The 1153433-nt window shown below is 39.0% G+C and overlaps 7 protein-coding genes, 1 non-coding gene and 6 pseudogenes across 18 annotated transcripts; 9 read left to right on the forward strand and 5 right to left on the reverse strand.

Moving 5' to 3' along the window:
- Positions 1-63118: 63118 nt before the first annotated feature.
- Positions 63119-65140, reverse strand: LOC137242456 (calpain-B-like; annotated as a pseudogene).
- A 74020-nt stretch (positions 65141-139160) lies between these two features.
- On the forward strand, positions 139161-728600 carry haf (leucine-rich repeat and fibronectin type-III domain-containing protein hattifattener). 5 transcript variants are annotated; one of them, XR_010949699.1, is made up of 11 exons: positions 139161-139304; positions 153142-153365; positions 153444-153567; positions 316232-316459; positions 362012-363295; positions 363354-364030; positions 445055-445193; positions 469203-469327; positions 604849-605130; positions 612853-612922; positions 727512-727649. XR_010949699.1 is itself a non-coding variant. In XM_067766431.1 (10 exons), exons 3-10 carry the CDS (start codon positions 153529-153531, stop codon positions 727639-727641), a joined length of 2904 nt encoding a protein of 967 aa, XP_067622532.1. In that variant the 5' UTR covers positions 139161-139304; positions 153142-153365; positions 153444-153528; the 3' UTR covers positions 727642-728600. The 5 variants fall into 5 exon arrangements, 4 of the variants coding, with proteins under 4 accessions (XP_067622532.1, XP_067622534.1, XP_067622536.1 ...); XM_067766431.1 differs by lacking the exon at positions 612853-612922 and having other exon boundaries at positions 727512-728600; XM_067766433.1 differs by lacking the exon at positions 612853-612922 and having other exon boundaries at positions 363360-364030; positions 727512-728600.
- On the forward strand, positions 657838-661497 carry LOC137240043 (protein hu-li tai shao-like). Its single transcript, XM_067765947.1, has 2 exons — positions 657838-657886; positions 660890-661497. Exons 1-2 carry the CDS (start codon positions 657838-657840, stop codon positions 661495-661497), a joined length of 657 nt encoding a protein of 218 aa, XP_067622048.1.
- Positions 661570-664657, forward strand: LOC137240046 (WD repeat-containing and planar cell polarity effector protein fritz-like; annotated as a pseudogene).
- Positions 728601-817836: 89236 nt separating the features above from the next.
- On the forward strand, positions 817837-832764 carry ND-B8 (NADH dehydrogenase (ubiquinone) B8 subunit). Of its 3 annotated transcripts, XM_067766438.1 has the most exons (4): positions 817837-818008; positions 830378-830484; positions 830544-830631; positions 832567-832764. In XM_067766438.1, exons 1-3 carry the CDS (start codon positions 817911-817913, stop codon positions 830627-830629), a joined length of 291 nt encoding a protein of 96 aa, XP_067622539.1. In that variant the 5' UTR covers positions 817837-817910; the 3' UTR covers positions 830630-830631; positions 832567-832764. The 3 variants fall into 3 exon arrangements, with proteins under 3 accessions (XP_067622539.1, XP_067622538.1, XP_067622537.1); XM_067766437.1 differs by lacking the exon at positions 832567-832764 and having other exon boundaries at positions 830544-830691; XM_067766436.1 differs by lacking the exons at positions 830378-830484; positions 830544-830631; positions 832567-832764 and adding an exon at positions 823558-825095 and having other exon boundaries at positions 817837-818001.
- Positions 832765-947388: 114624 nt separating this feature from the next.
- On the forward strand, positions 947389-949982 carry LOC137241757 (signal recognition particle subunit SRP54 pseudogene; annotated as a pseudogene).
- LOC137240048 (protein fuzzy-like) lies at positions 948352-949362 on the forward strand (annotated as a pseudogene).
- A 3824-nt stretch (positions 949983-953806) lies between the features above and the next one.
- On the reverse strand, positions 953807-953908 carry LOC137242950 (U6 spliceosomal RNA). Its single transcript, XR_010950420.1, has one exon. It is a non-coding gene; the product is annotated as a U6 spliceosomal RNA (small nuclear RNA).
- A 47252-nt stretch (positions 953909-1001160) lies between these two features.
- On the reverse strand, positions 1001161-1006417 carry LOC137241758 (T-complex protein 1 subunit eta-like; annotated as a pseudogene).
- Positions 1006418-1009361: 2944 nt separating this feature from the next.
- On the forward strand, positions 1009362-1011004 carry LOC137241760 (NADH dehydrogenase [ubiquinone] 1 alpha subcomplex subunit 9, mitochondrial-like; annotated as a pseudogene).
- A 14718-nt stretch (positions 1011005-1025722) lies between these two features.
- On the reverse strand, positions 1025723-1031597 carry LOC137242457 (cell division cycle 5-related protein-like). 2 transcript variants are annotated; one of them, XM_067769740.1, is made up of 5 exons: positions 1031461-1031597; positions 1031192-1031399; positions 1031016-1031133; positions 1026872-1027256; positions 1025723-1026812 (listed from the first exon to the last, which is right to left on the reverse strand). In XM_067769740.1, exons 1-3 carry the CDS (start codon positions 1031503-1031505, stop codon positions 1031120-1031122), a joined length of 267 nt encoding a protein of 88 aa, XP_067625841.1. In that variant the 5' UTR covers positions 1031506-1031597; the 3' UTR covers positions 1025723-1026812; positions 1026872-1027256; positions 1031016-1031119. The 2 variants fall into 2 exon arrangements, with proteins under 2 accessions (XP_067625841.1, XP_067625840.1); XM_067769739.1 differs by having other exon boundaries at positions 1031016-1031149.
- A 9050-nt stretch (positions 1031598-1040647) lies between these two features.
- On the forward strand, positions 1040648-1041557 carry LOC137242459 (galectin-3-like). 2 transcript variants are annotated; one of them, XM_067769742.1, is made up of 4 exons: positions 1040648-1040795; positions 1040978-1041056; positions 1041129-1041361; positions 1041427-1041557. In XM_067769742.1, exons 3-4 carry the CDS (start codon positions 1041152-1041154, stop codon positions 1041472-1041474), a joined length of 258 nt encoding a protein of 85 aa, XP_067625843.1. In that variant the 5' UTR covers positions 1040648-1040795; positions 1040978-1041056; positions 1041129-1041151; the 3' UTR covers positions 1041475-1041557. The 2 variants fall into 2 exon arrangements, with proteins under 2 accessions (XP_067625843.1, XP_067625842.1); XM_067769741.1 differs by having other exon boundaries at positions 1041132-1041361.
- Positions 1041558-1048237: 6680 nt separating this feature from the next.
- Positions 1048238-1053875, forward strand: LOC137242460 (T-complex protein 1 subunit eta-like). 3 transcript variants are annotated; one of them, XM_067769745.1, is made up of 8 exons: positions 1048238-1048385; positions 1048568-1048951; positions 1049017-1049236; positions 1049296-1049524; positions 1049581-1049921; positions 1049975-1050634; positions 1050690-1050822; positions 1052047-1053875. In XM_067769745.1, the coding sequence occupies exons 6-7, from the start codon at positions 1050412-1050414 to the stop codon at positions 1050782-1050784; spliced, it is 318 nt and encodes a 105-aa protein (XP_067625846.1). In that variant the 5' UTR covers positions 1048238-1048385; positions 1048568-1048951; positions 1049017-1049236; positions 1049296-1049524; positions 1049581-1049921; positions 1049975-1050411; the 3' UTR covers positions 1050785-1050822; positions 1052047-1053875. The 3 variants fall into 3 exon arrangements, with proteins under 3 accessions (XP_067625846.1, XP_067625845.1, XP_067625844.1); XM_067769744.1 differs by lacking the exons at positions 1050690-1050822; positions 1052047-1053875 and having other exon boundaries at positions 1048568-1048646; positions 1048719-1048951; positions 1049975-1050101; XM_067769743.1 differs by lacking the exons at positions 1050690-1050822; positions 1052047-1053875 and having other exon boundaries at positions 1048568-1048646; positions 1048722-1048951; positions 1049975-1050101.
- Positions 1053876-1066487: 12612 nt separating this feature from the next.
- LOC137242461 (uncharacterized) lies at positions 1066488-1071972 on the reverse strand. Its single transcript, XM_067769746.1, has 2 exons — positions 1071791-1071972; positions 1066488-1067631 (listed from the first exon to the last, which is right to left on the reverse strand). Exons 1-2 carry the CDS (start codon positions 1071927-1071929, stop codon positions 1066904-1066906), a joined length of 867 nt encoding a protein of 288 aa, XP_067625847.1. The 5' UTR covers positions 1071930-1071972; the 3' UTR covers positions 1066488-1066903.
- Between the last annotated feature and the right edge of the window lie 81461 nt (positions 1071973-1153433).

A 1153433-nucleotide genomic window follows, 5' to 3' on the forward strand; every position in this document is an offset into this window, starting at 1 on the left:
CATGAATATCATCTCCTTTTGGCAGATAGATGGTACAAAATGATGTCAAAAACTGTAATTAACTTCATAAATCTAATAATAATAAAAATTATTCGAATAATAAACACTTATACAATACTATTCGAATACCTCACGTTACAATTCGAATACTTAACGTAAAAATTATTCGGATGATAAACACTTTTATACGATACTATTCGAATACGTCACATTACTATTCGAATACTTCACGCTGATATTCGAATACTTCACGCTGCTATTCGAATAATGATCTGCAAAAAAACCAAATAATACCACGATCATCGTTTGTACGTATGGTCATGAATTTTTTTTTAATTTAGGACTGCTTTGCTAATATTAATTCTTTTAAATGTATTTAATAATTTCGGAAATATTTAAACAACGTGACACCAGGACGGACAAGGCGACAGCTGTTTACATTATACCTTCTAAATCTCTTCAAAGCCTTTTCTCTCGGGAGTGGGATTTGAACCAGTACTCCTACGATGGTTGAACTGTTACAACCCATTCAGCCACGTTATGCCTTAGTTGTTGTAACATTTTCTCAATTGCCTTCTTTGCATATTTTATTCTTTCCACAGTACATACTTCGTATATTATCATGTGTCAAAGTTATGATTTTTTTGCAAGGTATAATCGAAACAGCTCTCTCCTTGTCCGCCCTGATATCACGTTGTTTAAGGTATTTTCAAATTATTAAATAAATTAAAAACTGCTTCAAATAATTGTTTTCATACATACATATATTTAAAAGTAATGAGAACAATCCCCGCTTAATTCATACAATTAGACAACACTGGTTAATTATTTGTATTTCTATGAATAGAACAAAGCGAATACCAGGTTCTTTAAAACCTGTCAACAACTAAAAAGCATAAATTTGACACATGATAATATACGAAGTATGTACTGCGTAAAGAATAAAATATGCAAAGAAGGCAAGAATCAAGAGGCCACGTTCGGTGGAAGACGACAAGCCTTCTTTCAAGACAAGTAGGCCGAAAGCTGCAGGACAAATGGGCCTCAATAACGAGGGAGCAACTACCTCTAAAACTGCATGTCAGGGAAGCCGTAAAAAGTTGCAATGTGCCAACCACGGAACTAGAAGATAAACAAAGGACGCTAAGACTCCGGCTTTCTCAAAGGTGCTAAAGGGAGGTTATGACTCAAGTTTTCAGGGAAAGGGAGATAACACTAAGACTCCGTCTGTTCCCGAGAAGATGAGTGACGTGGCAAAACAGTCATTGACTGTGGCGCTGTTTGATGGTGGCAATCCTTTCAGACAGATAACTATTTAAAGGTGGGGATTTGAAGAAAAGGGAGCAACGAAGTAAGTTCTTTCCTACCTTTCGATTCGAGGGGGGGGGGGGGGGGGGGGTGTTATAATAGTGTGAAGAGGATAGCGCGCGACCACAGCATGACCTTGCAATGGGTGGAGAAAGGAAAGGCACGAACGCGAGGTTTGAGGTGGTGGATAAAGTTCAGATCACCACGGTAATAAAAGTTGAAGTATGGATACCACGCGTAATGAAGTCAGGATACGCTGCGACTTCTGCAGAGTTAGAATTCGAATATACCGACACAGGATTGGAAGGTACTTACTGTATGCAGAGGAGGCTCAGTTCTACATCTTCCAAATAAACCAACAGGCGGAGGATATATTGTACACGCAGCTTGGCAGAATGTCTAACACGCCAGAAGTGGGCGAAGTCTAAAAGGACCTCAAAAGCCTTAGAGCAAAGGGGCAGGTGTTATAAGAGAACCAACAGCCAAACGGCACATCATTTACGCCTCGGGAAAAAAGTCCCGATTATAACAAACTTAATTTGCAAAAAGTGGGAGAGGCTGAAGAATGCCTCGAAAGCCTTAAACCAAAAGACCAAGAGGAGGACGAAGACGTCACGAAGAAGGTGTTGGAGGGGGACAAACAGACCAATGGTGCTGCGAGGCTTACAAATAAACCTCCAACACAGTAAAGTGGCGTCGAGCGAACTCCTAACCCTTGAGGGGGGTTTGTTTGGCGCGGCGCTGATGCAGGAGTCGTGGCTCTCATCGGGATGAAAGGTTTCTGGGCTCAGCGCGCGCGGATATGGCATTTGCTACGTGCAAACGGAAGAAAGGATGCAAGTTGAAGTCATGGTAAGGAAACAGGTGAATTCATATATGCTGCCAATTATACTACTGAGGACCTCGCAGTGGTGGCTGTCGAGCAGAAGCAGCCATTTATCTTGGCATCCATCTACATACTGCGGAGGCTCCACCGGTGGAGTTCAAGATACTAGTACGGGACGAAGGGCGGTTGGTCATAGGCGCGGATGCAAATGCGTACCAAAATGCGTGGGGAGGAGGAGATACAAATAGCAGAGGCGAATCTCTATTTTACATCCCGCAAATGAATTTGCAGATAGCCAACAGGTAAAGTGTTCGTCCAACATCCAGCAATATTCTTGATATTATATTAAGCTCTGAACGTGATATATCAAGGTGTACAATATGCATTACACTAAAGTTCCAACTCAGTGGGACGCGGCATAGTTTGTACAATAAAGTTCCAACTCAGTGGAACGCGGCATAGTTTGTAAAGTAAAGTTCGGGCTATGCAGCCAACTTTATGCATTAGCACTTTTTACCTACTTTTTCAATTGGATACATACCACAAATTTTCACCAAATACATCCTAAAACTGCTGACGATCAAATTGCATCCTAAAATCAAAGTTATTTGTACAATTCATTTATTCAATAATAATGAAATTATCGCAAGACCAAAGCTGAGTCTCCTTTGAGTTTTCTTTAGAGGAAGAAAAGTTCACGACATTCTGTCGACTTCAATAATGCAAAATGGCCTTTATTAAATACTTCACTTATACTTCGCAACTGATAGCTTGCTTAAATCAAACTGATTGTCGTGCCTCAACTGTTGCTGCTTTTTATACTGTTTGGTTTCCTCGTTGACATATTTCTAGGCGCTTCTATTTCTAGAATTTACTAGTTAGTTATCAGCTATAAATTTCTCAGCTATAACTACAGATTCACTATTTTATAGCTTCTCTCATAGCTCATGCGCGTGTATATGTGGGTGATACTTGCACAAATGATTGCATACTTTTGGGAGTATCTCAGATATATGCATGTGTTTGTGCGTTACTCTCCGCTACTCGTATAGATATATGGGTAGACATAATGATTTATTTGTTGATGTGCATACGAGTCACTGCTTAGTGTCGGCTTAGAGATGATAGTATCCCTTAGTGTTGCTAATATTCGTCACAATATCATACATATTTAAATTTCGGCACTCTGCAGTCAACAGTTGCTATAAGCGCAGACTTTTTTCTTTTGATCGGATCGCTAACGTTTTCCTCTGCCAACATCTAACATACATACATACGTATATTCAACGCTCATATTGTATATTTCGAGTTTCTTCACATTAATTTATTTAATTGGATTAGCCATATATTTATAAATAAATAAATAAATGTAAGGCGCGATAACCTCCGAAGAGATCTAAGGCCGAGCTTCTCTTCCAATTTGCGCAGTGCTCCTCTTGATTTTCCCTACAAATTGGCCGGACCGGACCTACATGATTTTATGCCGACTCCGAACGGCATCTGCAAGGCAGATGAGTTTTCACTGAGAGCTTTTCATGGCAGAAATACACCCGGAGCGCTTGCCAAACACTGCCGAGGGGCGACCCCAAATAGAAAAATTTTCTTCTAATTGAAAAACCTTATTTCTAAAATTTTTGATGTTGCTTTGCCCGGGGTTTGAACCCAGGGCATCCGGTGTGGTAGGCGGAGCACGCTACCATCACACCACGGTGGCCGCCATATATTTATAAACAAATAAAATATGGGGGATATAACATTAATCAAGTTACAAGCAAATCGACTTACGACCCTTGAAAAAATTCTGGTCAACTTTAAGAAAGATTCTGCTTCGCGAAAAACTAAAAGCCTAAGTGAGGAGTTTTGTTCCACGCACAAATCAATCATATGTTCAGACATTAAAGATGACCATGAATATTTTACTACTGATGTTGCCTCCCAATTTGAAGAAATTCACTTGGAACTCTTCTGTTTGGTAAAACAGCAGCAAACAGATATGTTCCCCCATGCACCGGATTGCGAGGAGACAAAGACTAAGAACCAGTCATCTGATTCTCAAGTACGATTTGTCGCTCCTGCTCAATTCCCCCGTTTACCAGTACCCTCGTTTTCTGGCAAGTTCACCGATTGGCCAAACTTCCATGATTCATTCAATCGACTAATTCATAGCAACCTTGAATTAAATTCTATCCAAAAATTTCATTATTTGAAGCAGGCATTGGTAATTGGAGTTGTTAGTAGAACGTTATAATAATCCGCGTATAATATTTTTTCATCATGTGTATACGTTATACAATTTACCAGTTCTCGTTAAAGAAAAGGCAGACGACATAAAGACTGCTTAATGTGGCGAATGTGTGTCAATGAATTTAAACGGCTTAAGGTTTCAATAGGGGAATGCGATCATTTGATTGCACATTACTTAACAACCAAACTACCAGTTGAAACACACTCCGCATGGGAGCGCCATCTAGGAAGTGAAATCGAGATTCCGACTTTTTCTTATCTACAAGACTTTTTAACCAATCGTCTCTTTACGATTGATGCAATCGAAAACCGCACGTTAACTTTTAATGCCACACCCATACGTCCACTGTCAAATAATAATAAGAATAATCATCTTCAGAAATCAAAATTATCTGCGCGTACGGTACCTAAGGTAAAATCACACCACGCTGCCACTGGAGTCCATCAATCTTTACAAGATCTTTGTAGTCTTTGTGAACAAGCACATATAATTCGCCGTTGCCCAACCTTTCTATCCAAAGACTGCTTTGAAAGAAAGAACATCGTCGATAAAACTAAGCTGTGTCTCAACTGTTTCAGTAAGTCTCATGCATTATCATAATGCACAAGCAGCAAAAACTGCATACAATGTGGTCAGCGTCACCACACATTACTACATTTTCCACGGGCTTCTCAAACCAATACAGCGACAACAACCACAGCTCAATACGCCCAGCCTTTCACACCAGCATCGGCTTCAACCCAAGGGCAGGTAGGGCTTAGATCCACACCATCATTAGATACAAAACGTGGCGCTCATGTCCCAGCAACTTTAGCAGCCAACTCTGTACATGTGGACTCCAATCCATCTGCTAGTCATTTGTCCAAACAGGTTCTTTTGGCCACGGCTTTAGTTTCACTACGGAACGAAGCCACAAATCAGTCCTCCACATTTTATGCTCCTATAGAGGTTCGGAAGGAACACTTATTTCTGAGAATGCGGTTTAACGCTTAGGCCTTCAACGTCATCCTACTTCCGCAGATATCTGTGGAGTTGATCCTAGTGCCCTGAGCCAGTCGAAATTTGTAGGTAGCTTCACTATACATTCTTGCCTCGACGAAAATTTTGCTGTTCTCATCGAAAGCGCTTACGTCCTGACTCATCTCACTACGGAACTGCCAAGTCGGCGCTGTGTTCCACAAGAAATGGAACATATTCAAGGTCTCACTTTGGCAGACCCTTTATACTATCACCCTAAGAAAATTGATGTTATTCTTGGCGCTGACATAATTGAACAAATCTCACTACTGGAAATGAGGATCGGTGCGTTCAATCAGCCGATGGCTCAACGCCCCATCTCGGCTGGATTTTGCTGGGTCGAATCAATTCTTCCCCACCTCCTGCTATCAAGGTGCACTTCCATCATACTAACATTGAACTAGAAGCGCTTGTGCAAAAATTTTACGACAGCGAAAAAGTGCCTGCTGAAAACACAATATCAGAGCAACACAAATGGTGCGAAGAATTTTTTTGCAAAACCCATGTGAGACAAGCTAATGGAAAGTACCTAGTTCGACTTCCATTAAAATCTATTTACGACCCTAACCAAACTTTAGGCCGATCCAGACAAATCACACTCAATCGTTTTTTACAACTGGATCATAAATTCAGCGCGACAATACATTTCGTTCTCAATACACCGAGGGCTAGGGTGACGACTACTTTCACTGTAACCAAATCATTCCAGTGACGTCCAGCGAAGAACAACATTATTCGCTGACTGAAACAAATAAGCCTACGTTTAGCTCCTGCGCCTTACAACATCACGCAATTCTCAAGATAGATAACTCAGCCACTAAAATTCGAATCGTTTATTATGCTTCGTCAAAAACGTCAAATGGCCGTTCGTTAAATGATTTGTTGGGCACTGGTCCACCATTGCAAAATGACCTATCTGCACTTATTCTTAACTGCCGATTACACAAATTTGTTTTTATAGCTGACATCCGAAATATGTACCGTTAAAACTCTTGGATTGCACTGGTAGCCCAAAAATTACTTGCTTACGTTTTCCTTAAATTTTCCAATTTTACAATTAGCTACTAAACGATCGGTGTTAGGTACTATAACCCGAATATTCGACCCACTCGGACTCTTAAGTCCAATAACTATTGCTGCAAAGATAATTTTAAAGGAAATCTGGACATTAAAATTAACGCGCCACGACGGAAAACAGTCGGGTCTAGACTGGGACGAAGAGCTACCGCCCTCAGTTGCAATCGCTTGACGCAATTTCGTTGCGGAGCTTCCGCATATAGAGGATATTGCCATACCTCGATGGTTTAACTACACTTCAAACATTCATTCCTTGGAATTACATGCCTTCTGCGATGGTTCTTCCGTTACTTATGCAGTGGCCGTATATTTACGAGTACAATATCTGCACGGTGGGATTCATACCCATCTGATTACGTCCAAATCCAAAGTCACACCCAGCAATCCAATTACAATTCCAAGAGTCGAACTATGTGGAGCGGTATTGGCCACAACCATTGCCAACATTTACAACATCGTTGTGGTGAAATCCAAACATATTATTGGACTGATGCAACTATCATTGTATACTGGATGACGGGTGATGTGAATAGATGGAAAATATACGTGGCGAATCGCGTTTCTAAAATTTTATCAAGTAGCTTGCCAAGTCAATGGCGTGATGTAAAAACACCAGACAACCCGGCCGACTGCTCAAAAAGTGGTTTAAAAGCAATCCAATTGCAACAATACGACGTTTGGTGGGAAGGACCTGCTTGGTTGCGGAAAGATAAATCGACTTGGCCTGTTTCCTTCATGAACCGCGAAGAAATCGACAGCACAATGGCAGAAGAAAAACCGATATTCTTCTTACAATCACCTTATACGTGTAACAGCTTGGCTTCTTATATTTTTTCACAATCTCCGCAAACCTAATGTCGGCGACAAAAATTACGGGCCGCTCACAGCTAACGAACTGCAACAAAGTCTTTATCGAATTGTTTATTTAGTACCGGGGGAAGCCTTTGGAGCCGAAATGCGATGCATCAAATCGAATACCAACTTGTCTACTAATAGTCTATTAATAAGTTTAGCACCATTCATAGACGCCAATAAAGTTCTTCGCGTTCGCGGTCGCTTAAAACATGCCAATCTGCCATACGATCAAAGGCATCCTATGATTTTACCAAATAATCATTTCAATTATCGCTAGCATACATTCGACGGCAGTTTTTAATACATGGCCAAAAAACAGTGCGTAATCAACTTCGACATTGCCTCACGTGCTTTCGTAATAAACCCCAGTCATTGACGTAACTAATGGGAGACTTGCCCGCTCAACGAGTTAATCCCCCTCAACGCGCGTTTATAGCAACTCGAATCGACTACACAGGTGCCGGTGCCCCTCATATATTCAGAAAACAAAAATTCAGAAACAACTTTTTTCAGAAAACATAAGCCAAAACCCTTTTTTCAGAAAGTCAAAATTCAGAGGTCAAAACTTAGAAGTCAAATCTCGTAAGACGAATTTAAGAAGACAAATTGCAGAAGTCAAATTTCAGAAGTCAAATTGCAGAAGTCAAATTTCAGAAGTGCAAAATTCAGAAGGCAAAATTCAGAAGTGAAAATTCATTCAGTAATCAGATGATAGAAAAAACATAAAATTTTTCTCAAAATTTAGAAACGTTTATTTATTTGGAAGGACATTCATTTTTCTTATTTTCTATTTTTGTTTTTATCATTTTTTATTATTGCTGTATAAGCGCTATTTGTATTGTCAATGTCTTCTTTAAAATTCATGACACTCGTCATATGTTGTTGGATGCGGAGACTTTCCAGTGTCATCCTCCTTTTGCATCTTCTCTCAACATCTAAAATTCTTGCGTTCCCAAATCAGCTGTATGATCCTTGTCAGTTAGGTGTTGAGAAAGCGCGGTATTTGTTTTTCTGTTTTCTGCGTCCATTTCATGTTCGTGTATTCTCGTTCTCAATGCTCTTTTCGTTGTGCCAATGTAACATTGATTGCAAGCATTGTTGTTGTTACCGTTGCATTGAATTTTATACACTACATTGCATTCTTGTTCCTTGTATAATTTGTCTTTTGTTTTTGTAAAGAAACGATTATGTGTATTGTGTGGTTTGTGAGCAAATGTTATGTTGTTTTTTTTCATAATTCTCCTGAGCGATTGATTTCTTGTTAGTCCGGGTATGTTGGTAACTCCAATATAAGTTTTGTTTGTGTTTGCTTCTGTTTGTCCATTTGATGAATTAGGGTGGTCTATTTCTTGTGTCGTATTAATTATAAGCTTTTCTATTAGTGTATTCGGATAGCTATTTTTGAAGAGAATATTTTTTATTTTCTTCTTGTTTTCTTCTATGAAATCGCCGTCACTTAGAAGGTGTATTTTCCTTATTAGACTTGTTGCTGTGTTAATTTTCTGTTTTCATGGATGATTGGAGTGATAATTAATAATTCTCCTGATGCCATCGACATTGCATACCAGTTGCACGTTAAGTTTAGGTTTTTCGGTGTATTTCTACGTCTAGGAAGGCAATTTTGTTGTTCTGTTCTAATTCTTTAGTAAATTGTATCTTGGTATGTTGTGCATTAAATACTGTAAGTATGTCTTCCACGTCCTTAGCTTTAACAATTGCGAATATGTCATCTACATATGTGTGTCAATTGTGTTGATCATTCCTACATACCCGGACTAACATGTAATCAATCGCTCAGGAGAATTATGAAAAAAAAAAACAACATAACATTTGCTCACAAACCACACAATACACTTAATCGTTTCTTTACAAAAACAAAAGACAAATTAGACAAGGAACAACAATGCAATGTAGTGTATAAAATTCAATGCAACGGTAACAACAACAATGCCTGCAATAAATGTTACATTGGCACAACGAAAAGAGCATTGAGAACGAGAATACACGAACATGAAATGGACGCAGAAAACAGAAAAACAAATACCGCGCTTTCTCAACACCTGACTGACAAGGATCATACAGCTGATTTGGGAACGCAAGAATTTTAGATATTGAGAGAAGATGCAAAAGGAAGATGACACTGGAAAGTCTCCGCATCCAACAACATATGACGAATGTCATGAATTTTAAAGAAGACATTGACAATACAAATAGCGCTTATACAGCAATAATAAAAAATGATAAAAACAAAAATAGTAAATAAGAAAAATGAATGTGTCGATTGTCCTGAACCTGTGATATTATTGTGTTAGTACAACTAATTAAATTATTGTGAGTTATTGTTTTAATGTTGAATTTGTAATTTTTATTGAAAATAATGATTCGTTTTGTATTTTTCATGTTGTTTGTTTGAAAATAAAATAGACTTCCTGATGATGACGCGGATGCGTCGAAATTCATAGAAGAAAAAAGTAAAAACTCTTGGTTTTTTCTTTATACATATCGACCAAAACAGCTCCAACCCAGCAAACAATTTCTTAAATAATTTGGTCCAATCAACATATTAATGTTTTATGCTGCCTCTCACTTTCTGAATTTTGACTTCTGAATTTTGATTTCTGAATTTTTGTTTCTGAATTTTGGCTTTCTCAAAAAAGGGTTCTCACTAATGTTTTCTGAAAAAATGTTTTTCTGAATTTTTGTTTTCTGAATTTATGGGGGAACCAAGGTGCCATTGAGTTGGAATCGTCGAAGTATCGAGGGAATACTGTATATAAGGGTTACTTTGGTGGTTAACCAAATATTTAAATATTTATTTTTTTTAAAAATGTTATTTTATTTTTGATATTTTGAAATATTATAATCAAAAATTTTCTTTTCGAAGTATTCAAAAATTTGCATTTACTAAAAACTAATTCGATATCAAAATATTTAAAATTCATTTATTTGATATTTTGAAATATTATAATCAAAAATTTTCTTTTTGAAGTATTCAAAACTTTTCATTTACTAAAAACTAATTCGATAACAAAATATTTAAAATTCAAGTTATAAAATACAAAGTTAATAATTTAACAACAAAAAATAAAAACTATAGTTACATTGCCATATTCATCTGACTGGCTACGAAGGCAGTGCATCTTGAAGCAGGCACCAGCCTGTCTACCGGACATTTTTTATGGGTTTTACAGCGATTTATTGGACGACGTGGACTTTGTCGCGATATTTACAGTGACTGTGGCACTAACTTCATTGGCGCAGAAGCCATTCTCAAAACCAATTACCAAAAACTTCGAAATGAATTTGAACGCGAAGTAATTCTCAAACTAACTGAGCAACATATTTAATGGCATTTCAATCCACCTCATTCGCCCAACTTTGGCGGGCTTTGGGAGGCCAATGTAAAATCCATCAAATACCATTTAAAAAGAGCCTTCGGTGGAACGCAACTGACATATGAACAGCTGTCAACCGTTTTAATTCGTATTGAGGCGTGCCTCAATTCGAGGCCATTATGCGCAATAACCTCAGATCCAGATGACTTGTTGGTGTTCACTCCGGAACATTTTTAATAGGGGATGCCTTGCTGTCTCCACCGGAAAAGTCGGCAGCAAACAAATCTTTGTCTACACAATATTTTCAACTGCAACGTTTGGTCCAACAGTTTTGCACAAGATGGTCCACGGATTGGCTCTCCGATCTTCAAGCTTGCCCTAAGTGGAGACAACAAGAACCAAATTTATCGGTGGGCGAACTTGTTTTAATAAAGGATGACCGGCTACCCCCCAATCAATGGCTGTTAGACTGTGTCACGGATTTACACCCAGGATCCGACAATTTCGTTCGGTTCGTCACTGTCCGCACACAACAAGGTGTTTACAAGCAATCGGTTTCTAAAATCTGCAGATTACCGATCCCAACATCCGACGACCATCTTCCTAATTGATGCCGTTTCATCTTCTAATAGGTGTTGCAAACCTTCATGCAACTTATTATCGTCAGCTACAATACACGTTTCGCAACATTTATGCTGGAGTCAGCGTCGGGCCGGCATGTACAATATGCAACGAGCAACATTAATCTTTTCATTACAATAAAGTTCTACCTCAGTGGGACGCGGCATAGTTTGTACAATAAAGTAAAGTGAAACGCAGCACAGTTTGTAAAATAAAGTTCGGGCTATGCAGCCAACTTTATGCGTCAGCACTTTTTACCTTCTTTTTCAATTGGATACATACCAGCAAATTTTCACCAAATACATCCTAAAACTGCTGACGATCAAATTGCATCCTATTCAACGTAAACTTAAAGTTATTTGTACAACTCATTTATTCAATAATAATAAACGTATCACAAGACCAAAGCTGAGTCTCCTTTGAGTTTTCTTTAGAGGAAGAAAGTTCATGACATTCTGTCGATTTTGAACTACGCCATATTTCTTCGGTGAGTCAATTTATTTCAAATTTAAATACAACCAGAAAGGTAGGATGCTCCTACCTCTTCTACTTGCTGCAGAAAACCATATCGCACACCAAAATTAACCCCAATAACAATAGTGTTTCCACAATACTACACACAATGTATGATTGGATAGTTCTTGCAAGACCATCCTTTTCCGACCATGAGTATATCAGCTTTAGCATCCCCCTAAAGAGGGTATAGAAAGGAGGGGCCTTTAGAATCCCAACGAACTGGACGAAATTTGCAAAAACATGTAGAAACGAAACTGGGACAACCCACAGAGGTTGCCAATGTAGAGGAACTGGAGGAGACCAATTATTTCTTAACATAGGTACTTATGACTGCGTTTCACAGAGCTTGTCTCTAAGAAGATTCAGGGGAAAAGCAAAGCGGCCATGGGGGAGAAATGAGCTGAGTCTACTTAGAAGACAGGTAAAAGAAATGTTGAAGCTAGAAAAGACCACGGAAAGCTAAGCGTGCCGGGACGAGTAAAGGTATCGACTGAGGACCTACGCGGATGTCGTTGCAACTGTCATAAGTGGAAACTGCCTTTCGACCATTAGCTCTTTAATGGATCGGGCCGTACGTGATATTCATACCTGGGTATCTAATGTCGGATTGACAGCCAACGCAAAAAATACGGATATGATCTTGTTTACTAAGAGGTATGAAAAAATAACACCGTACATTCGATTTCAAATGTATGAAAATTCACGATGTAATTTATGTAGTTTTTTTTCCTTGTATAAAAATGTATATTATTGTTTACAAAAATTTATCTTATCAGATCCTACACCTGTAGGATGGGAAAATGAATAGATTTGGTTTTTTGGTGAGTGCCAATTAATCGGCACTGCTATTGTATTTAATCGATGCCGACATTCAGCATCAAGAAAATGAATTGCCTTTATTTCAAATATTTTCGGTCTATATATACAAAAATATTACAAACAAATTCTTATGTATAATTTATTTACTATGCTACATATTTACTTCTGATTCTAAGCCTAACAACAGAATGCAGCCAAACGTACTCATGCACATTCACATACACATGTAGATAGTTGCAAAGCGTGAGAACTTGTTGGTGCATATGAATACGCAAAGTCAGCATAATTTTAGTTGGTTGCGTTTTGTTTACGCTATCAGTGAGCAACTCAAAAGCCACGCGTGCTAAGTGTTTTGTAAGTATACATGTATGTATGAATGTGTTTATTTTGGCTACACTACATCACCGTTTTCAACAAGAATCACGTTAGGGATTCTATTACATTTAATTGCTTTTGAATTTATGACTTACATTATTTTTTTTCTTTTGTTTGGGTAATTACTTATGTTACAAACATTTTTTGTTTTGTTTACTATATTTTCAATTGGGCTATTATATGATTTGCATATGTCATTCAGAATTTTTGTTTGTTTTTGTTTTACTTTTCTTTTGTATGCAATAAGAGTTTTCTTTGTGTTTACAAAATTAAAGTGTTCTTATTCTACGAGTTAAGCCTATTTTTATGTATTATGATTTTCTTATTTTTATTGCTTAATGGATAATTACTATTTTGATTTATGTTTTCTACGTTGCTATTTTCTACATTATACGAACTTAATGTAAAATTATTGTTTTTATCGATATTTACTACTCTAAAGAGCCCCTTATATTTACTATCTAACTTATGACCTGTTTCATCTCTGACTAATACTAAATCTCCCAAGTTTATTTCTTTGTATTGCATTTTCCTATCATAACCAATTTTTTGTTTTTGCGTAGCCTCTTTTACTAATTTATAAGCTCTATTTTGCGCTATTTGTAACCTATATTTAATTTCTTTGTCGTAAGCCTCATAATTGTATAATGAATGGGCTTACCGTGTTTTCTTGTAAAAATTCGTAAATCTGTGGTTTCTTACCAAATACTAATTCGTATGGACAATAATTATGTACTGTAGATGGGGTAGTATTGTAACAATACGAAAAATATTTAAGGTATTCATCCCAATCGTTTTTGTCAATGGATATGTAGGAACGTACATATTCATTGAATGTTCTATGACTACGTTCAACTGTGCCTAAAGTTTGATGGTGGTAAGGTGTTGACGTTTTATGGTGTATTTTTAGAAGTTTGCATAATTCCTCAAATAAGCTATTTTTATATTCGCTTCCCATATCTGTTATAATTGTCTTTATGCTACCATAAACTAGGATAATATTTTCAAATATCGCTTTGGCTATTGTTTTTGCGTGTTTGCTGGGTATTGGTATTGCAACTAAATATTTAGTCAGGTCATATACTATAGTAACTGCATATTCATTCATTTTCCGATCTGGGAAGAGGGCCAATCGTATCTATTTGTACTATGTCGAACGCTTTTGTAGGCGTTTCGGTTATAATCATAAGCTCTTTCAAATTTTTAATTATTTTATTTCTATTACAATGAGCGAATTTTTTTATGTATTTTCTGATATCATTTTTCATTCCTTTCCAATAGTATTTTTGTTTTATTTTATTTGTCATGCGATTTATTCCTGGGTGGCCACCAAAAACAGGATCGTCATGAAATTTGTGAAGAATTTCTTTAATTTCTTTGTTATTTGTCACATGCATAACTTCTGGAGTTAATCCTATAATTAAATTTTTGAGAACTTTGGTACCAATTTCTTTAAATGTGTATACCCGGGTATAATTATTCTTAAACAGTTTGTCTCCTAAGGACAACTGTATTTTTCCAACTCCTAAATTGTCGGCTTCTTTCATAAGCCTGGTAAAGAATTGACCTAAGTCAATCTTCGCCTCAGCAATTACATTTTTTATATTAATTTCGCTACAAATTTTCTTTCCTTTTTTCAAAAGTAATTTCGGAGGATTGAAAACGAGCTGGACTAGTCTCTTTATTTCACATTTATTTAGCGCTTCAAATATTATTGGGTTCTCTTTGTGACTTTTTATTTCTTCACTTTTACTACTGGAATCTTTATTGTTATTATTTTTATTAGTTTCCGATTTAGTCGTAACTTTTAGTATTTTACACGCTTCTAGCGATATTTGTTTTAGGTCATTAATATCTATGCGTGATAATGCGTCGGCTACATAGTTTTCTTTACCTGCGATATACTCCACCTCGAAATCATATTCTTCCAGATCTAATCTGATTCGAGTTAACTTTGATGATGGATTTTTCATCGAAAATAGGAATGTTAAGGGTTTGTGGTCTGTTTTGACCAAACATTTTCTACCGTAAACGTATGGTCTAAAATATGTTATGGCCCAATGAATGGACGCTAATTCCTTCTCAATTGTTGCTTTATTAATTTCTCCTTTAGTAAATGATCATGATGAATAGGCAATTGGCAATTGTTTTCCTTCATACTCTTGGCTTAATACTGCTCCGCAAGCATATCCACTTGCATCAGATGTTATACAAAATTGTTTATTGAAATCGGGATATTTTAGGATGTTAGGGCTTATTAACGCAGCTTTCAAATAGTCAAAGGATTTTTTACAATCCTCTGTCCAGTCGAAAACTACATTTTTCTTGCAAACTCTTGTTATTATTCTAGAATATTCTGCAAAATTTAGAATAAATCTTCTGTAATAATTGCAAAATGCGACGAATCTTTTCGCCTCATCCGCGTTTTTAGGTGTTGGGTAATTTTTAACTGTTTCGAATTTACTGGGATCTGGCAAAATTCCTTTGCTTGTACATTTATGACCAAGGTAAGTTACTTATTGGTTGAAAAATAAACATTTATCCGGATGTAATTTTAAATAATATCTTCTACAAGTTGCGAAACATCTAGTAAATTTTTAATCATATGATTTTCTAGGATGCTCCGAACGACTAAATCGTCCATGTAGAAATGCTTGTGACGGTTTTAAGCCTGCAAATGCTAATGTCATCATTCTTTGGAATGAGTTCGGTGCTACTTTCAGGCCATACGGTAGTATTTTAAAATGATAAGTACCGTTGTCTGCTGTAAATGATGTGATATATCTGGACTCCTCGCTGAGTTCAATCTGGTGAAATCCAGACATTAAATCTAAGCATGAAAAGTATTTAGCTCTTCCTAACTGATCTAATATGTCATCAATTCTTGGTAAAGGGAATTTATCTGCAGTTAGTTTTTTATTTACCTGTCTGTAATCTACAACCATTCTCCATATTTTTTCTTGGTTATTCGGGAGTGATTTTTTCGGTACTAATAAAACTGGACTATTGAATTCTGAAATTGAAGGTTCTATTATGTCATCTTTAACTAATTTGTTTACTTGTTTATTAATTTCACTCTTATGAGCTTCTGGTATTCTATAATTTTTTACGTAGACTGGATTATTGTCTTTCATATGAAGTTTTTTTTTGTAAAAATTATTAGTGGTAATTGGTTCTGTTTCCAATGAAAAAATGTCAATCAATTCTGTACATAATGCATTAAGTGATTTATATGCAAAGTTTGGAAAATTTTTATTTAATCTTTCTAATTTTTCTTTATTGTTGGCCTCATTTTCGAGTTTATTATTTTTAACTATTGTATAATCATTCAAATTTTCTGTACGAATATTAAAATCTTGAAGTGTTGCATTTTTATCTGTTGTATTTATAATTCTAACAAATGTTTGTTGGGAATTTGCTAGTGTGTTTGCAATAAAAATGCCTTCAGACAATTCTTGTTGTGGAATTAGAAAATTTGAATTGTTATTTTTAATTTGAATTTGTCTAACTACTTCTGATCTTGCGGGAATTGAAATACTATTGATTGTTGGTTTTTAGTCATCTGAATTATTATGTTTTCTTGATAATCATATGTACTTAGTATTAGAGTGTCACCTTCTGTTTGATAATACAAAATGCAATTATATTTTTTAATGAAATCTAATCCTAATATTCCATCGCATGGAATTGGGGAATTGTCTTCTACTACATGAAATTTGTGTCTAATTAATAGGTAATCATCCCTTAAATCAGCTTTTACAGTGCCAATAGTGCTTGTTATACCTTGACCAATTCCTCTTACATCTGTTTTTTGAGAATTATTTATCGTGACATTACTGTCAATTTGACCCTTTTTTATTATTGAAATATCCGCTCCCGCATCGATTAGGAGGGTTGATATGGAATCATTCAGAGTTGCTCTGGAAGATATGTAGCTGTTAAGGTGTAGATTGAAAATATATAAGTTGTTATTTATTGAGGTGGAGTTTGCTGGTTTTCCTGCTGTGTAACATTTCGGACATTTCTGGTGTTATTGCGGGTATTTCCTCGCGATCCGAAATTTCGACCAGACCTTTGGTTATTTTGTCTGTTAATATTATTATTGTTATTATATTTTCTGATCCCTACACGTTTAAGCTACTTTACACGTCTTTTGCTAGATCTAATCTGGAATACGGCGTATTTATTTGGAGACCAAGTAGTCAAACTGCTATTACCAGAATTGAAAGAATACAAAAAATTTTTCTCAAATATACACTTCGTCCTTTAAACTTCTCTGATCTTATACCCGCCTACTCTGCACAACTTATGCTTTAAGCCTTAAGTCTTTAGAAAATCGTAGATCAATACTCTGCTTGTTATTTACGTATGATATCATTAATGGGTCCGTTGACTGTCCATATTTATTGGATAAGATTCGATTTAATATTCCTCGGAGGTGTCTTCGCAGTTTTTATCCATTTTATTGTGACAATTTTAAAACCAACTATTCCAGTAATGCTCCCATTGCTCGTGCTCTCCGCGAGTTTAACTCTATCAGTACTGTTGTAACTCTAGACTTTTCGGCTCCAAAAGCGAAACTGTTAAATATTTTAAAATCTGCTTTCTAAGTACCATGTATTATTTTTCAAATACCTATCTCTTAATTTTAGTTTGTATCATAGATTTAAATCCATTGACTAATTGACTAATTGAAATAAACAAACTATTGTTATAGGTATTGAACGAACGTCTATAATTTCCTTTATAATTATTGTTTTGGTAACTCCTGCGGAAGTTTCCTCGGAAATTGGAATTTTGTTTGCGAATATGTAGCAGTGAATTTGTATTTCCAGTTACTTCTGTGCAACTGTTAGTAAATTTTGATATGGCTTCGTTCATTGTTGTGAACGTTCCAGCTTGCATAATTGTTTTTACTTTATCGTTGGAGCAGTTTTTACACATAGCTTTCACAGCTGATTGTGTAGCATACTTGGTTGCTAACTCTGGTGTTAGTCCGTCAGATATGTATGCTCCTTCCAACGATTTTGTGAACTTTTCAATTTCAGCAGTGTATTTATTTGCAGTTTTATTGCGCTGTTTATATTCAGGAGTTTTGCTGCCAAAACTTCAGCTGATTCACCTTTAAATGCTCTTTTTAATTTTTGTTTTATTGCCTCAATTGAGCTTTCAGGGCTTATTAGGTTTCTGGCTGTTCCTTTCAGCTTGGTTTTTATCATCAAAACCGCTGCAGCTTCATGGGTATCCTTAATTTGTTCAAAGATATCCAAAGCATCCAAAAAGCTATTCAAGTTTTCAGCTTTACCATCGAATTCTGGCAAAACTGATGAAGCAGTCTTTAAAAATTCCACTATTGTTTGTGCCATTTTGTTGCTTTCAGTTTGTGAGTTTTTATAAAAAATTGAAATTTTTGGGTTTCCCCTAAATTTGGTTGAGTTTCAAGTAATAAGCTAGCAAAATTTATATCTATCTCCCCTTTATATCTACCTAATGAGGATACTATTTTTTCTCTAACACCGGAAAAAATTTGTTGTGCTTCCAGTTGATGGCTGGCAGTTAATTTGCTATGTACTTCTTGTATAGCTTTGCCTATATTATTCAATGACTGTAATATTGTCGTGAGGTGTTTTAAAATAGTTATTCTTTATATGCTTATATTTTTGTTAATACATTTATAAGCTTTTTCTGCTAAAATTTTTTCTTCTACAAGCTTTTTCAGAATAGTTTCACATATCTCCATTGGGGTATATATTTGTCCTTTAGATTAAGACTTTGTCTAGACCATCTGCTCGGTTCATGTATCTTTTCTTTAAGAATTTATTGTGAGTTGAGTATAATTTTAGAAATAAGTTGACGCAAGTCCAGACTGTCAAAATTATCAATAAGATCTTGATAATGTCTAGTGCCTCACTATGGTCAATTACTTGAATGGAATTGATTACATTCGCATTAGGCTCTTCTAGTTTCTTTGCTTCCCATTGTTAAAAAAATGATATATTCAAAAATTTTGTTATATATTTTTTTCTTTTATTTATTTTTATTTATAATTTGTAGATTGACATCATGCGTTTGGTCTCTTCGACTCTCGTGGTAGGATTAGTAACATCCTCCATATTTGGTTCCCTAGTCATACCAATATGTTTCCAAAATGTTTTCAACCATTTTAATTCCTTTTCTAAATGTATTGTTTCTATTTTATTCACAAGCCTAGTGATTGGGTTTTTGATGGTCATTATAAATTGAAACCTTTTTAAAAAAATCTTTTATACTTCTTTTAATTCCCTAATTTTATTTTTTAGACGAATCCTTTCCTCTGTGTTTGTTGTGTAATTAATTTCTTTATACAGGCTACAGCCTTTCTTATGTTAAATATTTTTCATTCCTTACACCTTGTCATTCATTGGAAAAAGGTTCGAGGGAGGAAAAAAATGTCTTAATTTTATTAGCAAAAATCTACTTTTTGCCCGTAAACTGGCAGCCGTTAGGTTGCCAAATGCTTTTAAAATAAACTACTTAAATAATTAGATACATAATCTGCTATCTCCTTTTGTCTTCTTGATGTGTGTCTGCAGCCCAAGGTCTATTCCACTTCTCTATGCCTTACGCTTCAATTCCATGTGTTCATATATTTGCTTATCACGAATAATAGTCTGTTGCACGTGTGAAAGTTTATTTTAAATTATGTTCGTTGGGATCATCACCTCGCAGCTTAACATGCATCCGATACAGATAATTAATTGCATAGGCAAGATAGTTATCCAGTTTAACTGTTTCCTTGTCGATAGTTCTTCGAAATCCTTTAGTTATACCGCCGTACTAATTTTTATATTTTGTTCTGCTTCAGGTCTTGCAGGATCCTTTTCAAAAAATTTTAAGGATTTTTAGAGGACGTCTGCCTATATTTTAAGCAGCAGACGAGAGAAGTTGCCTATTTAATTCAGCAGTTCTAAGGATGATAAGGAGACTGCCTGTTTATTTTCAGCAGTATGACAGGATCGCCATGTAGGATGGGAAAATGAATAGATTTGGTTTTTTGGGCAGTGCCAATTAATCGGCACTGCTATTGTATTTAATCGATGCCGACATTCAGCATCAAGAAAATGAATTGCCTTTATTTCAAATATTTTCGGTCTATTTATACAAAAATATTGCAAACAAATTCTTATGTATAATTTATTTACTATGTTACATATTTCCTTCTGATTCTAAGCCTAACAACAGAATGCAGCCAAACGTACTCATGCACATTCACATACACATGCATATAGTTGCAAATCGTGAGAACTTGCTGGTGCATATGAATACGCAAACTCAGCATAATTTTAGTTGGTTGCGTTTTGTTTACGCTATCAGTGAGCAACTCAAAAGCCACGCGTGCTAAGTGTTTTGTAAGTATACATGTATGTATGAATGTGTTCATTTTGGCTATACTACACACCTCCTAAGAATTAACAAAATTTTCACTTTGACTTCAATGAGACTTTCGAAACTTTGACGTTACTCGGATCGGGATGCGTAATTAGCGAGAATTAGTTCGGAACTGAAAATAGCAGTATGAGGATCATATGACGAAATGACCTCCCAAGAGAGGTCGTGAGCCACATATTTGTCGGTCATGTCGGAGGCAATTTCATTTAAAAAGAGAGAGAATCCCTTTGGAACGGTCGTTGAGCGCCGATGAACGTTTTCCCATTATGGGACATGGTTTTACTAAGCAGGCCACGGCGGCCAGCAAAACGGACAAAGGCGGCTTTAAAGGCATCTGTGGTTAAATCAGAGCCAGACTTCGAAATGAATAGCCTTTAAGGAGAAGCAGACAAACACACAAACGCAGACATTTGTGTACGAAGCTCTACGTAGCGAGGAGGTTTTTTACAACAAATGGGGCAGTAAAGTCCACACCTGTGGTGTGGATGGGTACGGTATAGGTCACGCTTTCGGCTGGTAGAGCGCCCATTATCTGCGAGTTCATCGTTTGCTTGTAGACTGTATAGGTTTTGCAGTTAAAAATTTACGATTTTATTTTAACTTCAGTTTCCGGATGTAATATTCTGATCATTAGTTGTTTTCTGCATGAAGGAGGTTTGAGTGGATGAAGTAGAGAAAAAGGCTGCAGAGTTTTGAAGTTTGTGGAATTATTAGGGGGTAACGTTCGTTGTAGGGAATGGGCGCATTACTGAGACGCCCATTTAGGCGTAGTACCCTCCAGTCGTCCAACATCGGGTTTAGAGGTAGTAAAGCGCTTTTTTTGCTTACATTTTTGGATGTCTTTAATGATAAAATCGTGTTCCCATAGTACATTTGCTGCGTTTAGAGGATGAGGTTTTCTTTTTCAATGTTGAGGGAATTTGGAGTCCCTTTGTCCTATGGATGAAACGGTAGACGGGTGACTTTACTCGTAATGCACGGGCGTAAGAGGACAAAGGCTCCAGCAAATCGATGCCCCCGATGGTGTGAAGAGTAAGAATTAGTTTTTGTGCAAGCGGGAGAGTCGGTTGAAGGGTGCTTATTGGCCAGAACTGAGACGATTTGGATAACCATTCCGGCGGTTCCGCCATAGTGGGTAATCTGTTAAGTCTTGAGGCCGACATCCACGAGTTCTTAGATCCGCTTGGTTTTCTTTGCTAACTACATGTCTCCAAATCGCGTTTTTCACATCTTGGATGATTTCGGAAGTGCGGTTAGCAACATAGGTTTTCCACATGTGGGTTGACTTTTCTAGCCATGATTAATCAATTGAGGAATCGGTCTATAGAAACAATTCGAGAGGGGACAACTTTAGATGAGAGCTCCAATCGGGGAAGGCTAACCATTTTTTGTAGGGGACCGACTTTACTTTTCGCCACAAGCATATGACGTTGGATCTTACTGTGTTCTTATGTATACACAAGCGGCGAATGCTTTTTCGGATACGTCTGAGAGGCCGTGTAATTGAGTTGGTATATCGAGAGATAGTTGAACCCATCGGGGGAATTTTATCACGCTAATTGCGGAGACTTTCGTAAAGAGACGACCACTTGAGTGCTGCCCAGGCCAGTTGGAAATTCAGGTCGTTTAGGCCATATTTTTTAATTATTAGAGCTGCTTTTCCTCGGGGTTTTGCTCTAAGGTAGTACAGTTTTTGGGCTTGGGGCAGTGTGGGATGGTTTACGTATACTGCCCTGAACATATCTCTGAACAACGGCCAGGTATCGTATCCTCCATAGAATGTCTCTGTGTCGCATGTTGGAACTTTTAGATAGCTTCTTGTTGAACTTGTTGCTGCCTGTGGAAGCTGTTGGGCTATGGGTTGGAGTTGTGATATTTGGACTTTGTAGAATTCCGATAATGTCATTTATTTGTGTCTTTGTGTGCATCATTTATTTATTTATTAGTCTACAAATTTAACAATTAATCAGACTAAATATGTTTACGGTGTACAGAATAAATTACAGAAGCATACATAGTGAGGGGTTCACACCCGGGCAAAGCAACATCAAAACTTTAGATATAAGGTTTTTCAATTAGAAGAACATTTTTCTAAGCGGGGTCGCCCCTCGGCAGTGTATTATGGTAATCTACGATTAAAATAACCAGTATTAATGACTGACACAGTAAACATGTAAGTTTTCTAAAAATAATGTAACATATATAAAGAAAAGAATACTTAAAAATCATTTTCTTCCATTTTTTTGTTATATAAATAAAATTGATAAAAAAAATTTTTATTTTTGAAATTTTTTTTTTCAATTAAATACAAAAAAATATACAAAAAAATCGGCCCACTCCGTGATTAGTGGGGATAATTGCAGAATTGATTGAAGTTTTTTATGAGAAAAAAAATGGCAAAGTTCGAAAAATCTCGAAAAACTGAAAAATTAAAAAAAAAACTTTAAAATTTTTTTTGTATTTTTTCCGCAAAGTACATTTTTAAACAAAAACGGTGTTTTTTTAAAAATTCATAACTTTTTTTGAGTTGGATGAAAAAATTTGAAAAATTCTGAAAAACGTCTTTCGTAAGCTAGAAAAAGAAAAAAAACTTTCAGCCAATTCTAAAGGGGTCGGGTTCATAATTGGTCGAAATAGGATGGAATACCCCATATATTTTTTATACTGTAAAGTGTGTCACAAGTATCAATATTATTGCAGTAATTATTGAAATCTTGACACAGACAACGAAGAGGTTCATGCATTTGAAAATTCGATCTACATGTAATTAAATATTACTTACTTACTAAATTGCGCTTAACCGTTTAAACGGTTATGGCCGTCCAACAAGGCGCGACAGTCGCTCCTTCTCTCTGCCAACCGGCGCAAATTGGTTACACCAAGGGAGTTTAAATCGTTTTCCACCTGGTACTTCCAATGGAGTGGGGGTCGCCCTCTACCTCTGTTTCCAGAGGCAGGTTCCGATAGAAACACTTTCTTGGACGGAGGGTCATCTTTCATTCGCATAAAATGGCCTAGCCCGCACAGCCGCTGCGCTGGACTATGTTCATGTCTGCGTATAGCTCTTACAGCTCATCGTTAAATATTCTTCGGTACTCGCCAACGCGTAGAGGTCCATAAATCTTTCGAAGAACTTTTCTCTCGAACACTCCCAGAGCCGATTCATCTGTTCGTATCATAGTCCATGCCTCTGCACCATATAGCAGGACGGGTACGATAAGTCATTTGTAGAGTATGATTTTCGTTTGCCGAGAGAGGACTTTACTTTTCAATTTCCTACCCTGTCCAAAGTAGCATTTATTGTCAAGAGTGATTCTTCGCTAGATTTCAGAGCTGATGTTGTTGCTAGTGTTGATTATGGTTCCCGAATAAACGATGTCTTTTACTCTTTCGAAATTATGGCTGCCAACTGCAGCGTGGTTGCCAAGGCACGTATGCGCTGACTTTTTGCTCGATGACAGCAGGTACTCTGTTTTGTCCTCATTCACCATCAAACCCATCTTTACCGCTTCTTTTTCCAGTTTGAAGTAAGCAGAACTAACGGCGCGGGTGTTTAGGCCGATGATGTCAATGACATCAGCATACGCCAGTAATTGCACACTTTTATAGAATATTATTCCAGAGCGGTAAAGTTCTGCAGCTAGTATAATTTTCTCCAGCATCAAATTAAAGAAGTCACACGATGGGGGATAACGCTGTCTGAAACCCCGTTTAGTTTCGAACGGCTCGGAGAGGTCCCTCCCAATTCTGACTGGGCTGATGGTGTTGCTCAACGTCATTTTGTACAGCCGTATAAGTTTTGCGGGGAAACCAAATTCAGACAGCGGCATATAGGTAGCTCCTTTTCGTGCTGTCGAAGGCGGCTTTAAAATCGACGAAGGGGTGATGTGTGTCGATTCTTTTTTCGCGGTTTTTTTCCAAGATTTGGCGCATTGTGAAAATCTGGTCGAAGGTAGATTTACCAGGTCTGAAGCCAAACTGATAAGGTGCAAACAGTTGATTTACGGTGGGCTTCAATCTTTCGCACAATACGCTTGACAGGACCTTATATTCGATATTAAGAATGCTGATTCCGCGATAGTTGCCACAGTTTGCGGTATCCCCCTTCTTGTGGACTGAGCAAAAAACACTTAGATTCCAATCGTGGGGCGTGCACTCGTCCGCCCATATTTTGCGAAGAAGCTGATGCATGCGCCTTATCATCTTTTCGCCGCCGTATTCGAATAGCTCCGCAGGCAATCCATCAGTGCGCGTTTCAATATGATTATTGCTATTCTGACTTCGTCTTAATCGGGCGGGGGGGGGGGGGGGGGGGGGGAGGGCATATATACCATCATCATCGATTGCGAGATCGGGTTCGTCAGCTCTGCGCGGTGAATCGCTCTCTCCATTTAGGAGAGCAGAGAAGTGTTCCCTCCATAATCTAAGCACTCTCTGGACATCAGTTACAAGGTCGCCGTTTTCATTCCTACAGGAGTTTGCCCCGGTCTTAAAACCTTCCGTCTGTCGCCGTATTTTTTGGTAAAATTTTCGGGCGTTATTCCTGGTGGCTAGCAGTTCAAGCTACTCGCACTCACGCCTTTCTGCTTCTGATTTTTTCTTCCTGAAAAGGCGTCTCGCTTCCCTTTTTAACCCACGACAGCGTTCACACACTCCTCTTGTTGCACTCGCTTTTAACGTAGTCTTGTAGGCAGCGTCTTTTCTTTCGGTTGCAACGCGGCATTCTTCATCGTACCAGTTTTTTTCGTGGCCGCCGGTAACCAATTTTTTCCTCGGCGGCAGTATGAAGTGCTTTGGAGATATGCTCCCACTGCTCCTGTATTCCTTCAGGCTGAGTTGACATCATAGATACGCTAGGGGGCATGGGACCTACAGTATCCTGAGGAGGAAGCCACATCGTTTTGACTGAACTGTTTAGGCAAAACGCAGCCACACCATGTGTTATCGCACCACAAGTGGCGAACGGTAGAAGAGAAACTCTTACTACGAACAGTGCCCCACCCAAAAAGACAAAGGAAGACGCTCAAGGCGAATCAAAAGAAGAGGTGAGAAGACCGACAGGACAAATCATGACAGTTCCATCACAAAAGCCTCCGGGAACGTGATTTACTCGGACTGTCATCACAGCAACAAGGGTCGATTAATAAAATCAACACATTCAGTCACTTCAGAGTGTTCCGAAACATGGTAAAGGTTGCCCGGGGGCTCGAAACAAGCAGCACAATCCAGTCAACTGAGTACCGGTAAACCAATCCCAAATGTACACCAAATCCACCACGTGCCGGCCTTTATCACACGCCTCGAACAAAATAAAGTACCAGCGACACATACAATAACAATCACCAGAACGTGGCGGATTCACTGTCCCGACAGCCATTGCAGACCCTACTACAGGCCACGACAACGAATCCAAAACTGGCGCCCAAATACGACGGTCCGTACCAAATCCGGAGATACATGTCACCAGTTATCGTCCAGCTACGAAAAGTCAACGGAGGAAAGGAGAAAACAGCGAACATCAGCGAATTAAAATTATATCACGCGGCCGAAACCACGGGATCAGAAATAAACCTACGAAAAAAAAAAATAATTATCCAACACAAATAGAATTTGTTTTAACATACACGAAGGGACAAGACCCAACACCATTTTTCATTCTATCACCGATCATCGAAGGGACAACACCCAATACCGTTTTTCATTATATCACTTATCATCGAAGTGACAACGCCGGTTATCAATAAACCAAAGCCCACGCGAAGCAGTACGTCTCCAAAACCAGTACCAACCTGCATGGTAGGAAGGATAATGGTGGAGGGAGCTAGCGCCCACGAGAGCATGGAACAACGATAAACGCAAACGCAAACCTAGGAATTATTTCCAAACAAAGAACCAACAAAGATGAGAATCTTTAAAAATCTATACCAATTAATATACCGAAATATAGCGCACATCCAAGAGAAATGAGGGAGTATCCGACATGGAAGTGGGGGGGGGGGGGGGGGGGGGGGGGGTGAGGACCCAATATTGCCAACAAATTTGGCCCACACAACATTGTCATAGCAACACACAACATACGGCTGAGCGAGGCCAGCAACATACAACACAATCACACAATAAACATATCATGCCTACAGGAAGTCAAACACACGAATACAACACGCAATAGACTAGGCCATACCAACTTCAACAGCAACATAAAACAACAATGTCCCCAAACCATGCGACAACAATAACTACAGCTTCTACCGGCACACGACCGATCGTAACAACACGGTCGCAACACGTCGGCGAGCAAATCAAAATCATCAACACATTTATTACGAGTATGCAATTCTATAATACCAACCAGCGTTGCCATATATATTTTTTCCAAGTCGTCAGACGCCCCCCAAAAAAATCGTCAAAAATCGTCATATCTATGGCAACAACCAAAGTTGAGTTAGGACGAAGTTGTCTTATTACCAGCGGACGTACGATTGTATTCGCCGGAAATCAAAATGAGATCGCCGGATTTCATTCAACAATATTAGCTTTAAAAGTGCTTTTCTGAAAATTGTCTTTGATTGTTATTTTTTGTTGCCACATACAACATATAAAATCGTTTTCAATTCATTTCGTTTTATTTTATAAATAACAAAAACGTCTTAAAAGATAAATTTTGTATTGAATACAAAAGGTACTTGTTTTCAGTAATTTTAAGAATTAAGTTTTTTTTGTTTTCTGTGAGCTCGAATCGAACCTCCTATATGATTTACTTCCTTAGTTATATATTTTCGCCTTCATTTTTTTAGCATATTTATTTGCGGTTCAATATTATGACAGGAAAAGTTATTCAATTTTAAATAATCTTTGGCTAGCAATATTCCTTTTAATGCATCAGTTTCCAGACGGTTTCGGATTTTTGTTTTGTTTAAATTTATTTTAGAAAAAATACGTTCTACATTCGCTGAAGAGTGTGGCAAGCACATTAGATTGGCAAAGAATGCACATAAATTAGAAAAAGCGTATGTAGAGTCAGCTCTTTTGATAGTAGAAGTAGTTTTCCAAAAAACTTCTGGAGGAACCTTAGAAATGTCTTCAAAATAGACGAACTGCAGCATTTGTGATATAGCGCTTAGTTTTTGGGTAATTTTGGCCTAACCAAAAGCCCATTCACTTCTTTTTCGTCACATTTTGTTTTGTGAAATATCATCTATAGCGTACTTTATCAAAAGTTGTATACCACCAACAGTTTACAATTTATAAGACGAGCAAATAAAAATTTTTTTTGGGAATACAGATGTTATGAGCCCAAACCGTATTGAACTGTAAACAAGCATTCCATTCTGATATATTTCTTTCGTCCTTCTATAACTTTTCGAAAAAGGAGCAAATTGCTCCGTCTGGAGGCATTTCAACAAAATCCCCTTAGTTCGATTATGCGTAGACGACGCTTACTTCGGAGTCACTGGTTAATTCTTCACATTCAGATTTTCTAGCTTTCGCTGCTAGTTTTTTGAAGGTTCATTTTCTTTTTTAATTTTTGGCTTCAGTTTTCCCGGATCTTCCGAATGCTTTCTGATTCTTATATGGTGATTTTGTTATTACTGTCGCTTTTGACTTTCTTCCTCTACCGGCAGCAACTGGCTTTCTAATCTTTGGCAATGGTAAAATCTGCCATGGTGAAACGATTCCTTTACTGGTTGATGCCACAGGTTCTGGAGAAGTCACTCGATTTGTATTAGATGTCGGTGAAGTAATAGTACGTCTCCAGTCTCCGAAGTTGCATTATTTTGCTCGGAAACTTCAGAGTCTGCATCAGTAAAAATATTTCGATCATTTTCTGTCATAAAACGCTTTAATTCGTTGCTGTAATAAGTCTTGAGTGGGCTCATGAATGCTCCGTCTAGCGGTTGCATTTTATGAGTGGAATGCGGAGGCAATGATATCATCACCACTCCGTTTTCACGAGATAAGTTGATCACTTCAATATTTATTACTGTAGTGTTCATCTAAAGTCAACATTATTGGATCTATTTATTGGTGTTTGAATATTTAAAATAAATCTTACATAGAAGGCAAGCTTATATCGTAATTTTCCATTACAAAATCGTCCAAACGTCATTCTAGTTGAAAGTCGTCAAAATGACGACGGCGTCGTAAATCTGTCAACGCTGATAGCAACGGCCACAGCAAGAAAAGAGGCAGTCAGCACGGAGCCATGGTGGTGAACAGTTCTAAGCTGGGCAGTGATAGCTCGAAGTTAGCGTATTACCAGTGCGAGACATCATTGCTCAGGTTAGACGCGAACTGAGCGAAGTCAAGCTTTAAGCTTGAAACACAATGCCCTGCCGCCGCGAAATAAACGCGACGAACATCGCCTAGTCAAAAATAGAATCCCTATAATTACATGAAGGTGAACACAGTGAACGCCAAGAGCGAAATTTACGCGACGTCATTTTGCGACGATAGAATTATTTTCTATCGTCGCCGCCGGGCGATGACGACAAACATCCCAAGGGTTGCTGCTGTTCAATTTTTTAAGTATAAAAAAAGAAAAAATAATGTCCAAAAACAATTTTTTTTTCTTTACATATAATTTTTAATTTAATTTCTTAACATTTTTGTTTTGTTTTGTTAATTTCTTAATATTTTGGGTGTGTTTTAGCAGTCAAGTGCTAAAGCAGAGAATTAAATAAGTTTTAATTGTTTTCATCTTTATTTCTAAATAATGGCCACTCTGAATAAACAGCGTCAATTTCGCCCGGCATTGTGTTTTACGTAGACGAAATGTCTAGGCGTAATTTGAAAAATGTCATCGCGCGACGCGGCGTATATCGTCGTCGCTCGGCATTGTGTTTCAAGCATTAGGTTGCGCACCGCCGCCACCACCAACCATGAGTCGCTATATTAAACGCGAGTGAGCGCAGTTGAAGTAAAAGCAATGCCGACGTCGACACAGTCAGTCAACCGCGCCAGCAGCAGGGCCATCGACGACGACAAAAGCAGTTGGGCCAATTAGAGAATCTTCAACGCCAACGCAGCCCACCGCACCAACAAACGGTATAGCCCGGCGCTGTGATTACTGTTCGGATCTACGGACGGACGGTGATAGCTCGTAAATAGGCTTTACCAGTGCGAGACATCACCACCCGACGTAGACGCAGACTAAGCCGTACGTGAGTATGCGGGTTTTCTCCTCTCACTTAACGCTTAAGGCAGAGCTCCGCCGATTCATCACAGTCGACCGCGAGCCGTAAGGCGCCACAGCGCCAACCCCTCCAACAAACGGTATAGCCCGGCACGTTGATTACTGTTCGGATCTACGGAAGGAAGGTAATAGCTCGTAGTTAGGGTTTTACCAGTGCGAGCCATCACCACCCGACGTAGACGCAGACTGAGCTGTGCGCGAGTGTGTGATTTTCTTCTCCGCTCATTGAACGCTTAAGGCTGCGCTCCGCCTCTTCATCACCGCTGACCGCGAGGCGACCCGTAATCGCGACGACAGCCTCAACGCGTCGTCAAAAAGCGTCCCCAGTGGCCGCATATCCATTATCGTCGAACGTACCCAGCGGTGAAATACTAATCGCGACGCCAACATCAACGAGCGTCCCCAGTGGCTACATACACATTATCATCAAGTGTCCGCAGCGACGAACTACTGATCGCGACAGCCAGCGCAACGTCAGCATCGGAGGCAGCCGAGCGCCATCAGCGAGCGCCCTCAGTGATTAAAAATAAAAAATAAATGTAAGGCGCGATAACCTCCGAAGAGATCTAAGGCCGAGCTTCTCTTCCAATTTGCATCTTGCTCCTATTTATTTTCCCTACAAATCGGCCGGACGGGACCTCCATGTTTTATGCCCACTCCGAACGACATCTGCAAGGCAGATGAGTTTTCACTGAGAGCTTTTCATTGCAGAAATACACCCGGAGCGCTTGCCAAACACTGCCGAGGGGCGACCCCGCTTAGAAAAATTTTCTTCTAATTGAAAAACCCGGGGTGTGAACCCAGGGCATACGGTGTGGTAGGCGGAGCACGCTAACATCACACCACGGTGGCCGCCCTCAGTGATTACATACCCTTTTATTCCCAGCGTCCCCAGTGGCCGCGTGCACATTATCATCGAACGTCCCCAGCGACGAACTACTAATCGCGACAGCCAGCGCAACGTCAGCGCCAACGGTGACAGAGTGCCACCAATGAAGCGTCCTCAGTGACTGCATATCTTTCTATCTCAAGCGTCCTCTGCGAATAATTACTAACCGCGACGCCAACGTCCACGCGTCGTCATCAAGCGTCCCCAGTGGCCGCATTTACATTATCATCGAGTGCCCTCAGTGGCCGCACACCTATTACCATCGAGCGCCCTCTGTGATAAATTACCATTCGCACCAGCCAGCGCAACGCCAGCGCCATCGGCCACAGAGCGTCATCATCGAGCGTCCTCAATGACCGCATACTTAGCACGACCGCCAACGCAGCGACGAACGCCAGCGTAGGCACGCCACTAAGGCGTCCCACAACCACGCTCTAACGGGACCGGGTGGGCCGTTAGCCAACACAAAAGCATAATACCAATAACAAATACATCAAGAAGGGTGATATCAACGTAAGCAAGCACGCCAGCAGGCACGCTAACGGGACCCGGACGGACCGTTACCCACGCCGATACCAAACTAAGTAAAGAATTGAACTTAAATGAAATTTTAGGTATGAGTTTGTTGTAAATAATTAAGTTAAATAAAGTGAATTGGTACGACTTGGAAAAGGGCCCCACAATATAAATTTATTGTACGGAACCCTGGACACGGCGAGTATACCCCAGCAATTTATTAAGAAGCATCGGGGCACAGGGAAAGCTTCGTTACAATATACGTATTTGATAATTATAGTGTTATATGTACTTTTGTTTGTATATTTACTTATTATTAACCCGCAATTGTAATGTAAGGCCTTACATACTAAGTTTTTATGTTTTTGTCATTAGGCCCTGGAGAAGACCAAAATAAGAGGTCGAAACGTCGGCGAAGAAGTAAAAAAGGCGTTTTTCTGATTTATTGGACTGTAAACCCAAAAAGAATTTGAAATTCATAAAAAACAGTCGGTAGTACAAAAACATGAACGCTCATTTACGTGCATTGCATACAATTGGAACAAAGGAGCAAATCGCGGATGGTATGTTGATTCAACTGATTTTCAAAAAAATGGACGTCGCTTTAGAAAGAAATAGGAGGAAGAAACTCCCGTACATGAACTACCATCATGGGATTCGATCGTTGCCAGCGCTTGGAAAACGCAGAAATTCCATTACAGCAGGACAAACAGGTAGAAAAGCGATAACATTTTTGTAGCAGTCGCAAGGTATCGCTGGCATCGATTTCGGGGCCCAGTTTGTCGTGCCATTCTAGCCAACACACAATTTCTCAGTGTGAACTTTTTCTTCGACTTCCACCCTCGTTGCGATACAAGGAAGTGAAAAATTACAACTTTGTTTAAATTGTCTTAGGGCTGGTCATTCGGTAAAAATTGTAGATCCGGCTGCTGCAAATATTGTTCATCGAAACATAACAGGTTGCTTCATCAAGGAAGTGCCTCGGCTAACAATGCATTATCACCCACATCACATTCGGCATCAACTTCTCATACATTGCCCTCAGGTTCTGCATTGGTGAGTGCTGTGTCTAATACTACTAATATCACTTGTTTACAGCCAAAATGCATCAGAGATGCCATTATGAAATTCCTATGTAAAATCACCCCCTGATTCCTAAAATCAAGTTTATTTTTAATTCCATGGTAACGTTTTTGAGATATTTACGAATAACCGTTAAAAAAAAGCAATTCCAAAACGGTTTGAAGCTTTTAAAAGGTAATAAAATTTGCCATAAGCTGTGCATACAACACTTTTTGTTGGGTCCTGCAGATTCAAAGATAACGAACAATCATCACGGATTTTTTCAATATTTTTTTGGAAAAATATAAAAAAAATTGTAATTTGCGAGGAAGGGTCTCGAAAACTTTTTATCTTTTTGCAGATTTTTTTTTCTTTCTAAGCTCTGTTTTATTACAAAAAACATAAGCTTTCATGCAACAAAATCGATGGACTGATACAAAAGTTATAAGCATTCAAATAAATATAATAATATAGTAAAACTTAAGTACCCTACAAATAATAGCATATGTTCATATGATTCTGTCTTAACTCTATGATCTCATTTTATAATTGAAAATGTTATGTGTCTTGTTTTGACGCTTATTTAGATTAGGATCGGTTTTTCTTATGAAAAAGATTCGTAGCGTTCTGCAATTATTACAGAAGATTTGTACCGAATTTCGCAGAATACTCAAGAAAATTAACTAGGTTTTGCAAAAAGAATGTTTCTTTCGACTGGACAGAAGAATGTCAAAAAGCTTTTGTCTATTTAAAGGGAGCATTAATCAGCCCAAAACTTTTGCAATACCCCAACTTCAATAAAGAATTCTGCATAACAACAGACGCTAGTGGGTATGCTTGCGGAGCAGTCCTTAGCCAAGAACATGATGGCAAACAGTTACGAATTGCTTACGCTTCTAGATCCTTTACAAAAGGCGAAACAAACAAAGCTACAATAGAAAAAGAACTAGCAGCAATACATTGGGCCATAACCTTCTTTAGACCATATGTTTATGGCAGAAAATTCATAATTAAAACCGACCATCGCCCTTTAACATACCTTTTCTCGCTGAAGAGTCCTTCATCTAAGTTAACACGAGTAAGACTCGATTTAGAAGAATATGATTTCGAAGTAGAGTACATTGCTGGAAAAGAAAATCATGTCGCGGACGCATTGTCTCGCATTAACATAACAAATTTAAAAAAAATGTCAGTAAAAGCATGCAAAATAATGAAAGTTTCAACTAGATCAGCAGCTAAAAATATAAAAAATAACATTAAAATTAAAGAAAGTCATACAGAGAATCCCAAAATATATGAAGCGCTAAATAAATTTGAAGTAAAAAGACTAGTCGAGCTCGTTTTCAATCCCTCGAAATTCTATTTCAAAAAAGGAAAGAAAATTTGTAGCGATTTTGATACAAGCAACTTAATTGTTGAGGATAAGATTGAGTTAGGACAATTCTTTACCAGGCTCGAAAGAGAAGCCGGCAATTTAGGCCTTGTACAAATACAGTTGTCTTTAGGGGACAAATGGTTTAAAAGAAATTATACTGCAGTAGGAAAATGTATTGAAATAGGAAACAAGGTTCTCAAAAACTAACAATTTCACTAACCCCAGAGGTTATATATGTGACTAAACCCGGGAAAATTAAAGAAATTCTGCAAAAATATCATGACGATCCTATTAGTGGTGGCCACCCAGGAATAAATCGCATGACAAATAAAATCAAGCAGAAATATAGCATGAAAAATGACGTAAGAAAATACGTAAAGAGCTGCATCCACTGTCAGAAAAACCAAATAAATAAGCATATAAAAGAGCCAATGACAATAACGGAGACACCTCCGAAGGCTTTTGATATAGTACAGATCGATACGGTCGGACCATTACCGAGATCAATAAACGGAAACGAATACGCAGTTACCATCATATGCGATCTCACCAAATATTTGGAAGACATTCCAGTTCCGAGCAAACACGCAATAACAGTTGCTAAAGCTGTATTTGAGCACTTCATTCTGATTTATGGTTGCATGAAAACAATCCTAACAGACATGGGAACCGAATACAAAAATTGCTTATTCGAAGAACTATGCAAACTGTTAAAAATTGAGCATAAAACCTCAACACCATACCATCATCAAACTTTGGGCACTGTAGAACTTAGTTATAGGACGTTTAACGAATATGTACGTTCATACATATCCAGTGATAAAGATGATTGGGACGAATACCTCAGGTATTTCGCGTACTGCTACAACACGACCCCATCGACAGTACACGGGTATTGCCCTTACGGGCTTATATTTGCGAAAAACCCCCCAACGTACGAATTCTTAAACGAAAATAAAATAAGCCCAGTGTACAACTACGAGGCATATGATAAGGAAATTAAATGTAGACTTCAAATAGCACAACAAAGAGCTAGAAAATTATTGAAAGAAGCCAAGGAAAAACAAAAAGTTAATTATGATAAAAGTAGCACAATTGAGGAAATAAAATTAGGCGATCTAGTATTAGTTAGAGAAGAAGCTAGCCATAAGCTGGACAATAGATATAAAGACCGGTATAAGGTAAAGAAAATTTACAAAAATAACAATTTTACTTTAATACCACATAGAGAAGAAACTAGTAATAGGAACAATAAAGATAAGGAATTAATAATCCATAAGAATAGGCTTAAACACTTCTGAAACACCTTTTGATAATAATCTTAAATTAAGCATTCCACTTTACTCATCGCACATAAGATATCTAAGAAAATAAAAACGATTTTTTTTTCTCTCAGTTCCATATTTACATAAATTATTATAAATACATAAATAATAGAGAATATATTCAGACAAGCGGATTTTAAGTGGGTGCACATATTTAAAATCCGGCTGTAAAATAAATAGAAGAAGTAAAATAGGTAAAATAAGCGAAATAATTGTCAAATTAAAAAAAAAAAAACAATTTTTTTTATATGTAAAATCGTTAAATTTAAAATTTTGGAAAAAAAAAAGATTTGTAAACAAAATATTGAAAAAAAATATATATATATAAAGTAAAAGTATCAAGGTCAGCAAATTAGAAACAAAGTACATAAACTCTTTCACTACAATATCAAGTTACAGTAAAATACCAAAATCATTTAAAATGCAAACAAAGAGTCTTATACAATTGTTCACAAAACAATTATATAATCCTCTTTTTCTAAGGCGGATGGTGTAGCATTATGCGTCATGCCCACCTATGCAATACATTTGCGGCATTACGCACCATGAACTTCTATGCCAATACATTTTAGTAATAGCATAATCATATTACAATATTATGCGACATAAATTACATTGACCTAACACAGCGGTTCGCTAACATCAATGGAATGCCGAATATGAAACCTTTGTCAGTTCAGTAACACACTCCGGTCAATACACTGCCGATCGTCAATGTTAGTTTGTCACCAACATATTTACATACAACCAATAATGTAAATTAACCAAATATTCACATACAAGCATTTTACATGAATATCAATCTGCTGACTTTGTATACAAATCTACATGTATTCATAGTATTAATACAAATCTACATATATGCATAGTATTACAAATGTACGTATTTTTAGTTTGTTAGTATTAGGATAATTATGAATGTCTAGGTTAAGAAATTATCTATAAAAGAGAAAGAATTTTTTCAATAAAATCAATTATTGGCTGACATTCAAACCCAAAACATTCCGCTTATTAATTCAAATATTTATGCTGATGCTGGTCCATATATATATGCATGTGAGAATTTCATAATTACCTAAAGGGCATCTTAATATTGAACTTATGATTTTCCATTTGGGATCCTTAAAAATGAGAGCATATACATAAATTATATTTTTTTAAATATGAATATTGAATATTTCTGTGTACATGCCGTCACATATGTTTGTTTGATTGTAATTTTGTGTGCACATGCTGATGCTGGTCCATATATATATGCATGTGAGAATTTCATAAACCCGCAAATAAATATGAAGACTAAACATTTTGTTTATCTTCTTATTAGTTTATAAGTTTGTATGCCTGCAGTTACGTGCATACGTTCTAGCTGATCTATAAGAAAAAGCTTCGAATTGTTTGTTTTGTGTTCTGACTGCAAGAAAAAAAGAGCTTAGCAGTTCATCAGTGCAGGAAAGTATCGAGCTCAGATTTTAAATGGGGGACTCCAAATTTTTAAAGGGTCCATATTTCTAAAGTATGTAAGTGATGTAAGTGTGGGGGAATGATAAAAATTCTTTTTTATACCCAACTATGCTTCACTTGTCTGTGCTTAACGTATAAAATGCCTACCATTACAAAGATATTTCTTTATTAATTTTCATAATGTTTGCGACAGTAGATGTTGAAGGCTATAAAGCATACGATAATAGACTTATTGTAAAGGAAATGAAAAATTCCATTGTTTTCACATAAAAGATCAATCAATATTTCATTATTATTACTAAAGCGAAGTGAGCATCTTTTAACGAATGACGAAGAAGAAATTGAAGTGTTGTCAATGACGCCATTATTTTCACCATCCACAAGAATTGCACCATCGTCTAAAGATGATTTTTCAAAGGAAGGGAAGCCTATGAGAACTTTTATTATAGATGAAGCTATAGAGGCATTTCGTAGAGAGCTCATTGAAAAGGAATCTGATATTGGAGGAATCATTGAGGCAAAATAAGCATTTAATCGACATTTTAAATTGGAATATGATAATTTTGATCTACCAATTCGTTGTACTTATGATAGTAGATACGTGGAAAAAATGTTGAGCATCAAGTGCTTTGGATATCGTGAAATTGAATCTGAACGAATTCTTAGTAATGGTGATATTGAAAAGATTATAGTCCAGGATACTTCATTTAAAAGACCACATATAGAAATAATTGATGTGAAAAACTATAGACAAACATATAATATGATCATTGTGTAATGTGACTTACACGTGTATAGATAAAAATAAAAAAACCGATATGAAATTAGCTAATTTAATAAAATTTTATTATTTACCTGTTTCACTTAAGTTATGGAACAAGTTATCCCTATAATAAATTTATGAATCAAGAACAAAATATAAACAGCTTTAGAAATTTTGAAAATAGCAAGCAGACTAGTTTTGAATAAAATATTCCAAACACTTCATTACGTTTAAAAATAAATGTAACAATTCAATTGTTAGATCAGAGTTTTCCTGAGCTCAACCGCTCATTATTAAAAACAACATAAACAACAACAACAACGCAGAGCCAGGGGGGAGCTTTTAGACCAACTATCCGCGATCAAAGGAGTGAGTCACATGGTGTGAAAAAGTGAATACACCATTCTAGAGGCTATTGACAATTTTAAAGAATTACTAGTTGAAAAGGAAAAGAGAATAGGAGGCATTCTTGAAAGCCCAGAGGTTTTTTATAGACATTTCAATTTAGTTTACGCTAATTGTGAAATACGAATTAAATGCTCTTATTACAGCAATTATATACAACGTACTTTAAATATCTATTGCTTTGAATTTCCGGAAGACAATACGGAGACATTACATAAACGAGAAGCATTATATGAGCACACTTCGTACGATATAAATCCAACAATAATTCATGTTGATCGTTATTATCAAACATTGCATATGAAGGTTCAGTAATCACAAACATATCATCGTCGTCGTCGTCGTCAGCAGCAGTAGACATATTATATTTCTGAAATAATTTAAACATATTTTACTGAAGAGCAGAGGGAAAGACTTTTCGAAATTCATTCAAAATTTGAGTATAGAGATAAATTAAGTAAAATAAAAAATCATTTCGATGAACTCTATGAAAACTGTGTTTGATCGAGTTCTAATAGCACAGATGGCCCAGACACTTGCTATTGCTCACACCTGGAGCGTTTGGATGAGGAAGCCTACAAAATTATGAACACTTGCACAAAATTTTTATAAAGTAGTTCTAAGCAATATGGATGATAAGCGAATTCTGCGAGAAAATCATTTTGATACTTATGCTTATGGTCATTTCGAAACATTATAGTAGTACTTTACTGTAATACATTTAAGAAAAAAATAATAAACAATTTATATTTTATATAATTTATATGTATTAAATAAAAATTTTAAACATAATTGATCACATATTACTGTGTTGTATTTTACTTTCTGCTCATAATTGTAATGTATTGGTGATTTCAGATAATTAATCAGTTCAATCGGTGGCTGTAAATTTCCAAAATTATCAAAATATTCTTTTTAGTTTTTCTTAATACTTTCATGGTCTTAGCAAGATTTGCTAATACATTCATGTGATTATTTGACATGATTTTAAACGAGCGATCGAAAAAATCTGTTATCTATCAGCTGTGTATCTGATAAGAATCTGCTAAATCTGTTACCTATCAATTGTGTATCTGATAAGAATCTGGTCTGATATCAAGTTTACTTATTTTGAACTGTAATATATTAAACTTGACTTGGGGTTTGCTAACAAGGTCCTGTAACATTTAATAATGTTACCGGTAATTTCCTTGTACATATTTGTTGTGAAGATCTCTTCTAATTATGAATCGATTTTGTTTTTGCAGATGGTAGGTTTTTATGTGTATATTAATCCACAAGTTGATTAAGTATATACACACCGACACACATATATACAGCAAAACAATTTCGTTGCCTACATTTAGGCGCATCCGTTCTTTCGGTTTGTGTTCTGGCCGATCCATATCATTTAGGTGCGTACATATGACACCACAAAACAACAACAAAATTTCGTTGCCTACATTTAGGCGCATCTGTTCAAAACCGCAAATGTGTGCACTTATGTACTGTAGAAATATGGATCTTTTAAAAATTTGGAATCCCCCATTTAAAATCTGAGCTCGACACTCCCCTGCGCTGATGAACTTCTAAGCTATTTTTTCTTGCAGTCAGAACACAAAACAAACAATTCGAAGCTTTTTCTTATAGTGCAGCTAGAACGTATGCACCTAACTGCAGGCATACAAACTTACAAACTAATAAGAAGATAAACCAAATGTTTAGTCTTCATATTTATTTGCGGTTTTATGAAATTCTCACATGCATATATATATGAACGAGCATCAGCATTTGCTCACAAAATTACAATCAAACAAAGATATGTGACGGCATGTACCTACAAATGTTCAATATTCATATTTAAAAAAATATAATTTATGTATATGCTCTCATTTTTAAGGAGCCCAAATGGAAAATCATAAGTTCAATTTTAAGATGCCCTTTAGTTAATTATGAAATTCTCACATGCATATATATATGGACCAGCACCAGCATGTGCACACAAACTTACAATCAAACAAACATATGTGACGGCATGTACACACAAATGTTCAATATTCATATTATAAAAAAAAATATAATTTATGTATATGCTCTCATTTTTAAGGAGCCCAAATGGAAAATCATAAGTTCAATATTAAGATGCCCTTTAGTTAATTATGAAATTCTCACATGCATATATATATGGACCAGCATCAGCATGTGCACACAAACTTACAATCAAACAAACATATGTGACGTTATGTACACACAAATGTTCAATATTCATATTTAAAAAAATATAATTTATGTATATGCTCTCATTTTTAAGGAGCCCAAAATCATGAGTTCAATATTAAGATAACCTTTAGTTAACAATCTGCCCCTGATCGGGTGCCCGACAGGCCCGTTTTGCAGACGATAAAAAAAGGGGCGGTACTACAAGTGCCCATCGACTCCTGTTTGTAGACGAGAAAAAAAAGGGGTTGGTGGTTGGGGGTTGGGGGGTGGGGGGTGGGTGGATTGGGACTATGGGACTCTTTTAAACGGCTCGGGTGAAGTCTTAACTCATTAGAAATATGAGGGGACATTTAAAAATTTGCGGCCCTTTAAAAATGTAGGGCCCTTCCATTTAACGATCCTCTCCTGACCGGCAAAGCTCTGCTAAAATCAAAAAGCTCTAAGCTTTTTCTTATACATCAGCCAGAACACGCCACCTAGCGGAAGATCAGCCAGAACACAAACCGAAAAAACGTATGCACCACCTAGCGGAATTGTTTTGCTGTATATATATGTGTGTCGGTGTGTATATACTTTTCCTTGCACATTTTTCCTTGCACCATTTGAGGTAGAACCGGCATTTACATACTACTAACGGCGCCGTTTTCGTTCCTACAGGAGTTTGCCCCGGTCTTAAAACCTTCCGTTTGTCGCCGAAGTTTTTGGTAAAATTTTCGGGCTTTATTTCTGGTGGCTAGCAGCTAAAGCTCCTCGCACTCACGCCTTTCTACTTCTGCTTTTTTCTTCCTGAAAAAGCGTCTTGCTTTCCTTTTCAACTCACGATAGCTTTCACGCACTCCTCTTGTTGCGCTCGCTTTTAACGTAGCCCTGTAGGCAGCGTCTTTTCTTTCGGTTGCAAAGCGGCATTCTTCATCGTACCAGTTGTTTTTTCGTGGCCGCCGGTAACCAATTTTTTCCTCTGCGGCAGTGCGAAGTGCTTTGGGGATATGCTCCCACTGCTCATTCAGGCTGAGTTGTGCTCTCAGAAAACAGGTGTGAGAGTCGAGTTGCGAAATCAGTAGCAGTCTGTTGCGATTGCAGCCTTTCTACGTCTAACTTTCCTTGTGTTTTTTGTTCCTTGGTTTTAGCCGCGCTGAGGCGGATGCATATTTTGGCTGCGATGAGATAATGGTCCGAGTCGATGTTAGGTCCTCGGATCGTGCGCACATCTAAAACATTAGAGGCATTCCGTCCGTCTATCACAACGTGATCAATCTGATTGCGATTATTCGATCATGGGAAAGCCATGTAGCTTGATGTATCTTTTTATGCATGAACCTCGTGCTTGATATGACCATGTTTCGAGCACCGGCAAAGTCAATCAGCCATTAGGAGAAGTTTCATTGTGTAGGCTGAACTTTCCGACTGTAGGGCCAAAAACAGCTTTGCCCACCCTGTCGTTAAAGTCAACAAACAGATTTTTATATCATGGCGCGGGCAGCGCTCGCATGTGCGTTCTAATTGTACATAAAAAAGTCTTTCACCTCATCGTCTTTCTCCTCTGTCGGCGTATGGGCGCAGATGAATGATATATTAGAAAATGTTGCTTTTATTCAGATAGCGGCGAGACCTTCGTCCACAGGCGTGAACGCCAATACTTGGAGACAAAGTCTCTCTCACACTACGAATCCGACGCCGAAACTGCGCTTATTTGTATGGCCACTCCAATCGATGTCACAATTTTTAATCTTCTTTCTACCTTGCTTCGTCCAACGCATTTATTGGATGGCGGTGATGTTAGATTTTGCTTTGACGAGGATATCAACCAGCCGGGCATCTACACCAATCCCATTCAGAGAATGGACGTTCCAGGTGCATGCTCTCAATTGATTGTCGTTCAAACGTTTGCCATGGTCGTCATCAATAGAGAGTGTTCTTTTTATCCGAGGCTTGTTGTGTATTTTCATTGGGGTATGGTTTGGCGTGGCGGGTCCCAAGTCTATCGTACAAACCGCTCAGCGGGGTGAAAATATTACTTGCACGTTTATATAGCCCGCTTGCAGCCGATTATGTCAGAGTAGCCTAGCCAGGTTGTCGCCTTTCCACATTAGCTCACCACTAAACGGATGTTTAGTGGCTACCCAGAGGATACTTGGCCGCAAGCTTTCGGAAGTAGTGAGCTGCTTGAATCTCATGCAAAATAATCCCTCTGGCCATTCCCAGGTGAATGGCAGTCAGAAGTTTTCCACACTTTCGTGGACTTCTACACACGGCTCCACCCACCAGTTTGCAATACTGAATATTGGAGTGATTTATTCAACAGTTTAGCGATTCGAACGTTAGCAGAAGGTGTATAAATATCAGAAATCCCCAGAATTCGCCACAATTGGTGTCACAGGAGGAATTGTTGAATAAATTCCAGAGTTGCAGAGTGCAACAAGGACATGGCAAATTCGAGTGAATTGAAGATCCAGCAAATAAAGACGGAGTTGGAGAGCCGTGGATTGAATACAACCGATAATAAAATCGAACTTCAAGCACCACTAAGAGAGGTTATGGAGACGGAAGGACTTAATGTGGGCGAGTATGTCCTTCATCCTGATGGCAACGAGACAGTAACAACAATGGAAGAGAAAAACGAAACATCGCAGGCAGTTACCAGCACAAACTTGAACATGATATTGGCTGCAATATCTGCACAAACATCGTCAGTAACATCCAAGATGGAAACACAAATGAAAGAACAGGAGACACGCATAACGTCCAAGATTGAAGCCCAGGAAAGACAAATGGTATCCCAACTGGAATCGCAGGATGCACGCATAATATCGAAGATTGAAGAACAAGAAACGCGTATTTCAGAAATGTCGACACAGATTGCATTTAAGATTGAAGCACAAGAGGCATGAATTTCCGAGATGTCGGCTCAAATTTCAGCACAGATATCATCGAAGATCTCTGCGCAACTGGAAGAGCAAGAAGGACGTATTTCCTCGAAGTTGGAGGCGCAAGATACAAAAATTTTACAACTCGAGGATATAAACGATGCAGAGATTGAAACACTGAGAGGTCGTATATAGGAGTTGCACTAAATCGCCCAGCAGTTTCAGCGAGTAATCCAAAAGTAAAAACACCATCCTTTGACGTTTCTGTTCCTTTCCAGGTGTTTAAGCTTCAGTTTGAGAAGACCTCAACAGTGAACAACTGGAATGCTCTAGATAAAGTTGCAACTCTTTTCGTAGCTTTGAAGGGGTAGCAACAGAAATCCTACAGGCGATTCCCGAAGGAGAGCGGAACAACAATGAAGCATTGATGGCTGCTGTAGAACGACGTTACGGAAGCGAACACAGGAAACATATCTACAAAATAGAATTGCAAAACCGCTACCAAAAATCTAACAAGACTTTGCAGGAGTTTGCTTCAGACATTGAAAGATTGGCTCATCTTGCAAATGCGGACGCACCCGTGGAATACACTAAAAGGGTAAAGATTCAGAGTTTTATCAATGGAATACGGTATCTCGAAACGAAGCGAGCGACATACGCAAACCCAAAACCTACATTCGCAGAAACCGTATCACATGCTCTGATTCAGGAAACAGCATCGCTTCTGTGTAAGCCAGCTTTCAAAGCACGCCGTGTGGAAGTAGAAAGGCCAGACTGGGTGAACACAATATTGGAGGCACTGAAAGCATCGCAAAAGCACGCTTCAAATGCGGGAAGCCAGGTCATATTGCACATTATTGGGGTCTCGACCCTAGTGGTATTCGTTCCATCAATCTTTTCCCGGTTTACTGCTTTTGACTTTCGTGGTCTTTGTCGAATCTCCTCCACCAGCACTCGCTTACTGCTGAACCCTTTCTCAAAACCGAAATTAAGCGGTACATGCTTGTTCTTATATCGCATAATCCTTTTTTGCATATCGATTGTGATACCATGGTCAACTAAACATTCCACTACCAATATGACTTCATCAATAACTTCTGCCACAACGAATTTTTGCAGAACCGAGATTTTTCCAACTACGACTTCACATGTCACTTCTCCCTGTACTGGATTGTACTCGCCAGTGACCGTATGCAACCTTGCTCCAGGTAATGACTTTACTTTCTTGTTGACCAAATTAGATCGAATTAAGGAATGAGATCCCTCACTAGGGTAGGCACCTTGTCGTTGGTGTGAGGCTTAGCAGATCTCCATAGCGTCCGACTATGAGGCGAAGCTGTTTAGGACTGGCATCTACGCAATTTCGCCTCATAGGAGGGCGGCGGGATGTCGGTGACCAAGAACTGTCAACCCCCTAATCCAGGGTGTTATGCGGACCGTGCCTATTGGACGATTTGCAGCCAGGGTATAAATTCGGCTGTATTCGAACGGAGTCTTCCCGATACCGGGCCACCTCGGGAAGTATTGATGGCCTTACCACAGTAAGGGGCACTGCTGTGGCTGACGGTTCTTTCCCCGTATATAATACTGCACCGCTGAGCCCGCCTTGTCGGGCAGGTGGTCGTACGACCAAGATGAACGACTCATTACCAAATTGTTTTAAGGAGGATGATAAGAGGAGGACAGAGTCGCAAGCCAAGGACGACGAATACGCATTAAGCTATGCATCGGACTCGGGGAGCGAGAGTAGTGCTGATTCAATGAACTCCGTGTTGGAAAAGCACACAAATGAAAACGGAGTAGAAGAGTGGAGAAGGGTACGGAGCAGAGGAAGTAAAAGAGCTCTCTCGCAGTACCGTGCAGCACTAAGAATTGTCCAACGCCTGGGTGCAGTGGTCGACCCAACAGAAGTGGATATCGAGCGCTTGGAATGGGCCCATGAGGCGGTAGAAGTAGGTCGAAGGCAGTTCTAAAAGTTTGCTGCTAGAAACCCTCGGTTCTGCAACCGGTACGAGGAGGAAGAAGCGTCGAATGGCAGAATGAAGAGGCAACGTTCGGTGGAAGGCGACAACCCTGCTTTCAAGAGGCAGAAAGGACCCAGTCCCAGAGCCGCGAGGCAGGGCAGTCGCATAGACAAGACAAGTAGGCCCAAAGCTGTAACACAGGTGGGCCCCAATAGCGAGGTAGCAACTAACTCAAGAGCTGCGGGTCGGAGGGAAGATTCCAACTACGGATGTAGGAGATAAGCCAAAGGGAGATAACGCTAAGACTCCGGCTTTCTCGGAAGTGATAAAGGGAGTAAAAGCTAAAACTCCGGCCTTCTCGGAGGTGCCAAAGGGAGTTAACACTAAAACTCCGGCTTCTCCCGAGAAGATGAGTGATGTGGCAAACCAGCACTGACTGTGGCGCTGGTTGATCGTAGCAGTCCTTTCGGACAGATGACTACTCAAAGGTGGAGATCTGTAGAAAGGGAACTTATTAGCTTAATGCTTAAGATGAAGCGAGAACAACCAAGTAAGCCCCTTCCAACTTTTGATTCGGCGGATGGTATAATGGTGTGAAGATGATAGCGTGCGACAACATCCAACATCGCGAGCTTGCGGTGGCTGTAGGAAGTGGTTCCAAACCTCCAAAGGCAAGGCACGAACGCGCGGTTTGAGGTGGTGTATAACACGCAAATCCTCAAGGTACCAAAAGTTAAGGTATGGATACCTTGCATGATGAAGTCGGAGGATACACTGAGACTTCTGCAGAATCAGAATCCAAACATACCGACACAGGGTTGGAAGGTACTTACTGTATCTCGGCCTACGGCGGAAGGTCAGCTCTATATCTTCCAAATAAACAAGCAGGCGGAGGATATATTGTACACGCAGCTTGGAAAAATGTCCTTTGGTACAGGCAAAATGTATATGCGACTCTACTAAAACGCTGGAAATGGGCGAAGTCGAAAAGGACCTCAAAAGCCTAAGGGAAAAAAGACAGGTGGAGGTAGCCGACGTCACCACGAAGGTGTTAGAAGAGGACCAACAGCCAGATGGTGCTGTGAGTCGCACAGAGGAACACCCGGCACAACAGTTACAATAGGCTGAAGGGGGCTTCGAACACTCTAAACCAAAAGGGCAAGGGGAGGACGATGACGTCACGACGAAGGTGCTGGAGGGGGACAAACAGCCCAATGGTGCTGCGAGTCGTACAGATAAACCTCCGACACAGTAAAGTGGCGTCCAGCAAACTCTTCCTAACCTTTGGGGAAGGTTCGTTTGACGTGGCGCTGATCCAGGAGCCATGGCTCTCATCGGGAGGAAAGGTTTCTGGACTTAGCGCGCGCGGATTTGGCGTTTACTACGCGCAAACGGAAGGACGGGTGCGAGCTATAGTAATGGTAAGGAAACAGCTGCATTCATATATGCTGCCTAATTACACTACCGAGGACCTCGTAGTGGTGGCCGTTGAACAAAGGAATAAGCAGGCACTTATTGGCATCCTGCTACATGGCCCATGCTGCGGAGGTTCCACCGATGGAGTGCAAGAGGCTAGTACAGGACGAAGGGCGCAAATGGCGGTTGGTCATAGGCGCGGATGCAAATGCGCACCACAACGCGTGGGGAGGAGCAGATACGAACGAGAGAGGCGAATCTCTATTTTGTTACATCCTGCAAACCAATTTGCAGATAGCCAACAGGGGAAATATTCCTACATACATTGGTCCAACATCCAGCAATGTCTTGGATATTACACTGAGCTCCGAATGATTGGATGGTTCTTCATAGACCATACTTCTCCGACCATGCATATATCAGCTTCAGCATCCCCCCAAAGAGGGTAGAGAAGGGATGAACCTTTAGAAACCCTAGGTCAACAAACTGGACTAAATTTCAGAAACAGGTAGAAATGAAACTGTGAAAACCCAAAGAGGTTGCCAATGTGGAAGAATTGGAGGAGTCTAATGAATTCCTATCTAGTACGCCTATGGTTGCGTATAACAAAGCTTGCCCTCTAAGAAGATTCAGAGGAAAAGCAAAGCCGCCATGGTGGAGCAATGAGCTGAGTCTTCTAAGAAGACAAGTAAAAGAAATGCTTAAGCTAGCAAAGACCGCGGAAAGCGAAGCGTGTCGGGCCGAGTACAGGGATCTACTAAGGATCTACAAGCGTGAAATTTCCAGGGTGAAGAGAATCGCATGGGAAAATTTCTGTCCGTACATAGAGTGCTCCAGCGAAACAGCACGGTTGAAAAAAGTCCTAGCAAAGGGAAATATAGTCCAGGGACTAACAAAGACAGAGAACGGGGAACGTTCACGTAATAGTAAGGAATCCCATGAGGTGCTTCTCGATACACATTTCCCATCGGGAGATGGTTTAGAAGAGCCAGCAGACAGCACTCACACTTCAATCACGGAGCGGGTAGTGCCGGGCTTGGTGACTGATACCAAGATCGAGTGGGCAGTGAAGACGTTTTCTAAGTTTAAATCGCCGGGCCCAGATGGTATATTCCCGGCCATGCTACAAGTCTCAAGTAGGGCGGTCGTGGAATGGCTTAAAATAATATTCGATGGGTGCATAAGACTGAATCATGTACCGCACTCTTGGAGAACTGCTCGTGTAGCTTTCCTACCAAAGGCGGGAAAGACCGGTCACGTGTATGCCAAAGATTATAGACCCATTAGCTTAACATCATTTCTGCTCAAAACCTTTGAGAGGCTGATAGATGTGTACATAAAGTCCAACGTGGATGAAAAGCTGCTCTCCACAACACAACATGCGTACACCAAAGGCAAGGCAAGGTAGACACCGCATTGCATAGGGTGGTAATAAGCGTAGAGAAAGCCCTTGAATATAAGGAATATGCTCTAGGAGTCTTCTTAGAGATTGCCGGGGCTTTCAATAATGTCTCCAAATGGGCGATTATGGATGGGCTTAATTACATTAAAGTACATCAAGCCTTAACCAGATGGATCGGCTGCATGTTAAATTGCCGGAAGATCACATAACAATGGGGATTGTACGAGGCCACGAAATCAGTGGACAGGGGAACGCCGCAGGGAGGGGTGCTACCACCTCTGCTGTAGACGCTGGTCATCAACCAACTGCTCAGGCGATTTGGTGAGGGACCCGTAAAACTTACGGCTTACGCGGACGACGTTGCAATTGTCATAAGTGGAAAGTGCCTTTCAACGATTAGCTCTTTGATGGATCGGGCGCCTTGGGATATTCATACCTGGGCATCAAATGTCGGGATGAAAGTCAACGCGGATAAGACGGATATGGTCTTGTTTACAAAGAGGTACAAGGTCCCAAATTGGATCAGGCCTAAGTTAGGAGGGGTGACCCTACAGGAGAAACCTTGCACAAAGAATCTAGGAATCATCCTAGACAGTAAGCTGTCATGGAATCTCAACGTGGAGGAAAGGGTGAAGAAGGCTTCAACGGCACTTTATGCATGTAAAAGAACGCTGGGGTGTACGTGGGGCTTATCGCCCTCTCTTTCTCATTGGGGTTTTACAGTGATTGTAAGCGCTATCCTATACTATGGAGTTCTTGTTTGGTGGAAATCCACACAAAAAGCAACCTACCTCAAAAAATTTGAGGGGATATGCAGACTATCAATGCTTAGCATTACGGGAGCCCTGAAAATAACCCCGACAGCTGCACTGTATGCCATTCTGCACATTCCACCTGTAGACCTGGTTCCAAAGAACGTAGCGTTAACAACTGCAACCAGGCTCGGTGCCTCGGGGCAGCTTGAGCGCCGACAATACGGCCATAGTAGTATGGGGTCATCAATCACAAGACGAACAGACTACCTGATTCCCTATCTGCGCTTCGAGGGCGATCTTAAGGCCACCATAGAGAATCGGGACAGGGAGAAGCATACATCTATATTGGGTCTCAAGGCATATGGGAATAGATGGGAATGAAAAAGCGGATGAATTAGCTAAAAAGGGCGCATCCCTTGAAGCTTGCTCTGTAGACGTCCCAATTAGACTGGGCGAAATTAAGCGAAGGCGAGAGGTGCACATGATCGACCAAGCAGCAAAGGCGTGGGTTCAAGCGCGGTGCGGTAAAGTGTCGAAGATTAGGTGCAGCTCTTACAACCTTAGACTACCAAAGTTGCTTCTATCATTTAAAAGAGGACTGTAGACTCATGACGGGTAATCTGACTGGACACTGCCTTTTGGCGTCACATGCCTTTCAATTAGGCTTGGTCAGTGATAGCAGATGTAGGAAGTGCGGGCTGGAGGACGAAACGATCGAGCACGTTCTGTGCTCTTGCTCTGCGCTTCCCAGGCTAAGAGTCCAGCTATTAGGAGTGATACAGCTGTCAGAAGAAGCAGCAAGTGGCTTAAGTCCTGGGAAGCTTCTAGTATTTGCCAAGAGGACGGAGTTATTTTATAACATAAGTCCTGGTTTTTGATAGGGTTTTTCAGTTTGATCATTAAAACAAACTTCTGGTAACACTACGGACTTATTCAGTCCATATGAGGTCCTCGTGGACCGGCCAGTTCAACCTAACCTAAGGAATGATATGCGCCCGTATCTACAGTCAGTACACGCTCCTTGCCATCCACATATCCTCCAACTGTAAGACTTCTCGATTTTCTTCCGATTTGTGATACACAGATAACGGGACATTCCACAGCTGAAGCTAGCTTTCGATCTTTACATTTGACTCGCTCTTGCTCATCTCCTCCGGCTTTGTTCTTAAGACCACCCATGCTGTTGGAACCACTAGGATGAAGATCGCAATGACGTGCAATTTGACATGGCTTCCCGCATTTGGTAACTCTTTCACTCCGCTTTTGCAATACTTTCAGTGCCTTCAATATTATGTTCACCCAGTCTGGCCTTTCTACTTCCACACGGCGTGCTTTGAAAGCTGGCTTACACAGAAGCGATGCTTTTTCCTGAATCAGAGCATGTGATACCGTTTTTGCGAATGTTGGCTTTGGATTTGCGTTTCCACGTCCCGTTTGCCATTTATAAAGCTCTGGATTTTTACTCTCTCGGTGTATTCCACGGGTGCGTCCGCATTTACTAGATGAGTCAGCTTTTCGACATCCGAAGCAAACTCCTGCAACGTCTCATCCGCTTTTTGGTAGCGATTTTGCATCTCAATTTAGTATATCTGCTTTCTAGGCTCGCTTCCGTAACGTCTCTCGACAGCGGCCATCAATGCTTTATAACTGTTCCGTTCGTACTCTGGAATTGTCTGTAAGATTTCAGCTGCCGGCCCTTTCAATGCCACGAACAGTGCAGCAACTTATTCTTCAGCATTCCAGTTGTTCACTGTTGCAGACTGTAGCTTAAAGACCTGGAAAGGAACAGGACCGTGGAAGGATGGTGTTTTTACGTTTGTATTACTCGCTGGAACAGCTGGCCGATTTAGTTGTAACTGCTCTATACGACCTTTCAAATCATCGAATTCTGCCCAAAATGTATCTTTTTAGTTTATGTTTTCTACTGCCATATGCGTGTGTATTGTGAGTAACTACTTCGTCTGACTAAAACATGTGTGTATGTGAGATATCTTTTCGCCGCCAATGTATGTGTATAAGTGATGATTAAATTGAAGTGTTCGTGTACACAAGGGTGGCAGCTTGCTTTATTGTTGTTGTGTCTTTATTTACTAACAGCTTAGTGATGCTAATATTCGCCACAATGTCATACATTTTACCTGTTAACTTTATATACTTTGTGAATTCATTATTTTATGTTCAATAACTTCGTTTTCATTATTTTGATTTTTCAATTATCAACATTTTTTTTTCTGTTGAAAATATTTATAAAATAAAAAACGTACATTTAGGCGTTTATTATAGTAAAGCATTTGTATATTAAAATATAAAATAAATGTATTGGTGCGGCGTTTTACCTGTATTTGTATTTGTATTTATTAGGCAATTCATCCCAGCACAACAATTTGACAAAAATTATTTTACAGTGCTAGTCGGTAAAAGGCATAAAATAGGAACAATCTAATCTTGAAACTTAAAGCTAATGACTATGGCTAAGCAAAGGTTACAACAAATAATATATTTAATAAATAGTAAATAGATAAATAAAGGAATGATAGAGTACATTTGCTTAGAAGGAATCAGTATTTTAATTGTCTAGGTTATTATAGAAACTTGTTAATTCTTTATTGAAGAGCAGAGCATTGCTTATAAGCCTAAGTCTAGAAGGGAGCGAGTTCCAAAGACGTATGGAATTAATGAAGAACTGGCGATCAGATATTAGCATACGATGTCTGAAGTGGGTAAGGAGAACAGATCTAGACGGCTGGAGAAAATTTAGCCTCCGATACAGATAGTCAGGTTCCTTCATATATATTAATTTATGTAGCGTAGTGAGCGTTTTAAGTTTAATAAGGTTATCGAAAGAAATGTTTAGCAACCTGTAAGCATGTTGAGAGACGTGGTCAAGTCTTTTCAACCCATAGACGTATCTAGCAATGTTGTTATACACAACATTAAGTTTCCTATTACATACATAGTCACAATTGGAGTAAACCTCACAACCATAAAGGAGCGTAGGTATTAAGTACGCTTTTGCTATTAGTAGACGAATATGTAACGGAGTAAAATATTGTGTAAGCTAGAGTGTACGAAGCATCCCATACACTTTTCCCACTGTGCGGAAGATGTGATCTTTCCATGTCAGGGTTTTATTAAAAATTATACCTAGATTTTTTGCCGTGTCAACGTATTCTATAATAGTGTTGTCTAAAATTAAATTTTCCATTCCACTTTTATCTAGTGACCTTCTATGAATGACTATACATTTCGACTTCTTAGGGTTAAGACATAAGCCGTTCATAGAAGCCCACGTACCAATTTGACACAAATCGTAATTTAAGTTATTAATACATGAACTGGTACGATCACTAGGACAGCACATATACAATTGTACGTCGTCAGCATAAATGTGAATATTACAATACTTGAGAACACCAGGCAAATCTTTTATATACAAAACAAATAACAGGGGACCAAGGATGTTGCGGGTGATACAATCTACAATTGGTGTTGCGGTTGTTACAATTGCCTTTGCGATTATGCGGTGTAATCCAATGAATTAATAAACCAACGCAATGAAATGCTTTACATTTATACTATTTAATTCTAATTTTATTTAATGTACAAAAGATATGAATTTAGTTAGTTTAATTGTGGCGGCACTAGTGCACTGTATAGCAGAAGGTAAAAAAGCAATAATAAAAAAGAAATAGGGATAACACAAACGTCAAACACACAAGCTTGATGTGATTGAACGTTAACCCTTGCACGACTAACATATTATAATTTATGATTTTAAGATATGCAAATTCGAACACATTATACCTCCGCTCTTGAACTATCTATGATAGGTTCAACAATATTAAAAATTTACATGGTATCAATAATAAATTACAGCATAAAAGTAAGTATACAATGCAAGAATCTCAAAAAAGAATGAATTTGATTTCCATGAAAAGATGTATGAATCTATGAGTCTGCCGTACACGACAGATACTCCTTGGTTGCTAATAGGCAAAGTTTACCATCGGTCTAACGAGCTCTCCAATTGACGTCTTCAAAGTAACAACACGTACACGTCCGTCTGAACCGGGATGGCATTTTATGACTCTAGCCAGCGCCTACTTCGTCGGTGGGGTTGATTCTTTAGCTATAGCAACTACATCGCCTTCTACGAAATTATGTGAAGGGCGAAACCATTTTGATCGACGCTGTAAACTGACGAGATACTCCTCTCTCCAACGGCGCCAGAAATACTGTGTCGCAGCGGAAATTACCTGCCATCTCTGATAAATATTTCCACGGAACCCTTGACCCTCAGGCTCCGGGAGCGACTTGAGCGGTTCACCAACGAGAAAATGACCAGGAGTTAAGACTTGTAAGTCGCTTGCTGTTTTGTAGAATTGTTCCAAAGCGGCCTAGAATTTACGCAAGCTTCAACGTCGGTCAATAGCGGGTTAAATTCCTCATAGGAAAGCAGAGTTTCACCTAATGCGCGCTTTAAATGATATTTTATTCTCTTTATGCCGGTTTCCCAATAACCTCCCATGTGCAGTGCAGATGGTGGATTGAAACGCAACTCGATGCTTGAGTCGGCGAAAAACGATTGCAACCTTTCGTCAGCCATGCGAAATTCGTACCATTATCTGATGACATGTGCTTACAATAGCCTCTGCGGTATATGAACCTCTTGAAAGCGTTGAGAAACGCTGGTGTCCTCAGGTCGCCAACAAATTCCAGATGCATAGGGCATGTATACATGCATATAAAAGAACATATGTATCCCTTAGTGGCCTTTGCTCCTCTACCATCGGTGAATTTATACATGCACGGGGTCCTGCAAAATCCACAGATGTTCGAGTAAAATAGCGAGAAAAAGTAGTACGTGGTTCAGGTAGATCTCCCATTGATTGCTTGCCGAGATTACGATTCAAAATGTGCACTGTAACGCATTTGTGATAAATGTTTCGTATCAAGCTTCGAGCTCCTTTAACCCAATATCGTCGTTATAAAACTGTCTGCATGATGCGAGGCCCAGCGCGTAATGTATATTTGTGGATATCATTACTACATTCTTTAACCTTCCTCCAGCGCGTAATTTTCTCATTTAAGTATGGCTGCAAACATACGAAACAGCTACGCAGTGGAATGGGCTTTTTCGCACTGCAATGAGAGATCTCGTTAGAAAAACAGAACGTTTGTGTATACCTGATGCAGCTCGGCTTCAGAGATCTCTTGGCAGGGGAGCCCCGACTCGTTTCGCAGCGTGGATTCGAGTGGCAAATCGGGCATTATAAGCAAATCTTAAAACATTTGCAACTATACGACGTAATTTTGAATACGACGAATACCTCGTCATAATTGACCAATGCTCGCTTGAACTCGTGACATGCGTGGTGACATTGTTTCTAACGCCCATCTCGGTTGTATGCTGCTCTGTTGGCGTTTGCTGCCAGAAAGGCTTATCGCCTTTTAAGAACTCTGGACCGTTCCACCAAAGAAGATGATGGAGTTATTCCTCTGGAGGCACAATCTGCGGGATTCGACTCCGATCGAACATGGTTCCAACATTCAGCAGGCAGCACTTCTTGGATGTCAGCAACTCGGTTTGCAATAAACGTCATCCATCTGCTGGGATGTGCTTGCAGCCACGCCAACGTAATTGTCGAGTACGTCCATGCAAATATGGTATAATTTAAAACATGCCAACTCTGATGAATGTTCCGCACCAATTTAGCGGCAAGATGCACCGCATAGCTCGAACCGCGGCAGTGTGGTTGATTTGAGGGGTGCTACCTTACTCTTTGATGAGATCAATGCGGCGGTAACTGTTCCGTCTTTTCTTACCGTCCGGGTGTATGCAACCGCAGCGTAAGCACTGTGTAACTCCGTGCTCGACTCAGTCGTCCCCAGGCCCAGCCAATGGTTAACCCTTAAATTTGAAAAAATTTCCAACTCAGAGCGATGTTCCAACCACTTTATTGCAATAGCTTCGGGATTAATGTCATTCCAACCGACTTTGTTGTGCCAAACCTCCTGGAACCATATTTTCGATTTAACCACTGCGGGAGAGAGAAGTCCCAGGGGATAGAATAAGGTGCTTGCGTCCGACAAAAATGCTGTTTTTGTCATAATTTTAGGGGGGTTTTTCAAATCAACGGTGAATGTGAGATAATCTTCCTCTGTATTCCACATTACACCCAAAGCGTGGATCACTTTGCTGTCGACTAAATAGTGTGAAATATTTTCTGGCGTATTCGAAATTTTACTGTTGAATTCTGCACAATTCGAAGCCCATTTCCGTGGCTCGAACCCGCGTTCCTTTAATATGTCTGTTAAGTTTTTTTTACAAAATTACAAGGTCGTTTTTTGATAATGTACCAGTAAGGAAATCATCCATATAAAAATCCTTTAAGATGACGCTGACAGCTTTCGGACAGTCGATCGTCGACTGATTTGCGGTTACTTGCAGGGCCTTCACGGCTAAGTGGGACACATCGGTTACACCATAAATTACACATAACATGCGAAAATCTTGTGCAGGTAAACAAGGATATTGGCGCCATACAATACGTTGTAAGTCGATATGATCCTCAGAAACGCGTACCTGTCTTTACATTTTTCCTACATCCGCTGTTACAGCATATCGATGTGTTCTGAAACGCGTCAGAATAGAAAATAAATCCTGCTGCAATTGTGGACCGACGACTAAAGCGTCGCTCAGAGAATTTCCGTTGGTGGTTTTAGCAGATTCGTTGAATACAACCCCCAACTTAGTTGTGACGTTCGACTCCTTAACGACGGGATGATGAGGCATATAAAAGCATTGGTGAGTTGATTCCTTTGCAGCTTCCATGTGGTTCATGTCGATGAGTTCCTGCATGAACTCATTGTAGCGCATACGAAGATCATCATCACGAGCCAACTATCTTTCGATACGCAGTAGTAGGGAATCACCTAAAGAAATGTCAGACTTCAGTGGTAGCTCTACAATGAATCGCCCGTCGGATGCTCTTCTATGCGTTCTTTCAAAAATCTCTTCACATTGACGTTCTTCAGCAGTGAGATGGTGCTTTTGAGGTCCTTCCTCTAATTCCCATAACCTGGTAAGGGCCTTATCTAACTGTACGTCGCAATGCAACGACTGTAGACAAGTCGTAGCGGTTTCGAATTCATCGACACAACCAAATAACGTCCAGCCGAAAACGATTCGTTGAGCCATGGGTGTACCAGGTGGCCCCTTCAGGAATTCGGGGTAAAGGAGCATTTCCATAACGTCCATGCCGATATGTGGATCGGCTAGAAATAGGCCTTGTACATGTGACCACGATGCAACTGCTACTGCTTGGTTTGGCAAGTCACTTGTAATTTTGGGTAGAATTGGCCCATTTACAGAGAAGCATAGATTAGAACAATAAGAATATAGGGAAAGTTATACTTCGCCTCTTGAGCGACCACCTTGCGATGAACCTATTCCCGTAACGACTACTGCGGATGCCTTTCATGGTAGACCTAAACGCAAGCCTCGGTTACGAAGGAGGCATGTGAGCCAGAGTCGAACAGCAAGCGAGCTCATTGCCAACTACCAAAGCAATCACGAACTTCGACAAGTGCGGTTGCCAACAGCACAGTTTTCTCCTTTCGGATCTGCGGATTGTCCACGGAATTTGAAGACGAAGAGGTCAATGCGGAAGCGCGGCTTGTAGACGAATCAGTAGTAGCGGTATAGAGTTGCGATGCGGTGAAATGAGCGGTAGTTACAGCGGCTGCGGCGTTGGGCGTAGAAGTAGTATGATGCAAAAGCGTCCAGATAAACTATTATATTTCGCTTTGTAATGACCTGGGCTCAGGCAATTCGTACACAAACCGGATTCCATAACAAATTTTGATTTCGCGCTTGAATCGAGATTTCGGAGCTTTTCGTGTTGCTGAAAAATATCCATTACCCCTTTAATCGACTCACCGGAGTCACTCGCTACCTTCTTCACGCTCGACATGGCTCTGAGATGCCCCTCCACTATTACACGCATTACCTTATAGCGCGTTTTTAAGAGCTCCCAAGCTTCTTCATAATTTGCGTCACATATTTGAAACCCGATTATAATTTTCAAGGCGTCATCTTTCAAACAGCTTCTGAAATAGTGGAGTTTTTGTCCGGCCGTCAATGCGGTGTTGCGATCAACCAGCGAAGAAAATGCGTCGAAAAATGCCAATAATTCCGTCAGTTTCCGGAGAACGTAGGCAACTCCATTTTCGGTAAGCGTATTGCAGCAGACACTGTCGTCGTTACCGCCGGCGTTGATCGTACCTCCTCGCGACACTTCTTCATTATGTTAGGACTCGATAAGGCCGTTGTATACCATGCCTCCGCTTGTATTCTGTTGTTTTGTTTTACCTCAATACTTTCAGTTCCGCACGAGATTTCAACCGCATCCTGTGCAGTATTAAAACGGACCCACTGCTCATTAAGTAGTTGTAGGTAGCTTTTCACATTTTCGGCATCCATTGTAAGCGATTCATCAGCAGCCTTCGTCATATACCGCTTGATACCATGGAGTGCGGAATCGCGAGTTTTGACGGCGTTTGACATTTTTGAAATTGATTAGTTTTATGAAAAGGTTATTATTTTGTAAATTTTTCCTTAAAAATTAATGTACGAATGTTCATATAGTATGTAAGGATATCTATGCTGACATTTTGTTTGTTACTGTTGCAGATGGCAAATCAAAGTTAGTATGGATTATGAAAAAAAAAACATACGAACGACGTGTGTAGAGAAAATTCGTAGAGGGCAAATGAAAGTTAAGTTACGGCGGTTTTCAAAATATATGATAACTTTTCGTATTGCAATATATGTATATATATTTCGATTTTATGCAATTATGAATTTTTAAAAATATATATATATATTGGTGATTTTATACTGCATACTGGTGAATTATGCGATTCGGTTCGATGGACCATAAATGGTGCGGCGTTTTACCTGTTGCGGGTGATACAATCTACAATTGGTGTTGCGGTTGTTACAATTGCCTTGCGATTATGCGGTGTGATCCAATGAATAAATAAACTAACGCGATGAAATGCTTCACATTAATACTATTTAATTCTACTTTTATTTAATGTACAAAAGATATGAATTTAGTTAGTTTAATTGTGGCGGCACTAGTGGACTGTATAGCAGAAGGTATAAAAAGCAATAATAAAAAAGAAATAGGGATAACACAAACGTCAAACACACAAGCTGCGGTGTTGCGATCAACCAGCGACGAAAATGCGTCGAAAAATGCCAATAATTCCGTACAGTTTCCGGAGAACGTAGGCAACTCCATTTTCGGTAAGCGTATTGCAGCAGACACTGTCGTCGTTACCGCCGGCGTTGATCGTACCTCCTCGCGACACTTCTTCATTATGTTAGGACTCGATAAGGCCGTTGTATACCATGCCTCCGCTTGTATTCTGTTGTTTTGTTTTACCTCAATACTTTCAGTTCCGCACGAGATTTCAACTGCATCCTGTGCAGTATTAAAACGGACCCACTGCTCATTAAGTAGTTGTAGGTAGCTTTTCACATTTTCGGCATCCATTGTAAGCGATTCATCAGCAGCCTTCGTCATATACCGCTTGATACCATGGAGTGCGGAATCGCGAGTTTTGACGGCGTTTGACATTTTTGAAATTGATTAGTTTTATGAAAAGGTTATTATTTTGTAAATTTTTCCTTAAAAATGAATGTACGAATGTTCATATAGTATGTAAGGATATCTATGCTGACATTTTGTTTGTTACTGTTGCAGATGGCAAATCAAAGTTAGTATGGATTATGAAAAAAAAAACATACGAACGAAGTGTGTAGAGAAAATTCGTAGAGGGCAAATGAAAGTTAAGTTACGGCGGTTTTCAAAATATATGATAACTTTTCGTATTGCAATATATGTATGTATATTTCGATTTTATGCAATTATGAATTTTTAAAAATATATATATATATTGGCGATTTTATACTGCATACTGGTGAATTATGCGATTCGGTTCGATGGACCATAAATGGTGCGGCGTTTTACCTTTTGCGGGTGATACAATCTACAATTGGTGTTGCGGTTGTTACAGTTGCCTTGCGATTATGCGGTGTGATCCAATGAATAAATAAACTAACGCGATGAAATGCTTCACATTAATACTATTTAATTCTACTTTTATTTAATGTACAAAAGATATGAATTTAGTTAGTTTAATTGTGGCGGCACTAGTGGACTGTATAGCAGAAGGTATAAAAAGCAATAATAAAAAAGAAATAGGGATAACACAAACGTCAAACACACAAGCTTGATGTGATTGAACGTTAACCCTTGCACGACTAACATATTATAGTTTATGATTTTAAGATTTGCAAAATCGAATACAACATGTGAATTGTTATTAATTAACCGTGATAACAACCAATACATTTAGGCGTATTTAAATAAAAGTTTTTATATAGTATAAAAGTGCTTTCAACCACTACATTGGCGATCCTGCCAGTCACAACAGTTGTGAATCGTGGAAATATTATTTATTATTATTTATTCGGAGAAAATGCGTGAAATTAATTATGAACGACTGTCTACTAATTATAAAAATAATTAGATAACATAAAGGGGAATAGTTAAACTAAACAAGAAACCTTTTTGTGTGTGTGCTGAAAATGTTGCAACGCTGACTGAAGCGAAAAGAACAGTCAAAGGAAAACGAAGAACTGAAAGTTGCAACAGATGCAACCACAGCATTGTTAGTGATTGTCAACATTATAAACGCAAGTATATTATCATCAGCTATATTAAAATTACATGCAAAAACAAAGGAAACGAATTTGTCAAAAACAATAGCTTTTCTAAATTTACTCATGGATTATTCATGAATAAAAGTAAACAGAACAAAGAGAAAGGCATGACCAAAAAAAATTGATTGAAAAGGAGGGGACATCAGAATTCGTTTTAGAGGTATGGTTCCTTCGGCAAAGTTTCTTATTTTGATCCCTAGAATACGATTTTCACAGAGCAATGAGCGATTTTTAAATCGAACCGCCCTAATGTAGATATATTATTATTATTATTATTAGTGTATACTCTTTCTTCTGGAGGTTCAGAAGAATATTTTCGTATACTTTTTGAACGAGTGTCTGTCTAAAAGTATAAACGAAATAAATGCATTTTTGGTGTTACTAGAATTAATTTTCTAGCGCATAGTATTTCTGAATTACGAGTTGGAGTTAAATATGATTTAATTAATAAATCAAATAAAAACTGAGCCTAAACTCTAGTTTGGGATGATAAATCTATTAAAGCGTTTGAATGCATTAAAGACAAATTTGCATCTAAGGTCGTGTTAAATCATTTTACCAAAGATGCATGTGAGATAGTACATGTGGATATCTTCGAAATCCAAGGTGAAAAGTTTTTATCCTGTATAGATAAATTTTCAAAGTTTGCAAAACTATTCCACATAAAAAATCGCTCAGCAGTTACTCTTCGGTCTAAATTGGCTAAGGCAATACACTATTTCACAACCCCCAAAATGATAGTGACGGACAATGAAAGGGGATTCATGACCCCCTTAGTTTGCAACTATATTATGGGGCTTGGGAATAAAATTGTACCAAACACGAATCCAAAGAAGTGAGGTAAACGGCCAGATTGAGAAATTTCATTCAACCCTGATAGACATTTTCCGATGCCTGAAAGGAGAAATTCGCAATACTAGACCAAAGGAGTTTGTTTACATATCAGTAGACCGCTAGAACACAACAGTACATTCGGTCACGAAGAGAAAGCCAAGCGATATTTTTTTTAACAGGACGGAAAGGATAAACTATCAAATGTTATCCGATTTCAAGACAAGGTTTCATAAAGAAATTAGGGAACAGATAAGGAAAAATCAGGAATTGAGAAATTCACGGGCAAACAGGAAAAGGAAGGGACCTAGGAAATTCCAGCCAGGAGATGAAATCTATGCAAGCGACAAACAGATAAAGGGGAAACAAAAGGCGATCTATAAAAAGGAAGTCGTAGGGAGGATAACCGGGTAACGCTAGTGACAAACACCGGGGAAAAAATTCACAAAGCACAAGTAAGAAATCCTTGAATCCCCTCATATAAAATCAATAATAGAAAGTAATCAATGGCTTTGGCAACAACATAATATCATTTGGCAATAAATAAAATACAGAGAACTGCAAACAAAAGAGGCAAGAAGCCTACGAGAATCCTCGAAGCAAAAACAATGGCAATCAAGCAAAGTCGCTTGGCAATATTCAATTAATTGATTGAACTGCGAAAGAAAAAAAAAAAATATGTCTATCCACGCAGAAAAACTAACTAATAAAGAGGCCAACAGAAAAAATTTATTTAAATAAATGGCCCAATAATTGCTTGTCACAAGTAAAAAAGGCCCAAAATAAAAAAAAAAGAAAACAAAAAAAACAATGATTTCTAAAGAAATGGCCCAAGAATTTTTTCCACAACTAAAGAGGCCCAACAAAAAAATGAAAGAAATTGCCCAAAACTGTTTTTTTGATATACCCTTATGGGGCATCTGGAGAAGGCTACATGACTAACCGCAAAATACAATGACCTGTGGTCTTTGCCAAAACACACAAAAATCAGGGACGGTAAAATTGTATAAAATGAAACGATTGAATTAATTTATATGGTTAAGAAACAAAAAAATAAGAAATGAAGAAACAAAGGAAAAGTTTTTATACTTTTTGTACTTGTAATGGGTAGAACATCATAAGGTGGAACCACGTGTAACTCTAATTAGAACAGTTCTAACTGTATCCTTGCAATGAAAAATTCAAAATTTTGTTTTCCTCTCCTTTCCTCTTCGGTGAAAAGTTCTAGACGCATCATAGCCGGTTCTGCCTTTAAATGCTTTTGCCATAAGAAAAAAAAAAACACAAAAAAAATATTTTTAAAAAAAAAAATTTTTGTTGCTTAAATCGTAAAAAAAATTTGTTAAAAACCAGAAATAAGGACGAATAATTGTAGTCATGAAAAATTTAAGAATCCAAATTACCGTCCCCCGAAACTAGAAAGTCTTAGCACTTTAAAACAAGTAATCTAAACCATTATATTTTTTTATGGCAGTTTGGTATTAATATCTGGCGTTTCTGGCCTGAACATTTACTGCTGTAACTCCCCGTTGGTGACTATAGAGCATGGGTATGGTTGGATCCTGAACGGACATTTCAGTTTAGTCCATGTGGTCGACCTAAACTACTTCAACACGGCTTTGGTCAAATTGATGGAGTCAACAGAGCACGACATTACAAGCAGGGCTGTGGGGACTGTGTTACAATTCCACCTAAATCAAACTAAGCCGCGTTTCCACGAACTACAAATAAGCAAATCACGAAGGGTACGTTCCATTGACTGGATTGGTTCTGCATGGAAGTGGATAGCTGGGTCTCCAGATGCAGCGGATTGGGACTATATTCTTCGAGGCATGAATGACGTGGTAATAAACAACAATCACCAGTAGGTACCGGATCAACGAAAAACTATTCAACGGTACCCGCGAGGCAATCGAGAAAGCAAACGAAGCGATGCTCCATATTAACGCTATAAGCAAAAATATTAGCGAGGAGAATATGGAGCTTCTTGACCTGAGAAAAGTCCTTATCTTAAAGGAACAGGTGTCAGAAGTCGTCCAAGCGTGCCAAATGGCGAAATCTGGCGTAATTAACACAAATCTTCTTGATCGAGACGAGATTGGAAGGCTCATAATGGAGGAATATTCTCTACCATATCAGAACACCATTGAAGCCATAGAGTACGGCTCGGCCTCCGTGTATTCAAACGGTAGCACACTTTTGTACGTACTATCAATGCCAAAGGTAAAACCAGATGGCTACCGACTCCTAATAACACGGACCTCTGTTATAAAAGGACAACACGTTGACCTCAACTACAAAAAATGCTAATAAACGAAGTTGAAACGTTCGGATTAAACGAGAATTTCCCTTCGATAAGCAATACAGCAATTTGTTCTCCCAAATCCCTGACCAAACTTCGGGAAGACGGGTGCCTAGCTAGGCTAGTTAAAGGTGGCGATGCCAAATGCCACTTTGCACCAGACAACACCAAAACCGTCGAGATGATCACAGACTCAACAATATTTGTTACAAACTTTGAAGGTCTCTTACAAAGGAGGAACTACTCCACATCCCTAAATGGAAAGTACGTCATTCTTTTGAACAACGAAACAGTAACGGTGGGAAATCAAACATTTACCAGCAGATCAGTACGCACAGCGCAGGCCCTGCCACCGCCCTTGGTAAACATCACGAGCGAAGGACTAAAATTGAACCTTAACTACATTCACGGCCTCAGCATGGAAAATATTAATCAGCTTAAACAACTTGGCAATAATTTTCACCTTTCGATAATTTTTGACGCTCTTGCCTTGGTCATTCTGGCAGCCGTATGCTACATTATCTGGAGAAAACTCACTACTACAATCAGCTTTCCAAAGCTAAATCAGACCATAGATCAGGACCAGCCAGGCCATGCAAATAATCCTTCTGAAAAAGGAGCTCACCTGCGGGACGCAGATGTTTAAAGGGGGGGGGGGGGGGGGTACTTAACAAGGGGGCAGACACACTTACTTGTAAGAATGTGCTGGCACCACACTTCAACAAATACGAGCAAAGCCAACGCAGGTAATTGATCCGATATCATATTGCGAAAGCAGACAAAATGTAATTCATGGGAACTGCAGCGTAAGCGATATGATATGCAGACAAAATGCAAGTCGTGTGATTTGCCACGCAAGCGATAAAACTCTCTCTCCCTTTTTAGCTTACGTGTAGGCGGTTCTTTCCAACCATTCATCCATACTAAATGTCGCACGATTCATGTCATCGGTATCGCGTTCGCGGAATATGTCAATATATGATTTAGTCTTAACCGCACACATCAGAAAATCATCAAAGGTAATTTTACCTTCGCGTGATGTATAACGACGTCCCAACGCGTTCAACACACGATTATTTAAACGATAGCCAGCTGAATTGAGCGCATCACGCAGTTGGAAACTTTCTATTTCACCATTATGATCACGATCATAAAATTTGAAAACGGCCTTCCATATTAGAAAAAATTCAAACCTTGTGGGCGTGTCTCCACATCACGATCAGCCAAATGATAGATAGCAAATCCGATCGTTAAACATTCCATGCCACGATTACGTTTCGAACGCCGATTCTTTTGAATCAACGCAACTATAACGGTGCATTTGCCATCATCATCATCTTCATCAGGATCGGTTAGCGTTATAACATACTGCGGATTACTCCAGAATGTGTCGAGGAAATTACGGCAACCGCCTGCGGTCACATTAGCAGTCCATTCACCTTCGAACATTTGCATTTCCTATTTACGTTTGCCATCATGTTGTTGATCTTCAGTTAGTGAGTCTGGTGAGAGATTACAAATTTCAACACGATCGAAATTGTTGAGAAACTCTTTAAAGGGCATCCAAAATTAGCCATCGGCATCGAATGTGAGATCCAACTCTTGCTTTTGTGCTTCGGGTATATAACGCCATTCAGGTGAATTATCACTAAATGGACCATTCCACTCAGCATTATTACCCCATGGATTGCGTAATCGTATCATTGGTAACTTCCCATGCCTATTTGGTGTGTGTATACCAATCATACATACCCGCGATATCGAATAGGCGTGTCCACGTATGAGGCCTTGTGGTATTTCAGCCTCAAATACATTCGGATCGGGTTCTAATGAGCAACCCATTAAAGAATTACGATTCATGGCTTTATCGAGTATGTTGAAAAGATTTGGCGGCGCCTCTTTCAAGCCATACCATTCAGTAATACCGCCTGTAAAGTTTTCCATCGCTTCGCAAGTTGTACCGCCTTTGAGCGCCTCATACGAACCATGCAAGTTAGCATAGGCTTTCTTCAGTAATGCGCTCCAAAACTCATTACGTTCGGTTGAATGCATATAAATTAATTCACCACGATATGTGGATAAACGATCATCCACCACAACCTCTACCCATTTGCCATATTGCCGGAATGAGAAATGAAAGATACCAGCATAATTTTCTTGAAAATTTTGATCATGTGGCACAACCCGAAAGAATAAATTCGGATCGGAAGTTAAATTTGCTGCTGCTGCCAGAAGCCAACAATCGCCCAATTCACCTTGCTGCACATCAAAACGTAAATAGCCATCCACGAAGAATTGCAGATCATCGGTTATTTCATGCGGACGCAACCATTCAATATAACGATCGGGGCGTCGTGAAAACATTAGTGAGTCATTGTTTGCTGGAAAATCGGGATCTTCAAAAAGTGTATCATTATCTAGACAGCTGTTTCGTAGCGTATCGTATGGCACATGTGCGTCATCTTGTATACCACGCGTTTCACGTATCTTCTCATTCATCCAAAACATATTCTCATTTGCGGGTACTTTGACCGCCGAAAATGGTATCTCTGGCACCCCCACTGATGGTTCTTCATTGTGCGTTGGTAGCGTTGGTAGCGTTTCATTTGCTGATTCACTCACTACACAGCCACCACCACCACCATATGTTGGCATTGCACCATCTGGTAGCGTTTGTATTGTTGGATAAAGGCTGGATGGTGATGTTGGCGGTGGCACACTATATGGTACGGGCATACCGCCTGGCATTGATGTTGGATAGGGAAGCGCTGGTGCTGTCGCCGCACCAAATGTGGGATATGCTGGCGCTGCATTAGAAGAACCAAAGGCGGACGGATATGGCGCCGCCGCTGCTGCTGCATATGGTTGCGGCATCATGCCACCAGTGGAGTAGGGTACATTTTGTGCTAACTGTCCCAAGGTAGGATATAATGACTGTTGTTGTGGATATGGTGCTGTTGATGCTGGTGGATATGGTGTTGAATTTGCTGCACCTGGTGGCATTGGCATGTCATAAGTTAGACGTGCTGCATCCGCATCTGGTGGGGCTGTTGGATAGGGCAGCGCTGGATATAGACCCGGGTTTGGTGTATCACTATCACTACGTTCATTTTTGTTATAGCCCAATGCTGCTAAGTTCACTAAACCAATTCCTGTGGAATGTAAATTTTTTGGAAAATAGTTTCTTGGATTGTACATTTTTTTGTCTAGTAAAATAGCGCAAAGCTCTAAATTTAAATTTTGTATTTCTCTTTATTTTCTTGCTTTAAAAATTTGACACTATTATAAATCGATACAAGCGCATTGTACTGGGACAAACGTTTCACTTCATCACACAGTTTCCACATACTAGTTTCAACGCATACAATGACACGAGATTGAGAACTGTTTGCCGTCAATGGCTGGTTGGCAAACTAGCTAGTCGTGTGAGTCAACACAGCGTCGCATGTGCGAGTATTTTTCAATTAGTTGTAGCTAAAGCGGGAGTCATTGGTGCCGTATGTCGCATCGCTGTAGTCGTATCCCTAACGTAATCAGCTGTTTATTGTTTCGACGGTAAACCAAAAACCAATTGGTTGGCTACGATACGGTTACGACATTAGCGGCACCAATAATCAATTGCATTGATTCCCATAAGGTTGGTCGAATCAGCTGTTATAAGGTTACCGATACGGTTACCGATAAAGCACCAACCAAAGGGTAGGTACTGCTGTGATTCACCACTACGAAGGCGAAATATGCAAGTAAGCGAAGAGAACTCCATATTTTTACTTCTCTCAAATTGTTTATTTCCATTTTTATACTCAGCTGAGCAGAGCTCACAGAGTATATTAATTTTGTTCGCATAACGATACCCCGTAACGGCATAAACTAATCGAGATATAGACATCTATATATCAAAATGATCTGGGCGAAAAAAGAAATTCATTTAGCCATATCCGTCCGTCTGTCCGTAAACAGGATAACTTGAGTAAATTTTGAGGTATGTTAATGAAATTTGGTATGCAAGTTCCTGGGGACTCATCTCAGATCGCTATTTAAAATTAGCGAAATCTGACTCTATCCACGCCCACTTTTTCGATATTGAAAATTTCGAAAAAACCGAAAAAGTGCGATAATTCATTACCAAAGAGGAATAAAGCGATGAAACTTGGTCGGTGGGTTGCCTTATGACGAAAAATAGAAAATTAGTAAACTCTTGGACAATGGGCGTGGCATCGCCCACTTTTAAAAGAAGGTAATTCAAAAGTATTGCAAGCTGTAGTTTGGCAGCTGAGTATGTAATGTTCGGTTACACCCGAACTTAGCCTTCCTTACTTGTTCATTTGCTTCTTTGTTCACATTTTTTTACTTTGTGTGAGCACTCAAAGGTAAATGGTGAGTAGCTGCGCAGTGTTGAATTAAATGACTAAGTAAAGCTGCAGTTACCCACCGACGTGTGTAGCGTAAGTATACGTATGTCGTACGTACACACATTTGAGCGAAATTTATGCCCGTAGTGGCAACGAAAAAACGTTGCCATAGACCTGTTTGAATGCATGCTTATGGAAACATCAACTTTTTCTATTTTAATTTTTGATGTAAAAGGCTGGAATTAATATTAAATAAGTATAAATAGATTACATATTTATAATCTGCACTTTTACATAATTATTTTGAATTATTTTCACACTTTTTCAAACTTTAATTAGGTGTTTTTGCATTAAACTGCAAACGGTCAAAAATTAGCGCACAAAAGTTTACTAGGCAACTCTGTCTAGTGAGAGAGCGATCAGCTGACACGTTCTTACGGAAAAAATCAAAATTGTTTTGATTTCTACGTTCCGTGCTACGTACGTACGTGCGTTGCACGTAGGTGAGTTTTCGTTTACATTGCACATTCATAAGACAGGTCGTGTCAGCTGACACGTTTTTTGTACGTACGTTCGTGGGTAACTGCAGCTTAAGGTGGCGTTCAGTGGTATCAATTCTTTACTGGGCAATTCCTCGAAATTGTAAATTGCTGATTGATTTATAAAAGTTGGTTCACCCAATTACATTGGCTTAAGGGAATAAGGTGCGCGCTCATTTCACCTAAATCAATCCACCCAAGCATCCTAACCCTTGCAACTTTTATTGATTTTTCTTCTTCTTGCAATGATAATGATCCGCATATTGATCCGGTAACTTTCGGAAATAGCACCAAAAGGTAGCAGCCTAACCACATCATCCAACCCCCGCTTCCATGAGCAACTTAGGGTCGCCAGATTCTCGTCTGCTAAATAAACAGGATTCGACACGGGCAGGTGAGGTTGATAATTGGGTTTGAGAGGCTTAATTGCGATAGCAATCCCTTGATATGATTGCGCTACACAACCACTTGAGTCCCTTAGTATATTGCCATTTTTGTTTAGCACCTCTCACCAAATAGAGCGCCATACGGTAGCACAGATCGTATAGCTAAGTTGAGCATATATGATATAGTCTCCAGTTCCTACCGAAAGTCCTCTTGTAGGTACAATAAGTTGGCAGAGCTTTCTCTGATCACTTCTCAACATTGCGTTTCCAGCTAAAGCGCGGTATCCACATTGTAAAAAACGAAAACTTCCATACAAAAATCGTTCATAAAAAAATATTTCGTTTATCAAGTGGTATTCAGCTGACTCAGAAGGGGGCCCTGGTTTTTTAAGAAATATATATGCGGTTCATTATTTCTCAAGCAACGACCCTGTAAAAACATAGTTGGTTAAATACCAAGGATAACAGTGACTGTATTTATGAGTTTTTCGTATGGAATTTCCAATTCTATTTGGGCGTAAGTGTTCTTTTTCTATTGTTTAGTGTATTATCTTTTAACTTAACTTGCAGTACTAATTCAAATATGTTAATTTTTACAAATTTTCTTATAATGCATTGCTGAATCTGACTTTCGTGTCTTGCAGGGAAGTGACGCCACTTTATCCTGAACAGAGAGATAAAGAAAATGTCAAAATTACTTAGCTGCTACTACTTTTGACACAAGATATACACAATTTTCCTTGAGCGTTTTTTTATGATGTGGATACCGCGCTTTAACTTGGAGACGATAATTATGCCAAGATATTTCGCTACAGAAATTAGTGACTGAAGAGGGCACAGCGTCGAAACTGATTTGTATCAAAACCAAATTTGGTAAGTGAAGGCGAGAAATCGTTCCAATAAATGAATAAATAAATGTAAGGCGCGATAACTTCCGAAGAGATTTTAGGCGAGCTTCTCTTCCCATTTGCGCCGTGCTGCTTTTAAGTTTACCTACAAAATAGTGGGAGTGTTTTATGCCGACTCCGGGCGGCATCTGCAAGGTAGATGAGTTTTCGCTGAGAGCTTTTCATGGCAGAAATAACCTCTGTGTGCTTGCCAAACACTGTCGAGGGGCGATCCCGTTTAGAAAAATGTTCTTCAATTGAAAAAACTTGTTTCTAAAATTTTAATGTTGTTTTTCCCGGGCAGAGAACCCAGGATCTTCAGTGTGGTAGGCGGAGCACGCTACAATCATACCACGGCAGCCACGGTGAGATCATCAAATAAAAAGCCTTTTTCAAAACTTTATTTTGGCTACTACCTACCAAATGTAACCCTGCGGCTGTTGTTAGATAAATTTTAGTTCTAGTAAATGTTGTTTATATTAAAGAGAAAAAATAATAAAAAAAAATTTTTTAAGTTAAACGGTTTTATTGAAAACAATACTTACATTAAGTAGTAATAATACTTAAAGATAGAAAATAATTAGGTAGGTCCTAGGTAGTAGTCTTCACACTCCTCATCAGTCTAGGGCGTTGATCAGACAATTAAATAAAAGCGTTGGATGCGTCAAATTTCTATTGATATTCATATACAAGACCAACTGAACCTTAATCAGGTTATGCTACGCCTCACGCAAATGCATGAGGGGGGTACCCGTGTGTCCACTTACAAGTTTTTACCGTTACAAATGCACAGTAACAAAATTCATAAGTAAAAATTATTACAGATTGTGTGCTGATCAGTGAGTTACTTACTTATTGCGACAAGCTCGAGAAAACCGGTAAGTGGATCCTGCTACCTATGTTATACTGCAACCCCCAAACGAAGAAGAAAAACGCAAAAAGTATGCAGCATCTGCAAAACCAATGTGCCTGGTACATTCGGTGACAAATTGTATCTGTACCGTTTGCGAGTAAGAAAATTAGTATATGTCTACAAAATACAATATTTTTTGTTTAAAGATTCATGTTTTCTAATATATTTTTACAATCCGCAAAAAAATTCCCTATTAAAGCAAATAAATTGTTAAATATTTGAAGGGTACACGGGTACCCGGTTATGCGTTCGCGTAGGTGTCGACCTTGGAACTTATATCTGGGAACCCCTCAACTGAAACCTGCAAGCATTGACTTAAACGATACAAAAATACTGTAGTTTCCTAGATTATAAGGTTCAACACTCTAGTGACAGTGGTTCTGGGTACCCGGTTATGCGTTCTAGGATTAATCATCATTTACCCACATACATACAAGGCAACGAAGAGATAACTCACACACAGATCACACACGGTCATCAGTTGAAGTAGTACTCACATATATGTACACGCGTATTTGGCTATGCGAGAGGCTATAAACTACAGAAACCCACGCGACGAGTATAGTTGGTAACCAAGTAGAAAATTCTAGCAGAAGAAACGTCTAGACATTTGGGCACAGAGTATAAAAGCAGTGAAAGCTGAGTAGTCAGTAATCAGTTTGATTTAAGCACGCTATTGATTGCGAAGTATAAGTGTTATTGTGAGGTACTTTCAAGTAGTCTAATAAAGACCATTTTGCATTATTGAATATTGGAGTTATTTATTCAACAATTTAGCGATACGAACGTTAGTAGAAGTTTCCCTAAATTCGTTGCACTATAATGTTATTTGGGCCTAACCGTTAAAACCGTTTAATTTAATAGACCCAAACCCCCTATTCGGCTAATCTCTGTACTGTATAAGTATGCAGAATGTTCAATGATAATCAAGTTAAATCAAGTTTGGGTTTGTCTTCGCAAAATTAGCATAAATAAAGGGAGTTTAGTATAGTTTTCCATAGGAAAGAAGTGGCCTAGAATGTTGAGCCATTGTACATGGACCTGCAAAGTGTTAGTCCCGTTTACATTGGAAAACCACTGAACTCCAGTCAGTCATGACATAGACTAAGAGGGAAGTAGTACAACAGAGCCCGCACCAAGCAGTTCTTAAAGTTTTTGTTGCTAGTACGCTTTATTTTAAGAGGAATTGAAAAATGTAAAAGGGAATAGATGGCACAAAAGGAAATGCCAGGAGAACTGAATTCAAGATTTCTGCAACGTAATTCAATAATCAGAAGTCCGAAATAAGAAATTGTTCATTTATTAACAGATATTCACAAAAAATCAAAAAATTACTCTCAAACGGCTGTGAAACTGGTGAAAATTGTATCCGCGCAAAACGCCCATTTAGTTAATTCTTTTCTTTGTACAACAAAATCACCAAAATTACAACAACCACATGAAAGTCTTAAACCTTTTTTTATGCAAAAATCTCTTGACAGAATAAAGGTATTACCTTGCCGCCTTCGGATTATTGCTTACGACATGTATTAAAAATCGACCATTGAATACTTATTTCTATATTTAATGCCAAAATCAATATGGGATGCTACTTTTTCCTCAAAAGATACTAAAATATCAAAACTCACATATGTATATCTATAAATGCGGAATAATCTTAATTGAAGATTTCGCATATGTGGAGCTAAGTAACCATCGCACATTTTAAAATTGTGTAATTTTCGTCACAAACATATTTCAGTATACGCTTTCTAGCGATATTAAATAAGTTCCTGATTTATATTTGCTTGTCGGGGAAGCCCTTTTTTGTTTAATTTCTCGCAACTTTTGTCAGCAGACCACCAATTTAAAACCTATTTTAATAAGTTAAAATTGCGCTCATGTCATTTTACATTTAAAATACTTTTTTAGAGATAAAATAGTGTTTAAGTCGATTATAACAGACTTGAAATGATACTTAATTTAGAACCATGTCTAAACCAATAAAACTCTCTTTTATTTCGACTATGACTACGGGCCACTGTGTTTACTGATCAAAGCCCTTAGTTTTCGCTCTCAATTTAAAAACTGAACGAAGTCCACGACAAACCAGACATCTTGAATTTATTGCACAATTTACAAGTGATATTCAGCATATTACTGGGCAAGCAAATATGGTAGCTGATACTTTATCTAGGGCATTTGAAATAGAGGCAATTCAAAATTCAGAACTTAATTTTAAATTTTAGAAAAGGAACAGCAACAAGATGATGAACTAAACAATCTTTTATCTCAACAATCATTTGAAATTCCGCTTTTTTGAAACCTTCTGCTAAGGTTCGAATCGCTAAACTGTTGAATAAATCACTCCAATATTCAATATTGCAAACTGTTTTATTTAGATTACTTTGGGAGTAGTACTTCACAATTATACTACGCAACCAATAGCATGTTTAAATTAAAACTGATTTCTGACTACTCAGCTTGCATTGCTTTTATACTCTCTGTTGCTTCATTAGCATATTTCTCCTTCACCTTCTAAAACTTTTGTATCTCCTGCTTTGTTAACATCTATATACATCTATATTTGTAGTTTATGTTTTTCTTATAGCCATATGCGGGTGTATGTGTGAGTAACTACTTCGGCTGATGATTACATGTGTTTGTGTGAAGTATCTCTTCGTTGCCTTCATGTGTGTAAATGATGATTGTTTTGTTCATGTACAGAAGTGTGGCTTGGTTTAATGTTCTTGTTGTTGTGCCTTTATTTATTAACAGTTTAGTGATGCTAAAATTCTCCGCACTGCACCCGACCTAAGTCGGACCATTTTCGATCAGACGATTTTCTGATCTAAATGCTGCCAGCCTTTCCAAATAAACCACTTTCATTTTGTTTCGTGGTTTGCCAATTGTTTGTATGCGGTAAACTACATCGTTGATCCGTTTTACAACTTTGTATGGGACTCGTATGGCGGTCGAAGGTCATTGCTAAAAATTACATTTGCGGTAGTTTGGCCCGTTGCCTCATGCACTGCCGATCAGTAAGCCATCAAGAATAATGATATGTGTGTATCCCACTCTTTATGAAACTAATCGACTACTTTCCTTAAGTGCCACTCCAAGGTTCTATTCCACCATACCATCGCACTGTGGATGCATTGCTGTTTTCCGTGTTTTTCGAATGCCCAACTTCTTACACATTTCTTGGAACACAGCTGATTCAAAACTTCTCCCCTGGTAAGAATGTAGCACCATTGGTTCACCACACCTTGCAACCCAATTGTTTGTAAACACTTCTTTTACTGTTTCCGCTTCTTAATTTGGGATTGGGTATACCTCTGGCCACTTGCTGAAATAATCCATAACCACCAGTACATATTTGTTTCCGCGGTTTTTAGTAGGAAATGGACCTGCGAAATCCATAGCGATCCTGTAAAATGCTGCACCTGTGTTATATCGCTTCATCCGGCCATATAATATCTTGATGCGCTCCATTATACACACGAGGTTACTGACGTTAGTTCTTTTTCAATATAATTCCAATTTAATAAATTATAGATATCTAGCTGGGTTTTTATTACTTTCACAGTTTATTAATCACACAGTACTTTATATAAAGAATTTAAACTTATAAATGTATTAAACTTATAAAAAAGAACTATGAACTTTGAACAACTGTTACGTACGGGTTTTCATCCAGCGGTGGAGTGAGTCTAAACTCTCGGGCCAGCCTACTCCCTCACTCTCACCCACTTGGCATGTCGGGGTCTGCGCCGGTACGCTTGCATTTTTGTACGAACTAGCTCGCCGGACTGTGGGGTGGTTCTTGCGTCGCCCCGCACTATGCACGCACCATACAAAAAAAATCGTACCGATCCTTCCACTTGTTTCACACTCCGGGGATGTCACTTCATCCCGATCCCCCTTATTTCCCATCACTGCCCCATTTCCCCCATGGGTTGGCCCCCTGAAACCCCCCCCCCCCCCCCACTTAGCCATAGATGGTGCTTGGCCGGCCACTCTGTACCCATCCTTCCTTTGGTCGGCAGTGGCGATGTTGTTGTTGTTTTTGACCCCAAAACTCATCCCCCCTTACCCTTTCAATCCTAACTCGCCCATGTCGCCCCAATGTCCGTCCGTCCCTAACGCACCTGAAATAAGAAATGGACCATTTTCAATATTAAATTCAACAATGCCTCACTCTTAAATACATACTAATACAGCTAATATGTACGAAATTCGATGTTTGAAATGCGCTTGCCTTAGCTTCGATGCAGCACAGCGTCAACATCAAAGTGATTCAAAAGAAATTAGATTTGTGCGATTTTACACCTATTGACCACCTGGGTCAGTTACCAATATTCCAATTTTAAAATCTATCAATTGAGTCATCTAATAAAATAAACTCTGGACTCCAACAGCCCGCCTCTTCATGAGTTTGCTTAACTTAGACTATGGATGTTTGCATATACGATTATATGGATATGGACCTAGTGCATGTATGGGTGTGTACGCTTCCACAACCCCTTTCACTAAATTACACATGCTGTATTTATGCTCCCTCCGAAGTTAAATGGGCTTACTTCCCCCCGTACACGCACATGCATCCACTCGGCTCCATACGAGAATGGCTTTATTTCAAAAAAAAAAAAATAACAATAATATATATGTATGGTCAAAAATGGTGTTAAGGTAAATCTGACATGACCTCTAGGTGAAGGCCCCGTCTAATCCCTACTCCTTGTTGGGTGGCAACATCCCAAGACAGTCTTAAATTACAGTTTTTATTCCCCCCTTCCCTGGCCTACAAGACGTCTTGAATTACAGGTGAATGGGATTTGGCTTCATTACGCCAATGGTGAAACCATAGTTCTTTCTTTGCCTCCTACTCCCCTTGGGAGTCAAGTGACGACAGCGCTGACCTGAGGCTCACAATAATCTCAAATTTAATGTAGAATCAAAATTCTTTGTGTGCCACCGGACTTATGTATGTGTAGGCATGCACGTCCTCTCACAACAAGTTTACACTTTCTGTTTAATCACTATTGCGATTGAATTTACATGTGCACAGGCACGCACGCCCTCGCACTTCCCCGCCCGTTTAACACTACCCTGCCTACTCGGGTGCAGAACTCACGCACGTGCGTATCCCGCTCTAAGTTTTCTCCCCTTACAACATACACTATTTATTCACTACCCCTCTACACTTAACCTAACGAAACCTGATTCCTTGAGTTTGACGAGTCCGCTGCGCTGGCACCTAGAGATGCGGGTGGTACATCCACTGTCGCCCTGGTGTGTTTGGTGTTCTTGGTCGTGTCGATGATGGGGTTTTAGTCATACAGGTGGTGGTGATGGTCGGGGCGATAATGGGGTATGTATTGTCGCCTTCGCCTTGATGGTTACAGTCGCAGCAACATGGTGTACAATGGCGATGGCTCTGTCGCCATGTAGTGGGCTGTCGAGCCACGCCACAGGTGGCGTTATATTTGTATGGTGGCCTCACTTGTGAAGGCGGTGTTGCTACCTGTGCTTTTGGAAAGCGTGGGTGCGCCAGCTCGATCGTTTGCCCCAAGTTGCCAACCGCTAAAATCGTCGGTGTGGCGTCTGCTTTCCGCTGAAGACGTCGCCCGACACTTCCCAATAATGATATTTTTATCATCTTAATTTTTCTTGCTTGCAAGGTATCTACTTACCATGCTGTAAATTCTTTTCCGTTTGCTTGCTACCCGAAATAATCGCACGGATTCCTGGCTCTCCGCTTACTGTTCCCGATGAGCCGTTGGTGTACCTGAGGTTTGCCGCGTCCTTTATTGGATGCGCTGGATTCCCGATCGCACTTTTGGCTTTCACTTGTGCTTATAATGACCGCGCTGCCTGCTCCCACGATAAAAAAGGCGGAAACAGCAATGAACGAGAGTTGGCTGTGGTTGACGCCTGACAGCTGTCATTATTGACACGGCCCGCAAGTGGAGAAATTGCCAGATCGTTTCTTGGCTTAACCCCACTCCGCTCGACGATGCCCTCGTAAGGCCGGTAGATCAGTCAGTCCATCCCTATCGCCGTATGTACTTTGCATGGTAGACTTCCACGGGTCGTCCCGACGTCCCAAGGCAGTCGGTTCTATGTACCGGAGCGACTCGGGATTTTTCCCGACCAAGGACTGTCATTTCAGTGTGACCCCATCTAATTTCTTTCGTCCCTCCCACAAATTGTCATCCTCCCAGCAGCTCCTTGCAGCAGGACTGCTCCATATTCTCTTACTCCGGGAAGGCGTCGAATCCAATCCGGGTCCGTCTCCTGACCCCGGTCCTGAGAAATGGTTTTGCAGCATCTGCCGGAAAAGAATCTTTTTAGGACGGTCATACTCTGTTCAGTGTGTCTCGTGCAAGGAATGGTTGCATCGGACAGGTTGTTCTGGGCTTGATCCCAAAACCCGACGTCCACGTAACTTTTATAAATCTTTTGTGGCTCCTTGCTGTTCACGCCCAAGGGCGTCCCTTAGTCTACGTCTAAGCGCCCCGCCACTACCTTCCAGCAGCCCCGCTGCTCAGCAAGCCACAACAAGTACCCGCTGCTGCTCGCGCCTCACGGCGCCAACAACTCAAACAGCTGCTACCACTCATAACTACAATCTTCGTAGTAGAGTCGGAAGCAATGCTGAGCAACAGCCCCTGCCCTCGTCTTCTCCCCCCCTCTTTTCCGGCAGCAATCGTGTAGGTCAGGGAAACAGACTCTTAGTCCCTACCTCCGTTTGCACCGTTTGCCAGCACAGAATATATATGTTTGCGACATCCGCCCAATGCAGCTCCTGCCTTGGGTGGTGCCACTTCCCTATATGTTCTGGTCTCTGCGACGGCAACCCCCCGACGGGTTTCATCGCGCCATGTTGCCAGGTCGCAAACCCAAATCATCCGGGTACCCCAATGCTTGCCCAAGGACGCCCAGTCCTAGGGCCACAACAGCAATTGCGTCCTGGCCTTCCCCAACCCAGGCGTAGTCACGCGTCACTTACCCCCAGAGTGGCGACGTCTCCCCTTATGCACTTCAGAATTCTGCAGTTAAACTGTAATGGACTAACTGGGAAGATTACGGAGATAGTCGATTTCATGAAGCGGCACAACATCCGCATTGCTGCGATTCAAGAGACTAAACTCACAGCAAGATCTGCATTGCAGACCTGCTCTGGGTATAACGTCCACAGGAAAGACCGCGAGAGCGGAAATGGAGGCGGTCTCGCCTTTATCATACACCACTCTGTGCAATATTGTATATTTGATCCTGGCATCGACCGCAGGGACAATGTCTTAGAACGTCAAGGCCTATCTGTCCGGTCAGGCGATGCAAACCTAGAAATCATCAACATCTACATCCCTCCTGCCACCTGTTGCCCCAGTGGATACCGCCCTAATATCAGGGCCTTACTCACTGGCAACAATCGCATTATCTTAGGCGATTTCAATGCCCATCATGATCTATGGCATTCAAACCTGCGGGCGGACAGTAGGGGTGAGATGTTGGCGGATCAAATAGAAGAAACGACGTTCTGCACAATAAACGGAGGCGCCCCCACACGTATGGTAGGAAGCTGTCACAGCTCGCCAGATATCTCAATCGTGAGCGCAGAACTCGTAAACTGCGTCAACTGGCAGCCGATGGTAACATTGGCATCCAACCACCTTCCCATACTTATTTCGCTTGAGCGTAACGCCGACTTCATCGTCACTGAAAAACGCACTTTCATAAACTTCAAAAAAGGAAAGTGGGAAGAATATAAATCCTTTACAGACAGCCGCCTAGCTGCCCTCCCTATCCCGACTGATGCCCGTCAAGGGGAGCGTGCCTTCCGTAAGGTCATTAAATCCGCCTCGGCACATTTCATTCCCGCCGGGAGAATTCCCGAAATCCGGCCCCACTTCCCGGCGGAGGCCGTAAACTTATCGAGAGAACGTGACCTTATAAGACAGCTTGACCCAGGCGACCCCCAAATAAGGGATATAAACCAACGCATCAGATCGCTTGTAGATGAACACAAGCGGGCGAAATGGGAGGAGCACCTAAGAGGTTGTAACCTCTCTACCGGTGTGGGTAAACTTTGGTCCACCGTAAAGTCCCTATCGAATCCGACTAAGCACAAAGACAAAGTTTCCATCGCCTTTGGCGATAAAGTGCTGTCGGACGCGAAAAAATGCGCGAGCGCTTTCTGCCGACAATTTATAATGCATCCTACGGTCGACAAAGATAGACGGAGAGCCAATAGACGCGCACATAAACACAAATTCAGCGCGTCACCAATCACCATCACCGCTAAAGAGGTTGAGGACGCCATTGGTCGTGCTAAACCATCCAAAGCAGTGGGCCCAGACGACATAGCCATGCCGATGCTTAAAAACCTAGGGAAAGAGGGGTTCAAATATTTAGCGCATGTCTTCAATCTGTCTCTTTCCACCTTTGTCATACCTGAGAAATGGAAAATGGCCAAGCTGGTCCCGCTACTAAAGCCTGGGAAACCAGCTAACATAGGTGAGTCGTATCGTCCGATATCTCTCCTATCAAAGACGCTTGAAGCCATTTTGCTCCTTATTTCCGAGCAAATTTGCAGCTAGCCCCTCATCAGCATGGCTTTAGAAAACTCCATGGCACTACCACCGCGCTAAATGCCATTAGCACCCAGATAAATTGCGGTTTAAATCAATACCCCCACCATAGAACAGTACTCGTAGCGCTAGACCTATCAAAAGCTTTTGATACGGTCAACCATGGCTCGTTACTGCAGGACCTGGCAGGGTCTATCCTTCCCCCATGTCTTAAAAGGTGGACCGCAAATTATCTGGGTGGTCGGCAGGCATCGGTGCAATTTAGAAACGAAACATCAAAACAAAGGAGAATTAAACAGGGGGTGCCACAGGGTGGTGTCATATCCCCACTTTTGTTTAATTTCTACGTATCTAAGCTACCTTCACCACCGGAAGGAGTCACAATCGTTTCCTACGCCGATGACTGCACAATAATGGCCACAGGCCCAGGCCCAAAGATCGATGCGTTATGCAATAAAATAAACGGCTACCTCCCTGATCTCTCCAGTTTTTTCGCCTGGCGAAACCTGGCATTATCACCGACTAAATCTTCCGCGACCTTATTTACAACATGGACGCCCCAAATGTCGACCATTTTGAACATCCACGTCGATGGCACTACGCTACCGACTGTCCGACACCCCAAAATCTTGGGTGTGACGTTTGATCAGGATCTACATTTTTGTGAGCACGCAGCCGCAATTGTTCCGAGAATTCAGAGCCGTAACAAAATCCTCAAATCCCTCGCTGGCAGTACTTGGGGAAAAGATAAGGAAACGCTCATGACTACATACAAAGCAATTAGCCAGCCGATTACGTGCTACGCGTCACCCATATGGTCGCCAAGCCTAAAAATCACCCACTGGAAGAAACTACAGGCCTGCCAAAATACTGCTCTCAGAATCGCCACGGGCTGTCTTCTTATGTCCCCAGAACACCATCTGCATAATGAGGCGAGAATACTCCCCATCAGGGAGAGAAATGAGATGCTGACCAAACAGTTCCCGTTGAATACCCAGAAACCTGGGCATCCCAACAGACATCTGATTGATGAACCAGCACCGCCTAGGGGCTTAAGGAGTCATCTCCGTAAGCATTCTGAGGAAATACGGCACCTGAGAACCCAGTCGTATGAAGTGAAAAAACACAATGCAGGTCCTTGGTGAACTCCATAAACAGGCGTCGGACCTTTATGCCGGGAATTGCCCGGTGAATCCAGTACTTAACGAAAATTATCCAAAACTTGCGGAAGAGGAACGCATACTCCCCAGGGAAACGCGTGTCACTCTTGCTCAACTTCGTTCTGGATACTCTAACAGGTTAAACTCTTACCTATCCAGAATCAACCTCGACATACAAAATGTATGCCCCGCTTGCAATGTGTCCCCACATGACACCAACCATCTCTTCAATTGTAATGTGGAACCAACGCCTCTAACACCCCTTTCCTTATGGTCCACCCCTGTTGAAACGGCAAGTTTCCTTGGACTCCCGTTAGAGGATATTGATGACAATTTGTGATCGGTCGCGGCTATTAGGTGGGGCGAGCATTGCTACAACAACAACAACGAGTGTCCTAGCTCATAAAGGGCGTTACCTTTCGCTGCCAGCACCATAGATCGGAGGTACAACCTATCGAGCTTCGTGTTATAGCCTTCCATCGCATTGCTTAGTTTAAAGTTGGGCCGATACACTATCTCTCCTTCTCGGTACCTAGCCGGCCGAGCCCTCGTGTTGTACATTTGCTGTCCCTTCTTATATGCCTCTTCCAGACTGCGGATTAATCCCTCGCGCATCAGGCTCATGCGATATCCCCTATGCAAGACCTCTATGTCGCTTTCTCGCAACGCCTCCAGTCGCCGTAGGGTCTCTTAGGCTTTCCCATGTTGAACTATTGTCTGCCCGAACACCGCTCTGTAAGGATCAATGCCTATGGCCTCGTGTACTACGCTTCGCAACGCGAATGCCGCATGTGATACGTGTTGATCCCAGGCGAGTTGATCCTTCCCGTCGATATATATTCTGAGCATCGCTAGCAACGAGCGATTAACCCTTCCCGATGCGTTCGCCTGTGGCGCATAGGGTGCGGTTTTTACGTGCTTCACCCTGTATATGGCGAGAAATCCCGCAAAGGAATCCGCCAAGAACTGCCTCCCATTGTCCGAATGCAGGGTCTCTGGCATGCCACAGGTATCGAATATATCCCTTTCGAGGTAGCTTATGACGTCCGACGCCGTCGCCTGTCACATTGGTTTGAAAAAAATGAATTTAGTTAAATAGTCCAGCACCACAAATATGACCGTGTGTCCAGCCCTTGTGCGCGGGTATGGTCCACAGAAGTCTACGTATATCCTCTCGAATGGTCTCTCAGTCACGAAACGGTCGGTCATTGGCGAACGAGACGATTGATTCGGTGCTTTGGAGTATTTGCTTAATTCGCAACTCGCAACAAAGTCTCGAACCGCTCTCACCATTCGAGGCCAGAAGAATCTACCCTTCAAGCGATACAGTGTCTTCGCCATGCCACCATGTCCAGCAGATCTATCGGGGTGTGCCTTTTCTAAAAGGTGTTGTCTCAATCCCTCGGGCACCCATACTCTCCACGCCGACTCCTCTGCCTCCTCTATGCATCTCGGCCGCACTCTTTTGTAGACCACACCATCCTTCACGCACATATCCGGTAACCGTTCGGAGTTCTGTTCTATGTGGCACTTCAGTGATCTATAGGCTTCATTGGCGAACTCGGGCGACGCGAAATCTATGTCGGCCTCCACTTCCAGCTCGGTGACCTCCTCCATATGCATTCTGCTCAGCGTGTCTGGCACGACATTTTCCGATCCCTTCCTGTGTTCGATTTTAAAGTCGAAACCTTGCAATTTCAGGTTCCACCTCGCTAAACGTCCGGACAGGTCCATTTGTCCCATCAGCCACTTCAAACTCATGTGGTCCGTGATAATGGTAAACGGCAAACCCTCTATGTATGCTCGAAATTTATTCACGCTTACAATCACTACCAGACACCCAAGCTCGGTGATTGTATAGTTACGTTGGGCCGAATTTAGCTTTTGCGACATGAAGGAGATAGGTCTTTCGTTGCCTTCTTCATTCTTCTGAAATAAAACGCTGCCAATACCTTGAGTCGACGCATCGCACTGGACATAAAAGTGTTTGGTGAAGTCGAGATTGATCAGCACGTCTGTGGAGGTTAGCGACGCTTTTAATCCGTTGAACGACTATACCGCTTGTTCCGTCATTGCGAACAATTTTGCCTTGCGCAAACACTCAATCATTGGGGCGGCGATGGTGGCAAAATTTGGTATGAACCGCCTATACCATCCACACATGCCCAGAAATCGACGCAACTGCTTTATGGTCGCGGGTACCGGAAATTCGATGATCGACCGCACCTTATCCGCCAAGTCTTCAGTTCTCCTTGCCCTACTACAAAAACGAGGTATTTTAGCTCTTTTTGGCAGAATTTCGACTTTTGCAAATTTATTGTTAGACCGGCATTGGCGAGACATTTGGCCACTTCCGTCAAGTGTACCATGTGGGTCTGGAAGTCCGATGAGCATACCAAGAGATCATCTATATATACAAACACGTTCTCTCACAGACGCGATGGGATTACTTTATCCATCAACCTACATAGCTGCTGACTCGCATTACACAGCCCGAATGGAATCACATTGAACTGGCTGCCCAGGGACCGCGAATTCCGTTTTCTCCCTTGATGATTCCTCCAGTGGAATTTGCCAGAACGCATCCTTAAGATCGATGCCCGAGATGTAGTGCGTTTCCTGTAACCGTGCCAAAATCCCTTCCACGTGCTGCGTTGTATAAGCGACCTTTTTAGTGCGCTCATTGAGCTTCCTCATGTCCACACACAATCGCTTCTTTCCCGGCTTCTCCATGAGCACTATAGGTGAACTCCACGCACTGTTGCTTTCCTCGATGACATCCAACTTTAGCATGCGATCGATTTCCTGATACGCGTACTTCTTTTTGACGGGCGACATCGGGTAGTGACGCTGCTTTATCGGTACGGTGTCATCCGGCACCTCGAATGAGGTGAGTTCTACCGAGGCCAAGTTCTTGGAATGACGGAAAAAGTCTCTCCACCCTCTTTAGTTCTAATTCTGAGACCACCATGGGCGCCACCCCAAAAGTGTCCCAGAAGTCGATCCCCAGGTACAGCTCTTACTTCAATCTGGGCACCAAGTACATCGTCATCTGTCTTTCCCCGCCACTTTATCTCAACTCGAATTTTGCCAACCACTGTCTGAGCTTTCCCATCCGCCGTTTTCAGGTTCTCTCTCAGCTTCAGCAACTTGTTTCCCATCTTCTCCTCCCAACCGCGCGCCACTGACCCGAAGTAGCTAATTGACGCGCAACTGTCCAGCAATCCGTGCACCTTTGTTCCTTCGATCTCCACCTGTAGGTATGGTCGCTTATCGGTCGCATCGCGGATTACGGCCTCCTCTATCGCTTTCGCCTCGTGTCGCTTCTCGCACGAGCGCCCACGCACATCGAGAACCTTCCGCCACCTACGGCTCGTTCCAGCTTTTAACGCCCTAGGCTCGCTGTCCTTTTCGCGCGGTGACTCCAATTTCGGCGAAACTCCGAATATTCGATCCCGCGCAGCATCGTACCTAGCTTGTCTCTCGTCCAGTGGAAGACGGGGCGACGTTCTGCTCGTAGACTTCACCTCGTTGTTGTTCTTCAAAACTCTATATTGGTTTGTTAGAAATGTATGGTCTTGTTTGGTTAAAATTGTGATAGAGTTTCCTTCACGAATATCACTATCGAAATTCGATGCGCCTATTTTTCCGGGGTCAGACGACGCTGGCAAGGCTCCCCGGGTTTCCCGCCGTTCTCCTGGTTTTTTGGCTGACAACTCTGGCACAACTGCCTGCTGGGCTGATTGCTTTTATAGCAAATCATGCTATGCAGCCTACCGTCGCAACCATGGCCGTCGACTCTTCCCGGTGGTTGGATATCCCTCTCCGCCGCACTGGCGTCACCTAGTGGATTGGTGAAATGCCTCAAGTGACTCCGAATCATTATCACTGCGTCCGTTTTCCAGTTCGTTCAGAGCCTTCCTGCGATATGGCTTCGCCTCATGGTCGACCAAGTGCTTCTCCGCGCGCCGGCATTCCCTCCTAAGGTCCTCCAGTGGCTCGATATGGCAGCCGAAAATCAGATTTTTGATCTTGGGCTTGAGGTTTCTCCGCATCAGATTGACCAAACTTAGCTCCGGTAACCTTGTCCTCATCGTTAGCTCCATTCACCGCACTACAGCATAGTACTCCTCGAACTTTTCTTTGTATTCTTGCTTGCGCTCGTTCATCGCCTGACGACTTTCTTCTTCGCAGTTCGCTTTGCGAAAATGTTCCACTATCGCCGCTCGGAATGCCTGGACATTCACAGCGCTGTCATCCGGATGTTCTTCAGTGTACGGCCAGTACCATTCCTGCGCATGGCCATCGAGCAACAGATGAAAATTCGCGTATGAGTCACGCGATGAGATGTGCTTTTTACGAAGCGTGTCAACTCGGAACAGGAATCGTTCAATTGGTATTGCCTTCGGTCCGCCATTGAAGTTCAGGTGCCAATCGCATATGGTCTTCGTCACGCTTCTTTCGTGTCACGCGCCCGCCTCTACCCGACGTTCAGGGGTTGGACGCGCTGATCCCCGGTTCGTGCCGGTTCCGGTGTGCACCTCCGCATTGCCCTGCTCATCGGCGCTGGCGCTTGCCGCTCCAGCTTCCGCGCGCAATATCCAATCGTCGCGCTCCAATCCTTCCCTCTCGCGCGCCTGTGTCCTCTACCATCGACAGTCTGCCCGCCAGACCATTCATGTCCCTCCTAAGTGTATGCATAGCCTCCTTGACCGCTTCCGTGGTGGTGCGACTCATTTCCAACTTATATTGTACAAACATCATCTCGAATTTTTGCATTAGCGCGTTGCTCATCGCATCGGCGGTTGCGTTGTTGGGGCTGGAATCGACTTTCAGCACTTGTGGCACCATGTGCGATTGGTCCTGCTCGTCTCGCGTTCCGGCTTCGTTGTTATTTTCTTGGCTAGCGCCCGCTCCAGTGCCCTGTTCCTCCACTTGCTCCAATGGCCTGGTCCCGTCGTCGGTTTTTTCATCGACCTCGCCACCCGTAGCGCTTCGAAGCGTTCTCTTCTTTGTCATCTCCGTATCCTGCTATATGCGGCGCGCTGTATTTCCCAGAATTGACTTCTGACTTATTCGAGAAAGCGACAACGCACACTCGAGGTCACTAATGTGTCGTTGCCAACGAACTAGCTGCCGACTGTATGACTGACTTTCTGGCCGCTGGCACGATGTTTTAGCTAATGATTTACCCTGCCCCTCGGATCGCCGAACGGCCACCAGAAGTAACGATTTTCGCAAATTTATTACAAGACAAAAATCCTAAGGTTTATGCAAAAGCATGATTGCATGTGTGTAAAAAAAAATCTCAATGTAGGTTCGTCCCTCCGGGAAGTTAGACTTCACTCGGAGAGGATAATGCGCGTACGTAAATGGTTAGAAAAAAAAATACCAAAAGTTCACAACGTGGTAAGCAAACTAGGCTAACGATTTCCTACGCTCAATTAGGTGTTACCGTGGTGTTAACCGTGCTCCGGTAGCTTCGTCAACGCCCCATTAAAAAAATTTCATAAATTTAGAGGAAAAGAAAAACTAAGTATATATACGTGGTTGTATAAACGTTGTCATGAATAGAGTGTAAAATAAAATGATATGAAGCAAATCAAAACAAAGCGAAAATAGTGATTCATTCCATTTCAGATACGATGAGTCTGTCCTGCCTGACGCCGTCCGTCTAATCCTGCCCCCCCCTCTAACTGTAATCCCCTCATCCACCAAACAAGCAGACAGGCGAGCGACTCCATTCACTGTGCCCCCAAACATCGACACTAGTAACCAGCTCTACGGGAGCTAAGTCAAGTTACCGACGGCTCAAAAACAAAAAAAAAAATTGAATTTGGAGCTCCCCCCTAAAGAAGATGCGAATATCCCTGAAGTGTGTCCGACTATTTTATTTAAGGTCCACCAAGCTGTGGGCCTCACACGTTGGGCGCCATTTCTGTTACCTACGGGTTTTCATCCAGCGGTGGAGTGAGTCAAAACTCTCGGGCCAGCCTACTCCCTCACTCCCACCCACTTGGCATGCCGGGGTCAGCGCCGATACGCTTGCATTTTTGGACGAACTAGCTCGCCGGACTGTGGGGTGGTTCTTGCGCCGCCCCGCACTATGCACCGCACCAAACAAAAAAAATCGTACCGATCCTTCCACTTGTTTCACACTCCGGGGGCTTCACGTCATCCCGATCCCCCTTATTTCCCATCACTGCCCCGTTTCCCCCATCGGTCCGCCCCCTGAAACCCCCCACTTGGCCATAGATGGTGCTTCGCCGGCCACTCTGTACCCACCCTTCCTTGGTCGGCAATGGCGATGTTGTTGTTGTTGTTGTTGCCGACCCCAAAACTCATACCCTCTTACCCTTTCAGTCCTCACTCGCCCTTGTCGCCCCAATTACCGTCCGTCCCCATCGCACTTGAAATAAGAAATCGACCATTTTCAATATTAAATTCAACAATGCACTATAATTTTTATTGCCTCACTCTTAAAATACATACTAATACAGCTAATGTGTGCGAAATGCGATGTTTGAAATGGGCTTGCCCTTAGCTTCGATGCAGCACAGCGTCAACATCAAAGTGATTCAAAAGAAATTACATTTGTGCGAGTTTACACCTATTGACCACCTGGGTCAGTTACCAGCATTCCAATTTCAAAATTTATTAATTGAGTCATATGCCACTGACCTTACATCTAATGAAAATAAACTCTGGACTCCAAAAGCCCGCCTCTTCATGAGCTTGCTTAACTTAGACTATGGATGTTTGCCTATACGTTTATATTTATGTGTGACTTGTGCGCTAATATGGACCTAGAGCATGCATGGATGTGTACGCTTCCACAACCCCTCTCACTAAATTACAGATGCTGTATTTATGCTCCCTCCGAAGTTAAATGGGCTTACTTCCCCCCGTACACGCACATGCATCCACTCGGCTCCAGACGAGAATGGCTTTAGTTAAAAAAAAAAAAAAAAAAAAAAAATAATATAGAAGTTATCTCACCTGTAATCCCAATACTAACTAATGGCGCACCCTTTACTCACGTTGCCAGGCATGTGAACGTATTGTTCCACTGACTAACTTCGCGGACGTAGCACACGCGCAACCAACGATTAGGTCAGGTATCGAAATTATTGAAATCATGGGAATTGCAATGTAAGCAATTCCCGTCTACACGCGCAAGCTTTAGACTTGCGAAATGTGGGAACTGCAAACTCAGCATAAGTAGTTAGTAGAAATAGGTTAGCTAATAGGTTAATTCAGATGTTTAGTTCAGTTAATTTTGGGGCGTGCAAGTGGCACGTAATAAATTGTTATTAGTGAAATTGAAGTTGTTCGTGTTTTTACTTATAAATAAATCAGTATCGGCGAACCGCACCTTTAATTTTTTATATCTCTCAGGACACGAGAGATGAACTAGCGCTGGAGCAGTGCGGTGCAGGGTTCGCGTTCCAAGTAAAATTTTATCTAGTTATGTGTACAAAGGACAAAAAAACCTTGCAGTGAAGATAAGAAAAAAGAAATTTTTTTTATTCAAGAAAACAAAAAAGATATAAGAATCAACCCTTGCGGTGAAGATAAGAAACAAAGGAACATTTTTTTTATTCAGAAAACAAAAAAAAAGATACAAGAATCAAATAAAAAACCCTTGCAGTGATGATAAGAAACAAAGAAATTTTTTTTTCAAGAAAACAAAAAAGATACAAGTGTCACAACACTAGTTGTTAAAGTTTTAATTATTACTTTAATAATTCATTTTGTCAGGATTTACAGAGTTTAATATATATATTTGATTAATTTCAATTATTTAAAAAGGATACGAGACGCACGCGCGTCGAGCGCTCACGAGTAACTTCAACTAACTCACTTCTTCTTCTCTTCTTCATTCGGTCAGTGATGGTTCAAATGTTCAGGGTTACCAGATTGGTTGACAGCTCGGCCCTTTCTGATAATGACATCGCCCCCGATGTCTGTAGATTGATCATATTCGTTATCATATAAATTATCGTCGCTATCAGATAAATTATCATCGCTGAAGCCATCGAGTTCAGGTGGCATTGAACACCAAGGCTTAATTTTGTCGGCGGTATAGACTGATGTAAACTTCTTTTGGCTTTGTTGCATACCATCGATGTCGGTAAGAAGGTAACAATCCTTCCCAAGAACTTTCGCTATTACATAGGCACCACGGAATTTGGGTTCGAGTTTACGTGACTCCCCTGTAGCAGATGGTTCGTTGTGTATCACCACCATATCGTTAACGTTGTAGATGGAGGGCGTTTTGTGCTTATTATCGAAGCGCTCCTTCCATTTTTGTCGTTGAGTATTGATTGAGGACATAGCATTGTCCCGTTTTTCTAATGTCGTTTCTTTATTATCATCGTCGATTACGGCGGCCAAAAGTTTATTATGTATTATGTCGTTTAGTTTAAAATCGAATATTAGTTCGTTGGGAGAATACCCAGTTGTCGAATTTTGTTGCGAGTTGATTGACCATTGTAGATTGCGCAATTGGTCGTCCCATTCTTTCGGATTCGAAGACGTCGTACGAAGGTAATTTAATATAACCTGATTTGCACGCTCCACTTGACCGTTAGCGCGTGGAGTTCGTACCGCAGTTTTTATGTGTATTACGTTGTTTTCATTGCAATATTTTACAAACTGTTTGGATGTGAACGCAGTACCACGATCCGTTACTATTCGAGCAGGGAGACCAAAATAACTCGAAATCTCGTTTAATGCTTTAATGACCGGTAACGTTTTTGTACTACGGACCGGTTTTACGACGATATATTTGGAAAATGCATCACTTATTGCAAGGACGTACGTATTACCGCGTTTACTCCTAACAAACGGCCCCAAGTTGTCGATATGTAAGAGTCTAAATGGTATAGGTTCGGTTGGTTCGGTGTATAACACACCTTCGGGTTTTCCTCCTTTCGTTTTGTTATAACAGCATTCTATACACGATGCTACATAATCTTTGACGTATTTTTGCATTTTCGGAAACCAGAAATGTTTGAGAATGCGTTGAATCGTTTTATCAACACCAAAATGTCCAAAGTCATCATGGCAGTATCGAACTATACGCCAACGTACAGCTTTTGGTACCACATAAAGTATCTTGTTATCTCCTCGTCGATATAATCTGTTTCGTTCATAAGAATATTCTTTTCGGAATTGTTTCGCTTGGGTGGACACAGTTTCGTCCCTTAGAACTGAAATTATTTCTCGTATGTATGGATCTTTTAGTTGCATTGTCAACAACCAATCGTCGTCAACTACGTCAACGCGTTGTATTTTGTCAGCCGGGATAGGAGCACGGCTCATTGCATCGACGTGAGTCAATCGACTACCTGGTCGATGTATGATCTCGTAGTCATATTCCATCAAACGGACTAACCATCTTGAAATACGTGGTATTGGTGGCGTTTTAGCTTTCAGGCTCGAAATAGCAGAACAGTCAGTAAATATTTTAAATGACTTACCCAGTAGATAAATGCGAAAGCGTTGCAATGCATCCACAACAGCCAATACCTCAAGCTCGTAACTATGATAGGTCGATTCAGCCGGTGTGCAGTGGCGGCTAAAATACATTACAGCTTGCCAACCGTCGTGATCACGTTTCGATTGCAATAGTACTGCTGCGATTCCTATACTGCTTGCGTCGGTATGTACCTGATGTTGCTCATTGAAATCGTATAGAGCTAACACTGGTGTACTACATAATTTATTAATTAACGTGGAGAACACGTTTTGTTGAGCTTCGCCCCATTCAAATTTTTCAGCACATGCTTTCGTTATTAGTCTTGTTAACGGACGCGAGATTAATGAATAATTTTCGACGAATTTTATAAAAAATCCGGTTAACCCGAGGAAGCGGCGAACTTCCGTTTGCATATTTGGTATTTTAAAGTTCTTTATTGCTTGTATTTTCCGATCACCTGGTTTGATACCATCGCGTGATATTTTATGTCCGAGAAACTCGATCTCGTCTTTTAAAAAACCACATTTGTCCAATCTTAACGTTAGACCGTTCTCTTTTACGACACACAGAAAATCATCTAATTTGCGTATACCTTCTTCAACTGATTTGCTAGGTATAATCACATCGTCCAAATAAGCAATTATATTTTTCGATTTACACTGTTCGATTAATTTATTCATAGCTTCTTGAAAAACTGCCGGAGCATTAACGAGACCAAATGGCATCCGGTTATATTCGTAATGACCTTCCGTCGTCACAAACGCGGTTAGCTTTTTCGAATTTTCATTTACCTCGATTTGGTGATACCCCATTTTAAAGTCTAAGGTCGTGAAAAACTGATTACCAGATAACATCGCGAAAAGTTCATCAATTATTGGCATTGGATATGGTTGTTTTTCGGTAATTTTATTTAGTTGTCGGTAGTTCACGCACATTCGGAACACTTTGTTTTTCTTTTCCACGAGCACAATAGGCGATGCGTACGGAGAATTTGATGGTCGGATTATTTCACTTTTCAACAGATTTTCGATAATCTCTTTTACGATAGGGCGATGCGCGAATGGCAGTCTATATGGTTTCATATTAATTGGCGTATCAGATAGCAATGAAATATTCATTTTAACTATACTCGTTTTACCCACTGAACTCGATTCAGCAGAGAAACATCGATCATGTTTTCGTAACATCTTATTTAATTCACCGAATTCACCATCTGTGATGCTTATAATTTCGTTATTTGATTTTTCGACTACCCACATTTCTTTTCCTTTGAATACGAATTGTTTGTTAGCGTCATATATTACGTTAATACCGATTAGCACTGGATAATCAATCATTTCATCATCTACGATTAGCATTTCCATCTCGGATTCGTTTCCGTCTATATTAAGCATTACATTCAGTTTGGACGTACATTTATATGATGCTCCACCGAAACCTTTTAATGTAACACAACATTCACCATTTTTCCGATTTTATGCGCGAGGGATTTTCTTATTAACGTTCTACTGCTACCCGTATCTATAAAAGCATTTGTCTTTACACCATTTATTTCAATATTTTTAATTATAAAATCACTTTTGATTTCATTCACGGTGTTACAATTATCTTTCGGCGTTTTCATTTTACAATTGTTTGTGGAGTGCCCCACTTTCGAACACTTTGAACATCGTTCGCGTTTTTGTGGCTCAGGACAGTTTCGCGACAAATGTCCAGCCTTATTACAATTGTAGAATATCGTTGTTTTTCTCTGATTCTTTATTTTCGTATTTGCCTTTGTCGGCTCTTCTTTTTGTTTTGCATTTGCAAAATTCGTGCTTTTCAAATTATTGTGCTTACAATAATTCACAATCGCTCGTAGCAATTCACTATATGTTTGATAATTATGCACAGATACACACTGCTTTAAACCGTTTTCGTTTATACCATTAATTATGTATTTTATTATTGACGCATCGTCAACTTTACCTCGGCGACCAGTCGCCAATACACGATAGTAAAATGCTTCTACACTTTCACTATTATTTCTTTTCATGCTCATAAGTTCCATATGAATGTCCGCAGCATTCAAAAACATGGAAATTCGTTTAGAAATTCGTACACAAAATGTTGCCAATCTGTAAAGATTTCCGCACTGGCATCTATCCACATTTTTGCAACACCTTCTAGTTTCGTTTGTATTGCATACAATAGAATTTTATCTTCCCAACAATAAACACTACGCAGTTGGTTAACACGATTTGTAAATTGTTCTGAATTTATTATCTTTTTACACGGATCTTACGATGGTAGAATTGCAATTATATCACGAACGTCACCAAAAACTGAAATTCTCTTTCTGTTATCTTCTTTGTTTACATTTGCAAATTCTTGCGACGTTATTTGTTCTTGTCTCGTTGGCATTGCACTTATTCTTATTTCGTTACTGTTCACACTCGTTTGCTGTATTGGATATGAATTTGTCGCTTCATTTCTACAACAAAAATTTTGTTCGTTACCGATTGAAATTTCGTTTGACCATCTCGTTGGTATTTCCACATGTTGTTGCGCGTTCATGTCGGTTAGCATTGTATCACTGCGCGATAGGTTAGCGTTGACTGCGTTTGCGGCAGAGAATGTTGGCTGCGGCGTTATCGTTTGCTTACCCCAATGAACGTGTTTGCTGCCACTTGCGCTAGCCGTTGGATTATGAATTTTCTGCTGCTCTTGAACGTTTGGCAGAGAAAATGTGTTGTATGGAGTTGTATATGTATGAACTCCGTATGACGTTGTTGGTACAATATATGCATTCGAATTTCCATATAAACGTTGACCATATACGTCGGTCGATGGAATTAGCATATTCGATTGCCCTTGTACGTTGGGCAGAAAAGACGTGGAGTACATAGGCGTGCTACCATAAAACGTCGGTAGAAAAACGTTTGCTTCTGTACTTCTACACGCAAATCGTGTTTCGTTTTGCAAAGGTGCCATTATCGCTGCACTATTTGCCGTAGTTTCGATGCATGAATTTGAAGATGCAGGCACCGTCATTGTAACTGGCGATGAGCTACTCAGTGGCCTGTCTTCATGCTGTGTATGTACGAAGGAAGATTCGACTTCCTGACTATTTTTGCTTACGTTTGCACTATCATTTAAAGCACTTGTAAAACGTTCCTCACTGAAATGTTCGCATAGTCTTTCTACGAGTTGCGATTTATTACCAGCGGTGGATAAACCGATGTCTCGCAATTTTCGACGTAATTGCTCAACTTTTAAATCACTGAATTTCGTCATCGTGATTTATTTTATCAACCCTACCGATCGACACAACGCATGAAAATTCACGTTCGTATGCGTGTTTCAGAATTTCACAACTTTTCTTAGCTTTTTAACGAAGCGCGCAAGCACAAACGAATGGTGCTTAATTTTATATTACATTTGAGCGTGTATTTCACTTTTATAGTGCGCGAATTCAGCTCACTTCTGAAAATTGTCACAACACTAGTTGTTAAAGTTTTAATTATTACTTTAATAATTCATTTTGTCAGGATTTACAGAGTTTAATATATATATTTGATTAATTTCAATTATTTAAAAAGGATACGAGACGCACCCGCGTCGAGCGCTCACGAGTAACTTCAACTAACTCACTTCTTCTTCTCTTCTTCATTCGGTCAGTAATGGTTCAAATGTTCAGGGTTACCAGATTAGTTGACACAAGAATCAACTAAAAACCCTAGAAGTAAAGATAAGAAACAAAGAAATTTTTTTTTATTCAAGAACTCAAAACAGATACAAAAATCAACTAAAAAACCCTTACAGTGAAAGTAAGAATCAAGAAAACAAAAAGGAGACAAGCATCAGCAAAACCTGCCGAGCTCAAATGAAGTGGTGTTTGTAAGTAACAAATCATAAGCCTCATTGTATATCTTTTCATTCCAGCATGAATCCAGAAAAGATGAAAAAGTCCTTAACGGAAATGAATGGCGCCATTAACGCCATTATCGCCCAACTTAGAAGGTTCGAAGAGCATTAGACATGCCTCACCTTCATCAACGTCGACCGCAGGAACGCCATATATCTCCAGCCCCGTCCAAATAGGTATTTTAACTACAACTCCCAATCGATAGCCCCTCGGTATTATGCAGAGGGAAACCCAAATTATAGTGACGCCGGTCAGGTTAGGGCAGGTCTAAATTAACAAGGGGCATTTAAAAATTTCTCAGGTATACACCAAGGCCGGGCAGGACCAACTGCAACTACCCGAACTCCGGTCAAACGCGAAAGAGCAATCAGACTACGCAAAATTGGCGTAGCAACTCTATCCCTTAAGGAGTTATAAGAACAAACCCTAGTCCTTCCGGTCAAACCAGGATATCTAAAATACCGGCCAAATACAGAACTTTAACAATTTAAAAGGGCACAAGTTCAGGAAGGTTTTTAGGCCAATCAGGCAGGGGGCCAAGCAAACAACAGAAGTTGTTTCACTTAATACCAGTGAATGAGGAGGCAGGAGAAGACACCACGATCGAACAAGGTCAGGAGCAAGGCGGTGGCGACGAACTAAATTTTACAGTAGGGGCCTCGTGTCCGGCGTACCATACTTAGAAAATGCCACTCCACATCAGGGAACTCTAGAATTCTTGGTAGACACGGGGGATAACAAAAATTACATTAGCGAACGAGTGGCACAAAATTCCACACCGGTGGAAAAACCACTCACAACATTTCGGCGCGGGGAATATTAAAATACATAGAAAAGTTTGTGGACATTTTTTTACGTTTGTGGGAAAGGACATCCCCACTACATTCTTTGTCCTTCCGGGGCTAAAGTCCGTTGATGGAACCCTTGGAGACGATACGCTGACTGAAGTCAGAGCAGTTCTTGATAGGAAATGGAACATATTGATATTAAAACCAGACATAGTAATACCTCTTAAGCGCAAAACGGCACAACAAGTTAATAGTATCTACACGGACCTCCCTATCGATCCTAACATTTCAGAGCCTACAAAAGAGGAACTCCGTAGAATCCTTAGCGAGCAAGAAGAGATGTTTGGGCCAGTTGATAGGAAAATAAGAGGGCTCACCGCAATGCCACTGAAAATAGCAGATTTTAGAGAGGTATTATTTCCCGAAAATGAGTGTCCAAATTAGGAAATATTGTGAAACATGCAAGTTTAGTAAGTAGATAGACACCCTAATAGACCAGAGTTACAGGCTACACCAATCACATCACGACCTTGCGAGATCCTTCACATAGATATTTTTGAAACGAAAAATTTTTAAGTTTTATTGACAAATTTTTAAAATTCGCAAAGCTTTTTCACGTTAGGAACGAAGGAACTCTGCACCTTAAACACAAAATTGTGAAGCTTCTCCACTATTTTACAACTCCAAAAATTTTAGTCAGTGATAATGAACGGGGATTGATTAGCCCAGTAATACAGAACTTATTGGAATCATTGGAAATTCAGCTTTACCGCACTTCATCTCAGAGAAATGAGGTAAATGGCCAAATTGAGAGATTCCACTCCACGTTACTAGAAATTTATAGATACCTGAAGGCGGAAAACTCTGATCTCAGGACTAAAGAACTCGTTAATATAGCAGTATATCGCTATAATAATTCAGTTCACTCTGTAACGAACAGGAAACCTTCGGAAATATTTTTTAATCGCTCAGAAGCTTCTAACTATCAGGAACTCCTTGACAAAAGCAGGAAAATTAATAGATACATAAAAACACTATTAAAAAAGAAACAGATGGCTCAGGTTGAGAGACATAATAAGAGAAGGACCTTACCGAAGCGTTATAACAAAAATGATGTTATATACGTTAAGGATAAGCACATAAAGGGGAAACAAAAACAAATCGATAAAAAGGAAATAGTTGCCAAGGACATCGAAGTTTCTGTAACCACACTTAGTGGGAAAAAAATTCACAAAGCACATATCAAAAATGTAAAAAGAAAAAAAAACAGCCTACTCCCACGTAGAGCAAAAAATATACACAAAAAAGGAATATACACAAATATAATTTGGTACAGAGGGAGTTTATCTTACAAGAGCGGGCTTATAAGTGGGACAAATCGCGCCTTAGTAGCGGGCGCGCCATCGAATTTGAAAAATGGCTACGCTGCCTACAAAACGGATCCCACGATCCCCCATAGCTGGTTCGAGACATGTTAATACCTCTCGTCACCAACAGAAGACAGAAATAAATATTAAGCTTATGCGCTTAATCCGCTAAGCAAATATATGAAATTTGAATACTCTGCGCCTAATCCGTAGAATGAAAAAAAAAATAAATTTTAAGCTTATGCGCCTAATCCGCTAAGCAAATATAAGAAATTTGAATACTCTGCGCCTAATCCGTACAATGAAAAAAAAAGAAAAAAATTTTAAGTTTATGCGTTTAATCCGCTAAGCAAATATATGAGAGTATTCGCGCCTAATCCTTAGAATGAAAAAAAAAAAAGAAAAAAATGTTAAGCTTATGCGCTTAATCCGCTAAGCAAATATATGAAATTTGAATACTCTGCGCCTAATCCGTAGAATGAAAAAAAAGAAAACAATTTTAAGCTTATGCGCTTAATCCGCTAAGCAAATATATTTGAATACTCTGCGCCTAATCCGTAGAATGAAAAAAGAAAAAAAGAAATTTAAGCTTATGCGCCTTATGCGCCTAATCCGCTAAGCAAATATATGAAATTTGAATACTCTGCGCCTAATCCGTAGAATGAAAAAAAGAGAAAAAACAAAGGGAACAAATTTTAAGCTTATATCAGCTAAGCAAGTATACGATATTTTTAAATTAATATATTTTGCGGCTAATCCGTAAAATGACTAAAAGAAAAAATTATAACACTTGCGCCTAATCCGCAAATTAAAAAAACGAACAAAGAAAAAAGAAAAAAAGGAATAATCTTTTTTTCTTGTCTTGTTGCGCTGATCCGCAAATTAAACAGAAAACAATAGCATTTGCCTAACCCGCATGAAAGGACATACCTGTTTTTAAATTCTAAATTCCAGATATCTTTTTTTCTTTTTTCCTCTACTAACCATAATAACAACAAGATCAACCTTCAAAATTCTTTTAAATAATACTGTAAATTTATTCGAGGCAAACTAAAAAATTCAAAATAAAAAGATCTGTCTTTCTTACTCAAAGTTCTAAGAAACAAAGAAAAAGAAAAGAAAATGAACGACAATACCTTTTTTCTACATTTAATTTTTTCCTAACTAAACAAACTAACGATTGTAACTATTCTTGTAACAATGCCTCAATACTAACACACTAACAAAAATAAGAAAGCGACAAAATGAAAAGCTCTAAGAATTTCGCATGTTAACAAAAAATAAGGGCGAAACTAACTTTTGTTAACCTAGCCCTAACATACTTAAATATTTAAAAATAATCTATAAGTAGTAGAAACAATTTTTGCTAACTAAATAACAAAAACTTATATTCATAGAATCTAACGATTACTAACCCACTAATAACATTAAATTAGGAATAACGTTTTAAAGAAACAGAAATATATTTTGTAAACCCTCTACTAACACATTTAACCATCTAAGATTACGAGTAAAAAACCTAGGCTTAACATACTTAAATAGTCAACATGTAACAGGAAAAATTTTTTGCTAACCCAATAAAAAAACCTACATTCATAGAATCTAATGATTACTAACCCACTAACATCATTAAATTATATAGAAAATTAGATATATTTGAATACTCTGCGCCTAATCCGTATAATGAAAAAAGAAAAAAAAAATTTAAGCTTATGCAGCTAATCCGCGAAGCAAATATATGAAATTTGAATACTCTGTGCCTAATCCGTAGAATGAAAAAAAAGGAAAAAATTTTAAGCGTATATCAGCTAAGCAAGTATACGATATTTTTAAATTAATATATTTTGCGGCTAATCCGTAAAATGACTAAAAGAAAAAATTATAACACTTGCGCCTAATCCGCAAATTAAAAAAACGAACAAAGAAAAAAAGGAATAATTTTTTTTCTTGTCTTGTTGCGCTTGATCCGAAAATTAAACAGAAAACAATAGCATTTGCCTAATCCGCATGAAAGGACATACCTGTTTTTAAATTCTAAATTCCAGATATCTTTTTTTCTTTTTTCCTCTACCAACCATAATAACAACTATCAAACTTATATTCATAGAATCGAATGATTACTAACCCACTAACAACATTAAATTAGGAATAACGTTTTAAAGAAACAGAAATATATATTGTAAACCCTCTACTAACACATTTAACCATATAAAATTACGAGTAAAAAACCTAGTCTTAACATACTTAAATAGTCAACATGTGACAGGAAACATTTTTTGCTAACCCAATAAAAAAACCCACATTCATAGAATCTAATGATTACTAACCCTCTAACATCATTAAATTAGATATAAAATTTGGCGTTGCAGATTCCCACTGCTGGCATCGGCCATCAGCGGACTCCATATTTTCAATTACAAGGCACCAATCGTAACAATCCAGGACGGAATTGGGTGGATCATCGGTGGGTTATTTAAGCTGGTACACGTCTTCAACCTCCAACAATATGTCACAGTTCTGATGCAAATGCAGTACTTACAAATGGGACACTACACATCTATGTCCTCTCAATGCCCAAAGTTACGCCTAACAAATATAACCTCCTAATTACTCGCGCCGGAATCTACGAAGGAAAACTTGACCTGCTTGACCTAGAATTCAGCAGGATGCTCGTCAATCAAAAAGAAACATACTGATTGACGAAGGATTGTTTAATGATCAGCTCAACCACAGTATGTAAATCAGAATCCTTGATCAAATTGGAGGAAAGCGACTGCTTGCCACGATTGCTAAAACAAGGAGAAGCTATATGCCTATTTAAGAGGCGGAATGACACACATATAGAATTGATAAACGAAAACGCCATTTTTATCTCCAACTACCAATGCATAATCAGGAGTAATAATGGTTCAGAAGTAATAAATGGTACATATGTCATCCCATTAAATAATAAAACAGTTAAGATCGGTGACCCAGGGTTTTCCAGCAGCGAGGCGGTTACAACGCATGCCCTGCCATCTGTACTATGTAACGTAAAGAATCATACAACGAAGATAAACTTGGAATATATTCACGACATCACGACGAAGAGCGTAAAGTATCTAGGGTATGTTAACAAAAAGACCAATCATTACCTCATTAGCCATTTCAATCCTCGCAATACTATTCATTGCCGGCCTGCTATGGAGATGCTACACTAAAAGACTAGATCTCCCACCGGTTGAAATTCCTACACATTGGACAGGAAACTTCAGCGTTAACAAAATCGTTAAAGGAAAATCCGCGCTCGAACTATATTGCCTAGATAAAGCTTACCAGTTACAGCAATCAGGACCAACATAACATCAGAAAGCCGAAATCACTCACTGCAAAATTTTACCCCTTCACAATTTTCAGGAGTTATCTCACCTGTAATCCCAATACTAACTAATGGCGCACCCTTTACTCACGTTGTCAGGCATGTGACCGTATTGTTCCACTTACTAACTTCGCTGACGCAGCACACGCGCAACCAACGATCAGGTCAGGTATCGGAATTATTGAAATCATGGGAATTGCAATGTAAGCAATTCCCGTCTACACGCGCAAGCCTTAGACTTGCGAAATTTGGGAACTGCAACCTCAGCATAAGTAGTTAGTAGAAATAGGTTAGCTTATAAGTTAATTCAGATGTTTAGTTCAGTTAATTTTGGGACGTGCAAGTGGCACGTAATAAATTGTTATTAGTGAAATTGAAGTTGTTCGTGTTTTACTTATAAATAAATCAGTATCGGCGAACAGTGGGTTCGCCGCACCTTTAATTTTTTATATCTCTCAGGACACGAGAGATTAACTTATATGTATGGTCAAAAATGGTATTAAGGTAAATCTGACATGACCTCTAGGTGAAGGCCCCGTCTAATCCCTACTGCTTGTTGGGTGGCAACAGCCCAAGACAGGCTTAAATTACAGTTTTTATTCCCCCCTTCCCTGGCGGGGGGACGTCTTGAGTTACAGGTGAATGGGATTTGGCTTCATTACTCCAATGGTGAAACCTTAGTTCTTTCTTTGCCTCCTACCCGCCTTGGGAGTCAGGTGACGACACCGCTGACCTGAGGCTCACGCCTCACAGTAATCTCAAATTTAATGTAGAATCAAAGTTCTTTGTGTGCAACCGGACTTATGTATGTGTATGCATGCACGTCCTGTAACAACAAGTTTACACTTTCTGTTTAATCACTATTACGATTGAATTTACATGTGAACACGCACGCACGCCATCGCACTTCCCCGCCCCGTTTAACACTACCCTGTCTACTCGGGTGCAGAACCCACGCACGTGCGTAACCCGCTCTAAGTTTGCTCTCCTTACAACATACACTATTTATTCACTACCCCTCTACACTTAACCTAACCAAACCTGATTCCTTGAGTTTGCCGAGTCCGCTGCGCTGGCGCCGAGAGATGCGGGTGGTACATCCACTGTTGCCGTGGTGTGTTTGGTGTTCTTGGTCGTGGTGATGATGGGGTTTTAGTCATACAGGTGGTGGTGATGGTCGTGGCGATAATGGGGTATGTATTGTGCGCCTTCGTCTTGGTGGCGATGGCTCTGTCGCCATGTAGTGGGCTGTCGAACCACGCTACAGGTGGCGTTATACTTGTATGGTGGCCTCACTTGTGAAGGCGGTGTTGCTGCCTGTGATTTTGGAAGGCGTGGGTGCGCCACCTCGATAGTTTACCCCACGTTGCCAGCCACTAAAATCGTCGGTGTGGCGTCTGCTTTCCGCTGAGGTCGTCGTCCGACACTTCCAAATAATGATATTTTTGTTATCTTAATTTTCCTTGCTTGCAAGGTATCTACTTACCACGCTATAAATTGTTTTCCGTTTGCTTGCGACCCGAAATAATCGCACGGATTCCTGGCTCTCCGCTTACTGTTCCCGGTGAGCCGTTGGTGTAACTGAGGTTTGCCGCGTCCTTTATGGGATGCCGCTGGATTCCCGATCGCACTTTTGGCTTTAAGTTGGGTTTATAATGACCGCGCTGCCTGAATCCCACGATGAAAAAGGCGGAAACAGCAATGACTGTGGTTGCCGCCTGGCAGCTGTCATTCTTTCCACGAGCCGCAAGAGGAGAAGTTGTCAAATCCTTTCTTCTCTTAACCCCACGGGGTGACTACAGCACAACTTTAAATGCGTGTCTGTCCGCTAGCTAATTCCATTTTTTCACCATGTCGTTATGACCATTGTGAATCAAACTAAGTGTGATAGCTTATCTGTCAACTGCCTGACAGGATGTTCAATATGGATACTTTTTAGCGTTTTGACAGGATGTTCAATATGGCGGCACATAGGGCCGGCTATCTTCAGCGGGTGATAGAAAGAGATACAGAATGAGACAGCAATAGTCAATTACAAATCAGGTGATCCAAACGCTTTGGAATTTTGACGTCTATGCAGAAGATATCATACTTAGTTTGATTCACAATGGTTATGACATTCCAATGGAAATGTCGGCATTGCCAGCCCTCTACCGATATGTCACTCTTTTTACATTGCGTTGCCATATCGGTAGTGGTGCCTGTTTGAGCGACTGTCGTAGTCGCTAACAGCCAACCCTTCTATTTAATAGAAATTAGGCTTAAGAAAACCTAAACATGAATTTAAATGAATTTACCTGAATTTTATATTGAATTTATTTACATATGTGCCTTTTACGTATAAGTACGCATCTTGAATTATCTGCATGTACAAATACGTATATCCTATTACGTACATATTCCTTATTAAATTTAAGTATTTGAGATGTTTGTATTGTACGCTAACACGCCAGCGTATTTCACCTCTCTGGCAACCCCAACAATGGGTTGACAGATGTGACTATGTACATACATACATACATTTATTATTGTTTTGACATTTCATTTTACTTATTCTAATTTTGACCATCTCGGTGTGACACAAAAAGAATTGTACAAACCCCCTTTTATTAAAACGAAATAATTTTAAATTTTATAAAGTGCCCTTTTTATTCATGTTGAGACGCGTTCGGTTACCAGCTTCCCTTTTTACATAATCTCAGTGCACAAAGAGAACCTCCAATAAACCAGAGTGAAACTTATATTCCTGGCGTTAGCAGCAGGGACATATTGCCATCCATTCGCCATCGTTATCGTACTCAACCATACCAACACACCCCCATCGTTGGCATTCCTGTGTCCAGCCATCGCCGTATCCACAGCAGCAAGCACGTACAGATACAAGAAGGTAAATTTGTATTGCCAGCCCCCTAAACAGTGGTCCTTCGACGCCACTAGGGAAACCAGCGCAGGAAAAACATAAGTACACATTTGGTAAATCGTGAGTATTAAATGCGATTTTAATACACCCCCATACGAAGAAATATATATAGAGCGGACAAATTTGACTCTAGAGGATTGGTGATTCCCGCCAATAATCCTCATTTCCCACCAAATTTTCTCAATTTCCCGCCAAAATTTGCATATACCATTTCGTACATATACATATATATATATATATATATATATATATACAGCAATAACCCCATATTGCAAAACTCAATACGGTATATGTGCAAAGCATAAGAAGAAAAACACGATTAGAGCTACAGTGGGCACGATTGATAAAACTACCCCTCTATTTTTATTGCGACAAATCCCAACATATTTTAAAATTTTCTCAAGTTGAACTGAAATATCTCTTGTCCTCAATTAAATATATAATAAGAAAAACTAAGCTAGATACAGTGGGCACGCATATCGATTTTACCTCTCAAATATTTTTTTCGGCATTACATGTGTATATCGCTCTAAAAATATTTAATCTCTTTTAAATCGATACAGTGTCTTCCCTTGCTGATTATCATAGCACAGTTTTCTTATTTATCCTCAATTGAATTAATAAAAAACGCAAGCAATTTTCTCGGTTTCCTCATTTGCGTATACACATATATACGGATATATAAAAGAAAGAATACGACATAAGCGGTGTAATAAAATCTCGTGCACAGTGGTACAAGAGTGGTGCAGTGCGTGTAATAGCACTTCTCACATTAAATTTGCACGCTATAGATTCTCAATCCCCATTAAGAATTTCGATAAGCTACTCAGCTTTCAGTAAAACCCCGTTACAGTCCAACAAATCGAAGTTAAATAAGACTCCTCTAAGTCACACCGAAAACACAAAAAAAAAAAACACATTTTTTAGATAATCTCATACGAATTAATTTCACGTATCAAAATTATAATAATTTACCCCCTTCGAGATACTTTTTAATACTTATATATACATATATCTCACACAATAGATAGGTATAAGAAAAATGCTCAATAAAAATGAAAAAAATAAATGAAATAATTTTTCCCACGTATATTTAAACCACCCTCATATATATATTAAATATATTAAATATAGTGCAAACGCAGCACAGTGGTCAAATTTGCTCAGTCTCACCCTCAAATAAATTTAACTTAAAAACTTTTTTTTGGTTTTGAAAATTATTCTCTCTTGCTATTTAACGTGAATATTTAAACGTAACTCACAGAGTTAAAAGCAAAAACTCTCTATTCAAAAAAAAAAATTTTTTTCTCTCTGGAGTTAAATTTTTGTTAATTCTCATTTATAAGCGTCATAAAACAAAGCTCAAAAATTAGTGACGATGAAACCAAAAAAGGTGGCTCCAAAACTCAAGGAGTTAAAAGATTTAAAATCTCGTCTGCCTCCAAAAAATTTACATCCAAAAGGGACAATTTTATGGAATATTGTTCTCGGTTTAGGTCGACGTCGCTCCAAGACAACACGGAGTCCTCACTCAAAATAAAAAACTCAAACATAGAAAAATTCTGGAATAGAGTCCAAACCGTCTTCGATAAGATTGTCGAAACCCTAGATCAGGAACTGCCCGAAGATTTTCCAACATCTGCTAATAGCATATACAGGTCCTGTCTCATAGCGTACGAAGACACAAAAGCCCAGATCGAAGACCAGTTTCAGTTGCTTAAACAAGCAAATTCCCCCGCTCCCCCTACCGTAACACCAGGTCCATCCAACAACTCCGGTATTTCGGTAAAAATCCCTCCCTGCGATACCGAAATATTTTATGGTGGTTATGAAAAATGGCCCTCATTTCGTGACATGTTCACAGCCGTTTATATTAACCACCCGAAACTCTCCCAAGCGCAAAAATTGTATCACTTCAGATACAAAACCCAAGGAAAGGCAGCTCAAATAGTCAACCAATTTCCCTTGACTGATGACAACTTTGCCTTAGCGTGGGAAGCCCTAAAGTCCCGATACGAGAACAGACGATTTCTCGTAGATAACCAAATACGGGCCCTGATGAACTTAAAAACTATCACTACAGAAAACAGTGAAGACATTCACAGGTTGCAATCGTCGGTAAATAATTGCCTTCAAATTCTCGCCACGCAACAAGTCTCCACAGATAACTGGGACCCCATACTTATTTATCTCGTGACCTCTAAACTCCCTGAAAATACAGTCACGTTATGGGAGCAGTCTCTGACTTCAAGAAGAGAACTTCCTAACTGGTCCCAAATGGGCCAGTTCCTCACAACTCGATATGAAGTCGTAGAGCGAGTCGATCAATGGCGACCAAATAAATTTAAAGCCACCCCACAAGCTAGGCCATCATTTAAATCCCAGCAGTCGCATCCCTTTCAAAATAGATCGACCTCCCACACCCAGTCTTATATGACAGAGCAGCGGACAATGTACAAGTGCGCCATGTGTAAAACCTCATCTCACCCCCTTATAAGTTGCTTCAAATTTAAGAAGCTGTCAACCTCTGATCGCAGAAGGTTTGTGAGCGAAAACAATATGTGTTTCAATTGTCTCTCTCAGTCTTACATATTGAAAGACTGTTCCAGTACTCAAACTTGCAATCAATGTCAAGATCGGCACAACTCAGTTCTTCACGAAGACACATCTCAAGTGCCGAAGAGACAACCCTCACGATTGCAAAAGACAGCCTCACAAGCCACGACCACGAATTCTACAGTCTCACCCGGTAATACTCCCGATCAAGCCAATGCCCTGGATGAAAGTCCTTCATGCTCGCAGAAAAGCCAAGTCCAATCGTTTTATTCCGAAAACGATTGTGAAATAATTTTACCCACGGCTATCGTACCCGTAGAGCATAGAGGAGAAATGTTCAAACTCAGAGCGCTTGTAGATCAGGGATCTGAACGAACCTTTATCTCTACCAGAGCCCAAGATAGACTCAAACTCCCATTCAAACCCTCTAGATTTGAAATATCAGGGATGGGCGGCAAGGTAGTTCAGACCTCAAACAAATTGTGCTCTCTGACTTTGGTATCCCCCGATTTTAAAACCAGAATAAGTGCAGAGGCAATAGTATTAGTAACAAAAATGCTCCCCTCGCTTAAGCTCACTAGCGAGCTTCAAGCAAAATGGGCACACCTCAACCTCGCAGACTCGAACTATCAGTCCCCCTCGCAAATAGATCTCGTCCTAGGCAGTGATGTAATACCGCAAATCATCCAAAATGGCGTTGAGAAACTTTCCCCCCATCTTCTAGCGCAGAAAACCATTTTTGGATGGATTCTGAGCAGTAGAGCCCCTGTGATGGTCAACTCTTTCTGCATGCAAGTGTCAGAAGTGACGAACGAAGATCTTAATTCTCTATTGCGAAAATTCTGGGAATTGGAGGAAGTTCCCTCCAAACCCCAAATACCCCCGGAATACGAGTTTTGCGAGAATTTCTACGCAGCCACAACCTCACGCGATGATAACGGTCGTTACATCGTAAGGCTGCCGTTTAAACCCAGCTTCCCAGAGTCAATCTCATTATCCCACTCTCGGTCTTCAGCTCTAAGCCAGTTTCTTGGAATGGAGAGAAGTTTCCACAAGAAAGGGGATTTAAAGACTCAATATGATAGTGTTCTAGAAGAATACCTCACCTTCGATCATATGGAGGAAACCGGCTCCTATGAGAAATTTGACGGAGGAAAATGCCTCTCATTTTATCTTCCTCATCACGCAGTTGTCAAACCCGAGAAAAAGACATCAAAGGTGCGGGTCGTGTTTAACGCCTCAAAGAAGTCGGCATCTGGACATGCGCTCAACGACGTTCTTTATACCGGCCCTACCCTCCAACCCGATCTGATGCTTCTGATCCTCAAGTGGCGGGCATACCAGTTTGTTTTCAACGGAGACGTAGAAAAAATGTATCGTCAAATCATAATACACGAAGACGACAGAGACTATCAGAGGATCGTCTTTCGCTCATCTCCGAGCGACCCCATAAAAGACTATCGTCTGAAAACAGTCACATTTGGTGTGAACTGTGCCCCCTACCTCGCCATTCGTACTCTTCACCAACTGGACAAAGATGTAGAAGAAACTTTCTCCAAAGCCGTCCCTGTTTTGACGAAAGAAACATATGTAGATGACATTCTCTCTGGCAGCCATGAAATTTTCTCTGCTGAAACATCTCTCTCCCAAGTCATCCAAGTGTGGAACGCCCTGACCGACACGTTTTCGTATACAGTGGACTCAATACCCCTCTCGTCCGCTAGTACGAAACGACAAATTCTCTCCTCGGTCGCAAAACTTTTTGACCCCGCAGGGTGGCTTACGCCGATTATGATTCAGGCCAAGATTTTACTCCAAGAGCTATGGATAGACGGAACTGGCTGGGACGAACCAGTGAAGCCCCTCCGCTTCATCAAATGGGCGCAGTTCGCAAAAAATTTACCCAACATCTCAGATATAAAGATACCTCGATGGGTTGACTATATCCCGAACCAGCAGGTTGAACTGCATGGTTTCTGCGATGCATCAGAAAAGGCATATTGCGCCACTATATATCTGCGAACAACCCACGGTGCCACCACGTCGTCTCACCTTCTGGTCGCTAAAGGCAAGGTTGCCCCTCTTCGCACTACCAGTCTTCCAAGACTAGAACTATGTGCAGCTCTACTCCTTGCCCGACTAATCGCCGTCGTACAATCCCATCTCAAGCTCTCTCTTAAACATCTTTACATGTGGTCTGACTCGGAAATTGTGTTAGCATGGCTCGAAAAGCCTGCCCACGCTTGGAAAACTTTCGTATCCAATCGAACAGCTGAAATTATGGATCTCGTCGGAAGCGCCTCCTGGAAGCATGTAGGCAGTCGCGACAATCCAGCAGACATGGATCAGATCAGGGTCATGGCATATGCTTTTAGGTTCATTAATAATCTCAAGGACCGAATTCGAGGCATTAAACCCGCTTACACTCCCTCTCTGTCTCATGAAGATCTCCGCAAAACGAAAAATAAAATTGTGACGTTAATGCAAACCCGGTATTTTCCTCGCGAAAGAGCATGCTTGGAAAATGCAAAACCAATTGATAAAAGAAGCTCTCTACTAACCCTCAACCAATACCTCGATGAAAACGGGCTCCTCAGGGTTCATGGTAGATTAGTTCATTCGACGTTGACTTACAATAAAAAACATCCCGTTATTATCCCAGAAAAATCAAGATTCGCTGTCCTCTATATACAATACCTTCATGAACTTCTTCTCCATGCCGAAATACGTCTCATTCAGCAATTCCTCAGACAGGATCTCTATATTCCACGACTCAAACCCCTCATAAAGAGATGCATACATCAGTGCAAAACTTGTACCATCCACAAGCAGCAAATACGATCGCAAATCATGGCGGCCTTGCCCCCGGAACGATGCACATACGCTCCGCCTTTTACCACTACCGGTGTCGGCTTTGCGGGGCCTTTTCAAATAAAAGCCTCCTTGCTAAGGTCTCACACTTTACTGAAAGGCTACGTGGCCGTTTTTGTCTGTTTCGTGACAAAAGCTATCCACCTTGAGCTGTGCTCGGACTTAACAACAAATGCCTTTCTCGCAGCATTTGCTCGCTTCGTCGGACGTCGTGGATATCCTGCCACAATGATGAGTGACAACGGCAAAACGTTTATTGGAGCTAAAAGAGCGACGGAAAAAGAGTTCGTTGACTTCATGAAAACTGCCTCTCAAGAAGTAATCGCAAAATACTCTCCCCTCCCCAGGGCATCAATTGGAAATTCATTCCGCCCGGAGCTCCCCATATGGGCGGCTTGTGGGAGTCTGCAGTGAAGAGTTTCAAACTGCACTTCAAGAAGACTGCAGGAGCCCACAAGTTCACCTTTGAAGAATTTACCACCCTCTTGGTAAGAATAGAAGCCGTGTTGAACTCTCGTCCTATCTCACCTTTATCCCAAGATCCCACCGAGTTTACCGCGCTGACCCCCGGCCACTTTCTCCGAGGTAGCCCCCTCCTCGCTATCCCTGAAGTGGACCACGCGGATTTATCTCTTATAAACCGATGGGACAGGGTAAAAACTTACATCATCAATTCAGCAAAAGGTGGAAGGAAGACTACCTAAAGGATCTCCAAAAAAGGCAGAAGTGGAAAAATCCACAACCCAAACCCAAGGTCGGTGAGTGTGTCTGCATTCATGACGACTCACTTCCCCCGACTGAATGGCGCCTTGGACGTATTGAAAAAATACATGCAGGACCTGACGGCCATATACGTGTTGTTGACGTTCGTACTCAAACCGGCACCCCTTACACGACCACTTGTCAAGCTCTGTTTCCTCCCTCAGATTGAAAGCCCACCCTCTCGGGCAACCCCGGAGAATTCGTAGCTACTCTCAAACCACCTCTGTCCACTCTTACCACATCACCGTCACTAATAGTCGTATTTCGCAACATAATGCCAACTGAAACTCCCTGCCTTAACATTTCTCTCACCTAAAAGGCATTTACAACTATACTTTCAGATTGTAATGAATCGCGATCAGCAACGTGCACCCCGAAACTCCTTGCGGTCAGCAGTTGTCGCGCGCAGCCCGCCGCTGCAAATCGACTACCGACGATTCCGCGTATGTATGCAAACCCACGCTCTTCGCAATTGCAGAGTCTTCAAGAAACTGAAGCCGCCACAACGAAGAATTCTCGCGAGGGCGCATAAATTCTGCTTAAATTGCTTACCGCTATCGCACGCCACAGATGAATGCAGCTCACATGATCGCTGCCGAACTTGCGGCTTACGACATCACTCTCTGCTGCATCGACGGGATGCAACCCCGAGCATCCCACGTCATACCCAGGCACCCCGGCCTGGTCGCCAATTAGTACCAGCTCAGGTACCCTCTGCCCCCACCGTGCGACCCCGTTCTCGCCCAGCTATCTCTCGGTCTCGTCCAGCTACCGAAGCACAACCGCCAGCATCTACTGCCGCCCGACGCACCGTTCGGTGCACCGCTCAAGGGCTGCAAACTGCCACTTTCAGGGGAAAGGTGTCTGACCTCCTCGTACGAGATGGGCTCCGGACCCTTCAAGAGCTGCAAGAGGCTCTAGCCGCTGAACGCGCCTAGGGCGGGGACGATGTTTGAGCGACTGTCGTAGTCGCCAACAGCCAACCCTTCTATTTAATAGAAATTAGGCTCAAGAAAACCTAAACATGAATTTAAATGAATTTACCTGAACTTTATATTGAATTTATTTACATATGTGCCTTTTACGTATAAGTACGCATCTTGAATTATCTGCATGTACAAATACGTATATCCTATTACGTACATATTCCTTATTAAATTTAAGTATTTGAGACGTTTGTATTGTACGCTAACACGCCAGCGTATTTCACCTCTTTGACAACCCTAACAATGGGTTGACAGATGTGACTATTTACATACATACATACATTTATTATTGTTTTGACATTTCATTTTACTTATTCGAATTTTGACCATCTCGGTGTGACACAAAAAGAATTGTACAAACCCCCTTTTATTAAAACGAAATAATTTTAAATTTTATAAAGTGCCCTTTTTATTCATGTCGAAGGCATAGTTTCGCCAGTTGAGACGCGTTCGGTTACCAGCTTCCCTTTTTACATAATCTCAGTGCACAAAGAGAACCTCCAATAAACCAGAGAGAAACTTATATTCCCGGCGTTAGCAGCAGGGACATATTGCCATCCATTCGCCACCGTTATCGCACTCAACCATACCAACACACCCCCATCGTTGGCATCGCTGTGTCCAGCCATCGCCGTATCCACAGCAGCCAGCACGTACAGATACAAGAAGGTAAATTTGTATTGCCAGCCCCCTAAACAGTGCCATTACATCACCCCCTAGGGAAAAAATTTTTGCAAGGTGATCAGTCTTGTGAAAATCTGTTTACCCTGTAGTGGAATTCACTAACTTTTTTAACGACATTTGCCTTCGCTTTATTTGCGAATCGATAACTATAACGATTTCGTTATTCAGTAACTATTTTGTATCGATATTCGTTTATCGACGACCAGCTGTGTTGTTAAATAAACGGCAAGTAAATGGGCTGCGTTAAAAATCACGAAATTAACATTTCTGGAAATTTAGTTAAAAAAGAAAATCGGAACTTTAATTAAATACTTTCAAACACGAAAATTTGCTTTATTTTTTTAAATCAAATGGGATTTGTGTACTTGGCGTACCTTTTATCATAATATGAAGAATCACTGAGTCCATCACCAGTGGACAGACACCTTCTTAGAGAAGTAGATAACCCATTCCACTTGAATCCAACGGAGTTTCGAAAGCTGTACCGACTAACCCCAGACTTGGCTCATGATATTATTTCTCAACTTGATGAAGGGGTACAAGAATAATTGCGATATCCACAGAGAAAAAAATAAATGATTCCGCATTTACTTATCTTTTGTTAAAATATGTAAAAACTTGCACAATAATGGCTTTTGAAAGCAGTTAGTATACGGAATTTATTTATTTTTGGCATCCCTTTTGTTCTTTTCGTATTTTTTTGGTTTCGTTAAGCTGTGCTGCCACCTTTCTATTAATAAAAGAAAATTTAAATGTCATTTATTTCGAGTCGTCAAAACTAAGTTAGTGAATAGCACAATCGATAAGGCAAGCGACAAAATCGTTAATTAAAATCTCGACAAATCGCATCGTTATAAGTTAGTGAATTCCACTACTAGTGTGATGTAAAAATTGATTTGGAGGAGCGAGATTTCTTCAAATTGTTTAATTCCTTCCCCCTTTAACTCGTTCATCCATATCAATTTTGTATTAAATTTTAATTTTCCGCTCTAGCTGTTTTACTACTTATCTTATTAGAAATTTATTGTAACTAACTGTTATCGCTCAAGTATTTCTAATTATTATTACATATTACTAATTACGTTCCAGATATATTAATAATTATGTTACTAGTTATATTACTAATTATATTAGCAGTAGGTATTAAATGTACATCATTACATATAGTTTAAATATACAAAACAGTTTTTCAATATTTATGTAATTTGAAAAAGAACAATTTAGTATTTACAAGATCTTAGATCTGATTAAATTTAATTCAGAACTTATTTATTAATTTATTTAAGTAATTTTTTGTATACGATTTTTATGAATGGTTTTTAATTTGTTTTTAGCTTTGTCAAAAATCTTTACATTAATACCGTCTACCTCAGTCACTTTTTATGGACCTTTACATATATACATTTTTGTGTTTTTCACGAGCTTCTTTTTGAAATAATATCATATCATTTTTATTTACATATACTGGGCGAGCATCTCTATCGTACATTTTTTTATTTCTTTGTTTTTGTTTATTAATAAGTTCTTTTGCTAAAATAAGAGATTTTTGCATTCTGTATTTTACTTCGTTAGCACAATTTTCAACGTTGTAAATTGGAACAATATATTCTTTTGTTAACTCATTTGGCAAAGTAGCTTTTCTACCGAATATTAGCTCAAATGGTGTAAAATTGTTTTCGAAAACCGTACATGGTGTTTTATTATGTAAAAATGTAAAGTATTTCAGATAGACATCCCACTCAGGAAAATTATCATTAAAATAAGCTCGTAAGTACTCGTTAAATACTCTATGGTTTCTTTCAATAGTACCAACAGTTTCGCGATGATAGGGTGTAGAAAAATTGTGATTGATTTTTAAAAGCTTCGTCAATCCCTAGAAAATTCCATTGTTTGATTCAGGCAAAGGTCCTATCGTGTCTATAACAACAATTTCGAAAGGCTTACAAGGAGTTGGTGTGAGCACCATATTCTTTTATTTTTGGTTTTACTTTGTTTAATAGGCATTTTTCGCAATTTTTAACAAATTTGGCGTATCATATTTTTCCAGTAGTATTTAGTCCGTATTTTCGCGTATAATTTTTGATTCCGAAATGACCGCCTGATATCGGATCATTGTGGTAAATTTGCATGAGTTTAAGTTTTTTGTCTTCGTCAGTTACTAATTTAATTGTTAATATAATGGTTAAAAGTTTTAAAATCTTGTTCCCGGTATCTTTAAATTTTGTAATACTGAAGTGATGAAAAATTGTATCATCCTTTTGCCATTCAATTTTCTTAATATTGTGATTGCCGGCGTTTCGTTCCAGCCTCAAAAGTAGCCCATATAAATTCGCTATTTTGTCAACAACCGCAAAATTAAGTAGCTCGAGCTTTTTATGTTTTAAATGTGCGAATATTTGTATATTTTTTTTTAGCATTTCCATCATAATTTATATTTGGCTATAATATCGTCTACATGCATGAATGCTTGTTTGGGTGAAATACCGGAAAATGCTACTGACATCATTCTTGAAAAGGAATCAGGAGCAACGTTTAGACCAAACGGTAAGACCAACGGAAAGCTCCGCGATCTGTACTAAATGATGTTATGTCTCTGGAATCCATATGCAAAGGAATTTGATGAAAACCAGAAACAAGATCCAAAGTCGAAAAATATTTCGCTCTACCAAGGTTGTCCAAAATATCGTCTACACGAGCCAGGGGAAGTTTGTCTGCAATTAGTTTTTTTGTTGACTGCTATAAAGTCTACACACATGCGATACGATGTTTGACCAGTTGGGTCTTTTTCGGTACTAAAATCAATGGGATATTGTAATTGGAGGAACTTCCTTCAATTAAGTTATTTTTAAGCAAATTATCGACCTGTTTATTTATTTCGGCATGCTGCGAATATGACAATTTGTAGTTTTTTATGTATACTGGTTCCTTGTCTGTTAGTCTTAGTTTTTGTTCGTAAAAATAATAAAGTGTCGTTAAGTCGGTTTTTAGTTCAAAAATATCGGAATATTTCAAACATAAATCGAGTAATTTCTCTTTAACATAAGAAGGCATTTGTTTTGTTAAAATTGATTAAAGCTCTTCTATGCCTTTTGAATCGATAGATGTATCATTTATGCGATACGACATTAAAATTTGTTATGTCTTCAGTTTAAATATTAAAATCTTTTACATACTTGACTTCGTGGGTGAGGTGTATAACTTTTATAATTGGATTTTTTGTATCAATGATACATTTGACTGTGAAGACACCGTTGCAAAGTTCATGCGAATCTTCAAAAATGGATTTGTAGAATTTTTCAAACTAAAAACACGAAAAACTTCGCATCTTGGTGGAATTACAAGAGTATTTGTTGAGGTGCTATGCAAAATTGAAATATTTACCTTTTCTGTCTCTTTTCCGAATGTAATTGTGTCGTTAGCATAATTGATTAAGGTAAATGCACCTATTTATGGGCTAGTCCATACTTCCGTTCTATTTTGTTCACGAATTTCTTTACTTAAAAAATAAGACTATGGCTTACCTTGTGAACACAATTTTTAGTTTAAAATATTGTGAATTTAAGAAGTTATGAGTTCTGAGAAAATCAGGGATAAGCCCATTTCAGCTTTGAAAATATTTAAACTTATCAGTGGGCATTTGGCATTCAGCGAAGATAAACGTAAAAATCAGTGGTTTTCTTAGTAAAAGTGCTAAGGATTCATCGCAACTTTAATAAGCTTTTTTAAACGAACTGGTAAGTTTTTATTAAATATTTTACACATGATATTAGAACTAAATGTATTAGATTTCCATTTTTGTATTGAAAAATTAGTTTTTGTTTTCTCAAGTGGGCCACTTTAAAATCGATTGTCTCAGTTTTCATTGATTAATACCATTTTTAATCAGATTGGAGGTAAAGACGATCTCCCCAAAATATTTTTGCAAAAAACATTTTTTTACATTAGTTATTAACCGTTAGAATTTTTGATCATGTCATTATCATGTTATTTTAAAAAATTAATAACTCGTGAACGGTTTATCAAAACTTAACGTTTTATACACCAAATTTTCTTCAATTTATATACTTTACCATAAAAAAATCGTTTTTAATAACAAATTATTATTTTACTAAAAAATCCTGTTTGTTCTAAAAAATTAAAAATGAATAAAACTATATGGCTATTGATGTTGCTCTAAACAAAGCTTCAACGAAACTGAGAAACACGGCAATATGCAAGCATGAGCACGGTTCTTGATTTGTTTTCCATCGTCTTGGAATTTTCCGGATCAGCATAAATCATGCACAAAATTTCGGTCGCACGATGACTCAGCGCGTGAGCTATATCCTTAGACCCACCTACTCTCTATTCTTCATCTATTATTTACTGTTTTTGCTACATACGTTAACTTGCCTACATAACTTCTCTTTTAGGCTACATAACCTTTGCATAACCCACGGGTCGAATTTTCTCAAGTGGGCCATCTCATGAGCTTTTGCCTGCATCATGCCCTCGATTATCAGAGAGCGCTCTAGCGAGTCTGAAAGTTCTTCTACTTGTTTTGAAAATTCTATAAAATTTTTGTTGTTTACTCTCAAAGCCGCAATTTTTCCCGCGACAGCTTTGAAGTTGTCTGGGCTAATCGTATTACGTAACGCATCTTTAATTTGGCTGACTGAATCTATCTGTGTTGGTAGGGCTTCGCACGCTTTACCTTCGAGTTTTGACTTTAGACATGCAATAAATGTAGGAGTTAGAGCTGTATCAGTTAGTGTTTCTAGCAATTCTATTTTATCGACAAAGGCAAGTGATAGTGGATCACCACTGTAATTTTCTCGCATTATTTAGGCACAAGTAGTATATAATGATTTTTTTGATCCGTTGTTGCCATTATGGAATGTGTAAGATTTAAATCGGAAGTAGAAGTTGATTTAGAAGGTGAAGTTTGTCTTCGAGTAAGGAGTCTCTTGCACTAACTGTGGTTTTTGAAGATGTTGACGAATTGTCGGACTCTGACATGTAAGGAAAATGCGAACAAAATTAAATTGGACAGCACAGGCTAATGCGTGAAGCAAAATATGGGTCGCTGAAAGGGAAAATATAAAATAGATCTAAACTTGAAGGAATTGTAATGCAGTTAGCTGGAAAATTTAAGTTATGCAATATGCTGGAAAAAGTAAAATTAAAAAAAAATCGAAGTTACTATGAGCTTGCCAAATTTATGTATATTTAAAAAAAAATTTAAAGGTCAAATTTACGATTTCAGATGTAATGCGGAAGCACCGCTATTCATCAAATTTCCAAAATTGTTGTTTTATCACGGACGCACCGCTTTTATTCAAAATTCTCAAGTTGTCGTATTACGGACGCACCGCTTTTAAGTCAAATTTATCAAATTGTTTTTGTATCACGGACGCACCGCTTTTAATCAAATTTATGATATTGTTTTTGTATTACGGACGCATCGCTTTTAAATCAAATTTCTAAAATTTTTGTATAAGGGACGCACCGTGTTAATTAAAAACAAGTAAGGAAGGCTAAGTTCAGGTGTAACCGAACATTACATACTCAGCTGAGAGCTTTGAAGACAAAATAAGGGGAAATCACCATGTAGGAAAATGAACTTAGGTAACCCTGGAATGTGTTTGTATGACATGGCTATCAACTGGAAGGTATTAAAGAGTATTTTAAAAGGGAGTGGGCCATAGTTCTATAGGTGGACGCCATTTCGGGTTATCGCCATAAAGGTGGACCAGGGGTGACTCTAGACACCTTTTCGAGATATCGCCATAAAGGTGGACCAGGAGTGACAATAGAATTTGTTTGTACGAAATGGGTATTAAATGAAAGGTGTTAATGAGTATTTTTAAAGGGAGTGGGCCTTAGTTCTATAGGTGGACGCCTTTTCGAGATATCCCCATAAAGGTGGACCAGGGGTGACTCTAGAATGTGTTTGTACGATATGGGTATCAAACGAAAGGTGTTAATGAGTATTTTAAATGGGAGAGGGCCTTAGTTCTATAGGTGGGCGCATTTTCGATATATCGCCATAAAGTTGGACCAGGGGTGACTCTGGATTGCGTTTGTACGATATGGGTATCAAATGAAAGGTGTTAATGATTATTTAAAAGGGAGTGGGCCTTAGTTCTATAGGTGGACGCCTTTTCGAGATATCCCCATAAAGGTGGACCAGGGGTGACTCTAGAATGTGTTTGTACGATATGGGTATCAAACGAAAGGTGTTAATGAGTATTTTAAATGGGAGTGGGCCTTAGTTCTATAGGTGGACGCCTTTTCGATATATCGCCATAACAGTGGACCAGGGGTGACTCTAGCAACTTCCCTGTCCCCATACAAACCGCTTTGAGAATGCCCCACGTCCACTAGTTTTTTGTATTGCTTAACTGAGTAATGTAATATAAATTATAAAATATTATTTTTATATATAATTTGACATATATTTACCTTATTTTGGCTATTTCGTAGCAGAAACAATTTTTTTTCTATGTTTAATGAGTCACATGCGAACATATAGGATCATAAGAAATAATTTGCATGACAGATAAGTTTTCGCGTCACAATAACGGTAAATTGATATAGAAATGTAAAAAGCGCGTGTTAGTTTGCTTGTTTGTTTAATTGAAGTTAGAAGTATACAAAATTGGAGAAAATGGCTAACAAAAGATTTACGACAGAAGAACTGATCCGATATTTAGAAAACTCTGATGATGAAGATTTTAGTGATGAAAGTGGTGAAGAATACCTCCCCAGTGATGAAGATGAAGAATACGATGATACAGAGGAAATTGCAAATATTATAACAACTAGGCAAAATAGAAGCGAGGTGCCTTTACGACCATTGGAAGCCTCTTCGACATCTAACGCAGCGAATATGCAATGGAATAGAGATGTTTTGCCTTTGGGGAGAGAAATATTTACAGGCAGTCACGGTGTACAAAATATTTCCGCTATTACTGAAGATGGTAGAATTAGTTTGGAGAAAATCTACTATTATTTTATACCTGATGATTTAATTGAAGAAATGGTTATTCACACTAATAATTACGCTCAGTTATTGAAGGAAGTACTCACTGCACAATTTAGTCGAATGACGAGGTGGAAAGATGTCAAAAGAGAGGAGTTGAAATTTTTTTTTGGAGTCATTATGTATATGGGTTTGAATCCTAAGCCACCAATCGAGCACTATTGGAAATTGGACGTGCTTTACTATAATCCTCTTATGCACTGAATACATATGTCATACAACAGGTTCTCCACAATTCTAAGGTGTTGGCATTTTACAGAGGTCCAAATAGGCGTTATTGGAGAACAAAGAATTCATAAGGTGATAAATAATTTTCACAGCCTATATGTACCTTCCGTTATTATAGTAGTTGATGAATCTATGGTGAAGTTTCATGGAAAGTTGCTTGTAAAAACCTAAAACCCGGCAAAAACCAATCGCTATGGCATGAAAATATATAAAGACTGTGCTATAAATAGTTACACATGGTCCTACCAGGTTTATGATGGAAGGTCGCAACAGTTAGAAGGTCTGGATATACCTGGATCAACAGTAGTGCATCTCATAGAATCGCTTTTAGATGAAGGTCGTGTTGTTGTTGCTGACAATTACTATACTCTACGAAATATCCACGAAATATTAACAACAAACTCGTTCGAAAAAGATGCAATGGGTGCTACATCAAATTGAAAAATCAGGGAGAATTGGCTAGGAAAGCAAAGCAAGTGCATACTGAGTGCATAACGTGTAAAAAGGTATTTAGCTTGGAATGTTATAATGAAAGACATGCTTGATTTTAATAATTTAAATGAATAAAAGCATTATCTTTCGTACTTAATTTTTATATATTTCATTTTTCTTCTACCAAATAAAAGGCTATTATCAGAAAAAAAATTTCCGAAATTTTCTTTCATATTCCTAAAGTTTAGGTCTTTTGATATACGCTCCCATAGAATTCACAAATAATAATGACACGATCATAGCAAGAAAGCTTCTCTAAGTTGCATATAGAAATTAGTCACATGTGACTCATTAACTTATTTCAATACGATCTCGTGAGTCACATATGACTCATTGGACAGGGAAGTTGCTAGAATGTGTTTGTACGTATGGGTATTAAATTAAAGGTATTAATGAGGGTTTTAAAAGGGAATGGCCCTTAGTTGTATATGTGAAGGCGTTTTCGAGATATCGACCAAAGTGTTGACCATGGTGACCCAGAACATCATCTGTCGGGTACCGCTAATTTATTTATATTTATTCCTGCCAAGATTCCGAGGGATTTTGATTTCGCCCCGCAGAACTTTTTCATTTTATTCTACTTAATATGGAAGTTTTTTCTAAAGTTATATTTTCCGTCAATAAACCAATCCAATTACAATGTTTCATTCCTTTTTTCATATTTGGTATAGAATTATGGCATTTTTTTTCATTTTTCGTAATTATCTATATCGAAAAAGTGGGCGTGGTCATAGTCGGACCCTAGTAACAAATAGGTATGAAACATACCCTGTACTAAAGCACTCATCAACAGCTTTCATTTGTTATCCATATTCTATAAACACATTCTAGGGGTACCCACGTCCACGTTTTCGCTTATATCTCAAAACCCTAGTTACCCGCGGGTACGAAAAATACCCCGTATCAAAGTACTCATAAACAGTTTCCATTTGATATCCATATTGTACAAACATATCCCGGGATTACCCAAGTCCACGTTTTGATCTCAAGACCCTAGCCAGAACGGGATAAAAATTATTCTATGTCTATCTCCTGGTTCTAAGCTACCCCTCCACCAATTTTCAGCCAAATACGTTCATCCGTTCCTTCCTCTTCAATCATTTTTTATCTATTAAAAAAGCGCATCAAAATCCGTTGCGTATTTTTAAAGGTTTAAGCATTCAAAGGGACAGAAAAAGCGACTTTGTTTTATACTATGTAGTGATGTACATCCATACATACCTATAAACCTACTCCCGAAGTAAAATAACGCAGCGAATGCTTTATATGTACGCATGCATGTGTCGCATCATCCTCACTCAAAAGTAATTAGCGCGCTCAGTTCACAGCGAACAACCACACAAACACATTTTTTGGTAAAAATGTTACTTTTGTTTAAAAAATTTGGCTGATATAAGAAAGGAATCAAGTATATTTTTTATGCAGATCGAAGGTAAATGTTTCAAAGTTTTACTGAAAAGTAGAATTATTTAAATCAATCCATCCGTTTATGAGTTATAGCTGTGTAAAAAAAATTTTATGATTTTTTACTACATTTTGGCAATTTTCCACGCCCCTATAATATATATCTTCAAATTATATTAACTGTACCATCTCACGTATCTAAGCTTTGAAATGCAAAATACCGTTTTAAAATCGGAGCGTTCTGTGTGCAGTTATGTGCATACATAGCATTTAGCGACTTTATTTTATAAGATTTATAGACAGATGCAATGATTCGTACAATTTTGTTAAAGGATGATATAGAGTCAATGATAGTTAAAATTATATTTTCCTTTACCCCTAGATTCAGTATGGTTTTAACATGTTTAATCTCTGACTGTGCATCGCTCTTTGCTGGTTAAATTTTTTTTGTTTTTTGGCCAGTTTGTCGAATTTGTTACTAGAAATGAATGAAAAATTTGGACCTTCAAGCCACAGAGGCTGTATTAATTGATCAGTATCACATCCGCATGAGGCTAGGTCAGCGGGGTTTTGTTTACTTTGCACATGTCTCCATTCAATATTGGTTGTTTTTTCTTGGATCTCAGATACTCAATTCGCGAATGTTGATAGAGTTGATGAATGCTTTTTCAACCAATATAGCACGATTTCTGAATCAGACCAAAAATATATATTTTCAATTAGTAGAGTTTTGAGAAGTGGCCCAATTGCTTTATAGAGTCTTGTGAGCAGTAATGCGGCGCAAAGTTCTAGCCGCGAGAGGCTTTTGGTTTTTACTTTAGATTTAGCCTTTAATAGTCGCGATGTTAAGACATTGTTATGTGAGCTTCGAATATATATACAACAACCATATGCGCGTTGCGAAGCATCACAAAAGCCATGGATTTTTATGCTTTCATTGGGCGATATATTAACAAACCGAGATACCTCCATCTTATTTACTTGAGCCAAATCTTCAGATAACTTTTGCATGAAGTCTCAATACTTTGGGGAATTGATTCATCCCAATCCAACTTTAATAGACATAATTCTTGCAATAATATATTTACTTTGACAATAATTGGACAAAGCAAGCCTAATGGGTCAAATATTCGTGACGACACTGATAGAATATTTCTTTTTGTGGCCTTTATTTTAAGTGAGTGTCGGTCGATTTTAAATTGTATTACGTCCTTTTTCAGAGACCAAGTAACTCCGAGGGCTTTGATTGTGCCGGTGTCACCCACTTCCAACGACTTTTCCTCATTGTCGTTTTTAAACAAATTTGGATGATTGGAGTGCCGCTTTGCAAGGCTGAATCCCCCGGCCCTTAAAATCGTAACGACCTCTTTTTGAATTTGTTGCAACTCATCTATGTTGTCCGCGCCCGATAGCATGTCGTGCACGTAAAACTCCTCACGGATTACCTTACAACCTAGTAGATATTGTTCGGAGTACATATCGCTTAACTCCTTCAAGCATCGAATGGCTAAATACGGTGCCGGCGCTGTACCATATGTGACAAAGTTTTGGCAAAATTTTTGGATTGTGTCTAGTGGGCTTTCTCTGTACAAAACGAGTTGGAACCTTTTATCGTCGTCATTGATGACTAATTGGCGGTACATTTTTGTAATATCAGCGGTAATTGCGTATTTGTGACAACGAAAGCTTATTAATGCGCTAAACAACTCTAGTTGAATGGTAGGACCAACCATTAATGTATCGTTTAATGAAACTTTTGTGGAGCTTTTGCATGACGCATCGAAAACAACTCGTAGCTTGGTGGTTGCGGCGTCTTAAGACGCGTTGATGCGGAATAAAATAGTGTGGTGAATTTATATCAGCATTTGTGATTTGAGACATATGACCTAATTTGATGTATTCATTCATAAACTCTTTATACATGCTATAAACTTCCGGGGTTTTTTGTAATCGTCTTTCTAACGAAAGGAATCTTTTTTGAGCAACTTCGTATGTAAATCCGAGACTTGATGGGTCTTTTTTGAAAGGCAGTTTGACCTCAAATTGTCCGCTCGGCAAAATTTGTAAATATTCTTTAAAACGGGCTTCACATTCTATGTGTTCTGGCGTTAAATTTAATTCGCAAATTGCAACCTCCTCTAATTCTCAAGTGTCTCATCTAGTTCGTTATTTCTTTCACCCAGGTCTTCAGCATTGGCAACTGTTAAGTCACAAATAGCTTTTTTTAATTTTTGGGTTAACTCTACATTTTCCTGAAACAATCCATCCAAATTGGGTCTTTTGTAAAGTTAGTAACTCAGCGTTAAGTTTTATTTGAACCACTGATAATAGGCTGAAGAAAATTTCAGCTCCAATTAAAATATTGTAACGAATTTACTGCAATTCCCTTATTTGCAATATTCTGCCAACGTTCGTATCGCTAAACTGTTGAATAAATAACCCCAATATTGAATAATGGAAAAATGGCCTTTATTACAGTACTTCACAATAACACTTATAATTTGCAACGAATAGCTTGCTTAATAACCAAACTGATTGATAGCTCAAATGAAACTGATTTTTCGCCTCTACTATTGTCGCCCTTTTATACTGTCCGACCTCCTTGTTGCATATTTTTAGGCTTTTCTAATTCCAGAACTTACTAGTTATAAATTTCTCAGCTACAACTACAGATGTATAATTTTTATAGCTTTTCTCATACCCCATGCGCTTGTATGTGTGAGCGACACTTCCCCAATCACAATTGCATACCTTTAGGAGCATTTCAAATAAGATATCTGCATGTGCTTGTGCGTTGCTCCTCCGCCGCGTGCACGCGTATGTGTAGACATAATGATTGAATTATTGATGTGAATTCACGTCACTGCTTAGCATCGGCCTAGAGATGGCAGTACCCCTTAGTGTTGCTAATATTCGTAACACTGCCGTCCACTCAAGTCTGATCGTCCCGATCAGGCAAATCTCTCGATCTAAACGCTGCTAGCCTCTCTAAATGAACCGCCCTTCTACTTCGTGGTTTCCCAATTGTTTGTATGCCGTAGATGGTGTCACTGATCCTCTTTACAACTTTGTACGGGCCTTCCCAACTGCACCAAATTTGGATGGAACACCTTTCCGCCGGTGAGGGTTGTATAACAGTACCAAATCTCCCGCCAAGAAACCTTTCGAATTATTGTTCTCATCGTACCTGTGTTTCATCGTACTACTCAATACCCTGGTTCGTTCCTTCACACTCTGTTGTTTGGCCAATGAACTACTTCGTAGAGCTTGCGCTGGACGGATTTGCTTTGCATAATCAGTATCGTTCAGTAGTGCGCTCCGGATTTAAACTACCCTCGCATTCTTTCTGGGAAATTCGTTGCTTCGTTTTTGTGCGTCCATTAGGTTTTGTCAATGCCAGTTTTCTCTCACAGGTACCTTCGGTTTTGATTTGTTTGGCCCATTCGTTCCATCAACCCTTGCCCGATCTGCTGCCTTTGACTTTTGCGGTTTTTGTCGGATCTCTTTCACCAGCACTCCATTACTGCTGAACCCTTCTTCCAAACTGAAGTTAGGTGGCACATCCTGGTTCTCATAGCTCATAATCTTTCTTGGCATATCGATCCTGATGTCATGGTCAACTAAGAAGTCCACTTCCAATATGACTTCATCAACGATCTCCGCCACAACGAATTTGTGTAGAACCATGACATTCCTAATTAGGACTTCTCCCTGGACTTGGTTATACTCGCCTGTGACCATACGCAACCTTGCTCCAGGTAACGGTTTTACTCTCCGCCCGTATCTATAGTCAGTATACGCTCCTTGCCATCCACATTCCCTCTGACGGTAAGACTGCTTGATTTCCTTCCAATTTGCGACACAGATATCACAGGACATTCAATAGCTGGAGCTAGCTCTCGATTTTTACATCTGGCACGCTCTTGCTCATCTCCTCCAGCTTTGCGTTTACGGCCACCCAAGTTGGAACTACCAGGACCAAGATCGCAATGACCCGCATTTGATAACTCTTTCACTTCGCTTTTGCGATCCTTTCAGCACTTCCAATATTGCGTCTACCCACTCTGGCCTTTCTACTTCCACACGGCGTGCTTTGAAAACTGGATTACACAGAAGCGACGCTATTTCCTGAGTCAGAGCTTGTGAAACCGTTTCTGCTAGTTTTGGATTCGCATATGTAGCCCGTTTCGTTATGCCATTTATGAAGCTCTGGATTTTTACCCTTTCAGTGTATTCCACGGGTGCGTCCGCATTTGCAAGATGAGCCAGTATTTCAATATCTGAAGCAAACTCCTGCAATGTCTCATTTGCTTTTTGGTAGCAGTTTTGCAACTCAATTTGGAATATCTGTTTTCTATGCTCGCTTCCATAACGTCGTTCTACAGCAGCCATCAATGCTTCATAATTGTCCCGCTCTCCTTCGGAAATCGTCTGTAGGATTTCGGCTGCTCCTTCAATGCCACGAACAGTGCAGCAACTTTATCTTCCGCATTCCAGTTGTTCACTCCTGCGGTTTTCTCAAACTGTAGCTTGAATACCTGGAAAGGAACAGAACCGTCAAAGGATGGTGTCTTAACCTTCGGATTGCTTCCTCAAACAGCTGGGCGATTTAGTTGTAACTGCTCCATACGACCTTTCAAATCATCGACATCTGCCTGAAATTTAGCGATTTTTACATCCTGCGCTTCCAGTTTTGATGATACTCTTGCTTCGTGTTCTGACAGGGCTAGAGATGGCAGTACCCCTTAGTGTTGCTAATGTTCGTAACAGTATCAACCTTCTGCCGTTTGAAAAAAAAATGGATCGGCTAGTTTTATATTTAAAGGAATGTTAAAATCTGTCGTAGTAATATTGCCTTGTGGTTGATACCCTGAAATTGACTTAATGACCCACAGATCCAGAGTTTCTTCTTATTCATTTATACGGGATTTAATGGAAGTTGACACTTTTCCCTTAATATTGGCTTCAATTTGCCCCATGCCAACTATTTGCAGATGTTTGCGCTCTTTTTTCAGTCTTAGTATTTTGGCTGTTTCTTCGCTGATTAAATTTATTTGCGACCCTGAATCTAATAAGGCTCGAGCTATTATGCATTCACCGGTTTGGCTTTTAATTTGGATCGCTGCAGTTGCTAATACGACTACGTCTTCTGAGACCGAGCCATGGCTGACTGCACTATGTGCCGGATGAGTTACGGACGCAGTGTTTGATGCAGCCTGACAAGTATTAGGAACATCATTACTTGCTGCAGAAACTGACGCAACTTGATATTTGTGTAGTAGTGAATTATGTGGGCGTTGGCAAACCCGACATCGTCCGGCCTGACAACTAGATATGCTGTGACCTACTTTTATAAAATTAATGCAAAGCGCATTTTTCTTTGCGAAATTAAATCGGTCGGTCACGGTTAAATTGGAAAATGCTCCACAATTTGTAATAAAATGATCCTTTGGTTTACAATAAGAGCATTTACTGACCGTTGCTACGGAAATGGTGAATGGGGACTTTTCAGATCTCTTTTCCGCTGACTTATTTTCTTTGAGCAACGATGGCCTATAATTTTTATGGTCATTTACTTCTAAAGACTGACAGCGCCTGATAAGAACTTTAGCGCAATCATTCCATGTTGGCAGTTTAGAGTAATCAAGTTGATCATTCCATTTTTCCCTTGTTGCACCATCAATTTTAGACATGGCTAAATGAATAAGTAGCGCATTTGTTATGTCCTTATCGTTGCTTAATGAATTTAATGAATCATATGTGGCTGAAATCGTATCGACGGCATTACGGAGGAGGGACGCATTTGGCTGAGAAGTTTTTGGTATACTAAACATTTGTTCTACACTGTCAAAGAATATTAGACACTTTTTGTCATATCTTTCAGCTAAAAGCGCTAATGCCTTCGGGTAATTTTCGGTAGTAACTTGAAACGCCTTTACTGTATGCAGAGCTTCACCAGATAAACAGCTTAATAAATGGTTGAACTTTTCAATGTTCGAAAGAACCGTCTCATCATGAAGCAATGTTGTAAAAGTCCCAATAAAATTTTTATAATCTGCATATTTGCCGTTAAAATTTGGCAGCTTTAAATTAGGTAAGCGATTTACGGTTGCAATTGTGGCACTAAACGTAGTTTCCAATGCTGTACTATCATGCCGTCTCTTTTTACCTAACAACGAAAGGAACTTGGATTTTGTTGAGACAATTTCAATTTCACCTCGCTTTACATCTTCAGAGTCGATTTTCTCTATTTCGGTTTGATATGTCATAACTTGTTTTATATATGAGTTTAGAATGTCTAACCTACATTCAAGGTCTATTGGGTTCCATGACGTTGAAGAATCATCAAGAATATTTTTAATGCGAGTTATATTTTTACGAGAAGAGGCACGCTGTTGTTTCAAAGTAGCAATAGAATTTGCTAATGAATCAGGGACGTTTTCATTCGGAGCCATTTTGAGCAGAATTAAGTAAAAATCAATGATTGAACTGAAGAAATAGGCGACAACAATTGAACTGTATTTATATACACTTGTACACAAGTGCTAAACTGTATTTTATGGTGTAAGTTTGCTTCGATTTGTTCTTCAAATTATTATGGAAAGATTTACAATAAACCTTTGGCTCAACTATCAACAAACTTTCGATTTACTTATGTCAAAATTCTGCTCAAAATTTCTGAAGTTTAAATTGGGTTTCAATAACCGAATTTTGAAACCGAAAATTGTTTTTTATCACAAGATTGTCACTCTAATGCAACATCAGTATACCTATTTAATTTGGATTTTAGCTGTTAGTAACAATTGCTTTTGCATCACCGTACTATGGTGCATATATTAAATTGTATGATTTCGCTAACGGGTCTCTATGAGGAAATATGTTAGCATCTATGTATACCTATATGTGTACATATATAGTACTAATACAGGTGTTTGAAATTACATGTATTTCGGTATGTGGATGTCCAATAGCAAAATCGCGCGTTAATTTTCGTAGGCGGATTTTTAACATCTACCGCTCTCTTATATACCTGCTCTCCTGTTGCAAATTTATATTTGCAAGTGGCGTTATATATAATTTTTACCGCTGCTTATTTAATAAAATGCCGCTATTTTTCTGATTTAGAACTTCTGGAAATTTTCCTTTATAATTTAGGCCCCTCCCTCCCTTATCAATTCCTATTTCGGTTTCTATTTTATTAATTTCAATTTAGGGAGCTTCAATTTATTAACTTTAATTCAAGTAAATTATTTTTTGCGTAAATGGTCACATGCATATATGCTTTCTAAATTACTTCAAGTTTGAAATTTACATACCTCTGGCGATTTTAAACACACCGCTTACGTGATTAGGCAGAAAGAAAAACAGCCCAAGTCTTCACAACGCACCACCGGCCTTTTTGTCAGCAACAGCACCAAATCTCAACGTACCACCAAATCTTTGCTTTATCAGCAACAGCACCAAATCGCCAAATACCCAGCAAATTTTGCACCAGCGTAAATCGCAATACGCCAACACCAAGTTTTTGCATTTACATTTTAGCAAATATCTCACCAACAGCACCGAATTTCCAATCGCCAAATCACCACCAAATTTTGCCAATATTTATGTTGGAAATCGCAACGACCAGCACCAAAGATTTGGTTTTGTTATAACACCAACCGCAATCAGCAACAAGCTTCTGTTTTAATTTTATATATCCACGCCGCTGTGGTTATTAATGTCTCTTTGTTTTTTTTTTTTTGTCTTTTTTTGAACCTTTTTCGTCTTTAAAAATTTTACTTTCGGCCATCAGAGTATAAATTTAATTAATAAGCGAATTTTTCTTTTCGCTGTTCTACAAAATTTAATTATAATAAATGAAATGTGTTATTTGCAATACAAATAGCAGGAACGCAATTGCTTATTGTTTTTTATCACTAATTAGCTGAACTAGAATTAATTAAACAATTTTTGAGTCCTGTCACGGTCGCCAAAATATTTCCGCACTAGTTTGTACGGACTTCATTAAAATATTGCCGAAAATTAAAGTGCTTGCTGGTTGCTGTTCAACGATAACCATAGATGAATGGATTTGCAACTCTTTGTTTCGAGAGAGCGCTGTCAAAATGCACATTTTTTATAACATTTATCAATGATGTCACTCCAAACAAAAATGAATAGATTTGACAATGGGGATTTTTGACATACATTTCGGCGATTATAGTTTCAATCATTTATTAAATGATAGTCGTAAAATATTTATTTCCTTAAAGTTATTTTACAATAATACGACTAGTTAGAGTTAAATATAAACAAATCTAAGTAAAACTAACATTTCGATTAAATTAATTAGTCAAATATTGTAACGCATTTAACTCGCAGTGAAAACCATATATTCTTTTGAAATTTCAGTAAATCGGACCTATGATATAATAGTTAACATTATTTAATGGATAGGGCTTATCCTACATGTCTGGCGTTCCAGGTTCTGTGATCAAAATGGACTGGTTGCATCGGGAGTTCATATTTACAAAACCTGTTTTTAGTGATAACTTTTGAATGCGAAATAACATTTACCCTCCGCCTTCGAACTAATAATACTTACACTAAAACAAGTATTTTTATCCTTTTTGCCATAATGTTTGAACGCTATTCTACAGTTGTAGGTCAACCTAAAATTTACCAAAATTTTTGGCACGTTTTTCGTTTTGGCTCGCACATTTTTTGTTCTGGCAACCGCTTCAGCTGGCGCGAGGGATTTATCTGTGATTGTTGCCAGCAACAACTAGAAGATAAATCCCTCGCGAGAGCGAAAATATGAGAGCGTAAACAAAAGATTCGTATCAATCTAATCTATGACGATAACTGTATTCATTTCTTTTATTTGAAAGACTTACAAGCTAACAAGTGAGAGCATGTACATATCTATATGTGCAATATGAGTAGGATAAATGTGCATGTACCTATATATTTATGTATTGCGAATTCATTGCATAAATGAAGTACATATAATTCAAATGAGAAAATGAGTATTTAAATTTTTAATTGAAATGAGAATACATGTATAAGTGTTTCTAACCAAATAAGGGTGCATTCATATATAATATAAAGTTTAATAATTAAGGCATTGCAGAGTGCAAACAATTATTGATATTAATAACTTTGAATTCAGTGATTACATGCGAGATTACATATTAGTTATAACTGGAAATATAATAGCGAAAATGATATACATACATATATACATATGAAATGTATGATGATTAGATGTATGAAATATAAAGCGAAAGTGATACTTATAAGTATTAAAGTTGTCCTCCAACAACTATATTTCGCTAAAATTTAACTTATTATTATACTCAGCTGAGCAGAGCTCACAGAGTATATTAACTTTGTTCGCATAACGGTAATCCGTAACGGCATAAACTAATCGAGATAGATATAGACTTATATATATGAAAATGATCTGGGTGAAAAAAGAAATTCATTTAGCCATGTCCGTCCGTCCGTCCGTCTATCCGTCCGTCTGTAAACACGATAACTTGAGTAAATTTTGAGGTATCTTGATGAAATTTGGTATGTAGGTTCCTGGGCGCTCATCTCAGATCGCTATTTAAAATGAACGAAATCGGACTACAACCACGCCCACTTTTCGATATCGAAAATTTCGAAAAACCGAAAAAGTGCGATAATTCATTACCAAAGACGGGTAAAGCGATGAAGCTTGGTAGGTGCGCTGACCTTACGACGCAAAACAGAAAATTAGTAAATTTTTGGACAATGGGCGTGGCATCGCCCACTTTTAAAAGAAGGTAATTTAAAAGTTTTGCAAGCTGTAATTTCGCAGTCGTTGAAGATATCATGATGAAATTTGGCAGGCACATTGCTGCTATTACTATATGTGCGCGAAATAAAAATAAACAAAATCGGATAAAGAACACGCCCACTTTTAAACATTTTTTTTTAAGTCAAATTTTTTAACAAAAAATTTAAAATCTTTTGCAGTATATAAGTAAATTATGCCAACATTGAACTCCAGTAATGATATTGTGCAACCAAATACAAAAATAAAACAAAATTTCAATATGGGCGTGGCTCCGCCCCTTTTCATTTAGTTCTTCTAGAATACTTTTAAGGCCATAAGTCGAACTAAAATTTACCAATCCTTGTGAAATTTGGTGTGTGCATAGATTCTATGACGATAACTGTTTTCTGTGAAAATAGGCGAAATCGGTTGAGGCCACGCCCAGTTTTTATACACAGTCGACCGTCTGCCCTTCCACTCGGCTGTTAACACGATAACTTAAGCAAATATATCTTAACTAAACTTAGTTCACGTACTTATCTGAACTCACTTTATCTTGATATAAAATATGGCCGAAATCCGTCTATGACCACGCCCACTTTTGCGATATCGAAAATTACGAAAAATGAAAAAAATGCCATAATTCTGTACCAAATATGAAAAAAAAGATGAAACATGGTAATGGGATTGGTTTATTGACGCAAAATGTAACTTTAGAAAAAACTTTGTAAAATGGGTGTGACACCTACCATATCAAGTAGAAGAAAATGAAAAAGTTCTGCAGGGCGAAATCAAAAGCCCTTGGAATCTTGGCAGAAATACTCTTCATGGTATTACATATATAAATAAATTAGCGATACCCGACAGATGATGTTCGGGGTCACCCTGATCCACATTTCGGTCGATATCTCGACAACGCCTTCACGTATACAACTAAGGGCCACTCCCTTTTAAAACCCTCATTAATACCTTTAATTTGGTACCCATATCGTACAAACACATTATAAATCTCCCCTGGTCCACCTCTATGACGTTATATCGAAAAGTCGTCCACCTATAGAACTAAGGCCCACTGCCTTTTAAATAATCATTAGGACCTTTCATTTGATACCCATATCGTACAACAACCATTCTAGAGTCACCCCTGGTCCACCTTTATGGCGATATCCTGAAATTGCGTCCACCTATAGAACTATGGCGCACTCCCTTTTAAAATATTCTTTAATACTTTCCATTTGAAACCAATGTCATACAAACACATTCCAGGGTTACCCTAGTTTCATTTTGCTAAATTATTATTTTCCCTTATTTTGTCCCCAAAGCTCTCAGCTGAGTATGTAATGTTCGGTTACACCCGAACTTAGTCTTCCTTACTTGTTTTTGCCTATGACCCTTTTTAAAGTCATTGATATAAAAGTGGGCGTGGTCCTTAACCAATCTGATCCATTTTTACTAGAAGTAATTCCTGCTATAAGGAAAATACGTACCCAATTTTTTTACGATATGTAAATTTTTCTTCGAGTTATGACTCCCGAAATATTGAAAATTGCTTAGACAAAAAAGGGGCGATGCAACACCCATTTTCAAAAATTTTAGTGTTTTCCAGTTTAATGTTATAATTCAAAAGCTATTCTTTACTTTTTGGTAATTTTAAATCTCTAATTCAGCGATGGGCAAAACGGCCCGTATGAGCCTTTTGCTCATATGGGCACGCTTTGCACATTTAAGTGCTAGGTGAGGGACGATCAAGTGCAGGTATGTGGGGCGAAGAACACAGGAAGAAAATAATATACAAACACACATAAGATTGATAAAGAGAGAGCATTTGGCCTTATACATATGTGGAAAATAGAGCTGCCACCGCTCTTATTATGTTCAAATTATTAAGCGTTTTAGGATAAACTAGCCTTTATTTACCGGCGGCTTCGCTCGCACTAAGGGCCACAAATATGTAATGTCGCTTTTGTGTTTCACAACTCGAACTGAATTTTCAGTTGTAATTTTAAAAGTTCCTTTATGATTCAAATCATAAACAAAGCAAGTTTTAAAATTAGAGAAATGGCCGCCGTAAATTAAACACACATGCAACAAATGCTCCAACAATTTTTGCAGTGTGGATTTAACGATATATGTGCTGATGAGCTGAAGAAATTTGAAAATTCCTCCTTAATTTGAAATTAATAAATGAAAGCAGTTATGTTTATAATAAAACTGGTAAAATTAGTCGTTGTTTATGCGATTGGTACCTTTTTTTAATTGTAAATTGATACATTGGTACCTTTTTTTAATTGTAAATTGATACATTTCTTTCTAGGCTCACGGCAACACTGCCAACAAGTCTGAAAAGGGTTTCGTTTTCCCACTATTGCATACGAAACGTGCATTAGTACGTTTTTCTACTACTACTTCCTCTAAGCCTACTACTTTAAAAATAATTGTTTAAATACTTTTATGTATATATTGCAAAATGAAACGGCTTGCATATAATTAAATGTATATGAAGGCGAAATGAATGTCAATAATGCGCTGCTTAACATAAAGTCGACTTCAGTCTATGGTTATTCCGTTTTTTGTATATCTTGCCAAAAAATGTATGTTTTTGTTTTCGTACTATTGCAACACAGTTTGGGAATTGGTTTTCGAGGTTGAGAGAGAATATTTTAATTTCAGTTTCTTAGTGTTTCCGCACCCTCACTAGGGTAGGCACCTTGTCGTTGGTGTGAGGGCTTAGCCGAACTCCATAGCGCCCGACTATGAGGCGGAGCTGTTTAGGACTGACATCTACGCCGTTTCGCCTCATAGGAGGGCGGCGGGATGTCGGTGACCAAGAACTGCCAACCCCCTAATCCAGGGTGTTATGCGGACCGTGCCTATTGGACGATTTGCAGCCAGGGGATAAATTCGGCTGTATTCGAACGGAGCCTTCCCGATACCGGGCCATCTCGGGAAGTATTTATGGCCTTACCGCAGTAAGGGGCGCTGCTGCGGCGGACGGTTCTTTCCCCGTATATAATACTGGACCGCTGAGCCCGCCTTGTCGGGCAGGTGGTCGTACGACCAAGATGAACAACTCATTACCTGAATGTAATAAGGAGGATGTAAAGAGGAGGACTGAGTCGCAATCCAAGAACGACAAATACGAATTAAGCGATGCGTCGGACTCGGGGAGCGAGAGTAGTGCTGATTCAATGAACTCCGTGTTGGAGAAGCACACAAATGAAAACGGAGTAGAAGAGTGGAGAAGGGTACGGAGCAGAGGAAGTAAAAGAGCTCTCTCGCAGTACCGTGCAGCACTAAGAATTGTACAACGCTTGGGAGCAGTGGTCGACCCAACAGAAGTGGAGATCGAGCGCTTGGAATGGGCCCATGAAACGGTAGAAGTAGGTCGAAGGCAGTTCAAAAGGTTTGCTGCGAGAAACCCTCGGTTCTGCAACCGGTACGAGGAGGAAGAAGCGTCGAATGGCAGAATGAAGAGGCAACGTTCGGCAGAAGGCGACAAGCCTGCTTTCAAGAGGCAGAAAGGACCCAGTCCTAGAGCCGCGAGGCAGGGCAGCCGCATAGACAAGACAAGTAGGCCCAAAGCTGTAAGACAGATGGGTTCCAATAGCGAGGTAGCAACTACCTCGAAAGCTGCCAGTCAGAGGGAAGTTCCAACTACGGAAGTAGGAGATAAGCCAAAGGGAGATAACGCTAAGACTCCGGCTTTCTCGGAGGCGCTAAAGGGAGTTAACGCGAAGACTCCGGTGTTCTCGGAGGTTCCAAAGGGAGATAACACTAAGACTCCTGCTTTTACCGAGAAGATGAGTGATGTGGCAAAGCAGTCACTGACTGTGGCGCTGGTTGATCGTAGCAGTCCGTTCGGACAAATGACTACTGAAAGGTGGAGATCTGTGGAAAGGGAGCTTATTAGCTTAATGCTTAAGATGATGCGGGAACAACCAAGTAAGCCCCTTCCAACCTTTGATTCGGGGGGATGGTATAATGGTGTGAAGATGATAGCGTGCGACAACATCGCGAGCTTGCGGTGGCTGGAGGAAGTCGTTCCAAACCTCCAAAGGCAAAGCACGAACGCGCGGTTTGAGGTGGTGGATAAAGCGCAAATCCCCACGGTACCAAAAGTTAAGGTATGGATACCATGCGTGATGAAGTCGGAGGATACACTGCGACTTCTGCAGAATCAGAATCCGAACATACCGACACAGGATTGGAAGGTACTTACTGTATCTCGGCCTACCGAGAATGGTCAGTTCTACATCTTCCAAATAAACAAGCAGGCGGAGGATATTTTGTACACGCAGCTTGGCAAAATGTCCTTTGGCACTGGCAAAATTTACATGCGACTCAGGAAAAGAAGTCCCGAGGATAAAAATCCTAACACGCTGGAAGTGGGCGAAGTCGAAAAGGACCTAAGAAGCCTATGGGAAAAAAGACAGGTGGAGGTCCCCGACGTCACCACGAACGTGCTAGAAGAGGACCAACCGCTAAATGGTGCTGTGACTCGCACAGAGGAACACACGGCACAACATTCACGAGGGGCTGAAGGGGGCCTCGAATACTCTAAACCAAATGGGCAAGAGGAGGACGACGACGTCAAGACGAAGGTGCTGGAGGGGGACAAACAGCCCAATGGTGCTGCGAGTCCTACAGATAAACCTCCAACACAGTAAAGTGGCGTCGAGCGAACTCCTCCTAACCCTTGAGGAGGGTTCGTTTGACGTGGCGCTGATCCAGGAGCCGTGGCTCTCATCGGGAGGAAAGGTTTCTGGACTTAGCCCGCGCGGGTGTGGCGTTTACTACGCACAAACGGAAGGACGGGTGCGAGCTGTAGTAATGGTAAGGAAACAGCTGCATTCATATATGCTGCCTAATTACACCACCGAGGATCTCGTAGCGGTGGCCGTTGAGCAAAAGAATAAGCAGGCATTTATCCTGGCGTCCTGCTACATGGCCCATGCTGCGGAGGTTCCACCGATGGAGTGCAAAAGGCTAGTACAGGAGGAAGGGCGCAAAGGGCTGTTGGTCATAGGCGCAGATGCAAATGCGCACCACAATGCGTGGGGAGGAGCAGATACGAACGAGAGAGGCGAATCTTTATTTTGTTACATCCTGCAAACCAATTTGCAGATAGCCAACAGGGGAAATGTTCCTACATACATTGGTCCAACAACCAGCAATGTTCTGGATATTACATTGAGCTCCGAGCGTGATATATCAAGGTATGATTGGATGGTTCTCGATAGACCATCCTTCTCCGACCATGCGTATATAAGCTTCAGCATCCCACTAAAGAGGGTAGAGAAGGGAGGAACCTTTAGAAACCCTAGGGCAACGAATTGGACTAAATTCCATAAACATGTAGAAACGAAACTGGGACAATCAAAGAGGTTGCTAATGTAGAGGAACTGGAGGAGTCGAATGAATACCTAACAAGGACGCTTATGACTGCGTATAACAAAGCTTGCCCTATAAGAAGATTCAGAGGAAAAGCAAAGCCGCCATGGTGGAGCAATGAGCTCAGTCTTCTAAGAAGACAGGTAAAAGAAATGTTTAAACTCGCAAAGACCGCGGAAAGCGAAGCGTGTCGGGACGAGTACAGGGATCTACTGAGGATCTACAAGCGTGAAATTACCAGGGCGAAGAGAAACTCATGAGAAAGTTTCTGTACGGACATAGAGTGCTCCAGTGAAACAGCACGGTTGAAAAAAGTCCTAGCAAAGGGAAACATAGTCCAGGGACTAATAAAGAAAGAGAACGGGGAATGGTCACGTGATAGTGAGGAATCCCTTGAGGTGCTTCTCGATACACATTTCCCATCGGGAGACGGTTTAGAAGAACCAGCAGACATCACTCACACTTCGATCACGGAGCTAGTGGTGCCGGGCTTGGTGACCGATACCAAGATCGAGTGGGCAGTGAAGACGTGTTCTAAGTTTAAATCGCCGGGCCCAGATGGTATATTCCCGGCCATGCTACAAGTCTCAAGTAGGGCGGTCGTGGAATGGCTTAAAATAATATTCGATGGGTGCATAAGACTGAATCATGTACCGCACTCTTGGAGAACTGCTCGTGTAGCTTTTCTACCAAAGGCGGGGAAGATCGGTCACGTGTATCCCAAAGACTATAGACCCATTAGCTTAACATCATTTCTGCTCAAAACCTTTGAGAGGCTGATAGATGTGTACATAAAGTCCAACGTGGATGAAAAGCTGCTCTCCACAACACAGCATGCGTACACCAAAGGCAAGTCGGTAGACACCGCATTGCATAGGGTGGTAATAAGCATAGAGAAATCCCTGGAATATAAGGAGTATGCTCTAGGAGTATTCTTGGACATTGCCGGGGCTTTCAATAATGTTGCAAAATGGGCGATTATGGATGGTCTTAATTACATTAAAGTACATCCTGCCTTAATCAGATGGATCGGCTGCATGCTAAATTGCAGAAAGATTACATCACAATGGGGATTGTACGAGGCCACGAAATCAGTGGACAGGGGCACGCCGCAGGGAGGGGTGCTATCACCTCTGCTGTGGACACCGGTCATCAACCAACTGCTCAGGCAATTCGATGAGGGACCCATAAAACTTACGGCTTACGCAGATGACGTTGCAATTGTCATAAGTGGAAAATGCCTTCCAACGATTAGTTCTTTGATGGATCGGGCGCTTCGGGATATTCATACCTGGGCATCTAATGTCGGGCTGAAAGTCAATGCGGAGAAGACGGATATGGTCTTGTTTACAAAGAGGTACAAGGTCCCAAATTGGACCACGCCTAAGTTAGGAGCGGTGACCTTACAGGAGAAACCTTGCACAAAATATCTAGGAATCATCCTAGACAGTAAGCTGTCATGGAAGCTCAACTTGGTGGAGAGGGTCAAGAAGGCCTCAACGGCACTCTATGCATGTAAAAGAATGCTGGGGTATACGTGGGGCCTATCGCCCTCTCTTTCTCATTGGGTTTTTACAGCGATTGTAAGCCCTATTCTATACTATGGAGTTCTTGTTTGGTGGAAAGCCACACAAAAAACAACATACCTCAAAAAATTAGAGGGGGTATGCAGACTATCGATGCTTTGCATTACGGGAGCCCTGAAAACAACCCCGACGGCTGCACTGTATGCCATTCTGCACATTCCACCTGTAGACCTGGTAGCAAAGAACAAAGCGTTAACGACCGCAACCAGGCTCGATGCTTCGGGGCAGCTTGAGCGCCGACCATATGGCCATAGTAGTATAGCGTCCTCAGTCACAAGACGAACAGACTACATGATTCCCTACCTGCACTTTGAGGGAGATCTTAAGGCCACAATAGAGGTGGACGGTTGGCGCAAGGGTGCGCAAATGGCGGACGAGGCGATACATGTGTACACCGATGGTTCCAAAATAGTGGAAGGAGTAGGGTCTGCGGTATACTGCGCTGATCCGGAATTAAGCAGATCCTACAGGCTGCCGGATTACTGTAGCGTTTTCCAAGCGGAAATATTAGCCGTAACCAAAGCAGTAGAAACCCTGGAAGAGAATAGCTTAAGCTGCAGCCGTGTTAACTTTTATATTGACAGTCAAACAGCAATTAAGGCAATAATCTCGCATAGCACAGCATCTAAATGCGTGTTAGAGTGTAAGCAGTCTCTGGAGAGAATAGGGACAGGGAGAAGCATACATCTATATTGGGTCCCAGGGCATATGGGAATAGATGGGAATGAAAAAGTGGACGAATTAGCTAAAAAGGGCGCATCCCTTGAAGCTTGCTCCGTAGACGTCCCAATTAGATTGGGCGAGATTAAGCGAATGCGAGAGGTGCACATGATCGACCAAGCAGAAAAGGCGTGGGTTCAAGCGCGGGGCTGTAAAGTGTCCAACATTATGTGTAGGTCTTACAACCTTAGACTAACACAGTTGCTTCTATCATTAAAAAGAGAGGACTGTAGACTCATGACGGGTATTCTGACTGGACACTGCCTTCTGGCGTCACATGCCTTTAAATTAGGCTTGGTCAGTGATAGCAGGTGTAGAAAGTGCGGGTTGGAGGAGGAAACGATCGAGCACGTTCTGTGCTCGTGCCCTGCACTTGCCAGGCTAAGACTCCAGCTATTAAGAGTGATACAGCTGTCAGATCTAGAAGCAGCAAGTGGCTTAAGTCCTAGGAAGCTTCTAGTATTTGCCAAGAGGACGGAGTTATTTTATAACATAGGTCCTGGTTTTTCAGTTTGGTCGTTAAAACAAACTTCTGGTAACACTACGGACTCAATCAGTCTATGTGAGGTCCTCATGGACCGGCCAGTTCAACCTACCTACCTACCTAGTGTTTCCGCAACCTTCTTGCGATGAATATCGTTTGAGACGAAGCGTACGATATTTCCAAAGTATTTTTTTTACTCCCCTAACACTCCAAAACACACAAGCGTCTCACCAAGCACTTGCTGGCACTGAAACTGACTTAGGAGCCGAAAATATGCCCATCCCTGCTCCAATCAAATCATTAAAATCTTCGGTAGTGATGAAATGATGGTTTGGTTGTTTTGGTGTCGGTAAAAACTCCTTATCGGCATTGCTTTTATAAGAACTAAGAGATGATCCACTTTTCCGTGGCTCTGGTACTGGTTGTCTCAGATCGTGTGCGTCTGGAGCAGAAGAAGATTCATGTCTTTTACTAGGATTCACAATGCAAAAGTAGCAGTCTTTTGGTTCACGCCATATTCTTGGTGTTGCAAATTTCATAGATTTTTCTTACCTCGATACCAACCTAAAATATAGAAAGAGAAATCAATAAGTCTACTTTATTTAATTTACTATTTAAATAAAATTTGCTTACCTTCCAAACATCTTTTACAATAACTACAAGCAACCTGTGGAGCCCATGTCTTGTATTGATTCCAAACAGGAGAGCCACAATATGCTTCGTAGGCTTCACAGAGGATGAGAGATGTATTTAATTCATATTGTTACGAATATTAGCTAAACTAACGGGTGCTGCTATCTCTAAGCCGATGTTAAACAGTGATACCATACACATCCATAGATCAATTATTATGTGTCTACATAAACGAAACAAAAATGCGTCTACACATATGTACCATGTACGTATACGAGCAGCGGAGAATCAATGCACAAACACATGCATATATCTGAGATACTCCTGAAAGTATGTAATGAGAGAAGCTATAAAATCGTGCAATTGTAGTTACAGCTGAAAAGTTTGAGAGCTGATGGCATCTAGTAGATTCTGGAAATGGAAGCGCCTAGAAGATGCGAACGTTGAAATCAGAGAGTATAAAAGGCAGCAAATGTAGAGGCGGTGGAATTCAGTTTGATTTGAGCTATCAAGCAAGTTCGATTAAGACGCTATCTAGCGAGCCATAGCAGTATTATTTTGAAAGTCAGTTTTCATCTGAGCTATCAATCAGTTTGGTTATTAAGCAAGCTATTCGTTGCAAAGTATAAGTGTTATTTTGAAGTACTTTAATAAAGGCCATTTTTTCCATTATTAAATATTGGAGTTATTTATTCAACAATTTAGTGATTCGAACTTAGCAGAAGATTGCAAGTAAGAGGATTTGCAAGTAAATTCGTTACAATATTTTATATCTCGAACTTTAAGAAATTGCTCACATATATAAAAGCATTAGCTTCATATTTACACTTTCGCAACGACATTTTAGGTTATTCTAGATTTGTACGAAACACCTGTTCCTTGTTTAGTTATCACTCTAGCGCTATGAGTATCGTTAGTATAGCTATTACGAAAGCAAACTTTATACCGAAAAAAGGTATTCGATTTTGTTTATAATAACACAGCAAATCATGAAATAAACTTAAGGACAAAGAACAAAATTTTTTTGTAGAATCGTTTTATAGCTGCAGTGCAATGTTAAGATGCAAAAATCGAAAAAAACTGAAATTATCTTTCAGAAACCAGAGTCCTTCGTAATGCCTGTAACACAAACCTCAAGACACAGAAGTCTAAACGACATCCCCTTTTTTTAGTACAATCGGGGACGATCGGAATTTCGGAAGGAGGAGTTAATACAATATTTTGTGACGTCTATTTCCACACACTCAGCTTAATATTTTGCGATTCCGTTCCCACACAATTGTACCGGAAAACCGTTCGCATTCTTGGGAGTCCTATTGCAAAAAAATATACAAATGTGCTGCACGCGCATCCGCTAAATTCTTAGTTAATGTAACTAAACACTTTTAGTGAGCGAAAAACACGAAACACCTTGTTCGCTCACCTGACAAAATACTCCAACTGAGCGCTACACGCGCAAACCCTTTTTAGCTGACCAAGCATCTTTGGTCACGTAGGCCGGCTCAGGCGTAGGTTAGCTTGTAAGCTTTAGATTTAAGAGCATTTAGTCTTTTATAGAGTTGTGCTTTTTCGTTCATTTCAGAGATTCGAATTTTTCGTTCTTTTTCTGATGAACGAACAAGTTGTTATTTTTGTTCATCCTTTCTTTTTTTTCAAACAAATTTGATCACTGCTGCTCGCACCCGCGAAAAAGCCAACAAGTATATATGGGGGTGTGTATGCAGCCATGGTTCAATTATGTACAGGTTGGCTCATCTCATCAGCTGATTTTATTTATGTCATTGCATGGTCGAAGGGATTGTCAAAAGGAGATGGCAAACTTAAAATGAAACCAACACATTGGCAACATTTTACTTACACATACAAAAACTGCTAAGTTTTATGTTTCCATTCCATACCATTCGCACCAACACCAATACACAGATTTCGACAATTTGAACAGACATATTTTGTTGCTTTACAGATGAGCCAACCTGTATATAGTTGAACCATGTATGCTGCAATGCTTTGTGTAGGTATATTTAAATGAGTAATGAATAATAAGTTAATATATATATATGTATAATTAACTTCAAAAACAGTTACAAATTTCGGAAAGATCCAGGAAATTGAAAGGGTACAGACACAAATTGTAAATATGAACTTTTCAAGTTTAATAAATGTAATAATAAGTTTCTTACAAAACATGTTTTTCATAAATAGTCCATACATATATTGTTGTAGCAGTGCCACACACAAAGATGATCACACATACTTTAGTGTAAGTGGCATCATCGACATTCGTGCTCACTGTGAATTTCTGCGTATGTATGTATGAATTTACAATGTTCGCGCACGAAAAGAGAGAAAGAATAACATTAGATAAAACGAACTAAAGGAACAAAAAGAACCGAAATCGAAGATCTAGTTCACTTGTTCAGTTGAGAGACCCGGTCAATTAAACAAGTTCAGAACGAAACGACCCAACTATAGTCTTTTATTTAGCCGTAACCAATAAGCGCATAATGCTGCCAAGAAATTTAGTTTAAGTTAGTTTTAGTGAAACGACTTAGTTTAGTGAAACTTAGGCACAATATGCCGATGAAAAATAAAAATAAAAAAAAATTTTATAAAATTAAAACTAAAAATAAAATTCGTTTTAATTAATTTGAATAAACATCCAAAAATTTTTAGTTATGATATTTCAACTTTTTTTCTGTTATTTTCAAACAAACCATCTAGACAGCGTAATCAACCCGCACGTTTCTAAATTGAAGCAGTGCTGGAAATTCTAGGTGAATATTAATTTTTGTACATAATTACTATACTCTAGGCAAACTCGCACCAAGCATTTAACTTAAAATTTAGGGGACGTCTGTTTAGCGCTGCCAACTCTCATAACACTGATACACATCTTTCCACCGAGATGTTGAACGAAATACTAAGCTGGCCAACCTATTCGATGATGATCGTCGTTTTCTGCTGGTAAAACAAGTTTGCTTAGGTTCTTTATAATAGTCGATTCCTGGAATTTAGGTCTGCAACAGCTTGTATGTGGCTATTTATCGGTTCGCGTTTACATAAACTTCGAATTCAGTGAAAAAGTTGTTGACAGTCTTTATAAAAATTTTATTGAAGGTGAAGATATATAAAATAATAGAATATATATATATATATATATCAATAATAACCATTTTTAAGGATGTAACTCAAAAATGAATATTTACGAATCATGTAGTTTGAATTGTGAAAGTTATGGAAAAGTGACTTTTGTCACCTCATTTATACCAATGTACATAACTACATATGCAGTTTGTGCAACAAATTCCATGTAGTTATACGAAGTTTAACAAGTTTAATATGCAATTATGCCTCATACCCAGATAAAAAAAAATAAATGTTAGTAAGCATTTGTACATATATGTTTGTGCTTCGGGATATGGTTTAAATAAAAGATAGTAGGAACACAATTTTCAAAGCGGCCAAATAAAATAATTATACTTGGGTAACTAAAATAGTTACCTTGTTTGGTAGAGGGTCGAATTTTAGCATTTTCCCTATACTTTGTTTTTAAAAGTTGCACACTTTGCAAAAAAATTGCGAATTTAGGGTGGTATTATATTTTTTTTTATTGGTCATAACTTCTGAACGGCTTAAGATATTTTTACCATTTTTGTTGTGAATAAATCGTAGAACTTTTACTTTAAGCAAAAGATTCGAAATTTTTTGTAGAACTATTGTTTGTTGTACTTAGCAGTTTTTTCTGCAAATTTGCGAAAAATTCTCATGGCCTTAACCTTTCCCAAAAACCAAACATTGCTCACTTATGCAAAAATCTTTTTTACAACGATTTAAAAAATAAAAATTTAGTAACCTCTTATGCTATAAAAACAACAAGAGATTTTCCAATGCCACCTAGAGCAGTTTCACATACATATACATAATTCCGTCAAAAATTTGCTGTCCCTCTAAATACTCCACCTAATTTTCTGGAGAAAACAAAGAGAATTTTTTTTTTTGGGAAAATGCTTATATATGGCCCTCTGTAAAACAAGTTAGTTATTTAATTATCCAAGTAAAAATTTTTTTCATTTAGTGTTGATTGGAGATTTCCAATCCTTTACATAAACCGATTACAATTTAACGTGAGGGGGAAAAATGTTGATAGGTGGTCCAGGGACTGTGAACATTCTAAGAAATGTTCGAACTTGGATATTTTGCTTTCGAGTTTTAAAGTACTTTCCGATAACTCAAAGATGTGAAACTTTAAACGATGATTTGGACTCTATTATAGAGCTATATTCTTGAAACTAAGAACATACTTCATAACCTCATGACTATGCAATATCACATAAAAATTTCGCTATGTAGGCCGCCATGGTGTGGTGGTAGCGTGCTCCGCTTGCCACACCGAAGATCCCGGTTCACGCCCCGGGCAAAGAAACATCAAAATTTTAGAAAACAAGTTTTTAAAATTAGAAGAAAATTTTTCTAAGCGAGGTCGCCCCTCTGCAGTGTTTGGCAAGCACTCCGAGTGTATTTCTGCCATGAAAAGCTCTCAGTGAAAACACATCTGCCTTGCAGATGCCGTTCGGAGTCGGCATAACACAAGTAGGTACCGTCCCGTAAATTTGTAGGAAAAATTTATCGCGCCTTACATTTATTTTTTTATGTGGGATCTTCGAAGTTTTCCTTTGGAGTTTTAAGGAACTTTCCAATAACCCAAAGACAGGGATAGAGATAGTTAGAGGTATTAAAAAGTCCATTTACAATTCTAGAATCTTGCGTTCGATTTATAGGTTACTACCAGTGTTGCCAGAACTTTTTCAGAAAAGAAGCTGAATGGACAAAAAAAAGCTAAAAACAAATTTTTTAAGTTAAAAAAACAAGTAAGGAAGACTAAGTTCGGGTGTAACCGAACATTACATACTCAACTGAGAGCTTTGGAGACAAAATAACGGAAAATAACCATATAGCAAAATGAACCTAGGGTAACCCTGGAATGTGTTTGTATGACATTGGTTTCAAATGGAAGGTATTAAAGAGTATTTTAAAAGGGAGTGCGCCATAGTTCTATAGGTGGACGGAATTTCAGGATATCGCCATAAAGGTGGACCAGGAGTGACTATAGAATGTGTGTTGTACGATATGGGTATCAAATAAAAGGTGGAAATGATTATTTAAAACGTGGTGAGCCTTAGTTCTATAGGTGGACGCCTTTGTGAGATATCGCAATAAGGGTGGACCAGGGGTGACTTTAGAATGTGTTTGGACGATATGGGTTACAAATGAAAGGTGCTAATGATTATTTAAAAGGCAGTGGGCCTTAGTTCTATAGGTGGACGACTTTTAGAGATAACGTCATATAGGTGAACCAGGGGTGACTTTATAATGTGTTTGTACGATATGGGCACCAAATTAAAGGTACTAATGAGGGTTTTAAAAGTTGTATACGTGAAGGCGTTTTCGAGATATCGACCGAAATGTGGATCAGGGTGACCCCGAACATCATCTGTCGGGTATCGCTAATTTATTTATATATGAAGACCACGAACAGTATTCCTGCCAAGATTCCAAGGGCTTTTGATTTCGCCCAGCAGAACTTTTTCATTTTCTTCTAATTGATATGATAGGTGTCACACCCATTTTACAAATTTTTTCTAAAGTTACATTTTGCGTCAATAAACCAATCCCATTACCATGTTTCATCTCTTTTTTCATATTTGGTACAGAATTATGGAATTGTTTTCATTTTTCGTAATTTTCGATATCGCAAAAGTGGGCGTTGTCATAGTCGGATTTCGGCCATATTTTATACAAAGATAAAGTGAGTTCAGATAAGTAGGGGAACTAAGTTTAGTTAAGATATATCGATTTTTGCTCAAGTTATCGTGTTAACGGCCGAGCGGAAGGACAGACGGTCGACTGTGTATGAAAACTGGGTGTGGCTTCAATCGATTTCGCCCATTTTCACAGAAAGCAGTTATCGTCATAGAATCTGTGCACACACCAAATTTCACAAGGATTGCGGGATTCAAGGGGTTGTGTAGCGCAATATATAGCTTCTCCAACCCAATTGTCAACCTCACCTTCGAGCGGCGAATCCCGTTTCACTAACAGACGAGGCTCTGGCGACCCCAAGCTCCTCATGGAACTTGGAGGTGGGGATGGAGGGATGGCCTAAAGGTTCAATGTGGCCATATAAATCGTTCCTGAGATGGTCGGGCCAGCACCTTAATGGTGCTGTGTTACCGGAGCGAATCGGATCTGTATCCGACAAAGGACCATCACATCGATAACACTCCCCAAAGCCTTCGGGGAGTAACCTAATCGCTACAACAACAACAACAACATTGGTAAATATTAGTTCGACGTATGGCCTTAAAAGTATTCTAGACGAATTAAATGAAAAAGGGCGGAGCCACGCCCATTTTGAAATTTTGTTTTATTTTTGTATTTGGTTGCACCATATCATTACTGAAGTTGAATGTTGGCATAATTTACTTATATACTGTAAAGAATTTAAATTTTTTGTTAAAAAATTTGACTTAAAAAATTTTTTTTTTTTAAAGTGGGCGTGTTCGTTATCCGATTTTGCTAATTTTTATTTAGCGCACATATAGTAATAGGAGCAACGTGCCTGCCAAATTTCATCATGATATCTTCAACGACTTACAGCTTGCAAAACTTTTAAATTACCTTCTTTTAAAAGTGGACGGTGCCACGCCCATTGTCCAAAAATTTACTAATTTTCTGTTTTGCGTCATAAGGTCAACGCACGTACCAAGTTTCATCGCCTTACCCGTCTTTGGTAATGAATTATCGCAATTTTTCGGTTTTTCGAAATTTTCGATAACGAAACAGTGGGCGTGGTTATAGTCCGAGTTCGTTCATTTTAAATAGCGATCTAAGAGCTCCCGGGAACCTACATACCAAATTTCATCAAGATACCTCAAAATTTACTCAAGTTATCGTGTTTACAGGCGGGCGGACAGACGGACGGACGGACGGACATGGATAAATGAATTTCTTTTTTCACCCAGATCATTTTGATATATAGAAGTCTATATCTATCTCGATTAGTTTATGCCGTTACGGATTACCGTTATGCGAACAAAGTTAATATACTCTGTGAGCTCTGCTCAGCTGAGTATAAAAAGCTAAAAAATGTTTGGCCACTTTTCATCATTATATTAAATTTTAATCAAAATCTTAGAATTTTAACATTTTATACATCTTGTAAAAATTGTAAATTAATTTTTACTCCAAATATAATTTACAGATGCAATCTGTGTTTTATACGAATTTTTTAAAGTAAATCATTTGACCACTCCTCTACTACTGCTACAACAATTTCACTGTTAGCAACAGGATATACATATAAAAGGTAGTTTGTGTGAGATAAATATATACTAAAGACTTAAAATATTTCGATATTATAGGATTTTTCATCACCTAATGAATTGGAATGAATATCTGATTTGTTCCTTAGTTCAATGAAATCGTTTGTTGTGATAAAATCATGGCAGCACTTAGTTTCTTTCCTTAGTCCGTACCTTACATATAAAATTTAATTTAACATTTTTAAATGTAACCTGTTACGCTGCTTTTTATACTATCGAACCTCTGCCCAACCTACGTTGTCCCATTCATGTAGATGCAATTTTTTACACTTCATTTCAATGTTATTTATTTCATTATTTGAATATCTGCATTTTTCTTGTGTGAAGCTATCGAAAACAAGTAAAGAAGGCTAAGTTCGGGTGTAACCGAACATTACATACTCAGCTGAGAGCTTTGTAAACAAAATAAAGGAAAATCACCATGTAGGAAAATTAACGTAGGGTAACCCTGGAATGTGTTTGTATGACATTGGTATCAAATGGAATGTATTAAAGAGTATTTTAAAATGGAGTGGGCCATAGTTCTCTAGGTGGACGCCATTTCGGAATATCGCCATAAAGGTGGAACAGGGGTGACTCTAGAATTTGTTTGTACGATTTGGGTATCAAATGAAAGGTGTTAATGAGTATTTTTAAAGGGTGGGCCTTAGTTCTATAGGTGGACGCCTTTTCGAGATAAACCCATAAAGGTGGACCAGGGGTGACTCTAGAATGTGTTTGTACGATATGGGTATCAAATGAAAATTGTTAATGCGTATTTTAAATGGAAGTGGGCCTTAGTTCTTTCCATAGGTGGACGCCTTTTCGAGATATCGCCATAAAGGTGGACCAGGGGTGACTCTAGTATGTGTTTGTACGATAGGGATATCAAATTAAAGGTATTAATGAGGGTTTTAAGAGGGAGTGACCCTTAGTTGTACATGTGAAGGCGTTTTCGAGATGTCGACCAAAATGTGGACCAGGGTGACCGACAATATCATCTGTCGGGTACCGCTAATTTATTTATATATGTATGTAATACCACGAATATCATTCCTGCCAAGATTCCAAGGGCTTTTGATTTCGCCCTGCAGACATTTTTCATTTTATTCTACTTAATATGGGAGGGGTCACACCCATTTTACAAAGTTTTTTCTAAAGTTCTAAAGTTTTATTTTGTTTTGTTTCATCCCTTTTTTTCATATTTGGTATAGAATTATGCCATTTTTTTTTTTTAAATTTTTCGTAATTTTCGATATCGAAAAAGTGGGCGTGGTCATAGTCGGATTTCGGCCATTTTTTATGCCAAGATAAAGTGAGTTCAGATAAGTACGTGAACTAAGTTTAGTAAAGTTATATCGATTTTTGCTAAAGTTATCGTGTTAACTGCCGAGCGGAAGGACAGGCGGTCGACTGTGTATGGGCGTGACTTCAACCGATTTCGCCCATTTTCACAGGAAACAATTATCGTCATATAATCTATGCTCCTACCCAATTTCACAAGCATTGGTTAATTTTTGTTCGACTTATGGCATTAAACGCATTCTAGACAAATTAAATGAAAAAGGGCGGAGCCATGCCCATTTTGAAATTTTCTTTTATTTTTGTATTTGGTCGCACCATATAATTACGGGAGTTGAATTTTGACATAATTTACTTATATACTGTAAAGATAATAAATTTTTTGTTAAAATTTGACTAAAAAAAATTTTTTTTTTTAAAGTGGGCGTGTTCTTCATCCGATTTTGCTAATTTTTATTAAGCACTTATATAGTAATAGTAGTAACGTTTTTGCCAAATTTCATCGTGTTATCTTCAACGACTGCCAAATTACGGCTTGCAAAACTTTCAAGTCACCTTCTTTCAAAAGTGGGCGTGCCACGCGCATTGTCCAAAACTTTACTAATTTTCTATTCTACGTCATAAGATCAAACCACTTACCATGATTCATCGCTTTATCCGTCTTTGGTAATAAATTATCACTTTTTATGAATTTTTCGAAATTTCGATATCGAAAAAGTGGGCGTGGTTATAATCCGATTTCGTTAATTTTAAATTGCGATCTGAGATGAGTGCCCAGGAATGTACGTACCAAATTTCATCAAGATACCTCAAAATTTACTCAAGTTATCGTGTTTACGGACGGACGGACATGGCTAAATAAATTTCTTTTTTCGCCCAGATCATTTTGATATATCTATCTCGATTAGTTTATGCCGTGACGGATTGCCGTTATGCGAACAAAGTTAATATACTCTGTGAGCTCTGCTCAGCTGAGTATAATAAGTGGTTTGACAGCACTCAGTGCCTTTTCAATAGAGAAAAATTGTATATCTTTTAAAGTTTCTATATATGTAACTAGGCAGACGTTGCCGTAGTTGCTCTATTGATTTTATAATGAAACTACGGCAGTTTTCTCCTTTAATTTTTTGCGAATTTGTATCATTAACTTTGGGTTTTAAAAAGTTCTCAAAGGAGTAATGAAAATTGGGCACAGGAACCAATAACGGCGTTAAAGGAGAAGACACTTGATCAAAAGTGTCTGAGTGAAATGTTACAAGTGAAAAGAGGGTTGAAAGCAGATACTTGAGATCACTAAACATATTAAGGGATCCGGCGAGTTGCTCTCAGAGGCGGTTTAGACCTCTTTTAATATGGGGCTTAGGAAAAATAAATAAGCCAAATTATCGTCCGTGAGAAGATTTGACAAAAGCTTTGCTTTATGGCATGAATCCGTGACAGATACCAAAGTGGGTTTTCAATTACAGCGATTGATTCGCCACTATTTTTACGGCTACTTCGATGGACAACCACCGAGTTGATCATGCCCTTACAATTTGCAAGGCTCGAGTCCTTCGTTTATGTCAGCATATAGTATTGCATAGCTATTTTGTATACCTGCGGACTTAGAAAATCAAATATATGTTTCTGCAACCAAAAATTCAACTTCATTCGGAAGTAGCTTCGAAGCAGATGAAACAGCCAATTGAATCGAATGGCAGACACACGGAACTAAAATGATTTTAGGTTGATGTTGCTTTAATAAAGTTACTACGCCTCGATTTTTGCCTACCATAACGCTAGCATTGTCTGTTCGTAAGCCCCTCAAATGTTTAACAGCCAACCCAAATTCATTCAATGTTCTTAAAATTGAAGCAGTCAATCCCTTTGCCGTGCAATCCTCGATAGCTGATTGACAATTGATTTACTATTGCAAATATAGTATCTTATTACTATTCCGAGGTACTTATTAACGCTTATGTATGTGGACTCAACTATAATTAAGCTAAATGGATTGTTATCTATGTCGGATATTAACCGCTTTTTAAAATATGGGTACAGCACATTTCTAATTAAATCACTGCACTTTGATCGAGCCAATTTTATTTCTGTTGCTATTGCACTATCGTACAATGAGTTCCTTTGAATTATTGATAAATGATCGGCAGAACGAACAGCTGTGTGTGAAGCTACGTAGAGCGCATTAGCGAGTTCTGCTCGCTTTGTGGCGACAGTAGTGCTAGCAACTTTGAAAGGTATTATCGGCTGACTTGCACTTGAAAATGGAGTAACAGCTGACAATGGCAACACTGGTTATTACTGACTGAGCTACAAACATGAAACCTTAGTTCAGTTCACCTTGACAATCCAGCAAGGAGAAAATAAAAAAAGATAAATAATTTTTAAGTACTTCCTTTAATAAATAGACTAAAAGAAACGAAAAACGTGTCTTTAAACAAAGACGCAATCTTGTTGAACTTTGATATTCAAATTTTAACATAAGCACTGTAAACACTCTTGGTGTGAAGGTAATAGAGTGCGACAACATCGCGAGCTTGCGGTGGCTGGAGAAAGTGGTTCTAAACCTCCAAGACACGAATTCGCGGTTTGAGGTGGTGAATAAAGCGCAAATCCCCACGGTACCAAAAGTTTAAGTATGGATGATGAAGTCGGAGGATACGCTGCGACTTCTGCAGAAGCAGAATAAACCGACACAGGATTGGAAGGTACTTACTGTTTCTAGGCCTACGGAGGAAGGTCAGTTCTACATCTTCCAAATAAACAAGCATATTGTAGATGCAGCTTGCCAAAATATTCATGCGGCTCAGGAAAAGAAGTCCCGAGGATAACAATCCTAACATCCTAGAAGTGGGCGAGACCGAAAATAATATCAAAAGACTTAAAGAAAAGGGACAGGATGAGGATGCGGGCGTCACCACGAAGGTGTAAGAAGAGGACCTACAGTCAAACAGTGTTTCGAGTGGCACAGAAACAGCCAGCACAGCTCTACCACCCGGGAAAAGAAGAAGAGGAAAAAATAGTAATTTGCAGGAAGTGGGAAATGCCTCGAAAGCCTGAAACCAATAGGGCGAGAGTAGGACGAAGACGTCACGACGAAGGCGTTGGCCCAATAGTGCACACGGAAGGAAGGGTGTGAGCTGCAGTCATGGCAAGGAAACAGCTGCATTCATATATACTGCCTAATTACACTACTGAGGGCCTCGCAGTGGTGTCCGTTGAGCAGAAGAATAAGCAGGCATTTATCTTGGCATACAGCTATATGGCCCATACTGCGGAGATTCCACGGCGTAGTGCAAGAGGCTAGTACAGGGCGTAGGGCGGGAATGAAATTGCGCACTACAATGCGTGCGGAGGAGAAGATACGAATGAGAGAGGCGAATCTCCATTTTGTTATATCCTGCAAACCAATTTACAACGTGCCAACAGGGGAAGTGTCCCTACATACGTTGGTCCAACATCCAGCAATGTTCTTGATATTACATTGAGTTATGAACGTGATATATCAAGGCATAGTTGGATGGTTCTTGCTAGGCCATCCTTCACCGACCATGTGTATATCAGCTTTAGCATCCCCCTAAAGAGGGTAGAGAATAGAGGAACCTTTAGAAACCATAGGTTAACGAACTGGACGAAATTTCAGCAACATGTATAAACAAAACTGGGACAACACAACGAGCTTGCCAATGGGGAGGAACTGGAGGTGCCCAATTATTTCCTTACAAGGACACTTATGGCTGCGTATAACAGAGCTTGCCCTCTAAGAAGATTCAGAATAAAAGCAAAGCCGCCATGGTGGATGAATGAGCTGAGTCTTCTTAGAGGAAAGGTGAAAGAAATGTTTAAGCTAGTAAAAACCGCGGAAGCGTGCCATGACGAGTATAGGGACATATTAATAATCTACAAGCGTGAAATTTCTAGTGCAAAGAGAGTCTCATGGAATTTCTGTGTGGACATAGAGTGCTCCAGCGAAACAGCACGGTTGAAAAAAGTCCTAGCAAGGAAAAACATAGTCCAGGGACTAATAAAGAAAGAGAACGGGGAATGGTCACGCAATAGTGAGGATTCCTTGAGGTGCTTTTCGAAATACATTTCACATCGGGAGATGATTCAGAAGAGCCAGCGGACAGCACCCGTACTTCGATCACGCAGTGGATAGTGCCGGGCTTGGTGACCGATACCAAGATCGAATGGGCGGTGAAGACGTTTCCTAAGTTTAAATGGCCGGGCCTAGATGGTATATTCCCAGCCATGCTACAAATTTCAATTAGAATGGTCGCGGAATGGCTTTAAATAATATTCGATGGTTGCAAAAGAATGAATCATGGACCGCACTCCTAGAGAACTACTCGTGTAGCTTTCCTACAAAAGGCCGGGAAGTTCAGTCTCTTGAATCCCAAAGACAACAGGCCCATTAGCTTAACATCATATCTGCTCAAAACCTTTGAGAGGTTGTTACATGTGTACATAAAGTCCAATGTGGATGAAAAACTACTCACCACAACACAACACCAAAGGTATGTCGGTAGACACTGCACTGCCTAGGGTGGTAATAAACATAGAGAAAGCTCTGTAATACAGGAGTCTCTTTGGATATTTTAGGGACTTTGAACAATGTTCTTAAAGGGGCAATCAAGGAAGGTCTTAGCTACGTTAAAGTACATCCAGCCATATCCAGATGGATGTTAAATTGCAGGAAGATTACCTCACAATAGAGATTGTATGAGGCCACGAAATCAGTGGACAGGGGCACGATGTTTCTGCTTTGGACGCTGGTTATCAATCAACTGCTCAGGTGGTTCGATGAGGGACCCTTAAAACTTACGGCTTACGCAGATGACGTTACAATATTCACAAGTGGAAAGTGCCTTCAAACGATTAGCTCTTTGATGATCGGGCGCTTCGGGATATTTATACCTGGGCATCGGGATGACAGCCAACTCATAGAAGACGGATATGGTCTTGTTTACTAAGAGGTACAAAGTCCCAAATTGGACCAGGCCTAAGTTAGGAGGGGTTACCCTACAGGAGAAACCTTGCATAAAATATCTAAGAATCATACTAGACAATATGCTCAACGTGGAGGAGAAGGTGAAGAAGGCCTCGGCGGCACTTTATGCATGTAAAAGCATGCGGGGGTGTACTCGGGGTTTACCGCCCTCTCTTTCTCATTGGGTATTTGCAGCGATTGGAGTTCTTGTTTGGTGGACAGCCACACAAAAAAGAACCTATCCCAAAAAATTATAGGGGGTATGCAGGCTATCAATGCTTAAACATTACGGCTGTACTGTGTGCCATTATGCACATTCTACCTATAGACCTGGTAGCAACGAGGCTCGGTGCCTCGGGCAGCTTGTACGCAGACCATACGACCATAGTATTATAGCACCACCAATATATCTGCGCTTCGAGGGGGCTCTTAAAGCCACAATAGGGGTGGATGGCTGGCGCAAGTAATGGAAGAAATGGTGCGGTATACTGTGCTGCTACGGAAATAAACAGATCCTACAAGCTGCGAGATCACTGTTAGCCTTGACTTAAGCAGTAGAAACACCGGAAGGGAATAATACAGCGTTTAAAAGTGTGTGAGAATGTAAGCAATCCGTGGAAAGAATCGGGACGGAAAAAGGAATCCATCTACATTGGGTCCCAGGGCATATGGGAATAGATGGTAACGAAAAAGCGGATGAACTAGGTATTGAAGTGCTTTTTCCGTAGACGTCCCAATTAGATTGTGCGAGATTAAGAGAATGCGATAGAGATTAAGATAGGCGTGGGTCCAAGCGCGGGGTTGAAAAGTCTCGAAGATTATGTGAAGGTCTCACAACCTTAGACTAACAAAGTTGCGTCTTACATTAAAAAGAGAGAACTGTATATTGATTACGGGTAATCTGACTGGACACTGCCTTTTGGCGTCACATGCCTTTAAATTAGGCTTGGTTAGTGACAGCAGGTGTAGGAAGTGCGGGTTGGAGGAGGAAACGATCGAGCACGTTTTGTGCTCGTGCCCCGCGCTTGCGAGGCTAGGACTTCAGCTATTTGGAGTGATGCAGCTATCAGATCTAGAAGCAGCAAGTGGCATATGTCCTAGAAAGCTCATAGTATTTGCCAAGGGGACGAAGTTATTTTATAATATAAGCCCTGGTTTTTGATAGGGTTTTTCAGCTTGTTCCTTAAATAAGCTTCTGGTAACACCACGGACTCGTTCAGTCTATGTTAGGTCGGAATGGACCGTCCAGTTCCACCTAACCTAACCTCAACGATATCTTGGATATCTTCATAAATGATGGATAGAAAACAAACAGTTACATTTAATAACTGTAGGTCAGAATCTATAAATTTTACTTCTGGTGTTCCTCAAAGCAGCCACCTTGGTCCAGTGCTGTTTCTCCTGTTCATTAACGACCTTCCAAATGTTTTGAAGTACTGCAAGCCGCTAATGTACGCTGATGATGTCAAACTTCTTATGCCTATCCGCTCACCTGTGGATAGATCAATTCTACAATCGGATCTGAATAGCCTAGTCGAATGGTGTAGTGTAAATATAATGTCACTAAACCTGCCGAAGTGCAAGTTCATGTGCTTTAAAAGGAAATGATACTAATCCTACGAGTACATGATTGATGATTACACAATTAACCAAGTCATTAGCTTTGTAGACCTTGGCGTTACAATGGACCTTAACCTTGACTTTAAATTGCACACAGAATGTTGCGTGAACAGAGCCAAATGATCTTTGGGGATCGTCAAACAATGGTCTAAAGAATTCGATGATCCATATATTACTAAGACTCTCTTTATATCTTAGGTGCGGCCAATATTAGAATACGCTTCGATAATCTGGAACCCTCGTTACCAGACTGAGAGGGCGAGTTAACATCCCGCCGAAACAAACATGCACAGATACAAGTTAAGAGCGCCATCACTGTTGTTAACATACGCCGTCTCATCCATAGCAACATTAAGACATGCTGCTAAACATATTGGCACTTGCAACAAGGAACAGTGAGAGACGAAATAAGACTGACAAGTATGCATGTGTTTGGTTAGGTGTGTATTCGAACTATAGGCTGATATCGCATGATTTTTCGGTACCGAAAGGAGCAATGGCCCACTAGGTTCGGCCCAAAAACAAGTGAATAGAGAATGAGTTAGTTCGAAAACAATAATCAGGTGATCACTAATGCAATTTATGTTAATATTAAGTAGTTCGAAAACAATGAAAATATCACCAATTCAATTCTAATGCAAAACAGCAGCTTCAACTAAAGGAGACAAATTAGAAGAAGTCAGTTCCGGACATAATCGCAATCGATACGGTCAGGCCTTATAGTCCTCCGCTAAAATAAAAATACTCTAACTATCGTTAGAAATAAAGTGAAAACTATAAAGAAATATAAACTGCTTTAAATGTTTTGTCGGAAATGTGAATAAATTCGGGATAGCCAGTAAAACTGTTTATTCTCGTCGGCGAAATTATAAACTTTAAATCAATATAATAATTTTTTTTATGAAGTGCAGTGTCGGAAATATGATGTTTATAGAGAAAAAGTTGTGTAGGACTCAGAGTCTGCCTCCAAAATGTGTGATGACTTTGAGTCCACAGCGAAATATCTAATTTCGTTATTGATTTTATAAATCTTGTTTCACCAAAGATATTTCAAATATCATCCGAATATACATATATATATATATATATTTATAATGTGACTGGTGAGAATTGTGGAAACGGTGCTTCTTTCCAGCGAAAGCAAAGAAACATTTTTTCGAGAAGCAGTGATAATTTGCCAACGGGTTGAAAGATGTAAAAAAATTACATTTAAACGAACTTGTGTGTGTGGCATACCAAAATTGGAAGTTTCGCTTTTAATTGCGACGGAAGTCTGTTAGGGCTAGTGAAAAGTTTAAAGATTGTCGATGTGACAGTTCAAAGAAAATATGTATCCTGCCAAAAGTACACTGAAATGATGAAATAGTTATGAAAATAAATAAATCAATTTTTTGGAGTGGTCTTAAACACAGAAAGCTTAATAAAACTAATAAAACTGTTTACCATGAAGTACAGTAAGAAGGAAAGTTACATTGAATTGGCCAAAAACTAGAAGGACAAAATGCACCGCCAATTAAAGATCAAAACTTGCCAACTTAAATAACCAGTAAAAACGTAAAACATCAAAATATCATAGCAGACGGAAAAAATGCGAAAGGATGACTCATTGTCAGACTAAGAGAATTCGTGAAACTAATAAAAAATAAATATATATCCGATAAGTTATAAGTTTACTTTCATGTAGGGTAGCTAGGTTGTGGAAAGTGAGTTTAAGAAAGTCAAATAACAAATAATTAACAAAAAAAACAACAAAAAAAAAATTGTTAAAATACAGATCTATAATATTAAAAGGTTTTAAAAAGGAAATTTAGGAATACCCATGTCCATATAAAAATTCGAAAACTTTAAAGGTCTACGAATCCCCGACAGCTGGCCAGTGGTCGGAGGAACCGGAAACCCGGGAGTAATGTGAGTAAAAATTGTTACTAAATTTTCTCATTTAAAGCCGCATTACGTGATCTGACTAATTTAAATTTTTTTGTATAGATGTGTTAACAAAACATTAGATCAGCTTTTTAAATTTTTGTTGTGCCAGAAAAATGAATATACTAAATCTCGGAGAATAGAAGGGATGCGAGCTGAACAATTATCTCAGTTGAAAGAGCATAGTGTGAGTATAATATATAAGTACATTTTTACACTAGAAACTAATTCCTATAATTTTGAGGGAGCAATAAACTTTGAAACTCGATTTCCCATCATTTTCATTTTTGCACATTCATGCTTCTGGCAAGCGCGCGACGAATATGTTCAAAACCTGTATACAATTTTCCCCAACATTTGTGTTGCTTTACTTTATCTTTTTCACTATACCTGTCACTGTAGCTTGAGCAGGACGCTTCTTTAGCGTCCTTTCAAGAATCAAAAACTTTCATAGATCGTGTTCATCTCAAGAGCGAGTTTCGGGACATGCCACGCTTTGTGTTGAGTCCGTTTTGGCAAGACAGTTAAATTTTGATATTATTATAAAAAATTTTTCAGTGAAAAAAGCAAGAAAATACACTCTTTGATATCCGAACTTTCTATATTGAAAAATTAAAATTTATAATCATCACTATATTTATCAGAAATGTATTAAAATATTTCCAAATGACTAGAAAAGATTATTTGAAATAATATTTCGCTGTTAAAAGAGAATTTTATTTCTACTTTACAATAAAATAGTATAAATAGTAAATATTCTGTGTTAATTTTATTTTCAGCTCTTAGTCGAAAAATCATTTAGTTGATGTGGCAAAAATTTGTTTGATGTAATCCATCAATAATGATTCATGAATGAGACGTCATTAATTTAAATTAATCAAATGTATTAGTGGATTTCTTCCCGTAAATTGTTTAGTCCCGGGCCCGGATTTTCTCTCTACGGCCCTGACTAGATCATAGGGTATCCTCAATCATTGACTTATCTCAACATGGTTTTCGCTCGGGTAAATCTACCGTGACTAACTTGCTTGAGTTCACAACTCCATGTGCTGAACGGATTTAAGGTTAATAGCGAAATTGATGTCATTTATACTGATTTTAGGGAAGCTTTTGATAAAGTTTCCCATTCACTTCTTCTGTTCAAACTCGATCGTTTTGGCTTCCCGCCTTTGTTTCTATCTTGGATATCTTCATACATGATGGATAGAAAACAAACAGTTATATTTAATAACTGTAGGCCAGAATCTATAAATGTTACTTCTGGTGTTCCTCAAGGCAGCCAAATGTTTTGAAGTACTGCAAGCCGCTAATGTACGCTGACGATGTCAAACTTCTTATGGCTATCCGCTCACCTGTGGATAGATCAAATCTACCATCGAATCTGAATAGCCTAGTCGAATGGTGTATTGTAAAGAATTTACTTCCAAATCCTCTTATTTGCCCTTCAAATTGTAACGAATTTACTTACAAATCCTCTTATTTGCCCTTCTGCTAAGTTCGAATCACTAAACTGTTGAATAAATGACTCCAATATTGAATAATGGAAAAATGGCCTTTATTAAAGTACTTCACAATAACACTTATACTTTGCAACTAGCTTGCTTAACAACCAAACAGATTGATAGCTCAAATGAAACTCTCCCTTCGCATCTACTGTCGCGCCTTTTATACTTTTTGATTTCTCATTGCATACTTCCAGGCTTTTCCATTCCAGAACTTACTAGTTAGTTTCAGCTACAAAATCGCCAGCCACATCTACGTTTATAACTTCTCATTTGAGTAATACTTGATCGTCCCGATCAGATAAATCTCTCGATCTAAACGTTGAAAGCCTTTCCAAATGTACCACTCTTCTACTCCGTGGTTTCCCAGTGGTTTGTATGCGGTAGATGGTATCACTGATCTTCACAACTTTGTACGGGCCTTTCCAACTGCACCGAATCTTGGATGGAACACCTTTTCGCCGGTGAGGGTTGTATAACAGTACCAAATCTCCCTCCAAGAAACCTTCAGAATTTTTGTTCTCATTGTACCTGCGTTTCATCTTACTACTCATTATTCTTGATCGTTCCCTCGCACTCTGTTGTTTGGCCAATGAAATTCTTCGCAGAGCTTGCACTTGACGGATTGACTTTGCATCATCATTATCGTCTGGACGTTTCACAACAGTAGTGCGCGCTGGCTTGAAACCACCCTTGCATTCTTTCTGAATAATTCTTTCAGTCGTTTTAGTGCGTCCATTAGGGTTTGTCGATGCCGGCCTTTTTCTCGCAGGTACTTTTAATTTCGTTTTATTTGGCCCATTCGATCCATCAACCTTTCCTTTTGACTTTCGTGGCCTTTGTCGAGTCTACTCCACCATTACTCGATTACTACTGAACCCTTTCTCCAACTTGAAGTTAAGTGGTATATCCTGGTTCTCATAACGCATCACCCTTCTCTGCATATCGATCTTGATGTCATGGTCAACAAAGAAGTCCACTCCCAATATGACTTCATCAACGATCTCCGCCACAACGAATTTGTGTAGAACCATGACCTTCCCAATTAGGACTTCACATATCACTTCTCCCTGGACTTGGTTATACTCGCCTGTGACCGTACGCAACCTTGCTCCAGGTAACGGTTTTACTCTCCTGTTGACTAAATCAGATCGAATCAAGGAATGAGATGCGCCCGTATCTACAGTCAGTACACGCTCCTTGCCAGCCACATTCCCTCTGACGGTAAGACTGCTTGATTTCCTTCCAATTTGCGACACAGATATCACAGGGCATTCAATAGCTGGATCTAGCTCTCGATCTCTAACTCTTACTCGCTCTTGCTCATCTCCTCCAGCTTTGCGTTTACGGCCACCCACATTGTTGGAACTATTAGGACCAAGATCGCAATGACGTGCAATGTGACCGGACTTCCCGCATTTGAAGCATTTGATAACTTTTTCACTCCGCTTTTGCGATCCCTTCAGTGCCTCCAATATTGCGTCTACCCACTCTGACCTTTCTACTTCCATACGGCGTGCTTTGAAAACTGGCTTACACAGAAGCGCCGCTGTTTCCTGAATCAGAGCTTGTGACACCGTTTCTGCGAATGTTGGCTTTGGGTTTGCGTATGTAGCTCGCTTTGTTTCGACGTCCCGTATGTCATTTATAAAGCTCTGGATTTTTACCCTTTCAGTGTATTCCACGGGTGCGTCCGCATTTGCCAAATGAGCCAACCTTTCAACATCCGAAGCAAACTCTTCCAAAGTCTCATTAGCTTTTTGGTAACGGTTTTGCAATTCTATTTGAAATATCTGTTTCCAGTGTTCGCTTCCGTATCGCTGTTCTACAGCAGCCATCAATGCGTCATAACTGTTCCGTTCGTACTCTGGAATAGTCTGTAAGATTTCGGCAGCTGGTCCTTTCAATGCCCCGAAGAGTGCGGTAACTTTATCTTCCACATTCCAGTTGTTCACTGCTGCGGTCTTCTCAAACTGTAGCTTAAAGACCTGGAAAGGAACAGAACTGTCAAAGGATGGTGTTTTTACCTTCGTATTGCTTGCTGAAATAACTGGGCGATTTAGTTGCAGCTCCTCTATAGGACCTTTTAAAGCATCTACCTCAGCCTCGATTTTGTTCTCAAACTGCATTATTTTTTCGTCCATACGGGCTTCCAGTGGTACAGAGATCTGCGATGATACCTGTGCTGAAATTTGCCCTGACATTTCGGATATATGTGCCTCCTGTGCTTCAATCCTGGATGCTATTTGTGCCGACATTTCAGATATACGTGCCTCCTGTGGTTCAATCCTGGATGTTATTTGTGACGACATTTCGGATATACGTGTCTCCTGTGATTCCATTTGGGATACCATATAAGTATCCTGTTCTGCCAGTTGAGTTTCCATCTTGGATATAATACGTGTCTCCTGTGATTCCAGTTGGGATGTTAAACGTGTCTCCTGTGATTCCAGTTTGGATGTTAAACGTGTCTCCTGTTCTGCCAGTTGAGATGACACTGTCGTTGTTTGAGCAGATATTGCAGCTAATATTGTGCTCACCATTGTCTGCGGTGTTTCGTTTTTCTCCTCAATTTTTGTTGTTGTCTCCTCGCCATCAAGATGAAAGGCATACTCTTCCACGTTAATTCCTTCTGCTTCCATTGCCTCTCATAGTCTTGCCTGAAGTTCGAGTTTATGGCCGGTTGTATTCAATCCACGGCTCTCCAACTCCTTCTTCAGTTGCTGGATCTTCAATTCATTGAACTTTGCCATATCTTTGTTGTCCTCTGGAACTTATTCAACAATTCCTCTTCTGACACCAATTGTAACGATTTTACTTGCAAATCCTCTTATTTGCCCTTCTGCTAAGTTCGAATCACTAAACTGTTGAATAAATGACTCCAATATTGAATAATGGAAAAATGGCCTTTATTAAAGTACTTCACAATAACACTTATACTTTGCAACTAGCTTGCTTAACAACCAAACAGATTGATAGCTCAAATGAAACTCTCCCTTCGCCTCTACTGTCGCGCCTTTTATACTTTTTGATTTCTCATTGCATACTTCCAGGCTTTTCCATTCCAGAACTTACTAGTTAGTTTCAGCTACAAAATCGCCAGCCACATCTACGTTTATAAATTCTCATTTGAGTAATACTTGCACAAATTATTGCCCTCTCTTGTGACAACTCAGATAAGATATATGCATGCGTTTGTGCATTGGTTCTCCGCTGCTCGTATACGTACATATGTGTAGACGCAATTATTTGTTCGTTTATGTAGATACATAATGATTGAATTATTGATGTGAATTCACGTCACTGCTTAACATCGCTTAGAGACGATAGCATCGCTTAGTGCTGCTAACATTCGTTACACTATTTCGAGATGCTTTATTTTCTGAACATACGCCGTCTCATCCATAGCAACATTAAGACATGCTGCTAAACATATTGGCACTTGCAACAAGGAACAGTGAGAGACGAAATAAGACTGACAAGTATGCATGTGTTTGGTTAGGTGTGTATTCGAACTATAGGCTGATATCATATGATTTTTCGGTACCGAAAGGAGCAATGACCCACTAGGTTCGGCCCAAAAACAAGTGAATAGAGAATGAGTTAGTTCGAAAACAATAATCAGGTGATCACTAATGCAATTTATGTTAATATTAAGTAGTTCGAAAACAATGAAAGTATCACCAATGCAATTCTAATGCAAAACAGCAGCTTCAACTAAAGGAGACAAATTAGAAGAAGTCAGTTCCGGACATAATCGCAATCGATGCGGTCAGGACTTATAGTCCTCCGCGAAAATAAAAACACTATAACTATCGTTAGAAATCAAATTACTCTATTGAGACCAACGTTCCACCTAATGAATACCCATACCATATTGATTCATGTTATTCAATCAGAGCTCCATTTATATCTTCAGAAGATGTATTATCTTATTTAAAAACTTTAAAAGTATCATATTAATACGGCCCCGACAGGATCCCGACACACTTTCTTAAAAAATGTGCCGCAAACATCTATCAGCCGCTAACAGATTTATTTAATTTATCTTTAATTTATGGCGTTTTCCCAACAATATGGAAGGAATCTTTTCTTATTCCGCTTCATAAAAATGGAAGCAGGTCTTCAATAGAAAACTACCGGGGCATAGCAAAGTTATCCGCTATCCCAAAGTTATTTGAGGCTATTGTTACCCACCACCTAACATTCCCTATTTCCCCCATAATTGCAAGCTCGCAGCATGGGTTCTGTAAGGGCAAATCACCTATCACCAATTTACTAGAATTTACCACCCACGTTTCTAATGGATTTAGAAAAGGCCTTCACACTGATGTAATTTACACCGATTTCAGTAAAGCTTTCGACAAAGTATCACACCCATTACTTATTCATAAGCTCAGTCAACTCGGTTTTCAACCCCGTCTTATATGTTGGATTTCTTCGTATCTTGGTTATCGTACGCAAAAAGTAATCTTTAAAAATACACTTTCTGGGGTCATCAATGTTTCTTCTGGTGTTCCTCAGGGCAGCCATCTTGGTCCGATTCTGTTCTTGTTGTTCATAAACGATATATCTGGTACAATTAAATACTCAAAAATCTTGATGTACGCAGACGATGTAAAACTTTTCAAATCATGTGCCTCGGTTGAGGAACATTCCTTGCTTCAAATGGATTTAAATCACTTGGTTACCTGGTGCAATGTAAATTATATGCCGCTCAATCTCAAAAAATGTAAATTCATGTATTTTTCTCGGAGAGTTTCGCCACCAGCTTCATATACAATTAACAACTATAGTCTAGAAACTGTAAATAATTTTATTGACTTGGGAGTCATGATGGATTCCAAACTTAGTTTCAATCTTCATATTAATGCTACAGTGAATAAAGGCAAAGGTGTTTTTGCATTTGTTAAACGGTGGTCAAAAGAATTTAACGACCCTTACATAACTAAAGCACTTTTTACAACATTAGTTAGGCCAATATTAGAATACGGCTCGATAATTTGGAATCCGCGTTATCAAGTCCATGCAGACAGTCTCGAATCAATACAAAAACAATTTTTACTATTTGCCTTAAGAAATTTCCAATGGGACTCTTTAACTAATCTTCCACCTTATACTAATCGATTAAAGCTTATCAATCTTCCAACTCTTGCTAGTCGAAGGGAAATGCTTGGTGTGATATTTATGACAAAACTTTTAAATGGATCAATTTCGAGCCCATTCCTTCTGAATGAAGTGAACCGTTTCGCCTCATAGGAGGGCGGCGGGATGTCGGTGACCAGGGACTGCCAACCCCCTAATCCAGGGTGTTATGCGGACCGTGCCTTTTGGATGATTTGCAGCCACGGGATAAATTCGGCTGTATTCGAATGGACCCTTCCCGATACCGGGCCACCTCGGGAAGTATTGATGGCCTTACTACAGTAAGGGGCGCTGCTGGACCGCTGAGCCCACCTTGCTGGGCAGGTGGTCGTACGACCAAGATGAATGACTCATTACCTACTTTTAATAAGAAGGATGATAAGAGGAGGACTGAGTCGCAAGCCAAAGACGACAAATACGCATTAAGCGGTGCGTCGGACTCGGGGAGCGAGAGTAGTGCTGATTCAATGAACTTCGTGTTGGAAAAGCACACAAATGAAAACGGAGGAGAAGAGTGGAGAAGGGTTCGGAGTTGAGGAAGTAAAAGACGTATCTCGCAGTACCGTGCAGTATTAAGAATTGTCCAATGCCTGGGAGCAGTGGTCGACCCAACAGAAGTGGAGATCGAGCGCTTGGAATGGGCCCTTGAGGCGGTAGAAATAGGTCGAAGGCAGTTCAAAAGGTTTGCCGCGAGAAACTCTCTGTTCTGCAACAGGTACGAGGAGGAAGAAGCGTCGAATGGCAGAATAAGAGGCAACGTTCGGCGGAAGGCGACAAGCCTGCTTTCAGGAGGCAGAAAGGACCCAGTCCCACAGCCGCGAGGCAGGGCAGTCGCATAGACAAGGCAAGTAGGCCCAAAGCTGTAAGGCAGATGGGCCCCAATAGCGAGGTAGCAACTACTATAATGGTGTGAAGATGATAGCGTGCGGCAACAACGCGAGCTTGCGGTGGCTGAAGGAAGTGGTTCCAAACCTCCAAAGGCAAGGCGCGAACGCGCGGTTTGAGGTGGTGGATAAAGCACAAATCCCCGCAAATGCGTGATGAAGTCGGAGGATACACTGCGACTTCTGCAGAATAAGAATCCGAACATAACGACACAGATTGGAAGGTACTTACTGTATCTCGGCCTACGGAGGAAGGTCAGTTCTATATCTTCCAAATAAACAAGCAGGCGGAGGATATATTGTACACGCAGCCTGGAAAAATGCCTTTTGGTACAGGAAAAATTTTTATGCGACTAAGGAAAAGAAGTCCCGAGGATAAAAATCCTAACACGCTAGAAGTGGGCGAAGTCGAAAAGGACCTCAAAAGCCTAAGGGAAAAAAGACAGGTGGAGGTAGCCGACGTCATAGGGAAGGTGTTAGAAGAGGACCAACAGCCAAATGGTGCTGTGAGTCGCACAGAGGAACACCCAGCACATCTACAAGAGGCTGAAGGGGCCTTCGAACACTCTAAACCAGAAGGGCAAGGGGAGGACGACGACGTCACGACGAAGGTGCTGAAGGGGGACAAACAGACCAATGGTGCTGCGAGTCCTACAGAAAAACCTCCAACATAGTGAAGTGGCGTTGAGCGAACTCCTCCTAAACCTTGAGGGGGGTTCGTTTGACGTGGCGCTGATCCAGGAGCCGTGGCTCTCATCGGGAGGAAAGGTTTCTGGACTTAGCGCGCGGATTTGGCGTTTACCATGTTCAAACCGAAAGACGGGTGCGAGCTGTAGTAATGGTAAGGAAACAGCTGCATTCATATATGCTTCCTAATTACACTACTGAGGACCTCGTAGTGGTGGCCGTTGAGCAATGGAATAAACAGGCAATGCAATCAGCCGGCTTTCCATTAAGAAAATGGACAGCCAATTCCGACCAAATACTAAAGGATATCCCTAAGCAACATCTCCTTAACAATAATTTCCTGGAATTCGAAGACGCAAGTTCAGTGAACGCACTAGAAATCAGGTGGAATGCACATAAGGATGAATTTTACTTCATCGCAAAGCCCATAGAAAGTTATGAGATTTTGACTAAAAGAACGATTTATCAGCAATTGCAAAACTTTTCGACCCGTTAGGATGGCTTGCTCCAATAGTTATCGTAGCCAAAATCATTATGCAAAACATTTGGCTCGAAGGCACAAAGTGGGATGAAGAAGTATCGCCAACTTTCACGGAACGTTGGAAAATTTTTATGGAAAATTATCCCGGCTGCACTGTATGACATTCTGCATATCCCACCTGTAGACCTGGTAGCAAAGAACAAAGCGTTAACGACCGCAACCAAGCTCGGTGCTTCGGGGCAGCTTGATCGCCGACCATATGGCCATAGTAGTATAGCGTCATCAATCACAAGACGAACAGACTACATGATTCCCTATCTGCGCTTCGAGGGAGATCTTAAGGCCACAATAGAGATGGACGGTTGGCGCAAGGGTGCGCAAATGGCGGACGAGGTGATACATGTGTACACCGATCGTTCCAAAATAGTGGAAGGAGTAGGGTCTGCGGTATACTGCGCTGATCCTGAAAGAAGCAGATCCTACAGGCTGCCGGATTACTGTAGCGTTTTCCAAGCGGAAATATTAGCCGTAACCAAAGCAGTAGAAACTCTGGAAGAGAATAGCTTAAGCTGCAACCGTGTTAACTTTTATATTGACAGTCAAGCAGCAATTAAGGCAATAATCTCGCATAGCACAGCATCTAAATGCGTGATAGAGTGTAAGCAGTCTCTGGAGAGAATCGGGACAGGGAGAGGCATACATCTATATTGGGTCCCAGGGCATATGGGAATAGATGGGAATGAAAAAGCGGACGAACTAGCTAAAAATGGCGCATCCCTTGAAGCATGCTCCATAGATGTCCCAATTAGATTGGGCGAGATTAAGCGAAGGCGAGAGGTGCACATTATCGACCAAGCGGGAAGGGCGTGGGTTCAAGCGCGGGGCTGTAAAGTGTCGAAGATTATGTGTAGGTCTTACAACCTTAGATTAACACAGTTGCTTCTATCATTAAAAAGAGAGGACTGTAGACTCATGACGGGTATTCTGACTGGACACTGTCTTCTAGCGTCACATGGCTTTAAATTAGGCTTGTTCATTGATAGCAGATGTAGGAAGTGCGGGTTGGAGGAGGAAACGATCGAGCACGTTCCGTGCTCGTGTCCTGCACTCGCCAGGCTAAGACTCCAGCTATTAGGAGTGATACAGCTGCCAGATCTAGAAGCAGCAAGTGGCTTAAGCCCTAGGAAGCTTCTAGTATTTGCCAAAAGGCAGAGTTATTTTGTAACATAGGTCCTGGTTTTTGATAGGGGTTTTCAGTTTGGTCGTCAAAATAAACTTCTGGTAATACTACGGACTCAATCAGTCTATGTGAGGTCCTCATGGACCGGCCAGTTCAACTTACCTACCTATCCCGAAATTGATAATATTCGGATGCCGCACTGGACACACTTTTCTCCAACCAACAATGTGGAAATACACGGTTTCTGCGACGCATCGGAGAAAGCGTCTGCTGCGGGAATATACCTCCGCGTTGAATCAAACGACCAAGTTCAAAACAATTTGCTATTGGCGAAAATTAAAGAAGCTCCTGTAAAAACTATCTTCCTTCCCCGATTGGAATCTCTATTAAGGAACCCAAAAACCTATTTATGGACAGATTCCACGATTTTATTGGCTTGTATACGAAAGCCCCCTTGTTCGTGGTTAACTTTCGTAGCACACCGTATCATGAAAATTCTCGAAAAAGCCGAAAAGGATAATTGGCGTCATGTGGATTCGGGATCAAACCCAGCCGACATGGCTAGCAGAGGACACGCAGCACATGAAAAGGTTAACAATTCCTTGTGGTGGCAGGGACCTTGTTGGTTACAAAAAGACATCTCAAAATGGCCTACGCATGATATAACTTACAACACAACCATCGGGGAGAAACGAGTGCAAGCACATGCAGTAACGGCCAAACCGGATTATATTTTAAGGGTGATATCTTATGTCTTCAGATTTCTCGGAAGAACTCATCCATAGACAAAATATTATTCTAATGAAACGTCGTATTTGGTTTCATCAGATGAAATCCAAATCGCTACGCAACGCTTAGTTAAGATGTCGCAACAACAGTTTTATCCCACAGAATACAAAAATCTGAAGTCAGGCAAGCTAGTAGATTGTAAAAGCGAAGTGCTTACTCTTGACTTTTTCTTAGACAAGTATAGCATTATAAGGACTGGTGGTCGCATCCGCGCGGCTCTAGACCTACCATACAATGAACGCCATCCAATAATCCTACCTTACACATGCAAATTTTCTTGCCTTTTAGTTCAGTTTATCCATGAAATTTCTTTACGTGGAGAAAATCAACTAATGCTTAGGCTTATTACGACCCAATACTGGATTTCCAGGCTTAAAAATATGATAAAATCCATCATTCACAATTGTAAGGTCTGCAAAATATATAAAAAACGTGTACAAACCCAACTTATGGGTAACCTTCCCAAGGAACGTATCACATTTTCCCGAACATTTACTAATTCCGGTGTAGATTTTGCAGGACTATTCGACATAAAAAGTTATAGAGGTAGAGGGTGTCGAATTTCGAAAGGTTATGTCTGTCTCTAGGTCTGCTTTACTACGAAAGCCATACATTTGGAAGCCAAAAGCCCCCAGTCCCTTCTCGCGGCATTTTCCAGATTTATCGCCAGGCGAGGATGTCCGAAAAATATCTATTCCGACAATGGGACTAACTTTGTCGGAGCATCACGATCACTTAGATCTGAGTTTAAGGCATTTATGGCTGATTCGCATGAAAACGCATTGTCTAAATGTGCTCATCAACTTTTGCAATGGGATTTCATCCCTACTGTCTCTCCTCATATGGGAGGTCTGTGGGAAGCAGGAGTAAAAATTTTCAAAAGCCACTTTCGAGAAGTTTCACAACCCTACTTTGTCGAATAGAGGCTTGCCTCAACTCGCCACCATTAAGTCCAGCGTCGAACGAATCGACCGACTTAGAACCCTTAACCACTGGTCATTTCCTGGTAGGCGGACATCTTCTCGCTCCTCCAGAAATAGATTCCAATGAGAATTCTGCCTCCATAGTCAATAGGTGGCATAAATTAAAAGCTTTGCATCAAACCTTTTGCAAAAGATGGAAAAGAAAATATCTCTTAGAAATGCAAAAGGGTGTTAAATGGAAACACCCGAAAGCAAACATCAAAATAGGGGATTTCGTCGTCGTGAAAGACGATAATGTAGCTCCAAACGAATGGAGATTTAGAAGAGTGGTCAAACTCCACCCGGGACCAGACGACCTTGTACGAGTTGTCGACATCACGATTGAAAAAGGTAAAATTACAAGGCCCTTGGCCAAACTGGTTATACTTCCACTAGCCAATGAAACAAGTGGAGAGGTATCCACCGATGACCAAACCGATCCTTAAATAAGGACATTCCACTTCTTTAAAAGATGTAATGCCACTTCGAATTATCGGCATAAAATAAAAATTTTATCGAAAATTAAAAACTTCAAAAGAAATTAATCGAAAATTAGAATTTAGAAAATGAAAATAAATTCCAATCGAAACCCTCGCAGATAGCCAAGCTTATCCGCCACAGAAATGAAAAAGAAATAAAATAATAACTAAAAACATTAACTAACTTCATAAGCTGCAGGAAAATAAATTCAATTCGCCATTTTCATTTCAAAAATCGACCACTTTATTTTCTTCATCAAAATGTACCTAAATACAAAACGGTTTAATAATGTTTCAATTACAAGGTACAACTACAACAACTTGACAAAATTTCACGTCAAGTTGGTGTAATTGGACAACTACAATACATAAGCATTTTTTTTCTTATTAAATTCCATTATTTTTCATTAAAAACCAAATTCGCAAGTAGGTATAAACCTCACATGCAATCGGGTATAAACCCACCACTCGTTCAGAGTATTAATAATGCGTAGCATTGAAATTGCAAACAAATTTAGGTAATTATTTACTTTAGCTCACAACTGCTAAAATTCTACCAATATCGGGAGAGGTGCCAAAAGACGCGCTTTGGACCCAGGATCACGAATCCGAAAGCGCAAATTAAAAAGTTTATTTCGTTTCGGAGATATTTGCAAACAAAATTGAAAATTTGCATGTGGTTGTTGTAATGTTGTGGTACTCACAAGAAAAACTGTGGGTAAAAGTGTTTTGTGCCGATATAGTTTTGGTCTCCAAACAGGTGTTGGACCACCCAGGCTAATATTTTATAAGCGCGGCCGAAGGCCGCCAATGCAGAAAGGTGTTCTGCGAAAAAGTACTATCGATTGCACCCCCGGTTTCGGAGCGCTCCGGGGTCATTTATCGGTTTTTTGGAAATATCTTTTGACAGAAATAAAATATTGAATATCCGCTTTCAGATTCGTGGTCCTGGGATCAAAATGGGTCTTTTGACACCTTTTAGTCGAGTTTTAGCAGTTGTGATCTAAAGTAAAGAAGTACCCAAATTAACGTATATCTTTTAAACCGGAATCGAAAATAATATTTTTAGAGTTTAATTGCTGTTTCTTATTTCTCATAATAACTTACAACATTTTTTGTAGGGTATTGTGAGACACAGAAAATGAACCAAAAACAATACAAATAACGTGCTTATTTTTCACTCAAAATAACACAATTGTGCACAAAGCATTTAATTCCGGATTTCCTAATCAATTAAAATATGCAAACCTGATGGACGCACTCCATTAATTAGTCCTTAAGGTTTTTCTTTCCTACTCTTTGTTGTTGCTGCCTGTGCAGCGACCGGTAATACTGCAACATAAATCCCTTCTTGCGTGTTACTTTCAGCATATTGTATATACACACAGGGACATCATTTAATTGGCATAACCTGAAAAGAAAAGTAAATACAAGTTAGTCAAATCATACAACTAATGTAAATTACAAAATTCCTCTATGTTTACTTACCGGCATGTCTATTATGTAATTACATTTCGCTTTTGTCATTTACATGACATTTCATCTACGCGGTATTGTATTGCCATAGCGAACATTTTTTTCACACAAATATGGGTGTTTTAGTGGAACATGATCCATTCCAATTTATTTTTCAATGTTTGTAATTACTGATTTCACCAATACTTTATTGAAAAATATTGCAAAATAAGTACGAATTGCAAGAAAATGGTTCAAAACTCGAAGGGTTTGAATTTTTTCGCAACAAAAATTTTTTCAACTACAATATTTTTACCGAAATCCACAAATTTAATTGGAAAACGCGAAACTTTCTGTGGTGGCAGGAAAATTTTTGACAAATTAAATCACAAAAATAATAACCATGTATCTGAAATGAATGTCCCCTTTTTATACATTTGTGTTTACTTACAGTCCTGAAGATGGCTTCAGACTGAAGCCGAAATTTTGACAAATTAAAAAAACCAATGAAATTTTAAACATTGTGTTTTATTTAATCACGGCCTTTAAGCTCATTATTATTAACATAACGTAAACGCATAAGGCTATAAAAATTACCAAAAATAAAAACCAAATTATAAATTTTCGATCAGATTCGAATATACAAATTTGTATTTATTGTATTCAGTAGTAATTGAGAATTGACCACTCGCAAGTGTAATTTATTAATTTGATTATCGATTCCAATGCAGAAACAAGAAATTTAATATAAAGAGGAGATATGATGTACTCAGGGAGCATTTAGAAAGTGATCAATAACCCGTTGATAAACACTCTACAAGACAGGTACTCTTTACCTAATCGATTACTTAATCGTCACCGATAACTTGGCCACCAATTATCGTCTTAATGACTTTTAAATTGCTGTCGTGAAAAAAGTAACGCACGCGCTCTCTCAAAATAGTGTACGTGTGACTCGCTTTCTCGCTCTTACCTATTGTGTTTTCGACATTCCTTCTCGTTCGATGTTATTTACATTTTGAAGTTACTTCATTATCGCTTCATTATCGCTAACCAAAACATATGCAACAACAACAACACGGGTACCTTCTGTCAATTCGCTTTTCCATGAATGAAACGCGTCCTTTTTGTTTAAATAATATTTAATTAACAAATAATTCATATTTATAATGGTTTCTACAATTTAAGTTATTTCCTTATGACCCTAATAAACTTAACATATAAATAAATAAATAAAATTTTGATATGTACAAGCTACATAAATACTTTAACGTCCATTCACAGTCGTGCCCATTCTGCAACCTTGTTTCGAAGCTCAGAGTGATGCTGCCCAATTTTTCCCGTGCTGGTGTTGTTCAACATCAGTTTGCAGAGCCATATTAGTTTTGTAGGTAAAATACCGGAGTATAGGCATCCCCAATTCGTGCTTTCAAAGTTGATTCACAGGTGATGTTGAGCATTTGGCCTTGACCCTTTCCCATAATATGCTTGGTAGGGCCATATATGTGGTAGTAAAAAGGCGGACGGATAGTTGTCGCAGTTTTCCTGTTATTTGAGCAAATGTCTGTTCTTCTTACAGCCACAGCTGAAATATTTGGAATATTGCTATGCGCACATCGTCAAAATTAAATTACCTAGAATGAAAAAGAAGCTAATATTAATAAGGATAGATTAAAAGTTAAAAGTTTTTTTTGGCGGCCACCGTGGTGTGATGGTAGCGTGCTCCGCCTACCACACCGGATGCCCTGGGTTCAAACCCCGGGCAAAGCAACATCAAAAATTTTAGAAATAAGGTTTTTCAATTAGAAGAAAATTTTTCTAAGCGGGGTCGCCCCTCGGCAGCGTTTGGCAAGCGCTCCGGGTGTATTTCTGCCATGAAAAGCTCTCAGTGAAAACTCATCTGCCTTGCAGATGCCGTTCGGAGTCGGCATAAAATCATGTAGGTCCCGTCCGGCCAATTTGTAGGGAAAATCAAGAGGAGCACGACGCAAATTGAAAGAGAAGCTCGGCCTTAGATCTCTTCGGAGGTTATCGCGCCTTACATTTATTTTTTTTAGATTAAAAGTTTTTAATATAACCGGAAAAGTGCTCTATAAATAGGAATCCACGAGTAGCTCTTTTCTGAGAGGCCAAAGGCTCAAGGGACTCAATGAGATTTCAGATAACTAGAATCAGGCCCTTTTAAAGTAACTTCAAGTGAACCTCAACCATACCAAGGTATCTTCCGATGGTACGGGTACCCGAAGATACTTCGCCGTTGCATTTATAGAAAGCATACAATTATAACAAGGGTTAATTGATGATACGAAGTAAATTAGGCTCGCTACAATAACCAAAACAAATAAATGCAGATGTTTAATCCATTATGCGAAGTTCTTGAATGGATGTGAAAATTGAAAAGGGCAAAGTACTACTAAAATTGCTTTCCCCGAGTAACTCGGGAACGAATTGATATGACTACTCCTATCCTTCTTTAGCAGCAGTGCCGTGCACCAGTTCTGTGTTGGACAGGAAAATAAACGTTTGGTTGTTTCCAAGTTGATCATATGATACAGAATATACTCGTTTGCTACTTCTAATTTTCCCCGATTTTCTGGGCTCAGCAAGGGCATCCTACTGAAAGGTGCATTAGTTGCACCCTGCTGTCTGGCCGCTCACTCAATAAAACCAGGCACGACGGAACTTGTCTTTTTTTTATTAGATGTTGTGGTAGCGCACTAGCCTCAAGTGGCCCAATGAAACCAGCCTAATCCTGTTCATGTGTCCGCACCCCGTGGGACCGCCGTTAGTCATAACGTCACTGGGGGAAAGGCGATTTAGTCGCCACTACTTCGTATGCGCATTTCTCTGCGCTTCTTTTCGGCATGCATCAATTTCGTCATTACTATAAACGCCATCTTGCTCACAGCTATCCAACAATATATTTGTCCGCACATTCGTGGAACTAAATTCCTAATGGAAGGCTCCTCTCCAAAAAATCTGTTTACATACAGTCTTTCGCCGCGAAAACGAGGGCAGTGAAACATTACATGTTCTGCGCTTTCCAATTCGGACGGACAGCTTGGTCAGAAAGGATCCTCCTCTATCCCACGCTTATGTTGATATTCCTTGAAGCCATCGTGCCGGCTCAATATCTGTGTGAGGTGGTAATTTAGTTCGCCGTATTTTGGCTCGTACCATTCCGCTATATTCCGGACTAGCATGAAGGTCCAGCGCCCTTTTCTCGAATCTTCCCACCGTTCTTGCCACCTAACTATTGTTCGTGACCTTGCGCTTTTCTTAGCATCTTCAGATGGTCGGCTGATTCCAATGCCATACAGATCGGCCATTTCACCTGAGAGTAGATCTACTGGGATTTTCCTGGATAAAACATGGATCGCGTCGTCGGACACCGTCCGATAAGCACATGCTATTCGTATAGCAGTCATGCGGTAGGCTGCTAGTGTATCTATTTTGGTGCACCATTTTAGATCCGTGCCATACTGGTGCTGCATATAATATTATAGAGCTGGGTACGTTGGATAATAGCTGAAGGGTAGCTTCGCTTGGGCCGCCGATGTTGGGCATTCGCGTTAGGGCTCCACTAACTCTAGAAACTTTCTCCCCCACCGCTATGAAGTGCTCCCTAAAAGTAGTTTTGAGTCAATGATTACTCCTAGATATTTCAAGGAGTGCTTTGAATTTATTTGATAATCTCCTATGGTTAGGACCAACTCAACCACAGTCCGCTTTGAGCTCATCAGAACCACTTCTGTCTTATTGCTAGCCATCTCCAGCCCCATATTCATCAACCATTCCTTTATTCTTCCCACGGCGTCATTACATAATGCTTGGAGCAGATCAAGTTTCTTGGCCACTGCTACTACTACAAAAGCATCTGCCTAGCCGACAATTTCCGTGCCTCCGGGAAGGTCGATTTGTAGCACCCCGTCAAACATCACCTTCCAAAGAGTTGGACCTAGAACAGATCCCTGAGGGACACCGCCCGTGGTGTTGTGCTTTCTTGGTCCCTCACCCGTATCAAAAAGGAGTACTCTGTCGCTTAGATAGCTACCAATTATTCGGAGCAGGTGCGGAACTTGTCTTGGGACACTCAAAGTGCACTCACGCTTCTCATGGCTACCCGCGGTAGGTAAGAGGCGACGAAAATACCAAATTGGTTCAAGGGGTTGTGTAGCGCAACCCTTTCAATGGGTTGCCAGCAATATATGTGACCCGGCCTATGAAAAGGTGGCTTATGACTCAAAAAAAATAATGCAAAAGAAAAACTACTAAGAAACTGAAGAAATGCATTGTTTATCTTTAGCAGCTGTTTCTTTTTTGAGTCATAAACCAACTTTTCATAGGCCGGGTCACATATAGCTTCTCAAACCCAATTGTCAACCTCACCTACACGTGGCGAATCCTGTTTGTTTAACAGCCGAGGCTCTGGCGACCCCATGTTCCTTATGGATCTACATTTGAAGGCGCTTAGTTAGCTGACATCGCTTACTTAAACGGTTGGTTCTAAAGAAAAACCAAAACAAAATATAGGTTGGGTTGAACTGGCGGGTTCATGAGGACCTCACATAGACTGAATGAGTCCGTAGTGTTACCAGAAGTTTGTTTTAACGACCAAGCTGAAAACCCTATCAACAACCAGGACCTATGTTATAAAATAACTCCGTACTCTTGACAAATACTAGAAGCTTCCTAGAACTTAAGCCTCTTGCTCCTTCTAGATCCGACTGCTGTCTGCTGGAGTCTTAGCTTGGCAAGCGCAGGGCACGAGCAAAGAACGTAATCGATCGTTTTCTCCTCCAACCCGCACTTCCTACATCTGCTATCACTGACCAAGCCTAATTTAAAGGCATGTGACGCCAGAAGGCAGTGTCCAGTAAGAATACCCGTCATAAGTCTACAGTCTACAGTTTAATGATAATGAAAATATAAGAATCAGTGTTTATGAATAACATATTTTAATTAATCTATTACAACAACCTGATCGGTGGCTACATCGCCATATAGGTAGTGTGGTGTTCCACATTGTATAAACGTAGGTACTGTATGTGCTCAACCGTGCAAATTGACATTAGCAGTAACATTATTTACATAAACATAGCTTGGTATTTGTGCAGGCATCAGTGCTCCGGTTATGCCAATATGTAATGGGCTGCTCCGTCTCTTGGTACGGCGGTAGGTATAGACGGGTGCAATGTATTACTAGTCTGCTCAAGATCGTATGGTACATAGATGGCTCGAAGACGTCAGAGGGGATTGGAACCCAAGTTTTCGGACCCAGAGCCAAAATATCAGTACCACTAAAAGCACATCCGAGCATTTTTCAAGCGGAAGTATTCGCCATAAGTTAGTGCGCTAAGCTGACCCTTCAGCGCTGATCCCCAATGAAACAATTGCCATACTCAGTCAGACAGTCAGGCCCCACTAAAGGCATTTGCGGCGTTCAAAAAAAAGTCAGCACTGGTCCTTCAGTGCGTAGAAAAGCCGAATAAATTAGGAGCACACAACGTAGTACTGTTGCCCTGGGTCCTAACCCACAGGGGAGTAGAGGGTAATGAGCAGGCGGACTCAGTGTTTAATTTGTTGCGTCCCTCCCACAAATTGTCATCCTCCCAGCAGATCTTTGCAGCGGGTCTACACCATACTCTCCTCTTCCGGGAAGGTATCGACCCCAATCCGGGTCCTTCTCCTGACCCCGGTCCTGAGAAATGGGTTTGCTGCGTTTGCCGGAAAAGAATCTTTTTAGGACGGTCATATATATAAGAGCCTGAAATATTTCAAAGAACATCCTAATCACATAAACAGTAGTAATAACTTCAATACTTTTAAAAAAAGTTTATTGGAGCAAAACCCTTCCAAGCAGCAAAATACAATGCATCCGGCCCTAAGGAAAAGAAAATCGGTCGCCACCTGTAACTCCAGACAGTTCCAACAACTAATTTCGCTGGAATTCGGTATTTTCAGCCGATATTTACTGTTGCTGATCGGAATCACTCGCATTCCAACAGCATTGATATAACAATAAAATTATATAATGTGTAACGAAAATAAGGCCAAACAAAAGTTGGAGCAGGGGGGATTGGAAACACGTCCTTTTCAACCTCCCATTATATGTTGAGATGTGCTGATCGGAATCTTCATGCATTCCGACAGCGCCTTTACTAAACAAAGTTGAGGGTGATTGGATACACGTTATTTTCAATTCCCAACATCCAAAGACATGCTTAGCTGTGTTGATCGGAGATTAATACATTCCGACAGCTTAAAATACAAATGTAATTGAAAAATATAAGTTCCAAATTTTGTTGCCTTAAGCTGGGAGCACTGGAGGATTGGAAACGCTTCCTCTCCAACCTTCCTAAAATGAGTGGCTCCCAGACTCGTCCGTTTGTCACGCTAGTAAATATGCTGATCGGAATCACATTGCATTCCAACAGCATATTCAATAGAAATAAGTGATTATAACAATGAATTGTTCTTAGTAGTTTAAGTTGTAGGCATAAAAAGCCGTAGTAATAAATAAATTAAATTAAAAAAAATAAATACTCTTGTCAGTGTTTCACGTGCAAGGTATGGTTGCATCGGACAGGTTGCTCTGGGCTAGATCCCAAAATCCAGCGTCCTCGTAACTTTTATAAATCTTTTGTGGCTCTTGTTGTTCACGCCCTCATTACATTATGAGGAAATACGGCACCTGAGAACACAGCCGTATGAAGCTAAAAAACACAAGCATGTCTTCAGTGAACTCCACAAACAGGCGTCGGACCTCTATGCCGGTTATTCCTGTACTCAAAGAACAAAACCAGCGGAGGAGGAACGCACTCTCCCTAGGGCAACGCGAGTAGTCACTCTAGCTCTACTTCGATCTGGATACCGTAACAGGTTAAACTCTTACCTATCCAGAATTAACCCCGACATACTAAACATTGTCTTGCTTGTACTGTGTCCCCACATGACACCAACCATCTCTCTAACTGTATTATGGACCAACGCCTCTAACACTCCTCTCATTATGGTCCACCCCTGTTGAAACAGAAAGTTTCCTTGGACTCCCGTTAGAGGACATTGATGACAATTTGTGATCGGTCGCACCTATTGGATGGGGCGAAGCAATGCTACAACAAAAAAAGCAGGCGGACAACCGGGAAAGAGAGGCAGCAACTGCATGACCCATCGATCCCGAGCCGTTCCTGCCAGTTGGCTCACAGGGGCATTTATTAGTAGAAGGGAGGGAAAAGAGAGAAAAACACTGGCGCAATATGCCAGGGCTGAGTCAATGTTGTTGTTGTTGTTGTAGCGATAAGGTTGCTCCGCGAAGGCTTTGGGGAGTGTTATCGATGTGATGGTCCTTTTCCGGATACAGATCCGGTACGCTCCGGTACCACAGCACCATTAAGGTGCTAGCCCGACCATCTCGGAAACGATTTATGTGGCCGCATTAAATCTTCAGGCCATTCTCTCCCTCCCCAACCCCAAGTTACATGAGGAGCTTAGGGTCGCCAGAGCCTCGTCTGTTAGTGAAACAGAATTCGCCGCGGATAGGTGAGGTTGACAATTGGGTTTGGAGAAGCTATATATTACGCTTCCAACCTGAAGGGTTGCGCTACACAGCCCCTTGAATCTGGTATTTTAGTCGCTTCTTACGACAGGCATACCTACCGCGGGTATATTCTGACCCCCTAACCCGCGGGGGGGGGGCTGAGTCAATCCAAGTTACTGTTCGGGGGTTTCACCACAACTCGATATAGGGCATCAATAGGCCTCTCGAAAGATAACCTAAGAATCCTAACGGCTATTCTTACAGGACACTGTAGCTGAACAGTCACATGCAAAAGCTGGGTATAATATGGAACAACACATGCCGATTTTGTGATGGATCAGCAGAAGGCGGACCATATCCTTCTAGAATGTGACGCAATTTCAAGACGTAGGGCTAAGTTTATGGGCTCACCATGGCCAGAGCGTTCCCACATTTAATCACTCAGACCAAGAACACTGCTAGGGTTCATCAAGGAAGTCGGCTAGGATGAGGTGCAGTGAAGGAGATGTGCAAGTTACTGTGCAATCCTCAATAAATTATCTATCTACGTTCCGGTAACAAGCACCATTGAGGTACTAACCCCACCATCTCGGGAACTATTGATATGACTACATTAAACCTCCTATGGATTGAATATTAATAATGACCGCAATGTGAAAGTCTGCTAAAATGCACCATTCTTCATGGAATGCTCGATATATAACTTTCCACATTTTGAAACAGTGATGAAAAGAGCAAAATTTACTAAAATTTTAACTGGCTGTGGGTAATAAGGTGTTGATGTCCTCTCTTAACGCAATGTAATGACAACTGCGACGCAGGGAAAATGACAAAAATCTTGTAAATCTACTGATAATAATTAATTAATTCCTCTCCATCTATGCAGTTCTATGCATATATACATATGTATTTTGCTCTCCAAATGCTAATTAAAAAAATCAATTGGTATTTACATGAACTTCGAACTCTGTCGTATTTGCATTCTTCAGTTGATTATCAACAAAAGCATGAAAAATTATCACTAACAAATTCATACATGTTGTTTATATTGTAACGAATTTGCTTGCAAATCCTCTTATTTGCAATCCTCTGCTAAGTTCGAATCACTAAACTGTTAAATAAATAACTCCAATTTGTAATAATGCAAAATGGCCTCTATTAAAGTACTTCACAATAACAAACTGTGCAACGAATAGCTTGCTTAATAACCACACTGATTGATAGCTCAATGAAACTCTACTATTCCAAATAACACTGCTATTGCTCGCTAGATATCGTCTTAATCAAACTGCTTGACAACTCAAATCAAACTGAATTACTTCTTACTCGCTTGCCACGCTTTTATAGTTTACGCTGCATACTTCTAGGCTCTTCGATTTCCAGAACTTACTAGTTGTTTCGGCTACAAAATCGCCAGCCACAACTACGTGCACAAATTATTGCTCTCTCATGTGACAACTCAGATAAGATATATGCATGTGTTTGTAGTTTACAGTCTCCCGCACACACATAAGCGTATAAGTAAATTCATCGGTGTGTGACATCTCATCTCTCGCTGCCTTGTATGTAAATGTTGCTCGTCGGAATGTGTACATATGTGTAGACGCAATTATTGATTCGTTTATGTAGATACATAATGATTGAATTATTGATGTGAATTCACGTCACTGTTTAGCATCGGCCTGGAGATGGCAGCACTCCTCAGTTTTGCTAATATTCGTAACAATATATTTAATATGGTAGACAATTTACTTACCCTTTCTGGTGCGATGATTCCTGAACAATCGGGCCTGACTAGACGCGATTGTTTGCCTTAAGAGAGCGTGCTTAACGCGAACCATATCATGTTATGGCACACCTTTGGTGATGCAAACATTCAAAGAAATTTCTGCTTCTAGATCTTCTAGGAGAGCAGCAACAGCTCCCGGTGGCGCCACAAAAATTACAGTTGCATGCGGATCAGTTGCCTTTTTTGCTCCGGCTACCTATTCAATTTTAATTCACATTACATTATCTGCTATTGCAATTTTTAATCAATACAAATAAATGTAAATTACCGAAGCAAATACTGGCAAACCAAGATGCGTAGCTCCACCTTTTTTCAGGGAAATACATCCAACCAGTTTGGTACCGTATTCCAAAGCATGTTGGTTGTGTAAAGTACCTTGTTTAGCGCAAATTCTTGGCAAATGACACGTGAATCTGCATTTAATTGTAGGTTTCCTCTGGTTTTGGCATATTCTGAGCTGAAACCCGGCGGAGATGCTATCTATTAGAATAATATAACATTTTTTTTTGTTATTTAAAAATGCACATACGTATGAATGAAAAGCAGAAAGTAAATAATGTTGTTGTTGTTGTAGCGATAAGGAAACTCCCCCTTATCGACTTTGTTGGTCCTTTGACGGATGCAGATCGGATACGTTCCGGGAACCATTAAGGTACTATCCCGACCATCTCGGGAGCGATTTAGTATGACATGAAACCTTCTAGGCCATCCCGTCGATTCTATACATCTTAATATGGTAACGATTTAAAAGACGGTGCACCACCTAATTTTTATCAAAAATTATCAAACGTGGAATCAAAAGACGTGCCTCGAGCTCCGTTTTTAGAATCCGAAATATCCGAAAATATAAATTTTTATTTCTGCCAAACTTAATTTTGATAATTTTTAAATTAGGTGGTGCACCGTCTTGTAAAGCGTTAGCCTAAATATTATTTTGGGCGAAGGCCGCCAACGCAAAAAGGTGTTCTCTGCAACAAAATTTTTAATTTCCTTCACATGTTACAACTATAAGCACAAGAATCTTTACTTTTTACACACCAGGTTAAGCGAGAGCTTGTAAGAGTTTTATTCATAATGTAATAATAATAATAATTCCATCATGGTTTTATTAACATCTCAACAATTATATTTTTTCTTCGTTTCAATGTTTTCCGGAATAATTAATGAACTGTTATTTCGATGACAGCATGAAACGTCGATGTGTTAGTGGAGAGCGAAAAAACTTTGAATGGGTTGGTGAACTAGTTACCTCCGTCTGTAGGGCAGTTGTGCGCTCACGCGGTCATTCTTTTTCGCTATTGCAAATGCATCACCGCACGAACTTTGGACAACCCATATGCAGGTCCCTACACATTAGGCCGGGTCGATTTGTGGGGAAATCATATTCTAGGGATCAAAACAAGAAACTTTGCCGAAGGAACCATACCTCTAAAACGAATTCTGATGTCCCCCAATTTGGGTCGAACCTTTGGGTACGGGCAAATTTTGAAATATCCCACTTTTACCCATTTAGAGTGCTCCAATCGAGTCCAAATGTATGACCGACCCCCACTAACTTTGGAGGCCCGACCCACCGATGCCAGTGGCGCAACCCCTGGAAACCCCCTGGGGGTTCACCATACAAACATTTCAAAAAATCGCCGGTTTTGCACTTTACATGAAAAAATCAGCGAAATGCCTATGTTTTTTCTTTTTGGAGTTTATTTTTCTCTTTAGAAATTTATTTCGTCAGAACATACGTAAATGAAAAAATGAATTTAACTTAGTAATAGAAAAGAAATTAAAAAAAATTATTAGAAATTAGCGTTTTTACAACCCTTTTAAAACCAAGGCATCACTGATGCATTTGCATGTCGTAAATATAGTTGTGTGGGTTTTTTATTCAACCGTTTTAAAAAATGAAGGTATTACTGTGACACAATTGCAGATCGTAAAATTGCTTGTGTTGTTTTTTTCAAGACACAGCAGGTAGAATCGAAATTACCATTTCATTCTTATTACCTCGTCTCGCAGACCATATATAACGCAACAGTTTTTGTGAATGCATTAAGTCGTTGTGAAGAACTCAAAGCGTGAAGTGCTTATTTCAGATAAAAAAATATTTCAAAAAAAATAATAAGTGAAGTGACCATTCCAAATCAAAAAGTTTACAATGAATCCACCATCCTCTACACCGCAAGATGAAGCAACTACATCAACAACTATCGAAAACCCAATGAGTCATATACCCAAGCATGATGTTACTGTTTTTGGTGTGTCTACTGATTTAACTGATCTTAATTTACCAACCCATCTGGATATCTTGAGATATTATTTTTACTTAAGCGAACGTGCTAAAACAGAACAAAAAAAGTTTTCCCATAAATCATTCACTATTCAAGTACAAGATAAGTTGATTGGAATTTGGGGAAAACTTGGTATGGAAATAATGCTGAAAAAAGTGTATTTAATAAATTGAATAAATTGCTTGACAAGTATCAAGAGCAAATCAAGAGAAGAAACAACACCCAACAATTTACAGAGTATGTAAAATCTCTGGAAACAATTTTTTAATAGTGAAACTCTTCCGGTAAGTTATCGCTATCACTCACTTATTATAATTGTCAACCATTTTTAATTATTTTATTATTATATATTTTCAGGTGGTGGACGGCTTCCAGAAAATTGAGTTGCAAAATATGCCCCCTGCTCCAGAAAAAATTGAATTTTCCACCGATTCGAAGTACTTATACGACATGGCCCATGCAATTTCTAGTGGCGTGGTTCCGGTGGATCTGGCTAACATCAAACCAGGGAAAATTGTACATTCTCGGTGGCTCACCAAGGCCGCTAGATTATTGCGATTATATATGACAACGGAAAATCCAGATGCAAATTTAAGGATTCTGGTTGAATTTATAATTAAATGTTATGTGCCAATGTACTTCAATATCAAGTATTACAGCTCTGCCGTGTACGGCAGTGCATTATTTTTAAAGTTCATTGGTTGGTCACGATTTCTAGAACCTCGTTTACGCAAAATTGTCAATCAAGTAACTAAAGATAATTCATATTATGCGCATTCGGAAAATATCTTGTTATCAATGTTGTTTGATGATAGCAAAGAAAAGCGCGACTGTGCCATCAAGAAAATTCTACGCTATCGAACCGATGTTGACAAGCCAATGGAACTTAGAGTTTAAAAAAACCAGATATAAACTTTAATTGCACAAGTTATACGGAAATGATCAATTTGAATGATATAAATATCGTATTTGAACCACCATTCACGCGAAGCATTCAGTACGATACATTGAAAGAATATTTAAATCAAGATGATCCACCGTTTAATGATCCAAAAATTCCATCACACATACAAGGAACGGAACGACATGTTCAATTGCTAGCTAGCGTTTCCAAACGGGTTATACCGGAAAATGTAGAGGCTGTTATGGCGACGACATTAGAGAGCCGTGCGAAATTGCCCAGACTTGAAAGTAAAAAAGACTTCAAATAATAATTTTTTTTAGTTTCTTTTCTATAACTCACTTAAATAAATTTTTTCATTTACATATGTTCTGACTGAATAAATTTCTTAAGAGAAAAAATAGATATTATTATAAATAAATAATAAATATTATTATAAATAAAAATAAAGAAAAAACATAGCCATTTAGCTGATTTTTTCATGTAAAGTGTAAAACCGGCGATTTGGCGCATTGTGAAAATCTGGTCGATGGTAGATTTACCAGGTCTGAAGCCGCACTGATAAGGTCCAATCAGCCGGTTCACGGTGGGCTTCAAATCTTTCGCACAATACACTTGAAAGGACCTTATATGCGATATTAAGAAGGCTGATTCCACGATAGTTGGTGCATTTTGCAGTATCCCCCTTCTTGTGGACTGTGCAAAGAAAACTTAGATTCCAACCGTCGGGCATGCACTCGTCCGCCCATATTTTGCTAAGAAGCTGCTGCATGCGCCTTACAAACTCCTCACCGCCGTACTTTAATAGCTCCGCAGGCAATCCATCAGCGCCCGCGGCCTTGTTGTTTTTCAATCTGGTTATTGCTATTCTAACTTCGTCATAATCGGGCGGGGGGACATATATTCCATCATCATCGATTGCGGGATCGGGTTCTTCATCTCTGCGTGGTGAGTTGCTGCCTCCATTTAGGAGAGCAGAGAAGTGTTCCCTCCATAATCTAAGCACTCTCTGGACATCAGTTACAAGGTCGCGGGTTTCGTTCCTACAGGAGTTTGCCCCGGTCTTAAAACCTTCCGTCTGTAGCGTTTTTTTTGGTAAAATTTTCGGGCGTTATTCCTGGTAGCTAGCAGCTCAAGCTCCTTGCACTCACGCCTTTCTGCTTCTGCTTTTTTCTTCATGAAAAGGCGTCTCGCTTCCCTTTTCAACTCACGATAGCGTTCACACACTCCTCTTGTCGTGCTCGCTTTTAACGTAGCCCTGTAGGCAGCGTCTTTTCTTTCGGTTGCAACGCGGCATTCTTCATCGTACCAGTTGTTTTTCGTGGCCGCCGGTAACCAATTTTATCCTCGGCGGCAGTACGAAGTGCTTTGGGGATGTGCTCCCACTGCTCCTGTATTTCTTCAGGATGAGTTGTGCTCTCAGAGAGCAGGTGTCAGAGTCGAGTTGCGAAATCATTTGGAGTCTGTTGTGATTGAAGCTTTTCGACGTCTAGCTTTCCTTGTGTTTTTTGTTCCTTGGTTTTAGCCGCGTTGAGGCGGGCGCGTATTTTGGCTGCAACGAGATAATGGTCCGAGTCGATGTTAGGTCCTCGGATCGTGCTCACATCTAAAACACTGGAGGCATGCCGTCCGTCTATCACAACGTAATCGATCTGATTGCGAGTATTTCGATCAAGAGACAGCCATGTAGCTTGACCATGTTTCGAGCACCGGTAAAGTCAATCAGCCTCAGTCCGTTAGGAGAAGTTTCATTGTGTAGGCTGAACTTTCCGACTGTAGTGCCAAACACACGTTCTTTGCCCACCCTGGCGTTAAATTCGCCAAGCACGACTTTTATATCATGACGGGGGCAGCGCTCGTATGTGCGTTCTAATTGTTCATAAAAAGTGTCTTTCACCTCATCGTCTTTCTCCTCTGTCGGCGCATGGGAGCAGATGAATGATATATTAAAAAATTTTCAGCCATTCCACGACCGCTTTACTTGAAACTTGTAGCATGGCCGGAAATATACCATCTGGGCCTGGCCATTTAAACTTAGGAAACGTCTTCACTGTCCGTTCGATCTTGGTATCGGTCACCAAGCCCGGCACTACCGCTCCGTGATCGAAGTGTGAGTGCTGTCTGCTGGCTCTTCTAAACCATCTCCCGATGGGAAATGTGTATCGAGGAGCACTTCAAGGGATTCCTCACTGTTGGCCTCGCAGAACACTCTGTGCGCGGAGGTCCAATATAATTGAAAGAAAAAAAAAACACAAATAAATTCAATATTAGTATTATATAATAATTGATTTATTATTTGTTAAGTTGGTGCAATTAATTTACCTTGGTATAAATTGTGATGTGGCGGGACCGCAGCAGTTGACCTTCTTCCTTCGTGGTTGAAATTGAACAGAAAACTGGAAAGAGATCTCCGTGTTGTCGAACCGGAGATCGTGCGGGGGTTTTCCAAGGGATATTTGTTATCCGATGGAAAACTCAGTTACCCGTGTTAGTGTTGCATATATGTGAACATAAATGAATTTGTATGCATGTGGGTGTGCAGTAGATGAAAATATGTATGAATGTATTTGCACTAAATAAATTATGTATTAGAGTGGCCGTGGAGGTTGGAGCCGTGTGTAGAAGTGCACGAAAGTGGGGAAAGCTTCTGACCGCCATTCACCTGGGAATGGCAAGAGCGATTCTTTTGCATGCGGTTCAAGCAGCTCACTACTGCCGGTCGCTTGCGGCCAAGTATCCTCTGCGTAGCCGCTAACCACCCGTTTAGCGGTGAGCTAATATGAGAAGGCGACAACCTGGCTAGGCCACACTGACATAATCGGTTTAAGGGCTAGCCGGGGGAGATCTCATCGGCAACGTCTGTACACCTCTAGGTGCGGCTGCAAGTGGGCGTCTGTCTTGGAGCAAGCGGCTCGCTATATACACGTGCAAGTAATATTTTCACCCCCGCTGAGCGGGTTGTGCACTGGGCTTGAGACCGGCCACGTAAAACCATACTCCAATGAAATATAACAACCAGCCTCGGATAAATACACTCACTATTGATGACGACCATGGCAAACGTTTGAAGGACAATGAATTGAGGGCATGCACCTGGAACGTCCGCTCCCTGAATGGGATTGGTGCAGATGCCCGGCTGGTTGACGTCCACGTCAAATCAAAATCTGACATCACCGCCATCCAAGAAATGCGTTGGTCGAAGCAAGGAAGAAAGAAGATCAAAAATTGTGACATCTATTGGAGTGGCCATACGAATAAGCGCAGTTTCGGCGTCGGATTTGTGGTGGGATAGAGACTTTGTCGCCAAGTGCTTGCGTTCACGCCTGTGGACGGGCGTCTCGCTGCTATCTGAATAAAAGCAAAATTTTTTAATATATCATTCATCTGCTCCCATGCGCCGACAGAGGAGAAAGACGATGAGGTGAAAGACACTTTTTATGAACAATTAGAACGCACATACGAGCGCTGCCCCCGTCATGATATAAAAGTCGTGCTTGGCGAATTTAACGCCAGGGTGGGCAAAGAAGGTGTGTTTGGCACTACAGTCAGAAAGTTCAGCCTACACAATGAAACTTCTCCTAACGGACTGAGGCTGATTGACTTTACCGGTGCTCGAAACATAGTCAAGCTACATGGCTGTCTCTTGATCGAAATACTCGCAATCAGATCGATCACGTTGTGATAGACGGACGGCATGCCTCCAGTGTTTTAGATGTGAGCACGATCCGAGGACCTAAAATCGACTCGGACCATTATCTCGTTGCAGCCAAAATACGCGCCCGCCTCAACGCGGCTAAAACCAAGGAACAAAAAACACAAGGATAGCTAGACGTCGAAAAGCTTCAATCACAACAGACTTCCAATGATTTCGCAACTCGACTCTGACACCTGCTCTCTGAGAGCACAACTCATCCTGAAGGAATACAGGAGCAGTGGGAGCACATCCCCAAAGCACTTCGTACTGCCGCCGAGGATAAAATTGGTTAACGGCGGCCACGAAAAACAACTGGTACGATGAAGAATGCCGCGTTGCAACCGAAAGAAAAGACGCTGCCTACAGGGCTACGTTAAAAGCGAGCGCGACAAGAGGAGTGTGTGAACGCTATCGTGAGTTGAAAAGGGAAGCGAGACGCCTTTTCATGAAGAAAAAAGCAGAAGCAGAAAGGCGTGAGTGCAAGGAGCTTGAGCTGCTAGCTACCAGGAATAACGCCCGAAAATTTTACCAAAAAAAACGCTACAGACGGAAGGTTTTAAGACCGGGGCAAACTCCTGTAGGAACGAAAACCGCGACCTTGTAACTGATGTCCAGAGAGTGCTTAGATTATGGAGGGAACACTTCTCTGCTCTCCTAAATGGAGGCAGCAACTCACCACGCAGAGATGAAGAACCCGATCCCGCAATCGATGATGATGGAATATATGTCCCCCCGCCCGATTATGACGAAGTTAGAATAGCAATAACCAGATTGAAAAACAACAAGGCCGCGGGCGCTGATGGATTGCCTGCGGAGCTATTAAAGTACGGCGGTGAGGAGTTTGTAAGGCGCATGCAGCAGCTTCTTAGCAAAATATGGGCGGACGAGTGCATGCCCGACGGTTGAAATCTAAGTTTTCTTTGCACAGTCCACAAGAAGGGGGATACTGCAAAATGCACCAACTATCGTGGAATCAGCCTTCTTAATATCGCATATAAGGTCCTTTCAAGTGTATTGTGTGAAAGATTTGAAGCCCACCGTGAACCGGCTGATTGGACCTTATCAGTGCGGCTTCAGACCTGGTAAATTTACCATCGACCAGATTTTCACAATGCGCCAAATCGCCGGTTTTACACTTTACATGAAAAACTCAGCTAAATGGCTATGTTTTTTCTTTATTTTTATTTATAATAATATTTATTATTTATTTATAATAATATCTATTTTTTCTCTTAAGAAATTTATTCAGTCAGAACATATGTAAATGAAAAAATTTATTTAAGTGAGTCATAGGAAAGAAACTAAAAAAAATTATTGTTTGAAGTCTTTTTTACTTTCAAGTCTGGGCAATTTCGCACGGCTCTCTAATGTCGTCGCCATAACAGCCTCTACATTTTCCGGTATAACCCGTTTGGAAACGCTAGCTAGCAATTGAACATGTCGTTCCGTTCCTTGTATGTGTGATGAAATTTTTGGATCATTAAACGGTGGATCATCTTGATTTAAATATTCTTTCAATGTATCGTACTGAATGCTTCGCGTGAATGGTGGTTCAAATACGATATTTATATCATTCAAATTGATCATTTCCGTATAACTTGTGCAATTAAAGTTTATATCTGGTTTTTTTAAACTCTAAGTTCCATTGGCTTGTCAACATCGGTTCTATAGCGTAGAATTTTCTTGATGGCACAGTCGCGCTTTTCTTTGCTATCATCAAACAACATTGATAACAAGATATTTTCCGAATGCGCATAATATGAATTATCTTTAGTTACTTGATTGACAAGTTTGCGTAAACGAGGTTCTAGAAATCGTGACCAACCAATGAACTTGAAAAATAATGCACTGCCTTACAGGGCAGAGCTGTAATACTTGATATTGAAGTACATTGGCACATAACATTTAATTATAAATTCAACCAGAATCCTTAAATTTGCATCTGGATTTTCCGTTGTCATATATAATCGCAATAATCTAGCGGCCTTGGTGAGCCACCGAGAATGTACAATTTTCCTTGGTTTGATGTTAGCCAGATCCACCGGAACCACGCCGCTAGAAATTGCATGGGCCGTGTCGTATAAGTACTTCGAATCGGTGGAAAATTCAATTTTTTCTGGAGCAGGGGGCATATTTTGCAACTCAATTTTCTGGAAGCCGTCCACCACCTGAAAATATATAATAATAAAATAATTAAAAATGGTTGACAATTATAATAAGTGAGTGATAGCAATAACTTACCGGAAGAGTTTCACTAGTAAAAAATTGTTTCCAGAGATTTTACATACTCTGTAAATTGTTGGGTGTTGTTTCTTCTCTTGATTTGCTCTTGATACTTGTCAAGCAATTTATTCAATTTATTAAATACACTTTTTTCAGCATTATTTCCATACCAAGTTTTCCCCAAATTCCAATCAACTTATCTTGTACTTGAATAGTGAATGATTTATGGGAAAACTTTTTTTGTTCTGTTTTAGCACGTTCGCTTAAGTAAAAATAATATCTCATGATATCCAGATGGGTTGGTAAATTAAGATCAGTTAAATCAGTAGACACACCAAAAACAGTAACATCATGCTTGGGTATATGACTCATTGGGTTTTCGATAGTTGTTGATGTAGTTGCTTCGTGGAATGGCTGAAAATAATATTTTTTTTGTATTGACTGTAATGAAGTATATAATACTAATCTACATAGTACTTTCTTATCACAAAACGGGTTTTTACTAATTTTTAATTTAAGAGAAATTAAAAATGAGTAAAAATCCGTTGTGTGATAAGAAAGTACTATGTAGATTAGTGTGATATACTTCATTACAGTCAATACAAAGGAGTCTTCTTAGACGTTGCCGCGGCTTTCAATAATGTTTCTAAATGGGCGATTATTGGTGGTTTTTAATTACATTAAACTACATCCAGCCTTAACGAGATGGATCGGCTGCATGTTAAATTGCAGGAAGATTACATTAAAATGGGGATTGTACGAGGCCACGAAACCAGTGGACAGGGGAACGCCGCAGGGAGGGGTGCTATTACCCCTGCTGTGGACGCTGGTCATCAAACAACTGCTCAGGCGTTTCGATGAGGGACCCGTAAAACTTACGGCTTACGCAGATGACGTTGCAATTGTCATAAGTGGAAAGTGCCTTCCAGCGATTAGCTCTTCGATGGATCGGGTGCTTCGGGATATTCATACCTGGGCATCAAATGTTGGGTTAAAAGTCAACGCGGATAAGACGGATATGGTCCTGTTTACAAAGAGGTACAAGGTCCCAAATTGGACCAGGCCTAAGTTAGGAGGGGTGACCTTACAGAAGAAACCTTGCACAAAATATCTAGGAAACATCCTAGACAGTAAGCTGTCATGGAAGCTCAACGTGGAGGAGAGGGTGAAGAAGGCTTCAACGGCACGTTATGCATGTACAAGAATGCTGGGGTGTACGTGGGGCTTATCGCCCTCTCTTCCTCATTGGGTTTTTAGAGCGATTGTAAACCCTATTCTGTACTATGGTGTTCTTGTTTGGTGGAAAGCAACACAAAAAACAGCCCTACCTCAGAAAATTAGAGGAGGTATGCAGACTATCAATGCTTAGCATTACGGGAGCCCTGAAAAAAACCCGGACAGCTGCACTGTATGCCTTTCTGCACATTTCACATGTAGACCTGGTAGCAAAGAACATACGTTAACAACAGCAACCAGGCTCGGTACTTCGGGGCAGATTGAGTGCCGACCATACGGCCATAGTAGTATATCGTCATCAATAACAAGACGAACAGACTACCTGATTCCCTATCTCCGCTTCGAGGGCGATCTTAAGGCTACAATAGAGGTGGATGGTTCCAAAGTAGTGGGGGGAGTAGGGTCTGCGGTATACTGTGCTGATCAGGAAACAAACAGATCCTACAGGCTGCCGGATTACTGTAGCGTTTTCCAAGCGGAAATAGTAGCCGTAACCAAAGCAGTAGAAACCCTGGAAGAGAATAGCTTAAGCTGCTACCGTGTTAACTTTTATCATTAAAAAGAGAGGACTATAGACTCATGACGGTTATTCTGACTGGACACTGCCTTCTGGCGTTACATGCCTTTAAATTAGGCTTGGTCAGTGATAGCAGATGTAGGAAGTGCGGGCTGGAGGAGGAAACGATCAAGCATGTTCTGTGCTCGTGCCCTGCGCTTGCCAGGCTAAGACTCCAGCTATTAGGAGTGATACAGATATCAGATCTAGAAGCAGCAAGTGGCTTAAGTCCTAGGAAGCTTCTAGTATTTGCCAAGAGGACGGAGTTATTTTATAACATAAGTCCTGCTTTTTGATAGGGTTTTTCAGTTTGGTTGTTAAAACAAACTTCTGGTAACACTACGGACTTATTCAGTATATGTGAAGTTCTCATGGACCGGCCAGTTCAACCTAATCTAACCTTCTTTCAATTTGCGAGATAGAGATTATGGGGTATTCAATTGCGGGAGCCAGCTATCGCCCCTTGCGGCTGACTCGATTTAGTTTAACGATTGAGTAGTTTTGGAGATTTCCTCATCTCCTTCAGCTCTGCGTTTACGGCCACCAACACAATGTTGGTACTATTAGGGTTGGTACTGCAATGACGTGCAATGTGCCCTGGCTTTTCACAATTAAAGCATTTGCTGCGTTCCTTTTAATGCTTCCAAAATTGTGTCTACCCAGTCTGGCTTTCCACTTCCGCGCGATAAGATTTGTATGCGGGCTTACTCAAAAGTGACACTGTGTCCTGAGTCAGTGCATGGAATACCGTTTCAGCAAATGTTAGCTTTGGGTTTGCGTATGTAGCTCGCTTCGTTTCCACGTCCCGTATGCCATTTATGAAACTTTTGATTTTTACCCTCTCGTTGTATTCCACGGGTGCGTTGGCATTTGCTAGATGGGCCAGCCTTTCAACATCCCATGGGAACTCCTGCAAAGTCTCATTCGTTTTTGGTAATGGTTTTGCAACTCAATTTGGTATATCTGTTTCCTGTGTTCGCTTCCGTATCGCCTCTCTAGAGCGCTTATCAATGTTTCATAGTTGTTCCGTTGGTAATCTGGAATCGTCTGCAAGGTTTCAGCTGCAGACCCTCTCAATGACACAAACAGTGCAGCAGCTTTATCTTCAGCAGTCCAGTTGTTCACTGTTGCGGTCTAATCAAACTGTAGCTTAAAGACCTGGAAGGGAACAGAACCGTAAAGGATACTGTTTTTTCTTTTGGATTACTCGCTGAAGCAGCCGGGCGATTAAGTTGCAATTCCTGTATACGACCTCTCAAAGCATCCACCTCTGCCTCGAATTTTTCTTCAAACTGCATTGTTTTTTGGTCCATGCGCGTTTCGAGTTTTGATGATATACGCGCCTCTTTTGCTTCTAGTTGTATTGTTATGCGTGTCTCTTGTTCTTTCAGTTGAGTTGCCATATATGTCTTTTGTTCTTCCAGCTGTGATGAAATTTGTGTTTCCTGTGCTTCAATCTTGGCTGTTATACGGTTCTCCTGCGATTCCAGGTGATGCTATACTTGTCCTCTGGTTTTCCAGTTGAGGTAACATTTGCGACGACATTTCTGAAATGCGTGCCTCCTGTGATTCCAGTTGGGATGCCATATATGTCTTCTGTTCTGCCAGTTGAGATGACACTGTCGATGTTTGAGCAGATATTGCAGCTAAAATCGTTTTCAAGTCTGCGGTGTTTCATTTTCCTCCTCCAATTTTGTTATCTCATCGCCATCAAGATGAAAGACATACTCTTCCACGTTAAATCCTTCTGATTCCATTGCCTCTCGTAGTCGTGCCTGAAGTTCGAGTTTATTGCCGGTTATATTCACTCCACGACTCTCCAACTCCTTCTTCAGTTGCTGGATCTTCAATTCACTCCACTTTGCCATGTCCTTTTTGTACTCTGCAAATCGATTTTTGGTAACGGTAATTCCTCTTCTGACACCAATTGTAAATAATTTAGTGAAATTCCGCTTATTCCAAATCTTCTGCTAATGTTCGAATCGCTTAACTGTTGAATAAATAACTCCAATATCCAATAATGCAAAAATGGTTTTTATTAGACTACTTTGAAAGTACTTCACAATAACACTTAACTTCACAAACAGTAGCGTGCTTAAATCAAACTGATTCTGGAATACTCAGTTTCCGCTGCTTTTATACTCTCTGCCCAAATATCTAGACGTTTCTTCGTCTAGAATCCTCTACCTGGTCACCAGCCATACGCACGTGTATTCGTAGTGTGTAACCATATGCGTGTGTATATGTGAGCGAAGTAGTAGCTGATGATGACATGCGTTTGTGAGTATATCTCTGCTGCTTGCATGTATGCATGTACATGATGATTAATGTGTTTATGTAACTTGCTTAAATGTTGTTATGCCTTTATTTAATAATCTTAGAAATGGTAATATTCGTCTCAATATAAATGACATTCAATGAAACTCTTTTCAACACTTATTAGGCATAGAAAACGAAGTTCTTAGTTTAAGATTTGGACTTAAAGCTAAATATTTGCTGATTGGTTATTGACATTACTTGAAGGGCAATCGCCAAAAAGTTGTAAGTTGCTAATTTCAGACGGGACCAATAACAACTCTGTTCATAATTTAATTTTGGTGTGTAGAGTAATCCTCCAAGCTATGGCCTGAGCTTTAGTTTTAACTTTAGGGAGCAGAGTTTGTTGGAGGCACGACTCCACTTTCCATGATCAAAATTTCAGAAAGCTTATAGTATTTTCAAAGAGGACGGGGTTTTTAAATGGTTTTATTTAGCTTAATTCTGTGTAGGGAGCGGACGGCATAAGTAAGTAACTTCCCGATAAGCCACAAGCTTGAAATTTGAGACATAGTTCAGAACCCGATGACAATGCAACCATCAGTGGTAATGAAAAAAGCCTAGCAACAAAGCTCACCACTGTGAAACGAGTGCAATGGGCTCTGTCTAATTTCGGCCCATTCAAGTCACCAGGACTGGATAGGGTCTACCCTTGTCTGTTACAGCAAGAGATAAATCATATAGCCCCGGTCCTATCCACTTTATGCAAGACATCTGGTCTTCAGGGGAACGGAATGTACAAATGCCATACAAAAGGCCATCCTGGGGTGGCGATGAGCCGAAAGGATGGTGCTTGCACATCTCGCCCAGGCTGGTTTCGATCACCTGCAGCGATGCAACCACCGCGGATTGGCTAAGGGCTATCACCCCCAAGCTCACTCCATGGCAGGGTGCCAAGCTGAAGGTGGTATCTGTTGCGGATATACCACGTCCACGTATTTTAAGGAAGAGGAATGCCCATCAAACGACGATATCTTGAGGTTAGCTCAGGCCCAAAATGTCGGTTTGAATAAATCTTCAACCTGATTCGAAAGTCCACAGTGGCGGAAGTTACAATAGCCGTCGATCCGCTGCCTGCCGAGCTATTAAAGCAACGCAACTACTTGATTTTCTGTGAGTCAAATTAAGGCCCAAAAACAAGCCATCCCTACCCCTGGTAAATATAAATACCACCGGCAGTGACAATAAGGGTGAGGAGGATGACACGGTTGACGATGACAAACCCTGCTGTACGAATATCCTGAAAGTATCTAGTAGTAAAAACTTGAGAAGCTGTTTTAATGTCTGCGTGGAGATTTTCAGCTTCTTCTCAAGTTCCTGCATGGTGGTTATGGGTCGCTGTAATCTGTTACTAGCTTCCTCAATAATAAAACAAACAAACTCCCAGCGGGTTTTCTTGGGATTTGTGAAAGCTGGCATGTGTTCCGTAAAGTGATCAATGTCGAATACAATGTATTTGTTTGTGGTCCAACATTGACTCCTCTCCTGAAACATGCCAGTTATTGACGGTGCTGGCCATATTATGGCTGCACAGAGTACGATCTAAAACTTCCCCTGTAATAGCATTTACAAAGGTGGGTTCATTGCCCCGGTTGATAATGTTTATATTATTACTACTGATAAACTCAAGGAGGTACTCACCCTGTTGTTGATGTTCGTGCTGCCCCATGTTGTGTGATGGGAATTTGCGTCGAGGCATAGGATCCATGGTGTGCCACTCTGCTGACAGTATTTGATGAGGGCTATTGTTTCGGTTATTGGGGCCCTTTCTTCCTCCCCCAGAAAGTAGGCAGAGGGCAAAATTGCCTCTTTTTCGCCTCTTGGGGTTGGAATTTTTTCCTATACTGCTACCAGATTAGCCGACATAAACTGTAAAAGTGGAAGAAACATTATTTTGTTGCTTAAAAGCATCGCCGCTCTTGGGCGAGATCTGGTGACATAAATTAACTTACCTTCAGTACTGTTCAGACCTTTTACGACACCATGTTGAATCCAGGGCTCCTGGATGAAGGCTATTCCCAGACCTTCTTCTGCAAATTTTTTAATTAGGACGCCTGAGGCTGCTTTGGCATGGTGAAGATTCACCTGAAGGCATTTCAGACGTCTTTGCGTTTGGGCTTTGATAGGGAGGGAAGGCACTATTTATGGTCTTTGCGTCCACGTGTAGCCACCTTCCTTGTCCTATTGCTATGCGACCTTACGGCTTCTTCAGCCGTTCGTCCTCGTCCTTTCTTGTTCCCTTTCCTGTCCTTGGGGCTTCCACGAGGTGGTTGCCTTGTTGTCAAGTTTTGGGGACAGGCTGGCGAACTGTCGCTGCCTCGTTTGGCCTTTGTGGGCCAACTCTAGACCCAGAAGCAATGGGCTCTTCTTGAGAAGGTTTTTTGGGGGTTTCCGACTGACTCGGCAAATCCCGCTGTTCAGTAGGTAAATGCCTACTAGATACTTTCAGGATATTCTTACAGCAGGGTTTGTCATCGTCAACCGTGTCATCCTCCTCACCCTTATTGCTACTGCCGCTGGTATTTATATTTACCAGGGGCAGAAATGGCTTGTTTTGGGCCTTAATTTGACTCACAGAAAATCAAGGAGATAGGACACAGTGGTTGTGAGTTTACCATTGCTGAATTTTATAAACCAGTGTACACTTCGTACAAATACTTTAAAAATTGGCTGGTTCGTTACGCAGCCATGATAAAACGATAGTCGAATCTGACCAGCAAAAAACCTTACTCTGAAAGACGCGTAAATTGATCACCTTGTCTATTAACTCTGTTAACACCAATGCGGCAGACAACTCAAGCTTTGGTACAGTGAGTGTTTTTATTGGAGCTACACGGGATTTTGAACAAAGTAAGTTTGTGTGAACGACAACCCCTTTTTCGGCGCGTATGTATATACAAGCACCATATACTGCCAAACTTGCGTCGCAAAATCCATGGATTTGGATTTCCACATCGGTCATAACCACGCATCCCTCAAAAGCAAATGAAGGAACTAGTTGATATTGGCTACATCCTAACCATGCTGCCTGAATAGACTGAGGCGGACTTTAATTCCAATGTAAATTTTTCTTCCAAATATTTTTGCTTTGACAATCACAGGTCCAACCAATCCGAGTGGATCGTACAATCTGGCAATAGCAGAGAATCGTGCGCTTTGTTACCTTTATTGGCGCTGTAAAAGGTAAGATATAAAAAAAACATATCTGATTTAGGCTCTCAAATTAAACCAAGCGTTTTTGCTATGCTAGTGCCATCGTGAAACGTTAAGAAGTTTTGCTTTTCTGAGTCAGCTATATCTGCCAATAATCGCTTATCATTTGAACACCATTTTCTCTATTGAAATTTTCCCTGACAGAGCAGCTCCTTTGTTTGGTGTAAAATATCACGAGCTTCATCCAAAGAATTTTCCGCTGAAATCATGTCATCAGCATAAAAACAGCTCCAGTTGGGTAGCTGGACCTTCATCAATGCAGAATTGTTGCATTGCCCGTATGGCTAAAAACGAAGCAGGCTTAGTGCCATAAGTGACAGTCTTCAGTTTGTATATACGAATACCTTTAGCAGGGCTATCCCTCAATACTATGCACAGAAGATAATTATTCGGCTCGGACATTCTAATATAGCGATACATTTTTCATATATATGCTGTCAGACCAATTTTAAAAGAACGAAATTGTAAAAGTATATTAAATAACGGAGGCTTTATTGCCAATAAAATTGAATTAAGCGAGCGCCCATTTGTTGGCGCAGAGCCATCGAACACAACTCGCAATTTTGTTGTTGTGCTATCGTCTTTGTGAACACAGTGATGTGGTAAAAATGCACAAGTACCTGGTCCGGTATAACATTGACTGCTGACATGTGCCCAAGATCAATATATTCATCTCTAAAAGAAGATTATTGCTGCTTTAGTTCAGTATTACTCTGCAATTTGCGCTCAAGTGATTTAAACCGATTTGCCGCCTGATGACGGCTATCGACGGCTATTGTAACTTCCGATACTGTGGACTTTCGAATCAGGTTGAAGATTCTCCAGTTCGTGGTATTCAAACCGACATTTTGGGCCTGAGCTAACCTCAAGATGTCGCCGTTTTAGGGGCATTCCTCTTCCTTAAAATACTCCACGAGAATGATTCGACGTGGTATATCCGCAACAGATACCACCTTCAGCTTGGCACCCCGCCATGGAGTGAGCTTGGGGGCGATAGTCCTTAGCCACTCCGCGGTGGTTGCATCGTTGCAGGTGATCGAAAGCCAGCCTGGGTGAGGTGTGCAACCGCTAAAAGTTGGCTTTATAGCACCATCCTTTCGGCTCATCACCCATACACCCCCCCCCCCCCCCCAGGATGGCCTTTTGTATGTAATTCCGTTCCCCTGAAGACCAGCCCGTGGCTGGATATTCGGGTGGTATAATTCCCAGCATTATCCCACTCAGGACATCCCTGAAAGTTGCCGACTGCTTGGCTGTGGCAACACGATGTGGAGGTATGGTTACCCCGACATTCGATGCACAGCTTTCCACAGCTTTTGACAATATTTTTATATTGCCAGGAATTGCGGGTTATATCGAGTTTTCCTCTCTAGATCCCCCATATTTGTTAACAAAGCTTGGGCATCTTGTTCAGGATGTGACTCTTCCCTACGTATGGTACGAGTCGACGTTTTGGTGTGATGCCGGTGTGTGCAAGGCGAGACATCCCCATCAGAGACACCAAAATCGTTAAATCTTCTTCGGTACTCGCCATCGCCAACGCGTCCTAGAGGTCCATAAATTTTTCGAAGAACTTTTCTCTCGAACACTTCTAGAGCCGTTCCATCTGATGTAGTCAGGGTCCATTCTGCACCATATAGCAGGACGGGAACGATAAGTTACTTGTAGAGTATGCTTTTCGTTTGCCGAGAGAGGACTTTACTTTTCAATTGCCTATCTAGTCCAAATTAGCATTTATTGGCAAGAGTGATTTTTCGATGGATTTTAGAGCTGATGTTGGTGCTAGTGTTGATAAAATAATAATAAAAGTCGTTTGGTATTTCACAACAGTAGCGTGGTTGCCAACAGTAGCGTGGTTGCCAACAGTAGCGTGTTTGCCAAGGCGAATATGCGCTGACTCTTTGCTCGATGACAGCAAGTAATTCGTTTTGTCCTCATTCACCATCAAACCCATCTTTACCGCTTCTGTTTCCAGTTTGGAGTAAGCAGAACTAACGGCGCGGATGGTTAGGCCGATGATTCTTTTTTCGCGGGTTTTTTCCAAGATTTGATCCAATCTGAAAATCTGATCGATGCTAGATTTACCAGATCTGAAGCCGCACTGATATGGTCCAATCAGCAGATTCACAGTGGGCTTCAATCTTTCACACAATACACTTGACAGGACCTTATATGCGATTTTAAAAAGCTGATTCCGTGATAGTTGATGCAGTTTGCAGTATCCCCATTCTTGTAGACTAGGCGAAGAACATTTAGATTCCAACCGTTGGGCATGCACTCGTCCGCCCATATATTGCTAGAAGCTGATGCATGCGCCTTACAAACTCCTCGCCGCCGTATTTGAATAGCTCCACAGGAAATTCATCAGCGCCCGCGGCCTTGTTGTTTTTCAATCTGGTTATTGCTATTCTGACTGCGTTGTAATCGGGTGGAGGGCCATTTATTCCATCATCATAGATTGCGGGATCGGGTTCGTCATCCCTGTGCGATAAATCGCTGTCTCGATTTAGGAGAGCAGAGAGGTGACCCTTCCATAATCTAAGTACTTTCTGGACATCAGTTAGAAGGTCGCCGTTTTCGTTCTTACAGGAGTTTGCCCGGTCTTAAAACCTACCGTCTGTCGCCGAATTTTTTGGTAACATTTTCGGGCGTTATTCCTGGTGGCTAGCAACTCACGCTCCTCGCACTCACGCCATTCTGCCTCTTCTGTTTTCTTCCTGAAGAGGCGTATCGCTTCCCTTTTAACTCGCGATAGCCTTCACACTCTCTCCTTGTTGCCATCGCTTTTAACGTAGCCCTGTAGGCAGCGTCTTTTCTTTCGGTTGCAGCGCGGCATTCTTCATCGTACCAGCTGTTTTTCCGTGAGACCGGTAACCAATTTTTTCCTCGGCGGCAGTAGAAAATGCTTTGGAGATATGCTTCCACTACTCCTGCATTCCTTCAGGCTGAGTTGAGCTCTCAGAGAGCAGGTGTGAGAGTCGAGTTCACAAATCATTGGCAGTCTGTTGTGATTGCAGCCTTTCGACGTTTTTCTTTCTTTGTGTTTTTTGTTCCTTCGTTTTAGCCGCGCAGAGGCGGGCGCGTATTTTGGATGCGACGAGAAAATGGTTCGAGTCTATGTTAGGTCCTCGGATCGTGCGCACATCTAAAACATTAGAGGCATGTTGCTTGATGTATCTTTTTATGCATGAATCTCATGCTGGAAATTACCTTGTTTCGAGCACCGGCAAACTCAGTCAGCCTCAGTCCATGAGGGGAAGTTTCATTGTGTGGGCTGAAATTGCCGACTGTGGGGCCAAAGCGTTAAAGTCGCCAAGCACGACTTTTATATCATATATGTCATCATGTTATATCATATACTCTGACAATAATGGCCTGTCAAGAATCCTCCATTCATACCACGATATATCGTGCTCAGAGCTCAATGTGATATCAAGCACATTGTTTGACGTTGGCTCAACATATGTAGCCTCGCTACCACTGGTATCCACCTGAAGAATATTCTGTTGTATCTAACTAAAAAGGGGCAGACCTCTATCGTTAACATGTTAACCTCCCCGTACCCTGTGATGCGCATTCGCATCCGCGCCTATGATAAGCCGTCCTCTGCACCCTTCTTGATCCTCCAGATTTTTGAACCCTTCTGGTGGGGCTTCCACGTTATGGGCGATGTATCAGGACGCCAGGATAAGGAACATTCTTTCTTCCCTCTGTTGCGACCACCTGTTACGCCAGCCTTAAGGGCAAAAACATCACCAGCAACCAAACCATATGCATTCACACATTCAGACACAAAAGTATCTTAATCCCGGTATCTAGGCGTGTTTCGCAGCATTAGTGGAAGGATGCTGCTACGCGCATGCGTGGGCGTGTTCAAGTGATGAAACGAAAGCCCATGCGTGGGTGTGTGCGTGTGGAAAAACGGAAGCAAAGTACGTACGTGTGTGTGGTGTTTGAGTGAAATGTAGGGAATTCCGTTTAGATACGGGTATGTGAAGATTTAACCGAAACTCAGAAATTCATTAGAAAAGTTGTCTCAATAGTACGTGGTCGTGCTGCGGAAGACTTTTCCGTGTGAATGTAGTCAAGTCAAAAAAAAAAAAAATTAAATATATATATTTTTTATGTGCAAAAAATACCGATACGGTCGTACCGTTGTAGCGGCTTTTTAAACACTTTATTAAAGAAACCGCAAACCCCCGGAAGAAGAAAAAGAAAAAAACCCTCCAACATCCTGCCACCGGTAAGTGTAACACAGTTATAAAAATTCTTTTTATTTAAAAATTGTTAAATTAAATCTTTTTGGTTATTCACCTTAAATTTAAATAAAACCTTTTTTTGCATGAATTTGGGACACTCAAATTTCAATCAAGTATAAAAATAAATCGTAAATTTCCCTTTTTTTGTCTTGGTTTTAAATAGTTTTATAAGAAATTAAATTTGCACTAAAATCAAACGCGCTTTAATATAAACTTTTTTTTTTTCATCTTTAAATTCCTTTTTTTATAAAGTATATTTTTGTGCATAAAAGAAAGCATGTGTGTAAACCAAAGGTGTTATAAACTAAAAGCAATTTTAAATGGTGAAGAAAAATTCATAAAAATTGTGATGAAATGAAAACGGTGTAACACGTGATTTTAAATAAAATAAATTTTTTGATTAAGAATTGCAACTTATTTAAAATATAATGTAAAAGCAAATACAACCTACGTAAGATAAAAATAAAATTAAATAATAAATAAAGTAGAAGTGTTTAAAATAAAGATAGAAAAAAAACTACAAATAGCATTAAAAATAAGAAAAGAAAACAACTCAAAATTAAACCAAAAATAAAATCTATTTGAAAAAAAAAATGTTAATTAAACTAAAAATAAAATTTATACAAAAAGAAAAATAAAATTTATATTAAATTAAATTTAGTTAAAGTAGAATCAAAATTAAATTAAATTAAATTAAAGTTATTTAAAATTAACGCAAAAAGAAATTGAACTAAATTTGCCTAAAATAAAATCTAAATTTAAATAAACCTAATGCGTTGAAAATTAAATCAAAAGTAGCTTAAATTAAATTAGTTCGAAATAAAAGAAGTGGTAACCTAAAGTTCGTTATGTGAAATAAAATTCCAAAATTAAATTAAAATAAATTTATTGAAAATAAAAGTAAAATTAAACCGAATAAAAAGTATCTAAATTAAAAACGAAAAGTAAATTGAAATAAAGTTTCTTAAAATAAAATCCAAAATTAATTAAATTAAATTTATTTAAAGTAAGATCAAAAATTAAATTGAATTAAAATAAAATCGATATTAATTTGAAGTAAACTTGCTAAAAGTGAAATCGAAAGTAAATTACACAACACCGGTTAGAAATAAATTGGCAATTGAAATAGATAAAAAGCTTGTTTTTGAAATGAAAATGGAGTTAAACTAAATTAAATTAATTTAGAAATAAAACTAACAAGTAAGGAAGGCTAAGTTCGGGTGTAACCGAACATTACATACTCAGTTGAGAGCTATGGAGACAAAAACCGGACAATCACCTCGTAGTAAAATGAACCTAGGGTAACCCTGGAATGTGGTTGTATGACATGTGTATCAAATGGAAGGTATTAAAGAGTATTTTATGAGAGAGTAGGCCATAGTTCTATGGATGGACGCCATTTAGGGATATCGCCATAAAGGTGGACCAGGGCTGACTCTAGAATTTGTTTGTACGATATGGGTATCAAATGAAAGGTGTTACTGAGCATTTTAAGAGGGAGTGGGCTTTAGTTCTATCGGTGGACGCCTTTTCGAGAAATCGCCATAAAGGTGGACCAGGGGTGACTCTAGAATATGTTTGTACGATATGGGTATCAAATGAAAGCTGTTAATGAGTATTTTGAAAAGGAGTGATCCTTTGTTCCATAGGTGGACGCCGTTTCGAGATATCGCCATAAAGGTGGACCAGGGGTGTCTCTAGAATGTGTTTGTACGATATGGGAATCAAATGAAAGGTGTTACTGAGCATTTTAAGAGGGAGTGGGCATTAGGTCTATAGGTGGACGCCTTGTTGAGATATCGCCATTAGGGTGGGCCAGGGATGACTCTAGAATATTTGTACGATATGGGTATCAAACGAAAAGTGTTACTGAGCATTTTAAGAGGTAGTGGGCATTAGGTCTATAGGTGGACGCCTTTTCGAAATGTCGCCATTAGGGTGGGCCAGGGGTTACTCTAGAATGTGTTTGTATGATAAGGGTATCAAATGAAAGATGGTAATGAGTATTTTAAAAGGGGGTAATCCTTAGTTCTATAGGTGGACGCCTTTTCGAGATATCGCCATAAAGGTGGACCAAGGGTGACTCTAGAATGTTTGTACGATATGGGTATCAAACGAAAGGTGTTACTGAGCATTTTAAGAGGGAGTGGGCATGAGGTCTATAGGTGAACGCCTTTTCGAGATATCGTCATTAGGGTGGGCCAGGGGTGACTCTAGAATGTGTTTGTACGATATGGGTATCAAACGAAAGCTGTTACTGAGCATTTTAAGAGGGAGTGGGCACTAGGTCTATAGGTGGACGCCTTTTCGAGATATCGCCATTAGGGTGGGCCAGGGTTGACTGTAGAATGTTTGTATGATATGGGTATCAAACGAAAGGTGTTACTGAGCATTTTAAGAGGGAGTGGGCATTAGGTCTATAGGTGGACGCCTTTTCGAGATATCGCCATTAGGGTGGGCCAGGGGTGACTCTAGAATGTGTTTGTACGATATGGGTATCAAATGAAAGGTGGTAATGTGTATTTTAAAAGGGAGTAATCCTTAGTTCTATAGGTGGACGCCTTTTCGAGATATCGCCATAAAGGTGGACCAAGGGTGACTCTAGAATGTTTGTACGATATGGGTATCAAACGAAAAGTGTTACTGAGCATTTTAAGAGGGAGTGGGCAATAGGTCTATAGGTGGACGCCTTTTCGAGATATCGCCATTAGGGTGGGCCAGGGTGACTCTAGAATGTGTTTGTACGATATGGGTATCAAATGAAAGGTGGTAATGAGTATTTTAAAAGGGAGTAATCCTTAGTTCTATAGGTGGACGCCTTTTCGAGATATCGCCATAAAGGTGGACCAAGGGTGACTCTAGAATGTTTGTACGATATGGGTATCAAACGAAAGGTGTTACTGAGCATTTTAAGAGGGAGTGGGCATTAGGTCTATAGGTGGACGCCTTTTCGAGATATCGCCATTAGGGTGGGCCAGGGGTGACTCTAGAATGTTTGTACGATATGGGTATCAAACGAAAGGTGTTACTGAGCATTTTAAGAGGGAGTGGGCATTAGGTCTATAGGTGGACGCCTTTTCGAGATATCGCCATTAGGGTGGGCCAGGGGTGACTCTAGAATGTTTGTACGATATGGGTATCAAACGAAAGGTGTTACTGAGCATTTTAAGAGGGAGTGGACATTAGGTCTATAGGTGGACGCCTTTTCGAGATATCGCCATTAGGGTGGGCCAGGGGTGACTCTAGAATGTTTGTACGATATGGGTATCAAACGAAAGGTGTTACTGAGCATTTTAAGAGGGAGTGGGCATTAGGTCTATAGGTGGACGCCTTTTCGAGATATCGCCATTAGGGTGGGCCAGGGGTGACTCTAGAATGTGTTTGTACGATATGGATATCAAATTAAAGGTATTAATGAGGGTTTTAAAAGCGAGTGGCCCTTAGATGTATATATGAAGGCGTTTTCGCGATATCGACCAAAATGTGGACCAGGTGATCCAGAAAATCATCTGTCGGGTACTGCTAATTTATTTATATATGTAATACCACTAACAGTATTCCTGCCAAGATTCCAAGGGCTGTTGATTTCGCCTTGTAGAACTTTTTCATTTTCTTCTACTTAATATGGTAGGTGTCACACCCATTTTACAAAGTTTTTTCCAAAGTTATATTTTGCGTCAATAAACCAATCCAGTTACCATGTTTCATCCCTTTTTTCGTATTTGGTATAGAATTATGGCATTTTTTCATTTTTCGTAATTTTCGATATCGAAAAAGTGATTTCGGCCATTTTTTACACCAATACAAAGTGAGCTCAGATAAGTACGTGAACTGAGTTTAGTAAAGAAATATCGGTGTTTGCTCAAGTTATTGTGTTAACGGCCGAGCGGAAGGACAGACGGTGGACTGTGTATAAAAACTGGGCGTGGCTTCCATCGATTTTGCCCATTTTTACAGAGAACAGTTACCGTCATAGAATCTATGCCCCTACCAAATTTGAGAATAATTGGTAAATTTTTGTTCGACTTATGGCATTAAAAGTATTCTAGACAAACTAAATGAAAATGGGCGGGGCCACGCCCATTTTAAAATTTTCTTTTATTTTTGTATTTTGTTGCATCATATCATTACTGGAGTTGAATTTTGACTTAATTTACTTATATACAGTAAAGATATTAAATTTTTTGTTAAAATTTGAATTAAAAAAAAAAAATTTTAAAAAGTGGGCGTGTTCTTCATCCAATTTTGCTAATTTTTATGTAGCACATATATAGTAATAGTAGTAACGTTCCTGCCAAATTTCATCATGATACCTTCAACGACTGCCAAATTACAGCTTGCAAAACTTTTAAATTACCTTCTTGTAAAAGTGGGCGGTGCCACGCCCATTGTCCAAAATCTTACTAGTTTTCTATTCTGCGTCATAACTTCAACCCATCTACCAAGTTTCATCGCTTCAACCGCCTTTGGCAATGAATTATCTCATTTTTTCGGTTTTTCGAAATTTTCGATATTGAAAAAGTTTGCGTGGTTATAGTCCGATATCGTTCATTTTAAATAGCGTTCTGAGATGAGTGCCCGGAAATCTACATACCAAATTTCATCAAGATACCTCAAAATTTATTCAAGTTATCGTGTTAACGGACAGACGGACGGACGGACGGACGGACGGACATGGCTCAATCAAATTTTTTTTCGATACTGATGATTTTGATATATGGAAGTCTATATCTATCTCGATTCATTTATACCTGTACAACCAACCGTTATCCAATCAAAGTTAATATACTCTGTGAGCTCTGCTCAACTGAGTATAAAAATTAAGCCTAAATAAACTCTTCCTAAAAATACACATTAAACAATATTCAGCTAAAATTAAAAGGAACAAGAGGTTTAGCCAATATGAAAGTTAAAATTTTTTTTGCATTTGATGTACATATGTACATACCGACATATCGACGTATAAGCCAAAGTTCGGTATCGAAGATATTCAACCGAACTTGGGGAAAATATGTTGCTATGTGAGGTATATACATATGTACAAAGACACCAGCTGTAAATCTTGATTTTTGTCATTTTGGTTTTTTTTCGTTTGCAGAATTCTCTGGCGGGACGAAGGAAACGGGCCAGAATACTTACCCCCATACATCACGGTGGAACGGCGGAATATTGAGACCGCCGATCAGTAGAGTTCGGAGAAGGGAGAGAGAGAGAGCGCAAGAGAGAGGATCGGCCAAAGTGACCGAAAGTGGCCGGTAGACAGCAGCAGCGACGACAGCGACGCCGCCAGCACCCACGCAACGTCAAGAAGCGACAACAGCAGCAGCAACACAGCGACGTCACCATCGCCGACGGCATCAACATCGAACGCCCAAGGCATTTGACACATGTTTCTTTTTATTGGAATTTCCTTTTTTAATGGATTTTCCTTTTTTTTAATGGATTTTTGCACTATTTTGCCACACCTTACATTTTTCGGATTATTATTAGTAATATTAACTTTTGAATTTTCTTGTAATTTTTTTTATTAATTATGTCAATAGTTTTTTTTCATATAACATAGTAATTTATTTTGTTCACTTCAGCATTTCTTTTTACATTTAGTTGGTAGTAATTTTCTTAAGTTTTCCTAATTATGGTTATATTCAAAAATACACTAGCACTAGCATTTAATTGCCGATTTGGAGCTTCTCTCCTCGATTTTTTTGTAATTCTCTCTTTCTCGTTTTTAAACTTTCTATTTTTCTTCGGTTTTTTTTTTCTATATTTCTTTGTCACTTATAGTTTTCGCGTTTTCTTCTTGGTTTTTATTTTATTTTTTTTTTTATTTTGTTAAAATTGCGTAATTCACCCACTCGCCGCCCGCTATCGCGAATGAGTGATCGGGGTGACATTCAAAAACTCCATTGAACCTTTGCTCAGGCAGTAAAAGGCATTTTTTTTATGAGTAGGCAAAGACATATGTATGTGAATTTCCCTTCCTAACAGGTCCCCGCAGCTTGAAGGCGCCTACAATGCTGATGTGCTGAGATCAGGTGAGTGAGAAAATTGACAATACTATTTGTGTTCCATTTCTTTGCATATGTCAATGACCGATATACCTAATGCCTTAGCCTAGGTCAGGGATTTACTTTTAATTTTTGCTTAGCGTTTGAGTTTCTGCCACATATATATGAATTTGGTTTTTTTTTTTGTAATTTTAAAGATGTTAAAAGACATAGATAGATACGGCAACCATTAGGGTGTGCCTGTTCACGTACACCAGATTAGTTTTCTCGTTAACTTCTTTTTGATCAAATATATTTTTCTTGCCTTTTTGGTATCAAATACTAATTGAAGATAACATACGGGTATTTGCTTGTATATCGGTTGTTAAAGCGATAGCTAACGTTGGATTTTTGATTAGCGTATTGTTGTTTCGACTAATTTTCAAATTTTTAATTTTTAATTTTTATTTTGTTTTCTTTTTTGAATAATTCATATTTTTGGAATTCTTATATTAAGGAATTGTTAGAGTTTAAGCTTTTATAGATGTCCTTTTTGTTTTTTGAAAATATCTGAAGAATCACTCTTAGTAGGAGATAGGTTTAACGTTAAAATTTATAAATAAAGATATGCTTATAACGATTTGGAATTTTGAGAGTTGAGCTTTTTATTGATCACTGCAATGGAGGGCTGATCGTAGGATCTTTGGTGCGGGTGTTGCTCTGGGCTTAAGAGGGGACGTAGGGGTGATGGCCTAATAGACTTGTAGACAGACAGACTTGAGTCAGGATTGGGGGCGCCGTAAAATTAGAGGAGTCAGCACGGCGCCCATGGCTTCGTGTAAGATACGCGAAGAGGGTGGGTAGACTCCACCTGACTAGACAGGCCTCCACCTTTTTTCCCCCTTTTTTTTTTGATATCCCCCTCCTTTATCTCTCTGCTCCCCTTACGTCTATTGTATCTCTTTCAGCTTTCCCCTTTTCTTTTTAGAACTTGGCATGAACTCTACTTTTTTGTTAGTGTAGTTGTTGGTAAGGCTGGTGCGCAAAACCCCACCCCGTCCGACGAGCTAGCAGGGTTTGCCACCATGCCACACGCCACCTCTGTCTTACCACTGAAAGCCAGATACATAACAATGGCGCCCAACGACATAGCCCGATAATCTTTTCAATTTACCACAATTTCTTCTAACTTACCACTTTTCTTTTTCCCACTTTTACTACTTTTTCGTCTTTAGCTTACCATGTTTCCTTTCTTGTTATTTCGGTATTTCCGACCCTAATTTCCTCCTACCGACTTCGACAGGGACCGTCATGATAGCATCGTCGATTAGGTTCGCCTGGTCGACAAGTGTTATCATGACATGAGGATAGGAGATTAGCTAGGTGACCATATCAGGGTTCCTTTCTCGGATTTGGTACGATTTCATTAGGAGGTACCTGATATGGCACTTAGCTAGAAGACGGACCTTAGTAGAGGGTCGTGGCGAAATTCCCAGGCTACGTCATCGGAGATCCAGCATTTCCGATGATTGAGATTCGAGACGTCACCACTATAGAGAGGAGTAGGGAAGTGTGGCCTCCACACTTTGGGATCAGTCCACGAGCGTGTCGGGCAACACTTCCACGGACTGCATGAAGACTGACTAGACGCTAGAGGCATACGGACGTACGAATCACCCCACAATGACCTCGCCAAGTGCAATATCCATTACACACCAAAGCAAATAAATACATTTTTTGTCAAGAAATTAGAAATTAAATTTTTTTTCTATTCCTTTTTTGGAGAGATAGAAAATAGCAGTTAAAAATTTGTTTTTGAAGCCATAAAAAAAAATATTTCCTTCATATTACTATTCATCATATAATTTTGTTGTACGTATCTGTAGTTAAACATATGCATATATCCATATCCATTTTTGACACACGTATATTTACATATAAACACATTTTTCTTATAAATACATGCATATATATAAAGTCTGAAATCTACAAATATTTTGAGTTAAGTGGAAAATTTTGTTTAGGCTGCGGTCAAGGGACTTTAGTAGTCAACGACTTTCAGCAGAGCCTTGGTTGGAATTTTCCCTTGGTTTTTGCGGAATTTTTTTAGGAATTTAAAATTAATTTCTCGCAGTAACTGACGTTTATAATTTTTTGTGAAAGTTAGATTTCAAATTCAGTTCAAGTTTTTTTACTTTTATTTCGGAATTTATCGTAATTTCGAAAATTGTTAGGTTCTCGTATTACTTTGATTTTCGAATTAATTTAGAGAACGTTACGTTTAATTTAAACTTAAGGCTATAAATTTGTTGTTGAAATCCAAAGTTCAATTTCGTGAATTGTTGTAGTTTTTTTTGAATTCAGACATAGTTTTAATTTTGCTGTCTTCAAGTATTTATTAAATTTTGAAGATTTGATTTTCATTTTTTGTTCTACATAGCTAATTTTTTTCTATTTGGAATTTAAATTTAATCCCAATCATTTTTGTTTCGTCGAAGCTGCGGCCTTCGAAACCTAATCCCTTGAATTCTAACCCTGAATTGTTGTTTAAGTTCTAATTTTAGCCTTTTTTTTTCGTCCTTTGAATTTTTTTTCTCCCAAAATTGCTAGGTTACCTTTACCCTTGAATTTTAATTTAAGTCTTAGTTTGTAATTCTAAGCATTTATCTAACTTTAAAAATTGTTTTGGTTACTTTTAATCCTCTTCCCAATTATTCGGTTGAAGGTTCCTACTTTGAATTTTAAATTAAGTTTTTACAATCTCGTTGTTTTTTTATATATTGGTAGAGGTATTTCTTTAACTTAGAGTTAAGGTTCCATTTTTATTCCTTTTTGGTTTTTTTGAAGTTTAAGTTAATTGCAAAAATTTATTATCCTTCTCTTTACATCTAGGTTATACATTTTATTTTTGAATTTTTATTTTATTTCGAAAGTTTTTTTCACATCCTTCCCAAGTTTTTTGGTTCCAATTGCCTGTGAATTTTAATTTAATTTTTAATATATATTCCTGAATCTTTAATTTAATCTTTATTATTATTTTTTTCTATTTGAATCAAAGTTTTATATTTCATTTAGAATTTTACATTATCTTTATTATTTTTTTTTATCCTTTTTTTATAATTGGGTGGAATCTGTTCACTTTGAATTAAAATTTTGTTTTAATTTTTAACCCTTTTTGTTTTTGCCTTTGTTGAATTTTAATTTGAATTCAAAAATCTTTTTCTAATCATCTTATCATTTCTAATTTTTTTTATTATTTGGTTGGATTTTTTTTCATTTAATCTAAATCCAAGTTTTAATTTTTATTTGAATTTTAATTTAATTTCGAAAGTTTCGCTTGCTTTTGTTTGCGGTTCCAATTATTGGGTTGAATTTTTTTTATTTTAAATTGAGTTTGGAATTCCCCGGTTTTGTTTGACTGACTGTGTGTGTGACATAGAGTGAGTTTGTTACGTGAGTCTGAGTTCATGACTGACGAGGAAAACAGGGAGGAAAGAGTACTAGGTGGTTTGGGACTGTTTGCTAGAGACAGGCCGTTTACACGTGCTTTTACGCGTGCCCTTGAAAATCAGGTGGTTGGCTCACTGTTCAACCAAATAGATACAGGGATTGAACACAGGGTAGATTTCCTTCCCACGGACTATTTCAACCTGTGTACAACCAGGATCTTTAGCTCGCTAGACGAGGAGGCCGTGCGCGAAGTTAGTGTGTCCAGGGTTAGCCGGGTAATAGCGGATCAAGCTGAAGCCAGTCTGAGTTTCTCTCACAAGCTCGACGAAATCCTCGCGGAGATGTCCGCCAACGAACAGCGTGGATCACAGGGGGGCGTTTATCCTTTGGAGCAGCAGGCGCCGGGAGAAACGGCAGCTGAGGTTGCGACGGAAGCAGGGGGCACAAAGACCACTGGGACGGACACCGAGCAACTGACACGTCTTATGGCAATGATAGCACAGCAAGGGGAGTTAATGGCCCAGTGGAATAATGAGCTAGGAACTATAAAAACTTGTGTAGTCAACCTCAGCGGCCGTGTTACCGACATGGAAACCTCTGCAGCTCAAGGATTGGATCATCGCTCCAATCAAGCGTCCACTCCGAACAATAGGGGACCAGGTAGAGAGGGAGCAGCGATGCAGGCCAACGGAGGAGAGCCACGAAACGACGGAGGACCCCAAAGCGCACAACAGCCACTACGTTGGAAGAAAATGGACTTAGAGAAATGGCATATAAAGTTTGACGGGACGGACAAGGGGATTTCGGTCGAGAGCTTCCTGTTTAGGATAGTGAAAATGAGGGAACAACATCAAATATCTCATCATCAACTGTTTACCGATTTCCATTGCCTCGTGTCAGGAGCGGCTTTGAAATGGTACTGGCAGGTGTTGGAGGATCATGCCGAGGATCCGACCTTCGGGTATCTTGATCTGAAGGCAGAACTGCCAGCCCATTTCAAAACCGCAGAGACCGACTACGAGGTGATTCGGCAAATCATGGAGCGTAAACAGTTGGCCAATGAGGGATTTGATGAATTTTATGGGGACGTGCACAATTTGACGTTTAGGCTGAGGAAACGAATACCCGAGAAGGAACTGGTCGGGATAATTAAGGGGAACCTCAAACCATACCTGGCTAACCTGAATTTCTCGTCAAAAATGGACACACTAGCGGAGCTGAAAGCTGAATGTAGGCGAGTTGAAAAGGTCATTAAAGAAAATAAGAGTAGGTCCAAAGGAAGTGTAAGTGAGCTGGTCTACCCCGACGTTACATTCCCCGAGGAAGGGGGTAGTTCCAAGCCACTGGAAGCAATAGGGGCACAGTTTAAAAATAGGTCGAACAGTGGCCAACTTCCTGACAACAGGACACAAAATGTGGCATCACGCAATGCACCTGTCACAGCGCCTGCAGCCGGCTCCAACCCAACCATCAACTCTTTCTGCCCCTCGCCCTTCCACTTGATGTTGTGCTTCTCGTGTGGAATGCCGGTTGACCATTTTGCAAAGAATCACGCGATGCAAGTCCAGCTTTCATAATATGGTCTGCTTTTCGTGTGGGGGGGGGGGGGGGGGGGGGACAGCTCTTTCTGCATTTATAAGCCGCCTAAGGGAAACGGCAATCTGGCGGAGATGACCGGGGCACTCAGTCAGGAGAAGGATCGCCCGGACAACAACCAGTAAAAATTTTAAAAAGGGAAGGAAGTATAAAAGCTGAGAGTAGTTTAGATCAGAGAAAGCAACGGGATTTGAAGAGCCTACACATCAGGAAAATGGAGTATGATGAAGCACATAGGAAGATATTTTGCGAAGAAATAATAAAGAAAAGGAAAACAAAAAACTTTAACAAAATACAGAAAATGAGGGAGAAGCGGAAAATGTTTAGGAGAATTCAGCATAAAATAATATCGACGATCGTTACAGTCAAAGGTGACAATAGATTTTTTGCGCAAGTTAAGATAGGGGGTAAAGAGGCACTAGCCTTACCTGATTCAGGGGCAGGAGCTTGTTGTCTGGGTAAAGATAGCACACACTTTTTAGAGGGTAAAGGATTCTTCCCATCACTAACCAATCGATTAAAACAGCTAACGGAGGAAAGACTCCAGTGGAAGGAGTTATCACGTTACCAGTGATGTGGAATGAGATGTGTAGGGACCTAGAGTTCTTGATAGTGCCAGGACTTCAACAAGAGGTTTACCTCGGAATCGATTTTTAGAGGGTGTTTGAGTTAAATTTAGTAGGCAGAGACCCTGTAGCTCGACCAACCCACACGACCGTAGCAGAACTCGTACCCACCGAGGGGGATTTGTCTTTTGATGCAGTACAACATCTGTTGACCCCCGACCAAACAGTAGCTCTAGAGAGAATAAAGGCACATTCCCCGCCGTTCGCTGTCTTAGGATTAGGTCGAACAGGATTAGAAGAGCATGTAATAGAAGTACGCGATGAGAACCTTCCTGTCAAACAACGCCATTACCCCATCTCACCAGCGATACAAAAACTAGTTTACGCAGAACTAGACCGAATGCTTAGCATGGGTGTAATAGAAGAATCAAATAGTAGCTGGAATTCTCCAGTATCCCTCGTGATAAAAGGGACCATCAAGGACGCCTATCCACTCCCTCATATCGACGGAATTCTTAAAATGCAAAATACGAGGTATATATCAGCCATAGACCTGTAGGACGCCTTCTGGCAGATTCCGTTGGAAAAAAGGTCCAGGGAGAAAACAGCGTTCACTGTGCCAGGGAGACCCCTCTATCAGTTTACAGTAATGCCCTTTGGACTATGCAACGCGGCACAAAGAATGTGTCGATTAATGGACAAGGCTATACCCGCTGTGTTACGTGAATGTGTGTTTGTGTATCTTGATGACTTGTTAGTTTGTTCTGAAGATTTTTCGTCCCATATATGTTTGTTAGAAAAGGTAGCTCGGTGTCTGCGCGAAGCAAACTTAACGATAAATGTCGAAAAAAGTAAATTCTGCTATAAAGAGGTCCGATACCTCGGATATGTTGTAGGGGATGACTGTATCCGTACGGATGCCAACAAGGTAGTAGCTGTGAGGGACTTTCCTGAACCAAAAACCCGGAAGCAGTTGCGACGGCTCTTGGGCATGTCAGGATGGTACCGACGCTTCATACAAGATTACGCGACTATTGCAGCTCCGCTGCACGACTGCCTCACTAAGGAAAAGATTAAGAAATTTACAATGACTGACGACGCCAAAATTTCATTTGACAAACTCAAACAAAGTTTGATATCGGCGCCAGTGCTTACTCATCCGGACTTTAACAGACGGTTTTATATTCAATGTGACGCATCGACAGACGGAGTGGGCGGGGTTCTTTTCCAACTAGACGAAGACAATAACGAGAGACCAATCGCCTACATGTCAGCAAAACTAAACAAGGCTCAGAGAAATTATAGCGTCACCGAGCTGGAGTGTTACGCAGCGGTTCTAAGCGTAAAAAGATTTCGACCTTATGTGGAGGGCTTGCCCTTCACCATAATAACAGACCATGCAAGTTTAAAATGGCTTATGAATCAAAAAGATCTTGCAGGACGACTCGCTAGATGGAGTTTAAAACTCCAAAGCTTCGACTTTGATATAGAGCATCGGAAAGGCTCGCAGAACGTTGTACCGGATACCCTTTCCGGAATGGATATGGAAGAAATAATACCCAGTGATAGAGTGATGGACGTATGTCTAGACTGGCCATATTTTGACTCCGACGAATACTGCGAATTGCGAAAAACAGTGGCAGATAACAAGGAGAAGTTGCCAGACTTATGCGTATCTGACGGATACGTATATAAACGGACTCAGTTTGAGCGGGGAGACGCTCTTCAAGCGGACCATGCCTGGAAGCTTTGGGTTCCGGCGGAACTACGGCAGGGGTTGGTAGAGTCAGCTCACAGCTCTCCTTCAGCAGGACATGGGGGCATACATAAAACTTTGTCGCGGTTACGGGAAAGATATTACTGGCCAGGAATGGTCACTGAAATATGTAGTTATGTAAAGGGATGTGAAGATTGCACGGAAAGTAAAACGCAAAATGCTTTTCACAGACCGCTAATGGGAAAGCAACATGTAACCGAACGGCCTTTTCAACGTTTGTTTGTAGATTTTATGGGTCCTTATCCTCCTACGTCTGATGGTAATGTCTTCGTGTTTGTATGTTTAGATCATTTTACAAAATTTGTGTTTTTGAAACCCATTCGGAAAGCTACGTCAGCCGAGGTGGTGAAATTTCTGGAATGAGAAGTCTTCCATATATTCGGGGTACCCGAATACATCCATTCGGACAATGGAAGACAATTCGTTTCAGGAACTTTCGCCACCCTCCTAGAAAAATATGGTACTACACATATCAAGACAGTGTTTTATTCACCGCAGGGAAACGCCGCAGAAAGAGTGAATCGGTCAGTACTACAGATCGTAAGATCATTTATCGATGAAAACCAAAAGAACTGGGACCGACACATTAGCGATGCGGCGTTTGCTCTGCGAAGTGCCGTCCACTCCGCAGTCAACATGTCACTCTATCAGGCCACTTTCGGTATGCCAATGATACTGCATGCAGCATCATATGAGCTATGCCGGAAGTTGGGCTCCCTGAATGATGTTGACTGCGAAGTGGAGACAAACGGCGATAGGTTGTAATTGATTAGGAAAAAAATTAAGAAAGAGCTGAAGTTAGCACACGAGCGTAGTAGAAAGGTATATGATACAAGAGGTAGAGATGTTAGGTTTCAAATTGGAAAAATGGTATACCGCCGAAATTTTAAGCAGAGTTCTCAGATTGATCATTATAATGCCAAGCTTGCCCCCAAGCAAGTCAAATGTATAGTACTAAGGGCAATTGGAAATTCGATGTATGAGCTTGGTGATTCAAGTGGGAAAAAGATAGGGGTATACCATGCTAAAGACATTTTTGCGAAGTAGAGTAGTAGATATATGTTAAATATTATATGTTAAGTGTCGTTGTGTCTGAATAACTTTTGACTAACATTTGTTTATTTATACCTATTTATTAGCACGCCTGACGATGTAACTATTTATTGACGTACCTGACAAAAATGTTCCTTATTAATTTAGTATTTATTTTTTTTTAAACCCAGTGATTTAATTTTATACACCTACCTGACCATTTAGTGATTATTATACCCGCTTTGAATTATTGTTCCAATTATTTACCCCCTATTATCTAGTTTTAGTTCTTGGATTATTTACGTATTTATACATAGCCCACTGTGATATTTTTATTTCTTTCTCTAACCTTAACCCTATCTGTGATATTTACCCTAACAAATCTTGACCCTTAGTTTTTTTTAACACTGTGATATTTTATTAATTAGATGCTTAGGACCAAAAGTGGATCTGTGATAGAGTAGTAGGTAGACACTTACATTACTTAAACGTTTTTACTTGCCCGGCATGGAGGCGTGGGTCGAGGCCACACATTGAGCTGTTAGAGAAGACAAAACGGAAAGGTGGCGTATGAAACTTTTTTACGCACACGCTCCATGGAGCAGGTCCCATCGGTGGATCCGAGCCTGTTACGCCAGCCTTAAGGGCAAAAACATCACCAGCAACCAAACCATATGCATTCACACATTCAGACACAAAAGTATCTTAATCCCGGTATCTAGGCGTGTTGCGCAGCATTAGTGGAAGGATGCTGCTACGCGCATGCGTGGGCGTGTTCAAGTGATGAAACGAAAGCATATGCGTGGGTGTGTGCGTGTGGAAAAACGAAAGCAAAGTACGTATGTGTGTGTGGTGTTTGAGTGAAATGTAGGGAATTCCGTTTAGATACGGGTATGTGAAGATTTAACCGAAACTCAGAAATTCATTAGAAAAGTTGTCTCAATAGTGCGTAGGCGTGCTGCGGAAAAGTCGTGTGTGAAAGTAGTCAAGTCAAGTCAAAAAAAAAAAAAGTTAAATATATATATTTTTTATGTGCAAAAAATACCGATACGGTCGTACCGTTGCAGCGGCTTTTTAAACACTTTATTAAAGAAACCGCAAACCCACGGAAGAAGAAAAAGAAAAAAAAACCCTCCAACATCCTGCCACCGGTAAGTGTAACACAGTTATAAAAATTCTTTTTTTTTTAAATTGTTAAATTAAATCTTTTTGATTATTCACTTTAAATTTAAATAAAACCTTTTTTTGCATGAATTTAGGACACTCAAATTTCAATCAAGTATAAAAATAAATCGTAAATTTCCCTTTTTTGTCTTGGTTTTAAATAGTTTTATAAGAAATTAAATTTGCACTAAAATCAAACGCGCTTTTATATAAACTTTTTTTTCATCTTTAAATTCCTTTTTTTATAAAGTAGATTTTTGTGCATAAAAGAAAGCATGTGTGTAAACCAAAGGTGTTATAAACTAAAAACAATTTTAAATGGTGAAGAAAAATTAATAAAAATTGTGATGAAATGAAAACGGTGTAACACGTGATTTTAAATAAAATAAATTTTTTGATTAAGAATTGCAACTTATTTAAAATAGAATGTAAAAGCAAATAAAACCTACGTAAGATAAAAATAAAATTAAATAATAAATAAAGTAGAAGTGTTTAAAATAAAGATAGAAAAAAAACTAAAAATTGCATTAAAAATAAGAAAAGAAAAAAAACTCAAAATTAAACCAAAAATAAAATCTATTTGAAAAAAAAATGTAAATTAAACTAAAAATAAAATTAATACAAAAAGAAAAATAAAATTTATATTAAATTAAATTTAGTTAAAGTAAAATCAAAATTAAATTAAATTAAATTAAAGTTATTTAAAATTAACGCAAAAAGAAATTGAACCCAATTTGCCTAAAATAAAATCTAAATTTAAATAAACCTAATGTGTTGAAAATTAAATCAAAAGTAGCTTCAATTAAATTAGTTCGAAATAAAAGAAGTGGTAACCTAAACTTCGTTATGTGAAATAAAATTCCAAAATTAAATTAAAATACATTTATTGAAAATAAAAGCAAAATTAAAACGAATAAAAAGTATCTAAATTAAAAACGAAAAGTAAATTGAAATAAAGTTTCTTAAAATAAAATCCAAAATTAATTAAATTAAATTTATTTAAAGTAAGATCAAAAATTAAATTGAATTAAAATAAAATCGATATTAATTTGAAGTAAACTTGCTAAAAGTGAAATCGAAAGTAAATTACACAACACCGGTTAGAAATAAATTTGCAATTGAAATAGATAAAAACCTTGTTTTTGAAATGAAAATGGAGTTAAACTAAATTAAATTAATTTAAAAATAAAACTAAAAATTAAGCCTAAATAAACTCTTCCTAAAAATACACATTAAACAATATTCAGCTAAAATTAAAAGGAACAAGAGGTTTAGCCAATATGAAAGTTACAATTTTTTTTGCATTTGATGTACATATGTACATACCGACATATCGACGTATAAGCCAAAGTTCGGTATCGAAGATATTCAACCGAACTTGGGAAAATATGTTGCTATGTGAGGTATATACATATGTACAAAGACACCAGCTGTAAATCTTGATTTTTGTCATTTTGGTTTTTTTTCGTTTGCAGAATTCTCTGGCGGGACGAAGGAAACGGGCCAGAATACTTACCCGCATACATCACGGTGGAACGGCGGAATATTGGGACCGCCGATCAGTAGAGTTCGGAGAAGGGAGAGAGAGAGAGCGCAAGAGAGAGGATCGGCCAAAGTGACCGAAAGTGGCCGGTAGACAGCAGCAGCGACGACAGCGACGCCGCCAGCACCCACGCAACGTCAAGAAGCGACAACAGCAGCAGCAACACAGCGACGTGACCATCGCCGACGGCATCAACATCGAACGCCCAAGGAGGGCATAAAAGGGCATTTGACACATGTTTCTTTTTATTGAAATTTCCTTTTTTTAATGGATTTTCCTTTTTTTAATGGATTTTTGCACTATTTTGCCACACCTTACCTTTTGTGGATTATTATTAGTAATATTAACTTTGGAATTTTCTTGTAATTTTTTTATTAATTTTGTCAATAGTTTTTTTTCATATCACATAGTCATTTATTTTGTTCACTTCAGCATTTCTTTTTACATTTAGTTGGTAGTAACTTTTCTTAAGTTTTCCTAATTAGGGTTATATTCAAAAATACACTAGCACTAGCATTTAATTGCCGATTTGGAGCTTCTCTCCTCGATTTTTTTGTAGTTCTCTCTTTCTCGTTTTTAAACTTTCTATTTTTTTCGGTTTTTTTTTTCTATATTTCTTTGTCACTTATAGTTTTCGCGTTTTCCTCTTGGTTTTTTTTAATTTTTTTTTATTTTGTTAAAATTGCGTAATTCACCCACTCGCCGCCCGCTATCGCCAGTGAGTGATCGCGGTGACATTCAAAAACTCCATTGAACCTTTGCTCAGGCAGTAAAAGGCATTTTTTTTTATGAGTAGGCAAAGACATATGTATGTGAATTTCCCTTCCTCACAGGTCCCCGCAGCTTGAAGGCGCATTCAATGCTGATGTGCTGAGATCAGGTGAGTGAGAAAATTGACAATACTATTTGTGTTCCATTTCTTTGCATATGTCAATGACCGATATACCTAATGCCTTAGCCTAGGTCAGGGATTTACTTTTAATGTTTGCTTAGCGTTTGAGTTTCTGCCACATATATATGAATTTGGTTTTTTTTTTGTAATTTTAAAGATGTTAAAAGACATAGATAGATACGGTAACCATTAGGGTGTGCCTGTTCACGTACACCAGATTATTTTTCTCGTTAACTTCTTTTTGATCAAATATATTTTTTTTGCCTTTTTGGTATCAAATACTAAGTTAAGATAACATACGGGTATTTGCTTGTATATCGGTTGTTAAATTGATAGCTAACGTTGAATTTTTGATTAGCGTATTGTTGTTTGGACTAATTTTCAAATTTTTATTTTGTTCTCTTTTTTGAATAATTCATATTTTTGGAATTCTTATATTAAGAAATTGTTAGAGTTTAAGCTTTTATAGATGTCCTTTTTGTTTTTTGAAAATATCTGAAGAATCACTCTTAGTAGGAGATAGGTTTAACGTTAAAATTTATAAATAAAGATATGCTTATAACGATTTGGAATTTTAAGAGTTGAGCTTTTTATTGATCACTGCAATGGAGGGCTGATCGTAGGATCTTTGGTGCGGGTGTTGCTCTGGGCTTAAGAGGGGACGTAGGGGTGATGGCCTAATAGACTTGTAGACAGACAGACTTGAGTCAGGATTGGGGGCGCCGTAAAATTAGAGGAGTCAGCACGGCGCCCATGGCTTCGCGTAAGATACGCCAAGAGGGTGGGTAGACTCCACCTGACTAGACAGGCCTCCACCTTTCCCCCCTTTTTTTTTTTGATTTCCCCCTCCTTTATCTCTCTGCTCCCCTTACGTCTATTGTATCTCTTTCAGCTTTCCCCTTTTCTTTTTAGAACTTGGCATGAACTCTACTTTTTTGTTAGTGTAGTTGTTGGTAAGGCTGGTGCGCAAAACCCCACCCCGTCCGACGAGCTAGCAGGGCTTGCCACCATGCTACACGCCACCTCTGTCTTACCACTGAAAGCCAGCTACTTAACACACCGCTAGGTCTTCTGCTGAAGTTTTCGTACCATGACGGAAGCTCTAAACCTGCTATACGTCTTTACGTAATAAACACTGAATCCGCTAGCACTGAGTCCAGAAACCTCTCCTCCAGATGATAGTCATGGCTCCTGTATTAGCGCCATATCAAACGAACCCTCCACTTCACTGTGTTAGGGATTTATCTGTGAGAATCGCAGCGCCATTGAGCTGCTTGTCTCTCTCCAAAATCTCCGAAACTTCGTCCTCGCAATGCATTTTTACGCTACTCCCAGGATCTGGAAGTCCATTTCTCCCTCCTCGCGGAGAGTCTTTGTTAGACTCGCAGCAACATAGAGCTATTTCCAACCTCCAACACGTCCGCCTCAACGCGTAAAAGTTTGTGTTTTCCAACAACTTCCAAGTCATTTTCTACCTCTCCTGCTTCTAGTATATTGAGGTTATTTTTAAAACTCTCTCTAATTTGGCGCTACTTTCAGGTTCTCGAGGTTCTTTCCCACCTTCCTTGCTTTGGGGTTATTTTCCAGAGGACTCCTCGTTTTAATGCGCATATAAACACTACCTGCGCTCCAGGGCTTTTTCGAAGGCTGTGATTGCCACAGATCCGCCGATTCCTTACTAATTCGGAGGATGGAGTACCGGCCCCCTTGCACGGGCCGAGATGCATGAATAACCTTTCAATTCCGTGTTGGTATATGTTACCCTGGTCATACGGCAAGAAGACATTGCCTTGTGGTCCGCTCGGGTACGCTTGCGTATGCGCGACTGAGCTCGCCGGACTGGGGTGGGTTTCTTTTGCAGACCACTGAATTTGCATTGCGACCGCGGCAACAAACCGAAAAAAACTCGTACCCGCTTTTTATTGCTTAACAAAACTCTAAAGCCATAACCCCTAAACTAGTGTACCACAGTCATGCATCCCCCCTGAATGTCGTAGTCAGTCTTCAATCAATCCCCCCCTTTCTAACGCGTGTTCAACCGAATCCTTTGTTCTCCGCCATCAAAATCCATCCACTGAAGATCGGCCCTCATCCCCATGACGTCGTCGCCACGTATCCATGGCCCGTGTTCATCCGCGTTGACACCAGCTATCGTCCAATCGTCCGTCAGTCTACTTACCGATTCGATCACCCACATCCCGCCCCATCATCACACACAATCGTTTCGTTTAGAGATCCATTTCTCACTTACAAATGTTTTATTCAAATATGTTTCGCTTCACTAAAATTACCATACCTACTTCCTCGCTCTACACGTAAATTCCCTTAGCTTACTATAATACTTCATCCGTATGGCTTATTCAACAAAGTCATTGATATTTCATATGGAAACTAATTAACTGGATAATGCTTATACAAAAAAGAGAATTCGAATTCTCGCATTCATTACCCTTTCAACATCACCGTTCATCCAATTTAGCGACATCTCATTCGGCCACAACTGACCTTGATAAGCCATATACATATATACATGTACTTACAAAATAATTTGCTTGCAGTGCCTGCGCACCACGACCAGCTGAGATTAACTCCCTCTATCTATGTACATACGTGTATAACAAACACGTCTGACAAATGAAATGTTTATGGAGGTTGGTTCCTACATGTGTATGTATATATACGTATATCTAATAAATGAACTAAATACGCAGGCTGGAATTCATGTTACCTTGCATTCAATATGAATTTTCAATGGGTGATCTACTTGCTTCTTAATGCTACTATTAATGCCAAAAGATTAAATTAATGAATTAGAATTAAAGAATAAAATTTAAATGTTATTGTGTCCTCACTATTGAGTTATTTACTCTCGCACTCGGTATGCAATAGAGTGGCGATTGTCGATTGCGGTTTGCTCCGCTTTAGCTTGTGCATATTCATGCCTACATGTACTGTGGGTTCGAAATCTGAAGTCCCTAAGGCGCCTTGAGGATGAGCTCCTGCAACTGTTATGCTAATGTCAGCATGAACACTATATTTGTTTAAACAAATTAAAACCACCACTTTAGTGATACTTTGCGCTCACAGGTTCGAGCATTTCCTCTTTCTTAAAACTTATAAATATTTGAGATTGAGTGTGTGCCAGAAAATCGCATGAATTTGCCTGAACTCTTTTGCCAGCTGAATGATAGCACGGCGCGTAGACACGCATGTTTTGTACCAACTAAGCTCAAGCTAAATCACTCATGCAATTGTCTGCTACACAGCCAATCGTCCTAGCTACTCTGCTTATTTGCTTCGACGCTCTCCGCCAACTCCGATTACCCGATCATGCAATTTTACGTTGAGCGTTAGCGCGCCACCAGCAATACTCGTTTTTTGAGCGAAACTGAGTAGTTCACCCTCAACCACTTAAGCGCATCCAAGCATCTAACGCGCTCGCTTTCACGTCGGTGTTTCGCGCTTATGGAACGAATTCAGCGAGCTTTCTATAATGCTCTTGGCGATTAATGAGAGACTTGCTCGGCTGACATAATCTACACCAGCGTTTCACTGGACACTGCTCTTCTTAGCGCACTTTTCGCGCTATGGCAAATATCATACAATAACTACTTACTATAACTAAAATGTTACTTATCGGTTGTAGCAACTAGCATAGGGTTGTGGACGTTTGTTTCCTGCAGCGATTTCACTCATTGCTATTTTGCGATGTTGCTCTGGTCTTTTGCCTCTTTTCCTCACTTGGCGCTGATGTGGATGCTAATGCAGTGGCTCGTTGGGCATGTGTATGCGCTGCTTAAAGGTGCTGCCACGTTGACGCGTTTACTGTCTCCTTTTTCCTTGTCGCCCAATTTCAGAGACATCCAACTGAAATATTGATGAGTTTGTTACACTACATCTTCACTATCATTTTAGGTTAAATAACTCACCTCAATAAGACGCTGTTTGGAAAAATACTTTTGGACTGAGATTTTTGTGCTGCTTCTGCCGGCGGTTGTGATTGAAAAGGCGGAAATGGGAGCAACGCAGTATTGGCTGCGATTTTAAAGACAGTGCCCAAGACAGTCAAACAGCGAACGCACTTAAATTGCGTTCACCTGCAACAATCGATTTGTAAACGCAGTCAGACTGCGTTCGCGAGTAAGGAAACAAATTTGATGGTGACGAGACGTATTAAGTTTTAAGGCGAGTATTAAGCTCTCACGTAACAGGGCGAGCTAATCGGCCTCGCTTGATCCGATGAGCTCGAGAAACGGTGAGCTTTTTCCTTGCGTGCTGGCTTACCCGAACTCGAACCCATGGCCCTGGCTCATACCTTAAGGTCCTTGGCGTGGAAGACTCCGAGGAGTTCGTACAAACAATGACCCACTCGTCGAAGAACAACCGCTCTAAGATATTTGGGGCCTAGCTTAGCACTGAATTCCCTTGCTGCGTCGCTCTGTCTAAAACTCCTCCGGTATACAAGTTGCCCTACTGCAAAAACTTTCGGCCTAGCGCGCGTGTTATATACCTTGCGACCCTTCTCATACGCGGACCTCAGGTTCTTTTGTATTTTGTCGCGTAACAGTCTAAGGCGAATATCCTTCGGGGCTATCTCCATATTCGAATCGTTCATTTCTCCCAGCGTGCGTAAAAGCGAATAAGTCTCTCCGTGCTGCACCATGGTCTGCCCGAAAATGACCCGATACGGTTCGGTTTGTATGGCTTCATGCACCGCACTACGTAGTGCGAATGCAGCTCTCGACAAGTGCGTGTCCCAAGATTTCTGGTCATTTTCCGCAATATAAGATCTGACGATGGCTAGTAATGATCTGTTGATCCTTTCCGAGGCATTAGCTTGCGGGGAATAGACGGCAGTTCTAACATGCTTAACCCCATAACCTTTCAGGAAATCGCTGGATGCCTCCGACACAAACTGTCGTCCCTTGTCCGAATGGACTATCTCGGGCACTCCGAAAATATGAAAAATATCTCTTTCCATGTATCGAATCACCTCCTTTGCCGTAGCATTCCTCATTGGCTTGACGAACAGAAATTTCGAATAATGATCTAACACGACAAATACATAGCTGTTTCCGTCCCGAGATCGGGGATATGGTCCGCAGAAGTCCACGTAGAGTCTTTGGAAAGGTCTTTCGGTCACCGTTTGTTTACCCATGAGAGGTCTGCTTATCGCATTGGTCGGCTTACTGTGCTTACACACGTCACAATCACCCACGAAAGTTCTGACCGAAGCAACCATGCCTGGCCAGAAGTATCTCGCTCTCAAGCGGTTTACTGTTTTGGCTATGCCCCCGTGTCCAGCCGACACACCGTTATGCGATCGCTCTAGCAATACCCTCCGTAGACCTTCCGGCACCCATACTTTCCACGCCGACTCCTCTGCCTCGGCATCTGTTCTGAAACCATCTCTTTTAAAAATAACATTCCCCACTATTTTCGCATCTGGCAGCCGATCCGCGTTGCGCTCTATAGCCCTTAGCAAATCTTGGTAACTCTCTGACCGAAACTCGGCATCATCCAACGAAATGTCCGTCTCAAGCCCACTGCCATCGATTTCATCCATATGAACACGGCTTAATACGTCTGGGACTACATTCTTTGCTCCCTTGCGATGCACAATGTCGAAATCGAACGCTTGTAACTTTAGGCTCCAACGCGCCAGTCTTCCCGACAGATCCTTCTGCTGCATGAGCCATTTGAGGCTCATGTGGTCCGTAATGATGGTAAAGGGCGTGCCGTCGATGTAAGGTCTGAATTTCCTGACACTAGTCACTGCTGCCAGACACTCCAACTCCGTGATTGTGTAGTTTCTCTGGGCTGCATTCAACTTCTGCGAGATGTATGCTATCGGCCGCTCATTCCCTTCCCCGTCCAGCTGAAAGAGCACAGCTCCAATGCCCATTGTAGAAGCGTCGCACTGCACGTAAAACCGTTTCGAGAAGTCAGGGTTGATGAGTATCTTTGGCGGTGTCAAATCACTCTTGAGCTGTTCGAAGGCCGCGATGGCCTCAGTTGTCATCACAAATTCATTCCTCTTCTTCAGACAATCCGTCAAAGGTGCGGTTGTGGTGGCAAAGTTGGGCAAAAATCGTCTGTACCATCCGGTTAGGCCCAAGAATCGTCTCAACTGTTTGGTCGTCTTTGGTATCGGGAAGTCCAACATGGCTTGTATTTTTGACGGGTCCGCTCTCAACTCACCTTGGCCGATTATGAACCCCAAGTATTTGATCTCCTTTTGGCAAAACTTTGATTTCAACAGGTTTATCGTTGGGCCGGCTTTCGATAAGCATTCCGCCACTTCCGAAAGATGCTGCAGGTGCGTTCCGAAATCTGGAGAGCATACAAGAAGATCGTCAATGTAGACGAACACGTTCTCTCTTAGCCTCGAGGGAATGACTCGGTCCATCAACCGGCACAGTCGCTGGCTGGCATTGCACAGCCCGAACGGCATCACCTTGAAGTGATAAAGCGGCCGCCCCGGGACTGTGAATGCCGTCTTCTCCCTCGCCTCCTTGGCCAAAGGGATTTGCCAAAACGCATCCTTCAAATCAATTCCGGTTATATAAAACGTGTCTTTCAACCGACTCAAGATACCCTCGACGTGCTGAGTGGGATACGCGTCCTTTTTAGTGCGCTCATTCAGCTTTCGCATGTCTACACATAGCCTGTTCTTCCCTGGCTTTTGGACCAAAACGATTGGCGAACTCCATGCGCTGTCGCTCTCTTCGATTACTCCGAGCCCGAGCATCCGATCTATCTCCTCATAAGCCAGCTTTTGTTTCACGGGTGACAGCGGGTAATAGCGCTGTTTAACCGGAATGGTCTCGTCATACACCTCTATGACATGCTCCATTAGGCTGGTTTTCCCTAGGCCCAGCTCGGCGGACGATGGAAACAATGACTTCACGCGCTCCAGCTCCTGAACCTGCTCATGAGTCAGCTCCACCATTCCCGCTTTATCCACGCTTAACTCCGACACTACGGCCGACAAAAGCCCAAACGCTTCCCAAAAATCGATACCCAAATACAACTCTTGTTTCAGGCTCGGTACCAGAAACAAGTCGAGGTATGCTGTCTTGTCACGCCACTTCAGCTTCGTCCTCACTTTCCCTACTATGGCTTGTCCTTTCCCATCGGCTGTCTTTATCTCTTCGTCAACCGATTTGAAACTCTCCCTCTTCAAACGTCCTATAGCAGGACCCCCTAAACAGCTTACTGAGGCTCCGCTGTCCAATAATCCCATCATGAGTATGTCCCCGACCAGAACTTCAGCGTATGGTCTCCGGTCTCCGTCACTTCTTACTGTCGTTGCTGTTATCGCCCGTTTCATGGTCTTCCTTTCTTCGTCCCTCTCTCGCAGTCTCTTGATCTTCCTTCTTTTCCTTCTGCTACTTTCCGTGCTAAATTCGTCTTCCGCTTTGTGTACGATTCCGAATATCCTTCTGCGAACCTCCCGGTATTGCCTTTCCCTTTCCTGTAGCGTCTTGATCGGCGTCCGTACCGATGTGGGCTCACGTCCGGAGTTCACTCTTTTCAGAATGCTTTGGATTATTGTTTGTTTTCCGGGGCTCTCCTGTCCTGGCAAGATGACCCGGTGCTTCCGCCAGGAGAACAGTTTTCCTGTCCGCACTTCTCGCATACCACAAACTTGGCTCCTGCCTTATTGCATTTGTAGCATACCAGTCCATGGAACTGAGAGTCGCAACCATGGTCGACAGCTCTAGGTTTAGTCGTCGTGTCCGATGACTTCCCGGGGCTTTTGTTTCGATTAATTGCATGCCCTTTCCTTTCAAATGCCTCAACCGCGGTTCCTTCGCTGGCGTTTCTGCACTCGTCTGTGCGTTTCAGGTCTAATTCATCGACATCCCTCCTTTTTGTGAACTTCTGATCGTACTCGGCGAAGTGTTTTTCGGCGCGCCTGCATTCTGACTTCAGTTCGCTGAGTGTAGTGATGTTGCATCCGAACACTAGATTCTTTATCCTCGGCTTCAGGTTCCTACGCATCAAGTTCACCAGGCTCAGTTCCGGCAACTTCGTCTTCATGGTCAGCGCCATTCCTCTCACGACCGTATAGAAATCATCGAAGGACTCTCGTACATCTTGCTTTCTCTCGTTCATGGCCTGCAGAATCTCTTCATCACAATCCGCTTTGCGGAAATGATCCAGCAGTGCCTCCCTGAGGTTGTTGAAACCATCTCCTTCCTCTCCTGACTTCTCTTCCATATACATCCAGAACCACTCCTGGGCAGCTCCGCTCAACAGCAAGTGAAAATTAGAGTATAGGTCTCCCGGTGAGATTCCATGTCTCCTCTGCAGGGTTTCCACTCTAAACAAAAATCTTTCAATTGGTATGGACTTGGAACTACCATCGAATTTGAGTCCCCAGTCCCTAATAATTTTAAACTTGTATTTGTCCTTATCTGAATTGATTGGTTTTAGTTGTAGAGAAGAAGCACTCTTTCGACCCCCGAATGCGGGTTAGTCAAAGACTGTTTGTTCCTCTTCTCTTTCATCTTTCTCGTTACCAGCGGCTGTAGCAGCGGCGTCGATAACCCCTCTCTGATCCTTCGCAGTTGCCTGCTCACGCTTGCGACTACTTTCCACCTTGGAAACACGCTCTCCTAAACCCTTAACGTCCTTTCGCACCGTGTTCATGGCATCTTGTATCGCATCTGTGGTGGCACGATTGACATCCATCTGATATTGTATAAACATCATTTCAAATTTGGCTAGCAATTCTCCCCCTACCTTTTCTATTGCGCTCGCTCCCGGTGAAGTGACATTCCCTAACGAGGTTAACCTACGTCCCGATGGTGAATCTGTCGCCTCGCGTTCCACTTCCCCCGTGGATAGCTGCTCTGCGTGCGTGGCATCTCCTTGGCCTACCGCTGACTTCGGAGAAGCTTGCCTGCCCCTTTTGCCTCCCTTTCTGACCATCGCGATTCGACAACCTCTGCTGTCCGACCTTACGTGGGTTAGTGCGCCGAAATGGCAATCTCTTTCGCTTCGCGGAAGAAATAAAAGGAAAACTAGTGCGGTATGGCACCGTAAAAAAAAACTGTATCCAATTGTCTGGGGATTAACCCACAAGTCTCGACCAAGTATTTACTCTAATGTCTATCAGTCTCCAGACCAAGAGTCAAATGATATACCCAATAATTAGAGTATAGTAAAATATAAAAATGAAAATAAAAAATGTTATATAGTTTTAGCACACGAGCACTTGAAGGCGCGTTACTGTTCTTTTCAACAAACCAGAAATATCGCTAATATTTAAAATCAAACTCCGTCTCGCTTGTCGATAGCGGAAGTCTACCAAATGCAATGCGTACCTTGCTAATGGTAAGATTGAGCTAAAATAATGATCTAGTCGCGATATGATTTACTCTTGGAAACGTTTATACTTTAAAGCAATTATTATGTTCAACCCGTGTGTTTAATGCGTTGGGATTGGGGTGACCAATCTTCCTACCCGTCTAAAGTCATTGTCTACCTGTCCTCCTATAATATCTTCTTTCCATTGTCCGTCCGACGGGATTTGAATCTCCCTCGTGTTGGACAAGGTATGTTCCCCTTTAATGTTCCTCGGAAGCTACCTCATACTCATCTGGCCTTAACCCGCTGGTAGTAGCCGCTTCACTTACGGAACCCTCTTTCATTACAAAGTCTACCTCATGGATATATATTTCTCCTTCAGATAACCAGTGGCCGACCCTGACATTCCCTATTCCCGAGATCAAACTCATGAAGCTCGTCATCTAAAACAAATCATCAGTAGCTGATCAAAACTCATAACAAAGAATGTATCGTTGTTGACACAGTTAAAGGCTTTCATCGTCGCCTAGTAAGATATCAACAACGAAGCCCCCTTTTAATGTCCACCTCTGTCCGAAATATAACTAACTTATAATAATTGACTGCGGACACAAGCTGTCAAAAAAAATTTTGCTTGGAATTCCCCATGCTTGAGGGCCCCACGTTGGGCGCCATTTTCTTATTGTTACCCTGGTCATACGGCAAGAAGACATTGCCTTGTGGTCCGCTCGGGTACGCTTGCGTATGCGCGACTGAGCTCGCCGGACTGGGGTGGGTTTCTTTTGCAGACCACTGAATTTGCATTGCGACCGCGGCAACAAACCGAAAACAACTCGTACCCGCTTTTTATTGCTTAACAAAACTCTAAAGCCATAACCCCTAAACTAGTGCACCACAGTCATGCATCCCCCCTGAATGTCGTAGTCAGTCTTCAATCAATCCCCCCTTTCCTCCTTTGTTCTCCGCCATCAAAATCCATCCACTGAAGATCGGCCCTCATCCCCATGACGTCGTCACCACGTATCCATGGCCCGTGTTCATCCGCGTTGACACCAGCTATCGTCCAATCGTCCGTCAGTCTACTTACCAATTCGATCACCCACATCCCGCCCCATCATCACACACAATCGTTTCGTTTAGAGATCCATTTCTCACTTACAAATGTTTTATTCAAATATGTTTCGCTTCACTAAAATTACCATACCTACTTCCTCGCTCTACACGTAAATTCCCTTAGCTTACCATCATACTTCATCCGTATGGCTTATTCAACAAAGTCATTGATATTTCATATGGAAACTAATTAACTGGATAATGCTTATACAAAAAAGAGAATTCGAATTCTCGCATTCATTACTCTTTCAACATCGCCGTTCATCCAATTTAGCGACATCTCATTCGGCCACAACTGACCTTGATAAGCCATATACATATATACATGTACTTACAAAATAATTTGCTTGCAGTGCCTGCGCACCACGACCAGCTGAGATTAACTCCCTCTATCTATGTACATACGTGTATAACAAACACGTCTGACAAATGAAATGTTTATGGAGGTTGGTTCCTACATGTGTATGTATATATACGTATATCTAATAAATGAACTAAATACGCAGGCTGGAATTCATGTTACCTTGCATTCAATATGAATTTTCAATGGGTGATCTACTTGCTTCTTAATGCTACTATTGATGCCAAAAGATTAAATTAATGAATTAGAATTAAAGAATAAAATTTAAATGTTATTGTGTCCTCACTATTGAGTTATTTACTTTCGCACTCGGTATGCAATAGAGTGGCGATTGTCGATTGCGGTTTGCTCCGCTTTAGCTTGTGCATATTCGTGCCTACATGTACTGTGGGTTCGAAATCTGAAGTCCCTAAGGCGCCTTGAGGATGAGCTCCTGCAACTGTTATGTTAATGTCAGCATGAACACTATATTTGTTTAAACAAATTAAAACCACCACTTTAGTGATACTTTGCGCTCACAGGTTCGAGCATTTCCTCTTTCTTAAAACTTATAAATATTTGAGATTGAGTGTGTGCCAGAAAATCGCATGAATTTGCCTGAACTCTTTTGCCAGCTGAATGATAGCACGGCGCGTAGACACGCATGTTTTGTACCAACTAAGCTCAAGCTAAATCACTCATGCAATTGTCTGCTACACAGCCAATCGTTCTAGCTACTCTGCTTATTTGCTTCGACGCTCTCCGCCAACTCCGATTACCCGATCATGCAATTTTACGTTGAGCGTTAGCGCGCCACCAGCAATACTCGTTTTTTGAGCGAAACTGAGTAGTTCACCCTCAACCACTTAAGCGCATCCAAGCATCTAACGCGCTCGCTTTCACGTCGGTGTTTCGCGCTTATGGAACGAATTCAGCGAGCTTTCTATAATGCTCTTGGCGATTAATGAGAGACTTGCTCGGCTGACATAATCTACACCAGCGTTTCACTGGACACTGCTCTTCTTAGCGCACTTTTCGCGCTATGGCAAATATCATACAATAACTACTTACTATAACTAAAATGTTACTTATCGGTTGTAGCAACTAGCATAGGGTTGTGGACGTTTGTTTCCTGCAGCGATTTCACTCATTGCTATTTTGCGATGTTGCTCTGGTCTTTTGCCTGTTTTCCTCACTTGGCGCTGATGTGGATGCTAATGCAGTGGCTCGTTGGGCATGTGTATGCGCTGCTTAAAGGTGCTGCCACGTTGACGCGTTTACTGTCTCCTTTTTCCTTGTCGCCCAATTTCAGAGACGTCCAACTGAAATATTGATGATTTTGTTACACTACATCTTCACTATCATTTTAGGTTAAATAACTCACCTCAATTAGACGCTGTTTGGAAAAATACTTTTGGACTGAGATTTTTGTGCTGCTTCTGCCGGCGGTTGTGATTGAAAAGGCGGAAATGGGAGCAACGCAGTATTGGCTGCGATTTTAAAGACAGTGCCCAAGACAGTCAAACAGCGAACGCACTTAAATTGCGTTCACCTGCAACAATCGATTTGTAAACGCAGTCAGACTGCGTTCGCGAGTAAGGTAACAAATTTGATGGTGACGAGACGTATTAAGTTTTAAGGCGAGTATTAAGCTCTCACGTAACATATATTTGGGTTTTGACGCTGAAGCACGTTAAGCGCGTCCTCCGCCTTCACTACTCGGGGTGTCCAAACCTTGTTCTTCGGTATCGTGGGGGCTAATGCTCGATCCATTACCTTTAAGATTGCGTCTTCTTGTTTTTTCTATAGCAAGTCCCTGCAGTCATTCTAATTTTATCGTTGGTGCAGGTCACCTGTTTAACCCCACTATGACATCCAGCTCTTTCGAAGGATGGTAGCGGTTGACTTGGCTCATTATGCATCATTTTGATCATGATACCAATCGGCTCCCCTTCGACGGATCTCCGCCTTTCATTTGACATCTGCCCATTGATGTTGCTGCAATCCAGTGCCACAGTCAAGGACTGCTTCGCAACTTCGGTCATCTTCTCCTCGGTGAGAACCGGAGTCTCATCGTTAGCTCCCTTTAGTATCTCCAAGTAAGCTGGAGTCTGATCGTCAACTCCCTTTATCTCGTTAGCATTAACTCCTTTATTTCTTATTTCCTATTTCCTTTTCATGCAGGTAGTACATGGCTTTCCAGTATCTCCCGCTTTCATCCGCTTTTGCAGATTTTAAGGTTTACTTCCTGTCATTCCGACTATTTCGCCTTCTGGTTCTGGGACTGGGGCGTTTTACCCTCTCCCCCTTTTTTATCCGCAAAATATCGATTTATTACAGAAAAGTTATCGATAAGTTATCAAAAGATATCAATAAGTATCACCAATTTATAATAGGCCTTTTATGGAGTTGTTATCGAATAGGAATATATTGTAACGATTTGTAAGCGAAACGTTGTCGATTTCTTATCGTTGTGTTGCCAACTTTTTATCGTCGCGGTATCAGTTCGTTAACGAAGACTCACCGGTATGAAACAAATAATGATAAAACTTCAATATCGGTATCACTTGTTGCCGGTAAGAAGTTGACCAAGCTGTTTGTTCCTGGTAAAGTTACCTCTATTTTGGTTTAACTTCCACCCCTGGCTGAGCTCTAGGTAACTTAAAAACATTAGTTTTCAAAATGTACCCCTGCATGTTTACACAACGACCTTCACGAATATTTGTATTTACGCATTTTTTCGTCGATTCACACTCCCTAGAAATTTCCACGTCTTTGAAACTGCTGTCATATAAGTGTGTTTCAAGCAGAAGTCCTCGAGATTTAGCAGGCTTGTAAATCACTCGAGATCTGGAACGTAACTGACAAATTATATAAATCTGGCAGCCAAGCAGCAATAAAGCCGCTGCTGTACCAACCTGTTCAAAGCTAGTCGCGGCATACAAGAAACATATAGCTGCGTTAACCAACACTATACAAATATTCATTTTCTGTATTCCAGGATATAGGGGAAACGAAAGAATTGAGATGGCTGATGAGCTGGTATGCAGGAGCTCAGCGGTAGGTGGTGAGTGAATAACCAACGTCGAAGTAGGCATAAGCCTGGTTATTGCCAAGGATGGAATATGGAATTTTTAAGTAAACAATGTCGAGCAAGATTAGAAGAGCGCCTCGGACTGTGCAATTTTAAAGCTTCAGCTAGAACAGATTTAAGACCCTTTGCAAGCCCTTTTTTGGAAGATATGTTTAGATTAGAAAATAGGGATTCAAAATATTTTTGATTGTGTAAAAAAATCGGTGCTGGTTGTTTTACATTCAAACGAGTTTTATGGCATCAAAACGGCAGCCATTATACCTACCTACCTACCCTCTTTCACCAGTATCAATATCATACATATCATACATAGTATACTTCTTTGGGTTTCTGCAACTATTCTTGTCGATAATGTAAGTCTTTTCAAGCACTTTCCAAGTGTTTGCGGCTAATTTTTATGTTACAACCCAACCATGTGTACGGTTTACTAATAACGTACAAAGCTATGAATGTAATTTAATATGCACAAAAAAAAGATTTTTTTTAAGTACGTAACATGCGCGACATCTACTGAGGGAAAACAATAATACATACTCGTACATATACAACAAAAAATTTACGTAAAAGTGTCCATAAAATTGCTGGTTATTGGTTTTGTTGTTGCTGCTCGTGCTGTTAATGCGTTTTTGGTTTGATTATATGCAGAGTTGTGTGTGCTCGTATACTTACAACACAGCCAACCTTTTTTGAAAATTTTGATCAAAAAATATTTAAATATCATACCCCAAGATGATTAAAAACGTTCAAATTTAAAAGCATTTTCTGTTCGAAAATTAACGTATCATCGGGAGAAAAATGTACTATAAATGTGATTATTCTTGAATAATCGTTTCTGATTCCTATTTCGAAACGCTTTTTATTCATATTTGATATCATTGTAAAATTGAGCTTTAATAGTTTTAGAGTAATATTTGACTGCTTTTTACAGTCATTTTCTGATCATATTCGTGAATATATTTCAATCGTTTTGGTTGAGATTTTTAAATCATTTTTGAATGCCATTATAATGCATTTATTCTTCATATCTCATTCAAAATAGGATACTACATAATCAGGCCCGTTGCGAAGGGGGGAATGGGGGGATTACCCCCGGGCCCGGGGTTTCTCAGGGGGCCCGCGATTTAGAGGTACTCAGGCATTTGTTTAATTCAGGAGAGTCTTTAGGTGTTACATGTGCAAATTTTAAGCCGAATTTCAAAAGCAACGAAAATTGATAATGATTTTTTACATGGCCCTGAGGAGACAATAAAAACATCAAACAAAAATGTGTTTCTCAGGGGGCCCGCGATTTAGAGATGGTGGGTAGGTAGGTAGATTGAACTGGCCGGTCCATGAGGACCTCACATAGACTGATTGAGTCCGTAGTGTTACCAGAAATTTGTTTTAACGACCAAACTGAAAACCCCTATCAAAAACCAGGACCTATGTTGTAAAATAACTCTGTCCTTTTGGCAAATACTAGAAGCTTCCAAGGACTTAAGCCACTTGCTGCTTCTAGATCTGACAGCTGTATCACTCCTAATAGCTGGAGTCTTAGCCTGTCGAGTGCAGGGCACGAGCACAGAACGTGCTCGATCTTTTCCTCCTCCAAACCGCACTTCCTACATCTGCTATCACTGGCCAAGCCTAATTTAAAGCCATGGGACGCCAGAAGGCAGTGTCCAGTCAGAATACCCGTCATGAGTCTACTGTCCTCTCTTTTTAACGATAGAAGCAACTGTGTTAGTCTAAGGTTGTAAGACCTACACATAATCTTCGACACTTTACAGCCCCGCGCTTGAACCCACGCCTTTCCTGCATGGTCGATCATGTGCACCTCTCGCCTCCGCTGAATCTCGCCAAATCTAATTGGGACATCTATGGAGCATGCTTCAAGGCATGCGCCCTTTTTAGCTAGTTCGTCCGCTTTTTCATTCCCATCTATTCCCATATGCCCTGGGACCCAATATAGATGTATGCTTCTCCCTGTCCCGATTCTCTCCAGAGACAGCTTACACTCTAACACGCATTTAGGTGCTGTGCTATGCGAGATTATTGCCTTAATTGCTGCTTGACTGTCAATATAAAAGTTAACACGGTTGAAGCTTAAGCTATTCTCTTCCAGGGTTTCCACTGCTTTGGTTACGGCTAATATTTCCGCTTGGAAAACACTACAGTAATCCGGTAGCCTGTAGGACCTGCTTATTTCAGGATCAGCGTAGTATACCGCAGACCCTACTCTTTCCACTACTTTGGAACCATCGGTGTACACATGTATCGCCTCGTCCGCCATTTGCGCACCCTTGCGCCAACCGTCCACCTCTATTGTGGCCTTAAGCTCTCCCTCGAAGCGCAGATAGGGAATCATGTAGTCAGTTCGTCTTGTGATTGATGACGCTATACTACTATGGCCATATGGTCGGCGCTCAAGCTGCCCCGAAGCACCGAGTCTGGTTGCAGTCGTTAACGCTTTGTTCTTTGCTACCAGGTCTACAGGTGGGATGTGCAGAATGGCATACAGTGCAGCATCGATAGTCTGCATACCCCCTCTAATTTTTTAGGTATGTTGTTTTTTGTGTCGCTTTCCACCAAACAAGAACTCCATAGTATAGAATAGGGCTTACAGTCGCTGTAAAAGCCCAATGAGAAAGAGAGGGCGATAGGCCCCACGTACACCCCAGCATTCTTTTACACCATAGAGTGCCGTTGAGGCCTTCTTGACCCTCTCCTCCACGTTGAGCTTCCATGAGAGCTTACTGTCTAGAATGATTCCTAGATATTTTGTGAAAGGTTTCTCCTGTAAGGTCACCCCTCCTAACTTAGGCCTGGTCCAATTTGGGACCTTGTACCTCTTTGTAAACAAGACCATATCCGTCTTCTCCATATTGACTTTCAACCCGACATTAGATGCCCAGGTATGAATATCCCGAAGCGCTCGATCCATCAAAGAACTTATTGTTGGAAGGCACTTTCCACTTATGACAATTGCAACGTCATCTACGGAAGCCGTAAGTTTTACGGGTCCCTCATCGAATTGCCTGAGCGGTTGGTTGATGACCAGCGTCCACAGCAGAGGTGATAGCACCCCTCCCTGCGGCGTGCCCCTGTCCACTGATTTTGTGGCCTCGTACAATCCCCATTGTGATGTAAACTTTTTGCAATTTAACATGCAGCCGATCCATCTGATTAAGGCAGGATGTACTTTAATGTAATTAAGACCATCCATAATCGCCCATTTTGCAACATTATTGAAAGCCCCGGCAATGTCCAAGAAGACTCCTAGAGCATACTCCTTATATTCCAGGGATTTCTCTATGCTTATTACCACCCTATTCAATGCGGTGTCTACCGACTTGCCTTTGGCGTACGCATGCTGTGTTGTGGAGAGCAGCTTTTCATCCACGTTGGACTTTATGTACACATCTATCAGCCTCTCAAAGGCGATTTAGAGATACTAAGGCATTTTTTTAATTCAGCAGAGTTGTTGTATAACTGACTGTTGGGGTAAGGCGGAGGTGGCATTTGGCATGCTGGCAAGCCCCTGCTAGCTCGTCGGTAGGGGTGAGTTGTTGCTCACTCGCCTTACCTACAGTTATACAAACAAAAAGAGGGGTTCATGCCTGAAATCTACGAAAGGAAAGCTGGAAGAAAAGGTCTGTCCGTGTAAGGTGGAGTCATCCCTCCCCTTCTGCGTAAAACCTTGACGCAGCCTTGGGCGTTGCACTGACTCCGAAACTTTTGCAACGCCCCATTAGCCTGACATTTGTCTGTACGTTACTGTCCCATGTCCCTATCCAGTCTAGTCAATCATAGTCGCCTCACATTCACGTTCCCTTTATTGCACTCGTGCAACACCCACACCAACTTAGTTTCTTAGCCTATAATTTTTGAATGGAATCAACCCATGAACCTGCTAAATATAAAAGTATGAATTTTGGCCTAAACGTTATAAAAGCTCTTTATTCAATAGTTACCCTAACCAGAAAAATAATATTAACAAAATTCACAATTCAACAATATCACCCATCTTACGGCTAGTTATGGAAACTACTTATATCTATTGTATATATATATGGGTTGCAGAAGGCTAATAATAAGGAATGCGTTTTTGAAACATAGGTAGTAAGGAAAAAGAAGCTAAGCTGGACAATTAGGAACTCAAAGAAAGATCAAGATACCGGAAGTCAACCGGAACTGTTTATTTACTAGAAAGGTTATGGATGCAAAAAAAAACAAAAGGAAACTCTATAATGAAACTTGAAATTAAAAATTACTGAATAGAAAATATGAAAAGAGCTTTAACGTAAAAGGAAAACTAATAATGCCAAAATTGATTAAATTGAAAATTATTAAATATCAAAAAACTTTAACATGAAACAGCAACTCAAAAATGAAAAAAAAATCTTATTTGCAACTCGTTAATTGTACTTAGCGAGCCGCCACTGGATGCCAATTGATCATCACCCTCTTGGCTTCCAATAGGGTTTCTTTGTTAAAAGGAAAGATATGTGTACGTTTTTATATATATGTGTTTGATTACAATGAATAGCTTAAAGAGATATCACTTACCGAGCATATCCCGCGACAGAGGCGCCTGCGTCGAAGAGAGAGCGTGGCTGGGAGATCACCATATACATACATACATGAGCATATACCTACAAACAAATCCTATGTTGGAACGACTACTCAGTAATAGGTGGAAGAGGGGATAATAAGAAATTGCAAAGTTATTCGGGCATGCGGTTGCGGCCCGGATCAAAGGCTTTACGCGCGGTCAAACAAATTGAATTATAAAAAAAATATATATATATAAATGAATATGAAATGTGGCAATAACCAAAGATTTAAAGTTTACTCGGGAGTTAACTAAGTTTAATATTATCCGGGATATTGGAAAAACTCAAAAAATGTAACACTTCGGGCCACAAAAATGGAATCGCAAAAAAATCTAAATTAATAAAAGCATTGAAAAATAATAAAAAAATGGGCTAAGTGAAAAAAATAAAGAAACGCAAAGCGTGCAAGAAAATCCCGAGTTGAAAAGAAGAAGAGTTAGGTGAAAAAAATTTAGCAAACTTTAAATGCAAAAAAAAAACAACGAAATAGGAGAAGAAAAAAATAAGTGAAAGGTATACAAACCGAACGCGGAAGAAAACTGAAAATTAACCAAGAACTGAAGCAAAATATGGAAACCCTAAAAATTTAGATATTCCAAAGGGGGTAATAAGAGGTAAAAAAGTAAGAAATTAACTGTGAGGCAAATAGAAAAAAAGGTGTGAAAAGGTAAGAAGAAATGCACAGGTGGAAATGTTAATAATTATAAAAAAAAAATTCTTAATATTAGGGTGCTATAATGACAATTAAATTCATACAAAAATCTAACCAAAATTCATCCAGGTTTTCACTTATTAACTTAAATTTAACGAAATAGAAAAAAACTAAAAACTAGATCTAAAATTTAACTGCCAAAATCCGTAGAAAAGATGATTGCAAATTCAGAAAAATCCAAAAAAAATTTAATTGCGCACGTTGGTAACTTTAACTTAAACTAGCTTAAAAAATTCAAGCAAATGGATTGCAAAAAAAAACTGCAACAAAACAAATGCGGCGTTGGCTCCTCTCTCCTCTATTGTGGTTTTCTCTGCAGGCGAAGCTTCAAAAAATGCTGCGGTGCCGGGACAGGAGCGCCAAAATGCCCCTCTTTTGTACCCTTCGGCGTGGAGTCCGGCACCGGCTCTATATTTCCCCTCCTGCTGGACTTCAGATACTACCCCGCTTATTTGCTTATCTTTGGTGTCTGTGTGTGTGCGTGCGTGTCGTCGCACTAATGATGGTGGCTGGTGTGGCAAGTTGAAGCCTTTGTGCCGCAATCTGAATAGGCAAGGGAAAAGAATTTTAGGGACTAGGGTCATGCTGACAACGAAACCAGACATTAGGGTACATGTGGACTTATTATATTTATTGACTTTCATCGAGTTATGTTATTTTATTTATTTATTTGCTTTTATTTAATTATTCCATTATACCTATTTATGTCATTTTATTTATTTATTTGATTTTATTTATTTTACTTAATTTTATCTGTATATTTAATGTTATATAGGTATTAGATTTTACTCAAGTGTTGGACTTTATGTATTTATGTATGTTATTTTAATTAGTTTTATTTTATTTTATTTTATTTTATAATTTTAGTTAATTTATTTTAATTTAATTTTACTTTTAACTTTCATTATCTTATTTAACTTTATTACTTCATATTAATTTTGTATTTACTTATATTTATTTATTCAATTTTATGAATTTTAGGTATTTAATTTTATTTAATTTACATTTACATTTTTACCAATTTTATTTATGTTCAGGAATAGTCCACACGCACCAGGGACTGGGGATGGGGATTTCACTGATTCACCTGAATAGGATCCAGGACACCGATTTTTTTTCTATGTGCCGGTGCTTAACGGGCCAATAACGCGGTTAGCAACAACTGTAAACCGAAACTTATTTTTTTTTTTCACAAAAGACTAACTTTGCATTTACCACGACTTTAGTAGCTTCCGTACTCAGTTGAATGTACTTTACATTTGAGACATGCCCTGTCATCGTTTGGCGATCGTACCCCATAGATCGAAAGCATTTCTTTCTCACCACTTTCACTCAAGAACGAAAGACACCACTACATACAATCCTATTTTGGCGGGAAACGACAGACATAAACTTTCACGATACTAATTTCACCCACACTAACAGATACATATTCATACATTCAAATCACGTTACTAACACACACAAGGGTAACTCCGTTGCTGTTAACGCACAGATACAGCGGTGTTCGGACTGTTGCAATGTTGCATTGACCCACAGGCTGCCGCAACATGGAGCGTGTCCGTAGAAAGATCAAAGCGCAGTCTGTACTACCTTGGTCCGGTGTGCCCAACGTGTGGCTTCGACCCACGACCCAAAGCCGGGCTATCCCCTTACCTATTCAATATTTCGTTAAGCTAACGCTCATTTATTTTATGGGCAGTAATCAGAATTTTTTTGTCTGATGTCTACTAAAATCTATATCACAGTTTACTATCTAAAGGCCTAGAATAGCATGCAGGTTAAACTTAAAGCTATATCACAGGTAAGTATCTAAGCCTAAATCACAGGTGAGAATCTACATCTATATCACAGTTTTGCAGGTTAATAAAAAGGGTGTCAATAAATAAATTAGTAAATAAATTAGTCAATAGATAGGCAAATAAATTAATAAATAATTACAAAAAAAATAATTAAATGATTAATAAATAATAATATAATACAAAAAATATATAAATACAAATATAATTATATGGGTAAAACTAAAGGGTATAAATAATTGTCAACATGTTTATGCACCGTCAAGACTTTATTTATTACAACATAAAACATGCAACACTTCTACACAAACCACATGCAACATATAACAAACTACATGTAACACAGATTTAAGCAACAAAAATGTCTTTAGCGTGGTATACGCCGATTCTCTTGCTACTGGTATTGCCGAGTTCGTACATTGAATTTCCAATAGCTTTCAGGACTACACACTTAACTTGCTTTGGGGAAAGTTCAGCGTTGTAGTTTATCTTCGAACTCTGCTTGAAATTTCGGCGGTATACCACTTGTCCGGTTTGGAATTTCACATCTTTGCTACGGGTATTATAAAACTTTTTACCTCGCTCATGTGCTTGTTTCAGCTCCTTCATTATAGGGTCCCTAATGCTTTGTAGCCTATCTGCTTTAGCATCTATCTGTATATCTACCTCTTTAACTGCACCCAATTTGCGGCATATTTCGTATGATGCCCCATGTTGCATCATGGGCATGCCAAACGTGGCATAGTATGGGGGGCAGTTAGTCGACGTGTGTACCGCACTGCGAAGGGCAAAAGCCGCATCGCTGATACACCTATCCCAGCTCTTTTGGTTATCCTTGATGAAGGACCGCACTATTTGGAGCACAGAGCGGTTAACCCTCTCCGCTGCATTCTCTTGAGGGGAATAAAAAGCAGTTCTTATATGTTTAACTCCATACTTATCTAAAAATTTAGCAAAGATGTCGGAGGCAAATTGTTTCCCATTATCGGAATGAACGTCCTCCGGGACCCCAAAAATGTGAAATACTTCTTTTTCTAAGAATCTACAAACATCTATAGACGTGGCTTTACGCATGGGTTTTAAAAAGACAAACTTGGAAAAATGGTCAAGACACACAAACACATAAACATTACCATCACTAGTACGTGGGTATGGACCCATAAAGTCGATAAACAAACGTTGGAAAGGCCTTTCGGTTACGTGTTGCTTTCCCATGGGTGGTCTATGAAACACGTTTTGGGTTTTGTTTCCCCTGCAAACTTCACATTCTTTAAGGAAGCTTTGTACATCGGTTTCCATGCCCGATCAATAGCATTTTTCGCGTATTCGGGCTAAGGTTTTGTGGATGCCCCCGTGTCCGACCGAAGGTGAGCTGTGGGAGGATTCCACCAACCCTGCGCGCAAATCCGACGGTACCCAGAGTTTCCAGGCTTGGTCCTGCTGAAGATCATCCCCCCGGTAAAACTGAGTCCGTTTATATACGTAACCGTCCGACACGCATAGTTCTGGAAGTTTGTCCTGGTTTTCTGTCACGGTTTTTCTAAGTTCGTCATACTCTCCAGTTTTAAAGTAGTCCTAGTCCAAGTCAATGTCCATTAGTCTGTCTGATAACTGCATTTCTTCCATGTGGGCTTGCGACAGCGTATCGGGTACAACATTGAGTGATTCTTTTCTGTGCTCGATTTGAAAGTCGTACGCCTGAAGTTTTAAACTCCACCGCGCGAGTCTTCCTGACAGGTCCTTTTGGTTCATCAACCATTTAAGACTCGCGTGGTCGGTTATGATGGTGAAGGGTAAACCATCGACGTACGGCCTAAATCTTTTCACACTTATCACCGCGGCGTAGCACTCAAGCTCGGTGATACTGTAATTACGCTGCGCTTTGTTTAGTTTGGCGGAAATGTAAGCTTTGGGTCGTTGGTTGTTCTCGTCGTCTAACTGAAAGAGTACCCCGCCCACTCCGTCCGACGAAGCATAGCACTGGATGTAAAAGCGTCTGTCGAAGTCAGGGTGTACCAGTACGGGAGCGGAAATCAAGCTCTCTTTTAGTCGCTCAAACGACTTTCTTGCTGCATTGGTTGCGTAGTCTTGGATAAACCGGCGGTACCAGCCTGACATCCCTAGGAACCGTCGGATCTGTTTTGGCGTTTTTGGTTTGGGGAAATCCCTCACCGCCGCAACCTTGTTCGCGGCGGTTCGGATGCATCCATCGCCCGCTACCTAATCTAGGTACCTAACCTCCCTGAAACAAAACTTGCTTTTCTCGACATTTATGGTATGGTTGGCTTCACGTAAACACTTAGCGACCTTTTCCAACAAACGTAAATGAGACGAAAAATCCACAGGACAAACTAACAAATCGTCTAAATACACAAAAACACAATCACGTAAAGAAGCAGGTATAACCTTGTCCATTATTGTACACATTCTTTGTGCTGCATTACACAGTCCAAACGGCATGACTGTGTACTGGTAGAGGGGTACTGTAAATGCAGTCTTCTCTCGGGACTTCTTCTCCAATGGTATTTGCCAAAAGACATCTTTTAGGTCGATGGCCGAAATGAACCTGGTATTTTGGAGTCGGCTGAGAATCCCATCAATGTTCGGAAGGGGATAAGCGTCCTTTAAAGTTCGCTCATTCACCTTCCTCGCATCGAGACAGAGACGCTTCTTTTCACCCTTTATCACCAGCGATGCGGGAGAGCTCCAACTGCTATTACTCTCCTCAATCACCCCTAGACCCAGCATGCGGTCTAGCTCAGCAAAAACAAGTTTTTGTATGGCTGGTGATATCGGATAGTGCCTCTGTTTCACGGGGAGATTCTCATCCGAGACCTCGATCACGTGTTCCTCCACGTTGGTTTTTCCCAACCCCAATACAGCAAAGGATGGGAACTGCGCCTTGACCCCCTCTAAGGCAATACTTTGCTCTTTCGTGAGGACATCTTGCACGGCATCAAACGACAAATCGCCCTCAGCGGGTACCAATTCCGACTAACAACATCCAGGTCGAAAACATGCCAAAAGTCCACCCCTAAATAAACTTCCTGTTGGAGGCCTGGCACGATTAGGAATTCCAAATTCTTAACTTCTCCTTCCCATAAGACAGACAGAGTGATAGCACCTACTACCGGGGTTTCACCGCCGTTTGCTGTACGAATATTTTGATTAACTAGCTTAATGATGCTATCCTCTCTGCCTTCTATCAAATTTTCAAATTTTTTCCTAAACAATTCGCGCCAGCCCCCGAATCCAACAAAGCTAGGACATCCTTGCCTCCAATCTTAGTTTTCGCAAAGAAGCGATTATCTCCCTTGAGGGTTACGATAGTTGACACAATCTTAAGGTGGATTCTTTTCATCATTTTCCGCTTTTCGCGCATCTTCTTAATTTTATCGTAACTCCTCTTCTTTATAGAAATTTCTTCAAAAAAAATACGATGCCTAGCTTCCTCATAGTCTATTTTCCTCTGGTGTAGGCTTTTTGGCTCGGCCTTCTTCCCTTCTGCTGCATTTTCACTATCCTTCACCCCGCTTTCACTCTTTAAAATTTTGACGCTGGGTTGGTCTCCGGGTAGTCTGTCTCCTGGCGAGAGCTCCCGGCAATCTCCGACAGTTGGGAGTTTCCCTTCTTAAACACACAAAAAGACGTATCCTTACCACACGCAAAACAGATCATATTATGGAACGGGGACTTACAATGATTTTCTTTCTTTACCTCGGACGGATTCTTTACAAAAAAGTCGACAGGCATACCACATGCATAACACAACATTAAATGGTAAGGGGACACACAAAAAGCATTGGTAGTGGGATTAGGGCTGAATGTTTCCTTCGGCTGTGCCGAATTTCCTTGGATTGTTGTAGTCGTTTGTTGCTGGAATGACGTTCTACGCTGGAAATTATTGTTTGTGATTGCGTCTAGGGAACCTGCTTTACTTCCCCATCCGCAGGTGCCGCTTCGGGATACACTAACTCACTAACGGCTTTGGTCCTACTTTTATTTTCTTTTATGAGCCGTTCCGCTCGCCTACACTCAGCCTTTAACCCAGCCAGCGTGTCGATTTTCGACGCAAACGTTAAATTTGCCAAGTAGGGTTCCCCATAATTATCCCTACCAGCTCCTTCTCTGGCATAATTTTCCGGAGCCGGAACGTCAAATTATGGACCTCACCGTAGAAGTCGTCGAACCCTCCCAGTGGCTGTTGTTTGCATTCCAGTATCTCGCGGATTATCTCACAATCGGGCTCTGCTGTCTTGAAGTGGGCTAGCAGCTCCGACCTTAGCTCGGAGTACCCAAACTCGGGTTCATCCGAGTGGTCCTCTAAGACCTGCCAGTACCACTTCAAGGCAGAGCCCGTTACGAGACAGTGGAGGTCGGTGAAGAGCTGGAAGTGTGAAATATTATGTTGCTGTCGCAACTTCTCAATTCTAAACAGAAAGCTCTCCACCGTTATTCCTTTACTTGTACCGTCAAACTTCACGTGCCACTTTTCCAGGTCCAATTTCTTCCATTTCGGAGGTCCTGGGTGTTGCTCGATGAACCTGAACCCCCCAACGTAGCATTTGAATCGACACGCCGGTTGGCTGCTTCTTCCCTACCATTCCTCTTTGGAGTCGATGACCAGGCCGGTTACCTATCCCCTGCGCCGAGGTTTCCATCACAGCGACTCGGTTACTGAGGTTTGCAATGTTGTTGCGGATATTGCGGACCTCGTCCATATACTGCAGCTTCACCTCATTTTGTTGCGCCATCATTTCCATCATATGGCTCAGCTGGTTTATGTTGATGGCCGTTGAAGTTGGTTTGCTTTGCCGCTGTTCCGCAACATCAGCACCCTGGTCCTTTGATGGCTCCTTGCGTCTAGGGATAGCCCCGGGTTCTGATCCGCCAACTACTCCACCAGCTGCTCCCTCCTGCTCCGTGTCAGATATATTGAACAGTTCGTCGATTTTCCTCGAAAAACTACCTCCCCCCAGAAAATGAAAACGTTTCGGTGACTCTAAAACTAGACGGACGGACTGATTGGACTATCTGTCCCCCCGATGACCTAAAAACCTGCGAAGCGCACCTGTTAATTAGGTCCGTTGGTAAGCACTCGGAATGAGGTATGCCCGTATCGATTTGGGTAAAAATAGATCCGACGACCTCGTTCCGCAACGCCCTGGTGATACTTCGAGTCACTATTCGATCCGTGTTCAACCCCAGTCCACCAACAACTTCTTCCTGTGCGTCCCCCTCTTCCATACAAGTAACTTTCTCCACTATTACGAGGTCTGACTCGCCAAACGATGTAGGCACCGAAAGTGAGTATAAGGGTTAAGGGCCGCAAGTAAAGGAAACAAGTTTTCCAGCTAGAATCTCAAAACAAACAAACCAAAAAAATCGAAGGCTCGGCGAAGGGCAGGAAAAAAAAACACTTATACAAAAAATTTCAAAACGAATTCAAAACTGAAATGATTTATAACCAAAACGAATTCAAAACTGAAATGATTTATAACAAAAATGAAAAAAATATACTATAAAAAAAAATGTGCAAGAGGGGAAAGAAACTATTATAGGTCACGGCACCGGAGATAGTAGTTGTAGTAGTTGTAAAAAAAATAGGAAAATTTTAGAAATTCAACAGAGAACAATCTTAAAACGTAGGTAATGATAGAAAAGGGATTGAAAAGTAATAAAAACAATATAATAGGAAACCTATTTGGAATCAAAAAATTCAACCAATCCAAATGTTCCTTAATAGTAAAGTAATTTAAACGAAAATTCAAAAAAGTAATAATATGATGATTAAGAAAAAACAACTTCATATATGAATTTAAGCAAGAAAAAAACTTTATATATATGAATTTTAAACCTAGCTCAAGAACGGGTTAATCAAAAATTCAGAAATGTTAAATGTTGAAAACTTATGAACTATTATGTCTAAAACTGGTAAAAATAAATAAAAAAATATAAGTAACCGAAATTCCAAAAAGAATGATACTTAGTGAAAAAAGTGGGTAAAAGAAAAAAACAAAAAAAAGTTTAAATACAAACCTAAATTCGACTTAATTCAAAGCCTAAGCTAAAATCCATTACAAGGCGACAAAAAAAATATATATATTGTTACGAATTTGCTGCAAATTCCTCTTATTTGCCCTTTTGCTAGGTTCGTATCGCTAAACTGTTGAATAAATAACTCCAATATTGAATAATGGAAAAATGGCCTTAATTAAAATACTTTACAATAACACGCAAACTGTGCAACGAATAGCTTAATAACCAAACTGATAGCTCAAATGAAACTCCACTATTCAAAATAATACTGCTATTGCTCGCTAGATATCGTCTTAGTCGTAACTGCTTGACAACACAAATCAAACTCCTCGCCTTTACTGTCGCGCCTTTTATACTTTTTGATTTCTAATTGCATACTTCTAGGCTTTTCCATTCCAGAACTTACTAGTTAGTTTCGGCTACAAAATCGCCAGCCACAACTACGTGCACAAATTATTGCCCTCTCTTGTGACAACTCAGATAAGATATATGCATGTGTTAGTGCACTGACTCTCCGCTGCTCGTATACGTACATGGTACATATATGTAGACGCAGTTATTGTTTCGTTTATGTAGATACATAATGATTGAATTATTGATGTGCATTCACGTCACTGCTTAGCATCGGCTTAGAGACGATAGCATCGCTCAGTGCTGCTAACATTCGTTACAATATATATATGTTATTAAACAAAAAAATTATAAAGATCAAAACCCAGAACCATTCAAAAAAAATTAAGAAGAAAAACAAATTCCAAGTCTCACCAAAAAAGAAGGAATTATCAAGGAAAATTTAATAAGTAAAAAAAAAAAACAAACAAAATATTGTAAAATCAATGCAGCACGTGTTAAACTTCATCTGTTATGTAAGTTAAACTTAAATTCAAGGAACGTTAACCTCAGAATGTAGTTTAGAAAAAAAGATAACAATTGGGAAAAAATGAAGATCAAATATAGCCAATAAAAGTTAAATTTAGCAAAAAGGAATAAAAAGGATATATCTTATCAACATAAAAAAAAAAAACAGGAATATAACTGTGTTATTAAAATACATACACGTGGTGGTAGATACATATAGTTAATTATAATATATGTGTATACGCTTTTGTTTTTCAAGTATTTTTCCGTTGTTGCTTCAATTTTTGTTTATAGAAATAATTATAAATGTTATTGGTGTGTGTTGGTGTTGCACCTCGGCGAGGTCCTAGTGAATGTGAGTGAGTGGTCCGTTTATCACTAGTCTAGGTCCTAGTCAACTGAGTCACCCAAATACGTCCGTGTATTCAGTGTAGCACTACAAGCCTACAAGCCCAGGCCTCAAGCTTGGTTGCTACGCTGCTTCCAATCGCCTTCGTGTAGGCTGACTGCAAACCTCACGTACACGCCGTTCTGGACTACGTACACGGTAGCTTAAACAGTCGCCTACACGCTACAACATCTATTTGTCAATATACTAGCCTTACCGCAGAATACCACTTATGCAAGCGTTGCAGCTTTCAAAAGGAACCTCTACGGCAAGGCGAGTATCCCCCTTGTGTTTGTTGTAGTGGCACATATCGCGTCTTACGGATCCAAGCGATGTTGCCACTACAATCGTCTCCGTCTTGTCAGAGAACTAAAACTGTAATTGAAAGAAAGGTAAAATTTATAAAGGCAAACAAAAGAAAGAAAAAAGGTATAGGAAAGAAACGAAAAGTTATGAAAAGAAAACAATTTTATTTTGGGCAAAAAAAAAAAAAGAAAGATTTAAGGATGCAAAAAAACAAAATAAAGATGGAACTGAAATTGAGAGAAAAACAAAAAAAATTTAAATTGAAAAATGGGCCCCACGTTGGGCGCCATTGTTGTATAACTGACTGTTGGGGTAAGGCGGAGGTGGTATCTGGCAAGCCCCTGCTAGCTCTTCGGGAGGGGTGAGATTTTGCTCACTCGCCTTACCTACAGTTATACAAACAAAAAGAGGGGTTCATGCCTGAAATCTACGAAAGGAAAGCTGGAAGAAAAGGTCTGTCCGTGGCAGGTGGAGTCATCCCTCCCCTTCTGCGTAAAACCTTGATGCAGCCTTGGGCGTTGCACTGACTCCAAAACTTTTGCAACGCCCCCTTAGCCTGATATTTGTCTGTACGTTACTGTCCCATGTCCCTATCCAGTCAAGTCAGTCATAGTCGCCTCACATTCACGTCCCCTTTATTGCACTCGTGCAACACCCACACCAACTGAGTGTCTTAGCCTATCATTTTTGAATGGAATCAACCCATGAACCTGCTAAATATAAAAGTATGAATTTTGGCGTTAACGTTATAAAAGCTCTTTATTCAATAGTTACCCTAACTAGAAAAATAATATTAATAAAATTCACAATTCAACAATATCACCTATCTTACGGCTAGTTATGGAAACTACTTATATCTATTGTATATATATATGGGTTGCAGAAGGCTAATAATAAGGAATGCGTTTTTGAAACATAGGTAGTAAGGAAAAAGAAGCTAAGCTGGACAACTGGACAATTAGGAACTCAAAGAAAGATCAAGATACCGGAAGTAACCGGAACTGTTTATTTAATAGAAAGGTTATGGATGCAAACAAAAAAAAACAAAAGGAAACTATAATGAAACTTGAAATTAAAAATTACTGTATAGAAAATATGAAAAGAGCTTTAACGTAAAAGGAAAACTAATAATGCCAAAATTGATTAAATTGAAAATTATTAAATAACAAAAAACTTTAACATGAAACAGCAACTCAAAAATGAAAAAAAAATCTTATTTGCAACTCGTTAATTGTACTTAGCGAGCCGCCACTGTATGCCAATTGATCATCACCCTCTTGGCTTCCAATAGGGTTTCTTTGTTAAAAGGAAAGATATGTGTACATGCAAGATATATATGTGTTTGATTACAATGAATAGCTTAAGCGCCAAATACACGACACGAACATTTCCGCGAACATTCCGCAATCTTGTTCGCAGCTGTGGTCATACACCATATGAACTTTTGGCCGAACATTAGTTCTCTTTCAGACAGCGATGAATACGGACAACAATTGTGCTGCAGCAATATTGCTCGCTGTGGCAATTAAGCGTAAAAAATCTTTGCTTTTTACTTGCCACAATGATGACAAAGATTTATACATTTCAATAAATTCACTCAGAAATTTATTATTGTCCATCTTACTTTTCCGCGCACGTCTGTTCCGTTCAGAAATTACTACGATTATGAGCTATTTCGCCATACACGCACGAACAGTTCGCGCAAATGTTCGCCAAAAATTAAAATATTTTGATTTTTGGCGAACATTTGCGCGAATTGGCAAACACCACCATACACGACAGAAAAGGTCGCAGAAACATGACATAACGGGAATGTTCGCGGAAATATTCGTGTCGTGTATTTGGGGCTTTAAAGAGATATCCCTTACCGAGCATATCCCGTGACAGAGGCGCCTGCGTCGAAGAGAGAGAGCGTGGCTGGGAGATCACCATATACATACATACATAAGCATATACCTACAAACAAATCCTATGTTGGAACGACTACTCAGTAATAGGTGGAAGAGGGGATAATGAGAAATTGCAAAGTTATTCGGGCATGCGGTTGCGGCCCGGATCAAAGGCTTTACGCGCGGTCAAACAAATTGAATTATAAAAAAAAATCTAATATGTTATAAATGGGAAAGTTTGGATGTTTGAATGTTTGGATGTTTGTCAAGACGTTTGTCTTTGTGACTCAATCACGCAAGAACGGCTGGACCAATTTTGATGAAATTTTGCACACATATAGCCAATAGTCTAGAAGGATCTACTAGCTATATATTTTTCAAAAGGGGCGTGGCGCCGCCCCCTAGGAACAGTTATAATTTAATTATTATATTTTTTCGTCTTTGCGACTGAAACACGCCAGAATGGCTACACGGATTTTGATGCAATTTGGGACACAGACAGTCTACTAGCGAAATTTTTTTCGAACATGGAAAGAGGGGTGGGGGACCCACGACCCTTTTCGAGCAATTACTTTTTAATAATTTTTACACATTATAACTTTACGTATACTGGCCTTCACCAATATCACAGACTCAAGGGGTCAAATAAGTCGAGGGCTTACAAAGTGAGCAGTGACACCCTCCGCCCCCCTCCCTTTATCACCCCCTCTGGTGTAAAATCTATAAATTGTTATAACTTAATATAAATTTTCTCCTAAATCAGTAGTTTTTGGTATCTGGCACATACAGATCGAGATCTAGACAATTTTGGAAAACGATCAGTGATCCTCTCCTTCTCCTCCTGATATCCGCCCTCCACCAATTGCTTTTATTAGCTTTACCTGTATGTTTCTATGTAACTCTTCATTCGCTCCAACGCGCCTGCTGCCTTATTAACACGGTTTTATAATTAGCTTCAACTTATTTGTAATCCCGCTAGGGTCATATCGAGACCCTTCCGGTGTAATTTCTGGATGGTTTCCGGGATCCGTCCGGGATCCCGCCGGGGTCATTTCGGGACTTTTTCGGGACTATTTCGGTATCATTTTGGGACCCTTCCAGGATAATTTCTATATAGTTTTCGGGATCCGTCCGGGATCCCGTCGGGGTTATTTTGGGACATTTTCGGGACTATTCCGGGATAATTTCGGAACTATTTCGCGATCATTTGGGACCTTTCCGGCATCATTTCTGGATGGCTTTCGGGATCCGTCCGGCATCCCGTCGGGGTATTTTCGGGATAATTTGCGTACCTTTGAGAGATAAATTCTTTACTGTTTCCGGGATCACTACGGGACTTTTTCGGGGTCATTTTGGGTCCCTTCCGCCATCATTTCTGGATGGTTTTCGGAATCCGTCCGGGTCATTTCGCGACTTTTTCGGGATCATTTGGGGTTCCTTCCGGCATCATTTCTGGATGGTTTTCGGGATCCGTTAGGGATCATTTCGGGACTATTAAGGGATCATTTGAAGACCTTTCCGGCATCATTTCTGCATAGCTTCCGTGATTCGTCGGGGATCATTTCGGGACTATTAGGAGATCATTTGAAAACCTTTCCGGCATCATTTCTGCATAGTTTCCGGGATCAGTCGGGGAGATCTACGGGGTCATTTCGGGATCATTTCTGCATAGTTTCCGGGGTTCGTCCGAGATACCGTCGGGGTCATTTCGGGACTTTTTCTCGACTAAAACGGGATCATTTGGGGACCCTTTCGGCATCATTTCTGGATGGATTTCGGTATCCGTCCGGGATCCCGTCAGTGTAATTTCGGGACAATTAGGGGATCATTTGAAGACCTTTCCGGCATCATTTCTGCATAGTTTCCGGGATCCGTCGGGGGTCTCGACGGGGTAATTTCGGGACTATTTCGGGATCATTTCTGCATAGTTTCCGGGGTTCGTCCGAGATACCGTCGGGGTCATTTCGGGACTTTTTCTGGACTAATATGGGATCATTTTGCGACTATTTGGGGATTATTTTTGGGTACCTACCGGCATTATTTCTAGATGGTTTTCGGTATCCGTCCAGGTTCCCGTCGGGGTCATTTCGGAACTTTTTCGGGATTTTTTGGGGTCTCTTCCGGCATCATTTCTGGATGGCTTTCGGGATTCGTCCGGGATCCCGTCGGGATCATTTCGGGACTTTTTCTCGACTAATACGGGATCATTTGGGGACCCTTTCGGCATCATTTCCGGATTGTTTAAGCGATTCGTCCGGGATTCCGTCGGGGTTATTTCGGGAATTTTTCTGGACTAATACGGGATAATTTGAGGACCCTTTCGGCATCATTTCTGGATGGTTTTCGGGATCCGTCCGGGATTCCCTCAGGGTGATTTCGAAACTATTAGGGGATCATTTGAAGACCTTTCCGGCATCATTTCTGGATAGTTTTGGGGATCCGTTCGGAATCCCGACGGGGTCATTTTGGCACTATTTCGGGATCACTTTGGGGTACCTACCGGCATCATTTCTGGATGGTTTTCGGTATCCGTCCGGGATCCCTTCGGGGTCATTCCGATACTTTTACGGGATAATTTAGGAACCATTTCGGCATCCGGGAGCCGTCGCGGTCATTTTAGGACCATTAGGGGATAATTTGGGGCCCTTTTCGGCATCATTTCTGGATAGTTTTAGGGATCCGCTCGGGATCCCGACGGGGTCATTTGGGGTACCTACCGGCATCATTTCTGGTTGGTTTTGGGGATCCGTCCGGGATCCCTTCGGGTCAGTTCGGAACTATTTCGGGATCATTTGGGTACCTACCGGCATCATTTCTGGATGGTTTTCGGGATCCGTACGGGATCCCGTCAGGTTCATTTCGGGTCTTTTTCGGGATCATTTAAGCATGGTTTTCAGGATCCGTCCGAGATCCCGTCAGGGTAATTTCTGGTCTTTTCCGAGACTATTTCAGGATCATTTTGGGACGCTTCCAAGATCATTCCTGGATGGATTTCGGGATCTGTTCGTGATCCCGTTAGGATCATTTAGGGATCCGTTCGAGATCCCGTCAGGGTCATTTCGGGACTTCTTCGGGACAATTTTGGGATTATTTTTGGATGGTTTTCGGGATCCGTCCGGGATCCCGTCGGGTCCTTTCGGGATTTCATTTCGGGATTTTTTTTGTTACTTTTTCGGGATTATTATGGGGCCCCCTTCCGGGATCATTTCGCGGACTATCCGCGAATAATACGGGATCATTTGCGGACCCTTTCGCCATCATTCTGGAAGGTTTTCGGGATCCATCCGGGACCTTGTCAGGGTAATTTCGGGACTATATGGGGATCATTTGGGCACCTTTCGGGCATCATTTCTGGATAGTTTCCGGGATCCCTCGGGGATCCCTTCAGGGTAATTTCGGGATCATTTTGGGGTACCCACCGGCATCATTTTTTGATGGTTTTCGGTATTCATCCGGGATCCCGTCGGGGTCATTTCGGGACTATTTGGGGATCATTTGGCGTACCTAGATGTATGGGTTTCGGGATTCGTCCGGGATCCCGTCTGGATCATTTCAGGACTTTTTCGGGATCATTTGGGGTATCTGCCGGCAACATTTCTAGATGGTTTTCGGGATCTCTCCAGGATCCCGTCGGAGTTATTTCGGGGTAATTTTGGGACCATTCCCGGATATTTTCTTCACGATTTTCGGGATCTGTCTGAGTTTTTTCGTTACTTTTTCCGGGCTATTTCCGGATCATTTGCTAACCCTTCAGAGGTCAATTCTGGATGGTTTTTGGGATCCCGTCAGGGTCATTTCGGGCTTTTTTCGGGTCTATTTCGGAATCATTCGTCCGGGATACCGTCTGGATCATTTGAGGACTTTTTCGGGATAGGGTATCTTCCGGCAACATTTCTAGATGCTTTTCGGGATTAGTCCGGGATCCCATCTGGATCATTTCAGGACTTTTTCGGGATCATTTGGGGTATATTCCGGCAACATTTCTAGATGATTTTCGGGATCTGTCCAGTCGGAGTTATTTCGGGGTAATTTTGGGACCATTCCCGGATAATTTCTTCACGATTTTCGGGATCTGTCTGAGTTTTTTGGTGACTTTTTCCGGGCTATTTCCGGATCATTTGCTAACCCTTCAGAGGTCAATTCTGGATGGTTTTTGGGATCCCGTCAGGGTCATTTCGGGTTTTTTTCGTGTCTATTTCGGGATCTGTCCGGGATCCCGTCGGAGTTTTTTTGTGACTTTTTCCGGACTATTTCGGGATCATTTGCGGAACCTTCAGAGATCAATTCTGGATGGTTTGGGGACTTTTCCGGGATCATTTGGGGATCCCTCCAGTCATTTTTGGATGGTTTTCGGGATCTCGTCAGGGTCATTTCGGGCCCTTTTCGTGACTATTTCGGAATCATTTTGGGACCCCTCCGGGTGATTTTCGGGATTTGTTCGGGATCCCGTTGGAGTTTTTTCGGGACTTTTTCCGGACTATTTCGGGATCATTTTCGGACCGTTCTGTAATCAATTCTGGATGGTTTTCGCGATCCGTCCGAGATCCCGTCAGGGTCATTTCGGGACTTTTCGTGACTACTTCGGGATTATTTTGGGACCCTTCCGGCATCATTTCTTGATAGTTTTCGGGATTTGTCCGGGATCCCGTCGGCATCATTTCGTGACTATTTTGGTGTCATTCAGGGACTCTTCCGGGATCATTTTAGGTCTCTTCGAAATCGGTAATTCAGCACACATTGCCGTGGATTTACTGCAAATTATTCGTAATTAAAATTCGGTATGTTTTATCTTTAATATCTAACACAGCTTTTTCGTTCTATTTTTAAAGGAATCCTGTAACGAACTGTTACAATTATAATTACAATTTTTGTAATATTTTAACCAACTAAACACACGAAAAAGCAACACTACTTTCATTTAAAAAATTCTTTTTGGTTTTGGCTAATTGTAGTATCACTCTTTTGTTCTGTGAGAAGTAATTCTTTCACCCCTGTCATATCAATTAATTTAACTTAAAAACAAAATGTATTTTTTTAATTCGAAAAAAAAGTATTGTACTATTCATGTAAGCGTGCCTATCAGCTCATTTAACTCTTTTTTTTAATGTATTAAAAAATAAAATACATTGACAGAAGCAATTTTTAAACAGACAACTTGATAAGCAGGCTAACGTGAATAGCACATATATTTTATTTTCTCCTTGCGGACGGGGCCGCGGGTATAGGCTAGTATATATATAAATGAAATAATAAAAAATTGGGCTAAGTGAAAAAAAGAAAGAAACGCAAAGCGTGCAAGAAAAGCCCGAGTCGAAAAGAAGAAGAGTTAGGTGAAAAAAATTTAGCAAACTTTAAATGCAAAAAAAAAAAACGAAATAGGAGAAGAAAAAAATAAGTGAAAGGTATAAAAACCGAACGCGAAAGAAAACTGAAAATTAACCAAGAACTGAAGCAAAATATGGAAACCCTAAAAATTTAGATATTCCAAAGGGGGTAATAAGAGGTAAAAAAGTAAGAAATTAACTGTGAGGCAAATAGAACAAAAAGTGTGAAGAGGTAAGAAGAAATGCACAGGTGGAAATGTTAATAATTATAAAAAAAAAAATTCTTAATATTAGCGTGCTATAATGACAATTAAATTCATACAAAAATCTAACCAAAATTCATCCAGGTTTTCAATTACTAAATTAAATTTAACGAAATAGAAAAAAACTAAAAACTAGATCTAAAATTTAACTGCCAAACTCTGTTGAAAAGATGATTGCAAATTCAGAAAAATCCAAAAAAATTAAATTGCGCACGTTGGTAACTTTAACTTAAACTAGCTTAAAAAATTCAAGCAAATGGATTGCAAAAAAAAACTGCAACAAAACAAATGCGGCGTTGGCTCCTCTCTCCTCTATTGTGGTTTTCTCTGCAGGCGAAGCTTCAAAAAATGCTGCGGTCCCGGGACAGGAGCGCCAAAATGCCCCTCTTTTGTACCCTTCGGCGTGGAGTCCGGCACCGGCTCTATATTTCCCCTCCTGCTGGACTTCAGATACTAACCCGCTTATTTGCTTATGTTGTTGTTGTTGTTGTTGTTGTAGCGATACGGTTGCTCCCCGAAGGTTTAGGGAGTGATCGATGTGATGGTCCTTTGCCGTTTACAGATCCGGTACGCTCCGATAACACAGCATCATTAAGGTGCTGGCCCGACCATCTCGGGAACGATTTATATGGCCACATTAAACCTTCAGGCGCCTCTTACGACAGGCATACCTACCGCGGGTATATTCTAACCCCTGACCCGCTGGGTTTCTTATTTGCTTATCTTTGGTGTCTGTGTGTGTGCGTGCGTGTCGTGGCACTAATGATGGTTGCTGGTGTGGCAAGTTGAAGCCTTTGTGCCGCAACCTGAATAGGCTAGGGAAAAGAATTTTAGGGACTAGGGTCATACTGACAACGAAACCAGACATTAGGGAACATGTGGACTTATTATATTTATTGACTTTCATCGAGTTATGTTATTTTATTTATTCATTTGCTTTTATTTAATTATTCCATTATATCTATTTATGTCATTTATTTATTTATTTGATTTTATTTATTTTACTTAATTTTATCTGTATATTTACTCAAATGTTGGACTTTATGTATTTATGTATGTTATTTTATTTTAATTAGTTTTATTTTGATTTATTTGTTGAACACTAGGGGTGTGCCTGAATGCAAATTGGGAATTATACTCACGCAGGATATGTATTCCGAATTGTTGGGTTCCACTTCCTTTCAATTAATTCAGGGTTTTTATTAACAATAACAACTTATGAACTAACAAAGGGAGATGTAATGAATTAAATTTAAAGTAAACCAAACTTCAATGATGAAAGTTAAACTAGGTAACTATCGACTTAAGAAAATGTTCGAATTCATGAAATAGGTAACAATTTAGGTAAATGGAAAAATATATAAACGATGATTGATGTTGCTGTATATAGTTTTATAAGTGCATGAGCGTATGTATATATATCGAAGTCACAGGAATGGAACCGGGGGTTTTGGGATTTTGGGAAAAATGTACGAAATGTATGGATTTATATGAGATACTTATCACGTTGGCTTCGATGTGCTGACGCTGAAGATGTATCCTTTTAATCTTGGTCGTCTTGATGTGACGGTGGTGATTTGCTCAAAATAATACTTCGTTGACTATGATGTGTCCTCGACGATGGTAGTTGATGAAAGAGATCGAAAATTAAGTGACAATAGACTATATACTATGCAATACTGGAAGCAATTCCAATGTCTCATTCGAAGTTCCAATTACAGCAGGAATGCTTGTAAAGGAATTTTTTGCAGGGATGCATGCGTGCATGAGCGAAAGTCACGCGAAGACTTTAAGTGACGTAAGTCGCTTAAGCACGCCGGCCCCGTTGCACTGGTGCAAGTTGTTTTCGCATTTTCTGGAGCAGCGAGATGGCACGGTCTAGTTGGATCACAAGTCGTGGGTCCGGGATTGCTGCACCTTGTTTAGCGGCTTCCTCTTCGGCGATGGTGGGGCGATGCAAGAGGGTGTGATGCCATTGATTGCACATCTTACATTTCATCTCCGAGGTACAGTGTCGCACATGGCTATGCGTACGCGCCAAGCAGTTCGGACAGTACTTGAAATAGCGTACTGTTTCCCAGCGCTCCTCCAACTCCAGTGCACAGAACTGCTTACAAAAGCGTAGTGAATGGCACAAGGCAGAGGTGTACATCTGAATTTCGCCGTGGGCGAGATGGATTGGAGGAGTCAGAGCTACCGCGACCAGAAACGATACGCGAGGTGCGTTGTGAAAGCCCGCCTCGGCCGGGACGGTCAACTCGGTGCCTGTAAATGAGATGAAATTTAGTAAAGGATCTTGATAGATTTATGGCTAGGTGTACAAATAGATATGATAGATGCGACTGTCAGCTTTGCGTAGGTATCTCTGGTTGAATAGGAAGCGGACAAAGTTTAACGATAGGTCTAGTTATGATTCTCTGTTGAGTTCGTATGTCGGCTATTCGCACGTTCCCGTCTGACCCCTGAAAGATCTTCTCGATGCGGCCTAATCGCCATTCGTTTGGGGGAAGTAGTTCGTTTTTAATAACGACAAACTCCCCAATGGATAGATTTTTCTGTGGAACTTTCCACTTATATCTTTGGTGTTACTCCTTAAGATACTCATCTTTCCAACGCTGACTGAATTGTTGGTGCAATAATTTAAGTTTCTCCCAACGGTTTTGAAGTGACAAATTGTCGATGTGGGGTTCTGGTGTGGCAAGAAGAGGACCGCCTCTTAAGAAATGACCCGGTGTTAGGGCTAAAAGCTCTTGGGATCGCTAGACATGGGTGAAAGTGGTCGAGAGTTTAAGACGGCTTCTATTCGCGCAAGGACGGTTGCAAGCTCCTCGAAGGTGAATTTATGGCTTCCTGCAACTCGCTTGAAATTTAGTTTGAAACTCTTGACGCCGGCGTTAGGAGGTAGAAATCTCGATTCGAAGCCATCTATACAGTACTTGGCCCTGACGTCATCTGATGATTCTTTGATGAACTGATTGAAATTTCGTTGATATGCTCGACCGGCACCGACGAAGTTTTTCCCATTATCCGAAAAGACACACTGGGGTAGGCTGCGTCTTCCGACGAATCTAGCGAAGGTAGCTTGGAATGCTTTAGTGGAGAGATCCGAGCAAGGTTCTAGGTGGATGGCCTTGGTTGAAAAACAGACGAACACACAGACGTAACATTTAAGAACAGGTGAGTTTCGCTGTGGGGATGATTTTAAATCGAAGGGACCTGCAAAGTCAATTCCGGTATAGGTAAATGAGAGGGAAAAGTTGGATCGCTCTGGTGGTAGAGCAGCCATGATCTGTGAACGTGAATTTTGTTTGAAGATAGTGCATGTTTTACTACTACTACAAACTTTTCACTTTTGACTTAAGTCTGGGTATAAAATATTCCTGCCTCGCGGTCCTGATCATCAATTGGTGTTCGGCATGCATCAATAAGTTGTGCAAAAACTGGGGGAACAGGTAACAGAGCCGTGAAGCTTCCGGAATGATGATTGGGTGCTTTTCGCGATCGGGGATAAAGGAATTTGCCAACCGGCCGTTTATTCGAAGGAGTTGATCTTGATATAAGAGAGGGTTCAAAGTCAGCAGTGAGCTTTTCTTGGAAATTGGTTGTTTATTAGTTAGATTGCTATACTCTTTGGGATAATGTCTTTCTTGGGCGAGCTTTATAAGTCGCACTCTTACCCAACGGATTTCCTTTTGAGTTAGGACTACTGTTTCGTACCGTGTTTCGGAAGTGGACTGTATTCGATTTGGTTTGATACGATGGATGAAGCGAAACATATAGGCTATAACTCGCAAGGCTTTGGGCCAAGAAGAGAAACGATCGAGAGTGTCTGATTCAGTTTCCGTGGAATGAAAGGCTGCTACTTTGCGTTCTTCGAGAGAAGCGACCTTTTTTGGGTGCCATGTTGGCCATTGCTCTGGTGGCTTCAAAAGCCACGTTGGTCCATGCAACAGAGTGATTTATTTAGTAGGTCTTGCGGACGGCAACCCCGTGTACCCAGGTCAGCAGGATTGTGATTCGTGGATACGTGTCGCCATTTGATATTTCCGACATTTTGAATGATTTGCGAAGTGCAATTGGCTACGTGTACTTTCCACGTACAAGGAGGTTTTTCTAACCAGGAAAGGACTATGGAAGAATCTGACCATAAAACGATTTCCGAATCTCCTAGAGGAAGTTGCTTTGTAACATTTTTGATACATTTCGATAACAAAACGGCACCACACAGCTCTAAGCGTGGAAGGCTTACGGTTTGAAGCGGTGCTACTTTAGTTTTGGAGAAGAGAAGATGTGAAGCTATGGTATTACTATTATCAGTTCTTATATAGATGGATGCGCAAAATGCCTTTTCGGAGGCATCACAAAATCCGTGAATCTGAATTTTATGACTTGGTGTGAATTCCGTCCACCAAGGGATTTGTATTTCTCCTATACTGGGAAGATCCGAAATAAACTGATTCCATTTTGAAGCGATCTTTATATTCCCCCATTGCCATACCTACCTCGATACGATTGAATTTTTGATGAGGGTTTGGTTTGATGAAACTGAATTTCGGGTTTTTGTGGTTTTATACCCGTGTAGACGTTCCACCACTTCATAGCGACTAGTTAGAATTTCATCCATTTGGGATCAGTTGGGAAGCTCTTTTCGTGTCTTAAACGACTGTTCCCATAGAGATAGGGTTTCATCAGGTAGCTTGGTGGAACATAAGTAGACAAGAATGGGATCCCAGTCGGAGACCGAGACCCCTTGAGTTTTGAGGCAGGAAAGACATTCGTTTATGGTACATTGAATTTTTTGGATAGCTTCGCTATTTTCCAAGTTGGCAGACGGGAGATTGAATAGGGTTTTCAACTGTTTATCAATGAGAATTCGTTTGTTTTCAAAGCGCGCTCTTAACGCCTCCCAAGCTAGAGAGAAATTTTCATCCGATAGACTGTACTGCTTGACTATGGCACCTGTGTTGCATTTGGTTTTGTTCCGCAAGTGATACAATTTTTGTGCTGGAATTAGCTTGGGGTGATTTAGGTATACTGCTGTGAACATGTCACGGAAGGCGGGCCATTCTTCATAGCTACCGTAAAAGGTCTGTGTGTCACAGGCGGGGTTTTTAATACATGGAGCAGGAATTTCAACCAAAGGCATGGAAAGTCGATTGGTATTGGCTGAACTAGATGTGTTGCCTTGCAAGGTTTTTTAGTCGATCCATGATCTGCGACTTACAAATGTAGAAGCTCTCCGTGCATAGTTGAGATGTTTTAGTTGCTTCTTCTTTAAAATCAGCCGGAACAATTTTATCGTCAGCCAGACACACTTTTCGGTAAGCGATTTGAAGGGTTTCCCTAAGAGCGTTAAGGTCTTGAAGTTTAACTTCAAGTAGGGTGTCCGTCTGATCCTCGGGATCTTCTTTGTCAAATTGTGTACAGAAAAACACAAGATTGTTTGAATCGAAAATGAAATCAGCCATGATTGGTGAATCAATGGACATGATCACGCTCGTTTGAAAAAACTTTAAATGAAAACTTTAAACTCTTGACTTTATTAAACTTGAAGTCCGCCAACCGCGGAGGCGAAAACGTTTAAAATAAGGAAAATTATTTGAACGCACTGAAATATTAGGTACTTTTTGTTACACCCGAAGATAGATCGCTTAGGGTGGACAGAAAAGATGTTTTAGCTAGTTAGAATGACGTAGCTTGTCAAAAGTTTATATACGTGGTTATATAAAGCAATCCAACTACTAAATATACGTGTGCAAAACGATAAATTAGATGGATTTGTAGCAATAAACAAGATTTGGCGGTGGCCGAGTTCAAATACGGGATATTGATCTTTTTTCTACTCCTAGCTGGTGACGAGAAACCAAAAAAAAATTAGTAACTTTTGCAAAAGTCTACTGTGTGTTGCGGTCGTAAAGGTACAAATTGCTTGCTGACTGAGCAGCTTCTGCTGGCGCAAGCAGCGCTTCCAATCCCCACTGTCCTTGAAAATTCTGTGTATCGTTCCTTCGGATGATACGATGCCAACGTAGATTTGATGTGGATGAGGCACTCGATGTGTGCTCGGGTGTTGGCTTTACAACCGCAAGGTAACCCTTAACACAAACGAAACATGCAGGTATGGGTGGCACTAAACGGCTAAGTATGATCGCAAGTAGATATTCAGACGTCACTATTATTTCCTGGGTTTTAAAATATTTGGTGATTTTTCTACTTCATCTGTAAATACTCCAGGTATTCCGACTGAAAACCACAAGTATACTCTCGATAGCAAATTTTGACTTAATCCCTTTAGGTTATGTCGGATATGCTTGCATATAACGTAATTATATGCAACTTCCGAACCGCAAACTTTTATAGATTCGAGAATTTTTATTATATGAGAAATTTACTGGGATATACTAAGGAATTTTGGGACGAAAACTGATTGATTTATGTACGGATGAACGTCGAATGAATGTGGTGGACTTAACGCTGGCGCAAGTAGCAAGTCTCACCGCGAAATTGGGCAAAACTTTCAATAAATGCTTTAATTGATGTTATTTTTTCTTAAATTCCCGATTTCTCACTGTGTGTATGTTAATTTGATGATAAAATAATTTGTTGCGCCGACGCAAGCAGAAAAAAATAACGAGTTTGCTTTTTTCCTTACTTTAGTTGAAGGTTATGCAAAAGTAAGGGATTTGTAGGTGAAAACTAAGGCCTAACTAAGGGGTTGATTTTTTATACGTGTGAACGCAAGCTAGCTGTATAGTGGGCTTAGCGCTGGCGCAAGCAGCAAGTTTCGCTACCAAAGGTGGGAATTTGCAAAATGTGTACCCAGCGAGTGACGCTGGCGAAAATATGTACATATATATATATATATATATGTTTCTTTGCGTTATTCGGTGAACCTGCATACATACATATATACATTTACCGTTTGAAAAACGGTAACTGAAAATTCGCACTTTCTTTATCACAGTAAATTTGCAAAAACTTACGTGCTTTGGGGCATACTTTCAAAAAGATCCGTCGTTGGCGTAGGTGCTCCAGAAACGCCTTTTCCTTGGATTTTCCCTTTTTATATTAGGTGCTCCCCCGTTGGACGCAGCAGATTCTTGCGCCTTTATGGTATTCCCTCGTTGGGCAGCGCAGCTGTATTTCTACTGTGTTCTTTTTGTTGTATTAATTTAAACTTTTAGTTGCTTTACTTAACAACTTTAATTTTTACTCCAATTTAAAACCTTTTGTTAGAATTACTTTTTTACATAAACTGTTTAAATTGCATTTTTTAGTTCACTTTTTGGTTTTAGTTTTTTCTGCTGCTGCTTGCCGCGATGGCTGCCAATTGAAAGAATTATTTTTGACAATTGCAGAGTTAAAGTGGGTTAGTGTTTGAAATTGTATTATTTTCCATGAATTCGAACATGCGGTGTTGCCATTCAAATTTGGCTCGCAAGGACCATGTTGAACACTAGGGGTGTGCCTGAATGCAAATTGGGAATTATACTCACGCAGGATATGTATTCCGAATTGATGGGTGCCACTTCCTTTCAATTAATTCAGGGTTTTTATTAACAACAACAACTTATGAACTAACAAAGGAAGATGTAAAGAATTAAATTTAAAGTAAACCAAACTTCAATGATGAAAGTTAAACTAGGTAACTATCGACTTAAGAAAATGTTCGAATTCATGAAATAGGTAACAATTTAGGTAAATGGAAAAATATATGAACGATGATTGATGTTGATGTATATAGCTATATATGTGCATGAGCGAACCTATGCACATATGTATGTATATATATCGAAGTCACAGGAATGGAACCGGGAGTTTTGGGATTTTGGGAAAAATGTACGAAATGTATGGATTTATATGAGATAATTATCACGTTGACTTCGATGTGCTGACGCTGAAGATGTATCCTCTTAATCTTGGTCTTCTTGATGTGACGGTGGTGATTTGCTCAAAATAATACTTCGTGGACTATGATGTGTCCTCGACGATGGTAGTTGATGAAAGAGATCGAAAATTAAGTGACAATAGACTATATACTATGCAACACTGGAAGCAATTCCAATGTCGCATTCGAAGTTCCAATTACAGCAGGGATGCTTGTAAAGGAATTTTTTGCAGGGATGCATGGGTGCATGAGCGGAAGTCACGCGAAGACTTTAAGTGACGTAAGTCGCTTAAACATTATTTTATTTTATAATTTTAGTTAATTTATTTTAATTTAATTTTACTTTTAACTTTCATTATTTTATTTAACTTTATTACTTCACATTAATTTTGTATTTAATTATATTTTTTTATTCAATTTTATGAATTTTAGGTATTTAATTTTATTTACATTTTTAACAATTTTATTTATGTTCAGGAATAGTCCACACGCACCAGGGACTGAGGATGGGGATTTCACTGACTCACCTGAATAGGATCCAGGACACCGAGATTTTTTTTTCCTATGTGCAGGTGCTTATCGAGCCAATAACGCGGTTAGCAACAACCGTAAACCGAAACTTATTGTTTTTTTTTTTCAAAAAAGACTACTACTTACTTCAATGTACTTTACATTTGAGACATGCCCTGTCATCGTTTGGCGGTCGTACCCCATAGATCGAAAGCATTTCTTTCTGACCACTTTCACTCAAGAACGAAAGACACCAATACATACAATCCTATTTTGGCGGGAAACGACAGACATAAACTTTTACGATACTAATTTCACCCACACTATCAGATACATATTCATACATTAAAATCACACACACAAGGGTAACTCCGTTGCTGTTAACGCACAGATACAGCGGTTTTCGGACTTTTGCAATGTTGCATTGACCCACAGGCTGCCGCTACAGAGTCTTTATTTGTTCCATGTGCAAATTTTAAGCCGCATTTCAAAAGCAACGAATATTGATAATGATTTTTTGCTAAGAGACAATAAAAACATCAAACAAAAATGTGTTTCTCAGGGGCCCGCGGTTTAGAGATGCTAAGGCATTTTTTTAAATTCAGGAGAGTCTTTATTTGTTTCATGTGACAATAAAAACATGAAACAAAAATGTATGTTTACATGAATCCGAAATCGCAAAGTTTTCGTGGCGACACTGATGAAGGTTCATCTTCAAGGAGTCTTCCAACAATACCACCAAATCTGTATCAAAGTCAAGATTATTTAAATGACTTCGATATCGGTACCGTGAATAATAAGTTTTTGCGATCTGAAGAAGTTAACGAAATAATTCGTCGAGGTCGTCAAAAGTGTCCTATTATTTTTCCACGTGATTGTCATGACGAGGCATTTCCTACCTCGTTGTTAAACAGAATCTTGTCAAATGGAGAGTAAGTGGAGCGTGAAGATCACATTAAATGTTATATTCAATGGCGATCTTTACAAAACCTAATTCAAAAGGAGGCTACAATTGATACACTTATCAATGACAACTAATCAGTGAAACTCAAAAGTGGAAAGAAATTTTATATAGAATTTTGGACACTATTTTATTTTTGGGTGAAAGAGGCCTAGCTTTCAAAGGCGAAAGTAAATGTATATCTTGGTGAAGGAAACAATGGACATTTTTTGGGCATCTAAGATCTCATAAGCTATTATGATCCGATACTTAGAGATCATTTGGAGAAAGTTAGGATTTCACAACAGCAGCACAAATATTTATAAGCTCACTATCTTTCCCCAGACATTCAGACGAGTTTATAGAAATTTGTGCAAAGAATGTTAGGAAACTATATTAGATCAAGGCAAGAAAGCAAACTATTTTGCTATTATCGTTGGTGCTATGCCTGATGCTAGTCACGTTGACTACGTTTATTTTGAGCTAACTCCATTCAATTCGAAAGCAACGAATTTTACAATTCAAGAACGGATTTTGGCTTTCGAGGATCGTAACCAAAAAACTGGTCAGGAAATCGCTGATGTAATATGCCATACTCTAGGTAAACATGAAATCCCATTAAATGATTGTCGTGCACAAGGTTACGATAACGGCACACCAATATGAAAGGAGCTTACAACGGATCACTACGTCACATTCTCGACAAAAACTCGAATGCTTATTACTCGCCTTGTGCAACCCACATTCTCAATTTATGTGGTGTTGATGCTGCAGAATGATGTGCGGCGGCAATTACTTTCTTCGGAGTTGTATAAAAATGTTTTACTATTTTCAGCAGCACTTCACAACGATGGGACATCCTCAAAAAAATGTACTCAGCTCTCTTCATAGTCTTTCAGACAAAGCCAAATTTGACTGCGCGAGCATACGGAGATATTACCGGCATTCTCAAGTACATCAATAAGTTCGAATGTATCTTGCTGTCCTCATTTTGGTTCAAAATACTGACTACCATTAATGAAACAAACGTGGTCCCTCCAAGCTAGAGACGCCACCATAGATGTTGAGTTCCGACATCTAGATGCCTTATTAGCTGATTTGAAGTTGATCAGGAATAAATGGGAAACATTTTAAACGAATGCAAAACAGTTGCTGTTCAAATGAATATCTCGCTAAAGTTTCCGGGCATTCGAAAGGGAAAACCCAAAAGACATTCTGAAGATAATTTAAATGAAATGATTACGGATGATTCAGAGTCTGATTTTAAAAACAACACATTCCTGGTGATCGTTGATTCGGTAATCACTGGCATTACTGAACGATTTGTAGCTATGAGAAATTTGAGCGAGACGTTTTCCTTTTTGTGGCAATTTGAAGACATGGATGCAACTACGGTTCGGACGAACGCAGCAAAATTTGTCGAAAAATACAAGTGGGACATTTCTCAAAGCTAAGAATGCGAAATAATTCCTTTGGAACACATTTACGAAGCAAATTTTGATAAAGGTCTGTCACCATTGGATTGTTAAATGCCATCTATGTTCAAAATCTCTATACAATTCTCCCCAACATTTGTGTTACTTTACGTATCTTTTTCACTATACCTGTCCCTCTGTAAGACTCAAAAACTTTCATTGATCGCGTTCATCTCCAGAGCGAGTTTCGGGGCTTGCCCTGCTTTGTGTTGAATCGGTTTTGGCAAGACAGTTAAATTTTGATATTATTATAAAAAAATTTTGCAGCGAAAAAAACAAGTAAAGCTACTCTTGGATATCCGAACTTTCTATATTGAAAATTTTAAATTTATATAAAAAAAAATGTAAGGCGCGATAACCTCCGAAGAGATTTTAGGCCCAGCTTCTCTTCCAATTTGCGTCGTGCTCCTTTTTAATTTTTCCTACAAATTGGCGGAATGGGACCTACTTGTTTTATGCCGGCTCCGAACGGCATCTGCGAAGCAGATGAGTTTACACTGAGAGCTTTTCATGGCAGAAATACCCTCGGAGTGCTTGCCAAACACTGCCGAGGGGCGACCCCGCTTAGAAAAATTTTCTTCTAATTGAAAACCCTTATTTCCAAAATTTTGATGTTGCTTTGCCCGGGGTGTGAACCCAGGGCATTCGGTGTGGTAGGCGGATAACGCTACCATCACACCACGGTGGCCGCATTAATTAAAATTTATAATCATCATTAAATTTATCAGAAATGTATTAAAATGTTACCAAATAACTAGAAAAGATTATTTGTAACAACATGCCACATGGCTGTTAAAAGAGAATTTTATTTCTACGTTACAATAAAATAGTATAAATAGTAAATATTCTGCGTTAATTTTATTTTCAGCTCTTAGTCCAAAAATCATTTAGTTGATGTGCCAAAAAAATTTTTTTGATGTAATCCATCAATAATGATTCATGAATGAGACGTTATTAATTCAAGTAAATCAAATGTATTAGTGGATTTTTTATAGGGGCCCGTAAATTGTTTAGTGCCGGCCCGGATTTTCTCTCTCACAACCTATGCATTGTCCAACCATTATGTATTTTCTGGGAAGCTGAAGGGGAGAAATGGTTAGGGAAGTCTTCGTTTACGAGCAGCATTACATTATTTTTGTCTTGAAGAATATCTTTTGCATAAATAATAAAATTTTTATATATTTTTTCTTAGCTTCATGTTTGAAAAAATATGTATATGTGAAAAAAAAATAAAATTTTTAATGAAAAGTAAAATTTCAACAAGTATAAAATTCATTATTCAGTCAAAAAATATATTCATAAAAGATGCAGAAAGCTGAATGAAAAATTATTATAAATTTTTGATAGGTAAGGATTAAGGTAAGCATATTTGTTTATTCTTTTTGTTGGTTTTTATAAAATATTAAAATTAATCATTAAAGGAATTCAAAAATGATTCCAAAAAGTGATCGAAAAATGCTTTTTACTTTTTCATCATCAAAAGTATTCATATTTGATTATTTCTTTTGTTTAATTGTATGATAACACATTATTTAATCAGAAAGAGTAATCAAATTGTATTGATATGTAGGGAAATTCAAAATTGAATCACCTAAATGCTGAGTGGGAAAGCATACACCGGGGCGTATGAGTAACAATGAGCTTCACACTCCCTGCACTTGAGCAAACTGCGAGTATGTACTACATACGTTATTGCTATACTTATTAGTTACTAGCTGTTAGTGTTTTTGGTTTTTTATTAGCTTTTGCTTTTTATACTCAGCTGAGCAGAGCTCACAGAGTATATTAACTACGTTCGCATAACGGTAATCCGCAACGGCATAAACTAATCGAGATAGATATAGACTTCTATATATCAAAATGATCTGGGCGAAAAAAGAGACTCATTTAGCCATGTGCGTCCGTCCGTGTAAACAAGATAACTTGAGTAAATTTTGAGGTATCGCTCAGCTCAGACCGACATTTAAAATGAACGAAATCGGACTACAACCACGCCCACTTTTTCGATATCGAAAATTTCGAAAAACCGAAAAAAAGCGATAATTCATTACCAAAGACAGATAAAGGGATGAAACTTGGTAGGTGCGTTGACCTTATGACGCAAAATGGAAAATTGGTAAAATTTTGGACAATGGGCGTGGCCGCCCACTTTTAAAAGAAGGTAATTTAAAAGTTTTGCAAGCTGTAGTTTGGCAGTCGTTGAAGATATCATGATGAAATTTGGCAGGCGTGTTACTCCCATTACTATAGGTGTGTTAAACAAAAATTAGCAAAGACGGATGATGATCACGCCCACATTTAAAAGAAAAAATTTTTTTAAGTCAAATTTTAACAAAAAATTTGATATGTTTACAGTATATAAGTAAATTATGTCAACATTCAAATCCAGGGCGAAATCGTTTGAAGCCACGCCCAGTTTTTATACACAGTCGACCTTCTGTCCTTCCGCTCGGCCGTTAACACAATAACTTGAGCTAAAATCGATATATCTTTACTAAACTTAGTTCGCGTACTTACCTGAACTCACTTTATCTTGGTATAAAAAATGGCCGAAATCCGACTATGACCACGCCCCCTTTTCCGATATCGAAAATTACTAAAAATGGAAAAAAATCCATAATTCTATACCAAATATGAAAAAAGAGATGAAACATGGTAATTGGATTGGTTTATTGACGCAAAATATAACTTTAGAAAAAACTTTGTAAAATGGGTGTGACACCTACCATATTAAGTAGAAGAAAATGAAAAAGTTCTGCAGGGCGAAATCAAAAGCCCTTGGAATCTTGGCCGGAATCCTGTTCGTGGTATTACATATATAAATAAATTAGCGGTACTCGACAGATGATGTTCTGGGTAACCCTGGTCCACATTTTCATCGATATCTCGAAAACGCCATCACATATAAAACTAAGGGCCACTCGCTTTTAAAACCCTCCTTAATACCTTTAATTTGATACCCATATCCTACAAACACATTCTACAGTCACTCCTGGTCCACCCTTATGGCGATATCTCGAAAAGGAATCGGCCGATATTCGATATCGGAAAAGTGGGCGTGGTCATTGTCGGATTTCGGCCATTTTTTATACCAAGATAAAGTGAGTTGAGATAAGTACGTGAACTAAGTTTAGTAAAGATATATCGATTTTTGCTCAAGTTATCGTGTTAACGGCCGAGCGGAAGGGCAGAAGGTAGACTGTGTATAAAAACTGGGAGTGGCTTCAACTGATTTCACCCATTTTCACAGAAAACAGTTATCATCATAGAATCTATGCCCCTACCAAATTTCACAAGGATTGGTAAATTTTTGTTCGACTTATGGAATTAAAAGTATTCTAGACGAATTAAATGAAAAATGGCGGAGCCACGCCCATTTTGAAATTTTCTTTTATTTTTGTATTTTGTTGTATCATATGATTACTGAAGTTGAATGTTGACATAATTTACTTATGTATATACTGTAATTATATTAAATTTTTTGTTAAAATTTGACTTAAAAAAAATTTGTTTTTAAGTGGGCGTGTTCGTCTTCCGATTTTGCTAATTATTATTTGGCATACATATAGTGATAGGAGTAACGTGCCTGCCAAATTTCATCATGATATTTTCAACGACTGCCAAATTACAGCCTGCAAAACTTTTAAATTACCTTCTTTTAAAAGTGGGCGGTGCCACGCCCGTTGTCCAAAATTTTACTAATTTTCTATTTTGCGTCTAAGGTCAACGCACCTACCAAGCTTCATCGCTTTATCCGTCTTTGGTAATGAATTAAGCACTTTTTCCGTTTTTCGAAATTTTCGATATCGAAAAAGTGGGCGTGGTTGTAGTCCGATTTCGTTCATTTTAAATAGCGATCTGAGATGAGCGCCCAGGGAACTACATACCAAACTTCGTCAAGATACCTCAAAATTTACTCAAGTTATCGTGTTTACGGACGGACGGACGGACGGACATGGCTAAATGAATTTCTTTTTTCGCCAAGATCATTTTGATATATAAAAGTCTATATCTATCTCGATTAGTTTATGCCGTTACGGATTACCGTTATGCGAACAAAGTTAATATACTCTGTAAGCCCTTCTCAGCTGAGTATAAAAATTTGACTTTAAGTCTTAACCGTTGAGTGGATTATAATACTATTTACTAGTTTTTGTAAATGTGTTTTAATATGTAGTGTGATTCTTTATAGACTCGGGTGTAAAAGGGGTAATTCTAGGTAGTTCAACTCATCTACCGCGAGCAAAAAAACCTTTTAACCAGGTTTCTTCTATTCTCTCCCCATTCATGGTATCTAGCTCCTCTGTCACTTATTTTGACAGGGGGATGAGAACATAGAGGAATCCAGGCCCCTCTTCCACCTGGATCGGTCCCTGACGAACAAATATTATTAATTGGAATTTGTTTAGAGCATATGTCAATAAGGTTGAATTATACATTGTTTATTTCATTAATATTATCCATTAATTGCCTATAATTAATTTACTGATATAGTTCTAATATTAACTAGTAAGGACGGGACTGTCCTCGGCTGTGCCGAAGACTTCATGCCTTTCATGAATTGGCCTGAACAATAATCTTACCCCATTCGTAATATCCAAATAATCCGATGTATAAGATAAGAAAATATAGTGAACAGATGTACATACCTACGCGAGTTTTAAGATAAATATAAAATAAATAAAAATAAAATAAAAAAAATTTAAGCACTTCCTTTATATAAAATATAAAAGTGGAGCGTAAATTACTTGGATTAGAAAGTTGGTAGGAAAGGACATATTATTAGTGAATCAATTGCGCTCCACCTTTATATTTTTACTTCTCATAAATATTTTTGCAATTTCTATGTCAAAATTTAAAAATCAAAGATTAGCAAAAATATGTATTTATATAAGGAGACATTTTTCGCTGATTTTAGTCCATTTATATAAGGGAAGTGCTTAATTTTTTTTTATTTTATTTTCTCCGTTTGTTCCTCTGTCACGGCGTCTTAACCTATCTGTGAACTTTCCTGTTTGTAGCTCAATGAGAAGTTACTGAAAAATCGATCTCAAAACTCCAAATTCTTATCTGAACATTTGGATACGCGCGCCATCTAACGGAATTTTTTCTCCTTCTCTTACATTTTCTCGGTGTCTTAACCTATCTGTTAAGTTTTACGCCTGTAGCTCAATGAGAACTTACATAAAAATCAATCCCAAAATTCCCTCCGTTCCGTTTGATTTTTCTAAATATCTCTGTCCGTGCGCCCCTAGCGAAACTTTTTGTATTGTGACATCGGTTGTCATCGACCTCTGAATTAAGCTCTAAATTTTTAGCCTCATCGAGAAGTTACTTAAACCCCGGTTTCAAATTTCCAAATTATTATCTAACTTTTTCGAACCGTGCGCCACCTAGCGGATTTTTTTCTCCTTTTGTTCCTTTGTCACGGTGTATTAACCTGTCTCTGAGGTTTCATGTCTGTAGCTCACTGAGAAGTTACTTTAAAATCCATCTCAAAACACCAAATTTCCAAATTCTTATCTAAATTTTCGATCCGTGCGCCACCTGACGGAATATTTTTCTCCCTTTTCTTAAATTTTCTCAGTGTCTTATCCTATCTGTGAAGTTTTACAGTTGTAGCTCAATGAGAACTTACATAACAATCAATCCCAAATTCCCTCCGTTTCGTACGATTTTTGTATCGTGTCATCAGTTGTCATCGACCTCGGAATTAAGTTTGAAATTTCAAGTCTCTAGCTCATCGAGAAGGTACTTAAAAGCTGGCTTGAAAATTTTCAAATTCTTATCTAATTATTTCGATCCGTGTGCCACCTACCGGATTTTTTTGCCTTTTGTTGCATTGTCACGGTGTTCTAACCTATGTGTGAAGTTTCACGTTTGTAGCTCAATGAGAAGTTACTTAAAAATCGATTTCAAGATTTGTATGAAAAGCGGAAAAACATTCAACCGACCTAATATAAAGGAAGTAAAAAATAGGTAGATACTTTCCGTGAGGATGCAAAGTTTCACGTGTTGTATGGGGTACCTTTATATATAAAAATAAGTAAGGAAGGCTAATTTCGGGCGTAGCCGAACATTACATACTCAGCTGAGAGCTTTGGAGACAAAATAAGGGAAAATCGCCATTTAGCAAAATGAACCTAGGGTAACCCTGAATTGTGTTTGTATGATATGGGTTTCAAATGGAAGGTGCTAAAGGGTATTTTAAAAGGGAGTTCTATAGGTGGACGCAATTTCCGGATATCGCCATAAAGGTGGACCATGGGTGACTCTAGGATGTGTGTTGTACGATATGGGTACCAAATGAAAGGTGTTAATGATTATTTAAAACGTAGTGGGCCTTAGTTCTATAGGTGGACGCCTTTTCGAGATATCGCAATATGGGTGGACCAGGGGTGACTCTAGAATGTGTTTGTACGATATGGGTATCAAATTAAAGGTATTAATGAGGGTTTTTAAAGGGAGTGGTTCTTAGTTGTATATGTGAAGGCGTTTTCGAGATATCGGTCAAAATGTGGACAGGGTGACCTATGACATCATCTGTCGGGTACCGCTAATTTATTTATATATGGCATACCACGAACAGTATTTCCGACAAGATTCCAAGGGCTTTTGATTTCACCCTGCAGAACGTTTTCATTTTCTTCTACTTAATATGGTAGGTGTCACATCCATTTTACAAAGTTTTTTCGTAAGTTATATTTTGCGTCAATAAACCAATACAATTACCATGTTTCATCTCTTTTTTCATATTTGGTACAGAATTATGGCATTTTTTTTAATTTTTCGAAATTTTCGATGTCGAAAAAGTGGGCGTGGTCATAGTCCAAGATAAACTGGGTTCAGATAAGTACGTGGACTAAGTTTAGCAAAGATATATCGATTTTTGCTCAAGTTATCGTGTTAAAGGCCGAGCGGAAGGACAGACGGTCGACTGTGTATAAAAACTGGGCGTGCTCCAACCGATTTCGCCCTTTTTCACAGTTATCGTCATCTATGCACCTACCAAATTTCACAAGGATTGGCAAATTTTTGTTCGACTTATGGCCTTAAAAGTATTTTAGAAGAATTAAAAGAAAAAGGGCGGAGACACGCCCATTTTTAAATTTTCTTTTAATTTTGTGTTTTGTTGCACCATATCATTACTGGAGTTGAATGTTCACATAATTTACTTATATGCTGTGAAAATCTTCAATTTTTTGTTAAAATTTGACTTAAAAAAATTTTTTTAAGTGGGCGTGTTTGTTCTCCGATTTTGCTAATTTTTATTAAGCATATATATAGTAATAGGAGTAACGTTCCTGCCAAATTTTATCATGATATCTTCAACGACTGCCAAATTACAGCTAGCAAAACTTTTAAATTACCTTATTTTAAAAGTGGGCGGTGCCACGCCCATTGTCCAAAATTTTAATAATTTTCTATTTTGCGTCATAAGCTCAACACGCCTACCAAGTTTCATCGCTTTAATCGTCTTTGGTAATGAATTATCGCACTTTTTCGGTTTTTCGAAATTTTGAATATCGAAAAAGTGGGCGTGGTTGTAGTCCGATTTTGTTCCTTTTAAATAGCGATCTGAGATGATCGCCCAGGAACCTACATACCAAATTTCATCAGGATACCTCAAAATTTACTCAAGTTATCGTGTTTGCGGACGGACGGACAGACGGACGGACATGGCTAAATGAATTTCTTTTTTCGCCCAGATCATTTTGATATACAGAAGTCTATATCTATCTCGATGATATAGCGATGAGCTCTGGTCAGCTGAGTATAATTACGTGTCACTTTGCTTGTCCGCGATGGACTCCTAAGCTACTGAATAGATTTTGAATTTGTTTTGCACCCCGTGTGGAGTTTGGTCTAACTTGAAAGATAGGATAGGTTATATTTCAGTTTATAGTCGCAATATTAGGGACCTGGTTAATCATGGGATGTGTTTGTACAATATGGGTATCAAATGGAAGCTGTTTATGAGTACTTTGGTACGGGGTATTTTTCGTACCCCTGGGTGACTAGGGTCTCGAGATATAGGCCAAGACGTGGACCCGGGTACCCCTAGAATGTGTTTATAGGATAAGGATAACAAATGAAAGCTGTTCATGAGTGCTTTAGTATAGGGTAGTTTTCATACCCCTGGGTGTTTATACAATATGGATATCAAATGAAAGCTGTTCATGAGAGCTTTAAAGTAATTTTCATTGTGATATTCGATTTATAAGCATCAACCTGGCAAAGCTGATAAATATATATGCGAAGCCGAAATATTATATCTTTATTTCGGCTTCGCATGCATATACCCACATACAGGGCCGTAGAGAGAAAATCCGGGCCCGGGACTAAACAATTTACGGGCCCCGTATAAAAAATCCACTAATACATTTGATTAATTTGAATTAATGATTATTAATGGATTACATCAAAAAGATGTTTGTTACATCAACTTAATGATTTCTGAACTAAGATCTGAAAATAAAATTAACACAGAATATTTACTAAGTATTTATACTGTTACGAATATTAGCAAAACTAAGGGGTGCTGCTGTCTCTAAGCCGATGCTAAGCAGTGACGTGAATTCACATCAATAATTCAATCATTATGTATCTACATAAACGAAACAATAATTGCGTCTAGACATATGTACCATTTATGTATACGAGCAACGGAGAGTCAATGCACAAACACATGCATATATCTTATCTGAGTTGTCACAAGAGAGGGCAATAATTTGTGCAAGTCATAGCGGGACGATACAAGGTGGCAGCATGGTGACATACCTACAAACATAAATAAAAATTTCATGTACTTTGTTTTTGTAAATTCCATGGACAAATGTCAAAATCGTACTGCGCCGTAATTTGATGTATCAAATCAAATAAAAAAAGCTTAAAATCAGCTGTCCCATGCTTCCACCTTGTATCGTTGCGCCATGGTGCAAGTATTACTCAAATGAGAAATTATACATCTGTAGTTGCAGCTGAGAAATTTATCACTAAGTAAAATTCTGGAAGCGCCTAGAAGATGCCACGAAGAAATCACAGAGTATAAAAGCATCAGCGGTAGAGGCGCTATGGGCAAGTTTCGATTCAGACGCTATCTAGCGAGCAATAGCAGTATTATTTTTGATAGTAGGGTTTCATTTGAGCTATCAATCAGTTTGGTTACTAAGCAAGCTATTCGTTGCAAAGTATAAGTGTTATTGTGAAGTACTTTAATAAAGGCCATTTTTCCATTATTCAATATTGGAGTTATTTATTCAACAGTTTAGTGATTCGAACTTAGCAGAGGATTGCAAATAAGAGAATTGCAAGTAAATTCGTTACAATTGGTGTCGGAAGAGGAATTGTTGAATAAATTCCAGAGGACAACAAGGACTTGGCAAAGTTCTGTGAATTGAAGATCCAGCAACTAAAGAAGGAGTTGGAGAGCCGTGGATTGAATACAAGCGGCGTTAAACTTGAACCCCAAGCACGACTACAAGATGCAATGGAAGCAGAAGGAATTGATGTGGACGAATATGTCTTTTATCCTGATGGGGACGAGACAACAACAAAAATTGAAGAGAAAAACGAAACATCGCAGACAGTTACGAGCACAGATTTGAACATGATTTTGGCTGCAATATCTGCTCAAACATCGACAATGTCATCTCAACTAGAAGAACAGAAAACGTATATGTCATCTCAACTAGAAGAACAGAAAACGTATATGTAATCACCATCCATTGACGGTTCTGTTCCTTTCCAGGTCTTTAAGCTACAGTTTGAGAAGACCGTAGTAGTGAACAACTGGAATGTAGAAGATAAAGTTGCCGCACTCTTCGTAGCATTGAAAGGACCAGCTGCCGAAATCTTACAGACTATTCCAGAGTACGAACGGAACAGCTATGAAGCATTGATGGCCGCTGTCGAGAGACGTTATGGAAGCGAGCATAGAAAACAGATATTCCAAATGGAGTTGCAAAACCGTCACCAAAGAGCGAATGAGACCTTGCAGGAGTTTGCTTCGGATGTTGAAAGGTTGGCTCATTTGGCAAATGCGGACGCACCCGTGAAGTACACCGAGAGGGTACAAATTCAGAGTTTTATAAATGGCATACGGGACGTAGAAACGAAGCGGGCGACATATGCAAACCCAAAACCCACATTTGCAGAAACGGTATCCCATGCACTGACTCAGGAAACAGCGCCACTTTTGAGTAAGCCCGCATACAAAGCTCATCGCGTGGAAGTGGAAAGGCCAGATTGGGTAGACACAATTTTGGAAGCACTGAAGGGATTACAACAGAAAAATGCCGGAGTTATGAAGTGTTTCAAGTGCGGTAACCCAAGTCACATTGCACGTCATTGCAGCACCGGTCCTGGTAGTTCCAAGTTGGGTGGCCGTAAACGCAAAACGGGAGGAGATGAGCAACAGCGTGCCAGATGTAAAAATCGAGAACTAGCCCCGGCTATTGAATTTCCTGTGATATCTGTGTCGCAAATTGGAAGGAAATCAAGCAGTCTTACCATCAGAGGGAATGTGGATGGCAAGGAGCGTGTACTGGCTGTAGATACGGGCGCATCTCATTCCTTAATCCGATCTGACTTGGTCAACAGGAGAGTAAAACCGTTACCTGGAGCAAAGTTGCATACGGTCGCTGGCGAGTATAACCAAGTCCAGGGAGAAGTGGTATGTGAAGTTTTGATTGGAAAGGTCACAGTTCTACACAAATTTGTTGTGGCAAAGATCGCCGAAGAAGTCATATTGGGAGTGGACTTCTTGGTTGACCATGACATCAAGATCGATATGCAGAGAAGGGTGATGCGTTATGAGAACCAGGATAGACCACTTAACTTCAAGTTGGAGAAAGGGTTCAGTAGTAATCTAGTACTGGTTGAGAAGACTCGACAAAGGCAACGAAAGCCAAAAGAAAGTTGATGGATCGAATGGGCCAAATAAAGCGAAATTACAAGTACCTGCAACAAAAAGACCGGCATCGGCAAACCCCAATGGACGCACTAAAATGACTAAAAGAATTTTTCAGAAAGAAGGCAAGGGTGGTTTAAAGCCAGCGCGCACTACTGTTGTGAAACGTCCAGACGATAATGATGATGCAAAGTCAGTCCGTCAAGCGCAAGTTCTACGAAGTAGTTCATTGGTCAAGCAACAGAGTGCGAGGGAACGATCCAGGATAATGAGTAGTAATACGAAACACAGGTACGACAAGGAAAATAATTCGGAAGGTTTCCGGGAGGGAGATTTGGTACTGCTATACAACCATCACCGGCGGAAACGTGTTCCATCCAAATATCGGTGCAGTTGGGAAGGCCCGTACAGAATTGTGAAGACGATCAGTGATGTCATCTACCGCATACAAGCAATTGGAAAATCACGAAATAGAAGAGTGGTACATTTGGCGATGCTAGCAGCGTTTAGATCGAGAGATTTGTCTGATCGGGACGATCAGACTTAGGTGGATGGCAGTGTTACGAATATTAGCAAAACTAAGGGGTGCTGCTGTCTCTAAGCCGATGCTAAGCAGTGACGTGAATTCACATCAATAATTCAATCATTATGTATCTACATAAACGAAACAATAATTGCGTCTACACATATGTACCATGTATGTATACGAGCAGCGGAGAGTCAATGCACAAACACATGTATATATCTTATCTGAGTTGTCACAAGAGAAGGCAGTAATTTGTGCAAGTATTACTCAAATGAGAAATTATACATCTGTAGTTGTAGCTGAGAAATTTATAACTAAGTAAAATTCTGGAAGCGCCTAGAAGATGCCATGAAGAAATCACATAGTATAAAAGCATCAGCGGTAAAGGCGCTATGGGCAAGATTCGATTCAGACGCTATCTAGCGAGCAATAGCAGTATTATTTTTGATAGTAGAGTTTCATTTGAGCTATCAGTCAGTTTGGTTATTAAGCAAGCTATTCGTTGCAAAGTATAAGTGTTATTGTGAAGTACTTCAATAAAGGCCATTTTTCCATTATTCAATATTGGAGTTATTTATTCAACAGTTCAGTGATTCGAACTCAACAGAGAAGGGCAAATAAAAGGATTTGCCAGTAAATTCGTTACAATACTATTTTATTGTAACGTAGAAATAAAATTCTCGTTTAACAGCCACATATTTTTTCAAATAAACTTTTCTAGTTATTTGGTAATATTTTAATATATTTCTGATAAATTTAATGATAATTATGAATTTTAATTATTCAATATAGAAGGTTCGGATATCAAAGAGTGGCTCTTCTTGTTTTTTTCGCTGCAAAATTTTTTCTAAAAATATCAAGATTTAACTGGCTTGCCAAAACGGTTTGAAAACAAAGCATGGCAAGTGCTGAAACTCGCTCTTGAGATGAACACGATCGATGAAAATTTTTGATTCTTGAAAGGGCGCTGAAGGAACGTTCTGCACTAGGTACAGTGAGAGGTATAGTTCAAAAGATACGTAAACCAACACAAATGTTGGGGAAAATTGTATACAGATTTTGAAAATATGTATATAGATTAGACTGGGTTGATTTATTAACCGATATCGCGCCATCGATTTTTCGATAGGATTTGGGCTCAGGGAAAAGTTCCACTACGCATACCCAAAAAAATAAGTTTCGAGCCTGCGAAAATAAAATGGCGAAAGGGTAAATTTTTTGACCAAAACATTCCCCAAAACCCAAAAAATATTTTTTTTTTTTAATCTGTTATCGCCAATATTTTTACAAAAGTTTTTTGAAACAAACAAAAAAAATATTTTTTGGGTTTTGGGGAGTGTTTTAGTCGAAAAATTTACCCTTTCGCCATTTTATTTTCGCAGGCTCGAAACTTATTTTTTGGGTATGCGTAGTGGAACTTGACCCTTTGGCAATTTATTTTTTTGCAGGCTCGAAAATTATTTTTTTTGGGTATGCATAGTGGAACTTTTTTCCTGGGCCCAAATCCTATCGAAAAATCGATGGCGCGATATCGGTTAACTTTCGTCCATACAAATCGACCAAGGTTAATGTAGATGGCATTTAGCAATTCCAATGGTGACAGACCTTTATCAAAATTTGCTTCGTAGATGTGCTTCAGGTGAATTATTTCGCATTCTAAGCTTTGAGAAATGTCCGACTTGTATTTTGCGACAAATTTTGCTGCGCTCGCCCGAACCGTAGTTTCATCCATGTCTTCAAATTGCCACAAAAAGGAAAACGTCTCGCTCAAATTTCTCATAGCTGCAAATCGTTCAGCAATGCCAGTTATTACCGAATCAACGATCACCAGGAATGTATTGTTTTTACAGTGAGACTATGAATCATCCGTAATCATCTCATTTAAATTATCTTCAGAATGTCTTTTGGGTTTTCTCTTTCGAATGTCCGGAAACTTTGGCGAGATGTTCAATTGAATACCAACTGTTTTGCATTCGTTTAAAGTTGTTTCCCATTGGTTCTGATCAACTTCAAATCAGCTAATAGGCTAGATGTCGGACCTCAACATCTATGGTGGCGCCTCTAGCTTGGATGAACACGTTTCTTTCATTAATGGTAGTCAGTATTTTGAACCAAATTGAGGACAGCCAGATACATTCGAACTTGTTGATGTACTTGAGAATGCCGGTAATATCTCCGCACGCTTACGCAGTCAAATTTGGCTTTTGTCTGAAAGACTATGAAGAGAGCTCGTTACAATTCTTTTAAGAATTTCCCATCGTTGTGGACTGCTGCTGAAAATAGTAAAACATTTTTATACAACTCCGAAGAAAGTAATTGCACCCGTACAACATTATGCAGCATCAAGACCACATAAATTCAGACTGTGGGTTGCGCAAGGCGAGTAATCAGCGTTCGAGTTTTTGTCGAGAATGTGACGTCGTACTCCCTTGTAAGCTCCTTTCATATTGGCGCCGTTATCGTATCCGTGTGCACGACAATCTTTAATGGGATCTCATGTTTATCTAGAGTACGGCAAATTAAATAAGCGATTTCGTGGTTACAATTCCCCAAAGCCAAAAACCGTTCTTGAATTTTAAAATTTCTTGCTTTCGAATTGAAATGGAGTTAGCGCGAAATGAACGTAGTCAACCTGACTAGCATCAGGCATAGCATCAACGATATTAGTAAAATTCTTGGTCTTCTTGCGTTGATCTAATATATTTTCCCTCGCGTGTTTTGCACAAATTTCTATAAACTCGTTCTGAATGTCTGGGGTAAGATGTCTAGGGTAAGAACTTGTAAACATTTGTGCTGCTGTTGTGAAATCATATCTTTCTCCAAATGATCTCTAAGTATCGGATCATAATGGCTTATGACATATTAGATGCCCCAAAAATGTCCATTCTTTCGCTTTCGCCTTTGAAAGCTAGGCCTCTTTCATTATTCACGGAACCGATATCGAAGTCATTTAAGTAATCTTGACTTTGATACAGAGCTGGTGGTATTGTTGGAAGACTTTTTGAAGATGAACCATCATCGGTGTCACCACGAAAACTTTACGATTTCCGATTCATGTAAACATACATTTTTGTTTGATGTTTTTATTGTCTCCTCGCTGTTCGAATGCCCAGGCAAAAATCAATATCAAAATTCGTTGCTTTTGAAATTCGGCTTAAAATTTGAACATGGAACAACTATAATATATAACTGAAATAAAAAAATGTCTTAGTACCTCTAAATCGCGGGCCCCATGAGAAACCCCGGGCCCGCGGGGAATCCCCCCCATTCCCCCTCCCATCTCGTCGGGCCTGCCCACATACCGCATTAATAATACCCACATACCTATTTACACACGTGCTATTCGATTTGCCTGAAATTTGCCTATATGAGTATTATCGATTCTGTTTTCCGGGGAGTAGACCAATTACGGATTGGGACTGGGATTAGGACCAGGACTGGGACTGAGACTCGGAGTGGGAATCGGACTCGGAATGGGACTGGAACAAAATACATACCACCACCTGGGGCTGGCAATAAGGGATGAAGAAGAATGAGAAGAACTTGATAGAAGAGAAAAGAGGGAAGGAGAAAGAGACTGAGAAAAATATAGAGTGAGATTAAGATTGAGATAAATGAAGCGAAAAAGACGGTGGGAGGAGTGAATTAAAGGATTAAGAAAAAGTGAAGAGGGGGGAGGGCAAAGTTAGATGGAAAAAGCTTATTAAAATGTATGCAGATAGACCAAATTTAGGGCAGAACAGCGTCTGCCGGGTCTGCTAGTATACTATATATGCCACCGATCTGCACAACTTTTTCAGCCAACAATACGTAACCATTCGGTGAAATTTGAAGCTTCTAGGGGGCAGAAATTACGAAGTTTCTTATCGGAACAATGTTGTATGAGATATATATTATATATATCACCGATCTATACAATTTTTCCAGACAACAATGAATGCTCTATACGTAAGCATTCAGTGAAATTTGAAGCTTCTAGCTAGCGGCCACCGTGGTGTGATGGTAGCGTGCTCCGCCTACCACACCGTATGCCCTGGGTTCGCACCCCGGGCAAAGCAACATCAAAAATTTTAGAAATAAGGTTTTTAAATTAAAAGAAAATTTGTCTAAGCGGGGTCGCCCCTCGGCAGTGTTTGGCAAGCGCTCCGGGTGTATTTCTGCCATGAAAAGCTCTCAGTGAAAACTCATCTGCCTTGCAGATGCCGTTCGGAGTCGGCATAAAACATGTAGGTCCCGTCCGGCCAATTTGTAGGGAAAATCAAGAGGAGCACGACGCAAATTGGAAGAGAAGCTCGGCCTTATATCTCTTCGGAGGTTATCGCGCCTTACATTTATTTATTTTTTAGCTGTTAAAATGGGGCAGAAACCACGACAAGTTTTTTATCTGAACAATCGGTTGTATGAGATATATACTATATATACCATATACCACCGATCTACACACTTTTGTCAGACAACAATGAATGCTCTATATGTAAGCATTCGGTGAAATTTGAAGTCTCTAGCTGTTAAAATGGGGCAGTAATTACGAAAAGCTTCTTATCTGCATTGAAGACTTCGCTCAGCGCATTGATAAAGATGAACGTAGGCTTGAAGTGGAATCGGCAACGGTGTGCACCTTGTCTGTTGAGTTAAAGGCAGTTAAAAAGGAGTTGGCAAACCTAAAGACTGAGAGGGTGAACAACAACAATCATTCGGCAGACGCTGTCATTTTTGCTCTACCTTTCGCCAGCGAAGAAAACTTATCTTTCATTTTTGAGCGCGTATGCAAATCTATTCTATCAAGTAGCAGCGAACCTGTCACCGTCACAAGCAACGACTACTTATGTAGCATTGTTGGTGCTTAGTTGTTTACATTTTTATTTATTTTATTATTTCGTATTTACGTATATACACACATACCCCATACCCTGTTACATATTTACGTTTATGCTTGTTGTTTGTCAATGCTTTCGCTTGTCTTTTAACATGCAATTTGATCATTCAATTATGCTTAATGTGCTATACAAACATGCTGATGGCTTTAAAGCTGTACATTTTAATGCTCGTAGATTGAACAGTGAAACGATAGATTATGTTCGGAGTATTTTTGAACAATCTACTGTTGATGTTATCTGCGTATCGGAAACTTGGTTCCACCCTGATATTCCGGACAAATTTTACTCTATTAAAAATTACAAGCGGTTCAGGAATGGTATATATATTGTAGAGATTACCTAAATGTTAACACTGTATCTCGGTCTTCTTTAACTGAAATTGAGTTTCTCTCGTTAATCCTATCTGATTCCTTCTCAAGAGTGCTTGTGTCTTGTGTTTACAACCCAAATAAAAACTCTAACTGATTTTGATCATTTAGTTATTTGCGGGGATTTCAATATTAATTTATTAACTCCTGACTCCAATGCGGTAAATTTCGTAGACTCGATCGCATCTACTGGCATGCGGATTGTTAATAGCCAAATGCCTAATAGGTTTTCGTGTAATTCGCGTCCAAGTTTGTAAGACATCTTTATTGTCCCAACTTCCACCGCTGTGGTTCTATTTGATCAATTGTCTTTCGTTTCAGATCACGACTTAATATTTTGTACTTTAAATTTTAAATTGCAATATAATGATGTTGCAACCACTGATTTTTACTACCGTGATTACAATGCTATTAATTTAAACAGTTTGTTTTTCGATTTAAACCACTTCTCCTGGGAACGTTGCTAGCAATTAGTCACTGTTGATGACAAACTTAATTTTTTATCACAATCCCTACTTTACTTTTTTAATAAGCATGTTCATCTTCGTTAACTTGCGTGCTCCTCGCGCTCTAGCCCTTGGATTTCACGTGAGGTCAAAGTGGCCATAAAAAATCGAAACCTCGCATATAACGTATGGAAAAGAAAACCTACTCGTGAAAACTGGATCGCCTATAAGCAGGCTCGTAACAAAGCTTCAACCTCTGTTCTACTGGCTAAAAAGAAATTTGACCGTGGTAAACTTAACACTGATTTGCCTCCCAAACAGTTATGGTCTGGTTTAAAGCGATTAGGCGTACGGCCATCCTCGGAAGCCTCTTGTTCTCTAGACCCTAACCTACTCAATTGTTTTTTTGTTTCATCCAGCTCCTCTGCTACCCGTAGTCTTATACCTTTAGATTCCTTGTCCATATCATCCTTACCTAAGTTTCAATTCGTGTCCGTTGGGGAACTCGAAGTAGCTAAATGTGTTTATGGTATCAAATCAAACGCAATAGGATCTGATGGCATTCCAGTTTAATTTATTAAATTAATCCTACCTAATATTTTAAGCTGCATCACTCATCTTATAAACCACTGTTTCGCTACTTCGACTTTCCCTGCTGCATGGAAAGAAGCAATTACCATCCCGCTCCCAAAGAAACCTGGGCCTTCTGAGCCCTGTGAATTCAGACCCATAAGTATACTGACTGGCTTGTCTAAGGTAGCTGAGATACTTATGGCGAATTAAATTACAGCTTTTATTGAGAAAAATAATCTCCTCAGTCCATTTCAATCGGGTTTTAGGAAGCTCACTCTTGCTCGAGTGCTGTCACGAAAGTTCTCGATGACATCCGTCGGGAGTTTGACCAGGTGTAGCATTAGCGTTATGCCCACCTACGCAATACATTTGCGGCATTATGCATTATGAACTTCTATGCCAATGCATTTTTTATGAACCTGCCACTCGCAGTCATAGTGCAGTCATATTACAATATTGTTCTACATAAATTATATTGCCCGACACAGCGGGAAGTCAACATCAATTGAATCCCGAATACGAAACCCATGTCATTTCACACCTTCATAGTTTCGCTCAGTTAGTCACGCCGGTCAATGCACTTGCCGATCCGAATGTCTAACTGTCAGTGTTACTTTGTCAATGTGAATCACCTAAATATTCACACACACCTATTTTACATTGTTTACATAAATAGATCAACGAAGCAATCTGCTGACTTTGCATACCATTATTACAAATGTACATATTTTTAGTTTTTTAGTGTTAGAATAATTATGTATGTATAGGTTAAGAAATTAAGTATAAAAGAGAAAGAATTTCTTCAATAAATTCAATCATTATCAGACTTCCAAAGTAAAATATTCTTTTATTTAATTTTAACTTTTCATGGCGATCCTGCCAGTACAGATCAAAAATTGGCACAACTGCTAAAAAAGATCTGACTGCTCGGAGATTCTGACCGTTTTCATTTAAACAAAAATACCACAAACGGTACTACTATGAGGCATCAATGAAGATCTTAACAAGGAAAGCCTTTTTCGGCAAGGATTTAGCGGAAATAGAAAACTAAGTTTTGAAAACAAATATTTGTTGGTAACAATACGGGATCGGAGGATACCTTTACAATTGGCACAAGTTAGCAAAAAAACGGGATCGGAGGATACCTTTAAAATTGGCGGCGACCGCTCGAGGCAACAATATAAGTATAAAAATTAGAAATAAATTGGGCGGCCTTTATGGACGCCGAACTATTAGTAAAAACGAAAGTTTTTGCTTAGGAATTTTTTTAAATATGGTAGGATGAACAATTTGTTTTTACAAAAAGTTTGATGTCAGCTTTGAAAATGACACAAACTAAACAAAAAAAAAAACAAATAAGAAAATATTGAAGCCCAAAGTGGCATAGAAAAATAACAATAGCATACAATTTAATGTTAAACAATACTTTGTAAAATAAATTCAAAAAAAATACAAATAAAATATAAAAAAAATTTCAATTTTAAGAAAAATATAAATGTCAAAAATATTAAATTTAAAAATTTTTTTAAGAAAATCAAAAAATTTTAAAAACATATTTTAAGCAGCAATTTCTATAATATTAATTAAATAAGGAAAAATAAAACTAACAAAACTCTTCTTAGATCTTTATAATGCCAAATAAATAAAAGAAAATAAATCAGCAAAATGGAATAAAAATTAATTTTTAAAATATTTTGTAAATTGAAAAAAAAAATAAAAATGCTAAAAATTTTTAAGTTAAACAATATTTTCCGCTAAGAATAAAAATTTTCTTGTACTTTAATAATGTTAACTAAATAAACAAGTAAAATGGAATGCATAGGATAAAGAATAAAATCAAAAATTTTATTAAAAATTAAATTTAGTTCATTTCTCACAAAAGAAGTATTTTCAACATGGCTTGGTGGACAAAGATAGCACACGGCATAATGATGGCATTAGCCGGATATGAAATAGGGAAAGAAAATTAAGTAAGTTCAGAAAATAAAGCATCTCAAAATAGTGTAACGAATGTTAGCAGCACTAAGCGATGCTATCGTCTCTAAGCGATGTTAAGCAGTGACGTGAATTCACATCAATAACTCAATCATTATGTATCTACATAAACGAATAAATAATTGCGTCTACACATATGTACGTATACGAGCAGCGGAGCGGCAATGCACAAATACATGCATATATCTTATCTGAGTTGTCACAAGAGAGAGCAACAATTTGTGCACGTAGTTGTGGCTGGCGATTTTGTAGCCGAAACTAACTAGTAAATTCTGGAAATCGAAGAGCCTAGAAGTATGCAGCGTAAACTATAAAAGCGGGGCAGGCGAGTAAGAAGTAATTCAGTTTGAGTTGAGCTATCAATCAGTTTGATTAAGCACGCGATCTGGCGGCCAATAGTAGAGTTTCATTTGAGTTATCAATCAGTTTGGTTATTAAGCCAGCGAGTAGCAAAGTATAAAGCCCCCATTAGTGATACTTAGCATAGACTTGACTTGACTTGGCGTAAACTTGGCAACTTAGCCACGATTATACTCCACTTGGCGCATAAAATCTGGCATCATAATCAGCGTTGAAATTTATTTTTAAATAAATGTCAATTTGTATGACAAAATGTCAAAATGAAATGGAAACAAACATATGGCATCCCAAAATGTAAACGTCACTTAGAACTTACATAGAACATCAAACTTCAACAGACTTCTAAAAGTCAAGTTAAGTTTTGAGTAATCAGTAACATGCAATGTTCATTTAACAGAACTGTAAGTGACAGTTCGCAAGCCAAGTCAAGTCTATGCTAAGTATCAGTAATGGAGCCTTACGTGTTATTGTGAAGTACTTTAATAAAGGCCATTTTTCCATTATTCAATATTGGAGTTATTTATTCAACAGTTTAGCGATACGAACTTGGCAGAGGGTTGCAAATAAAAGGATTTGCAGCAAAATCGTTACAATAGGATAGTTAAATATGAGCCACCAGACCAACTAAACACAAAAATTACCGGAAAAATTCCAGATGTTTGGATAGGAGCAATGATTTGCGTAGTCGGGCTATTGATCATTGCAATGGCGACGATAACTAAGTGAATAACCTTGGTCTCTCTTCGCTACACTCAAACGCACCAATAAAAGATATTTATTTAGTGTTTTCATAAAACGTTATAAAATGCACTTTTTATTTATTATTTAAGAATTAATGAGGTTAACCTCAATAATCATATCTTAATTTTGAAACTTGAACTTTTGAGTTTAAATAATAACTTTCCACAAACTTCGTATGCAAAAAATGTATATAAAAGGATTCGTATATAACTATGCAAAGACGCGCGTCCGCGATTGCCAATTGTTAGTACTTGACTATCTCGTTGAAATTATTGTTGATGACGATGGTAGTGAATGCGTGTTGGCGCCGTTCCAGTCGCCGCGCACGGCTGCGCATAGGAATTTCGCCGCCGTCTGAATATTGTTGGAGGCGGCTTAAACATCCTGCCCGCCCTGCAGGGAGGTGCTTGTAAGGACCTTCTGCAGTTCCTGCAAGGCGTGGATGGTGGTATTTGAGGCGCGACTGGCTATATTACGTCGTTGGCAGGCCTTGTGGGGTGCGCGTGATCGTGCGCTTGGCCATATGTTCCGGTTTGGGGGTTGCCGCTGGTTTCTTCGATCGGTCCGCTGCGCGTGGTAGTGGAGGCAGAGCCGACACTGAAGGCAGTTGTCGGTCTCTGCCGTGAGAGCCAGATGGATGTCTTCCTGGAAGTCTAAGAGCAAACAGAGAAACTATAAGTTGTTGGATACAGCGGATGATAAACGGAAATTTAATTAAACAGGGGAAACGTATATAAGTTAGAGCGCTGTGCTCGAAGCGTGCTCCATTGGAAGGAAGCACAGTTTAACTAAGGGGCGCATGACAAGCTCATTTTGGGTGCGAACCTCTACAACCCGAACATGGTTGTCAGGGCCGAGGCGAACGTTCTCGATTCGTCGCAGACGCCACTCGGCGGGTGGGAGCGAACCTTCTTTAATTACGACGAGGTCGCCTGGTTGAGGATTTCGCTGTGGCGTTTGCCATTTATAGCGCTCCTGAAGTTCCTTCAGATAATCCTCTTTCCAGCGTCGACTGAATTGGTGATGAAGCGATTTGAGTTTTTCCCACAGATTTATCCAGGATAGGTCCTCCGCATTTTGCTCAGGAATGGCTGATAGCGGTGCAGCTCGAAGCAAGTGACCCGGAGTGAGCGCTGCGAAGTCAGCTGGGTCCTGGGATAGTGAGGTTAGAGGCCTGGAATTGAAAACCGCTTCAATACGCACCAACAGCGTCGTGAATTCTTCGAATGTAAACTTGTGGGATGCAGCGGTTTTTTTGAAGTGGGTTTTAAAACATTTTACTGCAGATTCCCACAAGCCGCCCGTATACTGTCAGTTTATTCCCTGGGGGGCGTATTTCTGCACAATGTCCGTGGAGCATTTGTTAAGAAATTTAACGAGGTCGCGTTCGAGTGCGCGTTGAGCGCCAATGAACGTTTTACATTTGTCGCTCATAATTTTTGAGGGATAACCTCGTCTGACAACGAATCGAGCGAATGCTGCTCGAAAGGCTTCGGTGGTAACGTCCGAACATAGTTCGAGGTGTACTGCCTTTGTGGAAAAACAGACGAATACAGCCACGTACCCTTTTATGATAGTGGTCGACCTCAGAACCGATGCTTTTATTTGTAATGGACCTGCAAAGTCTACTCCTGTTGTGGAAAAGGGGAGTGAGAAATTGCAGCGCTCAGGTGGTAGAGTTGCCATTATTTGCGTGCGCGTTTTTGTTTGAAAAGCGTGCACGATTTGCATTGAAAAATGCATTTTTTTATAAGAGGCTTTAGCTTTGGTACGTAGTACTCTTGCCTCACGATTTGGAGCATTAACCGCATTTCTGCATGAAGAAGCAGTAAGAACTCTAGATACAACTGGCAGAGCCTTGAATCCGGAGGAAGGATTACTGGATGCTTCTCGTTGCATTGCATTGTATAATGTGCCAATCTTCCACCGATACGTGTGAGTCCGTATCCATCCAGAAATGGGTCAAGAGCCAGAAGGGAACTCTTTTTGCTTATTGGCATATTGTTTTGTAAGGCGCTCTTTTCCGCCCCGAAATGCCGAGATTGTGCCATTGCCACAAGCCGCGTTTTCACATGTTGCAACTCTTTGTACGTCAGATGGGGATTATGTGTTGTTGTCACCGATTTGGATTTGTTGCAGGCATTTTTCGCAAAGCGGAACACGTATGCAATCACACGGAGAGCTCGAGAGTATGAGGAGAAACGTTGAAGAATATCGTCCTCTTCCTCAAGTGCGTGATATGCTTCGACCTTGCGTTTCTCGGGTGGAGAAGCGCTACCTGCTTTCGGCTTTGGCCATGCCGAAATGTGGCAAGAAAACCATTGTGGTCCGTGCCACCAAAGTGAAGAGCCTATCAAATCATGCGGCTTGCAACCACGTGTGCCAAGATCAGCAGGGTTGTCTTGGCTAGATACATGGCACCAGGTGCCGCTGGGAAGATATTCTCGAATTTGAGAGGTACGGTTGGCCACATAAGTCTTCCAGGTCGATGGAGATTTCTCTAGCCAGGCTAGTACAATCTCAGAATCTGACCATAAGAATGTGTTGCATGCTTGTAAGTCGAACTGTTTTCGAACAGTTGAAGCCAGTTTGGCGAGTAGGACTGCACCACATAGCTCTAAGCGGGGTAGGCTTACCGTTTTTATGGGGGCAACTTTGCCTTTCGCAACCAAAAGAGAAGATTTTATTTAGTTGCCCACATGTGTGCGGATGTAAATCGCTGCGCAATATGCTTTTTCCGAAGCATCACAGAACCCGTAGATTTGGGTGTCTTGCCGTGGAACGACATTAACCCATCGAGGGATTTCGATGTGGCAATGGCTGGCAAATTTTCTGCGAAATGTTGCCATTTTGATAATGTTGCGGGCTTCACGCTTTCATCCCAATCGCTGCCATCCAGCCAGATTTCTTGGAGAAGCATCTTGGCCTGGATCATAACAGGCGACAGCCATCCTGCCGGGTCAAAAAGTTTTGCAACAGAAGATAAAATTTGTCGCTTAGTGACCGCATTTTGGCTGGGTTCCGGCAGTATGGTGTACGAAAATTTATCCGTGAGCGCGTTCCATCGAATGCCAAGAGTTTTGGTATTGGAGGTGCTCTCAAATTTCAAGAAGTTGGAGTCTAGAAGATCCTCCTTCGGAAACTGTTCTAATATGGCCGGGTGATTAGCCGTTAGTTTCTTTAGTATGAAACCAGCTGATTTTAGGGCTTTAATCACTTGAACGAGTGATTCAGAGGCGTTATCGATGGTGTGACTTCCTGACGGGATGTTGTCGACATACGTCTGCGTCTTGAGAATTGTTGTAGCCAACGGAAATGTCGCTTTCGTGTCATCGGATAGTTGATGCAACGTACGAATAGCGAGATATTGTGCACAATTTACGCCGAATGTCACCGTTTTTAGATTGAAATCGCTAACATTGGAGTTGTCCGATTTGCGAAATAGGATTCGCTGAAAATCTTTGTCGTCCTCGTGCCGGAGGATCTGACGGTACATTTTTTCAATGTCTCCATTGAACACATACTTATGCATACGCCACTGTATAATTAGTAGCATGAGATCTGGTTGGAGAGTTGGACCAGCACGTCATTCAGGGATTTTCCTGACCCCGATTTTTTAGAGGCGTTGAAAACCACACGAACTTTGGTGGTGACCTTATCTGGTTTGACTACCGGATGATTTGGCAAGTAAAATGAGAAGACCTTGCCATTCGAAGTTTTTTCGCATGGGTCGGCAGATTCCATGTGATCAAGGTCGAGATATTATTGCAACACATTGTTGTACATTGTACCTAACTCTCCCTTTTTTCTGAAGCGATCGCTCCATGCTGAAAAACTGCTGCAGAGCAGCCGGGCGGGATTTGCCGAGGGAGAGTTTTTCAGGAATCTCTTCCTTGAATGGAAGTCGTACAATGTATCGACCGTTTGGTGCACGTGTCGTGGTTGTTGCATATATCTGCTCACAAGCTTGATCCTCGGGGGATATCTATGGAGGTTGTGGAATTTCCTCCTCTTCCCAAAATTTTCTCAGTTAAGAACTGAGTGTCTCGTTTGACGCTTGTACTTGTGTCGAGAATGACACAACATTTTCAGTTATTGGACCACTGAGAATCCAACCAAAATTGGTTTGTTGCGCAAGTATGCTACCGCACACCTTTTTTTATACCTTCCAGCAGAATGTGTGGAAGTATGTCGCTGCCAATGACCATGTCAGTCTGACCTGGTATGTGGCAACTGGGACCAGCGACCTCAAGGAGTTTGAATTGCTGCCAGATTTTGCGACTAATGGTGGATGTTGACAGATTCTTTGTAAGTTGCGGCAACACAATGGCATGAGCCTTTATCCTTTTCATGGCCTTGGATGCAACCAGTGTCAAAGGACAAAGCTTGGAGGACGTTTGTACGACTTGTCCACCCATGCCAAAGATTTCGAACTTTGAATGTTCGAATGGAAGTTTCAACCGTTTTTGAACTTTCGAGGAAATTAACTGCGACCATAGCAGTAGGAAGGAGAATTTGGTTATCATTGGCTGCATGCAATGATTGAACCGGTGCGTGTTTTGAACAACACGGTAGCTCGCTAGTTCGGAGCTATTCTGTGTTTGTCGAACGGGAGGTGTTGACTCAGCAGTTGTGTGCTGCACGTTTGGTGCATTCGTTCGCGGGGTGGAACGTGGAGCTTGTGGGCTCGCATGCAACTGCATGTGATGCTGTTGATGACATGTCGAACATGACCACTTGCTCGTGCACTCATTGATGATATGAGTGCTGCTAAGGCAGTTTGTACAGAGCTTAGCTTGTTTTGCGAATTGTGTCCGGTTTTGCACAGACATTCGCTTGAATCGTGCACAAAATCTAATAAGGTGCGGGGAGATGCAACATTGGCAAGTTTCCTTTTTAGATTCTGCCACAAGGGTTTGTGTCCTGTTGAAGGACCTGTTTTGCGCAGAATTTTGATGAGCGACTGGTTTTTGTTTGCTTGGTTGAAGCCTATTGACTCTTTCAACGACTTCATATCTCGAGGTGAGAAAGTCGTTCATTTGTGACCATGAGGGTAGATCTCTTCGAGAAGAGAGAGATTGTTCCCAAAGTGACAGTGTTGTTTCGGGGAGCTTTGATGAACAAATGTACACCAGAACCGGATACCAACTGTCTGTCGTAACTCCTTGGGAGTAAAGGACGGATAGGCAGCTGTTGATTGTATTTTGCAATTTCTGAAGTTGCTCACTGTTTTCGGATGGAACAGTGGCAAGTGTCAGTAACGATTTTATCTGGTTGTCAACCAGGATCCGCTTGTTTTCCTATCGTGACCGTAAAGCTTCCCAGGCAAGGTCAAAGTTATCATCGCTCAACGGATATGGTTTGACGATGGAGCCGGTTTTGCCTTGCGTTTTGTACCGGAGATGGTACAATTTCTGAGCACGGGAGAGCCTTGGGTGGTTAATGTACTCCGCTGTGAACATTTCACGAAAAGCGGGCCATTCTTCATAGCCACCATAAAAGGTTTCCGTGTCACTTGCTGGGACTTTGAGGTAAATATTTGCCTCCGCCGAGGGTATTCCACGCGGAGTGGTGGACTCGGCGTTGCCATCATTTTGATCAACGATAGTTGATCGGCAATCTTTGCTTTTGTCACTTCATACGTATCAAGACAAGCGCATTGTTTGCCTTGTACTGAACTCTTGAAGTCTTCAGGGAAACTTTCGTCTGGTTTCGAAAATACCAGATCGTAAACCGATTGAAGTCGTGCCCAATAATTATCTAGTGATTTGTCCTTTATCATGAGATACGATTCAGTGTGATCTTTAATCGGTGCTTCGTTAAATTTTGCACAGTATCTCATCAGATTGTCACTTTCCGCGATGAACTTTTGCGCAGATGGGTCAACTGATTTGGATTTTCGGCGGGGGGATGTTGACCTTTCCTTGGTCGTTTCTTCCTTTGGGCCATCTTTTGGTTTTGTCCCGGTTTCGGACGTTTTTGGGGGACTGAGAGGCATTTTATGCAAACTTATGTATTTTCACCAAAAAAAAACCGAATAAAATATTTGTACGCTCAGAGAGCCTTCGCAAAATTCGAAGATGGAAAACTCTTCGTGCCACAGAAATTTAAAAAGGGAATTTAAATTGGTGGCGGTGTTTGTGTTTTTTTGTTTTTTTTTTTTGAAAAATAGAGTCAAACACGGACAACGGGACGTTCCTTAAATGATTTAAATCCGCGAAATTCGGAATTTAATAGTATGTATAATGTTTTGTAAAAACAAAAAATATAAAATTTAAAATTATTACAAATACTTTTCACTTATATATTAATAAATTACTGGTATATATAGGTATGTATATATTAGAAAATAATAATACTTTGAGGTTTGTAGGGATATTTTTTGAAAAGTTCCTATAGGGACGAAAATATCTCAAACTTAGTTTCGTACGACAGGATAAGTAAAAATATACGTGCGCAATATACAAACGTATGTATGTATATATGTTTTTTTTGTGCGAACGTATGGACGTGAATCAAATGAGCTTCTCTGTTTATGTTTACAAACAGAAGAGTTTGTTTTGATTCGCTTCTTCGTCGCTTTAATGTCGCGTTTCTTTTGTGAAGCTGAGTGCGCTTGATTGCACTGTTGGGAGAGTGCAGCAAAGAAAGCTAAAAAACTTGCAAATATGAGAGAGGTTGAGAAATTTGATCAGCAGTATACAACTCTCGTTGCTAATGTAGCAATACGTGCTGGGAGAATGTCTCTGGAAGAGCGACTTGAATGTGTGAGTAAACATGTATGATGTTCGCAGAGTGGAGAAATAGGAATGTTGGAAAAGCAACTTTAAATTATTTGTACATGTATGTAAGTATGTACGTATGAATATTATGATTTTTATATATGCTGTCAAGCAAGAAAAAATGACTTGGAAGAAGTTGAACTGTATCGCCAAGTTCAGCGCTCTGTGCGAACAACGGGGTAAACTCAGCGGTAGAAGACATTTTTGCTGATGTTGTTCTTGCACAGTGAGTTTGAGTAGGCAAGTAACCTGCAATTTTTTTGTTGGTTAAATACCACTAAAAATTTGTATACATATATATATATATATAATTGGCGGATTTTGCCTATTGGTATAGCGGAATATTTTCTAACAATTTTTGGTTGCAAAAAGATTGCAGCAAAACCAACGGTAAGAAAATATTAAGAAATATTAATGTATATATGTGGATATATATACTATATATAAATGTTTTTGCAGTTTACAAAAATAAACTAACTTTTGTGGAAAAAAGTTGTAATATTTTTTATATTTTTTTTTTTTTGGAAAATAAAAAAAAACTGCCTACTCTCCGATTCCTGTATTTTGTTGCTCCTTATTTATGTATGTTGTTGTGTTGCCTGGTCTGCTTATCGTTGCTCGCTTGGCGAAGATGTTAGCTGGCTGTTGATGCTGCTGCTTGTAAAGCTGGTTTTTATTTTTGATTTTTTCAAAACCGGCACTTACGATAAGTGCGCCCACAATCTTCAAAAATTTTGTTCCCTTTTTTTCGCAATTTTTTTATATATATATGTATTTGTAGTTTTGTTTGTGTTTTTTTCGAGAACTGGAGATCTTAACAAAATCGAAAGCACAAAACTGATGGTGCAAATTCAATTTTCGTGTAAATTTACAAGAAAAAATTAATTATTTTCTTTTCATATATATGTAGCTATGTGCATTCGTCACGTTTGAAGAAAAAGACGACAGATGCAGCCACATCATTTTAGGAGCAACCTGAAGTTCTAGGTTATCACTGGATGCAACTACAATAGACTTGCTCAGATTTCTGAGTGAATTTATAACATCATTCCCACTGGGTGCATTTACTTCCTTTTCGCCAGCATTCACACTAGGTGCATTTATTTCATTCTCGGCAGAGGCATTTGTCACAGAAGCGGTAACAGCGGCGGCCGACGTCGACGCCCTTTGTGAAGAATAAGGCGCCAAAAGCGAATGAGCGCAAGACAAACTAGCAGCACCAGCATAAGTGTGTGCACTAGCGAGAGTAGCACCAGATGTAGTGTTAATTGCACAAACAACACTTTTTGCAGGAATAACTTTATCAACAAGCACTTCAGTGCACTCAGCATTGTTTTTGTTCGACTCGTCAATTGGTGTATCATTAATAGGGCTCGGAATTTTATGCGCATGCAAGGTGTTGTTATTCCGTTCGCCTGGCTTAGCAGAGTTTGGCTGATCAGCAGATATGGTTTGCTTGTTGTTTTTAGCTTTACCTTTATTTGCGTTTTCGCTACCACTACGGCGCAGTTCTTTGACCTCAGATGTGAGCGAAGCAAGCGAACCAGCAACACCTTCATCATAGAGCTTATGGAGATTTATAAGTTCAGAGCGCACAATTTCTAACTCGCCAAGTAATTTGTTTTTGTCAGCTTGCAGAGAGTGAATACCAGCAACTGTACTTGCTTGCTCTGCTCGAAAACTTTTGAGTTCAGCAAGAATATATGATAAAACATTATTTTGCTCTTTATCAGTAACATTATGGTAATGCGGTGCATACTGTTGTTGTAGCTGCTCTGCGACAGCATTATTCAAGGAAATACACTCTTCTTGATGAGCGACAGCACAATCACCACAAATATAAACTTGATCTGAGTTTTTAAAATAATCAAAGTCACCAGCCAATGTACCAACAACGTACTGCATGTGGTAAACTTTTTTGCACTTATCACATTGCACACTGCTTTGAGCGCTCTCAACTCGATGACCACAAAAACAAGGCATATCGAACGAAGCAACGAGAAATGGATAAAATAATAAATAAAGTTATTATAGTAACTAACAGTCTCCAACAGAAATTGATAAATTTGAAAACCGTTTTTATTTTTATTTTTTATTTTTGTGAGGAGCCAATAGTGTCTAGTCAAATTGTTTATATTATCCCTGAAAATATTTGTATTTCACAATTATGTATAATAGCAGAAATACAACTCGAAAAGCACAGAGCTCAAATAAACACGTTCGTACACGGCAAAGAACGACGATAGCTGAACTACTAATATTATAAATTACCTTGCTCTTCCATCAACAACTACAATCCCTCAATTGTATATGCAATTTGTTACAGATTTAACTAAATAAAATGAAAAGAAAGTCAATTGAAAAAAGAAAATTGTTTGGCTTAATACGAATAATATGCGGAATTAGTTTAAGAAAATAAAATAAATACAAACATTTATTGGCCCGGCTTCATCCCGGAAAACCTCGCTTTTTAAAGAGGTCCTAATTTTATATAACAGGAAAAACATTTTTATTTTAACCCCGGAGTTTTTACCTTAACTTATATACATAGAAAAAATTTCGATAGGAAAAATAGTTTTGCATAATTTACTAAATAATGATAGGATCAATAAAATTAAGGAAATAATAGTCCATAAGAATAGGACACATTTAAAACATCTTTTGATAACTTAAAGCAAATAATCCTAAAATAAGCATTCCAATTTACTCGTCATTAAAAAGTAAACAAAAAAAAATACATAAATATAACGATTACTTAATAATAATTTGTAAACACATGCCGATTTTTAAGTGAGTCGACGCTCTTAAAGACCGGTTGTGTAAAATACATTTTAAATTCTGATGTGTAAAAATAAATGCAAATAAGAATTTATGCAAAACATCATTCAAAGACAAAATGTAAAAATAACAAAAGTATCAAGGTCAGCATATTAGAAACAAAGTACACACACTTTCACTTTCATATCAAAAGCATTTAAAATTCAAATAAAGATTCTTATACAATTGTCCACAATTATATAAGCCAATTTTTCTAAGGCGGATGGTGTAGCATTATGCGTTATGCCCACCTATGAAATACATTTGCGGCATTATGCATTATGAACTTCTATTTCAATACATTTTTTATGAACCTGCCACACGCAGTCATAGGGCAGTCATATTACAATATTGTTCTACATAAATTATATTGACCCGACACAGCGGGAAGTCAACATCAATTGAATGCCGAATACGAAACCCATGTCATTTCACACCTTCATAGTTTCGCTCAGTTAGTCACGCCGGTCAATGCACGTGCCGATCGGAATGTTTAATTGTCAGTGTTACTTGGTCAATGTGAATCACCTAAATATTCACACACAACTATTTTACATTATTTACATAAATAGATCAATGAAGCAATCTGCTGACTTTGCATACCATTATTACAAATGTACATATTTTTAGTTTGTTAATGTTAGAATAATTATGTATGCGTAGGTTAAGAAATTATGTATAAAAGAGAAAGAATTTCTTCAAAAAATTCAATCATTATCAGACTTCCAAAGTAAAATATTCTTTTATTTAATTTTAACTTTTCACAGGGTCACTTGACGCTTCTGTGTCTTTTGGATTTCTCCAAGGCATTTGACTCTGACAACCATAGCTTTCTCTGTGATAAGCTATACAAATGTTTCTGTTTTGATAAAAACGCAGTTAAGCCGGTGAAGAGCTATCTTAGCAACCGAACTCAAAAGGTTAAAGTCGGGAATAGTTTCTCTGCAGCGGGGTTTACCTTCTTTTCAGTATCTTTATAAATGACATTTTCATGCCTGCTCTTATGCTCGACGGCATGCTTATGCGGATAATGTGCAATTATACATTTAAAGCCATATCAGCTTGGTTCAGGATTTAACAGATAAGCTGAATGGGGAATTACGCTCGATTATGAAGTGGTCTAGGTCAAACCTTCTGTGCCTTAATGCTCAAAAATCATATGTTCTTCCAATATATAAAGATAAGATCCATATTTCTGATAGCCCACACCTCTACATTGGATCTGCAAAAATTCTGTTAGTCGAAAAAGTACGAAATCTGGGCTTTGTAATCAACTCTAAGTTGTCCTGCGAAGACCACGTCAATCAAGTTGTGGGAAAAATCTAATATACATTGCGGCGCCTTAGAGTGTCATCAATTTTCGCACCTTCTGATACAAAGAAAAAGCTTATTCTGTGTTTTATTGTACCTTACATAACCTACTTTGAGCTCATTTATAGCAATTTAGATGCTGTCTCCCTTCATAAACTCAGTGGTGCCCTCAACCACGCCTCTAGATCAGCTTCCTAGCCTGGCATCTTAGATGCCCAAGCTTTTTGCTCCACCAAAGCACATCGCGTTGTGTACGTATCTTTCCTTGGGGGCAACTCTCGTTGAAAGCTGGTTTAATGTCTGAGTGGAGCTGTTCAGCTTCCTTCTCAAGCACGGAGGTTATGGGTCGCTGTAAGCTGTTACCAGCTTCCTCAGTAATAAAACGGAAAAGCTCCCAGTTCGTTTTCCTGGGATTTCTAAAAGCTGGCATGTGTTCCGGAAAGTGACCAATGTCGAAACAATGTGTTTGTGGTCCGACATTGATTCCTCTCCTGAAACATGCCAGTTAGTGACGGTGCTGGCCATATTATGGCTGTACAGAATAAGATCTAAAACTTCCCCTCTAATAGCATTTACAAAGGTGGGTTCACTGCACCAGTTGATAGTGCTTGTATTATTACTACTGAGAAATACATGGAGGTACTCACCCCTGTTGTTGATGTTCGTGCTGCCCCATGTTGTATGATGAGAATTTGCGTCACAGCAGAGGTGTGCCACTCTGGCAGTATTTGATGAAGGCTATTGTTTCGGTTGTTGGGGCCATTTCTTCCTCCCCTGAAAAGTAGGCAGAGGTCAAAATTGCTCTTGTTCGCCTCTTGGGGTTAGAATTTTAACCCAAACTGCTACCAGATCAGCCGTCATAAACTGTACAAGTGGAAGAAACATTAGGTTGTTGCTTAAAAGCATCGCCGCCCTTGGGCGAGATCTGGTGGCATAAATTAACTTACCATCAGTACTGTTTATGGCACCATGTTGAATCCAGGGCTCCTAGATGAAGGCTATTCCCAGACCTTCTTCTGGAAATTTTTTTATTAGGACGTCTGAGGCTGCCTTGGCATGGTGAAGATTCACCTGAAGACATTTCAGATGTCTTTGCTTTTGGGCTTTGATAGGGAGGGGAGACACTATTTATGGTCTTTGCCTCCACGTGTAGCCACCTTCTTTGCACTATTGCTACGCGACATTACGGCTTCTTCAGCCGTTCTTCCTCGTCCTTTCTTGTTTCCTTTCCTGTCTTTGGAGCTCCCACGAGGTGGTTGCCTTGTTGTCAAATTTTGGGAACGGACTGGTGGACTGCCGCTGCCTCGTTTGGCCTTTGTGGGCCAACACTAGACCCAGAAGGCCTGGGATTTACCTTCAGGTTTTTTGAACAGCAGGTATTTATATTTCCAGGGGTAGGGATGGCTTGTTTTTGGGCCTTAACTTGCCTCTGTCAAACACACAGAAAATCAAGTAGTTTCGTTGCTATATGTTGCGATACTGACTTTTAACGGTAAGGCGGAGGTGGCAAGTGGCATGGTTGCAAGCCCCTGCGAGCTCGTCGAATGGGGTGGGGTTTTGCACACCTGCCTTACCCGCAGTTATCTAAACAAAAAAAGTGGTTCATGCCTAGAGGAGAATACGTAAATAGAGGGAAAGTAGGAAATGGAAGAAAAAAAGGAAAGAAAGGCCGTCCAGAGTCAGGGGGAGTCTACCCACCCTCTTCGCTTATCTTATGCGAAGCCATGGGCGCCGTGCTGACTCCTCTAATTTTACGACGCCCCCAATGCCTGACTCAGGTCCGTCTGTCTAAGGGGCTTTCACGTCATTGTTCCCCCCACTTCCCCTCTTCCTACCGGGAACAACACCCACACCAAAGAGTTGATAAGTTAGCCTTCGATTATCGAAATAAATTTAGTTTCAACCTTTGAAATTTGACAACGTTATAAACATTCTTTATTTAGTTTTTAAATCCACAAACTAAATAAATATGTGGCACCCTAACCACTAGGCTTAACTCTACGTATATAAAAGTTATCGCGAACAAAATGAATACAACTGTTTTGACAATTCTATTTAGTAATAAGATGTATCTATATAAACAGAAAAATATTATCGAAATTTTTAGATAATTCTTGTACAATGAATTCAACGACCAGTCAAGGTTGGAGCAAAAAATATACAAGAAAATTCAAACAAAAGTGAATGAGCAGTACTGAGGGTTGCGTACAATCCGTCGCACCCTAATGTACTCTGTATTAGAAAGATACTTTGCTTCTACACAAAATCATTGTTACATCTTTCCTTTCAATAAACAGTAAAAAGATATATCGGTATGTATATATGTATGAAAAAAAGGAAACCAAAACAGCCAAAGCTAATGTAAATTCCCGACCTAGGCTAAGGCATTATGTACACAGGTATATATATAGGTCAATGCTTGCATACGTATATATGTAAAGAGAAGAATATGTGATTTTTGTTTTTTTTTCTTTTTTTTATTTCTTCGTTTTCTCACTCACCTGATCTCAGCACATCAGCATTGTAGGCGCCTTCAAGCCGTGGGGGACCTGTGAGGGAGGAAAGGTTTACATACATACGTCTCTTCCTACTCGTACAAATACCATACGTTCATTGCCTAAGTAAGGTTCAATGGAATTTTGCAACCGACTCCACGCTTACTCACTCGCGTTAGCGGGCGTCCAGTGGGTTACGAAATTTCGTGGCCAAAAACAATGTTAACAAAAGGAAGATCAAAAAATTATAATTGACATCAAAAAAAAATGTTTGCTTGACAAGTGCTTTGGATATAAAAGTGAGTGAACAATTTTTGCACACTGCAAAAAACAGAAACCAATGAGAGTCACAAAAAAAGGTATCGGGAACCTGTTTACAAAAAAAAAAGTGCTTATGTTAAGCGGTAACATACGAAAAGATGTGCATGTAGCAAAATAAAAAAAATTCAATTATGTGTAACATCCAGAAATTAACAATGCATAAAGACAATTTCAAGCAGTGATAATAAAAAAATTATAAAAACGATAAGAAAAAAATGTGCTGATTCGGCCCTCCTTAGAATTTGGTGGTGGGGATGTTGCTGGTGTTGCTGTCGGCGTTGCTGCTGGTGGCGATGCTGTCGCTGCTGCTGACGTTGGCTGGCTTCCTCTGTTGAGAGTTGGCGTTGGCGTGGGCGCTGGCTTTCGCTCAGTTATTATTTCTGCCTGCCGGCCACGATCGTGCTCTGGTCTGGAATTATCTCTCTCTCTTTCGCTTCTCTCATTCCACGGCAATCTCTCTCGCTACATATGACGTTGGAACGTACATATGTATTTTGAAATTTTCCAATTTAACTAGTTCCTTTGAAAATGTATGAAAATGCGGGTAAGTACGTTTTTAGCCCCTTCCCAGGTCCCGCCACAAAATCTATAGAGATGGAAAACAGAAAAAACCAGATATTTTCTACTGCCTTTATATTGTAGGTCTAGTCGGCTCCTTTATTGCTTTTTGCCTTTACTTGTGTATGTCCAGACATACGCTACTCATAGCCTTCCAATTCCAATTGGCATATCGTGCAGTATGTATGGACTTACGTTCATATGTGCATGCAATAAAACTTAAACCGAATGTTCTATCTTTATTTTCTTAAATTCATTTTCATTTTATGTTAAATATATTTCATCTTATTTTGTCTCGGCCACTTTCTTATTTCAATTGGATCCCCTTACACTAAACCTTATTCTCATTTCATTTTTCATAATTAAAATTTTGACCTGAACTTTAGTTTGTAATACTCTCTGTGTTTGACGTAAATTTTCATTTAATTTTGTTTTAAACAAGTTTCTAATTTAGTTTGCGTACTTTTTTTTTTCATTTAGATTTCACATATTTTAATTTTTGAATACATTCTATCTTTACATGCCTTCCCTCCCTTAATCTTTTTTTTGAAGCAAATCTTATTTTATTTAACTACCTTTTTTCAAATTTTTAAATAAGTTTAATTTAATTTTAGCTTTATTTCTTTGAATATTCTATTCTACTTAAAATTTTTTTCTACCAATTTTACTTCAATCTCAAAATCTAATTTAAATGGATTATGCTGGTTTCTAACTAACTCCCCTTTATTTAAACTTTAGTTAATTTTTAATCTAATTTTACTACAATTTTCACTTCACTTCACATTAACTCCGGATATACATACGTTTTATTTAAGAGTATATATATATATATATATACACATTTTTTTTTTCCATTAAATTTATCATCAATTGTTACTTCCAATGAAAAAAACTGCCCATTTTTAAAAAATTCAGTGTTTTAGGTTTCTTTCACTAATTTAATTTTCGACTTTAATTTAACTTTCTTTAATTTAATTTCTAAATACACTAAAGTTTTATTTTATTCTACTAATTAATTTTTTTTCTCTTCCTTTACTTCTTATTTAATTTTAGTCTGCATTTTCAAGAATTTTTTTTTTCGATTTATCGCTTAATAAAAAAATTTTTAAGTCAGATTAGGTTTAAGTTAATGTGAAATGACATAATAAGGGATTAATTTAATTTTACCGTGCAAAAAAAATAATAATTTTTTATTCCAAAATTTACTGTCTACAAAAAAAAAAACAACTTCTTTTGCGTTATTTGGCCAGGCTATCAAAATTGATTTTACTCGATTTTTCATTTATGGAAAAGGGAACCTTCACTCAATTTGGGAATACAAGAAAGGGTACATAAAATTGAAAGGTGTTGTGCTTTTAAATTTTTCTAAACTTTAATTTTAAAAGTGAATGTTTTTCTCAAATGAAAAATGAAATAATTATCAAATTTAAATTTTTAGCAAAAGACACACAAAAAAATTTGTTTTCTTCTTTTAAGGAATTTAGTTAAATAAACCGTACATTAGTACTTACCGGTGGCAGGATGTCCAACGGAATTTGCTTCTCGTTGTTATACTTTACAATTGTGCTATTTTGTTAACGGAATCGAGACCGTGTTCCGAACATACGGGATTTACAAAAAATAATTTTTTTTTTCACTTAACTTTGAATTTCCGCGGCACGCCAACACACTTTTGATCCAACTTTTGCACTGATCTTCTGAGCTTCAGTTAGATCGTGCGCATACCCCCATTCGTATCTAAACGGAATTTCATAACACTTTCACTCAATTCACACCCACGCATGTGCAGTTGCATTTCGTTTTTTTTTGCGCATGCACACATTTATACCTGTACATATAGGCCTCCTTCCACTAATGTTGCGCAACACGCGCAGATACCTGGTTGAGATACATTTTGTCGATAATGGTGTAACGCAAGAACAAGTACGGTGACATATGTACTTATGTATATTAAGGCTAGCGTAACAGGCTCGCGTCCGCCGATGGGACCTGCCCCATGGAGCGTGTGCGTAAAAGAAATTCATACGCAGCCTTCTATGCGTCTTTTCCCTCATCGACCCCAATGTGTGGCCTCGACCCACGAACTAATGCCGGGCAAGTAAAAAATCTTCCAAGTCAGTTACAGATGGGTATGTGTGACACGTACTTGCAACACGTACTTACAACATCACTATCTAAGAACCTGCTAACTACATATGGCACAAATTCACTCATAATTCTAGGTTAAAAAAAAAATATCACAGTTTTAGTAGTCTGTCAATATTGTTAGTAAAATATATCACAGTTAGGATTAAGGTCGTAGAAAAAAATATCACAGATTGCTGACTATTGCTAATTGACTAAAAGAAAATAAAAAAATAAACAATTGAATAAATAAATAAAAAGGGGTTTAATAATTACGAAATGGTCAAGTAGGTGTATAAAAAAGGTCACTGGGTGTAAAAAATGCTAAAAATCCTACGTCAATAGAAAGGTAGTCAGATATGGGAATCGTCAGGTATGCAGATAAATAATTATGTCATCAGAAGTAGAACATTGTTCAGGTATTTGACAATCACATTGTTAACATTTAACATTCAACGTGCAACGTCTAACATGGAACATATAACATTTAATTCGTGAATATATCCTTAGCGTGGTATACCCCAATTCTTTTCCCGTTGCCATCCTCTAGCTCGTACTATTGTTTTATGCACTATACATTTGACCTGCATGGGTGCCAGCTTGGCATTATAGTTGTCAATTTGGGAGCTCTGTTTAAAATTCCGGCGGTATACCACTTGTCCAATTTGAAACCTAACGTCCTTACTTCTCGTATCATACACTTACTACGCTCGTGTGCTAACTTCAGCTCCCTTTTAATTTTGTCCCTCAGTAACTGCAATCTATCACCGTTTGTCTCCACCTCGCAATCAACATCCCTCAGCGACCCCAACTTTCGATATAGCTCGTATGATGCTGCATGCAGTATCATAGGCACACCGAAAGTGGCATGATAAGGCGTCATGTTGATTGCGGAGTGGACAGCACTTCGAAGTGCAAACGCCTGACTAGCTCAGTCGGTAGAGCATGAGACTCTTAATCTCAGGGTCGTGGGTTCGTGTCCCACGTTGGGTGCCATTGTTGCGGTACTGACTTTTAATGGTAAGGCGGATGTGGCACGTGGCATGGTTGCAAGCCCCTGCTAGCTCGTCGAATGGGGTCGGGTTTTGCACACGTGACTTACCCGCAGTTATCTAAACAAAACAAGCTGTTCATGCCTAGAGGAGAATACGTAAATAGAGGGAAAGTAGGAAATGGAAGAAAAAAAGGAAAGAAGGCCCGTCCAGAGTCAGGGGGAGTCTACCCACCCTCTTCGCTTATCTTACGCGAAGCCATGGGCGCCGTGCTAACTCCTCTAATATTACGACGCCCCCAATGCCTGACTCAGGTCCGTCTGTCTAAGGGTCTTTCACGTCATTGTTCCCCCCACTTCCCCTCTTCCTACCGGGAACAACACCCACACCAAAGAGTTGATAAGTTAGCCTTCCATTATCGAAATAAATTTAGTTTTAACCTTTGAAATTTGACAACGTTATAAACATTCTTTATTTAATTTTTAAATCCACAAACTAAATAAATATATGGCACCCTAACCACTAGGCTTAACTCTACTTATATAAAAGTTATCGCGAACAAAATGAATACAACTGTTTTGACAATTCTATTTAGTAATAAGATGTATCTATATAAACAGAAAAATATTATCGAAATTTTTAGATAATTCTTCTACAATGAATTCAACGACCAGTTAAGGTTGGAGCAAAAAAATATACAAGAAAATTCAAACAAAAGTGAATGAACAGTACTGAGGGTTGCGTACAATCCGTCGCACCCTAATGTACTCTGTATTAGAAAGATACTTTGCTTCTACAAAAAATCATTGTTATATCTTTCATTTCAATAAACAGTAAAAAGATATATCGGTATGTATATATGTATGAAAAAAAGGAAACCAAAACAGCCAAAGCTAATGTAAATTCCCGACCTAGGCTAAGGCATTATGTACACAGGTATATATGTATATAGGTCAATGCTTGCATACGTATATATGTAAAGAGAAGAATATGTGATTTTTGTTTTTTTTTTCTTTTTTTTATTTCTTCGTTTTCTCACTCACCTGATCTCAGCACATCAGCATTGTAGGCGCCTTCAAGCCGTGGGGGACCTGTGAGGGAGGAAAGGTTTACATACATACGTCTCTTCCTACTCGTACAAATACCATACGTTCATTGCCTAAGTAAGGTTCAATGGAATTTTGCAACCGAATCCACGCTCACTCACTCGCGGTAGCGGGCGTCGAGTGGGTTACGAAATTGCGTGGCCAAAAACAATGTTAACAAAAGGAAGATCAAAAATTTATAATTGACATCAAAAAAAATGTTTGCTTGACAAGTGCTTTGGATATAAAAGTGAGTGAACAATTTTTGGACACTGCAAAAAAAAGAAACCAATGAGAGTCACAAAAAAAGGTATCGGGAACCTGTTTAAAAAAAAAATGTGCTTATGTTAAGTGGTAACATACGAAAAGATGTGCATGTAGCAAAATAAAAAAAAATTCAATTATGTGTAACATCCAGAAATTAACAATGTATAAAGACAATTTCAAGCAGTGATAATAAAAAAATTATAAAAACGATAAGAAAAAAATGTGCTGAATCGGCACTCCTTAGAATTTGGTGGTGGGGACGTTGCTGGTGTTGCTGTCGGCGTTGCTGCTGGTGGCGATGCTGTCGCTGCTGCTGACGTTGGCTGGCTTCCTCTGTTGAGAGTTGGCGTTGGCGTGGGCGGTGGCTTTCGCTCAGTTATTATTTCTGGCTGCCGGCCACGATCGTGCTCTGGTCTGGAATTATCTCTCTCTCTTTCCCTTCTCTCATTCCACGGCAATCTCTTTCGCTACATATGACGTTGGAACGTACATATGTATTTTGAAATTTTCCAATTTAACTAGTTCCTTTGAAAATGTATGAAAATGCGGGCAAGTACGTTTTTAGCCCCTTCCCAGGTCCTGCCCCAAAATCTATAAAGATAGAAAACAGAAAAGACGAGATGTTTTCTACTGCCTGTATATTGTAAGTCTAGTCGGCTCCTTTATTGCTTTTTGCATTTACTTGTGTATGTCCAGACATACCCTACTCATAGCCTTCCAATTCCAATTGGCATATCATGCAGAATGTATGGACTTACGTTCATATGTGCATGCAATAAAACTTAAACCGAATGTTCTATCTTTATTTTCTTAAATTCATTTTCATTTTATGTTAAATATCTTTCATCTTATTTTGTCTCGGCCACTTTCTTATTTTAATTGGATCCCCTTACACTAAACCTTATTCTCATTTCATTTTTCATAATTAAAATTATGACCTGAACTTTAGTTTGTAATACTCTCTGTGTTTGACGTAAATTTTCATTTAATCTTATGTTATTTAACTCCCTTTTTTCAAATTTTTAAATGAGTTTAATTTAATTTTAGCTCTATTTCTTTGAATATTCTATTCTACTTTAAATTTTTTTTTACCAATTTTACTTCCATCTCAAATCTAATTTAAATGGATTATGCTGGTTTCTAACTAACTCCCCTTTATTTAAACTTTAGTTAATTTTTAATCTAATTTAACTACAATTTTCACTTCACTTCACATTAACTCCGGATATACATACGTTTTATTTAAGAGTATATATATATATTTTTTTTTTTATTTTTTTTTGTTTCCATTAAATTTATCATCAATTGTTACTTCCAATCAAAAAAAAAAATGCCCATTTTTAACAAATTCAGGGTTTTAGGTTTCTTTCACTAATTTAATTTTCGACTTTAATTCAACTTTCTTTAATTTAATTTCTAAATTCACTAAAGTTTTATTTTATTCTACTAATTAATTTTTTTTCTCTTCCTTTACTTCTTATTTAATTTTAGTCTGCATTTTCAAGACATTTTTTTTGCGATGTATGCTTAATAAAAAAATGTTTAAGTCAGATTAGGTTAAAGTTAATGTGAAATGACATAACTGAATTTTATGTGAACTAAGGGATTAATTTAATTTTACCGTGCAAAAAAAAATAATTTTTTTTCCAAAATTCACTGTCTACAAAAAAAAAAAAAACAACTTCTTTTGCGTTATTTGGCCAGGCTGTCAAAATTGATTTTACTCGATTTTTCATTTATGGAAAAGGGAACCTTCACTCAATTTGGGAATACAAGAAAGGGTACATAAAATTGAAAGGTGTTGGGCTTATAAATTTTTCTAAACTTTAATTTTAAAAGTGAATGTTTTTCTCAAATGAAAAATGAAATAGTTATCAAATTTAAATTTTTAGCAAAAGACACACAAAAAAGATTTTTTTTTCTTCTTTTAAGGAATTTAGTTAAATAAACCGTACATTAGTACTTACAGGTGGCAGGATGTCCAACGGAATTTGCTTCTCGTTGTTATACTTTACAATTGTGTTATTTTTTTAACGAAATGGAGACCGTTTCCCAAACATACGGGATTTACAAAAAATAATTTTTTTTCACTTAACTTTGAATTTTCCGCGGCACGCCAACGCACTTTTGATCCAACTTTTGCACTGATCTTCTGAGCTTCAGTTAGAATTCGTATCTAAACGGAATTTCATACCACTTTCACTCAATTCACACCCACGCATGTGCAGTTGCATTTCGTTTTTTTTGCGCATGCACACATTCATACCTGTACATGTAGGCCTCCTTCGACTAATGTTGCGCTACACGCGCAGATACCTGGTTGAGACACATTTTGTCGATAATGGTGTAACGCAAGAACATGTACGGTGACATATGTACTTATGTATCTTAAGGCTAGCGTAACATATAATACCTCAGCAGACAACGGATCGACACCGTAACTTCCGCCACCGTAGACTTTCGAATCAGGTTGAGGATTCTCAAGTTCCTGGTACTTAAACCGACATTTTGGGGCTCAGCTAACGTCAAGATGTCGTCGTTTGAGGGGCATTCCTTTTCCTTAAAGTACCCCACGAGAATGATGCGACGTGGTATATACGCAACAGATACCACCTTCAGCTTGGCAACTTGCAATGGAGTGAGCTTTGGGGCGATGGCCCTTATCTACTCCGCGGTGGTTGCATCCCTGCAGGTGATAGAAAGCCAGCCTGGGTGAGGTGTGCAACCGCTAAAAGGTGGGCTCTATAGCACCATCTTTTTGGCTCATGACCTCTCCCAAAATGGCCTTCTGTATGGCCTTTAGTTCCCCTGAAGACCAGACTGTGGCTGGATAGACGGGAGGTATAATGCCCAGCCTTACCCCGAGATATCAAATCATCGTATATCCCTGATAGTGGCCGACTGCTTGGCTGTTGCATCACGATGGGGATGCATGGTTGCCTCGACATTCGGTACACAGCTTTCCACAGCTTTTGACAATATTTTTGTACGCCAGCTGTGGGCAGCGACATGTTTTTGGGCTCTCTTTCTGGTGGAGTCGAGCTATCTGAGCGGCCTCTCTTAGCTGACCCCTTACAACGGACCGATCCCCAGGGTTCTTTGACAAGTCCCTTGGCTTCATCGTTGCTAATCCCCCTGGCCAATAATCACCCCTGTGGGCTAGAGGAAGGAATATGCCCACGGTAGGTATACCGGTCGTAAAAGGCGGCCATAATACCATGGCTAACCAATCCATGAGTAAGGTGATTTTACTCGAAAGGTAGCAGAGTGGACGCTGTTATCACCCTGTGGGACCCTAGGCATGGTCTTTATAAAAACTGCTACCGCGGGAACAGGAAAAGCCAGTTGTGACCTGATGCACTGCATCGTACGATGCTTGTATTCAGGTCTCGTCTCCTGTCCTGGGGTGGCCCCCTTGTGGGAGCATCGCGGTGGTTGTTGTTTCAAATAAGAGTTCACTTTATGACACGCTCTGAGTAGACTTGTTTTCCCTTGGGGCGTGCAAACCCATGAAAATTCGGTCTCTTGCTTGTCACAGCATACCCAATTTCATTGAAAAACTGACCCTGAGGGGAAGATGAAAGAGTTGGTCACATCCCATAATTGTGGCAATCGGAGTGTAAACCGTTGAGAGATGGTGAAACGTATGTCTATCGTCAGCCGAAAACAATCGATAATTGTACGAGTGGGCCGGTGCTCATCTCGTCTTTTGAGATGTTTGAAGCTACTTTAGCCTGAGTTGCGAATAGGAGGCGTTCGCAGAATGGATGGCCACATCCAAAAAATGTGGCTGATTTGACGTTGTCAGATCACTGCAATGTGGCGAACTGCTATTGCCAAGATTGGATGAGGCGGGAAAGCCCCCCAACACAGGTCTATGGTTGAAAAGGTTGGCCACAGCCCTAAATTGTGGAAAAAACGGAGCGTAATGATGAATAAAGAGGAAGTTTATACAACTAAGCGAGCTGTTAGAGTTTTATACCACAGTAGCAAATAATGATGAATAGGTGGGCATGTATAAGTAGCAATTAATGCAGATCAAAGTTGCAAATAAAACTGAATAGAACGTTTAGCTTGGTTCAGTTGCAACATGATCTTAAACGCACAAGTACCTGTGACTAACGAGATATGTCTTGATGCGCAAGTGGTTTAGTACCATGATTAGTGAAGATGTATCTTGCGAGTGTTTGTATCGTAAGTACTTGTGAGCATCACTGTCTGTCCCAAGCAGATAGTTTTATTCACAAGGAATTATATGACGCTCTCACTCTATGAAACATTTAAGTAGCTATTCATGCTTAAGGAAAGACACTTGCGCTGATAGGTTACATCGGTAGTTGGTTCACGGCGAACGGGCGTTTTTGATCATAATAAGATGGTGCATAGCGTTGGAGGGAGGTGCCGTCTTCAAGCAATGTCTGAGCAAAACCAGCTCCGTCGTAAGAAATGTATTGTACATTGTTGTAACACTGCAGGACAGGAAAGGTTGGTCACATTCCTAAATTTGCGACAAAACACAATATCTCAATCTGATTAAATCCATAACCAGATGTCGAGATATCAAATCAATGAAAGAGGGACACTGAGAAAAGCACGGAACTCGCGGTGGAGTTGCCGCGCAACCGGGTGCCATTAACCCGAAATGGAAGGGGAGGGTGGATAGTCCTCCCCTGCCAAACCAAGGCTGGTCGACTTGAACACCCAGCTGACCGATTGGTACCAACTTGTTGGGCCGAAGATCAACGGACATTGATCTGTGTTTGACACCGTGGGGTAGGTCTTCGAAGACAGGTACTCACGTTAAACACTTATCGACTGGCCAATAATCGCTTGAGACGTTTTTGAGCGGCACCAATTAGCCGATCGCGCTCTGCATTCTGGCCAGGTTGATCGTTTTTCGACGGAGAAGCAAGGAGCCTCTCTTCATCCACCGGCAAGATTGCGGATTGCGACTCTACCCAAATTGCATCCTGCAGAGTCCCCACATCTGCCATCTCCACGTCATGCAGGGGACTATTCGGCGAGGTAAAGTCTGTGGCGACAGCTGATTTCGGTTTGCACCGAAAGGTTGGTTTTTCTTTGTATATTGTTGTTTTCCATATAAATACCCACGAGTACGGGGGAATCTAGGACAGCTGGGACATAGCCCCCAATATCCCAGCAAGACTAATTACAACCAGAGGGCGTCAGGTATCTGGAGGTCACATTTATAGGACACACTAACGTAGTGCCATTCAAAATTACGGGTTTTATCGTGTTTGTTAGCAAAGCTTGGGCACCTTATTCAGGGTGTAACTCTTCGCCACGTATGGCCGGTCTTGAACTAAAAATAGCACCTGTTTATAGGAAAACTTGGCTCAGGGGAAAACGGAGTGCGGATGGGCGATGGGAGAAGACGGGAAATTTGATTATTGGGAGGAGAAAAGGGTCGCCGATCGCATTCGCCGCCGAAGCGTTATCAGGTGTCACCGCGAGGAGGCTCCACCCCAATATGGGGGGAGGTTGCAAAAACCTACGAGACGATGTTTTGGGATGACGCCGGTGTGTGCAAGTCGAGACATCCCCATCAAAGACATCAATGAAAGTAAGGATGAGAAGGAAAAGGCTATAGCGTCGCAAACTAGGAAAAATATATCGCTATCAGCAATGATTCGGACGCGGATAGCGATGATAGTATGCATTCAGTGCACTCGGTAGTGAAGCGGTCTACCAGCTCGGACAAAGAACTAACGTTAGAACGGGACCCTCTCACAATACCGAGCATCATTATAACTTATGCAGCGCTTGGCTCAAGTCGTTAACCAAAGCAACGACCGGAGCGATCGCTTGGAACGGGCCAGAGGGACAGTGAAAGACAGTTCACTGACAAAAACTATGCTACTACTAATCCTCAATTTGCAACTGCATCGAAAAAAAGAACTCCCTGAGAGGCAAGAGGCAGCGATCGGCTGAACCTGACAAGCTCGCCTTTAAATGCAGAAGGGGGAAGGCAAACGCCCCAGTCCCAGAACCAAAAGGCGAAATAGCTTGAATGAGAGGAACTAGACCTTAAAATCTGCAAAGCGGATGGAAGCGGGAGATACTGGAAAGCCATTTAACTCAAAAGCTGGAATGCAGGAAGAGGAAATAAGAAATAAAAACGTTGATGCTAATAGGATAAAGGGATGTGACGATCAGACTCCAGCTTACTTGCAGATACTAAAAGGAGCTAACGCTGAGACTCCGCTTCTCACCGAAGAGAAGATAAATAAAGTAGCGAAGCAGTCCTTGACTGTGCCACTACTAGATTGCAGCAACCCCAATTCGCAGATGTCAACTGAAAGGTGGAGATCCGTAGAAGGGGAGCTGATTAATATCATGATTAAATTGATGCACAATGAGCCAGGTAATCCGCTACCATCTGGACCTGGACCTGGACCAATTTGCACCAGATCTTCAAAAACAGGAAGGCGCAGTGTTGGATAAAGCACTGGTCCCCGCGATACCAAAGGCCAAGGGGCGGACACCCCGAAGGGTGAAGGCGGAGGACGCACTTAACATGCTTCAGCGTCAAAACCCGAATATTGAAAGGTTCTTCATGTACCTCGACCCGTGGAAGGGGCCGGTACTCTATTCTCCGAATTAATAAGGGATCGGAGGATGTTTTTCAATCAAAGCTGGGAAAATGTCCAGCGGCACAGGTAGTATTTCATGCGCCTTAAAAAGAGGAGTCCTCCGGACTATTACCCCAATACGCTCAAAGCAATGGAGGTGAAAAAGAACTTCGAGAACATCAAAGTAGTAGCAAATAAGAGACAAATTTTTAAGAATAACCACAATATGCTAAAAGCAGGAGAGGTAGAAAAGGGCCTGGATATAGCAAGACAACACAAATGAATAAGCGTAGAGGCGGACATGTTGGAAGTGGGAAACAGCTTTATGATGTTGCGAGTCTAAAAAAGACGCTTCAAGGGGACGGAGAAACGGACCTCCAAACCTTGGGAAGAGCGTAAAAAATGCATTTTGTGGACGCAGTATCGGAGAATTTGGAGAGAGGCAAACAGCTCAATGGCGCAGCGAGTCCCACAGATAAATCCCTAACACAGTGGAATAGCAGCCACCAAGCTCTTACTGACTCTTGTGGAGGGTTCGTTTGATATGGCGCTGATACAGGAGCCATGGCTTTCATCTGAAGGAAAGGGTTCTGGACTCAGCGCTAGCAGATTCAGCGTTTCCTACGCAAAGGCGGATATCAGGTTTAGAGCTGCAGTCATGGTAAGGCAACACCTATACTCCTGTATGCTAGGGGAAGATATTACCGATAGACGTCTGTCCCTTTTTTGTTATATACTATAGGGCAGTCTACATGTGGCTTAAAGGGGTATCGAGCCTATATTGGTTGGGTCAACGCTTGATATCACAAGCATTGAGCTCTGAGCATGATATATCGGAGTATGATTGGAAGGTCCTTGACAGGCCAATCTTCTCAGACCATGCATATATCAGCTTCAGTATCCCGCTAAAGAGGTTAGAGAAGGGAAAACCTGTAGAAACCCTAGGACAGCGGACTGTTACAAATTTTAGAAATCTGTATCAGGTAGACTGGCGCAGCCTAAAGAAGTTACCACAGTAGAGGAGGTGAAAAATGCAGCAACTTCTTATCAAAATCGCTGGGAACTGAGAAGATTCAAACGGAAATCAAAGCCACCATGTTAGGAATTTCGAAGCCAATATAATTCTGTGACACCAATTAACTCATTAACATAATAATTAATCATCAAAAGTTTTAATTTAAAGATAAATCAATATTTCCCAACCAAAAAAGCAGTAAATAAAAACTACTGCTTTTACTCTCTGTGTAGGAAATGCTATATTTTAACATCAAAATAACATTTTAGTAACATTTTACTGTGAGCATGATTTCAAACATAAATAAAAGCAGTTTGAATCAAACTATTGTATGAAAAAGTAATTAAAAAAGTAGAGAATTTCATTTTACATCGGCATTTCGTAACAAGTAACTTTCATTTATTATTGTTATGCACCATTAAAACTATTAGCTTAGTTAAACAAGTAAGGAAGTCTAAGTTCGGGTGAAACCGAACATGACAGCTGTACACTTGAAATGCTGTTGTTGTTTGTTTCGTGTGTTTAATAGTGTTACAAGTCTGCGCAATAATACATATACATATGGTTCTATTCTTAACTAATTTTCCTTCGAGTTATGGTTCCCGAAACATAGAAAATTACTTAGTCATAAAAGGGGCGGTGACACGCCCATTTCTTTAAATTTGAAGTTTTTCCTATTTATTGTTATAAATCTACTTGGGAAATGAAATACAATTGATATAAAGCTCCTTTTTGCAAAGATATAGCTTATTTTATTCGTCCACGACCTTTTTAAAAATATTTTATATAAAAGTGGGCGTGGTCCTTAACCGATATCGGTAATTTTTCTCATTTCGCTCATTTTCAATACCAATCTATTCTGGATCCAGATAAGCTCGTGTACCAAATTTGGTGAATATATCTCGATATTTACTCAAGTTATCGTGTTAACGGACGGACAGACGGAAGGACGGACGGACGGACATGGCTCAATAAAATATTTTTTCGATACTGATGATTTTGATATATGGAAGTCTATATCTCTCTCGATTCCTTTATACCTGTACAACGAACCGTTATCCAATCAAAGCTATAATACCCTGTGTACAAGTACAGCTGGGTATAAAAAAACGCTAAACTCTCTCTTTAAATTTCTCTGATTTTACTTTTTACACTGTACTGTCTTTTTGCAAGGGACGGCATATATGTATGTATTGTATGAATATATATATTGTATGTTTGCATTGTATGAATATATTACCACAGAACCTCAACCAAAGTATAAATCTACAAGTAGGAATGTTGACATCTCTATAATATCTCATTCTAACGATGCTACGTGTGAATAATAGCTGTGTTCGGATAACAAAAAAGATGTAGAAACTTGAACCTCATGGGGCGAGACAAAAAAATTTTATAAAAACACGAAAACATATGATTTTAAGTCAGCTTATTGCAGTTTTCGCAGCAAAGCCAGAAATTTGAAAAATTTGAAAAGCATTTTTATTAGAGATTTAAGAAAAAGAAAAAGTCAAAAGTAACATTTCTCGGCCATTTAGTGTCTGCTCAAGGCATTCAGCCAATTCCTGAGAAAGTTGATGCAATAATAAACTTTCCGCAACCGAAAACTGTCAAGGAAGTGCGACGTTTTACTGCGATGTTGAATTTTTACCGAAGATTTTTGCCACATGCGGCGGAGATGCAAATTCCACTCCTTATTTATCAGAAAGGTGATAAGAAGAATGACAAATCTCAAATCGAATGGACACCTGAAGCTCAATCCGCGTTTGAAAAATGTAAAAATGAATTGTCTCGAGGTACTCTATTGACTCATCCTATAGATTCTGCACCGATATCTGTTATGGTTGATGCATCTGACGAAGCAATTGGTGGTGTTCTACAACAAAAAGTTGATGAGGTTTGGAAACCTCTGGGATTCTATTCATTGAAGCTAAATGACACCCAGAAACGTTACAGTACTTATGATAGAGAACTTCTTGCGGCATACCTTACGGTAAAGCATTTTCGCTATATGCTAGAGGGTCGTAATTTTATAATCTATACGGATCATAAACCCATTACTTTTGCGTTTAAACAGAAACCTGAAAAAGCTTCGCCTCGGCAGTTTCGTCAAATGGATTTTCTCTCGCAACTTTCCACCGACATACGTCATATCAAAGGAAATGAAAATATTATAGCAGATACTCTCTCACGAATTTCGACTATTGATTCTCCGAATCTAATCAACTATGAAGAGTTAGCAAAAGCTCAAGAAGAAGATACAGAACTAAAAGAGTTAATTGAGAATCCAAGCTCTTCATCTTTAATTTTTAAATCTATAACAATTCCATCCATATCCGTCTTCTCCGCATTGATTTTCAACCCGACATTAGACGCCCAGGTATGAATATCCCGAAGCGCCCGATCCATTAAAGAACTACTCGTTGGAAGGCACTTTCCACTTATGACAACTGCAACGTCGTCCGCGTAAGCCGTAAGTTTTACGGGTCCCTCATCAAATCGCCCTAGCAGTTGGTTGATAACCAGCGTCCACAGCAGAGGTGATAGCATTCCTCCCTGCGGCGTGCCCCTGTACACTGATTTCGTGGCCTGTACAATCCCCATTGTGATTTAATCTTCCTGCAATTTAACATGCAGCCAATCCATCTGGTTAAGGCTGGATGTATCTATCAGCCTCTCAAAGGTTTCGAGCAGAAATGATGTTAAGCTGATGGGCCTATAGTCTTTGGGATAAACGTGACCGATCTTCCCCGCCTTTGCTAGGAAAGATACACGAGCAGTTCTCCAAGAGTGCGGTACATGATTCAGCCGTATGCACCCATCGAGTATTATTTTAAGCCATTCCACGACCGTCATACTTGGAACTTGTAGCATGCCGGGAATATACCATCTGGGCTCGGCGATTTAAACTTAGAAAACGTCCTCACTGCCCATTCGATCTTTGTATCGGTCACCAAGCCCGGCACTACCCGCTCCGTGATCGAAGTGTGGGTGATGTCTGCTGGCTCTTCTGAACTGTCTCCCGATGGGAAATGTGTGTCAAAACGCACCTGAAGGGATTCCTCACTATTACGTGACCATTCCCCGTTCTCTTACTTTATTAGTCCCTGGACTATCTTTCCCCTTGCTAGGACTTTTTTCAACCGTGCTGTTCCGCTGGAGCACACTCAGTAGATCCCTGTACTCGTCCCGAAACGCTCCTCGGACATTGCGCCACCGTGGCGGCTTTGCTTTTCCTCTGAATCTTCTTAGAGGGCAAGCTTTGGTATACGCAGTCATAAACGTCCTTGTTAGGTATTCATTCGATTCCTCCAGTTACTCCACATTGTCAATCTCTTTGGGTTGTCCCAGTTTTGTTTCTACCTCTTTCTGGAATTTAGTCCAGTTCGTTGACCTAGGGTTTCTAAAGGTTCCTCCCTTCTCTACCCTCTTTAGGGGGATGCTGAAGCTGATATACGCATGGTCGGAGAGGTATGGTCTATCAAGAACCATCCAATCATACCTTGATATATCACGCTCGGAGCTCAATGTAATATCCAGAACATTGCTGGATGTTGGACCAATGTATGTAGGGACATTGGCCCTGTTGGCTATATGCAAATTGGTCTGCTCCTCCCCACGCATTGTGGTGTGCATTTGCATCTGCGCCTATGACCAACCACCCTTTGCGCCCTTCCTCCTGTACTAGCCTTTTGCACTCCATTGGTGGAACCTACGCAGCATGGGCCATGTAGCAGGACGCCAGGATAAATGCCTGCTTATTCTTTTGCTCAACGGCCACCACTATGAGATCCTCAGTAGTGTAATTAGGCAGCATATATGAATGCAGCTGTTTCCTTACCATTACTACATCTCGCACCCATCCTTCCGTTTGCGCGTAGTAAACGCCAAACCCGCGCGCGCTTAGTCCAGAAACATTTCCTCCCGATGAGGGCCACGGCTCCTGGATCAGCGCCACGTCAAACGAGCCCTCCTTAAGGGTTATCAGGTGTTCGCTCGACGCCACTTTACTGTGTTGGAGGTTTATCTGTAGGACTCGCAGCACCATTGGGCTCTTTGTCCCCCTCCAAAACCTTCGTCGTGACGTTGTCGTCCTCCCCTTAACCTTTTGGTTTAGAGTATTCGAGGCCCCCTTTAGCCTCTCGTAACTGTTGTACCGGGTGTTCCTCTGCGGTTGGTCCTCTTCTAACACCTTCGTGTTGATGTCGGCTACCTCCAGCTGTCTTTTTTCTCTTAGGCTTTTGAGATCCTTTTAGACTTCGCCCACCTCTAGCGTGTTTGGAGTTTTATCCTCGGTACTTCTTTTCCTGACTCGTATGTAAATTTCCGCCTGCTTGTTTATTTAGAAGATGTAGGACTGGCCTTCCTCCGTAGGCCGAGATACAGTAAGTACCTTGTAATTCTGTGTCGGTATGTTCGGATTCTGGTTCTGCAGAAGTCGCAGTGTATCCTCCGGCTTCATCACGCATGGTATCCATATCTTAACTTTTGGTGCCGTGGGGATTTGCGCTTTATCTACCACCTTAAATGGCACGTTCGTGCCTTGCCTTTGGAGGTTTGGAACCACTTCCTCCAGCCAACGCAAGCTCGCGATGTTGTCGCACGCTATCATCTTCACACCATTATACCATCCCCCCGAATGAAAGGTTGGAAGGGACTTACTTGGTTGTTCTCGCATCAGGTTGGAAGGGACTTACTTGGTTGTTCTCGCATCATAATAAGCATTAAGCTAATAAGCTCCCTTTCTACAGATCTGCACCTTTCAGTTGTCATTTGTCCGAAAGGACTGCTAAGATCAACCAGCACCACAGTCAGTGACTGCTTTGCCGCGTCACTCAACTTCTCGGGAAAAGCTGGAGTTTTAGTGTTATCTCCCTTTGGCACCTCCGAGAAAGCCGGAGTCTTAGCGTTAACTCCCCTTAGCACCTCCGAAAAAGCCGCACTCTTAGCGTTATCTCCCTTTGGCTTATCTCCTACTTCCGTAGTTGGAACTTCCTTCTAACTCGCAGCTTTCGAAGTACTTGCTACCTCGTTATGGGGGCCATCTGTCTTACAGCATTGGGCCTACTTGTCTTGCCTATGCGACTGCCCTGCCTCGCGGCTCTGGGACTGGGTATTTTCTGCCTCTTCAAAGCAGGCTTGTCGCCTTCCGCTATACGTTGCCTTTTCATTCTACCATTGTACGCTTCTTCCTCCTCATACCGGTTGCAGAACCGAGGGTTTCTCGCAGCAAACCTTTTGAACTGTCTTGGACCTACTTCTACCGCCTCACGGGCCCATTCCAAGCGCTCGATCTCCACTTCTGTTGGGTCGACCACAGGCGTTGGACAATTCTTAGTGCTGCACGGTACTGTGAGAGAGCTCTTTTACTTCCTCTGCTCCGTACCCTTCTCCACGCTTCTACTCCGTTTTCATTTGTGTGCTTCTCCAACACGGAGTTCATTGAATCAGCACTACTCTCGCTCCCCGAGTCCGACGCATCGCTTAATGCATATTTTTCGTCCTTGGCTTGCGACTCAGTCCTCCTCTTATCATCGTTCACCTTGGTCGTACGACCACCTGCCCTACAAGGCGGGCTCAGCGGTCCAGTATTATATACAGGGAAAGAACCGTCCGCCACAGCAGCGCCCCTTACTGTGGTAAGGCTTTCAATACTTCCCGAGGTGGCCCGGTATCGGGTAGACTCCGTTCTAGAAACTAATTTTATTTAAATAATTTCAAGGAGTTAATAGGAAATAAAAGTGTCCACAAACAAAAGTTGTAAAGCAAAGCTGTTTTCGCGGGTTGCTAACACATTTTTGCTAATATGTGTTTCATCATTTCATCATTTATTTATTAGTTATTAGTTTTAATATATTAGCACATTAAGATTAAAATCTTTTATTGCGCAATACAAACATAAAACTTATGTATGTATATGAAAATACTTATATAAAAATTAAAAATATGAGATAGACAAATCTATAAAAACGGTGTTAGTTTTAATACATTAAGATTAAAATCTTTTATTGCGCAATACAAACATAAAACTTATGTATATAAAAATACTTATATAAAAATTAAAAATATGAAATAGACAAATTTATAAAAACTGTGTTAGTTTTAATACATTAGCCCACCAAGATTAAAATCCGTTATTGCGCAATACAAACATAAAACTTATGTATATGAAAATACTTATATAAAAATTAAAAATATAAGATACACAAATTTATAAAAACCGTGTTATGCAGTTTGATCACTAAAATAGTCAAATATAAGATTTTTAAAATTATTTTCTCTCATTGAGTTCCTTAAAGACTGTGGAAGGGAGTTCCATAGCCTAACGCCGTTAACAAAGAAAAGCCTGGAAGAGGTTAAATAATTAAACTTTGGAAGAATAAAATTAGAGGAGCGTGTGCTTTTGGAAAACGTAAGCTTATCGTACAAATAACCCGGCTTTTTGTAAACTAGCAATTTAAACATAAAAATGCAATTACGCGCTTTGATAAAATTTATTAGGTCACATCCAAGAATTGAGTTTCTCAACGTAGATAAGTGAGAAAATTTCTTTAAACCGTGTACATACCTAGTAGCGTGGTTGAAAGCAACACTGAGTTTATGAAGGGAGACAGCATCTAAATTGCTATAAACGACCTCAAAGTAGGTTATGTAAGGTACAATAAGACACAGAATAAGCTTTTTCTTTGTATCAGAAGGTACAAAAATTGATGACACCCTAAGGCACCGCAATGTATAATAGATTTTACCCACAACTTGATTGACGTTGTCTTCGCAGGACAACTTAGAGTTGATTACAAAGCCTAGATTTCGTACTTTATCAACTAACTGAATTCTTGCAGATCCGATATAAAGGTGAGGGATATCAGAATACTGGATCTTATCCTTATAGATTGGAAGAACATATGATTTTCGAGCATTAAGGCACAGAAGGTTTGACCTAGACCACTCCATAATCGAGCGTAAGTCCGCATTCAGCTTATATGTAAGATCCTGAACCAGGCTGATATGGCTTGAAATGTATAATTGCACATCATCCGCATAAGCATGCCGTCGAGCAAAAGAGCAGACATTAAAAATGTCATTTATAAAGATACTGAAAAGAGAGTGTTCATTTAAAACTTACCAAGTTTCGGTCTTTATGAGAGTTAATTTTTTAAGAGAGTAAATTTTGATATTGGAAGATTGATTGCTAGAATTTCTAGCCGAACACAGTTAATAGCTCACAAACTTTTATTTCATTATTTGTTTTCTTTCAGACAAGAGTGATCTGTACCAACGGGGCTATGTACTTTTTTCTGACATGGATTAACGTTAAATGTAAAATGTTTACAAGCACATATGTTATGTTTGTAGAACTTATATTAGTAATTGCTATTGCTGAAACAAGATCACAATGCCCTTGGCAGAGAGATATACCTGAATTACAGACTTCTTGCATATGTGCTTACAATTTGGGACGGGAATTGTCTGTACAGTGTGACCAGGTAAAGATATCAGATTTATTTATTAAACTTAATTTGTACAATAAAAGCCGTTTTCAACATCCAAAGATAACTGTCACTATTTTTTGTAGATATCTGAACGATTTCTGTCTGATAAAATGCTACTTGCATTAATCGTAGATTGTGAAAACGGTCCAAATATGTAGATGTGTTTTAATGACATTCATTGGCCGATACTTATACGGCTAGAAGTTTGGACCTAAGCTGTAAATTGGGTTACACCAATTTTTAATATTTTTTGTTGAATATTATGATCTATTAAAATACTTAATACACGTTTTTTGAATAAAATTGGGTTTAGATTTTAACCTAATCCAAAGCCAAAATGACAAAGAAAAAATTCAAATGAGGTTTAAAAAAAAACTTAAGGGTTTCAAATTGTTTCAAAAAAATTTCAAATCATCAAATCCGTCCATGGCTCAATTATATGGTTGGCTCATCTCATCAGCTGATTTTATTTATTTCATTGCATGGTCGATTGGATTGTCAAAAGGAGATGGAAAACTTAAAATGAACCCAACACATTGGCAACATTTTCTTACACATACAATAACTGCTAAGTTTTATGTTTCCATTCCATACCATTCGCACCAATACCAATACACATATTTTGACAATTTGAACAGACATATTTTGTTATTGTACAGATGAGCCAACCATATAGTTGAACCATGAATCCGTCCTTCAATCTGTCGAGAAATTGAAAAAATTATTTTCACAATAAAATCTTTGAAAACAAAATTGCAAGCGGCTGGAAAAAATATGTGCCTATTGGAAGTGTGGCGGCCACCGTGGTGTGATGGAAGCGTGCTCCGCCAGCCACACCGTATGCCCTGGGTTCGCACCCCGGGCAAAGCAACAAGAAAATGTTAGAAATAAGGTTTTTCAATTAGAAGAAAATTTTTCTAAGCAAACATGTAGGTCCGTCCGGCCAATTTGTAGGGAAAATCAAGAGGAGCACGACGCAAATTGGAAGAGAAGCTCGGCCTTAGATCTCTTCGGAGGTTATCGCGCCTTACATTTCTTTTTTTTTTATTGGAATTAATACCCCTCAAACATTCTTGGAGCGGTCATATTTTAGGAATCCGATATGGGACCGAAATATGTGAAAAATATGGGCCTTAGAAATATGATTATTTAGGATTCTTTTATGACTCAAATTTTATAAAATTATGAGCAACGGAATACATACTATGAATATTTGCTAGAAGCATCCGCAGGCAACATCAGTTAAGGCTTGGTTTCCCCTAAAGCGGTGCCGCTATGTAGCGGTAGCGTACGTTGTCAAAAACGTTGCAATGTAAAAAAAATTATGTGGAAACTAAGAAGATGGCGTAGTTAACCATAACGTAATATAGCAGCAGGGCAATGAATATTACGGCCGCCATAACGGTACAAACTCGTTCATCATTGTTTTTTCCCACCCCATGATGTAATTACATGGTGACTGACGTTGACAGCTTCGCTTTCTAATCTGCCATCTTGAACTCCCACTTTAAAACTCAGTTTGCATCTTTGCGAAACTACTTTTTCATTCAGAGGAAAAATTGTAGTAAAAACCATACAAATCAATTTACCTGGAAAAGTATGCAAAGACATCACGTTTTTCTCCAATTCTATTGTGAGTTGACTTTTCTATAACTCAACCCAGCCAGCATTTTTTGAAAATTTTGATCAAAAAATATTCAAATATCATACCCCAAGATGGTTAAAAACGTTCAAATTTAAAAGTATACTCCATTCGAAAATTAATGTATCGTCGGGAGAAAAATGTACCTTAACGCCCCGATTCTAGTGTGGTAACAACATTCTTCACCACGGTAACAAAATCATGTGGCATCTTTTACACCCTTTTGGTATTCTACCCGCGAAAGTAGCTGGATAGTTTTTTACCCACAAAAGTAGGTGGTTACATCCAAATAACCACCCAACAGGTGTTGTTTAGAAAAAGGCAAAACTGAAAAATAAAGAATTGCTTACATTATGTACTTTCACAGAATAAATTACAATATACCTACATATGTAGAAACTTATCATGCATAATTGCCGTCTTCCAGTGAGTTTAACAGCTCCGGCTTACACTCAATTCTCACGGGAATGCTTTGGATCATTGAGAGACTAGAGAAGCAGATGTCGTGAAATTTTCGCACACGTGAAATGTGATAGGCAGATGTCGCCGCTGTTTTTCATTTAACTCATACGGCGAAAGGTTAAGCAGCGACATCTATTTTTGAAAAAGGGGGTTTATTAAAGGCAGCGTTGTCAAACTAAAAAGAAGCAATTAACAAATTATCTGGCTCACAAATTGAACCAGACTTCTATCTGGAGTTATCTGGCTCAAATCGTTGTTGTTGCATTTACATGCAAAATTATTTATCTGGCTCAAACGGCAGTTACCCACCGACGTGTGCCGTACGTACGGACGTTTGTCGTACGAAGCACGTTTGACCGAATTCTCAAGCCCGTAGGAATCAATGTATGCGTCTGTGTACATGTACATAACATATTTGTGTGTGGATTGTTTACAACAAAGCACTGTTGCCATTGGCCAGTTTGCATGCATGCTTATGGAAACATCAACTTTTTCCAATTTAATTTTTGATATTGTAAAAGGCCGGAATAAATATTAAATAAGTATAAATAGATTACATATTTATAATCTGCACTTTTACATAATTATTTCGAATTATTTTCACAATTTTTCAAACTTTAATTAGGTGTTTTTGCATAAAAGTGCAAACGGTCAAAAATTAGCGCACAAAAGTTTACTAGGCAACTCTGTCTAGTGAGAGAGCGATCAGCTGATGCGGCAGTTACCCACCGACGTGTACCATACGTAAGGACGTTTGTCGTACGAAGCACGTTTGACCGAACTCTCAAGCCCGTAGGAATCAATGTGTGCGTCTGTGTACATGTACATAAGATATTTGTGTGTGTATTGTTTACAGATAAGCACTGTTGCCATTGACCATTTTGCATGCATGCTTATGGAAACATCAACTTTTTCCAATTTAATTTTTGATATTGTAAAAGGCCGGAATACTATTAAATAAGTATAAATAGATTAAATATTTATAATCAGCACTTTTCCATATTTATTTCGAATTATTTTCACAATTTTTCAAACTTTAATTAGGCGTTTTTGCATAAAATTGCAAACGGTTAAAAATTAGCGCACAAAAGTTTACTAGGCAACTCTGTCTAGTGAGAGAGCGATCAGCTGACACGTTCTTACGGAAAAAATCAAAATTGTTTTGATTTCTACGTTCCGGGCTACGTACGTACGGGCGTTGCACGTCGGTGAGTTTTCGTTTACATTGCACACTCATAAGATAGGTCGTGTTAGCTGACACGTTTTTTCTACGTACGTTCGTGGGTAACTGCCGCATGACACGTTCTTACGGAAAAAATCAAAATTGTTTTGATTTCTACGTTCCGGGCTACGTACGTACGGGCTTTGCACGTCGGTGAGTTTTCGTTTACATTAGACACTCATAAAATAGGTCGTGTCAGCTGACACGTTTTTGGTACGTACGTTCGTGAGTAACTGCCGCATTAGGATTTTGCCACCAGATGACGGCAAATATGCATATACACATCGTTCCGTTTATTCGTTAACCTCGTATCTACAAGTGAAATATTTTCGGTAAAGCGAACACGGTTGCCACACCATGTTGTCATTTGGGACCAAAATTCATCGAAAAAAAAGACCAAATTTTTTTTTATTTTATTATTATAAAATGCAAAATTTTAGGAGGATGTTTCCATATAAAATTTTACTAAACATAGTGAAGACTTTCCTTTTATTCAAGCTGAACAAACAAGTATATGTGAATGCGACCAAAAATGGTACTATATTTTGACATAGGATAAGTCTATGTCTTCCACCAACCAAACGTTGTGAACCTAGTTTTGATCACAAAGCTCTTGGTTCTAGCATTATGTTGTTGATTGCAATGGAATAAAATGTATAGTGTATAAAATTATTATTTTGGTTCTATTGAAAGTTTTATTGTAATAAATTATTCCAACGACTTTAATGTACAATATATATTTTTCTAATTAATTTTTCACACCTCAAAATTGATAAAAGGAAAACAAAATGATATACGATATACTGAAAATTATAAAGTTTTTCTTGTACAAGTATATAATGCTGTTTACAAGTGCAGTTAGGTTTTAGTAAGAAACGGTTAAAAATTTGCGTTCTGGTGTTGCCGAACTCTGTATGTGGAAAACTCAGTAAATCATAAATGAAACTAGGCAATTTTGTTAGTGCTATTTTTATAGATGCTTACTTTTTCCCTTAATGTTTAAACTTCATATCAGCGCCTAGATTCAGTAAGTGTGAGTTTTGATCCCAGGCCTCAGGGGTTCTGCTAGCAGCTACGGAAATAATTTTATACAAAACATTTCTTCCGAAATCAAATCTCTTTTGCATTTACTTCCCTCTGTCTTCCAGTTAAAATATGTCTTGTGCCAAGATATTTAGTTTTCAATAACCTTGCGTGGGTTAACACCACAATAGTCCTGTAATTCCTTGAACTCATTGAGCTGGGTGAGAAAGATTTAAATATCAACGTGCCAAACGAGAAGTAATCCATAGAATTTCTTTGTATAAGTTTTGAAAGTGTTAGGCTCGCGGCAGAGTGCTCGCTATAAGCTATGCTAGGCAGAAGCAATTTTTATTTTCATATATTTTACATAGTGTTGTATAACCGACCGAAATATCTAGCCGTTATTAATATTATTATAAAACAAGAGTTTTTTTTGATTAATCGGTTATTTCATCAACAATTAATGACAATGTGTTTTCCAACACTTTTCTTTTTAATGCCTGGCATAAATTATATCCTAGGTGAAATGTTATTGTTCTGGTACATTTTATTGACTCAGCAATTTTTTATGGTGAGAGTTCCATTGAAGTAAACTCAAAATTATATGGGGGCTAACGAAAGAGTGGCGAAATTTTGGGCAATATTGTGAATTTTTACCTGAGTAAAAAAGAAAGAAAAGTACCAATTATGGCTACTGCCTAAAAAGGACCAATATTGGAGAAAAGGGACCAGCGGACCAAAAGGGGTTGGAAGGGACCATTTTTGGTCCAAATGGACAAAATTGGCAACCGTGAAAGCGAAGAAAACTACCTTTCAAATTTCTCCACAGACACTGGTGAATTTTTCGGTGATGACAGCGTTACCACTTGGGACAGAATCGCGGATAAAAGAACTGGTAACGATATTCGGTTACATAATGTTCTGGGTACTATTTTACCGGTAACGCCCAAATCGGGGCGTAAATGTGATTATTCTTGAATAATCATATAATTGATATCATTGTAAAATTGAACTTTAATTGTTTTAGAGTAATATTTGACTGCTTTTCACAGTAATTTTCTAATCATATTCGTGAGCATATTTCATTCGTTTTGGTTGAGATTTTTGAAAGATTTTGGAATACGATTATCATGCATTTATTCTTCATATCTCATACAAAATAAGATACTACTTAATAATCATATTTCATCAGGGGAAGAAAGCATGCGGAAGTGAGCTATTGAACCAAAGGTAATTCGCAAACAAACTTGACCGATATACACCTGCGAACACAAAATCCAACATCAGTTATGATCGTCAACATCTTAAAATACGATATGGTACGGGATGTTGAATGTATATGCAGGTACATATGTCAAGAGTGTTTCACTTACCTGTGGTTCGAATAGTTCACAACTTTTGTATTGTCTAATGGTTGGATTTGTATTTTCTGGGAAGCCAAAGGTGGAGAAATGGTTGGGGACTCTTTGGTTACGAGTAGTATTTACATTATTTGTTGTCTTGAAGAATAAAATGTTAATATCTTTTTTCTGAACTTCATGATTGAAAAAATGTGTGTATGTGAAAAAAATAAGACCTTCATTGAAAAGTAAAATTTTAACAAGTAAAAAATTCATTATTCAGTCAACAAAGACAGTCAGAAAATATTCAGAGAGCTGAATGAAGAATGATTAACAATTTTTTTCACATAAAGTAAACACATTTGACTTAAATGTGATTGAAAAACTATATTCAGTTTTTGATCATCAAAAGTATTCATATTTGATTATTTCTTTTATTCAATTGTATGATAACTCGTTATTTAGTCAGAAAGAGTTATCAAATTGTATTGATATGTAGGCAAATTTAAAATTTAATCACCTAAATGCTGAGTGGGAAATGCGTAGAAACTTTTTTATAAAACATTTTATGTACATATATTAAACGAAATTGTTTGAATTTTAATATTTCCTTCGAAAATAATGGCAAGATGTTTTTAATAATAATTCTAATATATGTTTTAACTATTTTATGTTTCTGCTTAACTGGTGTTTCAGGATGCACGATTTGCAGCTCAATAGCAAGGGCTGACTTTGGTTTGACGAGATAGTGACCCGTTTAACAGTGACCCAATAAACAGATTCCGCATTTAAAATGAGAGCAAAAAATCATAGTAAGAGATTTTTCATTTGAGCTGTGTTGGGTTTGTTCAAGCCGATGTCGATTATTTGCACTCAGCGAATAAATCGTTTTATTGCAATGTGTGTATGGCGGAACGTCGTTCATCTCTTTGTTTGCCGACACCCCCTGTCGCTACAAGTGACCAAAGTCGTCAAATTTTGACTGAGAATCAGAAAATAATAAAAAATAAGAGTACAAGTGCTAACTCTCTTCTGGATACGTTATCTAATGATATTTCAGACGCAGGTGTGCAAAAAGTTGCTGCGGTATGCAATAATCATGCTGTTGATTTGCGATCTGTGCTTTCTGCTTTATCCGCTATTCGCAATGATAACAAAGAGTTAGCTAACAAGTGTGATGCACTACGTGCTGAAGTTCACTCTGTGCATAACTGCCTGCAAGCTAAAGATGACGCTATAACATCATTAACTGCTGAAATAAATGGGCTGCATTCTGTTGTTGGTGATTTGCATAAGCTCTTCACTGAGTATGCTCTTAGTGTAAACAAACGTGAAGAGATCACCGAAAATTCTAATTCGTCTCTTGGGTATCCTACAAATCTACATACGAATGATGTTCTAAGTACTGAAGGTGTTACCAAAAAATTTTAAATATAAAGATATTGCATGCGCGAACTTCGGTGGAAAGCAGCGGAGCGTAACAAAATTCTAGTAGGTCACTTTCAACACACCAAAAACTTTAACACAATTTTTACATAATTTAAACACAGAAATACACTGATTGGAGTTTTAGAGAGTAAAAATGTGAATTCTGAACACATTAGCTGAATAAAAAGTGTACAAATAATTGTTAAATAACAAATACAGACAGTGGTAGTTTAACAAATTCTGCTGTGGTAAGTGGTGAATGTGACCTACTAGAATTTTGTGAAGCTTGCCTCACACGATTTTTCGTCTATGCAATGTCTCTATATTATATCGTTTCTGGTGTTACTGTTGTTGCTGCTTCCGCTGTCGCTAGCACAGTAGATAAACGGTCAACTGCTTCTTATATAGATATCGCTTCAAGTGCTGAGACAACAATTGTTTCTCCTACCGCGCTGTGCCCGCATGATAATGTGAATGCTAATGTGAATGCTAATAATAATAATACAGTAAGCGCTAAAGGTTTGCTTACTTCTAATGGTACCTTGTCTCTAATCTCTAATGATATTAATAATGAGGCACCATTGATGATTCTACAAAAGACCAAGCGTGCAAAGAAATTTAAAGTTAAAAATGCTAACCAAGCGAATGAGCCAGTGAATCCCCCTGCTTCTTCAAAGGCTCCATCTATAATTTCTGTTCAAGCTCAACCTGCCCACCCCGTCTGCTAGCTATTGTACTAGTACTATACAAGCGTTACCACCTAGTTATGCTAATGCTGCCAAGACAAAATCAAATAGTGTGCAGATTGATTGTAATGATGGGAATGGCGCTAACCTAAGCAGAGTCCCAGGGTCTAAACCGAAAGTAAATAGTTCTCGCATAAATCTACATAAGCCATTAGCTTTTGGTGTGAGCAATAATGTAGAACTAGGTGTTGCCGCTAAGCTTAAATGGTTACATATCTCATCTTTCCAGCCTAGTGTAACTGAAGAAGATATTGTGAACTACGTCTCGAAGTATGCTGGCATAAACAAGATTTATTTGAAATGCGATAAACTTGTAAGAAAAGGTACTGAGTTCTCTTACCTTAGAAAAATTACTTTCAAACTGGGCGAAACTGAATCATTTTATGATAAAGTAATTGATGCGAGTATCTGGCCCATCAATGTAATTATACGACCATTCCAGCTTTTTCAAAGGAGTGGTTCAGCACAACAGGTTCCGTAACACCACAAGCCTATGACAGGCCTCTTAGTATTTATTATGAAAATTCATCGAGGCTTAGAACTAAATCTAAGAAGCTTTATGAATTCACTTCAGATTTGAACTACGATGCTCTAGTTTTTGTGGAAACCTGGCTTAATAGTGCATTTTATGACTCCGAATTTTTTGATCTTAACCTCTACAATGTCTATCGCAAAGATCGTGACTCGATAAAAACTGGCGCTACTCGGGGTGGTGGAATTTTAATCGCCGTTCAAAGGAAATATGGTCCGTCAATTATATCGCTGCAGAATGGAGACTCACTGTTGGATCAACTATGTGTTTGCATATATGGCTCTTTGCCTCTCTTTGTATGTGCCTCATACATTCCACCAGGAAGTGAAGATCATATGTACATGGCGCATGTAGATAATATTGTAGATTTAGTATCTAAGCGACATGAGAATAATGTTTGTATTTTAGGTGATTTCAACTTAGGGAATGTAGGCTGGGCAGCCGTGGATGATAGTTTAGTTTTGTATCCGAATAACGTTAATAGTGTTTCTGAAACATATGTCGTTGATAACTTATTGAACGCGAATCTTGCCCAGGTAAACACCTTTATTAATAACTTGTCTAGGACGTTGGATCTAATTTTTATTAGTGATAACATGACTTTTTCACTCTCCGAATGTCTTGATCCTCTCTCTTGCCCTGGCTTACATCATGTTCCATTAGTTTTGGAATTAGAATTTTATGAGTTTAAAAAAATTTGATTAGATATGAACTCAGGAAACTATAATTTTAGAAACTGTGATTTTGATGCTATCAACGCCAAAATGAGCATAATTGATTGGGATAGTATTTTCTCAGGTGTTGGTGTCAGTGAGTGCTTTGATATTTTCAAAGGTAAAGTCAACCAAATTTATAGTAGTTTGATCCCTCGAATGCGGAAAAATTGCCATAAAATTCCTTGGTATACGCCTGCTTTTAAGGAAAAATATGTATATTATTCAAAACAATTTAAATCCCTAAGAAATCGGCTTCATAAAAAATATGTTGAGAAATTTGAATGCGACATTAAGTCGAATCCGAAATTTTTCTGGCGCTACGTTAGAGCTAAAAAGTCATGCTCTAGCATCCCATCTCATGTTTTTTATAATGAAACCTCTGCATACTCTCTTACTGATGCCGTCAATCTTTTTGCAGATTTCTTCAGCTCTAACTTTGTGTCTGATACTGTTTTGCCTGATGTGGTCGAGCATACTGATGTTAATACTCAAATAAATTTTGGTGAACTTTCCATATCACTTGATGATGTTATTCGGGGAATTTCGGCGTTAAAGTCCTCAAAACAATCTGATGTGGATGGACTGTGTTCATTTTTGCTTAAAAATACTGTTGCAAATGCTTATCCGATTTTATTAATTTTCAATAAATCTCTAAAGCGGGGAGATTTTAGTAATGCCTGGAAAGTAGCTTCCATTACTCCTATTTTCAAAAGTGGCAATAAGAGCAATATTGCCAACTACCGCCCAATATCAAAACTTTCCATAATATCGAAACTTTTCGAGATTATAATTAAGGAAAAGATATCGTTTGCGGTAAAAAGTATTATTTCACCCAACCAGCATGGTTTTATGTCCGGTAGGTCGACTGTGACTAATCTTGCTGTTTTTACTGAATATTGTCTCTCTGTCTTTAATAATAGAGCACAAGTAGATACCATATACACTGATTTTTCTAAGGCTTTCGATAAAGTTAGCCATAAATTACTACTTTTAAAACTTGCTGATCTGGGATTTCACTCCAATATTCTATCATGGGTGAAGTCTTACCTGGCGGATCGGAGTTGTACTGTTGTGGTTGATGGTGTCAGTTCTCGTTCTTTTACCGCGACCTCTGGTGTTCCTCAAGGAAGTGTCCTAGTACCTCTCCTATTCGTAATTTTTATTAATGACATACGTCATTGCTTCATTTACTCGAATTTTTTGTTGTGCGCAGATGATTTGAAAATTTTTACATCAGTCACAAATCAGGCAGATTCCCTACGGCTTCAGTCAGATTTTGACAGAGTAATAGATTGGTGTAGTAGGAATTGCTTACATTTAAATATTAATAAGTGCTTTCACATCTCATTTTCAAAATCCCGTAATGGTATTAACACCTCGTATCACATCGGTCTTTCTGTTTTGAAAATTGTTGATGAAATATTAGATCTTGGAGTTGTCTTCGATGCTAAATTTTTCTTTCAGAGTCAACTTAACTGTGTTATTGCTAAGTCATATTCAATGTTTGCGTTCATTCGCCGCTTTAGTTCGGACTTCCAGGATCCCTATAAGTTAAAGCTACTATATACATCGCTTGTACGGTCTAAACTGGAATATGCTTCCTTCGTTTGGAGACCATACCACGCTTGTCATATACAGCGACTTGAAATGATCCAGAAAAAATGTTTGCGTTTTGGGCTCAGGTCATTACGTTTTCAGGATCCTTTACCATCTTACTACTCTAGATGTCTACTTATAAGACTAAAGCCTCTGGATAGTAGAAGATCTATTTTAGCGCTGATATTTATTTATGATTTGGTAGGGGGCACGATTGACTCACCGTTTCTTTTGGAGCGTATTCGCTTCAATATACCATCTAGAACACTTCGAAAGCATTATATTTTTTTATTGGATAGGGCCAGAACGACATATGTCGCTAATTCGCCTATTGCTAGGGCATTGAAGGAATTCAATCTTCTTACTAATGCCAGGGAAATTGATTTTTCAGTAAATAAATCAAAGTTTAAACTTATACTAAATGACTTGATATGCTAGATAATATTTAAGCTAATAATTTGTAAATAGTCTGTAAGGATATTTTAATTTGTCCTAGATTTACTTTGAAATAAATAAATAAATAAATATAAGCCGTTACTAGACCTGCTTAGCCAAAAAGATTAACGTAGCTTTGTATTACCTAACAGAATATAGATAAAATTTTTCAGAAAACTAATTTATTTCAAGAATTTGTACGAAAAATTAAGCAATCCAAATTTATTACTTTTGAAATACACGTAAATACTGGCATTTAGAGCTGCCGAAAAAATGAGGTTATGTTGTTGACATCACCTTTATTATTACATCATGAGAAAAATCAGCACAAAATAAAGTTTGGGAAAAAAGTGATGCCAGGAAAATAAATGTTTATGGTTTTTATTACAATTTTTCCTCTGAATGAAAAAGTAGTTTCGCAAAGAGGCAAATCGAGTTTCAGAGTGGGAGTTCAAGATGGTGGATTAGAAAGAGAAGATGCCAACGTCAGTCACCTTGCAATTACATCATGATCATGCGGCTGTGTATTTGCTACATCATGGCAAATACGCAACATCAAAAACCGTAGTTTATTTTTTCAATTTCGAATAGAAAATTAACAACTGTCAAAATAAACAAAATATGCATAGAAATAATTGAAAAAGAAAATTTTTTCACGATCCGTAGCTTTAATTTGTTATAGCAACGTTTCCAACACCAAATACACAAAATTCTAAACTCCCTTAATCAGAAAAAGGACATTTTTGCTTTTCCAAATATCAGAAAAACTTTACAAAATATATTTAAAATTCAAAGTATTGCATCACTTGTTTCTTCTTCTTGACTATTTTGGTTACGTGTATATTCAAAGAATTATTAAAGATAATGCACAGTCTATTCTGCTTTCAACAAGATACGAATTTCTAAAATTACTTAAGGTTTTATTATTGTATTCTAAATGATGACAAAAAAAAATGTATCTTGCTTCTTTTAAATTTTATTAACTTTTGAAATCGTTCATTGCAGAACCAATATTTTTAGCCTAAAAGTGGTCAAGCACTGAAATTCGGCTTAGATATTCCACTTTGATCACTTCTATCGAAAAATATTGGTTTTGTAACAAACGATAATAACATTTTTTATTTTTTTATAATCAGCTGAGCAGAGCTCACAGAGTATATTAATCTTTGTTCTATATATCAAAATAATGTGGGCGAAAAAAGAAATTCATTTAGCCATGTCCGTTCGTCCGTCCGTCTGCCCGTTAATACGATAACTTGAGTAAATTTTGAGGTATATTAAGCAAAATATGCGTATGAGTAACTTTTTTTCAAAAAATTATATCTCGGAAAGTAAAACTGTTGGGGGGATAAAATAAACGCGAGGTAATTTAACGAGGCATGCTCCCCAATTTTTTTTTTAGTTTTAGGAATATATTTTTCATTAAAAAAATTAAAAGACACAAAAATAAAACTATTTTTTTTACGATCCCTGAGGGTTACAATAACGAAAAATTATATGTTAGTCGCCATATTGTTCGCTCTTGCTCAAACAAAGTACGCGAGGGAAAAATTGGTGCAACACTTTGAAAAAAAAATTAAATGTAATTTACCCGCAATAACTTTCCATTTTATTAAAGTAATTCTTTTCAAAACATTCACTGTGGAGAGTGGAAATATGTATGTATGTAGTTTTATTTAATTAACACGCTTTTATTAGCTTGGCCTGTATGTAACGGAATCTTTGAACTTAATTTTCACCGGTTTCTAGAAGTCTGATTAATTTGAAACTATGCATACGTATCAAGGACCGATGACAATGCATTAATGTGGTGGTGTGGTGAAATAAGGTCAACGGCCATAAGGTCAATTGGCCTTATTATCACTTTGAATGGCCATAAGTTTGATTGCAACTTTGCACACGTATCAGGGCTCGATAACAATGCATCAATGTGATGGTGCGGTGACATAAGGTCAACGGCCATAAAGTCAATTGGCCTTACGTATCAAGGCTCGAAGATAATGCATTAATGTGATGGTGTGGTGACATAAGGTCAACGGCCATAAGGTCAATTGGCCTTATTATCACCCCAAATGGCCATAGATTTGAAACCTTGCTCATAATGCGAAAAACACATTCCTGTATTAATGATAGAAGTGGATGCATGGCACATCTACGAAAGTGCATACTGGAGCCCTTTTTAACACGCTTTTATTAGCTTGGCCTGTATCTATCTATGTATCTATGTAACCATGTATGTATGTAATGGAATCTGGAGTGGAGCCGAGAGCCCCGGTAATGCAGAGCTCCGAACCCCGTTGCACCTCTTGAAGCATTTTAAGATAGGTACTTTTAGCTAGTGCAGGGCACCAGATCAAGGCACCATAGAGAAGAATCGGGCGCACAATGGCTGTGTAAATGCAGTAGGTCACCTTAGGGGAGAATACCCAGGAGGTGCCAATTGCCCTCTTGCAGGTGAACAGCTCTGCTGCTGCCTTCTTGGATCGCTCCACTATATGGTCACTCCATAACAGCTTCCTATCCAGAATGACTCCCAAATACTTGACTTGATCGCTAAATGCTATGAACGTACCCCTAATTCTTGGCGATTTGGTACTTTGTACCTCCTCGTGAAGAGAACAAGCTCGGTTTTATCCGGGTTGAATTACAAACCTGTGGCGGGTTGTACTCCTGGAGCAGCTCCAGGATGTCAGCTGGGTCCGTTTGCGTCACTGGAACCCAGGCTCTAGCCCTTGGTCGTGAGGGGATATCACGCACCGCCACCACCTTGAGGCGCGCGCCCGGATATACCACCACTATCAGCGTGACGACGGCCCTATAGAGGTTGACCGACCTGGCGTCGTCACAGGCAATTAGCTTGACATTGCCCTGGAACCACCCTGCATCGGTGTAAGATGGCGGTGGACCAGGGTTGTCTTTTTAACCTTAACGGCCACCGTAGCGAGCGCGGCCTCGATCCACTTCCATTGTTGTTTCGGGATCCTGCCATCTTCGCTGCTCTCGTCTATAATGCCAATGATCTGCCGACCCTTGGCAATTTCGGCGAAAGACCGCGTCCAGACTCCCTGCGTCTTGGCCCTTTTCAGTGCCGTGGGGTTGGATTCATCCATGGATCGCTGGCGTTTCGAAGTTTCATCCTTCTCGACTGAAACTCTTAAAATTACTTGAACTAAAAAATTAGAAATAAGTAATAGTTTAAAAGAACACGCTTTTATAGCAAACCGAACTAAAAAATAGAAAATAATTTTCAATTAAAAATAGTTTATATAACAGTAGTAGAAGGTCAAACAATCGTTTATAGTTAATCACCTCAAAATAAAATTATAATAAAATTTAAGTTATTAACAGAATAATTTAATTCACAGTAAAACGCGTCTTTTTAATTGAAAATTATTTTCTATTTTTTAGTTCGGTTTGCTATAAAAGCGTGTTTTTTTTAGTTTTTTTAAACTATTATTTATTATAAAATATAAATTTGTAGTTTTATTTAATTACAAAAAGTTTATTACATTCTTTAAAACATTTAAATAGTTTTTAACAAAATTAACGATTTGAAATTATATGTTTGTTCAACAATTTTTCTAATAAAACTAAACTGAAAAATATTTCTTTCCTTCTTTTATAGTTTCATTTTTTCACAACTGACTTTTTAATATACAATTCCTGAACGGGTTACTTTATTAATATCTAATCCCACATTCGGCCGTCCTGATTCGGCTCGAATGAATCTTTCCACATTTTCATACGCTCCGCCACTGTAATGGTTTCTACTGGGCCTTCATGATCCCCAACTTTCTTAACCTTATACCTGCCATGTTGAAGCATTGCAATCACCTTATAAGGTCCTAAAAACTTGGGTTTCAACTTCAATTCCACTCCAAACTAGGTTCTTTTTACAGCTACATGATCATTGACTTTGTATTTTCTTTCTGACTTTCGTTTTCTATTAAAATTTCTGCAATTTTCTTCTTGAATCTTCTGAATATTTCTCTTAACTTCTTTTCGCAAATCATTTCTTTCGTCATGAATCTCATGTATTAGAATTTCATCTAACATGTCATTTAACCCTAAATCGTCTGCAAGCGATATATCCAATTTCGCTAACATTGGAGCTACAATTCTATGGACACGCTCCACCTGCCCATTACCTCTTGGTACACCAGTCGCAGTTACTAAGTGCTGAATAAAGTGTACCCTGCAATATTCCTCAAAAACCCCAGCCGTAAATGATGCTCCCCTATCTGATATTATTCTTTTTGGATTACCAAAAACCAATGACAACTTTTCCAAACTATCAATAACTGATGCAGCGTCTGTTGACCTTACTGGATACAACCAGACGAACTTAGAAAACCCATCAATAACTACCAGAATATATTTGTACATTTTAGAAGTCAAATCCAAAGGACCTACATGATCTATGTGAAAAGTTCCTAAAGGTGCATCCTCTTTGTCAATTGGAGAGAGAAATCCCTCCTTCCTTCCTGTTTTGCCATCAGTAATAATACACTCGACACAATTCCGAACTACCCTGTCTACTTTTGAACGTAATTGTGGAATAAACAATTCTTTCTCCAAGCATTCCTGAGTTTTCTTTACGCCAAAATGGCCTTTACTATGCACAATCTTAATTATCTCTTCCTCCATAACTGACGGTACTACCAACAGTTCCGTCGTTGGATCTTTATATAATAAATCGTATTTCACAAAAAAGTCTGAATACTGCTCTCTCTCAAGTAATTTCCGTATTGTCTTAATCCATTCATCGCTCATCTGAGCTTCTTTTAAAAGACGCCCAATTGAATCTTCTACTAACAAACACGCGGCACGACTTAATGCATCTACATGTCTCATCTTTGTTTCAGAACGGTGTTCAATTGTAAAATCAAAATCCCGAAGGAAAATAGCCCACCTTGAAACTCTAAGTGGAACCTCAACTTTCTTCATAGTTGGAGTGAAAGCATTACAATTGTTAATAGTTTGAATTTAAGCCCCATTAGATAAATACCCCAGTTTTTAAGTGCCTCAATGATAGCAAGAACCTCCAGTTCATACGAATGGTATTTTTCTTCTTGTTGACTTGTGCGACGATTCATATACTGAACGAGATGATATTGCTGATCGGTAGTATCTTTCTGCAATAAAACTGCTCCGTACCCATACATCCAAGCATACGTATGTACTTCCGTCATTGCTCGTGGGTCATATATCTTAAGTACTGGGGCACTTACTAAGGCCGCCTTTAATTGTTCAGCAGCTAAACATTCTTCTTCACTCATTTTAAATTTTACATTTTTCCTTAATAAATCAGTAAGAGGCCTAGCTTTAGTTGCATAGTCAGGTATGAATCTTCTAAAGTAGGATGTTAGCCCCAAAAAACGCTGTATTTGCTTTGTATTACTTGGAATAGGAAAATTAGTAATAGCGCGAGTTTTCTCGTCAGATGGTTTTTTTGTGCCATTTTCTATCAAATAACCCATAAATGATACTTTTCTTTTCAAAAACTGACATTTGTCCCATCTTATTTTAAGACCGTATTCTGAAGCACGCTTTAACACAATTTTCAAGCTTTCAATTATCGCTTTTTCGTCCTTTGTTGGAATAATAATATCGTCCATATAAACAACAATGTTACGATTTTGAATAAGATCTCTAAAAACTGAATTAATAAATCTACAAAATACTGCTAGAGAGTTCGATATACTAAAGGGTACGTATAAAAATTCAAACTTTTCACTATGAGTAACGAAAGAAGTATATTTTCGTGAATCCTTATCTACAGATACATGAAAAAATCTATTTGCTAAGTCTAACGTTGTAAAAACATTTGAACCCTGTAATCGCTCAACTACATCATCGATCAATGCCACTGGAAAATTATCCTTAATTATTTTTTCATGCAATTTGCCATAGTCATAGCACATTCTTTTGGTACCTTCTTTTTTAGGACCCAAAACTATTGGTGAAGCATACTCAGATGTACTTGACTGAATTATCCAATTTTCCAATCATTCTTTTATTTGCTTTTCAATATAAACCTGATCAATATGAGACGTTCTTTTAGGAGTAGTATACACTTGTACCTATATCATCTTTAAGTACAATTTTCATAGCAACTTGGCTTTCTCTTTCCTTTTCTGACTTATGTATATGTATTAACTATTGGTTTTAGCAAATCTTTTAATGAAAACTGCCTCCCCTTCTCTAACCAACATGTCTACGTTCTTCAGGACACAGTTTCCTATTATAGCGGCATATCGTAAATCTACTTCGTTTACAACATGAAATGTAACGTCCATGATTATATTATCTATGTCAACCTTCACATCGGAACTTCCTAGAGTGTCAATGGCACTTTCCTCCAAACCCATTAGTCTACGTCTGTAGCTATTTAATTTAATTTCATTATCCATCATATCTAAGATATCGTTACGGATAATACAAAGATCGCATCCTGTATCTACTAAGCAGAAAATGTATACCCACATAATTTAATATCTTTAAATATTAATTCACACTTGTCACGTAAAACATTAACGCTCTGGTCTGTCTTAATAGCATTGTTTTTTGTTACTACCTCGTTACATTCGAAGGATCTATGTCCGATTTTACCACACTCATAACAACGGTACTGCTTTACTGGGCAGTTTCTTGCAAAGTGAGATCCATCACCATACTTAGAACATTTCCTATCACATCCGTTTGTAGTCGATTTTTAATCAACACGCTTACTTTCAAGCTGCGACGTAGTAGCTTTAGTAAAATTTTTATAGACTGGCCTGATTTTATCATAAATTTTAATCTGAGTTTTAAGCTCACTAATATATCTAGCCTGATGCAAAACTGCTTTATTTAATTTAGAATCTGATATACCGTTTGCAAAGTAATCAATTATACTTGTATCTTCAATATTTATTGGTTTACCAATTTCAATTAAAGAGTACAAATATTCAAGAAGTGACTCAGATACTTCTTACGACGATTCCTCAAAATATTGTGTAGTTCTGATGAAGAAAGTTTCGAACTAAATTCTTCAATGAGAGCCTGTTTTAAAGATTTCCAATCTCTAATACCACTAGCACACCTTATATAGTCTAGCCGCACTTTTTAACATTTGTTTAGCATATATAAACAACTGTAACCTATTCCACCCAATAGTAGCCGCGTTGTCCTCAAATTCAACTACCCACTGATTAACGTCAAGCGAGTCTGTACCACAAAACGACGACACACTATCTTCAATATCTCTTAACGTAAAATGTAAAGGATTAGTATTGAAAGAAGAAGCCACCACTCCCACATCTTCATATTGACTAATATTCGATTCATTGTCGCTTAACACATCATCAGCACAACCGAAATGTTGAATCAATCGCTTTTGTAAATCTGATTTATTACCATCCGTTGTCAATCCTAATTCCCTCAACTTCTCCTTTAACATAACTACGGTCAGCGATTTAATAGTTTGCGTATCCATTTTATGATATTGAAAACAAACTAAACTTTGCGATCCCGTATACAATAAAATATGTAAATTTATATTGTTCTAAACTACTTAAAGTAGGTAACTATATAAAATTAAAACTAAAATTATTTATTACTTCCTTCTATATTCTTATTTTACCGTTCTTCATATTCTCAAATCTTTCATTCTTGCTCCAGTTTTTACTGTTTCTTCCATTTCTGCATTGTTTGTCCGTCTTATCAGCTTCTAATTTTTCTAGACTTTTCTTCTTTCCTTTGTGTAATATCACCGTTCTTTCAAAATTTTAAATTTTCAATAAAATTTGACCAACAACTGCTTTCCTGGAATTCAAGCCTTTCAAAACATGCTTTTTCTTTTTGTGTGAAATTTTAACGAATTAACACACATTAATGTCTTTCAAACATTTTTCAAATTTGTGTGAAATTTTAACGAATTTGCACACACAAATTCAAAAAAGTTTTTCACAGCGAATTGATTATCATTCTTCAACGAATTTGATACGCAATTTTATGAATTAGCGCACACACTGCGAATAGTCATTTAACGAATTCTATTTCTTAGTTTTCGGTTACTTCGAAAGGTTTTCCAATAATTCGCACATATATTTTAATAAATTTTATTGCTTATAATTTGCTCACACCAAAAAAAAAAATTGCGAGTTTTCTTTATTTAATATCTTGGTTTTGTAAAATTATCCCGGTTGAGCCCCCAAAATTTGTAGTTTTATTTAATTATAAAATATGAATTTGTAGTTTTATTTAATTATAAAAAGTTTATTACATTCTTTAAAACATTTAAATAGTTTTTAACAAAATTAACGATTTGAAATTATATGTTTGTTCATAAATTTTTATAATAAAACTAAACTGAAAAATATTTCATTCCTTCTTTTATAGTTTCATTTTTTCACAATTTTTCCATGATTCAATCACAAGAGGTTTGCTCGACTGACACATTTTTTGACAATTGCAGCCATTTTGCTCCCAAATCGAATTGACATCCGTTAACTGTGTTGTTTCTTTGCGATTTTTCGAAGAATATTAGTAGTAGATATAGGAAGCAATCAGTTTACAAATAAGTACTGAACTGCATAATTCCTTAGAATATTTTATTTTTTTGATTTTATGATGAATTAATTAACTATGCCATAATCTATTAGTGTTGCTGAACATAGGTTTTTTGAAAAGTGCGGACACCAAGGAATCGTGCATTTTGTAAACCTATGAACAAACGAAACCTAAACCAATTCAAAATTCATCGTTCAAAGTCAAAAACTACACTAGTAAACCGATTCACGTAAAAATGTCATTAGTAAATAATGGAGAAGCCATAACTAAATGTACTCATTGAGCATGTTTTTATGTCAATCCGTATGTTCGGTACATTCGTCTCCATTTAAAAATTTTGGGAATCGGTTTACATTTGGAATATTATGTATATACTTATTTAATATATTGAGATCTCGTGAGGTAGTATAAAAAGAACGTGTTCCGAATATTCTAAATTAATGGTTTATCGGGAACACTTCCATTAATACAATAAAACAAATAATACAATAAAAATAAAAAGGTGAATACTCCCTGTGTAGCAGGACCGCACAAAAGCTTAACTATTCTGTCAAAGTCAAGGCCGGAATTAAAAGTTCTAAGACAATAAGCCATTTTTTTTGTCAGTTCATTGCGGCTGCTGAATAGAGTATCACGTCAGGTAGGCTGCCTTTTCAAAATCATCCTATCTTAAGAAAACTTTCAATAATTTCCCTTTTCAGGATTTTTCACAAAAACGCCCTATATTAGAATTAGATTGATAAAATTCTAGCGTATGGCATTCTTCAAACAAATTCTGAAATAATGACCAAACCAACATAACTCTTTATCAATTCACGAAATTCAGAAAATTAATTAAGTTCCCCAAATCCTGTCAGCATTTACAAATTTATTATCACTACTAATATACTACTAAAGGTACTTTTCTACTACAATTTTCTCTGAAGGGGATTGAATTATTCCCCGTTTTCCTTATTTCCTAAAAGCAACCCGTCCAGATTTTTCAATTTGGGAGTGTCAAAGCTCTGTCATGATTGGAGAACAAACCTCTAGTAATTGAATCATGCAATTTTTCAATATACAATTCCTGAACGGGTTACTTTATTAATATCTAATCCATGATACAAAAAAGAAGGTAGTTCCACTCAAATTTTTTTGATGTATTTGGAGATTTTTGAAGTTTCATAATGTTTGTTATTTTGCCAGAAGCGTTGCCATACCGTTACTGTTTAAGGCGAAATTGTGGTTTTACGGGATGGAAATTTTCTTTAGGATGAAAACGCAATGGACATCTGAGACAATAATAATATGCTTTAGCACGATTTATGTGCATACATATCGATTGACAATACAGTAAAACATGCAATTTTATTGAAAAATAGTGGATAATGACTCATACATTGATTAATGACTTATATCTTTATGGCAGATTGACCCCTAGACAAAAAAAAAAAAAAAATACACCAAAAATCCTGTTGTTCTAGCATGGCCTTATTATCATGCCCCTAAAGTGAATATTGCTCAAGGCATGTTGAGAAAAAGTGTACCTTCAAAGTTTGCACATCCATGTCAATGCTAAAAGGGCACAGAATGTGACCCCTGGTACAATGGGCAAAAACACTCTCATAACTACTGGCTAACCTGCAGAGCTACAGGGTAATGTTCTCCCTAAAAAATGGTTTAACAATTCCCACCTAAAGCGAAACGCTTGAATTATACAATAAATAAAAAAATAAAAAATGTGGACCTGTAGCCAATTTATCAAGAAATTGCGGTGTCGGTTTATAAGGACCTCCTTTGAGCAAGCAAAATGTTCTGAGCAAACGTACGGGCTATATTCCCTTGCTTTGCATACTTCGATCCATGTTTCTTCCACCAAAAAAATTTTCGGGAGCTCGAAAAACTTATTAAAAACTTTCTTTTCTAGGCTGATATTTCGTATTAAAATATGTCCAAGGCATGGGGCTCGTTGTTTTTTCTTTTTTATTCAAAATAACTATGAAAGTAATTTAGTCAATAGTTAGTTTAGAACAATTCGTAACATTTTTCAATCTGGTAGCTTGTTTTTGTTGAAATTGTCATTGTCCCTGCAAAAGTCAAGAGGCTAACGTCACACTAAATGGAACTACCCATGATACAAAAAAGAAGGTAGTTGCACTCAAAATTTTTTGACGTATTTGGGGATCTTTGAGGTTTCATAATGTTTGTTGTTTTGCCAGAAGCGTTGTCATGTCGTTACATTTTAAGGCGAAATTGCGGGTTTTCGAGATGTAAATTTCCTTTAGGATGAAAACGTAATGGTCATCTGAGACAATAATAATATGCTTTAGCACGATTTATGTGCATATATATCGATTGAGAATACAGTAAAACATGCAATTTTATTGAAAAATAGTGGATAATGACTCATACATTGGTTAATGACTCATATCTTTATAGCAGCTTGACCCCTAGACAGAAAAAAAAATACGCGAAAAATCCTGTTGTTCATGGCCCTATTATCATGCCACTACAGTGGATATTTCTCAAGGCACGTGGAGAAAAGTGTTACTTCAAAGTCTGCACATCTATGTCAATGCTAAAAGGTGTAAAGGTGGTGCTGCCCCAAGGTGACCCCTGGTACAACGGGCAAAAACACTCTCATAACTGGTGGCTAACCTGCAGAGCTACAGGGTAATGTTCTCCCTAAAAAATGTTTTGACAATTCTCTCCTAAAAAGCAACTCTTGATCCATGTTTTTTCCACCAAAAACAATTTTCGGGATCTCGAAAGACTTATTAAAAACTTTCTTTTCTAGGCTGATATTTCGTACTAAAATATTTCCAAGACATGGACATTTTTCAATCTGGTAGTTTGTTTTTGGTGAAATTGTCAGTGTCCCCGCAAAAGTCAAGTGGCTAATGTCACACTAAATGGAACTACCTCCATTTTTTGTATCTTGTTCTAATCCTACATGTATATTCATAGCGCGACCAGACTTTTGTAAGTATAAATTGATACTTCATATGTTTGCTTTCGTGTGTAATATAAAAACGCCAGTTAGTTTTTTATTTAACATATACATATTAGCTAATAAATTCGGACAAAGGTATCTTCGTAAGATTTCTGTTATGTTGCAAATGTCAACTTCTGGCATATTTGAATAAAACAGTCTCTAATGCGAAATGTACATCACCTGTTGAATATTGTTCAAGCACGGAAGAAAACAATGTGAGAATGGAGGATTTTGATAACAGTGGTGTCAGTGAAATTGAATATAAACACCAAAGTAATTATAACTTTATTGAAATTCTCTTTCAACGGCTAGCATCTATTCAAAAATATTGCATAATATGTCAAAAAGCCACTGATATTACGCAAATACTATTACAAATACGAATACAAATATTTATTAAAAGCAAATATTTATACCAAAACGTGATCGGTGTCTTCCGAGCATTTAAATGGAAATTATTTTTATGAAGAAGATTTGGCGGATCTTCGAATTGTTTCTTATACTAGTGAAATAGAAAAAAACAGAATTTATGTTATTCCTTAATACAACGTTAAAGAAATTACAGGTGTCGTTATTCTGTACAGTGAGCGAACACGATATGTCCAAGGAGCAAGTAAAAGCTTTGGCTGGGTTTTCTTGGGAAAGTATATCAAACATAAGCTCGTTGTTTACGTCTGTGCGAAATGCAAACACATTCTGTAACCCAAGCTTTATTTATATTTTTGTTAAAATTAAAGACCGGGAACTCAAACCAAACAATATCTAGAATTTTTGGCTTATCTCACCACCAACAAGATTCAGAATACATTTCTAAAGTTAGATAAGTTTGTAAAAATATTATTATTTCGGATATAATGCAGTTACCCGACAGCGCCTTATATCGGAGACAAGCGAAACTGGAAAAATATCTTTCATTATTGAAAGTAATCAGCTCATATTATTTGTAGACGGTACATAGATGTATACGCCACCAAAAATGTAACAATAACTATTACCAAAGAAAATCGTACTCTGTTCAAAAAATACCAATTTTTGTAAGCCATTCACAATACGCACCACAAATGGCCTATTGCGGTACTTTAAACGATTCTTCAATAATGCAAATATTATATTGTTAATAAAACTGTTGGTACTGAATACATTAATTAGATCAGATACACGTGTTTCATTCAACATAGTTTTTCGAGTCTGCACCATTTCTTTCCTCGTGCACTTTCTATGAGCAAGAGCGTAACATATATTTTTTCGTCATTTTATATTGCTCAGGGATTGTGAAAAAAATAGTTTTATATTTTTAAAAATTTTAAATATTTAACGAGCTCGAGGACATATACATATATATTCAGATTAAAACCAGGATAGATTTTATATATATGTATATATATTAAATTTTATTTAGTCGATATTTCGACCTCAATCTGAGGTCATTCTCAAGACTGTAAAAAACAAACATGAAACATTAAAATCATAAAACATATAAAACCCTATTTATAAACTTACACTCTTGGGTGTAGCTTGTCGACTAATTTTACAATATTAAACATAAGTGCAAGAAGGCAATAGAACCGAAAAAGTAAACATCAAAAATATACAGTAATGGTAAACAAATGTTTATGTTTACACAAACAGCAATACATTAAACTAACTAAATAATAGGCGAAACTCTCATAGTGCTCTCCTGTTGATCAGTTTGCGGTATGCCGACGCGCATTTTTCCGTATCTGCTTTGTAGTTCATTCGTTTCTCTCTCGGTTCATTAATAATAAACAACATCTGAAGTGTGTATCTTTTGTTGTAATGCTTCTCCTGTTGCATTATTGCTACGTTCTCAAAATCTGGAGTTTGCCCGGTTTCTCTGCAATGCTGACTTAAAGATGTTTTGTTTTCATTGGGGTGGCCGCGATTTTTTAAATTTGATTTATGCGCGGAAATCCTTGTTTTTAGTCTGGACTTAGTTGTACCAACATATACCTTAGGGCATACGTAGGACCCGTCATTTTTGTAAGGAATCCGGTATATAACGTCGGATTTGTCATATTTTTCTATTTTGTTTTTTGTATTACTGAATATTTTTTGGACGGTATTATTATAAGTAAATGCTATTTTAAATCTCTCACGGTCATAGATTTTGGAATATTTCATTCTATTTGATAGCCCCGGAACATGCGTGGATGTCTTATATATTTTATTAGTTTTATCATTAAAGGTTTGATTGGTGTTAGCTTTTGTAAAATGGTCGTAAATATAGCCTCTTATTAGACCTAAAGGAAAATCGTTGTCTTTCAGAATTTTCGTTATGATTTCTATATTTTTGCCATGGTATATCGTATCACTGATTGATAAAACTCTCTTGATAAAGTTTTTCGCTGTGTTGTCTATGGTTGATTTGTCGTGATTTGAATAAAAATTGATCAATCTGCCCGATGCAGTCTTTTGTACCAATCAAAGGATAACTTATTATGCTTTCTTACTACCAGCGTATCTAGATATGGTAGTAATCCATCTTTTTCAATTTCAAATGTAAACTTGATAGTTCTATTGTAGCTGTTTAATAGATTTATCATGTCTTCCACTGCATTCGTTTTCACAATGGCAAACAGATCGTCAACATATTTTGTTAGCAAACGGGGCTTTTGAGACGCATCCTCTTCAAATTTTGTTAACAATTCCTCCATTACTATGTTTGCTATGACCGGCGATGCCGGTGACCCCATCGGCATTCCTACACGCTGCTCATATATTTTATTGTTGAATTTAAAATACCTATTTTCTTTAATACAAAAACGTACGACTCCCAAGAACAGTTCCTTGGTCAGAGTTGTATGGGGTTCTATCAGATTCCATTTGGATGATATAATTTCCAAGGCATGATCCACAGGAATGCTGGGAAATAGGGAAACAACATCGAATGATACTAGACTCTCATCGTCAAATATTTGCGTGTCTTTTATTTTATTCTTGAATTCAATAGCGTCTTTGACATTATATTTTGATGATTTCGTAATATTTTTGAGGACGTTAACAACATATTTACATAAACTGTACGAAGGGGAGTTAACAGACGAGCAAATGGGTCTTAGGAGAACTCCTTCCTTGTGGATCTTTGGGAGACCATATAATCTTGGCGCGTTAGCCGTTTTACTCAAAAGTTTATATCTCTCTTTTGTATCTATCATTTTATTCTTGAATAATTTCTCAACAATTTCATTATTTTTTTCTTGTACTTATGTTTAATATTGTAAAATTAGTCGACAAGCTACACTCAAGAGTGTAAGTTTATAAATAGGTTTTTATATGTTTTATGATTTTAATGTTTCGTGTTTGTTTTTTACAGTCTTGGGAATGACCTCAGATTGAGGTCGACATAAAGACTAAATAAAATTTAATATATATACATATATATACAATCTATCCTGTTTTTAATCTGAATATATATGTATATGGCTTCGAGCTCGTTAAATATTTAAAATTTATAAATCTAAGGCCGAAAATAATCAGAAGATAGTTTTATATTTTTGTTCTCTAAAATTTTTAACGAAAAATATATTCCCAAAATAAAAAAAATAAAAAAATTACGTCCGAAAGGAAAAATACGAAGTATCAATTTTTACTTACAAAAGACAGATCGCGCCATGATAATGCATACATATTTCCACTCTCCACAGTGGATGTTTTGAAAAGAATTACTTTAATAAAATGGAAAGTTATTGCGGGTAAATTACACTTTATTTTTTCCAAAGTGTTGCACCAATTTTTTCGTCGCGAACTTTCTTTGAGCAATAGCGGACATTAAGGCTACTAACATATATTTTTTTCGTCATTGTAACTCTCAGGGATAATGTAAAAAATTGTTTTATATTTTTCTCCTTTAACATTTTTAATGAAAAATATGTTACTAAAATTAAAAAAAAAAATTATTTATTTATATCAGTCTACAGTACCAAATACCTTACAGACTAGAGCAATATATTTAGATAAGTCCCAAATAGGGAAGTAAATATTATATTGAATAATACAAAACACAAGCTTTTTACTAACATATTGCATTAAGTGTTTTTACAAAGTGTGATTTTGAGAAAGCAAAGTCAACATGGTTTGTGATTGAAAATAAAGTATTCATTTAACGCAATGCCCGAGCAATACGCGCCATACTCGCATATTTTGTTTTAAAATTTTCTCAATAAAAGGGAAACATTGTACGCAGATTTCTTCGCGGAACATTAAAACTAATACGCTCAAGTAAAACTGGACAATCAATTACGCCATTAATAACGTTAAACACGGACCCAAGTGAAACAATTTTCCGTCGCTTTTCCAAAGAATCCAAATTTATTAGCATACGTTGAGCATCATACGAGGGAGCTGGATCCTCAAATCGAAGGGAACGTAATACGTGTTTCAGAAAAATTGTTTGCACCCGCCCGATCCTATTGATCGAAAGCTGATCATATGGTCGCCAAATAAATACTGCATACTCCAAGTGTAACCGGACAAGCGACGTAAAGAGTTGTTTAAGGGTGTAAGGGTCGGCAAATTCAGACGAGTTGCGACGACTGAAGCCCAAAAGAGAATATGATTTCGAAATTATACCATTTAAATGACTGGTGAAATTAAACTTTGCATCAAACACAACTCCTAAATCCTTAAATTCTGTAGCGGATTGCAGTACACCAGTACCAATAGCATACGATATACTCAGATTGTACTGACTCTTGGAAAAAGATAAATGGAAACATTTTTTAATATTTAAAGAGAGGCGCGATTTTACACATCATCTATAAATATTTTCGAGATCCTTCTGTAGGTTTATCGCGTCAACTAAGTTTCCAACATTATGAAAAATTTTTAAATCGTCGGCATAAAGCAAAAACTCTGCATGTAAGAAAGAATCACTTAATTTGGTAACATGCCTCATTAAATGACCCCAATGCTGCCGTTGATTTGATCCCTCTAGCAATTTAAGTTTCCGGGATATAATTTTTTGAAAAAAAGTTACTTATACGCATATTTTGCTTAATATCTCCAGGTCAAAGGGCAAGCCGGTCCTGAAAACTGTATGGATAGAGTTTGTTCATAGAGTAGTTTTTGGAACATAACCTCCGATATAGGTTACAATCTGGGGGCACACTCACCATATATTTTCCGCTATAACCTTTAATATGTACGTCCATGGGCGGTCATCTCAGATCGCTATTTAAAATTAACGAAATCGGACTATAACCACGCCTACTTTTTCGATATCGAAAATTTCGAAAAACCAAAAAAGTGCGATAATTCATTACCAAAGACGGATAATGCGATGAAGCTCGGTAGGTGGGTTGACCTCATGACGCAGAATATAAAATAAGTAAAGTTTTGGACAATGGTCGTGGCACCGCCCACTTTTAAAAGAAGGTAATTCAAAAGTTTTGCAAGCTGTAATTTGGCAGTCGTTGAAGATATCATGGTGAAATTTGGCAGGAACGTTACTTCTATAACTATATATATGCTACATAAAAATTATCAAAATCGGATGACGAACACACCCACTTAAAAAAAAAAATGTTTTACATAAAATTTAATATATTTACAGTATATAAGTAAATTATGTCAACATTCAACTCCAGAAATGATATGGTGCCAGAAAATACAAAAATAAAAGAAAATTTCAAAATGGCCGTGGCTCAGCTCTATTTCATTTAATTTGTCTAATGCCATAAGTCGAACAAAAATTTACCAATCCTTGTGAAATTTCGCAAGGGCATAGCTTCTATGACGGTAACTGTTTTCGGTGAAAATGGGCGGAATCGGTTGAAGAAACGGCCAGTTTTTGTACACAGTCGACCGTCTGTCCTTCCGCTCGGCCGCTAACACGATAACTTGAGCAAAAATCGATATATCTTTACTAAACATAGTTCACGTACTTATCTGAACACACTTTATCTTGGTATTAGAAATTGGCGAAATCCACGCCTACTTTTTCGATATCGAAAATTTCGAAAAATTAACAAAATGCCATAATTCTATACCAAATACGAAAAAAAGGAATGAAACATGGTGATATGGTTGTTTTTTTGACGCAAAATATAACTTTAGAAAAAACTTTGTAAAATGGGTTGTATAGGGTTCTTATTATTTTTATTTAACTTTGTATTTAAGTTACTTTGAACTTTGTAGTTTTAAAAATGCTTTATCAATATTTTAGTTTTCAATATTGATTTTTCAATTTTCAAAAATGTTCATGATGGTGAAAAATTTAGAAAGAATTTGGCGCATACATTTAGGCGTTTTAAAAAATATAATTTAAAGTTTTGTTATAAAATAAAAACGTGGTTTCAATTACTACATTGGCGATCTCTGCCTATTTTAAAAAATTGTGTGGTGTGTATTTTTATTTTTTTTGAACAACGTGAAAGGCGAAAGAAAAAGCAAGTCAACTAACTTTGGAGAAAGGAGCAGAGCAGCGTGAACGTTAAAAGAAAAAGTATTGAAAAAGAATTTTCTAACACATACCGATACAACGGTAATAATCAAATAAAAGCAGCGGAAACGCTCTCGTGAGATGAATTACTGAAGACAAAATGGCATGCATATTTGATTGTAACTGCTCGCCGAGCAAAATATATTAAAAAAAAAGAGATTAAAAAACTAACGGGAGAGCAAGTAGTTTTTGTATTATTGCAAACTCTCTTCGCCAGAAGTGAAAGAAAAATACCAAAAATATAAACTTTGAAAACATCAACAACAGTTCGATCAGCGATCAGCATTAACATATACCTACATACATAGAACGCGTATTTAATTGAATTTGGAGCAGTGACAACAACAACTAAAACTAAAAAATACGAATAACAGTGACAACTGAGTTTAGTCTTGTATGAATTTAATGGAGCACCAATGACCAAACGTTGTATAACGAAAATTGGAAAATTTCAATAAAGGGAGAAGGACTACTGCACAACTAAACTTTTGAAAGCAGCGGAGTGCATTTTCACAAACTACTGTCATACGTGATTTGCATTGCACAATACATTGTCCAATTTCATCAATCAATTTTAAAGCCATTACACACTACATTGTCCATTGTTTATTTAAATAGTTATTATAAAATATAAATATTTTTAATATTGATATTAATATTATACTAAATTTGTAAACTCCTTCTTCAATTTAGTTAAAATGTTTCATTATCCACGACACAATACACAGACTTCTACACTCACACAAAATTTAAATGATTCGCTTATTGATTTACAGAATAATTCTTCTCAAGAAGAATTAGTAAAACCATATGCAAATCAAACTAATTCTGAAATTTGTGTTACATCTGTCAAACTTCCACAATTTTGGACTAGGTGTCCAGAAGCGTGGTTTATACACGCTGAAACACAATTTAGCACCAAAAATATAACTCAAGAGAATACCAAATACGAACACATTATAACAGCACTTCCACAAGACGTAATAGTAACAATTTTAGATTTTATCCAAAACCCTCCCCTCACTAACAAGTTTAGTGAACTCAAAAAAGTTTTAATAGAAAGACATTCTCTTAGTGAAAATTCAAAACTAGACAAAATCTTAAATGATTCTGTAATGGGTGATCGCAAGCCCTCTGAATTTTATCGGTTATTAATTTTGTTAGCCGGTTAAAATTTTAGTGAAAATATTTTAAAGAGAATTTGGTTGAGAAAGCTTCCCAAAAATTTAAATGCAATTTTGGCTGGCTCAATATCTAATAATATTAATGATTTAGTAAAATTAACAGATAACATTTTTGAAGTTATGAATAAAAAAGAAGTTTTCTCAGTAAATACAATATCAGATACAAAAGCTCAAAATTCTTACTTACTTACTTAATTGGCGCTTAACCGTCTAAACGGTTATGGCCGTCCAACAAGGCGCGCCAGTCGCTCCTTCGCTCCGCCAACCGGCGCCAATTGGTCACACCAAGGGAGTTTAAATCGTTTTCCACCTGGTCCTTCCAACGGAGTGGGGGCCGCCCTCTACCTCTTCTTCCATAGGCGGGTTCCGATAGAAACACTTTCTAGGCCGGAGCATCATCTTTCATTCGCATAACATGGCCTAGCCAGCGCAGCTGCTGCGCTTTAATTCGCTGGACTATATGGATGTCTGCGTATAGCTCGTACAGCTCATCATTAAATCTTCTTCGGTACTCGCCATCGCCAACGCGTAGAGGTCCATAAATCTTTCGAAGAACTTATCTCTCGAACACTCCCAAAGCAGCTTCATCTGCTGTTGTCATGGTCCATGCTTCTGCCCCATATAGCAGGACGGGTACGATAAGTGACTTGTAGAGTATGATTTTCGTTCGCCGAGAGAGGACTTTACTTTTCAGTTGCCTACCTAGTCCAAAGTAGCATTTATTGGCAAGATTGATTTTTCGCTGGATTTCAGTGCTGATGTTGTTGCTTTTGTTGATGCTGGTTCCCAAATAAACGAAGTCTTTTACTATTTCGAAATTATGGCTGCCAACAGTAGCGTGGTTGCCAAGGCGCATATGCGCTGACTCTTTGCTCGATGACATAAGGTACTTCGTTTTGTCCTCATTCACTATCAAACCTATCTTTACAGCTTCTTTTTCCAGTTTGGAGTAAGCAGAACTAACAGCGCGGGTGTTTAGGCCGATGATATCAATGTCATCAGCATATGCCAGTAATTGCACGCTTTTATAGTATATTGTTCCAGTGCGGTTAAGTTCTGCAGCTAGTATAATTTTCTCCAGCATCAAATTAAAGAAATCGCACGATAGGGGGTCACCCTGTCTAAATTAAAACAGAAGTGTATCGGAATAAATCTAGGTCGCGTTCTAATTCTAGGAACAATTTTAGAAATTCTTTTAGGCGTCGTTCTAACTCGCGTAATAATCCAAATTGGTTGTGTAGATTTCACTACAAATTTGGAAATAATCCTAGAAGTTGTGAACAACCTTGTTCTTATACAAAAAACAAAGATTCAACAAACTAAATTCTTCCGTTGTTGCAGCGACGAACAACGGAAATTTAGAATTTTCAACGCGTCGCTTATTTATTTTTGATAGCGAAAACAAACAAAATTTTTTAATTGATAGTGGAGCAGAAATTTCGGTATTACCTGCGTCTAAATTTCCTCATACGAAACGTTCAGACATAATTCTCACTGCAGCTAATGGCTCAACAATGGCCACTTACGGGAAAAGGCTTTTAAAAGTAAATTTAGGTTTAAGACGTGAATTTCCCTTTACATTTTCGATCGCGGATATAGCCAAGCCAATAATTGGCGCTGATTTTCTTTGTAAATATGGTCTTCTTATAGATATTAAACATAAACGTTTAGTAGATACATTAACCAATCTCTCAGTTAATACAGTATCTTACTTTTGTGATATTCCATTACCTAAATTATTTGTGGTTGACAATAAATTTACAAAATTATTAAAAGAGTTTCCGTCACTTATTTCAGATCCAGATTATACTAAACCTGTTAAACATACAACAGTACAATGACTTGTAACAGAAGGTAGTCTTCCATTTTCTAAGCCCAGGCGCTTAGATCCGGTAAAATACAAAGGCGCGAAAACAGAGTTTGATTTCTTAGTAAAAACAGGCATTTGGCGGCCTTCAAATTCTTCAGTAGCATCACCACTTCACCTTGTACCTAAAAAAGAGTTGAATGATTAGCATCCATGTGGTGATTTTAGAAGATTGAATATTGTAATTGTTCCCGATCGTTATCCCTTACCTCACATTCAAGATTTTAATATGAACCTTCATAATAAAAATATATTTTCAAAATTAGATTTAGTTAGGGCATATCACCAAATTCCTATGGCTGATGAAGATATTTATAAAACTGCTATTACAACTCCTTTCGGTATGTCTGAATTCATGAGAATGCCTTTCGGACTTAGAAATTCTGCACAAACCTTTCAAAAATTCATAAATGAGGTAGAAGGTGACTTAGATTTTGTATATGCTTACATCGACGACTTACTTATTGCAAGTAAAGACAAAGAACAACATTTAAAAGATTTACGTATCCTTTTTCAACGCCTTATAGGGTACGGTTTAAACATTAAACCAAGTAAATGTACTTTTGGTGTAACAAATATAGATTTTTTAGGACATAACATTTCTGGAACAGGTATTCGACCTTCCGATAAAAAGGTATCAGCTATTTGCAATTTCGAACGTCCAAAATCAGTTAAGCAGGCACAGAAATTTATTTAATTAAATTATTATCGTAGATACATTCCAAAACTAGCAGAATTTACAAACAAAATTTATGATCTAATTAACAAAGTAAGTAAGAAACGTGACAAGACTTTGGTATGGGACGAGAATTCGAATGAAGCTTTTGAATGCAATAAAGATAAATTTGCATCTACGATATTGTTAAATCATTTTAACAAAGGTGCTAAATTATCTTTAACAGTAGATGCATCTAACACAGCGATTGGGGGCGTTATACAACCAAATTACAATAGTAAAATTGAACCCATTGCATTCTTTTCTAAAAAACTTTCTCCAACTGAAATTAAATATAGTGCTTTTGATAGGGAGTTATTGGCGATTCACTTAAATATAAAACATTTTAGATATCTTTTGGAAGGACGACAATTTACAGTTTATACGGACCATAAACCTTTGACCACTGCTTTAAATTCAAAAACAAAATGAAGTCCTAGACAAACGAGACACTTGGAATTTATAGCACAATTTACTGATGACATACAATACATTAAAGGAGAATCCAATGTTGTAACAGATACGCTATTTAGAGCTTTTGAGGTTAAAGCAATATATAATACAGAACTGAATTTTAAAATTTTACAAACTGAACAAAAAAAGATGATGACTTAAATCAACTTGTAACTGATTCTCAATATCTAAATTTAAAACTAATTAAATAAATAAATAAATGTAAGGCGCGATAACCTCCGAAGAGATCTAAGGCCGAGCTTCTCTTCCAATTTGCGTCGTGCTCCTCTTGATTTTTCCCTACAAATTGGCCGGACGGGACCTACATGTTTTATGCCGACTCCGAACGGCATCTGCAAGGCAGATGAGTTTTCACTGAGAGCTTTTCATGGCAGAAATACAATCGGAGCGCTTGCCAGACACTGCCGAGGGGCGACCCCGCTTAGAAAAATTTTCTTCTAATTGAAAAATCTTATTTCTAAAATTTTGATGTTGCTTTGCCCGGGAGTTGAACCCAGGGCATACGGTGTGATAGGCGGCGCACGCTACCATCACACCACGGTGGCCGCTAATTAGTATTCCCATTTTAAATTTTAATATTTGGTGTGAAATTTCAGGAGAAATTCCAAGGCCATTTGTACCGAGTAATTTGCGAAAGACAGTATTTGATATTTTACATGGAATAGCACATCCGGGTACAAGAGCTACACGACGGCTCATAGTTAAAAAATATTATTGGCCTAATATGAATAAGGATATTAATATTTGGTCAAAAGAGTGTCTTAATTGTCAAAAATCTAAGGTTTATCGTCATACAAAACCCCTGTTGTCAAAATTCAAATTCCTAAGAATAGATTTGAACACATCCATTTAGATATAGTTGGACCATTACCTATTTCAAAAGGACATCGCTATATTTTAACGATTATTGAAAGATGTACCCGTTGGCCCGAGGCATATGCATTAAAAGATATTTCAGCAACTACAATTGCAAATAAGTTTTTTAGAGAATATATTTCTCGGTTTGGAATTCCATTAAAGATAACAACTGATCAAGGTAGCCAATTTACATCGAAATTGTTTTCAGAGTTAACTAAATTACTTGGTAGTCACCAAATTACAACATCCGCATATCACCCTCAAGGAAATGGTATGGTTGAAAGGTTTCATAGATAACTAAAGAATACTATAATGGCTAGAGAGGACACAAATAATTGGTATGACGAGTTACCGGTTATATTACTTGGTTTGCGATCTATTTACAAAGAAGATATTTCGGCTACACCAGCGGAAATGGTTTTCGGTCAGAATTTACGTTTGCGAGGGGAACTTGTTGTGCCATCAGCTAAAAATTTTTCATCAACTGAAATTTTAAGTAATTTACGTGAACATTTTCGAAATGTTAGATCAAATTTAAGTCATCATAAAGATTATGATACTGGAATTTACGTCCCAAAAGATCTTCAAAATTGTAAATATGCATTTGTTAGAGTCAATATTCATTACAACAACCATATGAAGGACCTTACAAAATTGTGGAAAAAGACCAAACATGTTTTAAACTTGAAATAGATAATAATATTAAAACTTTTCCTATTGATAGATTAAAACCTGCAATAATTGAAACGACAGACATAAACAACACCAAGAATTTACATAAAAAGAGAGTTACGTTCAATTTGTTTAATGGTAAATTTTCTTGAAGGGGGAGTAATGTAGGGCTCTTATTATTTCTATTTAACTTTGTATTTAAGTTACCTTGAACTTTGTAATTTTAAAAATGCTTTATCAATATTTTAATTTTCAATATTGATTTTTCAATTTTCAAAAATTTTCATGATGGGGAAAAATTTAGAAAGAATTTGACGCATACATTTAGGCGTTTTAAAAAATATAATTTAAAGTTTTGTTACAAAATAAAAACGTGGTTTCAATTACTACAGGTGGGACATTTACCATATTAAGTAGAAGAAAATGAAAAAGTTCTGCAGGGCGAAATCAAGAGCCCTTGGAATCATGGCAGTAACACTGTTCGTGGTATTACATATATAAATAAACAAGTAAGGACGGGACTGTCTTCGGCTGTGTAGAAGACTTCATACCTTTCATGAATGGGGCTGGACAATACTCTTATCCCATTCGTAATATCCAAATAAAATATAAGATGTGAAATATATAGTGAACAGATGTACATTCCTAAGCGAATTTTAAGATAAATATAAAATAAATAAATAGGTAGATACTTTATGCGAGGATGCAAAGTTTCCAGTTTTTTGTGGTCTGCATGTAAAAACTATAACTACGAATCACGTATTTCAACAATATATGATGTAAACGTAAGTATTTGATGAAATTTGATGAAATTAGAGGAAATTTGAAGCTTCTAGCCGTAAAAAAGGGCAAAAATGACAGTTTATATGGGGTATATAATATATATACCACCGGTCTCTATGATTTTCTCAGACAACAAAATATGCTATATTCGTAAGCATTTGGTGAAATTTGAAGCTTCTAGTTGTTAAAATGGGGCAGAAATTGCGAAAAAAAATTTTATCTGAACAATCGGCTGTATGACATATATACTATACATACCACCGATCTCTATGATTTTTTCAGACAACAATATATGCTATATACGTAAGCATTTGGTGAAATTTGAAGTTTCTAGCTGTTAAAATGGGGCTGAAATTGCGAAAATATATATATAATATATATATATACTATATATACCACCATATATACCACCATATATATATACTATATATACCACCATATATATAGTATATATACCACCGGTCTCTATGATTTCTTCACACCACAATATATGCTATATGCGTAAGCATTTGGTGAAATATATATATTTTATTTATTTATTTATTATATAAAGTCGACGACAAACTATGGTCGACTGCATAATATAAAAGATATATAAATATACATCTCAAAAGATAAAATTTAAGATATATCGATATTTCAAGAATGTTATATTACAAACAAAGATATATTAATGAACATTACACTTTAATTTCAGAATATAATAATAATAAGAAATATGAGCAGAAATAAGATCTTATACCGAGATCTTATACTGGCGGAATGAATCAGATTCCGCTCAGCATGATTTCGGAATGCAGTAGATTCCAATCTTGCTGTTGAAATGCAACAAGATTCAAATCAGCATGTCATGGGAATCCGGCAGTGCTAAGAGTAGTGTAATGAGGATACGCCATCACAAGGCATAAAAAAGTAACATGACCTGTGTTGTTGGAATGCACCGGATTCCAATCAGCTCGATGCCTGACCCATAAGATTATACTGCCGGAATTCATACGATTCCGGTCATTGACTCATGAAAAAGTATGTTTTTTACGTTGCTGGAATGCACCAGATTCCAATCAACACAGTACTGTCATGTTCCTTCTTAATGATACATGTTGATAAATGTTCCTCCATCCTTAAACGAGATAGTTCCTGTTTTTAATGGAAGAAATAAATGCCGGCAAATTAAATTAAATTGGCTTGAATCTCTTAAATTAGATAGGCAAGTATTGCATTACGTATAGTGGCAAAAGTACATTGAAGACTGGTACAGCTATACAAGTCATTGTAGTGCGCGCACCAGATAAGAAGGGGTAAATAAAAAGGAACGTAGTGTCTGGATACTCTAGGGGGAACCGCAAAAAACAAGCGGCTGAGAAGGTCCGCAGAATCAATTTCTCCAATAATGAGCTTATGGATGAACAATACCCCCAGTAATATTCTCCGATTCTCCAGAGTGGGTAAGTTAATAAGAAGAAGTCTACTTCTGTATGGAGGAAGGTGGAGACTTGAGTCCCATTTAAGGCCGCGCAATGCGAATATCAAAAATTTGCTTTTGAACTGACTCAAGACGATTTATATGCTTTTGAGAAACAGGGGACCAAACGCATGAGCAATACTCGAGTATTGGACGAACCAGCGATGTGTAAAGAACCTTAGTGAGGTACGGATCATAGAACTCTTAAGCCCATCTTTTAACAAATCCAAGTAAACCCAACGCTTTGTTGGCAATAGATGAAATATGCATGTTAAAATTCAATTTCGGACCAAAAAGGACACCGAGATCATTTGCAATAGATATAAGCTCAAAAGGCGTACCATCGATTAAATAAGGTTTCAATGCTGGCTTCACTCGGTGAAATGTCATATGCTTACATTTAGAGCAATTTAAAGCTAGTAAACTTGTTGTGCACCAACATTGGAACGAGTCCAAGTCGGCCTGAAGAAGATCCAAGGAACTCAAATCGGTAGGACAGTAAGTGTAGCAAAGTTTTACATCATCCGCATACATTATAGTATGGGAATATAATATTGTCTGTGGCAAGTCATTAATAAAAAGGGCAAAGAGCAAAGGGCCTAGATGACTTCCCTGGGGTACACTGGAGAAACTCCGAACGATTCCGACAGATTGCACTTGAACAGGACTTTTTGGGTCCGGCTAGAAATATAGCTTTTCAGCAACATTAATAGGTGAAAGGGAAAGTCCAGTAAATCAAGCTTATGAATAAGTAACTCATGGTTGACGGTATCAAATGCTTTGCTGAAGTCCGTGTAGATGACATCCGTTTGCTTGTTCGCTAAAAATCTTTCCATAACTATAGAGGTGAATACAAGCAAATTTGCAGTGGTTGACCTTTGACGAATGAAACCGTGTAGGCATGGAGATAAAAGACTAGAACACTGATATTGAAGTTGACTGGTAACAATCTGTTCAAAGACTTAAGGAATGACTGAAAGTTTAGCAATACCCCTGTAGGTTTCTACTTTTGACCTACTACCTTTTTTATGCAGGGGTATAATAAAATACTGTTTCCAAAGTGCCGGGAATGACGCAGATCCCAGAGATAGCTCGAATAATTTTAAAATAGGCTCATACATATTTTCGGCGCAGTACCTATGCACGCAACTAGGTCCGGTCCCGGAGAAAAGGTGGGCTTCAAAGATTGAAGACTCTGAAGAACAATATTACCATCAATAGCAGGATTCCTAATGGAATTCGAGCTATCTAAGCGATAGGGATATTGACCGGAGTGAAAACCACTGGATGAATACGTGGACTTAAAGAACTCAGAAAATAGGTCAGCAACGTCGTCATCAGTGCAAGCTTTTTTTACATCCAAAGGTTAATGAGGAAGGATACCCAGAAGTTTTCCGCTTTGACCACCAAGTAGAATAAGTGAGATTTTACCATATCCATTTCCACAAATAAACAGTAGTAGTAGTAAAAGGATTCTGGGGTCCTGCCCCTATTATTATTTTATGGTGCAGTTGGTTCGTCTTCATAGCAAAAATTCGTCTGATTTTACACGCTTTAGAGGAAAAGTGTTCTACTCAGAAATACTGTGGTTCGCGAAGCCGGTGTTGGACCGGCTAAAGGTTATTCTACGCGGAAAGGTGTCCTACTTGATTTTTTTTGTCGGCACCACTGATTGCTTTTGCATAGTAGCGTCATTTTCTTCCATTTATTTTGTTTCTTGTGCTTTTGTGATTCATACTTTTTATGCTGTTTGTGAGACATAATTCTAATTTTTTATTTTATAATTTCTTTTCAACTTTTCAAAATTAGTAGTAAAAATATATATTTTCCTTTTTCTTTATTAACTGAAAGGTGGTAAGGTAATATTTATATTTATACCATATATATAGTATATATACCACCGGTCTCTATGATTTTTTCACACAACAATATATGCTATATACGTAAGCATTTGGTGAAATTTGAAGTTTCTAGCTGTTAAAATGGGGCTGAAACTGCGAAAATATATATATATATATATATACTATATATACCAACATATATATACTATATATACCGCCGATCTGTATGATTTTTTCAGAAAACAATATATACTACATACGTAAGCATTCATTGAAATTTGAAGCCTCTAGCTCTTAAAATAGGGCAGTAGTTACGAAAACTTTTTTTATCTGAACAATCGGTTGTAGGGTATATATACTATATATACGGCTGATCGCATCCATTTCTTCAGATAACAATATGTGCAATATATGAAAGCATATGGTGAAGTTTGAAGCTTCAATCTGATAAATTGAGGAAGCTATGACAAAAATCCTCTTTTTCTGAATAATTGGTTGTTTTGAGGATATACGCTATAGTGATCCGATCCGGCCGTTTGCGACAAATTTTATCAAGATATCTCAAAAATTGAGGGACTAGTTTGCACACAAACAGTCAGACGGACAAACGGACAGGCGGACATGGCTAAATCAACTCAGCTCTTCATTCTGATTATTTCGGTATACTTAATGGTGGGTCTATCTATTTTCCTTTAAGGACTTACAATTTTGAGATTCGTGCCAAAATTATAATTAGCGGTACCCGACAGATGATGTTCTGGGTCACCCTGGTCCACATTTTGGTCAATATTTCGAAAACGCCTTCACATGTACAACTAAGGGCCACTCCCTTTTAAAACCCTCATTAATACCCTTAATTTGATACCCATATCGTACAAACACATTCTAGAGTCAACCCTGGTCCACCTTTATGGCGATATCTCGAAAAGGCGTCCACCTATAGAACTAAGGCCCACTCCCTTTTAAAACCCTCATTAATACCTTTAATTTGATACCCATGTCATACAAACACATTCCAGGGTAACCCTAGGTTCATTTTCCTACATGGTGATTTTCCCTTATTTTGTCTCCAAAGCTCTCAGCTGAGAACCTAATGTTTGGTTACACCCGAACTTAGCCTTCCTTACTTGCTTTTTTGTGTCTTCATATGAAATCGGAGAATAACAAGAAAACCTTAATTAATATTTGAAATTTTTATCTTAGTGGAAGCAGAATTGACTGTGTATTCTTTTCAATAATCCTTTGTATATGGTTAGGTTAGGTTGAACTGGCCGGTTCATGAGGACCTCACATAGACTGCGTTAATCTGTACTGTTACCAGAAGTTTATTTTAAAAGCTGTATCACTCCTAGTAGCCTTAGCCTGGCAAGAGCAGGGCACGAGCACAGGACGTGCTCGATTGTTTCCTCCTCCATCCCGCACTTTCTACATCTGCTATCACTGACGAATCTTAATTTAAAGGCATGTGACGCCAGAAGACAGTATCCAGTCTGAATACCCGTCATGAGTCTACAGTCTTCTCTTTTTAATGATAGAAGCAACTTTGTTAGTCTAAGGTTGTAAGACCTACACCTAATCTTCGACACTTTACAGCCCTGCGCTTAGACCCACGCCTATCCCGCTAGGTCGATTATGTGCGCCTCTTGCCATCTCTTAATCTCGCCCAATCTAACTGGGACGTCTACGGAGTAAGATTCAAGGGATGCGCCCTTTTAGCTAGTTCATATGCTTTTTCATCCCCATCTATTCCCATATGCCCTGGCGTCCAATACAGATGTATGCTTCTCCCTGTCCCGGTTCTTTCCAAAGACTGCCTACACTCTAACATAGTTTTAGATGCTGTGCTGTGCGAAATTATTGACTTAATTGCTGCTTGGCCCTCAGTATAAAGGCTAACACAATTGCAGTTGAACCTATTCCTTCCACTACTTTGGAACCATCTGTGTACACATGTATCGCCTCTTCCGCTATTTGAGTACCCTTGCGCCAACCATCCACCTCTATTGTGGCTTTAAGATCCCCCTCGGAGCGCAGATAGGAAATCGGTAGGCTGCTAGTCCTGTAATTGAGGACGCTATACTACTTTGGCGTATGGTCGGCACTCAAGCTGCATTTGTTAACGCTATGTTCTTTGCTACCAGGTCTACAGATGTAATGTGCAGAATGGCACACAGTGCAGCCGTCGGGGTTGTTTCCAGGGCTCCCGTAATGCTAAGCATTGAAGAACTCCATAGTATAGAATAGGGTTTATAATAGCTATAAAACCCCAATGAGAAAGAGAGGGTGATAAACCCCACGTACAATTCAGTATTATTTTACATGCATAAAGTGCCGTTAAGGCCTTCTTCGCCCTCTCCTCCACGTTGAGCTTCCATTACAGCATACTGTCTAGGATGATTCCTTGATATTTTGTGAAAGGTTTCTCCTTTAGGGTCACCCCTCCTAACTTAGGCCTGGTCCAATTTGGGACCTTTTACCTCTTCGAAAACAAGACCATATCCGTCTTCTCCGCATTGGCTTTCAACCCGACATTATATCCCCAGGTATTAATATCCCGAAGCACCCGATCCATCAAAGTGCTAACCGTTGGGAGGTACTTCCCACTTATGACAATTGCAACGTCATCTGCGTAAGCCGTAAGTTTTACGGGTCCCTCATCGATGACCAGCGTCCACAGCAGATGTGATAGCAGCCCTCCCTGCGGTGTGTCCCTGTCCACTGATTTCGTGGCCTCATACAAACCCCTTTGCGAGTTAATCTTCCTGCAATTTAACAAGCTGCCGATCCATCTGGTTTAGGCTGGATATACTTTAATGTAATTAAGGCCATACATGATGGCCCATTTAGAAACATTGTTGAAAGTCCCGGCAATGTATAAAAATACTCCTACAGCATATTCCTTATATTCCTGGGCTTTCTCTATGCTGATTACCACCCTATGCAATGCGGTGTCTACCGGCTTGCCCTTGGTGTACGCATGGTTTGTTGTGGAGAACAGCTTTTCATTCACGTTGGAATTTATGTACACATCTATCAGCCTCTTAAAGGTTTTGAGCATTAATGATTTTCTTATCTCCTCATCCCCACGCATTGTCGTGCGCAGTTGCATCCGCGCCTATGACCAACCGCCCTTTGCGCCCTTCGTCATGTACTAGCCTCTTGCACTTCATCGGTGGAACCTCCGCAGTATGGGCTATGTAGCAGGATGCCAGGATAAATGCTTGGTTATTCTTGTACTCAACTGCCCCGCTACGAGGTCTTCAGTAGTGTAATTAGGCAACTTTGTTAGTCTAAGGTTGTAAGACCTACACATAATCTTCGACACTTTACAGCCCTGTTCTTAGAAAGTAAATTCAAGGCGCGATATACCTCCGAAGAGGTTAAGGCCTCTTTCAATTTTCGTCGTGCTCCTTTTAGTTTTTCCTACAAATTCGCGGGATGGGGCCTACATGTTTTACACCGACTCCTTGTTGAATTTTTATGGCAGCAATACACTCGGAGTGTTCACCAAATCGCTTCCATGGAGCGACCCGCTTAGAAAAGCTAGTTTCTAATTAAACAAATTTGTTTTTTAATTTTAATCGAATCGAGTACAATCTGATGTATAAACGAACTTTGAAATATTTTAAACTATTTCTTAGTCAAAAATCAAATTTTCCAAAAATTTTCATATAACTTAAATTTTCCGCTGTGACGCTCATGCTGTCGTTTTAAGAAATGGGCTTACCATGTATATTGGAACGATTTTCCGTCATCCCTTGTCAAATTTGGTTTTGAGACAAACCGGTTTCGGCGTTGTGCCATCATCAGTGTCGATTTTCGTCTGATCTGTTGTTTTCGTTTGTCCTGTATTTATAGTTTGTAGATACAAGAGCAGGTATTGTCAAAATTGATGCTTGTGTATATTTAATTATGTGTATGTGCTAGAGATATACGCCGCCGATAAACGCCGCCGCCGCCGCCGATTTTGGTCGTTTTTCGCACGCCGCCGCCGAATGTCAAAAATATCGGCGTGGCGGCGCGGCGTCCGGCGCGTTACTATATTTTCTACTCGTTTAAGACTGTTTAGGCCATTTATTGTTCATGTCGAAAATTGGTCGGATATGGTCGAAAATGGTATCAACGGATGCGCATCACTGCCAGTTATAAGAAACTAATTGCGAAATTTAACTTTTTATAACTATTCAAAAGTTATTTAAAATAACAAGCGCTTTCGATGTCAGCTTAACACGGACTTTCCATCACCCAATTCAGCAAGTTATTAAAACAAAATACTAAAAGAAAAGTTATATAATAAATTTATATGCTCACTTTGCAGTTTTGAAAAAATTAATAATGAACAATTAATTCAAATAAAATGACCCAAGGCGAAAATGTTTTCCTCAAGAATAAGCGAAATAAGTGATGCAAAATCCTTTAGTAGGTTCTAGGGGCATAAACCCTCCTTTGAAATTATTCTTAGCTCATACTTAAGTTGGGGATATATGTACATATGAGAAGGGCTTGAAAAATCGCTTGGGCTTACATTCAAACATCTGTTGTTTATTTGCGAAACCATACAATAGCGTCTGAAATGTTAATTTTGATTTTCACACTTCATCCTTCAACAGCCAAGTCTCCCGGTTTGACATTTCCTATAGTTGGCGGCCCTATCCAAAACTAGTCCCTTGAATCACATTGATTATAGCCTATCAACCAAGTTTAAATATCACCTACACGTTACGGCTCCTTTTACAATTGTGAATACGTAGGCATATATCTACCAGGTGAGGCTTTGTCCTTCGCAAGAACACTCAAAGTGGTGAAGCAAAAGCTTTCCCAAGACAGTGGAACTAATGACCGTGTGTGATACTACCCTAACGTAGTGGACAGTCGAACTTGGCTGAAAACTGAAGCTACGCGGTCATCCATAATGAGCTCCTATATCGTAAGGCCGGAAAACAGTAGTTAACAATTTTCAACTTAAAATCCGTCAACTTTCATTCTAAATTTGATTTAACGAAGGCTATTGAAATCAATGTTGTGAACACAAACGTCTGCAATCTTTGGTCTACATTTTAAAAATTTTATCCAGGGTCCTTGTAAAATTTTAATTATGTAGATGCGCCGAGGATTATACGGATTTTCATGACGCAATGACATCCAGTTAGACTGCTTATGATTTCGAGGGCGGCATCTTTGGCAGAATAGTCACTCCCTAACGTTTCAAAGTGTAGCTCGGCAGCATAGCTCAACAAAATCATCCGTTGGAAAGTCTTCGGAGCTACACCTAGAGCTTCTAGGAAAGTGACGTCGACGTAGGTATGAGTTCGAAGTCGCAGTCGAATAGCTTCTGTACTGGCATATGGTGTGAGGCTCAGGAGGCGTGGTAGCGACCGGTGGTAGGGATTCCTACTGTTCGCACATCGGAAATTTTAGCTCTTAAAAACTGGAGGCGCCCTGTACCACGATAGTGATGAGTATTAATAGACCATTCATAGCAACCCTAAGTCGCCTTTATGCGTAACCGCCAAGGAGCGACAAATGATTTAAAGAAATTGTGTTCGCGACGACTATTAGGAGTTAACCCTAGGTGAAACTACGCTTTGCATGGGATATTCAGGCAAAAGTGTGACTATTTTATGTATCTCTATTTCTTTTCAGCAGACGCAGCAGTACCAATTTCAAAGAACGGGGTTGGGTTCGAAGCCTCTCTGGAGCATGCGAACGAGGGACAATCCCTTCGCAAGGAGCTACTCCTGAAAATTTTTGAACGGTCTGCGAGATTTTGATGGAAAAACCCCGGATCTTTCCGAAATGGCCAACACGTTGATTTCCTTAAATACATATAAACAAAAACTTTTCTAAATATTATTTTTTTAAATAGAAAAATCAATCTTTTAAAGTAAGAACACCGGCGTACGCCGGCGCGCCTCCTACGCCACCGCCGCCGGTATATAATAGAGCCTACGCCGCCGCCGCCGATAAAGTGATCGGCGTAAACCTCTAGTATGTGCTGTGTGTTCATTCGTTAATCGCGTTAATTGTTTTGTGTTTATTTGTTGTTGTGTGTTTGTCTGTTGTGTGATTACTTTGTCTCTTGTAAACAAGTTTTAAAGGCTCAGAATGAAAATCGACACTGATGATGGCACAACGTCGAAACCGGTTTGTCTCAAAACCAAATTTGACAAGGGATGACGGAAAATCATTCCAATATACATCATTTATCCACCCTGTCGGAAAATCAACAAAACAAAATAAATAGGCTTATATTTTAATATGTGCCGACCACTGATGTTATGCCATATGCACTCTGTAGTGCTGTTTCAATGCGCGTGAAATATTCTCTTAGATCGTAGTTGCTGTTTGCATGTAGATGCAATATTTTCTGCTGCCTTCTATGTATGTGTGTATATATGCCTTGCTGTTAGGTTTGTGCATTCATTAAAAGCGGCATAGTGACGTATCAAAACTGGTAATATTTACCACAATATGTCTTAATTATTTTTGGCCTTTTACAAATTTATTATAATAATTATTTATCTACTTTATTACCTTTATTTATCATTTTATCCCAAACAGGTGAATTTTCCTATACTCATTGATGCTTTACATACATATGCCAAGAAAAAGTCGATCGATCTACTCTATATTAATAATTCCACAATAGTTGAACTTCCAAAAAATATCTTTGCAAATCTTAGTGTTAATAATATTCAATTATCAAGTTGTGAAATAAAAAAAATTGCGGATGACGCTTTTCGTGGCCAAGAGGCGGTATTGAGAAACTTAAACTTGCAAGACAACCTATTAACGGAAGTACCTCGTAAAGCGGTCAGCTCGCTTGGAAAACTTAATTTACTTGATTTGTCGAAGAATCTCATAACTTTTATACCTAGTCGAGCTTTCTCAAGTTTGTCCAAATTATCAACTCTAAAGTTAAATGACAACAATGTTACATTGGATGTAGGTGTATTTAGCGGCCTCGAAGAATGTCTTAAAAATTTAAATCTCAAAGGTACTCGTCAGCGACACATTCCCGAAAGTATACGCGGCCTTAGACGTCTGGCGTTTTTAGATCTTTCACTAAATGGCATACAAGAGTTACCTGGTGCTGGTGGCATACGTACGTTTGATGGTCTAGATTCTTTATATGCTTTGAATTTGGAGCGTAACTTCATACAAAGTTTAGGAGAAACTTCTTTTGCTGGAATTCGAAAAACGTTAAGCTCTTTAAGTCTATTAAATAACTTGCTGTCCGAGTTTCCTGTTGGAGCTATACATTCTCTTAAAGAACTGCGGGTTCTAGATATTGGCTTCAACTTGTTCACAATATTACCCGAGGCAGCTTTTCGTGGTAATCCAAGTATCACATTATTGGCTTTGGATGGAAATCCTTTGGCAACGGTACCTGGAAATGCTTTCGCACATCTTAATTCAACATTGCGTGGTTTATCACTCGGAGGCCGATTCCTACATTGTGATTGTAAGTTACGTTGGGTTGCAGAATGGATTCGTAAGGGCGATTTACAAGTTACTTCACGTGAACGTAGTCCACAGTTTTGTGGTTCACCAATACAATTTCGGGAACGTGGATTTTACTCAATACAACCGGAGGAACTATTATGTCCAGAAACGGAGAACACTTCAAAAGACGCCAGTAAAGAAGTTGGTTACTCCGAATCGAAAGTCGGAACTACGCCTTTTGATGTTCAGTATACAAAAACCATCAAAAATAACAAAACATCACCTGATTTTGGAAATAATAAGGATATCCAAATAATATCCACGACCATGACCGCAAACAGTTCTTTGATTCCAACAACGACATCCCAAACTAGAGCAACATCATTTTCAACAACAACTGTAATTTATATGCATATTTATTTTAATTATCCTACAATGTCATATAATTTTAATCTAGTTACAGATGAAAACTCCTACTACAATAACTGTGGCAACGTTATTACCACCAAATTCGGTATCTTCCAGTGTAGTGAGTTCAACAATAACAACAAATCCGACTATATTTTTTAAAGAATTTAATTCAAAAACAACCACGGATAGCATGATAAAAAATAGTAATAAACAGCTTCCCAACTGGCGTTCAAGTGGTACAACGTCCAAACCAGTTATTGCAAATAACCCACTTAACAAGCAGCAGCGTCCACCATTAGTTTTAGGACTCCCTCCACAACGTGAAACCTTTCTAGATGATACAAATGAAGTCAAAGTAAAGAATGCTTTTAGTCAAGATAACTCAGTCATTATTCAATGGGATTCGGATACAGCTAACATACTGGGATTTCGTGTAGTGTATCGACTGTTTGGGGAAAAGACTTTTAAGCAAGGACCCCCGCTAGAAGCAAGCGAACGCGAGTTCAAAATAAAGAATGTACCAGCGCAAGAATGTATGATTGTGTGCGTTATTTCCTTGGAAGAATTACATGTGACACCCGAAACTGTTCAGTATAATCAATGTCGTGAAGTACGAACTGTAGCGTCACAGGCAGCCAATATGGATAAGATAACAATTGCGGCAAGTGCGGCCATTTGTGGTACAATTATTGTGGCAGTAATTGTGTTTATAGCAGCAAGTAGGTAAGCAAAATACTCATGTGTAAATATGTATAAATCATTTAACCAACAAAGTGATTGCATTTTTGCATACGCAGTTATAGCAAAATTATGCTAATATATGTAGACCCCATATATAAATGGACCCTGACCCTGATTTCAGGGTATATTAGTCGGTTTTTGAAATGCAATATGCCAATAAATGTTTCTTTCTTTTCAGTTCACTATTAGAAACATGCAAACATAAATAATTTCTTCTTATATGAAGTAACTTAATTTTTATTATATTTTAAATGTTCACCACTTTACTTCTAAAAATGAAGTAGGTGAAGCTCTTATAACAGGAAATTTGTATGGGAATGTAATTTTAAACTGTTGTACTTTTTATGAACGGGGGTCAGTTTTAATTTAAATTTTTTTTTTAATTCGACGCGCAGTGGTGCGCAATGCAGGCATGTTTCTGAATATCACATATCACATAACATCAGCTAGCTTTTCAGAAGCTGAGTTTTGAACTCGAAATCTCCAACATTCATACATACTTCATACTGGCGCACTCAGCCATATGAATGCCCTGCTGCACGCTTTGTAATTTGTCCTAAGTATTGCCTTTTTGTTGATATTCCTTTATACACAATAGGGTACCTATGTATACTATGTATATGTTTTTAATCCAAATTGTGTGGAAAATTTATGGGCGCGTTCAACAGAACTTGAATGGTGACATGGGCTGGGGGAAAAGAATTTACCCCCGGTAGGTATACCGATAGTAAGAGGCGATCATAATACTTCGTAACAAATTTCGGGGACACACCTTTCTTTCGTTGTGAGTTGTCTCACAGCCCCAAATCTCCTTCCAGAAAACCTTCCGAATTAATTGCTTTATCGTATCTGGCTTTCATCTTGTCACTCATAAACCTGGTTCGTTGTCTTACAAGATCGTGTATTTCTCTCATTTCTTCCTCCAAGGCAAAAATGGATTTAGTGGCATCGGAATTTATCCAAACTTCAAGTCAGCTGGCTGTCGAGGGTCATTGCCAGAAATTACCTTTGTGGAAATTTTGGGCCGTTGTCTCATGCGCTGCCGATTGGTAAGCCATCAAGAACAATGATATGTTTGTATCCCTCTCTTTATTTATTTATTTATTTATTTATTACGACTCTTAGAGCCTAGCTCGAAAACTTAAAAATATGATTGCATTAATTAACAATGTGTACTTAATCTAAATTTTTAAATTAACAATTTAATTATGACGCATGTATCACTAATGCATTTAAATCTCAACAATTATATCATTTAATCGGCCTAGATATGGAGTAATCATACAACCGGCTCTTAGATAAGTTTCTATCACAATTTTTAATATATTCAGGTAGTTCGTTGAAGCATTTTAACCCTTTGTAAAAAATACTATTTTGTTCCGATTCGGTTTTACAATTGGGCTATTTAAAATCATTTATCTGCCTTGTATATATATCATGGACCTTGTAGTTAAATGTAACAGTTGTTCTGAGATAAATAAATTTCACCTCGTTGAAGAATATTTTTTGTTTAACGCTCATCCAATTTAAACTTAGAAGCATGTCTTTTATAGGAGTATCATAGCGTTTGCTTAAAATAAAGCTCATTGCTTTATTTTGCATTTTTTGCAACTTATCAATTTGCGAATCTTTCATAATAAAAAATATAGTTGAGCAATAAATAAAGTAATGCTCAACTATGGATTTATATACCTTTACTTTGTAATAATTACTTAAGTTTTTACAAGTTCTTTGAATAAACCATAATTTATTTTAGTTTGCAATCAATTTGAGCACCCAAATATTTCATCGTATTTACGTTTTCAATTTAAATATTATTTATTGTAATAGTTTCAAAATTAGCAACGTTTTTTTCTTGAAATAAGCATGTATTCAGTTTTTTCTGTATTCATTTTAAGTCTGTTAGCACACATCCAGATATAAAATTCGTTTAAGTCACTTTGTAACTTTGTTCTTATATCACTTTCACATTTGCCATTTATAGAAATCAGAGCATCATCGGCGAAAAGTTTTATGGAGCTGAATTTCAAAACAGAATTTATATCATTAACTAGAAGACCCGGCAGACATTGTCCTGCCCTAAATTTGGCCTATCTGCATACATTTAATAAGTTTTTCCGCCTGACTCTGCCCCCCCCCCCCCCCCCCCCCTCTTCACGTTTTCCTAATACTTTTATTCACTCCTCCCTCCGTCTTTTTCGCTTCATCTATCTCCATCTTCGTCTCATTCTATCTCTTTCTCAATCTCCTTCTCTCTTTTCTCTTCTCTCAATTTCTACTCATTCTTCTGCATGCCTTATTGCCTGTGGGGTGGTATGTATTTTATTCCAGTCCCAGTCCCAGTCCAACTCCGAGTCTCACTCCCAGTCCTAGTCTTAATCCCAGTCCCAGTCCGTCTCTGGATAATATATTACTCTGTACTAAAGCACTCATCAACAGCTTTCATTTGATATCCATATTGTATAAATACTGTCTAGGCATTCACTGGCCCATGTTTTGGCTTATATCTCGAGACCCTAGTCACCCAGGGGTATGCAAATTACCCTCTACACAACTAAAGACTCTTCTGAATTAAAAAAAATGTCGTAGTACCTCTAAATCGCGGGCCCCTCAGAAACCCCCCACCCTCTCGGCGGGCCTGGTGATGTGCTGTACTTGATATCATTCGCTATAATATTTTTTATTGATAAGCAGGTTGTTTAATTAAACACCAAGAAATTACACGGAAGTATATCCGCACCACCTGAAAATATGAGTGCCACTGCGTATACGTAACATTTTATTATTACGCATAAACAAATAAAAAAAAATTGCAATAAAATAATATTGCGACTACAAACTGAGTTATAACCTATCCTATCTCTCAATTTAGATCAAGCTACATACGGGGTGCAAAACAAATTCAAAATCAGTTCAGTAGTTTACGAGTCCATCGCGGCCATAAATGTTGGGACACATGTTTTTTGTATATTAAGATATAAAGGTTGAATAAAATTGGAGCAAGAACAGAGCCTTGAGGTAGGCCAATCTTAACATCGACTTCATCTGATATTTTCGAACCAATTAGGGTTTTTGCTAACGATTTGTTAAGAAATCTTTACACCAATCCAATTCAACATCTCTAGTGCCTATTCCTTCCAATTTTTCTAATAATATTTTTTGATCTATAGTTTCGAAAGCTCTTTTAAGATCAACGAAAACTGCTATAATCGCATTTTTATTATTAAGTTCTTCTTTCCATTCAGCTAAAACCATATTCAAAGCTGTTTCGCAGGAATATTTTTTTCTAAATCCTGATTGCTGTGGTATGAGTAAAATTTTTTTCCATCCAAGTATTGAACCAACTGGTTTTTTAACACAAGTTCTAAAATCTTGTCGTCACTGGCCAGTGTATTTATCGAACGTAGCTCCTCTGCTTTGATTGTGTTTTAACTTTTTCAATTGGCACAATGGTAGAAGTTTTCCAAATACCCGGAACTATGCCACTACTTAAACTTTCATTTATGATTTGTGCATAGAAGTACCCTAAATATGGTATCCTGTCTTTAACAACACCATCTGATAACAGCTCGCTTAGCTTTAAACGTCATCTGTACTAACTTTTGCAAATTTGAAAATCCCATTTAACTGAATACGAAAATTTACTTCTGTATAAAATTCTTCTATATTATTGCAAATATCCTCAATGCTTTCAACAAAATATTTATTTAGGTTGTTAGCAACATTAGATTCATTAACGTATGCTGTATTGTTTATAAGAATTTTGTTGAAGGAAGAGCCTCCATTAATCCTATTTATTGCGAATTTCAAATATTTCCGCATCGCCTTACTATCTTGACTATTCATCTGCTTGATTTTTTTTACTTTTTACCATCTTTTTATATTCTTTCTTTATGTTTATATACTCATCCCATTCTCCGGATATTTGAGCTAATTTATAAATTTCTAGTTTATATTTATTCATGTTGGCCAACTCATTGTCATACCATTCATTAATTAACATTAAGTGTACTACCTTTTCCTAAGTTAAGTTTCGCATGGCATTCAAAAGGTTGCTTATAACCAGCACTACTTTTGACTCTAAATCAATACTATTAAAGTTACTAAAATCACACAAGCGCAATTGATTAATAAGTTCTTCAGTATTATAATACTCCCAAGAAGTAATTCTTTTAAGGCTTCTAATTTTTGACCTAGGACTGCTTTTAATTTTAAATTGGATTGTTTCATGATCTGATATTTGGTGTTCATCTAACTTTTCACATACGGTATCTTCAGTATTCGAAAAGAGTGAACCAATTTTAGTTTTTGATGTCTCAGTTATACGGGTATCAAAATCAACTTTTTGATTCATTAAGTATGATTTAAATAGATCAGTTAGTTGAATGCTATAAGTTGAGCTATTATTCAAATTGATATTAAAATCACCTACAAGAATACTACTATCAGACAGTTCGCAAGTATTACCTAGGACGTTGCGCAAATAGTTAATGAAATCGACATCACTTTTCTAGGAGAGTGATAAATCACTCCAATTTGCCATTTTGGGTTAAAGTGCTTCAATTTAATAAAAATACACCAAAGATTTTTACCTATTGCTTTGCTGAATTTAATCTTATATTCAATTGAATTATGTACGTAAATCAGCACACCGCCAGTATGTCTACTATGTGAATCGCATCGCACAAGTTTGTAGGTATGTATATTTAACTCTGGATTTGAAATTTCATTAGTGGTACATGTCTCAGCACATAATATTATAGCTGGGTTTTTTTATTTCTATAAGTCTTTCGAGTTCCTCTTTATTGCCTAAAATAGTATTAATATTATGATAAAGACAAATAGGATATTGATTCTGTAATGTACTTATGTTTAATCTGTCATATCACCCATTTTATTATACCATGCATTTCTGACAGATGGTAAATGTACCTGCTGGAGGAAATGCAGCCAACTTCGCTTTTGCTCTGGGGCCTTCTTCTTCAGGTGACAGCGAAACGCAGAGGTTGTTCAAATAAAAATAAAGCAAAAGAAATAAATCAAATCGTTTTAAATTAAAAGAAACAAATTGCATCCTCAGGTGTGGGGTGCTACCCTCTATTCGCATAAATAAATATTAGAAGAAAAACTCGAACCATAAAAGAAAAAAAGTAAAAATGCCGCTCACACGCTTTAATACATCAAGCGCATCGACAGTGGAGCACAAATCTACAGATACACAAAGAAAACCTAAGGCTTCTGAAAATAGCACCATTGTTGCACCTCCGCCTGCTCCTGGTGCTTCTGCTGCCTCTGCCATTTCATCGACCGCTGTAACTAGTACTTTTGGCAATACATTGCCTGCTGCCACTACCTCTTCCGCTATGGCGCCTGTTGTCACCGCTGCCAAACTGCCTGTTGCTGCCGCTGTTACTATAGCGCCTGTTGTCACCGCTGCTAAATTGCCTGTTGCTGCCGCTGCCACTACATTTCCTGTCGTTACCGCTGCCACTACATTTCTTGCCGTTACCGCTGCCTCTGCCACTACATCACCTGCTGCCTCCGCCACTATATTGCCTGTTTTTAACGCTGTTGCTGCCACTACATTGCCTGCTGTTACTACTATTGCTGTACATCATAATTCCCCCGCTGTTATGCTGTCCGATGCCTCTGGTGGGACCGTCGTAATGTTCAGTGAGAATACTAACAACGTTGCCTGGTGTGGTTCCACTCAGCCTCATATGAATGAATCCGCTGTAAACTATACCATAAGCCCAACTATTGCTTCTGACGTATCTGTTGGCCTTGAAGTCACACCATCAAGTGGAGAAATAAACCACCTTGAAGAGCAGTTAAGATTATTGAAGCTACGTAAAGAAGTAATGGAGCTCCAAGGTGTAGTCCAGCAATTGGAGTCTGGCCCGGTCATGCGCATAGGAAAGTACATCCATTTCGACGAACTTGATGCAGCAGTCCCAAAGTTTAGTGGCGACAATCACTACGATATAAATCGGTGGTTTTTACAGTTGGAAGAGTATGCTGATGTTAACAACTACAATGAAAGACATAAACGCCTAGCATTGCGCCGATGCATGACTGGTACAGCGAAAGAATTCGTTTTAAACCAAGGCCTAACGGATTAATCCACGTTGAAGCTTTTATTATGCGCAATGTTCCGCCGTAATTGCGACAGGAGGTCTATCGCCAGCTACGGTTACGCAAACTAAAACCGTCAGAATCGTGTTTCAGTTATGTGGTGGCAATGCTGTTATGAGTCCGTTGACCGTAAACCCGTAATTAGGACAGGGAATGCTTGTAAGGGGTCCCACCACTATGTTGTGTGCACTGGCTCTTACCCGGAGCTTCAGTTTAGTAGGTTCAGGTAAATAGTCGTGCGACCTAGCCCTTTCCCTGCCAGTCTAGACCGTAACAAGATAGTATAATATTTGCACACGGGAAGCTATATACATACCTCTACCACGCAACGTATTACATTGTACACATAATCCGCCTAGAAGCCTGCGCATCTAGCAGCGTAGATATACATACCTAAATACGTATGTAGGCTTTTGTAGGGCTGCTCTGCACCCGCCCTTCCATGGCATTGTTGTTGGTAGTAATGCCCCATTAAACAACCTACACTCCCTTTCCAATCAAACCAAATATATATTATAATTAGCAATTCATTCTCTTATTTATTTCTTTTTTTTTTTGAATTCAACTCATTCTATATTACAGTTATTCGCTTAGTCCTTTAGTAACTTAAAATATTACAATAATTCGTTTTCTGTTAACCTGTCTATTTTCTGTACTATATATAACTCAAATAATAACTCACTATTTTTTTTTTTTTTGGAGTAACTTGAACACCGAATCCTAACCTACCCCAACAGCTGTTTAGCTATAAGGTCATTGACCCAAATTTCTAGTTAATCAAATAAGTAAGAGAAACTATGGGCCTATCTATATACATACGTATACATATGTGCTCGAAAAAAGAAAAGCCCAAATCTGAGAGCCCTAAAGACAATTTGTCAATGAAATCAGGTATATGTATATGTATAAGTCTATAAATATACTGATGTCAATAGTTGTCAGAGACAAATTGGGAGAGTTCGCAAATAAAAAGAAAGAGTCAGTAGTTTAAAACACAACAAAAATGTTAATCAGCCAGTGCATTCCTATGTACATCCAAATATGTGAAACCGGCGATCACTCTCCGTAGTGGTTTGCAACAACAAGAAAAAAAATATTTCACTAGCGATCCAGGCTCAATCGCGCCTATTCGGCTGCATACATATTTCTGTATTTATGAATGAATAGCGATAGAGATATAGAACAATATAGCGTGTGGAAAAAAAAAAGAAATTTACATACTGGTTTCGCCTTCCCACGTAGCGACGAGGCCTCACCGCGGTGTAGTCGTGCTGCCTTTTTTCTTATTAATTATTAATTATAATCGATTATTAAAAGTATATTTAAGTGACAAAATGAGTTTACTAAGTGATTCCACTCTTACTTTACGGTTTTTTCGTTTGTTTGTTGTGGAAATCAATTGAGAAATGTTTAAATAGGCATTTAAGTGACATACAAGAAATTCTTCTCTTTGATTTTTTTTTTTTTTTGAAGAGTTCACAATCATATGTATGTATGCATATAGATATGTGTACTTATCTGTATAACCCTTGATTAGGAATTTTAAGGAAAAATTTAAGAGACAAAAATTTCAACTACGAGGATATTGCTGAGGTCGATTAGCACCCGGTGGTACATACTAGAGGCATCATTACATGCGCGTGTTATGTTTTATAAATTCCTGGAATTCTGATCCAATTAATAATAATTATGCCCTTATTTGTTTAAGTTTTAAAAACGAACTAAAAGTTAATTTTGTATTAACCCCGCGCTATCTTATAATTTACAAATTTCGTATAGTTATTTTTATCTTTGTTCTCTTCGTTTTCTTGCCTTTTTTATACTCAGTTGAGCAGAGCTCACAGAGTATATTAAGTTTGATTGGATAACGGTTGGTTGTACATATATAAAGGAATCGAGATAGATATAGACTTCCATATATCAAAATAATCAGGATCGAAAAAAAATTTGATTGAGCCATGTCCGTTCGTCCGTCCGTCCGTCCGTCCGTCCGTCCGTCCGTCCGTTAACACGATAACTTGAGTAAATTTTGAGGTATCTTGATGAAATTTGGTATGTAGGTTCCTGAGCACTCATCTCAGATCGCTATTTAAAATGAACGATATCGGACTATAACCACGCCCACTTTTTCGATATCGAAAATTTCGAAAAACCGAAAAAGTGCGATAACTCATTACAAAAGACAGATAAAGCGACGAAACTTGGTAGATGGGTTGACGTTATGACGCAGAATAGAAAATTAGTAAGATTTTGGACAATGGGCGTGGCCCCGCCCACTTTTACAAGAAGGTAATTTAAAAGTTTTGCAAGCTGTAATTTGGCAGTCGTTGAAGATATCATGATGAAATTTGGCAGGAACGTTACTACTATTACTCTATATGTGCTAAATAAAAATTAGCAAAATTGGATTAAGAACACGCCCACTTTTTAAAAAAAAATTTTTTTTAATTCAAATTTTAACAAAAAATTTAATATCTTTACTGTATATAAGTAAATTAAGTCAAAATTCAACTCCAGTAATGATATGATGCAACAAAATACAAAAATAAAAGAAAATTTCAAAATGGGCGTGGCTCCGCCCATTTTCATTTAGTTTGTCTAGAATACTTTTATTGCCATAAGTCGAACAAAAATTTACCAATCCTTCTCAAATTTGGTAGGAGCATAGATTCTATGACGGTAACTGTTCTCTGTGAAAATGGGCGAAATCTGTGGAAGCCACGCCCAGTTTTTATACACAGTCCACCGTCTGTCCTTCCGCTCGGCCATTAACACAATAACTTGAGCAAAATCCGATATATCTTTACTAAACTTAGCCCACGTACTTACCTGAGCTCACTTTTTCTTGGTATAAAAAATGGGCGAAATCTGACCATAACCACGCCCACTTTATCGATATCGAAAATTACGAAAAATGAAAAAAATGCCATAATTCTATACCAAATACGAAAAAAGGGATGAAACATGGTAACTGGATTGGTTTGTTGACGCAAAATATAACTTTGGAAAAATCTTTGTAAAATGGGTGTGACACCTACCATATTAAGTAGAAGAAAATGAAAAAGTTCTACAAGGCGAAATCAACAGCCCTTGGAATCTTGGCAGGAATACTGTTAGTGGTATTGCATATATAAATAAATTAGCAGTACCCGACAGATGATTTTCTGGATCACCTGGTCCACATTTTGGTGGATATCACGAGAACGCCTTCACATATACATCTAAGGGCCACTCGCTTTTAAAACCCTCATTAATACCTTTAATTTGATATCCATATCGTACAAAAACATACCAGAGTCACCCCTGTCCCACCCTAATGGCGATATCTCGAAAAGGCGTCCACCTATAGAACTAATGCCCCCTCTCTCTTAAAATGCCCAGTAACACCTTTCGTTTGATACCCATATCGTACAAACATTCTAGAGTAACCCCTGGCCCACCCTAATGGCGATATCTCGAAAAGGCGTCCACCTATAGACCTAGTGTCCACTCCCTCTTAAAATGCTCAGTAACACCTTTCGTTTGATACCCATATCGTACAAACATTCTAGAGTCACCCCTGGCCCACCCTAATGGCAATATCTCGAAAAGGCGTCCACCTATAGACCTAATGCCCACTCCCTCTTAAAATGCTCAGTAACAGCTTTCGTTTGATACCCATATCGTACAAACATTCTAGAGTCACACCTGGCCCACCCTAATGGCGATATTTCGAAAAGGCGTCCACCTATAGAACTAAGGATTACTCCCTTTTAAAATACTCATTACCACCTTTCATTTGATACCCATATCGTACAAACACATTCTAGAGTCACCCTGGCCCACCCTAATGGCGATATCTCGAAAAGGCGTCCACCTATAGACCTAATGTCCACTCCCTCTTAAAATGCTCAGTAACACCTTTCGTTTGATACCCATATCGTTAAACATTCTAGAGTCACCCCTGGCCCACCCTAATGGCGATATCTCGAAAAGGCGTCCACCTATAGACCTAATGTACACTCCCTCTTAAAATGCTCAGTAACACCTTTCGTTTGATACCCATATCATACAAACATTCTAGAGTCACCCCTGTCCCACCCTAATGGCGATATCTCGAAAAGGCGTCCACCTATAGACCTAATGCCCACTCCCTCTTAAAATGCTCAGTAACACCTTTCGTTTGATACCCATATCGTACAAACATTCTAGAGTCACACCTGGCCCACCCTAATGGCGATATCTCGAAAAGGCGTCCACCTATAGAACTAAGGATTACTCCCTTTTAAAATACTCATTACCACCTTTCATTTGATACCCATATCGTACAAACACATTCTAGAGTCACCCTGGCCCACCCTAATGGCGATATCTCGAAAAGGCGTCCACCTATAGACCTAATGCCCACTCCCTCTTAAAATGCTCAGTAACACCTTTCGTTTGATACCCATACCGTACAAACATTCTAGAGTCACCCTTGGTCCAGCTTTATGGCGATATCTCGAAAAGGCGTCCACCTATAGAACTAAGGATTACTCCCTTTTAAAATACTCATTACCACCTTTCATTTGATACCCATATCGTACAAACACATTCTAGAGTCACCCTGGCCCACCCTAATGGCGATATCTCGAAAAGGCGTCCACCTATAGACCTAATGCCCACTCCCTCTTAAAATGCTCAGTAACACCTTTCGTTTGATACCCATATCGTACAAACATTCTAGAGTCACCCTTGGTCCACCTTTATGGCGATATCTCGAAAAGGCGTCCACCTATAGAACTAAGGATTACTCCCTTTTAAAATACTCCTTACCACCTTTCATTTGATACCCATATCGTACAAAGACATTCTAGAGTCACCCCTGGCCCACCCTAATGGCGATATCTCGAAAAGGCGTCCACCTATAGACCTAATGCCCACTCCCTCTTAAAATGCTCAGTAACACCTTTCGTTTGATACCCATATCGTACAAACATTCTAGAGTCACCCCTGGCCCACCCTAATGGCAATATCTCGAAAGGGCGTCCACCTATAGACCTAATGCCCACTCCCTCTTAAAATGCTCAGTAACACCTTTCGTTTGATGCACATATCGTACAAACACATTCTAGAGTCACCCCTGGCCCACCCTAATGACGATATCTCGAAAAGGCGTCCACCTATAGACCTCATGCCCACTCCCTCTTAAAATGCTCAGTAACACCTTTCGTTTGATACCCATACCGTACAAACATTCTAGAGTCACCCCTGGCCCACCCTAATGGCGATATCTCGAAAAGGCGTCCACCTATAGACCTAATGCCCACTCCCTCTTAAAATGCTCAGTAACACCTTTCATTTGATTCCCATATCGTACAAACACATTCTAGAGATACCCCTGGTCCACCTTTATGGCGATATCTCGAAACGGCGTCCACCTATGGAACTAAGGATCACTCCTTTTCAAAATACTCATTAACAGCTTTCATTTGATACCCATATCGTACAAACACATTATAGAATCACCCCTGGTCCACCTTAATGGGGACATCTCGAAAAGGCGTCCACCGATAGACCTAAGGCCCACTCCCTCTTAAAATGCTCAGTAACACCTTTCATTTGATACCCATATCGTACAAACAAATTCTAGAGTCAGCCCTGGTCTACCTTTATGGCGATATCCCTAAATGGCGTTCATCCATAGAACTATGGCCTATTCTCTCTTAAAATACTCTTTAATACCTTTCATTTGATACACATGTTATACAACCACATTCCAGGGTTACCCCAGATTGATTTTCCTTATTTTGTCTCCATAGCTCTCAACTGAGTATGTTATGTTCGGTTACACCCGAACTTAGCCTTCCTTACTTGTTTTCTTCTTCTTTTGTTTTATATATATTATATATATTTATATAACGTGTATTTCAAACAAAAAAAACTTATGTATTTAATTTCACGCCTTTTTCTTGGGTTTTGTTCTTAGTTTCCACTAATGGCTGCCCTACATGTCACTTATAATTTTATTTATTTAACAAAAATAAGGGTTTGCCGTATGAATTTTATAAATTTGTCTGCTTTGGTTTTACCGACTTTTGTTGATGACGATGGGATACAGCTCGAGGAATGGTGAAGTTCATGAAGGTTTGCTTGTACTCTCGGGATGCAGCCGGGAATTGTTGGTGTGGTGGCCTTCACATGTAGCAATATATAGGTGGCTTTCTGGAGGTTCTGTTGAAATTCAGGTGGCCAGTGGTGATTCTTCCCGCATAAGTTTACCGCGGTTACGCCTTAATCTTTAAGGGACTTAATACTCTTAGCGAACTTTACTTAACAAATTATATACCGCGGATGTTGCATTATGTAAACGCATAATATGTATGTATATATATTTTTTTTCCACCGAGAATCTCCACTGACATCTGCCTCCTTCGATCGCTCGTACCAAAAAGAAGGAAACAAAAAGCTCTTTCCGGGAGCATGGCCCAAGACAAATTTTTGACAGCTATCCAGTCAGCTGATTCGTAGCTGGTATAAATAGAAGTGTTCGGATAAGCTGTGGTGAATAAGATACAAAAAAAATACTTTGTACCGGAAATCCAAATATGCCCAAAGAAAACTGGTGTATTTTTGTCCAAGAGCGTTTACGTCACAAATATGTACCTCGGTACAATGCAATCAATCTCTGCCCAAACGGAGATAATGAAGCAGGAGTTGGTAGACATTATAGTGGACGGAATCCCAGACAGCAGCAACAATATAAGCATCTTGTATGGCGCTAATATCATAAGCGAACTCATATGCCGAATGGAACGTTACGAGCAACGTCGTCACAGCGTTGGTGTGTGCAAACCATTGAGCACAGAGGTATCAAATACCGCAGTAAAGGCAAACACTACTGAAGATCTTTCCACTGTACGTTGTTTCAACTACTCGCGATTCGGGCATTATCAGAGTGCCTGCCCAAAGCCGCAACGCCCAGCCGGGTCATGTTTTATTTGCCACCAACTAGGACATATGCATCGCAATTGCCTAAGGAAGAAAACCCAAACATCTCAAGTTGCAGTCGTATCCATGGATGACTATGTTTCTTTAGAATCTCAGCAAGAGATCAGTGTGGCCTTTTACGATAAAAATCGAAAAATATGTACAGGTTTTACAAATATCATCTCTCTTTTCAATTCCGGTAGTTCTATTTGCCTTATGCAAAGATCAGTTGCTGAAAAATTTGTTAAGCTGTAATTTCGGGTAAAGCCTACACAATTCGTTGGCGTTGGTAAAAGAAGGATATATTCTTTTGGCACAGCATTGTGTGCAATCTATTTTCGTAAATTAATTGGAAATATTAATGTAATAATAGTTCCAGGTGAAACTTTAACTCTTCCATTAATTCTTGGTCGAGATTTTTTGAGAAAATTTAACATTCACTTAATACAATTAAATGAAATATCAAATGAATTTAATAAAAACGCAAAACAAAAGGTACCTTCTACAAATACTGAATTAAATAAAGAAAATCGGAAAAAATATATATCTGATTCGATTATTAATAAATTTGTTGATGCTGACTTAAGCGTTATATTAGATGGTAATAAGCCTACATTAAGTGAAGTATATGACAGATGTGATCATAATAAGCAGGACTCAAAAGAAATGGGCAATTACGATATGACGGATCTGTTTGATTCAGCTGTGAAAGAGATAGGATCAATAGATGACAGTGTTTTTCAGTCGGAAATATATATAGGACCCAGGTTGGCTAAACGAGGAAGAGTGGTAATAATGGAAGTGTTGTCTAGTGAATATTTATCGCCTACATCAATTGAAAAAAAAAACCGTATGACTATAAAATGACAATCCGAACAACGGATGATATACCTTTCTATTCTTTGCCAAGACGATTATCGTTTAAGGATATGGAAGAAGTACAAAAGATCACTGATGATTCAATGAAACGCGAAATTATACGACCTAGTTACTCCCCTTATGCTTTTGTATGTGCATCGATTACAGAGCTTTGAATAAGAAAACAGTACGCGGCGACAATTTTGCATTGCCCCTAATAGACGATTGTATAGATTATATGTCGGGGAAAAAGTGGTACACTCTCTTTGACTTGAAAGATGGGTTCAGTCAGTTAGCAATGGATGAGGGATCTATTCCATTAACATCTTTTGTCAGACAACATGGGCAATTTGAGTACCTTAGAATGCCATTTGGCTTAAAGAATGCACCGGCAAATTTTCAGAGATTTGTCTATAGCATCTTCCGAGACCTAATTAATGCAAAAGAAATCATTGTGTATATTGATGACATATTAATAGCGTCAAGTGTTCTTCGAAGTCATATTAAGATCCTACGTAAAGTACTTAGGAGGACTTATGAAAAAAATTTTAAACTTAAGCTTAGGAAGTGCAAGTTTTGCTACAACGTCATTGAGTATTTGGGTTGTCAAGTTACTCCTTCAGGAATAGAGCCTTCAAGGATCCATATTAAGGCAATTGCGAATTACACAGTCCCAAAGAATCGTAAAGAGCTCCGCTCTTGTATTGGTTTGTTTTCTTATTTTCGAAAATTTGTCCCTTCTTTTTCTAAAATCGCTAAGCCACTCTTAGATTTACTACGCGAGGATGCTGAATTTAGGTTTTCAAGGGAATGTTTCAAGGCATTTGAGGAATTACGCCATATTTTAGTAAGTTCACCGCTGTTAGCAATATATGATCGCAAACGTGAAACACAACTTCATTGCGATGCAAGCAGTCAGGGCTTTAGTTCTGTGCAGGACGATGGGAAATTTCATCCAATAGCGTACTTTTCCAAAACAACGCCACCAGCTGAGTCTAGATATCACAGCTTTGAGCTAGAAATCCTATCGATCATATATGCTCTCCGCAGATTTAGAATATATTTAGAAGGTGTGCCATTTAAAATCATAACAGATTGCAACTCATTCACTATGACCCTAAATAAGAAACAGATCAATCCAAGAATAGCTAGGTGGGCATTGGAGCTGGAAAATTTTGATTATTCTATTCAGCATCGGGTTGAAGCTAATCTGGGCCATGTAGACGCGTTAAGCCGGAGTCCGTTGTTGGAAAGAGAATACGATTCCATAAATTTCAATTCAAAATCCGATGAAAGCAGTATTAGCAGTCGTCAGTATTATCAACTTGTAGATTCGCAATCCTGGTCTGACGAAGTTGAAAGTGAGTTAGTGGCCGCTGTAGGCTTGGATGATCTGGATGTTCAGATCCAAATTGCTCAGAACCGAGACAAGAAGCTTAAGGAGCTCATGACCAAACGAGAAAAAGGAAGTCATAGGGTATGAACTAGTGGAAAGTTTAGTGTGTAGGAGAATTGGTGAGAAGATTATGCTTTGTATACCTTCAGAGATGGAGGAAAAGGTAATCCGCACAACTCACAAGAAATTTGGCCATTTAGGAACAGAGAAATGTTATAATCAAATACGCAAGACTTATTGGTTTGAAAGTATGAGGGATAAAGTTGACCGGTTCATTAAGAATTGTCTTAAGTGAATTGTGTACACTGCCCCAGGTCGTTCCAATGAGCATACCATGTTTAGTATTCCTAAAAAACCAATTCCATTTGACACCATTCACTTAGATCACTTCGGTCCCTTGCCAGCGATTAAATCAAAATGCAAACATATTTTAGTCGTGATTGACGCATTCACAAAATTGGTAAAATTATATCCGATTAATTCCACGAGTACAAAAGAAGTGTGCTGCTCACTAGATAAATATTTTTCTTACTATAGCCGCCCCAGACTGACCGCGGAACTTGCTTTACGTCCCTCGAGTTTAGTGACTACTTATCGAAAAGAAATATAAGCCATGTGGAGGTTACAGTAGCATCACCGTAGGCAAATGGACAGGTGGAGAGAGTAAATCGTGTCCTCAAGACGATGTTGAGTAAACTTACTGAGTCTGTGGAACACTCCGACTGGACCGCCAAGTTGCCTCAAATAGAATATACTCTAAACAACAGTATTCATAGTACTACGAAAAACTCGCCTAGCGTTTTCTCTTTGGGGTAAATCAAAGAGGTAGCATCGTGGAAGAATTTACCGAATCTACGGAAGACAAACTAGTGGATGAAACCACTAGACACCATGAGGAAAAAAGGCTAAAGGCACTTAGGAATATAGAACGTTCTCAAGAGTATAATTACCAATATATTTTGAAACACATTGTTCCGGAAAAAACCTATTCAGTAGGAGATTTTGTAGTTATTAGGCACGTGGATACCACGGTAGGAACTAATAAGAAACTCGTTCAAAAATATAGGGGCCCGTATGTTATACACAAAGTACTACCGAATGATCGTTATGTCATAAGGGATATAGATTACGGCCAACTGACACATCTGCCATATGACGGCATTGTTGAAGCTATGAAAATTCGTAAATGCTACGCAAACCGATGCATCAAGTGATGTGCGCGATTATCGCGCTCACACCTACACATCTGCATTTCTAATTTGCCGATGCCTAATCTAAATACTCTTAGGAACTCAATGGCAATGCAAGAGTCCCACTCTATATTAATTCTCTTTTGGTGCAAAATATTTTCATAACTCTCTGTATTTGTTTCAACAAGTGCATTAAAACATTCTTCTCTACGACTAAAGTTCTCAATAATCTTTACAACTTTAAACTCTTTACCAGTGTTGCCACGTTAGCCTTTTCGAGGCTAGATTTAGCCTTTTTTTTTTGCCTTTAACCTCGAAATTTTGTGTTTAGCTTCGTGACTTTTTTCTAGCCTTTTTTACTCCGAATGTATTTTTAAAAATTTCTAAAATAAAATAATTTCAATAGTTCCTAATACCTAATAATATGAGTTCTCTACAAAAGATTAATTCTTTTTCTGCTGAAAATTCGTTGAAAATTTCAAAGCCAGATGTATTTTCTTACTTTGAAAAAGAGAAGTATAGTTATTCTTCAAGTCAAATAGAATTAATAGAGCTGCAGTGGCGAGAACTTATAACTATACAATGGAAAAATGTACACTCCACCATGGAATTTTGGTCGGAAGTCCGAGAACATAAAAATGCATTAAACGGACCTCCTTTTTTAGAACTTGTCGAATTCATATTTAGTTTTTTAGTATTTAGTTAGTATTTAGTTTTTAGTGGCATGAAAATTCTGAAAACTAAATTAAGGAACAAACTAAAAATTAAAATTCTTAATGCGCTGCTTAATATTAGATGCTCGTTAAATCGCTTATCTAAATGTTGTAATGACTTTGAAATTACCGATGATCTCATATCTATGGTAAATAGCCAAACTTTATACCCAGACATAAGCTATTCTGATTCTTCAGACGGGGAATATTTTATATAAATAATTAGTTTGTAATATTTTTTTTATGTATATACACATATGCAATCATTTAAAGTAATTCCATGTGCTAGTCAAAGAAAATGTGCCTGATATGTTTTGAAACAGTAAGTTATGCTTAAGTTATGTTTATAAGTTTTTATTTACAAATGTGTACACTAAAATATAAAAACAATTTAATGAATTAACCAAAAAATGTCTGGCCTTTTTTTAGCTTCTCTTTTTTCTAAATTTAGCCTTTTCTAACCTTTTTTTTTTTGCCAATCTAGCTTCTTTTTTTTTGCATCACCTGGCAGCACTGCTCTTTACCCTCATATATACTATTCTGTTTCGTAATGCATTCTACTAAGCGCTCAATGTTTAGTCTCTCTGTTAAACCAATAACTTTAAATATTTTCTTCCCTTCTCTCTTGTCTTTAGTTTTCTCCGCCTCAGATCTTTTCCAATTTGTTCCGCTATCTTCTTCTGCAGTAGTAGTTCGCATGACAAAGAGGATAAATACAATAAGAGCTGCCACTCGTTATTTTTTGGGCATTTACTCCATGTATACTGAGAGGTAGTCGCTAGTTTTTTTTTTGGGCGAGATATTTATAAATGTCTTCTACACATTTTCGTGGGGTATTTGTGTTTATTTTTCCGACTGTATTTAATTAACTTATTAAATTCTCTTTCCAAAAATCACAGTTGCACAAGGGGCCTACACGGCATGGATAAATGCGAGACAATTTAATATGTCCCGCTCCGAAAACATTCGGCATCAATTTTTTCAATTTTCAGCGAAATACTTGCCACAAAATAACGAGTGACGGCTCTTATTGTATTTATCCTCTTTGATTGAACTACAATCCCTCCAGAGTTTATTTCTTTAACTCCTGTCACATGACATTTGGTTGGCTCTATCACTGTTTTTAATGCTTCTTTCGTATGTTTATTTTTCTTTGCTTTATCTTTTGGTTTTATAACAATTCTATTTTCCTTTTGTGCTACCGCTTCAGCATATGTAACTTTATTGTTATTATTTTAGCTATTGGCATTTTGTATAGTGGTGTTTATTTTTTCGTTATTATTTTCTAATGTTTTCTATAGCTCTGATCTTTTTCATTTGGCTTATTTTAATTTCCACATTATGCTCAAGCAGTGAATTGAAATCTGTAATCAAACTAGTTTTCAGCTGTTGAATCTTATTAAACAAGGCTTCTTCAATTATGTCTTTCATTTCTCTCTTTCCGATTTTGTTTTGATCGGATCAATTTCGTGTTTGTATCACATAATGTACAGTGATTACAAAACCACTTAATATTTGCATTTTCACTCAACAATTTGATTTCCTGTCTTTTCATATTAGTACATTTAATGCAGAAAAAGCTGCCACAACCTCTTGAACATGGAATATAATCGTCTATTTGTAACATTTTCACCATGCATTCTTTACACTCAGAGGGCGGCATTTTACCTTCCCTCCCGCCTCTCTCTTTGTGGAAAATGTCCACTACGTTTCTTAAGTGTTCCTCCAAGGTTCTATTGAATTTTTCCACCATACCATCGGACTGGCCATTTGCTGAAATAGTCCATAACCACCAGTACGTATTTGTGTCCGCGGTTGCTGGTAGGAAATGGACCTGAGATATCCATGGCGATCCTCTCAAATGGTGCACCTGAAATATGTTGCTTCTTCTGTCCATGACTTAGGGTTTTGCGCCGTTTTGCTCTGCTGCAAACCTCGCAGTTGGCAATCCACTCAGTTACCGACTAACGGAGACCAACCCAATAGAATATCTGCCTAATTTTCTCGAGCGTCTTCGTTATTCCAAGATGACCTATACTTGGGCCGTTATTTACCTCTCTGATAACGTCAGGAATCCTTTTCCTTTGAACAACTATCAGTTTCCACTTACATTGCCCATCCTCACTCTCCCATATTCGATGCAGGCAACAGGTTATCAATTGCAGACTGTTCTGTGTTTTCGAGCTGACACCTCCTTACTTGTCCCATGTCCCATTCACCCATACACTTTATAGTCATAAGCCGGACATCTTAAATGTCTTCTTTAGCCTCAGCTTTCGAACTGTGTTTGCATTCCAAATTACATAGTCTTCATGACATAGCATCAGCATTTCCATGGGTACTACTTTTTTTTACTTTGTCGATGCTGAATGGATAAGTCATAGCTTTGTAGTCACTCAACTCACCGTGCCAATTCACCTTCCGGATTACGGAACTGATGGAGCCATTTCAACGCTGCGGGATCTGTCCTGACGAGGAATGTCAGAGGTACTTGTCAAAATGTTGAATGCTTTCTACCAATGCCAACAGTTCTCTCCGTGTAACGCAATATTTTTTCTATGGTTTTCCATTTGATCGGCTGTATTAGGCAACTATTTATCTTGTGCATCGACCAGTTGTGACAAAACGCCTCCTATAGCATATCCACACTCACCTGGGGTGGTGCCGATATTGGAGCAGTGCACAAACGCTCTTTCAATGTTTGGAAAACCACTTCTTGCTCCTTTTTCCTCTCAAAATCTTTTCTTGTAAGCTCATGGCGGCTAAAAAAAAAAAACAAAAAAAAATGGAGGCTAAGGGCTGGTTTAATGTGCACGTGGGTAATATGTGCACAGCGCATGGAAACGTTTTAGTTCATGCAGGTTCAGTGGTCTTGGGCAATCCTTTACAGATTCTATCTTTTCATTCGCAGTGCAGATGCCCTCCATCGTTACCTTGTGATCCAAATAACTTACCTCCTTTTTAAACCGTGAACTATTTTTGGGACTTAGTACCAGCTATTCTTTGCAAAACTTTCTGCATGTTCTTAAGATGTTCTTCAAAGTTCTTTCCCAATACGACGATGTCGTTTAGGTACACCAAGCATGTTTCCCAATCTAGTCCTTTGAGTACCTGATCCATAAGTCTTTCAAAAGTAGCTGGTGCACTAGATAGTCCAAAGGGCATTACTGTAAACTGCCAAACACCATCGAGGAAATTGAAGAATCGGCCTCGCATCTCCAGTATAAATTTGATGATTCCAGCGTTGGTGTGGCCTGGTTTGAAACCATCCTGGTCAAATACGTTTGCATATTTTAGGAGCAGTTCTTTTGCCATACTCTAACAGTTGAAAGATCAATCTTGCTATCTGAAATGCTTTCCTGGAGCTGTTCGCGTTAATAACTACTTCAGCCTCTTGGCATCTTCCCAATATAGTAAGTTTGAGTGGTGACTTGAACTCATTGAGTACTCTTGCCGGAATATGCCCATCTTGTTTTGTCATAGCCAGGGGTTTTCCTACAAGTACATTCGGTGTTGAGTTGTTTGCTGCCTCCACAGCCCACAATTTGTTTGTCCCACAATCTCCATCTATCTTTGCCCGGATGACCGCTTCCGAGTTTGGTGATATTTGCTGATTCTCCTCCACCAGCACTCGTTTACTTCTGTAGCCTTTTTCGTAGCCGAAATTAAGTGGCATATCCATGTTCTTACATTGCATCGTCTTGCTTTGCATGTCGATATTGATTCCTTGGTCGATTAAGAAGTCCACTCCAAGCATGATTTCATCAATAATCTCTGCATCCATAAAATTGTGTCGAACCGTGATGTTTCCAATTGCGACTTCACGCTACTTCTTCTATTACCGGGATTTCCTCTCCAGTGGCTGTACGAAATCTTGCTCCATGCAATAGTCTTATCTTCTTGTTGACTAAATCCGATCGAATGATGGAGTGAGATGCACAGTCCGTAGTCATTCCTTTCCATCCACATGTCCTCAGAGAATAAGATTGCTCGACTTTCTTCCCATTTACCATATACAGATTATGGGGCAGTCAATTGGGGGAGCCGGCTGTCACCCTTTGCTGCTGACTCGCTTTAGTTTAACGATTGCGTGAACTTGGAGATTTGCTCTTCTCGTTCAGCACTGCATTTACGACCAGCCAAGGTGGAACTGCTGGTGCTGGTACTTTAATAACGTGCAATATGACCTGGGTTACCGAACTTGGAACATTTGATAACTCCGACATTTTTCTTTTGCGGTCCCTTAAGTGCTTCCGAAATTGTGTTTACCTAGTCTGACCCTTAAATTTCCACACGATGAGCTTTGTACGCGGGTTATTCGAAAGTTAGGCAGCTTCCTGAGTAAAAGCATGTGATACCGTTTCTGCGAAGGTAGGTTTTGAGTTGGTTAAATTATTTTAATGAACTTGTGTGCTTTATTCAGTCTAATTTAGAACTGATTAATCTATCCTAACTTATTTCTACCCTGAGCTATAGCCATCACCGTCGTCGTCGCTGCTATTGCGCTTGCAGCTTATGATGTTGTCCGCTGCTACCGCAATTCGCTGATATCGGTGGTATTGGTATTTGCCTGCGGGTATGCTGCCTCAGCGATTCCCATGGTTCGAATTGTTTATTATGAATTGATTCCGCAGGTGGAAGTATCGGGTATCGTTTTTCATTAATATTTGACTAAATTGCGGAAATGAATGCAACAATGTAGTCTAAACAATTTACAGAGCATTAGACTTTGTTAACTCCTCCCCTCCTAAGTGGGAGTCGTCCGCGATCCTCTCAGTAATTTTTCGTATAGCAAGATCCATCATATTTTTTGCGGAACGTTTCCCTTGGATGCTTAGGATCAGCCAGATCACTAGGAAGGCAGTAATGGTTGTCACTGCAACAACGAAAACCACTGTCTTTAAACTGATCTCTTTTCGAAAAGCGTCTATGTGGTTGATGTTTCCAACATTCATTTCCTGGATGTAATTAATTCTCAGAGACCCCAAGTGTCCCACCAGGTTGATCTTTTGGTCAGTCGATTTTCCGGGAGTGCGTGTGATGGCATTGTTTCGATTTCGGAATTCAGTACCGTTTATTGTCACCTGCTGTTCGAAGGTTAGCAGATAGGTCCCTTTAACGATTCTTAAGATACCGGTCTTGCCCTTTATTACGGCTGCATCATTATTGATAATAATTATTCCATCGTCGATCTCATTGATGCCCCTCTCGTGGTTTGCTGTGATTGAGCAATTAGCCATTTCCCCCGAGATGAGCTGTTGCCCGGAAATAATGGTTTTCAGCATTTTACAAAATGTGGCAGAGGTTGATTTTTCGCATTTTACGGCATGTGCTTTGCTGCCGCATTCAGCAACGGTGTTTTTGTCCCCAAAATGAAGTAATAGCCCTTGGTGTGGTGCGGGTAATAGGCTAAGCTTTTTGCAAAATATCTCAGGTATGGGGTATTTTATTATGAAATACAACTTATCCTTATTTTGTAATGCCTTAATTCTAGACATTCCTCATATTTCTATTGTTGATACGTTAGTCGAGTGCTCGTTGATTATTTTGTGTGTACCGCTACTGTCCAATATTACAGGACTAACTAAATTTAGTTTGGCTAATGTTATTGAAACTGTGACAGCTTGCAGCTCTAGAGTTATTGTCCTATTTCTTGCCAGAATTGTTTCATATAATTGCCCCGTATATATTTTCCGTTTTTTAGTAGAAGTAATAATTTTGTTTATTTTATCTGTTATTTCTAAAATATTTTGCTGAATGTGGGTGTTTATCCTGTACTGTTTGTTGTTCGAGTCAACAAGTATGTCCTGGTTCATCCGGAGTCTATGGTAGTCATCGAAGTCGGGGGTACAGGCAATGACCTTGAGTGCCGTACCCAAAAAGTTCAAGCTTCGTGCTTGCCGTGGTGAATATCGACGGTTCGCAGCAGTGTTTCGATGTGTTTCATATCCGCGTCGAGCAGCTGCCTCATACGCGACTGAGGGAATAAAGTAATTAGATTTTTCGTCTCATCGTTTATTCTTTCGTATAATGATCCGTAATGTTCCCATACTATTGCCTCCCCGTCCACGATCGGGATGTAGTTGGCGTTAGTATAGTCTGTAAGTTTTTCTGTCAAAGTCGTTGTCATCAAGAGTGCCAATATTTATTATCCTACAATAAAAGAAAAATGGCAATTAGTGACTTGGTTCGTCAAGGGGCCGAAGGTTGTCCTTGTGGACCCTCCCCCCCTTTATAAGAACGGTGGTGCCTAGGTCCTGTTCAACTACTTCCTCTACATATAATGCTGAGAGCTTATTTCCTAGCCTTCGTTTCACCTTCACCAGGACCCTGTCGCCGGCATTATATGACATATCCTGACGGTTCTTATTATGATAATCGCGGTCAGCGGCCTGTGTTTTTTCAATACGATTTCGGATTCATTCCACAGCATTGGCTTAACCTGAGTAAAGGACGTCGATTGGTTTCCTGTTGATCACTGAGTAAATCGATTTAGATTTTTAAAATTAGGTCAACGGTGTCGCTGAGTTTTCTTTCTAGTTTAAGGTACCTAGTTATATCTGTTAAAGTACTGTGGAAAGGTTCCACTTGCCCGTTTGAGGTACGCCCTTCTTGATACGACAAAGCCCAAGTTATCCACCCCAATTTAGAAAAACTTTGATTTTTCTACTGAGACTCTCATATTGGCCTCGCAAAGCCTACGCAGTACCCATTCAACGTCCCTTAAATGGTCTTCTGCAGTTTTTGAGTAGATAATTACATCGTCGACGTAAACATGGCAGGTTTTGCCAATTTGCTCCCTCAGGGGGCAGAATTCGTATTTGCCGTTGTTTACAGAGAAGGCAGTTTTTTCTCTGTCCTCTATCAACTCAATCTGATGGAATCCAGATTTCAAATCAAGTTTGGTAAAGTATTGTGCTCCGTTTACGTTTGACAATATAACCATTGCATTAGGTATCGGATACTTGTCCTCAATTGTGAGTTCATTTAGTTTCCTAAAGTCAATCACTAACCGTTTTTTTTATTTCCTGCATCATCTATCCCTTTTTTGTCAACAACTCAAATCGGGTTATTTTAAGGTGATCTGGAAGGGCGGATGATGCTTTTAGCCAGCAAATCGGTCACTTCCCCGTTGACGAATTCGGCCACACTCATAGGGTATGGGTAGAGCCTAGAATATACCGGCTCTTCGTTTTTGTTCTTATGGTAGCAACTATATTTGTCTTGAAGGGAAGGGACTCGTTTAGGTCCGCGAAGGCCCTCTTCCTACTTTTTATCATCTTAAGGAAATGATTTCGGACACACGAAGGAATTTCCTCACTTCTCATATCAATGAAATTTACATTCACGCACTCGTGGAACAATAGTTTTCGTTTCCGAAATCGTGTCGTATTACTTCACTACTCAGATCTCTTTGAGCATTTACCTGGTTTAATAGATCCAGTCCAATAATACCATCGAACTTTGGCATATTAGACAATATGAAAAAATCTGCCCATACACCAAATAACTTGATTCTATACTTCTTATTCACTTAACTATTTCCGTGCAATGACTTAACTAGAAAAGGTGTGGATGCTGGGATGACATTTTTAAACCCGGGAAAAGGTTCAATATAGTTTTTCAATGCCCTTGTGCCCCCTAATAGCTTTATTTTTTTCCTTGGTGCCCTACTCATCGTTCGATCCACGGAAGCAGGGACTTCCCCCTAAAAAATTTAGTTCTTCCTCTTCGAGATTTTCTATTTCTTCTTCCGCCTCCTGATTGTAGGCTGTCTCTTGGTTAACCTGGCTTAAATTATTTATTCTCTGAGTCTGCCTGCGGCTTTCCAATTTGTTGTTGTTGGTTTAAGTCAGTGCTCTGTTTAGAATTGTTTCGGTATTGTTGTTGACCCTGATTTACTTTTTGTGATTGACGCCAATTTTAATTCTGGCGAAGCCGTGATTATGATGGATCTATTTCCATCGGTATTGGTTGATCTTGTTGATCATTTTCGCTGTTCCTTTTCGATTATCTATTGAAAAAATGTGAATTTTTTTGGGGGGGTCCGCAATCTCTGGTCTAAGTTGTTATCACCGATCTTCTTAAATCTGTTTGGATCTTCAGCAGACGCAGCGAAGCTTGTAGCGAGCGCATATCGTTCTCTATTTGACTCGACTTCTTGTGCCAGGGCCAGAGCGCCCGGTAAGTCATCAGCGAAGAGAATGTTACGCAATGGTCTTTTTAGACCCGAAATGAATGCCCTAAGTGCGTCTGCTCTATACTTTGTTAGTTAGTTAGTTTCTTCTCCACTTCGTTGAAATATTTCAGGACTGAAAGGTTGCCCTATCGGAGCGCAGGCAGTTCCTGTTCTATGAGATATATTGTATGTCTGTCCGAATAGGTAAAATCTAGTCTAGCAATGATCGCCTCAAAATTCAGGACAGTATTAAAAGATGCTAAAACGGCATCAGCGGAGCCCTTCAACTTATTTCTAATTATCCTTACGGCCTGATAGTGCCTAGAACTGCCCTGATGGTTTCGAAATACCTCATATTGTTGTTGTTGTTGTAGCGATAAGGTTGGTCCCCGAAGACTTTGGGGAGTGTTATTGATGTGATGGTCCTTTGCCGGATACAGATCCGGTACGCTCCGGTAACACAGCTCCATTGAGGTTCTAGCCCGACCATCTCGGGAACGATTTATATGGCCACATTAAACCTTCAGGCTATCCCTCCCTCCCCACCCCCAAGTTCCATAAGCAGCTTTGGGTCGCCAGAGCCTCGTCTGTTAGTGAAATGGGATTCGCCGCTCGAAGGTGAGGTTGGCAATTAGGTGCGGAGAAGCTATATATTGCGCTGGCAACCTGAAAAGGTTGCGCTACACAACCCCTTGAATCAGGTATTTTAGTCGCCTCTTACGACAGACATACCTACCGCGGGTATATTCTAATCCCCTAATCCGCTGGGTGGGCGGCCTGACGCCAGGAAACATAGATGCTGACTTGCCCGTCAAACTCTGGTAGCGACTTCACCAGGTGTAGAGGTTCTTCGCATTTAATGCCTGAAATGATTTTCACAGGCTCGTACGTATGTGGTTTTTTCACTCTGGTTAAGGTGGTAATTTGCTCTGTCAGTCGGGTAAGTTTGCGTTCAAAGGACTCCTGTTGCTGTTGCAGTGCACCAGTTACGGCAGCCTGTACTAAAGCAGTTATTTGGTTTGCGTCCATTACACTTGTATTGGTATTCCTCGAAATCTGCAAGCTACTACTCCTTTCTAATAAATCCTCCAGGTTATCTTCACTATGGCTCATCAAAGCGTTGCAAAACACGAGACTGAAAATTGGCTTGAAATATTTCAGTTGTGAATCTTTTCTTGAAGCTCTTTTAGGACACCTTTACTCTCGCTATTACTACTACCAAAACTCAATACGTTACTCTATTTTTCAGAGTGCAACACTCCCACTATTTATTAATTTTTCACGAATCACTTTAAAAAAAATTTTGAGCACTCTACTTACGCAATAAGTATTATAATTAAACTATCCATAACTGCGTATGATAACCCCTCCAAATTATTGAATAGCTTCAGTTGATCTCTCCAGTTGATAACTCCTCCAAATTATTGAATTGATTCAGTTGACTTAACCTCCTCCAAGTGATTGAGATTCGGCGGTCGTAGGTTCAAACCGCGGTTAGGCGCCAATCATTTTAATGCACTTGTGTGCTTTATTGAGTCTAATTTAGAACTAACCCTAACTTATTTCTACCCTGAGCTATAGCCATCCGTCGTCGTCGTCGCTGCAGTTGCGCTTGCAGCTTATGATGTTGTCCGCTGCCGCCGCAATTCGCTGATATCGGTGGTGTTGGTATTTGCCTGCGGGTATGCTCAGCGATTCCCATGGTTTGAATTGTTTATTAGGAATTGATTCCACAGGTGGAAGCATCGGGTATCGTTTTTCATTAATATTTGGCTAAATTGCGGAAATGAATGCAACAATGTAGTCTAAACAATTTACAGAGCATTAGACTGGGTTAACTTGATGGCTCAGCGATTCCCATGGTTCGAATTGTTTATTATGAATTGATTCGGCAGGTGGAAGTATCGGGTATCGTTCTTCATTAATATTTGGCTAAATTGCGGAAATGAATGCAACAATGTAGTCTAAACAACTTGCGGAGCATTAGACTGTGTTAACTTTTATGTAGCTTGCTCCGTTTCGACATCTCGTACTCATTAACAAAGCTCTGAATTTTAACTCGTTCGGTGTATTCCACGGGTGCGTTCGCATTCGCCAAATGTGCCAGCCTTTGCACATCCGACGCAAACTCATGAAATGTCTCACTATCTTTTGAGTACCAGTTTTACAATTATATTTGGTAGATCTGTTTCCTGTGTTTGCTTCCTTACCGTCTTCTACAACAGCCATCAGCGCTGCATAGTTGTTCCGCTCTCCTTCGTCTGTTAGATTTCGGGAGCTGGTCCTTTCAATGCTACGAATAGTGCAGCACATTTATCGTCAGTATTCCAGTTGTTCATTGTTGCAGTCTTCTCAAACTGTAGCTTAAGGACTTGGAAAAGAACAGAACCGTCAAAAGATGGAGTTTCTACCTTCGGATTACTCGCTGAAACTGCTGGGCGATTTATCTGCAAGTCCTGCATTCGCCCTTTTAATGCTTCTATATCGGTATCGATTTTGTCCTCAAGTTGTAAAATTTTGTATCCTGCGTCTCCAGCTTCGATGATACCCTTATCTCCTGTGACAGATCAGTATTAGCCGCGAGGATCTCAACCGAACCTGCACCACCAACTTAATGATGACGGACTTTGAACGTACCCCATGGCCTGCCAAGGTTTTAACGGGACGGAAACGAATGGGACATTAACCGGAAAGTCATTTTGACGGTGTGTCACGCCGTGCACTGAGATGTCACAATTGCCAGCCCTTAACAAACATATCCAAACCGTTGATTCCAGTATACCTTAACTAAGACCTTACTGGGCTCAGTCTTAATATGACAATCACGTTAAATAAACAAATAATTTACCTCTTTACCTTCCTGCGTGTATATTGTGGTAGGCGTGGTGTGTCGTCGAATTGTTGTGCCCAGTGGGTCCTTGAGTTGGCGAGGTAGAGTGGAATTAAATTGGTGGGGATTGCATAATGAAACTACTGATATTATTTGCTAATATTCGCTGAATATTTTGCTAATTTTTGACATCTATAACTATATACGTGGGTGATTTTGTGTTTACATGGCCGCAGACGCATATACACACTTCTGTGTATATCTGCATCTACATTAATGCAGTGTTCCTATTGCGTGTATAACATAACCCCGACTTAAAAAATCCCGAAACACTACATCCAGAAAAACACATAATCCCGACACGACCAAATCTCGACATCTTATAATCCCGACACGACCAAATCCCAACAAAAAAATCACGATAAAAATCCCGACAACATGTAAATTGGGGACTTTAATATTTTTTATATATTTTTTCAGTATTTTTGAATAAGCTGGATTCAGTTTTTACTCAGTGATAAAACGATGCCATAAAAAATACACATCTTCGGTATTATTCTATTATTTTAGGCACCCATTTTGCGTAGGCTACCTTCGGCCGCGACTCATAAAAATAATCCTTAGCCGATCAAATCCGGCTGCGCCATGCACAGTAATTCTGCGTTGAACCCCTTTCTGCATAGGCGGCCTTCGGCCGCGCTTATAAAAAATAATCCTGGGCTACGCCATGCCAAGTCCGGGTGTGTGGTATAACCGTGGCTACCGCCACGGTGATGTCCTTCTGCGTAGTACACCCTTCTGCGTAGGCGGCCTTCGGTCGCGCTTCATAAAAATAACCCTTAGCCGATCCAACACCGGCTACGCGATCCACGGTATATCTGCGTAGTACACTTTACTGCGTTGGCCATTACTTCAAAAGTTCTCGAAATAAATTGAGTTTGATATTGCTACAAAAAAGAAATAATATATAAAATCTGAGCTGCTATTTTGGTAATTGCTGTAATTGAGGTGAATATATATGGCACGACCTGCAAACTAAAACCCATACTCATAACTTATTCAGGATAAATACTTTTACAGAGCAATAATGGACGAAGTGACTATTATAAAATCCAACAAAGGAGGAATCAAGCTCGGAGTTAATGGTTATATGTACCATGTGGACAAACAACGAGATGGCAGAGTACATTGGTGTTGTGACAAACGCAAGACTAATTTCTACATGGGAAGAGCAACTACCTTAATTGATGAGAATGTAGAGCACACTTTAATTAATTCTAGTTTGGAACACAGCCATGATCCCTTTGCTGCTGATCTTGATGTTCGTAAGGCTGCCAATTCTCTTAAGAGAAAGTCGTCAGATTCGATAGCAAAACCATGTCAGATAATTTCCACCATAACCGCCGAGTGCAAACAACATAGCAGAAAATATTTGCCTTCAGCGCGTGCACAACAACAAAAAATATATATATCGCGACAAAAATTGCAATTAAGGAACCCACAATGCATTGAAGAGCTAGAAATACCGCACCATTTAAAATATGTCAACGAAAAATTATTTATTTTGTCAGTGAAAAAATTTGATGGCCAGTGCATCATTTTAATGGCTACTTTCGACAACATACGTTTGCTGTCGAAATCCAATATATGGATTATGGATGGGACTTTTAAAGTTGTGCCATCATTACTAAGGCAACTTTTTACCGTTCAAGGGCGTATTGGTTCCGATAGCTGCAATGAAATAGTTCCATTAGTTTATTGTTTAATGTCGGAGAAGACCTAGCAGTGCTATTTTGAGTTCGTAAATGAACTCTTAAATGTTGCTTCAAGCATAACATTACCCTTCAGCCCAACCTTATTCTTTCTGATTTTGAAAGAGTAAGCGTTAAAGTTTTTCAATCATATTTTCCCGATGCCAAATATAAAGGTTGTTTTTTACATTTTGGCCAGATATTATGGCGTAGGGTTCAAAAAGAGAAACTGGAAAGGAAATATGGAACGGATGAGGTTTTTGCACTTCAAATAAGACAACTAAAGGCTCTTGCTTTTGTTCCCGCTGATGAGATTCCAGCATATTTTGAAGCTATTAACAATGGGAGCAAAGATTATTTGAAAGTAGCAACTATATATATGGAAAAGCATCAAAAAGAGGAAATAAAACTCTTGCCCCCATTTATTTGCCAAAATTTTGGTCAGTATATGATAACGACTATTTAATCTCCCTAGAACTCAAAACAAACTCGAAGTCTGGCATAGAAGACTTTTTGCTTTAATTGGTCATGCAAAAACAAATATTTATAATTTAATTGAGAACTTAATTAAAGAACAAATAACAGTTGAAACAAAAATTGAAAATGTAATCGGAGGTGAAAAACAACCAAAAAGACGATCTAATGAAAAAAAAGAAAACTGTTTAAAAACATTACTTTGTCAAAAAAATAAATATTCTAAAGAAGATTTTTTAAAAAATTTAGCAATACATTTGCGTCTACAATAAAGTCGTATTTCTTATATAATTTACTACATATATGTATTTGCATTATTAAGTTTTCTCTTAATTAATTTTCTCATGTACGTTGACTTGTAATTTCATAATCTGAATAAAATTTAGAAATAATAATAATTTTATAATTTTCAATTATTCTTCTAACAATTTTAACTAAAATTTGTTTAATAACGAAATTTTAGTAAATTTTGTCTGGATTATGTGCTGTCGGGATTTTGAGTTGTCAGGATATTGTGTTTTCGGGATTTCGTTATGTCGGGATTTTGTAATGTCTGGATTGTGTCTTGTCGGGATTTCTGAAAATTGTCGGGATTATGAGTTGCCGGGAATTTGAAAGTCGGGATTATGAGGTGCACCCGTTCCAATTTGGCTTGCTTGAGAAAATTGCTAGGTGGCAGCAAATTTCCTGTACGCATGCCAGATAGAAGACAGTGATTTTGGCTTACCTTGGCTTTTAATTTTCTTGGCAGGTTTAATAGGACGTCGGGGTCCTCGACTGGCACTGTCAAATGTACGCGCGGAAACTTGCTGAGCGCACAATTTTTTATTTCGCTTTTATTCGCGCACTACAAAAACTTTTTTCCTTTTGTTCGATTGACTTCACTTTACTTAGTGGCACTTTTACTATGAATTCACTTGCAATATTGAGACTTGAACTGGGCACATTTGATCAAGACTTTGGCTCGTTGGCTTATCTTTCCCCTTTTTATAAGCACCGCCGTGGTAAACAACGTCACCCATGAACAGACAATTTTTAGCCACACGTCAATAACTATATCTCGGATTTCCCGTATTTTTTGAAAATATTGGCACTTTTTTCGGGTAACATTCTTTTTTAACAACGTGAAGACAATATAAACATGTTCAACTTGGGTCATTTTATATAATTTCATTGTTCCTTATTAATTTTTTGAAAAAATTATGCAAAGTGGGCCTTTACATTTTTTATATAACTTTTCTTTTAGTGTTTTTTGCGCCTGTTTTTTTAAATAACTTTTGGATTCTTGTGACTGGCAGTGATGCGTATCCGTTGTACCCCTTTCGATCATATCAGATAAATTTTCGACATGAACAATAAATGAGAAAGAATATAGTAGCACGCCGAACGTCACCACCGACGGCGGCGTATATCTCTACCCTTAACTATGTGATAGACTCAATAAATTAAGAATGAAATTTATCAATTCTTCGATGAATTTTTCCTTCTTAGTTAAAACGCCCATATATGGCCTTTGACTACAACTCATAAGAACGTGTTTCTGCTAGCACCTGGTCTGGAGTAATTTTATACAAATCGTCACTATCTTACTTACTTAATTGGCGCTTAACCGTTTAAACGGTTATGGCCGTCCAACAAGGCGTGCCAGTCGCTTCTTTTCTCTGCCAACTGGCTCAAATTGGTCACACCAAGGGAGTTTAAATCGTTTTCCACCTGCTCCTTCCAGCGGGGTGGGGGCCGCCCTCATCCTATGCTTCCTTAGAAGGGTTAAGATAGAAAAACTTTCTTAGCTGGAGCGTCGCCTTCCATTCGCATAACATTGCCTAGCCAGCACAGCCGCTGCGTTTTACTTCGCTGGACTATGTTGGTGTCTCATCGTTAAATATTCTTCGGTACTCGCCATCGCCAACGCGCAGAGGTCCATAAATCTTTCGAAGAACTTTTCTCTCGAACACTCCCAGAGCCGCTTCATCTGATGTTGTCGTGGTCCATGCTTCTATATGGTATAGGAGGACGGGAACGATAAGTGACTTATAGAGTATGATTTTCGTTTTCCGAGAGAGGACTTTACTTTTCAATTGCCTACCTAGTACCAAAATAGCATTTATTGGCAATAGTGATTATTCGCTGGATTTCAGAGCTGATATTGTTGTTAGTGTTGATGCTGGTTCCCTTGACTATTTCGAAATTATGGCTGCCAACAGCAGCGTAGTTTCCAAAGCGCATATGCGATAACTCTTTGCTCGATGACACCAGGTGCTTTGTTTTGTTCTCATTCACCATCAAACCCATCTTTACTGCTTCATTTTCCAGTTTGGAGTAAGCAGAACTAACGGCGCGTCTGTTCAGGCCGATGATATCAATGTCATCAGCATATACCAGTAATTGCAAGCTTTTATAGAATATTGGTCGATAGCGGTAAAATTCTTCAGCTAGTATAATTTTCTCCAGCATCAAATTAAAGAAATCGCACGATACGGGGTCACCGTGTCTGAAACCTCGTTTAGTTTCGAACAGCAGATATCTAGTATCCCTTTTCTTGTGGACTGGGCAAAGAACACTTAGATTCCAATCGTCGGGCATCATCCGACCATATTTTGCAAAGAAGCTGATGCATGCGCCTTACCAACTCCTCGCCGCCTTGTTAGAATAGCTCCGCAGGCAAAGCATCAGCGCTCACGGCTTTGTTGTTTTTTTTCGCAACATAACTTCAATTTAAGTAAACAATGGAACAAGCAGAGTAGCAACATCGAAGGAGGCTATTGTTTATTTGCGCATTTCTAAAAAATATTTTGCTAACAAACAGGCGCAGAATGATTTAATATTAATAATTTATTTTGTTTAAATTTTTCCTTAGATTCAAGCAATGAAGAAGTATTTGTATGGCATATTTACGAACTAGTTTTTAAGTGCTAACAGACATGCATATATACGTCCTACCTCATAGCTTTTTAACACGCTTATATTAGGTTCACACTAAGGCTAAGTAACTTCACACTCGTAAAAATCACGTATAAAAACTCCAACACCACCAGCAGTATACGAGTCATTTGTGTTTGCAAAAAAAATTATTACTAGGAATACCATAGTAATTTATTTCATAAGAAAAAATCCAAATTTATTAGACGAATATAATATCGGGAAGATTAATAAAGGATTCGAGGTTGCAAACTAAGGAATCGAAATTCTGTCTGAGACTTCTTACATTTTGATGCAAAACTGTAAAGGTATTGTCTTTGGATGTTAATATATTACAGTCATTGATTCTTCATAATTTCGAATTAAAAATAAAACAATTAATATAATAGTAAAAATAAAACTTAATTAAGATTGATAACAGAAAGATCATCAAACGTTCTTATGATAACAGCTCTATCATTATCATTTTTTTCATTAAAAGTTTTGAATTATTTATCCATAGATATTTAAATTTCCTTTCCTTTTTACCTTACTAGCAGCTATGAACAGAGCTCTGTAGTAATTTGTAAAGCTGTTGGTTATGTAAATGTTCTTTTTGCTAGCATCAGAAAATGTCGACGTATCAAGCTTATTCCCGGCTGTTCGTTTGGCTTTCATAATTTGTTTCTTGCTTTCCATAGACTTAAACTTAACGCAAACAATACCACTACCTTTATTAGCATTAGTATGTTTCACGCTAATTTTTTCAATGTCATCATCCATTACCTGCACATTTAATGCAACGCTGAAAATTTTTTTTACACATTCTTTTACATTGTCTTTGTTGACATTTGGCACTCCTACAAAGTCAATGCAATTCTCTAATTGTGCTTGTTCTTTCCAGTTTAATCTATTCTCCAGCTTATCAACTCTTTTTCTCAACTTTGCATTTTCTTCTTTGAGGTTTTGTACGGTACTTAGGCAATCAATGTTGATTTGCGTCAGGTCAAGTATCTCTTTGTACAGGAGTTGGAGAGTTATTTTTTCGTCATTTCCATCATCGCCTGCTGCTGCCTGTTCCGCTGTTTTTTGTTCATGTTGTTGTAATTCTTTACCAATGTGTGGTAAGTCTCGTACAGATGAATCCACATCAACAACTAAAAGATGTTTTTTTAATTATAATGATATGTTAGCAAAAATTACCTCCATGACAAATTCCTCTCTTTGGCAATATTGTGTAGAACGGCAACTGCAACAACCACATTTTTAGCCGTTTCCAAATTAACAGGAAGCCTTTCAAATATGGAGCGGAATTTCGATTTAAGTTGGCCGTTCAAGCACTCAATTTTGGTTCGTGTGGCAATGTGGCTTCTGTTGTATCTGGAGGAAGAAAACTCAAAGTATAAAAAGTGAACTATCTCAAAATAAGTTCATTTGCCTTTTGCTCTTTTGTGGTAACGGGATATATGTTAATAATATTGAAGAATTTGGATAGCCTGAATCGCCAACTAGAACACCATTATGTTGACCTTTTGTTTGCTCCAGTTTTCTTTTCAGTTGGCAATTGTCCTAAAATCTGGCATCATGTGATGAACCACGAGATCTTGCAATGATGTCCATTGTTTTAAAATCTGAGTCTCACACAATCTAATGAAAGGTCCTAATATAACGTAACACTGAATAAACGATTATTGTGCATTAAATAAAAACCTGAACATTCAATGAATATCCTTTTCTATTAAGAAAATGACCAGCTCGCATTTGCCCAAAACTTTTCGCAGGACATTTTATACGGACGTGGGTATAGTCGATAGCTCCAATCACAGTGGGGAAATGGTTCTTCACTTCATTTAGCTCATTGTTACTTGGAAAACGAACAAAATGTGGAAGCAGCAAAGCCATTCTTCTGCATATATCCTTAATTATTCTTGCAACAGTGATAACTTGTGATAAACCATTCAGATCCCCTAGACTACAGTCAGAAAATAAAAAAGGAACAGCTTCTTGCCGAGATGAAAAACTTACCAAAGTCACTTTGATGAATTTTCCTACCGAGAAAGCGCAAAGTGTATAGCACCTGGGTACTTATTGATACTGGAAGACCTCTATTATTTGAAGATTCCTCTATATTCAAAATTTCAATCAAAAACTGAACAGTATCTTTGTCTAGCCTATATCGACTATAAAACTCTTGTTCCCCTAAAAGAAATGAATCAAATCATTATTTATATATTTGTGGCATTATCATTAATCGCGAATCGTCAATAATTTCAAAATCTCTTTCGATTTTCTCAAAGTAAGACATTTTCACTCTTCTTGAATCAAAAATACAGCTTAAATTACCGAATATACACGTGAATTGAGATTTCATTTGACAGATTTTAGTAATAGCTTTAGTCACAGCTTTTCGCCTCTCTAACTTTAGCGATGGCTCTAACTGATGAATCCGGCTTTTTTGCGACTACGATAAAGATAAAGTATACTTTTTATTGAAATATGCTCTAACTTTTTTTGCGCATACTTTAACTTGGCTATGAATATGCCCCATAGTTTAAAAACACTCAAAATCACGCCTTTATAGGATATGAAACTAAAAAGTAAACAAGTAAGGAAGGTTAAGTTCGGGTGCAACCGAACATTACATACTCAGTTGAGAGCTATGGTGACAACATAAGGGAAAATAACCATGTAGGAAAATGAACCGAGGGAAACCCTGGAATGTGTTTATATGACATGTGTATCAAATGAAAGGTACTAATGAGTATTTTATGAGGGAGTGGGCCATAGTTCTATAGGTGGACGCCATTTAGGGATATAGCCGTAAAGGTGGATCAGGGTTGACTCTAGAATGCGTTTGTACGATATGGGTATCAAATGAAAGGTGTTAATGAGTATTTTAAAAGGGAGTAATCCTTAGTTCCATAGGTGGACGCCGTTTCGAGATATTGCCACAAAGGTGGACCAGGGGTGACCCTAGAATTTGTTCGTACAATATGGGCATCAAACGAATGGTGTTAATGAGTATTTTAAAAGGGAGTGGGCCTTAGTTCTATAGGTGGATGCCGTTTCGAAATATCGCCATAAAGGTGGACCAGGGGTGACTCTAGAATGTGTTTGTACGATATGGGTATCAAATTAAAGGTATTAATGAGGGTTTTAAAAGGGAGTGGTGGTTGTTGTATAGGTGGTCGCCTTTTCGAGATATCGCCATAAAGGTGGACCAGGGGTGACTCTAGAATGAGTTTGAACGATATGGGTATCAAATTAAAGGTATTAATGAGAGTTTTAAAAGGGAGTGGTGGTAGTTGTATATGTGAAGGCGTTTTCCAGATATCGACCAAAATGTGGACCAGGGTGACCCAGAACATCATCTGTTGGATACCGCTAATTTATTTATATATGTAATATCTGCCAAGATTTTAAGGGTTTTTCATTTCGCCCTGCGGAACTTTTTCATTTTCTTCTACTTAATATGGTAGGTGTTACAACCATTTTATAAAGTTTTTTCTAAAGTTATATTTCGCGTCAATAAAACAATCCAATTACCTTACCATGTTTCATCCCTTTTTTCGTATTTGGTATAGAATTATGGCATTTTTTTCATTTTTCGTAATTTTCGATATCGAAAAAGTGGGCGTGCTCATAGTCGGATTTCGTTCATTTTTCATACCAAGATAAAGTGAGTTCAAGTAAGCACGTGAACTAAGTTCATTAAAGATATGTCGATTTTTGCTCAAGTTATCGTGTTAACGGCCATGCGGAAGGACCGACGAACGACTGTGTATAAAAACTGGGCGTGGCATCAACCGATTTCGCCCATTTTCACAGAAAACAGTTAATGTCATAAAATCTATGCCCCCACCAAATTTGAAAAGGATTGGTTAATTTTTGTTCGACTTATGGCGTTAAAAGTATCCTAGACAAATTAAATGAAAAAGGGCGGAGCCAGCCCATTTTGAAATTTTCTTTTATTTTTGTATTTTGTTGCACCATATCATTACTGGAGTTGAATGTTGGCATAATTTACTTATATACTGTAAAGATATTAAATTTTTTGTTAAAATTTTACTTTAAACAAATTTTTTTTTAAAGTGGGCGTGGTCCTTCTCCGATTTTGCTAATTTTTATTAAGCGTACATATAGTAATAGGAGTAAATTTCCTGCCAAATTTCATCATGATATCTTCAACGACTGCCAAATTACAGCTTGCAAATTTTTAAATTACCTTCTTTTAAAAGTGGGCGGTGCCACGCCCATTGTCCAAAATTTTACTAATTTTCTATTCTGCGTCATAAGTTCAACCCACCTACCAAGTTTCGTCGCTTTATCTGTCTTTTGTAATGAATTATCGCACTTTTTCGGTTTTTCGAAATTTTCGATATCGAAAAAGTGGGCGTGGTTATAGTCCGATTTCGTTCATTTTAAATAGCGATCTGAGATGGGTGCTCAGGAACCTACATACCAAATTTCATCAAGATAGCTCAAAATTTACTCAAGTTATCGTGTTAACGGACGGACGGACGGACATGGCTCAATCAAATTTTTTTTCGATCCTGATTATTTTGATATATGGAAGTCTATATCTATCTCGATTCCACAACCAACCGTTATCCAATAAAACTTAATATACTCTGTGAGCTCTGCTCAACTGAGTATAAAAATATGGTTAAAAAAAAAAACTAAAAAACACGCTTTTAAATAATATCGAACTAAAATGTTAAAAAGAATTTTCGAAGTAAATTTAAAACCATAATGAACGAAAAATACTAGTATTATTGTGAGATAATATAAATATAGTTTAAAAAACTTAAAAAACACGCGAATATGGTGCCGTTTTAGCATCTACAAAACACCTAGATATTTCATGTTGATAGCACCGTAGCACACAGGTTCGTGTCTCCGCTTTAAGCACAACTCGTTTTGTAGCAAATTATTTAACCACCAATAACCGCTAGATGTCTCTAACTCTTCTTTGCGCCCCTAGCCTATAGAGTTACAAATAAGCATACATACAAGTGAAACTAATATAAGCGTGTTAAAAAAAACGTGTGCGTTTTCTGCCATATTTTTCGTATATCGAGCGCCTGACGCTATTTTCACAATAATATTAGTATTTTTCGTTCATTATTAATTTAAACTTAGTTTGAAAACTATTTTTCACTTTTTAGTTCGATATTAGTTAAAAGCGTGTTTTTTAGTTTTTTTTTAACTATGTCTATTTATTTATCAACAACTAAATCACTACCACTACTATGATTTTTGTTTTACTAACACAGCCACAGCTTCAATTTTAATTTTTACTTGTAATACTCTTCTACGCACTTGTTACTGTTTTAGATATTTTTGGGAAGGGAGATTTAGCATTAGCGATTGTTGGAATTTAAGAGCTTCATCAAAAAAAAGGACTAAATCTCAAAAATAAAGACCAAATCTTTGTTTTATTTTATTGGTATACAAACAATTCGGCAATTTACGAGAGTATCGTATTCGTTGTAAAATGTAAACGTATTAGTATGTTTCCTTGGTTTCTTGTATAAAATTTTATTAAACATATCCTGTATAAAATTTTAATAAACCTATCGAAAAGGAGACACTTGCCTTTAATTCAAACTGCACAAAAAACATAATGTGTACCTTTTTGTTTTTTAATGGGCGTGCTGCCTTCAACTGGCCCAATTAAACCAGGCTAATCCTATTCTATTTTTCGAAATCAATATGTTATATTAATAATTAAAATTTTTTTATTGATTTCTTGTTTTTTTTTTTTCTGCCGAGTTGTTGATGGGCAGCAGTCCGCCCCCTCCGTCTGGCAACACCCGGCCAGTGCGGCAAAGCGCAGGCAGTGCAGCTCAGCTGTGGCTTGCCAACCACCACCGCGCTCACTCTCAATTGTTTTTAGGTTGTCATCAAACTACCCGCATATACGCACGTATACTACCATCATCGTTCCCGCAAATCGGAGTATTTTCGCCCGCCCGTCATCGCGCAATTTCTAAATTTATATATACATATTTAGTGAATTTAAATTATTTAAATAAAAATAGTAATTCAAAAATAAATAACAAGTCGTCCCTCTCCTTTTTATAAACACATATAGTGAAAAAGTTTATACATGGTCCTTCGAGCCGGTCCTTTTGTGCCAAAAAAGGTAACCTGCGGCAAAAGAAAAAACAAACAAAAATTTTTCACAAACATTTATTTTACAAATATGTAAATACAGAACAAACAAAACGTGGTCGGTACGGACACAAAAAAAAAACTAAAAAAGTGCTAAATTCAATAAAAACAAACAAACAACAAAGTGTTAAAGCAGAAATTATTAAAACATATGTATATAAATTTATGTGTACAAAAAAAAAGAACATTAAGGTGTGCAAAAAAATTATTATAAATTGAGAAATCAAAAATTTCAAAAAAAAAAAAATTTTTTACATACAAATTCAACACAAAAGTGAACATAACATCTGAAATACGAAAAAAAGAAGGAAAAGGAAAATTTTAGAAAAAGTAAAACCTATAAGGAAAAATGTTTAAGGAAAAATTGAGAAATCAAAAAAAAAAATTTTAAAATTAATACAGAAAAGAAGCAAATATTAGGGTGGTGAAAAAAAAGCGCAAATTTACACAAAAAGTGCTAACAACAAAAAGTGTTACAAACAAAAACTGTTTCAAATAAATTGGACAAAACATACAACATACAAGAAAAAGAAAAAATTTTACCTTAAGAAAAAGTGAAGTAAGAAGGAAAATAAGATCCTGGGAAAAAACAAAAGAAAAGATAAAAACTGAAAATTTTCAAAAAAAAAAACCAAAGGAAGATAAAAGTGAAATTTATTTCACGAGAACACAAAAAAGAAAGAAAAAGTTGGGAAAACCGGAAACTCAAGTAAAAAGGATACAGTTTTGAGAAAAAAAATTATAAATAATAATAATAGAAAAAGAAAAAAAAAATAAATACAATTGAGAAAAAATTTCTTTTGGTTGGAAAACTTAAGTGGAAAAAAAGGCACACAACACCAAAGAAGATACAACAACACATCAACCACGAGGAGCACATTACATTAAAGGAGTACAACTTTCAAAAACTACTTTTACAGAAAAATGTCTGAGTAAGTACTCTTGTTACCCAAATATATTCCCCGTATATATTCCCTCCGTCTAAAGTACGGACCCGAAATCAAAAATCCCCCAATTTTAGACCCTCCGATCTAAAGATTTGGACCTTGGTGATATACCAATATTATAAAGCCTAAACGGAAAAATATTTCATTTGTCTATCCACTGGTACCAAAAGGTACAGTCCCGTCAAAAACCATAATTTTTTCAATAAATAAAATTTCATTCCCGTACTAACGGAAAATCCACTGCCCGGTACCCAAAAAGTTCGTTGCGCTAAATACCTACTTAATTATAAAAGTATATACGTATATATGTAATATATGTATATACCCACTTAGTTCGGTAATCATCCACGAGCTATATATATTTTTCCAGCGTGAAATTCACCGCTGCCCAAGTTACCCATATATACATATATTACATAAAATATATTTTATAAAAAAACCCATAGCAAGGAACTTTGCCAAATTTTGTCACTTTTCCTAAAGTTTATTTTACCGGTGCACCCAAGATTAGATTTGCATACAAATCTACAAGTATATTCACCCATAAAACCCACACTCACTTGCATATCTTTTTGCATAAGCCAAAAACCCACCCTCAACAAAGTAATTGCATGACCATATGTAACTACATAATAGAAGGAAGCAACAAAGAAGATCATCGATCACATATTGGCATACATTTACTTTGTCAATACAGATCAAGTGCATTGGCACGGCAAACAAAAGGTTGTTGGAACACCACAGTTTACCGGCAAATATATTGTATCCATATATACATACATACGTACTATATACCCATATTACTTGAGCTCAGAAGCGCTGAGACAAGTACATATAACGAACCAAAAAGCCGGTACACATTAGGCCGGTCTCAAAAAATAAAAAATTAAAAACCCAGTGAACACAAATATTATAATATTTATATTATTTTTATACTCACATTACTTGTACTCAGAAGCGCTGAGACAAGCCCGTATTAAAGAACCAAGCGTACATTAGGCTGGCTTCAAAAAAAATTTTTTTTGCCCTTTTGACAACATTTTTTTCGATTTTCACAGCTTAATAAAAGCTCCCATTTCTTAGTAAACCAAACTAATTTATAATGCCGAAATCGTCGGACGAAACCCAAAAATTGACCACTGCAGACCAATGCCTGCAGAAATTCATATATGACGGCAACCAAATAGAAGTTTACTGCTCAAGATGGTCACCCTCCCAAGCTACCGATTTATCAGAGTGTATGCTTAAGGTCAAATTAGAAGACCTAGATAAAATATGGACAAAGGTGCTAGAGTCCCATCGAGATGTAAGTTTCTCTGATAATTATACAGATGTCAGCGGCTCGGTTGAGCAAAAATTTGCTAAATGCATGGAAACGTACCAAACATGCAAATCAGAAATTTTAGAAGCCTTACAGCTTTTTAATACTGCTAGCACTAACCAACAACAAATACCCGCCCACCCAATAAACAATTCAAACGCAAACGGTTTTTATTTAAAAGTACCACCATGCGACACCGAAGTATTTCATGGTGGATACGAAGACTGGCCATCTTTTAGAGATATGTTCACGGCAGTCTATAAAAACCACCCTAAATTATCACCCGCTCAAAAATTATACCACCTGCGCCTGAAAACGAAAAGTCAAGCAGGACTTATTGTAAAGCAATACCCACTGAGCGATGATAATTTCGAGCTTGCCTGGGAAGCGCTCAGATCGAGGTACGAGAACAATATTCGCAGAAAACGGAGAACAAATACAGAAGATGCAGACAACAATCAACAACTGCATGTCAACCCTTAACACCCAAGGAATCCCGACAACGGACTGGGACCCAATCCTCGTTTACCTCTGCTCATCCAAGGTGCCAAGTGAAAGCCTTTCACTATGGGAACAATCCCTCAGCTCACGGAAGGAGCTGCCCCTTTGGGAGGACATGAATAAATTCCGCACCAGTAGATACGAGGTAGTAGAAAGACTAAGTACCTACAGACCAGGCAAGGAGAAGCCACAATTTTCGAGTTTTACACCACGAATGGTGAATCAAAACTCGACCCAATCCAATAATAATAAAACCCATGCATATCACACCGAGTTCAATAAAACGGCTTCGTGTAGATTGTGCAACCAATACCACGCAGTCAAATCTTGCGTTAGGTTTAGAAATTTATCGGTATCAGACCGAATCAAATTTGTGAGAGAAAATAGTTATTGCGAAAACTGTTTGTCTACGTCACACCCCAAGAACGAATGTAAAAGTAGTTTCACGTGCGTTTATTGCCAAAAGTGTCATCATTCGCTACTGCATTTGCAGCCCAAAACCCTTACAATCACAACCAAACCCCAGAGCTCAAAATGCCCAAGCCGGCACCCCTAGGAGAACGGACGACGAGCGAGCCTCAACATCGAAAGCCGCCGCAAGAGCCACCTCCTCCCAACAGTCTCAAGACAAAAACCCGGTTTCTACACTCTTCTCGAGTAATCACGGAACCACCCTACTACCAACAGCAGTAGTATCAATATACTATGCTGGCGAATTTCATAAAATTCGTGCCCTAATAGACCAAGGTTCACAAAAAACTTTTGTATCATCCCCTATACAAAAGCTTCTTGGTCTACCCACAAAAGAGTCTCTCCATCAGATATCCGGAATGGGCGGAACGGTGAAAAATCCCAATAAAGTCTGCCAGATAACATTCTGTTCAGCAGACTTAACCCAAATGATAGACGTACAAGCAATAATTTTGCCAAAACTAACTAAGTTCTTGCCCACAGTCAGAGTTTCAAGCATCGATCTCGAAGAACTGTCCCAATTACCGTTAGCCGATCCAGAGTATTCGATACCATCGAAAATCGATGTGGTAATCGGCAGCGATATCACCCCGCAAATCCTCACCGAAGGGCTCCTACGAAATGTGAGTGGAACATTACTTGCCCAAAACACAATATTCGGATGGATATTAAGCGGCCCTGTAGCTGAAAAGGTATCAATCTTCAGCACTCATGTCACGGAATGCACCGATGACCCCATCAATCAACTTTTGAGACAATTTTGGGAACAGGAAGAAGTTCACCAAACCCACCAACGATCAGCAGATGATGAATACTGTGAAGCACTCTACCGGGCAACCACAATTCGTGAGGAAGATGGACGCTACAGAGTCAAACTACCATTCTAATCAGAATTTCCAGCCAATCTGGCACTCGGTCATTCACGACCCGCAGCACAACAACAGTACATCAGCATCGAACGCACGCTCGAAAGAAAACCCGAATTAAGAGACAAATATTTTGAAGTCCTTAATGAATATTTAACCATGGATCACATGGAACCCGCCTCCCAACAAGAGATAATTAGAGATGGTAAATATCTATCGTTTTATCTACCCCATCATGCTGTCATAAAACCCGACAGCAAATCCACAAAAGTGCGGGTCGTCTTCAATGCATCAAAAAGGTCGCATTCTGGCAACTCGTTGAACGACGTGCTTGATACAGGCCCCATTCTACAAAATGACTTAATGCTCGTCATACTTAAATGGCGACTTTATAAGTTTGTTTTCAACGGCGATATTAAGAAAATGTATTGCCAAATACTCATCCACGAAGAAGATAAAGATTTTCACCGAACCGTTTTTCGAAAACACCCAACTCTGCCGAAGGAAGATTTTCGACTAAAAACAGTTACCTTTGGTGTAAATTGCGCGCCATATTTGGCAATTCGAACCCTACACCAACTCGCCCACGACTGTCAAGATGAATATCCGCTCGCTAAAAACATTTTATTAGACGAAACATATGTTGACGATATTTTGTCAGGCGGTCATAATATACAGTCCACTTTGAACTCTATGACTCAAGTTATCGAAGCCTTAAAATCGGCAGGGTTTCCTTTGAGGAAGATGTCGGCAAATCACCCCGAAATTTTAAAACCCGTTCCCGACCCTGATTTGCTAGACGTCGACTTCCTTAAATTCCATGATTCGAGTTCCACAAAAACCCTTGGAATTCAGTGGAACGTGCTAACCGACACCTTCACCTACACGTATGATCCACCATCAGCAGAAAACACGACTACAAAAAGGCAGATTTTATCAGCAGTTGCAAAACTGTTTGACCCCGCAGGATGGCTTTCACCAATAATGATTCTTGCAAAAATGTTGCTGCAACAACTCTGGATGGAAGGAACGGATTGGGACGAAGACGTGAAGCCCGGAGCTCACCAAAAATGGACCTCAATTTATGAAAATTTACCTCATATCAGAGACATTAAAATCCCTAGGTGGGTACAGTATTCCCCCGATAAACTAATCCAGCTGCATGGATTCTCAGATGCTTCAGAAAAAGCATTTTGTGCCTGTATATATTTACGAGTACAAACCCATGAAAATAGGTTTTCATTCCATTTGCTAGCTGCTAAAAGCAAAGTAGCACCCCTCCAAACCCTGAGTCTTCCACGGTTGTAACTCTGTGGAGCAGTTTTACTCTCCAAGTTAGTGAAACAGCTGCGAAGTGAGCTGAATCTACTCCAACACGAACTCATTCTCTGGTGCGATTCTGCCATCGTACTGGCCTGGTTAGAAAAACCACCCCATACCTGGAAAACGTATGTCGCCAACAGAACCTCTGAAATTCTTAAGAACGTCGACAACGCCACTTGGGGGCACGTTTCCAGTAAGGATAACCCAGCGGATTTGGGCACTCGAGGCTGCAAGCCTCAGGATTTAGTTCAATGTCCATTATGGTGGAAAGGACCTAGTTGGCTTATCAATACATCAACTTCGTGGCCAAAGGATATTTCTCACCACCCAACTCCCCTCGAACAACGACATGTGGAAGTATTCCACACCCTGCAGGAAAAAAATATAGACATACTCCACCGTTTTTCGTCATTTTCTCGAGCGCTTAGAGTCGTGGCCTATATGTTGCGGTTTATCCGAAAAGCAAGAAAACTAGAAGTTCCAGCCACGCTCAACCTCACCCATGCCGAAGTGAATGAGGCCAAAATCAAAATCATCACTCAAACTCAACGAAATTATTACGGAGATACGATAGAGCTGCTTCAAACGTCAGGACCCTTACCCAAAAAGAACACCCTTCCAACATTAAACCCCATGCTAGATGACTCAGGAATCATGCGAGTTTCTGGAAGATTAGCATATGCCACTTGTAGCTTTAATGAGCGGCAACCAATTATAATACCCGAAAACTCTCGATTTTGTTCTCTTCTGTTGGACTTCCTCCATTCGAACCTGCTGTACGCCGACAAACAGCTGATGATTCGAATGGTACAGCAACAGTACTACATTCCACGTTTGAAGCAAAAGGTCAAAAAGCTCATCTTCCACTGCAAAACCTGCACCATCTACAAACAGCAGATGAAAACGCAGATAATGGCACCCTTGCCACCCGCGAGGTCAACATATTCTCTACCCTTCCATATAACAGGAGTCGACATTGCCGGACCATTTTTGGCAAAAACTTCTTCCCTTCGCCGAGCTTCGTATGTGAAAGCTTACGTTTGTGTGTTCGTCTGTTTTTCCACAAAGGCTGTTCATTTAGAAATGTGCTCTGATCTCACCACGAATGCCTTCAGCGCAGCCTTTGCCCGATTCACTGGCCGCCGTGGCCTACCCCACCAGATATATTCTGACAACGCAAAGACGTTCGTCGGCGCACAACGCGGATTACAAAGATAATTCACCACATTCCTCAAGGAAGTCGCTACAGACGTCGCCTAAAAGTATGCAACTCACGGATCCTCATGGAAATTCATCCCACCATACGCTCCCCACATGGGTGGTCTATGGGAAAAGCTTCAAGATAAACTTTACGAAAGTAGCAGGAAACCAGAAGTTCTCCTTCGAAGTACGCATAGAGGCGGTCCTCAACTCCTGACCGCTCTCCCCTATGCCCGAAGATCCAATGGATCCCCTAGTCCTAACCCCAGGGCATTTCCTACGTGGCGCGCTGCTCTTGTCGTTACCGGAGCCAACTGCAGAGCATCTCACCTTGGTCAACAAATGGCAGAAACTGAAAGTGCTTCACCACCAGTTCAGCACACGATGGAAGAACGAGTATCTCAAGGAACTGCATAAGCGGTACAAATGGAAATGCTCTCAACGCAATATTCAAGTTGGGGATTTAGTCGTGGAAAAGGATGATTTACTACCCCCGAACGAATGGCGTTTGGGACGGGTAATCACTTTACACCCTGGATCGGATAGCCATTTTCGAGTTGTGGAACTCAAAACCCAAAACGGAATAATAACCCGAAATATTGCCAAACTGTGCGTGCTACCAACTGCCTAGTAGTGCCAACCCTACCTCTGGTGCCCTCTGCTTCATGCCACTAGCAATCTGGAAATATATCTAAGCTACCCTCACCAACGTATTTTTCTAACCCATTTTTTTGAAAAATACGTATTTTTCTTTTCTTGTCTTTACAGGACCCGCAGACGTACGGAGATGCCGAAATGTCGGCTGTGGGGCCAGCGACACGCGCTAAGGCAGTGCCGGGCGTTCCTCGCGATGAAGCCGGAGGAGCGCTACGAGTGCGCGAGGAACCACCGATACTGCATCAACTGTCTGGCAGTGTCGCACAGCACCGGGGCATGTGACTCAAAATCAAGCTGCCGCAAATGCTCCCTCGGCCCTACACCGAGCTCGACGCACGCCCACCAACCCGCGTCGCACCGACAGCGGACCACAGCGGGCAACAGCCCAACATCGCCAACGGGCAATTCCAAGCCGGTCGGCTAGACAGCGCGACGACCGAATACGACAATTAGTAGCCGAGGCACGGGCGGCCCTGGACAGGGTTGATGCCGCCTTTAACCCATCAACGCGTCGGGCGGGGGGCATGTTGAAGACATGATCGAGTTTTCGGACTAAGTCCGCCCCCTCCGTCTGGCAACACCCGGCCAGTGCGGCCAAGGCTTGCCAACTACCACCGCGCTCACTCTCAATTGTTTTTAGGTTGTCATAAAACTACCCGCATATACGCACGTATACTACCATCATCGTTCCCGCAAATCGGAGTATTTTCGCCCGCCCGCCATCGCGCAATTTCTAAATTTATATATACATATTTAGTGAATTTAAATTATTTAAATAAAAATAGTAATTCAAAAATAAATAACAAGTCGCCAGCTACAGAATAGATATCCTAAGCTGAGTGTAATACTTTTATAAATAGGAAGCAAATATTAGAAACATACAAGTAGGACAAGTCTACGTTTTTCACCAACCAAACGCGTTGTGACAAATTCAGTAAATCGCAAAGAATTTTTTTGTAAAAAATTTTAAAGTTGTGACTTTTGGTTTGGCATGTTATCCTTCACAAACTCTCAATATCTCTCGGTATGCTAGAACCTCAATTAAGTGGGTGGCAAGTACTTTTACTTAGTTTCAGTTCATTGTCATATATCTCAAGACACACCTGTATTTGAAATATATTCTTTTAGCTCGACTAGAGGCAAAAATCTATCACGAAAAGTCTTTGATAACCGATCGAAATATCTAGCCATTAAACAAGAAATTTATTTCGGAGAAGTCCATTGTTTCATAAAAAATTAATGACAATATGTTTGCCCTATATACATATGTATGTATGTAAAGTGGTCAACGAAAGAGGCCTTCGTTGCTTGACCGCCGTGGAGAGTGAACGTCAACCGTGGACGCTGTTGATACGTGCTTTCATAATACATATTCGCTTTTCATATACTTGTACATTTAACTAATTGCCATATATTACCTAAAATATATATGTACTTCACTCCCTATTTAAATAAAATCCTACATTTGGGGGCTCAACCGGGATTTGCGCTAACTAAAAATAAAAAAAGAAACATTACACTTGTCATTGTAAAGCGAACGTATGTGGGAGTATATGAAAGCAAAAGAAAACAGCAACTACCTACAAGAAGAGTTGTTACTGAGGCAATCGGATGATGTTAACGTGTGAAGGTGGAACTGTGAGGAAAATAAAATAACAAGTATCAGGTGACAAAAAAAAACTCTGCTGATATTATGGCCCTTATTATGAGACAAATTCGATCTTCGACTGTGGTCGAACGAGTTCATCGAACGAATTTTCATTTGGTATTATGGCGTGCGTTCGATGAAGACTAGCGTCATTGTGAATTCCGATCGTTTCAATTATTCACAAGAGCTTATTTCTATCAGCTGTGAAACAAAAAAAAAAAATAAAATAAAATAAACAAGCAAAAGTGCAAAAAAGTAAACAAAATATAAATAAACCTAAAAATTAACACAAAAAAAAGCCTCGACATATAAAAACATGACTTCAACGGAATTTTGGTTCGATGATTCGTCGGATGAGGAGGAAAGCATATTGGAATTACCCAGAAGTAGAAAACTATTGAGGGCTGCTTCCAATCCTTTAGAAATGAATTCCGCAGCGTAAATGTAGCGTTTTAAACAAGTCATTGAATGTGTAGCAATGAAAATTTTGTTTATAGATTTATCAAAAACTTCAGGCTGTCCAATGAAGCTTTTATGGACTTGCTGTCCAGTACAGACAATCTTCTGCAGCAATTCTCAAGAGCTAAATCTCTACCAACCATTCTAAAGTTGGCCACATTTCTCAGATTTTGTGCTAAGGGATTGTACCAACTGAGCATTGGGAACGAGAATACACTCGGACTTGCACAACCCACGTTGTCTGTAGTGCTATCAGAGGTTTTAAATGTATTGGAAAACTCTCTTTTTCAACGATGGATAAAGTTCAATTACGAAGAAGCTGAACTGCAACAAGGTAAATTATTTCTTTAACATTAGCAGAGTTTCAGGGATTATTGGCTGTGTTGACGGCACGCATATTAAAATTGGTGCTCCCAAAAAAACCCACAGCATTTGTACTACAACAGAAAAGGATTCTAAAGCATTAATGCCATGATTGTAAGTATACCAATGTGATGTTAATTTCAGATTGTAAATGCATAAATATTTATCTTTATATGTTTTAAGGTTTGCGACCATTCTATGACTATACGGTACATAAATGCAAAATGTCCGGGAGCAACACATGATGCCCCTCACTAGGGTAGGCACCTTGTCGTTGGTGTGAGGGCTTAGCCGAACTCCATAGCGCCCGACTATGAGGCGGAGCTGTTTAGGACTGACATCATCTACGCTGTTTCACCTCATAGGAGGGCGGCGGGATGTCGGTGACCAAGAACTGCCAACCCCCTAATCCAGGGTGTTATGCGGACCGTACCTATTGGACGATTTGCAGCTAGGGGATAAATTCGGCTGTATTCGAACGGAGCCTTCCCGATACCGGGCCACCTCGGGAAGTATAATGGCCTTACTATAGTAAGGGGCGCTACTGTGGCGGACGGTTCTTTCCCCGTATATAATACTGGACCGTTGAGCCCGCCTTGTCGGGCAGGTGGTCGTACGACCAAGATGAACGACTCATTACCTGATTGTAATAAGGACGATGTAAAGAGGAGGAACGAGTCGCAATCCAAGGACGACAAATAGGAATTAAGCGATGCGTCGGACTCGGGGAGCGAGAGTAGTGCTGATTTAATGAAATCCGTGTTGGAGAAGCACACAAATGAAAACGGAGTAGAAGAGTGGAGAAGGGTACGGAGCAGAGGAATGTACTTACTGTATCTCGGCCTACCGAGGAAGGTCAGTTCTACATTTTCCAAATAAACAAGCAGGCGGAGGATATTTTTTACACGCAGCTTGGCGAAATGTCCTTTGGCACTGGCAAAATTTACATGCGACTCAGGAAAAGAAGTCCCGAGGATAAAAACCCTAACGCGATAGAGGTGACTGAAGTCGAAAAGGACCTCAAAAGCTTAAGGGAAAAAAGCAGGTGGAGGTTCCCGACGTCACCACGAAGGTGTTAGAAGAGGACCAACCGCCAAATGGTACTATGACACGCAGAGAGGAACACCCGGCACTACAGTTACGAGAGACTGAAGGGGGCCTCGAATACTCTAAACCAAAAGTGCAAGGGGTGGACGACGATGTCACGACGAAGGCGCTTGAGGGGGAAAAGCAGCCCAATGGTGCTGCGAGTCCTACAGATAAACCTCCATCACAGTAAAGTGGCGTTGAGCGAACTCCTCCTAACCCTTGAGGAGGGTTCGTTTGACGTGGCGCTGATCCAGGAGCCGTGGCTCTCATCGGGAGGAAAAGTGCAAGGGGTGGACGACGATGTCACAACGAAGGCGCTGGAGGGGGACAAACAGCCCAATGGTGCTGCGAGTCCTACCGATAAACCTCCATCACCGTAAAGTAGCGTTGAGCGAACTCCTCCTAACCCTTGAGGAGGGTTCGTTTGACGTGGCGCTGATCCAGGAGCCGTGGCTCTCATCGGGAGGAATGGTTTCTGCACTTAGCACGCGCGGGTTTGGCGTTTACTACGCGCAAACGGAAGGACGGGTTCGAGCTGTAGTAATGGTAAGGAAACAGCTACATTCATATATGCCGCCTAATTACACCACTGAGGACCTCGTAGCGGTGGCCGTTGAGCAAAAGAATAAGCAGGCATTTATCCTGGCGTCCTGCTATATGGCCCACACTGCGGAGGTTCCACTGATGGAGTGCAAAAGGCTAGTAAAGGAGGAAGGGCGCAAAGGACGGTTGGTCATAGGCGCAGATACAAATGCGCACATCAATGCGTGGGGAGGAGCAGATACGAACGAGAGAGGCGAATCTCTATTTTGTTACATCCTGCAAACCAATTTGCAGATAGTCAACAGGGGAAATATCCCTACATCCCATCATCCAGTAATGTTCTGGATATTACATTGAGCTCCGAGCGTAATATATCAAGGTATGATTGGATGGTTCTTGATAGACCATCCTTCTCCGACCATGTGTATATCAGCTTCAGCATCCCCCTAAAGAGGGTAGAGAAGGAAGGAACCTTTAGAAACCCTAGGTCAACGAACTCGACTAAATTCCAAAAACATGTAGAAACAAAACTGGGACAACCCAAAGAGGTTGCTAATGTATAGGAACTGGAGGAGTGGAATGAATTCCTAACAAGGACGCTTATGACTGCGTATAACAAAGCTTGCCTTCTAAGAATATTCAGAGGAAAAGCAAAGCCGCCATGGTGGAGCAATGAGCTGAGTCTTCTAAGAAGACAGGTAAAATAAATGCTTAGCTCGCAAAGACCGCGGAAAGCGAAGCGTGTCGGGACGAGTACAGGGATCTACTGAGGATCTACAAGCGTGGAATTACCAGGGCGAAGAGAAACTCATGGAAAAGTTTCTGTACGGACATAGAGTGCTCCAGAGAAACAGCACGGTTGAAAAAAGTCTTAGCAAAGGGAAACACAGTCCAGGGATTAATAAAGAAAGAGAACAGTGAATGGTCACGTAATAGTGAGGAATCCCTTAAGGTGCTTCTCGATACACATTTCCCATCGGGAGACGGTTTAGAATCGATACCAAAATCGAGTGGGCAGTGAATACGTTTTCTAAGTTTAAATCGCCGGTCCCAGATGGTATATTCCCGGCCATGCTACAAGTCTCAAGTAGGGCGGTCGTGGAATGGCTTAAAATAATATTCGATGGGTGCATAAGACTGAATGGAGAACTGCTCGTGTAGCTTTTCTACCAAAGATCGATCACGTGTATCCCAAAGACTATAGACCCATTAGCTTAACATCATTTCTGCTCAAAACCTTTGAGAGGCTGATAGATGTGTGCATAAAGTCCAACGTGGATGAAAAGCTGCTCTCCACAACACAGCATGCGTACACCAAAGGCAAGTCGGTAGACACCGCATTGCATAGGATGGTAATAAGCATAGAGTAATACCTGGAATATAAGGAGTATGCTCTAGGAGCCTTTTTGGACATTGCCGGGGCTTTCAATAATGTTGAAACATGGGCGATTATGGATGGTCTTAATTACATTAAAGTACATCCTGCCTTAATCAGATTTATCGGCTGCATGCTAAATTGCAGAAAGATTACATCACAATGGGGATTGTACGAGGCCAAGAAATCAGTGGACAGGGGCACGCCGCAGGGAGGGGTGCTATCGCCTCTGCTGTGGACGCTGGTCATCAACCAACTGCTCAGGCAATTCGATGAGGGACCCGTAAAATTTACGGCTTACGCAGATGACGTTGCAATTGTCATAAGTGGAAAGTGCCTTCCAACGATTAGTTCTTTGATGGATCGGGCGCTTCGGGATATTCATACCTGGGCATCTAATGTCGGGTTGAAAGTCAATGCGGAGAAGACGGATATGGTCTTGTTTACAAAGAGGTACAAGGTCCCAAATTGGACCAGGCCTAAGTTAGGAGGGTGACCTTACAGGAGAAACCTTGCACAAAATATCTAGGAAACATCCTAGACAGTAAGCTGTCATGGAAGCTCAACGTGGAGGAGAGGGTCAAGGAGGCCCCATCGGCACTCTATGCATGTAAAAGAATGCTGGGGTGTACGTGGGGCCTATCGCCCTCTCTTTCTCATTTTCACAGCGATTGTAAGCCCTATTCTATACTATGGACTTCTTGTTTGGTGGAAAGCCACACAAAAAACAATATACCTCAAAAAATTAGAGGGGGTATGCAGACTATCGATGCTTAGCATTACGGGAGCCCTGAAAACACCCCCCACGGCTGCACTATATGCCATTCTGCACATTCCACCTGTAGACCTGGTAGCAAAGAACAAAGCTTTAAAGACCGCAACCAGGCTCGGTGCTTCGGGGCAGCTTGAGCGCCGACCATACGGCCATAGTAGTATAGCGTCATCAAGCACAAGGCGAACAGCCTACCTGATTCCCGATCTGCGCTTCGAGGGAGATTTTAAGGTCACAATAGAGGTGGACGGTTGGCCCAAGGGTGCGCAAATGGCGGACGAGGCGATACATGTGTACGCCGATGGTTCCAAAGTAGTGGAAGGAGTAGGGTCTGTGGTATACTGCGCTGATCCGGAAATAAGCAGATCCTACAGGCTGCCGGATTACTGTAGCGTTTTCCAAGCGGAAATATTAGCCGTAACCAAAGCAGCAGAAACCCTGGAAGAGAATAGCTTAAGCTGCATCCGTGTTAACTTTTATATTGACAGTCAAGCTGCAATTAAGGCAATAATCTCGCATAGCACAGCATCTAAATGCGTGTTAGAGTGCAAGCAGTCTCTGGAGAGAATCGGGTCCCAGGGCATATGGGAATAGATGGGAATGAAAAAGCGGACGGACTAGCTAAAAAGGGCGCATCCCTTGAAGCTTGCTCCGTAGACGTCCCAATTAGATTGGGCGAGATTAAGCGAAGGCGAGAGGTGCACATGATAGACCAAGCGGGAAAGGCGCGGGTTCAAGCGCGGGGCTGTAAAGTGTCGAAGATTATGTGTAGGTCTTACAAACTTAGCCTAACAGAGTTGCTTCTATCATTAAAAGAAGAAAGGACTGTATACTCATGACGGGTATTCTGACTGGACACTGCCTTCTGGCGTCACATGCCTTTAAATTAGGCTTGGTCAGTGATAGCAGATGTAGGAAGTGCGGGTTGGAGGAGGAAACGATCGAGCACGTTCTGTGCTCGTGCCCTGCACTTGCCAGGCTAAGGCTCCAGCTATTAGGAGTGATACAGCCGTCAGATCTAGAAGCAGCAAGTGGTTTAAGTCCTAGGAAGCTTCTAGTATTTGCCAAGAGGACGGAGTTATTTTATAACATAGGTCCTGGTTTTTGATAGGTTTTATCAGTTTGGTCGTTAAAACAAACTTCTGGTAATACTACGGACGCAATCAGTCTATGTGAGGTCCTCATGGACCGGCCAGTTCAACCTAACCTAACATGAAGGTGTTGTTCGCAACACCTGGTTTCTTGGTATATGCTCTTTTTACATATAGATTAAATGTATTCCTATAAAACATAAATTTTCCCGTGCAGGTGATACTGGATATGCATTAAAGCTATACTTACTAACGCCGTTCAGAAATACTGAATATGGATCTGGGGGTCAATTCCGTAACTGTGAAAAACGGAAAAATGTACACTCATTGAAAACTCATTTGCACACACAATTTACACTCTAAATTTTCATGCGATTCTGTAAATTATTGTGTACATTGTTTTCCTGAATGAGCGCTGAATGTAAACGACTTATGACAGTGAGAAAATATTCATCAAACGCCATGAAAACAAAAAAGTCGTTCTGCAACAGTGCGTATGAGTTTTGAATGTCAGAATAGTGTACACTGGCTGCCAAGAAAACTCACGAAGTTTTTATCAGTGAGTTTTTTTGTTCACAGTTTTGCTTTACAGAATCAAAATTTCAAAGTTTACACAATTTCTTGTGTACACTTTAAAACTCACAGTTAGCGAATAGGGCCCCTGCACAACGTATTTACAACACACAGCATGCGAATGGTAGAAATATTATAGAGCGAACAATTGGAGTCTTAAAAAATAAGTTTAGGTGCCTGCTGCAGCCAAGAGCCCTTTACTACAGCAGAAAAAGCAACAAAAATTATAAACGTGTGTGCAGCTTTGCACAATATTTGCATATTTTACAAAGTAAAAATTTCTGTAGAAGAACTTTCAGATGAGGAGCACGACAATGATATCACACTCGCCGAAATCGAATCAACCATCAACTCAAAAACAGAAGAAATCAGAAATCAAATATTAAGATCTTTGTAGTCAATCCATTTTATTGAAATATAAAACTATTATTCCTGTAAATATATTTTTATGTATATGCACTTATATTCTTCGTTTTCATTTCATGTGTGTATATACTTAGACTAAAAAATATTTGGTAAATTCATTGATAATACTTAAAAGCTAAGCTTAATTCTATTCTAAACTAGGTAAAAATATCACTTCAGTTTCAATTTATTAGTTAACACAAAACAAAATTCAGGTCATATTACAGATAAAGTGCGGAGTGGACCCCTATTTTGCAGTTGAAGCTTGTACAATTCAAGCTTCTCTTTTTTTTAATTTTAACATTTGTTTCTTATAATAATATTCCAACTCATACGTCATTTCCGCATATTTTTCAGTCTCAGTGGCCCTTTTTTGTTCTCTTTTAGAGTCTCAAGCATTTCTTTATGGAACCTTTTTTGATCACTGGTTTGCTCTTCCAATAACTTTAACCGTTCCGTTCTGCTACATCTTCTTCTGGTATTTCTCCGTGGCCTTTCCTCAACAACAGCAACACTATGCTCGCTAACCTCCAAATCTTCAATAGGTTCTGTATTCTTATCGTCCAATCGCTCCTCATTCATGCTAACCTCACACTTGACGACCTCACTTACATTTAGCCCATGCTCTTCTCCACGTGGATCTACGCTGGTGTGAAGCTGTAGTGAGCGCATTATAGCCTCTTCTGCGTGCGTATATGTATTCAGTCTGTTTGACCACCACCAGTTGCGCGATATTCCGCCATGTTCTCCGACATTTTCTTTTTCGTTTTCAACTTCATGTCAGCCCACATCTGAAATGACAAAAAAACATTTTTTATGCTGAAACGACATATATGTTTCCTTAGTTTGCCTTCATCCACTTTTTTGTCTCCCTTACGGGTGGTCCCAAGCAGTTCATTTCCGCTGTTATCTCTTCCCACCTTTTTGTAGATTGGACTTTTGTACAAATTCCTTTTGCTATCACCGGATTTTCCTCCCTTAATGAAATCAGTCATTCCAGCTGTTGTTTTGTACTCACCACTTTCGACCTGAACAAAATTGATAAAAATAGTATAAAGTTACTATTAGGTAACAAAAAAGTATAAAAAAAATACAAATTAAATTATTTTACAAAAAATTTTTAAGTTAAACGGTTTTATTGAAAACAATACTTACTAATACTAAAAGCTATAAAATAATTAGGTAGGTCCTAGGTACTAGTCATCACACTCCTCATCAATCTATGTCGTTGATCAGACAATTAAATAAAAGCATTGGGCGCGTGAAATTTCTAAAAATATGAGGCGTAGCATAACCTGATTAAGGTTCAGTTGGCCTTATATATGATCAATAGAAATTTGACGCGTCCAACGGTTTTATTTAATTGTCTGATCAACGCTCTAGATTGATGAGGATGTGATGACTAGTACCTAGGACCTACCTAATTATTTTATAGCTTTTAGTATTATTATTACTTCATGTAAGTATTGTTTTCAATAAAACCGTTTAACTTAAAACAATTTTTTTTTTCAATTATTTTATTTTCAAGTTTTTAGTCTTTATTTAATAGTTCATTTAGTGACTCATTATTACAAGGACTATTTCCTGACAATTTGTTACAATCTAATTCCTTACAAAGACTTTACCCGACTCTGCGCCACGTATGCTTGTCCCTCCTTCAACTCCAAATCGGACATCATAGGTCGCTTTCTATTCATGTATGTATTATGTGTTCCAAATATGGATCAAATCGGACCACAAATACGATCTTTTGAATATCTCGATCATTGCGCCACCTAGCGGTGATTTTTTTTGATAGGTCACTTTCTATTCTTGTATGTATTATGTGTTCCAAAGATGAAACAAATCGGACCACAAGTACGATTTTTGTGAATATCTCGATCCTTGCGCCACCTAGCAGCGATTTTTTTTTTCATTAAACGCCTTTTATTCTTGTATGTATTATATGTTCCAAATATGAGCCAAATCGGACCACAAATACGATTTTTGTGAATATCTCGATCCTTGCGCCACCTAGCGGCAATTTTTTCATAGCTCGCTTTCTATACTTGTATGTATTATGTGTTCCAAGTATGAGCCAAATCGGACCACAAATACGATTTTTGTGAATATCTCGATCCTTGCGCTACCTAGCGGCGATTTTTTTCATAGGTCGCTTTCTGTTCCTTTGTTATTATTGCATTGCCGTCGGATTCTGAACTATATTCCAAGTTTCAAGCTTGTAGGTTATCGGGAAGTTACTTAAATTTCAATTACAAAATTCGTTCACAACGGCCGTGCGGCCTGCCTGTCAAGTCAAGCTAAATAAAACCGTTTAAACAATTTTCATTCAATTCGTTCGGCGTCGTCAACAAAATCTTGTTCGATTGAAGTTTAGATACGAAAATTTCGACATAGATTAGATGTCATAATACCAACTTCAAAATCGATTTTCGATGTTCGATAGCCAACGAAGATCGAAGATCGAAAAATGCTCATAATAGGGGCCTATAACTGCATGGTGGTGACCTCACTTGTATGCCAAATATAATTTGTTATTGGCATAACGGAAGAAATATCGTGAATGGTGGTGGCCTGAGTATATAATAAAACAAATATAATTTGTTATTGGCATAACTGAAGAAATATCGTGCGTGGTGGACAGTAATTTGATGCAATAGAGAAAATTAACTTTATGCTACAGGAGTAAGGTCAGTAATTTCGGTGTGTTCAGGTCACATAATGACTAAGATTCGGCGTTCACAACGAAGTGACAGTGCGGTGGAGGTAGATTCTAGTTCTGATTATGCTACAGTGCGCTTCTTTGTGAACGATGTTGAGAATATTATTAAAAAATATTCTGGCGAAGAAACGGTTCTGGATTGACGAATTTGAGTCTTATGCAGACGCATTTAGATGGAATGCGCTACAAAAATTTGTGTTCGCTAGAGGATCACTTACGGGTGCAGCAAAATTATACATTGAATGGGAGGCAAAACCAATTTCGTCAGAACAAGAATGTTTCGCTTGTCCTGAAAAGGCGAACGGTCCAAAATGTTTTGGATGCAACAACTGTGGGCACAAACGAGTTGATTGTCCAGCAGCAACGAAGGTATCAGCTAATATTCTCCAAAAGCCAAGCATGATTCGTCCAGTCACAATAAACTGTGTAGTTTTGTTTGGTTTAATAGACACAGGAGTCTTGTCGGGTCGATGTTAATTTGGGTTGTGTTGCTTTTGATAATATAAGTTTTGGGCAGTAGAAAATAGTTTTATTACCGTTGATGTAATAATAGGAATGATCCTACTCGATAAAGCTGTAGTGATCATCGATCGGGACAAGTCACTATAAAGAAGCATGAGAATATTACATCAACGAAGAGGGAATACAAAGCGGAGATAAGCTGTTTTCTGGCGAAAATGGACACTGATATATTTAGTGCAAGCGAAGATGACATCATGGCCAGTAATTTGCCCACCAAGGTTATCCAAAAGACAGTTTTAGACTTGATTGCCGGCTACACCCCAGCCAAACAAGTAAGTACTCCAGTGACAATGAAGATAATACCTATAGATGATAGTTTACCGGCCTCCACTACGATTTCCACCTGTACAGCGAGACGCCATTGACAAGCAAATGAATGGCTTAAAGCCGGAGTTATTAAAAAGAGTGTGTCTGATTATGCGAGCCAAGTAATGTTGGCCAATAAGAAAGACAGCACACTACGGATTTGTATCGATTACAGGGCTGTTAACAAGAAGATTCATAAAGATAGATATCCACTGCCAGTAATTGAAGACGAAATTGACCGATTACAAGGTGCTCATTATTTTACAACGTCGGACCTTGAGAATGGGTTTCTTCACGTTAACATCGAAAAAAAAAACTGTAAGTACACATCCTTCGTAACGCAAAGCGGACAATTCGAGTTTACTAAAACACCGTTTGGGTTGTGTAGCTCTCCAAGCATTTTTCAAAAGTATATCAACTACGTATTTCGAGATTTGATACGTGATAGAATAACGATCATATACGTTGACGACATCGTAGTACCATCCCGAAGCATTGAAGATGGTGTGGGTATTACCGCAATACAAGATATTTGTACTTATGTACATACCAGAATAGGTCTAGCTTGAAATGCATAAGCAAATGAATTTCACTTTCAAACTCACACAAATTACTCATAGCGACACAGACATAGCGGCATAGCTAAGTTACATTGAACCCAGCGGGGAGCCATATCCATTTACAGTTGCTTAACCCACAAACATAACTGAATGACAGCGTCGGTTTGTCTGTGCGACTGACCAGACATTATTACATAGTTAGGTAATAAGAATATAGCACTTAATAAGTATATAGAAATAGAATGTAGTTATTTTTAGTGTGTAAGTATTATACAAAAATATTATAATAGTATTGTAAGAAAAATTCCTATAAAAACGAAAGCATTTATTAATAAAAATCAATTGAAATTAAATTTCAGCGCTGAAAAATAGCGCTTTCAGTAATTCACGTTGTTTTTATTTCTCCATAAACCTTTTTACCTGGCGATCCTGCCAGCTTGATCAGAAATTGGCAAAACTGCTAAAGATCTTGCTGAGGGAAAAGATCCTGACAGATTTGGCTAAAAATCTGAAATGTCCTGCCAAGTTTAAAACATAGAGAACATTTTTTTTAGATCATGCTGGATAAAAATCCTGCACAGAAGAAAAGGAGCAATAATTACATCGCAAGCGAGATCAACCCAACGTAACTTGGTACAACAACTAACAATAATATTTTAGCGGACTTTTGGCAAATACGAATAAACTCATGGTGGTTATCTGGATCAATTAATTATGAACGTTTGTTTGAAGCAAAATAACGGAAGCTCAATAATAAATTAAACGCATAAATGGAGTGGAATAATTATAATATCTGGCCGGACACTAAATAAATGCAGAATAGCAAACCAGCAGGACATAATTTGCATAAGACTGGAAACTAATATTATATGGCAAATCAACAGCACATAATGGACAATACGACTGGCAGCGAATGTTATGTATATTAAGTATATTTAAATTATTTAAATTTTTAGAATAAATTGAGCGGCCTTTAGGGACGCTTACCCATTAGCAAAAATTTTATTTTTGCTTAGGCAATTTTTTTTATTCAGGATTTTAATTAAAAATTAAAAGAATATTTCAAATTTACAATGTTAAAAGTTAAGTAATTTGTTCAGCAAAAATCTAAAAAAAAATGATTCGAAAAAAAGAGAAATAATTAAATAATTAAATTTCAAAATTTAAGTTCGTAAATTGGAATGCTTAGGGCGTTTTCGTAAAGCTTCTTAAATACCCTGTTAACTTTCATTACATATACACAGTCTCAGTTATCTCGTTTGTTATGAACGAAATAACAACAGAGGAGGAATTCCATAGAATTTTTGAGAAGTGTGAAAACACAATCAAATATTTTATAAAGATTTCAGAAAATTTTTAAAAAGTAAAGCAGAAAAGCAAGGTCCGAAACCGATCACTACAAAAGAGAATCGACAGAGGAACAAATTGAACAAAACAGAAGAAATACCAAAAGTGCCTGCCCCAAAAATCCAAAGAAGGAAGCGGGGAGGTAAAAAAAAATTTAAAAAAAAGAAAATAAATAGCTGAAACTTACAAGATTTTGAACGTTACAACAAATACAGCAGATAGGATTAAGTTAAAAGAAAAGATCCAAGAGTTAAGGAAAAAAAACTAAAATAAACAAAAAAAAAACTTCTTCTTTGTCCAATTTATTCAACTTGATAGAAAATGGTTAGGAAAATTAATTAAAATGCATCGGTGGACTAAACTAGCTCAAGGAATAATGATAGAAATATCAAGCTATGAATTTGGTAAGGAAACATTTAAATAAAATGAATAAATGAAAAGAAATTCACGACAAATTATCAGAAGAAAAAATTAAAGCGGAAAAAGCATAGGTTAGGTTAGGTTGAACTGGCCGGTCCATGAGGACCTCACATAGAATGATTGAGTCCGTAGTGTTACCAGAAGTTTGTTTTAACGACCAAACTGAAAAACCCTATCAAAAACCAGGACCTATGTTATAAAATAACTTCGTCCTCTTGGCAAATACTAGAAGCTTCCTAGGACTTAAACCACTTGCTGCTTCTAGATCTGATAGCTGTATCACTCCTAATAGCTGGAGTCTTAGCCTGGCAAGTGCAGGGTACGAGCACAGAACGTGCTCGATCGTTTCCTCCTCCAACCCGCACTTCCTACATCTGCTATCACTGGCCAAGCCTAATTTAAAGGCATGTGACGCCAGAAGGCAGTGCCCAGTCAGAATACCCATCATGGGTATACAGTCCTCTCTTTTTAATGATAGAAGCAACTCTGTTAGTCTAAGTTTGTAAGACCTACACATAATCTTCGACACTTTACAGCCCCGCGCTTCAACCCACGCCTTTCCCGCTTGGTCGATCATGTGCACCTCTCGCCTTCCTTTAATCTCGCCAAATCTAATTGGGACGTCTAAGGAGCAAGCTTCAAGGGATGCGCCCTTATTAGCTAGTTCGTCCGCTTTTTCATTCCCATCTATTCCCATATGCCCTGGGACCCAATATAGATGTATGCTTCTCCCTGTCCCGATTCTCTCCAGAGACTGCTTACACTCTAACACGCATTTAGATGCTATGCTATGCGAGATTATTGCCTTAATTGCTGCTTGACTGGCAATACAAAAGTTCTACTTCCACTACTTTGGAACCATCCGTGTACACATGTATTGCCTCGCCCGCCATTTGCGCACCCTTGCGCCAACCGTCTACCTTTATTGTGGCCTTAAGATCTCCCTCGAAGCGCAGATAGGGAAACATGTAGTATGTTCGTCTTGTGATTGATGACGCTATACTACTATGGCCATATGATCGGCGCTCAAGCTGCCCCGCAGCACCGAGCCTGGTTGCGGTCGTTAATGCTTTGTTCTTTGCTATCAGGTCTACAGGTGGAATGAGCAGAATGGCATACAGTGCAGCCGTGGGGGTTGTTTTCAGGGCTACCGTAATGCTAAGCATCGATAGTCTGCATAACCCCTCTAAATTTTTGAGGTATGTTGTTTTTTGTGTGGCTTCCACCAAAAAAGAACTCCATAGTATAGAATAGGGCTTACAATCGCTGTAAAAACCCAATGAGAAAGAGAGGCCGATGGGCCCCACGTACACCCCAGCATTCTTTTACATGCATAGAGTGCCGTTGAGACCTTGTTGACCCTCTCCTCCACGTTGAGCTTCCATGACAGCTTTCTGTCTACTGCAAGGTTTCTCCTGTAAGGTGACCCCTCCTAACTCATGCCTGGTCCAACTTGGTACCTTCTACCTCTTTGTAAACAAGACCATATCCGTCTTCTCCACATTGACTTTCAACCCGACATTAGATGCCCATGTATGAATATCCCGAAGCGCCCGATCCATCAAAGAACTAATCGTTGGAAGGCACTTTCCATTTATGAAAATTGCAACGTCATCTGCGTAAGCCGTAAGTTTTACGGGTCCCTCATCGAATTGCCTGAGCAGTTGGTTGATGACCAGCGTCCACAGCAGAGGTGATAGCACCCCTCCCTGCGGCGTGCCCCTGTCCACTGATTTCGTGGCCTCGTACAATCCCCGTTGTGATGTAATCTTTCTGCATACTCCTTATATTCCAGGGATTTCTCTATGCTTATTACCACCCTATGCAATGCGGTGTCTACCGACTTGCCTTTGGTGTACACATGCTGTGTTGTGGAGAGCAGCTTTTCATCCACGTTGGACTTTATGTACACATCTATCAGCCTCTCAAAGGTTTTGAGCAGAAGTAATGTTAAGCTAATGGGTCAATAGTCTTTGGGATACACGTGACCGGTCTTCCCCGCCTTTGGTAGAAAAGCTACACGAGCAGTTCTCCAAGAGTGCTGTACATGATTCAGTCTTATGGAAAAAGCATATAAATGCATAAATAAAAATACCACGATAAAGCCAGAAACTATAATTAAACACTTAAACACAATCGTAGAATCCCTAAATAATATAGGAAAGGTAATCAATAAGGTAAATAATATAATCAATAAAGAACACCAAAACGAATCTGACCAATTATTTTCACACGTACGTGACAAATTAGTATCCTCATTAGCGAGATACAACATAGAAATACCCATACAAACTACTATAGAGGAAAATCTTCAAGTTGATTTTAGCTCAGTTCTAACCGAATCCTAACGAAACCGCACCCCTTCACCAACATTAAGTCAAAATTCATCGGTGGAGGAACATAAACCACTAAATATCCCACACATAAACGTTACAATGGCACAAACAGTAGTAGAATTTATCAAAACTGCCGCATCAGCGCTGCCAGAGTTTGATGGCAATCCTGAAAATTTACACAGTTTCTCAGATGCCCTTGATATTCTAGACCAAATCAAGGATAATCATGAAGGCTTAGCTATAACCACGATAAAGACCAAGCTAAAAGGCACGGCAAGAAAATTCATAAGTAACGAGAATACAATCACACAAATAAAACTAAAGTTAACAAGTAAGGAAGGCTAAGTTCGGGTGTAACCGAACATTACATACTCAGATGAGAGCTTTGGAGACAAAATAAGGGAAAATCACCATTTAGCAAAATGAACCTAGGGTAATCCTGGAATGTGTTTGTATGACATGTGTATCAAATGAAAGGTGTTAATGATTATTTAAAACGTAGTGGGCCTTAGTTCTATAGGTGGACGCCTTTTCGAGATATCGCAATAAGGGTGGACCAGGGGTGACTCTAGAATGTGTTTGTACGATATGGGTATCAAATTAAAAGTATTAATGAGGGTTTTAAAAGGGAGTAGCCCTTAGTTGTATATGTGAAGGCGTTTTCGAGATATCGACCAAAATGTGGATCAGGGTGACCAGAACATCTTCTGTTGGGTACCGCTAATTTATTTACATATGTCATACCAGGAACAGTTTTCCTGCCAAGATTCCAAGGGCTTTTGATTTCGCCATGCAGAACTTTTTCATTTTCTTCTACTTAATATAGTAGGTGTCACACCCATTTTACAAAGTTTTTTCTAAAGTTATATTTTGCGTCAATAAACCACTCCAATTACCATGTTTCATCTCTTTTTTCATATCTGGTACAGAATTATGGCATTTTTTTCATTTTTCGTAATTTTCGATATCGGAAAAGTGGGCGTGGTCATAGTCGGATTTCGGCCATATTTTATACCAAGTTAAAGTGACTTTAGATAAGTACGTGAACTAAGTTTAGTTAAGATATATCGTTTTTTGCGCAAGTTATCGTGTTAACGGCCGAGCGAAAGGACAGACGTTCGACTGTGTATAAAAACTGGGCGTGGCTTCAAAACGATTTCGCCCATTTTCACAGAAAACAGCTACCGTCATAGAATCTATGTCCCTACCGAATTTCACAAGGATTGGTAAATTTTTGTTCGACTTATGGCATTAAAAGTATTCTAGACGAATTAAATGAAAAAGGGCGGAGTTACGCCCATTTTGAAATTTTCTTTTATCTTTGTGTTTTGTTGCACCATATCATTACTGGAGTCGAATGTTGACATAATTTACTTTTATACTGTAAAGATATTAAATATTTTGTTAAAATTTGATTAAAAAAATTTTTTTTTTAAAGTGGGCGTGTTCGTCATCCGATTTCGCTAATTTTTATTTAGCACACACATAGTAATAGGAGTAACGCGCCTACCAAATTTCATCATGATATCTTCAACGACTGCCAAATTACAGCTTGCAAAACTTTTAAATTAAAAAAAAAATAAATGTAAGGCGCGATAACCTCCGAAGAGATCTAAGGCCGAGCTTCTCTTCCAATTTGCGTCGTGCTCCTCTTGATTTTTCCCTACAAATTGGCCGGACGGGACCTACATGTTTTATGCCGACTCCGAACGGCATCTGCAAGGCAGACGAGTTTTCACTGAGAGCTTTTCATGGCAGAAATACAATCGGAGCGCTTGCCAGACACTGCCGAGGGGCGACCCCGCTTAGAAAAAATTTCTTCTAATTGAAAAATCTTATTTCTAAAATTTTGATGTTGCTTTGCCCGGGAGTTGAACCCAGGGCATACGGTGTGATAGGCGGAGCACGCTACCATCACACCACGGTGGCCGCAACTTTTAAATTACCTTCTTTTAAAATTGGGCGGTGCCACGCCCATTGTCCAAAATTTTTCTAATTTTCTATTTTGCGTCATAAGGTCAACGCACCTACCAAGTTGCATCGCTTTATCCGTCTTCGGTAATGAATTATCGTACTTTTTCGAATTTTCAAAATTTTCGATATCGAAAAAGTGGGCGTGGTTGTAGTCCGATTTCATTTTAAATAGCGATCTGAGATGAGCGCCCAGGAACCTACATACCAAATTTCATCAAGATAGCTCAAAATTTACTCAAGTTATCGTGTTTACAGACGGACGGATACCTCAAAATTTACTCAGTTATCGTGTTTACAGACGGACGGACATGGCTAAATGAAATTCTTTTTTGACCCAGATCATTTTGATATATAGAAGTCTATACCTATCTCGATTAGTTTATGCCGTTACGGATTACCGTTATGCGAACAAAGTTAATATACTCTGTGAGCTCTGCTCAGCTGAGTATAAAAACTGCAATCAAAGGCGAATCAGTAGAAGTATTGGCAGCAAAACTCCTGAATATCCAACAGCGTAGCAAAACTGCAAACCAATACACTGAGGAGATAGAAAAGATAACTAGGTCATTGGAGGGAGCCTATATCTTGGACGGATTAAACCCAGACTTGGCAACGAGATATGCTACCCAAGCAGCGGTCAAAGCTATGTGTAAGAACTGCTCCAAAGATAAGGTGAAAATGATTATGCAGGCGGGTACTTTCACAACAATGAACGACGCAATTTCAAATTTCACAAACAGCTGCACGGAAATCATAGCAGCTCGAACACATTTTTAACAAGTAAGGAAGGCCAAGTTCGGGTGTAACCGAACATTACATACTCAGCTGAGTGCTTTGGAGACAAAATAAGGGAAAATCACCATTTAGCAAAATGAACCTAGGGTAACCCTGGAATGTATTTGTATGACACGTGTATCAAATGAAAGGTGTTAATGATTATTTAAAACGTAGTGGGCCTTAGTTCTATAGGTGGGCGTCTTTTCGAGACATCGCAATAAGGGTGGACCAGGGGTGACTCTAGAATGTGTTTGTACGATGTGTAAAAAATGGCGGATTTACGCCCATTTTGAAATTTTCTTTTATCTTTGTATTTTGTTGCACCATATCATTACTGGAGTCGAATGTTGACATAATTCAATTTTATACTGTAAATATATAAAATTTTTTGTTAAAATTCGTCATCCGATTTCGCTAATATTTGTTTAGCACACATATAGTAATAGGAGTAACGTGCCTACCAAATTCCATCATGATATCTTCAACGACTGCCAAATTACAGCTTGCAAAACTTTTAAATTACCTTCTTTTAAAAGTGGGCGGTGCCACTCCCATTTTCCAAAATTTTTCTAATTTTCTATTTTGCGTCATAAGGTCAATGCACCTACCAAGCTTTATCGCTTAACCGTCTTTGGTAATTAATTATCACACTTTTTCGGTTTTTCGAAATTTTCGATATCGAAAAAGTGGGCTTGGTTGTAGTCTGATTTCGTTCATTTTAAATAGCGATCTGAGATGAGCGCCTAGGAACCTACATAGCAAATTTCATCAAGATATCTCAAAATTTACTCAAGTTATCGTGTTTACAGGCGGACGGACGGACGGACGGACGGACATGGCTAAATGAATTTCTTTTTTCTCCCAGATCATTTTGATATATAGAAGTCTATATCTATCTCGATTAGTTTATGCCGTTACGGATTACCGTTATGCGAAAAAGTTAATATACTCTGTGAGCTTTGCTCAGCTGAGTATAAAAATAGGTAGGTACTTTGTGTGGGGATGCAAAGTTTCACGTTTTTTGTGGTCTGCGTGAAAAAAATATGACCATGAATCTCTTATTTCAATAGTATATGACGTAAGCGTATCTGATGAAAGTTGAAACTTTACAACGACTGAATTTTTTTCATAACAACTGGTAGATGGAAGAGGCCGTTTGTTGACTGATAACCAATAACTATGTAATTTTTTGCTTTTTTTTATTTCAGTCAAAAGTAAAGAAGTGTGCAATTTTTTAATAATAATAATAATAAGTTTTTCATTATGCGATTGCTTTTTATCGATAAATATCATAAATTCTACACAAAAAGCCAATAAATATGGTAAATATTTTTATTTACTTTAGGCGGCCACCGTGGTGTGATGGTAGCGTGCTCCGCCTATCACACCGTATGCCCTGGGTTCAACTCCCGGGCAAAGCCACATCAAAATTTTAGAAATAAGATTTTTCAATTAGAAGAAAATTTTTCTAAGCGGGGTCGCCCCTCGGCAGTGTCTGGCAAGCGCTCCGATTGTATTTCTGCCATGAAAAGCTCTCAGTGAAAACTCATCTGCCTTGCAGATGCCGTTCGGAGTCGGCATAAAACATGTAGGTCCCGTCCGGCCAATTTGTAGAGAAAAATCAAGAGGAGCACGACGCAAATTGGAAGAGAAGCTCGGCCTTAGATCTCTTCGGAGGTTATCGCGCCTTACATTTATTTTTTTTTTTATTATTTCTCTTTACTCAACAGTGAATAAATACGCAATTTTTTACTTCATCCATTTTCTTTATTCTTTTATATATGTTTTTTGTTATATATAGTATATTTTTAAATGAACTTTATGTAATTATCACTTTTCTTGTACTATACAAAATTGCATTGTACTAATGCTTTGCCAATGATATATGAAATAAATAAAATAACCTTTCATTATCGGATTGCTTTCCGTTTCTATTAATTTTTATCGCTAAACTAGTCTTGACAATAACGGATGCTTACTATGAGCTTCCATATGTTCAAACACTTACATGTACCCTCCCACCAAATTTTATCAAAACTAACTTGCATACAAACAGACAGACGGGCATGGCTAAATCCACTCAGCTCTTCATACTGATCATTTCGGTATACTTATTGGTCTGTCTATCTCTTTTCCTTTAAGGGTCTACAATTTAGAGAATCGTGACAAAATTAATATACCATTTCATGTTATGTTTGGTTTTACTGGTCTGTAAATAATTAATTATCATATTAATTTGTAATTGTTATCATTTCATTTTCATGAAAGATATAGAAAGCAAGCGGCTCAGCGGGCTACAGCTAAGTTGAAGTCAGTTAGTTATTGTTGAGCGCGCATCTTAAACACCCGTAGTTACTCCTCTTGGCAACCTGTAGACTACCCTGTAGTATATAATAGAAAAAGCTCACCTCTATCATTAATATCGTACCCTCCCCATACGGTGTGGTGCGCAGTCGCATCCGCGCCTATCACAAGCCGTCCTCTGTACACTTCTTGATCCATCATCCTTTTGAACCCCTTTGGGGGAGCGTTCATATTATTGGACATGTAGCAAGATGCCGGGATAAGGGACGATTCTTTCTTACCCTCAATTGCGACCACCGCTAGGTTTTCGGTGCTGAAGTTAGCTAGAATACGAATATAGGTCTTTCCACTGACTGCAGCTCTAACCCTGCCTACAGTTTTTGCGTAACAAACGCTGAATCCTCGAACGCTGAGTTGTGAGGGACTTTTCCTTGCGCCGGGGTATGCTCAGTTCGTCCAGGATCCCTGTGGGAATAGAGAAGAATCCCTATCGCCTCCTTTTAAAGAGAAATATCCCGTTTGTTGTTAAAAAAACGTTATAAATTCTTTATTCCAAAATATCCAAACTACCCTTAAAGCTATGGCGACGGAGATGGGAAACCACCGCCGGTTCTACGCCGACGGGGTTGGGAAAACCCCCACCGGGACTACGCTTAAACTAAAAATCTCAGACTACTCGTAAAGAAAGCGGAGGTGGAGAACCACCACTTCCTCCCAGTCGGTGGAGTTGGTAAAACCCGCACCGATTATACCTAAGCCTAAGAATACCCTGCTCTTCCTGAAGGTAGCGGAGGTGCAAAACCACCACAATGCCTCTAACTATGGGGTTGGAAAAACCCCCAAAGTTGCTAAACTAAAGAACTCGTGAGATGGAAAAATCCCAGGAGTCCCATTCACCGCTAAACAAGGCGTTAGCAGGCTACTATACCTAGCTGGCTACTACTTCAATTCGCGAAATTTGTCGCCCTTTTATACTTGTCCACGCGCAGGTGGACAATTATCCTGCAACAATAAATTTTACTTATTATATGTATTTACTTAAGGTATCTTACATTTAAGCGCCAAATACACGGCACGAACATTTCCGCGCACATTCCGTAATCTTGTTCGCAGCTATGGCCATACACCATACGAACTTTTGGCCGAACATTAGTTCTCTTTCAGACAGCGATGAATACGGACAACAATTGTGCTGCAGCAATATTTCTCGCTGTGGCAATTAAGCGTAAAAAAAAGAGACATTTCAATAAATTCACTCAGAAATTTTTTATTGTCCATTTTACTTTTCCGCGCACGTCTGTTCCGTTCAGAAATTACTACGATTATGAGCTATTTCGCCATACACGCAGGAACAGTTCGCCAAAAATTGAAATATTTTGATTTTGGCGAACAATTGGGCGAACTGGCAAACACCACCATACACGACATAAAAGGTCGCAGAAACATGACATAACGGGAATGTTCGCGGAAATGTTCGTGTCTGTATTATTGTACCCATATATCGCATTATAACTATTTATCTCTAAATTTCCCCCCCTCCCCCCCCTAACATGTGAGTTCATTGGTACGCATCTCCAGTTAGCTAGCATAGTTACTTTTGATTTCCCGCTGCTGTTGTCAACGAGTTGGTTACCCTTCGTAGGTAACTTTTGTCTAGTACCCACGCTGTGTTGTTGGTATGCTAACGTGACGTCTTCCTAGTACATTGTATTTTTTCCGTTTCCTCTTTGTGCGATGTCCGCCCTGACGGTTCGCTCCAATGCCTGCTGTGCTTGGTCGCAATGGCTTGGTATACGTATGTTTGTACGTTTTTGGTGTTCTTGCAATGGGAGATTATGTGTGTTGCTTATTGCATTGCTGTATTCCCAGCGTTATTTAGAATTCCAGCCGGTTATGGGATATCTGTGAAAATTATAATGTTCAACCAAAATATTTACCGTATGCGGGCAGAGGCAATTATTTAAACGAAGAAATTAGATGTTGTCATGAAGGTTTATATATATATATTAGGGTGATTCAAAAATGATTATTTTGTATGTGTAAATTTAATTTATATAATTCAGTTTTGTATGTTTTACATGCTATATGTATAAATTCATTGTAATTCAAATAGGATTTATCCATGTTTTAATAAGTTTTGATAAATATTTGTAGGTTCGAATTTGTGGGCTCCAAAGCCGGTGGATTTGGGTCCTCACACTCTCCCCTCACCTGCCGTAAGCAGGGTTACCGTTACCAGGCCGGTCCTAGTGATTCTCACTCGGTACGTGTGAGCGTCTATGTTCCGATGGAACGTCCTCTTCCGCCGCTTCGTCCGTACTACCTGTACGTGCTCCCTAATGTCTCTCGCTAATTCCTCGGGGAGGGGTTCGACTCCTGTTGGGTTGGCCTATGTCTCGGTCGCCTCCGCTTATGTCTTTTCGAGCCACCTCTCGATTTCTGTGAGCACATCCTCACCTTCGCCTGTGTTGCCGTTGTCGGCGGGCTTTACGTTGGTATCGCCTTTTGTCGTCGACATGCCGTTACTCGCATTGAGGCTTAGTACGTCGCTGTCGTTGACCTCGTTGGTCAAACGGCTAAATATTTCGTCGTCGTCGTTCGTTGGTGGTCCCATTACCGCCTCCAAGATCCTCCACTTGGTCGGGGGTTCCGTGATTGCGTTGGCGTCGTATACCCTCATTCGGAGGGTGATGTGCCGCTGGTATTCGACAAACCGCCGGCCTTGTACCTCTTCGTCGCTTTGGCGTATGGAGAATTCGCCCTGTTGCTTCGTTGGTGGTTCGTCGCCTTCTTCCTCGCTGTCTGAGGAAATGGGAATTGGGGTAGGGTCCCGGACCACGGCACGCTCCTCGGGTTCATATCCGTCTCAGTACTGTTTATCGGGCTCTGGATCTCGTCACCCATGTCGACAAGTGACCCTGGCGACTCGCACTCCGACACCGTCTGGTACCTCTGGCTAAGTATCGGGCCGTCCTCTTTGCCCCTGAGATACCCGAACGTTTCCGTGCCCTGACTGTCGGTCTCGCCGTCGTAGGCAACTTCCTCCTCTTCTAGTGGCACTGGGCCCGTCTTATGGTAGCTACTTTCGCTTTCGTTGTAGGTGGCCTCTTCTCCTGTTGGCACTTGGCTTGCTGGCTTAGGTCCCGCCGGATTCGGGTACGGAGTGAACCGTCCTTAGCATTGTCGCTTTTATTCATGTTTAGAACCTTTTAATCTATTTTCGGCGTTGTGCTTCCTTTTTATAGGAGTCCTCGCGGATTGTCTAACGGTATTACTCCCGGCAGCGCTCATCGTGATTTTCTGTATACGGTGTCTTGTTGTTGTCGGATATTTGAATCTCTTTATGTGCTTTGGTTTTCGCTGCCTGTGTGGTCCTGCTGCTGCGGAATGATGATGTACCAATATACGAATGTAAATTCAAAGTTATACGTATATGTACATTAGGGTATTTTCAAAAAAAATTATGCCGGTAAATTTGAATATTGTAAAATTTGAAAAATGTGGTTTTGCGTGTGTGGGCCCCAAAGCTGGTGGATTTGGGTCCTCACGCTCTCTCCTCACCTGCCGTAATGCGACTTTCTGTCACCATTGTAAAATTCAATTTCTCGTAGCGGTCAATGCTTACGTTATTTATAGGGTAATCTCTCGCGTTCTGGGTCTTGTTCTAAAATGAAATGTTATGCAGAATTCGGTCACCAAGTTATAGCATTGGCTGGCTGTATGGTTGGCGTAGTTCATCGCCGTCAGGATCCCGTTGTCTAGGGTTGGGGCTTGCGCTCGTGGTGTGTGCCACCCACTCCGGTCTTCATCTACCACCTGTTGGTTGTTGATTATGTCTGCGCGTTCGATTCCGAAATCATTTGCACCTGAATTGGCGAGTGCTAGTGAACCACACTTCGCTACCGTGTTGTAATCCGTCTGATCTTCTTCCGTGACCTGGACTGTTTGCGATGTTGACGCGCGTGGCATTGCTCTTACTACGGCCAGTTGCTCTGTGTGTTCCTCGGTGGATATCTCGGTGGAATGTTGGTTCGGGGTTCTACTACACGATGCTGATGATGGTGCGTGTTGTGTTGTTGCTATCGTCGTCGGTCGTCTCGTTTGTTCCCCGATGGGAACTTCGGTGAAGCCTCCATTCGGGGCTTGGCGGGGCGCTTTTGACTTACCACGTTCGCGGGGTGAACGTATTCTTCTTTCTGTTTCTGGACTCGCTTCTTCTTCGACTGTCGCTTGATGGTTTTACTAGTACCAAGTCGCCCACCGCCGGTTGCCATTGTCTCCTACGTAAATTATAATGCCTTGCCTGCTCCGCTGATGCCTGCTGTTGTCTACGACGTGCCATCTGATATACCTCTCGCATTTTCGCCATCTTTTCACTGAGAGCCACCTTCTCCTCGCCTGTGCCAAATGTTTGCTCATCATAGAGGGCGTTGGGGATCCTCGGTTCCCTACCCTGTACCACGAATGCTGGACTGTAGCCTGTTGACTCGCATACGCTCGTATTCAGTGCTAGTATCATCTCTGGCAACAACTCATCCCATGTCTTATGCTCCTTCCTAATGAATTGTGCTATCATCCTCTTGATGTTACGATTCGCTCTCTCCGTCGGGTTTCTTGCGGTGTGTATGATGCCGTTAGCTGGTGCTTTATGCCAGCTTCTTGTAAAAACCTCTTGAAATTCCTGCTTGTAAACTGTGCTCCATTGTCTGTGATTAGAATTTTTGGTGCTCCAAATCAAGCCAAAATCCTCTCTCTCATTCCCCTGATCACATTCTTCGTCGTCGCCTTCCGTATTGCTATGATCTCTACCCATTTCGAGAATTTATCCACGAAAACTAATGCCATCGTATTACCATGCTTCAAACGAGAGAGTGGTCCAACGAAATCTGCTCAGACGGTAGCAAAAGATTCATCTGAAATCTGCGTGAGCACCTTACCTTCAGCTTGTTGCTGGCTGGGTTTGTAGACTTGGCATGCGTGGCATTGTTGCACGTACTTCCGTACGTCCCTGAACATCCCAGGCCAGTAATACCGCATCATTGCACGCGCAATGGATTTCCGTATCCCCATGTGCCCTGCGCTTGGTGTGTCGTGAATCTCGTTAAGGACTCTTCGCCTCTCCAATGTCGGCACGCAAAACTTCCATGGTACCGCATCCTCACCATCCATTTGACTTCCAATTCGTCTGTATAGTCTTCCTTCCTCTATGACGTATTCGGGAAACTTCTCTGGTGTCCTTGTTACTTCAGCCATCTTTGACGTGCACCACTTGCAACTCAAACTTTCTTCATGTGTCGTAAGGCTACCCAGCCGTTCCTCCAGTGGCTGCCTCGACAGTGCATCTGCGACCACGTTCATCTTGCCCTTTCTATACTGCACGTCGAACGAATACTGCTGTAACTCGAGCGCCCATCTAGCGATCCGGCCTGACGGATTTTCGATCGCGTTCAACCATTTCAAACATTTCTTCAACATTGACGGCAGTGTGTGCGCGACTTGCGAAAAGTCGGGTACGAAGCTCCGGTACCAAGAAACTATCCCAAGAAATCGTTTAGCTCTCGTATGTTGTGTGGTGGTGTCAGCTCCTTGATAGCCGCAACTTTGTCGGGATCCGTGTGTATTCCTTCCTCGCTGACGACGTGTCTTAGATATTTCAAACTTTTCTTAAAAAACTCACATTTCTCTGAGTTGATCTTCAGATTCGCCCTCCGTAGCTGCCGAAGTACTTCTCCTAGGTGCTTTATGTGCTCTTCCAAAGTTGTGCTGGTGATGATGATATCATCCAGGTAGGCAAACGCATTTGGTTCCAACTCTGGGCCAATAACACGGTCCAGTGCTCGCTGAAACGTAGCCGGAGCGGAAAGTAGACCGAAGGGCATCACTTTCCATTGATACAACCCTCGGCCGGGCACGGTGAATACTGTATACTGCTTGCTATCTTCTTCCATCGGGATTTGCCAATAACCATTTTTGAGGTCCAGACTGCTGATATAACGCGCGCTACGTAGCCTATATAAGATATGCTGTATTCTTGGGAGTGGGTACGCATCTGGCACTGAGCGAGCGTTGAGCTACCGGTAGTCAACGCAGAGTCTCCATTTGCCGTTCTTCTTCCGGGCAAGAACTATTGGTGCACTGTGAGATGGTTCGATGCAACCCTTCTCTATCAGATCGTCTACCTCCTTGTTTATGATCTCCTGCATCTTTGGGTTCTTAGGGAAATACCGCTGTTTGATTGGGCGGTCATCTCGCATCACTGTCTTATGCGTGGCAATGTTGGATACTCCTGTCATCTCTTCGAAAATCTGTAATTCACGCTTTAGAAACGTACTCACCGCAACGTCACTCCTCACGTCTTTCTCGATAATTGCGCTACCTTCGTCCTCCATCATGATGGTACACGTCACCATATCCTGCGCTCTCTCTTCTGCTCGTAACGTCATTGTTTCGTTGCCACACCTCAGCTCAAATTTAGCCTTTGCCAGGTAGTCTGTCCCGATTACCACGCTGTCGATTAACCCAGGCAGAACTAACAACTCACTCTGATGCACTTGATCCCCCAGTTTTACCTCTGCGTTCACTGCCATGTTGCGCTGCCATCGCCCATCACTACTCGTGTTTGTATCTTCTTGAACCTCCGTGCGTCTATTTTCGCCGCTGTCTTCTCGCTGATGAAACTTCGTGTCGCCCCCGTATCTACTGACGCCATGACTTCTTCTCCATCTAGGGTTACTGCAGCCATGATTCGCCATTGGGTCTGCCTAAATGTGCTTACTGAGTACGAGGTTGGGTTTGTTGAGACGCCACCCCTCGATACCAATGGGGTCTCTGCCCGTTTCCCTGCTGTCCACGACAGCAGTCACGCGTTAGTATACCCACTCGGCCACACTGCCAGCAGAAATCCCTTCGTTCGTTTCGACACCCATGTGCGTAGTGTCCGCTTTCTCCGCATCGCCTGCATGCGTTCCGTGGATCGATATGCCCTTGGTGTGGTATCGTCGCATGCTCTGGCGTGCTCGCTTGTCGTTGCGCCTCCGTTCTCCGATCTCCTTGCTTCTCGTCTTCGTGTATATATTGATAATGCTCGGTTGGCCGTCGCGGCACAAAAGGTTTCGCCGCCGGCCTCAGCGGTTCTTTCTCCGGTATGATGTTCTCGTAGTCCTCGGCCATGCTTACCAGTTCCTCTAAGCTGGTGAACTCGCTCCGTTTGATGTAAAGCTTGTACTCTCGTCGACAATTTCTGTAAATCCGGTTCAGCTTCTGTTCGCCGTTGTAGTCAGCGTGGCGCATGAGTGCCTGTAACGATAAAACGTAATCTTTAAACTGCTCACCTGCGCGCTGCGTACGCTGACAGATCTCGTCATCTAGCTTCTCGAAATACCTCGAGCTCAGGAAATATTTTAGAAAGTCCTTCTTGAAGGCTTCCCACTCTTGCCACTGCCTGTTGTTGTTCCGGTACCACACTAAGGCCTTGTCCTTCAGCAACTCAGGTAACGCTCGTGGGATGGAATCGCGACCAACTTCGTAACTGTCGGCCAGCTCCTCCACCCGTTCAATAAAACATAGCGGGTCCTTACCACCGTCATATTTCAGACCCCACTTACGTACTCGATCCATTATATTTGTATGTGATGCTGGTTGGCACATCGCGTATGGCGGTGTTCGTGACCCCTCTTCGTGCCTGGTTGTTTCGTTGACATTTTCCTGTGTGTTGCCGCCTGGCGATGTTTGCTCGGCGTTTTCTATCGGAGTTGGTGGTCTTACCGTGATTACTGGTCGGACGTGCTGTAGGGCTAATTCTGTGAATCGTTCCTGGAATATTGTGTCTTTCGTCTGGATGAAGCCAGCCTGCTAGGCGCTTGCTTAGCTCTTCCACCGTTCCGCTGTCTTCCAGCCCAAACTCGGATGCGTATTTAAGAAGTTCCTCACGATTGAGGTAATACACCCAAGTTACCTTCACCATGCCTGCTAGTTGTTTTGCTTTCTCTCCGTGCCTTTCCTATGGATGTTTTGTATCTCGCAATCCTCTGTGGTTTGTGTCTCGAAATCCTCTGTGTGGTTATCCTTGTGTTGTTACTTGTTTACGATGAGTCTATGTATTCAGAGTGCCTGCTCGGGCGCCATTTGTGACGGACTTTTCCTTGCGCCAGGATATGCTCAGTCCGTCCAGGATCCCTGTGGGAATAGAGAAGAATCCCTATCGTCTCCTATTAAAGAGAAAGATCCCGTTTGTTGTTAAAAAAACGTTATAAATTCTTTATTCCAAAATATCCAAACTACCCTTAAAGCTATGGCGACGGAGGTGGGAAACCACCGTCCGTTCTACGCCGATGGGGTTGGGAAAACCCCCACCGGGACTACGCTTAAACTAAAAATCTCAGACTACTCGTAAAGAAAGCGGAGGTGGAGAACCACCACTTCCTCCCAGTCGGTGGAGTTGGTAAAACCCCCACCGAATATATAGCTTAAGAATACCCTGCTCTTCCTGAAGGTTGCGGAGGTGGAAAAACCACCACAATCCCTCTAACTATGGGGTTGGAAAAACCCCCAAAGTTGCTAAAATAAAGAACTCGTGAGATGGAAAAATCCCAGGAGTCCCATTCACCGCTAAACAAGGCGTTAGCAGGCTACTATACCTAGCTGGCTACTACTTCAATTCGCGAAATTTGTCGCCCTTTTATACTTGTCCACGCGCAGGTGGACAATTATCCTGCAACAATAAATTTTACTTGTTATATGTATTAACTTAAGGTATCTTACATTTAACTGTATTATTCTACCCATATATCGCATTATAAGTATTTATCTCTAAATTGCGTATGTAATAATTCCTCTTCTACTGCCTCCCCCCCCTAACATGTGAGTTCGTTGGTACGCATCTCCAGTTAGCTAGCATAGTTACTTTTGATTTCCCGCTGCTGCCTGCTTATTGGGTCTTGTTGTTGTCAACGAGTTGGTTGCCCTTCGTAGGTAACTTGTGTCTAGTACCCACGCTGTGTTGTTGGTATGCTAACGTGACGTCTTCCTAGTACATTGTATTTTTTCCGTTTCCTCTTTGTGAGATGTCCGCCCTGACGGTTCGCTTCAATGCCTGCTGTGCTTGGTCGCAATGGCTTGGTATACGTATGTTTGTACGTTTTTGGTGTTCTTGCAATGGGAGCTTATGTGTGTTGCTTATTGCATTGCTGTATTCCCAGCGTTATTTAGAATTCCAGCCGGTTATGGGATATCTGTGAAAATTATAATGTTCAACCAAAATATTTACCGTATGCGGGCAGAGACAATTATTTAAACGAAGAAATTAGATGTTGTCATGAATGTTTATACATATGTATATTAGGGTGATTCAAAAATGATTATTTTGTATGTGTAAATTTAATTTATATAATTCAGTTTTGTTAGTTTTACATGCAATATGTATAAATTCATTGTAATTCAAGTAGGATTTATACATGTTTTAATAAGTTTTGATAAATATTTGTAGATTCGAATGTGTGGACTCCAAAGCCGGTGGATTTGGGTCCTCACAGAGTCCAGAAACTTTTCCTGAAGATGAGAGCCATGGCTCCTGTATCAGGGCCACATCAAACGAACCCTTCTCAAAAGTCAGGAGGAGATCGCTAGATGCCGCTTTACTGTGTTGGAGATTCATCTGTAAGGTTCGCAGCGCTATTGAGATGTTTTTGTCCACTTCCAACATCTCCGCCACTTCACCCTTGTCTTTTCTGCTACTTTCAGATCCTCGGCGTCCTTTCTTACCCCTCCTGCCGTTGGGATATTGGGGGTTTTCTGAAGGTTCACAGCTTCATTGACATACTTGTGCACCTCTTTCCCTGCACCTTAAGGCGCATAAAATTACTACATGCACCCCATGACATTTTCCTAAGCTGTGAGTGCAACCGATCCTCCGATTCCTTATTAATTTGGAGCCATTCTAAAGATGCGTTATTGGTGCAGGTCAACAGTTTTACCACATTGTGGCATCCAGCTGTTTTGAAGGCTGGTAGCGGTCTGTTCGGTTCATTATGCATAATTTTTATTATGATAAATCACCTCCCCTTATATACTACACCCTTCGGTTGACATCTGCCCATTGGGGACGCTGCAACCTAGTAGTGCCACAGTTAGGGATTGCTTCATAACTTCGTTAATTTTCTTTTCGATGAAAACCACTAGCTCCCTTTAGTATCATCGAGTAAGCTGGAGTCTGATCGTTATCTCCCTTTAGCTTATTAAAATTTGTATTTTTGTTTTTGTTTCATCGGCCTATTGATAAAGGATTCAGGTTCGATTCGAGTTCAAGGCCAGAACAATAATTTTTTTTTTTTAATGACTTGTTTTTTTTTAATTTTTCTATAATTGAAAAATTTTATTTTGTTTTTGGAATAGTAAGTAGAAAATTTTTCATGCAACCTGCCATAGATGCGCAGAAAGATCCATTTCGAAGGGTGCTAAGCCTTCATCATCAGTACGCTTTAGGCACGCTGCGCTAACCATTTAGCTATACAGCGGTGGTTTATTTGACTGATAAATTGCTACTTCTATTCCCTTTACCAACTATATTTAATCAGCGTTGCGCCATCTGTTGTAAGACACTGATAATGTTGGATTTGTTTATTGTCAATTACTTTGTTTGACATTCCCAGGTGCTCTTGGTTTATTAACAATTGTTTTTGTTTTATCGGCCTATTGATAAAGGATTGAGGTTCGATTGGAGCTCAAGGCCAGAACAATAATTTTTGTTTTATGATTTTTGTTTTGTTTTTGGAATAGTAAGTATACAATTTTTCAGACAACCTGCCATAGCTGCGCAAATAGATCCATTTCGAAAGGTGCTAAGCCTTCATCATCAGTACGCTGAAAAATGTTCTACTTACTATTCCAAAAACAAAATAAAAATTTTCAATTATAGAAAAACTAAACAAAACAATAATCATTAAAAAAAAACAAAATTATTGTTCTGGTCTTGAGCTCGAATCGAACCTGAATCCTTTATCAATAGGCCGATAAAACAAAAGCAATTTTTAATAAACCAAGAGCACCTGGAAATGTCAAACCAAGTAATAGACAATAAACAAATCCAACATTATCAGTGTCTTGCAACAGATGGCGCAACGCTGATTAAATATGGTTGGTAAAAAAGAATAGAAGTAGCAATTTAGCAGTCAAACAAACCACCGCGCAGCGTGCCTAAAGCGTACTGCTGATGAAGGCTTAGAATCCTTCGAAATGGATCTATCTGCGCAGCAATGGCAGGTTGTCTGAAACATTTTCTACTTACTATTCCAAAAACAAAATAAAATTTTTCAATTTTAGAAAAATTAAAAAAAAAAAACAATAATGAAAAAAAAATTATTGTTCTGGCCTTCAGCTCGAATCGAACCTGAGTCATTTGTATTTTTGTTTCTGAATCAGTTATTGCTTTCCTCTTTCTATATTACAGCTTTTGAGGTACATGGCTTTCCAGTACTTATATTTCCTTCTCCGATCCGCTTGCCAGATTTTGATGTCTGGTTCCTGTCATTCTAGCTAGTTCGCCTCCTGGTTCTGGGATTGATGCATTTGCCCTCCCCCTTCTGCCTCTTAAAAGCAGCCTTGTCTGGTTCAGCTGATCGCTACCTCTTGCCTCTCGGAGCTTCTTCCCCTTCGATGCGGCTAGTAGACCGCTCCTTTAACGATCGCACTGTTGCACACTATCATCGCTATCCACGTCCGAGTAATCGCTAATAGCGATTTCCTCCGGCTTGCGACGCCATCGCCTTTTCCTTCTCATCCTTACTTTGTCTTAAAGTTTTTTAGTTCACCTGCTACACACCGTACGCAACAACAGCGCTTCTTCTTGTGGTAAGGCCGCAATTACTTATCGAGGCTGCCCGAAAATACGTCCTGGGTGCAAATCATCCAATAGCAACGGTTCGCCAAACACCCTGGATTAGGCAGTTGGCAGTTATTGTGAACGATATCCCACCGCCCTCCTACTAAGCAAAATAGCGAAGATGCATGCCCTAAACCGCTCAGCCCCTTAGTCGGGCACTTTGTAGTTCGGCTAGGTCCTCACACCAACGACAAGGTTTCTGCTATAGTGAGAAGCGTTTTTTTTTTTTGCTTTTCTTAGATATGATTACAGTTTAAACTTGCCACTTGATCCGTTTGCATATAATTATACTGCTCATCTTATTTTAAGCGATGAAAGTGGCAGTGTTTAACTCTGTTGAGCTCTATCTGGAGTTCGATTTCATATGAAAAGACGAATACGTTCTAATTTTAGTTGTGGATTTTTTGACAGAGAGCTTATCACAAATTCTGTCCAAAACTACAACTAAAGAACTTATTTTATTTTGACTATGACTATGCGCCTATAAGTTTAACCCTTCATATGAAACTTACTTCAAGTTAAAAGTATAACGTGCCGTTGTGCACGTGGGATAAATTGCTGCAAGTTTTGTTTTGTTGACATGGGGAAAACCAAATACAACATATAAATATTTTTGATTATAATTTATCTTAAGCTCTATAAGAAATGATAAAACCTTGTCAGCGTATCTGCTAATAATTTTCATCTATTACATTCGCGTTTAATAACAGACGATCTCGTAAGCTGCAGAATACACAGCAGAAGAATCCTTTACCAATTGGAGGCTTACCTGTAAATTGTTGTGGGCCAACAGGATCTCCAGGACCTTTAGGCTCTATAACCACATTATCCGCATTCAATAATCACAAAGTAAGTACAACTACTGTTATAATACATTGAAGTAAATATCTTTGCACATGCACCTTTTATAGGATACAGACAAGATTTGATAATTTGAAATTGACACAACAGCCAAGGCATTTCCTTAGTGAATGATTTAAAAAATATGACCCCCAAAACTGTAAATGGGGTATGGTCTGTGATTATCCAAGTGTTCAAAATCCGTTTGAAGGAAAAATCGCGAGTGCTATGTCCAAATTAGATCCACAGCAGTTCCGCGCAGAGGGATTTGAAACACACTGATTTTTGATAAGTTCAACTCAGGATTTGTGCATAAAAATTGTATATACAATGCACACACATTTGCATGCGCGTTATTCGAGGCATCACTAACATGGTCTGTGAGCTAAATTTTTTTTATTGCGCACACCAGCAGAAAAATTGTAAAACGTGCTGAACATGAGTCCGCAAATGTGAAATATTACAACAAAAAAAAAATTTGTGAATAAGGAAAAGGCGAGCTGTACTAATTAGGTTAAATGGTATTTATTTTTTTTACAAACAAAAATATTTCTTGCTTGTATATTTAATGGTTTGTTTGTTCAATTTTACTTACTTTTGAAGAATTCATTGGCTTAACACCGGCTTATAATAATTGATATTCAGTTATTATTTTTATTTATAAGGGAAGAACTGAATCACGTTTCATTAACAACCGAGGCTCTGGCGACACCGAACTCCTCATAGATTTAGGGGGTGGGAGGGCCGTATGGCCTAGAAGGTCGCATGTGGTCATAATAAATCGTTTCCGAGGTGGTCGGGCTGGGTACCGGAACGTACCCGATATGCATCCGGCGAAGTACCATCAACATGGATAACGCGGATTTCGGGGAGTGTGCTTATCGCTACAACAACAACAATAACAGGTACTCACCCCTTCTTATCAAATATTTCACAACCTCGGGAAACCTTATGCTGGTAGTAGATTCTTGTAAAGTTATTGGTGGCGTGTTCTAGGATGTGTACGTTCAAATTAATCAAAACTCCAAATTTTTTTATGGCAAATGAAATAAAGATTGGCGCATGAAATAAAGTAGTCAAACGAATTAAAAGATGTTCCGGCCGGGGAGGCTTGAAAATAACAGGCATTCGATCACTGTAGTTTTAGGCTCAGTTTTATTTCCTGTACAATTAAAATGTTAAGATATATAAATACAAAATAATGAAAATAAACTTACGTTTGGTTTTGCCTCCAATCTAACTCGCCGCTAAAATGCGTTTTAAAAGAACACGATGAAATTCAAATTTTCACAAGGCGAAGAGAGCTGCCAGATGGGCTAAATTTATAAGTTTGTTTCCATTTAACAGGATAATAGGTACAAACATAAGAACAGGGTAGTACAAAACATATGTAAGTGACAAACTAAACTCTGTTTTAACGATTCTCGCCAACACAAAGTTAAGTTTATCTTTTTTATATAAAGTATTCTGCTAGTGGCTAATACTGTGTATTTTATTTCTACATAAAAGTATGGTAAAACCTACTCCCATCGTAGTACAAAGGCAGTTAATAACCAATCCTCTAAAATATGCATGCTGACCTTGTCAGAATAAAGGAAAACAGGTGATAACACCTGAATATTCGTTTCATTGCGAAACGTGCGTTTACATTTGCTTACGTGTTTTTTACGTTTCTTTCATGTTGCTCTTCCAACTAGGGTGGAATCTTACGGCCGAAGGGATAAATTCATACAAGAAAGCTAACCATTAATTACCGATTAGGAGTTAAGAACGAAAATGAAGATAATCTAGGAATATTTAAACTTGGTCTTAACCCTTGTTTGGAGAGTATGCATACATTTTGAAAAGTTATCATAGAATTTATTGACTGGATTCAAGTGGCGTGTTCTAGGCCAACGTTTCTGCAATCGAATCATTTGCCCTTGTCGTGTCGTTTCCGCCCGACTCACCCACTAACTACACTACCCAAATTCAGGCACTAAACCCCAGCGGGTTAGGGGGTTAGAATATATCCGTGGTAGGTATGCCTGTTGTAAGATACGACTTAAATACCAAATGAATTCAAGGGGTTGTGTAGCGCAACCCTCCCAAGGGGTTTCCAGCGCAATATATAGCTTCTCCAACCCAATTGTCAACCTCACCTATCCGTGGCGAATCGCCTTTCATTAACAACCGAGGCTCTTGCGACACCGAACTCCTCATAGATTTAGGGGGTGGGAGAGCCGTATGGCCTAGAAGGTCGCATGTGGTCATAATAAATCGTTTCCGAGATGGTCGGGCTTGGTACCGGAACGTACCCGATCTGCATCCGGCGAAGTACCATCAACATGGATAACTCTCCCCGCGGCTTTCGGGGAGTGTCCTTATCGCTACAACAACAACAATAACAGGTACTCACCCCTTCTTATCAAATATTTCACAACCTCGGGAAACCTTATGCTGGTAGTAGATTCTTGTCAAGTTATTGGCGGCATGTTATAGGATGTGTACGTTCAAATTAATCCAAACTCCAAATTTTTTATGGCAAATGAAATAAAGATTGACGCATGAAATAAAGTTGTTAAACGAATTAAAAGATGTTCCGGCCGGGGAGGCTTGAAAATAACAGGCATTCGATCACTGTAGTTTTAGGCTCAGTTTTATTTCCTGTACAATTAAAATGTTAAAATATATAAATACAAAATAATGAAAATAAACTTACGTTTGGTTCACAGTGTACCTATACAAGTGTGTCAACTAAGCGATAAACGTCAAAACTACAAACAGCCTCGCTCACCTGATGCAAATCTCAGGTCTAGAGTTGCATTTTTGGTACGTAAGAGTACTTCAAGCTGAGTTGCAGTTCATAGTTTAATAAAACTTTGTAGTATTTACAGTTGAAATAGTTGCATATATTTCCACGGAAATATAAATAATAGAAAACTCTTAGGCTCCAACAATGCGGAAACATACGGACATAGCAATATTTATTAATGATTCCAATTTGGAGAGCGCCATTGAAGACACAATTGATCAGGTACATCAGTGTTATCACTTTTATTTCTATCGAATCTATCTAAATCTCGTACAGGTAAAGGAAAGAGGAGAAAATGTTGAAATGAACTTGATTACGAGAATTGTAGAAGAAGATACACATGCTGATCAAGAAGTAGATAACCAAGAGGATACAGAAAACAGCATTACGCAAAGTTTTGAAAAAATCGATCTGGAGAGTTTGAGGTGGAGGAACACTAGCCTACCCGTATGCGACACTTTTTGGAAAGAAGAAATAATTTCGCGAGAAGTAAAAGATCCAATAAAATATTTCAGCGAGTTCTTCGATGATGAATTTATAAATGAGATTTGCAGCGAAACAAATCTTTATTCGATTCAAACGAAAGGTGTAGTCCTAAACTGTTTACCATTCGAAATCAGACGATTCTTTGGCATATTTCTTTATTTAGGAGTAATTCAAGTTCCAAATTTACGAATGGCTTGGACTCCAAATTTCAGATTATCAGCTGTTGCAGATTCTTTAACAAGAGTGCGCTTTGAGAAAATCAAGGAATCTTTTCACATAAATGATAATACTCAACAGCCGGAACTTGGATCACCTAATTACGACAAACTCTATAAAATACGTCCATTGCTTGATAAAATTAAAGACAAATGTAACAAAATAGATCAGGAGGAGTACCAAAGCATTGATGAACAGATGATCAAATATAAAGGACGTCACAATCTAAAACAATATCTCCCAATGAAGCCCAATCAGTGGGGTTTTAAAATGTTCACAAGAGCTGGAGTTTCAGGTATCGTATATGATTTTGCTCTCTATGTAGGAGAAGGAACGTGCCCATCTTTCGAATTAGGAATCTCCTCAGATATTGTGCTGCACTTAGCTTCTAATGTTCCACAAAACAAAAACTATAATTTATTTTTCGATAATTGGTTTACCTCCATAAGTTTGATGATTGCGTTAAAAGAAAAAGGTATTTTAGCAGCAGGAACAATTCGAAGCAATCGAATGAAAAACTGTAACCTTGTGAATGAAAAAGAGCTTTTGAAGAAAGGTCGGGGAACGTACGATTTTAAATTTGAGGCAGTACATAATTTAGTTGCCTGCCGCTGGTATGACAACAAGAGCGTTCAGCTAGTCTCAAACTACATAGCTGATCCAGTTTCAGAATGCAGACGCTGGTGTCGCAAGGAAAAAAAGTATATAAATATACCTAGGCCTGCTATTGTGGAGTGTTATAACAAGCATATGGGAGGCGTAGACCCAGCTGACATGTTAGATTTATATAAAATCAATCACCGTTCTAAAAAATGGTATATGCGTATTGTATACTGGTGCCTCAACAAAGCTATTGTCAATAGCTGGCTGTTGTATAGAAGAGATCTGAAGAATCAAGAAGGAATAACGAAACATATATCCTTGTTAAATTTCCAATTAACGATAGCAAACGAGCTCCTACACGCGTCTGAAAATACGTTAGTAAACCAACGCAAACGAGGTCGTCCGTCGACAACCCTTTCAAGTATGGAATAAGATTCACCAAAATCAGCTTCTCGAATACCATCTAATGTTTCGAATACTGGATCACCAAGTCCATCATCTTCAGCAACACGATCATACGTATCGAAACCTCCAAAATCAATGCGTCTAGCTGGAGACCGCCATTGGCTGGAATGGGAAACAAAAGGAAGGTGCCGATTATGCCAAACCGGCATTATAATATCAAAATGTTAGGTACACTTGTGTTATGACCCACAAAGAAATTGTTTTATTTCATACCACACATAAAATGTAATAAAAATTAATAAAAATTATATAAAGTTCAAAATTCGGTTTTATTCTAAAATGTACCACCATGGCGCAATGTTGCTTATAAACAGCATCTTATAACGGTAATTCCAAAAGGGATAGATACTTGAAATTGATACCAGTTCATATTCAAAGCTCAACAAATAACCCTATATATTAAACATATTTTTAATCGCGGCCACTTTAATTATGACATCAAAGGGTTAAAATTAGATTCAAAAAAGTCAAGAAAAACTTAACAAAATATAAAGCGCTATACGTGTAACATTGTCGTTTTTTCATATAAAAATGCTGTTACCAGGTTATTGTATTACACAAATATAATGAACTTGTGTACAGAAATTAAGAAATCATAGAAAATATTTTACCGATATACTTTGTTGTTGTGTTAAACACTTTTTCACAATAATATGACGTTTTCTATGCTTTTTACACTTATAGGAGTAACCTCATGTAATAAATTAAATTTTGAATGAAAATCAATAACTCTGAACTGGACAATTTTCGTCATGAAGAAAACTAAAATGCTGTGTAACAGGAGCAACACTTTTGTGGCTACATAAAACCTGTTTCAATCTTTTACTTCCCTGCACAGAACCCTAATTGACCGTTTTCAACCGAAACAACAATGGCAACCCAGATTTTCCCGTTATGCTCACTTAAGCGAGTGACTGTCAGAAAGAAGTCAACACACTTGTACTTTTACACTATGGTTTGGTTTTGCCTCCAATCTAGCTCGCCGCTCAAATGCGTTTTAAAAGAACACGATGAAATGCAAATTTTCACAAGGCGAAGAGAGCTGCCAGATGGGCTAAATTTATAAGCTCGTTTCCATTTAACAGGGTAATAGGTACAAACTTAAGAACAGGGTAGTAGAAAACATATGTAAGTGACAAACTAAACTCTGCTTTAACGATTCTCGCCAACACAAAGTTGAGTTTATCTTTTTTATATAAAATATTCTGCTAGTGGCTAAAACTGTGTATTTTATTTCTACATAAAAGTATGGTAAAACCTACTCCCATCGTAGTACAAAGGCAGTTAATAAACAATCATCTAAAATATGCATGCTGACCTTGTCAGAATAAAGGAAAACAGGTGATAACACCTGAATATTCGTTTCATTGCGAAACGTGCGTTTACGTTTGCTTACGTGTTTTTTACGTTTCTTTCATGTTGCTCTTCCAACTAGGGTGGAATCTGACGGCCGAAAGGATAAATTCATACAAGAAAGCTAACCATTAATTACCGATTAGGAGTTAAGAACGAAAATAAAGATAATCTAGGAATATTTAAACTTGGTCTTAATCCTTGTTCGGAGAGTATGCATACATTTTGAAAAGTTATCATAGAATTTATCGACTGGATTTAAGGGGCTGTGTAGCGCAACCCTTCAGGTTACCAGCGCAATATAAAGCTTCCCCAAACCGAATTGTCAACCTCACCTATCCGCGGCGAATCCTGTTTCACTAACAGACGAGGCTCTGGCGACCCCAAGCTCCTCATGGAACTTGGGGGTGGGGAGGGAGGGGATGGCCTGAAGGTTTAATGTGGCCACATAAATCGTTCCCGAGATGGTCGGGCTAGCACCTTAATGGTGCTGTGGTACCGGAGCATACCGGATCTGTATCCGGCAAAGGACCATTACATCGATAACACTCCCAAAGCCTTCGGGGAGCAACCTTATCGCTACAACAACAACAACAACAACTGGAAAAACACGCGGATCTATACCTAAACATGGGATGATATCAATAACTAAAATCATTGTTATCCCGACTTCAGCAGTTATTGCATGAAATCACAGTTACATTAACATGTTTTTTGACTGACTACGCTCATGCTTTTGCTATTAAAGCTATGGAATTCTCATGCTGTCATATTTTAAATAGTTACAAATGATTTATAGTATTTCAGGATGATCATGGTTATCACGCGTATAATCTTCGTTTTGAGACCAAGAAATGGGTACAAGGTTTTTGAAATCAATAATTTTAAAACCTCAAAAAATTATTTTTAGTCAATTTATATTAACTACTAGTTTCATATCCTTTCAACTTCATACTTGATTGTGAGATCTTATGAGGTTATACACCGGTCAACTATAACTGTTATCAATTATTATTTTTTGTTATTGGATAAACATTGGAAAGCAACCAACATTTACAGGCTATTCCATAGTCCTATTTCAGAGGCTTCCATATATAAAAATAATACATCGGAGCATTTGCTCCAAATCTTTTATGCTATTGTTATAATTTATCTACTCGGAAGAAACCACAAAAGAACAGCTTTTCAACATTCATTTAGCTATTTTTGGCTCACTGAAGGAAGCGTAAGTAGGCAAACATCTTTATAACAGCTTCCTGAAACTTAAATGTATATATTTTGCTATTTGCAAATGCTCAATTAATTTTTTGTTTTTCTTACTTTAAATCATTTGATAAGTTGGAAATATTTATATTAAAACACTCATACTGATAACTTACTTACTTATTTACTTAATTGGCGCTTAACCGTCTAAACGGTTATGGCCGTCCAACAAGGCGCGCCAGTCGTTCCTTCGCTCCGCCAACCGGCGCCAATTGGTCACACCAAGGCAGTTTAAATCGTTTTCCACCTGGTCCTTCCAACGGAGTGGGGGCCGCCCTCTACCTCTGCTTCCATAGGCGGGTTCCGATAGGAACACTTTCTTGGCCGGAGCATCATCTTTCATTCGCATAACATGGCCTAGCCAGCGCAGCCGCTGCGTTTTAATTCGCTGGACTATGTTGATGTCTGCGTATAGCTCGTACAGCTCATCATTAAATCTTCTTCGGTACTCGCCATCGCCAACGCGTAGAGGTCCATAAATCTTTCGAAGAACTTTTCTCTCGAACACTCCCAAAGCCGCTTCATCTGCTGTTGTCATGGTCCATGCTTCTGCCCCATATAGCAGGACGGGTACGATAAGTGACTTGTAGAGTATGATTTTCGTTCGCCGAGAGAGGACTTTACTTTTCAATTGCCTACCTAGTCCAAAGTAGCATTTATTGGCAAGATTGATTCTTCGCTGGATTTCAGTGCTGATGTTGTTGCTAGTGTTGATGCTGGTTCCCATTACTGATAACTATATTTATAAAAAGACCTTATAATTTAAATTCCAAATGTTACCAGTAACCAAATATGCTTTAAAAAAGATTGTCATATCTACTAACTAGAAATTTTGTGCTCCTGATACACATAAATGAAAATTTGAGCATAACAAGGTAAATTTCTGCACTCCTTATATTTTGACCATCATCAACTATGCCGGAATGAAAAATACACTATGTTACACATTTTTACCATGCACAAAACGTATTAGGAGCGCAAAATTTCTAGAAAGTGATTATGAAAAATTTCAAATGAAATATTCGGTTAATGGTAACCGAATATGTGGCAAAACTCGACTAGTCGCAGCAAAGCGAGTAGTCGATTAATCGCTGCTAGGCGATTCGTCGAATATCGATATTCGGTTAAAAACATTGCAAACCGTTACAACCGGTTAGTCGGTTAACCGACTAGTCGAATAAGTCGACTTTTTTCAAGAGCCCTACTTGCTACCATTTCGACCCGATGATCACAAATTTCTGCAAATATATTTTATTACAGATCCAGATACACAAGCATCTACGCGGTGTTTAAGTGTTGCACAGCCAATTGATAGAGATTTTATTAGATCTCTCCAAGATATGTTACATTCTCATAATTGCTACATACAGTCTTTCAAAACTGCGATTGAGAGCTTTCCAGCAGTTACTCCTAACTTCAATGTCGTAATCCATGCAAATAAAATTCCTGTTGGAGAACACAGAGGACGATACAATGACATAAGATATATTGCATTCCATAGTCGTGATGATAATTTGGAATTTCAGAGTTACACAGATCTTATGACAGCTTACAATATCCTTTGATGCTATGTCGTGGAGAAAAGGGTTATGCGATTAATGTTTCTCAAGTCGGTTAACCGACTAGTCGAATAAGGCGACTTGTTTCAAGAGCCCTACTTCCTACCACTTCAACCGGTGATCACAAATTTCTGCAAATATATTTTATTGCAGATCCATATACACAAGCATCTACGCGGTGTTCAAGTGTTGCACAGCCAATTGATAGAGATTTTATTAGATCTATCCAAGATATGTTACATTCTCATAATTGCTACATACAGTATTTCAAAACTGCGATTGAGAGTGTTCCAGCAGATACTCCTGACTTCAAGTCGTAATCCATGCAAATAAAGTTCCTGTTGGAGAACACAGAGGGCGACACAATGACAGAGATATTGTATTCCGTAGTCGTGATGATAATTTGCAATTTCAGAGTTACACAGATCATATGACAGCTTACAATATCCTTTGATGCTATGTCGTGGAGAAAATGGTTATGCGATTAAGGTTTCTCAAGTTAACCCAATCGGTGGTACACCTCTGCGTAAAACAGTGTCATGTATGAACAACTATTGCTACCGTATAATGACAAGAGATAACAATTTTAACACTTTGCTTAGATAAGGAATGGTAACAACCCAATACTTGGTAGATCAGTATGCCAAAATTTAATCAGAGAGATTGGCCTACATCCGTAATAATCAAAATAAATTTAGAGCCTAAAATTACGTTCATCTTCAGGATGCTTTACCGCAACGGCATTGGGCAGTTGGTTATACTACCTTCATCATTCACAGGTGGACCTCGATACTTACACGATAAATCGCAAGACGCCATGATTTACGTCAGAAATTACGGCAAACCTAATTTATTGTAACGAATTTACTTACAACTCCTTTTATTTGCAACCCTCTGCTAAGTTCGAATCACTAAACTGTTGAATAAATAGCTCCAATATTTAATAATTCAAAATAGCCTTTATTAAATTACTTCACAATAACACTCAAACTTTTCACCGAATAGCTTGCTTAATAAACAAACTGACCGATAGCTCAAATGAAACTCCTCTTCGCCTCTACTGTCGCGCCTTTTATACTTTTTGATTTCTCATTGCATACTTCCAGGCTTTTCCATTCCAGAACTTACTAGTTAGTTTCAGCTACAAAATCGCCAGCCAGAACTACGTTTATAACTTCTCATTTGAGTAATACTTGCACAAATTGTTGCCCTCTCTTGTGAACAATTCAGATAAGATATATGCATGTGTTTGTGCATTGCTTCTCCGCTGCTCGTATACGTACATATGTGTAGACGCAATTATTGATTCGTTTATATAGATACATAATGATTGATCTGTGGATGTGCATGATATCACTGTTTAGCATCGGCTTAGAGATGGCAGCAGCCCTTAGTTTTGCTAATATTCGCAACACTGCCCTCCACCTAAGTCTGATCGTCCCGAGCAGACAAATCTCCCTATCTAAACGTTGCCAGCCTTTCCAAATGGACCACTTTCATTTCGGTTCGTGGTTTACCGATGGTTTGTATGCGGTACACTACATCGTTGAACCGTTTTACAACTTTGTATGGGCCTTCCCAATTACACTGCAATTTCGGGGACAAACCTTTTTTACGTTGTGGGTTGTATAACAGCACCAAATCTCCTTCCTGAAAACTTTCCGAATTAATTGCTTTATCGTATCTGGCTTTCATCTTGTCACTCATAACCTTTGTTCGTTGCTTTTTCAGATCATGTATTTCTCTTAGCTCTTCTTCCAAATCACTAGTGGATTTCTTGACATTTCTCTCCACATTGGCATCTATCCCAAACTTCAAATCAGCTGGCAGTCTAAGGTCATTGCCAAAAATTACTTTTGCAGGGATTTGGCCCGTTGTCTCATGCACTGCTGATCGGTAAGCCATCAAGAGTAATGGTATGCGGGTATCCCACTCTTTATGGTACTTTTCTACTACTTTCCTTAAGTGCTCCTCCAATGTTCTATTGAATCGTTCTACCATACCATCGGATTGAGGATGCAATGCAGTTGTCCGTGTTTTTCGAATGCCCAATGATTTACACATTTTCTGGAACACAGCTGATTCGAAATTCCTGCCTTGGTCAGAATGTAACTCCATTGGTACACCATACCTTGCAACCCAATTGTTTATAATACTTCTGCTACTGTTTCCGCTTCTTGATTTGGGATTGGGTATACCTCTGACCATTTGCTGAAATAATCCATAACTACCAGTACATATTTGTTTCCGCCGTTGCTAGTAGGAAATGGACCGGCGACATCCATAGCGATCCTTTCAAATGGCGCACCTGAGTTATATTGCTTCATCTGGCCATGACTTCGGGTTCTGGGCCCTTTCGCTCTGCTGCAAACCTCGCAGTTCGCAATCCACTCAGTGACCGACTGACGACAACCAACCCAATAGAATCTCTGTTTAATCTTCTCGAGCGTCTTCGTGATTCCAAGATGGCCTCCGCTTGGACCATTATGAAGCTCGCTGAGCACGTCAGGAATCCTCTTTCTGGGAACAACTATCAGTTTCGTCTTGCATTTACCATCCTCACTCTCCCACACTCGATGAAGGCAACCGGATATCAATTCTAAGCTGGTCCACTGTGCCCAAATTGACTTCCCAATGGGACTCTCTGCTGACATCTCTTCTCTGTTTGGTCTTTCATTTCGTTCGAGCCCTTGCATAACACGTGACAGATCTGTATCTTCTATCTGACATTTTCTTAGCTGTTCCTTGTCCCATTCATCTGTACATGTTATAGTCATTAGCCGGACATCTATAATGTCTTCTTTAGCTTCTGCCTTTGAGTAGTGCTTGCATTCCAAACTACATGGTCTTCGTGATGTTGCATCAGCATTTCCATGAGTACCACCTTCCGATGCTTAATGGAAAAGTCATAGCTTTGTAGTCGCTCGATCCACCGTGCCAATTTTCCTTCCGGATTAGGGACTGCAGAAGCCATTTCAACGCTGTGTGATCTGTCCTGACGCGGAATCGCTGGCCGTAGAGTTATTTGTGGAAATGTTTAATGCACGCTACCAATGTCAACAGCTCTCTCCGTGTAACGCAATAATTCCTCTCTGGTTTTCCAATCGAACGGCTGTAATATGCAACTACCTTCTCCTGTCCATCGACCAGTTGTGATAAAACGCCTATAGCATATCCACTCGCATCTGTATCTAGAATAAATTTTGCTCCTGGAATCGGATATGCTAACATTGGGGCAGTGCACAAACGCTCCTTCAATGTTTGGAAAGCCACTTCTTGCTCCTTCTTCCATTCAAAAGCTTTATATACTGTAAATTGCCAAAGACCATCACCGATACTGAAGGCTGTTTTCTCTTTATCTTCCTCCTTCACCTCAACTTGCCATCTTTCAAGTCCAGTGTGGAAAACCATTCCGTACCAGAAAGCGAGTCTAGAGTGTCGTCCATTCTTGGCAATGGGTAGCTATCCTTTTTCGTAATGTCATTCAACTTCCTGTAGTCCACGCAAAACCTCATTTTTCCACCCTTCTTCTTTACAAGTACTACCGGTGAGCTCCATGGACTAGCTGATGGTTCGACAACACCGCTGTCGCTCATTTCTTGTATGATTTGACTCACAACTTCCTGCTTCGCCAGTGGAACACTACGTGGTGCTTGACGGATCGGCCTCGCATCTCCAGGTTCAATTTGATGTTTCAAAACATTGGTGCGGCCTGGTCAAATATGTTCGCGTATTTTAGGAGCAGTTGTTTTGCCTTACTCTGATAGGCTTCCTCTAGCCCTTGCGTCCATGCCGTGATGTCATTTGAAAGATCAGTATTACTAGATGAAACATGTTCCTGGAGCTGTTCACAGTTAATAACTACTTCGGCCTCTTGGCGTCTTCCCAAAATAGCTCCTTTGGTCAAATCGAATGATGACTTGAACTCATTGAGTACTCTTACCGGAATACGTCCATCTTTTGTCATAGCCAGGGTTTTTCCTACAAGTATGTTCGGTGTTGATTTGTTTGCTGCTTCGACAACCCACAATCTCCATCAACCTTTACCCAGATGACTGCTTCTGATTTTGGTGGTATTTGCTGACTCTCTTCCACCAGCACTCGTTTACTGCTGTAGCCTCTCTCGTAGCCGAAATTAAGTGGTACATCCATGTTCTTATATCGCGATCGGTCGATTCAGAAGTCCACTCCAATTATGATTTCGTCAACAATCTCTGCCACTATAAAATTGTGTACTACCGTGACGTTCCCAATTGCGACTTCAATGATACTTCTCCTAGAACCGTGCTGCTGGCCCACTTAGTCCCAGGCGCCATTTGTCTGTAAGCGATCCTGGTCTGCCCGGTGGTGGTAGTGCAGGTTGCCTTACTCCGTTATGCCTTCTGTTGGGCCTCCACTCTTCCTGGTTTTGTTTGGTGTCGTTCTCTTTCTGGGACCTATCGCTGCTGCCTTGTGAGCTGCTTCCAGAATCATGATTCGACGGTGCTCGCCCATGCTTACTCGGCTCTCTAGAGGGCCTGCTAGGATGGTTGTTGCCACCTTCTCTCGTATGTGTAGAGGTACCGTCGGAGCTACGTTTAGTTGCTGTACCTCTTTCCTCGGGAGGCCCGCAATGCTCTATGGTGGTACTGGGCCCTCCATGGTTCGCGGGTTTATTGCTCGACGCCTGTCCCTCCTGCTCCGCTTTCTTGATTTGCCCGCGCTGCTCACCAGTGGCCGAGATGCCTCTGGGGATCGCGGGTTTCGTCGTCTTTTGCTTATTATGCTCTTCTGGCCTGCGTTGCTTTCCTTGGGTATCTGTGTTGCCCTTTGGGTTCGCGGGTTTAAGAGCCGGTTCTCTGCGCACTCCAGCGCTGGTGGAGGGAGATTCGTCGTACCTCATATGCTCTAAGAAGAGCATTGCCTCCTCTCTCGAGAGGCTCTCCAGGAATTGCCTGGAGTACTTGCGTGGCCTGCTACTGCTTTGCCCGCTGCTCTTCTTGGAGCCCGTTTTCTTTGTTTCGTTGCTGTTGTTGTTTGGTTTTTTGTTTTTTTGGTTTTGGTTTTTGTCTTTCTTTATTTTTGTCGTACGACAACATGCTTGACGTGGCAAGCGTAGTTGTCAAATTGTTTATCTGGGGAACTGGGTTGGTCCGCCGCGGCAGAGCCCCTTGACGAGGTAAGGCCATGATTACTCCCCAAGGTGGCCCGGTGTTGGGGAAGCGCCCTTATAATACAGTCGGTGTTGTGGACCTCCTGGCTGAAACCAGTCCAATGGGCACGGAGACGCATGACACCCTGGATTAGGAGGTGACAGTTCCTGGTTACTGATAGCATTCGACCACATCTGTCAGGTGAGCGCGGTTGCGCCGCTCCCATCTGACCAATTAGTATCGAATGCGATCGGCATAAGCCCCTGCACCGCTACAAGGTTACTGTCTTCGCAGGAGATCGGAATGCAGTTAGACAATGAACATTTATAAATATAAATATTTCCGCTTACCTAACGGAAATCTGATTGGTTGCCCTTCAAAGCATTTCCAAGCGTTGGAAGTCATGGGAAAACGAAACAAGTAAGGCGGAGTTAGAAACTCAATTTATGTCACCAAAAATTGTATAAATAGATTAAGATTTTGAATAAAGAAAAAAGATTGAATATAAACATCAAACATATGATGACTTTTTCTTTCTCTTAAAAACATTCCAGCAACTTACATCTGTAGGTAGCCTAGAGATCTGCTTTCGAGCCTTATTTAACCCTTTTGCAACGACCATCAGGTCACCACATGGCGATCCTGCGATCGTGAACGATCCTGAGGACCAAACGACGAAAACCTAAACTTTTTAAATTAGAAGAATATACTGTCTTACCTAACGGAAATCTGATTGGTTTCCTTTCAAAGCAATTCCAAGCGTTGGAAGTCATGGGAAAACGCATGGCGGAACGATACAAGGTGGCAGCATGGGACAGCTGATTATAAACTTTTTTTATTTCATTTGATACATCAACTTCCGGCGCAGTACGATTTTGACATTTGTCCATCGAATTTACAAAAACAAAGTACATGAAAATTTTATTTATGTTTGTAGGTATGTCACCATGCTGCCACCTTGTATCGTTCCGTCATGGAAAACGAAACAAATAAGGCGGAGTTAGAAACTATAAGAAGTATTACCAATGCATACTTTGAAAAGCTTACGAAAGAACATAAGAAAATCCTATTAGAGTTATTTTGGAAAAAAGGAGACAAACTTTTAAAAATTTTGTCTAAATACGAATACGAAGTTGAAATTCCTCACGTTATAGACAAAAACATTGAGTTTCCAATAGAAATTTTTAAAAAAGACAATTCTCAAAGCGTAACCAAACGACGAAAACCTAAACTTTTTAAATTAGAAGAATATACTATCTTACCTAACGGAAATCTGATTGGTTTCCCTTCAAAGCAATTCCAAGCGTTGGAAGTCATGGGAAAACGCATGGCGGAACGATACAAGGTGGCACCATGGGACAGCTGATTATAAACTTTTTTTATTTCATTTGATACATCAACTTCCGGCGCAGTACGATTTTGACAATTGTCCATCGAATTTACAAAAACAAAGTACATGGAATTTTTATTTATGTTTGTAGGTATGTCACCATGCTGCCACCTTGTATCGTTCCGTCATGGAAAACGAAACAAATAAGGCGGAGTTAGAAACTATAAGAAGTATTACCAATGCATACTTTGAAAAGCTTACGAAAGAACATAAGAAAATCCTATTAAAGTTATTCTGGAAAAAAGGAGACAAACTTTTAAAAATGTTGTCTAAATACGAATACGAAGTTGAAATTCCTCACGTTATAGACAAAAACATTGAGTTTCCAATAGAAATTTTTGAAAAATACAATTCTCAAAGCGTAACAACAATGCCGGAATTTAATTTACAATTAGCCTTTAAAGCTATTCCGAGCTTTTCCGGAAATTACAAAGAGCTGGAAGCCTTTTTAAAGATTACAGAAATCATTTATAACGATTTAGCCGAGGCAAGCAAACCAGCACTTATCGACTTTGTAATTTATGTAAAACTGAGTCAAACGGTGAAGACAAATGTGATTGCAATTCAAACCCCAACAATATTTGAAGAACTCAAAACCAACTTACAAAGAAAGTATAAAAGCACAGCTACAATACCACATATACAGAACCAATTAGCCAATCTCAGCCAAAGAAATTTAAGTATATCGAACAATAAAAATAAAATTTTACAATTAGTGTCTGAATTAAACGCTTTGCAAATATGGCAATTAGGTGCGAGTGCATCGAACGAACAAAAATCTTTGATTGCAAACTTAAATGAGCAATATAGCCTAACGGTATTCAAAAACGGACTTAATGAATAGTCAAAAAATCGGTATTAGCCGCACTACCGAAAATATTTGATAGCGCTGTTGACCTAGCCTTAGAGATAGAACAAAGAACAACAGAACAGAACTACTCTAGGAGGTACAACAATTACAACCAAAACACTTATCGGCAGAATAACAACAACAGCAGAAGTTCGACTCCCACTCCCGGGAGAAAAGGCTTTGAAGAGATTTACAAGGTATAATCGAAACAGCTGTCGCCTTGTCCGTCCTGATGTCACGTTGTTTAAATTTTTTCCACATTATTAAATAAATTATAAAATTAAAAATTGCTTGAAATAAATGTGTTCATACATTTAAAGCGATACGGGCAATACCCGGTTAACTCATATAAGCAGAACAAGGAACATGCCCAACCATGGACGGAACAATAATTCAATTAATATGTATTCAAATAATCCCAGACCTAATATTCAAAACAATAACCAGGGATATTCCTTTAACCAAAGACAAAGTATTTACCCCAACCAAAACCGTAGTAACCCGACTGGAACTCAGCGGCTAAGGAGCAATGAGAGGAATAGTCGCCGAGTCAACTATGTCCAGTTTCAGTGAAACCAAGGCGACCCGGAAGACCACGAGGGCACTCTTCCGGGGGACAGGGAAATATAAACATCCTTAGGTCCAATTGTATTTACGTTATTACAGAAAATTTAACCAACTACGTAACAATAAATAACTTAGAGCTTAATAGGCGAATGACATTCCTCATATATACAGGAGCGGACATTTCAATTTGCAAAAATCCACTTAATAACGAATAAGACTTTGACAGCAGCTCCAAATGTAAACTAACATGCATTTTCAACTAGTAAACGACGATTTTCCAATAGCAACAGACGGAATAATAGGTAGAGACTTTTTAATGAACCACCTTTGTATAATTGACTACGAAACTTTCACCATTACAATAAATGTCAACAATACAGAACATTATTTACCAATCAATACAAAAGTACCATCACAAAAAACAGTACGGATACCACCAAGGACAGAGATAATATTGCCAATTAAACTAAACATACCAGAAGGTAGCGTAGTATTAAACAAAGAATTGTTATTTTTACCGAATTCAATTGCACCAGCTAAGGGAATTCCCCATGTAAAGATTTTAAACGTCAACACACATGCAGCCAATATTCAAGAATTAGAATTTAATACAGAAAAATTATCAAACTGCACGATTTTAAACACCAAATGTCAACCAAATACATACAATAATGAACGATTCAAAAAATTAATGAAAATATTAAAACTCCAAAATTTAGACAAATACACAGAAACAGAACTAACAGAAGTTTTTAGAAAATATCAGTCAATATTCCATTTAGAAGGAGAGAAACTTTCAGTAAATAATTTCTATGACCAAAAACTCAATCTCACAGACAACACACCGGTATACATACAGAACTATAGACTACCTCAAACACAACAGGTACATATTCAGAGCCAAGTACAAGGAATGATCGACAACGACATTATTGAACCTTCCGTTAGCCCATACAATTCTCCTTTGCTTTTAGTACCAAAGAAAAGTGAAAGTGACGATAAGAAATGGCGCTTAGTAGTACACTATAGAAAACTAAATGACAAATTCCCATTGACAAGATTAGAAGACATACTTGATATTTTAGGACGAGCGAAATATTTCACAACCCTAGACATGACAAGCTCTTTTCACCAAATACCACTACAAAATGACTCAAGACCTCCAACGGCATATGCAACCCAAGACGATCACTACCAATTCAAACGTCCACCATTTGGATTGAAAATATCCTCAAACAGTTAATGTTAACAATAGCATTGAGCGGTCTAAAATCTAAACCTTTTTTCTACGTAGACGACATAATTGTTTTCGGATGTTCCCTAAAACACCACAACAGGCATTTGTTAAAAGTATTTGACAGATTAAGATACTACAATTTCAAACTAAACCCTACCAAATCTCAATTCCTCAAGTCAGAAGTAATTTATTTAGGCCACTTAATAACGGACAAATGTATAAAAACCGACCCAGCCAAATGCGCAGTAGTACGCAATTACCACAAACCGACAAATCCAGACGAGACTAGAAGGTTCTTTGCATTTTGCAATTATTACAGACGTTTTATCCCGGACTTCGCAAAAATCGCCAAATGCCTCAACTCACTATTGAAAAAACGAAAACCGTTTATTTGGTCAGAAGAATGCGAAATTAATAGCCTAAAAGTAAAACTAATTAACCCACTCATCTTACAGTACCCAGACTTTGACAAACCCTTTACACTTACAACAGATGCATCTGATTTCGTTTTAGGAGCCATATTATCACAAGGGGAATTGGGACATGATTTACCATTATCATATGCCAGCAAATCATTGCAAAAGCATGACATAAACAAACCCATTATAGAAAAGGAGTTATTAGCCATTCACTGGGGAATTAATTACTTTAGGACATATCTTTATGGAAGAAAATTCATCGTGGTAACGGACCACAGACCACTAATATCACTATTTTCGCATAGAAATCCTTCATAAAAAATGACACGAATTAGAATAGACCTGTCAAAATATGATTTTGAAATCATATACAAGCAAGGGAAAATTAATACCAATGCAGATGCACTATCACGCATCAAGATGGATAGTGACATACTCAAATCAATGATTCCAATAAGCAAAAATGAGCAAGAAGATAGAAAATGTATACATATTTTAACTAGGAGCAAGGCCGCAAAATTGAAGGATAATCGAGAAAAAGAAATAGCGCAAGAGAATAAGAATACCGGTAGACGCATTAAAGAAGACAGCATGTCTCATAAGAAGCCTGATCAACTTGAAATTTGGGAATGCACATCTTTTAATGACGTGAAGAAAATGAAGAAATTGAAATTTTATGTTGAAAAAGAAAGTAGTACTATAATTAAAATAATTAATAATGAAGTGCACGTAACTTGTAGCGATGACCCTTTGAATCAAGATTCAATGTTGGAGAAACTACATAGTTTACTGAGGAATTCACATATAAAGGAGCTAGCCCTTTGTGAAAAAGATTTTATATTTAAAAATATCGATATGAATGCAAAGAAATATGATGAGTTAGAAATGAATAAACGCGCGCCAATAAAAATTTTAATATACAAAGCTCCAATAGAAATAGAAAGTATGATTATGAAATACAAACTGATAGACGAGTACCACTGCTCTAGCATTGCAGGCCATTTCGGAGTTCGAAAAACAATTTTAAAACTTAAACAAAAATACATCTGGAAAAGCATGAGACATATGGTCAAAGAATTTATTAATAGCTGCAAAAAATGCACACAGAATAAAGTAGTAAGACACACAATAGAACCACTTGTAGTGACAAACACACCAACGGCAACATTTGAGACCATAACGATTGACACTGTAGGCGCTTTGCGCATATCAAACGGCTACAGACACATATTAACATATTAACAATGCAATGCGATTTGTCAAAATATGTAATAGCACACCCGATTGAAAATAAAGACGCCATAACTATAGCAACCACTTTAGACGAACAACTTATCTTAAAACACGACTTCATTAAAACACTTAAGTCAGACAGTGGATCAGAATTCGTAAATGAACTGATGAATAACGTATGTAATCTAATTAACACTAAACAAATATTCTCAGCCCCATACCACCATCAAACAATAGGAGCACTTGAGAAAAATCATAGAACTCTTAATGAATATTTACTTTCATTCGCCGACGATTGTGAATGGGACAAGTGGATATCGTATTACACTTTCGCATACAATACCGCCCACACGTAGATACCCAGTATTCACCATAATAATTAGTGTTTGGAAAATTACCCATAATACCAAGCGATAACATAAACAATGTAAACAAAATTTACGACATTGAAAATTACGCTAATGAGTTGAAATTGAGACTCCAAACGTCCATAAACAACGCCAAAAAATTAATAAGCAATGTAAAACTAAACAGAAAAACTAAGTGTGACAAAAATGTTAAGACACATAAAGTTGAAATAGGAGATCTAGCGTATGTAAGAATAGAAAATAAAAAGGAAAATCAAAGCCCATACCGTGGCCCGTATGCAATTGTAAGCACAAATGGAGTAAACTCCACTTTAGAAATTAATGGTAGTAACAATTTAAAAAAGTATTTAGAAATAAGATAAGAACTACAAGAAATTAGTATAAACAAATCCAAACAAAACACAAATGTATTTTCTAACTCAGCAAACAGAAAAATTATTTAATTATGCAAACGAAATAATAAAATATGTACACACAACCAATGAACATGAGTACTGACCTCCTGCAATGCCATTGCTTGCATCGGAATGCAGTTAGACAATGAACATTTATAAATGTAAATATTTCTGCTTACCTAACGGAAATCTGATTGGTTGCCCTTCAAAGCATTTCCAAGCGTTAGAAGCAGTGCACGGACTTTTAAAAAGAGAATGTTGGTAGACGGAAAATTAAAATAGTGGTAGAAGTTGGTAGATTTTTTTCCAAGAAAAAATAGCTACAGTTTATATTTGTACAAAACAATTCATATTTTATTGTAAAACCAATAAAGCACATGTCACGAAAATAACACTTTTAAAAAAACATGCAAATAAAACAAAAAAATACATTTAAATTTGTGTATACATAGCTTATGCATATGTATATGATACTTGCTTGCTGTATTTCGAGCTTGAAATACTGACGAAAATTTACCGAAACGTCTAATTACAACCACATTTTTTCAATGTACAAAGAATACTACAAAATAACCGACTTTGGCATTTACTTAAACCTTTTTATTTTCGTTTAAAATTATTCACAAAAAACTGATGAAAATAGCGCAGGGAAATATTTGCGTTCTCATTTACCACATTTATTTCATAAACAAATTTATTTCTTGTTTGAATTCGTACACAAACTTTTCAAAATAAAAACCGAAATAAATGTAATCTTCGTTTGAAATAGCAATGACAAAATTATTATATACCTAATGATCGCAGTATTTGGTTTCAATGCGAATATGTATATTGAAATGTTGGTAGATTTTTGGGTTTTGGTGGTAGAAGTGGTAGAAAATGAAAATGGGCCAAAAAGTTGGTAGATCTACCAATAAAGTGGTAAAATCCGTGCACTGGTTGGAAGTCATGGGAAAACGAAACAAGTAAGGCGGAGTTAGAAACTAAATTTGTGTCACCAAAAATTGTATAAATAGGTAAGATTTTGAATAAAGAAAAAAGATTGAATATGAACATCAAACATTTTATGACTTTTTCTTTCTCTTAAAAACATTCCGGCAACTTACATCTGTAGGTAGCCTAGAGATCGGCTTTCGAGCCTTATTTCACCCTTTTGGAACGACCATCAGGTCACCACACTGAGATACTCAAGAGTATTTGAAGTGCCACTCGCAAGTTTGGAAAAACATCTCCATACGATATCATAAAATTAAGTGATTCTAACGGAGTTTTAGGTTCAATTTCCTTTCTACTTCGAAGTAATATTTTGCAGTTACATATTTCGATAAAAATTTCTGTTCCATCGAAATCTGTATTATAAAATTCACCCAAGTTCTTACAAATTCTTTCTAAGTTGTTATTATCCTTCTTTAACAAATTTCAAACGTTCAAAAGAAATCCAAATTTAAAATTAAAGTCATATAGTCGTGTAAATATGGTACGTATTTCTTGTTGGAGACGATCGAGAACACTTGTAATCTGTGCTGCACACGATCAAACCTCGTTAAGATTTCATACCAGAAATGAACTCATATTACGAAACTAAAATTAGTATATTTTGCAACATAATTGTAGCTTCGCTTCTGGTGTCATTTGTGGTGTTAGTGTTCTCTGCTTTTTGTTCTAAGTGTGCTACTACATTCTCTAGCCCATAGATGAAAAATGTTTGGGGTGACTTTCGATAACACTCTTACCTTCAATATGCATGCCTGAGAAATCGTATTTAAAGTACAAAGCAACTACAACGACAGCACAACTTACAAAGCAGTTAGTCGCCTGTCATGGGATACGTGTCACCGGTTTTTCCAGGAAACAGTTATAGTAAAAATAAAAATTATCCAGGAAGTTCTGCTTTGTGGACCATTTGGCGCCCCCTGTGAATAGCGCTGGGGGAAATATGCCACTGGTTCCCTGCTTTCTATAGTTTGACCTCTCATCTCTTCCACATATCGGTAGTAGTGCAGTTTATGGTACCCACCGAAATTTGGGCCAAAATTTTCGAGTGAGGTATCAAAAGACGCGCATTCACGTCTAGATTAAGAATCTGAAAGCGGAAGATAACTTTTTTTATCCGTTTAAAAGTTATCGGCGAAAAACAGGTTTGTGTGATACATATTGTTCCCGCACGTTTACAATCTTTAAAGTGCACACATCATTTTACTTTTTATATTTGGTATATTAAAATAATCTTACTTGCACGAATTAACGAAAAAAATTAGGTTAAATTTCACCAATTTACTTATAAAATATCAAAAAAAAATATTGCAAAAAATTTCTGTCGAAATGAAAATACATGAAGGTGAACAGTGTTGCCAGCTCAGCGACGATGGAAATTACTTTTGTTGTTCTCTGTTAGGAGCGGTGGCGGCTCAACATAAATTTAAATGAACATACAACTACATTGTTTTTGTAATTTACTGAATATTTTGTAATTTAATATATTAAAAGAGAAGAGAATACGTCTTTAATTTATCGAAATAAAGTGATGCTGGCAAATATTTGCAATTTTCATTTTTATTTAGGCGCAGCCTTTTCTCCTCTTCCTTCTCTTCTCTTCTCTTCTCTTCTCTTCTCTTCTCTTCTCTTCTCTTCTCTTCTCTTCTCTTCTCTTCTCTTCTCTTCTCTTTCCTTCTCTTCTCTTCTTTTCTCTTCTCTTATCTTCTCTTCGCTTCTCCTCTCTTCTCTTCCCTTTTGTACTCTTCTCTTCCCTACCCCTCTCGCCTTGCCACGTCTCTTCTCTGCTAAATTCACTTCGCCCGCTGTGTGTGGTTGTTGTTAAATCGTATCATAAAATATGAAACATTGCATAAGATTGTGTTAAACGAATCTATGTATATGAAAGACTGCTTACGTGATAGGGCTTTAAACAAATATACAACTACAACAAAGCAAGCACCCATACATACACGTAGTCAGCAGTTGTCAGTCATGTAATGTAATCTTGGATTCCAAGAGAAGAAGTTATTTCACACACACATAACCACCCTGCAGTCAAGAGCCAAAGTAGTCAGCAAATATTCTAGTTTATTTTCTAGGATTTTGTGGGGTTATTCATACCAGTCAGTTTTTAAATTGTTCATTGGCCCTATGAAATGCGCGAACGATTTCTGCGGCAATTTCCAATGCATACTTCAATTAACAAGGCTAAACATCGTACAAATAAACGGGCACATAAACACAAACACGATCAGAAAATACTTCTCCGTTACTTCTGCAGATTAATGAAGCCATTTAAAAGGTCATTCCGATGCTAGAACACCATTACACCCTAATAAATTGTGGACTGAGCCACCCAAAACTTCATCATACGACTGTGCTCGTGGCACTGGACCTGTCGAAAACGTTTGAAAAAAATGTTTGGGGTGACTTTCGATAACACTCTTACCTTCAAGATGCATGCCTGAGAAATCGTATTTAAAGTACAAAGCAACAACAACGACAGCACAACTTACAAAGCATTTAGTCGCCTGTCATGTGATACGTGTCACCGATTTGGTCGCCTGACTCAGAACTGCCACGGCATATTGTGTACGAAGTAGTTTTGTTTAGATAATATCGAGTATCTTTCATTTGAAGAGTGATACTTGAGTACCTTATTTATACATTATATGCGAATAAAGTCATGAATAAATATTAACTTTTTTTCCAGGATTGGGATCAAGTATCAGCGTACAGCGGTCGTTCTATACCTCGGCCACATATGTATGCCACCGACAATCAAGAAGATATGCGAAGTCATTTTTCTGGCATGCCCATCAGGGTGGCTAAAGCAAGGTAAGTTTACTAGCAGAATTAATTTTCGGTACAAACAATATACACTTTTTATAGAGCCTGACATAATTGTTTGCATAAAAGCAATGTTTGTTTTTTCAATAATTTTTATTAAATATTCAATGGACCGTAACAATTTTTTTTAACCCAATCAAATTTAACTATTTGTTATATCATTGCATCTAAATTTCAAAAACTCTAGCGAATTGGAAAAACCCTTTGCATAAAGCTGAATGGAATGCAAATTAAAATTCAGCCGTTCGAAACATATTCTTGTTGAAATTAGATAACGTGATGATTGACGCCACAATAGACCAATGGTCGCAGTGCGATCCTTAATTAATTATCTATCTATCTATAACGTGATGACAGAAGTTTGTATATCCAAAAAAAGTTGTATCGGTGCTCAGCATATTACTCAAAAAAATAAGCTGACCCCTGCAGCGGAATTCCAGCAGTCACCATTGCCTAAATTATTAAATACGAGTATGACAAAATGCCAAAGAAAATGAACGCTTGGAATTTAAGGAGATTTTTGTAGTTGCGATTCTGAAATTTAAGCCAGTTATCTACAATTCAGTTAGGGTACGCTTACACAGCCACCGAGTTTGATCGATTGATGCCGGTCGCAATCCTCCGATAAAAATGAACACATGTATTTAGATGAGCGTGTGTACATCTCAACCGATCACCGAATTGGCTAGAGATGTTGGACTCTCCGCAGAATGTGAAATTTCTCAAGTTATAAAAAGTGTTCTCGATCGTCTCCAACAAGAAATACGTACAAGATTTACACGAGTAAATTATCTTAATTTTAGATTTGAATTTCTCTTAGACGTTGGAAATTTGTTAAACAATGATAATAACGACTTTGAAAGAAATTGTAAGAACTTGGGTGAATTTTGTAAAACAGATTTCGATGGAACAGGACTTTTTATCGAAATATGTGTCTGCAAAATATTACTTCGCAGTAGAAAAGAAATTGAACCTAAAACTCCATTAGAATTACTTTCTTTTATAATCTCGTTTGGAAAAGATGTTTTTCCATACTTGGGAGTGGCACTTCAAATACTCTTGATTATCACAGTATCAATTGCTAGCTGCGAACGTTCATTCAGCAAATTAAAACTGATTTTGACATATTTACGACCAACGATGGGGCAAGGTCGCCTAAGTGACCTAACATTATTAAGTATGGAAAAAGAAAAATTTGAAATGATAAATTTTGATGATATCATTGATATACAGTAGATGCTCACAAACTAGAACCACTTTGTTTTTAGGGTGAGTCTATTTTCTGAAAAATTCTAATTCCTGCACGTTTTTTTATTTGTATAAAATCCTAAGTCAATTTGCATTAAAAAACTACTCTGAAATTTGGTCTTATTCATTTTTATTCATAAAAACGAGGAAACATAAGTTAACAATCCAATACAATACATATCACATGTTTTTATGTTAAATACTAGCTGACCCCGCAGGCGTTGCCTGCGTTAAATTATGTCTTTGAAATCAAACTTTCAATAGCTTATAGTTTGTTAATCCGTTATTTATTTTTTAACAATATAAAAACTCATTCACCTTTTTTATTCATTAACTGAATGCTCAAAACAAATAAAAATTTAATATTAAATTAACAATGTCGGCAATCTTTTCAAATTTCATAAAATCTGTGGTCATTTGTGGAAATACTTACTAGATGGGTTGCAGTTGTGTCGAATTTTATTGTATTTCCCCTTGTGACTTATTTATCGTCATGGCAAATGTGAGACGAATCGGAAACTGGAATCGTTTAAACTCAAATGGCATATCGGCTGGGATCATTGGAATTCTCGGAATGAGAACTTCCTCACCGCTGAATTTCCCTTTTAATACCCTTGCGTGAATCAGATTGCCCACAAGTTAATGACTGCTAAACGGGTACCGTTGCATAGTTTTGGCTGATTCAAATTGCGAATTATGATGGCGACTAAACCAACCTTTACTTGTAAATTGTGCGGTGGAAATCCAGGCACATCCAATGAATTTAAAAACTCCGTTGGGTAGTTTGTCGCTTCGTCTTCATTGGTTCATCCACGTCTTTGTTTTTTGCTGCCAAAATTGCTCTTTCACCCAACCAATCGTAATTGGTATGGTTGGCAACGATGTTCAGAAAAACTTTGCTTATCAGCTCCTCTTTCGTTAAGGCGAAATTACATAAGTTTGGTGAATAAAAACCATATATTTGATGCGTCTACTGGAACACGACCATTGCCGACAGTTAGCAATTGGTTGGAGAACCCTTCTGCAGATGGATCGCTTAGTAATGCAACTCGCATGTTGGTTGTCAGCTGCAGTTTCTTCACAAGGCCACAATGTCGCAGATTTGATCGTGGTATTACCGGTAGTGTTTGTCGGAAATCGCCGGAGAGCAAAATCAATGAACCCCCAAAATGTCTTGCGTCATTACGCAGATACTTCATGGAGCGATTCAGGGCTTCTAACGCATATTTATGTGACATGGTGCATTCGTCCCAAATAATTATGTTGCTCCTTACCAAAACTTTAGCCATTGCTGACTGTTTCGCGATGTTACAGGTTGGTTCTGCAACCGCTTGAAGGTTTAATTGCAATTTTAACGCCGAATGAGCGGTTCGGCAACCTTCCAGCAGAGTAGCGGCTATTCCAAAAGAAGCCACTTCTACCGCAATTTCCGATCTTGCACGAACTGTAGCCAAAATAGATGATATAAGGAATGTCTTGCCAGGGCCACCAGGCGCATTAGGAAAAATATGCCATCATTTCCATCATCAATTGCCTTCATCACCGTATCGTACACTTCTTTCGGTTGGGGATTCAACACAGGTACATTCGTTCTAACCAACTGGCTTAATGCATTTGTGTCGTATTCACGTTCACGATGCAATTCTCGTTCGAAAGCATCGTTTATTCCACGATTTGGTGATGGCATTACTAGCCTGACAAATAGTTTGCCGCACATAAGGTAACACATATCTTCTACCAAAACCAAAGCCTGGTTGTGCATCTCTTCATTCATCTCAAGGTTGGGATTCATTGAATGGACTCGAGCACGATGCAAAATGTCTTCTGACATGTCATCCTTGTATTGGTCCCACAATTCACGTGGATTCGATGGAAAACACGTGGAAATAATAATGGCAAACAATGTGCGTAACTGTATTGGAGATGCGGATATAGTTGCTTCGGCGATGGTCGTGTCCCAATGGGCATCGTTTTCCAGCAAATTGAGCTCCTGGCATGCAGCACGAAACGTTGGCAGTACTATACCATTGACAGTTCGAAGTGATTCAAATGATGCCGGCCCACGAACATCCACCAACAATAGTCGCAAGTAAAAGCATTCATCATTATTCGGATGCATTGTATAAATGCGGCCAAGAGCTTTAGTAGAACGCACATCCGGATGACCTGGTATTATATCGCCTTGCTTTCTACGTTGAAATTTTTTCGATGAAGAATTCCAAGTGTAATAACGCGGTATATCCATGTAAAGTAGCATACGTGCAAAGGGATCAATTTGGCAAATGGAGAAGAAATTGGTCAATGTTGTCGCTGGTGGGTTGTGCGACATTTGCTGCATTAAAATAAACTCTTTGGCCGTTTTCCAGATGCACTGCTAAATGTGTAACAGTCGGATAGCGATCGTGAATGGGAAATGAGAATATACGCCAAATCGCCTCATTGCAACTTACGTATCGACCAACTTGATAGCGCGTGATTTCACCATTACGTTCTGGACCTTGCAGATCAAAAGCCGCCATACCACTGCCTTTCGTGACATATTTGCAAGCGTATTTGATGGACTTAACGGAGTTGCAATACTGAACGTTACAATGCCCTTTGAATGTTTTTGACAGAAGAGGCGAATACGGAACCATGAAATCATTGCCTTTCACTTTCATTATTATTGTCCTACCGCCATCACTAGGTGATCTACGCCGATACAGTGGATAACCATCATTGCCAGCGAAGGTCTCATCGGTCAAATCTAGGGGATAATTCTTTGAACAATTTCCGTCGACCATGCGCGATGATTGTGGGTTAACGGCACCACACGGCCCATGAATCATGTTCGTTATTACGATATCATGCAGGTCTGGATCGGTTACGGGATCAGGAATATCGGCACATATGATGTCATCAATTTGGTCAGGTTGCAATTTTTCGACTAACCAAATGAGAATATGCGCATGCGGCAAGCCTCTTTTCTGCCATTCAATCGAATACATCCAACATCGAATATGCCCAAAGACATGATGCTTAACAATATAGTCCATCAGCGACCAAATTTTTTGCCTGAATACACGTGCGGTGATATCGTGGCGATCACTTGATGTTTGACCAGGAAGCAGCAATTGAACAATTTCTGTCCATTTTGGATTGCACGTGAAGGTGATGAACAGGTCTGGACGACCATAATGACGTACATATGTCATTGCATCTTGCGCATGTTCATGCATATGACGTGGGCTGCCAACGAACGTCGCCGGTAATATGGTCAAACGACCGATATTAGCTGCATTTCCTTCGGTGCAAATTGCATCCCGTAAATTAAGGTACTCCTCCGTACGTCGGCTGCTTTGGTTTAAACATATAAAAAGGAGGCGGTCCGCTTCTATTTTGGCACAGATATCGAAGCAAAATTGCTGAAAAAATCGGCGGAATCGAAACAAATAGTTGTCGACATTTAGGCGAATCATTAAACGATACGCGTAAAAGTTCATTGCGCTAACATTCTTGGTAGTTTCCTCGCCTATAATAATATCAATGATATTAGTTTCGGATTGATATTATAATTATTATGATATCGATACTCACTGGTCAATGGACTTATCATCTTGATATTTATATAATATCCATCGAATCCTTGCCAAAACATTAGTGGGTATTGCAGTGTATCGTATGAGCCATGTGTTTCGGCTATTCGTTTTAATTTCCCAGAGTCGGGACGTGTCAGCAACTCTCCAAATTTTCACCTACTATCAAAATTGCACCCTTATCTATTGTTGGAGCGTCGAATTGACGTTCATGTGTTCCAGTCGGTCGTTTATCAGCTCTAATCACAACTTTATAGTCATCAGTTGGCATTGGATCCAACGCAGTTTTGAATAACCGAAGCAATGCATGATGTTCATAAAGTAACTGCTGCAGTTCTCCAAGAATTCCTCTTCTCATTGCAGGATTGATTATTTGACGCTGATCAAGTCGATTTTCCACATTAAATAAAAAAAATAAATGTAAGGCGCGATAACCTCCGAAGAGATCTAAGGCCGAGCTTCTCTTCCAATTTGCGTCGTGCTCCTCTTGATTTTTCCCTACAAATTGGCCGTACGGGACCTACATGTTTTATGCCGACTCCGAACGGCATCTGCAAGGCAGATGAGTTTTCACTGAGAGCTTTTCATGGCAGAAATACAATCGGAGCGCTTGCCAGACACTGCCGAGGGGCGACCCCGCTTAGAAAAATTTTCTTCTAATTGAAAAATCTTATTTCTAAAATTTTGATGTTGCTTTGCCCGGGAGTTGAACCCAGGGCATACGGTGTGATAGGCGGAGTACGCTACCATCACACCACGGTGGCCGCCACGATTTTCCACATTGCCCATGAAATATATTTGTAGGAATTTATGTTGTGCATCTTCAAGCGGGAGTAATGCCCCAATTCGATGGTGAATTTGGCCTTGGATCTGTGAAGTCGATGAGGAAGTTATAACAAAATATATCCTTTTATTTATTTAATCTACATTTTTGTAATGATATTTTGAACCTTTTATCACCTTGAACGTCGGATTGAATCCAGGTTCATCAATAATATTTGCTCCAAATGAAGTCATTTGAAAGCATCCGTTATATTTCTGAATGTTTGAAAGAAAATTACGTGATTCCAGTGTTTCGACACGAAGCAGGGAATTCAATGGCTCTGGGGGCAAGGGTAATAGTAGTAATTTAACCTTGCCACTGAGACAGCATAACCCAGGTGTTTCTCCAGCGAACTTCAATGCACTGCAATGGCTACACAAAACCTCCATCGGTCCAATTTGAACGCAAGGAAGCGAGCTGTAGTCAATTGTGCAATCATAATGAAATGCTACTCTATCTAAATCAATGCCGGCCAAAAGTTGCACATTGTGCAATTTGAGTTCGTATTTTCACACAGACTCTAACGATGTGCTTTCGCTTGTCAGTCACTAAAATCAACAGTGAATGCAAAAGGAAAGGCCATGCTACTTTTTGGGCACATAATAAAAACAATATGCTGCAATGTTAAAGTGGCTTTTTCCTTTGAACATACATATTAATATTGACAATTTAAATATTAATTATTAATAAATATTGAAAATTTAATATAAATATATTTTTATACGTTCTACTTAGTTTTATTAATTTTCATAAATTTTTTTTTTATTGAATAACTTTATGTTTTGAAAATATATATTTCTATCTTCACATTTACTTTGTTTTATAATTCTTTCTTAATGAAAAAGGGAATTTTTTTAAGTAAATTTTGCATTGAATAAACACGATACCTTCTTTTATTAAAAAGTTTCATCTGACTAGCTCGAACTCTGCGTTCTTAGTTTTACGAATATAAGTAAATATAGTTAGGTTTAGCTTGAAATCAAATAACCAAAGACCTTTTTAATTTCAAACTTTACAGTCCATATTTTCTTTTAGCACACTGTGGGGAGTTGTCACTCAATTTTTACACACACTTATGCAATTGTTTTAGTATTTGTGTGGCCGGCTCTGATCTAAATCAATACTTGAAGCACTTCTTCTTAATCGCTGATTTCGATTTTCACGTTGTTGCGTTGGTTGATATGTTCGACGATTTCTCATTGTTAGCTGAGCCGTCTCACTTACCGCCTGTCTTACTCTTTGCGTTTGTGATGCACGATCAGTGCACGGTCTTTTAAAAAGAGAATGTTGGTAGACGAAAAATTAAAATAGTGGTAGAAGTTGGTAGATTGCTTTTTTCAAGAAAACAGTAGCTACATTTTAGATTTGTACAAAACATTTCATATTTCATTGTAAAACAAATAAAGCACATTTCACTGAAATAACACTTAAAAAAAAGTAAAAAAAACCAAAAAAAATGCATGTAAATTTGTATATACATAGCTTATGCCTATATCATACTTGCTTTTTTCCTGTATTTTGAGCTTGAAATACTGAGGAAACTTTACAGATGCGTCTCATTACAACAACAATTTTCCAATGTACCAGTATTTTTCTGCCGCAAAATAACCGACTTTGGCATGTTATCGTTTACTTAAAACTTTTTTTATTTTCGTTCAAAATTATTCATAAAAGACTGATGAGAATATCGCAGGAAAATATTTGCGAGCTCATTTACTACATTTCTTTCATAAACAAATTTATTTCATGTTTGAATTTGTGCACAAATTTTTCAAAATAAAAACCGAATTTCAACAAAAAAAAAATTGTAAGAAAAAAATAAAATAAAAAATCTTATTCCATGTGGGTGTTATTAAATACAAGGAACAAAATCACCTTCTACAAAATAAAATTTTTTATAAAATCTTATTTATTTAATTGGAGGCTGAAATAAAGTCCGTCCGAAACAATACTCTTTTATTAATATTGATTGGAAACAGCCTTCAAACTCAGTTTATTGCTGTCTATGAACAATCGCCACTCTTTTGAATCAAGTGTTTGACCAAACTCTTTGAATAAACCAGGAATGTCGTTGCAGTAGCATATACTGTCTTTCTTGGTATAGTGTTTGAAAAATGGTTCGTGACGAGTTCTACAATATATCACCTTAACATCGGATGACACAAATTTAAATTGTTGAATACGAGAAGTGTGGATTTCGGCCTTTTCCTTGGATAGTTCCAAATCTCTTATCCAATCATTAAGTTGTGCTTGCGACAGAACTTTTCTCTCGTTTCCCATGCGAAATTCAGTACAACTTGATTCTCCGCACTCAGATATTACTGTTGGATCCGCAACTGCCGTTGAATATAGTACTGGTAATGTCACTGTAGGTACGCTGGCAAAGGTTACTCTTCTTGATCTTCCAACGCCAAGTACTTTTGTTTGACAAATATCTGTCAAATGACACTCTATTGAATGGCAAGTAGGTTCTCTCCATATCATTGGTGTATCAAATTTTATTTGTTGTCCGGATTCCAACTGAATCAATCCTACTCGACACAATGTACACAAAGTGTTCGGTGTCCATGATTTTTCAGCATTTTTAGGCTCAATGCCAAAATAATTGGAGTATAAATTTTTGATATGATCTGAGAACACTCGTCGTCGCCTTATGATAGTATATTGGCCACACATGAAACAGAACATATCTGGATCGTTATTACACTCAAATTCTCGCGTCCTTTTACTTATTTTATTTTTTTTAATAAATCACGGTTTTGAAATTTGACTTATGAACTGAACTATATCCGGCGAGCCTTGCAGATGTTATAAAGTTTCAAGGCGCATTAACTCATATTTATACTCGGAACAAGAATAAAATTGAAAAAATCAAATTTTACCTAGACAGAAAGGTTCCTTTTTATACGAAGCCGGGAAAAGAAAATACTACCTGCTTTAGATGTAGGGTTTAAAAATTGTCTGTGTCTTATAATTTTGAAAATCTACCTGCATACTTACCCATAAGTGACGGAAATACATGTTTATAACTACATGCCTACAGCAGGTTTCGAACCCAACCACTCTTCCTTTCGATGCAACCACTCTACCTACTATAAAACAATTCGAGTATTAAAAGTACTATTTGATTTATTTAAAGAAAAAGTATTATCATTGTTATGGTGTTATTCGTTTACGGATAATATCCTATTTGCACTTTATACCTTTAATATATGTATGTATACATACATTGAAGTTGCGCAACCTGGGTATTTTTATTTGATCGCTTATAACTTACGTAGTTTTGCATCGATTTTCTTTGATGATAGCTTATCTTTTTTCTAATTAAACAGAGCTTTACGTAAAGAAAAAATATCTGGAAAAACAGTTGTGGTTTTGGAATGCTGCCCTCGCAAGTAATTTTTTTCATATTTTTTCAAAAAAAACACAAAAATCTGAAATGATAAGCTAATATCTCGAAAACTATCTGGTTGAGCAAAAAAGAATGTACGATGCATTTATAGAAAATTTTAACATCTTCCGACTTTTTTGCAATTGCTTGACCCGTTCGTGAGATATACGAAATTAAAGGGAGCCATCTTTTTGGTTTTTCAGAATAACGGTAAATTGCAAATATCTCAAAAGCGGTACCATAGAATCAAAAATGAACTAAATTTTCGAAATTAGGGGGTGATTTTACATACGAATTTCCTAACGGCGTCTCTGGTAAAGAGAAAAAGTTGAAATTCGTGGTCCAGTGTTATCATCACTGTTGCGAAGTCTACTTGCATTGTAGGTTTGACGCGAAAGATTTGATCTTCTGACTCGCGCATTCTGAAAGACACTGATAAATGAACAAATGTCAAATCCTCACAAAATAAAAGTCTTCGATGGCAACTTACCGTTTGAAAATATAATTCCACAACAAAATTAATTAATAGTAGAATGAACAGAGAATTCAATTTAATTCGCAGAAAAATTAATTGCACAGTCCGAAATTAACACTTGGAAACACATACATAAATATAACAAACATCTTTAACTATTCACAATTTCCACTTCACCAGACTTAACCAAAATTTTTTGAAATTACTTTTCAATGGTAATTTTCACAAAAAGTCGTTTGTAATTTTCACAAATAATCGTTTGAAAATAATGAACTCATTAAAATTGAATAACTGTCAAAAGCTGTCATAAGTTGATACACACACCGCCATCTACTGGCAATACATGAACCAGCATTAAAGTTACAATGCGTTTGCAATGCAATTAATTTTTACGTGGTAGATTGGCGTTCCCGATGTATTGATAGAGCGAAATTACATTTAATTTCTTTGTAAGCTGATACTTTCTGCGAGACACGTTTGGTCCATTTAGCGAAAATACTTAAAAATTGAGAATAGATTCGTTGCTGGATAACTCGTCACAACGTACCGCAAACATAAACGTCATTCATCATCAAGAACGTTTTATATAAAATGTATAAGAAAATAACCACATCGCACACATAGAGAGTCCATGTTCGATATTTTATTATAATCCACAGAGCTATTATTGAGCTTTTCTTACAAAAAAATATCATAACAATTCTCACCATACAAAATGTATAGGAAAATAAATTTTTGTATAGCAATTTTTTAGGAATTTTATTGGATATTCTCCTATTCTGGCCAGAGAACAATCTGAATTGGTGTCAATCATCCAAATCGGTGCAGGCGTTCTTGAGTTAAAAGCGTTTGTACTAACGTCACTTTCTTTTATATATATAGATACATATACATATGTATATATACGCTAAATCAAACAAGATCCAAAAACTCCAATTACAATGAATACATTTTTTCATTAAAAATACATAAAAGATCGATAAAAATACATTAAAAAAGCCAAAAATGAGTCAATAACTTCATAACTAATATTCAGCGATGTGCAATGATTTTTTCTTTTTCTCATGATTGGTATTAGAAACAGCGTTTAAAATTTATGTTTTATTCGATTTGATATAGCTCATTGCAGATGGCGGCACATCAAAGTCTAGGGCTAACCGCTTCCCTTGAACACTTTTGTCAAGCTCTTCCAATGTCTGAACTTTGGTTTCCAAGGACAAAGTATATTTCTTACCTTTATTTGGCACTTCAACGAATTACTTTTACTTTTAAACAAACAATGCCAAAACACGTGCACGCGTATCGAATTTTACACAAAAACATGAATAAATTGGGGATTCCCCTCTTTATATCTATTTTGTAACAAAAAAACAAAATACGCTAAGAAATTATTTGTCCCGGCGCAAGAAAACTTCACTACGCCACTGTGCGATGGACTGTGGAAAATTAATTAATTGTGTGCAAAACAGGCGCCCTTTATGGGATAAGCACATAAAAGCATATAAACCTGCGTATTTTTGCGAAAAAATAAAATATGAGAAAAAACTGCCGGCCGACAATCGGTTGCAATTTTTGTATCAGGATCATACCATTTAACACGCTAGTCAGCCTCTGCGTCGGCATTATACCAGATGGCATACTAGTTATTATAAACGCCAATATCATACCAATTGACATACAAGTTAGTTAATTTATGCATCAGTATGTTGATAATAGCGTTCACCGACCACGACTTAGCGACAATATTTACCGACTTAGTGTTAATTAGGGTTATGGTATCATTATGTTAATTTAGATCAACCAGCTGAGTTGATAGGTGCCGAATCTCACCAAAGTGCTTATTTATATTTCTTTATTTCTCTGTGAGGCGGGGCGAGATCAAGCAGTTTTAGGTAGTACTTACCAACTCAGTGTGGTTCAGACTTAGGACTCCTTATGCTTATCTGGATCAACCGGCTGAGTTGGTAGGTGGCGTATCTCATCGTAATGCTTACGGAGATGTTTCCGTATCCCTTTGGGGGCGGGGCTAGATCCGGCAGCTATTGCTGACATTCCCCGCAACAATTCAGCAAAAACTCCTTTAAGTTGAGCTCTTTTGCCACACTATGTAGGTGGTGCTCAGGGGCCACTATGCCGTGGTGGTTCTGAGTGCAGTATTTTGCCACACTATGTAGGTGGTGCTCAGGGGCCACTATGCCGTGGTGGCTCTGAGCGCAGTATTTGGCACTCCTGCAGCCTTTTCCAGTGTGTTATTTTTATGTCAGCCGACCAAGCCGTCGATGCGTATCACATGAGCAGTCGACTAATTGCTTTGTAATTTGTGCTACGCCGCCTTGAAGGTAAGAGTGTTATCGCATGTCACCCCTAATATTTTTGAGTGGCTGACAGTCGGTAGCGTAACGCTATCGATGACAATGCCAAATATTTGCGTCATCTGTTCCTTAAATCTCTTAAACAGAGTGACCGTGGACTTGGTCGGCAATAGTTTCAGATCATACGAGGTAAAAAAAAAAAGAAAGACTTGGTAGATAACTATTCATTTTTGAAACTTATTCCACCATAGAGGGGCCAGTTGCCATTAGCGTGCAGTCGTCGCACTATGGCGCCTCTGCCCGAAAAGGCTTGCAAAAATCAAAAATTTCATGAAAGCGTTCGATACACCTAATACATGTGTTTAATAGAGCATTTTCCAGGGATTGCGATAATATAACTCTTATTAAACAGAAGGTGATATTTTAGGAGGTAGAGATGCTCAAAATTGATTAATTTTTAAAACTTAGACAAATTTGTGAATTTTGTTCTTTTTGTTGTATTAAAAATTGTTTTGTCTCTACTGCTTTCTTGTATTATAACGAAATCATATTTAATTCTAGGTTTAAGCAAAACATAAAATTTCTTTTTTTTTTATAAAAGTTTTCAGATCTACCTTTTTTTCGAAAGCCTATTTTTAGGACCTTTTTTCGAACTTTGATGAAAAATAAAACAAAGGACAAAGGTTTCCGTTAATTTACAATAAGTATTTGCTAAATATTCAGTTACCTGAATTCATAAGGTCTACCTGCGTCCAGCTGCGATTTCACATTTTACATCAAATAAAGTGAAGCAACCTTGGGTATATATACGCCCCTGAGCAGGTATAGGTAAGAAGGATGCGAATTTAGTACGGTCACTTTTGTTGTTGAAATTTTTTAATAAAACCAAATTTTTCGGTTATAAGCTGCATAATATACCTGGAACTCGTTGCATAATTTGAGTATATAAAGCAATGTTTAATATAAGGCTCATAATCAGTCGTTTTTTGGAGTCTATTGATTAAAGTATTCTGTTTATTTAAATAAACATAAATATAGCTCACATATTTTTCTAGTAAGATATACTCGGTGGCAAAATTAATATATCTCTCGAAAACTCCAAACTATTTGAGGTGAGACAAAACCGGAGTTCGTTGAGGCTATTATGACAAAATTACCAAATAAAGCATGCAACATAGAAGACGAAGGCTTGTAAGAAAAAATTGGCTTCCTCTACATTCCAATACAAAGAAAATGGCAAGTAGTCGGTCGTTCTACTTCAAGGTTTATAAGTAAGCATGAAAGCTGGTTAGCTGGTAAAAGTTTTTTGGACGAAGAAATGCCTAGCATATTAACCAATCGAACTAGAGGAAGACCAACAAAACCCATATAAGAATGTTCGACCTACACAAGGAAAAGGAAGCTGTCAGATTATATTAGAACTATCGCCACGACTCATCTTTCAGAAGCATTGGCTATTAAATATAAAAATGACGAAGAGAACACCAAGTCCCATATCATAGGAGCATTTGTGTTAGCAAGCCCAGTGCGACTGAGAAGGATCAGAAACAGAATTCCCACACCCCCAAATGTGCTACCTAGGAGATACACTCCTGAAGAGTCTTTGGCGCTATTTATAGATTTCGGGTTATCGAAGGATAAATATAATATTGTCACGGATATTAGCATCACTAAGTTATCCCATCACTAAGGCGATGCTAAGGCCATGCCAAGCAGTATTTACGTTAATAATCAAATCAAGTATACACATATATAAGGCAGCCCAGAGAGAAGTCACACACAGATGCATTTACTTATACGCCTATGTGCGCGCGAGAGACTGTAAGCTACAAACATTCACATCAATAATTCAATCTTTATGTATCTACATAAACGAATAAATAATTGCGTAGTGTCACGGATATTAGCATCACTAAGTTATCCCATCACTAAGGCGATGCTAAGGCCATGCCAAGCAGTATTTACGTTAATAATCAAATCAAGTATACACATATATAAGGCAGCCCAGAGAGATGTCACACACAGATGCATTTACTTATACGCCTATGTGCGCGCGAGAGACTGTAAACTACAAACATTCACATCAATAATTCAATCTTTATGTATCTACATCAGACATCGGCGTTTCATACATCTTAAGATGGTGAGCAACTCACACAGATAGCCTGCGCTCTTTGTTTAGTGAATGGTTCAGTCTGCAATGAGCAATTGGCGTGACAACATCGAGTGTTGGTATCGCTAGTTGTGCAGCGAAAAATATATGCAAGTATTTACGTAAATACATTTTATTAATATGAATTAATTTAACTAATTTAATACGAAAAAATGCAACAGGATCCAAAAGAGAAACTGTAAATTTTATTTGAAAATAATACTAAAAATTCGGTGGATTTTCATCAAAATTCTTAATTTTTTAGTGTATATGGGGTATTCCATCCCATGGAATGGAATACCCCATATATAGTTTTGTTGCCCATTTATTTCTAGTACAATCAGGTGTCAGTCTTAAATTTGTAAATATTAATAGTAATAGTAAAAAACGTATGTATTTATTAGGAAAATTATAGGGATCTATTTGTATATGCAAGTGGAATTTAAAGTAGTAAGTAAAAGATAATAAAAAACATTTTAAGGACTACCTTTATAAAAATTGATCAAAAAGCAGGTCTTTTTGAAATTCCTATCAAGCAGCATACTGTATCTGTAGATTTGATCCGGGCATTGAATTTGCTCAAAGGCGTTGTTCAACATAAAATATTCGCTTGCCATTGTGCGCATGAATAACTTATTATTTATTGCGTGCTTAGCCGTTGCAGTTTAACAAGAGAATGATCAGTGAATTAAGCTGGAGATGCTTTATCGGTAACCGTATCGGTAAACTTTTAACAGCTGATTCGAGCAACCTTATGAGAATCAATGCAATCGATTATTGGTGCCGCTAAAGTCGTAACCGTATCGTAGCCAACCAATTGGGTTTTGGTTTACCGTCGTAACGATAAACAGCTGATTACGTTAGGGATACGGATACAGCGATACGACATACGGCACCAATGACTCCAGCTTTAATTGATTCGTGCGATCAAAGCGCTCTCACTAATACATCCACACAACATTTTTGCCGACACTTGATCTACATAAACGAATAAATAATTGCGTCTACACATATGTACCATGTACGAATACGAGCAGCGGAGAGTCAATGCGCAAACACATGCATATATCTGAGAAGTTAGAGAGCTACTGGACTAGTAGATTCTGAAAGCGCCTAAAAGATGTATAAAATTGTGCAATTTTAGTTATAGCTGAGAAGTTTGAGAGCTCATGGACAATGCTAGTATATTCTGGAAAAATGCGAACGAGGAAACCAAAGGGTATAAAAGGCAACAGATGTAGAGGCGCTGCAATTCAGTTTGAGTTGAGCAATCAATCAGTTATTGATTAAGCACGCGATCTGGCTGCCAATAGTAGAGTTTAATTTGAGTTATCAATCAGTTTGGTTATTAAGCCAGCGAGTAGCAAAGTGAAGTACTTTAATAAAGGCCATTTTTCCATTATTCAATATTGGAGTTATTTATTCAACAGTTTAGTGATTCGAACTTAGCAGAGGATTGCAAATAAGAGGATTTGCAAGTAAATTCGTTACAATTGGTGTCAGAAGAGGAATTGTTGAATAAATTCCGAAGATTGGGAATACAACTTGGACATGGCAAAGTTCAGTGAATTGAAGATCCAGCAACTGAAAAAGCAGTTGGAGAACCGTGGATTAAATACAACCGGCAATAAGATCGAACTTCAAGCACGGCTACGAGAGGTAATGGAGTCGCAAGGAATTGATGTGGACGAGTTTGTCTTTTATCCTGATGGGACGAAACAACAACAAAAATTTAAGAGAAAAACGAAACATCGCCGACAGTTACAAACACAGATTTGAACATGATATTGGCTGTAATATCGGGACAAATGTCCGAAATGTCATCACAAATATCCACCAACATGTCATCACAACTGGAAGAACAAAAGACAAATATAACATCCCAACTGGAAGAACAAAAGACAAATATAACATCCCAACTGGAAGAACAAAAGACAAATATAACATCCCAACTGGAGTCACAGAAGACATATATGGCATCCCAACTGGAATCACAGGAGCACGTATTTCAGAAATGACGTCGCAAGTGTCATCTCAACTGGAAGACCAAAAGACATATATGGCATCTCAATTGGAAGCGCAAGAGGCACGTATATCTGAAATGTCGGCAGAAATTTTGGAACAGGTATCATCAAAACTGGAAGCGCAGAATGCAAAAATGGCTCAATTTCAGGCAGAAGTAGATGATTTAAAAGGTCGTATGGAGCAGTTACAACTAAATCGCCCAGCTGTTTCAGCGAGTAATCCAAAGGTAAAGGCATCATCCTTTGACGGTTCTGTTCCTTTTCAGGTCTTTAAGCTACAGTTTGAGAAGACCGCAGCAGTGAACCAATGGAATGCTGAAGATAAAGTTGCAGCTCTGTTCGTGGCACTGAAAGGGCCTGCCGCGGTAATCTTACAGACCATCCCAGAGTACGAGCGGAACTATTACGAAACATTGATGAGCGCTTTAGAGAGACGTTACGGAAGCGAGCATAGAAAACAGATATTCCAAATTGAGTTGCAAAACCGCTACCAAAAAGCAAATGAGACATTGCAGGAGTTTGCTTCATATATTGAAAGATTGGCTCATCTTGCAAATGCGCACGCACCCGTGGAATACACCGAAAGGGTAAAAATCCAGAGTTTCATAAATGGCATACGGGACGTGGAAACGAAGCGAGCTACATACGCAAACCCAAAGCTGACATTTGCTGAAACGGTATCACATGCATTGACTCAGGAAACGGCCTCACTATTGAGTAAACCAGCATACAAAGCTCATCGTGTAGAAGTGGAAAGACCAGATTGGGTAGACACTATTTTGGAAGCACTGAAGGGATCACAACAGAAAAATGCCGGAGTTATAAAATGTTTCAAGTGCGGCAACCCAGGTCATATTGCACGACATTGCAGCAGCTGTCCCAATAGCTCCAACAATGTGGGTGGTCGTAAACGCAGAGCAGAAGGTGATGAGCAAATATCCAAGACCACTCAATCGTTAAACTAAATCGAGTCAGCCGCAAGGGGCGACATCTGGCTCCCGCAATTGAATGCCCCATAATCTCTATCTCGCAGATTGGAAGAAGATCAAGCAATCTTACTGTTGGAGGACATGTGAACGGAAAGGAACGATTACTGACTGTAGATACGGGTGCATCTCATTCCATCATTCGAGCGGATTTAATCAACAAAAAGATAAGACCATTGCTTGGAGCAATATTACGTACAGCCACGGGAGAGGACACCCAGGAAATTGGAGAAGTAGAATGTGAAGTCGCAATTGGGAACGTCACGGTAGTACACAATTTTATAGTGGCAGAAATTGTTGATGAAATCATAATTGGAGTGGACTTCTTAATCGACCAGGGCATCAAGATCGACATGCAAAGCAAGACGATGCGATATAAAAACATGGATGTACCACTTAATTTCGGCTACGAGAGAGGCTACAGCAGTAAACGAGTGCTGGTGGAAGAGAGTCAGCAAATACCACCAAAATCCGAAGCAGTCATCTGGGCAAAGGTTGATGGAGATTGTGGGACAAACAAATTGTGGGTTGTCGAAGCAGCAAACAAATCAGCACTAAACATACTTGTAGGAAAAACCGTGGCTATGACAAAACAAGAGGGACGTATTCCGGTAAGAGTACTCAATGAGTTCAAGTCACCACTCAAACTGACTAAAGGAGTTATTTTGGGAAGATGCCAAGAGGCTGAAGTAGTTATTAACTGTGAACAGCTCCAGGAACACGTTTCAGCTAGTAATGCTGATCTTTCAAATGACATCACGGCATGGATGCAGGGGCTAGAGGAAGCATATCAGAGTACGGCAAAACAACTGCTCCTAAAGTACGCGAACATATTTGACCAGGATGATTCTAAACCAGGCCGCACCAACGTTGTGAAACATCAAATTGACACTGGAGATGCGAGGCCGATCCGTCAAGCTCCACGTAGTGTTCCACTGGCGAAGCGGGAAGTTGTGAGTCAAATCATTCAAGAAATGAGCGACAGCGGCGTCATCGAACCATCAGCTAGTCCATGGAGCTCACCGGTAGTACTTGTAAAAAAGAAGGATGGAAAAATGAGGTTTTGCGTGGACTACCGGAAGTTGAATGACGTAACGAAAAAGGATAGCTACCCATTGCCAAGAATTGACGACACTCAGGACTCGCTCTCTGGTACGAAATGGTTTTCCACACTGGACTTGAAAAGCGGCTACTGGCAAGTGGAGGTGAAGGAGGAAGACAAATAGAAAACAGCCTTCAGCGTCGGAGATGGTCTTTGGCAATTGACAGTAATGCCCTTTGGACTATGTAATGCACCAGCTACTTTCGAGAGACTCATGTATCAGGTATTGAAAGGACTACATTGGAAAACATGCTTGGTGTACCTTAACGACATCATCGTATTGGGCAAGAACTTTGATGAACATCTTAAGAACTTGGAGGAAGTTTTCCAGAGAATAGCTGGCGCTGGTCTGAAGTTAAGTCCCAAAAAGTGTGCGCTGTTTAAAAAGGAAGTCAATTATTTGGGTCACAAGCTAACGACAGAGGGCATCTGCACTGCGAACGAAAAAACAGAGGCTGTAAAGGATTGGCCAAGACCACAGAACCTACATGAATTGAGAAGTTTTCTTGGGCTGTGCACATATTACCGCCGATTTGTACCAAATTTTTCCAGCGTAGCCCATAGCCTCCATAAGCTTACAAGAAAAAGCAAAGCTATTGAATGGAAGAAGGAGTAAGAAGTGGCTTTCCAAACATTGAAAGAGCAATTGTACACTGCCCCAATGTTAGCATATCCGATTCCAGGAGCAACATTTATTCTAGATACAGATGCGAGTGGATATGCTATAGGAGGCGTTTTATCACAACTGGTCGATGGACAGGAGAAGGTAGTTGCATATTACAGCCGTTCGATTGGAAACCCAGAGAGGAACTACTGTGTTACGCGGAGAGAGCTGTTGGCATTGGTAGAGTGCATTAAACATTTTCACAAATACCTCTACGGCCAGCGATTCCGTGTCAGGACAGATCACGCAGCGTTGAAATGGCTTCTGCAGTTCCGTAATCCGGAAGGACAATTGGCACGGTGGATCGAGCGACTACAAAGCTATGACTTTTCCAATGAGCATCGAAAAGGTAGTACCCATGGAAATGCTGATGCAATGTCACGAAGACCATGTAGTTCCGGAATGCAAGCACTGTTCAAAAGCCGAGGCTAAAGAAGACATTATAGATGTCCGGCTAATGAATATAACATGTACAGATGAATGGGACAAGGAACAGCTAAGAAAGTGCCAGCTAGAAGATGTAGATCTGTTACGTGTTATGCAAGGGCTCGAACGAAATGAAAGACCAAACAGAGAAGAGATGTCAGCAGAGAGTCCCATTGCGAAGTCATATTGGGCACAGTGGAACAGTTTAGAATTGATATCCGGTTGCCTTCATCGAGTATGGGAGAGTGAGGATGGTAAATACAAGAATAAACTGATAGTTGTTCCCAGAAAGAGGATGCCTGACGTGCTCAGCGAGCTGCATAATGGTACAAGCGGAGGTCATCTCGGAATCACGAAGACGCTCGAGAAGATTAAACAGAGATTCTATTGGGTTGGTTGCCGTCAGTCGGTCACTGAGTGGATTGCGAACTGCGAGGTTTGCAGCAGAGCGAAAGGGCCCAGAACACGAAGTCATGGCCAGATGAAGCAATATAACTCAGGTGCGCCATTTGAAAGGATCGCCATGGATGTCGCAGGTCCATTTCCTACTAGCGACCGCGGAAACAAATACGTACTGGTGGTTATGGATTATTTCAGTAAATGGCCAGAGGTATACCCAATCCCAAACCAAGAAGCAGAAACAGTAACAGAAGTGGTTAAAAACGAATGGGTTGCAAGGTATAGTGTACCAATGGAGTTACATTCTGACCAAGGCAGGAATTTCGAATCAGCTGTGTTCCAGGAAATGTGTAAGTCATTGAGCATTCGAAAAACACGGACAACTGCATTGCATCCTCAATGCGATGGTATGGTAGAACGATTCAATAGAACATTGGAGGAGCACTTAAGGAAAGTAGTAGACAAGTACCATAAAGAATGGGATACCCGCATACCATTATTCTTGATGGCTTACCGATCAGCAGTGCATGAGGCAACGGGCCAAACCACTGCAAAAGTAATTTTTGGCAATGACCTTAGACTGCCAGCTGATTTGAAGTTTGGGATAGATGCCAATGCGGAGAGAAATGTCTGGAAATCCACTAGTGATTTGGAAGAAGAGCTAAGAGAAATACATGATCTGATAAGGCAACGAACAAAGATTATGAGTGACAAGATGAAAGCCAGATATGATAAAGCAATTAATTCAGAAGGTTTTCAGGAAGGAGATTTGGTGCTGTTATACAACCCACAACGTAAAAAAGGTTTGTCCCCGAAATTGCAGTGTAATTGGGAAGGCCCATACAAAGTTGTAAAACGGATCAACGATGTAGTGTACCGCATACAAACCATCGGTAAACCACGAACCAAAATGAAAGTGGTCCATTTGGAAAGGCTGGCAACGTTTAGATCGAGAGATTTGTCTGATCGGGACGATCAGACTTAGGTGGAGGGCAGTGCCACGGATATTAGCATCACTAAGTTATCCCATCACTAAGGCGATGCTAAGGCCATGCCAAGCAGTATTTACGTTAATAATCAAATCAAGTATACACATATATAAGGCAGCCCAGAGAGATGTCACACACAGATGCATTTACTTATACGCCTATGTGCGCGCGAGAGACTGTAAACTACAAACATTCACATCAATAATTCAATCTTTATGTATCTACATCAGACATCGGCGTTTCATACATCTTAAGATGGTGAGCAACTCACACAGATAGCCTGCGCTCTTTGTTTAGTGAATGGTTCAGTCTGCAATGAGCAATTGGCGTGACAACATCGAGTGTTGGTATCGCTAGTTGTGCAGCGAAAAATATATGCAAGTATTTACGTAAATACATTTTATTAATATGAATTAATTTAACTAATTTAATACGAAAAAATGCAACAGGATCCAAAAGAGAAACTGTAAATTTTATTTGAAAATAATACTAAAAATTCGGTGGATTTTCATCAAAATTCTTAATTTTTTAGTGTATATGGGGTATTCCATCCCATGGAATGGAATACCCCATATATAGTTTTGTTGCCCATTTATTTCTAGTACAATCAGGTGTCAGTCTTAAATTTGTAAATATTAATAGTAATAGTAAAAAACGTATGTATTTATTAGGAAAATTATAGGGATCTATTTGTATATGCAAGTGGAATTTAAAGTAGTAAGTAAAAGATAATAAAAAACATTTTAAGGACTACCTTTATAAAAATTGATCAAAAAGCAGGTCTTTTTGAAATTCCTATCAAGCAGCATACTGTATCTGTAGATTTGATCCGGGCATTGAATTTGCTCAAAGGCGTTGTTCAACATAAAATATTCGCTTGCCATTGTGCGCATGAATAATTTATTATTTATTGCGTGCTTAGCCGTTGCAGTTTAACAAGAGAATGATCAGTGAATTAAGCTGGAGACATTGGTGCTTTATCGGTAACCGTATCGGTAAACTTTTAACAGCTGATTCGAGCAACCTTATGAGAAGCAATGCAATCGATTATTGGTGCCGCTAAAGTCGTAACCGTATCGTAGCCAACCAATTGGGTTTTGGTTTACCGTCGTAACGATAAACAGCTGATTACGTTAGGGATACGGATACAGCGATACGACATACGGCACCAATGACTCCAGCTTTAATTGATTCGTGCGATCAAAGCGCTCTCACTAATACATCCACACAACATTTTTGCCGACACTTGATCTACATAAACGAATAAATAATTGCGTCTACACATATGTACCATGTACGAATACGAGCAGCGGAGAGTCAATGCGCAAACACATGCATATATCTGAGAAGTTAGAAAGCTACTGGACTAGTAGATTCTGAAAGCGCCTAAAAGATGTATAAAATTGTGCAATTTTAGTTATAGCTGAGAAGTTTGAGAGCTCATGGACAATGCTAGTATATTCTGGAAAAATGCGAACGAGGAAACCAAAGGGTATAAAAGGCAACAGATGTAGAGGCGCTGCAATTCAGTTTGAGTTGAGCAATCAATCAGTTATTGATTAAGCACGCGATCTGGCGGCCAATAGTAGAGTTTAATTTGAGTTATCAATCAGTTTGGTTATTAAGCCAGCGAGTAGCAAAGTGAAGTACTTTAATAAAGGCCATTTTTCCATTATTCAATATTGGAGTTATTTATTCAACAGTTTAGTGATTCGAACTTAGCAGAGGATTGCAAATAAGAGGATTTGCAAGTAAATTCGTTACAATATATTGCGTGAGTCATTATTGCAACATAATGCCGACCTTTTCCTTGGATACAAATAAATCACTCAAGCCGAGAAAGAAGCAGTTCCTCCAAGAGCCAAAATAACCGAAGTATCAGCTGAAGTTGAGCTCAAAAACTTAATGGATCATACGTCTATGCGACTCTTGAAAAGTTTCTCTGAAGAAAAGTTGAAATCACTCCCAAAAAGCCTAAAATTGAAATGGGGCTGTGTTTGATCATCAGGACAAAGAATAAATGTAGACGATGGAACAATTACAGATGGTAATATGTTTATGGCTTCTATTGTTCCCTTCTTTTAAAAGATGAAGCTTCAGAATATTGGAAAAATCCATGGCCGTCATCAGTTAAATTGTGCCGGCCGATATTGTTTAAATATTATAAGGAGTCTTCGGTACTCATAAAAGCTACAGTGAGTGATATAAAAAATCAAATCGCAAAATTAGAGCCAACAATAATTGAAATCGAAGACGGAAATGTTATAACCATAAAGCATGATTTTCTTCTACCAATGGTCGATGGAAACGTTTTGAACTTACTAAGAAACGCATCATCTACATTGAAATGTCAATCTGTAAGTAGAGTCAAAAATAATTTGAAAATCTTGATTATTAAATTATTGACGAACTAAATTACGAGTATGGAATATCTCCTTTGCATGCGAGTATAAGGTGCATGGAATTCGTTTTGAAACTGGCTTTTACACTACCACAACAAGGAGAAGTTTTCGACGACAATGTAACATCTAAGGAAAGACAAACCATTAGAAAAAAAAATAATTCAGGATGCATTCTATAAAGAGCTTGGCCTGAGAGTTGACTGCCCAAAATATGGATACGGCAACACAAATGATGGAAACTCCTCAAGAAGATTTTTTGAGCACGATGAAATGACTGGTCGCACTACTGGAGTCGATAGAGATATTGTCAAACGATTTGGAGTAATTATAAATGTTTTAAATTGCCATGAAAAAGTTGATGGACCTAAATTTGGAGAATATGCATCGAAAACTGCAGAGCTGCTGCTTCAAAAGTATCCTGAGAAAAAGCTCACACCAACGGTACATACAATTTCGGCCCATGTTTATATACTTATCCCCTAGCGTACACATTTCACTTTTATAAGAGTATAACATCTTAAAAGAATTAATGCGTCCATCAAGTTTGGTGGAGATTGATAATCTTGCTACTAAGACAAAACTTTTAATCATAAGTGGGTAGAGCCACGTTCCTTCATACAAATCATAAGTTTATCTGATTTCCTGTTCAAATACATCCTCATAAAAAAATTTCAAAATTTGTCCTTCAGTTTTTAACAATTTTTTTTTTTTTGTATTTTTCTAAAATTTTTTAATTTTGACGAATTATTGTGAAGCACCCTAATACTCTGGCACTCTGTTGTCTGTCCAAAATCTAAATAATTAGCTTTCAGGTATAGTATAAATCTTTAAAATATCTTCATTAATTCAAAAGTTATGATTTTTGCAAAGAAAAAACCAAAAGGCGCCATAGTGCGTCGGTATAGGATATGTTGGTACCTCTTTCAGATGGTGAAAGGAGCTTTGATATAAAAATAAAAATAAATGTAAGGCGCCATAACCTCCGAAGAGATCAAAGGCCGAGCTTCTCTTCCAATTTGCGTCGTGCTCCTCTTGATTTTCCCTACAAATTGGCCGGACGGGACCTACATGTTCTATGCCGAACGGCATCTGCAAATCAGATGAGTTTTCACTGAGATCTTTTCATGGCAGAAATACACTCGGAGCGCTTACCAAACACTGCCGAGAGCGACCCCGCCTAGAAAAAATTTCTTCTAATTGAAAAACCTTATTTCTAAAATTTTGATGTTGCTTTGCCCGGGGTGCGAACCCAGGGCAATCGGTGTGATAGGCGGAGCACGCTACCATCATACCACGGTGGCCGCCCCTTTGCTTTGATATGTATAAATTAAATAGAATAGCGGACAGAACACCACCCCTTGTTTAATGCTCCTAGGTTTCTGGGTTTCGCTCTTAAATTGAACCAATGTAATCCGACCACTCAGATAACAGGGGTCAACACAAAATTTGACTTTTCAGGTCATAGCGTTAAATTTCAATTCTTTAGGTCGTATTTGGACGAAAAAAAAAACATATGTATATGGCATGAAAAACTTTGCTTTCCTATTTAGGAGACCGCTTAAACGAAAATTTTCAAAATCTGTGGTTTTTATTTTTACTTGAAAATGAAATATTTCAAATAATATTTTTATTAAGTTTTAATATCGAAATAACTTAGAAAAAGTGAAAAATGATTTAAAAGTGTATACTTTTACTTTTTCTTTTATGTACATGGATACTATCCCTCAATAAATCCCAAATATAGTATCCACTAGGCCGGCTCGATTTGTGGGGAGGCAAAAAAATCGCCCATTGCTCTGTGAAAATCATATTCTAGGGATCAAAATAAGAAACTTTGCCGAAGGAACCATACCTCTAAAACGAATTCTGATGTCCCCCCCTTTGGGTCGTAGGGGCAAATTTTGAAAAATCCCACTTTGAAATGCCTATGTTTTTTCTTTTTGGAGTTTATTTTTCTCTTTAGGAATTTATTTAGTCTGAACATATGTAAATAAAAAAATGAATTTAACTTAGCAATAGAAAAGAAATTAAAAAAAATTATTAGAAATTAGCGTTTTTACAACCCCCTTTTAAAACCAAGGCATCACTGTGATGCACTTGCATGTCGTAAACATAGTTGTGTGGGTTTTTTATTTAACCGTTTTAAAAAATGAAGGGGCGAGGGGGGCATCAGAATTCGTTTTAGAGATATGGTTCCTTCGGCAAAGTTTCGCAGAGATCAGCGATGATAGCTGTGCTGAAATTTGTGCCGACATTTCGGATATACGTGCGTCTTGTGCTTCAATTTTAGTTGTTAAGGTTCTCTTGTGATTTCAGTTGGGATGCCATATATGTCTTCTGCTCTTCCAGTTGTGATGACATATTTGTGGATATTTGTGTTGACATTTCTGTTATGCGTGCTTCCTGTGCTTCCATCTTGGATGCTACTGTCGATATTTGTGCAGATATTGCATGATATTGTTCAAGTCTGTGTTCGCCATTGTCTGCGGTGTTTCATTTTTCTCCTCCAATTTTGTTGTCTCCTCGCCATCAAGATGAAAGACATACTCTTCCACGTTAATTCCTTCTGTTTCCATTGCTTCTCGTAGTCGTGCCTGAAGTTCGAGTTTATTGCCGGTTGTATTCAATCCACGGCTCTCCAACTCCTTCTTCAGTTGCTGGATCTGAATTCACTCCACTTTGCCATGTCCAAGTTGTATTCGAAGTCTTCGGAATTTATTCAACAATTCCTCTTCTGACACCAATCGTAACGAATTTAGTGAAACTCCGCTTATTTTAGACCTTCTGCTAACATTCGTATTGCTAACTTTTTGAATAAATAACTCCAATATTCAATAATGCAAAATGGTCTTTATTAGACTACTTTGAAAGTACTTCATAATCTCTGCCCAAATGTCTAGACATTTCTTCTTCTAGAATCCTCTACCTGGTCACCAGCCATGCGCGCGTGTATTTGTAGTGTGTAACCATATGCGTGTGCATATGTGAGTATTACTTCGGCTGATGATGACATGCGTTTGTGAGTATCACTCTGCTGCTTGTATGTATGTGTGTACACGATGATTAAGGTGTTTATGTAGCTTGCTTTAAGGTTTTTGTTGTTGTGCATTTATTTAGTGATGTGAATATTCGTCATAGTACTATTTCGAAAACCGCCACGTAATCATCATCAGGCAATTTCGTAATGTTATCAAAGGTTTCACCGAGATTCGAACCGCAAATCACACGGTGAAACTGTAGTTACCCTAACCACTACGCTATCCTGCTTGTATTTGTTTCCTTACTTAATTCAGTTTATCTCATTTCTACACTAACAACACAATTGAGACATTCTGCTTCTATTAATTTGTGTGTTATATGGATTTGTTTTTGTAAAGTTGCTTTTTCGTTGCGCATGGGAAGCTTTGTAAACTCGTGCTAAGTTTTACATATTAATGTTTTTTTTTAATGGTGTGTTCATTTTATACTCATTATTAAGAATTCACGAGCTTAACACCGGCTTATAATAATTGAATGTTCAATTATTATGTTTTTCTAAGAGAAACTGAAAAGAAAGAAAGAAACATTTACCGGCATATTGCGAGGGTACTATTTTCAAAACCGCCACGTAATCATGTATCTACACAAACGAATCAATAAATTATGTGTACACATATGTACGTACACGCAGGGAGAAACAGTGCACAAACACATGCATATATCTTATCTGAGATGCTCCCAAAAGTATGCAATTGTGATTGTGGAAGTGTCGTTCACAAATACACGCATATGAGAAGCTATATACGTGCATCTGTAGTTATATTTATATAAGTAAATTCTGGAAGCGCCTAGAAGATGCCACGAGGAAATCACAGAGTATAAAAGCACCAGCGGTAGAGGCGCTACAAGCAGTTTCGAATAAGACGCTATCTAGCGAGCAATAGCAGTATTATTTGAAAATAGTAGTTATTTATGGTGAAGTACTTCAATAAAGGCCATTTTGCATTATTAAATATTGGAGTTATTTATTCAACAGTTTAGTGATCGAACTTAGCAAAAGGGCAAATAAGAGGATTTGCAGTAAATTCGTTACAATTGGTGACAGAAAAGGAATTGTTGAATAAATTCCGAAGATTGGGAATACAACTTGGACATGGCAAAGTTGAGTGAATTGAGGATCCAGCAACTGAAAAAGGAGTTGGAGAACCGTCGATTGAATACAACCGGCAATAAGATCGAACTTCAAGCACGGCTACGAGAGATAATGGAGTCGCAAGGAATTGATGTGGACGAGTATGTCTTATCTTGATGGGGACGAGAAAACAACAAAAATTGAAGAAAAGAACGGAAGTCCGAGTCCAGTCGCAAGCGGCGAAAATAATGCGATATTGGCTTTGTTATCACAGATATCGGCAAAAATGGAAACCCAGGAAATACGCATAACAGAAATGTTATCACAAATATCCACAAATATGGCATCCCAACTGGAATCGCAAGAGACACGAATAACATCGAAGATTGAAGCACAAGAAACGCGTATGTCAGAAATTTCGACACAGATAACATCCAAGATGGAAACACAGCTCGAAGAACAGAAGACATATATGGCATCCCAACTGGAAGAGCAGAAGACATATATGGCATCCCAACTGGAATCACAGGAGGCACGTATTTCAGAAATGACGTCGCAAGTGTCATCTCAACTGGAAGACCAAAAGACATATATGGCATCTCAATTGGAAGTGCAAGAGGCACGTATATCTGAAATGTCGGCAGAAATTTTGGAACAGGTATCATCAAAACTGGAAAGACAGGATGCAAAAATGGGTCAATTTCAGGCAGAAGTAGATGATTTAAAAGGTCGTATGGAGCAGTTACAGCTAAATCGCCCCGCTGTTTCAGCAAGAAATCCAAAGGTAAAAACACCATCCTTTGACGGTTCTGTTCCTTTCCAGGTGTTTAAGATTCAGTTTGAGAAGACCGCATCAGTGAACAACTGGGGTGCTGAAGATAAAGTTGCTGCACTATTCATGGCATGGAGAGCGGAACAATTACGAAACATTGATGAGCGCTCTAGAGAGGCGATACGGAAGCGAACACAGGAAGCAGATACACCAAATAGAGTTGCGAAACCGCTACCAGAAAGCTAATGAGACTTTGCAGGAGTTTGCCTCGGAAGTGGAAAGATTGGTTCATCTCGCAAATGCGGACGCACCCGTGGAATGCACCGAGAGGGTAAAAATCCAGAGTTTTATAAATGGCATACGGGACGTAGAAACGAAGCGAGCGACATATGCAAACCCAAAACCCACATTCGCAGAAACGGTATCCCATGCACTGACTTAGAAACAGCGTCGCTTTTGAGTAGGCCCGCATACAAAGCTCAAAGCGTGGAAGTGGAAAGGCCAGACTGGGTAGACACAATTTTGGAAGCACTGAAGGTATCACAACAGAAAAATGCCGGAGTTATTAAATGTTTCAAATGCGGCAACCCATGTCATATTGCACGACATTGCAGCACCGGTCCCAATAGGTCCAACAATGTGGGTGGCCGTAAACACAGAGCTGAAGGAGATGAGCAAATCTCCAAGTCCACTCATTAGTTAAACTAAAGCGAGTCAGCCGCAAGAGGCGACAGCTGGCTCCTTCAATTGAATGCCCCATAATCTCTATCTCACAAATTGGAAGAAGGTGAAACAATCTTACTGTCGGAGGATATGTGGATTGAAAGGAACGTTTACTGAATATAGATGCGGGGGCATCTCATTCCATCATTCGAGCGGATTTAGTCAACAAGATAATAAGACCATTGCATGGAGCAAATTGCGTACAGCCACTGGAGAAGACACCACGGTTCTAGGAGAAGTATTATGTGAAGTCGCAATTGGGAACGTCACGGTAGTACACAATTTTATAGTGGCAGAGATTGTTGATGAAATCATAATTGGAGTGGACTTCTTAATCGACCAAGGCATCAAAATCGACATGAAAGCAAGACGATGAGATATAAAAACATGGATGTGCCACTTAATTTCGGCTACGAGAGAGGCTACAGCAGTAAACGAGTGCTGGTGGAAGAGAGTCAGCAAATACCACCAAAATCAGAAGCAGTCATCTGGGTAAAGGTTGATGGAGATTGTGGGTTGTCGAAGCAGCAAACAAATCTACACCGAACATACTTGTAGGAAAAACCCTGGCTATGACAAAAGATGGACGTATTCCGGTAAGAGTACTCAATGAGTTCAAGTCACCACTCAAACTGAAAAAAGGAGCTATATTGGGAAGATGCCAAGAGGCTGAAGTAGTTATTAACTGTGAACAGCTCCAGGAACACGTTTCAACTACCATTACTGATCTTTCAAATGACATCACGGCATGGACGGAGTGGCTAGATCAAGATTATCAAAGAAAGGCGAAGCAACTATTACTAAAGTACGCAAACATATTTGACAAGGATGGTTCCAAACCAGGCCGCACTAATGTTGTGAAACATCAAATTGACACTGGAGACGCGAGGCCGATACGTCAAGCTCCACGTAGTGTTCCACTGTCGAAGCGGGAAGTTGTGAGTCAAATCATACAAGAAATGAGCGACAGCGGCGTCATCGAACCATTAGCTAGTCCATGGAGCTCACCGGTGGTCCTTGTGAAGAAGAAGGATGGGGAAAATTAAAATTATAGCTACCCATTGCCAAGAGTTGACAACACTCTGGAATCGCTCTCTGGCACGAAAAGGTTTGCACACTGGACTTGAAAAGTGGGTACTGGCAAGTGGAGGTGTAGGAGGAAGATAAAGAAAAAACAGTCTTTAGCGTCGGAGATGGTCTTTGGCAATTTACAGTAATGCCTTTTTGGACTTTGTAATGCACCAGCTACTTTTGAGAGACTCATGGATCAGGTATTGAAAGGACTGCATTGGAAAACATGCCTGGTATACCTGGACGACATCATCATATTGGGCAAGAACTCCGACGAACATCTTATTGGAGGAAGTTTTCCAGAGAATAGCTGGCGCTGGTCTGAAACTAAAACCCAAAAAGTGTGCGCTGTTTAAAACGGAAGTGAATTATTTGGGTCACAAGGTAACGACAGAAGGTATCCGTACAGCGAATGAAAAGATACAGGCAGTAAAGGATTTGCCAAGACCACAAAATCTGCATGAATTGAGAAGCTTCCTTGGGCTGTGCACATATTACCGCCGATTTGTACCAAATTTTTCCAGCGTAGCCCATAGTCCCCACGAGGTAACAAGAAAAAATAAAGCTTTTGAATGGAAGAAGGAGCAAGAAGGGGCTTTCCAAACATTGAAGGAGCGTTTGTGCACTGCCCCAATGTTGGCATATCCGATCCCAGGAGCAACGTTTACTCTAGATACAAATGCTAGTGGATATGCTATAGAAGGCGTTTTATCACAACTGGTCGATGGACAGGAGAAGGTAGTTGCATATTACAGCCGTTCAATTGGAAAACTAGAGAGGAACTATTGCGTTACACGGAGAGAGCTGTTGACATTGGTAGCGTGCATTAAACATTTCCACAAATAACTCTACGGCCAACGATTCCGCGTCAAGATAGATCACACAGCGTTGAAATGGCTTCTGCAGTCCCTAATCCGGAAGGACAATTGGCAACGGCGGATCGAGCAACTACAAAGCTATGACTTTTCCATTGAGCATCGAAAGGTAGTACTCATAGAAATGCTGATGCAATGTCACGAAGGCCATGTAGTTTGGAATGCAAGCACTGTTCAAAGGCAGTGGCTAAAGAAGGCATTATAGATGTCCGGCTAATGACTATAACATGTACAGATGAATGGGACAAGGAACAGCTAAGAAAGTGTCAGATAGAAGATACGGATCTGTCACGTGTTATGCAAGGGCTCGAACGAAACGAAAGACCAAACAGAGAAGAGATGTCAGCAGAGAGTCCCATTGCGAAGTCATATTGGGCACAGTGGAACAGTTTAGAATTGATATCCAGTTGCTTGTATCGAGTATGGGAGAATGAGGATGGTCAAAGAAAAAATAAACTGGTAGTTGTTCCCAGAAAGGCGATTCCTGACGTACTCAGCGAGCTGCATAATGGTCCAAGCGGAGGTCATCTTGGAATCACGAAGACGCTCGAGAAGATTAAACAAAGATTCTATTGGGTTGGTTGCCGTCAGTCGGTCACGGAGTGGATTGCGAACTGCGAGGTTTGCAGCAGAGCGAAAGGGCCCAGAACCCGAAGTCATGGCCAGATGAAGCAATATAACTCAGGTGCGCCATTTGAAAGGATCGCTATGGATGTCGCCGGTCCATTTCCTACTAGCAACGGCGGAAACAAATATGTACTGGTAGTTATGGATTATTTCAGAAAATGGCCAGAGGTATACCCAATCCCAAATCAAGAAGCGGAAACAGTAGCAGAAGTGTTTATAAACAATTGGGTTGCAAGGTATGGTGTACCAATGGAGTTACGTTCTGACCAAGGCAGGAATTTCGAATCAGCTGTGTTCCAGGAAATGTGTAAATCATTGGGAATTCGAAAAACACGGACAGCTGCATTGCATCCTCAATCCGATGGTATGGTATAACGATTCAATAGGACATTGGAGGAGCACTTAAGGAAAGTAGTAGACAAGTACCATAAAGAGTGGGATACCCGCATACCATTATTATTGATGACTTACCGATCAGCAGTGCATGAGACAACGGGCCAAACCCCTGCAAAAGTAATTTTCGGCAATGACCTTAGACTGCCAGCTGATTTGAAGTTTGGATAGATGCCAATGCGGAGATGAATGTCAAGAAATCCACTAGTAATTTGGAAGAAGAGCTAAGAGAAATACATGATCTGATAAGGCAACGAACAAAGGTTATGAGTGACAAGATGAAAGCCAGATACGATAAAGCATTAACTCGGAAGGTTTTCAGGAAGGAGGTTTGGTGCTGTTATACAACCAACAACGTAAAAAAGGTTTGTCCCCGAAATTGCAGTGTAATTGGGAAGGCCCATACAAAGTTGTAAAACGGATCAACGATGTAGTGTACCGCATACATACCATCGGTAAACCACGAACCAAAATGAAAGTGGTCCATTTCGAAAGGCTGGCAGCGTTTAGATCGAGATATTTGTCTGATCGGGACGATCAGACTTAGGTGGAGGACAGTGTTACGAATATTAGCAAGACTAAGGGGTACTGCCATCTCTAAGCCGATGCTAAACAGTGACTTGCATGCACATCTATAAATCAATCATTATGTATCTACAAAAACGAATCAATAAATTATGTCTACACATATGTACGTACACACACCAGAGAAGAGATGCACAAACACATTTAGATATCTTATCTGAGATGCTCCCAAAAGTGTGCAATTTTAATTGTGGAAGGGTGGCTCACAAATACACGCATATGAGAAGCTATACACGTGCATCTGTAGTTATAATTTTATAGCAATAACTAAGTAAATTCTGGAAGCGCCTAGAAGATGCCACGAGGAAATCATAGAGTATAAAAGCACCAGCGGTAGAGGCGCTACAAGCAGTTTCGATTAATACGCTATCTAGCGAGCAATAGCAGGATTATTTGAAAATAGTAGAGTTATTTATTGTGAAGTACTTTAATAAAGGCCATTTTGCATTATTAAATATTGGGGTTATTTATTCAACAGTTTAGTGATCGAACTTAGCAAAGGGGCAAATAAAAGGGTTTGCAGTAAATTCGTTACAATATTTACATCTCGTTTATTGTCGGAATTAACAAAATTACTCGGAAGTCAACACCTCAACACGTCTCCCTATCATCCGCAAGCCAACGTTATGGTGGAGTTTCATAGATAATTTAAATCAACATTGATGGCTAAAGGTGACAACAGATATTGGTGCGATGAATTACCTAATGTTTTATTGGCATTACGATCAGTTTTTAAAGAAGATATTTCTGCTACAGCAGCTGAAATGGTTTTTGGGCAAAATTTACGATTGCCTGGTGAACATATTGTTTCAACTTCTGAAAATATTTCGCCGGCAGAAATTTTAAGTAGTCTTAAAGAGCGTTTTAAAAATGTTAATTCGAATTTGAAACATCATCTTAATTTAAACACGGGTTTTTTTCTTCCAATGGATCTTCAGAGTTGTAAATTTGTTTTTGTTCGGGTTATAAAAAAGCATTTTTGCAAAAACCGTAAGAAGGGCCTTACAGAGTTGTTGGAAAAGATAAGAAATATTTTAAGATTGGAATGATGATGAAACCAGAACCATTCCGATTGACAGATTGAAACCTGCAACTGTCGAAACACATATCACAGACAATTACACTAATAACATTACAACACAAAGAAAAGGAGTTACATTTAATTTGTTTAAAATAGATTCTTTGGAAAGGGGAGTATTGTAGGGACTTTGTTATTATATATTTACTTGGTTAAATATCTCTTTGTCTTTTTTATTTTATTGAGATTCAAGAATGGTTTTGTTCATTTGTTAAAAAAAAGGAAATGTTTGATTAATAAAATTTGGTTTTTAAAAACGATCGGAAGCTATATTTTTGAGTGGTATAATGGTGTGAAGATGATAGCGTGCGGCAACATCACGAGCTTGCGGTGGCTGGAGGAAGTGGTTCCAAACCTCCAAAGGCAAGGCAAGAACGCGCGGTTGAGGTGGTGAATAAAGCGTAAATCCCCACGGTACCAAAAGTTAAGGTATGGATACCGTGCGTGATGAAGTCGGAGGATACACTGCGACTTCTGCAGAATCAGAATCCAAACATACTGACACAGGATTGGAAGGTACTTACTGTATCTCGGTCTACGGAGAAAGGTAAGTTCTATATCTTCCAAGTAAACAAGCAGGCGGATGATATATTGTACACGCAGGTCGGAAAAATATTCTTTGGTACAGGCAAAATTTACATGCGACTCAGGAAAATAAGTCAAGAGGGTAAAAATCCTAACACACTACAAGTGGGCGAAGTCGAAAGCGACCTCAAAAGCCTAAGAGAAAAAAGACAGGTGGAGGTAGCCGACTTCACCACGAAGGTATTTGAATAGGACCAACAGCCAAATGGTGCTGCGAGTCGCACAGAGAAAGGACCGGCACAACAGTTACGAGAGGCTGAAGAGGACCTCGAATACTCTAAACCAAAGGGCAAGGGGAGGACGACGACGTCACCATGAAGGTGCTGGAGGGGGACAAACAGCCCGAGTTCTACAGATAAACCTCCAACACAGTAAAGTGGCGTCGAGCGAACTCCTCCTAACCCTTGACGTGGGTTCGTTTGACGTGGCGTTGATCCAGGAGCCGTGGCACTCATCGGGAGGAAAGGTGTCTGGACTTGGCGCGCGCGGATTTGGCGTTTACTACGCGCAAACGGAAGGACGGATGCGAGTTATAGTAATGGTAAGGAAACAGCTGCACTCATATATGCTGCCTAATTACACTACTGAGGACCTCGTAGTGGTGGCCGTTGAGCAAGAGAATAAGCAGGCATTTATCCTGGCATCCTGCTACATGGCCCATGCTGCGGAGGTTCCACCGATGGAGTGCAAGAGGCTAGTAGTACAGGACGAAGGGCGCAAAGGGCGGTTGGTCATAGGTGCGGATGCAAATGCGTGGGGAGAAGCAGATAGGAACGAGTGAGGCGAATCTCTATTTTGTTACATCCCGCAAACAAATTTGCGGATAGCCAACAGGGGAAATGTCCCCACATACATTGGTCCAACATCCAGCAATGTTCTGGATATTACATTGAGCTCCGAACATGATATATCAAGGTATGATTGGATAGTTCTTGATAGACCATCCTTTTCCGACAATGCGTATATCAACTTCAGCATCGCCCTAAAGAGGGTAGAGAAGGGAGGAACCTTTAGAATCCCTAGGTCAACGAACTGGACTAAACTCCAAAAACAGCGGTCGAGGAATGGCTTAAAGGCGAGGGTCACGTGTATCCCAAAGACTATAGACCCATTAGCTTAACATCATTTCTGCTCAAAACTTTTGAGAGGCTGATAGATGTGTACATACACTGAAAGAAATGGTGCTAGTAAAATCAACATTTCGGTTCTGTTGTTCTTGACTTAACGGAGATTCGGTGAAATTGGTCGAATTATGGTTAATTCGACCGAGTTCTTTGTCAAATGAAACAAATTAGTTAAGCCATTTCAACAGAAGAGAAATTGTCGCTCTTAAGTTAACAAAATTCTGTAAAATTGCCAGATTCCTGGTCAATATAACTGATTTTTCTGTTAACACAACTGATCTTACAGGTCATTTCAACGGCGATCAGCTGTCAATACATGAGCGAATTCCAAAGAGAATTTCACGCCCACTGCGCTCTCTACTTTGTACTTATGACGATGGTGCCACCTGTTCAAAAAAAAAAAGAACACCAAAATAAGAAATCCATCAAATCGAAAAAACACACAAAATAGGAAAACAACAAAAAACTAGTTTTTCAATTATCAATACAAAACAAAAAAACCCTTTTTTGAATTTACTGTGCAAAAATTGTGGGATACCTGGACACCTATCTCTTGGGTAAATCTTGCAACTTCTCGACCAAACGAAATGCAAAATTGAGCCCTCTTGTTGCAAAAGTTTTGTTTGAACGAACAAGATTTTTCCAAAGTTAGTAACATTTTGTTCACGTTTTTACTAATTTTCACTCACGCGAATGTATCTTATAAGATAATAAAAAACATCCTTTTTTAATGTTGATGTTTCCGACAACATAAAAGTTTGTGTTGTTTTGGAATCGTTTCAACTAAAGTGTTACGAAAATTTAACTTGCCGAATTACATGTAAAGTTACTCCAGTGGTGAATTACCTTCCTGCGATTTGATTCTTTATTTTTCTATAACTTTCAAGTTCTCTTTTTAAAATGTTACATCAAACATTTATACTACAAGTTTTGTTCGAAACAATTAAGTGTGGCAACTACATGCGAGAGAAGAAATTGAGAATGAGCTGAGCTGGAACTGAAAGAATTGAGAATCAGTTTTGTGACTACTATTTTCATTTCTATTTGCAAAGCGAAGTTCAAAACTATTTGTTAAATAAATTATCTAATATATAAAATTCTTCTGTCACGGTTTTAGAGGCTGAACTCCTCCGAAACGGCTGAATCGATTCTCATTAAATTTTGTGAGCATATTGGGTAGGTCTGAGAATCGGCCAACGTCTACCTCTTTTTTCGCTACGTGTCTAGGGTCTTGAGATCAAAACGTGGACCCGGGTACCCCTAGAATGTGTTTATACAATATGGATATCAAATGAAAGCTGTTGATAAGTGCTATAGTACAGGATAAGTTCCATACCCCTGGGTGACTAGGGTCTCGAGATATAGGACAAAACGTGGACCCGGATACCCCTAGAATATGTTAATACGGTATGGATGTCAAATGAAAGCTGTTGATGAGTGCTATAGTACAGGATAATTTTCATACAACTGGGAGGCAGGGGTCTCGAGATATAGCCCAAAACGTGGACCCGGGTACCCCTAGAATGTGTTTATACGATATGGATATCAAATGAAAGCTGTTGATGAGTGCTATAGTACAGGATGATTTTCATACAACTGGGAGGCTAGGCTCTCGAGATATAGCCCAAAACGTGGACCAGGGTACCCCTAGAATGTGTTTATATAATATGGATACACGTAGAATGTGTTTTTACATTATGGGTATCAAATTTAAGCTGTTGATGTATGCTTTAGTACAGAGTAAGTTTTACACCGCTGGGTGACTACGGTCTCGAGATATAGGCCAAAACATGGACCCGGATACACCTAGAATATGTTTTTATATTATGGGTATCAAATTGAAGTTGTTGATGTGTGCAATAATGCAGAGTAAGTTTTACACCGCTAAGTGACTAGGGCCTCGAGATATAGGCCAAAACATGGACCCGGATACCCTTAAAATGTGTGTTTATTATGGATATCAAATGAAAGCTGTTGCTGAGAGCTCTAAAATTTATTGTGATAATCGATTTAGTCGCATCAACCTGGCAAAACTGATAAATATGCATGCGAAGCCGAAATAAAGACAAGAATTAATAATACCTACATACCTAATTACAAACGTCCTATTCGATTTGCCTGAAATTTCGTATATAAATTTGCGTATATTAGTATTTACGATGCTTTTTTCCGGGAAGTATACCAGAGACGGACTGGGAATGGTATTAGGACTAGGACTGGGACTGAGACTGATACTCGGAGTGGGACTGGGTCTAAGACTCGGAATGTGACTGGAACAAAATACATGCCACCCTCTGGGACTTGCAATAAGAGATGAAGAAGAAGGAGAAAAACTTGAGAGAAGAGAAAATGGAGAAGGAGACTGAGAAAGAGATAGAATGAGACGAAGATGGAGATGAAGCGAAAAAGACGGAGGGAGGAGTGAATAAAAAGATTAGAAAAAAGTGTAGACGGGTAGGCAGAGTTAGACGGAAAAAGCTTATTAAAAGTATGCATATAGGCCAAATTTAGGGCAGAACAACGTCTGTCGGGTCTGCTAGTAAAATATAAAATTTGGTGAAAGTGTGTTTAATAAAACAAAATAATAAAGTGTATAATGTTTAATGTGTGCCAGCATATTTGATGTAGCCCAATTGGCGTTCGGTTAGAAAGTGCCACCGTGGTGTGGTAGCGTGCTCCGCCTGACACACCGTTTGCCCTGGGTTCGCACCCCGGGCAAAGCAACATCAAAATTTTAGAAAAAAGGTTTTTCAATTAGAAGAAAATTTTTCTAAGCGGGGTCGCCCCTCGGCACTGTTTGGCAAGCGCTCCGAGTGTACTTCTGCCATGAAAAGCTTTCAGTGAAAATTCATCACTTGCAGATGTCGTTCGGAGTCGGCATAAAACCAGTAGGTCCCGTCCGGCCAATTTGTAGGGAAATTAAGAGGAGCACGACGCATATTGGAAGAGAAGCTCGGCCTAAAATCTCTTCGGAGGTTATCGCGCCTTACATTTATTTACAACTTTTTTTGTTCATTTGACTACTAAAACGGTCAATTACGAATCAACGATTTGTGCGCAGTTGATTCAACATCTTGTTGCGTGGATAAAAATTGACAGAAATATCGGTTGATTTTACCAGTCTTTTTCTTTCAGTTTAAATTCCAACGTGGATAAAAAGCTGCTCTCCACAACACAGCATGCGTTCACCAAAGGCAAGTCGGTAGACACCGCATTGCATAGGGTGGTAATAAGCATAGAGAATGCCCTGGAATATAAAGAATATCCTCTAAGAATCTTCTTAGACATTGCCGGGGCTTTCAATAATGTTTCTAAATGGGCGATTATGGATGGTCTTAATTACATTAAAGTACATCCAGTCTTAACCAGATGGATCGGCTGCATGTTAAATTGCAGGAAGATTACATCACACGAAATCTGTGGACAGGGGCATGCCGCAGGGAGAGGTGCTGACACCTCTGCTGTGGACGCTGGTCATCAACCAACTGCTCAGGAGATTCGATGAGGGACCCGTAAAACTTACGGCTTACGCAGATGACGTTGCAATTGTATAAGTGGAAAGTGCCTTCCAACGATTACCTCTTTGGTGGATCGACCGCTTCGGGATATTCTTATCTCGGCATCTAATGTTGGGTTGAAAGTCAACGTGGAGAGGACGGATAAGGTCTTGTTTACAAAGAGGTACAAGGTCCCAATTTGGACCAGGCCTACGTTAGGAGGGGTGACCCTACAGGGAAACCTTGCACAAAATAGACAGTAAGCTGTCATGGAAGCTCAACGTGGAGGACAGAGTGAACAAGGCATCAACAGCTCTTTATACATGTAAAAGAATGCTTAACGCTCTCTCTTTCTCATTGGGTTTTTACCGCGATTGTAAGCCCAATTCTATACTATAGAGTTCTTGTTTGGTGGAAATCCACACAAAAAACATCCTACTTCAAAAAATTAGAGGGGTATGCAGACTTACGGGAGCCCTGAAAACAACCCCGACAGCTGCACTGTATGCCATTCTGCACATTCCACCTGTAGACCTGGTAGCAAAGAACATAGCGTTGACAACTGCAACCAGGCGCGGTGCCTCGGGGCAGCTTGAGCGCCGACCATACGGCCATAGTAGTATAGTGTCATCAATCACAAGACGAACAGACTACCTGATTCGCTATCTGCGCTTCGAAGGAGATCTTAAGACCACAATAGAGATGGACGGTTGGCGCAAGGTGCTCAAATGGGGGACGAGGCGATACATGTATACACAGATGGTTCCAAAGTAGTGGAAGGAGTAGGGTCTGCGGTATACTGTGCTGATCCAGAAATAAACAAATCCTACAGGCTGCCGGATTACTGTAGCGTTTTTCAAGCGGAAATATTAGCCGTAACCAAAGCAGTAGAAACCCTGGAAGATAATAGCTTAAGCTAAATCTCTTAAATCTTTTAAATGCCATTGTAGTTAAATCTGGAGCTAATTCCAGATGAACTGAAAAGCAGATAAATACAGCCCGATAGACATTGATAGAGTCCCTACGCCTTAACTGTGGAGTTATTGAAAAGGGTTCGCAATAGTCCAGCCCGAAAGGGAATGTGGGCTCAACTCGTTCTTGTGGTAGTGACCCCATTATTTGATTGTGCAGTTGAGGTTTATCAGGTGTATGCATATGAAACCGGTATTGGCATCTAGCGATCAGTAGGCATAATTGAGGGGATGTGTGGAATAATGGTATAAGTCGAGTTACACCATTTTTCCATAAATCAACTAAATAAAAAGAGCACGATTGCATACACATACCATATTAATCTTAGAAAATAATAGTGATATTTAACAAAGATATTAGCTTCAGTTATGGAAAAACAGTATAACTCTCTAATAAAATTTTGCAGTAGTGAAGCATCGAAATAGTATGAAAATATATTCAATGTCGTAGACCAGAAAGAACTGAAAAATAAAAGAATTGAAGTGGTTTCAAAAACGACTAAATAGACAGAGAACTCCATTGTTAAAAATAGATAAAGTTTACAAAATGATAAAAGTAGTAAAAAAATTGCTAAAAATAACAAACGGAAAAAGCAAATAGTTATAAGCACATCTAAATAATAGAATATAATGTATTTAAAATAAAAAAATAAGGTGCGATAACCTCCGAAGAGATCTAAGGCCGAGCTTCTCTTCCAATTTGCGTCGTGCTCCTCTTGATTTTCCCTACAAATTAGCCGGACGGGACCTACATGTTTTAAGCCGACTCCAAACGGCATCTGCAAGGCAGATGAGTTTTCACTGAGAGCTTTTCATGGCAGAAATACACCCGGAGCGCTTTCCAAACACTGCCGAGGGGCGACCCCGCTTAGAAAAATTTGCTTCTAATTGAAAAACCTTGTTTCTAAAATTTTCATGTTGCTTTGCCCGGGGTGTGAACCCAGGGCATACGGTGTGGTAGGCGGAGCACGCTACCATCACACCATGGTGGCCGCCAAAATATATAATATAAAGTATTTAACAATGGTTATTAATGTATCTACTGTTTGTTTAATAAAGTATCTCAATCAAAATATTTGATATTCGATCTATGGAATAACGGTATAACTAAAAAAAAAATAAATCATCCCTTTTCTAATAAAATTATGTACATATAAAATTTGCTACTTTTTCTTATCAAAGAATCATACTGTCTAAAATCCTACCAAGTGGGATTATTATAAATTTATTTTTACCTGTATTGTTATGTTTTTTCACTTTTCTCAAAAGGTTAATTCTTGAGTTATACCGTTATTCCACACATCCCCACAATTGTAGGAACATTCAAAACTTACCATTGGCGCTAGTGGGCGTCTTATGATCTGTCAACAATATCCAATACAAAACATTTCAAGTCTCATACAACATCGTGTTTTTTCGCTCTTTAAAATGTCGAAATACGTGCCGTCAAACAATGATTTGCGGGGAGCATTAATTTTCTGCTTCCATTTAATCGGCCATAGAATCTCATCGAATGCTTGTTGAAGCTTACGGAGAGCACGCTCTTGGTCGTGCGCAGCATAATGAGTGGTTCAACAAGTTTAAAAGTGGTAATTTTGATGTGAGAAACGCTGACCGCAGCAAACCAACGAAATTGTTCGAGGACGTCGAATTGTAGGCTTTGCTGGACGATAGTTAGACGTAAAGACAGCTCGCAGAACAACTAAATGTGTCCCAGACAACCATTTCCACACGTTTGAAATCCACATGAGCTGAATGACAGACAGCAGGAAAATCGGAAAACAACATGTGAAATGCTGCTCGCCAGACAAAAAAGAAAGTCGTTATTGCATCGGATCGTTACTGGCGATGAAAAGTGGATTTATTTCGTGAATCCCAAACGCAAGACATCGTATATGGACCCTAGACAACCAGCACAATCGTCCCCAAAACCAAATCGCTTCGGAAAAAACACAATGCTCTGTGTTTTCTGGGATCAGCGTGGGATCTCGTATGAGCTTCTAAAACCAGGCGAAACTTGGTTGATTGCACAGGTATAAAGGTCGAGATAGATATAGACTTCCATATATCAAAATCATCAGTATCGAAAAAAATTTGATTGAGCCATGTCCGCCCGTCCGTCCGTCCGTCCGTCTGTCCGTTAACACGATAACTTGAGTAAATTTTGAGGTATCTTGATGAAATTTGGTATGTAGGTACCTGGGCACTCATCTCAGATCGCTACTTAAAACGAACGATATCGGACTATAACCACGCCCACTTTTTCGATATCGAAAATTTCGAAAAACCGAAAAAATGCGATAATTCATTGCCAAAGATAGACAAGGCGATGAAACTTGGTAGGTGTGTTGACCTTATGATGCAAAATAGAAAATTAGTAAAATTTTGGACAATGGGCGTGGCAGCGCCCACTTTTAAAAGAAGGTAATTTAAAAGTTTTGCAAGCTGTAATTTGGCAGTCGTTGAAGATATCATGATGAAATTTGGCAGGAACGTTACTCCTATTACTATATATATGCTTAATAAAAATTTGTAAAATCGGAGAACGACCACGCTCACTTTAAAAAAAAATTTTTTAAGTCAAATTTTAACAAAAGATTCAATATCTTTACAGTATATAATTAAATTATGTCAACGTTCGACCCCAGTAATGATATTGTGCAATAAAATACCAAAATAAAAGAAAATTTCAAAATGGGCGTGGCTCCGCCCTTTTTCATTTAATTTGTCTATGATACTTTTAATGCCATAAGTCGAACAAAAATTTACCAATCCTTGTGAAATTTGGTAGGGGCTTAGATTCTAGGACGATAACTGTTTTCTGTGAAAAAGGGCGAAATCGGTTGAAGCCACGCCCAGTTTTTTTACACAGTCTTCCTTCTGTCATTCCGCTCGGCCGTTAATACTGTAACGAATTTACTGCAATTCCCCTTATTTGCAATTTTCTGCCAACGTTCGTATCGCTAAACTGTTGAATAAATAACTCCAATATTGAGTAGTGGAAAAATGACCTTTATTAAAGTACTTCACAATAACACTTATACTTTGCAACGAATAGCTTGCTTAATAACCAAACTGATTGATAGCTCAAATGAAAACTGATTATTCATGCCTCACCCTGTGCCACTTTTATACTCTTCGGTTTCCTCGTTCACCCATTTCTCGTAAGGTCTAGTAATTTCCTGAACCTGATGGTTGTTTATGAGCTATATACACGTATATTTGCAATTTGTATCCATATGCGTGTAGATATGTGAGCGGCTGATGATGACATGCGCTTGTGAGTATCTCTCTCTGTTGCCCCGCATGTCTGCACACACATAATGATTAATTTGTTTACGTACATACAAGTTTAGCAGCTTGCTTCATCGTCCCGATCAGACAAATCTCTCGATCTAAACGCTGCCAGCCTTTCCAAGTGAACCACTTTCATCTTGGTTCGTGGTTTGCCAATGGTTTGTATGCGGTACACTACATAGTTGATCCGTTTTACAACTTTGTATGGGTCTTCCCAGTTACACTGCAATTTCGGAGACAAACCTTTTTTTCTTTGTGGGTTGTATAGCAGCACCAAATCTCCTTCCTGAAACCCTTCCGAATTAATTGCTTTATCGTACCTCGCTTTCATCTTGTCACTCATAATCTTTGCTCGTTGCCTTACCAGATCGTGTATCTCTCTCAGCTCTTCTTCCAAGACACCAGTGGATTTCTTGACATTCCTCTCCGCATCGCCATCTATCCCATACTTCAAATCAGCTGGCAGTCGAAGATCATTGCCAAAAATTACCTTTGCGGGAGTTTGGCCCGTTGTGTCATGTACTGCCGATCGGTAGGCCATCAAGTATAATGATATGTATGTATCCCAGTCCTCATGGTACTTGTCTACTACTTTCCTTAAATGCTCTTCAAATGTTCTATTGAAACGTTCCACCATACCATCGGACTGAGGATCCAATGCAGTTGTCCGTGTTTTTCGAATGCCCAACTTCTTGCACATTTCTTGGAACACAGCTGATTCAAAATTCCTGCCTTGGTCAGAATGTAACTCCATTGGTACACTATACCTTGCAACCCATTCGTTTTTAACCACTTCTGCTACTGTTTCTGCTTCTTGGTTTGGGATTGGGTATACCTCTGGCCATTTACTGAAATAGTCCATAACCACCAGTACGTATTTGTTTCCGCGGTTGCTAGTAGGAAATGGACCTGCGACATCCATGCCGATCCTTTCAAATGGTGCACCTGAAATATACTGCTTCATCTGGCCATGACTTCGGGTTTTGGGCCCTTTCGCTCTGTTGCATACCTCGCAGTTGGCAATCCACTCGGAGACCGACTGACGGCAACCAACCCAATAGAATCTCTGCTTAATTTTCTCGAGTGCCTTCGTAATTCCAAGATGACCTCCACTTCGACCATTGTGCAGCTCGCTGAGCACGTCAGGGATCCTCTTTCTGGGAACAACTATCAGTTTCTTCTTGCATTGACCATCCTCACTCTCCCATACTCGATGCAAGCAACCGGATATCAATTCTGAACTGTTCCACTGTGCCCAATATGACTTCGCAATGGGACCCTCTGCTGACATCTCTTCTCTGTTTGGTCTTTCGTTTCGTTCGAGCCCTTGCATAACACGTGACAGATCTGCATCTTCTAGCTGACACTTTCTTAGCTGTTCCTTGTCCCATTCATCTGTACATGTTATGGTCATTAGACGGACATCTATAATATCTTCTTTAGCCTCAGCCTTTGAACAGTGCTTGCATTCCAAACTGCATGGTCTTCGTGACTTTGCATCAGCATTTCCATGGTACTACCTCTTCGATGCTCAATGGAAAAGTCATAGCTTTGTAGTCGCTCGATCCACCGTGCCAATTGTCCTTCCGGATTACGGAACTGCAGAAGCCATTTAACGCTGCGTGATCTGTCCTGACGCGGAATCGCTGGCCGTAGAGGTATTTGTGGAAATGTTTAATGCACTCTACCAATGCCAACAGCTCTCTCCGTGTAACGCAATAGTTCCTCTCTGGTTTTCCAATTGAACGGCTGTAATATGCAACTACCTTCTCCTGTCCATCGACCAGTTGTGATAAAACGCCTCCTATAGCATATCCGCTCGCATCTGTATCTAGAATAAACGTGGCTCCTGGAATCGGATATGCCAACATTGGGGCAGTGCACAATTGCTCTTTCAATGTTTGGAAAGCTACTTCTTGCTCCTTCTTCCATTCAAAAGCTTTATTTTTTCTTGTTAGCTCGTGGAGTCTATGGGCTACGCTGGCAAAATTTGGTACAAATCGGCGGTAATATGTACACAGCCCAAGGAAACTTCTCAATTCATGCAGATTCTGTGGTCTTGGCCAATCATTTACTGCCTCTATCTTTTCATTCGCTGTGCGGATGCTCTCTATCGTTACTTTGTGGCCCAAATAATTTACTTCTTTTTTAAACAGCGCACACTTTTTGGGACTTAACTTCAGACCAGCGCCAGCTATTCTCTGGAAAACCAAGATGTTAAGATGTTCATCACAATTCTTGCCCAATACGACGATGTCGTCCAGGTACACCAAGCATGTTTTCCAATGTAGTCCTTTCAGTACCTGGTCCATGAGTCTCTCAAAAGTAGCTGGTGCATTACAAAGTCCAAAAGGCATCACTGTAAATTGCCAAAGACCATCACCGACAGTGAAGGCTGTTTTCTCTTTATCTTCCTCCTTCACCTCAACTTGCCAGTAGCCGCTTTTCACGTCCAGTGTGGAAACCCATTTCGTACCAGAGAGCGAGTCCAGAGTGTCGTCAATTCTTGGCAATGGGTAGCTATCCTTTTTCGCTATCCACGCAAAACCTCATTTTTCCATCCTTCTTCTTTACAAGTACTACCGGTGAGCTCCAGGGACTAGCTGATGGTTCGATGACGCCGCTGTCGCTCATTTCTTGTATAATTTGACTCACAACTTCCCGCTTCGCTAGCTGAACACTACGTGGAGCTGGACGTATCGGTCTCGTGTCTCCAGTGTCAATTTGATGTTTCACAACATTGGTGCGGCCTTGTTTGGAACCATCCTGGTCAAATATGTTTGCGTACTTTAGGAGCAGTTGCTTTGCCTTACTCTGATAATCTTCCTCTAGCACCTCCGTCCATGCCGTGATGTCATTTGAAAGATTAGTATTACTAGCTGAAACGGGTTCCTGGAGCTGTTCACAGTTAATAACTACTTCAGCCTCTTGGCATCTTCCCAAAATAGCTCCTTTATTTAGTCAGTTTGAGTGGTGAATTGAACCCATTGAGTGCCCTTACCGGAATAAGTCCATCTTGTTTTGTCATAGCCAGGGTTTTTCCTACAAGTATGTTCAGTGCTGATTTGTTTGCTGCTTCGACAACCCACAATTTGTTTGTCCCACAATCTCCATCAACCTTTGCCCAGATGACTGCTTCGGATTTTGGTGGTATTCGCTGACTCTCTTCCACCAGCGCTCGTTTACTGCTGTAGCCTCTCTCGTAGCCGAAATTAAGTGGTACATCCATGTTCTTATATCGCATCTTCTTGCTTTGCATGTCGATCTTGATGCCCTGGCCGATTAAGAAGTCCACTCCAATTATTATTTCATCAACAATCTCTGCCACTATAAAATTGTGTACTACCATGACGTTCCCAATTGCGACTTCACATGATACTTCTCCTAGAACCGTGCTGTCTTCTCCAGTGGCTGTACGCAATCTTGCCCATGCAATGGTCTTATCTTCTTGTTGACCAAATCCGCTCGAATAATGGAATGGGATGCCCCCGTATCTACAGTCAGTTAACGTTCCTTTCCATCCACATATCCTCCGACAGTAAGATTGCTTGACCTTCTTCCAATTTATGGGGCATTCTATTGAGGGAGCCAGCTGTCGCCCCTTGCGGCTGACTCGCTTTAGTTTAACGATTGAGTGGCCTTGGAGATTTGCTCATCTCCTTCATCTCTGCGTTTACGGCAACCCACATTGTTGGAGCTATTGGGACCGGTGCTGCAATGTCGTGCAACATGACCTGGGTTGCCGCACTTGAAACATTTAATAACTCCGGCATTCTTCTGTTGTGATCCCTTCAGCGCTGCCAAAATTGTGTCTACCCAATCTGGTCTTTCCACTTCCACACGATGAGCTTTGTATGCTGGTTTACTCAATAGTGAAGCAGTTTCCTGAGTCAATGTATGTTATACCGTTTCTGCGAATGTTGGCTTTGGGTTTGCGTATGTGGCTCGCTTCGTTTCGACGTCCCGTATGCCATTTATAAAGCTCTGAATTTTTACCCTTTCGGTGTATTCCACGGGTGCGTCGGCATTCGCCAAATATGCAAGCCTTTCGACATCTGACGCAAACTTCTGCAAAGTCACATTAGTTTTTTGGTAGCGGTTTTGCATCTCTATTTCGTGTATCTGCTTCCTGTGTTCGCTTCCGTATCGCCTCTCTAGAGCGCTCATCAATGTTTCGTAATTGTTCCGCTCTCCCTCGGGAATAGTCTGTAGATTTCAGCAGCAGATCCTTTCAATGCCACGAATAGTGCAGCAACTTTATCTTCGGCACTCCAGTAGTTCACTGCTGCGGTCTTCTCAAACTGAATCTTAAACACCTGGAAAGGAACAGAACCGTCAAAGGATGGTGTTTTTACCTTTGGATTACTCGGTGAAACAGCTGGGCGATTCATTTGCAACTCCTGTATACGATCTCTCAAAGCTTATATCTCGGCATCAATTTTGTCCTCGAGCTGCACAATTTTTGTATCCTGTGCTTCCAGCTTTGATGTTACCCTTATCTCCTGTGCCTCCAGCTGCGAGGATATGCGGGCCTCCTGTGCTTTCAATTGCTCAGCCAACTGAGATATCATATATGTCTTTTGCTCTTCCAGTTGAGTTTCCATCTTGGATGTAATCTGTGTCGACATTTTTGACATACGCGTTTCTTGTGCTTCAATCTTCGATGCAATCTGTGTCGACATTTCTGACATACGCGTTTCTTGTGCTTCAATCTTCGATGTAATCCGTGTCGACATTTCTGACATACGCGTTTCTTGTGCTTCAATCTTCGATGTTATTCGTGACTCTTGGGATTCCATCTGTGATGACATATACGTTTTCTGTTCTTCCAATTGAGATGATACTGTCGATGTTTGAGCAGATATTGCAGCCAAAATCATGATCTAGTCTGTGCTAGTAACCGTCTGCGATATTTCGTTTTTCTCTTCAATTTTTGTTGTTGTCTCGTCCCCATCAGGATAAAAGACATACTCGTCCACATAAATTCCTTCTGCTTCCATTGCCTCTCGTAGTCGTGCCTGAAGTTCGAGTTTAATGCCGGTTGTATTCAATCCACGGTTCTCCAACTCCTTCTTCAGTTGCTGGATCTTCAATTCACTGAACTTTGCCATGTCCTTGTTGTCCTCTGGAATTTATTCAACAATTCCTCTTCTGACACCAATTGTAACGAATTTACTGCAATTCCACTTATTTGCAATTTTCTGCCAACGTTCGTATCGCTAAACTGTTGAATAAATAACTCCAATATTGAATAATGGAAAAATGATCTTTATTAAAGTACTTCACAATAACACTTATACTTTGCAACGAATAGCTTGCTTAATAACCAAATTGATTGATAGCTCAAATGAAAACTGATTATTCATGCCTCAGCCTGTGCCACTTTTATACTCTTCGGTTTCCTCGTTCACCCATTTCTCGTAAGGTCTAGTAATTTCGTGAACCTGATGGTTGTTTATGAGCTATATACACGTATATTTGCAATTTGTATCCATATGCGTGTGTATATGTGAGCGGCTGATGATGACATGCGCTAGTGAGTATCTCCCTTTGTTGCCCCGCATGTATGTGTGCAGACATAATGATTAATTTGTTTACGTACATACAAGTGTAGCAGCTTGCTTCATTGTGTTGTGGCTTTATTTACTTAGTATCAGGTTAGTGATGGGAGTATCACAATACGATAACTTGAGCAAAAATCGATATATCTTTACTAAGCTCAGTTAACGTACTTATCTGAACTCACTTTATTTTGGTGTAAAAAATGGCCGAAATCCGGCTATGACCACGCCCACTTTTTCGATATCGAAAATACGAAAAATTAAAAAAATTTCATAATTCTATACCAAATACGAAAAAAGAGATGAAACATGGTAACTGGATTGGTTTATTGACTCAAAATATAACTTTAGAAAAAAACTTTGCAAAATGGGTGTGACACCTACCATATTAAGTAGAAGAAAATGAAAAAGTTCTGCAGGGCGACATCAAAAGCCCTTGGAATCTTGGCAGGAATACTGTTTGTGGTATTACATATATAAATAAATTAGCGGTACCCGACAGATGATGTTCTGGGTCACCCTGGTCCACACTTTGGTCAATATCTCGAAAACGCCTTCACATACACAACTACCACCACTCCCTTTTAAAAGATTCATTAACACCTTTCATTTGATACCCATATCGTACAAACAAATTCTAGAGTCACGCTGGTCCACCTTTATGGCGATATCTCGAAAAGGCATCCACCCATAGAACTAAGGCCCACTCCCTTTTAAAATACTCATTAACACCTTTCGTTTGATACCCATATCGTACAAACAAATTCTAGGGTCACCCCTGGTCCACCTTTTTGGCGATATCTCGAAAAGGCGTCCACCTATAGAACTAAGGCCCACGCCCTTTTAAAATACTCATTAACACCTTTCATTTGATACCCATATCGTACAAACAAATTCTAGAGTCGCCCCTGGTCCACCTTTATGGCGATATCTCGAAAAGGCGTCCACCTATAGAACTAAGGCCCACGCCCTTTTAAAATACTCATTAACACCTTTCATTTGATACCCATATCGTACAAACAAATTCTAGAGTCGCCCCTGGTCCACTTTTATACCGATATTTCGAAAAGGCGTCCACCTATAGAACTAAAGTCCACGGCCTTTTAAAATACTCATTAATACCTTTCATTTGATACCCATATCGTACAAACAAATTCTAGAGTCGCCCATGGTCCACCTCTATGGCGATATCTCGAAAAGGCGTCCACCTATAAAACTAAGGCCCAATGCCTTTTAAAATATTCATTAACACTTTTCATTAGATACCCATATCGTACAAACAAATTCTAGAGTCACCCCTGGTCCACCTTTATGGCGATATCTCGAAAAGGCGTCCACCTATAGAACTAAGGCCCACGCCCTTTTAAAATACTCATTAACACCCTTCATTTGATATCCATATCGTACAAACAAATTCTAGAGTCGCCCCTGGTCCACCTTTATGGCGATATCTCGAAAAGGCGTCCACCTATAAAACTAAGGCCCAATGCCTTTTAAAATATTCATTAACACTTTTCATTAGATACCCATATCGTACAAACAAATTCTAGAGTCACCCCTGGTCCACCTTTATGGCGATATCCCTAAATGGAATCCACCCATAGATCTATGGCCTAGTCCCTCTTAAAATACTCTTTGATACCTTCCATTTGATACACATGTCATACAAACACATTCCAGGGTTACCCTAGGATCATTTTCCTACATGGTGATTTTCCGTTATTTTGTCTCCAAAGCTCTCAGCTGAGTATGTTATATTCGGTAACACCCGAACTTAGCCTTCCTTACTTGTTTTAAATAAAAAATACTAGTTTCATATGCATACACCTGATATTTCGATAGCATAGTATACATTTATGCACAACTTGCCTTATAGTACATCTAGCGTCAATAACCCAAAATTTAACACGCAAAATACTTAGCCGGGTTTGACAACCAGCGTACACATGACGACGATGAAGAGATAATCGATGAAAGTGTATACAAAGGGGTGTGTTACTGGGAGCAGGATTGGATGCTTAGCATCGATAGGTAGCGAAGAATTTTGTATTCTTCCACCAACACGAATCAACGAGTTATGAATAAATGGCGATAGCTGATTGAAGTTGAACTGTCGACTTACTTTACCTTCCTGTAATTGCTTGTATTCAGCTGCAAACGGTTGTCTTAGTATCTAGCGACAAATGAGAAATAAGGCATCATCTAATTAGTCTGCAACGATTGACCTGAGTACGTAGTTGGTGAGCGACCAGAGCGTGATGTGAAGCGATGAATATAAACGAAAATGCGAAGTAGTTTAGTATGGTTATTGGCATATTTATGCCTTGCAATCAGGTCGTCTGACTCCACTGCTAGCAGAGCATGATGTTGTTTACGTCGTTCGGAAAGGGTTTCAATGTTATTAATTGGATTTTTGGGTCAGGTTGATTGTTCTTGTTGCAGAAAACATGGTCCGTGGAACCAGAAAAAATTATCGATGAGGTCGTGTACCTTTGCTCCACGTGAAACAAAATCAGCTGAATTTTCCTACGTAGGTACATGATGCCTACTGTAGTTTGCTGTTAGCTGTTAGATCCTTGTCACCCTATTGGCAACGAATGTTGCCATTCGCGTGGGCTCACCCTATATCCATGATAATACTGTCACGGATATTAGCATCGCTAAGTTATACCATCACTAAGGCGATGCTAAGGCCACGATAAGCAGTATTTACGTCAATAATCAAATCATGTATACACATATATAAGGCAGCCGAAAGATGTCACACACAGATACATTTCCTTATACGCCTATGTATGCGCGAGAGACTGTAAACTACAAACATTCACATCAATAATTCAATCATTATGTATCTACATAAACGAATAAATAATAGCGTCTACACATATGTACGTATACGAGCAGCGGAGCGGCAATGCACAAACACATGCATATATCTTATCTGAGTTGTCACAAGAGAGAGCAATAATTTGTGCACGTAGTTGTGGCTGGCGATTTTGTAGCCGAAACTAACTAGTAAGTTCTGGAAATCGAAGAGCCTAGAAGTATGCAGCGTAAACTATAAAAGCGGGGCAGGCGAGTAAGAAGTAATTCAGTTTGATTTGCGTTGTCAAGCAGTTACGACTAAGACGATATCTAGCGAGCAATAGCAGTATTATTTTGAATAGTGGAGTTTCATTTGAGCTATCAGTTTGGTTATTAAGCTATTCGTTGCACAGTTTGAGTGTTATTGTGAAGTATTTTAATAACGGCCATTTTTCCATTATTCAATATTGGAGTTATTTATTCAACAGTTTAGCGATACGAACCTAGCAAAAGGGCAAATTAGAGGACTTTGCAGCAAATTCGTTACAATTGGTGTCGGAAGTGGGATTGTTGAATAAATTCCAGAGGACAACAAGGACATGGCAAAATTCAGTGAATTGAAGATCCAGCAACTGAAAAAGGAGTTGGACAGCCGTGGATTGAATACAACCGGCAATAAACTCGAACTTCAGGCACGACTACGAGAGGCAATGGAATTAGAGGGAATTAACGTGGAAGAGTATGTATTTCATCTTGATGGCGAGGAGACAACAAAAATTGAAGAGAAAAACGAAACATCGCAGACAGTTACCAGCACATACTTGAACAGACTGGAAGCGCAGGAAACACGCATAACATCGAAGATTGAAGCACAAGAAACGCGTATGTCAGAAATGTCGACACAGATTACATCCAAGATGGAAACACAGCTCGAAGAACAGAAGACATATATGGCATCCCAACTGGAATCACAGGAGGCACGTATTTCAGTAATGACGTCGCAAGTGTCATCTTAATTGGAAGATCAAAAGACAAATATGGCATCTCAATTGGAAGCGCAAGAGGCACGTATATCTGAAATGTCGGCAGAAATTTTGGAACAGGTATTATCAAAACTGGAAGCGCAGGATGCAAAAATGGCTCAATTTCAGGCAGAAGTAGATGAATTAAAAGGTCGTATGGAGCAGTTGCAACTTAATCGGCCGGCTGCTTCAGCGAGTAATACGAAGGTAAAAACTCCATCTTTTGACGGCTCTGTTCCTTTCCTGGTCTTCAAGCTACAGTTTGAGAAGACCGCAGCAGTGAACAACTGGAATGCGGAAGATAAAGTTGCTGCACTGTTCGTGGCATTGAAGGGGCCAGCAGCGGAAATCCTACAGACTATTCCCGAAGGAGAGCGGAACAATTATGAAGCATTGATGGCTGCTGTAGAACGACGTTATGGAAGCGAGCATAGAAAACAGATATTCCAAATTGAGTTGCAAAACCGCTACCAAAAAGCAAATGAGACATTGCAGGAGTTTTCTTCAGATGTTGAAAGGTTGGCTCATCTCGCAAATGCGGACGCACCCGTGGAATACACCGAGAGGGTAAAAATCCAGAGTTTTATAAATGGCATACGAGACGTGGAAACGAAGCGAGCTACATACGCAAACCCAAAACTGACATTTGCGTAAACCAGCATACAAAGCTCATCGTGTGGAAGTGGACAGACCAGATTAGGTAGACACAATTTTGGAGGCACTGAAGGGATCACAACAGAAAAATGCCGTAGTTATTAAATGTTTCAAGTGCGGCAACCCAGGTCATATTGCACGACATTGCAGCACCGGTCCCAATAGCTCCAACAATGTGGGTGGCCGTAAACGCAGAGCTGAAGGAGATGAGCAAATCTCCAAGTCCACTCAATCGTTAAACTAAAGCGAGTCAGCCGCAAGGGGCGACAGCAGCCTCCCTCAATTGAATTCCCCATAATCTCTATCTCACAAATTGGAAGAAGGTCAAACAATCTTACTGTCGGAGGACATGTGGATGGAAAGGAACGTTTACTGACTGTAGATACGGGTGCATCTCATTCCATCATTCGAGCGGATTTAGTCAACAAGAAGATAACACCATTGCATGGAGCAAGATTGCGTACAGCCACTGGAGAAGAGAGCACGGTTCTAGGAGAAGTATCATGTGAAGTCGCAATTGGGAACGTCACGGTAGTACACAATTTTATAGTGGCAGAGATTGTTGATGAAATCATAATTGGAGTGGACTTCTTAATCGACCAGAGCATCAAGATCGACATGCAAAGCAAGACGATGCGATATAAGAACATGGATGTACCACTTAATTTCGGCTACGAGAGAGGCTACAGCAGTAAACGAGTGCTGGTGGAAGAGAGTCAGCGAATACCACCAAAATCCGAAGCAGTCATCTGGGCAAAGGTTGATGGAGATTGTGGGACAAACAAATTGTGGGTTGTCGAGGCAGCAAACAAATCAGCACTGAACATACTTGTAGGAAAAACCCTGGCTATGACAAAACAAGACTTATTCCGGTAAGAGTACAAAATGAGTTCAATTCACCACTCAAACTGACTAAAGGAGCTATTTTGGGAAGATGCCAAGAGGCTGAAGTAGTTATTAACTGTGAACAGCTCCAGGAACACGTTTCAGCTAGTAATACTAATTTTTCAAATGACATCACGGCATGGACGCAGGGGCTAGAGGAAGCATATCAGAGTAAGGCAAAACAACTGCTCCTAAAGTACGCGAACATATTTGACCAGGATGGTTCTAAACCAGGCCGCACCAACGTTTTGAAACATCAAATTGACACTGGAGATGCGAGGCCGATCCGTCAAGCTCCACGTAGTGTTCCACTGGCGAAGCGGGAAGTTGTGAGTCAAATTATACAAGAAATGAGCGACAGCGGCGTAATCGAACCATCAGCTAGTCCCTGGAGCTCACCGGTAGTACTTGTAAAGAAGAAGGATGGAAAAATGAGGTTTTGCGTGGACTACCGGAAGTTGAATGACGTTACGAAAAAGGATAGCTACCCATTGCCAAGAATTGATGACACTCTGTACTCGCTCTCTGGTACGAAATGGTTTTCCACACTGGACTTGAAAAGCGGATACTGGCAAGTGGAGGTGAAGGAGGAAGACAAATAGAAAACAGCCTTCAGCGTCGGAGATGGTCTTTGGCAATTTACAGTAATGCCCTTTGGACTATGTAATGCACCAGCTACTTTCGAGAGACTCATGGATCAGGTATTGAAAGGACTACGTTGGAAAACATGCTTGGTGTACCTGGACGACATCATCGTATTGGGCAAGAATTTCGATGAACATCCTAAGAACTTGGAGGAAGTTTTCCAAAGAATAGCTGGCGCTGGTCTGAAATTAAGTCCCAAAAAGTGTGCGCTGTTTAAAAAGGAAGTAAATTATTTGGGTCACAAGGTAAAGACAGAGGGCATCTGCACTGCGAACGAAAAGATAGAGGCTGTAAAGGATTGGCCAATACCACAGAACCTACATGAATTAAGAAATTTCCTTGGGCTGTGCACATATTACCGCCGATTTGTACAAAATTTTTCCAGCGTAGCCCATAGCCTCCATGAGCTTACAAGAAAAAATAAAGCTTTTGAATGGAAGAAGGAGCAAGAAGTGGCTTTCCAAACATTGAAGGAGCGTTTGTGCACTGCCCCAATGTTAGCATATCCGATTCCAGGAGCAACATTTATTCTAGATACAGATGCGAGTGGATATGCTATAGGAGGCGTTTTATCACAACTGGTCGATGGACAGGAGAAGGTAGTTGCATATTACAGCCGTTCGATTGGAAAACCAGAGAGGAACTACTGTGTTACGCGGAGAGAGCTGTTGGCATTGGTAGAGTGCATTAAACATTTTCACAAATACCTCTACGGCCAGCGATTCCGTGTCAGGACAGATCACGCAGCGTTGAAATGGCTTCTGCAGTTCCGTAATCCGGAAGGACAATTGGCACGGTGGATCGAGCGACTACAAAGCTATGACTTTTCCATTGAGCATCGAAAAGGTAGTACCCATGGAAATGCTGATGCAATGTCACGAAGACCATGTAGTCTGGAATGCAAGCACTGTTCAAAAGCCGAGGCTAAAGAAGACATTATAGATGTCCGGCTAATGAATATAACATGTACAGATGAATGGGACAAGGAACAGCTAAGAAAGTGCCAGCTAGAAGATGCAGATCTGTCACGTGTTATGCAAGGGCTCGAACGAAATGAAAGACCAAACAGAGAAGAGATGTCAGCAGAGGGTCCCATTGCGAAGTCATATTGGGCACAGTGGAACAGTTTAGAATTGATATCCGGTTGCCTTCATTGAGTATGGGAGAGTGAGGATGGTAAATACAAGAATAAACTGATAGTTGTTCCCAGAAAGAGGATTCCTGACGTGCTCAGCGAGCTGCATAATGGTCCAAGCGGAGGTCATCTTGGAATCACGAAGACGCTCGAGAAGATTAAACAGAGATTCTATTGGGTTGGTTGCCGTCAGTCGGTCACTGAGTGGATTGCGAACTGCGAGGTTTGCAGCAGAGCGAAAGGGCCCAGAACACGAAGTCATGGCCAGATCAAGCAATATAACTCAGGTGCGCCATTTGAAAGTATGCAGCCATGGATGTCGCAGGTCCATTTCCTACTAGCGACCGCGGAAACAAATACGTACTGGTGGTTATGGATTATTTCAGTAAATGGCCAGAGGTATACCCAATCCCAAACCAAGAAGCAGAAACAGTAGCAGAAGTTAAAAACGAATGGGTTGCAAGGTATGGTGTACCAATGGAGTTACATTCTGACCAAGGCAGGAATTTCGAATCAGCTGTGTTCCAGGAAATGTGTAAGTCATTGAGCATTCGAAAAACACGGACAACTGCATTGCATCCTCAATCCGATGGTATGGTAGAACGATTCAATAGAACATTGGAGGAGCACTTAAGGAAAGTAGTAGACAAGTACCATAAAGAATGGGATACCCGCATACCATTATTCTTGATGGCTTACCGATCAGCAGTGCATGAGACAACGGGCCAAACCCCTGCAAAAGTAATTTTTGGCAATGACCTTAGACTGCCAGCTGATTTGAAGTTTGGGATAGATGCCAATGCGGAGAGAAATGTCTGGAAATCCACTAGTGATTTGGAAGAAGAGCTAAGAGAAATACATGATCTGATAAGGCAACGAACAAAGATTATGAGTGACAAGATGAAAGCCAGATATGATAAAGCAATTAATTCAGAAGGTTTTCAGGAAGGAGCTTTGGTGCTGTTATACAACCCGCAACGAAAAAAAGGTTTGTCCCCGAAATTGCAGTGTAATTGGGAAGGCCCATACAAAGTTGTAAAGCGGATCAACGATGTAGTGTACCGCATACAAACCATCGGTAAACCACGAACCAAAATGAAAGTGGTCCATTTGGAAAGGCTGGCAACGTTTAGATCGAGAGATTTGTCTGACCAGGACGATCAGACTTAGGTGGAGGGCAGTGTTACGGATATTAGCATCGCTAAGTTATACCATCACTAAGGCGATGCTAAGGCCACGATAAGCAGTATTTACGTCAATAATCAAATCATGTATACACATATATAAGGCAGCCGAAAGGTGTCACACACAGATGCATTTCCTTATACGCCTATGTATGCGCGAGAGACTGTAAACTACAAACATTCACATCAATAATTCAATCATTATGTATCTACATAAACGAATAAATAATTGCGTCTACACATATGTACGTATACTAGCAGCGGAGCGGCAATGCACAAACACATGCATATATCTTATCTGAGTTGTCACAAGAGAGAGCAATAATTTGTGCACGTAGTTGTGGCTGGCGATTTTGTAGCCGAAACTAACTAGTAAGTTCTGGAAATCGAAGAGCCTAGAAGTATGCAGCGTAAACTATAAAAGCGGGGCAGGCGAGTAAGAAGTAATTCAGTTTGATTTGAGTTGTCAAGCAGTTACGACTAAGACGATATCTAGCGAGCAATAGCAGTATTATTTTGAATAGTGGAGTTTCATTTGAGCTATCAGTTTGGTTATTAAGCTATTCGTTGCACAGTTTGAGTGTTATTGTGAAGTATTTTAATAAAGGCCATTTTTCCATTATTCAATATTGGAGTTATTTATTCAACAGTTTAGCGATACGAACCTAGCAAAAGGGCAAATAAGAGGACTTTGCAGCAAATTCGTTACAATACAATGGTCGAAACTGATCAACAATATATGTGGCTAGCTTCTGTAACAAAGGTAGTTACTACTGATTGTAACAACTCTGTTGAGAGAACAGCCGTGCATAGTTCCAATTAAGGAGAGTCATCTCTTTTGTTGGTGCCACTCTTGATTTGCGAATAAAAGAGACGTATGCATTGTTCCCTCGTACTGCGAAACTGCGTAAATGCACGCGCCGTATGCCTTTGTACTTGCATCTGGAAAAGTATGTAGTTGCGCTTCAAAATCAAAATATACTAACCTTGAAATTTTTAAATTGCTAATCGATGTAATTTGTTGTTATATGTCCGTCCACTGCGTGTAGATTTGCATTGCCACGAAAGGGTTTAACAACCCAAGCGGATCGAAGATGATGGCAATTCTCGACAGAATAGTGCGTTTGCCGTTCTTTGACGATGGCGGGTACAAAGACAAGTACCACTTCAGCCCTAGCGACTTGATATATGAAACGCGCTAATATTTACATTTACTTCTCTATCGGCTTCTGGTATGGCAGCTTTAATGTTGTGGTGATTCGGCGCGAATTTTCGAAGAGGAAATCCTTCTCCAAGCTAATAAATCGATGACTTTTTAATGGCCACCACTTCCTCGACAGTTGCAGCACCAGTCATTAAGTTGTCAACATAACAGTCACGCAGAGTGACTGCCACCCCAATCGAGTGTGTCGAAACATTGTCGTAAGCTAATTGCCGAAGACATATCACTACCAAAAAAGGGGCACAACTGGTTCGATATGTGACGGTCTGCAACTAATAAGTGCAGAGTTCTTGATCTGGTGCGTTTCTTCATAAAATGCATTTATACTTCGCATCTCTGTCATCCACGATGATTTGCCCTTATAATTGTGTTATATCAGCCATTAATACGAAACGATGCGTTCAAAAGGGGTAGAAGGATGGTGAATATGTCGTCTTGCAACGTAGGACCACTTCGAAGAGCATCGTTCAATACAACTCCATTTGATGTGCGACAGGATACATCGAAAACCACCCGCAGCCTTGTCCATTAACTATCCAATTTGACCACACAGTGGTGGGGAATAGGTATATGTGCTGGCCTGCAATGTTAATTCATTTGGTTGTAATAAGACCATATGTTTTAATTCGATGTATTATATTCGTCTTTAATTGCACTGTCGGTAAGTATTCTCTTCTCCACCGGCCACAACCTACGACGAGCGATGAATGGCCAAGCATGTTTGGACTTGTCGAGAAAGGCAAACGAACAATGAATTCGTGTATTATAAGGCAACGAGTTGTTGTTTTTTGAAAGTATACCTCACACTCCTCCTCTTAAAACGTACGCTCAGACTTTCGGGAATGACAGCTCTCTTCTATTTTCCAAAACATCTTTAAAAGAGTGTATATTGACAGTTGCACTGTTGTAGCGTGTCTGCTGGAGGGGGTGAAGGGTGGTGACGAAGTAAGCAAAGTCGATGATGAAACCAATGGTCGTGACCTTATAGTGCCAGCTACAATCCAGCCTAGCAACATCTTCTGTAGTGCTGGCCGATTTTTGTCAAATTTTATCTGACCCACCGATCGAATGTCCATGAGCAAGTCGATAGGACCAGGGTAGTTGAAGGTGCGGTCAGCTAATTTGATTGTTTTCGGTATTCCCCTACATCACATCTGTTTAGGCCAGAGGCCTAATTAATTTCCTACCGGGTAGCTTCTCCCGACTTAACTATTTTTCTTGTCAGCAAGCAACGGCTAACTTCCAATCGTCTTCTTGATCCAATATTTTCTTGCGTTAAGTGAGAAAATTGGGGTTCGGTGGTGATCTGGAAGTTGCCGGCCGCTCTGATCCAGTTTGCCTGTCAACGAATCACCATCTCATCCAGCGTTCGATTTGTGGAGTTTTTCATTCGAATAAAACGTAATTTCCTACAATCTGTTTATTGTGATATTAAATGATTATACGTATTGACGAAATAAGGACATTTATAATTATTATACATATTCCTATGTACAATCACTAATTATTGTGTTTTTATTTCTTTTCGCAAAACACAATTGGTTTCATTCCCGCCAATTGTGTTCATGGTCCTTCGTAGCCGTTCTACGAACAAGCAAGTACGTGAAAAAATAAAGCTTTGATATCAAGAAAAGCCAAGCCAACAGGTGCCAAACATACAAAATACATATATACCTACATATTCATCCTTTAAATACACCAAAAACTTAAAATACGGGTGAGTTTTTCCTTTTATTGTGGAATATTCAATTATACAATAAAACAAAAATAACCAAAAAGTGATTTAAACTTATAAAAAATGGCAAGTTTCAATCAATTGCTTGAGGCTTTGATAGATCTCGAGTCGGACTTTCGTGAATTCGAAAACCCGAATCAATCCGTGCTCGACTCCCAAGAGGAGGAAGCTAAAGAGCTTTGGGGAAAAATCAAACAAAAATACAATGAGTTTCAGGGATCAGAAGCTGCGTCATCGAGCAAAGACAGTAATGCAGTCAAGAAAAGATATAAGCTAGCATACACAACCTATATGAAATGCATGGAGTTAATAGGTGACCTGTATGCTAAAAAGGATAAAGTTCCTGAAAGGCCAGGTGATGCCTCGGGTAAGGATTACAATATTAGGCTTCCGCTTTGTGATACCGAAGTTTTTAAGGGGGACTACTTGTCATGGCCAACATTTCGTGACATGTACACGGCCATTTACATAATTAATAAAGGGCTCGCCGCGGTGGAAAAGTTGTGCCACTTAGTAAAGAAAACTCAGAGCGAAGCAAATGAAATCGTAAGCAAATGTCCCATTACAAATGAAGGCTTCGAAACCGCGTGGAAAAATCTTAGCGATCGCTACGAAAATAAACGCATCCTCGTGAATAGCCAATTGAAGATCCTCTTCAACCTCGCCCCCGTAGAAAATGAATCTGGAAGTGAAATCAAACAGCTTCAGCGGGGAATAAACAATTGCATTTCGGCACTCCAAATTCATAAAATTGATATTTCAAATTGGGATCCGATCATCACGTACCTTTGCTCCACGAAGCTCCCTGAAGTTGCGCTTTCATTATGGGAGCAGTCCGTTCAAAGTAAAACCAAAATACCAAAATGGAGTTATATGAGTTTCTAATAAGTCGGTTCCAGACCTTAGAAACTGTTTCTGACTTACGAAGTTCACAGCCGACCAAGCCCTCAATATTTCATAACGACGGAAATAGCAAAAAATTAAAGACCTTCCAGGTAAGCGTATCGAATACGAAATGTACACTGTGCAATCGTGACGCACATCACATTCGATCTTGCCCACGATTCTTGAAGATGAGTCCTTCTGATCGTAGTAAACATGCAAGAAGGGACCATCTGTGCCTGAATTGTCTGTCCTCCGGACATGGTGTAGCGAAATGCAATAGCGCCTACAATTGTTCAACCTGCCACTCACGACACCATTCATTATTGCATTTGAATCCAGTTCAGGCTTCTTCCTCTAAGAAGGACTCTTCGAGATCAAACCAGAGTGGCACTGGAACTACTTTCAAGCGGACCACTTCCGAGTATAGTGATACTTAGACCAACAGTGACTCTCCGAGTCAAGTTCACTCGTGTTTTTCGAACACACATAAAGGGTACTACTGGGAACCGCTCAAATTAACCTAAAATACAGTGATTGGCGGCCACCGTGGTGTGATGGTAGCGTGTTCCGCCTATCACACCGTATGCCCTGGGTTCAACTCCCGGGCAAATCAACATCAAAAATTTTAGAAATAAGATTTTTCAATTAGAAGAAAATTTTTCTAAACGGGGTCGCCCCTCGGCAGTGTCTGGCAAGCGCTCCGATTGTATTTCTGCCATGAAAAGCTCTCAGTGAAAACTCATCTGCCTTGCAGGTGCCGTTCGGAGTCGGCATAAAACATGTAGGTCCCGTCCGGCCAATTTGTAGGGAAAAATCAAGAGGAGCACGATGCAAATTGGAAGAGAAGCTCGGCCTTAGATCTCTTCGGAGGTTATCGCGCCTTACATTTATATTTTTTACAGTGATTCCGTGTACTCTGCCCGAGCATTAATAGACTCTGGTTCCGAGTGTTCATTCATTACTGATCGGCTTCGCCGACGTATAGGACTTCCTGCCCAAAAGGTGAACGCTAAGGTATCGGGTATCAACAATACGGTATCAGCTCATTCCAGCCTAGCATGTCCTATTCAGATAGGTTCACCGGTAGACGCGACGGTCTCCATAAATACCACGGCCTTAGTATTACCTCAATTAACGGGCAATCTTCCAACCTGCGATATCGACCCTAACATTCAACAAAATTCCCAGAAATAACACTAGCGGACAGCCGATTCTTTGTTAATGAATAGGTTGACCTGGTTCTTGGAGGTGATGTGTATGCGCAAGTCATTCTGGAGGGTATTCGAAAGGACTCAACAAGCATTTTCTAGCTCAGGAAACGGTATTCGGATGGATCCTTGCGGGACGGACGAATGCAACCAAGGAGGCGACACTCTGTCTCTCCTTCTACAATGAAGTCGCTCCGGATCGACAAATCGCAGCGTTTTGGGAGTTGGAAGACATCTCAAGAAACGCGACCCGGACCGCCAACGAGGAATACTGCGAGGAGATTTTCAAGGCCACTACAACGCGAACGGATACCGGAAGATATACTGTTTCCCTACCATTTCGAAAGAATTTCCCAGTAGATATTTCACTGCGTTCTCGCAATATTTTCGTTGTGAAAGTAGGCTAGCAAAAACCCCCTCCTTAAGAGAGGAGTATGCAAGAGTGCTGAAGAAATATGGCCAATTAGGGCATATGTCTGAAATCCGACCAAGCCTGTCCGAGAATCCATCCGAATCCTACTACTTACCCCATCATGCGGTGAGTAAGCCAGAAAGCACTTCTACGAAGGTGAGAGTGGTGTTTAATGCTTCGTGTCCATCAGATAACGGAGTGAGTTTAAACGATGCTCTGCTTCCTGGTCCCATCCTGCAAAGCGATCTTACGATCTTAATTCTTAGATGGAGACTGTTCAAATTCGTTTTTAGTAGCGACATCGAGAAGATGTATCGCCAAATATTTGTCCATCCTCAGCAGAGGAAATTTCAACGAATTCTCTTCCGTGAGTCTACGGACGAACCCATCCATCAATTTCCATTGAATACGGTAACTTTCGGGGTAAACTGTGCTCCGTACCTAGCAATAAGAACATTGCTTCAATTGGCAAACGAGGTTCAAGATTCTCATCCAGTCGCCGCCACTATTTTAACGCGACATATGTACGTCGACGACGTACTTGCAGGTGGGAACGACTTGGAATCCATAATCCAAGCGCGTGATGAAATTTCTGGCGCCTTATATTCAGCAGGCTTTCCTCTTAGAAAGTGGGTCGCCAACTGTAGGCAAGTCTTGAGCGATATTCCTGCAGCTCATCTGCTTAGCCAAGACTTCTTAGACTTCGAGGACGCAAGCAGCGTTAAAGCCCTCGGCATTCGATGGAATGCATGTTCGGATAATTTCTACTTCACTGCGAAAGAATTCGATCAAGGTCAAGAAGTAACTAAACGTAAGATTTTGTCAGCAATCGCGAAACTTTTTGATAACCTCGGGTGGCTTGCTCCAATAATCATAGCAGCTAAAATTATGATGCAAAATGTTTGGTTAGAGGGAACAGGTTGGAATGAGGAAGTGTCTTCAAGCACACTAGACCGGTGGAAAAAATTTTCTGTGGAGTATCCAGCTGTTAATAAAATTCGGATTCCACGATGGGTTAGGTTTTATCCACAGTGCAAAATGGAACTCCACGGATTTTGCGACGCCTCCGAAAAGGCATACGCAGCAGCCATTTATATGCGCGTAGAAGAAGGCAGTGCCGCCCATGTAAATCTTCTGTTAGCGAAAACAAGAGTAGCGCCGGTGAAAACGATCTCCCTTCCTCGTCTCGAATTGTGTGGAGCGGTATTGCTAGCTGAAATGATCGACGCTGTAGTCATGAACCTGGAAATTCGATCACTGCAGGTTTATCTGTGGACTGACTCCACTATAGTGCTAGCGTGGCTTAGAAAGCCACCATGCTCTTGATCAACCTTCGTGTCCCACAGGGTTACCAAAATCATCGACAAGGTCGGACAACACCATTGGTATCACGTCGATTCAGCGTCGAATCCTGCCGATTTAGCTAGCCGTGGAATGACAGCGCAGAACTTAATTGAAAACTTCTTGTAGTGGCAGGGTCTTTCTTGGCTTCAAGAAGGCAAGTCAGAGTGGCCAAAACAAGAGTCGGTCTTTCAAACGGTCGAAGAAGAAAAGCACTTGGTCTCCCACGCAACCAAAGTAGTTGAGGTGTCGGACATTCTCCAACGCTTCTCCTCACTTCCAAGGGCTCAACGAGTGCTATCGTACGTATTTCGATTCGTCCAAAGGAACCACCCTATTCAAAAATCCAACTGCCGACCTACTTCTGTTTCAATCTCTCCAGATGAGATGAAGTCTACGACACAGCGGCTTATTACCCTCTGCCAGCAACAACATTTTTCGGTGGAGTTTTCAAATTTGAGGACTGGACCTCCGCTAAGTGCGAAAAGCGAACTCATAGCTTTAACTACATTCATCGACCCAAGCGGAGTTATAAGAATCGAAGGCCGTATCGGAGCATCAAAAGACATCAGCTATAAAGAAAAGCATCCAATTCTTCTGCCTTACAATTGCCATTACTCTCGCTTGTTGGTTAAGTTTATACATGAATATCGCTTCATGGAGAAAACCAATTAATGTTGCGAATAGTTCGAGCACAGTACTGGATTCCCCGGATCAAAGTTATGATAAAGTCTTTCATTCATAATTGCAAGGTGTGCACTATTCACAAAAAGCATACTCAATCCCAAATCATGGCTTCACTTCCCGCAGAACGCACTACTTTTATACGAGCATTCACAAATACTGGTGTTGATTTTGCAGGCCCATTCGATATTAAAAATTATAGAGGTCGAGCTTGTGTTATCACCAAGGGGTACGTATGTCTCTTCGTCTGTTTCGCAACAAAGGCAATTCATCTGGAACCAACAAATGATCTCAGTACACCTACTTTTCTGGCGGCCTTTTCTAGGTTTATATCGCGCCGAAGATGTCCCAATAATATATATTCAGACAACAGAACCAACTTCGTTGGAGCATCTAGGGCCTTAAAAGCAGAATTCAGGGCTTTTCTGTCTGACTCTCGTACGGCATTACTTTCCAAGTATTTTTGTCAGGAGGTTTCTTGGCATTTCATCCCCGCATCAGCTCCTCATATGGGCGGCTTGTGGGAGGCTGGGGTGAAGAGTTTTAAAACCCTTTTTCGAAAAATTGCATCTGGGTTTAATTATACATTTGAGAAGTTTTCCACACTTTTATGTAGAATTGAGGCCTGTCTCAACTCAAGACCCCTTAGTCACGCTTCAAGTGACCTCTCGAGTTTAGAACCACTGACTCCTGGACACTTTCTTATAGGCGCTCCTCTCTTGTCTCCGCCGGAGACTCAGATTAGCGATAATCCAGCATCAGTGATCAACCGATGGCAAAAAATGAAGGCATTGCATCATTCATTCTGTCAACGATGGAAGACCGAATACCTTACGGAGTTGCAGAAGAGGACTAAGTGGAAGCGACAACAGCCGGACATGAAGGCGGATGATCTCGTCGTGATACGTGAGGATAATCTGCCACCAAACGAATGGCGACTCGGGCGAGTCGTCGATGTTCATCGTGGGTCCGACAACCGCGTTCGAGTAGTAAAAGTTCGAACAGAGAGAGGACTAGTCACACGACCAATCGTCAAACTTGTCCGACTACGATCGAGTTAATCCACCGATTAATCAAGGACACTAAACGCCTCGTCACTCATCACCCACCCATCGCCTCCATTTTCATTACATTTTCACTAACACATTCTTTTCATTACAGAATGTCTCGTTTTGTCGCATCTCGCAGAAAGTCAGAACATGGTTCACATTCCTTCCCGATACCATGCCGCATCTGCAACAACAACCATGGGATAAGGGTATGCCCTCAGTATCGTGCCAAGTCACCGGAGGAGAGGTTGCGGGTGGTACTCATCCACAAATACTGCCCAAATCTTTCCTTTCCCCGTTTCATCGCATGGAAATTTGTCCAAGCTCTGCACGCTGCCATCATTGTGGTGAGAAGCATCACACCACACTTCATATAGAAGCCGACGCCAACGAGCGACCGACGTCAACGGAGCTTTTACGTCGCCGCGACGAAAACGACGATAAAACCGACGACGATTCCGAGGACGCACTCTCGATACACTTCACAGAGGAAACAAAGTCGTGGGCTCAACAGGTAGAGGAGACGAACTGGCGCAAAGTGCGGAAGAGAGTACTCTTCCAACGGAGGGCAGTGGCGCGGCATTAAATACTTCCCGCCTGCTGCTCCAACACGAAAAGCGGTCGTGCAACTTGACATTAAATCCTTGCCAATCGCTGATGCCACGAAGCCCTACGAATAGAGACTCCCGCACATCAGTTCATAAACGCTTGTGGAGTGCAGTAACTCGTCCTTCTGCTACGCAGAAAGATGGTCCACAAAGCGGCTCGGCATTAAATACTTTCCGATCATCCCACCGTCGCCATCGTCATCGACCTTCCACGAAAATCCGACAAGGCGGCTCGGCATTAAGTACTTTCCGACCGTCCTAAAAACCGTATACGCGGAAACAGCCCAAGCCTACAGAAAAGAGCCACCTCGTCGCCCTCCAACATGCCGCACCGAAAGGTTTTCGAGCCGGGAAACTATCTGCGATAGCATCTGCGCCAATTTTGACCACCCTCGAGCCGGTACCTCCTACAGCTATCGTGAAAATTGAATCCGGCGGTCGACTCCATCTTGTGCGGGCACTAATTGACCCGTGCACCCCGAATACGCTCATTGATGCAGAGCTAGCACGGCGAATACAGCTGGAGCATGCAGGGAGTGGTCACAACGAAAGTCGTTACCTGATACTTCGAGGTAAACATGGCGTTAACGAACGGATATCGACACTGGATACGGTGGTCGAGAGATACGCTCGAATAAGTCCGAGAAGGAACCTGGATCCAAAAATAGCTACGCCGTTCCAGTTCATGCGGCTAGCGGATCCTCAATTTTATATGTCGTCTCCTATTCGACTGGTCATCGGTGCTGACATTTATACAAAAATTATGGTGAGCGGTACACTTACGCCATCGGTAGGAGGCCTGTTCCTGCAACCCACCATATTCGGATTGGTCATTTCTGGTTCCACGGCGCCGTAACAGTGTGACTCCGACCTAACTCTAATTTAAATTTTCATGTAGGTAAACATATACAAAGGTAAATTTTATTTTTTATCATTCGAACTCTCTATAATGTATATTTTTTAAATTTTTCTAATTTTTTATTTTCGACAAATTAATAATTTACTTCGCAAGTTCTAAATCAAATGTTGGACCAGCTGGTGTCGTTATTTCTAGTATTGCTTCTAGCAAGGGGGCCGGCATGTTTAGGCCAGAGGCCTAATTAATTTCCTACCGGGTAGCCGCTCCCGACTTAACTATTTTTCTTGTCAGCAACGGCTAACTTCCAATCGTCCTCTCGATCCAATATTTTCTTTCGCTAAGTGAGAAAATTGGGGTTCGGTAGCGATCTGGAAGTTGCCGGCGGCCTGTCAACGAATCACCATCTCATCCAGCGTTCGATTTGTGGAGTTTTTCATTCGAATAAAACGTAAGTTCCTACAATCCGTTTATTGTGATATTAAATTATTATACGTATTGACAAAATAAAGACAGTTATAATTATTATTCATATTCCTATGTACAATCACTAATTATTGTGTTTTTATTTCTTTTCGCAAAACACAATTGGTTTCATTCCCGCCAATTGTGTTCAACATCAATACAATTTTGAATTTAATGTGACGAAATCGATGGTAGTATAACTGTTTCCAGTACCGAGAAAATCCATTGTGAAGCGATTGGATACTAACACAAGCGCCTTGGTATAACCAAGCCATTGATGCTCCAATACCAGTTATTTCGAAGTCAATTTAAGCGCGTTTTAGATGAAGCATTTGAGCTGCATGCTCCGTCATAAAGTTCAAATAGAATGCCGAATCATACAATGCTCTTGCCTTGTACCATGGTTAGTACAAAATTGCACTAACGCAGTTGCCAGAATTGCATTACCCGTGCCTACACCGAACTTCAATGTAGTTGATGGTGGCGAGCAATGAGGCTTTTGTCGATGAAGAAGCCTTTGGTGGCTTACCTTACAAGGTTGCCAACGATTGGCGGAAGGACACTTACTAGACGTATGACGTGTTGAAAGGCAATTTAGGCACAGTTGGTTTTTCTTTGCAACACTATAACGCTGCATTGGGTCCATTGCGCTGAATTTTTCACATTTAAATGGCGAATTTGTAACAGCCTTGTTATATAATAAACATTTGTTGGTTACTGACGACACCAATGATGTAATTGACTTCAGCAACGCGGGTTATTTGGTAGCTGATACAGCTTTAGATGTGAACTTTCTGTTGACTTCAATGAAATTAACCGTGTGGCAGCGGCGCTCGATAAATGTAGCTAGATCAACCCATGTTGGTAACTGAAGCGAAGATGACGAAGAATTATCCCACTTAGTAGTCACATACTCTTCCCATTTGGCTTGAATTTGGGATCTATTTAGCGGCGATGAAATGCAATAAAATTCCATCCGTATTTTGTGTGCGTGAAGCAAGAGAAGATGGGAATTTATGAAATCGATGAATTCTCTTAGCGAAGACATACTCAACGCCGTAAGGAATTTACTATCAAATATTGCCTGCACATGTGGCTGACCTTTTCGAAGACAGTGAAGTGGTGTTTTATGAGCACTAGTTTGGTTTCAAGGTGAGACGATGACATGGTAGAGAACTGCTGCATGTCTTGATGGAGCTCTGCTACTCTGCTAATTAACTTGTCTTGCTAAAGCAAATTTATTCGAAGTTATTTCGAAGTCAATTTAAGCGCGTTTTAGATGAAGCATTTGAGCCGCATGCTCCGTCATAAAGTTCAAATAGAATGCCGAATCATACAATGCTCTTGCCTTGTACCATGGTTAGTACAAAATTGCACTAACGCAGTTGCCAGAATTGCATTACCCGTGCCTACACTGAACTTCAATGTAGTTGTTGGTGGCGAGCAATGAGGCTTTTCTCGATGAAGAAGCCTTTGGTGGCTTACCTTACAAGGTTGCCAACGATTGGCGGAAGGACACTTACTAGACGTATGACGTGTTGAAAGGCAATTTAGGCACAGTTGGTTTTTCTTCGCAAAACCTATAACGCTGCATTGGGTCCATTGCGCTGAATTTTTCACATTTAAATGGCGAATTTGTAACAGCCTTGTTATATAATAAACATTTGTTGGTTACTGACGACACCAATGATGTAATTGACTTCAGCAACGCGGGTTATTTGGTAGCTGATACAGCTTTAGATGTGAACTTTCTGTTGACTTCAATGAAATTAACCGTGTGGCAGCGGCGCTCGATAAATGTAGCTAGATCAACCCATGTTGGTAACTGAAGCGAAGATGACGAAGAATTATCCCACTTAGTAGTCACATACTCTTCCCATTTGGCTTGAATTTGGGATCTATTTAGCGGCGATGAAATGCAATAAAATTCCATCCGTATTTTGTGTGCGTGAAGCAAGAGAAGATGGGAATTTATGAAATCGCTGAATTCTCTTAGCGAAGACATACTCAACGCCGTAAGGAATTTACTATCAAATATTGCCTGCACATGTGGCTGAACTTTTCGAAGACAGTGAAGTGGTGTTTTATGAGCACTAGTTTGGTTTCAAGGTGAGACGATGACATGGTAGAGAACTGCTGCATGTCTTGATGGAGCTCTGCTACTCTGCTAATTAACTTGTCTTGCTAAAGCAAATTTATTCGAATGTTGCTGGCTGTATTTGGGGGTGTTACCGTATCCTCTTCCATATTGCTTGATGATACATGTGACGAATAAAAAATGAATTTCGCTATCGAAGATTTTGTTTTGGTTATTACGCGAACGCGGAGATCCGGCTCGAAGGACTTTTAGTCGAGCAAGTAGGCTTTTCCACTCTCTATAGGTGCAAATAAAAATGAAAAATGTATACTTGTAGGCACTTCAAGTTTTTAATTTAATTTAAGAATTTACAACAAATACTACATATTTTATATGATGCGCTATTAATTCGCGTTTCAATAATTTAAAGAGGGCTGTATCCGACAATGACCCAAAGTTTTCTCAATTCACTCCAATCAAACAGCAATGTCCAAGCATTAAAAATGTATTCAATATTCCAGTATAGCGGTGCAAGCGAAGAGCTGTAAATTGTTTTGCTACTTACCTTATGCGGCGACCAGTGGGTGGGAGGAAGAGGTGCGTATTGCCTACGTGACTTAGTGAGGTTGAGTGATGTTAGAGTGTTTTGTTGGTTGCGGGGCCGACTTCGTACCATATAGTTATCTAAATTTTGAGAACGAAAAGAACGAAAGAATGTAAAATTCATAAATATTGTTACGAATATTAGCAAAACTAAATGGTGCTGCTATCTGTAAGCCGATGCTAAGCAGTGACGCGAATTCACATCAATAATTCAATCATTATGTATCTACATAAACGAAACAATAATTGCGTCGACACATATGTACCATGTACGTATACGAGCAGCGGAGAGTCAATGCACAAACACATGCATATATCTGAGATACTCCTATAAGTATGCAATGAGAAAAACTATAAAATTGTGCAATTGTAGTTACAGCTGAGAAGTTTGAGAGCTGCTGGACTAGTAGATTCTGGAAGCGCCTAGAAGATGCGAAGGTTGAAATCAAAGAGTATAAAAGTCGGCAATTGTAGAGGCACTGGAATTCAGTTTGATTTGAGTTGTCAAGCAGTTTCGACTAAGACGCTATCTAGCGAGCAAGAGCAGTATTATTTTGAATAGTAGAGTTTCATTTGAGCTATCAATCAGTTTGGTTATTAAGCAAGCTATTCGTTGCACAGTTTGAGTGTTATTGTGAAGTACTTTAATAAAGGCCATTTTGCATTATTACAAATTGGAGTTATTTATTCAACAGTTTAGTGATTCGAACTTAGCAGAGGATTGCAAATAAGAGGATTTGCAAGTAAATTCGTTACAATTGGTGTCAGAAGAGGAATTGTTGAATAAATTCCAAAGGACAACAAGGACATGGCAAAATTCAGTCAATTGAAGATCCAGCAACTGAAGAAGGAGTTGGAGAGCCGTGGATTGAATACAAGCGGCGTTAAACTCGAACTTCAGGCACGGCTACGAGAGGCAATGCAAGCAGAAGGAATTGATGTGGACAAGTATGTCTTTTATCCTGATGGGGACGAGACAACAACAAAAATTGAAGAGAAAAACGAAACATCGCAGACAGTTACGAGCACAGACTTGAACATGATATTGGCTGCAATAACTGCTCAAACAGCGACAGTGGTATCTCAGCTGGAATCGCAGGAGACACGTTTAACATCCAAGATGGAAGCACAGGAGGCACGCATTTCAGAAATGTCGTCGCAAATGTCATCTCAACTGGAATCGCAGGAGACACGCATAACATCGAAGATGGAAGAACAGAAAACGTATATGTCATCACAGATGGAATCACAAGAAACACGCATAACATCTAAGATTGAAGCACAGGAGACGCGTATTTTCGAAATATCGGCACAAATTTCAGCACAGATATCATCTCAGATCTCCACACTACTAGAAGAGCAGGAAGTCCGTATATCATCGAAACTGGAAGCGCATATGGAAGAAAAACTAACCCAGTTTCATGAAGGCTTCAGTGGTCGACAGGATAAAATAGAGGCAGAGATGGTTGCTTTGAAAGATAGGATCCAGGAATTACAATTAAATCGGCCAGCTGTTTCAACGAGTAATCCAAAGGTAAAAATACCATCCTTTGACGGTTCTGTTCCTTTCCAGGTCTCCAAGCTACAATTTGAGAAGACCGCAACAGTGAACAACTGGAATGCTGAAGATAAAGTTCCTGCATTTTTCGTAGCTTTAAAAGGACCAGCTGCGGAAATCTTAGAGACCATCCCAGAGTACGAGCGGAACAACTACGAAACATTGATGAGCGCTTTAGAGAGAAGTTATGGAAGCGAGCATAGAAAACAGATATACCAAATGGAGTTGCTGAACCGCTTCCAGAGGCCTGGTGAAACATTGCAGGAGTTTGCTTCAGATATTGAAAGATTGGCTCATCTTGTAAATACGGACGCACCCGTGGAATACACTGAAAGGGTAAAAATCCAGAGCTTCATAAATGGCATGCGAGATGTGGAAACGAAGCGGGCTACATATGCGAATCCAAAACTAACATTTGCTGAAACGGTATTCCACGCACTGACTCAGGAAACAGCGTCACTTTTGAGTAAGCCCGCATACAAAGCTCATCGCGTGGAAGTGGAAAGGCCAGACTGGGTAGACACAATTTTGGAAGCATTAAAAGGAACGCAGCAGAAAAACGATGGTGCCGTCAAATGCTTTAAATGTGGGAAGCCAGGGCACATTGCACGTTATTGCAGTACCAATCCTAACAGTTCCAACAACGTGGATGGTCGTAAACGCAAAGCTGCAGGAGATGAGCAAGAGCGAGTAAGAGGTAGAGGTCGAGAGCTAGATCCAGCTATTGAATGCCCTGTGATATCTGTGTAGCAAATTGGAAGGAAATCAAGCAGTCTTACCGTCAGAGGGAATGTGGATGGCAAGGAGCGTGTACTGACTGTAGATACGGGCGCATCTCATTCCTTGATCCGATCTGACTTGGTCAACAGGAGAATAAAACCGTTACCTGGAGCAAAGTTGCGTACGGTCACTGGCGAGTATAACTAAGTTCAGGAAGAAGTGACATGTGAAGTCTTAATTGGGAAGGTCATGGATTTACACAAATTCGTTGTGGCGGAGATTGTTGATGAAGTCATATTGGGAGTGGATTTCTTGGTTGACCATGACATCAAGATCGATATGCAGAGAAGGGTGATGCGTTATGAGAACCAAGATGTGCCACTTAACTTCAGTTTGCGGAAAGGATTCAGTAGTAATCGAGTACTGGTGGAGAAGACTCGACAAAAATCACGGAAGTCAAAGGCAAAGGTTAATAGGTCGAATGGGCCAAATAAAGCAAAACCAAAAGTACCTGCAAGATAAACACTGGCATTGACAAAACCTAAAAGACGCAGGAAAACGAAGCAACGAATTTCCGGGAAAGAATGCGAGGGTAGTTTCAAGCCGGAGCGCACTACTGTTGTGAAATGTGGGAACGTAAGTGATTATACGAAGCCAAACCGTCAAGCGCAAGCTCTACGAAGTAGTTCATTGGCCAAGCAACAGAGTGTGAGGGAACACCTACCATATTAAGTAGAAGAAAATGAAAAAGTTTTGCAGGGCGAAATCAAAAGCCCTTGGAATCTTGGAAGGATAACTGTTCGTAGTATTACATATATAAATAAATTAGCGGTACCTGACAGATGATGTTCTGGATCAACCTGGTCCACATTTTGGTCGATAACTCGAAAACGCCTTCACATATACAACTACCACCACTCCCTTTTTAAATCCCCATTAATACCTTTAATTTGATACCCATATCGTGCAAACACATTATAGAGTCACCCCTGGTCTACCTGTATGGCGATATCTCGGAAAGGCCTCCACCTATAGAACTAAGGCCCACTCCCTTTTAAAATACTCATTATCACCTTTCGTTTGATACCCATATCGTACAAATAAATTCTAGAGACACCCCTGGTCCACCTTTAGGGCGATATCTCGAAAAGGCGTCCACCTATAGAACTAAGGCCTACTCGCTTTTAAAATACTTATTAACACCTTTCATTTGATACCCATATCGTACAAACAGATTCTAGAGTCAGCCCTGGTCCACCTTTATGGCGATATCTCGAAAAGGCGTCCATCCATAGAACTAAGGCCCACTCCGTTTTAAAATACTCATCAACACATTTCGTTTGATACCCATATTGTACAAACGCATTCTAGAGTCACCCCTGGTCCAAGTTTATGGCGATATCTCGAAAAGGCGTCCACTTATAGATTTAAGGCCCACTCCCTTTTAAAATACTCATTAAAACCTTTCATTTGATACACATATCGTACAAAAAAATTCTAGAGTCACCCCTGGTCCACGTTTATGTTGATATCCCGAAAAGGCGTCCACGAATAGAACTAAGGCCCATTCCCTTTTAAAATACTTATTAACACCTTTCGTTTGATACCCATATTGTACAAAAGCATTCTAGAGTCAACCCTGGTCCACCTTTATAACGATATTCCGAAAAGGCGTCCACCTATAGAACTAAGGCCCACTACCTTTTAAAATTCGTATTAACACCTTTCGTTTGATACCCATATTGTACAAAAGCATTCTAGAGTCAACCCTGGCCCACCTTTATAACGATATTCCGAAAAGGCGTCCACCTATAGAACTAAGTTCCACGCCCTTTTAAAATACTCATTAACACCTTTGATTTGATACCCATATTGTACAAAAGCATTCTAGAGTCAACCCTGGTCCACCTTTATAACGATATTCCGAAAAGGCGTCCACCTATAGAACTAAGGCCCATTTCCTTTTAAAATACTTATTAACACCTTTCGTTTGATACCCATATTGTACAAAAGCATTCTAGAGTCACCCCTGGTCCACCTTTATGGCAATATCTCGAAAAGGCGTCCACCTATAGAACTAAGGCCCACGCCCTTTTAAAATACTCATTAACACCTTTCATTTGATACCCATATTGTACAAACGCATTCTAGAGTCACCCCAGGTCCACGTTTATGGCGATATCCCGAAAAGGCGTCCACCCATAGAACTAAGGCCCATTCCCTTTTAAAATTCTTATTAGCACCTTTCGTTTGATACCCATATTGTACAAAAGCATTCTAGAGTCAACCCTGGTCCACCTTTATAACGATATTCCGAAAAGGCGTCCACCTATAGAACTAAGGCCCGCTCCCTTTTAAAATACTCATTAACACCTTTCATTTGATACCCATATCGTACAAACCAATTCTAGAGTCACCCCTGGTCCACCTTTATGGCGATATCTCGAAAAGGCGTCCACCTATAGAACTAAGACCCACTCCCTTTTAAAATACTCATTAACACCTTTCATTTGATACCCATATCGTACAAACGCATTATAGAGTCACCCCTGGTCCACGTTTATGGCGATATCTCGAAAAGGCGTCCACCCATAGAACTAAGGCCCACTCCCTTTTAAAATACTCATTAACATCTTTCATTTGATACCCATATCGTACAAACAAATTCTAGAGTCAGCCCTGGTCCACCATTATGGCGATATCTCTAAATGGCGTCCATCTATATAACTATGGCCCACTCCCTCTTTAAATACTCTTTAATACTTTCCATTTGATACACATGTCATACAAACACATTCCAGGGTTACCCTAGGTTCATTTTACTACGAGGAGATTTACCCTTATTTTGTCTCCATAGCTCTCAACTGAGTATGTAATGTTCGGTTACACCCGAACTTAGCCTTCCTTACTTGTTTTATTTTGGTTTTGTTTTCATAACAGAAATATAACAAACTGTAATATATTTGGTAATTCTTTACGACAGTATGACACTCTTAATACACGTCCAAAAATATCAAGAGGGTTATCAAAAGACGCATTTTGGATCCAGGATTGCGAGTCCGAAAGCGAAGGTAAACAATTTTGGGTTTGCCAAGAGATATTTGCAAAAGAAGTTTTGAAAATTTTCATGTGGTTCATGATGCAATTGCAAAGTGGCTGACGTTGGCAGCTTCTCTTTCTAATCCGCCATCTTGAACTCCCACTATGAAACTCGATTTGCCTCTTTGCGAAACTACTTTTTCATTCAGAGGAAAAATTGTAGTAAAAACCATACAAATTTTTTTTCCTGGAAAAGTATGAAACGGCATCACTTTTTTTCTCCAACCCTATTTTGTGTTGACTTTTCTATCGTTCAAACTAGTGACATTTCTAAATAAATGTATTGGTTATTCAACAAAATTATTTAAATTTGCCAAATTTTCGGCGTTAAATGATGGTAAGATGTTTTATATTTTATATAGTATTAATAGATGTTATTTTAAAAAAGTTATTATAACTTTATTTATAGGTTTTGTTGGCGGCGATGCAAGAAACCAGACGCAAAGCTGAATGCAGCTGATTTGATTGCCACCGATCCAAAATTGGCTTTCCAAAGAGGTAAAGAGCTGTGGGATTACCTAAGGAAAATGAGCCAGAAAAGCAAGCACGCCCTATGAGTTTGGAACAACTTATAGTCATCTTGATGGTCGAATCGAAGCGAAAATAGTTACAGTCTCTAGCACCCCATCCATTACTTCATCGTCAGCGACAGAACGACGAAGACGTGAATCGCAGGACAGTAATGTTCCTGCTCCGCATATAAATGGTGTCTACTGAGAAATATAATTCTTTTATAATAAACATCTAGTTTAATTTTTGCGTTATGCAATGCATATGCACTTTCTTTATATCTTTGGAAACGTAATTATAATATTTGTAAACCGAGGGGCACATAAACGCAAACACAACGTGCGACCCATTACCAGACGGTATAGCCATGCCAATGCTGACACACCTTTGTAATGAGGGGTAAGCTCCGATATTTTCAATTTATCGTTGAAGTCCATCTCCATTCCCGAACAATGGAATCCGGCAAGGATACTTCCACTTTTAAAGCCTGGGAAACCAGGTAACGAAGGTGAGTTCTATCGACCGAAATCACTCCTTTCGCTAGTAGGGGAACATAAATTACAGACTGACCCAGGAAAGACCCCATCATAGGACGGTGCTCGTGGCACTCGACCTGCCGAAAGTTTTTGACACAGTCAACTACGGCACGCTATTCCAAAACATAGAAAGTGTACCCCTTCCTCCTTGTCTAAAAAGATGGACCTCAAATTATCTGAATGGTCGGCAAGCATCGGTTAAATTTAGGAACGAAACTTCAAACTCTAGTATAATTAAACGGGGGTGCCACTGGGTGGTTTCCATTCCACAATTCTGTTTTACTGATTTCTACATATCAAAGCTCCCTTCCACACCAGAAGGAGTTACCATTATTTTCTACGTCGGCGACTGCACGATAATGACAACAGGACCTGGCCCCCAAAAAACGAGTTAGTTTATAGAATAAATCGCTATCTCCCCTGTATTTCTGATTTCTTCGGCTCGCGCGACCTGACACTATCACCGACCATATCCAAGGCCACTCTGTTTAGGACGTGGAAGGAACAGATGACACAAATATTAGACTTCCCGTCGATGGTGTTACGTTATCGAATGCCAGTCACCTAAAGATCTTAGGGGTAACGTTCGATAACAAAATCACCTTCAAATCACATGTCACCGGAAATTGTGACCAAAGTACAATGTCGCAACAATATTCTCAAGTTGCTTTCCGGCAGTACTAGCCACTTGCAAAGCAATTGACCGACCGCTCATCTGCTACGCGGCATCAGTTTGGTTGCCTAGTCTTAAAAACACACACTGGAAAAGGCTGCAGGCCTGCTTAAATGCAGCACTCAGAACTGTCACGGAATGTCTTCTTATGACCACTGATAGCATTATATAGTAAGGCAAGAGATCTCAAAATTAAAGAGCATAACGAAATGCTGAAGGGACATTTTTTCTTAGTCACAAACCAGGAAAATCTAGCAAACAACTGCTTGATCTAGCCCCGCCTCCAAAAGGGTTAAGGAAACATCTCCATAAGATGAAATCAGTCACCTACATACCAAGGAGCCCTAAGCAAAATCCATACAGAATTAGTAAAAGCTTTCTTTGGGTCGCGGCCGGTGAACCACGTTATCAATATACATTATCTTGTCTTTGCAGAAGAAGAAAGCATACCACCAAGGGAGACCCGAAGCTCTCTTTGGCTTTGGACCTCTGCCCACAGTTGGGCTATAAGCATATTGGTTGGAGGATAAGCATTTTGATACCCCTTCTCGAAACAAAATTTGGCATAATCAAAAGTTGGCGGGACCTATACTATTATTTTTTTTGGGGAATATTCTTTCGAAAGAAATACACTCGAATCGCTTATCAAACCATTGCCGAAGGACGACGCCGTTAAGTAAAAATACTAAACATTTGTTTCTAAAGTACTTTGAACTGTATACCAAAAGTACTAGATTTAATACTATTTCACAAAAGGGCCCCTTCTTTTCTTCCCCTTTATCTTATCCTTCGTTTAAATTGTGAGTTTTCAAAATGAGCCGTCACTACAAATACCACCTTGTCGTTATTACATCATGATGTGGTTGATGCAATTATGATGATTTTGTGGTACCCACGAAGAAAATTGTGAACGTAAGTGTTTTGCGCAGATTTAGTTTTGGTCTCCAAACCGTTGTTGGACCCACCCAAGGTAATTTTTTATAAACGCGGACAAAGGCCGCCAATGCAGAAAGGTGTTTTGCACAAAAATACTATGGATCCCACCCTCGGTTTCGGAGCACTCCGGGGTAATTTTTCGGGTTTTCGTTAATATCTTTTGAACAATCTAAAATTTTTTATTTTCTGCCTTCGGATTATTGTTGTCGAGCTCAATACGAGTATTTTGCCATCTCTCTCGGTATTTTGCGTTCTAACATTAATATTACGATATTTTATCCAAAACCGAATTTTTTATTAGTAGAAATAACTTTTTTTTGGTGGAAAAGAAATATCAACGGTCAATCGCATTCCAGAATTTTCAATTCAGAATTGTATTGTGGTTTCCCGCCAAAAGAAGTATCAGGCCACGATCCTCTTCTGAAGAATTTTCTTCAACAAGTTGTTGTGCCAAGGTGTACGTAAGAAATACATATGTATGCACCTACTAATAATAACAATTTGGTGTGATATATATCCGAGGAGATTAAGGTATAGCTTTCCATGCAATTTAAAGGCTACGTATCGTGTATTCATTTTTCTATGACCTGGCTCACCTAAATACATGTTTTATGCCGGCCCAAAACTTTATCTGCTAAGGCGGACGAACTTTTGGTGTCAAGGTAATGTCGAGGGACAATCGTTACCATTTATACCAATTTTCTTAAATATTTTTGATGGATAGGCCAGCACACTAGCTCTACACCACCGCGGCAGACTTTGGCTGTTCAGCCGTTAAATTCAGCATCCACAAACTATCATACTCCAACTGTACGATTATGTTTAGCTAAGATGCGAAGATCTACAGCGCTTTTGCTGGCGTGGGCAAGTTATGGGAAGATTTCTACTGAGTTCGGAAATTCATCCAGTATAGAAATCTATTTAAGTCATTCAAATATCTGAATGACTTAACTAACTTTAACATTCCACATAGAAATTGCAATCCTATTAGTGCTTCCTCTAGTACTACGACACTCAATGCCGTTGTTGAAGTTCCTGCACCCGTAGTTAGTTCACCCACGACTATCGAATTAATAAATCTGGCATCCCCAAGTCCCTTACGAGCTCAGCCATTTTCATCCAAGGTTTCTTTAACAAAATCTAAAAAATATTCTACAAAAAGTAATCAGTGTCCACAAAACCCTTCTACGGAATCCGAACCGCCGACTAATAATCTTATTGTTGTCCCTATTAAAAAATCTGTTTTTGTGTCAAGATTTGATAAAGATGCTACAGAAGAAGACCTAAAGTCGTACATAATCGCTTTAACTGAAACTTGGCTAAAACCTCATATATTTAACTCCAAAATTCTTTGCCATGATTACCAACAATATACAGAAATGACCGCTTGAACAGAATTGGAGGTGGAGTTTTGCTTGCGGTACATTCTTCTGTACCTTCAGCTGAGGTTAATTTATCCCTTACTGATTTTATAGAATTTAAATGCATTAGAATCAAGCTCGGAATGGGTTGTGCCTATATCGCCGTCTGCTAAAACCCACCATCTTCTGATCCTTCGGTGTATATGGATCATATTTCCCTACTCTAAATTGTTAATTCAATGTTGAAGCACATTTATTCGATGATAGTCTTGGGTGACTTTAATCTCCCGCATATATTATGGACCATATCTGACTATGATATTGTACCTATTTCTTCAAAACTATCCAACAACGAATTTTTAGCCGAAATAACTGAATTTTGCCTTAAACAGATAAATATAATTCCTAACATGTTCGGGAGTACCCTTGATTTGGTATTTGTTGACGATACATCAAAATGTACTCTAAGCCGAGGTGAACCTCTTACTGTACCTGAAGACCCTTACCATCCTTCCCTGGAAATAGCTTACGAATTTGAAAGAAATTATCCGAGTAGCATTGCTACTAAATACAACTGTAGTTTCAGATTTGACTTTGCGAAGGCTAATTTTAGGAAGCTTAATCAAAATTTATCTACAGTAGCTGGGCCCAAATACGGTGTAGATCTTGACAAAAATGTGTCTGACTTTTATTCCACCATTTACGGTATTTTGGAAAAACACGGACCAAACGTGTGTCTACCGAACTAATCCAAATATGGTTCACTAAAGAGCTGAGGTCTTTAAAAAAAAGAAAATCGCGCTTCTTCAAATTATTCAAAAGGTCGGGCTCTCACTCCGATTACTTGCAGTACTCTATTTTGCGTTAAAAATATTTTGAATTAAACAAAAAATGCTATAATACGTACATCTGTAAGATGAAAAGGAAAATAACTTGCAATCCGAAAGCCTTTTCTATGATTTCGTGAACTCTAAAGGTAGGGTTAAAGGGTTTCCCTCTGCTTTAAAATACCAGGATGATTTGTCTAGCGACGATCAATTTATCAAGTCGAACTATTCCACTGAATTTAATCCTTTTTCAAATGAATATCCATTTCAACTTAACTCACTTAACACAATTGATATTCCAGCAATATCTCCTGATCAAGTTTTTATATTCAGTTGAGCAGAGCTTACAGAGTATATTAACTTTGATTGGATAATGGTTGGTTGTACAGGTATAAAGGAATAGGGATAGATATAGACTTCCATATATCAAAATCATCAGTATCGAAAAAAATTTGATTGAGCCATGTCCGCCCGTCCGTCCGTCCGTCTGTCCGTTAACACGGTAACTTGAGAAAATTTTGAGGTATCTTGATGAAATTTGGTATGTAGGTTCCTGTGCACTCATCTCAGATCTATAACCACGCCCACTTTTTCGATATCGAAAATTTCGAAAAACCGAAAAAGTGCGATAATTCATTACCAAAGACGGATAAAGCGATGAAACTTGGTAGGTGAGTTTAACTTATGACGCAGAATAGAAATTAGTAAAACTTTGGACAATGGGCGTGGCACCGCCCACTTTTAAAAGAAGGTAATTTAAAAGTTGTGCAAGCTGTAATTTGGCAGTCGCTAAGATATCATAATGAAATTTGGCAGGAACGTTACTACTATTACTATATGTATGCTTAATAAAAATTAGCAAAATCGGAGAACGACCACGCCCACTTTTAAAAAAAATTTTCTTAAGTCAAATTTTAACAAAAAATTTAACATCTTTACAGTATATAAGTAAATTATGTCAACATTCAACTCCAGTAATGATATGGGGCAACAAAATACAAAAAAAAAAGAAAATTTCAAAATGGGCGTGGCTCCGCCCTTTTTCATTTGTCTAGAATACTTTTAATGCCATCAGTCGAACAAAAATTTACCAATCCTTGTGAAATTTGGTAGGGGCTTAGACCCTAGGACGATAACCGTTTTCAGTGAAAAAGAGCGAAATCGGTTTGAAGCCAAGCCCAGTTTTTATACACAGTCGACCGTCTGTCCTTCCGCTCGGCCGTTAACGCGATAACTTGAGCAAAAATCGATATATCTTCACTAAACTCAGTTCACGTACTTACTTGAACTCACTTCATATTGGTATAAAAAACGGCCGAAATCCGACTATGACCACGCCCAATTTTTGATATCGAAAATTACGAAAAATAAAAAAAATGTCATAATTCTATACCAAATACGAAAAAGGGATGAAACATGGTAATTGGATTGGTTTATTGACGTAAAATATAACTATAGAAAAAAACTTTGTAAAATGGGTGTGACACCTACCATATTAAGTAGAAGAAAATGAAAAATTTCTGCCGGGCGAAATCAAAAGCCCTTGGAATCTTGGCAGGAATACTATTCGTGATATTACATATATAAATAAATTAGCGGCACCCGACAGATTATGTTCTGGGTCACCCTGGTCCAAATTTTGGTCATTATCTCGAAAACGCCATCACATATACAACTACCACCACTCCCTTTTAGAACCCTTTATTCCTTTAATTTGATACCCATATCGTACAAACACATTCTAGAGTCATCCCTGGTCCACCTATAGAACTAAGGCCCACTCCCTTTTAAAATACTCATTAACACCTTTCGTTTGATACCCATATTGCACAAACGCATTCTAGAGTCACCCCTGGACCACCTTTATGGCGATATCTTGAAAAGGCGGCCACGTATAAAACTAAGGCCCACTCCCTTTTAAAATACTCATTAACACCTTTCATTTGATACTCATATCGTACAAAAAAATTCTAGAGTCAGCTCTGGTCCACCTTTATGGCGATATCCCTAAATGGCGTCCACCTATAGAACTATGGCCCACTCCTTCTTTAAATACTCTTTAATACCTTCCATTTGATATACATGTCATACAAACACATTCAAGGTTACCCTAGGTTAATTTTCCTACATGGTGATTTTCCCTTATTTTGTCTCCATAGTTCTCAACTGAGTATGTAATGTTCGGTTATACCCGAACTTAGCCTTCCTTACTTGTTCGTATTTAAAGTCTTTGAAGGAATCTTGCAAGTACGGTCCTGATTTAATTACCACTTGTTTTCTTAAAAAATGCGCTCAACACATTTATCAGCTCTAACTGATTTATTTAATCTGTCCCTAAAACGTGGAATTTTTCCTTCTGCTTGGAAGGAATCTTTTCTCATAGCCCTGCACAAAAGTGGTAGTAGGTCGTGTGTAGAAAACTATCGAGGAATAGCAAAGTTGTCGGCCATCCCAAAGTTGTTTCAGGCTGTCGTTACCAATGAGCTAACATTTTCCATTTCTACTTTAATTGCAGAACCGCAACAGGGATTCTGTAAAGGTAAATCATGTTTCTAATGGATTTAGAGAAAATCTTCACACCGATGTTATTTATACTGATTTCAGTAAAGCATTTGACAAAGTATCCCACTCCTTACTTATCTACAAGCTGGATCGACTTGGCTTCCAACCTGGTCTCACCCAGTGGTTCTCGTCGTATCTCTGCGGTCGAACGCAAAAAGTTATTTTTAAAAATACTCTTTCAAGAGTGTTAGATTTAGCCTTTGTGGATGATGAATCTAAATATTCCATTAGTCGATGCGAACCCATTATTGAACCTGAAGATGCTTACCACCCTTCCCTCAAAATAGTTTACGAAGTTGTAAATTATGCTTGTAACAGCGGAAATAAACGATACAACTCCAGTTATCGCTTCGACTTTGCGAAGGCCAATTTTAAAAAATTAAATCGTGATCTATCTCGAATAGTGTGGCCAATATTTAATGCTGATGTGGAGCAAAGCGTTTCTCACTTTTACAATACCATTTACTGTCTTTTTGAAAAATACGTACCTAAGCGGATTTGTGTACATTCCGATACAAGCCAAGTATGGTTCACTAAAGAGCTGAAAATTTTAAAGAATAAAAAGTCTCGATCTTTCAAGTTGTTCAAAAAGACGGGTTTACATAACCATTACTTACAGTACTCGATTCTACGCTGCAAGTATTTTCAATTGAACAAAAAGTGTTACAAAGCTTATCTTTGTAAAATGAAAAGAAATATAACTTGCAACCCGAAGGCATTTTACGGATTCGTAAACTCTAAACGCAGGGTGAAAGGGTTTCCATCATCCATGAAATTCCAAGATAATATTTCCAGCGATGATCAAGAGATCGCCGACTTCTTTGCGGAATTTTTCAAATCAAATTACTCTATTGAGACCAACGTTTCACCTAATGAATACCCATACCATATTGATTCATGTTATTCAATCAGAGCTCCATTTATATCTTCAGAAGATGTATTATCTTATTTAAAAACTTTAAAAGTATCATATTCATACGGCCCCGACAGGATCCCGACACACTTTCTTAAAAAATGTGCTGCAAACATCTATCAGCCGCTAACAGATTTATTTAATTTATCTTTAATTTATGGCGTTTTCCCAACAATATGGAAGGAATCTTTTCTTATTCCTCTTCATAAAAATGGAAGCAGGTCTTCAATAGAAAACTACCGGGGCATAGCAAAGTTATCCGCTATCCCAAAGTTATTTGAGGCTATTGTTACCTACCACCTAACATTCTCTATTTCCCCCATAATTGCAAGCTCGCAGCATGGGTTCTGTAAGGGCAAATCACCTATCACCAATTTACTAGAATTTACCACCCACGTTTCTAATGGATTTAGAAAAGGCCTTCACACTGATGTAATTTACACCGATTTCAGTAAAGCTTTCGACTAAGTATCACACCCATTACTTATTCATAAGCTCAGTCAACTCGGTTTTCAACCCCGTCTTATATGCTGGATTTCTTCGTATCTTGGTTATCGTACGCAAAAAGTAATCTTTAAAAATACACTTTCTGGGGTCATCAATGTTTCTTCTGGTGTTCCTCAGGGCAGCCATCTTGGTCCGATTCTGTTCTTGTTGTTCATAAACGATATATCTGGTACAATTAAATACTCAAAAATCTTGATGTACGCAGACGTTGTAAAACTTTTCAAATCATGTGCCTCGGTTGATGAACATTCCTTGCTTCAAATGGATTTAAATCACTTGGTTACCTGGTGCAATGTAAATTATATGCCGCTCAATCTCAAAAAATGTAAATTCATGTGTTTTTCTCGGAGAGTTTCGCCACCAGCTTCATATACAATTAACAACTATAGTCTAGAAACTGTAAATAATTTTATTGACTTGGGAGTCATGATGGATTCCAAACATAGTTTCAATCTTCATATTAATGCTACAGTGAATAAAGGCAAAGGTGTTTTTGCATTTGTTAAACGGTGGTCAAAAGAATTTAACGACCCTTACATAACTAAAGCACTTTTTACAACATTAGTTAGGCCAATATTAGAATACGGCTCGATAATTTGGAATCCGCGTTATCAAGTCCATGCAGACAGTCTCGAATCAATACAAAAACAATTTTTACTATTTGCTTTAAGAAATTTCCAATGGGACTCTTTAACTAATCTTCCACTTTATACTAATCGATTAAAGCTTATCAATCTTCCAACTCTTGCTAGTCGAAGGGAGATGCTTGGTGTAATATTTATGACAAAACTTTTAAATGGATCAATTTCGAGCCCATTCCTTCTGAATGAAGTGAACTTTTGCGTTCCCTCTCGGACATCGAGACACTTCAAACCTCTTCTGCTGAAACAATGTAGAACGAATTTCGAACAAAATGAACCTTTTCGGCGTTTATGCCAAGATTATAACTCTCACTCAAACACATTTGATAGCTCGGACTCCCTTTTTTCTATAAAAAAGATTGTTCTCACCTCTCTAAATTAATGTATAATACGTTTGCTTCTGTTCTCTTTAAGTACTACGCTTGGCTGATGAAATTTCTTCTGTAGCTGAGCAGTCTCAGATCGTGACGCTTGACAAACCGCTGCCCATCAAAGACTCGGCAAAATAAAAAAAAAACAAAAAAAAAAAGTTATTATATATATAAATGACATCCATGTTCCCTCTGGCGTCCCACAGGGCAGTCACCTTGGTCCAATTCTGTTCTTGCTATTTATTAATGATATTTGTACCACTATAAAATATTCCAAAATCTGCATGTATGCTGATGATGTAAAATTTTATTATTAGGTCTTATGCGTATATTGAAGAACGTCCTTTGTTTCAAGCCAGGCATGCTTAACCAACAAAACGATATCATTTCGTTGGATAAGCATGTCTGTTTCAAGCGGATTTAAACTGCCTAGTTAATTGGTGCAACGTAAAGTCAATGCCGCTGAACCTTAATAAATGCAAATTTATGTCCCTGCCTCGAAGATCTTTGCCAGCAGCCTCTTAAGTAATTAATAATTTTTGTCTTCTATCAGTAAACTTTTTTGTGGGTTCATGCATATAGACTTGAATCAATACAAAAGCAATTTCTACTTTTCTCTTTAAGGAATTTTCAGTGGGACTCTGCGTATAACCCCTTATACTAGTCGGTTGAAGCTTATCAATCTTCCAACTCTTGCAAGTCGTAAGAGAAAATCTAGGCGTTATATTCATGATTAAGCTCCTGAATGGATTGATTTCTAATCCAATTCTTTTAAACGAAGTAAACTTTAACGTCCCATCACGAGTGTCAAGACATTACAAACCTCTTCTTTTGAGGCAGTGTAGAACTAACTTCGAATTGAATGAACCTTTACGGTGTTTGTGTCATGATTTTAACACTCATTCTAATTCATTTTATATAACGGATTCACTTTTTACCATAAAGAAAACTGTCTTATCCTATCTTAACTTAATGTTCTGTAATTTAACAATGTAGGTTGTATAAGTATAATTTCTAACTATTATATAATTTCAACTGTTATGTATAGTACTCAGCTGATGATTTTTATTCTGCAGCTGAGCAGTTTTAGATCTCGACGATTAACAAACCACCGCCTATCAACAACTCGGCAAAAACAAAAACAAATCCGTGCGTCATGCAGATGCGCCCCTCGCGCCGGTCGAGCGGGCTTTGGAGGGTATGAATCCTTTGGGTATTATTATTATTATTAAAAGCAGGTGGGGGAAGACTTTGATTTCTCTTGGTGCCCGCTGTTGGCATCAATTATCGCGAAACAGGATTAGCTGGAGTGACTTGTTACGCAACGACCAGCATCTCCTAAACGGATAAGCACCAATTAACAAATTTATCTTCCAAGATCATTTTTTTCTGCAGTAGCGAGGACACTTGAGACTGCTGATCTCTTATAAAGTGACGTTTCAGCATATTTAAGGGTTAAAGTCGTATCAACCAAGTGAGGAAAGATGAATGAAAAATCAATAGGGGTGGTCTCCAACATTCGCTTCTTAATCAGAATAGTTTAAGAAGGAAGGCCTTTTCTTTTGTCCCTTTGCAAAAATAGGACGTGTTGAGGCATCCACTATATTGGCAACTCATTTCTTTGCCATATATGTATATAAAAAACGGTTTTCAAAACTTTTCGAAATATTTATTACTTATTTCATAAACATTTTACTTTTTTGGCATTAAAAAAAAGTGACAAATGTCATACCAATAATTTTTTTTGTGTTTTCTTTGGTTTTTAAAAATCAAAAAACCGTTATGGCCGCCAAGAAGGGTAAATGGTTTTACCTGGTAATATTTATACCATGGTCCACGCAACGATTAAGTAAAAATGTTGAGAATCTTGCGAGATTTACGAGTACTTCCAGACACGAGAATATCGCGAGAAGTCGAGTTATCGATTTCTCGGATCTCGAAAAACTCGCTTGTGTTCGAGAAGGAATCATAACCTCTAAATGTATCTTATAAACGGCACACACTAAAATGATTTAGGTTTATTTATATATATATGTGCATATATAAATATATGTTAATTATAAAATGATTATGAACTGTATTATAGTAATTTAATGTTCATGTCGCTATAAATGTGTGTATGTTTTATTTCTTTATCTTCATACATAAACATTTTGCGGGCGGCCGGAAAGTTGTATAGTAATTTTGCCTTCCGCCTTACGTTTGTTTAAATGCATCCGAATCTTACTAGGCCGGGGTCATATTTACTTATTCGTTTGCTATATTCTACCGTCTTCTGATCTATCAGTGAATATGAACCATATTTCACTGTTACAAACAGTTAATTCAATGATAAAACTCACGGACTCAATGGTTGTATTAGGCGACTTAAACCTGCCACATATATCTTGGAACACCGTTGATCCCAATATTGTCCCCGTATCATCCAAGGTGCATAACAATGAGTTTTTGGATGGATTTACTTCTTTACTCTTTGTCTTAATCAGATTAACTTCTTTCCGAATAAGTATGAAAAATTCTTAGACTTAGCATTTGTTGACGACATATCTAAATTCTCAATAAATCGGTGTGAACCTTTTGTTTTGCCAGAAGACGTTTACCATCCTTCTGTTGAGATAATTTACGAAGTCATAAGCAACGAAGTCGGCTGCACTAACAAAACACGTGTCTCTACGAGGTGCTTTGATTTTCCAAAACTGAGATAACGTGGCCTCGATATAAAGATGATGTAGAGCAAAACGTTTTACATTTAAAAAAAACCATTTATGCTTTATTTAAAAAAAATGTGCCCAAAAGCACCTTCTCGTACAATGAACCAGTGCAAGCCTGGTTTATTAAAAAAATAAAAGCTTTAAAAAGTAATAAATCACGTTTGTTCAAATTATAGAAGAAAATCGGTTAACATTCAGTACGCTATTTCCTGTCATAAATTTTCTGAACTTAATAAAAAGTGTTATAAAGTTTACATATGTAAAATCAAAAGAAACATTATTTGCAACCCGAAGTCTTTTTATGATTTCGTAAATTCTAAACGTAGAACTGCCATGAAGTTTAGAAATAGCATTTCTAGCGACAATCAAGAGATAGCAAACTTCTTTGCTCAATTCTTTCACTCTAATTACTCTGCTGTGGTTGATTCATCACTTACAAATTATCCATATAAGCTCCATTCTAGTAAATCAATATATGCTCCACATTTGTTCCCTGAACATGTTATATTACATCTCAAGACCCTAAAATAATCCTTCAAATACGGTTCGGATTTGATCCCAACATGTTTTCTTAAAAAATGTGCGGAATACATTTACCAGCCCCTTACTGATCTGATCTGTTTAATCTCTCTTTAAAAAATGGCATTTTCCCGAGCTTGAAAGGAATCTTTTCTTACCCCACTGCATAAAAAAGGCAGCAAGTCGTATATTGAAAACTATCGTGGAATAGCAAAGCTCTCCGCTATCCCTAAGCTTTGCGAAGCAATCGTTACTAATCACCTTACATTTTCGATTTCTATCCTCAGAAATTTCGTATCTGGTACTCTGAGCCTTGAATATATGCAGACCTGATAACGTGATACCTTCATTCCTGGCTAGGCAACTGGAATTAATAGAAAGAATACTTTGAGCCGGTATTACCACTGCCGCAATCCAAATGCAAAGTACAATTTTGGAATGTTTTATAAATCCATTTACTGTTATGGAATAGCTCTTTTCATATCCGTTTGGTTTCCTCATACTGACTATCTGCTTGGCTGCGTTTTAAAAGTGGTAATAATTCGCAAGTTTGATACAGAGCAAGTTGCCATGGTGTTTTTGATTGTTGAGACATCTTGTACACTAATTCAGCTGTGCTTCTGATATCAAAAAATATGAATGCAGCCTGCAATTGTAGACTAAAAATCTTGCTGTAGGTTTGATCTTTATGACCCTTTCATTATGTAGGAATGAAATCGGTATCAATTTCTATACTTCTGATGACTCACTTTGCATCAGTGGTATTTTTGCCTTAATTACCAACTTGTTTTCGATTATGAGCCCATGTGCTCTCATAAGATTATATACATCACGTAGTTGATTGTTTTCTTTCTGTCCAGATATTTGTAGCTTGAATGGCAACTTTTCTCTAATCAGTATTAATTCCTTGTTTAATTGTGTTGGAGTTATAAGCGTTAGACTAATTTTTCCATGGTTTAATTTTACTACAATCATGATCACTGCATACTTCCTATTGGCCAATTATCTGAAGAAGCCCAAGAATAGAGAAATAAGGACAATAAACGCTACAGATTGGAGTTCACGAAAAAATTCTCGAACCCAAACAAACACCGATTACTAAAAAGACTTCTAATTTCGTCTGATCCATACATTTCTAACTTAAGGAAATCTCCCAAGACGAAGCATGGAGCCATTACTTCGGATATATTAAAATTGCTTAAAACCCCATTATTAAATATTGAATTTGATGGGAATTAAACTGCTTCGCAAAAATTCTGTCTAATAAAAAACGAATTTCATAGTTTATTTTGGTTTTTCATGGTATGCACCGATATACATACATTATTGAGGTATGCAAACATTTCGAATGTGTAGGAACTGGGCGTGGCAGTGGGCGGATTTATAAAATTTTTTGCCTAAACCTACTTTTCACTACGAAAATGATATGTGGAAATATTCATAATTTTATATCCGTTAGTTTTCAAGTTATGATTTTTGTCATCCTAATTTCGAATTTCGTTCACTGTGCGCCTGCCTAATGATAGCGATATAACTTCGAGAAACGAAGTCCCATAACAAGTTGCAGTGATTTTTTATTCGATGTAGACAGCTCTGCATCATGTTCATCTGCTCAAAATATGAGTAAAAGTCATAGTAAATCATCAAATCCCAATTCGAAGTTATCACGTCCATTTTTCCCAGTGTCTTAAGTAAATTTTTGTATTTTCTGGAAGATGTCCGACTACTGCATTGTTTCCAGATGGACCAATGACTGCCTTGACCACACTTTTTGACATAATGTAAAACAATAAGTAAGGAAGGCTAAGTTCGGGTGTAACCGAACATTATATACTCAGCTGAGAGCTTAGCTGCGTTGGTTTGGTAGGGTTTCGTAGATGGTTTATAAGTGGTTTTAATTCCATATTACATACGTTTGGGGAATATCGACCAATTTGTAGACAAAGCGTGACGTTTTTTGGAACGATTTTCCTTCATCCTTTGTAAGATAAGTTAAAATTACTATGTAGGAAAATTAACCTAGGGTAACCCTGGAATGTGTTTTTATGACATGGGTATCAACTGAAAGGTATTAAAGAGTATTTTAAAAGGGAGTGGACCTTAGTTCTATAGGTGGACACCTTTTCGAAATATTGCCATAAAGGTGGACCAGGGGTGACTCTAGAATGTGTTTGTACAATATGGGTCTCAAATGAAAGGTGTTAAAGAGAATTTTAAAAGGGACGGGCCCTTAGTTCTATAGGTGGACGCCTTTTGCAGATATCGCCGTAAAGGTGGACCAGGGGTGACTCTATAATGTGTTTGTACGAAATGGGTATCAAATGAAAGGTGTTAGTGAGTATTTTAAAAAGGAGTGGGCCTGAGGTCTATAGATGGACTCCCTTTCGAGATATCGCCATAAAGGTGGACCAGGGGTGACTCTATAAAGTGTTTGCTCGATATGGGTATCAAATTAAAGGTATTAATGAGGGTTTCTAAAGGGAGTGGCCCTATGCCCTTATCAAATTTCGTAAGGATTGGTAAATTTCTGTTCGACTTATGGCTATAAAAGAACTCTAGACAAATTGTATGAAAATGGGCGAACCACGCCCATTTTGAAATTTTGTTTTTTATTTGAATTTTGTTGCACCGTACCATTACTGGAGTTAAATGTTGACATAATTTACTTATATACTGTAAAATATTCAATTTTTTGTTAAAATTTTACTTACAAATTTTTTTTTTAAGTGGGCGTGTAAGTGATCCGATTTTGCTAATTTTTATTAAGAACATAAATAGTAATGGGATTAACTTACTTTCCAGCCAAATTTCATCATAATTTCTCCAACGACGGCCAATTACAGCTTGCAAAACTTTTAAATTGCCTTCTTTTAAGAGTGCGCGGTGCCACGCCCGTTGTCCAAAATTTTACGAACTTTCTATTCTGCGTCATAAGGACAACCAACCTACCAAGTTTCATCGCTTTATCCGTCTTTGGTAATAAGTTATCGCACTTTTTCGGATTTTCGATATCGAAAAAGTGGGCGTGGTTATAGTCCAATTTCGTTCATTTTAAAAACGATCTGAGATGAGTGCCCAGGAACTTACATACCAAATTTCATTAAGATACGACAAAACTTACTCAAGTTATCGTGTTTACGGACGGACGGACGAACGGACGGACGGACATAGCTAAATGAATTTGTTTTTTCGCCCAGATCATTTTGATATTTAGAAGTCCATATCTATCTCGATACTTTATGCCGTTACGGGGTATCGTTATGAGAACAAAATCAATATACTCTCTAAGCTCTGCTCAGCTGAGTATAAAAACATTAGCACAATTGTCAATATATTTGTATACGATCTGTTTTTAGGCAGTTGAGTTGATATAGATGTAGAGAGGACGCGTTTCTCTGATTTATATGTTTTCTTTTCCTCATTTCTGTCCGATGATACAACCAGGGGTCACAACTTGGGGATGGGCCGTTTCAGCATACTGTTCTGTAACTTAAAAGTAACTACGCGAACTCTTCCATCAAGTCCCGGTGACATTCCATTACTTTGCCAAGCGGCAATTTATCTGGTTGAGAATTTTCATCTTTTAATATTACAGCATCACCCTCCTTCAGATTTTCTTCCGGAATTTTCCACTTGCTTCTCTGCTGAAGTTTATGTAAGTATTCATCTTTCAAACGCTTCCAAAAATCTCCCTGAAATATTTGTATTAGCTTCCATTTGTTTAAATTTTAAATCTTTACGTCAGTTTCTGATAATGGCATTTTGATATCAGTGGTCTACCGATAAGGAAGTGATCTGAGTCTCGGCCTGGGAGTGGCCCTTAGTTGCATATGTGAAGGCGTTTTCGAGATATCTACCAAAATGTGGACAAGGGTGACCCAGAACTTCATCCGTCGGGTACCGCTAATTTATTTATATATGTAATACCACGAACAGTATTCCTGCCATGATTCCAAGGGCTTTTGATTTCGCCCTGCAGACCTTTTTCTTCTCTTAATATGGTAGATGTCGCACACATTTTACAAAGTTTTTTCTTAAGTTATATTTTGCGTAAAAAACCAATCCAATCACCATGTTTCATCCCTTTTTTCATATTTGGTATAAAATTATGGCATTTTTTTCATTTTTTGAAATTTTCGATAATCAAAAAGTGGGCGTGGCCATTTTCAATACCAAGACAAGGAAAGTTCAGATATGTACGTGAACTAAGTTTAGTAAAGATATATCGATTTTTGCTCAAGTTACCCCGTAAACGGCCGAGCGGAAGGACAGACTGTGGACTGTGTATAAAAACTGGGCGTGGCTTCAACCGATTTCGCCCATTTTCACAGAAAACAGTTATCGGCATTGAGGCTATGCCCTTATCAAATTTCATTAGGATGGGTAAATTTCTGTTCGACTTATGGCAATAAAAGTATTCTAGACAAATTAAATGAAAAAGGGCGGAAATACGTCCGTTTTGAAATTTTCTTTTTTATTGGAATTTTGTTGCACCGTATCATTACTGGAGTTGAATGTTGACATAATTTACTTATATACTGTAAAGGTATTCAATTTTTTGTTAAAATTTTATTTACAAATTTATTTTTTTAAGTGGGCGTGTTCGTGATCCGATTTTGCTAATTTTTATCAAGAACATAAATAGTAATAGGAGTAGCTTTCATGCCAAATTTCATCAAAATATCTCCAACGACTGCCAAATTACAGCTTGCAAAACTTTTAAATTGCCTTCCGTTGTCCAAAATTTTACTAACGTTCTATTCTGCGGCATAAGGTCAACCAACCTACCAAGTTTCATCGTTTTATCCGTCTTTGGTAATAAGTTATCGCACTTTTTCAGTTTTTCGAAATTTTCGATTTCGAAAAACTGGGCGTGGCTATAGTCCAATTTTGTTCATTTTAAAAACGATCTGAGATGAGTGCCCACGAATTTACATACCAAATTTCATTAAGATACCTCAAAACTTACTCAAGTTATCGTGTCTACGGACGGACGGACATAGCTAAATTAATTTTGTTTTTTCGCCCAGATCATTTTGATATTTTGAAGTCCATATCTATCTCGATTAGTTTATGCCGTTACGGGGTACCGTTATGCGAACAAAATCAATATACTCTGTAAGCTCTGCTCAGCTGAGTATAAAAACATTAGCACAATTGTCAATATATTTGTATACGATCTGTTTTTAGGCAGTTGAGTTGATATAGATTTAGAGAGTACCCGTTTCTCTGATTTATATGTTTTCTTTTCCTCATTTCTGTCCGATGATACAACCAGGGGTCACAACTTGGGAATGGGCCGTTTCAGCATACTGTTCTGTAACTTAAATGTAACTACGCGAACTCTTCCATCAAGTCCTGGATGGCATTCCATTACTTTGCCAAGCGGCAATTTATCTGGTTGAGAATTTTCATCCTTTAATATTACAGCATCGCCCTCCTTCAGATTTTCTTCCGGAATTTTCCACTTGCTTCTCTGCAGAAGGTTATGTAATTATTCATCTTCCAAACGCTTCCAAAAGTCTCCCTGAAATTTTTGTATCAGCTTCCATTTGTGCTTCCATTTGTTTAAATTTTAAAACTTGACGTCAGTTTCTGATAATGGCATTTTGATATCAGTGGTCTACCGATAAGGAAGTGACCTCAAGTTTGGGGGTCCACTACGTTGTCATCATTTAAGGCATATAACGGCCGTGAGTTTAATGATGCCTCAATTTGTGATAGAACAGTTGACATCTCCTCAAACGTTAGCTTCCTTTCTCCAATTGCCCTCTTTAAATAAATTTCATTCCTTTCACACCATCCTTCCACATTCCATCAAAATGCGGCCCCAACGGGGGGATAAAATGCCAAGTAATTTGACCTTGCCGGTGCTCGAAACATAGTCCAGCACGAGGTTCATGCATATAAAGATACATCAAGCTACATGGCTGTCTCCTGATCGAAATACTCGCAATCAGATCGATCACGGTGTGATATAAGGACGGCATGCCTCCAGTCTTTTAGATGTGCGCACTATCCGAGGACCTAACATCGACGCGGACCATTATCTCGTTGCAGCCAAAATACGCACCCGCCTCAGCGCGGCTAAAACCAAGGAACAAAAAACTCAAGGAAAGCTAGATGTCGAAAGGCTTCAATCACAACAGACTGCCTATGATTTCGCAAATCGGCTCTCACACCTGCTCTCTTAGAGCACAACTCATCCTGAAGGAATACATGAGCAGTGGGAGCATATCTCCAAAGCACTTCGTACTGCCGCCGAGGAAAAAATTGGTTACCGGCGACCACGAAAAAACAACTGGTACGATGAAGAATACCGCGTTGCAATCGAAAGAAAAGACGGTTTTAAGACCGGGGCAAGCTCCTGTAGGAACGAAAACGGCGACCTTGTAACTGATGTCTAGAGAGTGCTTAGATTATGGAGGGAACACTTCTCTGCTCTCCTAAATGGAGGCAGTATTTCGCCGCGCAGAGATGAAGAACTCGATCCCGCAATCGATGATGATGGAATATATGTCCCCCCGCCCGATTATGATGAAGTTATAATAGCAATAACCAGATTGAAAAACAACAAGGCCGTGGGCGCTGATGGATTGCCTGCGGAGCTATTCAAGTACGGCGGCGAGGAGTTGGTAAGACGCATGCAGCAGTTTCTTAGCAAAATATGGGCGGACGAGTGCATGCCCGACGGTTAGAATCTAAGTGTTCTTTTCCCAGTCCACAAAAAGGGGATACTGCAAAATGCACCAACTATAGTGGAATCAGCCTTCTTAATATCGCATATAAGGTCCTTTCAAGTGTATTGTGCGAAAGATTGAAGCCCACCGTGAACCGGCTGACTGGACCTTATCAGTGCGGCTTCAGACCTGGTAAATCTACCATCGATCAGTTTTTCACAATGCGCCAAATCTTGGAAAAAAACCTGTGAAAAGAAAATCGACACACATCACCTTTTCGTCGACTTTAAAACCGCCTTCGATAGCACGAAAAGGAGCTGCCTATATGCCGCTATGTCTGAATTTGGTTTCCCCGAAAAACTTATACGGCTATGCAAAATGACGTTGAGCAACACCATCAGCTCAGTCAGAATTGGGAAGGACCTCTCCGAGCCGTTCGAAACTAAACGAGGTTTCAGACAGGGTACCCCCTATCGTGCGATTTCTTTAATTTGATGCCGGAGAAAATTATACTAGCTGCACAACTTAACCGCACTAGAACAATACACTATAAAAGCGTGCAATTACTGGCATATGCTGATGACATGCTCCGGCCAAGAAAGTGTTTCCATCGGAACCCGCCTATGTAAGCAGAGGTAGAGGGCGGCCCCCACTCCATTGGAAGGACCAGGTGGAAAACGATTTAAACTCCATTCGTGTGACCAATTGGCGCCGGTTGGAGCGCCTGTTGGACGGCCATAACCGTTTAGACGGTTAAGCGCCAATTAAGTAGTAAGTAATTTGTTCATTGGCTAAAATTGGTGCAACTTCAGAATTTTGTTTGATTGCATTTTTAAAATAATTGTCGAGCCTTCTGCTTAGTTAGTTGTATTCCTAGATAGAATTGAACATCTAGTTGACAATCGCAAAAGTTAAAACTAATAACATAGCCATCCAGAAGCACAACTTGTCGCTCCTATTCGGAGCATTGGGCGGAGACGAATGCTCTCCAGCGACTTCTATCAGTCGCTAAACACACGTCTTATTTCATTCCAGGTGGCGGCGGAAGAGCTCTCATTGAGAATCGTACGCATCCAAGTTTGTCGAGGGCGCCCCCTGCGCCGGCTTCCTTGTGGGTTCCATTGGAAGGCCATTTTGGCAACGTTGTCATCTTCTCTGCGGAGAGTGTGACCGATCCATCCCCATTTCTTCGTCTGTTTTTCTGTTCATGAAAGCCATTTTGGTCCGTTCCACAAAATGTCCATATTTATTAATTTGGTAGATGAAATACCCCGTGACGCAACATCCGCGGGATTATCTTTGGTGTTCACGTATACCCAAGTTGCTTGTGGTAGAAAATTTTTGATTTCTTTTGCGCGATTTCTTATGAATTTAAGTTTGGTTTTAGGGTTTTTAATCCAGCACAGGGTAATTCTTGAATCACTATGCATACACCGTGTGGCTCTGTGTGATGATTGTGCAAACCTTATTCAATTATTTTGCTAGTAGATAAGCAGCACAGAGTTCCAGCTTAGGCAACGTTTTCCGATTTTTAAGTGGATTTACTTTTGTTTTCGCTGCTAAAAGCTTCACGGATTCTTCATTTTTCACATACACCTTGCAGCATAGGCTTTTCCTGAAGCATCACCGAATCCGTGGGATTCTACCTCATGTTTCATGAAAGTACCTAACAAGCGTGGGATACGCACTTGGTCTCAGATAGCAACAGTTTGAGTAAAGAGCTTCCAATCATTATTTAGGTCCTCTGAGAGTTGTTCGTCTCATCCAGCGTTTTGCATCTAAAGCTTTTGCATGTATAATTTTATAGCTACAGTAATCGGTGACAGCCAACCCAGTGAATCGATTATTTTGGCAATTTGCGATAAAACATTTCTCTTTGTAATTTTCTGCTCACTTTTCAAATTTATTTTAAAAAGTAACTAGTCCTGCCTTGGATCACAACATAATCCCAATGCTTCAACAGCTTCGTTCTCTTTGATTTGGATAACTTCGTTTTCTCCTATTGCGGTGATATTGTTAGTAATACCATTGAAATTTGGCAGCCATTTTCTGATGATTTTTCTTTGTATCATAATACATTGTTCAATGAAGTCTCCAATAGTCATGAGATCATCCATATAAAAATTTTCCTTGATTATTTGTTTTAGCCAATTGTATTCAGTTGAGCACTTGTTCGCTATTTCAAATAATGTGCGCACTCCCAAATATGGTGCCGAAGCTGTACCATATGCCACCGTCATCTGCTCGTATTGCTCTATTTTATTTAAAGGATTATCTAGCCATAAAATTCTGTGGTATACTCTATCTTGCTCTACAATTTTAATTTGCCGGAACATTTCTTCAACTTCAGCTGTGATGGACACTTTCTGCAGTCTCCACTTAAGGATGACATATTTGACGTCTCTCTGAAACTTAGGTCCTATAAGTATAATATCATTCAGATACCTTCCATATGAGGATTTGGCCGATGCATCAAAAACAACACGAAGTTTTGCAGTTGATTTGTTCTCATGTAAAACAGCTTGATACGGCAAATAATATTTTCCATCAATTTTCTCGTTTGTTTTACCATGTGCCCAAGGTCGTGAATGAATCGCTTGTAGTCATTACCAATCCTATCTGCTTTATAAATAGTAGGTCAGCACGAGTTTGATTTTCACATTTTTTAAAATTGTATTTGAAAGATTCATCGGGCTGATGGCATCTTGCCCCGTGCGCTATTCACAGGGGGTCGCCAAATGGTCCGCAAAGCAGAACTTCCTTTAATTTGTATTATTATTATTTAATTTGTGTTTTTAATGTAACTGATTTCTGGAAAATAGTGATTTCTGGAAAAAATTTTCTATACTAATGCATGCATACATCCGGAACGTTACGATGGGAATTATTAAAAAATGCTTTAACAAAAACTGTCAATCGTGAATCGTAAACACGATAGAGCGCCAGAATACAAACGGTCAGCTTTATCGTCGATGGGCTAGAGTAGTATGTAATAAAACACTTAGAACAATTAGCAGAGGCCACTAACACCACAAGTGATACCAGAAGCGAAGCTACAGTTCTATTGCAAAATATACTTAATTTTAGTTTCATAACATTAGTTCATTTCTAGTATGAAATCTTAAGGAGGATTGATCGTGTGCAGCTCAAATTTCAAGATCCGGGGATGAATTTTAGAGAACCGTATCATGATCTTAAATCATTAGCGACTAAACTATCGAGACACTCTCTGTGAAGAAGCAAAGTAAAAGCGAAGTATCTTTGTGAAAAATGGGATATTGATATAGTAAAACGTGTAAGAAGGCGCTGCAAAATTCCCGGAGAATCGGCTAGAGATGTAGGACTTTCCGCAAAAATGTGAAATTTCTCGCGTTATGAAAAGTGTTCTCGATCGTCTCCAATAAGAAATACGTACAGGATTTATACGACTAAATGACCTTAATTTTAAATTTGGATTTCTCTTTTATGCCGACTCCGAACGGCATCTGCGCGGCAGATGAGTTTTCACTGAGAGCTTTTCATGGCAGAAATACTCTCGGAGTGCTTGCCAAGCACTGCCGCGGGGCGACTCCGCTTAGAAAAATTGTCTTCTAATTGAAAAACCTTATTTCTAAAATTTTGATGTTGCTTTGCCCAAGGTGTGCACCCAGGGCATTCGGTGTGGTAGGCGGAGCACGCTACCATCACACCACGGTAGCACTTACTAACCGAGCTTCAATTGGGCGCACATCAAATATGCTGGCACACATTAAACATTATACACTTTATTATTTTGTTTTATTAAACACACTTTCACCAAATTTTATATTTTATAATTTATAGATTTGAACTTCGCTTTGCAAATAGAAATGAAAATAGTAGTCACAAAACTCTTTCTCAACTCTTTCAGGTACAGCTCAGCTCATTCTCAATTTCTTCTCTCACATGTAGTTGTCACACTTGATTGTTTCGAACAAAACTTTTAGTACAAATGTTTGACATAACATTTTAAATAGAGAACTTGTAAGTTATAGAAAAGTAAAGAATCAAATCGCAGGAAGGTAATTCACCACTGAAGTAACTTTACATGTAATTCGGCAAGTTTAATTTTCGTAACACTTTAAGTTGAAACGATTCCAAAACAGCTCAAACTTTTATGTTGTCGGAAACATCAACATTAAAAAAGATGTTTTTTATTATCTTATTAGATACATTCCCGTGAGTGAAAATTAGTAAAAACTTGCACAAAATGTTACTAACTTTAAAAGATTCTGTTCGTTTAAACAAAACTTTTGCAACAAGAGGGCACAATTTTGCATTTCGCTTGAAGGAGAAGTTGCAAAATTGTACCCGATAAATAGGTGTCCCGGTATCTCATAATTTTTTGCACAGTAAATTCAAAAAAGGGTTTTCGTTTTGTATTGATAACTGAAAAACTAGTTTTTTGTTGTTTACCCATTTTGTGTGTTTTTTCGATTTGGTGGTTTTCTTATTTTGGTGTTTTTTTTTAACAAGTGGCACCATCGTCATAAGTACAAAGTAGAGAGCGCAGTGAGTGTAAATTTGCTTTGAAATTTGCTCATGCATTGACTGTTGTTCGCTGTTGAAATGACCTGTAAGATCATCATCATCATCATTTATTTAAGAGTTCGTTATTAGTACAGTAAGATAACAGAATCTTTTATCGTACAACAAAAAATTATTACAAGTCAAGTGAATCGTATTCATTTATAAATATACATACATATAATTAATTTAAGAAATTTTAAACAGAATAAATAGCTTAAGTATAAAAAGCATAGAACCATTATGCTGATGGTTGGTTTATGTGTTATTAGAAAAAAACTATAAAGAACACGTCTATAGTTGTTTTGGTTTAAAGAGTTTCTCACAGTAGACGGAATTGAGTTCCAGAGACGTACGGTGTTGACGAAGAACAGCCTAGCCGATGCCACATAATTAAAACTGGGTATATTCAGAGTACATGACCTGGTGGACCTATTAAACGCAAGTTTGTCATACACGTATGGGGAAGACTTCGTTAGGATTAGTCTGAATAAAAATATGCAACTCCTTGCCCTTTGATACTCAGTTATGTGGCAACCTAATAGACGAGATCTCCATGCAGATACATGGTCAAATTTGTGCAAGCCATACACATACCGGGTGACGTGGTTGAAAGCAACCTCCATTTTATGGGCAGAGCTCGAATCTAATGCATTGTATACCAACTCTGAGTATGTTATGGTGGGCATATTGAGTTGTATGGCTAGCTTTCTCCTAATTTGAAAGGGAGTGTAGGGCGAGGACTGCCTCAGATTACGCAAAGTGCCATAAACTTTACCCATCACGGCGTTAATATGGTAGCTGCCATAAGACTGGAATTAATCACTATACCAAGATTCTTTACTTTATTGACGGTCTTCACGTTAGAGTTGCCAATAATTATTGCAGGTATTTGAAGGCTCGATATGTTTTTCTGAGCAATAGGTAACATGTATGATTTTGAAACATTGAGACATAGGCCATTGTCATTCGCCCAACATAATATGGATGACAAATCACTATTTACTCCACAACATAAGTCATATATATCAGTAAACTCACTAGACAAATACAACTGAATATCATCAGCGTACGCATGCACATTAAAAAATTTACACACATTAAACACATCGTTTATAAAGAGACTAAATAGCAAAGGACCAAGTATAAACCCTTGAGGAACACCAGCTGTTAATTCCTTTGGCTGCGATACATCAGCACCGTTGCTCACGAATTGTGACTGGCCGAATAGGTAACTTTTTATCAAGTTGTGAGCGTTGTAACCGAATATAAAGTATCGTTGCAACTTGTAACATAACAATGAGTGGTTAACAGAGTAGAATGCCTTGGAAAAGTCGAGTAAGCATAGAAGGGTTAGTTGGCCTTTGTCAAAGGGCACACGTATGTCATCCAACATTTTTATTAGGGCAGTTGAGCAGCTATGTCCAGCTCTGAATCCGGACTGACACGGAGATAATAAGTTATCTTCAAGTACGTGTATGCCAATTTGCTCCGCTAGTAAACCTTCGAATGCTTTAGACAAAATTGGTAAAATGCTTATAGGTCTAAAGTCTCCCGGAGAGTTTGCCTTCCTATTTTTAGGATGAGGTAGAACCTTGGCCACTTTCCATACATCCGGAAAGCATGAGGTTGTAATAGAGTCATTGATGATATGAGTTATTGTCCCTATTATGAACGGGAGAATAATTTTCAAAAATTTGATAGGGATTTCATCCACTCCTATAGCCTTGGTTTTAATTTTGAGGATGCACCTTATGACATCAACTTCTGTCACCGCAGAGAACTCAAGCCTCTCCCCCGAATTAAATGCAGGTACACAATACAGGGAATTCACAGGACTTAAACTACACATAGGACCACTAAGAAATGCATTATTAAGGACATCTGAATTCAAGGAGCATTCGGAAATGGCCTTACCACATCGCGCAAACTTTTTAAATTTCGCCACAAAACACTGGGTGGAGGATCTGAACCCAAACGTGACGAGTAGAACTTGCACTTTTGCATTTTAATAATCTTTGTGGCTGTATTTCGCGTATATTTATAAAAGTCCCAGTCTGATTCCCGCCTTTTCTTTTTCCAAATGGAATAGGCTTTATTCCTCGTTTTAATTGCATCTATCACTTTCCTATTAAACCAGGGGCATTTTAAGGACTTAACCTCTCCAGTGCGCATGGGGACATGATTCTCAAGTGCATCAGTTATTTTGTTGTTAAGAAACCGCAGTTTCTCATTTACGGTTGGAAGACGCCAACATTCACACCAATCGACACTAGACAAATGGGAGAAAAGAGCGTTTTGGTCAAGTGAGCGGTAATCTCTATAAATATATGTAGTTCCTATGCTATGTTCGTCAAATTTGAGGTCAAGTGAACAAAATATAAGATCATGGTCTGAAATAAACGATAACTGGTCAAATTTTAGGACAATTGTAGGGTCAGCGATAATAAATGTTCGAGAGAAAAGTTCTTCGAAAGATTTATGGACCTCTACGCGTTGGCGATGGCGAGTACCGAAGAAGATTTAATGTTGAGCTGTACGAGCTATACGCAGACATCAACATAGTCCAGCGAATTAAAATATGATGCTCCGGCCAAGAAAGTGTTTCTATCGGAACCCGCCTATGGAAGCAGAGGTAGAGGGCGGCCCCCACTCCGTTGGAAGGAGCAGGTGGAAAACGGCTTAAACTCCCTTGGTGTGACCAATTGGCGCCGGTTGGCGTAGCGAAGGAGCGACTAGCGCGCCTTGTTGGACGGCCATAACCGTTTAGACGGTTAAGCGCCAATTAAGTAAGTAAGTAAGATAATAAAATAGTCCAACAGTCCAACGAAATGACTTTGTTTCGTTTATTAACGTTAATTATCGTAACGAAATGATATCGGTTCGTTGGTTAAGCATGCCTGCAAAAAAAAGACAACCCAAAACAACTATAACAATGAATCTCAAAACATAGATATTGGGTATCCAACTTAAACTGACCTTGCCAGCACTTGATATTAAATGTCGAAGCTTAAGAAGAGAATAGGAGAAAGGAAAGGAAGAGCATAAAAATAAACTTATAAAATAAAGTGAAGAATGCTCAAACATAATAATTTTAGTCAAAGCCATGCAGATCGTAAATCGCAGATATCTTTACTGTCTGAGAGTCTCTGCTTTATCGTATGTGAACTTCCCCTCTAATAGTGAATGCTGATTTGATTTTACCAGCTCTTCGAAGTCGAACCGCTGCTTGCAGAATTTTCCTATTCTCCAGAGTTAAACTTTCAAATATTGTGATATCACAGACTTAGTGCGCTTACGATACTCACCAAAAGCACGCAGCACCCAATTTCGATCGTATGGGCTGTGGAATTTTATTATTATCACGCTGTTTGATTTGTTTACTGCTCGCGCTGGCCGAAAAATATCACGTGGGGAGAGAAAATCAATGGAGACGCAAATTTGGTTGAAAATGCTCTTTAGATTTTTCCCCTCTACATACGGAACTCCAACAATAACCGCGTCAGCAGCAATATAAGACTTTGGTTTCTCAGCTTTAATTTTGGTTACTTCGCTCTGTAGTTTATCCAACTTAATTTTAAGATCAGCGGTCTCTGCTTTGAATTTTATATTGTTGACAAACAAACGAGGTGAAGTTTTGTTTATAATTTTCTCTAATTTCTTTTGATTTGGTTTTTTTTATACTCAGTTGAGCAGAGCTCACAGAGTATATTAAGTTTGATTGGATAACGGTTGGTTGTACATGTATAAAGGAATCGAGATAGATATAGACTTCCATATATCAAAACAATCAGGATCGAAAAAAAATTTGATTGAGCCATGTCCGTCCGTCCGTCCGTCCGTTAACACGATAACTTGAGTAAATTTTGAGGTATCTTGATGAAATTTGGTATGTAGGTTCCTGAGCACTCATCTCAGATCGCTATTTAAAATGAACGATATCGGACTATAACCACGCCCACTTTTTCGATATCGAAAATTTCGAAAAACCGAAAAAGTTCGATAATTCATTACAAAAGACCGATACAGCGACGAAACTTGGTAGATGAGTTGAACTTATGACGCAGAATAGAAAACTACTAAAATTTTGGACAATGGGCGTGGCACCGCCCACTTTTAAAAGAAGGTAATTTAAAACTTTTGCAAGCTGTAATTTGGTAGTCGTTGAAGATATCATTATGAAATTTGGCAGGAACGTTACTCCTATTACTATATGTACGCTTAATAAAAACTAGCAAAATCGGAGAAGGACCACGCCCACTTTTAAAAAAAAAATTTTTTTTAAGTAAAATTTTAACAAAAAATTTAATATCTTTACAGTATATAAGTAAATTATGTCAACATTCAACTCCAGTAATGATATGGTGCACCAAAATACAAAAATAAAAGAAAATTTCAAAATGGGCGTGGCTCCGCCCTTTTTCATTTAATTTGTCTAGGATACTTTTAACGCCATAAGTCGAACAAAAATGAACCAATCCTTTTGAAATTTGGTAGGGGCATAGATTTTATGACGTTAACTGTTTTCTGTGAAAATGGGCGAAATCGGTTGATGCCACGCCCAGTTTTTATACACAGTCGTCCGTCTGTCCTTCCGCATGGCCGTTAACCCGATAACTTGATCAAAAATCGACATATCTTTAATGAACTTAGTTCACGTGCTTACTTGAACTCACTTTATCTTGGTATGAAAAATGAACGAAATCCGACTATGACCACGCCCACTTTTTCGATATCGAAAATTACGAAAAATGAAAATATGCCATAATTCTATACCAAATACGAAAAAAGGGATGAAACATGGTAAGGTAATTGGATTGTTTTATTGACGCGAAATATAACTTTAGAAAAAACTTTATAAAATGGTTGTGACACCTACCATATTAAGTAGAAGAAAATGAAAAGTTCATTAACACCTTTCATTTGATACCCATATCGTACAAACACATTCTAGAGTCACCCCTGGTCCACCTTTATGGCGATATTTCGAAACGGCGTCCACTTATAGAACTAAAGCCCACTCCCTTTTAAAATACTCATTAACACCTTTCGTTTGATGCCCATATTGTGCAAACAAATTCTAGAGTCACCCCTGGTCCACCTTTATGGCGATATCTCGAAACGGCGTCCACCTATGGAACTAAGGATTACTCCCTTTTAAAATGCTCATTAACACCTTTCTTTTGATACCCGTATTGTACAAACAAATTCTAGGGTCACCCCTGGTCCACCTTTATGGCGATATCTCGAAACGGCGTCCACCTATGGAACTAAGGATTACTCCCTTTTAAAATACTCATTAACACCTTTCATTTGATACCCATATCGTACAAACGCATTCTAGAGTCACCCCTGGTCCACCTTTATGGCGATATTTCGAAAAGGCGACCACCTATACAACAACCACCACTTCCTTTTAAAACCCTCATTAATACCTTTAATTTGATACCCATTTCGTACAAACACATTCTAGAGTCACCCCTGGTCCACCTTTATGACGATATTTCGAAACGGCATCCATCTATAGAACTAAGGCCCACTCCCTTTTAAAATACTCATTAACACCATTCGTTTGATGCCCATATTGTACAAACAAATTCTAGGGTCGCCCCTGGTCCACCTTTGTGGCGATATCTCGAAACGGCGTCCACCTATGGAACTAAGGATTACTCCCTTTTAAAATACTCATTAACACCTTTCATTTGATATCCATATCGTACAAATGCATTATAGTCACCCCTGGTCCACCTTTATGGCGATATCTCGAAAAGGCGACCACCTATACAACAACCAAACTCCCTTTTAAAACCCTCATTAATACCTTTAATTTGATACCCATATCGTACAAACGCATTCTAGAGTCAACCCTGATCCACCTTTATGGGTATATCCCTAAATGGCGTCCACCTATAGAACTATGGCCCACTCCCTCATAAAATACTCTTTAATGCCTTTCATTTGATACACATGTCATACAAGCACATTCCAGGGTTTCCCTCGGTTCATTTTCCTACATGGTTATTTTCCCTTATGCTGTCACCATACCCCTCAACTGAGTATGTAATGTTCGGTTACACCCGAACTTAACCTTCCTTACTTGTTTTTAATTATTTTCGCCCGTAGTTGAAGTTATTAAGCAAATTCTTGATGCAATTATGATCCGATACTATATTTTAGATAGTGGACTTTATGACACAAATTTATATAGCGTATACAATAGACTTTTGTTTATAAAAATAAGGAGCGAAAAAATACACATCCGCGCTCGGCGACCGCACGATAATAAATGTGGTGCTTGGTAGTTCCAAGGGATTGGAATGATCATGCGAATGTTTTTCGTATTCGCGACAAATTCAATCACCAACATTTTCGCCATTATAAAATAGATTTTCATATAATGTCCGTTTTGCTTTTATTTTGTAAATGCTTAATTTTCCTCCACCTTCCAGATCAGTTATGTTAACAAAAAAATCAGTTAGATTGATTAGGAATCTGTCAATTTTACATAATTTTGTTTACTTAAGAGCGACAATTTCTGTTCTGTTGAAATGACTAAACTAATTTGTTCGCTTGACAAAGAACTCGGTCGAATTAACCGTAATTCGATCAATTTCACCGAATCTCCGTTAATTCAAGAACAACGGAACAGATTTGTTGATTTTACTAGCACCACTTCTTTCAGTGCAGATTGAAAAAATATCAATTAGTCGACGAGTTATAGCCAAAAAACCATACAAACAATATGCTGAAAATCGGCATTTGACTGCAAAGTTCGAAGGTCGATTATAAAAAATTCGAACTAACATAAACAAACACCGCGATACGGGTCTTCTAAGTTAGCATCTATTTTCACCCCTCACTCTCAGAATCGACCTAACTTTTGCTAACCTGAATTTGTTCCATAGTGTTATCGGATTGGCCTGAAATTTTGCAATAATCATTTTCTGATATATTGGCATATTTTAGAAGGGTGCCCCGAAAGATAGAACAAAAATTAAAATTCACCATATACCTTGTAACCACCCTAGTGCCCCAAGTTGGTTGATGTGTGGTTTGCCTTGAAAACTTGCTGCTTTCCGTTTTTAAAACACTGCTTCTTTTCGGCTACGGCTTTTAATGTCTGGACTTCTCTGGTCTTCTTAAAAGTTTGCATATACAATATGAGTCCTTCCTTGTCCAATTTTCAGTTTTTATTCCTAATGGCTCGATTGCGTTAAGACACTAATTTGTTGTATCGATTAATTGCCTTACGCTTTCAGCATTCTCACTATTTATGATCGGTTGAACCATTATTCTGCCCCAATGTGTTGTGAATATAATACGTTTATTGTTATATCTTTGTTTAAACAGACTCCAGCCGCCTGATAATTTTCAGTTGATATTTGCAGATGTTGTATCAAGGGTACGCCCTTCATACAAAGGCGAAGCCATACAATTTTTTTTGGACTTGATAATTGCTCATTTTTATGAACCATATCTTGCAACACATTGTAGAAATTAGCCCATTCTTTTATGTTACGATAAAATAATGAAATTTTTTATTTTTCTAATTCCAGATTAGGGTGATAAGCTATTTTGGGCTCATCTTTCAATGAACATCTTTCTAAATGTTCAAGGTTTTCAAAGTATTTAGCAGATACAATTACATATGCTTCTTCAATGCCATTATTAAAATACTGCGATAGCCTTTTTGTTTAGCCATTTCTGATGTCAGAATATAAATTTTCCAAATATTTGATTCTGCTTTTAGTGATCGAGATTTCAAAGCTTTCTTTTAAGGTTTTGTATATTCCTCATTAAGATCGCCATCTTTTGATCATTTTTATCCTCCGTTTTTGCGTCTGCTACGGGCTTATGTGGATATTCTAGAGACCCTCTATGCTTTTCCTTTGGTATAAATATAACTTCATCGGGAAGAGCAGGTTAAGGACCACGCCCACTTTTATATAAAAAAAAATTTAAAAGGGTTTTGGACGAATAAAATAAGCTATATCTTTGTAAACAAGAGCTTTATATTAATGGTATTTCATTTCCCAAGTGAACTTATAACAGTAAATTGGAAAAACTTCAAATTTAAAAAAATGGTCGTGGCTTCGCCCCTTTTATGACTAAGCAATTTTCTATATTTCGGAGGCCATAACTCGAAGAAAAATTAACGGATCGTAATACAATTTGGCACACAAATTTTCCCTATAGCAGGAAATATTTGTAGAAAAAATGGACGAGATCGGTTAAAGACCACGCCCACTTTTATATAAAATATTTTTAAAAGGGTCGTCGACGAAAATAATAAGCTATATCTTAGCGAAGAAAAGCTGTGTATCAATAGAATTTTACTTTCTAAATTGAATTATAACCTTAAACTGGAAAACACTAAAATTTTTGAAAATAGTTGTGGCACCGCCCCTTTTATGACTAAGCAATTTTCTATGTTTCGGGAGCCATAACTCGAAGAAAAATTAACATATCGTAATGAAATTGTGTACACCTTATAGCAGAAAATATTTCTAGTAAAAATGGACGGGATCGGTTAAAGACCACGGCAACTTAGATATAAAACAAGTTTAAAAGGGTCGTATAAATAGTTTTGAATCAATGATATTTCACTTATCGGGTTTTGTTGTAAGAGGAAATGGGGAGAAATTTTTTTTAAACGGGCGGTGCCACGTTTTATGTAGAAAAGTAATTTATCTGAAATGAAATGTAAAATTGAAGCTCACGCTGAGTATATAATGTTCGGTTACACCCGAACTTAGACACCTTTACTTGTTATTTTATATAAATTTCCAGTAAGTTAAACTAAACCTTTTAAAATGGCATAAAAACTAATCTTTCAAGAAAGTATTTTGTAAATAAGAAGAAAAATAAACTATACTTAATTGATTATAATTTGAAACCCCGTTTAAAAAGATTTTAAGAACATTTTTATTGTAAAACTAGCAGGGTACCCGACGTTGTTCGGGATGCCATTATTTTTTTTTATTTTATTTAGTGTATGTGTACGACAACCAATCGCACACCTACCAAAGCATCGCAGTACACACGAAAACTTTGCGCCACCTGTCAGCGAATAGATAAATCGAATTGCACCAAAAGGTTTGAGTCCCTGATTAACGCGTGTAAATGGTTTAAAATCTTAGCTAAAAGTATTTCATATTGTAGGTAAATTTAAAGATTTTGGAGCAAATACATTTTGACCGATAACTCAGTTATCGATTAATTTATCGAAATATCACAAAATTCAAATGAAACCTGTGACGTTCCTCTTTTGTTTGATGCCCATATTGTACGCATATTTAGAGGTTTTAGGTAACCTCATTTTAACCGATTATCGTAATATGGCAGCGTGAAATAATTTTTTTTGGTACGCCACTGTATCTATTCATGAATTTGATTTTTAATTTATATGAAGCTGAAAAAAAACTTTGCAAAGGCATTCTTTGATATTTGTTTGGAAACTAAGTGTATTTTCCTTCGTTTTTTCAAAAAAAAATTCTTAAAAGTAGCTTAATTATAGCTTAAACAACTATATCTTTTTTGTTTCTCACGCGATTTTAATGAAATAAGTTCTAGATTCCCTTCTGGATTACAGGCTATCCATCTGTCTGAAAGTCTCATAAAAATCCATTTGTTAGTTTCCGAGATTATCGATATCATACAGACAAACAGACAAACCGAAAACAGAAAAAGTGGTGCCGATGGATTCTACGACATTCCAAACGTCAAGTAAACTCATTTTTTTTTAGAAATCTTGGATGTACAGACACGATTTTCTACAGATTTATTATAGTATAGATAAACATATCGAGTAAATTGGAATGCCTAAAAAATATATTCAATAAAATAAATAATATACAAAAATTGACGTTTTGGAAAACATTATAAGCTACAGCTAACTCTCAGCTATGCCAGACATAACTGAAGAAGAGTTTCATGCAATATTTAAAAGGTGTGAAGAACTAGCAAAAAAGCATATGTATAAAAGCCATCGAAGAAGTTCATCAAACCCCTACTTCAAATCAAATTTGCAGCTAGCCTGCCATAAGCATGGCTTCAGAAAACTCCACAGCACCACCACCGCGCTAAATGCCATCCGCACCCGGATAAATTGCAGTATAATCAAAACCCCCACCATAGAACAGTACTCGTAGCGATAGACCTAACAAAATCTTTTGATACGGTCAACCATGGCACGTTACTGCAAGACCTGGAAGGGTCTACCCTTCCCCCATGTCTTAAAAGGTGGACCGCAAATTATCTGGGTGGTCGGCAGGCATCGGTGCAATTTAGAAATGAAACATCAAAACCAAGAAGAATTAAACAGTTGGGTGCCGCAGGGTGGTGCCCTATCCCCACTTTTGTTTAATTTCTACATATCTAAGCTACCTTCGCCAACAGAAGGAGTTACTATCGTTTCCTACGCCCATGACTGCACAATAATAGCCACAAGCCCAGGCTTAGGGATCGATGAACTTTGCAACAGAATAAACGGCTACCTCCCTGATCTCTCCAGTTTTTTCGCCTCTCGAAACCTGGCATTATCACCGACTAAATCCTCCGCGACCATTTTGAACATCCACTTCGATGGCACTACGCTACCGACTGTCCTCCACCCCAAAATCTTGGGTGCGCCGTTTGATCAGGATCTACATTTTTGTGAGCACGCAGCCACAATTGTACCGAAAATCCAGAGCCGTAATAAAATCCTCAAATCCCTCGCTGGCAGAACTTGGGTAAAAGACAAAGAAACGCTTATTACCACTTACAAAGCAATTGCATGCTACGCGTCCCATATATGGTCGCCAAGCCTAAAAATAACCCACTGGAATAGGATACAGGCCTGCCAAAATACTGCGCTCAGTACCGCCACGAGCTGTCTTCTTATGTTCCCAGAACACAATCTATATAATGAGGCGAGAATACTCCCCATCAGGGAGAGAAATTTGATGCCAACCAAACAGTTCCTGTTGAATACTCAGAAACCTGGGCCTCCCAACAGACATCTTATTGATGAGCCAACACCACCTAGGGACTTAAGGAGTCATCGCCGTAAGTATTTTGAAGAAATACGGCACCTGAGAACTCAGCCGTATGAGCAAAAAAAAACAGAAGCAGGTCCTTGGTGAACTCCACAAACAGGCTTCGGACCTTTATGCCAGGAATTGCCCGGCGAATCCAGTTCTCAGGGAATAGTACCCAAAACTTGCGGAAGAGGAACGCATACTCCCCAGGGAAACGCGAATCACTCCGGCTCAACTTCGTTCTAGATACTGTGACAGAACCAACCCCGACATACAAAATGTATGCCCCGCTTGCAATGTGTCCCCACATGACACCAACCATATCTTTAATTGTAATGTGGAACCAATGCCTCTAACACCCCTTTCATTATGGTCCACCGCTGTGGAAACAGCAAGTTTCCTTGGACTCCCGTTAGAGGATATTGATGACAATTTGTGATCGGTCGCAGCTATTAGGTATTGTAGGCATTGCTACAACAACAACAGGTTCATCAAACTTCTACGACTGAAGCAAGGTCCACAACCGATAACTATAGAGGTATATCGGTGCAGGAACAAGCTAAACAAAGAAAAAGAGGTTTGCATACCTACCCCGGTTAAAAGATCTTGACAAAAAAGTTGAGGTAAGCAATTCCAAAAGAACAAAAAATATGGATGAAAATTTCAACATGGCTTCGTGGACAAAGATAGCACACGGCATTATGATAGCATTAGTCGGATATGAATTAGGAAAGGAAAATTCAGGAAAATCCGAAAATAAAGAAACAAAAAACAGAATAATTAAATACGACCCACCAGCCTAAGAAATATTGGAAAACCCCCATCAACTGCGAAGACAAGGCAACTTTAAAGTTAAAAACCGTAGATTACGAAAAAGAATTAAACTGGTTAGGGAAGAAGAAACCATGAGAATGATCAGACTGGTCTTCCCAAGTACAAATTAAAATACAAATAACTACATTTAATTCGCACCAATTTTTTCAAACAGAGATGAATAAATAAATAAATTGAAAAAAAAATATTTTTTTCGTATACATTTTATTATCAGCAAAATAGATAGAAAGGTCCTTTTAGAAATGTCTCAGTAGAAATGATCCAATGGGAAGATATTGTCAGTGGAATAACAGAAGAAAAAACAAAACCTGACAAATCGTACAAATGCATAAACAAAAACACTACTATAAAAACAGACACGATAGCAAAGCATTTAAATATAATTTTAGAAGCACTAAATAGCATAGGACAGGTGATCAGCAAAGTAAATCATATACTTACTAAAGAGCACCAAAAGGAAGCGTACCAAATTTTTTGCAGTGTACGAGATAAATTGGTATCTTCTTTAGCAAGGAACGGTATAAAAATAACAGTACCGACCACAACGGAGGAGAAACTCCAAGTCGATTTCAATTTAATCATATCAGAACCCTCTCGGAGCCTGACTCCATCACTAGAAGAACAAAAGCCACTAGATATTCCAATTATAAACGTCACAATGGCACAAACCGTAGTAGAGTTTATTAAAACTGCCTCATCAGTGCTACCAGAGTCTGATGGTAAGCCGGAAAATTTGCACAGCTTTTTGGACGACCAATGATAAAAGCTTAGCTGAAAGGTACAGCAAGAAACTTCATTAGTAATGAAAACACTACTCAGCAAATAAAATAAAATTGAAAAAGGCCATAAAAGGCGAATCAGTAGAAGTTTTGACAGCAAAACTCCTGAATATCCAACAACGCATTAAAACCGAAAACCAATATATAGCAGAAATAGAAAAAATAACTAGGTCACTAGAGGGAGCATATATATCGGATGGACCTAACCCAGACTTAACAACCAGATACTCCACACAAGTAGCAGTCAAAGCTATGTGTAAGAACTGCTCCAATGACAAACTGAAAATGATTATGCAAGCAGGAACGTTCACATCAATGAACGACGCGATTTCCAAGTTCGCAAATAGTTGCACACAAATAACAGTCAGTTCAAACACAATTTTGAATATAAGACATCAAAGTCAATACCGGAGTAATTTCCGTAGAGGTCACCGATGTAGAAACTACGGGAGTTACAGAGGTAGAAGGTTCAGACAGCAACCAAGATATAACAATACCTCAAGACCAAACAACAATCGCGAAAGGGGAACGCAATCTCAAAATAATAACAGAAGTTATAACCAACGCATCAGCAGGAAAACCAGCAGACTCCACTTCAAGAGAATAAAAAGAAAAGTATGCGTACTTAATTTACACTTAAATAGTTATATATCCACAAAAACATCCCTCAACAACTCAATTTCAAACCTCTTGATAGATACAGGAGCAGATATCTCTATTATTAAAAAGAATCAAATAAATAGTAATATAAAAATAAATACAGAACAAATTACATACTTAAAGGCATTAGTCAAGGTATAACTAGCACATTGGATACAGCTAAAGCGGATTTAAAAGGTGATGACCTCTTAATTTATCATAAATTCCATGTAGTAGAACACGACTTTCCAATCCCATGTGATGGAATTATAGGACTAGATTTGATAAAGAAATACAATTGCATTCTAGATTATTGCAAAACAGAGGACAAATTAATCCTAAGACCATACGATGTTCCAGAAATAATAACAATGCACTTTTAATATTTTGTTGTTAGGCTATTTGACCTTATTGTGGGTTCCAGTAGGAAATAAAAAGGTGAAGACTATTGCGGCCGTAGTTTCGCTAGCCATCCTAGTTTCTTCAGGGGCGAAGTCTATTTATTTGCAACAATAAAACATAAGAAATAATTACATTAGTTTCGTCACAATTTTGAAATAATTTACATTAGCAACAATAAGGTGTCACAAAAACAACAATTTTATCTAACCTAATACTAATATAAGGTACATAAAAGACGCACATACATACATACACGTAAACAAAAATTAACATCACTCACATAATATTTTTTCTTAACTCTAAAACATTGGTACCACTTGCAATGGGTCATACTAAACATAAAAGGTAGCTTGCTCCAATCGCTTCTGTATCCTCCTTCTTGTTTATCGCGATTAACAATGCACATAACAAACTGTCTATCCGTTAATACAATCACGGTTCCCGCTAGGTCTGAGGTCATTGGACAAGTTAGAATAAACACCGATAATAAAAATATTTTCATACTCCATCAACAATAATCTGAAGGCATTTTCATAACAAACACAATCACAAATAAAGAGCAAACTTTCGTTAGAATTATTAACACCGCAAATAAAAACACAATCATTCAAAATTACAATATTACTACCGAAAATTTAGCGAATTACATATTAATCAAAAAAACTACAGACGGTAAAAATAATAATGATACAGAGAAATTAAAATGATTAACAAAAAATTTTCCAAAATTGTTAATTTCCCAATTAACTTCACTATGCTCCGAATTCATAGACATATTTGCATTAGAAACAGAACCAATTTCTTGTGATAACTTTTCCAAACAAAAACTACACATGGAAGATGATAACCCTGTTTATATAAAAAATTATAGATTGCCTCAGACACAAAAAGGAGAAATAAGTAAACAAATAAACAAGCTAATTGGCTTGTTGGAATGCATGTATAAGTATATTTTTATACTTGTATATTTGAATTTTTCTGGCTACGTGATTCAAAAGTTTTTTTGCTTACGAACTTTAATAAATAATTTCATTGTTTTAAAGTGCATTACACTTAGTAGAAGTGTTCAATATACATTTTTAAAGAAAAACTTTTGTATAAAATCGTGCAGTTTCATCCATTCGCACTCTCCTTTTGGATTTGCTGCAAATATAGAAAGGTGCTAAATTAAATTTTTTGCAATAACAACATTTAGCGTGAAAAAGTTTGCAAATAAGTTGACCAATGTATCAGGGCGCCACCTGTGTGTAAACCATCTTTCTGCAGCTGATTTAAATTACGGTGACCAGGTGTACTTAATATCTAACAAAGTACTCGCAAGTATAAATAGAATAAATTTCTGAGTAAGCTATAATCTATAATCCAGAATGGCGTCTACTGCTCCTCCCTCCGTAAAGCGCCGGATAAGCAAGCAGGGCTCTCCTACTCCGAAAGCGGCTAAGTTTGAAGAAGGTGTTACTCTTGCTGCTGTATTCGGCAAATTGAAGGAGTTGGAAGAGAAAGTTCAACAGCACACTGAGCAGTTGTGGCCAGTAATTAAAAGTGTTTCGGACCAGCTTGCTAAGGTGGAGAGTAAGCTTACCAAACGTATTGAGGCGGATATAACTTCGCTTGCTGCTACGGTCGCTGACTCGTCTGCCCGGATTGCTGTATTGGAAGCTAATGCGCAGAAAACAGAGGAGGATCTTGCGTTAATGAAAGGTCATTTGGAGGATGTATTAGAGAGGAGTGTTGCGCCTGATATTGCGGCGGATGCCGTTGTTTTCGGAATTCCGTTCGGTGAGGGTGAAAACTTAAAAAGAATTTTCAACCAGGTCTGCCTCTCAATTGAGTTTATGGCTCCGCAGATCAGGGATATTTTCCGCACTAAGGCGTCAAGTACTACACTGAACAGTGCAGTCATAATAAAATTCCCCTCTCCTCTTGACCGCAACCGTACCCTGCGAGCCTTTAGAGAACATCGCAAGAAAATCAAATCTGTGACTCCTTTGCGTCCAATCGGCATTGAGGGGTCCTTTCATATATACGAGAGCCTCACTAGGGAGAATAGACTTTTACTACAAGAGGCCATTAAGCTGCGACGTAAAGGAAGCCTAGTAGCGGTATTTACTATGAGAGGTATGGTACATGTAAGAGCGGACAGGTCAACAAACAGCCCACCACTAAAAATAAGGAGTGTTGATGATTTGCAGCAGTTTCGCTAGAGTTGTATTTAATATAGTAATGGTATGTTGTCGTTTCTGTTTTGTATATATATATTTTGTAAGTGTAGTTAAACTCAGTCACTGTGTGGTATCTTTACTTCGGTTTATTTGTAATTATCTTGGGGTTGCTTTTAACGTATGCTATATAAATGATTCTAAACAGTGGAATGAATAGCATTGGTGAAAATAGTCTTGCACTTTTAAATATCATGTGCAGTAGACCAAAAGGATTTAATGTTGTACATTTTAATGCACGAAGTCTTAATTATGAGAAAATGGATCTGGTTAGGAGAACGTTTGAGCGGTCGTCTGTGAATGTTATTTGCGTATCTGAGACCTGGTTTAGACATGACTTCAGAGACGCACACTTTGAAATAGAGGGCTATAAATTATATCGAAATGATAGACTTAATAGAAAGGGTGGAGGAGTGGCGGTGTACTGCAAATCTCATCTGAAGACTCGCATAGTTTCCCATTCTGTTGAGAGTACAACTGAGTTTGTACTTATTGACGTGTCTAGTTCTGCGTCAAAAATCCTTGTGTCATGCGTGTATAATCCTAATAGGTGTTCTAGTGTAAGTGATTTTTGTAGCATGCTATCTGCTTTCACAGTTGACTTTAATAATATCGTTGTGTGTGGTGACTTTAATGTTAATATGTTATGTCGCGACATGTATAGTTCCCGTCTGTTGGACGATGTGTCTGGTGTTGGTCTTTCTTTAGTTAACTCATCAGTACCAACAAGGTTCGCGAATAACTGTTGTCCTAGTCTTCTTGATTATTTCTTTGTCTCCGATCCGTCCTCCGTTTTAAAATTTGACCAAATATCATTTATCTCTGACCATGATTTAATTTTTTGTTCGTTTAATTTTGACTTTGGCCAGCATAATTCATTACCTGTTACATATAGCTTCCCTGACTATCGCTCGCTTAATCTTAACAGCTTGACTGCTGACATATCTCGTGTTTACTGGGCCGATTGCTGGAGTTTATCTAATGTGAACGATAAACTCAAATTTTTAAATGAAACGGTACTCACTCTTTACTATGCCCATGTACCAATGCGTTGTTTTCAAAGAAAATCGTCCTCGTGCCCATGGTTCAACACAACTGTTCGTACTATGATTAAAAAACGCAACAAGGCCTATGCAGTGTGGAAAAAGAATCGGATAGATTTGAACTGGCATACCTATAAGAATGTTCGAAATGAAACTACTGCCGTTATCAAACGTGAAAAACGCAAGTATTTTGGTAAAATGTTAAATTCCGAGCTGCCAAATAATGTCCTCTGGCGTAATTTAAGAAACCTTCGTGTGCATGCTAAAGATAATTCAAATTGTTCCCTTAACCCTGATGAGCTCAATGATATATTTGTAAATCGTACTTCCTCACCCAGCGCCAACATTTCCCAGCGCATACCCTATCCACCTGCATCGGTTCAGCAATTTGAATTTTGTGCCGTCTCGGAGATTGATGTTGCAAGATGTGTTTTTAAGATCCGCTCAAACGCGATTGGTGCTGATGGAATCCCGCTAAAATTTCTAAAAATAATTCGTCCTCATATTTTGCCAACCCTAACACATATCATCAACCATTGTATTACAACTTCGTGCTTCCCTGATGCATGGAAGCTTGCAATCATTCTTCCGGTAGCTAAAAATAGAAGTGCTAGTAGTCCGTCTGATTTTCGTCCCATAAGCATCCTTCCCGCTCTATCGAAGACCCTTGAGTCCTTGTTATCTGAACAAAACCACTCGCATGTAACTGTATACAAATTGCTTTCACCGATGCAGTCGGGGTTTAGATCTAAGCACAGCTGCGCCACAGCTGTTATAAAAATTCTGGATGACATACGTCTATCCTATGACAAAAATCAATTAACATTGTTGTGTATGCTCGATTTTTCAAAGGCATTTGAATCAGTTAACCATAGTTTGCTATGTATGAAGCTGAAAGCCTCGGATTTAGTGACTCTGCGGTAAAATTAATGATGAGCTACTTGGGGGTAGAGCGCAGCGTGTTAAGGTTGGATCGGAAATATCTGACATTAGGCCATTGCTCGCTGGTGTACCCCAAGGTTCTATATTGGGACCGCTATTATTTTGTCTATTTATAAATGACATCTTCAGCTCCTGCCAGCATGCGCAGATACATGCCTACGCAGATGATATCCATATCTATATGTCATCGATGCAGGGGCAAGCCTCTGAACTTCGTGCCAAGTTTAACAGTGACCTGTCATCCTTATCCCATTGGGCATCTACGAATCTCCTTGCCCTTAACAGTGCTAAGTCGTATGTACTGCCCATTTCAAAAAAGCATATTAACTTTCAGGATCTACCAAATCTTTACATTAATGTTAACTGTCTGAAATATGTTTCTAAAGCGACGAATCTGGGCTTCGTCATAAATTCTAATCTCTCCTGTGTTGATCACGTTAATTCTGTCATCAGTAAAGTTTACTATACCCTACGAAACTTAAGAGTATCGGCGGCCTTTACCCCGCTAGAAATAAGAAGAAAGCTGGCTATACAATTAATATTGCCAAGTATTTGTTATGCGGAATGTGTATACAGCAAACTAGATTCCAAGTCTGCACACAAAATTGATGTAGCCTTCAATCATGTAACGCGATATGTTTTTGCCTTAGCAAGATTTGACCATGTATCTGAATGGAGGACTCGTTTGTTGGGTTGTGAGGTCTCTGATTACCTTAGAGTGAAGAACTGCATTTTCCTTTAGCGTATTATGGCAGATAAAGTGCCCAGTTACTTATATAACAAGTTGACTCTTTCGCAGTCTGCTCGCATATGTGACATAATTTTACCAAACTACAACTATTTGAACTCTGCAAGGCTATTTTTTGTCAATGCTATCCGCATATGGAACTCCATCCCGAACTCAATTCGCAATAGCTTAAGTAAAGGCAACTTTGAGAATGTTATATATTCGTTCTTTCGTCAATGAATGTCTTGATTTGAAACTGAGTTTACCTACATATCTTCTAGTCAATTATTATTATTATTATCTTAAGTATTCTGGTACCCAACTAGCAATTCTTTTTCAGAAAATGGCTAACTGTATATTTAGATATAACCGATTTTAATACTAAGTTCGTTTTTATTTTCCTAATTGTTTTTCGTAAGCGTTGGGAGCGAATATTTGCTAACGTTAAACTTTTCTTTTTTTCCTTTATGAATTGTAGTGAGCATATTGTTATGAATCTGTTTTGGTTTCCATCACATATTATTTTATATACCTTAAATATGTTAGGTTAATGTGTTAAATTTAAAACCTGAATGTTTTATTATTATCCTGTTATTTAATGTCTAATATATATTTCTTTTAATAAATGAAATGAAATGAAAAAAATATGCAAAAATGAATTCTTCGCCTTGTTTTTTTTTTACTATTTATGTAAATAATATAGTTTGTATGGCTGCAGCCCATATTTAAATAATAAATACATCAAGCCTTGTATTTGTTGGCATTTTCATTGTTTAATCGACTAAACTGAGATTTTGTAACAATTAGTATGCAAAAGTTGGGAAAAGGGGATAGTGACCCGATGTTACCCCTTTAATACTTTTTTTACACACGGTACTACAATTCACTAACACTAACAAAAAGCACGCGCATGCGCAGAACATACATTTGCACTGTTTCAGGAAATAATGATTGACAGAAAATTTGCACATTAGGAAGATAGGAAGTTATTGATATAGGAGTATTATATATATGGTAATAATAGGGGACTCATGAAAGCATATAAACTTATAAAGTGTAAAATTATATCCATTTACACACGCGGTTGTATGAACGCACCTAGTAATACTCTTGATAAACTTGATTGTTTATCAGATGTATTATTGCCAAACAAAATTTTTTTGATTGTTATACAAATTAAAAAATGCCAATATTAAGTGAAAAATCAAAACTAAAACGCCTTCACTTGCTGATGTTGGAGATTTCTGATGAAAATGCCTGTAATGTCTGCAAGGTTGCATTCCTTTGAGTTTACCGCGTTTACACAATGAAATGTGCGCGTAAATTTATACAAATTGTGTAAATGATTTTTCATACAAAATTTTACAGCTCGTTTACGCACTAGATAAATTTATACGTTTACACACTTTATAAGGCATTTAAAGGGTTACATGAGTCCTCCTAATACGTGTGAAGTGGCGCCAATAATTATTTGACTAAATGAGGACAGCTGGCTTAAATCATTGATAGCCGAAGATACTCACCTACGTACTCAAGTCAGTGACTTGCAAATTAAGCTTCGCTCTATGTCCCAGTCAATGTGCGACATTAATACTGTCGTTTTAATGAGCTCATGGAGCTAGAGGCTGATATTGCTAAATTTAATGCAGAATTTCCGTTGAATACTTGCGAGTTTTGGGCACCATCCAATAGTTCACACCTTTTCCTAACTTGTAGCGCTTGCTCGAATTCTACTATTGCCGCTCTTTCTAAACAAACTGTGCTTATACTGTCGACGGCAGTCCTGATTATATTGCTGGTACTATTGACAATATAAATGCTGCTGATAACATGATAAACGTATGAATACATAACATCTGATGATGCAACATAAATCTTCTACTGTTGATAATGTAAACATTAGCAGTTTTAAACCAGATTTTATTTAAAAGTGAATGAAAAGCAACACAAATTTGGTACAAATTTAAAAAAAAAATTTTTGCCTACCCTTTTTGACAGTTGACAATTTTTGGCGACAATTTCGTATATTTGTCCCTTGCAATAACTTTCCTTGCGTGAATATTCCAAGATGAGGCAATTGATGGTATACTACTGTGGTGTTGAGAAAAATTAACAAACGGGTATGAAATATTTGACGGTTACCCGGTTTCAGCTCGGCCTTAGATCTCTTCGGAGGTTATCGCGCCTTACATTTATTTTATTTTTTACCCGGTTTCATTTTTGCTGAAATCTCTAAAACCGGGTTTCGGGTATCAACAAAATTTTACCTAAATATACCCCACATAAATATGTACATCCTGATAAAATTTCAACGCAATCGGTTAAGAAGTGTTAAATAAGTAAAAAAATTTAAGGTTTTTCGGGCTTATATTTTTATCAATATCTCCAAAACCGGATATCGGGTATTAAAACTTTTTTACCTAAACATACTTCGTTCACATATCTATACGTTTTTAAAGATTCAAAAAAATCGGTAGAAAGGTGTTAAACTAAATGTGTTGCAACCTTTGCGGTAAAAAATATTTGGCGGTTATTCGGTTTTATACTTTTACCGATATCTACAAAACCGGGTCTCGTGTATCAAAAAAATTTTACATAGCTAACAGCTGCATATATTTCCATATCTTGTTAAAATTTCGATATAATCGGTACAGAAATGTAGAAATAAATGTATATTTAATATTGCGACTTCAATTTATATATATTTTGCCCGATCTTTTGACTATATCTTTTTGAGGCATTATGTAAGACGAGTAACGGCAATGCACTATAGCTCCAATTTACTTCTCAATGTTCCTAACAAAAAGATATTTGCGTGATACCATGTTTCAAAAAAAAAATTGTTTCGCCAAAAAACCAAAGTTTGGCGGATTTCCCCATATACGTACAGGTTTCCGGGTAAAAAAAACGCTTATCCTCACTTAGGTAATGTTTAGGAGACCCATCTAGCGGCATTGGTTAAATAACTAGCTGCAGATATGTTGGACCGAAAAGCAGAGAGACACACCTCTGTTGGCCATAGTGTATAAACTATAGCTGAATCGGTTGCGGTGAATAGTGGACACACTTACTTACTTACTTAATTGGCGCTTAACCGTCTAAACGGTTATGGCCGTCCAACAAGGCGCGCCAGTCGCTCCTTCGCTCCGCCAACCGGCGCCAATTGGTCACACCAAGGGAGTTTAAATCGTTTTCCACCTGGTCCTTCCAACGGAGTGGGGGCCGCCCTCTACCTCTGCTTCCATAGGCGGGTTCCGATAGAAACACTTCCTTGGCCGGAGCATCATCTTTCATTCGCATAACATGGCCTAGCCAGCGCAGCCGCTGCGTTTTAATTCGCTGGACTATGTTGATGTCTGCGTATAGCTCGTACAGCTCATCATTAAATCTTCTTCGGTACTCGCCATCGCCAACGCGTAGAGGTCCATAAATCTTTCGAAGAACTTTTCTCTCGAACACTCCCAAAGCCGCTTCATCTGCTGTTGTCATGGTCCATGCTTCTGCCCCATATAGCAGGACGGGTACGATAAGTGACTTGTTGAGTATGATTTTCGTTCGCCGAGAGAGGACTTTACTTTTCAATTGCCTACCTAGTCCAAAGTAGCATTTATTGGCAAGATTGATTCTTCGCTGGATTTCAGTGCTGATGTTGTTGCTAGTGTTGATGCTGGTTCCCAAATAAACGAAGTCTTTTACTATTTCGAAATTATGGCTGCCAACAGTAGCGTGGTTGCCAAGGCGCATATGCGCTGACTCTTTGCTCGATGACAGCAGGTACTTCGTTTTTTCCTCGTTCACCATCAAACCCATCTAACCCAGTGGACACACACCATTTGGAAATACATAGAGGTAGTGTAAAGGTGAAACATAGACACATATTTCTTTGCATCTGAGTATAATGCGTATTGAAATTCAGGAGTACTAATTTTCTGGGCAGCAATTTCAGAAGTGTAGATAAAGTTTAACGCTTAGCAGTCCATATAAAGTTTAAGTATATACGAACTTAACCGCACTGGAACAATATTCTATAAAAGCGTGCAATTACTGGCATATGCTTATGACATTGATATCATCGGCCTAAACACCCGCGCTGTTAGTTCTGCTTACTCCAAACTGGAAAAAGAAGCGGTAAAGATGGGTTTTATGGTGAATGAGGACAAAACGAAGTACCTGCTGTCATCGAGCAAAGAGTCAGCTCATACGCGCCTTGGCAACCACGCTACTGTTGGCAGCCATAATTTCGAAATAGTAAAAGACTTCGTTTATTTGGAAACCAGCATCAACGCTAGCAACAACATCAGCACTGAAATCCAGCAAAGAATCAATCTTGCCAATAAATGCTACTTTAAACTAGGTAGGCAATTGAAAAGTAAAGTCCTCTCTCGGGGAACGAAAATCATACTATACAAGTCACTTATCGTACCCATCCTGCTATATGGGGCAGAAGCATGGAGCATGACAACAGCAGATGAAGCGGCTTTGGGAGTGTTCGAGAGAAAAGTTCTTCGAAAGATTTATAGACCTCTACGCGTTGGAGATGGCGAGTACCGAAGAAGGGCTATACGCAGACATCAACATAGTCCAGCGAATTAAAACGCAGCGGCTGCGCTGGCTAGGCCATGTTATGCGAATGAAAGATGATGCTCCGGCCAAGAAAGTGTTTCTATCGGAACCCGCCTACGGAAGCAGAGGTAGAGGGCGGCCCCCACTCCGTTGGAAGGACCAGGTGGAAAACGATTTAAACTCCCTTGGTGTGACCAATTGGCGCCGGTTGGCGGAGCGAAGGAGCGACTGGCGCGCTTTGTTGGACTGCCATAACTGTTTAGACGGTTAAGCGCCAATTAAATAAGTAAGTAATATACGTATATAGATGTAAAAAAAACACACAGCTATTAATACGCTAGCATCAAAACTGACAATGCTGACAACATAAATGCTTCGTCTTCGAATCTGAACTGTTTAAGGTGTTGGAGGGGGACAAACATCCCATTGGTGCTGAGAGTCTTACAGATAAACCTCCAATATAGTAAAGTGGTGTCAAGCGAACTCCTCCTAACCCTTAAGGAGGGTTCGTTTACGAGACGCTGATCCAGGAGATATGGCTCTCATCGGGAGGAAAGGTTTCTGGACTCAGCGAATTTGTCTTTTACTACGCACAAACGCCAAGAAGGTTGCGAGCTTCAGTCATGGTAAGGTACTTCATTCATATGCGCTTCCTATTTACACCACTGAGGACCTCGCAATGGTGGTAGTAGAGCAGAAAACTAAGCACACATTTATCCTGGCATCCTGCTATGTGATCCATACACCAGAGGCTCCACCGGTGGAATGCTAGATGCTAACTCAGAACGAAGGGCGATTGGTCATAGGCACGAATACAAATGCGCACCACAATGCGTGGGGAGGAGGAGATACGAATGAGAAAGGCGAATCTCTATTTTTTTAGGGGAAGTGTCCCTATATTTTGATCCAGCATCCAGCAATATTCTCGATATTACATAGCGCTGTGAACGTGATATATCAAGGTATTATTGGATGGTTCTTGCTAGACCATCCTTCTACGACGATGCTTATATAAATTCAGCATACCTCTAAAGGGAAATTCCAGAAACATTTAGAAACAAAACTGGGACAAAAAGAGGTTGACAATGTGGAGGCACTGGAGTAGTCCAAGGATTTCCTAACAAAGACGCTTATGACTTCGTATAAAAGAGCTTACCCTCTAAGAAAATTCAGAGGAAAAGCAAAGCCGCAATGGTGGAGAAAGAAGGCACGTAAAATAAATATTTAAGCTGGCAAAGACCGCGGAAAGCGAAGTGGGCCGAGATGATTATAGAGATCTATTGAAGATCTAAAAGCGTGAAATTTCCAGGGCGAAGAAAGTGACATGTAAAAATGTATGTGTGGATATCGAGTGATCCAGCGAAACAGCGCGGTTGAAGAAAGTCCTAGCAAGGGAAACAAAGTCCAGGGACTAATAAAGAAAGAGGACGGGGAATGGTCACGTAATAGTGAGGAGTCCCTTGAGGTGATTTTCGAGACACACTTACCATCGCGAGATGATTCAGAGGAGCCAACATACAGCACTCACACTTCCGTCACGGAGCGGTTAGTGCCGGTCTTGGTAACCTATACCAAGATACCCAGCCATGCTACAAATTTAAAATAGAGCGGTCATGGAACTGTCTTAGACATTCCCGGGGCTTTCAACAATGTTTCTAAACGGGCGATCGTGAATGGTGCTAACTACACTAAAGTACATCTAGCCATAACCAGATTACTTCATAATGGGGATTGAATAAGGGCAAGAAATTAGTTGACACGGGCACGCCGCAGGGTAAAGTGTTCTCACCTCTGCTGTGGACGCTGCTCATCAACCAACTGCTCGGGCGGTTCGATGAGGGCCCGTCAAGTTTACGGCTTACGCAGATGACGTTGCAATTGTCGTAATCGGAAAGTGCCTTCCAACGATTAGCGCTTTGATGAATCGGGCGCTTCGGGAAATTCATATCTGCGCATCTAATGTCGGGTTGTCAGCTAACGCAGAGAAACGGATACGGTCCCAATCAGGACCAGGGCTAAGTTAGGATTGGTGACCCTGCAAGAGAAAGCACAAAATATCTAGAAGTCATCGTAGACAGTAAGTTGTTGTGGAAACCTAACGTGGAGGAGAGAGTGAAGGAGGCTTCGACGACACTGTGTGCATGTAAAAGAATAACGTGGAGCTTATCGCCCCCCCCGTCCCTCATTGTAACCCCTATCCTATGCTATCAATGCTTAGTTGAAAACAACCCCGACGGCTGCACTGTATGTCATTCTGCACACTCTCCCTGTAGACGTGGTAGCAAAGAACATGGCGCTAGCAACTGCAACGAGGCTCAGTGCAGCTTGAGCGCAGACCGAACGGCCATTGTAGTATAGCGTCATCAATTACATGACGAATAGTCTACCCGATTCCCTATCTGCCCTTCGAAGGGCCCTTAAATGCGCAGTAGAGTTGGATGGTTGACGAAATGGTGCCCAAATGGCGGACGAGGCGGATCAGCGTTTTTCAGGCGGAAGTATTAGGCATAAACAAAGCAGCCGTGTCACATTTAATATTGACAGCCAATCAGCAATAAAGGCAGTATCGTATAGCACAGCATCTAAAAGTGTGGAGTGTGAGGAATGAGAGAATCAGGACAGGGAGAAGCATAAATCTATATTGGGTCCTAGGGCAGGTGGGAATGGGTGAAAATGAAGACGCGGATGAATTAGTTAAAAAGAGCGCATCCCTTGAAGCTAGCTCCGTAGAAGTTCTCTCATTGAAAACAGAGGACTCTAGACTCATGACGGGTATTCTGACTGTACACTGTCTTCTGGCGTCATATGCTTTTAAATAAGGCTTGGACAGTGATAGCAGATATAGTAAGTGCGGGTTGGGGGAGGAAACCATCGAGCACGTTTTGTGCTCGTGCCCTGCGCTTGCCAGGCTAACACTCCAGCTATTAGGAGTGATACAGCTATCAGATCTAGAAGCAGCAAGTGACATAGGTCCCAGAAAGCCTCTACTTACGTCCCAAGAGGACGGAGTTATTGTATAACATAGGTTCTGGTTTTTGATAGAGTTTTTCAGTTTGTTCGTTAAACAAATTTCTGGTAACACTACAGACTCATTCAGTCTAAGTGAGGTCTTCATAGACCGGCCAGTTCAACCTAACGTAACCTAAGGCATGAAATTGATTATAATAATTTTCCGATTTCGTGTTTTTCTTTTACTTATTTTGGCAGTTTTTTGACTGCGTGCACATACCGATAATGGAGCCCTTTGATTACATATCGTTGCTCCCATGGAAGACTAACACGTTTCTGTGCTAGTTTTCTATGAGAAAAACTGAAACGTGTTAGTCTTTCAACTGATAATATTATACTGAGTTTTGGTTTAAAACAAATTTTTTTTTTTTATTTTGTTCATCATATAATAAAAAGAAAAGAAATCTTAATAAATAGGGATGAAACATTTACTTTGATTGCAAAATCTCCTTTAAATTTTCTTGTATCCAAGCTGTCTAAAATTTTGTGTTTACAGAAATTATTGCTTGATCTAAGATTCTAAAAAAACTCTAATTTATATTTAATTTTGGGGTCCATGATTACTTCATCATTCTGCTCGTATTGAAATTGAGTTGGTTCTTTCTTGGGCGAATGGTATTTACTGGTGGAAAATCTGTTTCAACATTAAGTTCTTGAGCCACTTTGGAAGCTTCTGCTAGAGCAATTTGAAATTGTTCATCCGTGCGATATTCTGTGAACTTAGCAATCAATTTTATTATAAGATTTGAGCAGATTTGAGTATTCATTGTGGGACTCTGCATAATTTTACTCAAAGCATTAATTTTGTTTAAAATTTCGAACCAAATTACTACCGAGTAAATAAATCTATAATTTTGAATATTAAGAGCAAGCGAATGAGCTCTATGAGGAATATTGCGATCCCATTCCGAAGAATTACCAGATATTTCCAGCAAGGCATCAAATATTTTTTCGAGGTGGTACCTTAAGGGCTTAACGGCATCGATTCGGCTAGACCATCGCGTAGCACTTAATGCTTTTAATTTTAAATGTGGCAAATGTTTGCAAATTATGTACCACCTTTTTGTTGATGATGAAAAGAAAACATAAATTTCTTGAATTATATTAAAGAAATTAACAGTTTCGTGTGTTATATTTGCTGCATCGTTCACTACCAAATTAAGGCTATAAGCCGAGCATGGGACATAAAATGCGCGGTTATTGATTTGCAAAATTTTTGTTTGTAGTCCATTTTGTTTTCCACGCATATTAGAACCGTTATCATAACCTTGACTGCGTAGGTTTTGGACGTTGAGATTTAATTGTGAAAATAAGTCCAAAACAAAATGGAATAAACCTTCACCTGTTGAGCTGGTGATCAGACAGAAACCAACGAAATTTTCATATATTTCAACATTATTGGTTTTGTGGTTTGACATAACATGCAGCAGTACAACTGTAATTTGTTCCGTGTGACTTGCATCTGGTGTGCAGTCCAATATATTGGAGAAATATTTTGATTCTCTCACGTTGTTCAGTATTTATTTTTTAAAGTCGTGCCGAGCATATCAATTGTTTCATTTTTAACTTGATCTCCTAAATAGTGAGTCGTACGACCGGAATCTAATTTTGAGGATTGAATTCTGTGAATATGTTCCCATATTACTGTATCAAAGGATGCTATCATTTCAATTGCTTTTAGAAAATTACCATTGTCAGGTTCAGTTAATATTTTTGACGACCCCCGGAAATCCAGGCACTGTCTATATAAAAACTTGATAACAACTATGATTCTTTCTAACACGTCGCACCATTGTTTTTTTTTTCGATTCTAATAGTCGCAGTTGCATTTGATTAACAATAGCTTTATTTTTTAACATATTATTCAATTGTACCCACGATTTTACATTTTCACTGTGGTAAGCTCTTGTTTCATATCTTTTTAAGGTTAATAACTGCTGCAGAAAACCCGTTCAAAGTAGATAAACTACTAACAGATTTACGAAATATTTTACAACAAAAACAATAGAAAGAATCTTTTGAAGTGGAGTAAACAAGCCATTCTCTTATAACTTTTTCTTCATTGGCAAGATTTCTATACACTGAAACAAAAAGACTGATAAAATCAACCGAAATAGGGTCAATTCAATCGATATTTCTGTCAATTTTTATCCATCGCAACATGATGTTGAATCAACTGCGCACAAATCGTTGATTCGTAACTGATTGTTTTAGTAGTCAAATGAACAAAAAAAGTTGTAAATAAATGTAAGGCGCGATAACCTCCGAAGAGATTTTAGGCCGAACTTCTCTTCCAATTTGCGTCGTGCTCCCTGGCCGGACGGGACCTACATGTTTTATGCCGACTCCGAACGGCATATGCAAGACAGATAAGTTTTCACTGAGAGCTTTTCATGGCAGAAGTACACACTCGGAGCGCTTGCTAAACACTGCCGAGGGGCGACCCCGCTTAGAAAAATTTTCGTCTAATTGAAAAACCTTATTTCTAAAATTTTGATGTTGCTTTGCCCGGGGTGCGAACGCAGGGCATACGGTGTGGCAGGCGGAGCACGCTACCATCACACCACGGTGGCACTTACTAACCGAACGTCAATTGGCCTACATCAAATATGCTGGCACTCATTAAACATTAAACACTTTATTATTTTGTTTTATTAAACACACTTTCACCAAATTTAATATTTTATAATTTATTTAATAAATAGTTTTGAACTTCGCTTTGCAAATAGAAATGAAAATAGTAGTCACAAAACTGATTCTCAATTCTTTCAGTTGCAGCTCAGCTCATTCTCAATTTCTTCTCTCGCACGTAGTTGCCACACTTGATTGTTTGGAACAAAACTTGTAGTATAAATTTCGGCGTAACATTTTAAAAAGAGAACTTGTAAGTTATAGAAAAGTAAAGAATCAAATCGCAGGAAAGGTTTTTTTGTTTTGTATTGATAACTGAAAAACTTGTTTTTTGTTGTTTTCCCATTTTGTGTGTTTTTTTCGATTAGATGGTTTTCTTATTTTGGTGTTTTTTTTTTTAACAAGTAGCACCATTGTCATAAGTACAAAGTAAAAAGCACAGTGAGCGTAAAATTCTCTTTGAAATTTGCTCATGTATTAACAGTTGATCGCCGTTGAAATGTCCTGTAAGATCAGTTTTGTTAACAGAAAAATCAGTTAGATTGACCAGGAATCTGTCAATTTTACGGAATTTTGTTAACTTAAGAGCGGCAATTTCTCTTCTGTTGAAATGACTAAACTAATTTGTTCGGTTGACAAAGAACTCGGTCGAATTAACCATAATTCGATCAATTTCACCGAATCTCCGTTAAGTCAAGAATAATAGTAGTCAAGTGTAATAGTAATTGTCTGTGAAATTTCTTCCATCGTCATTTAGAGGAAAGTTGTAGTTTGACACCTGTATAGACCCACGACTAACTAAAATATTTACAAGATCATTAGAAATACTGGCAGGCCACAAGCCGGGATCATCACCACAATCTAAATTGCTTACAGGTTCCTAAAAATTACTTTTTCCGGTTTCACTGTACTCTCCTTCTGAAGGACATACATACATTTTTTCGGATACGTCCTTAGCTTCTTGATTCAAATCTGCGTCTGTTAAGGCTTCGTCAACATTTTCTTGACATTCCGTTTCTGGCTTATTTAAAAATTTCTTTAAGGAAGCCGCCAATTGCTCCTTCTGTCCCCCTTTTTCTCGTTTTCGCTGTCGGGATTGCGCTCCGGAAAGTTTTTTCTTTTTCTGCCGTTCCTAAAATTATTTGTACCCATTAAATATTTATTTAAAATTAATCTAAGTACCTACAAAATAAACTGTAATGAAAAAAAATAATACATGGGTATTTACTATAACAACACCCACCCTGCAGCGAAAAGGGGAGACAGTTCCGAATAGAAACAGTTTCGCACTACAGGTTTAATGATTACCTACGAACTGGTGCTAGTGGGATGCATAGCGGGACAATTGGTAGCCATCGCTGTACTAACAGCGCTAAAGTTTGAGCTATTTGTATTTAAATTGATAAATCTAAGGATACGACTATTTTAGAGCCACCTAGGACTGAACTAGTTAAGAACGCGTTCAAAAGGTCTGCAAAAGGAGCCAATTGTCATTTCGTAGGACATCACAATGTTAAAAGTACTAGTACTGTCTTTTAATGGGATAGTTCTTGGATGAGTTTATTATAGAATAGTCTTCTATAATTTATGGAAAAGATATCGATTCTTAATCGAAAAGTTATCGATTTTTTATATTGTTATTTTAAAGATTCCTTATCAAACCGATAACTCGACGATTCGTAATTGTTAATATGCCGATAATAAAGCAATATAATGTCAGTCCCAGTTGTTTCCGATGAGAACGACGAAGCTCTTCTCTTGTTTTTGTTAAAAATTTCCTCTGTCGGGGTCTTACTTAAACCCCCGGGCGAGGTCTATTTAACTTAAATCATTAAGTTTTTGGACGTACGCTCATATGTTTACAAATCGAACTTCCCTCCTTTTTTTGCTTTCTTTATATTAGGTCGGTTGAAAGTTTGTCCGCTTTTCATACAAATCTTGCAATTGATTTTTAAGTAACTTATCATTTAGCTACAAACGTGAAAATCTACACATAGGTTAGAACACCGTGACAATGCAGCAAAAGGAAAAAAATTCGTTAGGTGGCGCACGGATCGAAATAATTAGATAAGAATTTGAAAATTTTCAAACCAGCTTTTAAGTATGTTCTCAATGAGCTAGAGACTTGAAATTTCAAACTTAATTCAGAGGTCGATGACGGCCGATGACACGATACAAAAAGATTCGCTTGGGGTGCACTGGATGAGATATTTAGAAAAATCTTACGAAACGGAGGGAATATTGGGATTGATTTTTATATAAGGTCTCATTGGGCTACAACTGTAAAACTTAACATATAAGTTAAGACACCGAGAAAATGTAAGAAAAGGAAAAAACAAAAATAAAATAAAAAAATTGTAAGCAATTCCTTTATATAAATGGACAAAAATCAGCGAAAAATTTCTCCTTATATAAAGACATATTCTTGCTAAACTTTGATTTTTAAATTTTGACATAGAAATTACAAAAATTTTTATCAGAAGTAAAAATATAAAGATGGAGCGCAATTGATTGACTAATAACGTCCCCTTTCCTAGCAACTTTCCAATCAAAGTAATGTGCGCTCCACTTTTATATTTTTACTTCTCATAAATATTTTTGCAATTTCTATGCCAAAATTTAAAAATCAAAGTTTAGCAAGAATATGTCTTTATATTAGGAGACATTTTTCGCTGATTTTTGTCCATTTACATAAAGGAAGTGCTTAAAATTTTTTATTTTATTTTTATTTTATACTCAGTTGAGCAAAGCTCACAGATGATATTAATTTTGTTCGCGTAACTGTACATTGTAACGGCATAAACTAATCGAGATAGATAACTTCCATATATCAAAATGATCAGGGTGAAAAAAAAAATTATTTAGCCAAGTCCGTCTGTCGGTAAACACGAGATATCTTATTGAAATTTGGTACATAGGTTCCTTGACACTCATCTCCGGAACCTATGTATTTAAATTTAGCGAAATCGGACAATAACCACACCCCCTTTTCATATACAACTTTCCAAAACACCAAAAACGTGATAAATCAGTAGCTGCATTATTAACTACCATACCAAATTTCAGGAGTGGGTTGTTATAGCGTCCCCTAGTTCAAAATTTTGAAAACTTACAAAAAGGGGAGTAACACTGCCCACTTCTGACAAAACTAATTTTTCAATTATTGGTCATAAAACAAAAACGGTTAAAGCTGTAGACACAAAACTCGGCAAACTGTTAACCTTTATAACAGGGAATAAGTCGGGGAAAAATTATCGAAATCTGTGAAGTACCACGCCCACTTTTATATAAAAGAAATTTAAATGGGCCGTCGGCCAATATAATAGGCAATATCTTTGTGAAAAACAACATGATATTTTACTTCTAAAGTGTATTTAAAATAAGAAAATGAATAAATGAAACAATTTTGGAAATAGGTGTGGCATGGTCCCTGTTTTGACCAAGCGTTTGCCAGTTTGCCAAACCTTTCTGAAGCCATAACTCGAAGTGCAATAGGCGTACCCTGATAAAATGTAACATATATTTTCCTTATAATCCCACATATTTCTGCCAAAAAAGGGCGACGTCAGTTAAGGACCACGCCCCTTTTATATAAACGATATTGAAAATTATTCTGGGCGAATATATGGTCAAAATCTTTGCGAAAAAATTTATTTCGATGGTGTTTTAGTTCTAGAGAGTATTTGTAAGAAGAAAGCGAATAAATAAACAATATCTTAAAATGGGAGTGGCACCTACACTTTTTAGAATAATACTTCCTCTACGTTTTCGGAGCCACAACTGGAAAAGGATTGGCATTTATGAATTCGGTACATTTAATTTCTCTATAAAAGGGAAATATTTCTAATAAAAGTAGGCAAAATCCTTCGGCATGTTTATTGCCCAGTTTTGATTATACTTAGTGTTAAAAGACAAAACTAATTGGCGATAGAAGCTGCCAACTGAGTATATAATATTCGGTTCTTTGTTTTAAATCCCCCTGTAAAATATGAAATACTGAGTTACGCCGCTAGCGGATTTGACCGACGATATATTATTAAAATATATACATATGTACATACATACTTTACGGCAAAGTCTTTGCGCATGATCTTGTTAGTGATAGTAATTATTGAGATTAGTCATTAAATGTAGATAAGTAGGTACTTACCATAATCACGATTTGATTATGATCACTCCAATAACGTTTGATTATCAATAAATATATCTAGATCCACCTCTGAAGGACTTTTAACAACGTAATTGCAATTTAAGGTGTAATCGTTACGGTTCATCCACTATGCGCATCACGACAAGAACTATTTATGTATGTATGCAAAACTACTTAACCACCCGACCAACTGCGAAATAAGCTTAACAGGGGACTCTCATAACTTTGCAGTCCTGCCTTTCATAGGCAAGTGTCCGACGTTCAGTAAGTACTGACATTATTTTTGTATCACAATAAAATATCTAGAAATTTTGAAATCCATCAATGTGGACGGCAATCGTGTCAATATATATTAATGTGTAGCGCCTCCGTAACCCATCAATATGTGATTTAGCAGTGTTTGGTGAAATAAAAACAAAATATTGCAAATTAAAGGATATAACTTAGTTTTGTGTCAGCAATATAATCAAAGATATTTTTGAACGCGAAAATCTAAGTAGTGTAAGTAAAAAACATAATTTTAAAGAATTGTAATTTTTTTTATTGCAAGTAAAACGGATTTAATATTAATATTTGTATTAAGAGCATATAACAATGAAATATAGTACCCTGTGCAGGTAGAATCGCAACTTATGACAGAAAAAGGCAATTCCAAAGGAACGTTCGTTTTTGTTTGTTATCGTAAGTACTTTCATTATATATTGGGGTATATTCATAGTCAAACCTAGTTAAGAACTATAAGGAAGTGACAGCTTTTTGACCTAATTTCCTATGGGCTATCTGTCAAAAAAGCTGCAACTAACTTTAAGCACCAACTAAATTCCTTCTATGAATATGCTCCATTGAGTACGTAGCACATCTCGCAATTTATCAGTATCCCTCATATGGATAGCGACAAAAGTATCAAAATATTAATATTTCGCCCTACAGCTGCTTAGTGCCGAACTATGTAAAACGTGGGGAGAGACAAATTTTTTCTAGTCTAAAACAAAACTCCTATATTATCAGAGCGTTCAATTCCTTCAATATCTGAAAGTAGATCTGAGTAGCTGTGTTAATTTGGTGTTTTGCAGTGCTGCATGGGAATGGAAAAGACTGCTACGCAAAGAATATTTACCAAGCATAATTTGTTAATTTTTAGTGAAACGAAACAACGAGAATTTTTAATAGGAAAATACCAATATTAATGAGCCAGAACATTTCCGTGCTAATTGAGCGTGATAAGGAGCTAGAAAACCGACCGAATGATGGCTATTTGTATCGAGTTTTGGCGCCATCAAGAGGGGATGGGTCCTCCACCTTCTGACAGACGAAGTTTCTTAACGGATTCCAATAGATGGGGTTTTTAGGGAAAAGATTGCGGTCCGAGCTAGTAAGGTTTTTCTTCATTATTTAGTGTGGATGACTATTTATTATGAAATTGACTTTCAATATTGGACGTGGCGCCCGCGTGCAAAGATTGTGATCCGAGCTAGAAAGTTTTTTTTTTCATCTTGAGTGTGGATGACTATTTATTATGAAATTGACTTTCAATATTACGTCGTTCGATTTGGCGCCCCTTGGTTGTGGCACCCGCGTGCTGTCCACGCTTTGCAAGCCCGCTTACGGTGGGCCTGCATATAAAGTAAACAATTCTGAATCGGCCTCTCAGCCTCTAGGCCGAACTAGCCTGGACTCAACTACTTTGGTAGTATAGGCTCACGCGGACTTAAATGAAAAATTCGATGCAAAAATAAACGCTCGAAAAAATATCGTTTGTCAAATAGTATCCATCTCTCAAGAGAACGCACACGTTTTTTTGTCTACCTTTTTTAAAGATTTTTTAGCACACGTACGCAGAGAAGCCCTAGTTTCGCTAAGAAACATATATTCGTGCTATTATTTCTTGATCAGCGACCCTGTAAGAACACAGGCGGTTAAATACCAGGGGTAACAGTAACTATATTCATGAGTAGCGGAAATCGAGGAGTACTGGGACCAAAAAAGGGGTCTGTTGAGAATATAACGTGAAATCAACAGAGGGATTCATTGAGAGATATCCGTGCGGACATTACTCCAGTGAAACGGCGAGACTGGGGAAAGTCCTATCTAAGTGAGTTACAGCCCAGGGACTGCTAAAAAAGGAATAAGAGTTCCACTGCCACTAAACTTTTTAGTAATAGTGGACAATTATTTCATTACTGATGAAAATGGGGAATGCTTAGTGCCCTAAAAATTTAGTGCACTGTGTACGACTACCCCAAAAACACTATTTTGTCTCGCCTTCTATAATTATCAAAAACTCGTTTTGGATGAAAAGCAAAGCTAGCAGATTTTACTGCTGCGTCGACAATATGATGAAGCTATATCGTATTTATATGCTCACCTTGTGAAAAATTCATATAAATTATCACACATGAGGGAATAGGGAGAGAGGAAGATATAAAGATAGGGATTGGGATATAAACTTTTTAAAAGATTCCTGCAGGGCAAAGTCTAGCTAGCATTGCTAGTAGGCTAAGGGACAAAATTTTTAAACAGGACTACCTAAAACAACCTTTCCTTGGATAACTAAAGTAGTTACATCGTTTGATAGAGGGTCAAATATTAACATTTTCCCTATGTTTTGTTTCTAAAAAAATTCGATAGTTTGCATAAAATTACAATTTTTAAGTGGAACTATCATTTCTTCTAATGCTCATGACTTCTGAACGGACAGAGATATTTTAACTATATTTATTTATTTTTTTTTTATTAAGTCATATAACTCCATACTTTAAGCACACTTTTTAAAATTTTTGGTAGAACTACTAAAAAATATTACTGGCCTCAACCTGTCCCAAAAATTAAACAATGTCGAAAAATCGATATAAAAAATAAAAAAATTTTAACCTCTTATGCAATGGAAATAACAAGAGATTTTCTAATGTTTTCTAAACCTAGAATAAATTCATATATAATTACACTTTTAGAACGCAATTTTTTTGCAAAGTATGGGTTTTTTCCAAAACAAAGTATGTATAGGGAAAATTCCAAGATTTGACACTCAATCAAAAAAGGTAACCATTTTATTTTTCCAAGGCCGCTTTAAAAATTTAGTCCAACAATAGAACAATTTTGATTCAATACATACGATCGTACTTTATTGACTTCTTTCATTTTCGCCCTCTTTATTCAAACGTCAAACAGATCAATAGCAGATGGTCAATCTCAGCACAGCTTTTCAAACAACTCAAATCGTGGATATTTAGGAACTGCATTTCCTACAAACTTGATAAACTCCAGACCAGAGCTCCGGCAATCCCGACAATCTTTAGCTGCTGCTTCGGAGCGCATCTCGCGCGCATCGTACACTGGTTCTATACATGGACCCACAAGCGTGGCTTCAAGCACTCGCCGCTCACGTCCCCGATCTAGATCACGTGAACAACTAAATGCAGCACATATGTATAATCACAGACCGGGAAGTCGGTAAGTATTATAAGATGGTGACAGAATTTAAGTAACATTTTGCACAAATCATATATATTACCTCAATTTATCAAATAAAAGGCCAGGAATAAACAGGATCGGTAGATTATATTGCAGGTATACAGATGGTATAACCTTTTCTCAAAGGTGCCATGACATACATAATCCCTGGTTTTCAAAAAAATATACCAGCTCACCAAATTTCATCGAGATATCTCAAAAATTTCGGGACTAGTTTGCGTTGAAACAGACAGAGGACAGACGGGCATGGCTAAATCAACTCAGATCGTCGTCCTGATCAGTTCTGCTTATTTATTGGTAGGTCTATATCTCCCCCTTTAAGGACTTACAATTTTAAGATTCGTGACAATCTTAATATACCATTTCATTTTCATGAAAGGTATAAAAAGTAAAAAAAAGAAAATTAGATGAAAGAAAAGCAAAGAAAGGGAGAAAAGGTTAAGGCAAGCAAAAGTATAGTGCTGTTTGTAGAGGTTGAATTACAACCACTGGGCGAACTCTAGCATGTATAAACTTGTATTCAAGGGACCGCTGTGTGCATAGCTAAACAAAACACTGCTTATCATTATTTTTAGTGCTAACGCTTGTGGCAAACTTGACATATCAACATCCATATAAAACAGCTGATCAGCCGTATGGAAATAAATGTAATTGAAGAACGGTTCCATACCATGGCGCTGTAGCCATAACCATAACATAGCCTACCAATTCGTTTTTGGTTTTTCGCCATATCTATGTATATCCTATAAATATATGAGTTGGTGAATTTATTAACTTCTTCTCTCTCAGTATTGCTGGCTCGAGGTCAAAATTTTTTGTTGTTTCCGCAAAAAAACAATAAAACACTAAGTTTTTGTTTATGCCAATATATTTCAATTACCTTCGGTAACGTCTTCAGGGCATATTTATTTTTCACGTATTTACCGCCTAACGTGGAGTAATACACTGAAATTTTGACCTGGAGCCAGCAATACTGAGATATATTAGTAAACAAAGGTCGCAAAAACATCAATAATAACTTTTGGGATATTTAATTTTTTGTTTTGGATACATTTTGACTACTTGACTTATTATTTGTAAAATTTGTTAGTAGTTTTTGCTTTTTCTTTTTTTTTTTAAATTACCACATTTTATAGATTAAGGCACCAATAATCGACATGGTTAGCAAAAATATGGTTATGACCATGGTACAATAAACGGTAAAAGCAACAGAATTGCATTTTTTTATTTTTTTATGCGAGGTTAGCGATAAATCCTCAATGGTTGTTTTTTATACTAAGTTGAGCAGAGCTCACAGAGTATATTAAGTTTGATTGGATAACGGTTGGTTGTACATATATAAAGGAATCGAGATAGATATAGACTTCCATATATCAAAATAATCAGGATCGAAAAAAAATTTGATTGAGCCATGTCCGTCCGTCCGTCCGTTAACACGATAACTTGAGTAAATTTTGAGGTATCTTGATGAAATTTGGTATGTAGGTTCCTGAGCACTCATCTCAGATCGCTATTTAAAATGAACGATATCGGACTATAACCACGCCCACTTTTTCGATATAGAAAATTTCGAAAAACCGAAAAAGTTCGATAATTCATTACAAAAGACCGATACAGCGACGAAACTTGGTAGATGAGTTGAACTTATGACGCAGAATAGAAAACTACTAAAATTTTGGACAATGGGCGTGGCACCGCCCACTTTTAAAAGAAGGTAATTTAAAACTTTTGCAAGCTGTAATTTGGTAGTCGTTGAAGATATCATTATGAAATTTGGCAGGAACGTTACTCCTACTACTATATGTACGCTTAATAAAAATTAGCAAAATCGGAGAAGGACCACGCCCACTTTTAAAAAAAAAATTTGTTTTAAGTAAAATTTTAACAAAAAATTTAATATCTTTACAGTATATAAGTAAATTATGTCAACATTCAACTCCAGTAATGATATGGTGCAAGAAAATACAAAAATAAAAGAAAATTTCAAAATGGGCGTGGCTCCGCCCTTTTTCATTTAATTTGTCTAGGATACTTTTAACGCCATAAGTCGAACAAAAATGAACCAATCCTTTTGAAATTTGGTAGGGGCATAGATTTTATGACGTGAACTGTTTTCTGTGAAAATGGGCGAAATCGGTTGATGCCACGCCCAGTTTTTATACACAGTCGTCCGTCTGTCCTTCCGCATGGCCGTTAAACCGATAACTTGAGCAAAAATCGACATATCTTTAATGAACTTAGTTCACGTGCTTACTTGAACTCACTTTATCTTGGTATGAAAAATGAACGAAATCCGACTATGACCACGCCCACTTTTTCGATATCGAAAATTACGAAAAATGAAAAAATGCCATAATTCTATACCAAATACGAAAAAAGGGATGAAACATGGTAAGGTAATTGGATTGTTTTATTGACGCGAAATATAACTTTAGAAAAAACTTTATAAAATGGTTGTGACACCTACCATATTAAGTAGAAGAAAATGAAAAAGTTCATTAACACCTTTCATTTGATACCCATATCGTACAAACACATTCTAGAGTCACCCCTGGTCCACCTTTATGGCGATATTTCGAAACGGCGTCCACTTATAGAACTAAAGCCCACTCCCTTTTAAAATACTCATTAACACCTTTCGTTTGATGCCCATATTGTGCAAACAAATTCTAGTGTCACCCCTGGTCCACCTTTATGGCGATATCTCGAAACGGCGTCCACCTATGGAACTAAGGACTACTCCCTTTTAAAATGCTCATTAACACCTTTCTTTTGATACCCATATTGTACAAACAAATTCTAGGGTCACCCCTGGTCCACCTTTATGGCGATATCTCGAAACGGCGTCCACCTATGGAACTAAGGATTACTCCCTTTTAAAATACTCATTAACACCTTTCATTTGATACCCATATCGTACAAACGCATTCTAGAGTCACCCCTGGTCCACCTTTATGGCGATATCTCGAAAAGGCGACCACCTATACAACCACCACCACTCCATTTTAAAACCCTCATTAATACCTTTAATTTGATACCCATATCGTACAAACACATTCTAGAGTCACCCCTGGTCCACCTTTATGGCGATATTTCGAAACGGCATCCACCTATAGAACTAAGGCCCACTCCCTTTTAAAATACTCATTAACACCATTCGTTTGATGCCCATATTGTACAAACAAATTCTAGGGTCGCCCCTGGTCCACCTTTGTGGCGATATCTCGAAACGGCGTCCACCTATGGAACTAAGGATTACTCCCTTTTAAAATACTCATTAACACCTTTCATTTGATACCCATATCGTACAAATGCATTATAGTCACCCCTGGTCCACCTTTATGGCGATATCTCGAAAAGGCGATCACCTATACAACAACCAAACTCCCTTTTAAAACCCTCATTAATACCTTTAATTTGATACCCATATCGTACAAACGCATTCTAGAGTCAACCCTGATCCACCTTTATGGCTATATCCCTAAATGGCGTCCACCTATAGAACTATGGCCCACTCCCTCATAAAATACTCTTTAATGCCTTTCATTTGATACACATGTCATACAAGCACATTCCAGGGTTTCCCTCGGTTCATTTTCCTACATGGTTATTTTCCCTTATGCTGTCACCATACCCCTCAACTGAGTATGTAATGTTCGGTTACATCCGAACTTAACCTTCCTTACTTGTTATTTTTGTTTTTTGTATTTACATTTCGTTTCCTTCAAATCTGTGGATATCGATCCCGGAAGAAGATATAAACTACGAAGAAAATGAATGATTGCTTCAAATTGTAATTATAAAACGTATTTCGATGGATTATGGAGTATTTATAATATAAACGGTTTTGATAGTGATTTTAGGCCTGAATATAATTTTTATTAATTTTTCCAAAAGGGGCTTTTCGGCCGATAAATAAAAATCATGAGTAAAGGCCGACTTCGATAATGTTAAAATTTTGGTTATAGAGAGGAGAGAGAGGACGCGACTAACACTCGAAGGGTTACGCATACAACAAAAAATAGAGAAGACGGTAAACTCAAAAAAGACGTAAATAATATAAACGGCGCATACACAACTGCCATCAAATGTAAGGACGCAGTCGAAAATTTCAATTGTGCAAATTTCTATATGCTGTTCAATTAATGCTTTTGTTAACAAATGTGGAATTTAAAAAGTAATTTTTTTTTTATGTTAAAAGTTACGTCTAAAGACAAAATTGTAGTTCCAATGTAATTGTATTATGTTAAATGTAAGTGAACTGTTTATGTTAAAAGTTACGTCTAAAGAAAAAATTGTAGTTCCAATGTAATTGTATTATGTTTAATGTAAGTGAACTATTGGAAAATTTGCTATTGCTTGATGGTAATTTTTAATAACTTTTTAATGTTTGTTTTTTCGTTTTATGTTTTATTAAAATAAGCCAGACTCCCTCATGAAGATATTATAAAAAAACAAGTAAGGAAGATTAAGTTCGGGTGTAACCGAACATTACATACTCAGTTGAGGGGTATGGTGACAGCATAAGGGAAAATAACCATGTAGGAAAATGAACCGAGGGAAACCCTGGAATGTGCTTGTATGACATGTGTATCAAATGAAAGGCATTAAAGAGTATTTTATGAGGGAGTGGGCCATAGTTCTATAGGTGGACGCCATTTAGGGATATAGCCATAAAGGTGGATCAGGGTTGACTCTAGAATGCGTTTGTACGATATGGGTATCAAATTAAAGGTATTAATGAGGGTTTTAAAAGGGAGTTTGGTTGTTGTATAGGTGGTCGCCTTTTCGAGATATCGCCATAAAGGTGGACCAGGGGTGACTATAATGCATTTGTACGATATGGGTATCAAATGAAAGGTGTTAATGAGTATTTTAAAAGGGAGTAATCCTTAGTTCCATAGGTGGACGCCGTTTCGAGATATCGCCACAAAGGTGGACCAGGGGCGACCCTAGAATTTGTTTGTACAATATGGGCATCAAACGAATGGTGTTAATGAGTATTTTAAAAGGGAGTGGGCCTTAGTTCTATAGGTGGATGCCGTTTCGAAATATCGCCATAAAGGTGGACCAGGGGTGACTCTAGAATGTGTTTGTACGATATGGGTATCAAATTAAAGGTATTAATGAGGGTTTTAAAAGGGAGTGGTGGTTGTTGTATAGGTGGTCGCCTTTTCGAGATATCGCCATAAAGGTAGACCAGGGGTGACTCTAGAATGCGTTTGTACGATATGGGTATCAAATGAAAGGTGTTAATGAGTATTTTAAAAGGGAGTAATCCTTAGTTCCATAGGTGGACGCCGTTTCGAGATATCGCCATAAAGGTGGACCAGGGGTGACCCTAGAATTTGTTTGTACAATATGGGTATCAAAAGAAAGGTGTTAATGAACATTTTAAAAGGGAGTAATCCTTAGTTCCATAGGTGGACGCCGTTTCGAGATATCGCCATAAAGGTGGACCAGGGGTGACCCTAGAATTTTTTTGCACAATATGGGCATCAAACGAAAGGTGTTAATGAGTATTTTAAAAGGGAGTGGGCTTTAGTTCTATAAGTGGACGCCGTTTCGAAATATCGCCATAAAGGTGGACCAGGGGTGACTCTAGAATGTGTTTGTACGATATGGGTATCAAATGAAAGGTGTTAATGAACTTTTTCATTTTCTTCTACTTAATATGGTAGGTGTCACAACCATTTTATAAAGTTTTTTCTAAAGTTATATTTCGCGTCAATAAAACAATCCAATTACCTTACCATGTTTCATCCCTTTTTTCGTATTTGGTATAGAATTATGGCATTTTTTCATTTTTCGTAATTTTCGATATCGAAAAAGTGGGCGTGGTCATAGTCGGATTTCGTTCATTTTTCATACCAAGATAAAGTGAGTTCAAGTAAGCACGTGAACTAAGTTCATTAAAGATATGTCGATTTTTGCTCAAGTTATCGGGTTAACGGCCATGCGGAAGGACAGACGGACGACTGTGTATAAAAACTGGGCGTGGCATCAACCGATTTCGCCCATTTTCACAGAAAACAGTCAACGTCATAAAATCTATGCCCCTACCAAATTTCAAAAGGATTGGTTCATTTTTGTTCGACTTATGGCGTTAAAAGTATCCTAGACAAATTAAATGAAAAAGGGCGGAGCCACGCCCATTTTGAAATTTTCTTTTATTTTTGTATTTTGTTGCACCATATCATTACTGGAGTTGAATGTTGACATAATTTACTTATATACTGTAAAGATATTAAATTTTTTGTTAAAATTTTACTTAAAAAAATGTTTTTTTTAAAAGTGGGCGTGGTCCTTCTCCGATTTTGCTAATTTTTATTAAGCGTACATATAGTAACAGGAGTAACGTTCCTGCCAAATTTCATAATGATATCTTCAACGACTACCAAATTACAGCTTGCAAAAGTTTTAAATTACCTTCTTTTAATAGTGGGCGGTGCCACGCCCATTGTCCAAAATTTTAGTAGTTTTCTATTCTGCGTCATAAGATCAACTCATCTACCAAGTTTCGTCGCTGTATCGGTCTTTTGTAATGAATTATCGAACTTTTTCGGTTTTTCGAAATTTACGATATCGAAAAAGTGGGCGTGGTTATAGTCCGATATCGTTCATTTTAAATAGCGATCTGAGATGAGTGCTCAGGAACCTACATACCAAATTTCATCAAGATACCTCAAAATTTACTCAAGTTATCGTGTTAACGGACGGACGGACGGACGGACATGGCTCAATCAAATTTTTTTTCGATCCTGATTATTTTGATATATGGAAGTCTATATCTATCTCGATTCCTTTATATATGTACAACCAACCGTTATCCAATCAAACTTAATATACTCTGTGAGCTCTGCTCAACTGAGTATAAAAAATCGAAACGTGTAGGAGAATACGAAAACCCAACAGTTTTTGTATATTTATTTATCGGCCGAAAAGCTTCTTTTGCAAAAATTAGTTAAACGGTTTTGTTGAAAACAATACTAACATTAAGTAATAATAATTCTAAAAGCTAGAAAATAATTAGGTAGGTCCTGGGTACTAGTCATCACACTCCTCATCAATCTAGGGCGTTGATCAGGCACTTAAATAAAAGCGTTGGGCGCGTCAAATTTCTATTGATAATCATAAATAAGACCAACTGAACCTTAATCAGGTTATGATACGCCTCACATTTTTAGAAATTTCACGCGCCCAACGCTTTTATTTAATTGTCTGATCAACACCCTAGATTGATGAGGAGCGTGATGACTTGTATCTAGGACCTAGGACCTACCTAATTATTTTCTAGCTTTTAGTATTATTATTACTTAATGTAAGTATTGTTTTCAATAAAACCGTTTAACCTAAAATTTTTTGTAATTTATTTTATAATTTGGGAAACATTTAAACAACGTGACATCAGGGCGGACAAGGCGACAGCTGTTTCGATTATACCTTGTAAAACTCTTCAAAGCCTTTTCTCCCGGGAGTGGGAGTCAAACCCGCACTCCTACGATAGTTGAAATGGTTATAAACGCATTCAGCTACGTCATGCCTTAGTTGTTGTAAAGTTTTCCCCAATTGCCTTCTTCGCATATATTATCTTCCACACATTACATAATTCGTATGTAGTTATGTGTTGAAGTTATGCCTGTTTGTAAGGCGGTTTTCAGATAAACTTGGTATTTTTTGTTGTTTTTGTACTATTTATAGAACTACAAGGAATTGAACAAATGTTGTCTATTTATATGAGTTAACCGGGGATTGCCGTATCGCTTTAAAGGTATGAAAACATTTATTTCAAGCAATTTTTAATTTTATGATTTATTTTATAATTTGGGAAAAATTTAAACAACGTGACATCAGGACGGACAAGGCGACAGCTGTTTCGATTATACCTTGTAAATCTCTTCAAAGCCTTTTCTCCCGGGAGTGGGAGTCAAACCCGCACCCCTACTATAGTTGAAATGGTTATAAACGCATTCAGCTACGAAATGCCTTAGTTGTTGTAAAGTTTTTCCCAATTGCCTTCTTCGCATATATTATCTTCCACACATTACATAATTCGTATGTAGTTATGTGTTGAAGTTATGCCTGTTTGTAAGGCGGTTTTCAGAGAAACTTGGTATTTGTTGTTGTTTTTGTTCTATTTATAGAACTACAACGAATTAACGTAATGTTGTCTACTTATATGAGTTAACCGGGGATTGCCCGTATCGCTTTAAATGTATGAAAACATTATGATTTCGGATGCAAAGAGTGTTTTTACAAGGATAGGTTTTTCTACTGCCCTTAGGCTGTTGAAATTACCAAAGGCTCGAAGGTGGCCTAATGTGGTAGCCGACCCGGTATCGACTAGGCACCTTATTAAAATACCTTCAAAGGTTAAATCTATCAGGGGTAAGTTGGTCGATGTGGAGAAATCTGAAAATTTTCAATGCTGTCTACTTCCATTGGAACAACATTCCTATTATTATTTGAAAACCTCCCGGAGTTGTTTGCATATGTTAAGTTTCTATGACCACTAGGGCCACCCCGAACATTCCCACTGACATTATATCTGCCTTAATTGTTATTGTTGTGAAAATTTGCATAATAGTTCATATTTTCATGACTTCTAGTATGGTTCTTATAATTTGTGTTGAAATTAGAGTGACTATTTGAATTATTTGTATAAAAACTTGCATCATTTTCTCTATGTTCCTTTGTATTACTTTTATGAAGGAACTCATTGGAACTAGTAGGGAGATTACGATTAAAAGTATTATTCTTTGAGTGAACATCAACCTTCATAGTACCACTGTTTAGATTAATATCTTTTAACATATTATTTTGTAAATAGTATGTGAGAGCAGTTTCCTATTATTGATTTTATTTTGTAGCAACAAAGTTTTTACATTAACGCCCCGATTCTGGTGTGGTAACAACATTCATTACCACAGTAACGAAATCATGTGGCAACTTATACACCCTTTTGGTATTCTACCCGGGAAAATAGCCGGATAATTTTTTACCCACAAAATTAGGTGGTTACATCGAAATAACCACACAACAGCTGTTGTTTAGAAAAAGGCAAAACTGAAAAATAAAGAATTGTAAGCGCAAATAAGGAAAGATAATAGTGAAAAGTGTTGCCTCTTGCTATACACATTTGTTTACATTATGTACTTTCACAGTATATATTACAATATAGCTATGTAAGAACTTATGCATGTATGTACATATATACACATCGTCCTGTTTATTCGTTAACCTCGTATCTACGAGTGAAACATTTTCGGTAAAGGCATGGCGGAACCATACAAGGTAGCCGCATGGTGACATACCTACCAACATAAATAAAAATTACATGTACTTTGTTTTTGTAAATTCGATGGACAAATGTCAAAATCGTACTGCGCGGAAGTTGATGTATCAAATAAAAAAAAAAGGTTTATATTCAGCTTTCCCATGCTGCCAGCTTGTATCGTTCCGCCATGGGTAAAGCGAAGAAAACCAACTTTTAAATTTCACCACAGACACTGGTGAGTTTTTCGGTGATGACAGCGTTACCACTTTGGCCAGAATTGCGAATCAAAGAACTGGTAACGATTTTCGGTTACATAATGTTCTGGGTACTATTTTACCGGTAACGCTCAGAATCGGGCCGTAAAAGGCAAGTATTGTAAGTAAACGTCAAAAATTAGTTTTGAATTATTTTGTGGTGTATATAAAGAATCATTTGCACCTTCTAAATTATATTTTGTATTCATAGTGTGTAAAATACTTCCTAACTTAATGTGCAAATCTTCAATATTTAAAACTCTTACATTCATTGCGTAATTTCTTAGGCTTAAAAATATAGATTTGGTACCGAATTCTTCCTTTAGTTTAGACCATATGTCTTGAAAGCTTGGTTCGGTAAGTTGTTGAACGACATGTAACGCTCGACCTTTAAATTTGTTGCAAAAAACCATGGAAATAATATGTTGCTCTTCTGATTTTGTCAGCGGTAAAATTATTGTGACGTCTCTTAACCCTAGAACACACACCCAGAAAATACCACGTAAACACACACCCGGGATACGTTTGTACCCGGGACCTTATTTTGCGGTTTTTTAAATGCTTATTCAACCGATTTCCCGGTTTTTTTTTTTTAATGTATATTTTAATATATAACAAGTATTTTATTTTTTATTTCATTCGAATATTCCTACTGGTTCCAGAGATATGGGCAAATAAAGTCAGGACATGCAACAGTGGATTTTTGTTTTTGTTCTTGTCCTGATAAATGCAAAACTAAATAATATAATTTATAATAATATACTTGTAGAGTAACAACGAATACACATTTTGGTTTTTATTTCATTGAAATATTCTACCTGGTTCAAAAGATATGTGCAAATAGGTCGCGCAAGGTATGGGTACATAGGTAGCAAATACACTGGTATAACTGGTTTTTGTATTTTATATGCAGCTGCAAGGGTTGTTTTCACACGAGGTGTTGTTACAAATGCTGCCCGTTGATATATTCATTATTGTTTTGGTGCTCAAAAGTGTAAGAAGTGAAAATATAAGTGAAAATAAATATAGCTGAAACTATAAATAACTGGATACGAAATGACTTCAAGAAGAAACGAATATTTATCAAAAGCAGCATATAGAAGGTAAAAAAAGGAAAATAAGCAACAATGTAAACATATACCAATTTTTTTTTATTATGCAGACTAACTGAGGAACAGCGAGAATCATATGTACAATCTTTATTTGATGAAATTTGTGACGATGACGCTCCCTATGACTTTCACTCAGTAGATGAAGAAGAAATTCAATTCAATAGGGGGACTCACGAAAGCATATAAACTTATAAGGTGTAAAATTATATCCATTTACACACGCTGTTATATGAACGCACCTAGTAATATTCTTGATAAACTTGATTGTTTATCAGCTGTATTATTGCCAAACAAAATTTTTTTGATTGTTATACAAATTAAAAAATGCCAAGATTAAGTGAAAAATCAAAACTAAAACGTCTTTACAAAGATATACTTGTAAATGACTTGCTGATGTTGGAGATTTCTGATGAAAATGCCTGCTGTAATGTCTGCAAGGTTGCATTCCTTTGAGTTTACCGCGTTTACACAATGAAATGTGCGCGTAAATTTATACAAATTGTGTAAATGATTTTTCATACAAAATTTGACAGTTCGTTTACGCACTAGATAAATTTATACGTTTACACACTTTATAAGGCATTTATACGGTTACACGAGTCCCCTTAATGACATTGAAATTGCTGATGACGATGCTGAAGTTTCGCAAAGTGCCGCAGAAGTATTAGCTGATTATGCGGACTATGAGGATGATGAAGAAGACGAGACATAAGCCCAAATTTAATTGACCTATAAATTGTAGTATACAATGATTTTACAAAATTTATTTGTAATATGAAGTATTGAAATATTAACTATTTTTAAGATACTTACCTTTTGCTAAAAATACTTACCTAATGAAATATTAACTATTTTTAAGATACTTACGTTTGCTAATATACCAACCTTTTGCAAAAATACTTACCTAATGAAATACCCTGCAAATGTGTTAAAATACTTACCTTAATGAACCACTCTCTAAACAAAGAATTTATAAATTTTTGTGTATTGTAAGTACCGTGCACTCAACTTTGTACATTCCTTTTACATACATACGAACATATAAATAGTTACAGCTAGGACTGCGCAGAAGGCTGAAAATTTTACTGCTTAATATGTAAGTTTTAGTTCGTTATCAACTACCGTCCGCTCATGTATATCATTTTAGTTGAATTCTTTTGAGTGAAGTGATTCAAGTTTAATAAAGTAACTTTTTGAAGTTTAAAGTGAAGTGCCGTGATTTTCATTTGGAAGGGAGAGTAGTGGAAACCCCAACCCATTTATACCCCTAAATAATACATGGTCCATTGCGGCCATCAGTGAATCAGTGACCCATAAGAAAAAATAGAAAAACTTAAAACCTTAAATGCGAAAAAAATTGAAAAAATTATAAGAGGTTGAATAAAAATAATAAGTAGAAAAAACACCTAAAATAAAAATATTGCAAAATATAAAAATTTATAAAATACTTACATGCGAAAAAAGACCAAATAGTTCTTACTTACCTTAATACAAGTGTATACTTATGTACCTATACCAGTGCAAAAAACCTAAAAAAAAATAAAATTCAAAAAACTAAAAGTAAAGTCAAATACTTACCCGGTACGTGCGCTAAAACAAACTGCAAATAAATTTAAACAAACAAAAAGTAAGAATTATAGAAAAAATTTACATTTACTTACTTAAAAATTACAAAGTACTGAAAATAAAACAGGTTTAAAGTAAATTAAAATTGGGAAAATTACCCAAAGAACGAAAAATTTTGGAAAGCAAGGTGCTGAAAAGAAAAGAAACAAATACAAAGTGCGGAAAGTCATACGAGTGCTAAGAAATAGAAATAAAACAAATTTATATTGAAAATTAAACAAAAGGAATTACCTAAAAAGAAATAATAAAAAAAAGGCACTCATTAAACCATCCAAAAAAAAAATTTTTTTTGTGTGACAGCAGCTTTAATTTTGTAGCAATATTTGCTATTTTTACTATACCACGAGCAGTAGACCTGCACAAGTGGTACCCCATCAAACAGCAAATAAGCATACATCAAACCAACAGGACAAAACAGGTGATAAATAAACAAGAATGCCAAAGTAAGTACACGCAGTACAAAATTATACATATTCACAAGTACAGCAAATTTACCCACCCTTCGAGCGGTAGTTGGAACCGTTCATTTACCCAACAACACCGCATACTCTGGTTAGATAAAACCCATAAAAGGTACAGTCGAACCTTAACCCAATAGTTCGTACATATGAAAATAATATAAATTGTAATCGAAGCAAAATTTTCTCATCTCATAGCGGCACTTATCTTTGGAAAAAAGCTGTACTTGTCCCCTCACATATACATATATTATATATATATATATATATACTCAACACCCTCATATATAAATACTGTACTCATACACTCTTGTATACATATAATTGTTACTCATCATTAGCATCCTCTCACCCAAAATTAGTTGCTACCCAAATATAAATAACCCGTTGCATACATTTTTTGCAACATAGAAAAAATCTCCAAAAAAATCGATTTTGCACTTAACTCAGTTGCATAAATAAACTCAGCCCATTACTCCAAAAAAAACCCCCACCCCTATATAATAAAATTGATTTTATTGGACAAAAAAAACTAAAAAGTTAAACACCCTAATACGCACTTCTTTTAAACTAAGACTTCACTCAATACGCAACTTAGAACTCAACTTAGTAAAATAATTCCAACTCAAAGCAATTATAGCTCCACCCACTCTTTTTTATTTCTCCACGCCATATATACATACATATTTATATACATAACCACATACTTGTACTTAGTGGCGCTAAGACAAGTAATTTTCCACCCTCAACACAAAAGCCGCGCATATCCACTTGTTTGTGCAAATTCCGCTACTCATAATTGCGCAGTGGGACTAGGCATCTCAAAAACTGAGTAAAATTACAGTGGTAAGAAACACTTAAATTCTCAGTAAATTTTAGACTCAAGTTTAAATTGTAATATGGCGGACGAGAAAAAGGAGCAACCCAAAACCCTAAAGCCACAGTCAGGACCCGTTACCCGATCTAAATCCCAGTCGGAAGATGAATACGGAGTTTTGACAAGAAATTTTTCTTCGAGATAAACAAATTAGAAAAATTCTGCGAAAAATGGTGGAACTTAGCGGAAACGGACCACTCTGAGACCAGTCTCATGCTGTACTTGGAGGAACTCAACAAGCGAGTAGACGCAGTGGAACCTGCATACGAAGCAGCACAGCTAGGCAGAACGGAGGAAAAATTCAGGGCGACATGCGAGGATGCATACAACACATCTCTCGACACAGCGATGAGCACAAAACTCAGGATCAGCGAGCTGATTAGCACCCTACAGACTAGTCAACCGAGCAACATGCCCATACAGGTAAACCATACCCCCTCTCAACACGAACCCTATCTCAAAGTCCCCGCATGCGACACGGAGGTCTTCCATGGCGGTTATTTAGACTGGCCGTCATTCCGGGACATGTTCACTGCGGTCTACATAAATCACCCAAAATTATCTCAGGCCCAAAAACACTATCACCTGAGAGCAAAAACACGAGGCAAAGCAGCTCTGATTATTAAAAAATATCAGCTAAATGATCAAAACTTCGGGCTGGCCTGGGGAGCACTCAAATCCCGATACGAGAATCGGAGAATTCTCGTAGATAACCAATTAAAGACCCTATTTAATATGCCCACAGTTTATTCTGAAAATGGTGAAAGAATTCAAGAAATTCAAACCACCATAAATAACTGTATCTCGACCCTAAATGCGAGCGATGTCTCAACTGATAACTGGGACCCCATCCTCGTATTCTTATGCTCATCAAAACTACCTGATGAAACCCTAGCACTTTGGGAGCTATCACTCAACTCTAGAAAGGAGCTACCACTTTGGTAGGAGATGGACAAATTTCTCACGACTAGGTACGAAGTGGTAGAACGAATCGGCACATATAGACCCAATAAACCCCGAAACTCTAACTCTAGTTTCAACCACAGATCTTCGACGCCTCAAAACCAGTCAAACTTCAGGAATAAGACCCAAACATTCCATGTGGACTCAAAGAGGCAACCCTCATGCAAACTCTGCAATCTGAATCACTCATTAATGAGCTGTGTAAAATTCAGAGATCTCTCAACCCAAGAGCGAAGCAAATTCGTAAAAGAAAACAATTATTGCACAAATTGTTTAGCTTGCTCACATTTGGAAAAAGAGTGCGGTAGCAATTTCACTTGTGTATATTGCCAAAAACGACATCACTCTTTACTACATTTTCAAACAAACTCCAACCCTCAAAACTCAGCACGGAGATAACAAAGGAGCAAGGCGCAACCCCTAGTTGAAGACCCAGACAAAACATCAACTTCAAAAGATGCCAGTCGAAACCAATCAACTCAAAACCCATTCAAGAAAAACACGACATCGACTCACTTCGCAAGTAGTAGCGAAACCACCCTCTTACCCACAGCATTAGTCACAGTGTTAGCTAACGGCGAATGTCATAAAATTCGCGCACTGATAGACCAAGGCTCTGAAAAAACCTTTGTAGCCTCTAGAATACAAAAACTACTTCAACTGCCAACCAAAGAAACCCATTATAAAATATCGGGAATGGGAGGTTCAGTAGTTCAAAACTCGAATAAGATCTGTGAAATAACTCTCTGCTCGGCGGACCTGAAAAAGCAAATTTATACCCAAGCCATTTTACTGCCTAAATTGACTCATTTCTTACCCAGCTTCAAAGTGTCGACAGCAATTTTGAAGGAAATTGCAACATTGCCACTCGCTGACCCTCAATGTTCCACACCATCAAAAATCGACATGGTTATAGGCAGCGATCTTACTCCCCAAATATTAGTCCAATGGTTACAAGCCAACGTAAGTGGCTCTTTATTAGCCCAAAACACTATATTTGGGTGGATACTCAGCGGACCCATTAAAGAGACTGTAAATACATCCTCGACTCAAGTACTCGAGAGTCCGGATGATACTCTCAGTAAAATACTCCAGCAGTTCTGGAAGCAGGAAGAGCTACCCTTGACTCAAGCTCTTTCGGAAGATGACAAATTTTGCGAGGAACACTACCGCAAAACCACCCACCGCCAAGAAGATGGTAGATATGTTGTGAAACTACCATTTAAGAAGGAATTTCCAAACACGCTTGCCCTGGGACACTCACGTATTGCTGCACAACAACAATACATCAGCGTCGAGCGATCCTTGGAGAAAAGACCAGAATTAAGAGAAAAATACTCAGAAGTTTTGGAGGAATACCTCACCATGGGCCATATGGAGGCAACTTCATCACGCGAAGTCATCGAGAACGGAAAGTACTCGTCGTTCTACCTCCCCCACCACGCTGTCTTAAAACCCGACAGCAAAACAACAAAGGTACGCGTTGTTTTCAACGCGTCTAGAACTACCCACTCTGGCAACTCGTTAAACGATGTGTTGTACACAGGCCCCGTCCTCCAAAACGACTTAATGCTCGTACTACTCAAATGGCGATTCTTTGAGTATGTATTTAACGGCGACATCGAAAAGATGTATCGCCAAATACCCGTTCACGCAGAGGATCAAAATTTCCAAAGGATTTTGTTTCGAAAATCTCCACATTTGCCAATGGAAGATTTTAAATTAAAGACAGTGACGTTTGGCGTCAACTGTGTCCCATATCTGGCTATACGCACTCTGCATCAACTCGCAGGAGACACAAAATCCACCCACCCACTCGCCCATGATGTATTGCTACGAGAAACATACGTAGACGATATACTCTCCGGCGAACACACAATACAGTCAACTATAGACTCGCTTCAGCAGGTCATCGAAGCATTAAAATCAGCCGGTTTTCCACTTAAGAAAATAACGGCAAATTACCCCGAAATATTGAAATCAATCCCGAAATCTGATCTCCTTGATGAAGATTTTCTCAAGTTTCACGACGCAAGCTCAACTAAGACTCTCGGCATAAAATGGAATGCTATAACTGACTCTTTTTCGTACTCGTACGAACCCATCCCTGAAGAAAACTCAAAAACTAAGCGACAAATATTGTCGGCGGTCGCGAAATTGTTTGACCCGGCAGGATGGCTATCGCCAATAATGATACTAGCCAAGACTCTCCTCCAGCAACTCTGGTTAGAAGGAACTGACTGGAATGAACAAGTCAAACCCAGCGCTTTCCACAAATGGAACACATTTCGCGAAAATCTTTCCGCGATAAATGCAATTAAAATCCCTCGATGGGTTGAATTTTCACCCAATAACCCTTTCAGATGCATGGATTCTTAGATGCATTGAGAAAGCATTCTGCGCTTGTGTGTACCTACGGGTGCAGAATAGCAAGGACAAGTTTTCTACTCACCTACTCGTGGCGAAGAGCAAAGTGGCTCCCGTGAAAACCGTGAGCCTCCCTCGTCTAGAACTTTTTGGAGCAGTACTAAAACAAATTCGCTCACACCTAGCTCTGACTCCACATGACCTGTTTCTCTGGTCGGACTCCGCTATCGTACTAGCATGGCTGGAAAAACCCCCACACACCTGGAAGACCTACGTGGCAAATAGAACCTCACAAATTCTGAAAAACGTGAGTAGCGCCCCTTGGAAACACGTACCCAGTGGAGATAAACCAGCAGATCTTGGCACCCGTGGATGTACACCCAGAGTGGTTGGCCAAATCCCCAACGTCCTGGCCGAAACCAGTAACACAGACCCCTACTCCACCGGAACAAAAGCGCACCCAAGCATTTCATGCTGTAGATGTGCCTGATCTACTCGAACGCTTTTCTTCCTACTCAAGAGCTCAACGAGTCGTTGCTTATATGTACCGATTTATACACAGAGCACAAGGTCTTGATACTTTGAAAACGATCACGCTAACCCAAGAGGAAGTTCATCAGGCAAAAGTTCGTTTGATCCTGTTGACGCAACATAAATACTTCTCTGCCGAAATTGCAGATCTACAGTCCAACAAACCACTCCACAAAAAGAGTTCATTGTTAACTCTAAACCCTATGCTCGACGAATCAGGCATAATGCGGGTGAATGGGCGGCTCGCAAAAGTCAATCTTAGTTACAACGAGCGTTATCCCATTATAATTCCCCATAACTCTCGGTTTTGCTATTTACTCTTAGAATTTATTCACTCTACCTTGTTGCACGCCGAAAAACAACTGATGATCCGCATGCTACAACAGGAATACTACATCCCTCGACTCAAACAAAAGGTGAAGAAGTGCATATTCCATTGTAAGATATGCACGATCTACAAACAACAGGCTAAATCCCAAATAATGGCCGCACTCCCTCCGGAAAGGTCCACATACTCTCTCCCATTTCACACGACCGGTATCGACTTTGCTGGACCTTTTCTCGTTAAAACATCAATCTTACGGAAGGCATCTTACTCAAAGGCATACGTTTGTGTATTCGTATGTTTCTCTACAAAAGCAGTCCATCTTGAAGTCTGCTCAGATCTGACGACTGCTGCCTTTAAAGCAGCATTTGCTCGTTTTGTTAGTCGTCGTGGACTCCCACACAAAATAATGTCAGACAATGGCAAAACCTTTATTGGAGCAAGTCGTGCCATTCAAAAGGAGCTCTCTTCTTTTCTCACGGAAGCCGCAACTGACATAGCTCAAAAATATGCTACTCATGGACTGTCCTGGCAATTCATCCCACCATATGCTCCTCACATGGGCGGATTATGGGAAGCGGCAGTTAAAAGTTTTAAAACCCATTTCCTTAAAGTTGCAGGCAGCCAAAAATTCACATTTGAAGAATTTACTACCCTACTCACTCGAATCGAAGCGGTTCTCAACTCTAGACCGCTAGCTCCGATGTCGCAAGATCCAAATGATTTACTCGCTCTAACTCCCGGACATTTCCTCCGTGGTGCTCCACTACTCGCGTTACCCGAACCCAACTCCGAGAACCTTTCGCTCATCAACAAATGGCAAAAACTACAAGTTCTACACCATCAATTTAGTACGCGCTGGAAAAATTAATATCTCAAAGAACTTCATAAGCGTACTAAATGGAAAACTTAGCAGACAAACATCGAAGAAGGTCATCTAGTCGTCGTGAAAGATGACCTTTTCCCCCCGAATGAGTGGCGACTCGGGCGTGTCACTCGTCTTCATCCCGGATCGGACGAAAATGTTCGAGTTGTAGATGTCCGCACTCAAAGCGGAATATATACACGACCCATTGCAAAACTTTGCGCACTTCCCCCAGCAGAATAATATCTCTAACCTCACTCTAGCGATCTCCCCGTAGCATATAAACTCAAGGATCTCCATAAAACCCTATCGTTAGCCCCCCTACTCACCTCACAAAACATTTCTCTCTCTTTTTATTCTCATTACAGACGCTACGAGAGTTACAGCATTTGTCGGCTCTGTTGCCAAAAGCACTCGCTGCGCTATTGCAACGCCTTCGTGGCTATGACCCCTGAAGAACGTTACCCGACTCCCCGGACCGTTGCCACAAATGCGGCCTTGCACACCACACGCTGCTACATCGGCAGCAAGATAAACCTCCCAAGAAGCAGAAAAACCGACGCAATGTACCGAAACCGAAGGAGAAACCCACTACTCGACGAGTGGTCATTGCAAAGCCGAAAAGGAAGAGGGAAGGACGCAAGGACCCTCAGCGGCGCTTGAAAACCCTGTTCTCCACAGCAGTATCCACCTTGGCAGAGATGCAGGAGTTGCTGCTTCCTTCATCGGAGCAGGCCGGCCGCCATGTTGGAGACATGAGCCCAAATTTAATTGACCTATAAATTGTAGTATACAATGATTTTACAAAATTTATTTGTAACATGAAGTATTGAAATATTAACTATTTTTAAGATACTTACCTTTTGCTAAAAATACTTACCTAATGAAATATTAACTATTTTTAAGATACTAACGTTTGCTAATATACCAACCTTTTGCAAAAATACTTACCTAATGAAATACCCTGCAAATGTGTTAAAATACTTACCTTAATGAACCACCCTCTAAACAAAGAATTTATAAATTTTTGTGTATTGTAAGTACCGTGCACTCAACTTTGTACATTCCTTTTACATACATACGAACATATAAATAGTTACCGTTTCCTAGCTGCGCAGGAGGCTGAAATTTTTACTGCTTAATATGTAAGTTTTAGTTCGTTATCAACTACCGTCCGTTCATGTATATCATTTTAGTTGGATTCTTTTGAGTGAAGTGAATCAAGTTTAATAAAGTAACTTTTTGAAGTTTAAAGTGAAGTGCCGTGATTTTCATTTGGAAGGGAGAGTAGTGAAAACCCCAACCCATTTATACCCCTAAATAATACAAAGAAGAAGATGAAGAAGTAGAAGAAAATAATGAATTATCTGCTAGTGGCGAAAAATTTGTTGCACGTGATGGTACTGAGTGGATGAAAGTACCCAATGTAAGTCGTCAGGTACTCGGACAAAATATTATAAGAGAACGTTCTGGACCAGCTAGATGCACTGAAATGCTGTCAATAGAGCAAACATTCAAATGTTTCATGAACGTTGAAATGGCTGATATAATTATGCGCCACACAAATAAGTTAGCAAAAGAAACTTATAATGCTTACAACAATGCGCATCCAAACACAACTCCTAAGTCATGGATGCCTGTGTCAATAACAGAGCTGTATGCATTTTTTGGCATACTTATTATGACTGGTGCGAACCAGAGCAATGGAGAACATGTTCGAGATTTATGGAGCGTCAAAAACTATCCTTTATATCGCGCCACAATTGGAGTCAACCGTTTCTATTCGATATTGCGGTTCCTAAGATTTGACGATAAAAACACTCGTGCAAAACGCTTACTAACTGATAAAGCAGCACCGATCAGTGAGTTGTGGACGATGATGAACAATAATCTTGTTGCACATTATAAGCCCAGCTCATGCTTGACGATTGATGAACAATTATTTCCTTACCGTGGACGCACACGGTTTACGCAGTACATACCGTCAAAACCTGCTAAATATGGTGTCAAGGTTTGGTGAATTTGCGATGCCACAAATGCATATCCACTGCATGACAAATATATACTGGCCAAGCAGAAACTGGTAGGGAAACGAACTAAGGCGAACGAGTGGTGAAGGATTTGTCTACCAAATACCAAGGAAGTGGCCGAAACATTACAATGGACAATTTTTTTACGACCTTGCCAGTTGCAGAACTGCTTCTCACCTGGAAACTCACGATCGTTGGAACTTTGCGCAAAAACGAATCATATATTCCTCAAGAAATGAAGCAGAACAAAAACAGGACAATTGGTTCAACGACATTTGGCTTCAAAAATAATGTGACAATGTTCCCAAAAAAAATAAAGCTGTAATTTGCTCTCGACCATGCATAATGATGCTGAAATAGCTGACAGTGGGAAACCTGAAATAATTGAATATTATAATCATACCAAAGGTGGTGTTGATCGAATGGACCAAATGTTTGCGGAATATCCAACACAAAGACAAACAAAACGATGGCCACTAGCGATGTTCTTCAACATGTTGGACATTACAGCTCTTGCAGCCTACATTGTCTACGATTTGAATAACCCTATGTTGCCTTGGAGAACAAACAACAAGCGTAAGCAGATCCTGCGCAGCTTGGCTGAAGCATTGTGTATGCCCATTATTGAAGCCAGAGCCATAAATCGTCAAGTAACGCGAAATTTTTCGAGTACAATTGCTATTGAAGCATATTTCAACCGACCGCTGGAATCAATGGTGTCAACAGCAGCATCAACATCTGCCGCAGCGCGCACGCCAAAACCTGTGTCCGGATCTTGCTATTTATGTTACGCACAAGAGGAAAAACGCCGTAGAAAAACCAGAAAGCTGTGCGCCAAATGTAAGAAGCCAATGTGTCTTGTACATTCGGTCACATCAACAAATTGCTCTATTTGCCATGATTTTCCTTAGATATAAGATGCATTTTTATAATTTTTATAATAAAAGTCAATAATATAATGTGTGAGATGAATATTTTTAATTCTTCAAATAAAAAAATAATATAAAAAATGTTTTTTTTTTGATTATTATGAGGATTTTTACTATTGGGGTACAAACGTATCCAGGGTGTGTGTTTACGTATATAATGTGTTTGGAAGGCTGTAGCTGAACTCAAAACTAAATAATCTTCCTAGATCCGAAGTTACAATACTCTAGGTATAGCGGTTCAAAAGTTACAACACTTCAAAGTTGATACTGGATACATTTGTACCCGGGTGTGTGTTCTAGGGTTAAATAGTGTGTGATTGTATACTCACTTTGTCCATGAAAAAATGATATGCTGCGTGCTTCTCTTAACGCCTCTGCTAGTATCAGTGCCATTTTATTTTGTTGTTATTATTTATATTTATTTATTGATATGTTCGAAAAAGTTTCAGAGGTAAGGCCGTACCAAAGTTGTATATTAGTTCTTTATTTCTGGTTTAAAAGTTAAAATGTTTCATGTTTTTAATACAACATCTCAACATTTATTTATACACAAGTTTTTGTTTCGTTGCAACGTAATTTTGCTAAGCAACTTGTTATTGTTTATCAACATGTATATGCACAAACCATGTTCTTAAATTTTGCATAGCAACATATACTTGTACGCAACAAGTTTCAGTTTGTTGGCAGCATTGAGTATTAAACTGCACGCTGTCGGTAGCGATGCATATATACACTTTAAGTTTAGGAACATTTGCTCGAAAATGCGGAGTGATCAAAAATGTGTATCCACTTAAAATAACACTTATTCTCACTCTTTTAGTTTTTATTCTCTTTATCAATTATTGGAATAGAGTATACCGATATAAAGGGGTACAGTTTTGCAAATCGACGACAAAGTTAACTTTTTAACCAATTTTTTGTTTTTGTAATTTGTATGTTACTGCACCAATGGTCTTTCCTTATGTGGTATTAATATTTTTCAAGGTTTAAGTATCTCTTATTAGGTGTGGAGATTTTTGTATTAACTCACACTTTGAAGTAAAAACAAAATTTTTCTGCCGCTAAAAGCTGTTTTTTGGTTATTTAATCATTGTTTTTTCCAATTTAGCAAATTTATATATATGTCTGTGGAATATAACACCGCTTTTTATAGATTTTTTCACGTTTATAGTTAACATTAACAATAATTCACAGTTCTTGTTATTTGCGTTAGTTAAATTTATTTTTGTATTACGATTCGTCGCCAGATTTGGATTTACTTCTACTATAAATAACTGGAGAAGTAAACCCATACGTTTAAGTCCTTCATCTTTTATTTAAATAATTAAAGAATTAAAGCATGTTCGTTTTTAATATGTTTTATACATATACTTTAGTTTTTATTTCTTGTAAAAGTTATATTACGACAGACATATAATTTTTATGACCCTAGCAATTATTAGTTCACTTATTAACACCTTACCAACGACTAACTAGAAATAAGACCGAGCGTAAGGTTGAGCTAGGGATTTTCAATCATCGGCTTAATGAGGGCGATAAATACAATAATAATAATATTTATTACTCATATTGAGTGTAGGTATATAACTCACGCACTCTTGTGTACGTGTGGAAAACAAGCAATATAGCTGAATATAGGTGAGGTAACAAAAAAAAATAAAAGGTAAATAAAATTTCGAATAAGTGCTTTTAAGTTTATTTCAACTACCATAAGTCCTTGGCATGGAATGTTCCCACTTCTTTTCCATTCATATCTTCCACAATGTAATAACAGTTTCCTTTTAGTTCTTTTATGTGCGCCTTTACCCCGGTTGGAGCTAGTTTAGCGTTAAAATATGCTGCTTGGTTGCTTTGTACACAATTCCGTCTGGTTACTATTTGGCCAACTTCGAATGTTCTAGGTCTAGTTCTTAAGTTGTATCTAACTGCGTTACGTTGACGCGTTTACCAAGGTTTGTTTTTATGTTTTCCCTAATGATCTGAAATTGTCAACTCGCAAAAGCTTTGTTTCACCTTCGTTTATGAGATTTAGATGCCGCAAAAGTTCATAATGTTTGGCATGGGTTATCATATGTTGCCCAAATACTGAATAATACGGTGTATAACCTAGAGATTGATGGATACTATTTCGAAGGGAGCAATTAATGCTGCTGGTGAACAAATCGCTCTCGCGCTGATCTTTGCGAATATAGGCTCTCAAGGCTTCGTTAATTGAGCGATTTACTCTTTCAGAAGCGTTTGATTGCGGCGAATATATAGCTGTGAAAGTGTGTGCAATACCATACTGTTTAAGGAAGCGGTCAAAGTCTGATGACTTAAACTGACTTCCGTTGTCCGTAACAACACTTTCGGGAACACCAAAGCAATCAAGTATATATAGATGTAAACTTCAAACGGCTTCAAAAAGGTAAATTTCGTAAGATGGTCCAATACTGTTAGCAGTCCTATGTTTCCCTTTTTTGAGCGGGGAAAAGTTCCGATTAGATCCATATACAAAACTTGAAAGGGTCTGTTTGAAGGTATTTGATTTCCTATTGGGGGTCGAAGACATTGTGTTGGCGCTTTCGAAGTTTGGCAGCTTTCACAGTTCTTTATATAATCTCTAATCTGCACAATCATGCCTGGCCAGAAAAATTTTCTTCGGATGCGTTCCACCATTTTGGCTATACCACCATGCGCTGATTTTGGTTGATCATAAGCAGCTTTTATAAGTTTTAAACGTAGTTCTACGGGAACATATAATTTCCACACACCATCGTCTGCGTTTTCGTCGCCTGTTACACGCTCGGTTCGGTTATAGAGAAAATTGTTAATAATTTGATAATCAGGTAAATTTGCAGCATTGTATTTCTTTTTCAATTCTTCATAGTCTGGAGCGTCAAATGCTTCGGAATTCAAATCTATTTCCGGTAAGACGTCGAGGTCGAGTTCGGCTATTTCAGTACAAGGCGTATCTTCGTACATTCGCGATAACGCGTCCGCTACGACGTTGTCCTTGCCCTTCCGATGTTCTACGGTAAAAGTGTATCCTTGCAATTTGATGGCCCACCTGGCTAATCTTCCACTCAAATCTTTCTGTCGCATAAGCCAACGTAAACTGGCGTGATCCGTTAAAACTTTAAATTCGTGTCCCTCAATATACATCCTAAACTTTTTTATTGCCAACACGACTGCCAAGCATTCTAGTTCTGTAACTGAATAATTTCTTTGCGCCTTGTTTAATTTCTGTGACATATACGCTATTGGTCGTTCGTGACCATTTTCATCTGCTAGCATCGCATTGTAAAATGAATGGTTTTTGGTAATTTGGGTGAATTACGACTGGGGCCGTGGTCAGTTTAATTTTTAAAGTATCAAAAGCTTTCTGTGCATCGTAATTCCATACAAATCGTTTTTTCTTTGAAAGTAGTTCCGTTAAATGAATGTTGTGGTCGAATAGTCATCAATGAACCGTCTGTACCAACCGGTCATACCTAAAAATTTCCTAAGTTGGCGCACTGTCTTTGGTACAGGGAAATATTGGATTATAAATAAATAAATGTAAGGCGCGATAACCTCCGAAGAGATCTAAGGCCGAGCTTCTCTTCCAATTTGCGTCGTGCTCCTCTTGATTTTTCCCTACAAATTGGCCGGACGGGACCTACATGTTTTATGCCGACTCCGAACGGCATCTGCAAGGCAGATGAGTTTTCACTGAGAGCTTTTCATGGCAGAAATACCATCGGAGCGCTTGCCAGACACTGCCGAGGGGCGACCCCGCTTAGAAAAATTTTCTTCTAATTGAAAAATCTTATTTCTAAAATTTTGATGTTGCTTTGCCCGGGAGTTGAACCCAGGGCATACGGTGTGATAGGCGGAGCACGCTACCATCACACCACGGTGGAAATCTTGGATTGCGGCTACTTTTTCTCGGTCAACCTGAAGAGTTCCGTTTCCTACCACATAACCTAAATAATTCACTTGACTTAAACAAAATGCGCTTTTTTGAACGTTAATTGTCAAGCCAGCTTTCCGCAATAAAGTGGAGACTTCGGACATGTGTAGTGAGTGCTCGTTAAAAGAAGACGATACTATCAGAAGATCATCAAGATAAACAAATATATTAGATTTTAAATAATACGGAATCACTTTGTCCATAAGCCTGCACATAGTTTGTGGCGCATTACACAATCCAAAAGGCATCCTTGTGAATTGATATAATGGCCTGTTAAGGACTGTGAAGGCAGTCTTCTCCCGTGATTGCTTTTCCAAATTGATCTGCCAGAATGCATCTTTCAGATCAATTTTGGAAATAAAATGAACAGGGGGAAGCCTGCTTAGCAACCCATCAATGTTACTCTTCGCGAATCTAGACAGAAACGAACTTTTCCAGGCTTCACGATCAAAACCACCGGCGAAGACCAAGACGAGTTTGGAGCTTCTTCTATAACACCTAATTCTATCATTCGATCGATTTCTTTGCACAATAATTTTTCCATAGCAGGTGATATTGGGTAGTGCTTTTGTTTTATTGGCTTGGCATGACCCGTATCAACGACATGCTCAATCACTGTGGTGAGACCAAGCCCATCACGCTCATAATTGGGAAAGGAATCGATAACTACTTGTAGTTGTTGCTGTTGTTGGGTAGTAAGAGCTATGGACATAGACTCGTCGTCCGCTTTAATACATTCCAAGATTTCTATATGTGAATTTATTTTTATACTGATATCTTTCCAAAATCTATACCGCAAATTGTATCCTGAGTTATGGATGGCACAATCAAAAATTCAAAGGGTTTGGTCTGTTCTCCGTAACAAACCTCGGCGTTAAAATATCCGTCTATTTTCTGACGTTGGCCATCAGCCGTTCTCACAAAGCTTTTGTTGTCAGTAGTTCTTTCGCTAGTTTTCCACCAATGACGCTTTTATTGGCACCACTGTCCAACAAAGCTAGGACAGACCTACCCTCAATTTCTAACCTACGTATGGTCTAGTATCACAATTTTTGTACACAATCGATGAAATAATGAATTTTCTGAGTTGCCTTCTGTTGGGACAAAAATCCCTCATATGCCTAGTTGATCGCGATCTAGGTAGTTATATGTTTGAAAATAATTCGGCGCGTCGCTTCTGATACTCCCTCCATCTGACATGAAATGGTATCAATGGTCTAAATTTGGGGCTTTCTACGGTCTGCTCAGGGTTATCCGGAGATTTTGACGATACCTTTAGGAGATTTGGTTCCGAGGCTGATTGGGTTGTGGATATCCGCGACGACGGATATCCGCTTTCGCGTTTCCCGCTGCCTTTTGGCAATTCGGACAGTTGGGTTTGTAAGTATTTATGATTCCACAACCGTAACAAAATATTCGTCGTGTCGAGCTTGTGCAGTCTTGGTATCTATGACCTATTTTGTCACAGTTCCAACACTTGTATTTGGATGTATCTACTTCCGATATAATCACAGCTCCTTCGTCATATCCCTTGGGTTCATCGCCTGTTTCGAACAAGTCAACTACTTGTCTTTTCGATAATTCACGACGAGTATTATTAAAATTTGCGAAGAAATTTTCATGCTTATGACATTCTTTGCGAAGCATGGCTACATCCTCGATTTCTAAATGGAGTAGTTCATGCCTAAGCTCTGGCTTAAGGTGCCTTAACAGAGTTTCTATTAACTCGTTATCGGACATTGGAAGACGTAATCGATCTTTCATTGACAACATATCGTCCAGGAATTTATCAAAGGACTCGTGTGGCTTTTGCTTTCGTCCCCGCATGTTCTCCTTGCGATCGAAGTCATTGAGATGGTCTTTGTATTTCTGTCTGAGTCCTTCACAAAGTTGGCTCCAGGTGATGTTGTCTAACTGACGGTGACAACGCCAAAACCACGCTTGTGCATTACCGCTAAACAGCATATGGGCATGTTGGCACAAAAGATCGAAGTCGCCATTTAGGGACTGTTTCGTCAAGGAGTTTACTCTGTAGATAAAGTCCTCTACCGACATTTCATCTGCCGTTCCGGTGAAACGGATGTGATAGCTAGAAATAATTTTAGTAACCTGGGCAGTCGGTGTATCCCACGAACGCGCATCTGACTGACGTGTATCTGGTTGTGATCGTTCGTTGATAAGTGACAAATTTCGTGGCCAGTCTGGTTCGAGGTTTCTCCCAACATTTAAGTTAGCCAGCAACGTACTTAGCTCGTTTCCTATCTGTGCCGTTATTTGTTCGCGAAAATCGCTTAAGGATTCCTGAATAAGCTGACGTGTTCGTACTTCTTCTTCGACGACTCGTAAACTGGGGGGAGTAGGATTAGTATGGTTTCTGGCTCTAGGAGAGTAAAGGGTGTTGGCCCTATTGGTGTTTAATAAATTCCGATTTAGGGTGACGGATCGAGTCATTATTTGAGACCTACCGCCTCCACGATTTCTGTTATGTAATTCTTTAGACATACCTTCCTGTCCCGTGAATGAATTGGACGGATTACCGTCAGCAACCTCCGACGTATCTACATTCACGTTGTCCTGTGCGCCTAATTCCAACAAATTCTCGCAACTGTGTCGGACAGACATAACGGGTCGAAATGGTTAAATTTGGGATATATCAGAAAAATAAGTGTGTTTGTATATTTAGAAAAATTAAAACTCCACTACTAAGCTCTAAAGCTAGCTTAGCGTCAGCAAATGGGTCGAAATGGTTAAATTTGGGATATATCAGAAAAATTAGTGTGTTTGTATATTTAGAAAAATTAAAACTCAACTACTAAGCTATAAAAGCTAGCTTAGCGTCTGCAAATTTTAACAAAGTCGAACAAAATTCGTTCTCCTAACTTCTTTGGTTTTTACCGAAACTCAAATATAAATTTTGTGATTATGAGGACTTACATATATAAGTAGAAAATGTAAAGATATAGACTCTTGCCCGGTGAGACAATTTTATTTAGCTAACAGATATATGGAGAACAGGGAAAAAGCTAAACTTATCAATATTGTGTATTATTAGCATTCGCTAACAACGGTATGTCGCGAGTAATTTCCGAAATTATCCAGAAAAAAAATCTCAAGCGAATACCTGCTCAAAAAAAAAATCTGTAATTTAAAAAAAAAATTATATTATCAAATAGCTATGTAATAAATAAATAGCATCGCGAGTAACTTTCCGAATTTATCCAGACATTAAAATCTCAAGCGATTTGCAAAAGAAATTAGCAAAACAAAAATTTGAACGGTGTATAGCGAGTAATCAATCGAAATAATCCAATTGAAAAAAGTTTCTAGAGCTACATATCGTATAATATTTGTATAAATGATTGAAATAAAAACATATACATGTAAAAAGGAAAGTTAATGTTTATGGAAATGTTATTCACTATTTATTTATAGTTTTATTTCAATATGTTTCAAATTCACAAATCTAATGATTTTTTGTTTAAAAGTATAGAAAATATATAAAGTATTGTATTAAGTAAGTTTTGCGTTTCGCGAATTTATTTAATGCTTTAGAAAAACACCGCCGGCTTTCGACTGACTTCTACGACTGACTCTGCTGGACCAACGGATACATCAAAAAACGACTGGATCAACTGCAATAAACAACGGGATCAACTGAGAGAGTAATTAACGACTGGAAATAATATGACCATATTCCAACGGGAACATAAAGTCACATTGGTTGTTGTTGGCAACTGATATTAGACGGTGACCATTTTTTACATTCGGCCATCCTCTTCATCGTTATCTGGCCCAGATGACACCAAATCTTCGGAGTTACAAACGTAACGCCATAATTTCATGTTGTCCGCTGACATTGATGTTTCAAAGGGACCTTCACAGTTTGCAGCTTTTTTTACATCGTATCGGTCGTTTCTTTTAACTTTTGTGACAACGTAGGATCCAAGGAATTCGCTCGCAATCTTTTTTCCAGCAACAAATTGCGTACGTTAATTGCTACAATGTCGTTTACTTTGTAAGTAGGTGCTCTTTTTCGCTGCTTGTCGTAGTTTTTCTTATACTGCTCTTGCGCTCTAAAAACTTGCTGCTTCACGTCACGACGAAGTGTTTGACGTTCTTCGTTAAACGTCTCTACAAGCTCGTTTCGTAGCATATCAAGCATACCATTACTAATGCCCGCTCTCATCTTAACTCCAAACATGATTTCGAACGGTGAACGCTTTGTCGTCGTGTGCACATGTGAATTAATGGCTCTTTGTACCAGCCGGACATATTTGTACCATTTTCCTAGCTCATCAGTTGATAACTTGGATAACATTTGCAGCACATTCTTGAGCGTCGGAAACTGTTGTACTGCCTTAGTTTTTTCACTACCAGGTTTCACTGACCCACTTTCGATTACGTGTCCGAGAAAATTTATTTTTGTTTGCATAAACGCCACTTAATTCTGAGGCCATATTCTGTCGCTTTTACTTTAACTTTTTGTAGCTTTTTAATACATACATCTGCCGTAGTACCAAATATTACTATGTCGTCCATGTAAAGTTCCATCGCACCTTCATTTACCAGACTTTAAAAAAAGAAGTTTAAATAAGGTATAAAGACGGCTGGCGAATTACAAAAAACCAAAAGGCGCATAATTAAATTCGAACACACCTTCTTTGGTCACAAATGCGGTATATTTTTTGGCAGCTTCCTTAATAGGTAGCGGAAAACTGTCTCTAAACACCATCGAATTCAATTTCCTGAAATCTATACAAATACGATATGAGCCGTCTTTCTTTTTCACCACTACCACTCTACTGGAAACCTCTGACGTAGATTTCCTAACTATTCCCTGTTTAAGCCACTGCTCAACTTGCTTTCTCACTGCATCTTGCTCCTCTAGCGGAAGCCGACTTGGCGATTGCCGAAAAGGTCTAATATTGTCAGTAAGAATGTCCATTTCAATAGGGCATTTATTACACGCTTCTACGGGTTTGTAAATTTTAACAACTTCGGATATTGCATCTTTAAAACACATTTGTAGGACGAGATCGTGCTCACTTCAGTGATATTGTAAACTTTTAGATCAGTTTCAGGGAATTCTTGCATAGAGTCTCTAAATTTGAACCCATTTTTATCAAACGTTAAGGAAGTCGAATCCAAGTAAAATATCGAACTTTATGTTTTTATCAGCTACGATTATAAAGGTTTGCTCGCAATTCAGATTATCAACCACAACATTACAGCAGCAACTGCCTTCAACTTTATTCGATACATTACCAAGCCCGTAGAGTATTTTTTCACAATGTTTCAATTCAACGTTTGGCAAGAATTTCTTATAAAAACTTTTTCTGATAATTGACACATCAGATCCGGTGTCGACTAAAGACTTTGCTTCGGTACCATTTATGATAATAGTTTTAAAACGATTGCAGCATGATACCACGTTACCACTATTGGCACTTTGATTCTTCTGCGGACAAACTTTTGCGTGGTGACCACTTTTATTGCAATTAAAGCACTTCATAGGCTCTTTACATGTCGGCCTTTTGTGCTCTGTCGCGCCACAATTAAAACAATGTTCTTTTCTCGCCATATTGTTGTTTTTGATCGGCTGCTCACTTTAAATGTGTAATCAAATATTTGATGACGTTCAGTTAATTCTTTAATAGTTTTGCAATTATACAATACAAACTTTTTTCAGGCTTAACACGTAAACCTTCAACAGCGTAGCGAATTACCGATTGATCGTCGACGGATCCAAGTGATGCTAAATTTTTAACGCGTAAGACATACTCATGAAACCTTTCATCATTACGTTTTTAACTTCTCTCAATTCTTTGTGTAATTCCGCACTTGTATATTCCTTATGGAATTCGTTTATAAATTTTTCGCGTAAGCTTTCGTAATTGTTCACGCAAACTGACTCTAAAAATAATTGCTCGGTTTTTACCATTTTTCTGCGTGCCTGCACATATTTTTGTTTTTCATCGAATCCATACGCCTCCGCATTACTTTCGAAGTTTTGAAGCCACTGTAACACCGGAATGCTATTGCCATCGTACGCTGGTATTATTTTTGCAAAGCTTTCAGCCGAAATCTTAACTTTCTTATTGTTGTCGTCCTCTCTTAGCATCTTTAGCGTGAGCAACTTTATTAAATCTTTTATACTGTCGTCATTCTCTTCTAAATCGTTCGAAATATCCAATGGTCCCACACCATCACTCTCAACCGCTGTCTTGCTGCTGCTCGCTGTTTTGTTGATTGTTTCGTTTGATTGAAGGTTTTTATCACCATTTCAGTTTACAGCTTTGTTTGTGTTCTCCTCATCAATTGGTGTTAACGGCGATATTGCCCCTGCGCCTATATCTCCTTGTCCTGCGTTCAAACGTGTGAAGTAAGAATGTGTAGTTTTTGGCATATTCTGCATGATTCTTTAATTATCGAAATATTAAAGGGGATTATTTATCGCAGCAATTGGTGACAAATAACGCCTATAATTTTGCGACTTTGCTTGCACGACAAACAAACGGATTTTATATTATATTTTTGGCTTTGGTTGAGCCCCCAAATGTAAAAAGGAAAGTTAATGTTTATGGAAATGTTATTCACTATTTATGTATAGTTTTATTTCAATATGTTTTAAATTCACAAATTTAATGATTTTTTGTTTAGAAGTATAGAAAATATATAAAGTATTGTATTAAGTAAGTTTTGCGTTTCGCGACTTTATTTAATGCTTTAGAAAAATACCGACGGCTTTCGACTGACTCTGCTGGACCAACGAATACATCAAAAAACGACTGGATCAACTGCAATAAACAACGGGATCAACTAAGAGAGTAATTAACGACTGGAAATAATATGACCATATTCCAACGGGAACATAAAGTCACATTGGTTGTTGTTGGCAACTGATATTAGCCGGTGACCATTGCTTACATACATATATATATATAAAGGATATGCTTTCAACGTTATATCGCGAGTATTTTATTGAAGCAATAAAATCGACCTCGAGCGAAATCTCAGGTTAAGCTACCAAAAAAAATCGAAATCCTAAACGCCACATTATTCCTGGTTCGCAACCGAAATTTTCCAGTTAGCGACTAGAATGTGAACACGTTTAAATTTCAGTTTATTGAAGATACTGAAATAAGAATATATTTAATGAAAAAAATGTAAATAAAACTCACTCCTCGTCGGCCCACGTTGGGCGCCAATTTATTTTATGTAACGAACCAGTCGGTCCATGTTGCCCAACGCTTAGCCGACATTCTTTATCAAGGAATTAACAGCCAGCCTTACTACAACAAAAGAACAAAAGGACATTAATAGGCAGTGCCACAGTACGGGGTCGAACCATGGATTGCCTACCCGACCGTATAGGTATAGAATGCAAAGAGCATACTCTGTTTAAGGTCAACCAACTATGCTTCAGCGAATGGGTGGGGTTCTTGCTCCTGCACTGACTTTTGGGTCGGCACAAGAAAACAAATAATAAACAGAGATTCTTACTTTGCGTAGCTCGCAGATGAAGGGGGTTGTTTGGACCTACGAGGAAAGTTTTCTTCTCAAATACGGAAAATACCACAAAGAAATCTAAAACCGAACTAAGCTGACCTACAACTACCTTTAAAGGACACATATCTGCTACCAAAGTGCTCACTCACTGGATGTCTAAGAGGGCTTCCGCTGTTATTTGCCTCTCCGTCTCTTTACCCACCCAGCCTGCTAAGAGTACTCTTACCATGTCTCTCTTAGCCCATTTTTCCCTATATTGCCTCTCACACAATTAAATAAAATCTACTCCATCGTTATCTTATGTTAACAAATTCAAAATGACATTTTATTCATATTTGCTTAATTTTAAGTTGATTACCTTTCTTAAATAACGATTTTTACATTTGTATGTGCATGCAACCATTTACATACATTTTCCATTTATGTATTTCATATTATTGTTAATGTTGCTTGATAATTATAGAAACCTAATTTAGCAATACAACAAAGCTATCGGATGTTGATCTAACCCAAATACGATATCAACATGTTCATAAGCATGTTCAAAAACCTAACTCTCAATTCGCTCTTACGTTCCACAATATTACCATCGAAAATGTGGAATAAAAGTAGATAGTAAATGCTGACTATTACTAATTTCTTTACAAAAATTTTAAATGGAAATATTTAAATATTACATAATTTAGGCGATATTATTTCTTATTAAATTAAAAATTTATATGTTCGTAGGCCTAACTTTTGACCCTGATTAAGTGGCGAGAGAGAAGAAAACGACAGAATGTATAAACAAATATGGTCATGTTAATATATATATATGTACATACATATATAAGTGTGTACACACAAATGCATTATCAATAATAAATGCGATTACCGTATCAAACAAAGCTATTAAATTCAAAATATATTTATTGAATCAAAATACATATGGATTTTCTCTACATAAGCTAAAATTTGCAATAAAGCGAAAATATTACTTTCATAAAGCAAAACAATGTTAATCCAAAATTTATTTATTTAGATAAAAATTTTTTTGGGAAAAAAATTTATAAATGAAAAAAATTTAGTAAATATGAAAATTGTTACTCACATGAATTTCCGATTTCCGGTTCCTCCGTCCACTGGCCAGCTGTCGGGGATTCGTAGACCTTTAAAATTTTCGATATTTTTTCACAAATAATCCTACAGTCCCGTTTCTTATTTTTTCCCTTTTAGGTATGTATTTATGTAAGTCTATACACATATAATTTTATGGTTATTTATTTAATTACTTAAACGCACTTTCCACTTTAACTATTGAAGTATTAGTACCAAATTTTTTAATTTCAAATATTTATGTAATTATTTCCGATTTTCAAATTCTACTTCATTTCATAAAATTTTCCTAACCCTTTTTCCTGCCTTACCAACACTATCACTTAATTAAATAAATTTATAATTTACGGCTTGTCTCCTTTCGACTTTGCATATCCTTGCTGGTGCTGATCCTGGCCCGTGCTGATCTTTCGTCCAAATGGCATAATATGTAGATTTATTAATTTTCGATTTCCAACTTTAAACAATTTTCTTAACTTTTCAGAATGGCGATTTTCTAAAACTTTTATTGTTCAACTGTGACATTTCTTTCTCTTCCCTTATTCAAATTTATTTAACCTTTTTGTGTCCTTCACGGATCTTGTTTAAGCCCAGTCACTGGATAAAATATATGTCTGTCATCCGACGATATTTCGAATATCTTTGATGAAAGAAGATTTATACCATCAATCACATAACGCAATTGGACTTAAAGTCCTGACACATTTTCGTCAATTTAAAAATTTTTGTGTTTAAAACCACTTGTAATATATAATCACCATTATTTGGGATTCGCTGCTTTTGCTATTTAAATTTTGCCTGCGAATTTATTGATTTCCATAACCATTTCTTCATTTCCGTGTACTTTTATAAATAGGGTATAGAATCCTTTTGGCAGGATTAATTTTATATTATTTTTAAACTGTCATTTCATTTTGTCATTCATCGACAATCTTTGAACCTATTTACAAGTCCTAAAAAACTTCTGTCGCAATTAAAAGTGAAACTTCTATTTTTGGTATGCCACACACCAGTTCGTTTAAATGTATTTTTTTCAACGTTCAAACTCTTGGCGAATTATCACTATATATTTATTTTTTTTCTCATCGTGCGACTCGCGACATTATAATCGACATTTTTTTTTTTTGCTTTCGCGGCACAATTTTATAATATAATTTATAATTTATATACACATTTTAAAGTTTATACATCATTATTCAATAATTTTCAAGTCGGACTCGAAGTCCTGACCGTCTTGATTGCGAATTTGTCCGGTACTGATTTCTTCTCATTTGTCTCCATTAGTTGAAGCTGCTGTTTTCATTGGAATTGCATTGGTGGTATTTTCGTTGTTTTCGAACTAATTTCTTATTACCATAAATTGCATTAGTGATCACCTGATTATTGTTTTCGAACTAACTCATTCTCTATTCACTTGTTTTTGGGCCGAACCTACTAGGTCATTACTCCTTTCGGTACCAAAAAATCATACGATATCAGCCTATAGTTCGAATACGCACCTAACCAAACACGTGTATACTTGTCAGTCTTATTTCGTCTCACACTGTTCCTTGTTGGAAGTGCCAATATGTTTAGCAACAGGGCTTAAAGTTGCTATGGCTGAGACGGCATATGTCAGCAACATTGATGGCGCTGTTAACTTGTATCTGTCCATGTTTGTTTATGGGTAATGTTAACTCGCCCTCACAACACAGGTATATTGGTGTTGGTCTTTAAATAATTAAAGAATTAAAGCATGTTCGTTTTTAATATGTTTTATACTCATACTTTAGTTTTTATTTCTTGTAAAAGTTATATTACGATAGACATATAATTTTTATGACACTAACAATTATTAAAAAAATAAAAAAATAAATTTAAGGCGCGATAACCTCCGAAGAGATCTAAGGCCGAGCTTCTCTTCCAATTTGCGTCATGCTCCTCTTGAGTTTCCCTACAAATAGGCCGGACGGGACCTACATGTTTTATGCCGACTCCGAACGGCATCTGCAAGGCAGATGAGTTTTCACTGAGAGCTTTTCATGGCAGAAATACACCCGGAGCGCTTGCCAAACACTGCCGAGGGGCGACCCCGCTTAGAAAAATCTTCTTCTAATTGAAAACCCTTATTTCTAAAATTTTGATGTTGCTTGCCCGGGGTGTGAACCCAGGGGATACGGTGTGGTAGGCGGAGCACCCTACCACCACACCACGGTGGACGCCGCAATTATTAGTTCACTTATTAACACCTTACCAACGACTAACTAGAAATGAGACCGAGCGTAAGGTTGAGGTAGGGATTTTTAATCATCGGCTTAATGAGAGCGATAAATACAATAATAATAATATTTATTACTCATATTGAGTGTAGGTATATAACTCGCCCTCAGTTAATGAATTCGCGTCCCTGCGAATTTAGAAGTTACAATGTTATATATATATTATTTCTCTGTTTTTTTTTTTTTTTTTGGTAATTGTTACAGTATATTTCAAATTTTAATTTTTTTTTTATAATAAATATTTTTTTATTATGCCTGGGCATTATATGTAATAAAAGATATTTTATGTCCGAACTGTGATAACAATGTTAAATTTTTTCTTTTTATGCTTCACATAATAAAATTTTTTTTTTTTTTTGCAAATACATGTTTGGGTTTTACCATATTTTCCTCCTGTTTATACTAACATTATATATATTTATAAATATATATTTTTATGAATTTAATTAAACTTTTTTGGGTGGCCTTTTAATATTAGCTATGTCGATTTTATTGGAGAAACTGTTGGTTAATTTAATAAATCTTTTGGAAGTTTTATTTCTGCTAGCAAGAGGGGGTTTCATGTAAACTTTGTTGTTTTCAAAATTTGGCACGTTTTCTCGTTTAGTATTCATTTTTTCTATGATATGTTTTTTCTTTTTGTAGGTAAAATTTTGGATTTTTTTAAGATCAATGTTTTTATTGTTAATAAAATCTATCGGCTTTACGTTGGTTTAGCTGTGAATTGAATTATTGTAGTAACCAACTGACTTAATCATAATCTCCTCTATTTCCAAAGAGTTTTCAGTGTTTTTCAAAATACGGATATGTTCCAGCAGTGTGAAACGAAGCCTTTCAATATCGGCGTTGCCGGTGTGGCTATTCGGAGTGGTGAAGTTGGGTACTATGTCATTTTCGCGGCAGAACAATCTTATGAGAGAATTGCTAAATTCATTGTCAATTATTAATTTCTTAGGTTTTCCTAGCAAAGCCAATCTTTCTTGAAGTTTAATTTTAATGGTGACCATGTTCCTATCGGGTAATTTGTGTACAGAAGCTAGTTTAGTGAATCTGTCGATTGTTGTCAGAAGACATGTGCGAAAACAATAGAAAATATCAGCATGTACTATTTCGTTAGGACTGTTAGGAGTATCGGTGTGATTAAAAAATTTTTTTAAAGGCTTTCTCGCGTATTTGTATTCGTTGCATGTATCGCATTTATTTATAAACCTATTAATTATTTTTTTAAGGTTAAGGAAAAAATACGTAAATTTCATTTGCTCATAATTTTCTAAAACTCCTCTATGGTTTCCTTCCGTATGTACTTTCTCTACTACTTCTAGAACTTCTTCCTCTGTTTTCATGTATACCGCCTTATAACAACACTTAGTAAATTTTAATTTCCTCTCATTTGAAAACAAACTTATTAATTTTTCTTGAACAATGTTGTATAGGTTATTAGGAAGCTCTGAATGAATTCCTATTGTTCCCCTCTTTATATATTTTCTAAATAGATCTGTAAGGTAACTACTTTTGTGTAGATCTGCTTGAGCTATATAAAGGATTTGATGTTTTCTGTATAGTACTCCGCTTTCAACGGTTTTATTTTTCACCAGTCGTGTTTGAGTTGTGTATTTATTTACCATTGATTCAGAGACAAGAGCTATCATCCGGTGGCAAAATTCTGAGCCAGATAAATAATTTTGCATGTAAATGCAACAACAACGATTTGAGCCGGATAAATCCATATAGAAGTATGGTTCAATTTGTGAGCCAGATAATTTGTTAATTATTTCTTTTTATGTTGGCAACGCGGCCTTTAATATGCCTACTTTTTCAAAAACAGATGTCGTTGCTTAGCCTTTCGCCGATGAGTTAAATGAAAAACAGCGGCGACATCTGCCTATCACATTTCACGTGTGCGAAAATGTCACGACATCTGCTTCTCAAGTCTCTCAATAATCCAGAGCATTCCCGTGAGAATTGAGCGCGAGCCGAAGCTGTAAAACTCACTGAAAGACGGCAAAGGATGTGCTCATTTAGATTTTCAATTGCGGAATGCACCGTTTCAATTGAATTTTCAAACAAAGACTTAATGTCATAGTTTTCCTCGTTTCCTACTGAAAAAATATCTGTTTGTCTGCTTAAAAAATCAGCCGCATTATTTTCTTTACCTTTGATATAGTCAACTTCAAACTCATACTCACTAAGCAATGTTTTCCACCTCAAAACTCGTGGGCTTGGATCCTTCATGGAATACAGCCATTTTAAGGGTTGGTGGTCGGTTTGTACAACAAATGATCATCCAAATAAATAAGGTCTGAAGTGCCGCACCGCCCACACTATTGCTAAAAGCTCTTTTTCTAGTGTATGGTAACGTTTCTCGGATCCATTTAATGTGCGGCTAGCGAAACAAATTGGCTTATTAGTTTGGCTAAGGACAGCGCCTATTGCAACATTACTTGCATCAGTTGTCACGACAAATTTTTTGGAAAAGTCGTGGAATACTAGTAGTGGGGTGATGTCATTATGAGTTTCAACTTGTCAACCGCCTCAATATATTCTTTGTCCTTTAAATTGATGTTTTCAATTTTTCCCAAATATTTAATTATAGGGGCAGCTATAGCAGAATAGTTTTTAATAAATTTGCGGTAATATCCCGTCAGTTCTAGAAAGGATTGGATTTGTTTTACTGTATGTGGTAATTTTGTATAGCCTCTATTTTTTGCGAATTTGGTTTGATACCATCGGGTGTAATGATATGACCTAGAAATTCTGTATACCTTGATAGAAAATTGCATTTATCATATTATATTTTTAAATTGTTTTCGGACAAACGATTTATTATTTTAGTTAAACTCTTAAAATGCTCCGTTATAGATGTAGAAAATATTAATATGTCGTCCATATAAATTATGCATATTTTATTAATATAATCACTTAAAATCGTATTCATCATGCGCTGGAAGGTGGCAGGCGCATTTTTTAAACCAAATGCCATGCGTGTGAATTCGTAATGCCCATTTGGCCCAGAGAAAGCGGTTTTTTTTCTACATCAGCTTCATCCATCAATATTTGGTAGAATCCTTTTGCAAGGTCAATTGTGCTGAAGTATTGCGCTCGTCCTAGCTTTTCAAAAAGTGACTCTATGTTTGCAATGGAAATTTATCGTCGACACTAAGACTATTAAGTTTTCGGTAATCTATTACCAAACGCCATTTCTTTTTGTTACCGCAACTTGATTTCTTTTCAACAATTCACAGGGGGGAGTTGCAAGGTGATTTGCTGGGCCTAATTATTCCGTTATCCAACTTCAACTGTGTATTTATTTCTTCTTCCAGCGCATATGGATATCGATAATTTTTACTATATAGAGGAGCATGAGGTTTCGTTATGATTTGATGTTTAACAGATTCTGAGGCAGGTAGATACTGTCCTTCTTGGAAAAGCAAATTTTTATATTTTAATATGAATGATTTTAACAGACGCCGTTCTTCAGTAATCAAATCGGAGTTAATTAATAGATCTATTTGAAAATTGTTCTTATCTAAGAGAAAGTTGTCAGGATATGTTTCAGTTTCGAAACAAAAGGCATAAAATTTTGTATTGTTAGGAAAGTAATTTGAAACGTTATTAGTAGCGAATTGAATTGACTTGTTACCGACACGTACTACCTTTTGTGAAAAATCAATGAGAAAGTTTAGGGGGTTTAGAATATTTAGTCCCAGTATGCAGTGGAATGGCTTGTTCTTTAAATTTAATAATTTAATGGAAATTGTTTCGTTTTCTTTATCAAATTCTGCAGGAGTACTTACCAAGACTTCTTCTGTTATGATTTCGGATGCAAAGAGTGTTTTTACAAGGATAGGTTTTTCTATTGCCCTTCGGCTGCTGAAATTACCAAAGGCTCGAAGGTGGCCTAATGTGGTAGCCGATTCGGTATCGACTAGGCACCTTATTAAAATACCTTCAAAGGTTAAATCTATCAGGGGTAAGTTGGTCGATGTGGAGAAATCTGAAAATTTGCAATGTTGTCTACTTCCATTGGAACAACATGGGACTGCCTATTATTATTTGAAAAACTCCCGTAGTTGTTTGCATATGCTAAGTTTCTATGACCACTAGGGCTACCCCGAACATTTCCACTGACATTATCTCTGCCTTAATTGTTATTGTTGTTATTTTTATTAAAATTGTTGTTAAAATTTGCATAATAGTTCATATTTTCATGATTTCTAGTAGGTTTCTTATAATTTGTGTTGAAATTAGAGTGACTACTTGAATTATTTCTATAAAAACTTGCATCATTTTCTCTATGTTCTTTGTATTACTTTTATGAAGGAACGCATTGGAACTAGTAGGGAGATTAGGATTAAAAGTATTATTTTTTGAGTGAACATAAACCTTCATAGTACCACTGTTTAGATTAATATCTTTTAACATATTATTTTGTAAATAGTATGTGAGAGCAGTTTCCATATTATTGATTTTATTTTGTAGCAACAAATTTTTTACATTAAAAGGCAAGTATTGTAAGTAAACGTCAAAAATTAGTTTTGAATTATTTTGTGGTATATATAAAGGATCATTTGCACCTTCTAAATTATATTTTGCATTCATAGTGTGTAAAATACTTCCTAACTTACTGTGCAAATCTTCAATATTTAAAACTGTTACATTCATTGCGTAATTTCTTAGGCTTAAAAATATAGATTTGATACCGAATTCTTCCTTTAGTTTAGACCATATGTCTTGAAAGCTTGATTCGGTAAGTTGTTCAACGACATATAACGCTCAATTTGTTGCAAAAAAACGTGGAAATAATATGTTGCTCTTCTGACTTTGTCAGCGATAAAATTGTTGTGACGTCTCTTATATAGTGTGTGATTGTATACTCTCTTTGCCCATCAAAAAATGGTATGCTGCGTGCTTCTCTTAACGCCTCTGCTAGTATCAGTGCCATTTTATTTTGTTGTTATTATTTATATTTATTTATTGATATGTTCGAAAAAGTTTCAGAGGTAAGGCCGTACCAAAGTTGTATATTAGTTCTTTATTTCTGGTTTAAAAGTTAAAATGTTTCATGTTTTTAATACAACATGACAACATTTATTTATACACAAGTTTTTGTTTCGTTGCAACGTAATTTTGCTAAGCAACTTTTTATTGTTTTTCAACATGTATATGCACAAACCATGTTCTTAAATTTTGCATAGCAACATATACTTGTACGCAACAAGTTTCAGTTTGTTGGCAGCATTGAGTATTAAACTGCACACTGTCGGTAGCGATGCATATATACACCTTAAGTTTAGAAACATTTGCTCGAAAATGCGGAGTGATCAAAAATGTGTATCCACTTAAAATAACACTTATTCTCACTCTTTTAGTTTTTATTCTCTTTATCAATTATTGGAATAGAGTATACCGATATAACGGGTTACAGTTTTGCAAATCGACGGCAAAGTTCACTTTTTAAGCAATTTTTTGTTTTCGTAATTTGTATGTTACTGCACCAATGGTCTTTCCTTGTTTGGTATTAATATTCTACAAAGTTTTAAATATCTTTTATTAGGTGTGGAGATGTTTGTATTAACTCACACTTTGAAGTAAAAACAAAATTTTTCTGCCGCTAAAATTTGTTTTTGCGTTATTTAAGCATTGTTTTTTCCAATTTAGCAAATTTATATATATGTCTGTGGAATATAACACCGCTTTTTATAGATTTTTTCACGTTTATAGTTAACATTAACAATAATTCACAGTTCTTGTTATATGCGTCAATTCAATTTATTTTTTATTACGATTCGTCACCAGATTTGGATTTACTTCTACTATAAATAACTGGAGAAGTAAACCCATACGTTTAAGTCCTTCATCTTTTATTTAAATAATTAAAGAATTAAAGCATGTTCGTTTTTAATATGTTTTATACATATACTTTAGTTTTTATTTCTTGTAAAAGTTATATTACGACAGACATATAATTTGTATGGCACTAGCAATTACTAGTTCACTTATTAACACCTTACCAACGACTAACTAGAAATAAAATCCGAGCATAAGGTTGAGCTAGGGATTTTTAATCATCGGCTTAATGAGAGCGATAAATACAATAATAATAATATTTATTACTCATATTGAGTGTAGGTATATAACTCACGTACTCTTGTGTACGTGTGGAAAACAAGCAATATAGCTGAATATAGGTGAGGTAACAAACAAAATAAAAGGTAAATAAAATTTCGAATAAGTGCTTTTAAGTGTCTTTCAACTACCATAAGTCCTTGGCATGGAATGTTCCCACTTCTTTTCCATTCATATCTTCCACAATGTAATGACAGTTTCCTTTTAGTTCTTTTATGTGCGCCTTTACCCCGGTTGGACCTACTTTAGCGTTAAAATATGCTGCTTGGTTGCTTTGTACAAAATTCCGTCTGGTTACTATTTGGCCAAATTCGAATGATCTAGATCTAGTCCTTAAGTTGTATCTAACTGCGTTACGTTGATGCGCTGTCCAAGGTTTGTTTTTATGTTTTCCCTAATGATCTGAAATTGTCAACTCGCAAAAGTTTTGTTTCACCCTCGTTTATGAGATTTAGATGCCACAAAAGTTCATAATGTTTGGCATCGGTTATCATATGTTGCCCAGATATTGAATAATACGGTGTATACCCTAGAGATTGGTGTATACTATTTCGAAGGGAGCAATTAATGCTGCTGGTGAACAAATCCCTCTCGCGCTGATCTTTGCGAATATAGGCTCTCAAGGCTTCGTTAATTGAGCGATTTACTCTTTCAGAAGCGTTTGATTGCGGCGAATATATAGCTGTGAAAGTGTGTGCAATACCATACTGTTTAAGGAAGCGGTCAAAGTCTGATGACTTGAACTGACTTCCGTTGTCCGTAACAACACTTTCAGGAACACCAAAGCAATCAAATATATTTTTCTTTATATAATCTATTATCAGGCGAGATGTAAACTTCAAACGGCTTCAAAAAGGTAAATTTCGTAAGATGGTCCAATACTATTAGCAGTCCTATGTTTCCCTTTTTTGAGCGGGGAAAAGTTCCGATTAGATCCATATACAAAACTTGAAAGGGTCTGTTTGAAGGTATTTGATTTCCTATTGGGGGTCGAAGACATTGTGTTGGCGCTTTCGAAGTTTGGCATCTTTCACAGTTCTTTATATAATCTCTAATATCCACAATCATGCCTGACCAGAAAAATGTTCTTCGGATGCGTTCCACCGTTTTGGCTATACCACCATGCGCTGATTTTGGTTGATTATAAGCAGCATTTATAAGTTTTAAACGTAGTTCTACGGGAACATATAATTTCCACACACCATCGTCTCCGTTTTCGTCGCCTGTTACACGCTCGGTTCGGTGATAGAGAAAATTGTCAATAATTTGATAATCAGGTAAATTTGCAGCTTTGTATTTCTTTTTCAATTCTTCATAGTCTGGAGCGTCAAATGCTTCGGAATTCAAATCTATTTCCGGTAAGACGTCGAGGTCGAGGTCGGCTATTTCAGTACAAGGCGTATCTTCGTACATTCGCGATAACGCATCCGCTACGACGTTGTCCTTGCCCTTCCGATGTTCTACGGTAAAATTGTATCCTTGCAATTTGATGGCTCACCTGGCTAATCTTCCACTCAAATCTTTCTGTCGCATAAGCCAACGTAAACTGACGTGATCCATTACAACTTTAAATTCGTGTCCCTCAATATACACCCTAAACTTTTTTATTGCCAACACGACTGCCAAGCATTCTAGTTCTGTAACTGAATAATTTCTTTGCGCCTTGTTTAATTTCTGTGACATATACGCTATTGGTCGTTCGTGACCATTGTCATCTGCTAGCATCGCATTGTAAAATGAATGGTTTTTGGTAATTTGGGTGAATTAGGACTGGGGCCGTGGTCAGTTTAATTTTTAAAGTATCAAAAGCCTTCTGTGCATCGTAATTCCATACAAATCGCTTTTTCTTTGAAAGTAGTTCCGTTAAATGAATGTTGTGATCGAATAGTCATCAATGAACCGTCTGTACCAACCGGTCATACCTAAAAATTTCCTAAGTTGGCGCACTGTCTTTGGTACAGGGAAATCGTGGATTAAAGCTACTTTTTCTCGGTCAACCTGAAGAGTTCCGTTTCCTACCACATAACCTAAATAATTCACTTGACTTAAACAAAATGCGCTTTTTTGAACGTTAATTGTCAAGCCAGCTTTCCGCAATAAAGTGGAGACTTCGGACATGTGTAGTAAGCGCTCGTTAAAAGAAGACGATACTATCAGACGATCATCAAGATAAACAAATATATTAGATTTTAAATAATACGGAATCACTTTGTCCATAAGCCTGCACATAGTTTGTGGCGCATTACACAATCCAAAAGGCATCCTTGTGAATTGATATAATGGCCGTTAGGGACTGTGAAGGCAGTCTTCTCCCGTGATTGCTTTTCCAAATTTATCTGCCAGAATGCATCTTTCAGATCAATTTTGGAAATGAAATGAACAGGGGGAAGCCTGCTTAGCAACCCATCAATGTTTGGGGTTGGATATGCATCCTTAACAGTCACCTCGTTTACTCTTCGCAAATCTAGACAGAAACGAACTTTTCCAGGCTTCACGATCAAAACCACCGGCGAAGACCAAGACGAGTTTGGAGCTTCTTCTATAACACCTAATTCTATCATTCGATCGATTTCTTTGCACAAAATTTTTCCATAGCAGGTGATATTGGGTAGTGCTTTTGTTTTATTGGCTTAATGGAGTAGTTCATGTCTAAGCTCTGGCTTAAGGTTTCTTAACATAGTTTCTATTAACTCGTTATCGGACATTGGAATACGTAATCGATCTTTCATTGACAACATATCGTCCAGGAATTTATCAAAGGACTCGTGTGGCTTTTGTTTTCGTCGCCGTATGTTCTCCTTGCGATCGAAGTCATTGAGGTGGTCTTTGTATTTCTGTCTGAGTCCTTCACAAAGTTGTTTCCAGGTGATGTCTAACTCACGGTGACAACGCCAAAACTACGCTTGTGCATTAGCGCTAAACAGCATATGGGCATGTTGGCACAAAAGATCGAAGTCGCCATTTAGGGACTGTTTCGTCAAGGAGTTTACTGTAGATAAAGTCCTCTACCGACATTTCATCTGCCGTTCCGGTGAAACGGATGTGCCAGCTAGAAATAATTTTAGTAACCTGGGAGTCGGTGTATCCCACGAACGCGCATCTGACTGACGTGTATCTGGTTATGGTCGTTCGATGATAAGTGACAAATATCGTGGCCAGTCTGGTTCGAGGTTTCTCCCAACATATAAATTAGCCAGCAACGTACTTAGCTCGTTTCCTATCTGTGCCCTTATTTGTTCGCGAAAATCGCTTAAGGATTCCTGAATAAGCTGACGTGTTCGTGCTTCTTCTTCGACGACTCGTAAACTGGGAGGAGTAGGATTAGTATGGTTTCTGGCTCTAGGAGAGTTAAGGGTATGGTTTCCCGCCCTAGGAGAGTAAATGGTGTTGGCCCTATTGGTGTTTAATAAATTCCGATTTAGGGTGACGGATCGAGTCATTATTTGAGACCTACCGCCTCCACGATTTCTGTTATGTGATTCGTTAGACATACTTCCCTGTCCCGTGAATGAATTGGACGGATTACCGTCAGCAACCTCCGACGTATCTACATTCTCATTATCCTGTGCGCCTAATTCCAACAAATTCTCGCAACTGTGTCGGACAGACATAATGGGTCGAAATGGTTAAATTTGGGATATATCAGAAAAATTAGTGTGTATATTTAGAAAAATTAAAACTCAACTACTAAGCTCTAAAGCTAGCTTAGCGTCTGCAAATTTTAACAAAGTCGAACAAAATTCGTTCTCCTAACTTCTTTGGTTTTTACCGAAACTCAAATATAAATTGTGTGATTATGAGGACTTACATATATAATTAGAAAATATAAAGATATAGACTCTTGCCCGGTGAGACAATTTTATTTAGTTAACAGATATATGGAAAACAGGAAAAAAGCTAAACTTATCAAAGAAAAATTGTGTATTATTAGCATTCGCTAACAACGGTATGTCGCGAGTAATTTCCGAAATTATCCAGAAAAAAAAATCTCAAGCGAATACCTTCTCAAAAAAAAAAAAAAAATCAGTAATTTAAAAAAAAAAATATATTATCAAATAGCTATGTAATAAATATGTACTGTAGCATCGCGAGTAACTTTCCGAATTTATCCAGAAATTAAAATCTCAAGCGATTTGCAAAAGAAATTAGCAAAACAAAAATTTGAACGGTGTATAGCGAATCGAAATAATCCAATTGAAAAAAGTTTCTAGCTACACATCGTATAATATTTGTATAAATGATTGAAATAAAAACATATACATGTAAAAAGGAAAGTTAATGTTTATGGAAATGTTGTTCACTATTTATTTATAGTTTTATTTCAATATGTTTCAAATTCACAAATTTAATGATTTTTTGTTTAAAAGTATAGAAAATATATAAAGTATTGTATTAAGTAAGTTTTGCGTTTCGCGAATTTATTTAATGCTTTAGAAAAACACCGACGGCTTTCGACGGACTTCTACGACTGACTCTGCTGGACCAACGGATACATCAAAAAACGACTGGATCAACTGCAATAAACAACGGGATCAACTGAGAGAGTAATTAACGACTGGAAATAATATGACCATATTCCAACGGGAACATAAAGTCACAGGGGTTGTTGTTGGCAACTTATATTAGACGGTGACCATTTTTTACATTCGGCCATCCTCTTCATCGTCATCTGGCCCAGATGACACCAAATCTTCGGAGTTGCAAACGTCATGTGCACATCTTGTCTTCACTTAATCCCGCCCAGTCTAATTGGGACGTCTACGGAGCAAGATTCTAGGAATGCGCCCTTTTTAGCTAGTTCCCATATGCCCTGGGACCCAATATAGATGTATGCTTCTCCCTGTGCCGATTCTCTCCACAGACTGCTTACACTCCAACACGCATTTAGATGCTGTGCTAAGATGATTATTGCCTTAATTGCTGCTTGACGATCAATATAAAAGCTAACACGGTTTCATCTTAAGCTATTCTCTTCCAGGGTTCCTACTGCTTTGGCTACGGCTAATATTTCCGCATGGAAAATGCTACAGTAATCCGGCAGCCTGCAGGATCGGTTTATTTCCGGATCAGCACAGTATACCGCAGACCCTACTCCTTCCACTACTTTGAAACCATCTGTGTACACATGTATCGCCTAGTCCGCAATTTGAGCACCCTTGCGGCAACTGTCCACCTCTATTGTGACCTTAACATCCCCTCGAAGCGCTGATAGGAAATCAGGTAGTCTGTTCGTCTTATGATTGATAACGCTATACTACTATGACCGTATGGTCAGCGCTCAAGCTGCCCCGAGGCACCGAGCTTGTTGCAGTTAACACTATGTTCTTTGCTACCAGGTCTACAAGTGGGATGTGCAGAATGGCATACAATGCAGACGTCGGGGTTGTTTTCAGGGCTCCCGTAATGCTAAGCACTTTCTGGGGTCATCAATGTTTCTTCTGGCGTTCCTCAGGGCAGCTATCTTTGCCCGATGCTGTTCTTCATTCAATTCATGTGTTTTTCTTGGAGAATTTCACCACCAGCTTCATATACAATTAATAACTATAACTTAGTTTCAATTTTCATATTGTAACGAATTTACTGCAAATCCTCTTATTCGCAACCTTCTGCTAACGTTCGTATCGCTAAACCGTTGAATAAATAACTCCAATATTTAATAATGCAAAATGGCCTTTATTAAAGTACTTCACAATAATACTGATACTTCACAACCAATAGCTTGCTTAAATGAAACTGATTGTCGTGCCTCTACTGTTGTCGCCTTTTATACTCTATGATTTCTCATTTGCATACTTCTAGCCTCTTCCAGAATTTACTTACATAGTTACTGCTATATAATTATTACTACAGATGCACGTTTATAGCTCTCATATGCGCGTGTATTTGTGAGCGACACACAATTATAATTGCATACTTTTGGGAGCATCTCAGATAAGATATCTGCATATGTTTGTGCGTTGCTTCTCCGCTACGTGTACGTACATATGTGTAGACATAATGGTTGAATTATTGATTTGCATACAAGTCACTGCTTAGCATCGACTTAGAGATGACCGTATCTGTTTAGGCCCAATGCCTAACTTTTACCTGATTGACGGCGCCCCTCCCTAATGTTTTAATAATATTTCCAGCCACCCACACTCACGCCTACATTTGTGTGCATGCATGCACATGCATGCGTTTCATACACATGCACGTGTGTGTGTGCAGGTTGTCAGCACCCATGCACGTATATGTGGGGGTGGTTGTATGTGTGGCTTTTCCCCTCCTTAACACCAGAGGACTTTTTCGCGGCTTAGCGGTTGTCCTCAACGGGATAACCGGTCTCTTTTTCGATTGACCGCCAACCAGCACACATCGCCCAAGATCGCCACCGTCACATTCAACACCAAGGTAATATTGTATCCACTCATATTTCCTAACACTCTTAATAAAACATTATTATAACGAGGAAATCCTCTGTGCGTTTGTTTCCTTTATTTCTTTTGAGCGAACCATCCACCCCAAGATCGACCCTTGTGCGCCTACCCACTGCCGGTTTACGACGCACTCAGGCCGAACATTGGTCCTTACTCCCCGAAAAAGGAACTAAAAGCACCTACAAATTACAGTCCACAACGCAGCACAATTTTGCCTACTAGACAATTTGCCGAAGGATTTTGCCTAAAAAAAAATTTATTTGCCACCAATTGCTGACAAGGAAAAACTTGGAGCCTTTATATTAGACAAATACCAGAGCCACAGCACATTTTGCCTACAAAAATTGGTTTGCCACAACACATATTAGCAGAGCCACCGGAGCCACAGCACAAAGAGAAGAAAGTTTATATTTCTTGCCACTTTTTTTTGAGTGTTGTTTTTTTTTTGCAAAATAAAGAAAAAAAAAACCCCGTGCAGTGCGCGAAAAATTGAAAGTAAAAGTGAAAACAGTGAAGTGATTTAGTGAGCACCACTTTATTTTTCTAATTTAAAGGTTAAATCACTCGGTTTGTTAGCCTTTATTTTCAGTCCTTGTGATTATCTGGTCTATCCCCCCACCAGTGGTAAGGTTTCCAGACACAACACAAGGAAGAGGGCAACCTAACCTCACTTTCCGCACCATACTAAATAGGTTTTTGTTGTTTTTTTTGTACTTCACAAACACTAAATTAAATTCACTTTAATTAATTAATCCGGTGCTCACTTCACTTTTTAAACACTTTTTACACTTTTTTGGCGCTTGTTTTGCAATATCGCACGCATTTTTTCACGTTCACCAAAATACACCCATTATTTGTGGAGGTGGCGAGTGGTCCCCTTTTTTGTTGTTGCCGCTGAGACAAAAAGTCTGTAAATTAAACCTTTTTTCTGGTGTCGCTGCTGTGACAAAAAGTCCATAAAATAAACCCTTTTCGTTGTCGCTACCAAGACAAAAAGTCTGCGATAAACAAAATAAATAATAAACTCGAAGTTCAATAGTTTTTATTTAGGGCTGGGCAGGCATATTTACTCAGAAGAGTTCTATTTTTCTAATCGGAAATTTTCTCGTTAATAAACGTAAATAAAACAATGGAAACCTACATCCGTTTAGCAGAATCAATCGCAGAGTTTGATAAAGATTACAGCCTTATTCCGGAGGGCGACCATAGCAAACACACCCTTGCAATACAGCAGGAAGAGTTGCGGCTCTTGTGGAAGAAGGTAAAGTCTGCGTTTGATTCGCTATTGGGATCTGATGAGGTGTCAGCGGATGACGTTATGGCGATCAGAAAGAAGCAAAAGGCAGCATACGCAATCTACGTGCGATGTTCAGCGTCTATATCTGCTGAGGCAGAAAAATACAAGAAGGATGAAAAGAACGTCAACCCTGAGCAAGAACCTCATGGGCATAAAATTCGCCTCCCTGCTTGCGATACGGAAGTTTTTAAAGGGGATTATCTGTCTTGGCCAACTTTTCGCGACCTTTTCACGGCAATTTATATAAACAATTCCAGCTTGAAAGGGGTGGAAAAGTTATTCCATCTCAACAACAAAACGCAGGGCGAAGCAAAAGATATCGTAAAAAAATGCCCTCTCACAAATGAAGGTTTCGAGATGGCCTGGAAAAACTTGTGTGAAAGATACGAAAACAAACGTATCTTAGTTAACACACAACTACAAATTTTATTTAACTTAAAAAAGGTAGAAAGTGAGTGTGGCAGTTCAATAAAAAAGCTGCAAAATGATATAAATAATTGTATTTCGTCCCTCAAATGCCACAAAATTGACACTTCCAATTGGGATGCAATCCTGACCTATCTTTGCTCAACCAAGTTACCAGAGAGCACGCTGGCTCTTTGGGAGCAAAGTATAGACCATAAAATGGACATATCCAAGTGGGAGGATATGGATAAATTCCTGTCTAATCGGTTTCAGACACTTGAAACAGTGTCTGGTTTTACAGGGCATGCCACTTCGAAAGTGCAAAAACCAAACGCGTCGCGACAATCAACAGAACCCCCTACGAAAAGACTTGGTGCCTTTCAAACAAAGGTATCCAGACCGACGTCAAAGGCAATGTGTAAAATGTGCAAGTCCGCAGAGCACAGATTACGAAACTGTTCACGCTTTTGCGAGTTAACCCCTCCAGAAAGGATTAAATTCATAAAATCTACAAGTGGGTGTCTGAATTGTCTATCCCCAGGACACACAGTGACCAGATGCACCAGTTCCTACAACTGCAATACGTGCCACTCTCGTCACCATACGCTCCTGCATGCGGATACCCTGCAGAAAAACACCACCTACAACCCGCCCCAAAACTCCTACGATAATAGGCCCTCTACTTCTAGACAGGCATTAGCGAGACAGGAAAAAGAAAAACCAGGTTCAAACGGGAACAAAAATGTGACATCCTGTCATACGAATTCCAGCACAGGTGTGCTATTAGGAACTGCTCGCGTACACATTCACCATAATGGTACCGACTTCTCCGCGCGGGCATTAATTGATTCAGGGTCTGAATGTTCCTTTATAACTGAAAGACTGAAACGCAGAATCAATTTGCCAGCGAGGAAAATGCATGCCCAAGTTTCAGGCATCACAAATGCGGTGTCAGCTCAGGTGAAAGAGGCATCCAAAATTGAATTACGTTCACCAGTGGATGCTTGCTTCAGCCTGATTACACCCGTTCTAGTCCTAGCCAAACTCACTGGGAATCTTCCATCCTGCCATATCAACGCCATGACTATGCAGGCATTCCCAGACTTGGTGTTGGCAGACAAGAGGTTCTACATCAACGAAGACGTAGACCTCATACTTGGAGGAGACATATATCCCCAAATTATACTGAGCGGTCTGAAAAAGAATGTACTAAATACACTTTTGGCCCAAGAGACAGTGTTCGGTTGGATACTAACCGGTCGCATCGAAGCACCGAGTCCAACGAAGAGCATCATGTCATTTTATAACGAGGTTGCATTGGACAACCAATTAAAAGCTTTCTGGGAGATAGAAAATGTTCCCAAAAATAAAATGCTTAATGAAGAAGAAAGGTATTGTGAACAATTATTCAAGGACACAACAAAACGTGATGAAAGTGGAAGATATACAGTCTCGCTACCATTCAGGCAGGATTACCCTGAGAATATTAAATTAGGACCGTCCCTAAAGCGCGCATGTTCACAATTCTTCAGAAATGAGGGGCGATTACTGAAAAACCAAGATTTAGGAAAAGAGTATGTTCGGGTGTTGTCAGAATACGAAACACTTGGACATATGAGAAAAATTAAGAATAATATACCATCCGACGATTCGGATAATTATTTCCTGCCCCACCACGCCGTTGTAAAAGCGGAAAGTACCACTACCAAGGTGCGCGTCGTCTTCAACGCGTCAAGTCCGACGGCAAATGGCATTAGTCTAAACGACATACTCCACCCAGGTCCAGTACTCCAAGCAGACTTGCCTATTTTAATTTTACGTTGGCGACTGTATCGCTTTGTCTTTAATAGTGACATCGAAAAGATGTATAGGCAAATTTGGATGGATGCCAACCATACAAAATTTCAGAGGATTGTTTTCCGAAAGGACATTAATGAACCAATAGGCCTCTACGAATTAAAGACTGTAACGTTTGGAGTTAACTGCGCTCCATACCTGGCCATCAGAACGCTTCTACAGCTAGCTGACGATGTGGAACATTCCCATCCAACAGCATCGAGCATCCTGCGAGAGTGCATGTATGTAGACGACGTATTAGCGGGAGGACACACCATCGCATCGGCCATTAAGGCAAGGGATGAAATACGACAGGTACTACAGTCAGCTGGCTTTCCACTTCGGAAATGGACATCAAACTCGGAGGCAGTTCTAAAAGACATCCCGAAAACTGATCGACTAAGCGAAGACTTTCTGGCGTTCGAAGACACCAGCACCGTGAAGGCATTAGGCATAAGATGGAATGCGCACTCCGATCTCTTTTATTTTAAAGCAGGACCACTGGAGCATCCAGAAAAACTAACTAAGCGAGAAATATTGTCAGCCATCGCCAAGCTGTTCGACCCATTAGGGTGGCTCGCCCCAATGGTCATAGTGGCGAAAATATTAATGCAGAATATTTGGTTAGAAGGCACCGGATGGGATGAGCCTGTCTCACCAAACACATTAGAACGGTGGAAAACCTTCACCCAACACTATGGCGAAATAGATAACATACGGATACCGCGGTGGGTAAATTTTTCCCCGGAAGGCGAAATAGAAATCCACGGCTTCTGTGACGCTTCCGAGAAAGCATATGCTGCAGCGATATATATGCGCGTAAAAAGAGACGATCAGGTTTTCATTCACTTACTCTTAGCAAAAACCAGAGTAGCTCCAGTGAAAACCATCTCGCTACCACGTTTAGAACTCTGCGGCGCCGTGCTTCTCGCAGAAATGATGGAATCAATATTCCGAAATATTCATTTGGGACCCGTAAAAGTTCACCTCTGGACGGATTCAACCATCGTACTCGCATGGATAAGAAAGCCGCCCTGTTCCTGGTCAACCTTCGTCGCACACCGAATCACTAAGATCATCGATATGGTCGGTAGCAAGGACTGGCTTCACGTGGACTCGGAATCTAATCCAGCGGATCTAGGAAGCAGAGGACTACTTGCATCAGAGTTGGTCAACAATTCGTTGTGGTGGCAGGGACCTTCATGGCTGCAAGAAGACAATTCTCACTGGCCAGCACAAGAGATCGAATACAAAACGTCCGTTGAGGAGAAGAGGGCACAAACATATGCCACGACAAGGGTAGATCATGTAGATATTCTCGACCGATTCTCAAATTTGCCCAGGGCTTTAAAGGTTCTATCCTATGTTAGGAGGTTTTATAAAAGAACTCACCCAAGAACAAAATCCTCGTTCCACGAAAAAGCGTGTATTATCTCAGCCGATGAGATTAAGGCAACGACTCAAGCATTAATACGAGTCTGCCAGAAACAGTTTTACGGGACAGAATATTTAAAATTGAAAAATAGGGAACCGATCGACCGAAAGAGTGAAATACTGTCACTCAACCCATATATCGACAAAGATGACATTCTTAGAACAGGGGGGCGTCTAGGGGCGTCAAAAGACATGTCATACAACGAGCGTCATCCGATCATCTTGCCGTACAATTGTAGACTGTCTCGCCTTACAGTTATGATGGCTCATCATGACTCCCTTCATGGCGAGAACCAGCTCATGCTCCGTCTCATCCGAACCCAATACTGGATACCGAATGTCAAGACCATGATCAGAGCCGTCATCCACAATTGCAAAACCTGCATTATTCATCGAAAGCAGGCACAGTCCCAACTTATGGGTACCCTTCCCTGCGAACGGACTACTTTTACCCGCGCGTTCACCAATACCGGGGTAGACTTTGCGGGGCCTTTCGACATCAAAAGCTACCGCGGTAGAGGATGTCGACTGTCAAAAGGCTACGTATGCCTATTTGTTTGTTTCTCCACTAAGGCCATCCACCTAGAGGCCACTAGTGACCTGAGCACCCCATGCTTCCTCGCAGCCTTGTCGCGTTTTATCGCGAGAAGAGGATGTCCAAAAAACATCTACTCCGACAATGGTACGAACTTTGTCGGAGCTTCCCGATCTCTACGATCGGAATTCAAAGCCTTCCTGGCAGAAAGCCGAGACAAAACAGTCTCCAAGTATAGCCATCAAGCATTAACTTGGCATTTTATTCCCGCCGGCGCTCCGCATATGGGCGGCCTGTGGGAAGCGGGAGTGAAGAGCTTCAAAAGCCACTTCAAAAAGGTCGCTTCTCTCCATAAATATACCATGGAGGAGTTCCAAACCCTTCTGTGCCGGATCGAGGCATGCCTAAATTCACGGCCTCTCAGCCCGGCGTCCAATGACCCAACGGACCTGGAGCCACTAACCCCAGGACATTTCCTAACCGGCAGCCACCTGCTGGCTCCACCAGAACCGGATGCCAGTGAGAGCACTGCCTCGATGATCAATCGATGGCAGAAACTCAAAGCCCTCCATCATACTTTCTGCAAGCGATGGAAGGTGGAATATCTATCCGAACTTCAAAAACGAGTGAAGTGGAAGCATCCCAAAGAAAATATACACGTGGGAGATCTAGTTGTCATCAAAGAGGACAACTTATCTCCCAACGAATGGAGGTTAGGCAGAGTCGTCAACGTACACCCCGGCGAAGATAACCGAGTACGTGTAGTCGACCTCATAACCGAGAAGGGTCAAGTCAGACGACCTTTGGTCAAACTGATCCTTCTTCCCACGGAGATAGATTGTGCGAGGACCAAAAGCTTCGCTTAACAATCCCCCGTTCCTCCACATCCCTCCGTTCAAAAAAAAAAAAAAAAATTTCTATTTTTTCATTTTCAAAAAAAACCCATCCCACTCACTCGTTATTCCATAACGAGTATACCAGAAAAGCCTTTACGCAGACCCTCGGTCTGCAACAGAAAACAAAGGCACTCGGCCCATAATCTTTTTTAAATTTTCAAAGTTTCAAAACCCAGCGCTCGCCCACCGAGGCCAATCAACCACCCTAATGCAGATCCCCATCTGCCACAAAACACTTATTTTTAATTTTCAAAACCAAACCCCATTTCACTCACTCACCCCGAGCGAGGACACCAGAACCCTAACGCAGACTCAGGGTCTGCCACGGAACGCAGATGCACTCAGCCAAAGGAACGAGGCCAAGCAATAACCTAACGCAGATTCGATATCTGCCACAAATCCAAAAGAATTTAAACGCATACAGCCACTGATTAAAGATAATCGACGGGCTGATACAATATCCGCAGGTCCACAATCACACATACTCGAGGGTGTTACATGGGACGAAGCTAATCGTATTAACGAGGCCACCGTTTCACCAGCTGGCGATCATGTCGTGCTAATGGGCGCCGCCTCCAAGGGAATCATACAACGTGGCTATCAACATAATGCGGCCGGTTATAAAGCACCATATGCTAAGAATCCATTCGATAATGTAACCGATGATGAATTGAATGAATATAAGCGCACGGTAGAACGTAAAAAGAGCATTCATGGTGAATATACCGATACTGATTTCTCCGAATCAGAGCCACTGAGTTCGATGCCGATCTCAGCACCACAACAAACGAAACAAACAACAATCACACCTGCCGCAGTTAGTCAATCGGCACCAGAAGAGGGTTCAGAACACCAAGTAATGAGAATACAAACTCCGCAAGCGCCAATTCCAAGCCAACACGAAGTAGTGCTGAGCGATGCTACCAGCTACCAAAATCATACATTATTGGCAGCAAAAACATCAACACAAATTCATAAAAAATTATAACCACCATCTTCAATCATACAAAACTTTTTCAACACAAAAAATATTCTACACTGTTGAATAATTTTGAAAAGTATGGGAGATTGGCGTAAAAATATGACTTTTTTTGTAATTCCACTGCAACACAGAAGAGACATGAGTTCGTCATCTTCAATGTTTGGATGATACATAAAATAGAAATATTTCCCCATTGTACATATCCACTGCCGGCAGATAGGTGCCCAGAGCCAAAATAGACCATCTTCGACTTCATCATCATCGTTGTCAACAAATAAGGGAAAAGAAAAGGGGCGTGAAAAAGAAACTCAAGTTGAGAAAGATAAAGAAACAATTGCCAAGTTAGTGCCACCTTCCATAGATAAACTTGGTCGCATTGCAAAGAAACCAAAAGATGAAAATGAATCTGCTGACTCAGCGAAGCCAACTTCAATAACAATACCCTCGAAGAAGGCTTCGATGTCTATTGAAATAAGACGTGATTCAGAAAATGCAAAAACTGTCAAAACCTATAAATCACAATTTCGTTCACATGGCTTAACTGAGGAAGCGCCACCACCACCATCGCGCAAAGGCTTAAAGAAACCAACATCTGCTACATCAGCACCAGGTACGGTCATACCGGCAAGCTTACCTTCATCGCTGAAGCGGCCATCACCACCACCAACCTTTCGGTTAACAGCCGAAATCCAAGATCGATATCAACAATCTGACTGTGGCAAATGAGAAACCTGGCGCTATCAAATTAATTGCACCAAAGAAAATTCAAACACTCGTCGAGACAAATCTCTTCTCTGATGCTCTCTCGGCGGCGACAGGACCTAAAAAAGTAACAAAACGTAAACGCTCCATTACACAATCACCTGTACAAAACAAAGACGGTGAACCAGGAACACCCCACATCAATGGTGCTTTAGCAATGGGTGCAATGACTGCAAACGCAGTACCACAACAAAACTTATTAGGTCCATTCGGTCCACCGGCATGTAATGCGCCACCATGGCAGCTGCATTCAGGCGGCCCACAATATCGGTCAGGGCCTGGTGCGTTCAATAATGGACCCAGCTTTGGGCCAATGGGCATGATGGGGCCGTGTGTTATGCCACCAAATATGACATCGGCAAATGCTTTTGAACGCAATAATATGAGTAATTTGTTTACATGATCTGGTACAGCAATCTACCAAAGTGTCATCACAAATTGATATCATACCCACACAATGCGACTGGCATTCGGATAGCAGCATTGTGATGGTTGCTAATGAGCGTGCACAATTTCAATGTTTTGATCTAGCCTTAACACCGGTGGGTAATCAACTACAAAGCGAAGATGTCACACCACTAAATTTATTAGATCTTTCACATTATTTCAAAATACAACCAACGCTGCTGTGCATATCATTCAGTCACAAGCCTGATTTGGTGCAGCATTTGTTACCTTATGTACAAACCGATTGTTTGTTATTGTTGCATTTCGAACACGGTCCATTGGGTTGTTTACGTTTTTTTGCTGGCGCTGGAATGCGTGGCGATATACACAATTCAGGCCTGACCGCTGATGTTTTGGTTGACAAATATTTATCATTAAACCAACTAGAAAAAGCTGTCAATTTGTTGGTGGCGTTGAATTGGGAAACCTATGGCGCTATGTGTTTAATATCGCTACACAAAATTGCAAATTATGTCTTCTATCGTAGCGAACCAAAACGTATACGTGTGGAATTGATGAGTAAAGCGCTGAAAACCTTCTCCGATGCACTTTCTGAAGAGACAAAATATGAATTTAGTGATCAAGTATTCGATTTGAAAAGGCGTTTTTTCTTTTATCTTTTGCGAAAACAAATGTACGCAGAGGCATTCGAAGTTGCAGAAGATATTGAAGACTATGATCTCTTTATGGATCTATTCAATGTAACAATATCAAATGTAAACTTTATAGATTTCTCAGCAGCTGCATTTAACCAAGCTGCGACTATACTGCATGCGGAGCAAAGGCATGGCAGCAACGGTGGTAACTTAAGCTTGGTTGTTGATTATCGCTCTGAGTCAGCTTGCTCGCAATCAACATATACCGAACTGCAAATTCAAAAAGCGCGAAACAAAGTGCTGCGTTACAGTAATCAAAAAAAAGGAGATTTTTAAAAAAATTACGTGCCACCGTTGCCATCGTTAAGAAGTTTGAAAATCTCACAAAATCAGATTGGACTGCCTAATACAAACAGTACCCTTGCCGAATTGTCCTTAAAAAATGGCAGTGATTTTAATTGTGCTAAATTGGGTAACGTTGCTGCCACACCAGTTACACTGTTACCATGGCAACAACAACTCCCCGCCGATGTCATTACACCTAACAATATTCCCACACATACGTTACTTGCGCGAAACAATGCACATACGCTTATGTCAGCCTCATCCAAAACGCATACGCATGCCAACGCAACAACATATCTGCATCATGCATCACCAGCTTTGGTAGATGAAAGCTCTTTGCCACTGTCACAAAAGCTCACGCATTCCCTTCCAGTTCCAATCGCGTCCACAACAACGTCCATTAGTAATTCGAATGTAATAGCCTCGCATTCGGGCATGTACAAGCCTAAATACTATCAACATCCATTAGTATCAGGCACAATACCTCCTACTTTGGCTTCAACAACTGAGGAACATCAGAAGCGTTTATTACAGAAGAAGCCGACCGCATCTATACTTTCAAATAGTTCTTCCGCACAACAAACAAACGGTGCTACTGTTATGAATGAAGGTAGCAGTACGACACTAGCGAATGGCATGCAAAAGATTCACACGTTAGTGGAGGCAACGGACGAAATGCTGTTGGTGAAAAGAATAAAGTAAAGTTCTCCGATACGGTGCAGGTCGCTGTTGTCCCGGAAATTCCACGCAAAGAAAAACCTCAACCACCGAAGCGTAATGGCTATTCTCGTCCCCTCGCCCGTAATATTACAAACCCTAAAAAGGAATTGGCCGATAGTTTACCACTTTGCCATCCGCAGGATGAATATTTAAAAGATTTTAATCCATTATCAGCAGCGGAAGACTTGCCTCGTCCACCCCCAAAGTCTAATAACCGTGAAGATGTATCAAAATCACCCAAAGCAAATAATACGACCCACCCGGCCATTAAAGTTGTACATTTCGGAGTGGTATAATGCATCACAGTCCCTATTATATTTATACTACGTCTACAGTTTGGCGCTATTGGTGCTAATAACAATAGAAATTGCAATAGAAGTGGGCCACACACCCTAATAAAACAGTTAATTGCAGACATTTGTAGGCAGGATCAATAATAATCCAAAAGGAATTAGGAATAATAATAATTATCCAAAATAATGTTTGACAAAAATAAGGGATTTTGGCACTAACAAAGTGCATATTGCAAAAGTATGTACTTTTCCCTTTGTAAATATCTCTTGTGACCACAAATGAAAGGAAAGATGCGTTCGAGCTGTAGCTGTTGTTGCAGGGCATAAAAAGTATATGACAGAGCATCATGTCCATCGGCAAAGTTTGGGCAGCCCGTTCGTTGAATGAAATGTAGACAATGTGTTGATCATCACTAGCAAATCAAACGCAACACTATTCACTGAGCTATTTCAGCGCATTATCGCCTTCAGTATCAGCAACATTCCATCAATTAAGTTGCTTTTTTGCTTTTAAGATCTTCCAGTTCTACAGGGAAATTACCTTTATTGTCCTGAAGAGTTAAGAAGAAACCTATTGAGCGTTTAATATCACGCCGTTCTGCACTAGGTGCCGATATGGTGTCTGTACGGAACCACGGACTATTTAACACGGGGAACGTTTAGCTGCATTTGGATAATTACGATGGATCATGGAAATATGCCATCCAAATTTACATCTGAAAGAAAAAAAAAGAAGAAAAATTTATTGATGAATAAAAAGAAATATATTAATAATCAAATTCCCAATTTATGAAGCACTTACCTTTTTGTCTCGATATGCGTACGCACGCCTCGCGCTCTAGGAGATGAAAGAAAACGCAACGGGAAAAAATCGTACGATGTCATCCCGTTGTCCCAATTCATGGGATTTTCCATTCAATATACGTATGTGTGTATGAATGTTCCCGAGCATTTTTTTTCTCTTTTTTGTCTTTGCTGCCGGTAAATATCTACCAGTACGCGAACCTTTTAAGAGGAAAATGTTGGTAGACACAAAAAAATTAAAATAGTAGTAGTTGGTAATTTTTACCAAGAAAACAACAGCTACCGTTCATATTTGTACCAAACAATTATTAATGTATTGTAAAACAAATAACACGCATTTCAAGGAAATGACACCTTTAAAACACGTAAACAAGACAAAATTACATGTACCTTTGTATATATCTACATAGCTTATGCCTATACGATACTCACTTTTTCCTGTATCGTGAGTGTGAAATACTGACAAACATGTACCAAAACGTCTAATCACAGCAAGAATATTCCCAAGTGCCCAAAATACTGCCACCAAATAACAGATTTCGGCATGTTATCGTTTACGTAAAACTTTTATTTTCGTTTAAATTATTCACGAAAAAAAAAAAAGAAAAAAGAAAAAAAAAAAAAAACTTAGAAAAATAGCGCAGAAAATATTTACTATATTATCTTATCAAAAATTCATTTCTTGTTTAAAGTTGCTCACAAATTTTTAAGAGAATTGACTGATTTTAATCATTATACCCTCCTAATGTTAGTTGGGTGGGCTTGGCAATTAGACACTTTAAAAATGATCGCCGTATACGTTTTCAGTGCGAAAATACTGAAATATTAGTAGAATCTAAATTTTGGTAGCAGAAGACGTAGACGTAGTTGAAAATGAAAAATGGGTCAAAAAGGTTGGTCAAACTACCAATGCGGTAAAGTCCGTGCACTGACGGTCCATATACTTATACCAACGTATGTACATATACATGCCGAGTTTAAATGTGCATTATATTAGGGTGCATAAAAAGATGCAAACGGGTACCCAAAAACCCGAGTCTGAGGAACCGGTAACGGAGCCAAATACCCTTCGGGAACCGTGCCGTTTGATAAAGGCCATCAATAAAACATGACTACAAGCGTACTTGGGGAAAAGTTGAAGAGATAAGTGAAGGGCAATACAAAACAAAAATTATTCATTCTGCAAATTCTTCTCTTCGTCCAAAACGAAGATTTTTATTTTTTTTATTTTTTTTCTTTACATAGCATACAATTTGCTGTCCAAACATATTTTTTTGTGGCGGGCAGGGAAGTTGTTGATTTTTAGCATCAACAACACAAATAACAGCGACTCAAAAGAACCCACGCTACACACTTTCTACCCGGTTCGGTACCAGAATGTGCGAACTGAAAAATCGTAAATGCTCATTCTTCTGCAGCACTAGTGTGCCCGTGGCCAACTAAAACGCTAGCGGGTGACACAAAATAAACGAAATAAGGCACTAAAGACCCAGGCACATAACGTGCGTTGAAAGAGGCTATGCACATGATGTGCGCCAAATACGAATATTTATACTGCTACAGATGATTGCCCCCTACGCACGCGCTACTAAAATTTCCCAAATCTCAACCATACAATTAGGGACCACTCGCCCCTGCACTTCGACAATGACCCGACCCATTGAAACCTATTTCACTCCTTTCAGGAAAATGGGTCGTTTTGCCGCTTTAAAACGAAATGCTGCCACGAACGCAGCGCGTTATTCGTCGGAATGCCGAGTGTGTCTTGAGCGACACCCTATCCGCTTGTGCCCAGCATTTAGGGCGAAAAGGCCAGAAGAGCGCCTCTACGTAACCATTCGCGAAAGCTACTGCGGAAATTGTTTGGCGCCTGATCGCCGCTCTAACGCATGCCCAAGCCAAGGGCGATGCAAACGGTGCGGCGAGAAGCACCACACGATGCTGCACATCGCCTCGATCGACGAAGAGGAGCAGCTATTACAAGAAGCCCGCTCCAAGCCATGGAGCGTCCAAGTGGAAGAGGAGCTAGATTCACCCCGAGAGCGGATAGACGACTCAATCTCGTTATATGCGTCGGACGCTGGAACGGAGACTGGACCTCTTCGTCCACCCCGAAACCGAGATGCCAGCCGAACCGGAGCGGAGACGCGGTCTCTTCGCCCGACCATAACGCCTACAGCCAAATCGTTTCGACCACTTCTGCAGCACGAGAGGAAGCGGCTCCAACAAGGGACAGCGACAGCCCAGCGCCGTACATATAACGGCCGAGCGGAGACCCGGTCTCTTCGCCGGCAACCCAGGAACCCCCAACGGAGACGACATTCACGTGACCACAGAGCGGAGACAAGGCCTCTTCGCCTGCCCCAACGACATCAGCCACAAGATCGCAGCCACGGAGGCAACACACTGCAGCTCACCACCGTGTCCGCCTTCCGGTCAGGGCTCGTAGCCCAGCATTCAGCAGCCACCGCCACCATGATACCGACGGTAGCGATCACACCCACCGCGGTCGTGAAGATAGAAGCTGGGGGGCGGCTACACCTCGTCCGTGCCTTACTTGACGGATGCTCCCCCACCACCGTGATTGCGGATGAGCTCGCCCAGGAGCTCCAACTTCCTACCAGCAACATTGGCGGGCAAGCAGGATGTCTGCTGCGTATCCGAGGTAGACACGGACAGAACAAAAGGATTGCGACCCATGCTGCGGTCTTATCCAATTTTCGGCGCATGACACCGACGACCAGCATCGACAGCGCTATCGCAGCCCCGTACGCACATCTCCGTCTGGCGGATCCGCAGTTCCATGCATCCGCGCCGATCCGCCTCATCCTAGGAACAGATGTATATGCGGAGATAATATTACCAGGGATTCTGCCCACCACGTTTGGCCCTTTGCTGGCTCAGAGTACCATCTTCGGTTGGGTACTCTCGGGCACAACCAAGGCCTAACATCAAAATGTTCGGTAATGACCGACACAGATGAATTTTTTTATACTTTGTTATTTTTATTGAATTTTTGGTGTACACAGTTGCAAAAGACCTGCATTGTGAATTCGTACCAGCGAAAAATCTTTCGATTCCTCCATTGCCATACCTGCGTGTCAAATAATAGCTGACAGGGAGAACGGCAGTCGCGAATGGCCAGATAATGGAATAAGGGTTTGTTTTTTCTTTTGCTCGCCGTTATTAAATTGAAGTGCCATGAATTGTACATTTGTTTCAAATCAGCTTTCTTTTAAATTTGTATACCGAAAATCAGACTACATATTAATATTCATTTCTATAATCAAGTTTATAGATTAAATTTGAGCCACCAGCTATGCAGGCATTTTAAAATATGTAAATAAAGCAATATACCAGTCGTCTACAGAAATGTTTGAAAACCACTGGTGAGCTAATGATTTAGGTAATCGAACAACGATTGAACAGGTGATCGAAGCTGTTTACTATTGTGCACATTTCTACCAAACCTTCGCCACTTGTATGAATTCACAATGGAGGTGTGCGTTTAAAATCTTGTATCATTACAATAAGTTATTTTTATTGAATTTTCTTCATACACAATTCTATGCTTGTTCATTTCCAATGAATTTGTAATAAACGGCAAGAAATATGAACACGTATATCTTCTTACTTCTTTTCGCAATCCCTAGCTCTAGGCAAACCTGGCTCAGGCCTTGAACCATAACGCGAATGTGCCGAATGACCGAGGCATCAGCAACCAAGCTCGCACCCTGCGCAAACCATCTTGCGTGTCGCCAAGCCGGCGGACTGGCCGACGTTATGTTAAGTTAGATATAATTAGTTATAAGTTTTTTATTTTTTCCTCTTCTTCACGGTCGGTGATCCTTGGCGGACTGTGACGTTGCGTACCGCAAGGGGGGCGGCATGTTTAGGCCCAATGCCTAACTTTTACCTGATTGACGGCGCCCCTCCCTAATGTTTTAATAATATTTCCAGCCACCCACACTCACGCCTACATTTGTGTGCATGCATGCACATGCATGCGTTTCATACACATGCACGTGTGTGTGTGCAGGTTGTCAGCACCCATGCACGTATATGTGGGGGTGGTTGTATGTGTGGCTTTTCCCCTCCTTAACACCAGAGGACTTTTTCGCGGCTTAGCGGTTGTCCTCAACGGGATAACCGGTCTCTTTTTCGATTGACCGCCAACCAGCACACATCGCCCAAGATCGCCACCGTCACATTCAACACCAAGGTAATATTGTATCCACTCATATTTCCTAACACTCTTAATAAAACATTATTATAACGAGGAAATCCTCTGTGCGTTTGTTTCCTTTATTTCTTTTGAGCGAACCATCCACCCCAAGATCGACCCTTGTGCGCCTACCCACTGCCGGTTTACGACGCACTCAGGCCGAACAGTATCCCTTAGTGCTGCTAATATTCGTTTCACTGCCCTACACCTAAGTCTGATCGTCCCGATCAGACAAATCTCTCGATCTAAACGCCGGTAGCATCTTCAAATGTATGCGGAAGATGGTATCACTGATCTTCTTCACAACTTTGTACGGGCCTTCCCAAGTGCACCTAAATTTGGATGGAACACATTTCCGCCAGTGAGGGTTGTATAGCAAATCTCCCTCCAAGAAACCTTCCGAATTATTGTTCTCATTGTACCTGCGTTTCATCTTACTACTCATTATCCTGGATCGTTCCCTCGCACTCTGTTGTTTGACCAATGAAGAACTACTTCGCAGAGCTTGATCTTGACGGATTGACTTTGCATCATCAGTATCGTCTTGACGTTTCACAACAGTAATGCGCGCTGGCTCGAAACCACCCTTGCATCCTTTCTGGAAAATTCTTTCAGTCGTTTTAGTGCGTCCATTACGGTTTGTCAATGCCAGTGTTTCTCTCGCAGGTATCTTTGATTTTGCTTTGTTTGGCCCATTAGTTCCATCAACCTTTACCTTTGACTTTCGTGGCCTTTTTCGACTCTTCTCCACCAGTACTCGATTACTGCTGAACTCTTTTTCCAAACTGAAGTTAAGTGGCACATCCTGCTTTTATAACGCATAATCCTTTCTGCATGTCAATCCTGATGTCATGGTCAACCAAGAAGTCCACTCCCAATATAACTTCATCAACGATCTTCGCCACAACGAATTTGTGTAGAACTGTGACCTTTCTAATTAACACTTCACATATCACTTCTCCCTGGAATTGGTTATACGCACCAGTGACCGTACGCAACCTTGCTCGAGGTAACGGTTTTACTCTCCTGTTGACCAAGTCAGATCGTATTAATGAATGAGATGCGCCCGTATCTACAGTCAGTACACGTTCTTTGCCATCCATATTCCCTCTGACGGTAAGACTGCTCGATTTTCTACCAATTTGCGACACAGATATCACAGGGCATTCAATAGCTGGAGCTAGCCGTCGATCTCTACATCTTACTCGCTCTTGCTCATCCCTTCCATCTTTGTTATCAAGACCACCCATGCTGTTGAAGCTACTAGGATCAAGATCGCAATGACGTGCAATGTGACAGGGCTTCCGGCATTTGAAGCATTTTGTAACTCTTTTCCACACGGCGTTCTTTGAAAACTGGCTTACACAAAAGCGACGCTGTTTCCTGAATCAGAGCATGTGATACCGTTTCTACGAATGTTGGCTTTTGGTTTGCGTATGTAGCTCGCTTTGTTTCGACGTCCCGTATGCCATTTATAAAGCTCTGAATCTCAGTGTATTCCACGGGTGCAACCGCATTCGCTAAATGTGCCAGCCTTTAAACATCCGACGCAAACTCTTGCAATGTCTCACCAGGCTTCTGGAAGTGGTTCAGTAACTCCATTTGGTATATCTGTCTCCAATGCTCCGTTCGGTATCGTCTCTCTAGAGCACCCATCAATGCTTCATAACAGTTCCGTTCGCCCTCTAGAATAGTTTGTAAAATCTAAGCTGCAGGCCCTTATAACACCATTAACAGTGCAGCAACTTTATCTTCAGCATTCCAGTTGTTCGCTGCTGACGTCTTCTCAAATTGGAGCTTAAATACCTGGAATGGAACAGAACCATCAAACGTTGGGGATTTTACCTTCAGAGTAGACGTCGAAGTGATTGAACGGTTCAATTGTAACTCCTGAATACGATGTTTCAAAGCATCCATCTCGGCCTCCACATTATCTTGTCGTTCACTAACAGCCTCCAGCTGCGATGAGAATTTTGTTTCCTGTGCCTCCAGCCTTGCTGAGATACGCTCTTCTTGTGCTTCGAGCTGTAATGTTATGCGTGCCTCTTGTTCTTTTTTCTGCAATTTGTGACGCCATGTGTGTTTTCTTTTCTTCCAATTGTGTTTCCATCTTGGATGTTATACGGTTCTCCTGGGATTCCAATTGTGATACCATATATGTCTTCTGTTCTGCCAGTTGAGATGTTATATTTGTCTTTTGTTCTTGCAGTTGGGATGCCATATATGTCTTCTGTTCTTCCAGTTGAGATGACATTTGCGACGACATTGATGTTACTGTCGATGTTTGTGCAGATATTGCAGTCAATATATTGTTCAAGTCTGTGTTCGCCATTGTCTGCGGTGTTTCATTTTTCTCCTCCAATTTTGTTGTCTCATCGCCATCCAGATGAAAGTCATACTCTTCCACGTCAATTCCTTCTAATTCCATTGCCTCTCGTAGTCGTACCTGAAGTTCGAGTTTAATGCCGGTTGTATTCAATCCACGGCTCTCCAACTCCTTCGTCAGTTGCTGGATCTTCAATTCACTGAACTTTGCCATGTCCTTGTTGTCCTCTGGAATTTATTCAACAATTCCTCTTCTGACACCAATTGTAACGAATTTACTGCAAATCCTCTTATTCGCAACCTTCTACTAACGTTCGTATCGCTAAACTGTTGAATAAATAACTCCAATATTTAATAATGCAAAATTGCCTTTATTAAAGTGCTTCACAATAACACTGATACTTCACAACCAATAGCTTGTTTAAATGAAACTGATTGTCGTGCATCTACTCTATGATTTCTCGTTTGCATACTTCTAGGCTCTTCTAGAATTTACTTAGTTACTGCTATATAATTATAACTGCAGATGCACATGTATAGCTCTCATATGCGCATGTGTTTGTGAGCGACACTTCCACAATTATAATTGCATACTTTTGGGAGGATCTCGGATAAGATATCGGCATGTGTTTGTGCGTTGCTTCTCCGCTGCGTGTACATATGTGTAGACATAATGATTGAATTATTGATGTGCATACAAGTCACTGCTTAGCATCGGCTTAGAGATTATAGTATCCCTTAGTGCTGCTAATATTCGTTACAATATTAATGATACAGTGAATAAAGGCAAAGGTGTTTTTGCATTTGTTAAACGTTGGTCAAAAGAATTTAACGACTCCTACATAACTAAAGCACTTTTTGCAACATTGGTTAGGCCAATATTAGAATATGGCTCTCCCTCACTAGGGTAGGCACCTTGTCGTTGGTGTGAGGGCTTAGCCGAACTCCATAGGGCCCGACTATGAGGCGGAGCTGTTTAGGACTGACGTCGATGTCGGATGTCGGTAACCAAGAACGGCCAACCCCCTAATCCAGGGTGTTATGCGGACCGTGCCTATTGGGCGATTTGCAGCCAGGGGATAAATTCGGCTGTGTTCGAACGGAGCCTTCCCGATACCGGGCCACCTCGGGAAGTATTGATGGCCTTACCACAGTAAGAGGCGCTGCTGTGGCGGACGGTTCTTTCCCCTTATATAATACTGGACCGCTGAGCCCGCCTCGTCGGGCAGGTGGTCGTACGACCAAGATGAACGACTCATTACCTCATTGCAATAAGGACGATGTAAGGAGGAGGACTGAGTTGCAATCCAAGGACGACAAATACGAATTAAGCGATGCATCGGACTCGGGGAGCGAGACTAGTGCTGATTCAATGAACTCCGTGTTGGAGAAGCACACAAATGAAAACGGAGTAGAAGAGTGGAGAAGGGTACGGAACAGAGGAAGTTGAAGAGCTATCTCGCAGTACCGTTCAGCACTAAGAATTGTACAACGCTTGGGAGCAGTGGTCGACCCAACAGAGGTGGAGATCGTGCGCTTGGAATGGGCCCATGAAGCGGTAGAAATAGGTCGAAGGCAGTTCAAAAGGTTTTCTGCGAGAAACCCTCGGTTCTGCAACCGGTACGAGGAGGAAGAAGCGTCGAATGGCAGAATGAAGACGCGACGTTCGGCAGAAGGCGACAAGCCTGCTTTCAAGAGGCAGAAAGGACCCAATCTTAGAGCCGCGAGGCAGGGCAATCTGTAAAGCTGTAAGCCAGATGGGCCCCAATAGCGAGGTAGCAACTACCTCGAAAGCAGTGAGTCAGAGGGAAATTCCAACTACGGAAGTAGGAGATAAGCCAAAGGGAGATAACGCTTAGACTCCGGCTCTCTCGGAGGTGCTAAACGGAATTAACGCCAAGACTCCGCCTTTCTCGGAGGTGCCAAACGGAGATAACACTAAGACTCCGGCTTTTCCCGAGAAGATGAGTGATGTGGCAAAGCAGTCACTGACTGTAGGTTGATCGTAGCAGTCCTTTCGGACAAATTACTACTGAAAGGTGGAGATCTGTGGAAAGGGAGCTTATTAGCTTAATGCGCAACCAAGTAAGCCCCTTCCAACCTTTGATTCGGGGGATGGTATAATGGTGTGAAGATGATAGCGTGAATTACGTGTATATGATATCTTTATTTATCATTAATATAATATTTTAATATTACGACAAAAGCTTGTGTTTTATTGAAACAAAATCTTATAACTGAATTTACAAAACGTTAATTTTAATAATGAAATTGAAGTTAAAGGCAAAGCTAATATAAATTAAATGTTAACAATTCTGTTAAGGAAACATAATGTAACTTCTCCCCCGTTAAAATTAAAATTAAGAGCCAATACAAAATTCAAAAGATAATGGGAGTAAGTATTACTTAAAGTTAATAAAATTTTGAACATATTTAACAATTGAGTTATTTCTGAGAAATGTAAATATACATACATTTTTATTAAATTAAATGTATCTATTTATATACGAGTAAATGCATACATATTAAAGTATATTAAAAAATGTACAACTATTTTAAAATTGTATGTATAATAAGCTTGAAATATGTATATAAGCTTACTATTTTGAACTAACACCTTCAATGTTATACTTATTAGCGTATTTATATTCTCTTTTAATATTTTTAACAGGTATATTTTTTAATTCACTTTTTATAAATTTAGACTGTTCTTTATGTCGAACATTTTTATAATTCTTTATGTATCCTTCTTTCCTCTTTTCATCGTAATTTTCTCTTTTAAGGTTTATTTTATTTAAATATCTTTTCTTTTCATCTATAATGTTTTTGTATATATTGTTTTTAATGCAGTTACCAGCTTCGACATTATTGGTTTTTCTTTTATAATTGAATGATATGAATTATTATAATATTCGATAGATTTATCAATTTTTTCTTTAATACTTAACGCATTATTTTCTAAAAATAAAATTCTAATTTTTTCTGTCAAAGTACTGTGTAGTCTCTCTATGTCAGCACTTCCTGTATGATTATTCGGTTTAGTTAAGTGTAAACTATTATTTATATTTTCTGTTTTTAAATAGTCTTTGATATTAATGCTTTTAAATTCATTATCTGCAATTAAAGTATGAAAATGTCCCTTCTGTGATTTATAATGTCTCAATTTTTCAATTATTGTTTGATTATTTCTATCTTCAAGATAATACGCTGTTGCAAATTTTGAAAATCGATCAATAAAAGTTAAAAAATTAGATTTAGAATTAGTATATATGTCCATATTTATAATTTTATTTTTATCTTTTGGAGTATTCAAGGTATGTTTGAGCTCTAGGCCAATATATACATATGTTTATTAAAATACAGCAAATGTGTTTAAACAATGTATATATACTTGTCGAATGGTTTGTCTTGCCAATATCTCATGACTATCGGTATTAATTTTGCTTAAAAAATCCGCAACATGATTATCTCTACCTCTTATATAGTCTATATTCATATTATAATCGCTTAATTTAATCAACCATCTGTAAAGCCTTGGATTTGCATCTTTTCCTTGCGTTTTTGTATACAACCATTTGAGCGGTTGATGATCAGATACAATTTTAAACTTAACACCATATAAGTATGGACGGAAGTATGCAACAGCCCAAACAATGGCCAAAAGCTCTTTTTCAGTGACAGAATAATTACGTTCATGGTCATTCAGTGTTATGCTGGCAAAACAAACTGGATGATTGTCCTGCTTTAACACTGCCCCGATCGCATAAGAACTGGCATCAATCGCCAATTCAAAAATCTTATTAACGTCTGGGTATTTAAGTACTGGTACTTCAGAAATTATCCTTTTTAATTTTTCGAAAGAATTTATAAAATTTTGAATCATTTATATTATTAAGCTTGAATTCTTTTTTAAGATATTTTACCATTGGATAAGCTACCTTTGCGAAATGTTTAACAAACTTTCTATAATATCCACACATACTGAGAAAGGACTTTATTTGTTTAACGGTCGTTCGTATCTTAAGATCCAATATATGACTTATTTTTCTCGGATTTGGTTTGACGCCCTCAGGTGACCTAAATACGTTTCTTTCGAAAAAAAATTACATTTGTCAATTTGTATTTTTAATTGCGCCTTTCTCAATGTATTCATTATTTGTTTAATACTGATATTATGTTCTTCGAAGCTTGTTGAGAATATAAGTATATCGTTTAAATATACTACACATGTTTTGTTTATAAAATCCTTCAAAACTTTATTAATTAACCTTTGAAAAGTTGCAGGAGCATTTTTTAACCCAAAATACATCCGAACGTATTCATGATGGCCGTAGGGAGTGGAAAAGGCAGCTTTTGACTGCTCTTCTTGTTTAACAAGAATTTGGTGAAACCCTTTTGCCAAGTCCAAAGTTGAGAAATACTGTGCCCGTCCAAGTTTGTCTAAAAGATTTTCAATATTCGGTATTGGAAATTTGTCATCCATTGTAATCTCATTAAGTTTTCTGTAATCAACTACAATTCTCCACTTTTTTGTCCAGCAAGATCTGTTTTTTTTGGGCACGACCCAGAGAGGACTATTATAAGGAGAATTACTTTCCTGTATTATGCCTTGTTTCAACATATCTGCTATTTGTTTACTTACTTCCTGCTCATGGATTTGAGGATATCTATAAATTTTATTATATATTGGTTTATCATTTATTGTTTTAATTTCATGTTGTATAATATTCGTGTATGTCAGTTGCTGGCCTTCAGTATAGATTAAATCCTTAAACTCATTTAATATTTTTTGTAACGCATTTTTTTCTTCTAAATTCAACCCTATATATAGGTGATCGGTAGCTGCTTTATCTAATTTTATCATATCTATATTCTTTTAAAAATTCGATTTTACAATTATTTATAGTAATTATTTCTTTTCCCAAATCTATAATTGCATTTAACGGCTTCAATATATTTTACCCTAAAATTGCATCAAAATTTTTTCCTTTAAAACTACATAACTTCCGTGACATTGTTGCATCCCTATTAAATTCTTTAGGTTAATCTGTTATTATTTCATGTTTTATTTCTGTTTCACTATTAATCGACTTAAATGTCAAGGAATTTTTTAAAGAAATTCGTTTGTAAGTTGGTAATGCATTTTCATTTAAAAGAGATGTTGATGAACCAGTATCTACTAAACAAACAATTTTATCATTTTTTATATTTAAACTAATCAATGGAAGTGTTCCTTGTAGGTCATTAAATGAAAATTTGACACCTCATTTCTTTCTATCTCTTCTACTTGTACATGATCACTATCCATTGGTTCCACTTCATTTTTTTTTATAATATGTATTATAATTACGTCTTTGATTAAAAAAATGTATTTTAGATTGGTCAAATTGTCGTGAATTATTATTATTATTTTGTCCCAAGCCTGTACTGTCATTTCTGTTCGAGTAGCGTTGATAATTTTGATTGACCGAATTAATGGGTTGTTGCTGTCCTCTAAAATTTTGTCTATAGTTTTCGTTTCGAAAATTTTGTTCATATGAATTATGCCTGTTATTATTATTTGAATGTGTTAAATTTTTTCTTTTGTAAATTTTAAATTATTTGAATAAAAAGTATTTTCATTTCTTACTTTACTACGTATTAATCCCTCAACTTCTTATAAGCTAAACGCATCTCTTAACGTATTTATATTTCTCTTGATTATAAAGAAGCCAAGTTTTCATCAATATTATTTAAAAATGTACGTAATACAATTTTTTCACAATACAATGGGCTAAACTCTAAAGGTTTATCAACATCATACTCGTATTTCTCATTTAATTTTGACAATTTTTCTAAAAGTAAATTAAAATAATCTGTTATGTTAACATTTCGAGCTGCAAACGCTTCTTGATAAACTTGATGATATGTCTCCCTTATTCCAAAATTTTTTACTAAAATATCTTTAATTGCCACCCAATTCACTTCTACAGGCAATGTTCTTATTGCATGTAAAACTTTACCTTGTATTTTGTTAAGAATAACTCTCCTTAAAATGTATTCATAAGCCGCTGGATTTGTATTCAATATTCCAAGAATTGTATCCGCTTCTCTTAGAAATGAAGAAAGGGCGTATGCTCCATCTCCCCTAAACTCATGAATTCTGTGTGCATCTTTGATGACATCATTGATTGAAAGTTGAAACGTTGATATCGGTGCCGTATTTGAAGCATTATTTTGCGCCATTTTACGATATTAACGAATAATAAGTGAATTAACGTAGTTAACAATTAACGTAGAATATTTATAATATATGTAAATCTCAAAGAAAATTATTATTTTTCTTATTGAGAGAATAAGTAACCCAATGGAGGTTTGCGTATTTTTAGCTATAATTTTAATTTTCACAATTATATTAGCTTTTTGTTACTGTTTTAAGCATTTACTCGCTTAATGTTCTTTTTGTTGTAATAAGTTCGATTTTCAGCTCTTCACAATTATAATTTTCAATTTGAATTGCAAATATGAAAAATTTTTTTATTTGACATAAAATTGAAAATTTTTCGTTACGTACTTTTTTATTTGACTTATAATTCGAATTTTTTCTTTTTAATTTTCAAAAATTTTCACAATTTATGTGTATGCCTTCTTTTCTTTTTTTTTTACAAAAATCCTTCGCTCTTGTACAGGCTTTCTTGTTTTTACAAAATGTAGGTTCTTTCCGTTGACTGCGCCAATTACGTGTATATGATATCTTTATTTATCATTAATATAATATTTTAATATTACGACAAAAGCTTGTGTTTTATTGAAACAAAATCTTATAACTGCAGTTACAAAACGTTAATTTTAATAATGAAATTGAATGATGTATATTGGAACGATTTTCCGTCATCCCTTGCCAAATTTGGTTTTGAGACAAACCGGTTTCGGCGTTGTGCCATCATCAGTGTCGATTTTCGTTCTGATCTGTTGTTGTCGTTTGTCCTGTATTTATAGTTCGTAGGTATATGAGCAGGTATTGTCAAATTGATGCTTGTATATATTTAGTTATGTGTATGTGCTGTGTGTTCATTCAGAACCGAGGGTGGTTTACTAATCGATTTGTGTGGCTGACTGGGGTAGGTAGAAATCTGTGATTTTAGTCGTTTGACCTTCTTTGTCGGTTTTTTGCTTTGTGTGTTAATTGTTTTGTGTTTATTTGTTGTTGTGTGTTTGTCTGTTGTACCTGTGTGATTAAGTTGTTTCCTGTAAACAAGTTTTAAAGGCTCGAATATTGTGTCAGAAATTGTGTTTATCTGTTCGTTTATTATTCTACCGTCGAATGTTTTCTGTTTGTAGATTTCCATGTTTTCGAGTACGTTGAGACGTCGGCCCTTTTCCTGTATGTGAAGAACGCTAACTGTTTTATTGATGTTTGCTGGGGAACATTCATTCTCGACCATGTGATTCGCGAAGTTAGACTCGGGTATAATGTTTGGGTCCCGTATTTTTTTGTTGTAATCTCTAATATGTTCTCTGAACCCCGTTCTTATTTGCCGTCCTGTTTGTCCTATGTAACTGTGCTGGCATCCGCAGGTAAGCTTGTATACGCCGTGGCTGCTAAACGGATCCTCTGAGTTAATGTTATTTCTTAGTTTTCGCCCTGGATTGTTCGATGTTTTGAATGCTGTGTTAATGTTGTATTTTTTAAAGAAGTTTGCCAATTTATATGTTGCTTTTCCAGTATATGTCATAGTCGCCCAGCTTTTATTTTCTTTTTCATTATTTCTTTTTGGTTCTCCATTTATCCTTCTGAGCTTATCTACTAGTGCTTTTTTATATCCGTTTTTTGCAGCGATATTATATATGACCTCAAGTTCTCTCTTATATGCCTCTTGTGTAAGAGGTGTTCTTTCAAGTCTATGTACCAAGTGCCTTAATGCTGCATTTTTATGCTGTTGATGGTGATTTGAGGTATTGTGTATTATTGTGTCGGTGGCCGTTGACTTTCTATATATGTCATAGTTAAATCTTTTGGCTTCTTTATCAATATTTATCGTGAGGTCTAGATAGTCTCCGACCTCCGTCTTTTTCGGTTTCCATTGTAAATTTTATATTTCCGTGCTGCTTGTTGAGGTACTCCAGTACAAGCTCTTCGTTATTAGTAGTTAAAACGCATATTATGTCATCCACGTATCTAGCATAAAATGACACGCCTAATTTGGACTTCAGCTCCTGTATGTACCTTTCTTCCAGATTTTGCATGAACACTTCCATAAGAATTGCTGATGTGGCGCTTCCCATTCCAAGACCGTTTGTTTGTCTATATATTTTATTGTTGAATTGAAAATAGTTTTGACGTAAAGTGGTTCTTAGCGTATTTGTGATTTGCATACTTTTCACTTTGTTTTTTGTGTTATGAACTATTGTTGAGCTAACTATGTCCAAAGTCTCCGATAGTGGTATAGATGGGTATAAATCTTTTATGTCAAAAGATACTAATTTGCTGTTTCTTGTTAGCTCTACGGTCTCGAGTCTCTCTATTAGTTCTGTTGTGTTAGCTATTGCGTATTCGTTCTTTAGCTCCAGAGTATCTATCAATATCGTTTTTAAATATTTGGACAGTTTGTAACATGGTGCCGATTCAAAATTAATGATGGGCCTCATTGGCGTGTCCGGCTTGTGGATTTTCGGTAGCGCAACCAGTGGAGGAGCCGAAGGGTTCATTTGGACCAATCTATGTGCCATGTTAGAATCTACTATATTGGTTGCATTTTTTATAGCAACTTTGATTTGTTTTTGGTATTCATCTGTGGGATCCTCTCTCATTCTACGACATTTCAATTCGCGAATCACATGGTCGAGAATGAATGTTCCCCAGCAAACATCAATAAAACAGTTAGGGTTCTTCACATACAGGAAAAGGGCCGACGTCTCAACGTACTCGAAAACATGGAAATCTACAAACAGAAAACATTCGACGGTAGAATAATAAACGAACAGATAAACACAATTTCCGACACAATATTCGAGCCTCTAAAACTTGTTTACAGTAAACAGCTTAATCACACAGGTACAACAGACAAACACACAACAACAAATAAACACAAAACAATTAACACTTACTTACTTACTTAATTGGCGCTTAACCGTCTAAACGGTTATGGCCGTCCAACAAGGCGCGCCAGTCGCTCCTTCGCTCCGCCAACCGGCGCCAATTGGTCACACCAAGGGAGTTTAAATCGTTTTCCACCTGGTCCTTCCAACGGAGTGGGGGCCGCCCTCTACCTCTGCTTCCATAGGCGGGTTCCGATAGAAACACTTTCCTGGCCGGAGCATCATCTTTCATTCGCATAACATGGCCTAGCCAGCGCAGCCGCTGCGTTTTAATTCGCTGGACTATGTTGATGTCTGCATATAGCTCGTACAGCTCATCATTAAATCTTCTTCGGTACTCGCCATCGCCAACGCGTAGAGGTCCATAAATCTTTCGAAGAACTTTTCTCTCGAACACTCCCAAAGCCGCTTCATCTGCTGTTGTCATGGTCCATGCTTCTGCCCCATATAGCAGGACGGGTACGATAAGTGACTTGTAGAGTATGATTTTCGTTCGCCGAGAGAGGACTTTACTTTTCAATTGCCTACCTAGTCCAAAGTAGCATTTATTGGCAAGATTGATTCTTCGCTGGATTTCAGTGCTGATGTTGTTGCTAATGTTGATGCTGGTTCCCAAATAAACGAAGTCTTTTACTATTTCGAAATTATGGCTGCCAACAGTAGCGTGGTTGCCAAGGCGCATATGCGCTGACTCTTTGCTCGATGACAGCAGGTACTTCGTTTTGTCCTCATTCACCATCAAACCCATCTTTACCGCTTCTTTTTCCAGCTTGGAGTAAGCAGAACTAACAGCGCGGGTGTTTAGGCCGATGATATCAATGTCATCAGCATATGCCAGTAATTGCACGCTTTTATAGTATATTGTTCCAGTGCGGTTAAGTTCTGCAGCTAGTATAATTTTCTCCAGCATCAAATTAAAGAAATCGCACGATAGGGGGTCACCCTGTCTGAAACCTCGTTTAGTTTCGAACGGCTCGGAGAGGTCCTTCCCAATTCTGACTGAGCTGATGGTGTTGCTCAACGTCATTTTGCACAGCCGTATAAGTTTTGCGGGGAAACCAAATTCAGACATAGCGGCATATAGGCAGCTCCTTTTCGTGCTGTCGAAGGCGGCTTTAAAATCGACGAAGAGGTGATGTGTGTCGATTCTCTTTTCACGGGTTTTTTCCAAGATTTGGCGCATTGTGAAAATCTGGTCGATGGTAGATTTACCAGGTCTGAAGCCGCACTGATAAGGTCCAATCAGCCGGTTCACGGTGGGCTTCAATCTTTCGCACAATACACTTGAAAGGACCTTATATGCGATATTAAGAAGGCTGATTCCACGATAGTTGGTGCATTTTGCAGTATCCCCCTTCTTGTGGACTGGGCAAAGAACACTTAGATTCCAACCGTCGGGCATGCTTTCGTCCGCCCATATTTTGCTAAGAAGCTGCTGCATGCGCCTTACCAACTCCTCGCCACCGAACTTGAATAGCTCCGCAGGCAATCCATCAGCGCCCACGGCCTTGTTGTTTTTCAATCTGGTTATTGCTATTCTAACTTCGTCATAATCGGGCGGGGGGACATATATTCCATCATCATCGATTGCGGGATCGGGTTCTTCATCTCTGCGCGGTGAATTGCTGCCTCCATTTAGGAGAGCAGAGAAGTGTTCCCTCCATAATCTAAGCACTCTCTGGACATCAGTTACAAGGTCGCCGTTTTCATTCCTACAGGAGTTTGCCCCGGTCTTAAAACCTTCCGTCTGTCGCCGTATTTTTTGGTAGAATTTTCGGGCGTTATTCCTGGTGGCTAGCAGCTCAAGCTCCTCGCACTCACGCCTTTCTGCTTCTGCTTTTTTCTTCCTGAAAAGGCGTCTCGCTTCCCTTTTCAACTCACGATAGCGTTCACACACTCCTCTTGTCGCGCTCGCTTTTAACGTAGCCCTGTAGGCAGCGTCTTTTCTTTCGGTTGCAACGCGGCATTCTTCATCATACCAGTTGTTTTTTCGTGGCCGCCGGTAACCAATTTTTTCCTCGGCGGCAGTATGAAGTGCTTTGGAGATATGCTCCCACTGCTCCTGTATTCCTTCAGGATGAGTTGTGCCCTCAGAGAGCAGGTGTGAGAGTCGAGTTGCGAAATCATTGGCAGTCTGTTGTGATTGAAGCTTTTCGACGTCTAGCTTTCCTTGTGTTTTTTGTTCCTTGTTTTTAGCCGCGTTGAGGCGGGTGCGTATTTTGGCTGCAACGAGATAATGGTCCGAATCGATGTTAGGTCCTCGGATCGTTCGCACATCTAAAACACTGGAGGCATGCCGTCCGTCTATCACAACGTGATCGATCTGATTGCGAGTATTTCGATCAGGAGACAGCCATGTAGCTTGATGTATCTTTTTATGCATGAACCTCGTGCTTGATATGACCATGTTTCGAGCACCGGCAAAGTCAATCAGCCTCAGTCCGTTAGGAGAAGTTTCATTGTGTAGGCTGAACTTTCCGACTGTAGGGCCAAACACACCTTCTTTGCCCACCCTGGCGTTAAAGTCGCCAAGCACGACTTTTATATCATGACGGGGGCAGCGCTCGTATGTGCGTTCTAATCGTTCATAAAAAGTGTCTTTCACCTCACCGTCTTTCTCCTCTGTCGGCGCATGGGCGCAGATGAATGATATATTAAAAAATTTTGCTTTTATTCGAATAGCGGCGAGACGCTCGTCCACAGGCGTGAACGCCAGCACTTGGCGACAAAGTCTCTCTCCCACCACGAATCCGACGCCGAAACTGCGCTTATTCGCATGGCCACTCCAATATATGTCACAATTTTTGATCTTCTTTCTTCCTTGCTTCGTCCAACGCATTTCTTGGATGGCGGTGATGTCAGATTTTGCTTTGACGAGGACATCAACCAGCCTGGCATCTGCACCAATCCCATTCAGGGAGCGGACGTTCCAGGTGCATGCCCTCAATTCATTGTCCTTCAAACGTTTGCCATGGTCGTCATCAATAGAGAGTGTATTTATCCGAGGCTTGTTATATTTCATTGGAGTATGGTTTTACGTGACGGGTCCCAAGCCCAGCGCACAACCCGCTCAGCGGGGGTGAAAATATTAATTGGCACGTTTATATAGCGAGCCGCTTGCTCCAAGACAGACGCCCGCTTGCAGCCGCACCTAGAGGTGTACAGACGCTGCCGATGAAATCTCCCCCGGCTAGCCCTTAAACCGATTATGTCAGAGTGGCCTAGCCAGGTTGTCGCCTTCTCACATTAGCTCACCGCTAAACGGGTGTTTAGCGGCTACCCAGAGGATACTTGGCCGCAAGCGACCGGCAGTAGTGAGCTGCTTGAACCGCATGCAAAAGAATCGCTCTGGCCATTCCCAGGTGAATGGCGGTCAGAAGCTTTCCCCACTTTCGTGGACTTCTACACACGGCCCCACCCTCCAAACAATTAACACACCAAAACAAAAAACCAACAAAGAAGGTCAAACGACTAACATCACAGATTTCTACCTACCCCAGTCTGCCACACAAATCGATTAGTAAACCACCCTCGGTTCTGAATGAACACACAGCACATACACATAACTAAATATACACAAGCATCAATTTGACAATACCTGCTCATATACCTACGAACTATAAATACAGGACAAACGACAACAACAGATCAGAACGAAAATCGACACTGATGATGGCACAACGCCGAAACCGGTTTGTCTCAAAACCAAATTTACAAGGGATGATGGAAAATCGTTCCAATATACATCATTTATCCACCCTGTCGGAAAATCAACCAAACAAGATAAGTCAATGAAATTGAAGTTAAAGGCAAAGCTAATATAAATTAAATGTTAACAATTCTGTTAATGAAACACAATGTAACTCGTGCGACAACATCGCGAGCTTGCGGTGGCTGGAGGAAGTGGTTCCAAACCTACAAAGACAAGGCACGAACGCGCGGTTTGAGGTGTTGGATAAAGCGTAAGTCTCCACGGTACCAAAAGTTAAGGTATGTATGCCGACACAGGATTGGAAATACTTATTGTATCTCGGCCTACCGAGGATGGTCAGTTCTACATTTTCCAAATAAACAAGCAGGCGGATGATATTTTGTACACGCAACTTGGCAAAATGTCCTTTGGCACAAGCAAAATTTACATGCGACTCAGGAAAAGAATTCCCGAGGATAAAAACCCTAACACGCTAGAGGTGGGCGAAGTCGAAAAGGACCTCAAAAGCCTAAGGCCCCCGACGTCAGCACGAAGATGTTACAAGAGGACCAACCGCCAAATGGTGCTGTGACTCGCACAGAGGAACACCCGGCACAACAGTCACGAGAGGCTGAAGGGGGCCTCGAATACTCTTAACCAAAAGGGCAAGGAGAGGACAACGCCGTCAAGACGAAGGTGCTGGAGGGGGACAAACAGCCCAATGGTGCTGCGAGTCCTACAGATAAACCTCCAACACAGTAAATTGGCGTCGAGCGAACTCCTCCTAACCCTTGAGGAGGGTTCGTTTGACGTGGCGCAGATCCAGGAGCCGTGGCTCTCATCGGGAGGAAAGGTTTCTGGGCTTAGCGCGCGCGGGTTTGGCGTTTACTACGCGCAAACGGAAGGACGGGTGCGAGCTGTAGTAATGGTAAGGAAACAGCTGCATTCATATATGCTGCCTAATTACACCACTGAAGACCCGTAGCGGGGGCCGTTGAGCAAAAAAAATAAGCAGGCATTTATCCTGGCGTCCTGCTACATGGCCCATGCTGCGGAAGTTCCACCGATGGAGGGCAAAAGGCTAGTACCGGAAGAAGGGCGCAAAGGGCGGTTGGTCATATGCGCAGATGCAAATGCGCACCACAATGCGTGGGGAAGAGCAGATAGAGGCGAATCTCTATTTTGTTACATCCTGCAAACCAATTTTAGATAGCCAACAGGGGAAATGTCCCTACATACATTGGTCCAACATCCAGCAATGTTCTGGATATTACATTGAGCTCCGAGCGTGATATATCAAGGTATGATTGGATGGTTCTTGATAGACCATCCTTCTTCGACCATGCGTATATCAGCTTCAGCATCCCCTTAAATAGGGTAGAGAAGGGAGGAACCTTTAGAAACCCTAGGTCAACGAAAAGGACTAAATTCCAGAAACATGTAGAAACAAAATTGGGACAACCCAAAGAGGTTGCCAATGTGGAGGAGAGTCGAATGAATTCCTAACAAGGACGCTTATGACTGCGTACAACAAAGCTTGCCCTCTAAGAAGATTCAGAGGAAAAGCAAAGCCACCATGGTGGAGCAATGAGCTGAGTATTCTAAGAAGACAGGTAAAAAAATGTTTAAGCTCGCAAAGACCGCGTAAAGCGAAGCGTGTCGGGACGAGTACATGGATCTACTGAGGATCTACAAGCGTGAAATAACCAGGGCGAAGAGAAACTCATGGAAAAGTTTCTGTACGGACATAGAGTGCTCCAGCGAAACAGCACGATTGAAAAAAGTCCTAGCAAAGGCAAAAATATTCCAGGGACTAATAAAGAAGAGAACGGGAAATGGTCACATAACAGTGAGTAATCCCTTGAGGTGCATCTCGACACACATTTTCCATCGGGAGATGGTTTATAAGAGCCAACAGACATCACTCACACTTCGATCACGGAGCTAGTAGTGCCGGGCTTGGTGACCGATACCAAGATAGAATGGGCAGTGAAAACGTTTTCTAAATTTCAATCGCCGGACCCAGACGGTATACTCCCGGCCATGCTACAAGTTTCAGGTAGGGCGGTCGTGGAATGGCTTAAAATAATATTCGATAGGGGCATAAGGCTGAATCATGTACCGCACTCTTGGAGAACTGCTCGTGTAGCTTTCCTACCAATGGCGGGGAAGATCGGTCACGTGCATCCCGAAGACTATAGACTCCTTAGATTAACATCATTTCTGCTCAAAACTTTTGAGAGGCTGATAGATGTGTACATAAAGTCCAACATGGATGAAAAGCTGCTCTCCACAACACAGCATGCGTACACCAAAAGCAAGTCGGTAGACACCGCATTGCATAGGGTGGTAATAAGCATAGAGAAATCCCTGGAATATAAGGAGTATGCTCTAGGAGTCTTCTTGGACATTGCCGGGGCTTTCAATAATGTTGCAAAATGGGCGATTATGGATGGTCTTAATTACATTAAAGTACATCCTGCCTTAATCAAATGGATCGGCTGCATGTTAAATTGCAGAAAGATTAGAACACAATGGTGATTGTACGAGGCCATCAAATCAGGGGACAGGGGCACGCCACAGGGAGGGGTGCTATCACCTCTGCTGTGGACGCTGATCATCAACCAACTGCTCAGGCGATTCGATGAGGGACCCGTAAAACTTACGGCTTACGCAGATGACGTTGCAATTGTCATAAGTGTAAAGTGCCTTCCAAAGATTAGTTCTTTGATGGATCGGGCGCATCGGGATATTCATACCTGGGGATGTAACGCCGGGTTGAAAGTCAATGCGGAGAAGACGGATATGGTCTTTGGCTTAGCGTCACCAACAGCCAACTGCATCAACATATTCAAATTAAAAAGCAAAACTTGAATTTTACCTGAATTTTTTATATTGAATTTGAACATGTACCTTATTTATAATTGCCGTAACTAAGTTACATATATATATATAAATATGTACATTGAACCTTTTTATACATTACTATTTGATGTATAGCTATTATATTTAAGACTTATGAATTGCGTTAAATCCATGAATTACATCTATATTTATATCTACCATAGTATAACAGTCCACACTTCGCCGCTCTGGCAACCCCATCCGTGAGTTGACAGATCGAGTTGGTGTGTACATACACATACACATATGATGTGTTTTGACATTGCTTTTTATATTTTACTAATTCGAATTTTTATCCATTCGGTGTGACACGAAAATTTGCAAAATCTTTGTTAAAAAGAATATATATACAATATATTAAAAGAAATAGTTTCACTGCATAATATTATTGAGTTGATTTGGTGAGGTGTGGTAACCGAAAAGAGGCAATTATTGTGTGAAAATCAACATAAGAATCCTCTTTGAACATTGATAACCTTTTCTATGGTACATAACTCTTGGTGCAGAGCAGCGGACAATGTACAAGTGCGCTATGTGTAAAACCTCATCTCACCCCCTTATAAGTTGCTTCAAATTTAAGAAGCTGCCGACCTCTGATCGCAGAAGGTTTGTGAGAGAAAACAATATGTGTTTCAATTGCTTCTCTCAGTCACACATATTGAAAGACTGTTGCAGTGCTCAAACTTGCAATTAATGTCAAGATCGGCACAACTCAGTTCTTCACGAAAACATATCTCAAGTGCCGAAAAGACAACCCTCACAAGCCACGACCACGAATTCCACAGTCTCACCCAGTAATACTCCCGATCAAGCCAATGCCCTGGCTGAAAGCCCTTCATGCTCGAAAACGATTGTGAAATAATTTTACCCACGGCTATTGTACCCGTAGAGCATAGGGGAGAAATTTTCAAACTCAGAGCTCTTGTAGATCAGTGATCTGAACGAACCTTTATCTCTACCAGAGCCCAAGACAGACTCAAACTCCCATTCAAACCCTCTAGATTTGAAATATCGTGGATGGGCGGCAAGGTAGTTCAGACCTCAAACAAATTGTGCTCTCTTTGGCATCCCCCGATTTTAAAACGTGAATAAGTGCAGAGGCAATAGTATTACCCCGGCTAACAAAAATTCTCCCCTCGCTTAAGCTCACTAGCGAGCTTGAAGCAAAATGGGCACACCTCAACTTCGCAGACTCGAACTGTCACTCCCCCTCGCAAATAGATCTCGTCCTAGGCAGTGATGTAGTACCGCAAATCATCCAAAATGGCGTTGAGAAACTTTCCCCCCATCTTCTAGCGCATAAAACCATTTTTGGATGGATTCTGAGCGGTAGAGCCCCTGTGATGGTCAACGCTTTCTGCATGCAAGTTTCAGAAGTGACGAACGAAGATCTTAACTCTCTATTGCGAAAATTCTGGGCATTGGAGGAAGTTCCCACCAAACCCCAAATAACCCCAGATGACGAGTTTTGCGAGAATTTCTACGCAGCCACAACCTCGCGCGATGATAACGGTCGTTATATCGTAAGGCTGCCGTTTAAACCCAGCTTCCCAGAGTCAATCTCATTATCCCACTCTCGGTCTTCAGCTCTAAGCCAGTTTATTGGAATGGAGAGAAGTCTCCAGAAGAAAGGGGATTTAAAGACTCAATATGATAGTGTCTTAGAAGAATACCTCACCCTCGATCATATGGAGGAAACCGGCTCCGATGAACAATTTGACGGAGGTAAATGCGTCTCATTTTATCTTCCACATCACGCAGTTATTAAGCCCGAGAAAAGACATCGAAGGTGCGGGTCGTGTTTAACGCCTCAAAGAAGTCGGCATCTGGACATGCGCTTAACGACTTTCTTTATACCGGCCCTACCCTCCAGCCCGATCTGATGCTTCTGATTCTCAAGTGGCGGACATACCAGTTTGTTTTCAATGGAGACGTAGAAAAAATGTATCGTCAAACTATAATGCACGAAGACGACAGAGACTATCAGAGGATCGTCTTTCGCTCAGTCACATTTGGTGTGAACTGTGCCCCCTACCTCGCCATACGTACTCTTCACCAACTGGCCAAATATGTAGAAGAAACTTTCCCTAAAGCCTTCCCTGTTTTGACGAAAGAAACATATGTAGATGACATTCTCTCTGGCAGCCATGAAATTCTCTCTGCTGAAACATCTCTCTCCCAAGTCATCCAAGCGTTAGCGTCAGCAGGATTTCCATTACGGAAAATAACGGCCAATCATCCCAGTATAATAAAAAACATCAAAGAAGAGGACTTGCTAGAAACCAATCTTTTGGAATTCGAGAAAGCAAGCAACACCAAAACTCTCGGCATACAGTGGAACGCCCTGACCGACACGTTTTCGTATACAGTGGACTCAATACAGCTCTCGTCCGCTAGTACAAAACGACAAATTCTCTCCTCGGTCGCAAAACTTTTTGACCCCGCAGGGTGGCTTACGCCGATTATAATTCAGGCCAAGATTTTACTCCAAGAGCTATGGATAGACGGAATGGCTGGGACGAACCTGTGAAGCCCCTCCGCTTCATTAAATGGACGCAGTTCGCAAAAAATTTACCCAACATCTCAAATATAAAGATACCTCGATGGGTTGACTACATGCCTAACCAGCAGGTTGAATTGCATGGTTTCTGCGATGCGTCAGAAAAGGCATATTGCGCCACTATATATCTGCGAACAACCCACGGTGCCACCACGTCATCTCACCTTCTAGTCGCTAAAGGCAAGGTTGCCCCTCTTCGCACTACCAGTCTTCCAAGACTAGAACTATGTGCAGCTCTACTCCTTGCCCGACTAATCGCCGTCATATAATCCCATCTCTAGCTCTCTCTTAAAAATCTTTACATGTGGTCTGACTCAGAAATTGTGTTAGCATGGCTCGAAAAGCCTCCCCACGCTTGGAAAACTTTCGTATCCAATCGAACAGCTGAAATTATGGATCTCGTCGAAAGCGCCTCCTGGAAGCATGTAGGCAGTCGCGACAATCCAGCAGATATGGGCACTAGAGGATGCAAACCCATGGACTTGGCAAATTCTTCGCTGTGGTGGAATGGCCCTGCGTGGCTGACCCAGCCCCCCGAAGCTTGGCCAAAACCATCTACCCGCAGCATCAACCCGCCTGAAATGCGCCGAGTCGAAGCACTACACTCAGCTGAAGATGGCCCCGATGTATTGGATCGATTTTCCTCTTTTCCTCGCGCCCTCAGGGTCATGGCATATGCCTTTAGGTTCATTAATAATCTCAAGGGCCGAATTTGAGGCATTAAACCCGCTTACCCTCCCTCTTAAAAAGAATATATATACAATATATTAAAAGAAATAATTTCACTGCATAATATTATTGAGTTGATTTGGTGAGGCGTGGTAACCGAAAATAGGCAATTATTGTGTGAAAATCAGCATAAGAATCCTCTTGGAACATTGATAACCTTTTCTATGGTACATAACTCTTGGTGAATCTGGACTATTAAGTTGTAGGTGAAGTGAAGTCCTAAGTGTTAACAGCCTTATTTGCTGGCTGTGAACCAACCTTATATGCAATATCTATACAGCTGCTATAATAGTAGAAATAAAGCATAAGTTAGCTTTGACACAACTTTTACCGAACCCGCTGCAGACAAACTGAACGCGATATTGTCCCGCCCAAGAGCCACCGCCACCAGCTTCAACCGCCACCACCATCACCAGCATAACATCACCAATCCAGCTGTACCCACAGTCACACAGCCACGTCCCAAAAAAAGTAAGGTTACTTGTATTCTCACCCCCCTAAACAGTATGGTCCTTCGAGAGGTACAATGTCCCAAATTGGACCAGGCCTAAGTTAGGAGGGGTGACCTTATAGGAAAAACCTTGCACAAAATATCTAGGAATCATCATAGACTTTAAGCTGTCATGGAAGCTCAACGTGGAGGAGAGGGTCAAGGAGGCCTCAACGGCACTCTATGCATGCAAAAAAATGCTGGGATGTACGTGGGGCTTATCGCCCTCTCTTTCTCATTGGGTTTTTACAGCGATTGTAAGCCCTATTTTATACTATGGAGTTCTTGTTTGGTGGAAAGCCACACAAAAAACAACATACCTCAAAAAATTAGAGGGGGTATGCAGAATATCGATGCTTAGCATTACGGGGCTGAAAACAACCCCGACGGCTGCACTGTATGCCATTCTGCACATTCCACCTGTAGACCTGGTAGCAAAGAACATAGCACTAACAACCGCAACCAGGCTCGGTGCCTCGGGGCACCAATCACAAGACGAATAGACTACCTGATTCGCTTTCTGCGCTTTGAGGGAGATCTTAAGGCCACAATAGAGGTGGACGGTTGGCGCAAGGGTGCGCAAATGGCGGACGAGGCGATACATCTGTACACAGATGGTTCCAAAGTAGTCGAAGGAGTAGGGTCTGCGGTATACTGTGCTGATCTGGAAATAAGCAGATCCTACAGGCTGCCGGATTACTGTAGCAATTCCCAAGCGGAAATATTAGCCGTAACCAAAACAGTAGAAACCCTGGAAGAGAATAGTTTAAGCTGCAACCGTGTTAGCTTTTATATTGACAGTCAAGCAACAATTAAGGCAATAATATCGCATAACACAGCATCTAAATGGATGTTAGAGTGTAAGCAGTCTCTGGAGAGAATCGGGACAGGGAGAAGCATACATCTATATTGGGTCCCAGAGCATATAGGAATAGATGGGAATGAAAAAGCGGACGAATTAGCTAAAAAGGGCGCATCCCTTGAAGCTTGCTCCGTAGACGAGATTAAGCGAAAGCGAGAGGTGCACATGATCGACCAAGCGGGAAAGGGGTGGGTTCAAGCGCGGGGCTGCAAAGTGTCGAATATTATGTGTAGGTCTTAGAACCTTAGACTAACAAAGTTGCTTCTATCATTAAAAAGAGAGGACTGTAGACTCATGATGGTTATTCTGCCTTCTGGCGTCACACGCCTTTAAATTAGGCTTGGTCAGTGATAGCAGATGTAGGAAGTGCGGGTTGGAGGAAGAAACGATCGAGCACGTTCTGTGCTCGTGTCCTGCACTTGCCAGGCTAAGACTCCAGCTATTAAGAGTGCTACGGCTGTCAGATCTAGAAGCAGCAAGTGGCTTAAGTCCTAGGTAGCGTCTAGTAATTGCCAAGAGGACGGAGTTATTTTATAACATATGTCCTGGTTTTTGATAGGGTTTTTCAGTTTGGTCGTTAAAACAAACTTCCGGTAACACTACGGACTCAATCAGTCTATGTGAAGTCCTCATAGACCGGGCAGTTCAACCTAACCTAACCTAGAATATGGCTCAGTAATTTGGAATCCGCGTTATCAAGATGAAATCCTTATATCGTTTGACTTTGTCTCCCTTTTTTCACAAATATTCCCACTCAACTAGCGATACGTACAATTTGCAACAATGGCAAACTTTTGAAAAACGCACGTCCCTCACGAGAACACAATTTCTAAAATTGCTTGAGTTCTACTTAAGAGATAATAATTACTTCGTTTATGATGGCATTTTTTATTAGCAAATATACGGTATGCCGATGGGAAAATCACTTTCGCCCACTGTGGCAGACATCGTACTTGACAAAATTATTAACGACAGCTTGGCAGAATTGAAATCCAAGGACATATATATCAAACACATAAATAAATATGTCGATGACCTATTAGCAATTGCTAGAATACAGGACGTGGAAGAAATATTAAAAACTTTGAATCCTCAACAAAATAAAATCCAGTTCACTACGGAAAGAGAAAAAGACGCGAAAATATCCTTCCTAGATTTTGAAATTATAAGAAAAATCGAATAATTATAACGAACTGGTAAGCAAAATCAATAGCATCGTATAGAATGATAAATTATCAATCGAATCGTCCCTGGGCCCAAAAGAAAAACACTGCAATAAACCTAATTGAAAAAATTTTCAAACTCAGCAGTCAGTAGTTCATGAATGATAACAGGCGAAAAATAAAAAACATACTCAATAAAAATGGGTACCCTAATACAGTATCAGGGATGCTTATTAAAACAATAATAAACAAAATTAAAAACAAGTAAGGAAGGCTAAGTTCGGGTGTAACCGAACATAACATACTCAGTTGAGAGCTATGGAGACAAAATAAGGAAAATCAATCTGGGGTAACCCTGGAATGTGGTTGTATAACATGTGTATCAAATGAAAGGTATTAAAGAGTATTTTAAGAGAGAATAGGCCATAGTTCTATGGATGAACGCCATTTAGGGATATCGCCATAAAGGTAGACCAGGGATGACTCTAGAATTTGTTTGTACGATATGGGTATCAAATGAAAGGTGTTACTGAGCATTTTAAGAGGGAGTGGGCCTTAGGTCTATCGGTGGACGCCTTTTCGAGATGTCCCCATTAAGGTGGACCAGGGGTGATTCTATAATGTGTTTGTACGATATGGGTATCAAATGAAAGCTGTTAATGAGTATTTTGAAAAGAAGTGATCCTTAGTTCCATAGGTGGACGCCGTTTCGAGATATCGCCATAAAGGTGGACCAGGGGTGTCTCTAGAATGTGTTTGTACGATATGGGAATCAAATGAAAGGTGTTACTGAGCATTTTAAGAGGGAGTGGGCATTACGTCTATAGGTGGACGCCTTTTCGAGATATCGTCATTAGGGTGGGCCAGGGGTGACTCTAGAATGTGTTTGTACGATATGTGCATCAAACGAAAGGTGTTACTGAGCATTTTAAGAGGGAGTGGGCATTAGGTCTATAGGTGGACGCCTTTTCGAGATATCGTCATTAGGGTGGGCCAGGGGTGACTCTAGAATGTGTTTGTACGATATGTGCATCAAACGAAAGGTGTTACTGAGCATTTTAAGAGGGAGTGGGCATTAGGTCTATAGGTGGACGCCCTTTCGAGATATTGCCATTAGGGTGGGCCAGGGGTGTCTCTAGAATGTGTTTGTACGATATGGGAATCAAATGAAAGGTGTTACTAAGCATTTTAAGAGGGAGTGGGCATTAGGTCTATAGGTGGACGCCTTTTCGAGATATCGCCATTAGGGTGGGCCAGGGGTGACTCTAGAATGTTTGTACGATATGGGTATCAAACGAAAGGTGTTACTGAGCATTTTAAGAGGGAGAGGGCATTAGGTCTATAGGTGGACGCCTTTTCGAGATATCGCCATTAGGGTGGGCCAGGTGTGACTCTAGAATTTCTTTGTACGATATGGGTATCAAATGAAAGGTGGTAAGGAGTATTTTAAAAGGGAGTAATCCTTAGTTCTATAGGTGGACGCCTTTTCGAGATATCGCCATAAAGGTGGACCAAGGGTGACTCTAGAATGTTTGTACGATATGGGTATCAAACGAAAGGTGTTACTGAGCATTTTAAGAGGGAGTGGGCATTAGGTCTATAGGTGGACGCCTTTTCGAGATATCGCCATTAGGGTGGGCCAGGGTGACTCTAGAATGTGTTTGTACGATATGGGTATCAAATGAAAGGTGGTAATGAGTATTTTAAAAGGGAGTAATCCTTAGTTCTATAGGTGGACGCCTTTTCGAGATATCGCCATAAAGCTGGACCAAGGGTGACTCTAGAATGTTTGTACGGTATGGGTATCAAACGAAAGGTGTTACTGAGCATTTTAAGAGGGAGTGGGCATTAGGTCTATAGGTGGACGCCTTTTCGAGATATCGCCATTAGGGTGGGCCAGGGTGACTCTAGAATGTGTTTGTACGATATGGGTATCAAATGAAAGGTGGTAATGAGTATTTTAAAAGGGAGTAATCCTTAGTTCTATAGGTGGACGCCTTTTCGAGATATCGCCATTAGGGTGGGCCAGGTGTGACTCTAGAATGTTTGTACGATATGGGTATCAAATGAAAGGTGTTACTGAGCATTTTAAGAGGGAGTGGGCATTAGGTCTATAGGTGGACGCCTTTTCGAGATATCGCCATTAGGGTGGGACAGGGGTGACTCTAGAATGTTTGTATGATATGGGTATCAAACGAAAGGTGTTACTGAGCATTTTAAGAGGGAGTGTACATTAGGTCTATAGGTGGACGCCTTTTCGAGATATCGCCATTAGGGTGGGCCAGGGGTGACTCTAGAATGTTTGTACGATATGGGTATCAAACGAAAGGTGTTACTGAGCATTTTAAGAGGGAGTGGACATTAGGTCTATAGGTGGACGCCTTTTCGAGATATCGCCATTAGGGTGGGCCAGGGTGACTCTAGAATGTGTTTGTACGATATGGGTATCAAATGAAAGGTGGTAATGAGTATTTTAAAAGGGAGTAATCCTTAGTTCTATAGGTGGACGCCTTTTCGAAATATCGCCATTAGGGTGGGCCAGGTGTGACTCTAGAATGTTTGTACGATATGGGTATCAAACGAAAGCTGTTACTGAGCATTTTAAGAGGGAGTGGGCATTAGGTCTATAGGTGGACGCCTTTTCGAGATATTGCCATTAGGGTGGGCCAGGGGTGACTCTAGAATGTTTGTACGATATGGGTATCAAACGAAAGGTGTTACTGAGCATTTTAAGAGGGAGTGGACACTAGGTCTATAGGTGGACGCCTTTTCGAGATATCGCCATTAGGGTGGGCCAGGGGTTACTCTAGAATGTTTGTACGATATGGGTATCAAACGAAAGGTGTTACTGGGCATTTTAAGAGAGAGAGGGCATTAGTTCTATAGGTGGACGCCTTTTCGAGATATCGCCATTAGGGTGGGACAGGGGTGACTCTGGTATGTTTTTGTACGATATGGATATCAAATTAAAGGTATTAATGAGGGTTTTAAAAGCGAGTGGCCCTTAGATGTATATGTGAAGGCGTTCTCGTGATATCCACCAAAATGTGGACCAGGTGATCCAGAAAATCATCTGTCGGGTACTGCTAATTTATTTATATATGCAATACCACTAACAGTATTCCTGCCAAGATTCCAAGGGCTGTTGATTTCGCCTTGTAGAACTTTTTCATTTTCTTCTACTTAATATGGTAGGTGTCACACCCATTTTACAAAGATTTTTCCAAAGTTATATTTTGCGTCAACAAACCAATCCAGTTACCATGTTTCATCCCTTTTTTCGTATTTGGTATAGAATTATGGCATTTTTTTCATTTTTCGTAATTTTCGATATCGATAAAGTGGGCGTGGTTATGGTCAGATTTCGCCCATTTTTTATACCAAGAAAAAGTGAGCTCAGGTAAGTACGTGGGCTAAGTTTAGTAAAGATATATCGGATTTTGCTCAAGTTATTGTGTTAATGGCCGAGCGGAAGGACAGACGGTGGACTGTGTATAAAAACTGGGCGTGGCTTCCACAGATTTCGCCCATTTTCACAGAGAACAGTTACCGTCATAGAATCTATGCTCCTACCAAATTTGAGAAGGATTGGTAAATTTTTGTTCGACTTATGGCAATAAAAGTATTCTAGACAAACTAAATGAAAATGGGCGGAGCCACGCCCATTTTGAAATTTTCTTTTATTTTTGTATTTTGTTGCATCATATCATTACTGGAGTTGAATTTTGACTTAATTTACTTATATACAGTAAAGATATTAAATTTGTTGTTAAAATTTGAATTTAAAAAAATTTTTTTTTAAAAAGTGGGCGTGTTCTTAATCCAATTTTGCTAATTTTTATTTAGCACATATAGAGTAATAGTAGTAACGTTCCTGCCAAATTTCATCATGATATCTTCAACGACTGCCAAATTACAGCTTGCAAAACTTTTAAATTACCTTCTTGTAAAAGTGGGCGGGGCCACGCCCATTGTCCAAAATCTTACTAATTTTCTATTCTGCGTCATAACGTCAACCCATCTACCAAGTTTCGTCGCTTTATCTGTCTTTTGTAATGAGTTATCGCACTTTTTCGGTTTTTCGAAATTTTCGATATCGAAAAAGTGGGCGTGGTTATAGTCCGATATCGTTCATTTTAAATAGCGATCTGAGATGAGTGCTCAGGAACCTACATACCAAATTTCATCAAGATACCTCAAAATTTACTCAAGTTATCGTGTTAACGGACGGACGGACGGACGGACGGACATGGCTCAATCAAATTTTTTTTCGATCCTGATTATTTTGATATATGGAAGTCTATATCTATCTCGATTCCTTTATATATGTACAACCAACCGTTATCCAATCAAACTTAATATACTCTGTGAGCTCTGCTCAACTGAGTATAATTATAATAGAAATGCAGCCACAAACAACGAACAAGAAAGGACAATATACAAGTACATACCAGGCTTAACGGACAACAAAACAATGAACAAATTAATGGACAACAATAATACATGCTTTGCCTACATATAATAAAATATTCACAAGAATAAAAGACAAAGTAGAGAAGAAACAACAACGTAACGTCATATACGAAATCAAGTGCAATGGGAATGTTAAAGAAACGTGCAACAAAATATACATTGGCACAACAAAGAGAGCTTTGGGGCTCAGAATCACGGAGCACAGAGCAGATGGCAAAAATGGAAAAATATCAACTGCGCTTTCTTAACACTTAACAAATAAACAACTCTCAGCTGATTTCGAAAATGTAAAAATTTTAGATGTAGAAGAAAGAGAAAAAACAAGACTGACACTGAAAGGCCTTCGAATACAACAAATATTCAAAAACGTTGTCAATGTTAAGGACGATGTGGACAATATCAACTGTGCTTACGCCACGGCGATTAATGAAAACATATAATAGGGGGACTAATTAAAGCATATAAATTTATAAGGTGTAAAATTATATCCATTTACGCACGCCGTTATATGAACGCCCTAGTAATATTCTTGATAAACTAAATTGTCGATCGGCTGTATTATTGCCAAAAAAATTTTTGTTTTGTTATACAAATTAAAAAATGCCAAGATTAAGTGAAAAATCAAAACTGAAACATCTATGCTACGAAATTCTAGTAAATAACTTGCTGATGTCGGAGATTTCTAATGAAAAAGACGGCAATTATGTTTGCAAGGTTGCATTCCTTTGAGTTTACCGCGTTTACACCATGAAATGTGCGCGTAAATTTATACAAATTGTGTAAATGATTTTTCATACAAAATTTGACAGTTCGTTTACGCACTAGATAAATTTTTACGTTTACACACTTTGTAAGGCATTTATAAGGTTAAATGAGGCCCCCTAATAATAAGTGTTGTCAAAGCACCAGGTGAGCGAGGCTGTTTGTAGTTTTGACGTTTATCGCTTAGTTGACACACTTGGTATTGTATACAAAAAATTATCATTGGCGGCCACCGTGGTGTGATGGTAGGTAGCGTGCTCCGCCTACCACACCGTGTGCTCTGGGTTCACACCCCGGGCGAAGCAACATCAAAATTTTAGAAATAAAGTTTTTCAATTGGAAGAAAATTTTTCTAAGCGGGGTCGCCCCTCTGCAGTGTTTGGCAAGCGCTCCGTGTGTATTTCTGCTCTCAGCTTCAATATTAGATACTGCGTTTTCACTATATTCTACAGCAAGTAAGGAAAGCTAAGTTCGGGTGTAACCGAACATTACATACTCAGCTGAGAGCTTTGGAGACAAAATAAGGGATAATTACCATGTAGGAAAATTAACCTAGGGTAACCCTGGAATGTGTTTTTATGACATTGGCATCAAATGGAATGTATTAAAGGGTATTTTAAAAGGAAGAGGGCCATAGTTTTATATTATTTCGGGATATCTCCGTAAATGTGGACCAGGGATGACTGTAGAATGTGTTTGTACGATAAGGGTATCAAATGAAAGGTGGTAATGAGTATTCTAAAAGGGAGTGATCCTTAGTTCTATAGGTGGACGCCTTTTCGAGATATCGCCATAAAGGTGGACCAGGGGTGACTCCATAATGTGTTTGTACGATATGGGTATCAAATTAAAGGTATTAATGATTTATTTGTATATTTGTATATATAATACCACGAACAGTATTCCTGCCAAAATTCCAAGGGCTTTTGATTTCCCCTGCAGAACTTTTTTATTTTCTTCTAGTTAATATGGTAGGTGTCACACCCATTTTACAAAGTTTTTTCTAAGGTAATATTGTGCGTCAATAAACCAATCCAATTACCATGCTTCATCCCTTTTTTCATATTTGGTATAGAATTATGGCATTCTTTTTTCATTTTTCGTTATTTTCGATATCAAAGAAGTGGGCGTGGTCGAAGTCGGATTTCGACAATTTTTCTTACTAAGATAACGTGAGTTCAGATAAGTTTAGTAAAGATATATGGATTTTTGTTTAAGTTATCGTGTTAATGGCTGAGCGGAAGATCGACTGTGTATAAAACTAGGCGTTCCTTCAACCGACTTCGCCCATTTTCACAGAAAACAGTTATCGCCATAAAAGCTATGCCCCTACCAAAATTCACAAGGATTGGTGAATTTTTGTTCGACTTATGGCATTAAAAGTATTCTAGACAAATTAAATGAAAAAGGGTGGACATTTTCTGTTATTTTTGTATTTTGTTGCACCATATCATTACTTGAGTTGAATATTGACATAATTTACTTATATACTGTAAAGATATTTAAATTTTTGTTAAAATTTGACTTTTAAAATTTTATTTTTTTTTAAGTGGGCTTGTTCGTCATCCGAGCTAATTTTTATTTAGCATACATATAGTAATAGTAGTAACGTTCCTGCCAAATTTCATAATGATATCTTCAACGACACCAAATTACAGCTTGCAAAACTTTTAAATTATCTTCTTTTAAAAGCGGTCGGTGCCACGCCCATTGTCCAAAATTTTACTAATCTTCTATTCTGCGTCATAAGGTCGACCCACCTACCAAGTTTCATCGCTTTATCCGTCTTTGGTAATGAATTATCGAACTTTTTCGGTTTTTCGAAATTTTCGATATCGAAAATGTGGGCGGGGTTATATCCGATTTCGTTCATTTTAAATAGCGGTCTGGTATGAGTGCCCAGGAGCCTACACACCAAATTTCATCAAGTTATCTCAAAATTTACTCAAGTTATCGTGTTAACGGACAGACGGACGGACATGGCTAATTTTTTTTTTCGCCCAGATCATTTTTATATACAGAAGTCTATATGTATCTATCTCGATTAGTTTATGCCGTTACGGATTAACGTTATACGAACAAAATTAATATACTATGTGAGCTCTGCGCAGCTGAGTATAATTAGTTCACTATTTACTGCAATTTTAATATCGTTAAGCTTCGTGCTTTCATCACTATGTCTGAACTCAAGACGTTTTGACTTGAACTCAAGTTGTTACGCCTTTATTAGTGATTAAATGGCCAAAGTATGAGAAAGCATGATGAATTGAAATGCAAAGCCATGGAAAAATTTACCTCGCTGCAACCATTAATTTTGGTTATAGGCAAAAGAATTTTCAAGATTAGGTAGTTATTGTATTGTTTTTGACAGTGTACTTTATAAAGTACCAACATTTCTAAGAGCGCTTGACACTTTGTTTAAATTATTTCGTGTATTAAACCTTAAATACCCAATAGAAGATAAATGGTTGTACTCACTCACAAAAGTGAACATTTTTATGTTTGTTCTACGAATAGAAAATTTGTGTAATATTTGAAACTTTGGTTTTTGTGATTTCTGTCATAAACAATGAATAATTGGGATATTTACGTCAGGCTGCTTCTCAAGGTATCTGTTTAACCACATAAATTGATAACCTGACAAGCTCGCTTACTTGAACAGCCGTAACACCGTGAAAAAAATTACAGTGCGTAAAGAAACCCCTTATTATATTATTTTCTTTTATAAAAGTTAAGTTCTGTGCCTTATTTGTTATATGCGTGTATGTAAATATATCTTACATGCGATTTTTATTATAAGTAAAAGAAAAACTATTTTTGTAACTATAAATGAATGAATTAAATAAATTTCAAAAACCAAAAAGCAAGTGTTCTATTTTAACATGGAAGACATGTTAATTTAACATGACAAATCGTGTTAATTTAAACAGAATGATAGTTTTAATTTAACGTGACACATCGTGTTAATTCGACAGGGAATATAGTGTTAAACTAACATTAAAGGTAGTGTTGATTTAACATGAGTTACTGTTAACAAAGGATAGTGTTGGTTTACCACGGGTTCATGTTATCTCAACCACGGTATTCATGTCATTGTTTGCCTGGAATTGAGTATTCATGTCAATTCATCATGACTTCATGTTTGACTCTTAGAGTACGCTTACACAGCCACCGGTTTTGATCGCCCGATGCCGGTCGCAATCGTCCGATAAAAATGAACACATGTATTTAGATGAGCGTGTGTACATTTCAACCGATCGTTTTTCACTGCCGATAAATTCGCGCTTGTTCTATTTTATCGTCCGATAAATTGCATGCATTTACTGTGAAAAATTAGTTATTTGTGCGGTGGACTGAAAAAGTGATTATTCGTGTACAAAACAGGCGCCCTTTATGGGATAAGCACATAAAAGCATAAACGCAAGCGTATTTTTCCGAAAAAGTAAAATGTAAGAAAAAAACTGCCGGCCGATAATCAGTTGCAATTTCAACACCAGCCCGGCCGATTTCACCAGCTGATTGCAATTTTTCGGTTTATCGGTAAGCGTACCCTTTTATTTCGATCTGTGCGGCACCTAACGGATTTTTTCCGCTTTTGTTGCAATGTCTCGGTGTCTTAACTATATGTTAAGTTTCACGTTTGTAGCTCAATGAGAAGTTACTTAAAACCCAATCTCAAAATTCCAATTTCTTATCTAATTACTTGAAACCCTGCCCCACCTAACAGAATTTGTGTACATTTCAACCGATCGTTTTTCACTGCCGATAAATTCGCGCTTGTTCTATTTTATCGTCCGATAAATTGCATGCATTTATTGTGAAAAATTAATTATTTGTGCGGTGGACTGAAAAAGTGATTATTCGTGTACAAAACAGGCGCCCTTTATGGGATAAGCACATAAAAGCATAAACGCAAGCGTATTTTTGCGAAAAAGTAAAATGTAAGAAAAAAGCTGCCGGCCGATAATCGGTTGCAATTTCAACACCAGCCCGGCCGATTTCACCAGCTGATTGCAATTTTTCGGTTTATCGGTAAGCGTACCCTTATCCAATTATTTCGATCTGTGCGGCACCTAACGGATTTTTTCCGCTTTTGTTGCAATGTCTCGGTGTCTTAACTATATGTTAAGTTTCACGTTTGTAGCTCAATGAGAAGTTACTTAAAACCCAATCTCAAAATTCCAATTTCTTATCTAATTACTTGAAACCCTGCCCCACCTAACAGAATTTTTTCTACTTTTCTTGCATTGTCTCGGTGTCTTAACCTATCTGTGAAATTTCACGTTTGAAGCTCAATGAGAAGCTACTTAAAAATATATATCAAAATTCTAAATTTTTCGTTATCACCTGTATTTAATTAGCGAGACATGCTCATATTGCTTTACACAATTGTTTTGTTATTGATATTAGAGAAAAATTGCAAAGTTTACAAACGACGATGATTACTAGGACATATTTCTGAATATCACTTCTTCATCAGCTAGCTTCTCGGGAACTAAGTATTGAACTCGAATCTCCAACATTCATACTAGTGTAAAGACAGATGCCTTTAACCACTCAACCATATGAATGCCCCGCTGCTCGCTTTGCAAATGGTCTCTAAGTATTGCCTTTTTGTTGCTATTCCTTTTATTCACCATTTAGGTACATACTAATTCTGGATGCTATTTAATCCTAATTGTGTGAAATGTTTTAGGCGCGCTTAAGGGCTTAGTAACAATGGATTTTTACAATACACCTGTTAGTAAATAAAAGCACAACAACAAAAACATTGAAGCAAGCTACACTTGTTACGTTGTTGAAGTTGATGAACGCACTTTTCATCCTGATGTGGAAGGGTCGGCGACTAAAATGGAGGAGAAGATAGAGACTCCGAATCCATTGGCAAGTGTACATAGACACTAACGCGATACTAGCTGTGCTGAAGCAAATGTCGTCACAAATATCAGCCGATATGTCAGAAATATAACACCTCAATTGGAAGAACAGAAGACATATATGACATTACAAGTGGAATCACAGGGGACATGAAAAGAAGCACGTTTTTCAGAAATTTCGTCACAAATAGCATCCAGTATTGAAGCACAGGAGGCACGTATATCCGAAATATCGGCACAAATTTCAGCGCAGATATCATCTCAGATCTCTACACAACTTGAGGAGCAGGAAATCCGTATATCGTCTAAGCTGGAAGCGTGCATGGAAGAGAAACTAACCCAGTTTCATGAAGGCCGACAGGAAAAAATCGAGGCCGAGGTAAATAGTTTAAGAGGTCGTATACAGGAGCTGCAACTAAATCGCCTAGCTGTTTCAGCATGCAATCCGAGTGCAAAAACTCCATCTTTTGACGGCTCTGCTCCTTTCCAGGTATTTAAGCTTCAATTTGAAACTACGTCAGCAGTGAACAACTGGAATGCTGAAGATAAAGTTCCTGCACTGTTCGTGGCATTGAAAGGGCCTGCAGCTGAAATCTTACAGACTACTACAGAGTACGAGCGGAACAGTTATGAAGCATTTATGGCCGCTGTCAAGAGACGTTACGGAAGCGAACATAGGAAACAAATATACCAAATTAAGTTGCAAAACCGCTAGCAGAAAGCGAATGAGACCTTGCAGGAGTTTGCGTCAGATGTCAAAAGGGTGGCCCATCTAGCAAATGCGGACGCACCCGTGACATACACCGAGAGGGTTAAAATCCAGAGCTTTATAAATGGCATACGGGCGTGGAAACGAAGCGAGCTACATACGCAAACCCAAAGCCAACATTTGCTGAAACGGTATCCCATGCACTGATTCAGGAAACAGCGTCACTTTTGAGTAAGCCCGCATACAAAGCTCATCGTGTGGAAGGGGAAAGGCCAGCTTGGGTAGACACAATTTTGAAAGCACTGAAGGGATCCCAAATGAAAAATGACGGAGTTATGAAATGTTTCAAGTGCGGCAACCCAGATCACATTGCACGTCAATGCAGCATCGGTCCTAATAGTTCCAACAATGTGGGTGGCCGTAAACGCAGAGCTGAAGGAGATGAGCAAATCTCCAAATCCACTCAATCGTTAAACTAAAGCGAGTCAGTCGCAAGGGGCGACAGCTGGCTCCCGCAATTGAATGCCCCATAATCTCTATCTCGCAGACTGGAAGAAGGTCAAGCAATCTTACTATCGGAGGGCATGTGGATGGAAAGGAACATTTACTGACTGTAGATACGGGTGCATCTCCTTCCATCATTCGATCAGATCTAGTCAACAAGAAGATAAAACCATTGCATGGAGCAAAATTGCGTACAGCTACTGGAGATGACACCCAGGTTCTAAGAGAAGTAGCATGTGAAGCCGCAATTGGGAACGTCGTGGTAATACACAATTTTATAGTGAAATCATAATTGAAGTGAACTTCTTAATCGACCAAGGCCTCCAGATCGACATGCAAAGCAAGACGATGCGATATAAGAACATGGATGTGCCGCTTAGTTTCGGCTACGAGAAAGGCTACAGCAGTAAACGAGTGCTGGTGGAGGAGAATCAGCAAATTTTTGGGACAAACAAATTGTGGGTTGTCGAAGCAGCAAACAAATCTACACCGAATGTACTTGTAGGAATCACCACTCAAACTGACCAGAGGAACTACATTGGGAAGATGCTAAGAGGCTGAAATAGTATTCAATTGTGAACAACTCCAGAAGCATATTTCAACTAGCAAATGACATCAGGGCATGGATGGAGGGGCTATAGGAAGACTATCAGATTAAGGCAAAACAACTGCTCTTAAAGTACACCAAATTATTTGAATAGAAATGGTTCCAAACCAGGCCGCACCAACGTTGTAAGCATCAAATTGGCACTGGAGATGCGAAGCCGATCCACCAAGCTACTCGTAGTGTTTCACTGGCGAAGCGGGAAGTTATCAGTCAAAACATACAAGAAATGAGCGACAGCGGCGTCATCGAACCACCAGCTAGTCCATGGAGCTCACCGGTCATACTTGTGAAGAAGAAGGATGGAAAAATTAGATTTTGCGTGGACTACCGCAAGTTGAAGACGTCACGAAAAGGGATAGCTACCCATTGCCAAGAAAAGACGATACTCTGGACTCACTATCTGGTACGAAATGATTTTCCACAATGGACTTGAAAGCGGCTACTGGCAAGTGGAGTTGAAGGAGAAAGACGAAGAGAAAGCAGCCTTCAGTGTCGGAGATGGTCTTTGGCAATTTACAGTGATGTCTTTTGGATTTTGTAATGCACCAGCTACTTTTGAGAGACTCATGGATCAGGTATTGAGAGGACTACATTGGAAAACGTGCTTGGTGTACCTGGACGACATCATCGTATTGGGAAAGAACTTTGATGAACATCTTAAGAACTTGAAAGAAGTTTTCCAGAGAATAGCTGGCGCTGGTCTGAAACTAAGTCCCACGAAGTTTTCGCTGTTTAAGGAGGAATTAAGTTATTTGGGTCACAAGGTAACTACAGGGGGCATCTGCACTGCGAATGTAAAGATAGAAGCTGTAAAGGATTGGCCAAGACCACAGAACCTGCATGAATTGAGAGCATTCCTTGGGGTGTGCACATATTACAGCCGATTTTTACCAAACTTTGCCAGCATAAATATAGCCACCACGAGCTTACAAGAAAGAATAAAGCTTTTGAATGGATGAAGGAGCAAGAAGTGGCTTTCCAAACATTGAAATAGTGTTTGTGCACTGCCCCAAAGTTGGCATATCCGATTCCAGAAGCAACGGTTATTCTAGATACAGATGCGAACGGATATGCTATAGGAGACGTTTTATCACAACTGGTCGATGGACAGGAGAAGGCAGTTGCATATTACAGCCGATCAACTGGAAAACCAGAGAGGAACTATTGCGTTACTCAGAGAGAGCTGTTGGCATTGGTAGAGTGCATTAAACATTTTCACAAGTACCTCTACGGACAGCGATTCCGCGTCAGGACAGATCACGCAGCGTTGAAATGGCTCGTGGAGTTCCGTAATCCAGGAGGTCAATTGGCACGGTGGATTGAGCTACTAGAAACTATGACTTTTCCATTGACCAACGAAAAGGTAGTACCCATCGAAAGGTTGATGCAATATCACGAAGACCATGTAGTTTAGAATCCAAACACTGTTCAAAAGCTGATGCTAAAGAAGACATTATAGATGTCCGGCTAATGACTATAACCTATACTGATGAATGTGACAAGGAACAACTAAGGAAGTGTCAGCTAGAAGATACAGATCTGTCACTTGCTATGCAAGGGCTCGAACGATACGAAAGACCGAATAGAGAGGAGATGTCAGCAGAGAGTCCTATTGCGAAGTCATATTGGGCACAGTAGAACAGTTTAGAATTGATATCCGATTGCTTGCATCGAGTAAGGGAGAGTGATGATGGTTAATGCAAGAGGAAACTGATAGTTGTTCCCGCTTGCCAGGCTAAGACTCCAGCTATTAGGAATGATACAGCTGTCAGATCTAGAAGCAGCAAGTGGCTTAAATCCTGGGAAGCTTCTAGGATTTGCCAGAGGACGGAGTTATTTTATAGCATAGGTCCAGAATTTTTATAGGGTTATTCAGTTTGGTCGTTAAAACAAACTTCTGGTAACACTACGGACTTATTCAGTCTATGTGAGGTCCTCATGGACCGGCCAGTTCAACGTAACCTAACCTCCAAGGAAAAGGATTCCTGGCATTCTCAATAAGCTACATAATGGTCCAAGTGGAGGTCATCTGGGAATCACGAAGACGCTCTAGAAAATTATGCAGAAATTCTATTTGATTGGTTTCCGTCAGTCGGTCACTAAGTTCATTGCCAACTGCGAAGTTTGTAGCAGAGCGAAAGGGCCCAAACCCCGAAGTCATGGCCAGATTAAGCAATATAACACATATGCACCATTTCGAAGGATCGCTATGGATGTCTCTGGTCTATTTCCTGCTAGCAACCGCTGTAACAAAGATGTACTAGTGGTTATGGATTATTTCAGCAAGTGGCCAGAGGTATACCCAATCCTAAATCAAGAAGCGGAAGTGTTTACAAACAATTGGGTTGCAAGGTATGGTGTACCAATGGAGTTACATTCTGACCAAGGGAGAAATTTTGAATCAGCTGTGTTCCAAGAAATGTGTAAGACATTGGGCATTTGAAAAACACGAACAACTGCATTGCATCCTCAGCCCGATGGTATGGTGGAACGTTTCAATAGAACTGTGGAGGAACTCTTAAGGAAAGTAGTGGACAAATTCTATAAAGAGTGGGATACACACATATCATTATTCTTGATGGCTTACTGATCGGTAGTGCATGAGACAACGGGCCAAACCCCGCAAAGATAATTTTTGGCAATGACTTTCGACTGCCAGCTGATTTGAAGTTTGGGATAAATGCCGATACGGAGAGAAATGCCAAGAAATCCACTGGTGTCTTGGAGAAAGAGATGAGGGAAATTCACTATCTTGTAAGACAACGAACCAAGATTATGAGTGACAAGATGAAAGCTAGATACGAAACGAAAAAAAGGTTTGTCCCCGAAATTGCAGTGTAATTGGGAAGGCCCATGCAAAGTTGTAAAACGGATCAAACCATTGGCAAACCACGAAACAAAATGAAAGTGGTTCAATTGGAAACGATTGCAGCGTTTAGATCTGAAAATTTGTCTGATCGGGACGATCCGACTTAGGTGGAGGGCAGTGTGGTGAATTTAAGCATCACTAAGCTGTTAGCAAATAAAGGCACAACAACAAAAACTTTAAAGCAAGCTACACTTGTGTACATGAACACTAGTGTGACCCTTATTTTTTTTTTTCACTTCGGAAACCCCTTAGATTTATTTCAAATTATATAAAAATTATATATAAACAATTTTAGTTCGTTTTCATAATTATTGGGCGTGCCTTGAACCCACAAAGTTTGCTAAAAATGTTAATTTTCTCACTATGGTTCGCTTCAATTGTTCTTTACTTCAGTAATATTTATTTTATAGAAAAATTTAGTGACAACTATTCTTTGCTCGTCTATTTGAAAATTTAATAAATTGATTTAAAGTGTCATACAATTGCTAAATATATGGTTATATCCTTTCTATTGATCGGAAGTTAATGGTCGTATTTTGCCCTCTGGCGTATTTCTTGTAGAAATTGATAATTGCGAATCTAAAATTAAAAATAAAATTGCGAATCTAAAATAAAATTACAGTGCAACAACAATAACTAGTGCATTTAAAATTGAATTGCATGCAACAACAACTACTGCAAGAACAAGTAAATACACTTTGCGCCATTACTAACTAGTTTGACACTTGCCAAGCGCTCAACTGCGCCACCTGTGTGTGAAGACATCTGTTCATCAGTTCATATTAAGGTGACCAGACGTTCATTATTGAATCTAAAAGTACCTTAAGTAAGACTTAATAAAATTCTTATATATTGCGATGTCTTTTGCTGCTCCCACCTCCGTTGCACCCAAGCGTAAACTGAGAACTGTTTCTCCAACTGCTAAGGTGGTTAAGCTTGATGAAAGTATCACTCTTGAGAAGGTCTTTGCCAAGCTGACCGAACTTGAAGTGACAGTTCAACAGCACACTGAACAATTGCGGCCTTTAATTCAAAGCGTAGCGAATAGGTTGACAGAGGTGGAAAATAAGCTTTCTAAGCGAATGGAGGAAGAAATATCAGTGCTTAATGCTACGATTTCTGAATCGTCTGCTCGAATCTCTGTTTGGAAGCCAATGCGATGAAATTTGAAGAGGACATGACAAGCATGAAAAATATGTCAGCTGGTGTCATTGAACAGAGTGCTGCGCCGGATATCTCCGCTGATGCGGTTGCTTTCGGCATCCCGTATCTTGAAGGTGAAGACTTAAAACGTGTATTTAACCTGTTGTGTAAATCTATTGACTTCCATTCTGCTCAAATAAGAGATATTTTTCGCACAAAACCTTCAAATTCAAATCCAAATAGTGCTATTATTATTAAATTTCACTCGCCTCTCGACCGTAACCGGACCCTGCAAGCTTTTCGTGAGCATCGGAAAAGAACAAAGTCGGCTATTCCCCTAAATCCTCTTGGTTGTGAGGGTTTTTTTCATATTTATGAAAGCCTCTCTAAAGAGAATAGACTTCTGCTGCAAGAAGCTGTCAAATTGCGACGAAATGGGAAGCTGAAGTCAGCATTTACAATTAGAGGTGCAGTGTATATGAGGAGTGACAGCGCTGCGAACAGCCCGCCAACTGCCATAAGCTGCGTAGACGACTTACATCAGTTTCGCTAGTTTAGTCTTAAGTATTTGTCCTAGTTGTAGTGAATTAATCTTTGTAAGGGTAGTTAAACTCAGTTATTGCACTTTCTCGATTTATTTACTTTCTTGTTTTCTTAAGGTTGCTTTTCACTTTTGCTGTCCTAATGTTGGTGGGTAATGATGCGAATAGCATTGGCGATAATAGTCTTGTACTTATGAATATTTTATGCAGTCGTCAAAAGGGTTTTAATGTCGTACACTTTAATGCGAGAAGCCTAAATATTGAGAAAATGGATCAGGTTAGGAGAACATTTGAGCAATCTTCGGTGGATGTTATATGTGTGTCAGAGACATGGCTTAGGCATGAGATAAAGGATGCGCACTTTGAGATAGATGGGTATACGATGTATCGAAATGATCGAATGAATAAAAAGGGTGGTGGGGTAGCCATTTACTGCAAAAAATATCTAAAATCGAGCATGGTATCCCATGCAGGCGGAGTTACAACTGAGTACTTGTTGGTTCAGGTGTCCAGTCCGCTGTCTAAAGTCCTCTTGTCATGTGTGTACAATCCCAATAGATGTTTTAGTGTAAATGATTTCTTTAATACGTTGTCTGTAATAGCTGTTGATTATGATGAAATAATAGTATGTGGTGATTTTAATGTAAATATGTTATCACGTGATATGTATAGCTGCCGTCTTTTAGATGACATGTCTAGTGTTGGTCTTTCTTTAGTAAATTCCTCTGTACCGACCAGATATGGGAATAATTGTTGTCCTAGTCTACTAGATTATTTTATTGTGTCTGATTTGTCTTCTGTCTTAAAGTTCGACCCAATTTCGTTTGTGTCTGACCATGATTTAATTTTCTGTTCCTTTGACATTACTTTTGACCATGGCAATTTAGTTTCGGTTCCTTCAAGTTTTCCTGACTATCGCTCGATCAATTTTAACAATTTGAGTACTGAGATGTCTAGGGTAGACTGGACTTATTACTGGAGCTTGCCATCGGTAAATGACAAGCTAAACTTTTTAAATAATATATTGTTATCTTTTTATAATGCTCATGTACCGATGCGCTCAGTTCAGCGAAAATCTCGATCGTGCCCATGGTTCAACAAAACTGCTCGTGACATAATATGTAAACGTAACAAAGCCTATGCAGTATGGAAACGGAATCGCACTGATATAAACTGGCGTTCATATACGAATATACGGAATGTAGCTACTGCTACTATAAAACATGAGAAGCAGGCATACTTTCGAAAAATGTTAAATTGTGAACTTCCTAATAATGTGTTGTGGCGTAACTTGAAGTCTTCGTGTACATGTTAAAGACAATCCTGATTGCTCGCTCGACCCTGAAGATCTGAATGCAGTATTCGTTAATTATGCTACCTCTTCCAATGTCCCAATCACCCACCCGATACATTGTCCTGTGAATTTTTCCCAGAAATTTGAATTTTGTGCTGTGTCGGAGCATGATGTGGTTAGATGCATTTATAAGGTACGCTCAAATGCTATTGGTGAGGATGGTATTCCTGTAAAATTTATAAAAAATGTTCTTCCACAGATACTGCCAGCCCTGACCCACATTATCAACCACTGCATCACAACCTCGTGCTTTCCTGATGTCTGGAAGATCGCATCTGTCCTCCCTGTAGCTAAAAATAAGTCCGCCTGCCGCCTAAGTGATTTTCGTCCCATAAGCATCCTTCCTGCGTTGTCGAAGACCTTTGAGAGCTTGTTATCAGAACAGATCCATGCTTATATTGACAAGTTCAATCTACTTTCCCCATTCCAGTCTGGATTTGGAGCAAAGCATAGCTGTTCAACTGCAATAATCAAAATCTTGGATGATATTCGGGCGCCCTATGATAGTAACAAGATAACTATGTTGTGTCTGCTCGACTTTTCCAAAGCGTTTGATTCTGTCAACCACACGTTGTTGTGCATGAAGCTAAAGTCTTATTTTGGTTTTGGGGACTCTGCCTTAGGTCTCATGAGGAGTTACTTGGGTGGTAGAGCGCAACGAGTGAAGGTGGGATCGCAAGTCTCTAGTCTTAAGAGGTTATCAAATGGTGTCCCCAAAGGTTCTATACTTGGACCGTTATTATTTAGCCTATTTATTAATGACATATTTACCACCTGCAGGTATGCTCAAATGCATGCTTATGCAGATGATATTCAACTTTATATGTCTGGAACACATGCGCAAGTTTCTGAACTTTGTGCCAAATTTAATAGTGATTTGTCAGCTATTTCGTCTTGGGCGCAAAAAAATTATCTTTCCATTAATAGTGATAAATCGTATGTGCTACCTATATCTAAAAGGCAAATTAACTCATCAAATCTACCAGCTTTATATATCAATTATAAGTGCCTTAAGTACGTGTCTAAAGTAAGGAATCTGGGGGTTGTTATTAACTCTAGTCTCTCTTGTGATGATCATATTAACGCTGTTATCAGTAAAGTTTACTACAATCTACGTAATCTACGAATGTCTGCCCCCTTCACCCCACTTGGAATTAGGAAGCGGCTTGCTATACATCTAATGCTACCAACTATCTGCTATTCGGATTGTATATACAGCAAATTAGATTCAAAATCGGCACATAAGATTGATGTCGCCTTTAATCATATCACGCGGTATGTCTTCGGGTTGGCTAGGTATGATCATATATCAGCGTGGCGAACGAGTCTCTTGGGTTGTGAAATATCTCAGTATCTTAAGGCTAGGAACTGTATATTTTTGTGTCGTGTGATTGCTGATAAAATGCCTACTTATTTATATAACTAGCTAACATTCTCTAGATCTGCTCGCATAAGTGACTTGATCGTGCCCAGCTACAATTATTTAAACTCTGCAAGACTTTTCTTTGTCAATGCTATCCGCATTTGGAACTCTATCCCCAACTCGGTTCGCAATAGCTTAAGTAGAAGCAACCTTAAGAATGTTATACTTTCTTTCTTTGGTAAAGTTTATACAAATTAGAATCTGAGTTTAGCTACTTATTAAACTAGTCAATCATTGTTGCAAAATGTCCTTGTCACAATTCTTGTGAAACTTATATATTATCACTTTTATTACTTTATGGAATAATATATACAGTTTTAAGTTTTAAAAAATTATACTCATTATTATGTAACCATTGTTGCACTATAAAAGATCATACAAGATCTTATTGTGCTAATACAGTCAGTAAATAAATGAAATGAAATGAAATGAAATGAAAATATCTCATGAACAATGTTGCTCTGTATCAGTTTTCTTTAACATTAATATTTACTTGCAATATATATTGTTTTTGTTCCTCGTATTTTGTGAGCATTGGGTTGTAGTCTTGCATCAATTTCATCGCTCGTTCAGCTCTATCGTTTACCACGTGAATTTCATTAACAATTTGAAGAGCAATTTTAAAATTACTATCCGCAAGCCATAAACTTGGATCATTTTTCGAAAATGCTGTAATGATCTTGAAGTCCCCATTCAAATATAGCTTTACAAATAGCAGACGCCTGCTCTCTGCCAGTTCCACTTTTATGTGCGGGCACTTCAAGTAGTTGCTCCGTACGCCCGCATGAAATTATGATTGGAAGTCTGTCAACTTTTTCATTCCCAGTAAGAGCTGGTAACAGCTTTGCGTCCCAGTACAAACAAATTGCAACAAGTTCGTTCATGTTGAAACATTCTTTTATATTTTTGAACTGTTCTGCGGTTCTTTATAGACGTTTTATTTATAATATAGTTTTGTACTTCAAGACCGACTGCTTCCACCACAGATAAAATTAAATGGACGGTTTTTCGATCACTGACCTTGGAAACATCTAAAGCGGCTGCAAGTTTTGGAGTCATTATATTTTTAAATCCTCTCATTTTTTTGGCTGGCGTTGGCATTACAGCTTCTCCTCCCAAGACCTGGTAAAGGAATTAAGTGTTCTGGTTATAGTTTTGTAAGGTAGCCCTGTGTGTTTCAATTATTTCTCATCTACGTTACTTATAATTTATAACTTACGTCATAGCTAGCAGCGATTTCGCGGTTATCGCTCTCCAAACTGCAGGAAGAAAGTTCAGCTGTTTCATCTGAATAAAGACGGTACAAATAAATATATGTTATAATATATTAAAAAAAATATACAATATCTTCTTACTAGAAGCAGCTAGTGCACGATCACTCTGTTCTTTCCATTTTAAATGATTCTGTTGACGTTCTTCTTTCTTCACTTACTGCTGTTTTGTAATCGATGCAATACATAAACCCCGGTCTACCTTTCTTTCTTTGATTCTCCAAAAATAATTTGTCCTCTGAATTTTTAATAAGGTCCAGTGCATTTGAACTTGCTATATCAAATAAGTCATTTAACTTCTCTGTCCCTTTGCGTTTCCGATTTAATTTTAGAATTTTTATTCACTTTCCTCCATGCATTATATAAATCTTCAAGTTTTATTATGCAGTGTTGCTTGGTTCTAGTGGGGATTTGAGCTTTATCCCAAAAAATATTCACTTCTTCGACCACTAATTTAGCACTCTCACGTAAATTTAATTTTACTGCTCGTAAATTAAAAAAATTATACCTTCATAACTTCTTTGTTAGAAGGTAGTTTACACCCACTTAAGGAAGGAGAAAAAAGCCTAACAAATGAATTTTTTTTTCACGCAAAATTCTTGATGATATGTCTAATTACTTTCAATGCACGACAATAAATGAAATGTAGTCGTCGTTAAGTAACAACTAAAATACCCTCACTAATGTAGGCAACTTATCGTTATTGTGAGGGCTTAGCCGAACTCCATAGCGCTCGACTATGAGGTGGAGCTCTTTAGGACTGGCATCTACGCCGTTTCGCCTCATAGGAGGGCGACGGGATGTCGGTGACCAAGAACTGCCAACCTCCTAACCCAGTGTGTTATGCGGACCATACCTATTGGACGATTTACAGCCAGGGGATAAATTCACCTGTATTCGAACGGAGCCTTCCCGACACCGGCCCACCTCGGGAAGTATTGATGGCCTTACCACAGTAAGGGGCGCTGCTGTGGCGGAAGGTTCTTTCCCGTATATAATACTAGACCCCTGAGCCCGCCTTGTCGGGCAGGTGGTCGTACGACCAATACGAACGACTCAATAAGGAAGAAGATAAGAGGAGGACTGAGTCACAAGCCAAGGACGACAAATACGCATTAAGCGATGCGTCGGACTCGGGGAGCAAGAGTAGTGCTGATTCAATGAACTCCGTGTTGGAAAGCCACACAAACGAAAACGAGGTAGAAGAGTGGAGAAGGGTACGGAGCAGAGGAAGTAAAAGAGCTCTCTCGCAATACCGTGCAGCACTAAGAATTGTCCAACGCCTGGGAGCAGTGGTCGACCGAACCGAAGTGGAGATCGAGCGCTTGGAATGGGCCCATGAGGCGGTAGAAGTAGTAGTCGAAGGCAGTTAAAAAGGTTTTCAGCGAGAAACTGGTGTGAAGATGATAGCGTGCGACAACATCGCGAGCTTGCGGTGGCTGGAGGAAGTGCTTCCAAACCTCCAAAGGCAAGGCACACCATTATAACAAAACAATTATATAAAGCAATATGAACATGTCTCGCTAATTAAATACAGATGATAACATAGATATAATATTGAACAACTGAAGTACTGTTAATAAAAGCAATATCTATTGTTACTAAGCCCATAAGCGCGCCTAAAACATTCCGCACAACTAGGATTAAATAGCGTACAGAATTAGTATGTTCCTAAATGTTGAATAAAATGAATAGCAACAAAAAGGCAATACTTAGAGACCAATTGCAAAGCGAGCAGCCGGGCATTCATATGGCTGAGTGGTGGTTAAAGGCATCTGTCTTTCCACTTGTATGAATTTTGGAGATTCGAGTTCAATACTCAGGTCCCGAGAAGCTAGCTGATGAAGAAGTGAAATTCAGAAACATGTCCTAGTAACCATCACCGTTTGTAAATTTTCAATTTTTCTCTATTAGCCGTAACCAAAGCAGTAGAAACCCTGGAAGAGAATAGTTTAAGCTGCAACCGTGTTAACTTTTATATTTACAGTCAAGCACCAATTAAGGCAATAATCTCGCATAGCACAATATCTAAATGGGTGTTAGAGTGTAAGCAGTCTCTGGAGAGAATCGGACCAGGGAGAAGCATACATCTATATTGGGTCCCAGGACATATGGGAATGAAAAAGCGGATGAACTAGAATGGGCGAGATTGAGCGAAGGCGAGAGGTGCACATATGAAATCACAAATAACGAGTTAACTTTTGTTCAAACCCACTCAATTTATTTATTTATAACAATTAATTTCAAATTTGACCCAAAATGTGTTTTGCATTTCCAGATTTTATGCTCATTTTAGATATAGCACGTCTTATACTGAACAAAAAATAAATAAATTTGCTACAAAGATATTATATTAAAATTTGTATATTGTCTTATATGCTAATTTATTTCGATATTTCTTATTTTATTTTTTTAATATTATCTTTTATTTCAACTTAGTTTATTATTATTTAAATGCAACTTGATTGCATCGGAGAATTTCACGTTGTATATTAAACGAAAAAAACGACCCAAAAACGTTTTCGATTTTAGGTCGAAATATTGTATAGGCCGTATGTTACCCTACTATCTATACACTAATACACATATGTACATATTCGTACGCGCCAAATGGGGAGAGAGCTACTGCCTCGCTCATTTTCAGTTCAAATAAAATATTGTTTTCCATTGTTGCCACTTACCTATATTGGTCTATACCAAAATCTTTAAAAAATTGTTCTAAAATAATTGTTAGCGCACAAAAAAACTTTAAAGAGAAGTAATAACTTAACCGGCCTATTTTTTGTACAAATTTTACTTACACGTAAATGCATAGGTCTTTATTTAACAGATTCTTTGTTTTTTATTTTAGTTGCTTTCAAAAAAATATTAAACCACAAATAATGAGTCAACTTTTGTTCAAACTCACTAAATTTATTTATTTATAACAATTAATTGCAAATTTGACCCAAAATGTTTTTTGCATTCCCAGATTTTATGTTCATTTTAGATGAACAAAAAATAAATAAATTTGCTACAAAGATATTACATTAAAATTTGTATATTGTCTTCTATACTAATTTATTTTGATATTTCTTATTTTATTTATTATATTATCTTTTATTTCAACTTAGTTTATTATTATTTAAATGCAACTTGATTGAATCGGAAAATTTCACATTGTATATTAAACGAAAAAAAACGAAAAAAACGACCAAAAACGTTTTCGATTTTACGCCGAAATATTGCATAGGCCGTATATTACTCTACTATCTATATACTGATACGCATATGCATGATTCAATCATAAGAGGTTTGCTCGACAGACACATTTTTTGACAATTGCAGCCATTTTGCTCCCAAATCGAATTGACATCCGTTAACTGTGTTGTTTCTTTGCGAATTTTAGAAATATTAGTAGTAGAAATAGGAAGCAATCAGTTTACAAATCCCCGATAAGTACTTAACTGCATAATTCCTTCGAACATGTATTTTAATTTTATGATGAATTTATTAACTATGACACGATCTATTAGTGTAGCTGAACATAGGTTTTATGAAAAGTACGGACACCAAGGAATCGTGCACTTTCGATTAACGTAAAAATGTCATTAGTAAATAATGGAGATGCCATAACGGAATGGACACATTCGTCATGTTAACTTATTCAGGTAAAAGTCCAAAACAGGAGTCTACTGCTAATAAGCGTCCAAAAATATCGAAAAAGGTGACCCCGACAACAGTAATCCTAAGGCGGAAAAGAAAAATTGTATTTCTGTCCAGGGATTTTTGCAGTTGAAATCGGCAATTTTCATGTGGCTGTTGGAATGTTTTTGTGCACAGTAAAAGATATAAAATGATTTTGCACGCATTTAATTTTGATACCACCTCATTGGTGGACCGGTCAAGGTAATTTTTTATACGCTCGGCTGAAGGCCGCCAACGCAACACGGGGTCAATTTTCGGTTTTTCGTCAATGTCTTTTCAGCGAGCTAAAACTTTTATTTCCGCCTTCGAATTATTGTTATCGAGGTCAATACGCGTCTTTTAGACGCTTCTCTCGATATTTTTGCGCGCGTATTAAAAATCGACCTTCTGTTCTATTAATTCCGTATGTTCGGAACATTCATCTCCATTTAAGAATTTTGAGAATCGGTTTATATTTGGAATATTATGCATATACGGACCTCGTGAGGTAGTATCAAATGAACGTATTTCGAATATTCTAAATTAACGGTTTATCCGGAACGTTTCCGTGAATACGTAACGGAAAAGAGCTTTCGGAAATTTCAGAATAAAAACGTGAATGCTCCCTGTGTAGCAGGACCGTTCAAAAGGTTAACTCTTCTGTCAAAGTCAAGGCCGGAATATAAAGTTCTAAGACAATAAGCCATTTTATTTTATTTTTGTGTTTGCCAAAATATTTTTCAACAATTTCCCAATTCAGGATTTGTCACAAAACCGCCCTATATTAGAGTTAGTTTGAAGAACGCTTCATCTCAGAATGCTTTTCATTAACTCCCCCTTATGACAAAATGCATTGAACTTATGCTCATGTGGGGAGATTTGGAAACAAATTTTGAGGTAGTGCATTTTTGAATAAAATTCTAACGTACGGCATTCTTCAAACAATTTCTGAAAGAATGACCAAACCAACATAACTTTATCAATTCACGACATATTTAGTAGAAAATGAATTATTCCCCCAAAAACTTTTGGCGTTTACAAAATTTATTATCAGTACTAATATAGTACCAAAGATACTTGTCTACTACAATTTCACTAAAGGGGATTGAATTATTCCCCGTTTTCCTTACTTCGTAAAAGCAACCCGGCCAGATTTTTCAATTTGGGAGTGTCAAAGATCTGTCATCATTGAAGAACAAACCTCTAGTAATTGAATCATGAAGCATATGTACATATTCGTACGCGCCAAACGGTGAGAGAACTATTGCCTCAATCATTTGCAGTTCAAATAAAATATTGTTTCCCATTGTTGCCACTTACCTATATTGGTCTGTACCAAAATCCTTAAAAATTGTTCTAAAATAATTGTTAGCTCACAAAAAAACTTTAAAGAGAAGTAATAACTTAACCGGCCTATTTTTTGGACAAGTTTTACTTACACGTTAATGCATAGGTCTTTATTTAACAGATTCTTAATTTTTTATTTTAGTTTCTTTCAAAAAAACATGAAATCACAAATAATGAGTCAACTTTTGTTCAAACTCACTAAATTTATTTATTTATAACAATTAATTGCAAAGTTGACCCAAAATATTTTTTGCATTTCCAGATTTTATGCTCATTTTAGATATAGCACGTTTTATACTGAACAAAAAATAAATAAATTTGCTACAAAGATATAACGTAAAATTTGTATATTGTCTTTTGTGCTAATTTATTGTGATATTTCTTATTTTATTTTATTGTATTATCTTATATTTCAACTTAATTTATTATTATTTAAATATAACTTGATTGCATCGAAACGAAAAAAACGACCCAAACACGTTCTCGATTTTAAGTCCAAATATTGCATAGGCCGTATATACTCTACTATATTTATTATTACGTTAACTTTCTTCGATTATAATATGCCCATTACATTAATTCGAAAATGTAAAATTTTTGGCTGAAAAACTTCACAAAAGTTGAAACTGTGCACGTGGCCCCACTTTATAAATTTTCAATACGGACAAAAACAGCTTGGCTGAATCGGAAAATTTCACGATGAAAATGAAACGAAAAAAACTTCACAAAAACGTTTTCGATTTTAGGTGAAAACGGCAACCGGCATCATAACGCCTTTTTCCCATTTCAAAATTGCAAATGCTCGCAGGCACCAAACGGCGAGAGAACTACTCTCTCACTCATTTTCAGTTCGAAAAAATATTGTGTCCCCATTGTTGCCACTTACCTATATTGGTCTGTACCAAAATCCTAAAAAAAATGTTCCAAAATAATTGTTAGCGCACAAAAAAACTTTACAGAGAAGTAATAATTTAACCGGCCCATTTTTTGGAAAATTTTACTTACACGTATGAGTTAACTTTTGTTGAAACTAACTAAATTTCTTTATAACAATTAATGGTAAATTTGCCCGAAAATGTTTTTGCATTTGCAGATTTAATCCTCATTTTAGATAAAGTACGTCTTATACTGAAAAAAAAATAATAAATTTGCTACAAAAATATAACATTAAATTTTTTATATTGTCTTTCATGCTAATTTATTTTATTTCTTATTTTTTTATTATATATTCTTTTATTTCAACTTAGTTTATTATTATTTAGATGCAAATTGACTTAATCGAAAATTGAAAAAAATACAAATTGGTCGAATTTCGACCACAGGCGATACTAGTCGGTGATTATTCTGATTTCGTTTCTTTTGATGTTACTGCACTTTTAGCAGAAGCTATAGCCACGCCCAAAGAGCAAGCTATCATCTCATTTACTTGAAGCCGCTTTGTAGTACATTCTTTGCACTCTGCTGGCATTTTTAATGTAGGTATATCTTTTCAGTATATGACAACGATATGCAACAATGTTATATTTCTAAACTAACTAGAATAGTAAAACTTATACTTATAACTTTACATAGCGGTTTTGTGCGTTCATAAATATAAAAACCTATTCTACCGTGGTGGCAGCACTGCTACGTAATTATTCCACTCTTTCTTTGTGTGCCTTTAGCTTTGCTTCTTCTATCATTCGCTAATATCAATAAATAAATATTTGTCAGCGCTAATATTGTGCGCTATGTTTATGATAGAGAAAAAGCAAAAAACACAAAATAGAGAGGGAAATTATCAACGAAAGCGTAGCACGCAGTGTTGCCACTCTACCACTATAGTGGTAGATCTACCACTATTTAGGCTAAAATCCGGATCTACCACTCCTACCACTTTTTTTAAAAATCTACCACTTTTTTATTTGCCTGCATTTGACTATGTTCTTTAAGTTGCTCACAATGACCTAAAATTTAGGTTTTTAAGTATGTTGAAAATTAAACGTATAGCACACTCTGTATAAGTTTTTCAAATTTTCACCAAAGAAATATGTGATTTTTATAATACTTACGTACCTTCGAAAGAACTTACACAATTTTATGTAAAATTTAACTTTATTGGTGGGAAATTCGTGCCAAAAACTTTGTAATAATCTGATTTTTCGACTGCTGAGTGGAATATCGCCGTATCTCTGCCGCCGTTTCGAAAACGCCCTATCCCAGAAAATTTTGGAATATCGCCCTATTTCAGAACTTGTTTAAAAAACGCTCTATCCCAGCTTAAATTTAATAAATTTGTGACATAATCTGGGACGTTTATGAAAAACATTTTGGGCGTTCTTCAATCGAGTTCTGAGATAGGTCGTTTTCAAAAGAAAAACTGAAATATGGTGTTATTGAAAAACATTCTCAGATAGGGCGTTCTCGAACTGGCAGCCGAGAGACGAGCGATATTCCACTCAGCCGTCGATTGCAGTATCCGATGGATGCCTTCGATATCACGGATGTAAGTTGTAAGATTTAAAAAATAAATTGCACAAGTCTATTTCATTAGATTCGGGCTATTGGTATTCGTTGGATACCATTAAAGTAATTTGTTTCTTTAAGTTTTCTTAGTACTGTTATTATATGTTTGAACTATGTGTTATGAAAAATGGAATATTTGGAGACTATAACTTAACTTTAGTCGTATCCACACATGGTAGGTTTAAGTTCTTAGTCGGTAGTTCGCATTTGAGTATCAATTTCAGCTGTTAAGGTTTTTGTACTAAAAAATGTTCAAACTTTTAATACTAGTTCTTTGATACTTATTCAAATAGTTTATTGAAAAAACGCCTAAAACTACCGACTACTTACTTCAGAATTAAAAACTAGGTGAGAGTCCCACTATTATTTAATTATATTTTTTTATTTGATAAGGTCTAAAGTCTATACAGTATACACATACGATTCATACAGATGTTTATATGTATGTTGTTAATGCACTTGAAGTTGTTATGTTCGTTTTAATGGTTGAATAATAATAATTTGAAAAAAATTGGTTTTAATGTTTTTGAAAATTCTACCACTATTTTTAGGAGATCTACCACCCTTTTTTTGAAAATCTACCACTAAATAGATTTTAGAAGTGACAACACTGGTAGCAAGAAGAAGGTGATTTGACAAATTTTGGTGTTCTCACCCGTGCTCAGCTTATCTGTAGGCATCAGTATATGTATGTATGTGCCGATGCTAGCAGCGCAGTGGTTGCTGTGAGCAGCGTTGACAGATTGACGACGCCGTCGTCATTTTGACGATTTTCAAGTAGAATGACGCTTGGACGATTTTGTAATGAAAAATGACGATTTAAGCCAACATTCCGAATTCGTTTTCTATTCTACATAGTTGCGCCGGTAAAGACTGGCTTAATGCTTTCTGTAAACGACACAAGGGCAAGTTAAGTATCCGTTCTCCTACTGGAACTTCGATTGACAGATCAAAAGGTATCAATAAAGAAAATGTTAAGATGTCTTTTGATTTGCTTGAGGAAGAGTTTGAGAAGCATAAATTTTCAGCCACTCACATTATAATGATGAGCCGGGCTTTCTCTTGCGCAAACCAAATTTTCAAAAGTCGTTGGAAAGAAAGGTAAAAACCAAATCGTAATAAGTTACATGAGTGCTTCTGGAAATGTTGTGCCCCTTTACTTCACTATTCCTAGAAAAAATCACAATGATCAGCTCATGAAAAAAAGGCCCCCTGGCTCTTGATCTTCTTACCATTTTTCAGGTTGGGAGCAGCTTGACATATTCACAATGATTTATTCATTTTCTCGAATTCACAAAACCAACGATCGGCTAAAGTACATTTCTACGAAAATAAGTTCAGCACCGCTTTTAATTCAAAAGAAACTAGGAATAGGATCAAGAAAATTGGAATTGGCAAATCCAAGGCCGATCTCTCTGTCCCCCCTGATGTAGATGTTAACGATATCAATGATAGTTTTTTAAAGTTATCTCCCTCGGTTGCTAATGTATGTATTGACAACTACGGTGATCGTGTAAATGTTGATGCTAGTCCCCTCGAGTTTGTTCGTGTCGATGACTGTGATGTTCTGAAAGCCATACTTTCTGTGAAGTCCACCGCTATAGGCTTAGACGGTATATGTGCAAAATTTGTGAAAATTATTCTACCCGTAATCCTGCCCCATATAACCTATTTAATAAACTCTATCCTAACCACCTCTGTCTTTCCAAAATGTTGGAAAGCTGTTAAAGTTATCCCCATTCCCAAACAAAACAAAGAGTACAGGCTGATAGCCATACTGCCTTTTCTTTCGAAGGTCTTTGAGCGCATCCTACATTGGCAGATCGCCACATATGTGCATGTAAATAAACTTTTAACGGACCATCAGTCCGGTTTCAGACCAAAAAGAAGCTGTACTACGGCACTTATTTCTGTGGTAGAAGATATATGGGAGCGCAAAAATGATAACTTTATGGCTTTCCTAACCCTTCTTGACCACTCTAAAGCCTTTGACTCTGTTGACCCTACCCTACTATATAAAAAGCTGGAAAACATGTTTAATTTTTCCAGTCATGCAACCAACCTAATCAGATCTTATCTAGACGGCAGAACGCAGGCAGTGTGTGTAGATAATAGAAAGTCAAACTTATTAGACGTTTCGCGTGGTGTATCCCAAGGGTCAATCCTTGGTCCTTTGTTGTTTGTATTGTATATTAATGACTTGCCTCGTGTTCTTAAGTATTGTGACGTCCACATCTATGCTGACGATGTTCAATTGTATACGTGCTGTCCTGTCGATTGTATGAGTTTATGTATAAGAAACTTGAATCAAGACCTTAGTCAAATAGGTGTATGGGCTTCCATGAATGGTTTATGTCTAAATCCTAGAAAGTCGAAGTACATTGTTATCCCTAGAAAGCCGCTAGCTACAAATGGCTTAAACAATATTATGTTTGAAAATTCTGTTATAGAAATCTTGGCATAGTTTTTAACAAAATATTGTCCTGGAGAGACCATATCTTTAGAACCGTAGGAAAAGTGTACGGTATGCTCCGTACACTGTGGTGGACACAGTATTTCACTCCGCTACATATTCGACTACTTTTATCCAAAGCGTACTTAATACCTACGCTTCTCTACGGCTGTGAGATTTTTTCTAACTGTGACGCTGTGAGTAAAAAGAAGCTTAATGTTGCCTACAATAACATTGCTAGATAAGTTTACGGGCTGAATAGACTTGATCACGTTTCCTGTTATTCTGCAAAGTTGCTAGACATTTCTTTTGACAGCCTTTTAAATTTTAGAACACTTATTACCTTGCATAAGATAATCTACACGAAGGAGCCTTATTACCTATATCGAAGGCTTCAATTTCTTCATTTTGCGAGGACAATGGTTCTTGCACATGTTAAACACCGTATGCTAATTTCTGAACGCCAATTCTTCGTTACTTCGATCCGTCTTAGGAACTCCCCTCCAGCCAGAATAAGACAAATAAGTAATGCACTGCATTTCAAAAAAGAATTAATCTTGTTCTTTAATTGACTCACCTCTCCTTTCTCAACTGACTCTCTTTACTGATCTTCTATCCGTTTTTCTTGCCACCTCATATTTCCTCAAAGGATAGAACCTAATATTATTACTGTACTACCTACCCTTGCAATGTCCCCTTTATTCTTATTTCTCTTCTGTGTCCCTAGGCTAAGCTCTTTAAAATTTATTGTAACCATTAAGTCTTATTTTACAAATTATCTATTGTTTATCTAAGTTATTGAAACATTTTTTGAATTTTCGCCTTTGTTCTGTCACTGTTCTGATTAGCACTATAAAATAATTTTGTCAAATTTTTGTGTTAGGAAAAAAAATGTAATAAAATACAAATACAAATACAAAACGAAAGAAGATCCAGTAATGTTGATTTTAGATGGACACTACAGTAATATATATTGAAGTGATCAACTTAGCTCGTGAAAATGGAGTGCTAATGATATCATTGCCTCCGCATTCCACTCATAAAATGCAACGGCTAGACAGAGCATTCATGAGCCCACTCAAGACTTATTACAGCAACGAACTAAACCGTTTTATGAGAGAAAATGGACGAAAAGTTACTCAATTCGATTTAATTGGTCCATTTTCCAAAGCGTATTATAAAGTTCAGACTGGCCACGTTGCAGTTAACGGTTTCAGATGGAAATATTTTTACTGATGCAGACTATATTGCTGCAAATGATATGTATGAGCACGTAACTGCCGAAAACTGAAGTTTCCGAGCAATATAACGCAACTTCGGAGACTAGACGTACTCTTACTTCACCGACATCTAATACAAATCGAGTGACTTCTCCATAACCTGTGGCATCAGCCAGTAAAGGAGTCGATTCACCATGGCAGATTTTACCATTGCCAAAGATCAGTTGGAAGAAAGCTTTCGGAAGATCCACGAAAAAGTGAAACCCAAAAAATTAAAAAAGAAAAGAAAAATTAAAAAAGAAAAGAAACCTTCAAAAAACCAGCAGCGAAAGCTAGAAAAGCTGAATGTGAAGAATTAACCAGTGAATCGGAAGTAAGCGTCGTCTACGCAGAATCGAGCCAAGGAGATTTTGTTTAAATGCCTCCAGACGGAGCAATTTGCTCCCTTTGCGAAAAGTTATGGAAGGAGGAAAGAAATATATCAGAATGGAGTGCTTGTTTACAGTGCGTTACGGTTTGGGCTCATAACGTCTGCATTCCCAAAAAGAAACCAATTTTTATTTAGAATCCAATTTTTATTTGATTATTAATAGTTTTTAAGCAATTTGGTATTTCCAATAACTTATTCATTAATTAATATCAACGAACCAAGGAGGCATTTTATTTTATCTTTTTAGGAGCTATTTATCTTTTATTAATAAAATTGGTAAATTTTAAAAGAAGTTATTTAATATTTTCTTTAGTAAAACTATAAAAAAAAACAAAAAATGTAAGGCGCGATAACCTCCGAAGAGATCTAAGGCCGAGCTTCTCTTCCAATTTGCGTCGTGCTCCTCTTGATTTTCCCTACAAATTCGCCGGACGGGACCTACATGTTTTATGCCGACTCCGAACGGCATCTGCAAGGCAGATGAGTTTTCACTGAGAGCTTTTCATGGCAGAAATACACCCGAAGCGCTTGCCAAACACTGCCGAGGGGCGGCCCCGCTTAGAAAAATTTTCTTCTAATTGAAAAACCTTATTTCTAAAATTTTGATGTTGCTTTGCCCGGGGTGTGAACCTGGGGCGTAAGGTGTGGTAGGCGGAGCACGCTACCATCACACCACGGTGGCCGCCATTTAGTAAAACTGATCTGGTTATTATTCGGGTTAAATGGTATATTATACCAAATTAGCCTACGTACCACATTACCCACCAATCACGTACCACATTACCCACCAATCACCCGAATTTCGTCTTATAAATTGTAAACTGTTGGTGGTATACAACTTTTGATATAGTACGCTATAGATGATATTTTACCAAACAAAAGGTGAATTGGGCTATTGGTTACGTCAAAAGTATCCAAAAACTAAAATAAACTGATACATTAAAAGAAATATTGCTGGCCCAAGATTATTTAAAATTTAATCACTTTTCCTGTCATAATACTGAACCCCAAATAAATATGCTAAAAAAATGAACGCGAAACCTAAGAAACTAAAATGATATAGGAGGTTCGATTCGAGCTCAAAGAAAACAAAAAAAAAAAGAATTATTTTTAAAATGACTGAAAACAAGTACCATTTGTATGTAATACAACATTTATATTTTAAGACGTTTTTGTTATTTACAAAATAAAACGAAATTAATTGAAAACGATTTTCTGTGTTGTATGTGGCAACAAAAAATAATCAAAGACAATTTTCAGAAAAGCCCTTTTAAAGTTAATATTGTTGAATGAAATCCGGCGATCTCATTTTGGTTTCCGGCGAATACAATCGTACGTCCCCTGGTAATAACCCAACTTCGTCCTAACTCAACTTTGGTTGTTATTGGTTGTTGTCATATATATGAGGATTTTTGACGATTTTTTGGGCGGCGTCTGACGACTTGGGAAAAAAAATATGGCAACGCTGGCTGTGAGAGCAGCAGCGTAGGTCTGTGCTTTTGCAAATCACCAGCTATTGAATTTCTCCGTACTCCTACCTGCTTTTGATCTGCCTTGTTGTACACAGCCTCCAGCACTTGTTGTTAGGGTTGCACCAATTCTTCTCCGTCTTGCAAGCGGTTATTTACTATTATATTTTTTATTACAAACGCGGAGCAAAAATGTATGCGACCGTCACCGTTTGTTGTTTTCTTTTGTGATAGATGCCCACCAACCCTGTTGTATGCAATTATCGCACGGCCGTTTACATTATTTAATTTTCAAATGTTGACTGGATAAATTTATCAATGTAAACATCTTTTAATTATACAACTACATAAGTACACCTTTAAATTACTCTACTAAACCAATTTTTTTCTTATTCTTTTGTAGTTATTCGCAGTCTGGTTCTTCTCACACCATAAACAACTACTGTGATACATCTGACAATTGGACTGACCACGATATGGATATATACATGGCAAGGAATCCAACAACACGCAACGGCCTTGTGCCGTTATGAGGGCAGTATACACTATCCTGATATATCGAAGTTGTACTAAAATTAAATGAAACGACTAGTTGATATTTCAAATACAGTTGGATTAACGACACGGCAAATAATGTCGCTAGCCCCATCAGCAACAAGCTTTAAGCAATCGAATACGGCCATATCGACATATTTAACCATATAGAAACAAGTTACAAAAGAGTCAGATCACATGAAGTGAGCCCCCTTTACACTTCATGATATAAAAGTTATTAAAACATAATTATCGAAGTAGTCATACCTAAAAATCATCCCACAGTTTTTTAAAAATTTTAATTCAAAATCAATTTTTTTAGAACTAAAATGTTCGGTACTTTAAATTAAAAAATTATTTAAAAAAAGTATTGAAGAAAACTCAACGAAATTTTCAGGAGTATAGTAAAATATCTATAATTATATATTAAATTCTTTTGCAAATTTTATTTGTTTATTATCATATTTTTTATTAACTTTGAAATAAATATATTGGAATTTTTATGACTTCGAATTATTTTTAATAGTAATACGCGTTTTACATTCAAGTTATTTATTTCAAAAGAAAATGTCACTGCCAGTAATTCCTTTAAAAAATATAAGCTTTTATATGACAATAACCAAATAAAATTTGCAAAAGAACTTTCTAAAAAATTATAGATACTTTACTATAATCGCTGAAATTCAAAAATAGTTGTTTAGTTTAAAGTACCGAACATTTTTATGGTAAAAAAAATTGTTCTTAAATTCAAAATTTTCAAAAACTGTTTTGGGGGTTATTTTTAGGAAAGAGTACTTTCGATAATTATGTATATACAACGTCCATATTCATGCAGCACTGATTTTCTTTATTCTATGTTCTTTGTACACATTCAACTTGTTCAAATGAAATCGTTAGTGACTTGCTTTTTAACTGCATTCGAGTAAGCATCTCAATAAATATACATATTATAACTAAAGTAACTTGTTTTTCTCCCTTGGGTACCAGAAGCAAGTGTGGTATAGAAAGTGTTCTAGTAAATCCAAAGATATCTCTAAAAGATAATAATATTATATCCCAAGAGATATAAGTATAATTTCAAGAGGTTATGGGACCAGGTGCAAATTCCTTGGAACCAAGTGCAAGAATAGTTACTGTTTCGTGGCCACTAAGCTTTTTTAACAGCCAGTGTCTATGATACGTATTAAGGGTTTGCTTGCTGCCGTATCCCTTGAGCGATAACAAGTCCAAATAACGCTTGTATCAGTAATCCAAAAATGAAATAGAAAATCGAATACGAATGTGAGTTTGCGTTTATCTTATTAACGCAGCCATTTCGAACCACCAAAAAACGCCAAGATGAATGATGATAAACGACAAGTTTAAATTATGTTGAATTTATTGCTTGCTAATTGTAATATATTTTGACCATTGTGAATCAAACTAAGTGTGATATCTTCTGCATAGACGTCAAAATTCCAAAGAGATCATCTGATTCGTAATTGACTATCGCTGTCTCATTCTGTATCTCTTTCTATCACTGAAGATAGGCGGCCCTATGCGCCGCCATATTGAACACCCTATCAAAACGCTAAAAAGTAGCCATATTGAACATCCTGTCAGGCAGTTGGCAGATATGATATCACACTTAGTTTGATTCACAATGATTTTGACTTTATAATACAAAATAGTTCTATGCTTTAATTTTGTTCGCGCCGCCGCACAGTGTTTCGTGTAGAACAAGCTAGCTGGACAAAATTTTTTATGAGATTTTCCGTTTCATATGCAGTCATTTATTACAACTACGTCATTTTTTTCAGCCATATGTTCTTTTTTTTATTTTTTTCCAAAATTTTACTTCATATGCATACATTTGCTTATTTCATATACAGTAACTCATGTGAATAAGTGACATAGATCCAAAAAAAATTTAAAGGAGTCAAGAATATTACTTTATTGTACTTAAACTGAATGGACTACAAATCTCAATACTCTAAAAAATTCTAAAAATTCGGAAATTTATGAAAATTCGTCGAATTCTTCAAACATTTTTTAAATAAATTTTAAATATTTAACGAGCTCGAGGCCATATACATATATATATACATGTATATTCAGATTGACGATCTGTTTGCCATTGTGAAAACGAATTCAGTGGAAGACATGATAAAGATGGATTACTACCATATCTAGATACGCTGGTAGTAAGAAAGCATAATAAGTTATCCTTTGATTGGTACAAAAGACCCACTGCATCGGGCAGATTGATAAATTTTTATTCAAAGCACGACAAATCAACCATAGTCAACACAGCCAAAAACTTTATCAAGAGAGTTTTATCAATCAGTGATACGATATACCATGGAAAAAATATAGAAATCATTACGAAAATTCTGAAAGACAACGATTTTCCTTTAGGTCTAATAAGAGGCTATATTCACGACTATTTTACAAAAGCTAACACCAATCAAACCTTTAATGATAAAACTAATAAAATATATAAGACATCCACGCATGTTCCGGGGCTATCAAATAGAATGAAATATTCCAAAATATATGACCGTGAGAGATTTAAAATAGCATTTACTTATAATAATACCGTCCAGAAAATATTCAGTAATACAAAAAGCAAAATAGAAAAATATGACAAATCGGACGTTATATACCGGATTCCTTGCAAAAATGACGGGTCCTACGTATGCCCGAAGGTATATGTTGGTACAACTAAGTCCAGATTAAAAACAAGGATTTCCGCCCATAAATCAAATTTAAAAAATCGCGACCACCCTAATGAAAACAAAACAGCTTTAAGTCAGCATTGCAGAGAAACCGGGCACACTCCAGATTTTGAGAACGTAGCAATAATGCAACAGGAGAAGCATTACAACAAAAGATACACACTTGAGATGTTGTTTATTATTAACGAACCGAGAGAGAAACGAATGAACTACAAAGCAGATACGGAAAAATGCGCGTCGGCATACCGCCAACTGATCAACAGGAGCAACAGGAGAGCACTATGAGAGTTTCGCCTATTATTTAGTTAGTTTAATGTATTGCTGTTTGTGTAAAAATTTGTTTACCATTATTGTATATTTTTTGGATGTTTACTTTTTCGGTTCTATTGCCTTCTTGTACTTATGTTTAATATTGTAAAATTAGTCGACAAGCTACACCCAAGAGTGTAAGTTTATAAATAGGTTTTTATATTATTTATGATTTTAATGTTTCATGTTTGTTTTTTACAGTCTTGAGAATGACCTCAGATTGAGGTCGAAATATCGACTAAATAAAATTTAAAATATATACATATATATAAAATCTATCCGGGTTTTAATCTGAATATATATGTATATGGCCTCGAGCTCGTTAAATATTTAAAATTTATAAATCTAAGGCCGAAAATAATCAGAAGATAATATTTTTTAAATATAATTTAGTTTTTGTTATAGATCTTGACAAATTTTCTTATGGAAAATAAGTTAAAATATGAAAATTCGTCGAATTTTTCAAACATTTTTTAAATATAATTTAGTTTTTGTTATAGATCGTGACAAATTTTCTTATGGGAAATTAGTTAAAATAAATTTGCGAAAGCGAAAATTGTAAGAATTGTCCAAAAAGGGGTGTCTACTTATTTATGTGAGTGACTGTACATATGTACATACATGATTTGTATTTATTTGAATATTTATCCTGGCACTACAATTTTTACAAAATTATTTTATAGTACCAGTCAGGAATGTAAAAGTGAATTACAATAATAATAATAACAATGTAAATATTTAAATTAATTATGTGAAAATTACTTATTACAAAAACTTAAAAGTAAAGTATCATACAAAGTAGAAAAGACAATAGATTTAAATTAAATAAAACCTGATCCAACAAAAAGTTATAGGGTAGGTTATCTTTTGTTTGTTTAGAAAAAATAAATTTAATTGGACGACAATACATGGTAGAAGAAGGTCGAGGATTCTGCCAAACAATTTTACCTTTTTCATCCTGTAATTGAGGAGGAACGAAAGAAAATATAAACAAAAACTCATCAGTGTCAGAACTGCATGTAAACTTTTGCTTATATGTACTATGGTCAGAGCTTCCATCGCAACTCCACTTGCTGATTAAAGTATACGTCAAGTTTGTAGGTAATAAACTAACAAAAACTTCTTGATTTGCTAAAACTAAACGCTCAACAGTTTTATCTAATACGGACTGGACTTTAATTTCCGCACGTGTTTCACCCACATCAATTTCATTTGGATAGCATTCTACCTTAGCTTTTCTTAGACTATAAAATTATGGATAAACTTTATGGCCTGCCTTGATGCTCCGCTTCCGAGTCGTTTTGTACCTATGGGTCGTCGACTTGCTATCTACGTAGTATGCTAAAGCTTCTACATTGCTCAAGCATACTGCATCTGGCTCACATGTAATCTTTGTTCCGGATATTTGAGTGGTTTCCTGTGATTTTTTTATAATGTTAGCAACATTTCTGTTGCCGGAATACGCGTTCATACTTCTGCCGCATAAAGTAATTCACCAGGACTTCTAGATTGCAAGAGGTCATCCACTCGACGCCGTTTGGTTTTTTCACTGCAGCTAACAAAGTTCTTCTTTCGTCTTCCGGGGCCGAGGTTACCTGAAAAAGTGGTTGGCTGGTCTGGTAGCAACTTTGAATCAACCGTTATTGTAAATGTGAAGTCTGGACCCGAAAGTCACTCCGAGTTTTTATTCAAAAATCGCTCCTTATGTCTTCCACAAGTGTTCCACTTTTGATCCAGCTTCGACGAATATGCCGATATTTGTAAGCTTAAACTTTTTATCGAATACTCGGCTGCTTCGCTTAAATCGTACAAACAAAAAGTACAACAAAACTCAATAATTCTTTATATCTGGTTTCTTTCGAATGTTGAACACAAATGTCAAAAAACTCCGTTCTTGGTACGGTTATAACTAAACTGCCTTGTGTTGTTGATTTTCCGACAGGATGAATACTTGATGATTGTTGTGCTGCCATCTTAAGTGTCGTTGATCGTTCTGATTTGTTATCAGTTGTGCAGTATTTATATTACATTCAGGTATTAGCGTAGATGCTAACAAATGGGGTTGTTTTGTGTAGCGTTCCAGTGTGGTTATACCTGCATTAGGATTGCTTTGTATGTACCTGTTTTTATGGCTTGGTGACTGGTGCGGTAGGTTGTGGCAGGTTGAAGTCAGTGATCTTCGCCTTTTTGCTTTTGGTGTGCTCTTGTTGACCTTGCGCGTTTATTTTTGTGTGTTATATGGCCAAGTGTTTGTTCCCTGTACCTGGGAATTGGTTTTGCCGTTTGTAGATCAGCTTTAAAGGTTCAAATATCTCGTCGGATCTGGTACGTACATACATCCTATTTTATATGTAGAGATAACTAAATCTACAAAAAAAAATTAAAAATAGATGTGCAAAGAATTCGCAATGGATTTTCTTTTGACTATTAGAGAATACTTGCGGCTATAACGTATGTAAAATTTAGCCCAGATGTCCGCGGATGTATGTAACTTTTTTGTCCATAATAAAAATATAGAGAAAAAATACCTTTTGTTCTTAATAACGGAATGTTAAATATATTGAAAATACTCTAATTGTGAAAGAATTACTATTAAAAAATTTTACTTACCTTCGAGCTTAGAATCCATCAAAAAAATTATATAAAAGTGTTCACTTAAAAGAAATATGAACCTTAATATTCAACAAGAATTTTGCAAATTAATCAATGCATTTTACGGCCACTCCTGCCTTCTTACTTCAATTACTCAATATATATGAGCAGAAATATCAAAAAAGAGCAAAAATCCCGTTATTTTGTTTGTTTTCTTTCCTTTCTCATTACACTTTTCTTGGAATAAGAACTTTGTTTTTGTCCAGCTAGCTTGTTCTACACGAAACACTGTGCGCCGATGCGAAATGGCAATTCCAACAGAATGACAGTATAAGTGACATAAGTTGATTTACATGACTACTTAATAGTTCGCTCTGCACTTAAATTGCCATGTATTTGCAATTGAATCAGCGGTGGTTGATTTGTCATATGAAGGTTAGGTTAGGTTGAACTGGCCGGTCCATGAGGACCTCACATAGACTGATTGATCCGTAGTGTTGCCGTAAATTTGTTTTAAGGACCAAACTTACAACAAAAATATTCGGTACTTTAAATTAAAAAATTATTTAAAAAAGTATTGAAGAAAACTCAACGAAATTTTCAGGATCATAGTAAAATATCTATAATTATATATTAAATTCTTTGCAAATTTTATTTGTTTATTTTCATATTTTTTATTAACTTGGAAATAAATAAATGGGAATTTTTATGACTTCGAATTATTTTTAATAGTAATACGCGTTTTACATTCAAGTTATTTATTTCAAAAGAAAATTTCACTACCAGGTATTACCTTAAATAATATAAGCTTTTATATAACAATAACCAAATAAAATTTGCAAAAGAACTTTCTACTACTATAATAGCTGAAATTCAAAAATAGTTTTTTATTTTAAAGTACCGAACATTTTTATGGTAAAAAAAAATTGTTCTTAAATTCAAAATTTTCAAAAACTGTTTTGGGAAATTATTTTTAGGAAAGAGTACTTTCGATAATTATGTATATTCAACGTCCATATTCATGCAGCACTGATTTTCTTTATTCTATGTTCTTTGTACACATTCACTTTGTTCAAATGAAATCGTTAGTGACTTGCTTTTTAACTGCGTTCGAATAAGCATCTCAATAAATATACATATTATAACTAAAGTAACTTGTTTTTCTCCCTTGGGTATCAGAAGCAAGTGTGGTATAGAAAGTGTTCTAGTAAATACAAAGATATCTTTAAAAGATAACAATATTATATCCCAAGAGATATAAGTATAATTTCAAGAGGTTTTGGGACCAGGTGCAATTTCCTTGGAACCAAGTGCAAGAATAGTTGCTGTTTCGTGGCCACTAAGCTTTTTTAGCAGCCAGTGTACGTTATACGTATTAAGGGTTTGCTTGTTGCCGTAGCCCTTGCGCGATACGAAGTCCAAATGACACTAGTATCAGTAATCCAAAAATGAAATAGAAAATCGAATACGAATGTGAGTTTGCGTTTATCTTATTAACGCAGCCATTTTCAACCACCAAAAAACACCAAGATGAATGATGAAAAACGACAAGTTTAAATTATGTTGAATTTATTGCTTGCTAATTGTAATATATTTTGACTTTATAATACAAAATATTTCAATGCTTTAATTTTGTTCGCGCCACCGATGCGAAACGCCAATTCCAACAGAATGACAGTAGAAGTGACAAAAGTTGATTTACATGACTACTTAATAGTTCGCTCTGCAATTAAATTACCATGTATTTACAATTGAATCAGCGGTGGTTGATTTATCATATGAAGGTTAGGTTAGGTTGAACTGGCCGGTCCATGAGGACCTCACGTAGATTGATTGAGTCCGTAGTGTTACCATAAATTTGTTTCTAAGGATCAAACTGAAAAACCCTATCAAAAACCAGGACCTATGTTATAAAATAACTCCGTCCTCTTGGCAAAAACTAGAAGCCTCCTAGGACTTAAGCCACTTGCTGCTTCTAGATCTGACAGCTGTATCACTCCTAATAGCTGAAGTCTTAGCCTGGCAAGCGCAGGGCACGAGCACGGGACGTGCTCGATCGTTTCCTCCTCCAACCCGCACTTCCTACATCTGCTATCACTGACATAGCCTAGTTTAAAGGCATGTGACACCAGAAGGCAGTGTCCAGTCAGAATACCCGTCATGAGTCATATGAAAAAACTAAGACATAGCCTCTCCCTATTGTTGCCAGTTAAATAATATGTATGTTTACTTGTATAACTTAACAGCTGTACAATTCCCTGATTTAGCGGTAGCTGAACTTGTTTAGCATAAGTGTATTAAGAACCGGCATGCTTAAGCAACGAACCGATATCATTTCGTTACGATAATTAACGTTAATAAACGAAACGAAGTCATTTCGTTTCGTTTATTAACGTTAAGAACGTAAAATTAACGTTAGTTGACTTTGTTTCGTTTATTAACGTTGATTAAGCATGCCTGATTAAGAACGGTTTCTCTCAGAATAAATACATCTCATTTAGGCTCCCAAATTAAACCAAGCGTTTTTGTTATGCTAGAGCCATCGTGAAACGTTAAGAAGTTTTACTTTTCTGAGTCAGCTTTATCTGCCAATAATCGCTTATCATTTGAACACCACTTTCTCAATTAAAATTTTTCCTGAGAGAGCAGCTCCTTTGTTTGGTGTAAAATATCGCGAGGTTCATCCAAAAAAATTCCCCTGAAATCATGTCATCAACATAAAAACAGCTATTATTGATTTTGGCTCCAATTGGGTAGCCTGGACCTTCAGAATGCAGTTTGTATATACAAATATCTTCAGCAGGGCTATCCCTCCATACTATGCACTGAAGATACTTATCCGGTTCGGACATTCTAATACAGCGATACATTTTACATATATCTGCTGTCAGACCAATTTTAAAAGAACAAAATTGTAAAAGTATGTATATTAAATAACGGAGGCTGTATTGCCAATAAAATTGAATTAAGCGAGCGCCCACTTGTTGGCGCAGAGCCTTCGAACACAACTCGCAATTTTGTTGTTGTGATGTCGTCTTTGTGAACACAGTGATGTGGTAAAAATGCACACGTACCTGGTCCGGTATAACATTTACTGGTGACATGTGTCCAAGATCAATATGTTCATGTATATAAGAAGAGTATTGCTGCTTTAGTTCAGTATTACGCTGCAATTTGCGCTCAAGTGATTTAAACCGATTCACCGCCTGATGATATTAGTCTCCCAATTCTTCTACTGGCATCTTTTGAGGTAGGCGTACCGAATGGGCGCTAGATATGATATGATATTTTCTACAACATGGTCTTCACACCTGTCTTCTTAAATAGTAGTTGTGGGAGCTGGATTACTAAGCTCTTCAGTTTCCCAGAAAGATTTTACTGCATAATTTAGTTCCCTATCTGTTTGAATCTCACCTGAAAATGTTACTGCTGATAAACATGCAAGTTTTGATGACCGTGTTGTACTGCCTACAGACACAAGCCATCCTAATTTTGTTTTTTGTAGAACTGGTAGGTTCTCCGCCAAACGTATTTGCCCAATGCATAGAAGGTCGAAAAATAAACCAGCATAAATCATCATATCAATGCGATAAAACTCAAAAAATAAAGGATACGTTAAATGAATGTTGGATGGTATGTTCCAGTTCACAGGTTTTAAAGAACGGCTTGGCTGCATATCGGTAATGGTATGTGTGACGACTGCTGATAATTTATTGTTATAATTACTAGTGCGTGAATGTAGTTCAAGATCAACAATATGATCCGCAGCACAGCATGATTTTTTACATAAGTGACTGCTGTTGCTAATATAACAAATCGTTGATTAATACACTGGATCACAAATTCCAGTTTTTTTTTCTGCACCAGAGACGCCATTATGAAATTCCTATGTAAAATCACCTCCAGATTCCGAAAATCAAGGTTATTTTTATTCTGTGGTAACGTTTTTGAGATATTTACGAATAACCGTTTTTTCAAAAAAAAAAAAAAAAATTGGGTCCACTTAATCATATATATCTCAATAAAGAATTGAGCAATTCGAAAACGGTTTGAAGCTTTCAAAAGGTAATAAAATTTTCTATAAACTGTGCGTATAGTTCTTTTTGCTAGGCCCTGCAGATTCAAAGACAACGAACAATAATTACGAATTTTTTTTGTAAAAATATAAAAAAAATTTTACTTTGCGAGGAAGGATCTCGAAAACTTTTTATTTTTTGCAGACTTTTTTTCTCTCTAAGGTCTGTTTTATTACAAAAACCCTAAGCTTTCATGCAACACAGTCGATGGACTAATTCAAAAGTTATAAGCATTCAAGTAAATATATCCATTTAATACTTAGGTACCCTACTGGTACATATGTATGTGTTAGTATTCGTATATAAGTAAGTTAGCAGGTAGTTGTCGAATGGTTATTTTAGATACAAAAACCTGTTAGTGTCGTTTTCTCAAATCCAGGTACATTTCAAGCAAGAGCATATTTTTAAGGCAGGTAGTGTTTTCTTTGTAGAACTAGGGAACCTTTTTGCCTAGTTTAATTTAATTTTATTTATTTACGATCTTGAAGATCTATATAATTTAATAAGGTACAAAGTATTTTTAATGTTTACATATTTGTTTCAATTCATTGAATTTCTTTGACTTCAACTATATAATAATCTATAAAATTATTTACTAAATATATTTAACTACTTTACAGGTAGCGCTTTACAGTAGCTGTATAATAACTTTCTGAATTTTTTGGTATTATTACAGTTTTTAATATCAATTGGCAGATCATTATATTCTCTAATTCCTTCGTAGTATATACTTTTTTTATCGAATTCAGATCTCGCAAGTAAAAGTTGTTATTGTGTCTTGTTTGATAGCTATGGACCTCTCTGTTTAGTCTGACACGTTCACTTAGGTAATTCGGCAAGTTTCCCAACTTTATGTTGTGTATAAACTTCAATGTGTAGTAAGTGATGTTCTGTTTTACACTAAGCCAGTTTAAGCTGTGTAGTAAATCCTTAATTGGGGTATCATACCGTTTTCTTAATATGAAACGCATAACTTTGTTTTGTTTAATTTGTAGCCTGGATTTTTGCGAATCAGCTAACGCGAATAGGATTGTAGGACAGTAAATAAAATGCGGCTCGATAATGGATCTATAGACCATTATTTTGTATTGCATACTAATATGCCTGCATGAACGAAACATGAACCCTATTTTTTTGGAAATTTTCCCTTCGATGTATTTAAGATGTTCATCAAATTTTAATTTGTCATCTATAATTATTCCCAGGTATTTTATTCGGGTTACTCTTTCTATAGGGGTATTTGCTATTTTTAGCGATACATCATCTTGAGTCACTCTAGACCCCATGATCATCCATTTTGTCTTTTCTATGTTTATTTTAAGCATATTTTGGCACAACCACTTATATATTGCCTGTAGGTCCGATTGTATTTTTGAGGCTGCCTCATCAATTGTGTTACCGCTTATAGTCAAAAGTGCATCATCAGCGAATAATCTTATTTTGCAGTATTTGATACAGGTTTTAATATCATTTATGTAAATTATAAAAAGAATTGCTGCAAGCACCGATCCCTGTGGCAATCCTAATTCAATGTCCACTTCGGGGGAAATCTTATTTCTTATTACAGTTTTCTGCTTTCTTCCACTAAGGTAACTTTTGAACCAGTTAAGCGCTATGTTTCTTATGCCAATTTTATACAGTTTTCTTATAAGAATATCTCTGTCTACTGTTTCGAAAGCTCTTTTTAGGTCGAGGAAAACTGAAATTGTAAATTGTTTCTTCGTTCTACTTTCTTTCCATTCCGCAATTACCAGGTTAAGTGCAGTTTCACACGAGTGTTTTGATCTAAACCCCGACTGTTCCTTTATAATAATTTCGTTTTTATTTAAGTAATCCAGCAATTGGTTCTTAACTACAGTTTCTATTATTTTCTCATCGCTAGGTAAGGTATTTATGGGTCGTATCTCCTCTGGTTTAATATGATAATTGTGTATGATCTATGTTTATAGTTTGTATAAATGTGAAAAAATTTATTTTCAATATAAAATAGTTAATTATGGAGTTTTGTTCACTTTATTTGTGATTACTAGAACACAAATTCGCTTATTGAGTCTCTACCTCGCATTTTTAACGATTTTTAACACTTACAAGAGGAAAATACCAAAATATAACACAGCACTTGACATTGACCAAACATTGTTAGGCTTGAAGTTTTACTTGATCTAAGTATAAATAATTGTACATGATCCTGGTTACTTCATAATATCTGTGAGGCTAGCCGGATACTGTTCAGTTTATAATTACAGTTTATAACCCGTCATTTACTTAAAAATATAATATGAATAAAAGGGCGAGTTTGAGTGTACAAATGATCCAGATGTGTTCTGTTTCATCTGTGGTCAATTTATAGATAAAAAGATGCGACGTGTGTTTTCAAATCATTTGAAAGTTACATACTATAAGTATTTTGGAATTTAGCCTAAGAAAAATGAAAAACCATGGACACCGCATACTGTGTGCACAACACATGGTTCAACTATATGGTTGGCTCATCTGTACAATAACAAAATATGTCTGTTCAAATTGTCAAAATCTGTGTATTGGTGTTGGTGCGAATGGTATGGAATGGAAACATTAAACTTAGCAGTCTTTGTATGCGTAAGAAAATATTACCAATGCGTTGGTTTCATTTTGAGTTTGCCATCTCCTTTTGACAATCCTATCGACCATGCAATGAAATAAATAAAATCAGCTGATGAGAAGAGCCAACCGTATAATTGAGCCATGGCACCACATGTCTAGACGAATTGATTTTTTCGGAAACCGGAACAAAAAGGAGCGTTGTAAAAATTTGGAATTTGCTCCCTATTAATGCATAGCTGACTAATTTCTGAAACTATCTATTTAGGCGACATATGAAATTTATTACACCAATGAAGTGGAGGGAACCAACTTGCCATTCAACGGACTGCTATATTTGTACTACAAAAGTACTTGGCGTTGGAAAGTCAAGAAAAGTAACCTGTGCGAGCGTAAATACAGTGTCATTACCAGAACTAAATTCAACGGAAGTTACATTGCCAGAATCAAATTTAACTTTAGTTCCGGCTCCAGATGCATTGTCAACAGCAGTATCTGATTACGCGGCATCATGTTGTACTGAATTTCAAACGGAAAACGAAAGAAACTCTTTGTCACAAGCACAACTCAATGATTGGATAAGGTATTTGGAATTGTCAAAGGAAAAGGTCGAATTACACGCCTTTCGTATGGAACAATTTAAATTTGTTTCATCCGATGTTAAGGTAACATTATAGAACTCGTCACGAACAATTTTCCAAGTAATATACGAAGGAGGGCAGTGTTTGTTACTGCAAAGGCATTGCTGGTCTATTCAAACTGTTTGGTGAACCATATGATTCAAAAGAGTGGCGATTGTTCATAGACGGCAATAAATTAAGTTTAAAGGCCGTATTATTGCATATTGGCAACCAAAAGACATATATCCCGATCGCGCATGCAGTAAATACGAAGGAAACGTATAAGATAATGCAAAAATTGCTCAAATTAATCAAAACGAAGAACATGATTGGAAAATATGTGCCGATCTTAAAGTCGTTGGAATGCTATGTGGTCTACAAAGTGGATACACAAAATACTGTTGCTTTCTATGCAAATGGGATAGTCGAGCTCGTCAAGACCACTAAATCATAAAGAATTGGCCACAACGAATCGATTTTCACGTTGGGGTGGATAACATAAAATACGCCTCACTTATAAAGAAGGAAAAAATAATTCTACCTCCGCTCCACATCAAGCTCGGCCTTACCAAAAACTTTGTCAAGGCTTTGGACAAAGAAGGCGAAGCTTTACATCATTTAAAGATAATCTTTCCAGAGATTTCAGAAGCAAAAATAAAGGAAAGGATTTTTGTGGGACCGCAAATAAGGAAAATTATGACCAATAATCATTTCAAAGAACTATTGCCACAAGTGGAGGCAGCAGCGTGGGATTCTTTTGAAAAGGTAGTTACTTATTTTTTAAGCAAACACAAAAGTCCTAAGTACGAGATGATACTGAACGACTTAATCAAAAACTATGCGGAAATGGGTAAATAAAAAAACATATTTAAGACCGTTTTATCAGTTAACTTTAAAACCTATCTGCCCGATAAACAAAAAATTTTTATGAAAATTTTTAAATTTACATGAGAATATATAGCCCTAAATCTGAATTTATCGTCCAGTTCCGAACAAACAAGAACGAGAAAAATGTAAACAAAAAATTTGCTCTGAATTGAAAGAGAAATCCATTTATTTAATATACTTTTTTATTTTCTTTCAGGAGTAAATATGTCTTGAAAAATTCATTTTCTACACTCCCATTTAAATTTTTTGCCGCAAAATCTTGGCGACGAAAGTGACGAGCATGGCGAAAGGTTTCTCCAGCAAATGAAAGGATTCTGGGATGTCGCTATGATGGGTGACTACTATTGGTTTCTCATAAGAGAAACCGATCCTAATCTAAATAAACGTCAAAACAAGACACATAACTTTTCCATTTATAAAATAAGATCATACAGTTAAGACAGAATCATATGTATATATGCTATTATTTGTAGGGTACTTAAGTTTTACTATATATGTAGATATATTTATTTGAATGCTTATAACTTTTGTCAAGCTTTTAAAAACTTCAAACCGTTTTGGAATTGCTTTTTTGTTTTTTAAAAAACGGTTATTCGTAAATATGTCAAAAACTTTACCATAGAATTAAAAATAACCTTGATTTTCGGAATCAGGGGGTGATTTTACATAGGAATTTCATAATGACGCCTCTGATGCATTTTCGCTGTAAACCAGTGATATTAATAGTATTTGACACAGCATTCACCAATGCAGAACCTGAGGGAAATATATGAGAAGTTGATGCCAAATGTGATGTGGGTGCTAATGCGTTGTTAGCCGAGGCACTTCCTTGCTGAAGCAACCTGTTATGTTTCGATGAGCAATATTTGCAGCAGCCGCATCTACAATTTTTACCGAATGACCAGCCCTAAGGCAATTTAAACAAAGTTGTAATATTGAGTTTCTTTCTCCTATTTCTTTCTAAAGCGACGTCCATTTTTTGGAAAATCAGTTGAATCAACATACCATCCGCGATTTGCTTCTTTGTTCCAATCATATGCAATGCACGTAAATGAGCGTTCATGTTTTTGTACTACCGACTGTTTTTTATGAATTTCAAATTCGTTTTTGGTTTCGGGTTTACAGTCCAATAAATCATAAAACCGCCTTTTTTGCTTCTTCGCCGACGTTTCGACCTTTTGTTTTGGTCTTCTTCAGGGCCTAATGACAAAAACATAAAAACTTAGTATGTAAGACCTTGCATTATAATTGAGGGTTAATTTATTTATTTATTTAGTTATTATTTAAAGTCGACGACAAACTATGGTCGACTGCATAATATAAAAAATATATAAATATACAACTCAAAAGATAAAATTTAAGATATATCGAGATTTCAACAATGTTATATTACAAACAAAGAAATATTAATGAACATTACTATTTAATTTCAAAATATAATAATAATAAGAAATATGAGTAGAAATAAGATCTTATGCCGAAATCTTATACTGGCGGAATGCATCAGATTCCGCTCAGCATGATATCGGAATGCAGTGGATTCCAATCTCCCTGTTGGAATGCAACAAGATTCCAATCAGCATGTCATGGGAATCCGGCAGTGCTAAGAGTAGTGTAATGAGGATACGCCATCACAAGGCATAAAAAAGTACATGACCTGTGTTGTTGGAATGCACCGGATTCCAATCAGCTCGATGCCTGACCCATAAGATTATACTGCCGGAATGCATACGATTCCGGTCAGTGACTCATGAAAAAGCATGTTTTTTACGTTGTTGGAATGCACCAGATTCCAATCAACACAGTACTCTCTTGTTCCTTCTTAATGATACATGTTGATAAATGTATTGGACGAACCAGCGATGTGTAAAGAACCTTAGTGAGGTACGGATCATCGAACTCTTTAGCCCATCTTTTAACAAATCCAAGTAAACCCAACGCTTTGTTGGCTATAGATGAAATATGCATGTTAAAATTCAATTTCGGATCAAAAAGGACACCTAGATCATTTGCAATAGATATACGCTCCAAAGGCGTACCATCTATTTCATAAGATTGCAATGCTGGCTTCACTCGGTGAAATGTCATATGCTTACATTTAGAGCAATTTAAAGCTAGTAAATTTGTTGTGCACCAACATTGGAACGAGTCCAAGTCGGCCTGAAGAAGATCCAAGGAACTCAAATCGGTAGGACAGTAAGTGTAGCAAAGTTTTACATCATCCGCATACATTATAGTATGGGAATATAATATTGTCTGTGGCAAGTCATTAATGAAAAGGGCAAAGAGCAAAGGGCCTAGATGACTTCCCTGGGGTACGCCGGAGGAAACTCCGAACGATTTCGACAGATTGCACTTGAACAGGACTTTTTGGGTCCGGTTAGAAAGATAGCTTTTCAGCCACATTAATAGGTGAAACGGAAAGCCCAGTAAATCAAGCTTATGAATAAGCAACTCATGGTTGACGGTATCAAAGGCTTTGCTGAAGTCCGTGTAGATGACATCCGTTTGCTTGTTCGCTAAAAATCCTTCCTTAACTATAGAGGTGAATACAAGCAAATTTGTAGTGGTTGACCTTTGACGAATAAAACCGTGTTGGCATGCAGATAAAAGACTAGAACACTGATATTGCAGTTGACTGGTGACAATCTGTTCAAAGACTTTAGGAATGACTGAAAGTTTAGCAATACCCCTGTAGTTTTCAACTTTTAATAAAAGACTGTTTCCAAAGTGCCGGGAATGACGCAGATCCCAGAGATAGCTCAAATAATTTTAAAATAGGCTCATACATGTTTTCGGCGCAGTACCTAAGCACGCAACTAGGAACACCGTCCGGTCCCGGAGAAAAGGTGGGCTTCAAAGATTGAAGACTCTGAAGAACAATATTACCATCAATAGCAGGATTCCTAATGTAATTTGAGCTATCCAAGTGATAGGGATATTGACCGGAATGAAAACCACTGGATGAATACGTGGACTTAAAGAACTCAGAAAATAGTTCAGCAACGTCGTCATCAGTGCAAGCTTTTTTACCTCCAAAGGTTAATGAGGAAGGATACCCAGAAGTTTTCCGCTTTGAATTTACGAAACTGTAAAACTTTTTTGGATTTCTAAAAAATTGGGCTTTACAACAACTCAAGTAATTTTTATAACTAAGCTGATTAAGACGGTGAAATTTAGAACGAGCTATTAGATATTTAGAGAGGTCTGAAGATGCTCCAGATTTCTTGAACCTCTTATAAAGCCTAGATTTAATGTTATTAAGTCTGATAAGTTGCCTTGAAAACCAAGGGGGCTTATTCGAACATAGGGTATAGCGAGTAGGAATGCAGGTATCAAAGAAGCTATCAAGCGTACTGTAAAATATAGAGATAGCCGAATCGACATCAGTGCAAGCATAGAGATCCGACCAATCATGAGAAGCCAACAGATCATTGAGCATAATGAAATTCGCTTTGTAGAAGCATCTAGATCGGGGACGAGACTGTACTTGAATCCTACGGGGTAGGCTGATATCAAGTGATATCTCTAGCGTAGGGTGAAGAGGGTCTTCTGGAAGGGATAAAGGTGGTATTCGCGTAAGGGCAGTACCCACCGAGCCATCCACAAATACTAAATCCAGCATTTTATTTCCACTATTTGGAACATTGTTAATCTGTAAAAGAGATGAGAAACTCATGTTGAGCAGTTGGAGTTAAAAAGTTTGAATCACTTTTATTAACCCAACTAACTGTTGGCAAGTTAAAGTCACCAACAACAACAAGTCGATCGTTATTTCCCAACTGCGAATGCAAATCACAGATTGCCGAGCTATGACTAGCATAAACATCCATATCCGGACGAGGTGGTATATACGAACAGCAAACAATTACGCTATAGCTACCGAATGAAAGCCTAACTGCTATGAATTCGATATGAGAGATATTGTTCAGCGAAATCAACTCAGACGATAGGTTAGATTCAACAGCAATAAGGACACCTCCCGCTCTAGAGATGCGATCACGCCGATAAACAGCATATTTATTTGAAAAAACCTCAGAATTGTAATTATCAGGCTTTAGCCAGGTCTCCGTAAAAGCTACAACTTGTGCAGAAAAGTTGAAAGAATTAAGGAAGAATGGAACAAGTTTTGATCGTAAACCACGAACATTTTGGTAGTTAATGAGAAGACGGGACAGATCAGCAATTACCTTTGTGTTGTTATTAATGTGTTCGTCATACCGTTTTTTGGCTGTAATAAAACAGGTTCGGCCCTCGCCTTTCTCGTGAACAAGTGAACCACAGTATGCTTGGGCCAAAAAGAGGAATCAAGTACCTTATCGAAATATTCATCTGAAAGGGATATTTTAAATGAGGAGATGTCTCTCTCATATTTAAAGTTAAATTTTTACACAATGATGTTACTAGTGGGTGCAACACCAAGTTTAGAGCAAACGTAATGAGCAATGTCATTTTCGGTAAGCGAGGCGTGTAATCGGGACACAAATACAGCCCTACGAGGTGGCACGGCAGTCACCTGCAAAGGAGTAGCGGATAGCGCACCAGAGAGCTGGGAAGGTGCGGCCGTTATAGCGTTGGTTATCGAGCCCGTACTATTTTTTTCAGGTACACTTGTATCGCTAGCAACAACCCCAGTATCGGTAACTGTTATTGTTGGAGCTAAAGATACCGGTGGAGGTGTAGGATGAATTGGGGAGTCCAGCGAAATCAACATTGGTGACGTAGAACAAACAGCCGCAAAGGTACCACTATTAGTTCGTGCATCGTTTAATTTGCCAGAGATCGTCTCAGTGGAAGTCTCGACACAACCTTGTGGAGATTCTTATGGAGATTCCTGAGGTGCATTGTTCATAACGTCTTTGGTAAGCCTATTCGTATCAGTCAACGCGGTTGAAGGGACATTCGTAGGAGGACAGCTTTGCCCCTGACTCGAAGACAAGTTGGAGTTATTGTTGGGCATACATTTCTTACGTTTTGGGGATTCAGATATCACTTTCAATTTTTTAAAGTGAGCCTCCATCGTTTTGAATCTTTCGTTAAGGTCACGAAACCCAATAAAAATGTTGTTGAACTCTTTCTGAGTTTGCCTCATAATAAATTGCTGGGGTATACTCGCCGTGTCCAGGGTTCCGTACAATAAATTTATACTGTGGGCCCTTTTCCAAGTCGTACAAATTCACTTTATTTAACTTAAATATTTACAACAAACTTATGCCTAAAATTTCATTTAAGTTCAATTCTTTACATAGTTTGGTATCGGCGTGGGTAACGGTCCGCCCGGGTCCCGTTAGCGTGCCTGCTGGCGTACTTGCTTACGTTGCTATCACCCTGCTTGATGTATTTGCTATTGGTATTACGCTTTTGTGTTGGCTAACGGTCCACCCGGTCCCGTTAGTGCGTGGTTATGGGACGGCTTAGTGGCGTGCCTACGCTGGCGTTCGTCGCGGCGTTGGCGGCCGTACTAAGTATGCGGTCACTGAGGACGCTCGATGATGGCGCTCTGTGGCCGGTGGCGCTGGCGTTGCGCTGGCTGTCTCGAATGGTAATTTGTCACAGAGGGCGCTCGATGGTAATAGGTGTGCGGCCACTTAGGGCACCCGATGATGATGTGTATGTGGCCACTGGGGACGCTTGCTGACGACGCGTGGACATTGGCGTCGCGGTTAGTAATTAGTCACAGAGGATGCTTGAGATGGAAAGATATGCAGTCACAGAGGACGTTTCGTTCGTGGCACTCTGTCACCGTTGGCGCTGGTGTTGCGCTGGCTGGCGCGATTAGTATTTCGTAGCTGGGGACGCTCGATGATAATGTGTACGCGGCCACTGGGGACGCTTGGAACAAAAGGGTATGTAATCACTAAGGGCGCTCACTGATGGCGCTCGGCTGCCGCCGATGCTGACATTGCGCTTGCTGTCGCGATTAGTAGTTCGTCGCTGGGAACGCTCGATGATAATGTATATGTGGCCACTGGGGACGCTCGTTGACAAGGCGTTGACTTTGGCGTCGCGATTAGTAGTTCGCCGCTGGGTACGCTCGACGATATTATGTATGCGGCCACTGGGGACGCTTTTTGATGACGCGTTGATGCTGGCTCCGCGATTACGGGTCGCCTCGCGATCAGTGGTGATGAATCGGCGGTGTGCAGCCTTAAGCGTTCAATGAGCGGGGAAAGAAACCACACACTCACGCACAGCTCAGTCTGCATCTACGTCGGGTGGTGATGCTCCGCACCTTCCGTCCGTAGATCAGAACAGTAATCAACGTGCCGGCCCATACCGTTTGTTGGCAGCGAATGCGCTGTGGCGCCTTACGGGTCGCCTCGCGGTCGACTGTGATGAGTCGGCGGAGCGCAGCCTTAAGCGTTAAGTGAGAGGAGAAAACCCGGACACTCATGCACGGCTCAGTCTGCGTCTGCGTCGGGTGGTGATGTCTTCCACTGGTAAAACCCTATCTACGAGCTATCACCGTCTGTCCGTAGATCCAAACAGTAATCACAGCGCCGGGCTATACCATTTGTTGGCGTCGATGACACCGTTGTTGGCGCGGTGGCCTGCGTCGGCGTTGAAGATTCTGTAATTGGCCCAACTGCTTGTGTCGTCGTCGATGGCTCTGCTGCTGGAACGGTTGACTGACTATGTCGACGTCGGCGTTGTTTTACTACTACTGCATTCACTCGCGTTTAATATAGCGACTTACGGTTGTTGGTGCCGGCGGTGCGCAACCTAAAGCTTGACTTCGCTCAGTTCGCGTCTAACCTGAGCAATGATGTCTCGAAATGGTAAAACCCTAACTACGAGCTATCACTGGCCAGCTTAGAACTGTTTACCACCACGGCTCCGTGCTGACTGCCTCTTTTCTTGCTGTGGGCATTGCTATTATAGAATTGCATACTCGTAATAAATGTGTTGATGATTTTGGTTTGCTCGCCGACGTATTGTGACCGTGTTATTACGATCAGTCGTGTTTCGGTAGAAGCTATAGTTGTTGTTGTCGCATGGTTTTGGTATATTTTTATTTGATGTTGCTGTTGAAGTTGGTATGGCCTAGTCTATTGCGTGTTGTATTCGTGTGTTTGACTTATAAAAATAAAAAATAAAATAAATGTAAGGCGCGATAACCTCCGAAGAGATCTAAGGCCGAGCTTCTCTTCCAATTTGCGTCGTGCTCCTCTTGATTTTTCCCTACAAATTGGCCGGACGTGACCTACATGTTTTATGCCGACTCCGAACGGCATCTGCAAGGCAGATGAGTTTTCACTGAGAGCTTTTCATGGCAGAAATACAATCGGAGCGCTTGCCAGACACTGCCGAGGGGCGACCCCGCTTAGAAAAATTTTCTTCTAATTGAAAAATCTTATTTCTAAAATTTTGATGTTGCTTTGCCCGGGAGTTGAACCCAGGGCATACGGTGTGATAGGCGGAGCACGCTACCATCACACCACGGTGGCCGGTGTGTTTGACTTGCTGTAGGCATAATATTTTTTGTGTGATTTTGTTGCTGGCTTTGTCAGCCTTATGTTGCGGTGCTAATGTCGTATGTTGCTGGCTTCGCTCAGCCGTATGTTGTGTGTTGCTATGAAAATATTGTGTGGGCCAAATTTGTTTGGCAATATTTGGTCCTCACAATATATGTACATATATGGTTTGTTGTTTCAATTACATTGTGTTTATTTTATTTCATTATTTATTCCTTTTAAATTTTTATTCAAATTTAAAAGAGCTAATTTCAAAGACCTAGAAATTAAAAAAATTTTATATATGACCATTTCTGTACGATGCAGAAAACAAAATATTCGTACAAAACAACTGGACAAGGAAGAACGCAGTAATTTTGAGTAAGAAAAACTGTGATTTCAATAATTGTGTTATATGTACTTTTGTTTGTATAAAAAAAAAATAAATGTAAGGCGCGATAACCTCCGAAGAGATCTAAGGCCGAGCTTCTCTTCCAATTTGCGTCGTGCTCCTCTTGATTTTCCCTACAAATTGGCCGGACGGGACCTACATGTTTTATGCCGACTCCGAACGGCATCTGCAAAGCAGATGAGTTTTCACTGAGAGCTTTTCATGGCAGAAATACACCCGGAGTGCTTGCCAAACACTGCCGAGGGGCGACCCCGCTTAGAAAAATTTTCTTCTAATTGAAAAATCTTATTTCTAAAATTTTGATGTTGCTTTGCCCGGGAGTTGAACCCAGGGCATACGGTGTGTTAGGCGGAGCACGCTACCCATCACACCACGGTGACCGCCACTGAAGAAGATCAAAATAAAAGGTCGAAACGTCGGAGAATATGTAAACACGGCGTTTTTCTGATTTATTGGACTGTAAACCCGAAACCAAAAGCAAATTTGAAAGTAAATGAGTGTTGACACCATCACTTAATTCGCGAAGTTTTGTCACTGACTCACCTTCCATTGCCTTGAATTGAACGATGTCTCTAATACGCGCCTGAAAATTCAGTTGCTTGTTATCAAAGCCAGCCTTTAATAAATCAATAGCCTTTTCGTAATTTTGCTCTGAAATTTCTAATGGCGTATGGTCTCCAAAACTACATCGCGAAGACTTAAACGCAAATGTTGGAATTTTTCGACACGAGTCAAATCAACATCACGATGTACCACTGTATTAAACATAGAAAAAAAGTCAGACCAGTCTTTATAATTACCATTGAATTTCGGTATCTGAAGTTTTGGTAGCTTCTGCTTGGGCGGTGTTACAATTATCGAAGGTTTTTCTACGATTTGGGTGGTTAAATGATCAGGTGCTGTAGCACGAATGAATATAGTTAGCGCTTCAACTTCGTTTACGCTTCTATATAATGGGCAGTAAACTGAAAACTTATGTCATCGGAATCATCGTCACCTTCCAAACTTTGAATAACGTCAAGCTTCTTTTCCTGCCGGTCCACCTGCTCTATACGCACTTCAACTTCGGGTTCGTCCATCTGCCGCAGCATGTCAATTGTTAAGGAATCGTTGCACAGTGTTTCGTGTAGAAAAAGCTAGCTGGACAAAAACAAAGTTCTTATTCCGAGAAAAGTGTAATGAGAAATGAAAGTAAACAAACAAAATAACGGGATTTTTGCTTTTTTTTGATATTTTTGCTCATATATATTAAGTAATTGAAGTAAGAAGGCAGGAGTCGCCGTAAAATGCATTGATTAATTTGCAAAGTTCTTGTTGAATATTAAGCTTTATATTTCTTTTAAGTGAACACTTGTATATAATTTTTTTATGGATTCTAAGCTCGAAGGTAAGTAAAATTTTTTAATAGTAATTCTTTCGCAATTAGAGTATTTTCAATGTATTTAACATTCCGTTATTAAGAAGAAAAGGTATTTTTTCTGTCTATTTTTAAATTTAGGGACAAAAAAGTTACAAACATCCGCGGACATCCGGGCTAAATTTTACATATGTTATAGTCGCAAGTATTGTCTAATAGTCGAAAGAAAAAACTATTGCAAATTCTTTGCACATCTATTTTTAATCAATTTTTTTTTTTTTGTAGATTTAGTTATCTCTACATATAAAATAGGATGTATGTACGTACCATCTACGACGAGACATTTGAACCTTTAAAGCTGATCTACAAACGGCAAAACCAATTCCCAGGTACAGGGAACAAACACGTAGCCATAAAACACACACAAATAAACGCGCAAGGTCAACAAGAGCACACCAAAAGCAAAAAGATCACTGACTTCAACCTGCCACAAACTACCGCACCAGTCACCAAGGCATAAAAACAGGTACATACAAAGCAATTCTAATGCAGGTATAACCACACAGGAACGCTACACAAAACAACCCCATTTGGTAGCATCTACGCCAATACCTGAATGTAATATAAATACTGCACAACTGATAACAAATCAGAACGATCAACGACACTTAAGATGGCAGCACAACAATCATCAACTACTCACCCTGTCGGAAAATCAACAACACAAAGCAGTTTAGTTATAACAGTACCAAGAAGGGAGTTTTTAAACATTTGGGTTCAACATTCGAAGGAAACCAGATATAAAGAATTATTGAGTTTTTTTGTACTTAAGTACGATTTAAGCGAAGCAGCCGAGTATTCGATAAAAAGTTTAAGCTTACAAATATCGGCAAATTCGTCGAAGCTGGATCAAAATTGGAACACTTCTGGAAGACATAAGGAGCGATTTTGAATAAAAACTCGGAGTGGCTTTCGGGTCCAGACTTCACATTTACAATAATGGTGGATTCAAAGTTGCCATCAGACCAACCAACCACTTCTTCAGGTAACTTCGGCCCCGGAAGACGAAAGAAAAACTTTGTTAGCTGCAGTGAAAAAACCAAACGGCGTCGAGTGGATGACCTCTTGCAATCTAGAAGTCCTGGTGAGTTACTTTATGCGGCAGAAGTATCAACGCATATGTCCGGCAACAGAAATGTCGCTAACATTATAAAAAAATCACAGGAAACCACTCAAATATCCGACAAAAAGATGACATGTGAGCCAGATGCAAGATTCTTGAGCAATGTAGAAGCTTTAGCATACTACGTAGATAGCAAGTCGACGACTCATGGGTGCAAAACGACTCTGAAGTGGAGCATCAAGGCAGGCCATAAGGTTTATCCATCATTTTATATTCTAAGAAAAGCTAAGGCAGAATGTTATCCAAATGAAATTGATGTGGATGAAACACGTGCGGAAATTAAAGTCCAGTTCGTATTAGATAAAACTGTTGAGCGTTTAGTTTTAGCAAATAAAGAAGTTTTTGTTAGTTTATTACCTACAAAATTGACGTATACTTTAATCAGAAAGTGGGGTTGCGATGGAAGCCCTGGCCATACCACATACAAGCAAAAGTTTACATGCAGTTCTGACACTGATGAGTTTTTGTTTATATTTTCTTTCGCTCCTCTTCAATTACAGGATGAAAAAGGTAACATTGTTTGGCAGAATCCTCGACCTTCTTCTACCATTTATTGTCGTCCAATTAAATTTATTTTTTCTAAAGAAACAAAAGATTTTATTGTTTTTGAAACGAACAAAGTTTTAGAGGAGATAAATGCATTGTTGCCAACAAAGTACATGCTCGAAGAATACGAAGTTTCCGTAAATCACAATATGCTTCTAACAAGGGTTGACGGAAAAGTTTGCAATGCTTTGACTGAAACTTCTTCCGCACAAAAGTGTTATATTTGTGGTGCCACTCCAAAAGATATGAATAATGAGTTACGGGACTTTACGCCTAACCGAGATAATCTTGGTTTTGATTTGTCTACTCTCCATGCATGGATAAGATGTTTTGAATGCTTGCCTCACATAAGTTATCGCCTCGAAGTAAAAAAATGGCAGCTTAGGAATGAGGCAGATAAAGAGAGTGTAAAGCTACGTTCCAACGAAATTCAGAATAAATTTAAAAGTGTACTTGGGTTGATAGTAGATAAACCTGGTTTTGGTTTGGTTTCGGCAATACCAATGACTGCAACACTGCTCGTAGGTTTTTCGAAAATTCTGAGGCTAGTGCTGAGACTACAGGATTGGATGCAACGCTCATCAAAAGATTCGACACTCTCCTTCGTGCATTAACATCTGGGTACAATATAAATATCCAAAGTTTTGAAAAATGTGCGGTCGAGACTAAAAAACTATACATAGATCTCTATCCATGGTTTAATATGCCTGCTTGAGCTCGATTCGAACCCGCGATCATGTAGTAAAACTTAAGTACCCTACAAATAATCGCATATGTACATATTTTATAATTGAAAAAGTTATGTGTCTTTTTTTGACGCTTATTTAGATTATGATCGGTTTCTCTTATGAGAAACCAACAGTAGTCGCCAATCATAGCGACATCCCAGAATCCTTGATACAGACTTTCAATCATTCTCATTTCCTGGTGAAACCTTTCGCCATGCTCGTCACTTTCGTCGCCAAGATTTTGCGGGAAAAAATTTAAATTGGAGTATAGGAAAATGAATTTTTAAAAACATATATATTCCTGAAAGAAAATAAAAAATTATATTAGATAAATACATAAGTGAAACATTAGTATATAATTTTCTTAGGCTGGATTTATCTTTCATTCAGAACAAATTTTTTGTTTACATTTTTCTCGTTCTTGTTTGTTCGGAACTGGACGTTGAATTCAGATTTAGGGCTATATATTCTCAAGTAAATTCAAAAATTTTCATACAAATTTTATGTTTATCGGGCAGATAGGTTTTAAAGTTAACTTAGAAAACGGTCTTAAATACGTTTTTTATTTACCCATTTCCGCAAAGTTTTTGATTAAGTCGTTCACTATCATCTCGCAGTTAGGACTTTTGTATTTCCCTAAAAAAGAAGTAACGACATTTTCAAAAGAATTCTACGCTGCTGCCTGCACTGGTAGCAATAGTTCTTTGAAATGGTTATTGGTCATCATTTTCCTTATTTGCGGTCCCAAAAAAATCCCTACCTTTATTTTTGCTTCTGAAATCTCTAGAAAGATTGTCTTCAAATGATGAAAAGCTTCGCCTTCTTTGTCCAAAGTCTTGACAAAATTTTTGATAAGGCCGAGCTTGATGTGGAGCGGAGGTAGAATTATTTTTTCCTTCTTTATAAGTGAGGTGTATTTTATGTTATCGACCCCATCTTGAAACTCGATTCGTTCTGGCCAATCCTTTATGATGTAATGGTCTTGACGAACTCGGCTATCCCATTTGCATAGAAAGCAACTGTATTTTGTGTATCCACCCTGTAGACCGCATAGCATTCCAACGACTTTAAGATCGGCACATATTTTCCAATCATATTCTTCGTATTTCATTAATTTGAGCAAATTTTTGCATTATCTCATACGTTTCCTTAATATTTACTGCATGCGCGATCAGGATAAATGGCTTTTGGTTGCCAATATGCAATAATACGGCCTTTAAACTTAATTTATTGCCGTCTACGAACAATCGGCACTCTTTTTGAATCATATGGTTCACCAAACTATTTGAATAGACCAGCAATGTCTTTGCAGTAAAAAACACTGTCCTCCTTCGTATAGTACTTGGAAAATTGTTCGTGACGAGTTCTATAATATGTTACCTTAACATCGGATGAAACAAATTTAAATTGTTATATAAGAAAAGCGTGTAGTTGGGCCTTTTACTTTGACAATTCCGAATCCCTTATCGAATCATTGAGTTGTGGTTATGACAAAGAGTTTCTTTCGATTTCCGTTTGAAATCCAGTACAACATGATGCCGCGTAATCAGATACTGCTGTTGACAATGAAACTGGAGCCGGAACAAAAGTTAAATACGCTCGCATAGGTTACTTTTCTTGACCTTCCAACCCCAAGTACTTTTGTCGTACAAATATAGCAGTCCGTTGAATGGCAAGTTGGTTCCCTCCACTTCATTGGTGTAATAAATTTCATATGTCGCCTAAATAGATATTTTCAGCAATTAGTCAGCTATGCATTAAAAGGGAGCAAATTCCGAAAAAATCTATTCGACTCGACATGTGGTGCACACAGTATTCGCAAAATACTTATAGTATGTAAATTTCAAAAGATTTGAAAACACACGTCGCATCCTTTTAACGATAAATTGACCGCAGATGAAACAGAACATATCTGGATCATTTGTACACTCAAACTCTCGCACCCTTTTATCATATTATATTTTTAAGTAAATGACGGGTTATAAACTGCAATTATAAACTGAACAGTGTCCGGCGAGCCTTGCAGATATTATAAAGGAACAAGGCGCATGTACTATTATTTATACTTAGACCAAGTAAAAATTTAAGCCTACCGAGACAAAAAGGTTCCCTAGTTCTACGAAGAAAACACTACCTTTCTTAAAAATATGCTCTTGCTTGAAATGTACCTGGGTTTGAGAAAACGACACTAACAGTTCTTTGTATCTAATAACCCTTCAAAAATCTACCTGCTCACTAACAAAGTACAATTTTTTTTTATATTTTTACAAAAAAAATCCGTAATGATTGTTTGTTATCTTTGAACCAGCAGGGCCTAGCAAGAAGTGTTGTATGCACAGTTTATATCAAATTTTATTGCCTTTTAAAAGCTTCAAACCGTTTTGGAATTGCTCAATTCGTTCTTGAGATATATGATTAAGTGGACCCCTTGATTTTCGGAATCAGGGGGTGATTTTACATAGGAATTTCATAATGGCGTCTTTGGTGCAGAAAAAAATTGGAATTTGTGATCCAGTGTATTTATTGGTACCACTTCGCACGTATTATTATCCTCTTTCGTCTTTATTCGGCTTTAGTTGTCGCTGAACAAGCAGAAGAACAACATCGGATAAAGCTATAGTTTATTTGTGCATTTGCGAAACGATATTTTGCAAACAAACGCTCATGCGCAGAATGTTTTAATGGCTTCATGTTAACAATTTATTTTGTTTAAATTTTTCCTTGGACTCAAGCAATAAAGTAGTATTTATGTATATGGCATATTTACGAATTAGTTTTTGTGTGTTAACAAACATCCGCGCATACGTTCTACCTTATAGATTTTTCATCAACAACTAAACCACTACCAATAAGATGATTTTAGTTTTACTGACACAGCCACAGGTTGAATTTTGGCGACCATTGGTATAAAGGCACACTTCTCTGCGAACTGTGCAAAATCAGCCATGAATCGTTTCAAACATCAACTCGAATAAAAAAAAAAAACCCAACACGCGGTTGAGCAAGGAGGCCTTAGTAATCTTAAATTGAAAGTAATTTCAGAGCTATTTTCAAGAGTTGCTAAAATTTTAGTAATTGCAAAATTTACATTTTTGTAAATATTATTAATTATTATATTATTAATATTGGCCATACACTGATGTATAGGTGGCTCAATGTAGCCCACAGATCTGCTTTGAGTACTAATAAAATTAGTGCACTTAGTCATGAGCCAAAAAATTGTGTTTAAATGTGTACTTAGTCAAGTACAGAAAAATACTATGAGTGATTAGCACATAAAATAGAAAATACATACGAGTGCCACGCAACATATATGTATGACATTGTTGAGTATAAATTGAAATCATAGTCGCTTTAACTCAGTAGCACATTGCTTTCGTGTGTAACAAGCCAACCTAATATAAACGCACGCAAATCACTTTCTGTCAAAAATGTCTCATGCACATACAACTTGTATGAGAGCAACCCAAATTGAATTTGCTGCGTGAAAACCTAACTCGATTTCCAATTTTTGTTCTACGTGACATTTAGGCAAGGTGCACACGAGGCTACGCGTCATAGATGCTGTAGGCGAAATTTGTACGCTTTGATGCCGAACACATGTATTTGAATGGAGAGCTGCATACGAGCCGTCAGCTGCATGAAAGCGACAAAGCATGAAATTTTCGTGTAGCTAAGCGTACACCAATGTTGGTCGCTGAGCGTACGTACGCTTGAAAAAAAGGAAGAACAAGATGTTTGTTTACATTTTTTTGTATGCAAATTTGTGTAATTTTTTTGTATACAACTTTATTTCATGCTACTTTTGTTAATAAATGTAACTTTAGTTAATAAAAGTGCGTGAAAGGTATATTACCAAAGCGAAAAAGAGTATCAAACACCACAACAGCTTGGCTAGACATTGTTGAAGCGTTTAAAAGGCTAAAAAGTGTTGGAAACTAGAAATCACCCTTTTCTCTAGTCCGCGGTGGTTTAAAATTGCCTTTCATAATTTACAAAGGCACGGGGATGAAAACAACGTTTAATACCTATTTTCCTTTGGTTTCGGGGACGAATATAGCTGAACAAAAAAAAATTTTTTTATTTTTTTCAATAATTGTTTGCTTTTTGTAGCGACGCACAGTGGCGCCTTTTGAGTTTTTTCTTTGCAAAAATCATAACTTTTGAACCTTAAGATATTTTAAAAATTTTAAATGCAAATGAAAGCTAATTATTTTAGGTTTTACTGTGTGAAAGCTAAGAATGTCACATGTACAGGGTGGTTCAAAAAAATTCGTCAAAATCAAATTTTTAGAAAAATGAAAAAGCAAAGTGTTTTTAGTAAAAAATAAAAAAAATAAAATGAGATTTGTCTTATAATGACGTATTAAGCATTAAATAAGACAAACTAATTATTTTGATAAGATAGTGTGGCACTGCCCACTCATGATAAAAAATTGTATCTAAGTAGTCACGTAATCAATAACTACCAAAATCGATAGACGTATTGTTTCTTTTAAATGGCAATACTCTTATAAAACTCAAATGTCCGTTTCTGGTGCCACAATAACAAGATGCTTCAAAATTCATCGTAAAATTTTACATTTTTTTTTTTCATTTACAAGCCAAATATGTATTTTATTAATAACTAAAAGTTATTGAAAGTTGTTCAATGAAATTTTATTTGAGCTAAAGATTAAACAGCCAACGAATTTTGGAAATGGGGAGTGGCACTGCCCATTTATGCTAAAAAGTTTGATCTTAGTAACCGCTTTACCAATTTGTACCAAACTCGATAGACGTATTGATTTATATAAAAATTTAATACTCGTTTGAAGGCGAAATGCCTAAGCTTTAAAATAAATTTGATAAACTTTAGAGAAATTCAATAACGAAAAGTATATATTTATAAATTACTAAATTAATTAATTCTTTTATTTGAAATAAAAAATTAACTTGTAAATAGATATCTTGTTTTTCAATAAAGTAACAAAATTGATCAGTAAATCTCTTTTTCATTGTTGTGATAAGAAGTGAGAAACTTATTTTATCTTAACATAGTCATCGTCACTGGAACATGTATCTAACAAAGCAACCATTTTTGAGCTATACGCATCTTTTTGTGTTCTTACATACCTCATAGATGATATGGCTGGATCAGAAGAGATAGCTAACATGTTGAAAAGGTCTTCGTTTTGTCTAACTCGTTATACTTTGCAGGTCTTCATACATCTATATCTTTTGTAGTCCTTGTTCTTAGATTCTTGAGTTTCTTCAAACAATTCTCCTAATGGTAAGCACTGGTACTCTATTAAATCCTTTCAATGTGCTAAAATTGTATGTACCGTTGGTGTAAGTTTCTTCTCGGGATACTTTTGATGCAGCAACTCTGTAGTTTTAGATGCATATTCTCCAAATTTGGCTCCATTAACTGGTTCATGGCAGTTTAAAATATTTAAAATTACTCCCAATCTTTTCACAATATCTCTATCAACTCCTGTTATGCGAGCAGTCACTTCATTGTTTTCAAAAAATCTTCGCGAGGAGTTACCATCATTTGTTTTTCCGTATCCATACTTTGGACAGTCAACTCTAAGGCCAATTTCTTTATAGAATGCATCCCGAATTATTTTTTTTCTCCTGTTTTGTTTCTTACATGTTGTATTGTCGTCGAAAACTTCTCCTTGTTGTGGTAGTGTATAAGCCAGCTTCAAAACAAATTCCATACATCTTATCCTGGCATGCAAAGGAGTTATTCCATACTCATAATTTAGTTCGTCAGTTATTTAATCATCAAGATTTTCAAAGTCCTTTTGGCTCTTCTTACAAATTGGACATTTCATTGTAGATATCGTATTTGTTATTAAGCTCAAAACTTTTCCATCGACCATTGTTAGAAGAAAATCATGCTTTATTGTAATGATATTCCCCTCTTCAATTTCAATTATTGTTGGTTCTAATTATGCAATTTGATTTTTTATATCACTCACTGTATCTTTTATGAGTTCCGAAGACTCCTTCTCGTATTTAAATAATATCGGGCGGCACAATATAGTTGATGACGGACGTGGATTTTTCCAATATTCTGAAGTTTCATCTTTTAGTCGTAATGGAACATTAGAAGCCATACACATATTACTATCTGTAATTGTTTCATCGTCTACATTTATTCTTTGTTTATATGCGCTTTGTCCTTATGATCCATCACAGCCCCACTTAGTTATCAATGCTAGCTCCTTTGGCAGTGATTTCAACTTTTCTTCAGTGAAACTTTGAAGGAGTCGTCTAGACGTATGATCCATTAGGTTTTGTAGCTCAATTTCAGCTGATACTTCGGTTATTTTGGGACTTAGAGGAACCGCTTCTTTCTTGGCTTGACAAATTTTTTTGTATCCAGGTAAACTATCGGCATTACGTTGCAATAATGACTTACGCAATATAATATATTTTTTCTTCGTTAAACCGAGATCTATAAACAGCGCCAAAGCTTCTTCGTAAGTGTATTTCCTAGGTAACGCATTTGGTGGTGTGGGAATGCTGTTTTTGATCCTCATCAGTCGCACTGGACTTGCTGCCGCAACTGCTTCTGTTATATGAGACTTCACGTTTTCTTCGCATTTTTTATATTTAATAGCCATTGCTTCCGAAAGATGAGTCATGGCCATAGCTTTTATGGTATCAGACAGCTTTCTTTTCCTTGTGTAGGTAGAACTCTTCTATGGGTTTTGTTGGTCTCCCTCTAGTTGGATTGGTTGACGTGCTAGGCGTTTCTTCGTCCAAACAAGTTTTGTCAGCTAGCCACTTTTCATGCTTACTTAGAAATTTTGAATTGTTACGATAGACGTCCTTCCATTTTCTTTCTATCATAATGTATTGCAAACAAATTTTTTCTTCCAGGCCTTCCTTTTCTTTAATGCGTGTTTCACTCGCTAATTCTCTCATAATAGCATCAACGAAGTCCGTCTTGACTTTGTAGATTTAAACACCGCAAATAGTTTCGAGTTTTCTAGATACATATTAGAATTGGCTTCGAGTGTATCTGACTAAATATTAAACTGTGAACTATATTTAAAAATACTATTCATTTTATTTAAGTAAACAGAATTGTTCCTTAATCTCCAAAAGACGAATGATAATGTGCATTGTATGATGGATAGCTTTATATACCTACTCAAATTATAAAATGAATTTCAGGTATACAATTCGTAACTAAAAAAATTTATGTTGTTAACAAATTCCAATAAAAAAAAAACGACCTTACGGCCGTACTGAATTATATATAACTGCTCAGGCGCGTATTTATGCCCAAGGTTGTTTAACTTAAATTGATGTAAAAAGTGAAGTTGCAGCTGGACGCAGGTAGACTTTATGAATTTGGGCAAATGAATGTTTCACAAATAACTATGGTTAATTTGATGTAGCACATATTTTAACATTTTTTTTTCCATCAAAGTTTTAAAAAGGGCCTAAAAATAGGCATTTCGAAAAACAGGTATATCCGCCAACTTTTAACAAAAAAAAAAACAATTTATTTTTTGTTTTATATGTAGTTTTTCAGCTTTACTGATCTATTAGGGTCAAGTGCAAATAAAATGTGATTTATTCCACCATTTAGCCCAACGTTTCGATAATTATTCTTATCTTCTTCAGGGACGGTCTATATTTGTTTATAACAAAATACAAAAGACAAAAACAACATTAGAAATAAAATTACACGATCTAAATTACATAGTTTCAAACAAAGTTTTGCACAATTATAAATTTGAATTTTACATGAAATATTACTTCACAAACAATTATTTATATTCACTCACATTGGTATTTAAAAAACGATTTTATTATTACTTTACAAAAAAATTAAATGCTACCATCACTATATGGTAAACTTGTCAAACTAAAACTAATTATCTGTGTCATAGGCATAATAAGTAAGTCGCGGCTATGTCTTGTGTATCTTCTTTCTTGTTCATTGCCTTTTCCCTGTTTTGCATTATTCTTAGGCTCTCGAGTGTGTACCTTGTTCTTTCTCTCGTCTCTTTGTCTATTATTTTTGTTGTTGTGAAATCTACTGTGTGTTTGTTGTTTACCGCGTGCTGTGATAACGCCGTGCTGTGTTTTTCTTTGTTGATATCGGCTTGGTGCTCTGCAAGTCGTGTGTTTAGCGCCCTCTTCGTAGTGCCAATATATATTTTGTTGCAATGTTCAGTTTCATTTCCTTTGCACTCTATTTGGTATACCACGTTACTTTGTTGTTGTATGTCGATCGGGCTTTTTGTTTTTGTAAAAATGTTGATAGAGTGTGGTTAGATTTGTAAGCCAGTGTTACTTTTGGGTTTTTTGTTATGTGTTGTGCTAGATTTTCTGAGAGCCTGGGAATATAGGTCGTACTAAAATATTGTTTTGGCTCGTTCGGCGACTCTTTCGTTGTGGTTTGTGTGGAAATATTTATTAATTCTTGTTGTTTACGGTCAATTAGATTACATATTAATTTTAATAATATTTACCATTGAAATAGAAAAAAAACAACAACATCCCCTTCTTAGAAAAAAAGTTATATATTCTTGATCCCTGGAAAATTCTCTATTAGAAACATGTATTAGATTTAGCGATCGCTTTCATGATTTTTTTGATTTTTGCCATGCTTTTACCGGCAGAGGCGCCACTCGACGCTCGAAAGTAGCTTCGTGTGCAGATCTTGAGGCGTAGAGAAATTGCAGCTATATGAAATATCTTGTACGCGTCTATGACGCGTAGCCTCGTGTGCACCTTGCCTTAGATTTGACGTTTGCACACATACTTTACATTGTCGCAACGCATGCTTATTTGGCTTAGGGCAAAAAACGCTGGTTGTTTGCGTGCGCTAAACAAACAAATAAAAAATAAAAAATTATTAGGTTGGCTTGTAATACACTGTATACTTCGTTTATTATCGCTTTTTCTTTAGCGCTGTATTCATTTTAGTTTCGTGTACATAGTTGTGTTGCTAGCGTCAGAAGACTGATAAGACTTAATTCATTTTATTCCAATTAGTATTTTCGTATAACACAGTTGACTTTCTTGCTCAATAAGACAATTGAGTACTCAAATGCTTCGTGGCTTATGAGCGGTTATTCCTTTTATGAAGCATGACTATGTAAATGTGTTTTAGTGGATATAAGTGCTTGATATTATTTGTTTGTGTACTCACTAATACTCATTTTTTGGATAGTCCACTAATAACCTTAAAAGATGAATAATTGCAGCTCACTAATCAAAACACTAATCTCTTAATTGTCTTTTGTTTCGTATATTGATTGTTGTTGTGTTGTCCACTGAACTGGTATTTTTGATATTTAAAGTACACGAAAAAGTTGTAAAAACCTCGCAAATCATTAATTAAATCGAGTGTGTAAGACAAGTATATATTCACGTCTAAAAAAATGTACTTTCTAGAATGTATTCCCTTCTCTAGTTTACTGGCCCCTTTTGGAGATCAACACGCTGTAACTTCTCGGATATTACTGCTTCCACATTGGTCATCTCCCTGAATTATTTGCGCACCTTTGTATTGCTGTATACGTTATATCTTCGCTGGACACCCTTTAGTTGCTGCCATTATAGTTCATGAGAAGTGCCCTTGCCCTCGGGATCGCCTAGATCAATTAATTTTTACTCATTGACGAGTCGTTTGGCCGATTTATTTAATTCCTTGATAGGAAAATATTTATCCGCAACAAGGAGTCGCATTTTATTTCTTTACACAAAAATATAGTCATGTGGCGGTTTACTAACTAGCCTTTTTACAATAGTCAATGAGAGTCATTTTACTTCGCGACACGATTCACATGTCATTCAATGATAAATGTCAAAATGAGTTTTATACTTTCTTTGACCTTTGTTCGAGCTGTCGTGACAAGCGCACGCATTCATCATAAATTTGTAAAAACTAAATCGCAAACATTGCGGTTCATCCGCGAATAAAATCAAGAAATATTTATACAAAGTTATACAGTGTGTTTCCTTGATTCGGTAGCGATAAAGCGTTTCATTAGAAACCATCATTTGTTGGAATAATTCTGCCGACAAAGAAACCCACATTGGTGACCCCGACATACAACAAAGACAATACAGTGAACAAGGTGCAAATACATATTCGCATTGCCCTCATCGTTTATCGACTCGGGAATGGAATAAACTTACCAAAAACATTAAAGCATCGATATTTTCACAAAACCAAAAGTGAATTTAATTAGAAAAGTACAATCAAAATCGTTTTTTTGCAAAAGTCAAAAAATTAAAAACGCACAAATTTCACCAGCTGATTCACACATTACGTCACTTGTGCGCAACAAAATTAAATTGTTTGCAACACAAAAACATTATTACCCAAAAATTGATTTGGGAAACGTGCCCAACAGAAGCCAAAGTGGAAGATAACCAGTATCTTGACGATTTCAACCAGAGCTTTCGGATGATATTCAAGATGGACGAATCGAACAATTCAAATGGACAATCAGCATCAAACGTAAGTACCGCTAGCAATTTTCCTTTACCTGAAATTAGTAGAATTACAATAAAGGCACCGACGTTCGTAAAAAATGAACCGGATTTATTTTTTATTCAAATGGAAGCTCAATTTACCAACGGTGGAATCACTAGAGATAACGCTAAATATAATCATGTCATTGCTGCACTCGATCCTCAATATTTGTCAATGGTTTCTGATTTGATTCGTAATCCGCCGGACGACGGCACAAAATATGAAACATTAAAAGCGCGTTTAATTAATGAATATACAGCATCTGATCAAAAGAAATTAAAAGTTTTGTTAACAGAAATCGAACTCGGTGATGACAAACCATCTCATTTATTGCGTAAAATGCGTGACTTAGCACGAAGTTCTATGAGTGATGAAGCATTAAAATCACTTTGGATCGATCGTCTACCCGAAAATGTGAGAGCGGTTGTAGCCATTTCTAACGATAATTTGAACACATGCGCCACCTTGGCCGATAAAGTAGTGGAATTAACTTCTTCGAAACAAATCTCCGAAATCAAAACGGAAATAAACCCTTCTTTGTCACAATTAAAAGCACAAATTGATGAACTCACAAAATCGTTTAATGACTTTAGGGCAAGTCGAAGTAAAAGTCCCAACCGAAACAACAACAGTAACAGACGTTCTCGATCTAAATCAAATAGAAAACATCCATATTGCCGTTATCATTACAAATTCGGGGCACTTGCTCGCAAATGTGAACAACCTTGCCGGTTCAAAAAACCTGAAGGCAGTTCAAACGATAATTCGGAAAACTAAAAACCACTTCGCCACCGACGGTACACGAAGTGGAATCAAATCTCACTCGCCGTCTCTTCGTCACTGATCAATCAAATCATCGTAAATTTTTAGTCGACACTGGCGCAGACATCAATTTTGCCAAAAAATTTATTCAATAAATTAAATAAACCAAATTCCTATAAACTTTTCGCCGCAAACGGCACACCCATAGAAACTTTCGGTAGCATTACTTGCAATGTCAATTTAGGACTAAGACGTGATTTCATTTGGACATTTTTGATAGCAAATGTGTCCAAACCCATTCTTGGCGCTGATTTTCTTGATGAATACGGATTGCTGGTTGATATAAAAAATAAACAATTGATCGATGTTCATACAAATTTACGAACTAAATGCAATTCTCATCTTACACATTATCAAAGAGTCTCTTCGGTTCATTGCAACTCTGATTTCAGCGAAATAATAAATGAATTTGTAGATCTCACTCTGCCTCCAACTTTCAATAAACGTGATAATTTGAAACCTAGTACGGTAAAACATCAAATTATTACAACGGGTCGTCCCACTTTTTCACGAGCACGTCGTTTAAACCCTGAAAAACTTAAACTAGCTAAAGTTGAGTTCGAAGCAATGCTAAAAGCGGGAATTTGTCAACCAAGTAAAAGTCCTTGGGCAAGCCCATTGCACATAGTACCCAAAAAAGGCGGCACATGGCGTTTTTGCGGTGATTATCGTGCTTTAAATGCCGTTACAATTCCTGATCGATATCCCTTACCTCACATCCAAGATGTAACACACACATTTGCGAACAAACAAATTTTTTCAAAAATCGATCTCGTTAGCGCATACAATCAAATCCCAATAGCAGAAGAAGACAAAGAGAAAACTGCAATCATTACACCCTTCGGCTTATTTGAATTCAATGTGATGACTTTTGGTCTCAGAAACGCATCTCAAACTTTTCAACGTTTCATGAACAGTATTTTTCACGATCTTGATTTCGTCGTTGTCTACATCGATGACATTTGCATAGCTTCAAATGGCATGAGCGAACATCGAAAACATTTGAAAATTGTCCTACAACGTCTTAAAGAAAAAAACATTAAAATCAACCTTGCCAAATGCGAATTTGGACAACAAAAAATCACTTTTCTCAGTCACATCGTCACAAAAGATGGCATTTTACCAAAAACTGAAAAAGTTGACGTCATTAAAAATTTCAAAAAACCTGAAAAAGCACACGAACTCCGTAGTTTTTTGGCAATCCTTAACTCATATCGTCGCTTTCTACCAAATGCTGCTCAAATCCAAGGCAAACTTCAGCTGCTAATAAAAGGCAACAAAAAAAAAGATAATTCGCAAATTGCTTGGAACGACGATGCATCTTTAGCATTTGAAAAATGTAAAGCTGATATCGCCAACGCTGTCCTGTTAGCTCACCCAATTCCCAATACACCTTTGGCATTACACGTGGATGCTAGTAATCACGCAATAGGCGCAGCCCTTCACCAAATCAACAATGGTCAACTTCAACCATTAAGTTTCTATTCCAAACGATTAACCGATACCCAAAAGCGTTATAGCATCTATGATCGTGAACTTTTGGCAATCTTTCAGGCAATCAAACACAACAAATTTATGATCGACGGACGCAATTGCATTGTGTATACTGACCATAAACCATTAACATTTGCCTTTCGACAAAATCCCGACAAAGCTTCACCCAGACAAGCACGTCAACTTGATTTCATTGGTCAATTCACAACGGACATTCGTCACATTTCCGGCAAAGATAACGTTGTTGCAGACTTATTGTCGCGCATTGAAGAAATCAAAGTCAACGATATCAGCTTAGAACTTCTAGCAAATTCTCAAATAAACGACAACGAACTAAATGACATTCTGGAAAGAAAAATCCCATGTTCTTTAAATTTGAACAAAATTTATCTTCCTGGTTCTAATCTGCACGTTTATTGCGACACATCTTCTAAGCAAATCAGACCCTTTATCGTCGGTAACATGCGAAAGAGAATTTTCACTCTTGTGCACAACATCTCGCATCCTGGTAAAAGGGCTTCTGTCAATTTATTAACCGAACGTTATGTATGGCCAAACATCAAATCGGATGTCTCTAAATGGTCAAGTGAATGTGTTAATTGCCAAAAAAGCAAAGTTCACAAACATAACAAAACTGCTTTAGCTAATTTCAATGCACCTGACGGTCGTTTCAAACACATAAATATTGATATCATTGGACCTTTGCCGTTATCCAAGGGATTCCGTTATTGCTTAACATGCATTGATCGTTTCTCACGCTGGCCAGTTGCAATCCCCATCGAAAACATGACAGCTGAAACGGTAGCCAATGCACTCATTCGTGGATGGATTTCACACTATGGCGTAACATTACATGTCACAACCGATCAAGGTCGACAATTCGAATCGAATGTATTCAAAGAATTGAATCGTCTTCTTGGTTGTAAACACATCCGTACCACTCCCTATCATCCACAAGCCAACGGCTTGATTGAACGTTTCCATAGAACTCTGAAGGCATCAATCATGTGTCATCAAAACGAAACTTGGTATGACGTGTTACCTTTAATCATGCTCGCATTAAGAACGACATTTAAAAATGATTTACAAGCTTGTCCAGCTGAATTGTTATACGGCACAACTTTAAGATTGCCAGGCGATTTTCTCGATGACAAAACTACTGATCTCTCGACAGATTTTGTTAAAAATCTAAAAAACGTCATGAACCAAATCAAAACCATTGTCACTTCGAATCACTCTGTGAACCATTGTTTCATTCAAAAAGAACTTTCGAATTGCACACATGTATTCCTACGTGATGATTCCGTTAGAGCACCATTTAAACAGCCATATGATGGCCCATTTGAAGTTGTTAAACGAAAAGAAAAAAATTTCGACATTCGGGTATATGGAAGATTGGTAACGGTATCATGTGACCGTTTAAAAGCAGCTGTATCATATAAGGATAATAATGAAACGAATACCAAAAATTTTATTGTAAAAAATAATGTTAAAGAAAACAATGAACCTCTTAGTCAAAAATTTGAACATGCCAAAAAATCCAATAACGTTAACCGTGTACCCACAGAAGTTAGAACACGATCAGGAAGACTGATTAGAAAACCTAATCGTTTTGTAACTTTTTCAACGTGATCGGTGGATCACTGGTGGGGGAGTATGTGGCGGTTTACTAACTAGCCTTTTTACAATAGTCAATGAGAGTCATTTTACTTCGCGACACGATTCACATGTCATTCAATGATAAATGTCAAAATGAGTTTTATACTTTCTTTGACCTTTGTTCGAGCTGTCGTGACAAGTGCACGCATTCATCATAAATTTGTAAAAACTAAATCGCAAACATTGCGGTTCATCCGCGAATAAAATCAAGAAATATTTATACAAAGTTATACAGTGTGTTTCCTTGATTCGGTAGCGATAAAGCATTTCATTAGAAACCATCATTTGTTGGAATAATTCTGCCGACAAAGAAACCCACAGTCATAAGCAAGGTCCTGTGGCTTTTCTTACAAAAACCGCGTAAACCTTTTCCCGAAATCCAACAGGATTCCGCAATAAAACCACGATTTCAAAAAACACAAAACTTATGTGAATATACAAATTAATTTTTCTTTTCTCTGAACCGTAGTACTCCTTCGCGATATCCGATCAAAATGACCGAGCCAACGCAATTTCATTCGCATCGCCCTCTTTATTCTCTCATTCTCAGCTATTCTGACACGCAGTGGCAGTGTTGAGTAACGCAAAAGAAATTTTACAATTCAAGAACGGTTTTTGGCTTTCGTGAATTGTAATCAAAAAACTGGTCAGAAAATCGCTGCTTTAATTTGCCATACTCTAGGTAAACATGAAATCCCATTAAAATATTGTCGTGCACAAGGGTACGATAACCGCGCCAATATGAAAGAAGCTTACAACGGAGCACTACGTCACATTCTCGACAAAAACTTGAATGCTGATTACTCGCCTTGTGCAACCCACAGTCTCAATTTATGTGGTGTTGTTGCTGCAGAATTTTGTTCGGCTGCAATTACTTTCTTTGGAGTTGTACAAAAATATTTTACTATTTTCAGTAGCACTCTACAACGATGGGACATTCTCAAAAAAAATGTACCGTGCTCTCTTCATAGTTTTTCAGCCAAAAGCAAAAAAGCTTAATTTGATTACGCAAGCATACGGAGATGTTACCGGCATTCTCAAGTACATCAACAAGTTCGAATTTATCTTGCTGCCCTCAATTAGGTTCAAAATACTGACTACCATTAATGAAAGAAACGTCGTGCTCCAGCTAGGGACGCCACTATAGATGTTGTGGTCCGACATCTTGATGCCTTATTAGCTGATTTGAAGTTGATCAGGAACCAATGGGAAACAATTTTAAACGAATGCAAAACAGTCGCTATTCAATTGAACATCTCGCCAAAGTTCCGGACATTCGAAAGAGAAAGCCCAAAAGGCGTTCTGAAGATATTTTAAATGAGATGATTACGGATGATTCAGATTCTGATTTTAAAAACAATACATTTTAGTGATCGTTGATTCGGTAATCACTAGCATTATTGAACGATTTGCAGCTATGAGAAATTTGAGCGAGACGGTTTCCTTTTTGTGGCAAGTTGAAGACATGGATGAAACTACGGTTCGGACGAGCGCAGCAAAATTTGTCGAAAAATTCAAGTCGGACATTTCTCAAAGCTTAGAATGCGAAATAGTTCACTTGAAACACATTTACGAAGCAAATTTTGATAAAGGTCTGTCACCATTGGAATTGCTAAATGCCATCCACATATGTATGTTCAAAATCTGTATACAATTTTCCCCAACATTTGTGTTGCTTTACGTATCTTTTGCACTATACTTGTCACTGTAGCTAGTGCAGAACGTTCCTCCAGCGTCCTTTCAAGAATCAAAAACTTTCATAGATCATGTTCATCTCAAGAGCGAGTTTCAGGACGTGTCACGCTTTGTGTTGAGTCCGTTTTAGCAAGACAGTTAAATTTTAATATTATTATAAAAAGTTGTGCAGCGAGAAAAGCAAGGAAAGCCACTCTTTGATATCCGAACCTTCTATATTGAATAATTAAAATTTATAATCATCATTAAATTTATCAGAAATGTATTAAAATGTTACCAAATAAATAGAAAAGATTATTTGAAACAATATTTGGCTGTTAAAAGAGAATTTTATTTCTACGTTACAATAAAATAGTATAAACAGTAAATATTCAGAGCTGAAAATAAAAGTAACCTCTTAGTCCAAAAATCATTTAGATGATGTGGCAAAAATTTTTTCTGATGTAATCCATCAATAATGATTCATGAAAGAGACGTCATTAATTCAAATTAGTGGTGAGATTATTTTCGAATTATATTCGAATAAACGAATAAATTTATTCGTTTCAAATAATCCGAATAATATTTATTCGAATTTTTTATTCGTTTATTCGCTTTCATTTATTCGAATTCCTTTCCTTATTATTCGGATAGTACTATCCGGATAGTGCGCAATAAAAGACATTGCGTTTATATTACGCTCATCGCTTGTGCAGATGAGCATGCACATATATGTATACGTACATATATTTATGTGTGTATAGATGTATATGTGCATATATTTTTATTTGTTTGGGGTTGCTTTGTTAATATTCATTTATTTAGTTACATATGAATATTTACGTAACCAAAGTTGTGCTTGAGTCTTAAGCTAGAAATAGTTATCGGGGTCATTTACCACTGTACTGATCATAGAATTTTGTTTATTAGTAAACAAGTGTGGAAATGTTCATACATAATGGTACATGTAAAATATGTACCTAATTTTAATAAGATTAATATGGTAGGGATTTTTGTTTCCCATATACATACATACATATGTATGTATGTAAGTTGTATGGAAAATTTTTGTTTTGATATCTTTTGGTTTGTATAAACATCTAATTGGTCACCATTAAAAAAAATATTTTTACATGCGAGTTTTCTCAAGTGCTGGTAATATTGTTAAGCCTTCAAGAAGTAAACTTAAACCATATCTTGTATCAGCTTTAATATTTTTACACCAAAATAAAAAAAGTTAAATATTTACACAGATTTTAGAACTAAGTTATCATTTACATATATATAAATAATAAAATCAGCTTTATATGACACTGAAATGAGTAATTAACCTAAGATTGTTTTTATTGTATGTATGTATATAAAATAAATAAATAAAAGAAATTTTATCATGAAATTAAAAAAAATTGTTCACTTTGAAAAACAAAGGTTAAGGGTTTTTCGCTTTTTGAATGTCTTATAACTCGAAATAAACCTCAAAATACTACTGATCATTTGTGATAAGTGATTTGTCTTCTGTTCAATACGGAGTATAGGTACCCACACCATCAACAAAAAGAAGATGGTATCCTCATTTTATACTTTCCATTGTGTCGTTTTTTAATTATGAATAAGTTACGCGATGCAGGATATAAAAGGATAATGCTGGTTAATATTTATTGTTAACGAAATTTCCAAGCGCGGCATTTAAAGAAAGACAAAGAACATATACATAATCGATTAAAAACCCACAACTAAAAACCGAAGGAAAATTAATCAAATGTGTATTAGTGGATTTTTTATAGGAGGGCCGTAAATTGTTTAATTCCGGGCCCGGATTTTCTCTCTACGCCCTGATTACAATATATATCATTTGGTGAAATTTGAAACTTATAGCTATAGAAACAGGGCAGATGTAAAGTAACTGCTTTCCAAGGAGAGAAGGGTGGCGGGTGGGCATGCTGGTAGCTAGGCTGAGGCTCGTCGGCTTTTGGGCGCGGTTCTTGCAACCTTACTCGACCCACGGTCACAAAATCAAAATTATAAATATCATGCTTAGGTGGGAAGGATATAGGACCTGAACAAGGAAGAAGAAGGCAAAGAAAAGGAAAGCGGGAGAAAACCGTCCGTTTCAGGAGGAGTCAAGGGCAACACCCATGCCAATACAAAAGAAAACTTAAAGAGGCTGCATTTTTCCTAACATTGTTTCAACCACTAAATTCAAAATAAATCATTTCTTCTTACAATAGTTTATTTGTAAAACTTCAGTATTGACTTATATACTTATAATCTGTATTGATAAACCTTATTCTGATCTACCCTCAACAAAACAAAAAAAAATAGAGATACAGAAATTACCGCATGCAAACTTCAAAGCTTAAAAAAAAGGAAAAAAATTTAAAAAAACCATCAGAAGGGAATACCCTTTTCCAAAAACCTATACTTGTACATACAAAGCAAAGTTTAGGATATAAATTAGATATCTGCATACGAACATGTTAGGTAAAGAAACGTAAAAAAGGGATTATAGCAATATGATATATATTATAAGTTTTTAGCGACCTTTCTTTTTTAAATAAATAATTTTCTTGCCGGCTTGAGGTCCAATTTTGTAAATAAAATTTTTTCAAAAATTGTTGAGTTTTTTTCTTTTCTTCAATATATTTCGGTTACCTACAGTAACCGTCTTCAGGATTAACTATAACAATATAAAGAAACATAAACAAAATAAAAATAACAATTGACATCAAAACAAACATTCATAAAAAAAAAAACCTTATTTACATACATTATTTTACGCATCTTCACTGCTCAACGCGGAGTTTTGTACTGTCCGTCTGTTTGTTATCAAATGTCTGTAGGAGCTCGCGCAATTATCGATGTCCGTCTTGTAGTTCATTCTTATGCTGGTCGGTGTGTTAATTATATGCAGCATTTCCAGTGTAAATCTTTTGTTATAATTGGTTTCTTGTTGGAGTATCGTCGTTTTATCAAAGTCTGGAAAATGGTTCTTCGTTGCACAGTGTGTCATTAATGCTGTTTTTTGGTTAATAGTTTCATGACAATATTTAAAATCGGATTTATGTTGCGCTAGTCGAGATTTCAATTTTGCTTTCGTTGTTCCCACATATATGTTATTGCATGATTCTGTTTTGTTTCCATTACAAGGGATTTTATAGACAATATTACTTTTTTCTGTTTTAGGAATTTCGGATTTCGTTTTGTTAAAAATATTTTTCAATGTGTTTATTGGTTTGTGAGCTATCTTCACTTTTTCTCTATTATAGCAATCTGATTTTGCTAGACGCTCTGACAATTTTGGTACATATGCTAGCGATTTGAATATTTTTGTTTTTTCGGATTCACGTTGACTCGTCTGTGATAAACTTCTTTTTATTAAGGTTTTGATAACATTGTCAGGAAAGTCATTCCTTTTTAATATTAATTTAATTTCTTCTTTTATTTCCTTGTGGTAAGTGTCATCTGATATTTGTAACATACGTCGTATACAGCCCATTGCTGTATTCATTATCATCTTTTTTGGATGTTTTGAATAAAAATTGATGATTCGTCCGGTAGATGTTGATTTCTTATACCACTTGAGCTTTAATTGGTTTCCTCGTCGAATAATAATTGTGTCGAGATAAGGTAATTTTCCGTCGTCTTCGAGTTCTGTTGTGAATTTTATGTTTTTGTCAAATGAATTTAACGCGTCAAGTGTACTTTTTACGTCATTTTCATTTATAATAGCGAATAGATCGTCCACATATTTGGTAATGCATCTTGGTGTTCTAGTCAATTTTGCAGTTGTATTTTCCAATAATTCCTCCATTACGATATCTGCAATCACTGGTGAAGTCGGCGATCCCATCGGTAATCCTTTTAGTTGTGTGTATATTGTCTCTTTAAACTTAAAATATCTGTTTTCTTCTATACAGAATTTTAATACTTCCATAAATAGTTTCTTTGGCATTTTCGCCAGTATACCCACACAGCTAGCACTTGACATTATAATAAGAAAATGGACGATAATAGAAAAACATACCAAAATGCCAAAGAAACTATTTATGGAAGTATTAAAATTCTGTATAGAAGAAAACAGATATTTTAAGTTTAAATAGACAATATAAACACAACTAAAAGGACTACCGATGGGATCGCCGACTTCACCAGTGATTGCAGATATCGTAATGGAGGAATTATTGGAAAATACAACTGCAAAATTGACTAGAACACCAAGATGCATTACCAAATATGTGGACGATCTATTCGCTATTATAAATGAAAATGACGTAAAAAGTACACTTGACGCATTAAATTCATTTGACAAAAACATAAAATTCACAACAGAACTCGAAGACGACGGAAAATTACCTTATCTCGACACAATTATTATTCGACGAGGAAACCAATTAAAGCTCAAGTGGTATAAGAAATCAACATCTACCGGACAAATCATCAATTTTTATTCAAAACATCCAAAAAAGATGATAATGAATACAGCAATGGGCTGTATATGACGTATGTTACAAATATCAGATGACATTTACCACAAGGAAATAAAAGAAGAAATTAAATTAATATTAAAAAGGAATGACTTTCCTGACAATGTTATCAAAACCTTAATAAAAAGAAGTTTATCACAGACGAGTCAACGTGAATCCGAAAAAACAAAAATATTCAAATCGCTAGCATATGTACCAAAATTGTCAGAGCGTCTAGCAAAACCAGATTGCTATAATAGAGAAAAAGTGAAGATAGCTCACAAACCAATAAACACATTGAAAAATATTTTTAACAAAACGAAATCCGAAATTCCTAAAACAGAAAAAAGTAATATTGTCTATAAAATCCCTTGTAATGGAAACAAAACAGAATCATGCAATAACATATATGTGGGAACAACGAAAGCAAAATTGAAACTATTGACCAAAAAACAGCATTAATGACACACTGTGCAACGAAGAACCATTTTCCAGACTTTGATAAAACGACGATACTCCAACAAGAAACCAATTATAACAAAAGATTTACACTGGAAATGCTGCATATAATTAACACACCGACCAGCATAAGAATGAACTACAAGACGGACATCGATAATTGCGCGAGCTCCTACAGACATTTGATAACAAACAGACGGGCAGTACAAAACTCCGCGTTGAGCAGTGAAGACGCGTAAAATAATGTATGTAAATAAGGTTTTTTATGAATGTTTGTTTTGATGTCAATTGTTATTTTTATTTTGTTTATGTTTCTTTATATTGTTATAGTTAATCCTGAAGACGGTTACTGTAGGTAACCGAAATATATTGAAGAAAAGAAAAAAACTCAACAATTTTTGAAAATTTTATTTACAAAATTGGACCTCAAGCCGGCAAGAAAAATATGATATATATATTACCATTCTTTATATATTACCCACTACGCTCATCTGCAGACCAGGTAACAAGACTGTAGCGGCGGGAGCAGAAAAGGAAGAAAAGTAAAAAGAAAAAACCTACTAGTATTCTATATACTTTCGTACTATTATGTATAATCACCTCTTGGAACCTTTAGTTCCGGTTTGTAAAATTGAAAATACGCATGCACATTTTTCGCGATCGTGCTAATTAATAAGATAAAACATTTAATAAAAAATTAACTTTTAATAATCGCGAGTTAGATGCGAAATAACTGTGGAAATATATCAGTATATAAAAAAGTAAATAAGTTGTTACCACAGCAGGTGAAAAAGGAAGGTGACACATGTAGTGTGGTTTCCGGCTAAATATAGATATCCTCGGTTAGTTCTTTGGGATGTGATATGATAGGATCTGATGCGATGTGTTGCTATATATAGTACGAAAGTACATAGAATACTAGTAGGTTTTATCTTTTTATTTTTCTTCCTTTTCAGCCCCTACTGGCTTGTTCCTTGGCAGATTAGCATAGTGGGTAATATATATAATGAATGGTAATATATTGCGGCGAATTTTAGCATCACTTTTTTTCTGAAATAAATTGTTTCTTAAGTAAATGGTGAAGCCCTAATAGAGTTACTCCTACCCCAGAAAATGTTCAACATTTATAGTGCATAAAGAGAACATTTCAACTCACCATATTCACTCATATTAACAGAGTATATGTGGAACTTAAGAGCGAATTGAGAGTTTTACAGAGTTGCACTGCCACACCGCCAATTTACGCAGGGTAAAGCCCCCATTAGTGATACTTAGCATAGACTTGACTTGACTTGGCGTAAACTTGGCAACTTAGCCACGATTATACCCCACTTGGCGCATAAAATCTGGCATCATAATCAGCGTTGAAATTTATTTTTAAATAAATGTCAATTTGTATGACAAAATGTCAAAATGAAATGGAAACAAACAAATGGCATCTCAAAATGTAAACGTCACTTAGAACTTACATAGAAAATCAAAATTCAACAGACTTCTAAGTCAAGTTAAGTTTTGAGTAATCAGTAACATGCAATGTTCATTTAACAGAACTGTAAGTGACAGTTCGCAAGCCAAGTCAAGTCTATGCTAAGTACCAGTAATGGAGCCTTAAAAGTGTAACGCTTTTGCGTTGCGAGCAGGCAACAATGTTCACAAAAGAACGTATTACCCCGTAAAGGCATGGCCTGTTTTTTAGAATAGAACAACAACACTTGCGCCGCGTACAAAATGCGTAACACTTTAGCCAGAAAAGAAAACGGTATAAGCTATTAGTAGATAAATGCACACGTATATAAAAGGTGACGAAGAATAACTCACGCATACGAAAATATGTAGTCATCAGCCGAAGTAGTTGCTCGCACATACACACGCATATGGCTATGGTAAAGGCATGTACTACAGATATACATGTATATAGGTGGTAAATAACCAAGCAGGAGATACCAGAGTTCTAGAAGGTGGAACGGCTAGATCTTTGGAGAAATATGCGAACGAGACAACAGAGAGTATAAAAGCAGCGCAAGCTGTGGAATCAAAAATCAGTTTGATTTAATTGGTTGTGAAGTATGTGTTATTGTGAAGTACTCTCAAAGTAGTCTAATAAAGACAGTTTTCCAACACAGAATATTGGAGTTATTTACTCAACAGTTCAGCGATTCGAACATTAGCAGAAGGTTTGGAATAAGCGGAATTTCCATAAATTCGTTAAAACATACATCATATTGCTATAATCCCTTTTTCACGTTTCTTTACCTAACATGTTCCTATGCAAATATCTATTTTATATCCTAAACTTTGCTTTGTATGTACAAGTATAGGGTTTTGGTAAAGGGTGTTCCTTCTGGTGGTTTTTTAATTTGATTGTTATTTTATTTTTATTTTTGTTTTTGAAGCTTTGAAGTTTGTATGCGGTAATTTCTGTATCTCTATTTTTTTTTTTTTTTTTTTGTTGGGTGTAGATCAGAATAAGATTTGTGAATACAGATCATAAGTATATAAGTCAGTACTGAAGTTGAACAAATAAACTATTGTAATGATTTATTTTGAATTTAGTGGTTGAAGCAATGTTAGGAAAAATGCAGACACTTTAAGTTTTCTTTTGTATTGGCATAGGTGTTGCCCTTGACTCCTCCTGAAACGGACGGTTATTTCCCGCTTTCCTTTTCTTTGCCTTCTTCTTCCTTGTTCAGGTCCTATATCCTTTCCATCTAAGCATGATATTTATAATTTTGTTTTTGTGACCGTGGATCGAGTAAGGTTGCAAGAATTGCGCCTAAACGCCGACGAGTCTCAGCCGAGCTACCAGCATGCCTACCCGCCACCCTTCTCGCCTCGGAAAGCAGTTAGTTTACATCTGTCATATTTCAATAGCTGTAAGCTTCAAATGTCACCGAATGATATATGTATATATATATATATATATTGTAATATTTACTATGTAATATTTACTATGTTGGCGTGACCCTTTATTAAATTAACAATATAAGATTAGATTTGAAAAATATATAAAGTATGTAGTTTTGCGCGCTTTGGCCATCTACCGCGTGTGTGCTGGAATGTTCTCGAATTTGTTTTTCTTGTTATTCTTCGATTCTGTCATTCCATCTTTCATTTTGTATTGTCTTATTGCCAGATTGTTTATATTATGACATCCCCTTTGTTTTAACATATTAGTAGATTACGTAATCGTTTAGTTTTGTTTGGACTTAACGTTCTCTGCGTGGTCTCTGAATTGGTTTGATATCTTGGTGACGATTTTCGAATATTGTTTTCTGGCGGATGTCACTTTCATCAGCTCGAGTATTTTGTGTGCGATTGGCTTATTTGTATTGGCGGTTGGTTGGTTTGTTCTGTTTGTCCGGGGCTGACATGACATTTTTTTGGGATTCTTACCCGCATAATAGGGACCGCTCGTCGTAAAACGCAACACAACTTCAGCATTCGCAGGTCAAACAGTGGTGGTATCTGGACATACGAAATACCACCGTGGCGCTAGTTACGCGGCAATTTCACAATAATCTATGAATAGTTTTTATGTATTAACATTTATTTTTGCAATAAAACAAAATAAACAATTACCACTTTGAGGGATCGCTCCACCGTTTACATGGACCTATAGGTGTGGAACGCACCATAATACCAACAACCCACTACTGTGCACAAAAAAAATTGGTTACAGGCGTCTATAATACCCTCATGGGGATCGCAACACAGGCACTTCTCACCTGCTTCCTTCCTTGATATAAAAAAAAAAACACATTTCTTAATTGTTGTGGCCAAAAAAATACAAATGTAAATTTTTTTGTTTTTTTCTGTTTTGTTTTGGTTTGTGTTATGCTCGTATTTATTTACTCGTTCCTAATGTCAAAACAATGTCCCACACTTAAAAACTAGTAAACCCAACGAAAGTAGAGATTGTGAAGGGTTGCCGGACGGATTTTTTTAATAAAATTGTTGGTATAAATTGGATTACAGCAACAAAGAGTTGCTCGGTAGTAATCCGCTAACGATTAGCGGATAATGGAGGATAGAGGATTATTGTTAAGAGGAAAAGGCATAAAAGGGCATACCAAAGGTGCATACGGTATAGTACCAAAAGTTAACGTCACGGCATACAACTGCCCCGCGCTAGTTATAATAAGAGTGGTGTGAAAAAAATTCAAGTTTCCAAATGTTTAAGTTTTATTTTATATGGGCAAATTGCCCGAAGTGGAGTTGCAGCAAATGAAGGCGGTAAAGAAAGGTGAGAGTAATTTTTTTATAGTGATTGGGGATGGATATGCATATATGTGCATGCGTACATTCAGGTGTATGTACAGATATATATGTATGTATGTACGCGGATATATGCGGATATCTATCTACGGACAGAACATTCGAGGTTTTATAAATTTAATTAAAGTCCTGTGCGTCGCAGGAAGTGACGGTACATGGTGCCCCGGGTTGCCTAGAGTCGTGCAAGCAAGAAACAGGAATTTTTGTTCTTTGTGCAACCCATCCAAACGGCGAGATGTAAGTTTATATGAAAAGAGGGTTTCAAGCCGTTTTTTTAAATAATTTTCTTTGTAGTGTGCCTAGAAAATTCAGCGCGCGAGGCTTAAAGGCACAACTCGCCGTAAGTGATAATTTCCAATTTTTTTTTCTTATTTTTATATATATATACGCGTATCCATATACCTGTATGAAATTTTTGTGCACGGCGACCCAAAACCAATTTCCATATTTTAACTTTTCACACACATACATATACATACAATTGTTTTTCTGCAGACAACCTAAGGATAGGTTGCGGAATTTTTATAATACATAGTCGGCCGGTGGCCCGAACAACCCCGCCTATTTTTTTCTTTTGTGGTGCCGTAATCGTGGACATGCGCTGTTTTATCCAGGAACCTTTAATGAAACTTTTCCATTCCCCACAAATACATTTTTCTCTGAAGACAAAGTGGCGCGAAACAATTGAGTTCGAAATTATATATATTTATTGTCAATGGGTTATTTGAGCATTTTCTTTGTTGTAAACCATTACTTTTTTAAAGTTTTTTTTATACATGTAAGCACATGCGCACACGCAAATAACCTTTTTTGAAAGGTAAATTTTGAATTTTCAGTAATTTTTATTTTTTTGGGTTAATCCAGTTTTTTTGGCATACCCTATTGTGTTCTATAAAGGACAAGCAAAAGTCTTTTGACGAAACTTTATGGAATACTTAACACTGGGTTGCGGGACATGCTAAGCATATACAATTTTGTGTGTGGGTATTGTTGCCATTAAATCCCTCAATAGGGTAGTTCATTTTTAATTTATTTTTTGAGCGAGGTCAAATATGAATAAATGATAAAAATTACTCATTAAGGTATGGATAGTTAGTTTTATATGTATGTTGATGTTAGTATTGCCATTTTTTGTATATGCAAAGAGATTCTGCCCATATAATAATCTTTTTTCAACCCAAACGTATATTTTTTTTGCCATAGATGCTTATACATATATATAGATAGCTATGTATCATCTATTAGAGCTCTTATAGGTAGGATCTTTTCTTTGAATTTTCTTTTATTTCCTTTTATTTTGTTGTCTGCTTATAGGCAGGGCGCTTTGAATAGTATAAACATACGACAAGCAATAATTTTAGTATGTTTTCTTGTAAGATTTTTATTTTTAATATATTTTGATGTTCATGCGTACCGTTAAAATGATGAGGTAATTTATTTGTTGGCGGGCAGTGAAGATGGTATAACGAAGAGGTAAGTGGAGGGGATGGAGCATGGCAAGAGGGCGACCGCTAGAGTAGGATTTGATGAAGCGAGCAGTCCAAGGTAGGGCGGGCTTCCTGTGGTTGAGGAGTGCGTGGGGTAAGAAGGTGAATGAAGAGGAGATAAATATGTGTCCTTCCGGTTGGAGGGTTGAGAACCACTGCCCATTGTATATTGAGCTAGACAGGGTTCAACCAGGGGCCAAATGTTCGTGTACGTGACATGTTTCTTGAGATACTTAGCGGGATTCTTCGTTCGGTGTCTGCGACTGTGATTGCGTTTCTTGATTTTTTTGTTTCGGTGACTCGATCAGTTGTTATTTTATGTGGATGGTGTTCCGTTTGTATTGTTTGTTTTTTATCCTTATAACAAAGGATCGCTCCAATACCTTTTTTCGATTTTGCCTTTTACCCAGTTTTCTTTTTGATCTATCTTTATGTATACTTCATCCCCTGTTTTTATATCTTTTTCTTCTTGTGTTCCTCTGTCGAAGTATTTTTTATTCTTTATGCGTTGGTGTTTTATTTTTGACTTGGTACCTCTAATATTACTTCCTGGTTTAGATTTGCTGCGGTAATATCGCATTTTACCCATCTGCAGAATAGGCGTTTTGCTGGATTGGAGCCGATTTTGTTTGGTGTGTTTCTCCAGATTAGTAACGATTTGTAGAAGTATGAATTTGATGCTAAGGCCTTTTTCAATAGGTGTTTTGCAATTTTTGCGGCTGCTTCTGCTTTGCCATTCGCTTGTTGCTATTATGGGCTGGACGTTAGATGGTCGAATTCCCACTTGAATTCTTGAATTCTGAGCTGGCGAAGTTGGTGCCATCTTTGATGACTTTGGATTGTATGCCATGTCTGCCAAAATCTAAAATTCTTTCTGCATATGTTTACCGTAGTAGTGGCTGACAGATCATCTAGTTCGTCAATTTCGAAAAAGTCTGAGTAATGATCCACTGTTATTAAAAAGTATCTTGTCTTGTTATTTATAGGCATCTCGAAGTCATCCATGTTAGTGGTGCTCATTGTTGTTGTCTTGAATATATGTTGTAGCTCTCTATTGTTTGTTTGATTTCGTCGGTAATACCTATCCAATATACGGTTTCTCTTGCCAGCTTTAGTGTTTATTCGATACCTAGATGCGGTTGGTGAAGTTTGTTTAATATTTCGTGTCTCATTTTATGTGGTACTATGAGTCGGTTGCCTTGAGCACCAGTGCGTTGTTGGTGACCAATTAATCTCTTATCTTCCAATATTGTTTGATCGTGCCATTTATCTTTGTTTTGTCTTCGTTCCAACCGTCCTTTATTGTTTTTACTAGGGTTTGCATAAGGTTGTTTTCCTTTGTAGCTTGCTGTATTTTCTTCGTGGTTGTGTCGCTAATGGGTTTGTCCTCAATGTCGTTAATTTTGTTGAAACGTTCGAGTTCTCTGTCGATTTGGTATATTTGGACGCAACTTTGGGGATCTTCAGTGTGGACAGTGTGTCGGCCAGGTACATTTCTGTCCCTTTTTTGTAATCTAGAATCATTTGTTGTAATCTTTTGGGGGTTTTCAAGAGAGATTTTTTGAATATGTTGATTAATGGTGATGTATTGATGGAATCTCTTACATGCAAACAGAACACTTAGCATATCCTTTTCAATTTGTGCGTAGTTTTGTTGTGTTGGTGTTTACGTTTTTGACGCGTATATAATGGGGTGTGCATTTTGTAACAATGCACTACCAATGCATCTGTCTGTATTGTCAGAACAGGTGTTTCTGTTATAACGTTTTTGAGCTTTGAAAATGCATCTTCCTGCTCGTTTTCCCATACGAAGTGTCTTTACACGTGTGTGACTCTTCGTAGCGGCTCAATTATTTCGGATAAATTCCTTATAAATTTGCTCAAATATGTTATTAGCCCTGGAAACCTTAGAGTACTTCTTTTGTCTTTGGGCCTAGACATTTGTTTTATAGCCGAAATTTTATTCGGTCTGGTTTTATTCCTTCGCTAGAGAGTATGTGCCCGGGGAACTTAATTTCACTTTGGCAAATTTTTGCTTTTTCTCGGTTGATTTTAATGTTTTCTTGCCGTAAACGTTTGAGAAGTTATTCTAGGTTTTTGTTGTGGTCGTTCGTAGCGATTTCTTTGTTCTCACCTTTGCCGTATAGAATGATGTCGTCTGAGATGCAGACAACCCATTTCAGACCGGATATTATTTGGTTTTGGGAGGTATAAAAATTTATTTTAATTTGTAACAACGTTGACGCGTAAGTACGACCGTATCGGTTGAAGTTTTACAAAATTGTGATGTATGGTTATATGTGAATGTGTGTGTGTGTGTTTGGACAATTTATGTATGCATGTGTATGTGTTAGTGTTGAAGTGTGGTGTGTTAAGTGGGCGGAAGGGTTGCACCTGCCAGTGTGCCGGCATTGCCACGCTCTTTAAGCCATCCCGACCCCCCTAGGCGAGTGTTCAGCCTAACAATCGTTGTAGCTGCTGCAGGGTTGCCACGACGTTACTTAGCCCTGATGGGCGACGGCTGCGCTGCGTGGTTGATGGTTGACGATGTGATGCCACTTGAGGGCGATAGCGGGTCCCTGGATGGGTCCACTGCCTTGGATGGTGGTTCTGCTGCCAATAGGGACGTGGTGCTTGTGGATGGTAATGAGTGCGTGGCCGTTGAGGCACGTTGTTGCGTGGTGGTGGCGCGACGGGGACGCTGCGCTTTGATGACCGGTGGAGCAGGGTATGGTGTTGCCTGTTACACAATTGGCATAATGTGGTGGAGGTACACTCCGTCGTTGCATGCCACAATGCCAAGCAATTTAGGCTATGTCCGTGCGCTTGTGCCACCTGCCGCCGTTGAAGCGGTTGCATGCCACGAAATATTGGGCATAGGCGTAGCGCACGTGGACGGCGGCAGAGTGGGCAACGCACTCCATGTGCCACTACCGGATCCCTTTGTGGCGTTTGCGGAGTGGCCGCTATGTTAGGCCTCTGCGATGCAGGACGAGGACTTTGGTCCGGTGGACCCGTTGCTCGGCATACAGTGGTGCGCGGTGCTTCTGTCAGGGTTGCGCGTGCTCGGGGCACGGTAACCGCTGAGCGGATTGTGGGTTTTAGGCCGGGTTCATCCATTTCCATGTCCATGATACCCTGTATGGAGAAAGAATGGACTTTAGTGTCTCATAAGGGCATATTGAGTGCTTGATAGAAGCAGCTTTATGGACATATGTAAATATAAATACTTTATTTATCTTTTAAGCGGTTTTTCGATTGGTTTTTAAAGCATATTCGTTTAGATCGGTTAATTTGTTTCGGTGGCTTCTTGTGTATTTTTCCATCGATATCGTTTAAGGAGGTCTTTTAGATATTCCTCCTTTTGTCGGCGACTTAATTCGTGATGGATAATTTTAATTCGTTCCCATCGATTTATGAGGGATAGTGAGTCCACATTTGCGTCAGGAATAGCCAGAAGTGGAGCTCCTCCTAGAAAATGCCCAAGAGTAAGGGCTGTAAAATCGGAGGGGTCTTGCGAGAGCGCTGAGAGTGGCCGTGAATTTAGAACGGCTTCCACTCGTATGAAAAGAGTCGTAAACTCTTCAAATGTAAATTTATTATTGCCAGCTGTTTTCTTAAAATGTAATTTAAAGCTTTTTACTGCTGATTCCCATAGTCCACCCATGTGTGGTGCACTGGGGGAATAAATTGCCAATTAATGCCTTGGGGTGCGTATTTTGTAATGATTTCCGGCGAGATTTGCTTCATGATTTTTGAGGGAAATCCTCGCCGTCCGACAAAGCGTGCAAATGCCGCGAGAAAAACTGAAGTGGTAAGATCAGAACATAACCCTAAGTGCACCGCTTTTGTCGTAAAACATACAAAGACGGCCACGTAACGCTTAATTATGGTAGCGGATCTAAGCATCGAGGCCTGGAAAGGTCCGGCAAAATCAACATCCGTGATAGTGAAGGGCATAGTGAAATTTCAGCACTCAGGTGGTAGCGCTGCCATGATCTGCGTGCGCATTTTCTGTTTATGCAATGTGCATACTTTACACATGAAAATACACCTTTTTATTAACGGCTTTAGTCGGGGTATATAAAATTTCAGTCGGATCATTTGTTGCATTAGCCGTGTAACATTAATAGGTGCAGGTAATTAATAAAAAGTGTGACAAATGCGGATTTTTTCGGAATTAATATAGGATGCCGTTCATTGTAGCTCATATTGGAGTTTGCTAGTCTACCATTGGCCCGAAGCAAGCCCTTCGAGTCTAAAAAGGGGGTAAGAACTAACAGTGGGCTCTTTATGTCAATCAGCTTTGATGCCGTCAACAATGCCTTTTCACTGATGTAATATCGATTTTGTGTGAATCCGATTAAGGATATCTTTGCCCGCTGCACATCTTGATGCGTTAGAGCATAACTTGAGGTATTTCGGATTCCTCTTACTTTATTCTTTAAGCGATTTCGAAATTGAAACATATACGCTATTACCCTTAACGCTCGGGGAACGACGAAAATCGCTTAAGGATGTCGTTTTCCTCCAGAGTCGGATGGAAGCCTTCGATTTTTCGACTTTTCGGGGTTATGATATTACGTGCAGAGGACATTAGCCATGATTCTGGTGACTTTATTAGCCAATTAGGGCCATTCTACCAAAGTGTTGTGGTTGTTAGGTGAAGTGGTTTGCAGCCTCTTGTGCCAAGATCCGCAGGGTTATCAGCACTGGCTACATGTCGCCAAGTTGCTGGCCCAACTAGGTCAAGAATTTGAGCTGTGCGGTTTGACACGTGTGTCTTCCATGTAGGCGGTGGTGTTTCTAACCAAGCTAAGACAATTTCTGAATCAGACCACAGATATAATTTTCGATTGCATAGCTTTAAGCTGCTTTGTACGGTAGAGGCTAGTTTGGCGAGCAGAAGTGCTCCGAATAGCTCAAGCCGTGGAAGGCTTACGGTTTTAAGGGGTGCGACCTTGCCTTTTGCAACTAATAAATGGCTTGTGGTTCGGCCATTGTGTTGCGTTCGTATGTAAATAGCTGCGCAGTATGCTTTTTCCGAAGCATCGCAGAAGCCGTGGAGTTCCACATGATGATCGGTTGAGAAGTTCACCCACCGAGGTAAATGTATTTCGGATATAGTATGCAAGTTATTTGCAAATTGGGACCATTTTATTAACCGAAGTGGTTTGTCTACTTCATCCCAATCTGTTCCATCTAGCCTTAATTCTTGTAAAAGGATTTTCGCTTGTATCATAATCGGCGCAAGCCATCATGCGGGATAGAAAATTTTCGCCACAGATGACAGAATTTGTCTCTTCGTTTTTGCTGATATTGCAGATCTTGACTCAAGCTTGTATGAGAATTGATCTGATATCGCATTCCACTGTATGCCCAGGGTTTTGGTGGTGCTCTCTTTTTCAAATATCAAAAAGTTTGTATCTAATAGATGCTCTTTATTTATATTTGCCAGTATTTTTGGATGGTTTGCAGTTATCTCTTTTAACGGGAATCCTGCTGAATCAAGAGCTTTGATGACTTGATGCAGTGATTCGCACGCTAGGGGAAGGCTATGACTTCCAGACAGGATGTCATCTACATATGTTTGAGAGCTAAGCACCGGGGCGGTTAGAGGTAGTTGCGCTTTGGTATCTTTTGCTAGTTCATGAAATGTTCGAATGGCTAGAAAGGGGGCGCAGTTTACGCCAAATGTCACCGTTTTCAGTTTGTAGTCTCGTATCGGATAACTAGGTGAATTACGAAATATTATACGTTGGTAATCTTGGTCGTCTGTATGTACAAGGATTTGTCTGTACATTTTTTTCAGCCGTCACCATTGAATACGTATTTATACGTACGCCACTGTAAAATCAGTAGCATTAAGTCGGGTTGCAATGTTGGTCCCGTATATAGAACATCATTTAGCGAATTGCCCGAGTTCGTTCTTTTAGATGCATTAAATACCACTCTTACTTTTGTTGTAAGTTTTTCAGGTTTAATAACTGCATGATGATTGCAATTTTTTATAGGAATTTACTGCTTCCATATGATCTAATTGTAGGTATTCCTCAAGGACGTTATCATATGAGGTTTTTAAATCTCCTTTCTTAAGTAAGTTTCTTTCCATACTTAGAAATTGCTGAAGTGCTGAGGTTCGTGATTGACCCAAGGCGAGTGTATCTGGATATTGGTGTTTAAATGATAGTCGAACGACGTACCTCCCGTTACCTGATCTTGTAGTTGTGGATTCAGAGAAAGCTTCACAATACTTATCTTCAGGTGTAGTAACGGGTATGGGAGGGAGTTCTTCCATTTCCCAAAATTTTTTCAATTGTGAGTTAAGATCGTTATTCGAAATATATTCCACATGCGTTGTGAATGTGAAGATTTTCTCTTTGACTTGGCCGCTTAAAATCCATCGAAAATGGTATTTTTGGCCAAAAGGGTGTTGGAAATTTTCTCAACCCCTTCTAGTTGTATTTGGGGGATTAAGTCGCTTCTCAATAATATGTCGATTTGATCTGGTGTATGGCAATTAGGGTCGGCTAGTTTCAGATGCGAAAACTTTTGCCAATGCTTGCTGCTCATGTTATAGCTTGGAAGCATATTTGTAAGTCGTGGTAGAACTATAGCGTGTGCTTTTATTCTTTGATCGGCGTTGTGAGAAACCAGGGTAATGAGGCATATTTTAGTTGAGTTTTGTACTACTCTTCCGCCCATACCTGAAATTTCGAAATTGGCTGGTCTGGTTGGCAGATTCAACCTGCTTTGAACCTTAGAGGTTATGAAGGATCACTGTGATCCTTGATCTATAAGGGCTCTTAATTTAAACCATTCTCCTCAGCGTTCTATAGAAACAATTGCTGTAGGTAATAATGTTTTGCTTTCATTATCGGAATGAAGCGTTTGAATGTTGGCAGATTTTGAACAGCATGGTTGTTCTTGACAATTTTCGGGATTTCCCGTTTCGGGATTTTCAGACGTAGCAGCTGCAGCTAGTCCTGCGGTTCTTTTAGCGTTAAAGCTATTTTGGTTATTATTATAATTGTTATTATGGAGCAACGACTTATGTCTCCTTTGGCAATGTGAGCAGCTGTATTTGCTCGGACAATTCTGTAGCGAATGAGTACTAGATAAGCAGTTTGTACAGACTTTTTTGGTTCTAACCAGATTATTTCTCTCATTTACTGACAAGTTCTTAAATTTCTCGCAAGATCTTATTACATGACCTCCAGTGCACATTTCGCATGACAGATATCTTCGTTGTTCTGAAGTGAACGACTGGTTTCTATTGGAACGCTTATTGTTTGAATTATAGTTATTGCCTTGGGGTTTAAAGAAGTTTTTGTTATGCATTTGTTGCATATTTTTCGGCTTTGTTGCTTTATTATCTACCCGTTCTGCGATCTCGAACTGGGTGGTGAGGAAATCTTTCATTTGTTGCCACGTTGGGCATTTCTTTCGGGATGAGACAGATTGCTCCCATAAAATTAATAATTGTTCTGGTAGTGTGGCAGCATAAATATTTACCAGAATGGGATCCCATTTTTCAGTGGAAATATTTTGGGTTGCTAGAACCGATAAACAGTTCGTAAATGTTGCTTGTAATTTAAGAAATTCCTCACTTGTTTCTTTTTGAATTTTTGGCAAGTTCATTAATGTGGTTATTGGTTTATCAACCGACACTCGTTCATTTTCATATCAACTCTTTAACGGTTCCCAAGCCAGATTAAAATTGTCGTCATTAAGTGCGAATTGTTTTACTATAGCCGCTGCTTGAGCTTTGGTTTTATTTCTTAAATGGTATAATTTTTGGCTTGTGATAACTTTGGGTGGTTTATATACACGGCTGTGAACATGTCCCGGAAGGACGGCCATTGTTCATAACCCCCATACTACGGTATCACATGCTGATACTTTAAGATATATGTCTGAACTTGCTTCGTTAATTTGTGTTTGGGGCAGCTCTACTCGTTGAGGTGGAGTAGGTGCAGTAACAGGCTTTCGAAGTTTAAGTTGATCGGAGATCATAGCCTTTGTTTCTTCGTATCGGTCTAAGAAATTTTCGTATTTTGAATACGCCGAGTCTTTAAAATTGTCAGGTAAATCTGAATCGTCGGTTTCGATAATTGCGTCATACGCAGATTGGAGTCGTGTCCAAGGGATTTTTCTTTTACCTCGAGAACCGATTCCGTGTTTTCCTCTATAGGTAATGAGGAGAATCTAGTGCAGTATTTTATGACATTGTCACTTTCTGCAATGAATTTTGCAGCTGAAAAGTCTTTGGCTTTTTTGGATTTTGAACCCTGTTTTGCGCGTGTAGCGTCTGCAGGGATACCTTGAGGTTTTTCTTAATCACCAATTTTTGGTGGAATTAAAAGAAGCGTTTAAGGTTCAGTTGACATTTATTGTCGAAATAAATTTAAAGATTGTATTAATAGGTTTCCTCTTTTTTTTCTTCGCTTAAGAGGTTGTTTGTTATTCGCATTTTCGTTTATTGGGTTTTCAATAAATTTATATAGGTTTATATGCTTTAATGCTTTTATTTTGCTCGCGAGTGTGTTTTCAAATCGGTATTAATTTAAGTAATTAACTAATTTAATAAATATGCAATCAAGATTTTTGTTTATGTTTTATCAAACTAAATGCTAAAAAAGTTTTTTGGGTTGCGCTTCAAGTAAGACTGGTTATTACCTTATTTATATATATATAGATTAGATTGGGTCGATTTATTAACCTAAATCGCGCCATCGATTTTTCAATAGGATTTGGGCTCAGGAAAAAAAGTTCCCCTACGCATACCTAAAAAAACAATTTTTGAGCCTGCAAAATTTCAAGGATTTTTTCTATTTTTTATGCATTATTTAATTTTCAAGGCTCCAAATTATATTTTATGTAATTTTTTTCGTGTCAATTGGCAAATGTAAAATTGGTAAATGCAGTTTTTTTCAAAAAAAAATTTTTTCTTTTATGGAGATTTAGAAGAATTTTGGTCGAAAAATTGATTTTTTGCAGGCTCAAAAATTATTTTTTTGGGTATCCGTAGTGGAACTTTTTTTTGCTGAGCCCAAATCCTATCGAAAAATCGATGGCGCGATATAGGTTAACTTTCGTCCATACAAATCGGCCCAGGTTAATATGTATGTTTGTCTATTAAGCTATTGCGGGGGTGGCTAAACACAAGTTAGTGTGTTCGTTTATTTGTATGCCAAGAACAATAGATAAATAATAATTTTGATTTGTTTTGGTTTTCTTTCCTTTAAAGTCAAGGGACTGGTGATTTGGGTTTTTTCTTAAGCTGCAGACATTGGTGCTTTATCGGTAACCCTATCGGTAACCTTATAACAGCTGATTCGACCAACCTTATGAGAATCAATGCAATCGATTATTGGTGCCGCTAAGGTCGTAACCGTATCGTAGCCAACCAATTGGTTTTTGGTTTAAGCCGGAGTCATTGGTGCCGTATGTCGTATCGCTGTATCCGTATCCCTAACGTAATCAGCTGTTTATCGTTACGACGGTTAACCAAAACCTCATTGGTTGGCTACGATACGGTTACGACCTTAGCGGCACCAATAATCGATTGCATTGATTCTCATAAGATTGGTCGAATCAGCTGTTATAAGGTTACCGATACGGTTACCGATAAAGCACCAATGTCTCCAGCTTTACCGTCGTAACGATAAACAGCTGATTACGTTAGGGATACGACTACAGCGATACGACAAACGGCACCAATGACTATAGCTTTATACTGCAGCTTTGTCGCTGACCAAACGTTTATTTGTTTGTGCAAATCTTGCCCTGAATATCCTTTGTAATATATGTATGTAAGTAATAAGTAGGTAAAGTAAAGTGCGTTGCAAATGATTATTATTTTTTCTTTTTCTTGTGCCTACTGCTTATTTAGTTTACACAATCCTGCCTTTGCTTGACTTATGTTAAATTCTAAGAGACGCAAGCAGAGGGGGTATTGCGGGACTAATTTGTAAGTGAAAACTTGAATGTTAATTTGTTTTTGTTTTATGGATATTAAGTTGCGCTTAGGAACAAGAAAAATAAGCAGTAGATCTATATATGTATGATTTTAATATGGGCCAACGTAAGTTTATACATAAGGTTGATAAAAAATATGTATATTATGTTATTTTTTGGGTGCAAACAACGGGACGATAAATTTATATTTGTATATGTAATATCGAAATATGTGATATGTATATAAATAATATAATACAAATCCTACTTTTTGCAGCAATTAATTTTTTATACTTATACATATATATATATATTTTTTTTTTTTTTTGTTAAGCAATCCTGCTTCGAGCTCTTTTTTTGAAAGGCGAAGGGGTATTGCGGGATAATATTGCCAAGTATATACTTGCAATTATAGCGGTCTTTTACATTTGCTATTGTGCTAGCACAAAAAAAAATGCATTAGCCTGTAGTGTATAATATTTCGTTTTTGGAATTTTTCTTTTCTTTTTTCCACTAAGGCAATTCTATAACTACTTAGATACAACTTACCGCAATATATTAGGGGGTTAGAGTGGGTACCTGTGTTGTTGGTATTAGTTTTTTAAGTAAGTTTTAGTGTTTTTTTTTATTGTGTTATAAATACATGCCCGGAATTATACTTAACCCTCAATTAAATTTTTTAAACGTTTAAAATATTTTGGTTGAACATTATATTTTTCATAGATATCCCATAGCCGTCTGGAATTCTAAAGAAAGGAAAACAACAATGGCAAGGCAATAAGCAGCAAAAGTTCAACAAACCAACTGAACCAAATGTTACACTAACAAAATACATTTAGCCCATGGATAATATGATGCGCGCGGACATAACATAAAGCAAAAAGGGGAAGAACATTGTTAGTGCGTAGACAGCTGACAATGGGCGCACAGAAAAACCACCCAACGAATACCCAGCTGATTACCTGCTGATCGATGTAATGCTAGTCAACAGAGGTTTTGCATATGAGGGGGGCATTCCAGGCCGAAGAGGGGAAATTATTATATATATATATATATATATTGAAAATATTTTATTCATATAAGTAGATAAAATACTGTTAGAAAATGTCAGTAAATTATGTACTAAGATATAATGAGAATTTGTTAGTATAAAGCTCGGTTTGCCTGCGCGCAAACTAGTATGAAAGGGCGAGAATTTTGTAAGAAGTTGAGTAGTAGCTAGCTAAGTATAGTAGCCTGCAAACGCCTTGTTTAGCGGAAAATAGGACTCCTGGGATTTTTCCATCTCACGAGCTCTTTATTTTAGTAACTTTGGGGGTTTTTCCAACCCCCTCGTTAGAGGGATTGCGGTGGTTTTACCACCTCCGAAACCTTCAGGAAGGGCAGGGTATCTTAAAGTTTTATATTCGGTGGGGGTTTTACGAACTCCACCGACTGAGAGGAAGTGGTGGTTCTCCACCTCCGCTTTTTTTACGAATAGGTTGAGATTTTAGTTTAAGCGTAGTCCCGGTGGAGGTTTTCCCAACCCCATCGGCGTAGAACCGACGGTGGCTTCCCACCTCCATCGCCAGGATTGTTTTGCAATTTATTTGAATAAAGAGTTTATAACGTTTAAACAACAACTTTAAAAGGAGACGATAGGAATTCTTCTCTCTTCCCAGAGGGATTCTGGACAGACTGAGCATACCCCGACGTAAGGAAAAGTCTGTCACAAATGGCGCCCGAGCATGAATGAATATAAATGCACATGGTCAACAAGTAACAATACGAAGATAATCACGACAGGAGTACAATCAGCAAGAGGATAACAGGTGATAAAATCACAGGAAGATCACACAGGGGAATTCAGAGTATACTGGCACGATGGGAAAGGTAACATGGGTATATTACCTCGACCGCGACGAGCTGGTGAAATTTACCACGGAGTTTGAAGTGAGAAGCACAGGAACGGTAGAAGAGCTACGGAAACGCTTGGCGAACTTCATCCAGGCACAGGGCAATGACTCAGCGTTTGAGACCCGTTTTGAAGAGCTAGCTCTTCAGCATACCCGGCCGGTCAGGCCACCAACACCAAACAACAACGAATTAGCAGTGCCCGGCGGAAGCGGCCCGCACCAAAAGTGATAAGTCAGACGGCGGATCCAAGAGGAAGTTTGCAAACACCGATATACTCCACGCACCAGCCGGTGTCGCACGCCAACGTAATGGACCGAGTACGTAAGTGGGGGTTGAAGTACCACGGCGGTAATGAGCCACTTAGTTTCATTGAGCGGGTGGAGGAGCTGGCCGACAGTTACGAAGTTGGTCGCGATTCCATCCCACGAGCGTTACCGGACTTGCTGAAGGACAAGGCCTTGGTGTGGTACCGGAACAACAACAGGCAGTGGCAAGAGTGGGGAGCCTTCAAGAAGGACTTTCTAAAATTATCACTATATGCACGAAGATGAGAGACAAGGAGATCGGAGACCGGAGGCGCAACGACAAACGAGCACGCCAGAGCATGCGACGATACCACACCAAGGGCCCATCGATCCACGGAACGCATGCAGGCGATGCGGGGAAAGCGGACACTACGCACATGGGTGTCGCAAGGAACGAAGAGATTTCTGCTGGCAGTGTGGCCGAGTAGGTATACTAATGCTTGACTGCTGTCGTGGACAGCAGGGAAACGGACAGAGACCCCATTGGTATCGAGGGGTGGCGTTTCAACAAACCCAAACTCGTACTCAGTAGGCACACTTAGGCAGACCCAAGGGCGAATCTTAGCTGCAGTAACCCTGGATGGAGAAGAAGTCATGGCGTCAGTAGATACGGGGGCGATACGAATTTTCATCAGAGAAAAGACAGCGGCGAAAATAGACGCACGGAGGTTCAGGAAGATACAGACACGAGTGGTAATGGGCGATGGCAGCACAGCATGGATAGCGGAGGCAGTGGACGCAGAGGTAAAACTGGGGGATCAAGTGCATCAGAGTGAGTTTTTAGTTCTGCCTGGGTTAGTCGAAAACGTGGTGATCGGGACAGACTATCTGGCAAAGGCTAAATTTGAGCTGAGGTGTTGCAACGAAACAATAACGCTACGAGCAGAAGAGAGAGCGCAGGAGATGGTAACGTGTAGAACCATGATGGAGGACGAAGGTAGGGCAAGTATCGAGAAAGACGTGAAGAGTGACATGGCGGTTAGTACCTTTCTAAAGCGTGAATTACAGATTTTCGAACAGATGACAGGAGTATCCAACGTTGCCACGCATAAGATAGTGATGCGAAATGACCGTTCAATCAAACAGCGGTATTTCCCCAAGAACGCAAAGATGCAGGAGATCATAAACAAGAAGATAAACGAGCTGATAGAGAAAGGTTGCATCGAACCATCTCAGCCCACACAGTGCACCAATAGTTCTAGCCCGAAAGAAGAACGGAAAATGGAGACTCTGCGTTGACTTTCGGCAGCTCAACGCCCTCTCAGTGCCAGATGCGTACCTACTCCCAAGAATAAAACATTTATTGGATAGACTACGTAGCGCGCGTTTTATCAGCAGTGTGGACCTCAAAAAGGGTTATTGGCAAATCCCGATGGGAGAAGATAGCAAGAAGTATACAGCATTCACCGTGCCCGGCCGAGGGTTGTATGAATGGAAAGTGATGCCGTTCGATCTACATTCCGCTCCGGCTACGTTTTAGCGAGCACTCGACCGTGTTATTGGCCCAGAGTTGGAACGAAATGCGTTTGCCTACCTGGGCGATATATATCATCATCACCAGAACAAAATTGGAAGAGCATATAAAGCACCTAGGAGAAGTATTTCGGCGGCTACGGATGGCGAATCTGAAGATCAACCCAGAGAAATGTGAGTTTTTTAACAAAAGTTTGAAATATCTAGCCCACGTCGTCAGCGAGGAAGGAATACACACGGATCCCGACAAAGTTGAGGCTATCAAGGAGCTGACGCCACCACACAACATACGAGAGCTAAGGCGATTTCTGGGGATAGTTTCATGGTACCGGAGGTTCGTACCCGACTTTTCACAAGTTGCGCACACACTTACGTCAATGTTGAAGAAGGGAAGTAGGTGGAAATGGTCCGAAAAACAACAGGCGGCATTCGAAGCGTTGAAGAATGCACTAATACAAGCACCGGCACTAGCTTGCCCTGATTTTACCAAAAGATTTCGATTACAGACGCGAGCGATTATGGTCTCGGAGCAGTTCTCACATAGGGGTTGGATGACGAGGAGCGAGTGATAGTGTATGCTAGCCGCCGGTTGAATAAAGCCGAGATAAACTACTCACCAACTGAGAAGGAATATTTAGCAATCGTGTGGGCAATAAAGAAAATGAGACCGTATTTATAAGGGTACAATTTCACGGTGATCACCGATCAACTGGCTTTGAAATGGTTGAACGCGATCGAAAGTCCGTCAGGGCGGATCACTAGATGGGCGCTCGAATTGCAGCAGTATTCGTTCGACGTACAGTATAGGAAGGATAAGATGAACGTGGTCGCAGATGCACTGTCGAGGCAGCCACTGGAGGAACAGCTGGGTAGCCTTACAACACAGGAAGACAGTTTGAGCTGCAATTGGTACACATCAAAGATGGCTGAAGTTACGAGGACACCAGAGAGGTTTCCCGAATACGTCAAACAGGAAGAAAGATTATACAGACGAATTGGAAGTCAAATGGATGGAGAGGATGCGGTACCATGGAAGTAATGCGTGCCGACATTGGAGAGGCGAAGAGTGCTTAACGAGATTCACGACACACCAAGCGCAGGACACATGGGGATACGGAAATACATCGCGCGTGCAATGATGCGGTATTATTGGCCTGGGATGTTCAGGGAAGTACGGAAGTACGTGCAACAGTGCCACGCATGCCAAGTCTACAAACCCAGCCAGCAACAAGCTGCAGGCAAGATGCTCACGCAGATTTCAGAAGAACCTTTTGCTACCGTTTGTGCAGATTTCGTTGGACCACTCCCTCGTTCGAAGCATGGTAATACAATGGCATTAGTTTTCGTGGATCGATTCTCGAAATGGGTAGAGGTCATAGCAATACGGAAAGCAACGACGGAGAATCTAATCAGGGGAATGAGAGAGAGGATTTTGGCTTGATTTGGAGCACCAAAAGTTCTAATAACAGACAATGGAGCACAGTTCACGAGCAGGCATTTTAAGAAATTTTTACAAGATGCTGGCATAAAGCACCAGCTAACGGCACCGTGCACACCGCAAGAGAACCCGGCGGAGAGAGCGAATCGTAACATCAAGAGGATGATAGCGCAATTCACTGGGAAGGAGCATAAGACATGGGATGAGTTGTTGCCAGAGATGACACTAGCACTGAATACGAGCGTATGCGAGTCAACAGGCTACAGTCCAGCATTCGTGGAACAGGGTAGGGAACCGAGGATCCCAACGCCCTCTACGATGAGCAAACATTTGGCACAGGCGAGGAGAAAGTGACTCTCAGTGAAAAGATGGCGAAAATGAAATAGGTATATTAGATAGCACGTCGTAGACAACCGCAAGCATCAGCGGAGCAGGCAAGGCATTATAATTTACGTAGGAGACAGTGGCAACCGGCGGTGGGCGACTTGGTACTAGTAAAAGAGCATCAGCTGTCCAAGGCAGTGGACAACTTCGCAGCAAAGTTAGCACCAAGATACAGTGGGCCTCATCGTGTAGCGAGCTTCGTATCGCCCGTAATCATCGAACTAGTCAAGGTGGATAACGACAAAAGAAGGACGGCACATATAAGCGAGCTAAAAGCATACCATCAGGCTACAGTCGAAGAAGAAGCAAGTCCGGAAACAAAAGAGGAATACGTTCACCCCGCGAGCTTTGTAAGTCAAAAGCGTCCAGCCAAGCCCCGAATGGGGAACAAACGAGACGGCCGACGACGATAACAACAACACAACACGCACCATCGTGCATCGCGCATCGTGTAGTAGAACCCCGAACCAACATTTCACCGAGATATCCACAGAGCAACTGGCCGTAGTAAGAGCAATGCCACGCGCGTCAACATCGCAAGCAGTCCAGGTCATGGAAGAAGATCATACGGATAACAACACGGCAGCGATATGTGGTTCACTAGCACTCGCCAATTCAGGTGCAAATGGTTGCAGGATCGAACGCGCAGACATAAGCAACAATCAACAGGTGGTAGATGGAGACCGGAGTGGGTGGCACACAGCACAAGCGCAAGCCCAAACCCTGGACAACGGGATCCAGACGGCGATGAACTACGCCAACCACATAGCCAGCCAATGCTATAACCCAATGACCGAATCCTGCATAACATTTCATTTTAGAACAAGGCCCAAATCCCGAGAGATTACCCCATAAAAAACGCAAGCATTGACCGCTACGAGTAATTGAATTTTACAATGGTGACATTGCGGCAGGTGAGGAGAGAGCGTGAGGACCCAAATCCACCGACTTTGGAGCCCACACACGCAAAACCACATTTTTCAAATTTTACAATTTCCAAATTTACCTATATACGTATAACATTGAATTTACATTCGTATATTGGTACATCCACACATTCGTATATTGGTGGACCACACAAACAGCGAAAACCAAAGCACATAAAGAGACTCAAATATCCTGCAACAACAAAACACCAGACACAGAAAATCATGATGAGCGCTGCCGGGAATAGTATCGTTAGACGATCCGCGAGGACTCCTATAAAAAGGGAGCACAACGCCAAAACATTTCAAACATTAAAAAATAAGACACCAAATTATTCAGACTCCTCCGACGACCACAGTGAAGGGTGCGAGTGGGCCCCGTGAGGATGCGATTACGGCAGATGACACCGATTGCCGCATACGATGAAGGGAGTGGTGATGACAGCGCTAGCACTGAGAAGTACGGATACGAACCCGAGGAGTAAGCCGTGGTCCGGGACCCTACCCCAATCCCCATTTCCTCGGACAGCGAGTATACAACGCTAACGCGAGTACGGAACCCCCGACCAAGTAGAGGATCTTGGAGGCGATATGAGGACCACCAACGAACAATAACGACGACGACGGAACATTAAGCCGGTTGACCAGCGAGGTCAACGGCAGCCTCAACGACAGCAACAAGGACAGCAAAATATTAAGCCGTTCGTCCAGCGAGGTCGACGGCAGCCTCAACGACAACAGCAGCGAGGTGCTAAGCCTAAATGCGAGCGACGACATGTCGGCGACAAAAGGCGACACCGGCGATAAGCCCACCGACGACGGCAACACAAGCGAGGGCGAAGATGTAATCAACGAAATCGAGAGGTGGCTCGAAAAGGCACCAGCGGAGGCGACAGAAACATGGGCCAACCGAACCGGGATCGAACCCCTCCCCGAAGAACTAGATATCAGGGGCACGTAGAGGTGGTACAGAAGAAGCGGCGAAAGAGGACGTTCCATCGGAATGTAGATGGTCACACTTATCGGGTGAGGATCACCAGGACAGGCCTGGTAACAGTAACCCTGCTTGCGGCAGGTGAGGGAAGGAGCCCACACATTCGAACCTATATATTTGCCCAACTTATTTGAGTATATATGAATCGTTTTCGAATTCATATAAAATGTAATTTTTTAAAACATATTTATATATATATATAATATTGAATTTCTATCCGTACACATACATATCATGTAAAAGGTAAATACCCTCATATATTTGAATTTAAAAAAATTGAATTTCCATACGCATAAAATATTGCATTTTGAATCACCCTAATATACATACAAACATTCATGACAACATCTAATTATTTCGTTTAAATAATTGTCTCTGCCCGCATACGATGAATATTTTGGTTGGACATTATATTTTCCATAGATATCCCATAGCCGTTTGGAATTCTAAAGAAAGGAAAACAACAATGGCAAGGCAATAAGCAGCAAAAGTTCAACAAACCAACTGAACCAAATGTTACACTAACAAAATACATTTAGCCCATGGATAATATGATGCGCGCGGACATAACATAAAGCAAAAAGGAGAAGAACATTGTTAGTGCGTAGACAGCTGACAATGGGCGCACAGAAAAACCACCCAACTAATACCCAGCTGAATACCTGCTGATCGATGCAATGCTAGTCAACAAAGGTTTTGCAAAAGAGGGGGGCATTCCAGGCCGAAGGGGAAATTATTATATATATATATATATATTGCAAATATTATATTCACATAAGTAGATAAAATACTTTTAGAAAATGTCAGTAAATTATGTACTAAGATATAATGGGGAATTGTTAGTGTAAAGGAACGGTTTGCCTGCGCGCAAACTAGTATAAAAGGTCGAGAATTTTGTAAGAAGTTGAGTAATAGCTAGCTAGGTATAGTAGCCTGCTAACGCCTTGTTTAGCGGTGAATAGGACTCCTGGGATTTTTCCATCTCACGAGTTTTTATATTAGTAACTTTGGGGGCTTTTCCAACCCCATCGTTAGAGGGATTGTGGCGTTTTTCCACCTCCGCAACCTTCAGGAAGGGCAGGGTATCTTTAAGTTTTATACTCGGTGGGGGTTTACCAACTCCACCGACTGGGAGGAAGTGGTGGTTCTCCACCTCCGCTTTCTTTACGAATAGGTTGAGATTTTAGTTTAAGCGTAGTCCCGGTGGGGGTTTTCCCAACCACATCGGCGTAGAACCGACGGTGGGTTCCCACCTCGGTCGCCATAACTTTAAGGGTAGTTTTGCAATTTATTTGAATAAAGCGTTTATAACGTTTAAACAACAAACAGGATCTTTCTCTTTAAAAGGAGACAATAGGGATTCTTCTCTCTTCCCACAGGGATCCTGGACGGACTGAGCATACCCCGGCGTAAGGAAAACACACAAATGTGTGTGTGGGTTTTGACAATTTATGTATGCATGTGTATGTGTTAGTGTTGAGGTGTGGTGTGTTAAGTGGGCGGCAGGGTTGCACCTGCCAGTGTACCGGTGTTGCCGCGCTCGTTTAGCCACCCATATTCAGATCTATCCATTTTTGTTTGGAGTGGCATCATTGACAAAAATGTGCATTTTGACAGCGCTCTCTGGAAACAAAGAGTCGCAAATCCATTCAACTGTAGTGTACTTGATCATATCGATACTACTTTAGTCACGTTATATAATATGTTTATTGATCAAACGTAACGTTTAATATATAATACTCTTAAAACTAATATTAGTAAAATTTAGATGTTCTTGTGTAAACGTTCTTCTTCTGATTATTCTTCCGCGTTCAGTTTAAGTATCTGTCATTAGCCCAAAACGGGTTGCCGTCATGCAGAAAAGTGAGCATGTTGCCCCAGTAGCCCCCCACACCCCCACGAGTGACTTCGATGCACCTGAGAAGTCACGGATCGCTGCACTGCCGACTTCTGGAGTATGTGAGCGGTATATTTGGACTCCTGTAGTTGCTCGTTGAGGGCACTACAGTTGAATTACTTGTGCCATTCTTATTCTGATTTTCTGTTTCAACAAATGCAGGTTTAAGCCTTTCTGTTTATACTGTGGTTGCCTTACCATCGACGTCAATCTTGAATACATAGTCCGATATGCGCTCAAGCAGTTCATATGGACTTCGATACGGTTGTTCAAGTGGTTTTTTACTTCGTCTACTCGTGCGAACACATGAGTACAACTATGAAGACTAGAATGTTTGAATGCTCGAGATCTATTGTGATGCGCGGTAAGTGACGAGCGGACTGTACGCATGAAGTTTCGAAATTCTTCCACAAAATGTTGTGGCTCAGGCCCCATATCGACGTCGATGAAGAATGCCCCTGGTAACTGGAGTGTTGTTCCGTAAAGCATTTCTGCTGTGCTGACTTTAATGTCGTCTTTGAAACTTATGCAAGGACCGAGCAACACCACTGGCAGTATATTTACCCAGTTTGATGAGGCGTGGTACCGTATTGCCGCTTTGAGAGACATATGCCAACGCTCGTCCATACCAATCGATGCTGGGTGAAAAGCTGTGGTTCGGGTTCGGTTACATTCTATGAGTTGCGTGAATGTGCTGAAGAATTTTGACTCGAATTTACAGCCTCGATCGCTGGTAACAGTAGCTGGTGCTCCGAAGCGGCTTACCCATCCGGCGAAAAATGCTTTTGCTACTGTATCGGTATAGATGTCTTTTAGTGGTATTGCTTCGGGCCAACGGGTGAAGCGATCGATTATCTTCAGGCAGTATCTGTATCCGTCGCAAAATGGCATGATTATGATGTCGACGTGAAGGTGTTTGAAACGCTCACTCGGTACTCGATGTGTTGCGGAATGTTTCTTTTATGACGGTGTACCTTGCTACGTTGGCATGCCAAACATGCACGGACCCACCGGATACTCTCACGATTCATATGTGGCCACGCGTATTGTTGAATTACGAGCTTTTGTGTGGCTCGTCCATTGGTGTTCAAGATGTTGTGAATTAGGTCGAACACCTTTCGTCGTAATGACGAGGGTATGTATGTCCTTACCTTGCCCGTCGATACGTCACAGTAAAACTCGGCATCTGAATCATCAATTTTGAGTTTGCGTAGTTACAGATATTTTAAACTTGAACGTAGCAGATGGTGTAGTTCCTGATCGTTATGTTCTTCGTCTTCGATCTCCCTAGCTGATATGTGCTCACAGGGAGGTTTATGGTATTAATCCGCGACAGCGCATCGGCTACCGTGTTTTTTTGTCCCGGTGTATGTACTATCGTGCTGGTAAACTGACCGATATACTGAAGTTGGCATTGTTGCCAGGGCGAAGCCTTATCAGAGTTTTGATCTACTGCAAATGAGAGTGGGCGATGGTCGGTAATAACTGTGACGTTTCGGCCCTCTAACAGATGTATAAAGAATCCTCTGAAGATAGCTAATAGTTCATGATCGTAGGCGCTATAGTTTCGTTTAGTCTTACTGAGTTTAGCCGTATAGAACCTTAAATGTTGTATCATACCGTTGATAGATTTGTCCAGTGCCGCCCCTATTGCCTGATCAGATGCATCGCAGCGAAGAGTTAAAGCAGCCTCCATTGCTGGGTATGCCAGCTCGACGGCATCTATCAATGCCATTTTAGAGTTATCAAAGGCTTTTGATGTTGTTTCATTCCATCCCACCAGGGCCGTCAAGAGGATTTCCGGGCCCGGTGGGAGAGTTATCTACGGGCCCTCCCCCCCCCCCCCCCTCCCCGTAAAATCCTTTACTTCTATTCTGTTTTATAAATGCGGTAAACTTGTGCCACACAATAAATAATTTTTTTAGAATAGAATATGTTGATATTGTGATCGAGTTGACAATATCAAGAAGTAGAAATACAAACACTTATTGGAAAAAGAATTTATTTTATGCTCTCACTATCAATGTTTGTTGAATGAATCATTTTTATATAAAGAGGTAATATTTTTTTTATAAAATTGAACAATACCAGAACAAGATTATTTAGAAGGGGGCTTTCCTTGCTTTGACTGACGCAAATGAGTTGATGAGCTCTTCAGAGTCCAATTCTCTGGCCATTTGGGTAGCAAGGCTTGACACCCTGATTTGGGTTGAGCAGGACCGATGAAAGTTTTTTATTCATGCCAAAACACTGAACGACCGCTCACCACTCGCAACAGATACTGGAATCGTGCAAAATATACGCAGAGCGATGCAAACGTTTGGGAAAAGTCTATTCAATTTCTTCGCATTAATGGCTGATGAATCATGCAATGCATTGTACCCAATTAGGTGCTATGATTGATTATCTGCTGATAAGGCAGTACATTTGTGCCGGCAAAGTAGTACCTCTTTATATAAAAATGATTCATTTTGACGTTTTGTTATATTTTGATGATTATTCGCTAGCAAGTGAAAAAATTGAACGTGCCATTTTTCTCCGCCCGCCTTTAAACTATTTGAAAGATTGTAAAACCCAGTAAAATATATATTTAAATTAAAGTTAGTTGTGCTAATCGAGCAACATCATTCGTGTTGAATTATTTGGAGTGATTTCGCACAAACTACCGCAAGTAATCCCTGAAAAGGACGCATCATAGTGTTCACCGTAGTACATCATGCCAGCCTTTTATCGGTTGCAGCCGGATATTTTGGCGTAAGTATAAACCCGCACTATACAGTCCACACCCGCAGATAATCTACCGCCCGCTACATTGCCTCCAAGCGATCTACCACCCGCATCTGCTAAGGTAATCTATCGCAAGGCTCCTTTGCCGCAACAATGGCATTAAGTAAAACGAATGAAGGTAGTCGATGTCCAAAATTTGCTTCGTATATATTCTTGAGGTGTATAACTTCATTCGATAAGATACATCAGCAGGATATTTGACCGCAAAATTTTCTGCAGCAGTCTGACACTCTTGAACGTTTGTATCAGAAAACTGCCACAGGAATAAAATGTTGCGTTTAGTTCATTTATAGCTGCAAATCTTCTACTTATTCCACTTATGATTGAGTCGATTATGACAAAAAAAGTGTGTCTCTTGAAATCAATTTCTTCAACAGTGCATTTTTCATTGAAGATTTCATGTGACGAGTCAACACATTTGTTTTTCCTGGCTGGTGGTAAAATGGATGAAGTATCGGTCAAATTGTCAGCGACGGGTTTGCATTCATTATAAATTTTACTCCACTGATCGCGTAGAAGCTACAAGTCGGCAAGTAAACTTCGAAGATTGTCGACTTCAACGTCAATGGTAGCGTTCATCTCTTAAAGAACCAGATTTCTTTCATTAATAGCCTGAAGAATTTTGAACCAAATAGAAGCCATCAAGACACACTCAAATGAACTCATATATTTTAAAATGCCATTGACGTCCCGAAGAGTTTCTGCGGTCGGATTCAGTTCCTTGATTTCTTCGACAGACTTTCTCAATCCAGGAAGATTCTTCGCAAACGGTTCACACCATCGATTCTTGCAGCCCACCGTGTATCGGAAAGACAGTGAAGGGAATTAGTTATATTTGATTTCAAAATCTCCCAGCGTTGTGTGCTGCTACTACAAATGTTATACAATTTTTGAACTACTCCAAAAAAGGTTATTGCTTGGATACAACTTTCTGCAGAATCGACTCCAACTAGATTCAATGTATGTGCTCCACAAGGCGAATAAATTGCGTACTTATTTTTCTGAAGAATGCAATTTTGCGCTCCTTTATATTGTCCGCTCATGTTTCTGCCTTTATCGTAGCCTTGTCAACGACAATTTTCCAGAGGAATTTTGTACTTTTCTAGCGCTTCACATATCAAGTCCGCAATCGCTTTGCCTGTTTTTCCATAACAGTCCACGAAGGCTAAAAAACGTTCTTTGATATGGTAAACGTTTTCTTCAGTATCCTAATGAAGGTAGCGTAAAATAAAAGTAGTTTGTTCCACGTGACTGGAATCTGGGGTTGCATCAACAATGATTGTATAGTATTTTGCTTTTTTTACCTCTTTCAAAATAGACGATATATCATGATGGGCACAGAGTTCAATGAACTCGTTTTGTATCTCGACCGACAAGTAGTGTACTTGCAAACGTTGATGAGCTTCTTGAAAAGATTTAACTTTTATAAATGTCTGAAGTATTGGGTCATAGCGAGCGATTAATTCAAGGATTCCCAGGAAGTTTCCGTTATTTTTTTGGCCGACTAAATTAATCTCTCCTCGTAAAGCTAATCCTCTTTCACCCAAAAATAGAATCGTGTCTAAAATGCGCTTTAGAATCTCTCGCCAATTTTTCGTTTCACTCGCTATCACTTCCCTCAACATCATATCGACAGTTGAGTCTTTTTCAATGCGTACTTCTAAATCACACCACTTTACGTAACATTGAATGTGATCGTAACTATTTTCATGTGACGGAAATTTAAGATACAACTTTTTCCAAAATTGTGCTTTAGAATAGCCGTTAGGAGAACACATTTTTGAACGATTCAACGTATTTTTACTAAGAAGGCGACAGGGGAGGTAATAAAAAGCGCTTTTCGTTTGACTCCAAACTAACCAGTCACGTTGAATTTTTTCACCGTTTGGCAAAGTAGTAGACAGAAGTGAAAGTGGAAATGGCTCGCCCAACCGATCGCGGGGAAAAGTTGACGGCATTTTGGAATGACCTCGACGGAGGACTTCTTGAACTTCTTGCGGTTGTAAGAACTCAGCTTCGAGAGTACCAATATCGTAATCATACGAATGTTTATCAACAAATTTCGAATTCAATTTTTCATTCGTATCGTATTTCACTGAGGTTACAAATTTATCACGTTTTCGTAGTTATCTAGCTCAACATTTTTATCATCTCTGAAATGAGAACTGAATGAAATATTTTTCGGCTCACCTTGTATGTCGTTGCTAACTGGCTATGTTGAAGAATTTTCAGGTTTTTCAGACTGGCGAGGGCATGAGTTCTTGTCACTTGCAGGAGTCGTAGAGCTTGAATTCGCATTCTGCTGAAAGTTGAACGCTTCCAGAGTTCGTTGTGACTTGTGTGCTTTTGCAAGTGCTTCTGCTCGAGTGGAGCGGTATTTACGCTTTTGGGAACCGGACTTATGCGAATACATCCTTTCAACTAAAATTTAATGAGATTACAGTCAATCTGGGAGGTTAGTACAGTCGATCTGAGTATTTAGCCGGAAACTTTGCGGAAAACATTCAAAGAGACAAAATAAAAAATATCACTCACTTGTAATCAGAAAAACCCTACGCAAACACAAGAAATAACCACACACTTCAACTGTCACAACAACACTGAGTGGTACTTGGTCATTTTGCGTGTCGCTGTTCACTATCCCAACGTTTGGCAATGTTGCCAGCTGCGAAAACTAGTTCATGGGCTAAGAGCGTGATAAAATTGAGAGTTATTGAGAGAGTCGAATATCTAGTCATCTTTGATTTTGATCTTCACAATTTTCACCAAATTAGATACCTCAAAGCTATTTGCAATAACTTATTTGATATACTTCTCAAAGACCATAATTCAAAAGAATCATTGGTAGAATTATATGGAAAGCAGCAATATGTACACACATACATACATATGTATATATTTGAATGCTGCCAAATTTAAATGAACATTGACAGAATTAAAGCGAAAATATGCATGTCCGTATATACATACATATGTACATGATCGTTTAGTAAATTAACAAGGAAACTTCTTTCTGAGTTTATAACATATGTATGTTAAGATTTAAATACGTATGTGCGTGTTAATGCATTACAGAGTTATTATGCAACAGAATATTACTGAAATATACATATGTTCAATTCGTACATATGCATGCATATACAAAGTTACTTACTACAGTTGTAAAGGTACATATTAAAGTTTTTCTCAAATTTTGAGATTTGGACTGAAATCCGGGCCCCCCTAGAAACTCCGGACCCGGTGGGAATCCCACCCATACCACCCCCTCTTGGCGGGCCTGCATCCCACCGGATGTTTTTCGTTCTTTTTCGTTCTTTTTCGCTCCCACGGTGAGGGCGATTAGTGGAGCCTGAATTTCCGAAGCTCGAGGAATGTTTATCCTATAAAGTTCCATGAGCCTAAAAACCGTCGAGGCTCAGCAATTGTTTGTGGTTTCGGGTAGTTTCGCATTGCTTCAATGCGCTGAGTGGTTGCCTTAAGGCCTGCTCTGTCGATTGTATGTCCGAGGTAGACCACCTTTTGTTGTGCGAACGAACATTTGTTGACATTAATTGAAAGGCCGTGTTGTCTGAGGCGGTCAAACACCATTCTTAGGTGTTTTTGTGTTCCTCCATGGACTTAGATGCTATCAAGATATCGTCGATGTAAATATGATAAAACTGCAAGTCTCGAAATATGGAATCCATTAATCTTTGAAATTACTGTGCAACGTTACATAAGCCGAATGTCATTACGTTGAATTGGAAAAGGCCGAAGGGTGTTATTACCGCTGTTTTCGGTCGGTCTTCAGGCGCTGCTGGAATCTGGTAGTATGCTCGCGTGAGATCCAGTGTTGTGAAAACAACCATGCAGCCATGCATTAAGTATGTAAGTCTCGGAAATACGGAATGGGATATCTGTTGGGCACTGTGACTCTGTTTAGTCGTCGGTAGTCACCACAAGCGCGCCAATTTCCATCTTTTTTTCGCACGGGATATAGTGGGCTGGTCCATTCGCTCTTTGACGGAAAGCAAATACCTTGTTTTAACATACTGTCGAATTATTTTTTTGCTGCTGCTAATTTTTCTGCAGCGAGCCGACGCGCCCTCTCTGCGGCGGGTGTACCCTGCGTAGTTATGTGGGGCTTTACGCTATGCTTAGGCGTGAGGGGATTGGTCGGTTTGGTGATTCCCTCGAACTCCTGGAGGAGGCGTTCCGCATAACTGTTATAAGTGGCGGATGTAACGTGTGCGGCCGTCATTTCTTGCATTGATGCTTGAGGTCGTGGAGACATTTGAGTTAGAGTGCAACCGCCTCCGAGTGCGTAGATCAACGAGCAGGTTGTTGTGTTTGATGAAGTCGGCACCTAATATGGGATACGCAACGTCTGCAACTGTGAATTGCCACTTGAAAGTTTGGCCCAGACCAATGTCGAGCGTTAGTTGGTGTAAGCCGTATGTTCTTATTATAGAGCCATTTGCTGCAAAGAGAGTGAAATCAGTTTTCTTTAAATTCGTTGGAATATTATTGAGAACTCCCCTGGGTAGCACCGAAATGTCGGCGCCGGTGTCGATCAAGACTTTGAGACGATTTTTTAAATCGGTTATTTGTAGACGCGAATTGAACGGGCCGTCAGCTGTGCCTACGAGGACGACCGACGGCCTTGTTAGTTTAAATTGCTTTTGCGGAAATGACAGGGTTGTCGGCACTTATTTGCTTGAGCACAGAATCGTGTGTGATAATAGCACATGTTCTTTCCCATCACTCTCGCTTTTTATCTTTTGTTGTTTTTACCGCCGTCGTGAGCGCCTGTACCTGGACGGTTAATTCCTTGACAATTTTTGTGCTTCGCCCGTCAGCTGTTGGGGGCCCCACTTTGGTAGTCACTGACATAATGCTATTTTCCACCTCATAAATTTTGTCTGCTTGTAAGGCGAGGCTGTCAAGATCATTAGTGGCGCTGACGGCAAAAATCCGCCGAAAGTTCTGTGGCATTTGTTCCAGAAAAATTGTACGTAGAATGTTTTAGGTCACCATACCATTTGAGTTTAGGGTCACCAATGTAGTGCACTTGATCATATCCATACTACTGTAGTCACGTTAGATAATATTTTTATTGATCAAACGTTCATTTAATATATAATACTCTTAAAACTACTAATAATGAAATTTGGATGTTCTTGTGTAAATGTTCTTTTTCGGATTAAAGTACGTACACACTAAGCGACGCAACACTTAGCGACAAAATATTCTTTGCATGTATTCTTATGGACACAGTCAGTCGGACATGACACGACACGACCATGTTGAAAAATTAGGCAAAAATATGTCTTTTTTTTTGCAAGCGAGCTTGGAAAAAATGCTTCAACTACCCTACAAGAATACTGACTATCATGACTATCATCTGATTGTCAGCAATGTCAACCTAACGATCAGCGTCTCATACAAACTTTCTATCACAAATTTAAGGGGACTTGCGCAAATGTGATGTAAACAACTGTGTACGTGTGAGTTTTTGTCTCCTTCTTATACACCAACATGGCCTACTGATTAAGTATATAGCTGTACTGCTCACTCTCATTAATTTTCCTGGATCAGTGCTGACACTCTAACTATCAAAAAGTGTCATAAATGATAGTTTACTGTAGGTATCAGGTTTGACTGTTATACTATCATAAATTACCATTGTTATATTCCGCCAAAAATGAAACAATGCTTTTTGCTTTTTATTTACTTTATTTCATTACGTTTTTAATTTTGTACGTGATAAAAGCATATGTGTTTCTTATTTGTTTAAAATAAATAGTTTTATAAGAATTCGAGTTCAGAATGTTCAATTTAAATTCAGAAAATAACAAAACAACAGAAGAGCGCTTTCCTCATGCGGAAACACACTTAAAAATTAATCACCACTAACCACTATTATTTTTCGCGTATCAATTTTTTGAGTGCGCCCCACACATTCCGACAGCTTTTGGTATTTTTTAATATTATTTTCGATTTTTTTTTCTTTTAGCATGGAGCTTTGAAATGCTCCCTTTTTCATTTTTTAAACTTATTTTTTATATGGTTTTCGTCGGTTAAAAATGGCGGAATTTAAAAAATAACAAAACAACCGTGATAATCATTTGATTGTCATATGACAGTCAGTAGTGACAACATGATTAAATCGGATAAACTCTTCTCGCATACATAAAATTCCGTTCAGAATTATGTATCTGTCTCACATGCATAATGGTATCTGCTGTATGTTCTTTTGTTATGTACCAAGTGTCCGAAGCTTTCCCAGTTTGAGTTCTTTTTCATGATTATAGGCTGTCGTTCGGTACATGCAGACATGCGTGAGCGAACAAAGGAACATACATAAATTTGAGTATTAATGTTTACGTCATCGCAGGATCAGCATTGTTAATTACAAGTGTGAGTGTTTAGTAAAACTATCAGCGTTTCTTGTAGGGTAGCTAAACAGTTTCATTATGGCAAAACCATACAGATGGTTACTTTTTTTAGCTGCTTTGACATTTCTACTTCTAGCGCAGTATGTTTTTGACACTCAACATGTGTGTTTTACAAAAACAAAATACATTGATAGTGTATGTTTGTCTGCATTTATGTCGACGTGCCACCACCTTATAATGTTCTACCAAGATAAAAAGATATTGTTGCGGAGCTGGCAACAACGAAAAAAGCGACCATAGCCCTTCAAAAAACGCGAGTACTCTATAAATAATGTAAGGAATACCCCTTTGGGAGTATAGGACTGCTCCAAATCTAATCTGTATTCATACAAAAAATTTGCTCCAATTAACATTGCGATGTCCTAGGATAGGAGTAGGTGATCCCACTCTCGCTTTGTTTGTGAGTAATCCATAGAGTACATACGTTAGAGTACTTTCCAAAGTACTCCATGGAGCACCCACAGAGGATCATATGCCAAAGTACTAAAGAGGAATTGTGTAGGAAAGAATTATCGAAGTGAATTTAATTTAAAATGAAAGTAAATGAAGAGGGGCAATACACCTTTTATATTTTATACTGCGAATATTCTTATATTATTTAGCATTTGCGTGAATAAAGAATCTAATATAATACGCATACGCATACGTGAATAAAGAAACTAATATAATATGTATACATAAAACCAGTGCGCTGTTGCATTTTATCAGAGTTGCCAAAGTAAAATTTTATTATTAGTTATTTGCATGCAATATTTTCTTTTCGTAACTCTGTTCGATCGTCATCGTGTCGCGTTCACTGTCGTTAAAAAACAAGCAATGATCGGCTGATGGTGGTCCGCAAACGCATTGCAAAGGAGTATTGTTAGAGTACTCCAACATGAAGAAAATGGAACACGTAATCCAACAATTTTTGCAGGGAGTACCGACGTGTTTTCCGCGAATAACTTTTAAGGTACGCGCACATTACGCTGCGCGACATGTAGCGGCAGCGGCGCCTCACAGTACGACAAATTTGGCAATTCACATTAAGCGGCAATCGAACGACAAATTGCGGCAAAAGTTTGAGTTTATTTTTGTTTGCCAAATGGAAGACACTCGCAAGTATACCGTCGAAGCAGAAACATCGTTTTTTGTAGTGATTTTACCAAGCAATGGATAACGTATAATTTATGAAAACATACATATAATTCCACAAAGGACAAAAAGTGCAAGTAACGGGATTGAAATACCCTAATTATATATTAATGACACAAAAATATAATTTACGAAGAATTACAAATCTTGGAAAAGCACATGACAACAAGCCATATATTTAACAATTACAAGGAAAAAATTTGTGCTAAGGGATTTTACTTTGCGATATGTGTTAGCTGCTTGGGCACGTCTAAATGTTGCTATTGCGATTTAAGGGGCAATTTAAGGTCCTCTTGCCATCTTTGGAATTGAAAGATTCAATTCCTAAAACCCCAAAAAAAAAATCCAAAATGGACGACACAGTTTTTGAAGCTGTAATTATTTCGTTTTTGTGCGAGGAAGGGGAAAGGAAAAGAAAAAGACCGCGGTTATGGTTGCACTATATCTCATCCTCAAGATATGAGGAAGAATAGTTCCACACTCTTTTGCCAAAGTTAAAAAAAGATGGTGCAAAACTCTACACTTACTTTCGCATGACGGAAGAAAAGTTTAAAAAATTGTTAGCCTTAATGCTGCCTCACATTAAAAAAGAGGACACCTTTTTTAGAAGAGCGATATGTCCGGAAGAAAGACTAATGGTCACCTTGAGGTAAGTTATGCTTGGAATTTTTCTTGGTGATTTTCATGTGGCTGTTGTCATGTTGTTGTGCACTGAAAAAAAATTTTGTGTACAAAGGGATTTTGCACGGATTTATTTTTGATCCCACTCCATTGGTGGACCGGCCAGGGTGATTTTTTATAAGCGAGGTTAAAGGAAGCCAACGCAAAAAGGTGTTCAGCGCAAAAATACTACCATGCAAAAATGGTTGGATGATGTGGTCCATTTGTGTCATACTGGAGTACTTAGCATTATACTCCACTGTAATGCAGCAATCAACCAACTCATGTTTCTACACGAACATATTATAAGCCCATCATTGATCGTTTTTAACGATTGTAATCACTACACGATGTTTATTCATGTGGGTACTCCATGGATTACTCTGATGTCATGCTGAGCTGAAGTATATGGTCCAGTCCTAGGGTATGGATCGCACCCCCGTTTCGGAAGGACCCGGGGTAATTTTTCGGTTTTTCATTAACATTTATTGAACAAGTTAAAAGGTTTATTTATCACCTTCGGATTATTAATACTGATGTCAAGACGCGTCGTTTGACACCTTTTTCGATAATTTTGGACGCGTATTAGCAGTCGACCCCTCAACTAGACTTTTACCTTATTTACCTCTCGGGATCGTTTTCTGTTTTTTTATATATCTTTCGACAGAAATCACCGCTACAAACGGCTTGTAGATAATATATTTCCAGTTAATCCGAAGGATAGTCTTGTTAAGTCAAACATGAAGAAGTTAACATTTACTAGCTCAGCTCGCCAGGTAAGCTTGACAGAATCGGAGAATATCTATGTCAAAAGGCAAGAAAGGATATCAACCGAAAACGTTACAGTTGGGTAGCACAATGAAATATTTGGGTAATGTTATGAAAAATAACGCCGGGAATATTGAAAATGGGGGCCCGATTCATAGTTTTTCTTTGAACAGAAAACCATGTCTTGTAAAACGTTACCAATATTTTAATAAATTTACAACAGCGCCAACAAATACGCAAATACACTGCAAATTTTTAAATCTTCCTAAAAGCTAACAATATAAACTGTCAAGTAAACTCGAAAAGTTTCGATAGATTTTTTCCTAAATTATGACAGTGCTGGAAATTTTCAGTGGGATATTAGTTCAGGTACCTACAATTTAGGCGAACTCGCACCCAGCCTGAATGCTTTTATATTCAATAATCGAATGTACCTAAATTAAAATTTATTCTTGGCATACTTATGCTGCTACAATTACGAAATTTGTTTATGCTTTCTTGTTTTGATTAATAAGGTTTGGTTAATAAGGCCGTATCTGAATATGTCTTTGATTCCAAACTAGAAAAGCGGAAAAGCAAATTACAATAACAATAACTCATGTGTGAAGACGAGACCAACATTACACACAAAATAAATGAGCGAAACATGTTTTTGTTCATTTTGAAAACTTTATTTTTTGTGAAGTTTCTTCACAATAAAACAAAAGAAAATAATGAGTGAAAATTATGGATTCCTTGTTGGCTTAAATGACTTCCCCAGGACTTTGATTTTCGTTTTGTATTTATGCACAAATTTTTCAAAAAAAAAAATAAATTTTTGGTTGTTAAAATGGCACAAAAACCTAACGAAATACAAACTGGCTGATTTGTTTTTAACAAACTATATTGTATTTTTCTTGTATTTTCTTTGTTTGAATATACATAGTTTACACACTTACACCAGTACTGAAGACGTATTAGGAGGGAGCACGATAAAAAATTTAGAAAAAAATACAAGAAAAATACACGAAAAAAAGTAGTGTCTTATAGGCATGAAATATTTTTCAAATTTAAATCATGCCCTATATTTAACATTTTATGTGTTGCGTTGTGGGACTAAATAGCCGCCTGGTGCAACAACATAACATACTTGGGGGTCTTGTTGAACATGTACTCGTGGATCCTCTTCAATATATTCACTGTAAGGATCTTCGAGGTGTTCAATATAACGTTCTTCAACTTGTTGAATATGTACATCTGCCAAGTTTCGCGAGCGATTATCGTAGACCTGCTGAATACTCCTTGAGCTCCTTTCTAAATGTTCCTCTTCCACTTTTGACACAATTGAAAAAACTTTATTCTTTGCCTTCAATTGCAAGTCCAAGGGTAAAACTGAAACGGAGTCTGCCATAGCCTTGAAGAAGGAATGTATTGGACTTCCAGTTGCTGTTGATTGCGGTACTTCTGTTTGCCGACTGGTTAAAAAATTTTGTAAAACACTAGCTACTGAAGGTTGCGACTGATGAGTTCTTTTCTTGGCACTAGGAGTTGATGTTCTTGTTGTCGATGAAGAAGTTCGGGGTAGGCTTATAGTATCGTCATCTTGCAAAGACTCTTCATTAAAGCTCTCATAAGCCGATTCGGACCTTTAGAAATTTGTTTTAGTTTGCCGTTCCTGTATATAAAGGCGGAGAAATTCCATCTGACGCTCTTACTTCCACCTTTTACAAGCGGACGCACCATCTCCACTTCTGGTTTTTCGTTTTTTAATATTTCTCGTATAGCTGTCCCTTAGAGATTTCCACTTTTCTTTAAATAAAGTTTCTAGAAATAAAAAAAAACAATACTCATATTATATCTTTGTTTTTTTTTTCCAGATTTCTTGCAACAGGCGATTCATTCAAGACAATTGCGGCTTCTTTTCGATTGGGAAACTCAACAGTAGCAGATATAGTGCATTCCACTTGCAAAGCATTATGGGACGTGTTGTCAAAAGTAGTAATACCAACACCTAATGAGAGCACATGGAAGAAAATAGAAAGCGAATTTTCTGAAAAATGGAACTATACTAACTGCATAGGAGCACTAGATGGAAAACATGTGGAGATTTTCGCTCCTCCAAAAACGGGCTCCCTCTTCTTCAATTATAAGAAGTTTTTTTCTGTTGTTCTGCTCGCCCTAGTAGACGCAGACTACAAATTCATTTATGTCAATATAGGCGATTTGGGGAAAAATAGCGACGCTGGTATATTTTCGCGTGCAGATTTGGCTAGGTGACTGGAAAATAACAGTTTGAATATACCAGGCACAAAAAAATTGCCAGGAACTAACATTGAAATACCACACGTTATAGTTGGTGACGAAGCTTTTCCTTTGAAACCCTATCTTATGCGACCTTATCCTGGCTCATAACTAACCGATATGAAGAAAAAGGTCTATAATTATAGGCACAGCAGAGTCCGAAGAGTTTCCGAGAATGCTTTCAGAATTTTATCTCAGAAATTTCGAGTGTACTATCGAAAAATATGCCTCAGCCCAGAACACGTAGATAATGTCATCCTGGCCACTTGTGCTCCGCACAATCTTTTAAGAGATGATTCAGTACAGACTGAATACGAAGATTGTGGCGAACTTCGTTTGAGAGATCTTCCCCGTATAGGAGGTAATTTTGTAAATAACGCCATACAGGTACGGGATAAACTTAAGGACTACTTCAGTTCACCTCAAGGAACCGTGTCATGGCAGAATGATATTGCACTACAAGGAACTCGTCGAAGTTAAATTATATAATTTATTTAATAAATTCAAAGACATTACTATTGTAAACAACTAATCTAAATTTAACCATATAAAATCGTTCTATCTCGGCAGCTGTTTCGGAAACGCCCTATCTCAGGATTTTATGCATAATGTCAAAATGTATTGAATTTGAGGTCAGATAAGGCGTTTTTAAACAAAATCTGAAATATGGATTTCTTCAAACGTTTTCTGAGATAGGCCGCTTCCGGAACAACTGCCGAAATAAGGTGATTTTCCACACTGCAGTCGCAATGAAGTACAATATTTTTTATGCCACAAATTGGCCAAACGGCTTGATATATTTAATAAATTCAAATGCAATATTAAAGTAAAAAACTTTATATCCATATTTAATTATATAATATAATATAATATTTTTTATGCCACAAATTGGCCAAACGGCTTAATATATTTAATAAATTCAAATACAATATTAAAGTAAAAAACTTTATATCCATATTTAATTATATAATATTATACAAAAGCTTTTGCGCTACAAATTGGCCGAACGACTTGACCGAATTTAGCGAAATTTGGAAGGTGGTTTGTAGCCTCAAAAATTTGATATATTAGTCAAAATATGGCCAGCGATTTCAGATGTTTTCGAGCTGCAGTTGTTGCAGTATTTTTACTTTTCACGACAAAGCATCACGTTCCTCGTCAAAGTTGAGCAGCTGTTTTAACAAACTATTAATTCACAAGCAAATCACGCTACATAAAAACTTCACAAACAGGCGTCGTACCTCTATGCCAGGAGTTGCCCGGCCAATCCAGTACTCAAAGAGCAATACCCTAAACGAGCGAAAGAGGAACGCACACTCCCTAGGGAAGCGCGAGTCACTCTAGCCCAACTTCGATCTGGATACTGTAATAGGTTAACCTATACCTATCCAGAATCAACCCCGACATACTAAATGTATGCCCTGCTTGCAATGTGTCCCCACATGACACCAACCATCTCTTTAATTGTAATGTAGAACCAACACCTCTAACACCCCTCACATTATGGTCCACCCCTGTTGAAAAATGGAAAATGGTCAAGGTGGTCCCGCTACTAAACCCTGGGAAACCAGCTTGTTGTTGTTGTTGTAGCGATAAGGTTGCTCCCCGAAGGCTTTGGGGAGTGTTATCGATGTGATGGTCCTTTGCCGGATTCAGATCCGGTACGCTCCGGTACCATAGCACCATTAAGGCGCGATTTATGTGGCCACATTAAACCTTCAGGCCATTCCCTCCCTCCCCACCCCCAAGTTCCATGATGGGCTTGGGGTAGCCAGAGCCTCGTCTGTTAGTGAAACAGGATTCGCCGCGGATAGGTGAGGTTGACAATTGGGTTTGGAGAAGCTATATATTGCGCTGGCAACATGAAGGGTTGTGCTACACAGCCCCTTGAATCTGGTATTTTAGTCGCCTCTTACGACAGGCATACCTACCGCGGGTATATTCTGATCCCCTAACCCGCTGGGGTTAGGGAGTCTAATATAGGAGGGTCATATCGCCCGGTATCTCTTCTATCGCCAGTAGCTAAGACGCTTGAAGCCATTTTACTGCCCCATTTCAAGGCAAATTTGCCACTAGCCTCTCATCGGCATGGCTTTAGAAAACTGCACAGCACTACCACCGAGCTAAATGCCATTATCACCCAGATAAATTGCGCTTTAAATCAAAACCCACACCATAGAACAGTACTCGTTGCGCTAGACCTATCAAAAGCTTTTGATACGGTCAACCATGGCACGTAACTGCAAGACCTGGAAGGGTCTACCCTTCCCCCAAGTCTTAAAAGGTGGGACCGCAAATTATCTGGGTGGACGGCAGGCATCGGTGCAATTTAGAATATTGCCCTCAGAGCCGCCACGGGCTGTCTCCTTATGTCCCCAGAACACCATCTACATAATGAGGCGGGAATACTCCCAATAAGGGAAAGAAATGAAATGCTAACCAAACAGTTTCTGTAGAATACCCAGAAACCTGGGCATCCCAACAGACATCTGATTGATGAGCCAACACCGTCCAGGGGCTTAAGGAGTCACCTCCGTAAGCACTATGAGGAAATACGGCACCTGAGAACACAGCCGTATGAAGCCAAAAAACATAAGCAGGTCCTTGGTGAACTCCATAAACAGACGTCGGACCTCTATGTCAGGAATTGCCCGGCCAATCCAGTACTCAAAGAGCAATACCCTAAACGAGCGAAAGAGGAACGCACACTCCCTAGCGAAGCGCGAGTCACTCTAGCCCAACTTCGATCTGGATACTGTAACAGGTTAACCTATACCTATCCAGAATCAACCCCGACATACTAAATGTATGCCCTGCTTGCAATGTGTCCCCACATGACACCAACCATCTCTTTAATTGTAATGTGGAACCAACACCTCTAACACCCCTCACATTATGGTCCACCCCTGTTGGAACAGCAAGTTTCCTTGGACTCCCGTTAGAGGATATTGATCACAATTTGTGATCGGCACACTTATTGGATGGCGAGGCACTGCTACAACAACAACTATAGTTTCTTACGCCGACGACTGCACGATAATGGCAACCGAACCTGGCCCTCCAATAGACGATTTATAAAATAAAAATAAATGTAAGGCGCGATAACCTCCGAAGAGATCTAAGGCCGAGCTTCTCTTCCAATTTCCGTCGTGCTCCTCTTGATTTTTTCCTACAAATAGACGAATTAGTTTCTAGAATAAACTGCTATCTTCCCAGACTTTCTGGTTTCTTCAGCTCGCACGACCTGATACCTTCACCGAACAAATAAACGAACATTTTGAACGTCTTCGGGGTAAAGTTCGATTACTCTGTCACTTTTAAGGCTTTTTTAAGCCATAACAATAATAGCGGAAAGACCACGATTAAACCTTTAGTGTCTTCATTGGCTCCTTGCGCAATTGATTATAGTTTATCACCTGTTGCAACAAATTCATTACCCTCGCTGTAAACTGTCTGCAAGCGGGAATGATTTATTATTTAACTAAAATATGGATATATTCAACGCAACCTCTCGGAAAATTCAAACGCAAGAACAAAAACAGATTACTCACCATCTGGTCCAATTTCCTTTGAGATTTCGGCCCAAATATTGTTTTTCCTCGTAGTATTCATGTAATGCTCATTTTGTAAATTGTAAAATTCTGGATAATTACTTATTAAAATAATAAGCTGTTCCTCGTTTATTTGCATTTTGTAAATATATTAAACTAGGCCAATAATAATATTGTAAACATATTTTTCCGCTCGGTAAATCACACATAGCGGCAGCAGCACTGCGCAACACTTCCAAAAGCGGCATTTTTGCCTAGTTGATCAAATTTGCCGCGCTGTGCCGGGTCGCGCATTGCTGCTAACGCTAGGTGTGAATTGCCTCATAAGAATACATGCAAGTGCAGTGCTGCGTAGTGCAGCCTAATGTGGCCTTACCTTTAAACGAGATACAAAATATAGTTCTGAATCTTGACACAAATACGCGTCTTTTGATACCGCTATCGACATGTGCTACCCGAATTTTAAGTGCACGACTTAAGTTGAAATTTTACTAAATTTGGAAATTAAAAAGCTTATATTTCATAAACTAAGAGTTTCCTAGAGCTGTGGATGATAATTTTGAGATTTTTAGGACCCCCTCTACCCCTACAAATCAACAAAAGTTTGAAAATCGTGGCACCTTATATAAAATCCAACACTTTTCCGCGAATAACTTTTAACGTTATAAAAAATATAGTTTCTGCTTTCGGATTCTAAATCTTGAAGCAAATACGCGTCTTTTGGTACCGCTATCGACATGTGCGACCCGAATTTTAAGTGCAGGACTTAAGTTGAAATTTTACTAAATTTGGAAATTAAAAAGCTTATATTTCATAAACTAAGAGTTTCCTAAAGTAGCGAACGATAATTTTGTGATTTTTATGACCTCTCCTCCCCTCGAAAAAAAAAGTTGGAAAATCGTGGCACTTTATTCAAAATATTCCCCCATGACGTAATAAATGCCCATAAAAAACAGCTGAACTAATGCTTACATGCGCAATGCGCTACCTTCTTTTTCCATCATGGAAAAGGGCATCAAGAACTTATCGATGCAACTCTCATTTCTAAGCAGAACTTTTTATTTTTTGCATAGTTAAAAACAAAAATGTTCGTGTCCGCAAGACGATTAACAACAATATCTCCGAAATTGAAAGAGCTACGAATTCATCTATGTCAAACGGGTGAAGCTTCGAAAGGTGCTAGGTATACTCGTTATTTAAACTTATAGTTTCATTACTCTCGTGATTGCATAATTTTCCGTCGTAATAAAGGATGGTAATAGTCTAGTTGAGGGGTCGACTGCTAATACGCTACCAAAAACATCGAGAGAGGTGTTAAACGACGCGTCTTGACATCAGTATTAATAATCTGAAGGCGGAAAATAAAAATTTGGTAATAGTCTAGTTGAGGGGTCGACTGCTAATACGCTACCAAAAATGTCGAGAGAGGTGTCAAAAGACGCGTCTAGACATCAGTATTAATAATCCGATGGCGGAAAATAAAAATTTTAACGCGTTCAAAAGATATTAACGAAAAACCGAAAAAAGACCCGCGGGTACCTCCGAAACCGGGGGTCGGATCCATAGTATTTTTGCGCAGAACACCTTTCTGCGTTGGCGGCCTTCGGCCGCGATTATAAAAAATAACCCTGGGTAATAGTCTAGTTGAGGGGTCGACTGCTAATACGCTACCAAAAATATTGAGAGAGGTGTCAAAAGACGCGTATTAATCTCGAGAACAATAATCCGATGGCGGAAAAGAAAAATTTTATCCATGTCCGGAGATATTTGCAGTTGAAGTTGGCGATTTCCATGTGGTTGTTGTTGTGTTAGTACCCCCAAAAAAAATTGTGTATTACCGTTGCGGGTACCACGGTTATACCACACACCCGGACTTGGCATGGCGTAGCCCAGGGTTATTTTTTATAATCGCGGCCGAAGGCCGCCAACGCAGAAAGGTGTTCTGCGCAAAAATACTATGGATCCGACCCCCGGTTTCGGAGGTACCCGCGGGTCTTTTTTCGGTTTTTCGTTAATATCTTTTGAACGCGTTAAAATTTTTATTTTCCGCCATCGGATTATTAATACTGATGTCAAGACGCGTCGTTTTACACCTCTCTCGATATTTTTGGTAGCGTATTAGCAGTCGACCCCTCAACTAGACTATTACCTAACCCTGGGCTACGCCATGCCAAGTCCGGGTGTGTGGTATAACCGTGGTACCCGCAACGGTAATACACAATTTTTTTTGTGGGTACACACAACAACAACCACATGAAAATCGCCTACATCAACTGAAAATATCTCCGGACAGAGATAAAACTTCGGATTATTGTTCTCGTGATTAATACGCGTCTTTTGACACCTCTCGATATTTTTGGTAGCGTATTAGCAGTCGACCCCTCAACTAGACTTTTTGATAAAAGTCTTTTGGTAAAAGTCTAGTTGAGGGGTCGACTGCTAATACGCTACCAAAAATATCGAGTTTTATCTCTGTCCGGAGATATTTTCAGTTGATGTTGGCGATTTTCATGTGGTTGTTGTTGTGTGTACCCACAAAAAAAATTGTGTATTACCGTTGCGGGTACCACGGTTATACCACACACCCGGACTTGGCATGGCGTAGCCCAGGGTTATTTTTTATAATCGCGGCCGAAGGCCGCCAACGCAGAAAGGTGTTCTGCGCAAAAATACTATGGATCCGACCCCCGGTTTCGGAGGTACCCGCGGGTCTTTTTTCGGTTTTTCGTTAATATCTTTTGAACGCGTTAAAATTTTTATTTTCCGCCATCGGATTATTAATACTGATGTCTAGACGCGTCTTTTGACACCTCTCTCGACATTTTTGGTAGCGTATTAGCAGTCGACCCCTCAACTAGACTATTACCAAATTACCCCAAGAGGCTCCGTAATATGGTGACCGATCCATACTTTTTTTTGGGTAATTCTTTACGACGGCATGACACTGCCAATACGCGTCAAAAAATATCGCGAGAGTGTCAAAAGACGCGTATTAATCTTGAGAACAATAATACGAAACCGGAAAATAAAAATTTTATAAATATTAGTTTGGCGACCTTTCTATTTCATAAATTTTATTTGCCGGCTTGAGGTCTGATGTTTTGAAAAATAAAACAGATGTTTTAAATTTTTTACCAATATATTTCGGTTATGCACGATAACCGTTCTCAGGGTGAACTATAAACAAACAGAACATAAAATAACATATAATTTACATCAAACAACAATTAACAATTAATAACAAAACTTCTTAAACATTGAAAACATACATTTTTGACACGTCTTTCCCTTTGTACGTGGAGTTGTTAACTATTTTGGTATTTTATTAGATGCCTATAGGAGAGCGCGGTGTTTGCTACATCTGTTTTGTAGTTAATTCTTGTGTTAGTTGGTGTGTTTAGTATATGTAGAATTTCCAGTGTGAATCTCTTTCCATATTGTTGTTCTTGTTGAAGTACTATTGTTTTTTCGAAATTCGGGCAGTGCTTTCTCGTTGCACAATGGGTCATAAGTGCGGTTTTTTGGTTATTTATATTTAAATCATTACAATATTTAAAATCTGATTTATGTTGTGCTAATCGACTCTTTAATTTAGATTTAGTTGTTCCAACATATACTTTGTTGCATAATTCTTTGTCGTTTCCGTTACACGGGATTTGATAAATTATGTTGCTTTTTTCCATTTGTGGTATTTTCGATTTCGTTTGGTTAAACATACTTTTTAAAGTGCTCATAGGCTTGTGTGCTATTTTAATATCTTCTTTATTATAGATGTCAGATGTTGATAGGCGCTCAGATAATTTAGGTACATAAGTTAACGACTTAAATATTTTCGGTTTTTCCTCTCTACGTTGACTATTTGGTGATTTATATCTTTTTAAAAGAGTTTTTATAATTTTATCAGGAAAATCATTGGCTTTTAACAATATCTTAATTTCATTTTCTATGTCCTTATGGTAAGTGTCATCTGTAATATTCATCATTCGTCTTATACAGCCCATTGCCGTATTTATGATCATGTTTTTGGGATGTTTAGAATAATAATTTATAATTCTACCCGATGTTATGGACTTCTTATACCACATTAACTTCAGTTGATTTCCTCGTCGTATTACTATTGAATCTAGATAGCGTAATTTTCCGTCGTCCTCGAGATCCGTAGTGAATTTAATATTTTGTGAACATATGCCCAAACAATAGTACTTCAACAAGAAAAACAATATGGAAAGAGATTCACACTGGAAATGCTACATATACTAAACACACCAACTAACACAAGAATTAACTACAAAACAGATGTAGCAAACGCCGCGCTCTCCTATAGGCATCTAATAAAAAACCAAAATAGTCAACACGTACAAAGGGAAAGACGTGTCAAAAATGTATGTTTTCAATGTTTAAGAAGTTTTATTATTAATTGTTAATTGTTGTTTGATGTAAATTATATGTTATTTTATGTTCTGTTTGTTTATAGTTCACCCTGAGGACGGTTATCGTGCATAACCGAAATATATTGGTAAAAAATTTAAAACATCTGTGTTTTATTTTTCAAAACATCAGACCTCAAGCCGGCAAATAAAATTTTTAAAAATTGTATATCTGTCCGGAGATATTATTATTATTGTTATTTTATTTATTACGGCCAAAAAGCCTAATTCATTGTATAGTACAATTTACAAAATTCATAATTGTTTCTTAAAACTATTTCATTAAAAAGAAATGAGTAAATTTATTGTTTAACTAGTATTAAATATTTATTTTTTTCTATAAACTTAACAACGTTTTCACAGTCTTTTATCTCTGCTGGTAGTTCATTATACATTTTATAGCCTACGTATTCTAAGGTCTTTTTTGCGAACTCGGTTCTTACTTGCCGTTGAAGTTGGCGATTTTCATGTGGTCGTTGTAAAGTTGGGTACCCACAAAACAAATTGTGAACATATGTGTTTTGCGCGGATATAGTTTTGGTCTACAAACCGGTGTTGGACCCAGCCAGGGTAATTTTTTTGGTAATTCTATACGACAGCAAGACTGCTAATACGCGTCCAAAAATATCGAGAGAGGTGTCAAACGACGCGCCTTGACAACGGTATTAATAATCGAAACCGGAAAATAAAAATTTTAACTTGTTCAAAAGATATTAACGAAAAACCGAAAAAACAGCGACGGGTACCTCCGAAACCGGGGGTGAAATCCATAGTATTTTTGCGCAGAACACCTTTATAAAAAAAAAACCTGCGCTACGCCATGCCAAGTCCGGGTGTGTGGTATAACGCAGCCGAAGGCCGCCAATGCAGAAAGGTGGGTAAAGTACCAAAAGTATTGAGAGAGGTGTCAAGAAAAATGAAAGAAAAATGTTATCTCTGTCCGGTGATATTTGCAGTTGAAGTTGGCGATTTTCATGTGGTTGGGTACCCACAAAAAAATGTGAACATAAGTGTTTTGCGCGGATATAGTTTTGGTCTCAAAACCGGTGTGGGACCCACCCAGGGCAATTTTTTATAAGCGCGACCAAAGGCCGCCAACGCAAAAAGGTGTTCTGCGCAAAAGTACTATGGATATCACCCCCGGTTTCGGAGGTACCCGTCGGTCATTTTGCGGCTATTTGTTAATATCTTTTGAACGAGTTAAAATTTTTATTTTCCGCATTCGGATGGCGTATTAGCAGTCGACCCCTCAAATAGACTATTACCGAAAGGTGTTCTGCGCAAAAATCCATAGTATTTTTGCGCAGAACACTTCTGCATTGGCGACCTTCGGTCGCGCTTATAAAAAAATTAACCTTGGTGGTTCCAACACCGGTTTGGAGACCAAAACTATATCCGCGCAAAACACTTATAGCCACAGTTTTTCTTACATTATTAAATTACAACAACCACATGAAAATTTTCGATTTTGTTTGCAAATATCTCCTAAAAGAAATACAATTTCGAATTCGTGATCCTGGGTCTAAAGCGCGTCTTTTGACACCCCTTCCCATATTTTTTGACGTGTGTTGGAATAACTATGCAAAAGACCACTTAGTAAATCTCCTTAGAACTTACAACTTAGCTGAACTAAACAACTGCGAAGTTAGCCTAAAGGTCCAAAGAATAAACAACATCCTTAATGACGTAATGGCCACTTTAACATATAAAAAGCGAGTTCAAGTTAAATTGATTAATAAATGGTACGACCATGAACTAACAGAGTTGAATAAGCTGAAGTATGAACAATTTAAAATAGCAGAGAGAACCAATATTTGGGATAACTATATTACAATAAAACGATATTACAAAAAAGCAGTTAAAATAAAAAAGAAAACATTTATGGAAAACAAAATCTCAAGAAATACTAATAACCAAAAGTTAATGTGGAAATGTCTAAAAGACGCCATAGATTTGAGTAGTGAGGTAGCACAAATTCAAAAAATTTCTATAAATGGTGCTCTTATTGAAGATGATTATGAAATAGCAACTGAATTAAACCGTTACTTTAATGAGAGCATAATCGGAATCAGAGATAGCATTGAAATTTTCGAAGCAGGTGGAAATCAAATGGAGATAAGCAGAAGCGTGTTTAAATTGAAGGAAATAGATGTTGAAGAAATTATGAGAGTTACAACGAAATTAAAAAACAAGTACGGAGGAAAAAAATTAGTAACGGAAGGTGTATTAAAAGACAGCATGGAGTACTTAGGATATACCTACACATGTGTAATTAATGAAAGTTTCTAATTTGGTGTATTTCCAGACTGCTGGAAGACCTCAGTAATTGTACCTGTGGAAAAAGTAAAGGGAACAATTAAACCAGAGGAGATACGACCCATAAATACCTTACCTAGCGATGAGAAAATAATAGAAACTGTAGTTAAGAACCAATTGCTGGATTACTTAAATAAAAACGAAGTTATTATAAAGGAGCAGTCGGGGTTTAGATCAAAACACTCGTGTGAAACTGCACTTAACCTGGTAATTGCAGAATGGAAAGAAAGTAGAACGAAGAAACAATTTACAATTTCAGTTTTCCTCGACCTAAAAAGAGCTTTCGAAACAGTAGACAGAGATATTCTTATAAGAAAACTGTATAAAATTGGCATAAGAAACATAGCGCTTAACTGGTTCAAAAGTTACCTTAGTGGAAGAAAGCAGAAAACTGTAATAAGAAATAAGATTTCCCCCGAAGTGGACATTGAAATAGGATTGCCACAGGGTTCGGTGCTTGCAGCAATTCTTTTTATAATTTACATAAATGATATTAAAAACTGTATCAAATACTGCAAAATAAGATTATTCGCTGATGATGCACTTTTGACTGTAAGCGGTAACACAATTGATGAGGCAGCCTCAAAAATACAATCGGACCTACAGGCAATATATAAGTGGTTGTGCCAAAATATGCTTAAAATAAACATAGAAAAGACAAAATGGATGATAATGGGGTCTAGAGTGACTCAAGATGATGTATCGCTAAAAATAGCAAATACCCCTATAGAAAGAGTAACCCGAATAAAATACCTGGGAATAATTATAGATGACAAATTAAAATTTGATGAACATCTTAAATACATCGAAGGGAAAATTTCCAAAAAAATAGGGTTCATGTTTCGATCATGCAGGCATATTAGTATGCAATACAAAATAATGGTCTATAGATCCATTATCGAGCCGCATTTTATTTACTGTCCTACAATCCTATTCGCATTAGCTGATTCGCAAAAATCCAGGCTACAAATTAAACAAAACAAAGTTATGCGTTTCATATTAAGAAAACGGTATGATACCCCAATTAAGGATTTACTAGACAGCTTAAACTGGCTTAGTGTAAAACAAAACATCACTTACTACACATTGAAGTTTATACACAACATAAAGTTGGGAAACTTGCCGAATTACCTAAGTGAAAGTGTCAGACTAAACAGAGAGGTCCATAGCTATCAAACAAGACACAATAACAACTTTTACTTCCAGTAGTGAGATCTGAATTCGATAAAAAAAGTATATACTACGAAGGAATTAGAGAATATAATGATCTGCCAATTGATATTAAAAACTGTAATAATACCAAAAAATTCAGAAAGTTATTATACAGCTACTGTAAAGCGCTACCTGTAAAGTAGTTAAATTTATTTAGTAAATAATTTTATAGATTATTATATAGTTGAAGTCAAAGAAATTCAATGAATTGAAACAAATATGTAAACATTAAAAATACTTTGTACCTTATTAAATTATATAGATCTTCAAGATCGTAAATAAATAAATAAATTAAATTAAATAAATTAAATTGAATTTTTAGCAGTTGTGAGCTAAAGTAAAGAATTACCAAAAAATTGTGAACATAAGTGTTTTGCGCGGATATAGTTTTGTTATCCAAACTGGTGTTGGACGCATCCAGGTTAATTTTTTATAAGCGCGGGCCGAAGACTGCCAATACAGAAAGGTGTTCTGCGCATAAATACTATGGATCCCACCCGCGGGTAATTTTTCGGTTTTTCATTAATAGCTTATGAACGAGTTAAAATTTTTATTTTCCGCCTTCGGATTATTAATACTGGGTAATAGTCTAGGTGAGGGCGACTGCTAATACGGTCCAAACATATCGAGAGAGGTGTCAAACGACGCGTCTTGACCGCTTCCCTACTGGAGCGACTCGGGATTTTTCCAGACCAAGGACTGCCATTCCAGGGTAACCCCATTTAATTGTTGCGTCCCTCCCACAAATTGTCATTTTCCCAACAGCTCCTTGCAGCGGGACTGCTCCATATTCTCTTGTTCCGGGAAGGTATCGTACCCAATCCGGGTCCGTCTCCTGACCCGGGTCGTGAGAAATGGTTTTGCTGCATCTGCCGGAAAAGAATCTTTTTAGGACGGTCATACTGTTGTTGTTGTTGTTGTAGCGATACGGTTGCTCCCCGAAGGTTTAGGGAGTGATCGATGTGATGGTCCTTTGCCGTTTACAGATCCGGTACGCTCCGGTAACACAGCATCATTAAGGTGCTGGCCCGACCATCTCTGGAACGATTTATATGGCCACATTAAACCTTCAGGCCAATCCGGTATTTTAGTCGCCTCTTACGACAGGCATACCTACCGCGGGTATATTCTAACTCCCTGACCCGCTGGGTTGAGGACGGTCATACTCGTGTCAGTGTGTTTCGTGTAAGGAATGGTTGCACCGGGCAGGTTGTTCTAAGCTAGACCCCGAAACCAGACGTCCACGTAACTTCTATAAATCTTTTGTGGCTCCTTGTTGTTCACGTCCTAGGATGTCCCGTAGTCTGCATCTTACCCAAGGACGTCTAGTCGCAGGGCCTCAACAACAATCGCGTTCTGGCCTTCCACAACCCAGGCGTAGTCACCCGTCACTCCCAGAGTGACGACGTCTCCCCCTATGCACTTCAGAATTCTGCAGTCGATTAACTGGGAAGATCACGGAGCTAGTCCACTTCATGAAGCGGCACAACATCCGCATTGCTACGATTCAAGAGACTACACTCACAGCAAGATCTGCATTGCAGACCTGTTCTGGGTATAATGTCGACAGAAAAGATCGCAAGAGCGGAAATGGAGGCGGCCTCGCGTAGATGTTAGCGGATCAAATAGAAGAAACGACGTTCTGCACTATAAACGGAGACGCCCCACACGTATGGTAGGAAGCTGTCACAGTTCGACGGATATATCAATCGAGAGCGCAAAACTCGTAAACTGCGGCAACGGCAGCCGATGGTAACATTGGCATCCGATCACCTGACTATACTTATTTCGCTCGAGCGTCCCGCCGACTTCATTGTTCCAGAAAAACGCACTTTCATTAACTCCAAAAAGGAAAGTGGGACGAATACAAATCCTTTACAGACAACCGCTTTGCTGCCCTCCCTATCCCAACTGATGCCCGCCAAGGGGAGCGTGCTTTCTGCAAGGTCACTGAAGCCGCCTCGGCTCGTTTCATTCCCGCCGGTAGAATCCCCGAAATTCAGTCCCACTTCCCGGCAGAGGCCGCAAGTTCAGCGAGAGAACGTGACCTTATAAGACAGCTCGATCCCGGCGATCCCCAATAAGGGATATAAACCAACGCATCAGATTGCTTGTGCATGAACACAAGCGGGCGAAATGGGAGGAGCGATTTATGTGGCCACATTAAACCTTCAGGTCATTCTCTCCCTCCCTACCCCCAAGTTCCATGAGGAGCAGGGAACAGGATTCGACGCGGATAGGTGAGGTTGACAATTGGGTTTGGAGAAGCTATATATTGCGCTGGCAACCTGAAGGGTTGCGATACACAACCCCTTGAATCTGGTATTTTAGTCGCCTCTTACGACAGGCATACCTACCGCGGGTATATTCTGATCCCCTAACCCGCTGGGGTAACATAGGAGAGTCATATCGTCTGATATCCCTTCTATCGCCAGTAGCCAAGACGCTTGAAGCCATTTTGATCCCCTACTTCATAGCAAGTTTGCAGCTAGCCTGTCATCAGCATGGCTTTAGAAAACTCCATAGCACCACCACCGCGCTAAATGCCATTAGCACCCAGATAAATTGTGGTTTAAACCAGAAGCCCCACCATAGAACAGTACACATAGCGCTAGACCTAGCAAAAGCTTTTGGTACGATCAACCATGCCACGTTACTGCAAGACTTGGAAGGGTCTACCCTTCCCCCATGTCTTAAAAGGTGGACCGCAAATTATCTGGGTGGTCGGCAGGCATCGGTGCAATTCAGAAACGAAATATCAAAGCCAAGAAGAATTGAACAAGGGGTGCCACAGGGTGGTGTCCTATCCCCACTTTTGTTTAATTTTACATATCTAAACTACCTTCGCCACCGGAAGGAGTTACTATCGTTTCTTACGCCGATGACTGCACAATAATGGCCACAGGCCCGGGCCCACAGATCGATGAGCTTTGCAACATAATAAACGGCTACCTCCCTCATCTCTCCAGTTTTTTCGCCTCGCGAAACTTTGCATTATCACCGACTAAATCATCCGCGACCTTATTTACAACTTGCACGTCCCAAATGTCGACCATTTTGAACATCCACGTCGATTGAACTACGCTACCGACTGTCCTACACCCCAAAATCTTGGGTGTGACGTTTGATCAGAATCTACATTTTGGTGAGCACGCAGCCGCAATTGTTCCGAAAATCCAGAGCCGTAATAAAATCCTCAAATCCCTTGCTGGCAGTACTTGGGGAAAACAACAACAACGAAACGCTCATTACCACATACAAAGCAATTGGCCAGCCGTTTGCGTGCTACGCGTCCACTATATGGTCGCCAAGCCTAAAAACTACTCACTGGAAGAAGCTACAGGCCTGCCAAAATACTGCGCTCAGAACCGCCACGGGCTATCTTCTTATATTCAGAACACCATCTACATAATGAGGCGAGAATACTCCCCATCAGGGAGAGAAATGAGATGCTAACCAAACAGTTCCTGTTGAATACCCAGAAACCTGGGCATCCCCACAGACATCTGATTGATGAGTCATCTCCTTAAGCATTTTGAGGAAATACGCCACCTGAGAACTCAGCTGTATGAAGCAAAAAAACACAAGCAGGTCCTTGGTGAACTCCACAAACAGGCGTCGGACCTTTATGCCGGGAATTGCCCGGTGAATCCAGTACTCAGGGAACAGTACCCAAAACTTGCGGAAGAGGAACACATACTCCCCAGGGAAACGCGAGTCACTCTGGCTCAACTTCGTTCTGGATACTGTAACAGGTTAAACTCTTACATATCCAGAATCAACCCCGACATACAAAATGTATGCCCCGCTTGCAATGTGCCAACCATCTCTTTAATTGTAATGTGAAACCAACTCCTCTAAAACCCCTTTCATTATGGTCCACCCCTGTCGAAGCAGCAAGTTTCCTTGAACTCCCATATTTTCGGTAGCGTATTAGCAGTCGACCCCTCAACTATACTTTTACCTTTTTTATAAGCAGAAATGTGTTCTCCACAAAAGTAGTATGGATACCACCCCCGGTTTTGGAGGAACACGCGCGTCATTTTCGTTAATATCTTTTGAACGAATTAAACATTTTTTTTGGCGCCTTCGGATTATTAATACTGATGTCAAGACGCGTCGTTTGACACCTCTCAATATTTTTGGTAGCGTATTAGCAGTCGACCCCTCAACTAGACTATTACCCAGTATTTTAATAATCCGAAGGCGGAAAATAAAAACTTTAACTCGTTCATAAGATATTAACTAAAACCCAAAAAATGACCCGCAGGTCATTCCGAAACGGGGGTGGGATCCATAGTATTTTGGCGCAGAATACCTTTCTACATTGGCGGCCTTCGGCCGCGCTTATAAAAAATTACCCTGGGTGGGTACAACACCGGTTTGGAGACCAAAACTATATCCGCGCAAAACACTTATGTTCCCAATTTGTTTTGTGGGTAAAACAACATTACAAAAACCACAATCTGTAACTTCAGCTGCAAATATCTCCGGACAGAGATACAATTTTTCTTTTCCGCCTTCGGATTATTGTTTTCGCGTCTTTTGACACCTCTCTCGATATTTTTGGACGCATATTAGCAGTGTCATGCTGTTGTATAGAATTACCCTATAAATCACCATAATGGGTAATTCTATACGAAAGCATGAAACTCTTAAAGCACGGCCAAAAATAACGCAGAAAGTTTTTCAGCGCAATAATACTATTATTAATACTGATGTCAAGACGCGTCGTTTGACACCTCTCTCAATATTTTTGGCACCATATTAGCAGTCGACCCCTCAACTAAACTTTTACCCTCAGTCGGAAAACAAAAATTTCAAAATGACCCCTTGTCCCTCCGAAAATACTAGCTGCCTACTAATTGATTAGTAGGTATATTTGCAAGTACATAGGTATGTATATATGGTGTAGTAACTTGACCACGCATTTTGTACCAAACGAGGAAAAAAAAATGTACCAAAAGTCTACAAATGCGAATTTGAATTAATATAAAAATAACAGCTGAATTCAAAGCAAAACTATTTTTTGAGCCAGGTTTCACCTGTAGGGCCACCCCTCATAGTATAGAACAGGGCTTACAATCGCTGTAAAAACCCAATTAGAAAGGGAGGGCGATAAGCCCCAGGTACACCCCAGCATTCATTTACATGCCGTTTACATGACGTTGAGGTCTTCTTCACCCTCTCCTCCACGTTGAGCTTCCATGACAGCTTACTGTCTGGGATGATTCCTAGATATTTTGTACAAGGTTTCTCCTGAAGGGTCACCTCTCCTAACTTAGGACTGGTCCAAGTTGGGACCTTGTACCTCTTTATAAACAAGACATATCCGTCTTCTTCGCGTTGGCTTTCAACCCGACATTAAATGCTCAGGTGTGAATATCCCAAAGCGCCCAATCCATCAAAGATTGCAATGTCATATGCGTAAGCCGTAAGCTTTATGGGTCCCTAATCGAGTCGCCTGAGCAGTTGGTTGATGACCAGTGTCCACAGCAGTTGGTTGATGACCCTGTCCACTGATTTTGTGGCCTCGTACAATCGCCATTGTGATGTAGTATTTACATAAAATTAAACAAAATCTCTCGCTTTCGCAGGGAATTCGTGCAGAAATTTTATCCCAACCTTAAGAAAAGCAACCCAGATCTACCAATTCTAATACGCGAGTGTTTAGGAATTCAACCACGTTTATGGGCACGATATGGTAAGATTTTATTGCTTGAGAAATACATCTGTTTAAATATAATATTTTTCTGTTTACAGATTTGGGGAAAGAAACCTCTGTTCCATTGACAAACCAATCGGCGCCAGAAATTCAAAAGCAAGTAGAAGCTGTAGTAAAAATGTAATGGTACGACTGTAAAAAAAATGATAAATAAAAAAAGAATAAAAGAGTACACGATCACACGCAGTTCCCGTAGTCTTTTAATCTCGCCCAATCCGATTGGAACGAAGCTCTGGCACACATGAGTAGGTCAGGCAAACAGACTGTTAATCCCTACCACCTTGTGTACCGTTTTCCAGCAATTAATATATACGCTTGCTACATCTTCCCAATGCAGTTCCTGCAATGGACTTTGCCACTTTCCTAGATTCTCTGGTCTCAGCGACGGAAACTCCCCGACGGGTTTCAAGGCCCCATGCTGCCAGGTCGAAACCCAACTACACCGGGACGTTCAGTCGCAGGGCCACAACAGCACTTGCGTCCTGGCCTTCCTCAAATCGGGCGTAGTCACCCGTCACTTATCCGTAGAGTGACGACGTCTCCACCGTTACACTCCAGAATTCTGCAGTTAAACTGTAATGTATTAACTGGGAAGATCACGGAGATAGTCGATTTCATGAGCCGGCATAACATCCGCATTTATGCTATTCAAAAGACCAAACTTACAGAGGGATCTGCTCTGCAGACCTGCTCTGGGTATAACGTGCACAGAAAAGATCGCGAGAGCAGAAATGGAGGCGGTCTCACGTTTATCGTACACCATTCAGTGCAATATAATATATTTGATGATCGCATTATCTTAGGCGATTTCAATGCCCATCACGATCTATAGCATTCTAACCTACAGGCGGACAGCAGGGATGAGATTTTGGTGGATCAAATAGAGAAAACGACGTTCTGCGCAATAAACGGAGACGCCCCTATTCGTATGGTAGGAAGCTGTCACAGTTCGCCAGATCTATCCATCGTGAGCGCAGGTCTAGTAAACTGGCAGTCGATGGTAACATTGGCATCTGGCCACCTGCCTATACCCCTTTCGCTCGAGCGAACCGCCTACTTCATCATCCGGCCGGATTCAATGACCTTGCGGAAAGCGCGTTCGCCTTGCCTAGCATCAGTTGGGATAGAGAGGACAGCAAAGCGATTGTCTGTAAAGGATGTAGCCAACCCACTTTCTTTTCTTAAAGTTGATGAAAGTGCAGTTTTCGGTAATGATGAAGTCGGTGGTTCGTTCGAGCGAAAGGGGTATAGGCGAGTCGTCAGATACCAATGTTACCATCGCTTTATTCCCGCCGAAAGAATTCCGGAAATCCGGCCTCGTTTTCCGGAGGAGGCCGCAAATTTAGCGAGAGAACGTGACCCTTTAAGACAGCACAACCCCGGCGACGCCCAAATAAGGGATATAAACCAACGCATCAGATTGCTTGTGGATGAACACAAGCGGGCAAAATGGGAGGAGCATTTAAAGAATTGCAACCTCTCTGCCGGTGTGGGTAAGCTTTGGTCCACCGTAAAGTCCCTATCGAATCCGACTAAGCACAATGACATAATTTTCCATCGCCTTTGGCAATAAAGTACTGCCGGGTGCAAAAAAATGCCCGAGCGCTTTTTGCCGACAATATGTAATGCATTCTACGGTTGACAAAGTTAGACGGCGGCCCAACAGACGCGCACGCAAACAAATGCAGCGCGTCCCCAATTGCCATCACCGCCAAAGAGGTTGAGAATGCTATCGTTTAATGCAAATTTAAAACTATCCAATCATCAGCATGGCTTCCGAAAATTACATATCACAACCACCGCGCTAAATGCCATTATCACCCAGATAAATTGCGGATTAAATCACAACCCCCACCATAGGACAGTACTCGCTGCGTTAGACCTGACAAAAGCTTTTGATACGGTCAACCATGGCACGTTACTGCACTGATATATACATAGAAGATGCATCACACGTGTTTATCCTCGCTCTGTTTTGTTTTTTAGTATTTCTGCTTTTCCTTTGCCGTTTCGCCTGATTTAAATTAATAAATAACAAGTATTTGTATTTGTATTTATTAGGCAATTCATCCCAGCACAACAATTTGGCAAAAATTATTTTACAGTGCTAGTCGGTAAAAGGCATAAAATAAGAACAATTTAAACTTGAAACTTAAAGCTAATGACTATGGCTAAGAAAAGGTTACAATAAATAATATATTTAATAAATAGTAAATAAATAAAATAAACGAATGATAGAGTACATTTGCTTAGAAGAAATCAGTATTTTAATTGTCTAGGTTATTATAGAAACTTGTTAATTCTTTATTGAAGAGCAGAGCATTGCTTATAAGCCTAAGTCTAGAAGGGAGCGAGTTCCAAAGACGTATCGAAGTAATGAAGAACTAGCGATCAGATATTAGCATACGATGTCTGAAGTGGGTAAGGAGAACAGATCTAGACGACTGGAGAAAATTTATCCTCCGATACAAATAGTCAGGTTGTTGTTGTTGTTGTTGTTGTAGCAGTGCTTCGCCCCACCCAATAGACGCGACCGATCACAAACTGTCATCAATATCCTCTAACGGGAGTCCAAGGAAACTTGCTGTTTCAACAGGGGTGGACCATAGGGAAAGGGGTGTTAGAGGCGTTGGTTCCACATTACAATTATAGAGATGGTTGGTGTCATGTGGGGACACATTGCAAGCGGGGCATACATTTTGTATGTCGGGGTTGATTCTGGATAGGTAAGAGTTTAACCTGTTACAGTATCCAGAAGGAAGTTGAGCCAGAGTGACACGCGTTTCCCTGGGGAGTATGCGTTTCTCTTCCGCAAGTTTTGGATACTTTACTTTGAGTACTGGGTTCACCGGGCAATTCCCGGCATAAAGGTCCGACGCCTGCTTGTGGAGTTCACCAAGGACCTGCTTGTGTTTTTTCGCTTCATACGGCTGTGTTCTCAGATGCCGTATTTCCTCAAAATGCTTACGGAGATGACTCCTTAAGCCCCTAGGCGGTGCTGGCTCGTCAATCAGATGTCTGTTGGGATGCCCAGGTTTCTGGGTATTCAACAGGAACTGTTTGGTCAGCATCTCGTTTCTTTCCCTGATAGGCAGGCCTGTAGCTTCTTCCAGTGGGTAATTTTTAGGCTTGGCGACCATATGGGTGACGCGTAGCACGTAATCGGCTGGCTAATTGCTGTGTATGTAGTCATGAGCGTTTCTTTATCTTTTCCCCAGGTACTGCCAGCAAGGGATTTGAGGATTTTGTTACGGCTCTGAATTCTCGGAACAATTGCGGCTGCGTGCTCACCAAAATGTAGATCCTGATCAAAGGTCACACCCAAGATTTTGGGGTGTAGGACAGTCGGTAGCGTAGAGCCATCGTCGTGGATGTTCAAAATGGTCGACATTTGGGACGTCCATGTTGTAAATAAGGTCGCGGAAGATTTAGTCGGTGATAATGCCAGGTTTCGCGAGGCGAAAAAACTGGAGAGATCAGGGAGGTAGCCGTTTATTTTATTGCATAGCTCATCGATCTGTGGGCCTGGGCCTGTGGCCATTACTGTGCAGTCATCGGCGTAGGAAACGATTGTGACTCCTTCCGGTGGTGAAGGTAGCTTAGATATGTAGAAATTAAACAGAAGTGGGGATAGGACACCACCCTGTGGCACCCCTTGTTTAATTCTCCTTGGCTTTGATGTTTCGTTTCTAAATAGCACCGATGCCTGCCGACCACCCAGATAATTTGCGGTCCACCTTTTAAGACATGGGGGAAGGGTAGACCCTTCCAGGTCTTGCAGTAACGAGCCATGGTTGACCGTATCAAAAGCTTTTGATAGGTCTAGCGCTACGAGTACTGTTCTATGGTGGGGGTTTTGATTTAAACCGCAATTTATCTGGGTGCCAATGGCATTTAGCGCGGAGGTAGTGCTATGGAGTTTTCTGAAGCCATGCTGATGGGAGGCTAGTTGCAAATTTGCTTGGAAATAAGGGAGCAAAATGGCTTCGAGCGTCTTTGCTACTGGCGATAGGAGAGATATCGGACGATACGACTCTCCTATGTTAGCTGGTTTACCAGGCTTTAGTACCGGGACCACCTTGGCCATTCTCCATTTCTCGGGTATGACAAAGGTGGAAAGAGACAGGTTGAAGACCTGCGCTAAATATTTGAAACCCTCTTTCCCTAGGCTTTTAAGCATCGGCATGGCTATGCCGTCTGGGCCCACTGCTTTGGATGGTTTAGCGCGACCAATGGCGTCCTCAACCTCTTTAGCGGTGATGGTGATTGGTGACGCGCTGAATTTGTGTTTATGTGCGTGTCTGTTGGCCCTCCGTCTAACTTTGTCGACCGTAGAATGCATTATATATTGTCGGCAGAAAGCGCTCGCGCATTTTTTCGCATCCGACAGCACTTTGTCGCCAAAGGCGATGGAAACTTGGTCTTTGTGCTTAGTCGGATTCGATAGGGACTTTACGGTGGACCAAAGTTTACCCACACCGGTAGAGAGGTTACAACCTCTTAGGTGCTCCTCCCATTTCGCCCGCTTGTGTTCATCCACAAGCAATCTGATGCGTTGGTTTATATCCCTTATTTGGGGGTCGCCTGGATCAAGCTGCCTTATAAGGTCACGTTCTCTCGCTAAGTTTGCGGCCTCCGCCGGGAAGTGGGCCGGATTTCGGGAATTCTCCCGGCGGGAATGAAACGTGCCGAGGCGGATTCAATGACCTTGCGGAAGGCACGCTCCCCTTGGCGGGCATCAGTCGGGATAGGGAGGGCAGCAAAGAGGTTGTCTGTAAAGGATTTATATTCTTCCCACTTTCCTTTTTTAAAGTTTATGAAAGTGCGTTTTTCGGTGACGATGAAGTCGGCGGTACGCTCGAGCAAAACAAGTATAGGCAGGTGGTCGGATGCCAATGATACCATCGGCTGCCAGTTGACGCAGTTTACGAGTTCTACGCTCACGATTGAGATATCTGGCGAACTGTGACAGCTTCCTACCATACGTGTGGGGGCGTCTCCGTTTATTGTGCAGAACGTCGTCTCTTCTATTTGATCCGCCAACATCTCGCCCCTACTGTCCGCCCGCAAATTTTAATGCCATAGATCATGATGGGCATTGAAGTCGCCTAAAATAATGCGATTGTTTCCAGTGAGTAAGGCTCTGATATTAGGGCGGTATCCACCGGGGCAACAGGTGGCAGGGGGGATGTAGATGTTGATGATTTCTAGGTTTGCATCGCCTGACCGGACAGATAGGCCTTGACGTTCTAAGACGTTGTCCCTGCGGTCGATGCCAGGATCAAATATGTGATATTGCACAGAGTGGTGTATTATAAACGCGAGGCCGCCTCCATTTCCGCTCTCGCGATCTTTTCTGTGGACATTATACCCAGAGCAGGTCTGCAATGCAGATCGTGCTGTGAGTTTAGTCTCTTTAATCGCAGCGATGCGGATGTTGTGCCGCTTCATGAAATTGACTATCTCCGTAATCTTCCCAGTTAGTCCATTACAGTTTAACTGCAGAATTCTGAAGTGCATGAGGGGAGACGTCGCCACTCTGGGGGTAAGTGACGGGTGACTACGCCTGGGTTGAGGAAGGCCAGGACGCAATTGCTGTTGTGGCCCTGGGACTGGGCGTCCTTGGGCAAGCATTGGGGTACCCGGATGATTTGGGTTTGCGACCTGGCAACATGGCGCGATGAAACCCGTCAAGGGGTTGCCGTCGCGGAGACCAGAACATCTAGGAAAGTGGCACCACCCAAGGCAGGAGCTGCATTGGGCGGATGTCGCAAACATATATATTCTGTGCTGGCAAACGGTGCAAACGGAGGTAGGGACTAAGAGTCTGTTTCCCTGACCTACACGATTGCTGCCGGAAAAGAGGGGGGGAGAAGACGGGGGCAGGGGCTGTTGCTCAGCATTGCTTCCGACTCTACTACGAAGATTGTAGTTATGAGTGGTAGCAGCTGTTTGAGTTGTTGGCGCCGTAAGGCGCGAGCAGCAGCGGGTGCTTGTTGTGTCTTGCTGAGCAGCGGGGCTGCTGGAAGGTAATGGGGGGCGCTTAGACGTAGACTACGGGGCGCCCTTGGGCGTGAACAGCAAGGAGCCACAAAAGATTTATAAAAGTTACGTGGACGTCGGGTTTTGGGATCAAGCCCAGAACAACCTGTCCGATGCAACCATCCCTTACACGAGACACACTGAACAGAGTATGACCGTCCTAAAAAGATTCTTTTCCGGCAGATGCAGCAAAACCATTTCTCAGGACCGGGGTCAGGAGACGGACCCGGATTGGATTCGATACCTTCCCGGAGCAAGAGAATATGGAGCAGTCCTGCTGCAAGGAGCTGCTGTGTTGGCGGGTGGAGAAATAACACGTATTTTAAGCTGTATTACCTTGTAAAATTCATTTAATTCAGGTGTAATTCTGTACAAAGGAAATGATTAACTTATATTGCAATTATATGATTGTAAATCTAATTATAAGCGTGGTCGTGATCGTGATCGTGATCGCTAAAATACTTGTGCTGCTTGTCCTCCTTGTTCAACGCCGCCAACGAAAAAGAAAAAGAAAAGGCAAAGGATCCAATGCAATGCCTTAACGTCAGTTGAACTCGTGTAGGCGATTAACTTGACATACAGACACAAGGTTGCATTTTGAAGTAGAATAAATTTGTAACTTTAGGTACTCAAGGGTGTACTGGTTTGTTGCGCGCTAACATTCCCCCTTCCGTGAACTTCATGCTCTGGCGTGGGGTTCACCGATTTCAGATCGAGGCGCGCAAGTTTCACCACTGGGCGGGTGACCAAGCTGCTGGAGGTTTTGACCACTGCACTCTTGACTTGCCCGTCAGCGCTGCGTATGACATCTAGTACCCTTCCTCTTACCCATGTGTTCCGCTTTGTGTTCTCGTCTACGATTATGACGATGTCATCTGGAGCGATTGGTATTTCGGGGGTATCGAACCATTTTGCGCGTCTGGTTAGACCCGGTAAGTATTCACGGAGCCATCTTCTCCAAAATCGGTCCGCTAAGTCGCCGGCATTGCGAAAGCTTTCGTTCAGCTGTGTAGGAAGACCTACGTCGATGTCATCCTTTTCTCTTATGCCGCTGGAATTGCCGAGAAGGAAATGATTTGGCGTCAGAGCCTCGCTTTCGATTGAGTCAAGCGGAATATATATTAGTGGTCGCATATTGATGATGCTCTCAACGTCAGCTAGGGCAGCTCTCAGCACTTCTTCGCGCAAACCACTTTTTGGTAATATGTCCATCAAGACTGATTTCACCGAGCGAACCATGCGCTCCCATGCCCCACCCATATGTGGCGCTGCTGGTGGTATAAAGGACCATTCGATTTCAGGATATTTTTGTATAATAGCGTCAGACGATATTTTCTCGATCTCTTCCGCCAGTATTCGACTGGCGCCTCTAAAATTGGTCCCGTTGTCGGATAGAATTCGCCTGGGAACGCCTCTTCTGGCAATAAACAATTTCAGAATGAGTAGAAATGAGTCAGTCGAGAGTGATGGCGCAAGCTCAATGTGAACAGCTCGAATGGTCATACACGTAAATATAACGCCCCACCGTTTCTCATGCCTTCTTCCTGCCATCACGTCAAAGGGTCCAAAATAGTCAACCCCTGTGTATGCGAAGGGGTGAGTAAATGCTGCAAGACGATCTACCGGAAGTCTGCCCATTTCTGGTGGATTTGGCGTGGCCCGTTGGTTGCGACATTGTTGACAGACCTTTGCAACCGCTCTCACTAATGCACGTAATCCCGGAATGCAGAATCGCTGCCTCATCTCATTTACCACTATCTCGTTGTGATGGTGATGGAATTTGCGGTGGTAGAAGTCTCCGATGAGATTTGTAACGCTGTGATGCCGCGGGAGAATTATCGGTTGTTTTAGATCTGATGGCACTCCCCTTGCTTCGTCGATTCGTCCCTTTACGCGCAGCAGACCGTACTTATCTGTGAATGGAGAAAGTTTGTAAATTGAGCTTTTACAACTTACCCCGCCGGTTCTCAGTTGATTGAGTTCTTCGCTGTAACATTCGCGCTGGCACATACGAAATATCAGAAGCTCGGCACTTGTGCAAGTCGTATCGTACAGCAGCATCTGAGTTATAGGGTTTTTAATCGGAGCTCTTATAGTCAATCGAAGAAGTCGGAGAACGCACATCTGTGCTGAACGTAGTTTCTCCCATTTGCTGAATCTTTTGGGATCTGGTGATGCACCCTCTTCAACCGAGATGTCAGCTGCTATGTGCTGTATCGTTTCCAGGGTGGATTGCGATTGTTGTATTTCGGATGTGTGCCAGGAAGTGTCCGGGAGTCTCAGAAACTCCGGTCCCGTAAACCATCTGTCGGCGCTGTTAACGTCGAGTTTGGGATTCCACTTAGTGGCGTCGTCCGCGACGTTGTGCTTTGATGGCACCCACCGCCATTCATTGACTTGTGATTCTTCTAAGATTTCGCCAACGCGTACGGCCACAAATTGGTGGAACTTTCTGGTGTCAGACCTTATCCAGCATAACACGGCCTTCGAATCGGACCAGAAGATACGACGGCTAATATGTATAGAGATCTCTTGTTGTATAAATTTAGCGAGCCGAAGCCCAAGAATTGCAGCCATCAGCTCAAGCCTCGGAATAGACAGCGGCTTCAATGGGGCGACTCTGGTTTTTGATGCTACTAGGCTGCACTGAACTTCGCCGATTACGTTGGAACGCAGGAATGCTACAGCCGCATATGCTGATACACCGGCGTCTACAAAAACATGCAGCTGGTTATCGTCACTACGGTTCGCCAAGACATAGCAGCGTGGAATTCGGATGTCGTTAATGTATTTCAGCTTACGCACCCACTGCCACCACGCCGATCGTTCTTTGTTATGCACGGGCTCGTCCCAGGCCACCCCTGACCGCCAAACATCTTGCAGAACTGCCTTAGCCTCGATCACAAAAAAGGCTAGCAGACCCAAGGGGTCGAATATCGTCATCACCACTCGGAGCATTTGCCTCTTCGTTGGTATGCTTGATTCGTCAAAAACATCCGGCTTGAAATTATGTTTGAAGGTTAACTCATCACTGTTCGGCAGCCACCACATGCCGAGAACCTTTTGGAATTCCGAACTTGGCTCGTCAAAGCACTTGTTTATAGACTCTGATCCTCCCATGAGTGCCTGCACAACTCGCGCAGAATTTGACAGCCAACTCCGCATCTCGAACCCGCCTTCACCGTGGATGTGGCGGATATCATTAGCTAAGCGAATCATCTCATCTTCGTCGTCTACGCTATGCAGCCAATCGTCTACAAATGTATTTTGAACGATTGCTGCCACTGCTTGAGGAAGCTCTTTCTCGAAACGTTGCGCATTTTTGTCTTTTATATAGTTGGCTAAAGATGGGGAGCAAGACGCTCCAAACGTCATAACAGTCATAGTCAATACATCAGGCCGCCGGCTGGTATCGCCATCCCTCCAAAGAAACTGTTGCGCCACCTGGTCCTCTTTCCTTACATGTATTTGGTGGAACATTTCACGGATGTCCCCGCATATAGCCACCGGTCGTTCACGAAACCTCATTAAAACACCCACCATCGATCGTAAGAGGTCAGGGCCTGTAAGCAATACGTCGTTCAGGCTTGTGTGTTTGCACCTTGGCCGCCGCATCCCATACGATTCGTCTCTTATTTTTGTTAACATTCATGACGGTGAACATTGGTATGAACCAGGACTTACCTCCTTTAGTGACTTCGTCGGCGGAAAGCTTTCGAGCGTACCCCTTGTCGATGTAGTGATTCATTTTCTCAATGACGAATTCTTTCAACTCGGCGCACTTTTCTATCTTTCTTTCAACACATTGAAGTCGATGATAAGCCATTTGGAAGGAGTCGGGTAAATCAATTATGTCGTATCTCCATAAGAGGCCAGTCTCCCACTTCTTCTCGCATGGTTTATATTTGACTGTATTCTGCATTATGGTATATGCGCGTTCGTCTGCCTTTGACCTGAGCGGTTTGACGGTGGGACTGGTACCTATCGATTCTATGGAAAAATATGTTCTCATCAAGCTGTCCACTTGATTATCTCGCGTACAGGGGCATACGTGCAACAAGCTTTCCCCTACTGGATGATCGGAATTTTTATGGCCATGTACCGACCAGCCTAACGTGCAACGCGCAGCTACTAGATCATCACCCTCGACTTCGTGTACCTCTATCGGAATGGAGAGCTTTGTGTTATCCAAACCTATCAACAAACGTGCTCTGCAATTAGTGTATGGTACAATAGGCAGTGGTCTCAAGTGATGGTGCTCTGCCAGCTCTTCGGCGTTTAGAGATTGTTGCGGTAGTTCTAGGTTAGTGATGGTGCGCACGTTACGCATACGGTATCGCGTTGAGTTTTCTCCTCTGCCAGATATTTCGCAGCCTACAAACTTCGAGTTAGCCTCTTGTTGAGTGATATCGCCTGTCCATCTCAAACAAAGTTCTTCGCTGGGACCGTCAAGCCCCAAGTGCTCGGCCAAGCTATTATCCATCAGTGTGCACGATGCTCCTTCGTCGATGAGGGCAAACGTCTCTAAAGTTGATTTCGGTCCATAAAGAGTCACCGGAATGTAGCGGAAGATTGTTCTCTTGAATTTGCGTGATGGAATAGGACTGTGGGCCCGTCATTATTGTTCACCTTGCTGTTGTCAGCTCCAAATGATCGACTATGTAATAGTGGGTTGTGGGCCATTCTACAACCGTCAATTCCGCACTCTTTCTTGGATGCACAGCGCCGAAGCAAATGCGTTTCGAAGCAACGGATGCATAGTTTTTTGTCCTTCACCACCTGCCAACGTTCATTTCTGCTCTTTGCCTTGAAGTTTTGACACTCGGTGAGATTATGGTCGTTGCCACACAGATGACAGAGAGGTTTTGTTCTAGCATGCCCTTTGGAATTACTGCCGTGAATGAGGACTCTTTCTTTGTTGCCCCTTCGTCCCGCTTTTTCTTCCCCAGTCGTATAAGTGGGAGAGCTAAGTGGTGTCACTTGGCTGGCGCACGATGCTAGGCCGAAAAGCCAATCATCAAATGCTATAATGTCGACGCGAGCCGTGGTCATTCGACGGCGACCCTAATCTAGTTTCATATCCCCTGGAAGTTTGGCCAGCAACTCATTTATCAACATTGGATCATTAAGATAGTCGCTAAGACCCAACGCCTGCATCGTTGCCCTATAATTTTGAACGGCCAGAGCGAGATCGATTAGGGTGTGCAACCGATCAGTTTTTACTGTTGGCATTTGTCTCAACTTGCGCTGAAGTGTATCGTGGATTACATCGGGTCGCCCGAAAAGCATGCGCAATGTAGCAATGGCAAGGTGAACGGTGGAGGGCATCATTAGTTTCCCTCTCACAGCTTCTAGAGCCGCCCCGCGTAGTGACTTTTGAAGTCGAATTAGATTTTCCTGTTCAGTGAACCCACAACGTTCAGTTGATTGCTCGTAGTTCGTGATGAAGAGCGGCCACTCCTCTGCTTTTCCAGAGAAGAGTGGCAGATCTTTACTAAGCACGTGTCGTGCTGCCGCTTGCGATGGTGTCAGGCTTACGTCCAGATTGTACCGAGGCTGCGTGTATAGACCACCCCACGTGCTGTCGCTGACGGGCGCTAAACCTCCATGTGGTTGCCCGGAACAGCCGTGCACTGGTGAGACGGGTTGGTATGGTGCAGCAGGCCATATGTTCCTATATATGCAGTGCCCACGTTAGCCTGTGATGTATCGAATGGCAATTGCGATGCATGCTGGTCGTTACCCCTTTGAATGGATGTGAAAATGGTACTATTCGGTCCGTGACGGCTCTGACCGTACACGCATCCAGATGGGTGAGCAAACGTTGAGTTTAGCTGAGGTTTACCAATATAAGAGGGTACACCATTATAAAGATATTAGTTATGCATCATATGTGTGCTAGTATAACATGGCTGTTGACTTATGGGTACACCCAGGCCTCCGAGCCCGGCATGTAGCGATGTGTATGGTGACATTTGGTAAGCACTATTCGTGGAAAATATTCCGGACACACTCCCTGGCATTGTGGTAGCAGGTGTTCCAATTGATAAATTACCCGCCGTAACATGTGATTGTGGATTACTGCTGCATGCACCAATAAGCGGAGGTGCATCACTAACAAGGGAAACTTCGGAATTTTGCAAGTCATTCATGGCGTGTTAGCAAATGGCGGATGCGTAGAAACAATATATTTTCCACAACGTGCTTTCGTTTGTCGTTTTCCACAAGTATTTTAGAATGTTGGCGGGTGGAGAAATAACACGTATTTTAAGCTGTATTACCTTGTAAAATTCATTTAATTCAGGTGTAATTCTGTACAAAGGAAATGATTAACTTATATTGCAATTATATGATTGTAAATCTAATTATAAGCGTGGTCGTGATCGTGATCGTAATCGCTAAAATACTTGTGCTGCTTGTCCTCCTTGTTCAACGCCGCCAACGAAAAATAAAAAGAAAAGGCAAAGGATCCAATGCAATGCCTTAACGTCAGTTGAACTCGTGTAGGCGATTAACTTGACATACAGACACAAGGATGCATTTTGAAGTAGAATAAATTTGTAACTTTAGGTACTCAAGGGTGTACTGGTTTGTTGCGCGCTAACATGCTGGGAGAATGACAATTTGTGGGATGGACGAAACAAATTAAATGGGGTTACACTGAAATGACAGTCCTTGGTCGGGAAAAATTCCGAGTCGCTCCGGTACATAGAACCGACTGCCTTGGGAAGCGAAAAATAGTCAGGTTCCTTCATATATATTGATTTATGTAGCGTAGTGAGCATTTTAAGTTTAATAAGGTTATCGAAAGAAATGTTTAGCAACCTGTAAGCATGATGAGAGACGTGGTCAAGTCTTTTCAACCCATAGACGTATCTATCAATGTTGTTATAAACAACATTAAGTTTCCTATTACATACATAGTCACAATTAGAGTAAACCTCACAACCATAAAGCAGCGTAGGTATTAAGTACGCTTTTGCTATTAGTAGACGAATATGTAACGGAGTAAAGTATTGTGTAAGCCAGAGTGTACGAAGAATCCCATACACTTTTCCCACTGTGCGGAAGATGTGATCTTTCCGTGTCAAGGTTTTGTTAAAAACTACACCTAGATTTTTTGCCGTGTCAACGTATTCTATAATAGTGTTGTCTAAAATTAAATTTTCCATTCCACTTTTATCTAGTGGCCTTCTATGAATGACTATACATTTCGACTTCTTAGGGTTAAGACATAAGCCGTTCATAGAAGCCCACGTACCAATTTGACATAAATCGTAATTTAAGTTATTAATACATGAACTGGTACGATCACTAGGACAGCACATATACAATTGTACGTCGTCAGCATAAATGTGAATATTACAATACTTGAGAACACCAGGCAAATCGTTTATATACAAAACAAATAGCAGAGGACCAAGGATTGAGCCTTGTGGGACTCCTCTTAAAACACTGACGAAGTCAGACTTTCTGCTACCAACACTTACTGCCTGAGTTCGGTCGGCCAAATACGATCTGATTAGGGCTGTTGCACAGTTGTAGAAATTAAAAAGGTTGTCCAGCTTCTTGCAGAGAACGGTGTGGTCGACCGAGTCAAACGCTTTTGAATGGTCGAGAAGAGTCAGGAAAGCAGTAAAATTTTTGTCAACTTGTTCTCGAATATCCTCTATCACCGATAGGAGCGCCGTTTTACAGCTACGATTTGACCTGAATCCAGACTGGGAATCTGTGAGAAGGTTATTATCCTGCACATAAGTATTTATCTGCCAGTGTAAAATTCGTTCGACGACCTTGGAAAGGAAAGGCAGAATAGCTATAGGTCTATACTCCTTGTTTTGCTTGGGGATTGGGATTACCTTAGCAAATTTCCAACATTTGGGAAATACACAGGACGTCAGCACAGAGTTAACCAAGTAGGTTAAGTGAGGAAGGATTTTAGGAAGAATTATTCTTAAAACTTTCGGACATATACCATCGAACCCCATAGCATTAGACTTTACTGAAAGAATAGCTTGAACGACATCACAATCATCGACACTAGAAGTAAGGAAGGCTAAGTTCGGGTGTAACCGAACATTACATACTCAGTTGAGAGCTATGGTGACAACATAAGGTAAAATAACCATGTAGGAAAATGAACCGAGGGTAGCCCTGGAATGTGTTTGTATGACATGTGTATCAAATGAAAGGTATTAAAGAGTATTTTATGAGGGAGTGGGCCATAGTTCTATAGGTGGATGCCATTTAGGGATATCGCCATAAAGGTGGAACAGGGCTGACTCTAGAATTTGTTTGTACGATATGGGTAGCAAATGAAGGGTGTTAATGAGTATTTTAAAAGGGCGTGGGCTTAGTTCTATAGGTCCCCTGCGAAGACAGTCAACTTGTAGCGGTGCAGGGGCTTATGTGAGCGGGGCAACCGCGCTCACCTGACAGATGTGGTCGAATGCGATCGGTAACCAGGAACTGTCACCTCCTAATCCAGGGTGTCATGCGTGACCGTGCCCATTGGACTGGTTTGCAGCCAGGTGGTCCACAACACCGGTTGTATTATAACGGCGCCTCCCCAACACCGGGCCACCTTGGGGAGTAACCATGGCCTTACCGCGTCAAGGGGCTCTGCCGCGGCGGACCAACCCAGTTCCCCAAATTAAAGCATTGACAACAACGCTTGCCATGCCAAGCAAGTTGTAAGAAAAAATGATGAAAAACAACAACAAAAAAACCAACAACAGCAAAAAAAGCACAACAAAAAAAAAAACGGGCTCCAAGAAGAGCAGCGGGCAGAGAAGCAGTAGGCCACGCACGTACTCCAGGCAATTCCTGGAAAACCTCACGAGAGAGGAGGCAATGCTTTTTTTTAGAGCATCAGAGGGATGAATCCCCCTCCACAATCACTGGAGTTTACAGAGAACCGGCTCTTAAAACCGCGAACCCCAAGGGCAACACCAAAACCCAAGGAGAGCAGCGCGGGCCCGAAGAGCACTCCAACCAGGAAGCAGAGAAACCCGCGATCCCCAGTGGACCCCTATCCACTGGTGAGCAGCGCGGGCAAAGTAAACGGGGAGAGCAGAAGGCGGCGGCAGGCAACAAACCCGCGATCCATGGAGGGCCCAGTACCAGTGGGCAGCGCGGGCCGCAAGATAAAGCAAGAAAAGCGAGAAAAGCTGACAAAGAAAGGCTACGACGGTGCATCCAAGCATGAAAGCCACCACCCTAGCAGTCCCTCTAGAGGGACGAGTAAGTCTAGGCGCTCACCGTCGTAGCATGAATCAAGTAGCAGCTCACAGAGCACCTATGGAAAGTCCCAGGAAGGGAAAAGCAAAGAGCGGAACCCGGAAGAGTGGAAGCGGCCTAACAGAAGGCACAACAGAGGCAGGCAACCTGCACTTCCACCACGGGGCAGTCCAGGAGCGCTAGATGATAAGAGGCGCTTTGGACTAAGTGGGACTGGGGTAAAAAGATATCTCCGATATCTCGAGGAAGGCCTGTCGCCCAGGGAGGCAAGAGCCAGGGCAGATGAGCGCAGGCATGAACTAGACCACGGGCAGAGAAAAGCCAATGCTCAAAGAGGAAGTAGAGAAGGAAGAAGAGCACAGCCAGCGGCAGCCAGGACCAGCATGCGCCCGCTCCCGCTGGAAAGCGCAGGATCGGGCAAATTACGCCGGAGGAAACTCAAAGCTCAAAGAGGCAACGGGCCCACGCTCCTAGGAACACTGCACCCACGGGCAGGGAGAATCAAGCCAGGGCGACTGGGGTACCCGCTGAGATGACACCAAGGCAGCAGAGCTATTCGGAAGCCCTTAGGGGAATCCGAATAGCTGTTCTGCCCAGTAACTACCCGGCGGAGGCCCTAAGTCAAGAGGACCTGACGAATCTCCAAGAGCTAATAATGGACGGAGTGTTCAGGGGATGTGGGTATGCCCTAGTTTTTTGCGGGGTTCCTCGTGGACTGCGAGGACGAAAAAACGGTTAAGTGGCTCGTTGAAGTGATACCGACGCTGGAGGGGTGGACAGCGCCACAATTATGCACGAGACGCGGGGATGAAATACCGCCAACGCATAATGTGACCATGTTCCTCCCCAGAAGTGCGGAACGCCCCAAAGAGTTTGCGTTACGGCTCCTCGCCAACCAAAATGACGGCCTCAGGACGCAGGAATGGCGCGTTATTAATTGTAGCGCAGAGGAGACAGGCCTACGTCTCGACGAGGGCATAGACGAGGAATCGTATCAAATTATACGCAGGAACGGACTTAAGCTGCACTACAGGTACGGCCTGGTCCTAGTGAGACCCTGGAGGCAGAGGCAACCAGGGAATAGTGAGCAGCCGGAAGACAAGGCGGAGGCAGAGGGCACCGACAGAGGCGAGCCGTCGGACGAGAACATGACGTACGCGAGCACCGATACCATCAGAGCTCGCGAGACCACAAACCCTCCCACCGCAGCAAGCAAGAAGGACAAAATCGTGCAGCCTGGGGACTAAAAAGAAATCCCCACCACACCTGAGCTCATCGAGGGCCTCGACCTCCAGGAGCTGGAGCTGAATAGGCGGGACGAGAGCGGATTGTCGGATGACGATGATCCGATGAGGCCGGCCGGGACAAAATGACCGGCACAAGCATAAAAATAGCCCAGACCAACCTCCATCACGCCATTGCAGCCTCGGCTGTACTGGTGAGGAGGTTCGCCTCGGATGATCTGGGCATCGCCCTCATACAAGAACCTTGGGCTTACAAGGGACAGGTGAGGGGCCTTAATGTGAGTAATAACTGAGTTATTTGGGATCTCTCACAGCATAGACCAAGAGCATGTGTAATGCTTAAGTCAAACATTAACTATTTTTGCAATACAGAATTTTTAAGCCGGGATCTGGTGGCGGTGCCGATCGAGGCAAAGGTGAATGGAGACAACACCAGCATTCTGCTGGCCGCAGCCCACTTCCCGGGGGACGACAGCACAGTCCCTCCAGTTAACGTGCAGAAGCTAGTGGAGCACTGCAGAAGAGCGAAACTTCCGTTGATCATAGGAAGCGATGCCAACTCCCACAACACGGAGTGGGGCAGCAGTGATACCAACCAAAGGGGTGAGTGTTTACTAGAATATATAGTCAGCAACGATTTGAATATATATAACGTTGGGAGCAAACCGACGTTTGTTACGAGAGTCAGGGCAGAGGTCCTAGATGTAACACTTGGCAACAACCTAACTGAGAATATGATCTCGAGATGGAGAGTCTCAGAAGAACCCTCCCTATCGGATCACAGGATCATAAGGTATGAGCTGGGTGCTGTATCAGGGCAATCCAGCCCTAAACGAAATCCCAGGAAAACAGACTGGGGCAGCTACAAAAGTATCATAGAGGCTAACGCGGTTAGTCTCAGAAATAAGAGCAGAAGCACTAACTGTACGGAGTTAGAGGGCAGAGTGGATAGAGCAAATCAGATAATGATAGATGCCTACAACTCCAGTTGCCGGGTCTCCCTAGTTAAGGGTAAGAAGGCAACCCCCTGGTGGTCGCATGACCTGACACTACAAGGAAGAAAGTCAGGAAACTCTTTAACGGGGCAAGAAGAACCGGCAACTGGGAGGAATACACTCAAAATCTAACAAAGTACAATAAAGAGATAGAGAAAGCTAAGAGGGAAAGCTGCAGCGGCAAGGCTCCACAAGGCCCTAGCTAAAGAGTAGAGGGAGATTAACCTAGCGATTAGGCTTCCAGACGGTACCTATACCGGAACGGTGGAGGAGCGAGCGAGGGCCCTGCTACATACGCATTTTCCGGGTGCCTCTCCGCAAGTACCGGAACTTGTGTTCCCCAGAATGAAACCAACCCCATCAGACTGGCAACTGGCCAACTCCCTCTTCAGTGAGGCCAGAGTCAGATGGGCAGTGAATCCTTTGAGAAATACAAATCTCCGGGGGTGGATGGCATCTACCCGGTGCTAATGAAGAAAGGGACACAGATTATCCCACATCTGGCCAGGATCATGAGAGATAGCCTGGCACTGGGATACATACCCATGATGTGGAGAAGAGCAAAAGTGGTTTTCATACCAAAAGTAGGAAAAAAGGACTATTCGCATGCAAAGTCCTTCAGACCAATAAGTCTAACTTCCTTTGTCTTGAAGGCAATGGAAAAGATATTGGACCAAGAAATTAGGTCGAACGCCCTTTCGCGCTTTCCTTGACATTGAGGGTGCCTTTGACAACACATCTCATGAAAGCGTAAACATAGCACTGCAGAGAAGAGGAGTTCAGATGCCTATCCAGAGATGGATTGAAAATCTACTCCGCACAAGAATCGCTGAAGTCCATGCAGGCAACAGCGCAGTTAAGGTTAATACCACGAGGGGGTGCCCTCAAGGAGATGTTCTATCACCCCTTCTGTGGAGCCTAGTAGTGGATGAACTCCTGCAAAAGCTATCTGACAATGGCATAAGATGCCAGGGATATGTTGACGACATCGTCATAATTGCAAGGGGTAAATTCGAGAGTACACTCTGTGACATAATACAGAGAGCATTGAATATTACAAAGGGATGGTGTGCCAGTGTGGGGCTTAACATCAACCCATCTAAAACGACCATCATCCCTCAAGGAGATGTTCTATCACCCCTTCTGTGGAGCCTAGTAGTGGATGAACTCCTGCAAAAGCTATCTGACAGTGGCATGAGATGCCAGGGATATGTTGACGACATCGTCATAATTGCAAGGGGTAAATTCGAGAGTACGCTCTGTGACATAATACAGAGAGCATTGAATATTACAAAGGGATGGTGTGCCAGTGTGGGGCTTAACATCAACCCATCTAAAACGACCATCATCCCTTTCACCAGAAGAAGGGCCCTACCAGCCCTGAGAGCAATTACAATAGACGGCGTGGTACTAGAAAATGGAACCGCGGTGAAATACTTGGGGTTAATTTTTGACACCAAGCTCCTATGGAAACAGCACTTCGACTCCATGAGAGCCAGGGCCACGAGATCCACCATGATATGCAAACGTTTAGCAGGCAAATCATGGGGCTGTAGCCCGCATGTGCTAAGATGGATGTATACCATGATAGTAAAACCTATGATAACATACGGTTCGATAGCCTGGGCATCGAAAGCAACTCGGGCGACGACGAGGCAAGCACTGTCAAAACTTTAGCGACTGGCATGTGTATGCATCACGGGAGCTATGCGCACATGCCCTACAGCAGCGCTGGAGGCTATCCTCGATCTGATCCCGCTGCATATATCAATAGAGCAGTCAGCCAAGCGAACCCTCCTGAATATTGCTAAGGAGGGCTCGGGCATAGGTAAAGTCATATCGTCCCGAAAAATGGAGGAATTGAGAGAGAAGATCCCAATCTCTCAACTCCCGAGGGATGATATACTCAGGCAGATAGTCTATGGGAGAAGGTACAAAGTATAACTGGGAGACAAGGGTACATGGGAGGAAAGCAAAATTGTGTGCATTCAGCTAAATAGAATAGTATGGTATACATATGGCTCGAAGACGCCAGAGGGGATTGGATCTGGAGTCATTGGACACAGAGCCAAGATATCAACGCCTCTGTGAGCACAACCGAGCATTTTTCAAGCGGAAGTATTCGCTATAAACCAGTGTGCTGACCTGAGCCTTCAGCGCGAATACTCCAATGAGACAGTTGCCATACTCAGTGACAGTCAGGCCGCCCTCAAGGCGGTCTCGGCGTCTGAAATAAAGTCAGTACTAGTCCTTGGGTGCGTTGAAAAGCTAAATAAACTAGGAGCACACAACAAACTGTTGTTGGCCTGGGTTCCTGGCCACAGGGGAGTGGAGGGCAATGAGCAAGCGGACAGCCTGGCAAGGGAGGCAGCAATGACACGACGCATTGGTCCTGAGCCGTTCCTGCCAGTAGGCCCGCAGGAAATCAGAGGGCATCTACTATTAGAAGAAAGGGAAAAGAGGGAAGAACACTGGCGCAATATGCCAGGCCTGAGGCAATCTAAGTTACTGCTGGGGGCTACAACACAACTCGATATAGGGCATTAATGGGCCTGTCGAAAGATAACCTGAGGATCCTAACAGCTATTCTTACAGGACATTGCAGACTGAACAGCCACATGTAGAAGCTGGGCATACTATCGAACAACACATGCCGATTTTGTGATCGATCAGCGGAGACGGCGGAACATATACCCCTGGAATGTGACGCAATCTCAAGACGTAGGGCTAAGTTTTTGGCTCACCATGGCCAGAGCATTGTCACATCAAATCCCTCAAGCCAGGTGAACTGCTAGGGTTCATCAGAGAAGTCGGCTTGGATGAGGTGCTTTGAAGCAGTTGAGGGCTCAATAGACCAATGGACGCAGTGCGATCCTCAATTAATTATCTATCTAGTTCTATAGGTGCACGCCTTTTCCAGATATCGCCATAAAGGTGGACCAGGGGTGACCCTAGAATTTGTTTGTACGATATGGGTATCAAATGAAAGGGGTTAATGAGTACTTTAAAAGGGAGTGGGCCTTAGTTCTATAGGTGGACGCCTTTTCGAGATATCGCCATAAAGATGGACCAGGGGTGACTCTAGAATGCGTTTGTACAATATGAGTATCAAACGAAAGGTGTTAATGAGTATTTTAAAAGGGAGTGGGCCTTAGTTTTATGGGTGGACGCCTTTTCGAGATATCGCCTTAAAGGTGGACCAGGGGTGACTCTAAACTTTGTTTGTACGATATGGGTATCAAATGAAAGGTGTTAATGAGTCTTCTTAAAAGGGAGGGGGCCTTAGTTCTATGAGTGTTCGCATTTTCGAGATATCGCCATAAAGGTGGACCAGGGGTGACTCTAGAATATGTTTGAACGATATGGGTATCAAATGAAAGGTGTTAATGAGTATTTTAAAATGGCGTGGGGCTTAGTTCTATAGGTGGACGCCTTTTCGAGATATCGCCATAAAGGTGGACCAGGGGTGACTAGAATGTGTTTGTGCGATATGGGTATGAAATTAAAGGTATTAATGAGGGTTTTAAAATGGAGTGGTGGTTGTATATGTGAAGGCGTTTTCCAAATATCGAGCAAAATGTGGACCAGGGTGACCCAGAACATCATCTGTCGGATACCGCTAATTTATTTATTAAATATGTAATACCACGAACAGTATTCCTGCCAAGATTTCAGGGGTTTTTTATTTCGCCCTGTAGAACTTTTTCATTTTCTTCTACTTAATATGGTAGGTGTCCACCCATTTTACAAAGTTTTTTTCTAAATTTAAATTTAAACCAATCTAATTACCATGTTTCATCCCTTTTTTCGTATTTGGTATAGAATTATGGCATTTTTTCATTTTTCGTAATTTTCGATATCAAAAAAGTGGGCGTGGTCATAGTCGGATTTCGGCCATTTTTTATACCAATACAAAGTGAGTTCAGATAAGTACGTGAACTCAGTTTAGTAAAGATACATCGATTTTTGCTCAAGTTATCGTGTTAATGGCCGAGCGGAAGGAGACGAAAAATTAAAATAGTGGTAGAAGTTGGTAGATTTTTATCCAAGAAAACAATAGCTATACTTTATTATATTTGTACAAAACAATTCTTAAAAATTCATGTAAATTGGTGTATACATAGCTTATGCCTTATGATACTTGCTATTTTCCTGTATTTTGAGCTTGAAATACTGAGGAAACTTTACCGATACGTCTAATTACAATAGCAATTTTCCAATGTACCAGTATCTTTTTGTCACAAAATGACCGACTTTGGCATGTTATCGTTTACTTAAAACTTTTTTTACTTTCGGTTAAAATTATTCATAAAAAACTGATGAAAATAGCACAGGAAAATATTTGCGAGTAGATGACTACTACATCTCTTTCATAAACCAATTTATTTCTAGTTTGAATTTGTGCACAAATTTACAAAATAAAAACCAAATTCTTAGCAAAAAAAAAATATTGTCAGAAAAAACAAAAGAAAGTGCCAATGGGTGTTATTAAACACAAAGAACAAAATAACCTACAAATTAAAATTTTTTATAAAATCTTATTAATTCAATTGGAGGCTGAAATAAAAGTCCGTCCGATACAATACTCTTTTATTAATATTTGATTGGAAATGCTTGCAATTTTTAATCCATTACGCTTGGCAGTTTTTATGTCATTCATTATAGAGAACGACCTTTCTGCGGCTGCACTACTATGAGGGAATATTGCTAAGGAGAACATTTATTCACGAAAATTTTCTTCTAGAAGACTCCAGTTCCCAATTTTATCCATCCTTTAAGAATATCGTCGGAAAATATCTTTTCTATTTTTTCCTTATCATATAACATTAATTATCGCCATTCGTTATTCAGAATTTCCATGGAAGACGTATGAAATGGGAAAGCTTTAAGTAAGGGAACAATCGTCATTCGATTAGATTGAATATTTCTTGCATCAAAATGTTCCAAATGGTGTAATTTCTCGTCTTCGAAATTGAATCGTTTCGTAATTTCCTTACAAATGCAAATGTTGGTAGATTTTTGGGCTTTGGTGTTAGAAGTGGTAAAAAATTAAAATGGGCTAAAAAGTTGGTAGATCTACCAATAAGGTGGTAAAGTCCGTGCACTGGGAGAAAGGTAGAATGAGCGGCACTGGCGCCATCTGGTATTGAAATTTAAAAGTAGCGAACTTTTTTTGTTGCAAACAAACCGTAAGAATTTGACATTTGCTTTGGCTAAGGGTTTTGGCACACTTTGCAAGTGAAATTATTTTCCCACTGGTTGGGTGTCAGGGCTTTTAAACGAGCTAAAAAATTTATTATTTTTGCTTTTGGACTCTGGATACGCGTCTTTGGGTATCACTTTTGACAAGTTCGACGCGAATTTCAGGTGCAAAACTTAAGTTGGAATATTCAGACCAATTCTAAATATTCTCGCGGAATTTTGTTCTCGCGGATTTTTTTATTCCCGCGGAAAAATTTCTCCAATTCTTTTCTCCTAGGGAGAAGAATAATCGGGGAATAGGAATTTCGAATTTTCGAACTCTGCTGTTTTGTGAATTGAAATTTCATTGCGCATTTCTTATTTCGTTTAAAAAATTGAAAAGTTTAATTATTGTTGCAAATTTGTTTGAAATTAAGAAATAAGGTATAAACAATGCACATTATTGCATTTCATGTGGTATTCACTGAAATGAGTAATGAATTTGTGCCACAGCAACACCAACAGAGGAGCATAAGAAGAAGACCGGCGGGATAACACAAATCCGCCGAAGTTGCCTGCATTCATTGTGCAAAGCAATTTTCTGGCGGCCAAGTCGAGTTGAGCTCGCCTCATGGCACACCATCCCTTTGTAATATTCAATGCTCTCTGTATTATGTCACAGAGCGTACTCTCGAATTTACCCCTTGCAATTATGACGATGTCGTCAACATATCCCTGGCATCTTATGACACTGTCAGATAGCTTTTGCAGGAGTTCATCCACTACTAGGCTCCACATAAGGGGTGATAGAACATCTCTTTGAGGGCACCCCCTCGTGGTATTAACCTTAACTGCGCTGTTGCCTGCATGGACTTCAGCGATTCTTGTGCGGAGTAGATTTTCAATCCATCTCTGGATAGGCATCTGATCTCCTCTTCTCTGCAGTGCTATGTTTACGCTTTCATGAGATGTGTTGTCAAAGGCACCCTCAATGTCAAGGAAAGCGCGAAAGGGCGTTCGACCTAATTTAAATAAAAAGTTGGTAGATCTACCAATAAGGTGGTAAAGTCCGTGCACTGGGAGAAAGGTAGAATGAGCGGCACTGGCGCCATCTGGTATTGAAATTTAAAAGTAGCGAACTTTTTTTGTTGCAAACAAACCGTAAGAATTTGACATTTGCTTTGGCTAAGGGTTTTGGGACACTTTGCAAGTGAAATTATTTTCCCACTTGTTGGGTTTCAGGGCTTTTAAACGAGCTAAAAATATAATTTCTGCTTTTGGACTCTGGATACGCGTCTTTGGGTATCACTTTTGACAAGTTCGACGCGAATTTCAGGTGCAAAACTTAAGTTGAAATATTCAGACCAATTCTAAATATTCTCGCGGATTTTTTTATTCCCGCGGAAAAATTCCTCCAATTCTTTTCTCCTAGAGAGAAGAATAATTGGGGAATAGGAATTTCGAATTTTCGAACTCTGCTGTTTTGTGAATTGAAATTTCATTGCGCATTTCTTATTTCGTTTAAAAAATTGAAAAGTTTAATTATTGTTGCAAATTTGTTTGAAATTAAGAAATAAAGTATAAACAATGCACATTATTGCATTTCATGTGGTATTCACTGAAATGAGTAATGAATTGGTGCCACAGCAACACCAACAGAGGAGCATAAGAAGAAGACCGGCGGGATAACACAAATCCGCCGAAGTTGCCTGCATTCATTGTGCAAAGCAATTTTCTGGCGGCCAAGTCGAGTTGAGCTCGCCTTTCGCCATATGCCAAAATCTATTTAAGCCTTCTTAAAAATCCTTGCGCAATTTCTGGATGGCTGCATCAAATATACCTTGCTTCTTCTGTTGCTTATGATATACTTTTCTACTTAAAATAAAGACTATTGTGGTTGTTGTTGTTGTTGTTGTATTAACAGTGAGAATATTGTTGTAGGATGTACATTCATAGCACATTCATTTAGCACAAATTTGTACAAATAAGTGTTCTTTCTTAAAAGAACCAATTTCCTTTAACTATTTTGATGCATTCCCTTTAATTTAACAAGTGAAAAAACTATGAAATGGCAGAGAAATCTCCCTCTCCCTCACATTCATAATACCTACTTTTCTCCCATAACCGGCTTCCGCTTTTGCGAAATTGTTCAGAATAGGAGGAAAGGGAGAAGTGAAAAAACTCACAAAGAATTTTTATTTAGAATACGAGGAATGGGGGGAAGGGAAAAAACTCGCACGGAATTTTTGTATAGAATTGGGGTGATTACCTTTCGGAATTTAAAAGCTAAAACCCTACAAGACGGAGGTAACCACTCTACAAGAATACTGACTATCATATGACTATCATCTGATTGTCAGCAATGTCACCCTAACGATCAGCGCCTCATACAAACTTTCTATCACAAACTTAAGGGGACTTGCGCAAATGTGATGTAAACAACTGTGTACGTGTGAGTTTTTGTCTTCTTCTTATACACCAACATGGCCTACTGATTAAGTATATAGCCGTACTGCTCACTCTCATTCCTTTTCCTGGATCAGTGCTGACACTCTATCTATCAAAAAGTGTCATAAATGATAGTTTACTGTAGATATCAGGTTTGACTGTTATACTATCATAAATGACCTATTGTTATATTCCGCCAAAAATGAAACAATGCTTTTTGCTTTTTATTTACTTTATTTTATTACGTTTTTAATTTTGTACGTGATAAAAGCATACGTGTTTCTTATTTGTTTAAAATAAATAGTTGTATAAGAATTCGAGCTCAGAATGTTCAATTTAAATTCAGAAAATAACAAAACAACAGAAGAGCGCTTTCCTCATGCGGAAACACATTTAAAAATGAATCACCACTAACCACTATTGTTTTTCGTGTATCAATTTTTTGAGTGCGCCCCATACATTCCGACAGCTTTTGGTACTTCTTAATATTATTTTCGATTTTTTTTTCTTTTAGCATGGAGCTTTGAAATGCTCTCTTTTTCATTTTTTAAACTTATTTTTTTATATGGTTTTCGTCGGTTCAAAATGGCGGAATTTAAAAAATAACAAAACAACCGTGATAATCATTTGATTGTCATATGACAGTCAGTAGTGACAACATGATTAAATAGGATAAACTGTTCTCGCATACATAAAATTCCGTTGAGAATTATGTGTCTGTCTCACATGCATAATGGTATCTGCAGTTCACCCACACATTCAAAGCCTTTTTCGCTCTCCACTAACACATCGACGTTTCTTGCTGTCATCGAAATGACAGCGTCATCTTAATACGACAATTTATTAATTATTCCGGGAAACATTTTAAAACGATGAAAAACTATAATTGTGGTAATTAGACTAAAAAACTAAAAAAGTGCTTGTGCTACGGGTTTTTAGGTGTGACGTGTGTTCGCTGTTTAGGCACTTCTAAATTAACCTGGCGCATTAACTAGAGGCAGCCAAGTCCTCTTGCCACCAAATGGAATTGGAAGATTCGATTTCCAAAACTAAAAAAGGTAACGTTTTCAAGACAGTGCACAACCTAAACAAAGGTGGTATCTGAAGACGCGTGTCGAGATCCGTTTTTAGAATCTGAAAGTTGTATAGAATCGACGGGATGGCCTAGAAGGTTTCAGGTGGTCATACTAAATCGCTCCCGGGGAGTGTCCTTATCGCTACAACCAAAGCAACATTATTTACTCTTTGCTTTTCATTCATACGTATGTGTATTTTTAAATAATAATAAAAAATGTTTTATTATTCTAATATATATCATCTCTGCCGGGGTGCGATTCAGCTCAGGATATGCCAAAACAACAAGAAACCTACAATTAAATGCAGATTCACGAGTCATTTGCCAAGGATTTACCGGTAAACAAGGTACTTTCCACAACCAACATGCTTTGGAATACGGTGCAAAATTGGTTGGATGTATTTTCCCAAAAAAGGGTGGAAGTACGCATCTTGGTTTGCCATCTTGGTTTGCTTCTGTAATTTATATTGATTTGTATTGATTAAAAATTGCAATAGTAGATAATGTAATGTGAATTAAAATTGAATAGGTAGCAAAAAATGCAACTGATCCGCATGCAACTGTTGTTTATGTGCCGCCACCGGGAGCTGCTGCTGCTATCATAGCAGTATTACAAGCACGACATTTCTTTGATTGGTTGCATAATCGAAATTGTGCCCTAACATGATATGGTTCGCGTTAAACACGCTATGTTAAAGCAAAATAAATCTCGTCTAGACAGGCCCGATTGTCCAGGATCATCGCACCAGAAAGGGTAAGTAAATTGCCTACCATATTAAATATATAAACAACATGTATGAATTTGTTAGTGATAATTTGTCATGCTTTTGTTGATAATCAACTGAAGAAGGCAAATACCAAAGAGTTCGAAGTTCATGTAAATACCAATTGATTTCTTTAAATAGCGTTTGGAGAACAAAACCCATATGTATGCATGCATACAACTGCACAGAAAGGGAGGGATTAATTAATACAAATACAAATGATCAGTAGATTTATAGGATTTTTTTATTTTCCCTGCGTCGCCGTTGCCATTACATTGCGTTAAGAGAGGACATCAACACCTTACCCACAACCAGTTAAAATTTTAGTAAATTTTGCTCTTCATTACTGATTCAAAACGTGGAAAGTTATATATGTAGCATTCCATGGAGAATGGTAAATTTTAGCAGACTTTCGCATTGCGGTCATTATTAATATTCAATCCCTAGAAGGTTCAATGTAGTCATATCAATAGGTCCGGAGATGGTCGGGTTAGTACCTCAATGGTGCTTGTTACCGGAACGTAGATAGATAATTTATTGAGGATTGCACAGTGACTTGCACATCTCCTTCACAGCACCTCATCGTAGCCGACTTCTTTGATGAACCCTAGCAGAGTTCTTGGCTTGAGGGATTAAATGTGGGAATGCACTGGCCATGGTGAGCCCATAAACTTAGCCCTACGTTTTGAGATTGCTTCGTATTCTTGGAGGATATGGTCCGCCGTCTGCTGATCGATCACAAAATCGGGATGTGTTATTCGATAGTATGCCCACTTTCTGCATACGGCTGCTCAGTCTATAATGCCCTGTAAGAAAGCTCTTGGGATTCTTCGGTTATCTTTCGATAGGTCTATTATTGCCCTGTAGCGACTTGTGCTATAACTTCCTAACAGTAACTTAGATTGTCTCAAACCTGGCGTATTGCTCCAGTGTTCTTCTCTCTTTCCGAGGACGAGGACGTCGGGTTTTGGGATCAAGCCCAGAGCAACCTGTCCGATGCAACCATCCCTTGCACGTAACACACTGACAAGAGTATGACCGTCCCAAAAAGATTCTTTTCCAGCAAACGCAGCAAAACCATTTCTCATGACCGGGGTCAGGAGAAGGACACGGATTGGGTTCGATACCTTCCCGGAGGAGGAGAGTATGGCGCATACCCGCTGCATGGATCTGCTGGGAGGATGATAACTTGTGGGAGGGACGCAACAAACTAAACACTAGAGTCCGCCTGCTCATTACCCTGTACTCCCCTGTGGCCTGGGACCCAGTGCAACAGTACTACGTTGTGCACCCAAGGACCAGTGCTGACTTTATTTCGAACGCCACAATTGCCTTTAGTGGGGCCTGACTGTCTGACTGAGTATGGCAATTGTTTCATTGGAGTACCAGCGCTGAAGGTTCAGCTTAGCGCACCAACATATGGCGAATACTTCCGCTTGAAAGCTGCTCGTATGTGCTTTTAGAGGTACTGATATTTTGGCCCTGAGTCCGGAGACTGGCTTCAATCCCCTCTGGCGTCTTCGAACCAGGGCCGTAGAGAGAAAATTTTAAAAATTTACGGGCGCCCTATAAAAAATCCACTAATACATTTGATTAACGTGAATTAATGACTTTTCATTCATAAATCATTATTGATGGATTACATCAAAAAAAATTTTTGCCACATCAACTAAATGATTTTTGACTAAGAGCTGACAATAAAATTAACACAGAATATTTAATATTTGTTTTATTTTATTGTAACGTAGAAATCGCGGGTTCGAATCGAGCTCAAGGCCTAACAATAATTTTTTATCATTATTATTGTTATGATAAATTTTTTCTTAATTGAAAAAATTTTTAAATTAGAATAGAAGAAAGAAAAAATTTTAGACAACTGCCAAAGCTCGTTGTATAGATCCATTTCGGGAACTGCTAAATTCCTTCATCGGTGGCTGAATGGTTATAGCAGCGGCGCCTAAACGTTGCCGATGAAGGAATTTAGCAGTTCCCGAAATGGATCTATACAACGAGCTTTGGCAGTTGTCTAAAATTTTTTCTTTCTTCTATTCTAATTTAAAAATTTTTTCAATTAAGAAAAAATTTATCATAACAATAATAATGATAAAAAATTATTGTTAGGCCTTGAGCTCGATTCGAACCCGCGATCTTAAAATCAGTAGGCCGATATAACAACAAAAATTGGTAACGTAGAAATAAAATTCTCTTTTAACAGCCACATATTATTTCAAATAATCGTTTCTAGTTATTTGGTAACATTTTCATACATTTCTGATAAATTTAATGATGATTATAAATTTTAATTATTTAATATAGAATGTTCGGATATCAAAGAGTGGTTTACTTGCTTTTTTCGCTGCAAAATTTTTTATAATAATATCAAAATTTAACTGTCTTGCCAAAACGGATGCAACACAAAGCGTGGCAAGTCCTAAAACTCGCTCTTTAGATGAACACGATCTATGAAAGTCTTTCATTCTTGAAAGGACGCTGAAGAACGTTCTGCACTAGATACAGTGACAGGTAAAGTGCAAAAGGTACGTAAACCAATACAAAAGTTGGGGGAAAATTGTATACATATTTTGAAAATAGACGGCATTTAGCAATTCCAATGGTGACAGACCTTTATCAAAATTTGCTTCTTAAATGTGTTTCAAGTGAACTATTTCACATTCTAAGCTTTGAGAAATATCCGAATTGTATTTTTCGACAAATTTTGCTGCGCTCGCCCGAACCGTAGTTTCATCCATGTCTTAAATTGCCACAAAAAGGAAAACTTTTCGTTCAAATTTCTCATAGCTGCAAATCGTTCAGTAATGCCTGTCGACGACGATGAACAAAAGGCGAGCGGTTTTTAATATGTATTTAAATTACATTTAATTAAACACGATAAAATTTAAAATAAAATACAACAAATTTAAAGGTAAATTAATTTGACATAACGCGTTAAAAAATTGCTGCCCTTGCTGGCCACTCGACTCGTCTTATTTTCGATAACTGTGCTGCTGTTCAATTTGGTCCCTGTATAAATACAAATGTGCGCACAATGAAAGAACAGCAAAATCATACGATTATGCCGCTATGCATTGAAATTGCCGTAATGTTCAAAGCAATAAACAACATTAGCATGTATTTGTTATTTTATGGTTTTCTATGTTGGAAAGTGCACCGTAACTTGTATTAAAAATGTAAATAACTGAGCAAACCCAGCAGACAATTAGATCAGCTCAGTAGCCCAGCAATATATTTTAATTTGCGTTGTTTGCTAAATTTATTATGAAATGACATCCCACCCCCCGGTAGATCCGCATGAGGATTCACCAACCATTAAAGCGGCTAGCTTACTGGCTGGTCGACGTATTAATCCGGATGCGGTTCGAACCACAGCACTCCGTACTTGGCCGTCTTTCGCAGTGAATACCTCCGTCACCCGACCTCGCATCTACTTGCTTCGTGGTACAGTGTGATCACAAACAATCACTAATTGCCCCGGTTTTAAAGGCGTTGCCTGATCTCTCAATTTAGTGCGTCGTAAAAGTTGAGGCAAGTATTCGGTGGTCCATCTCTTCCACAGTCGATCTTTTATATTTTGTGATATTCGCCATTGTTTTCGAAGGCATACATGCTCGTCGTTTATACTATGAGTTTGCGTTGAGTTGAGGCATCCTAGCAGAAAGTGGTTGGGTGTCAAGGGCTCCTCGTCTTGTGGCGTTACAGGCAGTTCAGTTAACGGGCGGCTGTTTACGATGTTTTCGGCTTCTATCAGTACGCTTCTGAACGTTTCCAGTCGCGGAGTTTCTTCCTTTAAGACTCGTTGTAATAACCTTTTGATACATTGTACGAGACGCTCCCAGCAACCTCCTGCTGATGGGTTAGATGGACAATTGAATACCCATTGAATATTTTGGCGAGACATTTCCTGTTCAATAAGATTAAAGTCAAATAAACGGTTTTCTTCATTAAGTTCTTTTTGGGCTCCCACGAAGTTAGTACCGTTGTCGCTTCTAATCTTCACTGGCACTCCTCGGCGGCTGACAAAATTTCTAAAGGTAATAATAAATGCGTCAGTCGATAGATCTTCCGCTATTTCTAAGTGTATGGCTCGTGTTGTCAGGCACGTGAATAGGGCAACCCATCGCTTCTCCCTTCTTCGACCAATTGCAACAAAAAATGGCCCATAATAGTCGACACCGGGTAAGAAAATGGGCGAACGTATGGTGTGAGGCGATCTGTTGGCAACTGACCCATGAGTGGTGTAGCTGGCTTCGCGTTGTTGTAAATGCACACTGGACACTCCCTCTTGATGGATTTCAACACGGCACTTAGGCGTGGAACCCAAAATTTTTGGCGTATTTCATTTATTGCCAGACGATCATTTTGGTGATGCAGCTTACTATGGTATTGCTGGACGATTAGACGCGTGACGTGGTGATTTTGTGGCAGAATTACAGGACGACGCGCGGAAAGAGGTAAACAATAGGCGGCATCAATTCTACCGTTGACCTTCAACAAACCATCATCGTCTAAAAACGGCGTTAGCTGATATATGGCTTATGACTTCGATATTGACTTCTTCGTTTTAATGGAATGTATTTCTTCGGCGAATGATTCGGTTTGAACTTGACGTAAAATAGTTGTTTCCGCATCGGCAATTTCCATGGCGTTTAATTCCCCCTTGTGACGAATATCACATCTAGTGTTTTTAGCGAACCTTAGTACCCAGGCCAGAACTCTGGTGAGCTTTAAATATAAAGAAAAATTACAAAATTTGATTGGATATTCCCCTTGGTTTGTAAGTATGACTCTTTTAGGTGCTTCCTCCACAGCACATTGTTCAGACATCAATTCGCATGTTTCCCGCGGCCAGCGTGCTTCTTCTTCATGGAGAAATGATGGACCATTCAGCCATCTTGACCGTGTACCGTACTGAAATGTTGTAGACGTTCTCGTTGCTTCGTCTGCTACGTTAAGCGCTGTAGAAACCCATCGCCATTGATCCGATGTTGTCGTACTTAAAATCTCAGCTATGCGGAATGCGACAAACTGTTTGTACGTTCTGCTAGTTGAACGAATCCACAATATGACAGTTTTGGAATCGGTCCACAATGTTGTACTATTGATGCGAAAGTCATTACAGTGGACAATGATTCTTTTAGGCGACACCCCAAAACCGCGGTTTGTAGCTCTAAACGTGGTATTGTCATACCCTTGAGTGGTGTGCATCTTGCTTTGGCCGAAACCAGCGTAACATCGACCTCGTTCCCTCGTTTTATTTGGAGATATCCGACGGCGGCATATGCCGAGGAACTTGCATCCACAAAAATATGTAATTGAATATCATCAGCAACAGACAATAATGCAGAATAACAGCGCGGCACCGTGAAATTCTTCACCGACTGAAAATTTTCCCACCATGTCTTCCATTGATGTGCCAAGTCTTGAGGTACTACCTCCTCCCACTCAATTTCTAGTCGCCATAATGACTGAACTAACAGCTTCAAAAATATGGTGATGTTTGCCAGAAGTCCGAATGGGTCATAAATTGACATAGATATGCCTAACAGTTCTTGCTTTGTTGGCGTTCGCGTGCCATTCAGAACATCCCGGGCGATTTTGTGAAACTGAAATTGAAATTCAAGAGCATCATTAGTGGTATTCCAATACATACCAAGCACCTTTTCAGTTTTTGTATTGCGATCCATTTTGACGAGTTCCGAGTTACTATCTAAATTTTCTCCATTTAATTTGTATTGAACCTCTTTATTGTTACATATAAAATTGCGTAATTTAAAACCCGCGGTGGCATTTATTTTAATGGCTTCTTTTGTGATATTTAGAGCTGCTTCTTCTGCGCTATCAAAGTTTATGACCAGATCGTCAACGTATGTGTTAGCTATGACAGCATGGCTACCACCTGGCATGGTGGTCTCAAATTTAGCGGCGTTGACGTTCTTTATATATTCGGCGCAGCAACCCTACAAGAAACGCTGATAGTTTTACTAATACACTCACACTTGTAATTGACAATGCTGATCCTGCGATGACGTAAACATTGATACTCAAATTTATGTATGTTCCTTTGTTCGCTCACGCATGTCCGCATGTACCCAACGACAGCCTATAATCATGAAAAAGGACTCAAACTGGGAAAGCTTCGGACACCTGGTACAGAACAAAAGAACATACAGCATATACCATTATGCATGTGAGACAGATACATAATTCTCAACGGAATTTTATGTATGCGTGAACAGTTTATCCGATTTAATCATGTTGTCACTACTGACTGTCATATGACAATCAAATGATTATCACGGTTGTTTTGTTATTTTTTAAATTCCGCCATTTTCAGCCGACGAAAACCATATAAAAAATAAGTTTAAAAAATGAAAAAGAGCATTTCAAAGCTGCATGCTAAAAGAAAAAAAAAATCGAAAATTATATTAAAAAATACCAAAAGCTGTCGGAATGTGTGCGGCGCACTCAAAAAATTGATACGCGCAAAATAATAGTGGTTAGTGGTGATTCATTTTGAAATGTGTTTCCGCATGAGGAAAGCGCTCTTCTGTTGTTTTGTTATTTTCTGAATTTAAATTGAACGTTCTGAACTCAAATTCTTATAAAACTATTTATTTTAAAGAAATAAGAAACACGTATGTATGTTTTTATCACGTACAAAATTAAAAACGTAATGAAATAAAGTAAATAAAAAGCAAAAAGCATTGTTTCTTTTTTGGCGGAATATAACAATGGTCATTTATGATAGTATAACAATCAAACCTGATATCTACAGTAAACTATCATTTATGACACTTTTTGATAGTTTGATGTCAGCACTGATCCAGGAAAATGAACGAGAGTGAGCAGTACGGCTATATACTTAATCAGTTGGCCATGTTGGTGTATAAGAAAGAGACAAAAACTCACACGTACACAGTTGTTTACATCACATTTGCGCAAGTCCCCTTAAGTTTGTGATAGAAAGTTGGTATGAGGCGCTGATCGTTAGGTTGACATTGCTAACAATCAGATGATAGTCATATGATAGTCAGGTGTCTTGTAGGGAAGGTGAACAAATAGCTCCAAATATCATCGACGACATTATATAGGTAGAGATTGGTTCGTTTAACTTACCATCTCGCCACAAAAAACGTTGAGAATCTTGATCTTTATCAATTATTCGTACCTGAGAGAACATCTCTTGTATATCTCCGGCTGCTGCAATAATACCTTGGCGAAATTTATGGATGATCGCTATAAGCGGTTGCGCTTGTTCCGGGCCCTTCAGTAGTGCGGAGTTTAACGACGTAGAATTTGTAACGGCGGCTGCGTCAAAGAAAATACGCAGTTTTCCCGGTTTCGACGGATTAACAACACCAAAATGAGGGAGATACCATGTTTTGGGATTTTCAATAGCGGCTTCATCTTGTGTCAGCTTTCTGGCATACCCCTTTTCTATATATTTGGCGATTTCCTTTTTATAATTTTCAGCGTAAACGGCATCCTTCTGCATTCTACACTCAGTACTCAATAAGCGCTGCTTCGCCATTGCATAACTCGACGGGAGTTCGATAAAATCTTGTCTCCAAAGCAATCCTACTACATACTTCTGGCCGATGTTTTTTGTGGTTTCTAACAAGATTTTCCTGGCTCGCTGATTTTCATCCGACTCCAAAGCACTCATTTGAAAAATACTCCTCCATTAAATTGTTTAATTGTTTATATGATTCCGACTTACGTATATGAAGCACCCTGGGCATGTCAACGCTTTCTTGTTGGTGTGGTTCGTATACCACCCAACCCAACTTAGTTTCCACTGCTACTGGTTGATCATGTCCGGCTTCGACGACTTTGTTGGACAAACACAAGTGACAATTGTCCAAACCCAACAGTAAGACTGGTTCGACATCTTCATAGTTCTCTATAGGCAAAGATTTTAAATGATTAAACTTTCTTTTTTCAAATGATTGCTTTGGCAAATGGAGACCCTTTATCGTATGGACGTTTTTCAGTGAGTATGTATGGCGACTATTTACTTCTCCTATTTCAAGAGACACTTTCCTGGAGCTTTCTGTTGTCTGGCTGTCACCGTACCATTGAAGAGTGAGAGGCATGACACGACCTCGTAGACCTAACTGTGTTGCGACATCTTCTTCCAAAAGCGACACTGATGACCCTTCGTCGAACATCGCGTAGACAGACATTTTTCCTCGAGGACCTGACAATGTAACTGGGACAACTTTAAAAAGACTGGTTACCTGGTCCTTTCGAGAATTCAAAATTCGTTCCCGGTCGGACGACGATGTAGATGATGATCCCATATCCTTGTGCAACATCTTATGATGCATACGTTTGCAACCGTTGATGGAACATTGCTTGCGGCGACGACAATTTAAAAGGCTATGACCTTTTACCAGGCATCCAAAACAAAGACGATGTTGTTTGACCAGTGACCACTTGTTGACTAGGTCGAGCGACTGAAATCTTTGGCATTCTGGCAAAGCGTGAGCTTCGTTGCATGAAGGACATGTCAGTTGCTCGTGGTTGCTATGAAGAACTCTGCGAGCCGACCCTCCATTTGGTCCGGACTGACGATTAGTTTGTGCATTATATCGCGGCTGTGGTAATGTTTGTTGGCTAGAACGCAGAGAACTGTTACTAACCCCGGGCATAGTCGCCACTATTGCCAAATCGCTCAACCAATTTGAAAATACGTCAACAGTGGGGAAACGGGAAACATTAGCGGCATACTTACTCTATTCAAATTGTTTCGATGAAGGAAGCTTAGAAACCAATTGTTCCAGCAACATGGGATTCATAAGATGGTGCTCAAATTTGGCTGACTTAAAAAACGCTGAAATATTGGCGACACGATCCGAAAATTGTAATATCTGCTCAAGGTGGCTATCGTTAATGGCAGGAAACTGCTGCACTTTCTGCAATTGGCAGCGTATCAGCAAGTCCTGGCGTCCAAAGTTGAATTCAAGTTCCTTCATAACTTTTGGAACGTCATCAGGGTATATTAGCATTGACGTTACTGACCGCTTTGCATTACCCTGAAGTGCTTTCTGCAGTCGCATTAAATTCTGCCGGTTGTTGTAGGAGAACTGGGCTGTGCTGTCGCTGAAGTTCGCTAAAAATAGAGGCCAATCCTCTGGATTGCCATCGAAGGTAGGTAGTGGGTGTAATTTTACGGCGGAACTCTCTACCAGCCACATTGGGTTTGATGACGACGATGCTTGCAACTCCGCTGGTGGTATTGTTATTTGCGGCGCTGTCGGTGGAGGCTGTGAAAAATTGGTATATGTACCCGCAGTTCGAACGACATTACTAGCCTCTGCCTCGATCCGCTGTCGAAGCTGCTGCACCTCTATCTGACTACGACTCGTTTCGTTTCGAAGTTCTTTTATAGAGTCTCGAAGCGATGCAATGCTTGCCACCAAAGATGCCAGCGTTTCGTTTGCACCACGCGTCGGTGTGTATGCTGCGGTGCCCTCACTTATGTTCACTGCCGTAGTTTCTCCATCGGACCCGGTGTCGCTATCATTCGCTTGACCGGACGTAGTCCTTACTTTCTGACGAGGGTTCATATTAAAAAGCCAATTAAAAAAAAACGATGAAGATTTCTGAGGAAACAGTGCCGAACAGTTGCCTAAACCTTTATATGTTAGCATATATTTATTGCCGACTGCCTTGTCACCCTACACCTGTAACGCTGAAAAAACTCCTAGTATAAAACGAACAATTTATTTAATGTAAATGGATAAATGGCGAAATTCCAACAGGCTTTGAATCAAATTTACTTGCTTTGTAACTTACGACTTTATGACACTGACCAATTTGCACAGATTACCACCAAATAACGAACGTTGACTATGATCACTTGACGGAGAACAATCTTGACACCAAATAAACGATGACGTTGACTTTGACTTGACGGAGAACAATTACGTTGACTTGACGGAGATTTGCCCAGATTACCACCAAATAACGAACGTTGACTATGGCCTGACTAATTTGCACAAATTATAAACGATGACTTTGACTATGGCCACACCAAATAAACGATGACGTTGACTATGACCACTTTACGGATATTTGCACAAATTACCACCAAATAAACGAACGTTGACTATGATCACTTGATGGAGAACAATGACGTTGACACCAAATAAACGATGACGTTGACTTTGACCACTTGACGGAGATTTACACAAATTACCACCAAATAAACGAACGTTGACTATGATCACTTGACGGAGAACAATTACGTTGACACCAAATAAACGATGACGTTGACTTTGACTTGACGGAGAACAATTACGTTGACTTGACGGAGATTTGCCCAGATTACCACCAAATAACGAACGTTGACTATGATCACTTGACGGAGAAAAATCACGTTGACACCAAATAAACGATGACGTTGACTTTGACTTGACGGGGAACAATTACGTTGACTTGACGGAGATTTGCCCAGATTACCACCAAATAACGAACTTTGACTATGATCACTTGACGGAGAACAATCACGTTGACACCAAATAAACGATGACGTTGACTTTGACTTGACGGAGAACAATTACGTTGACTTGACGGAGATTTGCCCAGATTACCACCAAATAACGAACATTGACTATGATCACTTGACGGAGAACAATCACGTTGACACCAAATAAACGATGACGTTGACTTTGACTTGACGGAGAACAATTACGTTGACTTGACGGAGATTTGCCCAGATTACCACCAAATAAACGAACGTTGACTATGATCACTTGACGGAGAACAATTACGATGACACAAAATAAACGATGACGTTGACTTTGACTTGACGGAGAACAATTTCGTTGACACCAAATAAACGATGACGTTGACTTTGACCACTTGACGGAGATTTACACAAATTACCACCAAATAAACGAACGTTGACTATGGCCACTTGACGGAGAACAATTTCGTTGACACCAATAAACGATGACGTTGACTTTAACTTGACGGAGAACAATTACGTTAACTTGACGGAGATTTGCCCAGATTACCACCAAATAACGAACGTTGACTATGGCCTGACCAATTTGCACAAATTATAAACGATGACGTTGACTATGATCACTTGACGGAGAACAATTACGTTGACACCAAATAAACGATGACGTTGACTTTGACCACTTGACGGAGAACAATAACGTTAACACCAAATTAAGCGGAGAACTCCGTGGTATAAGATTTAGGCCAGGCACAGTTCACGTTCACAAGTAATTTGTTGCATTAATTTATTTTACCGTGACGATTTGATCGAGTGCAAGGGCAATTTTTTTAAACTTTTATGTCGACGACGATGAATAAAAGGCGAGAGGTTTTTAATATGTATTTAAATTACATTTAATTAAACACGATAAAATTTAAAATAAAATACAACAAATTTAAAGGTAAATTAATTTGACATGACGCGTTAAAAAATTGCTGCCCTTGCTGGCCACTCGACTCGTGTTCTTTTCGATAACTGTGCTGCTGTTTAATTTGGTCCCTGTATAAATACAAATGTGCGCACAATGAAAGAACAGCAAAATCATACGATTATGCCGCTATGCATTGAAATTGCAGTAATGTTCAAAGCAATAAACAACATTAGCATGTATTTGTTATTGTATGGTTTTCTATGTTGGAAAGTGCACCGTAACTTGTATTAAGCCGGAGTCATTGGTGCCGTATGCCGTATCGCTGTATCCGTATCCCTAACGTAATCAGCTGTTTATCGTTGCGACGTAAACCAAAACCCAATTGGTTGGCTACGATACGGTTACGACTTTAGCGGCACCAATAATCGATTGCATCGATTCTCATAAGGTTGGTCGAATCAGCTGTCATAAGGTTACCGATACGGTTAACGATAAAGCACCAATGTCTCCAGCTTTAAAAGGGTAAATAACTGAGCAAACCCAGCAGACAATTAGATCAGCTCAGTAGCCCAGCAATATATTTTAATTTGCGTTGTTTGCTAAATTTATTGTGAAATGACAATGCCAGTGATTACCGAATTAACGATTACCAAGAATGTATTGTTTTTGAAATCAGACTCTGAATCATCCGTAATCATCTCATTTAAATTATCTTCAGAACGCCTTTTGGGTTTTCTCTTTCGAATGTCCGGAAACTTTGGCGAGATGTTCAATTGAATAGCAACTGTTTTGCATTCGTTTAAAATTGTTTCCCATTGGTTCCTGATCAACTTCAAATCAGCTAATAAGGCATCTAGATGTCGGACCTCAACATCTGTGGTGGCGTCTCTCGCTTGGAGGACCACGCTTCTTTCATTAATGGTAGGGTTTTGAACCAAATTGAGGACAGCAAGATACATTCGAACTTGTTGATGTACTTGAGAATGCCGGTAACATCGCCGTATGCTTGCGCAGTCAAATTTGGCTTTTGGCTGAAAGACTATGAAGAGAGCTAGGTACATTTTTTTTTGAGGATGTCACATCGTTGTGGAGTGCTGCCGAAGAAAATAATTGCAGCCGTACAACATTCTGCAGCATCAACACCACATAAATTGATAGCGTTTTCTTTTCTGAAAAAAATTGTTGCCTAAGTAAATGGTAATACTCTACCCCATCGGGTTACGGGGTCAGAATATACCCGCGGTAGGTATGCCTGTCGTATGCGTAAGAGGGGACTAAAATATCAGATTCCAGGGGCTGTGTAGCGCAACCCTGCAGGTTGCCAGCGCAATATATAGCTTCCCCAAACCTAATTGTCAACCTCACCTATCCGCGGTGAATCCTGTTTCACTAACAGACGAGGCTCTGGCGACCCCAAGCTCCTCACGGAACTTGGGATGGGGAGGGAGGGGATGGCCTGAAGGTTTAATGTGGTCACATAAATCGTTCCCGAGATGGTCGGGCTAGCACCTTAATGGTGCTGTGGTACCGGAGCGTACCAGATCTTTATCCGGCAAAGGACCATCACATCGATAATACTCCTCAAAGCCTTCGGGGAGCAACCTTATCGCTACAACAACAACAACAATAGAGTTACTCCTACCCCGGAAAATGGTCAACATTTATAGTGCATACAAAGAACATTTCAACTCACCAAATTCACTCATATTAACAGAGTATATGTGGAACTTAAGAGCGAATTGAGAGTTTCACAAAGTTGCACTGCCACACCGCCATTTTATACAGGGTAAAAGTGTAAAGCTTTTGCGTTGCGAGCAGGCAAGAATTTTCACAAAAGAACGAAATACCCCGTAAAGGCGTTGCCTGTTTTTTAGATTAGAACAACAACGCTTGCGTAACACTTTATCCAGAAAAGAAAACGCTATCATAGCTGCGGGTTGCACAAGGCGAGTAATCAGCATTCGAGTTTTTGTCGAGAATGTGACGTAGTGCTCCGTTGTAAGCTCCTTTCATATTGGCGCCGTTATCGTACCCTTGTTCACGACAATCTTCAATCATGTATGGCAAATTAGATCAGCGATTTTCTGAGCAGTTTTTTGGTTACAATTCACGAAAGCGAAAATCTGTTCTGGAATTGTAAATTTGTTGCTTTCGAATTGAAATGGAGTGAGCGCAAAATGAACGTAGTCAACGTGACTAGCATCAAGCATAGCATCAACGATAATAGCAAAATACTTATAATACTTATAATAATATAGTTTCCCTCACATGCTTTGCACAAATTTCTATAAACTCGTTCTGAATGTCTGGGGAAAGATAGTGAACTTGTAAACGTTTGTGCTGCTATTGTGAAATCCTAACTTTCTCCAAATGATCTCTAAGTATCGGATCATAATGGCTTATGAGATCTTAGATGCCCAAAAAATGTCCATCCTTTCGCTTTTTGAAAAAAAATAGTGTCCAAAATTCTATATAAAATTTCTTTCCACTTTTCAGTTTCAGTGATCGCCAGGACAACAAATTTTAGGTCGATTTAAAGTATTGGTGCTTAACAGACGACATGGTAGGCAATGCTACTGGCACTCCACACCAACCAGTGACGCTCCCTTTCTCTCCATTTGGCAAGATTCTGTTTAACAACGAGGTAGGAAATGCCTCGTCATGACAATCACGTGGAAAAATAACAGGGCACTTTTGATGACGACGAATTATTTCGTTGACTTCTTCAGATCGCAAAAACTCATTATTCACGGTACCGATATCGAAGTCGTTTAAATAATCTAGACTTTGATACAGAGTTGGTGGTATTGTTGGAAGGCTTTTTGAAGATGAACCTTCATCAGTGTTACCACGAAAACTTTACGATTTCGGATTCATGTAAACATATATTTTTGTTTGATGTTTTTATTATCTCCTCACTGTTCGAGGGACCAGGTAAAAAATCATTATCAATATTCGTTGCTTTTGAAATTCGGCTTAAAATTTCCACATGGAACAACTTAAGACTCTCCTGAATTAAAAAAAATGTCTTAGTACCTCTAAATCGCGGGCCCCCCAGAAATACCGGGCCCCCTGAGAAATATCGTGCCCTGCGCTTGCCAGGCTAAGGCTCCAGCTATTAGGAGTGATAAAGCTGTCAGATCTAGAAGCAGCAAGTGGCTTAAGTCCTAGGAAGCTTCTAGTATTTGTCAAGAGGACGGAGTTTTTTTATAACATAGGTGCTGGTTCTTGATAGTGTTTTCAGCTTGGTCGTTAAAACAAACTTCTGGTAACACTACGGACTCATTCAGTCTATGTGAGATCCTCATGAACCGGCCACTACAACCTAACCTAAATTTTGTGTTTTGGTTTTTACTTTAGAATCTACCGGTTAAGTAAGCGATGTCAGCTTACTAAGCACCTTCAAATGTAGATCCATAAGGAACATGAGGTCGCCAGAGCCTCGGCTGTTAAAGAAACAGGATTCGCCACGGGTAGGTGACGTTGACAATTGGGTTGGAGAGGCTATATATTGCGCTGGCAACCCATTGAAAGGATCGCGCTACAAAACCCCTTGAATCAATTTGGTATTTTAGTCGCCTCTTACGACAGGCATAGCTACCACGAGTATACTCTAAGCCCACTAACCCGCTGGAGCCATGAGAAGCGTGAGTGCACTTTGGGTGTTGCAAGGCAAGTTCCGTCGTACCTGGTGTTGTTGGGTGAGCGGCCAGGCAAGGCAGCAGGGTACACATGCACCATTCAGGAGGATACCCTCGCTGAGCCCAGAAAATCTGGGAAAATTAGATGTACTGCTCAGATCCAGCAAACGAGTATATTCTATACTGACATATGATAAACTTGCAGACAACCAATCGTTTACTTTCTTGTCCAAAAGGGAATTGGTGCTCGGCACTGCTGCTAAAGAAGAATAGACGTAGTCATATCAATTCGTGCCCGGGTTACTCGGGGAAAGCAGTTTTGGCAGTACTTTGCCCGTTTCAATTTGCACATCCATTCAAAGAACTTCGCATAATGGATTAAACAGTCATCTGCATTTATTAGTTTTTGTTTTTGTAGCACGCCTAATTTACTATCTATTACCCCAACATCTATCAATTATCCCTTGTTATAATCTTCGGGTACCCCCGCTACCGGAAGATGCCTTGGCATGGTGGAGGTTCACTTGAATTTACTTTACAGGTCCTGATTCTGGTTATCTGAAATCCCCTTGAGTATCTTGTATTTATTAAGCACTTCCGGTTATATTAAAAACTTATTATCTATCCTTACTGATATTCGTTTCTTTTTCATTCTAGGTAATTCGATTTGACGATGTGGGCATAGCAATATTCCAGCTGAGGCTGTAAGAAGAACGTACATTTGCTCAAACTACAAGAAAACTGCGACAACTGTCCCTCGACCTTTTTAGTATCACATATAAGGCCCTACCACGCATATTATGGGAAAGGGTAAAGTTCAAAGGCTCAACATCACCTGCAAATCGACTTTGATAGCACGAAATGTGGCTGCATATATTCCGGTATTATATCTACAACACTCATATCTATGCAAACTGATACTAACAACACCACCCGCGCAGGAAATATTGAGCACCATCAGTGTGAGCTTCGAAACTCAAATTGGTTTCAGAAAGGGCACGACTACGAATGAGTTTATGTCTTTACATATGTAAGGTTTACTAGAAAATTAAGGAAATTATTTGTAAAATCCATTGTATACATAATTTATTCATAATTAAATATTATTTAAACAAAAGGGACGCGTTTCATTCATATAAAAAGCGAATTGACAGAAGGTAACCGGTACGGGTAACCGATAGGCCAGTTACCCGTGTTGTTGTTGTTGCATATGTTTTGGTTAGCGATAAAGAAAACATACCTAATGAAGTAACTTAAAAATGTAAATAACATCGAGCGAGAAGGAATGTCGAAAACACAATAGGTAAGAGCGAGAAAGCGAGTCACACGTACACTATTTTGAGAGAGCGCATGCGTTATCAATGTAAAAGTCATTAAGACGATAATTGGTGACCAAGTTATTGGTAACGATTAAGTAATCGATTAGGTAACGGGTACCTGTCTTGTAGGGAAGTAGTATGATGAACAAAGCTTATCTCTAGGTTTCACTTAATATAGGTTATACCTAGGTTACACTTAACAAAACAATGCCGCCTGCGCCGATAGGAGAAGTTGGTTGAAAATTTAAGAGCGCGTGAATTGATGTTACTAGTGATCTGTCATCCATAGCAGCCTGGGACCTGCGTAACGGCCTTATATATAAACTGCAATATTTCATATGTGCTGCCTATCCGAGTAGCTTTTGCAAAGATTCCACATTTATATATAGGTGGTGAAGTCATAAGGTATGTGTCTTAAGTCACTATCCTCGGTTATGTCATTAATTCTGGCTTAACATGTGATGATCACGTCAACTGTTGCGGAAAAGGAGCGTTGCGATAGATTACCTTGGCAGATGCGGGTGGTAGATCGCTGGGAGGCAATTTGCGGGTGGTAGGTTATTTGCGGTTGTGGGCTGTATAATGCGGTTTTTACTTACCCAAAAATATTCGGGAGCGACTGATAAAGGCTGGCGTGATGTACTGCGGTGAATACCTTGATGCGTCCTTTCCAATATGACTTGCGGTTAGTTTGTGCGAAAGCACTCCAAATGAATACAATACAAAATGCTATTGCTCGATTAGCACTAACAACTTTATTTAAATATATAATTCGAAGGTTTTACAATTTTCAATTAATTTAATGGCGGTGAAAAATGGCACGCTTCAATCTTGCACTTGCTAGCGAATAGAATAAAAATAACAAACGTCAGCAACTAATAGGCACTGCTTTACAGGCACAAATGAACTATCTTATCTGCATGTAATTAATCATAGCACATAGTTGAGCACAATGCTTTGCATGATTCATCATCAACTATGTTATCAGTAAGGTATACTCTATCAGATCTTAAGCCTGCATAGTTGACTTGTTCTTTTTTATTATATTATTTTATCATGTTATTTCTATACTCAATTTATTGAAACAACACAACCACACGCAAGTTATTTAAAATATTATTTAATATAGATACTTTTATAAGAATTGAGTTTTCTAATAATTTTACTGTTTTTATGTAGCTATTTTTTATATTTAATTTTCACGTAAAGGACTTTCAGCTGCTGGCGGCAGGAAAAGATCAGGATATCGGTTATTCTGTAAGAACCGGTGATTAAAGACCCATTCCATTAGTCGTAGAATGGGAAAATTAAGATTTACAGAAAAAACTTTTTTATATACAATTTACCAATTGGCGCCGCCAAACACTTCCGCACTGTTGAAATCAAAGATACAAACGCAGATGTTCGAATATGAATAAAGGTGCATTAACCTACAGGCTTGCACCAGACGATCTTGTATGCAACATGAAGCGTGGGCGTAGAAGGTATTTTAAGCGCAGTCTATAATCCCCTTTGCACCTAACGTGTGGCCCCGTCCTACGGGCTATCTCTTATCTTATTGATTCTCTTGGGCACGGTCGGTCTCGACAGAAGCACAAATAATTACATCTTACAATACCCCCAAAACAACCACATTGCCGCGATTGGAACTGTGTGGTGCTCATCTAGCCGCTAAATTGGTGCGTAGCGTTCGACACTGTTGGCACGACTTACAATATCCTATATTTTATTTATTTATTTAAACATTTTCCTAGCACAACAATTTGGTCAATTATTTTACAGTGCTAGTCAGGAATTGTAAATAGTTAAATTTAAGATGAATTAGGGAGCGTAACGTTTGCCTGCCTCGCAAAATCCTGCAAAATGTTAAAAAATCCTGCACAGGTAAAATCCTGGTTTTCTAAAATTTTGCTTTTCCAAAATCCTGGTTTTCCAAAATTCTGCTTTTGCTAAATCCGGCTAAATCTGCTTTTCCAAAATTCTGCTTTTAGTGTACTTACCCTTTAGATAAACTTTCTGAACAACGAAATGAACCTGCGTATGTCGAAAGTATTCAAACTCATACACAGCGATTTTAGAAATCAGATAAACTTTATTCGTAATATGTTTTTATATATGTATGTGTGTACATATGTAAATATTTTAGTCTAGTAAATTGAAATATTTTTTGCAACTCTCTTCAAATAAATTGGTTGATTTAATTCATTCCTTTTTTTAATAACTCTTCGTAGTTGCTTGTTTTTTTTTTTAATTATGCTTCTTTTCTTTCTTATTATTTCTCCATTTTCCCTTCTTTGTATTTGAGTTTTCGCATAAATAAGCTCCTTTTGTAAATTTTATACGAGTTTATAAAATTGTGAGGTACTTTCACCTACAATGACTTTTAGTCTACGATGTATAACAGTATTTCTAGTTCCAGCAATTCGTCAATGAACCAGTGTATATACATACATATGTATGTTCATATGGGTGGAATAATAAAATAAAAAATTATGTGTACACTGTGTTGTATTTAAATGTAAAGTGCGCACTTTTCAAAGTAATGACATGTCCACTTTAACATTGTTGATATTACATTTAAATACAGAATTTTCTAATTTGGGATTCTGAGAAGCAGAATTTTCAAAAATCAGGATTTTAAAAAAGCAGGATTTAAAAAAAACAGGATTTTAAAAAGCAGGATTTTGCTTTCCGGATTTTGCAAAAACAGGATATCGTTACCAACCCGATGAATTAATATGGCAATAGAACTAACATCAACCCTACAAGAATACTGACTATCATCCGATTGTCAGCAATGTCAACCTAACGATCAGCTCCTCATACAAACTTTCTATCACAAACTTAAGGGGACTGTGATGTAAACAACTGTGCACGTGTGAGTTTTTGTCTCCTTCTTATACACCAACATGGCCTACTGATTAAGTATATAGCCGTTCTGCTCACTCTCATTCCTTTTCCTGGATCAGTGCTGACACTCTAACTATCAAAAAGTGCCATAAATGATAATTTACTGTAGATATCAGGTTTGACTGTTATACTATCATAAATGAACATTGTTATATTCCGCCAAAAATGAAAAAATGCTTTTTGCTTTTTATTTACTTTATTTCATTGCGTTTTTATTTTGTACGTGATAAAAGCATACGTGTTTTTTATTTGTTTAAAATAAATCGTTTTATAAGAATTCGAGTTCAGAATGTTCAATTTAAATTCAGAAAATAACGAAACAACAGAAGAGCGCTTTTCTCATGCGGAAACACATTTAAAAATGAATCACCACTAACCACTATTATTTTTCGCGTATCAATTTTTTGAGTGCGCCCCATACATTCCGACAGCTTTTGGTATTTTTTAATATTATTTTCGATTTTTTTTTCTTTTAGCATGGAGCTTTGAAATGCTCTCTTTTTCTTTTTTTAATCTAATTTTTTATATGGTTTTTGTCGGTTGAAAATGGCGGAATTTAAAAAATAACAAAACAACCGTGATAATCATTTGATTGTCATATGACAGTCAGTAGTGACAACATGATTAAATCGGATAAACTGTTCTCGCATACATAAAATTCCGCTGAGAATTATGTATCTGTCTCACATGCATAATGGTATCTGCTGTATGTTCCTTTGTTCTGTACCAGGTGTCCGAAGCTTTCCCAGTTTGAGTCCTTTTTCATGATTATAGGCTATCGTTGGGAACATGTGGACATGCGTGAGCGAACAAAGGAATATACATAAATTTGAGTATCAATGTTTACGTCATCGCAGGATCAGCATTGTCAATTACAAGTGTGAGTGTATTAGTAAAACTATCAGCGTTTCTTGTAGGGCAAGTAAATAAAGCTATACAACAATAATATCAGTAAAAATAGAAATGATACTTATACAAATATGATTATTAGATTAAGCAAGGAGAAATCAGCATTTAGACAATAGCGGGAAAGAAAAAAGAAAACAAGATGAGATAATACAATTTCATTAGCAAGAATAAAAAATAGTTTCGGCTTACAAATCGTTATAAAAAGGGCTTAGCTTATTTTTGAAGTGCCGAGCGTTTCCTATTTGTCTAAATCTTGCGGGAAGAGCATTCGAAAGGCGTATGGAAGTAACGAAGAACTGCCGCCCAGAGGTTAGCAAACGGTATCTTATGTGCGTGAGAAGAAGCACTGATCTCGATGAATGAAGAAACGTAAGCCTCCGATATAAATAATCAGGTTCCTTTGTATATATAATTTTGTGAAGGATAGTCAGTGTTTTAACTTTTAAAATATTGTTAAAAGAAATATTTAGCAACCTTTCAGCGTGATGTGAAACGTGGTCAAGTCTTTTTAACCCAAATATATATCTAGCAATATTATTGTAAGCAACATTAAGTTTATTCATACACACATAGTCACAATTTGAGTAAATCTCACATCCATAAAGGAATTAAGGTATTAGGTACGCTTTCGCTAGAAGTAGTCTAATATGTAGGGGAGTGAAATATTGAGTTAGCCACAGTGCACGAAGCATACCATATACTTTTCCTACCGTGATAAAAATGTAGTCTTTCCATGTCAAGGCCTTATTAAAAACTACTCCTAGGTTTTTTGCAGCGTCAACATATTCGATGACAGAATTGTCAATAACTATGTTGTCCAAAGCATGAGTAGGGAACGACTTTCTATTAATAACGATGCATTTCGACTTTTTGGGGTTAAGACATAGGCCGTTCTTAGAAGCCCACCCACCTATTTGATTCAAATCATAATTCAGATTATTTACACACAGAGCGGTACCATCACGGGAACAACATGTATACAATTGCACATCATCAGCATAAATATGGACGTTACAAAACTTAAGCACATTTGGCAAGTCATTGATGTACAGAATAAATAGCAGAGGGCCCAGAATAGAGTCTTGTGGGACGCCTCTGGAAACATGTAGGAAGTCAGACTTCTACTGTCTAAACAAATCGCCTGAGTCCTGTCGCCAAGATACGATCTAATATGTGAAATTGCATGACTCGAGAAATTAAATAAACTTTTCAGCTTCTTACAGAGTAGGGTGTGGTCGACAGAGTCGAAGGCTTTGGAGTGGTCTAGAAGGGTCAGAAAAATAATATGATTATCATCAATTCGCTCTCGAATGTCTTCTATCACAGATAGAAGTGCCGTTGTACAGCTTCTCTTTGACCGGAAACCGGACTGACAGTCAGTAATGAGCTTATTAACGTGAACATACTTCGTAATCTGCCCATGCAAAATTCGTTCAACGACCTTTGATAGAAAAGAGAGTATGGCTATAGGCCGATACTCGTTATTTTGCTTACGAATCGGGATAACCTTAGCAGCCTTCCAGCATTTAGGAAAAATACCAGTGGTCAGAATAGAGTTGACAAAATAAGTTAAATGAGGAAGGATTATGGGAAGAATGATCTTTAAGAACTTGGCATTTATACCATCAAACCCCATGGCATTCGACTTCACAGAAAGTAGGGCTTGCAGTACATCACAGTCATTGACACACATAAACGCAAAAGGACTGGAATCTATATTAGCACACTCAGGGTATCTATCCGTACAGATATTAGCGACTGAAGTTGGTAGTCTTACGAAGCTGGCATTTAATTCGTTAATGTTAACATCAGCAAGATCAGACAATTCTCCTTTGGACTTAACGATCCTGATTTTCTTGATATTGCTCCACGTATCTCTGGTACTCAAGGCAGCACTGAACATATAATAATTTGCCTTGGCCGACCTTATAGCTTTGTTGACAGCAAGGCGAGTTGTTTTGCATGGATACATTCAACAACCACCTTCGCATGGCTACAAGCCCACGGCTATAAGCCCATGGAAGACTTTTACTGCCAACCGCGTTGCTGACATCCAGGAAGTTCTTCCTCCTGAATGTTGGAACCATGTCCGCTCGGAGCTGAATCCTGCAGATTGTGCTTCTAGAAGAATTACTCCATCTGAGTTACTGCATCACCATCTTTGGTGGACTGGTCTAGAGTTGTTGCAGAGCGAAGATCCTTTCTGGCAGAAAAGGAGTACAAGCCATCACACAACCGAGCTCGGCATTAGAAGCAAGGTAACTACGCATGCCACTAGTTCCAACGAACATTGGTCAATTATGACTAGGTATTCGTCGTTTTCAAAACTTCGTTGTATCATCGCCTAAACGTCCCAAATGTCGACCATTTTGAACATCCACGTCGACGGACTGTCCTACACCCCAAAATCTTGGGTGTGACGTTTGATCAAGATCTACATTTTGGTGAGCACGCAGCCGCAATTGTTCCGAAAATACAGAGTCGTAATAAAATCCTCAAATCCCTTGCTGGCAGTACCCAACATGACACCAACCATCTCTTTAATTGTACCATCTCTTTCAATTTGGTCCTCCCCTGTTGAAACAGCAAGTTTCCTTGGACTCCCGTTGGAGGATATTGATGGCAATTTGTGATCGGTCGCGGCTGTTAGGTGGGGCGAAGCACTGCTACAACAACAACAACAACGCCCGGTTGCGAAACGAGTTGATACCCCCCAGCTGCCTGCAGATATATGAAGCCTAAATGAGACGGATCAGGTATACACAAATGTTCTTCTTTTCTAACGAGATCTCTCTTTACAGCGCAAAAAAGCCTATTCCGCTGCGTAGCTGTCTCGTGCGTTTGCATCCATATCTAGATGAGAAAAATGTATTACGTATTGGAGGTAGGTTGAAGAATGCGGCAGAATCTCCTCACGTCCGAAACACCGTTATCTTACCAAAAAACGCGCCTCTTGCGAAGTTTATTATCCTCTGGGTTGTTGGCGCTCGCAACATGATACGAAGCATCTATCACAAATGCGTCAAATGCCCCTGCCTGAATCGTAATCTCGCCGCATAAGAAATGGGAGATCTATCTACAACTCGTACTACCTACGCTCGCTGTTTAGATAGTCAGATAATGACACAAATTTCGTTGGTGCTGAGAAGCAACTGCGAACCGCATTTCAACAGTGTGGCTGATACCAGACTACAATCGTTGCTTGACGATTCAAACATCGAGTGGCGTTTCAATCCACCATCTGCATCGCACATGGGCGGTTATTGGGAAACCGACATAAAACGAATAAAACATCACTAAAAGCACATTACAGGAAATTGCTTTCCTACGAGGAATTCAACACAATATTGACTGACATTGAAGCGTGTGTAAATTTTCGACCGCTTTGCGACAATACTACAACCGTTGGCGACTTGGAAGTCTTTACGCCTGGTAATTTCATCATTAGTGAACAGCTCAAGTCAATCCCAGAACCTGAGGGTCAAGGGTTTTGTGGAAATTTGTACCAGAGATGTCAGGTAATATCTGCCACAAGACAGCATTTCTGCCGTCGTTGGAGAGGCGAGTATCTCGTTATTTTACAGCGCTGCACCAAGTGGCATCGTCCTTCACGCAATTTCGAAAAAGGAGATGTTGTAACTGAACTCAGTGAAGCTACTCCCCCTACAAAGTGGATACTCGCGAGGGTAACACGATGGCATCCTGCAGCTAATGGTCGCGTGCGAGTCGTGACAGTAAAGACTGCTAATGGAGAATACGTTCGGTCGATTGATAAATTATACCTCCTCCCAACAAAGGCAGATCCATTTTGCGAAGAGGAAGAATCGTCATCATGAAATCAAAAATTTTCAACTTTATTTTTTGCATATTTCCAATATTTTTTTTCAAACTTTCCATTGTAATTTTAAATTTGAACGTATCTTGATTATATTTAGACAGTTCAAGGGCAGCGCTATATTGAGTTCATAATTGCAATATTTATAATGTTATATTTTAGTTCATAAAGGGTTAACAATCATATGTTTGACATTTGCTTTATATATTTATACTCAGCTGAGCAGAGCTCACAGAGTATATCAACTTTGTTCGCATAACGTTGATCCGTAACGGCATACACTAATCGAGATAGATATAGACTTCTATATCCGTCCGCCCATCCGTCCGTCTGTAAACTCGATAACTTGAGTAAATTTTGAGGTATCTTGATGAAATTTGGTATGTAGGTTCCTGGGCGCTCATCTCAGATCGCTGTTTAAAATGAACGAAATCGGACTACAACCACGCCCACTTTTTCGATATCGAAAATTTCGAAAAACCGAAATAGTGCGATAATTCATTACCAAAGACGGATAAAGCGATGAAACTTGGTAGGTGCGTTGACCTTATGACGCAAAATAGAAAATTAGAGAAGTTTGGACAATGGGCGTGGCACCGCCCACTTTTAAAAGAAGGTAATTTAAAAGTTTTGCAAGCTGTAATTTGGCAGTAGTTGAAGATATCATGATGAAATTTGGTAGGCACGTTACTCCTATTACTATATGTGTGGTAAATAAAAATTAGCCCACTTTAAAAAAAATTTTTTTTTAAGTCAAATTTTAACAAAAAATTTACTGTCTTTGCAGTATAGAAGTAAATTATGTCAACATTCGACTCCAGTAATGATATGATGCAACAAAATACAAAGATAAAAGAAAATTTCAAAGTGGGCGTGGCTCTGCCCTTTTTCATTTAATTTGTCTAGGATACTTTTAATGCCATAAGTCGAACAATCCAATCCTTGTGACATTTGGTAAGGACATAGATTCTATGACGATAACTGTAAATGAAAATGGGCGAAATCGGTTGAAGACACGCCCAGTTTTTATACACAGCCGACCGTCTGTCCTTCCGCTCGGCCATTAACACGATAACTTGCGCAAAAAACGATACATCTTAACTAAAAGCTGGAGTCATTGGTGCCGTATGTCGTATCGCTGTATCCCTAACGTAATCAGCTGTTTATCGTTACGACGGTAAACCAAAACCCAATTGGTTGGCTACGATACGGTTACGACCTTAGCGGCACCAATAATCGATTGCATTGATTCTCATAAGGTTGGTCGAATCAGCTGTTAAAAGGTTACCGATACGGTTACCGATAAAGCACAAATGTGTCCAGCTAAACTTAGTTCACGTAATTATCTGAAGTCACTTTATCTTGGTATAAAATATGGCCGAAATCCGACTATGACGCCCACTTTTCCGATATCGAAAATTACGAAAAATGAAAAAAATGCTATAATTCTGTGCCAAATATGAAAAAAAAAATGAAACATGGTAACTGGATTGGTATATTGACGCAAAATATAACTTTAGAAAAAATTTTGTAACATGGGTGTGACAGCTACCATATTAAGTAGAAGAAAATGAAAAAGTTCTGCAGGGCGAAATCAAAAGCCCTTGATACCCATATCGTACAAACACATTCTAGAGTCACCCCTGGTCCACCCTTATTGCGATATCTCGAAAAGGCGTCCACCTATAGAACTAAGGCCCACCACGTTTTAAATAATCATTAACACCTTTTATTTGATACACATGTCATACAAACACATTCCAGGGTTACCCTAGGTTCATTTTGCTAAATGACGATTTCCCCGTATTTTGTCTCCAAAGCTCTCAGCTGAGTATGTAATGTTCGGTTACACTCGAACTTAGCCTTCCTTAATTGTTTTTCGTTGTTATTATTACTTCACTTGCTTACTTATCCGAGAAACTACCGCCAGCAAAATTCAGTGTTCTAAACCAATTATAAATCATTTCATCATTTGAGTCCCGCATTCATTTATTTAATTGGTTGCTACTGGTAAGCCGCTTCTTGCATACAGTCCACCGCATCAGGTGAGCCGCAACAATATTTTTTGGTCCTACGAAACGGATTTCATTCGCAAAGGTCGCAACAAGTGCAAGTATAAAGTCAAGAAATATAAATATATTAGGGTTTTTTTCCTGGTTTTACATACTTTATTTCATTTGGATAAATAACATCATTAATCCAGCATAAGCAAGAAAGTTCGAGCAGGTATCGTAATTTTTATATTTGAAAACTGCCGTGACATTGGTTTGCCCGCTACAAATTTTTTATCTGCTTTTTCGCATAATTCGTACCGCCTTTGATTTGCCCTCTGGACGCAACAACAATCAAAACCTGAGCAGAGGTACACACATCTAAGTAAAGGACTGAAGGTCCTTGAACAATAAAAAAATTAGAGGGCCAACTTGCCCTGCAATAAAGCACAGAAAAGTTAGATTTACAGTAATTTATTGAAATAGAACAAGCGGATTAGTAGTCCACGATGCAACTGCCACTCTGATGCGCGCTGCTTCCTTTTATAGACTTGTTGCTCTGCTGCCTTGGAGAGCGCAGTATTTGGTACGCTGGCTTAGGCCCTAGCTTCTCACGGTTGACATGCACTGAGGATAAGTGGATCCTTGCTGTGAGTTTCCTCCAGATAAACCAAATTAGTGTCTTAAGTAGTAGTAGTCCTGATCCCTCGGATAGCATGAACCAATTTGTCTCTGACTTAAGGAGTTTCAATATTTTCAAGTTTTCTATTGCCATTCCATGTACCAGATCGAGGTTTAAAGCCATGGTGTGGTTCGTGGCACTAGTTAGGATTGGTGGGAGCACCTGAACTCCTGAGGTGGTAATGCTTGAATATATCTGGTTGTTGATCACTACCGTCTCATTGTCTACCTGGAGAATATAGAATCCGTTGAGATTAGTAGTGGTTTTACCTGAACTTATGGTGCAAACGCACTTATCCAGGAAAATTGTATCCTCTTTGATTATTTCGATGGTGGATGCGTTGCTTGTTAAGTAAGGGCAACATGTTTCTCCGCCCTTGAGGAGGCGCACCAAACAACCGGCCTCCGGTAACAATTCCAAGGATTTCCTTTCGCATACCATTGCAGAGGATAGGTGCAAACAATCTCCCTTTATGCCATACGTCTCCCGTTTGCTTATAAGGATAGTTTTGTAGGCCAATTCTATCCGATGGCCCCTCCGAATATTAGCTCGAGTGATAAGATGGTTGAATATTTCTTCTGTGACTTTACGCAGAGAGAAAACATACAGCAATAGCGTGTTGTTAGTGTAGATCGAGGGTGTACTATACTCGATGGCTTCGATGGCATTACTGTATGGAACATATGGTGTGGTGGCGGAGCACGCCACCATCACACCATGGTGGTAGTAATGTTAGCAAAATTTGTATCATCTTAGTGTATATTTTGCTAAGCTAGTCTATGAAATTTCAAACAGTCATTCATTCATACAATAAATTTCTTAAGAATATTCTAGGAACTTATCCTAATTCGAGTTGCATAGTGGAAGGTAAATTAGTAAAAGCTGGTGAAGTCTATTATGTTAAGAAGGTTTTTCTCTTTCCATTAGTTGGGAACCCAGTAGTGAAGTAGTTGGTTATATTAGTTGCAAGTTTCTAATTCGACTAGTGTTATTGGTTATGGAGAAATTTAGAATTGTTAATTTGTTAGTAAATTTTGTCAAAGACAGTTAGTGACGGGTGAACATTCGAAGAGTGCAGACGTGCGAGCGTGCATAAGCTCACGACAATCGGCATATGAATTTCTATTTTCTATTCTTTCTTTAAACATAAATGTCAAATTCAATTACTTTTATTAAATTACATAAACATAACTCGGAACGTTTTATTATTTAATCGGGTTTTAATAGTTCAGAAGTAGGATTCGCGCGGGCCTACAAAATATTTTAGACATACGTACATACATATATGTATACCTATCGAATGTACAAAAACGAAGTTTCTCCTCAACGCGTACAGATGTATGTACCAAAATAGAGCAACGTTCTCTGCTCAAACGAAATACTTAAAACGAAAAGCTTAACAAAAGGAGCAACGTACTTGGCTCAACGGAAAATACTTCAAACGGCACTGGCAACGGCTAGTCTTTCACAGCAAACAGCAACGTTATTGTTGTAGCGAAAGACAGTGCAAAATTCAGCGAATTAAGTCTGCTAAAGGCAAGGCAGCAACGTCACATGTGTATATGTGTGTACAGGCCAACGACAATCAACGTTACGGGTGCAAACGAAGCAGTAAAGCGAACATACACATAAACACTACTCAACGTTTTAAACGGCGCAAATCAACGCTAACGCAGAGACGGCGCAGCGATCTAGCTTTACCGGAATTGGACAACGGCAGCAGACGCTACGCAGAATTGTTCTGCCTAACGGGAAAACAAACGAAAGTTGTTGTTGGCATGCTTGCTTGGGGTCGAAGTGGAAAAATACTGGAGTGGCAAGCAGACAGCGACAAGAACGGACAGTTTTTGGCAAGCAACGGCGACGAAAGGAAGCAAAAGTTAATTGCTTAAGCAACGGCTTGTAAAATAAAGGGAAAAAACTGAAGCAAAAGTCACCATGCAAATAAAAATAGAATCTTTAACCGTGGCACAAATAAATAAACTATTGCGAAACGCAAATATTTCAGCGACAGGCAATAAAGCACACAAAGTTGCGGCATTAATTCAACATTTTGATTCTGATGAAATTGATGCCAATGAGATCGATCAGGAAGAACCTTGGGAAAGACCAATCAGTGAGTTGAGGGATATGATCACGGAATTAACAAGGTCATTGCAAACGCAAAATGCATCACGACCATCCGTTGAACCTGTTACATCCCAAGAAACAGTACGAGAATCCAATGTACAATCGACCACACAGCAGGCATCCACGTACAAAATACAAGACATTGTTGGAATCTTACCAGAGTTTAACCCGTTGAAGAAATTAATCACTGCACAACAATTTGTAACGAAGGCTGAGCAGCTGCAACGAACATACTTATGGAGTGACAATTTGCTACTTTTTGCGGCACAACAAAAGCTCGTAGGCGTAGCAAAAAGCTGGCTGGATGCTCAACCGGTGTTCCAGTCTTGGACTGATTTGGTGAGTATGCTATTGAAAGATTTTCCGTGTGTAGTAAATTCTGCGGAAATTCACAGGGAACTTGGCCGACGCAAGCGAAAATCTGGCGAGACATTGATTGAATATTACTACGAGATGTTAACGCTCGGAAGACAGGGTAATTTAGATGACGCATCTATAAACTTTTATACGATCAATGGTATAAGCGATCCACAAACAACACGTACGCTATTAGCAATGAATCTAAATACCAGCAATGAGCTGCTACAGTCACTAGAAAACTTACAAACGGTACAGTCAACAAATTCGATACAGCCAAACCCAACGTCAACGTTTAGCACTAACATGCGCAGTGGACGCTCTGAACAATCGCAAAGATCAGTGAAGTGCTTCAACTGCAATGAACATGGACATATCGCTGTTAAATGTCCGCAACCACAAAAGAAACAACGCTGTTCTAAGTGCTCGAAAGTGGGCCATGACAGCAAGGAATGTCGAGTAAACACCAAGCCAAACGTAGCAGAAATTGTGGAGTCGAAAAAACCTTCGCAAGTGCCACCTATAATTCAACACGTCACAATTGATGGTAAATCTTACGACGCATTGGTCGATACAGGCAGCGACCACTCACTAATAAGCGAACAAGTAATACCAACGATGCAATGCATCCCTGCATATAAGCGCTTTAAAGGTTTCGGAGGTTCAACTGTGGAATCTACACGAAAGGCCGACGTAAAGTTAATGATCAATAACGAAAATGTCCACGCAAACTTATACGTAGTACCGGGCAATACACTTGGGTATGACCTACTACTTGGACGAGATATTTTGTGCGGAGCCAACAAACGGCTGGTCATCGACAATGGGTCTTTACAGTTACAAGTCAAATCGAACATGTTTAAAATCAACGATCAGCTGAATGATACACAACGTAACGATGTAAAGTCCATGTTACATGAGTATGAAGATTGCTTTGCGGAAGATGTGTCAACGTTGGGAAGATGTAACACTACCACTATGGAAATTAAAGTGACACAGTCGGGACCAATAGTCGGAACACGATATCAGGTTCCACTATCGCAACAACGAGAATTAACGTCAATTTTAAACAACTTATTGGTCAACGATATAATCCGTCCAAGTACATCACCACACGCTGCATCGGCACTTTTAGTACGCAAAGCCAGTGGAGAGAGCCGAATGTGCATCGATTACAGGGCACTGAACGCCGTCACTGAACGTAAGAACTTCCCAATGCCTGTGGTCGAAGAGCAACTCTTTAAGTTAGCTGGAGGGAAATTCTTCACTACATTGGACAAGACCTCTGGCTATTACCAGATTCCGATGGATGAAAGCAGCAAGAAATATACTGCCTTCCTTACTCATGATGGATTATTCGAATATAATCTCATGCCATTCGGATTAGTCAATGCCCCAATGTACTTCCAGGAAATGATCACCAAAGTAACGTCAAAATTATGTAATCGAGACCGAGTCATCAGCTACGTCGATGAGATGATAATAGCAACACCAACAGTGGACGAAGGTAAGATCGTGCTAAAAGAAGTCTTGGAGGCGATACGTCAATGTGGTCTCACACTCAGACCTTCCAAATGTAACTTCCTTTGCGAGACCGTCAAATTTCTAGGTCACAATGTAGGTGACACCGGCATAAGTCCAGGTGATAGCAAGACGAAATGCATCAGCGATTTTCCCAAACCATCGAATGTCGTAGAAGTACGTCAGTTTCTGGGACTGACCGGATTCTTCAGAAAGTTTGTAGAGAAGCATAGCCACATCGCAGCACCACTAACAAAGCTGTTAAAGAAAGACGCATTCTTCATTTGGTCAGAAGAACAAGACAGAGCGTTTGACCAGCTAAAGCAAGCAATCACGTCTAAGCCAGTACTAGTCTTGTACGATCCAAGTAAATCACATGAGGTGCATACGGACGCCAGCCACCTTGGTTTGTCAGGCATATTGCTGCAGGAGGAAGCTGATGGTCTTAAACCAGTGTCGTTTTATAGCCGTCAGTGCAATGATGCAGAGTCACGCTATGCAAGCCATGAATTAGAAGTCCTAGCCATAGTGGAAACACTAGACCGATTCCGAATGTATCTATTAGGCACGAAGTTCACCGTAGTTACGGACTGCAATGCGATCGTGACAACAAAAGCAACGTCGAAATTACCACCACGTATAGCCAGATGGTGGCTACGCCTACAAGAATATGAATTTGAGTGTAGGCATCGTCAAGGCTCGAAGATGCAGCACGTCGACTGCTTAAGCCGTTCGCCTACCCTACCTCCATCTGAGCCGGAGACTGTAGCTGAAAGAGTTCTAGCTATAACCAGTGAAAAGAGCGACGACTGGATTTATACAATGCAGATGCAGGATGAACATGTGAAAACAATTGTTACAGCTTTGAAAACAAACGGCGATGGAGCATCTCAGTTCCGGGATGACTTCATCATTCACAACGGTCGATTATATCGAATTGTCCATGATGAGCGACGACTAGTTATTCCTCAGGCTATCAGGTGGCGTGTCACCAAATCTTGTCATGACGACGCTGGCCACTTTGGAGTCGAGAAAACATTACAACGTCTGCAGAAGTATTTTTGGTTTAGGCAAATGAGGCGATACGTAAAGTCTTATATCGCAGCTTGTCCCGAATGCTGTTTAAATAAGATTAAAGGAGGCAAACTGGAAAGTCAAATGCATCTCACCGAAGTTCTACCAATTCCATTTCGAGCAATGTACATGGATCATCTCGGACCGTTCATCAAAAGCAAACGAGGTAACCAATACGTTATTGTTTTAGTTTGTGGTTTCACCAAATACACGATATTGAAAGCGGTACGTAACACAAAGACGACACCAGTCCTATCAATGCTGCAAGAAGTTATGGCAATTTTCGGGCAGCCTTTACGGATTACCACTGACCGAGGAACTGCCTTTACATCAAAGGAATTCGAATCCTTTATGACACGCTTTGGGATTCAGCACGTCAAAACAGCTGTACGAACGCCCCGAGCAAACGGCCAGGCAGAGCGCGTCAACCGCACCGTATTATCAGCAATTCGATGCTCAACAAAGACCACCAAAGATTGGGACAGCACCCTTTCCAACATCCAGTGGTGCATTAACTCGCAAAACAATAGCACAACAAAGATAAGTCCCAACGAATTTGTGTTCAATTTCGATTTACGATGCGTCAGCGATAATCGACTAATACAAGCACTAAGCGACGAAATATCCATGTCAGATGACGACGACAAACAGGAGAAGCTACAGAACGCCATACAGAATATCAGCAACGAGAGGCAAAAATGGAAGCAAAGATACGACCAAAAGCATCAGAGTCCACCAGTATACAACGAAGGACAATTGGTCGTTATTGACCATGTACCAACCGCAACAGGTGACACACACAAACTCGATCCGAAATTCAAGGGGCCTTATATTGTCACAAAACAGCTGGTTCATGATCGATACGTTGTGGAAGATCTACCCGACGCACCACGTACACAACGAAGATACTGTAATGTAGTCTCCAGCGACCATATGAAACCATGGTGCCGTTTAAGTCCAGATCTCGAAGGCGACTATAATGAAGCAAACGAAAGTACCGAGGATGAGACGTCCTAGGAGGACGAATGTCAGGAAAGGCCGAGCTGTCAAAGACAGTTAGTGACGGGTGAACATTCGAAGAGTGCAGACGTGCGAGCGTGCATAAGCTCACGACAATCGGCATATGAATTTCTATTTTCTATTCTTTCTTTAAACATAAATGTCAAATTCAATTACTTTTATTAAATTACATAAACATAACTCGGAACGTTTTATTATTTAATCGGGTTTTAATAATTTCATGCAAAGGATTTTTTTTCCTTTTTCTTTGTCTTTCCTTTCTTTATTTTTTTCCCTTTTTTTCTTCTTTTTTTTTTCTTTTCTCCTTTCTTTTGAGAGAGAAGCTCCATTCCCCCTTTTTTTATTATATTTTTTCTTTATTTATTTTTTTTACTTTTTTTTTAATTTGGCGTTTCTTTTTACGCATGTTTGCCTTTTTCGCAGCTTATACTTGCATTTATTTTGCAATTTATATTTTGGGACGCATATTTTTTCATTTGCATTGGAATATAGGTGTTAACTTGACTAAGGAAGGTCCGCGTTGATCCCTTTTATTCGTAAGCGTTTATAATTGCAAACGACCTACTCATGGCACGAATGACTTCACGCAAGTAAGCAGCAAGATCATTTTGGGGGAATTGAACCCCTCAGAATCAGTTATCCCACACCAGTGAGGATAAAGGAATTGAACCACTATAACTTCAACGGCTACAGGCGCGTTAACGCTCGCATCCGGACCTCCGGATTCTAATGATCTTAAGCTTCTCATTAACCTCTTAACCAATGTTATCCTTATACAATCTTTACATCCACTTTGTGGAATTTTTTTCCACTTTCCGTGGTAATGGTCACATTTCTGTTCTCGGCAACGGCTTCTTTTTTATAGAGTGCCTTTTGTTTCCCTTTTATTTGTTTGTTGACGATGAATAATTCATCACAACTGTTAAAGTTCCGAGGGGCCGATCGGGTTATATTTTTCCTTGCGTTTCTACTCTCTTGTTCGTGGAATAAGAGGGCCTTGATATTTGCGTGCGTTTGGTCCCTAAAGTCTCTTAGGCCTTGATAGTTTTTTCTAGCCGTTCTATTAAAGAATACATCCTCCGGTTTTATTTTTCTTATAGAGTGAATAATATTGTATGTATCTACAACAATCGCGACCCTCTCCTTGGAAGTCATTCTGGGAAGATCATTAGACAAGCATCGATAAATTTCTATCAGGGTTGAATGTAGTCTTTCCACCTGGCCATTGGTATCGCTCCATTGTGAAGGCGCCTGGTAGATTTCAATCCCGAAAGACCTAATGTAATTGAAAACGAGTGGTGTTAGGAATCCCCTCTCGTTGTCCATGACCAAGATTTTTGGCACGGAAAAATAAAGTAAAACATCGGTAAGTTTCTTTCGGATATAAATGGACGACTTATTCTTGATAGGGAACAGCTTGGCAAATTTCGAAAATTTGTCTATACAACTAAGGAACTTTTGTTTTTCGATTTCAAAAATATCCATGTGGATGATCTTACATGGGTGGCTGGGAATCGGTGTTGGTTGGAGATGAGGCTTAGCCGGATGCCTGTCATATTTGCTAAGCTTGCAGACTTCGCACTGCTTAACGTAATCCCTAATTTGTTTTGAAATACCTGGGAAGTAGTATTTTTCTATTCCCGATTTTCTTTCGGATTCCTGTGTGCTCTGCGATGCTCTTCCTGGATTATATTGAAAATTCTGTCAGGGATAGTTACATCTTCCACTAGGCGCTGAGTTATCCTGATTTTATACCTGTGGAAATTGGCCGTATACACGCTTTGCAAGAGTTGGATAAATTCCTAAGGGATTTTTATGCCATTTATGACATTAGGATTAAGGCATTCCTTAAGAATTGGAATGATGTTCGATCTATCGATGTTTGATAAAGAAATAAAATATCTGCGGTAACCGTGATGCGGTTGCTCATGGCATCGAGATTCTTGACCTACCCTAAATATCAACTGATTCCTAAAGACGTTTATGGGTACCTCTACATGCGGTACCAGATCGGAATTATCTTGTTCAGCGGAGTGCATCGTTGCTTCCGATGCAGCATCCTCATCATTATTTCCAATTTCACTTCCTGACGGTTGAGCCACCACAGAATCCGTTAAAGCGTTTACTTCGGTCTTTGGACGTGAAAGAGCATCGGCAAACATATTAGCCTTCCCTGGCTTATAAACTGTTTCGCAATTATACTCCTCGGTTCGTGCCTTCCACCTTTTTAATTTCGCATTATAATTGCGGCAGCTTAAGGAGAAGGTTAAAGGTTGATGATCGGTATATATCCTTATCTTTTTGGCACCGTACAAATACGATCTAAAATTTTTTAATGCCTATACAATAGCCAACATCTCCTTTTCGTTGGTGGCATGTTTTTCTTCAGTCTGGTTTAGGGAACGAGAAATATATGCAATTGGTTTATCCGTACCTATATCCCCCTGCGATAGAACTGCACCAATTGCGTAGTTCGATGCGTCAGTTGTTAGGTTAAAAGGCTTGCCGAAATCAAGAAATGGCAGAACATCGGCGGAGGTCAGCACACACTTCAGGTCATTAAAAGCTTGCAAAGCAGCGCTGTCAAGATGTATTGCTACCTTCCTCGATGCACTGGCCTTTACTTGTGCATTCTTCCCACGCGTTAGGTTTGTTAATGGCTTAGCTATTTTGGCATAGTCCCGAATGAACTTCCGATAGTAGGAGGTCATTCCCAAAAAAACTTTTTAGATCCTTCAAATTGCATGGTGGCAAAATTGAGTTCATGGCGTCGACCTTTTTTGGATCGGGACGAACTCCTTCGGGAGTGATGATGTACCCTCAAAATTCAACCTCAGTCTGCAGGAAATGTGTTTTTCCTAAATTCACTTTAAGATTGGATCGTAGCAATTGAGAAAATACCATTTCGACATTCTTCAAATGATCATCAACATCCTTACCAAACACAATGATATCGTCTATGTAAATATAGCAGATTTTGCTGATATATTGTTTCAATACGTCGTCGATCATGCGTTGAAAAATGGCCGGTGCGTTTTTAAGGCCGAAAGGTAATCTCAAAAACTCATACTTTCCGTTCATCGTTGAGAAAGCAGTTTTTGGTATGTCGGATTCCTTCAAAGGGATTTGATGGAACCCAGAAGTCAAATCAATGGTTGTGAAGTAGCGAGAGTTGCCAAGACTACACAAGGTGGCGTTTATATCCGGAATAGGGCGTTTATATCAGGTGTCAAGGATCGTTACAGCGTTAAGCCTTTTGTAATCCATCACCATTCGGTGTTGTTTCTCCCCATTGGGCTTAGGTTTCTTAGGAACCACCCAAATAGGAGAGTTATATGGGCTCTTGGATGGTCGGATAACTCCTTCTTCTAACAACTCGTACACTTTTTGGTCCACCTCTTCCCTCATACAAGAAGGATAGGCATAGCTTTTGCTATAAATGGGTTCGGGGGTTATTGTCTTGATTTCAGCTCGTACGCAAGTGTCTACTAATTCCGTCCCGTTAAGAGGTAAGAAAAGATCGCTAAATTTATCAATAAGGTTACACAATTTTCCTTCTGTCTCAGGAGGGAGATCTGTAGACAACGTATAATTCACTTGCGTAGATGTGCGAGCTTTCAATGGAATTTTGTATTTGTTTACTTTCAGGATGTTCGATTTCCTATCAACTATAGCGCCTCCTATGATCCCGTCAAATGACGTCAATCCTGGGAGCACAAAGAAGGTTGTCTCAGAGTCATTACTTATGTCTTTAAATAGTTACAAATTATTTATGAGAATATTTCTGCCAGTTGTTTTTATGGAGAAAGGGTTTTCGACCGGATTACCTTGCTTTACGACCGTTCGGCTGAGGAAATTTTTATTGGCACCGGTGTCGATGAGAAAATCTATGATGCGGCCGTCAGGGAGTACGTATTCTATGTAAGGTACGCTAGATGGCCGTTGGATAAAAAATTCTACTCCTGTGCATCTTGTGCCTTCTGTAGGTAGTCATTCACTTCGTCGTTGCTGCTTTCTGTTTCTATGTTGAACAGCTTTTGCTGTTTCCGCGGAAGATTGTCTGACTTTGCACCGCGTTTAAAATGATTTGGTCTATTCATGTAATTTACCTCACGGACGATATGTCGTTGCAGGTGCCTTGTTGCCTTCTAGGCCATGCATGAGTTCTGGCATGGTGTTCATTGGTGCGATGATGCGATTATTGAATCGCGTAGTATGCATCGTGTAATTTCCTAAGTTTGTATTTTGTAGTTTGAGGCACCTTGAATATGCCTTAGGTCTTTGGACGCTGAACCAGGAGCATCTTCGAGAGATCCCCATTCAATCCTCGGATGAACACATCCAGAGCGCGGCTCCTGTACGTGTTATAAGTACCCGCACTGTCTCCGGAGAATATTTCTCAGTTTTAAGTTTATTAATTATTAGAGAAAATTGATGATTCACCGCTCCGAAGAAGTCATCGAGCCGTGAATTCTTTTGAGAGAGTTTGTGAAGTTGATACTCCAAGGTGCAGATGTCAGGTTTGTTCGCATAATGGACTGATAGACATTCTTTCATGGCCGCCCAGTCAGTGTCAAAAAATCTACAGGATACGAGAGCAGTATCGGTGGGCCCTCGTATCTTTTGGCGAACGTGTTGTAAAATTGCCCGATAGATGGGCTTATTCTTCACTGGCTCGAAATCCTTGCTTCCTGCTTTCGACAGCTTGCTCCCTTACTTACTTACTTACTTACTTAATTGGCGCTTAACCGTCTAAACGGTTATGGCCGTCCAACAAGGCGCGCCAGTCGCTCCTTCGCTCCGCCAACCGGCGCCAATTGGTCACACCAAGGGAGTTTAAATCGTTTTCCACCTGGTCCTTCCAACGGAGTGGGGGCCGCCCTCTACCTCTGCTTCCATAGGCGGGTTCCGATAGAAACACTTTCTTGGCCGGGGCAGCATCTTTCATTCGCATAACATGGCCTAGCCAGCGCAGCCGCTGCGTTTTAATTCGCTGGACTATGTTGATGTCTGCGTATAGCTCGTACAGCTCATCATTAAATCTTCTTCGGTACTCGCCATCGCCAACGCGTAGAGGTCCATAAATCTTTCGAAGAACTTTTCTCTCGAACACTCCCAAAGCCGCTTCATCTGCTGTTGTCATGGTCCATGCTTATGCCCCATATAGCAGCACGGGTACGATAAGTGACTTGTAGAGTATGATTTTCGTTCGCCGAGAGAGGACTTTAATTTTCAATTGCCTACCTAGTCCAAAGTAGCATTTATTGGCAAGATTGATTCTTCGCTGGATTTCAGTGCTGATGTTGTTGCTAGTGTTGATGACAGCGTGCACACACGACACAAAAATCGTTTAATTACCATTAAAAATGTGTAACTCTTTTACGGAGTCCGGAAGCCTCGAGATATCCTTTAATTTCGCCTCAGTTGCTGGAGCTCGGGGTTGAACTGGAGCTTCTACCATTTCTCGCTCGGGGGTAGCAGCTTCGATCGAAGCGATTCTGCTTTGGAGTGTGTCCAAGCGTGATACACGCCTCTCCAGACCATTAATTTGGTCCATAAATGCATTCACGGCGAAATATGGAAACAACGAGAAATATTACTTACGTAACCAGGATTAGCATTTAATTGTTCACTCTAATTTATAGCCTTTATTTAGGTAATATTTTTCTTTCACTTATTGACTTTTAATTCCTTTTTTAAATAAAGCTTTAATTTAGCAAATTTTTTCACTTGATTATCCTTCACTCCAATTCACTTCACTACTGGTTCCTGCTCGGGCGCCAGTAAAGGACTGAAGGTCCTTGAACAACAAAAAAAATTAAAGGGCCAACTTACCCTGCAATGAAACACAGAAAAGTTAGATTTACAGTAATTTATTGAAATAGAACAAACGGGTTAGTAGTCCACGATGCAACTGCCAATCTGATGCGCGCTGCTTCCTTTTATAGACTTGTTACTCTGCTGCCTTGGGGTGCGCAGTATTTGGTACGCTGGCTTAGGCCCTAGCTTCTTACAGTTGACATGCACTGAGGGCATGTGCAAGTATTTCACAATCGTGTGAAACATAATTTGCTGATGCTACTGTCTCGCTCTGTTGGTATGATTCTTATTGCGGTACAATTAGTACGTGGTACTAATCATGAACTTGGTTTCCCACAGGCGTATATGGTGAAATATCATTGGCCTTGAATTTGGGTGTTGGGGTGCAAAATGGTATGACTGCAATTATGTTGATACAGCGGCACGTGTACAGGTAAAGTGTGGGAATGGAATATATTGGGTGCCGCAGCGTGTTAACTTCTATAATATTATAAATGATTAAAGGATGCATAAATTGGTACGCTAAATATATTGTTTTAACGAAATGTCTGCTTTTGTCAAAAAGCGCAATTCTGTCCTTAACGCAATTAAGAGGTATATGACGAAAAGTACGGACGACGCATTTATTCTGGATGTTGGTGGTGTCGAAAGCTATTTGACGTCGTTCAGTGAGCAACCTCGTTTCAACACCTGGAAAGATGCAGTGGAAACTTTATGTGAAGCTGACAACGCCGAGGTGGAGGAGAATGCGCGCATACAGGCTGAAACGTGGTATGCCACAGCTTTTTCTAATTTTAGACGCGTGCAAAAATGTAGAGCAGAATCTTCTCCGAAACCTACTCACTCGCCAGTCATTGTATCTGCGCCAATATGATTGCCCAAAATGCACCTTCCAACATTCGCTTGCGATTCTACCGAATGGATAGCTTTTTACAATGCCTTCTGCTCGTTAGTTGTTGTTGTTGTAGCAGTGCTTCGCCCCATCCAATAGGTGCGACCGATCACAAATTGTCATCAATATCCTCTAACGGGAGTCCAAGGAAACTTGCTGTTGCAACAGGGGTGGACCATAATGTGAGGGGTGTTAGAGGCGTTCGTTCCACATTACAATTAAAGAGATGATTGGTGTCATGTGGGGACACATTGCAAGCGGGGCATACATTTTGTATGTCGGGGTTGATTCTGGATAGGTAAGAGTTTAACCTGTTATAGTATCCAGATCGAAGTTGAGCTAGAGTGACTCGCGTTTCCTTGGGGAGTGTGCGTTCCTCTTCCGCAAGTTTTGGGTACTGTTCTTTGAGTACCGGGTTCACCGGGCAATGCCTGGCATAAAGGTCTCCTGTTTGTGTAGTTCACTGAGGACCTGCTTGGGTTTTTTTGCTTCATACGGCTGAGTTCTCAGGTGCCGTATTTCCTCATAATGCTTACGGAGATTACTCCTCAAGCCCCTGGGCAGTGTTGGCTCATCAATCAGATGTCTGTTGGGATGCCCAGGTTTATGGGTATTCAACAGGAACTGTTTGGTTAGCATCTCATTTCTCTCCCTGATGGAGAGTATTCTCGCCTCATTATGTAGATGGTGTTCAGGGGGCATAAGAAGACAGCCCGTGGCGGTTCTGAGAGCAGTATTTTGGCAGGCCTGTAGCTTCTTCCAGTGTATAGTTTTTAGGCTTGGCGACCATATAGGGGACGCGTAGCATGCAATAGGCTAGCCAATTGCTTTGTAAGTGATAATAAGCGTTTCTTTGTCTTTTCCATAAGTACTGCCAGCAAGAGATTTGAGGATTTTATTACGGCTCTGGATTTTCGGTACAATTGCGGCTGCATGCTCACCAAAATGTAGATCCTGATCAAACGTCACACCCAAGATTTTCGGGCGTGGGACAGTCGGCAGCGTAGTGCCATCGACGTGGACGTTCAAAATGGTCGACATTTGGGATGTGCATGTTGTAAATAAGGTCGCGGAGGATTTAGTCGGTGATAATGTCAGGTTTCGCGTGGCGAAAAACTGGAGAGATCAGGGAGGTAGCCGTTTATTCTGTTGCAAAGCTCATCGATCTGTGGGCCTGTGGCCATTATTGTGCAGTCATCGGCGTAGGAAACGATAGTAACTCCTTCTGGTGGCGAAGGTAGCTTTGATATGTAGAAGTTAAACAAAAGTGGGGATAGGACACCACCCTGTGGTACCCCTTGTTTAATTCTCCTTGGTTTTGATGTTTCGTTTCTAAATTGCACCGATGCCTGCCGACCACCCAGATAATTTGCGGTCCACCTTTTAAGACATGGGGGAAGGGTAGACCCTCCAGGTCTTGCAGTAACGTGCCTTGGTTGACCGTATCAAAAGCTTTTGATAGGTCTAGCGCAACGAATACTGTTCTATGGTGCGGTTTTGATTTAAACCGCGATTTATCTGGGTGCTAATGGCATTTAGCGCGGTAGTGGTGCTATGGAGTTTTCTGAAGCCATGCTGATGACAGGCCAGCTGCAAATTTGCTTTGAAGTAGGGGAACAAAATGGCTTTAAGCGTCTTGGCTACTGGCGATAGGACAGATATCGGGCGATATGTCTCCTATGTTAAGTGGTTTCCCAGGCTTTAGTAGCGGGACCACCTTGGCCATTTTCCATTTTTCGGGAATGACGAAGGTGGAAAGAGACAGGTTGAAGACATGCGCTAAATATTTGAAACCCTCTTTCCCTAGGCTTTTAAGCACCGGCATGGCTATGCCGTCTGGGCCCACTGCTTTGGATGGTTTAGCAGGACCGATGGCATCCTCAACCTCTTTGACGGTGATGGTAATTGGAGACGCGCTGAATTTATGTTTATGTGCGTGCCTGTTGGCCCTCCGTCTATCTTTGTCGACCGTAGAATGCATTATATATTGTCGGCAGAAAGCGCTCGCGCATTTTTTCGCATCCGACTACTCTTTATCGCCAAAGGCGTTTACGCTTAAACTTTATATGGACTGCTAAGCGACAAACCTTAAATACACCTCTGAAATTGCTACGCATAAAATTAGTACTACTAAATTTCAATATGCATTATACTCAGATGTAAAGGCTTGGTTTCCTCGGAAAGCGGTGCCGTTTTAGTACGGCCGCTAAAGAATGCCCGGTATACTCACCGTTTTCAGCGGCACCGCTTTTTTGGAAACTACGAACACTTACGGCAGACGATCCACAACATTTATTTTACATTTTTCCTTTTTTTAGTTTTCCTCTTATTTTTTTAACTGCACGTACAAAAATAAAACATGTTCAAAAAAATTTTAATTCAAAAATGTTGTTTATTGTATAAATATTTGACAAAATTTTCACCGCTTTGACAATAGCGGTGGCAAAAAACGGTGATGAACGAGTTTCTACCGTCATGACGGCCGTAATATTTTATGCCCTGCCGTTATATTACGTTGCGGTGAACTTCACCGTCTTCTTAGTTTACACAAAAGTGGGGATAGGATTACTTTTACACTGCAACATTTTTGACAACATACTCTACCGCTATGTAATGGCCGCTAAATAGCGGCACCGCTTTCGAGGAATCCAAGCCTTAACTGAAATATGTGTCTAGGTTTCACCCTCTGCACTAATTTTATGTATTCTATGTGCGTACACTATTTATCACAACTGATTCACCTATATGTTATACACAGAAATACAACAGAGGGTTTTGTCTCCGCTTTTCGGTACACCCTGTGATGTAGCTATTTGTTTAACCACTGCCGCTAGATGGGTCTCCTAAGCATTATCTAAGCGAGGATAGGCGTTTTTTTCACACGCAAACGAAACGTATACGCGTGTAAAAAAACACGGCTAATATGCATGCTGGTATAAACCTTGACTTTGGAATTTCGGACCATTGTATGACCGGAATTCAACTTACTAATTTAAATGCGAATAGGCGAATTACCAATTGTGATATATTATCAGCTATTAGGAAAATAAATTTTTATGTTTTAAGTGAAGCACTTCGCTTTGAAAAATGGGAAATAGTTTTAGACAAAGCATATGATTTTTTATGGAAACACTTACGATGCACATAAACTACTCAAGTGTCTCTATTTTTGCTAAAAGATCAACTTTAACTCTTAAACTTTGGATCACTCAAACTCCATGAAAAAAGATCAGGCTGAAAAACACGTTACGGGAAAAAAGCAACAGGCATCCGGCGAATACTAAGTTAAGAAATCGTGCGCGTCTGTTGACTAAAAGGGTAAACAAAGAAATACGTACAAGGCGCGATAATTATTTTCAAAACCTTTTTTTCTTGGCGCAGGGCAACTCCAAAAAAGAATGGGATGTTGTAAATAGAATAACAAACCGCAATTCTAAAAGAAAGTGCGACTCGCACGTTTTAAACGTGAATGGAGTAGATGTGTCGGAGCCTCAGGAAGTTGCAAACGAACTCAATGATTTCTTTGTCAACGTAGGAAAAGCCTCCGATTTAAGCAGTAATCCTAAGCCCTGCACCTGCTATACAAACCCAATACATACCGAATTCTTTCCGCCTGGTAACATTTTTTTCTTTGATGCCATTACAGGTGCAGAAATTATTAATATAATTAAATCTTTAAGTAACTCTAATTCAAGTGGTAATGAAAACATATCAAATCAAACGTTAAAGAGCATATTATTTAAAATTGTTGATATTTTAAAACATTTACTTAATTTAAGTATAGCCTCCGGAATTTTTCCTGCTCACTTAAAATGCGCTATGGTAATACCACTCTTTAAAAATGGGAATAAAAATAACAAAAATAACTACAGGCCCATATCTTATCTTCAATCTCAAAAATTTTTGAGAAAGCAGTGAAAAATAGGGTGCTGTCGTATTTAAACAAAGTTAAATTTTTTAGCCCTAAGCAATTTGGTTTTATGTCCGGGCTTTCTACTGAAGATGCTCTTCTAGATTTTTCTTCCTTTATTTATAAGTCAATTGATGATAAAAAATTTTGTGCGAGTTTCTTTCTATACATAACAAATGCATTATAGTATTATAATAAGCAAGCTTAGCTACGCAGGTTTAATTGGTTTACGTTATATCTAGAAAATAGAGTTCAGAGTGATAAAGTCGAAAATAATCTAAGTGAACCCAGGCCTATAACCCTTGGGGTTCCACAGGGATCGGTTCTTGGACCAATCTTATTTTTAAAATACATTAATTCAATATTCTCTTTGCCTTTTATTGGTAAAGTAACAGCCTTTGCTGATGACCTTGCATATGGATCGAAAAATTAATTTAATCTTTTTGCTGATATTAATCACGATGTTTACCTTTTAAGATCTTGGTTCGCAAGGCATAAGCTCGTGGTAAGCAGCAAAACGAAGTTGATGTAATTAAATTTTTGCGGGAAGGAAATACCTAAGAACGAGGTTGTCTTTCATAGTTCTATATGTATGCGGCATCGTTCGTGTTCAACTACTTGTACACAAAATAACAAAACTGTCAGTTTTGATGAGAAAATAAGTTGTGACAGTAAATGTTTTGAGATAGAAGTCGCCTCTAATTTCAAATATTTGGGTGTAATCGATCAAAATCTAAGTTGGTCATCGCATATTTCTGCAATAAAATCTTATATGTTATCAGCTCTTCGTTCTTTCTATAACTTAAGAAAACTGTATTCCAATAGAATATTGTTATTGGTGTATCATGGAATAGGTTAGGTTGAACTGGCCGGTCCATGAGGACCTCACATAGACTGAATAAGTCCGTAGTGTTTTACAGAAGATTTACGCCACTTGCTGCTTCTAGAAAGCTGTATCACTCCTAATAGCTGGAGTCTTAGCCTGTCAAGCGCAGGGTAAGAGCACAGAACGTGCTCGATCATTTCCTCCTCCAGCCCGCACTTCTTACATCTGTTATCACTGACCAAGCCTAATTTAAAGGCATGTGACGCCAGAAGGCAGTGTCCAGTCAGAATACCCGTCATGAGTCTACAGTCCTTTCTTTTTAATGATAGAAGCAACTTTGTTAGTCTAAGGTTGTAAAACTTGCACATAATCTTCGACACTTTACAGCCCGCGCTTGAACCCATGCCTTTCCTGCTTGGTCCATCATGTGCACCTCTCGCCTTCGCTTAATTTCGCCCAGTCTAATTGGGACGTCTACGGAGCAAGCTATCATGGACTAATCCATTCAAAATTACAATACGTCAGATGTTGGCGTGGTGCCTACGCTAGTAAGATCCATCAGTTTTTAAGCCTACAGAAGTGTCTGTTCCGAATAATATGTAAAGCTGTTCGTTTAACACACTCTATGGATATATTCAAAAAATTAAATATTCTTCCCGTGCGTCACTTATACTATTTTAAAGTTTAAAAAAATTTTTTTATAAGGAGCGGGTATACGCAAAGCCCAATATACAACCTTTAAAACCTGAGAAATAAAGCGTTATCTCAAACAAAAGTTCCTAGCTTTCGCACCACACTTTTTCGTAACTTCTGCACCATCGTATCATGTAATTTATATAAAAAACTACCTGCTGAATTACGACTCATTAGAAGGCGACCAGCGTTTCTGATGGAAGTGAAGCAGTGGCTACTTGGTTTCAATCATAAGAGCATTGAAACTCTTTTGAGACCTATAATATAAGTACCTGTGTACATTAGCATCGATTTTTTTTTCTTTTTCCATTTGTTGAAAGTACCTTGACATCTGTAATTTTGAATTTTTTGTTTTAATATACATGCATATAAGAGTTATACTTTTTCCTTATACATATTTATATCTTTTCAATTGTTAGCAATTATAATCTATTTATTAATACGCTAACAAAATTTCCATACAATCAATTGACAGGCTGTTTCGCATACTTAGCATACGTAAAATCATATAAAAGTTATATGAAACGATTCGTATTGATCAGCCGCAGTGCATAGGCATATTTTTGTCTTTGGGAACAATTGTCTAAGTTTTCTAATGTGAATTTCAAATTTTATGTATACTCGCTAAATTCGAAAGCACAAATGTTTCACCTACATACAAATATGGTTCCCCATTGTAGCCGCTTACCTATAATAGTCTCTACCAAAATCCTAAAAAATTGTTCCAAAATAATTTGTAGCGTACCAAAAAATCTTAAATAGAATTAATTTTTGACCGGCCCATTTTATGTGGCAAATTTCACTTAAACGTAAATACATAAGTCTTTATTTAACAGATTCTTTGTTTTTTATTTTAGTTGTTTTCAAAAAAACATGAAATCACAAATAATGAGTTAACTTTTGTTGAAACTAACTAATTTTTTTATAACAATTAATGGCAAATTTGCCCGAAAATGTTTTTGCATTTGCAGATTTAATACTGAACGAAAAAAAAAAGTTACAAAAATATAACATTAAATTTTTTATATTGCCTTTTATGCTAATTTATTTTAGTTCTTATTTTATTTTATTATATATTCTCTTATTTCAAATTGGTTTATTATTATTTAACTGCAACTTGACTGAATCGGAAAATTTCACGTTGTATATTAAACGAAACAAAAAAAACGTCCCAAAAACGTCTTTGATTTTAGGTCAAAACGGCAACCGGCATCACAGTGTGCATAGTCAGTATATTACCCACTATCTATATATTAATACGCTAATAAAATTTCCATACAATCAATTGACAGGCTGTTTCGCATACTTAGCATACGTAAAATCATATAAAAGGTTTATGAATCGATTCGTATTGATCAGCCGCAGTGCATAGGCATATTTTTGTTAACAAATATTACTCTATTTGTTTATAATTAATAGAAAAAGTTTTTTGTAAATTCGAACAATTCATACAAATATCGTAAGTTATTTTCGTGCACAAGCGCGCCATCTTTGGGAACAATTATCTAAGTTTTCTAAAGCGAATTTCAAAGACCTAAACCTTTATGCACAAGCGCGCCGTCTTTGGGAACAATTGTCTAAGTTTTCTAATGTGAATTTAAAATTTTATGTATACTCGCTAAATTCGAAAGCACAAATGTTTCACCTACATACAAACATGGTTCCCCATTGTAGCCGCTTACCTATAATAGTCTCTACCAAAATCCTGAAAAATTGTTCCAAAATAATTTGTAGCGTACCAAAAAATCTTAAATAGAATTAATTTTTGACCGGCACATTTTTTGTGGCAAATTTCACTTAAACGTAAATACATAAGTCTTTATTTAACAGATTCTTTGTTTTTTATTTTAGTTGTTTTCAAAAAAACATGAAATCACAAATAAAGAGTTAACTTTAGTTGAAATTAACTAATTTTTTTATAACAATTAATGGCAAATTTGCCCGAAAATGTTTTTGCATTTGCAGATTTAATCCTCATTTTAGATAAAGTACGTCTTATACTGAACGAAAAAAAAAAGTTACAAAAATATAACATTAAATTTTTTATATTGCCTTTTATGCTAATTTATTTTAGTTCTTATTTTATTTTATTATATATTCTCTTCTTTCAAATTGGTTTATTATTATTTAACTGCAACTTGACTGAATCGGAAAATTTCACGTTGTATATTAAACGAAACAAAAAAACGTCCCAAAAACGTCGTTGATTTTAGGTCAAAACGGCAACCGGCATCATAGCGTGCATAGTCAGTATATTACCCACTATCTATATATTAATACGCTAACAAAATTTCCATACAATCAATTGACAGGCTGTTTCGCATACTTAGCATACGTAAAATCATATAAAAGTTATATGAATCGATTCGTATTGATCAGCTGCAATGCATAGGCTTATTGTTGTTAACAAATATTACTCTATTTGCTTATAATTAATAGAAAAAGTTTTTTGTAAATTCGAACAGTTCATACAAATATCGTACGTTATTTTCGTGCACAAGCGCGCCATCTTTGGGAACAATTTTCTAAGTTTTTAATGCGAATTTCAAAGACCTAAACCTTTATGCACAAGCGCGCCGTCTTTGGGAACAATTGTCTAACTTTTCTAATGTGAATTTCAAATTTTATGTATACTCGCTAAATTCGAAAGCACAAATGTTTCACCTATATACAAATATGGTTCCCCATTGTAGCCGCTTACCTATAATAGTCTCTACCAAAATTCTAAAAAATTTTTTCAAAATAATTTGTAGCATACCAAAAAACCTCAAATAGAATTAATTTTTGACCGGCCCATTTTTTGTGGCAAATTTCACTTAAACGTAAATACATAAGTCTTTATTTAACAGATTCTTTGTTTTTTATTTTAGTTGTTTTCAAAAAAACATGAAATCACAAATAATGAGTTAACTTTAGTGAAACTAACTAATTTATTTCTAACAATTAATGTCAAATTTGCCCGAAAATGTTTTTTCATTTGCAGATTTAATCCTCATTTTAGATAAAGTACGTCTTATACTGAACGAAAAAAAAGTTACAAAAATATAACATTAAATTTTTTATATTGCCTTTTATGCTAATTTATTTTAGTTCTTATTTTATTTTATTATATATTCTCTTATTTCAAATTGGTTTATTATTATTTAACTGCAACTTGACTGAATCGGAAAATTTCACGTTGTATATTAACGAAACAAAAAAAAACGTCCCAAAAACGTCTTTGATTTTAGGTCAAAACGGCAACCGGCATCATAGCGTGCATAGTCAGTATATTACCCACTATCTATACATATATTAATACGTTAACAAAATTTCCATACAATCAATTGACAGGCTGTTTCGCATACTTAGCATACGTAAAATCATATAAAAGGTTTATGAATCGATTCGTATTGATCAGCCGCAGTGCATAGGCATATTTTTGTTAACAAATATTACTCTATTTGTTTATAATTAATAGAAAAAGTTCTTTGTAAATTCGAACAATTCATACAAATATCGTAAGTCATTTTCGTGCACAAGCGCGCCATATTTGGGAACAATTATCTAAGTTTTCTAATGCGAATTTCAAAGACCTAAACCTTTATGCACAAGCGCGCCGTCTTTGGGAACAATTGTCTAAGTTTTCTAATGTGAATTTCAAATTTTATGTATACTCGCTAAATTCGAAAGCACAAATGTTTCACCTACATACAAATATGGTTCCCCATTGTAGCCGCTTACCTATAATAGTCTCTACCAAAATTCTAAAAAATTGTTCCAAAATAATTTGTAGCGTACCAAAAAATCTCAAATAGAATTAATTTTTGACCGGCCCATTTTTCGTGGCAAATTTCACTTAAACGTAAATACATAAGTCTTTATTTAACAGATTCTTTGTTTTTTATTTTAGTTGTTTTCAAAAAAACATGAAATCACAAATAATGAGTTAACTTTAGATGAAACTAACTAATTTTTTTATAACAATTAATGACAAATTTGTCCGAAAATGTTTTTGCATTTGCAGATTTAATCCTCATTTTAGATAAAGTACGTCTTATACTGAACGAAAAAAAAAGTTACAAAAATATAACATTAAATTTTTTATATTGCCTTTTATGCTAATTTATTTTAGTTCTTATTTTATTTTATTATATATTCTCTTCTTTCAAATTGGTTTATTATTATTTAACTGCAACTTGACTGAATCGGAAAATTTCACGTTGTATATTAAACGAAACAAAAAAACGTCCCAAAAACGTCTTTGATTTTAGGTCAAAACGGCAACCGGCATCATAGCGTGCATAGTCAGTATATTACCCACTATCTATATATTAATACGTTAACAAAATTTCCATACAATCAATTGACAGGCTGTTTCGCATACCTAGCATACGTAAAATCATATAAAAGTTATATGAATCGATTCGTATTGATCAGCTGCAATGCATAGGCCTATTGTTGTTAACAAATATTATTCTATTTGTTTATAATTAGTAGACAATTTTTTTGTAAATTCGAACAGTTCATACAAATATCCTACGTTATTTTCGTGCACAAGCGCCATCTTTGGGAACAATTATCTAAGTTTTTTAATGCGAATTTCAAAGACCTAAACCTTTATGCACAAGCGCGCCGTCTTTGGGAACAATTGTCTAACTTTTCTAATGTGAATTTCAAATTTTATGTATACTCGCTAAATTCGAAAGCACAAATGTTTCACCTACATAGAAATATGGTTCCCCTGTTGTCGCAATACTATTAATCCCCAAATGTAAAAATGAAATACAACCCTGCACAAATTTGAGTATTCTTATTCGAATTTTCTATTTGATCAAATAATAAAATGTATGTTCAAATCCTCTCAATTTATATGTCAACTTCCAATACTTGCAATTAATCTTTATATACTTACAATACATGTACCAACACATAAATGAAATTCAAAATATACATATGTATCAACTGAAACGAACATTCTATGAAACGAAATGTCCATTCGCGGAAAAATTTCATAGAAGAGAACATCAAATTTCTTTAACACGCACACGGAAATCAAATTGAATAAATTGATCAATAACTTTTTATTTGGTTAGTTTTCTTTGTGGGCATTTTTGTCTACATTTGTTTAAAGAAATTTGTTCTCTATATCGCGTATTAAAATTTAAATGTTTACGAGATTACAAAAAAGGAAAATTGCAAAATGCCAGGAGTCATTGAGTGACAAGTCGCAGTACGATTCATCAAGCGAGATGGAAGAACAGCAAGCTGACCAGTCAGGAGGTGCGGAGAATTTAGCGGGTGCTTCAGTCGTTGCCATTGCCAGTGACCAAATCGCATTGTTGGTTTCTAGCATTGCGTCATTGCAAGCATGTGTAGAAGCGCTGCGAAGTGATACAATTGGTAACAGGCAAGAAATCGGAGTCAGCTTTGTCAACGCTGCAACTCCCGAAACCATGAAGTCGCCAACGCAAACGTCAACGTATATGCAAGCGCAGTCAGCGCAAAATCAGTCACAAATGCCAGCGTCTATGCAAGCGCAGTCAGCGCAAAATCAATCGCAAATGTCAACGTCAAGTCATGCGCATTTATTATCGCAAAATCAGCCGTCAATACAACAACAAGAAAGAATTCAGCCGACACCATCATCAACATATATGCCGCTAACGCCAACGCAAACGCCTATCATGAACAGCGCCGCCTTAACTTTCATGGATAATTCTGCCGTCAAGCTATTTTCATTGCCAAATTTCGATGGCAATCCAGAAGATTGGCCTTTGTTTTTGGCCAATTATAATGATACAACAAATGAATTCCATTATAGCAACAGGCAGAACCTAATGCGCCTTCACAAAGCGCTGCAAGGTGCTGCTAAGAGAGCCGTCACGTCGTTGCTTATCTACCCCGAAGATGTTCCACGGGTCATTCAGGAGTTGGAATTCAACTTCGGTCGTCCGGAATTACTAATTAAAGCACAACTGCAAAAAGTACAACGATTTCAGCCTATAAACGAGAATCACTTAGATCAAATATTGGATTTCTCGAATCGCGTCAGAAATATTATTGCCTTTTTTAAATCAGCTAGGTGTTCACATCATTTAATGAACCCTACGCTACTCGAATGTTTAGTTGGGAAGTTACCGCCATCCAAGCAGTATGAATGGAGCCAAAGAGCAGCAACTATTGTACCTTTTCCAACAGTGGAAAACTTTGGTGAGTGGTTAAGTGAAATAGCTAAAGTCGTTTCTTTATTGCCAGGAGTGTCAGATGTCTCGCTTCGGACTATTCAAGCCAACGTATCGCAGTCAACGGCGACTGCGCAGTCACGCACAGTAACACGTCACAATGGATCTGCTACAAATTCTACACGCAGAGTCCTGTATAATAACGAGGTACAGTCTGAAACGAAAGGTACATGCATAAAGTGTGGACAGTCACACAAACTAGAAGATTGTCGTCAGTTTCTATCGGGTGATATACCAACAAAATGGAGTTTTGTCAAAAACAACAGATTATGATTTGGGTGTCTTCGTAAAGGGCATAGTCTGGGTAATTGTCGCCAACGTAAAGAATGTTCATATAATGGTTGTAAATGGATGCATCATAAGTTGTTGCATTTGGATGCATCTCAATTAGCTCCAACCCCTGAAGAAGTGCAACGTGTATTAAATTGTCATGATGATAAACAATCAACGCTTTTTAAGATATTGCCAATAACATTGTCTGGGCCAAACGGAAGTATATCTGTATATGCAATGTTTGATGAGGGTTCATCTATCACTCTTTTAGAAGAGAACGTCGCTAACACATTAGGTCTACGTGGTCAAAACATACCTCTGACTTTGCAATGGTATGGTGAGAGTCAGGTTAAAGAAAATTCTAGAAAGGTTTCAGTCACAATCAAGGGTAGTTATGCCGAATATAATATTAAAAATGTTCACACGGTAAGGTCGCTTAATTTACCAATCCAGTCGTTTGAAAAAGAAAAGTTTGCTCACCTTCAGTCGTTGCCCGTAACAAGCTATTATAATGCCAAACCTGTAGTTTTACTGGGTCTCGACAATAGTTATTTGGGTATTTCCAATAAAACGGTCGATGCAGGACCAAACAAGCCTATCGCAATAGCAACTCAGTTGGGGTGGGTAGTATATGGACCACTCAAGCAAAGCCAAGAAATGCATACACGCGTGTTGCATGTCCACAAGAAACAGTCATTACAAGAGTTGCATAAACTGGTGAGTGAGTACTACTCAGTTGATAGTTTTGGTGTACGTAGCACTAACATTATATTGGAGTCCGATGACAATCGACGTGCCAGAGTGATTTTAGAAGAAACAACGAAAGAGTTGGATCAAAAATACGAAGTTGGATTGTTGTGGCGCAGTGATCACACAACACTTCCATTTAGTTTTGACATGGCATATCAGCGCTTGAGAAACCTAGAGTCGCGTATGTCAAAAGATAGTAATTTCAACACAAGATATAGAAGCGAAATTAAGAAGTATGTTCAAAAAGGGTATGCTAGGTTATTGTCGCGAGATGAGGTTGCACAAACAAGTCCAACCACATGGTATTTGCCACATTTTGGGGTAGTAAATCCACATAAGCCCAACAAGCTTCGAATTGTGTTTGACGCAGCCGCTGCCACATCCAATGTTTCACTTAATTCGGCTTTGCTCAAAGGGCCGGAACATGCACAGTCACTTATCGCCGTAATATACAAATTCCGTCAAGGCTCTGTAGCAGTAGCGGCCGATATACAAGAGATGTTTTCCCAAGTAGCCATAATGGATGTCGATCAGAACTCACAGCAATTTTTGTGGCGTGATGGGGATTCGTCAGAGCCCGTTCGAGTATACGTAATGCAATCCATGATTTTCGGAGCCGTGTGCTCGCCATGCTGTGCAGAATATATTAAAAATTTAAACGCCAAGAAATATGAGTCTGTTATGCCACGAGGAGCCACCGTCGTTAATAATATGTATGTCGACGATTTGGTAGTCAGTTTTGCGAACTCAGTCGAAGCTGAGGAAGTCGTAAGAGAAGTTATATACATCAACTCAGCAGCAGGTTTCAAATTGCGGAACTTCGTGTCAAATGACAAATCTTTACAAATCAAACTGGGGAGAGAAGGTGACACATCCGTAACATATGTTGATATGGAACATAAATCAGCTGCCGATAAAGTTTTGGGCATGTCTTGGAATACCCTTAACGACACCTTCGAATTCCACGTTAAATTTCACGTGATGTACTAAATTGCAAACGACCGCCTACGAAAAGAGAACTTCTCGGTATTGTTATGGCCATTTACGATCCGTTTGGATTTCTCGCAAATATAACAATATACATCAAACTTTTGCAACAGTCACTCTGGAGATATCAAATCGAATGGGATGAGCCACTGCCACAACAACTTAACATTAAATGGACGTCATGGTGGGAGTTTTTCCAAAAGGTATCGAGTTTCTCTGTCCCACGCTGCTATTCTGAAAGATTAATGTCAGCCAATGAGATTCAACTGCATGTGTTTGTTGACGCGAGTTTCAGCGCCTACGCAGCTGTAGCATATTGGCGAATAAAAACGGGTAGCAATGTGGATGTCGTCTTCGTCGCAGCTAAGTCAAGATGCGCTCCTGTAAAGGGTATGACAGTCCCTCGTTTGGAATTACAGGCGGCAGTTCTTGGAGGCCGTTTGCATAAATCCATAATTGAATGCCATGACGTAAACATTGATCGTGTTGTTTTCTGGAGTGATTCCAAAACTGTTTTACTCTGGATTAAGTCCACCACTAGAGAGTATAAACAGTTCGTCGCCAGCAGAATCGCAGAGATTTTGTCCACCACTATGTCGTCTCAATGGAGGTGGTTGTCAACAGCGCTTAATGTAGCAGATGATGCTACTCGAGGTAAACTAGTACCACAGTTTGATCCAAATCACAGATGGCTAAAGGGTCCAGCGTTTCTACAATTGGAAGAAGAAGAATGGCCACAAGAACTAGCAGATTTCGTACCAAATGATTGTGCCGCAGAGGAGAAGAGGACCTGCCTAGTCCTGACATCGCCAAAGGATGAGTATATAATTAATTTTAAAAAATTTTCTTCTTATTTGAAGGTTCTCAGAGTCATGAGCTGGGTACAACGCTTCATTTCCAACGGCAGACACCGGTGCCGACATATCGGAGAACTCAAAGCCTCAGAAATAGCAGAAGCAGAAAAAACACTGTTTCGCCGCGTACAGGAGGAATGTTTCGCCAGCGAATTCGCCGAACTACGCTCAAAACAAAACGTATCTAAGTCCAGTCACATATATGCATTAACGCCTTTCGTCGATGATGATGGTCTTCTAAAGGTTAATGGTAGAATCGACGCAGCATACTGCCTTCCAGTTTCAGCACGTCGCCCCATCATTTTGCCACAACATCACTATTTTACACGTTTAGTCGTCACATATTTGCATGAGAAATTCCACCATCAAAATGAAAGTCTTACGATAAATGAAGTTCGCCAAAAGTTCTGGGTACCACATATTCATTCAGTATTGAGTTCCGTCAAGCGATCGTGCCTTATATGCCAAGCCAAACACGCCAATGATGGGTCAGCTGCCAGCTGATCGTTTGACGCCTTTCGTCCGTCCGTTTAGCTACGTAGGTGTCGACTATTGTGGTCCATTTCAAATAACAATTGGTCGTCGTCGTGAAAAACGTTGGGTCGCACTTTTCACGTGTATAACAGTCAGAGCCGTTCATCTGGAGGTGGAAGAAGACCTATCAACAGATGCGTTTTTAATTTGCCTACGAAATTTTGTCAACCGCCGAGGTATACCAATTCGACTACGTAGCGACAATGGTGCGCAGAAAATGTTAAAAGATGAAGAACGTTTATGGGACTTTACCCAGATTGAGAAAGAATGTGCAAAACGTGGCATCGAATGGATTTTTAATTGTCCTGCACATCCGTCCGCTGGAGGGTGCTGGGAAAGATTGGTCCAGTGTGTGAAACGGCTTTTGCAGAGAGTCTTAAAAGAGGAAGCTCCACGTCTCGAAACCTTTAGAAGCACATTGATTGAGGCCGAAAACATAATTAACAGTCGACCATTCACAGACGTCCCAATTTCACCCACGGATGAAGAGCCCATAACACCAAACCACTTTTTATTTGGTTGCCTAAATTCAACCCAAACGCCGACTAATGACGAAGAAAACGTTTGTTTGAGAAAACAATATCGAATAGCGCAAGCACTAAAAGACCGCCTTTGGAAAAGATGGACCTGCGAATATTTGCCAACATTATTGTGTCGTTCCAAATGGAGGGAACCAGTCGAGCCATTGAAGTGTGGCGATTTAGTAATAATATGCGACGCTAGTCTACCTCGTAGTCAATGGATAAAAGGGCGAATCAAAGAAGTAATAACAGCAAAAGATGGACAAGTGCGATCTGCAGTAGTCAAAACTAGTCACGGTGAGTTACGAAGACCAGCCAGCAAGCTAGCCGCTTTAAACGTTTGTGAATCTCCATAATGATTCACCTGGAGGTGGAATGTTGTCGCAATACTATTAATCCCCAAATGTAAAAATGAAATACAACCCTGCACAAATTTGAGTATTCTTATTCGAATTTTCTATTTGATCAAATAATAAAATGTATGTTCAAATCCTCTCAATTTATATGTCAACTTCCAATACTTGCAATTAATCTTTATATACTTACAATACATGTACCAACACATAAATGAAATTCAAATTATACATATGTATCAACTGAAACGAACATTCTATGAAACGAAATGTCCATTCGCGGAAAAATTTCATAGAAGAGAACATCAAATTTCTTTAACACGCACACGGAAATCAAATTGAATAAATTGATCAATAACTTTTTATTTGGTTAGTTTTCTTTGTGGGCATTTTTGTCTACATCCCCATTGTAGCCGCTTACCTATAATAGTCTCTACCAAAATCCTAAAAAATTGTTCCAAAATAATTTGTAGCGTACCAAAAAATCTCAAATAGAATTAATTTTTGACCGGCCCATTTTTTGTGGCAAATTTCACTTAAACGTAAATACATAAGTCTTTATTTAACAGATTCTTTGTTTTTTATTTTAGTTGTTTTCAAAAAAACATGAAATCACAAATAATGAGTTAACTTTAGTTGAAACTAACTAATTTTTTTATAACAATTAATGGCAAATTTGCCCGAAAATGTTTTTGCATTTGCAGATTTAATCCTCATTTTAGATAAAGTACGTCTTATACTGAACGAAAAAAAAAGTTACAAAAATATAACATTAAATTTTTTATATTGCCTTTTATGCTAATTTATTTTAGTTCTTATTTTATTATATTATTTATTCTCTTATTTCAAATTGGTTTATTATTATTTAACTGCAACTTGACTGAATCGGAAAATTTCACGTTGTATATTAAACGAAACAAAAAAACGTCCCAAAAACGTCTTTGATTTTAGGTCAAAATGGCAACCGGCATCATAGCGTGCATAGTCAGTATATTACCCACTATCTATATATTAATACGCTAACAAAATTTCCATACAATCAATTGACAGGCTGTTTCGCATACTTAGCATACGTAAAATCATATTAAAGTTATATGAATCGATTCGTATTGATCAGCCGCAGTGCATAGGCCTATTTTCCTTAACAAATATTACTCTATTTGTTTATGATTAATAGAAAAAGTTTTTTGTAAATTCGAACAATTCATACAAATATCGTTAATCATTTTCGTGCACAAGCGCGCCATCTTTGGGAACAATTATCTAAGTTTTCTAATGCGTCTTTGGGAACAATTGTCTAAGTTTTCTAATGTGAATTTCAAATTTTATGTATACTCGCTAAATTCGAAAGCACAAATGTTTCACCTACATATAAATATGGTTCCCCATTGTAGCCGCTTACCTATAATAGTCTCTACCAAAATCCTAAAAAATTGTATGGCTACCCATTGTTGCCGCTGACCTATAATAGTCTCTACCAAAATCCTAAAAAATTGTTCCAAAATAATTTGTAGCGTACCAAAAAATCTTAAACAGAATTAATTTTTGACCGGCCCATTTTTTGTGGCAAATTTCACTTAAACGTAAATACATAAGTCTTTATTTAACAGATTCTTTGTTTTTTATTTTAGTTGTTTTCAAAAAAACATGAAATCACAAATAGTGAGTTAACTTTAGTGAAACTAACTAATTTATTTATAACAATTAATGGCAAATTTGCCCGAAAATGTTTTTTCATTTGCAGATTTAATCCTCATTTTAGATAAAGTACGTCTTATACTGAACGAAAAAAAAGTTACAAAAATATAACATTAAATTTTTTATATTGCCTTTTATGCTAATTTATTTTAGTTCTTAGGCACAAGCGCGCCATCTTTGGGAACAATTATCTAAATTTCACTTAAACGTAAAGTTTATTTATTTATTATTGTAGTCCCCGATGACGATCTCCGTTGGAGATCGCAATATATTGGAACAAAAACAACAACAACTTGTTTAATTTATTGACCTAGAGCCAGTTTGAAGAAATAATTGTTAAATTTAAAGGTCGCCAAAAATCAAAATTTGTTGTAAATACATAAGTCTTTATTTAACAGATTCTTTGTTTTTTATTTTAGTTGTTTTCAAAAAAACATGAAATCACAAATAATGAGTTAACTTTAGTTGAAACTAACTAATTTTTTTATAATTATTAATGGCAAATTTGTCCGAAAATGTTTTTGCATTTGCAGATTAATCCTCATTTTAGATAAATTATGTCTTATAATGAACGAAAAAAAAAGTTACAAAAATATAACATTAAATTTTTTATATTGCCTTTTATGCTAATTTATTTTAGTTCTTATTTTATTTTATTATATATTCTCTTATTTCAAATTGGTTTATTATTATTTAACTGCAACTTGACTGAATCGGAAAATTTCACGTTGTATATTAAACGAAACAAAAAAACGTCCCAAAAACGTCTTTGATTTTAGGTCAAAACGGCAACCGGCATCATAGCGTGCATAGTCAGTATATTACCCACTATCTATATATTAATACGCTAACAAAATTTCCATACAATCAATTGACAGGCTGTTTCGCATACTTAGCATACGTAAAATCATATTAAAGTTATATGAATCGATTCGTATTGATCAGCCGCAGTGCATAGGCCTATTTTTGTTAACAAATATTACTCTATTTGTTTATGATTAATAGAAAAAGTTTTTTGTAAATTCGAACAATTCATACAAATATCGTTAATCATTTTCGTGCACAAGCGCGCCATCTTTGGGAACAATTATCTAAGTTTTCTAATGCGAATTTCAAAGATCTAAACCTTTATGCACAAGCGCGCCGTCTTTGGGAACAATTATCTAAGTTTTCTAATGTGAATTTCAAATTTTATGTATACTCGCTAAATTCGAAAGCACAAATGTTTCACCTACATACAAACATGGTTCCACATTGTAGCCGCTTACCTATAATAGTCTCTACCAAAATCCTAAAAAATTGTTCCAAAATAATTTGTAGCGTACCAAAAAATCTTAAATAGAATTAATTTTTGACCGGCCCATTTTTTGTGGCAAATTTCACTTAAACGTAAATACATAAGTCTTTATTTAACAGATTCTTTGTTTTTTATTTTAGTTGTTTTCAAAAAAACATGAAATCACAAATAATGAGTTAACTTTAGTTGAAACTAACTAATTTTTTATAACAATTAATGGCAAATTTGCCCGAAAATGTTTTTGAATTTGCAGATTTAATCCTCATTTTAGATAAAGTACGTCTTATACTGAACGAAAAAGCATGTTACAAAAATGTAACATTAAATTTTTTATATTGCCTTTTATGCTAATTTATTTTAGTTCTTATTTTATTTTATTATATATTCTCTTATTTCAAATTGGTTTATTATTATTTAACTGCAACTTGACTGAATCGCAAAATTTCACGTTGTATATTAAACGAAACAAAAAAACGTCCCAAAAACGTCTTTGATTTTAGGTCAAAACAGCAACCGGCATCATAGCATACATAGTCAGTATATTACCCACTATCTATATATTAATACGCTAACAAAATTTCCATACAATCAATTGACAGGCTGTTTCGCATACTTAGCATACGTGAAATCATATAAAAGTTATATGAATCGATTCGTATTGATCAGCTGCAATGCATAGGCCTATTGTTGTTAACAAATATTACTCTATTTGTTTATAATTAATAGAAACATTTTTTTGTAAATTCGAACAGTTCATACAAATATCGTAAGTTATTTTCGTGCACAAGCGCGCCATCTTTGGGAACAATTATCTAAGTTTTTTAATGCGAATTTCAAAGACCTAAACCTTTATGCACAAGCGCGCCGTCTTTGGGAACAATTGTCTAACTTTTCTAATGTGAATTTCAAATTTTATGTATACTCGCTAAATTCGAAAGCACAAATGTTTCACCTACATACAAATATGGTGTCCCATTGTAGCCGCTAACCTATAATAGTCTCTACCAAAATCCTAAAAAATTGTTCCAAAATAATTTGTAGCGTACCAAAAAATCTCAAATAGAATTAATTTTTGACCGGGCCATTTTTTGTGGCAAATTTCACTTAAACGTAAATACATAAGTCTTTATTTAACAGATTCTTTGTTTTTTATTTTAGTTGTTTTCAAAAAAACATGAAATCACAAATAATGAGTTAACTTTAGTTGAAACTAACTAATTTTTTTATAACAATTAATGGCAAATTTGCCCGAAAATATTTTTGCATTTGCAGATTTAATCCTCATTTTAGATAAAGTACGTCTTATACTGAACGAAAAAAAAGTTACATTAAATTTTTTATATTGCCTTTTATGCTAATTTATTTTAGTTCTTATTTTATTTTATTATATATTCTCTTATTTCAAATTGGTTTATTATTATTTAACTGCAACTTGACTGAATCGGAAAATTTCACGTTGTATATTAACGAAACAAAAAAACGTCCCAAAAACGTCTTTGATTTTAGGTCAAAACGGCAACCGGCATCATAGCGTGCATAGTCAGTATATTACCCACTATCTATATATTAATACGCTAACAAAATTTCCATACAATCAATTGACAGACTGTTTCGCATACTTAGCATACGTAAAATCATATAAAAGGTTTATGAATCGATTCGTATTGATCAGCCGCAGTGCATAGGCATATTTTTGTTAACAAATATTACTCTATTTGTTTATAATTAATAGAAAAAGTTTTTTGTAAATTCGAACAATTCATACAAATATCGTAAGTCATTTTCGTGCACAAGCGCGCCATCTTTGGGAACAATTATCTAAGTTTTCTAATGCGAATTTCAAAGACCTAAACCTTTATGCACAAGCGCGCCGTCTTTGGGAACAATTGTCTAAGTTTTCTAATGTGAATTTCAAATTTTATGTATACTCGCTAAATTCGAAAGCACAAATGTTTCACCTACATACAAATATGGTTCCCCATTGTAGCCGCTTACCTATAATAGTCTCTACCAAAATCCTAAAAAATTGTTCCAAAATAATTTGTAGCGTACCAAAAAATCTCAAATAGAATTAATTTTTGACCGGCCCATTTTTTGTGGCAAATTTCACTTAAACGTAAATACATAAGTCTTTATTTAACAGATTCTTTGTTTTTTATTTTAGTTGTTTTCAAAAAAACATGAAATCACAAATAATGAGTTAACTTTAGTTGAAACTAACTAATTTTTTTATAACAATTAATGGCAAATTTGCCCGAAAATGTTTTTGCATTTGCAGATTTAATCCTCATTTTAGATAAAGTACGTCTTATACTGAACAAAAAAAAATGTTACAAAAATATAACATTAAATTTTTTATATTGCCTTTTATGCTAATTTATTTTAGTTCTTATTTTATTTTATTATATATTCTCTTATTTCAAATTGGTTTATTATTATTTAACTGCAACTTGACTGAATCGGAAAATTGCACGTTGTATATTAAACGAAACAAAAAAACGTCCCAAAAACGTCTTTGATTTTAGGTCAAAACGGCAAGCGGCATCATAGCGTGCATAGTCAGTATATTACCCACTATCTATATATTAATACGCTAACAAAATTTCCATACAATCAATTGACAGGCTGTTTCGCATACTTAGCATACGTAAAATCGTATAAAAGTTATATGAATCGATTCGTATTGATCAGCCGCAATGCATAGGCCTATTTTTGTTAACAAATATTACTCTATTTGCTTATAATTAATATAAAAATTTTTTTGTAAATTCGAACAGTTCATACAAATATCGTAAGTTATTTTCGTGCACAAGCGCGCCATCTTTGGGAACAATTATCTAAGTTTTTTAATGCGAATTTCAAAGACCTAAACCTTTATGCACAAGCGGGGCGTCTTTGGGAACAATTGTCTAACTTTTCTAATTTGAATTTCAAATTTTATGTATACTCGCTAAATTCGAAAGCACAAATGTTTCACCTACATACAAATATGGTTCCCCATTGTAGCCGCTTACCTATAATAGTCTCTACCAAAATCCTAAAAAATTGTTCCAAAATAATTTGTAGCGTACCAAAAAATCTTAAATAGAATTAGTTTTTGACCGGCCCATTTTTTGTGGCAAATTTCACTTAAACGTAAATACATAAGTCTTTATTTAACAGAATCTTTGTTTTTTATTTTAGTTGTTTTCAAAAAAACATGAAATCACAAATAATGAGTTAACTTTAGTTGAAACTAACTAATTTATTTATAACAATTAATTGCAAATTTGCCCGAAAATGTTTTTGCATTTGCAGATTTAATCCTCATTTTAGATAAAGTACGTCTTATACTGAACGAAAAAAAAAAAGTTACAAAAATATAATATTAAATCTTTTATATTTCCTTTTATGCTAATTTATTTTAGTTCTTATTTTATTTTATTATATATTCTCTTATTTCAAATTGGTTTATTATTATTTAACTGCAACTTGACTGAATCGGAAAATGCACGTTGTATATTAAACGAAACAAATAAACGTCCCAAAAACGTCTTTGATTTTAGGTCAAAACGGCAACCGGCATCATAGCGTGCATAGTCAGTATATTACCCACTATCTATATATTAATACGCTAACAAAATTTACATACAATCAATTGACAGGCTGTTTCGCATACTTAGCATACGTAAAATCATACAAAAGTTATATGAATCGATTCGTATTGATCAGCCGCAGTGCATAGGCCTATTTTTGTTAACAAATATTACTCTATTTGTGTATAATTAATAGAAATTGTTTTTTGTAAATTCGAACAATTCATTAAAATATCGTAAGTTATTTTCGTGCACAAGCGCGCCATCTTTGGGAACAATTATCAAGTTTTCTAATGCGAATTTCAAAGACCTAAACCTTTATGCATATCCGCCGTCTTTGGGAACAATTGTCTAAGTTTTCTAATGTGAATTTCAAATTTTATGTATACTCGCTAAATTCGAAAGCACAAATGTTTCACCTACATACAAATATGGTTCCCCATTGTAGCCGCTTACCTATAATAGTCTCTACCAAAATCCTAAAAAATTGTTCCAAAATAATTTGTAGCGTACCAAAAAATCTTAAATAGAATTAATTTTTGACCGGCCCATTTTTTGTGGCAAATTTCACTTAAACGTAAATACATAAGTCTTTATTTAACAGATTCTTTGTTTTTTATTTTAGTTGTTTTCAAAAAAACATGAAATCACAAATAATGAGTTAACTTTAGTTGAAACTATCTAATTTATTTATAACAACTAATGGCAAATTTGCCCGAAATTGTTTTTGCATTTGCAGATTTAATCCTCATTTTAGATAAATTACGTCTTATACTGAACGAAAAAAAATGTTACAAAAATATAACATAAAATTTTTTATATTTCCTTTTATGCTAATTTTTTTAGTTCTTATTTTATTTTATTATATATTCTCTTATTTCAAATTGGTTTATTATTATTTAACTGCAACTTGACTGAATCGGAATATTTCACGTTGTATATTAAACGAAACAAAAAAACGTCCCAAAAACGTCTTTGATTTTAGGTCAAAACGGCAACCGGCATCATAGCGTGCATAGTCAGTATATTACCCACTATCTATATATTAATACGCTAACAAAATTTCCATACAATCAATTGACAGGCTGTTTCGCATACTTAGCATACGTAAAATCATATTAAAGTTATATGAATCGATTCGTATTGATCAGCCGCAGTGCATAGGCCTATTTTTGTTAACAAATATTACTCTATTTGTTTATAATTAATAGAAAAATTTTTTGTAAATTCGAACAATTCATACAAATATCGTAAATCATATTCGTGCACAATCGCCCCATCTTTGGGAACAATTATCTAAGTTTTCTAATGCGAATTACAAAGACCTAAACCTTTATGCACAAGCGCGCCGTCTTTGGGAACAATTGTCTAAGTTTTCTAATGTGAATTTCAAATTTTATGTATACTCGCTAAATTCGAAAGCACAAATGTTTCACCTACATACAAATATGGTTCCCCATTGTAGCCGCTTACCTATAATAGTCTCTACCAAAATCCTAAAAAGTTGTATGGTTACCCATTGTTGCCGCTTACCTATAATAGTCTCTACCAAAATCCAAAAAAATTGTTCCAAAATAATTTGAAGCGTACCAAAAAATCTTAAACAGAATTAATTTTTGACCGGCCCATTTTTTGTGGCAAATTTCACTTAAACGTAAATACATAAGTCTTTATTTTACAGATTCTTTGTTTTTTATTTTAGTTGTTTTCAAAAAAACATGAATTCACAAAATAATGAGTTAACTTTAGTGAAACCAACTAATGTATTTATAACAATTAATGGCAAATTTGCCCAAAAATGTTTTTTCATTTGCAGATTTAATCCTCATTTTAGATAAAGTACGTCTTATACTGAACGAAAAAAAGTTACAAAAATATAACATTAAATTTTTTATATTGCCTTTTATGCTAATTTATTTTAGTTCTTATTTTATTTTATTATATATTCTCTTATTTCAAATTGGTTTATTATTATTTAACTGCAACTTGACTGAATCGGAAAATTTCACGTTGTATATTAACGAAACAAAAAAACGTCCCAAAAACGTCTTTGATTTTAGGTCAAAACGGCAACCGGCATCATAGCGTGCATAGCCAGTATATTACCCACTCTCTATATATTAATACGCTAACAAAATTTCCATACAATCAATTGACAGGCTGTTTCGCATACTTAGCATACGTAAAATCATATAAAAGGTTTATGAATCGATTCGTATTGATCAGCCGCAGTGCATAGGCCTATTGTTGTTAACAAATATTACTCTATTTGTTTATAATTAATAGAAAAAGTTTTTTGTAAATTCGAACAATTCATACAAATATCGTAAGCCATTTTCGTGCACAAGCGCGCCATCTTTGGGAACAATTATCTAAGTTTTTTAATGCGAATTTCAAAGACCTAAACCTTTATGCACAAGCGCTCCGTCTTTGGGAACAATTGTCTAAGTTTTCTAATGTGAATTTCAAATTTTATGTATACTCGCTAAATTCGAAAGCACAAATGTTTCACCTACATACAAACATGGTTCCCCATTGTAGCCGCTTACCTATAATAGTCTCTATCAAAATCCTGAAAAATTGTTCCAAAATAATTTGTAGCGTACCAAAAAATCTTAAATAGAATAAATTTTTGACCGGCACACTTTTTGTGGCAAATTTCACTTAAACGTAAATACATAAGTCTTTATTTAACAGATTCTTTGTTTTTTATTTTAGCTGTTTTCAAAAAAACATTAAATCACAAATAATGAGTTAACTTTAGTTGAAATTAACTAATTTTTTTATAACAATTAATGGCAAATTTGCCCGAAAATGTTTTTGCATTTGCAGATTTAATCCTCATTTTAGATAAAGTACGTCTTATACTGAACGAAAAAAAAAATTACAAAAATATAACATTAAATTTTTTATATTGCCTTTTATGCTAATTTATTTTAGTTCTTATTTTATTTTATTATATATTCTCTTATTTCAAATTCGTTTATTATTATTTAACTGCAACTTGACTGAATCGGAAAATTTCACGTTGTATATTAAACGAAACAAAAAAACGTCCCAAAAACGTCTTTGATTTTAGGTCAAAACGGCAACCGGCATCATAGCGTGCATAGTCAGTATATTACCCACTATCTATATATTAATACGCTAACAAAATTTCCATACAATCAATTGACAGGCTGTTTCGCATACTTAGCATACGTAAAATCATATAAAAGGTTTATGAATCGATCCGTATTGATCAGCCGCAGTGCATAGGCATATTTTTGTTAACAAATATTACTCTATTTGTTTATAATTAATAGAAAAAGTTTTTTGTAAATTCGAACAATTCATACAAATATCGTAAGTCATTTTCGTGCACAAGCGCACCATCTTTGGGAACAATTATCTAAGTTTTCTAATGCGAATTTCAAAGACCTAAACCTTTATGCACAAGCGCGCCGTCTTTGGGAACAATTGTCTACGTTTTCTAATGTGAATTTCAAATTTTATGTATACTCGCTAAATTCGAAAGCACAAATGTTTCACCTACATACAAATATGGTTCCCCATTGTAGCCGCTTACCTATAATAGTCTCTACCAAAATCCTAAAAAATTGTTCCAAAATAATTTGTAGCGTACCAAAAAATCTCAAATAGAATTAATTTTTGACCGGCCCATTTTTTGTGGCAAATTTCACTTAAACGTAAATACATAAGTCTTTATTTAACAGATTCTTTGTTTTTTATTTTAGTTGTTTTCAAAAAAACATGAAATCACAAATAATGAGTTAACTTTAGTTGAAACTAACTAATTTTTTTATAACAATTAATGACAAATTTGCCCGAAAATGTTTTTGCATTTGCAGATTTAATCCTCATTTTAGATAAAGTACGTCTTATACTGAACGAAAAAAAAAAGTTACAAAAATATAACATTAAATTTTTTATATTGCCTTTTATGCTAATTTATTTTAGTTCTTATTTTATTTTATTATATATTCTCTTATTTCAAATTGGTTTATTATTATTTAACTGCAACTTGACTGAATCGGAAAATTTCACGTTGTATATTAAACGAAACAAAAAAACGTCCCAAAAACGTCTTTGATTTTAGGTCAAAACGGCAACCGGCATCATAGCGCGCATAGGCAGTATTTTAGCCACTATCTATATATTAATACGCTAACAAAATTTCCATAAAATCAATTGACAGGCTGTTTCGCATACTTAGCATACGTAAAATCATATAAAAGGTTTATGAATCGATTCGTATTGATCAGCCGCAGTGCATAGGCATATTTTTGTTAACAAACATTACTCTATTTGTTTATAATTAATAGAAAAAGTTTTTTGTAAATTCGAACAATTCATACAAATATCGTAAGTCATTTTCGTGCACAAGCGCGCCATCTTTGGGAACAATTATCTAAGTTTCCTTATGCGAATTTCAAAGACCTAAACCTTTATGCACAAGCGCGCCGTCTTTGGGAACAATTGTCTAAGTTTTCTAATGTGAATTTCAAATTTTATGTATACTCGCTAAATTCGAAAGCACAAATGTTTCACCTACATACAAACATGGTTCCCCATTGTAGCCGCTTACCTATAATAGTCTCTACCAAAATCCTAAAAAATTGTTCCAAAATAATTTGTAGCGTACCAAAAAATTTCAAATAGAATTAATTTTTGACCGGCCCATTTTTTGTGGCAAATTTCACTTAAACGTAAATACATAAGTCTTTATTTAACAGATTCTTTGTTTTTTATTTTAGTTGTTTTCAAAAAAACATGAAATCGCAAATAGTGAGTTAACTTTAGTTGAAACTAATTAATTTTTTTATAACAATTAATGGCAAATTTGCCCGAAAATGTTTTTGCATTTGCAGATTTAAAACTCATTTTAGATAAAGTACGTCTTATACTGAACGAAAAAAAAAGTTACAAAAATATAACATTAAATTTTTTATATTGCCTTTTATGCTAATTTATTTTAGTTCTTATTTTATTTTATTATTTATTCTCTTATTTCAAATTGGTTTATTATTATTTAACTGCAACTTGATTGAATCGGAAAATTTCACGTTGTATATTAAACGAAACAAAAAAACGTCCCAAAAACGTCTTTGATTTTAGGTCAAAACGGCAACCGGCATCATAGCGTGCATAGTCAGTATATTACCCACTATCTATATATTAGCCGTGTTTTTTAACACGCGCGTATACGTTTCGTTTGCGCGTGTAAAAAAATGCGTATCTTCGCTTAGATAATGCTTAGGAGACCCATCTAGCGGCTGTGGTTAAACAACTAGCTACAGCAACAGGGTGTAGCGAAAAGCGGAGACGCAACGCTCTGATGGCCATAGGGTATAACATATAGCTGAATCAGTTACGATGAATTGTGGACACACATAGAATACATAGAATTAGTGTAGAGGGTGAAACAAAGACACATATTTCAGTTACATCTGAGTATAATGCGTATTGAAATTTAGTAGGACAAAATTTATGCGCAGCAATTTCAGAGGTGTATTTATAGTTTGTCCCTTAGCAGTCAATATAAAGTTTAAGCGTAAACGGATATACGCGTGTTAAAAAACACGGCTATTAATACGCTAACAAAATGTCCATACAATCAATTGACAGGCTGTTTTGCATACTTAGCATACGTAAAATCATATTAAAGTTATATGAATCGATTCGTATTGATCAGCCGCAGTGCATAGGCCTATTTTTGTTAACAAATATTACTCTATTTGTTTATAATTAATAGAAAAAGTTTTTTGTAAATTCGAACAATTCATACAAATATCGTTAATCATTTTCGTGCACAAGCGCGCCATCTTTGGGAACAATTATCTAAGTTTTCTAATGCGAATTTCAAAGACATAAACCTTTATGCACTAGCGCGCGTCTTTGGGAACAATTGTCTAAGTTTTCTAATGTGAATTTCAAATTTTATGTATACTCGCTAAATTCGAAAGCACAAATGTTTCACCTACATACAAATATGGTTCCCCATTGTAGCCGCTTACCTATAATAGTCTCTACCAAAATCCTAAAAAATTTTATGGTTACCCATTGTTGCCGCTTACCTATAATAGTCTCTACCAAAATCCTAAAAAATTGTTCCAAAATAATTTGTAGCGTACCAAAAAATCTTAAACAGAATTAATTTTTGACCGGCCCATTTTTTGTGGCAAATTTCACTTAAACGTAAATACATAAGTCTTTATTTAACAGATTCTTTGTTTTTTATTTTAGTTGTTTTCAAAAAAACATGAAATCACAAATAATGAGTTAACTTTAGTGAAACTAACTAATTTATTTATAACAATTAATGGCAAATTTGCCCGAAAATGTTTTTTCATTTGCAGATTTAATCCTCATTTTAGATAAAGTACGTCTTATACTGAACGAAAAAAAAGTTACAAAAATATAACATTAAATTTTTTATATTGCCTTTTATGCTAATTTATTTTAGTTCTTATTTTATTTTATTATATATTCTCTTATTTCAAATTGGTTTATTATTATTTAACTGCAACTTGACTGAATCGGAAAATTTCACGTTGTATATTAACGAAACAAAAAAACGTCCCAAAAACGTCTTTGATTTTAGGTCAAAACGGCAACCGGCATCATAGCGTGCATAGTCAGTATATTACCCACTATCTATATATTAATACGCTAACAAAATTTCCATACAATCAATTGACAGGCTGTTTCGCATACTTAGCATACGTAAAATCATATAAAAGTTATATGAATCGATTCGTATTGATCAGCTGCAATGCATAGGCCTATTGTTGTTAACAAATATTACTCTATTTGTTTATAATTAATAGAAAAAGTTTTTTGTAAATTCGAACAGTTCATACAAATATCGTACGTTATTTTCGTGCACAAGCGCCATCTTTGGGAACAATTATCTAAGTTTTTTAATGCGAATTTCAGAGACCTAAACCTTTATGCACAAGCGCGCCGTCTTTGGGAACAATTGTCTATGTTTTCTAATGTGAATTTCAAATTTTATGTATACTCGCTAAATTCGAAAGCACAAATGTTTCACCTACGTACAAATATGGTTCCCCATTGTAGCCGCTTACCTATAATAGTCTCTACCAAAATCCTAAAAAATTGTATGGCTACCCATTGTTGCCGCTTACCTATAATAGTCTCTACCAAAATCCTAAAAAATTGTTCCAAAATAATTTGTAGCGTACCAAAAAATCTTAAACAGAATTAATTTTTGACCGGCCCATTTTTTGTGGCAAATTTCACTTAAACGTAAATACATAAGTCTTTATTTAACAGATTCTTTGTTTTTTATTTTAGTTGTTTTCAAAAAAACATGAAATCACAAATAGTGAGTTAACTTTAGTGAAACTAACTAATTTATTTATAACAATTAATGGCAAATTTGCCCGAAAATGTTTTTTCATTTGCAGATTTAATCCTCATTTTAGATAAAGTACGTCTTATACTGAACGAAAAAAAAGTTACAAAAATATAACATTAAATTTTTTATATTGCCTTTTATGCTAATTTATTTTAGTTCTTATTTTATTTTATTATATATTCTCTTATTTCAAATTGGTTTATTATTATTTAACTGCAACTTGACTGAATCGGAAAATTTCACGTTGTATATTAACGAAACAAAAAAACGTCCCAAAAACGTCTTTGATTTTAGGTCAAAACGGCAACCGGCATCATAGCGTGCATAGTCAGTATATTACCCACTATCTATATATTAATACGCTAACAAAATTTCCATAGGCATATTGTTGTTAACAAATATTACTCTATTTGTTTATAATTAATAGAAAAAGTTTTTTGTAAATTCGAACAGTTCATACAAATATCGTAAGTTATTTTCGTGCACAAGCGCGCCATCTTTGGGAACAATTATCTAAGTTTTTTAATGCGAATTTCAAAGACATAAACCTTTATGCACAAGCGCGCCGTCTTTGGGAACAATTGTCTAACTTTTCTAATGTGAATTTCAAATTTTATGTATACTCGCTAAATTCGAAAGCACAAATGTTTCACCTACATACAAATATGGTTCACCATTGTAGCCGCTTACCTATAACAGTCTCTACCAAAATCCTAAATAATTGTTCCAAAATAATATTTAGCGTACCAAAAAATCTCAAATAGAATTAATTTTTGACCGGCCCATTTTTTGTGGCAAATTTCACTTAAACGTAAATACATAAGTCTTTATTTAACAGATTCTTTGTTTTTTATTTTAGTTGTTTTCAAAAAAACATGAAATCACAAATAATGAGTTAACTTTAGTTGAAACTAACTAATTTTTTTATAACAATTAATGGCAAATTTTCCCGAAAATGTTTTTGCATTTGCAGATTTAATCCTCATTTTAGATAAAGTACGTCTTATACTGAACGAAAAAAAAAAGTTACAAAAATATAACATTAAGTTTTTTATATTGCCTTTTATGCTAATTTATTTTAGTTCTTATTTTATTTTATTATATATTCTCTTATTTCAAATTGGTTTATTATTATTTAACTTGACTGAATCGGAAAATTTCACGTTGTATATTAAACGAAACAAAAAAACGTCCCAAAAACGTCTTTGATTTTAGGTCAAAACGGCAACCGGCATCATAGCGTGCATAGTCAGTATATTACCCACTATCTATATATTAATATGCTAACAAAATTTCCATACAATCAATTGACAGGCTGTTTCGCATACTTAGCATACGTAAAATCATATTAAAGTTAAATGAATCGATTCGTATTGATCAGCCGCAGTGCATAGGCCTATTTTTGTTAACAAATATTACTCTATTTGTTTATGATTAATAGAAAAAAGTTTTTTGTAAATTCGAACAATTCATACAAATATCGTTAATCATTTTCGCGCACAAGCGCGCCATCTTTGGGAACAATTATCTAAGTTTTCTAATGCGTATTTCAAAGACCTAAACCTTTATGCACAAGCGCGCCGTCTTTGGGAACAATTGTCTAAGTTTTCTAATGTGAATTTCAAATTTTATGTATACTCGCTAAATTCGAAAGCACAAATGTTTCACCTACATACAAATATGGTTCCCCATTGTAGCCGCTTACCTATAATAGTCTCTACCAAAATCCTAAAAAATTGTATGGCTACCCATTGTTGCCGCTTACCTATAATAGTCTCTACCAAAATCCTAAAAAATTTTTCCAAAATAATTTGTAGCGTACCAAAAAATCTTAAACAGAATTAATTTTTGACCGGCCCATTTTTTGTGGCAAATTTCACTTAAACGTAAATACATAAGTCTTTATTTAACAGATTCTTTGTTCTTTATTTTAGTTGTTTTCAAAAAAACATGAAATCACAAATAATGAGTTAACTTTAGTTGAAACTAAATAATTTTTTTATAACAATTAATGGCAAATTTGTCCGAAAATGTTTTTGCATTTGCAGATTTAATCCTCATTTTAGATAAAGTACGTCTTATACTGAACGAAAAAAAAAAGTTACAAAAATATAACATTAAATTTTTTATATTGCCTTTTATGCTAATTTATTTTAGTTCTTATTTTATTTTATTATATATTCTCTTATTTCAAATTGGTTTATTATTATTTAACTGCAACTTGACTGAATCGGAAAATTTCACGTTGTATATTAAACGGAACAAAAAAAACGTCCCAAAAACGTCCTTGATTTTAGGTCAAAACGGCAACCGACATCATAGCGTGCATAGTCAGTATATTACCCACTATCTGTATATTAATACGCTAACAAAATTACCATACAATCAATTGACAGGCTGTTTCGCATACTTAGCATACGTAAAATCATATTAAAGTTATATGAATCGATTCGTATTGATCAGCTGCAATGCATAGGCCTATTGTTGTTAACAAATATTACTCTATTTGTTTATAATTAATAGAAAAAGTTTTTTGTAAATTCGAACAGTTCATACAAATATCGTACGTTATTTTCGTGCACAAGCGCCATCTTTGGGAACAATTATCTAAGTTTTTTAATGCGAATTTCAAAGACCTAAACCTTTATGCACAAGCGCGCCGTCTTTGGGAACAATTGTCTAACTTTTCTAATGTGAATTTCAAATTTTATGTATACTCGCTAAATTCGAAAGCACAAATGTTTCACCTACATACAAATATGGTTCCCCATTGTAGCCGCTTACCTATAATAGTCTCTACAAAAATCCTAAAAAATTGTTCCAAAATAAGTTGTAACGTACCAAAAAATCTCAAATAGAATTAATTTTTGACCGGCCCATTTTTTGTGGCAAATTTCACTTAAACGTAAATACATAAGTCTTTATTTAACAGATTCTTTGTTTTTTATTTTAGTTGTTTTCAAAAAAACATGAAATCACAAATAATGAGTTAACTTTAGTTGAAACTAACTAATTTTTTTATAACAATTAATGGCAAATTTGACCGAAAATGTTTTTGCATTTGCAGATTTAATCCTCATTTTAGATAAAGTACGTCTTATACTGAACGAAAAAAAAAAAGTTACAAAAATATAACATTAAATTTTTTATATTGCCTTTTATGCTAATTTATTTTAGTTCTTATTTTATTTTATTATATATTCTCTTATTTCAAATTGGTTTATTATTATTTAACTGCAACTTGACTGAATCGGAAAATTTCACGTTGTATATTAAACGAAACAAAAAAACGTCCCAAAAACGTCTTTGATTTTAGGTCAAAACGGCAACCGGCATCATAGCGTGCATAGTCAGTATATTACCCACTATCTATATATTAATACGTTATCAAAATTTCCATACAATCAATTGACAGGCTGTTTCGCATACTTAGCATACGTAAAATCATATAAAAGGTTTATGAATCGATTCGTATTGATCAGCCGCAATTATCTAAGTTTTCTAATGCGAATTTCAAAGACCTAAGCCTTTATGCATAAGCGCGCCGTCTTTGGGAACAATTGTCTAAGTTTTCTAATGTGAATTTCAAATTTTATGTATACTCGCTAAATTCGAAAGCACAAATGTTTCACCTACATACAAATATGGTTCCCCATTGTAGCCGCTTACCTATAATAGTCTCTACCAAAATCCTAAAAAATTGTTCCAAAGTAATTTGTAGCGTACCAAAAAATCTCAAATAGAATTAATTTTTGACCGGCCCATTTTTTGTGGCAAATTTCACTTAAACGTAAATACATAAGTCTTTATTTAACAGATTCTTTGTTTTTTATTTTAGTTGTTTTCAAAAAAACATGAAATCACAAATAGTGAGTTAATTTTAGTGAAACTAACTAATTTATTTATAACAATTAATGGCAAATTTGCCCGAAAATGTTTTTTCATTTGCAGATTTAATCCTCATTTTAGATAAAGTACGTCTTATACTGAACGAAAAAAAAAGTTACAAAAATATAACATTAAATTTTTAATATTGCCTTTTATGCTAATTTATTTTAGTTCTTATTTTATTTTATTATATATTCTCTTATTTCAAATTGGTTTATTATTATTTAACTGCAACTTGACTGAATCGGAAAATTTCACGTTGTATATTAACGAAACAAAAAAACGTCACAAAAACGTCTTTGATTTTAGGTCACAACGGCAACCGGCATCATAGCGTGCATAGTCAGTATATTACCCACTATCTATATATTAATATGCTAACAAAATTTCCATACAATCAATTGACAGGCTGTTTCGCATACTTAGCATACGTAAAATCATATTAAAGTTATATGAATCGATTCGTATTGATCAGCCGCAGTGCATAGGCCTATTTTTGTTAACAAATATTACTCTATTTGTTTATGATTAATAGAAAAAGTTTTTTGTAAATTCGAACAATTCATACAAATATCGTTAATCATTTTCGCGCACAAGCGCGCCATATTTGGGAACAATTATCTAAGTTTTCTAATGCGTATTTCAAAGACCTAAACCTTTATGCACAAGCGCGCCGTCTTTGGGAACAATTGTCTAAGTTTTCTAATGTGAATTTCAAATTTTATGTATACTCGCTAAATTCAAAAGCACAAATGTTTCACCTACATACAAATATGGTTCCCCATTGTAGCCGCTTACCTATAATAGTCTCTACCAAAATCCTAAAAAATTGTTCCAAAATAATTTGTAGCGTACCAAAAAATCTTAAACAGAATTAATTTTTGACCGGCCCATTTTTTGTGGCAAATTTCACTTAAACGTAAATACATAAGTCTTTATTTAACAGATTCTTTGTTTTTTATTTTAGTTGTTTTCAAAAAAACATGAAATCACAAATAATGAGTTAACTTTAGTTGAAACTAACTAATTTTTTTATAACAATTAATGGCAAATTTGCCCGAAAATGTTTTTGCATTTGCAGATTTAATCCTCATTTTAGATAAAGTACGTCTTATACTGATACATTTTTTGTGGCAAATTTCACTTAAACGTAAATACATAAGTCTTTATTTAACAGATTCTTTGTTTTTTATTTTAGTTGTTTTCAAAAAAACATGAAATCACAAATAATGAGTTAAGTTTAGTTGAAACTAACTAATTTTTTTATAACAATTAATGACAAATTTGCCCGAAAATGTTTTTGCATTTGCAGATTTAATCCTCATTTTAGATAAAGTACGTCTTATACTGAACGAAAAAAAAAAAGTTACAAAAATATAACATTAAATTTTTTATATTGCCTTTTATGCTAATTTATTTTAGTTCTTATTTTATTTTATTATATATTCTCTTATTTCAAATTGGTTTATTATTATTTAACTGCAACTTGGCTGAATCGGAAAATTTCACGTTGTATATTAAACGAAACAAAAAAACGTCCCAAAAACGTCTTTGATTTTAGGTCAAAATGACAACCGGCATCATAGCGTGCATAGTCAGTATATTACCCACTATCTATATATTAATACGCTAACAAAATTTCCATACAATCTATTGACAGGCTGTTTCGCATACTTAGCATACGTAAAATCATATAAAAGGTTTGTGAATCGATTCGTATTGATAAGTCGCAGTGCATAGGCATATTTTTGTTAACAAATATTACTCTATTTGTTTATAATTAATAGAAAAAGTTTTGTAAATTCGAACAATTCATACAAATATCGTAAGTCATTTTCGTGCACAAGCGCGCCATCTTTGGGAACAATTATCTAAGTTTTCTAATGCGAATTTCAAAGACCTAAACCTTTATGCACAAGCGCGCCGTCTTTGGGAACAATTGTCTAAGTTTTCTAATGTGAATTTCAAATTTTATGTATACTCGCTAAATTCGAAAGCACAAATGTTTCACCTACATACAAACATGGTTCCCCATTGTAGTCGCTTACCTATAATAGTCTCTACCAAAATCCTAAAAAATTGTTCCAAAATAATTTGTAGCGTACCAAAAAATCTTTAATAGAATTAATTTTTGACCGGCCCATTTTTTGTGGCAAATTTCCCTTAAACGTAAATACATAAGTCTTTATTTAACAGATTATTTGTTTTTTATTTTAGTTGTTTTCAAAAAAACATGAAATCACCAATAATGAGTTAACTTTAGTTGAAACTAACTAATTTTTTTATAATAATTAATGGCAAATTTGCCCGAAAATGTTTTTGCATTTGCAGATTTAATCCTCATTTTAGATAAATTACGTATTATACTGAACGAAAAAAAAAGTTACAAAAATATAACATTAAATTTTTTATATTGCCTTTTATGCTAATTTATTTTAGTTCTTATTTTATTTTATTATATATTCTCTTATTTCAAATTGGTTTATTATTATTTAACTGCAACTTGACTGAATCGGAAAATTTCACGTTGTATATTAAACGAAACAAAAAAACGTCCCAAAAACGTCTTTGATTTTAGGTCAAAACGGCAACCGGCATCATAGCGTGCATAGTCAGTATATTACCCACTATCTATATATTAATACGCTAACAAAATTACCACACAATCAATTGACAGGCTGTTTCGCATACTTAGCATACGTAAAATCATATAAAAGTTATATGAATCGATTCGTATTGATCAGCTGCAATGCATAGGCCTATTGTTGTTAACAAATATTACTCTATTTGTTTATAATTAATAGAAATATTTTTTTGTAAATTCGAACAGTTCATGCAAATATCGTACGTTATTTTCGTGCACAAGCGCGCCATCTTTGGGAACAATTATCTAAGTTTTTTAATGCGAATTTCAAAGACCTAAACCTTTATGAACAAGCGCGCCGTCTTTGGGAACAATTGTCTAACTTTTCTAATGTGAATTTAAAATTTTATGTATACTCGCTAAATTCGAAAGCACAAATGTTGCACCTACATACAAATATGGTTCCCCGTTGTAGCCGCTTACCTATAATAGTCTCTACCAAAATCCTAAAAAATTGTTCCAAAATAATTTGTAGCATACCAAAAAATCTCAAATAGAATTAATTTTTGACCGGCCCATTTTTTGTGGCAAATTTCACTTAAACGTAAATACATAAGTCTTTATTTAACAGATTCTTTGTTTTTTATTTTAGTTGTTTTCAAAAAAGCATGAAATCACAAATAATGAGTTAACTTTAGTTGAAACTAATTAATTTTTTTATAACAATTAATGGCAAATTTGCCCGAAAATGTTTTTGCATTTGCAGATTTAATCCTCATTTTAGATAAAGTACGTCTTATACTGAACGAAAAAAAAAAGTTACAAAAATATAACATTAAATTTTTTATATTGCCTTTTATGCTAATTTATTTTAGTTCTTATTTTATTTTATTATTTATTCTCTTATTTCAAATTGGTTTATTATTATTTAACTGCAACTTGACTGAATCGGAAAATTTCACGTTGTATATTAAACGAAACAAAAAAACGTCCCAAAAACGTCTTTGATTTTAGGTCAAAACGGCAACCGGCATCATAGCGTGCATAGCCAGTATATTACCCACTATCTATATATTAGCCGTGTTTTTTAACACGCGCGAGTTACGTCTTTAGGTTCGACGCTGGGCAGGGTACTTACGTTAGAAAAACCGCACGCAAGAAAAGAGACATTAAGTTGTGGTATTAGAATTTTATAACTCTTTATTCAATAGTTTTAACGAACTACGGTTGCTGTCGGGTTAATTCAGGATTTCTCGATCCTTGATATTACAATACTTCATAATCGAGATCGACCGACAGGCCATTTTGATTTCCGGGCAACAACTGCCTCTTCAATATTTTTCAATAAGTCGCTTAACCTAAATACATAAGGCATCTTTTCGATGCATATACATAATTACCTATTTACTAAGCCCACTCAACAATTCACATATTCCCACATATGTATGTACTTTGGCTGCAACATAGTTGCAGTCAGTATTATTATTTATTATGCTTATTGGGGTATCTCATTTCATTCAGGAATGTTTTGCATTCCCGAATGTTGACACCAATAAGTATGTCAGTTTGTATATCTGTATGCCTCTGTAGAACAACATAGCAGAGGCATCAACTGAGTTGGTTTCTATTAATGTATGTATGTTTGTACATTTGTATGCTTCTAAAGTGGAGTCATACACAAAGCCCAGTCTAGCTGGTTGCAACAAAGTATCTTATTTGCTTTATTTATTGTGTGGGTGGCCTGATGTGAAATGCTGAGCAAGCATTGCTTAAGACAACTAAGTTCTTATTTTGGGTGAACAAGTATATTTTAAAATATACTTGTTTTCCCTTTTTCTTCGGTATGGGGGGAATTCCACATAACTCCCCCACCGTTAGAGTTAGGACTCTCCTGAGGCCTTTTATCTAAATTTACAATTTGCTTGGGGGCTGCTTCTACTAACATTATTCCCCCAGCGTTGGAATTAGGCCTTTCTTTATTTTTTTCATTTACAATTTTATTTATTTTTAAATTTTTCTTACGGAAAAATACTGTCAGCACAGCGATCAGAATTAGCAAGCATATGGCTATTGTTATATTTATACCATACGAAACATTTTTATGGTATTTTAATTCTTTAATTTCTTTCAAATTTTCGACATTTTTAATTTATATTTCTTTAAACAGTATGTCCTGTGTATAGCTCTGATTTAACATTTTTACAGGGTAGTGAAATTTTTCTGCAAACTCTACTTTATTATTTTCAAAGATTTCATTGTCTATTTCAATTTTACAATTCGTGAATGTATCCAAAAAGTTATTTTTCAGTACGATTTCTCTATTGTCGCAATTTTGGCTTAAGGCCCTTTCATGTGCATTTACAATCAATAATGTATCATCATCTATGTTAACAATTCTAGTTTTATTATTTCTTTTAAAGAGACAATCGTTTTTAAATATGCAATTTTTGCTTCGTTTCAAATCCTTTAAAGGAGTATCCTTTCTATAGTTTAGGTGTACTTTGTTTACTGTGACAAAAAAATTAACTCTTTTCCTGCTTCATGCATCCCCATTATAAGCTGCTGTACTGAACCTATCATCATCATTATCATCGGGGTTTAGGTTAGGCAAATTCGCAAATTTGTGTGGTCTTTTTATGTTGGAAGGGTGAACGTTTTGCAGCGGGTTAATTCTGAAATATGGTTGATCCTTATGCCTTACTCTTTTATAATTTTTAATTGGTCCTATTTCTCTGTTTTCTGTGTAATCTTCTCTTTTTGAATTATGCTTGGCTATTGTTTTTTCTTTTGCTACCTTAATTCTATCTTGTAATATGGATGGACAAATGCTTTCTTTAGAGAACCTTGGAGAGCACTTGATAGTTGAGTGATATCGATCGTTATAGTTAGCTATAACCATCTGCATCCTCATTTCTGTTGAAAGACTCGTATCATCAATTCCTGTTAGTTTTTCCAACAGGGTTGAGTGAAGTCTCTCAATGTCTGCATTACCAGTGTGGTTATTGGGTTTAGTTAAGTGGACCTCAATATTTTCGGCATTCAGATATTCTATTAATTGTTCTGCTCTAAATTCATTATCCATTATAACTTTCTTAGGCTTTCCGAATTTTGCAAATTGTTCCATTAATATGGTCTTCTTTGACCTTCAATTCCTATCTGTAATTCTATATGCTGCTGCAAATTTTGTTAATTTGTCTATTGTAGTAACAAACGAATGTTTGTTAAAGTGAAAAATATCTATGTGAACAATTTCATTTTTATCTGTAGGGGTTTCTGTTATACTAAATTTTGGTTTTATAGGCTTCCTATCATATTTTATCTGTTGACACTTCTCACAGTTATTTATTATTAACTGAACGTGATCTCTAATTTTTGGATAAAAAATTTTATCTTTCAGTGTATTATATGTTTCTCCAATGCCGCTGTGCATCGATTCATTATTGTGATACAAAGAGATTTGTCTATGCAGTTCTTCTTCCTGCAAGATATCTGTGGCTCTTTTTGTGCACTTTACGAATTCCAGCTTGCTATTACAGGAGAACATGGATATTAGTAACAATTGAATTGTGTGATAATCCCTATCTTCAACTTCAGAAAAAATTCCAACTTTGCCACCCTTAATGTGCCTTTCCAATATTCTTTTTAAAGTTACTTCATTATTCAAGGGATCAATTTCTATTATCTTCCTACCATGTATCGTTTGGACTTCAGCTTGAGGGCTATATGACACTATTATTTGAGTCCTGTACTTATTGACAATTTCCTCCTTTATAGCAAAGTTCTCCAATAATTCTTCCTCGGCCGAATGTATCGTATCTGACATTTCCAAATTTGATTCCTTATCATTATTTTCATTTATCTTTGGCGAATTCTCGATTCGGCTTAAAAAATCTGCTACCACGTTATTCTTTCCCTTTACATATTCTATTTCGTAATTATACTCCTGTAATTTCAAAAGCCACCTCTGATGACGTTGGGAAAACTCTTTTCCCTTATATTTATTATTAAGGTATACAATGGGACAGTGGTCAGTGATTTTTTTAAATTTATTTCCATATATGTATGGTCTAAAATATGTAATTGCATAAATAATTACCAGAAACTCCTTATCGGTAGTGGCATAATTTTGCTCATGGTTATTCAGAGTTCTTGAAATGTAGCATACTGGCTGACCCTGTTGTGACAATACTGCGCCAATGGCGTAATCACTTGCATCTGTTGTGATTGAAAATTCCTTATCATACTCTGGGTATTTAAGGATTGGATGGGAAGAAATGAGAGATTTGAGATTCTCAAAGCTCGAAATATATTGTGGGTCATTAGGGTTTATTTTACACCCTTTTTTCAAATATTTAATCATTGGATATGCTATTTTTGAATAATCCTTTATAAATTTCCTGTAGTACCCTGTAGCTCCCAAAAAGCTCTTCAGTTGTCTTTCTGTTCTTGGTACTTTTAAATCTAAAATCACTGCAATTTTCTCTTTATTGGGCTTTATACCTTCTTTAGTTAAGGTGTGCCCTAAAAATTTTCTTTCTTTCCTTAAGAAACTGCACTTATCCGCTTGAATCTTCAAATTGTGCTCTTGTAATTTATCTATGGAGCTCAAATGTTCCTCCAATGAAGTGGAAAATATCAAAATGTCATCCAAATAAACGACACATATTTTATTAATATACTCTCTTAGTATGTCATTCATAAGTCTTTGAAAAGTAGCCGGGGCATTTTTCAACCCAAACGGCATTCTAACATACTCGTACAAACCTAATGGGGAAACGAAAGCAGTTTTTTCAATATCCTTAGATGACATTAAAATCTGATGGTAACCTTTTGCGAGATCAAGGGTGCTAAAGTACTGTGCTTTGCCCAACTTGTCCAAGATTCCTTCAATATTTGGCAAGGGATACTTATCGTCAATGGTTATCTGGTTAAGCCTACGGTAATCAACCACCAAGCGAAACTTCCTATTTCCCGATTTGTCATCTTTCTTTGGTACTATTATAATAGGAGAGCTATACTTACTCCTACTTTTTTGAATTATACCCTGCGTTTCCAGGTCTGTTATTTGCTTAATAGCCTCCTCTTCATGTTTAGGAGGTAATCTATAAATTTTTGAATTAATTTGTTGGTTTGTAGTGGTCTTTATTTCATGAACCACCACTTTTGTATTTGTTAGGGTGTCCCCCTCTCTGTATATTAATTTTTCGTATTTTTTAAGCAATTTTTCAACCCCTTTTCGTTCATCTGATTTTAGATGATCAAGTTGAATATTTTGCAATTTTCCCGATTCCAGTGCGTAAACTTGCTCTTGGATCGTTTTTGAATAAAATGGTATTTTAACGCCATTCAAAAGTTCAATTTCCTCATTTTCTATGTCAATTATTTTGAAATTTCTTAATATAAAATCATTTCCCAGCAACAGGTCATATGGTTTATCAAAATCCATTTTTAACCACCTCATTTTTGCATTATTAGCATATTGAAATTCAGAGGGACAGGGGGAGGCAACTCTATCGTTTGCACCCCTAATATTCCCATTCAATGTATTTATTATTATTTTATTCCCCTCAACAACTAGCAAATTATATTTATCAAATGTTTCTCTTTTCATAATACTGATGGTGGATCCCGGATCCACCAATGTCAAAAATTTTTCGTTAAACAGTGTCAAAATTATTAATATTTTATTTTCACCACCCGAGGCTAGTTTGTAAAAAACGCGTTATTTGTGTTGGTGTTTTCCACTTGACTCGCAGCATCGACGTCCATGGGTTGAGGCCCATTTGAACGTCTTGTCTGTTGGGAGGTATTTTGCCTGTTATTATTAAAGTTATTGTTTTGTTGCCGACTACCTAACTGTTGACCACTTTGGGGTCGGCTACCTAACTGCTGGCTGTTCTGAGGTCGGTTACTTACCTGTTGGCCACTTTGCCTGTTATACCGACCTGACTCATACCTACCGTTTGTTTGCCAATTATTAGGCTGCCCGTTTCTGTTATTTGAAAAAAAATTATTTTGTGAACGGCCGCTATACCTACCTGAATTATTCGCGGCCGTACCACCGTTATTATTATTATAGCCGCTGCTATTTTGTCTTGCAAAATTATTCCCCTGCCTATACCCACTATTTTGTGGTCGGGGGTTATAATTTTGTGTTCGCTTATTTGCGATATACATTGGATTCAGATTTCCCGAATCCAATCCTATAAAATTATATATGAAATCCGCCATTTGCGGCCATTTTACAACATTTCTTATAGCGCAGGCAAACGAGCCTGACGCTAATTGTTTAATTCGTTGAAGGAGCATACCCGTAAGTATCTCCTTCAAGGTACCACCATTTTCACTTAGAGCGCTAAGCTCGGTGATATTATCGAGAATATCCTTTGTTTTTCGACTCAATTCGGCAATTGAGTCTACTCTTAAATTTGTGATGTCGTTTGTAATCGACATCTGGTCTTTTGTTGACCGAAAATGTTGCCTCAATTTAACTTTACACTCGTCCCACTTATCTGGTGGACTTAGGGATACAAAATTTTTGGCCGATCCTCCTATCTTCAGGTCGTAAACCACCCTAAATGCTTCTTCCTGTTCTGTTGTATAATCTGCCAAAATTCTATCCACCGTTTGGATAAATGATGGCAGTTTCTTTGTATTACCCTCAAAGGGTTGCAAATATTTTAGGTCCTTCTATATTCTCTGCCTAACTGTCCTATTACGCTGTGCAGCATTTTCCTGCAACAGTCTCGTAATAGCCACAAGGCAAGCCTCTACATTTTGAGCCATTTTTCTCTCTTTCTTTGTTTTTTTTTTTTTCTTTCAAAAAACCAACGCACACAAACAACAAAAAAATATTTTGCCAACGACTGCCTTTTTAAAGAAATACTTTCCTTTTCCTTTACCAACGCTTTTCGCTTTATTATTATTAATATCTATGTATATCCTTCTTTTTTTTCAAAACTTTAGGGGTTACAACATTCTTCATTCACCCTTTTTCTTTTTCTATAAAATATTAAGGATTTTCTTCTCTTTCTTCTTATTTTTCCTTTACAACACTTTTCGTTTTATTAATATTAATACTTCTATGTATTATATTATATATTTTTTTTTTATCGAACAATATTTTTCGAACGATTACTTTCTTTTTACTATTTCCGTTCTTCTTTACAGGTATCACTTTGTATATTTACCATTATTCTATTTTTATTTTCTATTGAACAATAAGCACCATCTGATAAAATTCCTTCCTTATTTTTCTTCTCACCCTGCTTTATCTCGTGTTGCTGCAGCTGTTATGGGTTTCCGTATCCTTTTCTTTCCGATACTTTATTCCACTCCCATATGCCGCTGTCCTGGTAGGTCTCCTTCTTTTCTCTTTCTCCGCGTTGCTGGATTGCAGCACAATATTCCACTTCGTTATACCGCTATTCCACTTCGTTATACCGCTTTATTATTATTATTATTATTATTTATTTTTTTTTTTTGTTATTATTGAGTTGCCGCCCGATTAGTTGTTATTTTATTAAATTATTTTTTTTATTTATTTTTCATTTAAAAAAAAAATTTTTTTTTTCACTTCAATATATTTTTTTTTTCGGGTCGCCGCGACTGCGCCAGTTACGTCTTTAGGTTCGACGCTGGGAAGGGTACTTACGTTAGAAAAACCGCACTCAAGAAAAGAGACATTAAGTTGTAGTATTAGAATTTTATAACTCTTTATTCAATAGTTTTAACGAACTACGGTTGCTGTCGGGTTAATTCAGGATTTCTCGATCCTTGATATTACAATACTTCACAATCGAGATCGACCGACAGGCCGTTTTGATTTCCGGGCAACAACTGCCTCTTCAATATTTTTCAATAAGTCGCTTAACCTAAATACATAAGGCATCTTTTCGATGCATATACATAATTACCTATTTACTAAGCCCACTCAACAATTCACATATTCCCACATATGTATGTACTTTGCTTATGCTTATTGGGGTATCTCATTTCATTCAGGAATGTTTTGCATTCCCGAATGTTGACACCAATAAGTATGTCAGTTTGTATATCTGTATGCCTCTGTAGAACAACATAGCAGAGGCATCAACTGAGTTGGTTTCTATTAATGTATGTATGTTTGTACATTTGTATGCTTCTAAAGTGGAGTCATACACAAAGCCCAGTCTATCTGGTTGCAACAAAGTATCTTATTTGCTTTATTTATTGTGTGGGTGGCCTGATGTGAAATGCTGAGCAAGCATTGCTTAAGACAACTAAGTTCTTATTTTGGGTGAACAAGTATATTTTAAAATATACTTGTTTTCCCTTTTTCTTTGGTATGGGGGGCATTCCGCATAACTCGCGTATACGTTTCGTTTGCGCGTGTAAAAAAACGCGTATCTTCGCTTAGATAATGCTTAGGAGACCCATCTAGCGGCTGTGGTTAAACAACTAGCTACAGCAACAGGGTGTAGCGAAAAGCGGAGACGCAACGCTCTGATGGCCATAGGGTATAACATGTAGCTGAATCAGTTGCGATGAATTGTGGACACACATAGAATACATAGAATTAGTGTAGAGGGTGAAACAAAGACACATATTTCAGTTACATCTGAGTATAATGCGTATTGAAATTTAGTAGGACAAAATTTATGCGCAGCAATTTCAGAGGTGTATTTATAGTTTGTCCCTTAGCAGTCAATATAAAGTTTAAGCGTAAACGGATATACGCGTGTTAAAAAACACGGCTATTAATACGCTAACAAAATGTCCATACAATCAATTGACAGGCTGTTTTGCATACTTAGCATACGTAAAATCATATTAAAGTATTATTGTTCGGCCTGAGTGCGTCTGGAACCGGCAGTGGGTAGGCGCACACGGGTCGATCTCGGGTTGATAGTGCTCTCGAAAGAAAGTAAAATAACAAAACGCAAAGAGGATTTCCTCGTTATAATAGTGTTTTAATTAGAGTGTAGGAAAATATATACATGGATACAATATTACCTTTGAGTGTAAAAACTGATGACGGTGTTACTCGGCGATGTGTGCTGGTTGGCGGTCGATCGAAAAAAAAGCCGGTTGTGCCGTTGATGACAACCGCTAAGCCGCGAAATGGTCCTCTGGTATTAAGGAGGGGAAAAACCACACACACAACCACCCTTACGTATACGTGCATGGGTGTTGACAACCTGCACACACACATGCATGTGTACGCAACGCATGCATGTGCATGCATGCACACAAATGCGGAGTGAGTGTGGGTGGCTGGAAATATTATTAAAACATTAGGGAGGGGCGCCGTCAATCAAGTTAAAGTTAGGCATTGGGCCTAAACATGCCGCCCCCTTGCGGTACGCAACCTCACAGTCATCCAAGGATCACCGACCGTAAAGAAGAGGAAAAAAAATAAAAAAACTTATAACTAACTTAACCTAACGACGGCCAGTCCGCCGGCTTGGCAGCACGCACGATGAGTTGCGTAGTGTGCGAGCTTGGTTACGGATGCCTCGGTCATTCGCCACTTTCCCGTCATGGTTAGAAGCCTGAGCCATGTTTGCCTAGAGCTAGGGATTGCAAAAAAAGTAAAAAGATATATATGTTCATATTTCTTGCCGTTTATTACAAATTCATTGGAAATGAACAAGCATAGAATTTTGTATGAAGAAAATTCAATGAAAAATAACTTATTGTAATGATACAGGATTTTAAACGCACACCTCCATTGTGAATTCGTACAAGTGGCGAATTTTTGATAAAACGTTCACAATAGTGAACAGCGAGTGAGTATTAATCTGTAGTTTGATTTTCTGTATACAAATTTATAGGAAAAGCTGATTTGAAACAAATGCGCAATTCATGGCACTTCAATTTAATAACGGCGAACACAAGAAAAAGAAACCTTTCCTCCATTCTCTGGCCCTTCGCGACAGCCGTCCTCCCTGTCAGCTATGATTTGACACGTAGGTATGGCAATGGAGGGATAGAAAGATTTTTCACTTGTACGAAGTCACAATGCACACCTCTTGCGACTGTGTACAACAGAAATTCAATAAAAAATAAATAAAAAAAAGAATAAAAAGTGTAAAAATTCCTGTATTTCGGTCGTTACCGAACATTTTCATGTTAGGCCTTGGTTGTGCCCGAGAGTACCCAACCGAAGATGGTACTCTGAGCCAGCAAAGGGCCAAACGTGGTGGGCAGAATCCCTGGTAATATTATCTCCGCATAGACATCTGTTCCTAGGATGAGGCGGATCGGCGCGGATGCATGGAACTGCGGATCCGCAAGACGGAGATGTGCGTACGGGGCTGCGATAGCGCTGTCGATGCTGGTCGTGGGTGTCATGTGCCGAAAATTGGATACGACCGCAGCATGGGTCGCAATCCTTTTGTTCTGTCCGTGTCTTCCTCGGATACGCAGCAGACATCCTGCTTGCCCGCCAATGCTGCTGGTAGGAAGTTGGAGCTCCTGGGCGAGCTCATCCGCAATCACTGTGGTGGGGGAGCATCCATCGATTAAGGCGCGAACGAGGTGTAGCCGCCCCCCCTGCTTCTATTTTCACGACCGTGGTGGGGGTGATCGCTACCGTCGGTATCATGGTGGCGGTGGCAGCTGAATGCGGGGCTAGGAGCCCTGCCCGGAAGGCGGACACGGTGGTGAGCTGCAGCGAGTTGGATCCGTGACTGCGATCTCGTGGTTGATGATGGGTGTGATGTCGTTGTTGCAGGCGAAGAGGCGTTGTCTCCGCTCTGCGATCGCGCGGTAGTTGTCTTCGTTGAGGGTCCTTAGTTTGCCGGCGAAGAGACCGAGTCTCCGCTGGGCCGTCACGAACATGGCGCTGGACTGTAGATGGGTTGTGCTGGAGCCGTTTCCTTTCGTGCTGCAAAAGCGGTCGATACGATTTGGCTGCTGGTGTTGTGTTCGGGCGAAGAGACCGAGTCTCCGCTCCGGTTCGGTGGATTCGAGCTGGACGAAGAGGCCCAGTCTCCGTTCCAGCATCTGACGCATATAACGAGATGGAGTCGTCAATCCGCTCACGGGGTGATTCCAGCTCCTCCTCAACTTGTACACTCCATGGTTTGGAGCGGGCTTCGTGGAGTAGCTGTTCCTCTTCATCAATCGAGGAGATGTGAAGCATCGTGTGATGTTTTTCGCCGCATTTTTTACATCGGCCTTGGCTTGGGCACGCGTTCGAGCGGTGGTCTAGAGCCAAGCAATTTCCACAGCAGCTCCCGCGGATCGCTAAGTAAAGACGCTCCTCGGGTTTTTTGGCCCGAAAGATGGGGCACAGGCGTATGGGATGTTGCTTAAAACAAGCGCGGCATTCCGACGTATAACGCATGACGTTCTTGGCAGCGCTTCGTTGCATAGCGGCAAAGCGACCCATTTTTCTGAAAGAAATGCAATATGTTTGACTGGGTCGAGTCATTCTCGAAAATGTGGGGGCGAGTGGTCCCTAGTTGTATTATTGGGGATTTGGGAAATTTTATTAGCGCGCGCATAAGGGGAAACATCTGTCGCTGCATAAAAAAAAATATTCATATATGGCGTGCATTATAAGCATGGCCTCTTTCCCCGCACGTTATGTGACTGGGTCTTTAGTGCCTTATTTTGCGTCACCCGGTAGCGTTTTAGTTGGCCACGGGCACACTAGTGCTGCAGAAAATGAGCATTTACGATTTTTCGGTTCGCACATTCTGGTGCCGGACCGGGTAGAAAGTGTATAGCGTGGGTTCTTTTGATTCGCTGTTATTTGTGTTGTTGGTGCTAAAACCCAACAACTTCCCTGCCCGCCACAAAAAAAAATGTTTGGACAGCAAAATTGTATGCGATGTAAAGAAAAAATAAAAAATGTTCGTTTTGGATGAGGAGAATCATTTGTAGAATGTATAATTTTTCTCTTTTTGTATTACCTTTCGGTTATTTATTCAATCTTTCCCAAGTACGCTTGTAGTCCCGTTTCATTGAAGGCGTTTAGCAAACGACACGGTTCCCGAAGGGTATTTGGCTCCGGTACCGATTTTTCCGGAAACGGGTTGATTACCCGTTTGCATCATTTTATGCATCCCTAACATAATGTAAATTTAACTCGGCATATATATGTACATACGTTGGTATAAGTATATGGGCAGTCAGTGCACGGACTTTACCGCATTGGTAGTTTGACCAACCATTTTGACCCATTTTTCATTTTCTACTACTTCTGCTACCAAAACTTAGATTCTACCAATATTTCAGTATTTTCGCACTGACTATACTGCATTACAGTAAATAAGTGCCGAGCCCACCCAACTAATATTAGGAGGCGATCCTGACCAAATCAGTCAATTTTGCAAAATTTGTGAATAACTTAAACAGGAAATGAAGTTTTTTTGATTAGAGAAATATAGTAGCTGAGCACGCGAGTATTTTCTGCGCTATTTTTTCTCGGTTTTTTTTTTTTTTTTTTTTTTTTTTAATAGTTTGAACGACAATAAAAAGTTTTACGTAAACGATGACATGCCGGAATCGGTTATTTGCCGGAATCGGTTATTTTGCGGCAGTACTTTTGGTACACTGAAAAATTGTTGTGGTAGTGAGACGTTGTGGCAAAAGTCTCGTGAGTGTTTATAGCTCGAAATACAGGAAAAAGGCAAGTATCATAAGCTATGTATCTACACATTTACATGGATTTTGTTTGCAAATTTTTTGTTGAGAGTTTGATTTCCATAAAATGTGCTTTATTTCGTTTTAACAACATATTATGAATTTTTTGTACAAATATAAACGGTAATTTTAGTTTTAATTTCCGGACCAAAATCTACCAACTACTACTATTTCCTTTTTTCCGTCTACCAACATTTTGCCTTTAAAGGTCCGCGCACTGTTACCCAGCAGACACGACCAAAACCGGTGAACATTCAAACATACAGATGTAGAGAAAAATTTGAACATTCAAACATACAGATGTATAGGAAGAATGTGAACATTCAAATGCACATATGTATAGAATGTAAATTTCAATGGCATTGAAACAAACGGGAAGCAACATCGACTAATTCGCTGCTTCGCTTCTCCGTTACTTCATTTTCATTCTTCTGAAATTTACGGCGCGTGTGTAGCGTACGCTGAGCGTAGACGAGAAAAAAAAATTGGTAAGTAAATTTTATTAGGTGATAATTTAATATTTTCTTTATTAATTAATTAAGTTTTTCTTTCTTTTCAGGTTACTGGCATGGATGGTGGTGACGATTCTACCCGTTGGCACCGGGATCGATTGGTTTTTCTTTGGTTTAATTTTTTTCTTTTTTAGGTTACCGGCATTGCAAAGGGGTGCTCCAACTGCGGCGTCAGCCGCGCCGTCAGTTGTCACACCTTTGCGGTGCCCATTGATGTATGCACTAATGGCTTTTTCTCTTTTTCTTTGCAGATTTTGTCATGGATATTTGTGGGCACAGGAGATCCTAGGTGAAATGGTGAAATGGGTTCATGCCACGAATACCCAGAAATGTATTCGTGCTGGGCTGGGGGTAAACACAATGATTTGGGTGATGTTAGCAAAGATGTTTACCATCGCACACTTTTTTTGAAATGCTCGGCAATTGGTCATTTGGGGGTTACAAAAAAGAAGTATGCGTAAAGCATTGGACCCATTCAAAGTATTTGAAAGCCAAAATGAGCTGAACCCTCGTATGGGAATTTTAGCTAAACTCAACATACTTGTTAAGCAATGGGTCAGAGGGGTATCAATGGCAAAAAAATGCGACAGCTGACAGCCAATGTACATCGACACGTGTCACACAATCAGAAGTTTTTATAAATCCGGTTGGAATGGTTTATTAAAAACTATACTTTTTTTTGAAAATTGTAAAACTTAAAAATTGCAAAGGCGTACGGGATAGAACGGCAAAAATATGGTTTTGGCGGATTTAGGGCGAAAGATAACGTCGGCGATCCAATCGCTAAGTAAGGCGACGGTCATCAATAGGAGGCACTAAAGTCTATGCTGAAAGAAATTTGCGCGTAAAGCAATTGCGTGAAAATGTAAGAGCCGTCATTGATTTTGATGAAATGGCTGGTGGGTTAAATAAACGACGCATGATACAGTCCGCTGTTTTCAAGAAACTGATCAAACTGTTTAAACGCGGAGGTTTCGAACTTATCATTGTTGATACATCTGGTCGTCACAAGCACGAAGATTCTCTGTTAAAAGAAATGTTAGCTGTATTGAAAGTTGTTTCGCCAGATAATATAATATTCGTAATGAATGCTTTTGTCGATCAAACTTGTGAGGCTCAAGCGGAAGCATTCAAAGATAAGGTGGATATTGGTTCTGTCATTATTACCAAGCTGGACGGGTACGCCAAAGGTGGAGGTGCTTTATCGGCAGTAGCAGGTGAGCATATTGATGACCTGGACCCGTTCAAACAAAACCATTCATTAGTAAACTACTTGGTATGGGCGATATCGAGGGCCTCATTGATAAGGTCAACGCACTAAAACTGGATGGAAATGAAGATCTACTGGAAAAGATTAAGCATGGTCAATTTACAATACGTGATATGTATGAACAAGTTCAAAACATCATGAAAATTGGTCTACTCTCTCAAATAATGGGCACGATTCCTGGTTTCTCACAAGGTTCCATGACCAAAGTCGGTGAACAAGAATCAATGGCACGCCTTTAAACGTATGATGACCGTGATGGATAGTATGTCGGATGGAGAACTAGATAGTCGTGATGGTGTCAAGGTATTCACCAAACAGCCGACGAGCTATGTACGAGTGGCTCAAGGTGCGGGTGTTCTCGAAAAGGAGGTGCGCGATCTTATTGCCCACTATACCAAATTCGCAGCAGTGGTGAAAACAATGGGCGGCGTTAAGGGCTTATTCAGGCAGGGCGACATGACGAAGAATGTTAATCCAACACAAATGGCAAACTTAAATCCACAAATGGCGAGGATGATCGATCCACGTATGTTGCAGCAACTGGGCGGAGCGGAGTTGGTGGTAAGTGAAACGCTTGGTTGAAGTATGCAATTGTGAGGTTTTAGCAAAAACGAAAGAGCCGTTCATGTGCAGCATTATGTTAGGCACCTATTTGTCTTACTGTTAAAAACCTGTAAACGTAGTTTCTGTTCTTTTCTTATGTGGATAAATTTTTATTCACAATTTTGTAAACTTTAAACAACTTAATACATTGAAAATTTAGTCGAAATTAGGACTGCATCCACGTATTCAATGCTAACAAATAATTATAAAATAACAAGTTTGAGGACAGTGAAAAATATTATGTAGTATAAAAGTGTTCCTTTGGTAGATGCCGCTTTGAAAGTTTGTACAACGCGCATGTTAGGTTTTACGGATTGTACATTGTCGGTGGAAAATCAACAATTGGGTCAGCGCTTCAACGACTTTAGTGGACTTTGTGGTTCCCTTTTTTTTTTTTTCTCTCGTTGTTGGTAATAGTGCTGCGGTTGGTACCGAAGGTTGGTGGTTTGGATCCGATAGACCGGGAATTACTTCTGTTACTAGTGAATTCGTCACTTACATTACAAAATGATGTTCCAGTTTATTTGCCGAAACGAGATGCAATGCTAGCATATAGATTTGTACCAATTCCATTGGCTCCAATCTACCAGAGCATTTTGAAATTGACCAATGTGTTCTGGCTATGATTGTGGCAAACATAAACGTAAAGAAATGTGTTTTTTCACGCAATTTGAACCAATCTTCAGGAGGTAAAAGAACATTAGGTGGTGGGCTTTTGCGACTAGATTTATTAAAAAGATTTTTCATCAAACATTACAAAATAATAGGACGCTGAATAGTAGCGAATATCAGGAGGTACAATTAAGATCACGTTATATGGAACCATGGGACCAGTATTGGTGTTTGGAATATCATAAGTGTTATGCACACTATGACCAATTTGGGAATGCAATATTCATATTAGTTATGTCCTCAATACCGACGCCTGCGATGAGATTTATTTGACAAAGGCTTTTATATTCCATTTGAAAAGATAAAACAATCGATTGGTAAAGTTTTCTATACATTTCCTTTGACGGCAAAGAAATGATTTTTTTCATAGCCTTATATTAAGTTGTATTGGATATTCATTTAATAGAAACGGCCGCTTAAAAAATAGTAAACCTAGCACAACATAAATTATTGCATATTAGTTTATTTAATATTACAAGATTTTGAACTTGAGCGTACAGAGAACTTGAATGTAGACCTGACCGAGAGTACAATAGCTTACGGTTAGTAGAATTTGTAACCTAAAATATATATCGTCGGTGAAAGCTCAGACCAACTGTTCTTGTTGTTGTATTCTTTGAGTTCTTGAAGTGATTATATCAAATCGCCTCCAAGACTGTGGGCTTACTACCGGGCTATGGGATTATTTTCACTTTTTGTTATTAAGGCCCATCTATGGTAGAAAACTTTTATATGTGGTTCGAGCTTTCATAGACGATATGAACCGTATTTATATCAATGAATATGTGTGATGGAAAACCTCATATTTCCTTTTCCATAAATTTAGGTGTCGTGTGCTTCACAATAAAAGACGTTACGCTTATATGCATCCACAATTCATTGCGGACGTTATGAAACCAGTGAAACCTGATGAAATTATGGATCAGGAAGTACCGAACTTACCTAGTGGTGGAACGAGTTACACATCCAGTCACAGCACGCAACTATCAATCAACGAACAAAAAGAGGGTGAGTTTAGAACTTGACTTGCTACTAATGTAGATGCTCACATCGTCCGATATGTATAAGCATCTAGGTTTGCATTTTAACTTGTTTTATAATTTGTTGCCAGTCCTTCGTTCACAAGTTTTTGTTTTTTGCTAATTTTTCGATTTTTTCATTGTAAAACTCAAAATTTATGAGTAGAAGAAAACCACACACACAACCACCCTTACGTATACGTGCATGGGTGCTGACAACCTGCACACACACATGCATGTGTACGCAACGCATGCATGTGCATGCATGCACACAAATGCGGCGTGAGTGTGGGTGGCTGGAAATATTATTAAAACATTAGGGAGGGGCGCCGTCAATCAAGTGAAAGTTAGGCATTGGGCCTAAACAATTATGAATCGATTCGTATTGATCAGCCGCAGTGCATAGGCCTATTTTTGTTAACAAATATTACTCTATTTATTTATAATTAATAGAAACAGTTTTTTGTAAATTCGAACAATTCATACAAATATCGTTAATCATTTTCGTGCACAAGCGCGCCATCTTTGGGAACAATTATCTAAGTTTTCTAATGCGAATTTCAAAGACCTAAACCTTTATGCACAAGCGCGCCGTCTTTGGGAACAATTGTCTAAGTTTTCTAATGTGAATTTCAAATTTTATGTATACTCGCTAAATTCGAAAGCACAAATGTTTCACCTACATACAAATATGGTTCCCCATTGTAGCCGCTTACTTATAATAGTCTCTACCAAAATCATAAAAAATTGTATGGTTACCCATTGTTGCCGCTTACCTATAATAGTCTCTACCAAAATCCTAAAAAATTGTTCCAAAATAATTTGTAGCGTACCAAAAAATCTTAAACAGAATTAATTTTTGACCGGCCCATTTTTTGTGGCAAATTTCACTTTAACGTAAATACATAAGTCTTTATTTAACAGATTCTTTGTTTTTTATTTTATTTAGACTCTTTTTGTTACAGGGTAGCATATTGATTTAAATATTTGGCATTGAAATTGTTGGCTGTGTACACTACATCTCCCTTTTTTTAGAATGCTTATGCATTTGGAGAATGCATGAGCATTCTATTTTTATTTAGTTAAGTATAAATTAATTCTATATTTTGTATTTTATGTTTGTAGGTTGAAAATTTACTAATTCTATTAATTTAAGTCTATTTTTGTGTATTATTATTTTCTTATTATTTATGATATTTCTATTCTCTATGTTACTGGGAAATTTTTGCTTATGCTCATTTCCTATTCTAGATGGGATTAAAGTGTTATTATTTTTATTATCCATATTTTCTACTTTATAGGGTATTAGAGTAAAATTATTATTTTCGTTGATTTTTTCTACCTTATAGATTATTAATAAAATAATTTTTCCTATTGATATTATTTTTTTTTTTTATTCTACAGGTTATTAATAAAATTATATTTCCTATTCTACAGGTCATAATAAAATTATTTTTCCTATTCCACAGGTCATAATAAAATTATTTTTCCTAGTGATATTTTCTATTCTACAGGGTTATTAATAGAATTATTTTTCCTATTGATACTTTCTATTCCGCAGGTCATTAATAAAATTATTTTTCTTATTGATATTTTCTATTCCCCAGGTCATAATATAACTATTTTTCCTAGTGATATTTTCTATTCTACAGGGTCCTATATATCTACTATCTATCTTATAACCTCTCTAAAAGGCGAGGTTTTCCTAGATGAAGCAGGCCAAACTTATATTTATATTAAAAAAAAAAATAATAATGAAGATAAATGATTTAGATTTTCTACTCCACAGGACCCTATATATATATATGCTATCTAACGTATGATCGAAATATAGGAGATTTAGTTTTCCTTACCTTGACTATTTCTATCAAACAAAGCTTTTGCATTGTTATTAATATTAAAACGTATAGAATAGGATGAAGGTTACAGTCATCATTGGCTGAAAATTGACATTGATCTAAAAGCGGGATCTTTGAGCGTATGATATACAGTAGATTGGGTAGATTAAGTTGCTGCTAGAGCAAGAAGTAGTTATATAGTGATAAGTGGTTAAACCAATGGGTACAGTGGATGCAAAAATTTTTCATATCTTTTCTTATACCACTTTTCATATTTTCCAGCAATATTTTCATTAGATCTTATGTGTCATGCGGTTTTCTGAGTGGCCTTCCCAGATGGGATCGTCATGATATTTATGAAGAATTTCTTTAATTTCTGTCGACATTTGTCACATGCATAACTTCTGGGGTTAATGCAAATATTTGATCTTTGAGAACTTGGGTACCTATTTTTTATTTTTAAATATGCTCATTATTCTTGACCAATTTGTCCGCTAAGGGACAACTGTCTTTTTCTCTTACAAGTCCTAGATTGCCGGCATTTTTAAGCCTGTTTGAGTATTGTCCTATGTCAGTAACTTCCTCAACAATCTGGTTGCTTGTATTACGCTACAATTTTTCTATCCTTTTGGATGAAAACGAGCGTGACATGTCTAATTGCAAATTTATTTATTAAGCGCTTTATTTATAATAAGGTTCTCTTTGTGACTTTTTATTTTCTCCATTCTGACTGTTTTTTAAGTTTCCGATCTTGTAGTAACTTTAGGTATTTTGCATATTTCCACTTACGTAAGGTTTTTAGTCAAGCATTATGTCGCGAAAGGTTTGTGGTATAAATCTTCTACCTTGAAATCCTTCATAGATGTTATTTTGATTAACTTCTATGGAAGCTACTACTGTGAATTAGCAAATTCTTGAACTTAGACAGTGCTAATGTAGCTTCTGCTATTGAGTGAGGCATTTTGCAGTGATTCATTTGTAATTGTTTACTGTTCTTATCGAAATTGGGTTGAGTTTAGAGGGTTTAGGGTGCTAAATTTGAATATTATATCAATAGCATGTGTATTAATTTTAATGCAAAAGATACTTACCAAGGTTTTTTTTTCTAAGCTAAATCCTCAGTCCCCTAAGCTAGATTTTTTTCCTTATATCAACTTTAATTTTTAGTAATCGATATATTTTAAACTCACTTATAATACTATAATTGGTAGGGGGGGGGGGGGGGGTAGGTAAAAATGGCAATTTATGCTTATTTCTTTGTTTTTATGTTTATTATATTAAGCATTCCATTTTACTTTTATTATTATTTTTTTCTTATTTGGTTAGCATTATAAAAGTTATTTTTTAAAAGGTTTATTTCTAAAAATGTTTGTTCTTAAGGAAAAATTTGTTTAATTTAACATTTTTGACATATCTAATTTTTCTTACAAAATCTTCTGAAAAAATTTTTTTCAAATGATGAATAGTTAAATACAGTTTATTTTTTCTTGTTTAATTATTAAAAATTAATTCCCATGATATTTTCTTTTTTTCATTTTGTTTTCTATGGCATTTCGGGCTTAAAAAAGATTTTCTATTTTGGTAAAACATCAGTAAACATTTCAAAAAAAATTATTATTTTTTTCACATTTAAGGAGTTTTATGAAAACGACCTAAGCACTTTACTTTGCTTTTATATGTCCTCTTCTGGACAATATTCAAATATGAGGAAAATTCAATAATTAGGAAAAAAGAAATTTTTACAGCAAAAATATAATTTTTGCTTGTCAATAGGCAGCCGTTAGGTTGCCCGTATATTTTCCTGCTTAAAAATAATGTCTATATAGTCAAATTGACTTCATAATTAAGCTAATATACATATAATTATTATCCTGCCAGTCCTGTTGTTTATATCATCTTATCACTATTAAAAATGTGGAACCCGTTTCAGTGTCATCCTTGCGCATGGGCCATGCTAATCTTCTCTGTATCGTTCCAATTTTAGTGTATGTTCTGTCGAAGTTTTTCAATTGCCGCAATTTTTATTGTTGGTGCCCGAATTTAATTCATCTTCTCTCTTTTTGTCTTTCTTTTAGAAGTATAATCAGCCAGTAAAATCCTTACCAATGAATTAGGCTGAATAATCAGCCAGTATAGTCAAGTTGGGATTGCCATATAAAAGATTAAAAATGAATAATGGGTTTTGAGAGGTTTCAACATCAATGAGCGAATGCTTCTTTATTCAAATATTGTCAGCTTATTTATACTAAATTATTCTAAACATATTCTTACATACATATTTACTTTAAGCATACATACTTACATACATATTTACCTTAAGCATACATACTTACATACCTACATACAACTTACCTACATACAACTCGACACAAAATATGTACCTACACACCTGTGTTGAGCTGTGAATTCTGTGGGAAATGCAACGTCCGCAAATTTGCTGGAATGCAAATTTGGTTTGGTTGTGCGTTGTACACACACCTGTATTAAATCGTGTGAATGGCTATGTCAGCAACAATTATCAGATACCTTTTTTTGTGTTGATGAAAATTTAGACTTTTTGTTACAGGGTATCATATTAACTGATTTAAATATTTGGCATTGAAATTGTTGGCTGTGTACACTACACTACATCGATGAGCTTTGCAATAAAATAAACAGCTATATCCCTGATCACAGAAATTGTTACCGACCAAATCATCGGCGACCTTATTTGCAACATAGACGTCCCAAATGTCGACCATTTTGAACATCCACGTTAATGGCACTACGCTACCGACTGTCTTACACCCCAAAATCTTGGGTGTGACGTTTGATCAGGATCTACATTTTGGTGAGCATGCAGCCGCAATTGTACCGAAAATCCAGAGCCGTAATAAAATCCTCAAATCTCTTGCTGGCAGTACTTGGGGTAAAGATAAATAAAAGCTCATTACCACTTATAAAGCAATTGGCCAACCGATTGCATGCTACCCGTCCCCAATATGGTCACCAAGCCTAAAAACTACTCAATTGAAGAAGCTACAGGCCTGCCAAAATACTGCTCTCAGAAGCTCGATGGTGACGGTCCTTTGCCGGATATAGATCCGATACGTTTTGGTAACAATGCACCATTAAGATACTAGCCCGAGCATCTCAGGAACGATTAATATGATGTTATTAAACTATCTAAGCCATCCCGCCCCAACCCCTAGTTCCACGAGGAACTTGGAGTCGCCAGAGTCTCGCCTACTAAATGTGTGTCTGATACATTCATATTTGTAACAGGATTCCTCTCGCGTAGACGAGGTTGACAATTCGGTTGCGGAAGCTCTTAAGCTATAAAGCTTTGTCGCTTATCAACCCCTTGAGTCCTCGTTTACTTTGGTGTACAAACATGTTATTGTTTTGTGATAGGGCTGAGCTACATTGCACAGAACGAGTACCCGGCGACGTTACTGATCAGTTTAACGCCTTACAGGTAGTTGGCAAAAGAAAAGGTATATATGATCAGAAGGCACTCGAAGACGATGCCTCAAAACTAACAACCAAAAGCAACAATTATCATTTTGCTGACACAAATTTTATAGTTTTTTCTTCCGGAAATGGACACAATCTTTTCATAATATTACTTAACAATTTAAGATTAGACATTATTTTCAATTTGTATTTTGACTTACCAGCAACAACAGAATCATGTTTAATTGTACGCCGCACAATCATTATAGCATCATGTAACGAAGCTCAGTTTCTTCCAAAAATTATTCGGCACCGCCACGTAAAATCAATGTTCTAGCATTAACGCAATCTTTAAATAATTATAAACTATGAAAATAAAATCAATGTCAAACCCACTATCAAACCTTGGAAAATGTTGAAACCTTCACCACCAACTTGACGTTCTTCAAAGTAATCACATTGACCCAAAATACTTGAATTAATATCATTAGCTGTAGTCATAACAGCACCCCCACAAGCTTTCATTGTACGTTTCAAATCTTCTTCTGGTACACGCTCAGCCTTCAATTCCAATTCTATATTTAATAATGCGATTTTATATTTTTTGTATTTGGGTCCACCAAAGGAAAGTTCAGCGTCCACAACCATTTTAGAAAAGAAATATTTTTATTGAGGAATAAGTTTGGGGACATTGCTGTGGCAGCGCCTTTTTTCCAATAAAGCACGTTGTTGTTCCATGTCATATTTTGGTCATGCATAATTGTAATTCTTTATATATAGCTTTAATGATGATACGTGCATGCACGCCTTCCTCAACATATGGCTTAACTTGTTTTAAGATTTAACCTGCTTAAAGTATTATTGAAGTGGTGCCATCGCCGACCTGATAAGAGAAACATTTTTATTCTACACATTCTAATATAACAAAAAGCTTACCTCAGCATCTTGAAATTTGCCGATGTCGACTAGAGTTTTACGGCTGTATGCACAATATCCAATAGTTTCATAATGGTTGCACCATCATTTGAAATTGTGGCCTTACCACTGGAATCAACAATATGCTTGTCTATACTGCGTGGACCAAATGTAGTGCGTACAGCGTCCACAATTGATTGCGAGGCATTGATGTTGGATATGAGTTGAGGTTTACCTTGAGAGCTATCGGTACCCAAACATTTTTTTACACAAAAACTTATGTACCCAATACAAATTCAGGACGTTAATATTTATCGACACGCTGTCCGGTGTGGCCCAAATGCTGGAAATATTCAGTTGGCACTGTTGAGAAAAAATATGGATCAATGAACAGAAGTAAAAGTGAAAGATGTTTTTTTTTACCATCTGTTGTTACTTTACACATTAGACATAGGAAACGGCGACCAGCATTTACAAATTGCATTTTAGCCTTGCAAACGATTACGTCTAATTGGACCCAATTAATAAATCAGCTGATGCAGGCATGCAATACAAAAATTAATTTCGAATATCAATACCTAACGTAACGTGGCGAGGAGTTACCCTGACCACATATTTTGTGTTCACCAATGGTGGCAATAAACCTTGTTGATTAGTTATAAAAGCACCACCAGCGCTGATTTTCAGTGATAACGCTTTTCGGATTTGGCATCTGATCGGGATCTAAACGGCGTTGGGCTTGATCATAATGTTGCGGCTGTTAATATATACCAGTACCAGGTGCAGGTGGTTGCTAAAGAAAATAATACAAAAATAATCATCAGCAATATTTGAAATATATTAGTTGTATTAGCATACATTATAACCAGTACGTGCGGGTATTGGGGGTTGACCCAGCATTGGTGGCTGACTGGGCATTGGCGCCTGTTCAGGTTGTGTGGGTGGCATCATTTGACCCATGTAACCACCTGGTGCACCTGGTTGTTGTAGGTGATAACCTGGCTGTTGAGGTTGTGGAGGACAACCAGGTGGACAAGGTTGTGGTGGATAGCCCGACTGTTGTGGCATTGGCAGATAGGTTGTTGCTGCTGCTGTCGTGGCATTGCATAACCCGGTTGCTGTTGTTTTTGCTGTTGTGGTATGTACCTTGGCATAACTGGATGTGGTGTTATTGCCCCACCTGGTCCAGTAGATGCGGGCGGCATACCTGAAGGACCATGTTGCTCATGGCCACCAAATGGCTGGTGCATAGGGTGTTGGGGTGGACCGGATTGTGACTGCATTAGACCAGACTGGCGTGGCATTGGACCCAGTTGCGTTGGCATTTGCTGTTCACCTGCTTGCTGGTATGGAGATGTAACACCGCCTGCAATTGATGTTGGTGGTGTAGCTGACCAGTTTGAGAACGACCAGTCTAGAAAAATTACAAAATTTATTAGACAGAAAATTATTTAAAAATATATGTTTGCGTATACTGCTTGTTTTCGTGGTGGCATATGAGGCAATACAGGTATAATTGTGCTATTTATAGTCATCTGATTGGGACCACCAGGTACAGATTGCCCTGGCGATGTCGTTGATGGAGGCGCTGGCGAATACATGGAAGTTGGCGCATTGGCTCGAGGTTTCTAAATGGATTTGCGAAAAATATGTGCAATTATCACACCTATCCAAATTTGCATGAACTTTTTATATTTACTTACAAAAATTATAGATATTCCACAATATTTAATGCTCCAAAATTAGCACAGGTCTGCAGCTAAATTCGCGGAAAAGGTTTTAGGCCAGGGAATGTACACGATATACACTCCAAGTTTAGCTAATGAATGTCAACCTCAACAGCACAATATTTTGTAATTGTATCACAAACGCACAATATAAATTAAAATATATCTCTTAACAAAAATTTTTCACCGCCAGACAATTATGTCGGTCAGCGTGACTGATCGATAAGTATGTTGATCGATGTGACAAATTGACAAATGTAAACAAATATACATATGCAAGCATTAATAATCCATTGGAGACCTCCCGCTGAGAATGTATAAAAATTTCGGTCGATACATATAGCTCTTTGTGTGGTCTATAAGTGCTTGTGTATTTTGTATTGTGAATTCAAACAAGGGGAATTTCCATGTCACAGTACAATAGTTCGTCTGGATGTAGGGTTTGTCATCAACGCCATGACACTCTTTTTGCATAACAACGCTTCTACATCCAATGCCGCTGTACCCACCGTACATTTCACCCCACCCCAACCACATGCAATCTCGTTTGGTACTGATCCGTCTACAAGCAGCACTACCGCACTGATGTCTTCATCTTCAAACTCCGTGGCCGGTTCGCCGACTCAAAGGGAGAAGGTTGTGCTGTTGGCAACCGCCAAAGTCAAAGTTCGCGATAGTTCCAGACACTGGCAATCAGCCCGCTTGCTGTTCGGCTCTTGTTCACATGCCTCCTTCGTAACTGAGGCTTGTGTTCAACGTTTAGGTGCGCCGCGAAAATCATCTGCAGTAGTTATTACAGGGATAGGTTCCTCACAAGGCGATCGCTCTGAGGCGAAGTATTGCTTTCGCTGTCCTCATGCTGTTCAGATCGATGCTTCTCCGTAAATGCACTAATTCTCCCTAAAATTACAATCGACTTGCCAACCCAGACATTGGCAATAGCATCATGGTCGCACATACAAGGATTGTTTTTAGCCGATCGGCAGTTAATGAATCCTAGACGCATCGATAATCTGCTCGGCATGTACGTTATGGAACATCTGCTTTACTCCGAGTTCCGGAAGGGTCCACCTGACTCCATGACTCAAAGAACTGTGTTCGGTTGGACGCTGTTTGGTTGTGTCGAAGAATCCGAAGTTACTACGACTTGTCTACAGTCGCTGCATTGTAAAGTCCAATTGGATAAGGCGCTTGCGTGATTGTGGGAGTTAGAGCAAGCAGCTCAAAAGCACCACCTCACTTCCGAAGAGCGCCATTGCGAAGAACTTTTTGAAGAAATGCATACAAGAGCATCCGACGTTGGATTCATTGTGGAGCTACCCATGAAGTCTGACGTGTTCTTAGGAGAGTCCCGAAATTTGGCTGTGCGAAGGCTACTGTGCATTAAGAGAGGCCTGGCTCGTGACGACGATCTACATGTACGCTACAACGAGTTCATGCAGGAACTCATCGACATAAACTTTGTAGTCGGCAGGGAAATCAGAAAATCAAACTTTTTACATGCCTCACCATCCCTTCGTTAAAGAGTTAAGCTCCACAACTAAGTTGAGAGTCATTTTCAACGCAGCGGCTAAAACTACGAATGGAAATTCGCTCAACGCTGCTTTGCTTGTTGGTCGACAATTGCAGCAAGACCTATTTTCAATTTTGACATGCTTTAGAACTCATCGATACGCAGTAACAGTAGATATAGCTTATAGCGTTTTCTTTTCTGGCTAAAGTGTTACGCTTTTTGTATGTCGCGGAAGGGTTGTTGTTCTATTCTAAAAAACAGGCAACGGCTTTAGGGGTATTTCGTTCTTTTGTGAAAATTGTTGCCTGCTCGCAACGCAAAAGCGTTTCACTTTTACGGTGTGGCGGTGTGGCAATGCAACTCTGTTAAACTTTCAATTCGCTCTTAAATTCCACATATACTCTATTAATATGAGTGAATATGGTGAGTTGAAATGTTCTTTGTATGCACTATAAATGTTGAAAATTTTCTGGGGTAGGAGTAACTCTATTAAGGCTTTACCATTTACTTAGGCAACAATTTATTTCAGAAAAGAAAACGCTATTAAATGTACCGCCAAATATGCGTCTCCGAGAAACACGCCGACTTACAACGAATCGTCTGGCGTTGTGATCCGTCTTTACCCATAGAAGACTTTCGCATGTTACGAGTAACTTATGGTGTGGCAGCTGCGTCCCACCTAGCCGTAAAATCCCTGCAACAAACTGCAAAGTACTCCACTAAGATTTAAGAAAGCTGTCGGTGTAATTTTTAATGATTTTTGTTACGTCTGGTGGTACAGACGTACCAATATTTCATATATTTATAATAAAAATGTAAGCAAAATACAAAAGATATTTAATAGTAAAATGTTATACTTCAAAAATCACGTGTGCAGATCCTGGATAACTCGAAGTGAGAGCTGTGTGTCGATATGTTAGCAAGATGTGAAACTTTGATCATGTGTTGCCAGATTGCCATAATGTCTCGTCTCAACACCTCGTTGTTTAGTATAATGGGCTCGGTGAAAACCTAAGTGGCGGGCGTCGAGAACGACCTGAGCGACGTAGGGATGGATTGCCTTGGTCTTCGCAATTGTGATTGCTTTGAGCTGAGTCATAATCATTGTGCGCAATTTCATGATTAGTTTGACCTGAGTTTTCATTCGAGGACATCTCATCGTTGTCTACGTTTTGAGTTTCTGATTCTTTTTCTAAATGGTCTGGAATATGATCTGCGCGTTCTGATACCTGTTTGGTCTACGATGACGCAATTGATTTGCGTGCATTCTTTTCAACTTTCCCGTGTCCATTAAGAGGTTGTACATGACGCTACCAATACGTTCTATTATCGACCCTGGTTTCCACTCATACTTGTTGTTAGATTTATGTATCGCAGCGTTAACCTTGTCGTCGGGATGGAATTGTTTTTTCGACTGGCCCCGTGCTTTCTATTGTACTGGTATTTCATATCCGAGCTTTGTTTCTCATCTGGTGCTTTTTCCTAGCTTGGTGGGAGCAGTAAATCCAAACGGGTACAGAGTTTTCAATTGCATAACAGCTCGGCAGGTGATTTGAAATCCATAAAATTTTGGTTCGGGGTGGAGCGATAACTCATTAAGAATGTTTGTAGGTTTTGGTCGGTTGTACCCTCCTCACTAATTTTTTTTAATGCTCTTTTAAGTGCGTCAAGAAATCGTTCCGCCTGACCATTTGACATAGGGTAATACGAACTGGAACAAAGATGTTGGATACCGCGTTCACGGATGAAGTTTAAAACTCTGCACTCTTGAATTGGGTTCCATTTTCTGATACCAACGTAATTGGAAAGCCGTGTATTGAAAAGATTTCATTTAAAATATTGATGGTCTGGTGAGTAGAGATTGACTTGGTCATCACTATATCTGGCCATTTCGGATAGGAGTCCACCACTACTAAAAAATAATATCCATCGACGGGACCTGCGAAGTCGATGTGTATGCGTTGCCATGTTTCATTAGTTGCAGGCCATGGGCGTAATGTTGTTTTTGTTGGAAATTTGGCCGCGAATGCGCATTGATGGCAGTCGTTAATAAAATTAATAATGTCTTTATCTATTGCTGGTCAATATCCATAGCTACGAGCGATTGCTTTTGTTCGTTGTATACCTTGATGACCCCGGTGAAGTTCTTTTAGAATTCGTTTTTGGTAGATTCTAGGTATAGAAATTGGATTTCCTACCATTATACAGTCCTTGGTGACGGTAATGGAATCTTTTCGCGCAAGATATTGTCTGATGTCTGTATTCTCTGGAAGTTTTACTGTTCAGCCCGTTTTGTAAAACGCGATAATGTTTTTCGGGATTGGATCTCTCGCAGTTTCGTATTGTAACATTTTCGACGTGATTTTTCCTATGTTTTCTATAATAACTGAATTTGCCTCGTTTTCTAGTTTGATGGAAGCTATGATGAAGTCTTCTGAATCGGTTACGGTGTTTTTAATGAGTCGCGATAGAACATCTGCATAACCGAAACTGTTTGTGTTTATGAATCTGATGTCGAAATCATACGCGAGTAGTTTTATAGCCCATCTCTGGAGATGGTTTGCTTGGTGAGCGTTAATTCCGGACTTCTTCCCAAAGATCGCTAAAAGTGGTTTATGGTCGGTATGTAGGGTAAACCTACGCCCGAAGATCATTTTGTGGAATATGGTTACGGCAAATAACGCTAAAGCCCCTTTCTCAATCTGGCTGTATCCTTTTTCGGTTTCAGTCAGTGATTTCGACGCATGACTAATTGCTTTTTGCGTACCATCTGGATATTCCTGCAAGCGCCAAGTCCGTAATTTGACGCGTATGCTTCCACAATTATCTTTTGATTTGGATCATAATGTGCGAGCAATAAATCGCATGACAGGATGTCCTTAAGATGTTTGAAACATTTTGCATGACTGCTTTTCCATTGTCATTTTGTATTAATTTTCAGCAACTCGTCTAGTGGACCACGGTATAAGCGCATTTTGTCTACGAATTTTCCATAAAAGTTTATGGCACCTAAAAACGACCGAAGTTCCGAAATGTTTGTTGGTTCCGGCATTTCGCGGCTTGCAGTGGTTCTTTCTGTATTTGGTTTCAACCCCTGCGAGTTAACAATGTAACCGAAATATTTTATTTCTTGAAGTGAAAATTTGCATTTTTCAATTTTGAGCTTAAATCCGTGTTCTTGTATGCGGAGTAAAACTTTTTCAAGATTTGTGTCATGTATTTCCTGAGTAGCTCCGGAAACGAAAATGTCGTTGATATATGCGGTGACACCTTCCAATCTAGCGAGTATTTGGTCCATAATTTGTTGGAATATTGATGGAAATATTTTTACTCCAAAAACCATGCGGTTGTACCGAAACAAGCCTAAATGTGTGTTTACTGTAAGTAGATGTTTTGATTCATCATCTATAGCAATATGTAAAAAAGCATCTGCCAAATCAATATGGCTAAATATTTTCGCATTTGATAATTTAGAAAAAATGTCTTCCGGCAAGGGAAGAGGATATTTGTGTGTTTCCAATGCATTATTGAGACCTGTGCAAAAATCTGCGCATAGACGTACTCTACCATCTGTTTTTCTGACTACAACAATGGGAGCCGCCCAATCGCTGTAATTTAAAAGTGAGATTATACCGCCTTTTACCAGACGATTTAGTTCGACTTCTACGGATTGTTTTACGGCGTACGCGACTGGGCGCGGTGGGCGAAAGACTGGTCTGCAGTCTTCTTTGATGTACAGATGTGCTGTAGATTTGTTATGCAATCCCATTTTGTTCTCAAACAAACAAGCCTAATGTGTGTTTACTGTAAGTAGATGTTTTGATTCATTATCTATAGCAATATGTAAAAAAGCATCTGCCAAATCAATATGGCTAAATATTTTCGCATTTGGTAATTTAGAAAAAATGTCTTCCGGCAAGGGAAGAGGATATTTGTGTGTTTCCAATGCATTATTGAGACCTGTGGAAAAATCTGCGCATAGACGTACTCTACCATCTGTTTTTCTGACTACAACAATGGGAGCCGCCCAATCGCTGTAATTTAAAAGTGAGATTATTCCGCCTTTTGCCAGACGATTTAGTTCGACTTCTACGATTGTTTTACGGCGTATGCGACTGGTCGCGGTGGGCGAAAGACTGGTCTGCAGTCTTCTTTGATGTACAGATGTGCCGTAGATTTGTTATGCAATCCCATTTTGTTCTAAAAAAGATGTGGAAAAAGTTCACGGTATTTTTTCCGATTTTGGGCCTTGGATACTTTGTTGTTGTGATCGCTTGGCAGATAGTGTTGATAGGCATATCTTCTAATTGAAGAGACCTTATCCAATCGAGACCCATTACATTAAGATTTTTTACTTACGTTACGTAGAATGTTGCAATAATTTTACGGTTTTGAAATTCGATTGTTACACTCATATTGGGCTACAAGTGGCAGCTCGCTTGTTGCGCTGCGTGCTTGTCGGTTCACTTCTTCCATTTTCGTCGTTGAAAACTTTGCAAAGACATCTTGAGATATTATTCTTATATCACATCCTGTGTCGAATTGGAGACTTATTACGATTCCGTTGATTCTGACTTTTACGTACTTTCTACAGCTTATATTGTTGACTGCAAATATGGTTTTCGTATCGGCGCTGGGTTTTTTCTTTGTGTGTATACCCTTGTTTGCATGATGCTTCCCTTTCTTGACCTTACAATATCCGTCTTTGTGTCCGATTTCGTTACATTTCTTACATTTGTGCGTTTTGAAGGAACAATTTCGTGCATAGTGCATGCCGCCACAAAACCAAACAGCGAGTTTGGTGTACTATTTTTTATTGGTTGGTATGTTCCTAGCTGCCTTTACTTGTTGAACTTTAACATTTTGCCTTTCATCAAGAGCGGTGTCGGACTTCAGATTGATTATGCGCTGACATTCTCGCGATATGACGGCAAGTGTGATAGTACTGGTTTCACTGTCGATTTTGCATAAAAGTTTTGTCCGTATCTCAAAATCTGTTTGTGATTTAAGGCCCATGACGAAGACTAAACATTTGAATTGATCCACTGTCACATCGTTTAGCTTAAACTTCTCGCAGTGTTTGCTGACCATACCTGTATATGTTAGAAAGTCCATGTTCGCATCTTTTGTTAATTGCAAACAATTAAAACGCGTATTGAAAATTGACGATTGACTACAAAAAAGTTGGGTTAGCTTTTGCGCTTTTGCGCCGTCACGTGGGTGATTTGGAAGAATATATTTAATGTATTTACTGTGAGCATTTGTATTTAATTTCCGAAGCAGTAGTCTCACTTTTATGGCATCGTCTAGCTTTGCTGTATCTATTGCAAATAAATCTTCATAGCGTGCGAACCATGTTTCGAAGGTTATGTTCTTAGCCGCATCTAAGCAAAATTCCGATGTGTTTGCTGCTAGCGCTTCTAGGATGAATTCTGGGCCTTTACCTGAATTGGATGCATTTTTTTGCTTCTGCGAAGGCTCCTTAGGAAGTACCTTTTCCATCAGTAATTTCATATCATCGTGCTGCTCCTTCTGCTGCTTTTGCATTTGCTTGAGAAAGGCTTGAATTGCCTCATCCATTTTTATCTTTGTAATTGTAAACTTTTAGATAAATACCTGAATGCATCGGCGCCACTGTTACTTCTGGTGATGCAGACTTACAAATATTTCATATATTTATAATTAAATTTAAGCAAAATACAAGAAATATTTAATAGTAAAATGTTATACTTCAAAAGTCACGTGTGCAGATCTTGGATAATTCGAAGTGACAGCTGTGTGTCGATATGTTGGCAAGATGTCTTTGATCATGTGTTACCAGATTGCCATAATGTCTCGTCCCAACAATTTTTATACGATACGTCATCAAAAAAGGATATAGTGGATTTGCAACGGAATGTTTCAGAGATATTGAAAGAAGATGGATTCGAGCTTTGAAATGGGCTTCGATTTGCGCCGATTTGGGCGCGGCTATTTCGAACGCGTCAGAAATTATATCGTATTACCTAGTCCACAGAAGGGAGGTTCACGCTTTGGGCATAATGCAGAATACGGAGGAAGATTACCTAACGTTTACAGTTAATCTGCGAAAATCGCCTACTACTCTGACAAAAAGAGCTTTTTGATCGGACGCAGGCACTCTATTCGATCCCTTGGGACTACTACCGCGATTGGAACTGTGTGGTGCGCATCTAGCCGCCAAATTGGTGCGTAGCATTCGACACTGTTGGCATGATTTACAATATCCTATATTTACATGGATGGATTCAACAATCACCTTCACATGGCTACAAGCCCATGGAAGACTTTTACTGCGAACCGCGTTGACGACAACCAGGAAGTTATTCCTCTTGAATGTTGGAACCATGTCCGCTCGGAGCTGAATCCTGCAGATTGTGCTTCTAGAAGAATTACCCCATCTGGTTTACTGCATCAACATATTGGGTGGACTGGTCCAGAGTTCTTGCAGAGCGACGATCCTTCCTGGCAGCAAAGGAGTACCAGCCATCACAAAACTGAGTTCAGCATTAGAAGCAAGTTAACTACGCATGCCACTAGTTCCAACGACCATTGGTCAATTATGACTAGGTATTCGTCGTTTTCAAAACTTCATTGTATCATCGCCTACGTCTTAGGGTTTGTCGCCAACCCTCAAGCTGCCACTAGACGCCCGGTTGCGAAACGAGTTGATCCCCCTGCTCCCTGGAAATATATGAAGCCGAAATGAGACGGATCAGGTATACACAAATGTTCATCTTTTCTAACGATATCTCTCTTTGCAGCGCAAAAAAACCTATTCCGCTGCACAGCTGTCCCGTGCCTTTGCATCCATATCTAGATGAGAAAAATGTATTACGCATTGGAGGTAGGTTGAAGAACGCGGCAGTATCTCCTCACGTCCGAAAACGCACCTCTTGCGAAGTTGATTATCCTCTGGGTTGTTGGCACTTGCAACTTGATACGAAGCATCTATCACAAATGCGTCAAATGCTCCTGCCTGAATGGTAATCTCGCCACATAAGAAATGGGAGATCTATCTACAACTCGTACTACCTACGCTTGCTGTTTCACCCACACCGCGGTTGATTTCGCTGGGCCGCACATGTATAAATTCACTCACGGCAGAGCAGCAAAGGCCACCAAAGGATATATATGTTATTTTATATGCATGTGCACTGGCGCTATCATTTGGAATTTGCTGGAGACCTGTCGACATCAGGATTTCTCAGCGCTTTCAAGAGGTTCATAAACCGCAGAGGCTACTACAAGCACATGTCGTCAGATAATGACACAAATTTCGTTGGTGCTGAGAAGAAACTGCGAACCGCATTTCAGCAGTGTGTGACTGATACCAGACTACAATCGTTTTTTGCCTATTCAAACATCGAGTGGCGTTTCAATCCACCATCTGCACCCCACATGGGCGGTTCTTGGGAAACCGGCTTAAAACGAATAAAATATTGTAGCATTCACTCATTAAGTTGTGCTTTCATTTGTACAAACATATATTTCGACCCGTTTTGGAATGTCTCAAAATGCATTGACTCTTACATACATATTAATACATTTGTACATACATATATTTTGGCTCGCTTTGGTACGGCCTGAGATTCATTGACATATTCATTCATTTGTACACACATATATTTTCACACGCCACGGTTACTACGCCGTGTGCCGTCTAGTAACTTAAACCTTATTATGTTACTGTTTAAAGCTAACCAAATGCTCGCCACAAGCCTTTTCCTGCATACAAATTATTCAAACGATTTATTTATGCTTGCGTTGCATTTCCCACAGCTAATTTTGTTTATGCTTAGAATGCAGTTCCCAGGGAACTGAAAGTATATGTATGTAATACACTTAGTTAGTAAGTATTAGTGTAAGTAGGTATTTTAGCTTATAGAAATCTATAAATCTTATAAAATAAAGTCGCTAAATGCCATGTATGCACATAACTTCACACAGAAGGCTCCGATTTTAAAACGGTTTTTTTCATTTGAAAGCTTAGCTACGTGAGATGGTACAGTTAATATAATTTGAAGGTATATATTATAGGGGCGTGCAAATTGCCAAAATGTAGTAAAAAATCATAAAATTTTTGTTTACACAGCTATAACTCAAGAACGGAAGGATGGATTTGAAAAATTCTACTTTTCTGTAAAACCTTGAAATATTTACCTTCGATCTGCATCAAACAAATACTTGATTCCTTTCTTATATCAGCCAAATTGTTTAAATAAAAGTAATATTTTTACCAAAAAATTCGTGTAAAAAAAATGTGCGTGCAAATTACTTTTGTGTGAGACATGATGCGACACATACGATTATACACATAGCATTCGCAGCGTTATTTAACTTCGGCCGTAGGTTTATAGGTATGTATGTGTTTTCATATCAGCTTGACATACATGTGTATGCACATACACAAATAATAATAACTGGTTAAGAATGCATACATCTCTCGAAAAATACTCTTTCGTTAAAAATATTGAACATTTCCTTAAAATTCTTAAACAAAAGTTTTATTTTTTGGTATTTTTGCATGTATCACTATCACTATGTAGTATAAAACAGAGCCGCTTTTTCTGTCCCTATGTCACTTTGCATTCTCAAACCTCTAAAACTACGCAACGGATTTTGATGCGTTTTTTTTTATAGTAAATAGAGTGATTGAAGAGGAAGGTTTATATGTATAATAACATCCATTAAATAGTGGAGAAATGCTGTTATTTTTGAAGTTTCTAATGTGATGTATATATATAAAAGAACGTGGTGTTAGTTGCACTATTTATAACTCAAGAACGGATGAACAGATTTGGCTGAAAAGTGGAGGGGTAGCTTAGAACCAGGAGACAGACATAGGATACTTTTTATCCCGATCTGGCTAGGGTCTTGAGATAAAAACGTGGACTTGGGTAATCCTGGGATATGTTTGTCCAATATGGGTATCAAATGGAAGCTGTTTATGAGTACTTTGATACGGGGTATCTTTCGTACCCTTGGGTGAATAGGGTCTCGTGGACGCGGGTACCCCTAGAATGTGTTTATAGAATATGGATAACAAATGAAAGCTGTTGATGAGTGCTTTAGTACAGGGTAGTTTTCATACCTATTGGTGACTAGGGTCTCGAGATTGAGGCCAAAACGTGGCCCCCGGCGCCCCTAGAAAGTGTTAATATAACATGAATAACAAATGAAAGTTGTTGATGAGTGCTTTAGTACATGATAATTTTCATACCTATGTATTTGTAACTAGGGTCTCGAGATATAGGCCAAAACGTGGATCAGGCTAACACTAGGATGTATTTTTACATTATGGGTATCAAATTGAAGCTCTTGAAGTGTGCTTTAGTACAGAGTAATCTTTATACCCCTGGGTGACTAGGGTCTCGAGATATAGGCCAAAACGTGGACGCGGGTGCTCCTAGAATGCGTTTACAGAATATGTATACCAAATGAAAGCTGTTGATGGGAGCTTTAGTACAGGGAAGTTTTCATACTTATTGGTGACTATGGTCTCGAAATATGGGCCAAAACGTGAACCAGGGTAACACTAGGATGTGGTTTTACATTATGGGCATCAAATTGAAGCTGTTGATGTGTGCTTTAGTACAGAGTAATCTTTATACCCCTGGGTGACTAGGGTCTCGAGATATAGGCCAAAACCTGGACCCGGATACCCCTAGAATGTGTCTGTAATATGGATATCAAATGAAAGCTGTTGCTGAGAGCTTTAAAGTAATTTTCATTGTGATATTCGATTTAGTCGCATCAACCTTTTAAAACTGATAAATATGCATGCGAAGCCGAAATAAAGACATGAATTAATAATACCCACATACCTATTTACATACGTTCTATTCGATTTGCCTGAAATTTGGTATATAAATTTCCCTTTATTAGTATTTACGATCCTTTTTTTCCGGGAAGTAGACCATAGACGGGCTGGGACTGGGATTAGGACTAGGACTGAGACTCGGAGTGGGACTTGGACTCGGAAAGGGACTGGAACAGAATACATACCACCCTCTGGGAGTGACAATAAGCGAATGAAGAAGAATGGGAAAAACTTCAGAGAAGAGAAAAGAGGGAAGGAGACTGACAAAGAGATAGAGTGAGACGAAGAGAGAGATAGGCGAAGCGAAAAAGACGGAGGGAGGAGAGAATAAAAGGATTAAGAAAAAGTGAAGAGGGGGGAGGGCAGGGCTAGACGAAAAAAGCTTATTAAAATGTATGCAGATAGACTAAATTTAGGGCAGAACAGCGTCTGACGGGTCTGCTAGTTTTGTATAAAAGAAACGACTTTTAATAAAGAAGAGAAGTCAATGTTTGACTACAATTCTAACAACACACTATCTAAACTTTATTTATTATATGGCGATCCTGCCATCTTTAGTAGGACGCCACAGTTTATTTATTATATAGCGATCCTGCCAAACTTGCTCATTAATAAGCAGTGACTTGCTCAAGAAAAGGCAAGACTAGAATTTAGCCATCATTCAAGTATTGCCAGCAGACTGCTGCTCTGAAGCGCCCACCCCTAACGTTATATTTTCCATTTACTGCCCACCCCTAGTATTGTATGTACCGACATACATATACGTACATACTGGCCCAACAACCATCGCGCAAGCACTGGGCAAGCCAGCGATGGTGAACGCACTATGCTTGGGAATTTTCGTTCGTAGCGCTGTGCGCGACAATGCGAGCATAATTCTCAATGTGTTCATATTTACATATGAATATAATGATTGGCCGGAATACACCAGGCACACTTCGCCGTAGGTAAGTGAAGTGCGTGTCGGCCGACATTGGCGGTCGACAAGAGGTACCCTTTGGGTTAGGAGGGTGCGTTACAAGGTCGGTTCCACCGATGGTACGTCCCCCCTGCTTGTTGGGCGCCCTGCCGGTTTACCCACATGTCCGGTGAGTAAGACGGGATTTACACCCCTTATTACTCACTGGAAAGGTAATGCACGCGCAGCCTTCTCGGGTAGGAAGGAAACCCGTCCCAAAGCCAGTGGCGGGGCGGATTTCCCCACTACCCTGGCAGACTGCCGCTCCCCCCCCCCCCCCCCCCCGGCCTATTGGGCGTTGGGACGTGTTCCCCTCTTACCTGAGCCGTATAGCCGTGCATTACCCTTCCTCTGAGTAATAGGGGGGTGAGCCCCGTCTTACTCAGAGGAGATAATGGCAAAATATTAGGGTTGCCCAATAGGCCGGGGGGGGGGGGGGGGGGGGGAATACCATCGGCAGAACCGACCTTGTAACTTTAACCCCCCGTCGACCCAAAAGGAGTCCCTGGAATAAGTGTTAGGGCTGCCCAATAGGCCCGGAGGGGGGGGGGGAAGTACTATCGGCAGAACCGACCTTGTAACTTTACCCCCCGTCGACCCAAAGGGAGTCCCTGGAATGTAACGGTGAAGTGTGCCTGGTGTATTCCGGCCAATCATTATATTCATATGTAACTATGAACACGTTGAGAATTATGCTCGCATTGTCGCGCACAGCGCGCCACGAACGAAAATTCCCAAGCATTATGCGTTCACCATCGCTGGCTTGCCTAGTGCTTGCGCGATGGTTGTTGGGCCAGTATGTACGTATATGAATTATTGTATCCTTTGTTAAGGTTACTAAAAAAATAATTTTTTTTGGGTCGCAAGAACTTTATTATTATTTATTCACTAATTTAATTATTGGTCGTAAGACCTTACTTTCTTACTCACTAATTAAAACTAAACGTTTACAACTAACTGCTTACAACTGACTGCTTACAACTGACTGACTTAAAAATGGTAAATTAGTTCTAAATATAACTTAATTCTACCTGTGCCAGCATTATTTCGTTCGGCGCATGGCGGATGTTGTTCCCAATTCAATTCCGGATGTCGTTCACAATATTTGTGTTTTTGCTGATCAGGCGTCTGGGCCTTTTCCTGTTTGCTTCAAAATTATTATTAAGTATTTTGAGCCATCAACTTGCGTATTGCTGACTAAGCTCTTTACGTTAGCGTCAGCTCGAATGTTGACTTAGTTGGTGCTAACTCCTCCACCCCAAAAACGAACGTCCTCGTTTGTTAAGGTAGGTATTTCGGATGCTACAGGTTCCTTGTTATCGTTTACCTGGTTGCTTACTTTGTAGCTTGATAGCTCTTCTGGTTCCTTTGTAAAATGTCTTCTTATTACTGGTGCGAATATGAGTCCTCCTAGGCAGATTATTATCACGATTGTTAGACAAAAATTTGTGATTATGGCTGCTTTGTGTTTTGTGCGCAATGAATTTATACGATTTGTGTTATTTATATGGAGTTCCTTCATCATTTCCAAACTTAGGATTTCTTCTTCTTGCTTTGATGGGACATTTGACTGGAGAATTGCAGGTAGTGGTTTGCTGGTTAGTAGTTCGTTAAAAGAATATATCTGTTTATTGATACGAACTGTGGAATTATGGTACTGTATTGCGTATGACCCTGTCAGGTTTACTTTTTGGTTGTCGATATCTATAGTGCCGTTGTATTGATTTAGTAGTATGATGCCAGGAGTGATGCTTTCTACGGTTGGGATGTGCTGGTTATTAACAAAAACGCATTCAGCTGGCTTGCTTCTCAGTAGAGGTGGGACACAGGTAGTGTTGCTAATGTCTACTATATCCTTACGGTTACATATTCTTATATTATTATTTTCTTTACATTTAGATTCAATTCCATATACTACGTTATTATTACATGCTACAATGTCCTCGTAAGGGACTTTATTAATAAATGTTCCTATCTTTATAGGTTTTATCAAAATTGACTCACAAATGTCTTCATTTGTTATTGGTAATCCTATTATGTAAAATAACATTTTATCGTTTGTTGCAATTTTTACGCTTGCGATTTCTAGTGATTCTTCTATACTACTTAGGGTAAAATTGTTTTTTTCATATATTGATTTAATTAACATAATTTCTTCATTTGAAAATATATAGGAGTTGACTATGCCGGCCTTAGCCCAATGTATCGCATAGTCTATATTAATTATTTCTTCTTTTATAATTTTTAACTTATATTTCATTTCAATAGCAAAATTATGTTGAGTGTGTTCATCCGTTTGTATGGATTTCGCGATTTTATTAGAAATTGCTGTAATTTCATTTATTTTATCAAAAATTACTTTATTAATTACCACTTGCTGGTTATTATTTTCAACTATATTATTTATTTCATTTTCTAAGATTACTTGGTCGTCGTGGTCGGGATTTCCTGCGATCCACTTCCAGATGGTTCCTAGTTCATTAATTGCTCTTTTAAATTTCCTTGGTTTAAGTCTATTCAAATAATCTTGTATTGATCTTAATTCATTATTGAGAATGGGCAAGAAGGGGTTTCCTTCATTGATTTGTGTCCTAATGGTATGGCTAAGTTCATTTAGTGTCTTTTGGCATACGTCCAGATCTATTTTATGTATAATTTTGTACGTTCCTGTTTGAATTTTGGTTTGTCCCGTATTAAATGTTGCAAGTTGAGAGTTGGAGTAATCTATTATTTTAAAGTCCGCGTACACTAGGTGCACGAGAAGTCTGTAAGAGAGAATTTTGAAGGGGGAGTTTCTTATTTTACTAAAATCATATTAAGTCTTAATGTTACTCTTATGTACTATTCTTCCTTTTTCAGTAATTACTACACTAGATTTATCTTCTTTCACGATTTCCTTCCTATATCTAGCAGTGAGTTTTGATCCTATTCTTTTATTAATCCTAACATAAATTATGTCACCAGGAGTGTATGTCTTATATTCATATGTGCATCTATCTAATAGTTCTTGAAATGAACGATGGGTGCGTTCTGTTTTGAGGCAGCGCATAATTTCCGATAAGGTGGAATGAAACCTTTCCACTTGACCATTAACTGTGCTTGCGTATGGGGGTGTTTTAAAGATTTTAATTCCAAGTTGATCTTCTACCATGAATTGTATGGATAGTGAGTTTAGGGACTTTTCATTGTCAATAACTATTGTCTTAGGTACACCAAATGCGAAGAGTATTTGTCGCAAAGGCTCTCTGATATCTTCTATTGCCTTTGACTGCATTATTCTTACCTGGGCATATTTAGAAAATTTATCTACTGCTGTTAGTACCAGGCGTTTCTCCGTATTATAGATATCTATGTGAACTATTTCACCAGGGTACTGGGGAATTGGGGTTTTAAGTAGGTGTGGTTTATTAGGGTGACGGTCATATTTATTTTCTTTACAAACTTTGCACTGTTTAATTATATTTTCTATTCTTGCTGTCATTTTTGGGAAGTAATATTTTTGTATTAGTTGTTTTTTGTTTTCATCCCTGTTTCTATGTGCTCGTGTGTGTTCTTTTAATATTTCCTCATTTTGAACATCCTCGTTTACTAAATCTTGTACTTTTGTTTGGGTATAGCGAATTTTGTAATTGGAAAAATGAAGGGGATAGATTTCCTGAATTTTTCCAATTATTTCTTCAGAGGTAAATAAGCCGTTTATCACTGAAGGATTTAGGTAACGTTTTAGTAGTGATGTTAAATCGTCGGTTGAAAATTGGGGTTTACAAATTAAGTGTCTATGATAGGTCGGGAATGGTATTTTAAACTGATAGCTGTCTTCATCTCCTAGCGAGATCCAAATTTGGTTTTTGAAGGCATTTATGGGTCCTTCTACTGCTGGGATTAGGTTGTGCGATGAACTCTCGTCTGAGTGCGTCGCGACTGATAAAGAATTTAACTCAAATGGCCTTGATAATGTATCTGCAACTACATTGGCCTTTCCTGGTTTATATTGTATTTCATAGTTATATTCCTCTAGTATTGCTTTCCATCGTTTTAATTTAGAGTTAGTGTTCTTATTGCTTAAGGCATAGGTGAGTGGCTGATGGTCAGTATGTATAATAACTTTTGCTGTGCCGTATAGGTAATTTCTGAAGGAATTTAAAGCCCAAATTATTGCAAGCATTTCCTTTTCATTTACTGCATAATTTTCTTCAGCTTTGTTTAATGTTCTTGAAATAAATGTGATCGGTTTGCCATTCTGTTCCAAAACTGCGCCTATGGCATATTGTGAGGCATCTGTAGTTAAGTCGAAACCTTTACTGTAATCGGGGTATTGTAGGATAACATCTTTGGATGTGAGGGTGGCTTTAATTTTATTGAATGCTTCTTTTGCTTTTTCATTCAAATTTATTAGAATTTTCCTTGAACTGCTTTTAGTCATTCTTCCTTCCTCTCCTCGAAGTAGGGATGTCAGTGGTTTTGCTAGTTTCGCATAATCTTGGATGAATCTTCTATAATATCCGGATAAACCCAAGAATGAGCGTAAGTCTTTAATTGTTTTGGGGTAGGGGAAGTCTGTTATTGATTGTACTTTGGCTGGGTTTGTAGAGATTCCGTCAGAAGAGACGACAAATCCCAGGAATTCGACTTTCTTTTTGAAAAAGTCGCATTTGTCAACCTGGACTTTCATGTTTGCCTTGTTCAGAGTTTCGAAAATTGTGTCGATATGTTCAGCGTGCGTTTTTTCGTCCTCGCTAAATATAATTATATCGTCTATGTATACATAGCAAATTCTACCTATGTGTTCCCTAAGTATGTCGTCCAGTGTCCGTTGAAAGATGGCAGGGGCGTTCTTTAAGCCAAAAGGAAGTCTCGTGAACTCGTATTTTCCGTTGTTCACTGAAAAAGCTGTTTTTTCCACGTCGGATTCCTTAAGAGGGATTTGATGGAAACCGCTTTTTAAGTCAATCACTGAGAAAATTCGATTCTTTCCTAATTGGGAAAGTACCTCGTTTATCTCGGGTATTGGGTACCTATCTGCGATTGTTACTTGATTAAGTTTCCTGTAATCAATGACCATTCGAAATTTTTTTTCCCCTGAGGCATCGTCCTTTTTAGGCACGACCCAGACGGGTGAGTTGTATGGGGATCTTGATTTGCGTATTATTCCGTCCTCTAGCAGTTTGTTTACCTGAGTTTCAACTTCCTGCTTAAGGCTCATGGGATATGGGTATGATTTTGAGTATATTGGTGTGTCAGAATTTGTGCGAATTTCGGCAACTACTTTTGTTGTATAAGTTAATTTTTCGTTTGGCTCTGAAAATAAATTACGGTGTTTCTGTGCTAATTGTCTAATTTCGTTTTTTTCTTCCGTGGTCATGTGTTGGTCCCGAATTTGTATTGTGTTAACATTTTGTACACTGTATTGTCTTAAAAAGATTTTTTTTATGTTTGCTATAACCATAAAATTTTCTTTTGTATGTATGACCGCTGAGAGTTCCTTTAGGCTGTCATTGCCTAGTATTGCATGAAAGGTTTTGAGAGTGGGTAGCAAGAAGAATTTAAGCTTGTAGTTTTCTAAGTTGAAGAGGTTGAGATATGTGTGGTGGGTAATTTTGATTTTTCCCCCGACAGAATTTGCAAAAAAGGGGTTGTCGTTTTCTATTGATTTTGTTACTAAGCTGGACTGGATATAATTTTTGTTAGATCCAGTGTCCACTAAAATGTTTAAAATTTCGCCGCTCTTCGTCCTGCATCTAAAGTAGGGTAACGAAGAGCTGTTCAATCTAAAAAATGTTCATCACTCAGATCCTGCGGTTCTTCCTTTTCGTTGTTAAAGGTTGTGTTCTGATTGTGGTCGTTTGGATCTTCGTAGTATTGGTCTTGGTAGTATTGGTCATGGTAGTCTTGGTTATGGTAGTGTTGGCTATCCGTCGCTCCGTCGGTGTTTATGTGAAAGTTCCTTTGAACTTTGATAGGGGGATGGTTTATCATTGATGTATTAGGTGGCCGTTTGCCCATTTCTTGAGCTTTAGGGCGGTTCATATAATTTACCGCTCTTGTCCTGACGCTTTCGTCTACGTCCATGGGTTGAGGTGGTTTAGGTGGTCTTGGAGGAGCGTGGTGTTGTTGGTTAAAAGGGTTTTGTGGTTGGTATCTATTTACCTGGTTTGGGTTTTGGTTGGCGTATAGCTGATAGTTGGGAGGATTCAAATTTTGTTGATGATAGTTTTGTGGAATGGGATTTGATATGGGTTGAGGTAGGCGTGCTAGTTCGGGATAAAACCTTGATTGTGGTTGGAGTTGTTGGTAAGATTGCGGCTGGGGGTATTTTACCGTTAAGGGCTGTTGTCGTGGATTCGGAGAATTAAAGCTTTGTTGACGGGAGTTAGACATCTGGTTGTTCGCGTGGTATGCCCTGAAGTTTTGGTTTTCGAGCTTCAGGCAAAGGTGTAAGGCTTCTGGCAAACTCTTTGGTTCCTTTATGCCAAGTAACCTGGGGAGATCACCCGAAAGTCCTCTGACGAAGGTGTCGAGTGCCTTAGCTCGGTAATTCTCAGTTAACAGGTGAACTGCTTCTTCACCTATCTCCATACAGCCTATTTTATTTAAAAGTAGTGATAGGTGTCCGTATACCTTCTGGTAGAACTCATTAACGGACATTCGTCCTTGTATGAGACATGTCATTTGGTACTCTAAAGTGCCTATGTCTCGTTTGTCGGCGTAGTGGGTAGTTAGACAGCGGGAAATTGCTGTCCAATCTAAAGGGGTGTTGTACGATTCTAAAGCTATGTCTGCCTTTCCAATTATCTTATTCCTAATAACATTCAAAATGCCGAAATATCTAGGTGTGCCCTTTGAGGGTTCATAAATTCTCAAAATTCTTTCAACACTCTTTTTCCAGGAGCTAAACTCTGAGGCATTTCCTGAGAATTCTCTTAATGAACGTACAACATCTGGAATCTTATCCATTTCACTCATATTATTTTGGAATTGGGCGTCTATAGTTTGATCAGTTATGATAGGATTTGTTGTGTTGTTAAGGACACTCTGTACTATATTAGGCACGCTTGCCTCTATGGCTAGGGATATCATGCTTTTTATCATATTGGCCAAGTCTGGTGAAATTTGGTTATTAGCGCTTGGCGGTGCTGGTGGTGCAGCAGGAGAGTTAGCTCCAAGCATTGAGGGTCTAATCAAATTGTTTGGGTTTGACATTGTAAGGAATTTTTGATTTTTTTCTTTCGGTAAGGGATTTGATTTTCTGGACTTCTTAAATCACAAAAAAAAATTACGATTGTCTTGAAAAGGATTTTCCTAATTTTTTTTTTTTTTTTATTTCCGCACTTTCACTTTTAAAATGAAATATCTAAGTTATTAAATTCTAAATTGTTTAAATTTTTAAGTGACTTCCACAATAAGTATTCGAATTTCTTAATTGTAATTTTTATGTAGTAATTTACTTCTCTTATTTTTTATAATTTTTAATTCCTATAAATCTTTTTGAAAGTTACTTATTTTTCAATATTTTTCTTTTTCCTTAAAAAAAAATTTATTTTTCGCTCATTACTTTCTAAATTTTTCAAATATGCGTTTTTAAGATGAAATTTCAAAATTTAGTAGATTAGAATTTTTTTGTTTTTAAATATTTTTCCTAAATATATAAATATTTTCTTACATTAATTTCAGCTCCATCTCGATAAGTGTGTATTCTTCCCTTTTCCTGGCGGTACTCGTGGTACACTGGCTTATACCTTGTTGCTGGGGGTGGCTCCTTGGCTGGTATCGTTGGGGCGCCCGGGAAGTTTGTAAGTTTTCACTACCCCTTTCACGCCTCTTCTTATAGGTATCGTTTAGTAATACAAATTGGAATAGTTTTTCTTTCGTAGCACTTTATTATTTGTGGTACTTATTGAAAGTTTTTTTTCTACCGGTTTTCTTTCTATTGTGGCACTTTTTGTATTGTGGCACTCTTTTTGAAAGTTAATGCTATACTGGTGGCACTTTTGGAATTTTTTGATAACAGTTTCCTTCGCGGCACTTTATTAAGCTTTATACCGATTTTACAACACTATAAGTTTACTAGGCCAAGCCTTTTAGCTCGGGCGCCAATTATTGTATCCTTTGTTAAGGTTACTAAAAAAATAATTTTTTTTGGGTCGCAAGACCTTTATTATTATTTATTCACTAATTTAATTATTGGTCGTAAGACCTTACTTTCTTACTCACTAATTAAAACTAAACGTTTACAACTAACTGCTTACAACTGACTGCTTACAACTGACTGACTTAAAAATGGTAAATTAGTTCTAAATATAACTTAATTCTACCTGTGCCAGCATTATTTCGTTCGGCGCATGGCGGATGTTGTTCCCAATTCAATTCGGATGTCGTTCACAATATTTGTGTTTTTGCTGATCAGGCGTCTGGGCCTTTTCCTGTTTGCTTCAAAATTATTATTAAGTATTTTGAGCCATCAACTTGCGTATTGCTGACTAAGCTCTTTACGTTAGCGTCAGCTCGAATGTTGACTTAGTTGGTGCTAACTTATGTATGTCGGTACATACAATACTAGGGGTGGGCAGTAAATGGAAAATATAACGTTAGGGGTGGGCGCTAAATGGGAAATAGATATTGTGGCGTAGCATTTGCTACGTTACAACACATTTTATTAATTTGCCAAACTGTTTTTTTTGCTCTATTTATGAACTGCTTTTTCTTCCATAATTGATTATTGAGATAGGTCAGGGATTAGGGTTTTGTTTTTTTCTTTTCCTTTTTTTTAGCTTATATTATTTATGCGTTTATGAATTCGGAGTTGTATCTTTAGGATTTGAATTCACTGCCTGTAAGTATTAAGATATTAGGGGGGGGGGGGGGGGGGGGGGTCAGTAACAAAAGGCAGAGGTTTGAACTTCTATAGGGAAATTTTTTTATTTAGTTATTTTTTTTCTGTACCCTTTAGAAATGGGATGTAACTTGTTAAGAAATTGGTCAATGAGAGGGCATTAAGGAGGGTCGGAATAAGACTAGCTTAGTTTGAATTTATTTGAAGTTAGAGTTTCTGGTTCACTAATTGAATTGTATAATAATGCATTGGCATTAGGGTAGTCTAAGAACCAAGCGGCAGCTTTATTAGTTGAAAGTTAATTTAAGCCTTATATACGATTTTTCTCTATCGGTTAAACTCATAGTTTTCTTATAGAGACTAAAAAAATTGAATTTATGAATAAAATGTTAGTATGTTTGGATGAAATTTGAATATATTCATTATGCAGGGCTAAGTTGACAATATTTGGTGTAGGTGCTGCGCTTGCGCGCGATAAGGGTAAGTGAAGTTGAACATAGGGAAATGACTGAGTGACAGATGGACAGACTAGTGTCAGGTTTGGGGGCACTATAAGTAGATAGGAGTCAGCACAGTGCCCACGGTGCGGTGCAAGTTGCACTGCAGAGGGAGGGTAGATTCTACCTGACAGGAGAGACCAATCTTTTTCCCCCGCTTAACTTTGCCTCTCACGTATGTTTCCATCTTTTTCAGCTTTCCCTTCTTTTACAACATATGCAGGTATGAACCCTTCTTTTTCATGTGGTTTCATGTGAGGTTGGTGGTGCAATATCCCGCCCAAGACGACGAGCTAGCCTGGGCCCGCAAACATACCTGCTTGCCGCCGCTCCTCACTACCCAAAGAGTCAGCCACGTAAAATGGGCTTGGAGTAAAAACCGTTCGACAATAAACTACTTTAAAGGCAAATAAAAAAAAATGGGATACCAGCGAGCATAAAGAAGTGTAATGTAAATTGACAACAAGGCAATTACTACTTCAAAGGCAAAAATGGAATACCAGCGATCATAAAGTAGTGTAATATAAATTGACAACGAGGCAATCTACAGAAAATTCGGACTCATCATAACGACTGGCGGCACAAGGCATAGAGAATAGTGGAATAATAGGCAATTTGGACTGGCAGCATTAGAAGGAAAGAATATGAACTTTTTTTTGGCAGGCAGCGGTAAAACAACATGACTGGCAGCAAGTATTATAAATCAGGTTAATTTTGGCAACTGCACGGTTGCTCAACCAGTAGCAGTAGAAGAAATTTTTAATTTCTGCTTAGGAAAACATTTTTTTAATTCCTGCTAAGTTTTTCAAAAAATAATTTCTGGTTAGGTACTTTTTTTAAGATAAATTTTACTTAGAACAAAACGTAGATTTCTATCAAAAAAATTCTTTTGTAAAATAAATAGAGTAAATTGGAATGCCTAAAAAATATTTTAAAAATCCCCTTAACTGGCGAAGACGCCACGTTAAAAATAGAAACAGTAGATTATGAAAAAGAATTTGTTTTTTTAAAGAAATTTGGGAAAATTATTGGAATGAACAGGGAGCCAGATGTAAAAAATCCCACTACTAAAAAGGAAAAAATCATCCCAATGATACGAATGGTTCTTCCAAATAATGATCAAAAAAAAAATAGCATATAAGTTTAATAGTATAGAAAACTCCAATATTCTGTAAAGTTTGTTAAGTAAGGAAAAATAAATTATGATATTTTGAAAAGAAAAAATATATTTTCACAAACAAACGGCAGTGTTGCCGTGAGCTTAGAAAGGAATGTATCAGTTTACAAATAAAAAAAGGTACCAATCGCATAAACAACGACTAATTTTACCAGTTTTATTATATACATAACTGCTTTCATTTATAAATTTCAAATTATAGAGGAATTTTCAAATTTCTTCAGCTCACATACATATATCGTTAAATTCACACCGCAAAAATTGTTGGAGCATGTGTTGCATGTGTGTTTAATTTACGGCGACCATTTTTCTAATTTTAAAACTTGCTTTGTTTATGATTTGAATCATAAAGGAACTTTTAAAATTACAACTGAAAATTCAGTTCGAGTTGTGAATCACAAGAGCGACATTACATATTTGGGGCCTTTAGTGCGAGCGAAGCCGCCGGTAAAGGCTAGTTTATCCTAAAACGCTCAATAATTTGAACATAATAGGAGCGGTGGCAGCTCTATTTTCCACATAGCTGGGTAACTTTGAAATAAGTGTTAAGCAAGATTAGCAGTGTTGTCTCTCTTTATCAATCTTATGTGTGTTTGTATATTATTCTCTTCCTGTGTCCTTCGCCCCACATACCTGCAATTGATCGTCCCTCACCTAGCACTTAAATGTGCAAATCGTGCCCGTATGAGCAAAAGGCTCATACGAGCTGTTTTGCCCGTCGCTGGCTTAAAGCTAGCCAAATGCTCGCCACAAGCCTTTACCTGCATACAAATTATTCACACGATTTATTTATGCTTGCGTTGCATTTCCCACAGCTAATTTTATTTATGCTTAGAATGCAGTTCCCAGGGAGTTGAAAGTATATGTAGTTTGTAAGTATTAGTGTAAGTAGGTATTTTAGCTTATAGAAATTTTGTATAAAAGAAACGACTTTTAATAAGGAAGAGAATTAAATGTTTGACCAGAATTCTAACAACATACTATCTAAACTTTATTTATTATATGGCCATCCTGCCGTCTTTAGCAGGGCACCACAGTTTATTTATTATAATAGCCATGTTTTTTAACACGCGCGTATACGTTTCGTTTTCGCGTGTTAAAAAACGCCTATCTTCGCTTAGATAATGCTTAGGAGACCCATCTAGCGGCTGTGGTAAAACAACTAGCTACAGCAACAGGGTGTACCGAAAAGCGGAGACGCAACGCTCTGATGGCCATAGGGTATAACATATAGCTGAATCAGTTGCGATAAATTGTGGACACACATATAATACATAGAATTAGTGTACAGGGTGAAACAAAGACACATATTTCAGTTACATCTGAGTATAATGCGTATTGAAATTTAGTAGGACAAAATTTATGCGCAGCAATTTCAGAGGTGTATTTATAGTTTGTCTCTTAGCAGTCAATATAAAGTTTAAGCGTAAACGGATATACGCGTGTTAAAAAACACGGCTAATATCACTTAAAGCGCATCAAGGAAAACTCTGCTTTCCTAAGAGGAATTCAACACACTATTGACTGACATTGAAGCTTGCATAAATTCTCGACCGCTTCGCGACAATACTACAACGGCTGGTGACTTGGAAGTAATTACTCCTGGTAATTTCATCATTAGTGAACGGCTCAAGTCGATCCCAGAGCCTGAGGGTCCAGGGTTTTGTGGAAATTTGTACCAGTATAATAATTTAAATAAATAATGTGGAACGCCGAAGTGTTGCGTTAGAAAGTGGTTGTTCTTTATTAAAGAAATCAATTTCTATTTATACAAAAGTTCTTAACCTACACATACATACTTACATTAATGCTTACATACTAAAAAGTACATGATTTCATAATAAATAATTGTTTGTCAGCATATTATTGTATTGATCCACATATTGTCAATATGATCCGCACATAAGCTGGTTGGTATGACGAATCGATATATTGGGCGGTTTGGCAAATGCGACTGAACTCATAGTGGTTATCTGGGTCAGTATGATATGAACGTTTGTGTGTATGTATATTTGTATCGTTAAACGCAATCGAAGTGAGTTGAATTTCACGCAACACTACACCACCGGCCTTTTAAGAGTGAACGTATATAATTTGGCGCCTAATTATAGACAGTCACTCTAATGTCATTGATATAAGCCATGTAATCTTTGAAATAAGTGTGCCGTGTTGTTCCATTTTACGTTTAATGATCCATTCAACTTGCTTGGTGTTAATTTTACATTCTTTTTTTTTGTCTTTCACATTCAATTGTAATTTATGTCATAGTGGTAACTTGATGCTAAAGTAATGAAATTATTTGTCTATGTGTTTTCTTTTTGCTTTTATTCGTTTGCATTTGCTTCACATATGTACCCGTTATGCTGACTCTCTTTTATTTTCTTCATAATATGCTGGCTCTGGTTTTTTTCTATTATTACATATGTATATATCATTTTTTTTTTTTTGCATGTGTACACATTTCTTTATTGTTGTTTTTTTTTGTTTGGTGCTTATTGGGAGTAATGTGGAATGCTTATTTGTATAGTTAGAATATTTTTGATTAACGTATTTTGGTTATTATTGAAGGTTTTGCGAAACTATTTTCCTATCAGAATTTTTCTATGTAGATAAATTAAGGTAAAAAAAAATGTTTCTTATTTTTTAACTTTACATTTCCTATTCTACCGATGGTTAAACTAAAAATATTTTTCCTAAAATTAGCGAGGTTTTCTTAAATGAACCAGGGTCAATAAATGTTTGTATTTATTTTATTTTCTTAAACTAATTCCGCATATTATTACTATTAAACAAACTTCATTTTTTAATTTTATTTAGTTAAATCTGTAACTAATTGCATAGGCAATTGAGAGGTTGTAGCTGTTGACGAAAGGTCAAGGTAGCTATGTATTGTTAGTAGTTCGATTAATGGGTAAGTGGGAGGTACAGTGGATGCAAACATTTTTCATATCTTTATACTTTTTGTATTTCCCGTATTTTCCAGCAAAAATTTTTGATCTTATGTGTGTCATGCGATTTCTGCGGCGGCCACCAAGACATAATCGTCATGATATTAATGAAAAATTATTTTAATTTTAACCGGGATTTGTCACTTTCACTACCTCTAGGGTTAGTGCAATTATTTGATCTTAGAGAACTTGGGTACCTACTTTTATTATTTTAAATTTGCCTACTCGAGTAATATATCATTTTTTACCAATTTGTCCGTCAGGACAACTGTGTTATTCTTTATAAACTCCAAGCCCTGGATTGTCGGCATTTTTGTATGAAGGTTACTTTTTGGGGTTTACTATGTGACGAGCAAAACTGTAACAAAGCTATTGAACTTAAACGAAAGTACTTTATACAAAAATAACAAACAGCAGTTTTATAATTTTGCTTTTACCTTTTATTACTTCTCCATGTATGCTTTATAAAAATACTAAATTATAACAAAAAAAACAAAGCGTCGAAAACTTAAAAATCAATACTTTGTCCAGAGTCCTTTCGCTTTTTGCAAGGCCGCCAAACGGGCAGGCATGCTCTTTGTGTATTTCGCAATAAAATCTTGCGGTATCACTTGCCAAACTTCCTGCGTCCGCTCCCACAACTTGCTCATTCCTTTTGGTGGATTTGAATAGTCCGAAAACTGAATCATGTCTTCAGCATGCTCCCCCCCCCCCAACCCCACCCGTCGTGTTGATGGGTTAATGGCGGCATCAACCCTGTCAAGGGCCGCCCGTGCCTTTTCGACCAATTTACGGAGTTTTTCATCCTTTTGAAGAGCCGATCGGCTTTGTACCGCGCTCTGGCGGCTTTCCGTGCGGGCTCGTGGGGTTCCCTGTCTCGTCGTCGAAGCTCGTTGTGTTGGCGTCCCGCGTTGTTTTCCTGTCGAGCCCGGTGCAGTAACGTATGGTGGCCAAGGGAACATTTGCGGCAGCTGTTCGGGGAGTCGCACGCCCCAGTGGTATGCGAAATGGCGAGGCAGTTGAGGCAGTGCCGGTGGGTTTTCGCACACTGGTACCTCTCCTCGGGTTGCATCGCTAAGAATGCGCTCCACTGTCTCAACACGTGACGTTGACCACAGAGGCGACACTTTGGTCCCTCGGTTGTTCTGCGGGTACTGTAAATACAAGAAAAGAAAAAAAATATTCGTATTTTCAGGCATGGGTGAGGGTAGCTTATATATCTTTTCAGATTGTTGGGGGAATGAAAGCAGAGGGTACCAGAGGTAGGGTTAGCACTGCTAGGCAGTTGGTAGCACGCACAGCTTGGCAATATTTCGGTTTACTAGTCCGTTTTGGGTTTTGAGTTCCACAACTCGAACATGGTTATCCGATCCAGGGTGTAAAATGATTACTCGCCCCAAACGCCATTCGTTCGGTGGTAGTAAATCATCCTTTACCACGACTAAATCTCCAACTTGAATGTTGCGTTGAGGGCATTTCCATTTGTACCGCTTGTGCAACTTCTTGAGGTACTCGTTCTTCCATCGTGTGCTGAACTGGTGATGAAGCGTTTTCAGTTTCTGCCATTTTTTGACCAGGGTGAGATGATCGGCAGTTGGCTCCGGCAGTGACAAGAGTGGCGCGCCACGTAGGAAATGCCCTGGTGTTAGGACTAGGGAGAGCGGTCGGGAGTTGAGGACCGCCTCTATGCGTACCAAGAGGGTAGTGAGCTCTTCGAAGGAAAACTTCTGGTTTCCTGCTACCTTCGTAAAGTGTATCTTGAAACTTTTCACGGCCGCTTCCCATAGACCACCCATGTGTGGAGCGTATCGTGGGATGAATTTCCATGAGAATCCGTGAGTTGCATATTTTTCGGCGACGTCTGTAGCGACTTCCTTGAGGAATGTGGTGAATTCCTTTTGTAGTACGCGTTGTGCGCCGACGAAAGTTTTTCCGTTGTCAGAAAATATCTGATGGGGTAGGCCATGGCGGCCAGTGAATCGGGCAAAGGCTGCGTTGAAGGCATTCGTGGTGAGGTCAGAACACACTTCTAAATGAACAGCCTTTTTGGAAAAACAGACGAACACACAAACGTATGCTTTGACATACGAAGTTCGGCGAAGGGGAGAAGTTTTTACCATAAATGGTCCAGCAAAGTCGACTCCTGTTTTATGAAAGGGTAGGGAATATGTTGACCTCTCGGGTGGCAAAGTTGCCATTTTCATTTGCTGTTTGTAGATGGTGCAGGTCTTGCAGTGGAAGATGAGCTTTTTGACCTTTTGCTTCAAACGTGAAATGTAGTACTGTTGCTGTACCATTCGGATCATCAGCTGTTTGTCGGCGTGCAGCAGGTTCGAATGGAGGAAGTCCAACAGAAGAGAACAAAATCGGGAGTTTTCGGGTATGATAATTGGGTGCCGCTCATTAAAGCTACATGTGGCATAGGCTAATCTTCCAGAAACTCGCATGATTCCTGAGTCATCTAACATTGGGTTTAATGTCAGAAGGGTGTTCTTTTTGGGTAAGGGTTCTGACGTTTGAAGCAGCTCTATCGTGTCTCCGTAATGATTCCGTTGAGTTTGAATGATGATTTTGATTTTGGCATCATTCACTTCGGCGTGGGTGAGGTTGAGCGTGGCTGGAACTTTCAGTTTCCTTGCTTTCTTGATAAACCGCAACATATAGGCCACGACTCTAAGCGCTCGAGAAAAGGACGAAAACCGGTCAAGTATGTCTATATTTTCTTCCTGCAGGGTGTGTGAAAAAACCTCTTGGGGCTTCGATAGCTCTGTAGTAAGTTCCCAAGGGGTTTTTTGCGCTCGTTGAAAAAAGAGAAAAAAGGAAAAGAACACACAGCAGATTAAATTCTTGAATTTAACAATTTAATAACTTGCACTTCAAAGTTAATTCACAATGCGTAATTGAAAGCTTATTCACAATTTAACTGACTATATTTAGGTTAAGTTATACAAAAATGAAAATCTTACCTATAACAGGGCTGACGGCTGCAGTTTTCACGGAGGTTTCCAAACAAGAAGTGAAAGAGTTTCTTTCTTATAAAACGCGTTCACCGCTCAATTCCTTGAAAAGCGGTTTTGAGGGGTGATTGAACGAAAGTAAGTTAAATTGGAAAGTCGCGCACCAACACATACATATGCTCCTGCACGGACATATGTAGCCGTTGGTGTTAGTGCGCGAAGGTGGAGATAGAAGCAAACACAGATAGTTTACATTAGGCTGGGTCACCATTGGCCGTGCTCATTCTTGGGTTTAGCTTGATGGCCTAAAGAGTGTGGAATACTTCCAAATATCGTTGATCGGGGGAGGGGGGGGGGGGAGTTGGGTGGTGAGATATATCCGTTGGCCACGAATTTGATGGATTGACAAGCCAATTAAGTCCTTCCCATCATAATGGACATTGGACTAAATCCTGAGGCTTGCAGCCTCGAGTGCCTAAATCCGCTGGGTTATCCCTACTGGAAACGTGCCTACAAGTGGCGTTATCGACGTTCTTAAGAATTTCGGATTTCCTGTTGGCGACATACGTTTTCCAGGTATGGGGGGGGGGTTTTTCTAACTATGCCAGTACGATGGCAGAATCGCACCAGAGAATGAGTTCGTGTTGGGGTAGGTTCAGCTCACTTCGCAGCTGTTTCGCTAATTTGGAGAGTAAGACTGCTCCACAGAGTTCTAACCGTTGAAGACTCACGGTTTGTAGGGGTGATACTTTGCTTTTAGCAGCTAGCAAATGGGATGAAAAACTAGTTTCATGGGTTTGAACACGTAAATATACACAGGCACAAAATGCTTTTTCGGAAGCATCTGAAAATCCATGCAGCTGGATGAGTTTATCCGGGGAATACTTTACCCACCTAGGGATTTTAATTTCTCTGATGTGAGGTAAATTTTCGTATATTGAGGTCCATTTTTGGAGAGCCCCTGGCTTCACGTCTTCGTCCCAATCCGCCCCTTCCATCCAGAGTTGTTGCAGCAACATTTTGGCAAGAGTCATTATTGGCGATAGCTATCCTGCGGGGTCAAATAGTTTCGCAATTGCTGATAAAATCTGCCTTTTCGAAGTCGTATTTTCTTCTGATGGATCATACGTATAGGTGAAGGTGTCGGTTAGCGCGTTCCACTGAATTACAAGGGTTTTTGTGGAACTCGAATCGTGGAATTTAAGAAAGTCGACGTCTAGCAAATCAGGGCCGGGAACGGGTTTTAAAATTTCAGGGTGATTTGCCGACATCTTTCTCAAAGGGAACCCTTCCGATTTTAAGGATTCGATAACTTGAGTCATGGAGTTCAAAGTGGACTGTATATTATGACCACCTGACAAAATATCGTCAACATATGTTTCGTCTAATAAAATGTTTTTAGCGAGCGGATATTCATCTTGACAGTCGTGGTGGAGTTTGTGTAGGCTTCGAATTGCCAAATATGGCGCGAAATTTACACCAAAGGTAACTATTTTTAGTCGAAAACCTTCTATCGGCAGAGTTGGGTGTTTTCGAAAAACGATTCGATCAAAATCTTTATCTTCTTCATGGATGAGTATTTGGCGATACATTTTCTCAATATCGCCGTTAAAAACAAACTTATAAAGTCGCCATTTAAGTATGACGAGCATTAAGTCATTTTGTAGTATAGGGCCTGCATGGAGGACGTCGTTCAACGAGTTGCCAGAATGTGACATTTTTGATGAGTCGAAGACGACTCGCACTTTTGTGGTTTTGCTGTCGGGTTTTATGACAGCATGATGGGGTAGATAAAACGATAGATATTTGCCATCTCTAATTATCTCTTGTTGGGAGGTGGGTTCCATCTGATCCATGGTTAAATATTCATTAACGACTTCAAAATATTTATCTCTTAATTCGGGTTTTCTTTCGAGGGTGCGTTCGATGCTGATGTACTGCTGTTGTGCTGCGGGTCGTGAATGACCAAGCGACAGATTGGCTGGAAATCCCGATTTGGATGGTAGTTTGACTCTGCAGCGTCCATCTTCCCCACGAATTGTGGTTGTCCGGAAGAGTGCTTCGCAGTATTCATCATTTGCTGATCGTTGTTGGGTTTGGTGAACTTCTTCCTGTTCCCAAAATTGTCTCAAAAGTTAATTGATGGGGTCATCGGTGCATTCCGTGACATGAGTGCTGAAGGTTAATACCTTTTCAGCTACAGGGCCGCTTAATATCCATCCGAATATTGTGTTTTGGGCAAGTAATGTTCCACTCATATTTCGTAGGAGCCCTTCGGTGAGGATTAGCGGGGTGATATCACTGCCAATTACCCCATAGATTTTCGATGGTATCGAATACTGTGGATCGGCTAACGGTAAATGGGACAGTTCTTCGATATCGATGCTTGAAACTCTGACTGTGGGCAAGAACTTTGTTAGTTTCGGCAAAATTATTGCTTGTGCGTCTATCATTTGGGTTAAGTCTGCCGAACAGAATGTTATCTGGCAGACTTTATTAGCATTCTTCACAACCGTTCCACCCATTCCAGATGTCTGGTGGAGAGACTCTTTTGTGGGTAGACCAAGAAGCTTTTGTATACGGAACGGGCACGAATTTTATGAAATTCGCCAGCAAAGTATACTGATACTACTGCTGTTGGTAGCAGGGTGGTTCCATGATTACTCGAAAAGAGTGTAGAAACCGAGTTTTTGTCCTGAGACTGTTGGGAGGAGGTGGCTCTTGTGGCGGCTTTCGAAGTTGAGGCTCGCCCGTCGTCCGTTCTCCTAGGGGTGTCGGCTTGGGCATTTTGAGCTCTGGGGTTTGGTTGTGATTGTTGGGGTTTGGGCTGCAAATGCAGTAGCGAATGATGACGCTTTTGGCAATAAACGCACGCGAAACTACTTTTACATTCGTTCTTGGGCTGTGACATTGATAAACAGTTTTCACAGTAACTATTTTCTCTCACAAATTTGATTCGGTCTGATACCGATAAATTCCTAAACCTGACGCAAGATTTGACTGCGTGGTATTGGTTGCACAATCTAAACGAGGCCGTTTTATTGAACTCCGTGAGATATGAGTGGGTTCTCTTATTGTTAGATTGAGTTTTGATTCACCGTTCGTGGTGTAAAACTCGAAAATTGGGGTTTCGCCTTGCCTGGTCGATAGGTACTTATTCTCTCTACTACCTCGTATCTGCTGGTCAACAATTTATTCATATCATCTCAAAGTGGGAGGTCTTTTCGGGAGCTAAGGAATTGTTCCCGTAGTAAAAGGCTTTCACTTGGCAGCTTGGATGCGCAGAGGTAAACGAGGATTGGGTCCCAGTCCGTTGTCGGGATTCGTTGAGTGTTAAGGGTTGAGATGCAGTTGTTGATTGTCGTCTGCATCTTCTGTATTTGTTCTCCGTTTTCAGCGAATATTGTGGTCAGGTTGAACAGTGTCTTCAATTGGTTGTCGACGAGTATCCTTTTGTTCTCGTACCTAGACCTGAGCGCTTCCCAGGCAAGCTCGAAATTATCATCGCTCAGTGGGTATTGTTTTACAATAAGTCCTGCTGGACTTTTCGTTTTCAGGCGTAGGTGGTATAATTTTTGAGCGGGTGATAATTTAGGGTGGTTTTTATAGACTGCCGTGAACATATCTCTGAACGATGGCCTGTCTTCGTATCCACCATGCAAGACTTCGGTGTCACATACTGGTACTTTCAAATAACAACCATTTGAGTTTGAGTCATTTATTGCATGTTTGATAGGTTTCCATGTATTTAGCGAATTTTTGCTCAACCGAGCCGCTAACATCTGTGTAATTATCGGAGAAACTTACTTCTCGATGGGACGCTAGCACCTTTGCCCATATTTTATCTAGGTCTTCTAATTTGACCTTAAGCATACACTCTGATAAATCGGTAGCTTGGGAGGGTGACCATCTTGAGCAGTAAACCTCTACTTGTTTACCGTCATATATGAACTCCTGCAGGCATTTATCTGCAGTGGTCAATTTTTGGGTTTCATCCGACGATTTCGGCATTATAAATTAATTTGGTTTATTAAAAGGGGAGCTTTTATTAAGCTGTGAAAATCGAAAAAAAATTTTGTAAAAAGGGCAATAAATTTTTTTTTTCAAACCAGCCTAATGTACGCTTGGTTCTTTATACGGACTTGTCTCAGCGCTTCTGAGTACAAGTAATTTAGGTATATATAATGTAAATGTCTGTTCACTGGGTTTTTTTTTTTTTTGAGACCCGCTAAATGTATGCTGGGTTTTTGGTTTTTTATGTACTTGTCTCCGCGCTTCTGAGTACAAGTAATATGGGTATATTTGTATGTATATATATATATATATATATATATATATATATATATGGGTAAAATATATTTGCCGGTAAACTGTGGTGTACCAGCAATACCTTTTTGGTTGCAAATGCCAATGAACTTGATCTGTATTAACAAAGTAAATGTATGCAAAATATGTAACCGATGATCTTCTTTGTTGATTCCTTCTATTATGTAGTTACATATGGTCATGCAATTACTTTGTTGAGGGTGGGTTTTTGGCTTATGCAAAAAGATATACAAGTGCATGTGGGTGATATGGGTGCATATACTTGTAGATTTGTATGCAAAATTAACTTGGGTGCACCGGTAAAATAAACTCTGAGAGAAGTGAAAAAATTTGGCAAAGTTCGTTGCTATGGGTTTTTTATAAAATATATTTTATGTAATATATGTATATATGGGTAAATTGGGCAGCGGTGAATTTCACGCTGGAAAAATATATATAGCTCGTGGATGATTACCGAACTAAGTGGGTATATACATATATTACATATATACGTATATACTTTTATAATTAAGTAGGTATTTAGCGCAACGAACTTCTTGGGTATATAGAACCGGGCAGTGGGTTTTCCGTTGGTACGGGAATAAAAATTGATGTATTAGGTAGCTGTTTTTTTGGAACAAAAATCTAAGAGTTTTGTAAGGGACTGTACCTTTTTGTCCCAATGGGTAAGAATATGAAATTTTTTTTCCGTTTAGGCTTTATGATATGCGTTATATACCCAGGGTCCGGATCTTTAGATCGGAGGGATATATAAATTAGGGAATTTTAGATTTCGGGTCCGTACTTTAGACGGAGGGAATATATAGATATGGTAATGTATTGGGTAACGAGAGTACTTACTCAGACATTTTTATGTTTTAATGTGCTCCTCGTTGATATGTTGTGCTGTAATGTTGTACCTCCTTTATGTTGTGTGTCTTTGTTGTAATTGTAATATATGTTTTTCTTTTTTAATTAAATTAAAAAAAAATGTTTCCAAAATGTATTTTTTCTTTTTCCAAAAAGCTTTTTTTCTTTTGCAACACCTTACTGCTTTTTCTTTTATATATTTTAATGAAATTTTTTTGTTTCACTAAGTACTTTTGTATTTTTTCTTTTGTTTTGTGGGCAAAAATATTTATAAAAAAAATTCCCACTTTCTTTTCTGTTTTTTCTTTATTTTCCAAAAAAACTCTTTTTTCCAAATAATTATATTTTTTTCCAAATTTATATTTTTCCTTTTCTTAAAATTTTTTTTTTACCTCACTTTTTTCCAGCACTTTATTCTTTAGTTTTTCTCTGTTGTTTGTTGTTTTCACCAAATTTTGGTTTTTGTTTTAAATAAAATTCAAATTTTGTTTTTTTTTTTTTTTTGTTTTGCACACTTTAATGCTTTGTTGTTTTTTTTGCATGGACATGTATGTACTTATGTTTTGTCTAATTTCTTTTAAATAATTTTAGTTTGTAATACTTGTTCTTACTTTGTGTTTTTATTGAACCCGTGCCGATCGCGTTTTTTTTTTCGTTTTTATATAAAAATTTGTGTTTGTTTTAAATTTTAATTAAATTTTTGGTCGCTGGTGCACTTTTTGGCACAAAAGGACCATGTATAAAATTTAGCACTACCAATATGCACCAGGCATGCTTAACCAACGAACCGATATCATTTCGTTACGATAATTAACGTTAATAAACGAAACAAAGTCATTTCGTTTCGTTTATTAACGTTAAGAACGTCAAATTAACGAAATGATTTTGTTTCGTTTTCTGCCGGAGTCATTAAAGGCGAAAGCATTAGCCAAGCTGATTGCAACTTTTCTCATGAATTTTGATAGTACGAACATTTCTCAGAGTATTTTTGACATTACCACCAACGGATTACACAAACAAATTACATGGAGTTTGTGTGTGTATGTCCGCTCGCTGTTACCACCTTACGGCTTCACCATGGCTATAGCATTGCCAGCACAATTCAAACATAAAGTATCACGTTTTTGTTAACGTTTTTAACGTTAACGAAAACTTTTCGTTTCGGTTAAAAACGGGATACAATTTATCTTGATAATTTCTTTATCGATAATATTTCGAAGTGCTTCAACAAAAACGGTGGAAATTTTTTGATAAACGATTAGCTTAACGTTAAGGTGCATCCCTGATATGCACTGTATTTATGGAAAAGAGGGCAAACGGGCTTACGTTAATAAATGTATTTTATTTACACTTCAAAACTTAACATATGGAAAAAGTTATGAAAATTTTATTAACTATGTATTTAAATTGAAATAGAAAAATGCGCGACGGCGGGCGGGCGGTAAAAATAAACGGGCGAGTGTTGCTGGGACGATGATGCGTTTGCGTGGGTAGTTTAATGACAACTAAATTGAGAGTGAGCGCGGTGTTGGTCGGAAAGCACAACTGAGCTGCACTTGCGCTTGGCCGGGTGTATCCAGACGGAGGGGAGCGGACTTAGTCCGAAAACTGGATCATGTCTTCAACACAACCAACTTTTTACAACACGAGCCGTGTGGTCATTGTCTTGCTGAAAAATCACTTTTTCAGCAGCAAGTCCAATATCCTTAATGGCCTTAGGCAAATTTTGTTGCAAAATGTTTAGGTATTGTTCCTGCCGTATAATGCCATCAATACGCACCAAGGGACCCACGCCATTTTTGGTAGTGCAGCCCCAAACCATTCCGGAACCGCCACCGTGTTTTATGGTTTGACATACATGTTGCGCTGTTATAACATTGGAGTCCCTTGTGTAGTACCATGAACGTCCGTCCGACTGGTAGCGATTAATTTTAGTATCGTCAGACGAAACAACCTTAAAATTTAATATATAAGCTATCTATTTGATAGTAATAGAAAAGCTCCAATTTTCAACTCACCATATCCCAGTCTTCTTCAGTCCAGTGTTAATGAGTTGCCAGAAAATCTCGCCTGAGCTGCACATGTTTTCTTGTCAGCATGTGTTTCTTCTTTTTCTCATCTATTTTAAGACCAAGATTCTTTAAGGAGCGACGCGCTGTCCACGGGCTTGCTTCTCTATTCAGCATTTTTAAGGCTGCTGCTGGAGTCACAGCATTATCAGAGGTTACCAACTGGTAAAGGTGGACCAGGGCTGACTCTAAAATTTGTCTGTACGATATGGGTATCAAATGAAAGGTGTTAATGAGTATTTTAAAATGGAGTGGGCCTTAGTTCTATAGGTGGACGCCTTTTCGAGATATCGCCATAAAGATGGACCAGGGGTGACTCTAGAGTTTGTTTGAACGATATGGGTATCAAATGAAAGGTGTTAATGAGTATTTTAAAAGGGAGTGGGCCTTAGTTCTATAGGTGGATTCCTTTTCGAGATATCGCCATAAAGGTGAACCAGGGGTGACTCTAGAATGCGTTTGTACAATATGGGTATCAAACGAAAGGTGTTGATGAGTATTTTAAAAGGGAGTGGTCCTTAGTTCTATAGGTGGACACCTTTTCGAGATATCGCCATAAAGGTGGACCACGGGTGGCTCTAGAATTTGTTTGAACCATATGGGTATCAAATGAAAGGTGTTAATGAGTATTTTAAAAGGGAGTGGGCCTTAGTTCTATAGGTGAATTCCTTTTCGAGATATCGCCATAAAGGTGGACCAGGGTTGACTCTAGAATGCGTTTGTACAATATGGGTATCAAACGAAAGGTGTTGATGAGTATTTTAAAAGGGAATGTGCCTTAGTTCTATAGGTGGATTCCTTTTCGAGATATCGCCATAAAGGTGGACCAGGGGTGGCTCTAGAATTTGTTTGAACGATATGGGTATCAAATGACAGGTGTTAATGAGTATTTTAAAAGTTCTATAGGTGGTTCCTTTTCGAGATATCGCCATAAAGGTGGACCAGGGGTGACTCTAGAATGTGTTTGTACAATGTGGGTATCAAACGAAAGGTGTTGATGAGTATTTTAAAAGGGAGTGGGCCTTATTTCTATGGGTGGACGCCTTTTCGAGATATCGCAATAATGGTGGACCAGGGGTGACTCTAGAATTTGTTTGTGCGATATGGGTATCAAGTGAAAGGTGTTAATGAGTATTTTAAAAGGGAGTGGGCCTTAGTTTTCTTGGTGGAGGCCTTTTCGAGATATCGCCATAAAGGTGGACCAGGGGTGACTCTAGAATTTGTTGCTACGATATGGGTATCAAACGAAAGGTGTTAATGAGTATTTTAAAAGAGAGTGGGCCTTAGTTCTATAGGTGGACGTGTTTTCGAGATATCGCCATAAAGGTGGACCAGGGGTGACTCTATAATGTGTTTGTACGATATGGGTACCAAATTAAAGATATTAATGAGGGTTTTAAAAGGGAGTGGCCCTTAGTTGTATATGTGAAGGCGTTTTCGAGATATCGACAAAAATGTGGACCAGGGTGACCCAGAACATCACCTGTTGCGTACCGCTAATTTATTTATATATGTAATACCACGGACAGTATTCCTTCCAACTTTTTCATTTTCTTCTACTTAATATGGTAGGTGTCACACCCATTTTACAAAGTTTTTTTCTAAAGTTAAATTTTGCGTCAATAAAACAATCCAATTACCAGGTTTCATCCCTTTTTTCGTATTTGGTATAGAATTATGGCATTTTTTTCATTTTTCGTAATTTTCGATATCGAAAAAGTGGATTCGGCCATTTTTTATATCAATATAAAGTGAGTTCAGATAAGTACGTGGACTGAGTTTAGTAAAGATATATCGATTTTTGCTCAATTTATCGTGTTAACGGCCGAGCGGAAGGACAGACGGTCAACTGTGTATAAAAACTGGGCGTGGCTTCAACCGATTTCGTCCTTTTTCACCGAAAATAGTTATTGTCCTAGAATCTAAGCCCCTACCAAATTTCACAAGGATTGGTACATTTTTGTTCGACTTATGGCATTAAAAGTATCCTAGACAAATTAAATGTAAAAGGGCAGAGCCACGCCCATTTTGAAATTTTCTTTTATTTTTGTATTTTGTTGCACCATATCATTATGGAGTTGAATGTTAACATAATTTACTTATATACTGTAAAGATATTTTGTTAAAATTTGACTTAAAAAAAAAATTTTTTTTAAAGCAGGCGTGGTCGTTCTCCGGTTTCGCTAATTTTTATAAAGCATATATATAGTAATAGGAGTAACGTTCCTGCCAAATTTCATCATTATATCTTCAACGACTCCGAAATTACAGCTTGCAAAGCTTTTAAATTACCTTCTTTTAAAAGTGGGCGGTGCCACGCCCATTCTCCAAAATTTTACTAATTTTCTATTCTGCGTTTTAAGTTCACTTACCAAGTTTAATCGCTTTATCTGTCTTGGTAATGAATTATCGCACTTTCTGGGTTTTTCGAAATTTTCGATATCGAAAAAGTGGGAGTGGTAATGGTCCGATTTCGTTCATTTTAAATAGCGATCTGAGATGAGTGCCCAGGAACCTACATACCAAATTTCATCAAGATACCTTCAAATTTACTCAAGCTGTCGTGTTAACGCACAGACGGACGGACCGACGGACATGGCTCAATCAAATTTTTTTTTTGATACTGATGATTTTAATATATGGAAGTCTATATCTATCTCGATTCCTTTATACCTGTACAACCAGCCGTTATCCAATCAAAGTTAATATACTCTGTGAGCTCTGCTCAACTGAGTATAAAAGGAGTCAGTGCATAACTGTAACATATGAGCAAGGTAGTATTTTAGTAATGCAAACTTATTTGTTGTTCGATTTTAATGGCTATTCCTTCTAATTATAGGTACAAATCCTACATGTAAAGCACTGAAAGAGAAACTTGATTCTACTTTGGAGCAAGTGAGTGAACGCGAATTAAGGCAAAACTATAGACAAAGTGTTACAGTTTTGCTCGTCGCTATATGTGATGAAGGTTTTTTTTTTAATTGTCTCCTGCTCTTCCTCAAATTGGATAAAAGGATTTTAGATACGGATTCGTACGGTTTCCAGCTGCCTATATTTAATTTTCACATAATTTTTGAGTATCGTAGCTATCGCAACGGTCAATAGTACGATTATCCCAATCAAAATGGCTAGCCAAACATCAGGAATGTTTGGGTTCGTTTTTGTCTACCTCGCCTGGTGGTTCGTATTTAATTACTCTGTTTCTGTTTCTTTATTTTCTGGATTTAGTTAATTTTCCTTTCCTAATTCATATCCGGCTAATGCTATCAATATGCCGTGTGCTATCTTTGTCCACCAAGCCATGTTGCAGTTCTCTAATATTATTTTCCTGCTTCTGTGAGGAATTTTTAATTAATTTTTTTATATTATTCTTTATCCTATGCATTCCATTTTACTGGTTTATTTAGTTAGCATTATAAAACACTAATAAAAATTTTGTTCTTAACGGAAAAATTTGCTTAATTTAAAAAATGTTTGCATTTTAATATAATTTTTTTTTTTTCGATTTACAAAATATTTCAAAAATTTATTTTTATGCCATTTTTAATGATAGCGTTGATATTCTTTTTTTCATAAAAAAAAATTCCTTTAGATTTTACCACTAAAAATTTTTCAATAAGACATTTTAATTTTCTTTGTATTTCCTTTACTTTTTTTCTTCAACATTTTCTTTAAATTTTAACATTTAGTCTTTACTAAATTTTTCTCAATTAATTGCAAGTCCTTATTAAAAAAAAAATCCTAACCAAAAACAAAAGTTTTTGCTAATGGTTTGCGTCCATGAGGCCGCTCAATTGATTCTAAAATTTAAAGTATACTTAAAAATTGACGCCGCCTTGCTGCCAGTCAGAATATTGCCAGTCAAAATCTTCTTTTCATGTAATATTCCACCCTGTTATGCGGTCATGCCGTCAATTCTGCTTCCTTTCTGTATTTGCTGCCAGTTACCTTGTCAATATTTTGTTTCTTTGTGTGCCAGTCATTTGATTGTTGTTACTGTTCCTTAAGACCAATGACCAATTCTCCAAATATTACTGAATGTAAGTTGCTCATATCGCTATGTTTAATCATCTTCGATGGATTCAAAATAGTTTAACCCGTTGTTACAAGGAAATATTTGATCCTCTTTTTTTTCAGGATTTAATTTTTAACCGAGTCTTCCTCGAGCAAAGTTAATGGTTTATTATACAACGCGAACTAGCAGGATCTCTAACCATCTAGATCTTTAGCAGTTTTGCTAATTTTGATCTAAACTTGCAGGATCGGCATATAATAATGTGAAAAGAAAGATTTAGATAAGTGATTGTTCTTTATTAAAAAATCCATTTCTATTTATACAAAAGTTCTTAACCTACACATACATAATTCCGTTAATGGTTACATACTAAAAAGTACACGATTTCATAATAAATAATTGTTTGTCAGCACATTATTGTATTGACCTACATATTGTCAATATTATCCGCACATAAGCTGGTTGGTATGACGAATCGATATATTGCGACTGAACTCATAGTGGTTATATGGGTCAGTAAGATATGAACGCTTTTGTGTATGTATATTTGTATCTTTAAACGCATTCGAAGTGAGGTGAATTCCACGCAATACTACACCAGAGATGGCAGATAATATCTGCCACAAGACAGCATTTCTGGCGTCGTTGGAGAGACGAGTATCTCGTTAGTTTACAGCGCCGCACCAAGTGGCATCGTCCTTCACGCAATTTCGAAGAAGGAGATGTTGTAACTGTACTCAGTGAAGTTACTCCCCCTGCAAAGTGGATACTCGCGAGGGTAACACGATGGCATGCTGGAGCTGATGGTCGCGTGCGAGTCGTGACAGTAAAGACTGCTAATGGAGAATACGTTCGGTCGATTGCTAAATTATACCTCCTCCTAACAAAGGCAGATCTATTTTACGAAGAGGAAGAATCGTCATCATGAAATCAAAAATTTTCAACTTTAATTTTTGCATATTTTCAATATTTTTCTCTCAAACTTTGCATTGTAATTTTAAATTTGAACGTATCTTCCTTATATTTAGATAGTTCAAGAGCAACGGTATGTTAAGTTCATAATTGCAATATTTATAATGTTATATTTTAGTTCATAAGGGGTAAATGCGCAAGCATATCAATCATATGTTTGACATATGCTTTATATCTCTTTTCGTTGTTATTATTACTTGCTTACTTATCCGTACAACTACCGGCAGCAAAATTCGGTGTTCTAAATCAATTATAAATACAAATAAATATTGTTGGCTGATACCATATATGTAATACTCCTATATTGCTAATAGAAAATGTTCACATCCCAGCAAAAATGTGCCCGTAAATTAATTAGGAAAATGACTAAAAGCTGTGTCGATGGAACACGTAAATCGTTAAGTAGCATTTGTACAGGGCAGCGGTAACTTTCGTGACCAGTCCATTTCGTCGTACCTATTTATGTAATTGTCCATACTGCTCACACATATACGGTTTTAGGTTATCGAAATGTAAACAAACTATAGTGCTGTACTGTTCTTACATTCACGTTATGGCAGTCATATTTTAAGTTATATACCTGTAACTTGACCAGTATTTTTACAGTATTTTTACGTTAATATGACCGCCTTTTGACTAGTATTATGACCGTTTTTTTACTTGGATTATACTGCTATATAAATAAAACATTTCTTTAATTCAAATCCATTAACATTTCTTTTATTCAACATTTTTATAATATATTACATTATATATAATAGTTGTAAATTATTAACTATAAGAAAGGAATAGTTTTTCAGTCTTGTTGGTGAGCCATAAATACAAATTTTATTGTATGCGATTGTATGCATACAAAGTTAAGGGAAACTTAAATAAATTAATTAATGATATAGAAAACAAAAGAGAAGAACTAACAGAACTATTGGTTGCAGTAAACCATCAAATCGCGAGTAGGCAATTGATAAATTGAGTAAGTTGACTTGTAATTCGCCAATTTTAATGCTATACCTTTTTTATTTTAGTTCAGAAAGCTGCAATTGAGGTTCGAAAGTTACAATTTAAGTTCAAAAATTTCACTTCTAGTTCAGAAAACTTAAATTCAAGCTCAGAATTTCTATTTGTAGTTCAGAAAATTAAAATTGAAGTTCAGAATTTCTGTTTGTAGTTCAGAAAATTATATTTGAACTTAAATTGTAATTTTCTGATCTTCAGTTGTAATTTGCTGAACTGCAGTTGAAATTCCTGAGCTTCAATTATAATTTACTGAACTTCTATTGAAAATTGTGAACCTCAATTGTAATATTTTAAACTTCAATTGAAATTTCCGAGCTTTCAGAACTTCAATTGCAACTTTCAATTTTTTTTTACATAAAATGAAAAATTTAACATTTTTTCTGACAGTTAAAGTGGTGAATTGCCTACCAGAGGTTTAAAACCACTTGCATTCGTGTTGGCGCTTCTCTATATCATTAATATAACAATATCTTTTTAATAATTGAATTAATAGACAAATATAAATTTTTTTACTTTACATTTTAGAACTGTGTACAAAAATATGTAATTTTACATATCAAAACCTAAACAAAAAAGTATTGCAACTCATAATCAGAGACGCTTTGTGTTGAATGTTGATTTATACAACCAAAATAACAAAATTCTTAACTAAACGATAACGTTAACTACCAAAAAAAAAAGTTATTTCACGATGCTTTCATGGATCGATTTACACTTAAATACCGATTTAAAATTTTTTCAGTTTTGACATTTTTTATATGCGATATATACATTCAGTGGAATAATTTTACAGTGAGGGTACTTTATGCAATTTTCTTTTTTTCGTGATTTTGCAATAATAAACGTAGGTACTCATAGTAATATTTTGTTTTAAATTATGTGATTACAATATTTATAAGAACCGTTTAGTTGATGGTTTTGGTACTGTCAGTTAAATTCATCAGCAAATATTTATATTCAAAATATTTTTTGTTATACATCTAGTTTATAAGGATTTCTTAAAAATTTTTGACAAAAATCTTTGCAAACTTTATGCGATTGTTGAATAATTTTTTTAAATAGAGCATAAAACGCTGAGAATAGGAACGTAGGAAAAAGGTTAGAATTATTAGATACTCAAGATTATTTCAGTGTGTGTTGTTCGTTTGTTGTATAAATTCGTTGCATATTAGTTTTCAGATCAAGAATACTCAAAGGTGTCGTGGAATCGTCTTGTTGATCAATCGCGCGCCGCAATATCCATTGGTGGCAATTGACTGTGTTGGCAAAAGATATGCTGAACTGTAGAGGAAGAAACATTTTTTAAAATTTAATAAAATCAAAAATGATAGTTATGCTAAAAAGGGGTAAAGTATTGTATGTTAAAGTATAGCAAAGTCTCAGCGGCCTTGTCCTGGTGAAAATTGAGTTTGAATAGGTCTCATTCATCATTCTCAGAAACATGTACGAAGGTACCTCGTAAGATATTAGAAACCCTCAACGCTTTTTTTGAAATAACTTCAAAAAAACTCGCATTCAAACCGGTGTCTTATCTCTACTTCTGTTTAAATTCTACATATCAATAGCTATCTTCACCACCAGAAGGAGTCACTATTGTTTCCTACACCATATGGTCGCCAAGCCTAAAGATTACCCACTGGAAGAAGCTACAGGCCTGCCAAAATACTGCCCTCAGAACCGCCACGGGCTGTCTCCTATACCCAGGAACCTGGGCATCCCAACAGACATCTGATTGATGGTGGTGCCACTTTCCTAGATGTTCTGGTATCCGCGACGGCAACCCCCCGACGGATTTCATTGCGCCATGTTGCCAGGTCGCAAACCCCAATATACCGGGTACCTCAATGCTTGCCCAAGGACGCCCAGTCCCAAGGCCACAACAGCAGTTGCGTCCTGGCCTTCCTCAACCCAGGCGTAGTCACCCGTCACTTACTCCCAGAGTGGCGACGTCTCCCCCTATGCACTTCAGAATTCTGCAGTTAAACTGCAATGGACTAACTGGGAAGATCACGGAGATAGTCGATTTCATGAAGCGGCACAACATCCGCGTTGCTGCGATTCAAGAGGCTAAACTCACAGCAAGATCTGCACTGCAAACCTGTTCTGGGTATAATGTCCACAGAAAAGATCGCATGAGCGGAAATGGAGGCGGCCTCGCGTTTATCATACACCACTCTGTGCAATATCATATATTTGATCCCGACATCGACCGCAGGGACAGAGTCTTAGAGCGTCAAGCCTTATCTGTCGTGTCAGGCGATGCAAACCTAGAAATCATCAACATCTACATCCCTCCTCCCACCTGTTGCCCCAGTGGATACCGTCCTAATATCAGCGCCTTGCACACTGGCAACAATCGCATTATCTTAGGCGATTTCAATGCCCATCACGATCTATGGCATTCAAACTTGCGGGCGGACAGTAGGGGTGAGATGTTGGCGGATCAAATAGAAGAAACGACGTTCTGCACAATAAACGGAGACGCCCCCACACGTATGGTAGGAAGCTGTCACAGCTCGCCAGATATCTCAATCGTGAGCGCAGAACTAGTAAACTGCGTCAACTGGCAGCCGATGGTAACATTGGCATCCGACCACCTGCCCATACTTATTTCGCTTGAGCGTACCGCCGACTTCACCGTCACTGAAAAGGGTTCATAAACTTCAAAAAAGGAAAGTGGGAAGAATATAAATCCTTTACAGACAGCCGCTTTGCACTGATGCCCGCCAAGGGGAGCGTGCTTTCCGCAAGGTCATTGAATCCGCCTCGGCTCGTTTCATTCCCGCCGGGAGAATTCCCGAAATGCGGCCCCACTTCCCGGCGGAGGCCGCGAATTTAGCGAGAGAACGTGACATTAAAAGACAGTTTGGTCCAGGCGACCCCCAAATAAAGGATATAAACCAACGCATCAGATTGCTTGTGAATGAACACAAGCGGGCGAAATGGGAGGAGTACCTAAGCGGTTGTAACCTCTCTGCCAGTGTAGGTAAACTTTGGTCCACCGTAAAGTCCCTATCGAATCCGTCTAAGCACAATGACAAAATTTCCATCGCCTTTGGCGATAAAGTGCTGTCGGATGCGAAAAAATGCGCGAGCGCTTTCTGCCGTCAATACGTAATGCATTCTACGGTCGACAAAGATAGACGGTGGGCCAACAGACACGCACATAGACATAAATTCAGCGCGTCACCAACTACTATCACCGCCAGAGAGGTTGAAGATGCCATTGGTCACGCTAAACCATCCAAAGCAGTGGGCCCAGACGGCATAGCCATGCCGATGCTTAAAAGCCTACGGAAAGAGGGTTTCAAATACTAACATAGGAGAGTCGTATCGTCCGATATCTCTCCTATTGCCAGTAGCAAAGACTCGTCAAGCCATTTTGCTCCCCTACTTCCAAGCAAATTTGCAGCTAGCCTATCACTCTTGCTCAACTTCGTTCTGGATATTGTAACAGGTTAAACTCTTACCTATCCAGAATCAACCCCCACATACATAATGTATGCCCCGCTTGCAATGTGCCCCACATGACACCATCCATCTCTTTAATTGTAATGTGGAACCAACGCCTCTAATTACAGTCATTTAAAGTAGGCTCTATAGGTAGTTGTAGCTTTGTTGATAGCAAAGAAAATTTACTTTGAATACAAATCTGCTGAAGTAAGATAGCATTCAACGTACAAATGCCATGCAAATAGGCAGAGACACTAATTGTCCTTCTCAATCACTCGGGTCCTATATTTATATTCCGTCAAACAATGTCAAAATATCAGCTGTAAAAAACTGTAATCCGATGGAGCCAGTCAATCTCTTTATGGGGAGGGAAATTAATAACCTCTGAAGAGTTTCTCCCAATGAAACATTTTTTTTCGTGGCACATATGAAGGAAAACTGGGAAGGTGTCTCAGGTGAATAGAAAAAGCCTGGATCCCTGTAGGACGATGCCATGGAATTAGACATATTTATCGAAATTCTCGGATTTAGGAAGCTCCAACGAAATCGTTGATAGACCTATGTATTTTGATGTATCTAAATTTAAACGACTTAAACACAAGTATTTGTTTTTGTTATATTATCGGCAAAAAATATCCACAATTTACTCTATTTGGTCAATGCACAAAGTATTCATTTACAATATCCATTTTACTACAACAGCAAAATAAGTAGGACATATAGAACCATTTTGACATATAGCAAGAAAGCAATAGATTGTCTTTGCGAAGTTTAAAGAGAAACTGAAAAGAAAGAAACATTTACTGGCATATTTCGATGATTTAAGGCAACTGTAGTTTCACCGTATGATTCGCGGTTCGAATATCAGTGAAGCCTTTGTTAAAATCGCTGTGCGCCAGTAAATTTTTCTTTCTTTTCAAAAATAATGATTGAATATTCAATTATTATAAGCCGGTGTTAAGCTCATGAATTCTTAAATATTAAACTACTTGAATAATTAGAAGGGGCTATTATTTCTATAGATAAATTTTACGCCTTTTTTTGCACCCAACTCCTAAATTGGTTTAAAAGTATACAAAAAACGAACCATAGGGAAAAAGTATTTAGTACTGAATGGAAAAAAGTGTGCATTCATTTCAAGTTTACATTCATTAAAGATTGCGAATGGTTCCTACATTCACACTCTATATTGAATTATATTTTACCATTCAATAACACACACACTTTAGATTTGAGTTAAGATATTTTGAGCCATTCAGGAATGGAGATTTATAATATGCAACCAATAAATCACAATTTTTTTAAAGAATGCTGAGAGAATGCACACTCAATTGATTCGATCTTTTTACAGCTCTGTTCCGTAGTTGGACACAATCTTTTCATAATATTACTTAACAATTTAAGATTAGACATTTTTTTCAAGTTGTATTTTGACTTACCAGCAACATTAGAATCATGTTTAATTGTACGCTGCACAATCATTGTACCATCATGTAACGAAGCTCAGTTTCTTCCAAAAATTGCTCGGCACTGCCACGTAAAATCAATGTACATGTTCTAGCATTAACGCAACCTTTAAATAATTATAAACTATAAAAATAGAATTAATGTCAAACCCACTATCAAACCTTGGAAAATGTTGAAATGTTCACCACCAACTTGACGTTCTTCAAAGTAATCACATTGACCCAAAGCACTTGAATTAATATCATTAGCTGTAGTCATAACAGCGCCACCCCAAGCTTTCATTGTACGTTTCAAATCTTCTTCTGGTACCCTAACAGAACATTTCACGATCTGCTAAATACTGTGTACCAACATCACCAATTGGTAGTTTGGATAACAGAACATTGGCGTCGTACTTGGCTAGTTTATTGTACAGAATACACCATTCAGCATCAATAACTTTCCGATACTCTTGAACATTATCAATACGTACTTCAGCATTGTCACGCTCAGCCTTGAATTCCCATTCTATATTTAATGCGATTTAAATTTTTTGCATGACGTTGGATCCACCAAAGAAAAGTACAGCGTCCACAACGATTTTAGAAAAGAAATATTTTTGTTGATGAATAAGTTTGGAGGGCATTGCTGTGGCAGCGCATTTTTCCAATAAAGCACGTTGTTGTTCCATTGATTGGCGCTTCGACATGTTCAGCCATGTCATATTTTGGTCATGCATAATTGTAATGCTTTGCGTATAGTTTTAATGATGATACGTGCATGCACGCTTTCCTCAACATATGGCTTAACTTGCTTTAAGATTTCACATTCTTAAAGTACTACTGAAGTGGTGCCATCGCCGACCTGATAAGAGAAACATTTTTATTATACACATTCTAATATAACAAAAAACTTACCTCAGCATTTTGAGATTTGGCGATGTCGACTAGAGTTTTACGGCTGGATGCACAATATCCAATAGTTTCATAATGGTTGCCCCATCATTTGAAATTGTGGCCCTACCACTGGAATCAACAATATATTTGTCCATACTGTGTGAATCCAATGTAGTGCGTACAGCGTCCACCATTGAATGCGAGGTATTGATGTTGGATATGAGTTGAGGTTCTACCTTAAGAGCTATCGGTACCCAAATATTTTTTAAACAAAAACTCATGTACCCAATACCAGTTCAGGACGTTCATATTTATCGACACGCTGTCCGGTGTGGCCCAAATGTTGGAAATATTCAGTTGGCACTGTTGAGAAAAAATATGTATCAATGAACACAAGTAAAAGTGAAAGATTTTTTTTTACCATCTGTTGTTACTTTACACATTACATTAACATTAGAAACGACGACCAGCATCTACAAATTGCATTTTATCCTTGCAAACTATTACATCTAATTGGACCCATTTTCACCAAAATTTAATACAAAAATAATCATCAGTAATATTTGAAATATATTAGTTGTATTAGCATACATTATAACCATGACGTCCGGGTATTGGGGGCTGACCCGGCATGGGTGGCTGACTGGGCATTGGCGCCTGTTCAGGTTGTGTTGGTGACATCATTTAACCACCTGGTGCACTTGGTTGTTATAGATAGCCTGGCGTTGAGGTTGTGGAGGGCAACCAGGTGGACCAGGTTGTGGTGGATAGCTAGACTGTTGTGGCATTGGCAGATAGGTTGTTGCTGCTGCAGTCGTGGCATTACATAAAAAATGGCTTTTCGTTTGAACTCCGGAAATAGCTTTCACAACAGTGGACTTACCGTGTCCAATCCTGCCAATATTGATTGTTGCCTGACGCGAAATTACCTCTGGCGATAATGGGGACACATTTTCGATATCCTGTAAATAATAGTTTTTTATTAATTCAAATTATATTAAAGCAAATCCTACAACAGCTTGAACGATGCAGATTTTGTAGCACCAGTAATGAAAATGAATGAATGGGTGTGTAGCGATATGGGAAAATGATGTTAGATTTCCCAGAAAATGGCTTTTCCCATATCGCTTTAAAACTTACTTGATTTTGGTTCCTTTGATCTTCTGTTTTTCTGTGTGTGATTTGTGGATTTCCTCTGACAACCTTCCAATTTTAAAAATCAACAATTATAGAAAAACTTATGTGAACGGTATATAATTAAAATTTCTTTTATTGTAGTTTGAAAGTGATTTCCCAAAATTTGTTGGCACGCAAAAAAGAACGTCAAATTTTGACATTTATATATTAGACGTGGGGTTGTTTATTGTATAATTGCAGCTTTTTAGTTAGGAACGACGCACAGTGTTTCGTGTAGAACAAGCGAGCTGGACAAAAACAAAGTTGTTATTCCAAGAAAAGTGTAATGAGAAATGAAAGAAAACAAACAAAATAACGGGATTTTTTGCTTTTTGTTTGATATTTTTGCTCATATATATTGAATAATTGAAGTAAGAAGGTAAGAGTGGCCGTAAAATGCATTGATTAATTTGCAAAATTCTTGTTGAACATTAAGCATCATATTTTTTTTAAGTGATCACTTTTACATAATTTTTTTTATGGATTCTAAGCTCGAAGGTAAGTAAAATTGTTTAATAGTAATTCTTTCACAATTACAGTATTTTCAATATATTAAACATTCCGTTATTAAGAAGAAAAGGTATTTTTTCCCTATATTTTTAACTTTAGGGACAAAAAAGTTACATACATCCGCGGACATCCGGGCTTAATTTTACATATGTTATAGTCGCAAGTATTCTGTATAGTCGAAAGAAAAAACCATTGCGAATTCTTTGCACATCTATTTAAAAATTTTTTTTTTTGTAGATTTAGTTGTCTCTACATATCAAATAGGATGTATGTACGTACCAGCTCCGACGAGATATTTGAACCTTTAAAGCTGATCTACAAACGGCAAAACCAATTCCCTGGTACAGGGAACAAACACGTAGCCATAAAACATACAAAAATAAACTCGCAAGGTCAACAAGAGCACACTAAAAGCAAAAAGGCGAAGATCATTGACTTCAACCTGCCACAACCTACCGCACCAGTGACCAAGGCATAAAAACAGGTACATACAATGGATTGATGAAGATAAACCAAAACCAGGTTTCGGCAATACCAATGACGGCAACACTGCTCGTAGGTTTTTCGAAAATTCTGAGGCTAGTGCTGAGATTACGGGATTGGATGTAACGCTCATCAAAAGATTCGACACTCTCCTTCGCGCATTAGCATCTGGGTACAATATAAATATCCAAAGATTTGAAAAATTTGCGGTCGAGACTAAAAAACTATACATAGATCTCTATCCATGGTTAATATGCCTGTTACAGTTCATAAATTCTTAGTGCATAGTACTGAAATTATAAAATCAGCAATTTTACCTATTGGTCAACTTTCCGAGGAAGCACAGGAAGCCCGTAACAAAGATTTGAGACGATTCAGGGATTATAACACACAAAAGCAAACGCGTGAAGCCACGAATAGAGATCTTATGAATATGATGCTTATAACATCGGATCCTTTAGTTAACAGTTTTAGGGAGATACCTAAGAAAAAATTAAAAAATCTGACTTCAGAAGTCTTAAATTTACTGTCCCCCGATAATGTTGAGGAGTCAATAAATACCCCAGTTGTTTCAAGCTTTCACAGTAGTTTTGCTGATGTTCATGACTATTCCACAAGTGACTCATCCAATGAAAGTGATGATAGCGAATAATAACATAATTATAAAAGATAACCTACCCTATAACTTTTTGTTGGATCAGGTTTTATTCAATTTAAATCTATTGTCTTTTCTACTTTGTATGATACTTTACTTTTAAGTTTTTGTAATAAGTAATTTGGACATAATTAATTTAATTATTTACATCGTTATTATTATTATTGTAATTCACTTTTACATTCCTGACTGGTACTATAAAATAATTCTGTAAAAATTGCAGTGCCAGGATAAATACTCAAATAAATACAAAATATGTATGTACATATGTACAGTCACTCACATAAATAAGTAGACACCCCTTTTTGGATAATTCTTACAATTTTCGCTTTCGCAAATTTATTTTAACTAATTTCCCATAAGAAAATTTGTCACGATCTATAACAAAAACTAAATTATATTTAAAAAATTCGACGAATTTTCATAAAAAATTTTAATTTTTTTTCCGAATTTTTAGAATTTTTTAGAGTATTGAGATTTGTATTCCATTCAATTTAAGTACAATAAAGTAATATTCTTAAGTCCTTTAAATTTTTTTGGATCTATGTCACTTATTGACATGAGTTACTGTATATGAAATAAGTAAATGTATGCATATGAAGTAAAATTTTGGAAAAAAATAAAAAAAAAAAAGAACATATGGCTGAAAAAAATGACGTAGTTGTAATAAATGACTGCATATGAAACGGAAAAATCTCATAAAATAATTTTGTCCAGCTAGCTTGTTCTACACGAAATACTGTGCGACGGTTTGGAAACTTTTCGGAAATTATACCCAACTCAACTGCCTTAGAAGACTATTTTCGGCACTGCTACAACAACAACAACAACACTATTTTCGGGAGCGAGCAAATAGGAGTTAACAAAACATGGCCTCAGTAATATTGCAACGCAAAGGGCAGTTAGCAAGTAAGTAAATGAAAGCCAATCAAAATAAGAAAATGATAAATATAAAAATTATGTAACTTCTTGAGCTAAAACCATCCATTTGTTCATATGTTTCAATTTACTTTCTTTAGAACAACAAGGCATTGCATCTTTAAGTGTATTCTGCGTACGTCAATCCTCTTCAAGTTCATCCGATGCTCCGCGTCCTCTCAAAACCACTAACCTGAGTTCTATGCGACGGGGCACCGGCGGACGCAGCAGTTTCAATGGCATTGTTGCAACCGTCTTCGGATGTACCGGCTTCGTGGGACGATATGTGTGTAATAAGTTGGGTAAATCCGGCACCCACATGATTTTACCCAATCGTGAGATCACGGCGAGGCCCCATACGTCTCAATGTATGGGGCGATTTAGGACAAGTCCTGTTTCAATTTTTTGATTTAAGAGACGAAAAGGCTATTCGTGATGCTGTAAAGTATTCAAATGTGGTAATTAATTTAATTGGCCGTGAATTTGAGACAAAGAATTTTAAATATAATGATGTTCTTGGTGTTTGGTTGCTTTGGATTATTTAACAATTTCGTACTGAGTGCGCGCATAACTATGCCATTTAAATAGGATTTCCAAGGAAGCTGGCAATGAGCGGTTAATTAATTTATCCGCTCTGAATGCTAACCCCGAACCAATAAGCTATGTTAACGAAGGGGGCAGTCACTTTTTGAAGAGTAAATACCATGGTGAATGCGCAGTGCGTGATGAGTTCCCTGACGCAACAATTATTAGGCCAGCAGACATCTATGGTTCAGAGGATCGTTTTCTACGTTACTATGCTCACGTATGGCGGCGTCAGTTCCGTGGTATGCCACTTTGGTATGCTGGGGAACGTACTGTAAAGCAACCAGTTTATGTATCTAATGTTGCGCAGGTTATTTTCAATTGCGCTAAGGATCCTGATACCGCTGGAAAAGTTTACCAAGCTGTAGGGTGAGTTTTAGCTAACATTTTTTATTATTAGCTTTTAAGCTATAAAGCTTTGCTTTTCGCCTATTAACCACTTGAATCCCTACTATGGCTAATTGTAGCGAAGTTAGTTCGAGGATAGCCTGTTATTGTTTTTGTAGCGATAACGACACTCCTCGAAGGCCTGTTGTGTTGATGGTCCTTTGCCGGATGCAGATGCGATACTTTCCGGTAACAAGCACCATTAAGGTACTGGCCCGACCATCTCGGGAACGATTTGGTATGACCACATTGAATCTTCAAGCCATCCCGGCAGGTAAGGAGAGTAAGAATAACATAGATTAGAAGATATATTGTTTCCTATTCCAACTCACATGTCCCTAGCTTTCTCATAAAATAAATCAAGGCAGTCCCTGCAATCACCGTATACTAAAATGTTTTTTTATCTTTACAGACCCAAACGTTATCAGCTGAGTGAATTGGTTGACTGGTTCCATCGTGTTATGTGTAAAGATCCAAAATGGTGGGGCTATTGGCGCTACGACATGCGTTACGATGATGCCGATGACTGCAGAATAATGACCACAGATCGATGAGCTTTGCCACAGAATAAACGGCTACCTCCCTGATCTCTCCAGTTTTTTCTCGGCGCGAAACCTGGCATTATCACTGTAGCAATCTATGTAATTCAAGTTTATGAAGAAAAAAATGTTTTCTCATATTTTTTCAGTCGAAGATATTTCTTACCATAATTTAAACTGTTTTCTGTATCACTTAATATAATTTCAAATAAATTATTATTATAAAACCGTGGGATTATAATAGGTTATGGGCGAACTAATAGATCACGGGACACTTCAGTAAATATGAAAGTCCGAATTTTAAATGCGACGACATTGATGTTATAGCGATAACCACACTTCTCCACTTCTAGGCCATTCCGCCCCAGGCCCTAGTTCCATGAGGAACTTGGGGTCGCCAATGCCTCGGATGCTAAAGAAACGTGGTTTGCCACGGGTAGGTGAGGTTGACAATTGGGTTGGAGAAACTATGTTAATTCTTTACTTTAGCTCACAACTGCTAAAACTCGTCCAAAAGTATTGCGAGGTGTCAAAGACGCGTTATGAACCCAGGACCACGAATCCGAAAGCGGAAATTAAATAATTAGTTTCTGTCAAAAGATATTTCCAAAACCGAAAAATGGCCCTGGGGAGTTCCGAAACCGGGGGCGGGATCCAAAGTAATTTTGCGCAGAACACCTTTCCTGGGTGGGTCCAACACCGGGTTGGAGACCAAAGCTATATCTGCGCAAAACACACACCCAGCTTTTCTTGTGGGTTCAACAAAATCATCAAAATTACAACAACCACATGAAAATATTCTAATTTGTGATCCTGGGCCCAAAGCACGTCTTTTGACACCCCTCCCAATAATTTTGCACGATTTTTAGCAGTTGTGAGCTAAAGTAAAGAATTACCCTATGATTTAATCAAATTATATATTTGAAACAATGGAAACAACTGAAAATTTTACACGAATACCACTCTTATGATTTGCCCAAAAGAACCTGATTCTCAGGCTGCAAATAGTACTTTTTTTAATATACTTGTGCATTATTTTTTTTACAATGTAGCTATTGGTTACTGTTAATTATACTTACCAACAAAGGCTTTTAACTCATAGTCAACGCCACAAGATTTTCCCGTATCGCCAGGCGCGGGTTGTAGTGACACAGAAACTGGACAATAAGGAGGAACTTCAAACGTTCAGTTTGTTGTGGCGGATATATTTGCTCATGCGCTAAATACAAGTCTTTCGAAATGTCAGACCAAGCACGTCCAAATCCTCACGTCCATATCTGAAAGCGGCAAGTACTTGTCCAAACACCTTGCGATCTTTTTTCGGGATCGATGAAAACTACCCCCTCGATAGGATCAACATGTGAAATGTGGTCGACGAAATCACGATGGGAATTTTAGGTGGTAAAGTTCCTTTAAACTTAATTCCTATTTTGGAATTCTTAGAAATATTGCAATCACCACCTTGATTGACCCACGGGTACCTCCGTAACGGGGGGTGGAATCCATAGTATTTTTGCGCAAAATACTTTTCTGCGTTGGCGGCCTTTAGCCGCGCTTATAAAAAATAACCCTGGGCTACGCCATGCCAAGTTCGGGTGTGTGGTATAACCGTGGCTACCGCCACGGTGATGCACAATTTTTTTTGTGGGCACGAACACAACAACAACCACATGAAAATCACCAACTTCAACTGCAAATATCTCCGGACAGAGATACAAATTTTACTTTCCGCCTTCGGATTATTGTTCTCGAAATTAATACGCGTCTTCTCACACCTCTCTCGTTATTTTTGGTAGCGTATTAGAAGTCGACCCCTCAACTAGACTATTACCATAAGGAAAAATATTCGCAACGACCACCTTCATCAAAGCAGCGATAGTCACATTTTTCGCAATGTTCATTTATATACAAAAAAAATTACCCCACCTGATGCTGAGCGACTATTTTTTCTTGGCTTTCCAATAAACATAAATTGAAACATTTTCTCCACAACATCTTTTCCACAATCACAAAAGAAATTGCATGCACGAATTGAATTATTCACTGTACGCAGATGCTACCAAAAATGCAATAACCTACATCCGTTAAAACTCACTTGATTTTGGTTCCTTTGTGGAAAATATAAATGCAAATACCGTAGCGCACACAACACTTAATTTAAATTTTTTTTTTTTTGGTTTAAAACTTGTTGGCCAGAGAGTATGTCTCCACACGTCAGGTATTTCTCTTGTTTGGTAGTTCTGCGATTTGATTTTCTACACGAAAGTGCAGAATTTCGCCATGAATTTACTAATTTATCATTCCAATTGTAATTAAAATTCTTTGTGTCTTTTCTTCTGCTTCGCAAGATTTGATAGCTACATCAGCGTGTAGATAGTATATGCATATCCAAATGTGTTAGATTTTGTGCTTGACAGCGTGTTATGTAGTTCCAAAAGTCAGGAATAGTGATGCCATACTGTGGTTCAGTAATTTTTATTATTCCTAGTGCTTTTTTTTATTTTTGTTTTTATTGATCAATTATGTTATTATATGGATTAGTAGGATACAGGGAGGATATGTGATCGGTACTAGTACCATTGGTTTATATATATATGCGAAACATCTTTTGATGATGTACTTTAAGTATTTCTTTTACGATGTCATTTTTGCTGGTACAGAAATCTGTAGGTTTTGTGATTCTGCTTGAGTCAAAACCTTGAAAAATCTGCTCAACGGTGGTGTAGTTATTTGAAAATGTAAAGGCCTCCTCGGACGTATCAAGGAGTCTATGCTCTAGTGTTTTGTGGATGTAATTATTTATATTTCCCCACATTCACCTAGATTTTGTTTGATGTAGGTAAGCACCATGATAGGTGCGTCCAAAAAGAGTTCTGTTTAAAAATTTAATTTGTTTTGGGTTAAATTTATTTTCCGAAACCATGTTTTGTTGGGTTAACATGGAAGTGGTTTGTTTTTCTATAGCTAGGTTTGGTACTGCTTCGTACAAATGTGTATTAATTTTTTTTATGATTCTGAAGGGTTCTTCTTTGGGGAGTTTGACTAAAATTATAATATCACAGTTAGTACATTTCTTTGAAGAATATCCCCTATCAACCGTGTCTCGTTTATGACTGGGGGTCCCGCTAATGTATATTTGTCAAAGTTGCTGTCCCCTATTAGTTCGTGGGATTCAGAGAATATATTGGTTTTGTGTTGGATCTTTGGGGTGGCATTGGAATGCACCTAGGTTGTCTGTAAGAATTGCAACCTAGTTATTGTTGTAAAATTTGCAGAACATCTTTGGTGGGGTTTAGTATGAGGGGACGTCCGTCCCTGCTTGTATGGCTAAGATATCTTCATTTAATGCATTTGCGTAGAATTTTTCTTTTATTTTAGCCATTTTTTCCAGAGCATCCCCTAGATGCTCTCTCACTCCCTCCTTTTGTAGACTATTGAGAAGATCATTAAACAGCTTTTCTATTTCTGTAACTCGTCCCTTCATGTATTCTGTTGTGTTGTATACTGGTTCTGTTTGGTTTTTTTCCCTAGGTTTTGTGGACGGTCTGTTGAGCTTTGGTTCATTGCTTGTTTTTTGAGCTATTGTGTTGTTCCTAACTTTTGTGAGCTTTCTGTTTACTGTGAGGTCCCTATCCATTTTATTATGTGATGTACCTGGCAGATAGGGAAACTGTGTGTCGTCGACTGCCAGTAGTGAAAACTGGTTGGATCTGTCCGAGAAGTATGTGGAAGTATGTGTCCAGAGTTTCGCGTCTAGAGATTTTTTTAATGTTTTTTACGAAATTTATTGTCTGCTCCCTTTCCCATGCCGAACATTTCAATTTGTCCGTTGAGATGTGTTCGGTACTTGTGCAAAGAATGCATTTTTGTTCGCAGTTGTCGTTGCTGCATTGGGGGAGGCCACACTTGAAGCAGCGTTTCTTGGATTTACATGAGTTTTGAACATGGCCAAGTCTACCGCAGTTTAGACATTGACGTAAGGGGGGGGGGGGGGGGGGGGGGACAAAGAATGCAACTGGAATTATGGCATAATCCAGTGTAATGATGCTTGGTATGTCTTTCCAATAAAGCCTAATTTAACTGTTGTTGTCGGTAGAAGTGTATTTTGCGTGTGGTTTTTGCGCATAAAACGCTGAACTGAGTTAATTGGTATATGGGATTGTATATGTAGTTTTAATTCTTCCTCATCGTAAGTTATTGGAATACTTCTAATTACTCCATAGGCTTCGAAGGCGGATCTGGGTACAAAAGGTTTTAGCCCTATTTCTTTAATTTTTTGATTGAGTAGAAAATTATTTGCTGCGGCGGCATTTTTAAAAATAATTTTGTATAGCGATTTACCTATGGCCTAATTGAGATGGATGTCTTTGATTTTGAAATGTTTTATACAGTTGAATAGATTCAGGCCATTTGTGATTTTTTCGTTTCATGTCTTTGCATTCTGATGACTCAACAAGTACGAAGTATATGCCATTGTAATTAGGTGGGTATAGAACAGTGGTCGTATCTGTATTTCCCCTTTGTGCGTGATTGTGTTTGTATGTGCTTTCCTTTTGTCTTTCTTGTTCGTTGTTCGTATTGTCCATATATGTACCAGTAAGATTTTGTGGTGTGTTTTTTGCACCTTTATTAATGGCGGGAGCCATTGCTTCATTTCTTTTTTCCATATCTTTTTTGCTAACCTCATTTTTTTTCCGCAGGATGCTAAAGAGGATATTGCTTTCGTAAAATCCTGCATCTTGACTATTTTGATTAGCTTTTGTTCCGTTTCTTTTCTAGCTTTTGTAGATTTTGCGTTTAAAATTGCAAAGTTGTCAGTACCCTGTGATTCCCTCGATGTGGATGTCGAGGGCGTCGTTTCAGGTTTTGATTTCTTTCCAGTCAACATTATAGCGAAAGTTCGTAGTTTAGAAAAGAAATGGAACACGTATGAAGGTTAGGACCTATGCTACACCACTTTAATTGCTAAACTTTCCAGTTTTTTGAGAAACAGAATCACTCACCTGGTTAGCTTTCAAAGACAGAAAAAGTGCCCTGTTGGGACTCGGTTTGTTTCTTGTGTTGGCGCCTAAAGGAGAGGGTTCACTTGCGCGCAGACACGTCCACACACTTTGTTTGGAAGATTGGGAGATAAATCTTTAATATTAAGTGTATTTTTTAATTTATTGCACTTTTTAAAGTTGTTTACGACATTCATTCAACTTTTTGTCAAGATTTTAAAAATTCACCCACGTGCGTGGGTTTTGCGACTCCTTGCAGCGGCAGTTTTGAGCTGGTTTTTTGTATTTGTAGACGCTTTGATTCACTTTTTTACGTCGCTTTTATTGTGATTTCAGAGTATTAACAATTGTGATGGTAAAGTCAGCTTATAAAAATTTTTAGTGTGTTTTAACACTTTATCATTTTCTTTCGTTGCCGTTTTGATTTAGCGGACTTGAAAAATGTTGCGAACTACACCGGTCAAGAGCTTACGAAAGAGTTCTTAATTTAAATTTAGTTTTTATTATATCCGAAATTATTTGTAAATAAATTTTTATTACTCTGCTGTTGCGTTTCAAGCTGAAAATAACAAATGGCGGATTCGCAGAAAATTTTTGTGACGTATTTGAGGGTACATAACATGTAAGAAAAGGCAAGCATATATGTATCGGGCATTTCAATTAGGCCATCTCATTCTGCCATACTAACAATTGTGGAACAATGTGGGATATTTTGCTGTTGGTCGCCATCTTTGGTCACTAGATTTTTGCTGGGATTGTGTTTTGGATGCGAAATCAAAGCAACCCTGCAAAAACGCTCCACGTCATTTGACTAGTCATTTTACGGTCATTGTGACTTTTCCCAGCGGTTATATTCATAGTCACATTTGCATGGGCGGATTAGGTTTTGTGACGAAATTTTCCGTTTCGTTCCTATTAATGTGATCGTGCATTCCGCTCCCACCTATAGGATGTGAGCATAGTACTGTGCTGCTCACACACGTCACAATGCTCGTCAAATGGCGGTCATTTCTCCGTCATTTCACTCTACAATTTCGAGTCATTTGACAATCAATTTTACTGCGGTTTTACCATTTATATAACCGCCATATAACGTGAATTTTACCTGTAGATTTACTTTACCTGTAGCAGCCATATGAATAAAATATGAACCAAAAAAATTGAATTTTCAATATTTATTATTTTCAATATTATTATATATGTACATGAAATTGGAACTTATATTAATACAGTTCATATAAAATAAACTCGCTTAATTGGTTTTTGTTTTCCAATTGAAATCTCTTCTAAGCGAGCAAAAAAATAATATTAAGCTTTAGAAAAAACTCCAATTATTTGAATAATCTACAACTTAAAGCTTAGTATAAATTCAGATGAAAAATATTCAAAGGTGTCGTGGAATCCGATTGCTCTCGTAATTGAAGAACTTAAAAATGTACGACTATTAATTGAGTCAGACTTATTATTGTTCTAAATCTAATCATTCAAGCAATAATTCTGCAACCCTTAGCAGGAGTATTGATTGGTTTCAAATCTAATTCCGACAGCAATCGTATCACGACATCCCTTATTATATATGCACATGAAATTGTAACTTAAATTAATACAGTTCATATAAAGAAAAGTAAGCATTTTAATAACAAATAAACTCGCTTAATTGGTTTTCGTTTTCCAATTGAAATCTTTTCCAAGCGAACAGAAAATGATTTTAAGCTTTAGAAAAAACTGCAATTATTTGAATCAATTTAAATCTACAACTTAAAGCTAATTAGAAATTCAGATTAGATTTACTCTTTTGTTTCATATCAAGAATATTCAAAGGTGTCGTGAAATCCGATTGCTGTAGTAATTGAATTTGAAAGTAATAAAGTAAAGTAAAATATGAATTTAAAAATATAGGACTAGTAATTGGGTCAGACTTATTATTGTTCTAAATCTAATCATTTAAGCAATAATTCTGCAACCCTTAGCAGAAGTATTGATTGGTTTCAAATCTAGTTCCAACAGCAATCGTACCACGACATACTTTATTATATAAGTTAAGCCTCACAGCAGGCGAGGCGATAAAAAATTAAAGTTGCGGTGAACTGTCCGTTCACCGAATTAAAATAAACACGAGAAATATTTTAACGTTATAAAATTTATTCTGTGCTCTTGCACGATCCAAATTGAACTAACTCGAACAAAGTAATTTACCTAGCAGCTAAGTTCTTGTGTTAAAGTAATTATGCTATGCTAACCAATTATTGTATAAAAAATAGTTTACTTAACTAAAACTAGATTTGCTGTTCAATCACAATTTCTGCAACTACACCAATCGTTGTCCCAATTAACTTCCGCTTATTCTGCGCGTGTGCTGCGTCAGCGAAACTTCAACACGCAACATAGCGCGGTCACATGCTCAGCAACGTGAGTAAATGGGTCAACCGCTGGATACTGCTGCTATAACTCCTCCCCCTTTAAAGATCTGCGTCCCGCAGATCGAAGCATGAAAAATGTGAAGTGGATATATCTTTTATAGAGTCGATCTGGTTACTTGGTGTAATGTTGATTCTGACTGGCTTGACTGGTGCGCTGTCGTCCAGGTTACGGATTTCATGGGCAGATTGGCCCTTGAAGATCTTCGTGTTTGTGGCCCATTGCATCGGAATTTGAACTGGTGGAATATCTAGCTTCCTAGTGTACCATTTCCATAGCATGGTGACGATGAGGGCTATTGCGAATATCGAGGCAGCTTCCGTGACTAACGAGAAGTTAGTTTTCCCGTTTACATACCCTAGATATCTAACGTTTTCCATCGTGATTTCATGAACATACTCCAGATTGATCTTTGTAGTGTGGTTTTTGACGTTTGCTAGTACGGCTGGCAAGGCTTGAGCTGTGATTGCTTCGTTGCTGGAGAACACTTGGCTGCCAATTTTTATCGTTTCGTTACTTAGCTGGATAACGTAGGTGCCATCTATGTTACTAGTATCGTTATTACTTTCCACTACACCTTGGTTGTTTGAGATAAAAATTGTGTTATAGTTTATCAATTCGATTATCTTTCCATTGCGCCTGATGAATTGGCAGCTAGCGTCACCTCCTTTCAGCAACCGAGGTAGGCAGGTATTCTCTTCCAATTTGCTCAAGGACTCTGATTCACATACCGTAGATGAACTGATTGTCAAGCAATTTTCCCTGAGTCCATACGTTTCTTCTTGGTTGACGAGCATTTTATCGAATGGAAGGTCCAGTTGTTTGCCTTCGTAGATACCGGCGCGAGTAATTAATAGGTTATACTTCTTCTCTGTTACTTTGGGTATTGATAGAACGTATAGGAGCATAGTCCCATTTGTATATATTGATGGTTTTCCGTATTCAATTGCCTCAATTATATTTTGGTAAGGTAGTGTTTCTATTTCTGACAGGATCTGATTAACTTCGTCCATGTCGAGTAGGTTAGTGTTAATAATTCCACGTTTAGCTAGCTGACATGCCCGTACTACTTCATTGACCTCTTCTCGGACGAGCACGATATTATGAAGGGCGCTCTGCTCGAATTGTTCTGCCTCAGCTTCCTTCATTACCGAATTGGTGCGGCTTACAATTTCATTAATTTTTTTGGAAATTTCTAAAGTTGCCGTGAAGAGATCTTTGTTTACTTTGTATTGGTGATTATTGTTTTCTATGATTTCACCCTGGCTGTGGAGGATATTGTCCCAATCAGTGGCATCGGGTGATCCCGCTAGCCATTTCCACGCAGAGCCTATCCAGTCAATAGATCGGGAGGGTCTGATTCTTTTCGTGTTCCCCGTCAGCTCTTCGAGGCGCTGCAGAGTTTGGTTGATATAGACTAGTGCTAGGAGCTGGTCGTCAGTTCGTTTTAGTAGTTGGTAAGCCAGTTTTTCCATCTTCGATATAATAGTAGCGTACTGCCGGAGGTTGATAGCATGTATAAGTTTGAAGGATCCGCTGATGATCCACCCATTTCCGCTCTGGATACTAACGATTGGTGCCTTATAGTGGAAAATGTGGAGGCCGCTGATGGCCGACGCCAACAGTGGGAGTCTGCAATTGGAAAGACCATACCTAACCTACTAAAGTGGTTGTTGGAAGTTATTTATGTTATTGTGAGGTTAGGAGATTAGTGGGAGTGAAAAAATTGTTAGAAAAGGGACGTTTTTTCATTCTATATTTTTCGTTGTTTTTTTTTTTGTACATATCATTTCGGTTCCTTGTATATTTGTTTTTTGTTGGTTTTGTTTTTGCGCTACATAGTAGTATCTAATAATTTCAATGTTGTACTATTTAAGTTTGTATTTTTTAGTTTTTTTGTTGTAGCAAGTAATAACGGAATTCAGAAATACATTTCTTTGGTGATTTTTTGTTTTTTTTCTTTTTCGTTCTTTTTTGTTGTAGCAAGTAATAACAAAATTCAGAAATACATTTCTTTGGTTTTTCTTTTCTTTTTTGGTTGTAGCAAGTAATAACGAAATTCGGAAATATGTTTTTTCTTTTTTTTTTGTCTTCCTTTTTTTTTTTTTTTGTTTTTTTTTTTTTTCATCATGCTGTTCTCGAACCAGCTATGGGGGATCGTGGGTATCCCTTTTGGGAGTAGCGTAGCCATTTGTCAATTTCGATGGCGCCACAACCTACTAAGGCACGATTGGTCCCACTAATAAGCCCGCTCTTGTAGCTATGATTTCAAATAGTTTCTATTCATTATGCGCATTGCCGCGTTTCTTTAAATTTTTTATGTGCAATTTATGGATTTTTTTACCACTAAGTGTGGCTACTGTGACTTTGTTGTCTTTGGCAACTATTTCTTTTTTGAAAGGTGGTTTCTGTTTTCCCTTAATCTGTCTATCCTTCACGTATATGACATCGTTTTCGTCATAACGCTCCGGTAGCGATCTTTTCCTGTTATGCCGTTCGATCTGGGCAATTTGCTTTTGGGTTAGCAGTGTTTTCAGGTATTTATTTATTTTCCTACTTTTGTCTAGGAGTTCCTGGTAGTTAGAGGCTTTTGAACGATTGAAAAATATCTCACTTGGCTTTCGGTTTGTTACCGAGTGAATGGTATTGTTATAGCGATCTACTGCTATATTTACCAGCTCTTTTGTCTTGAAAGTGGGATTGTCTAATTTTAAACACCTAAATATTTCGATAAGGGTGGAATGGAGCCTTTCTACTTGGCCATTCACCTCACTTCTCTGGGATGGCCTACGATAAAGGCTGATTCCTAACGATTCGAGTAAATTTTGTATTATCGGGCTTATCAATCCGCGTTCATTGTCGGTTACCAGAATTGTAGGGGTCGTAAAATAGTGTAGTAGTTTCACCTTTTTCTCTTTAAGGTGCAGAGTGGATTTATTTCTAATGTGGAAAAGTTTAGCAAATTTTGAGAATTTGTCTATGCAGCTTAAAAACTTTTCCCCTTGAATTTCGAATATGTCTATGTGAATGATTTCACAACGACGTGATGGGATTGGTGTCCTTTGTAGTTCTGGCGTATTTGGGTGCCTATCATACTTGCTAAGTTTACATGTTTCGCACGATGAAACACATGTTCTAATCTTATTGCTCATTCCCGGAAAGCAGTATCGCTCTAGGATTTGCTTTCTATTCTCAGTGGGGTTTCGATGCGCTCTTCTATGCTCCTCCCATATGACTTCAAGGACTCTATCTGGGTTTCGTAGGTCTTCTACAAGAATTTGAGCTACCCGTATTTTATAATGTAAAAAGTTTTCTAAATATACCTTCTGGAGCAACCCTAAGTGACTTTCTGGCATTTTGATGCCGTTGATTACATTCGGTATAAGCTTTTCCTTAAGCACATTAACGAGTTCTTGTTCGCCTATACCCTCTATTCCTGCATAGTGTCGCAGGTAACCAGGATGGGGTTCCTCGCATATTTGTAACCTCCCCCCAAACACAATTTGATTCCTGAACACATTAAGGGGTACCTCGACGAATGGAATTAAATCTGAGTTATCCCGGTCTGCGCTATGAACGGTGTCACAGGTTGAGCTGCCGTCGTTTGCCGAGTACGACGTTGAGCCCATGGTTGCGTTTTCGCTGGCATATTCGGATTCGGACGTCGTTGTTAGTTGATTTACCTGAGTTTTTAGCCGAGAGAGAGCGTCAGCTACGACGTTAGATTTTCCTGGCTTATAGATGAGTTCGTAATTATACCCCTCTATCCTAGATTTCCATCGCTTGAGCTTGGCGTTATAATTACGGTTGCTTAAAGAGAAGGTTAGCGGTTGATGATCGGTAAAAATTCGAATCTTCCTTGCACCGTACAAATAATTTCGGAGGTTGTCTAAGGCCCAGACGATGGCTAGCATTTCTTTTTCGTTCGTTGCGTACCCCTCCTCTGTGGTGGTCAAGCTTCGTGATATAAAGGCTATAGGCTTGTTTTTGCCATCATGGTCTTGTGAGAGCACCGCGCCGATCGCAAAATCGGACGCATCAGTCGTTAGATTGAAGGCCTTCTCAAAGTTGGGGAATGTCAGGACTTCCGCGGTCGTCAGTATTTCCTTAAGATTACTGAATGCCTTTCGTGCTTCTTCATCCATTATTATTGCTACTTTTCTTGATTGTGTTGCTCTTACTTGTGCGTGTTCGCCCCGTGTTAGGCTGGTTAATGGTTTGGCGATTTTTGCATAATCGCGGATGAATTTCCTGTAGTAGGAAGTTAATCCTAAAAAACTTTTGAGTTCTTTTAAATTTGAGGGAGGGAGCATGCTTCTTATTGAGACTACTTTTTTTGGGTCTGGTAGTATACCCTCGGATGTCACAATATATCCTAGAAACTCCACGCTTGTTCTTAAGAATTGTGTTTTTTCTAAGTTGACTTTAAGACCAGCTGTTAAGAGTCTAGCAAGAATTGCTTCGATATCCTTTAAATGAGTAGCTTCATCTTTGCTAAGGATGATGATATCATCAATGTATACGAAGCAAATGCGGCCTATAAATTCTTTGAGCACGTCGTCTATCATGCGTTGGAAGATAGAGGGTGCATTTTTGAGGCCGAAAGGGAGCCGCAAAAATTCGTATTTTCCATTCATGGTGGAAAATGCGGTTTTTGGGATGTCGCTCTCCTTCATAGGAATTTGGTGGAACCCGGAGGTTAAGTCTAAGGTAGTAAAGTATTTTGCATTTCCCAGGCTTGAAATGGTGCCATTAATGTCTGGTATAGGGTATGTGTCAGGAATGGTTACGGCATTTAGACGTTTAAAATCTATAACCATTCTGTATTTTTTCTCACCATCAGGCTGCGATTTCTTTGGCACAATCCATATGGGCGAGTTGTAGGGGCTTTTCGAAGGACGAATGATGCCTTCTGATAGTAGATCTTTAATTTGTTTTTCCACTTCGCTACGCATGTTGACTGGGTAGGGGTAGCTTTTAGTGTAGATGGGGTTTTCCGTTTCGGTTCTTATCTCTGCCCGGACGTTCGTTTCGATCTCCATTCTACGATCAACTGGACCGAACACGTTTTCATATTTGTTGAGTATCTTTCTCAGTCCTTTCCTAATAGGGTCAGAAATACTGGGGTCAAAGGGAATGTCTACGTTGATACTATTGACTTCTTGTACCTTTTGTCGCTTAAGGGGCAGAAAAATATCTGGTTTTAGTATGAGAAGATTTAATTCCCTATCTAACACTGCTTTAATCTCTGTTAGTGTATCGTCACCTATGATACCATCGAAGGATTTGAGTCCTGGAAGAACAAAGAATGCGGTATGTAGATCTTTACCAACGAATTTAAAAAAATTTCCGCACACTTTTCTGTCTATTCTTATTTCTCGCCCCGCAGAGAATACATGGAAAGGCTTCTCCACCGGTATGGTATTTTGAGCTATGCGCTCGCTAATATAGTTCTTGTTTGCCCCCGTATCCACTAAAAACTTGAGTGTTCCCTGACCTTGCGTGGTGTATTCTAAATACGGTACGCCGGACACGAGGCCCCTACCGTAAAATTTACCTGATCCCCGGTGGGTTGTTCCTTATTGCTTTCTATAGTGCCTTCTACGCCCTCCTCTTCATCTATTGGCACCAAATGGAACAATTTTTGTTGTTTGTTTGCTGAAAACCCTGAAGAACTAGGTCCCCTTTTTAGACTATCGTTTCTTCGGAAATTGGAGCTATTGGATTGCCGGCTTTGGGAAGATTGATCAGCATCCATTCTTGTGACGCCTGAGGGGCTGTTATTGTTGCGCCAGCTCTGCGAATATTGATTACTAACGCGAGATTGTCCTGACCCTGGGTGGTATGGGTTTGGTCCTAACTGGCTTGGGACTCTATTTATAAGACTTTTGTTTGTTGGGGCTGTGTACCTATATCTAGATTGGTACTGAGGTGGGTAATCCCTGTTGCCTTGCTGCAAATGCCGCGACTGATATACATCAGTGAACATTCTGTTATTTCTGTTGAATGTTTGTGGGGCTCTATAAATGGCGTTTCTGCTATCCACGTTCATAAATGCGAGGCACGATGAGTATGCCTCTGGTAAGGATTTTGGTTTCTGTATGAGGAGCAGCGTCGGCAAGTCCCCATTTAGACCTCTTATAAAGACGTCGAGTGCCCTTCTTCGGTGCGTCTCCGCCAAAGCCTTAACTGTTTCCTTATGCTCGTATTTTTCCGTATTGATAGTATTTATCATTAGGGATAATTGCTTGTTAATTTGAGCGAAAATTCGGAGACTTCTTGGCGTCCTTGAGTCATGTGGGTTAGTTGCTGATCGAGCGTTTCAATATCTCTGGCATCGGCATAGTGCAGGGAAAGGATTTCCTTAATGCTTTTCCAATCAGCATCCAGGATATTGTGGGATACTAGTGCAGCGTCTGCTGCCCCCCTAATCTTATACCTAATATGCCTTAATATGGCCCTATAGATCGGCTTGTGCCGAACAACCTGATAATCCCTAACGATTTGTTCTGCGCTGTGGATCCAAGAGGAATAGTGTTCTCGTGATCCGTCAAATATTTGGAGCTCCTTGACAGAATCTGGGAGTTTTGAAATTTCGTTCAGTTCGCCCTCAGTCCGAGGGATTTCGAGTGGCTCTTCTACCGGTTGTGGGTCGGTGTCCGCCGATTGCCTGCGCACATCCTCTAGCTGTTCTTCTAGTCTTACCAAATTTTGACTGAGTCCTTGTATGGACTCTACATTGCTCTTTGTTTCGACACTTTTTAGGCGTTCCTCGAAGCGGTTTAGTTGCGAGAGAATGGCGTTTACTGCGCCATTCATTTCCAAAAGGGATTTTTTCATTTCCTCAGTGTTCATGTTTCTAGGTATATACAGAAAAGAAAAAAAGGTATTAACAGTTGCGCTATCTACTCACAAATAGCAAAATTTCATTCGGCCGCTGTTGGTGTTTTGGTTCTTGACACTCTGGTACTTGTTTTTTATGATTTCGCTTTCACTCTGTTTTTCCTGCGTGCGGGATTTATTAGTTTATGTTTTCCCTAGTACTTATTATTTTGTTTCACTTTACTTTATTTTTGTGTCTGTTTTAAATACTTTTTTTTTTAGTACGTGTTATTTTGTTTCACTTCCACTTTACTTTTTTCTGTTCGATTTAAATACTTTTATTAATTGGTCCTTTTTATCAAATTTTATCCACTCTGCACCGAGAACTGCTCGGGCACCAGTTAAGCCTCACAACAGGCGAGGCGATAAAAAATTAAAGTTGCGGTGAACTGTCCGTTCACCGAATTAAAATAAACACCAGAAATATTTTAACGTTATAAAATTTATTCTGTGCTCTTGCACGATCCAAATTGAACTAACTCGAACAAAGTAATTTACCTAGCAGCTAAGTTCTTGTGTTAAAGTAATTATGCTATGCTAACCAATTATTGTATAAAAAATAGTTTACTTAACTAAAACTAGATTTGCTGTTCAATCACAATTTCTGCAACTACACCAATCGTTGTCCCAATTAACTTCCGCTTATTCTGCGCGTGTGCTGCGTCAGCGAAACTTCAACACGCAACATAGCGCGGTCACATGCTCAGCAACGTGAGTAAATGGGTCAACCGCTGGATACTGCTTCTATAACTTATATGTACATGAAATTGTAACTTAAATTAATACAGTTCATATAAAGAAAAGTAAGTATTTTAATAATAAATAAACTCGCTTAATTGGTTTTCGTTTTCCAATTGAAATGTTTTCCAAGCGAACAGAAAATAATTTTAAGCTTTAGAAAAAACTCCAATTATTTAAATCAATTTAAATCTACAACTTAAAGCTAATTAGAAATTCAGATTAGATTTACTCTTTTTTTTCAGATCAAGAATATTCAAAGGTGTCGTGGAATCCGATTGCTGTCGTAATTGATGAACTTAAAAATGTACGACTAGTAATTGAGTCAGACTTATTATTGTTCTAAATCTAATCATTCAAGCAATAATTCTGCAACCCATAGCAGGAGTATTGATTGGTTTCAAATCTAATTCCGACAGCAATCGAATCACATCCCTTATTATATATGTACGTGATATTGCAACTTAAATTAATACAATTGATATAAAGAAAAGTAAGTACTTTAATAATAACATAAACTCTCTTAATTGGTTTTTGTTTTCCAATTGAAATCATTTCGTGTGCAAGCACATCGCTAACCTTTGTTGGCAAAAGATATGATTATACTGTCTTCGATAGATAGTCGGACGAGCCGCTACTCGGCGAAGTAGAGATGACCGTTGTGTCGGTGGCAGCTGTTACAACAGCAGTTTCTAACTTTACACCATCCGTACAGTGTGATGAATGCTTCACTGCCTTTTCCAATTGCTTGGCGCCAGCAATTTTTGCTGTTTGTAAAGCTTTAGCTGTAATGCAAATATATAGATGGGTTAAAGTGGTTTTCGTATGTTATTCAACAACTCACCCTATACCATCATCACAGCCTCCCCATCGATTTTGAATATGTGTACTGTTTCAGTATTCAGACCCAGTTCGTTTGGTGCAATATTTTCGATTTGATGAATATGTATACTATCCGTTAGGCAGACAATTAGGTGCAATCGATTCATTCATATACTGTGGGTATTTGAGCCGTAGACGCAATGGCAGATATTTTGATTCTTTTTGAAGTGTAACATTTGTGAACAGTTGGGTTTCTCTGCTGTCACCATCACCACTAGAGAGCTATTGAAGGAACGCTCGACCAAGATAATATGTGAGATTTACACGCATAGATTTCTTCCACCTTTTCACAGTTATTGATGGAGAAAATGCGAAAGCCATATTTACCATCCAATACCGAAATAGAACTGTAGAGGAAGAAACATTTTATAAAATTTAATAAAATCAAAAAATGATAGTTGTGCTAAAATGGGGTAACGTATTGTATGTTAAAGTATAGCGAAGTCTCAGCGGCTTTGTCCTGGTGAAAATTGAGTTTGAATAGGTTTTATTCTTCATTCTTAGAAACATGTACGAAGGTACCTGGTAAGATATTAAAAATCCTCAACGTTTTTTTTGATAACTTAAAAAAACTCATATTCAAACTTCTGCTTAACTTCTACATATCAATAGCTACCTTTACCACCAGGAGTCACTATTGCTTCTACGCCTATGCTATTGTTTCCTACATCGATGAGCTTTGTAATAAAATAAACCGCTATCTCCCCAATCTCTCCAGTTTTGTCGCCTCGCGAAACCTGATATTGTCACCAACCAAATCATCGGTGACCGTATTTAAAACATGACCGCGCCAAATGTCGACCATATGGCATTACCCGACTGTCTTACACCCTAAAATTTTAGGTGTGACTTTCGATCAGGATCTACATCTTGGAGAGCATGCACTAGCAATTGTAACGAAAATCGTCGTTGGTGTGAGGGCTTAGCCGATCTCCATAGCGCCCGACTATGAGGAGGAGCTGTTTAGGACTGGCATCTACGCCGTTTCGCCTCATAGGAGGGCGGCGGGATGTCGGTGACCAAGAACTGCCAACCCCCTAATCCAGGGTGTCATGCGGACCGTGCATATTGGACGATTTGTAGACAGGGGATAAATTCGGCTGTATTCGAACGGAGCCTTCCCGATACCGGACCACCTCGGGAAGTATAGATGGCCTTACCACAGTAAGGGGCGCTGCTGTGGCTGACGGTTCTTTCCCCGTATATAATACTGGACCGCTAAGCCCGCCTTGTCGGGCTGGTGGTCGTACGACCAAGATGAACGACTCATTACCTAATTTTCATAAGGACGATGATAAGAAGAGGACTGAGCCGCAAGCCAAGGACGACAAATACGCATTAAGCGATGCGTCGGACTCGGGGAGCGAGAGTAGTGCTAATTCAATGAACTCCGTATTGGAGAAGCACACAAATGAAAAAGGAGTAGAAGAGTGGAGAAGGGTACGGAGCAAAGAGCTCTCTCGAAGTACCGTGTAGTACTAAGAACTGTACAACGCTTGGGAGCAGTGGTGGACCCAACAGAAGAGGAGATCGAGCGCTTGGCATGGGCTCATGAGGCGGTAGAAGTAGGTCGAAGGCAGTTCAAAAGGTTTGCTGCGAAAAACCCTCGGTTCTGCAACCGGTATGAGGAGGAAGAAGCGTCGAATGGCAGAATGAAAAGGCAACGTTCGGCGGAAGACGACAATCCTGCTTTCAAGAGGCAGAAAGGGCCCAGTCCCAGAGCCGCGACGCAGGGCAGTCCCATAGACAAGACAAGTAGGCCCAAAGCTGTAAGACAGATGGGCCCCAATAGCGAGGTAGCAACTACCTCGAAGGCTGCAAGTCAGAGGGAAGTTCCAACTATGGAAGTAGGAGATAAGCCAAAGGGAGATAACGCTAAGACTCCGACTTTCTCGGAGGTGCTAGAGGGAGCTAAGACTCCGGCTTTCTCGGAGGTGCCAAAGGGAAATAACACTAAGACGCCGGCTTTTCCCGAGAAGATGACTGATGTGGCAAAGCAGTCACTGACTGTGGCGCTGGTTGATCGTAGCAGTCCTTTCGAACAGATGACTAGTGAAAGGTGGAGATCTGTAGAAAAGGAGCTTATTAGCGTAATGCTTAAGATGATGCGGGAATAACCAAGTAAGCTCCTTCCAACCTTTGATTCGGGGGATGGTATAATGGTATGAAGATGATAGCGTGCGACAACATCGCGAGCTTGCGGTGGCAGGAGGAAGTGGTTCCAAATCTCCAAAGGCAGGGCACGAACGCGCATTTTGAGATGGTGGATAAAGCGCAAATCCCCAAGGTACCAAAATTTAAGGTATGGATACCATGCGTGATGAAGTCGGAGGATACACTGCGACTTTTGCAGAATCAGAATCCGAACATACCGACACAGGATTGGAAGGTACTTACTGTATCTCGGCCTACGGAGGAAGGTCAGTTATACATCTTCCAAATAAACAAGCAGGTGGAGGATATATTGTACGCGCAGCTTGGAAAAATGTCCTTAGGTACAGGCAAAATTTATATGCGACTCAGGAAAAGAAGTCGCGGGTATTAAAGTCCTAACACGCTGGACGTGAGCGAAGTCAAAAAGGACCTCAAAAGCCTAAGGGAAAAAAGACAGGTGGAGGTAGCCCACGTCACCCGAATGTGTTAGAAGGGGACCAACAGCCAGATGGTGCTGTGAGTCGCACAGAGGAACATCCGGCACAACAGGTACAAGAGGCTGAAGGGGGCTTCGAACACTCTAAACCAACAGGGCTAGGGGAGGACGACGACGTCACGATGAAGGTGCTGGAGGGGGACAAGCAGCCCATTGGTGCTGCGAGTCCTACAGATAAACCTCCAACACAGTAAAGTGGCGTCGAGCGAACTCCTCCTCCTAACGCGCTGATCCAGGAGCCGTGGCTTCCATCGGGAGGACAGGTTTCTGGACTTAGCGCGCGCGGATTTGGCGTTTACTATGCGCAAATGGAAGGACGGGTGCGAGCTGTAGTAATGGTAAAAAAACAGCTGCATTCATATATGCTGCCTAATTACACTACTGAGGATCTCGTAGTGGTGGTGAAATCGCCGGGCTCAGATGGTACATGTCCGGCCATGCTACAAGTTTCAAGTAGGGCGGTCGTGGGATGGCTTAAAATAAAGTACATCCAGCCTTACCCAGATGGATCGACTGCATGTTAAACTGCAGTAAGATTACATCGCAATGGGGATTGTACGCGGCCACGAAATTAGTGGACAGGGGCACTCCGCAGGGAGGGGTGCTATCACCTCTGCTGTGGACGCTGGTCATTAACCAACTGCTTAGGGGATTCTACGAGGGACCAAAAAAACTTACGGTTTACGCAGATGACGTTGCCAATGGTCTTGTTTACAAAGAGGTACAAGGTCCCTAATTGGACCAGGCCTAAGTTAGGAGGGGCGACCCTACGGGAGAAACCTTGCACAAAATATCTAGGAATGATCCTGGACAGTAAGCTGTCATGGAAGCTCAACGTGGAGGAGAGGGTGAGGAAGGCTTCAACGGCACTTCATGCATGTAAAAGAATGCAAAAGAAGCGGCATATACGATCAGAAGGAACTCGATGACGATGCCTCAAAACTAACAACCAAAAGCAATAATTATCATTTCACTGACACAAATTTTATAGTTTTTTTTTCGGGATTTGGACACAATGTTGTTGTTGTTTTTGTAGCGATAAGGTTGCTCCCCGAAGGCTTTGGGAAGTATTATCGATGTGATGGTCCTTTAGCCGGATACAGATCCGGTAACACAGCACCATTAAAGTGCCAGCCCGACCATCTCGGGAACGATTTATGTGGCCACATTAAACCTTCAGGCCATCCCTCCCTACCCACCTGTATTACAAACGATAGCTCAGACGAACGACTCGCCTCCAAACGATTTCGTCTAGCAATGGTATTCTCTATCATTTTCGTTCGGTCTTTACCCTTCTAACAAACAGGAAGGCAAAAGTAATTGTCAAGTGATAAGTTGCCATTGTTTAACATAGTGCAAATACACTAGCGATTCGTCTCTGATCCGCATCGAAAGTTCGTTTCGAAATAGAGAATGAGGCCCTAAGATTTTTTTTTCAATTTGTATTTTGACTTACCAGCAACAACAGAATCATGTTTAATTGTACGCCGCACAAGCATTATAGCATCATGTAACGAAGCTCAGTTTCTTCCAAAAATTGTTCAACACTGCCACGTAAAATCAATGTACTTGTTCTAGCATTAACGCAACCTTTAAAAATTATAAACTATACAAATTAAATTAATGCCAAACCTTGGAAAATGTTGAAACGTTCACCACCAACAAAATGCAAAAACTTTTCATCCTCCTCCCGTGACCGTTCTGTCTTCTTTATGCTAGGATCAAGCCATTCGTACCAGCGTGCCTTACATTGCTTGGCAGATTTGCGGTGCAGCAGTGATGCAATACGTGACCACTGGTTTTTGCCATATTTCATTACAGCTGCTTTGAGGATTTCATCCTGAAATTTATCAATTTAGTTAATAAACGGCCAAGAGTAATTAGTCGCGTCAAATGCTTACCTCAGTGTTTCTCCACACACCACCTTTTATCATAATTCGAGGCATGGTGCTATATAATTGTGAATTCTATCGATGAGCACAAAAATCAAATCAAAAATTTTTGTCGAAATAAACAGCAAAAATCATTGTATATTAAAGACTTTGGGAAAATTTTAGAATAGCACCCCCCGAGTTCGGGGTAAAACTTGGTATCAAATGATACATATCTATATAAATTGGCAACGATAAACTTAAATTGCATTTTTGTATATTTCAAATTTCATTTTTGCATTGTTTTCACTTATTATAAATGGTTTTATTAAATCAATCGCGCTTTTGTAGCAACATGCACATATATATATATATACTTATATTTTATTGATGACATTACAAAGCTGTGCTGCCACATATATATACGTATACACATATAAAATTTGTATAGAAATTTGCAAACTTTAACACCAAATAACTTTTAAATTATAAGTTTGCGAACTTTAAAATATATATATATGTGATCTGGAGAACTCCCTCTTAATTTTAAATCTTTCCGGAGATATTCCATTTAAAACTCTCAAAATTGAAAAAATTTTCGACCACCAAATGTTTTGCTGTCTCTGCTGAATTAGAAATGGCGAATTTTTTTGCACGCAAAAATGACGTATTTTGCTATCCCTATAAAAATAATAGGTGCGAGAGAGCACGATACATTGTGGGAAAGCTAAATTTGTCAACATGCTATTTTATTTGGAGAATTTTTCATTCCAAATCGTCACCCCTGTCAAAAATTCGTGTGTCTGTGGGCGTTTTTAGCCACACAATTTTTTCAGGGCAAGACAGCCTATAAAATTTTTGTGATTGTAAGTTTGACAAGGAAAAACTTAAATTTTGGTACATTCGATTATTGAATACAAAAACAAAAACATGTAAACAGCAATATATCGGCACTCTGATGTTGGGGAATGTACTTAGCTTTTTGTAGCAATATAGAAGTATTACATATATGGCTGATACGATTAAGTGAACATCATTTGAGTCCCGCATTCATTTATTTAATTGGATCCTACTGGTAAGCCGCTTCCGCATACAGTCCATCGAATCAGGTGAGCCGCAACAACCTACTTTATATATTTTCGTAATAAAGACAAACTTCGAAAAATGTTCAAAGCACATAAACACCTATGTGGGTATGAGGCCATAAATTCAACAAATAATCGTTCGAAAGGTCTTTCAGTTACATGCTGCTTGCCTATGAGTGCTCGGTCAACGAATTTTGGGTTTTTCCCTTACCTAGTTTGCAGTCCCTATATATATATATATATATTTGGACATCTCATACCATGCCAGGTCAAACATATTTCTCCCGTGTACGGACCAACGTCTTATGGATGAATCTCTGCCCCCCTCAGATGGTGAGCTGTGAGAAACGTCTACCAGTCCTGCACGCAATTCCGATGGCACCCAGAGTTTCCAAGCTTGGTTTTGTTGAAAATCGTTCCTCCTGTTAAACTGAGTCCGTCTATAGACATATCCGTCCGATACGCATAACTCCGGAAGTTTGTCTTGGTTCCGTGCCACGGTTCTTTAAGTTCGTCATTCGGTTTTAAAGTAGGGTGAGTTCAAGTTAGACTAGCCTGCGGGGAATAAAGGTCCAACAGTAAATTCATTTATTTTATGCTGCTTCTGTTATTATGAGTTTAAGAAATGAAATTTAACATTTCAGTGAATTGCCATTTACTGTGGTTCGCAATATCATATTTGACTTGGTGTTGTAACCAAATGCCACTCCACTACCTTGCTATGTGATAGTTGTTGTTTGCTGCCTGTTCATGTACTATGTGTAGTATAATTTCAGGCGCAGGTGAAAAAGGATTACAGCGGGGGTCGTACTATTGTAACGCTATATTACAGTCCCTCTCCCACTTTGGTTGGCGGAATGCTGCTGCGAGGAAAGAAACGAATATCCCTAGCATTTATATGTAAGCAGCTATGCTGGTGTGCATATATGCATCGTTTTGTTCAATAAACAATTCCTTAAAATTTTTACAGGAACATTTATACATCTAGGTATGGACCGAAACATTTTGGCACCAATTTTTGTACGAAGTTGCCCGCCGAAGTGCAGATTCAGTGCTCATTTTCATCACATTATCTTTCCCATTCGGCTTTCACGGTCGTGTACATAGATCTTCTGTCGCCGCTGGATGGATGGAGGCACCGCATGCGGTTCTACAGTTACTGATCCCGGGGTCACGACCGAAATTTATTTATACTGAGAATACCTTCGTAGATTTGCATTTTTCTCTAGTATCGGTGGTTTTCCTTCGAACTCATTCAAACGTTTCTGATAGTGTTCAAAAGGTTTTGCATGTTTAGCTTTTTGGTCTTCGCTTGCATGCTCCTCGTCGTTAATAGTGTATAGAGTTTCCATTTTGGTGGCGTCCAATGGTTGGCAGTCCAGCATGAGGACCATTCCGCTTTCCCGTAGGAAATTTGTTCCCTAAATAATTCGTTTTGCGAGGTTCGCGATGACCGATATCATGATGGTTCTTCGACCATTTTACATGATCCCCGACGGATAAGAGTCTTAGCTGTGGAAACACGGTTGGTCTGCCATTTAGACGCTCCTTTTGTTAAGTGTGGCTTGATGTAGTTCCAAACGTTCCCGTGTTGAGTCTTCCACGTATGACAAGGGTGCACCAGTATCCACTAGCGCTCGCTCTATAAGGGCCTTAATGGTTATCTGGATATAAAGACGGTCATCTCGGCGGAAAATATTTCTAATAATCGGCGGAGCGCTTGTAACGTTAGCTGTGTTTTTTTTCACATCTATATACGTTTACGCTTAAACTTTATATAGACTGCTAAGCGACAAACTTTAAATACACCTCTGAAATTGCTACGCATAAAATTAGTACTACTAAATTTCAATAGGCATTATACTCAGATGTAACTGAAATATGTGTCTATGTTTCATCCCCTGCACTAATTCTATGTATTCTATGCGCGTCCACTATTTATCACAACTGATTCAGCTATATGTTATACACAGAAATACAACAGAGGGTTGTGTCTCCGCTTTTCGGTACACCCGTGCTGTAGCTAGTTGTTTAACCATTGCCGCTAGATGGGTCTCCTAAGCATTATATAAGCGAGGATGGGCGTTTTTTTTCACGCGCAAACGAAACGTATACGCGTGTAAAAAAAACACGGCTGTTGTTGGCATTCGACTCAGTCTTAGACAGGTTGGCCCGTACGCGTGGCAATATTTTGAGAGGGTGTTGTCCTGACCACACCTGGAACGGAAAATTATCCTAAGTCCTCTGCATTGTAGGCGGCGATATCACGTTCCTTACAGCTCCAGAAGAGTTCTTTATTTGTGTACCCGGCTTGCAGGTGGTACAGGCTATGGACTACCATGTTACCTTCATTGGCTTCCTTGCTTTTCAATAGCTCGTATTCTTCGGTTAGTTATAGCAGCTCCTCCATCCTCCTGAACTCACTGCGTTTAATGAAAAGACGGTATTCTACACCCAGGCCATCATAGATCCGTTCGAGATGTTGTCGAATAAGTTAGTGTAGCTAGGACGTAGTGTTTGGCCTTTTCTCGGCCATGCTGTTTACGTTGTCCGATGAACTCTTCCACATGTCGTAGATGCGGTATCGGTAGCAAAAAATTCTGCACTTTTGCTCTAAAATCTGGTCACTGGTTAATTTGTTGTTTTCGGACGCGGCACCATTGAAGTGCTTTACTGCTTAGCAATTCGGGAGAGTTTGGAGGAGTCTGTCTACTGGAAGGCAATAACACTCAGCAAATTTTACGTCCCAACGCGTACAGTACTCATCATTTCGGCTTTGCTAAGATCGAATCTGCGGTATGCATTCTCACTCTCTCGTCTTTGGAGTGAGGGGCTGTATTTGGATAAAAGGGACCGCTGTTGCCGTTAGTGTTGGTGGCTTAGCGGGTTTCCCGTGTTGTAGTTGTAGCGATAAGGACACTCTCTCAAGGCCCTAGGGAGTGTTATCGACGTTGATGGTCCTTAGCCGGATGCAGATCAGGTACGTTCCGGTAGCACTATTAAGGTACTAGCCCGACCATCTCGGGAACGATTTGGTATGACCACATGAAACCTTCTAGGCCATACTGCCCTCCCACCCCCTACATCCATGAGGAGCTTGGGGTCGCCAGAGCTTCGGCTGTTAAAGAAACAGAATTCGTCACTGGTAGGTGAGGTTGAAAATTGGGTTGGAGAAGCTATATATTCCGTTGTCAACCCCTTGAGAGGGTTGCGCTACACAATCCCTTGAATCAATTTGTATTTTATAAGAGGCGACAGGCATACCTACCGCGGGTGTATTCTGAGCCCCTTAATTCGCTGGGGGTGCGGCTTTCCCCATGTCCTCGTTGATCTCCTTTTCTAAGTGCTTCAGTAGGCTTTCCCTCGATTGTCGAACCCGCATTGCTCGCACATATGTGCTCAAAGCGTTTCGTAGATTAGCGACTGTGAATCCTTCTTCGTAAATGTTATGCCGCTTGCCCTCTATCAGCCTCTCTTTCTTAAGCAAGTAAATTCAATAATGGGAGTCGGTACTTAATGTGCGAGCAGGGGCGTGCTTCCGCAGGTGACAGTGCGAGAACAACGACAATAAGTACCAACACTACCGTGGAGTGTCCGAAGAACATTCAATCTGGAACAACCAACACACCGGATCACGGCAGTACGATGTTGGATATAGACCTCTCAACTGGATCTACATACTCAAGAAAGATAGGCTGACACACCGCCGATCTGCGCCTTGCTCTGAGAACGTACCCGAAAATCTATTGAAGATTTACTGAAGGAGCCGGAGAAGGAAATTGGGCAGTAGGGCAACCATCAGCGGTCGTGCTGCGACGGAGCGCGTACCAGTGGCGTAGCCAAGAAAAAGGAGCGACTGTTACAGAAGTAGGGCTTGGTTTCCTTTCGGGTGCGGATGCGGTTTGCTCCTTGCCTTGTTGTTGTTACCGAATGTCACTGCTACATTGCTATGTGATAGTTGTTGTTGGCTGTTTACTAATGTCCTACGTGTAGTACAATTTCGGGCGCATGTGAGAAATAAGGTTACAGTGTAGGCCGTACTATTGTAACGCTGCATTACAGCGGATATGCCAAAAGATATTCTTCAAATCAAAAGCCGAAATGAACCTAGTGTTCTAAAGTCAGCTAAGGATCTCATCAATATTCGGAAGTGGGAACGCACAACAACGTAACAACGTTTGTTGCGTCAAGTTACAAATGCTTATTTTCTCCCTTTATCACCTGCAATACAGGTTAGCTGCAGCTACTCCTGCTCTCCTCTATCCCTCTTAGACCAAGCATTCTATCGATCTCTTCGTAAACTAGTTTTTGATCCGCATTTGCGGAAGTTCCGTACTTTCGACATCCTCGCTTGGATAAGTCCAGCGATCGTGCGCCGGGAAAAATATTTCAACATAGTATTCATTTGTATCGGGCACGTAGGTTGCTGTGGTATCAGTCCTTTAATTTGGCCATCACAGTTCTGTTGGCTGATCCCCAAGGATCTAGGCCGAAATCATCCAGCAGTTCCCTAAAGCACATCTTGATCTTTTTTATGGCATTTTTAAGCGACTTCCTTTGTGCAACATAGGTGCTGTATAACTCCGTATTATTCGTGCTTTGTGACATTTTCTACGCTCTTCCGCAATTTCGTCATTCCACCAATATACCGGAGTGTGCTGGGCTTTTCTGGGCATGGCAGCATTACATGCCATACATATCGACTTAGTGATTTGAACTGACTGGTCTTCCGCATTCGATCCTCGTACTATGGCTTCCTTCCAGATAATATCAAATATTTGTGGATCGAAAAGGTGATGTTTCCATTTCCCGTTCGTGGAGTTTCGAGCAGCTCTACGCTAATAGCTTTATGGTCGCTGTGTGTGTAGACGTTGCTTATGGACCATTTTTCTCGTCTTGCTATATTGCTGCTAGCGAAGGTGAGATCTATAATAGATCGTCTGGTACCTGTATCGAAGGTATATATCCCTGGTTCATTTTGAAGTTCTCGCCTCAAAGAACTAAGACTTTCGAGAAGAACTCTCCAACCAATACCTCCGCCTGTGCTCTATCCACCACCTTCAACCTTGCGCCTTCTTGTTTGTGAAGGTCTGAAACAACTTTTGCAGCTATTTTAAAGTCGCCTTATTGGTGCAGGTCCTGGAAACTCAGATCCCCCGCGCTTTCCGGACTATTTCGCCATGTCGAAATACCGGAATTGGACAACGCCTTTTTTGGGCAGATTGAAGAAGAGTTCAGTTAGATGGTGTTTGGAGAGTTACGGCTAAAGTTGGACAACCCATTATAGGTACTGCATCAGCTGATCATACCGCCTGTACTTGGCAAGCAGCGATTAACTCGGACTAATCAGAGTGAGTTTTATTTACTTGCCCTAGTTACACTTGAACTTATGCATATCTTTTTGCTTTTAGACATGGTCACTCATCTTCAAATTGGATTTGATGTTGAGTGACCCAATAAATTTTGTACATATGCTACAAGCTGTGAACAAATTAAGCTGCTTATATCGGCCAATTTTAATAAACACTTTTTCCTTTCATAACAGATTCAACAAGTAGAATTGGACATAAAAATACCATTACAAATGAAAACAATTTGTATATATTTAAATTAAACTGATTTAATTTATTAACCTTTTTACTTAAGCAGTTCTATTAAGCCATATATCTGTATATATTTACCTTAATTCACAAACCCAAAAAATTTCAAATTTTACGGGAGAAGCAAAAAACATTTTTTTTTTAATTTTCTACATACAGATATGGGTTTCTTAAAGTGGCATAACTTTTTTGGTTATACACTTACGGTCATAAAAAAAACCGACGACAATTTGTTTCCTCCCTGCAAAAACGTTCCACGTCATTTGGCTAGTAATTTTGCCGTCATTGTGACTTTGCAGCGGTTATATTCATAGTCACATTTGCATGGGCGTGATGAACTTTTGTGACCAAATTTTCCGTTTCGTTCCTATTAATGTGATCGTGCATTCCGATCCCACTTATAGCCCAGCAAAAATCTAGTGACTGAAAATGGCGACCAACAACAAAATATCCCACATTGTTCCATAATTGTTAGTATGACATAATGAGATGGCCTAATTGAAATGTCCGATTCATACCCTGCAAAAATCGTGTGACCAAAAACGCACAGGGACACACGAATTTTTGACAGGGGTGACGATTTGGAATGAAAAATGCTCCAAATGAAATAGCATGTTGACAAATTTAGCTTTCCCACAATGCATCGTGCTCTCTCGCACCTATTATTTTTATAGGGATAGCAAAATACGTAATTTTTGCGTGCAAAAAAATTCGCCATTTCTAATTCACAGAGACAGCAAAACATTTGGTGGTCGAAAATTTTTTCAATTTTGAGAGTTTTAAATGGAATATTTCCGGAAAGATTTAAAATTAAGAGGGAGTTCTCCAGATAACATATATATATATTTTAAAGTGCGCAAACTAATAATTTAAAGTTATTTGGTGTTAAAGTTGCAAATTTCTATACAAATTTTATATGTGTATACGTATATATATGTGGCAGCACAGCTTTGTAATGTCATCAATAAAATATATATATATATGTGCATGTTGCTACAAAAGCGCGATTGATTTAATAAAAACATTTATAATAAGTGAAAACAATGCAAAAATGAAATGTGAAATATACAAAAATGCAATTTAAGTTTATCGTTGCCAATTTATATAGATATGTATGTGGATTAAGGTTTTGAAAGATGTGTAAATTGTAATTTAAAGTGCTATAGAAATTTGCTAAATTTGCAAACTTTAACAACAAATAACTTTTAAATTATAAGCTTGCGCACTTTAAAATATATATATTTGTGATCGGGAGAACTCCCTCTTTCATTTGATACCAAGTTTTACCCCGAACTCGGGGGGTGCTATTCTAAAATTTTCCCAAAGTCTTTAATATACAATGATTTTTGCTGTTTATTTTGACAAAAATTTTTGATTTGATTTTTGTGCTCATCGATAGAATTCACAATTATATAGCACCATGCCGCGAATTATGATAAAAGGTGGTGTGTTGAGAAACACTGAGGTAAGCATTTGACGCGACTGGTTACTCTTGGCCGTTTATTAACTAAATTGATAACTTTCAGGATGAAATCCTCAAAGCAGCTGTAATGAAATATGGCAAAAACCAGTGGTCACCTATTGCATCACTGCTGCACCGCAAATCTGCAAGCAATGTAAGGCACGCTGGTACGAATGGCTTGATCCTAGTATAAAGAAGACAGAATGGTCACGGGAGGAGGATGAAAAGTTTTTGCATTTTGCCAAATTAATGCCAACACAATTGCGCCGATTATTTCAGAGGGTTAACTGGCACCAATTGTTCACACCAAATTGTTAGGTACAGGATTCGGCACGGGTAGGTGAGGATGGCAATCACAACCCCTTGAATCATTTTGGTCGGCAGGTATGCCGCGGATATATTCTTGGCACTTGTTATTGATGGCTTTTATGATGCCACCAACACAACCTGGACAGACGCCAATGCTCAGTCAACCACCCAAGCCGGGTCAACCCCCAATACCCGGACACGTCCGGACGTCCTGGTTACCATGTATGCTAATACAACTAATAATTTACAAATTTGCTGATGATTATTTTTGTGTTATTTTCTTTAACAACCACCTGCACCTGTTACTGGTAAATATCAACAGCCGCAACAGTATGATTAAGCCCAACACCGTTTAGATCCCGATCAGATGCCAAATCCGATAAGGGTCATCATTGAGTAAGGGTAAAATTGATTGTCAAATGACTCGAAAATGTAGAGTGAAATGACGGAAAAATGACCGCCATTTGACGAGCATTGTGACGTGTGTGAGCAGCACAGTACTATGCTCACATCCTATACGTGGGAGCGGAATGCACGATCGAAACGGAAAATTTGGTCACAAAACCTAATCCGCCCATGCAAAAATGACTATGAATATAACCGCTGCAGAAAGTCACAATGACCGTAAAATGGCTAGTAAAATGACGTGGAGCGCTTTTGCAGGGTATATGCTTGCCTTTTCTTACATGCAATGTACCCTCAAATACGTCACAAAAATTTTCTGCGACCGCCATTTGTTGTTTTCAGCTTGAAACCACAAGCGCAGCAACAGCAGAGTAATAAAAATTGATTTACAAATAATTTCGGATATAATAAAAACTAAATTTAAATTAAGTGTTGTGTGCGCTACGGTATTTGCATTTTGTATTAATAATACATTTATATTTTCCACAAAGGAACCAAAATCAAGTAAGTTTTAATGCGATATGGGCAAGCCTTTTTCTGGGAAATCTAACATCATTTTCCCATATCGCTACACATACATTCATTCATTTTCATAACTGGTGCTACAAAATCTGCATCGTTCAATCTGTTATATTGTAGGATTTGCTTTAATATAATTTGAATTAATAAAAACCTATTATTGACAGGATATCGAAAATTTGTCCCCATTATCGCCAGAGGTAATTTCGCGTCAGGCAACAATCAATATTGGCAGGATTGGACACGGTAAGTCCACTGTTCTGAAATCTATTTCCGGAGTTCAAACGAAAAGCTATTTTTTATGCAATGCCACGACAGCAGCACCAACAACCTATCTGCCAATGCCACAACAGTCGGGCTATCCACCACAACCTGGTCCACCTGGTTGCCCTCCACAACCTCAACATTCAGGCTATCCCCTACAACAACCAAGTGCACCAGGTGGTTACATGGGTCAAATGATGCCACCAACGCAACCTGGACAGGCGCCAATGCCCAGTCATCCACCCATGCCGGCTCAACCCCCAATACCCGGACGTCATGGTTATAATGTATGCTAATACAACTAATATATTTCAAATATTACTGATGATTATTTTTGTATTATTTTCTTTAGCAACCACCTGCACCTGGTACTGGTATATATCAACAGCCGCAACAGTAGCCCAACACCGTTTAGATCCCGATCAGGTGCCTAATCCGATAAGCGTTATCGCTGAAAATCAAAATAGCGCTGGTGGTGCTTTTATTACTAATGAACAGGGTTTATTACTACCATTGGTGACCACAAAAAATGTGGTAGAAGATCAGGGTAACTCCTCGCCACGTTACGTTAGGTATCGATTTTGTTTGGCATTTACATTGATCTTTCTTCTTTGCAGGTCGTCTTTGTATTACATACCTGCAACAGGTGATTTATTAAAAACAACAGCTTTGTCCATTACACTTACCGTCTCGCCAATGGCACGCACGGTTGAGGGTGAATATGAGCCACCCATTGTAAATTTTGGTAAATTGGGTGCAATTAGATGCAATCGTTGCAAGGCTCAATAGCAACTTGTAGATGCTGGTCGTCGTTTCCAATGTCTAATGTGTAAAGTAACAAGAGATGGTAAAAAAAATCTTTCACTTTTACTTGTGTTCATTGATCCATATTTTTTCTCAACAATGCCAACTGCATATTTCCAACATTTGGGCCATACCGGACAGCGTGTCGATAAATATGAACGTCCTGAACTTGTATTGGGTACATGAGTATTTGTGTAAAAAATGCTTGGATACCGATAGCTCTCATGGTAAACCTCAACTCATATCCAACATCAATGCCTCGCATTCAATTGTGGCACTGTACGCACTACATTGGGTTCACGTAGTATTGACAAGCATATTGTTGATTCCAGTGGTAAGGCCACAATTTCAAAGGATGGGGCAACCATTATGAAACTATTGGATATTGTGAATCCAGCCGTAAAACTCTAGTAGACATCGCCAAATTTCAAAATGCTGAGGTAAGTTTTTTGTTATATTAGAATGTGTAGAATAAAAATGTTTCTCTTATCAGGTCGGCGATGGCACCACTTCAGTAGTATTTTAAGCATGTGCAATCTTAAAGCAAGTTAAACCAGATGTTGAGGAAGGCGTGCATGCACGTATCATCATTAAAGCTATACGTAAAGCATTACAATTATGCAGCCTTATCGCTACAAAAACAACAACAACATTGTGTCCAAATCCCGAAAAAAACTATAAAATTTGTGTCAGTGAAATGATAATTATTGCTTTTGGTTGTTAGTTTTGAGGCATCCTCATCGAGTTCCTTCTGATCGTATATGCCGGTTCTTTTGCATTCTTTTACATGCATAAAGTGCCGTTGAAGCCTTCCTCACCCTCTCCTCCACGTTGAGCTTCCATGACAGCTTACTGTCTAGGGCCATTCCTAGATATTTTGTGCAAGGTTTCTCCCGTAGGGTCGCCCCTCCTAACTTAGGCCTCGTCCAATTAGGGACCTTGTACCTCTTTGTAAACAAGACCATATGCAACGTCATCTGCGTAAACCGTAAGTTTTTCTGGTCCCTCGTAGAATCCCTTAATCAGTTGGTTAATGACCAGCGTCCACAGCAGATGTGATAGCACCCATCCCTGCGGAGTGCCCCTGTCCACTAATTTCGTGGCTGCATACAATCCCCATTGCGATGTAATCTTACTGCAGTTTAACATGCAGTCGATCCATCTGGGTAAGGCTGGATGTACTTTAACGTAATTAGGACCATCAATAATCGCCCATTTAGAAAGCCCCGGCAATGCTTAAGAAGACTTCTAGAGCATATTCCTTATATTCCAGGGCTTTTTCTATGCTTATTACCACCCTATGCAATGCGGTGTCTACTGACTTGCCTTTGGTGTACCCCTGTTGTGTTGTGGAGAGCAGCTTTTCATCCACGTTGGACTTTATGTACACATCTATCAGCCTCTCAAAGGTTTTGAGCAGAAATGATGTTAAGCTATTGGGTCTATAATCTTTGGGATACACGTGACCGATCTTCCCCGCCTTTGGTAGGAAAGCCACACGAGCAGTTCTCCAAGAGTGCGGTACATGATTCAGTTTATGCACCCATCGAATATTATTTTAAGCCATCCCACGACCGCCCTACTTGAAACTTGTAGCATGGCCGGACATGTACCATCTGAGCCCGGCGATTTCACCACCACTACGAGATCCTCAGTAGTGTAATTAGGCAGCATATATGAATGTAGCTGTTTCCTTACCATTACTACAGCACGCACCCGTCCTTCCGTTTGCGCATAGTAAACGCCAAATCCGCGCGCGCTAAGTCCAGAAACCTTTCCTCCCGATGGAGCCACGGCTCCTGGATCAGCGCGTTAGGAGGAGAAGTTCGCTCGACGCCACTTTACTGTGTTGGAGGTTTATATGTAGGACTCGCAGCACCAATGGGCTGCTTGTCCCCCTCCAGCACCTTCATCGTGACGTCGTCGTCCTCCCCTAGCCCTTTTGGTTTAGAGTGTTCGAAGCCCCTTTCAGCCTCTTGTACCTGTTGTGCCGGGTGTTCCTCTGTGCGACTCACACCACCATCTGGTTGTTGGTCCCCTTCTAACACATTCGGGGTGATGTGGGCTACCTCGCTTTTTTCCATTAGGCTTTTGAGGTCCTTTTCGACTTCGCCCACGTCCAGCGTGTTAGGACTTTAATACCCGTGACTTCTTTTCCTGAGTCGCATATAAATTTTGCCTGTACCTAAGGACTTTTTGCCAAGCTGCGCATACAATATATCCTCCACCTGCTTGTTTATTTGGAAGATGTATAACTGACCTTCCTCCGTAGGCCGAGATACAGTAAGTACCTTCCAATCCTGTGTCGGTATGTTCGGATTCTGATTCTGCAAAAGTCGCAGTGTATCCTCCGACTTCACCACGCATGGTATCCATACCTTAACTTTTAGTACCTTGGGGATTTGCGCTTTATCCACCATCTCAAAACGCGCGTTTGTGCCCTGCCTTTGGAGGTTTGGAACCACTTCCTCCAGCCACCGCAAGCTCGCGATGTTTTCGCACGCTATCATCTTCATACCATTATACCATCCCCCGAATCAAAGGTTTGAAGGAGCTTACTTGGTTATTCCCGCATCATCTTAAGCATTAAGCTAATAAGCCCCTTTTCTGCAGATCTCAACCTTTCACTAGTCATCTGTTCGAAAGGACTGCTACAATCAACCAGCGCCACAATCAGTGACTGCTTTGCCACATCACTCATCTTCTCGGGAAAAGCCGGCGTCTTAGTGTTATTTCCCTTTGGCACCTCCGAGAAAGCCGGAGTCTTAGCTCCCTCTAGTACCTCCGAGAAAGTCGGAGTCTTAGCGTTATCTCCCTTTGGCTTATCTCCTACTTCCATAGTTGGAACTTCCCTCTGACTCGCAGCCTTCGAGGTAGTTACTACCTCGCTATTGGGGCCCATCTGTCTTACAGCTTTGGGCCTACTTGTCTTGTCTATGGGACTGCCCTGCGTCGCGGCTCTGGGACTGGGCCCTTTCTGCCTCTTGAAAGCAGGCTTTTCGCCTTCCGCCGAACGTTGCCTTTTCATTCTGCCATTCGACGCTTCTTCCTCCTCATACGGGTTGCAGAACCGAGGGTTTCTCGCAGCAAACCTTTTGAACTGCCTTCGACCTACTTCTACCGCCTCATTAGCCCATGCCAAGCGCTCGATCTCCTCTTCTGTTGGGTCCACCACTGCTCCCAAGCGTTGTACAATTCTTAGTACTGCACGGTACTTCGAGAGAGCTTTTGCTACGCACCCTTCTCCACTCTTCTACTCTTTTTCATTTGTGTGCTTCTCCAACACGGAGTTCATTGAATTAGCACTACTCTCGCTCCCCGAGTCCGACGCATCGCTTAATGCGTATTTTTCGTCCTTGGCTTGCGGCTCAGTCCTCTTCTTATCATAGTCCTTATGAAAATTAGGTAATGAGACGTTCACCTTGGTCGTACGACCACCAGCCCGAAAAGGCGGGCTTAGCGGTTCATTATTATATACGGGGAAAGAACCGTCAGTCACAGCAGCGCCCCTTACTGTGGTAAGGCCATCAATACTTCCCGAGGTGGTCCGGTATCGGGAAGGCTCCGTTCGAATACAGCCGAATTTATCCCTTGGCTACAAATCGTCCAATAAGCACGGTCCGCATAACACCCGCGATTAGGGGGTTGGCATTTCTTGGTCACCGACATCCCGCCGCCCTCCTATGAGGCGAAACGGCGTAGATGCCAGTCCTAAACAGCTCCTCCTCATAGTCGGGCGCTATGGAGATCGGCTAAGCCCTCACACCAACGACGATTTTCGTTACAATTGCTAGTGCATGCTCTCCAAGATGTAGATCCTGATCGAAAGTCACACGCAAAATTTTAGGGTGTAAGACAGTCGGTAGGGTAATGCCAATGGTCGATATTTGGCGCGGTCATGTTTTAAATAAGGTCACCGATGATTTGGTTGGTGAAAATATCAGGTCTCGCGAGGCGACAAAACTGGAGAGATTGGGGAGATAGCTGTTTATTTTATTACAAAGCTCATCGATGTAGGAAACAATAGCATAGGCGTAGAAGCAATAGTGACTCCTGGTGGTAAAGGTAGCTATTGATTTGTAGAAGTTTGAATATGAGTTTTTTTAAGTTATAGCAAAAAAAGCGTTGGGGATTTTTAATATCCCCACCAAGTACCTTCGTACATGTTTCTAAGAATGAAGAATAAAACCTATTCAAACTCAATTTTCACCAGGACAACGCCGCTGAGACTTCGCTATACTTTAACATACAATACGTTACCCCATTTTAGCACAACTATCATTTTTGATTTTATTAAATTTTACAAAATGTTTCTTCCTCTACAGTTCTATTTCGGTATTGGATGGTAAATATGGCTTTCGCATTTTCTCCATCAATAACTGTGAAAAAGTGGAAGAAATCTATGCGTGTAAATCTCACATATTATCTTGGTCGAGCGTTTCTTCAATAGCTCTCTAGTGGTGATGGTGACAGCAGAGAAACCCAACTGTTTACAAATGTTACACTTCAAAAAGAATCAAAATATCTGCCATTGCGTCTACGGCTCAAATACACACAGTATATGAATGAATCGATTGCACCTAATTGTCTGCCTAACGGATAGTATACATATTCATCAAATCGAAAATATTGCACCAAACGAACTGGGTCTGAATACTGAAACAGTACACATATTCAAAATCGATGAGGAGGCTGTGATGATGGTATAGGGTGAGTTGTTGAATAACATACGAAAACCACTTTAACCCATCTATATATTTGCATTACAGCTAAAGCTTTACAAGCAGAAAAAATTGCTGGCGCCAAGCAATTGGAAAAGGCAGTGAAGCATTCATCACACTGTACGGATGGTGTAAAGTTAGAAACTGCTGTTGTAACAGCTGCCACCGACACAACGGTCATCTCTACTTCGCCGAGTAGCGGCTCGTCCGACTATCTATCGAAGACAGTATAATCATATCTTTTGCCAACACAGGTTAGCGATGTGCTTGCCCAGGAAAAGATTTCAATTGGAAAACAAAAACCAATTAAGAGAGTTTATTTATTATTAAAGTAATTACTTTTCTTTATATCAACAGTATTAATTTAAGTTGCAATATCACGTACATATATAATAAGGGATGTGATACGATTGCTGTCGGAATTAGATTTGAAACCAATCAATACTCCTGCTAAGGGTTGTAGAATTATTGCTTGAATAATTAGATTTAGAACAATAATAAGTCTGACTTAATTACAAGTCGTACATTTTTAAGTTCATCAATTACGACAGCAATCGGATTCCAGGACACCATTGAATATTCTTGATCTGAAAAAAGAGTAAACCGCTTAAAATTATTTTCTGCTCGCTTAGAAAAGATTTCAATTGGAAAACGAAAACCAATCAAGCGAGTTTATTTATTATTAATATACTTACTTTTCTTTATATGAACTGTATTAATTTAAGTTACAATTTCATGTGCATATATAATAAGGGATGTCGTGATACGTTTGCTGTCGGAATTAGATTTGAAAGCAATCAATACTCCTGCTAAGGGTTGCAGAATTATTGCTTGAATGATTAGATTTAGAACAATAATAAGTCTGACTCAATTAATAGTCGTACATTTTTAAGTTCTTCAATTACGACAACAATCGGATCCACGACACCTTTGAATATTCTTGATCTGAATTTCTACTAAGCTTTAAGTTGTAGATTATTTAAATAATTGGAGTTTTTTCTAAAGCTTAATGATATTTTTTTGTTCGCTTAAAAGAGATTTCAATTGGAAAACAAAAACCAATTAAGCGAGTTTATTTATTATTAAAGTTCTTCCGTTTTATATGAACTGGGTTAATATAAGTTCCAATTTCATGTACATATATAATAATATTGAAAATAATAAATATTGAAAATTCAATTTTTTTGGTTCATATTTTATTCATATGGCTGCTCCAGGTAAAGTAAATCTGCAGGTAAAATTCACGTTATATGGCGGTTATATAAATGGTAAAACCGCAGTAAAATTGATTGTCAAATGACTCGAAAATGTAGAGTGAAATGACGGAAAAATGACCGCCATTTGACGAGCATTGTGACGTGTGTGAGCAGCACAGTACTATGCTCACATCCTATACGTGGGAGCGGAATGCACGATCGAAACGGAAAATTTGGTCACAAAACCTAATCCGCCCATGCAAAAATGACTATGAATATAACCGCTGCAGAAAGTCACAATGACCGTAAAATGACTAGTAAAATGACGTGGAGCGCTTTTGCAGGGTATATGCTTGCCTTTTCTTACATGCAATGTACCCTCAAATACGTCACAAAAATTTTCTGCGACCGCCATTTATTGTTTTCAGCTTGAAACCACAAGCGCAGCAACAGCAGAGTAATAAAAATTGATTTACAAATAATTTCGGATATAATAAAAACTAAATTTAAATTAAGTGTTGTGTGCGCTACGGTATTTGCATTTTGTATTAATAATACATTTATATTTTCCACAAAGGAACCAAAATCAAGTAAGTTTTAATGCGATATGGGCAAGCCTTTTTCTGGGAAATCTAACATCATTTTCCCATATCGCTACACATACATTCATTCATTTTCATAACTGGTGCTACAAAATCTGCATCGTTCAATCTGTTATATTGTAGGATTTGCTTTAATATAATTTGAATTAATAAAAACCTATTATTGACAGGATATCGAAAATTTGTCCCCATTATCGCCAGAGGTAATTTCGCGTCAGGCAACAATCAATATTGGCAGGATTGGACACGGTAAGTCCACTGTTCTGAAATCTATTTCCGGAGTTCAAACGAAAAGCTATTTTTTATGCAATGCCACGACAGCAGCACCAACAACCTATCTGCCAATGCCACAACAGTCGGGCTATCCACCACAACCTGGTCCACCTGGTTGCCCTCCACAACCTCAACATTCAGGCTATCCCCTACAACAACCAAGTGCACCAGGTGGTTACATGGGTCAAATGATGCCACCAACGCAACCTGGACAGGCGCCAATGCCCAGTCATCCACCCATGCCGGCTCAACCCCCAATACCCGGACGTCATGGTTATAATGTATGCTAATACAACTAATATATTTCAAATATTACTGATGATTATTTTTGTATTATTTTCTTTAGCAACCACCTGCACCTGGTACTGGTATATATCAACAGCCGCAACAGTAGCCCAACACCGTTTAGATCCCGATCAGGTGCCTAATCCGATAAGCGTTATCGCTGAAAATCAAAATAGCGCTGGTGGTGCTTTTATTACTAATGAACATGGCTTATTACCACCATTGGTGACCACAAAATATGTGGTACAAGATCAGGGTAATTCCTCGCCACGTTACATTAGGTATTGATATTCGAAATTATTTTTTGTTTGGCAGTTACATTGATCTTTCTCGTTTGCAGGCCTTTTTTTATTGGATACCTGCAACAGCTGATTTATTAAAAAACAACAGCTTTGTCCTTTACACTTACCATCTCACCAATGGCACGCATGGTTGAGGGTGAATATGAGCCACCCATTGCAAATTTTGGTGAAATGGGTCCAATTAGATGTAATCGTTGCAAGGCTAATATGCAATTTGTAGATGCTGGTCGGCGTTTCCAATGTCTAATGTGTAAGGAACAACAGATGGTAAAAAAAACTTTCACTTTAAATTGTGTTCATTGATCCATATTTTTTCTCAACAGTGCCAACTGAATATTTCCAACATTTCGGCCACACCGGACAGCCTGTCGATAAATATGAACGTCCTGAACTTGTATTGGGTACATGAGTTTTTGTGTAAAAAATATTTGGGTACCGATAGCTCTCAAGGTAGAACCTCAACTCATAACAACATCAATGCCTCGCATTCAATTGTGGACGCTGTACGCACTACATTGGGTTCACACAGTATGGACAAACATATTGTTGATTCCAGTGGTAGGGCCACAATTTCAAATGATGGGGCAACTATTATGAAACTATTGGATATTGTGCATCCAGCCGTAAAACTCTAGTCAACATCGCCAAATCTCAAAATGATGAGGTAAGTTTTTTGTTATATTAGAATGTGTAGAATAAAAATGTTTCTCTTATCAGGTCTGCGATGGCACCACTTCAGTAGTATTTTAAGCATGTGAAATCTTAAAACAAGTTAAGCCATATGTTGAGGAAGGCGTGCATGCACTTATCATCATTAAAGCTATACGCAAAGCATTACAATTATGCGTGACCAAAATATGACGAGGCTGAACATGTCATGCTTTATTGGAAAAATGCGCTGCCACAGCAATGGCCTCCAAACTTATTCATCAACAAAAAGATTTGTTTTCTAAAATGGTTCTGGACGCTGTACTTTTCTTTGGTGGATCCAACGTCATACAAAAAATATAAAATCGCAATTTTAAATATAGAATTGGACTTTAAGGCTGAGCGTGACAATGCTGAAGTACGTATTGATAATATTCAAGAGTATCAGAAAATTGTTGATGCTGAATGGCGTATTCTGTACAATAAACTAGCCTAGTACGACGCCAATGTTCTGTTATCCAAACTACCAATTGGTGATGTTGGTATACAGTATTTTACAGATTGTGAAATGTTCTGTTAGTGTACCAGAAGAAGATTTGAAACGTACAATGAAAGCTTGTGGTGGTGCTGTTATGACTACAGCTAATGATATTAATTCAACTGTTTTGGGTCAATGTGATTACTTTGAAGAACGTCAAGTTGGTGGTGAACATTTCAACATTTTCCAAGGTTTGATAGTGGGTTTGATATTAATTTTATTTTTATAGTTTATAATTATTTAAAGGTTGCGTTAATGCTAGAACATGTACATTGATTTCACGTGGTAGTGCCGAGCAATTTTTGGAAGAAACTGAGCTTCGTTACATGATGGTACAATGATTGTGCAGCGTACATTAAACATGATTCTAATGTTGCTGGTAAGTCAAAATACAACTTGAAAAAAATGTCTAATCTTAAATTGTTAAGTAATATTATGAAAAGATTGTATCCAGCTACGGAAGGAAAAGCTAAAAAATTTCTGTCAGTGAAATGATAATTATTGCTTTTGGTTGTAAGTTTTGAGGCATCGTCTTCGAGTGCCTTCTGATGTTGTTGTTGTAGCAGTGCTTCGCCCCATCTAATAGGTCTGACCAATCACAAATTGTCATCAATGTCCTCCAACGGGCGTCCGAGGAAACTTGCTGTTTCAACAGGGGTGGGCCATAAAGAGAGGGGTGTTAGAGGAGTTGGTTCCACATTACAATTGAAGAGATGGTTGGTGTCATGTGGGGACACATTGCAAGCAGGGACATTTTGTATGTCGGGGTTGATTCTGGATAGGTAAGAGTTTAACCTGTTACAGTATCCAGATCGAAGTTGGATTAGAGTGACTCGCGTTTCCCTAGGGAGCGTGCGTTCCTGTTCTGCAATTTTAGGGTATTGTTCTTTGAGTACTAAATTCACCGGGCAATTCCTGACATAGAGGTCCGACGCCTGTTTATGGAGTGCACCAAGGACCTGCTTATGTTTTTTGGCTTCATACGGCTGCGTTATCAGGTGCCGTATTTCCTCATAGTGCTTACGGGGGTGACTCCTTAAGATCCTGGGGGGTGTTGGCTCATCGATCAGATGTCTGTTGGGATGCCCAGGTTCCTGGGTATTCAACAGAAACTGTTCGATTGGCATTTCATTTCATTCACTTATTGGGAGTATCCTCGCATCATTATGTAGATGGTGTTCTGGGGACATAAGGAGACAACCCGTGGCGGTTCTGAGGGCAGTATTTTGGCAGGCCTGTAGCTTCTTCCAGTGGGTAATCCTTAGGCTTGGCGACCATATGGTGTAGGAAACAATAGTGACTCCTACTGGTGGTGAAAATAGCTATTGATATGTACAATTTAAACAGAAGTAGGGATATGACACCGGTTTGAATGTGAGTTTTTTTGAAGTTATTGCAAAAAGCGTTGAGGATTTTTAATATCTTACCAGGTACCTTTGTAAATGTTTCTGGAAATGAAGAATGAGACCTATTCAAACTCAATTTTCACCAAGACAATGCCGCTGAGACTTTGCTATACTTTAACATACAATACTTTACCCCTTTTTAGCACAACTATCATTTTTGATTTTATTAAATTTTAAAAATGTTTCTTCCTCTACAGTTAAGCATATCTTTTGCCAACACAGGTTGGCGATGTGTTTGCGCAGGACCGTGCCTTCGCTACTTTATAATGAGTGTCAATTCCCAACACTGGATATTGCGGCACGCGATTGACCAACAAGACGATACCACGACACCTTTGAGTATTCTTGATCTGAAAACTAATATGCAACGAATTTATACAACAAACGAACAACACACACTGAAATAATCTTGGTTAAAAAGTATCTAAGAATCTAATAATTCTAAGTTTTTTCCTACGTTACTAATCTAAGCTTTTTATGCTCTAATTAAAATATTATTCAACAATCTCGTAAAGTTTGCAAAGAACTTTAAAGCAATTTAATTGCAATGAATTTTTCAATAATTTTTAACCAAAATTTATAAACTAGATATATAAAAAAAGTATTTTGAATATAAATATTTGTGATGAACTTAACTGAAATAATTCTAAGTTTTTTCCTACGTTACTATTCAAAGATTTTGATGCTCTAATTAAAATAATATTCAACAATCTCGTAAAGTTTTGAAAGATTTTTAAAGCAATTTAATTGCAACGAATTTGTCAATACTTTTTATCCAAAATTTATAAAAGAGATGTATAACAAAAATATTTTGAATATAAGTAATTGCTGATGAATTTAACTGACAGTACCAATACCATCAACTAAATGGTCCTTATAAATATTGTAATCACATAATTCAAAACAAAAAATTACTATGAGTACCTACGTTTATTATTGCAAAATCACGAAGAAAGAAAACTGCATGAAGTACCCTCAATCTAAAATTATTCCACTGAATTTATATATCGCATTTTAAACTAAAAAATGTGAAAACTTAAAAAAAATTCAATCGGTAAAGTGTAAATCGATCCATGAAAGCATCGTAAAATAACTTATGTTTTTGTGGTAGTTAACGTTATCGTTTAGCCTGGTTTTGTTAAGAATTTTGTTATTTTTGTGGTATAAATCAACATTCAACACAAAGCTTCTCTGATTATGAGTTGCAAAACTTTTTGGTTTAGGTTGCGATATGTAAAATTACATATTTTTGTACACAGTTATAAAATGTAAAGGAAAAACATTTATATTTGTCTATTAATGAAATTATTAAAACGATATTGTTTTATTAATGATATAGAGAAGCACCAACACGAATTCAAGTGGTTTCAAACCTCTGGTAGGCAATTCACCAACTGTCAGAAAAAATGTTAAATAGTTAATTTTATGTAAAAAAGTTTTGAAAGTTGCAATTGAAGTTCTGAAAACTCGGGAATTTCAATTGAAGTTCAAAAAATTACAATTTAAGTTCACAATTTTCAATAGAAGTTCAGTAAATTATAATTGAAGCTCAGGAATTTCAACTGCAGTTCAGCAAATTACAACTGAAGTTCACAAAATTACAATTTAAGTTCAATTATAATTTTCTGAACTACAAACAGAAATTCTGAACTTCAATTTTAATTTTCTGAACTACAAATAGAAATTCTGAGCTTGAATTTAAATTTTCTGAACTTGAATTGAAATTTTTGAACTTCAATTGTAACTTTCGAACCTCAATTGCAGCTTTCCGAACTAAAATAAAAAAGGTATAGTATTAAAATTGGCGAATTACAAGTCAACTTACTCAAATTGTGAATTGCCTACTCGCGATTTGATGGTTCACGAATAGTTTTGTTAGTTCTTCTCTTTTGTTTTCTATATCATTAATTAATTTATTTAAGTTTCCCTTAACTTTGTATGCACACAATCTCATACAATAAAATTTGTATTTATGCCTCACCAACGAGCCTGAAAAGTATTCCTTCCTTAAGACTTATAGTTAATAATTTACAATTATTATAAATAATCTAATATATTATAAAAATGTTGAATAAAAGAAATGTTAATGGATTTGAATTAAAAAATGTTTTATTTATATAGCAGTATAACCCAAGTAAAAAAACGGTCATAATACTAGTGAAAAGGTGGTCATATTAACGTAAAAATACTCGTAAAGTTACAGGTATATTACTTAAAAAATGACTGCCATAACGTGAATGTAAGAACAGCACAGCACTATAGTTTGTTTACATTTCGATAACCTAATACCGCATATGTGTGAGCAGTATGGACAATCACATAAATAGGTACGACGAAATGGACTGGTCACAAAAGGGCCCGACGCCCTGTACAAATGCTACTTAACGATTTACGGGTACATTTTTGCTGGGAGGATGTGAGCACAATGCTCGTCAAATGGCGTCATTTATTCGGTCATTTTAATCTACATTTTCGCGTCTTTTGACAATAAATTTTACTGCGGTTTTACCATTTTGATAACCGCCGTATATTACTTCAATTTTACCTGCCGATTAACTTTACCTGGAGCAGCCGCATGAATAAAATAACAACCAAAAAACTTTAATTTTCAATATTTTTTTTTAATTATATATACATAATATATAAACATTTATTAACATTATATCATTAGATTTAGTCTTTTTTTTGCAAATAAAAAATATTATATATGAGGCCCCTAGATGCAAAACCAGATATTTAACAATTTTAAAATATTTAAATTCCGACAATATTGCCTAGCCAACATTCTAAAAACCCTTATTGAAAATTTATAGACAATTTTAAAAATTTCAGCTTTTTTGTGCTTTTATAAGTTTCACTTATGATGGATAAATCTGGTTTAGCATCTTAGAGCCTCATATGAACTTGAAATTGCAACTTAAATGAATACATTTAATATAAAAAAGAAGTAAGTACTTTAATAATTACATAAAAATCACATATATTAATTGTTTTGAGCTATATTGCTGCAGCAGCTAACTTTATATTTGAACAATTCAGAAGTGTGTTATATTCATGTAAAATTTGATTATTTGAATCAATTTAAGTCTAGAACTTAAGAATGTTAGATTTCAACTATATACACTCTTTTTTTTCAGATCAAGAATACTCAAAAGTGGCGTGGAATCCGATTACTGTCGTAATTGAATTTGAAAGGAATATTCCTCCATGAACTTAAAAATGTACGATTAGTAATTGAGTCAGACTTATTATTGTTCTAAATCTAATCATTCTGCAACCCTTAGCAGGAATATTGATTGGTTTCAAATCTAATTCCGACAGCAATCGGATCACGACATACCTTATTATATATGTACATGAAAGTGCAACTTAAATTAATACAGTTCATATAAAAAAGAAGTAAGTATGTACTTTAATAATAACATAAAAAATATATTAATTGCTTTGAGCTATATTGCTGCAGCAGCTAACTTTAAATTTGGACAATTCAGAAGTGTGTTATATTCATGTAAAATTTGAGTTGTTTCCATGGCTTCGAACATAAAATATGATTATTTGAATCAATCTAAGTCTAAAACTTAAAGCTAAGTAGAAATTTAGATTAGATTTACTCTTTTTTTTTCAGATCAAGAATATTCAAAGGTGTCATGGAATCCGATTGCTGTCGTAATTGGATTTTAAAGTAATATTCCTCCATGAACTTAAAAATGTAGGGTAGAGGAGGGAGGCTTCGACAGGTTAAAAGAAAATGATTTTTTTAGAGAAACTAGAATGAGAAATAGGTAACTCCTTTCATAATTACTGATTCCATGTATGTTTATGATACTTCGGATTTGTGGTTAATATTCCACTTGTTTTTTTTTAAGTTATAATCAAATAACCAAAAACAAAAAATATGACGAAACCTCCCTTTTTCGGGGTGGCTTCGACATTGATTTTTAATTCATATTTGATGTTATTTATTTCAATACAGTAACAAATTTTTCGAACAAAAACATAAGAAATGTAAGCATAAAATAAAGTATTACTGTACTTTTAACGAACATCTAAATTTGAAGAATCAAAGTTAAAAATAAACTTGCTTTGCGCGCGTGAAGTTCCTGGTGGATGTTCAGGTGAGGGCAATATACGTATTATATCCTGCTTTGAAACCAAGTGTCTGTCTTCTACAATCGGTTCATAGAAATATTGGGTTTTACTTTGACGTCTGAGGAATTTCCCGTCGCATGTCGAATTTTCAGTGAACATAAAAACAAAAACAAAAACGAATCATCTAGCCAAGTCATACGTCAATCCATGATGAAGGTTTGAACATTTCTTGAAGTAAACCTGTGCAGCTGTAAGTACTTGATTGGAAGAAAACTTCGACTGAAAATCTCTTGCAGTTCCCAGATTTGTTTGCTCATTTGAAATTCGAGATATTAGTGTTGTCCGCTTCAAGTTATATTTTCGAGCAACGCTTGATGGTGTTTCTTTTTTTGTTTTATCTCCTCGATGGTTTTTTTCATTTTGTCTTCGTTGAAGATCTTTTCAGGGAACTTTCTTTTGTAGATATTTGGCATCTTGATGGCTGTAAAATTTTACTTGCTAAGTAAAAAAGCTAGAAGGGAGACTTCGACAATTTGTCGAAGCCTCCCAAAGCATATTGTTGAACCCTCCCCCGTGCACTTATTTCAGATTTTTCGCTCCAAAACTACATCTTAGTGTTATTGAAAAAGTCTTTAAAAACCATAAATCTTAATTATATTGCAATATTAATGGGCAGAAAACTCATGTTATATATTCTATATTGTATACTTTACACGCGAATACTTACCAGCAATATTTACATCAACACTTTTCAAAAATAAAAAATTCGTCTGCATACTATCGTCCTTGAAGAAGCACTGAATAGCTTTCATGGCAGCGTCACACTCAATTTGGTTACTGTTTATTCGTGGAATAAGAACAATGGCAGTAATAACGGCGGCCAAATTTGAAAAAGTTGAAGCCTCCCTCATGTCGAAGCCTCCCCCTTCTATCCTACAACTAGTAATTGAGTCAGACTTATTATTGTTCTAAATATAATCAATCAAGCAATAATTCTGCAACCCTTAGCAGGATATTGATTGGTTTCCAGTCTAATTCCGACAGCAATCGGAAATTGCAACTTAAATTAATACAGTTCATATAAAAAAAAAGTAAGTACTTAATGATACCATAAAAAATATATTAATTGCTTTGAGCTACATATATTGCTGCATCGTCGTCTAAGTGGCCAGCACTGTACATAGCAAAATATTGTTATATTACATTGTATTATATTCATAATAATTAAATGCTTACAATTAAGCGTTTTTTGTTTTAAATTTTCTGTCAAATTAAAATTTTAATAAATTTCACACTTCAAACGCCGCCGCAACAGCCTACAATAAACCAGTAAAAAATGTGTAATCCTTTTTCATGCTCAAGCAAAAATTGTTTAAGCTTTCGCTGCGTCAGTCAAACGTTCTTCCTCTATACTGCGCCGTCGTGTTGTTGGTCAAACGCGCGCCGCAATAGCCGTTGGTGGGAATTCAAATTCATTATAAAGTAGCGAAGGCACGGTCCTGCGCAAGCACATCGCTAACCTGTGTTGGAAAAAGATATGATGATACTGTCTTCGATAGATAGTCGGACGAGCCGTTGCTCGGCGAAGTAGAGATGACCATTGTGTCGTTGGCAGCAGTTACAACAGCAGTTTCTGACTTTGCATCATCCGTACAGTGTGACGAATGCTTTTCTGCGTTTTCCAATTGCTTAGCGCCAGCAATTTTTGTTGCTTGTAAAGCTTCCACTGTAATGCAAATAAATAGATGGTTTTCGTATGTTATTCAATAACTCACCCTCTAATGCCATCATCACAGCCGTCACATCGATTTTGAATATGTGTACTATTTCAGTATTCCGACTTAGTTCGTTTGGTGCATGAATATGTATACTATCCATGAGAAATAGGCGCGTTCGATTCGTTCGTGTACTGTGTATACTTGAGCCGTAGACGCAATTGAAGATATTTTGATTCTTTTTGAAGTATAACATTTGTAAACAGTTGGTTTTCTCTGCTGTCACCATCACCACTAGAGAGCTATTGAAGAAACGCTCGACCAAGATAATATGTTGCGATTTACGCGCATAGATTTCTGCCCCCTTGTCACAGTTATTGATGGAGAAAATGTGAAAGCCATCATTACCATCCAATATGTAGAGGAAGAAACATTTTTATAAAATTTAATAAAATCAAAAATGATAGTTGTGCTAAAAAGGGGTAAAGTATTGTATGTTAAAGTATAGCAAAGTCTCAGCGGCTTTGTCCTGATGAAAATTGAGTTTGAATAGGTCTCATTTTTCATTCTCAATCGCTTTTTTTGCAATAACTTCAGAAAAAAAAAAAAAACTCAGATTCACGCCGGATGACATTTGAAAGTGAATGATAAATACCATAGATATATTGTTGCAGCAGATAACTTTAAATTTGGATTAGCGATAGACACCTCGTTGGGCTAGACCTGTCAAGAGCTTTTGATACTGTCAACCCCTACACGTTACTGCAAGACTTGGAAGGGTCCTCCTTTCCTCCAACGTCGATGACATTACGCTACCGACTGTCTTGCATCGAAAAATTTTGGGTGTGACCTTCGATCAGGATCTATATTTTGGAGAGCATGCAACGGCAAATGTACCCAAAATCCAGAGCAGTAATAAAATCCTCAAATCCCTTGCCGGCAGCACTTGGGGTAAAAACAAAGAAACGCTCATTACCACGTACAAAGCAATTGGCTGGCCGATTGCATGCTACGCGTCCCCGATGTGGTCGCCATGCCTAAAGGTTACTCACTGGAAGAAATACAGGCCTGCCAAAACACTGCCCTCAGAACCGCTACGGGCTGTTTTCTTATGTTCCCAGAATACCACCTGCACAATGAGGCGAGTGTACTCCCCATTTGGGAGAGAAATGAAATGCTGAACAAACAGTTTCTGTTGAATACCCAGAATCCTGAGCACCCCAACAGATATCAGATTGATGATGCCACACCTTCCAGGGGCTTAAGGGATAATCTCCGTAAGCATTATGAGGAAATTCGGCATCTGAGAACACCTTCAATTTCAATTTATTATTTATACAAAAGTAAGACTATGTCTTTTATAGTGTTATATATATAAAGTGATAACATTAACTAAACATTATTAAATCAATTGATAACATTTTTAAATCAATTATAAAATAAAATAAATAGATGCTCATATAGAACATTAAAGAACATTGTTGTAGTAACAGGTGAAAACACTCAGGAAGAAAATATAGAGAAAACAGCCAATTTGAAGTGCTTAAGATTGGATTCCATTTTTAATTTATGGGGTAAAGAATTCCAAAAGTGTACAGCTCTAACGAAAAACATTCTTGACGTTGTAGAATACTTAAAGTATGGTACAATTATGTCGCAGGTACGGCCTGATTGTGCAAATTTTAGTTTAAAATAAAGGTAATTCGGACATCGGCTGCGGATTAATTTAAACATAAACAAAATATAACGACGATCAAAAAATAAGGCTAAGCTGCAACCAAGAATATTATTTGAAGATTGTGAAATGTGATCAAATTTTTTCTTTGAATATACATATCGTGCGGCGTTATTAATTAAGAGCTGCAATTTACCAATCGAAGCTTTATCAGGGCGCCATATATCAATTCTTGATATGACAGTATTGGCACTAATAGAGTTTTAACTAGCTTGAGTTTCATTTCTTGAGGAATATAAGTTGAGGTTCTCCATAGATGCCTTAGCACAAAATACATTTTACTAATTGCAGAGTTAACATGATCAATACACGTGAGATTTGTATTTACTTTGAAGCCAAGAGTTTTAACAGCTTTCTCGTACTTAACAACACTCCCATTCAGCATGACTGTCGGCAAATTATTAGCATTATATGGCAAATAGGACAGCATAATTGCATTTTCGACACATCCAGATTAAGTCTATTAGACTTCGAACATAGAGAGATTAGCTCTATATCTTCGTTTACTCTACAAATGAGGTCCTCAGAAAGTCCTAAAGGTGCAGAAAGATATATTTGTGCGTCATCGGCATAGAGATGTAAAGGTCACTAATATACAGGGTGAATAAAACCGGACCGAGGATGGAGCCTTGCGGTACACCACACACTACTGGCAATAGTCTCGAGCAGTTTTCCTTAGCCACAACCCTGTGTTTCCTATTCGTTAAATAGCTACCTAATAATTTAATGGCATTTTCGCTGAATCCGAAATATGATTCCAGTTTCCGAAGAAGAATTCTGTGCCTAACAGTATCAAATGCTTTCGAGAAATCTAAAAGCGTTACTACAGTTAGATCACCTCTATCAAAGTGTGGGCGTATGTCATCCATTATTTTGAGCATAGTAGTAGAACAGCTATGCTCCCGACGGTATCCAGATTGGTTTTGGGAAATGAGACACTTATCTGTCAAATACTTAATCATTTGATTCAACAGTAGTTTTTCGAAAACCTTCGATAAGGATGGCAGAATACTTATTGGTCGAAAATCTGCTGGTGCCACACTGGTGTTTATTTTCGCAATAGGTGTTATATTGGCCACTTTCCAAGCATCAGGAAATTTTAATGACGTCAACGCAAAGTTGAAAATATGACTCAAAGGTGATAGAATGTAGGGTAAAATAAGCTTGAGAAATCTAAAACTTATTCTGTCATCGCCATCGCGTTGGATTTTATTGAAAAAATGCAAATAATTATATCAGTTTCATTGATATACGAAAAATTTAATTTATTACTGAAGTAGCAGGCGAGCTCGTCACTAAGTATAAAGGTGCATTCTTCCTCAGGTGGTTTTACCAAAAAGAACTCATTCATTTTATCAACATCAATAGTGCAGTTTACCTTCGTATCGCTATTCACACCGAGGTGTCTTAGATTTTTCCACAGCACTTTAGACGGGAGACCTACATTAAGTTTTCTTTGAAAATATGCTTGTTTAGCCTTTCGGGTTATTTCAGTGGTCCTGTTTCGCAAAAGTTTATATGCCATCCAGTTTACCTCACTTCTATCTTTTCTCCAATTTGAGTAACATTTATTGCGGTCTCTTATCGCCCTAAGAACCCCCCTATTAAACCATGGCTGCTTATTACTTCTTACTTTAATTCTTTTTAATGAGACATATTTATCATAAAGATAGTTTACAAGCTTAGAAAACTCATCAAGTTTTTCATTTACATCAGCCGAAAACCAACAATTATTCCAGGGAAGAAAAGAAGCTTCAGCATATAAATTGCCCTTATCTATCTCATTGAAATCACGAAAATAAGTATACTTAGGGGTTGCACATGGAATATCTAACGATACATTGCAGCTTAGGAAAATTAGATCAAGGTCGCTAATGCCAGAACGCAGCAGTACGAAGCAAAAAAGCACAGGCAGGTCCTCAGTGATATCCACAAACATGCGTCGGACCTCGAACCTCTAGGAATTACCCGGCGAATCTATTTCTTAAAAAAAATACCCAGAAATCACAGCAGATGAACGCATTCTCCCCAGGGAAACGCGCGTCACTCTAGCTCAACTTCGATCTGGGATTAAATTCGAAGAAGGGATTAAAAGCCAAACCTAAGTTCGCAGTAGGGGAAATCAGACTTCCTACATAGAGATTGAAGCATGAACAGTGTCCATTGGGCACTGAGTACATCTAATGAGGGGCTCTGGAAGTGTTCGAGAGAGATGCAGCTCTCTACGCTTTCGCGACGCGCGTACCGAAGAAGATTAGATGATGGCGCGACTTCTTGGTCGCCCAAAACTGTCTAAACGGTGAAGCGCCAACTAAGTTAGTTCACCATGAACTTTAAATCCGATCCGAAATGGTGCGGAAAAATCCCAATACTATTCTTAACTGAACCCTGAACTGAAGACAGCTCCGACCAGAACCAAAATATGTTACGGTCTGCTGTTATGGTATACGGTTACGGTTCACTCGGGAGCGTTTTCGGGCGAACACACCTAGTGACTAGTGATGGGACCAAAAAGATGCGATACAAAGGTATCGAAACAAAGAAAAAAAAAATAGGGCGACCACTAGCGAAAAAGAAAGAGGAAGAGATCCACGAGTTTCCGGAAAAAGTGATTTTCTTTTTGGATTACGTTTGGGGGCAATACCACCGTTCTTAACTTAAAAATATCACTTAAATCATAAATTGTGATAGCAAAATAATTGGCTTACAACAATCCAATTAGTTTTTTTTTTGCGATAAATTCCATATAGATCGATTACTAGTAAGATGCTTCCTAGGTGGTAAAATACGCGAAAGTTACAAACTATATAAGCGACATTTGCAAATGATCGTGCAAACATAAAAATTCGCGCATGGAGGAACAAATAGCTGGCGCTAAAACGAGCAACACAATCTCTGCGCTAGATTTCTAACAAGTTATAACAAGTCAGGAAGGAATTGCATAATAGATGAAATACTACTGACAAGCCGCAAGGAAATATAACACCCAAGAGAATGGTGGTAACCACAGCCATCAGGGCCGATTCATATAGGCCGCTGCAATAACCTCCACTTTGGGTAACCACAACCAACAGGGCCGATTCATATAGGCCGCTGCAATAACCTCCACTTTGGGTAACCACAACCAACAGGGCCGATTCATATAGACCGCTGCATTAACATCTACTTTGTGTAGCCACAACCAACAGGGCCGATTCATATAGGTCGCTGCATTAACATCTACTTTGGGTAACCTCAACCAACAGGGCCGATTCATATAGGCCGCTGCATTAACATCTACTTTGGGTAACCACGACCACCAGGGCCGACTCGTATAGGCCGGCTGCGACATCACCTACTTGGACCACAACAGCAGGGCCTCGAACACCGGCCTGCTGCAACGAACCTCGTATAGGCATGCTGCAACATCGGCCACAACCATAAGAATCGCCCCTATGGCGCAACGGTGAGTCCGTTCCAGTTACGATAAAACCACAATTTTTTTTTTGGAAAAACAAGAAGGTAAATGAGTAGATTTTGTGTCGGGTATTAAGGTTTCGATTTGCTAAAACCCGAAAACAATAGCGAACATTTCATACTTACATAACAAAAATATGTCCTTTACAGTAAATTTGTATACCCGTCACTCTAAATTTTGATGATTTTTTTTCGTACATACTTTTATACCTTTTGATATTATATGCACCTACGAGAAAGAAAAAGGCAGCGCAAATTTAATTTGCCGAATTTATTAGCCATGTTCATCATTTTGGGTTTGTCGTGAAATCGGATAAATGAAACAAATTTAACAGTTACAATGTAACTCACCGTTGAAAAGAAAAACTTTATAAACTTTACTTTTACTCTGATTTTTGTATAAAACACAAGATGTGCTCATTAACTCATGCTACTTATATATAATAATATGTACGTATGTAACTTAATGCATTCAACCAAATTCTTACTTTGTATGTAGTATACTTACTATACATAACCATATCGATTTACCTATTTTTCTCACACAAAGTGTTTATACTAAGTATCAAAAACATAAATATATGTATAATTTGAAATATTACGAACAAAAGCCCCAACATAGCGAGCTTAGCCAGACTTAAGTATTCATATTCCCATTTATCCCCGCATACCTTCACGCATTAAATAGTAAAAGTTAACATGCAATGTCTTGTGAGTTATCATGTTATATGGCCACACTTAACAATTTTTACGGTTTAGGTAGCACCAAAGGTTTCATTTTCAATTTATAGTGGATAAAGTGTGAACGGTTGAATTAGTTTTCCTTCACTTTATACACTATATACATATTCGTAGTGAAAATAGCTATTCCGCATACTATGAATATATTGGAATCAGATTATATACCCGTTTGCATAACAATACTACAAAGTAACAATTGAAAATGATATGAAACAAACACACAAAATTAAACCAAGTTTAGCATTTAGTTATACCAGTTAGTTACAACAAAAAAATAAAGGATAACACTTAGTCTAGTATACATACATATATACAAAATACAAAAAAAATGAGAAACGACCTTATTAACTTATAAGTAACGTAACTCTATAGCGTTTTCTTTTGCAACACATTCCTATTTATTATCTTACCACATACCTACAATGTACTACATTTGAATTTATGTACAATTAATCGTAATCGTAATGATAACTAATTTAAAAAAAAAGCAACAAAATAAGTTTACACATATTTGATAGAACGACTGCTAAATTACAATTACAAGAAAAAAAAATGCAACCAATTAAGATGTGTTTAAATAAATTTAAATACATAAAATAAAGAAAATAAAAAGTAAAATCGAATCTAAATTAAATTCCTATGTGTAATGAAATAAAATAAAATAACTAAAGAAACTAAGTACATATAAGAACGCCTATTTAAAACAGGGAAAAGACAAATAAATTAAAATAATGCGATGTTAATAAAATAAAACGGAATAAAATTAAACGAAAAACATTAAATTAAATGAAATAAAACAAAACAAAACGAAAAGGAGAATATAATAAAACCAAGTAAAATCAAACCGAAATAAAATAAAATCAAATTAAATATACCAAAATAAAATAGATTCGAATAAAACTACATAAATAAATTAAAGTAAATAAATACAGGCAGCAAATAAATAAAACAATAGTCACCTAAATGCCAATGTTACATAAGTTAATACCTAATACCTGTTGTATTGTATTCATTCGTAGATTAGGCAGGAATAGGGTAGAGGTAAATTTGGTCTAAATTTTTAAGTTGAATTTTGAATAAACTTTGTTATAAAAAATGGGAATGCTGACAGTCTTGTCGATTTAGAAAGCACATAGGGTTTACAGGTAAGGGGCCACCGAAAAATAGGTGCGTCGGTGGCCATGGTTTTGAGGGTGGGACAAGCACCGGGCGTCGCAACAACACCCGCGGCGCCCCCTAGTTATATTCGGCCCTTTTCTTTTTTTTATTTTAATTTTCAACATTTACTTGTATTTTTATTTTTCAGCGTTTTCGGCGTACTATCGGAGGCCACCGTGGTGTGATGGTAGCGTGCTCCGCCTATCACACCGTATGCCCTGGGTTCAACTCCCGGGCAGAGCAACATCAAAATTTTAGAAATAAGATTTTTCAATTAGAAGAAAATTTTTCTAAGCGGGGTCGCCCCTCGGCAGTGTTTGGCAAGCACTCCGGGTGTATTTCTGCCATGAAAAGCTCCCAGTGAAAACTCATCTGCTTTGCAGATGCCGTTCGGAGTCGGCATAAAACATGTAGGTCCCGTCCGGCCAATTTGTAGGGAAAATCAAGAGGAGCACGACGCAAATTGGAAGAGAAGCTCGGCCTTAGATCTCTTCGGAGGTTATCGCGCCTTACATTTATTTATTTTTTTTAATCACTACACGATGTTTATTCATGTGGGTACTCCATGGATTACTCTGACGTCATGCTGAGCTGGAGTATATGGTCCAGTCCTAGGGTATGGATCGCACCCACGTTTCGGAAGGACCCGGGGTAATTTTTCGGTTTTTCGTTAACATTTATTGAACAAGTTAAAAGTTTTATTTATCACCTTTGGATTATTAATACTGATGTCAAGACGCGTCGTTTGACACCTTTTTCGATAATTTTGGACGCGTATTAGCAGTTGACCCCTCAACTAGACTTTTACCTTATTTTTTTTAAATCGCGGTCGAAAGCCGCCAACGCGAAAAGGTGTTCTGTGCAAAAAACTATGGATAGGGCCCCATATTTCGGACCCTCTCGGGATCGTTTTCTGTTTTTTTATATATCTTTCGACAGAAATCATCACTACAAACGGCTTGTAGATAATATATTTCCAGTTAATCCGAAGGATAGTCTTGTTAAGTCAAACATGAAGAAGTTAACATTTTACTAGCTCAGCTCGCCAAATAAGCTTGACAGAATCGGAGAATATCTATGTCAAAAGGCAAGAAGGGATATCAACCGGAAACGTTACAGTTGGGTAGCACAATGAAATATTTGGGTAATGTTTTATAAACGCCGCAATACCAAATGTTTATGAAAAATAACGCCGGGAATATTGAAAATGGGTGCCCGATTCATAGTTTTTCTTTGAACAGAAAACCATGTCTTGTAAAACGTTACCAATATTTTAATAAATTTACAACAGCGCCAACAAATACGCAAATACACTGCAAATTTTTAAATTTTCCTAAAAGCTAACAATATAAACTGTCAAGTAAACTCGAACAGTTTCGATAGATTTTTTCCTAAGTTATGACAGTGCTGGAAATTTTCAGTGGGATATTAGTTCAGGTACCTACAATTTAGGCGAACTAGCACCCAGCCTGAATGCTTTTATATTCAATAATCGAATGTACCTAAATTAAAATTTTTTCTTGTCATACTTATGCTGCTACAATTACGAAATTTTTTTATGCTTTCTTGTTTTGATTAATAAGGTTTGGTTAATAAGGCCGTATATGAATATGTCTTTGATTCCAAACTAGAAAAGCGGACGAAACTTTATCGGAAAAGCAAATTACAATAACAATAACTCATATGCGAAGACGAGACCAACATTACACACAAAATAAATGAGCGAAACATGTTTTTGTTCATTTTGAAAACTTTATTTTTCGTGAAGTTTCTTCACAATAAAACAAAAGAAAATAATGAGTGAAAATTATGGATTCCTTTTTGGTTTAAATGACTTCTCCAGGACTTTGATTTTCGTTTTGTATTTATGCACAAATTTTTCCAAAAAAAAAAAATAAATTTTTGGTTGTTAAAATGGCACAAAAACCTAACGAAATTCAAACTGGCTGATTGGTTTTTAACAAACATATTGTATTTTTCTTGTATCTTCTTTGTTTGAATATACATAGTTTACTCACTTACACCAGTACTGAAGCCGTATTAAGAAGGAGCACGATAAAAAATTTAGAAAAAAATACAAGAAAAATACACGAAAAGGAAGTAGTGTCATATAGGCATGAAATATTTTTCAAATTTAAATCATGCCCTATATTTAACATTTTATGTGTTGCGTTGTGGGACTAAATAGCCGCCTGGTGCAACAACATAACATACTTGGGGGTCTTCTTGAACATGTACTCGTGGATCATCTTCAATATATTCACTGTAAGGATCTTCGAGGTGCTCAATATAACGTTCTTCAACTTGTTGAATATGTACATCTGCCGAGTTTCGCGAACGATGATCGTAGACCTGCTGAGTACTCCTTGAGCTCCTTTCTAAATGTTCCTCTTCCACTTCTGACACAATTGAAAAAACTTTATTCTTTGCCTTCAATTGCAAGTCCAAGGGTAAAACTGAAACGGAGTCTGCCATTGCCTTGAAGAAGGAATGTATTGGACTTCCAGTTGCTGTTGATTGCGGTACTTCTGTTTGCCGACTGGTTAAAAAATTTTGTAAAACACTAGCTACTGAAGGTTGCGACTGATGAGTTCTTTTCTTGGCACTAGGAGTTGATGTTCTTGTTGTCGATGAAGAAGTTCGGGGTAGGCTTATAGTATCGTCATCTTGCAAAAACTCTTCATTAAAGCTCTCATAAGCCGATTCGGACCTTTGGAAATTTGTTTTAGTTTGTCGTTCCTGTATATAAGGGCGGAGAAATTCCATCTGACGCTCATACTTCCACCTTTTACAGGCGGACGCACCATCTCCACTTCTGGTTTTTCGTTTTTTAATATTTCTCGAATAGCTATCCCCTAGAGATTTCCACTTTTCTTTACATAAAGTTTCTAGAAATAAAAAAAAAAAAACAATACTCATATTATATCTTTGTTTTTTTTTTCAGATTTCTTGCAACAGGCGATTCATTCAAGACAATTGCGTCTTCTTTTCGATTGGGAAACTCAACAGTAGCAGATATAGTGCATTCCACTTGCAAAGCATTATGGGACGTGTTGTCAGAAGTAGTAATGCCAACACCTAATGAGAGCACATGGAAGAAAATAGAAAGGGAATTTTCTGAAAAATGGAACTATAGTAACTGCATAGGAGCACTCGATGGAAAACATGTGGAGATTTTCGCTCCCCCAAAAACGGGCTCGCTCTTCTTCAATTATAAGAAGTTCTTTTCTGTTGTTCTGCTCGCCCTAGTAGACGCAGACTACAAATTCATTTATGTCAATGTAGGCGATTTGGGGAAAAATAGCGACGCTGGTATATTTTCGCGTTCAGATTTGGCTAGGCGACTGGAAAATAACAGTTTCAATATACCAGGCACAAAAAAATTGCCAGGAACTAACATTGAAATACCACACGTTATAGTTGGTGACGAAGCTTTCCCTTTGAAACCCTATCTTATGCGACCTTATCCTGGCTCACAACTAACCGATATGAAGAAAAAGGTCTATAATTATAGGCACAGCAGAGTCCGAAGAGTTTCCGAGAATGCGTTCGGAATTTTATCTCAGAAATTTCGAGTGTACTATCGAAAAATATGCCTCAGCCCAGAACACGTAGATAATGTCATCCTGGCCACTTATGCTCTGCACAATTTTTTAAGAGATGATTCAGTACAGACTGAATACGAAGATTGTGGCGAGCTTCGTTTGAGAGATCTTCCCCGTATAGGAGGTAATTTTGTAAATAACGCCATACAGGTACGGGATAAACTTAAGGACTACTTCAATTCACCTCAAGGAACCGTGTCATGGCAGAATGATATTGCACTACAAGGAACTCGTCGAAGTTAAATTATATAATTTATTTAATAAATTCAAATACATTACTAATGTAAACAACTAATCTAAATTTAACCATATAAAATCGTTCTATCTCGGCAGCTGTTTCAGAAACGCCCTATCTCAGGATTTTATGCATAATGTCAAAATGTATTGAATTTGAGGTCAGATAAGGCGTTTTTAAACAAAATCTGAAATATGGATTTCTTCAAACGTTTTCTGAGATAGGCCGCTTCCGAAACAACTGCCGAAATAAGGTGATTTTCCACACTGCAGTCGCAATGAAGTACAATATTTTTTATGCCACAAATTGGTCAAACGGCTTGATATATTTAATAAATTCAAATACAATATTAAAGTAAAACACTTTATATCCATATTTAATTATATAATATATAATATTTTTTATGCCACAAATTGGCCAAACGGCTTGATATATTTAATAAATTCAAATAAAATATTAAAGTAAAAAACTTTATATCCATATTAAATTATATATTATATAATATTTTTTATGCCACAAATTGGCCAAATGGCTTGATATATTTAATAAATTCAAATACAATATTAAAGTAAAAAACTTTATATCCATATTTAATTATATATTATATAATATTTTTTATGCCACAAATTGGCCAAACGGCTTGATATATTTAATAAATTCAAATACAATATTAAAGTAAAAAACTTTATATCCATATTTAATTATATATTATATAATATTTTTTATGCCACAAATTGGCCAAACGGCTTGATATATTTAATAAATTCAAATACAATATTAAAGTAAAAAACTTTATATCCATATTTAATTATATATTATATAATATTTTTTATGCCACAAATTGGCCAAACGGCTTGATATATTTAATAAATTCAAATACAATATTAAAGTAAAAAACTGTATATCCATATTTAATTATATAATATATAATATTTTTTATGCCACAAATTGGCCAAACGGCTTGATATATTTAATTAATTCAAATACAATATTAAAGTAAAAAACTTTATATCCATATTAAATTATATATTATATAATATTTTTTATGCCACAATTTGGCCAAATGGCTTGATATATTTAATAAATTCAAATACAATATTAAAGTAAAAAACTTTATATCCATATTTAATTATATATTATATAATATTTTTTATGCCACAAATTGGCCAAACGGCTTGATATATTTAATAAATTCAAATACAATATTAAAGTAAAAAACTTTATATCCATATTTAATTATATATTATATAATATTTTTTATGCCACAAATTGGCCAAACGGCTTGATATATTTAATAAATTCAAATACAATATTAAAGTAAAAAACTTTATATCCATATTTAATTATATATTATATAATATTTTTTATGCCACAAATTGGCCAAACGGCTTGATATATTTAATAAATTCAAATACAATATTAAAGTAAAAAACTTTATATCCATATATAATTATATAATACTAGCCTTTACCCGCGGCCCCGTCCGCAAGGAGAAATTTAAATATATTGGCTATTCGCATTAGCCTGCTTATCAAGTTATCTGTTTAAAATTTTGTTTTCTGTCTAATGCATTTTATTTTTGTAATTGAGTAAAAAAAAAGAACTAAATGAGCTGATAACCTGATAGGATCCCTAATGATTCCGAAATTATCCAGAAAAATCTACGAAATGGTCTCCAAAAGTTCCCGGAATAGTCCCAAAAAAACCCGAAATGACAACGACAAGATTCTAGACGTATCCAGAGAACCACACAGAAATGATCCCTGAAGGTGTTCCAAAATGATCCCGAAAAGGTTCCGAAATTACCCTGACGGGCTCCCGGGCAGATCTCAAAAACCATCCAGAAAATATCCAGAAAGGGTCCCTAAATTATCCCGACATACTCCAGAAAAAGTTCCGAAATGGCTCCGAGGGGATCCACGACGGATCGCGAAAACCATACAGAAATGATGCCGAAAGGGTCCGCAAATGATCCCGTATTAGTCGAGAAAAATTCCCGAATTGACCAAGACGGGATCCCGGTCGAATCCCAAAAACCATCCAGAAATGATGCCGGTAGGTATCACAAATGATCCCGAAAACCATACAGAAATGATGCCGAAAGGGTTACCAAATGATCCCGTATTAGTCGCGAAATAGTCCCGAAATGACCCTGATTGGATCCTGGACGGATCCCGAAAACCATCTAGCAATGATGCCGGAAGGTACCTCAAATGAACCCGTATTAGGCTATATGCGTGCCAAATTTCATACAAATCCGTCCAGCCGTTCTTGCGTGATTGAGTCACAAAGACAAACGTCTGGACAAACATCCAAACATCTTAACATCCAAACTTTCCCATTTGTAATATATATTAGATTAGATAGATTATACAAGGCGAGTCACTCTAGCTCAACTTCGATCTGGATACTGTAACAGGTTAACCTATACCTATCCAGAATCAACCCCGACATACTAAATGTATGCCCTGCTTGCAATGTGTCCCTACATGACACCAACCATCTCTTTAATTGTAATGTGGAACCAACACCTCTAACACCCCTCACATTATGGTCCACCCCTGTTGAAACAGCAAGTTTCCTTGGACTCCCGTTAGAGGATATTGATCACAATTTGTGATCGGTCACACCTATTGGATGGCGAAGCACTGCTACAACAACAACTATAGTTTCTTACGCCGACGACTGCACGATAATGGCAACCGAACCTGGACCTCCAATAGACAATTTATAAAATAAAAATAAATGTAAGGCGCGATAACCTCCGAAGAGATCTAAGGCCGAGCTTCTCTTCCAATTTGCGTTGTGCTCCTCTTGATTTTTCCCTACAAATAGACGAATTAGTTTCTAGAATAAACTGCTATCTTCCCAGACTTTCTGGTTTCTTCAGCTCGCACGACCTGGTACCTTCACCGAACAAATAAACGCAAATTTTGAACGTCTTAGGGGTAAAGTTCGATTACACTGTCACCTTTAAGGCTTTTTTAAGCCATAACAATAATAGCGGAAAGACCACGATTAAACCTTTAGTGTCTTCATTGGCTCCTTGCGCAATTGATTATAGTTTATCACCTGTTGCAACAAATTCATTACCCTCGCTGTAAACTGTCTGCAAGCGTGAATGATTTATTATTTAACTAAAACATGGATATATTCTACGCAACCTCTCGGAAAATGCAAACGCAAGAACAAAAACAGTTTACTCACCATCTGCTCCAATTTCCTTTGAGATTTCGGCCCAAATATTGTTTTTCCTCGTAGTATTCATGTAATGCTCATTTTGTAAATTGTAAAGTTCGGGATAATTACTTATTAAAATAATAAGCTGTTCCTCGTTTATTTGCATTTTGTAAATATATTAAACTAGGCCAATAATAATTTTGTAAACATATTTTGCCGCTCGGTAATTCACACCTAGCGGCAGCAGCACTGCGCGACACTTCCCAAAGCGGCATTTTTGCCTAGTTGATCAAATTTGCCGCGCTGTGCCGGGTCGCAAGAATACATGCAAAGAATATTTGGCAGTTCAGTGCAGTGCTGCGTAGTGCAGCCTAATGTGGCCTTACCTTAACAAACGTCACGTTTAATGACACCAGATATCATAGTAAATTTTACCAAGTAGCGTAACTAACAGCTGATCTTTGAAATTCGCACATTCACACGCACAGTTCTCGACTCAGTTTCCAAAAAAAACTTTAGAATATTTAGCTTAAATTTTAAAGTGATATAATCCTTACCAATTGATATATATATAGAATATATAAGGCGTTTTTGTTGTTATTAAAAGAATCTTTTTATTTATATTAAAGTTTTTATCATTTATTTTTGAACTTTACTTTAACAATTTCATGCATTTTTAAAGCATTTTCGTGCATATAAATACAACCATGTGCATATACGTTTTGACATTACATTTTATACACGTTCGTATTTGCCATTCTCATTGTTTCTAAATTCGTAAACAGTGACTGCGGATATTCTGTGTGATTTTTCGAAAAAATGTATTATTTTTGTGAAATTTTATACTTAATCTGTGGTATTGTGGTGGTCAAAAAGCTTTTATGCAAAAATACTTAGCCTCACAACGCGACAATGTATTTCGTAATGTCGAAGTACTTATATGTATATGTATTTAATGTGGAAGCTTGCATTTGAGAACACGGTTGCCACTTCAGTCCATTCCCTTCCACCCCTATATGGTCCAGTGGTCCCTTTTTCTCAATTTTGGTTCTTTTTCGGCACGGGTTTGGTACTTTTTTCGTTAAATTTTGGTCCCAAAAGGCAAAATGGTTTGGCAACCGTGTTTGAGAATGCACGTGATAAGGTTGCATTTTTCCGAACTTAATTTTTTTTAAATAATGAAATAGCAGTATGCAAGCGACTGCCATAGTAGTAGATATGTACATGAATATTATGAACAAAGTTTAAAGATAAAAACGTCTTTGAAATATAATCTAAGTGAAGATGGACACGAGGCGTAGCTTCATAGACGCGTATTAGGCACAGCATAAGCAATCTTGAGGTGTAGAGAGATCTTAGCTGCATGCCATATTTTGCAGGCGTCTACGAAGCTACGCCTCTTTTGTATCTTGCCCAAGTTCAACTTTTTAGGAGATCTAACATTTTTTATTAATATTGATAAATAACACCTAAAGCAAATACGCTTAAGGTGGATTTTGCGTCGTTTTTGCACTTGCGTTGCGTCTACATCTGACTTTGAACACACGTGCTTTAATTGCTTCAATCCATAACAACGCAACGTCAAAGCAACGGTGGAGGCTGAGCTCAGGGCTCCACCGGGGTCACAAGGTGGCGGATCGTGAACGGCCTCTAGTAGGTTAGCTGCGAATAACCAATAAGCAGTCCCCGACCAAGAGCGACCATAGAGGAGGGCGTGGCGCAAAAGGCCACACATGCCCAATGAATCTTGGTGGCAGGGCGAGTGGGTGCCGCCCTAAAACTTCAATAAGCATCCTCAGGATTGAGCCCAGTAAGATCCTGACGGCGACAACTGGAAAATGTTAAGGAAAAGATTGCTATGGGCTGGCGTGGACGGTATTCTACCATCTTAGTAGCCGAGGGTGACACCTCGTCGAAACGGCTGGTGGGCTAATATCGTCTTCGTCTCCGTCTCGTTAAAACCTTGGCAGGTCTCCAAGTACGTTCGAAGCCACGTCACCATTAAGTTGGTGGTGCAGGATCAGTTGAGATGACTCCTGACTTACGCCGGATTCTGGCTCTGAACACAGACTCTCATAAGGACCTGTGTCAACCCTCGCGTGGCCTCCCTGCACATGCAAAGATAACCACGGGAATCTAAAACGGCGACTGCACATCGGGCGGAGATAGCGGCTTGGAGCGGAGACCCAACCGAAAAGAAATGAACCAAACAATTGACACGCGTAAAAGTAACGAGGCTAATGATAGCGGTGTAACCGCTTTTCAAAGGAGCAGCAAGGTGCTCCGATCGCCGGTGTTAAAAGCCGCTAGCAATGCGACAATAGCACCAGCAGAGAAAGTAGATGCCACCCCATCTACCCCTGGACAGCAAGGTGACGGCAATGACGGGCGGGAAACCTCCGTATGCGGTGCAACACCGGGGAGGACAAGTCAAGTTGACCTCCTCGAGTATGCAAGAGTTGTGCTGCGCAGCATGCAGGCTGCTGCGGCCAAACAGAAAAATGTGTCGATGGACATAAAGAACGGCATGGCACAACTTGAAGAGACACTGAGTCGTATGCGCTCTTTATTAGAGGGTAAAAGCGCAGAGTACACAGAACCGAAAGCGACTCGTGGGAACAAAAGAGCACGAACGAACTCTGGCTCGCAACCGGGGGCCTCGGAGGCCAAGAAAAAGTGCGATGAGGGTTCTGCGAAGACAATCTCGGGCGAGGCCTGGACGACCGTAAGGAACCGGAAAGCCAAACCACGCCCTGAGAAAGGACAAAGGACACCACCTGGGCAAGCCAAGAAGGCAAAAAGAAAAGGCAAGCCCAGAAACAGACGGGCCGCAACTTTCGTAGTTAGACCAGCCCAGGGAAAGAACTACGCCGAAGTCGTAGGAGCCATCCGGGGCGAGCTTCGGCCTGAAGATACAGGAACCGTCATACGCTCCGTCCGAAAAACCAAATCCGGGAGTGTACTTATCGAAACTGCACGTTGCGGCGATAAATCAGCGTTCATCCAAGCGATAGGAAGCGCTGTTGGAGAAGCGGGCGAAACCAAGCAGCTTACACGGCGAATGCGGATAGAGGTGCTGGGCATGGACTGTCTGGCAACCGCCGAAGAAGTTGCCCAGGCTGTTAGGAAAGCTGCTGGCGGGGAAATGACGGGGCAGGTCCGTGTGTCTATTTTCTCGGCAAACCAGCGTGAACAGAAGATGGCAGCCATTGAAGTGGACGAAGCTGTTGGCGTCCTTTTACTAGCCAAGGGCAAGATCTGTATCGGCTGGCTGCAATGCAGGCTTAGACAGAGGGTAGACGTGCAGCGATGCTTCAGGTGTCTAGGCTACGGACACCAAAAAGCAGACTGCGAAGGCCCTGATAGAAGCAGTGCTTGCTGGAAGTGCGGACAGAGTGGCCACCAGGCCTCGGCCTGCACGGGAACTCCAAAGTGCTTTTTATGCCAGTCAGAGAAGGTCGACCACCTTCCCGGGTCTGGAGCATGCAGCACCTTCAGGGAGGCACTCGCTGCCGCAAAGGCCAAACAGGCGCGCAAGTGACCAGGTTCATCCAAGGCAACCTGAACCGAAGCAGGTTAGCCGATAGTCTGCTGGACCAATTGGTTCTTGAAAGCAGAGCCAGCTATGCCATCATCAGCGAACCTTATAGAGTCAGGAGTGACTGGCACGTAGACTCAACAGGTGCTGCTGCGATCTGGATCCTAGACGCTGGCGCCCACGTACGAAGCCGTGTTGTCGGAAACGGCTACGTACGCGTAACAGTGGCGCACACCACACTAGTGAGCTGCTACCTGTCCCCAAACGATCCAATTCAAGGGTTTAAAGATAAGCTAGAACTACTCGAAGACGATTTGCGTGAGGAAACCGGTAACGTGGTCGTCGCTGGAGATTTCAATGCTAGGGCTGTTGAGTGGGGAATGCCCCAGACTAACTCCAGAGGAAGGCTAGTGCTAGAAATGGCTGCCCGGCTCGGATTGGTCATTCTGAATACCGGCACGACCCCGACATATCGGCGACCAGGCTTTGGACACTCTATCCCTGATATTACATTAGTATCGGAAAACCTGCTGTCAAAGGCGGCTGGATGGAGGGTGATGGAGGATCTCACGGGTAGTGACCATAACTACATCACCTTCCATCTTAATGACTCAGGGCAAAGTCGGACAGAGAGACCGCCCCGTATGAAAACAAAATGGGACGCCTCTAAGGTTGACGCTGCAAAGTTCTCCGCTGTTGTACAAGCGAGCGCACGACAGATAGTCGACAGTGCCGAAGCGGCGAACGCTACGGTAGAAGCCACCATGCGTTGTCTGAACAACGCATGCAAGACCTCAATGCCACGAAAAGGGCCTAGGAGAGGCAAAAAACAAGTGCACTGGTGGAGTAGCGAAATCGCCGAACTACGCAGGGTATGCCACAGAAAGCGAAGGCTGGCAACCCGTGCACGCAGCAGGCCTGACGCGCTAGAGCATGCGGAGGCATACAAAAGAGCAAAAAAGGTTCTCTGTGCCGCCATAAAGCAAAGCAAACTTGATAGCTGGAAAAAGCTTTGCAAAGAAGTTGATTGTGATCCTTGGGGACAAGGGTATAAAATAGTAATGGGGAAATTCCGCCCACCGAACCAAACGATGGATGAGGGGAAGATGCGAAGTATAGTAGATGCTCTGTTCCTCACTCGCACAAGCAGAGAGGGTGGCCACGTCACCCACGAAGGCCACGACGTGCAGCCGTTCAGTGAAGGTGAGCTAAAAGCGGCCCTACACAGAATGAAGCCCGGTAAAGCGCCAGGACCAGATGGGATACCAGCTGAAGCAATAAGACTGGCTGCTAAGAGCAGTCCTGAGTTGCTGTTGCACATGTATAACAAATGCCTGGAAGCCAGGATCTTTCCTACAAGGTGGAAGACAGCGCACCTCGTGCTAATCCCGAAAGGCAAGGGAGACCCGAACTCCCCGTCGTCTTTCCGACCATTATGCATGCTCGACACGGCCGGGAAAATGATGGAAAGCCTCCTTAAACAACGGCTGATAGCAGCCATTGACGATGGAGGTGGTCTGTCCCATCGGCAGCATGGGTTCCGGAAAGGTCACTCCACAATAGATGCCATAGCCGAGGTTATAAATGCGGTAAGGAAAGCCGAAACCGCGTGCCACCAAGTTAGGCCGGTTGTCTTACTGGTCACGCTGGACGTGAAAAATGCCTTCAATTCCGTCAGGTGGGACGATATGCTCGATGCGCTGAAACACTCTTTCAAGGTACCTCCTTATCTACTAGCCATATTAGGGGACTACCTAAAAGATCGCTGGCTCACGTACGAAACAAACCAAGGTCAGAGAAAGGTGAGGATAACAGGCGGAGCGGCCCAGGGATCGGTGTTAGGTCCCGACCTCTGGAATGCTTCGTATGACAGCCTCCTTCGTTTGCACATGCCAGATAGTGCTTTTCTTGTCGCTTTCGCAGACGACGTGGCTGCCGTAATTACAGCACGGAACTGCGAGCTGACGCAGCTTAAATTAAACCAAGTAATGCGCAGTGTAAATAGATGGATGAGTGACCATGGACTTCAGCTCGCGACAGCGAAAACTGAGATCGTAATCCTCACGAAGAGACGAATTCCCACCATTACGAATATGATGGTTGGAGAACAACAAGTACAAACACGCAGCTCCACGAAATACCTTGGGGTGAGGCTAGATAGCAAACTAACCTTCTCGGAACACTTTCAAGGAGCCTGTGAGAAAACTGCACGGACCATAGGATACTTAAGTCGATTAATGGCAAACACAGGCGGGCAAGGCCATGTATAAGAAAGTTGCTTGCTTCCGCTTCGGATTCTATACTCTTGTACGGTGCAGAGATTTGGGCGGATGCAATGAAATTCCGAAAGTATCGAGCAGCTATTACTTCTATCCAACGCAGAGGGGCGCTACGAATTGCCTCAGCTTACCGCACGGTATCCGCAGACGCAGTTCTTGTTATTGCGGGAACCATACCGATACATCTTCTCGCTGAGGAGAGGAAATCAATTTTCCACCTCCGAGGAGAAGTACGTAGAGATGTTGCTGCCGCGCAGGCGCGAAAAGATTCTATCCGACGCTGGCAACAGCAATGGAGCTGCAGCACTGCAGGCAAGTGGACCAGGGAACTGATTCCCGAGCTGGAGTCATGGTTAGAACGGCCACATGGAGAGGTCGACTTCTATCTGACACAGTTTTTAAGTGGCCACGGCTACTTCCGGGAATACCTCCACAGGATGGGCAAGGTTGAAAATCCGAATTGCTTATACTGTGGGCTCATAGACGACGTACGCCACACCTTTTTCGAATGCGATCACTTCGCACAGCAACGAAGAAGAGTGGAAGTAACACTAGGCGGCCTATCCCCGGGCAGTGTCATCCATAAAATGACCTGCGGAAATGACAGATGGGCCATGGTCAGCAGATATGCAAGGACTATTGTCCTCGCTAAACGGCAAGATGGTTGCTTAGCCCAATAACGTGAGAGTAGCCAAAGAGCTCACGTAGCGCGCTTCCGTGCCCGAAGTTATGCTAAACGCGGTCCCAGGTGCGGAAAATGCGCGGGCCGTGGGAGGTTAGGTTTTAGTGGGTAGACCATAAAGAAAAAGAAAGGGAGTCCTACACTCGGAGGCTTAACAACCCGGTTAGTGCATAAAGCATTTCCTCCTTCCACGTAACAAAAAAAAAAAAAAAAAAAAAAAAAAAAAAAACGTCAAAGCAACACACAAATAATTAAAAACTTACGTTCTTCTTGAAGTTTCTTGCACTTTAGAAAAAAAAACAACCGATTTTCTATCGCCGTTCAACTAAGTAAAAAACATAATTTTGTATTCATGTCGATTTAGTGATCGATCAGGAGAGACGGTGGAACATATCCTCCTGGAACGCGACGCAATCTGATGAGGGCACAATAGATCAACGGTCGCAGTGCAATCTCCAATAAATTTTCTATATATCTTCATGTTATAAAAATAGTTGTATTTCATTTTTCCTCATGTGACAGGGGAAATTTAAACGTCCGTTAACGTCCCTTATTTGACGAATCACTGAACGATTTCTTTCAAATAAAGTGTTTGTTAGCGTTCACCGAAAATGGTGAAAACGGCCCCTGGAATTGTTAGCTTATATAGCCAAAGAAAATTATGCATAAGCAAAATTTAGTCAGCACAAAACGAATAGTTAGAGAAAATTTAAAATATAATGCATATGTATAAAATGCATGCAATTTATGAAATCATTTTTATTATATAAAATTAGTTTGACATATCAGATTTGTCAATATTATTTTAGTCCTGCTACTTTTAACACATTTATAATATTTAAGAAGAACATTTAAGAAGTAAGAAATATGATTAATGCTTACATTAGTACGCGTTTCATTTATTTTCATTGAGGAATAAGTTCGTAAAATTAAAAAGCACGTTTTTATAAAGTGCATGTGAAGCTCCATAGATAAAATGAGTAATAGAAGGAACATTGGTTTATATATACATTTTTAAAATGAAAATCTCCTGCTAAAAAAGGAGCAAAACTTAACTACATTTTTTCATTTTTGTACTTAACCGCACTCCCTTTTGTGATTCAGGATTTCGGGCAAATTTTGAAAAAACTCCGAACATCAATTCCTTCATTATATGACATTCGACTGCCTAGTCGACTGCGTTCCACTCTATTCTCAACATAAGCTCTATTTAAGCTGCCAAACTATATAGTAAACAATGCCAGATATTTTCGCGCACATAGTGTACAAGTACAAGTGTGTTGACTTCTTTCTGACAGGCACTTGCTTAAGTGAGCATAACGGGAAAATCTGGGTTGCCATTGTTGTTTCGGTTGAAAACGGTCAATTAGGGTTCTGTGCAGAGACGTCAAAGATTGGAACAGGGTTTATGTAGTCACAAAGGTGTTGCTCCTGTTCCACAGAATTTTAATTTTATATCATGGCGAAAAGTGTTGAGTTCAGAGTTATTGATTTTCATTAAAAGTTTAATTTATTACAGAGGGTTACTCCTTTAAGTGTAAAAAGCAGAGAAAACGTAGTTTTTCAAATTATTGTGAAAAACTTTTTAATTTGAATTTCTGTACACAAGTTCACTATATTTTGGTAACACAAGAATCTTGAGGTCAATTCCTTAACTATGAAAAACTAAAAAATGTACACTTATTGAAAACTCATTTGCACACATAATTTACACTATGAATTTAGTTATGTTTTTATGCACAAAATTTTGAAACTAAAAACAAAATTTTCATTTGTCAGAAAAAATAAAGAAAAAATCGCCTAATGTCAAAAACCCTATCGAAATACAACCTGGCTTGTTTGTTTTTAATGAACTACGTTGTATTTTTCGGATTTCCACAGACGCTTTAGTTGTGTTGCATTCATTAATTTATCTGTCGGGCGAAGTATCGAATAATTTACATAAATATTTTGGTTGCGTGCCTACGCTTTTTGACAACGCCATACGAAAAACAATAAAACGCCGTACGTTATCTTTGCTTTGAAGCGACCAAAGCGTTTATATAATTTTGCCCTTATGCATTTGTGTAAACAGCCTTAGAAGTGAAATTTTTCCATGTTATACGTGTGGCGCTTTATATTTTGACTCTAATTTAAATAAATTTTGCTTTCCGTATGTTTCCGCATTGTTGCAGGCTACAAATATTCCAGTATTCTTATTTCCGCGGAAAGGTAATAGTCTAGTTGAGGGGTGGACTGCTAATACGCTACCAAAAATATCGAGAGAGATGTCAAAAGACGCGTATTAATCCCGAGAACAATAATCCGATGGCGGAAAAGAAAAATTTTATCTATATCCGGAGATATTTGCAGTTGAAGTTGGCGATTTTCATGTGGTTGTTGTTGTGGTTGTTGTTGTGTTGTACCCACCAAAAAATTGTGCATCACCGTGGCGGTAGCCACGGTTATACCACACACCCGGACTTGGCATGGCGTAGCCCAGGGTTATTTTTTATAAGCGCGGCCAAAGGCCGCCAACTCAGAAAGGTGAAATCGTACAATTTCCAGCAAGGCAACATCCAACAAATTCATGGCGACCATCCTGGCCAAGCAAGAAATGGTCGTCCTACATGGCGACAGTGACCAAGCCTGCCGAAAATGAGGAAAAATGGCTCCTGGGAGTTGGGAAAAGCTCCCCAGCATAAAATATTAAATAAATGTTAGAAGAAAATATGTGCAGTGGTGATTGTGCTAAGAAAAAGAAAATACAAACAAAAAATATACATAAAATGATATAAATTACAAAAAATTTATTGCAAAAAAAAATTTACATGAAGTAATCAATAATTTCGAACTGTAAAATAAAAAAAAAAACTACAAAAAATTATAAAATTTCAAAAAGACTGCAAAAAAATTATAAAACTACAAAAAGACTACAAGAAAAAATTAATTATAAAGTTACAAAAAAAAATTATAAAATTTCAAAAAGTACAAACATTACAAAATTTCAAAAAAATTCAAAAATATATAAAATTTCAAAAAAAAAAAATTCAAAAAACCCCGAAAAAGTGCAACAAAAGTTACGAGAAAAACCGTGGTGCAACATACATACACATATATCCAAAAGTTTTTGAACTGGCTGTACTATGCCATAACGGAGATATAAAGCACAAACACGCCTTTAGCAAAGCACTACCGTTAATAGCGGTACAACCACGCCATCTACTCAACCTGAAAAAAAAACCGAGAGGGGCAAACAATGAGATACCTACATGGTAACAACAGCAGCATTGCGGAAGGCAGCAACGAACGACAACACCAACCACAACTTATTCCAGCAAGCAAAGCATAAAATGGGCGGTACAGTACTTTAATACATCTATATATGGGGTATTCCATCCCATTTCGACCAATTTTGAACCCGACCCCTTTAGAATTGGCTGAAAGTTTTTCTTCTTTTTCTAGCTTACGAAAGACGTTTTTCAGAAGTTTTTCAAATTTTTTAATCCAACTCAAAAAAAGTTATGAATTAAAAAAAAAACACCGTTTTTGTTTTCAAAATGCTATAACTTTTTCAACAATTGAACGTGGGGGCTTTTTTTTTAAACTTGTTTTTAAATATACTTTTCGGAAAAAATTCAAAAAAATTTTTAAAGTTTTTCTTTTGTAGTTTTTCAGTTTTTCGAGATTTTTCGAATTTCGCCCTTTTTTTTCATAAAAAACTTCAATCAATTCTGCAATCATCCCCACTAATACCGGAGTGGGCCGAGAATTTTTTTTTTTTTTATTTAATTTAAAAAAAAATTTTTAATTTTTTTTGTATTTTTTCCGAAAAGTGCATTTAAAAACATATTAAAAAAAAAATGATCTCAAACGGTCAATTTTTGAAAAAGTTATAGCATTTATATATATATAGTATATATATATAGCAAATATTTTAAACTTATTTTGGGTTGGGAAACGGTGTTTTTTTTCAAAATGCTATAACTTTTTCAAAAATTTACCGTTTGGGATCATTTTTTTGTTTTAATATGTTTTTACATGTACTTTTCGGAAAAAATACAAAAAAAATTTTAAAGTTTTTTTTTCAAAATATTTAAAACTTATTTTGAGTTAGAAAATGGTGTTTTTTTCAAAATGCTATAAATTTTTCAAAAATTGACCGTTTGGGATAATTTTTTTTTTAATATGTTTTTAAATTTACTTTTCGGTAAAAATACAAAAAAAATTTTAAAGTTTTTTTTTCAAATTAACATTTTGAAAACAAAAACGGTGTTTTTTTAAAAATTCATAATTTTTTTGAGTTGGATGAAATTGAAATTTGAAAAATTCTGAAAAACGTCTTTCGTAAGCTAGAAAAAGAAGAAAAACTTTCAGCCAATTCTAAACGGGTCGGGTTCAAAATTGGTCGAAATGGGATGGAATACCCCATATATACAAATCAAATTATGTGTGTGTGTATTCGCTATGGAAACGTATGTCCCACACTTCAATCATCGCCAAATTTTGGTTATGGGTTCCTTCGATCAACGGTACAGGTTTTAGGCTAAAAATAATTTCGATATATAAAAGGGCATGGCACCTCCCATACAAATGGAATATTTGGTACTGCATAACTTTGAAGGTATACATGCCAGAACATTGAAATTTAGTAAGGAGTTATATGAGGTCAATCCCTAACACCACCAAGGAAATGCGGAATTGGGAAAATGGGGGTGTGGCACCTCCCATACAAATGGAATATATTATACTGCATATATCTGGATGTCGCAATAGTAGGATAATGAAAATTGATAAGGAGCTATGTGACGTTAAGTCCTAACACCTCCAGTAAAATGTCGAATGGGGAAAAACTTTGGCTTCCGTACAAACTTGAGTTATTTTAACACCTAAAGTTTGACTGCATTGTTGAGTTTGGCTGTTATGCCTTTTGGACGTTTAGTAATCTGCCGCCGTTAAAAAATTTTTTTAGCTTCAGTCTATCTACATCTATATATATATAAATGAAATTCTGTGTGTGTGTGTTCGCTATGGAAACGTATTTCCCGCACTTCAATTATCACCAAATTTTGGCTATAGGTTCCTTCGATCAACACGAAGGTTTTAGGCTAAACATTATTTCGATACATAAAAGGGGCGTGGCACCTCCCATACAAATGGAATTTTTGGTACTGCATAACTCTGAAGGTGTATATGTCAGAACATTGAAAATCAGTGAGGAGTTATATGAGGTCAGTCCCTAACACCACCAAGAAAATGTGGAATTTGGAAAAAGGGGGCTTGGCACCTCCCATACAAATGGAATATATCATATTGCATATCTCTGGATGTAGTAATGGTAGGATAATGAAAATTGGTAAGGAGCTATGTATATGACGTTAAGTCCTAACACCTCCAGTAAAATGTGGACTTGGGGAAAAAGGGGCGTGGCACCCTCCCTACAAATGGGATTTTTCAGAACTATGGCTGCCGTACAAACTGTATTGTTAAGTTGGCTGTTATTCCTTTTGGACGTTTAGTAATCTGCCGCCGTTAAAAAAAATTTGTTAGCTTCAATCTATCTATGGACATCTTTAAAAATCAAATTCTGTGTGTGTGTTCCCTATGTAAACGTATTTCCCACACTTCAATCATCACCAAATTTTGGCTAATTAAAATTTTCTTTTTTTGGCAATGCGGACGAGCAATCTTAGCTCCAAAAATGAGCATGTTAACAAAATCAATGATCGCATTCGAAACCAAATTCCTGTTGAAGTGATGAAATATAAATCGATCGACATAGTTACAGATGAAGATCAAATTGTGAATTATTCAATTAAATTTCTAAACTCTTTAGAGCCACCTGGAATGCCTGCGCATATATTAACTTTGAAAATTGGCTCACCAAATCATGCTTCTTTGGAATTTAGACCCACCAAAATTGTACAATGGAACCAGACTTTGCGTTAAGAAATTAATGCCGAATGTAATCGAAGCAGCAATCATCAGCGGTAAAAGTAAAGGTGAAGATGTGCTCATACCACGGATCTCAATGATTCCTACAGATTTTCCATTCAATTTTAAGCGCTCACAGTTTCCTGTACGCCTTGCTTTTGCAATTGCAATCAACAAATCACAAGGACAATCGCTTAATGTTGCAGGATTAAATTTAGGAAATCCATGCTTTTCCCATGGCCAGCGCTTGCTCCAGAGTTGGAACACCAAAAAATTTGTTTATCTTTGCACCGAACGAAACGAAAAACCAAAAATATTGTGTACCCACATGCATTACAATAAGATACAGTAATAAAATGTTTTAAAAGAATATTTCACTAAATATGCGTACAAAATTCAATTCAATTTACAGAACAATAAACTAAATTATCAACAGACAAAACAAAAAAACTACGCAACATTCATTCGATCTCGGGCATTACAACGTACGCCGGGTAAAGCTAGTACGTATATAAAATTTGAAATTTGTATATAAGTAGACATTTTGTTTTCTCAATATACATGTATACTATAAACGTAGCAATAATTTTTCGTAATACACATGTATACTATGTATGTAGCAACACTTTTGTTTCTAAACATACCTTTCCTATAAACATTTGTATACTACGCGTGTAGCAACACATTTTTCTATCACTTTAATACAAATATTTTACCAAATTTAAATTTTCTAAATACATAAAATAATCATATTGAAGTATAACCATATAAATATAGATGTACATTGGAACGATTTTCCGTCATCCCTTGTCAAATTTGGTTGTGAGACAAACAGGTTTCGGCGTTGTGCCATCATCGGTGTCGATTTTCGTTCTGATCTGTTGTTGTCCTTTGTCCTGTATTTATAGTTCGTAGGTACATGAGCAGGTATTACCAAAATTGATGCTTGTGTATATTTTGTTATGTGTATGTGCTGTATGTTCATTCAGAACCGAGGGTGGTTTACTAATCGATTTGTGTGGCTGACTGGGGTAGGTAGAAATGCGTGATTTTAGTCGTTTGACCTTCCTTGTGGGTTTGTTGTTCTGGTGTGTTAATTGTTTTGTGTTTATTTTTTGTTGTGTGTTTGTCTGTTGTACCTGTGTGATTACTTTGTTTCTTGTAAACAAGTTTTAAAGGTTCGAATATTGTGTCAGAAATTGTGTTTATCTGTTCGTTTATTATTCTAACATCGAATGTTTTCTGTTTGTAGATTTCCATGTTTTCGAGTACGTTGAGACGTCGGCCCTTTTCTTGTTTGTGAAGAACCCTAACTGTTTTATTGATGTTTTCTGGGGAACATTCATTCTCGACCATGTGATTCGCGAAGTTAGACTCGGGTATAATGTTTGGATTCCGTATGTTTTTGTTGTAACATCTAATATGTTCTCTGAACCTCGTTCTTATTTGGCATCCTGTTTGTCCTATGTAACTATGCTAGCATCCGTAAGCTTGTATATGCCGTGGCTGCTAAACGAATCCTCGGATTTAGTGTTAGTTCTTAGTTTTCGCCCTAGATTGTTCGATGTTTTGAATGCTGTGTTAATGTTGAATTTTTTTAAGAAGTTTGCCAATTTATATGTTGCTTTTCCAGTATATGTCATAGTCGTCCAGCTATTATTTTCCTTTACATTATTTCTTTTTGGTTCTCCATTTTTTTATATCCGTTGTTTGCAGCGATATTTTATATGACCTCAAGTTCTCTCTTATATGCCTCTTGTGTAAGAGGTGTTCTTTCAAGTATATGTACCAAGTTCCTTAATGCTGTATTTTTGTGCTGTTGGGGGTGATTTGAGGTATTGTGTATTATTGTGTCGGTGGCCGTTGACGGAATCCAAACATTATACCCGAGTCTAACTTCGCGAATCACATGGTCGAGAATGAATGTTCCCCAGCAAACATCAATAAAACAGTTAGGGTTCTTCACATACAAGAAAAGGGCAGACGTCTTAGCGTACTCGAAAACATGGAAATCTACAAACAGAAAACATTCCACGGTAGAATAATAAACGAACAGATAAACACAATTTCTGACACAATATTCGAGCCTTTAAAAATTGTTTACAAGAAACAAAGTAATCACACAGGTACAACAGACAAACACACAACAACAAATAAACACAAAAAAATTAACACACCAAAACCACAAACCCACAAAGAAGGTCAAGCGACTAAAATCACGGATTTTTACCTGCCCCAGTCAGCCACACAAATCGATTAATAAACCACCCTCGGTTCTGAATGAACACACAGCACATACACATAACTAAATATACACAAGCATCAATTTTGACAATACCTGCTCATGTACCTACGAACTATAAATACAGGACAAACGACAACAACAGATCAGAACGAAAATCGACACTGATGATGGCACAAGGCCGAAACCTGTTTGTCTCAAAACCAAATTTGACAAGGGATGACGGAAAATCGTTCCAATATACATCATTTATCCACCCTGTCAGAAAATCAACCAAACAAGATAAGTCATATAAATATAAACAAAAATTCTAATGTACATTAAATATAATTTCAAATATACGGCCACCACACGCATATTATTACACACATATATATTACCATTTTCATTTTCGTTTACTTATATGGAACTTGAATTTCTTTTTTGCTAATTTTCGAACATTGCTTCGAAATAAATACAATCGAAAAAAATATTTTTTCAAATTTATGAATTTCTTCAAACTTTTTGAAGCGTCAATTAAAAAGCATAAAACCTTCAAGATCAATTATACGTACATCAATCTTATAACCTTTGCTAATATCAAAATTTACCAAATCATTTTTATTGAAACTTTATATACCTTATTGCCAAGATTTTGCGATAATTATTCAAACATCTAATCAACTTTACAAATTCCAAGGATTTTAAATATCTACTCGACTATATGGGTTACAGTCATATCATAGTAATGGTGAAAATTTATTTATCGGTGAAAATTTTCTTTTTCTCTTCTAATATATATAACATATAACATCTAAGATGTTACAAATATTTATTTTTCTCAACAAATACAGTGCTTTATATATATTTTCCAAATCAATTTTGAAAACCATTCGACGAATACAGTGCTCTCGATATATTTTCCAAATCCCTTGTAAAGACCATCCAAATAATACAGTGCTTATAAATATTTCAAAATTTTCTGTACAAATGAAAGGAGTTATAATTTCATTTATTGAATGAATTCACTGTCATTAAAATATTTCAACAGTTTATTCGAAGTATTCTACGAATACAGCGTCTTTCAAATATTACAGCATCCCTTTCCCATTTACGATTCTTTTCAAACTTCGCAACAAATACAGTGTATTTCAAGTGTTCCAACAGTTCCTTCGAATTATTAAACGGCACTGGTTTAAATATTTCAAGATTCACTTGCATTTACAATTCCTTCAAAGTAAGACACGAATACAGTGCCTTTCGAATAGGGGAATCTTCTTTACAACTTACCAATTAACTCATCGATTTAAAAAAAAATTTTGTTTAATTGCATACCACAATTACCGAGAGAATGAAAAGTTTCAACTTCGTTTTTGTATATACAGTGCCTATCAGTTAATATTAAAATTTTTAAATTTTTTTTTCAAAACAACTTTTATACCTCCGCAGCATTTTTAATAAATGTAATAAAGTTTTCTTTCGACAACCAACAATGTCAAATGTCAGATGTCAGTTGTCAAATGTCAGATTTTGATTCCAATTTCAAAGATTTACGCTCTAATTTCACTAAAGTTACCAAACGCGTTTGAAATAACCGATCTATCTCAGCGAAAAAATCAATAGAATATGAATATGCTTTAATTAAAAGTTATAACGAAATTCTAAAACAAGTAAATTCATATTTTGAAAATCGAGATAAACCCAGTTCAATAATCGAAACTTTGTCAAGGTGCAGAGAACAACTTAGAAATGTTTTTCTAGAATTAACTGTAATATAAAAACACCCAAAAATCTTTTTTAATTAATACAAGAAAGCGAATCAAGCTCTGATTTTGATACTGAGGAAGAATTCACTGACGAACCGACACCTTCAGCAGACGAAGGTAGCATTATTAGAAAAAGTACCGTATTTCGTCTTGAGGATTTCGCTGGATTTACCAATTCAGTTAACATCAATAATTTAGAAACAATTAGCGAAGAACAACCAACAATGGCAACTGCAGAGCAATAGAAAAACTTTATTACTATGTGTGCCTCTATAATCAGAGAAAACTACAGCGACGATCCGCTTTCACTTGCATCCTTTATAGATAAAATAATTTTAATAGAAGATTTGATGGAACAAAATTTAACAAATACTTTCATTTCGTTTATAAAATCCAAGCTAGAAGGGAAAGCGCATGAGGCAATTTCAAATGAAGTAACAACAATTCAACAAATAAAAGATGAGCTAAAAGGTAGAATAAAACCTGACAACTCGAAAGTTGTTGCAGGAAAAATTGCATCTTTAAAAGTTTTCAATAACAATCACTCGGAATTCGCCAAACGTGTTGAGAAACTTTCCGATGATTTAGAACGATCATTAGTTATAGAAGGAATGACGCAGGGGAAAGCGCACGAGATGGCAGTCGAACAAAGTGTACAAGTACAAGTGTGTTGACTTCATTCTGACAGGCACTCGCTTAAGTGAGCATAACGAGAAAATCTGGGTTGCCATGTGGCTCGGTTGAAAATGGTCAATTAGGGTTCTGTGCAGAGACGTAAAAGATTGAAACAGGGTTTATGTAGTCACAAAATTATTGCTCCTGTCCACAGCATTTTAATTTTATATCATGGCGAAAAGTGTTCAGTTCAGAGTTATTGATTTTCATTAAAAGTTTAATTTATTACGGAGGGTTACTCCTTTAAGTGTAAAAAGCAGAGAAAACGTAGAGTTTTTCAAATTATTGTGAAAAACTTTTCAATTTGAATTTCTGTACCCAAGTTCCCTATATTTGTGTAACACAAGAATCTGGAGGTCAATTCCTTAACTATGAAAAACTTAAAAATGTACACTTATTGAAAACTCATTTGCACACACAATTTACACTTTGAATTTAGTTGTGTTTTTACTCACAAAATTTTGAAACTAAAAACAAAATTTTCATTTGTCAGAAAAAATAAAGAAAAAACGGCCTAATGTCAAAACACCCTATCGAAATACAAACTGGTTTATTTTTAATGAACTACGTTGTATTTTTCTTGTATTTCGTTAGTTTTTTTTAAATATAGTCCACACACTTACACCAGTACTGAAACCTTATTGGCTCCCTCGACAAAAACTATAACAGAAAATACAAGAAAAATACATAGAAAACAAAGTAGTATCATATAGGAGTTTGATTTGTTTGCACTTACAGCACCATTTTATTTGCAGGAGACTTTCACAGCTACAAAAATTAAGGCGGATTTACACAGACGCTTTGGTTGTGTTGCATTCATTAATTCATCTGTCGGGCGAAGTATCGAAAAATTTACATAAATGCTTTGGTTGCGTGCCTACGCTTTGACAACGCCATACGAATAAAAGTGAAACGCCATACGAAAAACAGTGAAACGCCGTACGTTATCTTTACTTTGAAGCGACCAAAGCGTTTATATAATTTTGCCCTTATTCATTTGTGTAAGCAGCCTTAGATATGAAATTTTTCCATGTTACACGTGTGGCGCTTTAAGTTTTGACTCTAATTTAAATAAATTTTGCTTTCCGTATGTTTCCGCATTGTTGCAGGCTACAAATCTTCTAGTATTCTTATTTCCGCGGAAATATATGCATCTATTTCATCTTTAAATACTACAAAGTTTTATTAAGCTATCAAATACAACTCAGCTTGAAGTACTCTTACGTACCAAAAATGCAACTCTTGACCTGAGATTTGCATCAGGTGAGCGAGGCTGTTTGTAGTTTTGATGTTTATCGCTTAGTTGACACACTTGTATAGGTACACTATGGTCGAACAAACCGTCAACGTTTGTCGCTTAACACTCTCTCAAGGCTCCATTACTGATACTTAGCATAGACTTGACTTGGCTTGCGAACTGTCACTTACAGTTCTGTTAAATTAACATTGCATGTTACTGATTACTCAAAACTTAACTTGACTTAGAAGTCTGTTGAATTTTGATTTTCTATGTAAGTTCTAAGTGACGTTTACATTTTGAGATGCCATTTGTTTGTTTCCATTTCATTTTGACATTTTGTCATACAAATTGACATTTATTTAGAAATAAATTCCAACGCTGATTATGATGCCAGATTTTATGCGCCAAGTGGAGTATAATCGTGGCTAAGTTGCCAAGTATACGCCAAGTCAAGTCAAGTCTATGCTAAGTATCAGTAATGGGGGCTTCAGACCTAGTAAAATCAATTTTAGCGTCAACTACATTTACTGACTCTAAGGATCTAGTTGCGAAAATGATCGTAGAACAGAATAACCAAGCTAGGGAAAGGCAAGTGTTAGCGTTTAGATCTCAGTAAAGCAGGCTAAATAATAGTTTTAGATTTCCTCTGAGGTCAAATCAGTATAATAGGAAAAACTTTTCGAGGTACAACAACAATTTTAGCAGGAACAACAATAACAATTATAGGCACAATAACAACAATAATTATGGCTCGCGAAAAAAAAAATAAATGTAAGGCGCGATAACCTCCAAAGAGATCTAAGGCCGAGCTTATCTTCCAATTTGCGTCGTGCTCCTCTTGATTTTCCCTACAAATTGGCCGGACGGGACCTACATGTTTTATGCCGACTCCGAACGGCATCTGCAAGGCAGATGAGTTTTCACTGAGAGCTTTTCATGGCAGAAATACACCCGGAGCGCTTGCCAAACACTGCCGAGGGGCGACTCCGCTTAGAAAAATTTTCTTCTAATTTAAAAACCTTATTTCTAAAATGTTGATGTTGCTTTGTCCGGGGTGCGAACCCAGGGCATACGGTGTGGTAGGCGGAGCACGCTACCCTCACACCACGGTGGCCCCATGGCTCGCGAGGTAATGGCAAATTTCGTAATAACAATAATAGCAGACCCGCAAACAGAATCAATAATACCAAAAATAACAACAAAAATGGACGTTCAAATACACAAATAACGCTAGTGTTCGGACTTTAAACGCCAACTGCCCTCAGGAGCGAACACTGGGGGACCAGAATCCGAAAAAGACTTTTTGAAAACATATAATTGCATATTAGACTATGCAAACGAAAGCATAACAATCGTCATTGGCAAAAATAATAATAAAATTTCAATTTTACACAGTACAACCGATAACACTTTGATAATTCCTCCTAGATGCGAAGTTTATCGCTTATTTAAGCTGAAAAAATCTAAATATCCAGTTTTTATAGACGCACAGGAAATTTGTAGTGGTGTGTTCACCGCAAAGTGTATTGTTGACACTAAAAATGCGATAATAAAAGTTTTAAACGACACCGATGAGATAAAATACATTAGAAATTGTAACATAGTTACGGATGAAATCACCAACTATAATGTGTATAAAATCGACGATATTTCAAAAGATTCGAAAAGATCAGAGGAATTAAAATAAATTTTCGAAAAACAAATGCCAAATTATGCCAAACCAAAACTTCTCGATCTATGTCTAAATTATGATGACGTGTTTGCACTAAAGACCAGCCGTATGACGCTTAATAACTTTTATGAACAAAAAAAAAAAACCCATTGCTAATAGTACCAAAGAAACCCCCAAATGGAAAGAAATCCAACCGCATGTGTATCGACTTTAGAGCCGTAAACAAAAAATTGATAGCAGACAAATTCCCACTTGCACGAATAGACGATATTCTTGATAATCTAGACAGAGCCAAATATTTTTCTACATTGGATTTGTATTCAGGTTTTCACCAAATTTCATTAAATAAAGATTCAAGAGTCATCAACTCATTCAGCACTGATCGTGGTGCTTTTCGATGGAAAGTTTTACCATTCGGCTTAAACGTAGCTCCAAACTCATTCTCAAGAATGATGTCAATTGCCTTTTCAGGAATTTCTCCCGACCAAGCATTTTTATATGTCGATGATCTAATAGTCATTGGGTGTAGCGAAGCTCACCATCTTAAAAATTTAGAACAAGTCTCTCAAACATGCAAAATATTTAATTTGCGTCTAAATCCCGAAAAATGCAACTTCATGCGTTCAGAAGTCACTTTCCTAGGACACAAATGCTCATCAAAAGGTCTACTTCCCGACGATTCCAAAATAATTGCAATAAATAAATAGGGGGACTCATGAAAGCATATAAACTTATAAGGTGTAAAATTATATCCATTTACACACGCTGTTATATGAACGCACCTAGTAATACTCTTGATAAACTTGATTGTTTATCAGCTGTATTATTGCCAAACAAAATTTTTTTGATTGTTATACAAATTAAAAAATGTCAACATTAAGTGAAAAATCAAAACTAAAACGCCTTTACTTGCTGATGTTGGAGATTTCTGATGAAAATGCCTACTGTAATGTCTGCAAGGTTGCATTCCTTTGACTTTACCGCGTTTACACAATGAAATGTGCGCGTAAATTTATACAAATTGTGTAAATGATTTTTCAAAATTTGACAGTTCGTTTACGCACTAGATAAATTTATACGTTTACACACTTTATAAGGCATTTATACGGTTACATGAGTCCCCCTACTATCCGAAACCTTTTGATAAAGATGCAGTAAGACGATTCGTGGCATTCGCCAATTACTATCGAAGGTTTATACCAAATGTTGCTTCAATAGCAGCACCTTTAAATAAACTTAGCAGGAAAAGAGTGGCATTTAAATGACATGAGCCATGTTATATAGCATTGGAAAAACTTCGAAAATCTTTAATTTATCCTCAAATTCTCCAATACCCAGACTTCAAAAAGAAATTTATAATTACAGTCGACGCCTCAAAAATTGGTTGTGGTGCCATTTTAAATCAAAATAAAGATGGCATTATTGACTTACCAATTTGCTTCGCGTCTAAATCATTTAATAATTCAGAGCAAAAGAAATCAATAATTGAGTTAGAACTTTTGGCTATATTTTTTGCAATCAAACAATTCAGACCATACGTTTACGACACACATTTTACCGTTAAGTCCGATCATCGTCCGTTAGTTTACTTGTTTAATATGAAAGACCCCTCTTCAAAACTTTGACGTATTAGGCTTGAACTATCAGAATACAACTTCACTATTGAATACATAAAAGGTAAAACGAACGTAGGCGCAGATGCACTCTCTCGCATTGCAATAGAAGAAATTAAAAATTCAGGAAAATCAATTTTAGCGGTACAGACAAGATCACAGACAAAGCAAGAACAATTAACGCAACAACAAATAGGCAAAGAAGAAAAAGGAAAGGAAACCATAAAATTACAAGTTTTTGACAATTTTTAAAACAAATTTTCAAAGAAAATACCCAGAGTAAAATCCCGAATAAGTTATGATAAAGTGGTAAAATTACAAATTTTGAGATAAATGCGCATTTAAAACACAAAAATATTCAGTTAATTAAGGTTGCGGGTGCTAACTAAATAATACATTTAGATTAATTACTTTTGAAGCTCCAAAAAGAAGCTGGCAAGCGCAATATTAATATAACTGAATTGCAAAAAAAATGATAATGTTTTAAAATATTTTTCGATATCAGATCTGAAAACAACTGGGAATAAAATTTTAAAATATTTAGAAATTATCCTAACCGAACCCATAGAAACTGTGACAGATGAAGACAAAAAACAAAAACTCGTAACAATTTACCATACCGACTCAATTTTAGGAGGATATTTCGGTAGCAAAAAAGTGTATGCAAAACTAAGAACCAAATACTATTGGAAAGGCATGACACGCGATATAGGGAAATTTGTTAAAAAATGTGAAAAATGTCTTTTAAACAAGTTAAACCCTAAAACAAAAGAACCTTTAGTACTAACCGAAACACCCTGTAAGCCATTCGACATTGTTGTTATTGACACTATAGGGCCTCTACCTCAATCCGATAATGGTAACAAGTTCGCTGTAACCATTATATGCGATCTCAGAAAATACTTAGTAACGATTGCGATACCTGATAAAAGTGTGAAAACGGTTGCATCAGCTATTTTTGAAAATTTTATACTAATATATGGCATTATGAAAACAATTAGAACTGATTTAGGCACCGAATACAAACATGAAATTTTTTCAGAATTAACAAAATTATTAAAAATAGAACATAAACAGCGTATCATCATGAAACTCTTGGCACAGTAGAGCGAAACCACCGAGTTTTCAATGAATATTTAGGCTGGGTGCGAGTTTGCCTAAATTTTAGGTACCTAAACTAATATTCCACTGCAAATTTTCAGCACTGCAACAATTTGGGAAGAAATTGTCAAAACTGTGCGAGTTCATTTGACGATCTAAATTTTTTTGTTTATGCGGGGAAAAAATTTCAAATATTTAAATATTTAACTTTATTGTGTGTGCAGTGGTTTTGCATTCTTATACAGGCCAGCGGTCAAGGGAGATCTACGGTTAGTCTTACTGGATAGCAAGACAAAGGCAGTAGCTCCACGTGGAGCAGATGCCAGGGACAGGGACGTTTGCCAACATTTAAAGTGGATCTAATTGCTATTATGCATGCCACCAATAACCTACATATATTGGACCAATTAATATACACGTCTGCCAAATATGTATGTATGTGCAGATTGTGATCCATATTTGATAATTCGATTCTTGTGCCGCTCATATCAGCGCGAATCCATTCGAGACCCCCACTTCTTCATCTTCAACAAACGATCGGACATTACCTGCAGCATGAATCCTCGTCCTCTGATATATCTGGTACTTTTAATGAATGGACAAACGTTTTTTATTTGCATACAAAATCTTAATTTAAAAACAAAACAAAACGAAAAATCAAAAATTGGTTCTTTTGAAATTTGACATATAAGTTTAGGTTGAAAAGCATGGTCAAAAAAATTCAAAATTTTTTCTTTTGCACTGCCTTGTCGACAGTTTCCAGTGATTTAGGTTTTTTGTGTATTTAGGTAGCAATTTAGGCAAACTCTCACACAGCCTTAAGATCTTATCTAAATCCCAATTTTTCCGACTGGGATGTTTACTTGAAATATTTCACTTTTCTTCATAACACAACAACAAACGCAGTATTCGATAATAAATTCTCACCATATGAATGTCTTTGGCAAAGCAGCTAATTTACAAAATGAACTGCAAACCGATAAAATACACCCGCTTTACAACCAGACCTGTTATATAATGATTACTAATGGTAATGATTAGCCTTTCCATTGATTATTTTCTTTAAACACCATTTGATGATTACTTGCCATTATTTTATATTTTTAATGATTACTTTTCAATTGATTAAAAAAATAATAAAAAAAAAAATAATCATTACGATTATTGAAAAAAATAAAAAAAAAATAAAAAATAATCAAAAGTAATAAAAAAAGGCATTTTTGATTACTTTTGATTATTTTTAATTTTTTCGATTATTTTTGATTTTTTTTGATGTTTTTTTTTTGATTATTTTTCCTCTTTGTTTTATATAATTTCTAAATATAAGTACATTTTATGATGCAATATTAAATCGTAACCGCTTATCGAGCAAATATATACATTCAACATATAGGGCGAATGGTATATGAGCGTGGATCTAACATATTCTCCGATAAGTATATACACCTGCGTAATTTGCTACACTCATTATATAAAATAATAACGATCCTCTATGGTTCATCCTTAAGTCAAGCCCAGTTTGTTTTGTATACAAAATTAATATATCCACTATTTTGGATTACCTTATGGCTATGCACTGATTGTTTTGTAATCAAAGTTTATCATATTGTTCCCCTCACTAGGGTAGGCACTTTGTCGTTGGTGTGAGGGCTTAGCCGAACTAGATAGCGCCGACGGAGCTGTTTAGAACTGACATCTACGCCGTTTCGCCTGATAGGAGGGCGGCGGGATGTTGGTCACCAAGAACTGCCAACCCGCTAATCCAGGGTGTTATGCGGACCGTGCCTATTGGACGATTTGCAGCCAGGGGATGAATTCGGCTGTACTCGAACGGAGCCTTCCCGATACCGGGCCACCGCGGGAAGTATGTATGGCCTTACCACAGTAAGTGGCGCTGCTGTGGCGGACGGTTCTTTCCCCGTATATAATACTCGACCGCTGAGCTCGCCTTGTCGGGCAGGTGGTCGTACGACCAAGATGAACGACTCATTACCTGATTGTAATAAGGACGATGTAAAGAGGAGGACTGATTCGCAATCCAAGGACGACAAATACGAATTAAGCGATGCGTCGGACTCGTGCTGATTCAATGAACTCCATGTGGGAGAAGCACACAAATGAAAACGGAGTAGAAGAGTGGAGAAGGGTACGGAGCAGAGGAAGTAGAAGAGCTCTCTCGCAGTACCGTGCAGCACTAAGAATTGTACAACGCTTGGGAGCAGTGGTCGACCCAACAGAAGTGGTGATCGAGCACTTGGAATGGGCCCATGAAGCGGTAGAAAAAGGTCGAAGACAGTTCAAAAGGTTGAAACCCTCGGTTCTGCAACCGGTACGAGGAAGAAGGTTCGTCGAATGGCAGAATGAAGAGGCAACGTTCGGCGGAAGGCGACAAGCCTACTTTCAAGAGGCAGAAAGGACCCAGTCCTAGAGCCGCGAGGCAGGGCAGTCGCATAGACAAGACAAGTAGGCCCAAAGCTGTAAGACAGATGGCCCCAATAGCGAGGTAGCAATTACCTCGAAAGCTGCGATTCAGAGGGAAGTTCCAACTACGGAAGTACGAAATAAGCCAAAGGGAGATAACGCTAAGACTCCGGCTCTCTCGGAGGTGCTAAAGGGAGTTAACGCTAAAACTCCGGCTTTCTCGGAGCTTCCAAAGGAAGATAACACTAAGACTCCGGCTTTTTCCGAGAAGATGAGTGATGTGGCAAAGCAGTCACTGACTGTGGCGCTGGTTGATCGTAGCAGTCATTTCGGACAAATGACTACTGAAAGGTGGAGATCTGTGGAAAGGGAGCTTATTAGCTTAATGCTTAAGATGATGCGGGAACAACCAAGTAAGCCCGTTCCAACTTTTGATTCGGGGGGATGGTATAACGGTGTTAAGATGATAGCGTGCGACAACATCGCGAGCTTGCGGTGGCGGGAGGAAGTGGTTCAAAACCACCAAAGGCAAGGCACAAGCGCGCGGTTTGAGGTGGTGGATAAAGCGCAAATCCCCACGGTACCAAAAGTTAAGTTATGGATACCATGCGTGACGAAGTCGAAGGATACACTGCGACTTCTGCAGAATCAGAATCCGAACATACCGACACAGGATAGGAAGGTACTTATAATATCTCGACCTACCGAGGATCGTCAGTTCTACATCTTTCAAATAAACAAGCAGGCGGAGGATATTTTGTACACGCAGTTTGGCAAAATGTCCTTTGGTACTGGCAAAATTTACATGCGACTCAGGAAAAGAAGTCCGGAGGATAAAAATCCTAACACGCTAGAGGTGGGCGAAGTCGAAAAGGACCTCAAAAGCCTAAGGGAAAAAAGACAGGTGGAGGTCCCCGACGTCACCACGAAGGTGTTAGAAGAGGTCCAACCGCCAAATGGTGCTGTGACCCGCACAGAGGAACACCCGGCACAACAGTCACGAGAGGCTGAAGGGGGCCTCGAATACTCTAAACCAAAGGGACAAGGGGAGGACGACGACGTCAAGACGAAGGTGCTGAAGGGGGATAAACAGCCCAATGGTGCCCTCCAACACAGTAAAGTGGCGTCGAGCGAACTCCTCCTAACCCTTGAGGAGGGTTCGTTTGACGTGGCGCTGATCCAGGAGCCGTGGCTCTTATCGGGAGGAAAGGTTTGTGGACTTAGCGCGCGCGGGCTTGGCGTTTACTACGCGCAAACGGAAGGACGGGTGGGAGCTGTAGTAATGGTAAGGAAACAGCTGCATTCATATATGCTGCCTAATTACACCACTGAGGACAAAAGAATAAGCAGGCATTTATCCTAGCGTTCTGCTACATGGCCCATGCTGCGGAGGTTCCACAGATGGAATGCAAACGGCTAGTACAGGAGGAAGGGCGCAAAGGGCGGTTGGTCATAGGCCCAGATGCAAATGCGCACCACAATGCGTGGGGAGGAGCAGATACGAACGAGAGAGGCGAATCTCTATTTTGTTACATCCTGTAAACCAATTTGCAGATAGCCAACAGGGGAAATGTCCTTACATTCATTGGTCCAACATCCAGCAATAAAAAAAAAAAAATAAATGCAAGGCGAGATAACCTCCGAAGAGATCTAAGGCCGAGCTTCTCTTCCAATTTGCGTCGTGCTCATCTTGATTTTCCCTACAAATTGGTCGGACGGGACCTACATGTTTTATGCCGACTCCGAACGGCATCTGCAAGGCAGATGAGTTTTCACTGAGAGCTTTTCATGGCAGAAATACACCCGGAGCGCTTGCCAAACACTGCCGAGGGGCGACCCCGCTTAGAAAAATTTTCTTCTAACCTTATTTCTAAAATTTTGATGTTGCTTTGCCCGGGGTGCGAACCCAGGGCATACGGTGTGGTAAGCGGAGCACGCTACCATCACACCACGGTGGCCGCCAAGTTCTGTATAAATGTTCTGGATAAATAATACATTGAGCTCCGAGCGTGATATATCAAGGTATGATTGGATGGTTCCTTCTCCGACCATGCGTATATCAGTTTCAGCATACCCCTAAAGAGGGTAGAGAAAGGAGGTACTTTTAGAAACCCTAGGTCAACGAACTGGACTAAATTCCAGAAACAAGTAGAAACAAAACTGGGACAACCCAAAGAGGTTGCCAATGTGGAGGAACTGGAGGAGTCGAATGAATTCCTAACAAGGACGCTTATGACTGCGTATAACAAAGCTTGCCCTCTAAGAAGATTCAGAGGAAAAGCAAAGCCGCCATGGTGGAGCAATGAGCTGAGTCTTCTAAGAAGACAGGTAAAAGAAATGTTTAAGCTAGCAAAGACCGCGCAAAGCGAAGTGTGTCGGGACGAGTACATGGATCTACTGAGGATCTAAAAGCGTGAATTTACCAGGGTGAAGAGAAACTCATGGAAAAGTTTCTGTACGGATATAGAGTGCTCCAGCGAAACAGCACGGTTGAAAAAAGTCCTAGCAAAGGGAAACATAGTCCAGGGACTAATAAAGAAAGAGAACGCGAATGGTCACGAAATAGTGAGGAATCCCTTGAGGTGCTTCTCGACACACATTTCCCATCGGGAGACGGTTTAGAAGAACCAGCAGACATCACTCACACTTCGATCACGGAGGTAGTAGCGCCAGGCTTGGTGACCGATACCAAGATAGAATGGGCAGTGAAAACGTTTTCTAAGTTTAAATCGCCGGGCCCAGACGGTATATTCCCGGCCATGCTACAAGTTTCAAGTATGGCGGTCGTGGAATGGCTCAAAATAATATTCGATGGGTGTATAAGGCTGAATTATGTACCGCACTCTTGGAGAACTGCTCATGTAGCTTTCCTACTAAAGGCGGGAAAGATCGGTCACGTGTATCCCAAAGACTATTGACCCATTAGCTTAACATCATTTCTGCTGAAAACCTTTGAGAGGCTGATAGATGTGTACATAAAGTCCAACGTGGATGAAAAGCTGCTCTCCACAACACAGCATGAGTACACCAAAGGCAAGTCGGTAGACACCGCATTGCATAGGGTAGTAATAAGCATGGATAAATCCCTGGAATATAAGAAGTATGCTCTAGGAGTCTTCTTGGACATTGCCGGGACTTTCAATAATGTTGCAAAATGGGCGATTATGGATGGTCTTAATTACATTAAAGTACATCCTGCCTTAATCAGATGGATTGGCTGCTTGTTCAATTGCAGGAAGATTACATCACAATGGGGATTGTACGAGGCCACGAAATCAGTGGACAGGGGCACGCCGCAGGGAGGTGTGCTATCACCTCTGCTGTGGACGCTGGTCATCAACCAACTGCTCAGGCGATTCGATGAGGGACCCGTAAAACTGACGGCTTACGCAGATGACGTTGCAATTGTCATAAGTGGAAAGTGCCTTCCAACGATTAGTTCTTTGATGGATCGGGCGCTTCGGAATATTCATACCTGGGCATCTAATGTCGGGTTGAAAGTCAATGCTGAGAAGACGGATATGGTCTTGTTTACAAAGAGGTACAAGGTCCCAAATTGGACCAGGCCTAAGTTAGGAGGGGTGACCTTACAGGGGAAACCTTGCAGAAAATATCTAGGAATCATCCTAGACAGTAAGCTGTCATGGAAGCTCAACGTGGAGGAGAGGGTAAAGAGGGCTTCAACGGCACTCTATGCATGTAAAAGAATGCTGGGGTGTACGTGGGGCTTATTTCCCTCCCTTTCTCATTGTGTTTTTACAGCGATTGTAAGCCTTATTCTATACTATGGAGTTCTTGTTTGGTGGAAAGCCACACAAAAAACAACATACCTCAGAAAATTAGAGGGGGTATGCAGACTATCGATGCTTAGCATTACGGGAGCCCTGAAAACAACCTCTACGGCTGCACTGTATGCTATTCTGCATATTCCACCTGTAGACTTGGTAGCAAAGAACAAAGCATTAACAACCGCAACCAGGCGCCGACCATATGGCCATAGTTGTATAGCGTCGTCAATCACAGGACGAACAGACTACCTGATTCCCTATCTGCGCTTCGAGGGAGATCTTAAGGCCACAATAGAGGTGGACGGTTGGCCCAAGGGTGCGCAAATGGCGGACGAGGCGATACATGTGTACGCAGATGGTTCCAAAGTAGTGGAAGGAGTAGGGTCTGCGGTATACTGTGCTGATCCGACAGGCTGCCGGATTACTGTAGCGTTTTCCAAGCGGAAATATTAGCCGTAACCAAAGCAGTAGAAATCCTGGAAAAGAATGGTTTAAGCTGCAACCGTGTTAACTTTTATATTGACAACCAAGCAGCAATTAAGGCAATAATCTCGCATAGCACAGCATCTAAATGCGTGTTAGAGTGTGAGCAGTCTCTGGAGAGAATCGGGACAGAGAGAAGCATACATCTATACACTCAGGGAAAAAACATTGTAAAATCAATGAAAACGTGCTTAAATCAACCAGAAACGTTTTTAAAAGTGATGTAAATATGCAATTTTTTATTTTAAAAATGTGCTTTATAACATTGTAAAATCAAGTAAAAACATATTTGATTTAAAAATTTTCCATTGTTATTTTAAACACTGTACATTTTTGATTCAAAAGCTTTCATTTTTAATTTAACAATTTTAATTTTTGATTCAAGCATGCTTTTTGTTAATTTAAATAAATGATTGATATGAAATTAAATACCCACATTATTGAAATAAAAATGCGTTTTTTTGTTTTAATAATGAAATATTTTATTTTCCTTATTCATATATTCACCTTTTTTAGGCTGTATAAACATTGTTAGCGCTTTTGTTATAATATAAGCTATAGCATAAAAATTAACTAAATTATGAAGAAAGTACAACTCAGAAATAAGAAACTAATTTATGAATAAAGTTAAACTTAGAAATAATAAACCTTTTAACACATATAGGATAGCATATAACATATATATTATTATTTTGATGCAAAAATTAATTAATTTTAAACAATTCAAGATTATTAGCAGAACATAGATAATAATTGCTTTTATAATAAGTTCCTTTATAATGTATTTTGGTTAAAAGTATTACAGTTTTACGGCTGTTTGTCATTTCTTTTAGGTCATTCCGTCATTTTGTTCACAAAATATTAAAGAAATTACGCGAAATTTACTTTTTGATCAGAATAATGAACTCAACCAACTGCTTCTTATTGCGCATGTATGAGCATTGCCGCACATTTAACTATGAGCATGTTTAAAATAAATATGTTTATATTTGAAGCAAAGTTTTCATTTTTGATTTAAGTATGGGAAGTTGTAATTTAACTATGCGCATATTTAAAATAAAAATGATTCAAGGTTCGAATCGAGCTCAAGGCCAGAACAATAATTTTTTTCTAATGATAATTATTGTTATTTTTTAATTTTTCTAAATTTGAAAAATTGTATTTTGTTTTTGGAATAGTAAGTAGAAAAAAATGTTTTTTTTTCAGACAACCTGCCATAGCTGCGCAGATAGATCCATTTCGAAGGGTGCTAAGCCTTCATCATCAGTACGCTTTAGGCATGCTGCGCTAACCATTTAGCTATACAGCGGCGGTTTGTTTGACTGGCACATTTGCTACTTCTATTCCTTTTTACCAACTATATTTATTCAGTGTTGCGCCATCTGGTGCAAATCACTGATAATGCTGGATTTTTTGTTTATTGTCAATTACTTTGTTTGACATTCCCAAGTGCTCATGGTTTATTAGCAATTGTTTTTTTTTTGTTTTTATCGGCCTATTGATAATGTGATGAATGAGTGAGCTCGATTCGAACCTTGAATAATTTATCAATAGGCCGATAAAAACAAAAAAAAAAATAAAATAAAAATGTTTATATGATTTTTAATAATCGGGGATTGCCCATATTGCTTTTTTTTTTTTTTTTTTTTTTTTTTTTAAAAAAATGTTTATATTTGAAGCAAAGTTTTAATTTTTGATTTAAGTATGGAAAGTTGTAAGCTCAAGACATTTTTAAAATAAATACGAGCATATTTAAATTGAAAATGCACTATTATTAAATCAAATATAAAACATTTTAAAAAGCAAAATGCATTTTTATTTTAAAAATTCCATTTTTAATTTAAATATATTTTGCTTTGTTTTGAAAATGTTTATTTTTAAAACGAGAATGAGGCGTAGCATAGCCTGATTAAGGTTCAGTTGGTTTTACTTAACACTATCAATAGAAATTTGACGCGTCCAACGCTTTTATTTAATTGTCTGATCAACGCCCTAGATTGATGAGGACTGTGATGACTAGTACCTAGGACCTACCTAATTATTTTCTATCTTTTAGTATTATTACTACTTAATGTAAGTATTGTTTTGAATAAAACCGTTTAAATTAAATTTTTTTTTTAAATAATTTTATTTTCTATCTTTTAGTATTATTATTACTTAATGTAAGTATTGCTTTCAATAAAACCGTTTAACTTAAAATTTTTTTTATTTATATTATTTTTGAATGTTTTCGTTTTCTTATTATTTGGAACCATGTTGTCTCCTTGAATTTCATTTACAAAAATGTGTCACTTTTAACGGGAATTGAATTTTTTACTGAAATTTCACTAACAAAATTTTAACTTATGTGCTCCAAAGTATTTGGACGTCTCCTCTAACGGGACATGAATTTTTATACTGAAACTTCACTAGCAAAATTTGGACTTATGTGCTCCAAAGTATTTTGACGTCTCTTCTAACGGAACTTGAATTTTTTACTGAAATTTCACTGGCAAAATTTGAACTTATATGCTCCATAGTATTTTGACGTCACTTCTACCAGGAAATGAATTTTTTACCAAAATGTCACTAACAAAATTTGAACTTATGTGCTCCAAAGTATTTTGACGTCTCTTCTAACGGGACTTGAATTTTTATACTGAAATTTCACTAGCAAAACTTGAATTTATGTGCTCCAAATTATTCTGACGTCACTTCTACCGCGAAATGAATATTTGTAATGAAATTTCACTAAAAAAATTTGAACTTAAGTGCTCCAAAGTATTTTGACGTCACTTCTAACGGGACTTGAATTTGTATACTGAAATTTCACTAGCAAAACTTGAATTTATGTGCTCCAAAGTATTCTGACGTTACTTCTACCGGGAAATAAATTTTTGTAATGAAATTTCACTAACAAAATTTGAACTTATGTGCTCAAAAGTATTTTGACGTCGCTTCTACCGGGAAATGAATTTTTTACTAAAATTTCACTAACAAAATATGAACTTAAGTGCTCCAAAGTATTTTGACGTCACTTCTACGGGGAAATTAATTTTTTACTGAAATTTCACTAACAAAATTTGAACTTATGTGCTCAAAAGTATTTTGACGTCGCTTCTACCGGGAAATGAATTTTTTTACTAAAATTTCACTAACAAAATATGAACTTATGTGCTACAAAGTATTTTGACGTCTCTTCTACCGGAACTTGAATTTTTTACTGAAATTTCGCTAGCAAAATTTGAATTTATGTGCTCCAAAGAATTCTGACGTCACCTCTACCGGGACATGAATTTTTGTAATGAAGTTTCACTAACAAAATTTGAACTCATGAGCTCCTAAGTATTTTGACGTCACTTTGTTGGAACTTATTCGATAAGTTATTATATAGACATACGTTTATATATATACTTGCAAATGAACAACTTTGTATACTAATTTATTTTGATCATAATAAGCATTGTTTCAATACGTTATAAAAAGTTCTGAATAAAATATTATTCGTTTTACACACTTTAAACCTACAGGTTATGGGCCCAGAAAAATATCAAAAATAAAAAGTAGTTTTTTCTTTTGCTGCCGTTAAAAAAAAAAAAAAAGACAAAAATGAGCTACGCAAGCTTCAAGATAGAACATCTTACGAAGGAGAATTTTGATACCTGGAAAATTCAGGTGGAGGCTCTACTCATCAAGAATGATATGTGGAAATATGTAGCCGGAACATGTGTGAAGCCAGAAGAACCTGCAGAGGATGTTACAGCGTGGGAATCAATGGACGCTAAAGCACGATCGGATTTTATTCTTACGCTTTCACCACCAGAAGTAAGGCAAGTAAATAATTGTTCTACGTCGAGAGATATATGGATCAAGCTGCATGCTGTATATCAATCGAAAGGTCCAGCTAAAAAAGCCATGTTACTGAAGTCTTTAATTTTGTCAAAGATGAAGAATGGTGATGATGTAAGAGATCATTTGCGTAATTTTTTCGAGATTGTCGACCGTCTGGAAGAAATGGACGTTAAAATTGTTGAAGATCTGCTCATTGTTTTGCTTCTGTATAGCATTCCAGATGAGTACGAAACGTTTAGGATTGCGATTGAGACACAAGAAAGGCTTCCAGAAATAGAAATATTGAAGATCAAATTACTAGAAGAGTACGAAGCAAGAAAGCGTACGGGAAAAGAAGTGGTCGCTGGTGCATTGTTTGTTAATAAGAACGGGTATAAGTTTCAAAAATCGGAAAAATTCCAAGAAGGAAGTTTCAAATATGCATGCCATGCATGTGGGAAACGCGGACATAAAGCAAAAGAATGCAGATTACGGACAAAGGGTAAGCGAAACCAAAGTAAAGGTAAGGAGAAATCAGAATCTACTAGAACGGCTGAAATTGCTATGCAAGTTTACACGGTAGAAAACCAATGCTGCTTAGATTCTGGCGCATCGTCTCACATGTGTGCGCAGAATTCTAAATTTTTAAAGATTGAACCACCAAAATCAAACATTTTGAATTTAGCGAATAATGAGTCAACAAATATTGCTGGTAACGGAGTCGTAAAATTGCAGACAGAAGAGATTAGGCACCTGAAACTCGAGAACATATTGTACGTTCCGGATATTCGTTCAAATTTGTTATCAGTTGGAAAAATTACAGAGCACGGTTTTGAAGTCATCTTTACGAAAAAAAAGGCAGTGATGAAAAATCCGGAAACAAATGATATTATGATGATTGCTCACAAGCACAAAGGTTTATATTTTATTAGCGAATCAAATGAAGAAAGCAGAACGGCACGGATGTCTACACAGTCATTGCTTGATTGGCACGAACGTTTCGGCCATTTGAATTTCAAAAATTTGAAGGAAATTATACAGCAGAATAAAATCCGTGGTGTAATTATTGGTAATAATGTAGACGTTCCAAAATGTGAAATTTGTATTCAAGGAAAACACGTCCAAGCTCCATATCGTATATCATTATCTAAAAGTAAAGATGTTCTAGAGCTTGTACATAGCGATGTCTGTGGACCTATGCGAATAAACTCTATTGGGGGTTCACGTTATTTCGTTACATTTATTGACGATAAAACAAAATGGTCCGAGGTATATTTTATAAAGCATAAAAACGAAGTTGCAGATAAATTTAAGGAATATAAGAATTTAGTAGAGAAACAAACTGGGCAGAAAATCAAAACATTGAGATCAGATAACGGAACTGAATACACTTTACAGAAGCTAGAGAGTTTTTTAAAAGAGGAAGGTATACAACATGAATATTCAGTGGAGTATACGCCTCAGCAGAATGGTGTCGCTGAGAGGAAAAATAGAATTCTAATTGAAATGGCGCGATGTATGTTGTTACAATCAGGTTTATCGGGTGATTTCTGGGCAGAAACAATTTTAACGGCAAATTACATCAGGAACAGATGCCCATCGCGAAGCTTAGATGGACAAATACCATACACATTATGGACAGGTCGCAGTCCTTATTTTAAAAAGTTCAGCTCGATAGCCTACATGCTAGATAAAAGAGGGAATAAAGGTAAATTTGAAGACAAATCTCGAAATTGCGTATTCATTGGTTATTCCTTACAGTCCAAAGCTTATAGATTATGGTGTCCTGATACTAAAGAAATTTTTCGGAGTAGAGATGTAATATTTACAGAACATTTTCAGAAGCGAGATAACGAAATACAAGATTTCATAGATACAGAATACTGGAAAGGAAATGTAATAGATATAAATTTTAAAGAAGAAACGGGCAAAAGAAATCCAATAATTAATGGCGGAAACGAAAAACAAGGAAATGTGGTACGAAATGAAAGCAACGATTCACAAAGCAAATCAATAAGTAATGAAGAAAATGAAATTTCTGGGAACGATGCATACGAATGGAAGGAAGCAATACGAAAAGAATTTGATGCACTGAAAAAGAACGAAACTTGGGAAATTATTGATCGTCCTAAAGCAAAGAAGACTGTAAAATGTAAGTGGGTTTTACGTACAAAATTTAAAGCTGATGGGTCAATTGAACGAAGAAAAGCTCGATTAGTTGCAAAAGGTTTTACCCAAAAACCAAGTATAGATTATAACGAAACGTTTTCCCCAGTAGCTAGAATAGGTTCGATTCGAATGTTAATGGCACTGGCAGTGGAATTGGGACTACACGTACACCAATTGGATTTTGCTTGCGCATATTTAAACGGAGAAATCGAGGAAGAAATACTCATGGAAATACCAGAGAATTTAAATGAAATCCTTGACCAAAAAGAGAAGATCGAGTATTCGGGAAACGAGGTTTGTAAAATTAAAAAGGCATTTTATGGACTCAAACAATCAGGAAGACAATGGTATAAGAAGTTGGATGAAAAACTTAAAGAACTTAGCTTGAGCCCACTAAAAACAGATCCTTGTGTTTATATTAGGAAAACAAGTAATTAAATTATTATCTTAACAATCTATGTAGACGATCTTATATTGGCGTCAGATAATTTGTATGAATTAGATAAATTAAAACTCGAACTTGCCAAATCATTTGAAATGAAAGATCTGGGAATTTTAGACTACGGTTTAGGAATTGAATTTAAATGTAATTTTGAGCTGTCATTTGAGGGGAGGTTTTGGAACTTATTCGATAAGTTATTATATAGACATACGTTTATATATGTACTTGCAAATGAACAACTTTGTATACTAATTTATTTTGATCATAATAAGCATTGTTTCAATACGTTATAAAAAGTTCTGAATAAAATATTATTCGTTTTACACACTTTAAACCTACACACTTCTAACGGGAAATTAATTGTTTACTAAAATTTCACTAACAAAATTTGCACTTATGTGCTCCAAAGTATTTTGACGTCGCTTCTACCGGGAAATGAATTTTTTACTAAAATTTCACTAACAAAATATGAACTTATGTGCTCCAAAGTATTTTGACGTCGCTTCTACCGGGAAATGAATTTTTTACTAAAATTTCACTAACAAAATATGAACTTATGTGCTCCAAAGTATTTTGACGTCTCTTGTAACAGAACTTGAATTTTTTACTGAAATTTCACTAGCAAAATTTGAATTTATGTGCTCCAAAGTATTCTGACGTCATCTCTACCGGGACATGAATTTTTGTAATGAAGTTTCACTAACAAAATTTGAACTTATGTGCTCCTAAGTATTTTGACGTCACTTCTAACGGGAAATGAATTTTTTACTGAAATTTCACTAACAAAATTTGAACTTATGTGCTCAAAAGTATTTTGACGTCGCTTCTACCGGGAAATGAATTTTTTACTAAAATTTCACTAACAAAATATGAACTTATGTGCTCCAAAATATTTTGACGTCTCTTCTAACGGAACTTAAATTTTTACTGAAATTTCAGTAGCAAAATTTGAATATATGTGCTCCAAAGTATTCTGACGTCACTTCTACCGCGAAATGAACTTTTATAATGAAATTTCACTAAAAAAATTTGAACTTATGTGCTCCAAAGTATTTTGACGTCACTTCTAACGGAACTTGAATTTACTTACTTACTTACTTAATTGGCGCTTAACCGTCTAAACGGTTATGGCCGTCCAACAAGGCGCGCCAGTCGCTCCTTCGCTCCGCCAACCGGCGCCAATTGGTCACACCAAGGGAGTTTAAATCGTTTTCCACCTGGTCCTTCCAACGGAGTGGGGGCCGCCCTCTACCTCTGCTTCCATAGGCGGGTTCCGATAGAAACACTTTCTTGGCCGGAGCATCATCTTTCATTCGCATAACATGGCCTATCCAGCGCAGCCGCTGCGTTTTAATTCGCTGGACTATGTTGATGTCTGCGTATAGCTCGTACAGCTCATCATTAAATCTTCTTCGGTACTCGCCATCGCCAACGCGTAGAGGTCCATAAATCTTTCGAAGAACTTTTCTCTCGAACACTCCCAAAGCCGCTTCATCTGCTGTTGTCATGGTCCATGCTTCTGCCCCATATAGCAGGACGGGTACGATAAGTGACTTGTAGAGTATGATTTTCGTTCGCCGAGAGAGGACTTTACTTTTCAATTGCCTACCTAGTCCAAAGTAGCATTTATTGGCAAGATTGATTCTTCGCTGGATTTCAGTGCTGATGTTGTTGCTAATGTTGATGCTGGTTCCCAAATAAACGAAGTCTTTTACTGTTTCGAAATTATGGCTGCCAACAGTAGCGTGGTTGCCAAGGCGCATATGCGCTGACTCTTTGCTCGATGACAGCAGGTACTTCGTTTTGTCCTCATTCACCATCAAACCCATCTTTACCGCTTCTTTTTCCATCTTGGAGTAAGCAGAACTAACAGCGCGGGTGTTTAGGCCGATGATATCAATGTCATCAGCATATGCCAGTAATTGCACGCTTTTATAGTATATTGTTCCAGTGCGGTTAAGTTCTGCAGCTAGTATAATTTTCTCCAGCATCAAATTGAAGAAATCGCACGATAGGGGGTCACCCTGTCTGAAACCTCGTTTAGTTTCGAACGGCTCGGAGAGGTCCTTCCCAATTCTGACTGAGCTGATGGTGTTGCTCAACGTCATTTTGCACAGCCGTATAAGTTTTGCGGGGAAACCAAATTCAGACATAGCGGCATATAGGCAGCTCCTTTTCGTGCTGTCGAAGGCGGCTTTAAAGTCGACGAAGAGGTGATGTGTGTCGATTCTCTTTTCACGGGTTTTTTCCAAGATTTGGCGCATTGTGAAAATCTGGTCGATGGTAGATTTACCAGGTCTGAAGCCGCACTGATAAGGTCCAATCAGCCGGTTCACGGTGGGCTTCAATCTTTCGCACAATACACTTGAAAGGACCTTATATGCGATATTAAGAAGGCTGATTCCACGATAGTTGGTGCATTTTGCAGTATCCCCCTTCTTGTGGACTGGGCAAAGAACACTTAGATTCCAACCGTCGGGCATGCTTTCGTCCGCCCATATTTTGCTAAGAAGCTGCTGCATGCGCCTTACCAACTCCTCGCCGCCGAACTTGAATAGCTCCGCAGGCAATCCATCAGCGCCCACGGCCTTGTTGTTTTTCAATCTGGTTATTGCTATTCTAACTTCGTCATAATCGGGCGGGGGGACATATATTCCATCATCATCGATTGCGGGATCGGGTTCTTCATCTCTGCGCGGTCAATTGCTGCCTCCATTTAGGAGAGCAGAGAAGTGTTCCCTCCATAATCTAAGCACTCTCTGGACATCAGTTACAAGGTTGCCGTTTTCATTCCTGCAGGAGTTTGCCCCGGTCTTAAAACCTTCCGTCTGTCGCCGTATTTTTTGGTAGAATTTTCGGGCGTTATTCCTGGTGGCTAGCAGCTCAAGCTCCTCGCACTCACGCCTTTCTGCTTCTGCTTTTTTCTTCCTGAAAAGGCGTCTCGCTTCCCTTTTCAACTCACGATAGCGTTCACACACTCCTCTTGTCGCGCTCGCTTTTAACGTAGCCCTGTAGGCAGCGTCTTTTCTTTCGGTTGCAACGCGGCATTCTTCATCATACCAGTTGTTTTTTCGTGGCCGCCGGTAACCAATTTTTTCCTCGGCGGCAGTATGAAGTGCTTTGGAGATATGCTCCCACTGCTCCTGTATTCCTTCAGGATGAGTTGTGCCCTCAGAGAGCAGGTGTGAGAGTCGAGTTGCGAAATCATTGGCAGTCTGTTGTAATTGAAGCTTTTCGACGTCTAGCTTTCCTTGTGTTTTTTGTTCCTTGTTTTTAGCCGCGTTGAGGCGGGTGCGTATTTTGGCTGCAACGAGATAATGGTCCGAATCGATGTTAGGTCCTCGGATCGTTCGCACATCTAAAACACTGGAGGCATGCCGTCCGTCTATCACAACGTGATCGATCTGATTGCGAGTATTTCGATCAGGAGACAGCCATGTAGCTTGATGTATCTTTTTATGCATGAACCTCGTGCTTGATATGACCATGTTTCGAGCACCGGCAAAGTCAATCAGCCTCAGTCCGTTAGGAGAAGTTTCATTGTGTAGGCTGAACTTTCCGACTGTAGGGCCAAAAACACCTTCTTTGCCCACCCTGGCGTTAAAGTCGCCAAGCACGACTTTTATATCATGACGGGGGCAGCGCTCGTATGTGCGTTCTAATTGTTCATAAAAAGTGTCTTTCACCTCATCGTCTTTCTCCTCTGTCGGCGCATGGGCGCAGATGAATGATATATTAAAAAATTTTGCTTTTATTCGAATAGCGGCGAGACGCTCGTCCACAGGCGTGAACGCCAGCATTTGGCGACAAAGTCTCTCTCCCACCACGAATCCGACGCCGAAACTGCGCTTATTCGCATGGCCACTCCAATATATGTCACAATTTTTGATCTTCTTTCTTCCTTGCTTCGTCCAACGCATTTCTTGGATGGCGGTGATGTCAGATTTTGCTTTGACGAGGACATCAACCAGCCGGGCATCTGCACCAATCCCATTCAGGGAGCGGACGTTCCAGGTGCATGCCCTCAATTCATTGTCCTTCAAACGTTTGCCATGGTCGTCATCAATAGAGAGAGTATTTATCCGAGGCTTGTTGTTATATTTCATTGGAGTATGGTTTTACGTGGCGGGTCCCAAGCCCAGCGCACAACCCGCTCAGCGGGGGTGAAAATATTACTTGGCACGTTTATATAGCGAGCCGCTTGCTCCAAGACAGACGCCCGCTTGCAGCCGCACCTAGAGGTGTACAGACGCTGCCGATGAAATCTCCCCCGGCTAGCCCTTAAACCGATTATGTCAGAGTGGCCTAGCCAGGTTGTCGCTTTCTCACATTAGCTCACCGCTAAACGGGTGTTTAGCGGCTACCCAGAGGATACTTGGCCGCAAGCGACCGGCAGTAGTGAGCTGCTTGAACCGCATGCAAAAGAATCGCTCTGGCCATTCCCAGGTGAATGGCGGTCAGAAGCTTTCCCCACCTTCGTGGACTTCTACACACGGCCCCACCCTTGAATTTGCATACTGAAATTTCACCAGCAAAACTTGAATTTATGTGCTCCAAAGTATTCTGACGTCACTTCTACCGGGAAATGAATTTTTGTAATGAAATTTCACTAAAAAAATTTGAAATTATGTGCTCAAAAGTTTTTTGACGTCGCTTCTACCGGGAAATAAATTTTTTACTAAAATTTCACTAACAAAATATGAACTTATGTGCTCCAAAGTATTTTGACGTCACTTCTACGGGGAAATTAATTTTTTACTGAAATTTCACTAACAAAATGTGAACTTATGTGCTCAAAAGTATTTTGACGTCGCTTCTACCGGGAAATTAATTTTTTACTAAAATTTCACTAACAAAATATGAACTTATGTGCTCCAAAGTATTTTGACGTCTCTTCTAACGGAACTTGAATTTTTTACTGGAATTTCACTAGCAAAATTTGAATTTATGTGCTCCAAAGTATTCTGACGTCACTTCTTCCGGGGAATGAAGTTTTGTAATGAAATTTCACTAACAAAATTTGAACTTACGTGCTCCAAAGTATTTTGACGTCCCTTCTAACGGGACTAGAATTTTTATACTGAAATTTCACTAGCAAAATTTGAACTTGACGTCTCTTCTAACGGGACTAGAATTTGTATACTGAAATTTCACTAGCAAAATTTGAACCTATGTGCTCCAAAGTATTTTGATGTCACTTCTACTGGGAAATGAATTTTTTACAGAAATTACACTAACAAAATTTGAACTTATGTGCTCAAAAGTATTTTGATATCACTTCTACCGGACTGTAATATTTGTTCAAAGAGCCAAATCGGACAGACAAGTACGAGTTTTTTGAATATCTCAATTTTTGCGACACCTAGCGTGAATTTTTTTTACTAAAGCGGTTTCTCTTTCTGTATGTCAAATATGAGTTCCAAGTATGAGCTAAATCGGACCACAAATACAATTTTTGTGAATATCTCGATCAATGCGCCACCTAGCGGCGATTTTTTTCATAGGCCGCTTTCTATTCATGCATGTATTACGTGTTCCAAATATGAGCCAAATCGGACCACAAATACAATTTTTGTGAATATCTCGATCAATGCGCCACTAACGGCGACTTTTTTTTCATAGGTCGCTTTCTATTCTTGTTTGTATTATTTATACCAAGTATGAGCGAAATCGGACCACAAATACGATTTTTGTGAATATCTCGATCCTTACGCCACCAGTGGCGATTTTTTTCTTATTATTGCATGGTCATCGGGTTCTGAACTATATTCCAAGTTTCAAGCTTGTAGCTTATCGGGAAGTTACCTAAATTTTAATTACAAAATTCGCGCTGGCCGTGCAGCCTGTCAAGTCAACCTAAATAAAACCGTTTAAAAATCAAACCGGATATAACAAAAATTCACAACCAATATCTGTCAGAGTGCTTGACAAGGTATTGCTTGAAAAAGAACCCCGCGACAAGCATAATAATATCTATATTGGTCCTTATACCGTAATAGGTATTGACGGTGTTAACGTCACAATAATAGATGACGAAACGAGAAAGGAAAGAGTATTCCATAAAAATAGAATAAGAAAAATGAATTAAATCAAATTATTTAAATTCAAAGTTAATTTAAAGTTAATTTCTATTGTTAAATTAGAAATAAAAATTGAAACCAAAAAAAATTTTAAACTACCATTAAAACTAAAGAGCTTAATTGGTACATTAGACTTAAAACAAAAAAAAAAACAAAATTTTTTTTAAATTATCTAATATATATTATAAATGGGAAAGTTTGGATGTTTGGATGTTTAGATGTTTGGATGTTTGGATGTTTGTCCAGACGTTTGTCTTTGTGACTCAATCACGCAAGAACGGCTGGACCCATTTGGATGAAACTTTGCACACATATAGCCAATAGTCTAGAAGGATCTACTAGCTATATATTTTTGAAAAGGGGCGTGGTCCCCGCCCCCTAGGAACAGTTATAATTTAATTATTATATTTTTTCGTCTTTGCGACTGATTCACTCCAGAATGGCTACACGGATTTTGATGAAATTTGGGACACAGACAGTAGTCTACTAGCGAAATTTTTTTCCAACATGGAAAGAGGGGTGGGGGTCCCACGACTCCTCGAGCAATTACTTTTTAATAATTTTTACACATTATAACTTTACGTATACTGGCCTTCACCAATATCACAGACTCAAGGGGTCAAATAAGTCGAGGGCTTACAAAGTAAGCAGTGACACCCTCCGCCTCCCTCCCCCCCCTTTATCTCCCACTCTGGTATAAAATCTATAAATTGTTATAACTCAATATAAATTTTCTCCTAAATCAATAGTTTTTGGTATTTGGCACATACAGATCGAGATCTAGACAATTTTGGAGGAACGATCAGTGGTCCTCTCCTTTTACCCCCGCCCTCCTTCAATTGTTTTTATTAGCATGCTTTTATTAACTTTACCTGTACGTTTCTATGTAACTTTTCATTCGCTCCTGCGCCTGCTGCCTTATTAACATGGTTTTATAATTAGCTTCACCTCATATGGAGACCCTTCCGGGATCATTTCTGGATGGTTTTCGGGATCGGTCCGGGATCCCGCCGGGGTAATTTCGGGACTATTTCGGGATCATTTTGGGACCTTCCGGGATCATTTCTGTATAGTTTTCGGGATCCGTCCGGGATCCCGTCGGGGTTATTTTGGGACATTCTCGGGACTATTCCGGAATCATTTCGGGATTATTTCGCGATCATTTGGGGACCCTTCCGGCATCATTTCTGGATGGTTTTCGGAATCCGTCAGGGATCCCGTCGGGGTACTTTTGGGATCATTTGCGTACCTTCGAGAGATAAAATCTTGGTGGTTGCCGGGATCATTACGGGACTTTTTCGGGGTTATTTTGGGTCCCTTTAGGCATCATTTCTGGATGGTCTTCGGGATTCGTCCGGGATGCCGACGAGGTCATTTCGGGACTATTTCGGGATCATTTGGGATACCTACCGGCATCATTTCTGGATGGTTTTTGGGATTCGTCCGGGATCCCGTCGAGGTCATTTCGGGACTTCTTCTCGACTAATACGGGATCATTTGCGGACCCTTTCGGCATCATTTCTGGATAGTTTTCGGAACCTTTCGGCATACCGTCAGGGTCATTTCGGGACTTTTTCGGCAACATTTAAGATTGGTTTTCAGGATTCGTCCGGGATCCCGTCAGGGTAATTTCTGGACTTTTCCGAGACTATTTCGGGATCATTTTGGGACCCTCCAAAGATCATTTCTGGATGGATTTCGGGATCTGTCCGGGATGCCGTCAGGGTAATTTTGGGACTATTAGGTGATCATTTGAGGACCTTTCCGGCATCACTTCTGCATGTTTTTCGGTATCCGTTCAGGATCCCGTCGGAATAATTGCGGGACTTTTTCGGGATCATTTGGGGTCCCTTCCGGCATCATTTCTGGATGGTTTTTGGGATTCGTCCGGCATCCCGTCGGGGTCATTTCGGGACTTTTTCTCGACTAATACGGGATCATTTGCGGGCCCTTTCGGCATCATTTCTAGATAGTTGTCGGGATCCTTTCGGGATCCCGTCAGGGTCCTTTCGGAACTATTAGGAGATCATTTTGGGACCTTTCCGGCATCATTTCTGGATGGTTTTCAGGATCCGTCCGGGATCCCGTCGGGGTACTTTCGGGATCATTTGCGTACCTTCGCGAGATAAATTCTTGATGGTTGCCGGGATCATTACGGGACTTTTTCGGGGTTATTTTGGGTCCCTTTAGGCATCATTTCTGGATGGTCTTCGGGATTCGTCCGGCATCCCGTCGGGGTCATTTCGGGACTTTTTCGCGACTAATACGGGATCATTTGGGGACCCTTTCGGCTTATTTCTGGATGGTTTTCGGGATCCGACCAGGATCTCGTCGGGGTAATTTGGGGACTTTTTCGGGATCATTTGGGGGCTCTTCCGGCATCATTTCTGGATGGTTTTCGGGATCCGTCCGGGATCTCGCCGGGGTCATTTGGGGACTTTTTCGGGATCATTTGGGGGTTCTTCCGGTATCATTTCTGGATATTTTTGGGGATCCGTCCGGGATCCCGTCGGGGTCATTTCGGGTCTTTTTCGCGACTAATACGGGATCATTTGGGAACCCTTTCGGCATCATTTCTGGATGGTTTTCGGGATCCGTCCCGGATCTCGTCGGGGTCATTTGGGGACTTTTTCGGGATCATTTGGTGGCTATTCTGGCATCATTTCTGGATGGTTTTCGGGATCCGTCCGGGATCTCGTCGGGGTCATTTGGGGACTTTTTCGGGATCATTTGGGGGCTCTTCCGGCATTATTTCTGGATGGTTTTCGGGATCCGCCCGGGATCCCGTCGGGGTCATTTCGGGACTTTTACGCGGCTAATACGGGATCATTTGGGAACCCTTTCGGCATCATTTCTGGATGGTATTCGGGATCCGTCCGGGATACCGTCGGGGTCATTTCGGGACTTTTTCGCGAATAATACGGAATCATTTGGGAACCCTTCCGGCATAATTTGTTGATGGTTTGCCGGATCCATCAGGGTCATTTCGGGACCAATTTGGGATCATTTGGGGACCCTTCCGAGATTATCTCTGGATCCGTCCGGGATGCCGTAGGAGCCATTTCGGGATTTTTTGTTACTTTTCCGGGATAGTTTTTGGACCCTTCCGGGATCATTTCTGGATCTGTGCGGGATCCCATGTGGGTCAATTCCGCACTATTTCGGGATCATTTTGGGATCCTTCCGGAATCATTTCTGTATGGTTTTCGCGATCCGTCGTGGATCCCCTCGGAGCCATTTCGGAACTTTTTCTGGAGTATGTTGGGGTCATTTGGTGACTTTTTCGGGATCATTTGGGGGCTCTTCCGGCAACATTTCTGGATGGTTTTTAGGATCCGTCCGGGATCCCGTCGGGGTCATTTCGGGACTTTTTCTCGACTAATACGGGATCATTTGGGGACCCTTTCGATATCATTTCTTGATAGTTTTCGGGATCCGGACGGGGTCATTTCGGGACTCTTTCGGGATCATTTGGGATCCCTTCCGGCATCATTTCTGGATGGTTTTCGGTATTTGTCCGGGACCTTTTCGGGGCTAATACGGGATCATTTGGGGATCCTCTATGGATCGTTTCGTAACTTTTTCTGTTTTATTTCGGGATCATTTGGGGACCCTTCCGGCATAATTTCTTGATGGTTTGCCGGATCCATCAGGGTCATTTCGGGACTATTTTGGGATCATTTGGGGACCCTTCCGAGATCATTTATGGATCCGTCCGGGATGGTGTAGGAGCCATTTCTGGATTTTTTGTTACTTTTCCGGGATAGTTTTTGGACCCTTCCGGGATCATTTCTGGATCTGTGCGGGATCCCATCTGGGTCAATTCCGCACTATTTCGGGATCATTTTGGGTTCCTTCCGGAATCATTTCTGTATGGTTTTCGCGATCCGTCGTGGATCCCCTCGGAGCCATTTCGGAACTTTTTCTGGAGTATGTTGGGGTCATTTGGGGACTTTTTCGGTATCATTTGGGGGCTCTTCCGGCATCATTTCCTCGGGGACATTTCGGAATATTTTCTGGACTATGTCGGGATAATTTAGGAACCCTTCCTGGATATTTTCTTGATGGTTTTTGAGATCCGTCCGTGAGCCCATCATGGTCATTTCGGAACTCTTCCGGGACTATTTCGGGATCATTTTGGTACCCTTCAGGGATCATTTCTGTGTGGTTCTCGGGATAAGTCTAGAATCGTGTCGTTGTGATTTCGGGTTTTTTGGGACTATTCCAGGAACTTTTGAAGAACCTTCAGGGGCATTTCTGGATGGTTTTCGGGATCCGACCGCGATATCGTCGGGGTCATTTCGGGGATTTTTCTGCACAATTTCGGGATCATTTGGGGATCCTATCGGGTTATCAGCTCATTTAGATCTTTTTTTTTACTCAATTACAAAAATTAAATGCATTAGACAGAAAAAAACTTTAAACAGATAACTTGATTAGCCTGCTTATTTCATTTTCTCCTTGCGGGCGGGGCCGCGGGTAAAGGCTATAATAAATAAATTTAAGTCCTAATGTAGAATTAGACTTTAGAATTAAATTTTTAAATTAGATTTAAAAATAGATGTAGATTTAAACATTTAAAGGACTGTTAATTTTTGTTTTTTTAGATCAAAATTGCATCAGCTTTGGGACAGAAGAATTTGGCCAATTCTTCTTTTCCAAAGGGGGATGATGTAAGGTAACCCTTATGGTAAGTGTTGCTTGACCATAAAGTCAAGCAATGCTTATTAAAAACAACCAACATTCACAATGAGGGTTACCTGTAAAATAAAAGAAGCCAATTAATTCCGCGCAATTTGACTCGAGCAGACGTGTTTGCTCAGATACCGCTTGTGTAAGAAACCTTTATAAACTTTGATATAACGTGTTTGCTCAGATACCGCTTGTGTAAGAAACCTTTATAAACTTTGATATTCTATATCTGTGTACGGTTAATATAATTGAATTGTAATAAATACAAGCGTATAGTTTCACGTAAATGAGTAAATAGAGTGCGCAACGTTAATTGGAACATCTCCAAAAAGAAGCGTCCCACCAAACACATGGAGACCATTTTGGCCACGCCGGAATCGGTCTTCTTACAAGTCCCGAAATGGTCCTGAAGTGATCCCAAAACAATTTCGGAAAGACGTCTATGTAGTCCTCAAAATCGTCCGGAAATGACCCCAAATTCGATTCGAAGTGATCTCCAAATGACCCCGGCAGAACCCCGTCAGGACCCCGAAAATATCTCTATGTTAGTCTAATTATTTAAAAGGGTTAGGTTAGGTTGAACTGGGCGGTCCATGAGGACCTCACATAGACTGAATGAGTGCGTAGTGTTACCAGAAATTTGTTTTAAAGACCAAACTAAAAAACCCTATCAAAAACCAGAACCTATGTTATAAAATAGCTCCGTCCTCTTGGCAAATACTAGAAGCTTTCTAGGACTTAAGCCACATACTGCTCCTAATAGCTGGATTCTTAGCCTGGCAAGCGCAAGGCACTAGCACAGAATTTGCTCGTTCGTTTCCTCCTCCAACCCGCACGTCCCACATCTGCTATCACTGACCAAGCCTAATTTAAAGGCATGTGACGCCAGAAGGCAATATCTCCAAAATTAACCTGAAGTAACTTCCCAATGTCCCCAAAAAAATCCCAAAAATCATCCGGATGGACACCCAAAAGGCTCCAGAGGATCAACAGAGAGTCACCAAAATCATTCCGAAATGACTACGAAGTGCTTCCCAAATAACCTATAAATAATCCTGAAATGAGCCCAATATATCACCCAAAATGATCTCGAGATGACCCCGAAGTGACCCTAAGCTTAGAACAAGATTACTCTTCTTGTGCGATTTTATTAACCTGATTCTAAGAAGATACACTTAAACAACAAATCCAAACGGCAATGGTGTAATCCTACTATACCGGTCGTGATATATGGCGAAGAGACATGGATGCTACCAATATTAGAAGGTGCTCGTATTATGGAACAATTTGCTTTTGGACCAAGGAGGTCTAATGATGGAAAAAGTCGAAAGATGTCATCTAATTTGTCTCTCCTTCCAGTTAATAATTATCTCAAATACAATTATTTAAGTATTAGATAGAGAGAGTAATAATAACTACCTGCAGTATGACCAAATACAATCACGCTTTGAATAGCAAAAATATTTTTCCACTAAGAGTTTTACTTTTCCAATTCCTTTAAGTACTGCGAATTTTTTAATTACTTTTGTAAAGTAATTGGAAAATGTTCAATTATCTTTTCAATTACTTTCGAAAGTATTGCTACAGAAATTACCTTTGCGTAAAGTGTTTTTTTTTCTCAATTAAAAACATGTTGTTTGTACTTGAGCCTCAACAAAAAGAAATTGTTTTTGGTATTTTTTTTAAGGAACTTAAATGTAATTAATTATTTTGCTGTGGAGGAAAGGAATTGATCACTTTCGTCGAATACTTGTTAAGGGGGAATTTAATTTAATTCCTAAGGTAATCAAAGTTACCCATCTCTGATCATGATACGTTTTTCATCATCTAAAGCAAACAAATTTGTTTATTCGTTTTCTTCCATTTTATGAAAACTTAAAATTTAATCAGCAAAGTTATTCAAAGAAAGATTCTAAAAAGTGGTGATAAAGAGTGATTTTCAGGGTTTGATGATCAACCCAGGAAAGGGTAGAAATAAATAGCATATATTTTATAATGTATTAGGACAGTCCCTTCTACACCCCCATAATTCGCTTTGTCAAAAGGTAAGCTGAAGGGCGTTTCGGCATATCTATACGACAGCATGACACTCTTAATTCACATCCAAAAATATCGGGAGGGGTGTCAAAAGTCGCGTTTTGAAATCAGAATCGCGAATCCGAAAACGAAAATAAAAATTTGACGTATCTGGAGAGATATTTACAAAATAAAGTGCAACTTTTCAGGTGGTTGTAATGTTGTTGTACAGAGGAAAAAAATTGTGATCAAAGGGATTTTGAACGGGATTTATTTTGATCCCACCCCATTGGTGGATCGGCCAGGGTAATTTTTTATAAGCGTGGCCGAAGGCCGTCAACGCAAAACAGTGTTTATAATAGGTGCGAGAGAGCATAATACATTGTGGGAAAGCTAAAATTTTCAACATGCTATTTCATTTGCAGAATTTTTCATTCCAAATCAACACCCCTGTCAAAAATTTGTGTGGCTGTGTGCGTTTTGGTCACACGATTTTTGCAGGACTGTTACATCGCTTCTACGGCCATTGCAGCTACGTACCGAAACTTTTTAGTTATGTGATTGAGATCGACAATTCATTAACTCATTAGGTGGTATCTTAAGGCGAAAAAGCTAGAAAGTTTCTAGCAGTTCGAGTAAAAGCAACAATGTTTCATAAAAGTAATAGTTTTATCCTTGAAGAAATAATTAACATAATTGTCTACGAAAGACAAATCACGCAAAATTTGGAAATTGTAGGAGTTTATCACAATGAATTATCCTTAAAGATATTATGGACGAAATATATTGAATAGCTGACTTTATCCTCTCATTTGCGAAGTGGACGACCACGAAACCCAAATGTGCGCGTGTATAGGAATATCGTCATCATGGCTCTTCAGAATACATTTAAAACTGCTCCAGATACTTCCACGGAATTGAAGGATAGTATAAACGTGAAAATTAGAATCGCAACGGTACAGCGTCTCTTGAGAAAAAATTATTTGACGGCCCATGGCCAAAAAAAGAACCCACTTTCCACCACAAAAAAGCCATCCCGCACGCTAACTGGTATTAAAAAAACATAAATTGGACAGGGAACGATTGGCCATGATTCATATTCTCTTATGAGTTCAAAATAAGTTTTATTCAATTATGGTTCGCGATGCGTAGCAAGTCCTAAAAATCAGGAAGGTTGAGTCAAAACTGCGTTAAAGCAACAGTGGAGTATTCTTCGAATATAACGGCGTGGAACGCATTAAAAACATCGAGAGTTGCTTAGATTTTGTTAATGGGGAGTTAAATTTACTCCGCCGCCTACATTGACAGCATTCAAGACGGCATCTCACCAACAAGCCAACCTAATGTTGTTGTTGTTGTTGTAGCAATGCTCGCCCCACCTAATAGCCGCGACCGATCACAAATTGTCATCAATATCCTCTAACGGGAGTCCAAGGAAACTTGTCGTTTCAACAGGGGTGGACCATAAGGAAAGGGGTGTTAGGGGCGTGGGTTCCACATTACAATTGAAGAGATGGTTGGTGTCATGTGGAGACACATTGCAAGCGGGGCATACATTTTGTATGTCGGGGTTGATTCTGGATAGGTAAGAGTTTAACCTGTTACAGTATCCAGAACGAAGTTGAGCAAGAGTGACACGCGTTTCCCTGGGGAGTATGCGTTCCTCTTCCGCGAGTTTTGGATAATTTTCGTTAAGTACTGGATTCACCGGGTAATTCCCGGCATAAAGGACCGACGCCTGTTTATGGAGTTCACCAAGGGCCTGCTTGTGTTTTTTCACTTCATACGGCTGGGTTCTCAGGTGCCGTATTTCCTCAAAATGCTTACGGAGATGACTCCTTAAGCCCCTAGGCGGTGCTGGTTCATCAATCAGATGTCTGTTGGGATGCCCAGGTTTCTGGGTATTCAACAGGAACTGTTTGGTTAGCATCTCATTTCTCTCCCTGATGGGGAGTATTCTCGCCTCATTATGCAGATAGTGTTCTGGGGACAAAAGAAGAAAGCCCGTGGCGATTCTGAGAGCAGTATTTTGGCAGGCCTGTAGTTTCTTCCAGTGTGTAATTTTTAGGCTTGGCGACCATATGGGTGACGCGTAGCACGTAATCGGCTGGATAATTGCTTTGTATGTAGTCATGAGCGTTTCTTTATCTTTTCCCCAGGTACAGCCAGCGAGGGATTTGAGGATTTTGTTACGGCTCTGAATTCTCGGAACAATTGCGGCTGCGTGCTCACCAAAATGTAGATCCTAATAACGTCACACCCAAGATTTTGGGGTGTAGGACAGTCGGTAGCGTAGTGCCATCGCCGTGGATGTTCAAAATTGTCGACATTTGGGACGTCCATGTTGTAAATAAGGTCGCGGAAGATTTAGTCGGTGATAATGCCAGGTTTCGCGAGGCGAAAAAACTGGAGAGATCAGGGAGGTAGCCGTTTATTTTATTGCATAGTGCATCGATCTTTGGGCCTGGGCATGTGGCCATTATTGTGCAGTCATCGGCGTAGGAAACGATTGTGACTCCTTCCGGTGGTGAAGGTGGCTTAGATATGTAGAAATTAAACAAAAGTGGGGATAGGACACCACCCTGTGGTACCCCTTGTTTAATTCTCCTTGGTTTTGATGTTTCGTTTCTAAATTGCACCGATGCCTGCCGACCACCCAGATAATATGCGGTCCACCTTTTAAGACATGGGAGAAGGGTAGACCCTTCCAGGTCTTGCAGTAACGAGCCATGGTTGACCGTATCAAAAGCTTTTGATAGGTCTAGCGCTACGAGTACTGTTCTATGGTGGGGGTGTTGATTTAAACCGCAAAATAAGGGAAATAAGGGAGCAAAATTGCGTCAAGCGTCTTTGCCACTGGCGATAGGAGAGATATCGGACGATACGACTCACCTATGTTAGCTGGTTTCCCAGGCTTTAGTAGCGGGACCACCTTGGCCATTTTCCATTTCTCAGGTATGACAAAGGTGGAAAGAGACAGGTTGAAAACATGCGCTAAATATTTAAAACCCTTTTTCCCTAGGCTTTTAAGCATCGGCATGGCTATGCCGTCTGGGCCCACTGCTTTGGATGGTTTAGCACGACCAATGGCGTCCTCAACCTCTTTAGCGGTGATGGTGATTGGTGACGCCCTGAATTTGTGTTTATGTGCGTGTCTATTGGCTCTCCGTCTATCTTTGTCGACCGTAGGATGCATTATATATTGTCGGCAGAAAGCGCTCGCGCATTTTTTCGCGTCCGACAGCACTTTGTCGCCAAAGGCGATGGAAACTTTGTCTTTGTGCTTAGTCGGATTCGATAGAGACTTTACGGTGGACCAAAGTTTACCCACACCGGTAGAGAGGTTACAACCTCTTAGGTGCTCCTCCCATTTCGCCCGCTTGTGTTCATCCACAAGCAATCTGATGCGTTGGTTTATATCTCTTATTTGGGGGTCGCCTGGATCAAGCTGTCTTATAAGGTCACGTTCTCTCGCTAAGTTTGCGGCCTCCGCCGGAAAGTGGGGCCGGATTTCGGGAATTCTCCCGGCGGGAATGAAATGTGCCGAGGCGGATTTAATGACCTTACGGAAGGCACGCTCCCCTTGGCGGGCATCAGTCGGGATAGGGAGGGCAGCAAAGCGGTTGTCTGTAAAGGATTTATAGTTTTCCCACTTTCCTTTTTTGAAGTTTATGAAAGTGCGTTTTTCAGTGACGATGAAGTCGGCGGTAAGATCAAGCGAAATAAGTATGGGCAGGTGGTCGGATGCCAATGTTACCATCGGCTGCCAGTTGACGCAGTTTACGAGTTCTGCGCCCACGATTGAGATATCTGGCGAGCTGTGACAGCTTCCTACCATACGTGTGGGGGCGTCTCCGCTTATTGTGCAGAACGTCGTTTCTTCTATTTGGTCCGCCAACATCTCACCCCTACTGTCCGCCCGCAAGTTTGAATGCCAACCTAATAAAACCGCACTGCGTTTTTTTAGCGCACGTAAACAACCGGCGTTTTTTGCCCTACACGAAATAAGCACGCGTGCGTGCGTAACTGAGCTGTCATATCTGTATAAAAATTAAAAGTCAGCTGGCAGTAAACGTCAAATATAAATGTCACGCAGAACAAAAATTGGAAATCGAGTTAGGTTTTCACGCAGCAAATTCAATTTCGGTTGCTCTCATACAAGTTGTTTGTGCATGAGACATTTTTGACAGAAAATGACTTGCGTGCGTTTATATTAGGTTGAGCAGCAAGAATTGGGGGCTAGTCGAGAACAGTAATCTGAACGCCGTTGTGAATCCACATTTTTGTATTTTTGGGACTAATCACGCCTTACAAAACTTAATTGAATATATTTATTTTGCGCTAATCAGAGAATATGACTCGTCCCCAGTCGCTCCAAAGCCAGTTTATTTTTTCGCAGAACCAGCTTAGTAGGGAGGAAGGATTTTTGTGCTAAGAAGGTGGTTTTATTCTAGCCAGGGACCATCTAATTGTTTTGCCTCAAATGACGGCGGCCCAACAATATTATAATTTTCGTGCTTATACCATCCTTCAATTCCGCGAAAGTTTTTGGAACAATTCCAAATGTATTTCGAAGAGCTATCCTGACGATATTCCTATTAACGCGTTCAGTGGCCTTTGTTGTTGTTGTTCTAGCAGTGCTTCGCCCCACCTAACAGCTGCGACTGATCACAAATTGTCATCAATATCCTCTAACGGGAGTCCAAGGAAACTTGCTGTTTCAACAGTTTAAAAGATGGTTGGTGTCATGTGGGGACACATTGCAAGCGGGGCATACATTTTGTATGTCGGGGTTAATTCTGGATAGGTAAGAGTTTAACCTGTTATAGTATCCAGAACGAAGTTGAGCTAGAGTGACTCGCGTTTCCCTGGGGAGTATGCATTCCTCTTCCGCAAGTTTTGGGTACTGTTCTTTGAGTACTGGATTCACCGGGCAATTCCCGGCATAAAGGTCCGACGCCTGTTTCTGGAGTTCACCAAGGACCTGCTTGTGCTTTTTTGCCTCATACGGCTGAGTTCTCAGGTGCCCCGGGCCTGGGGCCTGGGGTTTCTCAGGGGGCCCGCGATTTAGAGGTACTAAGAATTTTTTTTTATATCAGGAGAGTCTTTAGTTGTTCCATGTGCAAATTTTAAACCGTTTTTTGGCCTGGCCCTGAGGAGACAATAAAAATATCAAACACATATGTGTTTCTCAGGGGGCCCGCGATTTAGAGGTACTAAGAGATTTTTTTTTTTATTCAGGAGAGTCTTTAGTTCTTCCATGTGCAAATTTTAAGCCGAATTTCAAAAGCAACGAATATTGAAAATAATTTTTGGCCTGGGCCTGAGGAGGCAATGAAAACATGAAACAAAAATGTATGTTTACATGAATCCGAAATCGTTAAGTTTTCGTGGTGACACTGATGAAGGTTCAAAAAGTCTTCCAACAATAGCACCAACTCTGTATCAAAGTCAAGATTATTTAAACGACTTCGATATAGGTATCGTGAATAATGAGTTTTTGCGGTCTGAAGAAGTCAACGAAATAATTCGTCCAGGTCATCAAAAATGCCCTGTTATTTTTCCACGTGATTATCAGGACGAGGCATTTTCTACCTCGTTGTTAAACAGAATATTGCGAAACGGAGAGAAAATGGAGCGTGACTGGTTAGTGTGGAGTGCAAGTAGCAATGCTTTTTATTGCCTACCATGTCGTCTGTTAAGCACCAATACTGTAAATCGACCTAAAATTTGTTGTCCTGGCGGATATTCGAAATTCCAGGTATGGAAGAATCTACACGATAAAATGCCATCACACGAAAATACTCAAGATCACATTAAATGTTATATTCAATGGCCATCTTTACAAAATCTAATTCAAACGGAGGCTACAATTGATACGCTTATCAATGAACAGCTTATCACTGAAACTCAAAGAAATGGAAAGAAGTTTTATATATAATTTTGGACACTATTTTATTTTTGGGTGAAAGAGGCCTAGCTTTCAAAGGCGAAAGTATATATCTTGGTGAACGGAACAATGGAAATTTTTTGGTCATCTAAGAGCTCATAAGCCAATATGATCCAATACTTAGAGATCATTTCTTTCCCTATCACTATCGCTTCCCCAGACATTCAAACCGAGTTTGTAGTTTGAGCAAATTCGTGAATTGTAACCAAAAACTGGTCAGAAAATCACTTATCTAATTTGCCATACTTGATTGAAGATTGTCGTGCACAAGGGTACGATAACGGCGCCAATATGAAAGGAGCTTACAACGGAGCACTACGTCACATTCTCGACAAAAACTCGAATGCTGATTACTCGCCTTGTGCAACCCACAGTCTCAATTTATTTGGTGTTGGTGCTGCAGAGTGTTGTACGGCTGCAATTACTTTCTTCGGAGTTGTACAAAAATGTTTTACTATTTTCAACAGCACTCCACATCGATGGGATATCCTCAAAAACAATGTACCGAGCTCTCTTCATAGTCTTTCAGCCAAAAGCCAAATTTGACTGCGCAAGCATACGGCGATGTTACCGGCATTCTCAAGTACATCGACAAGTTCGAATGTATTTTGCTGTCCTCAATTTGGTTCAAAATACTGGCTACCATTAATGAAAGCAACGTCGTCCTCCAAGCTAGGGATTTTGAGGTCCGACATCTAAATGCCTTATTAGCTGATTTGAAGTTGGTCAGGAGCCAATGGGAAACAATTTTAAACGAATGCAAAACAGTTCCTATTCAATTGAACATCTCGCCAAAGTTCCCGGACATTCGAAAGAGAAAACCCAAAAGACGTTCTGAAGATAATTTAAATGAGATGATTACGAATGATTAGGAGACTGATTTTAAAAACAATACATTCTTGGTGATCGTTGATTCGGTAATCACTAGAATTATTGAACGATTTGCAGCTATGAGGAATTTGAGCAAACCGTTTTCCTTTTTGTGGCAATTTGAAGACATGGATGAAACTACGGTTTGGACGAGCGCAGCAAAATTTGTCGAAAAATTCAAGTCGGACATTTCTCAAGGCTTAGAATGCGAAATAATTCACTTGAAACATATTTACGACGCAAATTTTGATAAAGGTCTGTCACCATTGGAATTGCTAAATGCCATCTACATATGTATGTTCAAAATCTGTATACAATTTTCCCCAACATTTGTGTTGCTTTACGTATTTTGTTCCACTATACCTGTCCTTTCAAGAATCAAAAACTTTCATAGATCGTGTTCATCTGAAGAGCGAGTTTTAGAACTTGCCAAATGTATTAAAATGTTACCAAATAACTAGAAGAGATTATTTGAAACAATATGTGGCTGTTAAAAGAGAATTTTATTTCTACGTTACAATAAAATAGTATAAATAGTTAATATTCTGTGTTAATTTTATTGTCAGCTCTTAGTCCAAAAATCATTTAGTTGATGTGGCAAACCATTTTTTTTTATGTAATCCATCAATAACACCGCGTTACACACATTCTGTCCTATGAATCAAATATACTTTTTCGGAAAGGGGAGAAAAACTAAAAATACATGTGCATCGGCGATTTTCATGTACACGTCAGATTTTTTTTTTTTTTAAGTAAAAAGCTCGTAGTGTCCGTCTGTCCGCCTGTGTGAAAGACTTTGGATCGATTTTTAACCATTTTTCAGTGATTCAATCGAGCTGAACTTTTGCAGGCAGACTCGTGGACATGTCTGTATCACGTCAAATTAAAAAAAAAAAAAATAGACGTTGGCGTCGCGGTTAGTAGGTAGTCGTAGAGGACGCTTGAAAATAAAAAGATATGTAGTCACCGAGGTGGCTCGTTGGTGATGAGTATGCGGCTACTGGGGCGCTCGTTGACGACGCGTTGACACTGGCGTCGTGATTAGTATTTAGTCACTGAGGACGCTTGATTAAGAGGATATGCTGTTACTGGGGCGCTCGTTGATGGCGCTTTGATGCTGTTGATGCTTTTGCAGATCGAAGATGGCTCGGTAGCGATTACGGGTCGCCTCGCGGTCGACTGTGATATGTCGGCGGAGCGCAGCCTTAAGCGTTAAGTCAGTGGAGAAAACCCGAATACTCACGTACGCCTCAGTCTGCGTCTACGTCGGGTGGTGATGTCTCGCACTGGTGAACACTCCTAACTACGAGCTATCACCTTCCTTCCGTAGATCCGACTAGTAATCACGGCGCCGGGCTATACCGTTTGTTGACGGGGATGGCGTTGTGGCGCCTTACGGGTCACCTCGCGGTCGGCTGTGATGAGTCGGCGGAGCGCAGCCTTAAGCGTTCAGTAAGTGGAGAAAACCCGAATACTCACGTACGCCTCAGTCTGCGTCTACGTCGAGTGATGATGTCTCGCACTGGTAAAACCCTAACTACGAGCTATCACCTTCCGTCCGTAGATCCGAACAGTGATCACAGCGTCGGGCTATGCCGTTTGTTGGCGTCGATGGTGCTGGTGTTGGCGCGGTGGGCTGCGTCGGCGTCGATGATTTGGTAGTTGGCCCAATTGCTTGTGTCCTCGTCGATGGCCCTGCTGCTGGCGTGGTTGGCTGACTGTGTCGACGTCGGCGTCACTTTTACTACTGCTGCGTCCACTCGCGGTTTTATATAGCGACTCACGGTTGGTGCTGGCGGCGGTGCGCAACCTAAAGCTTGGCTTGGCTCAGTTCGCGTCTAACCTGAGTAATGAGGTTTCGCACTGGTAAAACCCTAACTACGAACTATCACTGTTCAGCTTGGAACTGTTCACCACCACCGCTCCGTGCTGACTAAAGCTGGAGACATTGGTGCTTTATCGGTAACCGTATCGGTAAGCTAATATCAGCTGATTCGACCAACCTTATTGAGAATCAATGTAATCGATTATTGGTGCTTTATCGTAACGCTAAGGTCGTAACCGTATCGTAGCCAACCAATTGGTTTTTGGTTTTCCGCCGTAACGATAAACAGCTGATTAGGCTTTTCCTTTATTTCATTTGTTTGTTTTGCTTCAATTTTACGATTGTTTCTATATTTATTGGATTCTACTGTTTAGTGAGTTATCATTTTACATTTGTTAAGAAAATATTAATTAAGATTGTGTTCATAGCTTAGTAAAATGGATGACAATCTAATTCAGCTGGTGCGAGACTGCCCTTGCCTCTATGACAAGACACACAAAGATTTTAAAGATTCCAACAAAAAGAGACTAGCGTGGATACAAATTGGGAGTAATCTAGGAGTTGATGGTAACTTCTTCGTTATTATTTAGATATGTACATATATACATACATCCTTAAATACATTCCCTCACTACAGAAAGCGTAGCGATGAAGCGATGGGGAAACCTCAGGGACCGCTTTGGTAAAGAATTGCGCAATTCAAACAGAGCTTCTGGAAGTGGTGCTGTTAACGGAAGACAGTGGGAGCTGATGGAAAGTCTCCAATTTTTAAGAGGGCACATTGTTCCTAGGCCGTAAGTAATGTGGTTAAGTGTATTAGCATTTTGTGTATTCATTTTATCAACATTTTTTTTAACAGAATGTGGCAAAGCTCTCAAATACTTGATTGTGGTTCAAAGGAAGTATGTTTAAGTTTTTCCGAGCCCCTCATCTGTAGTACACCCACTCCACAGTGTTCTCCAATTCCTTCAGCTCAGCCACCGGCCTCTGAGCCTTCAACAATTATGCCATCTGAGCATGCACCAATCAGTATTCCGCCAGTTGAGCCATCAGCAATTCCGCCGGCTGAGGTTTCAACAGATTCGTCTGCACCGTCAACGTCTCGACGAAAACGAGCTGCTGATAAACGTGATGATTTATACGCTGCTATCCTTGATACAGTAAAAACGTTCAAGGAAGTATGTGAACGCAAGGCTCGTCGCGAAGAGTTCAGCTCAGATGTGCGTGGATTTGGGTTGATGATGTGCTCAGCAATTTCCAAGTTAAGGGAGTCAAGACAGGCAATGGTGATGCAGCGCTGCACTGAAATAGTTATGCAGGCTCAAATTGAAGAGCACGACGAAGCGCAGTATGAAATATGCTATGAGCCCACAGACTAAGGCTACGTTCACGTTGAACCACAAACTATAGTTTATTAATAACAACATTTTTTTATTCAATATTTTAATTCTTTATTCAATTTTTATTCTTGTGATTATTTTTCGTTCCTATGTAAAATGAAGTGCCTTTTTTATTTGTTTACTTTTAGTTTTTAATATTAACTTTTTTACAACGTACCTAAATCAAAGTACAATACCTAAATACCAAAAGACTGAAATTTTAATAAGTTATATGTAAAATAAAAATATACATATGTACATCATCGGACAAAACATTTTGGACAATGGAAAACGTTTTAACAATTAAGTAAGTTTCTTTATCCGAAGCTTGGTATCATTTAAGGTCTAACTAATACTGTTCCAACTGATGCTCCAAGATTCGCACAAAATTCAGCAAACATCTGCAAATTTTGCCTTACACTGTGAACTTTTTACTCACGGTCTTCAGAAAAATTCTGAGTATGCAGTTTTTTGGCCCTTTCAATTTGAGTGTAATTAAGTGCAAGTCTCAAGTAGATCAGAAACCCCATTGATTTTTGGTAATTTTTTTTTTGTGAATTTTTTCTCCATATAACGAAAATAAATTTTTTTGGTATGGAAAAAATGCGAAAGTCTGAAAAACTTGAGACTTTCACTTTATTATACTCAAATTGAATGGGCCACAAAACTGCATAATCAGAATTTTTCTAAAGACCGCGAGTAAAAAGTTCAAAATCTAAGGCAAAATTTGCAGATGTTTGCTGACCTTTGTGCGAATCTTGGAGCATCAGTTGGAATAGTATTACTTATACCTTAAGTGATATTAAAAAAAAAAAAATTAACTAAAATTGTCCGAAACTGTATGTAGGTCAAAAATACAGTTGTGTTCAAAATAATAATAATAAAATTTAATTTAGTATATTTCGACGAATTAAGAACAAAATGAATTTTTAATAATTTTTATTTAAAATATAGAGAAATCTAGAACAGAAACGACATTAAAAATTTTTTTAATTTCAGACAAGCTTCAGGAGGGCTAATCAAAATTAGAAAAATGGCCATTAAAATGTTCAACTTTTTTTCCTGGATCTTTAGAAAATTTTGGGGGATGGAGTTTTGTAGCCCATTCAATTTTAGTATGATAATGTACAAGTTTGAACTAGATAAAAAGTTTCGCTGATTTTTCAGAATTTTTTTGTTGTTGGGTAATTTTTTCATACAACTCATGAACAAAATTAAATTTTAAATGGCTAAATTTCCTATACCTGATTTTTATCATTGTTGTTGGTCAGAGAAAATTCATCGTAATTTTTTAAAATAGTTGGTATAAACAGTACTAGAATTAGCTGATTGTTGCATTATTGCTTGTTAATTGTTGGTCAGAGAAAATTCATCGTAATTTTTGAAAATAGTTGTTATAAACAGTACTCGAAAATAGTTGATTGTTGCTTTATTGCCACAAATTCTGCATCTAAATATAACAAATAATGCATTTCTAAAATTAATGGCAAAACTTGAATTGTATATAACATAATCTTACCATGAATTGAAATTTATTCTACGTGATCCTGAAATGGTACTGCACCATCGTTATTGAAATAATTTTTCAGATGCTCCCGCAGCTCATAAGCACTGGTTGGACCTCTACGTCTGAAGGTTTGTACGTTGCGCAATGGACCTCCACAACTAGGTAGTTTGTTTCGCCATTCTCCATTAGTGGAATTCTGTGGGCAATACCATCGTTGCGTATCGTGCATCATTATAAAGTTGTGTAGGACCAAACATGCTAGAACAATTTTTTCGGCGTTTTCCGGGTAAAAATCCATGGTTGTTTTGAGCACTCTCCACCTTGCAGTCAAAATTCCAAATGCGTTTTCAATGACACGGTGAGCTCGCGACAATCTGTAATTAAAAATTCGTTGCTCTCTGGTGGTGTTTGAACCTGGATATGGCTTCATTAGATTGTTTTTTAAAGGGAAAGCACAATCTCCAACAAAATAATGGGGAAAAGGCTGCGATGTTGAGGGTAGAGGAACGTCAGGAGGCAGTGGCAATCGGCTCTCTAAAAATCTTCGCCAAACTTTGTTGCATGAAATATACCTCCATCTTTTTGGCTGCCATAGGCTCCTACACTTACAGCTGTAAATGTATATTTTGCGTCACATGCCGCTAGCAACACGATGCTAAAAAACTTTTTGTAGTTAAAAAACATTGATCCCGATCTTGCAGGGCATTTTATTGCAACGTGTTTTCCATCTATAGCACTTACACAATTCGGCATATCCCACATCTGAAAGAAATCAGATGTAATCTCTTTATATTGGTGTTGCGTAGGTTCACTCAAATATATTGGCGACAGCGTTTGCCATATTGCTTCGCATGTTTCCAACACAATTTGTCTCACTGTGGTCCTACCAATTTTGTGGCTCCAAGCTAATTTCTTGAGAGGAATGCCATGTGCTAAGTACCTAAAAATAAAATTAAAATTAATATAACATACATATGTGGTAAAGAGTAAAGAAAAAGGCTAAGAGTCTAGTTGAGGGGTCGACTGATAATACGCTACCAAAAATATCGAGATTGGTGTCAAACGACGCGTTTTGACATCAGTATTAATACTACGAAGGCGGAAAATAAAAATTTTAACGCGTTCAAAAGATATTAACGAAAAACCGAAAAAAGACCCGCGGGTACCTCCGAAACCGGGGTCGGATCTTCAAGTCCGGGTGAGTGGTATAACCGCGGTTACCGCTACGGTGATGCACAATTTTTTTTGTGGGTACCAACACAACAACAACCACATGACAAAGTTCAACTGCAAATATCTCCGGACATAGACAAAATTTGTCTTTTCCGCCCTCGGATTAATGTTGTCGAAGTCAATACGTGTATTTCGACACCTCACTCGATATTTTTGGTAGCGTATTAGCAGTCGACCCCTCAACTAGACTATTACCAGAAATAATTACTGAAGGGTGATAGACAACCGTTCTTCCGCATGAATTTACTCTCTTGGCTTGCGAAGCGATGGAGACATTAAATTCAAAAAAACTTCATAAACCGGACGAGTCATTCTGGTGTGCGCAAAAAATTGGTCTTCATCAATTTTCTTTATTTTAAGGAAGGATTTTCGGTGATAACCGCTTTCATTACGATTGTTATTGATGGGGTTATATCGCCACCGCCTTTTGTACACTAATTTCCTTCTTTGAGCGTACAAACCCATAATTGAAAGGAATAAAGAGTCTATTTCTTCGTCACTGGACATTTTTGATTTCCCGCCTTGCTTTTATGTAAATTATAATAAAAAGTACATACACAAAGTTTATAAATGATATACATATATAACTCACATTCGCCAACGATATAGAGAGAATAAACAATATTTAAAATTTCGCACCACAATTACTAATTTCCTCAAAATATATTGTTTACAATTTTTTGCAGTCAGTCAGCTGTTTACGGTTACCGCACCAATAATCGATCACAATGTATCGTATAGAGTTACGTTAGGGATACGACTACAGCGATACGACAAACGGCACCAATGACTCCAGCTTAACTCTTTCTTGCTGTGGTCGTTGCTTTATAGAATTGCATACTCGTAATAAATGTGTTGATGATTTGGATTTGCTCGCCGACGTGTTGCGACCGTGTTGTTACGATCGGTCGTGTGTCGGTAGAAGCTGTAGTTGTTGTCGTCACATGGTTTGGGTATATTGTTGTTTGATGTTCTGGTTGAAGTTGGTATGGCCTAGTCTAATGCGTGTTGTATTCGTGTGTTTGATTTGTGTAGGCATACCGTGTTTATTGTGTGATCGTGTTGCTGGCTTCGTTCAGCCTCATATTGCGGTACTAATGTTGTATGTTGCTGGCTTCGCTCAGCCGTATATTGCTGAGACAATGTTGTGTGGGCCAAATTTGATATCAATATTTGGTCCTCACACCCCCCCCCCCCCCCCCCCGCTCACTGCACTTCGGAGGTCGGAGACTCCCTCATTTCTTTTGTATGTGTGTCGTTTATTAATTTGCGTAGATTTTTGTGAATTCTCATCTTTGTTGATTGTTTGTTTGGAAATCATTCCTAGGTTTGCGTTTGCGTTTATCGTTGTTCCATGCTCTGGTACTGGTTTTGGAGACGTACTGGTGCGCGTGGGCGTTGGTTTACTGATAACTGGTGTTGTCACTTCAATGATTAGTGATATAATGAAAAATGGTATTGGGTGTGGTCCCTTCGATGATCTGTGATAGAATGAAATTTGGTATTGGGTGTTGTCCCTTCGTATATGTTAAAACAGGTTTTATTTGTGTTGGACAATTAATTTTTTTTTTTGTAGGTTTATTTATGATCCTGCAGTTTCGGCCGCGTGATATAACTTTAATTCGCTGGTATTCGCTATTTTCTCCTTTCCTCCGTTGACTTTTCGTAGCTGGCCGATAACTGGTGACATGTATCTCCGGATTTGGTCCGGACCGTCGTATTTGGGCGCCAGTTTTGCGGCAACGCCCCCTCCGGCCTTTGGTAGGTGATGCGAGGATATTTTCCCGGCTGGTTTCTGTTGCCCCTCCTTATACTTCTGGCAAGACTCGCATTGGCGTACGTAACGGCTGATGTCGCGAAGCATCCCTGGCCAGTAATAGCGGTTGGCGATCCTTGCTACCATCCGGTGAATACCCATATGTGCCTCGCTTGTGTGTCGTGATTTTCTTGTAGTACACCCTGTCCGAGCGGGGTTGGTACGCATAACTTCCACGGCGCTGTATCCTCGTCGTGGGATCGGCATGGAATGTGGCGGTAGAGCTGTCCGTCCACTAGCACATAGTCAGCGTACTTCTCCGGGTTGGTGTCTTCATTGACGCGTCGCTGGCACCACCTGTAATGTGGATTCGTTGTCGTGGCTTGTAGTAGGGACTCCAATGGCTGTCGGACAGTGCGTTCGCCACGTTCCGGTGATTGTTATTGTATGTGCCCCTGGTATTATGGCCTTGTTCAGGGCGTGTGATAAAGGCCGGCGCGCAGTGGCTTTTGTGTACATTTGGGATTGGGTTACCGATACTCAGTTGACTGAATTGTGCTGCTTGTTTCTATCTCCCGGGCAACCTTTGCCATGTTTCGGAACACTCGAAAGTGACGCAGTTATTTTCATTGCTGGAAACTGAATGTGTTGATTTTATTAACCGACCCACGTTGTTGCTGTGATGACAGTCTGAGTAAGCCACGTTCCCGGAGGCTTGTGTGATGGAACAGTCATGATTTGTCCTGCTAGTCTTCTCACCTCTTATTCTTATTCGTCTTGAGCGTCTTCCTTTTGTCTTCTTGGGTGGGCACCGTTAGTAGTAAGAGGTTCTCTTCTACCGTTCGCCACTTGTGGCGCGATAACACATTTCTTGGATGCGTTTTGCCTAAACGGTTCGGCCAAAACGATGTGGCTTCCTCCGCAGGATACTGTAGCTCCCATGCCTCCTAGCGTATCTAGGCCGATTATAATGTCATCATTGGCCCCAGGCATAATGTGGAACACGGTTTGGTGCGACGATTCGCCGAGGCGTACTTCCGTCCGTATGGCATCGAAGATTTGGCTGTTAGTACCGTCGGCCATGGTTATTTGGAGGGCTGCGCCTATCCTTTCTCCACCTCCTGAGTTTATCATGCGCACTGCTGTGACGGTTGATATGAAACTTCGTGAGGCCCCTGTGTCGATGACGGCTTCTGCTTGTTGTCCGCCAATTTGGACTAGGGCGGAGAGAAGGCCATGCCCCTGGCGCATGGTTACTGGTGTTTCGGCGCTGGTTTCTGTGGGTTCACTGTGCCTTTTCGTTGGTGTATACCTTTCTCGTTTCCTGACGGTTCGTCGACGGCAGCATTCTATTGTTCGTACATCAGGCTGACCGCACTCCCAACAGAATAACTTTCTCCTATTTCGGCATTTTTCAGTGTAGTGCCCTTCTTGGCCACACCTTCTGCATACGTTGTTCGGAGTTCTGGGTGGGGAGTGGTGCTGCATGTTTGGAATCGTATCTTGTGGTGGCTGCTGAAGAGGTGATCTTGTGATCATTGTTTTCGCGCTTACGACTTGTCGCGCCATCTCACGTCGTGGTACTTCTGACCTCCGTCGGTGGCCTTCGTGGATGCCCTCGTAATCTTTCGCGAGGGTGAGAAGTTCCGCTGAACTGGTGAAATCTTGTCGGCGGATATGCAGTAGGTAATCCGGATGGCTGTTTCAAAATATCCTTTCTAGCCGTTCCTCCTTACTGTAACCGGCGTGCCGCATCAAGTTTTGTATCGCCAGCACGTAATCCTTGTATTTCTCCTTTGCATGTTGTATCCGCTGTCGCATGCCGTCCTCCAGACGCTCGAAATATCTCGTTGGCAAGAAAAACGTAGGAAATCCCGCTTGATGCCGCCCAGTTGGTCCAGTGTTCATTATTGTTGCGATACCACTGGAGGGCGGTGTTGCAAAGTAACTCTGGCATAGTTCTCGGGAGGAGGTCTGCACTTACCATGTATACTTCTGCCAATTCCTCCAGCCGCTCTATAAATGCTAGGGGATCTCGTCCACCATCGTATTTCACTGACCACTTCTGATTAGCTAGGGTTATCACATCCTTGAGGTTTACGGCGTTTGCCACTGGTTAATACTGGGGTGCTGGTTGTAGGTTCTGTATGGGGAATGTGAATTGAGTCGGTTCCGGTGTCTTGGTGGGACCTCTAGCTCCTGTTCCACTTAGAGTCGGTGGGATTGGTGCCTTTGGCCCATTCTCGTCTTCCAAATTGGTTTCCGAGGTCCTGTGTGTAGCCTACTTAGATATAAATTTTGCGTATATCTCGGAGTCGGTCGGTGCCTTGGAAATTGCTAGAACTATCCGTTTTCGGATCTCTCGCGTTGTGCGTGTGTGCTCGATGTCTAACTCTTGGGCTATGATCACCAACTGCTCTTTGGCGACGTGATCCAGCCACGTTGTATTGAGTGGCTCCGACATCCTGTGAATTTTTTTCCGGGGATTTTCCCCTCTGCAAGTTTAGTTATACGACTTGGAAGGTGCCTGCTCGGGCGCCATTTGTAACGAAGCTTTCCATTTGCCCTGATGCTTCTTAATAAATTGTGGGGTATACTCGGGGGTATACTGTGGGGCCCTTTTCCAAGTCGTACTTTATTTAACTTCATTTATTTACAGCTAAATTATATCTAAAACTTCATTTAAGTTCAATTTTATTAAACGTAATTCGTATTCGGTGTCGGCGTGGCCTGGTGGGTAACGGTCCGCCCGAGTCCCGTTGGCGTGCCTGCTGGTGTGCTTGCTTACGTTGTTCTCACTATGCTGTTGTACCGGCTAACGGTCCACCCGGTCTCGTTAGAGCGTGGTTATGGGACGCTTGCGTTGGTCGCTGCGTCGGCTGTCTTGCTAAGTATGCGGTTACTGAGGACGCTCTGCTGCCGTTGGCGTTGCGCTGGCTGTCGCGATTAGTGAGTATGCTAATGATGATAATAAGTATGCCGTCACTGGGGACGTTCGTTGATGACGCTCTTCTGCCGTTGGCGTTGCGCTGGCTGTCGCGATTAGTGAGTATGATTATGATGATAATGAGTATGTCATCACTGAGGACGCTCGTTGGCGACGCGTAGACGCTCGCGTCGCGGTTGGTATTTAGTCACTGAGGACACTCGAAACAAAAAGGGGTGCTGTCACGGAGGACGCTCGTTGATGGCGCTCTGTTGCTGTTGGCGCTGGCGTTACACTGGCTGTCGCGATTTAGTAAATAGTCACTGAGGACACTTGAAATAAAAAGATATGCGGTCACTGGGGACGCTCGTTAATAAGCAGGCGGCCACTGTGGCACTTACTGACGACGCGTTGATGCTGTCGTAGCGGTTTAGTAGATAGTCACTGAGGACACTCGAAATAAAAGGGGTGCAGTCACGGAGGGTGCTCGTTGATGGTCCTCTTTTACTGGTGGCGCTGGCGTTACACTGGCTGTCGCGATTAATATTTCGTCGCTGAGGATACGCGATGATAATGAGTACGCGGCCACAGGGGCACCTGCTGGCGACACGTTGATACTGGCGTCGCGGTTAGTATTTAAGATAATGATGATATGAGAGGATATGCAGTCACTGAGGACGATTGTTGATAAACATGCGGCCGCTGGGGTGCTTGTTGACGACGAGTTGATGATATCATCGCCGTTCTGCAGCGCCTTACGGGTCGCCTCACGGTCGACTGTGATGAGTCGGCGGAGCGCAACCTTAAGCGTTCAGTGAGTGGAGAAAACCCAAATACTCACGTACGCCTCAGTCTGCGTCTACGTCGGGTGGTGATGTCTCCCACTGGTGAACACCCCTAACTACGAGCTATCACCTTCCGTCCGTAGATCCGGCCAGTAATCACGGCACCGGGCTATACCGTTTGCTGACGGGGATGGCGTTGTGGCGCCTTACGGGTCACCTCGCGGTCGACTGTGATGAGTCGGCGGAGCGCAGCCTTAAGCGTTAATTGAGAGGGGGAAAGCCCGCCCACTCACGTACGGCTCAGTTTGCGTCTTCGTCGGCTGGTGATGTCTCGCACTGGTGAACACTCCTAACTACGAGCTATCACCTTCCGTCCTTAGATCCGACCAGTAATCACGGCGCCGGGCTATACCGTTTGTTAGCATCGGTGGCTCTGCTGCTGGCGCGGTTGGCTGGGTCGCGTCGCGTCGGCGTCTCTAGTGCTGGCACGGTTGGTTGTGTCGGCGCCGATGGCTCTGTTGCTGGCGCGGTTGACGGACTGAGCTGACGTCGGCGTTACTTTTACTGCTGCGTTCACTCGCATTTAAAATAGCGACTCACGGTCGGTGGTGGTGGCAGTGCGCAACCTAAAGCTTGGCTGGGCTCAGTTCGCGTCTAACCTGAGTAGTGATGCCTCGCACTGGTGAAAACCCCTAACTACGAGCTATCACTTTTCAGCTTAGAACTGGTCGCTACCACGGCTCCGTGCTGACTAACTCTTTCTTGCTGTGGTCGTTGCTATTATAGAATTGCATACTCGTAATAAATGTGTTGATGATTTTGGTTTGTCCGCCGACGTGTTGCGACCGTGTTGTTACAATCGGTCGTGTGTCGGTAGAAGCTGTAGTTGTTGTCGTCGCATGGTTTGGGTATATTGTTGTTTGATGTTGCGGTTGAAGTTGGTATGGCCTAGTCTATTGCGTGTTTTATTCGTGTGTTTGTATTGCTGTAGGCATACCGTATTTATTGTGTGATCATGTTGCTGGCTTCGTTCAGCCTCATGTTGCGGTGATAATGTTGTATGTTGCTGGCTTCGCTCAGCCTTATGTTGTGGTTATAATGTTGTGTGTGTGGCTGGTTTCGCTCAGCTTTATGTTGTGTGGGCCAAATTTTATATCAATATTTGGTCCTCACACCACCACCCCCCCCCCCCCCCCCCCCTCCCACTTCGGAGGTCGCAGACGCCCTGATTTCTTTTGGATGTGGGCTGTGTTTCGGCAAATAGTTATCCTGTACCCTTGTGCGTTGAACCTCCGCCGGGACGTCCCTGTGCCCTTAGCCACTTCTTCGAAGCATTCCAGGATTTTGCCTGCCAATTCTGGAAATTCGTCTAATGTCGGGCCCCTTGCGTCTTCGGCAGAAATAGTCATCACCTCTGGTCGTGGTTCTTCGTATGGACGGTTCGGTGACTAGGGTTGCGCATTCGTTGTGGGTGGCGGTAGCGGTGATTGCTTGTCGGCGGTAGCTGTTGATGGTGTTGTACCAATACTTGTTCGTGGGTCATATGCGGTATTGCGGAGCGTTGTGGGTTTGCTTTATTAGCTCTGGTGCGCCTTCCTTGCGTCCTGTGTAGCGCATCACCCTCTCCATGGCCTCCAACACATAGATGCCGCATTCATTGTCGTTCTGCTGTTGTGCTACCGTAAACTGCAGTGCGGTCGTATCTCTGCTGGTATTCCCATCGCAAGAAGTCGTGCCATGCCTTGGTCCTTGATCCATCGAACGACCGCAGGTCCACTTCGTAAAGGGTGATCCCATCCGGTCCCGGTGGGTAGTTTAGTTCTGGCCCATTTGTTTGTTCTGGGGTTGTGCTTTCGTCCGAGGAGAGTTCGGTGATCGGCGGCTCTTGCTCCACGGGAATCTTGGTTATGATAAGGTTTGTTGCGTAGGCGTCGTCGATGTTGGCCCCTGATGCTCCACCAACGTCGGCGGTGGTTTCGCTGCGTATTACCACGTTGTCGTCGGCGTCGGTGCCCTTGCCACCTTCGGTCGAAATAGACATCGCTCGAGACTGCAGCGCTGTTGCTTACGCTGGTGTCAGCCGGACTGCTGCTGGGGCCGGTTGAGCTGCTGCTTGAACTGGTGGTCGACAGGTGGTCTTGTTGGGTTTTTTCCTCTTGTATGGTATCTTCGTGTGTGCTAGTCCCCTTCGCCATTATTCTTCCTACGGTGCAGGTTGGATATGGCTTTGGGGACTTACTGGAGCGTATGGACTCTGCCCAGGCTGCTGTGCGTGCGGCCGCGGCGAGCGGAGTGATTGTGTACCTTATTTTTGCTTCGGCGGTGGCCGTTTGTACGGCGGCTGTAAGTGCGGCTACTGCGTAGGCCGTAGCTGTACGCCGAGCGTTTGCTTGAGTGATGCGTTCCTGTGCTGCCTTGGTAGGCACCCCTGCGGTAGTGTTTGCCGCAGTGTTCGGTGCGGTAGCTGCATGCGTGGCGGTAGCGTCGCCCACAGTGGCGTATGCTGAGGTTATGCGCCTGGTGGATGCGCTGACGGTGTGCGTGGCCGCGCTCTTTCATATAGGACGGTCGGTATGGGTCAACTCCACATGGTGTTTCGCTAAGTGCGTGGCGTCTTCGCGAGCCGAGCTGGCGTTTCGTGAAGTCTCACCTGCTAGTCCCAGCCTCGTGGTCCTGGGCCGTTTCGCCTCTTCTTCCCCGATACGTTCGAGTACGCGTTTCCGCTTTCAAGCCACTGGCGTTGTTGCCCCATTTTTGTTAAATCTCGGTTTATTAAAATCTCTGTCTTGCTGGTAAGCGGTGTTGTCACTTTGATGGTCAGTGATCGAATGAAAAAAATGATATGGGTTTTGTCCCTTCTCTGGTCAGCGATAGAATGAAAAAAAAATGATATTGGTGTTTTGCCTTCGCTGGTCAGTGATATAATGAAAAAATGGTACCGGCTGTTGGGTCCTTCCTGTAAAAAGAAAATTTTTCTTTTCCCGTAGGCTTAGCTATAGTTCTATGGTATCGGCCGCGTGGTAAGAATTTAGTTCGCTGATGTTCGCCGTTTTCTCTTTTCCTCCGTTGACTTTTCGTAGCTGGAAGATAACTGGTGGCATATATCTCAGGTTTTGGTACAGACCGTCGTATTTGGGCGCCAGTTTTGCGGCAATGCCCCCCTCCGGCCTTTGGTAGGTGATACGAAGATATTTTCCCGACTGCCCCTTCTTATACTTCTGGCAGGACTCGCATTGGCGTACGTAACGGCTGATGTCGGGAAACATCCCTGGCCGGTTGGCGATCCTTGCTAACGTCCGGCGAATATCCATATGTGCCGCGCTTGGTGTGTTGTGGTTTTCTTGTAGTACACTCTGTCGAAGCGGGGTTGGTACACATAACTTCCACGGCACTGTATCCTCGTCGTGGGATCGGCATGGAATGTGGCGGTGGAGTTTTCCGTCCACTAGCTCATAGTCGGCATACTTCTCCGGGTTGGTGTGCACTTAACTGCGTCGCTGCCACCACCTGCAATGTGGATTCGTTGTCGTGGCTTGTAGTAAGGTCTCAAATGGCTGTCGGGACAGTGCGTTCACCACGTTCCGGTGATTGTTATTGTATGTGCCCCTGGTATTATGACTTTGTTCGAGGCGTGTGAGAAAGGCCGGCGCGTAGTGGTTTTGGTGTACATTGGGATTGGGTTACCGGTACTCAGTTGACTGGATTCTGCTGCTTGTTCCGAGCCCCCGGGCAACCTTTGTCATGTTTCGGAACACTCGAAAGTGACGCAGCTATTTTCATTGTGTTGATTTTATTAACCCACCCAGGTTGTTGCTGTGATGACCGTCCGAGTAAGCCACGTTCCCGAAGACTCATGTGATGGAACTGTCATGATTTGTTCTGTCGGCCTTCTCACCTCTTGTTTTGATTCGCCTTGAGCGTCTTCCTTTGGTCTCCTTAGGTGGGACACCATTCGTGGTAACAGATTCTTTTCTATCGTTCGCCACTTGTGGTGCGATAACACATGGTGTGAATGCGTTTTCCCTAAAAAGTTCGGCCAAAACGATGTGGCTTCGTCTGCAGGATACAAGTGGCGCCCGAGCAGGGACCTTCCAAGTCATATAACTAACTATTCAGAGGGAAAAATCTCCGAAAAAAAATGTTTCACAAGATCAGTGAGGCACTCGATACAACGTGGCTGGTTAATGTCGCCAAAGAGCATCTGCTGACCATAGCCCAAGAGCTAGACATCCAGCACACAGGCACAACGCGGGAGATCCGAAAACGGATAGTTCTAGCAATTTCCAAGGCACCGACCGACTCCGAGATATACGCAAAATTTATATCCATGGAGGCTACACACAGGACCGCGGAAGCCAATTTGGAAAACGAGAATGGGCCAAAGGCACCAATCCCACCGCCTCCAAGTGGAACAGGAGCTAGAGGTCCCACCAAGACTCCGCAACCGACTCAGTTAAAATTCCCCATACAGAACCTACAACCAGCACCCCAGTATCAACCAGTGGCAAACGCCGTAAACCCCACGGATGTGATAACCCAAGCTAATCAGGCATCGGCCCTTGTAATTGCACCCGTCATCGACCAAGTCAGGAAATGGTCAGTGAAATACGATGGTGGACGAGATCCCCTAGCATTTATAAATCGGCTGGAGGCATTGGCAGAAGTATACATGGTAAGTGCAGACCTCCTCCCGAGAACTATGCCAGGGTTACTTGGCAACACCGCTCTCCAGTGGTATCGCAACAATAACGACCACTGGACCAACTGGGCGGCCTTCAAGCGGGATTTCCTAAGATTTTTCTTACCGGCCAGATATTTCGAGCGTCTAGAGGACGATATACGACAACGGAGACAACGCGCAAAGGAGAAATACAAGGATTATGTACTGTCAATACAGAACTTGATGCGGAACGCAGGCTATAGTAGCGAGCAACGACCGGAGGGAATATTCCCAAACAGCCATCCGGACTATCTACTATATATCCGCCGACGTGATTTCAACAGCTTAGCGGAACTCCTCGCCCTCGCGGAAGACAATGAGGGCATCCACGAAGGCTACCGACGCACTATGGCGCCTTTTGAGTTTTTTCTTTGCAAAAATCATAACTTTTGAACTAATGAAGGTATTTTAAAGATTTGTACTGCACCTGAAAGCTAATTATTTAGACTTTGAACAATTTAAAATACAGGGTGCCAGAGTAACGGGATACTTCACAATAATTCATCAAAATTGAAAAATTGTAGAAAAATACAAAATAAAAAAAATTTTGTTAAAAACTGAAGGACAAGCTTTGAAATTTTTTTATGGGGATGTATTTGAACATAAAATCAGATAAATTTATGATTTGTATGAAGGAGTGTGGCTCTACCCACTTATGATTAAAAGTTTTGTCTTAGTAGCAAGGTTATCAATCTCCACCAAACTTAATGGACGCATTACTTCTTTTAAGATGTTATACTCTTATAAAAGTGAAATGTGTACACTAGGGGATAAGTATATAAACATTGCTTGAAAATTCATTGAATAAATTTACTTACATATTTTTGAAAAATTAAAAACCAAATATTTTATTAATACTTAACTAAGAAAAATTATTAAAAGTTGTTCAATATTATTGTATTTGAATTAAAGATGAACAACTAATAAATTTTTGAGCACTGCCCACTTATGATAAACAGTTTTATCCGCTTTACCAATTTCGTTGCTTTCTGTAAAAATGTATTACTCTTCTGATAGTCAAAGTGTAAGCTTTAAAATAAATATACATAAAGGGTGCTTCAAAACTCATCTTAAAATTTGATAAATTTTAAAAAGATGTGAAAACAATATATGATTATAATTACTAAGTGAAAGAACTGGTTTATTTATAATAAATAATAAACTTGTATTTATTGATTTTTTTTTTTTTTTATTAAAATAGCAAAACTAAGAACAAAATAATTTTTTTGTTGTGATAGAAAAAATGGATCATTTATTTAATCTTAACGTAGTATTCGTCACTTGAAAATATATCTAACAAGGAAATCATTTCTGAGCCAAAATTTTATGTAACGTTGGTGTGAGCTTTTTCTTAGGATACTTTTGAAGCAGCAGCTCTGCAGTTTTCGATGCATATTCTCCAAATTTAGGTCCATTAGTTAATTTACTATTTGCAATTTATTATTAGCAATTCTGAAGCTTCGTCTTTTAAATGGAGCGGAACAATAGAAGCTATAAACATATTAACATCTGTAATTGTTTCATCGTCTACATTTATTCTTTGTTTATATGCGCTTTGTCCTGATGATCCATCACAGCCCCATTTATTTATCAATGTTAAGCTTTTTGGCAGTGATTTCAACTTTTCTTCAGCAAAACTTTTCAAGAGTCGCATAGACGTATGATCCACGCAATATATTATATTTATCCTTCAATAATCCAAGATCTATAAACAGCGCCAAAGACTCTTCAGGAGTGTACCTCCTAGGTAGCGCATTTGGGGTTGTGGGAATGCTGTTTTTGATCCTTCTCAATCGCACTGGACTTGCTAACACAACTGCTCTTATGATATGAGACTTGGTGTTCTCTTCATTCTTTTTATATTTAATAGCCAATGCTTTTGAAAGATGAGTCGTGGTGATAGTTCTACTATAATCAGACAGCTTCCTTTTTCTTGTGTAGGTCGAACATTCTTCTATGGGTTTTGTTGGTCTTCCTCTAGTTCGATTGATTGATGTACTAGGCATTTCTTCGTCCAAAAAACTTTTACCAGCTTGCCATCTTTCATGCTTACTTATAAACCTTGAAGTAGAAAGACCGACTGTTTGCCATTTTTTTGTATTGGAATGTAGAAGAAGCCAATTTTTTATTTCAAGTCTTCGTCTTCTTTGTTGCATGCTTTATTTGGTAATTCTGCCATAAAAGCCTCAACGAACTCCGCTTCTGTCTTTGAAGTTTTGAACACCTCAAATAGTTTGCAGTTTTCTAGAGACATATTAAAATTTGCCATTGAGTATATATTACTAAAAATATTACTTACTTACTTAATTGGCGCTTAACCATCTAAACGGTTACAAGGCGCGCCAGTCGCTCCTTCGCTCCGCCAACCGGCGCCAATTGGTCACACCAAGGGAGTTTAAATCGTTTTCCACCTGGTTCTTCCAACGGAGTGGGGGCCGCCCTCTACCTCTGCTTCCATGGGCGGATTCCGATAGAAACACTTTCTTGGCCGGAGCATCATCTTTCTTTCGCATAACATGGCCTAGCCAGCGCAGCCGCTGCGTTTTAATTCGCTGGACTATGTTGATGTCTGCGTATAGCTCGTACAGCTCATCATTAAATCTTCTTCGGTACTCGCCATCGCCAACGCGTAGAGGTCCATAAATCTTTCGAAGAACTTTTCTCTCGAACAATCCAAAGCCGCTTCGTCTGCTGTTGTCATGGTCCATGCTTCTGCCCCATATAGGAGGACGGGTACGATAAGTGACTTGTATAGTATGATTTTCGTTCGCCGAGAGAGGACTTTATTTTCAATTGCCTACCTAGTCCAAAGTAGCATTTATTGGCAAGATTGATTCTTCGCTGGATTTCAGTGCTGATGTTGTTGCTAGTGTTGATGCTGGTTCCCAAATAAACGAATTCTGTTACTATTTCGAAATTATGGCTGCCAACAGTAGCGTGGTTGCCAAGGCGCATATGCGCTGACTCTTTGCTCGATGACAGCAGGTACATCGTTTTGTCATCAAACCCATCTTTACCGCTTCTTTTTCCAGTTTGGAGTAAGCAGAGCTAACAGCGCGGGTGTTTAGGCCGATGATATCAATGTCATCAGCATATGCCAGTAATTGCGCGCTTTTATAGTATATTGTTCCAGTGCGGTTAAGTTCTGCAGCTAGTATAATTTTCTCCAGCATCAAATTAAAGAAGCCGCACGATAGGGGGTCACCCTGTCTGAAACCTTGTTTAGTTTCGAACGGCTCGGAGAGGTCCTTCCCAATTCTGACTGAGCTGATGGTGTTGCTCAACGTCATTTTGCACAGCCGTATAAGTTTTGCGGAGAAACCAAATTCAGACATAGCGACATATAGGCAGCTCCTTTTCGTGCTGTCGAAGGCGGCTTTAAAGTCGACTGAGAGGTGATGTGTGTCGATTCTTTTTTCACGGGTTTTTTTCCAAGATTTGGCGCATTGTGAAAATCTGGTCGATGGTAGATTTACCAGGTCTGAAGCCGCACTGATAAGGTCCAATCAGCCGGTTCACGGTGGGCTTCAATCTTTCTCACAATACACTTGAAAGGACCTTATATGCGATATTAAGAAGGTTGATTCCACGATAGTTGGTGCATTTTGCAGTATCCCGTTTGTTGGCGTCGGTGGCTCTGCTGCTGGCGCGGTTGGCTGTGTCGCATCGCGTCGGCGTCTCTACTGCTGGCACGGTTGGTTGCGTCGGCGTCGATGGCTCTGTTGCTGGCGCGGTTGACGGACTGAGCTGACGTCGGCGTTACTTTTACTGCTGCGTTCACTCGCGTTTAAAATAGCGACTCACGGTCGGTGGTGGTGGCAGTGCGCAACCTAAAGCTTGGCTGGGATCAATTCGCGTCTAACCTGAGTAGTGATGCCTCGCACTGGTGAAAACCCCTAACTACGAGCTATCACTTTTCAGCTTAGAACTGGTCGCTACCACGGCTCCGTGCTGACTAACTCTTTCTTGCTGTGGTCGTTGCTATTATAGAATCGCATACTTGTAATAAATGTGTTGATGATTTTGGTTTGTCCGCCGACGTGTTGCGACCGTGTTGTTACAATCGGTCGTGTGTCGGTAGAAGCTGTAGTTGTTGTCGTCGCATGGTTTGGGTATATTGTTGTTTGATGTTGCGGTTGAAGTTGGTATGGCCTAGTCTATTGCGTGTTGTATTCGTGTGTTTGAATTGCTGTAGGCATACCGTATTTATTGTGTGATCATGCTGCTGGCTTCGTTCAGCCTCATGTTGCGGTGCTAATGTTGTATGTTGCTGGCTTCGCTCAGCCTTATGTTGTGCGTGTGGCAGGGGTTTCGCTCAGATTTATGTTGTGTGGGCCAAATTTTATATCAATATTTGGTCCTCACACCCCCCCCCCTCCCACTTCGGTGGTCGCAGACGCCCTGATTTCTTTTGGATGTGGGCTGTGTTTCGGCAAATAGTTATCCTGTACCCTTGTGCGTTGAACCTCCGCCGGGACGTCCCTGTGCCCTTAGCCACTTCTTCGAAGCATTCCCGGATTTTGCCTGCCAATTCTGGAAATTCGTCTAATGTTGGGCCCCTTGCGTCTTCGGCAGAAATAGTCATCACCTCTGGTCGTGGTTCTTCGTATGGACGGTTCGGTGACTAGGGTTGCGCATTCGTTGTGGGTGGCGGTAGTGGTGATTGCTTGTCGGCGGTAGCTGTTGATGTTGTTGTACCAATACTTGTTCGTGGGTCATATGCGGTAATGCGGAGTGTTGTGGGTTTGCTTTATTAGCTCTGGTGCGCCTTCCTTGCGTCCTGTGTAGCGCATCACCCTCTCCATGGCCTCCAACACATAGATGCCGCAGTCATTGTCGTTCTCCTGTTGTGGTACCGTTAACTGCAGCGCGGTCGTATCTCTGCTGGTATTCCCATCGCAAAAAGTCGTGCCATGCCTTGGTCCTTGATCCATCGAGCGACCGCAGGTCCACTTCGTAAAGGGTGATCCCATCCGGTACCGGTGGGTAGATTAGTTCTGGCCCATTTGTTTGTCCTGGGGTTGTGCTTTCGTCCGAGGAGAGTTCGGTGATCGGCGGCTCTTGCTCCACGGGAATCTCGGTTATGATAAGGTTTGTTGCGTAGGCGTCGCCTATGTTGGCCCCTGATGCTCCACCAACGTCGGCGGTGGTTTCGCTGCGTATTACCACGTTGTCGTCGGCGTCGGTGCCCTTGCCACCTTCGGCCGAAATAGACATCGCTCGAGACTGCAGCGCTGTTGCTTACGCTGGTGTCAGCCGGACTGCTGCTGGGGCCGGTTGAGCTGCTGCTTGAACTGGTGGTCGACAGGTGGTCTTGTTGGGTTTTTTCCTCTTGTATGGTATCTTCGTGTGTGCTAGTCCCCTTCGCCATTATCCTTCCTACGGTGCAGGTTGGATATGGCTTTGGGGACTTACTGGAGCGTATGGACTCTGTCCAGGCTGCTGTGCGTGCGGCCGCGGCGAGCGGAGTGATTGTGCGCCTTATTTTTGCTTCGGCGGTGGCCGTTTGTACGGCGGCTGTACGTGCGGCTACTGCGTAGACCGTAGCTGTACGCCGAGCGTTTGCTTGAGTGATGCGTTCCTGTGCTGCCTTGGTAGGCACCCCTGCGGTAGTGTTTGCCGCAGTGTTCGGTGCAGTAGCTGCATGCGTGGCGGTAGCGTCGCCCACGGTGGCGTATGCTGAGGTTATGCGCCTGGCGGATGCGCTGACGGTGTGCGTGGCAGCGCTCTTTCGTATAGGACGGTCGGTATGGGTCAACTCCACATGGTGTTTCGCTGCGTGCGTGGCGTCTTCGCGAGCCGAGCTGGCGTTTCGTGAGGTCTCACCTGCTACTCCCAGCCTCGTGGTCCTGGGCCGTTTCGCCTCTTCTTCCCCGATACGTTCGAGTACGCGTTTCACGCTTTCAAGGCACTGGCGTTGTTGCCCCGTTTTTGATAAATCTCGGTTTATTAAAATCTCTTTCTTGCTGGTAAGCGGTGTTGTCACTTTGATGGTCAGTGATCGAATGAAAAAAATGATATGGGTATTGTCCCTTCTCTGGTCAGTGATAGAATGAAAAAAAAATGATATTGGTGTTTTTCCTTCGCTGGTTAGTGATATAATGAAAAAATGGTACCGGCTGTTAGGTCCTTCCTGTAAAAAGAAAATTTTTCTTTTCCCGTAGGCTTAGCTATAGTTCTGTGGTATCGGCCGCGTGGTAAGAATTTAGTTCGCTGATGTTCGCCGTTTTCTCTTTTCCTCCGTTGACTTTTCGTAGCTGGAAGATAACTGGTGGCATATATCTCAGGATTTGGTACGGACCGTCGTATTTGGGCGCCAGTTTTGCGGCAATGCCCCCCTCCGGCCTTTGGTAGGTGATGATGCGAAGATATTTTCCCGGCTGATTTCTGTTGCCCCTTCTTATACTTCTGGCAGGACTCGCATTGGCGTACGCAACGGCTGATATCGGGAAACATCCCTGGCCAGTAATAGCGGTTGGCGATCCTTGCTAACGTCCGGCGAATATCCATATGTGCCGCGCTTGGTGTGTTGTGCTTTTCTTGTAGTACACTCTGTCGAAGCGGGGTTGATACGCATAACTTCCACGGCACTGTATCCTCGTCGTGGGATCGGCATGGAATGTGGCGGTGGAGTTTTCCGTCCACTAGCTCATAGTCGGCATACTTCTCCGGGTTGGTGTGCACTTCATTGACGTGTCGCTGCCAAAACCTGCAATGTGGATTCGTTGTCGTGGCTTGTAGTAAGGTCTCAAATGGCTGTCGGGACAGTGCGTTCACCACGTTCCGGTGATTGTTATTGTATGTGCCCCTGGTATTATGACTTTGTTCGAGGCGTGTGAGAAAGGCCGGCGCGTAGTGGTTTTGGTGTACATTTGGGATTGGGTTACCGGTACTCAGTTGACTGGATTCTGCTACTTGTTCCGAGCCCCCGGGCAACCTTTGCCATGTTTCGGAACACTCGAAAGTGACGCAGCTATTTTCATTGTGTTGATTTTATTAACCCACCCAGGTTGTTGCTGTGATCACCGTCCGAGTAAGCCACGTTCCCGAAGACTCATGTGATGGAACTGTCATGATTTGTTCTGTCGGCCTTCTCACCTCTTGTTTTGATTCGCCTTGAGCGTCTTCCTTTGGTCTCCTTAGGTGGGACACCATTCGTGGTAACAGATTCTTTTCTATCGTTCGCCACTTGTGTGCGATAACACATGGTGTGAATGCGTTTTCCCTAAAAAGTTCGGCCAAAACGATGTGGCTTCGTCCGCAGGATACAAGTGGCGCCCGAGCAGGCCCTTCCAAGTCATATAACTAACTATTCAGAGGGAAAAATCCCCGAAAAAAAAATATTTCACAAGATCAGTGAGGCACTCGATACAACGTGGCTGGTTAATGTCGCCAAAGAGCATCTGCTGACCATAGCCCAAGAGCTAGATATCGAGCACACAGGCACAACGCGGGAGATCCGAAAACGGATAGTTCTAGCAATTTCCAAGGCACCGACCGACTCCGAGATATACGCAAAATTTATATCGATGGAGGCTACACACAGGACCGCGGAAACCAATTTGGAAAACGAGAATGGGCCAAAGGCACCAATCCCACGCCTCCAAGTGGAATAGGAGCTAGAGGTCCCACCAAGACTCCGGAACCGATTCAGTTAAAATTCCCCATACAGAACCTACAACCAGCACCCCAGTATCAACCAGTGGCAAACGCCGTAAACCCCAAGGATGTGATAACCCAAGCTAATCAGGCATCGGCCCTTGTAATTGCACCCGTCATCGACCAAGTCAGGAAATGGTCAGTGAAATACGATGGTGGACGAGATCCCCTAGCATTTATAAATCGGCTGGAGGCATTGGCAGAAGTATACATGGTAAGTGCAGACCTCCTCCCGAGAACTATGCCAGGGTTACTTGGCAACACCGCCCTCCAGTGGTATCGCAACAAAAACGACCACTGGACCAACTGGGCGGCCTTCAAGCGGGATTTCCTAAGATTTTTCTTACCGGCCAGATATTTCAAGCGTCTAGAGGGCGATATACGACAACGGAGACAACGCGCAAAGGAGAAATACAAGGATTATGTACTGTCAATACAGAACTTGATGCGGAACGCAGGCTATAGTAGCGAGCAACGACCGGAGAGAATATTCCCAAACAGCCATCCGGACTATCTACTATATATCCGCCGACGTGATTTCAACAGCTTAGCGGAACTTCTCGCCCTCGCGGAAGACAATGAGGGCATCCACGAAGACTACCGACGCACTATGGCGCCTTTTGAGTTTTTTCTTTGCAAAAATCATAACTTTTGAACTAATGAAGGTATTTTAAAGATTTGTACTGCACCTGAAAGCTAATTATTTAGACTTTGAACAGTTTAAAAAACAGGGTGCCAGAGTAACGGGTCGCTTCACAATAATTCGTCAAAATTGAAAAATTGTAGAAAAATACAAAATAAAAAAAATTTTGTTAAAAACTGAAGGACATGCTTTGAAATTTTTTTATGGGGATGTATTTGAACATAAAATCAGATAAATTTATGATTTGTATGAAGGAGTGTGGCTCTACCCACTTATGATTAAAAGTTTTGTCTTAGTAGCAAGGTTATCAATCTCCACCAAACTTAATGGACGCATTACTTCTTTTAAGATATTATACTCTTATAAAAGTGAAATGTGTACACTAGGGGATAAGTATATAAACATTGCTTGACAATTCATTGAATAAATTTACTTACATATTTTTGAAAAATTAAGAAACCAAATATTTTATTAATACTTAACTAAGAAAAATTATTAAAAGTTTTTCAATATTATTGTATTTGAATTAAAGATGAACAACTAATAAATTTTTGAGCACTGCCCCCTTATGATAAACAGTTTTATCTTAATAACCGCTTTACCAATTTCATTGATTTCTGTAAAAATATATTTCTCTTCTGATAGTCAAAGTGTAAGCTTTAAAATAAATATACATAAAGGGTGCTTCAAAACTCATCTTAAAATTTGATAAATTTTAAAAAGATGTAAAAACAATATATGATTATAATTACTAAGTGAAATAACTGTATTATTTATAATAAATAATAAACTTGTATTTATTGATTTCTTTTTTTTTTTAATAAAATAGCAAAACTAAGAACAAAATAATTTTTTTGTTGTGATAGAAGAAGTGGATCATTTATTTAATCGTAACGTAGTATTCGTCACTTGAAAATATATCGAACAAGGAAACCATTTCTGAGCCAAAATTTTATGTAACGTTGGTGTGAGCTTTTTCTTATGATACTTTTGAAGCAGCAGCTCTGCAGTTTTCGATGCATATTCTCCAAATTTAGGTCCATTAGTTAATTTACTATTTGCAATTTATTATTAGCAATTCTGAAGCTTCGTCTTTTAAATGGAGGGGACAATAGAAGCTATAAACATATTACCATCTTCATCGTCTACATTTATTCTTTGTTTATATGTGCTTTGTCCTGATGATCCATCACAGCCCCATTTATTTATCAATGTTAAGCTTTTTGGCAGTGATTTCAACTTTTCTTCAGCAAAAGTTTTCAAGAGTCGCATAGACGTATGATCCACGCAATATATTATATTTATCCTTCAATAATCCGAGATCTATAAACAGCGCCAAAGACTCTTCAGGAGTGTACCACCTAGGTAGCGCATTTGGGGGTGTGGGAATGCTGTTTTTGATCCTTCTCAATCGCATTGGACTTGCTAACGCAACTGCTCTTATGATATGAGACTTGGTGTTCTCTTCATTCTTTTTATATTTAATAGCCAATGCTTTTGAAAGATGAGTCGTGGTGAGAGTTCTACTATAATCTGACAGCTTCCTTTTTCTTGTGTAGGTCGAACATTCTTCTATGGGTTTTGTTGGTCTTCCTCTAGTTCGATTGATTGATGTGCTAGGCATTTCTTCGTCCAAAAAAACTTTTACCAGCTTGCCATCTTTCATGCTTACTTATAAACCTTGAAGTAGAAAGACCGACTGTTTGCCATTTTTTTGTATTGGAATGTAGAAGAAGCCAATTTTTTCTTTCAAGTCTTCGTCTTCTTTGTTGCATGCTTCATTTGGTAATTCTGTCATAAAAGCCTCAACGAACTC

This window comes from Eurosta solidaginis, chromosome 2, assembly GCF_040869045.1.
Source record: "Eurosta solidaginis isolate ZX-2024a chromosome 2, ASM4086904v1, whole genome shotgun sequence".
Classification (NCBI taxonomy): domain Eukaryota; kingdom Metazoa; phylum Arthropoda; class Insecta; order Diptera; family Tephritidae; genus Eurosta; species Eurosta solidaginis.

What these genes read in the sequence shown, in the direction of transcription:
- haf (XM_067766431.1), top strand. Translation starts at nt 153,529, where the DNA reads ATGCGAGCTGAACAATTATCTCAGTTGAAAGAGCATAGT. An exon ending in CTCAGTTGAAAGAGCATAGT is followed by an intron (nt 153,568 to 316,231) that starts GTGAGTATAATA and finishes GTTTTCTTTCAG; the next exon opens with ACAAGAGTGATCTGTACCAA. An exon ending in ATCAGGGTGGCTAAAGCAAG is followed by an intron (nt 469,328 to 604,848) that starts GTAAGTTTACTA and finishes AACGTCAAACAG; the next exon opens with ATCAATAGCAGATGGTCAAT.
- LOC137242459 (XM_067769742.1), top strand. Translation starts at nt 1,041,152, where the DNA reads ATGCCACAACAGTCGGGCTATCCACCACAACCTGGTCCACCTGGTTGC. An exon ending in CCGGACGTCATGGTTATAAT is followed by an intron (nt 1,041,362 to 1,041,426) that starts GTATGCTAATAC and finishes TATTTTCTTTAG; the next exon opens with CAACCACCTGCACCTGGTAC.
- ND-B8 (XM_067766436.1), top strand. Translation starts at nt 817,911, where the DNA reads ATGTTCGTGTCCGCAAGACGATTAACAACAATATCTCCGAAATTGAAA. An exon ending in AACGGGTGAAGCTTCGAAAG is followed by an intron (nt 818,002 to 823,557) that starts GTGCTAGGTATA and finishes GTGTATTTCCAG; the next exon opens with ACTGCTGGAAGACCTCAGTA.
- LOC137240043 (XM_067765947.1), top strand. Translation starts at nt 657,838, where the DNA reads ATGTGGAACATTCCCATCCAACAGCATCGAGCATCCTGCGAGAGTGCA. An exon ending in AGCATCCTGCGAGAGTGCAT is followed by an intron (nt 657,887 to 660,889) that starts GTATGTAGACGA and finishes AACCTAACGCAG; the next exon opens with ATTCGATATCTGCCACAAAT.
- LOC137242461 (XM_067769746.1), bottom strand. Translation starts at nt 1,071,929, where the DNA reads ATGCAAATAAACGAGGAACAGCTTATTATTTTAATAAGTAATTATCCC. An exon ending in AAAGGAAATTGGAGCAGATG is followed by an intron (nt 1,067,632 to 1,071,790) that starts GTGAGTAAACTG and finishes TTTTATTTCTAG; the next exon opens with AAACTTTATGTAAAGAAAAG.
- LOC137242457 (XM_067769739.1), bottom strand. Translation starts at nt 1,031,505, where the DNA reads ATGCCTCGAATTATGATAAAAGGTGGTGTGTGGAGAAACACTGAG. An exon ending in GTGTGTGGAGAAACACTGAG is followed by an intron (nt 1,031,400 to 1,031,460) that starts GTAAGCATTTGA and finishes GATAAATTTCAG; the next exon opens with GATGAAATCCTCAAAGCAGC. An exon ending in ACGTTTCAACATTTTCCAAG is followed by an intron (nt 1,031,150 to 1,031,191) that starts GTTTGGCATTAA and finishes TAATTTTTAAAG; the next exon opens with GTTGCGTTAATGCTAGAACA.
- LOC137242460 (XM_067769744.1), top strand. Translation starts at nt 1,049,375, where the DNA reads ATGGCACGCATGGTTGAGGGTGAATATGAGCCACCCATTGCAAATTTT. An exon ending in TGTGTAAGGAACAACAGATG is followed by an intron (nt 1,049,525 to 1,049,580) that starts GTAAAAAAAACT and finishes TTTTCTCAACAG; the next exon opens with TGCCAACTGAATATTTCCAA.